Here is a 1,153,433-nt window from a genome sequence, read left to right as displayed (position 1 = left end):
CAGTAATTAGTTGTTGACACAGATGACTTTAAACAAACTATATGATTGGCTCAGGCTTAGGCGTCATGGTACGTTCTTCTGTGAGTGAGTGATAGAACTTGACATACCGCTGTGGCATCAAGAGACAGGGAAGCAGAAAGGAAGCCGGTAGATTCTCCTGAGAGGCCGAACTCAAAGTTTCGACCGCTGGTCTGCTTGGCAGAAAGAAAGAAACATGATCCTGCTTGTGAGGGGTCGCAGCCAGAGGGCTCAGATGTGCAGAGGTGTGTGCTCCCACAACCTGCCCTAGAGACATTTTTCTGCAAGGAGAGGAGAAAGACTTAAGAGGGTGAGATAATGTGTAATGTGTGATGAGGTTAATTACCATCAATGGAAGTGAATTTTTACTTTAGCCAATTCTGTTCTATTTCATAGTCTTCTTTTAGTTTTTTAACATCACTCACCTGTAAAGTTAATACAGTGGTGTTGTGCATCAGTGGGCCAGCAGTTGTCGTGGCTGGTGCTGCTGTTGCGTTGGTTTGAGCGTAGATGCCCACAAACATCCAGGACAACATCATAAAAAGGACAGTGAGGACCAGTCTGTTGTCCATGCCTGGAGTAGAAAGGGAAGATCATTCCGTTAAATACAGAAATATAATGAGACACCTCAGCTGCTGTTCGAAGTTTTCTTCGTCTGAAAATGAAGAATTTGTGTGCAATTTCAAATAGGGATGAAAACTAGGGATGTGCAGAGAGCCCAGTATTTGTATTTGTATCTATATTTGTTGAGGCAGGAAAATTATTTATATTTATATTTGTATTTGTATTTGTATAAAAATGGAAATAGGTGTAAAAATTCAGTTTTTGTTTTGAATTCAGTTTCACTTTTATTTTTTTGATAATGCAGTAAGTTACAATAAGTGTTCATGAATAAACTATCTTAGAGTGGAGGTCACACCGGGTCTCGACTGGAGGGACCCAGATCATAGACGACTGTGCTGACTACTGAGCTAAAACTTTACTCATCACCTCATTGCATTACGATACAATTAGTATTAACAGAAGCCCACTCAGACCAAAATGTTACCATGGTGATGGATCAGGCACAAAACTCAAATAAAGTAATTTTTCTCCGAAACGGCAAGACATAAAATTACAGTGTTTATGTTGAATAGAGAAAACACTTTAGGCTTTCAAAATATCCAGCTCCCATTGGTTGTTGATATTGTTGAGAGAAAGCATTCGTTACAGTATGTGAAAAGGAGTTCTGTGAATCTGCACTTGATTGCTCTTCCTTTACGGCCAGATGTGTGTCACTGACCTGAAATTGAATTTTTTGAGAACTGAATGTGGAAGTATATAGAGAGTTGAATTTTCAGTGATGATCAAATACAGTTTCGGAGCAACTGAATTCAATTTCATAATATTACATTCAGTTTCACGTTTATTGGAATTCAATTCCAAACTAATAAATTCAATTTCAAATTGTGTGATTCGACTTTAGTTTTTTAATGCATTTAGTTGAGCACTTAAAATTCAAATATAAATGATTCAAATTCACTTTCTGGTGACACATTTCTGCCTGCATGAAACACTTAATAATCAATTGCTTAAAATATACTTAATTAATATTTTAAAAAATTTAAAAAAAAGAACAAGTATTTACAAAAAAATTCCATTGATTACATGTACACCATATTTCATTCTTCCAGAAGTCATTAAAGAATAGAGAATAATGTAATGCGTATTGTTCTAGCATACCTGTAGGTCTTATTATCTTCAGTTTGATGGGTGAAACTGGATAATGAAGCAAAAAGATGTGCAGGTCTGTAAATGAAGATCTCTCTGTAGTTTTATTCTCAGGTGTGGCTTACAGGTGAACCGGCACCTCTGATGTCTTTAACAAGATTCCAGGTAAAGATGTGACACCTGTTCACTCTGTGTCGCTATTTAAAACGATGGTGGGAGGGAAGAAACATCATGGATGATGTTTCCAGAGGGCGTGGTGGGGTGATGAATAAGGGAATAGGGGCTTAAGGGCGTGTGTGATGGAAACCACACATGAAGCCAAGTCACTGCACAGCTAATATTTTTCGTTTGTGATGGTGTTAATTTTCTCAATTCTTTTATTTCTTTGAGCCCTCACGAAGCTCTTAACCTACATCGTTAACCTGATGAAGACACAAAAACAAACACTATATTTACTGTGTATAGTGTCTTCCTGGATAGTTCTTTTATCTGATACAGCAGTCACACAGTAACTTCATGTAAAACAGCTCCTTAGTTGATATAATGATTTGAAAAGGTTTACATATACTGTATGTGAGTGGACAGATGGGGGTGGTCCGGTCTCTTTCTTTTTCTACGTCAATTCTAAGACCTATTCTATTTAAAATCAAAGTGACAGGGGTGAAGTTAGAGCATTGTTCAGTATATGCTATTACTAGTTATGTGTGTATTAAGAGTGAAAAGTGGGGCTCAAATTTAATTACAGGTGAGAATGTGAGAAATCAAAAAAGAATGCAGAAAATAATCACAATTATCTACTACTGTGCCTCTGAAAGTCATTAAATAGTGTGGATCATAATGTGAATGTAATGTCTAGAGCTGCAAATAGTTATTTTCATTGTTGATTAATCTGCTGAGTGTTTTCTTGATTAATCGTTTGGTTTATGAAATGTGAGAAACTTGTGAAAAATTACTGTGACGTCATCTAATGTCTTGTTTTGTTCAACCAACAGTCCAAAAGCCAAAGATATTCAGACTACTATCATGTATCACAAAGAAAAGCATGAAATCATCACATCTGAAAAACTGAAATCAGCTAATATTTGGCATTTTTGCTTAAAAAACGACAAAAGATTAATTGATCATCAGGGTAATTCCTTTTCTGGTAATATCTTTAATTTTTTTTTTTTTTATATTTACTCCTCAGTAATTTTCTGACATTGGTGTTGTCATTGTAATGGACATTAGTGTTTATAATAACTACCCAGCTTTTCTTTCATTCCCAACAAACCACTGTTACGTGGAGATTTACACCAATCACTCTGTGTGTTAGCAGTTGTAATACTTAACATTGATACATACACATCTATTCTTTTGAATAGATGTGTCTGAAAATATAAACTTTGCACTATATAAGTGTAAACTAAAATAACAGTGTCCGCAATCAATTTTTATGGCTTAATGGTCATGAATATGTAAACTCAAATGAATAGAATAATTTTATGGACAAAGACACACACAGAGAATAAACAATGACTTAGCATGGCATGAAAGTATCAGTTATGGCTTTGCCCTCTTGAACCTGTTTGGTTGGCATGATAGTGTTGGATGTCTTTTGATGTGAAACTGGTCTTGTGATTTAGTTGATACTCCCTTGGTGAATCATAGCCTTTTAAGAGGATAAACATGCAGACATCAGATACTAACAATAGATTATATCAGTACAGCTAAAACTAAAAGCTAAAGCTAAAAATGAAGACGTCATTGGAAAAGTATGAGTTGCTTCTCTAGAACAGTATCTAAAATAAACTTCTCTTTGTACAATTCTACTGGACCATTTATTTAGTTGACGTCATTCTGTTGAATTAATTACTTTTTGCTGGTTTCCCAGCATGGGAGAAGATAAAATCATAATAATAATACTTCTATCTCTGGCTCATCTGTAAGGCTCATTTTTTGTTTGTTTGTTTGTTTTTTTCAGTTTTCACCTCAATATATCCAGATTTTTGTGTGTGCGTGTGTGTGTGGACATAGTCATGTTCTAAACTTAGTAATTAGTAAAATTAGTATTTTTTTGATATTTTAACTATTTTTGCTATAGGGGTCCGTCGTGATACCACAGTTTAATAATTATGCATTATAAAGAAAAATCCTGCTTTCAAAACCTTACTTAAGTGAAAGTAAGTTGTATCAACAAAATCTTTAAAAAAAAAAAGTACTTACGATGCAGCAGAATGGCTCCTTTTAAGACTTATATTATTATCATTATTATTAGTATTATTGTTATTATTACCAATATGTAAGCAGCTTTTTAATACTATAGCTGATAGAGGTATTATATATTTCTTTGTTGTTGTTTTTTTTGACTAACAAAATGGACTGGATAGCCATATGTTTACACTGTGCTTACTTTCACAACTCTACACTGTAATGAATTTCTCTGTAAAATTACAGTAAACTACTAGCAGCTGTAGTTGCCAGCAATATTATGTTTTTTCATAGTGTTACCTTACTGTAAATGTTACAGTAAATAAATGAAAAGTTTTACTTCTTATTCATATTAATAAAAACACTATAAATTGCAGACATATACTGTAAATAACAATGTGTCTTCAATCTTAATGGTCCAGTAACGAGATCAGCTCAGTTTTAGATTTAAAAATGCATAAACCTTAACATCTAGCATAATAGAGGATGAGTCAGCTTATGGAACTGAACATTTATTCAAAGGGTTTCAAATATGTCAAGCATATTCAAGTATGTTTGAAAAAATAATTCTCAAGGTTCATGCCCTTTCAAACAGGGTCAATGTAAATCTGTTAATTATAATATCCTGAACTGCCAGCGAAACTTAATCATGAGTCTAAACAGCAACTGCTTTGCAAACTATTGTTTAAAAAAATATAAAAGCACAAATAAACAGATTGAAGGATAAACAATTTGTAATGCCTTCAAATGTCCTACGTTATAAATGGCAGAAGGCTGGCATTCACGCTTCCAGGCTCACAGCTCATTGAGCGAGAAAGAAACAAGAATGAAAATTGAGCACAGAATGAGAGAAAGAGAAATGAAACAATTTAATGGCAGAAAGAAACATTTTAAACAAGGACACCTAATTTCCCTTTATGAAGTGACGTCAAGTTCTTCAGAAGAGTGGTGATAAGGATTCACTGTGAGCTTGTTTGTCTTCTTTACTTTCCCCGACTGGCCTCTGTTCTCCTCTCAGGGTTAATCACAATTAAAACAACATGTAACAAATCACCTGTTATGTCCCAGGTTTTGGTACAGCTTGGCAACAAACTACAGTATATTTGCAGCAACCTAGCGACAGCTTAGAAACACACTTGGGTTGAGCTAGGATTACCAATATAACCACTCTGTCTTTTGGGGCGTAGAAGCAAACATGTCTTTATCAACTTGGCTAAATATAAACTTTGTGCTCTAGATAGTAGGCTATTATTACTTATGAATGCAAGTGGGATAAACAAAGTGTAGGTATATACCAGGCCAGACTAACGTTGGTATTCACTAATGTGTGGTTCAAGAGATAGCAGCCATCTTAATATAATCTTTAAACTACACTTGCAAGCAACAATGAGAATAATGTTTAAATAACAATAATTCAAACTTCCAACTGAAGACCACTACCTGAAAAAATGCTCTTTTGTGCCTGCCCGGTGCATGCTCGGATTATGCCAATTGGTAACACTTGCCCAATACAGCCCACGTTTTACGGTATAACTATCACTTATCATGTAATATCCTGGAACTTACAGTGTAACTTCCTCGTATGAATCCGTACATATAAAATACTTACCGGTATTTATTACTGGTATTTTAATGTAGGTACAGTGGAAGAAAACAAGACAATGAGAAGTGAGGGAGTAACAATAGGGGATTTAAAGTGTAACTTCTCAACATTTACTGTGTAACTTCCCGGTACTTATGGTGTAACTTCCTCATATGAAGCAGTACATACGTATATGGTTGAGGTGCATTAAAATAAAATGTTTTTGCCCTTTGCTCATGGCAGTTATGACAATAATTTTTTATACGTGTGTGTTTGGCAGGTGGGCAAGCTTCATCCACACTGCAGTGATTTATTATGTTTATGTTTACTGCTTCATTGTATGAATTTGAATAAGAACAAGTTGAGAAATGGGTCTATACTTTTCAAAATTAGCTCCTAGCAGCCATGTTGGTCCAGCACTGCAGCAGCTCATAACGGGCAAACTTACCTCTTTCAAGTGCACAGCTATGGAAGGCTTGTATTGTCATCATCATCATATGTGCCCAAATACACATATGTTAGTCAGCATAGCACAAATAGTGTTTTTTTATTAATATTTGTTTCATACAAATATTTTAAAAATAATTTGTTTTGCTGAGCTACTGACACGCACAAAGTGCTCCCAAGGGACTCTCTATAAACTGTTCCCCTTCTCCTTTCCACAAAGTTGGGTTGTAAAAAATAGGAAATAAATTAAAAGTGCAAAGCAATAATGGCCTTTGAAGTTCTTCCCTACATATTACATGCTGTGCTGTCTCTGTGTTATGGGTGTATAAGTAGGTAGAGGTCTGTCTGCAATGAGGCAATGAGTAAAGTTTTAGCTCAGTAGTCAGGGCAGTTGTCTATGATCTGGGAGACTCCAGTTTGAGACCCAGTGTGGTAAGGTAGTTTATTCATGAGGATTAAGCCTCTTTCCACTTTTGTTTGAATACAAATATGAATAATTTCGCAGCCTCAACAAACACAGATACAAATACAAATACTGGGCCCTCTGCACAGCCCTAGTATATGTCACAGCAATTGTGCTCACATTCTTTCACTCTGTGTTGCAGAGTGACAATCAGAAGATTGGCATCTTCAATCACTAAGATAATTCAGATGTGGCGCATTCACAGGTGCTGTCCACGTGGCAAATAGATCCAACTGCTTGCAGGTGCTTTAAAAGGCATAAAATGTTTTTGTTTAAAAACATGTTAGATGTCCAGGAATGGGTTGCTATGGAAATGAAAAGAAAAGAAAGAAAAAGCACAAAACAAGAACCAAATTAAACCAAATCATGTTAGCTGTATAATGTATATTCTATAAGAAAAAACTAGCACACAGAGTGTTACCACTGCTTGCGAAATTTTAATTCATATTTTGGACTTTTTGGAAATCTGTTTTGATACTGAGTGAATTATCCTTGTGAAATAAGATACATTGAAATGAATGCAAAATGTTTGTTTGCAAGAGCAGAAAACTCTGTACTCCATAAAGCATGTTGTGTTGTGTGAAATTCCCATGAAAACTCTCCACCATACAGTAGGACTAAATGGTTGTAAAACCAAACCCTTCCTGGTCTTCATCGTGTTGGTCAAGGCAGCAGGTCTGTAGTCATCAGAGATACTAAAACATCCCTTTATTTTCCAGGTGGGTGTTGCTCTTTGAAGACTTACAGAGATGTTGACTATGTCAAGCAGAATATCGCACAGTTATTGTGCACCTCAGGGCTAACTCTGTCAAGGCTTGCTGCCTCATACATGTGAAATTCCTAACCCTAACACTAACCCCAACCCTAACCCTAAGCTTTTTTGCCAACTCAGCAACACAGATGGAAAGGTTCTGTGGCTGTTGACAACTTGTGATTAATTCTCTCGCCTGCCAGCTTAATTTACCTCCAGAACAGCCCAGTCCCCATTATAAATGATGACACCTGTCATTTAATTACATGTGGGTCTGTCCATGACCATTTTGTGTGTGTGTGTGTGTGTGTGTGTGTGTGTGTGTGTGTGTGTATCAGGTTTGGAACTGATTCAGTAACAATAATTATAACATGAGTGTAAGGGGGAAAATCTTTATTCCATTCTTTTTCCATTCACATTTTGCCATGCCATACACGGGTAGGGCATGATGTATTGTAACATGTTTAACTGATATTAGTGTGCTGCCAACTTTGTGTGAAAATGCTTTTTGGTTTGATTGAAAACAGGTACATTAATGTTATGTGGTCCATTGTTGAATTCCTTGGTGAGGGAAAAGAAATCAAAATTTCACACTGAAAGATTTTAAAGACAAACTAACAAGTGGTGTGATCTGCTAGTGCAGTGAGATAATTTGACACATTTTTAAAAAAAAAAAATCCATTTTAGCATTATTCCTTCATTGAAAAACAAACATCTGCCTTCTTCCAGCTTCTTTCAAAACACTGACACTTATTAGAAAATGTCTTTAAACAAGTTGATTTGTACTGGAAATGGTGAAATACTAATACTGCATTGGAAGCTTTTTAAGAATCAAGGGCTAAATAATAGGCAAACATTACATGATAGAATGTAGATTTTTTAAAATTTTGTGGTGTTTTTGTAGTTGTCCTCTCTGCTGCCTTTCACTGCTACTGGAACATTAAACATCATGCTGTGTACTAAGGATGTGCCAACAAAAAATGGCTAAGGAGTTATGAATAAACCTCTTCATCTCTTTCTCATCATTTTACTCATGTAAAATAATGTTTATTCATAGAACACTTTTTTACAAAGATACAAAAAGCTGTGCTACACATAAAACAACAGTATGAAAACTACAACAACACAAACAAATGGGGTAAATTAGGTAAAAAGTTATTAAAATGTTTTTAAGAAGAATAATCTTTGTTTACTTCAACATAAGTGAGTCAAATGGAACTTGGCACCATAAACACGCTGGAGCAGATTCTTTCTGTTCTGTTGCACAATAAGAATCAACAAAAACCCCCTCATCAGGTTTAGATAAGACAGATTTCCTCATAGCTACATGTTCCTTTTACTGTAAACCCTTTCTGCAGGCTCTATTAGATTTGTAGCTGTAAAAAACAAACAAAAAAAACAACATTGTATGCAGCTTCTGGAGAGTCATTACTGAAATGAGTATTTGCACATAGCCACTGTAGTAAGGCTACTAAATGCGGTGTTTTGTAACTGAACTAATGATGAGATGAGGTGCGGGTTTGGAGATGGGTGGACAACTCAGGAGAGGGGAGTGAACAAACAGGTAGCCGATTGGCTAGGGAAACTACAGGGAGCAGGACAGGGCTGATGAGGCTAACACAGGGCAGGTGTGGGGGAAACAGAGCAGGGCAGGGGTAGCGAGTCCAAATGCAGGGCAGGTATGGAGAGAAAAATAGGCCAGGGAGGAGTGTAGGAACATAGAGCAAACTGAAAACAAAAACCCAGAAAACACTAACTCTCAATACAACCCACACCAGCCCGTCCAAGAACAATCAAAAACACAGACCCAAGTAAATAACACCCTAAGCTAAACGACAAAAGTCCTCCAAACTCACCACCCAAATCATAACAAGTAAAACCATATGACCAGAGGCCTGTACTTTGTATCTGTTATCAACTAGCTCAGTCAACCCGGGGTTTCCTATCCAGCTATGAGCACGTTCATGTGAAAGAGGCAGGGTTTTTCATTACGAGCCACATCATCAGAACCATGAATGAAGTACCTCATGATATGAGATGATACTGTGACATCAAGTACCTACAGAAAACGTCTGTTTTACGAACAGCAAAAGGTCATATTCAACGAAGTGAAATGTAAACAAGTCTGTAATCATACAGAATAAGACGATGTAGAAACACTAGCAATAATTTCCACATATTAAAAGTAGGCTACAGCTTAAAATACATGTAGGAATTATTATATATGACTTAAGTACTGAGAGAATTTTTTGCTTTTTAGTTGGATGATGAAAAAACCATTCTGAATATGTCACATAAAGTAATGTCAGACTGTTTCTGCTACCGAAGCAAAGAGTGGAAAAGTAGTTAATGACTGATGAGGTCTATCTGACTAAAATGTTGCATTTATAATCATGGGAGCCAAATAACAATGTTGATTATTTCTTTTAATAAAAGACAAGCTTTCAGTTTTTTTCCAACTATCATCACACAGTTGTCTCATGTTATTCTGAGCTGCAGTGATGGAATCAGAGTGTAAAATCATCCACACTGTCAGTTGACTAAACTTTGCACATTTAAAATGCAACTAAAATCATCATTATGTTTTTAGTGTTGTACACGATCTCTCTGTTTTTAGAAGTTTTCTACTGACCTATTAAATATATATTGCCCTTTTTTACTTGTCACTTTATTATAACTCAGGACTTTTGTCCATGTTGGGATCTTGTAGGAATGATGACTCCAGTGATCTGATTGGTCAGTGGTCAGGGTGTTGACAGATTGTGATCGGATCCTCTGAAGTTAACCTGCTCCGGAGCAGGTTAGCTGTTCAGCATAAGTTACCATGGTGATGTACCCCAGCAACCACCGTTGTAGGACTGAAAACCCAGAGTTAAACCTGAAGTTACCTCGTTAACACCAAATCCTGCTTCGTAGTACAGGCCTCAGAAGGACTTAACAGAAGTGCAACACAGGAAACCCCAAAGAACACAAAAACACAAAGAGTCCAAAAAACACACAAAGTCCAGGCAGGATGTGACAAACACCTTGTTTAGGACATGATAATACTTAAAAGAAGAGATTCATACACCATACTTTGTGCCTTATTTTCTCTTTTACTCTTACTTCTACATACATATTCTTAAGATTATATACACAGCCTATGTACATACTCCTACTGTGGAGCAACTGGAATTATGTAAATCCACCTAAAGAGTTAAACTCAACCTTTTGATCTCAACTCTTGTTGGGATTTCGAAACTTCAAGTGAGCTAGCTTGCACGTATTTCAGTGGAACTGCTTTACAAGTTCTTTTTATATACTTCCTCATTCAGAAGAAGCATGTAAACATAAACTGCTCAAACAAGTGTTGTGGTTGTTTTTCCATGATCCTTTAAATGGCATGTGGTATGGCCTACTTGCTGTGCAGTTTGTACATTGTATTATGCAGCACTGAAATTTACTTTACAGCTTCTGTTAACTTCTGAAATGCTGGCTGAGCCAGATGCAGTTAACTCAGGAATTCATGAAAAACGGCTTTTAGGAGCCTTACAAACAAACAGACAAAACTTCCACAACTGAGACAAGTCATTTGATACAAAAAAAGACAGACAAGTAAGCAGGAAACCACTTTTATTGAAAGAAACTAATGACACAAAAACATTGACAATAAATCAACTGTTGGTTTAGTACATATAATTAAAATTACTACTATAAATTGATATTAAAAATATTTTACTACATGTAAAATAATAACAGTAATGGCAATACTACAGTAACTGCTACTAACCACCAAAACTACTAATAGAAACTTTGAAGGTTTGCTTGGGTTTTGTGATTTTATGACAGTAAAGTTCTGGTTTGGATCCCTATCAACTGTTCCTTCATTCTTCAAGCTCGACAAGTTTCTTAAGATCAGAGTTCAACAGCTCCTCATCCTCTTCCTCTGCCCTCCTACATGTTTGTGTTCTGGTTGAGGTGCTTTTGTAAGATGCTCTCAGTGTACTTCTCAAAATCCCACTCCTCAAATGTGTCCCTCAGGAGGTTGACGGTCCCTTCCTGTCAGGTAGTGAGGAGATTGGGAATGTGGAGGGGAAACATCAGCTAATAAAAGGGATCACCAATAAATAATTTTAATCATAAAATATCTTCAATATCTAGCATACCATCTACTGTTCTCCCCCATGCCAATAGACCATCTTCATCCTGGAAATAAACAATTTTAGACTCATTTGAATAATTCTATATGCGCAAATTAAATTGTAAACATGCATCATGTAACATAATATTATATCACATAAGATAAGCATACATCTAGAGGGTCCAGGACTGTTCCTTCACTGGGAACTGGTACTTTGCCCATCTGTAGGGTTTGAACTTTCACTGCCTCCTAGAACAGAGAGGTACTGCACACTGAACACAATCTTTGGACAAACTTTCTTCAGAGCTGTTAGAAAGTTACAAATTAATGAAAGAGCAATCGTACAGTCTGAAAATCCTGTTTTGTTGACATTTGTGGTTCAACCGTTTAACCTTGCTGTATCCCGTCTTCCGAACACAAGAATGCTTTTCATTGAGGTTTAATGGATCAATGCTTTTCTGTGGTGAAACATTAATGAGGAGTTAATGCAGCAATATAAAAACATCACTTTGCATTGGCCAAAAATGATGCCTTTCAGATCCTGACCGATATATCAGCTGATATTAGCTCATAGCAGATATATCATTATCATGTATATGTCAGCCAATAAATGACAGGAAATTGAAATTGAGAAATGCCATAGATATGATATGAAACAGTGTCACTCTATAGTTTATTCACCAGACAGTAGTGATGAGTTTATTGAACTGTAATATGTCATGACTCCACAGTCATGTCAAGTTATGGGCATAGAGACAATGTGTTTATATCAGGAAGTGAAAAGCCTTGAGCAACAAGAGGCATACTGAATCCATAACCTCAAACCCACAAGTTATCAAAGCCTGACTGAACCTCATTCCTTTATAATTGCAAATATTTAGCGGTTATTGTGGTATATTCATACCTGTCTAATTGCTATTAGATGGAACATATTGTAAAGTATTGTATTTCTTGCAATTAACCAGTCTTTTTATATTTCTATGAATATTAGAGTGATTGTGGGTTTTTTAAACCACCTTTTAGAAGCCTCAGAAGGCAAGTGTGCCAAAGACATTTGTATTTTTGTAGTGTATTAAAAGGCTTTTTATTTTTAAAAGGCTTTTTATTCTTAACCATCCATTTGATTGGACCAATTATGCAGTGTAATGATATATGTTTACTGGTACCTTTGTTCCAAACCCAAACATCATACTGGGAAGAATCCTCCTTATTCTAAAAAGTCTAGAGAAGAAATAAAAAGATATAACTCTTTACAGCCCTCCATGGTAAAAGAGAGGATTAACTGCATGAATAATAATACAAAAAAGGACAGTTAGACTTCACCTTGACAGAGTGTTAAATTACATGTTATGTTAACAAATTTGAATGTGACCACTGGTTTTCATACCATAGTGCTCTTCTTCAGTTCCTCCTATAGCTGGCTTTTCACCTTACTGCTTTTGTCAACATCAGTGTAACAAATAGACTGTTTAGAGGTTGTGGGGTTAATACACTTACTACAGTATGACAAATGAGGTGATCACACATGGTAGCTTCAAAAATACCTTGTATAAACCATTACACAAGATCACAATTGTGCGTTTATAGCCACACACTGTGCAGTGTTGAATGTAAGAATCTGTGACGAAACACTGAGATAGCTAACAGACAGATGGATCTAGTTTGTGAAGAGTATTGGGAAATAAGAAGTCATGTGTTGTATGATGTGTCGTGTCATGTCAAGTGGCACATGTGTCACCATTGGTATGTTTTCTTAATGACTCTAAGATCAACACAATGACAGGGAGGATTCGCCTTTCTCTATAACTATTTGGCTGTCTGGGTCATGTCACACACTGATGAACAAATATTAGGAAAAATGGTTCCTTGTGGTACATTCACCTGACAAGTGCATCACACTTGATGGACACTTTGCATTTTTCTGTCTATTTTCAGTATTGACTCCACTCTGTGCAACAGTAAAATAATAACACAATGGATAAGATGTCAGTAACTGTTAAAAGCAGTGTTTAAAAATGTACCAGTGATACTTTTTATTAAAAGGGATTTCAGATGCATCTCTCTCTCTCTCAACCCTAGATGGCATCACATGAATTGGATGAAAAGGGATAATCGTTTTCGTAGCAAATTCTTCAAGCCACATTAATATAAATAGATGTGATTTCAGTCCTACATGTCTCTCTATAGTGCTGTCATCCAAGTTTTCAGTGCTGAAGGAGTGCTTACTGTGAATAGGCTGGGTGACCTAATGAGAAGAAAGAGATGGATGAGAGAAAAAGCAAGAGCAGTAGGGTCTAAAAATGTAAAAAGAGTAATGAGGTATTGACATTTAGAGAGCAAATTACACTGATGACAGAATCAAGTTTTGTTGCTGGCATCTTAAAGCCATGTTAAACTGGGAAATTAGTTCATTAGTTATGAACACTAGCAATTAATTCAGCAAATCAAAAATATTCTTCAACAAGATTTACAATTATTGTAAGAACGTTGTTTTTGTGTTGCCTTTACAATCATCAAAAGATTAAGAACAACAACAACAACAAAAAAAACATAACTGTAACCTGTACTTTGAGTGAAGAAACTGTATTAGGAACCACAGAGTCTGTCTGACACTCCCCTTCTGGCATCTACATCACAGCAAAATTATATTATCAAGATAAAATAGTGCAGTTTTTGGCATATTAGGTTAAACATAGACTACTACACTGAGTTAACCATCATGAACTTGTAACACTGGAAATTCAACTCCTGAAGTTAATGCAGGTAGGAAGTTATCTACTGCACATTACCTGTGAGAAAGACTTAAATGGGTTTACTTTCTGTATCATCCCAGGGTTCTAAAGTAAATAAATACATGTCACATGAATAGAAATAAAAATGCAATGATGTATTCATTCCATTCTTTTATCTATGATGCGTCAGAAACTGTTCAAAAACAAAAATGAAAAGAATTTCATCACAGTCGAGGATTTGAATTTTTCTCTACTTTGGCGCCATCTAGTGGTAATAGTGAATGAGTGTGGTAAAACCAACGTAGGCAACTTTTTCAACACAGTGGAGGATCACTCCAGTATGACAGTTTTTGGTGTCATCAGGCTTATATTTCTTTTCTGTTTGCTGTCTCAAAATAATCTTATATTTCACAGAACCTTGGCAATATAGAAATATAAGATAATAATTCACAGTAACCAATTCAGTCCTGCTTTGTTTAGGAAATAAGCAGATCCAAACATGACTTAACCTTTTCACTCCCTTCTTCCTTGAAAAAACAGGAGGCTTTCCTCTTTTAGCAATAGTCAATTCAAAACAAGCTAATCTGAGGGCAAAGGGTGACCCTACTCTACATGAGTATTTATTTTGTCCACCACCTACACGATCAGTTAAAAAAGGCTGTTAGGGGTCTTTTGATAACACATTTAATTGCTCAAACTGACCTGTTTTTCTGACAAGTTGTTGTTGAATGCTAATCTTCCATCATTAGAGAAAAAGTCACTGCGTAGAGGCTGGGTATCCTGGAAAGACAAGATGCAGTTTCAGTACTGTTTTAGAGTTCTGAAAATTCAGATTGAATTTATGGATGATTTGCCTTTAGATTAGACTAGACATTACGTTAGGTCAACATGTTAAGCTTCCTCTCTGCATTCTTTGCACTTTCTCCCTTCAGTTCTTATAAAAGTCTTATTACACAGTCTCCATTACTTCCTTTGACTGATTTCAGCTTGTAAAAACAGTCTGTCCCTGGCTTTCCACACTCTGCGCTATATTTCCCAGCCTGGGAATGTCTAAGCTGCATATTCCACCCCACCCCACCCCGCCTTTTTTTCAATAAAAGCCTATAAAACTGTCCTTAAGAAAGAACATGACAAAATGTTTTGTTCTTATCAAGTTTGTCCTTTCAACAAACATCCAATTTCCAGTATATGTTTTACTGCACCATCTCTTCAAGCCATATCCAGTAGATTTCCAGTACAGTGGAGAAGTTTATAGCATGGTGAGAGCGGCTTACTTCTTATAAACACAAAGTCACATTTTAGGTTTGAGTTGCTATGACTCACATTTTTTATGGCTCCTACTGCTTTATTGCCCATGTTAGTGTCAAAGTGGTTGCTATAGCACTGCTCTTTGTGTTTAGACGGCTATGATGGAGTGAAGGAATGGAGTATAATAATTTAACAGCGCTTCCTGTTTCAGCCTCCAGCTGAAATGTATGAAAATGTTCGATATTTTTTCTTGATTGAATAAGTGAAGCAATGAGTCAATTATTTTATTTACTTTTATTTCTTTATTTTTGAATAACATTTTATTTATTTTTTTTAAGTAATGGCAATAAAACACGGTGGATATACAAATCTAAATTAAAAATAAGATTAATAAATACACATAAAGAAATTAAGCCAATTATCAAAAGAGTTGCCAATTACTTCTATGTTGTTCGACTAATCAGTTGATCACCTAATAATTTCAGCTCTAATGTTTCCGTGCAATGTTTCTGTTTGTCATGACCCGTGGCTTCAGTGAGAGTTGTTAGCAAAGCATCCATGCATGTCTGTCTTGGAATGGCAGCAATGCACATTAGCAGATATACAGACACACAACATTGGACCTGTGTTTTTTGCGGACATAGGAATCTCCAGAATTCAAATCCTCAAGCATTAGACTGTATGGAAAAGGAACAGTAAGTAAGTAAAATTTATTTATATAGTGCTTTTCACAGACATTAGTCACAAATTGCTGTACATGAGCATAATGCCAGAAATACACAATCTGTAATAAAAATACACAGTAAAAAATATTGAAGAAAGAAAAAATAAAAATAAAAATACACAATAAAAACATATAAACATAAATTTCTGACTTCTTAGAGGTTACCCAAATGCCTTTCTAAACAGGTATATTTTCAGCTGCTTTTTAAATGAATAAACAGAATCAGCAGACCTTAAGAATGCAGGCAGAGCACTCCATAGCTTAGGTGCCACGGCCTCAAAAGCTTGATCACCACAGGTCTTAAAGTGAGTGCGTGGAACAGAGAGAGCGTTTTGCATGTTAGACCTGAGAGAGCAAGCCGATGTATATGGGTGTAATAGTTCAGCTACTTAGGCAGCCAATGAAGAGTTTTAAGTATAGGAGTAATGTGAGATTGTCTATTTCACCTGGTGAGTAGTCTTGCGGCAGTATTTTGGATTGTCTACAGACGATTGAGGCCCTGATATGCCCACCCAATCTCGTAACCTCTTTATCAGGATATGATGGTCAACTGTGTCAAACGCAGAACTGAGGTCGAGTAGTACCAGTACAGAACAATCATCCGCATCAGAGGACATTAAAATGTCATTAGAGACCCTCAGAAGAGTAGTATCAATAGAGTGCTGTTTTCAAAACCCAAACTGAAACTTATCATAAATATGGAGCGACAAGCCTTTCGCAAGAGAAGCGTCTAGGTAGAGGAACTGGAGGTGACAGAGAGCTGCTGGACCCAGGAGAAGTCAGAGGGGATGGAGAAGGAGAAGGCAAAGGAGGAAAGTCATGAAGGTCCAGGATGTCATACTTATTCTCCAGCTGGATGTTGTATTGGGGGGCACCTGGGAGGAGTGCCCCCCTCTCTTGCTGCAGGCACCGACTAGTGACCAGGGCTATTGGTGGGATGGAGTGGAGCCAACCAAAGCTTTAGGTCTAGCCCCAAGCCGTGTCCAAGAGTCATCTGAGACAGTGACTGGAGGAGCAACAGCAGTAGCAGGAGAGTGTGCAATGGCAGGCTCTGAAGGAGTGGCAGGATAAGGGGCAGTAGCAACAGGTTCTCAGGCACAGGCTGTGTTGGTTGAACAGGCACATGCACTCTCAGTTTATTCCAGTAACTTGAACGTCCTTTTTAACTTTGAAAAAATCCCATGGTCTTGACAATAACTGAATTTCCCACTGTGGTTATTTTAAATACCAAACACTTGGGATGGAAAACTAACTGGAAGAGTGAGTGCAGTTCAGCTTTGTCTTGTTTAAACCTTGACAAACATTTATCAATTTCACAGGTTTTCCACTGAAGACGTATAGGCTACAGGAAGTTTTATTGGATTCACTAGCAACAGCTACGAACTAACAGGTTGGTTGACAGCCATTGTGTTGTTTTTTTTTTTTTGTTGCAATAGCTGTAGGGTCCCACACCAAGAGTGATGGATATGGATATGCTGTGTGTGATATAAGGATATGCTTGACACAAAAATTGGCAGGTGGTTAGATCCATCATTTCTTGTGGTTGGTCTGTCACTGTTACAATGATGCATCAAGTGCATGAAAATTACATATTATTGCTGTATTGAATGTGTCTGTACCACTATAACTTTGGATTTTTTGAACATGTATTGAAATTGAACGATTTAAATCAGAGGGGTAATGAGATGATTAATTGGAGAAGGAAGAAGAAAAAGCCAAGCCCTGAATTTTTCTCTAATGTTTGATTTTTGGTAAAATATTAGATCATTTGAACATTTATTGAAATGAAACCACGTGAGAAGTTTAGAGGGAAAAATCACTATTTGGTGGAACGTTTAAACACTTTTCCTTCTCAGACATCCAGTAAGTACTATCACAGGTGTGGAGCATTATTACATTTGAGAACAATGTTTTTGTTGACGCAGAGTCTGCACATATTTCAACCTCATCAACCAGCTCTTCCAGGCCATTGTGGCAGTGTGGCAAAGGCATGATCTTTCGCTGCTAGTGTGTTTCTTTGCTCAAAATAAATGATAGTGGCATTAGCTGAATGCACAAAATGAAATAAATAAATGAAATAAACTTAAATCTGTAACTTGACTTGGTTTTCTTTTCGAGTTTGTGCATTTTCTGCAAGCCGGTGTCTGTATTCAGCCAAAGATCATTTGCAAAGAAAGTGACTCCATTCTGTAACACCACGGTACAATCACAAGTGGACTGAGTGTTTTTATAGTTTCAACAACACCAACAGAGTGATAAATTTAGTCTTGCTGACTGTGTCACGTCAGTTTCAGGAGTCACATTCTCCAAGTTAAAGTTTCATTTATATCATATCAACAAAAATGATCATTTTTAAACCAAAACCTCCAGTATTTGGATCAAGTATCTTGCAAAAAATAATAATACGTGTGCCAAATTTAGTGAGCTTCACATATTATTTCATGTGCTGGATACATATTCAATCAACATTGCATATCTTCTGCTGCTGTGTTTATATTTATTGTTACTATTTTATTGTGCATACTGAGCATCTTTGGCACAATTTTTTCTTTTAGGATAAATTTAGGTCTACCTTATCTAATTTTTACGTTGTAGATTATGGGCATTGGGCGGCATTAACGTAAATATATGTATGAAATCAGCCCTTGTATTGGCAAATACCCGATATTAAAGGACTTGGATCAGGGCCAGGGCCAAAAAACGTAATCAGGACATCCCCAGTCTCCAAGTTTATTTATATTATATTTTCTCAATTTTTTCTACAGTTTGTCTATTAGGGATGTGCTGGTGTCAAATTTTCAAGCTAGGATTATCATAGGTTAAAAAAAATCTCAATAAATGGTATTATCACGATAATCACATTTCTTGAAGTCCTTCTATTGGTGGTAAAATATAGATAAATGACTTCATGATTGCAGTGGTCTATATGTACCAAATGTTATTTGTTGGACTGCATAATAAATAACATCAAATACAGTTTAAACTCTGTAAACAAAAGTAGGTTGTTCAAAGACAATGAAGTGGAAATAACTTTAAATGCAGGTCAGTTTCTGTGTCTCTATGCACCAATTCATATTTTGGAAATTCATGGATTTTTCCTGATGAATTTCTGGAGTGCAAGAACTTTGTGTTGTCTGCTCAGTGTTAACAGCTAAATTAATTAAAAAAAACCCAGATAAATTAGTAAATGCACACAGGACAAAATAACAGTGATACCTGACCTTATAGGCCACTTGTAGCTAAATGAAGTGATAAATAAATTATGAATAATGAAAATGAATATTAACTGTTGATGAAGGCAGGAGTGTTGCTCTGTGTTCCTGTGTCCACTGAAAATGACAAAAAACACAATAATAATGGTAATGGTTGGTGGTGCTGATTCTGGCTGATGCTTCACTGCAGTATAAAGTAGAGGTAGTATAGCAACATATCTCTAATGTCTATAGATAATACTTCAATATGTGTCACTGCCTGCTTTATAATAAATTCATTGATTTCTGACAATTCATTAGGAGAACCAATCTGAAAATATTTATTCCAAAAAAAATTAAGTAAAAGTACAAATGTTACATAATGTAATGTGCAAAATCAGTTTCACCAGTATTTGGTATCATATAGCATTCTTCATGAACAACTGCTTATTTGCATGTGTTCTCGCACATGCATAGATCCACACACACGCACACACACACACACATGAAAATATCAGCCCATGCTGGCTTCATTTTAAGGACATTGTTGATGATTCAACAACATGTTCATACTTTCTCATTCATTCATTCAATATTCACACCACACAGAATAATATAAAATATAATGTTAAAATTACACGTCTGCCATTTGCTGGCATCATTATGAGTGACAGGAAAAGAAAAATCATTTGTTTGCTTGCCTTGTGTGCATAACAAGAAACATAAAACATACATATAAATCTGCTGTGACACGCACAGAACAAAAATAATTATGGTCCTTCATAAGGGCACATCTGCCTATTCTGAGAATAGACAAAAGAATATAACGATTTAAAAATAGTTATTCATTCAGCTTTGTGACAAAAAAAGCCTACTGTTTGACAACTTTATGCTTCTGCAATTTACCATAGGATCTTTTTCTGGCATCACAATTCAATAATTTGACGGCTCCAGGCCTTACCACAGATTAACTGAGTCATGAGATATTTGCCTGACTGTAATAATGTAGGCTTAGAATGTAACCAGATCCTAACCCTCCCTGAAAAATGTATAAATCCTGACATCTACCAGTGAAAGCCAGGTACTGCTTCACTTCATTTGGTTTTGAGGTTTGGTTACTTGTAATGGTTCTGATTGTAATAGTGCTTCTCATTTGTGCGTCATTCTAGCAATTTAATTATATATATTCTACATTGATTTGCATCAGCGGCATCTGCCTGCAATTATGTAGCTCATAAGACATAAATCCAGCAGTCTTATGGTTACCAAACGAAGATTGGGGGATTACACATAACATTCAATTAAAAACTCTTCAAAAATATTTAACTTCTTTGTTTCAGAGCTTGTAGCAGATGTGACAACAGTCCAAAGGCTGCAGAAGAGTGACCTCCCTCCACCACTCCCTCTTCTTTCACCTGCGGTGAGCTGACGCAAATAAGCACGATCCTAAGAATCTTGGATATACTGTGTAGACTTAACCTGCTGGGAGATGTTTTAAGTTTATATTCAGTTGCATGTGTTTATGGATAGTGAAGTTTTCTTGTCTCGATTCATGTTTTCTTGTCTCGATTTGGCGTCAGTTTCCTCATAGCATGGCCAGACCCAGCACACCCACAGTGACCAGGAGAGCTATAGTGAAGGATGGGAGAACAGGCAATTTTTTAAACATTGAACTATTAAGAAAAAAGATTTGTTAGTCATTCTACAAACAAACGTTATCTCCTAAGGAAGATATTATAGTCTCAGATATCTCACGAAAAACAACCCTATCTCTTATGCTTACCATGTGTCAGGGATTGCTGTAGTGTAACGGCGTGGCTAGTGGTTGGGGCGGCGGTACTGGGGGAAGTGGTGGCGGTGGTAACTTCATTGGTGACGGTGGCATTAGGATTTGCCAGGTTTACAACAGGAGTCCGTATTGCCGCGGTGGGGGATCCCAGTTCACCAGAAGCTGGAGGTGCAAGCAAAAGACAAAAAACATCACTGATATGCTTTTAGAACATGAAAAAATATTATCAGTCTCTTCGACTCCCGGAATTGCTGATGATGATGTGTGTGAATTTGTGTATTTGAAATGTTATCTTACTGGCATTGAAAGGTCCAGTGGAGACTGAGATTGAGAAACCTTGTGCTCTAGTTACTTGGTCAGGTACAGTGGCAGCAAATGTACACTGGATTCTGTTTCCATTGACACGGCCCTTCACAGAGTTCACGTTCAGCTGCAGAGAAAAGACAGTTGAATGGGTTTTCAATGGTTTATTAATGTAAGCAATATTTATATACCATGCAGATGATGATGGATTAGGGTTTGCATGAGCAGCATCAGGTTCATAACCAAATTCAGTCAGCTGCAACTATCACTGTGCATGTACATTTTTTTAAACAAATTTATCATAGTACTATATTAGATTTTTTCTTATGCAGGAAAACCAACAATAGAGTAAAAGTTCTGCCAGACTGCCATGAAAGTGGGCTCCAACAGACTAATATATATATGCTCACCCAGCTCTATCACCACCACTACACTGAGCCATGTGGGGCCATGTACTCACCTCTGTCAGAGTCAGCTGGCCATTGTTGAGGACAGCGCCAAAGAATTGTACATTGCCATTGTTGTTTGCACAGACGTAGGTGGTGTCATTACCTCCCTGTGGTGTAAAACCAGAGAAAGTAATTAGAAGTTGTTGACACAGATGACTTCAAAAAAACTACATGTTTGGCACAGGCTTAGGCTTCATGGTACTTTCATCTGTGAGTGAGTGATAGAACTTGACGTACCGCTGTGGCATCAAGAGACAGGGAGGCAGAGAGGTAGCCAGTAGATTCTCCTGAGAGGCCAAACTCAAAGTTTCGACCACTCGTCTGCCTGGCAGAAAGAAAGAAACATGATCCTGCTTGTGAGGGGTCGCAGTCAGAGGGCTCATCTGCACACAGCTGTGTGCTCCCACAATCTGCCCTGGAGACAGGTGTCTGCAAGGGGAGGAGAAAGACTTAAGAGGGTGGGATAATGTGTGATGTGTGATGAGGTTAAACACAATCAGTGGAAGTGAATTTTTACTTTAGCCAATTCTGTTCTATTTCATAGTCTTCTTTGAGTTTTGTAAAACCACTCACCTCCAAAGTTTCAACTGTGGTGTTGGGCATCAGTGGGCCAGCAGTTGTAGTGGCTGGTGCTGCTGTTGTTTGGGCTCCTGTGGTTGCTGCTGCTGTTGTTTGGGTTCCTGCGGTTGCTGCTGTTGCTGTGTTGGCTCCTGTGGTTGCAGTGGCTGGTGCTGCTGTTGTGTGGGCTCCTGTGGTTGCAGTGGCTGGTGCTGCTGTTGTGTGGGCTCCTGTGGTTGCTGCTGCTGTTGTGTGGGCTCCTGTGGTTGCTGCTGCTGTTGTTTGGGCTCCTGTGGTTGCTGCTGCTGTTGTTTGGGCTCCTGTGGTTCCTGCTGCTGTTGTGTGGGTTCCTGCGGTTGCTGCTGTTGTTGTGTGGGCTCCTGTGGTTGCAGTGGCTGGTACTGCTGTTGTGTGGGCTCCTGTGGTTGCAGTGGCTGGTGCTGCTGTTGTGTGGGCTCCTGTGGTTGCAGTGGCTGGTACTGCTGTTGTGTGGGCTCCTGTGGTTGCAGTGGCTGGTGCTGCTGTTGTGTGGGCTCCTGTGGTTGCAGTGGCTGGTGCTGCTGTTGTGTGGGCTCCTGTGGTTGCAGTGGCTGGTGCTGCTGTTGCGGTGGCTTGAGCGTAGATGCCCACAAACATCCAGGACAGTGTCATAAAAAGGACAGTGAGGACCAGTCTGTTGTCCATGCCTAGAGTAGGAAGGGGAAGATCATTCCATTAAATACAGTAATATAATGAGACACCTCAGCTGCAGTTAGTTGTCAGGTGAGAAAATATTTAAAGAAAATGAGAAAATGTTACCCAAAGGGAGGAGAACATATATATTACTAAAGAAAAGCTGTATTTAATGTTAGCACCTTTTTAATTAAATTTGCTCTGAGGAGTTACATGGTGCATTGGAAAACCAAAACCTTTTTTGACATTATGAACCACATATATATTATCAATGTGAATAATTACTGTATTAAAATAAAAATGTCAATGAACATTTTAATCAATAATAATCAAGTTATTCTCTCTTTTTAAAGAGCACAGGTCTAGTTTGTAATTTAGCTTACTATGCTTTTCAAAAATGTTTGTAACTGTAAAGAAAATAAAATGATAATTTGTATGAAATTATTTTTGTCATCATATATTTAACTTAATATTACTTAAATGTACCTAATATTACTGAAACTATGGGCAGAAATATGTGTTAATAGAAACTGAATTTGAAACATTTATATTTGAATTTGTATTGTTTAACTTAAATAATTGCATTGAACTGAATTCAATTTCATAATATTACATTCAGTTTCAAGTTTATTGGATTTCAATTCCAAACTAATAAATTCAATTTCAATTGTGTGATTTGAATTCAGTTTTTCAATGCAAGTATTCAAGTAGAGCAATTCAAATTCAAATATAAATGATTCAAATTCAGTTTCTGGTGACACATTTCTGCCTACATGAAACACTTAATAATTAATTGCTTAATTAAAAACAAGAACAAGTATTTACAAAACAGTTAATAATTAACTTAAATGTAATTTAAAAAGAAACTAATATTCCATTGATTACATGTACACCATATGTCATTCTTCCAGAAGTCATCAAAGAATAGAGAATAATGTAATGCGTATTGTTCTAGCGTACCTGTAGGTCTTCAATTTGATGGGTGAAACTGGATAATGAAGCAAAAAGATGTGCAGGTCTGTAAATGAAGATCTCTCTGTAGTTTTATTCTCAGGTGTGTCTTACAGGTGAACCGGCACCTCTGATGTCTTTAACAAGCTTCCAGGTAAAGATGTGACACCTGTTCACTCTGTGTCGCTATTTAAACTATGGTAGGAGGGAAGAGACATCATGGATGATGTTTCCAGAGGGCGGGGCAGGGTGATGAATAGGGGAAGTGGGGCTTAAGGGCGTGTGTGATGGAAACCACACACAATTTTGCCAAGTCACTGCACATACAACATGCTTTGTCCGTGATGGTGTTAAGTTTCTCAATTCTTTACTTCCTTGAGGCCTCACAAAGCTCTTAACCTACACCGTTAACCTGATGAAGGCACGGAAACAAACACCATGTCTACTGTGAATAGTGTCTTCCTGGATGGTTTTCTTATCTGATACAGCAGTCACACAGTAACTTCATGTAAAACAGCTCCTTAGTTGATATAATGATTTGAAAAGGTTTACATATACTGTATGTGAGTGGACAGATGGGGGTGGTCCAGTCTCTTTCTTTTTCTACGTCAATTCTAAGACCTATTCTACTTAAAAATCAAAGTGACAGAGATGAAGTTAGAGCATTGTTCAGTATATGCTATTGCTAGTTATGTGTGTGTTAAGTGTGAAGAGTGGGGCTCAAATTTCCCAGATGTTTCATCTTCTAGAGAGCCACCTTTGGGCTTTTGACTGCAGAGCTCATTAAGGTGTGTAATTTGAATGGCTTTGTTGCTACCGCCCGCCATTTGCATCCATTAAATGAGCTCTCCACACAAACCCCCACCAGAGCAAATTTATTTTTGCAGTGAGAGATAGCATACGGTTTGTGTGCATGTTTGTGGCACAGATTGGTAATGACACCAGTCATGAGACCGTTGACACAATGTCAAGAACAGGTTTGGCAGTGGCAGGGCAAACTGTCCTGCACGCGTCAATATCACCATTGTGTTGTGTGGTTTCCCATGAATGCTAACCCTCCCTGTCTATTGAGCAGGCAAGTCTGAACAACTTAACTGTCAGTCTATAAAAATGGACAGGTGTAATTATTCAATGACGTCTGAGCCAACCCCTCCACCCCACTCCAAAAAAAGGTCGTAAAAAATGTGCGTAAGTTTAATTACAGGTGAAAATGTGAGAAATAAAAGAAGAATGCAAAAAATGATCACAATTATCTACTACTGTGCCTCTGAAAGTCATTAAATAGTGTGGATCATAATGTGAATGTAATGTCTAGAGCTGCAAATAATTATTTTCATTATTGATTAATGTGATTATTTTCTTGATTAATCGTTTGGTTTATAAAATGTCAGAAACTAGTGAAAAATGACTGTGACATCATCTAATGTCTTGTTTTGTTCGACCAACGGTCCAAAAGCCAAAGATATTCATTGTATCACAAAGAAAACCATGAAATCATCACATCTAAGAAGAAACTGAAACCAGCTAATATTTGGCATTTTTTTAGATTTTATCCTCAGTAATTTTCTGACATTGGTGTTTTCATTGTAATGGACATTAGTATTTATGATGACTAACCAGCTTTTCTTCGATTCCCAACAAACTGCTGTTACCTGAAGATTTAAACCAATCACTCTGTGTGTTAGTAGTTGTAAAACTCCTAGTAGCTGTAACTGTACATTGATACACACATACCTATTATTTTTTATTTAAGTACGTAGTCCTAACCTTGGTAATGGTAGACTATAGCAAACTGTGAAAACTTGATTGAAAATGATTCCTAAACTCTACAGTGCAATGAGGTACAAAAACTGCCGAGACAGAAGTTGGAGAAAATGCATAGTTGCGAGTAGACCTTGAAAACCGTCCTGGGATCAGGAGTTATGTTCAACTTAACATGCTGTACAGCAGGTTATTTTAAGGCATCAACTGTCATAGTAACAGACACAGACTTCCTTTAAAACTGTTTCCTGGAACAGTGTTTTTTTACGTCCTGTGAGGAATCCTTACATTTCTGAAAAACTCCTTCGGGGAAAAGATAACACAATACATGACTGAAAATATAAACTTTGCAATATATAAGTGTAAACTAAAATAACAGTGTTTATAATCAAATTTTACAGCTTAATGGTCGCAAATATGTAAGCTTAAATGGATAGAATAATGATATGGACAAAGACATACACAGAGAATAAACAATAGCTTAGATTGACTGGCATCTCAGTCACAGCTTTGCCCTCTTGAACCTGTTTGGTTGGCATGACAGTGGTGGATGTCTTTTCATCTGAAACTGTGATTAAGTGAATACTCCTTTGGTGAATCATGGCTTATTAAGTATATGAACGTACGTAGGTCAAATTTCTATCAGATACTAACAATAGCCACATCAGTACCGCCTTATGGCATACAGTGCATCATAAAAGTGTTGTAATGCAACAAGCTAAAAATGAAGAAGTCATTGGAAAAGTATGAGTTGCTTCTCTAGATCAGTATTGAAAATAAACTCCTTTTTGTACAATTCTACTGGACCATTTATTTAGTTGACGTCAATCTATTGAATGAATTACTTTTTGCTGGTTTTCCACCGTGGGCGGAGATAAAAATAATAATAATAATAATTCTATTTATGGCTCATCTGCAAGGCTCATTATTGGGTTTTTTTCAGTTTTCACCTTAATATACCCAAATTTTTATAAGGAGCAGGTAGATTTAACACACCAAAATGTTTTTGTGGTTCATGCTGCAAGAGTTAAATTATTGTTACCAACAATGACAAAGCGATGCTTGTTGTCTGAAGCTTTCAGTTTTACCTTTGAAAGCATCATATTTGAGGCAGTGGTGGAAAAAGTGGTGGAAAAGTAAAATTAATATTTTTTTGATATAGCTATTTTTGCTATTGGCGTCCACCATGATACCGCAGTTTAATAATTATTCATTATGAAGAAAAATCCTGCTTTCAAAACCTTACTTCAGTGAAAGTAGGTTGTATCAGCAAAATCTAAAGTATCAGTAAGTATCAAAAGTAAATGTACTTACTATGCAGCAGAATGGCTCCTTTTAAGACTTATATTATTATCATTATTATTAGAGTATTATTACTGATGAATTGACATGTAAGCAGCTTTTTAATGCTGTAGCTGATTGAGGTATTTTATATTTCTTTACGTCACTGACTGACAAAATGGACTGCATAGTCATATGTTTACACTGTGCTTACTTTCACAACTCTGTGCAAATATTATACATCAAATATTTACCTAGTGTTCTTTTTCCAATTGTGTAAATACCCCAGCAATACTGCAGGTGAACATTGAATGAGGCACGTCACCCTCATGTTGTATACACAATAAAGAGAGTAAAAGAGAAAGCAAAATTTATAAGTTGAGACCGGTCAGTTCTGTGCTTCTTTTAACTTTGGCTGTCGGGAATAACTTTCTTGTGAGTATGTCAAAATGTATCATGCTTTTCCGTATACGTCACAGCAATTGTGCTCACATTCTTTCTCTCTGTGTTGCAGAGCGACATCAGAAGATTGGCATCTTCAGTCACTAAAGACAAATTCAGATGTGGTGCATTTGCAGGTGCTGTTCATTTGGCAAACAGATCCCACTGATTGCAGGCGCTTTGAAGGCATAACATGTTTTTGTGATGGATGAGATATAATTTGACTCGGACATTTGGAGCAGTTAGCCAACTGTTTAAAAACATGTTAGATATCCAGCAATGGGTTGCCATGGAACTAAAAAAGAAAAGAAAGAAAAAGTACAAAACAAGAACCAAAATAAAATCATTTTAGTTGTATAATGTATATTCTATAAGAAAAAACTAGCACACAGAGTGTTACTACTGCTTGCAAAGTTTTAATTCATATATAATAATTATATGTTGTGTTGTGTGAAATTCCCATGAAAACTCTCCACCATACAGTAAGACTAAATGGGTTTAAAACCAAATCCTTCCTGGTCTTCATCGTGTTGGTCAAGGCAGCAGGTCTATAGTCATCAGAGATACTAAAACATCCCTTTATTTTCCAAGTGGGTGGTGCTCTCTGAGGACTTACGGAGATGTTGACTTTGTCAAGCAGAATATCACACAGCTATCATGCACCTCAGGACTAACTGTCAAGGCCTGCTGCCTTATACACATGCAATCCCTAACCCTAACACTAACCCTAAGCTCTTTTGCCAACTCAGCAACACAGATGGAAAAGTTCTGTGGCCGTTGACAACTAGTGATTAATTCTCTCGCCTGCCAGCCGATCCCCATTATAAATGGTGACACATGTCATTTAATTACATGTGTGTGTGTGTGTGTGTATCAGGGTTGGAACTGATTCAAGATAACAATCAGTAATTATGTCATCTAGGTTAGGGTGAATGTCCTGATTCCACTCTTTTGCCATTCACATTTTGCCATGCCATACACGGGTTGGGCATGATGTATTGTAACAGGTTTAACTGATACTAGTGTGCTGCCAACTTGAAAATGCTTTTTGGTTTGATTGAAAACGGTCACATTAATGTTATGTGGTCCATTGTTGAATTACTAAGTGAGAAAAAGAAATCAAAACTTTACATTGAAAGATTGATCAGATATATGTTTGGAGATAAAAATACAAACTAACAAGTGGTGAGATCTGCTAGTGCAGTGAGATAATTTGACCCAGCCTTCTCTTAGCTTCTTCCAGCTTCTTTCAAGACACTGACACTTATTTCTAGAAAAATTGTATTGGAAACAGGGTGAAATACTAATACTGCACTGGCAGCTTTTTAAGAATTAAGGGCTAAATAATAGACAAACATTACATGATAAAATGTAGATTCTTTAAAATTTTGTGGTGTTTTTGTAGTTGCCCTCTCTGCTACTCTGCTTTTGCTGCTGCTAGAACATTAAACACCATGCTGTGTACTCAGGATGTGCCAACAAAAAATGGCTAAGGAGTTATGAATAAACCTGTTTGTCACTTTCTGATCATTTTACTCATGTAACTTGTGTGCTTGATTGTTTTAGTTGTGCAAATTTATATTCGCTTTGTCCTATGGGCCAACCTTGCATGCATCCAACCATCGCAAATGGTCATGATCTGCACCAGAACACTTTTAAATGGGATACTTCCTGAACATGCAGAAAGGTGACATCTGAGGTCAATGTTTTATTTGCTCAAGGCTGGTCTCAGCCACAAAAATCCAGCTCTGCTCGTTTATCTGCATCACTGCCACATTGCGTTGAGTTTCCCCAAAGGTTTTACAGTAAACGTCTCACATAAGACCTCAGGCATCTCTTACTGTCTACCTCCTTCTCTTATCTGACCTGGTCTCTCTCTTTCCTTCCTACTTCTGGTAAAGTACCTGTCTGACACGTGGCACCACAAAGAAAAAAAATCCCAAAAAAGAAACAAGGTCAACCAGAGCCAATGAGTCTGTGTTTGTGTTGAGAGTATAGTACTAAACATCAGTTCATATATGTATGAAGGGAACAAAAAATGATTTTCTAATTTTTGTCTAAAGCCCATGTCATACCGTTGTTGACTTTTGTGAAGACTAAATATTTCACCACATCCGTGCTGTCAAAGATGAGAGTGATGTTTACTTATGCGAAGCAAGGCTAATAAAAGTTTTTCACAAGGCAAGCAAAGTCTTTGCTGGTAGTTTCAGTTAACATAACTGAATGGAAATGCATTTACTGAACTGAACTGAAAGGAAAAGGGATTTTTGAAATGAATCAAAGCGTAAAACTTAAAGAATAGGGTCTTTCATTTAAAGTCTTGAATGTATAAAGAGTTATGAAAATTACAATCATCAGTCAGTTGTAGTTATTGGTCATGGAAATTCCATTTATTGCTCAAAAGTCAGGTGATCCTTACCAATGGGTATTTTTATATTTCTCCTTCATTGGTTAAAAAATGGTTCTTTACACCACATAATGAGTCGACTCCCTCGTCATTATGAGATTGTGACCCACCAAAATAGAAAATGAGTGAACTTCAAAATAAAAGTTAAAATAATTAGTCCTGAACAAATAGTTTGGCCTCAGGGTTTGTGTCACCATCATGACACACTTAAAGCTTTTTTGCTGTGTAGTGTTTTGTTTCTTGTTGATATTCCACTCTCTGCTTTTGTTTAGCTTTTACTACTGCTCCCGTTGCAATTTTGCTAATACTATAATGACTATGGCTGCTACTACTGTACAACTATTACCAATGGTACCGCTACATATGCTGTTTGTAGGAATGTTGCCTCTAAAAAGTACTTCTGCTACTAATGCTCATGACAAATAACACTGTACCACCATAATCAATAATACACTAGTATTTATTACATGAAATCCCGGAATCCCAAATAGATGACATGCAATTTAGCTCTCACTACTGCTCATATTAATGTTTATTTAACACTTTTTACAAAGTAACAAAAGCTACACATAAAACAACAATATGAAACCCACAATAATAAATTGGATAAATTAAGTAAAAATGTATTAAAATCAACAAAAGTAACAGTAAAAAGAATTAAAATCCATTAAAAAACTAAATTGAGGTGAATCGGGATATGTTTTCTTTCTTAAGTGTGTTTTTAAGAAGACTTATCTTTGTTTACTTAAACATAGGTGAGTTAAATGGAGGTATTGGTCAGGAGTTTAGGTGCATAGTGGCAGCAACATAAACAACCTGGAGCAGATTCTTTCTGTGTTGCATGATAGGAATCAACAAAAAACCCTTTCACCTGGTTTGGATAAGAAAGGTTCAAGTTTCCTCATAGCTACATGCTCCGTTTACTGTAAACCCTTTAGGCATGCTCTTCCTCATGGGGATTGTTTTTTTTTTTTAAACGGAACAATTGGAGGTTCAAGCCAGGGTTATTATAGTTTTGTATTTTTCTTTAGTTTTTATTTTTCTTTTGTTTTTAGTTCAGTTTAGTTTCAGTTAGTTTCCAGAGTGAGTTTGCTGGTGTCAGTTTAGTTTTTATTGTTTAAAAATGTTTAGTTTTTATTAGTTTCAGCATTATTTTTTTTATTTTTTTTTTTATTATTATTATATGGGGGGTATTTGTCAGGGGCGAGATTTAAGAAGTTCAGAATAGGTATTACAATATGAACACAACACTTTGTAAAGGCCATTGACTCACAGTCATGTAAACATCCCAGTCTCAATAAACATATGCACCAATGCTTCCTCATGCTTGCCAAATTGACAATTTTTAATTTTATTTCGGTTAAAATGTTTTTTCACACCTAGTTTTAGTTTTGTAGTTTAGTTTCAGTTAACTATAATAACCTTGGTCCAAGCATGACATTGGGCCCCACACATTACATCCACATTTTACTTACTGTTAAGTGGACCGTACACTTTAAATCAGAATCAGAAACCAATTATAACCAAGTTATAGATTAAGTCTGTTAATCTGCCAGTAAATATTTAATGGACTAATAGATTATGTTTATCTAATTAGTTTTTAATTAGTAATAAACACTTAAAGGTGCTTTTGTAATGTTAAACCTGCATTTTTAAACCAGTATGAATAAGTCTCACCACTATGTTTTCGGTGGCCAGAGTTCCAACTTCAGCAGGATGTTGCTTTCTCTCTGCTAGATGTGTAAGTAAGCAACTACTTTCAAACACTTGGCTCTATTCATATTGTAGCTGTAAAAAAGAAAAGAAAACAAACAAATAAACAAAAAAAAACCCCCACTGTATGCAGCTTCAGGAGAGTCATTACTGAAATGTGTTTATTTGTACGTAGCTACTGTAGTAAAGCTACTAAATGCAGATTTCCTAATAATTTGTGGTTGAGCTGACTTTCTACTTTCTTTATGTAAGAATAAATGCCTATGCTCATCTTTCTATTGAAAAATATACTTATTTCATGTACACAATACGTAGAGTTAACACCTTATATAGGACATGATAATACTTAAGAGAGGACATTCATACATCATACTTTCTGCTTTATTTTCAGGAAAATATATATTTACTCTTACTACTATGTACATATTCTTAAGATTATGTACACAGCCTATGTACATACTCCTACGGTAGAGCAACTGGAATTATGTAAGTCCACTTAAAGAGTTAAACTCAACCTTTTGATCCCTGTAGCGGTTAGTACATATTGTAAACACAGTTAAACGAGGTTAATACCTAACGAACTGTAGAGTTATCGCTGAACAATTTCTTCACTCTAAATGTATTTATTAGTCACAGTCCTACATGCTAAACTCACATTGTTTTAAGTATCTTGATGAGGCAACAACAGCTTCACAAAATTCTTGATCTAATCTTTAAAAGATATGATAATCTCAGTGACAAGGACATATCGACCAAAATATGACCAAATTCAGTATTTTTTATAAGGTACACCAGAAATAGGTTGTGTATATGATGGTTTAGAGGTCAAACTAGAGCCGCTATTGTCCTTGAGGGGTGAAATGTGTTGTAATAAATAGCCGTAAACATATCAACAATCTAACAATTACAGATGCATAATAACAGACAAATGAGAACATGAGTTGGTTATTAAAAAGGAATTAAATTTATTGTCCACTGAAAATTATCTTTGGGTTTCACCATGCAGCTCCGCAAAAAAAAAAAAAAAAAAAAAACAACAGTAGAAAATAAACAAAATAGAAGAATAAATAAAACAAAATGGATGAAGGGCTAAGTTTTTGTGAGATTCAGAGTAGACAGAGAGAGAAGTAAATTTAGCATCCTAATTGTATTTGCAAGAAACACAAACAAAACAAACTGAAAGATGTCTGAGCAAACAAGTTCTTTCTTGAGAACTTGGATAGCTGGATTGTAATCAAAGCACATTTTGAGACTGTGTTGTATGTGACTAATCCGCATTAAAGACTTAAATGGCTGACAAGAATTAAAGGGATTTACAGAAAAAAAACACTTAAGTAATGTTTTTTCTGTAACATTGGTTTACACAGTCTTGAGTTTAGTCTGTATATCTTTTGTGTATTGTATTTGATGTAGTACTGGTCAGTGTCATTTTTTTGTACAGTTCGGTGTTTTAGAGGTCTTTATTTATGGTCCACAGCAGAATGGACTTCCCCACCTAACTCAAGCTCTCTTAGAAGATGAGACAAATTCAACCTTGGCCTGTACAGGCAACAAGGTATGATAGCAAACACTACACAAATTTGCTAGACACTCTGTTTCCCTCAAACTTAATTTATTCTGTTGACACTTATTCCTGTTATTCCTGTTCAGAAAGAAGTGTCCTCAGTGGGATGAGGTCAGAGGCTGTCCTTGCATACACTGGGTAGAAAGTATGCGATAACAATGAAATCCATCGGCACCCTAACAAGTCCAACCCATCTCAACTCTTGTTGGGAATTCAAAAATTCATGTGGAACCACCTTATAATTTCTTTTTAGATACTTCCTCATTCAGAAGAAGCATGTAAACATAAACTGCTCAAACAAGTGTTGTGGTTGTTTTTCCATTACCTTTTTAAAAGGAATTTGAGCCATGGCCTTTGTGCTGTGCTTGTCCATTGTATTATGCAGCACTGTAATTTACTTTACAACTTCTGAAATGCTGGCTGAGACAGATGCAATTAACTCAGGAATTCATAAAAATGGCTTTTGGAACCTGACAAACAGACAGACAAACCTTCCACAACTGAGACAAGTCATTTGATACAAAAGAGACAGACAAATCAGCAGGAAACCACTTTTATTGAAAGAAACTAATGACACAAAAACATTGACAATAAATCAACTTTTGGTTTAGTACATCTAATTAAAATTACTACTTTAAATAAATATTAAAAATATTTTACTACAATGTGTAAAAGAGTTTTACACAACATGACCCTATACAGTAATGACAATACTACAGTAACTGCTACTAACCACCAAAACTACTAAAAGCAACTTTGAAGGTTTGCTTGGGTTTTATGATTTTATGATTAAGACAGTTTTGGTTTGGCAAAGGTTTTGGATTGGATCCCTATCCACTGTTCCTTCATTCTTCAAGCTCAACAAGTTTCTTAAGATCAGACTTCAACAGCTCCTCATCCTCTTCCTCTACCTCCACCTCTACCCCATCCATAGTTTTCTGCAGCTGTTCCTTGATGCGGTTCAGCTCCAGCAGCCCATCCTGCAGGTCCTTACAAACTTCTCGGATCTTAGCTGCAAACTCTGTCTTTGCACCCTTTTTCAGCTCCATGGAATCCTTTGCCAAGAAAAAGACATCGAGAGCCAGGAAGAGACCTGACATAACTCCAGTGGTGACACTCATCACCTGGGCAGCTTTGGCAGCGCTACCTGCAACACTGAGGACCTGAACGGTGTTAATCAGGCTCTCTGTGTTGATCACTAAAGCTTTGCCGGCACGGCCGCCCTCCTTCATTACATGTTTGACGTTCTGGTTGAGGTGCTTCTTTGAGATGCTCTCAGCGTACTTCTCAAAATCCCACTCCTCAAGTGTCTCCATCCCTTCCTGTCAGGTAGTGAGGAGATTGGGAATGTGGAGGGGAGAGGTAAACATTAGCATTAATCAACCATAGTTTTACACCACTGGAATTCAAAATGATGCTCTTGATTTTGGTTGGCATGAAAACCTGAATATCTATCATTGGCACGGGACTGGAAAACTGAGACACAAATATAAAGTTTAGGTGTAAATGTAAAAATAAAATTAAGCAATTGCCAATTATGATTACTTTTTTGATTCCTGAAATCTCAAATAGCATTTTCATAGTAAACAATTTAGACACCATATTCCATTCTTTCATCGTGTTTAAAAAAGGGGGGTTATAACCCCTGCACATATTTCAAATCTGAGGCAAGTACATTTTTTTCATACTCAGGAGGTAAAAAGAACATGGTCATGAAGTTTTAGCATGACTGTAAAAAATCATGGACGCAGCCATTGGTTTATGGACTCTCGTTTTGAAGCCTCAAGTTTGGCATTTTGAATGTTGCCATCTTGGATTTTTGGAGCCAGAGGTGACCATATTTGGAAGAGAGGGTGGAGCTGACCCTAACCCTAGTGGCTATCTGCTAGTTTGCTTAGCACGGTGCATTTACAATCCATGGTTAACTGTGATAATGCTAATTCTCGCTAGCAAAAAACAGGCTTAAAACCATTAAAACAAAATATACTTACCAGAAAAACTGAACATCTGACTAAGAGGGTCTATTGTCAAATTTAAATTAATTGGGACCATAATTTACAAAATGATCATGCTATATTGAGGAAGACTTGAAACTAGCGATTGAGGCCATAAACTCCTTGGGAAAATGTTTACTGAGGTAATAAATCAAGTGAGAAGTAGGGTCATTTTCTCATAGACTTCCATACAATCTGACTTCTTTTTGGAGCCAGTGCAGTCGCCCCTAACGGCCATTAGAGAGAATGCAGGTTTAAGGCACTTCCAACCTGGCTTCAGTTTTCAGACCCGGAAAAACCCGCTTGGGTTTTAGCAGTATGTTTGCAAGCTTTGTATGCAGCTGAAATACACAGCCTGAAAACCCTTCTTTTAGTTCCTTACCTGCAGAAAGTCCAGGCACTCCTTGATGTCCTTCATCTCCTCTTGGTAGTCTTGGATCATCACCTCCACCTTCTTACGGTCTGTCTTGGAATGCATTGTGTCCGTGATGTTGGCTGAGGCAGACGTCACTCCGCCTGCTGTAGCTACACCTATGCCAACTGCTGTGACGATGAGCGATGTACCTGCAGTGAAGGGTGCCAGGATGAGGCCGGTGATGGTGGTGACAGACCCCGCAACACTGGCCAACCCACCGCCGACACTGGCCGTGACTGTCTTCTTATGGAAATTGTCGGCTGAATCGGCCAAAGCGAGGAGCTCCAGGATGCGCTGCTGGAGCGAGGCGCCACGCTGGTTGAAAAGGCGAACAAAGAGACGAGCTGCCATAAAAACACGATCAGCTGCTTCTTCCACCACTCTGAGACAAGAAAACAAGATGTTATGGGAGAAACATTTGACTATAATGCAACTTATAATAGCCAAAGTCCGGTAAGATTAGATATCATCTAGGATTTCAGGAAACACAATATTGTGATAGAGCTTAAAAATGCTGTTTTTAAAAAAGGCATTGTATTTTGCTTCCCGTGCCAAAATTGGCCAGCGCTACTCTAAAGCCCTGAGAATAAGTTCTACAAGCAATTTGGTAACTTCAGTAAAAGCTGACTTACTCTTCAGCCTCATCGTTCTGGTTGGCCTCATTCCACTCATCCCAGCCTGATAGAGAGTAAGGAAATTGTTACAGCTACAGTATAATGTAGGTTTCATCTGCAATAAATGGGATCACCAATAAATTATTTCAATCATAAAATATCTTCAATATCTAGCATACCATCTACTGTTCTCCACCATGCCAATAGACCGTCTTCATCCTAGAAATAAACAATTTTAGACTCATTTGAATAATTCTATATGTGCAAATTAAATTGCAAACACGCATCATGTAATGTAATATTATAACACATAAGATAAGCGTACATCTAGAGGGTCCAGGACTGTTCCTTCACTGGGAACTGGTACTTCAGCCATCTGTAGGGTTTGAACTTCCACTGCCTCCTAGAACAGAGAGGTACTGCACACTGTACACAATCTTTGGACAAACTTTCTGTTTCTGTTGGAAAGTTACAGATTAATGAAAGAGCAATCGTACAGTCTGAAAATCCTGTTTTGTTGACATTTGTGGTTGAACCGTTTAACCTTGCTGTATCCCGTTTTCCGAACACAAGAATGCTTTTCATTGAGGTTTAATGGATCAATGCTTTTCTGTGGTGAACATTAATGAGTAGTTAATACAGCAATATAAAAACATCACTGTGTGTTTGCATTGGCCAAAAATGATGCCTTTCAGATCCTGACCGATATATCAGCTGATATTAGCTCATAGCAGTTATATCATTATCACGTATATGTCAGCCAATAAATGTCAGGAAACTGAAATAGAGAAATGCCAAAGATATGACTTGAAATGGTGTCACTCTATAGTTTATTCAGCAGACAGTAGTAATGAGTTTATTGAGCTGTAATATGTCACAACTCCACAGACAAAGTTATGGGCATAGAGGCGACATGTTTATATCAGGAAGTACAAAGCCTTGAGCAGCAAGAGGCATACTGATCTACAACCTCAAACCCACAAGTTATCAAAGACTGACTAAACCCCATTCTTTTATAATTGCAAATATTTAGTGGTAATTGTGGTATATTTATACGTGTCTAATTGCTGTTAGATGGAACATATCGTGAAGTATTGTATTTCTTGCAATTTACCAGATGTGGTCAGTCTTTTTATGTTTTTATGAATATTAGATTGATTGTGGGTTTTTTAAAACCACCTTTTAGAAGCCTCGGAAGGCAAGATTGCTAAATACATTTATATTTTTGTTGTGTATTAGGCTCAAATTTAAAAGGTTTTTTAGTCTTAACCATCCACTTGACTGCCTGGGATTTAATTTTGTATGCCACACCCTGCCTATGGATGTAGATGTTCTACCCCCCATTGTAAAAGTTACTTTTTGCTTTTAAAAGAGTCATTGAGTGTAGAGGACACCAGAAGCACTCCTATTACCACTAATAGTTTCTATATTATAAATTTAAATATATTATAAATATACTGTAAATATTACAGATATATTCATTATCGTCTCAGCCAAAAAGGTTAGCCAGTTTCAGTTAAGATTTATGTTTTATGTAAAAGTAATGTAAAGTAAAAGTATGCCTACACAGACTACATACACCTTTTCTATCATTTAATTGAATATTTATCAGGTAAACAGTGAGACTACAATAGTCTTTTATATTTAACAAAATATTTTCTTTACCCTTTAATAATTAACAATGGCATCCGAAGCAGGCTCCATTTTCATTTTCTGTGGCATGTTAAATAGGCTCTAAGAAAGCTCATGGGTCCCACGTGATAGAGAGATGAACTTGCCAAGAGGAAACGAAAAGACAGTGGAAAGGAATAGAATGAACCTGAGCAACATCAGGCTGCTATGGTGGAGTTAAGATAGGACAACATAGTTAGAGAGTAATCAAACAAGAGAACTCTTACCTGTACTCGACATTACTTGGGCAAATAAGGGTGATCCCCCAACCACTCATCCTTTTAAATAATGTCCTGCCTTATTTATTTAAACAGGAACATGTTGAGCTGGGATGATGACACTATGCAAACTGATTTGCACGCAAGTGTATTTGTGCTGGAAAACACTAAGTGTAATTTGCACTGTGCGGAAACCCTTCCCCCCAGCTTGGCTGTAGCTACTTTCAAATCCAACTTAAAAAACAATAACAAACTTTATTTCTGTGCTTTTGGTGATTTTCTGTACTCCACTTGTACTTCCTTCATTAAATTTGGGTCTTTTTATCATTGCACTATACTACTACTTTCTTATACCTATTTTCTAAAATTTGTGTTTCATTCTATTTAAAATAGTTCCAAAAATTTTGTATGTGTGTGTGTTTTTTTTGAAAAGTACAATAGACATAAACTTGTGTTGCCTACTAACCTGAGTGTCAGATGAAGCTGCAGCAGATTCCTGTGTTGTTAGAACATAAATAATTAAAAAATTGTAAATGTAAAATAATAATAATGACAATAATTCTAAAATACATAACAATTTGGTTGAGAGAATACCAGGAGTGTGCAAAGCTGTCATCAAGGCAAACAGTGTCTACTTTGAGGAATCCAGAATATTAAATATATTTTGGTTTGTTTAGCCTTTTTTGTTTACTACATTATTCCATACATGCTATTTCATAGTTTGGATTTCTTCATTATTGTTCTACATCGTAGAAAATAGTAAAAAAGAAAATAAAAGCCCTTGAATGAGTGTGCCCAAACTTTTGACTGGTATTGTAGAAAACTGTAATTTGTATTTTTAGGCACAAAAAGTAATACTATTGTGCAAGGTAATGGACCAATTATGCAGTGTAATGATGTATATTTACTGGTACCTTTGTTCCAGACCCAAACATCATACTGGGAAGAATCCTCCTTATTCTAAAAGTCTAGAGAAGTAATAAAGAGATGTAACATCTTTAAGGCCCTCCACAGTAAAAGAGCACTAATTGCATGAGTAATAATACAAAAAAGGACAATTAGACTTCACCTTGGCAGAGTGTTAAATTACATGTTATGTTAACAATTTGAATGTGACCAAAGCCACAGTTTTTCATACCATAGTGCTCTTCTTGGGTTCCTCCTTCTGCTGGCTTTGCACCTCACTGCTGGTGCCAACATCAGTGTACCAAACAGACTGTGGAGAGTTTGTGGTGTTAGTGTTCTTACTACAGTATGATATATGAGGTGAACACACCTGGTGGCTTCAAAAATACCTTGTATAAACCATTACATAAGATCAAAATAGTTTGTTTATAGCTGCAAACTGTGCAGTGTTGAATGTAAGAATCCGTGACAAAACACTGAGATAAGCAAACAGGCAGATGGATGTAGTTTGTGAAGAGTATTGGGAAATAAGAAGTCATGTGTTGTGTGATGTGTTGCGTCATGCCAAGTGGCCAATGCGTCACCATTGGTATGTTTTCCTAATGATTCAAGATCACCACAATGGCCTATTTATTAACATTATGTTTGGTTAATATCACACCCCAACAGACCAGGGAGGATACGCCTTTCTCTATAATTATTTGGCAGTCTGGGCCATGTCACACACTGGTAACAAATATGAAAAATGGTTCCTTGTGGTATGTTCACATGACAAGTGCTTCACGCTTGACAGACACTTTGAATTTTTCTGTCTAGAAAGCATATTTTCAGTGTTAACTCCACTCTGTGCAGCAGTAAAATAAAAAAAAACACAATGGATAAGGTGTCAGTAACTGTTAAAAGCAGTGTTTAAAAATGTACCAGTTATACTTTTTATTAAAAGGATTTCAGATGCATCTCTCTCTCTCTCTCTCTCCCTAGATGGCATCAACTAAATTGGATGAAAAGCAATAAACATTTTAGTAGCAAATCTTTCAAGCCACATTAATATCAACACAGATGTGATTTGTGTCTTACATGTCTCTCTATAGTGCTGTCATCCAGGCTTTCAGTGCTGACGGAGTGCTTACTGTGAATAGGCTGGGTGTCCTAATGAGAAGGAAGAGATGGGTTGGAGAAAAAGGAAGAATAGTTATGAGCAGTAGCGTTAAAAAATGTAAAAAGAGAAATGAAGTATTGACATTTAGAGAGTAAATTATACTGATGACAGAAACAAGTTTTGTTGCTGGCATCTTAATAGTCAAAATAAAATGGGGAATTAGTTGATTGGTTATGAACACTTGCAATTAATTCAGCAAATCAAAATGGATTTAATAATCAACATGATTTACAATTACTTTAAGAACGGCGTGCTTTTGAGACACCTCTACAATCATTAAAAGATTAAAAACAACAAACAAAAAAATGTAACCTTAACCTGTACCTTGAATGAGGAAACTGTATTAGGAACCGCAGAGTCTGTCTGAAATTCCTCTTCTGGCATCTACATCACAGCAAAATGATATTATTAAGATAAAATATTATACTTTTTTTCCATATTGGGTTAAACATAGACTACCACATTGAGTAAGCCATCATGAACTTATAAAACTAAACACTGGAAACTCAACTCCGGAAGTTAATGTAGGTAAGAAGTTATCCACTGCACATTACCTGTGAGTAAGACTTAAATGGGTTTACTTTCTGCATCATCCCCTTGAACACCCCAGGGTTCTAAAATTAAAAAAAAACAAAAAAAAAAACATGTCCCATAAATAGAAATTAAAAAGGCAATGATGTCGTCATCCCATTCTGTTATTTATGACACATCAGAAGCTGTTAAAAAAAAAAAACAGTATATGAAAAGAATTTAATCTTTGTGGAGGATTTGAATTTTTCTCTACTTTGGTGCCATCTAGTGGTAATAGTGAATGAGTGTGGTAAAACCCTAACCTTGGCAATGTAGAAATATAAGATAATAATTCACAATAACCGATTTGAGTCCTGCTTTGTTTGGTAAATAAGTAGATCCAAACATGACTCAACCTTTGCGTGAAGCAAATGTTCACTCCCCTTCATCCTTGAAAATATAGGAGACTTTCCTTTTTTAGTAATAGTCAATTTAAAACAAGCTAATCTGAAGGCAAAGGGTGATCCTACTCTACATGAGTATTTATTTTGTCCACCACCTACAGGTTCAGTTAAAAAGACTTAATGGGGTCCTAACGTGTTTAACTGTTCAAACTGACCTGTTTCTCTGGCAAGTTGTTATTGTCTGCTAAGCTTCCATCGCTGGAGGAAAGGTCACTGCGTAGTGGCTGGGCATCCTGGAAAGACAAGATTCAAGGCAGGAAAAACTAACTGATATGGAAAATGCTTGGAATGTTTTTAAATTGATAACTTAGATATTGCAACTCCTTTCACAGTGGTGGAACAATTTTGAAATCAATGAGGGGACAAATTAAAATTACCATACAGGATTTGACAAAACTCAAAATGTTTGATCAGTAATAAAAGGATGGAATCTCTTGTAATGTTAATAACACAGAAACATAACAACAGAAAAGTAAGATAACAAACAAGGTTTATTAGATGATATTTTTCTCTTACAGATATAAATTTATTAGTATCATTATCATCGAGATTACCACTGGTACCTTTGACTGCGAGGATTTGAATGGGTTGACTTTTTGCATCACCCCTGCGATCCCCCCTGGGTTCTAAATGACAAATATATTCATTGGACAACTGAAGTCTAAGCATAACAACTTTAAGGAATCACAATTCCATATGGATAAGGCTGTGATTTAGCGAATCAGTACAACAGGATATATACCTGTTTTCCTTGAAGTTCTTTCACAGTCTCTTGGAGATCTGCAGAATCATTTTGAGGATTGTTCTTGGGTACCTGTAGCCAAGAGTTGACACAGAACGTAATTCTTTGCACAATTCTGCGATTTTCAATTGCTTGATATCAAGCTACCTTCCTGACTCTTCTCATTTTTACCTCTATGAAACCCTGTCGTTAAAAATGATATCCTAGGGAGACAGTTTTAGAGATATGAAAATTCAGATTGAATTTATAGATGACTTGCCTTTAGATTCATGATTTCAAGGAAGAACACCAACAAGTGTAGAAGTGACACATCACCTCATCTAGACATCACCTTTAGTCAACATGCTAAGCTCTTCTTAATCACTTGATCTCATTTAATTTATGTCCACTAGTCCCAGTCAAAAGCAGGTCAGCTCTGAAGTTGCATCTGTTGTTTCTGATACTTTGCCTCATGAAAAGAGGCAAAGTATCAGTATCTTGCTTACAAGAATTGTAGAGACAGTACCTGTGCGGAAGTCTTGAACGGGTTGACTTTCTGCATCACCCCTTTCAACATACCAGGGTTCTGTAACACAACCACACAAATGGGTAATCCTGTGCTCCATGAACTAAGTTTTTCAACTGTAGCAATCAGTGGTGTAACAGAACGTAGTTGATTCATGATCCATGCGGATCACCCCCCACAGTTCGGTACGCATATGAACTGCGGATTAACTGCATAATTCAATGTCTCATTGGAGACAAAGTAAACAAACTGCTTTAAGTACAAGTCATGGACAGACAGCATGTCGCTAACAGGGAGTTTGAAGAGCAACGACCAAACCAGCATCTAACAGGTCTGAAGTGACATCTGCAGGTATGTTAACATGCTGTTTAATGTGCTGCAGCTGAGCAGCTTATTAGCTATCTAGCTGCTAACTGACATTAGGAGTGCACTTTTCCCTGATGAATGTTTGTTTGGTGGCTCATTCAACAAACTAAGCTGCAGGACAAGACACGTGTTCATATTTGTAAGTTATCAACAAGTTTTGATGAAGTTTCATTCTCTACCATGTTTAAAGCAGGAAGGTATCATGCTTCATATTGCGCTTTAATTTAACAATTGAGTATTGAATATTTTATATATTTTAAAATTTTATTTAAACATAGGACATCTTCAATGTTTTTTTCGTTTAAGACCATGGGCAAAAGTTCCTTGCTTTGAGTGTTTTACAGAACAATAGAAGGCAAAGTTATATTTGTCTTCCTTTTTTTTTTTTTTTGCTTATCTGAAAAATGATCCGATCCATGACTCCGAACCATGATACGATCCAAACCGTGACTTTTGTGATCTATTGCACCCCCAAAAGCAACGCTATGAAAACTTTGCATTTTTAAAAAAAACCTCAAGCGTTATTCCAATTACAGTAATGAATCTTAGAAATGTTAGTATTAGTATAGTATAACTACAAAACTCAGCTTGCATTTTAAAATGAAAAGACTACAGTAATAAACAACAGGTAGATTTCTGCTGAAGAAACATTCTTATATACACTTTTAAAACATAAAATGTCCTATAGGGGAATTTAACATCACACTGGACAGTTGCAGTTGAATGCATACCCTCCCCTATTGACAATAATCAATTGCAATATAAAGTGGCTGCTAAGGTAGTGAGTTGACAGTTAATGCAAAAGACCATGAAAACCATTAAACTGTTAAGAGCAGCAATTCCTTCTTTCAGCTGACAGTCTGGAAACCTGATCAGGTTTACTTTACTAAGAGGTTATGGGAGAAAATCTGGTTTCTGATCAGGTTACAACAGGATACAAAAATATTCATCTTTAACCCACCTGATTTGCGTCTGAAACCCTACCCTGTTCCAGTGACTCTGAAGACGGAGCTTTAGAGACCTGCGTGAGAAAAACCAGCTGAGTGGATGCCGTATTGTCTGAAATGGATCATTTTATAATAACCATTGTAATATGCAGACAATGCTGTGGTTACCTGGGAGGTAGACTTGAATGGGTTGACCTTCTGCATGACCCCTTTCAGCATACCAGGGTTCTGAAATACAGATTTCATAAATCATTGCAATTAACTTTTAATACCAAACTCCACTCCTCAGAACATACAGTGATGCTTTACATTGTAGTCATGTAATAAATTACTGATTATAGGCACTTAATTACTGAACATAACAGGAAAAACATCCATACTGTGGCTCTGCTTTTTATTGTCAAAACAGGAATAGAATCTCTCCATTTAAAGTACTGTTAAGTTTGTACACTGCACATTTTGAGATTATTTTTCATGGCTTACTCTGGAGATGAAGCCAAAGATAATTAGCTTCCTGCCTTGTTTGGACAATGACATTGCTGTTTCACTGTTTCAAGTGTGTTTTTGTAAAAAATGTATCCTAATTACTTTTTTAACTTTATGAAATGTACCAGTAACATTTTATACATTTAAAAATACTAATTGGTTTGTCATTGTCTCATTTTTAGTAGAATAAATGCAGAAAAAGAAGAGAAAATCCCACAGGATGTTGTTCAAACAATGAGTGGCTAAATTAAAAAAAAAACAACCAAGTACAATATTTATGCTTTGATATATTTGAGTTGGTATAATTTATATTTGAGTTCTTCTCACCTGTGTGGAGTCTGTAGATGTGCCCTGTTCTAGTGACTCTGAAGAGGAAGTTTTGCTGACTGCAGGGGGGGCCTGAATATAGAACAAAAGTTCAACCATATTTTACATGACATACTCAAAATTATGAAAATTACTGTGTCATGGGTTTTTTTTGTTGTTGTTGTTTTTTTACCAGTGAGATAGACTTGAATGGGTTGATCTTCTGCATAGCTCCCATCACACCCGTCCTCTGATGTTTGTGCAAACAGACACAGTGATTTTGACAAAATATAAATCAACCTTATAAATCAGGACACCTTCTAATAGTTTTGCTCTGATAAACAGTATAAAGTAATCATGTCCTCCATGTCTGACAGACTTAGAGCTGCAACGATTAGTTGATTATTGATTAGTTGCCAGCTATCAAATTATTCGCCAACTATTTTCATAATCAATCATTTTGAGTCTTTTTCTTTTTTAAAAAAAAAAAAAAAAGTCAAAATTCTCTGATTCCTGAATGTGAATATTTCCTGGTTTCTTTAGTCTTCTATGAGAGTAAACTGAATATCTTTGATTTGCTGACTGTTGGTCGAGAGAAGAGAAGACATTGAAGGGTGTCATCTTGGGCTTTGGTAAACAGTAATAGAAAATTTGCACCATTTTCTGACATTTTATGGACTAAACAACTAATCGATTAATTGAGAAAATCAATCTACAGATTAATCAAAAATGAAAATAATTGCTAGTTGCAGCCTTAGACACAATGTAAACATTGTTGCTTTCCTACAAGAAATATTCTAGTGGGCAGACCACCTTGTGTATATGGCTGACATGCGAGTGTGAACATTCACCTGCGAGGCTGCAGTCGTTCCTGCATCCTCTCTGCTCAGGCTGTGTGTGATGGGGTTGTCCAGATCCTGGAGTTGAATCAAAAGTATCAATTGATAGCATAAACACATGTAAACAAACAACCACCCCCACCAACAACAACCCCCTCCCCTCCCCCACAAACACTCCATACCTCCTTGCTGGGTCTAGGTGGGACCACTGGAGTTGTGGCTGTTGAGTCTTTATCTCTTCTGAACATGTTCATGCTGAAACACAAAGTGTTTTCTATATAATAACGGGTGATGAGGCAAGAAAACGTGGCTAAAAATTCATACAAACTGACAGCTTTAAAAACAATTGTGCTGGAAAAACAGCATGGCCTATGTGGCTGTCATCACTGGCTGCCCTCTCTATGAATAGACCCACACACCAAATTCCACTCAAATATTTGACAATTTAAGGTACACTGTCTAACTGGCACACTTAGAAAAGTCTTTAAATGTGAGTTGACTGCTTTAATGAAAATTTTGATTTTACTGAAAAAATCGGTTTGAATCACATCCACCATATGGCGTATTTTTCAATTATATTTCCATTTTATTTTAGGTCATATGCTTCTTAGGTCAGTTGTTATATAATCAGAGCGCTTATAAGGAAAGTTGTACAAGTGATGCTTTGGTAAACAAGATTCAGCCGAATTGAAAATGTGTCCAGCTGAGAGGAAACATGTCTATGAGTGGCTTCTATACCGAGTTAACAGAAAAGGAAACAGACATTTGAACTGACGGAACTTTTAACACGATTCAGTTGGTGTCGTCTTCCTACAACTAGCACATACCGACACACTGCATTGTATGTTAGATCCACCACTAGAGAGGAATGTTTGACAACACAAAACAGCAGCTGCTAAACAATGAACCGAACAGGGTGCCTACCTCAGTGTTGAATCAAACAAACAAAAAGCCAGAAAAAACGTTGAGTTGCAAAGCAACAACAGAGGTTTAAACGAGTTTTAAATCTTCTAATACAGTGCAGCTACTTCCCCTTCATAGCGAAGAGAAGTCAAACTGGTTTGGCAAGGCGGATGTCAGGAGAGTTGGATTACAGAGTATAATGTGACTCTTGCCTGCTCTGATTTCAGAGAAAGTTTTTATTTAAAAGGCAAACAATGCAGTCGGAGTATCGATGGGTCGCTGCTCTACACTCTCTGCTTCCAAATGACATTAATGTGAGTAAGGGGCGTCACATGTCTTCATGAAAGGTCACCTGTGCTGGGCGTGGCCTCTTTCCTCTTGGACCTTTTTTTTCCATGGATCTTTTTGAATGGCAGAGGTGGAAAGTAAATAAGTAGGCCTACATTTACTCAAGTACTGTACTTAAGTATAATTTTGAGGTACTTTACTTGAATATTATCATTTTATGCTATTGTATACTACCACTCGACTATATTTCAGAGGGAAATATTGTACTTTCTACTCCACTACATTTATTTGACAGCTTAAGTTACTTTTCAGATGAAGATTTGACACAATGGATAATATAACAAGCTTTTAAAATACAACACATTGTTGAAGATGAAACCAGTAGTTTCCAACCTTTTTAGCTTTTGACGTCTTACAAAAAGTAGTGTGTAGTAGGAGTCACATTTAAGGTGTCTATGAGTTGTTAACAGCTCCACCAAATAGGGATTTTTCCCTCTAAACTTCTCACATGGTTTCATTTCCATAAATGTTCAAATGATCCAATATTTCACCAAAAGTAAAATATTAGAGAAAACACTGATTTGTGTACAGAACTTTATTAATACTGAAGCATCAGTGTGTAAGCAGCCTGTTACTGTTGTAGCTGCTGGAGGTGGAGCTAGTTTGAACTACTTTATGTACAGTTAGCTAGTTTAGTCCAATGGTTCCCAGCCTAGGGGTCGGGCCCCTCTAAAGGGTCACCAGATAAATCTGAGGGGTCGTGAGATGATTAATGGAAGAGGAAAGAAGAAAAATCAATCGCATGATGTCAAATATGAACAACAACTTTTACTTTAATACTTTAACTACATTATGCTGCTAATACTTATGTACTTTTACTTAAGTAGGATTTTTCATGCAGGACTTTAACTTGTAATGGGAGTATTTTTACATTGTTGTACTGGTACTTTTACTTATGTAAAGGATCTGAATACTTCTTACAGCACTGAGGAACAGTATACATGAAACCAATTTCTTGCATTTAAACTCTGTCTTTTTTCTCCTAATTTCTATCTTATATTTTTTCTGTCTATTTATTCTTTCATTATTGATATTTTATACACTTTCATTCTTTAACACAATGAAATTCACTAAGTATTGTGCTTTCACCTCCTGTCAAACTCTATATTTAAAATGATGTATTGATCAAGTTTGATAGTTATGTCTAACAAATGGTGCAAGTCAAAAGCGCCTTCATAAAACCTTATGCATATCTCAGAATAGCCTAATAGGTAAACACAATACCGAGGCATGTCTGCTGACTTAAAGCTTCACTCAAAAACAAACATGTGCAGGCAGGAAGTTTGGGCTCAAACAGAAAACACAGCAAACAGGACACATTTGCAAACAGTCTTTATTCACAGATTCAGTGTTCCATTAAAATATTTGAATATACTAAAATATAATATTTGATATTTTAAAACATTTCCATTGAGATTAAATTAATGAAGGTGGAAGACCATGATTGAGAGTACCAATAACAGTACCTACACATATGCACAAACATATTTACTTAGAGGAAACATGCTATGAGCAAAAGTGTCTCCAGTTTTTGTAAAGAAAACAGAATGGTTAACAATATGAAGGAATTAACAAAAGCTCAAATGTAACCAAATATCTGTGCACAGAATGCTTCTATAAACCATCTAGACACAGATGACAATACATGTTTTGTGCAATAATTTTACATTGTCAATGTAATGTGTTTATGTTATCAACATTACCAGCAACGAAAACCTGCAGATGGAAATTGTTGAAAATTTTGCAACTTGTGCATCAGTAAACAACAAACTACAGGTTTAACGATGACCATCAAGCTGATTCAACACACCACTGACACAGTCTCAATAAAAAAAATGAAGAAAATTTTAACATTACTGCAACAGTACTGCAGGGCTTTAATATTGTACGATATTTCTTTTATTTTAGTTATTTTGTCCATCTCTTGGCCATAGAAACAACAAAAAAATATTTATTTAGATGTGTATTAGATTGATGTTTTGAAGCAATGCCATAAAGTAATATATTAAAAATAAGTTACTCTATAATAATAAAAGATAAACATATTTTTGAAAACTGCATATCCTTATAAGATGATGTGAGCAGAAACTTACTATTTACAAATGTAGCCCAGTATAGTAATTAGAGTACAGTTAGTACAGTTAAACTAATGACAACTATAAACATACAAAATCCATAAGGTGGCACTTTTTGCCTGCACAGTTTGCCCTTTTTTGAGTCTCATGGTAGATTCTCAACTAACCTGTTTGATTATAGTGATATCCAATATATAGATTGGACAACATAATAGAAATGGGTAAAATTAAATACAATACCCCTCAAAGAAATACTACAATCCACCTGTGTCAATAAAACTACATTTTTCTGATACACCTTTTATGCACAGAACAATACAAACAGTGCAAAAAATGAATGTTCTTGTTATTCTGAACAGTGCATGTGTGGACAGTGAACACCTTACAATATAATACAACAACAGCCTGCAGCCTTAAAAGTTACCAGAGTTGAATTAACATCTCTCTTTGACAATCAACAACAAAATTACCATTATAACTCTTTACAAAGGTTGTTTTTACTTGCAAGAATATTGCAATGGGAGGGAATACACTGCCAGGTGCATAAATCTCTTATAAAGTCCAGATTCTGCAGTGTTCAACTAACTCATGTGGATAAAAACTCTGCCTCATAAACCCTTTTAATATCATTGAAACTTCTCGATTGGTTCATGAATTTCTTTAAACCAACAGTTCCCCATTTCAGCCAGGAGAGGGGGGTGGTGATCTTTGAGAAATAATGATATGATCCAAGTGGTTTCATGCAGAATGCTGCTCACATGTTTCCAGTAGCATCCTGTAGCTCCTCTCTGATGGAGTTGAGCTCCACTATCCCGTCATTAAGAATATTAGCCACCTCCTTTATCTGACCCACCACCTCTTTCTTGCAGCCTTTCTTCAGCTCCCGGGAGTCCTTGAGGAAGTACTTGTCCATGCCTTTGAAAAGTCCTTGGACTGAGGCCACACCTGTGTCTGTTATCTCGGTCGCTCGCATCACAGGTGAGTCAACTAAGCTGATCATCTGGACGGCCCTGCGGACCTCCCAGTCCTCTGAGTAGTGCTGTGTGCCGGACCTGAGGAAAGGATGCCCGCGGAGTTTGTACAAGCCTTGGTTGACAAAGTGGAGGATCTTCCCAATGTCCAGCAGGTGATCCTCATACTCCTGCAGTACCGTCTCCACCTGAGAGAGGGAAAGATCATGGTCTTGGGTCAAACATCAGAGAAGCTAATTGTGAGTTGCAGCATGACATGGAACAAGACTTTTACTTAGTAGTAGCAGTATTAAAATAATGTCACACTACTTTCATCGTTGAAAGAAAATCTTGCCAGCTGTATAACAACTGTATATGAACAGAACTTTTTAAAACACTGCATATTGTAAAAATGCAGCTTACCTTCTTCCGGTCATGCATGTTGTTAACATTATCCGAGATTGCCGCAGAGGCTGAAGTGATTCCACCAGCTGTTGCTACACCCACACCAACGGCTGTAACTACAAGAGAGGCACCAAAGGTGAAAGGTGCCAGAGCTAGACCAGCGATGGCTGTCACACCACCGACAGCTGTGGTGGTGCCGCCGGTAATACCAGCGATCTTGGCCTTGTGGTGGAAGTTGCTGATGTCATCTGCGATGGCATGGAGTGTGATGACAGAATGCCAGAGGACCTCTGCACGCTCTGTGAAGACCTTGTTGAAGACACGCAGTCCGCGATTAACCTTGTCAGCCAAGATGGTGAAGGACCTGGGATTTATTTGGGGACCAGAGGCAATGTTATGCTTTGTAATTACAGAGCAAGAAAGCAGAATATTAAAATATGATCTTCACATAGAAAGCCAAACTGTGAAATGAAAGCAATACTATATAGACCAGCTGACTTTACACTGGGACAGAATTGTTAAAAGGGAACTGGTGTCTGCAGAGTAAAAAAAGACATTTCTGCACAAGCATTTTAGACCTGTTTTGCGAAGCAACTATTATCATGGCAGGATTATTTTTCAATGGAGATGGACCAGTTATTTGCATGTAGCCTTGCTTTCCCTTAATAATCATGTGCTGATATTCCATAATTCTGTTGAATTTTGAGCAAAGCAGTGGCAGTGGAAATGCCTTGTTAAAAATTTCTGTCATACAAATAATGAACTCCCTCGACACTGCTGATGTCTTCATCAAAAATATGCAGTCTGTGTCTAAACATTTTCATTTGATTCATCCCAGTTGGGTTTTTTCAACTACACATACACATACGTGTGATAATACACCATATGTTGCATACTTAACATAACTTCCGATTTCCACTTCAATTATTAGTCCCATTCAGAGGGTCTATAACTGGTGGTTGAGCAACAGCAGACACAGTTTACCCAGTTTATTTTGAACGAATGCTGGTATCAGATTGGTCAGATCAGCACACTTTTACTGCAAACATATAACAGACATACTTGGACTCATCCTCTTTTATGACTTTTTCCTCATCGTCTGATGGCACCTCATCCCATTCTGAAATACAGTCAAGCAACAGATGTTGATGTGTTTAAAGAAGAATTTTTTCTATGATTAGTTTTATGAAGGAGTTATTCAAAATCAGTCTGATTATGACTCACTTTCCACAGTGTACCACCACTCCATCAAACTGTCAGTGTCCTGTGACAAAACAAAAACATTAATGATGATGGTTCACACTTGAACGCCGCATTATTCAAACAGGCAGGCTTAATTATTTGCTTGCATACACAGTGAATGCACTGTAGTGAAATGGAATATTTGTGTATAGTCAGTTTTAGAAGAAACTGACCCCGTCCTCGTCCCCATCCTCCAGACCCGCCATTGCACGCTCGTCCATCTGAGCAGCCAGCCACTCCGCCTGAATAGAGCGTGAGGGTGGAGAGGTGGGGTGGATGTTACAAAAATAAGCCAGAGAATACGTCAATAGGTCTTCAGTACATACCTTACTATATTTCACACAGATTAGTCAACAAAACTGAGGCCTTTGTATATATATTAAGCTTTTACTACACACTAGCTGGTGTGTCGGCGGGTATGTACACTATGTTGCTGAACCAGTCCACTCACATGTCAAGGCAATGTGTCCCATCACGGAACAGAGACAAGAAGATAACTGAGCTGAGAGTGGAAAACAACAACATTTCATAATAGTACAAAGTACACCTTGTATAAATAATGCCTGAATGCCAGAAGTTCTTTTGTACCCATGAATTGTTTAGATAATATAATTCCTATTTAATATCGACATCAAGCCTGAACAGTAAGGTTCTGTCAGACTAATATAATCATGCATAGTAAATAAGCTTATCAACTTATCAGTGTACACTAGTAAAATAACAAAGTTGTTCCTGTGTCTAGTATTTATCTCAAAAACTGTAACATATATACAGACATGTGTTGGACAGACAGGGAGAAAATTAATACAGAACAGATTTTTGTAAAGCACAATATTATGCATGCCTTAAATCTTACTAAAGAAGTTATTTTCCATGGAGCAATACTCAGGTCTGACTCACTGGAAAATTCTAGGTCAAAACAAAATGTTTATCATAGAGTGAAGGAACCAAAGCTATGGGCCAGATAAATGTTGGATCTGGGTCATTTATTAGGACATTTACATAAACCGGTTTGAGCCAAAGATCCAGAAGTTCACCCAAGTAACAACATTTTAAGGCATCATTGTCAAATGAAAGCATTTTTAATGCATGTTTTGCTGATCATTTCAATATATTGCAGTGTTTTCTACTTATAAAGATATGAACTAACCTTAGCAGCCTCTGACAGGTAGTCGCTACATGTAGCTCCTGGTGGATCCTCACATTCGAGCTGCATAGCTTTGCTCTAGCAAAAAAAAAAAAGACAATTAAAAGTGAGCATGTCTGTCTTTTGCTTTTAAAGATCTGACAATAATGAGATCACGAGAACACTCATAAATAAGTTTGACGGCACTGACTCACCTTAACTTTGTGCTTTTTGAGACCTATGAGTTTTGATAGCTTCTTCTGTTAAAGAAGGAAAAATGTTTGATAATCATACTTTAAATAACTCCAGAAAAAAGTTGTAAAAGTGAACATCGGAGTGACAAGAATACCGGTTTGCAGATTTCCAGTTCATCTTGTTCAGTGTCATACATCTCTCTGGGACTCATGAAATCTTTTCCTGTTTGAGCAAATTCATCCTCAGCAAACCCATCCTGCCAAAACATATGACAGAAATGAAACCAAAACCACAGAAATAAAAATGAACAGAATTATATGATGATGGCCCGTGCTTATGTTGCACACTAAGCTAACATTAAATGTACACTGGCTGCATGTTGTGGCGTGCAGTGGCTGAATCCGATCAGCTCATGGCTCAAGGTTCTGTCAGAATAATATAATCATGCATGGTAAATAAGCTCATCAACTTATCAGTGTACACTAGTAAAATAACAAGGTTTTGTCTAGAAAACTAACATATATAAAGACATGTGTTGAACAGGCAGGCAGAAAATTAATACAGAGCAGACTTTCGTAAAGCACAATATTATGTGTGCCTTAAATCTGACCAAAGAAGTGATTTTCCATGGAGCCATACTCAGGTCTGTCTCACTGGAAAATTCTAGGTCAAAACAAAATGTTTATCATAGGGTGAAAGAACTAAAGCTATGGGCCAGATAAATGTTGGATCTGGGTCATTTATTAGGACATTCACATAAACCGGTTTGAGCCAAACATGCAGAAATTAACCCAAGTAACAACATTTTAATTAGAATCACTGTCAAAAGAAAGCATGTTTAATGTTTAAGTTTTTACTGATCATTTCAATATCTTGCAGTGTTTTCTACTTGCAAAGATATGAACTAACCTTAGCGGCCTCTGACAGGTAGTCGCTACACGTAGCTCCTGGTGGATCCTCACATTCGAGCTGCATAGCTTTGCTCTAGCAAAAAAAAAAGACAATTAAAAGTGAGCATGTCTGTCTCTTGCTTTTAAAGATCTGACAATAATAAGATCACAAACACTCATAAATGAGTTAGATGGCACTGACTCACCTTAACTTTGTACTTTTTGAGGCCTTTGAGTCTCGATAGCCTCTTCTGTTAAAGAAGGAAAATGTTTGATAATCATACTTTAAATAACTCCAAAAAGAAAGTTGTAAAAGTGAACATCGGAGTGACAAGAATACCGGTTTGCAGATTTCCAGTTCATCTTGTTCAGTGTCATACATCTCTCTGGGACTCATGAAATCTTTTCCTGTTTGAGCAAATTCATCCTCAGCAAACCCATCCTGCCAAAACATATGACAGAAATGAAGCCAAAACCACAGAAATAAAAATGAACAGAATTATATGATGATGGCCCATGCTTACGTTGCACACTAAGCTAACATTTAACGTACATTGGCTGCATGTTGTGGTGTAGAGTGCCTGAATCCGATCAGCTCACTCTGTCCAGTGGCCTCATGGGTTGTCTTAGATTTGCGCGGTAAGGGAATAGGCCCTTTATGTTTGGATTTTTTCTGATCGAAACAATATATTGTTACTGTTACCATAACAATGTACCAGTTATACAACTATTATGAAAATTCATATTTTTAGAAAATTACCGGTTTGCAGTCCTCCATCCCATATAGTTCTTCATCATCCAGCTCCTCTGCTGAGAAGCTACTCTTCTTCGGATTGTTGTCATCCAGCATGTCCTCCTTTTTCAAAAATCATTCAGACAAATTTGTGTAAAATTCAAATCAAATGAAAGCATCTCTTTCAACAAAACACAAAAACAACCATTTACCTTAGAGCTACGACGGCCCATGTGCAGCAGTTTCACGATTGAATGTTTCTTCTATTGATGAAGGGAAAAAAAAGTCCATTAAATGAAAGCAGGTGACAAAATGTTCAAAGAAAAACTGAGAATAAACAGAAAAGAAAGTTACAGGTTTGCAGTCTTCCATTCCATAAGTATCTTCATCGCCATTTAATCCAGGAGACATGTGGTATGTTTTCTGTAAGTACTCATCATCCAAGAAAGCAGCCTAAGCAATATATAGATCAACATTTATTTGTTGTTGGCGAGTCAGACATTGTTAACCAAAAGTCTACCAGTACAGTAAAAACCCTGCTTTAGTATATCCACTGTGTCAAAACATCAAACCACCTTTTCTGGCAAGAAAAATACAAAATGCATGAAAACTAACATGGTTTACGGTAGAACATTTTTGGAATGTCAAGCAAAATGATCATTTACCATGCAATGATATGAACATTCACACATAACTAATAAACAAAACAAGACAGCACCTTGCTAGTTGACTGAAGAGTGTGGCCTTTTATCTCCTCTACATCCTCAAACACATCATCCTAAGAGTCAAATAAGTATTATAATTTAGATGTAGGAAAACAAGTTCTTTCAGAATGACACAGTAACTGCAGAACAGATGGAGTCAATTCATTGTTTTGAAATTTCTTTGAAATCAAAAAAACTGACATAATTGGTGCTAATACGCAAATAAAAGCTATTCTAAAACTGCAACGCTAACTGGAAAAACAATATAAAACCTTGCCAAAAACTGATCCATGTTTGCTAATGAAGGAATTAATCAGTCCTCATCCTATTGTGGAGTTTGTTGATGTTTAAATGATGAGTTAACTGAACTGGAGGTATTTCTTACCTGCGACTTCTTACGAGGTATGTAGCCATGTGTGCCAAAAACTTCCTCTTGCGATTTCTCCTAAGGGGAGGAAAAAAAAAACACTGCAAATTGCTACACTGCCTGGAGTTCCTCATAGCACAAAAATAATGTACACCCCACACTGTACATCCTGTTTTACTACTGATTTAAAAAGCCATACGTTTGAGCCTTTGCGAGGTGTATATCCATGTGTCCCCTTCAGTTCCTCGTCATTCTGGAGAGAAAAAGGTTTTACAGTGATACACATACAGCATATATAAAGCTATGAAATGTGAAGAAGAAACAGTACGGTAGAGGTGCGATACCTTTTCTACACTGATGACAAATCCTCTGTGTGGTACAAATTTGATTTTCATCTTCTTTTTTGTCTTCTAGAGAGATGAAAGATTGTGTAAGTATTCAATATCAGCAGATCCATACTACATCTACATTCAGGCTGAATGGAAATAAATTTAGCCATGCTGTGAACTATCGTGCATATGGCCATTCAACATTACTCTTCAAGGATAAAAAGTATAGAAATCCATGGCTGCCAACCTCTTCGTGCTGTGCTTCTCCTCCTTCCTCCTCTTCCTCACCAGTGCTGTTTTCCAGTACAGTCCCCTGTTGAAAATGACACACTGCATCAGAAACTGCAAAAAGGCAAACATTTCTCTTTAAATTAAGAGAGTTCCCCTGTAGTGAAACTTTGAGTTTCACTATGAATGAAAAGTGCAGTATCAATTAAACATATCATTTATTATCATCTTTAGTCACAGTTAGTAGACCGCAGGTACTTTACCTCTGACCATCGTCGTATAATGGAGTTTTTTTTGCCAAGAGTTTTCGTATTGATGTCATCATCCTATTGTGGCATTACAGAGAAAAAGTAATGACAGGTATAGTATGTATAAAACTAAAATTTGAAGGAAAACATCAACCATAAAATGACACGCTCACATTTGAGATAACTTACCTTTGATTCTTGAGGTAAGTGTCTGTTCATGCACTTCCCCTCTGGGACGGAGGAGGGAATGGATGCTCTTCTAAGCAGCTGGTTGACTTTGGCTTTCAGAGGTTTCTTCTGTTGACAAAAGAGGACATGAATTAACCACTGCTGCTTTATTAATATTCCTTATAAATACTGAGACAAAATGGTTAAAAAGAAAAACATACTTTGTAGTCCATCCCATATTCATCTCCATCATCATTCTCTTCTGGTGACATGTGTATTTCAGAAAAATACTCCTGAAAAACAGCAGCACTCACCTTTAAACTGTAAACATGCTAATACGTACACATTGGTGTGTTCAGATACAATGAAACAGTAATTCTTGTCTTGATTTATTTGAGCAAATTTCACAGCTGCTTAATTAGCTTTACAATGTGGCAAGCAATTGTTACCTTTGATGATTTACGTTGAGTTGGTAATGTTCTACTCCTCCCCTCCTTTGTGTCATCAGGAAATTTATCCTACAAAGTGACAATCATTATCATTACAATGCCAAACATGCAAACATAATCAAAGCAGTGAAGGTGTGATTTTACGTTACTTCATTTACCTTTGAGCCTCTTCTGGGCAGTATGGAGTGGACTCTGAATTTTCTGTCTTTTTTCTGTAATAAATATTTATACTGGAGGTGAGGCTACATGCAAGAAAAAAATGTTTATCAGTGAATGATTGAAGAAAAATTATTTAGACTGATTGTACCTTGCTGTGACTTCCAGAGCCATCCTGATCTTCTCCACTTCCTCCATCAGAGTCCACCTTCACCTAGGAGAAAGTTCTTGCTTTTTTAGCTGCTTTGTTTTCCGAACAAACAATGCTAACAAAAGAAATTAACCATCCCTTACCTTCAATGATTCTCGCCGTAGTCTAAATTTTCCAGACTTTAAAAAACAAAAAAAAAATATCACTGAAATATCTTCCACAATAATTCTTGATGGAAAGCATTGCTGTGGTATTCCAACATATTAGGGAGAAAGTAAAGAAAGGATGCTAGATTAAATTTTGAAAATGTTTTCTTACTGGTTGGAAGTCAGAGTTTAACTCAGGGCTGTCCTCAGGCCAGTCTTCCACACACCTTTCCTGTTTTGGGATTTTAGTAAAGCAAACATTAATATAGACAGTTCTTTTCCAGAAAGTTTATCTATCTGTATACAGAATATCAATTTATAGCCTTTGGTTTGAGGGTCTACACAACCCTCAAACCAAAGTTAACATTTTAGCAACATTTTAGCAACAGTTTGCAACATAAGTTGTTCCTTCCATTCAACATGTTCATAATATTGGGAGTAATGAACATTGTAGGGCCCATCTTTCAAAGATGTTTCTTTATCTTTTTAACACAGTGCCTTTGCTCCCTGACTCATCATTGTCCCATTAATACTTTTTGTGTTCACAGTCAAAATCACACCTGTCCAGTAAGCAGGATGTCCTCAAAGACAACATAGCTCTCAGGGTTCATCGGTTTATATTCCTGTAAAAGAGATGCATAAAATTATGTTTAATCCCCAGTGCATCTGAACAGCTACACAAACTATCCACACATGACCTCTATTATTTTACCTCATTAGATAGTTAGAGCCTAGAACATTTTGTTGTACAAGCAAATGATGTCAGCTGATTAGGTTAAACATGCATACTTGAGTTTTTGGCTTCCGGCGAATAACTGGTTTTGGAAGCGGTCTGAAGGCTGTTTTAGGAGACATATTTGGTACAGTTGGTTCAGGTTCAACCTAAAGTCCAAACAGAATAAGATAATGAATAGGAGATTCAGTTGCAGACAAATTAGTGGGTTATACAAGCAGGTAATAAATATTATGCTAAAATGAGTTTTTAAGCATACAGGTTTTGCTGGTTTGGGTGGCTTTTCTGGTCTGGGTGGCTTCTCTGTCCCGGGTGGCTTTTCTGTCCTGGGCGGTCTAGTTCGAGGGAGTGGCTTTGGCGGACGTTTGAAAGTCTGCATCTGAAAGTTTGATATTGAAAGATGGTATAAAAATGCTTGTCTTACATTATGATTCAGAATATGTCTTAAGCATTTTTTAATGAGATGAGTTCTACAGTACAGTAGGACCCTCAACAATGTACACTTTAATGTACAAATAATAACTTAAAATCATGACTTTTTGACTGTATGTATGTATCAAATGACACTCTGTACATACATGGGTCATTTCAGCTGGAGATTGGCTGGGTGACACTGACAGATTCCTGGCCTGACTGAAGGGAGTTGGTTGAAGAATATCATGTTTGGTTCCCTGAGGAGTCATCAGCACAATCTCATGTGGCATGTTGGAAGACTTCGTTTGGATGGCTGATAGAGGCTCTGATGGTGTTGCCTTGAACAGATCCGGTGACGATAGTTTGTCCAAGTTAATTTCTGACGGACTGCTGAGTGAAGGTGTAGAGTACGTAGCCTTAGAAGCTGTATTGCTGGGGGTTATCTTGGATAGATCACTGTTGTTAACAGTGTTTGAGGGAAGAGGTTGGAAGATGTCTGGAGTCCCATTGAAATCATCTTGGAAAGGGTCATATTGTTTAGAAGGAGTTGTACCAAACGGGTCATCCAGACTGGAGACGTCTTGGAATAAATCCCTTGTAATCGGACTTGGGAATGGGTCAAATGTATTTGTGGATGACGGTGAAAATACATCCCGATCATTCATAGAAGAACTCTTTGGCCTTACTAGATCACTTTCAGTTGGAACAACTTGACACAAAGCTGTTTCCTTGGTCGTGGCAGAATAAAACGGGTTCACTGCCGTACACTGTGGGGATTGGAACAGATCATCTTCCTTGTTTGAAGGAGATTTGAATGGGTCCACAAAAATACTGGGAGATTTATCAAAGAGGTTCACCTCCTTAGCATGTGCAGCATGGTGTGAACTCTCTCCTTTCACAGCATGGAAAAGATTCTCCACTTCACCTTTAAACAGATCGGAGTCTTTTGACTGCACGTTTTTTGAGAGGTTCTGTGTCTTAGGAGGATTTGTCTCAGGTGAGTTCAGAGTTACATCATGGTAATGACCATTGGCAGATGCATTTTGGGCTGACATTGATGTCTGGAAGAGGTCTTGCATAGGGTTATGGTTGAGGGTCTGGAATAGGTCCTTTTCAGGTTCTGAACATTTGGCTCCATTTTCCATGGTCTTGCTGTCTTGCTGAAAATCTAGAGGCGAACTCTGAAATTCAGGCGGAGGGACAATGATGGTATCAAGGCTTACTTCTCCTGAGGTTTTCCTCCCTACATCGTCTGTGCCATTACTTTTGCTTCCAGATTCCTGATGGCAGAACACATGGTGATTAAGGATATTTTCAAGAAAAATGGTAATATTTAAGGTAATGCTGTGATCTGGTTTTACAAACTAAATGAAATTGTTGTACGTACTAAATAATCTGTATAAAAAGGGTTAGATCTGGCCAAACCCCTGCTGACTCCATTCTGATAAAAAAATAAAAGGAAATGAGACAGAGGAGTTAGATTTCATTTAGACTATTGACAGATTCCTCAACCTGAGTCAAGCAGTTATATAAAAAAATCATACCTTAGGGCTTAAATGGAGCAGTTCAAGCACTCCATTCCGAAAGAATTAGACAGTGACGCAGCAGAAATGTTACATATTGGATGATTCTGGAGTGGCAGTGCATGCATTTACAGTAAAAACTACATACAGGACTGTAAGTGACATGTGAAATGAACATTTTGGCTCAAGGGACAGAAATGGTGAACAGAAATGGTAATATACTTTACCTTCCAAATTAATTCATGTAATGATTTTTCATAATATGTGTGACACTATGAGATTGCATGTTTATCACTGTTTTATTTTGATTGATTTGTCTCCAAAAGTGTACACTTCATACCTTTTAAATGTTGCCACAAAGAACAGACTTATTTATAGAGCAGCCACACAAACAGGTCTACACACCACTAAGATCTGAGATAACAGTTAATCTTTTGTACTTCAAAGATCAAAAAAAACAAGAGAAAGGGTGTGGATTTTACCTGGGGTGCAGCAGGAAGGAGATTATTATCATCCATCTTCAACCCCTTCTTAAGACAAGGAATATTTGTGTTAATGAAAATGTGAACAGCGCCTACAACCAAGGTGCAATGAATGCAAAACCATCACACTCTCCCAAACTACCACTTCAAAAAGCTCAATTTTGAGGAATTTGAGGCATTTAAAATTAATCTGAATTCTACCATATGGAGTTAAATATACTGTATGTAATTTGTGTATGTATTGCTGATGTTATACCTCACCTGTCCAAAGTGTAGCTGACGATTGTCTATCACATCTGTAGCAGCAGCTGAGAGATCACTAAGGAAGTCATCATCCTGTGGACCAACCAAAGCTTAATGACACTAAGACAACAACAAAACATATTTATGGAGTGAAGCGTGGGAAGTCACGCCTCATAGTTTTCATGCATTCCAAAACTGCATGATAAGATATGAAAGTCACATGTCATTTGTCAGAAATGCAAAACAAAAATTTGACAACACTACAAGATACTGCAAGCATTTTTACACTTGCTGTTCCAACAAACAAGAATTTGTTGTTTTCTGTTACGTCTGTGTTTAAACAATAAAAAGAAAACATAAGTGATTCAATATCTAGCAGTATGCAGATGATGTAATGCTTTTCATCACATTTCTCCAACTCATGTTTATATACAGAGCTGAAAGTTGCTGTCATCACTTCTCTCTGACCTGTTTGTTTTGAGACTCATTTGCAGATGATCCACTGGAGTCAGAGGTTGATGAAACAAGAGTCTAAGAGGGAGAATGACAAAGTATTCATTATATTATCATAAAGAAAATAATTTATGTTCCTTTTTTCACTTTTAAATCAAAACGCAAACCCCTCACTGTACTTAGACTGAGTGAGTGTAAGAGTGTGTGTTTGAGATATAAAAACAGATTGAATGTCTGTGAGAGTTTGTAATTGTGGAACTGTGTGTTTGTGTAGAGCCATACACTCACGTTGTATTGATTATGGAAAGGGCTTTTGGAAACTCTCTTTAGCATATTTTGAAGTGTCACAATACTCTGTAAAGAAAAGACAGAAAATCGTCAGTTGTCCACTTTTTCTTGTTCACAATGAAGTAGGGCTGGGCGATATGGACAAAATCAAATATCATGATATTTTTGACCAACAATATTTGCAACAATATTGTAAGGATAACTATTGGTGCTTTCCCAAAATATTTACACAATGAGTTTTTTGAAAAATAATCATCAGTGATATGGATATAATGACTAAGTGGGTAAAGGTAAATAATAGAACAGCTGGAACAGTCTGGTAAGTTCAGAAAACTACATCACTTTACTGTAATGCAGCCTTTAAAAACAGGAAAAGACAACACTTATGCCATATAACAATATTACAAAATCAAAAATCATATCCAAAATCATATGGAACATGATATCAATATAATACTATATTGCCCAGCCTGACAATGAAGCCACTCTGAGCTTAACTGACTTTATTGTTCTTACTTGAACAAAAGTAATATTTTTTGGGTTGCAATAAAACTGTGTTGACTATTTTATTGCTTGTTAAATTTTGGTCACTGACTACATAGTATAGCTGTGAAGACGTCAAAAAAACAAATAAAACTACTGTTTTTGGTCTACAAAATAAGTGCAAAATTGAAGCTGATCTTATTAATGTTGACAAATGAAAGTTGTGCTCAGTTTGTGAGTTATAGTAGACATAAATACGTTTAGACAACTAGTATACTTAAATACTAAATGGTATAGTAAATCACCATTAAACTGTGGATTATTTTTGAGATACTGGTTGCTTACTGTTTCCATTTTTTATGATTTACAATATTACTCCAAAGGGAACAGTTGTACTTTTTAATTATACAACATTTATCTGAGGGCAGTGGTTAATGGTTTCTTTGCAGGTTAAAGACTCCTATTAAACAATACTGGTAAACTACTCAACATTTCACAAAGTCATTAGGCATCTACACAAAAGGTGACAGTTCCTCAGAATTAGTAAAACATTTTAATAGCTTCTGTTAAATAAATTGTCAAAATTCATGACTTCAATTATAAATGTGTCTGCAGTTGAGTAAGCAAGCGCAGAAAAGCCACATGATGGGAGTGAAAACCACACTGTGTCAACAGAGAATGTCCTGATCCTCTGTTCTCGTGCAAAAACAGCCATCAGTCACAGACATGACAGTGCAAAATACATTCAGAACAGCTGACATCATAACACTTTGGATTTGGCTACCCAGTCTTCCTTCCTTTAGAAAATACATGCCAGCCATAGATGCCAACAAAATGTTTACTAACAGTACATACAAGGACTGTTCCACATGCCCTGAAATGATTGGACTGTTCACTTGTTTGAGGATAAAATGTTAAATGTGAAACACATGGAAGAAGAGGGTAATGTAGAAACTGATTGCTTGCTGTCTTGAGAATCTCACACACACCCACACAAAATCACCACAAAAACTACCAATTCCAATTGAAATTTACTCACAGGACGTCTTTCTGTTGCTGCACTCTCTCCGTGATGGTCTGCCTCCTCCCCATTCTCCTAATAAACATTTATATTAGCAAAAGAAAGTAAGAAAATAACCACAGAGACATATTTCAAACTTGTAAAACAATTTTAAAATGCCCCTTCCTTTACCTAAATACAAAATTCACTTGCATCAATCACAAACTGTTCATTCGAGACAACAATTTCATGACTTACCGTGGTTGTATCGCCCCTCATGACCAGTGAAACTGGTTTAATGATCTATTTAATTACTGCGTCACAACAGAGCAAGATGTTTTCCCACGTTTAAGATTTATTCGGTGGCTGATGTCGTTTCCTCTGCATTAAAACGCCTCAGTGTGTCCCTATGATTGACATGGTTCACATCGGTAATTATCTCCCAGCCTGACGCACCTGGCTGAGTCAAGTCCGTCGTGATGAATACCTAAACATCCTGAATTCAAAATCTTCAAAATAAAAGCTTTCTTCGAGTATGCTCAGTCTCATTCTGGCCATTTGTGTCTTGAGTGACGCATTGCTGTTTGAAATGGACATATTTAGTCAACCAATTAACTTTGATTTTACGTTATATATAAACCTGAGGATTTACTTATCACTCCAAGCAATTACAATTTATTTGCATTTTGTGATTTTTTTTTTTATGCTCAAAGCTAATTACAGAGTGTAATAAAAATAACTGGTTTAATAAAACTAAAAACTTAAATTAACTATACATTAAATTATCCTTTTTTACAAATAAAAAACTAAGAGGCGACATTTCTCGCTGTTATTTTGAAGACGAAATCACCTTACTTCCGACTTCAATCTGACTGTGTTGTCATCACACAGGTACCTTTCCCTTGACTGTCCTTATCTCAATGCAAACCGACCGGTTGTCCTCGCCCAGCTCGACCGGGCGGTGTGGTCCCGATGTGTTGACGTACTGAAGCTCTGTGTTGACAGAATGAGGAAACTTTGCATGGTGGTTTTATTACTGACAACCCCCTTCTTTCTAAAATAATTAAGTATTACACTTAAGGCCCAAGTTAGATCAACATGTTATTCCTTAACGATTATCAGTACTGGAGTATTACATCAGTTGCAGAACAAACTATAATATCTTAAAAAACAAACAAACAAACTATATTTTCAGAAAAGTATGTCTCTATTTAACAGAAACCTTTCTTATACATCTAATAGGGCAAATGTTTTCTCTTTGTCTAGAATTATATTTTCTTAATAGGCCTTTACTGAAAGTAATCATCTTAGATTCATATATTATCACCTGGCTCACGTTGCAGAGAAAAAACAGTTATCTAGTGCGTTGATTTTTTTCAGTCTTCAGACGTGCAGGCGTAGAAATTTCTCCCTCAACAATAACATTTTTTTTATCATGATTAATCATCTGAGCCTTTATTTTACATTACATTAATTTGCACTCACTTTTGTCTCCTGAAAAATCAAAAATGTAAGGGCATTTTAAGATTTTCTTGCGGTCTCTTGCTTTAAGCTGTTATAATAAAATTATGATTGCTACAGTCCAGCAATGCAAACAAAACTTAACTTAAGGAGATAAGTTGTTTATTTAAAGTATGGAAAGTAAGAAAGATTTGATTCTAAAATCACCATAGAAGGGGCTGGAGGGTGTGGGCATTTTGAAATACAGCAGTGATGTAAGTTGTAAGGTTTTAGGCAAATGTTGAGTACTGAGTGAATAATCATACTGTAAGCATAACACATACTCATGTCAACTGTAGATGAACAGTAGCTGTGAGAGACATTGATATTTTTCAAAAGAAATTTAACTGATGATTGTTTGCTGAGAAATGAAAGGTAGCCCAAATTAGCCACACTAAATATAATAAATAAAATTGTTAAGCATAATATTTACTTCAGTGAGGAGCTGTAACAGGCAAATTGTGTTTTTCACAGTTGTTGTCTTTAGAATATAAACAGTGTTGTAACATAATCTTCCCAACAGATGGCAGAAGCTCTTTAAACACTGTAAATATTGGTGTCTTTCACAGGGTATGTGTTGCAGTTGAAATTGAAAGTTCATTCTTGACACTGGAAACAGCTGAAAAACAACATCAGCACAAGGTCCATAAAGTAGCTGTTCTAGAGTTTTTATCTTTATCATATCACTCAATGTTCCTCAGGAGAGATGGGGTTTTCTTAAATAATTCTGAATTATTTAAGTTATTTCCAGTTGCTTTGGCATGTGTGAAGTATAATGGTACAGTAAAGCATATGCCCCGTTAAAGACAGTCATCAATCATTATAACACAGTGCAGTATTCAATTTTTCCACTGTTATGTTTACAAATGTATTGCTATTCTGTAAAAAATGTGCAGTTCAAAGAATTTTATACACTTATTAATGTACTACTAACATACTAACGGAATGACGTAAACATCTTTAATTAAAATCATACAAAGGAATTTTGAACCGAATGGTGACACAAACTATGCTGTAGTCTGTGTAACAACAAGGCTTGACCAAAATTCATTTAAAATCCCTTATGTATAAATATCAAATATGTGATTACAAAATTTTTTCACATAGTACTGGATTTCCTCACTAGAATACCAATTTAAGACAGGTCACCATCCCTTGAGCACACTTTGATACCTGTGCTACCAATGGTTTTTCTTTCACTCATATTCACATTACTTGGATGTCAAGAGAGTGAAAGAGAAACCATGTTGGAACCATAAAAAAATGTACGGGGAATTCTTTCTGATGGCACAAACCGCCAAATATGTCTGGTGTGACTTTTGCCAAACAACCTTTCACATGACACTCTCTATTTAAGGCTGTCATGTGCATCAGTTGCCTCCCTCACATACTGTAATCTGCTTTAACCCTCAGTGAATCATAACTGGAGGGACCATTGAGTAAAATCTGATTAGAAGCCAGATCTTAAAAAGGTCACTGGGTGTGCTGAACTTTTATCTGTACAAAGCACAGATCTCATCAGGAACACAAAGGTTTCGCTAGAGAAATGAAAGAGAAGATATTTTCTTTTTCTTTTTAAGCAATAAAACATTATCTTTTTCTCTTAGAGACAGTATATTATTCTTAGTTACTGAACAGACCAATGCAGCAGATGACAATATAATGCTCAAGATTAAAGCAGCAATTGTTCAGTTGTTCACTTCTCTAGCTAAACCATTCACAACTGTGGTCAAAAAAAAGTTTATTTGTGGTCATCATGTTACAAACTGTGTTACATAAAAGCGCCTTTTTAGATATATTCAACAAAAGCCTCAGTTGTACTTGTTTTTCAGATTACTAAAGACTACTAAAGTTCATCAGAATGCTTTTTTATAAATTGATTACGTTCTAATCAATCCTTGTAACAAAACAGGTATTTACTGTAATATACAATTCAGATTTATGTGTGAACAAAACTATTTTTTGTGGCAAAATACCACTAAATGTAAGTAAGAATATATGTTTCTTTTTTTCTTTGTACTTTTGTTTTTTGTAATTTGGGGAAACCACCCCTTTATTATAGTGATACGTAGCCACTCCATATAACTGTATTATTGAACTGCAGTTATTTAACAACTATGTACATATAATGTATCATTTTAGAAAAAAAACAAAAACACAATCCTTATTTGTTTCTGACACAATTCCCAGAGGCCAAGAATTGTTAAGCAGACTCAAAACTTTACCCATCCATGACAGTGTGTTAACTACTGTTCTTCTCAACAAGCTGCAAGGACTGGTTACAAACGTCAAGTGGAGCCAAAAAGATGCTGCTGACTTGTTTGATGATTGTTACTTGTGTTACTTTTATTATTGTTACTTACTTTATCAATTTTAGTTCTACAGGAATAAAGCATCCCCTTAGATTTAAAAAATACAGAGCAATGTTTGAGCAATCTGTGTGTCAAACTACTGTATGTTGTAGCTTGTATAAAGCAAAGCATGACCCATTTTTAAATCATTTGAAACATTTATTTTATGTAAATACTAAATGTATGCTGATATGTTGTCATAAAATACCAGCACATAATGCCACAACAGTTCATATGAATGAGAGAGAGAGAGAGAGAGAGGGAGGAAGAGGGAGAAAAACACAAGGAGGGAGGGGAGCGCGTAACAACCATATTTTAGGCTTCACAGATAACCATCAGAGCACACCTTGATACCTGCGCTACCAGGAAGTCATTTGATTTTCATCATGATTTCAGAGAGTGAAAGCAAAACGTGTATGGGGAATTCTTTAGCGAGAAATGGCATGACTTTGGCCAAACAGCCTGTCACATGTGTAAGTTTCATACATGTAGTAGTTGCTGTGGATTTGCTCTTGAGTTTAATATAATGTTATTTTATTCTATATTTGATTTCATCTGCACGTACAGTAAGTAACTTTGTTTACAATAAACTGAACACAAAATCGAAAAGGGTGGCAGGAAATTCCCTCAGGGTGGTGCCTTGGCAAGGTTGGCGAAAAAGAAACAAAAACAAAAGAGTTAAAAGAAAGAATCCAAAACTGCAGCTGTGACAGATCCTCTCATGTGTCCTGAAGACGCACATCACATCTGAACTTTTTCATATTCACAAGAGGTGAGTATGAAGCTACCATCACAATAATTAAATGAATTAATGACAAAAACTTTTAAGCTACAAAATGCCATGAATAGTTATAATATTTGTGTTCTGATGCATATTTATGAATATTTGATTGTTGGAGTAGAAATAATGTGCAGTGTAGAGAATAAAAGACACATTGTAATCACAATATTACTGTATTGCAGCTATAGAAATGATGTATCTATATAAGATTTTTTATTTTTTTTTATTTCTGTTTTGACCAGACATTTCTACATAATGGATGAAACTGACACTGATTCCAGAGTCAAAGAATTGGTTAACAGATTCACGACTTTACTCATTGCTCCCAGTTTGTTGACTCCCAACAATAATGAAGTACTTCTCCTCAACAAGCTGCAAGGACTGGTTACAAATATCAAATGGAGCCCAACAGATGTTGCTGACTTGTTTGATGCTCTTCTTAAGCGATTTGAGTCAACAACAACAAATGACAGATCACATCTCCACACATGGATGATGAAAATGTTGCAATGTATAGAGATTAATTATATTACTCCCAGTTGGAAATATTGCTTAGAAAAGACGGTTATTGAGCTGATCCGTGACAAGAGTCTAGCAGATGATGACCTAAAAGAAAATTTAGCCAGTGACACAGAGAAGCAACTGGATGAAATTCTTGAGGAAATCCGCCAACAAAAGTTAAACCAAATTGATGAGAAACTTTTAGATGATGTGAGAGACATTGTATCATCAGTTGATAAAGATCTCACTTCACACAACAATGGATCACAGCAGAGTGGTTTGAAAAAGGACTTGCTGACGCTCTGTCAGGCAGTGGAGAAAACTGCTAAAATCAGACCACGTTTGACACAGATGGTGAGCTTGTGTCTTATGGCTCTTTCCAAAACAGGGTGGTTAATTCAGGTTGGCACTGGAGAGGGGAAGTCATGCATTGTGGCAATGTTTGCAGCTTTTCGAGCTCTGAGAAAAGAAGAAGTAGACATCGTGACCAGCTCATCAGTTCTTGCAGAGCGAGATTCGGAAGAATGGAAAGAATTTTACAACATTTTGGAAATCAAGGTCAGCTGCAACACCAACAAACAAGTCACAGACTTGAAAGAGTGCTATGAGTGTCAGGTTGTTTATGGTACTGCGGAACAGTTTGCTGGAGACTGGCTTCGGCACCATTTTCATAGGATGGACATATTTGGGCAAAGGAAATTCCAGTGTGCAATTGTGGATGAAGTGGATTCCTTGATGCTGGATAAGGGTCTTCATGTGGTTTATATAAGTAGTGATATGCCTGCTCTGCAACATCTCAATCCACTCTTGGCATTCATATGGGCCACTGTCAATCAGTACAGTAAGATTGGCACAGGGACAACTGTGGGGCGAAAATACCCTTTCCTTCAAGTTGTGCTTGAAAACTTTACCCTGGTCAAAGATGTTGATGAGTTTGCCATCCTTCAAATAGCTGAGGACACAGGTATATTTGCAAAAGGTTCAGTGGAGGACCTTAGAAAGAACCTCAGCCTTTACATTCCAGTAACTGCAAGTGTTACTGCAAACCAGTTGGCAGGGTTCTTTGAGAAAGTAGAGAGGGTATTACCATCTTGCAAGTTTGCGCTGCACTGCATAAATGAGCATGGGGAAATAGAGGAACTGAACAAAAGACCACAAAAAGAAACGGCTGAAATACAAAGAGTGTCACTGCTTTTAATCAACGGAGGCTTTTGTCAGTACATGTATTCTGACCAAGACAGTGTGCTGAGAGCAGCAGAAGCAGAAATAAAACGTACTCTACATTTTACACCATGTGAACTGAGCCATGATAAAAGTAGCTGCTACATCCCAGGCTTTCTCTCAGATCTGGTCAAATCTAAACTAAAGGTTTGGATTGAAAATGCATTCCATGCACAAACCATGACAATGGGCCATGAATATATCATTGAGAAACATGGAGTAGTGCCCGTGGACTACAGCTGCACAGGTGTTGTTGAAAACTACATGAAATGGACAGATGGACTCCAGCAGTTTCTTGAAATGAAACATGAGTCCAAGCTGAGCGACATGACGGCTATCACAAACTATATGTCCAATGTGGGTTTGCTTCAGAAGTATGGAGATCAAATCTATGGAATCTCTGGGACTCTTGGCCAACAAGCAGAGACGGAGACATTGCAGAAAATTTATGAAGGTATCAATACCTGTCAGATACCTTCATTCAAACGCAGGAAGCTGTTTGAGGTTGAAGGAGTGATCGTAAATGATGAAAGGGAATGGATTAAGAAAATCTGCGATGTTGTCACTGCACAAATCAAAGGTACTCTGGATGATGACAAAAGAGCTGTGTTGATCATCTGTGAGACCATCAATCGAGCAAAGATTCTTGACGATGCTCTAAAAGATGAAGTCCCAGACAAAAAGCTTTACATAAACAACAACATAGACAATACTGCAATCTTTAACAAGGAGCTTAAAGCGGGAGAGGTCATTATAGCAACAAACCTTGCAGGTCGTGGAACAGACCTTCGGGTTTCTGATGACGTAAAGAAAGCCGGAGGTTTGTTTGTTGTGCAGACCTTCCTGCCCAAGAATGCTCGTGTGGAGGCGCAGGCATTTGGCCGTACTGCTAGACAAGGATCTCCTGGGTCTGCGCAGCTCATTGTCTGTTCCAGCCATCTGTCAGGACCACTCCAACTGCTGGCTTTGACAAGTGAGCTCCTATCTTTATTGAAAAATATGACAAGTGTCACACCACTTCATCAAAATCTTTTTGCAATGCAATTTAGGTTGTATCAGAAAGGCCACAAAGATGAAGAATCTAAAGATATGTGTTTGACACTATCACATATCTTAACTGAAAACTCCAATTCGGGAATAAAGATAGCTAAAAAGGTCAGAGATGACTTAGTGGCTAAAGGACTAGCTAGCTATTTGGAGTGTGACATCCCAAAGATAAAGAAGAAGGAAGAGCTCTTCAGTCAGTATCTGGACACACTTGATGGTTTGTACAAAAGCAGTAAAAACAAACCAGCAGAGTCAGATTTGTCAGCACTAAATGAATTCTGGGGTATGTGGCTACTCACGAACATCAACGTGAACGACTCTATCATGGACTTAAAAAGCAGACTGGATGTAGACCTGAACAGTGCCTTGGAAAAACTGAAACAGAGAGAATCACCCTCATCAAACCTGCACCACTACACTGCCTTTGGCAATAAACTGCGTGAAAAGGGACAGCTTGCAGAGAGCATCAAGATGTACACTAAAGCCATACAGGAGGACCACTGTTGGGCAGCAATTGCATATTACAACCGGGCTTTTGCATCTTTAGCCCTGCACGACAGGTATCAGGATCGAAACTGCATTGATCAAGCTCTGGAAGATTTGCAAAATGCACTGAAGTCTGTTGAGCTCTACTGTGAACAAACTGAGGTTGCTTATAGATACTCCACGCAACAAATCACGGACACTCACAATGATTCAATTACCAGATTTGACAAACATATCATAGCCAGATACAAAGTGCTGCTCTTTTTCAAGGGAAACATTAATGAGGCCATTAAGAAGGTCGACAGGGCCAGGGACTTAGGTGGGAATGTAAAAGTGGAGGAGAGTCTAGTCTACTTCCTGGTTCCACTAGTGCATTTCCTCCCACTGGCAGTCCCTTCAACTGAATCAGTGACACTGATCCGTAACAAAGACCCTCTAAAGGTGCTCCAGCTCATCAGTCAGCCCTCCTTTGATATACTAAATGAACTTAAGTGTCTTGAATCTCTGGGGCTGACTCATGTTTATACCTTAGACACACTGTTCTCTCTGGGTGGCTTTTTCTCAAAGATACATAGGACCATAAGTCGAGCTTTTGATTAGATGGCAGGTCTTCAGCACTTGCATAACAATCCGCAGCATATGAAGTTATAAGGCAAGTGAAACAGAAAAGTCTTATAGTGCTGTAAGGAAATCTTGTAAGCCACAAACCTTAAGGAACTAAGAAAAAAGTACTTGTTTCAGTTTGATGGACGTGGGTTTTTAAGTTCATCTTTTAGGCTTTTAAGTTGTTTCATCACTGCAAGTTTTGAGGAAACCATGTGATCCTAAATGAAAAAAAAAAAACAACTCTAGAGCCTGCACAAGAAAAAGTTTCAGTTGTTAATGCATTTTGATATAACATTATTCAGTGCGGGTTCATTGTTACAGCATATGCTTTTTATTAATTGTATTTTGTAGTTATACTTTTTACATTTTCACAACACAACGTATATGTTACGCAATTTTAAAGGTTTTCTGCAGCATATCAAAGTTTGTTGTCATATTTTGGTTATGATTTGTTTTATTGACTGTTTTATTTAGATGTTTTATTTTATCTTTTCAAATGACAATGATAAAGTAATGTGATACTGATACTACACTAATGTGTTTTATATGTTGCATATAATGAGGCCATAAAGAAGGTCGACAGGGCCAGGGACTTAGGTGGGAATGTAAAAGTGGAGGAGAGTCTAGTCTACTTCCTGGTTCTACTAGTGCATTTCCTCCCACTGGCAGTCCCTTTGACTGAATCAGTGACACTGATCCGTAACAGAGACCCTCTAAAGGTGCTCCAGCTCATCAGTCAGCCCTCCTTTGATATACTAAATGAACTTAAGTGTCTTGAATCTCTGGGGCTGACTCATGTTTATACCTTAGACACACTGTTCTCTCTGGGTGGCTTTTTCTCAAAGATACATAGGACCATAAGTCGAGCTTTTGATTAGATGGCAGGTCTTCAGCACTTGCATAACAATCCGCAGCATATGAAGTTATAAGGCAAGTGAAACAGAAAAGTCTTATAGTGCTGTAAGGAAATCTTGTAAGCCACAAACCTTAAGGAACCAAGAAAAAAGTACTTGTTTCAGTTTGATGGATGTGGGTTTTTAAGTTCATCTTTTAGGCTTTTAAGTTGTTTCATCACTGCCAGTTTTGAAACCATGTGATCCTAAATGGAAAAAAAAACCCCAATAACACTAAAGCCTGCACAAGAAAAAGTTTCAGTTGTTAATGCATTTTGATATAACATTATTCAGTGCGGGTTCATTGTTACAGCATATGCTTTTTATTAATTGTATTTTGTAGTTTTTACATTTTCACAACACAACGTATATGTTATGCAATTTTAAAGGTTTTCTGCAGCATATCAAAGTTTGTTGTCATATTTTGGTTATGATTTGTTTTATTGACTGTTTTATTTAGATATTTTATCTTTTCAAATGACAATGATAAAGTAATGTGATACTGATACTACACTAATGTGTTTTATATGTTGCAGTTTGGAGAATACACATGAAAATAATGTCTAAAGGTGTTTGTTCAGTGAGGGCTTGTACTTTTCTTTTTTTTTTGAGAACTATAAAATCACATATATTTTATCACATTTATAACACATGTTGAACCTGGACAATAAAAATAAAGTTATCACAGTAGAGTTACCTATTATTGTCTTTTTAAAAAAATGTTATTATACTATGAATCATGAAATCCTCAAATTGCAAGAAACAACTCTCTCATGACTTGACCACTGTATCTCAGATGTATTAACACCACTTGATGTGGCTGCATCTTCACATCAAGCAGTTTTAACTGATGGAGGAAATGCTCACAGGAACACAACAGTATATAGACAATCTAGCATAACAGCTGAACAAGAACTAAATATAATCACTTCATTACTGCCACTGTGTGGTATAATATAGTAGTGAAGTTTGCCTGCATTTGACTGCAGTGACACTTTGTAGACTTGATACAGTCATGTGTTTAGCAAAGTATCATACATTTTTGTAAGATGTATTTAACAAATACAGAATATATAAACAACTTCTTACAAAAAGTTGGATAAAGAGTTGGGTCGTTTAGTCAATGTTAAACAAAAACCTAACACAGTAGGGGCAAAAGTTTTTAAACTAAAGTTTTTGACAGTTGGTTTTTGTCGTTGGTATTATTATTATAAGTGTTGAAGTCATGAAAAAAATATATTAGGCCAGTTTGTGCTGTGCTGTAGCCTGTACAACAAGCTAACCCTATCAAAGTCCTGTCCTGCTTGGCAAGTGAACCCACCCTGTTTCACAAAATGCACCAACAGCTCCTGATACAAACTTTTCAGCAGTTAAAAGTCATTTTACTTCGATGGAGCATGGTGCTTTCCATTTAGTAAATGAATGCAACAAACCCAAAATCTAAGATGGCACTTAATTTCTTACTTGTTCTCCTGCTGGGGTGCGCTGCTAAGCAGCACTGTGCTCAGTGCCATATAGTTATGATCAGTACAAACATGGCTTTTGTTACCCCTACTTGACAAGTTTTTGTGTGAGTCCCTTGTTTATATAAATACTGTGTGGGAATGTGAATGTACAGTACATTTTGTCACTTTTATCTAATATGACTTGCAAGCGAGGCAAGACAATCATTCATTAGAGGACAGTGACTCAAAAGTTCTGTGGTATACTTTTTCTTATACAGCAAATAAGAATGCCATGCAAACTATCCAGTTAGCCAAATATTTTTGGCTAACTGGATGACACTGACTTTAGTATATAGAAAATGTTGTAGCCTAACATTATTTGTCCAACAGATGGCAGAAATTACAGTTAAGACAATGGTTGGGCAGCTTACTGGTTACGGTACATCATCGAAACTGTTTTCACCAATATAATCAAAGACTCAAACTCAATAAAATATATTCTGAATTCTCAGAGTTGCCATATGTGAAGTACAGTATAATGATACTGCCATATAATGATACTGTAAACCTTGCAAACTTGCATAAACACAATAGGCATTTAACTAAAAGCATTTTAACCTCGTAGAATGTTCAAATAATTTCATACATAATATTTTATCAATTTTAATTCTACAGGAATAAAGCAAACCCCTTAAATTTAAATAATACAGAGGAATGTTTGTTATGTGTGTGTCAAACTACTGTATGCTGCAGCTTGTGTAAAACAAAGTGCGACCAATCTTTAAATCATTTATTTTATGTAAATATCAAATGCTGATCTGTTGTCATAACATGCTTGCACATAATTCCACAACAGTTCATATGAATACCGTTGTAACAACCACAACAAAGGAAATATTTGGCACAACCGTGTGACCTGTAACATATAAAGAGGACGCCATACCCAAGGGTTAGTCGTAAAGGAGAATATTTTTATTTGAAAAAAAAGTTAGCCATGAATTAAGCAAAACTATGAGAGTCTGGAGGCCTGGCCAAACAAAACAAAAAGATGTGGTAAGTCTGGACCAACCACACAATGTGCCATTGGACCCAGAGCTTCCCTCCCTACACTGTCAAGAACCGTGCATAAACTAAACTAACAAACAAAAACTGCGAAAACTGGTCTGACAGGCTTCCATCCTCAAAAGGAAAACAAAGCCTCCAGCCTCTCTTAAATATAGGGCAGGGCCAATCACTAATCATCCAATGAGGAGCACCTGAGAGAGAGAGACAGACAGAGAGAGAGAGAGAGAGAGAGAGAGAGAGAGAGAGAGAGGGGGCATGTAACAACTATATTTAAGGCTGCACAGATAACCATCAGAGCACACCTGACACCTGCGCTACCAAGAAGTCATGTGATTTTCAAGAGAGTGAAAGTAAACTGTTTATGGGGAATTCTTTAGCAAGAAATGGCATGACTTTTGCCACACAGCCTGTCACATGCGTCAGTTTCACCCTACAAAGGCAAAGAGAAATAAGTACAGGGTGGTTGAACAGGAAGGTTTCAGGCAGGCCCAGAAAACTCTTATAGATAGGTTGCTATGGTTTAATATTATGCCTTTAAGTCTGATTATCTATCACTAAATGTTATTATATACTTAACTAATAGTTTGTTGCTTTGGAGAATGCAAGAGCAAAATGCTTCTGCAGACAAAACGTGTTCTTCCATCTTTCTTATCATTTTGAACTAAGTGGTTTAAGAACATAAACATAATTCTGTTTCTATAGTTCATTATAGTTATGCATCTCCTTTTGAATATATGTATCTGTGTGTCCATCATATATTAACATTTCTTTTGAAGATTAATCTTAAATTTAGTAAATTTAAGCATGTGATTTTAAGTTAATAACACCAAATTGCATACATTCCACTGGTTAATCTTAAATTTAGTAAATTTAAGCATGTGATTTTAAGTTAATAACACCAAATTGCATACATTCCACTGGTTATTGTGAAAAGCTAAGTATTGCTGTTACAGATAAATACAAAATGATACTTTAGATGAATAATTTACTTTGGCTTTGTCACACCTTAGGATTGATACTCCTAATATACAGTGTTTTACATTAAGGCCAGTAATAAACTGCTATGTAAAAATTGGTTAACCTGAGTCAGGGAATTGAAGAAGAAATGTTGTTTTTTGGGGGGAACAATTGCAGTGGACCTGCTCTTGAGCTTAATATTTGATTTTTATTTGATTTTATATTTGACATTATCTGCACGTACAGTAAGTGAGTTTGTTTATAATAAATTCAAAACAAAATCGAAAGGGTAGCAGGAAATTCCCTTGGGGCGGTGCCTTGGCAAGTTCGGCGAAAAAGAAACAAAACAAAGAAATTTAAATATAGAATTTCAGTGCTGCTGCTGCCACAGATCATCTCATGTGTCCTGAAGACACACATCACTTCTGAACTTTTTCATCTTTTTAAGAGGTGAGTATGAGGCTACCACCACAATACATTGAATGAATTAATAACAAAAACTTTTAAGGTACAAAATGCCATGAATAGTTATAATACTTGTGTTATGATGCATATTTATGAATATTTGATTGTTTGAGTGACAATGCTGTGAAATGTAGAGAATAAAAACATTGTAATCACAATATTACTGAATTGCAGCTATAGAAATGATTTATCTATATAAGAGTCTTTATTTTTTTCCATTACTGTTTTGACCAGAAATTTCCACATAATGGATGCATCTGATACGGATTCCAGACACAAAGAATTGGTTAACAGATTCAGAACTTTACTCATTGCTCCCAGTTTGTTGACCTCCAACAATAATGGAGTACTTCTCCTCAACAAGCTGCAAGGACTGGTTACAAATATCAAATGGAGCCCAACAGATGTTGCAGACTTGTTCGATGCTCTTCTTAAGCGATTTGAGTCAACAACAACAAATGACAGATCACATGTCCACTCATGGATAATGACAATGTTGCACTGTATAGAGATTAACTATATTACTCCCAGTTGGAAATGTCAATTAGGAAAGACAGTTATCGAGCTGGTCCGAGACAAGACTCTAACAGATGATAACCTTCAAAAATATTTAGCCAAAGACACAGAGAAGCAACTGGATGAAATTCTTGAGGAAATCCGCCAACAAAAGTTAAACCAAATAGATGAGAAACTTTTAGATGATGTGAGAGACATTGTATCATCAGTTGATAAAGATCTTACTTCACACAATGATGGATCACAGCAGAGTGGCTTAAAAAAAGACTTGCTGACGCTCTGTCAGGCAGTGGAGAAAACAGTTAAGATCAGACCACGTCTGACGCAGATGGTGAGCTGGTGTCTTATGGCTCTTTCCAAAACAGGGCAGTTAATTCAGGTTGGCACTGGAGAGGGGAAGTCATGCATTGTGGCAATGTTTGCAGCTTTTCGAGCTATGAGAGGAGAAAAAGTAGACATCATGACCAGCTCATCAGTTCTTGCAGAGCGAGATTTGAATGATTGGTTAAAGTTTTATGAAGCTTTGAAAATCAGTGTCTGCTGCAACACCAACAAACAATCCGAAAATTTAAAAAAGTGCTATGAGTGTCAGGTTATTTATGGTACTGCTGAAAAGTTTGCTGGAGACTGGCTAGGCCAGCGCTTTGAAAGAATGGATATATTTGGGAAAAGAACATTTGAATGTGCAATTGTGGATGAAGTGGATTCCTTGATGCTGGATAAGGGTCTTCATGTGGTTTACATAAGTAGCGATATGCCTGCTTTGCAACACCTCAATCCACTCTTGGCATTAATATGGGACACTGCTAATCAGTTCAGTAAGATTGGCACATGGATAACTGTGGGGCAAAAATACCCTTTCCATCAAGTTGTGCTTGAAAACATAAACATGGGCAAAGATATGGATGAGTTCACCATCCTACAAATGGCTGAGGACACAGAAATACTCGCAAAAGGGTCAGTCCAGGACCTAAGAAAGAACCCAAACCTTTTAACTGAAAAAACTGCAAATATTGCTGCAAACCAGTTGGCAGAGTTCTTTAAGACAGTGGAGAGGAAATTCCCATCTTGCTGTTTTGCTCTACACTGCATAAACAATGAAGGGGCAATAAAGGAACTGAACAAAACACCACAACTAGACACAGATCAAAGAGTGCCATTGCTTTTAATCAATGGAGGATTCTGTCAGTACATGTATTCTGATAAAGAGAGTATGCTGAGGGCTGTAGAAGCAGAAATAAAACGTGATCTACATTTTACACCATGTGAACTCAGCAAAGATAAAAATACCTGCTGTGTTCCTGGCTTCCTCTCAGATCTAATTAATTCCAAACTAAAGGTTTGGATTGAAAATGCATTCAAGGCACAATCAATGACAATGGGCCATGAATATATCATTGAAAAACATGGAATAGTACCTGTGGACTACAGCTCCACAGGTGTTGTTGAAAACTTTATGACATTGTCAGATGGACTACAACAGTTCCTTGAAATGAAACATAAGTTCAAACTGAGTGACATGACAGCTATCACAAACTATATGTCCAGTGTCGGTTTGTTTCTAAAGTATGGAGATCAGATCTATGGAATGTCTGGGACTCTTGGTCAACAAGCAGAGACTGAGACCTTGCAGAAAATCTATGAAGGTATCAAGACCTGTCAGATACCTTCATTCAAACGTAGGAAGCTGTTTGAGGTTGAAGGAGTGATCATAGATGATGAGAAAGACTGGATTAAGAAAATATGCAATGTTGTTACTGCAGAAATCAAGCCCTCTTGCTATAGGGCCGGAAGAGCTGTGTTGGTTATCTGTGAGACCATCAACCGTGCAAAGGCTCTCCATCGTGCTCTGGGAGATCAAGTTACAAACAAGATGCTTTACATAAGCAACAACATGGACAATTCCGAGATCTTTAAGGAGCTTAAGGCTGGAGACGTCATTGTAGCAACAAATCTCGCAGGTCGCGGAACAGACCTTCAGGTTTCTGAACATGTAAAGACAGCTGGAGGATTGTTTGTTTTGCAGACCTTCCTGCCCGAGAATGTTCGTGTGGAGGCGCAGGCATTTGGCCGCACTGCTAGACAAGGATCTCCTGGGTCTGCTCAGCTCATTGTCTGCTCCAGCCATCTGTCAAAACCACTCCAACTGCAGGCTCTAGCAAGAAGTTGGAGTTTTTTATTGGAGAACATGACTAATGTCATGCCAGTTTATCATGATCGTTTTGTGATGCAGTTTCGGTTGTATCAAACCAGCCACAGATATAAAGAATCTGTATCTTTACCTTTGACATTGTTGCACATTTTGAAAACCTCTGATTCAAGAATAACAATAGCTAAAAAGGCCAGAGATGACATTGCAGCTGAAAGGCTAGCTAGCTTTTCACAGTGTGACATCCCAAACATAAAGAAGAAGGAAGAGCTCTTCAGTCAGTATCTGAAAATAAGAGATAATTTGTACAAAAGCAACAAACCAGCAGATGCAGATTTGTCTGCACTGAATGAATTCTGGGGTGTGTGGCTACTCACTAACTTTGATGACAAATGCTCTATCATGGACTTAAAAAGAAAACTACTTGTAGATCTGAACACTGCCATGCAAAAACTCAGACAGAGAGAATCACCCTCATCAAACTTGCACCACTACACTGCATTTGGCAATGAGCTGCGTGAAAATGGACGTCTTGCAGAAAGCATCAAGATGTACTCTAAAGCCATACAGCAGGACCACTGTTGGGCAGCAATTGCATATTACAACCGGGCTTTTGCATCTTTAGCCCAGCAAGACAGGCGTCAGGATCGAAACTGCATTGCTCAAGCTCTGGAGGATTTGCAAAATGCACTGAAGTCTGTTGAGTTCTTCCGTAAACAAACTGAAGTCACTCATACATACTCTACACAGCAAATCAAAAACTCCAACAGTGATTCAACTACCAGATTTGACAGTCACATCACTGTCAGACACAAAGTCCTGGAGTTTTTCAAGGGGAAAATAAATGAGGCCATTAAGAAGCTGGAGAGGGCCAGAGACACCAGTTGGGATGTAAAGGTGAACAAGAAAGCAATCGTGTTCCTGATTCCACCCAGTCAGTCTTTGTCCTTGGCAATGCTAATATTCAAATCACGAGCTGTAATCTGCTCCGGAGACCCTCTGAAAATCTACCAGCTCATCAGTTGTCCCTCCTTTGACACTCCCATTGAACTTAAGCGTCTTGAATCTTTGGGAATGACTCATGTCTACACCTTGGACACATCCTTCTCTATGCTCAGCGTTTTCTCAAGGATATTTAGATAGTAAGATAGTTCAATATTTCATTAAATAATGAATGTTGGGTTCAGTATTTAATGATATGTCATTTAAATGATTTAGGGTTTGCATTCTAGTAAACAATCTGCAGCAATATGCAGTCAAACAGCAAGTAATGTGAAACAAATGTTGCTGGTGTTTGGAAACCTGTACATCACAAACTTTCAGGAACAAAGAGAACTACCCAAGTTGATGACTGTGGGATTTTAAGTTGATCTTCTTAGTTTTGGTTTTATCAATGCATGTTTTGAGGAAATATCTCATTTAAAATATTTAAAATACATGTGATCCTAGCTGAAAAAGATTAAAGTGAAAAAAGAAAAGTTTCAGTTGTTGATGCATTTTGATATTATATTAATCAGTTCGGGTTCATTGTCCATTGTTACACTACTTATAATGTTTGTTTTTTTAATTATTGTCAATTTTAATAAACAGACGATAACCAAATAAGGTGTGATACAGATAGTACACCAATATTGTGTTTTATATGTTGCTGTTTGGAGCATATTTCTACAGTAAGATGCTGTGAAATGTTTATTATTTAAAAAATAAGATGAAAAAGTGATTTTGTTTTTAGTCTATGAAAGTGTATATCTTTTTGAAACATATAAAATGATGAAGGCAGTTGATTCTGTTAAATAAACATAAGAAGTTATAATCATCCCAGAGTGACCTGATGCTATTGTCCATTTACTTTAAACACATATTACTACAGTATATTATTACATGTATGATAATAATCATCAAATTCCAAGGAACATCAAATCTCATTACCAGTAAATTAAGAATTTTACACAGTCTTTGAGAGGTAATGACATATATGTAGTCCTTACTCTATAGAACTGAAGCAGATTTAATTGATGGGGAAGTGTTCAGGGACTCAACAGCAGACAGGGCAGGGATAGAATCTACTCACTTCCCTTCCACACGCCATCGTGTGGTATAATATGATACTGGCATTGGCCTGCATTGGAGATCTGAGTTGTAGGCTGGTCACATACATTTGTTTAGCACAGTATTATAATGCTTAGATATTGGAATGCAGTATTTGTCACAATACTTATTTCAGGCAAATAAAGTTATGGCTATCTGGTTTAGGTAAATATAAGGGCACTAGTAAATGGGTAAAGAGTTACAGGATTTGGTCAAAGTTAACCAAAAACTTTAAAGTGCAACTGAAATCATATTTAGTCAGCCCTCTTTGCAGTCAAAAATGATGTCAACATGTTTTTAAATGTAGTGTTAATAGTATTATTTGTATTATTATTGGAATGAAGAAAAAGAGGTCTTTGGAAACTATCAGGAAGTCTTTTTTTGTCTCGCCGGCTGGGGGTGTGTGTAGGAGGTTTGATTGACATTCATTGGCAGGTTACTGGTATTACACTGTACAGAACAGAGACAAAATAATCAAACTGCTATAGCTACAAGTCATGGACAGACAGTGTGTCACTAACAGGTATTTTAAAGGGCAATGACTACACAAGCAGCACCTAATAGGTCCACAGTGACATTTTCAGTAATGTCTGTTTAATGTGCTGCAGCTGAGCAGCTAGCTTAGCAAACTAGCCTGCTAACTGACATTAGCCATGCCCTTTTTTTCACAGTGAATGTCTGTTTGGTGGCTTGTTCAGCAAGTTAAGGTGCAGGACAAGATGTGTTTTCACGTTTGTACGTTAGATAATAAGGGAACTTTAGCGGGAAAGGTAATGTGGGTTGTGTAGCAGGATGCTATCAGGTTCTATGTGACCATTTGCTCTACCTATGAAAGAATGCCACATCATTGCTTTATGTAAGATTTGATTTGCTATAGTAAACAAATAAGGCAATTTAACTTCAGTTGGACTTGAAGAAATGTCTTAAAACACTGGTTAAGGTCTGGTGGAGGGCTCTATTTGCATTGAACTCATTTGATCAAACTTTGTGAGTGCAGGCTTAACTTGAGGATGCTACAGCCTGTTATGGGCCACAGGGAGATATGTTTTTTTTCAGTTAAAAGATTGATACATTTGTATAAGGAGTTAAGCCAAAATCAAACTGTGTGGATTAGTAATTGTATTTAGCCTTTTTTCATTTTCTTTGGTTGTTGGAATTAGTTCAACTGTCGTACTGTAGCCAAGGGAAAGTACAAGCTGGTATTGTAAAGGTCCTGTTCTGCTTATCTTCACCTAAGTCAACCCACCTGTTTCAAGAAATCTGTCCTTACAGTGTGCAATGTGGAGCACAGGTGCTTTTCATTTAGTGAGTAAAAACAATTCATGTAACATTCAATGTAGTGCATAATGTGCTCAGTGATGCCACTATTTTCCAGAGGCTATATTGCAGCAGTCTATGATCAGTACAGAAAAGTTCTATTGATCCCCCCTAATTGACAAGGTTCTTCATTCCTTTTTTATACTGTGTGGGGATATGGATGCATTTATTAGCCACAAATTGAGCATATCAAAACAAATAATGCAAAGGAAAAATATACAAAACATACAAAAGCATCAAGATAGTCTGCAATGTTCTTTTCACATCAGCCCCTCTGGAAAATGCAAGACAGTAGACAAGATGTTCTTCTTAAGCTTTTATTAATATTTAAGTTTGCTTCTTTTAGGATGTTCATTGTGTTACACAGAGAAATTAGCCACACAAGTAAATTTGATTGTATTTTCTTTACCTTTAATCTTTTTTTATTGTTAATTATATTATTCTCCCTTATCAGCACTAATGCTAAAAAAGTTATACATGAACTATCACACGATTAACTAACTTGTGAGCACATCGGGACGGTAAACTAACACTTCACATAGTTAAAACAAAAAAATAAAATAAAATTCCAAAACAGAGAGGGGAAAGAAAATATGATCAAAGTAAAAATTAAGAGACAAACAAAAGACAAAAGCATTGGACAAGCATTTACAATCGCACTGCCCTGCTCAACTCTTCACAAAGAAGTACCGCTCCTTTTCCTTATTTGGCAATTATTTTTTTCCAGGCTCCAGACTTTACCCCTAATTTGGTAAAGGTTCCCATGTCTGATAGTTTGAGTTTTAATTTCAGTCTGGGAGGAGCCAAACATTTACATTCTACACTTCAGCCCTCAGGACAGTGACACAGTGCCTAAAATATGGTGGCATCCCAGTTTAACGTCACATTATTCAGTTATGCCTCATAGCACAAAGCATCTAAACATCAGGATTTGCATTTGTTGCATCAGTGCAACAATCAATGCTTCAATGGCTGGTTGTGCATTGCACTATGTAATGGGCCAGGGGAAGTGACTTAAAACAGATCACTGTCATTATTACCACCGTCATCGTCTCTTAAGTACCAGTCTTTTCAAACCTCAAGCCTAAGGCCTTCCACTGACTTTCCTATTACTGTCATCAATATCTTCGTTCCATCTTAACTTTATCAAACAGGTTCGGGAAAGGAGGACTAGAAAGAAACAAGCAACTTCCAACTGACTGAGAAAAAATGATACTGCTTATTAAAGAAAAAAAATTGATGCAACGCTGCATCAACACGTTTAAAAATGCACATGCACTCCAAGGATATCGGACTGGGGTCCATAAACAGGTCATTTAAATGTGCTGTCAGTTCAATGGCTGCATATAATAGGGCAGTGGTAAGCTTTGTGTTGACTTGCTGTTGTTATTAAGTATTCAAATGGAGCAGATTTAGCTCACACCATTTCTGATGGCGGAATTGTGACAAAAAATACCCCTTGTATTTTGGGGCTTTTATTGTAGTTTTGGCAGTAAAAATGCTTGTTGGCTGGAATTCCAATATCAATTGGTTCAAGGTGCAGATATTGGCTAGTTTTTCACTCTCAGAACAAAAAAAGGTTAAATCTTTTGCTTCCTATGACTTGAGAACCTTTTTTTCTCTGAGTGTGGAGGCAGTGAAAGGGCTGGTTCATTGTCATTGATAAGTCACAGGGGGTTTTGTTGGTCTCAAAACTGATGACTGACCCTGGCCTTTCCCGGTCTTTGCTGCGTTAATTGTGCTTACAGAAAATAAATGCTTCCATAAACCTCACATTTACTTCCTTGGACACACACACACACACACACACACACACACACACACACACTGCAACAATCACATGCATACACAGTTCTCTTGACCCCTTTGCTTGTATAAAGCCTTGTTGCTGGAGAGGAGCACTTTACCTCACATCGCACATAAACTCAAGTATGCTTGCTGGGTTTGTTAGGAGGTATCCATGCACAGGCAAGGCTTAGAGATTACAACCCAGATGATAAACACAGTGATCCCTTTTGGCCACGCCTAACACTGAAATGCAATATCCATACTAGCATGCTACTTGGTGATGCAACGCCCCCGGTGAGTAGTACAAAAGTGTGGATACTGGGACACGCAGTGTGAAACTGCCAGCAATATTGGAAGCACTATTTAGTGTGCGACTAGTGTTATCTATAGGGTGCTAGCTTGCTAAAGGGCGCAAACACCCTCAGTCTCAACTATGCTTACCTGCCAAAGTCACGTACGCTTAACACTCCAAGCAAACAAAACTGAACACATACACACACGCACACACACCTTAATCCACACAACTCATTAGTAGAATATAAAAGAAAAATATTGTCCAGTCAATATTCACATGGGCTGATACCAGGCATGCAACTTCCAAACAGTCCAGAAAAAGAAAAACAACAACAACAACAACAAAAAAACCTTCCTGCCCAACTCCTCAAATCAAATGGGAAAACAAAACAGTCACTTAGAGACGGGGCAAATGGAAGACATAAACAACCTGGCAACATCAAGGAGGAAGTAGTCACTATAATGGCTCTCATTGGATTTTACCATGTGACAATCAACCAATCAGTAGCTTCAGCCCCTTGCTGAGGCAGGTTACAAATATGAAAATAAAATTGATTAAAAGAAATAAAAATAACACTAAAAACTAGCTTAAAAAGTAGTAGACACACATTGTTATAAGTATCTCTGCTATAGTATGTTTTTTTTATCTATGTTTTAAACTCATTGTGTAATAAAGAGAAAAGTGTTACTGTTTTCTATTACATTATCATCATCATCATCATCATCATCATCATCATCATCAATTGTCAACAACATAGTCATCAGCATCAACAACAATACCGTTTTCAGAATTATTACTATTGGTTATCGTAAGGTGTGCAGTCTCTATAGACCACACCCCTTATCTAAATTAAAGGGCTCTATTGGCTGACAGACGCTCCAATAGAGGGAAAGAGAGAGAGGACCGGTTGCCATTCTTTCCCCACCTCCCCCCCTTTTTTTTTATTAATCTCTTCTTGCCCTCTAAAGCTTATGCTTCCTTCATTTGCTTTAACAGCCATAGTCACTTAATGTCCAGATAGAAGGGGGATGTGAGGAGATGATTTGGACTTAGATGTGGTGCAAAATATGAGAGATAGGCCTTTATTTTCTCCCTGCCTCCCTCTTTTCATCTGTCTCTATTTCTATTCTGTTCTTGTGGGGAATGATGGGAGTTTTTTAGTGACAAATAAGTAACCCATTCGTCTTGTTCCTGTGTTATTGTCATGCTTCATCCCTTCCCTTTGCCTTTGCCCTCTTCTCTTTCTCACTCTCGCTCACTCCCTTTCTCTCTCTCTCTTTTTCTTCAGCAAGACACTTCCATAGTTTGGGAAGGGCTGGGCGGCATCTGGCCGCCCTGTGAGCCCTGGGACAGGGTGCGGGAGCGAGAGCGCGACCCATCCATGGAGTAAGAGGAGGAGAGAGAGGTGGTGCGGGAACGGGACAGGCGGGTCATGCAAGACGAAGCCACTGTGGAGAGAAAGATAGAAAGAAATGGAAGGAAAGATAAGATTCACACATTAGAAAGCGATGGAAACAGTATGCAGCATTTAAAGGATAAGGCTGGCGTTATTCCATATTGTCCACAAATCCCATGAAAAGATCAAAACTACAGTAAAAATCCATTTCTCAGCACTTTCAGACTTCCCTTCCTTGTCTGTGGCACTCAGCCCCAAGCCTATTGATTACTACTCAGATGTAAACCTTTAAAAAATAAGTCACAGCAGTGTGTGGCTCGTTGACCTGTTTTTAATAGACTTTGGGCAGTGGAGGTCTTTGGCACAGAAGAATAAGCTATTCAAAACTGTTAGATGGATCAATTTGTTGGTTTGGATGTTTTTATGGGATTTGTTGACAAGGAGAAATGTATAGAATGTCTTATCCTTTAAGGTTTGTGACCCATAAAATGCATGTTTTGAGTAATGCTGCACACAAAGGACAAGAATACTGTACATGATTAACAAAAGATGAACAATCCTAAAGGTGGACCATGGGAATTATTGCCTTGTGTAGCACTGCATTTGTAATCAGTAATTGTTACATTATTATTCAGTGAAGTGAACTTACTGTAGCCCATGCCCTGGATAAAATACTTGAAAGCCTCAGTCAGTTTGGCAGGCTGCAAATACAAAGAAATTACATAGTGTTACAGATTCTGTCAGACTATGATTTGTTATTACCTGAACTAGGTAATGGTGGATTTTTGGTGACCCCATGTCGTCCCCAAAAGTAATTGTTTTAATTTTGAGAACTTCAACACCCAGAATATCATGCTACATCATTTCAGATGGTTGGTGCTTGATTGGATCAGCCAGAGGGATGATTTGCAAAACTCTTGTAAGACCTAACCTAACCCTAACCGCACTCGCAAGAGTTCATGCCTCCATCTGATCCAACCTAGCATTTACTGTTTCAGAATGGTTTATTTTCTTTTTTGTGTTTTTTGGAGGGAACGGAGCACTGTAAATAACACTTTATGCTTTAATGCGTCAATTCATGTGCATGAAGAAGATTGCCTGTGTTACTGTCAGCAAAGGAAGCGAATAAGTGAGGCTGGTGTGTTGGTGCAGCCACACCTTATTATGGTTGATTAACCAGGTATGTTTAAATGTAACAATCTAGCTTGTTGCAGCTTTAAGCTCAGTGTTTTGTGTAGCAGAAAGAGGCTATCGGGTACCTGAGTCAGCTGGGGGAGACCACCGGCATCGGCCATCTGGGGAGGAGGGACAGAAGAAGTGAGTAAATCAAAATCAATAGAAAGAACCTAGAATGAAAAAAAGAAACACACTACACCGACTATAAACAGAAAGAAAAGAGGGTTACTTTTAAGAATGAGGTTGTTGTCGGGTCCAGTTTGCTGTTGCACTCCACCTGGTGGTCACAGAGGGAAAAAGAGTAAACCTCTGCCCAAACAATATGACACAAGATACTTTGTTACACTCAGATGTGTCAAATTTTGTCAAACTTACGGCAGCATCCTCGTATGGAGCTTGATCACCCACCACCAACATTACTGGACATCTGAGGTAGACAGAAGTAGAGAGAGTAGAGATGAGAGGTTTATGTAAAATAATAATTAAAAAAATAGACGATAACATAATTTTATCAGTGAGGATTAAATTAAGAGGGTATTACTTGAAGGTGCTGTTGCGGTCGATGTTCAAGTCTCTGCGACTGGAGGGGAAAAAAGGAGATCATGTTGGTTTAATCTGGTGCATATTTGTATTAATATAACAGTGTGTGCACATATATGTGTATGTGTGTGTGTGTGTGTGTTTACCTGTTGTAAGTCTTCCAGAGGAGCTCTATGTTGACCAGATTAGAGGCTTTGGAGATGCGCTCTCTGTGAGACTGCACTAGATCTGTGTTTGATGACAGCTCATCCTACAAGATAATAGAGAAACACATAAACACAGCCTTTCTAAAAAAAACAAAACAAACTACAACCCAAAACTTACAAAAATTTGCAAAATAAGTGACAAAGAATAAATGTGTTGCAACTAATGTAAGACATTTTGTGTTTTAATGCAATTATTTATCACATTTTGTACACTTTATTGACAAGTTGTTCTTGTACCTGACTGAAAAGATGGCATAGGATCTGCTCTGTGAGGGAGGATGTCACTGAGCTGAGCTAGAGAGAGAGAGAGAGAGAGAGAGAGAGAGAGAGAGATCAATAGGATTGTTCATCATTTAATAAGTTAAATAAGATAAACAATGACACAATTGATACTAATCTGTGACACCAGTCACGTAATTTCATATTCACGTATAAAATTTACTTGATGGAGAACTATCATTAGCACTAACCAGATTAAAATACCACATTTCTGTGTATGAGACAATGCAGTCCTGATGTGTTGTAAGAGAAAGAGAAGGTCATTACCTTCTGAGCGGCCCAGTCTATCCATCCTCGGGCGTTAGTGTCGATGTTGACCAGAACCAGACCCTCCACCGAATCTGGGTTTGCAAGCTGAAGAGGGAAAGAAAGCAACAGATAATGAGATGAGAAGAGAAATTACAGGTGCAGGGTAAAGTCTCTGCATGTTTTGAAGGCAGACAGCACAAGCCTCAAACAACAGACCAGCTCTTTCTTCAACCCCCCAGGAATGCTGGCCAATAATATATAAGTGAGAGTCCCAAAGTCGTCACTGACAGACCATCTAAACAACCTCCTGCATACAGAACCCCTGCAAACAGGACCCCTGCCGTTCACAGTGAGATCAAGGAGAACAGAGGACTGTAAAACCCATGGACTTACAAATGTAGTTTTAGATTTCTTCAAAGTACAATTAACATGGTATGTTCCTATGTGTGTGTATATCACAATATGTGTTGTTATGTACTTTGGTTAGACTTTTATTCCACTGCCTTTAAGCCAAGAAAGGTACCACTAACTTAGTTCCATCATCATTCACTTTCAGAATGCTAAAGCTACTATCAAAAATGCAAAATTAAGAATCATGCAGTTGCTAAATTGTAAATACTTTGGTTAATGGAGTAACTATATGCAGGAGTTGAACCTGCCTGTTGATGATGATGTATGATGAATAAAATCTAATAGAAAAATTACAATTTTGTAAATGAAGCACATAACACTTAAATAAGCAGTAAGTGCTCCCAACATACTTGCATTTTTAACTGATCAGTTAAATTAAATTATTAGAGCAGTATTATTATCATAGGATTTTGATTTGTCGCATGATTTTGCGCCGTTCTCATTAGCAATATTATATGATATATGATTGTTTACGTCAATTATGGGCCACTGTCACTCAAGGGGACAGGAAAGGGGAGGAGGGGCCTTTTGTGGACCACTAGAGATGTTGATTAAGGTCATGGATTATTTAATGCCCCTAAAATGTCACAAGTATGGGTATACATGGCTATGTTTCATGTCTGTTTGATAAACACAACTATACGTAGTATTGACAACTACTGTCATGATGCTACCCCAAAAAAGAAGACACTCACTGTGAACTTGGAGAGGATGTACGCGCCTGCTCCCACACCCACTCCAATCACAGTACGGAAGCTGCCAGAGAAAATCTCTATGTTAATATCACACATAGAGTATAAAGATACATGCACAAACATACACTCAAAATAACACTTAACACTTATATTAAGGAACATGTAGTTTTAGTTGTACAAGCATTTCTTTGAAGTAGAAATCTCAGTGGTTGAGTTCGACCTCAGTGGACCTCAGACCTCTATATTTGATGGCCAAAGTTCTGTTCATTTTTTACCAGAATGTTTCCTGACTGGCAGCATGGAAGTATCTTATTGAATCAATCCAAACAATAAGAAACTGAGCTGTAATTTTGGTTCAGTGAAGAAAATATGATCTTACTTTATATAAATAAATAAATTCTGAGTCAATTTAGCAAGTGGTATAACTGATGTTACTCTACATTTGTATGCAATATGACTTAGGCAACAACAAGATAAGACATTCTTGCATATGTACAGAGATTTGATGACTTTCTGTGTGCATGTGGCAAATGAAATTCTGCTTGCATTTACATCCAAATGTGGTTAACTCACTTGAAAAACTGCAGGACGGCAGGGATCATCTCTGCGATGGTGTCCATGGAGGGATACTGGTAACTACGACAGGAAACACAAATGATCTTAATCTAATGAACTATTGTAATATGAAAAAACAGACATGCATATTAACATCCAATTGACTGCCACAAGATTTTCTCTTGGGTACCCTATGTTTTCTGACCCTAAGATCTCACCAAACTACTTGTAATGATTGGAAAATTCTCATGATACATGATAATAATGTTTTGCTGATTATCCATCTTAAGCACATACAGTGGCTGACATTTTTACCCACAAGGATTTCAAATGAGATCAAAGAGAGAATAAGCTTCAATTTCCAGAATCACCATCAGGCGATAAGGGTCACAGTCATGATGCTGTGACATGCAACAAAATCCTCCTGAGTCACTAAAATAATCACGCAAGGAAGAGAAGTGATGGAGATGTGCAGGGTGAAGAAATAAGAGGCGCAGAGTAAAAAGAAAAAGCAGGATTTTCTTAAAACCTCTGACAAGAGCGTATTAGAGAGGCGGGAGATGTGAGAGATGGAAATGTTAAGTATTTTTGGCAGAGATTAGGTTTAAGCCTAGTACAGAAGATTGTTTCCATTTCTGAGAAGTTTATTTAAAAAGAAGAAAGGTTATTGCAGGATGATAGGGGGATATGAGCATGCTAACACACACATATACAGAGAACGTCGTACCCTGTGGGGTAGGCAGCAGCACCCTCCTCCTGCCCAGGAGCATCAACATGAATCAAGGTGAAATTCTTGACAATCTCCTGCATCTCCTCAAACTTAAACAAAGTGGAGAAGCAGCTCTTACCTGCCAAAGAGACAAGAGAACGTGGAAAGTGAGCAGAAGTCATTGAACAAGTTGAAGATTGTGTGACAAGGCTGAGAGAGAGCTACTCACTGTCCAGACCCACATCGTGGAAGGTGAGGATAGCAGGCCTGCGGGTGGTTCGTGTGCCGTGGAGGGTCACATGCAGAACGCCATGAGGGGTCTCAATACTCTGCTCCTGGAGAGGGCAACAGAAATACTTTATCCAACAACTTTTGAGCCTAATATTTACATTTTGGGATGAATGTTGTTAAATCTTTGTGCCTGTATCAAGTGAAACATATGTAGGGGTGCCGTCTTTCCTGCAGATTTGTGTTTTTTTTAAATTCTAATCCCTTTTCAATTAATGTCAATACCATTAACACTTTCAAACACAACTTTTGTGGTTTCATACCAGGGCCTTCAAGATAGAAATGCACTAATGTTAAAGTGAATCTATCTTTTGATAAGTGCTCACATCCTAAAAGCTTGAAAGGCATCTATAACAGTTTGTAGTTTGCTCCTTGACAGGGAACAGAGGCTGAGGTCAACATGAATTCACAATGGTTACAATGGATTCAAGCATTTACCTATTTTCACATTGAAAAAATAAAGTAAAATAAAATTACTACCTCTCCTGCAGCATAGTGCACTCCACTCTCCATTTATATGATCAGCATGTTCCAAACACTAAAATATTGCTGAATTCACTGCTACAATATTTAACCTTACCCATGACTCTGTTGAAATAATATGCATATATGTATTTTTTGCACTTCTCCTTAACTGTTGGTAACTACACTCAATAAAAACTTTCGGGTAATACTTTATATTAAAGGTCCCTTAATTTTATATTAATTTCCTGAGGTAATTTGCAGGTATTTAACAATTAATTTTCAGACAATTTACAGAAAAGGTGGTGAAATGTGGTACTATTTATGAGAAAAATGGAGGGAAAAGTTAAGTTGGTTAAGTTGTAGTTTCATATGTATTTCCTAAAAGTGGCTGCTGTGTAACTGTTTCATTCTTAGGACATTTCTTTGAAAGGGTTATGTAATTTGGTAACAAAGTATTTTCTGTCAGTTAATGGATTGTTAAGGGTGTCACTTATCAAGAATGATTGCAAATGAACAACTAGGAACCCAAATATAATGAGTGTGCAACAACTCTTTTTCCGTTTTTTCTTATTATAATTTCTACCAAATTGCACTACGTTTCCTGTAAAATGTCCTGGGAAATTCACCGTTAAATACCTGCAAATTTCATCAAAAAATTTGTTATAAAATTAAAGGACTTATAAAATACCAATTACCAAATTTTCTAGCCCTGATATGTGTATAACTTTTAAATTCTCATCATAAGAAAATTACAAACCATGAATATTTCTGTCCAAAATGTAAAATATACAAAAAGATATAGTTTAAGATATACCATCTAGTCATAATACGTAGTGTGTACAGTATATAGTAGATTTAAGACATTTGAAGATAGAAAGGCTTGGATAAGAATCAGAGCTTCTTCTTCTCAAAAGAAATTGAACATCCATCTGAATAGTCTTACCTGTCCTTGGTCCAGGAGTATCCTGGCTGCCAGTTCAGCATCCTATGAGAAATGAGAGAAAAAGTCTTATTAGAACAAATGAATAAGAGTCGAGATATCACTCTTAGTCTTTTAGATTTTTTTTCATCAGGAGAGGTGAGAGATGACAACAGATGACAACTCTTGGTTCGGATTGTGGGTGCACGTGGTTTTAGAGAATATATTCATTTCTAAAAACGCCAAATCACATCTATATCCATGAAAAATACAGATGTAAAGGTGTACAGGGCTTTATAAATTATCATAGACCTGATCATTTTCATAAAATGTCTTAATTGTGTGATTTGGGCCATTGTGTGTCATTTTGTCAAATGTTCTCAAAGAATCTGACATGAAAGGTGAACATAAAATTGACTTTTCCTTCTTTTCTTTTTTTTTAGAGAGGGTAAATGAAATTAAAAGGCATATATGAGAGAAAATTCCCAGGTTTTTTTCTTTCATAGCCCTTTCTGTTAAGTTGGCCTTGCTTCCTAATGAACACCCACACAGGCAGGATAGGTGGTATTAAACTCCTGATAAAGCAGCTGGGAGCCTCTGTAGAGGACCAGGTGCTGATGGGATGTTGGGGATCATATGGAGGAAGTCTTCCGTGGTTTTAATGGGGTTGTTCATTTGCAACCTTGGATCCATTTACCCCTCTAATAAATGAGTTGCCACCGAGGAGAAAATGGAGTCTTGGAGGCTTTGTGGTTGAAGAGACAGCCATGGCTTGATTATGAAGGTCATTTCTTCAGTCCAGAGAAATCATATTAAAATCCAATTGTCGAGTTGAGCATGTGTTCAGTGGTGCAGGACAGATGTTAAATGCATGTAAATGTATGCAGGAGGGTGCAGTGAACGATGGAGGTTTGCATATAACCTGAAACTGCCAAATTTTCATTATTAACCACTCAGAATCACCATTCACTGTGGATCACGTTGTAATCAGCATTTCTCAATGTCAAATGTAAAACCTCAGAACACCAAATTTTGGTGATTTTCATGGCTCATTAACATTAAGTTTGGCCACACACCAAATCTCTAGTTCTGTTCTAGTTGTTTTATATTCTTCAGTTACTGCATCATTTTCACATTTAGGCAGTGCAGTTATTATAAATATCATGTGGAATTTAGTTATTGTAATATAAAAAAATATCTTAAATGTATTTTCTTGATCTTTAAAGCTGTGTTACAGTCAAAAGAATAGTTCCAACTTTTTGAGAAATACACTTATTTGCATTCTTGCAGAGTTAGATGAGTAGATCGATACCACTCTAATGTTTGTAGCTTAAATGGAGCTAGAACCAGGAGGTGATTAGCGTAGCTTAGCACAAAGACCGGAAGCAGGGGGAAGCAGCCAGCATGGTTCTGTCTGAAGTTCAGAAATACCCATATCAGCACTTCTAAAACTCACTAATTAACCCAGTGTTCAATCTTATTTGTTTAATCTGTACAGAACAATTGTTGGACTTTTGGGACTTTTCAGGAAACCTTTTGAAAACCATTACATTAAGTTTAAAAATGGTCCAGCTTCAAATATGAAAGATTTTCACTACACCTGTACCTGTCCACTTCTAGATGTCAATTAAATACATAAAAACCTTGTACTTCTATGTAAAACTGTAACTGTGTTGTTTTTGTTTTAGTGCTGTAGTTTCCTCATATGCCACCGGGTGTCAGCAGTGAGCAACAAATTGCTCTGCAGCACTGCAACATCAGCTCAGCAAAGCAGATGAGCTGCCTCAGAGCTTTGACGTCAACCCTGGCAGATCTCAGCCAGCGCTGCAGCTGTGAACAAACACACACACACAGTTGTGCACACATGCGCTTGAAACACATGTTGTCACATGTAGGCTTTGCTCAGACTCAAAAGCACACACACATACATTCATGGGCATATGCACAGCAAGAACACAAACGCTAATACACTCACTCTCTCTACAACTGTCTCACATACACACACAAGCAACCCAACACTTGTTTTCCTGTCTCTAGGGACACATACACACACACACACACACATACACACACATTCTTTCAGATTTCAGATCAAGCGCAATACACTGACAACCATACATTTAATGTACTTGTGTGCTCATGTATTTTTCTCCATGCTTAGATACATGTGTGTGCATATTTGTGTGTGTGTGTGTTTTATCTTCTCTGACCTTGGTGGAATCAGCCTGACCCGTGAGTAAAGGCTTGTCCTCTGTGATGGCGATCTCCTGCATTTCCGTTGTCATGGTTTCACGTCCTGTGCAGGTAAAAGAGACCCAAGTATGAAAATCAGTTGCCTGTTGTAGCTTCTTCAGTTTGTTCTGATCTCTCTATTATAACAATGAATACATCTTAGTTTTACTGTCATCTTCAGACAAACACTTGACACTGCAATGTGGGCATAGATGTGCTGAATACACACACACACACACACACACCAAGTGATTAAATACTGTGTGAAGCAGTTTTCCTCTGGGACTTTGTTTGGGCTGTGGGACCTTCTGAAAGTTAATTAGTTATTAGCGCCAGGAGAGATGAGCAGGAAAGGATTATGGGATGGAGAAAGGAAGAGCTTCAGAAGAAAGTATTTCTGTATGTTTGTACTCAAATTAATGTAAATAATGAACAGAAATATAACACTAGTGCGTCAGAGAAGAAAAAAGACAGGTGTGATGATAAACTATGAAGAAAGATGAAAGTGGCTAAAAAAATTTGAGACACAGATGGAGACATGACAAGATGGAGACTGTGACAAATGACAACCACCTGAGGGGTCTGTGACAAACAAGTACCCAATAAGAATGAGGTGATAGGAAAAAAGTCCATCACACAATAGACTTTGTACTAGGCAGTTTGCAGGGGTGAAGGCTTCTGAAAATGAGCAGCATGCTCGGCTAACCTTCCTCAGATAAAAGCAACATCATACAACCACAGTGTGTGTTATTATGAATGCGACAGAGCAGCTGGGAGTTTAAAAAAAAAAAACATCACAAAGGTGGTAGTTCAGAGAGGGACAGGTGAGTTAATTATCGCTTTCCCATATTGATTTCTCCACAGGTCTGAGAATTCAAACCTTTAACCTTCAAACTAGTTTCCAGTGAAAATATGCCAGTCTTTACATCTGGCACATAGCCGTGAGTGGGCCCAATCAGAAGGCTTCCGGCTTCCTTTTTTGCTGGATCATCCAGTGAATAGCAGTACTGTTTCAAATGTGACAATGTGACCAATAAAAGTAAAACAATTCTTGTTTCTTGTTTCCTGTTTACCATATGATGATGTTGATAGGTCAGAATTTTTGGGTGGCAGTGCATTTTGCAGATGCCAGATTGCGAGCGGCCCCTCCTCCTTCACTCGGTGTACAGCCCACGCCGCGCATTGCACAGAGGAACAGAAGCCTACTGTCCGCTAGCTAGCTGCTTTTAATGTAGATTAAGATAATAAAACATGGTGAAACAAGGCAGTTTCCCTAAGTTTGTCTCAAAAAGATGTCGTGAGGAGCAGGAGGAAGAGAATTCATTCTCGACCCAGACACCTCCTCTTGCGCCAGTTTCTCCTCAACAAGTGCCAAGTAGTAACGACACGTATGTGGCTGCTAATTCAGCAGCGACAAGCTGTACTGTTGAAAGACTCTATTCAACTGTCAGTCAGATAAAAACTTGCATCAGGGCATCAATGATGACATACAGACTGAACTCTTTGTCCCTGCTCTCCTTTGAAAGAGAACTGACTGAATCGTTAACAATGAAATAATTTCAGTGTTCAACACCAAGCCCTGTCGTCTCCTGCTGTAATCTTCAAAAGTAAGCTAATTTACAACTTCAGACTGTTGTAGCCTATTTCAATATTATTATTTATTTGTTATAGTTTTTGTTGGGTGTACAGACATTGGAATTTATGCTGATGTTGTTACATCTGCCATCTGTGGGTGTGTGTTTGTGCGTGTTGCATATTTGTGGTTTATGGTATGTAGCCGCCGTGTCAGGCTATGTTAAGGTGTCATTTTTAGTGTTATGAGCATGTTGGCACTGGTGTATCTCTATCCATATGCTGCACTGTTGCGTATGTCAGCTGTGTGTATGTGAATATGTGGCCATCATGCCAGGCTATGCGATGCTGTTAATGTTCGTCTTGGTGGCTGTGCATTCAGGCAAGTATAGTTGTAATGGCCTCTTTTGGTTAACATACAGTGTGTGTTTCAGAACCTTTTAAGTGTGATTAGTCTGGGACGGGCCCACCTGATTTTCTCTGTGCCCAATCACACTGTGATTCCTGCCTACGCTACTGCTTTACATGTTAAAAAGCTCCTCCACCCCTGTTCCAAAATATCTTGTAGATTACTTTATTATTTATTTGTGTGTACCCTGCAGGTCAGTATTTGAAGTCAGACAGACATTTTTTCACATGGGTGAGTGGAGCAGGTGGACCCAAACGCAAGAGATGGCAGGCAGGCTGGATACGATGCAGAATTTTTAATGAAACAATACCAAAAGTCACTGGAGACACTGAGTAGAAACACAGAACAAACACAGACAACTCAACAAAGCCTGAACTGAAAACTGGACAATAAATACACAGGGTCTGATTACGAACTGAACACAGGTGAGTGAAATAAGACACAGGTGAAACACATGAGGCAATAAATAAAGGCAGGAAAACACAGGTAAATTAAGTAAAGATAACAAAACACAAGGAGAAAACATTTCAAAATAAAACAGGAACTAGAGCAGTCAGACAAGGAACAGGTGACTAGGCACAAGAGCAGGCTAGGAGTGATTGGCTAAGGGAAACACAGGGAGCAGGGCAGGGCTGACGAGACTGATACAGGGCAGGTGTGGGGAAGACACAGAGCAGGGCGGGACTAAAGAGGGTAACGCAGGGCAGGCGAGAGGAGGAGCACATGAACACAGGAGGAGAAAACACAGGGAAATCAAAAAACCAAAAACACAATAAGCACAGTCAGACCAATAAAGGCAACCCAAATGCCAGAAAGTCCCTCAAAGTTCAACACAAAACAAAAAAAGTCTGAGGGCATCTGATAGATAATAACAACCAAAGAATTCAAAAAAACAAAAACACAAAGAGTCCTAAAACCAACCAGAAGTCCATTCAGGATGTGACAAATGTCACAAATAAATGGATGGAAATTTAGTCCAAGTAGAAAATGTAAGATAAAAATCATTGTTAAGTTTAAGTAGTTGTGTCGTTTAAGCAACTAACAATCATTTTCATTATTGATTAATCTGTTAATTATTTTCGAGATTAATGGATTAGTTGTTTGGTCTATAAAATAGTCAGAAAATGTTGAAAAGCATCAACCACCGTTTCCAAAAGCACAAGATCCATCCTCAAATGCCTTACTTTGTCCTGACCAACAGTCCACAACCTGAAGACCTTCAGTGTACTATTGCAGAAGAATAAAGACACCAGAAAATATTCACATTTACGGAGCTGGAACAAGCAGAGATTGTCATTTTTTCTTAAAAAATGTCTCAAAATGATAAATCGATTGCATGCTAATATGGAGTCACTGTCAGATCTGATCTGAAGATAAGACATACTGTGGTATTTCCCTCATGAGGTATTCAAAACGCTCAAATAAAACACTCAAGCCATTTGCTACAGTTTGGAGAAGCTTTATTTACTCATTATATTGTGATGATTTGATTTTTAAATTACAACTCGACTTGAATTAAAACAGCAAACCAATGGAAGCTGGAGGATACAATTATCCTTAATGCCAGCATGAGGTACACAGGACAGACTATGAATGAGTTGGAGAATCCATTATTGAGCCTGTTGATGCTGTATTTGAAAAGAGCTTTAGATTTTTTTCCCTCCAAATCCACCCACAAGTCAATGTAGAATTGTGGTTTGCAACAGGTTTCAGCAACAAATCTCTGGACAAATGCACATCTACATACAGAAACATCAGTTTTGCATTGTTATTAATCTCATTTATTCTCTATCCTACTGTTTTTCAGGCTGCCTGCTGCTACTTTTCATTGTCCTTTTGCCCTGTTTTGTAAAACTTGCATTTACCTTTGTATAATTTCTTTGTAATTATATCATGTATTTCTTGCCTGCTTATTGTACAACCCCCCTGATGTGCTCAGCTATTAAACGCCACTGAGAATCACAGTTGCCATACAGCAATATTTTTACTTTTTGGTTTTCTTAAGGCTGAAAGAGAATATCAAGCACATATGTTATTGTGTCCACCTGACAGTGTTATTCCTCATCTGACATTTCAACCTGAAATATGGGATCTTTTGACATCACTTGTTGTGTGTGTGTGTGTGTGTGTGTGCACAGTTCATGCTCTCATAAACCAATGACTGTATCAGGCATTACATCACAGGGGGAACAAGGCGATGTGGTGTGTGTGTGTGTGTGTGTGTGTGTGTGCGTGTGTCTGTTTCTGTGTGTCAACGTGCATGTGTGCACTCATCAGAAAATGGACTGCTGCCCCAGGGGGCCTGTGTCTCTCTGGGTCTCAAACGGAAATGATTAGTCACCAAAGCAACCCCCACCAACACATACACACACACACACACACACTATATTCATTCCATCCATCTCTCTGCTGCCCTCCCCCTACACACATCTCTTTATTAGTCTTGCACATATTGTATGTTCCAGTGTAGCTTTCCCTCATTTATCTCCATCATCTATTTTTTTTATCTCTTTCAGAAAAAAATAACACCTGAATGCCATGCTGCTGATCCTGGATGATGGACTTCAACACAGAGCTGGTGTGTAACAATTCTGAGTGAGTAGTTGTGGCTAAAAACAAAAAAAGTTAATCATCTAATGGCAGAAATCCTACAGCGAGATTACAGCCAAAATTTAATCAACTGCTCTTTGGGCCAACAGATATCTGTCCACCAAATTCCATCCAAATCCATTTTAGCCGCAACTATTATTTTTATAATCAGTTAATCTGTTGAATGGTTCAGACAGGCATGAAGTTGTCTTATACTTACATGCTTCATATAACCGCCAGTCATCCTTTCTCTGACACTAGATGATCCATATAAATATATGATGATCATTCTGCCTTCATGAAGCAATGCTGAGCAGACTACTTTCAAAAATTTACCTCCCTCCACCTCACTAGTTTCACCCTGTTAGTATTCAGTTGAATGCAAATACTTGTAATACTCATGTTCATCGAATGTTGTGTATCTCGGGCTCTGCTTGGGGATTTGTGAGCTCATTGAGAGTCGATGTTGCGATGTCTTGCTCAGTTTTCTTCCAGAGAATCACATGAGCTGAGCCAAAATGATTAGAACTTTAACACAAATGTACTGACATTGACTGAATTATTGTTTTTTCCTTTATAAAATGTCAGAAAATAGAGGAAAATGCCAACAAACAATCCAAAACCCTGAAAGAGATAAAGGCAGCAAATTTTCACATTTGAAAAAGCTGACACCAGGCAATGTTTGGCATTTTTGCTTGACTTTTATGATTAATCAAGGCGAATTTGTCAGTCGAATCCTTGTTTCAACTGACATCTCTGAATGAAATCTCTGAAATGCTTCAGAATCTTTTACAAAGCTACAGTAATACTGAAAATCCCGACTACAAATGGCCTTTGGTGGACTTTGGTGACTCCACTGCAGTTAATATGCCCCTCAACATCTAACACATTTACACATGCACCAATGCAAATACACTTGCACTGCCTACTCACACATGCGCGCACACACACACAGTCATGTATTTACTCTTCACTTGGGTTTACTAAATCCTTGGTGACTGAAATGAATGACGGGAGAAATAGAGAGTTTGTGGGTCAAATGTGAATAAAATGAAATCAATCTGTATTCAAGTGGCTGACATTTTCTCAGCGGAAAAAGCTTTTGTAATGTCACAAATATTTAAACAGGATTCGTAGTGCAGTTGAGTTACAAAAACAAAAGATAGATTAAGATTACCATTTTGAAAATTTGGGATTATCTCGGTGGAGTAAAGTTTGGAGATACTGAGCATGAAATGCATTGCTAACCAATGAAAATGCTTTGAAATATTTAACACCAGAAAACACCACACAAGCCTAAAGTAACTCTGAAAGATCATCTCCACAGTTTGTGATTACTTTTGATCTAGTTTCTAAGTCATTTATCCCATCATTCTAATATTTCTTTCTGTAATGTATGTGAATATACTGTAACTGCAATCAAATAAACAGCATATTTACAGTACGCTGTCACCTAACAATGTGTTTTGACTGCCCATCTTGACACCAAATGCTGGTAGTCAAGTTTAGGAGCACAATATCACATCTAGAGCTAGAAAAACTTCAGTATCTTGCTCAATGACTCTTGCTCAATGGGCCTCAGGCCCAGGGAGCTGCTTGTTGACATGTAGCCTTAAACCTGACCACTCTGGATGACAGTTAATCAAGCTCCCCCTCACTACTGCAACCTCACCTGGCACTCCAGAAGGCCTAATGGGGCTCCAGAGTCCTCCCAATCCCCCAGTCAGCCCACAACCTTAATCTTAGGTGACTCCATAATCAAAAATGTCAGGGTGAATGTGCTATTTTCCTTGCTCCACTGTCCGTCACACTGCTGACAAAGCTCCTGAGGTTTTATCCAGTTTGCCAAGTGTTGATAAAATATTTAACCTCATTCAATTTGTTAAAGGGGCCACACATTCTAAGGTCACATTTTAGACTTGGCACTCTCACCTGGTTTCTCTCTCAAATGTCTTAATTTGGTTGATATTCTGGTAACTGACTATAAAGCTGTTCCACTACAGCTTTCTATTCCTTGTCTCCACATTACAACACATTCTTGCACTCTCAACGCTGGTTCTGCAGCTAAATTGTGTGATGCTTTTAATTCATCCTCTTTTAATTCCACTATATTTCTTCTCAATCCAGATGCTCTGTTAAATTCATTTAACAATCAGTGCCTATCCATCTACAACCAAATTGCACTGTTTAAAATTAGGAAACAAAAATCAAATAACCTCCTCTGGCTGAACGATCATACTCAAGCCCTTTTAAAACAACAATGGAAGATAAACAAGTCCAAAATAGCATGTAACACCCTTAAAAACCAAATGTTATTTCATCAGAAAGCAGTTAAGGATGCAAAATCAGTCTATTTCTCTGAATTAACATCCATAAATAACCACAATCCTAAAGTTCTCTTTAGGGTAACTGCTTCAGTTATTGGTGGTCCCTCTACTTCCTTTTCTGTACCTCACAGAGCTGTCTGAAAAATTTCTTGCTCATTTTGTTAATAAGGTGGAGAGTATCAGTATCCCAAATCCAACCTGACCCTTGCATTCTTTCTATTTTCCATCTTAATTCTGCCTCTTTTTACCAGTTTCAACCCCTAAGATTTTCATTGTTAGAGAGTACAGTCTCCCATAGGAACTCCTCCTCCTGCATCTCAGACATCATCCCCACTAAACTGCTCAAGAAGGTACTTTTCCACTGTTGGCCCTATTATTATGCATATTTTTTAACAACTCTCTGGCTTCAGGTTCTTTCCAAACAGTTTTAAGCATGCTATTGTTCACCCACTGCTAAAGAAACCTAATTTGGACCACGTGTCCTTAAGTAACTACAGACCAATCTCCAAATTGTCTTTTTATCTAAGGTTCTGGAGAAAGTAATCTCATCTCAACTGATAGCTTTTATGAATAATAATAGTTTTTAACTGTTTCCAGTCTGGTTTTAGATCACTTTATAGTACTGAGACAGCTGTTAAGGTTACCAATGACCTATTGCTGACTGCTGACAGACGTGACTGTTCGATTTGAGTTCTTTTAGATTTAATTGCCGCTTTTGCCAGAGTTGATCACAATATCCCCTTACATCACTTGGAAACTTGGGTAGGCCTTAAAGGTTTGGCTCCTAGCTTATTAAGCTCATACCTCTCCAACAGAACTTTTTCTGTTGCTCTGGGTAATTACTCCTCAATTGCTCAGTTGAGTTGTGGTGTACCTCAAGGCTTCGTTCTCGGCCCCCTTCTGTTCTCTATATACATGCCACCTCTCAGCCAGGTTATTCAGAATCACTGTTTTTTTCTATTTTTATGCTGACGACACCAAGTTATATTTGCCATTAAAACCCACAGATCCTAGCAGCCTAGCAAATCTTGCAACTTTCCTCTTATTAGATCTTGGAGGTCCCAAAATTTTCTTAAATTTAATGATGATAAGTCTGAGGTCATTCTGTTCATTCCCCCAAATTTCATTTCAATGCTCTTTTGGTGCTAATCTTGGTGGTCTGTCGAATATTAAGCAGGCTGCTAGGAATCTAGTGGTGATATTTGATGCTAACCTCTGTTTTGACGATCAAGTCAAAAGTGTTGTGAAGTCATCAAGATAACCTCTAAAATTAGGTTGAATTAGGTTAAATCAGTTGCTGATTTACAAAAAGTTATATATGCTTTTATCTATTCTCGGCTTGATTTTTGCAACAATCTTTTCTTGGGTATCAGCCAGGGCTCCCTCCATTGCCTCCAATTGGTACAAAACACTGCTTATTACTAGGACAAAGAGTATTGTCTTTATTTTCTCTGTGCTCATGTCCTTTGGCTTTATTCTCATTTTACTGCCCTTCCCTGTTTTTTTCCTTTTTGTAAAGCACTTTATAACACTATAAAGAAAAGTACTACATAAATAAAGTTTATTATTATTATTTATTTATTGATAGAGTAGATTGGTGAGCCACAGCTCCTCCCCCCACTATTTTAATAGGTCTGGTGTGTCCTGACATGACAGCGGAGTAAATTAATTTATGTGCTTCTTTCTCTATATTAATACATTTCTGGTTTTACTTCATTTGGATGTTGTGAAAGGAAGGTTCTGCTGCAACAGGAAGTGAGAAATGCAGACAAAAAAAGGTTTACTGAAAAACAGACTATATGTCCAGACTATTTGTCCATATTATATAATACATAATACAATGCATAATACAAACCCCTAATAGAATAAAGCTGTAAGTTATGATTACTTTCAGTATCAATTATTTTGTCTTTTTTTCAATTAACCAATACATTTTTTAGTCTAAAAAAGTTGGAACCAGAAAATATTTGGCATTTTTGCTGAATAAATGACTTAAACCTGCATTAATTGATTTTGTTCGCCAATGGGAGCAGCCTAATAAGCTGTAAATATAACATTGATATATTATCACCTTATGAGGAATGTGCTAGCAAACAGTTCACACCTCCAGCCAACAAGGAACAGCATTAAAATTCACTTGGAGGCATGTTTCTGTCCACATGATGAATGTAAGTCCAGTATTAACTCTCCTTTTAGCACAGTTTTGCTATGAACAACTCCTTAGGGAAATATATAGCTCTTTAGTGGCTAATGCCCCACTGGGATCACCAGCTAGTTGCTCATTTGTCTTTCTCATCGGTTCTAGTCGAATAGCGCATGGTCTGTTTATAGCTTTTTCACAGCTGCCTGCCGTGACTGCAAAGGAGTGATGAAAGTAATGAGACTGAACCAAAAACAGTAAAGTTGCCGGCTGTAAAACCAAAACAATGAGCTGAAAGACACAAAAATGCTAAAGGAAACTTCTACAAATATTTCACACCACTTAAATTATTGCATTTTATGAAGATGTAGAATTTGGTATGTATGGTGGGAGCACTTTACAATAATTTATTTACTTTTGTATTCACAACCTCAACTGAATATTGAGTGGTCAATGATATGAGCGTGCTATAATATCTTCTACCAAAGCCTGCAGACAAACAAGGTAGAAGAAACAGCAGTCACATGACAACATTGTGCATTAAGCAGCATTGATACGGGTCTCACGTAACTCAAACATTATATTTAATCTGCTCTCTTTCCACACACTCTCGTATCCGCGGTTTCCCGATGCTATAACACCATCTTTCTTCATCTCTGCCTTTGCCTCTCTCTGAGTTAGTGTGTTCTAGAGCGTGTAATAACTGCTAAACTGCACAGGAGGCACCGTCTGTCACCATGGAAAGAGAAACAGCGAGATGGAGAGAGAAAAAGACAGATTTGCATAAAGAGTAAGCCGGGGGGTCGGGTACTGAAAAAAATGAGGAAGAGAACATGTTGCTAGCTGAGAAAAAGAGAATAAAATGAAAAAGCACGCCTTGCTTCTCATTTGCCTCTACTCTGCTTCCACATTTCAGCTGTCAGACAACAGTTGTTCAGGTCATCTGTTGCACTGAACAGATTCCATGTCTCAGATATCAGGCTATGTCGGATAATTGTTCCAGTTAAATTAATCCAAGCTTGTTTTATGCACATTCATAAACATGCAAAGCAATGGCATTTCATCCGTCCACTGTTAGCAGGCTGTCTAATTCCAACATATCACAACCTGTTTTCGTCAATCCTCCCTGTCATTCCTCCCCCTTTCTCTCCTCCTCCTCCTCCTCCTCCTCCTCCTCCTCCTCCTCCTCCTCCCTCTTGCTCTGTCACACTGGCTCCATCTCTTCGTCCTTTGATGCAAAGCAATGTCACCGCGCAGTTGCTCTGGATTCAGGCTGCCAGCAGCCACACTGAACTCTCAAGAGGCTGACTTGAGCTACGTTAAGACTGTGACCCGCAGGTCTGGTGGTGTTTCATGGAAAAGCCAGAGAAGGATTGGCTGCTGCTGCTGCTGCTGCTGGATGATGATGCTCAGATGTGACTGAAGCAGATGTTTTCATACTGATAAACATAGAGCGTGAGGTTGTGATTATATGGTGAAGGTGAAGTGCAAGTGAATGTGAGCACTGCAGCCTACACCAACAGAATCATTAAGTCAAACATAATTCTTAATAAAGGGTTCATTCATTGTAACTAATGGCTTTTTGATGGTTATTAATAATTCATTAAAATGTATCAAGTCCTTATGTATTGTGCCTTACTGCCTTGAAAAAAGTGATGATGAGTGATGAGTTTCCCAATCTTGGGGGGGGGGGTCACTTGGAAATGAAACAATAAAGAAGCTTTTGGTGTGGATTTTAATTTCCTACAATGTTTTTAAAAAATTATGACGATAAATACCATGAGACACAAGAAATGTGTCATCTGACAGAAATCTTGCTATGCTGTTTATACAAAGAAAGCTATCTCTTTAATATATTACCAAACTTAGTGCTAGCAAAAAATGAATGAACAAATCTTTTTTACTGAGCTTTTTTTGAGTTCAGATTGTCCTGGGTCTGCACTGATGTGTACTGCTTCCAGGTAACAGCCACAGCCTTTTGCTCAGAGTCCAACACTGACAAAAGCTCTGGCCTTCTTCCACCGACTTGCCTTTGATATATTACCAGAGTACTTGCCAGTGATCAAAACAAACTCTCTCGAGTACTGTGTGGCAATGTTTGCTTGCTTTAAGCAGTGTAGGCAGTGACTGACTGACACATCTTGCCCTCGAGGCTCTCCGTAGTTGTATGTGATGCTGTAATCGTTCTGTAATGCAAACCCCTTGACACTTGACTCGATTGTGGTGATACAAGATACAAGATCCTATGCATACAAGCATTTGGCACTTCTTGTGCATGCCAAACTGCTATCCATAGCATGCTTAACACCACTGTCTATTGGAATGTTGTGGTCAGTGTTGGCAATATTTGAATTACATTACATAATTTTTGCATCAATATGATAGTACCTTGATTTTACAAGGTGTTTAATTTACTGGATGAGCCAAAAGTTATAATTGCCATCTAGTGATTTTATCTATGAACTGTTTCTCAGTTGGATTTCTGGAAAACAACAATATATCAATCTTGCAACATGAAATTTTATCACAATAGAAAGTTGTATCTATATTGCCAAACCCTGCAGCCACTGAAAACTCTGCTTTCTGTCAGCAGATTTGATCATTTTCCTTCCCTACTGCTTTTGATATCCAAGTACCAAATTACACGATATCAATCTGCAGAGAATCAAGGCCGAGAACTTGCTGAAGATATTGAACAAATAAACTGCAGCAATAACTGAGGTTGTTGTTTGTTAAAAGACGCATTTAGATGACATTGACCATCCGCATGAGTTCCAACAAGGTCAGTACAGCAACCAAACCTACAGAATTTCAGTTCAGTACACATTTATAAACAGCTCAGCCAACAGCAATGTATTTCTATAAAGAAAGAGACTGCCCAGCCAAGAGGATAGAGTATCTTCAATTCGTGTGGTTTGTGCCAGCAGACTTGCTTGCCAGGATAATTGGAGATACAATATCAAAGCTTGTATTCCTGCCATCAGAAAAATCCTTTTGTTAGAATTTATTCTTGTAAGAAAAACATCTTTCATAGACTAGAAAATTACAAGAAACTTAGCCAGAAGTAAAAGGGCTTTAACCTCAAATCGCACCTGTATTTGTCTTTAATCAACCACTAGATTGTTTTTCACAGAGCTGATGTCAAACAAGAAAACTTCCTCTCGCTTTGTGTCCAACTGACCTCTCCCTCTTTATTCTAATCTCTTTCTCACAGCTCTGCACTCCTCCCCGTCTCTCTCCATCCATCTTTTGTCACGCTGCTGACTTTTCATTCGCGTCTCTCTCTCGATTTCTCCCAGTCATCGCTCCTCGTTCTGTGTCTCACTGCGGGTCTTTGTCTAATTTCTGCCATCCTCTTTCTGTCTCTCCTTCCTTCATTTTCTCCACATAACAGCAAGTGAAAAGGAAAGGGCAAACAGTTCTGCTGGCAGACTCCGGTCTTTTATTTGGTCTCTCTTTCTGCTGCCTCCAGTATTTGCAGCCGTGAACGAATAGGCGCACCCAGACACACAGATAAACACACCCAGACACATAAATAGTATGCAAAAGTAGGGCACTGAGCATTGAGGTCACCTATATTGAGAATGTAGGCTGAAGGCTGAAATGCTGAAAGGTTAAACCGGTGGCATTCGGGGCACATGCGTTTGTTTATGTCGAGGTACGTTGAGGCACAACTTGAGAGGGTGGTGAGAAGCAATACGACCTATGAGATGAAATACGGAGGGGGTGGAGGACTTCATATTTCATTCCTACATGGTTTTTAAATCCCTTTAAAGCCCATGGGATCATTTTAAAAAGACAGTTGTTCGGAGGCTCAGTGGGCTACTGTGTACAGTAACTGTCACAGGTTAAAACTTGACCCAATATACTTTCATTGGTATTATATCTTGATAACATGTTTATACAGTATACTGGTGTCACAATTATTGATGCCATGCAAACTGTAATTAAAAGCAGACCAAAAAGGGCTTTAGTTGTACAAATTTGATTATACCAGCCAGCCCCATTGTTAGCTGTTCACAAAAACAACTTTTTATACCCTTTTTTTCCACATTCAAACATGCATTAATTGATATTTTGGCCACTTGGGGGCAGTGCAACAAGCTGCAAACACAACCATGACATACTGTCATATAATCACCTTATAAAGATACCATGGTGAAGGTGTTGGCAGGCAGTTGCCTATTTACTCATCTAGCAGATGTAGAGTAATATTAGCATTCACTTGGAGTCATGTCTCTGATCATCTGATGAATATAAGTCTAATGTTCGCTCTCTTATGCAGAGTCTAATGTTCACTCTCTTATGCAGAAATGTCTAACAAAGAAAGGAAAGAGGAAAACAAATTCAGCAGGGAGGGTCGGGTAGTTTTTGCAATTCCAAAACAAAGTCTCTAGAGATTTCTGGTTCTCACTTGGCAACAGCAAAATGTGCAAGCATGCATTTGCCTCTGACACACATATTTATCACCCTGCGGACACACAAACACACACATACAAGCACACAGTGAGAAGGACCAGGTGTTGAGGACATAAACACTCTCAGGACCTTATCTGTTCTCCATCCTGAAGCAAATCATGTTAGTCTGCAGTACTTTGCTGCTGTCACACCTGGGTACCGCTACGTCAGTTTCATATGAAACACAGTGATGTGCAGCTCTACATACAGATTATCCACTGGGGCTGGATTTCTTTTTTACAATTCAGTACTGCATCATATGGACGGTATACACATAAAAATGAACAGATGTAGCAGAAAGTGCAGAGATCCAACTTTTCACTGCATGCTTTCTACAATACAGCTGAGTTCAGGCCTTATAAGATTTGGAGGTTGCAAAGAGTGTCCTTTGACAGGCTGAAATCCACAATTATAGTATTTTGTTTCTAGTGTTTTGCCTTCAATACCAGTACTTGTCTTTACAGTATATCTCCTTTTTTTTCACAGCAAAGACGAGAGCACATTAATTAAAACATTAATTTGTAGCCACTTTTGTTGCAAACTATGGAAAACTCTGCAATGACTCTGTGTTGCTGTCTCTTTGTGTGCAGAAATAACATCTCAAACAAAGCCATGCAAGGATCTTGAGGTGCTGTGGAAAACAGGAATGTGCTATTTGGGATTTTAAGTTCCTGATTTAGTACCTGAGTTCAATTCCCAGAGCTCCTTCATTTACGGGACAACTTGGTCAAAAATTCCCGTTACTAAAAAAAGCTCCTGACACCCATTTCTTACGTTTATGTGAAAAGACATTCAGCTAAGTTGTTGGATGCTGTAGATGGTTAACTAGAGTGAAATTTACTTGTACAGCCCTTCTGCAAAGTCAGAAAAAGCTTCACGAGGTGCGCGTAATGAAAGAGTTAAGCGAAAATGATGCCCCCAAACATTAGTCCCTCGAGAAAAACAAAACAAAACTCATGACAACCTCATTAATCAAAAGCCTTATCCAGGAGTGCCAGACTGGTAAACAAAGATTAATCAGTGATATAAAAAAAAAAAAAGAGCTTGAGCCACACCACTGCTCTGTCTATCCCAATTATGTTCTTTTTTCCTCTTCTTTGGTTAAGAAGAGCAGCACTTTAACATTAAAAAGTGTAAAATATGTCTAAAATTTGAACGGAACAATAGTAATTTCCGTAATTAATAAGTACAACTAACTGTAATCTACTCTGCTTACATGCACTAGACTTTTTGTCTGCATGTTAATATGATTAGTTATCCCACAATTTGTTTATATTCTGTTATTGCCTCTATTGTTGCATGTTGTTATTAGATTTCATACTTAAGTTTCTTATAAAATTCCTTGTAAGGCAGCTTTAACCCAATTTCCACATGGAGACCATTAAGGATCATCAGATCATATTATGCATAGCAAAATAGGTCAATAAATGCTTCAGTATGTTGCAGTATGTGAATACAAGCTTTAAAAGGAAGAAGTATTTTAGGTGTATTATCTTGCTTCAGTGTTTGGAAGCAAATTAGGTTTGTGGTTCATGTCAACAAGAAACAGAACTAACTTAACCTCTCAGACACACTGCAGCTCACAACTTCTATTCTAAACACATCCACAGTCCTGCAGCCAGTCTGAAAATCAGGGTTTTTCTTTTTTTTAGGTTGGGGTCTGTTGCTAGGTCTGCTGGACTAAACAGAGTCAGAGAGCGGAAAATGAGAGAGCAAAATGAGCGACAAATGTCTGGAGAGAAAGAGTGCAAAACAGCAGCCACCATGGAGACCCAGAGAGGAGCCAAAGCTCCCCTCGTCTCCTCTCTGAGCCAAGCCTTTGCTCACCCCACCCCCTTCTCCTCAAATCTCCCGTGCCGCTTCCCACGCCGTTAGACGGGCGTACGTAGATCACCTCGGCTCTCCAAAAAGATACACACACACACATACACACGAATAAAAGAGCAGCTTAGTAAAGCCTGCTTTCTCTCTCTGTCTCTCAGCGTATCACTTTGGCCTCTTGTCTCCTCAGATCCTCTGTCGTCCATCACTCAGCGGCTTAGCCTGCTCTTCTTTTCATTTTCAACACGGCTGTTATTTCCTCTATCATGACCTCACCTCCACTCAGACGTCCACTCTCTCTGTCTGTCTTGAAAGGTGAGACTCTGGAAGAGGTTATTCGCCAGAGGAGCAGGTGATCCATTGCATCCTCAGAAAGAAAACTGTTATTTTAGTCGTTTAATCGATTGACAGAAAATGAATCCCCAGCAGTTGTTTTTTATTTTTATTTTTATAATTTATTGATTGTCTAAGTCATTTATTAAGAAAAAAAACTTTTTCAGTTTCCAGCTTTTTGAATGTAAAGATTTGAGAATTTTCTCCTTTTAGTCCTTGTAACTTGAGTATATTTGAGTTTTTGGACTACTGGTCTAACAAAAACAAGCAATTTGAAGACTTCACCTTGACTCTCCCGACTTGTGATGGGAGTTTTTAAAAAATGTTTTTTTGATGTTTTAAAGACAAAGTCATAAAATAATCAAAGCTTGTGAAATGAGTAATTTTCTGTAATTTTATTCATCAATTTACTTTATTTCTTACTTGACTTAGTGGTAAAAACAAGTCTAATGTACAGAACAAATGGCTTGGACAATAATAAATGTTTTCTCTCTCCTTCAGCAGCGTTTACCCCTCAACATCTAATGGTAGGCGACAGATAGGCTTTTAGTTTGTTCGCTCAATAGCTGTAAAAATGTGTCAAAGTGAAGCACTAATTACCCTGACTAATTATGTGAATGTACAAAAGACAGTGGCTCATTTTGCTTTGTTCAGGTCAGACCGGTGAGCGTTTATTCAGCCACGCTTAAAAAAAAAAAAAAAAAAAAAGAACCTGAGAGACTCAGACAGTTGAATCGATTGTTTCGATTGAGGTCATGGCCGAACAGACGAGCACATGATCACAAACACACCCATGCAATCGTACACACACACACATACACTAATTGACCTTCAAGCTAGGGTAAATTGATATGTTGGAGCCATTTGCTTAGAGCTGATAGAGATAAATGTCCCAGTGATGGCGCGCTGGTTGCTGCTGCAGCCAAACATAGAACGGCAACTCCCATGACACGCCGGTTCGATAATACACAGCGACCATGACGTAGACATATTTGAGTGTATTAAGCTACATTGTGCAAACCTTATCTGTAGTTTTTTAAAACTTTATTTACTCAAGAAAGGTTTCCTCAGCACATATACTCTTATCTAGTCATTGCAGCTCGGGGTTTAGTGCCTTGCTCAACAGCTTCTTCAAGGATACGTATTTGTCTTCTATGTAGAGGTGAAACTAATAATTCAATCTAATTCTATAAAATATCAAACAATTGTGAAAATTGCCCATCACAAATAGCTTATTTTGTCCAACCAGTAGTCCAGATCCCCAAAAGCTAAGACATTTACATTACGCTACATGGTCAAAAGTATGTGGACACACAAATATTACACCTATATGTGATTGTTGGACATCTCATTTCAAAACCATGAACATTAAAAGGATCGGTTCACAATATTACAAGTGTGTCTTAAAACAACAGTCAGGTACCCATATGAACACTGAAAAAAGGTTTTTCTTGCTGTAATAATTCTTCCTGTTCATACTGACTATTAGAAGATCCTTTCATAAAACACTTACAATGTAAATGATGGGTGGCAAAATCCACAGCGCTCTTTCCATGCAAAAATGTATTTATGTGAAGATAATATGAAGCTTCAGCAATCTGAATTGGCCAAGTTAAGTGGATATCTTCCAAACTTATTTTCTTTTCAGTATGAAATTCCCTCTTTACTCTGACAGTGTTTCCCTGTTGAGCTGTAAGGGAAGGATTGCAACAGACAGAGAGAATTTGGCACTAAAAAGTACAGTAACATTGAAAGATATCAACTTGATTTGCCTGATTTTGACAGCTGAAGCTTCATATTAGTTTCGGATAAACTTTTACATACATTTGTGCAAGGAAGGAGGCTTGTGGCTTTTGCGCAATTTTTCCACACCAAACTGGGAAAAACCAATGCTCCATGGGCCTCACTTTGCACACTGAGGCATTGTTATGACAAAACAGGAAATGGCCTTTCCCAAAACTGCTGCCACAAAGTTAGAAACACATATGATGTAGTATCAAGATTTCTCTTAACTGGAACTAAAACCCAAACCATGAAAAACAACCCCTGACAAACAGTGCACAAAACTATATGGACAAGTGTATTTAGTGTGTAAGGTTGGGAAAAGCAGCAAATCTTCATATTCAAAAAGCTAAAACCAGTGAAATTTGGCACATCTGCTTGATATATGACTTTAAACACTAATCAATAGCTGGTATTGTTGGCACTACTCATATGGTTAATCGTGAAGTTCACATTGCCTTGTTCTTCTTCTTCTTCGTGACATTTGGCCTATAATATTCTAAAAATTACTGTTATCTGAGTATTATCTGCCATTTATGAGTCCTACTGCATTAAATGAGGCACCGCACCATTCAGGTGTCCATTCTGAAATGTAATGCACGCCCTTTGTTTACACCGTCTCTATAATCAAACTGATAAGAGCTGATGGCTATGGGAGAAAATGTCCCGCTGCTTCATAAAAACATTATGAGAACAATTACTCCATTATTGCAGTAGCTGTTGCTGAAACCTCACTAAATGATGTCAAATATTTGATGTTAGGGACTCAGCTAATGAGGGGATTAGGATATCAGTGGCTAAATATCCAGATGAATTAAATATGTATGAGTGAATAACAGATTGGAGGTCCAGACTCAAAGGCTAAATGGACACTAAATATCTCCTCCTCACTTGTCTGATTGTTACAGAGCTTAAGGCAGATAAAAAAGAAGCAACATGGGGTGAATGATTATAAGCTATTATAGCCGGCTCCAATTACATTGATTACTGTATTCTCTAAACAATCCCTGGCGACTATTCGAACTTTCAAACTGGAAAATCTACAAGCATAAGTTGGTAAATGTCTCTGCACCCTCAAGTTATTAAAATGTTAATTCTTGAAGTTGTGTGTGATGTAGAAAAGATGATGATTTCTCTCATGTTTTCTTCTTTTGCTTTCTATATTAGTTTTTGTATATCTATTAATGACAACAGAAAAAATACCATTAATCTACCACTACTTGTTTAGTTTTTAAGCAGTCAGTGTCTGGTGAAACTGGTGCTCGCTGTTTCAAAATGTAAACAGACAAAAGGCCAAACACTCTCACAAATCCTATAATTACTTTTGTTACTCAGCAGGAAATAAAGCCGACTGAGTCACTTTCCTGTTTGAAATCTCTTCTTACCATATACTTTTGTAAAAGAGCTTGACATGATTTTACTTGAGTTGTCTTTTACTTAACTAAATGTTTTTCCATTTTTTGTATTATTAAAGTCCACCTTGATGTATTTTCTTTACATATAGGTTTTTTCATGTTGGTCTTATGTTTGTTGTGTTATGTTGTGATTTGGTTTTAGGAAAATGCTCTACGTATAAATATAATATTACAAGGGATGCATGATATGACTGATGATCTATAGCATGATAACTTTTTTATATTGATCTCAATAATGATAAATGTAATGTTAAGTATTTTAAGTACATGTCTTGCTCACTTTTTATATGTTTGTTCAGTTAATTGTTAATTAAAATATGACCAATCGATATGCTATTGTGTGTAGCTTTGTATTTTGTATTATGTGTCCTGTGTGTTTGTTTGTTGCTTTGTACTGTAGATGAAAATTAGCTATAAGCTAACTCTGGTACAGTACATCAAATGGTAACATTTATGTTTAACACTGTACACGGTCCCAATAAATACTAAATACTAAATAAATAATAATAATGATTAAAGATTCTGGACTTCTGGACTTTGGGCTGAACATCTGTTTAGACTGATTAACAAGTCACTGATGGATTGGTTATCATGTTGTTGTTGCTCTTCACAGATAAATTATCTGCAATTCAGATACTTTTTGAAAACTAAAAATTTAGGCCGTTGAGAAATTTATAGTCTTGGCAATTTCATAAGTTTTGCTTTCAATTTGATTTAGTTTAAAGACTAAATGGTTTAGGGCTGCAATGAATGTATATTTTCATTATTGTTTAATCTGCCGCTTATTTTCTTGATTAATCGATTAATCGTTTAGTCTAAGAGTTGTCAGAAAACAATGAGGTGGCTAGTGGGTGATAGAAAAAACGATTTCCAGATTATCAATACTAAACTTTCAGGTAGCCATCCCTGTTGTTACATATGTATCCATTACTGGCCTAGAACCAGTGGATTTCTCCAGTAGACGTGGCACCAGTGCTTGTTGCTAGGCGATTGGTGGAACATAATTTCAGGGAATCTATACACTGTAAACACACTGCACATGGATACTGAACGTAACAGCAGAAGACAAATGTTTTCTCTGCTAACAGGTTTTAAATAGTTTTCTTAATGTTTTGGCATTTTGCCTTTATTCAACAGTTGAGAGTGCAGAGAGAGACAGGAAATATGGGTAGAGAAAGAAGTGTGACATGCAACACAGGCTGTGATCGAACTGTGGATGTTGCAATTTTGTGGTATGCGTCTTAACCACCAGAGCGCCCCTGCTAACATATTTCTGCTGTTAATTTTCTGCCCCGCTCAGCTCTTCCTCTGCCTGTGGATCTATTGACAAACATTTCTGATTATGTAACTGTGTGCTGTGGAATCCTCACTTGGTAAACCACACACACACCACACATACACACACTGTATATTACGAACCGTCGCCGCTGACAGCACCAGACTGGATGCACATTCCGACGCGTTTAAGTCGCATCCATTCAAAAGCACAGTGACATAGTATAAATTATCCACCACACAGTACATCATTTTGGAAAAAAAAAAGAGATGCATCTACGCACTTTACTCCACACATCAAACCTGAGAAATATGAATGGAGTTTGGACAGAGAATTTGTCTATAAATAGGGTGTTGTGAAGGGCTGTTTGGACTCGTGGGAACAGACAGGGCATTGTGCTGCTCGGCCTATCTGTATCTGGCCTCTAGCCATCAGGCAAAAGACTGAGCAGTCCCCCCGCAAACACACACACACACACACTTCCACACACACACACATTGGCCTAGATGCTAGCATATGAAGACTGCTATAATCTCATACACCTACACAGTATAAAATCCATATGCACTGACCCAGATGCTGGAACTGTTATGCTCACAAACACCTACACAGAGTATATATATAAAAAAAAAATCCATATTTTTACACACAGTAGACTAATATTCACTAGACACTACCTTTGGCCAAGATTCTGATGGTAAAAAATCTGATGAAAAACACAAATACAACCAAAAATGTTACTCACATGATCAGAAATTATTCAGACTAGACTGATCTCAAACACCTACGCAGTGAGCGCTGTTACACTGTCTAAGTTTTCAGCTAATCTGCTCTTCTTCACTGTACAGAAAGTACAAATACTGAGCTCATTTTACAAAAACCCATTCTAGTGTGCGCTAATGTCAACCAGCAACAGCAGGAGTCATATCAAAGTAAGTGATCTTCAGTTACACAGGCAGTGTCTAAACACAGACATGCTTTTAAACCCCCCAGTGTGTTTAATTTTGAAAAATAATGAATTTCACAATTCCTAGGAATCAATCTGATCTAGAGAAAATGAGCTGTAAACAAAACAATCGCTGTCCATGGTGCTGTATCATGTAGTAAGCAGTCCTATTTTAAAGCCTCTGCACTTGACTTTACTTCAAAGTCTTTATACGCTGTTCAGAAAAACTGATTAAAATCACCTTTCCACAGCCAAAGATAGAGTCTGAGTCTGAGTGGGAAAAACATTTCAGCTGTGTTCAGTGTACCTTGGTTTCCATCCAAACAATCAGTTTTTAGTAGCCCGTAAGCACGAATTCCAAATGTTTGTTTTGCATTTCGGAAGGTTTTACATGTCATGTTTGCCAGGTTTTAACACACTGAGCTTAATCTACTGTCAACAGAGAAGAATCAATGTTTCTCTTGCTGCCAACAAGCAGAGGTGCAATGTTAGTTACAGAAGCTGCACTCAGATGGGCCATACAGGATGCAACTGGAGCGTGTACATAAAGGGCAGGAAAATATTGTTAGATATTACCCGACAATACATTTTTATTTATCCAAAATAAGCTGTTTTCATGACAGATTGCAATATATACTGCTTTTTAAACCAATTTTTTTGTTTGCTAATTATTTGTTATGAAAAATGTCTCTTTATCTACTACATCTGAAAACTTTACTGGCTAATTTAATTACTAGATTTAAAACTGGAGTGCGGGATTTTTGTCTCCCCCTTCTGGCAGTGAAAGTAATTACAAAAACACTGTCAACACATGCTTACATCATAGGCTCTGCTGTAGCCTACTCCATTGCTACTGTTGCGGTTGTAAGCATCACAACCCCCACAAACTGACTCGTTTCACTATCAGAATTTGATCCATTCAGTCTGATAACGTCTGGAAAGTCTAGAAGAGCCACACAATTAAATGATTTTATCTCCATTCAAGTTAACAGACAGCTAACAGGAAGTTAGCTGGCTAGCCCAGAGGAAGTCTCTGGTATGCATGCTCTGCCAATAGAGAATGTGTGGTATGTATTCATCCAGCCAGTGTGGGAATGTCAAACCCAACACCAGATTAAAAAATCTGTATACTGTGAAATACAAAGAGATTTATCTGGCGGTGATAAGCTTAATCAGCATTGTGTGAACTTGTTTGGCAAGAGCTTGAATGTAATGGATGTTCATTTATAGGTAAAAGTTCCGCACCGCAGGTTTAATTTAGTAATTTAATTTTAAGTTTTACTTCATATGTCAGATTTCTACAAGCAAATAATAACATTTGTAAAATAAAGCTTAAGTGTTGAAGCTCATTCTTGACCTTAAAAATAGTAGTTTGCCAAAAAAAATCTTAACTCAAAGTCCACTTACTAGCTGTTTCCAGAGTTTTCCAATACACCTCTTGGTCTTCATCAGCAGATGAAGGTGGCTCAGATGAATACTGAACAATCAAACTCCATCCACTGATGGCAATATGGTTAAAAACTCAGAAAAAAAACTCTGATTAAGATTGTAAGATGTGATTGAAAGCTTGAGAAAAAGTGTTGATGAAGACCATGAGATGTGGTTGAAAGCTCAAAAAAACCCAAAAAGAACATTGATCGAGGCCATGAAATGCAGTTAAAGCGGAAAAGTAAGTGGACCTTGAGTATATGCAGCAGGCACAACCTTTTCTTCTGACATGCCTTGAATAGCATTTTAATGCTGTAAAACTTAAAGCACCATTTATTGATCATATGGATGCAGCAAAAAAAGCAGTCAAAGTCTAATATTCACGCTCCTTTTAGCTTTGTTTTTGTCTCTATTCAAATCCTGAGGGGAACATCTGGCTCTTTAGCTGCTAAATGCTCCAATATGTTCACAAGTTAGATGCTAACTTTGCCTGTCTGCTGTTTGATGCTGGGCAGGTAGCCTGCTGCTGCTGCTGCTGCTGCTGCTGCTGCTGCTGCTAGAAAAAGGGTGGATGAGAGTGCAGTTGCAAGTCATAAAACCAAAGCAATGAGCTAAAAGAAGCTAAAATGTAGAGCTGAAGAGAACTGTAGAGTCAGGTAATAATTCTCTGTGGCACTGACATCAAATATAAAGGCTTAAATCCACGGTTAATACAAAAATATTGATTAGTGCAGCTTTAATAATGTACTTTTCCTCTTCATTTGTTCCAAGATTATCTACGTCCATGTTTGTTCCACTGGCAAACAAATAAACTGGCCATCAGACATCTAACTAATACAACCTCTGCTATAAATGAACAACGATCTTCAAACCAAGCAGCAAACAAAACTATAACTCTGAAGAGGCAATTACACCCACAGACAGCATAAACATGAGCTCCATTGAACCATCAACACAGAAACGCAATCATCACCAAAATGCAGTCCACTCACTACAATAATACTTAACGTTTAATCAGTGGCTTGGCGTCGCAGCTACACTGAGAACACTGACAGGACTGTATACTCCCAACAGCTGGAGCACACTTAGAGAGGAGATCATTTCAACGTCGTCAACACCTCATCATGAGGATAAAGACTATTTCCGTGCAGCATTTGCTTCTCTGATATTCTGGGAACTGAATTCACCTCTGAAGCAATACGTGTCCAATTATAGCTGTTTACTGGCCTCGTTTGCTTCATATCCACACATCCGTCTACCTTTCAGCGCTGTTTACTGTCTCTTCTATTTCATAGCAGCTATCAACCCTCGCTTTCACACACTCGAAGTTCATAAAACATTCAGAATATCTGACCAGAGTATCATTTTAAGTCAGGCAATTAACTTAATTATAAGAATTATACATATTTTTCTAATGATGAAGTGTTTTATGGTCAAAACCAGAAGTTTTGACTTATAATTAGAAAAAAATATGCTTTACTTTTATATCAAGAGGTGTTAGTTTTGGCATGAAGTCTCCAGATGTGAATCCAAACCATTGAAGGTCAGAAATAAAGTATCAATTTAATAACACCTCATTACTACACAACCATGACCGCTCTTAACAGGTCAAGCATATCGTTTTTCCCTGCAGTCAACACTGATGGATTAGCAAACACTGCGGGAGTAAATGTTAATATTGGTAGAGTCAACAGGCAAGGTGACAGTCTGAATACGCTTGAGTAAGTTCTCCCTCCACACACCAATAGCTGTAGAAGTGCATTTGTACTGTGGCAAATGGAGCAAACAGGAAAATAGGAAATGTGGAAATAGTGAAAGGAAAATGGTGAAAAATGCCCATATAAAAAGTACTCAGAGCCCTAGGTGATGTCTTCAAATGTGTTTTTCTCTGCAAATAACAATCCAGAACCCAAAGATGTTCAGTTTACGATTATATAAAACAGAGAAAAGCAGCGAATCTGAAAGCTGAAGATGAAAATGTTGCTCGCCCCAAGAAGGTTTTAAGTCAAGAATGAGTGTCACTTTTGTTCTTTTTAAAGAATAGACAAAAGATGTTTTGTTGGCTCTGCCGGGAATGCAAAAAGTCAAACTGTCACTGACAATCTAAATGAACAGAGGCAATGTCTGATGATGGTGCAACTGGTCTGTAATGAGGTCAGGTTGGTCAATAGCCACCATAGCAACAAATTCAGTGGTGCAGAGACAATGAAACATGGCTGCCTTGAACATGGTCACTGTCCACTGCTTCTACAGTTCTACAACTTTATTTTGTCAAAATAAGTCAAACGCAGAATACAAATACAAAACCTTTGTTCTCACGTTATCACTTACAGATGTTTCCTCTCAAAGGTTCAATGTCAGTGAGCTCAGAAGTGTCTCACAGCAAGTTTCAACAGTGGACTGAACCAAACTGCTCCCATCCGCCTAAATTTAATGATGTCAACATGTTGATCTCCTTGGATTATTAGTCTGGCCAGAGCACATGCACTCGGGGATGTAGCATCAGACTAAAGGGTAACTGTTCCAGACGAAGAGTGTATTTTTGGCCCTGACAGATGTGTATGACACGACTCCAGAAAAACTCCACAAATCACTGCTACAGTATGTGACACGTCAACAGCCTAGCTCATTCAAAGTAGCACTGTACTCGCTGCAACCAGAAGATAAACAGATGCCTTTAGGGGTCACGAATGTGATGTATAGTACAAAAAGTAATGCCAGTAATTGTTTGGATTTTCTGCTGAGCCTTAAAATCTTATATTCTTAAGACAAAAGGAAGAAATCTGGCAATAAATTGCCATTTTAGATGCAAAACTTGGTAAAACAAGTCCTACTTACTCCTCCTACTGGCAGCGATTTAGTTTTGCCTCAAACTAACAAATAGTTACAATTAATCTATGACTTATTTGTTGATTATTTAATAAATTAGGTCATAAATATCAATAAACGAAGACAAATGTCCATCAGAGTCCAAGGTGATGTCTTCAAAATACCTTAGTTGGACTATCAGTTCACAAGGATTGATATAAAAATTTGGGTATAAAAATGGCAAATACTTGATATTTTTACTTCTATATAAAAAAAAATACATTTTTGTTCAATGCATAAGCTATTAATTGAATAACAGTTTCAAAACAACAGCGGGTTGTCAGGATTTAACTCATTACTATTCTTTCATTTATGTAAAAAAGACATCTATATTAGGCTTTACTGGGGACACAAGATGTTACACAAGATTAGCTCCGCAGCTCAGCATCTGTGTAACCTAATCAAATTAAAATAGAAAATGCACATCAGAACAATTTGTACTCGTGACCTCTATAAATACCCCATGATTTTTAATTTCTTAATGCTGGAACAGATTAGAGGGACAAAAAGCCTTTGAAGTCGATGAACATGTCGTCCCACCAACATGATCAGCTCGCAAACACACAGTCAGCCAGAGGAGGCAGTGTGAAGATTTACATGTTTGGCCACTTCAGGGATGTAGCTGAGCATTAACCAGTAGAGATTAAATGTAGCAAAACCATGATGTCAAAATATCCACTTTGAGTAACTGAGCTGTATGTTCACAGTTGTACTCATGAGCACATGTTTCAAAATGTACTCTGTTCAGTGTTAAAATTACTCATTTAATATCCCTTAAACTGCTGAGTAGTTTAGACTAGCTCATATTTTATGAGTGTATTGTACATTTTGCATGAAATAGAATAACTAATACAGGCTTTATATGTATTTAGTGGAGTAAAATGTACAATATTTTTTCTCTGAAATGTGCTGATGTAAAAATACAAACTTAGAAAATGCAGGAAATACTCAAGTAATACCTCAAAAAGTACAATACTTGAGTAAATGAACTTTGTTGCTGCCCATCCTTAGAGTTAATCCGCCTGAGCTAAATGCTGATTATTCCATTTTCACTGGTGGTTTGAATTCATACTTTGCTTGCCTTTAACTTCTACCATACCAGGTTACTCATCACTCATGCAGTATTTTTTTTTTAAAAGGATAAAGAATTTTGTAGCAAAGGCCTTAAAGGAAAATTGAGGTGTTTCTAAATGTTGCTTTGTTGGAGTTGTGTTGCCAAGATCTCTACAATGGAGCTGGCAAGTGCAAATTTAGCATGACCCATAGTTAGAGTGGCCACATTATTAGGGTTATGGGTTAGGGTTAGGGTTAGGGGTAAGGGTTATGGGTAAGGGTAAGACCCAGGTTGAAAAATACCAGAATTTCCCTTTATGTCAAGTCCCACTTACGTGTTTAAAAGTCAGTTTTCCCAAATGACAAAAAAACATTATTTTTGTACTTAAAAAAATAAAAAATGTATCTGTGAGAGTTTTGGTTTTATCTGTTGAGGTTTGTCTCTGACATTTCTACCTCCATACCCAAAACAATGGAAGTGAATGGAATTTTACTTGTGGTGCCCAGAGCTGTGAAAAGTGACATTGTGAAACTGACAAGAAAAAATACAGCTTACATATACCGTCTGCTTCCTCTGAGGAAATAGTGTCAGAGATAACTGTCACACAGTGGGGCATAATCTACAGATATCTAGAGTAACCATGACAGTTTCTGGAAATGCACGCTGCTGTTGAGTTTTTAAAACATTCATTTCCATTGGTTAGAGCAGCACAGATAAAATTCCATTCTCCTCCATTGTTTTGGTGGTGGAGGCACACATCTCAGAGACATATATCTCAAAACCACATCAGATAAAACCAAAACTATCTGCATGACTAAACTGAGGTTTAAGTGAACTAACCCTTTAGAACCACAAAACAAGCCACAATGCTTTACCACCAGGATTCAAGTTTGTCAATCTGTTTAGCTATATCATTCTGGTATAACTGCTACTGATGTAAAGTGCAAAAATATGGACAGTAACACCACACCCACCAGCGATTCCAACCAAGGAAAACAAACAATACATTCAGTGTGTGTGGCTCCATTTCTAAATATCCACGGTCAATAATTTCTGACCGGGCTCTGTGGAGAGGCTGTGTGCGCGTGCATGATCGAGCTACATCTCAATGCACAATCCTGGTGCGCGTGCGTGTGCGCGCGCGTTATCAGCAGGGGCTCCACTTCACTCAGAGAGCGGTGAGGCCGCGAGTCTCCAAATGCGGTATGACTCACAGAATCTGCGCCCGAGCTTGCTTGCAGCATAGTGAAAACCTGTCTGTAGAGCTGTGTGTGTGTGTGTGTGTGTGTGTGTGTGTGTGTGTGTGTGTGTGTGTGTGCGCGCGCGCGCGCGCGTGTGTGTATCTTCTTGGTCTGGCACGACACACCGAAGCAAAACACACATAAACGCACCATATAAGCTATAAGATATTCCATGAGGCAGACTCTTACGAAACGCATTTTTGCGGGGCATTGCTGCGTGTTTTTTTTTTTACATTTTTATCCGAGGCAGCAAAGGACCAGTGATCGCACACACAAGGGACACACCTCCATTTGACATTGACACACATTGTATACCCTCCTCTGGCGCGCAGAGGAGCCACAACACCCTCCCGGACCCCCCTCCCCCGTGAGCAGCCCCAAACCCCAAACTAACTCCCCCTCCTGATAGAAAACAGACAAAAACAACCTTTCTATCACGAAAATAAAAAGTTTTAACCGTAAAATTGCCACAGCAGCTCTGTGGGGGTAACAGTTTTAAACACCACAAAGGGAGAGCAATGATGCGCCTGTTGGCTGAAAGACATGCAAGGAGGGAGGAGGGGTGTGTGTGTGTGTACATGTGTAGGCGGTAAGGTTCATATATGTTTCAAGTTCATACGACACGGTAACGTCAATACTGGCCTATATTCTGCCTGCATGCCACTGAGCTGTCATGCCTGGGTCGGATTTTATAGAGGGAGGAGGGGGGAGAGGAACAAAGACCCGCTGGCGATGCCACATGTGCGCGTCAATAAACACGCACTCTATCACACACACACACACACACACACATACACTCTTATCAGGCACATGCACAAAATAAATCAAATTGTATTTTTTCTATTTGTGCTTCCAGTTGGATATTTAAATATTAATTGCTTGCAGAGTTGGATGGGTTTTTTTGTTGTTGTTGTTGATAGGCGGACCGTGCAGCGCGTTTCTGGATCCAATCAAGGAGGAAAACACGGGAGGGCACTGATTACTTTGACATCGGTTTGCATTGTGCAGTATTAAACAGGAGGGTTCACCTTGCATTCCTGGATTTTCTCCCCCCCTCCCAGACAAACACGTTTTCTTCTCTTTTTATTGCCTTGTTGCATGAATGTTGGATGAACAATGACAAATCTACACAGACGACTCCCTGACAGCTAATACATTATTTAAAAGATAAATTAACCCAAAGCTCAATCATGCAATTAGAAAAAAAAAACAACATAAACTCACCTTTTTATCAGGAGATAGAACACACAAAAAATCTTCACACAAAAGCAGGGACTTCTAGAAATATATGGCAACTCTTGTTCTCCACTTATCTTCTTGCTCTCTTTCCAACCTGTCCCTCCAATCTTCCCGCTAATCTTCTGTTATTTCACTTTTCCTCCACCCCCTTTATTTTTCGGCTGTGCCCTCTTCCTCACAGTTCCCCAGTGTTGTTTTTTCTTCTCCTAACTCCAGCAGGAGGAAAAATTCTGCACAGAAAAAAAAAATGGAGCGGTCAATCAAAAGGCAAGACAGGGCGATGGAGTTTATAGGGGAGCTAAAGGAAACTTATCAAGCAATAAATCAACAATGAATTCGGGAAAGCGTTGCATTTTAATCAAGATGAATGAGATAGTATGTTAAATTTAGGAGATGACAGCTCCGGTTTGGACCAGACTAAATGCTGGTGCAAAATCGAGACAAAGTAGTGTGCTGTTGTCCTGGCTCCCCCTCCGTCAGGTTTCACAGTGGTACAGTCCACCCTTGTTGAGCTTGTGGAACTGAGCCGAACGCGCCACCACTCCCGCCTGGGCCCGAGCCAACAGGTACATAAACACACCTGGAGCTAAAAATGGCAGGTCAGGAAGAGGAAAAGGGTGGAGAACGTTTTGGACTGACATAATCCAACAATGAAACTTCCATCCTGCAGAGATCTGGTGGTCCAAGCCAGGGCCTCAAGGCATCTGAGGGGGGTAGGGGGGGTTCAGGTCCTATTATCCCCTGAAGGAATGATAGTTTCATTTCACTGCCACGAAGTTTTGGAACTGCAAAATGCTTAATCTCTGTCAGACATACAGCACATGTGGGGAATCAGGTGGAAAACAATGACTATAAAATACCAGCATCAATGGTATAAAAGCAGTTAATTTTTTTGACACATAGGCCCACTGTAACAACTGGAGTGAAAAGAGTATTTAACTCTCATCCTACCAACATATTTAACATACATGGACTACCGACTACTGTAAGACACAACCATCATAGCAAAATGTTAACTTGTTTCTTCTCAAAACATTGATAGTTATGTAATTAATGTCACCTGAAAAAACAGATTATTATTATTTCAGAAAAGTTACATTTGCGTATTGTGTAAAATGAAAATATATCATTTTCTTTCATTTAATTTGTGTACTTGTCATAGGTTGAATGTAAAATTTTACATACAAAACATATAATCAGTTAATCAAATACAATACATTGTTTAAGATTAAATGACCAAAAAAGCAACTATAATTAATTCCACCTCATCCAATTACAACAATTTAAGCACTATTTACATATTAATGCATCAATAATAATGATCCAATAATATAATTTCATAACTGATTGACCACTCTGCATAATGAGTACTTTTTACATACATTTTGTTTTTTTATTATGTTGTATTGTGACTGAATACGTCTGACTGTTGTTAGTAACAGTGTAAACTGCAGATTCAAATAGGCATTTATAGATATGAAATATAGAGTGAATTCAGCAAAGTGTTACTTCATCTTGGCCAAAATGGGACACCTTTCCAATTTATTTTCATATATATAAAAATAAATAGTCAACCGTGCTGTTACTGACTAATATTTTGATCAGTTTTTGGGTGAAATTGACTGATTAATACATCTGGAGACATCTCTACAGTTTAAACCAGTAAATGAATTATTGTCTTTGTGGTCACCATATGAGCTGTATTGTTATCAGTAAATCAGTTTGTGGATATACATTGCTGTCCAATTCACCATCCCACTTTGGCAAAAGTTAAAAGATTTTTGAGCTTTAATGCATTAGTTGTTACTTGCGTGTCCGAGATGCTTACTAAAATGTCACTAACAGGTATGAAAAAAACGATTTATGTGATGCAATGTTTATATACAGTAAGTTTCAGATAATTTAATACTGTATAATGAGACATAAACACATTTTAGAGTGTCTTCTCTTCTACACATGCAGTAGAAGTTACATCTCAAGGAAATACTCTCCAGTCCTCCCAGGCTTGGATGATACCATATTCTTCTATTTAAACCATGAAGAAGTGAACTCGTATAATCCCGCATGGAATACATAATGAGCTCTTTCACACAGAAGCGGGGGGGGGGGGGGGGGAACAAGACACATGTAATCTCAGCTAAAACTGTACTGTACTGTATTCCAAACCCAGAGCAGAGCTGCTGAGAACAAGAACATCACTCATCAGCTCTGTGATTACGTAAGTCAGGTCATAGTTTCCCCAAGTGATTCTCATTTGTATTGCTTTAGGGTGACCAGACGGTTTCCTGTATGCACTAACCAGCTTACAATGGAGGAAGACAGGAAATGACAAAAATATTCCTCTAAGGATTTATAATGAATCTGAGGTGATTATAGTGACCTCATTTGAATTTTTTTTTTCCATCTCCAAACAGAAAAGGATTCATTTCAGTGGCTACATGATATTTTTATCCTACTGCACATTAATGAGTCCCTGTCGAAATGCAACAAAAAATAACGACTTTCCAAATTTTCTAGCCAACAAGCTATTTTTTGTGGGAAAGTATCCAGTTTTTACAGTGGTTGGATGTCTGATTTTGGAATGAAACTCACTCAATGTGCTTTCTGCATCATACTTGGCGGTTTAAAATCTCTCTGCTGCACTCAATTTACAACCTTACATAAAGATCCTCCAGCTCATGCTCCTGTCTTGCTGTGGTAATCCAGGTATTTGTTCCGCTCGAGCACACTGACATGCATCTAAACAAGTCGCTTGCATACATTACAAATCAACATGTACAGTACAAATACCCTTCACTGAATGAAAACACACATGCTCAAACTTTTTGCATGCATTTGAGGACAAAGAATGAGGTCAGTGGTTGAATAAAAATAACTCTTTTCGTTCAGCTGCCTGCAGATAAAGTGATTTCTTAAAGTATTTCTTTCATTAAAAGCAGACGTGGAATGCACAGTGAATTTCCCACACACATGAATTGCAACAACTGCTGCAACAACAGCAAATATCTGTGTGGTCATCGCTTATCTTGACCCACCAGCTGTGCAGCCTGGCTGGATTAATGGGATTTCAGGTGACGTAACGCACCCTCTGGCGGCCATACCGGAGGTCCGACATAAGCTGTTAACATTTGATTGCTGTTGTAGACGGGACGTGACTCAACATCCTCAACAGTTTTGATTTTGGTGATGATTTTGACTGAGAGCCAATCATTTCACTGAGCAGAAATCAAGGTTTTTCCCCCCAGTTTTTTAAAAATATTTTAAACATATAACCATGTAAATAAATACAAAAACACAATTGTGCAAACAATTCTTAACACAACAGTTTAAAAAAACATTTATTCATCAATAGCTTCTTTTCTAGCTCATGGTGCAATCACAGCAATAAGCATGGTTTTTGATGTTAATACATGTTATTTGCCAAGTAGGGATATAGGTAAGTATGCCAAGTATAGGAATCTCCTAGATATTTTTATGAACTTAAAGTCGCCCACCTCTCCACTCAAAAATGTTTTTTGTTTCAGATGTTTACACTTCACTGTGCAGAATTATGTATATGTGCAGATTTTGACATTAGAGGCTGTTTTCATATTAATCTGCTGATGAGGGGAAGTTTAAGATGTGCACTTACAAGATTGCTTTTGTGACATCAGAACTAGTTTGGAAGACAAGACTGGAAGAAAAAGGACAAAATCAAATACAGTACTGTTTGCTTAAAGAACAACTTCACACTGCTGTCTCCGCTAACCATCGCTGTTTCAACTCCTCACCTTGCTGCAGTGATGTGAAGCGTACTTCAGGGTGTGTCAGTACACTGTGACATCACTGCTGGGTGTGGTTACAAGGGAAACAGACTGAAACTTCCAGAGAAGGCAGGGGATACTCCTTATCAGCCAACTTTTTGAGAAATATACTTAGTAAGATGGGAAGACTGATACCACTCACACATCCGTATGCTAATTATGAAGCTACCTCCAGCAGCTTAAAACCGTAGTGCATCAATTCATTGAGTATTAACCTCTAAAATAGTGCACAAGTTTAGAACTTTATACCTTATGCTATCATAATATATGATGTTACATTTTGAAGTAGTTTTACTTTATCAGAATATTGACTTTTACTCAAAGGCATAGTTCAACTTTTTGGGGAAATATGCCTATTCACTTTCTTGGCAAGAGTTAAATGAGGAGATTGATACCACTCTCCTGTCTGTAGGTTAAATATGAAGCAATACAGCCAGCAGCCAGTTAGTTCACTCAGGAGGAAACTGCTAGCGAGGCTCAAAATCTGCCTGCCAGAACACCTCTGAAGTTCACTAATTAACACATTACATCTCAGTTGTTTAATTTGTACAAAAAACATGGTGTATAAATGACAATTTGCACTTTTACGGCTGACACTAACTCTTTGGAGTTTCCGCTGGTTGCTTGACAAATGTTCCAAGCCAATAAATAGTCCGACACATAACCCCCGTCAATGGTTGGTGGGATTGAACTCTCCTCAAGAACTTGAGTAAATATATTTCCTGAATTATTGAATTTACATGGGATACAGGGAATGTGTTGCTAGTTCCTCTCAGCTGAATAAACACAACGTTGCAGTCAGACTGTTTTTTTTCACCCCTGCTTAGTATCTTCATGTGTATCTACGGCTCCATCAACAGTCAGGTCCAGCCACAATTCTCAAAGCCAAAAAAGGACCGCCCTATCATCACCAGGCAGCTGAAATTCACTTTAACAAGATATGTGAGAGTTTACCTCCATGTGTCCTGACCTCTATGTGACCTGAAACAACCTGAAACTTTAAATCAGACTCTGGCCAAGGCTACTGTGTAAGGAATTACTCTGACACAGCAGGAAACAGTGATGGAGCACCTGTAGTCCACCAAACAATGCCTCTGCCTGTGAGGTCAGGGCAGGTTGGAGAGTTGATGAAATATCTGTTCACTAAAATAAAATTGGAGATGTGTATATGTGTGTGTGTATGTGTGGATTTTTGGCATGTCTCGAGTCAGTGGAACAAACAGACAAACACCTTCAAATGTAAACATGTCATTTAGTCAAGCAGAGGACTTTGTTTTGTACCGTTGCCAATAAAAAGGTTAGCAAGAGGAATAAGTTAAGCCCACATACTGACATACTGAAAAATGTTTGACACACAATGAATCACATGACATACTGAGAACAATCAATCTGGAAATGCTTTGTTTGTTTTCTGATAAAATATTGGCAGCTGAGCTACAAAGACAAGCCAACAGCTACATTTGGAGCAGGATGTAACACTACAGAGCTCTTATTCAAACAGAATTCAGCAGTTAAAATTATACAGTGGCACCTAGTACTCACCCAACCTTATAATTTTGTATTTTGAGCAGGTTTTGCTTTTCGAAAATGGTTTATATCTCATTTGAACTGTCGTGCGTGATGCTGCTTCTGCCCACACTTCCATTATAATCAATTTCACCCACTGTGTCAATCAAATAAGCCACCAGTCTGTGTGGCGTAATTCACTATAGTGCTATTAAAATGATGAAATTTGAGCTTAATCATACTAGAACCCCAGGGAGCCATGGAGGTTCAGGTAGCTGGTCATGTAATCAACCACAGGGCGGGGAAAAGTATCCGTCATATTTTATGTATCAGCACAAATCCAGCAGTTGCTGTATTGAATGAATTCCAAGTTTAAACACTTTCAGCACCTCATTTACTGCTCAGCCAGACTCATGATATTCTCATTTCTCTATTTCCAGGGTCGTAGCCAAGATTTTAGAAACACTCAGGTCCAGAGCAACCTTAAGACATTTTAAATTAGCCACTAAAAAATACATTTAATTTATCAATACAGTTGTTCAATCCTGGATTAACCTATTTTTTGGCTGCTTGGGTGCATCGGAAACAAGTTAATATGGTGAACATGTTAGCAAAGAGTTGCAAATGTAAACATACAGCAGATACAGAGCAATACTATCATGTGTTTGGAGTTGTGTTTCTGGCCACCTGATGAATGTAAATACAATATTCACTCTCCTTTTTGCTCTGTTTTTGGTCTCCACCTACTCTTTTGCCTCTAAATGCTCCACTGTGTTCACCAGCTAGTTTATCAGAGTTTTTTTTTTTTTTTTGATGAATATAGCTGCCTGATGCTGCTGGAAATGGCATTGATTATAGCAGCAAGACTAAACGAAAACAGTAAAGTTGAGAGCCAAAAAGCATAATGAGCTGAAAGATGTTAAAATGTACTGTAAAACTGAGGGAAATTATAGAGTCGAGTGATAATTCTCAGTGTATTCGTCACTACAAACAAATCCTCTTACATACACATACAGTCATTTGAGCCATTCCTAAGAAAAAAAATATTGTATAAGCATCAAAATTGTATAAATATCAAAATCGGGTTTGAAATGCTGAAAATCAATTATTTCTGTATTCTGTATTTTTTTTTTAATCTCCCTATATAATGATCTAAATTCAGTTTCAAAGCCTACTCCACATTGCCACATTGCTACAAAAGTCAAATTTAAAGATACAAGGGGAAAAAATCATCTTTAAAATGTGTAATTTGCAGGATAATGTCCACCTCAAGTTGTTAAAACCTCATAATTCCCAAAAACAATACTGAGGAATGCGCTGCTCAATATCCTCAGTACGTCCTTGTCTGTGTCTCTTTGTTGGATCCTGATTGTGCTTCCAAGCTTTCATCCCGGAGGAATAATCCAAAGATCTGAAGCAGTCATTTCCAAATATGTACATGTATTATCTTAAGCTCCTTATTTGTAAAGAACCCACCAAGAGTTTATTCTTAATTAAATTTTGTGCTTTCATCATGAAAAATATATGCGGTAATTCCTTTTGATTAACGGACATCTCATTTCACACTATCACTGCTAATTCAAAATCGGTGAACTCTGTGTTCCTGTTCCACACCACGATCAGCAGAACCCTAGGCCTGAGAGTGACAATCACCTTCATCATCATCATGATCATCAGCTCCTGATCCTCTTGTCCATCGTTGCAGATGCCGTGTGCTCTTTTCAGGTTAATGATTACAAATTCAAAGATGAAAGACTTCACATCAATTCCATATTTCTTTCAGAGCAAGATGAAGAACAATCAGGCACCAGACATAGAGGCCTTTGATCCTCTGGTTTCGGTCCAATCAAATGTCCGTATTGTTGTAAATCTTTGTCTCCTCCATCCTGGCTGTTGTGGGGATGTTGAAGCAGACCTATGTGGGCCTGCAGTTTTAAACTTTCATCTACACCTCCTTTATCTCCTCCACTTCAGCTCCACTTCAGCATTTTAGTTGCTTTTGTCCTCCTTCTGCTCTGGTTTTGTAAAAAAAAAAAAAAAAAAAAGCTCTTTGTGAATAAAGTTTCTTTGATCTGCCTGCCTGCCCATCTCTTCCTCTTCTCCCGATGACTTCAAGTCAGACTGGATAACATGCTGCAGCTCTGGTTTGTCACTGGTGGCCCTGATCGGCTAAACCAGGCTCCTTTTAATCACTGCGGTTGACCTCATGACCCTTGCCCTTTTTACACACACGCCATCACGCTCACACACAGTCACACTCCATTCTTTTTTACCCTCCACAGCCAACCTCCTGCTGGCTGCAGTCCACCAGGGTTAATGCTGGTGGAAGGAGATGAAAATAAGAGTGGAAAATACCTCCATACTAATGATCTAAAGCCAGTCTGGCTTTCTTTCTGTTTTCCAAAGAATGATTTAACTAAATACATATAACAGCTTACAAATGGGCATTCCATATAACGTGCGCCACAGAAAATACTGAAGTACTTTAGACATCAAGGTATTAATTTTTTCCAGTAAATATCTTCTGTGAGCATACCAAGTGGCAGCAACCCTGGCTTGAGACGGAAGCCAATGTGGAAGTGCCTTAAAGTGCAAAACCACCAACGGCAGCTAGATGCTCCAGTTGACTCCCATTCAAAAAGCATCAACTTATCTCTAGAAATACTAAATCAATCATTTTTTTTCAACAAGTCATTATGGTCTCAATTGCTAAATTCAGCCCCCCTAGTAAGTGTGTTTGTGGACACTTTGTAAATTATTGCTCCTTTAATAAGATTTTAAAACTTATACTCTATGTAGCTTTGATATCTGCCGTGTGGCCGTTGATTGACAGCTGTGATGGACAGTTGTCTCACCTGCTGATCTCCCCGGCTCTGGAACTTGCACTGAGTTGGACTGTTGTTGTAATATTTCACCAAGTTTAATGTTACATGATTACAATACCTGCCCTGTTAGCATACTTTAGCTAAAGCAGCTAACTTCAGCCCAAGTGCGCACCGCTTGGTGTTCCCAGTTAGCTAGCATTCGCTTCATTCCGCAGTACCAGGGCATGTTTCCACAGCGTGGAAGCCAACATCCTGCACTCCTTATTTGGAAGGTACTAATACTACTTTTTGTGATATCGGACAATATTTGCAACATTTAGCTAAAATGTCCTCTTTGAGGTAATAACTTATTAAAAGTTTTTCAAGCAGCTTAATATCTTCGGAATTAATTACAAAACATGTACATATTTAGAAAGACTCATTAACTAATTATTTTCTTAATCTACAGTCCTTATTGTACACTGGATTCTGTTTACAGTATGACGTCTTTTGCTTTTTCATCTCACAGCCATCCAGTCCCGAAATACTCTTTAGTTGCACATCAGTGTCAATCCACAATCCTCTAATACAGACACATTACACCACAATGACATTTGCTTTGTCAGGCTGTTCAGCTGACACTCTTATTCAGAGCGATTAAGAGTGTCCACATTTACAGACCCACATTTAAGCGAGGCCGCACCCATACTCACACCATACTGTGATTACATTGGTGAGATTATGCTCTTAGCGAGAGTGAGTGTAATTGCAGCAACATATTGTCGGATTCTGGCGAAAACCTCCTATTTGTACGCTTCAGCTTGAAATGAACGTTCAGAAACGCTTTGGTGCATGAAAGCTGTTCAAAACATATAGTAGAGAAAGTTAATGCATTAAGAGAAATGTGAAAAAAAAATAGAGCAAGAATTTCTCTGTTTTTAATGAACCAGTCGGCCTTTTATGTTCTGCTTCAAAGCCTATTACAATGGTAGGTATTATATTAGAGAACCATGCACTCACCTTGTAATGAGACTGGAAATAGACACAGAGGCAGCCAATGAGATGGAAGACAATCGGTGTGTTCCTCAGGGACACTTTGACTTGGCACATATTCCCCTGATGGACACGTTGTTCTGATTGATCTTGTAACCCAACAGCATTAAAATCAGGACACTGGGTATACCAACTTCAAACTTCTGTCACTGTGTTATTACTCCAGAATGTTAAACAAGCCATCTGGTCTCCATTTGTTGCTCAAATATCCGGTGGAAGTCTCTCCTCTCGATTTTATCTGATACAAAAGAAATTCAACAAAAAAATATAAATGCAGTAATTGTGTGTCTTAAAGGCATACTATGCAGGATTTTCCTAAAAAAAACAATGTATAGACTCAATCATCACTTATGACCCACTAGAAGTGTGTGGCAGTGTATTTATCTGCTGAGACCCTTCTCTCTGCCTGTATTTTTTTATTTTCTTATTATTTCGCGGTGTTCGGGACATATCTGGGCGTTAACCTTTGGGCAGTGGGTGTGTAGCCCCCAGCCAATAACAGCGCACAGCGACTCTATAAAAATGTAGCGATCAGGTTACATAGTTGTTTCCATCTCTCTCCTCTGCTCTCTGTCTGTGTGTCCGAGGGCAGGGCTGAGCTCCAAACACACACGCAGAGCAGAGAGGCCACAACGGACAGGATGAAGCGTGCACTTCGGCTTCATTCAAATGAAATCTGGCAATGCGGCACGTTCCTGCAGGGTTGCGCAGAGGTGTGGGTGTGTTTATTTGTGTTTTAGAACATAACCGCCATGAAACAATCCGAAAATAACGTTTTATTTATCTGATTCACTGCTTTGCTCTTGCTAGTTCGACCACCGCTGCTCTCTCTCTCTTTCTCTCTCTCGCTCTGGTGTCGTTGAGCCGGTGAGGAGGGGCCAATTTCGAATGCTGTGCTTACAAACAACAACCCGCAAATCCTGCATAGCATGTCTTTAAAAAAGCACAAGTGGATTCCTAGTGTTGCTAGAGATGCTACAAATGCTTTAACTGCATCCTTATGTAACAGTTTGCGGTGAATTACTCATGTGACCTTAATATTATGAGCTGTGTTTTTCCGTGTTTTTGATTTGCATGGCTATTTTTCACATCATAAAAATACGCACACACATTATATGTCCAGACTTTTTATACAGTATGTATAATGTTTCAGTTGATGTTTTACAGTACAGTAACTGAACCCTTACTTTTTGAGCTAAATGCAGTGTGTCAATTTTATTTCATTATCATTAATTGCAAAACATAGGAGATGAGATGTCTGCCTTAACAAATGGGAATTTCATATTCAACCTTTTTTCAACTTGCTGCAAACTTTACATGTTCAGATGTCTTTATTTCATCGCGTGAAATAAATGCCTATGGGGGTAATACATTTGAATCTTAACACACTTTGTCTGGTCTTAACACTTTGTTCAAATCTCTGGCACTATTAGATACCCACATCATTACCTCTCTGCTCTCCTCGGTGTTGGCCATGTGTTATATCTTATGTCATTTTCTTGTAGAGTGAATAAGAGTCCCCATTTTCAGAGAGCATTAAGCCATTAAGCAAAACGTTCTTGAGCAAGACTAAAGTACTGCAGGAACATGTTCTTTGAGACTGGAAACAAGGATTGTTGGAAATGTGGTTGTAATTTTGAGAAGCACTGTTGCCAGATAGAAATTATCAATCAATCAATCAAGGCCTCATTTATTTACAGTACAATTGACAATGACTCTTTGATTAGTGCAACTTCAAGTATCATGTTTGGTCATTATTCTGATTAATTTGCAGTCTGAGCATATGTGGTAAATATGTGAACTTTCTCTACAAAAAAAAAAAAAAAAACAACAACTCTGGAGTTATAATTAAGTTCACATTAAATGTCACTGTCTCATTATTTCCTCTTTCATCATCTGAGAATACTGAAGACTGTTTTCCTGCTAATTTGACCCCAATTGGAGTCATGTTATTATCTTTTCCTGTGTGTGAATCAGGCTGATGGCTGTTCAAACAGAAATATTCATTTTTTTTAATTTTTGCATTCTATTTTCTTTCATCTTTTTGCTCCTTGAACTGTACCAAACCTCATAAATGATTAAAAAAAATGTGAACAGAAATATAAATCTTGTGTCACATTAACCTTTTACTCTGCTAAGTTTTCTCATTTTCCACATTTACTCATGTTACAAACCCCTCACCTCAGCCTCGGGGTCTGCGCACATCTGCCTGCCACTGCTCAGACTCACACACACACACACACACACACATACACTCCTATACACAAACCCAGACTTGAATGCGCCGCAATCAAGTCATGATGAAGGACGAGTGGATTTGTTTTGTGAGGGAAATTACACAAACTACACATATAATCAAGTTTGAACGTCTTTATTGCACATGTTTGAATACAGTTACTCCACATGTAATCACGTTTCATTTCCACTATGTTTGATCATTCTGAATCTTACCGTGTAACCCAATTGAGAGAACCTTAACCGGATCACATACTTCAGTACTATCAGTGTAACAGAAGGGTTCATGGAGCGTGTACGACCAAAGATATTTTGGTCTTTAGAAGTGTGAGCAGATCATTTTCCAACTGTTAACTGTTTAGAAGGGCTAAGGCCAGGTGCGTCAGAGGGTAGCAAGATTTCCACAGTACCTTAGATGGGAACAACACCAGATAAGGATGTTTACTGGCAGAGGCAGCCTTGACAAGAGGGAAGAGCTCCAAAGTATAAATGGTGTGAACAGTTTGTCATCTGTGTGCATTCTAAAAACTAATTTTTGTGCTGTGTACTGTGCTCTGATCGTTTCTCTGAGATATTTGTCTTGTTCCTCTTTGTCAGAGCGGAATTGCAAAATTTGCCACAACAGCTTGATGCTACCAATCAAAAGAAAATCAGAAATAGCTCCGCTTTAATGTGCGGCGCAGACATGCTCTTTAGCGCCGTCTGAGAGAGTAAGAGGCTTTGGTGAGAGTTTGTGAGGGGAAGCGGAGGGAGGGGGAGGGAGGGAAGAGGGGAAGAAGAAGAAGAGAGGGGAAAACGAATAAAAGTTACTGCGTCTCTACAGTGATTACAACGCTGTTATTGTCAGTGTAACTGTTTATAGCAGTGGGAATGTATGCAAGTATTTGTGACTGGGTGTGTGCATGTGTGTGTGATTTGAGACAGCTGCAGAAAAAGGAGGGGAGCGGAGGGGGAGTTGTAGTTTGTTTTTCGTGTGGTGGTGGGAAAAGGGGGTGTGTCCCTGCATGCTATTGGCCCGGTGGACCGTTTCCACTGTAAGTGACATCACAACTTCGTGCCTGACCTACTTAAAGTGGCCATGACGTCACAGCTGCCTCTATCATTATGTCTCTTTTTTCTCCATCCCCTTCCTCGCTCTCTTATACAATTTCTTCCTGTCTCTTTCTGTCTTCTCTCCCCTTTCTCCAATCCCCATTTTTTTCCTCTCTTTTTTTTTAAATTTATCTGCTCCCTTTTTCCTCCTCTTTTCCTATTATACAGATGCAAACACACAGGAATAGAGTCAAATGGGAGAAAGAGGCAGAGAGAGAGGAAAGAGAGCCAAGAGGCAGAGCCATCTACCATTGCCAATAACCCAATTTCTACAGATTAAAGCTATATTGATGAATATTAATGTGTTGGAAAGCAGCACTGGCCCTGATGACATGACAAAACGAGAAGGCAGGCTTCCACCATATGGACAGAAAGGGTCTGTGGGACCAAAATAACAGAGATTTAGTGCTGACCTCTGTGGTTTTTTTTTTGTTTGTTTGTTTTTTGTTTTCCACATATATTATGTGTGTATTTACAACTAAGCAAAAATATGAAACACATTGCTGGTAGTAAAATGACCAAATAAAGTCTAATTAAGAAACTATATATGTTGGTCAGTATATATGTATTGTTTGTTCGGTTTAGACAACAAATCCATGATATATTTTAATAGCTATACATATATGCAGAGCTCATGTACTGAATGTGTAAAATAGGATGTTTGAACCTTTCTTCATGCCATAAAAACTTGAAGAAACTTGAAGAAATGTGGTTGATGGGTTGTAGACGTTTTAAATGTGAAGGAACTAAATATGAAGCAGGAAATGTTATTTCATCAAGTTTTATTGAAAGCAAGATCTTTTTTCAAGATACACATAGAATAAATAGAAACAATTAAAAGGCTCATACAAACATCAGATAACAAGCTTTAATTATCTAGCTTGAGAGCTGTTTGCTGTTTCTGCCATTTATAATGAGCATAGTGCCTGAATCCAGTCCTGGATGCAAGTTATACTTCAAATGAGAGAAGAGATCTGAGGTAATTTGACAGCTTTAACAGTAGAGCTTTATAGATGATGATGTAACCGAGACGTCTAAAGACTCCTTTTTTTTAAAACCAAATTCAGCCCGGCTTTAACGTCAAAGTCTAGATAAAGAAAGTCTTTTGACCTGCTCTATCTATCTAATCTATTACGACTATTGCTGTTGCTAATTAGTATTATATAAATCTACAGAAACATAATTTCTAGAATGGAATTCGGACTGTGAATGCAGAGTAAATTTACAAAAGAAATACACTATTACACACTGCATGCATGTAGTAAATATTGTCCAGTGCAAAACATCTTATTGACATCAGTAAATCAGGCTTGGAAAGTAACTAAGCACATTTACTCAAGTGTTAAGTACAATTCTGAGGTATTTTCACAGTATTTTATGCTTTAACTTCACTACATTTTGTAAGGAAATGTTGTACATTGTGCTCCACTACTGCATTTGACAACTATAGCAAATAATTACTATGCAGATTAAGACTGTGCATGCAAAACACCTAAAAAAGTATGATGTTGTCATAGATAAAACCGTTATAAAAAGTAGTTAGAATTATCCTTATCTATCCTACATAATTACTTATTATTATTACCCTACATTATTATCCTACATTAAAATGATGCTTACATGTAGTAATCAGTAATAATAACATTAAAACATATATACAATCATATACAGCTTTGAAAAGGAGCAGCTCTGTTACTTTGGTTATGGTTGACTAAACTTTACCTTAAGTACATTTTTGAATGCAGTATATAGTATTTTTACATTGTGGTATTTCTACCTGTAAGTCAGTAAAAGATGTGCATCGTGCAACCGCTGATATCACTATAGTGGTATCTTCTGCATAGTGTTCTCAGCTACCACCAGCAGCAGCATCAGTGTGGTGTATAAATGTATTACGACAGAAAACAGATGTATTGGCAGATTTTTGTGTTCGTGAACACAAGCAGATTATCTGCGAGAAACAGGGATGCTGAGGGCTGATAACAGCCGTGGGGTTGGCTCTAATCTCACACTACAGTTGGATCAGTCAACAATCGCTGTGGAGAGAGAGGGATGGAAGGAGGGAAAAGTCAACGATAGTGTTTAATGGGTAAAGAAAGACTTGAGAGGGAAAGAGCAAAATGGAAAGAGGTGTAGAAAATGCTATGAGACATGGATAGAGAGAAAAGGAGGAAGAGGAGAGAGCAGAAAAAGATGTGAGGTGAGGGGAGAAGATGTTTCAAATTTGCAAAAAATATGCTGAAGGACAACTGAAATGAACTAAGTGAAAGGAATGAAGGTGGAGACAGAAAGCGGGAAGGAAAGAGATGAAGAGATGGAGGGAGGGAGGGAGGGCGAGAGCATGAAAACCACACAAACAGATTAAAAAAGATAAAGGAAAAGAGAGAGAGGGACACAGTGAGAGAGAGAGAGAGAGAGAAAGATAATCCAACTTTCCCTCCCTTTGCTGAACATGGCCAAAGGGAGAAAAGGAGGCAGGACGCAAAACTGCCTAAAGCAACAATTCCTCCTCTCGTCCTCCTCCTCTTCTTCTCCTCTTTCCCCTTTGTGTTCGGTGGAAACCCTCTTTCTCTCTCATTTATATTCACACCAGCTATGGGGCTAGTCACAGGGCAACCACTGCACAATAATGTTCAAGACACACACACACACACATACACAAACACTGGTACAGTTGGGCTTTTCTTTGTAAGGCTAAGTGCAGCCACAACAAGCTGAATCAAAACAGAGGAACTTTTTTTTTTTTTCATTACAAGCATATTTGTGTTAAATGCTTTGAAAGTGATTGGTAATTTTTTGTGTATTTAGCCTCCACAAACAGTATTTGTTGATTATTTGGTTAGATAAAACAAATCATTTAAAGGCATCACCTGTGATTTTAATTTTTATACATTTATTTTTTATTTTATCACATTTTATAGACTGATGATTGACTAAATGAGATTTATCATTAATAAAATTGACTGACCGCATCACTGTGGCCCAAATAAACTTCCATAGACGAACACTGTCATAAAGCTAGCTCAAGTGCTAGCTTCAGATGCTCAATTTCAAGTTTGCAACAACAACACAAAGCCAAATGTCCCATTTAGTCTTCTGGTGTATCGACACAGCTGACTGGGCCGACACTTGGCCACAATTTGTCCAACTTGGCTGGTTATCTAGGTTGCGATAAAACAAACTAGCAATGGGAAGAACAACACTTTAGCAGAGAAGTTAGCAAGCCAACTGGCCAGTAAGCTGCCAGGAAGCAGCCTACGGTTTGCAAATTTTGTTTATCTAATAGAAACCTTCCATAAAGATACAAAATCAATCTTTGTGGAAGAAACAGACTAGAAACAAATGATAAATACAGCCAGAGGCATCATGCAGTTTTTTTTTGAGAGGGCACAGTTTCACAATGCATACGTTAATGTTCACACCAAACCAAGTTGTTAACAGTAATCATCCGCTTCAGCTTCTATTTGTTTTCATCCTATCAGTAACTTTCTACAAATATCACTGAATTATACTTTAACCATTAACACTTTAATTATTAATATTTATTGTTCAATATTGCATTTAATATCAGTATTGAACAAGAAAATGTTAGTGAAAAGATTTTAAACTCAGGGGTAACGTTAGCTGGTTAGCTAGTGTTTTCAAAGTGTTTTCGGCGTGAGTTGAGATTGGTTATTTATACCTCACACTGCGGTTAACAACGATTCTACTCGACTTCCACAGTCATAGCCGAGCAAATATATGAGCTTCAGCTGGAAGTAACCAAGTAGCCTAAACAGAGAGGGGGGTCTAAATACATATAAAAATATACAGAAATTGACTTTTGTTTCTAAATTATATTATTAGGGCTAATTAAAACCACTCTTAAAACGCCATCCAATCACTTTTGCATATCAACATCTCTGGACCATCCATTGTTTGTAACAGTCGCACATTTAAACATGCACTTTATAACAATACTGTACTGTATCAGTGTTTTCAACACATACATTTTATATTATTGTATAGTGTGATACTGTAGTAACCTACATTAGATATGCAGCACATAGCATGTGTGACACTAGCCTATATACTTCCATATATTTGTATGTGTACAATATTTATTATTCATACTTCTATTATGTGCTGTTGATGCACCATGGCTTCCTGTTTTGCTTTTTACATTAATAGAGCTCTGACAAGTGACTGTACCTGCTGCACACTATTTCTACACATACTGTACATATATATTTGCCCAAATCCTTAATCCTTTAATGTTATTTCTCTTAAGCTCTTCCTCTGTTTTCTTGCCTCTTGGCCTGACTCTTATGTTGCTGTAACATGTCAATTCTCCCTCACTGGTGGTGGTGGGTAAAGCCATGTGAATGGACCAGAAGTAAAGTAAGTGCCACATATAGGTGAAAAACAAACAAGTCACTGCATCCATGTTGGTGTTTTTACTGGTAAAAATGAAAAACGCTCCATGCAAACTGCCCAGGGATCAATATGAATCGATATCCAGTGTAGACTTGAGAGAGAGACAAAGATACAGAGAGAAGCAGGTCACTATGTGGGTGTGTTTTTCTTTGTTTGAAATACTGCAAATACACGCATCTCCAAATCTTAATAGGACAGATAGTTCATCAGTAATTACTAAAGTTGGTGAACAGGGATATGGAGGTGTAAATTGACATATAACAGGTATAAATTTCCTTCCTGCTATTGTTGCTTCTTTTACACACATGCAGGCATCCACATACACACACACACACACACACGCAGAACAGTTGGCTGTTTTGTTTGAAATCAAAATGAAATACATCCTCAGGCAGCAAACATTTCTCTCTTGATGTTTATCATATTTCATTCTGTGTTTCCCTAACTCTATCTCTCACACAAACATGAACTCACTCGTAGAAAATCTCACACACACACACACATAAGCCCATCCACTTTTATGGCTCTCTTTCATCGTGTTTTCGTTTCATGCTCTGTCTCTCTCTCTCTCTCTTTCTCTCTCTCTCTCTCACACACACACAGACACACATACACACACATTCACACAAAGACCTCCCAGTGACACTGATAAATCACCCTGGAGGCTTACAGCTCCATCCCTCCATCTCTCCATCCTCACCTCTCCCCCCCCTCCCTCCTCTCGACCTCTCTGTAGCCCTGTAAGACTCGTCGCTTTCATCTCTCACCTCCTCTTCTCTTTCACACCCTCCTCATCCCTCACTTTCTCTTCCTCTGTCTCTGTCTCAGCCCGTGACCTCTCTGTGGCTTAGATTATTGTGTCGCTTTAATCTTCCCTCCCTTCTTCACATCAGTCTTCACCTATCTGCAATTCTGCACCATTTGGTACAGCGTTCCTGTTAAATTATAATTATTATTATTTCAATGTTTTGATGGTTAAAGACCAACTTTAACTTTTAGAGATATTTTCCTACTGGACTGGTGATGAGAACACTGATGTCAAAGTCATCCATGTGTTTCTGGTGGACTGTTCCCTTCATTATAACGTGAGTCTGAACCTCAAACGTTAAGCAGATTTCATGAACTGATGTTACACTAAAGGGATTTGTGAACAGAGCACAAACTGAATGTAGATCGTGGATATGGATAACGTCAAGTTATGTTATTTTCCTCCACCACAGCAGCATTATGTGAAGTATTAGGACGGCAAAGCAGCATTATATTGCAAAAGAAGTTGGAGATTTTCAACTGGTTATCACATGCAAAAGTTCCCAGTAAATATTGATTTGGACATCTTTGGACTTGATGTATAGTTATCTAGGTTTGGGATAAAATGAGATGAAAAGTGAGGGTTTTGTAGAGGTTTAGCCGTTATTTCAACAGCACTTCGATGATTATATTTGACATGTTTGACATTGAAATATAGTCTATTTAACCTAGATCACTCAAAGCTAAAAGCTTTTTTTACCATCTAAACATTATTTCACTTTTAAATCATCAAATCAATACTTACAATTAAGTTTAGGCATGACAGACAGACAGGGTTAGCAACTAGCTAGCGAACATAGTGGAGCATTTAGCCGCTAAAAAGCTAAATACTGTTGGCGACCAAAACAGAGCTAATAGGAGAGTGAAAATCGGACTTATATTCATTGGCTGGCCAGAAACACGAGTCCAAATGAATAATAATGTTGCTCTGTATCTGCTGGATGTGTAAATAGGAAGGTGTTTGCTAAAAAGTTCACCATAACAACTTTTCAAGGTGATAATGTGCCAATGTTACATAGTCACAGCTTTTTTTGGATGTGTTTTGCCAAATTAAGACTCCCAACAGAAAATGTCTTTACAGATTAGACACTGAACCCGAGATGTTAGCGTTATCAGTAAATGTGCAAATCACAACAGATTTACTTTCCACTGAGTTACTTTAATGCCAAAACTACACCTTGTTTATTTCCATATCATCCTTGTTGTTTTTGTTTTATATTGTATGATTCATACAGTATTTTGAGCAATTACAAACCTTTCTCGTGGTGGACATTTTGACTTGTCATAGCAGGGGTAGGTGTAACTAACAACACCTTTGCTATCCTATAACTATTAGCAGAGTCATCAGTAATGTTATTAGTTACACAAGTGTGACTAATAACATGATTTAATGGCTACATTTGCTTGTGCCGGCATGCACACATGAGAGCTCAGCTGGCAAACCTAAAAGGAAAGCAGCCCTTATTAATGTGTTATTAAATGTGCTCTTCCTGTTTCTAATATTTTACCCCTTTATGTATATAAATAGGGTAGACCAAATATTAGGAACACCTTTCATTATAATGAAGTCAAGTAAAACACCACCACCACTACGACCTCAATAGTAAACATAAAGTAGAATTATCACTTTTCTGACCATGTCAGCAAAAACTTACCTAATAAAGTGGCCAGCGAGCATATATATGTGTGTCTACATGTGTGAGAAAGCCTAGAAAGAGAGGGAAAGTATGCTCATCGTGAAGCTCCCCTGAGTGGCTGCACCATCGATTAGTCTGGACTCGGTAAATGTTCCCCATGTAGCTGTGATCACACCACTGCAATACATTAACCTCCTACTGCACTGTTCTCACTTTCATTTCATTAATGTTTATTTAGCCACAGTCATACACACATTTGCATTATATGGTATAACATATAAGATATGAATGAATGCTCTGTTAGTTAAGAATTCATTTTCTATATGTTTCTCTATAGTTCAATTCAATGATCTTCTGACTACAAGCTTTTTCTATCTTAACTAGCGTTCCATGAAGTCATGTGGATTCACACTTTCATTTTAAAACAAAATTGATCTGGAGAAGGGACATCATCACGCCTGTGCATGTAATGTATTGCGCAAATATGTGAGCAAAGGGTTTTGCATAAAAACGTACTTTAGTGATAAGTGCACAGCATGAAAACAAGCGACCCATTGTCCCAGCTGCTGCAGAGAGTTTTACAGCTTCCTTGAAAATGCTGTCATTCATTACAAAGAAAAAAGAAGCAGCTGTGTTTCAGGCTTGTTGTGGAATTCGACTCGATGATATAATCCGGCCGTTTGATCATGAAAATGTCAGCCTCTTCATATAGTTTCTTGAAAGCATGGATAATGCCGCGCATCCAATATGATAAAGACAAATGTAAATAAAGCTCTGACAGCTTCAAAATGCAGACATACCGTATTTTTCTGTTTTGTAAGGCGACAAATGATAAAATATTCTCTCTCCAAGGAAACAAAGAAGAGCCGCCAGTGCTTAGGCGACGTTTTAACAAAAGGTACTGCTCTGCAATCACTCACATTAACTGTTAACACCATTTCCACATTCTTCACCGCCACCCCCCAGCGCAAAATCTTTTCCGCTCGTCCTGTCATCTCTCCATCTGTCAGCTACTCTTCCATCTGTCTCCACTCTTCTGTGGTCTGTTCATCCATCCATCCTCTCTCCATCCACCCTTTTTCAACATACCCCCTCTGTCTGTCTGTCTGTCGCTCCCTCGTTAATCACAGTTCACCGTGGAACACTGCTGCTTATTGATTAGTTATCCCTCTTTTCCTCTTCGCATTCCTCTTCATTCCTGCTGGCTGTCTGTTCTCGCATTCATTACTCAGCTCCGAGGCCTCGGCAGACTCCCGGCAGGATAATGTATATTAATAAGGAAGCTGATGTTTGTTTGGTCATTAGTAATGAAATTGTGGACAAACAAGCTTGTTCGCTACAAGATTTATTTCCATTCTGCCTTCTAATGTCTGCTCTGTAGACTGAATCGAAAGGTTTACAAAGTTTACAATTGAGAAAAGAGTTTTAGTTCACCCAAATAATTTAAAAAATCCACATTTTCTCACTTCTAGTGGTATCTGGCCATGCAGATAGTTTTGGTTTTACTAGACAAATATCTCAAATCATAGGCAGATAAAGGCAAAACTATACATGCATGGCTGGATCTAAAGGTATGTGAGAAAATACCGACCCTTGTAAGATTTTTCCACGAGGTAATAAAACGCTTCAAGTTCGCTCCAGCCTCAACCTGTCCGCTCCGCACTTAAAACATCCACCCACGCAACATATATTTTAATCACACTCTCACTCTCTTGCACAACCCATAATTTCTCTTTCACCTTTTATAAACCTCCACCTTCACCACGTCACACACACACAGAGAGCCTCACAATGATCCTGAACATGTGGATGGTACCAAAAGCTCAAACAGGGTCCAACTTGGAAAACATGTTTATTCACTTTCACCAGTGCAGCTGAATGACAAACATAACATCAACAGAAACAGACGAACACCGCATTACACAAGTCAAGGTCAGTTAAGGTCGCCACACCTCGGCGACGAACAAAACTATTTTCAAAACGGTGAGTTCTTTGTTTGAGCGTTTGTGCAGTTCGACATGAGGTTTTGTACACGCGTGTTGTTGTCTGACAAGCATAAGGTGAAGGTTTTCTGTGAACAACAGAAATGAGTCCCTGTGGGCTTTTGTGTGGGCCAGTTGTGAGGATACGCTGCCACCTGCTGTAAAGAGGCAGCTGTGCAGCAGCTAGATCATATTTTTTTTTTTAAATATTCATCTTTAAATTCCTTCACATCTGGGTTGTGATACCATGTCTGGTATTCTCCCGCAAGACTGACTCTAAATTCAAACTGTTGCACCTGAGCATCCTTTTTATTCCAGTTTTGTTTTGATGTCAGTAACAGGTGATAATCTGTTAATTTAGTAGTAAAAAGTAATTTGTTCATTTTTTTGGCATCAAGTCAACACATTCATCTAAAGAACCAATAAGGGCTTAGCTTACTTTCTTTCAGTTTTTTTAGACATGAGTGGCTCACAGCCCTTAGTTCAAATATACAATATGTAACATTTGTCAACTCAACGTGTATTTTGTCTGAATGTAACACATCAGTTTGCATTTATCCGATACCAGAAAATATCTATAAAATGCTCAAATAAAAAACATCTGAAAAAAAAAAAAGTAGATAAAGTCAAATGAGCAACATAAAAGACAACTGGAGAAAGAAAATTGACATATTTATGCTTTTGAGAATGTGTGTGTGAGATCTATCTACAATACATTTTATAGAAACGTCCAGTCAGTTCAGCAGATATGAGCACATGACCACTGTGTACACGTCTGGAGTGGAGATACAATCACACACATCGTTTTGTGCATGTGTATGTGTGTGTCTGTCTGCCTGCGTAGTGTTTAGGACTCGTCTCCGTTGGCACTATCACCGTCGTCCTCCCCTTCCTCCTGCTCGCCGTCCTCCTCCTCATCCTCGTCTCTCCCTCTGCTTTTCATCTGCGAGGAAGGAAAAGTGGACGGATATCGCTTTATTTATCACATATTAGTTAAAAACCTTTTTACAACGAAGACGAAACACTACTGTCAAACCCACACCATAACAGAGATGCTTCTCACTTGCTCAAAAGTCACTCTGTAGTTCCCGCTCCTCACCTCGTCTTCGTCCTCCAGGAGATCTCCCTCCTCCTCGGAGTCGTTCAGCTCCTGGCTCTCCCTCTCTCTGTCCCGTTTCAGGCTGTCGTCCTTCTTGCTGGAGGTGGATGAGTGGAGGGGGGACACCTCACCTGGCTCCGGTTTGGAGCTCTTCATCTCTGAGTAGATGGTGAAAAAGAGAAAGAGAGATGGGTGAGTTCAGAAGTAGAAAGGGCCGGGGACTGCAAGATGGACACTCGCCACCATCTTCCATTACCCCAACTTATAGAGGAGGTAAAGGAGGAGAAAGTTTGTTTTCATCCTGAACAGATGTTTGGGAATTTGGCAGAAGAGAAAACTTCTGATGAAGTTGCTGTAAGCTGAAATATACACACCTCTGAGCTACCTAAACTGTTGCTACTGCTAGTTAGCTTAAAAAACATGGAGGTTTTATATGACTGGATGAAATTCATATATTTGAATTTTGCATATGCCTCTCTCATGAGTCATGCTAGTGCTGCATGAGTCACAGAGAACATTTTGTCATTTAGAGGACGAGAATATGGTGAGATTTTCAAAAATAGGATCCTTCTGTAGTGATAGATTTGGTTTCCTTTGGTAGCAATCACACATAAGATTGTACTTTTTTACTAGGGTCATATTATAGGCTTTACAGCTGTCAAATGTCATGTAACAGGCCATTTCACTCAATCACTCTGCATTCATAAGGCAAGGAAACTCCCTAAAGTAACCGTGAAGCTGATTAGCAATGATTTTGGCAGATTTTAACTCATTTCTGCACTGAATGAAACATCAGAGTCTTTAATTCAACACCAGATTTAACAACAATCATTTCATTTGGGCTCACCTGACTTCTTCCCGTGGTCCTTCTCCATGCGCTCTAGGCTCTCCAGCAGGTAGTCAACCTTGTGTTTGATCTGAGTGAGCTCTCTCTTGATGGTCTGCAGATCATCTACCTTCACTGTGAGAAGAGGAATAGAAGACTCTGAGAGAGTATTCAGTAGGTGTGATCGGTATTCGAACGTGACCCTTTGGGACCTACTCGCACGGGAAGTCCTCTGGCTGCTCTTGGAGGAGGAGGAGAAGCTGGTTTTGGTTCGTCGGCTCCCTCCTCCGCTCAGACTGACCCTCGGACGCTTTGAGGGGATGACAGCGCGGGACAGGGGTGGAGGGGGAGGAGGCACCCGGGACTGGTAAGAGTACATCCTGAGAGTACCAAAGTGATAAAAAGTGCCAAGAGAAATGTGAGTAGTACTCTTGTAGTGTCACATAATATTAACTTTTACAATGATATTCAGGCAGCATTTTTTTCACTTTTTGCATTTTTATTGTTTGTTTTAACATAAATGCTAATTCACAGAGCTCTCACTAACACTGAGATAATAAAACATTAATAGTAGCTTGTTTGTCTTTTCTTACCACTAAAAAAAAGCCTTTTGCAGATGTAAAAATGGTGAAAATGTATAAATGAACCATAAAAATCACATGATCACTGAGGGCTTCGACAACAAGAGAAAAATGAAGAGAATAGACAGCTTACCTATCATAGTAATCTCTTTGAAAGTCGTAGTCCAAATCAAAAGAGGAACTGCTGAGAGAGCGGGAGATGGTGGAGAAAGATTAACTATAGCAAAACACACTTGTCTACATGACGTATCACTGTTTGACTGTGTTTCAAAACCTGTCTGGATGCTGAATTATTGAAATAGAAAAATACTCGTCGTGAGCTTGAGCAGCGTTGCACACACCTGTACATGTCTCCTGCAGAACGCTTCACTGTCTTTGATCTGTGAGGCTTCGGCTCACCCGCTAGGTTGATGTCTGAGGGTGGAAAAAAAAACACAGAGTAGAGGAAGGATGGATTTTAGAGTTGTCAGGAGTGGGAGGACGGGTCATGAAATTGCGCTATGAACAGAATGTGTTAAATTTCAGTTCACACATTTTATCACTCCTTCCCCTCCACCTGATTGTATGTTATCGTGGAAGGCTAACACAGGTTTTACCCCGACCATGGTGGCATTTGTCAGTAATTAACATATTTATTTTAATCTGCTTGCAGCACCACACAGGCCAGAAAATGTACATCTTTACTAAAAGGAATAGTTTAAGAGAAAAGGGAGGTTATGTGTAGGACTGACAGAAAGAGTCCAATACTGACAATCAGTACTTGACTCCCTAACTCTTCAGTTCCATCACCCACCCTCCCTCCACCTCACCTAACACCTGTCCCACGATCATGCGTCCGTCCTCGCCGGACACGGCCGCCCGGGCGTTCCTCTCATTGGAGAACTGGACGAAGGCGTAGCCCTTGTGGACGGAGCAGCCGACGATCTTGCCGTACTTGGAGAAGATGGCCTCCACGTCGGCCTTGGTGACCAGCAGGGTGTTGAGGTTGCCGATGAAGACGCGGGAGTTGAGGGAGCGCGGGTCGGTCTTGTTGGTCACGTTGCTGGCCATCAGGCTGGAGGTGGTGGACGACGACGACGACCAACTGGACGGGGAGGGAGAGAGGTGGGCGCGGAGGGGAGAGTACGGGAGGGGAGAAGAAAAGAAGACGAAGAGATGAGGACTTCTCGTGTGCTTTGAAACTTTCTCTGATTTGCAGACTATTTCTGCAACATGGTCAACCTGATAACCTTGTTCAATTGCCAAAGTTGTGGTTCAACTGATGCTCATATGAATGTGAGTGTTCATAGTGTATAGTAGTATGGGTTTTCAACATCATTACATTGAACTTTTAGCAACATTTAGCAAAAAAAAAGTGGGTGCAAGTGCTAATGATTAATCTCTACATTCATTTTTTGATTAATTGTCTAGTGTATATATTGTATGTCAGTGAATGCCGATCATAATTTTGAAGAGCCAAAGTCCTCAGATTGCTTGTTTTGTCAGACCAACAGTCCCAAAACCAAAACCCAAATATAATCAATTTACAATCATATAAAACAGAAAAAAAGCAAAAAATCCTCATATTTTAGAAGTTGGAACCAGCAAATGTTTGGCATTTTTTACTTAAATAAGTAATCAATGTATCAGTTCGTTAACTAATCATTTCAGCACTAATAACAGGTCAAATCAAAGTGTGAAAACACACCTCACACACTCATTTACTTACATTAAAACAGGACAACCACATGCACTCATCCTTATAAAAAAAAATGCTGTTGTAGTGATTGATATGCACAACTCAAGGTGTGACTTTCTACCTTTTTAACTTCTACAGTGAATGGGGATTCAGTCAAGAGGGGTAGTTCTGCATATTCTACACACACGCACACACTCACTCACTCACTTACTAAATGTGTGTTTGCACTTTCATCCACTATGCAAAGGGAGACAGGGGCATCTAAAAAAGTAGGTATCAGAGAGCAGAATAGACAGATAGTGTGATCGTGGTCATGAAGCAGCCAGCACTCACTCCATTGTGTCTGTACTCTGGTCGGTGGAGGCCTGCCTGTCTGTCTGAGTCTGTTGGAGAGAAGAGGGTCGTCGAGGAACTACGAGAGATGGAGTCAGTGACTTTGGGGAGACTTCTACTACACCTCCATAAAGTTTTTTTTTTTTTCTTAGATTTAGTGGAAAGAAATCCAAGAAATGCTTAAAAATAGGGGGGGAGGTTCTGGTCAGGAGGTGGTAGAGTAGGTAAAATGTTTTAAAAAATGGAGACGTTCATTTAAGGAAGAAAAAAAAAAAAAACCTGTGGGATAAATGTGTGTTATGACAAAACAAAATATTGCATTTAAGTGAGAAAACTGCTTTTAATAGACCTCATACTGTCCTAATCATTCACTTATAAGCAATTGCAAAAACTTCAGTGTCACCACAGAAGGGGAAGACAATGCGAAACACCTTGCAATATCCCCGCAGTTAACACCACTAGGGCTGCAACTAGTGATTATTTTCATTATTTTCATATTGATTATTCTGTTGGTTATTTTCTCAATTAATTAATTAGTTGTTTAATTTACAAAATGTCAGAAAATAGTGAAAAATTAGTTTCCCAAAGTCCCAGATGCAACCTAAAAGGTCTTGTTTTGTCCTGACCAACAGTCAACAACCCAAACATATACAGTTTCCTATCATAGAGGACTAAAGAAACCAGGAAATATTCACATTTAAGCGGATGGAACCAGAGTATTTAGCATTTTTTCTTGAAAAAATGAGTCAAACCAATTATTAAAAATAGTTGCCGATTAATTTTCTGTCATTTGACTAATCATTGCAGCTCTAAAGACTGCTTTGCCGAAGCTCATAATGTTTAGTTTTTAATGAAACTGTGTGTTTTGCCAGAACTGTTGTTTTTGGGGTAAATATTGGTTGGTTTACCTAACATGATAGACATGTATCAGTATCTTTCAATAGTTCATGAGTCTCCTGGTGTGCAACGGTTTGCTTTTGATGTTGACCCCATTAAGTGTCTTTCAATCAGTGCTGATGAGGGTGTATTGCATGGAGACAAAAAAAATGGGGACACACATATTGGAATCTGCATTTTTTTGTCTTTATGACTGTGACACGAATATTTTTGATCAATCAATACAGATCTTGTTCAGGATCTTGTTCCTTTTAGTACAGTTTTGTGTTTCTCAAATTGTAATGAGGACTTTCCAGACTTCTCTCCTTGCTGTTCTACATAAATTTAGGGCATCTGCGACTAATGCGCTGACCTTTCAGGCGTCAGTTGTTATAAGTCCCAAACACACAAGCTGGTCACATTAGCGTGTCACACAATTAGCAGAGTAAAGTATGTCAGCTTTACTATACTGTAAGTACAAAGAGTCCAGATTGTCATTAGTTGCGGACACTGCACAGTTATGTAACATTGCGGGTGGGTGGGTGGGTGGGGGTTGGTACTACTATACACTAGCATGTGAATAACAGCCATCACAAGAATACACCCTCACCAACACTGACCGGAAGACACTTATTGGATATTTGTTTTAATAAAACTACAAATTATGACATAGAAAACGTTTTACAGCCTCAGTAATGAAACAATTACTCCAGGATCATATTATAAGGTGTTTCTTTTATTTTGTCCGCTCCCCTGTAGATGAATACAGGCTTTACTTTCTTACTTTGCAAATTTTGTGGGGATTTTCTCTCAGCATCATAACACATAAACCCCATTATGAGCCAACAATGGGCCTTTTCATTGACCTTTCCTGTGCCCGTCTTGTTTTTTCGCTAATTACCTCTCAATTCTGGGAGCCATTCATCTTATAATCAAACCCTTCCGCCAATGCAAAGCCGTATTTCACCTGCCAAAACACAACGCTGCTGCCAGCTAGGCTAAACTGTAACCCAGCAGCAGTGCAAGCCTCTCCCTCTCTGGCCAGTAGCTACCAGCAGGGGATTACATGGTTTGCAGCAGGCTGTCTGGCCAAAGCTTAAAGCTCTGCTCTCCACTACATGATTTGGCCGGGATGTTTCTATTGCCTGGCAAGCTGACAGGCTGTCTACAATAACGGGTGTGTTCAGGAGGGGGACTATCACACGAGCGCTTAGCAAATGTTTCTAATTCTTTGTGGCATGTTGAGGGTTCAAGTAGGAATATCCAGGGTTTATACACAAGCCCTCTGTGTGATTGTCATGACAGGAACTGAACACAACTAATCAGGCTCTGCTGTTGAAGGACAGTAACAGAAAAAAGAGAAAGTCTTTATTTGAAGAGATGGGTAAATATTTGCAAACAGGGTGGACAAAATAACAGGAACATCTTACAATATAATTGTGTTGTAGACAGTGAAGCCCATACGTTTTCTGTTAGAGGTGTTGATTCAACATGATGATCATTATCCCTTTTTTTCTTTGACTTATAAACACTGGTGCTGTTTTGCCAGTTTAATTCTCCAATGTTTGGTACATTCTATCAAATTTCGGAGACTTTACTCCATGCCACATAATATGATTTGGCGTAATAGGATTTGGTGTTTGTGTTAAGTACAGTATCTGTAAATCACAATTAAAAAAAGGAACTAAAGAATAAAGTTCAGTGTCCGGTTAGAAGTTGCACGGAACGCATCAGTTTGAATCAGCATTTAATAATCTCAACAAAAACCTGAGCTTCACAAAGATGACATATATCACAGGACTATTAAATTCGGTCATATTATATTGCAAAGTCCTCCTGGTATTTTGCACACTCCTTGTATATCAAAAATGTAACACGGTCACTTTAAGGGTTGTTATTACCACAGCCAGCCTTATCTACAGTGTCCACTTATAGTAGCTCATACCTGGCGTTAACATTTCCTATCTGGGCCTTATTGTTATGACAGCCAGCTGTTACTGGTACACCTTCGGTCCCGTTTCGGCTTGTGGGTTCATCCAATTTTTTTTTTTTTTTTTTTTAATTCAGTGGTGTGAGAGAGTGTTGGTTTAATGTTTGTGCTTCAACTGTGACACTGCAACTGCATTTCTTAGGAATCATGCTTGAAGACAGACGAGCCAAAATGACATGAAAAGCAGCTTTGCAGCAGGTACGGATGTGCCACCTATATGCAGGCGTGTGTAATTTTTGTGGGGGGGGGGGGGGGGTTATAGCAGAAATGGTCAAGGGGAGTTAACCTGATAAGTTTACTCATGACTGTGTGATGTTAGTAATAAAAATACTTTATAAATCTGATAGATTTGATAACAGTATACCAAAAAAAATCCTATTGCTTTTCATCATTTCATATTAGGGATTGCTGAATCAGTTAGTAATGAATGAGTGTTTAGTGTTGGCATGCATAGGCACAAACTAATCATAGGGGGTAATAATGGTGACATCAGTGTTACTGTTAAGAGCAACGCCTCTAAAAACAAGGTAACTTTGTGTTTGTGTGGGTAACAAATCAGATTTGACTCCATCAAATGACATGCACACTCACAAAAAGAAAAAAAACAAAACAAAACAAAAAACATTACAAAGCAAAGGCAGCAAAAATCGGAACTTTTTTTTGCCTTTGTCAGTGTCAGTCCTTAATCCCAGGACTGACTGCAATTAGCTACTGGCCTCTCATAATCAACACTGGACATGATGCGTTTGATTATCATAAATTGGGATATTGTGGGAAGATCATTTAAGAGGCCATTAGAATCAACCAGTTTAAGAATCAAGTATTTAATTTTTCTATCACAGCACAATAAAAAAACAACAAAAAACAAACAAAAAAAAACACTACATGCTACTTGTTCTAGGAAATCCAAAAAGGGAGGGGGGGAGAGGGGAAATAAGCTAAATCACATGGGGGTGAAGACAAAACTGGAATATTAAAAAAAAAAAAAAAAAAAAAAAAAAAAGATGCAAAAGTTGAGGTGAAAAATAAACCAAAAAAAAAAAAAAAGGTTAAGACCAACTTACGATTTGCTGCCGTTCAAAAAAGTGGCTTCAAAAACTAAACAGGGGAAACAAAAAAGTAATATTAGAGAAGAAGCCCTTTGAAAAATGAACTAGAACTGTTATTACAACAAACAAAGAGGGGTGTAGGGGTGTGGTGGTGGTGGGGGGACTGGGAGGGCAAAGCAAAAAAAAACAACAACAAGTCAAATTCTGTTGGCTCGACTTCCTCAGTGACTTCAGTCTTTATTTAATTTAAAACTAGTTTCTACCAGTCTTCCCCAGTTATGTCATTATGGACTGAATGGGAACTTTTTTTTTTTTACTTTATCGACAGAATTGATTGTTTACAAAGAACTATTGATTCATAATGAAACAAAAAAGAAATGTAAGGCTTCAAGCGTTTCCTAACATTGCACTACAGTAATAAAAGCTTCTTATATATGTTAGCCTAATATTTTAGGGTTGAGCCATTCTATTAATATTTTAATACAATCTAACTATATTAAGAATTCAAGAGTTTACATAAAAAGTTTTTTGAAAGTCTTGGCTGACAGGCTTCTAGAAGATTTAAACTTCCATAGATGTGTCTGGTAAAACAGCAGCAGCGATAAATTTGGGTGTAAAAGAGCACCAACACATTTATCCTAATTATTTAATGAACGATTGATTTGTGTTCATCATACTTACTCTTAATCATAACTATTCTGGCACTGCTTTGATTTCACTTTAATGCTACACTTTCTCCAAACAGTGATGTATAAAATGTCAATTTTATGTCAAAAATAAACCCAGTAAAGGTGGCGGTAAGCACATGTACGTGGCACTGACACCCAGGACTGACACTAAGGAGAATTGCTATAAGGGTAACAACTTCAAAATAGTATAATTAGGAGTAACTCTGATAAACAGCAATTAATAATCCATTAAATAATTATGGCAAATGCACAGGTGCTCAGGTACAACCACGTTTGACTTGACTTGACTTTGACTGGTTATACAACCAAGAAGTAATAGAACAAAGTGTCTTTCTTTAGAAACTAAATTCATGTCTAATAGTAGTATAATAATATATGTATATATATGTAATAGTATTTCTGAGCATCACTAGTCTGAGGGAATTTATGGCCCCTGTTTTTTCCATCCTGCCTGCTCTCCATGCAGAGGCCAAAGGGTCGGCTGCAGAACAGCACCCCTGGAGCCTGGAGGGTTTCCTGCTCAAGGACAATTCCAGAGGACACACTTGGGGCCAAAGGGGGTGGGGTACAGTCGGGGGGGGGGGGGCAAAACCTGGAACTTGTGGTTTCTGGGGCCATCTTCAACTGCAAGTCTACCCTGCCTTTCTACTATAAACATTTATGGCTGTTTTTTTCTCACAGATATATAAATAAGCAACTGATTGGTCATGAAGCTACAAGAAAAATTAAAAATAAAAAAAACAAGAGCAGAGCAATAAGAGGTCTAACTCTGGTCATACAGCTCACTACAGGCCCCCGCTGTACGCTTCCTTCCTGGGTCAAAGCAGCTCCACAGCTCAGAGTAAACTGAGACCGAATGAATGAGGTTCTCAATCTGCAAACGGATTTAAATATATATATATATATTTTTTTATCAGAATTACCAAATGCACAAATTATGTAGTACCACTGCCACAGAAATCCCTTGACTGCATGATACATCAAGACAACTGTTGAGAAACTGTTCCTTAAAAAACACCCCCCACTTCTCATTTAGGGGAAAAAAAAAACAAATTGCCTGAAAAATTACATCATTCCTGAGAGATCTGCTGCGGAAAATATACTGTCTCGAAACTGCCAAAAGAAAATAGGGGGGAAAAACACGTCTTATGAGTCAATATCAACGACTGCAAATCAAGTTACAGGTGGGTGTGAAACAAAGGACGAGGATAAAAAACCTTTTAAAAACATATTTCCAGAAAAAGGGCGACCCGTTTTGAACACTGTCCAGAAAAGACTGGACCAATCTTCCATATTTCTTTTTCCTCGAAAATATGACCACAATCAGATAAGCAACGAGATAACACAGCAGCCCTGAAAAAAATAGAGGTTTTAAAATGTCTTATTCGAAAAACAAAAGCAAAAATCTTGTTGTGGAAGCTACTTAAAACTAGTTTCTGCGCAGCTCATATTGCCATCACAAAATGTACGCCACTAAAGCCAACACAGTCTCAGGAATACCAGCCAGGAAAAATGCATTAAAAATAAAAACAAAAAAGTCCCAAAGACGGCTCAGAGTCAGGGAAAAAATAAAAAAAAAATAGGGGAAAAAATCTCTTGGTTAAAAATACTCACCACGAGCTTAACACTAAAAATGAGTAAAATTCAACGCTGTTTTTACTTGAGTAGGTAAATATCCGCTTACGGCTCTGCAGGATGATTGTATCACCTTGAAACCAGTGGACACGAAATGGCGTCGACTCGTACACACAACGCAAGGGTCACGCCCACTGCCCCATCCCAGTTTCTGATTGGCTGTTTCACACCTCCCTGTGTGGATATACCCTTCACAGATTGGAGGATACTTTTGCCAGTCCGGCTCGTGAGTGACGACACCGGAATACTGAACTGAATTTATTTGAGTTAAGACTTACTAATACGTTAACGCAAACATTGGCAACACATTGAGCGCGAGACTCACACGTTGAAGCTATAATTCTGTGGATATAAGATGACACAGACGCTGTAGTTGGCAGCTGTTTGAAAGCGAGACGTCAACGCGCTGCGCATGCGTTGTAACGTAGTGGAGTGACGTCACAGACCGCCCCTCTCTGCTACATCTCTATCAGCATTCTAGAATACAGGCTACAATAGAACACAGTGAAACATTGTAACCGAATGTAGTTCAGAATAGAACGTAATGTGACGTAATGTGATACAATGTAACAATAATACAAACGAGGAAGAGGATGACAGTTTTCAGGTTTTCACATCAGATTTTGGCGGAATGCTTATGTCCTTGTTTATTTATATATTTATTTTTATATCTTGAGACATTATATTTTATTTTAGGTTATTATTGTGATCATGTGATTCATTAGAGCACACAGACAAATGCATATCATTTTCATTTATTTTATCAAAACAATTTTTAATTCATCTTCACTTTTAAACTCAGACATGATTAAAAAAACTGAATGGCATGTGAAATTTACACCTGTCTATTTCCATCCTGCTAACAACATCATGCTGCAAAAAGCTGACCGTAACAACAAATGTCATAAATAACAACATAACAATCACAGACAATTTTGTTTGAATACACCAGTGACTGAACAAACTTTTGACAAAACATATCGGCAGGGCTCACCACTTCATTTTCCTCATGAATGGACCTGAGAGGTAAACAAATTTAGGTTTAGTTTAACATGTTTTAAAGATTGGAAAATCAAGAGAAGCAGATTGGGTTTGTGCAAAAGCATATGTGTATCACCTTGGATCTCTGATGTCCTCCGGCGGTTTCGAGGCATAGTGACGTCCGTTCTTGAGGAGGACTCAGGTGTTCTTAACACCTCCTCCAATCTGTCGTTTTCATCACTTTCCTGGTGAATCAACAGATAGCAGCTAAATTAACAAAATCTGAGTGATAAGTAAATGCTTGTTTTCATAATTTCATCCAGAATTGGGCTTCATTTACCTGTATTGGAGTTTGCTGATGTTTCCTTCTTGCTGCAGGAGTGTTGGGGCCTGGGCTTTCAGTTCCAGTCTTCTGTTTTTCCCGCTCTCTCTGCAAGAGGATAGCCTGCCGTATGGCCCTGTACTCCAGTGAAAAGTTACTTATGGTTTTACAGAAGTCCTCAGCTTTGGTTTCTCTCACCATAGCTCGGGAGTAGCCTAGGAATAGGAGGAAAGAGTGGAATCTAAAGAGAAAAAAATGATGAGGAAAACATAAGTCAACAATTTTTAACTGTTAATTAGAGCAACAGTAAGAAAGACAAAGGGCTGAACCTTACCAGACAATTTTATAATGGATGCTTTTGAAGCCTTTTTAAAATTACTTATTGTAACAGATTTAATCAATATTCACAATACTTCTATTGCTATCTCTTGCATTTCCTTTTCTATGCTCACACTACACATTCTGCAAATGTGAATGTATTTTTTATGTTACCAACTTTCAAAAAGCTTGCTTTTGCAGTTCTGTTGCTGTTTGTATGGAAGATTTAAAATGCCCGCATGAAAAAAAACAAACAAATAAAACAAAGAAATAAAAGTGAAATACGGTGCACTTTGTTATATGTATTTTCCTTTGATGTATGCATTTACTGTGTCAAAATTCAATGAAAAACATGTTGAAAGGACATTTTTTTTAGCTTTAATAATTAATAACTGGATGAATAATTTTCCATTGTGACATTTATTTTCCATATCACAAATCAAAACAACGCAGAAAGCAAAGTGAAGAGGTTTTTAGTGTTGTCCATCAGAGGGCAGTATATGCATATAATATTAAATACAAAGCACTGTTATTCCTTTCCATAATGAGGTGCAAGGGAACCTTTTCCTTTTTTGAGATGGAGACATATTGACCATGCCAAAATGTGACTGACTGGATCTTCTTTTGCAGAATTCTTACATAACAATGTGTGTTGTATTTCACTTTATATCTTTGACTAATTTTTAACATAGTGTTCAACATTTTTACATAGCTTGCAGCATAAACAGAAGTTTGTTTGAAATACCTGGCAGCTCAAGAGACATAAAAACAATGAAACCTAAAATAAAAGCAAGGGCAGCCTGGTGCAGGACAACATGATTAAAACTAATTTGGAAACACTACTGCTCCATAAATGTTTACACAAACATAGATGTTTAGCATACCTGTTGATAACCCGACGATGAACAGCTCTCAGGACCTTCAGCCTCTCCTCGTACTCTTTCAGGATTTTTGGCAGCCTACGACGAAGCGAACCATCCGGGGCCAAAGCTTCATCTTCTCCTCCCCCAACTCCTCCTCTCCTCTTCTCCCCTTTTCCCCCTTTCCTCTTATCATCAGCCTTGTCCAAAATCTTCAGCTGATCCCATGATGCTTTGCACATGGCCTCTAACTGGGCAAGGTTTGACTGGACTAAGGAGTAGTCACACTATAAAGATGAAAAAAAAGTGCATTTAGACAAACATATAGAATTAATGTTATATAATTAATTGGATCTCTAAGAGTAGAGTGGATACAAGTGGATTCACAGTGGTTTGATACTTATATCTATATTATTCTTGAACAAAGATTAATTCTGACTAAATTAAAATGCTGTTTTCAAATAGGATTGTATTTGGTCCAAGTTTTGACATTGTCTGGGCTCAAAATGAGTTGGAATCCGTGGTGACCTTTATTTCACCTTCTTTTTGTTATCCATATCCCAATAATCCTGCCTCAGACTGTGATGCAGAATATCAAATACACTCAGGAGACAAATACACACACACACACACACACACATTAGACACAACTACACACCTTGCCAGCTTTAGTAACAGCAGTGATGTCAGAGTAGAGGTCAGAGGATTGTGGGTAGAGCTGCAGCAGTAGCACACAGACGTGATGCAGTAGTGGCTGCCGAGAGTGTGTATCCCTCACCTGGGACAGCTTCCCCAGGTAACTCAACTCAAAACCACGGGCCTGGGCATATTTACAGTTGTTATGAGTATGTGGGGAAAAGACAAAAGCCTCACTATCATTCAAAAGTTCATTAAAAGATCAATAGCTTAAAGACGCCCAGCACACTCACCTTACATCCATTAAGAAAGTTACCAATTGCTAACACTGTAGCCAAAATACATCTAAAGGTCTGGCTGGCTGCTAGCTGCTCCATGGCTAACTTCAAATGGAAAAGAGGTTCAGCAATTTCCTGTTAAGAGGAGGGACACAGTTAGAGAACAGGGTGATGATTCATACAGACTAAGTGAGCCATCAAATCAGTGTGTTATTTTTAGGTGGCAACATCTTTGGTGATAAAAAAAAAGTCATTGCAATGATGTTTTTGCACCGTCAATGAAATGATGAAGGCAACACTGTGAATTGGATTTCGATGATGTGGTGTCTGTAGGTGGTACTATGGTGGTCATACTAATGCTAACGCTAGCTAGACCACCACCATTTTTTTGCTGGTTTTATTCCAATTGCAAATATACAGTTTACCCATAAAGAGTGTAGACTGAATCACTTTTGCATCACTTTAGCTTTATGAATGGATTTATATATATATATACTTAAGTGCAAAAACTACTTTCCATCTCATTCCATCGCATTTTCACCTCCACTCTCACTCACCCTTTCTAAGGAGTCATAGTCCAGAGCGAAGGCCCACAGCTGAAGCCTGGTGCTCAGATGAGGGATTTCCCCCAAAGTAAGGAGGCAGAGCTCGGCCGAGGCCAGAGGGGACTGGGGGTTCTGGGCCTTGGCCTCCTTAATCAGACAAAGTTCCTCCTCTGTTGGGGTTAGTGCTTGAAGCCGCTGTTTTAGAGGGAATGTGGAAAGACAATGCAGGATTATTCATGACTCATAAATGGGATGTTTTGCTGTTTCTCTCCTACATTGCATCATGCTCAGGTTTCCTTTTTGCATTAATAAAGAAATGGTAAAGATATCAAATTGCCTATCTGACAAAAGCAAACTTTGGAGGTTAATCAAATGATGAGGCTTAAAAATTCTGGAGGATGTGACCTTTACTGTACCTGAACGTCCTCTCTGTCCAGCACACTGCTGTCCATGCTGTATATAGCACGGGGGAGGAGGCGGGGAGGCGGCAGGCTGCTCAGGGCAATGGTTATGATGTTACTCCGCTTCATCCCCAACACTGAGACTGACGGCTGCTTCTGTGTTGAGAAGACGAATACCACCTTCATATTTGTCCTTTCAATATGAAGCTACAGTCAGGAAGTGGTTAGCTTAGCGAAGCATAAACACTGGAAACAGCAACAAACAGCTAGCCGATCTTTGTCGAAAAGTAACAACGTCTGCATACCAGCACTTCTAAAGCTCACTATTTAACGCGTTACAGGACAGCTCTTTGTCAAACTTTGCTGTTGGAGGATTTGATCTTCCATGCTCAAAACCCTCCTGATGTGAAGGCATCATTGGGCAACTATCAGGACATCTTAAACAGCCATTTTTTTTAATGATTATATAAACACATTGGGGAAACCTGATTTCCCAAAAGGGTTACATGTGAGAGCAAGAAAATGGAGGAAATAATGGCAACAGATGTATTACATTACTGACCTAATGAGGTAAAACTCAATAAACCTCAAATCCCAGCACTGTAGTTACACAATACTACCATATGAAGCACCTGCTTGGCTCACAGGTGCTTCATCAATCTGCGTTTTCTCAGAGAAAAAAACTGATTCTGCTAAATTTAGAAAAGAGACATCATTCTGTCTTATATTTCTTACCCGCTGTCCACAAACCACATTAAAGCAGCTGCTATTGCCCTTAGATTCAAACAGGTACTCCAGTCGGTTTGTATCCAAATTGACTGGCTCGAGCCTGGCCCAAATAGTCTGAGTCCCAAAGCGGGTCATCCTGGGAAGGGGAGCCAAACTGTGCAGTTCCCTCCAGTGGAGCTTCAAGGTGCGACATTTATTGATTGTACCTTTCGGGGAGTCCATGAACAAGGGTGGGGCAACAGGAGGAAGAGGAGGGGGAAGAGGAGGGGGTGCTGGAGGCACTTGGACACCCTTTGATGTTTCAGTGGTTGAATTGATCCCCTCATCTTCTGTGCTGTCTGCTCCCAGGTCTTCCTCATCCCAGAGGTCTGAGAAATCCAAGGTGTTGAGGCAGAGACGTGCAGCAGGTTTTAGGAATGAACTCCAGGATTGATCTAAATCCCAGGTCAGGGGGCTATCCCTGGTTTGGTCCGACTCCTTCATTGGACTTTCACAGCTGTCCTTGACTGAAATTCAGTAGCATTCACTTGACAAATAAGGTCACAATTTTTCCTTATCTTAAAAAAAAGATGACTCCTAAAAGCAAACTCCGTCTTCGTATCTGAAAATCCTCTCTGGATCGGTTTGGATGAACTGCATATTTGGTTTAGTGTCTGTTATGTTTGACACAGCAGCTAAACTTCATTCCTTCCTTGTCTCTTCTTCTCACTGTGCAGTTGGCAACCAACTCACCGACGCTCACAGGCATCTGAATGTCTGTGGATGCTCTGCCTCACTTTCTGGCCACAGAAGTGCATAACTCGCACTACCAAATCACAATCTTTGCACCACCTCTGGGTGTTCTCGCAGCACTGTAACCTGCAATTGCCTTGGGTGCAGTGTTTGTCCTTCAAATCAAAGTGGCGAGCTGAGTTTGATGCTTTGATCCAGGAGCTGACTGTTGTCTTGCGTGCGTGCCAGAAACCTGTTACCTCAGTCAAGAAGAAAGAATTTTATGAGTTTTGATAGGCTATGTTTAGTCCTGTGTCCAATTCTGGTGAGAAAATCCAAAGAACGCTTCTCTGCAGCCGTTCCAGATTATCCAAATGACGTGCTTCTGCAGCTATCCCTTGACTTCCATCTCTCTCTCCCCCCTCTCTTTCTCTCTCTCTCTCTCTCTCTCTCTTTCTGTAAATGATAGAGAGTGAGAGCAAAAGAGAGAGAGAGAGAGGTGCACTGGTCCGTTGGTGCATCAGTCTTGGTTTATTTGAGTTGCACCCTTTCCCTTAATTTCCTTATCAAGCCTGCATCTCCTGTTTGTATTGCTTCTTGTATATACACAAAACTCTATCTGCCTCTCAAGATCTGTTATTTCCCTCCTCTTCCACCCCCCCTTCTCCCCTGTGAGTACATAAATGAGCACAAATGACCAAACTTTGTCCTGCATCACTTTCATATTACATGCAACACAGTGGACAACATATCAGCATAAGTACAGTATTGGTTTCATTGTAAGTATGTGAAACATTACCCTAAAAAACTAATTAATCTGCAGAGAGAATGATTATGGACAGTCGTGCATAAGAAGCAGTGCTGACATCATCTTTAAACGGATGAAATATTCTTTAATAAAACATTACAGAGTGCAGAGCAACAGTTGCAAAAACATTACAGCCTAACTGGGTGAAACTAATGGGAATCAAACAACGTTGTAAGGAAATATCTTTCAATCCTGAAAGGTCTATAAACTCTGCAGCAATGCTCCAAAGCATACAGTATACGGTTTTGTTCATAGGGGTCATTTGCATGGTCGACATGCAGCCTTAATGAGGATCCCTCCCTCGGCCATTAGGTCTCCCCTAATTACACTTTATCTTGTTCAGTGGCCCTGCTGTCTGGAGGCGGCAGTGGGGCTCATGGGACATTTAGGCCAAAATGAGCTCTATTTGGAAAGCTCCTCTCAACATTTATTTATCGACAGGTTTCCAAGCATGCGGCAAAGGAGGATTTAGATGGTGAATTTCCTTTTTCAGCATTATTATTTGGATATTTTATAATCCATCAACCAGTGCCAACCAGTGTTTATTGAAATACATGCAAATGAAGATTAATCCAAATTTTACCAAGATGTTTGGAGCTAAATACCAGGCATATTCTTCATTAACCTGGCTTTGCAGTAGTGATGATATGGCGCATTTACTAAAACAGACAGATTTCCCTGTGGGAACAGACGTTTCCGGGTGATTTCCTTTGATGAAACTGCCCTGGGACTTCCGAGTTTTTATGTCTATGTGTGTGTATGTGTGTGTGTGTGTGTTTTTTTTTGGCTGTATATTTTAATGTTTGTGTCTTTTTTTTATCTCTTTCTCCCTCTGTCCCACCACCACATGTACTGAAAGTAGTCCAACTCATTCTGGGCACAAGATAAATATCAGTGCAAAAATGGTGTGTACAGTAATTACTCCCAGTTTGCTTTGAAATTATTAACGGTTACAGGTCGTTAAGGTCGGAAGCCAGGGTTTGGATTTTCCCTATAAAGATAATTTTGGAACTGGGAAACTGATACATCAATCCAATTACATAAAGTGGAGAGTTTTCAGTTTGGCCACAGGCAGTTTTGTGAGATTTGTGTATGGGCCTAATAATGAGAGGACTTTTTGTTGTGCATTTTATGTGCTAGTATGGATGATCATTCGATTTTAACTCAATGCAATAGTTGTGCCTTTCCACCACCAAGTCCAATTTATTGCAGAAGATAAGATGAGTTGTGCTTTAAGCTTTTCATGAGTCTCTATAAATATTTCATGGCAAGATCTTGAATTCATTTGAAACCACTCAACACACACCTTTGAATGTGCACCATTTGTCTCTAAGCAACTAAACATCTCATTTTCCCGAAAGACAATTACATACTGGTGTACCACACTGCTATGCGCCGACCATTTATTGCAACAATGCAGTGGCAGTTGTGACCGGCAATGGTATGAACGTAGGCTGCCTCCTTTGGACCCAATGATTGGGGGTTTCAAAAAACCACTTTCCACATGATCCAGAGGTGAGAACCAAGCCAGAGATGGTAAGTAATGTCATGCAAGGCTTGATTACCAATAGTAATTGAGTATTTGTGAGTATGTGCCACTAAAGCATAATAACAATTAACATGATAAAGTCCTTAAGGAAGGTTCTTCTTTATTGCCAGATCTTGAGGCTTGTTCTGAAGAGAGTCCAAGTGTCAAAGTCTACTTTTAAAGGGCCGGTGTGTACGATTTAGTGGCATCTAGCATTGAGGTTGCAGATTGCAACCAACTGAATACCCCTCCCGTCCCCCTCTCCTTCCAAGCATATAAGAGAACCTAAGGTGGCTGCGAAACTTGCATAAAAACACCAAAGGCCTTCTCTAGAGCCCTTGTTTGGTTTGTCTGTTCTGGGCTACTGTAGAAACATCAACAACATGGTGGCCTCCTTGGAAGGGGACCTGCTCCCTATTTAGATATAAAAGGCTCATTCCAAGGTAATCATGGGATTATACACTAATTAAAACATACTTATATTATATTTCATTTCTGCCAAATCTGTTCTGCTAGATGCCACTAAATCTCACACACTGGTCCTTTAAAACCTTGAGTATTTCAGGTTTGCATATTTCAAATAGTTTGCATTTTCCTAAATTTGTGTTTAATCCAAATAACACACAGCAAATCTGGAGCCAGATACTGTTCCAGATTTACAGCCATGACAATATGACTCTCTTGCTGTTCATATTTGTTGCTTAGAATGTGTGACGTCTAGTTGATAAGCAACCTGCATTTTAGTTAGCTCCATTATCTTTCATAAATATATATGGATAGAAATATACATTGAATAGAATTGAACGTAGAATTGTTTACTTTGTTTATTTTTATTCATAATACATATGTCTTATACTTTTATTCACTTGACAAATAAATATGTTTTTCACAATGATATTTTGAATTACATTTAGATTAATACACATTTTCTCTATAACTGCTGAGTGTCTGTTTGATCTCGATGTTCAATAAAATAGTGAACCTTAACTTCCACTTTCTCCAATACTGCTTTTATTTTGATAGCTCTAAACGGAAGTCCCTCCTGGCGCTTTCCGCGCTCCCGCGATGTTTTGGGAACGCTCGGTCGGTGTCCCGGCGAGCGGCGGCGCGCACCTCCCGGACTGTAGCTGCCTGTCATCGCTCGAGCTGACATCACACACAGGATTTGCTACAATGTCAAACATCCACAAGCAGCAGCGCGAGCTCATGGCTTCCCCGCGCCACAATGAGAAGCATCGCCGCGTGCTCCTGCTCATTCTCTAAATACCAAACTCCAGTTACCTTTTATGGGCTTTAATACATGTTCGACAGGATGCGTTTAAGGTAAGATGCGTTACTCTGTTCTTTTTTTATGATCTCTTTGACTTATTTTTGTTTTTACGTAGATGTCTAATTGAAAATCATTCTGTGTGTTTGAATCATCAGTAAACATGAAATTCTAATGTTGACAGCATCTTTTCCCTTCTCATCTTTATGTGAAAAGTTGTCCGGCTCTCACATTGATTGTCGTAGGTTATTACGTAACGGGAGTGCGGACAGACACTGCCGAGCAGATGTGCCGCGATGACAAATCTCTGATATTAATACGACCCCACTTCTTGCGTTAATACAGCATCATTTGTAACACCAAGTTATTTCTTCACTGTAAGGAAAAAGAAGAAGAAGAAAACTTGAAATTATTAGTTCATAATCCTCCACATTTTAGGGGGGGACAAGCGTTTATATGGGAACTGTAGAATTAATGCGTCTATGACGTCAGTTTAAAAAAAGAGACTTTACTGTGAGTCCGTAGGTCGTTTCAGTGACTTTCCATATATTTTGACAATAAAATCTACTGTATGTTCTGACACTTTACTTGTGGTGACACTAAGTATTTATAGCCTTTATTAATTTATCTTTGCAAACCAGTGATGGTATTGACTGACTATCGATCACGGTTAGAGTTGCAACCCGATTCGATCGACGGAAAATGAATCGTCAACTATTTCGATAATCGCTGAATCGTTTTGAGTCATTTCTGTAAAGAAATTCTCAGATTACAGCTTCTCAAATCTGAATATTTCCTTGTTTCGTTAGTCGGCTATGACAGTAAACTGAATATCTTTGGGTTGCGGACTGTTGGTCAGGACAAATGAAGACATTTGAGGACGTCACCTTGGGCTCTGGGAAACAGTATAATCAACATTTCTCACCATCATCTGACATTTCATAGACCCTACAACTAATTGATTAATTGAGAAAAGAGTCCACCAATTAATCAATAATGAAAATAATTGTTAGTTGCAGTTGCTGTAATTAGGAGTATGTATTTAGTTACCACGCAAGGCAGCTGGATCATGTGAGAATCCATCTTGTCAGACTTCAAGTTTCGCGCTTGTGGCCGAACCAACAGAGGTTCGGCCCAATCAGGGTCTTATGAGGAACTACTGTCAGCTACAGGCTCGGTTTAGGTGCGATAACAGCGAGAAATTAGCCCGTGATAGACAGATGGTTCATCCAATCGCTAGCCAAGTATGTTTTTTTGAAAGCGCCTGCCCTTTTCCAAACAGTTTCCAAGGACGACTTCTCAGATGGTTCTGTGTAACAAACCATCTGGCACGTCAGGTTATGTATTTAGAAAGGGCTAGGCAATATGATCTGAAATCACAATTAGTATCATTATATTAACAATAATATTTGCAACCATTTTCTAATAAGGCACCTTCTATAAAGGGGATTTATTAATGGTTAATGTCACGCTGGAGAAGAACACCAGCTAAAGAGATTTTACTCAATATTAATATATAACAATCAATAAAGCACTACTAAATGATTTATTATACATTAATTAAGCCACAACTAATAAACACTGTACTGAATATTTATCTGATACAGACATATGTAGTGCAAAATTACATCTACAACGATGAGACTGAGGTTCCACAAAACATCTCTAAAGCGTTAAACAAATCCTTACATGACTCATTTTTTTCATTTTTAATTACAGCTTTCTCAGGGTCATTAATTTGGACGACATAATATCATCATCATTTTCAGAGAGCTCCAGTCTGACTCACAATGTAAAACAATAAACAAGCCCCCTCAACCGTCAGTGTCAGGTCATGACAACATTTGTGTGTTGTTTATGTGGCCAGCAGGTCTATGTGAGCGTGTGAGCCAGGTCAGAGGTCATGCTGCGGAGGGAATCTGACTCCCACGGCCTCTTTTCCTCCGGAGAGACATCTGACAATGACTGTGAGGTGAGGTCGTTTTATATTTATAACTGTGACTCGCATACCTCAGGAATGTGACATAAAAATTGACTTTAATTACATTTTGTTACATCTGGTGAGCAGGTAATAGAGGTCTTTTAATTATTAACTCGGATTTTATTCACTCCTTTGACTGAATCATGGATTTTTCAGCCTCCGTAACTCAAATGTCTGGCCGGTACCAGTCAACCATCCTCCCCTGTTGAGCAGCTAAAAACCCTGAGTGGGTGGGGAAAAAGGTTAAAAGCCAGAAATCTCATCACTGAGCCACCGACAGTGACGCATGATATTAAAACTTTCGTTGATGATATTTGACAATCGATCATCTCCGTGTTCATTCCACATTATACTCTTTCATTACATCTGTTATTATACTGTTTTGGTGATTTCTGATGGACATGCAGATGTCTCAAAATGCTGTTTTTTGTTCTTTAGGGAAGTTTCAATCTCACTTATTTGACCTTTAACTGTAATAAATGCCCACAAAAACCTACTTTGTGTGTTAGAATAGTCAATCATCAATTATTTTGCTAATCGATTAAGCCGTTTTCCAAGCAGAGATGCCAAACATTTGATGGTTCCAGCTTCTTATACGTAAAGATTTGTTGTTTTCCCTTTTCATGTATGACTGTTAATAGAGTTGGTTTGTCAGACAAATATAACACGTTGTCATTGCCTCCGAAATATTGAGTGAATGCCATTTTTTCCACTATTTTTTTAAAAATTTCATTGACTAAATGATTAGACAACTAATTGGGAAAATAAGCGTTAGTTGTAGACCTTGTTAGAAGAGACATGGATGGATAAGACAGCGGGCAGGTCGGCTAAGAGGTGCAATGTCAAAATGATTTGAGATGAGAGAGGTGTGCATAAAACTTAATAAAGGAGGGAGGATTGAGTGGGTTAAAAGTAGGATCAGAGTATTTAACGTAGGCTGGGGAGGGAAACAGGTGAGACGAACAGATAAGGACGGGTTAAGCGGGTATAACTTTAGCTATTAACTCCGTGATATAAACGTGTGCGTCACTCTTTGTCCTTTACTTACCTTGTTAATTTGGTGCCGGCTGAAGATAAAAGGACCGAGCGGCTTCGAAAAAGTCAATAGATCACATCTTTTCATCCTCTCTTCCTCTGTTTTTCTATCTCTCAGATGGAGGCGAGTTGTGGAGAGGTAGATGTCGTGTGTCTGTGCGAGGCCGGTCCCTGTACACTTTATTCAGAAGCACACACGCCTACGCCGGTGAGTACTCAGGCTTACCACTTAAGTGTCTGTGGCCATCGCTCAACCCGCTCAGATCAGAGTGTTTCTTCATCTGTAATAGCGCTTTAAATACATGCCTTTAACTTCTTGCTGATCCCTCCATCTCTCCATCACCCACCTTTGTTCTTTACTGTATATTTTACTGTACAATCCACAGAACTGTGAAGTTGTCACTTTGTATTCTTTTAATGTTGTGAAGTAAATCAGTCTCTGCTTTCTTCGACTTCTTCTCCTCACTTTCTGCTCTCAGGACACACTACTGTGTGAACACTGTGGAAAAAACAGAGTAATGATAACCAGGTACTCTGAGGGATACGGCACAGAGGTAATGTCCGAGGGCATATATGTGTTTCTTTATGTCTTGACAAGCTGCTTAGTTCTGACAGTTACAGAGTGTTGTATCTGGAGGTGAAACTATTTATTTTAGGAAACTATTTATTCACTGAATTCACAGAAAATGTGCTATATCGTCATATGTATCGTTATTAGGAAATGAGATTTTGGTCATATCACACAGCCCTGTGTGAGACATGCATGACTAATGCCAGTGTTCATTATATGTAGAGTAGATTTCTGCTTCGAAAGGTTAGCCTCAAAACTTTATTATGGGGTTAAAGAGCCAATTTGGAATCAAAATGTACTTTTTAAAAATGTTATAAAAGTAAGAAATTTTAAAGGGAGTATTGTACAGTGTTTTGAGTCCTTGGGAAATAGAAATCACCTTACAATTTTTGGACTGCGTATGGGTTTGGCACACTGATTGCTTAAGGAAACAATTTTTGAAACTTTTCGACACTATAGCTGCTGATAGATTTAGTGTAAATAAATAAATAAATTTAGAATAATGTGCAGCCGAAAACCTAACGAGCCTTGAATGTTTCCCCTCATAACTGTGTTCTCGTCAAGGGCGAAAAGCCTCCGAAAAGCCTCAGAAAAGCCTCTGAAAGAGCGATTTAAACATGGGAGACTAATGAAATTCTTTTATGACCTGGTCACAAACAAACCTCAGAGAATGATAATGATCCTATGAGACATTGGATTGGGAGTAGATTTTCTGAAATCCCCATTATGCACCAGTGTATTTACTTCCCACTATTTGATTTAAAGGAATAGTTCCAAAATGTAAAAACGACAAGTTGTGATTTTACAGGGGGTTATGTGTTACTATTTCATGCCCGGGTGTAGTGACTGGAGTCTCTGCTGGTTGCCTGGCAACCTCACTGTGATGTCAAGACCTATTTAGTGTACAGGCATGAGAGTGGTATTGATCTTCTCATCAAACTCTCTGCCAAAAAGCGAATAAGCGTAGTTCCCAAAATGTTGAGCTATTTCTATAAGTCACGAAATTGTGAGTGTAAAATATATGCTCAGTATAGAACCCCTAAATGTTCCCAGTGTGGAACGAAAAATGCAGCGTTCATGGTATATACTCCTTTTTGTTAAAAATTCCACAATGCAATGCCTTGCCTTTGTAGGGTTTGAAGTATACAGTATTATTGCCAATAAATGATACTGAGTTTTAGTAAATTATACTTACTTTGAGGACACAAACACACTCCAAGGCACTCTCTTTTAAAGCAATTAAAATGCCTTTATTGTCATGGCATGGTCATATTGGACTTTTAAAACAACAGCAGCAAGCCTTCATCAGGGAGTCAAACAGATCTCATGAAACATCTGGCCCTCATCTAATAGTATTCCACCAAAAGGAATCTTCAACTTGGACTTGTGTAGACATATACAAACTCCAACAGATGGCGTCGTTTTGACCCACAGTATTCATCAAAGCTGAATCAAAGAGCAAAATAGTGAAAGAAGTTCACTATGTTGCTCTTTAATTGAGCTTTGATGAATACTGTGGGTCAAAACGACGCCATCTGCTGGAGTTTCTATATGTCTACACCCTCTCTAGGCCACAGCGCCATGTCCAAGTAGAATTGGTGGAATACAACTAGATAAGGGTCAGTTTCATGAGATCTGTTTGACTCCCTGACAAAGGCTTGATGCAATATGTCGGAATATTGTTTTAAAAGTCTAATATGGCCATGCCATGACAATAAAAGCATTTCAATTGCTTTAAAAGGAAGTGCCTTGGAGTTTTCTTGTATTTTTGTGTCTACATGTGTCTCTATCCAAAGAGCACCTCGAACAAACTCATTTTGGAGTCCGGGAAGTGCTCCTACCCAAACAGTTCTTACACTGAAGAATAAAAACATGTTTTTCTTTTAAAGTCTTCTCTTCATTTAAGCCAAACTTCTAAAATATTAAATCTCGTCTAAACACAGGCAGTCGCTGAGCTTTGTCTAAATAAAATACTGTATAAATTAGCAAAAAATATGATTCAAATGAGTGAATTTCTTACTTAAGAATAAGTAAACAAGAGTATGAATCTGACCAGACAATCAATCAATGCCAGCTTCCGATACTTTTAATACTCAGTGTTACATATTTTTGGTTGGTACCCAGAAAGTATTAAGGTTCAATGCCAAGCCCCATCTATCACTGACGCAAACTGATGATGATTCATAAATCTCAGTTGAATGTTTATCAATAATAAAAAAAAGTTGAGTTAAAATGATCATAGAAAACAACAAACTAAAAACATATGACACACAGCATTAATCACACATTAAAAGCACTTCTGAAAAGGTGAGTTTTGATTTGAACATGTACAGATCAGTTCAGTCTCGGATGTGTTTGGCGAGAGAGTTCCAGAGGGAGGGGGTAGCTATGGAGAAGGCTCTGTCGCCAGGTCCGGTGCTTGGTCCTGAGTGGTGGAGACAGGAAGTTGGCATCAAAGGAGCGGAGAGTGCGGGAGGGAGTGTGTGGTGGTGGAGCAGGTTTGGTGAGGTAGGAGGGGGGCCTGGTTATGGAAGGCTTTGTGATTGAGGAGAAGGACTTTGAATTGGATCTGTTGTTGGACAGGGAGCCAGTGGAGGTTCTGGAGGAAAGGGTTGATGTGGTCGCAGGAGTGGATGGGAAGGCGAGCAGCACAGTTCTAGACATACCGGAGTTTATTTACGACTTTGGATGATGTGCCATAAAGAATACTTTGCAGTAGTCAATGTGATGAAAGCATGGATCAATGTTTCGGCAGCAGAGAAGGAGAGTGATGGTCAGAGACGAGCTATGTTTTTTTAGGTGGAAGAAGGCATTTCTGGTGATTTGTTTGATGTAGTGTTCAAAGGGGAGGTTGCTGTCAAAAATGACTCAGGGTTGCGGATGTGTGGTGAGGGAGATGGAGTGGACTTAACGATGGTGGGGCAGAAGTAGTGAGTGGTTTTGATGAGGGATTTGGGGCCGATGATTATCATGTCTGATTTATCACAGTTGAGTTTGAGGAAGTTGGCTCACATCCATGATTTAATTTCTGTCAGGCGGTTGGTCAGGGTGGAGTGAGTTGCAGTGGCGATGGATTTAGTGAAGATGTAGAGCTGGACCTCATTGGCGTAGCAGTGGAAGTGGAAACCATGACGACGGATGAGATTATTATTATTTATTATTATGTAGAGAACTGTGTTTTCGGACACGACCCATGGATCTAAACAGTACTTATTATTAATTAATGGTAGTCTGTAAATACAGTACAGAGCTTAATGAATTCAGGCAATAGGAAGCAACCAGCACATTAATAGTCACTGAGCTCATTAGTCATGTGTAGAGGTGTCAGCTGATTCATGCCGAATAACAATGGTGATAATAAAAAGTGACGCATGAGCTAACTCACACAGACAAATGCCATCACCAAGTGTTGATGGTGGCAGTAGGTAGATGATTCACCGGGGCTGGTTAGCGTTTCACTCGAGAACTTCAAAATTGTGATGATAAAAGGCATTCAGATATTCCTGTGTACTGACATTTTTTTACTGTTTTTATACATATATGTTTTTATATTTGATCATATATGTAATTTATTTGCTTCACATGTTTTATACGTCTGCAGGAGGACTGTGTATTGTCTGACCCTCAGGGGGAGAGTGATGCAGATGCTGATATAGAGGATACAGACTGCAGGTGCTCACACTCACACACACGTGCTTCTTTACATACAATATCTCTCCGCTTGTAGGTTTTCCTGACCTTTCCTGCTTTTTAACTCGTTGCCTCAGACTCCAGGAGCCCGGTTCTCTCCAGCGAATCAGCTCACGGAGACGTAAGCGTCCGCGTGTGGCGCGGCAAGACACCACCGAGAGCGAAGACGATGGTGGGAGGAGTCACAGATCCCATCGCTGGAACCTCAGGCTAAGTCCTGACAGAGCACACAGCAGGACTATATTGGAGGTAGATAATGCAGCAAAGCAAAGACTAATTATTCGTTCTGTACATCTGCCCACCAAGGTACCGTTTCACAGTTATAGCTGCACTAGACTAGATTGTTATGTAAACACACAGATGTAGTGCAGCATAAAACAGGGCTGCAAAAGAAAATCTGTTCTTTGCTTATTGAGATACACGTGTTCAATTTTGCCGAACGAAATTCTCATGTTTCATATGGATGAAAGAGAGAACTGTCTTAACACTAATTAACAAGAGCAGGAGAGGTCGTTGTGTTTGGGTCTCATTATGTCTTTCCTCTTTATGTCTTTCAGGAGAGCATATCGCAGGTCAGGCCACTGGTCATCTGCCGGCCGAACGTGGAGAGGCAGAGGAATCCAGTCGAACTGTCTCGAGGCTCCAAATGTCTGATGTCTCTGTGGCCGTCGTCTCTCTCTCTCCCTCTGATCCTCCTCCTCTTGCTCCCTCTCTCGCTCTCCCTCGTCATTGTTATCATGTCCTTCCTCCTACCGTGGGCCAGCGCTTGACCCATCGTTTCTGTTTTTAAGTGAAGAGTTTCATTCCAAAAATTAGACAAAGTTCCACCCGCTCTTATAACGTAGAGGATTGCACAAATGGAAACAAATTATGGTGCTTTATAAAGGACAGTAGACTCACTTAAAGATGTTCTAATAGATTTGACCTTCCATATTTTAGAGATTCTGGGCCTCATGCAAGAACATTTTTGTATACTTAATCTTGCTTATCCTTAATCTTGCTTACTTTTTTCTTTTTTGCTCATAGAAGTGTTCCAAGTGGTTTGTGAGATTTCATCATCGTTATAAACGCTCTGAAAATTGCCATATTAGGCAAACCTTTTCTGCTCTTTTTATGTGCAAGTTTCATTTACAAAAATGTTACCAAAGAGTAAAAAGGAGGGGGAATTTCACACCGTGGAGCTTCATGACAAATTCAGTAGTTTCAGCAGTGATATTAGAGGATGTGGAACAATAAGAGAACACAATACAGCTGTCAACTGTAAAAAAAAAAAAAAAAAAAAAAGAAAAGTGTTCCATGACTTAGATTTGAGGCAGTCAAGGGGGATGTGAGAGTCACAAAAATTTTAGATATTTAAACTCCAAATTCAGAACTTCAGTTCTTAACTAATTCACTTAAGAATGAATCTGTTCATACGAGTGGTTCTTGGATGAGGCCCGTTGGAGTCTGAGATTTTTTTTTTCCTCCTAGAATATACTGAATCACATTTTGGAAGGATTTTAAAGATCTTAATCTTTGGCGACAGTTTGCCTTTTGGCTCCATGAACATTAGAAAAACACAGGTTTAAATATTAAAGTCTTGCATAGAGCATCTGTTAAAGCCACTCTGTATACGTTCATCCATTCATCAACTATACTGTATCTCACTCTCTCTCCGTGTCACTCTCTCGCCTCCTTGTTTGTAAAAATAGACCTCTCGTCTCGCTCCTTATACTAACGAGCCACAGGGGCGATGTGTGGGGAAAAGGTTTCAGGGCTGTGCAGGTAAACTCAAACAGGAAAATAACAGGCTCAAGGAAAATATTGAAACGACGATGCCGCTGAACTATGCAATTCCTCTGTTCCTACCGTGGCATCTTAACCGCTGTTAAGGAACGTCTCGTATGTCCTTTTCGTCTCGTCCACCTTCTTGGCCCCTTCCCTTTTCTCTCTGAGGAATATACTTTATGAATGCAGGGACTTAAGGTTCTAAAATAGAGCATGACCCAGTTTGAAAAGCAATAGCAGGAGAGATCGGATATAGCTCCCATCGTGTATGATGTACAGTACATCTGTTGGTTTAATGACTGGATTACATGTATTATTTTAGACTGATTTAAAAACAGGTGGATCCTGTAACTGTTTGGTCCTCTTCCTGGCTGCACTTAGCGTGTGTTTCTAGTAAAATAAGCTGACCTCAAATAAAATGAGCTTTATTGTAACTTAATTATGTTAAAGCAATTTAAACACTATTTCAGTCTTAAAGATGACACGTGTTATTATCATGTTTAAGAATTTTTATGTCTATGTTTGTGAGGTATTATTTAACAAAAGTGAGCTTGACAATCAGTCATGCTACTTATTCCGAGCTGAAATAACTGGAAAAAGCCATTTTGCCGTGGCTTCTCTGTACTGTATGTTTAATGTTATGTTGTTTTTGTATGCTTTTAAAGTTATGATTTCTTTTTTTTGTTTCTTTGTTTTCACACCACATTGAAATTGCTTGCATCCTTTTAGAGAAATGTTGATTCTAAATTAAGATCAGGGTGTACTTTATTAGATATTTTAATTCATGTTTAGGACCTTTTTCCTCTTCCAGCCTGTTTTGCCACCTTGAATTTTATTTGTGTGTATGTTCACCTCTGTGTTTCATGGGGCCATAGCAGTTCAATAAAACTAGATTGTATTTTGACTAAAAGTTTCCTTTATGCTATGTGATGGATGGTTTGTATGTGTGGTATAAAGGACATTTAAAATGAAATGACGATGCATCTTCTACCTCATTAACTATGAGAAGGAGAAGAAGGCCTTATGAACGCAGTCCCAGCAGTGCTTGCTGCTCTTGAGGAAAGGGCCTGAGGGGGAGGGTCCCATAACGAGGTTATAGCACTCTTCACTCCCCCTCTCGCTGCGTGCGTCGTCATGGTAACAATCAGGACTGCAGCAGAAACAGACTTTTCATAAGTAGATTGTGAGCTGCCTAGAGCGAAACGCTCTTGTAGGTGATAATGTGAGTACAGCAACATCTGCACATCTGCTGTGTTAAGTCGGGACCATGACCATGACGGTAAATAAACATGTTTAATTTGTTAATTAAAAGCTGTTCTGCTCCAGATCAACTTATGTTTTGTAATGTAGCTGTTATGGAAAAGTGTCATTTGTGCTCTTTGTCTCAAACGATATAAGCACCTATAACCAGAATGTCCCTAATATGCATATGTGCTCCAAGAAGTAAATTTAAAGGCTAAATTTATGGTGTAAAACCAGCTTGCAGGCAGGTGGACCTTTACAAACACAAACATTGTTACTACTCAGTCTGAAGAGAAATGCACCTCATCAGAATGATTCAAAACGTTGAATTCTTACATTGTGTGCTCAAGTTTTCTTCTGATTTAAATGCCTCCATCTTGTCTGTTTGCGTAGGTTTGAATAATAACCTGACTCACTTGTCTGCTTGTTTAAACCTCACCGTGTGTTCGTATGTGTGTGTGTGTGTGTGTGTGTGTGTGTGATGCCTAACACGTGAGTGGCTGTGAAAACAGCAGTCATTGTCCTCAGGTAGGAGTGTGTTTTAGAGTGATGCTGTTGCCCACCAGTTTCCTGTCCAGCACACCCACTCACAGTGCTTCATCTTCAAAGCTTTTCAATAGAAACTCACTGTGTGTTGACAAAATGAAGGTGTTGTTCCAGTGATCTTATTGGGCATTTGTGGGGTAAAATTGCAACAAAGCTTTAAGAGATCAGATATTCAACCAGAGGACTTGGGTTTGTACTTGATGGAAAAGAAAGTGGCTGCCCTGAAGTGTCAGACACTCTCTACCAACTGGCTCTACAGATGCTTGACCTCTGACCTCTGATGTGAACCATCCAACCTGCCCTCTTCCTTAATAAAATATAATTGGAGGAGAGCCACAGACAAATATCGTGTGTTCAAGCTCTATTTCAAAGGCATCTTACTTTTTCTCCAATTATTTCGGTCCAGATTGACCGAAAGTTTCTTCTATCAACCAAGCAAATCCAGTATATGTCTCTTGGTAACATCATCCAAAACATTTGACTCTTGTGTCTACTGTAGTGATTCTCTTTTCAAGTTTCTGTGATTTAACCTGATAAGAAAACCGTAAAGATTTCTCTGTCGTTACCAGAGCTGTTTTCAAAAGCAAACATCAGCTGACATTTGTAACAACGTGGTAATACAAGAAGCATATTTGTGAGGGTCACTGTTAGCTGCTGGTGAACGTGACCTTGCTATTTTTCAAATGAAGGTGACCCAGCTGTTTGCTTTCTCTGACAACACAAAGGGCAACAGGTGTAAATGTGTTCTTTCATTCCCCCTTGGCCTCCTTCTTACCCTCATGTCTCTCGATCCTTGACCCAGATTCCACAGTGTTTGGTTGTGGAGGACCAATGGGACCCCCCTTGTGACCCTCTAGGCATTTAATACTAAATGCCTAGAGGGTCACAAGGATACTAATCTCCAAGTCGTATGGCCCAGAATAAAAAATGCCTGCCAAGGCCCCAAGAATCTTGGTTCAGTCTCAGACAGGCAGAGGTCCAGCTGCCTGCAGGTCTAGATCACTGCCTTGTTTATTACTTGCTTGAGTCAAATCTTTACAGTATGAATTTAAGAACTGTTGAACAAGGAATTGGAGAAAATAGAATAAACTGCATGGTCTGTAAAATATGTTATCATAAATGATACAAGAGAAAATGCAAAATTAGGTAGCAAATTGAGGAAACAAAGGAAAAAAACTGAACAATGTATTAAGTTAAAAATGCATTTAGTGCATCAACTCATCACAAACCTGTTATGTTGTAGGTTGATACCCCAAATAGTCTTGAATTTCAATGACGTAGTGATATAGTAATCTGAGTATAGCCACTTGTTTGGTTATATGAGGATTCATGGGTACTCATGCCCTTCTCAAACATTCACGTGCAGGAGGAGAGAGAGAGGCAGGAGAGGATCAAACAGACAACACAGCTGGTGTCTGCAGACAGGATAAGAGGTGGAGCTGCTTGCAACAATAACAACAACATCCCAACAGTGGATTACTGCTGGACCTACATGCTTTTCTCTCTGCATCTTTTCTCATAAACTGTACAAAAAGTAAGTGACCAACCAATCTTTTGGCATCCTTGACGTGCTAATGTTTGGGGGGATTAAAGGGATTAGTAGAGATTGTAAGTATACTGGGCAGTATGGCACTAGCTAATCTACACCCCCAGAAGTGGGATGAATGGAAGACAGAAATGGAGGAGAAAGGGGGGATGAGATGGAGGGATGAGGATGAAGATTCTAATTTGACAGGATTTGAGGATGAAATGGAAAAAGGTGCAAATGAATTTTGCAACTTTGAAGGAATTAAGGATGAAGAGAGAGTTGTTGAGAAACTGCTAGATCCTGATGAAAAGTCATGGAGGAATGAAAACAGCACCCCGGGAGCCTGGACTTGTAAGGAAAGAAAAGACTCAATAACTCATGAAGAAGAGTTTCAAGAGCATGAAGACACACTTCAAGAGCAAGAGGAAGAGTCTACAGATGATGAGGAAGCAGGACTTTCAGTGGATGAAGACATAGATAGTGATGGTGAAAATGTGGTACAGATTTACTGCCAAGATGATTACCCCACACATATATTCCACATCTTGACAGAGTTCAGGGAATCCTCCCTTCTCACTGACCTTACTTTGAGCACAGAGGATGGGAAGACCTTCCATGTACACTCCCCTGTCCTAGCTGCTGTCAGCTCCCTCATCAAGGAAAATCTGAGTGGAAGCGATGTAGAAAATGATCAAGCTGATGAAATCAAAGACAATGACAAAAGTGTTGGAGTGCAGAGGTGGTCAGTGTCTTTGGGTCCAGAGGTGGATCACATTGGATTAGAGGCGGTTGTGGAGTTTGCATACACTGGACTCATATCACGTTTGAACAGGGATACTGTGGACCAGATAAAGGCTGCTGCTAAAACACTGGGTGCTCCAAGGGTGTTGGATCTCTGTGCCAAGGAAGAGGAGAAGTCAACAAAAACTGGAGGACAGAAGAAAGAAGAAGGGATTTCTGCTGCTGAACAAATGATGATCAGTCTTCAGTCCATCAGACAGCTATGGATGGACAGAGTGGGCTGTGATGTCATTCTAAAAGCTCGCGGGGCATCATTTCATGGTGAGTAGGCCACCAAAGAGTTAGAAAACTGCATTACTGTGTGTTCAGACAGAACACAAAGCAAATTTTGGAGGCAGCACAATTGCATGCAAGTTAATATGAAGACCTGATTAGATGCCAATCCACCCAGGGTGGCTCAAATTGACCTGAAGACCATTTAAGTTGAATACGTTTTAACTTGAGCGACAATTTTGACAATTTTTCGTCACAAATTGTTTTGCATTGCAATTTGAAGCTCAGAGTTGCCCAGAGCCAGGACCTTCCAAATAAGGAGTGTGGGGTGTTGACTTTCATGGTCTAGAAACATGCCCTACTGCCTTTGAATGAAGCTAATGCTAGTTTACTGGGAATACCAAGCAGTGCACACTTGGGCTAACATTAGCTGACTAACACAGCAGGAATTGTTATCAAGTAACATTAAACTTAGTGAAATATTGCAATTGCAATATATTACATTACAAGATACTGACTCAGTGTGAGTCCAGTAGCCGGGGAGAGCAGCAAGTGAGCCAACTGTCACAGCTATCACAGCTGTCAATCAGTAGCCACACGGCAGACATTAAAGCTACTATACATCTTCAAATCTAATTAACAGAGAGATCATTTCCACAATAAACACTTGCACACTTATTAGAGGGCAGAATTTAGCAATTGAGACCAAGTTGTTGAAAAAATGTATCAATAATATTTCATGAGAGAAGTTGACACTTTTTGAATGGGAGGCTGCTGGAGTCAAGGAATGTTTGGAGCCAGCCTCTAGTGGCATTGCATTTTAAGGTACTTCCACATTGGCTTCAACTTCAAGCCATGGTTTCCACTCGATCAGTGGTCATAGCCACACAGCAAAAATTTGCTTTGCTCTCTGTCTGAACACACCTTTAGACAAGACATTTATGTGAAAATATGTTAATAGCCTACTTTGAATCACCTATACCCACTTAAGAGGCCTTAAATATCCTTCTTCTCCCAACTGAAATAGTGTTGTCAGGTGTGATACACGTGATACATGTCTTTGCCCTCAAGAAGTTACTAAATTAAATTTAGGACTGAGATCCAAATCGTCTCCTTGATGAGTGAGCTAACTAAACAATTTTTCATTTCTTTTTTTTTGACACGTACAGTATGTGTTTTGTGTTTTGACAAGACAATAATCAGTGTAGATAAAATTATTATTTTTTAAAAAAATACTCAGTGTAACTGACGTTCAGGTCATTACTGATTGTCACGTTCAGGTAAAGGGGATAAAATGTAGGATGTTTTTGAAACTTCTTTTATTAAAAAACTGAATTACTGTTGAGTTCCTGATATGTTAGGTGGGATTACAGTGGATTTACATTGTACTTATAACCATTTTACCTTCAGTCCACAGAGTCATCCTGGCTGCAAGTAGTGACTACTTCCGTGGCATGTTCACCTTGGGGATGAGGGAGTCCCTTCAGCCTTGTGTCACCCTCCCCTTCCTTTTAGCTTCAGAGCTGGAAGTTCTGATTGGCAGCTCCTACAGCGGTGCTGTCCCCCTCAGCTGGAGTTGTGTCTTTGAAATCACTGGCACCTCCCTTCAACTCCAGTACCAACCTGCCCTCTCCTTGTGCCTGAGCTTCCTGCAGCAAGAAATAAATCCCCACTCCTGCCTGGATGTGGCAGCTTTTGCTGAGGCCTATGACATGGTGCCGCTTCTCGAAGTCGCTGATGATTTCGTCTTGCGGCAATTCCAAAAGGTGGCTAGCACCTCAAAGTTCAAGGACCTGCCAGCTAAACACCTCCTTAAGTACCTGAACAGCTGCTCACTGTGTGTTCCATCTGAGCTTGTTGTATTCAAAGCAGTGGTTGCCTGGATCCAAGCCAAGCCAAAGAGAAGGGTGAAACTCGCCAACGAACTAATGAAAACCATCCATTTTCCCCTGATGACTTTTAAGGAATTCAAAGAGGTTCAGTCTCTGAACATGTGGTCTGATCACAGCCTAGCAGAACTCTATGAAGCAGTTTTTGAAGATTTCTGCTCCAATGAGACGGCACCGCAGAGTCAGTGCCGCATATATCTGCCGAAAGACAGTCTGGTCTTGATTGGAGGTGACCAGATCTGCGAGGACCTGGGTGACCGCAGCATCAGCAGGGAACTCTGGTTTGGGAATTCCCTGGTGAACCATACAGGGATTAAAAAGGCCATGGAGTGGAGAAGGTTGGGAGAGATGCCAGAGCCAGCAAGGTTTAGACATGAGGTGGCTGTACTCAATGGACAACTGTACATGTTTGGAGGCAAGAGATATTATGGCATCAATGACACCCTGGATTCTGTTTATAGGTGAGAAAGGGTAATTTTGGATCCCATCAAAAAATGTGCATTTTTGACCATTTACAGCTTTTAATACTTGTTTTACTGTCTCTGACCTTATATGTGTCTCCTTTAACCACAACTAGGTATGACCCTCTTCAAAACAGCTGGGAGAAACTGGCTGATATGCAAGAAAAGAGATGTGCTTTCTCTGTTGTTGTGCTGGATGGAAACATATATGCCATTGGCGGACATTGTGACCCTGACTATATAGAGAGTGTGGAACAGTACAGCCCCACTGCAAACTCTTGGGGGTACGTTGGAAGGAATATTTGTTTTTGAAAGTGTGCTATATTTTTTTATGTATTTGGAGTCTTGCCAACAATTTTCAAGGAACCATCTACCACCTGGTAGCAGGTACCTAATAGATGTGGCCAATTAGTATCTGTCTGCTATGTAGACAGTGATGGCTTGCTGACCAAACGTAATGTTTTGCTCGCTACAATCTTTTATTGTACCACAACAATCTGGTACATTTTCAAAATTATTTCCAAAAGCAATTCAGTAATTTCAGATATTCAAATCCGATGATTCCAAAAGAGAAGGGACTTTAAATACAGCCATCAGAGGATGCTTTATGCTAACTGTACAAGACAGAGAATCATGGCCTAGCACAAAAATGTTCTATGCTGAATTTGGGTGATATCACAAAATAACAACAGTCATGGTTGTCTCTGTGTAAGTAAAGGCTTTAATGAAAATTAACTGGATGTTGTTGAGAGGCTGAAGTTTGTCAGATGTAGGCCCTTTTCATGGAGGACATTTTGACATGTCACAGTAGAACAAATCACACATGTAAAAGCATTTGGGAAAATAACTTAGATTTCAAAGTTTTAACCTTTCAAAGTAAATGCTCAAATATCTTCTCTGTTTCAGCTTTACCTGTCCTTTGGATCTGCCTCTGAGTGGGCATGTTGCAAAGGTTTTACAAGGGCAGATCTTCGTCTCAGGAGGGCTGAACAGTGATTACCAGTGTCTGGCATCCATGTTTCTGTATCACCCAGAGACAGGAAGCACCTATCTGGCAAACATGACTCAACCACGTGCTCACCACTGCATGGAGACCCTGGGTGACCGTCTCTATGTGGCAGGCGGAATCACCACAGACGCTAACATGACTATCGTAGACCACCTAGCTTGTGAGGTGTACAATCCAATGGCTGACTCCTGGACTGCCATCATATCTCTGCCAGTGCCACATGTCGGAGCAGGAAGTGCTGTTTTGGAGGGGAAGTTTTATGTGCTTGGCGGGTACAGCCAAGAGGACTTTAGTGAAACTAAGATAGTCCATCGTTATGATCCTGCCATACATAGATGGGAGAACATGGGCAAGATGCCTGGGCCAAACAATGACATACGAGCATCTTTGCTGTGTTTGCCATTACATATGCGATTGTAAGAAGTGGAGGAAATGTCAAATGTCAAGGTTTAATGATGCTGAATTTCAGGTTAGTTATTGCATGGTAGTAACAGTTGTATTTTGTTAAAGCTATGAAGTATGTTTTAATTGAAATATGCTCTAAAGCATATCTTAATATTGAGAGGCTCATTGAACAGCCTGGCAGCAGTACAGTGATATTTCCTTCTTAAGCTTTTAAGCGAGCCTCACCCTTCTAACCAATCAGAGAAGGCCAAAGTCAGGGGTGGGAGCTCATGGCTGTCAATCAATACATGAACCGACTTATTGCCTACTACTCCTCTCATACAGGGGCTCCAAGCTAGCATTAGCTGAGAGTACAGGTAAAGGGCTTTGAGGACCACAACGGAGCAAAGAGAAGGAGGGGAGAAAGGAGCAGAGTAGTTTGCTTTTCAGTTTCATGCTAGCGCTAGCTTGGTTTCCAGAGCTTGCATATTGTAGCTTTAAAAAAAAAGAAGCAAACATTCTTTCATTGTATAGGATGTAAGGATGTTTATGACTCTTAGAATCATACAATACTATGATTCTTGATCATGATGAATTTATGTAGTTAAATCTACTATCTACTTAAATTTTTAGCATGCTTACTGTAATATATAGGCTACAGTATGTTATCCGGTGCATTTTTGGTGCTATGTGTTCAGATTAAATGCACTGTATTCAAAGTGTTCATGGTTTGGATGGGGATGGTACAATAATTAGTTAATAACAACTGAAAATTAATACAAATATTTTTTACTCCTATTACTGCTTTAACCAAGAGGGATCAGCTCCTACATCAGACTTTCAGAGAGTGCAGAGAGCAGTGTTTAGTCACCAAAGAAAGGAAAAGAGACAATACAAAAAGTTTTTTGTTTTTCATTTATTGTTCTGAAGATGTTCACAAACTATCCTTTCATTAAAAGTTACTTGAAAAATAGGTGTTGGTTTTTGAGGTTTTTTTCAATCAAAGTTAATTTTTTAATATTGATAGTTCATGTTCATGTTTATAGCACAATATCATACAAAAGCAATTTAAAGAGCTTTACAAAGTGATAGAACAGTAGGTAGACATGTTTATCTTATTTGAGCCAAGATAATTATAATGTTGAATTTTCATATCAGCACATGACTAACGACAGTGCCACGATCTCAAGGAACTGGTTTTACAAACACTACTATTTTTGCATGAATGTCTCTCCTCAGGATATAACCATAATGTAAATGTGTGATGTCTGATCATCTACACAGTGAAGAGGACAAAACCACTGAAGGTTGTGTGTCCACTCAGGTTATCAAACACTCTACTGTCGTCCCACAGTTCCATGTGCACCTTATCGCCAGCAACCAGTTGCAGAACAATAGCATTACTGCTACTGTCTGAGGCGTCAGCTGAACGGTGATCATAGATTGAAACCTGATGGACGCCATTCTTTATTAAAATGGCCCCCATGTTATGACTGTTGTAGCCATAGGTGCTGAAGCTGAAGTAGTAGAGACCGTTCACTGGTGCTGTGAAGATCCCTGCAACAATGCAAAAACAAGCAGATTCAAGAAGTTTTACTCAAATTACAAATAGGTTTGAGTTTTATTGTTCACATTTTTCTAAGAGGCAGGGCCAAACCTTAGCGTGTGCAGTCAAATAATTATGTTTTTTCAGAACCAGAGTTAGCTAACAGGAGACTCATAATATTACCAATTCATTTATGATTGAGAATAGTCTATAGCTGTAATGTCTTTCCTTTATTTATTGTAAATATAATGTTACTCAGGATAAGGTGGCCCACACAACTGAATTTTGACTCAGTCAATGACACTACTGTATGTCCATTGTGCAACTTAAAGCATCATTAATAAAGTTCAATATTCACTCTCCTTTTAGCTCTATTTTGTTTTTTTTTTACTAACTCTTGAGGCAAATATTTCTCTTTAGCTGTTAGATGCTTAACTATGTTCCTCATCTAGTTGCTACCTTTGTCTAACTGCCATGTGGTGCTGTACAGGTAGGGTACAGTCAGTTTATCAGAGCCTTTTGCTGAAAAAGCTGCCTGCATTTACTGGAAACAAGGTTTATGAGAGTAGCTTTTTGGGCCAGAACACCAAAACAGTGATCCAAAATAGACGAAACACAGAACCAAAAAGAACAAAACGATGATAATTCTTTATGGGTTCGTCAGTAAAGCTGACAACTTTCACATAACAGTTAGTCGTATAATCCATTGTTAATATAAAAATATTGTCTAGTGCAGTTTTGAACTCCAGTCAGCACCACAAAAAGCACAAGAATACAGTAGAAACCTGAGATAGCATTGGCAAATTCTTGTTTGATCTTTTACAGCCTTAGGACATTTAGTGCAATTTATTGGCTTATCTACAAGCACATCTGAGGTGCACACAGGCAAACACACACACACAGTCTACAGTACCTATATATTGATTGTAACCATTGCCAGTATTTGAGAAGACCCTTTTGAAAACCAGGATCTTGTCTGCACTGCGTCCTCTGTAAACATAACCAGAGTTTGACAAAGAGGCGGAGAACGCAATCTTCGGAGCAGCTGTGGAGAGGCAGTTACATGGAGAAATTATAACCATTAAAACCCTCACAGACAAGAACACACACAGGTGGTTAATTTTAAAGTTCTTCAACTGTATTATCATCATATGCAATATAATCATATGCACATAAATCATCTCTTTTGGTTGAGGGATCTCTCCCACATTTAGAGTAATTTGTCTACTAAAATTTCAAAGATTTATGCCAGCATGATCACAGAAAATTTTAATAAAATAATGATTATCATTTGCTGTTATTGTTGGGTGCATAATATTGAACACAGAAACACAGAAAGTTTTACACTTTAAAATTGTTTTCATGAGTTGGATGAGAAAATGCCCTGAATAAAATGTATTCATATGGAATTGCCATGACTATTGTTGTTCTAAGCTTTCAGTGCAAAACTCAATCAACGAAAAGCTGAAGTTATTAAATTTCTGGAAGAAACAAGGAGCAAATTCAGGCATGTTGATGAAAAGTAGAAAATACAAAACACTACAGTGGACCACCAGGAGGCTGACACTCTTGAGAGCGAGACTCCAAGTAGGTGTAAAAATTATTAAATACTTCTTACCCCTAATTTTTTAAAATACTTTATTGCAATGTTTTCTTTATCATCTTCCAGACATTTGTTTTCTTCAGTCCATTGCACATTTTTTATACTCTTTATACAAGTTACATTAATAAATAACAGAAAATGACTGAGAAACACAAACCTAAGTAAACCAAAAAATGAGAAGAGAAAAAAAAACTTTTTAGCACGTCAAAGGTGTTGTCTTGAGTCTCAACATCTTGTCTGATCTTACCTTCCAGAGCATCAACCTTTTGTTGCAGTGTCGTCAGGATGCTATCAAGGTGTTAAGTGTTTTTGTAATTTGAGCACTAAGTTTGTGTGTCTTGGGGTGGTTCTGGATCACATGTCCGTTCATCTGGGAGTTTGGAAGATGCAAGCCTGAATAAAGCAAGAAGGAAAAGCATGTTCATGGCCATTTTCAGAGGTAAGATAGCTTCTCTACTCAACAGCTATCTGGCAAATTAGTGTTCCTGTGGTGGCTCTCGTGAGGCAGCCCCTTTTATCTTCGACAGGACAGCCCAAATCTTATAATGAGATGCATGAAGAACTTTCTCACATGAATGTCATTTAGGGAATGTCCCTCGCCACTCACAAACAACCAGGAGACAACTGAGCCAGAAAGTCTCTTCAATTTTCTGTCTTGTGTAATCTACTCTTATCCTTTGTCTACCTATCCCATGTAGAAAAAAAGCTGCAACTCGTCTTTGTTTTTTGTCCACACACTAAATAGTCACCACAATGTCCTAGTAAATATCTTGACCAATTTTGGTTGTTTGAACCATAAACAACATGCGTGGGTCTATTATATTGTTGGTTGTTTTCAAATTGCGTTATTTTAAAGCAACAACACAATGGGATAAGTCCTTTTTCACAAAAACCATTCCAATTTGGTCATGTCTCAGGTCAAACATTTCAGTTGACAGATAACAAAAAAGTCACATGGATTCAGGGATTGAGTGACTTCATTTGGATGCATCTCAAAACTTTTGTGGTGGAGACAGATGTCCTCGACAATCAGTTATGCTAGTAACTGTGCAACATGTGTGCAACTGTGCAAAGATAGCATTTATGTCAATAAGAGACGGTTCCTGGGGGACTTTGGAAGGAGGAGTGGAAAATGCCAGGTACAATTGATTGTACCTGGCAGTTTGAGACACAATTTTTTTTTTTAGATGAATCATGTCTGGATTATTACCAAAGTGTCAAGGTCAAGCGAGGTGGAGTTTAGAAAATAAGCTCTGCATTAGGAGGGGTTATGAGAGGTATATAATTTAATGTTTTATGATTTTGCATTAGGTTCTTTATCCCGGGATCAAGGCCACGGTTTGCTTTGTATTTCTCTTTAGGCAGAGTAAACCTATTCACATTGAAGTCTACCAGCTTCCAGTGTATTTATTTGAGTCTTTTTTTTTTTTTTTTACCACATCACTTTACATAAAGTACATTTAAACTGTTGACTCTAGAGTATGATTGATGTTCCTTCATGTCCTCTGTCTGTCTGTGTTATCTCCTGTTAATGTAACCTCAGCTGGTACCTCAAGCACTTACTGTCAAAAGAACCTCTTTGTTGATGTCAAATCCAGTTTTGCTATCAAGAGTTTCTGTAGCCATGTGCTCTAAACTGAGGTATATTGTCTTGATGGCAGATCGAAAATTTGTAAAAAAAAAAAAAAAAAAAAGACATATTATATTTCGTGTTGAAGTTAGGAATGAGGAACATGAGGTGCAGAAGAACAGTGGGTATGCTTTACGTTGGAATGAGGATGTAGACAAGAAAAATGCTGATCAGTGTGATAACTGATGACACAGCTATGCTGACAGACAGGCCACATTAACCCAGTGATGTAGTGTATGCAAGTCAAACCAGTCTAAAAAGGTTGTACAATGTCAGCTACTTTGGGCTGAAATAGTTTAATTTTCATGAATTTGTGTTCATTAAAATTACATTTCTTATTGTAGGGCAGTAACTTATCAGTTCTATTGTAATTTTGAAGAAACACGTTGTAAATTAGCCCTATATCCTTTACTTTTTGCTTTTTCATATTAGGGCTTTGATTTTGTTTTCATCGGTTCCCTTTGAAACAACTACACACATTAACAACTTCAATGTATTATACTGTGGAATACAAGCACCAGGAGGTTAATTTTTTCCTTTGTTTTTGGATCAGTGTTTTTCAAAGTCCAATAGAGCCAATACACTAAATGAAGAGCAATTCAACAAATGAATATGGGAACTTCTGTAATAAATGGTTGATGGTAACTTCTCTTTAAAAAAGTTAAACCTGTTGAGTGGGGAGGTTGTTCCAGTTCAGGTGTGATGACCCAAAGCAGTTGTGAGATCAAGTTCAAGTTCAGTCTTGATGTCTCAGGTAAAATATACTTGTTAAAATCAAATTCAGCAACTCCAAAAAAATCAAGATCAACACTGTCAAACACATTTGGTAAAGAAAAAAGAAATCTAAAACAAGCCTGTATCAAGATTACGTATATATGAGAGCATCATGTATACATACACACCTTCTATACTGTACAGGTCGCCACATACACACATACACATTTCTGTTTTTAAGCAACACTGCCCTCTGCTGCTCTACAGATATATAGTACAAAGTATGATGCAATGTGCATTTTTCATCTCTCTGTCAGCCACTCTTGCTTCATTTAGGGATATGCAGAGAGCCCAGTATTTGTATTTGTGTTTATATTTGTTGAGACGGCAAAATTAATTATATTTGTATTAGTATTTTAGTAAAAGTGGAAATCGCTGTAAAAATACAGTTTTTGTTTTTATTACACTTTTATTTTTAGGATATTAATGTGTTAAAATAAGTCAAAAAAGTAACAGAGCGAATCTGATGAAGCAACATGCGAAACGTGCAGTTCACTCCTTTTGTTTTTTAATGTAATCCCTTAATAAATAGTGTCTATCCTAGTATCCAGGTGTGCACTGGAAACCTTTTTTGACTTACTGTAATTTGCCCTGAATCAGCTGGCACCTAGGAGAGAGGCACTGCTGTGCGGGGTATCTTCATCTTTTTGTTAAAATAAGCGTTTATGAATAAACTATCTTATGAAGGAGGTCCCCACACTGGGTCTTGAACTTGAGTCTCCCAGATCATAGTCATAGTCATAGCGCTGACTACTGAACTAAAACCAACTTCTCTGCAAACGTGCAGCCAGATGTCTACTTATTTATACACCCCTAACTTAGAGACAGCACAGTGTGTAATGTGAAGAACTTCAAAGGCAATTCTTGCTTTGCATTTTTCATTTATTGCCTATTTTTTACAACCTAACTTTGTGGAAAGGAGAAAGGGAACAACAGGGTATGGAGAGTCCCTTGAGAGCACTTCACTTGTGTCAGTAGCTCAGCTTAATCTCGGGGGAACATCCCCAACTCTGGGAGTGATGTCCAGATAAGGAAATGTGCATCATGTAGCAGGTAGATGTGACCCCCCTAGTTGAAACCTGCTGATAGACGTAACAGCGGAGCAGAGGAGGAGAAAGACAGAGATAGTGATGTAACCGACCTGTGTGCTGGTATTTAACATGTTTTTTTTTTCTTCCCAAAAACAAATGATTTTTAAAATATTTGTACGAAATAAATGTTCATAAAAAACCCACTATTTGTGCTTTGCTGAATAACATATTTGTATTTGTTATTTATTATTTGCCCACCTCTAGCTTCATTATTTGGTTCTTGCAACTCAAAGCTAAGCCATTAAATCAAACAAAAAATAATAATAAACCTGAAGGCTTAAAAGAATGCAGACTTATCCAAACTGAACTGTATGATCATTTGCAAAGTCTGAATTACTTTGTGGGAAATCCCAAACAGTCTAACATAAAAGTACTTCACCATAGTGCATGTGATGTCTCTTGATACATTCCTTTTTATATTTCGAATATGAAACCAGCTGTACCACTTCACTTCAGGCAAGCCCAAGCTAAACTGACAGTAAACATTCTTAAACAACAACAAAAAAAAGGCCCTTAAAACAAATTGAGATTGTGAACTGAAGTCTTTGAAGGGTCATCACTGTGCATCATCATTCCTTTAAAATGACTGTTTGATTAATAGAGCATGATTGATTATGAATCATGTGCCCTCCGGATACGTTTCACTCATTGTGCCTAATGACTGTGACGTGTGCAGGTATGTTTACCTGTAGGTTAAGTTGCAAGGTCACTTTTGAGTCATAGAGCATCACAAAATATCTGAAACCGTAAATCATATAAGGTAATGGCACATAAGGACTCTCTTAAGTGAAGAGAGCAGGTATATAAGCATCCACAATCTGCAAGGAAAATATCCAAGAGAACACAAAACTACGATTGAAGAAATGGAGATCAGGTCTTTGCTTCTGTTGACCCTTTTGGGATTGTTGTTTGTGGAGCCAGGTTTTGGACAGATAGGTAACATGGACATTAGTGACTGGCTGAGAACTCAAATGGAGTTAATAAAGAACATAGACAACAAACTGAAAGATGTCAGAATGATATTGAAGCACTGGAGGCTAGGCTCAAAGCGACTGTAGAGATGACACAGAAAGTTAAAGTGAACAGACTGAAGAAAGAGAATGAAGGTACAAGAATGAAATTAACACGTATTTCTGCCCAAAATTGTAAGTAATGCACTTTTTCTTTGTCATTAATTAACTACGTACATTATGTACTTTTACAGACCTGCAAACGAGACCGAATGCCAAAGAGGAGGAGATTGACAAGCTGAAACAGAGTGGCGGTAATGGCAAGTTGATCAAAGTTAGTGTAGGTTGCTATGTGCACATATCTTTTGGTACTTTTGTACAGGTGAGACTCAGGTGAGTTTGTAGAGTTGATTGTGTCCCCTTTTAGTTTTTAGAGTTGAGAACTAAATTTTGGTTCAAATTACTAAAGAGTTTGATTCACAGAGTTTCATGTGGACAACGTTTAGGTCTAAATAAATTTGAGTGTCTACAATGTACAGCTGTTATACAGTGTATTTTTGGTGCTATGTATTCAGATTGAAGGTACTGTATTCAAAGTGTTCATGGTTTAAATTGGAATGGTACAATAATTATTTCAATAACAACTTAAGATTAATAAAATATTTTTACACCCTTTACTGCTGTACTGAAGAAATCACCATTTCCTATTTGTTTGGCTCCTTCACTACCTTCACTCCCAATTCTTTCCATTCCACCCTGCATTCTGATCAATTGATCCCAATTGATCAGAATGCACCTGGGTCCCTGCCTCCACTTGTTTACCTGCTTAATTTGCAACTTAAGTTGCTGCATTTTCTCTGTTCATGATTACTGGTAAGTCAAACTTCATTTTACTCTTGAATGTTTATTATATTCCTGCTATGTCTGTATCTTTTACTAGTATGTAAGTTACCTAAAAGAGTTTAAATACTTATCCTTATCTTTAAAGTGTGAATACCTCAAGAGTGATCTGAATTTGATTTATTGTGTTCATGTGCATTGTTAATTGTGTTTTAACCTCCTGTTTTTTTTGTTTGTATTTCCCCATATCCCCATATTCAACTTTTCACCAGCCCATGTGTGTCTGTTTTTTACCATGTGATAAAAGCGTCTGCTAAATGAAATAGTAAGATTGTGTAAGATTGTATAAATAAATCACCATTCACTGAACTCTGAATATTGGACATTCATTCTTCTGACTTTCTGACTATAATGATAGTCACCATCCTGTCCTGACATCCTGAAGTCACTAGTGAAACCAGAAATCCTATCTTATAACTGCCTTAACCAATTATGAAAACAAGAGGGAGCTGTTCCTACATCACACCTTCAGATGGTGCAGAGAGCAGTGTTTAGTCACCAAACATAGGAAGGGAGACAATGTAAAAAGTTTTTTATTTTGCATTTATTGTTCTGAAGATGTTCACAAACTCTACTTTCATTAAAAGTTCATTGAAATAGGTGTTGGGTTTTTGTATTTTTTTTTTTTTTTTTAAGTTTTTTTAAAAGTTTTTTTTAATAGTTCATGTTTATAACACAATATCATACAAAAGCAATTCAGCGCTTTACAAAGTGATAGAACAGTAGGTAGACATGTTTATCTTATTTGAGCCAAGATGATTAGAATTTTCATATCAGCATATGCCTAACGACAGTGATCTCAAGGAACTAGTTTTACAAGCATTATTATTGTTGCATGAGTGTCTCTCCTCACGATATAACCATAATATAAATGTGTGATATCTGATCATCTACACAGTGAAGAGGAGAAAACCACTGAAGGTTGTGTGCGCATTATGGTTATCAAACACTCTACCGTCGTCCCACAGTTCCATGTAAACCTCATCGCCAGCAACCAGTTTCAGAACAACAGCATTACTGCTACTATCTGAACCATCATCTGAATGGTTATCATAGGTTGAAATCTGACGGGCACCATTCTTCATTAAAATGGCCCCCATGACATGAGTGTTGTAGCCATAGGTGCTGAAGCTGAAGTAGTAGAGACCATTCACTGGTGCTGTGAAGATTCCTGCAACAGAGCAAAAACAAGCAGATGCAAGAAGTTTTATTCAAATTACAAGTAGGTTTGAGTTTTGTTCACATTTTTTTGAGAGGCAGGGCCAAACCTTAGTGTGTGGATCTGTGTGCTCTATTTTGTTTTTTTTACTAACGCTTGAGGCAAATATCTGTCTCTTTAGCGGTTAGATGCTTAACCATATTCCTCAGGTAGTTGCTAACTTTGTCTGCCTGCCATTTGGTGCTGTACAGGTAGGGTGCAGTCAGTTTATCAGAGTCTTTTGCTAAAAAAAAAACAAAAAAAAAAAACTGCCTGCTTCTTCTGGAAACAAGGTTTATGAGAGTAGCTTTTCAGGCCAGGAAACCAAAACAATGATCCAAAGTAGACGAAAACACAGAACAGAGAAGAACAAAACAGTCGGGTAATAATTCTCTATGGGTTTGTCAGTAAAACCGACAACTTATATATAACACTTAGTCATTTTATCCATTGTTAATATGAAAATATTGATTAGTGCAGCTTAAACTTCAGTCAGCACCACAAAAAGCACAAGAACACAGTAGAGACTTGAGTCAAACAGCATTAGCAAATTCCTGTTTGATCTTGTTTGAAATACCAGAACCAGATGTGTTAGTTTTACAGCCTTAGGACATTTAGTGCAACTTATTGACTTATCGACAAATACATCTGAGGTGCACACAGGAAAACACACACACACAAACACACACACACACATTAGTGTTTCATAACTTGAGATGACGTAACATTGACTTACCAAGTCTGATTTACGTTAAGGGGACTTGCTTTTTGTCCCCATAAGGGAGGCGGGTCCCCACAACATGACAGTGTAAACAGATTTATGTTCCTATGAGGAATACTTGGTCCACACACACAGTCTACAGTACCTGTATCTTGACTGTAACCACTGCCAGTGTTTGAGAAGACCCTTTTGAAAACCAGGGTCTTGTCTGCACTCGGTCCTCTGTAAATCTCGCCAGAATTTACCAAAGAGGCGGAGAATGCAATCTTAGGAGTATCTGTGGAGAGGCAGTTACATGGAGAAATTATAAACATAAAAACAATCACAGACAAGAACACACACAGGTGTTTTTTTTTTTTTTTTTTTTTTACAAATCTTCAAAGTTTTATCAACATAAACAATATAATCATATACATATACAGTGTATACATCATGATCACAGAAAATTTTACTAATTACTTGAAATCTAAATAATTAAAATAATACAGTACTGAAGTACAATATTGAACAGTGGTAACACAAACTTTCATATTTGATCATCTTACCATTACCAACATTTTGTTTCAGCTTGTCAATCTCCTCCTCTGTGGCATTCAGTCTCATTTGCATGTCTGTAAAGTACATTTTTAAGTCAATTAATGACAAAGAATAAACGCATTCCTTGTAATTTCAGCAGAAATATCTGTGATAATTATATTCTCATACCTTCATTCTCTTTCCTCAGTCTGTCCACTTCAGCTTTCTGTGTCATCAGCTCCTCTACAGTCGCATTGAGCCTGGCCTCCAGTGCTTCAACATCAATCTGACATTCTTCTACATGTTTCAGTTTGCCGTCCACAAACAAGAATCCCAAAAGGGTCAGCAGAAGCAGAGACCTGAACTCCATTTCTTCAATTGTGATTTTGTGTTATCTTATTTTTCCTTGCAGACTGTGGAGGCTTATATACCTGCTCTCTTCATTGAGGAGGCTGCTTAGGTGTCCGTGAGTAAGCGGTGTTGAGGTGCTAGTTCAAGTCGTGTCCTGGCAGGCCTACTGGGAGGATTTTGTGAGTGTGAGCCAGTAAAATATCTAAAGCTGTGTAGGGCTAGGTATCGGTACTCATACCGAAATAACCCAGTACCAAGTAGTGTCAGAACTTCTCCAGTCAAGGGACTTAGTGTATTTCCACACACTGTATATGTTTTCAAGCAGCTTCAAATGAGAAGGGCTTCATTTCATTGGAAAATATCAGATTTTAAAGATTATTGCCTGTGCATACAAAGTTATAGCAGGATTGATTTTCTGGGAGTCAGTCAGTCATTTTTAAAAAAAATGATGATGCACAGTGATGACACTTCAGAGACTTTTTCAATGTCAGATTATCTGCCTGTCTCTTTTTCATTGTAAGTGAAGTATAACACAGTTATTAAAAATATTTGTTTTAAGGACCTTTTTGTCTTTATTTAAGAATGTTTACTGTCAGTTCAGCTTGGGTTTGCCTGAAGTAAAATGATGCAGCTGGTTTCATATTCCCAGATGTCAATTAAGAATCAATCAATAAACAAAATATAAAAAGGAAAGTATCAAGAGACATCACATGCATGATGGTGAAGTACTTTGATGTTAGACTGTTTAGGATTTCCCACAAAGCAATTCAAATCTTGCAAATGATCATACAGTTCAGTCTGGACAAGTCTATGTTCCTTGAAGCCTTCAGGTTTATTAACTTTTTTTGTTTAATGGCTTAGCTTTGAGTTGCAAGAAGCAAATAATGAAGCAAGAGTGGCCGAGAGAGAGATGAAAAATGCAAATTGCATCATACTTTGTGCTATATATGTAGAGCAACAGGGAGCAGTGTTGCGTAAAAACAGAAATGTGTGCATGTGTTAATGTGGCGACCTGTACAGTATAAAAGGTGGACTTTGAAAAACACTGATCCAAAAACAAAGGAAAAAATTAACCTCCTGGTGCTTGTATTCCACAGTATAATGCATTGAAGTTGTTAATGTGTGTAGTTGTTTCAATCAAAATCAAAGCCCTAATATGAAAAAGCAAAAAGTAAAGGATATAGGGCTAATTTACATCAAGTGTTTCTTCAAAATTACAATAGAACTGATAAGTTACTGCCCTACAATAAGAAATGTAATTTTAATGAACACAAATTCATGAAAATTAAACTATTTCAGCCCAAAGTAGCTGACATTGTACAACCTTTTTAGACTGGTTTGACTTGCATACACTACATCACTGGGTTAATGTGGCCTGTCTGTCAGCATACCTGTGTCATCAGTTATCACTTTGATCAGCATTTTTCTTGTCTACATCCTCGTTCCAACGTAAAGCATGTTTTTCTCCGCCTCATGTTCCTTGTTCCTAACTTTGAAACGAAACATGCATCATACATATTTTCCTTGTTCATAATAACAGCAGTGACTATTTCAGTGGAACTTTTCAAAATTTATTAGTGATACTAATACTGTAAGTACTATATTATCAGATGCTTTTGGCCCTGGTGTGAACATTGTTATCACTGTGCGCTGGTGATCACTATATTCAGCATGTTTCTTTGTCATGTCTACGGAATTAAAATGGGCAGAAAGTGCATCTCATACACATTATGTATATTACATGGCATGAAATATATATGAATGAATGGTTTGGCTCTGGATTGGTTTAGATCATCTCATATCATATAATTCTTTGAAATTAAAAACTTCCAGAAATTTTGTGCTGGATTTGACAACAACACAGAGGTTCTTTTGACAGTAAGGGCTTGAGGTACCAGCTGAGGTTACATTGACAAAGGAGACAGACAGAAGACATAACAGAACATCAATAGTAGACTGAAGTCAACAGTTTAAATGTACTTTATGTAAAGTACTTTTGAGACGCATCCCACTGGTCACTCAATCCTTGAATCCATATGATTTATATGTGATGTCAGCTGAAATGCTTGACCTGATGGTAGACATGACTGAATTTGTAGGGTTTTTGCGAAAAAGGACTTATCCCATTGTGTTATTGCTTTAAAATAACACAATTTGAATACAACCAACAACATAATAGACCTACACATGCATATATTTAACACATGGATGGTTCACACAACCAAAATACACCAAGAAATGTACTAGGATATTAAAGTGAGTGTGTCGTGCATGGACAAAAAAAAAAAAACAAGGAAATGAGTTGCAGTTAAAATTTTGATTCAGCTTAATTTCTACACGGGAGAGGCAGAGGGAGGGTAAGAGTAGACTACACAAGACAGAAAATTAAAGAGATTTCCTGGCTCTGTTGTTTCCTTGTTGTTTGCTCTGAGTGGCGAGGGACATCCCCTAAATGACATTTGTGTGAGAACGTTCTTCCTCCACCCTCATTGTCAGATTTGGGCTGTCCTGTCAAAGATAAAAGGAGCTGCCTCATGAGAGCCATCAACTTATTGCTAATTTTGCAGACAGCTGTTATGTACAGAAGAGAAGAGGAGAACATATCTTATCACTGAAAATGGCCACAAAGATGCTTTTCCTTTTTGCTTTATTTGGACTGGCATTTTCCAAGCTCCCACATAAACGGCATTGTGAGGGTGAAACAAAAAAAGATTCACCAACTCTTTGTTCAAATTATGAAAACATTGAATACCTTGATAAAACACTCAAAGATAACCAAAAGGAGCTGCAAGAAAGGATTGCTGCTGTTGAAGGTAAGACCAGAGAAAATCTTGAGACTCTTTCCAGTGTACAAGAGGAGCTTAAAAGGATTAAGTTACAAACTAAGATGGAAATCAACCACACAAAGACACAGCTGCAAGAAAACAACGATGACATTTCTAGCCTGAAGAAAGAGATTCAAGAACTGCGCAAATCTAGGGAAAGAGAAGGAGTAAACATCAATGAGATTGAAGAGAGACTCAATGTAACTGAGAGAAAGTTGAGGGAAAATAAAGCCAAGCTTGAAAATCTGGAGACAGAGACCAAGGGTGCGTTCAGTGACACACAAAAACTCCTGAATCTATATAAAAATAGACTGTCCCATCTTAACACAACAACCCAGGAGCTTGAAGGCAAAGTTGAAGCCCGACTGGATGCCACAAAGACAGACCTTGATACTGAACTGAAGAAAATACAAGACAACAGTAAAGGTAACTTTTAAAACATTTAATATTTATGTTAACTTCTACCAAATTATATGTGCATAGAGCAACCTTTATTAAAAATAATTTTCATGAATTAGATGAGAAAATGTCTTGAATAAAATGTATTCCTATGAAATTACTATGACTTTATTGTTGTTCTAAGCTTTCAGTGCAAAACTCAAACAACAAAAAGCTACAGTCAGTAAATTTATGGAAGAAACTGGGAGCAAATTCAGGCATGTTGACGAACAGCTGAAAATACAAAACACTACAGTCAACCAGCAGAAGGCTGACACTGACACTCTCAAGAGCAAAACTGCAGGTAGGTGTAAAGATTATTAAATATCCCTTGACTCTACATTTTTTAAAATAAAGAGACCAATCTATTAGTCTGATTAGGGCTCTATGTTGTTGTTTATCATAACTGTTGAATGGTTTGGGGAAAAATGTGAAATTACCTTTTTAAAATAATGATCTGTTTCTGTTAATAGGAATAACAAACATTGAGAGAAAAGTTAAGGAACAAAATAGACTAAAACTGAAGGTGGATAGTCTTAAAGCAGAAGATAAGGGCAGAAAAAATATTTCAAGACTCTACATGTAATTGGCGATAAAGGTAAAATATTTAAAGATGAAATAGCTCTCAACTAAACAATGTTTACTTTCCATTCTTTAGTCAATGCTAAGGTGGCGTTTTCTGCAACTATAATCGAATCTCGTGATGTGTTCACTGGACCCAAAACTGCCAGCACCAGCAGTATTCTGATCTTCAACAGAGTCTTCACAAACATTGGCAACGCTTACAACAGTAAAACAGGTATGTTCAATATATTTAACCTCCAAAAAACTGACCAATGACAGCCTGATATGAAAAGAAATAGTGACCTCTGTTGTTGTACAGAGTAAACAAATGTGATATAACATATTAAAAAATGTGCTGATAGGTGAATTTTGTTACCTTCCCAAAGAGCCAGGCTAGAGCTGTTTTCAGTCTTTATGCTAAACTAAGCTAAGCTAACCAACTGCTGGCTTCAGCTTAATATTTAGCCCACAGACTAAGAAGACCAGTAAAGTACGGGAAAAAAATTCTTTCAAGCAAGGATGGAAATCCGGTTATAATTTGAGTCATGTGAAATGACTTTCTCTTTTTCAGGTTGCTTCACTGCTCCACTGAAAGGGGTTTACCACTTTTCCTTCATGACTTTTGGCTACAACAGCTACACCTCAGGAGCCATCTTGGTGAAAAACGGGAAATACCAAGTGAGCACCTGGGAATTCACAGGACCGGATGCCAGTGACACCACCAGCAACACAGTAATTCTTGAATTAAATGCCAATGACACTGTCAACATCATCCTTTGGGAAGGTGGGAAAATACATACAAGTGTCTTCAGTGGGTTCCTTGTCTTCCCAACATCATAGATTTTTGAGGTTAGGAATGTGGACAAGATGCTTTTTGTCTTGTTTTTTTCTTCCTTTCAGCAATTTCTCTTATGAGTGCAATTATCCTGAGATTGATTTCTTTATTTATTATGTTGATTTATTAAGATACATTGTTGAAATCCAAAAAATAAGAATGTATTGTTATGTATATGATTAAACATGGGTTAAATCATGGGTCCACTTGAAAAAACATAGTTAATTTAAGGATCATATGCCTTTCCCTGACAGAGAGGATAGTACTGTACTTTGTGTTTACTTCCTGCATGCAAATGATGAGGTGTACAGGCCTGGACTTTATCTAAAATCTAAACATTATTTAGTGCCTTAATCCTGGATTGTACCATACTTGTTGCATTTCACGAGTATAATCCAGAATTCTGAATCCATACTACTACCATAGTAGGTTTAGTGGTATCCCTTAAGAAAAAAAGGGTGTGTTTGTTATGTCATTTAGGTGAAGTTCATGTTCGTGTTTCATTGCTAATTGTGTGATGATTTAAGGGCTTTAAACTATGGTGGTATGATAACTGTTTTAGGAATTGAACCTTTTCATGGCCCATTTTATCTGTAGAGCTTGAAATATGTACTATGGAAAGTTATGTTCTTTGGTTTTTTGTTGTTTTATTTTTTTGACAAATGTTTAACAACTACAGGTTGGTACTTGCATGAGACAAATAAACAAACAAACTAACACTATTACTTCTTAAAATATTTTAAAAATTGAGGAGTATATATACATTATCTGTAAACCATTATCAAAACCATCACAAAAACTTAATTAACTTTATGTTAAAATTCTACAATTCAGTCTTTATGTTTCAATTTTATGTTACAAATGTGTAAAATGTAGCATTATTATCTCCTTTGTTATTGATTCTGAGTTTTTGAATTCTTTCACATACAATATGATCATCTGTTTCTACAATAAAACACCACACAAAATGGAACTGACTGATTTTGTTTAGATGATCATAGTCATGGCTGAATTAACCTTCTATGGGGTCCCAGGGCAAAAATGTGTTGTTGGGCCCCCAGTGACCTCCACCATACATGATAGCAGTCTGGAGCTGAAATGATTTATTGATTAATTGATTAATGGATTAAATTCAAAAATGAAATGCCAAAAATTCACTGGTGCCAGCTTCTCAAATGTAAATATTTTCTAGTTTTCACACTTTTTAATGATGGTAAATTCAACATCTTTGGGATTTTGACTGTTTTTCAGAACAAAACAAGTAATTTTGATTTTTTAACTTCGGGCTTCAGAGAATAATTATTGGCATTCTTCACTATTTTCTGATCTTTTTATACTGAACAAACATACTGCTAAATGAATTTTTGCAACCATACAGTACTACTATGACTGAATAATACCACCTTGCCCCAGGTTTTTTGTGTGCAGTTTGATGAAGTACAACTTTACAATATAAACTAAAACAATTCAGGTCTTAATACTAATTTTTACACAAGCCCCCTCTTTTAGACCAGGGCCACTAGATGGAGGACCTTTCATAGTTGATATTACTATATTATGGTACTTCAGTGGTGCAAATTTCTAAGAAATTTGATTTGAATTAATCAAATTATGTAAACCCGACTGATACGGAATAAACCTAGGCTTTTGGGGCCCCTGGACAGTTGCCTGCTTTGCCTGGTTGGTAATCTGGCCTTGATCATAGTGTATATTTCTACTTCTTCAAAAAGGATCTGGCATTTACAAAAGTCATCCTGGACTTTAATTCTGATAATTTATATTTTGACATGAAAAAGTAGAACTAATAGTATAATTCATTGATGTTTGCTGGTAGATCACACCAAAAAGTCTGTCAATTTCTAACAATTAATATAATTTTCGCCACATTTTGATATTTAACACCTTTGATTGTCATAACCTGTTTTTGTGTCTAATTGGATTTCACCTTGAAGTTGTCCAGCCTGTTACTGTCTTAAGTGCTGGGGCAATCGCATCAGACAGGCCCGAATGTCAGTAACAGCTCCAGGCAGTTTACCCATGTTCTCCCATCGCTGTGTGCTGGGATTGAACCGGTGGACCAGTCCAGACTCACTATAGTCATCCTGGCAGTATCCTCCCAGTATATAGATCTTCTCCTCCAGAACAGCTGATGCTGCACCCACATGGGGCACAGGCAGTGATGCAAAAGCCGTCCAGGAATCAGCCACAGGGTCATACACCTCACAGGCTTGTTGGTCGGTGTAAAACTTCCGCAGGTTACATACACCACCAGCAACATAAAGATGACCTTGCAGGGCTTCCATGCAATGCTGGGCCCGGTCATGGGTCATGTCTGCCAAGTAAGTGGTTCCGGTCTCTGGGTGGTACAGGAACATGGAAACCAGACACACATACTTACAGTTGAAACCTCCAGAGATGAAGATTCCTCCATTTGTGACATTGACAGCATAGCCACTCAGAGCCTGGTCCAGGGGCTGGACATAGCTGAAAGGAGCAAAACAAGAGGCATCAGACAAGAATATAGTGAAGTGGTGAAAAAAACCAATCTCCAGAAGTTTCCAGTCACATTGACAGGATGGAGAGTTGAAAGCAAAATATTTTAACATACACTATTAAACCTAGAGACAAAAATGGTGAGTGGTAAAAGCGGTATCAGCTGCCGGTCATAAAGTGCAGTTTACATAAAAATAGTGGTTGTAAAAATAAAACATGAATCAGCTGCACCTTGACTAATTGAACTCAGTCATTATGTGCCATTGTGGAGAAAACGGCATCCATCAACTACTTAACTTCAGCAAAATATTATTGTGTTGATCTGTACACCCATTATGACAATATGATAGCTAGGTGAGTAAGAGGTACCAACTGTAAGAAAGGCTAGTGGCTAATGAGAAATCTTGGTCACATGTGTCCATCTAATATACTTTAAACAGGCTACTCAGATAATACCATGTGTAAGTATTTTTACATATCACAACTTAGTGGGTGAAACTGTGCCAAAGCCAAAACATGCCAGTACTGGAGGTGCAGAAATGCAGGTTTACTTCTGCTTTGAAAAGTTGATGGTGTGTCAAGTAGTCTGTTTCAAGCATTAGTCTTACCTCCAGGAGTCAGTGTCAGTGTTGTACATCTCCACACTGTCTACATTAGTGTTGATCTCCTTATCTCCACCAATGGCATAAAGGCGCTCTTCGTATACCACTACTGAGAAGTTACTTCTAAACTCCTGCAAGTCAGCCAGCCTCTTCCAACTGTCCTGCACAGGGTCATAACTAGCATGTGTGCAATAAATGTAAAGATGGGAAAAGTTAGACCACAGTTGTGTGACAATCTGGGTTACTGAAAGTGAGAAGAGAATATTTGTGCACCAACTATGTCTCTTTTTACCTGTAGGTGGATTTCATTATGTCATTCTTGGTATAGAAGTAACATCCTCCAACCACATACAGTCTTCCCCCCATTGCTGCAACTCCATGCCTGAACTTTGGCTTTTCTGGCATCTCACCCAGCCTCTTCCACTCTATTTTCTTCACCAACCCTGTTCCACTGCGTAGAGAGTTTGCAAACCACAGCTCCCTGCTTGGTATGCGATGACCCTCATCTGGGTTAAGCTGGTCTCCCCCGACCAGAACCAGAGCATCTTTAGGTTGCCTGACTCGGCACTGGTCCTGGGTTTCTGGAAGGCTGAAACCAAATTCCTTGAGTGCAGAGCCATATAGTTCCACCTCCTGGTTTCCAAAGCACTCCATGCGCAGGTTAATGGCCCTGACCTCCCTGAACTCTCGAAAGGTCATGAGGGGGAAGCGAACTGCCTTCATGAGTAAGCCAGCCTGACCCAATCTATCCTCAGGATCAGCCTCCACCCAGGAGATTACAGCTCGAAATACCGCCAACTCTGAGGGCACACATAGACCATCACAGCGTAGGAATTCTAGAAGCTTCTCTGCTTGTAGGTCATGAAACTTTGCAGTGGCTGACACCTCCCAGAAGTTCCTCAGTACAAAGTCATAGGCTTCCTCAAGGAGCTCTGTCATCCCATAAGCCTCAGCGAAAGACATCACATCCAGGCAGGACCTTGCTTCCATTTCCTGTCGCATGAAGTCAAGGCAAAGCGAGATGGGAGGCTGGAACTGAAGCTGGAGGGCTGTGCAGGTGATCTCAAAAACACAATCCCAGTTGAGTGGAAGGGTCCCACTGTAGGAGAACCTAATCAGAATGTCCAACTCAGAAGCTAACAGGAAGGGAAGGGCAACATAGGTTTGATGGGATTCCCTCATTCCGCAGGTGAACATGCCACGAAAGAAGTCACTGCTAGCTGCCAGGATAACTCTGTGAACTGGAAGACACAAATAAAGTTTTCAAACTTTGACCACTATCAAATTATCAACAAGATACAGCAAAATTACATTTGTAAGAATGATATAAAGTGTGCCAACCATGAAATAAGGCTCCATCTACATCCAGAATTACATCACAGCCCACTCTGTCTGCCCACAGCTGTTCAATGGACTGAAGAGTAATCTTCAACTGTTCTACAGCAGAGATCTTTCGCTCTTCCTTCTTGGGACTTTCACCTTCCTTCATCATTTCCTCTTTGATGCAGAGACCGAGCACTCTAGGAACCCCCAGTGCTTGAGCTGCTGCCTTAATCTGGGCCACGGTGTGTTTGTTTAAAGATAATACAACCCCAGTGTAGGCAAACTCCAAAACTGCCTGTAACCCAACATGATCAACCTCTGGACCCAGAGACACGGACCACTTATGGATTTCTTTATTCTTATCATTGTCTGATTGCACTCCACCTTCTTCCCTCAGTCGCTCCCCTATGAAAGTGCTGACAGCAGCCAGTATAGGAGAGTGCACACCAAAGCTGTTCCCATTCTCAGTGGTCACTGTCAGGTCTGTGAGAAGTGATGAATCCCAGAAATCCTTAAGGGCCATGAAAACGTCTTTAGGATAGGTTTTGCTGCAGTATGTGTGGATGTTATCACCAAGTCCTTCATCCCTGAAAGCCTCCTTGCTCATATGCTCCCCAATTCCCTCCTGACTAGAACCACTGCCATACCTCACCTGGACCTCTGACCCCTCTTTCTCACCCCTTCCACTCATCAACCCCATCCTGGAGTCATTGTAGGCCACGATGCTTCTCAGCTCACGGTTGTCCTGCTCTATCCCTTCTTTTCCACCTTCTTCAATCGCTCTTTTCCTCCTCTCCTTCTCTCTCCTCCATCGCTCCTCCCATTCCATTGGCAGGTAACGCCTGGTAAACTCCATAGCAATATCTTTTTTTGTTTTACTCCGTCTGTCTATCAGTGGTTATTACAATTACATCTTGCAAAACTGAAAACGAATCAAGTACTGTTTCTCATAATTACTTTTTCTGCCTTCTCAAATCTTTCTCTTAAGATCAAATCGTCTCTCTTTCTCAGACTCAGCTTGTTTATATCCAGTGCCAGGAAATGGCACTGGATATAAACAAGCAGCTATTCATGGCTACTGGGTCAGACAGATTACGTTTCAGCAGAATCTCAACATGCACGTCATTGTAACCTTCACCAAGGCAGGACATAGAGATTAGCTTCAACTATATTTGCCCCATCATGTACTATAATAGACCTTTTGGCTTAGATGACAATTTTCAATTAAAGACATAAAAGTACAAAGACTGGTAAAACAATATGGGTTTTACTTTGTGCTCTAGATTCTGTCAGTGACTATTAGGGGTGTAACAGTACACTGTTAAGAGTAGAACAGGCAGACCCAGATGCAGAGCAAGACTGAAGAATAAATTCTTGATTTAGGCTTGAGTGCCAGCAGTGCTAAACCAAACCAAGCAGAGAAAAACTGAACAATGCAGAGCAAACTGGACAAAGGATCCAACAAACTGAACTGAAACCCAGGACTGAAATACAAAGTGAACTAATGAAACAACAAGGAACAGGTGGCAAGACACAAGGGCAGGCTGAGAGCTAAGGCAGGCTGGGGAAGACACGGGGAGCAGGGCAAGGCTAACGAGACTGAATGCAGGGCAGGTGTGAAGGGAAAAGCAAACTGTGGAGGAGTACATGAACACAGGATTAAAAACACGTGGCAGAAAACTAAAAACCCCAAAACATTTTAATGATTGAGCAACTTTAATGATATCATGTCAGAAGTCTTAAAAGATGCAACTCAAAACAGCCATCTCCCACCCACTTTAGTCAAAACAAAAAGGGAAAAGTCTGAGGGGCTCTGGAGGGCCAGTGGAGAATGGCAGCTAGGGACACAGTCAGACTGAAAACAGAACCATAACATGCACAAAATTTACAGTTCGGTATGTGCTTAGGTTTTGGGGTCATGGTTCAGTATTTTTTTGGTACAGCAGGAAAAATAAGAAATATAGAAAATAATATTTTGCTCATTTAAAAAAATGTAGTTGTGTTTAAAAGTCAGTTCTCCCAAATGACAAAACTCCCCATTATTGTTGTACTTAAAAAAATACATAAAAGTATCTGTGAGAGTTTTGGTTTTATCTGTTGAGGTTTTGAGATATATGTCTTGGACATTTCTACCTATATACCTCAAAACAATGGAGGTGAATGGAATTTTATTTGTGCTGCCCAGAGCTGTGAAAAGTGACATTGTGAAACTGACCAAAAAATTACAGTTAGCATATACTGTCTACTTCCTCTGAGGAAACAGTGTCAGAGATAACTGTCACACAGTGGGGCATTATCTGCAGCTATCTAGAGTAACGTGACAGATTCTGGAAATACACGCTGCTGTTGAGTTTTTAAAACTTAGATTTCCATTGGTTAGAGCAGCACAGATTAAATTCCATTCTCCTCCATTGTTTTAGGGGTGGAGGCACACATCTCAGATATCTCAAAACCACATCAGATAAAAACCATAAAACTATCTGCATGACTGGACTGAGATTTGGAGCAAACTAACCCTTTAAACCACAAAACAAGCCACAATGCTTTACCACCAGGATTCAAGTTTGTCGATATGTTATATTATTCTGATATAACTGCTACTGACATATGAACAGTAACACCACACCCACCAGCAATTCCAACCAAGAAAGACAAACAATACATTCAGTGTGTGTGGCTGCATTTCTATATATTCACGGTCTATAATTTCTGACTGGGCTCATGGAGAGGCTGTGTGCGTGTGCATGATCAAGCTACATCTCAATGCACAATCCTGGAATAATATCTACTTAAGAAGATCCCGTCGGCACGCAGGTGTGTGTGTCCTTGGTCTTGCACAACACACTGACGCAAAACACTTCCCCTCGTGCACCATAGACTATAAGATATTCCATAAGGGAGACTCTTACGAAATGCATTTTTGTGGGGAATTGCTGCATGTTTTTAAATTTTTATCCAAGGACCAGTGAAGGCACACCTCCATTTGACATCGACACACACTGTAACCATATATGATAATAATTAACCTGGACTTGCTTATAAATGTGTTTCTTTGCACAAAGCCCACAAATCCAAATACCTTAAAACTGGAGAATGACAAAAATATCAGTGATCATACTTGTGTGCTTACTTGCTGGTCTATCTGAATGCCAGGCTGAAAGCAACGAGAGTGAGACACTCACTAAGAAGACAGTAGAAGGCCTGGCAGAGAATAATGACAACCAGAATTTCAAGCAAAGGCAAGAAACATTAGCTATTTCGACATCAAACACAACAACTACCCAGGTAGGCTGTGAACCACCAATCTATATGTTGTGGAAGGAGCTTGGGGCTTTGGGAGAGCGGCTGGATGCCACTGTGAGAGCCTTGGAGGAAACAAACAGAAAGCTGGAGACCAGTGAGAAGGAGCTGGCTGCATTTACCAGCACTGCGACTGAACTGAGTACAATGGTTCGAGGTAATAAAATATAGTTTTCTAAACAATGGTTTTACAAAGCAAAATTATTTTTAATACCAGAGCAGCTCTGGCTCCAAGAAAGGATAGTGCACTACAGCCTGAGCAGCAAAGATACAGTTTACAATGGGTTTTGTTTAATTTTTGAGTCCTGTATTGCTGAATAGTATAATTTAGTAAAAAAAAAAAAAAAGTATAAAAAAGTATAATTTAGATAATGAAACTCTGATGTGCAGTTGTGTTACATTTTGAAACTGAAAAGTTAATAATACTGATATGTATAATTATATCTCCCAGGACAGCCTCGGGTGGCATTTTCTGTTGCCCTGCCAGTAGATGGTACCCTGGGTCCTGTGACTACTCTTTACTCTTTGGTGTACCACCATGTTGTGTCAAACATTGGGAATGCCTACAGCCCAATCACAGGTCAGTATTTAGTCTGCTGAATCAATCCCATGTTACCATCTTTTACTTTGTCTCCTTCCCACAAACAAACCACCTATAAAAGTGTCTTCTGGTCTCATGAGCCAAAGAACAATGATGATGCTATGAAAGTATTTCTCTCTGTTCCCTCCTTCTTCTTCTGTTGCAATTTCAACAGTCCTCTTTGAAATATACAGTATATGTTTTTTAAAATTGTTTACTCTCTAAAACACTGCCAAATAACTCGGTATAAAGATAATTTGAAATTATATACATTTTTAAATAATTATACTACATTGTTGTTGTTTGATGCAGGTTATTTCACTGCACCAGTGCCAGGAGTCTATTATTTCAGCTTCACTTCTTACTGGTGGGGAGGGGATGGATCTTCTGGTGGCAGTTTGTACCATAACGGATATCAAGTGGTGTCATGGTATAATTGTGAACAACCACACAACACCTCTGGATCTAACAGCGCCGTACTGCATCTACAAGTTGGGGACAAAGTGAATGTTCGTCTTTGGGAAGGTCTGAAGATCAGTGATAATGTAAATAACTACTCATCATTCAGTGGATTTTTGCTTTTTCCCATTTGGAGTGTATGAAAATATTATGATTCCAAATAGATCAAACTTTTAATAATGATTGAAAGATTATAAAATGTGATGTGACCTTCTGCAACTGTAAACACTTTATGTTCTGTCTTAGTTAAAATTGGGAATGCAGCTCTTTTTTCAGAGATTTATATTGGAGCACATTTGGAGCAATAATAAGACTTATATGTTTGTATAATTTAATTGATTTAACAGTTACCGTTTAAAAACTTTAAAAATTTGAATATGTATTGTTTCTTTTATGAATGGTAGATAGGACATGTTGAAATAAGTGTCTATTATGTACTTCTCATAACCAAATGAATGAAGTTTAGACTTTATCATTGTCCAATTTGAATAATCCAGCATAGTTAGATTATGCACCATGAGTGCTGATATTGCATTTATTAGTCATATGATTGAAACCACTTTCTGACCCCTAAATCATAATGTACCACATAAATCACAATCTCATTTGCATTGTTAAGAAAGGTTTGCTGCTACTAAAATTGTCATTGAAGGTTTATCAATTCTGTTCATAATGTGACGATGATTGTTGTATAATGTGTTTTTTTCTAATCATATACAATCTGATAACTTAATACCACTGTTACTAAAACACAGACACTTTGGATTTTTCTGTCACACAATCATCATTGTTGACTCAAAGAAATGATTTACTCACTTTTATTTATTTCTTATTGTTTAACAACGATCATCAGTTAACATTGTTACATACAAATACGCAATACAACAGCTGGGTGTGTAAACTTAACATATTAAAATTTCAAAATAATGTAACTGGAGGAATAATGCCAAAAAAACTCTAAAAAATACATACTATATATTAAAATCTGTGAGAAACAAAATACTGAAACTATATGATCTATATAATCACCCTGCTAAATACATTGATCTCTAACTGTAATTAAAAATATACTGTTATCTCTGACAGGAAAACTTGCTGTCCGTTAAACATCAAAATGATTTTTAAGGGAAAAAAATGGTTAAAGGTAAAAGATTTTCAATTGATCAATAACATAAATTTAATTCAAGAATAGTAACATTAAAGAACAATCTTTGCAAATTGTTACTGCATAAAGCTTAATAAGACTTACATTGCACTAACATAATATTTTAATGTATTGCAGCTTTGCAAATTATCAGATAAATATATATATATATATATATATTTTTATACTGTAGCAAGACATTTGTAGGTCAGAAAATAAAATGGATTTCCAAAAAAGCATAAATTCAAGGTATGTTTCAGTGGTAACAGTCCTTCAATACTGGTTGTTCAATACAGGTGGTTAATGTTATAATTAACTACATGCTATGTTCAAAATCTGATCACTCTACAGTGCTGTGGTCGTTCAGCAGAGATGACATCTTGTTTATTTGTCCCCACATCTGGCTGTTTTTGTTATACTATAAAGTGCTTTTGTGTTTCTGGGAAATCAACACCGCTCAAAATCAAATCAGGAAAAAATAAATTACAGCATTAACCAAAAGTAGGGATTTAAGGCACATTCTAAGCTGATTACTATTTTGAAACGGGTCATTGTGACACCACCATACAGTACTGAACCATAACTTTTCACAGTTTTTACTTAGCTGAAGGTGATAAGGTATTCTGGGTAGGCCTGGTCATCGTGGAAGATCACAAATATGGAGGGCTGCTGCTGATTGTCCACCAAACTGTCGTAGCAGTCAGTGGGGTCAGACCCACGGGGAGGGGGGGCTCTCATAGAGGATTTACCAACTGTATAACGGCCGGTCAGGACACGAGCAACATACAACCGCTTCAGACCTGCTGCATCTGCTGGGGAATATCCTCTGGCCGAATAGTCTGCATTGACTGCGAAGTAAACTCCCTTTCCAAACACAGCAGCTGTGACAGAATTACATAAGAAAACAACCATATCAACTTAAAGGAACTGTTTGGCAGTTTGGGAAATACAATTATTCATGCTCTTGCTGAGAGTTAGTTGAGAAGATTGATGCCAGTCTAATGTTTAGTTAGCTTAGCTTAACTTGGGCCGGTTTGGATCAAATGAGATATAACATTTCATCGTTTCTAAGTGAGCTTTAGAGGTGCTGACAGAGCCATGCTGGCTATTTCTCCCCTTTTTTTCCTTTACATTAAGCTAACAAGCTGCTCACTGTAGCTTCATATTTATCATACAGACATGTGAGTGGTATTAAATTTCTCATCTAACTTTCAGCAAGAAAGTAATCAGATTTATATCACAAAATATCAAACTATTCCTCAAACATACACATTGTACAAAACTGCAAATAGCTACTAGTTACTTTTGGGTTTTTTTGGATTTTTTTACTTTAAAGTAACTGGTGTAATCGTTTGCACAATGGTGAGCCAAAATGGCAACAGGGTGAGTGGTATACCCAGAAATCAAAGTGTTTGATGCCAGTGAACTGCATTCAGCATTTGGGCAGCGTTGATATTGAAATAATTAGATGACTGATTGGGATCAATGGTCACTGCAAACAAACTCTAATTACTGTCTCAGCATCAACAGCTTCTGCACTTTAGGATTTACCGTGAGCATGTATAATCTTGTCTTTGGAAAATATTTCTTTCCATGAAAAGACAAGCAAATCTGTATCCCTTCTATGTGATAATAAAGGTTTTTCTATCACTGCTGTGAAAAAAAGATAAAACAGTAAGGAAGCCAATGAAAAAAGTCTTAACAAAATAATGACCTAATTGAGTTTACAGTACTTTACAGCAAATTTTAAAGACCCTGAAAACCTCTTTTCTCAATCAGTTTACTACTGTGAATGATGGGGTTCTACACAGATACGATTTTTTGAAAAGTTTTGGTGATTTCACATCATAAAGTTATGTATTTGTGTTTTTGTCTGTGTTCTTCTCACAGGTTTGAAGTAGGTGGGACTGCACCATGATGAATGTATCTGATAAAACCACACTCACAGAGTCCTGATTAAGCAGATTAGAAGGGTTTTTGACTGAACCAAATAATACCTAACAATGTTTTATTCCCAACTTTAATTTTTTATTTAGTCATGACTTTATACTGTTATGTAAAATACTTAGGCTTTGAAACCAACATTTCAGTAAATATGACATGTGACACCATTCCTTACCATGTGCTCCTGCAAAGCTCCTGTCAAATCTGTCCCTTTCAATTAAGTTGCATGACTCTGCTGATGATCCATGGTAGAGAGACTTCTCCCCGAGATGAGCTGCACCGTTCTTGGTGTGTATACGCTGCCTACACACAGCATAGGCATGCCATAGGTAGAGGTTTTGCACTCGCTCAATCTGAGATCAGAAAACAATCAATCAATTACATGTTACCGTACTGCAGGTTTGTAATGCTTAAAAAGTGTGTTTTTATGTTGGCATTACTCACTTTACGGATGTTGTATTGAGTTGTTTTACAGAAACCCTTGACTATGTTCTGGTACTCTGTTGAGTTAGGTTGCAGCTCGACCTTTTTAAAGACTTCTCTATGCATAGGTTCCCAGTGTTGTGGCAACTCGAAGTCTAAAATAGAAATCACAGAAATGAATGTTATGGTTTTAATATAATACTTACCTAAACGAAGTAGTTAAGCATTTTTGACAAATTCAAAAATGTGGATGGTTTTATACTCAAGGAGGAAGTACAGCATGAGTTGCTAAATCTGAAGTAAAAAGTGGAAACTACAAAATGTGTCATACTTGATTCAGTCTCACTCCTTTTCACTTTGAAAGTGATGCCTGTTATCCAATCTGTGGCTTCTTGTGCTGTCAGGTTTACTTTCACCATCATGCCACCTGGTGCCTTCACATCTACAGACACTTGTTTCTTCATACGAGCCTTCTCCAACTCAGCGTTGTCATGCAGGCTCAGCTCCTGCCAGACTCCATGTAGATCCCGCATTGACCACTGGACATTAAGAGCCAACATTGCTTCATCTTTATCTTGGAGGTCTTCGTAAAGGGCTTTTTGGACTGCTCTGTTTACCAGGTCAGTGACGCTCAGAACATCCTCTTTTAGGCCTCTCAGCACATAGACATCTTCTCCTGAGGCTGACCAGTCTCTAGCTTCAGCTCTAGCTCTGTTGCCATTCACACTGTCATAATGTTGACGTCTCCTGTGTTCCAGGCTTATTCCTAGTTGTTTAACTTTTGCATGTACTGCCTCCAGCTCCATGGCATCAAGCTTGGAAAAATGATGCACATCCACCTCTCTTTCTATCAGCTGCTGCTGCAGGATCCTCTCCAAATCTATCTTGATGGTCCTGATGATGTCTGAACCACAACCAATCACCCTTATGTCAGCTGGCTGGGGCTTTGAGGAGATGAAGGTTTTGCCTTCTGGTGCTGAAGATGTGGAGGTTCTTGAATACTTTTCTTGCCACTTCTTGAGCTTTTGTTTTGCTTTTTCTACAAAAAAGAGCAAAAAGAAAACCAACAACAAATGAGGATGTGACACCTCATCATTTCAATTATTCAAGTCCAGATTACCAAGCAAATTCACCTTCTTTCATGTGCCAATCTTACTATTTTGATTTGATTTCTTTGTCTTCTTTTGTGTATAAAAGGTTCTAACTAATGGCTTTATTGGTTGTTATTAAACATTAATCAGTTAATAAGAACAACTTTTATGTTTCTGTGTTGAGGAAAATCAGTCTGGAAATTTTTCTTTTTACCCAGCTCTTTATATCATAGTCAGACCAATCCAATGGACAATTGTATTGTGTAAAACTGTCTGTAGTTCACATGTTTGTAAGTGTTGTAGTCATGGACAACAGCAAAAGCATAAACAGCATCCTCCTTTCATGGTGCAAAGGAAAACTGCATGATTTGACGAGAAATGTTGGGATATTTGATTACATTCACTTGTCAAAACAAGACTAGTTCAAAACCTAGTATATGGCTGGACTGTGTATGGTTAATGTGTGAAATTGTGGCCAATTTGTTACAGGGATAGTCAGTGGTAGCGTCTATAGCCTCTTTCACACATAGTTCCAGGTAAATTACTGGGATAACCTTTCAGGCAGCAGTAGTGATTTTCACCATTCACACATGCACATACATTCAGGAACATTTCTATCTTGCACCTTTTCACACATGCCATGGCAATGCCGGAATAGATGGGGCAAGGGATAGTCCAGAAGATGTCAGTAATGCAACACTTATGGTTGCCACCCGCCATAAAACTCAACAGGAGAGTGAAACTCACATAACTCAGATCAAACTTTCAAACTAGGCAGTCATGATCAAATATGAATCAAGATTATGTTACTGCATTGCCTTTTTCAGAAACATATTGCAGTGTACTGTTTTGCCATAATATGAGAAAGCTTGAGGCAGTCGCAATGTTGAAAACGGATGAGCCAAAACCAAGCACCGCGCAACTTGCAGTACGCCACCCACACATGAAGTCTTGTAATTGGTTAACTCTAGGGATGGCAATGTCAGCCAGTCGGTCAATCTACCATTTGGGTCCAAACTGAAATATTTCAACAACCATTGGATGGATTGCGATGAAATGTTGTATAAAAATGCATGGTTTCTTGAGGAGGAAACCTACAGAGACTTTGGTGATCATCTGACCTATAAATACATACCTCTCAGGCTGAGGTGACAAGGGGCGGTTTGTCCAAATCGGTTCTCCAGCTCTGATCTGCAAAAACATATTACAAGTCAGGTAATTTAAACCAAGCAGTCTGACCGGTTAATGAATGCAACCTGTGCTAAAACTATATTTTTCACTTCTACTGTTTGTTGCTGGATAAACAAGATTCATTTCTGACCTAAAAGCCTGGAAGACTTGTTGTTGCAGGATGACAATGCGAATGAGTGAGAGGGAAGTTGGTTTCAAGTCTGTAATAGCCGAGGCCATGCCATCCAACATGGCTTTACAAGCTTGAATAGAGTCCATACCAGCCACACCTGATGGGATAGAAAGACAATAGTTGGGAAATCACATGGACCAATGCCACCCATGATGACCTTTACATTGTTGCAGTGACTTATCATAACCTTTCCACTTTATTTTAGAAGTATACTATGGCCTATTGCAGTCTGTTGGTCTGTAGTAGAAAGCCACTATTTTTTCTTCTGTAAATATCGGCTTGTAAATGATAAATCAGAAATCAACCATTACAATACTAAAATATAACAAAAAACTGTACACTGATAAACACTTGACAAATTATGTTAGAAATAATATCAGCATAACCTGGTTTATCATTTTAGAGTATATAAAATACTATATTTGGAAAAGGAAAAACATTGGCTACTTCTACCATGTAGTCCAAAAGACAATCCACCAATTCTTGATTTATTATGTGTTGTTATGTGTTGTTATATTTGTTTACACATAAGGTTTTAATCAAAGCCACTAACCAGATACAATCCTGTTTTTTAAACTATATTTAAAGGTTAAGACACAAACACATTCGATGTTGACAGAATACACTAGTACACATGACCTTGCAAACAACCGCTCAAAACACACACATGCACACAATACAAACCAGTATTGATGGCTGGGAAGGCTGCTGAGCGGTAGCCTTTGCTCTCACACTGCTTCAGTATCTTTTTGCAGTTCTTGCGAATCGTCTGAGGTTCACACTTAAAACTAGCGTGAATAATTTCCCTACAGCCAAGCAACCCAGATCCTGTGGTGCACATGTAGTCTGCTGGAGTCCCCACTGACAAAAAAAAAAAAAAAAAAAAAACATCTCAGAGGATTAAAAAATCATCATGTTGGATTTCTTTTCTGTATAAGATTTTGGGTGGGTTAGATTAAGTTGAAGAAGAGAACTGACTGAGGAAGAAGTGACTGAGGTTAAAGTAACAACCTTGAATATCTCTGTTCCATTCTCTTTGGCAGTACCTATGGCAATAAGCTGTAATTGCAGGTGTGTTTTTGGACCTCACTTTCCAGAGATCCAAACAGTGTTGCCTGTGTGCCGTCAGTACGGCGGCTTACACACAAGTGAGTTGAAGAGCAAGTGAGTCGCATTAGCTCTGCATACCATCTCTGGCAGACCAACCACATCACTAACTGTGCACCATTTGCAATTTTTCCCAGTTCATAATAATCATTATACTGCAAATACAAGGGCTTTCATCAGTGGGCCATAGACTCAATCACCATTGTGTTACCTCATTTAAATGAAAATCTTCAAGATTATTACTTTAAGTTTCCATCCAAATGTAGCAAAATTTTAACCGAATTTCTGGAGAACTTGCAGAAGAAGACGCAAATTAATAAGTGTTTTCATCCAAAACCGTTGTGTGAACAGTAAGACTTGAGAACACTGAGACAACCAGTAGGTAGCACTAATTCTCCAGTCAGATTCCATTAAAAATTGCAGAAGAATGTATAATGCAGATGACATGATTAAAGGAGCACTTTCAAATCTCAAACTATGGAAAACTATGATGAAAACGTGATTGACATATTGCATTTATGTTTATTTCATGTATTAAAATGTTGGATGTTACAGTCTCTTCATTGGTTGACACAGATTTAATAGTTTTCATCTGCCGTAAATCTGCGTAATGTATGTCATGTATCTTTGCCATATTTCAACTTTTTTTTCAAATTTCTGGTGTTTCCACTCAGGTTTTTATATACGTGAACTGAACATGGGCTTAAAACAGGTGGATGGAAACACTTTGAGAGAGTCAACATGCTGAGGTTTGTATTCATATAGCCAAGATAGTATTGTTCACATCCCCAAAAAGGTATTTTCACAGCATTTGTCCATCCATTATTAAGGCTTACCTTGTGCTAACTCTGCTTGGACAGTGGACCCCGCTGCAGTCAGAATGGCTTTGGAGACACCTGTGGAGTTTGTGAATACACAGTTAAGATCCAACCTAGGATAATACTGTGAGGTGCTGTGCTTCTGTGTTTTGTATATTTCAATAAAGACATTTAGATTGTACCAGATTGGTTGTTAGAGAAGTCCGTTGTGTTGACAATGACATCAGTGCTTGCATTCACAATGTCACCACGGACCAATTGCAGCTTAACTCCACCCAGCATGGCTGTGACCTCATCATTAGTCACAGAGACATGGCGGTAAAAGGAAGCTAAAGTCATAGTAATAAAAAAGAAAGTATGATTATGGTTTAATGTTTTGGTATTAAATCTGCATAAATATTGTTTGATAGTAACACTGAAGCAAGGGACAGGAATAAGGATAAGGAAGGCAGTTTATCATCTAGAAAGTTGAGAGCCAGGTATAATCTCAGGATTTGTGGGGGCCAAAACAGAGTTTTCTGCTGGATGTTTAAGTAGCTACTGTATTAGCTGGCAGTAACTTTTATACATTAATAGCTGTGTGAATCTCTGTGATGTTCTTCTGCCCCCTTGTGGTTTTAAAATTAAGTAATTTAACAAAAAGGCTTGCTCAACCTAAAATTGAAAAGAAACTAATTATACCAACCTTGATCTGGGTTAGCATCATTTGTGAACCCTCTGAGATGCAAAGTTTCCTGAGCAGACTGGAAGGCCTGTAAAGGCACAGCAAGAGGTTTCATTCCAGTTCCATATACAAAACAAAACAAAAAATGGTACCTGGATGTTGTTTTGCAAGTGATTATGCTGGTTAACAGCAACATTAATTAATTGTTTAATTAACTTTTTTGCAGGCAATTATTTTGATGTAAGAATTTAAAAATGTTGATAATCTGATTGTGGGCTAAATTATTCACATTTAAGTGGATTTTAAGACAAATAAAATAAATATCTATAGTTCTTTGTAGGTATAACTTTAGTGTTTCTTTAATAGATAACAAAGAGCATAACCTACAAATTCTGAGCCTGGAGACAATCATTAAGATGTGGTAAATTTTATTGTACTCCTTCTTTTGTTAAAAGAACTGCTAATGCATTTCCTTTACCTTGCTAGATTCTTTGTCATTTGGGTGAATGACGATACGGACGACGAAAGATGTTCTGCTAGCTCGGCTCTGTTCAAACACACGAACCTCCTCCAGGAGAACCCTGGATGCCATACTGTGAGGAAAACGCAGGACAGCACCAGTCCCAAGTACAGGGAAGGCAACTGAACAAAAACCTTTGTTTTCACAGGAAGCCAGGATTTTGTTGATTCCCTGTCTCAGAACCTGGAAGATTTAAGGTTATCAAGGTCACTGCATCCCTTAGATTTTAAAAGGGTAGGGAAAACAAAACACAGATGACAAACCTGGTTGCACAAAACCTACAAAAACATATTCACTGAACAGACTATTTCACCTGGACTGCGGTTCCATGCTGGTTATTATCCCAAGCAACGAGGTTCAGGAAGATCACTGCTTTAGATCGAAGTGCAGGTAAGCCCTCCACTAGGACTGTTTCACCAGGCAGTGTTGCTCCTCCTGCTTCCATATGAAACTTTGCAGTGAGCTGAGGTCCCACCACGTTGGACAAAGCATTTCCAACACGGGTAGAGAGAGGATCATGGCTAGCCATGGGAGATACAAGGACATCCACCTAGGAGAATAAAATAATCTAATTTTAACACATAAATGGTCCTGACAATTAACTTATATGTATGCAAATGGTCACCAGTACCCAGCAGCTATGGCAAATTAGCAACATCCTGAAACATCCTGATACAAGTAGAAATAAATATATCAATGCAGCTTCAACATCTTAGAAAAGTTTCTCACCTGTTGGGTCTCAATGGTTCCCTGAACGATCTGTACATTGACACCACCTCCAGGAGCTCCAGCAATGGCTCCTCTTGTTGTGTCTTGGGGAACAGCATCCATCAGGAAACCGAAATCTCTTGATGTACTGTTTCCTGTGCTTATTGCTTGGAGAAGCCTGTCACATGCTTCTTGCATGGCTCTCACCACCTCTACTCTGTTATCAATCAGGATGATTCTGCTCAGACTTCGCCCTCCCTGACTACCAAACTTCTCAACAGCTGTTACAATAGCCTCTGAGCACACTCTGACAGGGACACCAAATACACCTGAGCTGATACAGGGCATGGCTATGGACTTGAGCTCCATCATTTCTGCTAAATTCAGAGCAGACTCGACTGTTTTTTCCAGTAACACCCTTTCTTTCCCACCTGATTTTCCACCAACAGGCCCAACAGCATGCAGCAGTTTCTTGCAGTTTAGGTTCCCCCCTGTGGTCACTACCACATCACCTGTAGAAACTTTTCCAGTCTGTTTTACTATAGCACTGCTCTCCTTCTGCACCTGAGGGCCACCTGCTTTACTCAGTGCAGCAGCAACACCTCCACAATGGTCCAGATCCTCATTGGCAGCGTTCACCAGGGCATCAGCATCCTGTTTGGTAATATCACCCTGACACACCAGCACCTGGAGCCCATCACGAAGGCAGTAGCTGGCAAATGTTGTTCCCCCTTTACTAAATCCAGATGCCAAATTCTGTCTAGTAGAGTTAGGTTGTTCTTGAAGCTTTATTACACACTTCTGAGAATGACCAACGCTTAAAAGGTTCTCTTTTCCGGAGGGACTTTCAAAATACCTCACTGCCCCTGGCAGGCCAATGGCAACTCTGTCCTCAACAAGGGAGTCCAGAAACGGACCCAGCCTGTTCCTGACCTCAGTCACTTTTCTGGATGGTCCTTCCAATATCACCATGGGCCTAGAGGAAGATGTTAAAGGGTGGAAGGTAACCCCTGAATAGTTAAAACCGTGCAGCTGCAGCAATTCTGGTAAGAATTGTGCTGAATCTGGGAAAGGGAGTATAACTTTGCCTTCAACGCTTGACTGGTCCAAAATGAACTGTATGACAGCTTCACTCAGCTCTTCAACCTCTTTGGTGTGGCCCAGTAAGCACACTGTGTTGCCTGCACCAAACACAACCCGAGCCCTACATTGTCCTCGGTTCATCTCATTTACCTTGGACTCAAGTGTTTCACGAAGCTCAGATGGCACAGCAGAGCAGTTAGGAACATCAATATTTACTTCTTTGAACTTGCCTTGCAGTGCCTTTTCTGTGTCATCCAGATTATCAGTGAAGAGGGAGAAAAGGTGTAGCTCTGTGTCTCGTAACTCTATTTCCAACTTGTCACCAACCCCTAAAAAGTCACCTAGAGGCCCTGGACCTCCATATGCCTTTCTCAGGAAGGTCAAAAGATGTGGGCTCATATTGGAAACAGATCTATCTAAAACTATATTCTCCTTCTCACTGATCCAATCTCCAGCCTTAAGAATCTCCTCCACAGAACCTTCTAGGATTAACTGTCCTGCATCTCCCTGTGTCACCTTGACTCCTGGGAAATCTCGTGGCAAACTATGCTCAATCTCTTTCCAGAGGAGGCTGAGCTTGGCCTTGCCTAGTTGACGAATGCTGGTTTGCCTCTCACATAAACGTGACCTTCGACCTTTAACGTATAAGTCCTCTACATCCATCAATCTGGCATTGACCTGAGATCTTTCCCCAACCACAACAGCCACCCCAACCTCGCTGTACAACTTCACCTCATTTGTCGTCTGATGAGAGCTGCGGGACCGAAGCAAAGCTTTGACTTTGTGAGGGTCCATCTCATAGTGGCAGAGGTACTGTTCTTTAACACTTTCAAACAGTTTGTCCACCTCAGCTTCCCACTTTTTGACTCCATCTCTAGGCTGATCTAAATTCCTGACTAAAACCCTCCCCTCTTCTGGGTAAAGCTGAGCAGAGCAGGCCACAGAGGCAAGTTTTCTCTCAAGTTCTTTCCCAGCCTTGGGACTTTCCTTTAGGTAACAAAGGAGGTATGTATCAAGTTGTAGTTCATATTCTTCACCACTTGATGGTAGGCTTGAATCAAGAATGGATTGCAGACTCTGCCATTGGAAAGATGGAATATACTGTATATCAATTTTTATGACTGATGATTGAGACTTCTACATTGTAACTATAACTACCATTGTATGGCTTGTATTGCGACCTATGAGACTAAACTATCAACATTCATTAACCTTAACTTTGTTTCATTTAAGTTATCTTTACATTTTTTTATTGATATTAGCATTGATTTTAACCTGAATTGGAGATTAATTACATAAATTTTGTTTTATAACTGATAGAAATAATTGGACACTCACATTTGTCTTTCTTTTTACATTTACTGAGAGATGAAACACTATTTTAGAATATTTTCCACACTGACCTGGGATGAGGCTGTCACGTCCAGTTTTGGGCTTAATGAGTAGTCTGGAGTGGAGGTAGTGATGGGAGAGGAGATGTCTGGGTTGTCTCGTACAGTCAGCACCAGAGGACCACCCGCAAACTCCAACACATGTTGAGATCTCTGCAGGACTCTCTGCTGAGCTATGATAAAAAAAGGGATATTATTACAATATAAAAGATTAACATGTAGCAATATACATTAAGAATAATCCAAAAAAACAAAACCAAAAAGCAAAAAAACAGAAAACAATTCTATTTTTTAGAATTTCCCCCAAAAACCAGAGATTATAAAATCATCTGACATCAGTCATGTGACTGTGATCATGACCTACTTTTCTATTACTTTAGAGCTTATATTTGAATAATGTTATTTAGGATTTTCAGACCTATTTACTTCATTTTGAGAGATCGTATATCAGAGAAATCAAAACACATATCAATACGCCAGTCTAAAAAATCTATTGCAAAAAAGGTGGGTAGGCTACTCAAAGGAGAAAGTGAAAATAGACCGATATGTGTCTGCATTTAGACAGTGACAGCTGATAAATATAAATAAGCTGAACATATGCAGTTAGAAAGTTTGGATGTGGGTCTGCAAGCTGTTAAATTAGTCTGTGACATAAAAAAATATTAACAATCGAGTGCAACGTCAACCTGTTTCCTGTGTAGAAATACTTTCACTTTCACCAGCACAAGACGTATTACGACATAATTCAAGAAATCGACGAAAAAGACAACTTAATAGATAAATATTTAAAATCGTATGCCTTACCCTCTCGATCTTTAAAAGCGACGCTGTAAACTTTATCATTTATATGTTTTACTGAGCTGCAGTCGCCACCTCCTGATTTGCGGTGAATGTGGAAATAGTTTTCTATTCTCTTCTTTTGCCCTTCATCCAGACGGGGACCCTCGAAGAAAACATGATACTTGTAAGGATCATCCATCGTGTAAACACTTGACAGATTTAATAATCAAATAGAGGTCTGAGTATGTAACACGGAGGCGCTGCTGGCAGTTGCTGATGGCAGCTAATGTGCCAACACTATGGCCAACACCGACTCGGATGCGCCCTCTATCAAATTTTGGACGTCCATTGGTGACGCAAACAAACGTAACTTACAGTAACTAAAAGAAGAAGAAGAAGAAGAAGAAGAAGAAGATCAACAACAACAACAACAACAAACAAAACATGACTTCCTACTTCCTTGAGTATTTCCATTTCTGCTACTTTCTAGGCTACCTACTTCACTACGTTGCAGAGGTAAATATTGTACCCACCACATTTACCTGACAGCTATTAGGCTACTTTGTATATAAAGCTTTTACATAAAAACATACAGTATGATAAGCTTATAAAACATAATACATTGTTAAAGATTACACAACTTGTTTCCAACGTTTTTGGTTAAAAAAACAGCATCTTGTATCTTGTTGGGGCCCTTGTCACATTTCAAGTTTGGTTAGCTGTTCTAAACTTCAAAGATTTAAATAATTGCTTGGGGCCAATAGAGGTGTAATTTTCCAATACGCTATTTCACAGAAACGGTAGCAATTAGTAGAAAGTCCAAAAAGGTGAACAGACATAACAGAACTTTGTCATTCTTATTTCTTATGCTAGTTAATCATCTCACTACCTGGAGCCATTGAATTAAAATATACATATAGACATAAAAAATAGCTCCACTTCAACTAGTTACAACAGTAAAAACAAATAAAAATAAACAACCCAATAATGTCATATATAAATGTAATAATATATTGTATCAGTAACAGTCAGGGCCATTTTTCTGTAGAACATGCTTTTACTTTTGATAATTTAAGTACATTTTGTTAATAATTTTACTAATGAAGAACTTTTACTCATAATGGAGTGTTTTTATTTGGTACTGGTGCTTTTACTTAAATAAAGGATCTGTGTAGGTCTTATCTTATCTTAATTGACTGTCATTTAAGAATGACATCCATGGAAAATTTTAAAAAACATAATTTACAAAACATAAATGGATTTCATAACATGTTCAGACATGTTTTTTTTTTTTTGATCATTAATGTTACTCTTTGCTAAATCCTGTTGTGATGGTTTTCTTTAACAAGTGTTTCTTGCCTGGCAACTGCTCCCAGTACATAACCCCTAGTAAAAGAGCAAATTGTTGTTTTTGCACTTCAGTTTTGACGACATATAACATGTTAATTTGTGAGCTTTAGATGTGCTGGAAATTGATTAAAATACAGAAGTGGAAGTATCTCACCCAACCAATTAATCTTACGTTCTTGATAAAAAAATAAAAAAAAGTCACATAAATGCGGCTTGAGAATGATTTTTGAAACACAGGCAGTCATGTAGTTTTAAATCATTTTCATCCAAAGAGATACATCCATATATAGTGTGATTGAAACCAAACAAATCCAACAAAATAGGCTCAAAACTATTCTCACCATCATAGCAGATAAATCTATGTATTCATGTACAAGGCATATCCCATTTGCAGTACATATACCACATCACACGCATACAGCTCTCATTATTACTAACACCTGACCATTTTGCCTCAGCTGCATCATACTCCACCCCTGGCAGAGACCACTGCCATTTGATGTTTTCTGTTCCTGGCATTTTGTACAGTCCAATCCAGTCCAATATTGTTGACATGTTAAGTAGGAAGAACCTAAAACCAGAGAAAATACTGCATTGTTGGAGTTAAAGAATAGCAAGCATTTCATAAATAAAACAAAATCCCAGGTCACACCCACTACTTAGGCCATGCTTTTAATTTAATGGGACTGAGCTCATTTGGTTATTTTATTTGATAAGCAGAGTGAGCAGTCCAACTGTGAGTTGTAGCTATGAGATCACACACAATCTTAGAAAGAAAATCAAAAAAGATTTGACAACATCCTTTGGCACAATGCATGTATTGGTAGTAAAATTGTCTTAAAATGCAATCATCTTTACTTAAAAGATGTATCACAACTTAGATGGGTGAACCTGTGCCAAAGTCAAAATATGCCAGTACTAGAGGTGCAGAGATTTGGGTTTACTTCTGCTTTGAAAAGTTGATGGTATGTCAGGTAGTCTGTTTCAAGCATTAATGTTACCTCTGGGAGTCAGTGTCAGTGTTGTACATCTCCTACATTAGTCTACATTAGTGTTGACCAATGAAATAAAGGTGCTCCTCATATACCACCACTGAGAAGTTACTTCTAAACTCCTGCAAGTCAGCCAGCCTCTTCCAACTGTCCTGCACAGGGTCATAACTAGCATGTGAGCAATAAATGTAAAGATGTGATAAATTTAAAGGTTAGACCACAGTTGTGCATCTATGTGACAATCTGGGTTAATGAAAGTGAGAAGAGAATATTTGTGGACTGATTCTGTCTCTTTTTACCTGTAGGTGAATTTCATCATGTCATCCTTAGTATATAAGTAATGAAGGTTACAAAGTTGTAACCCTAGTTCTATAAACACAGGCAGAGCCCTCTACTGGACTCTATGGGTAATAACTCTCTCCAATCACATGCATGTATTAGCCCACTGAAATTTGCATGTATGTAGCCGGCCAATCAGGACGTGCCTACAGAATACATGTGTCCCATACAGTGTATAAGTGAGCATCCTGTGCCTCTCTGGAACTGAAGTTGGAGGTCCATGCAGGTGATCTCAAAAACACAATCCCAGCTGAATGGATCTCCCACTGCTCCCACTCCTACTGTGGGAGCAGCTAATCAGAGTGTCTAACTCAGAAGCTAACAGGAAGGGAAGGTGAACACAGTTTTGATGGGATTTGTGGTGGAAAATCTTCAGATGAGCCAATAAATCTTCAGGTCTCCCACAAAATTTTTAAAACTCAAAAAAACTCAGATATATTTAGACTAAAAAAAAACACACTTTAAATTGGCAGAGATCAATGTAAATAGGTTTACTGTGCATCAAGTGTAATACAGAGCAAACTCCAAGATAGAAAAACCTACCTAAAACAGCATAAACATCATCTTATGTACCCTTCATAACTCCTGTTGTGGAGCCTATTTTCAAGATTTTCACCCTCTTTAATTCATATTAATAACTGTCTACCATTGTTGAATGAACCCGTACTAAATAATACCTAGCAATGTTTTATTCCCAACTTTATACTGTTATATAAAAATACTTAAGCTTTGAAACCAACTTTTCGGGGGCTTACAGTAAATATAACATGACACCATACCTTACCATGTGTTCCTGCAAAGCTCCTGTCAAATCTGTCCCTTTCAATGCACTTGCATGACTCTGCTGATGATCCATGGTAGAGAAACTTCTCCCCAAGGTGAGCCGCACCGTTCTTGGTGTGTATACGCTGCCTACACACAGTATAGGCATGCCACAGGTAGATGTTTCGCACACACTAAATCTGAGATCAGAAAACAATCAATCAATTACAACAGAATAAGAAAATGTAGAAACACTAGATATAATTTCTAAATATTAAAAGTAGGCTAAGGCTTAAAATGTAGGAATTATTGTGTATGACTTATATATAGAGTGTGTATTTTTGTTATTTAGTTGGATGATGAAGAAACCATTCTGAATATGTCAAAAAAAGAAACTTAAAAGTAATGTCAGACTGTTTCTGCTCCCGAAGCAAAGAGGGGAAAAGTGAGTGATGAGGTCTATCTGAATGAAATGTTGCATTAATAATCATGGGTTATCATATTACAATTAATAGTTTATGGATTATTTAAAAAAAAAAAAAAAACAATATCTCATTTTTATTTCCAGTTGTCATCACCCAGTTGTCTCATGTTATTGTGAGATTCAGTGATGGAATCAGAGTGTAAAATCATCCACACTGTTAGCTGTCACTCCGAGGATAAAATAAACTTAAACAATAAAATGCAGCTAAAATCATTGTTATGCATGTCATAAAATGATCTCTCCATTTGTTAGAAGCTCTGTTTTAAAACCAACCAAGTGGAAATAGAAAAACCTGGAACAATAAAATGTTTCCACTGACCTATAAAAATATATACTGCTCTTTTTACTTGTCACTTTATTGTAACTTTTGTCCATGTCGGGATCACTCCTTTTTTCAAGTGATTTGATTGGTCAGTGGTCGTGGTGTTGACAGGTTGTGATCCGATCCTCTGAAATGAACCTGTTCTGGAGCAGGTTAGCTATTCAGCATAAGTTACCATGGTGATGTACCCCAGTAAGAAGTGAACCACCGTCGTAAGACTGAAAACGCAGGGTTAAACCTGAGATTAGCTCACTAACCCCAAATTCTGCTTTGTAGTACAGGCCTCTGGACTCACCAGGCAGGCGTTGCTCCTCCTGTTTCCATATGAAACTTTGTAGTCAGCTGAGGTCAAACTACGTTGGACAAAGCATTTCCAACAGTGCCCAGCAGCTTTGGCAATTTAGCATCTGAAACATCCCAATTCAAGTAGAAATACCTCTCACCTGCTGGGTCTCCATGGTTACTTGAATGATCTGTACATGGACACTACCTCCAGGAGCTTCAGCAGTGGCTCCATTTCCTGTGTCTTGGGCAGCAGCATCCATCGGGAACCCAAAATATCCTGGTGTATTGTTTCCTGTACTTATTGCTTGGAGAGGCTTGTCACATGCTTCTTGCATGGCTCTCACCACCTCTCCTCTGTTATCAGTCAGGATGATTCTGCTCAGACTTCACCCTCCCTGACTACCAAACTTCTCAACAGCTGTTACAATAGCCTCTGAGCACACTCTGACAGGACACACCTGAGCTGATACAGGGCATGGCTATAGACTTGAACTCCATCATTTCTGCTAAATTCAGAGCTCTATCTAGAGCACCAGGCTGAGCTAAATTCCTGACTAAAACCCTCCTCTTTTCTGGGTAAAACTGAGCAGAGCAGGCCACAGAGGCAAGTTTTCCCTCAAGTTCCTTCCCAGCCTTGATACTTTGCTTTAGGTAACAAAGGAGGTAAGTATTAAGTTGTAGTTCATATTCTTTACCACTTGATGGCAGGCTTGAAGCTAGAATGGACCACTGACTCTGCTGTTGGAAAGATACAGTATACATCAGTTTTGATGACTGAGGGTTGAGACTTCTACATTGTAACTGTTCATGTAACTGTAACTACCATTGTAAGGCTACTGCTGATTTGCGGTGAATGTAGAAATAGTTTTATATTCTCCTCCTTTTCCCATCATCCAGACAGGGACCCTTGAAGACAATATGAGTAAGTGTAACCGACAGGTTGAGTTTTCCCCACCATTTGGGGTCGCTACATAGCTGTAGTATCCCAGTCCCTTCCTGTCCCACACACCTGAAACAAGTTTCCCCAATCAGTGGCACATAAACACAGGGAGTAGCACTGTTATCCATTGTCTTCCTCTTGCTGCTGCTGCTCTGTTTGGTGCCATACTCTCACGCTTTGTGTCCCCCACGGCCTGATGGTATTGATTGGAGTTATACAGCCAAGGTAACCTTATTTTATCATTTGGTGTATCAGTAAATGTAAAAAAAAAAAAAAAAAAAGAAGATTGGACTAACCTGTGCTTTTTTTTGTCTCTGCAGCTGTGACTGCTACTGCTGCTTTGTTATACCTGACACTTACTTGATTTTTAATTTCTTTTATTGAGTTTTAAGTGCTAGGTTTTATTCAGTGATCTTAGTGTATTTATGTTTTTTTTTTTTTTTTTTAGGATATTCCTAATTTGTTTTACATTTTGTGGTGGTTGTGAAGTTTACTTGGTGTAACTTATTTATTGTTTTTTTTAACTAGCTGATTCATACAGAGGTGGTGCTAACATTTAAAAGGTGGCTTTGTGCTTTTATTTATTTATACCTCCTGTGTGCTTATATATTTTGTGATTTGTTTGTAGTGTTAACGCCAACCTAAACTGTAACACCTTTGTACGTTTCCCTTTTTAGTCAATTCCTCCATCTCCCTATTTTATGTTTTTTTTTTTTTTTTTTTTTTTTTTATTTATCTCTTTTAGTATGTTTTTTTTTTTTTGTTTGTTTTTTTAAATTATTTTAGGATCACTGAAGCACAGACACTTACCAATGTTCTTCAGTTTGATTTTTTTTTTTTTTTTTTTACATCCTCTATTTTTACTGCCATTTACTATATGCTGCATCATTGAAGAATATTTAAAAACAACTCTTTTTAATACCTTAAAAGCCACGTCTCTGTTAATTCTTTTTGTGAAACTTACCTGTGTGATCGAAGTAGGAATTCATTTGATGTATTCCCTGGGTGGAATTCCCAGGATGGCGTTGTCAGATTTTTAACATAGTCTAACTTGAGTTTTTAGACTAACCCTCATCAGGTTTCATAAGGATCATCCATTGTGTAAACGCTTGACAGATTTAATAAACAAATACGAGTCTGAACATGTTAGAGTGAAGCGCTGCTGGCACCTGCTGATGGTGGTTGCTGATGTTGTGCCTTGGTGCGCCCTCTATCAATTTAATAAATAGCCCAAGGTGTGATCAACAAAAACAAACCTAACTTACAGTAACTAAAAGGACGACAACAACAAAAACATGATTTCCTACTTCCTTGAGCATTCCCATAGCCTACTTGTACTTCACTACATTGCAGAGAGAAATATTGTACTTTTACCCACCACATTTATCTGACAGCTGTTAGGCTACTTTGCATATAAAACTTTTACATTAAAAAAACATGCTGTATGATAAGCTTATAAAACACAATACATTGTTACAGATTAAACAAGTTGTTGCTAAACTTTACGTCTTAAAAAACAGCACCTTGTTGGGGCCTTAGTCACATTTCAAGTGTAGTTAGCTGTTCTAAACTTCAAAGATTCAAATAATTATTTGAGGCCAATAGAGGTGTATTTTTCCAATATTTCACAGAAACAGTAACAATTAGTAGAAAGTCCAAACAGATTAACAGACATAGCAGAACTTTGTTCTTATTTCAACTTCAGATTTGGGATTGTTTTTTTTTGTTTTGCAGTCATTAATGTTACTCTTTGCTAAGTTCTATTGTGATGGTTTTCTTTAACAAGTGCTTTCACACTGTACATTATGGTCTGCATTTTCATTCTAAAATCAGGCATCACTGGTTGAACATAAAAAAAACTCCATAGTTTATTGTTTATTTATTTATAGCATCAAAAGATCAATTATCTGTTTACATAAAACTCAAAGAAATATGATTTTATTTCGTCACCATCACCAGATCTTAACCAAAGCTTTAAAAATTAAGATAAAATATTCCAGAGTGAGTATATGAGATATTTACTACAGCACACCAGTATGGACTGGTATATTTATTTCTATTTCCTCTTGTATACATACTGCCACCCTGATGGGATGGAAAATATAGCCTCAAAAGATGAATAAAAAGCCCACACTTTAAAAGAAAAATGTAACAAACTCCTCATGGATAAAGAATGTAGCGATATGTCATCCAGCATGACAAAGAGAGTTCAGATGTTCCTAAATCAGGACAAAGAGACAGAAAAATATATATTCATATTAATAATAATTGTCCAGGCAGCTACTGAAATGTGAACATTCTTAGTAGTCATTCAGTGCAACATCTAATTTTTTGTTTTACATTTCATTTCACAACTTACTAAAGAGCACAGATGAAGTTTAGTAATCCTGCAGTACTTATAATTGACTTTAGTGTTGTACTTCCTCTAAAACTGAATGAAGCAATGGAACAGTAATAATATAAAATTGTTCAAGAAAAATACACAACCAAACAAAGTGAGTAAATGAAAATCAAAGGTTTTAAAACTTGGAACAGATGAAATTATACTTCTCATTATCATGCTGAATGATCCACTGATGTTGTCCTCCTCTGTCCATGGCTCCAGACATGTCACACTCATCCTTCTGTCCAGGTGAGGCCCAGTTCTTATAAGAGACAACCTCATCACTGACCCAGAACCAGAAATCCAGAGTGCAGGTATAGCGCAGTCCCAGCCAGACGAAGGGACTGTCAGCGATCTTGGCTTTCTCTTCGACCCAACTCTGCTGGTGACGGTTAGTGATGGAGACCAGGTCACGGTGGTTCTCTCTGCAGTAATACAAGGCCTCCTCCCAGGTCTTGTTTTGTTTGATCAGGATCACTTTATCTGTCATGGAAGAAACTGAGACAAACACAGGATCTGGACTTGAGGACTCTGGGCTCCAATAAGGATTTTCAAAAGCTAATATTAAAGAAGTAGGTTGTAGTCACTGATATTATGTTTGGTGTCAAAGTTAAATATCTTTAAATTTGACCATTTTAATCCTAAAAAAAATACAGTATGTGAATTATTTTAGAGCTAGCAACATCTCTGATAAACACAAGGTCTCTGATGTAAACAAGACTAAACAAAATGAAAGCTGCACAATTTAAGAAACCAATCACTGTAAAAAAACAAAAGCAAAACAGATTTAGTTCATGTACATGTAGCTGTGAGGTAAGAATGCATAGACTACAGAATCTAGATGTAAAATAAATTAATAAATCAATAAATCCAGCTTCATCTTCAGACTGTTTCCAGTGCTGTTCCCATGGAGCAAACTATGAAAACCCACCGTCATAGCAGAAGAAGGATTTGGTTTTATTACAGTCTTCAGTCTTCCATCTGCCTGTTTCATCCAACATGGTCATTGCGCATTTCTCTTTGCCTGGTATCAAAATGTCAGAATAGCTGTTATTCCAGTTTCTGAAATAGGAAGTATTCCCATCTGACCACCTCCAGTTATCTCTGAACAGGCTGATCCAATACATATTAGGATTGTCATTAATCTTTTCTATTAGCTTTTTGTTTTCTAACTGGTTGAGTCTGCAGACCAGGTCCGTTTGAAGTTCTCTACAGTGGCTCTGAGCCTCTGGCCATGTCTTCTTTTCATCAATCAAATGGAATTTGTCGTATGAATTCTTTTCTGTGGAGTAAACAGAAAAACTTGCATTATCTAATATTCTGTCTTCTTTATGAAATACACATTTATTTAGTGATGTAAGGCAAAATAATGGATTCAATTTACTTCATTAGTTCAGTTCAGATATTTTCTAGAAGTGTGTGAGAGATACAAAATGGTGGATTACTTAAAGGAATAGTTAAACATTTTGAGAGGCACATTGCTTTATTGCTGATATTATTCTCATGTTTGTTCGGTGAATGTAAAACTATTGTCAGCAGCTGGTTAGCTTAGCTTAGTAAAAGATTAGAAACAGTAACAATCTGCCTACTAGCACATCTAAAGCTCACTAATTGACATTTTATTTCTTGTTTGTTTAATCCATACAAAATCTGCAGTGTAAGAATGACATTGAGGTTTTTTTGTGGGGATGTTATGGGCCAGACTATTTCTTGAGAATTGACTTTGCGGAGTCTCTGCTGGTTGCCTGGCAACTGCTCCCAGTCAATAAACAGTCCAGCACATATCCCCTAATAAAAGAATAAATTATTGTTTTTACACTTCGGTTTTGTACAAATTTAACAAATAAGACATAACATGTTAATTATTGAGCTTTAGAGGTGCTGGTAGGTGGATTTTGTTACCTTTGGACAGAGCCAGCTAAACTGCGCTAACTGGCTTCTTTGTATTTGTTGTGCAAACATGAGAGTGGTTCTTTTGATCTCATTATTCTTTCAATCACAAGTGAAATTGATTAAAATACAGTTAAATAAGCAGGTGGCAGTATCTCACCAAACTTACCAATTAATCTTACATTCTTGAGAACAAAAAGTCATGTGGCTTTGGGATGATTTTTGAAACACACAAGCTTTAGTCATGTAGTTTTAAATCATTTACATCCAAAAAGATACATCCATATATAGTGCAAAACTATTCTCACCATCATAGCAGATAAATTCATGTTTCTCAGTACAAGGGGTATCCACCCAGTATAACTGAATATTGTATTCAGTTATCAGCACACAGTTCTCATTATTTCTAACACTTGGTTGTCCATGACAGTAATTTGCCACCTGACTGGTGTTTCCTGGGTTGTACAGCCCAATCCAGGCTTCGTCTTGATTCTCTGCAAAGTTACGGAGTCTTCTCACGTCTGTCATGTCATACAGTGTGGCCAGGTCTGTATATTTCTCTCTGCAGTATGTCTGGGCGTCATCCCAGGTCTTTTCCTCTTCAATAAAGTGGTACTCATATTGTTGACATGTTAAGAAGGAACCTAAAACCAGAGAAAAAATCTTTTTTGCAGTGTCTCCTCATATGAGTGAGATTCCTTTGTTTGTGTGCATTTGTTTGTGTGTGTGTGTGTGTGTTTAGGGATGTGCGGAGGGCCCAGTATTTGTAGTTGTATCTGTTTTTGTTGAGGCAGCAAAATTATTTGTATTTGTATTCGAATGAAAGTGGAAAGAGTTTTTGTTTTTATTACGCTTTTCATCATAAAAAATTAAAGTGTTAAAATAAGTGTTCACGAATAAACTACCTTACTAAGGAGGTCCCCACACCAGGTCTCGAACTGGAGTCTCCCAGATCATAGACGACCTATTTATACACCCATAACACAGAGACAGCACAGCATGTAACGTGTAGGGAAGAACTTAAAAGGGCAATTATTGCTTTGCACTTTTCATTTATTGCTTATTTTTTTACAACATCCCCAACTCCAGGAGTGATGCCCAAATTAGGAAATGTGCATCATGTAGCAGTTGGATGTGACTCCCCTCACTGAGACCTGCTGATAGACGTAATAGCGGAGCAGGGGAGAGAGACTGAGATAGCGATGTAAGTGACCTGCCTCTGGTATTGTTTTTTTTTTCTTCCTGAAAACAAATTTTAAAAATATTTGTATGGAACTAATATTGATTAAAAAAAAAACACTATTTGTGCCTGTGTGTGTGTGTGTATGCATGTGTGTGTGTGTGTGTTTTTCTTTGTGTGGGTGAGGGTGGTAAATTTCAATAACAGTGTCTGTTTTGTCTGTTTTACATTTACATTTTACAATGATCTACTTACCCATCAGAATGAGCAGAAACAGACTCCACTGCATCTTTGCCCTGTTAGATGAAACTGATATTTTAACACAGTGAGTTTAACAGCTTGTCTCCATTTGCATAAATACACACTGTAAACTCAGGTTAAATAAACTGTAGTTCTCCCCTCACACATGGCTTGTGCAGAAGTCTAATAAGAAAGAGGAATACAGTGGAAAATGTGCAAATCATAATCAAATCAGATACAACAGTGGTTCGCTTTCAGAAACCCCATCAAAGTGTAAGATTTGATGTATAACTATAAATATAATATAAATGATGTTAGTGATGAATAGGATGATGGTAGTGGTAATGGTGAGGATGCTGCAGCTGTTGTTCTGTGGGTTAAGATACTATCATATTTAGGTGGCACAGTGCTTCAACATCTTTAAATGGAAACTGTAAATGTTAAAGCAGGAGACAAATTATTTTTTACAAGCTTTGTCCTATTACTACAACCGCACTCATTCATGGACTACAGCAGAGGTGCACAAAGGCACACACACAAACACACACACACACACACACACACACACACACACACACTCACACTCCAAAAGTCTGAGAAATATTTTAAGACTGCTTTAAAAGAAGATATAGTTGTAGCAGATCTCAGGCATCAGGTTTGTTCCAAAGAACAGCATCATAGTGACTAAATGCACCTTCACCTGATTTAATTCTAGATACATTTAAAAGACACATGCTTGATGATCTGAGGAACCAAGAAGTTAAATTTATAAACCTTTTAAATTTAACTTTGCAATTCCCTTTTAAAATTTGATTACTTATTTAAGAAAATTTGATTATGCATTACTTACTTTACTTTGTATATATTATATTAGTATACATACTTTGAGTTACATAAGACATTTTCTAAAATGAAAATTCAATTACTACATTGAGTTATATTATATTTAATTCAAAATACCCCTCTGGCACCATGTCAACCAAAACTTAACATTATGCAGTAAGCTTCACATATTTACTGAAGGGAGATTGTACTTGATTGCAATATAGTAACAGGTGTTTTTGTTTTTGAGTCTACATGAGGTAAAATATTGAACACCACATGATTTAAACAGAAAAAAAAAATGTTCAAATCACTTGAGAAGACAAAATTCAGAATAACTCAAAGAAGACTTAGATTTGACATGATACAGAGTCTTAACTTACATTTTCTGATTCCTGCTCTCCTCAGATCCACTCTGCTCTGATGTCTCTCCCTTTCTGAACTGACATAGACTATTATGCATACAATAGTATTAGTCCTCTTAGTATTCTCTGGTTGCCACATTGACGTCTGCTTTTGAATATGGAAATGTGGAGACATAAGATCTTTATTACTTCCAGGAATTGTCCATTGTTAACAACAGTAAGTCCTTGTCCTTGTTGACAGACATATTCTAATGTAATGGAAAACAAAGATATCACACGCAGATAAAATGTATATTACACAAAATAGTACCTGAGCAAACTGCTTAAAACATGAATTATTTACAGTGACCCTCTCTTGCAGACATTTCATTCATAAATTGAACTGTTTATTGTGTTGGTCTCACTTGCAGCGTTGACTGTTAACAAGCAGAAAGAAAAGGTATCACTTATTAGTTACTGGCTACTAAAGAGGAGAGTTACCTACAGCACTGTGCCTCTGCAATCTGTAAAGACCCAGTCTCAACCAGCACAGGTTTGTTTTTATTTTGACATTTCTCTCGCACTGCAACTGTCTTGGTTTCTTTAGCGTGATAATTTCAACATAAGATATAAGAGATGTATTCTTTTTCTGTGGCAGTAAACACAACACATGAGCCCAACAATAACTGTGCTAACAGCAGGGCTATGGCTTTATACTAATACTCCCCCACAGACATACATGCACCGGAGAGCCTCTCATAATAGACCCGCTAGCCCAGCGGTGGTCAGTCAGTGTCCCATGAAACCCCTGAGTCACACACTACATAGCCAGGAGCCCACGCCCCCTACAGTGTCCTCCAGTCCTCTATTGCATTTTTTGAATATGCTGGGATGGAGGGAGCTAGCAGAATTTGAGTGTAAGTTACCATGGATGTATTAAGAGAACTGGATACAGCACTACCACTAAGCCTAGCTGCCAGTTTTGCTTAGTGGCCATTTGTGGCCCAAAAAGCATTTTCCCCATAGACCGTCATTATAAAAGAGACCTCTATAAAACTGTTGATAGGACACCTCGAACTGTAAATAAGGTCAATTATGACTCTATCATGAAATTTTGATCCATTAAGGTTTTATATTTGTAAAACTTTCCTAGAGCCCAGAAAAGCGTTTTTAAAATCTGTGACGTCATCAATGTAAAGTTTATGGGCCAAGTCGGAAGTCAAGGGTGGGACCAGCAAGAGAAACACTACTGTGCATATTCAGTGGGATGCACAACGTGGAGGTAAACTTGGAAGGTAGAAACTTTTTTAGCTCATGTGCCAGGCAAGCAAATCTCACTCGATTAAATAGGCGCCATCTTTGAGTCCGGTATCCAGTTCTTATAATAAATTCATGGTAGTTACCCTTTAAGGCTGTTACCTCACAAATTAGTTAGCTTAACTACCTAACTTAACTAATATTAAAAGTTAAAAAAAAAAAGTTTCAAGCTCTCTGTAATGTAAACATTAATTATAAACTAGGCGGGTCACCAAGCACTATATGGTACGAGCTTAGCTTGTTAGCTTGGCTAACATTAATGCTAGCTAAAATTAGCCATCCTGATAAGCTAGCGTTTACACATATTACATGAGTAACATTAGTCCAAGTTATTAAAAGGAAGTGTATTTCTCTAGTACTGCTTACAAACGTAGCCACTACACAAGGTATGTGTGTCTTAGTCCTTGTTTCTTGGATAACCAAAGGAATGCTGTTCATCAACTCTTGGCGCTCTTGTTCTGAGGAAAGACCAAGCTCCCTACTGTTGTGAATGGTATCCCAGCTATTTAACCATTTCACTCCAAACACCAATTTCTCAAACATTCCACAGTAAAACAATAAAGTGTTTCATATCTTTTACTGAGCTCTACAGGAGGCCATCAACTAACAGGCCAATTATCAAAGAAGCTGTGCAAAAAGCAACAAATCCTTACACTATAAAGGCTGGGATAAGTGAATGTTTGACATTCTTGCTTGAAAAACGACTTCAGCAATTGATCAATTATCAGCATTGTTCAGCATCTATACTGTAATGTAATGTTTATTTATTTGTAATTTAATTCATTAGTCATAGTTGTTTGCCTGTATCTCTGCGCATGTCTGTGTTCTCCATTCAAGTGAAGTAGGAACCACCGGAAGTCAGCTGGTTCAGCCAGCAGAAGTCTCGGACGAGCTGTAGAAAGACTCTACTGAGAATGCTCTGTGGGTCCAAAATGCAGAAGTGTGAGGAAGCCAGAGGAAAAATGGTGGAGACATGGCAGAATTACGGCAGCATGAGCCATACAGTGTGGCGGGGAGCCAGCTACTGGTGGCCAGCAACTAGGCAAATGGTTTCTAAAAGTTTAAAAAAAGTATCTTTTGGTGGCCACTTAGCAGCTGCTTTCACCTTACAATTATCACAACAGTACCCCAATGATCCATGTACATTTTGCCTGCTTTCAGGGGGTAAATGTTGTCTAGTAGAAAATCACCTAGTCTGGCACATTTCTTGGGCGCAAAACTTTCTGCCCCAGATCCAGTTATTTTCAGTGTGTGGTGTCAACCAATCAGGGGCCACCAGGAAAAACCAAATATATCACACACATACTGCCGTCTGGCAGACAAAAGTACGCCCTTTGGCACACAGACAAATTTGGCAGGCGGCGCTTTTCATTAGTCACTGCACATTTCTGTAGTTATGTATGACCACACACCCCTGGTTGTGACTCCAAGAAGAGGGTTAAGGTTAGCGCTCAGAGTCACTTAACACTTGACACAGACAATGTTGCTGCAACTGTTGACCGTGTGGGCAAGTGGGCAAATCAGCAGGCCAAACTACAGTAACAAACATCCTGTTGCTTTCAGGAAGTGAGAGAGAGTGGATCATGAAAAACAATGAAAATGAATTTGCAATATATTCCAGTTCAATGTTGTTGTTGTTGTGTACTACTACTTTAGGTTTTTGTGTGTTGATTCAGTTATGGCAACTGTGTCTCTGAGAAATTGTGTTAATATAAATGCAACAGCAAATATACAGATGCAGCTTATGTGTGTGACGATACAGACAGACAGACATACATGTATATGTAAATTAATACATAAATACTGTAAAATAATCAATTCAGCTGGATCTTCAGACTGTTTCCAGCCGGAGCAAAATATGGAAATGTTATATTATCTTTGTGGATCTTATAACCCACCGTCATAACAGAAGAAGCGTTTATCGTCATCACAGTTATAATTCTTCCATCTGCCTTTTTCATCCAACATGACACATTCCCCTTTGATTATTAAAGTCTTGATCCCAGTGTCTGAAAGAGAAACTGCTTCCATCTGACCACCTCCAGGTGTCTCTGAACAAACTGAACAATGATTTTGACCAATTTTTGTTGATGATTCGTATTATTATTATAATATTCAAACCCCAGACAGAGTTTACACAGTCAATGGGCACCATGAATAAAAAATATGAATACTTCAAGGGAATGAAAACAATAACATGATTTTAAGGTATTCACTGATAATATTCCACTGGTTATGAATCTGCTCCCTGCAAGTTGGAACAGTAAGAAAATGTTGGGTCAAAGGTCATATTAGCCCAGTATCTGTTTACTTTGTTACCATAAATTCTGTAATTCCTATACACACCTATATAACATTACACATAAACATTTGCATGGTCACATAACAGTGAACAAAGACATTCACATTCAGACATTTTATAATCTCTTTCTAATATCCCTCTTTATCTTCCTGTGTCTGTGTTTGTGTACAATTTGCATCCCTGTGGACATCAGGCATGGGTTATCTTCAGCCTCTAATACTGATAGAGAGATCTGTACACGTTTTAGCTTTATTATCTTTAGAAAAGACCAAGACAACACTAGAGGAGAACAGGATCAACACCAGTCACATGTTAGAGTGTAGCTGTGTTATATGAAGACCAGAGGAGGCGGGTCCATAGAGGCAGAGGAGGTTGCCCCTCTATTTTTTGGGAAGCAAGAGGGAGATCAAAATATAAAACAGAGTATTTGGTTGAAATAAACCACCACCACCACTTCACACAGACTGGTGTGAAGTGGTGGTGGGGGGCAGTGGGTGAGGAGTGGGAGTCAGAGGGGGACGTGCTCCTGCTGTCCTCCTTAGGGTGGGATCACTTACATCAATTTAGTGTACTTCATTTATTTTCATGCTAATCTATGATTGGCCAAGACACGTAAAATGACGTTCCAAGGGAGGACGTCCTCACTAACCAATCGACAACCAGAATGCAATATTGACATGGCGTTGGTTCAATGACAGTTTCCAGATTTTATCTCCAATTCTCTACCACCGTAACGTACGTGAGTGTGACAAACTGGTAAGAGAAGAAGAGCGGTAAAATATAGAGAAACTGATAGCGTAGCAAATTGTTTTATTGTCATATAAAATTGTCCCCCACCCCTCCGATTTCATCAGGTGGGGGACAATGATATAGTATGATGCAGTTTGTTGTAAGACTACATGTTGGTTTTTCTCAAAAAAATCTCCAATCTTTTGCGTCACCAGCCCCCACTGATGAAGACACTGGTGGAGTTGGAGACTTCCAAATAAATTAAAGTCCCCCTTCACTCAAAAATGTGTTTTTCTTCCTGTTCCTACAGTTGGATGTTTGAGCTTTACTGTGCATAATGACGTATGTGCAGAGTTTGTCACTAGGAGGCTGTTTTCACATTCATCTGCTTAAAAGTGGAAAGTTTCTCTGTGCTGACTTTAAGGGGTGGGCCTATGAGCAGGATTTTGTGACATCACAACTACTTTGGAAGACAACTATGGTCCAGTATTCAACTTGCAGTGCACAAACACTGAGAATGGACTTTACAGTGAGGTAGGAGATATATTGTATACAGCAGTTAAACTATTGAAAAACATTTAATTTGCATATTCATAGATTCAGGAAATTTTAATGAGGGAGAAGGAGGAGATGCCATTTTAAGGATTTTAACATTGTAATTATACTTTTTTCTGACAAACATTATTGTTCCAAGCAGAGTATTTTTGTATCCCTTATACATATTATGATTATTTGAAGCAAATACACTGGAAATGTGGGACAAAATGAATTCCAGATTGAGAGTCAGATCTGGATCTCCAAGTCTTAACAACCTACTGAGATGTACGGAGTCATGTGGTCCTAACCTTTTTGAACCATGTGAAAAAATATATGTTGACATACTCTAATAATTTCGCTGGTTTAAAAAAAACAGTTCAGTTTGTTTCAAAAACAGGCTTTTTTAGACAGGTGCAAATATTAAGTTTTATCTGGCCACATAGACACTTCCACAGTTTTAGGTACACAAACTAAAGACTGGAAACAGTAACAAAATCTGCCTACTAGCACATCTAAAGCTCACTAATTAATATTTTATATCTTGTTTGTTTATCCCATACAAAAACACTGAGAAGTGATACTTCTCTCAGAGTGACACTGAGGGTTTTTTGTGGGGATGTTATGGGCCAGACTATTTCTTGAGCATTAACTTCCTGGAGTCTCTGCTGGTTGCCTGGCAACTGCTCCCAGTAAAGAAACAGTCCAGCACATAACCCCTCATAAAAGAACAAATTATTGGTTTTACACTTCAGTTTTGTACGGATTAAACAAATGAGATGTAACATTTTAATTGTTACCTTTGAACAGAGCCAGAATAGCTGTTTCTCAATGGTTCCAGTCTTGCTAAGCTAAGCTGAGCTAACTGGCTGCTTTGTATTTATTGTACAAACATGAGAGTGGTTCTTTTGATCTCATTATTCTTTCAATCACAAGTGAAATTGATTAAAATACAGTTAAAGAAGCAAGTGGAAGTATCTCACCAAACTTACCAATCAATCTCATGTTCTTGACAAAACAAAAGTCACATACATGTGGCTTTGGAATGATTTTTGAGACACACAAGCTCAGGTAGTTATGTAGTTTTAAATCATTTTCATCCAAAGAGATACATCCATATATAGGGCAACTGTTAGAAAACCAAAATGTACATAAGAGGCCCATAACTATTCTCACCATCATAGCAGATAAGTCCATGTTTCTCAGTACAAGGGATAACCACCAAGTATAAGTGACTATTATGTTTAATTATCAGCACATAGCTCTCATAATTTCCAACAAATGATTGCCTCACTTGCATTGTACTTCAGCCCTGGCAGAGACTGGTGCCAGTTTCTTGTGCCCGGTGGGTTGTGCAGCCCAATCCAGGCTTCCTGTGGATTCTCTGTAGAGTTACGGAGTCTCCTCACGTCTGTCATGTTATACACTGTGGCCAGGTCTGTATAGTTCTCTCTGCATTACATCTGGGCGTCATTCCAGGTCTTTTCCTCTCTAATAAAGTGGTACTCATATAATATAATATACATAGACAAATGAAGAAGGAACCTAAAACCAGAGAAGATACTGCATTGTTGGAGTTGAAGAATTTCAAGCATATCATAAATAAAGCAAAATCCAAAGTCACACCCACTACTTACACCATCCTTTTAATTTAATGAGACTGAGCTCACTAACTTGGTTATTTCAAGTGATAAGCAGAGTGAGCAGACCAACTGTTTTATGAATCAAACTAGTGAGTTGTATCTACAGTATGAAATCACACACAGTCTTAGAAAGGAGCATTATTTGTACTACATCAACACGTTGCATGCATTGGTTGTAAAATTGTCATAAAAATGCATCTTTACTTTAAAAACCTCTTTTTGCATTGTCTCTTCATGTGAGTGGGAGTCCTCAAACTAGAGTCTCCCAGATCATAGACGACCTATTTATACATCCATAACACAGATACAGCACAGCGTGTAACATGTAAGGAAGAACTTCAAAGCCCATTATTGCTTTCTACTTTTTATTTTTTGTTTACTTTTTACAACCTAACTTTGTGAAAAGGAGAAGGGGAACAACAGGTTATGGAAAGTCCCTTTGGAGCAGGGCACCTATGTCAGTAACTCAACTTTATCTCTAGGCAACACCCCCAACTCCGGGAGTGATGTCCAATTTAGGAAATGTGCCTCATGCAGCAGGTGGATGTGACTCCCCTCGTTGAGACCTGCTGATAGACGTAACCGCGGAGCAGAGGAGAGAGACTGAGATAACGATGTAACCGACCTGCGTGGTGATATTTGACATGTTTTTTCTTTTATTTGTATGCAAGAACTATTTGAAAAAAAAAAACACTATTTGTGCTTTGCAGAATAATGTATTTTTATTCGGGCAAACAAATACAAGTCTTAACATGTTAGAGTGAAGCGCTGCTGGCAGCTGCTGATGGTTGTTGCTGATGTTGTGCCTTGGTGCGCCCTGTCATATTTAATAAATAGCCCAAGGTGTCACCAACAAAAACAAACCTAACTTACAGTAACTAAAAGGACAACAACAACAAAAACATGACTTCCTACTTTCTTGAGCATTCCCATAGTCTACTTGTACTTCACTACACTGCAGAGGGAAATATTGTACTTTTACCCACCACATTTATGTGGTGGGTAAACACTGATGCATAAACACTGATCTATAATAATATATTGTATCAGTAACAGCCAGGGCCATTATTCTGTTGAGCAAACTTTTACTTTTGATAATTTAAGTACATTTTGTTCATACCTTTACTAATGAAGAACTTTTACTGCTAATGGAGTGTTTTTATTTGGTCCTGGTGCTTTTACTTAAATAGGATCTGTGTAGGTCTTCCACCACTTCTCTTAATCGACTGTCATTTAAGAATGACACCCAGAAAGATTTAAAAACAACAATTATATGTAAATCAGTTTCAGAACATGTCCAGACATGTTTGGGATTGTTGTTGTTGTTTTTGCTTTGTTTTGCAGTCATTAATGTTACTCTTTGCTAAGTTCTATTGTGATGGTATTCTTTAACAAGTGCTTTCACACTGTACATTATGGTCTGCATTTTCATTCTAAAATCAGGCATCACTGGTTGAACATAAAAAAGAAAAATACACTATGTAGTTTAACAGTTTATTGAGCATCAAATAAATCAATGATCTGTTTACATAAAACTCAAAGAAATATGATTTTACATTTCGTCACCATCACCAGATCTTAACCAAAACTTTAAAAATTAAGATAAAATATTCCAGAGTGAGTATATGAGATATTTACTACAGCACACCAGTATGGATTGGTATATTTATTTCTATTTCCTCTTGTATACATACTACCACCCTGATGGGATGGAAAATATAGCCTCAAAAGATGAACAAAAAGCCCACACTTTAAAAGAAAAATGTAACAAAATCCTCATGGATAAACAAAGTAGTGATATGTCATCCAGCATGACAAAGAGAGCTCAGATGTCCCTGAATCAGGACAAAGAGACAGAAAAATATATATTCATATTAATAATAATTGTCCAGGCAGCTACTGAAATGTGAACATTCTTAGTAGTCATTCAGTGCAACATCTAATTTTTTGTTTTACATTTCATTTCACAACTTACTAAAGAGCACAGATGAAGTTTAGTAATCCTGCAGTACTTGTAATTGCCTTTAGTGTCGTACTTTCTCTAAAACTGAATGAAGCAATGGAACAGTAATAATATAAAATTGTTCAAGAAAAATACACAACCAAACAAAGTGAGTAAATGAAAATCAAAGGTTTTAAAACTTGGAACAGATGAAATTATACTTCTCATTATCATGCTGACTGATCCACTGATGTTGTCCTCCTCTGTCCATGGCTCCAGACATGTCACACTCATCCTTCTGTCCAGGTGAGGCCCAGTTCTTATAGGAGACGACCTCATCACTGACCCAGAACCAGAAATCCAGAGTGCAGGTGTAGCGTAGTCCCAGCCAGATGTAGGGACTGTCAGCCTTCTTGGCTCTCTCTTTGACCCATCTCTGCTGGTGACGGTTAGTGATGGAGACCAGGTCACGGTATTTCTCTCTGCAGTAATACAAGGCCTCCTCCCAGGTCTTGTTTTTGTTGATCAGGATCACTTTATCTGTCATGGAATAAAATTGAGACAAACACAGGATCATACTAGTAGCTTTGTTTGGTTCATTGTTGAGGACTCTGGACTCCAATAAGGATTTTCAAAAGCTAATATTAAAAAAGTAGGTTGTAGTCACGGATATTATGTTTGGTGTCAAAGTTAAATATCTTTAAATTTGACCTTTTTCATCCAAAAAAAAAAAAATGTATGAAAAGTATGAAAATTATTTTAGAGCTTGTGGCATCTCTGATAAACACAAGGTCTCTGATGTAAACAAGACTTAACAAACTGAAAGCTGCACAATTTAAGAAACTAATCACTGTAAAAAAAACAAAAAAACAGTTAGTTAGTTCATGTACATGTAGCTGTGAGGTAAGAATACATAGGCTACAGAATCTAGATGTAAAATGAATGAATAAATCAATAAATCCAGCTTGACCTTCAGACTGTTTCCAGTGCTGTTCCCATGGAGCAAACTATGAAAACCCACCGTCATAGCAGAAGAAGGATTTTTTTTCACGACAGTCATCAGTCTTCCATCTGCCTGTTTCATCCAACGTGGTCATTGCACATTTCCGTATGGTTTGCTGATTACCAATGTGATCCCAGTGTCTGAAAGAGGACAGACTCCCATCTGACCACCTCCAATTATCTCTGAACAAGCCGACCCAATATCTGAAATAAGTGTTTTTTATCTCTTCCTTTAGCTTTTCGTCTTCTAACTGGTTGAGCCCGCTGACCAGGTCCGTGTGATGTTCTCTGCAGTAGCTCTGAGCCTTTTGCCACGTCTTCTTTTCTTTAATCAAATTGAATTTTTTGTGTGGCTTCTTTTCTGTGGAGCAAACAGAAAAACTTGCATCATCTAAAATTCTTTCAATAGTCTTTTTTATGAAATACACATTTATTTAGTAATGTAAAGCAAAATAATGGATTCAATTTACTTCATTAGTTCAGTTCAGAGATTTTCTAGAAATTAGTGAAAAGTGTGTGAGAGGTACAAAATGATGGATTACTTAAAGGAATAGTTAAACATTTTGGGAAACACGTTTCTTTGCTTTATTGCTGATATCACTCTCATGTTTGTTTGGTGAATGTAAATCTACTGTCAGCAGCTAGTTAGCTTAGCTTAGTAAAAGACTGGAAACAGTAACTAAATCTGCCTACTAGCACATCTAAAGCTCACTAATTAACATTTTATATCTTGTTTGTTTAATCCAAATGAGATATAACGTTTTAATTAGTGAGCTTTAGATGTGCTGGTAGGTGGATTTTGTTACCTTTGGACAGAGCCAGAATAGCTGTTTCTCACTGTTTCCAGTCTTGCTAAGCTAAGTAAAGCTGAGCTAACTGGCTGCTTTGTATTTATTGTACAAACATTAGAGTGGTTATTTTGATCTCATTATTCTTTCAATCACAAGTGAAATTGGTTAGAACACGGTTCTACACAGCAAGAGAGGGTCACTTAAAATAATTTAAGCAGTTTGCTCAGGTTATATTTTGTGTTATGTACATTTTATGTTTGTGTGTTTTCCATTACATTAGAATACCTTTGTCCAAAGTTTATGAAGCAAGTGGCAGTATCTCAGCAAACTTATTAATTAATCTTACATTCTTGACCAAAAAAGTCACATACATGTGGCTTTGGAATGATTTTTGAGACACACAAGCTCAGGTAGATGTAGTTTTAAATCATTTTCTTCCAAAAAGATACATCTATATATAGTGCAACTGTTAGAAAACCAAAATGTACAAAATAGGCTCAAAATTATTCTCACCATCATAGCAGATAAATCCCATGAGTCTCTGAGTACAAAGTAAATCATATTCGCAGTTTAAATACCACGTCATATACCCACAGCTCTCATAATTTCTAACACTTGGTTCTCCAAGACACCATTTTGCCTCAGTTGCATTGTACTCCACCCCTGGCAGAGACCAGTGCCACATGGCATCTCCTGTGTCCTGTGGGTTGCGCAGCCCAATCCAGGCTTCCTCTTGATTCTCTGTAGAATAACAGAGTCTCCTCACATCCGTCATGTTATACACTGTGGCCAGATCTGTATAGTTCTCTCTGCAGTACTTCTGGGCGGCATACCAGGTCTTTTTCTCTTCAATAAAGTGGTACTCATATTGTTGACATGTTAAGGAGGAACCTAAAAACAGAGAAAATATTGTTGGAGCTGAAAAATAGCAAGCATTTTATAAATAAAACAAAATCCCACCCACTACTTACACCATCCTTTTAATTTAATGAGACTGAGCTCACCTACTTGGTTATTTTATGTGATAAACAGAGTGAGCAGACCAACTGTTTTATGAATCAAGCTAGTGAGTTGTAGCTACAGTATGAAATCACACAGTCTTAGAGAGGAGCATTATTTGGACTACATCAACATGTTGCATGCATTGGTTGTAAAATTGTCATTAACATCCATCCTTACTTAGAAATCTCTTTTTGCATTGTCTCTTCATGTGAGTGGGACTTCTTTGTGTGTGTGTGTGTGTGTGTGTGTGTGTGTGTGTGTGTGTGTGTGTTTTCTTTGTGTGGGCGAGGGTGGGAAGGGTCAGTAACAGTGTCTGTTTTGTCTGTTTTACATTTATATTTTACAATGATCCACTTACCCATCAGAATGAGCAGAAACAGACTCCACTGCATCTTTGCCCTGTTAGATGAAACTGATATTTTAACACAGTGAGTTTAACAGCTTGTCTCCATTTGCATAAATACACACTGTAAGCTCAGGCTAAATAAACTGTAGTTCTCCCCTCACGCATGGCTTGTGCAGAAGTCTAATAAGAAAGAGGAATACAGTGGAAAATGTGCAAATCATAATCAAACCAGATACAACAGTTGTTCACATTCAGAAACCCCATCAAAGCCCATCAAAGTGTAAGATTTGATGTACAAATATAGATATAATATAAAGGATGTTAGTAATGAATAGTATGACGGTAGTGGTAATGGTGAGAATACTCCAGCTGTTGTTCTGTGGGTTAAGTTACTGTAATGTTCAGGTGGCACATTGCTTAAACATCTTTAAATGGAAACTGTAAATGTTAAAGTAGGAGACAAATGAATTGTGAGACAGAATATGATCAGCAGGCACTTTGGTAAATGGAATGATGAAAAGTCAAGTCAAATCAATTGTATTCATAAAGCACATTTCACACACAGGTAAGCTCAATATGCTTTACAGTAAAAGACAGAAAACAATAAACAGATGAGATAGAAAACACATATATAATAAAATACTCCATATAAATAAAATAACCTTTCAGCCATCCATACAATGAACACACATATAATGATCAATTTTGGGGGACATTACATAAACGTACATTAATTTCCTGGATACTTACCTTAACCTTAACCACTGACCCACCCCTGAACTTTTTTTCCATTTGGGGACACGGCTTTTGTCCCCAGTTGGACAAGCTGTCCCAATTTACTAGTCCTAAGTCTTAAATTCGTCCCCAAAAGTAGCCTATGACAGACCACACACACACACACACACACACACACACACACACACACACACACACACACACACTAACTAATTAACTACCAAAATCTTGAGGAAAAAAGCAATGTTTTGAGACTTTTTTAAAAGAAGAGACAGTTGTAGCAGATCTCGGGTCATTAGGCATCATGTTTGTTCCAGAGATCAGCATCATAGTGACTAAATGCACCTTCACATGATTTAATTCTAGATACATTTAAGAGACACATGCTTGATGATCTGAGTAACCAAAAAGTTAAATTTATAAACCTTTTGAATTTAAATTTTACAATTCCCTTTTAAAATTCAGTTCCCAACTTAAAGATAAAATAAGAAAATAACATTATTATAATTGGCACATTTAATGATCTATGTTAGTTTTTATTATTTTATTATTTATTAGTTTCGTAAGACATCGTTTAAAATAAAAATCCATTTAGTAAATTGAGTTATATTACATTTAATTCAAAATACCCCTCTGGCACCATGTCAACCATAACTTAACATTATGCAGTAAGCTTCACATATTTACTGAAGGGAGATTGTACTTGACTGCGACATAGTAACAGGTGTTTTGGTCTTAGAGTCTACCTAAGGTAAAATACTGAACACCACATGATTTTAAAAAAAAGTTGTTCAAATCATGTGAAAAGACAAAATTCAGAATAACTCAAAGAAGACTTAGATTTGACATGATACAGAGTCTTAACTTACTTTTTCTGATTCCTGCTCTCCTCAGATTCACTCTGCTCTGATGTCTCTCCCTTCTGTGCTGGCGGAGACTGTTGTACAACAGTATTAATCCTGTACATATTCTCTGCGTACTATGTTGATGTCTGCTTTTGAATATTAAAATGTGGAGGCATCAGATCTTTATCACTACCAGGAATGTGTCCACTGTTAAAAGCAGGAAGTCCTTGTCCTTTAGGACTGACGTATTCTAATGTAATGGAAAACAAAGATATCACAAGCAGATAAAATGTACATGACACAAAATACTACCTGAGCAAACTGTTTAAAATATGAATTATTTTCAGTGACCCTCTCTTGCAGACATTTCATTTAGATTTTCATTTGGGTTGAGATCTGGTGACTGTGAAGGCCATAGCATATGATTCACATCATTTTCATACTCATCAAACCATTCAGTGACCCCTCGTGCCCTGTGAATTGGGGCCTTGTCATCCTGGAAGAAACCACTCCCATCAGGATAGAAATGTTTCATCATAGGATAAAGGTGATCACTCAGAACAACTTTGTATTGATTTGCAGTGACCCTTCCCTCTAAGGGGATAAGTGGACCCAAACCATGCCAGCAAAAAAGTTTAAAAAAGTAACTCGGGGTGGCCACTTAGCAACTGCTTTCACTTTACAATTATCACAACAGTCCCCCAATGATCCATGTACATTTTGCCAGTTTCAAGGGGTAAATGTTATCTAGTAGAAAATTCAGATCCAGTTATTTCACTGTGTGGTGTCAACTAATCAGGGGCCACCAGGAAAAAACAAATATATCAAACACATACCACCATGGGGCAGACAAAAGTATGCCCTTTGGCACACAGACAAAGATTGTAGGCAGCGCTTTTTCATTAGTCATTGCACGTTTCTGTAGTTATGTATGATCCATTAAGGGTGCGCCTCAGCACCCTTAATGGTTGTGACTCCGAAAAGAGGGTTAGGGTGAGGGCTAAGAGTCACTTAACACTTGACACAGACACTGTTGCTGTAACTTTTGACCATGTGGGCAAGCGGGCTAAATCAGCAGTTCAAACTACAGTAACAAACGTCCTGTTGCTTTCAGGAAGTTAGAGAGAGTGGACCGTGAAAAACAATGCAAATGAATTCCCAACAAATACCAGTGAAAAATGTTGTTGTTGTGTACTACTAATTTAGGTGTTTGTGTGTTGATTCAGTTATGGCAACCGTGTCTCTGAGAAATTGTGTTAATATATTACTAAATTGCAACAGCAAATATGCAGATGCAGCTTATGTGTGTGAGAATACAGACAGACATAAATACACATAGATGTAAATTAATACATAAATACTGTAAAATAATAAATTCAGCTGGATCTGCAGACTGTTTCAAGCTGGAGTAAACTATGGAAATGTTATATTATTTTTGTGGATCTTCAAAAAACTCACCGCCATAACAGAAGAAGGGTTTATCGTCATCACAGTCATAATTCTTCCATCTGCCTTTTTCATCTGGCTCATTGTTAAACTCCTGATCTCAGTGTCTGAAAGAGAAACTGCTTCCATCTGACCACCTCCAGGTGTCTCTGAACAGTCTGAACAGTGATTTTGACTCATTACTATTGATTATTCCCATTATTATTATAATATTCAAACCCCAGACAGAGCTTACACAGTCAATGGGCACCATAAATGAAAATATGTATACTTCATGGGAATGAAAACAATTACATGATTTTAAGGTATTCACTGATCATATTCCACAGGTTATGAATCTGCTCCCTGGAAGTCGGAACAGTAAGAAAATGTTGGGTCAAAGGTCATATTAACCCAGTATCTGTTTACTTTGTTACAATAAATTCTGTAATTCCTATACACACCTATATAACATTACACATAAACATTTGCATGGTCACATAACAGTGAACAAAGACATTCACATTTTAAAATCTCTCTCTAATATCCCTCTTTATCCTGTGTCTGTGTTTGTGTACAGTTTGCATCCCTGTGGACATCAGGAGTGTGTTATCTTTAACTTCTAATACTGATAGAGAGATCTGTACACGTTTTACCTTTATTACCTTTGGAAAAGACCAAGACAACACTAGAGGAGAACAGGATCGACACCAATCACATTTTAGAGTCTAGCTGTGTTATATGAAGACACTGGTGGTGTTGGAGACTTCCAAATAACTTAAAGTCGCTGTTCACTCAAAAATGTGTTTTTCTTCCTGTTCCTACAGTTGGATGTTTGAGCTTCATTGTGCATAATGATGTATGTGCAGAGTTTGTCACTAGGAGGCTGTTTTCACATTCATCTGCTTAAAAGTGGAAAATTTCTCTGTGCTGACTTTAAGGGGTGGGCCTATGAGCAGGATTTTGTGACATCACAACTACTTTGGTGGTCCAGTATTCAACTTGCAGTGCACAAACACTGAGAATGGACTTTACAGTGAGGTAGGAGACATCTTATATAGGAGTGCATCTTATACAGCAGTGTAACTATTGAAATGCTGTATAATGAAACCAGATACAACAGTGCTTCTCATTCAGAAACCCCAGCAAAGCCCATCAAAGTGTATGATTTGATTTACATATATAGATATAATATAAAGGATGTTAGTAATGAATAGGATGATGGTAGTGGTAATGGTGAGGATGTTCCAGCTGTTGTTCTGTGGGTTAAGTTACTGTAATGTTTAAGTGGCACATTGTTTAAGCATCTTTAAATGGAAACTGTAAATGTTAAAGCAGGAGACGAAGATGGAATATGATAGGCAGACTGTGAGGAAGCCTGATCATAGTGGCTAGGAAGGTGGTAGGAGGCAGACTCAAACTCTTGTTGAATGAGTAAAAACTGATTTATTCAGTCCAGTGTACCAAAAAAAAAAACCCCAAAAACAAAAAGTGTCTCAAAAAATGAAATGAACACAAGCAAAATCAAAGTTAACTAGCTTAACTCAGGATAAAGCAAACTAAGGCACTAAGGCACTGTCATCCTCCAATTTCTGCTCCCCCTAAACCTACATCTCTCCCCTTAAATAGGCCCTCCAATCTACCAGACAGAACCAAATATATTGCAGGGATGTCCTTTCCCTTATGCCACCTGGCATATAACAATGTTACTTGTATCAGTCAACATTGTTTGCACAAAACACATCCACAGCATTAAACCTCAACTTGAGCCAAAACAAGTACAAATCATACCGATACTAAACCAATTATTTAACTAAGTAACATAAATCCCCCATACTTGGTCTAACCCAATAACATCACTGATGATGTCACCCAGTGTGTAAATACAGGAAATAGTTGAGTGCCTCCTCCTTTTGTTTGTAGAGCACATGGTGGGTATGGTAAGTAACAAAGAAAATGATTAACTTATGGAATGCAGAACTTAACCAATAAACAATAACTAAACTTAACAATACTTGTCTGTGTTTTACTTTAACCAAAAATGTTGCTGGTATGTGAAGTGTTTCCAAACATAATGCAAATCACAAACATACCCGGGATAGTGTGTGTCTGCAAGTTGCAGAGTAATGCTGGGCCTATGGCTAAACAAACAATTAACAAGCATGGTTAAATAAATAAGCTATATGGCATTGATGGTAAAAACAGGGACAAATCACCCACTTTGTCACACAGACACTTTGGTAAATGGAATGATGAAAATTCAAGTCAAATCAATTGTATTTCTAAAGCACATTTGATACACAGGTGAGCTCAATATGCTTTACAGTAAAAGACAGAAAACAATAAACATATGAGATAGAAAACACATATATGAAATACTCCAAATAAATAAAATAACCTTTCAGCTACCCATACAATGAACACACATAAAATGGCCATCTGGGGGACATTACATAGACTAACCCTAACCCAGGATACTTGTAAGGATCATCCATTGTGTAAACCCTTGACAGATTTAATAAACAAATACAAGTCTGAACATGTTAGAGTGAAGCGCTGCTGGCAGCTGCTGATGGTTGTTGCTGATGTTGTGCCAATACCAGCCTGGGTGCGCCCTCTATCAAATTTAATAAATACCCCAAGGTGTCACCAACAAAAACAAACCTAACTTACAGTAACTAAAAGGACAACAACAACAACAACAACAACAACATGACTTCCTGCTTCCTTGAGCATTCCCATAGCCTACTTGTACTTCACTACACTGCAGAGGGAAATATTGTACTTTTAACCACCACATTTATGTGACAGCTGTTAGGCTACTTTGCATATAAAACTTTCACATAAAAAAACATGCTGTATGATAAGCTTATAAAACACAATACATTGTTACAGATTAAACAGGTTGTTTCTAACCTTTATGGCTTAAAAAACAGCATCTTGTTGGGGCCCTTGACACATTTCAGGTGTAGTTAGCTGTTCTAAACTTCAGAAATTTAAATAATTGTTTGAGGCCAATAGAGGTGTAATTTTCCAATATTTCACAGAAACAGTAACAATTAGTAGAAAGTCCAAACAGTTGAACAGACATAGCAGAACTTTGTCATTCTTATTTCTTATGCTAGTTATTCATCTCACTACCTGGAGCCATTGAACTAAAACATACACATTGACATAAAAAATAGTTCAACTAGTTACAACAATAAAATGCTGCATAAACACTGGTGCATCAGTAAAAACAATCTATAATAATATATTGTATCAGTAACAGCCAGAGCCATTATTCTGTTGAACAAACTTTTACTTTTGATAATTTAAGTACATTTTGTTCATACCTTTACTAATGAAGAACTTTTACTGCTAATGGAGTGTTTTTATTTGGTACTTGTGCTTTTACTTAAATAAAGGATCTGAGTAGGTCTTCCACCACTTCTCTTAATCGACTGTCATTTAAGAATGACACCCAGAAAGATTTAAAAACAACTGAATTATATGTAAATCAGTTTCAGATTTGGGATTGTTTTTTTTTGTTTGCAGTCATTAATGTTACTCTTTGCTAAGTTCTATTGTGATGGTTTTCTTTAACAAGTGCTTTCACACTGTACATTATGGTCTGCATTTTCATTCTAAAATCAGGCATCACTGGTTGAACATAAAAAAGAAAAAACACTACGTAGTTTAACAGTTTATTGAGCATCAAATAAATCAAGTATCTGTTTACATAAAACTCAAAGAAATATGATTTTACATTTTGTCACCGTCACCAGATCTTAACCAAAACTTTAAAAATGAAGATAAAATATTCCAGAGTGAGTATATGAGAGATTTACTACAGCACACCAGTATTGATTGGTATTTTTATTTCTATTTCGTCTTGTATACATACTACCACCCCGATGGGATGGAAAATATAGCCTCAAAAAATGAATAAAAAGCCCACACTTTAAAAGAAAAATGTAACAAAATTCTCATGGATAAACAAAGTAGTGATATGTCATCCAGCATGACAAAGAGAGTTCAGATGTTCCTGAATCAGGACAAGGAGACAGAAAAATATATATTCATATTAATAATAATTGTCCAGGCAGCTACTGAAATGTGAACATTCTTAGTAGTCTTTCAGTGCTACATCTAATTTGTAATTTTACATTTCATTTCACAATTTACTAAAGAGTACAGATGAAATTAAACTTCTCATTATCATGCCGACTGAACCACTTATGTTCTCCTCTCTTTATGGCTCCAGACATGTCACACTCATTGATCTGTCCATCTGAGTCCCAGTTCTCATGGGAGACGACCTCATCACTGACCCAGAACCAGAAAACCAGAGTGCAGGTGTAGCGTAGTCCCAGCCAGATGTAGAGACTATCAGCCTTCTTGGCTCTCTCTTCGACCCATCTCTGCTGGTGAAGGTTAGTGATGGAGATCAGGTCACGGTATTTCTCTCTGCAGTAATACAAGGCCTCCTCCCAGGTCTTGTTTTCTCTGATCAGGATCACTTCATCTGTCATGGAAGAAATTGAGACAAACACAGGATCATACTAGTAGCTTTGTTTGGTTCATTGTTGAGGACTCTGGGCTCCAATAAGGATTTTCAAAAGCTAATTTTAAAAAAGTAGGTTGTAGTCACTGATATTATGTTTGGTGTCAAAGTTAAATATCTTTAAATTTGACTATTTTAATCCTAAAAAAAATGATTGTATGTGAATTATTTTAGAGCTAGCAGCATCTCTGATAAACACAAGGTCTCTGATGTAAATGTTGGGACTACATGTGGACCACAGTTTACCACATGTTTCAAGACTCCAAGAGACCTGAGCCCAGGGGGTTCGCACCCAAAGTGTGAAGCTCCATCCATGGATCCAGGTTATCAAAACTAGAGATTCCCCTCTTATCTTTCTCTTTTCTCCCCGAGCTGCAGCAGGAGCAGCTCCTTGCTCTCTTTCTCCTTCAGCTGCAGGAGCAGCTGCTTGCTCTTTCACACCTCCAGCAGCTGCTGGAGCAGCTCTCTGCTCTCTTGTGGGGCCTGCTCACAGCAGACACACACAGTCTTCTTTACGGCAGAAGACACAAGAGCCTCAGACTCAGAAACTAAGTTACCTTGTGCCAGCAGCTAACACACAAGTCTGCTGGCCAGTTTAACAAGTACAGGAGCCGCGAAATGGAGTTAGCTTGCCGCTAACTCTACACAAAGGAGTGACCTGGGCCCTCTGCACGACTGGAGTGCTGTCTCCCCAGCAACGCCTGCATCTTTCAGCTTCAGAGCCAAAGCCTTCTCAGCCTGACTCACCCACAGATTCACTGGCTACAAAGCAGAACGCCACAAAGCATCTCTTCCTTCATGGACTGGTAACAACTGGGCATAGCCTACCAACACAGCGAAGCATAGTACGGCTAAGCAAGAATGTTTAACTCAAACAATGTACTGTACGTGCATTGATTTGGTTAAGGTTATACATTGAACTGTTGTTGTGATGTCCTTGTTGCTTATAGTCAGGTTACCACATAGCCACACCGCTAGGTTAATGTTAGCATGCTTAACACATGTTACATCCAGTAACTAGGCCTTGCATGCAACTAACCTCATTTTAACTTGGCACCTTTAGCATACACCAATTGGCCTTGAATAGAGAACCACACAGTTAAGAGGTTAAAACTTAGTTTGGCAAACTTTGGTTCAGGCAGCACATGTGGTTCAAGACACCACATGGTCTATCTCTGTAGTTCCCTTTATCAGCCAAATTGTCAGCATGCCATGTACTCAGCATAGATGTATAAAGAGAACTGGATACAGGGAGAGTGCCAGGCTTTGAAGCCAATTTGACATAGCGGCCAAACCGTGTAATTACAACGTCACGTGATGCACACTGGCCCAAAAAGACTTTTCCCCATAGATTTACATTGTGAAAGAGACGTCTGTAAATCAGCGGATAAATTTTTCTGAGCGTCACAACCCCCGTGAAATGACTTGTCTCACAATCAGAATTAAATCCATTCGGTCCGATTACATTTCAAAAGCTTTGAAGAGCCGAATGATTGAATTGTTTTATCCCCATTCAAGTTAGCCGGAGGGCTAAACCGGAAGTAGCCGACTCAGCCAGCGAAAGTCACTAGTGCGCATGCTCTATGGGCCGCACAATGCGGAAGATCCGGGTACTTTTATACCGGGAAGTCGATTTTTTTTGGCTTCATGCGCCACTGAGCAACTTTCATAAGAATGAACGGGGCCCCGCCTCCGACGCTGTATCCAGTTCTCTTTATACATCCATGGTGCTCAGTCACCAGGTGACTGCAGCCATCTTGCTATTGTCTCCCCTACACACACACACACACACACACACACACACACACACACACACACATACACACTCACACTTGTATATAGGTATACTTAGCTAGATTAGTATTGTGTGTTGCTTTTACCCTTTGTTAAATAAATGCTTTTGGATATACCTGTTGTCTGTTTTAATGTTGCACAAGAATGAGTTTTGCTCTGTAAAGAACTCCAAATCCTTCAACCATAACTAACTACTGATATGGTGATTTTGTTTATAGTTATTAAATTAATTATTTATCAAAGTCCCAAATTCATAGATCAGTACACTTTGAGACTGAATCTTTTTCCCTGAGTCCAGGGTGGTGCCCCATTATTATTAATTCTGATTAATAATTTTATTGATTTTAATAATTAACAATTATCTTTGATAATCATTAATTATTGCTGATAGTCAAACTTGTAGCCACGACCCAACATAAACAAGACTTAATAAAATGAAAGCTGTACAATTTAAGAAACCAATCATTGTAAAAAAAACAAAAAACAAAAACAAAACAGATTTAGTTTATGTACATGTAGCTGTCAGGTAAGAATACATAGGCTACAGAATCTAGATGTAAAATGAATGAATAAGTCAATAAATCCAGATTGATCTTCAGACTGTTTTTAGTGCTTTTCCCATGGAGCAAACTATGAAAACCCACCGTCATAGCAGAAAAAGGATTTTTCTTCATCACAGTTGTCAGTCTTCCATCTGCATGTTTCATCCATCATGGTCACTGCACATTTCTTTTCGACTGGCTTAGGTCTCAAAATGTCAGAATAGCTGAAGGAGAAAGGACTCCTATCTGACCACATCCAGGCATCTCTGACCCAATACCAACTGGAAGGATATTTTTGTATCTCTCTTATTAGCTCTTTGTCTTGTAGCTGGTTGAGTTTACTGACCAGGTCTGTGTGATGTTCTCTGCAGTAGCTCTGAGCCTCTTGCCACGTCTTCTTTTCTTCAAACAAAAGGAATTTTTTGGATGGATTCTTTCCTATGAAGTAAACAGAAAAACTTGCATCATCTAATATTAGATGATCAATTTTTATGAAATAGACATTTATTTGGTGATGTAAAGCAAAAGAATGGATTGAATTTACTTAGTTCAGTTCAGACATCTTGAAGAAGTGTGTGAGAGATACAAAATGGTGGATTACATAAGAGAATAGTTAAAAATTTTGAGAAACATGTTTCTTTGCTTTATGTCTGATATCACTCTCATATTTGTTCGGTGAATGTAAAGCTACTGTCAGCACCTGGTTAGCTTAGTTTAGCAAAAGACTGGAAACAGTAACAAAATCTGCATACTAGCACATCTAACCCTCACCAATTAACATGTTATATCTTGTTTGTTTAATTCATACAAGAGCCGCAGTGTTAGAGTGACACTGAGGGTTTTTTGCGGGTACGTTATGGGTCAGACTATTTCTTGAGCATTGACTTCCTGGAGTCCCTGCTGGTTACCTGGCAACTGCTCTCAGTCAAGAAACAGTCCAGCACATAACCCCTCATAAAAGAACAAATATTGTTTTTACACGTCAGTTTTGTACGAATTAAACAAAAGAGATATAACATGTTAATTATTGGGCTTTAGAGGTGCTGGTAGGTGGATTTTGTTACCTTTGAACAGAGCCAGAATAGCTGTTTCTCAATGGTTCCAGTCTTGCTAAGCTAAGCTGAGCTAACTGGCTGCTTTGTATTTATTGTACAAACATGAGAGTGGTTCTTTTGATCTCATTATTCTTTCAATCACAAGTGAAATTGATTAGAATACAGTTAAAGAAGCAAGTGGAAGTATCTCACCAAACTTACTAATTAATCTTACATTGTTGTCAAAACAAAAGTCACATAGATGTGGCTTTAGAATGATTTTTGAAACACACAAGCTCAGGTAGTCATTTAGTTTTAAATCATTTTCATCCAAAGAGATAAATCCATATATAGTGCAACTGTTAGAAAACCAAAATGTACAAAATAGGATCACAACTATTCTCACCATCATAGCAGATAAATCCATGTGTCTTAGTACAAGTGGTTAATTTCCAGTGTAAGTGACGATAAGGTTTATCTATCAGCAAACATTTCTCATCATTTTGTTGTCCATAACTCCCTATTGGACCAGGTTCATTGTACTCCATCCATGGAAAAGACGGGTACCACTCTATGTTTCCTGTGCCCAGTGGGTTGTACAGTCCAATCCAGGCTTCCTGTTGATTCTCTTTAGACTTACAGAGTCTCCTCATGTCTGTCAAGTTATACACTGTGGCCAGGTCTGTATAGTTCTCTCTGCAGTACTTCCGGGCATCATCCCAGGTCTTTTGCTCTTCAATAAAGTGGTACTCATATTGTTGACATGTTAAGAAGGAACCTAAAAACAGAGAAAATACTGCATTGTTGGAGCTGAAGAAGTTCAAGCACTTCATAAATAAAACAAAATCCCAGCTCACACCCACTACTTACACCATCCTTTTAATTTAATGAGACTGAGCTCACCTACTTGGTTATTTTATGTGATAAGCAGAGTGAGCAGTCCAACTATTTTATGAATCAAGCTAGTGAGTTGTATCTACAGTATGAAATCACACATAGTCTTAGAAAGGAACATTATTTGGATTACATCAACACGTTGTATGCATTGGTTGTAAAATTGTTATAAAAATGCATCTTTACTTTGAAAACCTCTTTTTGCAGTGTCTCTTCATGTTAGTGGGTCTCCTTTGTGTGTGTGTGCATGTGTGTATGTGTGTGTTTTCTTTGTGTGTGTGAGGATGAGAAGGGTCAGTAACAATGTCTGTTTTGTCTGTTTTACATTTACATTTTACAATGATCCACTTACCCATCAGAATGAGCAGAAACAGACTCCACTGCATCTTTGCCCTGTTAGATGAAACTGATATTTTAGCACAGTGAGTTTAACAGCTTGTCTCCATTTGCATAAATACACACTGTATGCTCAGGCTAAATAAACTGTAGTTCTCCCCTCACGCATGGCTTGTGCAGAAGTCTAATAAGAAAGAGGAATACAGTGGAAAATGTGCAAATCATAATCAAACCAGATACAACAGTGGTTCACATTCAGAAACCCCATCAAAACCCATCAAAGTGTAAGATTTGATGTACAAATATAGATATAATATAAAGGATGTTAGTGATGAATAGGATGATGGTAGTGGTAATGGTGAGAATACTCCAGCTGTAAATGTTAAAGCAGGAGACAAATGAATTGTGAGACAGAATATGATCAGCAGGCACTTTGGTAAATGGAATGATGAAAAGTCAAGTCAAATCAATTGTATTTATAAAGCACATTTCACACACAGGTAAGCTCAATATACTTTACAGTAAAAGACAGAAAACAATAAACAGATGAGATAGAAAACACATATATAATAAAATACTCCATATAAATAAAATAACCTTTCAGCCATCCATACAATGAACACACATATAAAGTACAGCTTTTTACAAGCTTTGTCCTATTCCTACAACAGCACTCACTCATGGACGACAGCATACGTGCACAAAGACACACACACACACACACACACACACACACACACACACACACACAAAAAGCAATGTGTCGAGACTGCTTTCAAAAGAAGATACAGTTGTAGCAGATATCAGGTCATTAGGCATCAGGTTTGTTTCAGAGAACAGCATCATAGTGACTTAATGCACCTTCACCTGATTTAACTGTCGGTACATTTAAGAGACACATGCTTGATGATCTGAGGAACGAAAAAGTTAAATGTATAAACCTTTTAAATTTAAATTTTACAATTCCCTTTTAAAATTCGATTACCTATTTAAGAAAATATATTTATTATAATTGGCACATTTAGTGATCTATGTTAGTTCTTATTACTTTGAGTTTCATAAGACATGTTTGAAAGTGAAAATTCAGTTAATACATTAAATTATATTACATTTAATTCAAAATACCCCTCTGGCACCGTGTCAACCAAAACTTAACATTACGCAGTAAGCTTCACATATTTACTGAAGGGAGATTGTACTTGATTGCAATATAGTAACAGGTGTTTTTGTCTTTGAGTCTACCTGAGGTAAAATACTGAACACTACATAATTTAAAAAAAGTTGTTCAAATCACTTGAAAAGACAAAATTCAGAATACCTAAAAGAAGACTTAGATTTGACATGATACAGAGTCTTAACTTACTTTTTCTGATTCCTGCTCTCCTCAGATTCACTCTGCTCTGATGTCTCTCCCTTCTGTGCTGGTGGAGACTGTTGTACGATAATGTTAATCCTGTACATATTCTCTGGTTGCTACATTGATGTCTGCTTTTGAATATGGAAATGTCACATCTTAATTACTTCCAGGAATTGTCCATTGTTAACAAGAGTAAGTCCTTGTCCTTGTGGACAGAGCAGATAAAATGTACATTACACAAAACACTACCTGAACAAACTGTTTAAAACATGAATTATTTTCAGTGACCCTCTCTTGCAGACATTTCACTCACAAATTGAACTATTTATTGTGTTGGTCTCACTTGAGGTTGTTGACTGTTAACAAGCAGAAAGAAAAGGTATCACTGTTCTTTAGTTACTGGCTACTAAAGAGGAGAGTTACCTACAGCACTGTGCCCCTGTAATCTGTAAAGATCCAGTTTCAACCAACACAGGTTTTTTTTAATTTAGAATTTTCTCTTGCACTGCAACCGTCTCAGTTTCTTTAGTGTGAGAATTTCAACATAAGATACAATTATGCTCAAAGGAGTCAGTTAACCTGGATGTCAATGTTAAATATCAGTTAAAGGGTGACTACATGCCAAATCATTTTATTTATTTTATGCTGTAAGCATAATCACATGTTATGTTGGCATATGATGTTAACACAGGAGATTTCTCCAACAATACAGATACTGTGTGTAAAAACTGCCTTTTCTGCTCAATATCTGGGAATATCTTTTTTCAAAAATGGTGTTCTTCAGCCTTGGCATTGATTCTACAGTCTCTGAACTCTTCTGGAGGGATGAATACCATTTTTTTTAAAAAAGATATTCTCTCATTTGGTGTTTTGATGATGGTGGTGGAGAGCGCTGTCTAACACAAAATCTCCCATATGTGTTCAGTTGGGTTGAGATCTGGTGACTGTGAAGGCCATAGCATATGATTTACATAATTTTCATACTCATCAAACCATTCAGTGACCTCTCGTGCCCTGTGAATTGGGGCCTTGTCATCCTGAAAGAGACCACTCCCATCAGGATAGAAATGTTTCATCATAGGATAAAGGTGATCACTCAGAACAACTTTGTATTGATTTGCAGTGACCCTTCCCTCTAAGGGGACAAGTGGACCCAAACTATGCCAGCAAAATGCTTCCCACAGCATAACAGAGCCACCAGATCCCCTCACTGTAGGGGTCGAGCATTCAGGCCTGTACCAGTTTTTCGCCTGTATATATTAATATACTATATACCACAGAGATTGGAGAGATAAGTACGTATTTAACGTTATATAGGATGCAAAATATAACATCAAATGAAAGGAAAAATATAGCATCAACCTCAGGGAATAACAGAGGCTCATTCAGATGTTGCTGAATCAAAACAAGACAAAACGAGACAGAACACTAAGTTTTCCAGGTGACCTTTTCCTGACCCTACAATCTGCAGTTAGCAAATCTCATAGTAATTTTGTTTGTCTCCTCCTCATATTCTGATTCATACATTTCCCTGAATACCATTGACTATGCCAGAGAACACACATACAGTGCTGCAAGCTTTTCTCATTCGAGAAAAACACACCACTAAACAGCAAGCTGGGTAGGTGAATATAAAGTCTGTCACCAGTGAAGAGTGGGTTTTACAACTGGGATTACAACAACTTGATGAAATTAAACTTCTCATTATCATATTTTTGAACCACTGATGCCGTCCTCTCTCCATGGCTCCAGACATGTCACACCTCTCCCTCTGAGGCCCAGTTCTCATAGCACACTAACTTTTCACTGACCCAGAACCAGAAATCCAGAGTGCAGGTGTAGTGCAATCCCTCCAAAAAGGCTAATACTGATGTCAAAAAATCCAGGTTGAAATGACTGCTGCTATACAAATTAGGTTAACGTACAGTAGTCGACTGTTGCTGACTCGCTTTATGCGAATGTCAAAGTTAAGAAACAAGAGTCCAGTGAAGTTCTGCTGTTGAAGTAGTAGGCAAAAGACAATTGGGATACACTAGTCTGGCTTCAATTAGCAGCTGATAGCATGAAGTTGTTTACAGCAGCTCCGTTATTTAGCTATTTAGTTCAGTTTTATGCTTTGGTATCTTTAGAAATTTTCCAATTTACTATGTGCCCCCCCTCGGACATATTTGACTGAGTTGTGACCAGTGGTGCGGCATGACTTTTCCACTAGGTGGTGCTACCACCTGCATTAACACTGATGCATTAGTAAAAACAATCTATAATAATATATTGTATCAGTCACCGCCAGAGCCATTATTTTGAACAAACTTTTACTTTTGATAATTTAAGTACATTTTGTTCATACCTTTACTAATGAAGAACTTTTACTGCTAATGGAGTGTTTTTATTTGGTACTGGTGCTTTTACTTAAATAAAGGATCTGTGTAGGTCTTCCACCACTTCTCTTAATCGACTGTCATTTAAGAATGACACCCAGAAAGATTTGAAAACAACTGAATTATGTGTAAATCAGTTTCAGATTTGGGATTGTTTTTTTTTTGTTTTGCAGTCATTATTGTTACTCTTTGCTAAGTTCTATTGTGATGGTTTTCTTTAACAAGTGCTTTCACACTGTACATTATGGTCTGCATTTTCATTCTAAAATCAGGCATCACTGGTTGAACATAAAAAAGAAAAAAACACTATGTAGTTTAACAGTTTATTGAGCATCAAATAAATCAAGTATCTGTTTACATAAAACTCAAAGAAATATGATTTTACATTTTGTCACCGTCACCAGATCTTAACCAAAACTTTAAAAATTAAGATAAAATATTCCAGAGTGAGTATATGAGATATTTACTACAGCACACCAGTATGGATTGGTATATTTATTTCTATTTCCTCTTGTATACATACTACCATTCTGATGGGATGGAAAATATAGCCTCAAAAGATGAATAAAAAGCCCACACTTTAAAAGAAAAATGTAACCAAATCCTAATGGATAAACAATGTAGTTATATGTCATCCAGCATGACAAAGAGAGTTCAGATGTTCCTGAATCAGGGCAAGGAGACAGAAAAATATATATTCATATTAATAATTGTCCAGGCAGCTACTGAAATGTGAACATTCTTAGTAGTCATGCAGTGCAACATCTAATTTGTAATTTTACATTTCATTTCACTATTTACTAAAGAGCACAGATGAAATTATACTTCTCATTATCATGCCGACTGAACCACTTATGTCCTTCTCTCTTCATGGCTCCAGACATGTCACACTCGTCCTTCTGTCCATCTGAGTCCCAGTTCTTATAGGAGACGACCTCATCACTGACCCAGAACCAGAAATCCAGAGTGCAGGTGTAGCGTAGTCCCAGCCAGACGAAGGGACTGTCAGCGATCTTGGCTCTCTCTTCGACCCATCTCTGCTGGTGAAGGTTAGTGATGGAGACCAGGTCACGGTATTTCTCTCTGCAGTAATACAAGGCCTCCTCCCAGGTCTTATTTTCTCTGATCAGGATCACTTCATCTGTCATGGAAGAAATTGAGACAAACACAGGATCATACTAGTAGTTTTGTTTGGTTCATTGTTGAGGACTCTGGGCTCCAATAAGGATTTTCAAAAGCTAATTTTAAAAAAGTAGGTTGTAGTCACTGATATTATGTTTGGTTTCAAAGTTAAATATCTTTAATTTTGACTATTTTAATCCTAAAAAAAATGATTGTATGTGAATTATTTTAGAGCTAGCAGCATCTCTGATAAACACAAGGTCACTGATGTAAATGTTGGGACTCCATGTGGACCACAGTTTACCACATGTTTCAAGACTCCAAGAAACCTGAGCCCTGGGGGTTCGCACCCAAAGTGTGAAGCTCCATCCATAGATCCAGGTTATCAGAACTAGAGATTCCCCTCTTATCTTTCTCTTTTCTCCCCGAGCTGCAGCAGGAGCAGCTCCTTGCTCTCTTTCTCCTTCAGCTGCAGGAGCAGCTGCTTGCTCTTTCACACCTCCAGCAGCTGCTGGAGCAGCTCTCTGCTCTCTTGTGTGGCCTGCTCACAGCAGACACACACAGTCTTCTTTACAGCAGAAGACACAAGAGCCTCAGACTCAGAAACTAAGTTTCCTTGTGCCAGCAGCTAACACACAAGTCTGCTGGCCAGTTTAACAAGTACAGGGGCTGCGAAATGGAGTTAGCTTGCCGCTAACTCTACACAAAGGAGTGACCTGGGCCCTCTGCACGACTGGAGTGCTGTCTGCCCAGCAACGCCTGCATCTTTCAGCTTCAGAGCCAAAGCCTTCTCAGCCTGACTCACCCACAGATTCACTGGCTACAAAGCAGAACGCCACAAAGCATCTCTTCCTTCATGGACTGGTAACAACTGGGAATAGCCTAGCAACACAGCGAAGCATAGTACGGCTAAGCAAGAATGTTTAACTCAAAAAATGTGCTGTACGTGCATTGATTTGCTTAAGGTTATACATTGAACTGTTGTTGTGATGTCCTTGTTGCTTATAGTCAGGTTACCGCATAGCCACACCGCTAGGTTAATGTTAGCATGCTTAACACATGTTACATCCAGTAACTAGGCCTTGCATGCAACTAACCTCATTTTAACTTGGCACCTTTAGCATACACCAATTGGCCTTGAATAGAGAACCACACAGTTAAGAGGTTAAAACTTAGTTTGGCAAACTTTGGTTCAGGCAGCACATGTGGTTCAAGACACCACATGGTCTATCTCTGTAGTTCCCTTTATCAGCCAAATTGTCAGCCTGCCATGTACTCAGCATAGATGTATAAAGAGAACTGGATACAGGAAGAGTGCCAGGCTTTGAAGCCAATTTGACATAGCGGCCAAACCGTGTAATTACAACGTCACGTGATGCACACTGGCCGAAAAAGACTTTTTCCCATAGATTTACATTGTGAAAGAGACGTCTGTAAATCAGCAAATACATTTTTCTGAGCGTCACAACCCCCGTGAAATGAGTTGTCTCACCATCAGAATTAAATCCGTTCGGTCCGATCACATTTCAAAAGCTTTGAAGAGCCGAATGATTTAATTGTTTTATCCCCATTCAAGTTAGCCGGAGGGCTAAACCAGAAGTAGCCAGCGAAAGTCACTAGTGCGCATGCTCTATGGGCCGCACAATGCGGAAGATCCGGGTACTTTTATACCGGGAAGTCGATTTTTTTTTGGCTTCATGCGCCACTGAGCAACTTTCATAAGAATGAACGGGGCCACGCCTCCGACGCTGTATCCAGTTCTCTTTATACATCCATGGTGCTCAGTCACCAGGTGACTGCAGCCATCTTGCTATTGTCTTCCCTACACACACACACACACACACACACAAATACACACATACACACTCACACTTGTATATAGGTACACTTAGCTAGATTAGTATTGTGTGTTGCTTTTACCCTTTGTTAAATAAATGCTTTTGGATATACCTGTTGTCTGTTTTAATGTTGCACAAGAATGAGTTTTGCTCTGTAAAGAACTCCAAATCCTTCAACCATAACTTACTACTGATATGGTGATTTTGTTTACAGTTATTAAATTAATTATTTATCAACGTCCCAAATTCATAGATCAGTACACTTTGAGACTGAATTGGCTATCTTTTATTATTTTATTATTATTATTAATTCTGATTAATAATTTTATTGATTTTAATAATTAACAATTATCTTTGATAATAATTATTGCTGATAGCCAAACTTGTAGCCACGACCCAACATAAACAAGACTTAATAAAATGAAAGCTGTGCAATTTAAGAAACCAATCATTGTAAAAAAAATTAAAAAAAAAGAACAAAAACAAAACAGATTTAGTTTATGTACATGTTGCTGTGAGGTAAGAATACATAGGCTACAGAATCTAGATGTAAAATGAATTAATAAATCAATGAATCCAGATTGATCTTCAGACTGTTTCCAGTGCTGTTCCCAAGGAGCAAACTATGAAAACTCACCGTCATAGCAGAAAAAGGATTTTTTTTCACCACAGTCATCAGTCTTCCATCTGCCTGTTTCATCCAACGTGGTCATTGCACATTTCTTTTTGTCTGGGTTAGGTCTCAAAATGTCAGCCCAGCTGTGATCCCAGTGTCTGAAGGAGAAAGGACTCTGATCTGACCACATCCACGTATCTCCGACCCAATACCTACGGAAAGGATCTTTTTGTATCTCTCTTATTAGCTCTTTTAACTGGTTGAGTCCACTGACAAGGTCCGTGTGATTTTTCTCTGCAGTAGCTCTGAGCCTTTTGCCACGTCTTCTTTTCTTCAATCAAATGGAATTTTTTGTTTGTCTTCTTTCCTGTGGAGTAAACAGAAAAACTTGCATCATCTAATATTCTGTCTTTTTTATGAAATGCACATTTATTCAGTAATGTAAAGCAAAGTAATGGATTCAATTTACTTGATTAGTGCAGTTCAGAGATTTTCTAGAAGTGTGTGAGGTACAGAATGATAAATTACTTAAAGGAACAGATAAACATTTTGAGACACATGTTTCTTTGCTTTATGTCTGATATCACTCTCATGTTTGTTTGGTGAATGTAAAGCTACTGTCAGCAGCTAGTTAGCTTAGTTTAGCAAAAGACTGGAAACAGTAACAAAATCTGCCTACTAGCACACCTAAACCTCGCCAAATAACATTTTATATCTTGTTTGTTTAATCCAAATGAGATATAACGTTTTAATTAGTGAGCTTTAGATGTGCTGGTAGGTGGATTTTATTACCTTTGGACAGAGCCAGAATAGCTGTTTCTCACTGTTTCCAGTCTTGCTAAGCTAAGCTGAGATAGCTGGCTGCTTTGTATATATTGTACAAACATGAAAGTGGTTCTTTCAATCACAAATAAAATTGATTAGAATACAGTTAAAAAAGTGGAAGTATCTCACCAAACTTACCAATTAATCTTACGTTCTTGACAAAAAAAAAAAAAAAGTCACATACATGTGGCTTTGGAATGATTTTTGAAACACACAAAGTCAGGTAGTTATGTAGTTTTAAATCATTTTCACCCAAAATTGTTAGAAAACCAAAATGTACAAAATAGGCTCAAAACTATTCTCACCATCATAGCAGATAAATCCATGTTTCTCAGTACAAGGGGTAGGACTCCAGTATAACTGAATAAACTTGACAAGTATCAGAAAACATTTCTCAACCCTTAGTTGTCCACGAAGCAATTTTGTCTTAGTTGCATCATAATCCAGCCGTGGCAGAGACCGGTGCCTCTTGGTGTTTTCTGTGCCCGGCAGGTTGTACAGTCCAATCCAGGCTTCCTGTTGATCCTTTCTAGAGTTAAGGAGTCTCCTCACATCTGTCATGTCATACACTGTGGCCAGATCTGTATATTTCTCTTTGCAGTACTTCTGGGCGTCATCCCAGGTCTTTTGCTTTTCAATAAAGTGGTACTCATATAGTTGACAAGTTAAAAAGGAACCTAAAACCAGAGAAAATACTGCATTGTTGGAGCTGAAGAATAGCAAGCATTTCATAAATAAAACAAAATCCCAGCTCACACCCACTACTTACACCATCCTTTTAATTTAATGGGATTGAGCTCATTTACTTGTGTGTGTATGTGTATGTGTGTGTGTGTGTGTGTGTGTGTGTGTGTGTGTGTGTGTGTGTTTTCTTTGTGTGGGTGAGGGTGGGAAGGGTCAGTAACAGTGTCTGTTTTGTCTGTTTTACATTTACATTTTACAATGATCCACTTACCCATCAGAATGAGCAGAAACAGACTCCACTGCATCTTTGCCCTGTTAGATGAAACTGATATTTTAACACAGTGAGTTTAACAGCTTGTCTCCATTTGCATAAATACACACTGTAAGCTCAGGCTAAATAAACTGTAGTGCTCCGCTCACGCATGGCTTGTGCAGAAGTCTAATAAGAAAGAGGAATACAGTGGAAAATGTGCAAATCATAAACAAACCAGATACAACAGTGCTTCGCATTCAGAAACCCCATCAAAGTGTAAGATTTGATGTACAAATATAGATATAATATAAAAGATGTTAGTAATGAATAGGATGACGGTAGTGGTAATGGTGAGGATGCTGCAGCTGTTGTTCTGTGGGTTAAGCTATGTAATGTTTAGGTGGCACATTGCTTCAACATCTTTAAATAGAAACTGTAAATGTTAAAGCAGGAGATGAATGAATTGTGAGACAGAATATGATCGGCAGGCACTTTGGTAAATGGAATGATGAAAAGTCAAGTCAAATCAATTGTATTTATAAAGCACATTTCACACACAGGTAAGCTCAACATGCTTTACAGTAAAAGACAGAAAACAATAAACAGATGAGATAGAAAACACATATATAAGAAAATACTCCATATAAATAAAATAACCTTTCAGCCACCCATACAATGAACACACATAAAATGATCAATATTGGGGGACATTACATAAACGTACATTCCCCCCCACACACACACACACTAACTAATTAACTACCAAAATCTTGAGAAAAAGAGCAGTGTTGCTTGATGATCTGAGGAACCAAAAAGTTAAATTTATAAACATTTTGAAATTAAATTTTACAATTCCCTTTTAAAATTCAGTTCCCACCTTAAAGATAAAATAAGAAAATTGAATTATTATAATTGGCACATTTAATGATCTATATCATTTTTTATTACTTTGAGTTTCATAAGACATCATTTAAAATAAAAATTCAATTAATACATTGAGTTATATTACAATTAATTCAAAATACCCCTCTGGCACCATGTCAACCAAAACTTAACATTATGCAGTAAGCTTCACATATTTACTGAAGGGAGATTGTACTTGACTGCGACATAGTAACAGGTGTTTTGGTCTTTGAGTCTACTTGAGGTAAAATACTGAACACCACATGATTTAAAAAAAAAAGTTGTTCAAATCACGTGAAAAGACAAAATTCAGAATAACTCAAAGAAGACTTAGATTTGTCATGATACAGAGTCTTAACTTACTTTTTCTGATTCCTGCTCTCCTCAGATCCACTCTGCTCTGATGTCTCTCCCTTCTGTGCTGGTGGAGACTGTTGTACAACAGTATTAATCCTGTACATATTCTCTGGTTGCTACATTGATGTTTTTTGCTTTTGAATATGAAAATGTGGAGGCGTCTGATCTTTGTCACTGCCGGGAATGTGTCCAATGTTAAAAAGAGTAAGTCCTTGTCCTTGTGGACAGAGGTATTCTAATGTAATGGAAAACAAAGATATCACAAGCAGATAAAATGTACATTACACAAAATACTACCTGAACTACCTGTTTCAACATGAATTATTTTCAGTGACCCTCTCTTGCAGACATTTCATTTAGATTTTACAAATTGAACTGTTTATTGTGTTGATCTAAACTGAAATGTTGACTGTTAAGCAGAAAGAAAAGGTGTCACTGTTTTTAGATACAATTATGCTCAAAGGAGTCAGTTCATCTGGATGTCAATGTTATATGCCAGTTAAAAGGTGACTACACACTAAATCTTTTTTTATGCTGTACATATAATCACATAGGCTTATGTTGGCATATGATGTTAACACAGGAGATACTGTGTGTAAAAACTTCCTTCCTATGTTCAGACATATTTGGGGTTGTTGTTGTTTTTGTTTTGTTTTGTTTTGCAGTCATTAATGTTACTCTTTGCTAAGTTCTATTGTGATGGTATTCTTTAACAAGTGCTTTCACACTGTACATTATGGTCTGCATTTTCATTCTAAAATCAGGCATCACTGGTTGAACATAAAAAAAGAAAAAAACACTACGTAGTTTAACAGTTTATTGAGCATCAAATAAATCAATTATCTGTTTACATAAAACTCAAAGAAATATGATTTTACATTTCGTCACCATCACCAGATCTTAACCAAAACTTTAAAAATGAAGATAAAATATTCCAGAGTGAGTATATGAGATATTTTCTATAGCACACCAGTATGGACTGGTATATTTATTTCTATTTCCTCTTGTATACATACTACCACCCTGATGGGATGGAAAATATAGCCTCAAAAGATGAACAAAAAGCCCACACTTTAAAAGAAAAATGTAACAAAATCATCATGGATAAACAATGTAGTGATATGTCATCCAGCATGACAAAGAGAGTTCAGATGTTCCTGAATCAGGACAAAGAGACAGAAAAATATATATTCATATTAATAATAATTGTCCAGGCAGCTGCTGAAATGTGAACATTCTTAGTAGTCATGCAGTGCAACATCTAATTTGTAATTTTACATTTCATTTCACTATTTACTAAAGAGCACAGATGAAGTTTAGTAATCCTGCAGTACTTGTAATTGACTTTAGTGTTGTACTTTCTCTAAAACTGAATGAAGCAATGGAACAGTAATAATATAAAATTGTTCAAGAAAAATACACAACCAAAGAAAGTGAGTAAATGAAAATCAAAGGTTTTAAAACTTGGAACAGATGAAATTATACTTCTTATTATCATGCTGACTGAACCACTTATGTTTTCCTCCTCTGTCCATGGCTCCAGACATGTCACACTCATCCTTCTGTCCAGGTGAGGCCCAGTTCTTATAGGAGACGACCTCGTCACTGACCCAGAACCAGAAATCCAGAGTGCAAGTGTAGCGTAGTCCCAGCCAGATGTAGGGACTGTCAGCCTTCTTGGCTCTCTCTTTGACCCATCTCTGCTGGTGAAGGTTAGTGATGGAGACCAGGTCACGGTGGTTCTCTCTGCAGTAATACAAGGCCTCCTCCCAGGTCTTGTTTTCTCTGATCAGGATCACTTTATCTGTCATGGAAGAAATTGAGACAAACACAGGATCATACTAGTAGCTTTGTTTGGTTCATTGTTGAGGACTCTGGGCTCCAATAAGGATTTTCAAAAGCTAATATTAAAAAAGTAGGTTGTAGTCACTGATATTATGTTTGATGTCAAAGTTAAATATCTTTAAATTTGACCTTTTTCATCCAAAAAAAAAAAAAATGTATGAAAAGTATGAAAATTATTTTAGAGCTTGTGGCATCTCTGATAAACACAAGGTCTCTGATGTAAACAAGACTTGACAAACTGAAAGCTGCACAATTTAAGAAACTAATCACTGTAAAAAAAACAAAAGAACAGACTTAGTTCATGTACATGTAGCTGTGAGGTAAGAATACATAGGCTACAGAATCTAGATGTAAAATGAATTAATAAATCAATTAATCCAGCTTGACCTTCAGACTGTTTCCAGTGCTGTTCCCATGGAGCAAACTATGAAAACCCACCGTCATAGCAGAAGAAGGATTTTTTTTCACAACAGTCATCAGTCTTCCATCTGCCTGTTTTATCCAACATGGTCATTGCACATTTCCGTATGGTTTGCTGATTACCAATGTGATCCCAGTGTCTGAAAGAGGACAGACTCCCATCTGACCACCTCCAATTATCTCTGAACAGGCCGATCCAATATTTTCTGGAATTAGTGTTTTTTATCTCTTCCTTTAGCTCTTCGTCTTCTAACTGGTTGAGTCCACTGACCAGGTCCGTGTGATGTTCTCTGCAGTAGCTCTGAGCCTCTGGCCACGTCTTCTTTTCTTTAATCAAATTGAATTTTTTGTGTGGCTTCTTTTCTGTGGAGCAAACAGAAAAACTTGCATCATCTAAAATTCTTTCAATAGTCTTTTTTATGAAATACACATTTATTTAGTAATGTAAAGCAAAATAATGGATTCAATTTACTTCATTAGTTCAGTTCAGAGATTTTCTAGAAATTAGTGAAAAGTGTGTGAGAGGTACAAAATGATGGATTACTTAAAGGAATAGTTAAACATTTTGGGAAACACGTTTCTTTGCTTTATTGCTGATATCACTCTCATGTTTGTTTGGTGAATGTAAAGCTACTGTCAGCAGCTAGTTAGCTTAGCTTAGTAAAAGACTGGAAACAGTAACTAAATCTGCCTACTAGCACATCTAAAGCTCACTAATTAACATTTTATATCTTGTTTGTTTAATCCATGCTTTTTTGTGGGGACGTTATGGGCCAGGCTACTTCTTGAGCACATAACCCTTCATGAAAGAACAAATGATTGTTTTTACACTTCAGTTTTGTACAAATTAAACAAGTGAGACATAACATGTTAATTATTGAGCTTTAGATGTGCTGGTAGGTGGATTTTGTTACCTTTGGACAGAGCCAGAATAGCTGTTTCTCACTGTTTCCAGTCTTGCTAAGCTAAGTAAAGCTGAGCTAACTGGCTGCTTTGTATTTATTGTACAAACATTAGAGTGGTTATTTTGATCCCATTATTCTTTCAATCACAAGTGAAATTGATTAGAACACGGTTCTACACAGCAAGAGAGGGTCACTTAAAATAATTTAAGCAGTTTGCTCAGGTAATATTTTGTGTTATGTACATTTTATGTTTGTGATATCTTTGTTTTCCATTACATTAGAATACCTTTGTCCAAAGTTTATGAAGCAAGTGGCAGTATCTCAGCAAACTTACTAATTAATCTTACATTCTCGACCAAAAAAGTCACATACATGTGGCTTTGGAATGATTTTTTAGACACACAAGCTCAGGTAGATGTAGTTTTAAATCATTTTCATCCAAACAGACACATCCATATATAGCGCAACTGTTAGAAAACCAAAATGTACAAAATAGGCTCAAAAGTATTCTCACCATCATAGCAGATAAATTTCATTTTTATCCAAGTACGAGAGCAAACCTTCCATTTGAGGTCGCAATTCGACGTCATATACCCACAGCTCTCATAATTTATAAAACGTGACTCTTCATGACACCATTTTGCCTCAGTTGCATTGTACTCCACCCCTGGCAGAGACCAGTGCCACATGGCAGTTCCTGTGCCTGACATGTTGTGCAGCCCAATCCAGGCTTCCTCTTGATCCTTTGTAGAGTTAAGGAGTCTCCTCACATCTACCATGTTATACACTGTGGCCAGGTCTGTATACTTCTCTCTGCAGTACTTCCGGGCATCATACCAGGTCTTTTTCTCTTCAATAAAGTGGTACTCATATAGTTGACATGTTAAGAAGGAACCTAAAACCAGAGAAAATACTGCATTGTTGGAGCTGAATAATTTCAAGCATTTCATAAATAAAACAAAATCCCAGCTCACACCCACTACTTACACCATCCTTTTAATTTAATGGGACTGAGCTCATTTACTTGTGTGTGTGTGTGTGTGTGTGTGTGTGTGTGTGTGTGTGTGTGTGTGTGTGTGTGTGTGTGTGTGTGTGTTTTCTTTGTGTGGGTGAGGGTGGGAAGGGTCAGTAACAGTGTCTGTTTTGTCTGTTTTACATTTACATTTTACAATGATCCACTTACCCATCAGAATGAGCAGAAACAGACTCCACTGCATCTTTGCCCTGTTAGATGAAACTGATATTTTAGCACAGTGAGTTTAACAGCTTGTCTCCATTTGCATAAATACACACTGTAAGCTCAGGCTAAATAAACTGTAGTGCTCCGCTCACGCATGGCTTGTGCAGAAGTCTAATAAGAAAGAGGAATACAGTGGAAAATGTGCAAATCATAATCAAACCAGATACAACAGTGCTTCGCATTCAGAAACCCCATCAAAACCCATCAAAGTGTAAGATTTGATGTACAAATATAGATATAATATAAAGGATGTTAGTAATGAATAAGATGATGGTAGTGGTAATGGTGAGGATGCTGCAGCTGTTGTTCTGTGGGTTAAGTTACTGTAATGTTCAGGTGGCACATTGCTTCAACATCTTTAAATGGAAACTGTAAATGTTAAAGCAGGAGACGAATGAATTGTGAGACAGAATATGATCGGCAGGCAATTTGGTAAATGGAATGATGAAAAGTCAAGTCAAATCAATTGTATTCATAAAGCACATTTCACACACAGGTAAGCTCAACATGCTTTACAGTAAAAGACAGAAAACAATAAACAGATGAGATAGAAAACACATATATAATAAAATACTCCATATAAATAAAATAACCTTTCAGCCATCCATACAATGAACACACATAAAATGATCAATATTGGGGGACATTACATAAAAGTACATTCATTTCCTGGATACTTACCTTAACCTTAACCACTGACCCATCACTGAACTTTGTCCCAATTTACTAGTCCTAAGTCTGAAATTTGTCCCCAAAAGTAGCCTATGACAGAACCCCCCCCCCTCCCACACACACACACACACACTAACTAATTAACTACCAAAATCTTGAGAAAAAGAGCAGTGTTGCTTGATGATCTGACGAACCAAAAAGTTAAATTTATTAACATTTTGAATTTAAATTTTACAATTCCCTTTTAAAATTCAGTTGCCACCTTAAAGATAAAATAAGAAAATTGAATTATTATAATTGGCACATTTAATGATCTATATCATTTTTTATTACTTTGAGTTTCATAAGACATCATTTAAAATAAAAATTCAATTAATACATTGAGTTATATTACAATTAATTCAAAATACCCCTCTGGCACCATGTCAGCCAAAACTTAACATTATGCAGTAAGCTTCACATATTCACTGAAGGGAGATTGTACTTGATTGCAATATAGTAACAGGTGTTTTTGTCTTTGAGTCTACTTGAGGTAAAATACTGAACACCACATGATTTAAAAAAAAAAGTTGTTCAAATCACGTGAAAAGACAAAATTCAGAATAACTCAAAGAAGACTTAGATTTGACATGATACAGAGTCTTAACTTACTTTTTCTGATTCCTGCTCTCCTCAGATTCACTCTGCTCTGGTGTCTCTCCCTTCTGTGCTGGTGGAGACTGTTGTACAACAGTATTAATCCTGTACATATTCTCTGGTTGCTACATTGTTGTTTTTTGCTTTTGAATATGAAAATGTGGAGGCGTCTGATCTTTATCACTGCCGGGAATGTGTCCAATGTTAAAAAGAGTAAGTCCTTGTCCTTGTGGACAGAGGTATTCTAATGTAATGGAAAACAAAGATATCACAAGCAGATAAAATGTACATTACACAAAATACTACCTGAACTACCTGTTTCAACATGAATTATTTTCAGTGACCCTCTCTTGCAGACATTTCATTTAGATTTTACAAATTGAACTGTTTATTGTGTTGATCTAAACTGAAATGTTGACTGTTAAGCAGAAAGAAAAGGTGTCACTGTTTTTAGATACAATTATGCTCAAAGGAGTCAGTTCACCTGGATGTCAATGTTATATGCCAGTTAAAAGGTGACTACACACTAAATCTTTTTTTATGCTGTACATATAATCACATAGGCTTATGTTGGCATATGATGTTAACACAGGAGATACTGTGTGTAAAAACTTCCTTCCTATGTTCAGACATATTTGGGGTTGTTGTTTTTTTTTTGTTTTGTTTTGCAGTCATTAATGTTACTCTTTGCTAAGTTCTATTGTGATGGTTTTCTTTAACAAGTGTTTTCACACTGTACATTATGGTCTGCATTTTCATTCTAAAATCAGGCATTACTGGTTGAACATAAAAAAAGAAAAAAACACTACGTAGTTTAACAGTTTATTGAGCATCAAATAAATCAATGATCTGTTTACATAAAACTCAAAGAAATATGATTTTACATTTCAGATCTTAACCAAAACTTTAAAAATTAAGATAAAATATTCCAGAGTGAGTATATGAGAGATTTTCTATAGCACACCAGTATGGACTGGTACATTTATTTCTATTTCCTCTTGTATACATACTACCACCCTGATGGGATGGAAAATATAGCCTCAAAAGATGAATAAAAAGCCCACACTTTAAAAGAAAAATGTAATAAAATCCTCATGGATAAACAAAGTAGTTATATGTCATCCAGCATGACAAAGAGAGCTCAGATGTTCCTGAATCAGGACAAGGAGACAGAAAAATATATATTCATATTAATAATAATTGTCCAGGCAGCTGCTGAAATGTGAACATTCTCAGTAGTCATGCAGTGCAACATCTAATTTGTTGTTTTACATTTCATTTCACAACTTACTATAGAGCACAGATGAAGTTTAGTAACCCTGCAGTACTTGTAATTGACTTTAGTGTTGTACTTTCTCTAAAACTGAATGAAGCAATGGAACAGTAATAATATAAAATTGTTCAAGAAAAATACACAACCAAAGAAAGTGAGTAAATGAAAATCAAAGGTTTTAAAACTTGGAACAGATGAAATTATACTTCTTATTATCATGCTGACTGATCCACTGATGTTGTCCTTCTCTCTTTATGGCTCCAGACATGTCACACTCATCCTTCTGTCCATCTGAGGCCCAGTTCTCATGGGAGACGACCTCTTCACTGACCCAGAACCAGAAATCCAGAGTGCAGGTGTAGCGTAGTCCCAGCCAGACGAAAGGACTGTCAGCCTTCTTGGCTCTCTCTTCGACCCATCTCTGCTGGTGACGGTTAGTGATGGAGACCAGGTCACGATGGTTCTCTCTGCAGTAATACAAGGCCTCCTCCCAGGTCTTATTTTGTTTGATCAGGATCACTTTATCTGTCATAGAAGACATTTTGACAAACACAGGATCATACTAGTAGCTTTGTTTTTAGCTTTACAAGCTTTGTCCTATTCCTACAACAGCACTCACTCATGGACTACAGCAGACATGCACAAAGACAAACACACACACACACACACAAACACACACACACACACACACACACACACACACACACACACACACACACACACTCACAAAAGTCTGAGAAAAAAAGCAATATTTTAAGACTGATTTTAAAAGAAGATACAGTTGTAGCAGATCTCAGGCATCAGGTTTGTTCCAGAGAACAGCACCATAGTGACTAAATGCAACTTCACCTGATTTAATTCTAGATACATTTAAAAGACACATGCTTGATGATCTGAGGAACCAAGAAGTTAAATTTATAAACCTTTTAAATTTAAATTTTGCAATTCCCTTTTAAAATTTCATTACCTGTTTAAGAAAATGTATTTTTTATAATTGGCACATTTAGTGATGTATGTTAGTTTTTATTACTTTGAGTTTCATAAGACATTTTTTAAAGTGAAAATTCAATTAAAACATTGAGTTATATTACATTTAATTCAAAATACCCCTCTGGCACCGTGTCAACCAAATCTTAACATTACGCAATAAGCTTCACATATTTACTGAATTTTTGTCTTTGAGTCTACCTGAGGCAAAAATACTGAACATCACATAATTTAAAAGAAAAAAAAAAGTTGTTCAAATCACTTGAAAACACAAAATTCAGAATAACTCAAAGAAGACTTAGATTTGACATGATACAGAGTCTTAACTTACATTTTCTGATTCCTGCTCTCAGATTCACTCTGCTCTGATGTCTCTCCCCTCTGTGCTGACATAGACTATTATGTATACAATAGTATTAGTCCTGTTAATATTCTCTGGTTGCTACATTAACATCAGCTTTTGAATATTAAAATGTGGAGGTGTCAGATCTTTATCACTGCCAGGAATGTGTCCATTGTTAACAACAGTAAGTCCTTGTCCTTGTGGACAGAAGTATTCTAATGTAATGGAAAACAAAGATATCACAAGCAGATAAAATGTACATTACACAAAATACTACCTGAACAAACTGCTTAAAACATGAATTATTTTCAGTGACCCTCTCTTTCAGACATTTCATTCACAAATTGAACTGTTTATTGTGTTGGTCTCACTTGAGGTTGTTGACTGTTAACAAGCAGAAAGAAAAGGTATCACTGTTCTTTAGTTATTGGCTACTAAAGAGGAGAGTTACCTACAGCGCTGTGCCTCTGCAATCTGTAAAGACCCAGTCTCAACCAATTTTAACATAATGTTACTCATTTATAAAGCTCTCAATGGATCGCGGCTACATCAGACTCCCTGATACCTTATGCTTCCTCACGAGCCCTTAGATCTTCCTCTGCAGGACTGCTTGAGATCCACAAGGCTATCCAAAAGAAAATTGGAGATGCAGCTTTTTTCAATTATGCTCCCAAACTCTGGAATGCCTTACCTAAAGACGTTAGAGAAGCAGTCCCTGTTGAAAGCTTTAAATGACACTTAAAAACATATCTTTTTAACCTAGCCTTTCTATAGTATGACTTTTACACCTATCATATACTTAAACATTTTAATCCATTTTAAGGCATTTGTATTCTTATTCATGAATGATTATGTCTTTTACTTTTTAGCTGTGTCTCCTTTGTTTTAAAGTAATGCACTATCTCTCATTTTTCTTGTTTGCCTCCTTTTATTCTTCCTGTTAATGTTCTCGAGTATTTATTTATTTTTGTTTGTTTGTTTGTTTGTTTGTTTTTTTAATATCTTTTTAATGTGAAGCACTTTGAGCTGCATTTTGTATAAAAGGTGCTATACAAAAAAGTTTATTATTATTATTATTATTATTATAAGATACAATTATGCTCAAAGGAGTCAGTTAGCCTGGACCTCAATGTTAAATGTCGGTTAAAGGGTGACTACATGCCAAATAATTTTTTATGCTGTACACATAATCACATAGACTTATGTTGACATATGATGTTAACACAGGAGATTCTTCCAACAGTACAGATATTGTGTGTAAAAACTTCCTTTCTGCTCAAAATCAGCTTATTTGTTCAGTAGTCATGTTGAATATAAATGGCCTCAGTTTGTGCCTCTCACACTGGTAGTTTTGACAAGCCTGATAAGAGACGATGGAGAGACGATGTAGTACGTAAATGGGAGATTTATTCTTTTTCTGTGGTAATAAACACAACACATGAACCCGCCAATAACTATGCTAACAGAAGGGCTACAGCTTTATACTAATACTCCCCCACCGACATACATGCATCCGAGAGCCTCTGACAGTCATTGTCCTCCAGTCCTCAGTCCTCACATTAGTCATAATTGTTATTGTATCACTGTGCATGTGTGTGTATGTATCATTGCTGTTGTTTACCAATACACTATTGTTCTTTTAGTGTTTACTCACTCCAACTTGCACAGTACATGGAGTCCTGTGACCTCTGACCACCGTCAACATGAGCAGAAGTCTAATTATCCAAAATAACTGAAAACACATATGAAGGTGTGCAGGCCTATTGTGGCCTCTAACCCTTGAAGGCCACATTTTTACATAAGTTGTCCAAAACTTGGACCTTTTACTGTGTTTAACATAGACATCCAATGTCATAACTGATATTTTTCTTTGAAGGGTTCTTTTACACATTATGGTAGGTATTAATTAAGGGGACAACATCACTGTTTAACAGTTTATTCAGGAATCAATTATCCATTTACATAAAACTCCAAGTGTAATCATGACAAAAATATGGTTTTACATTTAACCATCATCAGATCTTAACTAAAAAGTTGAATATTTTTAAGTGTAAGAAACAAAATAGTATAGACTGATTTTTTTTCTTATCCTTTCAAAAAACATACAATAGGATACAAAAACTTTGAAAGATTATTAAATGATCCACACTTAAAGAGAAAAAATATATCAACTACAACAACAGCTATAAATGACTATGTGGCATCCAGTGATGATGAAAAAAGTTGTTTCGATGTTCCTGAATCCAGACAAGGAGGACAGAAAAATAGTTTACTGAGTTACTTTAATTAAGTCACTTTCTCTCAATAACTAACATCAGAAATATAAAATCTGTCACCAGTGAGCTAAGGTGGGTTTAAAAATTTACCATCTAGCACATATGAAGTTATATTTCTCATTATCACGCACACTGAACCAATTATGTTGTCCTTCTCTCTTCATGGCTCCAGACATGTCACACTCATTGATCAGTCCATCTGAGGCCCAGTTCTTATAGGAGACGACCTCATCACTGACCCAGAACCAGAAATCCAGAGTGCAGGTGTAGCGCAGTCCAAGCCAGATGTAGGGACTATCAGCCTTCTTGGCTTTCTTTTGGATCCATCTCTGCTCGTCAAGGTTAGTGATGGAGACCAGGTCACGGTGGTTCTCTCTGCAGTAATACAAGGCCTCCTCCCAGGTCTTGCTTTCGTTGATCAGGATCACTTTATCTGTCATGGAAGAAATTGAGACAAACACAGGATCATACTTGTAGCTTTGTTTGGTTCATTGTGAGGACTCTGGACTCTAATAAAGATTTTCAAAAGCTAATATTAAAAAAGTAGGTTGTAGTCACTGAATTTATGTTTGGTATTAAAGTTAAATATCTTTGAATTTAATAAAATGATGTGTATAAGTACATAAATTATTTTAGAGCTAGCAGCATCTCTGATAAACACAAGGTCTCTGATGTAAATAAGACTTAGGAGTGGACTGTGAAAAGTACAATGCAAATGGATATGCAATATGTACGAGTTACCTCACTAAATAGGCTAAATATTATTGTTGTGTACTACTAGTTTAGGAGTCTGTGTGTTGACTCAGACAATACAGACAGAATGTGGATGAAACTACTCTACTAACTATGGAAATGTTACGTTACGTTTGTGGATCTTTAAAAAGAACTCACCGTCATAACAGAAGAAGGGTTTAGCGTCATAACAGTTATTATTCTTCCATCTGCCTTTTTCATCCAACATGGCACATTCCCCTTCACCTGACTGACTGTTAAACCCCTGATTCCAGTGTCTGAAAGAGAAACTGCTTCCATCAGACCACCTCCAGGTGTCTCTGAACAGTCCGATCATTACCAAGCTCTCTTCAGACTTTATCTTATTGATTAGCTCATCGTCTTCTAACTGATTAAGTCCACTGACCAGGTCTGTGTGATGTTCTCTGCAGTAGCTCTGAGCATCTAGCCACTTCATCTTTTTTTCAGTCAAATTGAACTTTTCGTTGGATTTTTCTGTGGATTAGACAGACAACCTTGTATCACTTTATATTTGTTTGTGTTACACTTAATGTTCACTTAACACACAATGAATCACTTTATGTGTTTTTGTGTTAATACATATCTTTACAGCTCATTCAGTTTCATAAATTCCTATTTTTAGCAATGCAACCCTCTAACTTTTCCTGCCAGCCTCACCATGAGGTTGAGTTTGAGGTATACTGTAGTGGAAAATTACTTGATCACTCAATAAATACAAAGAGAGCATTGTCAGGTTTTGAGAGAATGTAATCAAATAATACAATCAGAAGTACAATGCAACATATTTCTGTGAGATAGAGAGAGCATATCACCTAGAATTACATTTTCTCTCTCTGGTGAGTCGGCACTCAGCCAGTTCTCAAGTACACCTGTGCAGAATCAAAAATAACTAACCTTAAAGGTTAGTTAACAACCCTCTCATAGAAACAAGGGTCAAGAGTTCAACTAGTCTAAGAGTAAGATTTCTTCCCAACCATGTATGCCAGGATGACAGCACACAGGTGTGGACCAAAGCAGCAAGGGTTAACAAAGCAACGTTGCTATCACATTGAATTAATGAATAAACAACACTGTTCTCTAAAGTCAGTTATCTCATTTTACACAGCAAGGAGCTAAGTTTAAAATAGACACAGCATTTACGTATGTAAAACAGATGCTGAATGACTAATACTGACCACTTAGTTTGAGAACAATATTTGTAAAATATATAATATATACAAGAAATGCATCAAATGATAACCACTATTTAAATCTCTCTCATCACTGACAACTATTGGATGGGTTGCTATGACATCTGGTACAGACATTCTTGTTACCTCGGGAGGAATTGTATTAACTATAATGATGGCATTTCATCGAGTACCATCATCAAGTCAACATTTTAATTTGTTTAATATTTTGGTTTATGAACAAATTCCTACAAAACTAATGACAGTGGTATAATATGGTGGATCACACAATCACAAAAATTCCCACCACACATACCAGTTTATGTTACTGACTAAAAGCACATAGTTGTTTTTTTGTTTTTTTTTACTAAATACCTTGTAAGGAGATGAGGTATTTGACATCCAAAAATGACTTTAGACAGGGATAAATGCAGAAAGTACATAATGGGTTTATTATATTCTCACCATTGTAGCAGAGGAGAGAACCAGCTTGTTCACAAGATATATCTCCCCATAAACGATTTTTGTTTATAAACCCACAGTTCTCAAGAGATATCGCATCATTCGGTTCTCCCTTGCTCCAGTTTGTCTCACTTTCATTGAACTCCACCCCTGGCAGAGACCAGTGCCACATTCTGTTGTCTTCAGTGTTTGCTAGGCTGTACAGCCCAATCCAGGCTTTCTTTTGATTCCCTGCAAGTTTATGGAGTCTCATCATGTCTGTCATGTTAGACACGGTGGCCAGGTCTGTGTATCTCTGTTTGCAATAGTTCTGAGCTTCTAACCAGGTCTTTTTCTCATCAATAAAGCGGTACTCATACAGATGACATGTGAAGAAGGAACACTGACCTAAAAACAGAGAAAATACTGCAGTGTTGGAGCTGATAGCATAGCAAACATCTCTTTATTAAATCAATGTCACACCTACTATCTACCTCCATCATGCCCCTGAATCTAAATGGGGATGTTAGTGTCCATGCATGTACATTCAATAAGAATAAAACTGTTGTTTGTTTAATGAATGTGATGAAAAGAGCTTATATATTATCATCAACACCCAGATAACAATTATACAATTTGTGAGCTTTAATCTTCTCCATATTCTCCATTCATCTTTCGACATAATGATCCACTTACCCATCAGAATGAGTAGAAACAGACTCCGCTGCATCTTTGCTCTGTTAGATGAAACTGATATTTTAGCGTGCAGTGAACCAAACACAGTAATTTGAGCGGCTTGTCTCAATTAAAGGGGACACACTTAAACATCTACTGTATTCCCAGTTAAAAAGGATTAAGGAAGGGTAAATAAGGATAGTAGCAAATATGCTAATTATAATAAAACAGAACTAACAGTGATTAAAATTCAGAAATGCCAATGCCAATGAGAATGTCTTATATAGTAAATAAAGGTATTAAAATGCACTGGACACTAACAAAAACACAAGTTCTCCAATTTTCCTCTCCTGCATGTGCAGGTGAAAGATTAAATGAATGGAACACATGTTACTGTATGTAAATTGTGATCACAGCCACATTTGGTTTCATAAGTGATAAAAAAAAGATTAGATTGTATCACTAGAAGAAATCTTTAACCACAAGAAATAAAATAAAAACAATGGATAACATAAAAAAAGAACAGAGGTTCTGTTGTGCCTTAAAACAGTGATTTTGAAAAGTGAAGGGGACATATTTATACAATTATACTGTAATGTAATCAATCCTGAAAATTAACCAGAGATTATTCATAACAACCTTTGGACACCATGTCAACAAAATAAGCAAAGGTCATATTTATTCTTGGAGTTGTGTGTGTGTGTGTGTGATTACCTTATAATGCCAAGCGTTCCTATTACTGTGTGTACTTAGTAAAATGGTGAACATGTAAAGATTTAAAATATCAAATTTTCCAAAATATCTAATTTAAATTAGAAAGAATTAAAAATCTAAATTAGCGATCTAAATTTTATATACTGTTGGATAGAAGTAAAATACACACAAACATGAAATCTCAAAAGATGTAACTTACATCTGGTGATTTCTTTTCTCCTCGCTTCACTCAGATGTCTCTGCTTGATCTGCTGTTGTAGACTGCTCTCAATAACATATTGCACTCTCTACTAAGACTGTGATCTCTTGTAGTCACCTGAATGTCAGCATTTAAATATTAAAATGCAAAAGTTTTTGTTATCACAAATGGGCCTGCTGATGATGAGGAAAAAGTCCATATGTGAGAGGGGTCATTTACTGTAACGCAAAACAAACAGACATGACAGATTTTTGACTGTCCAAAAAGCAGAAGATGTAATTACAAAAGGCTATATCCACTCACAGTATGAGGAGAATAAACTGAATTATTCAATAATTTAGCTACATTTTAAACACACATATGTTTGTATCCTCAAAAATTGAATTTGTGAAGCTTATTGTAAAATACTTTTTACACCCTGAGTTAGTATTACAACGTCAGCAATGATTTTGCCCCATTTATATTGAATATTCTCATTATTATTATAATATTCAAACCCCAGACAGAGTTTACACTGTCTATGTTTGTGTACAATTTGCATCCCTGTGGACATCAGGTAAAACCTGTTCTCCACAAGACTTGTACTTAAACCATTTTGAGCCCTTGTACCCTCTCACACTCAAGCACTTACCAGGTGACATCAATTAAGTCTGTGAGGGTTCAGGGCTTAGGGTTTAGGGGGGACATTGGGATTGGGCCATTATCTCCCCTCCCCTAGAGTATATAGTCTTAGTGTTCCCTTCCCTCTGTTCCAGTTCGTCTTGTTCCCCTGTGACAAAGTTCCTTTAAGGAAGTAGTAACCTTAAAAGTTCCTTAAAAAGTTCCTTAAAGCAACCTTCGTCGTCATGGCAACAGTAAACATCATGTTACCTTTTTTTTTAATGTCCTGACTTGTAGTTGGAAATGGGAAGAAAACAGCAGTCTCCTGCTTGCCATCTGGCTAACTATAGCAATCCACCCAACCCGCTTCCTCCTAATAAGGAAGTCACCTTATGCAGGCATCTGAACATAATAACTACGGGCGCTATATGGTGACTGTCACTCAAATATAAGTACAGGCCGTTTTTGGTGACTGAATTTATGACCGATAGGATAGTTTTTCTTGGGAGGTTATAATGTCTTATTTATTTCATTTCAAACACTTTGAGCCTCTGTACAGGAGTTGTCAGGACAGTTGATAGTTCATGTATAGACTTAACAATGTAATTAAATGAACAAGAACAATAAAAATTGCAAAGGAAGCATGTGTTTTGCTGTTTATTTAGCAGATTTTGTGACTTTAAAAATACAAATGTAAGCCTTGTGGATAGAGGGCATTCACTAATCTATAAACATTAATAAAAGCATTCTAAATTGCAATAATTTTCAGAATGTTTTAGGAAGTATTTCTCAGGTAGAAAAAACTGTAATAACAGCAAGTTATATATAGTTCTAGTTAGTAAGAATTCATAACATCCCTCTGACACAACAAATACTCACAAAGGTAATATTTACTGGTGTTTGTGTTATTATGTCCTAAAAGATTTTTTAAAATCCCACAAAAATGTTGCAAAACTGCCGAAAGTAAAAATAAATTACATTTTATATTCAAATGACACAGTCTTAACTTATATTGCCTGAGTTTGTCTTTCTTCAGGTTCACTCTGCTCTGATGTCTCTCTTGAATGTGCCGACCAAGATTGCTCACAATAACCCATTACATACTTTCAAGTAGTTCCACTGAAGCAAGAATTTGAATATTAAAATATCAAGGTTTCAGATCTTTATCACTGCCTGGAAAGTTTTCATTGCTGACAAGAATAAGTCTATGTGTTTTAGGAGAGAGGCAGTTTAATATACAGTCATGGACAGCAAACATATCACAGTATTAAGCATTTAAGATGAACATTACACAAAATGGGGCCAAATAATTAGCATGTTAATCAAGCTTGAAATATGATTATTGATTTTAAAATGTGAAACTGAACTGTTCAATGTTTTTGTCTCACTTGACTGTTGACTGCCCGACAAGCATGCTGAATGACATCATATGGATTTAGTGGAAACAACATATACTCATAGGCAACGTGAACAATTACATTATATTACAATGACATATTCATGCAAATATCAAACACTGTACTGTAAAGTACTGTAAGAGCAGAACTCAGAATGAAACATGTTCACTCAAACCCAATGATGACATCACACTCACGTACCACACAGGTTGTAGGTAGCTACCACGGCTTAAAGCTAAAGTCAGTGCTTTAAGTACTTTAAGGTGCAATGCCACCAACGGCCACTAGATGCTGTCTCCAAAAATCCCTGGTTCCAATTGACTTCCAAGCATCAACTTCTCTCTATACATACTAAGTCAATCTTTTTTTTTTTTTTTCAACAAGTCATTATGGCCTCAATCTTTAAATTCAGGCCCTCTAATAAGTGTGCTGGTGGTCATTTTGGAAATTATTGCTTTGTTTACAAGATTTGAAGACTTAGTAGGATTTGGTGTGAGTCCCAGCTCCAGGACTCGCACTGAGTCCGGCTTTTGGAGCTTCTGTTTAAAAAATAAACAGTGATTTTTATGTTCTACTGTCTTTGTAGTGAAGGAGTTACACTAGCAAGACCTTTACAGGATGCTGTCCCGCAATATATTGGTAAGATTAATGTTACTTGATTACGAGATCTTCCATATTAGCACATGCTTCACAAGCTTCAGTCCGTGGTAGCGAATTGTGTTTCCAGAGCATGAAAGGCAACACACCACACTCCTTATGTGGAAGGTCATGGCTCCAAAGGTAAAAGAAGCTACTGACCATAAGCTTCAACTCTGGGCTTCAAACCAGCTCCAATGCAAACCAATGGGTGACGTCACACCTCGCTACGTCCATCTTTATATACAGTTTATGATCTGAGGAAGTGAGTCAAAGTGCAGTATAGGCTAACATTACATATCTAAAACAAAAATGGCACCAGTGTGATGTCAATACTAGGTTTGAGGGACTATGTTTAATTTCATCAGATTTATATATACATACATACACACTCACACCAGCTCTCAGCCAAATTGAACACCCACAGCAGGGAATATCTTTTGGAAAATATGTGTTCATCCCTCCGGTTGACTTCCAGAGACTTGGAGAACATATGCCAAGGACCACTGCAGTTGCACCCACTTACTGGCTGTTGCAAGGCTCGTACCTCTGAGTGACCCAGTCTGCAAGACCACCATGCATCTCTGACTACCTTACCATTTGACTTAAACTCAAAAGCTTTGCGTGTGGGTGCTTCACTTTCCATTGCAGGGTGCAGCAGTGTCCTCGACCTTTCTTCTTTCCCTCTCGCGTAGACTGTCGGTGAGCATTATGAGCTGATCTACAAGTACTCTTATTCTGCATACTTGATAAAGGCCTGATCTTCCTTCATTTTTTTTTTTACTTAATTCACTTATTGAGTCTGTGTGTTTTCTCATTTTGTCCCAGGGTAGTGCATTAACTTGCTGTCTCAGAATATCCAAGTGAGGATTCACTGGCAGTAGAAAGTGAGGACATTCTGCTGGTTCCCTCGTATGAGCACCGCAGGGCAGTGGAGGCCACACGTCAGCGTATCCAACCAGGCCATGTACAGAGCACTGGGGCAGTCGCTGCGTGGCACAGGAAGGCTCCTGGAAAAACCAACACATTTACATGAACAAACCAAAATAGCAAAACAATGCTGCTCTTACTTGATCTACGACAAAAATATTACAGTCAAATTAGTTCGTGCTAACATCTTGTACACTTCCCATTTGTGTGACAGCCACAAACAACATCAGATCTAATCTCTCCCGTCTCTCACAGGCGGTGTGATTTGCATATAATTTTGCACCCATGTGGACATTAGCCATTGTATTTTTATCTTGTGATACTGATAGAGATCCCTATTTACTGTACATGTTGGACCTATATTATATCTATGAAAGTGAAAAAGATCAAGACCACTCACAAGTTACATTTTAACTGTGTTTAATACAGAGACTGGTGTTGACGGGGTTAAAAAGCAGCCCCACTGTAAAACAATATTCACACTGACATGTCAGAAATATCGCCTAAGTTAAATAATCCTTTTCTCTTGTGATTTACATACTCTGAATTATTTAAATTATCATTATAATATATGGTAAATCCCTTAGTTGCAATTGTTCTACGGCATACAGTATATGATATTTTAGACAATAGTGTGGTTCCAACTTTGTGGGAACAGAAAAAAAAAGAAAGAAAGAAAAGAACAGACCAAATTTTGAGACAGAAGGTGAATGGGAGAACATGATGGTGTAACTCATCAAAATATCAAAACTATCAAAAGATACTGAACACCCTAGAAAAATCCAACCTTCTGCAATATCTCATGTGTATTAAATATGCTTAATTTGCAGTAATTCTGATGAAGTTTCCTGTAGCCTTTTCATTTACCTGTCATGTTATAAACTGAACCGATTATGTAAACGGTACTCACACAAGCACGAGAGCAGCGTTTTGTGAATTCCTCCGGATGATTTCATTCAGCCTCACTTTTCTCTCAGCCTGTGAAGGGAAGACATAAAAGTAAGAAAACTGACTTTAAAAAAATCACAATTTGTTGGCATAAAGGACAGGAACATACATACAACCTTATACATAGAGACATTTAGTGGACATGCAAAGTTTACATGCACACACCTTAAGTTTGAAGGCTTCAAACTCTTTGTCAGTTATTTTCCACGGGGTGCTTTGTCTCAGTTCCTGAACTGAGACACCTTCCTGTTGTTCATCATATAGTCGGAAGGGGGCGACACTGTCCACAAATCTGCTTAGGCTGAGAGGCAGCAAAAACACAAAGGGCATAGAAGTGAGTGTGTTGAGGAAGAGAGACATAAACAGAGATGAAATCTACAGAAATTACAAAAACTACAGGAGTATAGTCTTTGTAGTTTATAAAAGTAAACATTTATGAAGTAATTCTTTAATTTAAATATTTTAAAAATGGGAATTTCACTAAGTTGGCCACTTTTGATGGACCAGTTTCCATAAAATTCCAATGGCTGTCTGTGGAAGGTTAACCCAGTGTGTTTATTTTTGATACATTTTTGTGAATATAGCATCTATTATAATTCTGACAGTAGAATTGTTTGTGTAGAAAAGTTTGAGGGGGTGGATTTGTGTTTGTTCAGAATTAAAGCACTTAAAATTTGGGTTTGTGCAAGGCAGTGAAAATGACTTCCTGTAATCATACTGATCTATTAATCTAGATTGTATCCTTCCTAAATCTTTAAGCATTATTCTTCAATATTCAGTGTGACTTTGAAAGTGAATGCCAAGATTTTCTGGACTTACTTTTTGGGATGTGGACGCTTCTCGCTGTCCGTCATGACTATAACGTCATTAAAATCCAGACGGAACCTCTTCAGCAGAGCTATCATCCTAAAACAAACAACAATCAACGTCTCAGTACATCAGTTTCCATACTTATATACTTAGAGAAGATTAGAGTGCACTGACAATGTATCCTGTTATATACTGCAACATAAAAGTGTGTTTTCCACTTAATACTCCAGAATACATCTAACAGATTACTATATGCATGAGGGAATAAGATAAAACTATATGGTTAGAAAAGACAAAATTGTTTAAATGTAGTTCAATATATGTACATAATATGTGTAGATCTAATTCAACTCCAAATTAAATTATAATAATAATAGAGTAAAACTTGATTTATATAGCATTTTTATACACTTTTTTATTTTTGAAGATAGAAGAAGACACTTTAAACACTTTAAACAAGTAAAAATATGAAAATATATTTTAAAAGAAGAGGGAGGTCAAATTATAAATGAATAATGATAATAATCATGCAAAAAGTACATAGCCCCTGACAGGACATGGGCAAAACTTTTTCTTTTCAAGTATCTGATATGCACAAGGATAGGAACTTCTGGTGATCACCAGAAACTTAAAAGTCAGGTACAGCACGTGCGATAGATTTGTTCCATTTGGAAAATGCTAATGTTGACAATACAATACCAACACTTATTCCAGAGGGTAAAACAGTAGAAACGTACTCATTGCGGCCTTCCTCCATGTTGTGTTCGTCACCTACGATGAAGACCCTGACCTTACTGTGGTGCCAACGTTTCCTCCTGGTGAGCAGGTAAGGCACCAGCAGTGTCAGACCTCAGAAGAGAAGAACAGAAACACCGCAGCTAAGAAAGAGGAGCCAACTCAAGTTTTTGTATCTCAGGAGGGGATGGGTGGAGACTTTCCTTTCTTCAAAATAAAAGAGGACATAACTGACAGTAGACGGTGAAAAAACTCTCCCCAGGAGGAGTTGAGGGAATGATAACACCACCTAAATAAATCCCCCTTGTGTCACTTGGCCATTATTGTAATAAATTACATCAATTAAAACAATACCACAATATCTTTTTAAAAACTCATCATAAAACTAGTGTATCGTACTGATTTTGTCAGATCAGACCTGTCGTTGTGCTCACCTCCATCATCAGCTATCCAGTAGACATCAATGGTCTTTTTTCCCTGGTCGTTCTGAAACACTGTCTTGATTTGATCACTGCTGCCACTGATATTGTCAACTGTAATAGAAAAAAATTTGATAAGCAACTTGTTTGAGGAAGTGAGCGAGTGGGAAATAAATATGTTTATTAAGGAAGGAAGCAATAATGTACTCTTAGGTGTTCTGGTATAAGAAAATAATGGACATCAGACACGTCATTGGCTCTTGTAACATTTCAAAACACACAGCCAAGTTTTACAGTATAAAGTTTTACAGTTAAACATGTGTCCTGTCATCACATTATGCTTTAAATGTTCATCATGGATCTGGTTTATGGGTGTATGTCAAAAACATGCTAATTAAATGTGTATGTGTGTATGCTCACCTGATTCCCTCTCAGGTGACTGCTGATCGCCATTTTCCACAGAATCATCAGGCTCAAAGCCATGGTTCACTGGAGGACACACATTACATTCCTTACCAAGCATATTTTACTATTGTTATCATTCATATGCTATTGAATAGTTATTTTTATAATGTATATCGTTATTTTCCCCCTTTTTTTGTTTAATGGCATACAAGTATGCCATGTTGTAGGAAAGCACACATGGAAAATTCTAAATTATGAAGTAGGGATTTCTAACCTCCAAACTCAAACTGCTCAGAGATATCCAGCCCATCCATCATCCTCAAGATGCACAAACAGTGGTTGGAGTCAAAAGTATCACTAGAGAGAAGAACAGCAAGAGAATAAGATGAGTTATAAGTTGAGAGGTAAGTTTTAAAGAGAAGGTTCTAGAGAAATGCTTGCTATAGTTACTCTTAACTTACAAGTGCTTTTTTGTATGTCTCTCTCTTGGTCTTAATATTACTTTTTCAACTGGGGAAGCATTATGTAACTTTATGTCACAGCGCTGAGAGTTCAACCCAGTATCATGCCAAAGCGTGCAATACACAGACTTTTCACGCCTAGGCGAGGCAAAACATAACACTGACACGGTATCCTCTAGTAAATCAGTGGGTCTATTACAGGCCTTGGCATGATACTGGGCTGTAGAGTTATGTTATGCAAATATAATTTCAATCTGTGATATGGAAATAGCTCACAGTCACAATTTTACTAAATTTACTCACCCTATTGAAGCAATCTTTCAAGAAAACTTTTCTGCTTTGAGGCTATACTATCCCTTTAAAATACACCACTAACACTGTACTATGACGAAACTTACTATATGGTGTTGATATAATCTTCAATGCTGTCAGGAGAACAATCCCTCCAGTTTGCCTTGAAGCCCAGGACCAGCGTGTTGGGCTTCAGTTTGCCAAGACCAGACGCCTTGAAAAAGATATATATATTTTTTAGCTTTGTGTGATTAAAGTTATAGGTATTTTCTATTTACTTCTCAAATAAAGGTTGTTTTACCTGCAACAAATGTCGAGCTCCAACTCTGAGGCTGTCTGCCGTGAAAGGAGTATAAAACGAGCGCACCTTCCTCTTGTTCATCCACTTCACTAACCCATCGGTAGCATCCTGCGGCCGAGTGTGGCTGTCCTGCTCCTGAAGGAGGCAGAAATTCAAAAATATATAGTTTCTTTAACACAAGGAAAAGTTAAAAATTTAAATCGTCAATCTCTTAATGGAGCAAAACTGAATGTTAAAACTGACTGACCGTGATGATGTCTCCACAGATCATGAGACTTATATGCTTGGTGAAGGATCCAACAAAGTCCACCAGGGCTGGTCGCTGATTTGGAGGCCCAGTCAGGACGAGACACTGGGGTCTGGTAAGAAGACAAGACAGATGACACATCAGAGAACACATTCTTAAAAATCCTCTCAAAACTCACACATAACACACTCGCACAAAGATTGACTGACAGGTACAGTCATTTGAGGTCTATTACTGCAATATATAATGGAGATATTTGGTCTCTCACCTAAAGTTCTTGACATGATCCTCCACACCAGACAGAGAGACAGAGTATGACAAAGCCATGTTGTATGTACCGGCCTGGACTGATGATCCCCAGTTTACCTCTGTGGATTTCACACACACACACACACACACACACACACACACACACACACACACACACACACACACAAGTGAAACAAGATACAAGAAGAAAAAAAAAATCATGAAATTCTGACTTATTCCAGTCTCTTGTCTAGCCTAATCCGAACACAACTGATTTGCAAGAGGAAAAATCATTTTTGGACTTACTCGGCTTGTTGTAGATGACATATCCAAACAAGAAGAAGATGATACAGAAGGTGATGAGAGCAGCCCACCACTTAAACAGGAACATCAGCACTACCGAGATCACCGCTCCGAACAAAGCTGTCCATTTACTGTAGTAGTGAAATGACGGCCTCCAACCTGAAGGGGGCAGCAGTTAAGAGCAGTTATCTTTAATAACAAACTAGAAGAGTGTACTCAGACTGCAGATCTCCACCAGATGTATACAGTCAAGATGGCGGCAAAGATAACAATAATGAGGATTTATTCATCTTGTATCACGCCTAACTTTAGTGGATCATAACATATTCGGTATGGAATTAATTTGCAGATGCTCCGGTTCAAGATGAGACCAAACTTGTCTATGGATGTCAGTTTTTTAGCCACAACAAAGACCAAAATGTGGGCTTCAAAAGACTAGATAAGCCTCGTTTTTAGCCTAGTTATCTGCCAGAAATGCTTTTTGCTATGTCGTGAGGCATATCGTAAAATGGCGAGGACTGCTAAAAAGGTGAATGTCTAAGCTTTACGATAGGCTCATAAGGAATCTTATTGATATTTATTAGAATTCACAACACGGCCTGCTCTAAGAGGAGTCAGGAGTCAGCAATCAATGGCAGTATAAAACAGAGCATTCAAAGGCGTTATAAAATAGTTTTTTTCAAAAATTGTGAATCACTGCAACCAAGAGAGGTCCTTGAACATTGAGTCATAAATGTGCACAAAAATATTAGGCTGATGGGTTCAATAGTAGCCTATGTGAGAGTAGCTGCAAACAGACACACATGGACACAAATCCCCTCCAGGCTTACGCCGAGCAGAGATAATTAAATATTTTGCCGTTTTGTTTGGGGGACTTGTGTGTTACGTAGTGTGTGAGCTGGTAACTCACCAGGTGAATTGGTGATGGAAGCGTGAAAGCAGCTGAAGTTGATGAGGCTGTAGGAACATAGGAAGAAGTTGGAGATCAAGACAGCGATGGTGTTCACGTCAGCTGTAATGATACAGGAGACAGAAATCAAACACATCACACATCCAGAGCTGAAAAAAGATAATCACAAACTTGTGAAAACATGTTAATCATCATCATAAAAAGAATGAAAAACAATGCCTTATTGCAAAGATATTCTCTCATAAAAACAAATATATATCCATAAGTGCATTAATTATTTCTAATAGTAAAATAGGGTTATATCACACCCACCAATCATAATGAAGGCCACAGCAATGATGTAGCAGAGTAGATAGGCCCGGAGTGGCTCATCGTTTTTTCCATAACCCTTTGCAAAGAATCCAATGTATGGGTATATGTTGTCTCTGCACAGACACTGGCAGATAAGGTGGAAAATATAATCTTAAGAACACATATACTTTATTACATTTAAACACACTTCAGTCCATTAAATGCTTCATATTGTCCTCTTTCTTTACTTTGTTGAGGTGTTCAGTTATGTGCCTAAAGACTGACATTTGCGAGTTTTTCCTTTATAGAATTGTACATTTTTGTTAATAAAAGTGCAGTTTCGATAGATGTATCAGGCATCTTAACATCGGAGTGTGGCTGGGGTTTCTCACCTGAAAGACTTTAGGGGCAGAGACGAGGAAGCCGAGAGCAGATGACAAGCTGGCCGCAAAGACACCAGCAGTGATAAGATAGGTGAAACCTGAAATTTGGCCCATTACCTAGTTGGAAAAGCCATCATTAGAAATGTTATAATTCATATAACAGTTATGAATACAGGTTTATGAACTCAGGGGGAAAAACTGGCTCATTTGTACCAACCCAGTGTAAGGATTTTTTGAGTAAAAGATGCTAGTTTGAATAGTACCTCAAAGTTGTTGGCCAGACCATATTTACATGTCTGTGTCTGGATGCACTCTGTGAAGTTCCAACCCAGGCCACATCCCAGACCCACACAGCCCTCAGTGATGTTCCCAGTCAGAATGTCAGTTATGTTACCAGAGGCATCACGCACTACACACGCCCCTGGAAGAGAATAAAGGTGCAAATATTATAGTCATGATGTAACATGATATTTCAGACTGTTTCAGAAGTTCAGCAAAGAGACAACACCTTTTTGACTGATTTCCTAACCTCGTGCTATACCTCTGTATGCAAATCAGTCTACAGATGCATGAAACTTTCTTCAATCAATTACAGTATCAACAGGATTTTTTCACAGGAAGTAAACATTATCAACAGTTAATGTGGTGTGAGAAAGTCTGATTTCCAAAACTTTTTTACAAACTCTGACAACCAAGATGAGATGGCTGCCCCACAGAAAACATTTTAAATTAATGAGTAATGTGTATTTAAAATATTAATTTGTTTGTTTGTTTGTTTTGTTTTGTTTTGTTTTTTAGATTTTTTGTTTTAACCTCTTTTTTTGTAGTTGGCCCTCTTATCTCGAATGATTCTTTCTTCATGCCAACAACAAAAAAAGTGCTAAGACCAAGATTTGAGGTCTAACAAGACTAAGATCGGAGGTTAATGTGCAATGGGTAGAATTTAGTGGCATCTAACAGAACAGACTTGGCAGAAAGTATGTTTTAATTAGTGTATAATCACTTGAAAATAAGAATCATGTTTTCATTACTTTAGAATGAGCCCTTTATGTCTACATAGGAAGTGGGTCCTCTTACATTGAGGCCACCATGTTGCACCACCATGTTTGCACAGTAGCCCAGAATGGACAAACCATACACTGGCTCTAGAGAGGGCCTTTTGCATTTTTCGTGGCTAATGTAGGTTCTCCTAAATGCTTGGAAGGGGAAGTTGAGGTGAAGGAGATTCCGTTGCAATCTACAACCTCAGCACTAGATGCCACTAAATCCTACACACTGGTCCTTTAAAGGATCATGTGTAAAGTTATGAAATGTTGATGTCACAAAGTCTGCCTCATTTCTTCTTTTTCTACCTATTTCAAGCCTGCCAACCCTCTAACACTCATGCAATATGCTGATGACACTGCTCTTTATGTGAATGATAAATCCTTAGGCCCTATACTTACTATCTCTCCTCTCAAACTACATAGAACATCATATACTCCCAACGAGTTCAAATAAATAAACCAATAACCAAATCAGAAGCAAATTAATTAAAAAAGCATGTTTAACAAGTAGCTTACCAACAGTTACAGCAAGAACTAGATAACTGATTGTAGTCCAGAAAATGGCCATGAGGGTGCCTTTGGGGATGGCAGTAGCAGGGTCCTGAAAAGGAATTAACATACATCAAGTCAGCATTCATTTAGTTCTCAGCTGTGAAAGAACTTTCTCTCTGCCTTCTTTCTTGTCGTACTTTTAGGTCTCCAGAGATGTTGGCTCCAGACAGGATGCCGATGGCAGAGGGGAAGAAAATGGCAAACATATGGAAAAAGTCGGCCTCTGCTCCTCTCCAGTCTGGTTTCAGGTTTGCTATGAAGATCTCACCTGATGATGGGCAAAGAAAAAAACACTTGGTCCTCTGATAAATTTAAAATATACTAATGATAATACAACCCGTAGAAAGGGACTGAAAAGATTTGAAAGAATGTTTTTTATTTTGTCAATAATTTTGAATTCAGAAAATTAATTTGCTGTGGACAATGAATCAATTAGTTTAGTTAGAGATACATTTTAGGTTCCCTTATAGAAAACCTTTTTTCTTGTTACTTATTGCATGTACATTTGCAGTAATAGCCTTTTTCACATATTACCAAAAATACTCTGATTTTTTACTCTGATTCTGAGTAGATAAGTTTTAACATATTTTGTTTTCGTGCAATAAAACACTTTGGTTTTCTTTAAATCAAATATGCTTCTATTTATAAAAACTGAGACAACAAAAACAGGATTAACCTGTTAACCTGTCCCCTCCATAAGACACTTTAGCCGTGATGGCATTATTTTCAGGGTCACTTATGCTCATTCTGATTTTTTGGTTGTACAATATAAAGATTTACCTTTCAAATGAAACCAGGGTTATGACTGTGATCAAATGGGTTGAAGAACACTAATCTTGTTATTTTGGGTACATTGTTTTTGGGCACAAAAATAGGAGATGCCTGGTAAGTGGTTAAATGCATTAGATGGTAATCTGATAAACGACCAGATTATCAGCACATTTTCATTTTAATATTCCAAATAAATGTTGATGAACTATTTTTTAATTACACACAGACTACTGTATCAAAGGCAGTTTTTTGTCCTAAGAAGCATAAACTCACTGTGGTATCCAAAGATGCCCTGGGCCTGTTTCTCTAGACTGGGAGGGATCACTGTGCCCACCAAGTAGTTGGAAAATGAGACCATGAGAACTACAAAGAACAAAATCTGGGCCTGAGAGACAGAGACAAATGGGGAAAGGAGAAAAAAAGGAAAAACAAATTATGAAGAGTAAAAGTTAATAAGAGATAAAGAAATGTTTGGGCCAACTCCAGCAAAGGAAATGAAATGTGTCAGGATGTGCTAACCTTGGACTCCCACTCCATCCCGGCCAATGAAATGAACAGAAGTATAGTCACCGTGATCACACCCACAATACGGATATCGTTGACTGCATCGACCATGACGACATCAAACTCCTACATACATCAACCATATAGGAAACCAAACATAGTGCTCAGCTGCATGACATACTGGTGAGGCTAAAAAAATCCTTTGGTTTCAAAATGACTCCTAAAATCTATAATTAGAGAAAGCCAGGAGTCATTCAAATGTAGTTTGAATGTTTTTAAAGTTCACAGTTATATTAATATATGCCTTTACAATGCTGATTTACTTTTTTCAGGTTGTCAAATTCTTCTACACAGTTTATAAAGAAAGAAATCTGCTTTGTTCTGCCCAATTCTACGCAAGTTGAAAATAAATTTCATGATCTGAAATGATAAATCTTCAGAAAACAAAAGCTCAGTGAAGAGATTAAATAATTAAGTGAAAACATGTGTGTTATCAGGGATTCTAGCCTTGTCAAGTATCTATATCCTCAATAATAACGTAAAACAAATGTATTTATTTTAAGAGTGTTAAAGCTTAATAATTACCTGAAGTAGATTACGGACCACCTCTGCAAAGCCAAGAGTGTTGAGGGCACAGGCCAGAGCATTGGCAAAGGAGAACACCATCCCAATTGGCCCACCAATCTCAGGGCCCAGTGAGCGGGAGATCATAAAATAGGCCCCACCTGAAGATTATTAGACACAGAAACAAGGTTGTTATCATATAATGTATGCCACAAAACCACTGATTTCCTTACATTTCCATACCTAGTAAAAGTAATACATTATTGTAGCCATCCATGACTGACCTGAGATCACCCTCCCATTGGTAGCGATGGCAGAGATGGAGAGGGCAGTTACTGAGGTCACCGTCACAGACATCAGGATAATTAGACAGGTCAGCACTGAGAGGAGACAATAAGTTCTTCATTATTTATGTATTTGGCTGTGTTTGACTGTGTGGATTCACATATCTGGTACATTTAGATTGGTTGGTGCTCTGTTGCTTCCCATATAAGGCACTGGCACAGATTTATCTAAAATCTAGAATATAAAGCCATTCTTTGGCTACAGCTGCATTATCCATTTATGTAAATGTATGCATCAAAAATATCTAAATAGCTATGCCTTCCATTCTTAGGACTCATTCTTACAACTCATTCTTGGGTTGTCTTTAAGGTGCCATTTAGATTATTTCTAGGATGCTGTCTTTTATATGATTTTTTATCAATTTTCATATGGTTGTCACAGAGAAACACAGAGAGAACAAGGACAATGGCAGTATAATGCAGGTTAAATGCATTATGCACTCCACAAAGGAAGTATTTTTTTCAACCCCAAAGGTATCGAAAAAGTTACCTTCAGTATCGAAAGGTACACATTTTTTTGGCATTGGTTTCAACCCAATATCTTTTTTAAAGAATGGTCTTTTTCTTTTTCCTTTCCTCAGTACCTAAAGATAAAGCTCAAAATTTTCTATGTGCACACACTATTCTCATGCAACTTAATGTGTAATGAAAATCTTTAACATTCTTAGATAAGAGTGCGAGAGTAGAGCAAGGGAGCTTTAACTCTCAGAGACCAGCGGGGGCGTATGTGCCCTTGGTGAACATTACTGTCTTTCAGAGGCTGGCGCAGGCTCAGTTTTAAAGCTAGAAGATACTTGTATCATATGACCTAAGGCTTCCATTGGTACCAACCATGTCATGCTCACTTGTTGAGAAAGGAGCTGAATAACACTCCAAAATTAGGCTTAATTTTGGCTAGGGAAAAACTGGCATGGCCATTATCAAAGGGGTCCCTTGACCTCTTACCTCAAGATATCTGAATGAAAATGGGTTCTATGGTTACCCACAAGTCTCCCCTTTACATTTATGCCCCCTTTAAGCTAATTCCATTGTAGTGAGACCATTTATGAAACTTGACCTCACTCTATAAAATGACCTATTGTGACCTAGGGCTTTCAGAGGATGTTTGGCTTTCCTAGGTATATTGACAGTAAGGGGGTTTCTGAGCAATTTCCAGAACAGAACTGCTCGCTATCCAATTGCTGAAAATGCAATTCTTACAGAAATCTCCAAATGTCAAAAGTTTTTGATACCAAATCATAACATGAATTTTTCTATGGTGTTCCTCAATGTCGGGTGTCTTAATTTGGAGGGATTTTTGACAATTTTTTTTTTTTTATCAATAACTTAGTGGTCAAAAATGATAAAATCTTTCACCAAATCTGTGTAACACATGGTAACCCAAAAATTGCTGCAACAATTTATGAGACATAATTTAGCATGGGAATGGTCATCATATACTTCCAGTCCTTATACAATCTAAACTTTCAAAATTTCAAACCAAAACACAATGTTCATTACAGATGTATGACTAGAAAAACTCTACACACAGTGCTGAGCTGAATCTCAAATTAATTTTTAGGTTCCCAGTTTTGAGATGATGTATTTTATGTGACATACATTGTTGATCTTCTATCTCCCCCTAAAGATCCCCTGCCCCTCCTAAAAACACAGTGGATTTCTAAGGGTTAAAGCAACAAAACAGGGATGAAAGGAACCGAATGAGGGATGAATAAAGTGATAACTCACAGATGCCTGCCTGAGAGACGATCCAGGAGAAGCGGAGAAACAGGATGACTCCCCAAATATTCAGCATGCATCGAACCTGTGACAAAAAAATCAATAAAAAAAGGTCACTAAGTGATTTTTGTTGTGATGTTTGAAAGATTGTTTTATATGTATATCAGAAAATAAGCAGTGTATGCTGTTGTCTTTGTTTTTCATTCAAATACAACTTCACTTACCATGACTCCAGTCACCCAGCCAAATCTCACAGGACCTTTCTCATTGGGTGGAGCTTGTGATTCTTCATCTCCACTGTCTGTGACTGGTAGAGTGCTAACACCTGAGTCTGTTGTGCTGTTTGTTACCTCCATACCTGCCTCCACCTCCTGAGGAAAATAACACATTTTATACAAAAAAGGGAAACATAGACATTAACTTTTATAATTTTAAACTGCAATGTAAAAATGTACAAATGTCTGATTAATTTAATAGTAAAAACTGTGGAAATTCAGCAGATGTGTTTGTCAGTTTCATTTCATAATAACAGTTTCATAGGGTACAAAATTAATGAACATCAATTAAAAATATTGTTAGCAAACAGAAGACAGAGTTTAAGTTTACAATCATTCCTCATTTTGTTTGGATAAAGTTACAAGTCAGATTTAGGTATATGTATATACATCATACACATATAATAATACTTCAATATAATAATAATAATAATAATAATAATAATAATAATAATAATAATAATAATAATAATATTTAATCCAATTTAGTCCCTACCCCAAATATTGACTACACATATAGTGACTGATCACCATGGGATTTTTTTACGAATCACTTTTAACAACTAATGACCTTTTACCCTTTATATTAACAGCTATTTTAAGAAACTTACAATTTCAAAGTACCCACTTTTTACAGTGATCTATACCAACTGCTCATTTGCAGCACAAAAGTGTAACATTTGTTACAGATAATTAATAATGTACTCCATAATTATTCAGGGTTAAATAGGCTAGGGTCTACTAAGTTTGGTGATGTAAGGTGCTTTGAAATTGTTGGTGCTAGATTGGATCAGCCAGAGGGATGATTTGCAAACTCTCACAAGATTAACCTTAACCTAACCCTAACCGTACTCACGAGAGTTCGTCCCTCCACCTGATCCATCCTAGCATTTACCCCTTTGAAATGTGGTTCCCAAGCATGAGAAACCTACCTCAAAGGCCCTACGGAGAGTCCCCAGAGAAGGTCGGCTCTTGGCCTGCTTGCGCGGCAGTGTACTGGCATAGTGCTCCAGCTGTGGCACCAGGTCTAATGTGCTGTAGAAGGAAGATCTCCGCAGCCCTGTCTGCGAGTCCCGGCACTCTGATGCACTGTTAGACAGGAGGTCCAAGCAAAAAGGGTTATTTTAAATAAACAGAAAAAATAAGCTCAAATAACACTGAAAAATCTACCATTGTGATGTGATAGATAAAACCTTTTCTCTCGAACTACTGTGCCATCAAATTCAACATGGCATCTGTAAGGGTTAAAGGTGCAATATGTAAGAATCAGAAATTCCTTCTCATCAATGACAACACTGTTAAGTGAGCTGCGGTCAGCATCCTGTTGCTCATGCTCGCATATGTGCTCACATTCCGTCAGTGCGGGCGAGTAGTAGAATGGCCAGGGAAAACCACAATATCACAATATATTTCACATGCTTTGCAGTAATGTTAACTTACCTGTCCAATAGGAAGAAAGCAAGCTCAGGATCGGACGTTAGCAGACTCTGTTTCTAAGCTAACGTTAGCAAGTGTTGTACGCTTTTGGCACTGTAGAGGAATGGGAGACAGGCAAGGCATCTGAGTGTGCATAAACGTCACATCCTTTGGGTCTTCCCGGCGAAACAGTCCCGAGTCCTTCATATAGAAATCAGTCCACAGGCTGTTATAGGCAACCGAGAGTTGGGGAAGGTCTCATTTTATTATTTCTTCACATTCTGTTGGTAATTTTAGATAATTTTTTAATGTTTTAAACTAAAATTCTTACATAATTCGTACATATTGCACCTTTAAGGGGGGCTGTAAAATGTCTATTATGAGGTATTTTTACATTTTAATTGAATCCATGATACATAAAAAACTATGACTGATTCCAAAAGATTAAGTAAAGGATAGATCTGCTTTTTAAATTGGCAAAGTAGGCCATATTTGGAAGAAAAAGTTTTTAGAAAGTGAAAATAGATGCAAACCTTGAATCCATGTCTGAGACAACAATGATTGGAGGAATCTGGAGGCTACCATCTTGTTGTTGGTTGTTGCCGACATGAGGGAGAGCACCGTGGACCGACCCGGCACGTTTAGATGTGAGTTGCCCCATCGGCAAGTTTTACTGATTCCTGTGTAACAGTGTGGAAAAATTAGGGCTATTTTTCTTCCTCAGACAAGGCTAGACACAAGGTTGATGAGAGCAGTGAGACTGAACCAACCATGTGAGTTGGAAAACCAAAACAATTAGCTAATAGAGGCTGAAACGCTCCAGCTGCTGAGTCGGGTGATAATTCTCTGTGGGTTTGTCACTACTAGCAACCCTTTTCACATTACAAATAGTATTTTGATTCATTGTTGATTTAAAAATAAAAGATCAGTGCAGCTTTAAATACACTGTAAATGTCCTCCACTGTAACTATGTGAATCCATACAGCTGGTAAACGTTTGATTTTACTGATAGTGACTGATGCTGTTAAAAAGAACTCTCATTTGACATACTGATTCAACACTGATGACAATCATTCAAGTCTCCTTTTTATAAAAAATAATGAGTTTTTGTACAATGTACATACTTAAAATTGTGTTTTCTGTTCACATATATTTCCCATATGTAATACCTATAAAGTATAAATTGTTTGGGTTTACTATGTGCGAATATCTTGTAAATGTATGTTTTTTCCAGTTAGACCAAGATATGCCAATGTTACTCTATTTTGTGCTCTGTTTTTAGTAGAATATACAGTATTATACATACTGTGATACTGTAAAAAAAAATAAAAAAATAAAAAAACCTCTTACTAACTCATGATAAAAGTCAGCATTTGGCTTCTATGAACATAAGATTCAGTATCACTGATCAGTCTTACTGTTGTTAGTTTTAACAGTGATAAACACTATTGAAACTCACAGCAAAAACCTAACAGTAATCCAATCATTATACACATTTTAATAAACCTTCTAATTATTCTGACATATAAAAACATTTAATTTTTTATAATATTTAGTTATTTTAAAGCAGAGAGAAGTCTTAAGTACTTACACAGTTGCTTTCCAGATGAATAATTACCAACAGATGAAAAATGTCCCTTCTTTCATTTCACAGTGCAACTCTTGTCGAAATTTATACCTTTGATGAGGTAGGTGACATCCCCTCCCATCTTTCTCATCTCCGTCCCTCCCCCTTCCTCCCCCTCCCTCCCCCACACACACACACGCACATACACACATCATCTTCTTATCTACACTGAAAAAAATTAAACATTAATTTGTCATTTTAGTTAATAATGTTGAAATAAAGCAGATCATTCAACTGATGACCAGCAAAATGTCTTTTGGTCTCAAAACAAACCTTGAAACATATGCTTTGAATTGAAACTAACTAAAACCATCTAAACATGATTATCATTTTCATTTTCACATATTGTGTTACAAATATGAAGTCATAAACAATAACTATATATTCTCCAACTTATACCCAGATAACCTTTTTTAAATTTTCTGTTCATATGATTTCTGGTAGCCGATCTCTGAGAAAAAAAAAAATCACACAACACAGGGTGTGTTGTCTTTCGGATTTTTGACAGCAGTAACAGCAGAGTTTGGAGTAAACAGAAGAACAAGCGGGTGATTGGTGGTAGCCTCAATAACTGATTTTAGAAAGGAAAAGTTACACCTACTGCAAATATACTGCAAACTCAAAATACTACACATACCGCCCTTGATTTTAATGTGGTTTTCTGGGAAGAAGGCAGCAAAAATTCCACATAAATATCGTTCAGCACAAAAATATTACCAAGACAAAATATTAACAACAAAATAATTCCCTCTTTAGCTCTTCAACTCATGCAGTAAATTACATGTGAAGATGAACATTTCTGAAATGTTTTTGGATCATTATTCATTATTTATGCAAGGATATTTCTTCAATGTATTAGATATTTTCAGTTGCTTATTCTGGCACTCCAGAGATCCTTGTAAATTATTATTGTGCCTATTTTTCCAAGGGAAATGTTTTTAATAGATTTTTTCATTTAAAAAGAACTTGTACATTTGTTATTCATTTTTAACAGAACAGTAATTCTTGATGACTGTGTATATTTTCAGATGTTCTGAGATGATGCAACAGCTGAACTGAAAACTTTCTGCTGGCTGACTCAACCTACGTTTAGAAATGCTGACTGTACATGACCTAATAGTGTTTACTACGTCAGTAATTCACAAGAAGGAACTACAGATCCTCCTCTGCTTTCATAAGATACACACTAAAAATAGGATAAGGGTCAATCATTCTACTTACTCTGTTCTATTTTTTACCATTGCCAACTCTTCAGCATGGACTTTAGTCATTCTAAAAGACTACTTTTTTAGCCAAATGTCTTTCCAAAGACATGGAACAATGTCAATCAATGTCTATTCAAAAACTAGCTAATAATTGTCTTATTTTAAACATGATGTGATGACCAAACAATACCCAACAGATAGTGAGGGCACAATAAGTAGAATTTGGCTTCTTACATCCGCATTTACACACTCATTCACACAGACACACACACAGCTTTTACACTTTTAAATATATGACAGAAACTATTGTACAGTATGTTACACATAGCCAAGTATGATTTATTTGTACTGTTTAGAAACAACAGTAGTAACAGAGGGGTGTCTAGAAAGCTTGTGTTATTGTTGATGTTTACAGTCACACACTACAAAAAATATGAATTTTAATGAAGCATGTAATCCATTTTTATACCTTTAAATTATAAAAACAAAACTGTCCATAAACAAGAAAAGTATCTGCCAGTCTGGTGGGTGAAATTCCCTTGTCCTTAACTTGCTGTACTTTTTTGAAAACAGAACATCTTAAATTCAAGCCGACCACTCCTTTAATAACAAAATATAATCTCTTTAATTTAAAATTTGCATTGAAAAAATTGAACAGTCACACATTTTCCCTCGTGGTTTAAGAAACAGACTTCTTAGTCTGTAAACTGCCTGATTTCTTAAAGGTTTTAACTTCTTGCAGTGTATTCTTCATAGTGCCAGCACCCAGCTATAATTAAACCTGCTCCATTGCCTCCTGCACCCCACATGCTCACAATGCCATTGTGCCCTGGTCAAAGTCACTTGTTACACCCACACTGATAGAGGAAACGACAAGGTAGGTTTCTAAGCAGCGTCTTGTTCTAAAATGAGATATTAACCATTTGTAATAAAGTGAAGACTCTTCTTACAATAGTTAATTGAAAAGACTGTGTTCTGCTGCTGTATCCCATGTCTCCCAGAGATACTGGGTGTTTCAGAGATTCTTATTTTGAAAAACGGTTGTAACTTTCCATATATTAACCTCTGTGGAGTATAGGGATATGCACACAAACAGGATTGCTCAAGAGAGCGATGTTTGGGTATTGACACAGTCAACTCTCTCAGCATTGCTAAAGAGAGTGAGTGACTAACATGCTTGTGAGAGAGAATGACTAGGATGCTTGTAACCTCCTGTGAACTTGGGAGCGTCGCTCATACTGACATTGTTTATCGTTCATTTTGTGGGCGAGGTTACGTTTAGAAAGCACAAAAGACACCACAGGGGTCATAAGGGAAATCAATGTGTGTCTGAAAGTACATTAGTGCAATGACTACAGTATGTGACATTTCCAGGAAAGCAGCATTCATACTGTTCCTCCCTACTGTCCCTGTGCTTTCCTTGTTTACTCATCTCTCCCATTTTGCTCTTCTGTTCTTGACAGGAAATGTCTGGACGTCTGCATCGTGACAAGCAAGTGGGTCAGGTCAGAAGCGTGTCTGTCCACAAAAGGACACTCCAGACTCAGAGAAAGACTGGAGACAAACAGCAAGAAAGAGAAGGAGTATCAGGAATTAGGAGAGAAAGAAGGGTAGACAGAAGGGATGGAGGTGAAGAAGGAAGGGTGGGAAACAGAAAAGATTCAGGTCCTGGTGGAAAAGGAAGACCAGGGACTCTCCTCCTAAACCAAAAATGTGACACAGACACAAAACTGAGGCATCATCCCCCCTTCCCCAAGGAAGACCCAGATCTCCTGCCTTGCATGCTCCCCTCACACTCCAAGTGTCTCTTCACTTGCCTACAGAGCCTTCGGGAGGAAGGACTGCTCCTAGACTGCACCTTTCCTCTCCAAAACAACTCCTTCGAAGCTCACAGACTTGTGCTAGCATCTGCCAGTCAAACGCCAGACGCGTTTTTTGGTTTAAAACAAAAACCTGTGCTTGAAGTGGAGGAAATAGCCCGTTGTTTGACCCCAGTTGGGTTAAGGGCTGTTCTGGACTTTTCATACTGTGGAGATGTGGCCGTGGACTTGGGTAAAGACGGGATAATGGAGGAGGTGTTGAATGCTTGCAAATGCCTTGAGATGGAGCGGCTCATGTCAAAATGTACTTCAAAGGTTGCGACCTCTGCAGCTGAGGAAATAGAGAAAAGCCTGACTGTCATCAGGGACTTATGGGAAAGAGGAGTAGGGTGTGATGTCACTATACAAGCAGAGAATGGAGAGAAATACCCGGGTAAGAGGCAACAGTGTGTGATGTCACATCCTGGGTCATTTTGGGAGGCAATGAGAACAATATTTGTTGGGCCTGTGTTTTGTTTTTATGTTTCCTATGGGCATTATTTCTGTTTTCTCCATATTCATTTTATAACCTGAGGCAATTGAATATTCAGATTTTTTTTTTTAAACAAAGACAGTATTGATTTTTCCAAAATAGTTAAATACCTCAAAAGATCATCAGCAAATAAATTAAGTTTACCTATACTGACACCTTTTGAATTTTGCCCAACTCTGATTTCTAGAGCAAAAAGGAGTGGGAGAAGTGGGAAACCCTGTCTAGATCCCCTCTCCAATGTAACCTTTTGATAAATTATCGGTATAAATGTTTATAAAGCTGTGGGATATTTACATAATCATTTTACATCTATAATATTTCTTTAAGTCAATAATCTCACAGCATTTCTTGCACAATTTAGTATGGCAGACTTGTTGGATGGAGCTGGAGTTGAGAGGAACTACAGTAGGTGGAAAAAAATGTCAGTTTAAAGGAAAATGTCTCCTTCAGATGCTCTTATCACCAATCCATGTTGCTAAATGCTCTCCATGTTGAGTTATTTTGACAAGCTAGTATCAAATTTTTGTTTGGTGCACCATTATCACGTAAACCTCTCACGTACTTCCACCTAATTTAGAGATTTTGTACATTTCCCTGTAACCCTTTCCCAGAATAGGTTGTAAACTTGTTGCTATCAGCTGTTAGCTATGCAGGTAGGAGGAGAAAGTTACAGTGATTACAACAAGCGAGTGAGTTTTTTCGTACTTATGAATAGTGAGTCACCCTTTTACGCAAATGTATACAATGGATGTTTCAAGTTAGGCTGCAAACCTGTGTACTATTATTCCTCCATGACACATGCTAACTCATGGTATGCTGTTGCAAGTGCAGAAAACATCCGGTTATACACTAGAATTATGTCAGAAATAGATCAGAGAAAAGTGTCATCGCATCTGCCGATTGAGATATGCTGATGATTAAGTTGTAAATGCATGTTTCAGAGGGCTGTCATTGGGTGTTGTCATAGTCTGTGGTTTGGTCCAGCCCTGAAGAAAGACTTAGTAGACATTTCAGATCATCAGTCATTTATTGAGGAGTTTTGGTGAGGAAGCCTTGTATCTGCTTGCTGGTGGCTCTACTTTTCCCTAATTTTCTACACTTTTATTCTCTCTCTCTACTTGTATATCCCTCTTTTATTCTCCCTCCACTTCTTTTAGCACACCGTGTGGTGCTAGCCGCAGGTGGGGACTATTTCCGGGCACTGCTCTGTGGAGGGTTACGGGAATCCAGTGAGGACGTTGTGTGCCTGCGAGGCGTGTCATCCTGGGTTATTGAATCCATACTCGGCTTCATCTACACAGGTCAGCTCAGACTTGGCTGGAGGCAGATTTGGGAGCTTACAGATGCACTGCTGCAGTTCCAGCTACAGGATGCACTCTCTCTGTGCATCGACTTCCTGCGGGACAGAATGGATGAAAGCACCTGTCTGGACGTGCTGGTGCTGGCTGAGACCTATGGGCTGGTACAGCTGCGGCAGGCTGCAGAGGAGTACATCCTAGCCCACTTCCAATGCATCTCTGCTGGAGAGAAGTTCAAGGATGTCCCCTATCCCCTTCTGGACAGGCTGCTTGAGAAGGACTCGCTGTGTGTAGACAGTGAGGTAAATACTGTTTTTTCTTTTATTTTACTAATGATGGTCAAAAAACAGCAGCATAACCATAAAGTCTAAATGTTTTAAGAAAAAAAGAAAACATGTTAAACTAACCCCCCAGGCCACAAGAATGTGCTCTTATAGGCCTACAATTTATGCAAGATTACCACTATCTATAGTTTTGCAGATAAGAGAAAAACAACCAACCAACCAACTTTCAATGGGAATCTGAATCACATAGTGAGTATGTACTTAGAAATGTTGTTTCTTTTTGTAGTCTTGTATGACCTGTATGAAGGTATCATGAATAAAATTATGACCAGTCCAGCTTCTGAAATGGGATTAGCCTGCCTCCTTTTTTCATTTCATATCATTGCAAACTGAATATTTATTGAATTTCTGAGTGTTTTTCAGACAAAATAAGCAATTTGAAGGGATCACTTTGGACTTTACTCATTTGTAGTGGGCATTTGTCATTTTTTGACATGTTACAGACATTTTGCACTTTTTACTAACCACTTTAATTAGGGCCTTGAAAATTGTCATAAATTTGTAGATTTGACAAAAAAAGACTTATAAATCAACAAGATTGTCAATTGCTGAACAAGTTTTACCAGTACCATGGCTTATCCTGCCAATTTTGAAACCTTGAATGTCAACAAAGAAGACAAAAATTCTGATGTGTGAACCTTGTAAATTGAAATGAATTTCTCTTCTTCTTTATTTCCCCTTCATTCTTAGATCGTGGTGTTCAATGCAGTAGTGAGCTGGGTGGAGGACAACCCCAAAGAAAGATTCCCATTTCTGCCAGGCCTGCTCTTCCTAGTTCGTCTCCCCCTCCTCAGCAACTCGGAGCTCCAGAAGGCCCTGAGCTGTAGCCTTCTTCGCAGAAGCCCTGGGGCCAAAGAAACACTAGAGGCTATTCGAAGCCTCCTAAACGGCGATTACAGAGGGCCTGATTGCCGACCTCGCACCCCAAACTACGTACTCATTATAATAACCTTACAGTTTAACATTGTTTTTATTGTATTATTGTATTTCTAGGTTGATAAAAACACATCAAAATACAGTTTAATTAGAAATAGAAATATAGTAGAGTAAATACAACCCATCCCTGCTTCTGTCCTGTTTGAGGTTCTGGTTCTGGTCGGTGGCGACACAGTCGATGATGAATTCATGAGGAGGGTTCCCAACCAGACATTGTGGTATGTTCACCAGCTCCACCATGGACCCGGTCTAATTAGAAGCATAGAGTGGAAGCCATTGGCCAAGCTCCCTGAACCAGCTCGATTCAGACACTCTGTCTGCCTCCTCAAGGACAAACTATACATCCTGGGAGGACGCATGTACTATGGATCACTGGACATCCTCAAGTGTGCTTTGAGGTAGGGTTGGGAGCACTTCATAGAGGCCAGAAATTCAGCTACTGGTGTTTGATATTTTGTGCAAATGTTCAATACCGTTAAATTTGAGCAAAAAAACCCTAAAAAGACACTGTACACTACCAATTCAGCACCAAACAACAAACAAACACAGTTAGCGACTAGCTGGTGAACATGGAGCATTTAGCAGCTAAATGGCCATATATTTCCCTCAGGAGTTGGTAGAGAGCAAAAACAGAGCTGAAAGAGTGAACATTGGACTTACAGAAGAAACACAACTCTAAATGAATATTGATATTGCTTCATAACTGCTGGATATGTATATAAACAACAGTTTGCTGTCAACTTGTTTCTGCTGCCCCCTAATGGCCAAAAAAATCAGTTTTTGCAGGCAATGCAGGTTTAATTTTATGGGTAAAAATATGGATGGCAAAGTTCCAATTTATCATTTAAACCTGTGCTTTTCCTATTGTGACATGTCTCACATGAAAAGGCCTATGCAGCCTTTCAGATTGTCTCGATATGACACATCCCAATGTTGCTCTCCTGGTGATCCCTTGGTGTTTTGCATCAGTAGCTAAATATGCCCCCATGTGTGATATCAGTACTGATCCCACAGTCTCTTCATGCCCCATATCCAAAAATAGCCTTCCAGCTCTGTTTTTGTTTTGAAAGGACAGTTCACAGTTTAAATACTTGACATTTGGGGGCACTGTTGGACTCTATAACAAATACAGAGATTAATCAAACATCACTATCATGCCACTGCCACCCTATCCACAGTTGCACTAAAACAGTCTGGAAGAGGTGCAATGAAAGTTGACATTTTTAACATGCTATTTTTCCTCATAAACTTATATTCTTCAGTATCAGTTCTTTTACCTATTAAGTAATTTGTTCTGAATTTATAAATATATAACTGGTCTAGTAGCTGCCTTGTTTAGCCAACAGCAAAGCCACTTCTCAACATGCTGAACATGTGATATAGTTTTAGCTATTTCCTTATAAAATATTTCTCTAAGAAATCCAACATAAACTAATCAAAAACAAATAAAGGTCATTCTTTTAAAAAAAATTTAAGCATCTACTCTATCCCACTCTCTAGGTTTGACCTGACCGAATGTAAATGGGAACGACTGCCTGACATGCTGTGTCAAAGGGACTACTTTTCTGCTGTGTGTCTAGAAGGGAAGGTCTTTGCCCTGGGTGGTAACCGTGACGACAGCCAATACCTGGATGCCGTGGAGTACTACACTCCCGAGGAAAATGCCTGGAGGTATAGTGTTACTTTCACTACAAAATGTTAAGAAGCAAGTTACTTGATTTTAACCTGAGGCTAGTTTCCAAACATAAAATAACTGGAGCTGAATTACATGGAAGCATGATGACAGACTGTGTGCAAGAATTTTCCATTTGACATAACATTTGAAAAACATATTTTCAAAACCATGAAAAAAGTTCTATCTCACTTTACAGCCACTTGAGGAGAATTTTGAGGGTAACATGTAGGTCATAGAAAGTTTCGAGGGTCATAAAACTAAACAGTAAGGTGTAATTTATCACTTTGTTCTGATAGGCACCCTCACCCAGCTGGTAACTTTGTGTCCTCTCCCCTGCAGGCGGGCTCACTCTCTGGACACAGCTATCTGCGGCCATGCTGCAGCCGTACTGGATGGGCAGATCTATATTTCAGGGGGCCTCGACCTTCATCAGCGCTGCCTCCCCACTATGTGGCACTACCACCCTTCCCGTGGCTGTTCTCCCAGAGCACCCATGACTGCAGGAGCGGGACGGGCAGGTCATGTCATGTTAGCCTTGGGGAGGGGGTTGGTCGTAGCCGGAGGGCTGCAGCCTCTCTGGATCGGTTTTGGAGACCAACTCCTCTGTGAGCTGTACAACCCCCAACACGACTCCTGGTCCTCCATCCCCGCCCTGCCTCGGCCTCATCTGTCACCAGGGGCTACTGTACTTGATGGCCGGTTGTATGTTGTAGGAGGGTCTTCAGCAGACACAGCAAGGGATACCAAGTGGGTGCATCGCTATGACCCCAAGGAGAAGTGCTGGGAAAAACTTGGGGCTATGCCACACCCATATACAGATCTAGCAGCTTGTACCCTGCCACTTCTTCACCTGACTGATTAAAAATTAAAGTCTTTAACTGAAGGAAAGCCAAGGAACTTTGCCAATATTTGAAGGCAGTATTTTAAATTTTTGTGGAAGGCGCAATAGTACTATAGTGCAAAAAGGTCCCACGCTGATCATATTTGGCACATCAGAGATACTGAACACACTGAAGGTACCTAAGCGACAGTTTAAGTCCAAATAGCAGTGGAGTCTGAGTCAAGATCTGGCCCAAACGGACTCAAGGCCAAGACAAAAACACAAAACAGTACCCATTTCCACTTGTTCATACTGTTGTCTTTCTGTGATATAACTTCAATCACTCAGATGCAGTCTTTTGTGTTTAGGAATGTGAGTTTAATCAGTTACTGTGTATGCTGAGCAGAAATCAATAGTTTTAACTCTGAGGGGGAAAGGTTCGTTTTATTGAGGTGTTTATGTTAAATTGTCTGAACGTTGCATGATTACTTTTTTAACACATTTTTGCATGAAACTGCACATCTAAAACGAGGATGCTTGGCTGTTAAATGGCAAAAAATGGAAAATAAGCAGTACTTGTACTTGTAAGTGACAATGCAGAACAAGTGCATGTGATATTAAAGAAAATAATTTTGCAGCTCTCCGGGTGACAGTGGACGTGCCTCTCTAGTGTGTGTGGGAAACAATGGGTAGAAAAGGAGAAAAAACATGGGTACTACAGCCCAAATGGCCGTTTATAGCAGAAAAAACTACTCCAGAGTTGGAAATGATCTGAAACATCATCATTATAGCTTTGGCCAAATGACATGTACAGTAAAGGATCCTTCACTTTAAAATAATCAGGTTTTCTAGAGAGAATAGATTCAAAGAATTCAGAATATTTTGTCCCCCTTCATTGCTTATCTGTAATAAATCCAAAACAATTCCAATGATAACTCACTTTTGGGTGCCCTGGTGGCCTAGTGGTTAATACGTCATCCATGGAGCTTTGTGAAATGTTCTTTCTCACGTCTCTCTTCCAAAATTTGCTATTATTTTTCTAATGTCAGCTACTAAAAATACTCTCACTCTCTACCAGACACCGCAGAAAGGGAAACTCCGCAGACTATACAAATTAAGGTCAATTTACTCATCATGGGAAGGACTGCTACTTACTATGTGAAGACAATTGTATAATGTCTTCTGTGGGTCTTGTTAAGTCTGAAAAATTGATTTTAATTATTGAAATATCTAATAATAATCCCCTGCTGCTTTGGTTGGTCTCATTCAGTCAGTCTGTCAGTCAAAATGTCAGGATTTATCATGTTTTATGTGAGCAGCCCGCTTTCAGAAAAGGACGGCAAGAAGTTCTGCACACAAGTCAGCAGGTCCTCCAGTACGCCCACCAGACTGATGTGGACCATTGGCTGTACTGATTAAATTAAAATTAGCTTTTATTTTAATTTATCATATTAATAATGTGTTGTGATTGAGTTTATTCTGTCTTGTACACAGAGTTTTGTCTGTCATTTATTCTGGACTACATGTTCAAAGTCAACTAACAGTTTGTGCAAAACCTCAAAAAATTTCAATGAAATAACTTCTCATTATTTGACTCAACTTCTTCAATCCAAGGTGATGTTAAATGAGGTCACAAAACCACAATGATGCATGTCTTGCATTGCACAACAGTTTTGTCCTATATAGATGCCGTTCAATGTTCCACTCTCACAAACAGCTTCCTGTGATAGAAATCTAATACAGCTAGAGTGGATATGTGTGCTGCACAGATGGCTGGCAAGATAATATGATAAGATAGAATAAGACTTTGTTGATCCATCAGAGGGGAAATTTGTGTGTTACAGCAATGCAGGAGACAAGGAAATAGATAAGAATAATAAAATGAACAACAGTCTTGAATGTTGATCCTTTTCTTTTCATTAAAGGCTTTTTTCCGCTGACTGCTCATCATCTCTTTATCTTTTTGCATTTCCCTTTCTATTAGAAATAGATTTCTTTGAAAGGACAATGCTCTACAGTGAGTGATCCACAAGGTAGCTTTTTGACCCAGGGGCTTACACATTTTAAAAGTGTATTTAATGACTGAGTGCTCTATTTCTGGGACTGAAGGAAATGCTCCACTTCTGCAAGCTCTACATATTAAGTTTCATTATGTTTTGTTTTCTTCTTTCATGTGAGTCAAACTGGTATTGAACCTGATGGTGACCTAACTGTTGTGCTTTATCTCCTGAGACACATTGGGTTATTAAATCAGCAATGAGGGAGAGGCAGAGAAAGAGAGAAAAAGCAAACAAAGCAGAAATTGAAATCGGCAGACACCACTGTCAGTCAGTGACTATTCAAACACATATTTTATGAAAAAATCTTCTCCATTTATTTATTCTTTTAGAAGAATTTCCTGTCCAGTTGCTCTTTCCTTCATGTGAAGACTTTGTCTTTTCATTCTCCTTCATGCCATAATTTGACATGTTATTACAAACAGAATATAATTCAGTATTAATTCAAAAGGTGGGTCAAATGGCAAAATAGTGGCTAAGAAACAGATGGGCGCTTATTGGAGCCAAAGATGTTGGAGGCAAAAAAAAAAAAAACAACATCACATCGGGGGATTTAATCATCTACTAAGGTTTAATGAGGATAACTTTATAAAATGTTGTTTCCCATTTCTGATTTTTCAGTTTATGCATAGTATATGTACAGTTCAAGTATATTTTGAAGAGGATTGTGGGTGGACTTTGCTAATGTTATGCATATAACTTTCTATTTTTTTTGTTCTTGGGTGGTAGAATGCAGGAACATATATTTTTGTTGTTTGTTTGTGCTGTAAAGATGGTTTTATTGCGTGGAATAATGCTCTAAAAATGTGCTTCTAAGATGTAGAGGAATCTGTAAATAAGTTCAGATTGAAACATTTAAACATTTAACGTATAATGTGTACATTTAGATAGCAAGTAATAAGCTGTGTGTTACAGTTTGGAATACAACAGGGGTCAGCAACCTTTTGGATGTCCTGTGCCACTTTTACAATGTTTAAAAAAAAAATCACAAACCTGAGTGGCAGTTAATTTTCATCAGCATTTATCTATTTATTTATTTATTTACTGCTGCTGCTTGTCTCCCTGGCTAGACTCTGCATGCCAAAAGATCTACACACACACACTTTATTATTTGTTCAAATGTATGAAAATTACTAGGGCACATACACTGATTTAGTGCGACCTTTATCCCTGTCTTTCTTTGCTGAGCTGCGTGATCTGTGGTGTTTATTTGGAGACTTTCTGTTTGACACATCACACCTCTGAATGGTCTGTTGTTGTTCAGCTGCATGTGTGACTCAAAATTGGCTTCATATGCGAGAATAACTGTTCGCACATATATGTGGTTCCAAATGCTGAGATCAATGCAAACGCCACCTTCTTTAGACAGTCAAATTTCTTTGGCAAGCTTTCCCAACAGGCCAGAATTGAGGCCCCTTGATCGATGTCGGCAGTTGCCAGTGTTTTGCACAGCTGTGTGAATTTAGATGCCCACAGCAAGGATGCATTGAGTTCTATCTGCTACATTTCAAACGCCTCAATCCCTGTCTACTGAAAGAAGGACATGATGTTCTTCTTCAAGTGCTCTCGGTTTATCAAAAAAGAAAAGAATGGGCTGTTTTGCTGGAAGTCCTGGAAATCTGGCACAGGACTCTGACTCCAGCTCGCACATGTACATGCTGACGTCATCCCAGTTGATGGGTTGATGCCCTTACAGCTCGTTCAAGTGCTTGGGGTAACGAAAGGTTTCACTGTGAATGTCCTGTGATTAGACTTCAGTCTTCACCACAAATGCCATCCATGCGTCAAACACAGCCAGCACTTTGCACTTCGCAGCTATACATTGAACTTGTGATATCCGTTAAGAACATGAGTTTCACAAGCCATTTCTCATCATCGAGCTCAGGGTTGTCTCGCCCCTTCACAATAAGAAAGGCTTTGATTGCATCAAAGCACTCTACAAACCGTTCAAACCTTATTGCCACACATCCACCTAACACTGCAATGGAGTGGCAAATACTGTCCATCTCCTCCAGCAGAGATCTGAACTGACGGTGTGTCAAAGAGGAGCAAACAAACAGTATAGTTAACTATTTTCACCACTTTAGCCATCATGCTATTAAGATCAGTCTTTGAAATTGTTGCACACAAATTTTCCTGGTGAATAATGCAATGAAACCTCATCACAGGATGATTTTCAATCAGAGGCACATATCCCTTCTGCTTCCCTGCCATGGTGGGGGCTCCACCGGTGGTAACAGCAAATATTTTCTAGATATCAACTCCTCTCTCTTCAAAATGCTCATGTTTTCACCACATCTTTCCCTTAAGTGGTACCATGCTTTAAACAACAAGTTCCTCACGTGTCTCTCCTTTGTCGCAATCCACTGCTAAACGTCAAGATCTACACTGAATTCTGATGCATCTTGCAATGCAAGAGTTTGCTGGTGCCTTACATTTTCAGCCATGTCGGTAATGTGCCTCTCTACAGTTCTCGCAGAAACTGGTGTTTCTTTGATCCTGTTGATGATTGTGTCTTTGTTTGGTAACCCATCCAATATGATCTCCGAACTGCTGAGGAAAGCCTCCTGTATATATGTTCCATCAGAGAATGGCTTCCTGTGTTTAGCAATGCACTGCATGACTTTACAGTTGCCCTCTGTAGCTTGGTTTTTGCGGTCACATAGAGTTGTAAACACATTGCTTTGCTTACCATACTGGGCCACTGCCCTCTTAATTGATTCAGCTTATCAGCCTTATCTTTGAGGTTTTTCTCCTTTGTTTCAAAATTACATTTTCACAGCAGAGAGTGCACACAGCTCGGCCCTTTAGTGAAATAAATCTGAATTTATTTGTCCAAGATGGTTGAAAGAGGCGAGTATTAGGCAACCTATTTTGTTTTTTTGTTTTTTTTGCTTCAGCCATCGTCAGTTGTTCTTGAAATGAAGCAAAAAAGAAAGCGAGCTAGCTGTTTTCACTACTATTTCAGTATTATTTTAAATCAGATTGTTCATGTGTGTTCACCATTTGACTATATTTTCTATTGAGAAATGTTTGGTTTTTTTTTAAATGTTTTTTATAAAAAAAAAACAACTGTGTATTTAAAAAATATTTTTATTGAACTGTTCTGCGTGCCTGTGTTTGTGGCCTCATGTGCCACCGTGGGCATGCGTGCCATAGGTTGCGAACCCCTGGATTTCAAATAAGTTTTCATTCAGTGTTTTCCCCACCTCCCATGGACTTGTGAGTACATTGGGTTTCAAAAGAAAAGTGGAGTCAAAACTAAGATACTTTGCAGATTAATAGGCCTAGGAATTGGAACATGGTTAAAACTGCCACTATAGTCTGTAGCAGCTACATTAGAGTGGGGATAGCGTGTGTTAAACCTGTTAAGATGATTAAAGGTTTTTAACATTCTTGTGTGGCTCTCACAGCATCAGGCCTCTTGGCTGCTATAGGTTGGGAGTTTACACTTATTGATGAAGAAATGTCAGTTGCATCTCATCATCATCCTGTACACTTGTGTCACCAGGTTACGATCATGATTTCTTTATGTCAACGTCCTTCCAATCAACATCTTTATGCGTAACTCATGTTTCCTGTGACATTGTTCCCCTCCACTTGTTGTTCTCTCAGAATATTTGAGGCCTAAACAGAGAATTAACCACATGAAATGTTGCAACTTGGCCGTGTTAGTCAGGTGTGAAGAAATAGAGGACAGAGTGATGCACAGAGCAGTGAAAGGAAGGACACCTCGGTGAAATGTTGATTATGAAATGTTCTGTGCTGCTGAACATTGCATAAATAACATAATTTAAACATAAGTTAATTTTGCAGGCCAGTACTTTGTGTACTTGTGTAAATGACTGAAAAGAGTTTTATTAAGTTAACAAACATATATATATATGTGTGTGTGTGTGTGTGTGTGTGTGTGTGTGTGTATGTATGTATATACATGTATGTATGTATGTATGTATGTATGTATGTATGTATGTATGTATGTATGTATTGCATAAGTAGTATATATATAAGCTAGGTATTATAACAAATTCCACACATCTAAAATAGATGTGATCATTTATATAGATAAAATGATAATGTATATAAAGTTTTTAAGCTAATAACAAAAAAAGGCCATGACTAGGGATCATATAAAATATACAAACAAATGATAACGATTTTGTTCCATATCTGGGCCAACAATGATTTGGTGAGAAAGTCAACATAAGGAAGAGTAATTTTCCTTTGTAATATACACGCTTAAAGTTATAATCCTTATTTACATGAGATAAAACCTTGTTTTTTCAGTAATAGGCATTCAGTGCCACTTGGCATGTACTTTGAATTAACCACATGAAATCTTGCAACTTGGCCGTGTTAGTCAGATGTTATGAAATAGCGGACACACTGATCCACTAAGCAGTAAAAGGAAGGACGTCTTGGTGAAATGTTGATTGCGAAATGTTGTGCTGCTGAGAATTGCATAAGTTGCCTGATTTATATATCCTTGAAATGAATCATTCATTTTTGCAAGCTAGTGCTTTGTGTACTTGTATGGAAAAAACTTAAAAGAAACTTTAAAAGAGTTTTATTAAGTTAACAAACATTGTTTTTTGTTTTTGAGTACAAATTACCACATACATTATATGCATATTTATGAGTTCCTGAACATAAGACTTTACAGCAGTTACATAAAATTTAAATAAAAGTTGTAAGCTACGTATTAAAACCATAATAAATTCCACACATCTGAAATACATATGATAATTTACATAGATAAAATGATAATGTATATAAAGTTTCAGGCTAATAACAATCATATAATATACACAAACAAATGATAATGATTTTGTCCATTTCTGGACTAACAATGCTTTGGTGAGGAAGTAAACATATTTCCCTTTGTAACATACACACTTAAAGTTATAATCCCTATTTTCATGAGATAAAACCCTGTTTTTTCAGCAATAACATTGCATCTTATTTGCCATGGACACTTGGCATGTACTTGGACAGCATGTCATTTCTGACATGCTGTGACAGCTGATCATTCAAATATTGCAGGGAATAAGGGAACAACAAGGAGCAGCCACAGTGATCTGTCAGATGAAGCGTTGCAGGTGACAGGCCACCCACATGCAACTTTGTTTGGCTGCGCTGTAAACAGATATGCCAGCTTCTCCTCTGTTGTATTTCTGACAAAGTAGCTGATCAAGGAGTGTTTGCTGCAGTAATGACTTACCACAACTGATATCTTAAGGATTATAACTTTAAATAGATACATGCAGAAAGTACATATAGTTCAAAGAAGTTTGGCAAACAACCAAGAGACTGTTTTTCTTGTTGTAACCAAGTGATATTTCCTTAAATTGATTCTTCAACTAGCAATGATATTGAGATTTTATTGACAGTTTGCTGATTTTTCAGTTTAATGTCTAATGTGATAAAGCTCATGGAAGTGAAAGCTCAAAATTACAAGATTATGAGTGAACTCACACAGTTTAAATAATTTATTGTAAAATGTAGTCCAAGTAAAATGGTTTGAGTTGGAACTATTCTACCTGCTCAACACTTGCCAGAGTATTGAATTCCGAATCTCTCGCTGCCATGCTGCTGCTGCTCTCCTTGTTCTTGCCTTTAAAAGCCTTCCCCAATTTGACCGACATTGTCTGCAGAACAGAGCTCTCATCTGGTGAAGAGCCTGTGCGGCCGCTGCGGGTAGTTGACGTGCTCCTGCTCTCCGAGTTGGTGGCCTCGAACAGTTTGCCCATGAAACTGAGGCCAGCCTGACGAATGTGGGAGCTGCCGGCGAACACATAGAGGATGGGGTTGACGGCGCTGCTGAAGTAGGCGAAGGCTGTGACATTGGGACGGGCTGTAGCAGCAGCTTTGAGCACTGATTTACTGCCCAACAGACCAATCACCTGGAGGAGGGAAGTTAGGGGAGGGGAGGAAACAGGGATAAAGGAGTAAGTTATCAAATAAAAGCCAGTTCTAAGATAATAGCTGAGGATATATCCAGTAGCAACAATAAAAGGTCTCTAAAATGCTCTATAATGGCTATAAAGTTCATAATGTACATTTCTGCAGCACTAATTCCATCAGTACATGCATGCATTTAGTATTTTACTAAAATGTCAATAGAAACACTGTCCAAAATTGCCACATTCTCTTTTTTTGTGTTTTTTTATGTGTTTTTTATTTGTGGGTTTAAAGATGCTATATGTCTCTCAGAATGGTGAATTTGGTGTTTTAATGTCCTGTTATGAGAGCATTTTACCCCCCAAAACTTTGATGAAACACAACATGCCTGTCTGTCTGAATACTTTCACATTTTTGGTCTCTTATGGACTTGGTAATAGTTTGTGGCTCATGAAGGTCAAATTCAAAAATTCAAAATCACCTCTATGATGTTGATGATGTGATAGGGCAGCCAGAATACGGCAAAGGCACTGATGATCAGCAGGATCAAGCGGCTGCCTTGACTTCTGCGGTGGAACTTGGCGTTTCTCAGGCGACAGATGACGGAGGAGTAACAGGAGATGATGAGGGACAAGGGCGCCAGGCAGCCCATGACGGTCTCAAACACGTACTGGAATACCTTGTGACCCACGCTGCCCCAGTGGTACGGGACGCAAAATCTCAGGGTGACATTGTTTGGAAATGGCTTCTTAAGATTGCTGTAGGAGAAAAAGAGGGGAAAAAGTAGACAAATATAAAGTGAATGTGATGATGAGACATGTGTTGAGTCAAGACTGTAAAAAAGTGTAATTCATGTTTTGATTAATTTATTAGCTCTAACCTACAGCAGATATACCAGTGTTTTTCTGATCATACACTAATTTACAGTCACTGTCAAAGTTTTGCCATCAATTCATGCCACAGCTTTATATGTATGGAAGTTAATTAGTGACAAAACTATTAAGCAACCACAAAACAGATTTAGTGGGTGAAACAGTGTGTGTACCAGAATAGATCAGATTTCTGCTCTTAAAATGGATTTGTAAGAGCAGAAAAGGTTTTGGGAGCACATAAAGACATAAAAAAGTGTTAATTGAGCCCTCAAGATGAACTGTGTCTCTCGATTTAAGTGAGGAAGTGAGCTTTCTTTGCTTTCTTGTCTCCAAAGCGGCTCACTCTGAGAGCAGAGCACACTGGGTTTGACCTGGAAGTCAAGTGTTATCTTGTTAGACCACATCTGCATCATGCTCTTTCAGTATGCTTCATCAGCTTTTATTTTAATCATCTAAAAAGGTAAGACACAACAGTCAAGTATGGGCATGATCTGCTGCAGCCAGTTATCCAAAATTGTTGGCACAGTAAATAACTTTTTACAGTTTCAAGAGCTTTAACTTTAAAAAAAAACTTTGCTAGAGAAAGCTGGAGAACAAGCTGGAGAATATAATAAGGCCAGATATGACCAAAACTGAATTTAAATGTACAAATCTGTATGCATGGTCCCAAATTTTGATTTACAGATTCACAGTTTGGATTTGGTTTTGCTGTTAATAAACTTCCGTATCTGTGTTTTCAAACTTTATTACAAACTTTTGTTCGTGAAAATAATTAAGAAATAAAATACATAGCTCCATATTTCTCTGTACAATTCTTTATATCGTTACATGTTAACACAGTAGAAATCCAGATACGTTGGTAACATTCAACTATTAAAACGCATCACTGTATTGTAGGTATTTGTTTTTTTTTCTCTATTCTGTTAAGTAGAAAGATAACCAAATATTTATGATTTATTTTCTGCACAGCTCAGAGTGGTCAGTGCTATGTGTAAACAATGAAAATTACTTCCCAAGGGTGTAATGCAAAGATATCATCTGTATCTGTTTATGTCACAAAAATAGCTGCATTCATAGCTGTATCCAGATTTAAACAAAGTGGATGCCTCTCCCATAAATCTACAAGTTTAGAGGCCTGAATTAATCAAATAATAAAACACGATGTGTATTAGAAACCCACCTTCAAAAGAAGAAAAAAGTCTAAACGTAATCTAAATAAAAGATGTGTAACTGTTAAAGGTCTGGGTGGAAATCATTAGTAAAAGCAGGATGGGAAGTTAGTGGAAAAATACAAAGCAGAAATACACGAGGTCATGGCACCTTCAAAACAGTCCCTAACTTCAACTCTCAGTTTGTAGTTCTCTGTCAAGTCAAGAAAGGGGCTGGAAGAGCAGTCCATCTTTATCCTGCCCTGCCTAACTAATCTAATGAAAACTGATAAAAAGTTATAGCACATTCTTGCAGAATTATGTCTGAATATCAGCTTAAAATCATTATTTGTTTTTAGTCTGTTAGTTGTGCATTTTAGCACATCTGCAAAAGGAGAAGTCATGCTGCTTTGGCTGACAGAAGCTCCCGTTCACACTGAACAGACAACAACCACCTGGATTACTTTGTCACCGAAGAAAAAGTTTGAATCTGACTATTATGAGCCAAGATCTTAAGTTCATAAGGAGTGCTTTTTATGTGATTTGAACAGATTTTTGTACATCTATCAATGGTTTTCAGATATCCACCGAGGATAGACGACTGACACAACTGTAAAGAGTGAATTCCGCTGATCCTAGCAAGGTGTGTATGATGTCTGCGTGTGTCTATAGTGTTGTCTTTGTGGTAAATTGTGTCATTCGGATGACAGGTCAGGACATATCTGAATTATGTATTTGTATTAGTTTACACCCCTATTACTTCAACACACAAATTTGCAGGTTTCTTTTGTGAAAGGGTTTGTAGAAAAATCCATGTTCTTAATCTCCATAGTGACAGATGTTAAAAAATGAAGTTTAGAAATGTATTAGATTCAAAAGATACAAAAGAAATTTTAGACTCACCTGCGGTAGAAGGGCATCGGCAGTGCCAGGATGAACGAAATCACCCAGACTCCCAGCAGGAGGAACAACAGGGAACGCTTGGTTCTCATTCTCTGAGACACAAAAGGCCTTGTGACAGCCATCCAGCGGTCCATGCTCATAAGGCAGATGAGGTAGATGGACACGTACATGTTCACATTTGACAGGTAATGCACCAGCTTGCATGCCGCTGAGCCAAACTCCCAGCCCCGGCCGCCGGCCAGGTACCGCAAGAAAAGAGGAGCACTGAGCAGCACAAAAGCATCCGCCATGGCCAGATTCAGCACCAATAAACAAGTCACTGATCTCTTCCTCACTCTGCAAAACACAGACCAAACCACAAACAGGTTCCCAGGGAAGCCCAGCACAAACGCCAGGGTCAGGATTGCGATGCCGACCTGAGCTGAGACGCTGATGGGCAGAGAGAATGAGGCAGTGGAGGAGGTGGTGGTGATATTGGAAGCCATCATGAAAGCCACTGAAGAATCTGAGCCCGGCTTCAGCAACTGTGCAACTGACACAACTTGTCACAGGAGATGCAGGCAGGAAACAGGTTTAGGCAGTTGTGAGTCGTCAATGTGCGTCAATGCTGCAAAACATTACAAAATATGTGTTTTTTTCTAATAGATTTGTGGATGTGGTATCACTTCATTTCTCACCCTGTGATAAGCACATGTATCTTTTATTGCGTAACATTTCCGTGCAGCAAGCAAATGGAAAATGTCAGTAAGTATTATACTGAAAAGCACCAGTCGCAGAACATTATTAAAAAAATGTATACAGTATAGAGTATTTTCATATGATTGATATGATTAAGTTTCATCGTCTGCATTTTGTGTTTATTTGTTTTATGTCTTTTTTTATGAATCTAAAAAGGAGGGGAACGCGGCTGTTTTGTTTGTTTGTTTTTTGACATATTAAAGATTGTTTATCTCAGATGTGAATTAAACATTTTTTAAATAAAATTTTAAATAAAATAAAAGCAGCTTTCCCCTCTTTTCTTAGAGTCTCACTATATTAGTGTTTTCTTTCAGTTTCCTACAAAATCCACCAATGTAAAGATCATATGAATGAGCACAATATATTGTTAAATCAATCTGTCCATTAATATAACTCTTCTCTTTTATTTCACATAACTAAGAAGCAGAAAAGACAGAGAATCAGTGTAAAACTTTTTTCAAACCTTTAGCAAACTTTTGATCTTCTAGTCTTCTACAAAACTAAATATAATTTATAATTCATCATGAAATGTTCCAGAGGTGTACTTTATTATCATTATAATTTTACTTTTCATTTTTCCCAATTAATTTTTCTTAAAATTCAAAACTTGCTGAGAGTTAGTTAGTCTAGTTTGAAATCAAACTTGCATACTGACCTTCAACTGCTGATTTTTGATGCTGACTTTTTATAGACTCCAAAGGCAAATCCACTCCAAAAGTGTGTCTAATTCTCTTAGATGATTTACTGTTAACTCCCCACCTTCCCTCTTTGCTTTGAGGACTGCATGTGAAGAGTGAAACGTGTAATAGAGAAAATATATTGAGTAAGATGGGTCATGTGAGGGGAAACCCAGTGACCACAGGAACCCAGCTTAAGCACACTACCAGCGTCTGTCAAACTGTCCACTTTCTAATTACGCAATTGTATTCTACTATTGCAAAATGGTGGATAGGTAATACTTGTACGCATGAAAGCGTAATAGAAGAATGCTGACACAACATCTGCTGCCCTTTGTGGCAGATCATTTGCTCTGAAGTCATCCAGAAAACAGATATTATGAATATGTAAAATAAGCTAGTGGTGTTTTATAATGTTTAATATTTTGACAATGCTACAGCTTACTGTCTTCTTTGGTCACGGAAATTTAGTGAATCATTACTGAAGACAAAAGAGACAATATCACTGAAAGCCCTAAAGTGTTGTGAAAGCAGTGGCAGCATCCTGTTCAATGAAGAACAGGAATGAACAGCACAAGACTCTGTCATGAAGGTGAATAAGTGAGGGGGTGAATATTCCAGTAAACTCTCATGATCTTGTTGATACTTGAGTATTAAATCACATCTGTATTGTCCACATTGTCTGCTCTCTTGCACTAGACTTTTTTTGGTGGGTTTACGGCATATTCCTCTTTCCACATAACCATCTACAACCTACTTATGAAGGACAGGATGTATTGTATTACATAACAAACCTGTGATGTGTCACCTCTTTCGGAAAATATTGATTACTTCATGTTGTATTTTTCTTTCTTCCTTTCTTTCTCTTTTTTACGTATTCAGTGTGATATATCAAAACTTTTCCGTTTAGGGTTTTCACTTTAAAACTGTATTGATCAACATTTTTATATTAACAGTGGATGAAATGACTACATGACATGTGCAATGTGAAAGGGGTTGCTTGTAGCAAACTTAGTACATCCTTAGCAACAACCGTAGTAACAAAGGTTTACGGAACAGAAGACCATTTGCGGTCATGCACGAATTATCAGACACCGTCACAAGGAGGAAGTATAGATAAAATTGCAAATGAACCATTTAGAGCAGGTTGGAGCCCTGGCCTTTGACTTTCAAGGAACATTTTGTAAATAAATCATATGTTCAACTTTGACCATGTTTAACATACATATCCAACATCATAACAGTATAAAAACAACAGAAAATCACAAAAAGCATGATATGTTCCCTTAAACAATATTCTTTGTTTCAGTTCATCTAGACCGTTCTAGGCTTTACATCTTTACAAGTAAAACATTGCAAGATCAAAATGACACAGGAAAGTGTTGCAAGACAAATTCATATTAACATTACAGTAAACATGTACAGTAAACATAAGGCTCCACCTCTCTTTGAGGGATGGATTTTGAATGAAAAAGAGTTTTTGGGGTGGTGAGGGATGAGGGGGCTTTCAAGCGTTTTTAATAACGGTCCAGTGATTCCTCATGAAAAGTTCAGAGCAGAGCAGGGCTCATATATACAGTTTTAATGAACTTTTGCTCCATTTTTCAGTTATTGAGTAGATGGAGGAGAGATTTAAAGGCCCGTGTCCTTTCTGCCTCAGAGAAACAACACCAGCATCAAGCCTGCTGCCTCCCATGTCCTCTACTTACCATTCTTCACTGGTTTGACATTAGAGCTCGAGTTGGTAACAGAGTCCTGATCTTTGTCTTTCAGCATGACGGCATCTGCGTCTTTGTCTTTGTCACGACTGTTCTGGCTGTTCTGTCGACTCTTCCGGGTGACTGACTCCAGCCCTGTGCCCTCAAACAAGCGGGCCATGAACGCCAGCCCTTCTCGCCGGATGTAGGACTTTCCTGCGAAGAAGTAGAGCACCGGGTTGGCACAGCTGCTCATGAACGCCACGGCTGAGGTGACAGCACGGCTCCTGCGCCATATATTATCCAGTCTGGTGGATGGAAAAGTTAGCAGAGAATTTTATTAGCTAAAGGTATCAAAAAAATTGGTTTCTTATTCAATTTTATAGTCTATAACATTGAGGTTATTTTAATGTGGACATAATTTAAATGGGTAGTTAAACAGAGTTCTGAGAGTTAGATGAGAAGATAGATCCTCTCATGTCTGTGTAAGTGTGAAGCTAGAGCTCTCTGTGAAGTTAAAAAATATTATCACCCCTAAAGCTCTCTAATTAACACACTGGAAGGTACTGTAACTCTTTTCGGTTACAGTTACAGTTCATCCATCTGCCAAGGACTTCTGAAACAACTGGAAAGTCACTGCGCCCAGTTGTTGTACGCCAAGAAATAGCTATAGCACGTAACTCCAGGTAAAACTGCAAATTGTCGCTTTTACATTACTGCTTGTGTACAGTTTAGCAAACATTATGCACGTTAATTTGTGAGCATTAGAGGTGCTGATAGCTGTATTTTTAACTAGGTGGTTAGCAGTGTTCCCCTGCTTCCAATATGCTAAGCTAAGCTAATCGCCTCCTGGCTCTTGCTCCATACTTAACTCACACCCAAAAGTGGTATCGATAATCTCATCTAGTTGTTGGAGAGAAAACAAATACATAATCACTTACATCTTTTTTGCTGTACCGTCTCGACACAAAGCCGCTGTAACCTGAGAACAATACAAAATTGTTTAATTCATAACAGTGCAAAATATCTTTAAACTTTAAACCTGCATGCACGGTGAAAACCTTTAAAGTCTGTGTATTTTAAATATTCTAAAACACAGGATGTGTGACGTACTTGCACCATGTTGATGACATGGTAGGGTAACCAAAAGATGCAGAAGGTCACCACAATGGCCAGGATTAGCTTCTCACTTCGGATGCGACGGCGGAACTTGGTCTGCCGGATCTTCCTCAAGATGCAGATGTAACTAAATACAATGATCGCGTAGGGAATTAAAAACCCCAACACGAGCTCCAACGTGTACTGGAGGACCACCTATGCAGGAGAGATAAGATGAGAATGTTTAGCAGGAAAATCAAATCTATTTTTGATAATCTACACTATGTAAAGTTCCACGATGGCTGCCCCAAAAAGGCAGTGTAAGGTAAGTGTTTGAAAACACATCATGTCTGGTGCACTTAAGGTTTCATGAAGGACACTAATAAACTTTTATTCAAACAAAAAGGCTGTCCTCAAAAAAGACAGAGAAGAGGGAGAATTATTTTGTGCAATTCTATTACTAGAAAGACAGAATGATATGGATCAGCAGATGGCAGGAAGATATGGTTCATCTATTTAACAGCAAAGTTCAGTTTTATTTATATCACAACAAAGTCTCTGTCAAAACTAAAGATAACCACACCGTGCAAAATCTTAAACCAAAACAAGCTTGAGGCCAGGGTTTGCTTGCAATGAACTACAGTAGTTCATACAATGTGTTGTCTGGACAAATCTGAAGGCAAAGATGTTCAAAACAGTCGCACTCAAAGGTGGGGTGAAAAGCCTGTTATCATAGAGTGTGGTGAGATGCGATAATCATTTCAGTAATAAGGATAAGACCTCACACTGTCAACTCAGACAGGTATCATGCTAAAGCATGTAATACACCCACCAATCCACTAGAGGATCCCATGTCAGCGTTTTGCTTCACTTAGGCCTGAAAAGTACACGCGTGTACAATTTCCAAAGATCGGGTCAAGTGGCTCAGTTCAGATGACGTCTATATAAGGTGACAAATTTCCATATTTGGAGGTGGTGAGTTGGGTGTACTTTGTGGACTTTGCTGCAAGAGACTTCGCTTCCTGCTTCCAACTGCCAGTGTCATGTTTCCAACCATGAGTCAGGACATTTTTTCAAAAACTGTAACTACAGTTGTCGTGGTATTTACTGTTGCCATGAAGACAAAGGTTTCCTAACTTCAAGGAAGTAGTACCCTCAACCCACACCATGTTTCAAGTGATCATTTTAACCCAAACCATGATCTTCCCCTAACCCTAACCAAATGGTTTTTGTGCCTAAACCTAACCAGACCTTAACCACAGCATTATCACACCATAAAACATAATTATATTTTAGCAGTGATTTGTAACGGTTTTGGAAAGCACAGACAAATTATGTTGTCCTGCCGATTAATGTGCCATATTAGAAATATTTGTGTCCTTGTGCACAAATCTATAGATAAATTTTGGGACTATTTCACGATCTGCCGTCGCTCGCTGCTGGTACTGCACCTTCTTACATAGGTGTACTTTTCACACCTAGGCGAGGCAAAACGTGACACTGACACAGTATCCTCTAGTGGATCGGTGGGTGCATTACATGCTTTGGCGTGATAGTGGGTTGGTCAGCTGGTTGTATGCAAGAACAGTGACAAGTCTAATTAAGTGTGAAGATTGAAAAGACATGAGAGAGAGAAGTTCAAATCTTGCACACTTTCTTATCTCTGCACAACTGTCCAGCTGCTGCGTGAAGTGGGTGCGAATCTAAGATTGCTGGTTTCAGAGTTTTGTAACAGAGTTACAAAAAGTCAGTATGTTTTTACCGCAAGTCTTAAACACATTGTGCAATGTCAACCAAATTTAGATGATATAATGTATATAGTATCTATACATATGAGCCTGCAACATTTTATATTGATTCACCCATGGATGGTGTTACAGTAACATAGTAAATGCAATGGTAATGAGTCTGACATTTGCACAAATTTTGCATAATTCATCCTTCTACAAATTCCTAGGTTCCTAGATAAGAATAACTAAGAGTATTCACAAAAAAATCAACATTGATTGATGTCTTTTTGACTGCAGATCTAGATGCTTCTACACATTTTTCTAATTTATTTAAATGACAAAGTTAGAAGATTGTGCAGCCTTGGTGGAGAGTGCTTTGTAGGTACAATATATTCAGGTCCTTGTTCACTCACCTGGTTGTTTGAATCATGGTATGAATCACACACCCAGCGACCCTCATTCAGCTTTTCTTCTCTAAAGACAATTGCAGGAACAGAGGCGACCATTACCAGCACCCACACCACCGCCAGCATCCGCAGGACAGTCCTCTGGCCCGTGATGGCACTGACGCGTTGCGGCCACAGCACTGCCACCAACCTGTAGAGGCTCATCAGCATGATGAGCTGGATGGAGGCGTACATGTTGACCAGACAGAGGTAAAAGAGGATCTTACACATCACATTCCCAAACACCCACTTCTTCATAACCAGGTAGATGATGAAGAATGGGGTCAAAGCCATCAGAGATCCGTCTGCGATAGCTAGGTTGAGGATGAGAAGGGTGGTGATGGACTGCTTTCGGGCACGTGCCAGGATGCTCCAGATAATGAAGAGATTTCCAGGGAAGCCCAAGAGAAAGACGATGCTTAGGATGAGGGCACCCATAGCGGTGGCGATTTGATTATCCACAATGGTTTCATTTACTCCACCACGGGGTGTGGAGTTGTTCATGAGAGGAAAACTGTTACTCGGGGCCATTTTAGTTACCTGCCAAAGAGAGAATATCGTTGAATGATTTTTACCTTTTAAGGGATATGACACATACTGTCTCCTGACATCAAACTACTATACTGCAAAGTGACTGACAACTTTTAGAGACTTTTCTGACTAATAATGAGGCCTCACCTCTGTATTCTACTCCATGTTTAATCTGGCAGAGGCCTCAGCTTTGACAATACAAGTATGTATTTCTTTAGGAAAGCGTGGGAGTGTGGCGCAAGTGTAACAGGTTTTAACGGAGACGCTTAATTCCTGAAAAACGAGACCAGACACGAGTGAGGAGCAATAGTCACTGTCTTGGAGTCAGTATTTGAGCTATGATTCAGATTTTTTTTTTTATTCTTCAGGCCTTACAGACATGTTTGTTTGTTGCACCATCCAAAGAGAAGCAAATTAAAATGTTTTATATGAGGCAAAGAAACACAAGATGAGGGAAACAAATATACATAATATATATATACCTGGTATATATATTATATAACAAAAATGATAAACAAGAAATATTCACAATATTATGCACCTTAAGTGGACACTCATATGTGCACTTTTGGTCTGGGGCTGTTTTTTGTTAGAGCCCCTTGTTTCCAATTAAGGGAAATCTTAATATTACAGCATACAATTATATTTTAGACATTAGTGCGCCTCCAACTTTGTGAGAAGAGTTTGGACCTTCCCAGAGGAGTGGAGGCTGTTATAAGCAGCGGATTAATGCCCCTGGTTTTGCAATGAGATATTCAACAATTGAAAGGTGTAATGCTCTGGTGTCCAAATACTTTTGACAATATAGAATATTGTTTCAGTGCAGTAATATGTTTGGGTGCATTTAAGATAATCAGAAAGTTGATTCTATCTGTGTGCAGCATAATGTGCAGCTTTACTCTGACTATATCTGACTGCTTCCTAAAGTTTTAAAGGTCCTAATGGGTTCATATTTTTCAAGCATATTAGAAATGTATTCTGGCCTGAGGCTAAATATTTATAAATTAGCAGCAGCACTTATACTAAAACTAGCAAGAAGTCAGTGTAACTCTTTAAAGGATAAGTGTGATATTCCATATTTTTCTTATTGTCAGCAAATCCCATGAAAAGACCAAAACCAAGAATGAATCGATCCTACTAACAAGTATCGCTGTAGAGCTCCACTGTTGTCCAAAAACTATTAAAAACACACCAACACTTTCATCACACTGCATTTCATTTTGAGTCGATCCCACATACACCGTTATGCTGCTGTCATTACAATCATTACCACATCAAATGTGTATCAATCATCAACTGAAACTAGACATCAACAAATGCACTTTTTACTCCTGTTTGAGTAACATTTGTTAAAAGCCACAGTGCCGAGGTGTGTGAGGATTATTATTTAGTTGGCATGTTTTAAATAAATGAAAGTATATATTTGAGACGTATTTTAAAAGATGTATCTCCTTAATAGAAACACGTGGGCTAAAACTGCGTGCCACAGTCAGTTACAAAGCTATTTCATGTTACTGGAAACACACCGTATTTCAAAAAGTCACATGGCATGTCATCACTTGTTCAATATATCGTGACAGTACAAGAGAGTACAAGAGTACGCCCTTGAGACTGCTGACACTCAAACTATGCAGTGTCAGTACTCTCCTGCATGTAATCAAACATTCACACCCACATCTGCTAAACAAATTTCTTTGATATTTTTCCGCTGTAATTATGGCTTATTATAGGCTAAATCAGTGTGTAATTGGCTGTAAAAGCAAGTACACACCATGTGATATTACAGGTAGAAACAAAGCAGAAATAGAGTGATTGCGTCCTGAGAACCTGCCATTTATTTTTAGTGCAGCTCCCATAGAATACATTTAGTACATGCATTTTTTTTGCATGATTTTGTACCTTAATGAGGAAGCTCTAAGCATTTCATTAATGTCATATTTAAGGGGTTGGACTCTGGAGACTGCTTCCCGTTTGTAACAAGTTTTTTTCTTCTTTTGAAATTAGGAAATGGCTTTAGATATTTCCTCAAAATTAGGTGTCATTCATTTAGTTATGGTAACTGTGCAGGGCATTTTCTGATAAACAGGAAATAAGGGTGGAAAGATAAGTGTAATACACAAATCTAATTAAAGCAATCAGATGATAATAACTGCAGACTCTCACAAAGTCAAACCTTCTGCCCAAGACAAGTGGTATTTTGGTATACTTTGGTATTTTTGAATTAAAGATTTTAACATAGAAACATAGACATTGCCAAAAAATAAGTGAAGTGAAGTGACTTTGATATGTGCAAATTTTTATGTTGATGACGATGTGTCTTTAATTTTCTTTATTCATTGTTCTGACCCTGGAGTGCCTATGATGAAATGTTGTTATAGAAAAACATTTTCCAGATTTCAGGAGAAGACAAAGAAATGTGACCACATGGCCAGTGTTTACAGAAAGCCGGTCAAACCACATTGACAGTGGCATCAAAGCAGCAGCAGCAGCAGCAGCAGCAGCAGCGGGTGAAACTCTGTCATCTTGTGCAATGAGACATTATTCCAACTAAAGCCAGATATAATTGGCATCATTGTTATATTTTTCTTTTCTCTTTCCATTTCTCTTGTGGGTGGCAATGTTTGTTTTCATAAAACCCCTTGCTTTTGCTTTTTATTACCATTTGTACAAACCGAGTTCTTTGTAAAACAAGTGACCACATCACAGACTATAAAACCTGACTGACTCAAAAGGTGTGTTTGCATGTACTGTGTGACTCAGTACCAGCTTAAACATACCTGTTCCACCTACAAAAAGAAAAAAAAAACAAACATGCGGTACACACTGCACCGCACAACACAGAGAACATGAGCGTAACTACACAGATTTAGTCATACACACTGGCATGTTGTAGCCTGGGAGCAAGACGAAACTGCGAGCTCATGTTTTATTTGCTCTGGCAGATAGGCATTTGCGAATTGGTGTGGCGATGCCAGGCTAGGCATGTTGTTCATGTTTGAACAAATCACAGTTGTCAAGTGAACCTGACAGCAGAGGTAGAGGCTTAGACTGAAAATGAAATTACTAAATAATGTCACAAGACCATATGAAAACTCTTTATATATTCTCAAAAGTATACAGCAAGTGATGGCAAAAAAAGACATAATGGAAATCTTAAAAAGGGAAACTAAAGTTCCTAGTTTCTCATCTAACAGTAGCAGCGAAACTATGGTTGACTGCAGTCATTTGTTTGCAGCTGTAAAAACAGTGTGGCTACCGACACAGACTTGTGAATGAGAGATAGGAAAATGAGACTCACCAGGTCATCGGACTGTATATCCCAACAGAAGAAAGAAGACACCAAGAGCTGGAAAAGACGTCTGAAGATGGTGTGAATGTTATGTTTTCTTCCTTTACTTTTCAATCTCTCTTAACTCCACGTTCTCCCCCCACCCACACTCACTCTCTCCTTTCTCTCTCTGTCTCTCTCTCCATTGATTTGTCATGCTTGCTGTAACATGTAGTGTAGTGAGAGGGGAAGGTGTGTCCCCATTACCTGGCCTGCCTTCGCCCTGGCAGTCTGTCAACATCCTCACATGTCGAGCGAGAAATTCCATCTGTTTCGTGTCAACTTAAAGGGCTAGTTTACCCAAAGTATACAAAGATTTTTTTCCACTGAACCCTGATGGTTTTGTATGTGTGTGCCAAACAAAATACGCAGATATCTCAAAACCCAAGCGCATAAAAATCCAACTACACCAAAAATATGTTGACACATGGACATGAGCCCTCTGCTATAAAAGCCTCCATTCCTCTGCAAAGGCTTTCCATCAGATTTTGGAGCCTGGCTGCAAGGATTTGCTCACATTCAGTCACAGCACCATTAGTTATCACCAACTGATTTTAAGCGATAAACAGTGGCTCGCAGCCAGCGTTGCATCCTAAAGGTGTTGGATGGGGTTGAGGCCGGTCAATTTTTTTCCAAGCCAAACTGGGAAAACCATTTCTTTATGGACCCCCACTTTGTGCACCGGGGCATTGTCATGTTGTGGAAAGAAGAATTCAAATCATTTACTTAAACCTGCAGTCTCCCCCTCCTGGCAGTGAGAGTAAATAGTAGTTACCGGGATGTAATTCCGGTTTTACGAGTACACATGTGAGCCGGTCTCGTCGCTACTGTTGCAGCTGTAAAACGGTGGAGTAATTGTTTTGAGCGTCACAACCCCCCGTGAAATGACTCATCTCACTATCAGAATTTGATCCATTCAGTCTGATAAAATTTGGGAAGTCTAGAAGAGACGCATGATTAAATTATTTTATCCCTCGAGTTAGCGGAGGGCTAAACCAGAGGTTAGCCGCCTCGACCAAGCACATCTATCTGCGAACTCGCAGTATCTACATGATACACCCACTTGGTTATGTTCAGGCATGGGCGGTGAGATGGTTGGGGTGGTGGTGGGGGTTTATGTACTAAAGTGAGTGTGTGGGGTTAGGATTAGTGGGTGTGTCCTGTAGGTCTACCCTCCCTATGGGAGCCCTTCACCTCTGGGCAAACCAGTCATTGCCGGTTGACGTAAAATGCAAAATTTCAGATTTGTTTTATTTCATTATTGTTTGCTGTCATATTTTTGGCGTTTCCTTTCAGCAGCAGCGCAGGAAAATCCATCCATCCATACTGGGTAAGAGGTGGGGTACAACTTAGAAACTGCAGAAAGGCTGCAGCTGGCAAGTGTATTCAAACCCAGGTCAGGATCATGTTGCTATGAGGTGACAGTGCACTGCATGGAAATAAACCACATAAAACCTTGCAATTAAGTTTATTAAGTACAACTTGTCACTGTATTACAATTTGTGACAATCAGACAAGACATTTTACAGTGTAAACATATGGTCATCCCATCTTTAACCACTGAGATGCATCACTTCTGCCAACCAGTAAGCATTCATTTAACTTTGGTTGAAAAGTAAAAAAAAAAAAAAAAAAAAAAAAAACAAAGAAAAGAAAAGAAAAAAACAATTCAATTATTGTTTATGGGCAGGTAGAAAATAACAAATGAATAACTGATAAGGTTACTCATTTTGGAAAGAAGCTGACAATAGCCAATGATTTGTGCTAGGCTTTCAGCATTTTCCATGTAAAATTTCCACATAACCAAACCCCTTTAAGGATTGGGCGCTTGCAATAACTTGTTGCCAAGTTGCTCTGCCTTTTCTTGCCCGGGGATGAAAAACTTCTGGATGGGCCTTTAGATCGTATCAAGATCAACCAACAAAAACAAAAGCGAAGCCTTTTCACTAGAGACTAGATATAGTTCATTCAGGTTAAGGCAGGCATTATCAAGGATTTTATGCTCCGTCACCTTCCCTCCTTAATATCATCTGACCTGCAAAAACACACGTACAAATTTTTCCAAACTGTATTAGTGTATGACATAACCCTGGAAGGGAAATGGATGAAAATATTATAGATGAGAAAAGAAGAAAATTTTTATGTTTATGCACAAAAGTGTTTTATTGCCCTCCTGTCCGTATTCCTCTAGTGTTCTAACGTTGCAGAACATTTATTAAAATTTACTTTTTGTTTTTTGGGCCAAAAACCCCACTTCAAATTCCTTTTACACACACACTTTTACTACCATAACTTTACCAGCTGTGCAAACACTCCAATATCAAACCATTTATAATCCAGCCCGAGCCCAGGATAGACAGGCTGAGTGAAAGAAGTGTGAACCTTGTGGATTAGCACCATCGGGTCAGAGACGTGATAAAAACACAGAGTGCCTGCTTTATAATCCAGGTACACTCCGATCTTGTAGGAGCAAGAGCCTGACACTGTTGTTTCTACGTTATTGTGACGGAACGAGTAACCGTCTGCTTTGCACTCTAAGCTCCAGGACTTGTCGTTGCTTCCGAACCGTGAGTCATCCGATGTTCGGCTGATGTCTTTGTACGACACTGCCGCAGACAGACGGCGACCATTCCACTCCACCTCCCAATAACATCGCTCTGACAAACCCTCTTGGCACAGCACTTGTGGAAACTTAGTAAACCTGTCCGGGTTATCAGCATATGGGCTGGGTGAAGGCTTCATCATGTGGTTGTCGTCTACCAGGTAGAGATAGGGGTAGTTTGAGGTCACATCCATTGTGAGGGGACAGCAATCTGGTAGAAAAACAGAGTGTGTTTTAGCATTAAATCTGCTGGCATTGTTGATTATAACTGCATGAAAATAAAGAGGTTCAACTGAATGTTCTTACATTGTAAAAACTCCTCTCTGGTTTTTGGTGCTGGTGGCATGGAGAAGTCAACATAACCGGCTGTAAAAGACAAAACAGTAGTTAACTAAACACCTCTAAACACGAGAGAAGCCATTATATGACTCTAACTTTTAAAAAGGAGGTACCTGTGGCAGAGATCTTTGGCCATGTGTCCTTCAGTACGACCTCCAGTTTATCACTCAGCTCAGACACGCAGTCAGTCACATCTCTGAAGGAGCACGCAGGACTGGCTCCAACTGGAACGTCTGGAGGGTCACCGAAATTGGAGAGAGACTGGAAAATCTGGAGAGATATATGTCAAGAGGCAATGTCAAAGACAAAGACAAAATACTGGCAAGATATAAGCAGCTAGAGATAGTTTGACTCAGAAAAGTGGGTGTTGTGCACCTTATTCAGAGTAATTATTGCTCAAAATTCATAAAAACCTAAAAAGTTCTATTTTGTTGCTGAGTTTAAGCTTGGTTTGAGAGGTGGGAACAAAATGAGGTCCAAAAACTAAGACTTTAAAGCAACTACAATAGATGTTTTTAATAAGAAGAATTGATCAAATGACAGCTGCAACTTGATAGAAATCAAAAACAGAGCTACATTCACCAGGTAGACAGAAACACAACTCCAAATGAATGATAATGTTGCTCTATAACTGCTGGATGTGTGAATATGCTGTTTGCTAACTAGTTCAACATATTTGCATAAAAGCCTATGATGTGTCAGTGTTCTGTTCACAACTTGTTTCTGCTGCCTCCAAGTGGCCAAATATCAGTTAATGCAGGTTTAAGACAGATGATATTATACTTAAATCCTAGAAAATACAGCATACAAATACTTAAACTTATTATTGGCTAAGATATAGTTTTAGCAGTCACAAACTATCAACTAAGAGCAGTTTTGCATTGTTGTTGAATTGTCTCTTTTGGCCAGTAGATGGAACTGTTTCCATTCCTTTCTTCTCAATGGGTTTTCTTATTTTTAGGCTTCTACAATTAAAGACTGGGAGTAATTTGGCTGAACAGCTTATTCATTCATGCCTTAAAAACAATTCTTTACAGAAGCTTTCCCCCTTCAGCAGATGAACATGCAAACAGCCTTCTGGTGTCAAACTCTGCACAGTGAAGCTCAAACATCCAATGCTGAACAGTGTCCGGTACCTGAATCAAATATATGTGGTCGTCGGTGTGCAGCAGCTGTTCCAGGAAAACGTCTCTTCTCCTCAGCTTGGCGGTCTCCTCCTCCTGCTGCAGCTGCAGCTTTTTAACCTGAGCGACCGCAGTCTTCTTCTGGGCTGTGATCAGCCGCTTCACCTCGCCGTGTCTCCTCTGCAGGGAGTCGATCAGCTTGTCGAAGAGCTTGTCACAGTCTGCCACTGCAGCCTGGGCGCAACTCTGTTGGCACACGTGTTTTTTTTTTTTTTTTCCATTTTCAAAAGTTGCATTAGCTGAACATTAGCTGAACAAAACAATAAAATCTCACCAGTTGTGGTGGCACTGATCTGAAGATGGCCCTGACCTTTGACTTCCCTATGAGAGGCCAGATGCATCACATTCTTCACTGCACCTTACGATTAATGCTTGCCAGTAAAACATTAATTAGACATAGTCAAAGGTTACCAGGAAATGATTTTCAGTCAACATGCCACTAAGCAGGTTTCTTATACAGTTATGCAGAATTGTTAAAAAAAAGTGTGGAAAGTTGAACTATGTCTGACATGCTGCCTAAGTCCTCTAGTCTTGAATTAACTCCTGTAAGTTAAATACAAAAATTTAAGGCTTAAATTTTCACACCTTGAGATTCTCCTCGGCTTGGCTGAGATGGTTCAGCTCCTCCTCTCCCTGCTGGACTCTTTTCTGAACTTTCTTTTGAATTGAAACCAGCCGTTTCTGAAAGAAAATATGATCTTTTTCCGTGAGACTGGAAGAGTTCATGCTAAATTAAAATCAATTACAACTACACGTGTTTTATGGCCATCGTTTTGTTAAGAACTTTGGAGAGAATGAGGTGAATATGAGTAGATTTTCAAAAAAAAACAAACAGGCTTCAGTCAAATGTTTGTTAGTCGCCAGAAATGTTGTTTGTACCTCCGTCTCAGCCTTCTGTACCGAAACAGGCACTGTTTTATGGTCCTTATGGTGATTCAGAGCGCACAGAGAGCAAACAAGCCGCTCGTCTGTCTGACAGTAGAACTCCATCAGCTTGTTGTGCTCCTTACACATCTTCGTACAAAGCGGGACCATAGCAGAGACCAGCTGGTGCTTCTTCAACACAGGAACACTCAAATGAGGCTCCAGGTGAGCCGGACAGTACGATGCAAAGCACGTCAGGCAAGACATAGCGGCTTTCTTGGGTTCAGTCCCACAGCAGAAATCACAGGTGACATCTGTCGGGCCGGCACGGGTCAGAGCAGCAGAAGGAGAAGTCCGCTGGTTGTGTGTCATCTTCCACTTCCTCAAAACCTGATGATAAAAAGTTTATTTTTTCAGTCATGGGAAAAATATAAGTGAAAATATGCAGACACGCCCTACTTCACAATGTCAATGTTATGAATGTCAGTGTAAAGACGTATCAGTTGTTTGCTGATGCCTTACTGTAACTTTTACTTTATAAATATGTGTAGATATTTTCTAAGATAAGCCCATGGTAAGCAGTTCTTTTGAGTAACGAGGCAGTGGCTCACAGAACGAGGCAGGTGGTTTGTGAAATATGCACTTTCTGCTCTAGTGAGATCGAATCCAGCTCAGCACGACATTGTTAAGATTATGTTTTCTTAAACTTTCTTTTTCGTAGGTGGCTGTGATGAAGTTCCCACTTATACAATCATATTCGCTGCAGTACATGAAAATATTGCCAGTAATATGCAGCGGTGGACGAAGCACTTAGATCCTTCACTTAAGTAAAAAGTAGAAATACTGTTGTCTAAAAATACTGTTACTTAAATAAAAGTACAAAAGTATTATCAGAAAAATGTACTTAAAGTATCAAAAGTAAAAAGTACTCGTTATGTAGAGTGTTATATCATAATAGTATATTGTATTGTTTGTTTCTATCAATAACAAATACATGTGAGAGCATTTTAATGTTTAGCTTATCAATTTGGAGCCAATTTGAGATACCTTTGGTAGATTTATAGCAATTAGCCTTTATGTACCACTTTTCACACAAAGCCCATAACATTTTTTTTTTAAAAGAATATAAAAGAGCGATAATTTAAACAACAATTAGAATATTAAAACATCTTATTTTATGTAGCCTAAAATCTCCATTTGAAAAGTAGCTAAAGCTGTAAACTAAACGAGTAGAAAGTACAATATTTCCCTCTGAGATGTAGTGGACTGGAAGAATTACGTCAAATGAAAATACACAAGTACAAGTACCTCAAAGGTGTACTTAAGTACAGTAATTGAGTAAATGTACTTAGTTACGATCCACCACTGGTAATACGTTTGTGAATGTTTGCGACGAATCTGCTGACACCAGTAAACTTGAAAACCAGTTGGGACATAACACCCATTAACACAAACGACAAATACATACACAACAAAACATTATGTGTACATGTCAAGTGTCAGTGGAGCATTAGGATTTGTGGACTGGAGACGCAAAAAACAGGACTATTAATGTAGTACTCGTGTATATTAAGTATGGGATACCCGTAACTTATTCCCCTCTCACCTCAGCCAGTGTGTTGTTCCTCCCCAGATCAGGCCTGGGACTGAAGGTCCTCCTGCAATAAGGGCAGCTGTACTTTCCCTTCACGTCCTCCAAGTCCCAGAAACGTGTAATACAGCCTTTGCAGAAGTTGTGCCCACAGTAAATGGTGACTGGCTCTGTTAGAAAGTCTAGACATATAAAACAGCAGAAGTCATCCGGGTCCAGGTCAACTTCACGATGCTCCTCTCGCTGTTGTTTCTCATAAGCCATTTCACAGCAGGCTGAGGAGACAAATAAAAACGATTTCACGGAGAGAAAAGAGCACCTCTGAGTTTCTGAAAAACGGAACCAAAAACTGTGGATAAATATGGATGACCCGTCTCCAAGTCACCGCTATGCAGACGTGAAACCAAATCTCCTTCCGAGAGCTGCCATGTTGCTTATTTGGAGCCTGAGAGTCTGCGTAAAGGATTGAGAGTGGCTGTCACAGCTGTCAATCATGACATGGGCTTCACTTTTGGGAAGTTGCCATGTCTTCCGTATTTATATACAGATGGATCCAACCATGCATGTATACATCCATGAATCCAACCAGTAGAGGTGGGGCTTAATGGGGCAGCTTTTGTGCTCAGAGTAAGTAAGTGTGTTAAAGGGGCATTCTGCCAATTTTACACATCAGTTCACTAGTAATGGTGAACACCAGTAATGGTGAACTGATGTGGGCTGGGCCTACAAATAAATATCCTCTTTGGCTCTGAAGGAATCTTTCAAAGTCTAATAATGTAATCAAGGTTATCTTGAATTAGACCAGAGGCTTCAGGTATTCATTTTTATTCAAAGCATTCTTGCTTTAGGGAGCTCCCTGTTGACCAGACCTTGCAGATCCAGCGTGAGAATAAAAAAAATAAAAATAAAAAAAATCCCATAATAGCTGAAAACAGAATAAAGTGCATCATGTGGAATCGATTGACTTTAAATCAGATTCTTCTTCTTCTCTTGTCAGCTAGTAGGCTAACAGCTTAACATCACTGCACTTCACATTTAAATGTTTGTTTCCATTTAGCCTCAAAAAATAAAAGTCACTGGTAATGGTATTCCTGGTTTACTGGGATGGGGTTCAAGTCCCTGCAGTGTTTTTGCTTAATGTTGTGGCAACTACATGAGGTCCAGTATTATCTTCCTTCAATTCATTGTATCCAACAACTGACGCTAACTTTCATAACACTGGTTTCTACTTCATGCATTACATCATCTATAAGAATTACTGAAAAGGAAAACATTTAAGTCATATAATAGCACAAATTGGATGCAATAATAATGATTATAGCGTCTATAAACATATTAAAATTATATATCTTTGTTTTATTTTCAGTCAACAGTTTTACTGTTTCTTCAATCTACAGTGTTTTATAAGGAATACAAACATAGTACATATTTACTAGGAGCTTTTACTGTTCTCCATTAATTACTACATAATTAATTAAGACCCTACACTGTTCTGTAGTTATTTTGTCTGCAGTAAAACTACCATACAACCCCTGAAGCGCCTCTCCATCTTTAAATTGAACCACCAACCTTCTCCTCCGTACCAGATACACAAGAGCAGAGCAGAACCCCACTTCGGCTGCACCCCTACTAAATGCTGAATGGGGGACCACAGAGTGTCATTCAATCCAAGACAGCAACTCAAGTACGAGTAGGCGTTACTTTAATGTCTAACATTAACAACACAAAACACGATGGCAACATCACTGCTGACTATAGTTAATGCAGATCAATTTGATGCTAGAAACTCGGATTAACTTAGCTAACATTGAACGCACCTCACTGGCTGCTTATTACAGAAGGGAAGAAAACATATTTCTTAAGTGCATCATATCGTCATTAGCTTGTGGGGGATAAAGATGTATATATTTTACACAACTTTTTATCGAACTTTAACAACTCTGAGAAACGTTTTACATGACAGTATCCATACGCTTTGCTTGGGATGTGCAACGACAATAATAGTCTCCACTGAACATTAGTTCCTGGCTACTGAGTTCCATCACTTATAGTCACTTTACCTCACGGTAAACTATTTACACTAACATATATAAATATAAATTCTCTGTCAGCTACACTCAGAAACAACTACTGTGGCCACAAAAGCTGAGATTGTAACTTTTTTTTTCTCTTTTTATAAATGAATAGTTCCTCACAGCGATGGCAGACAGCTATTCAAAAAGCAACTATCAAATGGCAAACATAAAATGTAAACTGAGATACAAGTTATACGGGAATTATAAATTAATCCATTAATTAAGATGAGTAAGGTGGAAAAAAACAAAACAAAACAAATCCAGGCTTGTTAGCGCCTGGAGGTCACCAGGCAGGCCATGGCCTGTCACCAATATTACTGCTCTGAATCACCTCTCATCTCACAAAAGACATATTCACACAAGAATAATAAAGACTAGAGCGAGATTGTTGGAATTAAAAACAGCCCAGAGCGTGGTCGAGCCCATTGTAGGAAATCAAGAAAATAAACTGCAAAGATGTGTTGATTAGTGATGTATTTAGAGGAGCCCAAGGCATATATGCACGTGTTGTATTTGCAGATTTTAGTTCTGCTTTGTAATACACTCCAACCACACCAGCTTGTCCAGAACTTAAATGACATGCAAGTAAATCCCTTTATAATGAAATGGTTTTATTCTTTCTTAAACAGGTCCCAGTAGGTAAAGGTCAATGGCTCCCTCCCTAAGGTTGTATAGGGGTACTACAAGGTCAGACTGCTGGAAAGCATCATTAGAAATGGTTCGGCATCATGGTACGGCACCCTTACAGTCCAGTTAAAATCTAGACTTGACAGCATGGTGATGACAGCAATGAAAATGATAGGTAAGAAAGCGCTACCTGACGAGCACCCTCTATGAGGGAACTGTTGTCAGACATGCACAAAGATTTTCAGACATTTTTTTATTCCAAATATAAATGATTACCTTCAGGTAGACTTTACAGAGCCAGCAAAAGCAAAAACAACCACTTAAGCTTTCTTTCCTCCCAGTATCGATAGCACCACTTAACAAAAACTTAAGGTTTTTATGATTTCATTCCTCATTTTTACAATGTTTGTGTATTTATATCTTTTATCCCACAAGACATGTGCAATATTTTACATATATTTTCTATTTTGTTTCTGTTCAAGTTGAATTTAAGCACTATTGCCCAAGCCAAATTTCCCTTCAGAGACAATAAATGAGAGATCAAGCTGTTTCTGGCTAATTTACCACAAGACAGCAATGCTTTTTTTTTTTTTTTAAATCACAGATCACTAACACAATGTACATGTATATTATCATGTATATTATTGCATATTATCAAGTTTATGGTTTTATTTTAGTTGTTTTTGTCATTTTGTCATATGAACTGTGTCTCTCTCTTCTTTTCCTTTAGTTTTCTGGATTCCGACGCTACAGCAGCACCTCAAACTCTATTCAGTTCAATGCATAACAGCAGAGTAGCAGAGTAGAATGAATCAGTCAATCATATGCATATATATACATCATACAGGAGGGAGAAATACTATACTGCAAACTAAAAACTCAACAGAGACATTTGTGCACAATCCTGTATTCCCTCTTTAACAATTCAATGTTCAATTCAAAGGGGCTTTATTGGCTTTATTAGCACGGGAGACATGTGTTTACATTTCCAACACAAGTGTGAAATATGAACTAAAAGAACTGGGATTTTTCTCTTTCTGTTGGTTTTGTTTTTGTTCAGAAAATGCGTAGGAATCCAGAGAACTCAAAAAAGAGAGACACACAATTAATATGGAAAAAAATGACAAAAACAACTAAAAATAAATCCACGAACCTTGATTATATGTACATGTGTGTTGCGTGATGGGGCTTAATGGAGCATCTTGTCTTGTGTGTGGTTCAGTGTCAGTTGACATCACCTCTTTGCTCAGAGTAAATGTGTTAAAGGGGCACTCTGCCAATTTTACACATCAGTTCACTAGTTATTGTTTGTCCTACCCAGCCCACAAAAAATGTATTAAATACCCTCTTTGGCTCTGAAGGGATCTTTCAAAGTCTAGTAATGTAATCAAGGTTATCTTGAATTAGGCCAGAGGCTTCAAATCTTCATTTTTATTCAAAGCATTCTGTTGACCTGAGCTTGCAGATCCAGTGTGAGAATAAAAACAATCCTATAAATGCAATCAAGATATATAATATGACAAAATGGACAAATGAAAAGACTTGAGAGCAATTAATCCTTTTATTGTTGAAAAACTGATTTGTAATAAATATACAAGAAAGAGATAATTGGGAAAAAAGTAAACTTGTCATCTTTCAACACCCTGTAATCATGGAGAACACACATTAAAATTACCACTTTCAAATATATAGTGACAATCACCTGAATCTTCCAGGCATACTGAGGTTATCACATCACAACCTAAAAGATATCTATATAAGTAATGATTGTGCCCATCCTCCACTGATGGACAGTGATTACTCTGATACTTGGTGCTTAGCATTTGCAGCTTAAAGTGACACAGTTTGTCTTAAAGTACCACACATTTATTGTTTTTATACATTATATTTTATACATATTATATATTACATAATTTACAAGTGATATACAAGTAATAAAAGAGATCAGATTCTTGAGAATCAACATTTCCCTCTACCATTTTTAGAGCCAATTTTTTCTTGTTTAGATTCTGCTGTGGTTTTCTGCCCCAAAACATTCTACCTATAAGTTAAAGCTGCACTAATCAAAATTTTTGTCTTAATAATTGTTAAAATGACTGAGAATCATCAACCAACTGTGCATTTCCCCTCAGCTCTACAGAGTTTCTTTAACCTTTGTTTGGTTTTATGGCAAAACTCTCTTCAACCTTTTATCCAACCTCAGCTGGAAGCAACAAAAAGCTCTGATGAAAACACTGTACAACTACCTGACGAGCACCAAACTATAGACAGACAGAGTTAGGGACTAGTTGGTGAACATATAGATGTTGGTGGAGACCTAATAGACATAAAAGGAGAGTTAATGCTGGATAAACATTTGTCAGGTGACCAGAAAACAACAAACACAACCAAATGAATGTTGCTCAGTGTATGCTGTAAATATGTAAATAGGTAGTGCTGACTTTAAGTAGTGATTATATGTGAATCCAGTTTTCGGTTTGTTCAGATTCCCCCATCAGCTAAATCAGCTACTTCAACGTTAAAGTAGATTTTCCTTTGTCCATAACAGCCTTAGCTGCCCTCTCTGCTGCCTCCCTTGCTGTTTCTGCTCCCTCAGCTGCTTCACATCCAATAATACCACCCATTACTCCTCCTGTTGTAGCCAAGGCTGCTGTAGAAACACCTACCACAGCTGCAGTAGCCACTCTTGTTACTTGTCCTCCCACTGGAACTTTTTTCAGAACATTCATGAAAGCTGACTGCTGTACAGCTGTGATAACTAATCCGACCATTGCTGCCACACCAAAAAAAGCTCCTAGTAAAGCTCCCGTTGCAGTACCTGCCAGTTTGACCAAAAACCTATTACACACTCTGGTTTTAGCCTGCTTTCTGATCTCTTCCACTGACATGTTTCCTGATGACTGTGTAATGTGCACTACTTCTTTCCGTATTTCTTTCTCTACTGCTTGAAACATCTCATTGGTGTAGTAGCCTCCATTGTTTTCCATCACCATCTTGTCTACTGTGTTGAGTAGCTTCTCCACATGGAGCTGATTGCTCCTGTAGTTATTTTGCTGTTCGTTGTTCCAGTATTTATTATCAAAGACATGGCACCGACCACCACACTGATTCACCAGATGACTCAGATCCCTATTCTGACTGACAAACTCCTCGATTGTCATCCCTTTAGGGAGCTGTTCACCGTGAGTGAAGACAATTACAGCATATTTTAGAGCACCTTCAGTGAAACAGTCACGTATTTTCTTGATGACATCTTTCTCCTGCTCTGTGAATTTATCCACTTTGAGCAAAATAAGAAAAGCATGAGGCCCAGGAGCACACTCAGTGATACACCTCATTATCTCAGGCTTTACCTCTTCCTCCTTCCTTTCTACATCAAAGAACCCGGGAGTGTCAATCAAAGTGATGCTTCTTCCGTTGACAGATTTTGTTTCCGCTTCACATTTTTGTGTTCCAGAGTTGGGAGAGTCATTTGTTTCAAACAATTGCTCTCCAAGTATGGTGTTACCTAGGTGGCTTTTCCCTGATCCAGTTTTTCCCAGCAGGACGATCCTCTTAGTTGACACTAGAAGAAAATATGACTCTGGTAACTGCATTTGTCTATAATATGGTGAATTAGTCAGTACAGCAGTCATACATTTATTAACACTGACAGAAGAAATCAGCTAAATTGTTCCACTACAACAATCTTCTTTTATTAACACAAACAACAAATGCTTTTTTGATTACTCTTCACTGTGTTATCAAACCAAATGCAAAATTTGCAGGAATTAGTGGAAATAAGTAACAAATTAACTTAAAACACTTGTCCACCTCTCTCTTGCTTAATTATCAGAAGTAGGACATGAAAAATGGATGTCATAGGACTGACTTCCAATTCTTTGCTGTCATATTATATCTATACCTACCTTGGAGGTTCAAAGTTTCCTGGATGCACTTGAAGGCCTGCAGACACAAACAAAGTACAGGCTTCAATACCAAATTCCAGTGTATGGTAATAATACTAGAAATTGATTAATAATGTGAACAACAATATTTCTTTCAGGCCAGCAAACATTTTGTGTGAATAAATGTGGCAACTGTAAAGTACTCTTATTTTGGAGTACTGGCATCCTTAGACACTAAATGAACAGCGAAGACATTTGGACCTCTGAATGGTCAGTATGAATAACAGTAATGATTACAAAAAGAAAAACATGTCAGTGTTCATTTGGGCACCTGACTATTGTTTGAGGACAGACTTGAAATATTTTGAATCTTATCATTTAAGCTTGAGCGATTCAAACCTACTTTACATACCTACTGCACTTTGACTTTGAGTTCAATAATATCATTTGGAATAGTCAGTATCTCTGATACAGTGATTTGCATTACCATGCTAGACTCTTGGTCATCGGGGTGGATGACAACACGGACCAGGAACGGTGTTTTGCTGGCTCTGGTCTGTTTAAATGTATCAACTTCCTCCTGTAGAACCCGGGCGACCACACTCTCAGGAAAACGCAGGGCAATCCCAGATCCAAGTACAGGGAAAGCAACAGAATCAAATCTTCTGTTTTCACAGGAAGTCAGGGTTTCTTGGATAGCCATTCTCAGAACCTGGAAAATGTCAGAAATAGAAAACTTTAGGCTCTAGAAAACCTATACCCCCCTTAGTTTACAAGGGAGAAGGGAGCATGATTTACAATTGACTAATTTGATGTAGATATGACAGTAGTCTAAGACACAAAACACACAGTAAAGACACACCTGAATGCACACACACTCCCATACATTTATGTATCTATTTAACAAACTATTTCACCTCGACTGCTGTCCCATCTGGGTCGTCACCCCAAGGAACCAGGTTGAGGAAGATCACTGCTTGAGATGGAAGTTTAGGCAAACCCTCCACCATGACTGTGTCACCAGGCATCATTTCTTCTCCAGCTTCCTCTGTAAACCTTGCAGCCAGCTGACCTCCAACCAATGAATACAAAGTGTTTCCAACACGGGTAGAGAGAGGATTATGGCCGGCCATAGGAGATACCAGGGCATCCACCTAGGAAGAGAGCAGGAGATTGGTAGACCATTGATATTGATAGAGATTGGTAGAGATTGATATTGGTAGACCAAAACCAGAATGCAAAACCATTTATCATGCCATTCCTGTCATATGGAAAAAAACATGTGCAAGTATTCCAAACGTTACTAATTCTACAATGTTGAGAACTGTTCATAGACCCTAACATAATCATGGTCACAATATGAGAATCTCTGGTCCCAATTGTTTTGACCAATTTTCTTAACATCTCAGCTGAGTTTCTCACCTGCTGGGTCTCAATGGTTCCCTGAACGATCTCTACATGGACACTCTCTCCAGCACCTCCAGCAGTGGCTCCACTTCCTGTGGCTTTGGCAGCAGCATCCATCTCGAACTCGCAATCTCTTGGTGTATTGTTTCCTGTATGTATTGCTTGGAGAAGCCTGTCACATGCGTCTTGCATGGCTCTCACCACCTCTTCCCTGTTATCTATCAGGATGATTCTGCTCAGACTTCGCCCTCCCTGATTACCAAACTCTTTAACAGCTGTTATAATAGCCTCTGAGCACACCTTCACAGGAACATTGAATATCCCTGAACTGATACAGGGCATGGCTATAGACTTAAAATCCATATTTTCTGCTAAATTCAGTGCAGATTGGACAGTTTTTTCCAATAAGACCCTTTCTTTGCCACCTGATTTTCCACCAACAGGCCCAACAGCATGCAGCAGTTTCTTGCAGTTTAGGTTCCCCCCTGTGGTCACTACCACATCACCTGTAGGGATTTTTCCAGTCTGCTTTACTATGGCACTGCTCTCCTTCTGCACCTCGGGGCCACCTGCTTTACTCAGTGCAGCAGCAACACCTCGACAGTGGTCCAGATCCTCATTGGCAGCATTCACCAGGGCATCAGCATCCTGTTTGGTAATGTCACCCTGACACACCAGCACCTGGAGCCCATCACGAAGGCAGTAGCTGGCAACTACTGTGCTTCCTTCACTCAAACTCAAAGATGCCAAATTCTGTGTAGCTCTGCAATAAGAGTCCCCAAGCTCAGAATAACCAAGAAATTCTTTCCCTGTGGGACTTTCCCTCTCACTTACACATGACCTGTCCTCTATATCACTCAACCTGGCATCCACCTGAGATTGTTCCCCAACCACAACAGCCATCCCACCCTCGCTGTACACCTTCACCTCATCTGTGGTCTGATAAGAGCTGCAGGACCGAAGCAAAGCTTTCACTTTGTGAGGGTCTAACTCAAAATGGCAGGTGTAGCGTTCTTGTAAACCTTTAAAGAGTTTGTCCACTTCAGCTTCCCACTTTTTGACTCCATCTCTATCAACAGCACCAGGCTGAGCTAAATTCCTGACTAAAACCCTCTCTTCTTCTGGGTAAAGCTGAGCAGAGCAGGCCACAGAGGCGAGTTCTTCCTCTAGTTCTTTCCCAGCCTTGGGACTTTCATTTAAGTAACGGAGGAGATAACCATCAAAACGTAGTTCATATTCTTCGCCACTCGATGGAAGAGTTGAGGCAAGGATGGGCTGATGGCTCTGTGTTTCAGAAAGATTTCCACATAATCATGAGAACAGTTTACTCTCATTTGCCTGGATTCCAAATCTGATCATAAATTCTCACATAAAGGATTTATGATGCTGTATACAGCCTGATTGGTGCAATATAATAACATGAAATGAGGAAGTGTAAATGTATTTTTTTTAACCTTTATTGAATGACGGAAATGTTGTGCTAACCTGTGCTAGAACTGTGAAGGTCTGGCTCGGAGTCGAGGTGGAACTGGGAGAGGAGGAGAGAGATTCCAGGCTGCCTTGGACAGTGAACACCAGTGGACCGTCTCCAAGGTCCACCAAATGCTGATACTTCTGCAGAACTGCCTGCTGATCTGAGACAGAAAAAGCAGATGACATTCTTGGTAAGATTCTTTTTAATTTTTCTTATATTTGTCATATCCACTGTCTTTCCTTATTCTCTCACTTCTCTCCTCATTTGCCTCCTTCTATTTTTGCCAGAGAACCAAAATGAATATATCAAACACCCTTTCTCTCACAGTGTGCACCATTGTATTTCAGCATGAATCATAATTACCCTGCTTTGTTGTGTCTCACGTAGAGCGTACAGCTGAATTTGCATCTTTATGTGACATCAGTAGATTCAAATCAAGTGTTGCAGGAAATGAAAACAGCCCTAACCCTAATCTTCTGCAGTGGATAGTTATGCTTTACTGATATCTATAGAGTAAACTTATACTTTAAAAGGACGGGTTAAAAGGACAAGTTTGTCTTAAAACAATAGTGTTTTGCTCGCTGTAATCATTCCTCCTGTTCACGCCCTCCCACAGTGCTTAAAATGTAAGTGATGCGGGACAAAATCCACAAACCTCATTTTGAGCAAAAGTGTATTGAAAAGTTCATCCAAGGATAATATGAGGCTTCAGCAGCCTGAATTAGTCTGACTTATTGGTAAAAAAAAAAAGCCTTCTTTGTGTCAACTACAATGGGAGGATTGTAACAAAAAGAGGGAATTTGGCACTAAAAAGACTATGTTAACTTGAAAGATATTTAGTTGATTGAATTAATTTGGATGGCTGTAGCCTCATATTAGCTTTAAATAAACTTTTAAACAAATTTTCGTGTGAAAGGAGGGCTGTGGACTTTGTCCCCTTTCACTTACATTGAAAGTGCATTATGAAGGGATCTTCTAATAGAACAAGAGGAATGATTACAACAAGAAAAACGTGTCGATGTTCATTTGGGCTCTTGACTGTTGTTTTAGGACAGCCTTGAAAAAATGTGAATCTACCCTTTAAGTAAACTGGAAAATTGTGGCAGCACTGTTTGGATCGAGGTAACTTTCACTTTCTCGGGAACTGACACTTAAGGGCGTCTCCCAAAAAAATACTACTGAATGCGTGTGATCGTGGACGTTAACGGTTTTAATAGAAAATACACTTTGACAGTCAAAACCTTTTTGTTATTTAGGCCGTTAATTGCTATCACTTGGAACAAAATTACAATAAGTGTAGGCTTGTTATTTAGTCGAGTCTGTTACTTTTTGTTATATTGTATTTAATGGGACCATGTACAGTATGAAACATAAATGTTTATATTTGATGTAATGCACCAGATTTAGCTTCAAGCTCATTATCATCTGCAGTCCCTTACAATCAAAACAAATAAGCAGCACAATAACAAACAGTACAAAGCAAAAAAACACACAGAACACATCATACAAAATACAAAGCTACACATAATAGCACATTACCTACACAAACGTTACACGAGAGACCGCAAAATAAAATAACGTAAGACATGAATTGACTATTTTGCTTCATGTGTCATAACGTTACCCTTCTGATATTTGAAAGCGATGCTGTAGACTTTATCGTTCACTCTTCTCAGTGGTCCGCAGTCGCCTCCGCCTGATAGGCAGTGAATACGAAAATACTTCTCTATCTTCTTCGTCTGCCCTGCAGTTAAAGAAGATAACAGGCTGTGGCACTCGAAGAAAACGGGATATTGGTTCAAATCATCCATAATCCTCTTGTGAATAGATGAATAAAGCTAAACATCCACTTCGGGAAGCGCAGTAGGCCGGCAGTCCTCTGCAGGAACAGCTGCGTGCTGAGTGACGACAGAGTAGGAAAGTCCAAACAAATATTAACATGGGGGGAGTTTATACATCCGGGTGGTGCCACCCCGTCTCCAAACAATTATGTATTTGATTACTGATAACAGTATTTGATTACTGATAACAGTCGTGGAGAAAAGGATTTACATGTCCAGCAAGGTGGAAAAATGTGGCAGATAATCATACACACACACACACACACACACACACACACACACACACACACACACACACACACACACATTGACATCGACGACGTTGACAGTATGAATAGCTACAAGTAATAAAAAACAACACAGAATTTAAGACAAATAATAATAATAATAATAATAATAGGCTACATTAAAAGCAAGGGGAGTGGTAACTGTTCCCTTTGCCAAAAGCTTGGCTTCCACATCTAGTGAAGGTGACAACATAAAGAAATGACCATAACAGACAGCCAGCCTTATCAAGACAGCTGCATATCACACATATTTCCCCCACAGTGTTGCCTTAATACATAAGTCTATTTTCAATTTAACTTCCAAACTCATTTTAGGCCCTCATTCTAAGTCCATCTCCATCAGTGATTATTTACTTTTCCCAAGGTAACAAACACTGTTTATTCCACATTGTTACTCTCTATCACCCACCTGGATCTTATTCACAATTTTTAGAAGTAATTTGGAGAATTTATCTCAGATTTGTCACTTTTCCTGATTATATTCTAATTCTCGGTGACTCTGAATAAGCCTTATGTCTAGGTAAAACCTTTCTGGAACTTCTTGATATCATCCTACTTAGTGACATTACTTATGTTTGACCCAGAGGTCTAATTCTTATGAACAAACACCTATAACACCTAAGGCGGTCTGGGGTCTCCACAACCCCGAACTGGACAGTTGTACAAGCAGGACAACATAATAAACATGAACAAAGAAAAGCTTCCAAGTGCTGGGAGTGGTGATACTGTCTTATAAAATAAAATAAAAATACAAATATAAATAAAAAAGCAAAATAATAAAATAAAAATATCCCAGTAAAATCTCCTTTTAACAGAGAGCAGTAGTTCTTTAACACTGTTCCTGTCAAACCATCAGGCCTTGATGCCTTATTTGCTTCAGAAGTCCTAAAGCAAATGGGACAAACTGGAAACTTACTGCTTGTAGTATCACATTCAGTGCTATGATCTGTTATGCTAAACTTGCTATAAAAACACTGAGCTCATTGAGAACAAATGAGTTATTAATAGCATAACATTCTTCCTTCATACATGTGTCACATTGCCAGTGTGATATTCCTCTAACTATTGGAGATTGTATCTAATAAACTGGTCAGTACCTCCGTCTATCTCAGCAGGGAGGGTGAGTAACCTGATACAGGAAGAGCAAAGTTCACTCTCTTGTGTTGGCAAGCATCCAACCTGCCAAGGTTTCAGACACTGTTCAATGTTTTCACCATGCAGCCTCGGTGCAACAGGTGCAGGCATGCTGGGCCATAGTTGACAGTCATCATTGACCTTTTTATGAGGGCAAAGACAGTAAACAGTGTGCGACAGGAAAAACATCCAAACATTTAAAAAAACATGTCATTCTGCCCTTTTACTGTTAATTGTTTTCAAAGTGGTAACTCAAAGTGCTAGTTTAAAGCTGCAGAAATGCATTTTCTTCTAGTTATATATATATATATTTTTTAATAATTTCTCATCAAAATAGTTGCCAGTATTTATCGACTGTGTTTCTTGGTAGAGTTGAAAAGCTACAACACAGATAATATGAAAAAATGACAAAAACAACTCAAATAAAACCACAAACCTTGATCATATGTACACATGTGTGTTGTGTTAGTGATCTGTGATAAAAGGCAACGCTGTCTTGAGGTTGTAATTTAGCCGGACACAGCTTGTTTTTTCATTGAGAAAAATCTGCTACAGCAAACTCAGTGTTAATTTTAATACATCAATGATAAACATTCGATACTCGTCTGATATGACTTAAAACATCCATTTAGTTTGGTCATTAGACAAACGCCGGTAGAGAGCCTGAGGTCCAAGATGAAGCTGCGGTTTCCTGCATCTGGCTGACACTCCTATACCTTAACCTCAAACGTAAAGAAGTAGAAGTATCTCAATTGCCAATGTTCCACAGATGGTGTTGTAAGTGACAAAGAAATAAATGTCATTTTTTTGTGCAACGCCAGCAAACATCAGCAAGTATATGCTGATATACCACGTATATGGGTGTAGGAATGTAAGAAGCAAGAGATGTATTGATATAAAAAGAAAAGCCAAAGGCGGCCTCAGGGGGGTTTTTTGGTCGTCACCGGAGGTTCTTTTGCCAGCTTGCATTTTTTATAACTTTTATAACTTCTTAAAGTCCTAGAGAGGGTTTTTTCTCATTCTTAACTTTTATACTCAAGTTTTTGTATTTTACTTTTTATATTTGTTATTACTCATTTTTGTAAAAACCAAATAAAACTGGTTTGTAGTTTTATATGCTCCAACCAAAGTTCTTGACTTGTTCTTATCTCTGAGGTCTTCTAATAGCTCCTTCCAGGTAAGCTAAGACGCCCCTCTGGGATATGGCTGACATGAGATTTAAATTTATTTGTTGAAAATTTATAATGAACTTTGCATGTTTATGCAGTGTTTATTAATTAACACTATCAGTTGACATCACTTCTTTTCTCAGAGTAAATGTGTTAAAGGGGCACTCTGCCAATTTTACACATCAGTTCACTAGTCATTATTTGTCCTACCTGTCCCACAAAAAATGTATTAAATAGCCTCTTTGGCTCTGAAGGAATCTTTTAAATTCTAGTAATGTAATCAATGTTTGCATTAGACCAGAGGCCTCAAATCTTCATTTTCATTCAAAGCATTATTGCTTTAGGGAGCCCCCTGTTGCCCAAAGCATGCAGATCCAGCATGAGAATAAATAAATCCCATAAAAGCAGTAAAGATATAATATGACAAAATGGACAAATGAAAAGACTTCTGAGCAATTAATCTTAATTAATATTTATTAATTAATTTTATTGATGAAAAAATTATTTGTAACAAATATATGAGATAATTGGCAAAAAGTAAACTTGTCATCTTTCAACACCCTGCAATCATGGAGAATACACATTCTGATGATCACTTTCAGATATATAGTGACAATCACTTGAATCTTCCAGGCATACTGAGGTTATCACATCACAACCTAAAAGATATCTATATAAATAATGATTGTGCCCATCCTCCACTGATGGACAGTGATTACTCTGATACTTTGTGCTTAGCATTTGCAGCTTAAAGTGACACAGTTCCTCTTACAGTACCACATATTTATTGTTTTTATACATTATATTTTATACATATTATATATAACATAATTGACAAGTGATATACAAGTAAGTAATAAAAGAGATTCTTGAGAATAAACATTTCCCTCTACCATTTTTAGAGTCACTGCATTTCTTGTTTAGATTCTACTGTGGTTTTCTGCCCAAAAACATTCTTCCCATATGTTAAAGCTGCACTAATCAACATTTTTGTTTTAATAATTGTTAAAATGACTGAGAATCATCAACCAACTGTGCATTTCCCCTCAGCTCTACAGAGTTTTGGTTTTACGGCAAAACTCTCTTCAACCTTTTATCTAGTCTCAGCTTGCAGCAACAAAAAGCTCTGATGAAAACACTGTACAGCCACCTGACAAACACCAAACTATAGACAGACAAAGTTAGGGACTAGCTGGTGAACATATAGATGTTGGTGGAGACCTAATAGACATAAAAGGAGAGTTAATGCTGGATAAGCATTTGTCAGGTGGACAGAAAACAACAGAAACGCAACTAAATGAATGTTGCTCAGTGTATGCTGTAAATGTGTAAATAGGTAGTGCTGACTTTTAGTAGTGATTGTATGTGAATCCAGTTTTCAGTTTGTTCAGCTTCCCCCATGTAAAAATAACATAAAATCAGCTAATAGAGTTTAAGATAGATTTTCCTTTGTCCATGACAGCCTTAGCCGCCCTCTCTGCTGCCTCCATAACTGTTTCTGCTCCCTCAGCTGCTTCACTTCCTGTAACACCACCTATTATTCCTCCTGTTGTAGCCAAGGCTGCTGTAGACACACCTACCACAGCTGCAGCAGCTACTCCTGCTACTTCTCCTCCTATAACTGCTGCTCCTGTTAATGCTGGAATTTGTTTCACAGCATTTATGATTACTGTAGGCTTCTGTATGGCTTTGATAACTAATTTGACCATTGCTGCCACACCAAAAACAGCTCCTAGCAAAGTTCCTGTTGCAGTACCTGTCAGTTGGACCAAAAATCTATTACACACTCTGGTTTTAGCCTGCTTTCTGATCTCTTCCACTGACATGTTTCCTGATGACTGTGCAATATGCACTACCTCTTTCCGTATTTCTTTCTCTACTGCTTGAAACACCTCATTGGTGTAGTAGCCTCCATCGTTTTCCATCACCATCTTGTCCACTGTGTTGAGTAGCTTCTCCACATGGAACTGATTGCTCCTGTAGTTATTTGGTTGTTTATTGTTCCAGTATTTATTATCAAAGACGTGGCACCGACCACCACACTGATTCACCAGATGACTCAGATCCTTATTCTGACTGACAAACTCCTCGATTGTCATCCCTTTAGGGAGCTGTTCACCGTGAGTGAAGACAATTACAGCATATTTTAGAGCATCGTCAGTGAAAAACTCACGTATTTTCTTGATGACATCTTTCTCCTGCTCTGTGAATTTATCCACTTTGAGCAAAATAAGAAAAGCATGAGGCCCAGGAGCACACTCAGTGATACACCTCATTATCTCAGGCTTTACCTCATCCTCCTTCCTTACTACATCAAAGAACCCAGGAGTGTCAATCAAAGTGATGCTTCTTCCGTTGACAGATTTTGTTTTTGCTTCACATTTTTGTGTTCCAGAGTTGGGAGAGTCGTTTGTATCGAACAATTGCTCTCCAAATATGGTGTTGGCTAGGTTGCTTTTCCCTGATCCAGTTTTTCCCAGCAGGACGATCCTCTTAGTCGACACTAGAAGAAAATATGACTCTGTTAAGTGCATTTTTATCTTGCTTCTTTTCTCTCTTTAGCTGTTAGCTTTCAGATATGAATTTCTTTTGCTTTTTTGACTAACAGTAGACAGTACAGTTGGGTAGAATTTGGCTCAGATAAAGAAGAACTCCTAAACCATAACATGAACATGCTCATATCAGGAAAATAAATATAATAATGGGGAAATGCCAATGGCTAAATTGGTTGGAAAACAGACTCAAATATTTTTAAAAATTTGTATAACATATTTGTCTATAATATGGTGAATTAGTCGGTGCAGCAGTTTCTACATTTTCTAACACTGACAGAAGAAATCAGCTAAATTGTTCCACTACAACAATCTTCTTTTATTAACACAAACAACAAATACTTTTTTGATTACTCTTCACTGTGTTATCAAACCAAATGCAAAATTTGCAGGAATTAGTGAAAATATGCGACAAATTAACTTTAAACACTTGTCCACTTTTCTCTTGCTCAATTATCAGAAGTAAGATGTGAAAAATGGACGCCATAGGACTGAATTCCAATTCTTTGCTGTCATATGATATCTATACCCACCTTGGTCTGGTTGGTGGAAATCTTTTGAGAGTGTCAAAGTTTCCTCGATGCACTGGAAGGCCTGCAGACACAAAGGAAGTACAGGCTTCAATACCAAATTCCAGTGTATGTTAATAATACTTGGTTACTACTGGTTAATAATGTGATCAACATTTTTTTCAGGCTAGCAATAATTTTGTGTGAATAAATGTGGCATTTGTAAAATAAGATCATACACACTAAATGAATAGCACCAGTTATCATTAGTGACATTTGGATCTCTGAAAATTTTACTCGGAAAAGTCAGCTGACTGAAGCCTTTGCTGCATTGGTGTTGCACTAAATTTGGAAAAAAACAGATTATCTGCTACTTACATAAAGGATTTTAAGTCTCACTTAAAACAATAGTCGGGCATCTAAATGATCAATGACATGTTTTTCTTAATCATTCCTCCTGGTCATACAGGACATTAAGCGATCCCTTAATAATGCACTTAAAATATACAGTACCAGTCAAATGTTTGGGCACACCATCCTATTCACTTGAATGAGAAAGTGTGTCCTAACTTTTGACTGGTACTATAAGTGATGAGGGACAAAAGCCACGATTCTATTTTTGAGCAGAATTGGATTTAAAAGTTGATCTGAAGATAATATGAGTCATAAGACTTTTTAATAAAAATGTCCTCTTTGTGTCTTGACACACTGTTTTCCTGTTCACTTGCAGTGGAAGGATCGTAACAGAAAGACACTTTGAGAAACTTTGAAAGATGTTGACTTGATTTGACTAATTTGGATTTCATATTTGCTTCAAATCAACTTTTAAATACATTTTTGGAGGGTAGGAGGACTGCGGGTTTGGTCCTCCATCCCTTACATTGAAAGTGTACTATGAAGGGATCTCTTAATGGTCAATATGAACAGGAGAAATGATTACAACAAGAAAAACCTGTCAATGTTCATTTGGGCACCTGACTACTGCACTTTGACTTTGAGTTCAATAATATCATTTGGAATAGTCAGTGTTTCTGATATAGTGCATTTGCGTTACCATGCTAGACTCATCAGGGTGGATGACAATGCGGACCAGGAACGGTGTTTTGCTGGCTCTGGTCTGTTTAAATGTATCAACTTCCTCCTGTAGAACCCGGGCAACCACGCTCTCAGGAAAACGCAGGGCAATCCCAGCTCCAAGTACAGGGAAAGCAACAGAATCAAATCTTCTGTTTTCACAAGAAGTCAGGGTTTCTTTGATGGCCATTCTCATAACCTGGAAAATGTCAGAAATAGGAAACTTTAGGCTCTAGAAAACCTATAGCCCCCTTAGTTTACAAGGGAGAAGCTTGCCTAATTTGATGTATATATGACAGTATTTTAAGACACAAAACACACAGAAAAGACCTGAATGCACACACACTCCCATACACGTACGTATCTATTTAACACACTATTTCACCTCGACTGCTGTCCCATCTGGGTCATCACCCCAAGGAACCAGGTTGAGGAAGATTACTGCTTTAGATGGAAGTGCAGGCAAACCCTCCACCATGACTGTGTCACCAGGCATCGTTTCTTCTCCAGCTTCCTCTGTAAACCTTGCAGCCAGCTGACCTCCAACCATCGCAGACAAAGTGTTTCCAACACGGGTAGAGAGAGGATCGTGGCCGTACATAGGAGATACCAGGGCATCCACCTAGGAAGAGAGCAGAAGATGTGGTGGGGTTTGAACACTCCACAGTTTGTTTGCTTTTGATTTATGTAAATTGTCTAGGTTTCCCTACTCTCACATTATTCCTGATGGTGTCTGCTTACTGTTAATCAATTGACAGCCACAGGAGGAAATACATGTTTCCCCCTTTAAAAACATGTAGACTTAATCTTCACATCCTTTTCTTTCATTTTTAAAAGGCATGCAATGTTCAGGTTTTTGGTATTTTTGTGTAATATTGGAGGACCAAATCCAGGATGCAAAACCATTTATCATGCAATTCCTATCATATGGAAAAACACATGTACAAGTATTGCAAACTTCAGTAATTCTACAGTGTTGAGAACTGTTCTTAGACTCTAACAAAATCATGGTCACAGTATGAGAATCTCTAGTCTTAACAGGTTTGACCAATTTTCTTATCATCTCAGCTGAGTTTCTCACCTGCTGGGTCTCGATGGTTCCCTGAACGATCTCTACATGGACAGTCTCTCCAGAACCTCCACCAGTGGCTCCACTTCCTGTGTTCTGGGCAGCAGCATCCGTCCAGAACCCGAAATCTCTTGGTGTATTGTTTCCTGTATTTATCACTTGGAGAAGCCTGTCACATGCTTCTCTCAGCTCTTCAACCTCTTTGGTGTGGCCCAGTAAGCACACTGTGCTGCCTGAACCAAATATGGCCCGAACCCTACATTGTCCTTGGTTCATCTCATTTTCCTTGGATTTAAGGTCTAACTGAAGCTCATATTGCACTGCAGAGCAGTTAGGAACATCAATATTTACTTCCTTGAACTCGCCTTGCAGTGCCTTTTCTGTGTCATCCAGATTATCAGTGAAGAGAGAGAAGAGTCGTATCTCTGTGTCTCGTAACTCTATTTCTAGGTTGTCACCAACGCCTAAAAAATTGCCTAGAGCCCCTGGACCTCTATATGCCTTTCTCAGGAAGGTTAAAAGATGTGGGCTCATGTCAGAAACAGATCTCTCTAACACCAAATTCTCCTTATCAGAGATCCAATGTCTAGCCGTAAGAATCTCCTCCACAGAACCTTCCAGGACTAACTGTCCTGCATCTCCCTGTGTCACCTTGACCCCTGGAAGATCTTGTCGCAAAAAGTGCTCGATGTCTTTCCAGAGGAGGCGAAGCTTGGCCTCACCCAGTCGACAAATATGGGTTTTCTTCTCTCTTACACATGACCTGTCCTCTATATCTCTCAACCTGGCATCCACCTGAGATTGTTCCCCAACCACAATAGCCATCCCACCCTCACTGTACACCTTCACCTCATCTGTGGTCTGATGAGAGCTGCGGGACTGAAGCAAAGCTTTCACTTTGCGAGGGTTTATCTCACAATGGCAGTGGTAGCGTTCCTGTAAACCTTTAAAGAGTTTGTCCACCTCACCTTCCCACTTTTTGACTCCATCTCTATCAACAGCACCAGGCTGAGCTAAATTCCTGACTAAAACCCTCTCTTCTTCTGGGTAAAGCCGAGCAGAGCAGGCCACAGAGGCAAGTTCTTCCTCTAGTTCTTTCCCAGCCTTGGGACTTTCCTTTAAGTAATGAAGGAGATAACCATCAAAACGTAGTTCATATTCTTCACCACTTGATGGAGGAGATGAAGCAAGAATGGGCTGCTGGCTCTGTGTTTCAGAAAGATGTTCACATAATAATGAGAAATGTTTGCTCTCTTTCACCTCCAAAATGCATAAAAAGTGTTGAATTTTAAATGAAAAGCCTGTATTCCAAATCTGATCATAAATTCTCACATACAGGAGTTATGATGCTGTATACAGCCTAATTGGTGCAATATAACAACATGAAATGAGGAAATATAAATGTTTTATAACCTTTAATTGAATGACAGAAATGTTGTGCTAACCTGCGCTGGAGCTGTGAAGTTCTGGCTTGGAGTCGAGGTGGAACTGGGAGAGGAGGAGAGAGGTTCCAGACTGCCTCGGACAGTGAACACCAGTGGACCGTCTCCAAGGTCCACTGAATGCTGATACTTCTGCAGAACTGCCTGCTGATCTGAGACAGAAAAAAGCAGATGAGATTATTAATAAGATTCTTTGTCTGTCTTTTTTTCTTAAGCTTGTTGTTCCCACTGTTGTCATGTATTGGGTTATATAGGTAACATGTCTAGTAAATGGGAAGTGTTGGGAAATGACCAAAGGAGAAAGCCAAGAGGCATGAAGTTGCACAACCCGCTTGGACAATAAAAGCAAGTAAAAGCAGAAGTTCCATATCATGATTCAGTTCAGGAGGTGCTATCAAATTAAGTATTAAGATAGGCACACAACAACTGTCTTTCCTCACTTCTCTCCTAATTCGCCTCCTTCTATTTTTTGCCAGGGCATCAAAATGAATATATCAAACACCCTTTCTCTCAAAGAGTGCACCATAATACAGAACTTCAGCATGAGTCATAATTACCCTGCTTTGTTGTGTCTCATATAGTCACATGTAAACAGGTTTTTAGCCACTAGTTGATTTTACGTCTTCAAGTGACATCAGTAGATTCTAACCCTTATCTGATATCTGTAGTGTACGCTTAAACTTTAAAGGACAGGTTCACAATTTTTCAAGTCTGTCTAACAACAATAGTGTTTTGCTCGCTGTAATCATTCCTCCTGTTAAATGTAAGAGATGGGGGGAAAAATCCACAGGCCTCGTTTTGAGCAAAAATGTATTTAAAAATTTATCTAAGGATAATATGAGGCTTCAACAGTCTGAGTTAGTCTGACTTATTAGTAAAGGAGTCCCTTTTCACTTACATTGAAAATGCGTTATGAAGGGATTGTGGTCAGTATGAACAGGAGGAATGATTACAGCAAGAAAAACAATCAATCAATGTTGATTTGGAACCTCACTATTGTTTTTGGACAGAAGTGAAAAACTGTGAACCTATCCTTTAAGTAAACCGGAAAAATCTGGCTGCACTGGAGCAAAGTAAGTTTCACTTTCTCGGGAACTGAGACTTGAGACTGAAACTTGAAAAAATACTGTTGCGTGTCATAAGTGATGAATAGGCCTGTTATTTAGTCAAGTCAGCAACTTTTTCAAACATTACGCAAGAGACAAAGAAATAAAATAAAGTAAAAATATGAATTGACAATTGTGCGTCATGTGTCCTACCTTTCTGATATTTGAAAGCTATGCTGTAAACTTTTTCATTCACTCTTATCAGTGGTCCGCAGTCGCCTCCGCGAGATTTGCGGTGAATACGGAAATACTTCTCTATCTTCTTTTGCTGCTCTTTCAGCAGGCTGTGGCACTCGAAGAAAACGGGATATTCGGTCAAATCATCCATCGTCCTCTTGTGAAAAGATGAATAAGGCTAAAAATCTGCGGTATCCAGTCTGAGGAGCGCAGCAACCCTGCCGTCCTCTGCAGGAACAGCTACGCACCGAGTGACGACACAGCAGGAAGTCCCAACAAATAACATGGGGGAGTTTCTATATCTGGGAGGCGCCTACCACGTCTCCAAACCATACAGTATATGCTCCAAACAATAATGTATTTCATGGGGGAAAACAGGATTTTCTTGTCCAACAACGTAGAAAAACGTGGCAGTTCATCACACACACCACACGATAACACTGAGAGTATGAATAGACTCTGCAAGTAATAAAAAACAACACAGAATTTAAGACAAATCACCGTGACCCTTGTGTTTTACTACTACTACGAATAGTAATAATAATGATAATAATGATAATAATAATAATAATAATAATAATAATAATAATAATAATAATAGGCTACATTAAAAGGAAGGGGGGTGGTGACCTTTCCCAGTAACTGTGCTTCCACATCTGATGAAGCTGACAAAATACAGAAATGACAATAAAGCATTGTTATTACATCAGTTAAAGAAATATTTAATGAGCTCTATGTTATATGCACTCATTCACAGACAAAGGAATGGGAGGTAGCATTATACAATCCAAAACTGTCGATAATACATGATGTCTCATTCCAATTAATATTTATCTGATGTTAGCTCTACAGACCTTCCTGTTATAATCCTGAATGCTGCAACAAGTTCCAGATTCGGTTTTACAAATATAAGCCTTAAATATAAGCCTTACTGATGAATGATCTTATTCTTGAGCATAAAGCTACACCTGACTCATGATTTTCGGGCTAATAAACAAGGTGGAGGTGTCGCCTTAATAGGTATGTAAGTCTATTTTCAATTCAATTTGAGGCCCTTATTCTAAGTCTCCATCAGGGATTAATTACTTTTCCCAAGGTAACAAATGCCATTCATTCCACAAAGTTACACTCTTTCAACCACCTGGATCTTATTCACAATTTTTATTAGAATTTGGAGAAAACTCATGTTTGTTACTTGTTATTTATTCTTATGATATTCTAATTCTCGGTGAGCCTGAAAACGCCTTGTGTCTAGGTAAAGCCTTTCTGGAACTTCTTGATATTATCCTACATAGTGACATTACTTACATTTGACTCAGAGGTCTAATTCTCATGAATAAACATCTATACACACCTAAGAAGGTCTGGGGTCTCCAGTTGTTCTTGCAGGTAGATACAGGTGGTAGCATACATTTCTTGACAACTAATCAACATTAACAAAGAAATAAAGCTTCCAAGTGCTGGGAGCAGTGATACCATCTTATAAAATAAAAATACCCCAGTAAAATCTCCTTTTAACAGAGAGCAGTAGTTCTTTAACACGGTTCCTGTCAAACCATCAGGCCTTGATGCCTTATTTGCTTCAGAAGTCCTAAAGCAAATGGGACAAACTGGAAACTTGCTGCTTGTAGTATGACATTCAGAGCTATGATATGTTATGCTAAACTTGCTATAAAAACACTGAGCTCATTGACAACAAATGGGTTATTCACAGCATAATAGTCCTCCTTCATATCTGTGTCACATTGTCAGTATGACATTTCTCTAATTTTAGCTACTGAAGATTGTATCTAATTAACTGGCAACTATCTCCATCTATCTCAGCAGGGAGGGTGAGTTATCTGATTCAGCAAGAGCAAAGTTCACTCTCCTGTGTTAGCAAGCATCCAACCTGCCGAGGTTTCAGACACTGTTCAGTGTCTTCATCATGCAGCCTCAGTGCAACAGGATAAATCTCTATCAGCTGCAGACATGCTGGGCTGTAGTTGACTGTGACGCTTGACCTCTGTATGGAAAGGGCGAAGACAATGGATGTGTCCGAAACCACTTAACAATGTGTTTCTACCAAGAGCTTCCTTTATTGCTGTCTGAGACTTTGTTTTCCTCTAGATAAAATTCCCTACAATGTGAGTAGTGAATTATTGAACAATTTTGGATAGAGACGCCCAGATTAGCATCACCTTAAGATATATTGTACATGTAATTACTTTCCTTTCCCTAAAACCTGATAAAAAAAAAAAATCCAAGATCCAAGATATCTTAATTTCTCATAAAACAGTTGTAGTTTGAAAAAAAGTAACATAGTGGACCCTAAATACACCAAAACAAACGTAACTGTGGCATGGCTTTCCATTTCTCAGCAGCCATTTTATGCAAATAAGTATTTCAAAATGTTGTCAATCCAAATGGAACGAGTGAAAGCAAACAATTCAACAAACATGTCACATTAAGTGGGATAAATCTGCCATAATATAATCGTATCGGGCCATAACACAAAGCAGCAGTAAATGTATTTTAAAGATTTTCAAAAGTCAAGCCTTTAACATAGACCGATGTGGTGTCTAATAAAAAATATCTAAGCTTGGAAAGCTCAAGCGACAGGAAAAACATCCCAACAATTGCACAAAGCATGTCATTCTTCCCTTTTACTGTTAACTGTTTTGCAATTAGGAAACTGGTTTGAAAGTGATTACTCAAAGTGTGGGTTTAAAGCTGCAGAAATGCATTTTCTTCTAGTTATATTCATTTTTAAATAGTTGCCAGTATTTCTTAATTTTGTTTCTTTGTTAGAGTTGAAAAGCTACAGAGCAAAAATTCTATTAGTGGGCAAGGAAGGCCTTACAGTTGTGATGAGGCAGGCTTCAACATTCATTTCACAATATTTAATTCTTGTAAAATCATATCCTCTCAGTTTTTTTGTTTTGTTTTGTTTTTAGTGCATTGTGTAAAGCACTGTGAATTGCTTTTGTGTATGAAATGTGCTATACAGTACAAACAAACTTGTCTTACCTATCATATGACATCATTTATATTTGAGGCCCAATTGCAGCATGATCATTAATGGCACACAGAGAAAAACACCTCAATATAATGTTATCACCATAATTTTATCAGTTCCGCATAACATGCACTGCTTGAATAAGATCCACCGCCCTTTAGCCCGACGCCAGGATAGAGAGGCTGAGTGAACGTGGTGTGGACTTTGTGCAGCAGAAACATGGTGTCGGAGATGCTATAAAAAGACAGAGTACCTACGTTATAATCCAGGTATACTCCGATCCTTGAGGACTGGGGTCCTGACACTGTCATGCTTCTTGTGCTGTGCTGGAAGGAGTAGCCATGTGGGGAGCATTCTAAACTCCAGGACTTGTCATTCTTCCCAGAGACAGCACAGCGTGTAACGTGTAGGGAAGAACTTCAAAGGCAATTCTTGCTTTGCATTTTTCATTTATTGCCTATTTGTTTACAACCTAACTACTACAACCTAACCTAACTAAGAGAGTCCCTTGAGAGCACTTTGCTTGTGTCAGTAGCTCAGCTTTATCTCTGGGGAACATCCCCAACTCCGGGAGTGATGTGGCTGTTACTCCCCTCACTGAGACCTGTTGATAGACGTAACAGCGGAGCAGAGGAGAGAGACTGAGCTACAGAAGTAACTGACCAGCGCGCTGGTATTTATGTTTTATTTTTTCTTCCCGAACACAAATAAATTTTAAAATATTTGTACAATATATATATATTTGTAAAATAAATGTTTGTAAAAAACTCACTATTTGTGCTTTGCTGAATAATAGATTTGTATTTGGGCACACCACTAATAGATACAAAATGGATACCCATTAATCTAGACGAAAGTTATTATGGATCTAATAGTATTTATGTAAATTTGTGACAGAAAGTGGTTTAACGGAAAACTGTGGAAAAAGGCCTCTGAAATGGGTCAGTGAAAATAGTCAAGGAAGGAAGGAAACGCATTTCAAGCTTGGTCCTCTCCCTCAGTAATGCTGCCCAAGGTAGAGAGCCAAGTTTGAAATGTGCCCAAGAATTTATCAAACTTGTCAGTCATATCAGGGTTTGGTAAGTTCAGAACCTCTTGTGTCCTGACTTGGTTCATCTGGTAGTCTTGCAGAACCTCTTTCAGCTTGTTCACATTTTCATTGTAGCCTACCAGTTGTACTCTGGTCATCATAGCTCCACTGGGACCTGGGATTAAGCTGACATCCACTCTTAGCTCTCGAAGGTTTGCCTGGTTTTTGGCTTTGATCAGGATTTCCTTCACTTTGTCTAGATCTTGAGGTAGAGCTGCGGTGCCCTGCAGCTGCACAGTGACATCACTCAGGTCTCTCAGCACTGCTGCCTCAGCCTCATGCAGGGCATCAGAGGACAAACTCGACAGTACCAGGTCTGACCCAACCTCTACGGCAACAGGGTTTCTGAGGCTTTGCTGGAGGCAAGTCTGGTACTTAGAGATGACACCGCTGGATGTCATGAAGGTCATTAAAGCTGTAGACAGCTTAACTCTCTTTCTTTTTACCTTTTTGATCAGTTCTTCAAGTTTTGTCACTCCTAACTGCACCTCATTGTCAGGGCCCTCCAAGATTCACATTACCTTGGAGGATTTTAACTTCTGGGCAATGTGCACACATTTCTCGACTAAACTCCTCTCCTACCAGTCTGAACTACTTCTCCACAACTGGGAGTTTCTTACGAGTCGGCAGTCTCTTCTCCAGATTTGCTATTCTCTCCTTCACAGCCTGAGCCTCTCCCACAACCACAGTGTAACCACCCTCTGTGTACACTTTGATAACATCAGTCACAAAGTTTAGGTCCTGCAGTAGGATTTTCACTTGTTTTGGCTCAACCACATGATAGCAGAGGTAGCTCTCAGTAAAACCAATGAAGACCTTATCCACCTGTAGTTCCCATCTCTCTGCAGCACTGCCACAAGCTCCTCCAGGCCCCTTCTCAATATCCCCCCTAACCACTGCCTCCTCTTCATCAAAGTTTACCTCCACCTTGCAGCCAATAGCAGAGAGCTGCTTCTCTAAGAGTTTGAATGCTTTGGGGTTGTCTCTCAGGTAATACAGGAGGAAAACATCCGTCTTGAAAATCTTCTCAAGGCCTTTTGTGTTCTCTTTTTTGAACGTCTAAAGGAGAAAAACAACAATAAACAAATTATTTTATAGTAATGTAAGTCTAATCAGATTACTGCATTTTATTTTCTATAAATCATAAAAAAGATGTCATAAAAACTTTGAAAAAGACTCCTGGGAAATCCCTCCACACTGGTTTGACTAGATCATTTTGTTATGATGTTCGTTTTTTTACCATAATTATGCAAGCGTTGGCCTAGGTTACTTAAGGTCAATAGTACCCTGTTAGCTCACCTGTGAGGGACTGGTAGATGGCTGATCAGTGGGTTTAGGGGTCTGAGGCAAATTGGTTTGGCTCACAGTCAGTTGTAGCTCCCCAGAAGGAAGGGAGATAGTGTGAAACTTCCTCTGCAAAACCCTTTCCTGGTCTGTAAAACACAACAAAGTCCAGTCCCAACAAAAGCCTACATTTAAGCTCCAACTACAAAGTAAATTCTACATATAACTCCGTCTAACCCACTGTCATAACTTACTTTCTTTTTCCTTAAAGCACATTTTACAAGTGTTGTCTCCAGCCTTGTCAGTCATTCCACAATCACCGCCCCCAGAATAACGTCTTTTCTGAAAGTGTCTCCTGATCTTCTGCTTCTCTCTGTCTGTCAGCTCTTTAGCTTCAAAGAATAATGAATGTTGGTATTCATCCATTTTACCTGAACTTATGGAAAAAAGCTTTTAATAAGTATGACACTTCTCTGTATGCCACCCTGCCTCCTGAGTGAACAGTGTGCTCTGAGGGGCTTTATTTTCTTTCGCTTTCCCTTGTAAATGATACTGGATCAGCTCCACATGACTACTTGCAAATGGACACATCCAAAAAACAAAAATAGATCATGTGTTATTAAGATGCAATGATGATGATAACATTGATGATGATTATATGATGCTGACTGTAGGATAATCATCCACCTATAATCATGATGACATCAATTAGGTTTTGGACATTTCTTCCATTCATGTGTTGTGATTTCCCACCATGGAAAAATAAAAAAAAACAAATCTAAACTGAGGAAATACTTTGACACAGTAAATTGTTTAAAATTAACATCATGCAGCATTACCACTTTGAACCACTAAATGTCCTACTCAGACTAAAAACTGTACTGATGCAATGTCAAAAATAAAGCAGCTGCTGTCAGCTTGAACACAGTGCTTTATAAAGACTGAGAATTACAATCACAGAAAAACATAGACATAATTAGCTCAGCATGAATTGTGAACAATCTGCATTTAGTTGCAAGGTTATGGTATGATTACAGTTGGCTAAGATTAAGATTAAGAGGTAAAGCTACAGAGAGTGAAGAGGAGAAACCACAGGGCCACATCTGCAGAGGCACTTGGGGTAATTTGAGCTGACCAAAGGATCGCTACTGAGATCCCAAAATCATTCAACTCACTCACACTTGTTGTAGATAGTTTCGGTGGTGATAGTTTTAGTCCAGGATTGCCAACTCTCACGCTTGTGGTGTGTGATACACTTTCACCTTAAGTCTCCCTGCCCAAACAGTTTTCACACCAAAACACTGCAACAGCAACAGAGATAAACAGGCAAATGTATTATGGTCAAAGTCTGATATAGTAATGGTTAAACTAAGTGAATGACTTACCATGCTTAAATTGACAGCTCACATTGCACCAAAAAAAAAAAAAACTGGTTCTAAAATTTTAAGAACCCAGGGTATTAGTATTATCACAGTGCACATGTGTGCTCTCTACAGCTGTTAAAGCTGACTGACAGCTGATCCACCCTTGTATTATATTGAAAAGTGTTCCTAAAATATTATCCACCCTAACATACGGTACATGAGGCAAATTATTAGGCACAGCTTCAATATAACGTACACCAGTACACCACCACCACCCAGTATGACCTCAATAATAAACAAAAAAGTAGAATTATCACCTTTCTGACAATGTAAACAAAAACTGAAAATGTATAAGCTCTGTAAAATAATTTATGGCAGAGCTGTTGTATTGGATTGCATTAAATTGCACAGGTGTTCCTAATAAAGTGCATGGTGAATGTATATAATATAATTCATATCTTTTAAATTATCACAAAGATGATTAATAAAAAAACTCCTCTAAACTCTTTATATGATATTTCATCATAAAATCCAGCATTTGCATTGCAGTTCAAAGGATCATCATCTCTCTTCCCACCGCATGTGACACCATTAATATATTTATCTTAGTAACAATATGTTAATCAGGGAATTTTTCTTTCTTACTTTGCCAAACTAGTTAGATAGTTACCAGCTTTAGTAACTTTCAAGAGCTACAGCTGCTTGCTTTCATTTCTTGTAATCTTTGAAATTCTAATCAAAGCTTTGTCTGGGTTTTGGATAGAGGAATGTATCAGGGGGAGCGTGGCTGCACTTTTTCATTGCCTTTAAGGGTGGTGATGTGACGGTGTGTGGGATGGTACAGTTTGAAAGGAATGCTGTTCAGTGGGTTCATTAATGTAAATAGGCACATTCAGTTGGAGGATATTAACAGGCTGTATAACCAGAATAACAGTTGGGTACTTTTCACCACTGGAGGTGATTTTACTGTACTCAAGCATTAAAAAACAGGTTGCAATCTTTGGAAACCTTAGAAATTGTGATTGTAACTCAGTCTGGTAGTTTGAATCTTAAAAATATGAGAAGCTACTTTGAGGTGTCATCTGTGTATTTATTGTACAAAACAGAGACTGGAAAACACAGCATAAGCACACAGCTGTTTAATGGTTAAATAACTCAACACAAGCCATAACTTGAGTAAAAAACAAATAAACACAAATTGAAAAAAACAAACAGAAAAGCATTTTTCCGCATCTCAAAGTTATGAAAAGTTTAAATGAAGAGTTATACAAACAAATCATAACATTTTTTAATCTTTCAAAAGTACAGAAGTCATCACAATATCATTATAAATGTCTATTACCTTTCTCAGATAGAATTCATTTTGATTAACCAAAGGAGTCATAAAAAAGCTATATAAAGTCCTATCATTAATGATCTGTGTCATTTGGTGCAACAAAAATGAAACTGAAAAAACTTAACAACACACAACATGCAGCTATTAACTTGTTGAATGACAAAATGCAAAAATTCTTCAATAAAGAGTAAACTAATAAAAACAAAAAACCCAACATTAATCACCATCTTAAAGTCATGGAAAGTGCAACATAAATTGTTATAGATCATTTCAGATTATTGAACCCTTTCATCTTTCAAGAAAGCCATAACATGACAGTCTGATGATTGTCAAATCCATAATTAATGTCTTAAACCTGTCCTTAATAGATTTACTTTTTGATTATCAGGAATTTTTAAGGGGGTCCTTTTAAAATTTTCCACCAAGTCAGTATCAACAATTTTTCAAACGTAAACATCATTTGGCAAATTGGTTCCACACAGTCTCCAATGTTTTCTGTGCGGCTTCCCCTCGAGTGCCCGCTCCTTCAGCTGCATTATATCCCATCCAACCGCCCTTTATTGCACCACTCTGAGCGGCCAATACTCTTCCTCCTGCTGTTGATGTAACCACACCAAGCAAAGCTCCTAACAATGCACCTGTTGCAGCACCTGCAAATCTGATCATCATTTCAGAAACATTGATTTTAGCCTTATTTCTAATCTCTTCCTGTGTCATGTTTGCTGATGACTGTCTAATGTGCTCTTCCTCTCTCTGTGTTTCTGTTTTCACTGCTTTTAGCATCTCATTGGTAAAGCAGCTTCCATTGTTTGCTTCAGATATTTTGTCTATTGTCTTGTGTAGCTCTGCCAGCTGGAACTGATTGCTCCTGTAGTTGTGTTCTTTGTTGTCCTTCCAGTATTTATTATCAATGACGTGGCACCGGCCGGCACACTTCTTCACCAGATCACTCAGATCTTCACCTTGATTGACAAACTCTTCAATACTTATTCCCTCGGGGAGCTGGTCACCATGAGTGAAGACAAAATAGATCTAAACTTTCCATAAATCACTGAGCACTCCACACTAGAGAAGCTGTCCACAACCCTTAAAAATAACACAATTCATTTAAAAAGTGTTGGTCTCCTTTTCTGGAATCTGGTCTCCCCTCCTTGTTTGATTATTGTATTGGATTATTGCATATTTCTATTGTATGTTGTCCTGTATAGTCTACTGTCATTGCATGTTTGTTTTTTGCTGTCCTTTTGCTTTGTTTTGTTTTGTGCTTTTTTTGTTTTTTGTACTTTTACATCTATGTTTTCACGTTTTTGTTGTTGTTGTTGTTGTTGTTGTTTTTTTTTAAAAAAATCTGTTATTTATCTATGGTTTATGTCCTGGTCTTTAAATACAATAAAAAGAAAAGAAAGTAAAAGTAAAGACTTTTACTTTAATCTTTTATTGAGATCCACTTTAACTTTGAGCCATTTGATATATATAGGCCCTGGTATTTCCCCAAAATCTTTTGCTTTACAAAAAGAGTGCTCTACTACTAAGTATATAATAATAATAATAATAATAATAATAATAATAATAATAATAATAATAATAATAATAATAATAATTTTTCCTTTTTTTGTTTGTTTCTGTTTAATTTTTTGTGGTTTTTCGTGTGGTTTTTGTTTTTGCTTTGTTTTGTTTTCTTTTGTTTCCCTTTTTTGTTTTACTTGTTATGTTATTATTATATGTGTGAAAAAAATATAAAAAACAATAAATAAATTCAAGCAAAAAACAACAACCCAAAAAACAAACAAACAAAAAAAAAAAACATTCTCCCAGTTGCAACAAACTTTCTATCATAAAGTAATTGATAGAATATAAAAAAGAAAAGAATATATATGATGACATAATTTATGTCTCACACTAAACTATAACTTTATCCACTTTTGGTGGATCATCTCAATACCTCAAAGGAGAAGCATAAATGTGGCTGTAAGGTTAAAAATTATTGAAAAATGGTGAAGCTGAATGTTACAGTACGGCAGGCCAACTGATAATAGCCGATACTTCACTTATTACAGCAGTTGGGTTATTGAAAATCCAATAGTTACATACATCTATACTAGCAAGAATACTAACACTAACAACAAAAACAATAGTAATACTACAACAACAACACGAGGAGGATCTCAGCCATTCTGACTCAAAATGATAACAGTAGCAATGAGAAGAAGGCAACCACCAGCAAAATGACTCTAATACACTGTAGCTGGCTCTTCAAAAAAGCTTTTACCTGATTTATTTTTCTACTACACTTATTCCTCCTACTACTGCTGCAGCTACTCCCAGTGCTGCTACCACTGCTCCTGTTCACTCCGGTCCCAGTGACGAACCCAAACAGACTATCTGATCCGTCACTTACTGCTTCTGCTTTTTTTGATTTTGCTTTTCCTTCTTCTGCTTTTCTTGTTACTTCTCCTTTTGCCTCTGTTGTTGCCTCTCCCTCATGTCCTTCTCTCTCTTCTCTTCTTCTAGCAAGAAGAACAACACCACTAACAACAAAAACAATAGTAATACTCCAAACACTAGGAGGAGGGTCCCAGCCATTCTGACTTGGACACAAAATGATAACAGTAGCAATGAGAAGAAAGCAACCACCAGCAAAAAAGCTTTCACTTGATTTATTTTTACTGCCACCCATTTTCCTCTTACTACTATTGCTACTCTCAGTGCTACTTTTGCTGCTGTTCCTGCTGCACTTGCTGCTCTTACTACTGCTGCTTTTATCCAAGTGAATAACCCATGTTCTTCTAGCAAGAATAACAACATTAACAATAAAAACGATAGTAATACTCCAAACAATAGGAGGAGGGTCCCAGCCATTCTGACTTGGACACAAAATGATAACAGTAGCAATGAGAAGAAGGCAACCACCAGCAAGATGACTGCAATACGTCGTGGCAGGTCGTTTAAAAAAGCTCTTATTTTATTTACTGCATACCATATTCCTCCTCCTACTGCTGCTACTGTTATTGCTCCTACACATTTCACTATTATTCCGCCTGCTCCTGCTGCTACTCCTGCACTTGCTGCTCCACCTGCTCCTGCTGCTCCTCCCACACTTGTTGCTCCACCTGCCCCCGTTGCTCCCGCTGCACCTGTTGCTCCACCTGCTCCTGCTGCTCCTTCTGCTCCTGCTGCTACTCCTGCACTTGTTGCTCCACCTGCTCCTGTTGTTCCCGCTGCACCTGTTGCTCCACCTGCTCCTGTTGCTCCCCCTGCACCTGTTGCTCCCCCTGCACATGCTGCCCCTCCTGCACCTGTTGCCCCTCCTGCACTCGCTGCTCCTCCTGCACCTACAGCTCCTGCTACTGATGCTGTTGCTCCTGCTATTATTGCACTTGCAGCTACTGCTACTAATGCTGCTGCTCCTGCTATTATTGCACCTGCAGCTCCTGCTACTGATGCTGCTGCTCTTTTAAGGATCCCAAACAGACCACCTGATCCACCACTTGCTGCTTGTCCTTTTTTTGCCTTTGTTGGTGCTTCTTTGTTTGCGTCTGTTGTTGCCTCTCCCTCTTGTCTTTCTCCTTCTTTTTTTTCTTCATCTACTTCTGTTGTCGACTTCCCTTCTTCTCCTTCTTCGGGTTCTCCACCTGCTTCTGTCAATGCTTTCCCTCCTCCTCCTCCTTCTGCTTTTTCTTCCTCTGCTTCTCCGTCTTCTGCCTCTGTTGTTGCCTCTTCTTTGTGTCCTGTTTTTTCTTCCTCTGCTTGACATTCTTTTATTGCCGCCCCTTCGTCTCCTTCTTCTTCTCCATCCTTTGCTTCTGTTGCTACATCTTCTTCTGCTTCTGTTGATGCTTCTCCTTCCCCTTCTTCTTCTGCCTCTCCCACTGCCGCTGTTTCTGCTCCTCCTGTTGCTGCCCCAGTTTTGATAACTGGCCCAAAGAACACTTCCACCAATGATTCTGATGCAGGGCCTGTTAATTTGATCCACTCATTCTTAGAGATACCGGTGTTAGTCTTATTGCTGGTCTCTTTCAGCGACATGTCTCCTACTGATGTCCTGTTTCCTTCCACTGCTTGTAGCATCTCACCGGTGTAGCAGCATCCTTTGTTTTCCATCACCATCTTGTCTACTGTGTTGAGTAGCTGCTCCACCTGGAACTGGTTGCTCCTGTAGTCACCCTGTTGGTTGTTGTTCCAGTTTTTATTATCAACGACATGGTATCGGCCGCCACACTTCTTCACCAGATCCTTCAAACCTTCAGTCTGACCAACAAAGTCATCAATCTTCATGCCTTTAGGGAGCTGCTCACCATGAGTGAAGACAACTATAGCATACTTGAAAGCTTCCTCAGAGAAATACTGGCATATTTTCGAGATGACAACCTGCTCCTGCCCTGTGAATTTCTCCACTTTAAGCACAATGAGAAAAGCATGAGGCCCAGGAGCACACTCAGTGATACACCTCACTATCTCAGGCTTCAGCTCCTGCTCTGGTCTATCTGCGTCAAAGAAACTAGGAGTGTCAATTAACGTAATTCTTCTCCCATGAACAGATTTGGACTCTGTTTGGCATTCACTTCTTCCCGAGGTGGGGTTATTCTTCATCTTGTACACATCCTCTCCAAATATGACGTTTGCCAGGCTGCTTTTCCCAACTCCAGTTTCTCCAAGCAGGACAATCCTGTATGTTTTTAGCACTAGAAGAGAATAATGAAAATTCATCTTGACTTGTTCTCCTACCTTGCCACTTTGAGTCTCAGTTTAAACATATACATATAGAAATATGTCTACAGTATATAAACATTAATTGTAATCACAGGGAAGATTTTAACTCCTTGTATAACTCCTCAAAGACATATTTGTTGTCTCCATAAATTGACACTGTGCTGTTGTTACCTCTGATGCTTTTCCCAGCTCCGGCTGTTCCAGCGATGACAATCCTTGTTGTTGGTAGCACTAGAAGAGAAAATGATTGATAACTAACACTGAACAGCCCATTTGCTTTTAGCTTATTCTCTTACACTGTTAGTATTCTAGCCATTAATTTATGTTGTCACATCAAAGACTAAATATTGCAAGCTTGATTACATTAGCACTTCCTTTGCATAAACATCACATAATAATCACTGTAGAGGGAGGCCAGTCCTCATTGCTAACATTAGCTTGCAAGCATAACTGGCAACTCGACAGAATACTTTGCACTGGATATTAGCTTAAAACTGTGGCTACAGCTGTAATATTGTGCATTTGGTTATTTCATGTTGCAGTGTTTTCTAATATTAATTAGGGCTGCAACTAATGATTCTTTTCATTGTCGATTAATCTGTCAATTATTTTCTCAATTAATTGATTAGTTGTTTATCTAAGAAATGTTGATTTAAAAAATGTTCATCACCATTTCCCAAAGTCCAAGATGCAACCTAAAATGTCTTGTTGTGTCCCAGCCAACTGTCCTTAACCAAAAGATGTTCAGTTTACCATCATAAAAGGCTAAAATAAAAAAACTAAATAGTGTTCACATCTAAGAAGCCGGAACCTGAGAATTTTTGTATTTTTCTTAAAAAATGAATTAAACAATTAACCAATTATCAAAGCAGTTGCAGATGAATTTTCTGTCAATTAATCGACTAATTGTTGCATCTCTAATATTAATGGCCTACAGGAAATCAGCTTGTTCCCAAATGGATGCTGAGCATGATCTTATAATATGTTCCATTCTCTTTTGTTCTTCTGAATTAGGACAAAATGGCACAAAAATGCTCCCATTATTGTCTTTGATCACTTCTTACCTGCTGACACTGGTTTGACTCTTGCCGTGGTTCCTCCTCTTCCAGTTACTTTTGCACCTCCTCCTTCAGCTCCTTTTCCGGGTGATATTGGCATTAATGATCCTTTTATAACTCTGTTTATTATGTACACTTGCTTTTTCTGTGCACTGTTTGCTTCCTCTTCTGCTTCTGCCGTTACATCTTCTGCTCCTCTTCTTGCTTCCCTTGTTTCCTGTAAAACTACGACAGCTGGCCCGAAGAAAGCTTTCGCCACTGATTCTGCTGTGGGGCCTGTTAATTTGATCCAAACATTCATAGGGACCCTGTTGTTAGTCTTATTACTGGTTTCTGACTGTTTCTCCACTGCTTGTAGCATCTCATTGGTGTAGCAGCCTCCTTTGTTTACCATGACTATCTTGTCTACTGTGTTGAGTAGCTGCTCCACCTGGAACTGGTTGCTTCTATATTCATCCTTTTGCTTGTCTGTCCAGTATTTATTATCAACAACGTGGCATCGGCCGCTGCACTTCTTCACCAGATCACTCAGGCATTCATTCTGACTGACAAACTCCTCAATTTTCAGCCCTTTGGGAAGCTGGTCACCATGAGTGAAGACAACTGCAGCATATTTGAGAGCTTCTTCAGAGAAATATTGACAAATTTTCCTGACGACAGCTTTCTCATGCTTAGTGTATTTCTCTACTTTAAGTACAATGAGAAAAGCATGAGGCCCAGGAGTGCACTGAGAGAAACATTTCAGTATCTCAGACTTCATGTCCTCCTCAGACCTGCCTGGGTCGAATAAACCAGGAGTGTCAATCAAAGTGATGCTTCTTCCATTGACAGTTTTGGTTTCTCCCAATATGATGTTAGCCAGGCTGCTTTTCCCAGCTCCTGTTTTTCCCAGCAGGAGGATCCTCCTTGTTGTCAGCACTAGAAGAGACAAATGGCAAAGTATAATTAATACTGTACATTTGTGTTTGTGTGGACTTACAGTTGACAGATTGCAACCACATTAGTAATGAGTTTGTTGACAAAGCATGACAGAAAGTTCTGTCAAAAAATTGAGTAAAGATCCTCTTCAGATATATTTTAAGATGTATATAAAATACTCTACTTTGAATAATAATTCGTGTCTGATATGTTTTTTCCATGAAAAAAAGTGAAATTATCTTGTTAAAACCCTTAAAATTACATCTACTCCCTTCTCCCTCATTAAAAAATTCCAGAATCTATGAACATGCAAATACATTTCATTTCAGAAGTTTAACTGAAAAAAAAAAAAAAAAAAAAAAAAACTTTGAGTGGAGGGGGACTTTAATTAAATTTATTGGGCATTGTTATTACAGTTTGCAGATCTTTTGTCTGTTTCTCAATTTTTCTGCCTCTGAGCAACAAATATATTTTTTTTTCATATGTTGTAATAATTAACAATCATTAAAACATTTCCATCAGGAATGCAACCTAAAACAAAAGACATCATGGTACATGTAAATTGTGATTTGTTCTAATATTCTTTCTAAGCTTTCAGTACACCTTTTTATTAAGAAAAAACAGATTTTGCCAGCATATCAGAATCTGTAATTCATTTTTTCCCGACTGTTTGGATTTCTAGACACGATTAGACAATAGGTGACAAAAGACGTGAATACATGCTCAAAGTTGAACTGTGCTCTCAAAACTCCTGATGTCATGAACAAAATCGTGATGTAACAGTGTCTAAAAAGAGTCAGCTGTATGCTGTAACACAAAGCGTTCACACTTATAGTCATTAATTGGTGATAAAAAATGCTGAAAATAAAATTAACAAAAAAATGGTTTACTTTACTGATGTCATATACTGATCATACACCTTGATAAAAAATTGTGTTTGTAAACTTTTCATCACTATACTGAATACAATGGACTTCAGTTTAGCTTCTATAACTAAACATGCATTGTGCTTCCATCTAGTGGTTGCTGAAATATAGTGCAAGACTACATCAATGTTAATGTGTCACTTTCTGTGTAGTCACACACCCTCCCTCTCTCACACCCTGCTTGAGTCTTTATCTCTTCTTCTGCTGTTTTCACATTATTCAGATTGAACATTAACCAATGGTGCTTGCTTGTGTGTTCGGTGAGGCGACAAATCGGCAGAGAGCTCATGCCTGAAGAAAATATGTGATAAGCTTATTTATTGTCAGAGACAGTGCACATTTACTAAAATTTAGTAGAGCTTGACCAATTTAGATATTGGACTATCACAGATATATGCGTATCGGCTTATATGTTGTCCGATATGCACCGATATGAAAACTTTTTTTTACAGAACATAATGCAGAAAAAGATGCTTGAAGTAAATATAGAAATTCTTCAATTTGTGTTTTTTTCAATTTATAGTTATGGGGTGATTTATTTCTATCCATAGCCAACACATTTGCCCAGTAGTTTAACGAGGGTTGAGAAATTAATTAATAAAAAAGAGAAAGTGAAAGAGAGCAGGCATGCAAATACAAGAGATGTGTGTGTATGTGTGTAAGAGAGAGGGAGAGAAAAAACAGAAAGTGAAACATAACTTTATTCCTTATGTATATTGATGGATTTTATATAGTTATACGTTGTTTAATGTAGCTGACAAAACTCTCAGCAACACTTATGTAATGAGCCAGACATGAGCTACTCTGTTCAGATGTTACTGGCCAGAATGTAAAGACAATGGTTGATGAGTCACACATACCAAACATGTGACTCCTCCTTTTAAGTAGGATTTTGCATGCTTTGTTGATATATTTCACAATTGCCAATGATTTGATCACAATAATTAGCCTGTAGTGGTTTCAGATGTTATCATTCAAATGATATTTTGCCAAAATATGAGTTTCCAGAATGTACTGCATGGTTATGTCAGATGAATATAAAGTGAGCAATGTTAAGAAATAACAGTAACAGTATCTTACCGTCCATGTTGTTCAAAGAAAAATCAGTGAAGAGCAACAATAATTTGGATCCACCAGAAAAATGTCCTGTTTCTTTTCTCCTGTGCTCTGACTCAATCTATTCTCATTTTACTTTCACTTGCTATTTGAGTCACCAGAAGTAGGTTTAGCTGCTATGTCAAATTGGCTTCACAGTCCAGTGCTGTACCTGGAGGCTTGGCTCCAAATGCACATGTAAAATATTGCAACAAAGCATGCAACCTATGCAAAAGGAGAGTATGGCAAGCCCTGTTAAATGTAACTGTGGACATCTGAAATTGAAAGCTCAATACACATGGATGGAAACAGTGACGTCATTTGTCCTAGGAAGAATGCTATGTCATTTTGACAAGGAAGAATTGAATTACAGATATCTGCAGTACATATCCAGTCAAGCTAAGGGTTTAAGGATTTTAAGATATCTTAAGTGTATTTTTGACCAGTACAATCAAAGTTGTGGATACAAGTTGCAGATATCTTGAAATACAATTTCTACTAGTAAGAATGTTATTGTGGATATCTTTAATTACCATTCTGATTAGTGAGAATACAGTTTTGACTGGGAGAAATGCAATTATGGACATCTAAATGTAATTACAGATAGGAGTGTGGTTCGATTAAATGTTAAAACAGCTTGCCATAGGAGTCACGTTCGGTATTTGTGATGCATCAACCATTGTCTTCACAATCTGACCAGTAATGAGTCTAATTACACAGAACAGTGGTATTGGAGTTAAAGGCTGCAATACTTATGAAGTTAGCAGTTTTCAGGGTTTGAATTGGCAGAATGAGAGAGTGTGTTTTTTCTCTGGGAATGATGCCTGCATGAAAGATGCACCGTGGACCTGTATAGTACTGCACCCACAGTACATTAGGACATGATCAGAGTAATGTGTTAAACACCTGAAATGCCAGAAAAAATGCAACAATTCTGCATGTTTTGACATAATTTTGCAGGTAAGAGGTGTGCAGCCCTCTGAGGCAAATCTGTGATTTTTGTTTAATGATTTTGAGATACATAAATACAATTTAATGCACACCATTGCAGCTTGGACACTAGAGGGCACCAATATCAAACAGTTCAGTGCCATTTTAGACTGAGGGACTTTCCAAGCCCTTGAGATTTAAAAGCAGGCAAACTTCCACTTCCTGTATATGATATATCTACCCTGCACAGGTCACAGCTTGAACAGCAAACCGAGGTTCCTCACATGTTCCACAGTCTTTACACAACTTTAGTTTGAGCCTGGACACGTCAGTTATAGATGATGAAGTTTGCAATAATTTAATTAGAGCATTGGTGTTGCAATTTTTCACTTTATATTTTTGTTGTTTATGTATATCATCATTTATGACTTTTCATGATTCAGAAGACCATTTCCTCAATACATTAGGCCTTAATTACCCCATAGACAAAAAAAGCCTGTTGGTAATATTCAGCAAAAATAGAGAGTAAATAAGACAACAAGTAGGACTGAATACTGAGCATTTCTACAACATGGGCTGTTAAGACTTAAAAGAGGAATCATAAAGTTAGGGCCACAGCATTTTACAAATTAGAATAAACTGACTGAAATTTCTACTTAAGAAATAAAGTCCTATATAATGCTTGTGTTTCATTAATATACAGTAGTGCCTTGCTTGCATTTTGCATCAAGATAATCCAAACACACATCATCACTTCCACAAATGTTAGTCTCTCAGTCAGTCTCTTTTTTTCTTGTCTCTCTGCAGAATATATGACAAACATCAACAGAGCATGTGAAAAGCAGCCAACACAAGATCTCACATTCAATAAAAAAAGACTCATCTTAACCATCGTTGCACAACAGAGGTCACTTTCAGCTCCTGACTGACTGAGATATCCCATCATGCCACTGGTTGTGTTTCACACTTCCCAGCTGCTGTGGGTGCGTGTATCTGGCGGTGCTCACTGTGCTCAACTTCCTGCTTTACCTCACTGACCTGGCCTACACCACCAGGCTGGTGTTTGTCACTGTCTAGGAAGAAAGGGAATAAAGGAGGGAGACATATTGAGTGATGAAGAACAGAAAAAAGAGGCTAAGAGCTTGAGTGGCTTTGTATTTTTGACATAATAGACATGAATCTTTCTCTTTGGTGTCTAATTATACAGTGTGATGGTGAAATGAGATGTCCTGTTGAAACAAGGAAAGCTCAAATGGCTTGCTTGCAGTATGTATGTGCATGTTTGAGTTTAAAATAAATGCCTAGATATCTGCAATGACAGTATTTAATCTCGAATGTGAGTTGCTATGTCATAAAAGATAAGAAGATGAAATATTTTACATGATGGTGTGGAAAAATCAAAGTTAGCATGTAATGCTGTTAGAATCCAATGAAGTCAAAGACACTGGAACGCAGGAGAAACGTATTTACTGTATCTGAGACACAGAAACTCTTCGGTTACTGATGGGGAAACTTCGTTTGCAGTACATGGACACTTTGATTTCATCACAACCTAAAACATAGATTTCTTCATTGTCCTTCGTATTATCTTTTGCTTATAACGTTTTGGGGAAAAAAACCACTTTGTTCTTTTGTCTTGATAACAAAGTATCAGTATTGAAAGATTTGACAGAATGTAATTTGAGCAAATAAAGTTTTTAGTTAAACCAATAAATATTTTATTTGAAAGCACATGTGATTTGTGATTTCATAATGTAGTTAAAAAGACAATAACAACATGCTATTGTTGCTCCATGTATCACCTTTATGGAAACATACTTGCAGTTATGTAGCAGATTCAGGCAACTGTCATTCTGTACTTTTTTCTTTACTGACATTGTGCACTGTGAGATAAGGTTCTTTTATCCATCAGACCCCCAAACAATAATGTCACATGCAGACATTTAACTACAAGTTTTACTTTCAAACCTTATACCTAAATTATCCTGAGAATGTTCCCTTCAACTACACATAAAAACAACCCATTACTGTTAAAATTTGGATATAATCAACAAAATGTTATTAAGTGGAAGCTTTGCCTGGTTTGACTTTCTGAAAAAAAGAGAAGCCACAGCAACAGCAGCAGTAGCAGCTGGTTAGGATTATGAACAGTTAGGCACATATGCTGTAGCCACTAAGAGAAAGAGAAACTGCTTTTGTTACTTCTTTTGAAATTCTCACTGTGATGTGATGTGCTGGGGTCAGTGGTTCTTCCTGTTATGGAACAGTCCATTAATCTGTAGTGCACGGGGGGAGTGGCACAATGATGAATTACAATGATTTCTAAAAAAAAGAAGTTATTTCTGGCTGTAATGAGTTAGAATAGCAACATAATTTTATATGTTTTATATCTAAACATCATAATAAATCTATAGCTGTTTGGATCCCTTTTAGTTCGGTGCTCCAGACAGTTGCCTACTTGTCTTACCTTAAGTCCGCCCACAATGCACCTGATAAATAAGTGTAAAAGAGAAACATAGTCACACAGGCAGTCTTGTCATTTTAATTGTCACTCTGCAGTTACTCTTTTTGACAAGATGGACGGTGAGTTAATTCTTTTCACTTATGATATTTTGTTTGCTCTGAGCACAACACAGTTGTCTCATAAAGAATTTTAAACTGCAGTCATTTTTGTTTTAATCAAAAGTTTTGACTGTGTAGATGCATCACTATGCATTTAAAAATATATATCTGTGAGCAGTTGTGCTCTTAAACCTCACAGCTGTCCATGATAAATCTGTTTTGATTCTTGAGAAATAACCAGTTTTGATGCACAAGATGTTCTTGCATTTTTATTTTTTTAATCATAAAAGATATTTCATTTTCATACATTATAAAATCAAGAATTCTTAAAATGCAAAAATGCATGTAAAATGTATCAATTATTAAAATGTACTGCATCTTAAAATCTAGTAAACATATAAATACTATTGACAAAATAGGTCTGAATTGGAGACATGTCAGAGTCGAGAGTTTGAGGTGTAAAGATATAAAAACTCTCCTTTTAGAAAATAAACACACTAATGGCTCCTCCTCTGCTTGGTCTTCTGTGATCAATGCAAATTGAATCTTTGGGAGGACAGGAGTGTTTGACCTCTCCGAAATGCAATGACACAGCACACTTTAACAAGTGTTTTTACCATCTGTTGCTCTTATTTACCCACATTATCTGGTCAAACCAAATAAATAGTTATTTCACAAAGTACAACATAAAAGCCAAGACATTATATAAAATTGCTTGTTAACCTCAGCTACTTTTCACATGCGGATAAAAACATTCAAACCAAAATCAAGGACTCTACATGACCTCATTTACCAGTTCTGACTGCAACCTAATTTAGAAAGTGATGTCCCTCTTATATGTGATTTTTACTAATGTGTGCATAAAGTATTATTCCTATAACTGACATATATGTCACAGTGTAATCTGAATAGTGATGTCCAAAAACAATCAAGAGCAATATGTACAATATTATTGATCCTGATTCATTATTCTTTTCTAAACTCAGAAATAAGAATTGTCCTGCTGGGAAAAACTGGAGCTGGGAAAAGCAGTGCAGCCAACACCATATTCGGAAAGGATGTCTTCAAGATATACCATAATGCAAACACTGGAACAAGTCAATGTGCAAAAGAAATCAGATCTGTCAATGGAAGAAATATCACTTTGATTGACACTCCTGGTTTCTTTGACCCAGGCAGGACTGAGGAGGAGCTGAGGAATGAGATAGTGAAGTGTATCATAGAGTTCGCTCCTGGGCCTCATGTTTTTTCTCATGAAAGAGAAAGAGCACATTATAGACAGGATGCCAAGCAAAACTCCCAACAATGATCCTGTCTCACTGCTGACGAATGACAATTTGAAACATTGACCTTTGCCTTGCGTTTCCTGATGACCGTATAATGTGCTCTTTCTCTTTCTGTATCTCAGAAGCCTCAATTGCTGTCCAACACTATCTTGTTTATGGTGTTGAGTAGCTCTGCCACCTGGAACTGGTTGCGTCTGTGTCAGCCATCAGACAGTCGCCCAACTTTCCAGTCATTGAGTCACCTGTCTGTCTTTGTGATGTCAGCTCTGTTCATAAGTCAGTGTGAACATGAGCTGCACCAGACCTAGAGGGCAACAATCTTTTACCTTTGGTCTGGACAAATATCAACCAAAGTTACAGGTGTGAAATCACTCTGATATTAACAGAAAAAAACAATTTAATGTGCAAACATTAGTCAATAATGACAATGAAGAGAATTGCACTTTTAAATGAATTTGCTAGCATAATTGGTAAGCGAAATAATGATGAATGAAGACTTTGCCTTGAATATTCAAAAAGCACTAGCTGAGGTTAACGAGGATATTTATAGATATCACAAAAGTAAACAGATGTGCTTCTACTGCACTGAATTTCAGTGTCCAGCAGCAAAAGAACTACGATGTGTTTGTTTCCCCAAAATAGATTCAAGAAAAAAGCAGTCCTGTGGTGACCAAAAAAGCGCAAGAATCACCTCATGTCTTGATAATTCACTAATAAATCTGCTGATGGGTTTCTGCAAAAACCAAATACAGACGGGCCTTTTGTTGTTGCATCTTTATGCCATTTTTGAGGATAGGAGTAACTTCAACATGAGCAAGAACATTTTTCTCATCTCATCTAACAGCATTAATCATTTTTCATCAATTAATTAAAGATGATCAGTCATGGAACAGAATGACTTTGTAAGCAGCTGTGGGGTTCAAGAACATCACTGTTCATAGTAAAGTAAAAACAAAAACAAAACAAACAAAAAAAAAACTCAAGCATGGTAGCATGTTACAACTGTACACAGTAAAATTTGACAACTTTGTAGTGTTGTGTCCTACAGACATAATAAGTGATTTAAAAGAATTTACTCTCCATATTGTCAAAAAAGGAACTGCAGAGTGACAATTAATCAAAATGACTTTGTCTGTGAGTATGTTTTTATTTCCTCATTTCTGGTGCCTGTTTCACTTCTTTACTTCACTTCAGGGTGATAGAGGGAGTCATAAAACTCTAATGTACCTACGTGACTTCAGACTGTAATAAATTTGGATTTGAGTCTAAGCTGGTCAAAGGCTACCAGGAACCAGAGATCATGTGGGAGAGGTGTTTCAGAGACCTCAGAACAAACAATACTTGACCACAAGGAATAACAGATAAAATGACAGTAATTATTACTTTAAAGTCAAATGTTTCATTGTACAGTTATGAGCATTTCATTTTGAAAAAAAAAACCAAAATGAGTGGTTATATAATAACAATAAGAATTTATTGCATGAACAAAACATTTTCCCTGTGTCATTGACTGATCTGCACTGTTATAAAAGTTTAGGTACAGAAACTACTTGGTTAAGATTAGTAAATGATCATAGTCATGATTAAAAGAAAACATGCTTAAAATAAAGTCCCCTGTGGGTAAAACACTTCAAGGATCCAAATGACATGTTAAATGACCATGCAAGAGACAAATTTACTATATTACATATGTAAAGTAATTGTTCTCTCCCAGTGCCCACAAGGAGGATTATTCTGCTGGGAAAACTAGAGCTGGGTAAAAAAGCCTGGCTAACACTATATTTGGCTAGGATGTCTTCAACACAAAACCATTTTTCCAACTCTGGCTCAAAATGGAGGAGTTTTGCATCAGAATAAATGTCACAGTGATCTGGTGAAGAAGTGTGGTGGTCGATGCCACGTTGTTCATAATAAATACTGAAAGGAAAAAAGAACTGCAGGAGCAACAGGTTCCAGGTGGCACAGCTCCTTAACACAATTGAAAAGAAGACAGAAAAGGGAGGCTGCTATATCAATAAGATGCTAGCAGTGGAAAGATAAATACTAAGAGAGGAAGAGTGAATTAGACAGTCATCATCGGCTGTTGTTGCAACTGTGGGAGTCATAGGAGATCTTCTAGGACATATCATAGTTTAGCTGGAAAAGCACAGACAGCATGAGGCTGTGTGGAACAATGCTGAAGCTGCTTTAACCAAAGTGAAGGATGTTTGGGACCAGATGTCACGAACAAAGCAAAACATAAAAGATAAGTGATGGTGGTAACACAAGAGATTCCAGATGAACAAATGAACTGACATAATCCCATTAATCCATCATTTTAAACTGTGTTGTAAACAATACAAATATTCATTAATGTATTATTCTGTATGACTGTTTCAGGAAATAATAACAAGACTAAGAGTCTACAGCTTTGCTAGCAGCTCTATCAGGCTGTGCTTAGGCACAGTAAGGGTGTGCCCAAATACAAATATATTATTCGGCAAAGCACAAATAGTGTTTTTTTTTGTTTGTTTGTTTTTTTGTTTTTTTTTTACGAATATTTGTTTCATACAACCATTTTAAAAATGATTTGTTTTCAGGAAGAAAAAAAACCCATGTCAAACAATGGCATGCAGGTCGGTTACATCGCTATCTCAGTCTCTCTCCTCTGATCCATTGTTACTTCTATCAGCAGGTCTCAACAAGGGGAGTCACATCCACCTTCTACATGACGCACATTTCCCAATCTGGACATCACTCAGGTGTTCCCCAGAGATAAAACTGAGCTACTGACACAAGCAAAGTGCTCCCAATGGACTCTCCATAACCTTTTGTTCCCCTTCTCCTTTCCACAAACTTAGTTTGTAAAAAATAGGCAATAAATGAAAAGTGCAAAGCAAGAATAGCCTTTGAAGTTCTTCCCTACACATTACACGGTGTGCTGTCTCTGTGTTATGGGTGTATAAATAGGAAGAGTTAAGTTTTAGCTCATTAGTCAGCGCAGTCGTCTATGATCTTGGAGACTTCAATTTGACACCTGGTGAGGGGACCTCCTTCATAAGGTAGTTTATTCAGGAATGCGTATTGTAACATTTTAATTTTCTAAAATTAAAAGCATAATAAAAAAACAAACAACAGGATTTTTAAGCCTCTTCCCACTTTTATTCAAATATAAATACAAATACAAATAATTTTGCTGCCTCAACAAATACAAATACTGGGTTCTCTACAATCCCTAAGGCACAGTGGTACTTTGAGCTAAATGCTAACTATGCTACCATGCTACCATGCTTAAAATGTTAACTGAAGATGTTTAGGAGGTATAATTTTTACAATATCCACCAGCTTCATTTAGTGTATTACTATTGACATTTGCTAATAAGCACTAACACAACACACAGCTGAGGCTGATGGAAACATCATTCATTTTAAAAGGTGTTCACAAATCAAAGTATTTGACAAATACTAAACATGAACACACAGGAAACTTCTCTTTAAATGAACAACATAGTTTATTAACATTAGCAGTATCAACTATAAATCAATAACACTTCAATTAATAAACATCTATCATACAAGTACACTAAAGCAAGCAATCACAGCAAGCACACATTGTAGTGTGTCTGAAATTGAGTGCAGTAGGAACACATCTGTTTTGTCTTATGATATCTATTAATGTGCTTGTTAACCTCAGCCAGCATGTGCTTATTAAACATTCAAAGCAAAGTCTCCTATGACGGCATTCACTTAGATCCTATAGTTGTTTTCATATTGTTTATTTTGGTAAAATTGTTTGTGCCATGTTCAATATGTAGTTCTTTGGCCATGAAAGTTACAAAAGTATTAGTAATTTATGTTTATGTTTTTGTTTTTTGTTTTTTTATTTTTAACTTAGATCCTATAGTTATATTTGAATTGTTTATTTTACTAAATGTCAGTGTAGGCAAAGATATTCAATACATTGTGATAAAATAGAAATATTATTTCAACTAGCACAGGCTTACCTCATGAAACTTTTCATGTTATCACCATTCTAATTGTATTGTGACATTTTCACTACATATGAATCCCTACATAAAATGTTTTTTTGTTCATGTTCAAATGATACAGATAATGCCTATTAAAAAAACAAAATAAGGAACAAGTCACTTTAAGGGTGGAAGCATTAAAAGTGACACTGCACAATGCATGTTCTAAATTTTTGTAAACATTTCAATCAGAATCACTTGATATTTTTCTTATTCATAATCACTACTGTGTTAACAACATCTGGTTTCAACAGATTTTCTCAAAATTCCCTCTCTGCACAAGATATGCAAGTTTAACAACCCCCTGAGAACAAAACTTGCACATTTTCTCTGCAAGAATTACACTTAACTAGGAATTCACTAGAAAGTGGGAAGTAAGCGGCAGCGTTTTATCTGTTAAATCCACACTGACTCCGACATTCGTTCAGCGTCTCTGTCCACAGAAACAGCCGTCTGTCAGCTGCAGCTCCTGGAGAGCTGAGAGGACAGCAGCCAGACAAACTGCCTTCACCAGGCTGACTGACAACAGAAATGCACTGAATGAAATAGTTTGCATGTTGGTTCCACGGGAAGAAATTGACAGTGTTTGTAGTTATTTGTTCATTTATTTTATTTCCCTGCATTTCCCTATTTCCTATTTCCCTACATTTTAAAAATCAAAGGAGTCAAAGGAAATTGGAAGCCAGGGTCAGGATGCAGTGACAAATGGTCCATGTTAAATCCTAGCAACACTATTTTGAATGAGCTGCAAACAGGAAAGAATTCATCTTCTTTTACTAATTCCAGTAAACAGGACATTACAGAAGATAAGACAGGATGTACAGTAATAAATGCATGAATGACAGTTTACAGAGAAACATTTTGAAGTGGAACCTGATGTGATGCTTAGCTAGATAGATAATTATGACACGCTGACTCTGCAGCTGACACATTGTGACTGTGATATCATTATGCAAATTGTACACAGTGTATAGAAAACTATTGGCAACATGTAAATGCAGCTACAAAAGAAATTATTTCCTTACAATTGTTACTGCATTTACTTCCCCTCAAGACTCCACATTTCCCTGCACTGAACGTGATTAAATATTCAGTGTTATGAGTGCATTTTACATTCTTATAGTGAAAAGCACAATGGCTTTTTGTTAGGGGCATCTAGAATATTACATATTACTAATGAAGTACACTAAGTGTCAAATAGGAAGAGATGACAGCTGCACCTTTTCATACCTTTTTAGGGTGGAGTGTTTTATCTCTGGATGAGACAGAACAAGTTAAAAGAAATTTTATTTGTTTCTATTGGCAACATCCCAACATGAATGAACTATATCAGGCTATTTACTGACAATCAATATATAGAGAGTATATCTTCAGCTGTGTCCTTTAACTTTTTATGTGGTTTTATAAAAAAAGAAACAACTCAATAGACAGGTGACCGATCAGCTGTTTTATTGTTTATAATACATTTATAACTGAGCAACAAACATTTAATGTACTTAAAAGCAAATCATCATCATAAAACACCACAAAGTCATGTAGAGTCCATGTCCCAATAACCACTTAAAGATTTCAGATCAAAACTTTGATTACTACTAGATTAACTTCTTATTTATTCTGATTATTATTAAACAGTAACTCACAGTAGTTAGCGTTTCATTTGACAGGAAACACCACAACGTTTGAAGCATAGACACGAGGACTTCCATCGAGTCAGAAGCTTAAATTAACATCTGTTGGATTCTGCTTCAGTGTTTATTCAAATGGGTTCAATGGTACAAATCATAAAGTTTGTTCAAGACAACTTCAAATGTCTTCTATACTGCCTTCACTGGTGTGATTGCTCCCTCATATTACTTGTTCATCAAATAGTGGTATACCTCTGTTAATACCTTCATAAATTTGGACTTCAACACAGTTGCAACTAATCCAGCAATGATCGCCAAACCCACAAAAGCTCTAATCCATGTCCGTGGTTCATTGTTCAAATGCTTCTCAAGGACTCTGCTTTTAGCCTGCTGTCTGATCTCTTCCTGTGTCATGTTTCCTGATGACAGTCTGATGCGCTCTTCCTCTTTCTGTATTTCTCTCTCCACTGTTTGCAGCATTTCATTGGTGTAGTAGCCTTCATTGTTTTCCATCACTATCTCTTCTATGGTGTTGAGTAGCTCTGCCACCTGGAACTGGTTGCTCCTGTATTCATCCTGCTGTTTGATCTTCCAGTATTTATTATCAACAACGTGGCACCGGCCGCCGCACTTCTTCACCAGATCACTCATATGCACACTTTCACTGACAAACTCCTCAATCTTCATCCCTTCTGGGAGCTGGTCACCCTGGGTTAAGACAACTGCAGCATATTTGAAAGCATCTTCAGAGAAATATTCACACATTTTTGTGATGACAGCTTTCTCCTGCTCAGTGAATTTCTCCACTTTAAGCACAATGAGAAAAGCATGAGGCCCAGGAGCGCACTCAGTGATACACCTCACCATCTCAGGCTTCATGTCCTCCTCAGACCTGCCTGGGTCAAAGAAACCAGGAGTGTCGATCAAAGTGATGCTTCTTCCATTGACAGATTTGGTTTCTGCTTCAGAAAAATGCGATTTCAAGTCATTAAAATGGTTTATTTTGAATTTGGCCTCTCCGAATATGGTGTTAGCCAGGCTGCTCTTCCCAGCTCCAGTTTTCCCCAGTAGGACAATCCTCCTTGTGTTCAACCCTAAAAGAGAATTACTTTCTATCAGTAAAGCAGGTAACTTGTCCAAGTGGTTTTCACATTCATTGATTTTCCTACAATAATTATTACACCAGTTACATTTTGGCTGGGTTATAGAAACACTTCAAACACAAGTAGGAGCTCTGCTCTGCTTTAAATGTTTTATAACTCTATAAAGACTCTAACAAGCCAATCAATTGCATTATTATGTTCAACATCAAACGTCAACTGAAATATTTAAAAAGTAAAGCTGATTTTGAGTTATACTATCCTGGAGTAACAGTCAATTTGTAGATGTGTACTGTGAAATTCACAGTTTCCTATTTTTAAAGTGTTTGATAATAAATTCATCATTGTATTTCATATGAAAACATTGGTTGGTCTTCTCTGTCTGAGAGACATGATAAGCATATATACTTATTTATTTACAAGGCCCTTATTGTGAAGCTACAATCTTAGATCACAACTATGCTTGATTGGTCCTCTGGACCACATCATACTCAGTCTAATGATCGAGTTTCACTACAAGTCACTAGAGTTTGTACTGAGATTGGAAGATCTGCATTTTGTTTTTATGCTCCGACCACCTGGAACTCTTTGCAGAAAACCTTAAACTTGTACTTGTTTTAATTGATTTGTTTTATATCTTGTATCTTTTATCATTTACTTCTACTTGTTTTAATTGACACTGTATATGAGGGCCGGCCCTCAATGATTTTTGAGTTTAATGAAGGTAATTATAAAACTGACATTAGGAACCTCTTCACTCTAACAATTCTGGGAATTATCTGATGGATACTGTCACATGTCATAGAAACTTTAAATAAGGATATAGAAAGTTAGTGACGAAAAGAAAAATTAAGAAGAGGGAGAAGAAAAAGAAAAAAATATTGTACAAATAAAGTTGAAAAATATTTAAAAGAAAAATAGCATTGAAATGTAGTTTTCATTGTACTACTCCCTCCCTCTTTAAAATGAAAAACAACAAACCAGCAAGCCAGATCTCGCAAGGAGAATATACAGATATAGATATTTAACAACCCTGGTGTGTTAAAACTTGATTAGATAAAAGTAAAATCCATCAAAACTGTTTGTTTTTTTATCATAGTGAAATATAATAAATAATCATTTTAAGATTTTTTCAAACCCTTTATAATAAGTTCACAGAGCAGGAATGGATGAATGGATCAGCTGGTAATTGTGAATTTCTTTCATTGGAGGAATTTAGTTTTAAATGGAAGTATTTGGCCTAAAGTTTAGTCCTCACTGTAACATAATAGCTGAAATAAATAAACTCAACGCACCTTCCATGCTGTCGAAAACAGAGTTATGATCAGAAAAGTCTTCAGATCTGTGAGATGTCCTCACCGAGAGTCTTTTCTCTTGTTCTCTTGCTCTGACTTGCCTCTGGCACTATTTTTTTAACCTGTCTGACTTGTTTCGTGGCTGAAGGTTAATGAACACATATTATATTATGGCATACATGCGATCCACGCGTGCGGATGTAGAGGAGTCGTGCGTAAAGCTCAAACAGCGAGACATGCATATTATTTTTGCGAGCGCTTTCACAGCACTCGCGCGCAGAATATCTGTGCTCGCGTGAGAAATAATGTTGCCTGCGAGGAGAAAACGATGCGCTGAGCGCGTGACTGTTATCCCCGATTGAACAACTACTATCACTGCTCCCCTGCTGTAAAGCTTTCAGCTGCTCGCTCGCGAGTGGTTGGCGACACAGTCACCATTATATCCCTAAATATAATTGATTGAGCGGGTCTGCCATCCTGGACAGCTAAGTACGGTAACACCACCTGGACAAACCACATAAACCAGTGTGATATATAAATAAAATTGATTTGACTTGAATGTATGTAAACCCTTAAACAGAGCAATGTACTTGACTGTGTTTGTCTGAACTCTGTCTTTTGTTTCTTCCATCAGTGACATTAATTTGATAAAACACTGGGACTTTGTTTTTGTTTACTTTGTTGCTATAGTTGTTTTTATATTATGTATTTTGATAAAACTGTTTGGTTCATGTTAAAGATGTATTTCTTTGGCCCTTTAAGTTATAAAAGTTGTAGTAATTTTGTTTTTGTTTTTTTTTGTTTGTTTGTTTTTTTTAACTTAGATCTTATACTTATTTTTATATTGTTTATTTTAGTAAAATGTCAGTGTAAGCATAGATATTGAATACATTGTGATAAAACAGAAATATTATTTCATAATAATATATATTTCCATAAAATGTTTGTTTCATGTTCAAGTGATACTGATAATGCCTTTATACCTGTTGTAACTGCCTTTGCTCAACCCTTGTGTTTTCTCTCTCCCTGTGTGACCTCTGAGTCTATTGATAGTGACAAGTTTATGGGTGTGTGCTCTCTGTCTCTGTCTGTACCTGTGTGTTAGAGTATGTGTGAGGATTTTTATCTTTGTGAGGACATATCAGAGTTTTAGATCTGTGTGTGTGTGTGTGTGTGACAGTGCACACATAGATAAACTTGCTGCTATCAATAGGTTCATAGGTCACACAAGGAGAGAGAAAACACAATGGTTGAGCAAAGGCAGTTACAACAGGTATAAAGGCAAAATCAGTAATCCATGCACATGTAAAGTTAAAGCCAATTATGGCACATGATGTATATCTTTGTTTGACAGTTTGATTTTCACAAACGAACAACAAAAATGTTGCTGTTGATGAACACACTGACTGAATATTAAAGCTTGAATGAGCTGTTGTTATTTATTTGTTTATTAGTATCAAATAGTAAATTTAAGCTGTGGTCTGTGTCACTGTTGGTGGCTCAACATCAGTTTTAATTTTGTGATTTGGCTCATGGTTTTATGAGGAAAGAGACACCTGAAACAATTCTTAAAAATGAACAATTTTATTGTTGAATTGTTTCATTGTATAGTTATTAGCATTTCATTTTGAAAAAACCAACAACAAAATAAGAGGTTATATAGTAACAATAAGAATTTATTGCATAAACAAAACATTTTCCCTGTTTCATTAACAAAAAGTTGAAGCACAATCAGAATAACAAACAGCTTTAAAACATTTCTGTTACCAAGAGGGTTATTGCTCATGAAAATCTTAAAGATTCTCTCAAGAACTCTTATATACATCTAGTTTCATAGAGCAACATTTTAAAATAAAAAATTAAAGTCATTGCCAGATATTAGAACTTGATAGAATGCTTTTATATATATTTTTATAAGAACAGCTGGCAAAAGAAGATACACTACAGTAGGATATTGTTCACAAGGAGTGACAAGTGAAACAGAAACTAACTTCTACATTTGTTTCCCTGCTTCGTCTTGTTTTGATCCAAGATGGACACATACTGTATGTGACTAAAGACTATTTAGTAGATGTCAGAATTTTAGGAGTAAATATAGTTGCCATACAATAGGAATGGATGAATGAGAGGCAAATTGTAAAGTATTTGAATAAAAGCAATATATAGAACAGTATAGTAACAAGAACAATATAACAGTCAATTTCTTTCACCAGTTTGTCAGAAGTGGCTCTTTTCCCTCACTTTACTGTTGCTTTTTGTTGTTTTGTATGAAATTTTCATATTCGTCCCAAACAGACTTTGCTGTGTTCTGTACTGCCTCCAATACTGAGTCTGCTTTCTCAGCTTCATCATATCCTCTAAAACCTCCCTTTAATGCTCCTGCTGCAGCAGCTGCTGCAGCTACTCCTAATGCAGTCTTCACTGCTCCAGCTCCTCCAGCTGCTTCCACTGCAGTCTTCACTGCTCCAGCTCCTCCAGCTGCTTCCACTGCAGTCTTCACTGCTCCTGCAGTTTCTTCTGTTGACATTGTCTTCAAGGTACTGACAACTATATGAATCATTGCTGGCACACCCAGAAAAGCTCCCAACAATACTCCTGTGGTAATACCAGCAGACTTCTTTAGAAAATTTGAGACATAAATCTTTCCATACTTTATAATCAGACTGTACACTGTTTGCAGCATCTCATTGGTGTAGCAGCCTCCATTGTTTTCCATCACTATGTTGTCTATTGTGTTGAGTAGCTCTGCCACCTGGAACTGGTTGCTCCTGTATTCATTAGGTTGGTTGCTGTTCCAGTACTTATTATCAACAACGTGATACCGGCTGCCGCACTTCCTCACCAGATCCCTCAGATCTTGATTCTGTTGAACAAACTCCACAATTGTCATCCCTTCCTCGAGCTGGTCACCATGAGTGAAGACAACTGCAGCATATTTGAAAGCTTCTTCAGAGAAATATTCACGTATTTTCCTGATGACATCGTTCTCCTGCTTGGTGAATTTACCCACTTGAAGTAAAATGAGAAAAGCATGAGGCCCAGGAGCACACTCAGTGATACACCTCACTATCTCAGTCTTCAGGTTCCCTTCAGACATGTGTGTATCAAACAAACCAGGAGTGTCGATCAACGTGATGCTTCTTCTATTAACAGATCTGGTTTCTGCTTGACATTTTTTTGTTTCAGAGTTGGAAATATGGCCAACTGTGAACAACTTCTCTCCAAATATTGTGTTAGCTAGGCTACTTTTCCCAGATCCACTTTTTCCAAGCAGGACAATCCTCCTTGTCTCTGTCACAAGAAGAGAATAATGTATCATAATCAGTCATGTACATTTGTCTCTTGCTGCCTCCTCACAGTGTTATTTGGGTTCTGGGATTGATTTGTTTTGAGATTTGATTCTGTATGTTTTTCAGGACATAATCATACCTGTGTATGACCCGCTCAGGTGTAGTCAAGCGTTATATTTCTTTCCCGTACTTGTTAGGTGTTAGGTAATAAACAGTACTGTGCTCTAGGTTTAATACACAGTACAGACTATAACTCACTATATATTAAATAAAAAACAGACATTAACGTTACTCCCTAAGGTAGAGTAAACTACGCCATCTAAGGTAACATATTCCTTCAGCATTTAATTTAAAACAGCATGGACTATGTGTGTTTACATTCTGGACACAGAAGTAACTTGTACAACCTTCTTGCCGAAGTCCGCCTAGCACGGTGGCTAATTAGCGATTAGCATAACTCGCGATTAGCATGCTAATACACATGAATTTGGTTGTTAAGACTTTGCCATAAGGCAAGCAACACATTACAATAAGACAAACAATGTTGCACATCATAAATATGACTGCTCACCTAACAGGGGAATATGACAGAAGCAGGTGATTTGAAGCTAGTGAATGCAAAGAGTGAACAACTGGCTCTTGCAAGCTAACTGACACATCCATGCTACAGCCCAGTACTACTTCACGGCCGTCGGTTTGTATACCAACCACGAACACGCTGGTAGGCAATCAATGAAGTATATAGGCGGAACATAGATGTATAAAGAGAACTGGATACAGCGTTGGAGGCGTGGCCTCGTTTGTTCTTATAGAAGTTGAGTTCTCTTTATACATCCATGGCTCAGTGGCGCATGAAGCCAAAAAAAATCGACTTCCCGGTATGAAAGTACCCGGATCTTCCGCATTGTGCGGCCCTTTGAGCATGCGCACTAGTGACTTTCGCTGGCCGAGTCGGCTACTTCCAGTTTAGCCCTCCGGCTAACTTGAATGGAGATAAAACAATTCAATCATGCGGCTCTTCTAGGCTTTTGAAATGTGATCGGACCAAACAGATTTAATTCTGAAAGTGAGACAAGTCATTTCGCGGGGATTGTGACGCTCAGAAAAATGTATCCGCTGATTTACAGACGTCTCTTTCACAATGTAAGTCTATGGGAAAAAAGTCTTTTTGGGCCAGTGTACATCACGTGACGTTGTAATTACACGGTTTGGCCGCCATGTCAAATTGGCTTCAAAGCCTGGCACTCTTCCTGTATCCAGTTCTCTTTATACCTCCATGAGGCGGAAGCGATATTTCTTTACTAGGATGGCGAAGTCATGACCCACCCTACTCTGCCTCTGATTGGCTTACCGTGATATTCTTACCCTAATCCTAACCAATCTCACTTCTCATGCCTAAACCTAACCAACCCAACCAACGAAGGCGACGAGTACTAACCAATCAGAGGTAGAGTAGGGCAGGTCATGAAATTAGCGAAAGAGGACAGACGGGCTCAGATGGCTGTACCTGTGGCAGTTAGCCAGCGAGAACCAGTTGCGCAATCTCTACATACACTAACCTCAAATCACCTGCTTCTTTCATATTCTTCTGTTAGGTGAGCAGTCATATTTATGATGTGCAACATTGTTTTTCTTATCATAATATGTTGCCTGCCTTATGGCAAAGTCTTAACAACCAAATTCATGTGTATTAGTATGCTAATCGCGAGTTATGCTAATCGCTAATTAGCCACCATGCTAGGCGGACTTCAGCAAGAAGGTTGTACAAGTTACTTCTGTGTCCAGAATGTAAACTCACATGGTCCATGCTGTTTTAAATTAAATGCTGAAGGAATATGTTACCTTAGATGGTGTAGTTTACTCTACCTTAGGGAGTAACATTAATGTCTGTTTTTTATTTAATATATAGTGAGTTATAGTCTGTACTGTGTATTAAACCTAGAGCACAGTACTGTTTATTACCTAACACCTAACAAGTACGGGAAAGAAATATAACGCTTGACTACACCTGAACGGGTCATACACAGGTATGATTATGTCCTGAAAAACATACAGAATCAAATCTAAAAACAAAATCAATCTCTGTGTGTCCCAGGCCTTGAAACCATGGATCATGTGGATGGCTCTGACAAGCATCATTGCCGAGGTACAGTATGTGCACTGTATGTGAAAATGTTATACCTGTATTTGTGGTGCCATCGTGCTTGTTTTTTAAACTGTTATTCACTACTACAAATTATGTAATATCAGAATAACTTGAAACTATCATTTTTAATTGTGGGTGTGTGGATGGGGTTAATGTAATGAATGCTGTTATGTAAGAATTGTGTGCATGTGTGTTTTAGACTTCACTATACTGTAATACACTTCAATAATTGTGATTACAGGTGGATATAGCTTCAGGAGGGGAAAACTTTGGTGTGTCCATCCGCACTGAAGGGACAACCCTAAAAGATTTCACATTGCAGTTTAAAGGATTTGTGGATTCCTGCTCTGAGCTGAAGAACAAAATAAAAAAGACTGTAAAGAAATGATGAACTCCTCCCACTAAAGTGGCGATGTAGAACATAAGAACAAAGTACCTGAAAATGGTTTTTGTTGTTGTTGTTGTTGGTCTGTTACATTTACAATTTAAACATAGTTTCCTGTTTTGTTCTTGTTTTTTTGTTGTTGTTTTTTAACTAAAATTAATCATTTTATAACTACATTTTGATAGATTAGTTAAGATAGGTAGATTAGTTAAGTTATTTTGTTGTTTAAGTTTTATAGATAATTTTATATATAGTTTTTGTTAAGTTTTATATAGTACAATTTATATAGAATATTTATATTGTATAATAGTTTATATAGTTAAGAAGTTATAAATGAATCATATTCTATTTAATCATGTTCAATAATGTTTTCTCATTGTCTGTTCAAAATGTTGGTCCGGTGTGTTGTTAATGACACGTTGCATGTTGTTAGATTGTGACATGAAAGGAAACACAACCAAACAGCTAAGTTACTAACATAATACAGCCCGCTCCCTGTTGTTACCATGTACTTATAGGGTAACTAGTCTGTACCTACAGAGTAAGACTGGGAGAATAGCACATATGTTGTGATTTATGTGTAATGAAAGAATAAAATCATTTTTCACAACTTCCTGCGTACCTTACTGTGTAATTAAAGATATACTATGTATATTATTACATTACTGTATTGTTATTTTTTCATCCTCGGATGACAATACAAGCCTTTCATAGCTGTGCACTGGAGAGAGGTAAGTTTGCCTGTTATGAGCTGCTGCAGTGCTGGACCAACATGGCTGCTAGGAGCCAATTTTCAAAAGTATAGACCCATTTCTCGACTTGTTCTATTCAAATTCAGACAATGAAGTAGAAGACATCAGCATAATAAATCTCTGGAGTGTGGGTGAAGCTTGCCTGTCAAACACACATGGATAAAAAAATGATTGTCATAAGTGCCACGAGCAAAAACATTTGATTTTAGTACACATATACATATGTAACATACTGATTCATACGAGGAAGTTACACCGTAAGTTCCGGGAAGGTACATGGTAAATGTTGTGAAGTTACACTTTAAAACACCAATTGTTACTCCCTTGTTTCTCATTGTTTTGTTTTCTTCCGCTGTATATACATTTAAGTACCAGTAAGAACCGGAAAGTATTTTATATGTACGTATTCATACGAGGAAGTTACACTGTAAGTTCCGGGAAATTATATGGTAAGTGATGGGAAGTTACACCGTAAAACGCGGGCTGTATTATAAAGTGTTACCAAAATATCTTTTATGATTAAAAAATAAAAAATGCAAGAACATCTCGTGCATCAAATTTCTCAACAATCATAACAGATCTATTGTGGAATTTTGTAAACAGTTGTGAGGTTTAAGAGCACTACTGTTCACAGATACATTTTTTTTAAATGCATAGTGATGCATCTCAGGTGGTACAACTGTATACACAGTCAAAACTTTTGATTAACTTTTGTGCTCAGAGCAAACAAAATATTATAAGTGAAAAGAATTAACTCACCGGCCATGTTGTCAAAAAGAGTAACTGCAGGGTGACAATTGAGATTGCGAGGCTGCCTGTGTGACTATGTTTCTCTTTTACACTTATGTATCAGGCGCATTGTGGGGCGGACTTAAGGTAAGGCAAGTAGGAAACTGTCTTGAGCCCCAAATGAAAAGGGATTCTAAAATCTATAAATTTATTATGATGTTTAGATACGAACCCTATCAAATTATGTTGCTATTCTAACTCATTACAGCCAGAAATAACTTTTTTTGTTTGTTTTTTTAAGAAATCATTTTAATTGTGCTACTCCCCCGTGCACTACAGATTAATGGACTGTTCCATAACCGGAAGAACCACTGTGACTGCAGCACATCACAGTAAGCATTCCAAAAGACGCAATAGAAGCAGTCTCTCTTTCTGTCCGTGGTTACAGCACACGTGCCTAAATGATCGTAATACTAACCAGCTGCTGCTGCTGTTGCTGTTTTTTCTTATTTTCAGAAAGTCAAACCAGGCAAAGCTCCCACTTAATAACATTTTGATTGTATCAAAATGTTAACAGTAATAGGTTGTTTTATGTGTAATTGAAGGGAACATTCTTGGGATAATTTAGGTATAAGGTTTGAAAGTAAAACTTGTTATTATTGTATGGGGGTCTGATGTATAAGAGAACCTTATCTCACAGTGCACAATGTCAGTAAAGAAAAAAAAGTACAGAATGACAGTTGCCTGAATCTGCTACATAACTGCTGTTATGTTTCCATAAAGGTGATAGATAGAGCAACAATAGCATGTTGTTATTGTTTTTTAACTGCATTATGAAATCACAAATCACATGTACTTTCAAATTAAATATTTATTGGTTTAACTAAAAACTGTATTTGCTCAAATTACATTCTGTTACAACTTTGTTATCAAGACAAAAGAATGTATTTTAAGTATTTTTTTCCAAAACGTTATAAACAAAAGATTTTAAAAAAGGACATTGAAGAAATCTATGTTTTAGGTTGTGATGAAATCAAAGTGTCCATGTACTGCAAACGAAGCTTCCCCATCAGTAACTGAAGAGTTTCTGTATGTCTCAGATACAGTAAATACGTTTCTCCTGCGTTCCAGTGTCTTTGACTTCATTGGATTCTAACAGCATTACATGCTAACTTTGATTTTTCCACACCATCATGTAAAATATTTCATCTTCTGATCTTTTATGACATAACAACTCACATTAGAGGTTAAATACTGTCATTGCAGATATCTAGGCATTTATTTTAAACTCAAACATGCACATACATACTGCAAGTGAGCCATTTGAGCTTTCCTTGTTTCAACAGGACATCTCATTTCACCATCACACTGTATAATTAGACACCAAAAAGACAGATTCATGTCTATTTTGTCAAAAATACAAAGCCACTCAAGCTCTTAGTCTCTTTTTTTCTGTTCTTCATCACTCAATATGTCTCCCTCCTTCATTCCCTTTCTTCCTAGACAGTGACAAACAGTAGCCTGGCGGTGTAGGCCAGGTCAGCGAGGTAAAGCAGGAAGTTGATCACCGCCACTGATCAGTTTTGGACTGAGATGAGATTATGGTAGCGTATGGAATCAAATAATGGTCATAAATATTTTGAGCTTGAAGACAATGAAGACAACAACTCCCATGATCCCACACTACTTTAACCATCATCAAACTCTGTTTTTTGTTATTGTTTTGATTGAGAGACCCCTATCAGCTGAAATTACATATTGTGTGTTTAGATTAATTAATTATTAAAATAACACTAATTAAATGCATCTGTTTTTCCTATTTGTGAGTCACTCAGCTGATGGGATGAATGTAAATGATTAAATTAAAAATATAAGACACTTGAAAACATATGAAGAATTTGCTGATTTATTGTTAAATTGTACATTTATATGCAAACAAACAAACTGAAAATTAAATGAGAATTATGGAGGGATCACATCCAAACACCCATTGTCACTTCATAATCATTTCAGATAAAAATGTATCAGGGAAAATAAAAATACCTTTTAATTCATGATGAATTTATGATTCATGGTTATCATTTACAACAACTCTCAGTTGATCACATTATTAACTAGAAACTGCAATTTCTGTAGAAATTGCGTGTGATTGCTGAAAGCGAATTTAGATTGCATAACTGGAAGCTGAACACCACTGAAAAATCTAGCAAGATTAAAATCCCCATGTTTGTAAGACAGACATGCTATGCACTGAGCTAAAATGTCACACAGCAATGCCAGGCCAGATTCTGCTATTTAGTCTGTCAATTCATCCTTCAACTCTACTGAGCTCTGCCCTAAGCGAGGCTCGAACTCACAACTTTTGGATCAAAAAAAGGAGTTGAGAAGTGAAAGGAGCTTAAACCACTAGACTACTCAAACTGGAAAAGATGTATTTAACAATAATAGCAATCCATACTTTAGATAATAATGTTAAAGTGAGCTAGAGAGGAATTGACTTATGGTACTTGATAGAGATGGAAAGCAACTTTGTACATGACAGCAATATTATGAGGAGCACTGCAGAGAGCGGGTATTGAACACAAAACCTTGTCATCTAAGGGGTAGCTGATCATGAAAACAGTGTTCTAAACCACTGAGCCAACAGACATTCCCAGTAATGAAAGGAAAAAAATCTCCATTTTGATGATGAAAATGTATTTGTCTCAAACTAGAGCTTGAAGCCCAGAGATTTGTACATCATTAGTGAAAGCAAGACTTGTTTAACATGAGAATGAATGACATGTGTAAAAAGTGTTTGAAGGAAGAGAGAATCTGTAAGTTTAAGAAACCGGAGTGAGAGGAGACACACATCCTGCAGACTGTATTGCAGTCAATGAGAACATGACAGGGACTCTCTATCAATTAAGGTTCAGATCTCAAAAACTATAAGTCCTATGTGAAATGTATTTACATTTTGAGACTGAGGAGGCTTGTGGCAACATACTGAGGCAAGATATGTGCTTGAGGAGTTAAAATTGTGGGAGTGACAGCAGTTTAGAAAAACATTTCCGGTCTAAAATTATCTGTGCTCTCCACTGTGCTTGATCACATGACACACTGGTGAGACCTGAAAAAGTCTTCAAAACCCCTTACTTTGGGCTTAAATTGCTGAAAAACTACAAAAGATATCACTAAACAATCTGATAACTTTGAAAGTTCAAAGTTTTGTGAACTTTTTACAGTTTGAATGGCATCTGTATGATAAGGGACTTCCGAGCAGTTGAGTGTCAAAGTGACCAAGGTTCCAACTCAGTTGAAGGGTTCGTCCCATAGACTGCCATTATAAATTTTAATGTTTTAAAAAATTATATAAAATCGCTGAAACAGTTGAATGGTTTTTATAGCACAAAGTATGCAAACGCGGCAAAAAACGTAAGACGGAATAAGAATAAAGACTGAGAAGAACAATAATTGCTTCCAGCAATCACACAATTATCTTTTACGATTACTGTAGATAAAAGCGGCATATTAGAAAATGCTCCTATGAGCTCCTGTTCTCTGGCTGTGGTTTGGCTGTATTGCCTTTTTCCTGCCGGTCTGGCTTGTTTGTCAAGCAATGGGAGAAATGAGTATCCCATAATTCACTTCTTTTATGAGTGCCTGATGCTTAGCTGTATCCTTTAACCTTTTATGTGGCTCTATAAAAAAAAGAAACAACTGACTCGACAGGTGACCAATCAGCTGTTCTATTGTTGCATAATAAATTTATAACTGAGCAACAAACAATTAATGTACAAAAAACAAAAAAAGCAAATCGTCATCATAAAACGCCGCAAAGTCATGTAGAGTCCATGTCTCAACAACCACTTTAGATTTCAGATCAAAACTTGCGCCTTATTTCCTTACAGTAAACAGGACATTACAGAAGATAAGACAGGATGTACAGTAATGAATGCATGAATGACAGTTTCCAGAGAAACAGCTTGAAATGACCCCTGATGTGATGCTTAACTAAATAAATAATTATGACACACTGACTGCAGCTGACAGACTGTGACTGGGATGTCATTTTATAAATTGTGACCAGTATATAGAAAACTATATTAAAAAATATACATATTGCCAATTATAATTCTTTGCTACACCCACATTTCCAAAACCAAACCTGATGATCACATTATCCTGTGTCTACTGTGATGTAAACAAGAGGCTGTAGTGCTCAGCAATACGGTTGAAAATCAACATCACACATGAAAATAATGTATCATCACACTGATGTTAAATGCATGTAAAAAAAAAAAAAACTTTACAACTGATTGTAAATTTCTATTTCAAATTGCCCCCAAATCATTCATTTGTACACTGAATTTTGTAAAATGATAATGACAACATATCAAAACAGGTAAAATAAATAAGTAAAAGTATCAAAAAGGAAATAAATGAATACAAAGGGAATAAAACATAAAAACTACTTCAGGTAAAGTAAAATAAGCAGAAAGTATAGAAAGTAAAGATTTAACATTTGTAAAAGTGAGTATTTAAAAGACTAAGAGGAAAATATTTGCAGATTTCATGGTTGGTTGGCGACATAGAGTGTTAACAGCTCAGCAATATAACCTGTTAGAGCTTTAAAAGTAATAAATACATTTTAAAAATCAATTTATTTATTTATTTAATTTTGTTACTAATGCCAGTTAACAGGGCATAACAGAAGATAAGATAGGATGTACAGTAATGAATGCATGAAAGAAACAGGTTGAAGTGGAATCTGATGTGATGCTTAGCTAGATAGATAATTATGACACACTGACTCTCCAGCTGACTGATTGTGACTCAGATATTATTATGCAAATTCTGCACAGTCTTTTGCACTCCGATACAGTAGGCCCAGTATTTTCCTAAAACAGTCTGGCATTGCAGTTTAAGACTATTCAAACAGAAGTAAATAATGCATTTAATGGGGACTTTTTTCAGCCGTGGATTAATACACAATTGGTGCTCTTGTAAGTATTTACAGCAGCAGGACAGTGTATGTGTGATTGACTCAAAATATACTACAGTGCCTTTGTTCATAGTAATAAGGAAATATGTCACCCAGTGCAACAATGTGGCACATTAATGTGTTTTTAGTAATTTTTGGACAACAGTGGAGCTCCATGGCACAGAGGAATAAACTGCACCAGGCCACTAACTGACAATTAATGTATATAGAGAGTGTATATTCACCTTTATCATTGAACCTTTTATGTGGTTTTATTAAAAAAACAACAACAACTGAATAGACAGGTGACCAATCAGCTGTTTTATTGTTGCATAATACAGTTATAACTGAGCAAAAAACACTTAATGTACAAAAAATAAACAAAAAACAGAAATAAAAGCAAATCACCATCATAAAACACCACAGAGTCATGTAGAGTCCAACAACCACTTTCAGATTTTAGATCAAAACATGCTTACAGTAAACAAGACATTACAGATGATAAAACAGGATGTACTGTGATGAATGCATGAATGACAGTTTCCAAAGAAACAGGTTGAAGTGGGACCTGATGTGATACTAATTAGATAATTATGACACACTGACTCTGCAGCTGACAGACTGTGACTGGGATATTTATGCAAATTGTGTCCAGTGTAAAGAAAACTACTTGCAACAAGTAAATGCAGCTAAAATAAAAATTATTTGGGTTTCTTACAATTGTTACAGCATTTATTGCCCCTCAAAGCTCCATATTTCTCTGCACTGAATGTGATTAAATACTCAGTGTTATGAGTACATTTTACATTCATATACTGAAAAACACAATGGCTTTTTTGTTAGGGGCATCTAGAATATGACTAATGGAGTACTTTTTATCTATCTGCTCTTTTAAAAAAATAAACAAATGGATACACAGGTGACCAATAAGCTTTTTAATTTTTGCATAATAAATTTATAACTGAGCAACAAACAGGCATAAAAGCAAATCATCATAAAACACCACAAAGTCATGTAGAGTCCAACAACCACTTTCAGATTTTAGATCAAAACATGCCCTGTTTGCTTACAGTAAACAAGACATTACAGAAGATAAGACAGGATGTACTGTGATGAATGCATGAATGACAATTTCCAGAGAAATAGGTTGAAGTGGAACCTGATGTGATGCTTAGTTAAATAGATTAAAACATTGATTACTGCCAGATTAACTTCTTATTTACTCTGTGTGGATTCTGCTTCAATGTTCATTCAAATGTGTTCCAAGGATTGTATGTTCTATTGTATTAATCAGAACGTTTGTTCAAAACATCATCAAATGTCTTCTGTATTGCCTCCACTGGTGTAATTGCAACCTCAACTACCTTTTCTATTGCACTGACTGGTGGAGACACGCTTGCTGTCTCAGCTATTTGTTCTTCTACCATTGTTGGTAGTGGTGTTGCTATTACTTATTCATCAAATAGTGGTATACCTCTGTTAATACATTCACAAATTTTGACTTGATCAACACAGCTGAGACAATTGCAAATAATCCAGCAATGACCGCCAAACGCACAAAACCTCTAATCCATGTCCGTGGTGCATTGTTCAAATGCTTTTCAAGGACTCTGCTTTTTAAACTCTTCAGATCCACAAAACATCCTCATTGAGAATCTTTTCTCTTGCTCCGACTTGCATTATTTTTGTCTGACTTGTTTCCTGGCTGCAGACTGATGAACACACTGCACTTGTTTTCATGCAAGTACTTTACAATGTTTTGTAGTTTCTTATATTTTTTTCCATATGTATTAATATTTACAGATTTCTGTTCAGGAACACAACACATAGGAAATAATTTCACCTTGTATGTTATTTTAAATGTTAATGCCACACAAAATGATACACAGTGAAGGGATCATTCTGAAATTTAAAGAAAAAAAATGGAAAATTGTACTTCTTATATAATATATACAGTACTCATGTTTTAACTTAGATATGTATGATGGAAACTGCTGACTTGTGCTACCACTGTAGAAGACTGCACAAGTAAAACTGTGGTTTTTACATTTAGTAGAAGATGCTTTGTGTAAACACTTCCGCTCACAGGATGAGATTGAGATGACCAGTGGTCTGACTGTTCCTCATTTCCTGTTTCCTGTTTTGCTTTACTGAGTGAAAGGTGATGGTGTACGTGACTTCATATCAACTGAAACTGAAAGAGTCCACAGTTTATAATGTAACAACATCAGACCCAAACTATGTTCCATCATGTACCTAAATATGACACAAGGTTTGACTCTGTGTGAGAAACAACATGAGACAATCACGTCTTTATACTTACAATGTATTTGCAGTATTTTCATTTAAGATATGTAAAATACATATTACAAAAAACAATGCAAATTCTCAATGTCAGGGTGATTGTAGTAACGATATAAATGATAATAATATGAAACACATTTTTCTCTTGTCACACAATAGATATTGTCATATCGCACAGCCCTATATTATAAGAAATATAGAAATAGAAATATATATAAAACTGTACATACAGTCAAAACTTTTGATTAAAACAAAAATGACTGCAGTTTAAAATTCTTTATGAGACAACTGTGTTGTGCTCAGAGCAAACACAATATCATAAGTGAAAATAATTAACTCACCGTCCATGTTGTCAAAAAGAGCAACTGCAGAGTGACAATTGAAATGACAAGACTGCCTATGTGACTATGTGTCTCTTTTACACTTATTTATCAGGTGCATTGTGGGGCAGACTTAAGGTAAAACAATTAGGCAAATGTCTGGAGCCCTGAACTAAAAGGGATCCAAACTGCTATAGATTTAGTATGATGTTTAGATATGAAACATATATTAATTATGTTGCTATGCTAACTCATTATACCCAGAAATAACTTTTCTTTAAGAAATCATTGTAAATGTGCCACTCCCTCCATGCACTACAGATTAACGGACTGTTCCATAACCGGAAGAACCACTGACCCCAGCACATCACATCACACTGAGGATTTCAGAAGAAGTAACAAAAGCAGTTTCTCTTTCTCTTAGTGGCTACAACATACGTGCCTAAATGTTCGTAATACTAACCATCTACTGCTGCTACTGTTGTGGCTTCTCTTGTTTTCAGAAAGTCAAACCAGGCAAAGCTTCCACTTAATGACATTTTGATTGTATCCAAATGTTAACAGTAATAGGTTGTTTTTATGTGTAGTTGAAGGGAACATTCTCAGGATAATTTAGGTATGAGGTTTGAAAGTAAAACGTGTAGTTAAATGTCTGCATGTGACATTATTGTTTGGGGGTCTGATGGATAAGAGAACCTTATTTCACAGTGCACAATGTCAGAAAAGAAAAAGTACAGAATGACTGTTGCCTGAATCTGCTACATAACTGCTGTTATGTTTCCATAACGGTGATACATGGAGCAACAATAGCATGTTGTTATTGTCTCTTTAACTACATTATGAAATCACAAATCACATGTGCTTTCAAATAAAATATTTATTGGTTTAACTAAAAACTTTATTTGCTCAAATTACATTCTGTCAAATCTTTCAATATTGATACTTTGTTATCAAGACAAAAGAACAAAGTATTTTTCCAAAACCTTATAAACAAAAGATAAAAAAAGGACATTGAAGAAATCTATGTTTTAGGTTGTGATGAAATCAAAGTGTCCATGTACTGCAAACGAAGCTTCCCCATCAGTAACCAAAGAGTTTCTGTGTGTCTCAGATACAGTAAATACGTTTCTCCTGCGTTCCAGTGTCTTTGACTTCATTGGATTCTAACAGCATTACATGCCAACTTTGATTTTCCCACACCCTCATGTAAAATATTTCATCTTCTGATCTTTTATGACATAACAACTCACATTCGAGGTTAAATACTGTCATTGCAGATATCTAGGCATTTATTTTAAACTCAAACATGCACATACATAACGCAAGCGAGCCATTTGAGCTTTCCTTGTTTCAACAGGACATCTCATTTCACCATCACACTGTATAATTAGACACCAAAGAGAAAGATTCATGTCTATTTTGTCAAAAATACAAAGCCACTCAAGCTCTTGGCCTCTTTTTTTCTGTTCTTCATCACTCAATATGTCTCCCGCCTTCATTCCCTTTCTTCCTAGACAGTGACAAACAGTAGCCTGGTGGTGTAGGCCAGATCAGTGAGGTAAAGCAGGAAGTTGATCACCGCCACTGATCAGTTTTGGACTGTGATGAGATTATGGTAGTGTATGGAATCAAATAATGGTCATAAATATTTTGAGCTTGAAGACAATGAAGACAACAACTCTCATGATCCCACGCTACTTCAACCATCATCAAACTCTGTTTTTTGTTATTGTTTTGATTGAGAGACCCCTATCAGCTGAAATTACATATTGTGTGTTTAGATTAATTAATTATTAAAATAACACTAATTAAATGCATCTGTTTTTCCTATTTGTGAGTCACTCAGCTGATGGGATGAATGTAAATGATTAAATTAAAAATATAAGACACTTGAAAACATATGAAGAATTTGCTGATTTATTGTTAAATTGTACATTTATATGCAAACAAACAAACTGAAAATTAAATGAGAATTATGGAGGGATCACATCCAAACACCCATTGTCACTTCATAATCATTTCAGATAAAAATGTATCAGGAAAAATAAAAATACCTTTTAATTCATGATGAATTTATGATTCATGGTTATCATTTACAACAACTCTCAGTTGATCACATTATTAACTAGAAACTGCAATTTCTGTAGAAATTTCGTGTGATTGCTGAAAGCGAATTTAGATTGCATAACTGGAAGCTGAACACCACTGAAAAATCTAGCAAGATTAAAATCCCCATGTTTGTAAGACAGACATGCTATGCACTGAGCTAAAATGTCACACAGCAATGCCAGGCCAGATTCTGCTATTTAGTCTGTCAATTCATCCTTCAACTCTACTGAGCTCTGCCCTAAGCGAGGCTCGAACTCACAACTTTTGGATCAAAAAAAGGAGTTGAGAAGTGACAGGAGCTTAAACCACTAGACTACTCAAACTGGAAAAGATGTATTTAACAATAATAGCAATCCATACTTTAGATAATAATGTTAAAGTGAGCTAGAGAGGAATTGACTTATGGTACTTGATAGAGATGGAAAGCAACTTTGTACATGACAGCAATATTATGAGGAGCACTGCAGAGAGCGGGTATTGAACACAAAACCTTGTCATCTAAGGGGTAGCTGATCATGAAAACAGTGTTCTAAACCACTGAGCCAACAGACATTCCCAGTAATGAAAGGAAAAAAATCTCCATTTTGATGATGAAAATGTATTTGTCTCAAACTAGAGCTTGAAGCCCAGAGATTTGTACATCATTAGTGAAAGCAAGACTTGTTTAACATGAGAATGAATGACATGTGTAAAAAGTGTTTGAAGGAAGAGAGAATCTGTAAGTTTAAGAAACCGGAGTGAGAGGAGACACACATCCTGCAGACTGTATTGCAGTCAATGAGAACATGACAGGGACTCTCTATCAATTAAGGTTCAGATCTCAAAAACTATAAGTCCTATGTGAAATGTATTTACATTTTGAGACTGAGGAGGCTTGTGGCAACATACTGAGGCAAGATATGTGCTTGAGGAGTTAAAATTGTGGGAGTGACAGCAGTTTAGAAAAACATTTCCGGTCTAAAATTATCTGTGCTCTCCACTGTGCTTGATCACATGACACACTGGTGAGACCTGAAAAAGTCTTCAAAACCCCTTACTTTGGGCTTAAATTGCTGAAAAACTACAAAAGATATCACTAAACAATCTGATAACTTTGAAAGTTCAAAGTTTTGTGAACTTTTTACAGTTTGAATGGCATCTGTATGATAAGGGACTTCCGAGCAGTTGAGTGTCAAAGTGACCAAGGTTCCAACTCAGTTGAAGGGTTCGTCCCATAGACTGCCATTATAAATTTTAATGTTTTAAAAAATTATATAAAATCGCTGAAACAGTTGAATGGTTTTTATAGCACAAAGTATGCAAACGCGGCAAAAAACGTAAGACGGAATAAGAATAAAGACTGAGAAGAACAATAATTGCTTCCAGCAATCACACAATTATCTTTTACGATTACTGTAGATAAAAGCGGCATATTAGAAAATGCTCCTATGAGCTCCTGTTCTCTGGCTGTGGTTTGGCTGTATTGCCTTTTTCCTGCCGGTCTGGCTTGTTTGTCAAGCAATGGGAGAAATGAGTATCCCATAATTCACTTCTTTTATGAGTGCCTGATGCTTAGCTGTATCCTTTAACCTTTTATGTGGCTCTATAAAAAAAAGAAACAACTGACTCGACAGGTGACCAATCAGCTGTTCTATTGTTGCATAATAAATTTATAACTGAGCAACAAACAATTAATGTACAAAAAACAAAAAAAGCAAATCGTCATCATAAAACGCCGCAAAGTCATGTAGAGTCCATGTCTCAACAACCACTTTAGATTTCAGATCAAAACTTGCGCCTTATTTCCTTACAGTAAACAGGACATTACAGAAGATAAGACAGGATGTACAGTAATGAATGCATGAATGACAGTTTCCAGAGAAACAGCTTGAAATGACCCCTGATGTGATGCTTAACTAAATAAATAATTATGACACACTGACTGCAGCTGACAGACTGTGACTGGGATGTCATTTTATAAATTGTGACCAGTATATAGAAAACTATATTAAAAAATATACATATTGCCAATTATAATTCTTTGCTACACCCACATTTCCAAAACCAAACCTGATGATCACATTATCCTGTGTCTACTGTGATGTAAACAAGAGGCTGTAGTGCTCAGCAATACGGTTGAAAATCAACATCACACATGAAAATAATGTATCATCACACTGATGTTAAATGCATGTAAAAAAAAAAACTTTACAACTGATTGTAAATTTCTATTTCAAATTGCCCCCAAATCATTCATTTGTACACTGAATTTTGTAAAATGATAATGAAAACATATCAAAACAGGTAAAATAAATAAGTAAAAGTATCAAAAAGGAAATAAATGAACACAAAGGGAATAAAACATAAAGACTACTTCAGGTAAAGTAAAATAAGCAGAAAGTATAGAAAGTAAAGATTTAACATTTGTAAAAGTGAGTATTTAAAAGACTAACAGGAAAATATTTGCAGATTTCATTGTTGGTTGGCAACATAGAGTGTTAACAGCTCAGCAATATAACCTGTTAGAGCTTTAAAAGTAATGAAGACATTTTAAAAATCAATTTATTTATTTAATTTTGTTACTAATGCCAGTTAACAGGGCATTACAGAAGATAAGATAGGATGTACAGTAATGAATGCATGAAAGAAACAGGTTGAAGTGGAACCTGATGTGATACGTAGATATTATTATGCAAATTCTGCACAGTGTATAAAAAAAGTATAGTTGGCAACAAGTAAATGCAGCTACAATAGAAATTATTTGGGTTTCTTACAATTGTTACGGCATTTACTGCCCCTCAAAGCTTAAAAATGATCTACAAGCTCACTGACTGAGACAAAAATGTGGGCAGGTGTGGAAGAGAAAACCCGAATAAATATTTCATCATTCATTCTCAGTGATATACCGTTTAGTGATTACCTCTGTCTGAATATTTGTGTGCATGAAGATAGCACTCTCAAAGATAACAAAGGAATGATCAGAGAGAGCGACATCAGTCACCACACAAAAATGTTCAGACCCCTGGAGGTGATTAAGTCCAGAGTGTGCCCTTTGTTGTGTGTGGGCTCTGTTACATGCTGAGTCAGTCCATAGTTATCAAGAACAACTCAGTTCTTAAGCCCCTCTGTCCTAGGGGTTGTCAACATGGATGTTAAAATCACCAACAATAACTACACAGTCAAAGTCAATACAGATGACAGACAGCAGTTCAGTGCAGTCATTGAAAAAGTTTGCACAGTGTTTATGTGGCCTGCAGATATTTAGGAACATAGCTGAGAAGAGGAATTCAACTGAAGAGCCACATATTCAAAAGAAGCAAAATTTCCATTAGACATCTGCCTGCATTGAAGGGAATCATTAAACAAAATGGCAAATCCACCTCCTCTCTTATGCACTCTAGCTTAACTCATAAAACTGAAGTTGGGAGGGTCGACTCAATAAGAACAGCTGCACTGTTATCTTGGTCTAACCAAGGTTAATTTAAAAACATAAAATCAAGATTGTGCTTGACAATAAAATCATTGATTAAAAATTTCCTGCCAAAGACCTGATGTTTAATAAAGCTAGATTTAGTGTGTTACAAGCATTATCTGCCCATTTTTTTGGGACAGGCTGTGGCTGATGAGGAATGGATGAAAAATTTGATAAATTTGCAGAACTGTTTGGATGCTTCCTGCGTCTTAGCAGACTCATTCTTTTTCTATTACCTACCTTTGCTATTCTTGGGAACCTCAGCAACTCATTAAAGCTCTGCATGTGTGAACATTAAAATGAACATTAACATTGCAAGACTTTCTAATCTGATGTGAGGCGATTTGGAACAATTCTCTTCTTGTGATTTGTGACTTGTGGTTGAGGAGCAGCTTTAAAGGATAAAGCTGGTGAATCGTCAACACCATATAAACATCCTATAAACAAACCAAAATCAACAGTCCGTCTCTCAACATGTTCCAACTGCTCTAACCTGTGTTTTGCACTCTGATACAGTAGGCCCAGTATTTTCCTAAAACAGTCTGGCATTGCAGTTTAAGATTATTCAAACAAGAGTAAATAATGCATTTGATGGGGACTATTTTCAGCCGTGGATTAATACGCAATTGGTACTCTTGTAAGTATTTACAGCAGCAGGACAATGTATGTGTGACTGACTCAAAATATATTACAGTGCCTTTGTTCATTGTAATAAGGAAATATGTCACCCAGGGCAACAATGTGGCACATTAATGTGTTTTTAGTAATTTTTGGACAACAGTGGAGCTCCATGGCACAGAGGAATAAACTGCACCAGGCCATTTACTGACAATTAATGTATACAGAGAGTATATATTCACCTTTATCATTTAACCTTTTATGTGGTTTTATTAAAAAACAACAACTGAATAGACAGTGACCAATCAGCTGTTTTATTGTTGCATAATACATTTATAACTGAGCAAAAAACACTCAATGTACAAAAAACAATCAAACAAAAACAAAACAGAGATAAAAGCAAATCACCATCATAAAACACCACAAAGTCATGTAGAGTCCATGTCTCAACACCCACTTTAGATTTCTGATCAAAACTTGTGCTCTGTTTGCTTACAGCAAACAGGACATTACAGAAGAAAAAACAGGATGTACTGTGATGAATGCATGAATTTCCAAAGAAACAGGTTGAAGTGAAACCTGATGTGATGCTTAACTAAATAAATAATTATGACACACTGACTCTGCAGCTGACAGACTGTGACTGGGATGTCATTTTATAAATTGTGACCAGTATATAGAAAACTATATTAAAAAATATACATATTGCCAATTATAATTCTTTGCTACACCCACATTTCCAAAACCAAACCTGATGATCACATTATCCTGTGTCTACTGTGATGTAAACAAGAGGCTAGAGTGCTCAGCAACATGGTTGAAAATCAACATCACACATGAAAATAATGTATCATCACATTGATGTTAAATGCATGTAAAAACAAAAACTTTACAACTGATTGTAAATTTCTATTTCAAATTGCCTCCAAATCATTCATTTGTACACTGAATTTTGTAAAAAGATAATGACAACATATCAAAACAGGTAAAATAAATAAGTAAAAGTATCAAAAAGGAAATAAATGAACACAAAGGGAATAAAACATAAAGACTACTTCAGGTAAAGTAAAATAAGCAGAAAGTATAGAAAGTAAAGATTTAACATTTGTAAAAGTGAGTATTTAAAAGACACTGGGAGACACTGCATATTTTTTCCAGTGTAAAGAAAACTAAAATATACATTATTTGTGTTTCTTACAATCATTTAGACATTTCCTTTTTTATTGTTGCATAATAAATTTATAACTGAGCAGCAAACAGAAATAAAAGCAAATCATCATCATAAAACACCACAAAGTCATGTAGAGTCCATGTCTCAACCACTTTCAGATTTTAGATCAAAACATGCCGTGTTTGTTTACAGTAAACAAGACATTACAGAAGATAAGACAGGATGTACAGTAATGAATGCATAAATGACAATTTCCAGAGAAACAGGTTGAGGAGGAACCTGATGTGATGCTTAGTTAAATAGATTAAAACATTGATTACTGCTAGACTTCTTATTTACTCTGTATGGATTCTGCTTCAATGTTCATTCAAATTTGTTCCAAGGATTGTATGTTCTATTGTATTAATCAGAAAGTTTGTTCAAAACATCATCAAATGTCTTCTGTATTGCCTCCACTGGTGTAATTGCTACCTCAATTACCTTTTCTATTGCACTGACTGGTGGAGACACGCTTGCGGTCTCGACTACTTGTTCTTCTACCACTGTTGCTAGTGGTGTTGCTATTACTTGTTTATCAAATAGTGGTATACCTCTGTTAATTCCTTCAAGAATTTTGACTTGATCAACACAGCTGAGACAGTTGCAAATAATCCAGCAATGATCGCCAAACGCACAAAACCTCTAATCCATGTCTGTGGTGCTTTGTTCAAACGCTTCTCAGGGACTCTGCTTTTAGCCTGCTGTCTGATCTCTTCCTGTGTCATGTTTCCTGATGACAGTCTGATGCACTCTTCCTCTTTCTGTATTTCTCTCTCCACTGTTTGCAGCATTTCATTGGTGTAGTAGCCTCCATTGTTTTCCATCACTATCTCTTCTATGGTGTTGAGTAGCTCTGCCACCTGGAACTGGTTGCTCCTGTATTCATCCTGCTGTTTGATCTTCCAGTATTTATTATCAACAACGTGGCACCGGCCGCCGCACTTCTTCACCAGATCACTCATATGCTCACTTTCATTGACAAACTCTTCAATCTTCATCCCTTCTGGGAGCTGGTCACCCTGGGTTAAGACAACTGCAGCATATTTGAAAGCATCAACAGAGAAATATTCACACATTTTTGTGATGACAGCTTTCTCCTGCTTGGTGAATTTCTCCACTTTAAGCACAATGAGAAAAGCATGAGGCCCAGGAGCGCACTCAGTGATACACCTCACCATCTCAGGCTTCATGTCCTCCTCAGACCTGCCTGGGTCAAAGAAACCAGGAGTGTCGATCAAAGTGATGCTTCTTCCATTGACAAATTTGGTTTCTGCTTCACAAAAATGTGTTTTCAAGTCATTAAAATGGTTTATTTTGAATGTGGCCTCTCCAAATATGGTGTTAGCGAGGCTGCTCTTCCCAGCTCCAGTTTTCCCCAGTAGGACAATCCTCCTTGTGTTCAACCCTGAAAGAGAATTACTTTCTATCAGTAAAGCAGGTAACTTGTCCAAGTGGTTTTCACATTCATTGATTTTCCTACAATAATTATTACACCAGTTCAGAAACATTTCAAACACAAGTAGGAGCTCTGCTCTGCTTTAAATGTTTTATAACTCTAACAAGCCAATCAACTGCATAATTAAGTTCAACATCAAACATCAACTCAAATATTTAAAAAGTAAAGCTAATGTTGAGTTATACTATCCTGGAGTAACAGTCAATTTGTAGATGTCTACTGTGAAATTCACAGTTTCCTATTTTTAATGTGTTTGATAATAAATTCATTACTTTATTTCGTATGAAAAAATTAGTTGGTCTTCTCTGTCTGAGAGATGTGATAAGCATATATACTTATTTATCTACAAGGCCCTTATTGTGAAGCTACAATCTTAGATCACAACTATGCTTGATTGGTTCTCAGGAACATATCATACTCAGAATAAGGATATAGAAAGTTAGTGAAGAAAAGGAAAATTAAGAAGAAGAAAAAGAAAAAAATATTGTACAAATAAAGTTGAAAAACATTTTTAAAAAAAAATAAATAGCTTTGAAATGTGGTTTATATTGGATTACCCCTCCCTCCTTAAAATGAAAACTAACAAACTAACAAGCAAAGTCCCACAAGGACAATACATGATATTTAACAACCCCGCTGTGTTAAAACTTGATTAGATAAAATGGAAATCCATCAGAGCTGTTTTTTATCGATAGTGAAATATAATAAATAATCATTTTAATATTTTTTCAAAAACCTTTACAATCAGTTCACAGAGCAGGAATGGATGGATGGATCAATTGGGAATTGGGAATTTCTTTCATTTGAGAAATTTAGTTTTAAATGGAAGTATTTGGCCTAAAGTTTAGTCCTCATTGTTAACATAATAGCTGAAATAAATAAACTCAACTTACCTTCCATGTTGTCAAAAATAGAGTTCAATTCAGAAAATTCTTCAAATCCACGAGACGTCCTCACTGACAGTCTTTTCTCTTGTTCTCTTGCTCTGACTTGCCTCTGGCACTATTTTTTTTTCTACCTATCTGACTTGTTTCCTGGCTGCAGGTTATGAACACATATTGTATTATGGCATAAATGAGATCCACGCGTGCGGATGTAGAGGAGTCGTTCGTAAAACTCAGACACCCAGGCACGCATTATTTTTGCGCTTTAACAGCAGTCGCGCGCAGAATATCTCTGCAATGCTCAGAAATATTGTAGCCTGTGAGGAGAAAACCATGCGCTAAGCTCGCGCAGACTCCGAAGCAGCGCGTGACTATTATCCCCGAGTGCACAACTACTATCACTGCTCTCCGGCACGTAACACTTTCACCTGCTCGCTCGAGAGAGGTTGGCGGATCCAGTTACCATTATATCCCTAAATATAACTGGTTCACTGATCTGCCATCCTGGACAGCTAGGTACGGTAACACCACCTGGACAAACCACATAAACCAGTTCTATATGAAAAGTTCCCTTTGATAACTTCGGCTGTGATTTGGCGCTATATAAATAAAATTGATTTGACTTGAATGTATGCAAAACCTTAAACAAAGCAATGTACTTGAATGTGTTTGTCTGAGCTCTGTCTTTTGTTTCTTCCATTAGTGACATTAACTTGATAAAACACTGGGACTTTTTTCTGTTTTTACTTAATCCCTATAGTTGTTTTGTTATTGTTTGTTTTAGTAAATTTCTTTGGTTCAAGATGTGATTCTTTGGCCCTAAAAGTTATAAACATAGTAGTAATTTGTTTTTTTGATTTTTTTTAAACTTAGATCCTGCAGTTATTTTTATATTGTTTATTTTGGTAAAATGTCAGTGCTTTCCTCAACCATTGTGTTTTCTCTCTCCCTGTGTGACCTATGAACCTATTGATAGCAGCAAGTTTATGGGTGTGTGTTCTCTGTCTCTGTCTGTACCTGTGTGTTAGAGTGTGTGTGAGGATTTTTATCTTTGTGTGGACCAATTACAGTTTTAGATCTGTGTGTGAGATATGAGGGATATGAAGTATACCTTTGTTTGACAGTTTGATTTTCACAAACAAACAACAAAAATGTTGCTGTTGATGAATAAACTGACTGAATATTAAAGCTTGAATGAGCTGTTGTTATTTATTTGTTTATTAGTATCAAATAGTAAATTTAAGCTGTGGTCTGTATCACTGTTGGTGGCTCAACATCAGTTTTAATTCTGTGATTTGGCTCATGGTGGACACCTGAAACAATTTTTAATAATGATCAATTTTATTGTTGAATTGTTTCATTGTACAGCTATTAGAATTTCATTTAGAAAAAACCAACAACAAAATAAGAGGTTATATAATAACAATAAGAATTTATTGCACAAACAAAACATTTTCCCTGTATCATTAACAAAAAGTTGAAACACAATCAGAATAACAAACAGCTTTAAAACATTTCAGTTACCAAGAGGGTTATTGCTCATGAAAATCTTAAAATGTTTTCTCTCAAGAACTCTTATATACATCTAGTTTCAAAGAGCAACATTTTGAAATAATAAATCAAAGTCATTGACAGATATTAGAACTTGATAGAATGCTTTTAAAAATCAAACGTTTGCTGTGTTTTTACAAGAATAGCTGGCAAAAGAAGATACACTACAGTAAGATATTGTTCACAAGGAGTGTCAAGTGAAACAGAAACTAACTTCTGCATATGTTTCCCTGCTTTGCCTTGTTTTTGATCCAAGATGGACACATACTGTATGTGACTGAAGACTATTTAGTAGATGTTAGAATTTTAGGAGCAAATATAGTTCACAGTGATACACCTCACTATCTCAGTCTTCAGGTTCTCTTCGGACATGTCTGTGTCAAACAAACCAGGAGTGTCGATCAACGTGATGCTTCTTCCATTGACAGTTCTGGTTTCTGCTCGACATTCTTTTGTTTCAGAGTTGAGAGTATGGCTGATTTTGAAGACATCATTCTCTCTAAATATTGTGTTACCTAGGCTGCTTTTCCCAGATCCAGTTTTTCCAAGCAGGACAATCCTCCTTGTCTTTGTCACTAGAAGAGAATAATGTATCATAATCAGTCATGTACATTTGTCTCTTGCTGCCTCCTCACAGTGTTATTTGGGTTCTGGGAGAGTTTTGTCTATTGTAATACCTGCCAACACTCCCGATTTTCGCGGCAGTCTCCCTGTTTTTAACCCTTTCTCCCGCTGTGCTCCCATTTGGGAATTACTTCTGTTAATCTCTAGATTTCATGTTTTTTTTTTTTCCTTTTCATTATCACAACCTGTTTCTGGCACTGTACAGCGTGTGTGTGCATCTGCTCTCTGTGCAGGTGATCTTTCATCATGTTTTCTGTCTGCTGCTGATGTGATTCACTGCCTGCAGGTACCGCTGGTAGAGAGAGGAGATGCTGTCTTTTCTCAGCCAGTAGCTAAATTTACAAGATTTTTTTTCAAATGTTAAGATACGTGGCAAACTCAGATAAACAGTTAGGCAACATACAGACAGCTTTCGTTGTGATGTTCTATGGTTGTGTAAAACTCACTGGTGGTGGATGAGACACAGCGGGCAAAGCAGCTGATGTTTATGCTTGTTGAACACGTGGTTCGATGAAGTCTTTATAGGCTTTTTACTCGCGAAGGTTTTGTTGCACTTACAGTAACAAACGTATCGTCAACTCAAATAAAACGAGCAGGACAATCCTCCTTGTCTTTTTCACTTGAAGAGAATAATGTCTTATAATAAGTCATGTACATTTGTCTCTTGCGGCCTCCTCAGAGTGTTATTTGGGTTCTGGGAGAGTTTTGTCTATTGTCATACCTGCCAACACTCCAGATTTTCGCAGCTGTCTCCCTGTTTTTAACCCTTTTTCCCGCTGTGCTCCGGCTTGGGTATTACTCCTGTTCATCTCTTGATTTCATAATTTTTTCCTTCTCATTATCACAACCTGTTGCTGGAACTGTACAGCCTGTGTGTGCTGCTGTCTCTGCTCTCTGTGCAGGTAATCTTTCATCATGTTCTCTGTCTGCTGCTGATGTGATTCACTGCCTGCAGGTACCGCTGGTAGAGAGAGGAGGTACTGTTTTAGCTAAGTTTACAAGATTTCGTCAAATATTAAAATAGGCTACATACAGACAGCTTTCGTTGTGATGTTCTATGGCTGCAAAAAATTTACGATTACGTAAAATTTGGATGAGACACTGCGGGCAAAGCAGTTGAAAATATTGCTTTTCTACATGTTTATGCTTGTTGAACAGGTGGTTTGATTAAGTCTTTATTGGCTTTTTATTTGCCAAGGTTTTGTTGTACTTACAATAATGAACGTATCGTCACCTCAAGTAAAACGTTATCTTCACTAACCTCCCGACTTTTTTGAAACCTAAATGTTGTCAGGTATGCATTGTAGTACTGAACAAAATGTGAAATCATATTTGTGTTTGGTTTGCTGATGGCATGAGTAAGCAAATCAGAAGTATATAAGAATAGAAAGTAATTTATCAAATTATGTTTCATGGCTTTGTTATTCACTTTACATGTTTGACAGTTTATATTTTACATATACAATTACTTAGTGTTTTCAGTCATTCAATATATTTTAAGTCAATAATATTTGGATAAATTTCATGTAGTATTAGTAATTTTATTTGATGTCTTTAACATTTTATGACAGCCATCTGGAGATTATTTTTTCCTTGTGGCAGATTAATATGATGCTCAGAGGAACACAGATCTACACAGAATAACTGAAATAACTCAACTTCCATGATGTTAAAAAAGAGTGAAAATGTCTTGAGGTTGAATCTGGTCTGTTTCTTTGCTTTGATTCTAGTGAGGTTCTGTATCAACACACTGTGATGAACAACCAGCAACAAGTTACTATGCTGAAAAAAAATTCTCATGAATCTTTATTCCAGGTTCAGTGAGGGCTGAACCTCTTTTAGAGGTGTGAACTGGAGACATGTTTCAACTACTTTTGAAAGTAAACTCTGAACGCTGCTTTTCAGTCAACAAAGGTCATTTTGTGCTCAGAGATTCAATAATACAATTATGGACAGTGGTTCCCCTTAAAAATTTACACACAAATATAAAAGCAAGCGTGTCATTATTTTTTGGCTTTCCCTCTCTGTACATGTTTAGTATCACATGTTTAGACAGGCTGATGAACTGCACTTGTCTTCATGCAAGTACATTACACAGGCAATACTATACTACAAAATAAGCACCAATAATGACAATATTGTACCACAAATAGCTGCATAACACAAAATATGTCATAATATAGACAAAATGTTTTGTTATTTCTCATATTTATTTCCAAATGTACAAATATTTATAGATTTCTATTCAGGAGCACAATATATAGGAAATAATTTAACCTTGAAATGTGTTATTTCAGAAGGTTAATCCCACACAAAATGATGCACAGTGAAGGGATCATTCTGAAAATTAAAGAAAAAAAAGGGAAAATTTTACTTCTTATATAATATATACAGTACTCATGTTTTAACTTAGATATGTATGATGGAAACTGCTGACTTGTGCTACCACTGTAGAAGACTGCACAAGTAAAACTGTGGTTTTTACATTTAGTAGAAGAGGCTTTGTGTAAACACTTCCGCTCACAGGATGAGACTCTGACATGAGATAAACAAAGGTGTAACCATTTCTTATTTATGTTTCCTGTTTCCTGTTTTGCTTTACTGAGTGAAAGGTGATGGTGTACGTGACTTCATACCATAAACTGAAAGAGTCCACAGTTTATAATGCAACAACATCAGACCCAAACTATGTTCCTTCATGTATCTAAATATGACACAAGGTTTGACTCTGTGTGAGAAACAACATGAAACAATCACGTCTTTATACTTACAATGTATTTGCAGTATTTTCATTTAAGATATGTAAAATACATATTACAAAAAAACAATGCAAATTCTCAATGTCAGGGTGATTGTAGCCGAGTCAAATAATGGTCATAAATATTTTGAGTTTGAAGACAATGAAGACAACAACTCCCATGATCCCACACTACTTCAACCATCATCAAACTCTGTCTTTTGTTATTGTTTTGATTGAGAGACCCCTATCAGCTGAAATTATATATTGTGTATTTAGATTAATTAATTATTAAAATAACACTGATTAAATGCATCTGTTTTTCTTATTTGTGAGTCACTCAGCTGATGGGATGAATGTAAATGATTAAATTAAAGATATAAGACACTTGAAAACATATGAAGAATTCGCTGATTTATTGTTAGATTATACATTCATATGAAAGTAAACAAATTGAAAATTAAATTATAATTATGGAGGGATCACATCCAAACACCCATTGTCACTTCATAATCATTTCAGATAAAATGTATCAGGAAAAATAAAAATACCTTTTAATTCACGATGAATTTATGATTCATGATTATCATTTACAACAACTCTCAGTTGATCACATTATTAATTAGCTCCCAGCAAGAATACCTCAGAAACAAGCATTTACCCTACATTTGCCATATTGTTCATTCTCAACAAAAAAATTATGTGTTCTTTTGAGAAAGAAATGTATTTATGTATTAGACCTTTTATTACTCCTGATGTTTGTCAGCTGCAGATGTAACAGATGTTGCTTCTGCTGTGATTCCTGCTGCTGTTCATATTGCTACTCCTACAAATAATGATATGTTTGGTCCTGTTTCATTCATTAATTTCATTGCCCCACCAAAGAAAGCTCCTAACAGTGCTCCTGTTACCTGCAGCTTTAAACATCTTTCCAAAGATGCTGGTTTCATCATTATGTGTGATCTTTGGTTGTATTTCTCTGTTCACGGCTTGTAGTATCTCAGTGGTATAGCAGCCTCCTTTGTTTGCCTCAATTTTCTTGTCTAGATTCGTGTCTGTGAACTTTTCATCACTATGTTGAATAAAATGAACTTCAACTTGGCTTTTGGCTGAAGGCTCTTCTATAACTAATCATGCTCTGTGCTGCCATCTAGTGGTTGCTGAAATATAGTGCAAGACTAAATCACGGTTAAGGTTTTAGGTTTTGTTCAGTCACGCACCCTCCTTGAGTCTTTATCTCTTTTTCTGCTGTTTTCACATTATTCAGGTTGAACATTAACCAGAGGTGCTTTACTTGTGTGTTGGATCAGAGCCAGTGCACATTTATCAGTATTAATTAAAATTGAGCCTAAATGTGTCAGACAAAGCCCAGATTTGAAAACATTTTAGTTAAAATGGCTCTACCTGCAAAAATAAACACTTAAGAACACTGAATTAATAAGTAGACTGTTTGTCTCTGGGGTGATTTATTTCTACCCATAGCCAACACATTTGCCCATTTTCTACCTAAAGTAGTTTGACAAGGGTTGAGAAATTAATTTATAAAAAGGAGAAAGTGAAAGAGAGCAGGCATGCACACAAAGAGATGTGAGAGTGAAACGTAACTTTATTCCTTTTATTTACATTATGTAACGAATTGTTTAATTTAGCTGACAAAACTCTCTGTAACACGTATGTAATGAGCCAGACATGAGCTACTCTGCTCAGATGTTACTGAACAGATTGTGAAGACAATGGTTGATGAGTCACAAATACCAAACATGTGATTCCTCCTTTTGTGTAGGAGGTTGCATGTTATGTTGCTATATTTTACATATTTGCCAGTGGTGATTTGATTACAATAATTAGCCCGTAGCTTGTTTCAAATGTTATCATTCAAATGATAGTTTTGCCAAAATATGAGCTTTCAGAATGTACTGCATAGTTATGTCAGATTAATATAAAGTGATCAGTGTGAACAAATAGCAGTAACTGAAACAATCAACCTTAACTTACCATCCATGTTGTTTCTTTTCTCCTGTGCTCTGACTCTTGTTTTTATTCTTATTTACTTTCACTCACTATAATCCTTCTTATACTAAACCTTGATGATTGATTATTTAGCCTCCACTGATATGAAATAAGTTTTAAGTATCACAAAGCACCATGTATTAATTGATTCTTTTACCACATAAAAACTTAATTCGCTCAATAACAATGATACATGTTGATCAAAAAAAGAACTACAATTATTTTCGAAGAAGCATCAGAAGGCTTGTCAGACAAAATTATATACAATAGTTTACAGTAAATACATGAAGTGATATTTTCTGTTTAGTCTTTGCAACATGAAATAAACAGTGACCAAATATTTTAAGGTCGGACAGAAATACAACCAACAGCTTGAACTGGTTTGATTAAATCTCACAGTATCTATGAATGCTGTCAAAAATGTTTTATCTTTCTGCTTTGGGATTATAGTTTACAACACATCAAACTGAAACTCTGTGTTTAGCTAGTATTACTGAAACAGTGACTAAAGTTTGAAGCTCAGACAACAAGTACAACCTACAGCTTGAACATGAGTTTGGTTGAACATAGTGTATGAATAAATATAATAAGCTCAATATAATAAGCTGGTCAAAGATTTGTTAGAAACAAGATTTTCATTGAATCTACTGGGAGATATGACATTTTAATGATTATTTTATCCTCCTTTTTGATGGGTCACAGCTCAGTATTGGTTTTGACTCTGATTCAACTCAACTGGCTGTGAAAGTCTGTCCAAAACATAATTTGCTTCATCTGAATAAAATTGGACTTCATTCTCCACAGCTGCTGCTGCCCTCTCTGCTGCTTCCTGTAGTGTGCCTGCTCCCTCAGCTGAAGAATAACCTGAGAAACCCGCCAACTATTCCAACCATCCCTGGAACACCAAGAAAAGCTCCTAACCATACACCTGCTACAGCACTTGCCAGTCCAATCAAAAGCTTCTCAAGGACTCTTCTTTTAGCCTGCTGTCTGATCTCTTCCTGTGTCATGTTTCCTGATGACAGTCTGATGCGCTCTTCCTCTTTCTGTATCTCTCTCTCCACTGTTTGCAGCATTTCATTGGTGTAGTAGCCTTCATTGTTTTCCATCACTATCTTGTCTATGGTGTTGAGTAGCTTTGCCACCTGGAGCTGGTTGCTCCTGTATTCATTAGGTCGATTGTTGTTCCAGTGCTTATTATCAACAACATGGCACTGGCCGCCGCACTTCTTCACAAGATTCCTCAAATGATTATTCTGACTTACACACTCTTCAATTTTCATCCCTTCCTTGAGCTGGTCACCATGAGTGAAAACAACTGTAGCATATTTTAAAGCTTCTTTGGAGAAATATTCATATATTTTCCTGATGACGTCATTCTCCTGCTCGCTGAATCTCTCCACTTTAAGCACAATGAGAAAAGCATGAGGCCCAGGAGCACACTCAGTGATACACCTCATCATCTCATTCTTCAGCTTCTTCTTAGACATGTCTATGTCAAAGAAACCAGGAGTGTCGATCAACGTGATGCTTCTTCCATTGACAGATCTGGTTCCTGCTTGACATTTTTTTGTTTCAGAGTTGAAAGTATGGTTGATTGTGAACACCTTCTCTCCAAATATTGTGTTAGCTAGGTTACTTTTCCCAGTTCCAGTTTTTCCGAGCAGGACAATCCTCCTTGTCTTTTTCACTAGAAGAGAATAATGTCTTATTATAAGTCATGTACATTTGTCTCTTGCGGCCTCCTCAGAGTGTTATTTGGGTTCTGGGAGAGTTTTGTCTATTGTCATACCTGCCAACACTCCAGATTTTCGCAGCTGTCTCCCTGTTTTTAACCCTTTTTCCCGCTGTGCTCCGGCTTGGGTATTACTCCTGTTAATCTCTTGATTTCATAATTTTTTCCTTCTCATTATCACAACCTGTTGCTGGAACTGTACAGCCTGTGTGTGCTGCTGTCTCTGCTCTCTGTGCAGGTAATCTTTCATCATGTTCTCTGTCTGCTGCTGATGTGATTCACTGCCTGCAGGTACCGCTGGTAGAGAGAGGAGGTACTGTTTTAGCTAAGTTTACAAGATTTCGTCAAATATTAAAATAGGCTACATACAGACAGCTTTCGTTGTGATGTTCTATGGCTGCAAAAAATTTACGATTACATAAAATTTGGATGAGACACTGCAGGCAAAGCAGTTGAAAATATTACTTTTCTACATGTTTATGCTTGTTGAACAGGTGGTTTGATTAAGTCTTTATTGGCTTTTTATTTGCCAAGGTTTTGTTGTACTTACAATAATGAACGTATTGTCACCTCAAGTAAAACGTTATCTTCACTAACCTCCCGACTTTTTTGAAACCTAAATGTTGTCAGGTATGCATTGTAGTACTGAACAAAATGTGAAATCATATTTGTGTTTGGTTTGCTGATGGCATGAGTAAGCAAATCAGAAGTATATAAGAATAGAAAGTAATTTATCAAATTATGTTTCATGGCTTTGTTATTCACTTTACATGTTTGACAGTTTATATTTTACATATACAAATACTTAGTGTTTTCAGTCATTCAATACATTTTAAGTCAATAATGTTTGGATAAATTTCATGTAGTATTAGTAATTTTATTTGATGTCTTTAACATTTTATGACAGCCATCTGAAGATTATTTTTTCCTTGTGGCAGATTAATATGATGCTCAGAGGAACACAGATCTACACAGAATAACTGAAATAAGTTGTTAACTCACCATCCATGATGTTAAAAAAGAAATTGGAGTGAAAATGTCTTGAAGTTGAGTCTGGTCTGTTTCTTTGCTTTGATTCTAGTGAGGTTCTGTGTCAACACACTACGATGAACAACCAGCAACAAGTTACTATGCTGAGAAAAGTTCTCATGGATTTATATTCCAGTTTCAGTGAGGGCTGCACCTCTTTTAGAGGTGTGGACTTGAGTCATGTTTCAACTACTTTTGAAAGTAAACACTGAATGCTGCTTTTCAATTATAGATAGTGGTTCCCTTTCAAAATTTACATACATACATAAAAGCAAGCTTGATATTATTTTTGGCTTTCCCTCTCTGTAGCACATGTTTTGACCTTAAAACAAAGATTTATGGTATTTGTCAGAATTTATGACACTGTATCTCTGACTGTTTTATTGTCCTCACTGATATTTTTCAGTATTTTTGCTGCTTCATTTTTCACATAATACTGATAAACACTAGTCTGCCAGAGAGGGCTGGTAAAGCATTTGTACTTGTAAATCAGGAATTTGATCAGATTTGACGACTGCTATTCAGTCTGAACTGTTTTAAGTCAGTCTCTTTCTCGTCTTGACGTTCTGATAAAATCAAACACGTTTAATATTATCAGTAGTCTTTAATCTTGGCTCATGCAAATAGTGAAGTTCAATGACGTGAACATTGTGCTCTCTCCAGCAGCAAACAGGGTAGTTACTGTAACAGCCAAAATAACTACTTAAATACCATCAAGAAAAAAAAAACTTAAATACTGTCACACACAAACACATTATAGATGGTTAATTAACAATGTTATGAGTTGGTGTTTAATTCGGCTTGTATCTGATCCACCAACCAGCACGTATTTTAGTGAGAAATCTTAATTTTTGTAACGGTTCTCCTCTCATTCCCAGGGTCTTCTCCCACTAAAATGGCGCAGCTATCCAATGGAGGTTGGTGGGGCGTTTAGGTGAAAAAATCCAAAATGTAAAATTTGTACAGAAATACAGTTTATCTTTATGGATTATATTGATACCGAATTGACAAGAATACTGTCGACATATGACACCTTTTATCTTGTGTTTCTAGATTTATGTGTTTTTGCAGACATGTAAGGAATTGTTAATATGTCTTAAACTTAGTTTAGCGTAATATTTCCTCGGAGAGCTCAGGGAGCTTCAAACTGCTAATATGTATATTTTAACGTTTTGTCAACCACTACAGAAACACCAGGTAACTGCTAAAGTATGATAAGGTTGTCTGACATTAACTGCTGTTAGTTATTGGTTTGATTAATGGTTTAAAGCCTAACAATGTGTGTTTGTATTGATTACTGTGGCTGATTGTGCTCAGTTTCTAACAGCAGTATGCAGTAAATGGTCGCCCTTTGTGTGCTTGTGTTTAAACTACTTTTTTAACATCATGTGCTTGACGGTGTTATTAATGACTCCTGATGAAAGCTCAACATTCTCGTGTCCAGATAGTTAATGGTTGAAGGTGGTTTCTGTGGGCAGCTGTTTTGTAGCTGTTTTAAAGTTGTAAAAATACAAGTACACGACAACACCTTTTGAAATGTGATTGTCTTAGCTGATATGATCTAAGAAACATTAACCCAAATACATTTTTGTTTGTAACAAAAAGTTGTTAAATGAAAATTAGGTAGCATCTGTTGTTTATCTTCACAGTTGATGTTTTTTTTCAGTTATAATTGAATTAATTAATTGATTTACATTTTATTTTTGGTTTTTCAGAACAAACCACTGCATACACTAGGGCAGCTGTGACCAAAAGCAGCTTCTGTTTCTTCACTATTGTTCAACAGTTTTTCTTCTTGTAAATTTCCACCAGGAGCAGGATGGGAAACAATCTCAAAATGAATCTAGTTGTAGTCTTGCAGTGACCCTGCAAAATACCCAATCTTTGCAAAATCTTAGTCTGTGACTAAAAACTCAGTGACTTATGACAAATTGTCTTTAGATGTGAGAGGGTGTTAAATTTTAAAAGTCTTTTCAAAGTCTTCTAATGTATGGTAGGCATAAGGCAAAACAGATCATGAATGCAACTTTTAGGCTTCAAGGTTGTTGAAGGAGGTGCCGTTTAGCTATAAGGTTAAAATGGTGATGCCAAGGTCAAGGTAAGAATATGAGGATATCTGTCTCTTCCCAGAACACCTGAGGGATGAGTTTGCTCACTGAAAGAATGAAGCAATAATGTTACCAATTAAGCAAATATTGTGTCTTCTCTGAAAAAAAATAAGATCACAATCCTTTTTACCGAGAAACTTCACTACAATCACCCTGACATTGAGAATTTTCAATGTTTTTTGCAATATGTATTTTACATATCATAAATGAAAATACTGCAAATACATTGTAAGTATAAAGAAATGATTGTTTCATGTTGTTTCTCACACAAAGTCAAACCTTGTGTCACATGATGGAACATAGTTTGTGTCTGATGTTGTTACATTATAAACTGTGGACTCTTTCAGTTTATGGTATGAAGTCACGTACACCATTACTCTGCACCCAGTAAAGAAGTGAAACAGGAAACATAAATGAGGAATGGTTACACCATTGTTCATCAATATTTTTCAACTTAATTTGTACAATATTTTTTCTTTTTCTTAATTCCTCTAACTTTCTATGTCTTATAGTTTCTATGACATTTGACAGTATCCATCAGATAATTCCCAGAATTATTAATTAGTTAAGAAGTTCCTAATGTCAGTTTACTCAGGTCCCTTACAGATGAATTTATTATGAAACACATTAAAAATAGGAAACTGTGAATTTCACAGTACACATCTACAAATTGACTGATACTCCAGAGTATTATGACTCAAAATTAACTTAACTTTTTAAATATTTGAGTTGATGTTTGATGTTTAATATAATAATGTTATTGATTGGCTTGTTGGAGTCTTTAGAGAGTTCTTAAGCATTTAAAGCAGAGCAAAGCTCTCCTGCTTGTGTTTCTGTAATTTCAACAAAATGTAACAGTTGTAATAATTATTGTAGTAAAATCAATGAATGGGAAAACCACTTGGACAAGTTACCTGCTTTACTGATAGAAAGTAATTATGTTTTAGGGTTGAACACAAGGAGGATTGTCCTACTGGGGAAAACTGGAACTGGGAAGAGCAGCCTCGTTAACACCATATTTGGAGAGGCCAAGTTCAAAATAAACCATTTTAATGACTTGAAAACACATTTTTCTGAAGCAGAAACCAAATCTGTCAATGGAAGAAGCATCACTTTGATCGACACTCCTGGTTTCTTTGACCCAGGCAGGTCTGAGGAGGACATGAAGCCTGAGATGGTGAGGTGTATCACTGAGTGCGCTCCTGAGCCTCATGCTTTTCTCATTGGGCTTAAAACAGAAAAATTCACCAAGCAGGAGAAAGCTGTCATCACAAAAATGTGTGAATATTTCTTTGTTGATGCTTTAAAATATGCTGTAGTTGTCTTCACTCATGGTGACCAGCTCCCTGAAGGGATGACAATTGAGGAGTTTGTCCAATAGAATCAAGGTCTGAGTGATCTGGTGAGGAAGTGCGGTGGCCGGTGCCACGTTGTTGATAATAAGCACTGGAACAACAACCGACCTAAAGAATACAGGAGCAACCAGCTCCAGGTGGAAAAGCTACTCAACACCATAGACAAGATAGTGATGGAAAACAATGGAGGCTACTACACCAATAAGATGCTGCAAACAGTGGAGAGAGAAATACAGAAAGAGGAAGAGCGCATCAGACTGTCATTAGGAAACATGACACAGGAAGAGATCAGACAGCAGGCTAAAAGCAGAGTCCTTGGGAAGCATTTGAACAAAGCACCACGGACATAGATTAGAAGTTTTGTGCGTTTGGCGATCATAGCTAGATTACTAGCAATTGTGTTGAAGTCAAAATTTATGAAGGTTTGATGAACAAGTAATAGCAACACCAATAGCAATAGTGGTAGAAGAACAAATAGCTGAGACAACAAGTGTATCTCTGCCAGTCAGTCCAATAGAAAAGATAGTTGAAGAAGCAATCACACCAGTGAAGGTAATACAGAAGACATTTGATGCTGTCTTGAACAAATTTTATGATTTGTATGAAAGAACAAACAAACCTTTGAACCCATTTGAATGAACATTGAAGCAGAATCCAATAGATGTTAATTTAAGCTTCTGACTTGATGAAAGTCCTCGTATCTATGCTTCAAACATTGTACTAGAAGTTAATCTAGTAGTAATCAAAGTTTTGATCTGAAATCTAAAGTGGTTGTTGGGACATGGACTCTACATGACTTTCTGGTGTTTTATGATGATTTGCTTTTTTTCTGTTTTGTTGCTCAGTTATAAATCTATTATGCAACAATAAAACGGCTGATTGGTCACCTGTCTATTCGGTTGTTTCTTTTTTATACAACCACATAAAAGGTTAAGGATACAGCTGAATATACACTCTCTTTTTACACTGATTGTCAGTAAATGGCCTGATATAGTTTATTCATGTTGTGATGTTGACTCTGTTAAAAAATGATTTATTTCAATTTTAATACAAGAATGTTTCTCTTCCAGTAAGTTCCATATAGGTTTATATTTTACATTACTACAATGTTTCATGCAGGAAAGCTCCTCTCATGTTTATCCTCTGAAATGTAAATGTACAGGATGTAGTCAGGTTTTTCCAGCCTCAATTTTCATTTTCATTCATTTTGTTTACCTCCTCGTTCCATTTCTTCAGATATGATACTCTGACTCACATTGTGGCAAAGTAGGCTTACAAGGTAAAGCAAAGAATTGATTGTAAAGAAAATTTCACTTCTTATAAAGTATACAGTACTTATGCTTTAACTTAGATAAGTATGATGGAAACTGCTGACTTGTGCAATCACTGTAGAAGACTGCACAAGTAACATTTCTACATTTAGTAGAAGATGCTTTGTGTAAACATTTTCACTCACAGGCTGAGACTCTGACATGAGATGACTGGTGGTGTGACCGTTCCTCATTTATGGTGCCTGTTTCACTTCTTTACTGGGTGCAGAGTAATGGTGTACGTGACTTCACACCATAAACTGAAAGAGTCCACAGTTTAATGTAACCACATCAGACCCAAACTATGTTCCATCATGTATCTAAATATGACACAAGGTTTGTGTGAGAAACAACATGAAACAATCATGTCTTTATACTTACGATGTATTTGCAGTATTTTCATTTAAGATATGTAAAATACATATTACAAAAAACAGTACAAATTCTCAATGTCAGGGTGATTGTAGTAACGATATAAATGATAATAATATGAAACGATAGACATTTTTCTCTCGTCACACAATATATATTGTCATATCGCACAGCCCTATATTATAAGTGAAAATAATTAACTCACCGTCCATATTGTCAAAAAGTTTCTCTTTCTCTTAGTGGCTACAACATACGTGCCTAACTGTTCGTAATACTAACCAGCTACTGCTGCTATTGTTGTGGCTTCTCTTTTTTTCAGAAAGTCAAACCAGGCAAAGCTCCCACTTAATGACATTTTGATTGTATCCAAATGTTAACAGTAATAGGTTGTTTTTATGTGTAGTTGAGGGGAACTTTCTCAGGATAATTTAGGTATAAGGTTTGAAAGTAAAACTTGTAGTTAAATGTCTGCATGTGACATTATTATATGGGGGTCTGATGGATAAGAGAACCTTATCTCACAGTGCACAATGTCAGTAAAGAAAAAGTACAGAATGACAGTTGCCTGACTCTGCTACATAACTGCTGTTATGTTTCCATAACGGTGATACATGGAGCAACAATAGCATGTTGTTATTGTCTTTTTAACTACATTATGAAATCACAAATCACATGTGCTTTCAAATAAATTATTAATATTTATATATAAATAATAATAAATAATAATATTTATTGGTTTAACTAAAAACTTTATTTGCTCAAATTGCATTCTGTCAAATCTTTCAATACTGATACTTTGTTATCAAGACAAAAGAACAAAGTATTGTTTACCTTATAAACAAAATATAATAAGAAGGACAATGAAGAAATCTATGTTTTAAGTTGTGATGGAATCAAAGTGTCCATGTACTGCAAACGAAGCTTCCCCATCAGTAACCGAAGAGTTTCTGTGTGTCTCAGATACAGTAAATACGTTTCTCCTGCGTTCCAGTGTCTTTGACTTCATTGGATTCTAACAGCATTACATGCTAACTTTGATTTTTCCACACCATCATGTAAAATATTTCATCTTCTTATCTTTTATGACATTACAACTCACATTGGAGGTTAAATACTGTCATTGCAGATATCTAGGCATTTATTTTAAACTCAAACATGCACATACATACTGCAAGCGAGCCATTTGAGCTTTCCTTGTTTCAACAGGACATCTCATTTCACCATCACACTGTATAATTAGACACCAAAGAGAAAGATTCATGTCTATTTTGTCAAAAATACAAAGCCACTCAAGCTCTTAGCCTCTTTTTTTCTGTTCTTCATCACTCAATATGTCTCCCTCCTTCATTCCCTTTCTTCCCAGACACGACAAACACCAGCCTGGCGGTGTAGGCCAGGTCAGCGAGGTAAAGGAGGAAGTTGATCACCGCCGCTGATCAGTTTTGGACTGTAATGAGATGATGGTAGCGTATGGAGTCAAATAATGGTCATAAATATTTTGAGTTTGAAGACAATGAAGACAACAACTCCCATGATCCCACACTACTTTAACCATCATCAAACACTGTCTTTTGTTATTGTTTTGATTGAGAGACCCTTAGCGGCTGAAATTACATATTGTGTGTTTAGATTAATTAATTATTAAAATAACACTAATTAAATGCATCTGATGGGATGAATGTAAATTATCAAAATAAAAAATAACACACTTGAAAACATATGAAGAATTTGCTGATTTATTGTTAAATTGTATATTTATAAGCAAGCAAACAAATTGAAAATTAAATTATAATTATGGAGGGATCACATCTAAACAACCATTGTCACTTCATAATCATTTCAGATAAAATGTATCAGGAAAAGTAAAAAATACCTTTTAATTCACGATGGATTTATGATTCATGATTATCATTTACAACAACTCTCAGTTGATCACGATTAATTACATATAAGCTCTGAGCAAGAATAGCTCAGAAACAAGCATTTACCCTACAGCTGCCATATTGTTCATTCTTTAAAAATTATGTGTTCTTATGAGAAAAAAATGTATTTGTGTATTAAACCTTTTTCTTACTCCTGATATTCATCAGCTGTCGGCGCTGCAGATGTAACAGATGTTGTTGCTTCTACTGTTCCTCCCTCTGCTGCATCTGCTCCTGCTGTGATTCCTGCTGCTGTTCCTATTGCTACTCCTACAAATAATGATATGTTTAGTCCTTCTTCATTCATTAATTTCATTGCCCCACCAAAGAAAGCGCATAACATTGCTCCTGTTACCTACAGCTTTAAACAACTTTCCAAACAGCCTTCCAAAGATGCTGGTTTTAGCGTTATGTGTGATCTCTGGTTGTATTTCTCTCTTCACTGCTTGTAGCATCTCAGTTGTATAGCAGCCTCCTTTGTTTGCCTCAATTATCTTGTCTAGATTTGTGCCTGTGAACTTTTCATCACTATGTCGAATAAAATGAACTGCAATTTGGCTTTTGGCTGAAGGCTCTTCTATAACTAATCATGCTCTGTGCTGCCATCTAGTGGTTGCTGAAATATAGTACAAGACTACTTCAAAGTTAAGGTTTCAGGTTTTGTTTAGTCATGCACCTTCCTTGAGTCTCTTTTTCTGCTGTTTTCTCATTATTCAGGTTGAACATTAACCAGAGGTGCTTTACTTGTGTGTTGGATCAGAGCCAGTGCACATTTATCAGTATTAATTATAATTTAGCCTAAATGTGTCAGACAAAGCCCAGATTTGAAAACATTTTAGTTAAAATGGCTATACCTGCAAAAATAAACACTTAAGAACACTAAATTAATAAGTAGAGATTTTATGTCTAGGGTGATTTATTTCTACCCATAGCCAACACATTTGCCCATTTTCTACCTAAAGTAGTTTAACAAGGGATGAGCAATTAATTTATAAAAAGAGAAAGTGAAAGAGAGCAGGCATGCACACAAAGAGATGTGAGAGCAAAACGTAACTTTATTCCTTTTATTTATATTATGTAACAAATTGTTTAATGTAGCTGACAAAACTCTCTCTAACACTTATGTAAAGAGCCAGACATGAGCTACTCTGCTCAGATGTTACTGAGCAGATTGTGAAGACAAAGGTTGATGAGTCACAAATACCAAACATGTGATTCCTCCTTTTGTGTAGGAGGTTGCATGCTATGTTGCTATATTTTACATATTTGCCAGTGGTGATTTGATCACAATAGTTAGCCCGTAGCTTGTTTCAAATGTTATCATTCAAATGATAGTTTTGCCAAAATATGAGTTTCCAGAATGTACTGCATAGTTATGCCAGATTAATACACAGTGAGCAGTGTGAACAAATAACAGAATCAACCTTAACTTACCGTCCATGTTGTTTCTTTTCTCCCTTGCTCTGACTCTTGTTTTTATTCTCATTTACTTTCACTTGCTATAATCCCTCCAACAGTAAAACTTGATGATTGATTATTTAGCTTCCACTGGTATGAAATAAGCTTTAGGTATCCCAAAGCGTCATGCATTCATTGATTCACTTACCACATAAAAACTTGATTTGCTCCATAACATTTTTCTAAATTTTCACTTTATTGATTGTTCATACTTGCATTAATGATACATGTTAATCCACAAAGAACTACAATTATTTCTGAAGAAGCATCAGAGGACAAAAATATATAGTTTACAGTAAATACATGAATTGATATTTTCTGTTTAGTCTTGAAATAAACAGTGAAAAAATATTTTAAAGTTGGACAGAAATACAACCAACATTGTCTTTCTGCTTTGGGATTATAGTTTACACACATCACACTGAAACTCTGTGTTAAACTAGTATTACAGAAATAGTGACTAAAGTTTGAAGCTCAGACAACAAGTACAACCTACAGCTTGAACATGAGTTCAGTTGAACATACTGTATGAATAAACATAATAAGCTGGTTAAAGATTCTTTAGAACAAGATTTTCTTTCAGAGAAAGAGATATTATAGATATGACTTCTTAATGATATATTCTCTTCCCTTTTTTGATGAGTCACAGCTCATTATTGGTTTTGTCTCAAATTCTTCAATCCAAAAAGCATTTTTTAATTACAAATGAATGATGGATTATAAAATGATACACAGACCCTGCGTTTCATCTTCCTGTGTCATGTTTCCTAATGACAGTCTGATGCGCTCTTCCTCTTGTATTTCTCTCTCCACTGTTTGCAGCATCTCATTGGTGTAGTAGCCTCCATTGTTTTCCATCACTATCTTGTCTATGGTGTTGAGTAGCTTTTCCACCTGGAGCTGGTTGCTCCTGTATTCATTAGGTCGGTTGTTGTTCCAGTGCTTATTATCAACAACGTGGCACCGGCCACCGCACTTCCTCACCAGATCACTCAGACCTTGATTCTGTTGGACAAACTCCTCAATTGTCATCCCTTCAGGGAGCTGGTCACCATGAGTGAAGACAACTACAGCATATTTGAAAGCTTCATCAGAGAAATATTCACATATTTTCTTGAAGACATCCTTCTCCTGCATGCTGAATTTCTCCACTTTAAGTACAATGAGAAAAGCATGAGGCCCAGGAGTGCACTCAGTGATACACCTCATTGTCTCAGTCTTCAGCTCCTCAGTCATGTCTGTGTCAAAGAAACCAGGAGTGTTGATCAACGTGATGCATCTTCCATTGACAGATCTGGTTTCTGCTCGACATTCTCTTGTTTCAGAGTTGAAAGTATGGCCAAATATTATGTTAGCTAGGCTGCTTTTCGCAGTCCCAGTTCTTCCAATCAAGACAATCCTCCTTGTCTTTGTCACTAGAAGAGAATAATGTCTTATACTCAGTCATGTACATTTGTGTCTTGCTGCCTCCTCACAGTGCTATTTGGGTTCTGGGAGAGTTTTGTCCATTGTGATACTGAACAAGAGTTGAATTCATTTTTAACTAAGACAAAAAGTTTTAGTTTGCTGATGGCATAAATAAGCAAATCAATAGAAGTATGTAAGAACAGAAAGTAATTTATCTAATTATGTTTCTTTGTTATTCACTTTGTATGTTTGACATATATATGTTATATTTTAAATATAGAACTACTACGTGTTTTTAGTCATATACATTTTAAGTCAATAATGTTTGGGTACATCTAAGGTACTATTAGTTATTTTATTTTTTATTTTTTTAACATTTGATTATTTATATAAGTTGTTAATAAGTTGTTAACTCACCTCCCATGATGTTAAAGAGGAAACTGGAGTGAAAATGTCTTGAAATTGAATCTGGTCTATTTCTTTGCTTTGATTCTAGTGACGTACTGTGTCAACACACTACGATGAAAAACCAGCAAAAAGTTACTGTGCTGAAAAGAAATTCTCATGAATCTTTATTCCAGCTCCACCTCTTTTAGAGGTGTGGACTGGAGTCATGTTTTAACTACTTTTGAAAGTAAACTCTGACCACTGCTTTTCAGTTATGGATAGTGGTTCCCTTTTAAAATTTACATACAAATATGAAAGCAAGCGTGTCATTATTTTTGGCTTTCCCTCTCTGTAGCACATGTTTAGACCTTAACATATATGGATTTATGGTATTTGTCATCATTTATGACACTGTAGCTCTGACTGTTTTATTGTCCTCATTAACCCACACCATGTTTCTCTAACCTTAACATAATTATCATTTTATCCCAAACCATGATCTTTCCTTAAACCAACTCGATTTTGTGCCTAAACCTAACCAGACCTGAACCAAGGCATTGCCACATTATAAGACATCATTATTTTGTAACAGTGATTTGTAACAGTTTTGAAAAGCAAAGACAAATGATGTTGTCCTGCTGATTACTGCCAATAGGGGCGTCAGATTAAAAAATGCTCCAGTTTGTCGTTCTGGACTGCACAGTCAAACTACCTATTTGGTTGTTTAATTTGGCGTACTTTTTGCCCTGAACACAAACTGCAGCTGATGATGATGGGAATGTCATTGTTTTGCAATAATTTGTTCATAAAACAAAGTATTGAACAAATTTATATTTTGGCCTGATGATGGCGCTAGATGAAAAGTTAAAGGAGACTGGGGACAATGAGTGTCTCTATAAATTTTCATGAGAATCCTTCCAATAATTATTGGGATATTTTAGACTGGACCAAAGTGGTGAACTGACAAGCCATCTGTAGAGTCATGTCACTAGCATGGCTGAAAATGACTTTAACAACTGTTATAAATGTTAAAGATTCATTTTCTGTTAATTGATTAATTGACTAATTGTTTAAGCTCTAGTTTTGATTTCTGGTGCCAAATAAAACATCACGTTGTTTAAAATATGACTTAGTTACAGTAAGAATATTTTGGTTTCAAGGTCAATGTTTCAAGGTTGTTGTTTTTTTTTTTGTTTTTTTTTGGTCATTACACATAATAGCATAGCAGTCAACTGCACAGTGAAATTCAACACCAAGATGAGACAACACCAACAACTACTAGTCATAAAAATAGTAAATCTAAAGTAAACAATGATAACAATAGGTAAATAATAAAAAATAAACGTATAAAATATAAATGGCAAAACAGACTATTCCTGAGTATGTAGGGTACCCTGCAGATTCTATTGCACTTACTGATATATTATTTCACTTGATTTGCTTGTTGAGTCTCATATTGGAATGACAATTTAAACTATCAATAAATTAAACTAATATATATTGTCTCATAGCAGTAAGTGACTTTCAGATGAATACAGAACAAATAATTATCATTGACTGAGAGCTTGAATCAAATATCTCCCCAGTTTCTAAAGCACTGTGTCAGGTAATGTATTTTATGGATAATTTAAGCACCAGCAGGCCCGGATTGGACATCGGGCACTGGGACAATTCCCAGTGGCCTGCCTAATTTGTCTGCTGCCTGGGGTTACAGGCCAGTGTCAAAACACAAAATTGTTAAGGTAAACCATAGCTGGGTCGTCCCATGGTGCAAAAGCTTTTCACCTGCTCCCCCAGCCTGTCTGTTCTCATCAGAAATGTTCCTCTTCTGAACTTCATAGGTGCATCGCAGATGAACATTCTGCAAGTGCTCAATCTACCAAGAAAAAAACATGAATATACAGTAGTAAGCTGCCAAAATTGCCTTGAATGTAATGGAAATATCTTGAAATAAATTATATTCACATCACGTTGAGGACAGATGTTATGCATTCATACTATATATAGATGCAAAATGGATCCCCATCAATCTAGATGAAAGCCATTATGGATCTAAGTGGCTGAATTGTCCTGAAGTATATGTATATGAAAATAGTATTTATGTAAATATGTGACAGAAATGGTTTAACAGAAAACAGGAAAAGGGCCTCTGAAATGGGTGAAAATAGTCAAGGAAGGAAGGAAACACATTTCGAGCTTGGCCCTCTCCCTCACTGATGTTGACTGAGGTAGAGAGCCAAGTTTGAAATGTGCTGCAATCCAGAGTAGTCTGCTTCATCAGGCCCAATATTTTATCAAACTTGTCAGTCATATCAGGGTTGGGTAAGTTAAGAACCTCTTGTGTCCCAACCTGGTTCATCTGGTAGTCTTGCAGAACCTCTTCCAGCTTGTTAACATTCTCACTGTAGCCCACCAGTTGTACTTTTGTCATCGCAACTCCACTGGGAGCTGGGATTAAGCTGACATCCACTCTGAGCTCTCAAAGGTTTGCCTGGTGTTTGGCTTTGATCAGGATTTCCTTCAGTTGGTCTAGATCTGGAGGTAGAGCTGCGGTGCCCTGCAGCTGCACAGTGACATCACTCAGGTCTCTCAGCACTGCTGCCTCAGCCTCATGCAGGGCATCAGAGGACAAACTCGACAGTACCAGGTCTGACCTAACCTCTAAGGCAACAGGGTTTCTGAGGCTGTGCTGGAAACAAGTCTGGTACTTGGAGATGACACCGCTGGATGTCATGAAGGTCATTAAAGCTGTAGACAGCTTAACTCTCTTTTCTTTTATCTCTTTGATCATATCTTCAAGTTTTGTCACTCCTAACTGCACCTCCTTGTCAGGGCCCTCCAAGATGATCAAATTCACATTACCTCGGAGGATTTTAACTTCTGGGCAATGTGCACACATTTCTCGACTAAACTCCTTTCCTACCAGTCTGAACTGCTCCTCCACAACTGGGAGTTCCTTACAGGTCGGCAGTCTCTTCTCCAGATTTGCTATTCTCTCCTTCACAGCCTGAACGTCTCCCACAACCACAGCATATCCATCCTCTGTGTAGACTTTGATATCATCAGTCACAAAGTTTAGGTCCTGCAGTAAGATTTTCACTTGTTTGGCTCAACCACATGATAGCAGAGGTAGCTCTCAGTAAAACCAATGAAGACCTTATCCACCTGTAGTTCCCATCTCTCTGCAGCACTGCCAAGAGCTCCTCCAGGACCCTTCTCAATATCCCCCCTAACCACTGCCTCCTCTTCATCAAAGTTTAACTCCACCTTGCATCCAATAGCAGAGAGCTGCTTCTCTAAGACTTTGAATGCTTTGGGGTTGTCTCTGAGGTAATACAGGAGGAAAACATCTGTCTTGAAAATCTTCTCAAGGCCTTTTGTGTTCTCTTTTTTGAATGTCTAAGGAAGAAAAGCAAAAATAACTAATAGTTATGTAAGTCTCATCAGATTACTGCATTAGATTTGCTATAAATTATAAAAAAAGATGTCATAAAAAAAACTTTGAAAAAGAAATCCCCCCAAACTGGTTTGACTAGATCATTTGGCTATGACATTTGTTTTTACCATAATTATGCAAGCGTTCACCTAGGTTACCTAAGGACAATAGTACCCTGTTAGCTCACCTGTGAGGGACTAGTAGAAGGCCGATCAGTGTGTTTAGGGGTCTCACGCGAATTGGTTTGACTCACAGTCAGATGTAATTCCCCGGAAGGAAGGGAGATAGTGTGGAACTCCCTCGGCAAAACCCTTTCCTGGTCTGTAAAACACAACAAAGTCCAGTCCCAACAAAAGCCTACATTTAAGCTCAAACTGCAAAGTAAATTCTACACATAACTGAGTCTAACCCAGTGTCATAACTTACCATCTTTTTCCTTAAAGCAGATTTTATAGGTGTTGTCTCCAGCCTTTTCAATCATTCCACAATCACCACCCCCAGAATCTCGTCTTTTCTGAAAGTGTCTCCTGATCTTCTGCTTCTCTCTGTCTGTCAGCTCTTTAGCTTCAAAGAATAATGGATGTTGGTATTCATCCATTTTACCTTATGGAAAAACTTTATTAGTATGATATTTCTCTGAATACCACCCTGCCAGTGAACAGCCCTGAACAGTGTGCCACGTGAATTCAACTTCCTCATGACAGCTTTCAAATGGACACACCCAAAAAACATAAATAGTTCACGTTTAGCTTGAGGTGGGGCATTTCCATGGTTGGCCTTGTTTTGCAGGAATTATTGTCACTGTTATTATGATGTAATGATGGTGATAACATTGATGATGATGTCTTTATATGATGCTGATTGTAGGATAATCAGTCCACCAGTAATCATGATCAAACCAGTGAGGTTTTGGACATTTCATCCATTTAATGTATTGTGATTTCCCACCATTGAAAAAACAAAATCTAAACCAAAAAGATACCTTCGCACAGTAAATTCTGGTGTAAAATTGACATCCTTCAGCATTACCACTTTGAACCACTAGATGTCCTACTGAGACTAAAATCTGTACTGATGCAATGTCAAAAATAAAGCAGCTGCTGTCAGCCTGGACAAAGCGCTTTACAGACACTGAGAATTACAATCAAATAAAAACATAGACATAATTAGCTCAGCATGAATTGTGAACAATCTGCATTTAGTTGCAAGGTTATGGAATGATTACAGATGGTTAAATTTGGGATTAAGATTAAGAGGTTAAAGAGAGTTAAAGTGCAAGAGAGAGAGTGAAGAGGAGAAACCACAGGGTCACTTTTGCAATCCAGAGACACTTGAACTTATCTGGACTGACCAAAGGATCGCTACAAAATCACTGATCCCAATATCATTCAACTCACTCATATTCATTGTAGGCCTAGCAAACATAGTTGTGTAACTTTAGGTTTACAACTTTGTGTTTAACAGGTATATCTTTAGCACACCTTTATAATGATGATGGTGATAGTTTTAGTCCAGAGTTGCCAACTCTCACGCTTCTGGCATTCACTTTCAGTCTCATGCTGTCATTGTGCCTAAACAATTCTCAAGCCAAAACACTGCGACAGCAACAGAGTTGAACAAGTGAATGTATTATGGTCAAAGTATGGTATAGTAATGGTGCCACACTTTGATTGTTGGCTCACATTGCAGCTCAAAACCGGTTCTAAAATTTTAAGAACAGAGGTAGTTTTTAGGGTCATTTTTTAATAATAATAATAATAATAATAATAATAATAATAATAATAATAATAATAGTAACTTTATTTGTATAGTACCTTTCATTCAAATGCAGCTCAAAGTGATTTACAACAAAAGAAATTACATGCAGCAAATACTTCACAACAAAAAAAGACATAAAATGAACATAAAAACATGTGAAGCCAGGGATAAAGTCAACACAGAGCTTCAAATGCCACTTTGTGGGGGTTTTATTCTCCTTATTTTGTTATCCGATTATGGAGAGCAACTTTTAGAAAAATCTTGGCGTCCACCAAAGGTCAGGTTGTTAAATTTACAAAAGAAACAATTAGCCAAAATAAATAAATAAATAAATAAATAAATAAAACATAATTCAGTACTTTTTCAGTGCAGAAAACACGTCACAGAAATTGTGACAAAAACGGCACAAAAAAGTGGCTCAAATACGCCACAAATACAGCATAAATACGGCAGTGGCAACGCGCGTGAGGCTTTCAATGCACCAACATCTGCAATCCGTTGGAACCAGTGGCTATTCTCAGCAAAAAAGTAGCGCGTTATGTTGTACTTCCTATATTTTTCCCAGCGTTCCCTGTCCACTAAGCAGGCATACCGCTGCACTAAACGGTAAACTCACACCCCCTGCTGTCCAACGTGAGCATCCCCAGCTAGAGAGCAACAATGGAGAAGTTCTTCAGCATGGATTTTATTTCCATAAATATTATTATTTTACCACCTGGTTACACATGTAAATGTACATAAGATGGAAAATAAAACCTACTTGATAATATTAATAAACGTAAGATCAAATAAAGTGAAAATAGAATACATTGAATGTATACTATGCATAATTACCAGTGGTGGTAATTTGAGACTTAATAAGCGAAAACTAGTAGTATTTCGCGCCATGTGTACACAATCTGTAAATCGGTGCCTAGGTCTCTGAAGCCATAAGCAAGAGAGCCTCCCGTTTCCTAATTGACACTGACTCACCTCTTTTCCCAGCCTTAATTTTTGTTTTCATTTATTTTGTTTACCTCCTAACTCCATTTCTTCAGATATGATACTCTGACTCATATTGTGGCAAAGTAGACAAAGGCTTACAAGGGAAAGCAGGGAGTTGAGTGTAATGAACATTTTACTTCTTATATAGTATACAGTACTTATGTTTTAACTTAGATATGTGTGATGGAAACTTCTGACACTATACAAGATTGCAGAAGTGTAGGAGCCAAATTGAAATTTTACAGTCACAATTTACAATTACAATTTACATAATTATATTTCTTTATATTTGTTTCTTTATATTACTATATCTTATCTATAATGCACATTCATCTGTACAAGTAGAATTCTTAGTAATGTTAACCATTTACATTTTTATGCATGTATGTTCTTAGTAGTAACAGTAAGGCTGAGCAAACTAGTGAGTAGCACTCAAAATCAACTGAACGGAATAATGTCAGCTAACTACAAAATGTTTTAAGGCTACTTTATTTTCTCAATGGTCAGCCTACATAAAGGATACATTCATTTCTACCATAATGGCCAGTTTACTCCATCATAAGGGCATCTTATAGGGCTTCACTGTGAGGGCACTTCACCATGTTTTTCTGCTATACAGTATTAACCAATCAGACTTTATTTGTATATCACTTTTCATACAAATACAATGTAACACAAAGTGCTTTACACAATAAAAACAATACAGTATCCCCTGTATATCCTGGATTATTTATTATTTATGGTATTTCATTGTCTCACCGGTACCTCAAACAACACACCCTCGCCATTGCAGTCCCTTGTGCTGTAGTGCTGGACTGGCCTCACAGGGCACTATCACATTTTCTTCCACTGAAATGGCAGCCATGAGGGCATTTCAGTTCAGATTGTCACATATAGAGAAGCCCTCTATAGGGCACTTTATCCTGATTTATCCATAACTAAGACAGAAATTACAGATATTTGGTATGTTTTCTCCTTTGTGTGGGCACCTTAGAGGGCATTTTATCAGGTTAGTTCTACTGTGGGGGCACTTTTGTGGCATTGCCCCAGAGGTTGCCCCCTGAGTTCACCAGTGCTAATCCATGGCACATGATGTGTATCTTTGTTTGACAGTTTGCTTTTCAAATATACTAATGAACAACAAAAATGTTGCTGTTGATGAATACACTGACTGATTATTGAAGCATGAACGAGCTGTTGTTATTTATTTGTTTATTAGTATCAAATAGCAAATTTAAGCTGTGGTCTGCGTCACTGTTGGTGGCTCAACATCAGTTTTAAATCTATGATTTGGATCATGGTTTTATGAGGAAAGAGACATTTGAAACAATTCTTAATAATGAACAATTTTGGTGATGGATTGTTTCATTGTATAACTATTAGAATTTCATTTTGAGAAAAAAAACAACAACAAAATAAGAGATTATATAAAAACAATAATAATTTAACACATAACCAAAACATTTTCCCTGTATCATTGGCAAAGAGTTGAAGCACAATCAGAATAACAAACAGCTTTAAAACATTTGTTACCAAGAGATTTATACTCATGAAAATCTTAAAGATTCTCTCAAGAACTCTTATATACATCTAGTTTCAAAGAGCAACATTTTGAAATAATAAATCAAAGTCATTACCAGATATTAAAACCCCTTGATAGAATGTTTTTAAAAGTCAAATGTTTGCTGTGTTTTTATAAGAATAGCTGGCAAAAGAAGATACACTACAGTAGGATATTTTTCACAAGGAGTGTCAAGTGAAACAGAAACTAACTTCTGCATTTGTTTCCCTGCTTCGCCTTGTTTTTGATCCAAGATGGACACATACTGTATGTGACTAAAGCCTATTTAGTAGATGTTAGAATTTTAGGAGCAAATATAGTTCCCATACAATGGGAATGGATTAATGAGAGGCAAATTGTAAAGCGTTTGAATAAAAGCACTATATAGAACAGTATAGTAACAAGAACACTGTAACAGTTAATTTATTTCACTTGTCTGACAGAAGTGACTCTTTCTCCTCACTTTGCTGTTGCTTTTTGATGTTTCGTATTTTTTTAATTGTTTGTAGACCTTTATCACAAACAGCCTTTGCTGTGTTCTCTGCTGCCTTTACTGAGTCTGCTTGATCAGCTTCACAATATCCTATACAACCTTCTCTTTCAGAAGTGATTCTTTCTTCCCACTTTTGTTGATTTGAAAATTTTTAAATCTTTCTAGACTTTCGTCCCACGTGGTATTTGCTGCATTCTTTACTGCCTCCCCTACTGAGTTTGCTTGATCAGCTTCAAGATATCCTACACAACCTCCTACTACTGCTCCTGCTGCAGCAGCAACTCCTACAGCTATACCTAATCCAGTTGTTACTGCTGCTCCTCCTGCTGCTCTCACTGCAGCCTCCACTGCTACTGCTGTTGTTTTTGTCGACAAGGCTGTGACAACTACAATAATCATTGCTGACACACCAAGCAAAGCCCCCAACAATACTCCTGTTGCAGTACCTGCCACTCTGATCAAAAACTTCTGAGATACAGTGACTTTAGCCTGCTCTCTGATATCTTGCTCTGATATTGTCACTGACAACAGTCTAATTCTCTCCTCCTCCTGCTGTATTTCTTTCTTCACTGTCTGCAGCATCTCATTGGTGTAGTAGCCTCCATTGTTTTCCATCACTATATTGTCTATGGTGTTGAGTAGCTCTGCCACCTGGACCTGGTTTCTCCTGTACTCATCCTGCTGGTTGTCCTTCCAGTGTTTATTATCAATGACGTGGTACCGGCCACCGCACTTCTTCACCAGATCACTCAGATCTTTATTCTTTTGGACAAAATCTTCAATTTTCATTCCTTCGGGGAGCTGGTCACCATGAGTGAAGACAACTGCAGCATGTTTGAAAGCCTCCTCAGAAAAAGTATTTCGTATTTCGTCAATAACCTGCTTCTCATGGTCTGTGAATTTCTAAACTTTAAGTAAAATAAGAAAAACATGAGGCCCAGGAGCACACTCTATGATACACTTCACTATCTCATCCTTCAGCTCCTCCTTAGACTTGTCTGGGTCAAAGAAACCAGGAGTGTCGATCAAAGTGATGCTTCTTCCATTGACAGCTCTGGTTTCTTTTGCACATTGACTTGTTCCAACGTTTGGAGAATCATCTATCTTGAAGACATCCTCTCTGAATATGGTGTTGGATGTACTGCTTTTCCCAGTTCCAGTTTTTCCCAGCAGGACAATTCTTATTTCTGAGTCTAGAAAAGAACAATGAATCAGGATCAGTAATATTGTACATATTGCTCTTACTTGTTTTTGTGCATCTCTGCACTCAGATTGCACTGTGACCCATATGTTAGTTATAGGAATAATATTGTATGCACACATTAGTGAAAATCACAATTAAGAGGGACAACACTTTCTAAATTAGGTTGCAGTCATAACTGGTAAATGAGGTCATGTAGAATCCTTGATTTTGATTTGAATGTTTTTTATCCACATGTGAAAAGTAGCTGAGGTTAACGAGCACACTAGCACTGTATTTTTTAGAAATTTTCATATAATTTCTTGGCTTTTATACTGTACCTTGTGAAATAACCATTTATTTGGTTTGACCAGATAATGTGGGTAAATAAGGGCAACAGATGGGAAAAACACTTGTAGTGTCCTCATTGAGATACATTTGCATTAAAAAGACAAATACATCTGATTGACAAGAGCCGTGACACTGTTTACATAAAAGTTGGTAAACTCTTCAAGTAAAGGCGTGGACTGCCCGTCCACCTCAAGGTGTAATTATCAGTCTTTACAGCTTGAGCACCTGGTGTGGAAGTTACATTAGAAGAGCAAGCAGAGGAGGAGACATTAGTATGCTTCTTTTCCAAAAGGAGAGTTTTTATATCTTACACCTCGACATGTCTCAAATTTAGACATATTTTGTTGACAATATTTATATTTTTTCCTGATTATAAGATATAGTAAATTTTAATAATTGATACATTTTACAAGATAGATTTTGAGAATTATTGATTGTATAATGTATAATTGTGAAATATCTTTTATGATTAAAAAATGAAAAATGCAAGAACAGCTCGTGCATCAAAACTGGTCATTTCTCAACAATCAAAACAGATTTATTATGGACAGCTGTGAGGTTTAAGAGCACAACTGCTCACAGATATATATTTTTTAAATGCATAGTGATGCATCTCAGGTGTTAAAACTGTATACACAGTCAAAACTTTTAATTAAAACAAAAACGACTGCAGTTTAAAATTCTTCATGAGACAACTGTGTTGCGCTCAGAACAAAAAAAAAAATCATAAGTGAAAAGAATTAACTCACCGTCCATGTTGTCAAAAAGAGTAACTGCAGAGTGACAATGAAAATGACAAGACTTCCTGTGTGAGTATGTTTCTCTTTTACACTTATTTATCAGGTGCATTGTGGAGCAGACTTAAGGTAAGACAAGTAGGCAACTGTCTGGAGCACCGAACTAAAAGGGATCCAAACCACTACAGATTTATTATGATGTTTAGATATGAAACATATAAAATTATGTTGCTATTCTAACATTATAGCCAGAAATAACTTTTTTAATTTTTTTTTTTTTAAGAAATCATTGTAAATGTGCCACTCCCCTGTGCACTACAGACTAATGGACTGTTCCATAACCGCAAGAACCACTGTGACTGCAGCACATCACATCACAGTGAGAATTGTTGTACTATTGTCCTGCTATTGCTGTGGCTTCTCTTATTTTCAGAAAGTCAAACCAGGCAAAGCTCCCACTTAATAACATTTTGATTGTATCCAAATTTTAACAGTAATAGGTTGTTTTTATGTGTAGTTGAAGTGAACATTCTTGGGATAATTTAGGTATAAGGTTTGAAAGTAAAACTGTTATTATTGTATGGGGGTCTGATGAATGTTTTTTATCCACATGTGAAAAGTAGCTGAGGTTAACAAGCACACCAGCACTGTATTTTTGGAAATTTTTATATAATTTCTTGGTTTTATGCTGTACCTTTTGAAATTACCATTTATTTGGTTTGACCAGATAATGTGGGTAAATAAGGGCAACAGATGGTAAAAACACTTGTTAAAAGTGCTCCATGTCATTGCATTTCAGAGAGGTAAACACCCAGTGTCCTCCCTGAGATACATTTGCATTGATCACATTAGAAAACCAAGCAGAGGATGAGACATTAGTATGTTTCTTGACATATTTTGTCAATAATATTTACATTTTTACCTTATTTTAAGATGCAGTACATTTTAATAATCAATACATTTTACAAGATACATTATATAATTATTGATTGTATAATGTATGATTGTGAAATATCTTTTATGATTACAACATGAAAAATGATTCAAAAAGGGGAGGGACATCTCATGCATCAGAGCACTACAGTTCACAGATATATTTTTTAAATGCATAGTGATGCATCTCAGGTGTTAAAACTGTATACACAGTCAAAACTTTTGAGTAAAACAAAAACGACTGCAGTTTAAAATTCTTCATGAGACAACTGTGTTGTGCTCAGAGCAAACAAAATATCACAAGTGAAAAGAATTAACTCACCGTCCATCTTGTCAAAAAGAGTAACTGCAGAGTGACAATTAAAATGACGAGACTGCCTGTGTGACTATGTGTCTCTTTTACACTTATTTATCAGGTGCATTGTGGGGCAGACTTAAGGTAAGACAAGTAGGCAACTGTCTGGAGCCCTGAACTAAAAGGGGTCCAGACAGCTATAGATTTATTATGATGTTTAGATATGAAACATATAAAATCATGTTGCTATTTTAACTTATTATATCCAGAAATAACTGGATCATTGTAATTCATCATTGTGCCACTCCCCCCCCCCCCGTGCACTACAGATTAATGGACTGTCACATCACAGTGAGGATTTCAAAAGAAGTAACAAAAGCAGTTTCTCTTTCTCTTAGTGGCTACAACATACATGCCTAACTGTTCGTAACACTAACTCCACTTAATAACATTTTGACTGTATCCAAATTTTAACAGTAATGGGTTGTTTTTATGTGTAGTTGAAGGGAACATTCTCAGGATAATTTTGGTATAAGGTTTGAAAGTAAAACTTGTAGTTAAATGTCTGCATGTGACATTACTGTATGGGGGTCTTATGGATAAGAGAACCTTATCTCACAGTGCACAATGTCAGTAAAGAAAAAAGTACAGAATGACAGTTGCCTGAGTCTGCTACATAACTGCAAGTATGTTTCCATAAAGGTGATACATGGAGCAACAATAGCATGTTGTTATTGTCTTTTTAACTACATTATGAAATCACAAATCACATGTGCTTTCAAATAAAATATTTATTGGTTTAACTAAAAACTTTATTTGCTCAAATTACATTCTGTCAAATCTTTCAATACTGATACTTTGTTATCAAGACAAAAGAACAAAGTGTTTTTCCAAAACGTTATAAACAAAAGATAATAAGAAGGACAATGAAGAAATCTATGTTTTAGGTTGTGATGAAATCAAAGTGTCCATGTACTGCAAACGAAGCTTCCCCATCAGTAACCAAAGAGTTTCTGTGTCTCAGATACAGTAAATACGTTTCTCCTGCGTTCCAGTGTCTTTGACTTCATTGGATTCTAACAGCATTACATGCCAACTTTGATTTTTCCACACCATCATGTAAAAAATTTCATCTTCTTATCTTTTATGATATAGCAACTCACATTCGAGATTAAATACTGTCATTGCAGATATCTAGGCATTTATTTTAAACTCAAACATGCATGTACATACTGCAAGCGAGCCATTTGAGCTTTCCTTGTTTCAACAGGACATCTCATTTCACCATCACACTGTATAATTAGACACCAAAGAGAAAGATTCATGTCTATTTTGTCAAAAATACAAAGCCACTCAAGCTCTTAGCCTCTTTTTTTCTGTTCTTCATCACTCAATATGTCTCCCTCCTTTATTCCCTTTCTTCCTAGACAGTGACAAACACCAGCCTGGCGGTGTAGGCCAGGTCAGCGAGGTAAAGCAGGAAGTTGACCGCAGTGAGCACCGCCACTGCGATCAGTCTTGGATTTTGGCTTTGACGCTGGTACTGCTTGTCAAACTGGAACACCGGCCAGATGATGGTAGCGGTCAGGTACATGATAACTGCCAGGAGCCCGTACGCTGACAGGAACTTGGAGAACGGGATGGGGAGACAGCCGGTGCACTCGCCCACACACAGCACCACCACAGCCATGGAGAGGATGAAGCAGATGCAGTACACCGCCATGCACCACTTGAGCGCTGCATGCTGCTCATAGGTATTAGGGTTGCTGACCAGGATGAAGATAATACAGGCCAAAAAGGTCTGGCACACCTTTAACAGGCCTGGAGCTGTAGCCATGTAGCCCGCCACCTCTCCTGGCCTCGCTTTAGTCAGGCTCACTTCCCCCATGTAGGCTACCGCGGCTAGGCAGGAGAAGACGGTGGAGACGATGCGATAGTCGCGAACCTCGCCGTAGAGCTGCTGGTCCTTGATGTAAAAGACAGGGAAGATGATAGAGGCAGAGAGGCACAGGAGAGCAGCATAGCAGGCAATAGTGATGGGGAAGTTGGACCAGGACACTGGAGTGCGGGCCTGGAGGCCGAACTGCTCCACCAGCAGGACCAGTAGGGTGCAGGCGAAGCTGAACGCCCAGCAGAAGATGCACCAGTCAGCCATGCCTCCGTGGGGAAGTGAGGCTCCATGTGCTGCAACACTGAACGCCACGCAGGTGAACAGCAGGGCGGCTAAACGCACCCACAGCAGTTGGGAAGTGTGAAACACAATCAGTGGCATGATGGGCTATCGAAGTCAGTCAGGAGCTGAAATTGACCTCTGTAGTGCAACGATGGTTAAGATGAGTCTTTTTTTTTTACTGAATGTGAGATCTTGTGTTGGCGGCTTTTCACATGCTCTGTTGATGTTTGTCATATATTCTGCAGAGACACAATAAAAAAAAGAGACTGATCAGAAGAAAATGAACTAACATTTGTGGAAGTGATGATGTGTGTTTGGACTATCTTGATGCAAAATGCAAGCAAGGCACTACTGTATATTAATGAAACACAAACATTATATGGGGCTTTATTTCTTGAGTAGCAATTTCAGTCAGTTTATTCTAATTTGTAAAATGCTGTAGCCCTAACTTTATGATTCCTCTTTTAAGTCTTAACAGCCCATGTTGTAGAAATGCTCAGTATTCAGTCCTACTTGTTGTCTTATTTACTCTCTATTTTTGCTGAATATTACCAACAGGCTTTTTTTGTCTATGGGGTAATTAAGGCCTAATGTATTGAGGAAATGGTCTTCTGAATCATGAAAAGTCATAAATGATGATCTACATAAACAACAAAAATATAAAGTGAAAAATTGCAACACCAATGCTCTAATTAAATTATTGCGAACTTCATCATCTATAACTGACGTGTCCAGGCTCAAACTAAAGTTGTGTAAAGACTGTGGAACATGTGAGGAACCTCGGTTTGCTGTTCAAGCTGTGACCTGTGCAGGGTAGATATATCATATACAGGAAGTGGAAGTTTGCCTGCTTTTAAATCTCAAGGGCTTGGAAAGTCCCTCAGTCTAAAATGGCACTAAATTGTTTGATATTGGTGCCCTCTAGTGTCCAAACTGCAATGGTGTGCATTAAATTGTATTTAAGTAGTTCAAAATAATCAAACAAAAATAACACATTTGTGAGGCTCAACACTGCCAAATCTGGTCAAAACATGCAGAATTGTTGCATTTTTTTCTTGCATTTCTGGTGTTTAACACATTACTCTGATCATATCCTAATGTACTGTGGGTGCAGATGCTACAGGAAGGCCATGACTGCTACTATACAGGTCCACGGTGCATCTTTCATGCAAGCATCATTCCTAGAGAAAAAACACACTTCCTCATTCTGCCAATGCAAACCCTGCTAACTTAATAAATCTTCCAGCCATTAACTCCAATACCACACTTCCTGTTCTGTGTACTGAGACACACACCCAGGAAGCAGCTCAGATGAGCTAATAGCATGTCTGCAGGAACTGACACACAAAATCAAATTAGCACCCAATCTCCGTCAGACACAAAGAGAATGACACCTGGAGTTTGCTCTTTTTCAGCTAAGATTTCAGTGTATGATACAAAAACCTCTTGTTTAACACAAGATTTGATCCATTACCTTAAAGTTTCCGCTGAAATCTGTTAGGTTAAACCCAGTTTCATTACTGAAAGAGATGCCAGTTAATGTCTGAGCAAGAAAAAAAACAAAGCTGCTGGTAGAGAGGTGTGGTTCTGTGGTCTGTGGCCTTTTACCCTTGCTGCTGACAGGAAACCAAATTTTAGTTTCTTTGGGTTTGCTATTATGCATACCATGCATGCCTAAGAGATGATGCTTAATATTAACAAACCTGTGAGATACTGTATATCACTATTGTAGCTTAAATGTGACAATTTCTCACTTATAAAGGCGTTAAATGATGCTCCAGATGGTGAAAACTTATTAAAACATCTGTACACATCATTCTAAAAGAAAAAATTCTAGGCTGAGAGAAGACGTGGCAGTATCATAATGATATCACACAAGATACAATCTCTTTTTACATGTCATATTCTGTAAAACAGACACATGGTGAGCCTCGACTGAAATAAGAAGTATGTGATAAGCGGTTTTCCATTGCAAATAGCGGACATACCGCACCCAGCGCTGTGCTATTGTAATCGTGCCAAAAATAGACCGTGATAAACGCTAGTAGCTGTTAAACTTCTGTATTAACTATCTAAGAAGAAAAAAAAAGTCAGCCTCGAGATGGACCTTACCGATTTCTAGGCTCTTTCATGTTTTTTGGAAGCTTAAAGTTGCTGAAACACCGTGCGTAGTTCTTGGCGGCGCATCCCCTCTCTCCTCAACTCCAACCTCACAGCAGAGAGATCCCACGCCCAGAAGTTGCCATATTTGGTAAAGTGTTGAAACCATCTGCGAACCAAAGTAAGGTCATCGCAATATCTCACATTGCGTCACTTAAGAAAACATGAGTCAACGTCAAATTCCGATCACTCTGGGATATTGATCGTGAACCAGGAATAATCTTTTAGCTAAAGACATGGTGAAAAGCAAGAGTTAGTCGACTTTGTGAAGTTTTTTCTAAGGTCTGCTTTTAAATGAACGTGCAAAACATGCAATATGACAATTAATAGTAGTTGAATTAAACATTTAGCCTATATAAGTGATGCCTTGTTGCACCCAACTAGTTAATAGTGAGAATAATTGCTCATTATTACATCTCTATGACTGATTATCAACACAAAATATGAATATTTGGTGTGATTCAAGGCATAGGACTATTTCACCCCAAATAGGCTAATAAAAAGGGAACTATAGTGACTAGAAAAACGTTGTTTTGTGGTTACAGAGTTCTGCTCTGTCACTGTTTCAACAATGTTGAGTTCAGGGATGTTTGAACAGCTGGAAATGTCTCAGCCATTGTCAGAAAATGAAAAGTTACATTACAAGCCGCTTGTTGAAGGGATTTTTTAAAAAGAAGACAGCACCAAACGATCAGGGAAAGCACATAAATAATATATTTTGACAGTTGTCAATGAGGCAAAACATTAAAAAAAAATGTTTAGAGGCGTATTTCTTATGTTTGGTCTGAATATTTTCTGCCATTTGGTAGCATGTAAAGACTGATTGAAAGAGGGTATTTCCTTTTTTCTCTCATGGACTACTTTTTACTACTACTCGTGTTGTTACATGTTGTTTATAGTATGTAGCTTCAAGATAAATGCTCATTCTTTTTTTTTTTTTTACATGGATCCTAATCTGTAGTATCGAGAGATTGCGGTCAGAGAAACTGCCTGCAGTACCGCAGTCCATCCAGATGAGGGCGCTGCTGTGTCCGTGATCTTTGAGGACATGATGGTGGATCAGCAGCCAGTCAAGACAGCAGGATAACAACACAGCAGAGATCACAATTTTTATATCTGGGACTAAAAATGACAGTTTATAAATGCAACAAAGATTGCTATTAACCGTTGAGTCTTCTGGCAGACTAAAAGAGAGAGAAATATCCTGATTGTACCACTTGTTTTGGAGAGAAGACCTGCTGGAGTCGTATTGCTTTCTAGCTATCTGGCTAACATGCAGCATTAGTGTCTGGATTTGCAGGAAAACTGGACTCCGGGATTTAACTGAACTGTCCACTTCTATAATCCTCCATTCGCATGCAGACGTAGCCCTGCTGGCTTTTCACCTTGCATGTATAGCTAGTTGGCTTAGCTAGCTCCAAAGGACCGAGCCGTTGGCGCAGCTGAAAGCCGAATACACAGCGCGTTCGGTCGGCCTCAGCACCAACGCGATGCCGCGGGTCGAGATCGACCCTCCCGCAGAGCTAGTGAAAGCTAGCTGGACGTAGCAGGCCGCTTCAGATGGTCGTTATCATTCCATAGTCAACTGATTAGATAGTATATTTTGAAAAGCACCTTTATATTTCATCCTGCACGACGTTTTTATTTTTATTTTTATAAGCCCAACGGCAGAATTAGCCTGCTAGTTAGCTAGCTAGTTCGTTAGCGAGTAATGGAAATCCAGCTGTAGCGTCTGTTGTTTACAGTGTGTTAGCATGTAAAAATCTGCCAGTTACAGTTAGCTTGGGAGTGTGCTGGAGTGGTGTGGTGATTGACTTTTCACGTATCAAACTAGAGGTACGTTATTTTTTGTGTATGGGTTGATTTTGCTTTAGCAATATACACGAAAACAGTTATCAAACGTTATCAAACCACCTTGGGCATTCACGTCAGATCTAAACCTTATCTATGCAAGCATATGACTGAGAAACGAGCGACACTAAGGTAGTGCTTAGCTTGTGTGGGATTATTTAGCTTGGCACAAGTCACACATGTAAACAACTACATCTAAGGTTTAGCATTGTAATTTTCTTACAAGGTGTTACAGAATATCACCCAAGATAGTGTTTGCTGTTATGCGTGTTACTTTGAAGTTATCTCTAATTAAACTAGCTTTACACAAACACTACAACCGACACATGGGGAGTTGTTGACCTGCTGGAGCACAGCGAGACACATCAGCCATTCATTCATTCATGATTGATGATCTTTGAGGAAGCAGGCTGCCCTTTATCCAGTTTCCACTACAGCTGAACCACTGCATCAGTTTTTGTTTTGTTTTTTTTTCTAACCACTCCACCTGCACATACACTAATGTTACTTTTGTGATAGCCTGAGCAGCACTTTCTCTTAATACCCTACTGACGCCCTAACTGGAATCGCTGGATGGGGTGGATGGGAACATGAGGAGCATCCTCTCCGATCTGATCCAGCTTCCAAGTAGCTGATGCACATTAGCTTGAAGGTCTGATCAAAGCACAACAGAGAGCCCCATTGTGTGGACTTAAAACCGAAGAGGAAAGAGAAGACGACGACGATGATGATGAGGATAAAAGAGGCCCAGTGACAGAGTTTGAACCCTCACCAGGAAGCAGAGGAGAGTCACAAGGCTGCAGACATGAGTCTCCGCCAACCCACCTCTACTCTGGACAGGTAGGAACCTCACATCTGCTTGCACCCAGACAGACTGTATGTCTCAGTGCCTTGCTTAAAAATGTAGCTCCCACATCAGTCTTTATTTGACTGAGGTCCAGTCCAGCCACAGGAAAAACGAGTCATACAGGCTGTGTACTGTCTGGGAGCTGATAAGACTTCCCTCTGGCACAAGAAGAAAGAATAATACTGTATGCATGACAAAAGTAGCAGTCTGGGAATTCTCACTCAAAAAACCAACACTAAGCAAAAGATTTCACAGCAATGTTTAGATTATCATTTGTGAGTTTCAGTGTCCAATTTCCATTGGTCGCTTGAGTGTCGTGTTGTGATTTTACACCTGCTTTGCCTCTGCCGAAACACTCGATGTACTGTAATTCATCCCGTGTGTTACCATCAGTCATCACCACATTGAGCTGGTAGCCCTACATTGTGCTTATAGTGATCATCTGTCTGATGTCTCTTTGTCTTGATTATGTGTCTTTCCTGTTTCTCCTGCTGTCAATTTTTTTTTTTTCTTCTGTGTGTATGTGTGTGTGTGTTCGTTCTCGTGCACATGCCCACTGCTTCCTGTGTCTGTGTGTGTCATGTGACAGCAGGGCAGCCAATAAGAAAAACGCCCACCTGTTCAGGTAGGACAGCTGTCTGACTAGGGCTTGGGTCAGGGTTCTTTTTGGGGGTGGGGGATTGATCACACCTACAGATTGTACAGCTGCAGCAGTAAATCTCTCAGTGGCTGCTCTTGTTATTTCAGGGCGTCTTGTAGGCGGAGCTGGCAACAGGCACTCAGCACTGAAAAATTGTGTATACAAAGAAAATGCATTTTCTACACTCAAAATGTGTCATAGCTCATCCAGGGATGCGCCGATCCAACTGTTTAGTTCACTCTGTCACCAGTTAGTCTTCACCGACCTAACTCAAGAGTATCTACTGATCCGGTAGCAAAGCTCTCTTTTCCCAAATTTGAAATTCATGTCTCACCGTGTAGAACTCAGGGATTGCTTTTGTGGCACTAAAATACATGCAGTGATTGAATCAATGTCCTTTTAATTCATATCAGAATACTGCACGTTAAGAAACAATTCAACGTGGAACGGTCACATCATGGCCGATCCACTTAAAAAAGTCAACACTGGACGTGATTCTGATTTGGTGGATTGGATCGATGCATTCCTAAAGATTTAGTTTATATGAAATTCTGACTACCTGGGCGAGCGAAGGCGTGGAGTTTCAACGATCAGTCGCTAAAGTGATTAGTCGATGGACAGAAAATTAATCGGCGACTGTTTTTATAAAGAAAAAATGCTAAAATTCTCTGGTTCCAGCTTTTTTTTTAATGTAAATATTTTCTGATTTCTTAAGTCCTCATGACAGTAAACTGAATATCTTTGGGTTGTGGACTGTCGGTCGGGACAAAACAAGACATCTTAGGTGGCATCGTGGGCTTTAAGAAATGGTCATTTTTCATCATTTTTTAGACTAAACGACTAATCGATTAATTGAGAAAATGATTACAGATTAATCAGTAATGAAGGTCATTGTTAGTCGCAGCCCTACTTGGGTGTATTCTGGTGAACACACTTAAACAGATCTGTCCATTCAGATAGTTTTTGGTTTGATATATTGAGATTTGAAACTTGACTGGCCACCAAGGAGAGCAAACAGAGATCTCCGAGATTGTCACTTAAAATTGTCAGTTTCGTCTGACGCTAAAAGTATCAAATACGAGGTGAAAAAGTGCTAGAACCAGCAAAAGTTTGGCATTTTAACTCGAGTGAGATTACTATCTTATCTGTTGTCGATTGGTTTTCCATTAGTGTCCATTTATTGACTTATCATTTGGCTTTTATTGACTGTACAGGTACCATAGCTAGATATCTCCAGATCTTTATAACTCACAATAAATCTAACTAGATGGAGTCAGACTGAAATGAGTTACTTTAAACCAACCGGTCTTTGGACCTCTGGAAGAATACCAAATCACTTCAATGTTTACAGTGTGTCCTAGCGTCATACACTCTTAGCTAAATATATTCTTGGACGTCAAGGCTGCTCTCAGTGTTTACAATCTGTAAGAGTATAAAGGGCGCGGGAATGACTTGAACTTTTTCCTCTCGGTCAGTTTCTCTGTGCTCTTTTGCTTCAGGATCGGTGTTCATCTGAATTTTCCTCTCTCTCTCTCTCTCTTTTCTCTTACCCTTCCCCCCCCCCCTCCTCCTCCCCCTTTTATCTGCTTTCTCCCCTCTTTATCTGTCATGCATCGCTCGCTTTCAGCCCTTTCGCTGCTTGGTGAGTTTTCCTGTCGACTGCTTTCTCGTCGCTACTGTTCATATTCTCGCTCTTTCTACCCCCACGTCGGACCATGTTCCTCCCTTGAATCTTCTCCTCCTGACCTCCCTCTTTTTTTTCTCCAATTGCAAGCTTCCCTTCTTTCTTCCGTGGTTTGTTCCATCACTTTTTTCTTTTTTTTAAAAAATGTATCTCTCCTTCAGTTATCCTGCCTTTCTACATTATTTCTCCCAGTCCAACCAGCCATCCCAGAGCATTTTTTTTTTTTAAATTTAAATGCTCTGTTTTAGTAACGTTTCATGTTAAGCCACTCTGTCTCTAATCCCTCGAACTCAGGCTCAGCAGTCTCACCATCGGGGACTCGGAGCGCAAATCCTCCGCCACGCAACAGAGGGAGCCAACAACTGAACTCCCTGCTGAGAGTACGGGTAAATTCGACTTTCCCCCTGCACCAGGTTTATCTGTTTGTTTCCAGATCGGTTGAGGATTTCACTACATTTAACACCCTTTACATCCTTCTTGTCCTCCTCCTCTCCCAGGTCCCGGTCTTGTCCAGAGATGCGTGGTCGTGCAGAAGGACCAGCTGGGTTTCGGCTTCACAGTGTGCGGTGAGAGAGTGAAGCTAGTGCAGAATGTCCGACCAGGTGAGACACACGTGCAAGCAGCTTACTTTATAATCACGCTTCTTCGTTCTGCGCGAGTCTCACTTGTATGCCTGTCGCTCATCCTTCGCAGGTGGTGCAGCAGTCAAGGCCGGGGTCCAAGAAGGGGATCGAATCATAAAGGTTTTTTACCGCTTTGTAATATCAAAACTGAATCCGAGAGTCACTGGCATCTTCCTGCTTTCGGTGTCGCTTATTTTCCTCTCTGTTCGTCTTCCTTACTCTCAGGTGAACGGCTCGCTGGTGTCCTCCATGTCCCATCAGGAGGTTGTGAAGCTCATCAAATGTGAGTCCAGAAAACTTGTTGAAATAAGAGCGAAACTTTGTACTTTTTTAATATCATTTCTATAAAAATATCTTTTATTTGATACAATCTCTTTTCATCAATCTCACAGCTGGAACTTATGCAGCTCTGACACTACAAGGGCCACCCCCTTCAGCAGCCTCCTTACCACTAGAGCCCCTCCCCACTGACCTCACACCCAATCAAAGGATGTCACTAGGCGGGGAGGCTCCACCCCCTCCACCTCCACCCTTGCCTTCTGGACTGAGCAGCACCCCTTCCCAAAGAATCACCGGACCCAAACCACTACAGGCGAGTGTCAAGGATCGATATTATCTCGAATACTGATGACGAGCTTCAAAACTGACAATATGTCGTTTTAGACAAAGAGAACAACCCCAATTTTTGTTGTAAATGTGTTTTTTTTTAGGACCCAGAAGTACAGAAACATGCCACTCAGATACTCAGGAAAATGCTGGAGCAGGAAGAGACTGAACTGCAGGTACACGCTCGCACACGAACAAATATGCTGTCCCAGTATTTTAGTAAGTGCTTGGACTGAAACCTTACTCGCTTTAGGGTGCGGTTCTGATCTGTAGATGCCAAGAAAATAGAGAAGCCATCATGAATCACATTACTATATTTTTGGAAAGTCTGCCTGTAACTGCTTTAGTAGCATCATGTCACCTGTGTAAGCGGTTAGGACGAAGTTTTTTAAGACTGACTGATTCGCAGGACTTACTGGAGGAGCGGCTGAGGAACCCGTCGTCGTCTCTGGAGGAACGGATCGAAAGTGCCAAGAGGAGAGCTCACCAAGTCAGGGTTAAGATTCAGCAAGATCTGGTATGTTTTTCCTCATTCACACTCACCAAAATCCTGAATATTAAATTAAAAAAATGAGTTTTACTGGCATATTTTCCGCTCAGAAGTTTGGAAATGTTGTGGATAGGACATTTTAGGGCATTTTGGTAGCTGTTACTGTATCCACACTCTGTATGTGATCACTCTTAACGACACAGAAATTGTTTCGTCTCATCTGATGTCATGCAGCTCCTGCAGCCGATACTGATTTGTAAGCAAATTAACCTTCACAGCCGGTGCAGGAAAATAACAAAACGCTTTCAATTATTTTCGCTTCTCCAGGAGGGAACGCGGTCAGAATCTGTCACCAGTTACGTCATAGCAGGAGAAGGTTTGTATCCTCTTATCTTTTTACCCGTTCAACTCCGACTGTCAGTACTACATTCTTATAAAACACTACCTTTCATTTACTCCTGGTGTTGTTCAGTTGTTTACACTTAAGCATAAAATTAACAGAAATTTCAGTATCACTCAGTGCCTATAGACCAGTATCATGATAATAGTCATATCTGTGCCAGAAATAACTGGCCTAAGACGTCCAAAAGCGTCCTCTTCTTCGTCGGTTACATCCTTTTTTTTGATAGATGGCACTGCTCCTGGATTCTTTGAAGGCCCACATATGATTTAATTTGGGTCCTGTTGTCAGGGATACGCTACCCAAGGTTATGTATTACTTCCCGTTAAGGCCATGTGCAGTAAAAACATGAACATCTGTAATAGCGTTAAGTTATTTATATAGGAAACATCCACCAAACAGGCTGATTTATGTTCTTACTCGCTGCTAAAATCGCTTGTGTGCTCCGGCAGGTCGATTATCAGTGGACTCGAGCGAAGGAGACTTGGAGGTAGGCCGCAAATCTTGTCATTTCATAAACTGGTGAGATTGTGCGTTTGTGTATGCGATGGCCCCACTCATCCCGTCCCACTCGTCCTCCCTCCCTTCCTCCCTTCCTCCTCCTCCTGCTCCTCCTGCTCCTCCTTCCCCAGGCGTTTGAGAGTCCCCACTCCTCCCCCTCATCCTCCTTCAGGACCCCCCTACACCGACGGCAGAACTCCGACACACACACCCTCTCTGATTCGGTGAGATGGACGCACGCACATGCATTTACTTCAGAACAGACGTTCTTATCGATAAGAAGCTCACACACAGTTGCTTAAAAATGTTTTTTTTTTTACAATACCATCTAAAGTGACTTTCAGGATTTTGCAATTTCCTCTTGCAAAAACAGTTTACTGAAGTGAAACTGAGGACTTATTACATCCGTTCACACTGGTTTAAATAAGTATCTGTGTATTATTAACTCGAGATAGAGGAAGAGAGACAGCCAGACAGAAAGAATGCAAGGAAGAGTAACCTTTACATAATCTATCTTCTGTATTTTTATTTACTTGTATGCATTTTCATATTTTTTAACTTTAAATGTTCACATTTGCCACCGAGTCGGTAACCGCAGATACAGCCGTGCAGACAGGGGCCGTCACGCTGTGCACCGAACCACTCGGACCCCCGCATGACGAAGATTATTCTCCTTCCGAGAATATCCTCCTCTTCATCTGTTTCTCTCCTTTTTTTTTTTTTTTGCCATGCACCACAGTGATTCTCATAGAAAGTCTATGAGACCAGCAGGGAGACTGAGAACAGAATGATTGATCACCACACCCTTCAGTTCATATCTCACATCACTTATGCACAGAGCGCTGCACGTACACTATAAGAATAAAAAATAGCAGGTTGTGTGTGTGTGTGAATATGTGTGTGTGTGTGCTTTCCCTTACTTGAACTCTGTGTGTGTGTGTGTGCATCTGTTTTTAAAGGGCGGCAAGGCCCAGATCATCGGCCCCGAGGAGGAGGACGAAGAAGATGATTGCTATGCTTTTAACGAGGTGAGAAGGATTCATTCGGTGTGTCAAACGGATCCACGCTGATGTGATCTGAAGTCGATTCTTTCATCTTTACTGTTATTCCTGTTTTCTCTCAGATGGACGGTCCGTTCCAGGACATCGAGCTGCTGAAGTCACGACCGGCACACATGACAGTATTCATGAGATATGTCTTCACCCAGCTTCTGGACCCCAACCCTCTGGTCAGTCGGCGTTATTATTTTATACTTGATTAGAACAAGACATTACTGTCACTGAGAAGAAATGTCAAAACAAAGGAAACAGATGGAGGTCGTTTTATATTCTCTTATTTCCATCTGCTCTGTCTCTCAGTCAGTCTTTGTATTATCTGAAGCCTGTCACTATCAGGTCATGACTTTAATATGATATTCAAATAACTTTATATATATACTGTGGATTAGGTTTTTTGTGTAATTTAGTAGAAAACAGTTTGTTTAAAGGAGGAGAAATTGGGAGTAGTCTCTTCAAATTTACAGTAATATACATGGAATTTTCCTGATAAACTAATAAAATTGACTACATATTCTATACTCTTATCTGAGTTTTCATAAATGCATAAATAAAAATGACATTTTCTGTCTTCATCTGCAATTTAATGTCATTATTTCTTGAGTCTACAGTAAAAATTACACGATCCGCAAAATTAGACACTCGATCAGATCTCTCATCTATATCTGTGTTTTATTGTGGTATCCTATTATGCTATTGTCTGACATGTGTGTATAATAATACAATATACTTACTAATTGTCCTGCATTCTTTGTTTTTTTATGTGTTCGTGTTGTGTGCACAATAGTTGTTTTACCTGTCGGTGGAGGCGTACCTGGGCTCCAGTCCGAAAGACGCCCGCTCACTAGCACCTCAAATCTGCTCCCACTTCCTGGACCCAGACGCTGTATGTGCCAGCAAGCCTTAATGATTCTATACTTAACGTGTACACAACTCTATCAGTTTGAGCCCAGTTTTGGCTACTGCTGTGTATCGGTGTTGATGCTGGATTCATAAAATAAATAAAAACACAATTACAGTCAGCAAAACAGAGCTCAACTCAGTTAAAAGTGATATGGTTCAGTTCAGATATGGCAAAGAACCACTATTATAGCATAAAATATACTTACTAATAACAGAAAATGTTTATAAGCTCTGCTTCTGATCTTATTACTTTAACAAATTGCAGTTGGAAACATAAAAATATCATTTTTAATTTTATTTCTTACAGCCTTTGAAAATCAAAGCACGAGAGGAGTATCTCACAGATATCGGTAAGATTAGTTGAGTTGTGGAATTATTTCATTTGTGTTGCATGATTATGTTTGTGTGTTTATGACGTATATCAAAGACACCTTGAAGCTTGAATTGTTCAAGGTTGAACTACGTGGCTTTACTATTTGTGTTACTGTATGTCTCGGCTCGAGAGGAGTTGCATCCACTGACTTTCTGTCCATCTTCCCTTCAGAAAGTCGACTACACGCACAGGAGGACATCAGAGGTCCTCTGTCTGAGCTGCAGCAGGAGGTGCTGCCAGACATCCAGGACCAAATACAGGACTACAGGTACACGAATTAAGATTTGTTTGTTCTGGGTGTTATTCACTTTAAAATGGTTTTATCTACAGGTTTTCCCATCTAAGAGAAGATACCTAGTTATGTCAGTCAGGAGCTCACATCAATAAGCTTGTGTTTGTGTGTCTTAACAGGAACAAGCAGATGATGGGCCTCGGCTCTCTGTTCGGAGAAGGAGACCTTCTGCAGCTGGACGGAGACCCGGCGAAAGAAAGACAGGTGGTGGACAGACAGGTCACCGCCCTCTGGGAGATACTGTGAGTCTGTAACTTACTCGTATATGCTGCTGTTGCGTAATATTTATCCTGTTTGTCAGCGTCTTCAGGTTAATTTGCATGGACAAGTTGTCACTCTAGAGAAGATCATATTGTTTTGCTTGTCGGGAAGGTTATTAACATGTAGGGCTGCAACTAAGTTGAAAGAAAAACAGCAAATCATCACATTTGAGAAGCTGAAACCAAAAAAACATTTGGCGTTTTTGCTTGAATTATGACTGAAATGATTAATCGATTATCAAAATAGTTGCTGATTAATTTAATTTCAATCAAATAATCGTTTCAGCCTCATTAACATGAGACCACAGGTAGCTTCATGCATACATCTATTACTGCAGCAGTCTGTTAATCATTCGGGGCCCAAATCTACCCGTTAACTAATTACACAGGAGTTTTCATTCATAACACAGTGAATGTTAACATCACAACACACACACGTACACACACACACACACACACTCTCTCAGGCAGGTGAACAAGGTTTGCCTAGCAACAGGGTCAGATGTTTGGTGACCAATAAAAAAAAGTTATTACGAAGCAGCAGAAGCGGCTCACAAATCTTATCATAACAAAGGTCATTAAACCCGTGAAACCACATGACATTTACTCCACTGACTTTATACACCTGTCTCCGTCACATGACTGCTCCACTGCCGTCTGTTCCTTACGCTGGCACCCGCATGAACCGGATTTAACTTTGAGGAATTAAACTGGATATCTCTTTGAAAGTGTGTTATGTGTTGCGGAGGGAGTTAACAGCCTTTTTATGTTTTTCTCTCTGTTCCAGATCAAAGCATGAAGAAGACAGGAGGTAAAAAAAAATGTCTCGTCTGTTGCAGTGAAATTTAACAGCAACACCTGCCTGAGGGATTTACTCTTAACTCTTTCTTACACCTTTTCTTTGTTTCTGTTCTGTTCTCCTCACCCCCTCCCCTACCATGTTTGTTCCGTCTCTCTCTCTCTTTGTCTCCACTCCTCTCCCTCAGTTCTCCTCTGGCGTCGGCTGTGCTCCTGTACCTCCGTCATTCTGGCATCAAGCTAAGAGACTCCAAGGTCTTCCCCGGTCTGAGCACAGAGAAGGAAAAGTGGCTCGCTTTCTTAAAGACCAAAAAGGTAAGGTGTGAGAGTAGCGGCCTCTTTCTGCTGAGAAACAAAATGCAAGCTGGTAAAAGGAAAATATGTCACAATCGTTTAAACAATGTTGAAATTCCACTTCTACAAATGAAGGTTTCATAATTATGCAGTGGAAGTTTAAACCACTTTCAAACAGGAAACAAAAGTCTAATAATAAATAAATAAATAAATAGAGGAAAACAAAGTTGTTTTTCTTTACATGATGTGAATTACTGGTTTCTTTCTCCACAGCTGAGTGGTATGAAGAAAGAAAAAGATGGAGAGGACAAAAAGAGAAATCCAATCCTGAAATACATCGGCAAACCCCGGACCACATCCCAGTCCAGTAAATACAAACACACACACACACACACTCATATGCTCACATGTACAATCAAACATGCTAATGTGAGCGTATCTGTCAAAAGTCATTATCAGCTGACAGTATTGGAACACTGACACAATAACACATACATGTTAATGTTCTCAGCCGCTGTGTTTGTCTCATAATATTGATTTCTTGTTGTTCTTTTGTTTACAGGTTTATTTATTGATTTCTGACATCTTCATTGTGTATTGTTGTTCTGATTTCATTGTTTCTGTTTGGTTCGTTTTTTGGTTTCGTAGCATTCCATGTCCCGTTGTCACCCACCGAAGGTATTTCTGTCTTTTGTTTTTCCTCTTAAGTTCGATTTTGCTCTCCTGTAAACATTCCCAGCTCTGTTATTATTCACGCAACACACGTAGTTTCTGTTCAATTTTGCTTTTCATCTTAAACTCTCTTCTTTAAACTTTGTGCCGTTTTAACTTACCGTACAATGATGTGTGTGTGTGTGTGTGTGTGTGTGTGTGCAGTCCGTCCTGGCAGCGTGAGGAACATCATTCAGCAGTTTGAGAACAACACAGAGACGGGAGGAGAGGAGGGAGGCGACCCTGCCGACCCCCAGCGGCTGTCCTCCAGCAGCCTGGGAGAAGACAGCATGGACAGGTAGGTCTTTCTGACATGACCAGATGTTTTTCACAGTTCATCATCACATACTGTATATATTCTGTACTGATGTGTCTTAGCTCTTCATTGAAGGCTTTTGATTCTTACTGATTTAGTAAAAATATTCTCTGTTCTCTCTCCTCCAGCCCTACGTTCTCAGTGCGTCTGGCACGCAGCGAGTCGCTGAAGGCTCAGGGCGAAGGTCGTCGGCGGGGCGTCACCTCGGGAACGGAGTCTGTCCCCCGCTCGCGTAGTGATGTGGACATGGAGGACAGCGGGGAGGAGAGGGAGGGCCCGGGCCTCAGGCCGCTGCATCACAGCGCCTCGTCATCAGCGTCCAGCAGCTCCGCACGGTAAAGATTCACCAAGACAATCGGAAGCTTCTCTTAATTTCTCAGAGATTATACTTGGATTCAGATGTTTTGGCATCCTCCGGGAAGGGATGATATGTCATCAATTAAATAAACCTCAAGGAATCTAAACTAGATAACTCATAAACACCCCCGGAAGTTCACTTCATGCCGTCTCTCTCTCCACTCTCTCTCTCTCAAACTCAGGTCTCTAGAGAACCCTACACCCCCATTCACCCCTCGGTCTAGACGCAGGTGAGTTTTCACGACGTCCCCAAAAGTTCACAAGAAAGAAACGCCAGCTTTCAGCATCTTTCAGTTATAGGTTTCACCGTAAGGTTAGGTGAACACAAAGTATTTTTTTGTTTTTGTTTTATAGCGACTGTGTTAGTGGAGAAAAATAACTAAATTAAAATGGCCGTTTTGTATTTAGATGCAAAATAGATCATCATGAATTCAGGTTTGTTTCTCTCTCTCCGTTTGTCTCTCCATCTGTCCTCCTTCTCCGCGTGTACGTCGCTCCATCTCCTCTGTGTTTTTTGGTGACTGTGCAGGAGCGTGGACTCACCGCTGGCCCTGCTGCCGGACGCCGGGGCGCTGGAGGAGGACGTGTGCGACGGTCACAACTGGCAAGAGACGGCGCCTCCTCAGCTCCTCGCCACGCTCAGCCCGAAGGAGGTGGAAAGACAGGCCGTCATATACGGTACGAGTTTCAATTCGGAACACACGGATAACCACGAACAGTTTAATATGATCAGAATTTTAAGATTTTCAGATTAAATGATCCTGACCGTCTGCATTTGCCGTCTCCTACTTTCTCTTCAGAGCTGTTCACCACCGAGGCGTCACACCTGCGCACCTTGCGAGTCCTGGATCAGGTTTTCTTCCAGAAGATGAGGTCTGTGCTGAACTCTGAGGAGCTGGCCTGCATCTTCCCAAACCTGCCCCAAGTCTATGAACTCCACGGTCAGTCTGTGCACGTATATATGTTGTGGATATGTATGTGACACATGTATGTGGAATTCTGTGCAGTATAGAAATGAAAAGAAAACACTCTTGCACTGTAATTATAGGTATAATTAAGTATTTCATATTTTAAAAATAATTTTTTTGGCTTAAGAAGAATTTGACCTTTAATAGTGTTCAACTGTTTTAGAATATTTTTTAATTAAGTAATGAAACATTCAGAAAATTTGAGGAACCTCTGCATGACTGTGTCCTTTCTTGTACCGTCACTGCCTACTTCTTCTTCTTCTTCTTCTTCTGCTAGTATTTCTGTTTGCACAATAAAGGGAGCTGTACTGTGAGTCAACATGTATTCGGGGCTGTATGTTACTACGTAAATAATAATAAGCAAAGCAAATACCAGGCAAAGGTTATTACTGTGAAGTGTAGTTTCAGGCTGTAGCTTCACTGTGTCAATATGTGTTCTGGGGTTAATTTTCAGTCATGGATGCTTATGATGTCACATGACTTATCACACCAGACTAGTTTGTCTTGTACTGTATCATGTTGTTTTCATGTGTTTTTGGAAGATTTATTTATTATCCTATTGGTAGAATGACATTTTATTTAATCTGAACCTTCCTTTAAGAGGGACAAATTAGCATTTTCCAACTTAGCAGTTAAAATTTAGTCCCCAACCGTCGCCTCTGTATCGTTTCTTTGCAGCGAGTCTGTGCGAGGCGATGAAGAAACGAAGAGAATCTCCCATCGTGCAAAACATCGGGGACGTTATGCTGGCAAGGGTGAGTTTAATAACCGCTGCTGTAGATTCATCATCCATCACTGTATCTGTGCTGTAATGTGAAACCTTATTTGTATATGTAGGATGTTAACAGTAGTGGTTTTTTTGTGTGTGTGTGTTTGTAGTTCGAGGGCGCTGCTGGAGAGGAGTTTCAGGAACAGGCGTCCCAACTGTGTAGCCAGCAGTCTCAAGCTCTGGAGCTCATCAAGAACAAACAACGTAAAGACCCTCGCTTCGCACACATCATACAGGTACAGACGCACACACTTCCCGCTCGGACTTCAATGCAACAAACGCTCGTGTGCTCCTGACGCTCATGCAACGAAAACATCCCTCGAAAACAAGATTATCTTCTTGATTTTACCTGTAATTTCTATAGTCGTGCTTAGGATTGTAGATTTTCCACATTTACCAAGATGATTATTAGCATTATTAATATTAGTTGTATGAGTAGTTGTGCTTTGAGCTATGAGGGAGCAGGATTTCAAACACCTTTTTTGTTTCCTTTCACTGTAGAAAGTGCAGAACAACGTAGAGAGCATGTGTTTCTAGATCTTTTCCATCGTAGTTAGTCGGTTATGTTCTTTACATGTCGATTTGTTGACTCTTTTTCAGGAGTGTGAGGCGAGTCCTCACTGTCGGAGGCTGCAGCTCAAAGACCTGCTGGTGTCAGAGATGCAGAGACTCACGAAGTACCCTCTGCTGCTGGACAACATCCTCAAACACACAGACGGTGAGCGAGTCAGGAGATCTGTCGTATCAACGGAGGAAAATGTGTCATAAAAGTATATATATATATATATAGTTTGTTTTTTTTAAGACGGATATCTTTTGTGTTTCTCCTATAGCCGGTTCCGCGGACCTCCCGGCACTCCAGCGCGCCCAGGCGTGTTGCCGAGGGATACTGCAGGCTGTCAACGAGGTCGTCAGGGAAACGGAACACCGGCAACGCCTCAGCCAATACCAACGCAGGCTGGATGCTGCTCCTCAGTTCAAGGTAGTCAAACAGTTCATGCTTGTTTTTGTGTGGTTTTTTTTCTCTATTCCTTTTTCGTATTGTTCATGTTGTAATAGAAGCTTTCTTTTACTCTTCTTTCTCAGAATCTGGACTTGAGCACTAAGAAAATGATCCATGAAGGTCCTCTCACCTGGAAAGTCAGCAAAGACAAGCAATTAGGTCAGTATCCCTGCAGTGACACGGCACAGTATCATCAGTTTCGTTTCATAACTCTTATTCACATGTCCTCTGATCCCTTCATCAGAGATCCAAGCGCTGCTGCTGTCAGACTGCCTGGTCCTGCTGCAGAGGGCCCCAGACGACCGGCTGCAGCTGCGATATCCATCCCGCTGGCTGGGTGGAGGCGGAGGAGGCAGCGGAGACAGCAAGACCTCTTTCAGCCCTCTGGTGAAGCTGGACTCGCTGTTAGTGCGCTCAGTAGCTACAGGTGAGGCTGCAGTCACACCTACAGAACAGCCTTTGTATCAAGGCGTTACAACTGTCCTGTGTTTTTGTGTTCCCGATAATAAAATGTCTCCTCTCCAGACAACAAAGCCCTCTACGTCATCAGCACCACGGAGAGGCAGATCTACGAACTGGCGGCTGGGACGTCATCGGAGAAAAACACGTAAGCTTCTCTATATTTAGCCTCAGTAAGTATCAGGAACCTTGATTTTGCTGTGCTGTACATTTGCAGGATGTGTTGATTTCTGTTTTACAGCTGGAAAGACTTACTTGAAAAGACCATCGCATCATCTGGTGGTTCATCACCGCTGATCAATCACGGATCCATGCCAATATCGTGAGTAAATGTGATATCTATGAATACTAAATAAAGGAATGTGTTGGCTGGAGAGTGTGTTCTCATTTGTTTCTCTCCTGTGTATAAATGTGTTTTCCCAACAGTTCCCCCAGTCTAGGCAGCGCATCCCCAGTCTCAACCAGCAGTCACGTCTACACAGGTAAGAAGCGCTTTATACTGGAGAGCTACAAATATGAAAACTGTCTCTAAATGTATATGAAACTTTGTTTTATGGCTTAAAACAAAGACTAACTTTACCTCCCAACTGTTTGAAATCTCCCAGACAACTCTATGACAGAGCAGTCCGATTCCATGGAAACTCATTCCTCCAACGACGACATCGCGCTCTCAGCCGACACACCTACGGACCAATCAGGAGCTTTCATCTGCGGCGAACGACAAGCAGTTGGTGTTGCAGAGGCGGCTTTACAGGACGGTGAGGAGAAACCAGAAATGACATCATCATCGCTGCAAAAAAAAAAAGCTTTCATCTTTGTATTTAATAGTAAAAACATGAGCTGAATATATTTAGATTTTCAGTTTATAATCGTGTGGTTTAATTCTTGTATTTTGCTTCTTCTCCTGTAAATGATCCAGTAATTAATCTTTCGAAATCCCAAATCTAATTAATTTTATACCATCACAGTTGAAACACTAAGGCAGCTCATATTACGAGATCTGGAAGAGGACGCCTGGAGTCACGACTCAGACGACACACCCACCAACGAGATGGCCAATGAAAGGAGCTCGTTCGCGGAACGTCAGCGGCCGGAGTCTCTGGAGACCGTCCTCAACTTCAGCGCCAACGAATGGGAGGCCGAGCCCGAAGAGGCTCCGCCCTCAGACGCGGAGCAGCCCGGCGTTCAGGTCGTAAGGAAAGGTAACGGGGAAAAATAATCGATCCATCACCTTTTTATTCTTGATTGGCTTCAGGATCGGCTGCTCACTCTCAGTTCATTCAATTCTCAGATAGTTTTATAAATTAAAAGCATAATTTCTTATAAATAAAATAGTTGATTGAACTGAAAGTGAGCTGTGTGTCCCTTTTTTTTTTTTAAATCTAGTTTTCTACCTTCCTCTGCATGTTTTCTCTGCACTCGGTGATTCAATATTTTGTTTCTTACACACTTCTTCTTCTTCCCTTTTTTTTTTTTTTGTCTGCTTGCTCTTCACAACACAATTACACACTTACTCCAATATCTCACTTTCTTCCGTAACTCCTTTTCCTCTCTTATTTCATTCACGTACAAACACACACTTCCCCCCCCCCCCCCTTCATCACACATCTATCCTCTGCATAGCTGTGGTTGCGGGTTCTTCTTCTTCTTCTTCTGTCCCCGATGGCATCACTGGTGATGTCAGCCTCCTCTCCAACCAATCATCCAAGCCAAGCGAGGCCGCTACGCAGGGTAATGATGACCACGTCGGTCGAGCGCTGTGGTTTTTATGCTTGTTTTTGTGTGTTTATATTGTTAAGAAATTAATATTCAGCAAGATAATAAACACAGAATTTAATCTCAACTTGAATAGAATTGAAAAGAAGATCAGAGTTGTTTATTTTACTCCTGAGATTACTCACTAACACGCTTTGTGTTCGCTCTAGGGAACACTTTCTACTTGGTAATGCCTACAGAACAAGGAGAGAGCGGCACCGACGACCTCAACGACCCTCCCACCCCTACAGCCAGCCACTTCCCTCAGCCTCTGGAGGGAGCAATAGCACCACAGACGCAGTCAGAGGAGGCAACGCCGGCCTGCGGTTCAGAGCCCAACCAATCAGAGGCTATGCAAACGGAACAGGAAGAGGAAACGGGACAGTCGCATGCCGGGCAGCAGAGTCACGTGATCAAAAACGTGGATGAGATTTTTCTCACCATCGAGGGGTTGATGAGCAAGTTGCGTCAGCTGAAGGTGAGTTTGTGTTTAAGTGGCAACAAGAGGGAGGCCATGTTGATCTTTTTGTCTGAATGCAGGGCTGATGAGCTGTTTGTCTCCGTCAACTCTCCTCCCATTTAAACATAGAAAGCATAAATTGTGCTGTTGATGGCTTCTGGGAAATTTTAGGTTCCCCCCTCGTATACATCTAGCAGCACGTCATCGTCACCTGCTGCAAGGAGGTTGACACGCTGTGTCCAAGAGATGAAACTCATTTCAGCTCTTAACAGTACACTACCTTAGTGTGGTTGAGAGTTTCATCTTATTAAATATGGACCAAAAGAAAAGAAAAGTTATTTCTTTTTAGTTTCGCTTTTATGCTCACCCTTCCCTCTCCGTCTATCACGCAGTCTCCCCTTCTCTATATTCTCTCATGCATGGGAACTATGGGCTCATGGGCTAACTAGTTAGCAAGGCTTATTTGTGTGTTGGGATGATAAATAGAGAGAAAGTTTGTATTTTGTCCTCCTTGACTAGGAAATTTGAGATGTGCTACCTTTTCATATTTTTGGAACGTGCTCACTGGATCTTGGGTTTAGCGCTCCACTGAGAACCTCATTGTTTAAATGCAACGTCCTTCTCCAATTCAATTTTTTTTTTCATCTTATGTGATATGAGATTACTCTATAATGTGAAATTTCCTGCTTAGTTTTTAAAATAATTTACACAACAGACTGTGTCCTTTGCTTTCTTTTGTTTCTATGTTTTAGCATCTATTTGTCAGGAGGTTTTGTCTATTTTCTTAAAGGGTCAGTAAGGCGGCTCCGCCCAAAACAGCAGGCAACAAGCTGAGCCACTGGGGCTTTTATTTATACATTTTATAATAGTGTGTCCATGCTGCACTTAAAATGGTGTTTAAAGGCAGAATGAGTAGGATTTCCCCCCCCCCCCAAAAAAAACAATGAATAGACTCATACAAAAATAATCCCTCTCAGTCATCACCGATGACACACTCATCTGCAGACTCTGCCTGTATTTTTCTTATGCGCAGGGTGTGAGAGCGGGACTCTATAACTGTAGTGACATAGTGCTGCACTGCAGTGTAGAGCTTCTGGTGTCGTTGAGCCGAGGAGGAGGAGGAGGGGCCAACTTTGAATGTTGTGTTTACAAACAGCTGCCAACAAATCCTGCTCATCCTGCCTTTAATATTCACTCGCTTTAACACAAACACACATTTTTCACTCGTCACCAGTTGGTGTAATTATGTTGTACTCGTATAATTTGGGCTTTTCTGCATTTTCATCCCTTTTACAGGAAATAGAGAATGCCCATCATAAACTATTAAAAACCCTCAAAGAGCCTTCTGTCAATCAGGAGTCAGAAGACCAACAGTGTCGCTCGGCAACCGTCTCCAGGACACCGTCTCTGGATCGCGGCTCAGGAGACGGTGAGCGAGAAGGATCAAAGTTACAAATACATTGATTTTTTTTTTTTTTTTTAGCCACATCAGTGAACAATATAGTCATTTTAACTTTGTTTTCTTGAACCCATCCAGGCAAAGAGGGAAGTCCAGCAGAACCCAAGATTCTGTCGACTGGATTCTGAGGTCACAGCAGAGCGGATTCAGTCACACGCTTGAATCGTTGGCATACGGACGCACCCCATACGTACCCACTGTCAGACTCAGGCACCTCAGCCCCGCCTCCCCTCGCCCACCCTCCTCCTCCCCGTACCCTGCATGCACCGGCCAGTGGAGCAGAACCCAGGAAGGACCGTAGCCATGTTTTGTTTTCCGTTGCCCTGGGATACCAGGAAGCTGTGGTCAGACTAACCTGGATTTCTTGTGGTCAGCACAACCTCTGACTTGAACCAGAGGCTCGAGGGAACCCAGGAGAAAGTGAGGACAAAAGTATGAAGAAACAAAAAAAAAAGGCAAAAGACAAGTTGACTGGTGAAGAGAAGAGGAAAAAGTTGGAACTGAAAGTTGGAGGAAAAAAAAAAAAATGACCAAGTTGGATATTTGTGAAGGAAAATGAGTTTATACGTCTTGCTTTTAAGCGCTGGTTGAAGGAAACGGAGCAGAAAAGTGTTGAAATGTTAATTTAAGGAAAAAAAAAAAAAAAATCAGAGGGACCCATCACCCCAGCACTTTACCCACAATGCATCCCTCTGTCATGTACGTCCTCTACAGTGGACTGATCAGGGACTGGAGACGCCACTACTGGCTTTTATTTAGGGGCCGACGCTTGAGCCAAGATGGCCTCCGGGGGTCCCCCTCCCCCTCCCCCGCCCCCCACCTCCCCACCCCCACCACCACCACTCTCCACTGGTTGCTTTACACTGAGTTCACCTGCCATCACGGCCGAAAGACTGTGTCTATATAATTCAGGTTATTTGCACTGGGTAAGGAAACCATTATCACACACACATACGAGCGTCATTTAACCGCTTTCCATTCATCTCAGACGTTTTATCTCCACACGGCGGGAGAAACACTTCGAGTTAACGTTGTTGGGAACAGTTTCAGCCACACTGACATATCCTGAAGTCTTCTTTTTATGTAATAAGATGGCTGTTTGGAAGCATCAGTGCAACATATTTGATCATTATATGGGTCATAAACTGTTCATGTTTTACGTTCTGGAAACACTACTGCGCTGTCGACTACTGAAATGCTGTCGGGGTTTTTTTTTTTAATTTTTCAGCGCTGCTTCAGAGGCAAACAGGGATCTCAGCGATTTTTTTTTTTTTTTTTTTTTCAAATAACAAAGCTCAGCGGATTCGCACAGCCGTTCTGATCATGTCGCGTCGTTTCGGTTCGAAAGTTCGGGAGATTTAGGACGTTTTTTTCCAGGCGACGCCGACCGTGAGGAAAACACAGATTCAGACGTAGAAACTTGAATATTCAGTGCAAACCTGTTTTGTCACTCTGCCAAAAAAAAAAAAAAAGAAAGAAAACGCCGCTTACATTGCCTGTCAACACTTTTTAAAGATTTGACTGTGCATCCTTTACCCCTCTACAATGCATTATGTGTGTGTGTGTGTGTGTAAATACCACGGTGAATACTGTGAACCAGCAACTTTCCCCCCCCCCCCCCATCTACTGGTCATACTATAGATTGTGTTTACACCCTTTTAGCCCACATCCAAAGCCAATAAGGTACTTTCTTTACCAAGTAGCTCTCTAATGAGAAACCCCCCCCTCCCATCTCCTCCCCCTCTTCTGCACAGAACAACTCTTATTTATTGGGAGAACAGAAAAGCTCTGTAAATTTTTTTGATTTTACAAACTCAAGTATATGCACATGATCCAAGTTTTAAAAAAAAAACAAAACTGCTATATGCAACTGTTGGATGAAGCGAAAATACAGTGACGTTACAGATGATACACTTATTCGCTTTCTTCCCTAAGAGTTAGACGAGAAGATTCCAGCTTCATATTTTATATGAGAGCGCTTTCAATCTTCTCGTCTAACTCTGCGCCAAACAGCGAATAAGCATATTTCCCAGAATGTCAAACAGTTTCTGTAACGATTGTCATACGTGGGAGTAATTTAACGTCCTCGATGTTCAGAAAAGTTTTTGCACGCCTCGGTCGAGACGCGTAACCAGACCAACACTAAAGTCAAGTGCTTTCCCCCCCTCTAAAGTCCATCTGTTTGGATTTAATTTGATTCACACTAGACATGAAATATGTGTTTAAACTGTTACGAGGAGAGACTTTCTTATCAAGGAGTTCTTTTGTGTACCGGTTTAAATGTTTTTCCTCTTTCTTTCTCTCAAGCCGAGGCAAAAACCACACTGGACTGAATTTTTATTTGTTTCAAATACTAAAAAGAGGAGCGCTTTAGCGAGACACCCGACCTCTTTACCAGCTTCCAAACCGAACCAAACAAGTAGCCAATCACATTTTAAAAACACTATCATCAGCTGACTCTCTACTATTATTAAAACAGTGTTTCACTACCTGGTGGAAGGTTTTCACTATTTAGCCAACACGCCCCTGAAGGAGGAGTCGATAAAGCGCGTGACTTGTTGTCACGTATGTACAGGTTTAAGGAAAAGAAAATTAAAAAAAAAAAATGCAAATAAAAGTGAAAGCTACTGAGCTTGTTTTCACACTGACCATGTATGAACGTGCAGAGGTATTTGTGCTAAAATGTAAAAATGTTCTACCAAAGTGAAATATCTCCTCAGAGGTGTTGAAGGGAACACTGCTTGTTGATTTTTTTTTTTTTGTTTGTTTGTTTGTTTTTCTTGACATTTTGGCTGCTGATTATCAGGCATCTCAGACCAGGAGATGAAAGATTTCTTCATAAAAAGTAAAAAAAAAATATTCCTTAGATTTAAATCTTTCCGTATTAAGACACACGTTCATCACATGCAATTTCAAAATATGTTTTTTTGTCCGTAACGTCGGATCATCACTTGGTCTGAGCTGTCTGAATCCAAATCACGATCTCTTCCTCTCCTCTACTAAAAAAAAAAAAAAAAAAAAAAAAAAAAAAATCTCTTTCCACGCGTCTCCTCTTCTGTCCTCCCACCTCTGACTGCAGCATTTTTCATCTCCAATTTCTACCTCTACACTACAGTTTCTTTGTACTCTTCAATTATTTCTTTTTTTTTTTTTTTTTCATACATTTATCTTGTACATTGACATCAGCGTTACGGCCCCAACAGGCTGTAAAGAAGCTAAAACTGATTCCTTTTTTTTAAAAAAAAAATTTAAAAAAAAAAGAAAAGTTGCACAAACTAAACTCCCTGCACAGTGCAAACTACTGTATGCATACACACGTCTTTAACTATCATCTCATTGTCTTTTTTTTTTGTCTTTTTTTTTTTTTTTTTAAATCTTGTTCACTCATGTAATATAGAGATCAGACCCACATGTTTTATATATGTTAATTTTTTTTTTTCTGTAAAGCCTTAGTCCTCGTATTTGATTTTATTTTTGTAGATATGATTAAAAAAAAAAAAGGATGTATAAATTATTTTCTTCTCCCTTGTTTTTAAAATGGTGAGATTGTTAGCTGCACAGAAGGAAAAAGAACTTGTGTCAGATTCATGTGTTTGTGAGATTAAAAAGAAACTGGATAAAGAAATCTGGAGTCGTGACATCATATTCACTCATAATTGCATGAATTGTCACCATTTAATGTTTAATATTTTGAAATATGTGGTTTTTCTTTAGTCATATGAGCTAAACTTGATTGAAGAATATATGCTTCAGTGTTTTTTGGGATAAAGAGAACAGAGAATGAGGAGTGTTTGTGTAGAAGAAAAGGCCTCTGCTAGTTAATATAGCTGCTATTTGTGGGGTTTTCACTGCTGGCTGAGGGAAAAGAGATAATAGTAGTTCAAATAAATTGTTATACTGAATGAACAGCAAGCACGTGACCGGAAATTAAGCGTTCGTAGCTTGAAAATAAAAGAAAGTTTGTCAAATTTTCGAAAGTGACTAAGATTTTCAAGATAATGGTTAACCAGTATTAGAGATAAAAGGCTGATCTTCAGTATTTTGTTTTAAATATCCTTCCATTCCCATGCAGATGTTATCTGACTTTTAAAGAAATATATAACAAATACATACAAACACAGTTTTTCAAGAGGTATCACTTAAATATATAATTTAATATCAACAAAATGCAGCATGGAGAACAAAATCCCTTTAAATGCTTATGTCAAACCGTAAAAATACAACTTTCACATGGATTAGATATTGAGATAAGAGAATATTGCAAACGTTTTAGGGGCACTGGCAGTCATTTTGAAGGCTTTGTGGAAAGATTGTACTTGGGATAAAAGCTGCACTATGTATTAAAAGTGTATATTTTTAAATAATATAACTAACTTTCCTAAAATAACATTTTTTTAGATAACATTAATTGCGTAACTAATAATGTTTTGAGAATAAATAAGTAAACATTTTGCTATGATGGTCGTTTTTTACAGTATTTTCTTACAGTATTTTATTCTCATTTGGTAGTTTTTGCCTGTTAAACATGGGGGGAGTTAATATTCAAGGGCTTTTATATTTGAGTGTCAGTCCTTTTAGTACATAATGGCAGTAAAAGACAACTGAAACCATTTTACAAGATCATTCATTTACATCAATAAATGTGTGAACCATTGTGACGCCCTAAATTCTGGACTTTATTTTGAAAATCCTTACCGGAAGTTGCAGATGTAGCTCCTCCGTCCAGCCTGACGGTGGAGCGGGAGCTGCGGGAGTCACCGGTGCTGCATGACCGCACTGAGCCGCTCAGCTCAGCGGGACTCCGCTGCTCAGCAGATGGATGAGGAGCGTGTCGCTGCTCCGGAGCTTCGTGATTTCCAGCCGGAAAAAAAAAAAAAATAACAGACAAAAACAAACTGTGAACACAAAGAAGGATCAAGTTACTCTCCGCTTGTGGATGAGCGCAGAAACTACAGCCAGATGAGAGTCGAGAGACCGTGAATTTGGAGCCTTTTGGAGGCACTTTTGTTGGATACGCTCTGAATTGCTGCTGCTGCTGCGCGGCTCTTTGTGCTGCTGGAGAATTTGCGGTGCAGCTTTTTTTCCCCCAAATTGGGAAGAAAGGTAAGATGTTCCTGCGGGCATGTTGGGTAAAATCTTTTGTCTGTCATTTAAATGACAATGCCGTCTGGTTACTGCAAAATCTACACCATTACTTTTGCTGCTATCTTTAAAAAATAAATAATTTCTTCATTCGTGCGCGACCACCCTCTCTGTAAGGACTGATGAGTTGGCAGATAACTGAATTGACCGCAGATTCACTAATAATGAGTCTCACCACCAGTGTGAAATGCAGCCGGTTCCTTTCATCACCTGAAGCTCGTTAACCGGGTTAAATTAATTATGTTTTTCTTGCAATTTACCCATTTTGCGCTTTTACGCACGGCGTGCCAAATGGAACACTTTTGATTTCTAACCATGGTGACGTACATATAAGTAGAGTTTGCTGTGTGGTCACCGGTCTGCTGCTCACAGCGGCATCACATCATGCTGGGTGTGTTCTGCTTTGTCTCAAACACTGACTCGTTTTGTTCCCACCGGTGCGAAATCAAAGTGTTTTGCGCGCAGCTTCTTCCCTCAACACTTCACTGGTTTCCAGTGAGCTTGAACTCATGCTGTGTGTGTGTGTATGTGTGTGTATGAGTAATTTTAAGGCCTCGAAGCCTAGCCTCGGGTTGCTTACAGGAGTCAGTGTTGAGGCAGCAGCCACGCCTCGCTGGCCCACTGCCACCCTGAGGCCTGGAGGCCCCCGGGAGCCACACAGGCAGCCCGCAGCATCCACCTGAGGCTGCACGGCGAGAAACACCCGTCTGAACAAGCTGTTTCAACCACAGCTGGGACTAAAAATCTGCTGCTGTCATGAAAGCAAGAGGGAGAACATTTCACTTGTTAAAGTAAATCCAACTTTTATTTTTAGTTTTCGTGATGTGTTTTTAAAGATGATTAATCTTTTGCATCAGCAGAGATTCACTCTTTAAGGTTTAAAGACTGGCATCTCAGCTGCAATCCACAGAAAATTGATTGCCAACTATTTTGATAATCAATTAATCATTTTGAGTCATTTTTTAAAAGAAAAAATGCTAAAATTCTCTGGTTCCTGCTTCTTAAATGTGAATATTTTCTGGTTTTACAGCAAACTGAATATCTTTGTGTTGTGGACTGTTGTTTGGGACAATATAAGACATTATGGTTGCATCTTGGGCCTTGAGAAGCATTTTGCACCCATTTCTCACATTCTATAGACCAAACAACTGACCAGCAGATTAATCGATAATGAAAATAATCGTTATTTGCAGCCATACTGGCATCTTTAGGATTAATAATTTGTAAACTGTGTAATTTTTTTAGCATGATAACTGTTTACAATGGTCGTCCTGTGTCCACACTGCACGTGGAAAGTCTCACATAACAGATGATGCCAAACACGAAACTCCCTTGTAAATCAATCAGCGGGGGATTGATTACAGTGGGAGAGGCTCGTCAGTGTGATCGATGGCATTGATAGTCTCAGACAGGGAGAGCTGGTTGTGTTTATGTTCACGGTTGAGTAGTGCCGTGTTAAATCAAGAACAAACACGCATTGTGTGTTCTCACGTTACTCACTTTGGTGCAGCAGTGAAGGTTAAAGCTCTATCTTTACTGTCATGCTCTTGTGTGTTGCGTGTGTGTGTGTGTGTGTGTGTGTGGACCAGGATATGGCAGTAAAAAGCTTGTTAACTCTGCATGAACTACAGCAAAGACCCAAAGATAATTTTTCATGCCGTCCAGAGACTCTGTGTCTCCAGGATTTTCCATTTTTAACCATAAAGTGAGACGAGCGCTCCGCCCTGGTTCCACTTATCCTTCCTTTTTTTTTTTTTTTTTTTTGTAATATGTAGAGATTTGTTTTTACCTCTAACTGCTCACAGACACAAAGGATCATTTAACTTTTATAAGGAAAATTGCGCAAGCATGGGTGGGTTATATTTAGAAGCCCATGTGAGATGTTGGATTGTGTTGATTTAATTTGTGAACATCATGCCTCCCCACTGAAATGTCATCTTTATCTAACACGTTCAGTGTTTTCCAGTTTACAGACCCAGCTTTTATTTAACACATGTCACAACTCATCTAAACTCTTTTTACTCTCAGGCTGTGCTGACATTAAACTGTTAAACTAACTAAACACATGCAGGGAGATGTTTTCATGCTCCTAACAGCCTCGATATGAGGTTCAGGCCTCATGGTTTTTTAAAAAAACACATAAGTGGCATCCTTTTGTATTCTATTTCAGGAGCACTGAAGGGGATTATTTTAGTTTTATTTACTCTTTTGTAAAAGAAATATATATCTGCATGTCAGATGAGTCAACATGAGGTCTCAACACAAGGGTTGAGAAATGATTAGCCAATGAATTGATTAGTCGGTAACTATTTTCATCATCAATTAATCATTTGAGTCATTTTTAAGGCAAAATCGATAAATATGTTCTGAGCATGTTCCTTTTCTCCTTTTTATTTTAAATCAAATATCTTTTGGTTTTAGACTGTTGTTCATACAAAATGAGATATTTGAAGACTTTAGACTCTTTCCAACATTTCATAATGAAAATTACGACTGTAAACGATTATTTTCTTGAATTGATTTGTTGTTTGGTCTATAAAATGTCCGAAAATAGTGAAAAATGTCAATCACCATTCCACAAAGTTTAAGATGCATCCTAAAATGTCTCGTTTTGTCCAAACCGACAGTCCACAACCCAAAGATATTCAGTTTACCATCACAGAAGACTAAACAAACCACTAAATATTCATACTTGCGACGCCTGAACCAGAGACTTTTAGCATTTTGTCTTGAAAAAAATGACTGAAAACGATTAATCGATTGTCAAAATAGACGGCGATGAAATTTCTGTCTGTCAACTAATCGTTGCAGCTCTAGTTGCAGGCCTATCGTGAAGTGTTGTAGATCCTCAAAACTGAGATGCATTTTCAAGGCCTTACGAGCGCAGCCGTATGTGCCTGCTTACAAATGTCCCAGCTGAGACGTCTATGTGTCACATGGAAGCCATTACTGAAACCTGAAGTATCCAATGTGGAAGTTGGACACAGGAGGTCATTGCACAAATAGAGAGCACGAGGAGATTTGTTATTAGATTAAGAGTCTGCTTGTTCTACAGCCAGTTGGGAAAGTACCTACAGTCTGGTTAAAAACTCAAACAAGAGAGAAATATCCTTAAAATCAAGTCCGAATCGTTGCCTGGTAAGTGTCTTGTCTGTGTTTCTGTCTTTTGAGGTGTGTCTTTGTGTGAGAAGGGGGAAGAGAGAGGGATGGGTGAAGAGTTGATGTTCTGGTTGCCATAGCAACTACTCCCCCCCCAGCCCCCCTTCTGTCTTTTCTCACCCGTAGCCTCCCATTCATCCCCATTGTAGTAGCTAAGCTCTGTTGCCCTTGGAGACCACAGGGGACAGTTGGGGAATGTGGCGTCTGGGCGAGTATGTATCACACATCGACTCAAATCAACACCACCCTTCCCCAAAAAAATTTTAAGTATTCAAGCTAAAAGCAAGCTCACATAAAGTCTTGAGCACGTTTCGTTTTTGCTGCTGACTCGCACAGTAACAGTAAAAAAAAAAAAGGAATATTTAAGGCTCTGATGTTTGACCTCTACTCCTGCGTGTCGTGCACACGGGAGGCTTGTAGCTGAGAATAGAAGGTGGTGTAATTGCCCTTTATTGGCTGAGAACGCGCTCAGGGCTAAATCACTTGAGTTTCCTCCATAAAAACTCCCTCAAAGCGGAAGAATGGGCCCAGCTTTGTCCTGTGCAACTGAAAGCACACACACAGACACACACACACACACACACATCTCACAGTGCCAACATTTTAACAGTCCTCTCTCTCTTCTTACTTGGTGTTTCCCTCTGAGACGTTTTTACTCGTCTGATTTGACAAATTATCTTCCTGCCTCCCTCCTGTTCTCTCTTCATCTCTCTTCTCTTCACTTGTCTTTGCCTCTTCCAAGCTCACCATTTCTATAATTCATCTTTCTCCTTAACACCCCCCCCACCCCCTGTTCTCCCCTCTTTTCCCAAAGGCCTCCAAGATAGATTCCCTCAGGAGTAAAGTGGACTTGCTGCGCCTCCCTCTGACCCTCTCCTCCAAATCCATCAGCCACCGCAAGAGTCAGCTGGGTGTGGTCTGGGAGAAGGGCGGCGGCGGCGGCGGCTCAGGGGCAGGAGGGGCCCAGAAACCCCGCCCACCGCTGGCCTCCGACATGGACAACGAGTCGATGTACTCGGGGTACTCCTACAAGTCGTCCCACTCGCGCAGCTCCCGCAAACACAGGTATAGGACCGTAGGTTTGGCTAATTTATCAGCAAGTAGAGCGACAATTAGTGATTGTTTTCATTAGCTTTCATTTGCCACTATATTCACCAGAACCCAAGTTTACGTCTTAATAACATTCAATTTCAAATATTGCAAATATTCAAATTTCAGAAGTCGGAAGAAGTTAAATAGTTCCACTATTAAATGGAGTTTGTTTGCAATATTATATGCATTTTTAAATATGGAAAAAAGAAAAGAAATATGTAGGAATGAATAAACTAGAGTGTAAACAATTAATCTGCAACTATTTTGATAATTGATTCATTGCTTCAGTTTGATCTTTTTTTGTTATATGTGATAGTAGCCTCAAGATTTTGCGTTTTGGACTGTTTATGAGACAAAACAAAACATATAAAAATAAATTATGATGGCCATATTTCAACATTTTGTCACATATTACAGAACAAAAACGACTAACTGATTAATTGAGAGGATAATCTACATTTTCGATTAATCAGTAATGAAAATATTTGTTAGTAGCAGCACAAGAATAAACGACACTATGAATAAAGGCGTAAATAAATGTTACCAGATATGCTCCCCCCTGTGGCAGTATTGAAAAAGACAATATAGTTACATGAAATATTTACATATAGTGGCTTTAAAAGTTAAAACAGAAAAAAGTCCCCTCTGGTACCATTTAAGTATCATAAACTTCTCCCCTCTCATGGTTTTTTGCAGTTTCTCAGATAAGAGTTTGATCACAATAGCTTTCAAATAATCACATGAATGACGAGTAGATTATAATGTATATATCCTGCTGATGTAATTATTATTGTCTATCCAAGACTTACGCTTTCTCTAATGTCTCTGCAGGGAGAGGAGAGACAGACATCGCTCAAAGAGTCATGACAGCAGCATCCGCGGAGACAAATCTGTGACCATTCAGGCGCCTGGAGAGTCGCTGCTGGACACGGAGTCCACCAGAGGAGACGACAGGGTCAGAGTTTAAGAATCTCTTCAAGCGTTTCTCTACAGATGTCTTCTCTGTGGAGCTACTATCACCAACTCTCTTCTCTCTTCTTTTTTCAGGATGACAACTGGGGCGAGACCACCACGGTGGTCACTGGCACCTCCGTTGACAGCATCTCCAATGAGGACCTGACGCGGATCTCCAAGGACTTGGAGGACTCCTCGCCACTTGAGTGCCGTCGTTACCTCGCCCCAGTGTTGGGTGCCATCCTGGGGCTCTTCGCCCTGGTCACCCCTCTGGCCTTCTTGGCCCTCCCACAGCTGCTTTGGCGGGACACGCTGGACGCTTGCGGCACGCCATGTGAGGGTCTTTACATTTCTCTGGCCTTCAAGCTCTTGATCCTCCTCATCTCCACTTGGGCGCTGTTCCTTCGCCCTCCCAGAGCCACTCTGCCGCGCTTCTTTGTCTTCCGCTGTCTGCTGCTGGCGCTGGTTTTCCTCTTTGTGGCGTCTTATTGGCTCTTCTACGGGGTGCGGGTGCTGGAGCCCAGGGAGACGGACTATAGGGGGATTGTGGGATATGCGGCATCTCTGGTGGATGCACTGCTGTTCATTCAGTACCTGGCGCTGGTGCTGCTGGAGGTCAGGCACCTGCAGCCTTCCTTCTGTCTGAAGGTTGTGAGGACCACAGATGGAGCCAGCCGCTTCTACAGTGTGGGACATCTCAGGTTAGTGTGTTTTTTTTAATATTAATTTTTCTATCTGAGATATCCACTGTTACGTCAAGATATCGCCAAAGGCATTTATCAGATTTCAGTCAAACTTGGCAGAGTCTGGCCTCAGATGAAGAGGAGCTAATTTGTTTTTTGTGCAGATAGCGCTACAATATGGTCAAAAATGCCTTTTGCCCATTTATAGGCAGCACAACAGTCACATAAATGGACTGTATATGGACATAATTCAGTGGCCATGAGCCAGACTCACTTGAATTTTTGCACACTTTGTCCATTTGTACAAAGTGACAATATTCCAAGACAGGATTTCAGCATCTTCTAACATTAAAACAACAAATACAGACAATAGTGCAGCATGAGGTTGTTCTCTTTTGAGTGCTGTCAAGTCTGAGAGATATGATGCCTTCATTTGTTCAAACTGAGCACAAGATACCTGATGAAATTCACTCTGAACTTAAAAAATATGCAGGAAATATAATGGGACATTTTTTTTTCACAAGCAGATCATTCCCTGCATGCTAAAGCTAATATCTGGTTACCAGGTATAATTTTACATAACACTACTGAAGGTTGGGCCTAATTTGCACACAGTACAGCAGTCTTTTTCTCATGCATGCAGCCCGCTGAAAGTGGCTGTTTTCCTCTCCTGGTGGTTCCCCACTTCCTTCATGTGCATGTTACGAGAGGCTTTAAGCTACAAGGCTGTCAAGGGTGATATACTGATAACAGCTCTGCGTTTTGAAATATGCTAGTCTAATGGAGGAATTTACTTTTTCTTGCAGTATTCAACGGGCAGCAGTGTGGGTTCTGGACCAGTACTACACTGACTTTCCAGTTTATAACCCTGCCCTGCTCAACCTGCCCAAGTCCATCCTCTCCAAGAAGATGTCTGCCTTCAAGGTCTACAACCTGGGGGAAGGTAAAATGATCTTGGCTACAGTCTTATGTTTGATCTTATTACATTATCATAGTATGCTGCCAACTGTAAAAATAATACAATGAAATTATGATATAATTACATCTAGAATATGAATTATATTTTGGTTTAACACTTTTTTTGTTTACTAGATGATTCCAAATGTGTTATTTTATAGTTTTGATGTCTTCAGTATAGTTTCAAAATGTAGAGAAACCTAAAAACCTACCATTAAATACCTGTAAATTGCCCTATTACTGTAAATTAATATGAAATGAAGGGACCTGTTAAATTAATATGAAATTACCGAAACAATTTGTAAAAGAGCACAATCTAGATGCATAACAGCCATAACTACACACACACACACACACACACACACACACACACATATACATATATATATATATATATATATATATATATATATATATATATATATATATAATATAAATCTCTTTTCCAAGAGAGATCTGGCCAAAAGAGCAGCATAAACATTGTTACAACAATAAACACAAACAATGCTGCTGCTCTGTTGCTCTGTCTGCAAATGGCTCGATTGGTCCTCTTTAATTTCAGCGTTTCTTTCCACAGAAAACAACACCAATAACTCCACAGGGCAATCCAGAGCCATGATTGCAGCTGCTGCTCGCAAAAGAGACAATTCCCACAACGAGTACTACTACGAGGAGGCAGAGGTGGAGCGGAGGGTCCGCAAACGCAAAGCCAGGTGAGGAGAAACCTGCACAAATACATGCATGCAAACAAAAACATATGGCTTGAAGTACAAGGATATGACGGAGCTTCATACCCTTGTTTCTCCTCACAGACTGGTTGTGGCAGTAGAAGAAGCCTTCACTCACATCAAGCGTCAGCAAGAGGATGAGGCAGTTGCATCCTCTCCCAAACACCCCCGTGAGCTGATGGACCCCAGGGAGGCTGCCCAAGCCATCTTTGCCCCCATGGCACGGGCCATGCAGAAGTACCTTCGCGCCACCAGGCAACAGTCCTATCACACCATGGAGAGCATCATCAACCACCTGCAGTTCTGCATCACGCACAACATGACCCCCAAGGTAAGGAGGGTAATTTCAAGTAATTCATGCTAATAATACATATTTCTATGTATATTTCATTTCCAAGTTTATTTGTTTGTATTTTATGTATTTGTATTTTATGTATTATATATAGTGTAGTTTTATTTTTGTTGTTTTATTGGTTTTTCTTATATATAAACATTTTATTGTTATCCTGAAGAAAAACGGAAACAAAAACATTCTTTGTGGCAATATACACAAGTTCATAGATGACCTTTTATGAAAACATAAATATTAAGATGAGTAAAAAAAAAACAATATACCCATGAGTACATCATACAAACAAAATAAAAAACAGCAAAAAAGAAATGACACACAAAAAAATCTCAATTAAAACTCAACCAAACACAATGTACAATATCACTTACAATCAAAATAATATAAATAGTAAAAAATACATACATACATAGTTCTAAAACTTGAGGTATATAAATGTATATTGAAAAGCTCCTTGCAAGTCAAAAGCCACGGCGTCAACCTGCTCTAAATGCTTTGTTTGCAACATTTTTTTCTACTTTGCCGATGAGCTGACATCAGCTCATAAATGCCCATAAACAGCTGCCCATAAACAGCTGTTTGTTCCGTAACCTTGGTTGCTAAGGTTGTTGCTAAGGTTTTTCCATTTGTTGTTTGCGATTTCCACTCACATATTTCAGATCAGATTTCGGATTGAACATGTACGGATGTATTTGAGAAGTTGACATTTCGAATAAAGAAGAGAAAAAGTAGTGAAGTCCTACTAATATGTGTTTATTTCATGGTTTGTTGACATTGCTTCTGGAGCTGGAGGAAGTCTCCCAAGGGGCAGCTTTGGAGAGCTGGCCAATCAGAACAAAGTGGCTAATCAGGAGGGGGACTTTAAAGAGACAGGAGCTAATACAGCCTGTTTCAGACAGAGGCTTAACTGGGGGGCTGCTTAAGGGTCAATATAAGTTAAATAAGGATTTTTTTTTAACTATAAATCATGCAGATATTCTAGTAGAGCCCCAGATTAAAAACATAGACCTGTAAATGTGCATAATATGTCCCCTTTAATTATTTTTTGTAATTCTTATCATTATTTGCACTTTGTTTCATTAATTACTTTAATGGAAAGTGGCATGTCGTCTGCATATTAAGCAGCTTTCTATTATCTGAAGCATATTTTGAGCTTCCCCTCTCCTGTGAGGATCCAGGTGATGAATGCTGTACTTTCATTGCAGAAAATATAACCATTCAAACCCAGAAACCCAGTGAAGATCAGTTTTATATATATATATATATATATATATATATATATATATATATATATATATATAGGTAATTGTTAATTGTAAAAAACATACCATAACTTTAGAGCTGCAAATGAATCAGTTCAGCTCTTGTTTAATTTTAAACCCTGCCCCTTCATGTCAGTAAGGATCTGGTTAAGAGTATTTGCTTAATGAAACCATTAAACTTGTTTATATATATATTGTGTGTGTGTGTGTGTGTGTGTGTGTGTCAGGCTTTCCTTGAGCGTTACCTCAGCCCAGGTCCTACCCTCCAGTACCTGGACAACAGCAGGGGGCGCCAGTGGACGCTAGTGAGTGAGGAGGCAGTGACGGCCTCTCTACGTCAAGGCCAGGTCTTCTCCCTGAGAAGGCTCGACTTTTCCCTGGTTGTCACGGTGACGCCCCTCCCCTTCCTGCGTCTGGGTGAAGAGTTTGTTGACCCCAAAAGCCACAAGTTCGTCATGAAGCTCCAGTCAGAGACATCTGTGTAGGAGGTGGAGATGAATAATGGACAAAAGAAAGGAGGAGAATGGTGACTTAAAGATACTAATTTTAGTGCTTTCAGGGTCTCTTTTTATACATTTTAGTCTTTTAGTTATTTTTCATATTTGTTGGTAAGCATGATACCCAAATATGCAGAGAGGACATGGCTAAAATGTCATGAAACTGTAATTTAATAGTCCACTTACAGAAAAGAAAAGACAAGGCAACAGATACACTGTCTGACCTTGTTCCGCTTTTGTTTCTGGTGAAGTATAAAATTAGACTGACTGACTTCTGATAATGCACCGCAGACACTGCTTCCACTACCCACTGAAGAATTAGGACTGTTTTATATAGTATTTCACCACAAATTGAATGAAATACATTCTGTTGATTAAAAATTTGATCCTTTGGTTAAAAAAGGAATGACTAATTGAGTCTATGAATTGGATTTTAGCCACATTTTGTAATGGTGCAAAATTTATTCAAGAGAATATACCCAGGTAGGACTGGACTGTCTGTGGTCAAGTCTATATTCAAGACTTCTGAGTGAGCAGGAACACTATACAGTTGACTTTTTTTATGCACAATCAGACTTGGTTCAATCTTTGTCAGAGCTGATCTTACTTCTCTTTCATCTTTTTACTTGAACTTCTTGTTTGGCATTTTACAGGTTATAAACAGACTGGAATCCAAAACAAAACAATCACCTAAAAAGTCCCCTGACGTTTTTTCAGTTGTTGGATGTTGACTGGATTCACTGACTGAATCAAAGGGAGGTGGAACTACTTTCGAACCGCTTCCTCTTTTTTGGATTCCCCCTGAATAGTTTACATGTATACTCTCCACTGACAGTATTTAATTATGAAACACTGGATGGACTTGACACACTGAGCAGTTCATAAACATATTGTATTATTTCCTGTTTAGGTTTTGAGGAATCACCTCTCATTTCTGGAATTTTCATTTTATGGCTTACACTTCTGCACTGAACAGAAATACAACTTTCTAAGCACAATGTCGGCTCAACAGAGGGCCAGTTTATGTCCAGTAACACTGGTAGCAGATGTTTTCAAGCTCTGCATATGAGATTGATAAGCCAAGTACAGCCAATGTGCTTCTTTTTGGCAGCTTGATGTTACTTTCTGACTTTGATATTTTGCGGAGTGCGTGTGTGAATTTGTGTGTGTGTGTGGTTGAACATGGCTGGACAAAGAGGGTAACGCCCCAGGGCCCAAGACCACCAAGGGCCCCAAAAGCCCTGAGTTTACTTGATGTACAGTACCAGTAAAAAGTTAGGACACACCTTCCCATTCTCTTGAATGAAAAAATGTGTCCAAACATTTGACTGGTACAGTAGGTAATTTGTTAATTCCAAATTTTCTTTTAGGAACTTTCACTGTCTACATACAATATAAACTAAGACAGATCCTTATCTAACCATGTGGCCTTGTCTCATAACAGTGCCCTGTGTCAAACTAATTGTAAGACCTTAAAGCTACTACTGGACCTTAAAACTAGTGCCCCACTGATTTATCATCAGTATCAGTCTAACACTGTCGGACTCATGATGTGAATAAAAAAAGTATTAACATGAATCCCGCAGAACCAGAGATGTCATCTTTTTTTTTTTTTTTTTTATTCCACACATTCCTCTTCTTTGTCAAAAGCTGGTGCCAACATTACCCACAATGCAACTCAACCATCAACTGTTGGGTCTGAGATTCTGGTGCATTATGCTAGTAACTGCTAACATAGCATCAAGTTGCTATAGCGTCAAGCAGAAATGAGGAGCAAGGCTACAGAAGTCTAGTAACCTCACTTCTTTCTAACTCAACACCCCTGGATTTTAATCATTTTCAAACTTTTAGTCTTCAGCCCCAACTGACCTGAAATATGCCCATTAGAGTTCCCCAATGCACAAGGCACAAGTGAACATATTCAAAGTGTTTCTTTTGTGACAATGAATTGATTATCAAAATTGTTGCAGTTTGATTTTATGTTGATTAATAGACTAATAATTCCAGCTCTAGTGGACTAGTTGGTTTCTGGTTGTCTGTGGGAAATAATGAACCTGCCGTATTGACAGTCAACAGGGGCACAACAACACATTTTCAACCCCAAACAGTTTAATCCGGCCATGGGTTGAGTTTTTTGTGTGTACATTTGTGTGTCTTTTTGCTACTCAAAGATGTCCTTTTCTACACTAAAGAGAGAGATTGTTGTGTCACTCACAGTTTACATGTACATTTTAATGCAGTTTTGGAAGGTAAGGTTGTGCTTTTCCTGTTTATTGATCGATTTGTTCTGCCGTCACTTTGTTGTATTGATTCTAAGCTCCCTAACAAACACATTCTATTTACTGTTACACTGTGTTTAGAACTGAGTTGATGTGAAAGGTTTTTAATAAATAATGTCATCCTTTTGAGTGCCAAGTTGTCTTTGAGTTTTCTTTAGTGAAGACAGGAAATGACGTTTAAGTGTGTGGGAGTGACTGAAGTGTTAACATGAACGGTAAACGTTTCCATTTTATTACAACACCATGAATCTACAGTAATTATCCACCAAACTAAAGAAAATACCCTGAAATAATACAAAGTAGGGATACTACAAAACAGAAAATGAACTATTTAGTCTAACTTTACTCTGAGTGATGGGGAATTTTTTAAAAAAAGCTGATAAACGAGATAACCAACTTTTATTTAGAATAAAAGTGAAGAAAAATATCCAGAGAGTAACAAAACATATATATATTTAATAAAATGTGAGTGAAGAGCTTATCACACAATGACTACTTTGAGCCCACGCACGCACATGATTTGTGTTAATAAGGAAGTTCACAACAGCACACTCTCTCTCTGTGTGTCGTTTCTCAGTAACAATGAGACAACAAATCCTCCACATTCTACTCATTCAAGGTAAGTCCTGCTTTCATTTGCTGAAAATATCAAGTGGCAGCTGATGTGCCAAACTTTCAAAAACTTTGTGATATTTAAAGTGACATTTCAGAACAGAAAAGAGCATAAAGAGCAAAGATAAGAAGTCAGGAAGTTAGGACTTTGACATCTTCCTGAGGCAAAAAAAAAAAACAATGACTGGGGGGCTCTTAAACCTAAAGAGAACTGACAGATAGTTTTTGTCACTCATACGTTAAAATGTCTCTCATGTTTTCTTAGAGTTTAATGTTAAAAAGAAAGGAAGCATTTAGGGAAGTGTTGCTTTTCTTCTGCTTCTTCTGCCGCTTTACTATGAAACCTGTGAGACTCGATATGATTCTGAATCTTTTTATCATTGTTTTTACAGTGGTACTAGTTGATCCCCTCGAGGGAGCCACTGGCTACCTTGGAGAGAATGTTACCTTGCCCTCAAATGGCAGCTCATCATGGCGTCTCTCCAAAATCAAGTGGTCAATATTCCTAAACAGCACTTGGATTGCCACGTATCAGGATGGGAAGGAAAACACTAATCGCTTGCCTCGGTATAAAGGGAGACTCAGTCTCAACGTCTCCACAGGTGCGTATCAAGGTTTTATTTCCTCATAATGTGCCATAGGAAGCCACTTCTCTCTTGATAGTGTCCTTTCAATGCTTTTTATTCTTAAGGTGATTTGACAATCCATAATTTGACCGAAGATGATGCCATGGAATACACTGTAGACCTCATCAACACTGAGAAAAAGAGCATAGTAAACAAGATCAAGCTCGAGGTGACACGTAAGTATGACTACTGAAGATAGTGTCACACATTGTATTTTCACAGAAAGTCAGCTTTACTTAAAGGATAGGTTGAGGTTTTTTCCAAGTCTATCTTAATACAATACTGATATGCCATTATGTATGTGGAAGGAAGGTGTTGATCAACACTTTTTTCTGTTGAAAATAAGTCATTTATGTTGAGCGATACTTACCAAAAGTGTTGAGCGACCTACCATAAATTGAAAATGTTACACGATTCTTTAATTTCTGTCGAGCAACAATGATCAAAAGTGTAGAGCGGCCTACCATAAATTAGCCTTAAGAAACAGGGGCCAAAATCGACTGCCCTCGTTCTGCGCAAAAAAGCATTTCAAACTTCGTCTGAAACTAATATGAAGCTTGAGGAATCTTGGTAGTCAAATTAAGTTGGTATTTTTCAAAGTTACCTCCTATTTAGTACAAAGTACCCTCTTTTTGTTTCCCCGGAAGGAAGTTCCTTGGCGAGTTCCAGCAGAGCGATATAATCTGGTCATTGCATGTAGGTTTATTGCTGGAACCGTCTTATTGCTCACGTGTTACCAACTGAGTGAAACAGAAATTTAGTATTACCATGAAGTTATGTCGGATTTTAAATTTGAAGAAGAATTTCAATCAATCAATCAATTTTTATTTATATAGCGCCATATCACAACAAAAGTCATCTCAAGGCACTTTTCACATAGAGCAGGTCAAGACCGTACTCTTTAATTTACAGAGACCCAACAATTCCCCCATGAGCAAGCACTTGGCGACAGTGGTGAGGAAAAACTCCCCTTTAACGGGTAGAAACCTCAAGCAGAACCCGGCTCTTGGTGGGCGGCCATCTGCTTTGACCGGTTGGGTTGAGAGAGAGAAAAAGAGAGGGAAAGGGGGAGGGGGGACAGAAGAACAACAATCATTTACCATGTATGGCGAAGCATACGTGTATGAACCAAAATTTACAGAATTTTGTACAGACATTTATTCTTCCCAGGAGGTCCACATTAGTGGTTTTGGGTGAAATCTCTCAACAGCTATTAGATGTATTGCTATGAAATTTGGTTCAGACATTCATGTCCTCCCTCAAGATGAATTGTAATAAATTTGGTGATCTACTGATTTTCTTTTCTTTCATCAAATTTTCAATTTGTCCAATACTTTATGTTTATGACCAAATACCTGCAAAACTAATTCCGTTCAGCTTCAGATGTACTTTGTGCTGAAGTGCTAATTAGCAATTTTTAATTTTAGTACGCTAACATGCTACACTAAGAGGGTGAAACTAGTAAACATTATACCTGCATGCTGATGTCAGCATTTAGGTCAAAGCATTGCTGTGCCTAATTACAGCCTCACAGCTACTAGCATTACTGTAGACTGTTATTCTAGTTTTCTGTTCTTTCCTCACCAAGTTTAGCAAGTTGCAAATATTTTGCTTCTGAGTGGTTGGTGTCTAGAGTCAGGGAGTGCTCAGCAGTTAGGTTTTGAAATTTTGGTGAAAATATATCCATGTTTAACTCATAATCCCAAATTATTTCCCTCCAGAACACCTCCAGAAACCAACCATAAAGACACTCTTCAATTCATCTGCAGAGGAAGGCTGTTGGATCGGCTTGCATTGTATATCTGCTAGTGAAGATGTTGTCTTCTCCTGGCATGTTAACTCTTCCAACGTGACTATCTTCAATATGAGTCATCCTCAAGTCAAACCTGGACTTCATTCAGCATTTTTCTACAAGAAACAGATCCCTGTCCAAATCACCTGCATCTCCAGCAGGAATAAGGAGAACGCCTCAAGGGTTGTCACTCCAGAGTGTAATGGTAAGGTCACAATGGATTTAAATGAGACAACATGATACCATGCAATATGATACAATATGATGAGGCATACTAAATTATTGCCTAAAAGATGTAGATTTAATGTAATGATGAAGCCACAAAACCCAGGTTTGAATAACATGTAGCAAAAAGGTAGCAGTGTATGGTTTGGTTGAATTGACAGCAGAGGAGAGACTTGACTGTGCCCTTGGCTAGATGTTGTATACAATACAACATAAAAGGAAGAAAAACTGCAATGGGACTTTACTTAAAATACAAAATTGTGACATATTTCCTCAGCAAAATATTCTCTTTATAGATGTAAAAGGGGCCGATTCCATGCATGATTCACATGGTACAAAGTGATACTAAACATCACAAAACAACACAATACAACATGACATGATTCAATGCAGTACAGTACAGTACTATATGGCCTCAAAAAAAGAGCAGGTTATGAAGGTACGCTTGCATTATTGTGTCAGTCAATATCATCACGTCATTTAATGGTGCACTTTCCCCCAAATTTTAAAAAAAAAATAAACTAGCGCAAAACAGTTAATAAATTAGAGCTTTCAGGGTCTCTGGAGTTCAGGGGCCCACTACTGCCTGATACAATATGATGCACCATAACATATTATATAAAACAATATGCTGCAGTATGAGAGAATAGACTACAGGTAATAGTACAGTATTATGAAGTACCATAACATACCATACAATATATACAGTACAAACATGTTGGGACACACCATAATTAGAAAGAGATTTGTGTTTCTCCATATCCTTCAGCTATGTCTGTTTTAGAGGGGAAAGCTGTGCTAGTGTAGTTCTGAGAAACTAACTTTTTGTTGTTCTCTCTTCTATATATTTGCAGATGGAAAACCACAAACTCAACACCAGGTTCAATGCAGGTCGAGATGTGGTCTTTGTGTTTTCTTGGGAATTTTCTTGGGAGTTGTAGCAGTTGTAATAATATACGTTTGCAAAGGTGAGAGGAAAACATAATTCTTTTTAGGAAAATTCTCTCGTTTGCCTTCCCTTTTCCAAAGGAATCTCAGCTGAGCTAACGCAAAGAAACTTCAGCATAAAGAGGGTCTCCACCTTCATATTAAGTATAACAGGGCACCAGAACAGAGCTGTAAATGTAAATGTTTTACATTTTATTTTGTTTTATTAGTCTATTTGTCTGTGTGTTGTCATGGATGGTTGTTGTTCTTGTTTTATCACTATAAGCACTGATTTTAAAATGTAACGTGTACAATACATCAGACACTGCTTCTGCAACTGTCAATATTCTCTAGTAAACAAACAAACAAACAGCCCTGAGAATGTGAATTTTGTGCCATGTTGCATCTTAAATTCCAAAATGTCCACCCAACTAATCTGGAGGCAGGCCAGGATATTTTGGTCATAATAAGTTATGGAGCCTTGGAGGGGTCATGGAAAAAAGAAAAAAAACACTTAATCAGTGCTCTCGATTTTCCCGTTCTGCACACCATATTCTGTCGAAAGTTCCCAAAACAAATATCGTATTTGGTCGGTCATCATTCTGGTCTGCTGCAGCCATAGACTGGAACATCAGCTTTTAAGGACTCTATTATGTATATTACATGCTGCTGTTTCCCGAGCCACTAATATTCCATAACCTCTGTCTATCTGCTATTTACTGTTGTCCCATGCATATTCTTGCTCTCTTGCTGCTGTTTTGCTTTGCATGTTTGTCGTACTGTTACTCTTGTTCTATTGTTGTATTGCCTCATGTCGTTGTCTGCTAACTACCTGCCCGATGCATGTGTGCTAGACTGCATATAATTAATGTAATGCTTGTTGTCACATGTAATGCTTGTTGTGATTGTATGCAAGTAGTGAGTGTGTTGGAAATGTTTGAATGTGTACTGCTGTTTTTTTTTTTTTTTAACTTTTCACTTCTTTTTAGTCCCTACCCTCAAGAGGCTGCCATTGTAAATAAGAATTTCTTCTTAATGATTTGCCTGGTTAAATAAAGATTAAATAGAAATAAATAAAAATAAAATGTAATAATTTGTACTCCCAGTTTTATAATTTGTGCTCTTGTTTAAGGGGTCTCAGATAATATAGTGTTGTGCTTACAAGCCAAAACCCAAAGTATATCCACGATCAAAATAAAATTGAGAGCACGAATTATCAAATCAAGAACACAAATTAGTTATTTTTTTCTCCCTGGCCCCTCCCAGGCTCTGTAATAAGTTGTAGGATTATAGGAAATAACATTTTGGGGGTGCCATACCAAAATTTGAGTGGGGACTCTTTAACAAATTTTGGCATTATAATAAATAACAAATATTGTAGTAGTTATATTAATTTTTGAGATCTGGGAGCAAGATTTTTTTTAAAAAAAAATAGAAGCTATAATGTATAACAAATTTTGGAACTTCACAATACTAAAGTTTGGGAACCGCAAGAAAGAAAAAAATGTTCCACTTGAATACTTTATATTCAGGTATAGATGTAATGTATACTCAATTTGACGTGAGGCATTTCTCTGACTGCTGATGTCATGAGAACAAAGGGTCATGGGCCGAGAAAATTCTAAACTCTGGGTTGTGGTTTCTCTTGATTTCCATGCAACACTTTCTTTTTTCAGTCATAGTTACTGTCATAACCCCTCCTGTTTTCACACTCAGCTCTAACCCACAAAGTAACCCACTAAGATACTAAACATCACAAACTTTAAGACTTTCTGATTCACTCTTAGAAGATTTTGATTTCTTGCTTTTTAACTCATATTAGCTCATAAGTTTGAGTTTACAGTGTTCACAACATATTGTAAAAAAAAATATGTCTAAATATGTAAAATATATACATGCTTGTGCCATAGTTGTAATACTTGAACAGTGAATACTACTGCATGTTGACGCTGCATTGTTTCTTGTAATTACAGATAAGATCAAAACTGTATGGGATTACCTCTGCGGTATGTAATAGCCATTTTGAGACTGAAATGGTCACTGTAACAATTTATTCTAACAAGTCCTCCAATACGACCAAATTCGTTGTTTGTCTATGCACACCAGAATGACATATAGGAGTGTTTTCTAATCTGGCGCCACAATAGGCAGTAATCGGCAGAACAACATCATTTACTGTGCTTTTCAAAACTGTTACAAATCACTCTTAAAAAATATGGCCTCCATCCACTCTACCTCCTTTGAATGAGGAAAATTGTCGACATAGACGTCATCTGAATTGTGTCATTGCTCCGGGTCATAATTACTATGGCCACTAAATGGCATCTGTCACTCAAACGTAACTATACGTCGTATGTGGGTGACTAACATTACAACCTCTTGTGTTGTTTTTCTTGGGGGGACAGTCTCACTTATTTGGATTCTTCTATAATTTTCAGGAAGACTGTGTTCACCAAATAATTCATCATAATCTAAAGGTACGCATCTGTCTTTCTTTGTTCTGCTTTATAAACACTGTTTTTTGTAGATTTGTAGCAATGAGTGATTACACAATGCCATTATTTATTTTTGTTTTCTCTCACAGCTAGCTTGAGAATTATAAAAGACACAAGTTTGAAGATGCTAGATGGCTGTGCTACAAAAACATCAAGCAGTATTAGGAGTATAGTGTATTGTATTAGTAAAATCACAAAATTAGTTTTAGTAAAAACTGCATGTTGTATATTTTTGGAAGTGAAAGCAGGGTGAATGAAAGAAACAAATGTATTTTGATATCATCTGCAGAGAGTGGACACAATATAATGAACACCTGTACAATGTAATGCAGCCCACTAAACTCCATAAACCCCTGCTTCAAAAATCTGGTGAATCATCACTCACCAAAAGATTACAAATGATAGTACAGGTGTTCATGATATTGACTACACCTCATTTATAGTTTTGAAGGGTGTTTTTGTATTTGTAGTTATATTTGTATTTTCCTGTCTTTTTAATTTTATCACCTTCTAATGTTTAGTGGGATGTCTTGTCTGTGTTACTGTTTTCTACCTTATTGTAAAAAAGGTAAAACATTTGGGAAATTTGTGTATTTGCTTTTTGGGAGAGTTAGATGAGAAGGGCGATAACAAAATGTCGAACTATTCATTTCATTGGAAAGTGCCAAGGTTCTTAGTTTTTTTATTTCCCCACTGTTCATATCCCTCCACGGGCTCCCATTTGCTGCCTGCATCAAATTCAAAACCCCGACACTTGCTTACAAAACAGCAACTAAAACAGCTCCTGCCTACCTGTACTCCCTCATTCAGGTCTATGCCCCCTCCCGCTCACTACACTCTAACAATGAAAGGCGCCTGGTACCACCACCACAACAGGGCCCTAAGTCACTAGCTAGACTCTTCTCTTCTGTTGTTCCCCAGTGGTGGAATGAATTACCAAACTCTGTTTGATTCACAGATTCCCAGAGTCCCTCTCAATCAAGACTGAAGACCCAGCTCTTTCACAAAAAAAGGAAAAGAGAAAAATCTGCTTCTATGCATTCTATGCACTCTATGCATTGCCTCTGTGCACTACCTGTTGGCACCTGCATCCTGTCAGACTTGAACTTAGCTTTATGACACTTACTCATGTTGTTGTCTTCTGACTAGATCCCTGCTTGTGTTCTATTAGCTCTCAGATGTACCTCGCTTTGGATAAAAGCATCTGCCAAATGAAATTGTAAATTGTAAATTTTATTTTTGTAAAACTGTTCCTTTTAAGTGTACCTTAAAAACAGGCAAAAAGAAAAAAAAAAAACACGCACACAAAAAAACCCAAAACACTGATTTATTTTAATGTGAAAATATGTCTACTGTGGTTTCAATTTAGACTTTCCTATTTTCATTACGCTATTATGGGCTTAAGCTTAAGCTGAGAAAGCCCTTTGACACAAATGTGTTTTGTTTTTACAGTTTGATTGATTTTATTATTGATTTATTTTTTCTGAAGAAGAGATATTCTGTTGTTTCAGTTAGTATTGTTGTGTCTTATTGGGAGTATGGATGAGAGATGCTATATTGTCAGATGTCACTGAGATATTGTAAATATATTTATGTTTAGCCCAGGGAGAGTATAGCTACTGTTTTTTGCATCATACTGAGTTGGTACTAAGTAGTTCCTCATTACTTTGTGATTATCTAACCATTACTTCCCTGTTTTGTAAGTCCTACCATCCCAGGGGAGAGATGGGCAGAGTAAAGGCAGACTTAGGTGCCCCTGAATAACAATTAAAAAAATGTGTTACATTTTTGTCAGAAATAACTGTGAAAAGATGAAATGAGCAACAAGTAATTGAATTGGCATGAATTTCTGAGTGGCATGTTAGCAGACCAATAGCAAGCATAAAAAGAGCCATGACCTGCGGCAGTGATCAACTACTGTAACCTGTCCAGGCGAATGAGTATCTGGCCTAAAGTGGAATTAATGGAATGGAGCCATTGTTAATGTTATTATTCACACCTGTGCTTTTCCTGCTTTTAAAAGCCAAAATGTCTGCTGTGAAAAGGTCTATTAGAGACCGCTGTTGTTTTTGTAATCAGGTTAGGCATTTACAACACAATTTATTATACAAATGAAGTACTATGAATACTGTGTGTGTGGTATAGGATTGATCAAGCTTCAACCAAGACAATCACATGGTTTTAATGTAACAAATTTGATTATGAAGCAGGTAATTCTTTAATTGTCACATCACAATTAAGCTCTGATTTGATTTGACTCACTGCCTTTCATGTAACAGCCATTTCATAAGGTGACTCATGCTATCTCTACAATAAAACTCAGCCATTCAGTCATTGTATTTATTGTAGTGCTCAATAATTGTAGCAGTAATGTTAGTAATAAATGTGTGTGTAACTAAAAGTGAACTTGAAGCTGTTTTCTTCTTGCATCTCAATCACTTAACCTTAAAAGACCTATACCTTCTAAAAACAATAATTAAGAGTATTGAGGAGACTTGCTCTGATAAAATAATAACTGTCAATTTGAATAATAATAAGAATCATAATTTGGAGGGATTTATTCCCTATTATTGTAGGATTTGGATGAATAATTCCATATGTGAGTTACACATGTGCTATAATTCTTCATAATTTCCCCCCGGAAATCATTACGCAATTTGAGTTCCTCCACAGTATGTGATGCATTTCAGTAAAGAATCAGTCAAGAGTCTTTAATAAAATGATGACATTACAAAACTGTTACACCATTAAATTATGAAAGTAAATTCAATACAGCCACTTTTGCACAGACACGGCATCCACAAAATATTTACATTGTAAAATATAATGAGTACAGTACTTGCATTAGAAGACATACAAAACCAACATAACATTTAAAAAATATAATATAAATATAATATTTACAGAATTTTCTACACTGTTAATGAAATTGCAACTCTCAAAACATCATTTTTCTAATATGATAATAGGAAAAGGTGCAATAATTTTTATACTCAAAATACACAATACTCAAAATTGACAAAGGTATTTATAGAAAGCATGATGTTTCGCAATGCGTCATTTCCAAATGTTGCTCCGAGCAAATTATCTTGGTCAACTTTTTTTTTTTAGTATAGGAAATTTAAACATTTTGTGTTATACGTTGTGATCCCCTAGGGAACTTCTTGGTATGGTGACATTGAGGGATTCCTTGAGCGATTAAACTGGATCTTGTCATACACAGTCTGGGGCTAGATGTGTGACAACAAAAGGAGGGGAAAAAGAAAAAAGCACCAATGTCACAATCAGATGTAAGACTCATTCTTATTAAGAATTAAAATGAGGAAGTAACGTCACAAGCATAATTTCATCATATGGGATCATCATCTCAATGTTAGATGAAATGGTCTGTGAGCGGTGTTTACTAAATCAAATTATCTACCCAGTCTTTTATCATAATGTGCATAATTGTATGTTCAAAATGACTGTTTTTTTCATTTCAACAGTGTATGAATTACTTTTTTCATGAGGTACATATTTCATTTTGCACCAAATCTCTTCAAATTTGATGTTCACAGTATTTTTTTTTTTGCCCCTACATAAAAGCAATGATATAATCATAAAAATGTGCACTATCATGTCATATGTATAAGGGTGTCACAAGTTCACCTTCTTAGTGACTATTTTTCATGCTGTTCACCTGCCTGATCACTAACTCTCCTGTCATTGCAGATCCTGCCACCCCGATCTGCCCTGCAATCACCTCCTTCCCCTCACCTGAGTTTCCCCGCCCATCTCCTCACCTGGATCCCATTATGCTCATCAGTCACTCTTCATATACTGGCCCAGATTCTCATACCCCTTTCCAGATTGTCTAGTGTTTAGGCCTAGCTTTCCAGCATTACCTTGCCTATCTGTGGGCTCTCCTGTTACCTGTTTCCTGGATTTGAAGATTTTGCCTAGTCCCTTGGATTTGTCTGCCTGTCTGCCTGGTTTTGACCTCTGCTTGTTTTTTTGGACTGATTAAAGATTATTGGACATTGCTCCTGTTTCTGAGTTCATGCTTTTGGGTTTCTAGGTTCTGAGTCATTACAAAGGGAGGGAAAGGTGTATTGTAGCAATATTATAAACTCAAACTGCAAGAACCTCAAAGACTTCAACTGAAAGTTTTGCTCTTACTGCAGGTGTGACTGTGTTGGCTCTGTTATCAATGATTTCATACACGGAGCAAGGCTTCATGGTAGTTAAAGTCCCCTGGAAATTTAAATGTGCATTTATACAAGGACAAATATCACAGAAAAAATATCATGGAAATATCACAAGCATAATTTCGTCATTCAGGATCTCTTAATATAAGATGAAAGGGTCTATGGGCAGTGTTTACTAAATCAATTATCTACCAATCTTTATCATAATGTGCATAATTGTATGTTCAAAATGACTAAATGTTTTTTTTTTTTTTTTCATTTCATCAGTGTTTTTTCATGAAGTTTACATTTCATTTTGCACCAAATCTCTTCAAATGAAAAGTTTTGCTCTTACCGCAGGTGTGACTGCGTTGACTCTATCAACGGTTTCATACACAGAGCAAGACTTCATGGTAGTTGAGGTCCCCTGGAAATTTAAATGTGCATTTATACAAAGACAAATATCATAGAGAAATAACAAAGTGGGTGAAACATGCATATACTGTGTATTTATGCATTTCATCAAAGCTGAGGCAGATGGTTTGTGCAAAGTAACGTGTGCACAATAAAGCATACTTACATCTTGAGGTGCAATATCACAGATATCAGCATACACTGTGAGCTCATTTGAGTCACTGCCTGGTGGTAGAATTTAAAGCACAAATAAGGCAAAAAACTGGCTCTGAAGTTAAGCGTCAATCTTCAATTATTATTACACATACACACAGAGATATATATATCTGTAAGAAAAATTACCAACATATGAAGGCCCACATTCAGGAGTTTCTTACCTGATCGTCTTTTTTTGCGGTGACAAACACCCACAGCTATACCAGCCACAGTGACAGTCATCAAACTTCCTGCAGCCACACTCAGGATAAGTATTAAGTCTGTCCATGCAACTGAAGGTAAAAGCGAAAAACAAAGTCATTGGTAAAATGCTGTTTTCACTAGTCTCATAGGCCGTTATCGCCTTTATCATCACTTTGATGTTCTGCTCATCCTGTGTAGCAAGCTGTTTTTAGCATTCATCAGATTCACATGACAGATAACTGAACAGGGAGTTGAGCGATAATAACTCACATTCAAGATCTCCTCTTTAGTTAATAGACTACTATAACTCTGCAAGCATTAGTAATTTGACTGGTAATATCTGAGTTTTAGATTTCAAGAAAGACAATTCAAATAAATTTAATTGCAAGGTATTTAAAATGTCTGTATTTGAAATTATGACTAGTCAGAACTACATTGTACAATCATCTGAATTTTTAAAAAATGAAACTATCTGTCATTTGAAGCTTCATATGACTTAATAGTGAAAATAATATTATACTGGTTGTATTATTCAGAATGTGATTACTTTGAGATAATGTTACTTTGATTGTAATGGCAGAAATCTTGGATTATCATGCTGACTGGTCCGATTGCAATGTGATTAATCAAAATGCATTTGTAGATATCTTAGATATAATTACAGATAGTCACATGAAACAATTTATATTTATAATTATATTATATATAATAAATTGTATATATATTATATATACATTTACATGTCATAAAAACATATTAAAAATACCCTCAGGAATTAAACACTAATGAAGTATATTAATTTCTGTGCATATACCTAGTTTTTTTCCATCGGTGGAAGTATTGTTGCTACACTTCACTGTTTCGGATGCAGATTTCTCACTGACAGAATTGAAAATCGTGCAGGTGAATTTGATGTTTCCAACCTCTGGCTGGATATTGTACTGCAGCCTGGAGCCGCTACTGGTTTGGTTCATCACGGTCCAGTTGTAGGAGACCTTTCTGTCAGAGGTTGTACTGCACTCCAGCACAACTGTACAGGATTCATTCAAAGCATGCCAGGTGGAATTTACAGTCAGGATAGGCTGGTTCATTATGGGCTCTAATTAGGCAGTAGAGAGAGAGAAAATAAGATAATGAGAATAAGATATTAAGCATTCTGCAAATCCATTATAGATGTACATATAAAACACCAACAAATGCATGTATAGCAGTATTTGATCAGGAGTTGCTCAAAGAAGTATTTTGAGCCTTAGATCAAAGATGCTAAAGATGCTAAAGACATCAGAATGTTATCTGGCCACAAAAGGAAATGATAAATCAGCACAATATATTTATTTTGTCTTAGGAAAGAAGCAAAGGCAATTCCTCACTATATACAAGTCTGGTGATAACAGCAGAAAAGCTGTCATACCATCCCAGAGTTATGTTAGAACAAATAACATTTTAGTAACATTTTAATTTATAATACAGTACTGTGATACTAAGGCTAACCAAACAATGTGACTTCCACTTCCATTTCTTCTACGTGGATCATCAACTGGTGAAGATGCTGACTTTTTGTCTGGTACTTGCAGCTTTAGCCTCAATATTTTAGCATGATATCCAGTATGTAACCATCATATTGCATATTTAACACTGTTTTACAGAAGCATCTTACCATGAACTTGCAGAGTGATGGAGACTGTGGGCCTTTGCTTGTCATTCACCTCTGAGATTAAACTGAAAACACCAGAATCTTGAAGAGTCAGTCTTCTCACTGTTAAACTGAAATCTGTAGGGTTTAGGTCTACTCTGCCCATGAACTGAGGGTGAGTTACATCTGCATCCTTGTCTGCAACTTTTATATTGTTATAGTTCCAAAATGTTGAGTTGACCCCTTTACTTGGTAAGCATGACGGAAGCTCTACAGTGTCTCCAACTTTTTTATGGATGGTACGATCACAACTGGAGGCCTCCACATCTGAAACACATGAGCAAACAACAAAGTGAGTATAATCTTTCTGAAAGGTCATTGAACATTTGTTTCTTAACCTTGTGGCAGATATTCTTAAATGTTCATAGAGTAAGAGCAAAAAATTATTTAATTACCTAAAACCAAAGCCACTATGCCTAGTATACAAAGTGTAACACTACATGTTGATGTAACACAACATAAAGCAGTGGTAGAAAAGCAAAACAGAGCACGGCATTATATTCATGACATACATGACATGACATAGTATAAAAATATTACAAAAAATGACAACATTACATGAATGACCTGTCCTGTCCTGTCTGGTACAGACAGTTACTATTGTTTTCCTTTAACAATGATATTAGCCTTTCCTTAAAGAGACCCTCCAGACATGTTGTTAGACACATAAAGAATACTCATCTTGGAATAATAATGTGTCTTTTCTATAAAAAACAGTCCAATTACTTCATTAATTCCTTAAAATGACATCTCTCCTATTTGCCTCACTGATGAATATGCAAATATATTTCATTTCAGAAGTTGAGCTGCGGGGCATAAGATGTCTCCTACTTCACTGAAAAGTCCATTCTTCGTGTTTGTGCACTGGGGGTTTCAAGTTTCCGCATCACACCTATGAAAGCTGTATAATGGACCACAATTGAGTCCAAACTAGTTGTGATGTCACAAATCATGCAAGTAGGTACATGCCTTAAACTCTCAATCTCAATTTTCGATGAGCAAAGAGAAACTTTCCACTATAAGCAGATGAATGTAAAAACAGATTTCTGGTGTCAAACTCTGCATATACATCATTCTGCACAGTGAAACTCAGACATCCTAGTGAAGTAACAATAAGCAAAACACATTTGTGTGTGTGTGTGTGTGTGTGTGTGTGTGTGTGTGTGTGGAGGGGAGGGGGGGGGGCTTTTACAAATAATGTTAGTTACTTTAACTTAACCATATTAAGTTTACCTAACCATATATCAACTATTAGGGTGGAAAATCAAGAGATGAGTCGTTTTTGAAATGATCAGATTGCTGGGACTTCAATCAACTGACAATTAACCTATTTTGTCATTTTGAAAAAGAACTTACTGAACTTACACAAAAACAAAAAAACTAACACTAAGATTTAATTTTCAAGTGAACATATAATTGTAAAGTAAAATATAAATGTCTCAGTGTTGGTGATGGATTGTCATGTAAACTAAGTGAACCTCCAGAGTCAGAACCCCACAACAATAGTCTTCATGACAGACAGAGCTGACACCAGTGCATCATTTCAAAAGAAAAAGCAACTACAGATTCTAACCAAAGACAAACGTAACACCAAAGCTATCTTTGTTCAATTGTGTGCATCACTTTTGGTCAGTGCGGCTGCTGCTGGTGGGGGGCGAGTCAGGAAATGTGCAGTTTGCTTAAATAGCAGGTGCCAGACCTGACAGGTCCGCTGATGACTTGTATCTATCAATTGTAAATAATAGACAAGTTTTTATCAGCACTGAGATATACTTCTGCAAATGTTCTTAAAAGATCCACACCCCCTTGTTTCTATCTAAGCAACTACTGTGTATTCTCTACAAATCAACAGTAATTTATCTGAATTTAATATATGGGTATGCTATAAGGTATAACAATATAGAGCAAGTGATTTTAACTCCAACAAGCAATACTCTTTTTAAAAAGTCAAAGAGGAAGTGAAGGAAAGAGAGAGGATGACCTATCCCAGAGTTGCATCAAGATTTCGAAGTTTTTTGCCAGGCAGATGCAGGAGAAAATTTGCTGACACAGTGTACCAGAAAACACACAAGTATATCCGCTAATAAAGAACCACAAGATACAATAGTTTGCCTATTCATTAAATTATAAACACTCAAATAAGTGGGGAGCTCATATTTTCAACAAATGCTGTGCATCATTAGTATATTTTTGTTAAGAGGGAAGAAAAAAGTATGTTTTTTAACAGTTGAATATATGGTTCCTGGAATGTCCCAGTTCTCAAATCTGCATATTACTACAATAGTATTGAAACCGTAGCTGCATTTTCCATTGGTGCTATTTAGATGTAGTCTTCTTGCAGTTGCACAAACCCAAGACACAAAGACTGTAGGCATCTTCCAAGTAAGACACGTCATTTCCCCAGATGACATGCAGTAAATACTGCAATCTTGAACTACATGCTCTATTCTGAGCTCATGACAGAGTGCGTCAGGCAGACAAATACCTCTAATAACAGTAAAACTGCATAAACTCACTGAGCAGAGGTGTACGTACCATAGAGGCAGGCCCAAAGCAGCAGAAAAGCACTGTGTGTAAAGATGTAGCTCAGGCAACAGAGGCGACCACCAAACATCTCGGTGGGGAGAGACAACGTCTGTTTCCTCTTCTGGTCTATCAAACTCTGCTGTGACAAGAGACAAGCAGGAAAAAAAATACAGAGGGGGTGGAGAACGGGGGAGGTTTCTGTCAACGGAGAAGCAGAAGAAGCGGTCTGGCTTGCTCTGACATACTGTTAGATTAAACGGATGAACGAGACGTATGCCTTAAAAGCAAGAGTGGAATAAAACATAAGTGGTCTGATATTTTGCTAAATCACAGCCAGCTATTATGTATTAGATTGTAGCATATTACCGTCACATTGTTTGTTACAATCAGGTGACAAAAAGTAAATGTTCAAGATTACCTGACCTGACCACATTTTTAATCATATATTCACCTATACCTGAATCAACTTTGGCTAAGAACCAATCTATCTATAGATCACTGCAAGCAAGCTTTACTGAGCTAGATGTGAATTTTTGAGGTTGTGGTGTGCATTTGATAGCCTCTGAGAAAGAGGAACTTAGCCACCTCTTATCATGATGCTGAAGCAATTGTGTTACGCATGACCAAGATTAATGTTCTCAAAAATATATATTGAATCATATTGATTTGGCAGACGCATTTGCCCAAAGGGACTTACAATGAGTGCATTCAACCTCTGTGGTAAAAAGAGCTATATGTTGCCAGAAACTGTAAGTGCATCTCTCCCAAATCAACAACTAGGAGTTTGTTCAATGCCATGTACGTTGTTCAGGTTTATTTTTGAGACATGAGTGTGCAGTCTGAATAGTCTTTTTTTCACGTGCAACAGAAGAAGGGCAATACTTCTGCTGTCCTAACCCTAACCCTAGTAAGGAAGGGGTGAATCCTCCTCCTTGAACATATGAATTGAGATACCAGGGGTTCTCCGCAGGGGTCAATAATCACATGCATCTTAAGCAGAACTTACTTATATGACCTTTATAGATGTGTGAACGCGAAGGCAGTGAACTACCTACCATCAAGATAAAGACCATCCTTGTGGCTAATTGCAGTCAAATGGTGATGCTTCCCTAAAAGAGGTTGTGTGTCCACACTGACCTATCTGCTGTCTGTTCTGACTGATACCTAAATGACCAATAGGAAGTGAATATGACAAGCGAGGGCATGTGTGTGAGAAGCCTACCATGATCTGTGTCTCATCGCTACATGTCTCATTAGATGTGTATAAAAGCTGAGCCTTTAGGATATCATATGCCTTTGCTAAAATCTGATTTATATGGGTGGATTTTGTACCCACCAGAAGCGATATCATTTTACTGATATCAAAAATGGTTTGTTTGTGGGGGTTAACTATTTCTTTAAAAGTAAAAAGAAAAAAGTTAGCTTCAATCTGATAAGCCAGACTGCAAGACGCCAAAGCTGACTTTTTTTTTGTTTTTTTTTTGCATGAGCAAGCTCCTAAAACATCCCATAATCTTAGTACTCAGGAGGAGAGGTAGCATAAATAAAAGATAGGTTGTCTTATTCAAAGGCTGAAATCCATGAATTGGCTGGGATAATGTGAGTGAGGAAAGATAATGATGATATCATGAGGGGAGTCTTTAACAGGAACTATAACCTGTCACTACTGTGTCTCAGAGGTGGGGGGTTGTGGTTTAACTTGTATGAGTCTATGAAAGATGAAAGAGTGAGATAGAGAGATTACCGGTAGCCCAAGTCTAAGCAACGTTGGTAAACTTGCACTGTGCAGTTCTCTGTTTCTGCAGAGGTGGTCTGTGCACTGCCTGCAACCCAATGTGGTTTCCGATGAACTTTAAAGTGATGGCCAGTTCACAGTTAAACCCTGACGTGAAACCCACCTGGTGAAACTGAAACAGTAATGATGTTGAGCCCTTAAAGAGCCAACAACTAAACAGAACATGAGCCTCACACAAACACACACTTGTTACTTCTCCATAATTTCATGCCATTTTTAAGATGCAATTTAAATAATATTATGTAATATTTTCAAGATGCTATGACACTGAAATGCCACCCACTTAACACACCCAACAAAGTCTTATTAATAGACAGCTGTTTATGGGTGTGTGCAACAAACATAATATGTCCCATGTAATATAAATAATTAAAACACTTTTTAAAAAAATATTGCACTGCAGTAACTGCATTTCTTTATAATCCTGTATTGTATAATAACAATAAAGCTTGACATTGAACATTTAACTCTAATTCCGATCAGCCTGCACTTGACCTGCTAGATGACTTGCTAAACATCAGTTTGATGGGTGGGGTTGGCACTCGTCAGGGAGATTCAGCTCGCCTGGACTGACTGGCTTCTGTATGAGCTGGTGGCTACTGGCTTCCATCCTGCTTAGTTTTGCTGTGTTGAGTTTAATTTGAGCACAGTTGCTGAAAATACTCAGCGAGATCTCATAATTTGACAGTTGGGAGATATGAAGTCATTTCCTCCTTTTCTGTGGCAGATATCGTCACAGAGAACAATAAATGTGTCCACTTCTTTTCTAGGAATTTTACGTACACTGGGTACTCTCATTCTCCTCTCAGTGACATGATGTCTAACATCTACAACCTTTTCCGGTAAGATTTATTTTAAAGTTGTTATTTTTGGCATTTAGCAGGAATAACTGACCAGCTGGACTTAAAGGAAAACCCTCAGTGAAACCCTGAAGCCTAATGTTACCAGGCTTGCTGACATGAAAGGAGAAGTGGTGCAATGACAGTAAAAATGACACTGGCCTGTGAGTCATTAAAAAAAAACAGAACCAACATAGAACTGACATATTTAATGACACACCCTGCCCCTTCACATCCTTTAAAAAAGCTCAAACAAGATGAGTTCATAAGTGTATATATTTATTGATCTTTCTATCAAGTGAGAAATGTTGGTTGACATAAAAATGAATCTTGACGTAATTATGATACTCATAGACATTTACTTTACCATTAAATACAGGATAACATACATAGTTGTGTTATTTAGTAATTCAACAGGTCTATTTTAAATGGTTGAAATTAATCCACAAAACACTCTTATCCAGTTAAACATATTAAAAATGCATTACACACGGTGAATATGCTAGTAACTGAAATCAAATTCACAGGGCTCCACCAAGTGGCTGATATGGTGAACATACAGGCATGACAAAATTATATCACTGTAAAAAAACAATACCAATAGCTTAAACTGTACTGTAAAAGATGAAACTTTAAGAGAAAGAAAATTCAGAAGAGTTAGTCAATCAACAGAAAACTAAACCTCTAACTATTCCGACTGCAAAGTCATTTAAATGCTGCAAAAATTGCCTAAATTTAAATATTGTTTTTCGTGCTGTCATCCATGCTTCTCTTTTTTTGTTGATAATAGACTTCTCTTTATGGACGTTAATCCACATCGATCAAAATTTTTACTGTACTATTTCCAGCGTCTTCAGAGCCTCTCCATGATTCATAGACAGAACCATCACCTGCATGTCAGAGATAAAGCAAGGTTATATTAATAAATATTTGTGGACTAAACTATTTGTGACAATTCTTTGTCTTTCAGGAATTTTTGAAAATTTTCTTTCAAAGGTGTGAAAGAGTTAAAACTGGTTGTGAAAGCAAACAGGATTAGATGGAAGACTGACCATGGAGAAGAGAAGAATATACTTGCTGTTGAGTTTCCTCCTGGTTGACTGTTTCAGACTGGGTGAGCCTGAAACATAAAGTTAAAATGTGTAGTAAAAAGTTAAATTGAATGAAGAAAAGACAGTTCATTGCTGCTGCTAAGTTGAAGATGAGAGAAGAGAGTCTCGTACCAACCTGTTACCACATAGATCTGTGAAAAAGACAAATGTTGTTACATGTTTTTTTGTTGCAAATTAAATCACTGCTCAATTTCATGACTTCAGAGATATTCAGTGATTATGAATAATAATAAATAGTGTTATGCATCTAAAATCACCAAGAAAAGGTCTCACCCTTTGACTTTGTGTAGCAACGCAGCAAGAAGAACATTAGAAGAGTCAATGAAATTCCAATAACTAGCCCAATGATAAACCAGACAGGACACCAAGAGTTGGACACTGCAATAATAAATAATAAGTATGTCAGTAAACTTTATTTATATAAGACTTTACTAAACTAGTGAAAAAAGCACCTTCCAGCAGGTCTAAAAATGTCTTATCTACTTATGTTGTAAACATGTGACCTGTAGTCAAACAGAGATTGTCACTTACTATCTGTTAAAAGAGTACCACCATGTTTTACAAAGAAAATGTCATTATGCTCTTTTTAAAGTTGGACAACAATGTCCTTATATATTGTTATTGAAAGCTAATTACCATACACACTCGAGGTTTGTCAATTCAGCATATTCAATTTCATTTCACATTCTCATGTTTGATTCCATAATGCCAGATGTTCATGATTATCAAAACATGTTAATGATATTACATAAATTACATTCACATTATATACATATTGCCCTAAAGGATGCAAGTAAAAAGTAAAGCAGTTGTCATTTTTTTCCTCTCTGCACACAACTGATTCTTGTGGGTCGCTGCAATCACTAATAATGTGACTAGTAATATCTTCGATTTCAACAAAGACAACTGAACTATATTTTATTGCAAGGAATTTAAAATATCTTAATTTGAAAGTATGACTAGTCAGAACTACATTGTACAAATATCTGGAATTAACATATTATATTTTACTCAAAATTAAACTGTGGATATCTTTCAACTGAATCTTCATTATTATATAGTTTGCACTATTTAGAATGTAATTACTTTGAGATGATGTTTTTGTGACTGTAATTTCAGAAATCTTTAATTGTCATGCTGACTGGTCCAATTGCAATGTGACTTGTCAAAATGCATTTTACGGATATCTTAGATATAATTACAGATAGTCAGGTGAAATAATTGATCTGTCAAATTGGCTCACCATGCCTCCTGCGCCTCTTTATCCTCTTTATCATTTAATCAGTTTGAAAGAATTATTGAAAACATTGTCAGGAATTCAAGACTAATTCCTGTGCACATACTTAGTTTTTGTTCATCTGGGGAAGTATTGCTGCCACACTTCACTGTTTCGGATGCAGATTTCTCACTGACAGAATCGAAAATCGTGCAGGTGAATTTGATGTTTCCATCCTCTGGCTGGATACTGTACTGCAGCCTGGAGCCGCTCCTGGTTTGGTTCTTCACGGTCCAGTTGTAGGAGACATTTCTGTCAGAGGTTGCACTGCACTCCAGCACAACTGTACAGGATTCATTCAAAGCATGCCAGGTGGAATTTACAGACAGGATAGGCTGCTTCATTATGGGCTCTAATTAGGCAGTAGAGAAAGAGAAATAAGATAATGAGAATAAGATATTAAGCATTCTGCAAATCCATTATACATGTACATATAAAACACCAACAAATGCATGTATAGCAGTATTTGATCAGGAGTTGCTCAAAGAAGTAATTGAGCCTTAGGTCAAAGATGCTAAAGATGCTAAAGGCATCAGAATGTTATCTGGCCACAAAAGGAAATGATAAATCAGCACAATATATTTATTTTGTCTTAGGAAAGAAGCAAAGGCAATTCCTCACTATATACAAGTCTGGTGATAACACAGCAGAAAAGCTGTCATACCATCCCAGAGTTATGTTAGAACAAATAACATTTTAGTAACATTTTAATTTATAATACAGTATTGTGATACTAAGGCTAACGAGCTTTACTCTGAACAAACAATGTGACTTCCACTTCCATTTCTTCTACATGGAACATCAACTGGTGAGGATGCTGACTTTTTGTCTGGTACTTGCAGCTTTAGCCTCAATATTTTAGCATGATATCCAGTATGTAACCATCATATTGCATATTGCATATTTAAGACCGTTTTACAGGCTTCTAGTTTTAAAACAAATCATAAAAACATTAAAAAAGTCAGCTGAAGACAACGCTTTCAACCCACTCACAGAGCTACATGAAATCTGCTAGCGACAGTCATCATTTCAGACGACAAAATACAGTCAGCAGCTAGAAATGAGATGCCTGCTTTTGTTTACTTCCTTCCTTCTTTGTCTATTTTGTACACACATAGTCTGTTGCATGTCTGTCCGTCCTCAGAGAGCGGTCCCTCCTCTATTGCTCTTTCTGAGGTTTCTTCCATTTTTTTTCCCTTTTAAAGGGTTTTTAGGGAGTTTTTCCTTATTTGAATTGAGGGTCTGAGGCTGAAGGATGTTGTATTGCTGTACAGATTGTAAAGCCTCCTGAGGCAGATTTCTTATTTATGATATTGGGCTATACAAAAACATTGACCTGACCTGACTTCCTTGTGAAATCAATGGCCTGATGATTCAAAAATGATTGTACATTATGCGTCATAGATCTGTGGTGGAACTGTCACATTATAAACCACATATGTGCAGCATGAGAATAGAAAACTTGACAGGCATAACTCAGATAGCGATTTTAAACCCTTTCAAAATATTATCAAAAGAGTAAATTTTCTTTTTTTTTTCTTTTTGGATTCATGCATGATGGTAGTAAAAAAGCTGTGCATAACAATGACAATATAGTGCCATTTCATATTCATAATAGGTAACAGATCACAGAGCTCTGCTTCTAAAATGTGATGATACATTTTTAGAGGTTCAACCCTTAGTCGCAGGGTGTACTTCTATTAAATCAACAAATATGATTTTAATATCTGACACAACATTTAATGCTAAGGGGCTTTTGTGTCACTTGCAGAATGACATTCATGAATGAATAATCAATAACCTGTTGTAAATTAAAACTTATTACGTTACTTGGTTAACAGAAACAGAAGCATCTTACTATGAACTTGCAGAGTGATGGAGACTGTGGGCCTTTGCTTGTCATTCACCTCTGAGATTAAACTGAAAACACCAGAATCTTGAAGAGTCAGTCTTCTCACTGTTAAACTGAAATCTGTAGGGTTTAGGTCTATTCTGCCCTTGAACTGAGGATGAGTTACATCTACATCCTTGTCTGCAACTTTTGTATTGTTATATTTCCAAGATGCTGAGTTGACCCCTTCAGTTGGTAAGCATGACGGAAGCTCTACAGTGTCTCCAACTTTTTTATGGATGGTACGATCACAACTGGAGGCCTCCACATCTGAAACATAAAAACAACATGGCACAACTGTTTACAGAGAATAAAATTGGGCTTCAATTTAATATATCATTGTTGAGGCATGACAGGAAGTAACAACAAAAACTACAAAAATGGCTGATAATTAAGGTATAGAATAATTATTCAATTTATTTATTTATTTTTGCTAAGTCTTATTGTTTCTTATTGATGGGAATATACTGACAAATAATTTATTTTGTGTTTAAATATGAGGATTTATGAGGAAAAAAAAAACATTTGCCAAGATTTTATTTTTAAACTTACAACTAAAATATATATTTGGAGATAAATGGCAATGAGGCAATGAATTAGAACATTTGAAAACACACACTTAAAAATAAAAAAGTAGCTTTCCTGCAATAGCAAACACACAAGATACAAAGACTGCAAGTGTCTTCCCCATGCAAACATCCAGGAAATATTACAAGCTTGACGCTACATAATTAACTTGTGCAATTCTAAGATCATGTCAGAGTGCACTGGGTAAATAAATACCTCTCATAAAATGGCATAAACCTACAGAGCAGAGGTGTACGTACCATGGAGGGAAACCCCAAGCAGCAGCAAAGCACTGTATGCCAAGAAGCAGCTAAAGCGTCGAAGGCAACCACCGGCCATCTCTGTAAGGAGAAGAATAACTTCTGTTTCCTCTTCTGGTCTTGTAAACTCTGCTGTGACGTGTTTAATTTTACATGCGGTCTGACCTGGTCTGAGATAATAACATTGAGCAAACTGAGTTGAATTATTAGAGATAATTAGATGTTTTGCAAATTACAGCCAAGTGACAAAAAAATACATGTTCAAGCTAAATCAAACTATACACTGAATTCATTTTAGCTAACACATTATATCTATATGCTACTGCAAGGAAATATCAGGTCAAGATGTTTGAAGAGTAGAGGTTAGGGTCTGCATTTGTTAACTTCAGCAAGAAAAAGTTTACTACATCATGTTAGATGTCATGTCAGATATTACAACATGATGCAGTAAATACATTCTTGCAATCAGTTAATTCCAAGTTAGTTAGTGTGTTGCTTCCGTTTGCTCATGCCTCTGCAAAAGAGGTCTGTGCTCTGTGTGCAACTCATTTAAGTGTTCACAGTTACATGCATGACCTGAAACCCACAAGGTGACCACATGCAAAAATTGCAAAGGAAAAATATCTCTACATAAGCTATTGTAACAGAAGCTACTGTTACGATCACAGACTCGTGGCACTTTTTCATAAAATCATGCCAGATTTTTACGTCTGTAGTATATAATGTAGAAGTCCTCCTTATCTTTTTTGCTCACAGATACCATTTTGCAGATTTTTATATTTCAGCCAAATTCTTCTAGTGGTTCAGTAAATAAACCCGTTGACATGGTGTATTCACATTGATGACTGTAGGTTTGACATGCAGGAAATACAGTAACGTGATGATTGACTAAATGTCCATTTCTTTCCACAGAACTTTTCATACAGTGTGCACTTTCATCTACACTCTGTAGTGTAGATGAGAGTGCACACTATTGCACATTGGTGTAGTGCATACTATATTCCCATTTTGGGGAAACTTATTTATATTATATTTATATTTATTTTATACTTTTAATATCATTGTGCATCATTACACAGTTTGCTGATAATTCTTTAGAAAGGAGATGAGATTCAGTGAGAATGATGCTGGTAAGATCATAGATAACATGTTAAATTATACACCTGACCCTGAATATTCTTTAGGAAAAACTCTGAAACAGAAACCAGACCAGACCAAACCAGAGTTCAAACATGTTTATCTGTATTCCACAATTATATTACATTATATATTGGGCTGTAATGTATATAGGTTAAACTTTACAATGTAATTATGATAAGCATGGGTATTTACTTAATTTAATACTTTAATGTACTGACAAACAACCAAATCCACCTGTTTCATCAGCATAAGTTACAAAGTTGGGCAGTATTTACAAAAAAATTCAACCCTTCCATTTATAGACTATAGATTTTCACATTTTTACTGACTTACTGAACTTCAACGACAAAACAGACAGCATTGGTAAGCTATCAGCTGGACCAACATCTCACTTGTCCTTTTGGCATGTAGTATCGCAAATCATAAAACAATCTCCTTGTCATTTGTCTTTGTGGTGCTGGGCAGCGGAGACTCTGTGGAGCTGACAGAACAGGCTCTGGAACGGCCTGGCATGTTGGTAACACAGCCCAAAGAAATACTGGGTTTCTTTTCACAAAGCCAGGGAGTCTGCTTACCAGTTCCTCTTTACACATAAATACGTGTGACTTTGACAGCGTTGTCATCACATTCACACCAGAGCTAATGTGTCAGTAAGCAGAAAAGAAGAGGTGTCTGATACTGTGCAGGATGTGCAATCATATATTTTTTAAGTGGTAGAAAGTAAAACAAATGAAAATATTTTTGGAGGTAGCAGAAATTGAGTCAAGTGCAATGCATATGAATATAATATAGTAATTACACAATGTTTTTTAACTGATTGTCTTTGAATACAACTATGACTGGTGGTGACATGAGGAAGTGGACAGTCAATATTTATTTCTCAATCTGAAACATCATACAACAGAAAGTCAGAGGTGTGAGCTTGTGAAAATCTGACATTAAAGTTCTCACACTTTTGCATCTTGAACTCTCCCTATCACCTCAGTCTGCTATCTGCTGTCAACCAGGTGTGAAACATGTCATCTGGTTCCCAACATACATTTAGCTTTAACTTAAGACTTTATATCCTCATTTTCATCGGTCGGTCAAGAGTCTCTCCTGCAGGACTCCTGCTCTGTAGGCATTGAGTGGAGTCTTTGATGGCAGGTTTGATTGACAGGTCGGGCACACAGCACACATCAAATAGCAAATCATCACAATGAACAATGAATGTGGCAGCAATGAATAATGAAGGCCCACATCAAATAATGAAATTGTGACATCTAGTGGTGAAAGCTACACATAGACCTTCAAATAAAAAGATGGAGTTGTATTTAATTTGTGTGGAGGTTCATTTTTGCATATTTAATGTCTATTCTATCTCTGTATTCATTATTTAATGGGAGACTCTTCATTGTTTGACCTTTATTTATAACAGTTGGCATTAATTGCAATGTGCATTTGTTATTTGATGTTTAGCTTTTCATTATTAGATATGGATCAGTAGTGCACCACTCTCCTCTCTACTTCCTCAACTCTCTCTGGCGTCTGCCCTCTGATCAGCTAATATTAGGAAAGACATGTGGACTCACACCTTTGGTAGTGTGCAATTAGATGACAACACTAGTTCACTCAATTATATAAATATATAAAGTATATATTATGTAAATATAAAAAGCAATTAAAAACAACACTGACTGTTAACTGCTGAAAAAAGGTTTATTGATGTCTTAAAAATAAAGCACATACACCACCGCTAAATTCATTTGTAAATAGACAAGAAAACCTTCCAGTATAATAACAGCAAAAGTTACATGTAATAGTTGATAGCAGTTCATTACATATGCAAAAGTAATTGTTGATGTTCATCCTGGAGCTTTTTCATCTAACACTGAAAAATATGCTGACTTTAAAGCTGCAGTACCACCTGGCTAATGTCATTTAAACATTTCAAACTGATACATCTTGCCGCTTTTTGAAAAAGCCTGCAATCAAAGTTTTTAAAATCAAGTGAAAAAATAACTGTAAAAATAATGATAATAATGATACAGTGCATTAATACTAAATGGGAATAAACCTCAGTAGTCTTGTACTTTCTGCTAAAAAGGAGAGTATTAAATCCACATGATGTAATTATTTTATATCATCTGCTATTACATTAACTGTACAAAACATGGAGCATGGCTGATATTTGGATAGCAGAGTTGCACACAATAGTCATATAAAATGCTGTTAACCATATTTATTTGGCCTCGTCCATACAGCTGTCTTTACAGACCTGAAAGACAACCACAAAAAACAGACATATAGGGTTATTCAAGATGTAAAATATGCTTTCAACATGCTATTATGACATATAGTCAGTAGAATTAATCATTACAGTCTGCACATAACATGGCAGAATTATTACCAAGAGATGTTCCTGGTTTAACTTCAGAATAAACAGCTTCATCAGTTGCTGCAGGAGTTGATTTTCCTATAAATGGAGAGAAGATTAGTCTGAAACATTTGCCAGTAATGTCATCATTTACAATGATAATATACTGAAGGGTTGTCAGGGTTAATGTCTCCACTGATAATAAAAGAATAACAGTATTGTAATGCTCACAGTGCTCAAAGCAGTTAAACAGCAGAGTATTATGGCTTTAACAGGATTTAGTAAACATACTTATACTGAATATACATACTGATGTATAAATACTGTTCTTCAGTACTGCAAACACACATAATGTAAAATAAACATACATTCCAACACAATATATTCAATGAAAAAATAATAATTACAAACACCCACAATTTTGCAAACACTGAGCACATTACATACATTACACTGTGTCTAAGACCAACATGATGGTTGGTGTAGACTTTACTTACCTTTGTGTTTCTTGGCTTTGCCTTTATTGTGACAGTTAACCTGGGCATACGCTAGATTATCATCTAAAACAGAAACCAGATGTCAGGATTTGTTTGTTCAGCAGACATATACAGCTGGATGGATGAATGGATGGATTGACAGGTAGAATGAAAATAAAAGAAATTTGGGATCCTTGTCTTCTTTTTTAGAAACAGAATTTAAAATGTATAAAAGGAAAATCAAAATCCATACAAATCAGTTGTTGTAACTGAAACTTCAGTTTATGTGTATTTTGTTTGTTTTTTGAGAAATGTCTCATCATTTTAAAGTCTAAAGGCTCCTTTATGTGAGCAGGATTTGACAATATCTGCCTCAAGCAGCTCCCAGTGGCAGTAGTACCAGAGGTGACTTAGATTATTTGAACTGCATGCTGACCCATAATTACATACAGTGTAATTAACAAATAATTATATATGACACATTTTCAACAAAACATATATGCGGGACTGTACCTGCAGCAGATCCTATCTTCACATCAGCGTAAACAGAGCTCTCCACTGTTTTATGACGCTTCCCTGTTAAGATGATCAAAGAAATGCATGAAAATAATAAATGTATCTTTTCTTTTTGTTTAGTCTGCTGGCAGACAAAAACACCTCTGAACTATTTATTGCATGTCATTTGAGTACTCACCCCTCTTAGCAATGTTTTTAAGCTCAATCAAAGAATATGTAATATCCTGCGATTCTCCTGCATCTGAAATATAATTGTTTTTCAGTCACAGGGTTTTATATCAATTAATTGTCATCAGTCCCCTTAAATTATGTAATTGAGTATTTCTGACTGCTCTGTGTAAATCAAAAGGTATATACTGTACCATTTCCAGGGTCCTCAGAGCCTCTGACTGATTCATAGAGACAGGCATCACCTGCAGAGCAGTTAATATCAAGTCAAGGTACATTACAGTATGTATTGTTATGACAGGACAGAAGGACAATAATATTTCAGGACTCTGTCTAGTAGTTTAGGTTCAGTTCAAGTCCAAACAATGTGAAACCATCTTATACTCTGATCTTTTGTGCATGTGGTTAAACAGCTGACACGTCTTTGAGACTTTTGATTAATGTTCTTTAAAAATCAGCTGATTAGAAACTGAGTGTAAAAATGTTCAGGTTAGAGTTAATGGTAAGTCCAACAAATGAATCAGGATTAGTTTGAAGACTGACCATGGAGAGAAGAGGAGTTTTCATTACGTTGAGTTTCATTCTGATTGGTGCTCTCAGGCTGGATCGGCCTAAAACATTTAGCAAATACATTAAATTTAATAAGAAACATTGAAGGTACTGCTGTTATGTTCAAAATGAGAGAAGATGGTTTTGTACCAACCTGATAAAGTGTGAATCTGTGAAAAAGATACATGTGTTGTTACATCTGGTTGTTTTGTAAATTGTTCTGACATTTCACGTTATGACATCAGCATATGTCTAAGTATTTGAATAATTAAAATATATAAAACTCTTAACATCAGAAGGAAAAAGTCTCACCTTTGGATCGTCTGTAGCGATACAACAGGAGCAGGAGAATAATAATTATAATTCCACAAACCAGCCCAATAATTAATGGTATAGGAGATGAAGAGCTGTCAGGCCTGGACACTGCTGTAATAGATAATAAATAATAACTATTAATATGATCAATTAAGTTCTATAACACTTTTCTTAAACTCAAGTGTTTTAATAAAAATAAGTGAAGTCACATCAAGTCTTAGTAAAGACAAAAAATCTAGGATACAAAAAAAGGCGACTTCTGCAGCACAAACACATAAATACAAACACATTAATATACAAATCTAGAAGTATGAAAACACAAACACATATACACACACTAAACACACAATAAACACTATGTATAAACATGTATGTGTTGCTATACAGTGTGATATGAGTCATGACCACTGATGCAACTTTATTCAGCTGAAAAGAAAACAATCTTTGACTCATCATTCATTTACATCTGTATTTTGATATATACTAAATTATGAATTTTATGTTTAATTATTGAATATCTTTATGTAAAGTATAAAACAAGATCTCTTACACAATCCAATATGTGAAATCAGCTGAAACTAAACCTGTAAGTTTCTAATTCTGTAAAGTATTTGACCACATTTCTTTCTAGGACAGTAACACAGTTTACAAGAAAGAAAATGCATGAATTGTGTTAATCCTACTCACCCTTAACTGACATCCAACTCTGTACTGATTCTTTTCCTGAGTATTTACACTTGTAGAAGCCTTCGTCTGACTTTGACACTGCAGAGATATTCAGCTCCCCTCTGGTATCATTTTGGATAAGTTTTTCATTTTGATAGAAAAACACATTGGAAAGTAATTTTTCTGTCTTCAGTTTGCAGCCAAGAGTAACAGAATCTCCCTCAGTCACAGGATGCACAGGGCTCACCAGGATAATATCTGCATCTGTAAAACAGTCAAAGAATATGAAGTTTCAGTCAGAGACCAGCTGCTGACCTTTAGAACAAGGTGACATAAAACCATGAGAATAGATCACACATATGCCTTTATTTTTCTCCAACTAATTTATCTCACAGAATCAGTGTAGCTGAGCAAAGACCTAACATTTCAGCTTTATTACATACATGTCTTGTAACTGTAAATATACTAGCTATGGCTAGTTAGCTCTAGAGCTAACAGGTACATATGAGAGAAACGGTGGATGGCTATTCACACAACAACAACTCTGACTAAATCAGCATGTTAATTTTATCATCAAGAATAAAGAAAGGTCTTGCTGCACACCAAAAAAACTGTGGACCAAACATCTTGGATCTGTAAAATATTAATTTCCAATTGTTTAAATAAAAATGAAGAAGCTTTAATTTGGTTCACAGATGAGTTTTGGTGTGAAGGAAGCCCTTTCATAATTTATTTATTCTTTTGCATTACCTGTGTTTGACAAGAACACGACTAAATTATAATGTTGTGCGGAGGACGTCTGATTTTCTAATTGATTGGATTATGTTTCTTTATGATAATATTAAGAAAATATAGTTTGATGAGCTTTTAATTTTGTTAAAGAAACAATAATATAACATAATTTTTCTATCAAAAGGTTAGGAATATAACTTGTTAGTCTACACAGGAAGTGTAGTTAGTGACACCATGTTGAAAATAATTGAAATACAAGATGAAAATAAAATAAAATGTAATGTAAACATACTCTGTATAGTGATGTTGACTGCATTGCTGAACTCTCCTGATTCAGACTCACACCAGTACACTGCATCACTCTGCTGATAACTGTAGATGTTGCATGTGGATCCAGTCATTGACCTCCAGTTAGGACAGTATGACCAGTAGTGGTCCTCAGGAAACCTCCTCACTTTCCACTCAGTAGAGTTTCCTTCACAGCTCACTGAGACAGAGTCAGAGGTGAAGTGCTGCACTCTGTCAGGACTCACTTTGAGAGTCACTGCTGAACGAACATCTGAAAAACAACATGTAATGAGGAGCAAACCAAGTACAGAGATATTAAAATTAAAGAGATCACAATGCAAATAATCCTCTTTTTTGTATTTTTAATACATTTTGTTGTTGAGAGTAAAAACATCTGAATAACATAAACTGTGCAAAAGGTTCAGTGTTTTGGTGAAACTGTGAGTGTTAAGAACATACAGAGCATATGGACTGACAGTGGAGACGTGAAGTGAGCTGCAGAGTGGTTTGAGCTGTTTTATAGATGTTTTGATTATTTTTTCTATCTTGAAAACTTGCTACCAAGATAACTACAGCAACTGTTCACTGTGAAGCTGTAAACAACCTACATTTACCTGCCACCTTTCAAACATACAGAGGATGTGTTTTTCATACTAAATGATGTTTCATTGTCTCTATATAAAGTACTAGTCAAAAGTTTGGACACACCTTCCCTTGAATGAGAAAGTGTGTCTAAACTTTTGACTGGTACTGTATAGTCAGTGTTTTTCTCTCATCTGTCTGAGTTTTCTCAGGTTTCCAGCTGTTTCTGTACTTTGTCCATTTACCTGCTTTGTTGCCTGTTGACTTTCTGGTTTTTCATTACTAGATTTTGACTGTTTTGTATGTCTATATGTTGCCTGACCACTAGATAAAGTCTCATTTAACCACACCTGTCCAGCCTGCTGTGTCAGTAAAAGTAATGAGTATTGGCTGTAAGATGAGCTCAGGTATCCAAAGTTAAAGTATTCATTGCAAAGAGGAGAAGAGTTTGATTTCAATAACAAGTAAAATCATAATCTCTCAGTTTTTTGGTGCTGTAATGTTTTCAGATCAATTGAAGATGTAAAGAAGGAAATCCAGCCCAGTCCAGTATGTAGAATAATTCAATATCAACATTGTGTTTGGTGAGTGTGTTGAAAAACTGAAATCTTGACTTGATGGAGAAAGGTCATAGGTTCACCACAATCAATACCCAGATAATCACATCACAACTGCTTCTTGACAGAAGGAGATAAAAATAAACAAACTCACCTCCAGACCAAACAAACGCAGGTTTGCTGTAATCAGTGTAAAACACTGGGTCTCCTCTTCCAGCTCTACACATATATCTTGCTGTGTGTGTCGACCCATGAATGATGTAGGAATCCTGTTCAGTCCCATTGGTGCTACCAGGTAGCAGCTCATAGCTGTAGGAGTTGTCTGATAGTTTGGGAACAGTCTTATACCAGTAGAACCTCAATCCTGCAGATGGATGTTCAACCTCACAGCTCAGAGTTACTGAGTCTCCAGGACTCAGCCATGATGGAGACACAGTGAGGACAGGTGCATCTGTTGGAAAGTGATTTTCTCAGAATGAAAACATGTTATGATGTAGACTTTAGTCTCTAGACATATAAATAAATCTTATCTAATACAGTTATCATTTTATCTATTAGTACCAGGGAAATCATTCTTGATATTTCCCTTAGAAAAAACTTGATCATCAATCAAATGATTTAGCTAATACCATCATATGGAAGATACAAACAGAGCATGTGACATATGACTCTCTTTGGCCGATGACAGGAGTTACTGCAGAACTAACTAACAAGGTACAGTCAATGTTTAATTAGTGCACTGTTTTTGTTTGCTTCTATTTTTTGTTGGGTTTTTTTGATTAACATCAGAATAGTTGTGGTGATCATGTGGTGGCATGTTTCTCAAAAAAAAGTTGAGAGCTAGTTGGTGACACTGGTGCAAAGTATGGAGCTTTTTTCCTATCTTTATTCAAGAGCGTGGTTAATTTGAGAGCATGATTTATTGATTTCACTTTCAAATTTTGTAATATTGTCCCTAAAACCCTGCCCTTGCACTCAAATAGCCTCTGCTTGCGCTTAGATTTGCTCTGTTTCTGCTCAAACTGTGTGCTTGCACTCAAATATAATGTTCCTTGTACAGTTTTCCCGCGCTGCAGCTTCAGGTCTTCTCCTCGCACTCAGGCTGCTTCTGTGCGCTCATTGAACTGCTTTCAGATTTCGTCTCTGCTCTTAATAATCCTGTCAAAATCCCCCAACCAATAAGCCAGGTGTAGTGTTGATCAATGAAATGATCCCTGCTTTCTTGCGGGGATGTTCGCTTTACTTCTTAGAGCGTCCCGTACGGGCGGATACTCCTTAACTGGGTTCATCTACTCCCGCCCTCCAGGGCTTCATTAAATGTACGTCCCTTGCTTTCTTTACGACTTTTGGATAAAAGGACGGTTAATTTATACACCAGCACCCGTACGTTTTACTATAGTAGCTGCATACAGTATTATAGTAGCCGCATGGCACAGCGCCCACATGTTTGAAAAAATGTCACCTTCATCATAACGTTACTATGGTTAAACCTGTATAAGAATGGCGAGATGGTCGCTTGAACTTCATTTTTTATACGTAAAATTGAAGTGTTACGCGTTACAAGGACCTACTGTTGTAGTTTTACTTCTTTTTGGAACCCACAGTTGTAGTTTTCTCAGGCTGGTTAGCAGCTCCTCCATCCGGACCGCTGCTAGTGTAAAGCCACTGACACACTGTTAGCTTAGCCTGTTAGCACCTGCTGCCACCAATAGCTATTCAGACCAAATCAGGCGGTGCTGCGTTCAGCCGCAGGGTCAAGCGGAGGTGTGTGGAGTTGTTGGTGTGTTTATTTGTGCTCAACAATGTCACTGCTGTGAAACAATCAGAAAATAACTTTTCTTTGATCTGGTTCTTTCTCGCAACCGGCGCTCCCTCTCTTCATTCACTCCCTGGCTCGCTCCACTACAACCGCTCTCTCTCTCTCTCTCTCTCTCTCTCTCTCTCTCTCTCTCTCTCTCTCTCTCTCTCTCTTTCTCTCTCTCAGTGCCAGTGCTGTGGGTTTATTTGCTGAGAGTAAAAAACAAAACAACAACTAGACCAATTGGGATGGGATTTGCCCCAGAACTTTTTCACTCTATTGTTACAAAACAGACTTGAAACATTTACATCTCATTTTCAGTAGCTCAGTTTCAGTAATTCTGTTCTCAAACTAAAAAGCGACCACTTGTTACTGAGCTGCTCATAGGAGGCTGCATCATTGTTGGAGGTAGAAAATATTTCTGTTATCTTACTTAGATAGACTGAAATGAAAAACAAGCCATTTTGGATATGAATGACAGATGGTTTGACTTACATGATACTGTCAATGTGATGGCATCACTCCACTCTGTTGAGGAATACAAGTTCTTTCTACCTTTACAACTGTAGGATCCACTGTGGGAAACAGAAGCACTGCTAATCTTGAATTCATTATCTTTCAGAGATATGTCCATGTTGTTTTTTCTCCATTCATATGTCCATCGAGTGTCTGCACCTCCCTGCACCTCACATATGACAGTGATTGTCTCACCACTGTATATCAGAGGCCAGTTGGGTTGCAGAGTCACAACAGCCTTGTTAGAAACTGTTTAAACCAAAATACACAGTTAGACACAACTAGAAATATAAAATGAAGAGAGTAAAATGAAGAAATATGAAATACAAGGCAACATCAAAAGCATAAAAAAGATATAAATCAAATAGTGTGAAAAGAGCTTTGCAATCACATGTTTGTCAGATAAACAGGTCTTACTGAGGACAACAGTCCTCCAGAACACCTGAACCTAAACTTTTACAGGATGCATTTATCTCACAGTGCAGAGAGACTTGACTGTTCAACATCAGTCATTTTGGGGAACAGTGTGAATATCTTTTGTTCACAGCCATATTTCTTATAAACATTCACCTGAAGAAAAGATTTGTATCAGGGGGAAAAAGTTGCTCAAGTAATAAACTGAGGATCACAGTACTGTCAGCTAATTTAATGATGTGTCTGTTCTCATGCTGAGAAAGGACTCACCACTCGGGGGAGCCACTGGAGTAAAGAATCTTACCTGCCATCACTGACTCTGATCATTTTAAAATATAATCAATAAAATAATCTAAAAGCCACCTCACCAATTTAAAATCTAGACTGAAACAAGCTAAAACCATTTCAGCTGAAACATTGTGTTAAATGATTTTTGAATCACTGTAATGAACATGTCATCAAGAATGTATTTATATTTCTAAAGAGCACAAAGGAAACGCCTGTCTCAAATATAATTCAATGTTCAAATGAATTTAGACTCTGTTTTCACATGTTTATGTTGATAATCAAACTCCAACTTGTCTTTCTAAATGCTGCATATGTGTTTTCTTCACATGCTTTTGTGTTTTCTACAACATTTTCATGTGAATCTTAAGTTGCAGTGCATTTAACTCTCTCGGCCTCCCGTACCCTTTTGACAAAATCTGCTTGAAATTTAAAACTTTAGTTCACAGAAGTCAAACAATATGACCTCAGTTCATCTTTTTTGTTTAGTGACAGGTTAGGTAAAAACAGAAAAGAGATTCACTTGCTCAGCACTCAGCACATTGTGTGTAATAAATCTCATTGTCAAACTCACCAATTTTGTTGATCATGATTGAATCACTGTACTCTGTGTAGTAAACTGGGTTTCCTCTCCCTCCTCTGCACCAGTAGAGTCCTCCCCGTGAGACACTGATTTGTCCAGTTGATTGGAAAACAGCATCTTGTGTGTTCAGGGGTTCAGAGGTTTTCTTGCCTTTGTACCAGTAGTATTTCCAACCAGATGATGATGGGTCCACAGAGCAGGTCAGGGTCACACTGCCCCCTACTGGAATGTCTCTGTTTTGAGCACTCAGTTTGGCCTTTGGTCTATATGCTGTTCAGTTTAGAACAAAGACATTAAAAAGGTAATTAATGTCCTTGTGATTTAGTTTAAATGAAGATATATACAAAGATATTCATTTAATTAATTCATCAGTTAATAATTAATCAATTAAATATATTTCAAATGCTACAGGACACTGAATGATGACTTGTCTTTCAAAAAAAAGCAAAATTCTTTACTGATCAATCCTGAGAGGTTGACTAATTATTGAGGAAAGAAATGTTTTCTATTGAATTATTCAGACACTGATAGGTGGAAACTCAAAAACATGATATTCTCACAGTTGATGAAACACAGTCCAACTTACATGACACTGTCAACCTGATGGGATCACTTCTGTCTGTTGAATACAAATCTATTTTCTGTTTATCCTTACACTGTAGTTTCCACACTGTAAAAAGTAGCTCTGAAACTCCAGTATTCACTGTTTTGGAGGTTCTTCTTTGGTCGTTTTCCATTCATACTCCCACTCAGTGTCTCCACTATCTTTGATCTCACATCTTAGAGTGATTGACTCACCACTGAATATCTGAGGCCAGTTGGTTTGCTGTGTTACAACAGTCTTGTTAGAAACTGTACCCACCAAATATACACAGTTTGGATAAAAACAGAAATATATACTGGTATGACTGGTATGTCCTTTCTGCTGTCACTGTGGCCTTGAGATTACTTGATGTTCACATTAGAACAAATAAACAAAACAAGTAAATGGTTGGAATGGGATTTGCTCGAGGAAAATGTTCTTACTTCATTATATTGTTAAGAATACAGAAGAGTACAAGTACTAGAGTGAAATCATTCTTGAAATAGCTCAAAAGCCTGAATGGCTGCCTCCAGGCCAACATGTAACACTATTAAACTAACAGATCAATCTTAGAAATAAAATAAATAATCAGAAATAAAATAAATCAAATTAAATAAATATACTGACTTATTAGGTAGATGAGTAAGTGATATCAGATGGCATTGATGAACACAACAACAGATGAAAACAATATAAAACATAACATGTTCATTATGGATGAAAGATGTGCAACTTACATAATACTGTCAATGTGATGACATCACTCCACTCTGTCGAGGAATATGAGTCCTTCCTTCCTCTACACTTGAATTTTCCACTGTAGTAATTGTTGCTGTTGATCCTGTGTTCACTGAGTGTTGGAGATGTGTTTAAGTTGGCTGGTGTCCATTCATACGTCCACTCAGTGTCTCCACCTCCCTCGATCTCACATCTGACAGTGACTGTCTCACCCCTGTATATCAGAGGCCAGTTGGGTTGCAGGATCACAGTGGCCTTATTTGGAACTGTTCACATAAAAAATATCTAATTAGGATACTAATGGAAATGTAAAATGAAGAAAAACATTTACAACAAGTTGATTGTTGTAGCACAGTTTAACAAACAATGCAAACACAACTCAACAGCCATAATAACAAAAGCAGTTGAAAAACAGAAGCATGAAAACATATCAAGCAACGTGTTTGCAAAAGAAGATTTAAAGAAATAAAATCATCAGGAAGAAAAGTGACAAGTAAACATTAGTGGCAGCAGTTTAAATTGAGACATAAAACTTTTGTGATCAGATGATTCATAAAAGAGCAACACGGACATTGTATAATCACACACACACACACACACACACACACACACACACGCAGGTGGCTCAGTTTCAGTAATTCTGTTCCCAAACTAAAAAGCAACCACTTGTTACTAAGCTGCTCATAGGAGGCTGCATCATTGTTGGAGGTAGAAAATATTTTCTGTTATCTTACTTAGATAGACTGAAATGAAAAATTGTGTGAATAGATTTTATTTGCATTCCAGGACAGTTTGTTCACAGCCATATTTCTTATAAACATTCACCTGAAGAAAAGATTTGTATCAGGGGGGAAAGTTGGTCAAGTAATAAACTGAGGATCACAGTACTGTCAGCTAATTTAATGATGTGTCTGTTATCATGCTGAGAAAGGACTCACCACTCGGGGGAGCCACTGGAGTAAAGAATCTTACCTGCCATCACTGACTCTGATCATTTTAAAATATACTCAATACAATAATCTAAAAGCCACCTCACCAATTTAAAATCTAGATTGAAACAAGCTAAAACCATTTCAGCTGAAACATTGTGTTAAATGATATTCAACATCAAGGAAAAGTCCATAAATAATACTGCATTAAGCAGTCATGTGTTTTCAAAACATTTATAAGTAAAACTGAGCAGCATTAGTGAAGAACCCTCAACTCCTTTATTGTGTCTGTAAACAAACTGAAGTGTCAAACAAATGTTGTATTATTACCATGATAAAGGATTTCAGACATTTTCAAACTTCCTTCACAGAGCTAAGAGGTACTGGACTAAATCATCCATTCATTGTGGTTCTTGTTACCACATATGGTTCTCTTCCACACTTCAGACACTGTTTAAGAATTTAATTTAAAGAATATAAGTTGTTTTATTTCAGAACAAATGACTTAACTCACCTGTTTCCTCAATGGTGACTTCATCACTTTCAGGTGTGGTGACATCTGGTTCTGTTCTCCATCCTCTGCAGGTGTAAATGCCTCCATGTGAGATACTGATACTGTCTGATTCATCAGCTTCTGCTGTCTGAGGACGAGTTACTTGGGAATTTTTAGAGGTACGTCTGTACCAGTAATATTTCCAGCCAGTAGAGTCCTCCACATTGCAGGTCAGAGTCACACTTTCTTGTACTGGTATGTTGTTCCTGTCTGCTCTCAGTGTAATGTTGCGTCTACGTGCTGTTAAGTTTAGAAAAACAATAAAACAAAGAAATTACTGTAATGAACATGTCATCAAGAATGTATTTACATTTTTACAGAACACAAAGGAAACATCTGTCTCAAATTATGTATAACTCAATGTTCAAATGAATTTAGACTCTCTGTTTGAAAATGTTTATGTTCATAAACTCCTTGTTTTAAAAAACAAACACAATTCTTTACTGATCAGTCCTGAGATGTTGCCTAATTATTGAGGAAATAAATATTTTCTATTGAATTATTCAGACACGGATAGGTGGAAACTCAAAAACATGATATTCTCACAGTTGATGAAACACAGTCCAACTTACACGACACTGTCAACCTGATGGGATCACTTCTTTCTGTTGAATACAAATCTATTTTCTGTTTATCCTTACACCTGTAGTTTCCACACTATTAAAAAGTAGCTCTGAAACTCCAGTATTCACTGTTTTAGAGGTTTTTCTTTGGTTGTTTTCCATTCATACTCCCACTCAGTGTCTCCTCTATCTTTGATTTCACATCTTAGAGTGATTGACTCACCACTGAATATCTGAGGCCAGTTGGTTTGCTGTGTTACAACAGTCTTGTTAGAAACTGTACCCACCAAATATACACAGTTTGGATAAGAACAGAAATATATACTGGTATGACTGGTATGTCCTTTCTGCTGTCACTGTGGCCTTGAGATTACTTGCTGTTCACATTAGAACAAATAAACAAAACAAGTAAATGGTTGGAATGGGATTTGCTCGAGGAAAATGTTTTTCCTTCATTATATTGTTAAGAATACAGAAGAGTACAAGTACTAGAGTGAAATCATTCTTGAAATAGCTCAAAAGCCTGAATGGCTGCCTCCAGGCCAACATGTAACACTATTAAACTAACAGATCAATCTTAAAAATAAAATAAATAATCAGAAATAAAATTAATTAAATTAAATAAATATACTGACTTATTAGGTAGCTGAGTAAATGATATCAGATGGCATTGATGAACACAACAACAGATGAAAACAATATAAAACATAACATGTTCATTATGGATGAAAGATGTGCAACTTACATAATACTGTCAATGTGATGACATCACTCCACTCTGTCGAGGAATATGAGTCCTTCCATCCTCTACACTTGAATTCTCCACTGTAGTAATTGTTGCTGTTGATCCTGTGTTCACTGCGTGTTGGAGATGTGTTTAAGTTGGCTGGTGTCCATTCATACGTCCACTTAGTGTCTCCACCTCCCTGGATCTCACATCTGACAGTGACTGTCTCACCCCAGAATATCAGACGCCAGTTGGGTTGCAGGATCACAGTGGCCTTATTTGGAACTGTTCACATAAAAATATCTAATTAGTATACTGATAGACAACATTTTACAACAAGTTGATTGTTGTAGCACAGTTTAACAAACAATGCAAACACAAGTCAACAGCCATAATAACAAAAGCAGTTGAAAAAAATAGAAGTATGAAAACATATCGAGCAACATGTTTAAAGCAATAAAATCATCAGGAAGAAAAGTGACAAGTCAACATTAGTGGCAGCAGTTTAAATGGAGACATAAAACCTTTGTGATCAGATGATTAATAAAAGAGCAACACGGACATTGTATAATCACACACACATAAACACACACACACACATACAAACACACGCAGGTGGCTCAGTTTCAGTAATTCTGTTCCCAAACTAAAAAGCAACCACTTGTTACTAAGCTGCTCATAGGAGGCTGCATCATTGTTGGAGGGAGAAAATATTTTCTTTTATCTTACTTAGATAGACTGAAATGAAAAATTGTGTGAATAGATTTTATTTGCATTCCAGGACAGTTTGTTCACAGCCATATTTCTTATAAACATTCACCTGAAGAAAAGATTTGTATCAGGGGGGAAAAAGTTGCTCAAGTAATAAACTGAGGATCACAGTACTGTCAGCAAATTTAATGACTTGTCTGTTCTCATGCTGAGAAAGGACTCACCACTCGGGGGAGCCACTGGAGTAAAGAATCTTACCTGCCATCACTGACTCTGATCATTTTAAAATATAATCAATAAAATAATCTAAAAGCCACCTCACCAATTTAAAATCTAGACTGAAACAAGCTAAAACCATTTCAGCTGAAACATTGAGTTAAATGATTTTTGAATCACTGTAACGAACATGTCATCAAGAATGTATTTATATTTTTAAAGCACACAAAGGAAACATCTGTCTCAAATTATGTATAATTCAATGTTCAAACTCCAACTTGTCTTTCTAAATGTTGCATATGTGTTTTCTGCACATGCTTTTGTGTTTTCTACAACATTTACATGTGAATCTTAAGTTGCAGTGCATTTAACTCTCTCGGCCTCCCGTACCCTTTTGACAAAATCCGCTTGAAATTTAAAACTTTAGTTCACAGAAGTCAAACAATATGACGTCAGTTCTTCTCTTTTGTTTCATGACAGGTTAGGTGAAGGCAGAAAAGAGATTCACTTGCACAGCACTCAGCACATTGTGTGTAATAAATCTCATTGTCAAACTCACCAATTTTGTTGATCATGATTGAATCACTGTACTCTGTGTAGTCAACTGGGTTTCCTCTCCCTCCTCTGCACCAGTAGAGTCCTCCCTGTGAGACACTGATCTGTCCAGTTGATTGGAAAACAACATCTTGTGTGTTCAGGGGTTCAGAGGTTTTCTCATCTTTGTACAAGTAATATTTCCAACCAGATGATGATGGGTCCACAGAGCAGGTCAGGGTCACACTGCCCTCTACTGGAATGTCTCTGTTGTCAGCACTCAGTTTGGCCTTTGGTCTATTTGCTGTTAGTTTAGAACAAAGACATTACACTTTTTCTCCTTTGCATTAACATAAAAAAATGGAGCTATGCACACACTTTGAAAACTTGAGGCTCATGTATCATCTATAAACTCTAAGCACAATCCCATTGCTTTCATTCAAACAGAAATGCTAAATCACATTTTTGTCCTCTACATTACAGATCAGTGACACACTGTGCTTCCTCTTATGGTCTTCCTGTCTGCTCTCAGTGTGACCTTGTGTCTGTCTAAGTTTAGAAAAACAATAAAACGAATAAGTGACTGTCATGGACAAGCCATCAAAAATGTATTTATATCTTTATATAACACAAAGGAAACACCTGTTTAAAATCATGTGTGACTCAAATGAATTTAGACTCTCTGTTTGCACATTTATGTTCATAATCAAACTCCAACTTGTCTTTCTAAATGCTGCATATGTGTTTTCTTCAGATACTTGTGTGTCTCAAGAGTCATCACAACATCTGGTCTCCCTACATAAACACGCATTTTGAGGAAAATGCTGTTTTAAATCTTTGGGCACTAATCAAGTCATTACAGAATTTGTATAGATACATGGAGTAAAATGATACATACATGATAAAATATGAACACAATAATGGGATGTGATTAAAGGCCCAAAAGCACTAAAAGCGATAAAACGTGACTGCAGTGAAATAATCAGAATATAACGTTTTATTTCTCTCATTCAGACGCTTTTTTCTCACTACCGCTCTCTCTCTCTCTCTCTCTCTCTCTCTCTCTCTCTCTCTCTCTCTCTCTCTCTCTCTCTCTCTCTCTCTCTCTCTCTCTCTCTCTCTGAGTTTGGGCGTCAAGACAGTTTTGGCACAACTGTTTTGCATCTTTAAACAACCTGAAGAGGGTTGTAATGATTTATTTTCGCCATCATCAGAAGAGTAAGAGCTACTAACTTATACTCAGTTTTCCATTAACGTTCTCATTTTTTGCTATTGATACCAAAATGACTCTTTTTACACTACTGATAACATATTTAAATAATTTATGTTGTATTATTCCACAACAAATCAGTAAACTCACCAATTTTCTGAATGGTGACTGTATCGCTGTAATCGGTGAAGATCTCTGGGTCTCCTCCTCTTCCTCTTCTTCCTGCTCTGCAGTAATAGGTGCCTCCTTGTGAGACCTTGTTCACTGGTTTAACATTTGTGATGGGTTGATATGCAGAAGAGCCTGAAATTTGTCCAAACCACTCGTATCTCCAATCAGCAGAGGCGTCAACAGAGCAGGTCAGTGTCACACTGCCGTGTTCTGGTATGATGGTTTTGTCTGCTGTCAGTGTCGGTTTGGGTTTATTCACTGTTCAGTTCAGAGCAAAAAACAAAACAAGTAACAAGTGAGATGGAATTTCCCTTAGAAAAACTTTGAACATCAATTAAGTCATTTAGCAAATACCATCATATGGAAGTTGCAAACAGAGCATGTGACATATGACTCTCAGTCGATCACTGATTTGGTAAACAGAACTAACTAACTAACTAACTAACTAACTAACTAACTAACTAACTAACTAGGTACTGTTGATGTTTTATTATTGCACAGTGTTTTGTTTGCTTGTTTTCTTGGGGGGGGCAACATACAGCACACTGCATGTTGACTCTGAAGTTTTTCTGTTCTGACACTAAAGAGGAAGGAAGGGGGTCATATTTTCTGTTTCCTTATCTAACTAGATTGAAACAAAATGACATTCTGAATATGATATGAACATATTTGACTTACATGATGTCAATGTGATGGCTTCACTCCACTCTGTCGAAAAAAAATCCCTTCTACCCATACACATGAAGTCTACAGTATGGGATATAGAAGCACTGCTGATTCTGAATTCTTTATCTTTACGAGATTCGTCCACATTGTTTATTCTCCATTCATATTCCCATCGAGTGTCTGCACCTCCCTGGATCTCACATCTGACAGTGATTGTCTCACCACTGTATATCAGAGGCCAGTTGGGTTGCAGAGTCACAACAGCCTTGTTGGAAACTGTTCAAACCAAAAATATACAGTTAGACACAACTAGAAATATAAAATTAAGAGACAAAAATAAAGAAATACAAGGCAACATCAAAAGCATAAAAAACATACAAATCAAGTAGTATGAAAAGAGTTTTGCAATCACATGTTTGTCAGATAAACAGGTCTTACTGAGGACAACAGTCCTCCAGAACACCTGAACCTAAACTTTTACAGGATGCATTTATCTCACAGTGCAGAGAGACTTGACTGTTCAACATCAGTCATTTTGGGGAACAGTTTAATAATCCCATGTAGTTGCATCTTTGCTGTCTAGGTTACCAAGCAGGCAGATTACTGGAATTAAAAAAAATTTAAATTCAATTTTCTATGAACAAGAATGAGAAGCTTTTATTCAGCATTAAGATTTCAAGTTTATATGATAAAAACAGATGTTTTTGAGATTTGGTATGAATATCTTTTGTTCACAGCCATATTTCTTATAAACATTCACCTGAAGAGAAGATTTGTATCAGGGGGGAAAAAGTTGGTCAAGTAATAAACTGAGGATCACAGTACTGTCAGCTAATTTAATGATGTGTCTGTTCTCATGCTGAGAAAGGACTCACCACTCGGGGGAGCCACTGGAGTAAAGAATCTTACCTGCCATCACTGACTCTGATCATTTTAAAATATACTCACACTGTTCATAATCAAACTCCAACTTGTCATTCTAAATGCTGCATATGTGTTTTCTGCACATGCTTGTGTGTTTTCTACAACATTTACATGTGAATCTTAAGTTGCAGTGCATTTAACTCTCTCGGCCTCCCATAGACTCTCTGTTTGCACATTTATGTTCATAATCAAACTCCAACTTGTCTTTCTAAATGCTGCATATGTGTTTTCTTCAGATACTTGTGTGTCTCAAGAGTCATCACAACATCTGGTCTCCCTACATAAACACACATTTTGAGGAAAATGCTGTTTTACACTTTTGTGCACTAATCAAGTCATTTCAGAATTTGTATTGATACATGGAGTAAAATGATACATACATGATAAAATATGAACACAAAAATGGGATGTGATTAAAGGCCCAAAAGCACTAAAAGCAATAAAACGTGACTGCAGTGAAATAATCAGAATAAAACGTTTTATTTCTCTCATTCAGAGGCTACCGCTACCGCGCTCTCTCTCTCTCTCTCTCTCTCTCTCTCTCTCTCTCTCTCTCTCTCTCTCTCTCTCTCTCTCTGGTCGCTTGGTCCTCATTTGACGCTCCAAAACCGAAACAGGTCTGAGTTGAGGCATCAAGACAGTTTGACGCGCCTAATAACGCTTTTGGTGCGTGTTTGGCCATTAAAACCAATAAGTGTACTTCAAGACGCATCACACGCTTTCAGTGCGTTTGGGCCTTAAGAGTAATACAGTGGATGACAAATAAGTGATAAATATTTCAGTATAATATATAAATAAATATAATTGGTCACCTTCAGAGTGTCCGTAGAAGAGTGTATTCAGCACTAAAATAAAGATTGAAACTTCATCAGACATAATCAAACTGACAGAAAGTCAAAATCACACACAAAAAAACAAAAAACAAAAAAACAAAAGCAAATAGAGTTTCAGCAGCGGTATTGTTTGATAAATTAAAACAGATAAGAGAAATTTTTTTTTTAATTAAATATGTAAAATAAAAGAGGAAAATCATGAAATTCAAAACCCACATACATAACAATATCTTAAACAATTCACAATTACATTATGCAAAAACAATCATCCGGCAGTAAATTTAACACAGTCCTTCAATCTAAACTGAGCCAAGTCACCAACCAACATCTGGCCTATAAAACAACCCTGTAGTTAAAAACCATAAGCGTGCTCTGTTCAAGCTCTCAGAGAAACTGGTTCAACCAGTGATACTCTGTAATTCTGACTATTCAGCAACATGTTCTTTAATCTGTGACATGCAAACAGAGAAAGTCAGTAATGTACTTACAGAATAATCCCAGCACACAGATCAAAGTGTACCTCATCCTCACATCCAGCACTGACACTCTGTCACTCAGCTGCTCTGAGTCTGACAAATGTTTCTACTTTGCTTTAATAATAATGCAACAGAAAGAGAAAGAGAGAAGTTACATTTCATATAAATGTGAGATCTGAGTTTAGCCTGCCTGTGTTTCCTTCCCTTTTACACAAAGCTCAGACAACGTCAGTTAGTTTGACCGCAGCAAACTTTGACACGTTTACACTTCCTGGCCACTGTTGCTGCCTGCACTACTTACCTTTGTCGTGGTTGGCTTGACCGTTATTATGGTGGTTAATCTGAATCTACATCACAAATTCAAACAGGAGCCAAATGTCAGAACTTGTTTCTGAACAGCCATGTTACAAACCTCTGGTATTAGGTTATAAAGGCTGCTTTTCTGTTTACTGTCATTTATCTGTTCTCATTCCTGTGTTTATACATTTAGTTTCCTGTGTTTTTCAGAAATTAAATGCATAAAGGGAGAACAAATGTAGCCCTGTGAAAAATATGCATGTATAAATAGTTGTCTGTGATAGAGAAATAGATCAATAGAATTTGTTAAAAGAGTATGGTTAAAATTCATATTTCTCATTGTGTTGAAAAAGGTCAAGTTCATGACTAAAAATGTTAAGGATGTTAAAAATGCATCTATGTCTTTTATTTTATTTCTTTTGATAAAAAGCTGCTTATTTAATAGAGTGGTATCTTTCTAGAGAGGTGAATATGGTCAAATAGGTTTGTGTGTGTTACTTGGCTGACGTGTGTGTGTACGCAGACACGGGGAGTGAGAGAGAAGGAGGAGAGAGACTGGAGGAGCGGAGAAGAAAGCAGTTTTTCTGATGGATATCCGAAGTTGTGCAGGAAAAAGTAAAGATGTACCTGAGTCTTAGATTGTCAGCTCGATAATCTGTAAGAGGACATGTTTTTGGGAGTAACAGATAACTTCTACCCGAAGTCTGCTGCGCTGTAGCCAACTTGAAAGAGGCTGCTCGTTAATGAAGTGAGCGGTGAGATAGCACTGTGAACGGACTGTAGGCTGCTGCTAGCTAACCCAGCTCGACAAAGTAGCTTCGTCTGGATTTATTCCAATCTGGAAACGAGAGACAACAACCAGCATAGCATAGGTTAGCATAGGTAATAATTGGTGTGTGTGATCACTAAAATAATTCAGCAGAAAAGTAAAAGCAAATACTTTTAAGGTGAAAAGGTAAAAAGGGAAAACTACTGTGTGACTTGTGAAACAAAAGCAGTGAACACTCCTGGTATTTAATTTAATATTATTTTTCATTTAATTTTGCCTTAGAATTAAAGGAAGAAATTATTACTTTTAATTTTAAATGGTTTCTGAGTGTGTTTATTATTTCAGAGGTTAAAAGCTATATAGCCTTTATACTCTATACCAACTTATATTAGATTGTGGTATTTTATTGTGTTAAAGGGCTAGCATACTCAATTGTTTGTTATACTATGGTCTCAAAATAAGTTATATTCAAGAGGTAGGCTATAGGATTTTCAAAGTGAGCCAAGCTAAAAACATTAAATTAAGATAATATAACAAAGGAAATTAGGATAAAGAACTCAGGGCTCCATCAACATAATATAGAGGGTAGACGGGCTACACAAATCAAAAATGAAATATATTAAAAATAAATCGTTGCACGTTTTGCACCATTGTGTTACACAGTTTACTTGACAACTAGAGCTTGAGTAGAAAAAACAAGCCACTGCTTATCAGCATGACGAAAACAAACCAACAGTTTCTCTCTTCACATAAATATGTGTTGCATTGATAGCAACACGTACTTGAGGTGTGGTTGTCACATTCACACCAGAGCTGATGTGTCAATACACGGAAAAGAAGAGGTGTCTGATACTGTGCAGGATGTGCAATCATGTTTTTTAGACAGTAGAAAACTAAAACAAGTGAAAATATTTTGGGAGGTAGTAGAAATTGAGTCAAGTGCAATGCATATGAATATAATATAGCAATTACAAAATGTTTTTTTAACTGACTGTCTTTGAATACAACTAAGACTGGTGGTGACATGAGGAAGTGGACAGTCAATATTTATTTCTCAATCTGAAACATCATACAACAGAAAGTCAGAGGTGTGAGCTTGTGAAAATCTGACATTAAAGTTCTCATTGTGTTTTACATCTTATACTCTCCCTATCACCTCAGTCTGCCATCTGCTGTCAACCAGGTGTAAAACATGTCATCTGGCTGACAGTGTAAACTTCAATCAGGAGAGACAAGTGAATGCAGCAAAAATAATTGTTTATTATACAGATGATATTGAAGATTAAGTGTTGACCAGAGTTTTTGGTGCTTAGACTCTACAGGGAGCAGCAGCAAGATAAATCCCTCCATGGAGTCCAGACACTGGTGACGGTGGCTGATGACTTCTGCTGAGGCTGATAAGGCTGATGAGGTTGATGAGGAGATGCACTGATGAATCTGCAAAGACAAAACGACAGCATAAAAGCATTAAGGTTGAGAAGGAGAAAACATATTTTAAAAGACAGCCGCATCATGATAGGCTGACAAATAAAAGTGTGTCACCGTGCTATTGGTCAGATGTGATCAGCTGATGTGAACAGCTGATGACACCAACGCCTTATGGATGGGAATGACAGATGGTTTGGGAGATAATACTAATGACCTGAGCATGCAAAAGATAGTCTTCCTGACTGAACTTTCACTAAGCTTCATTTGGCTTTAACTAAAGACTTTATTTCCTCATTTTCATCGGTCAGTCAAGAGTCTCCCCTGCAGGACTCCTGCTCTGTAGGCATTGAGTGGAGCCTTTGATGGCAGGTTTGATGACAGGTCGAGCACACAGCACACATCAAATAACAAATCATCACATCGAACAATGAATGTGGCAGCAATAAATAATGAAGGCCCACATCAAATGATGAAATAGTGACATCTAGTGGTGAAAACTAGAAATAGATCTTCAAAAAAATGGAGTTGTATTAAATTTGTGTGGAGGATCATTTTTTCATATTTAATGACTATTCTCCCTCTGTATTCATTATTTAATGGGAGACTCTTCATTGTGTGACCTTTCTATTAATAACAGTTGACATTAATTACAACTTGCATTTCTTGTTTGATGTTTAGCTTTTCATTATTAGATATGGATCAGTAGTGCACCACTCTCCTCTCTACTTCCTCAACTCTCTCTGGCGTCTGCTCTCTGATCAGCTCATATTAGGAAACACATGTGGACTCACACCTTTGGTAGTGTGCAATTAGATGGCAACACTTCTTAAAATCAGGAGGCCCCAGTCAAAAGCTAAATGTTTTTCCAAAGTTTTTTTTACTTTTTTCCCCCTGTATGTTCCTATAGCTTCAAAATAGTAACCTCTAGTTCACTCAATTATATAAATATATAAAGTATATATTATATAAATATAAAAAGCATTTAAAAACATCACTGACCGTTTACTGCTGAAACAATGTTTATTGATGACTAAAAAAAATAAGCACATACATCACAGGTAAATTCATTTGTAAATAGACAGGAAAACCTTCATGTATAATAATAGCAGAAGTTACATATTCCTGTAGAGCCCCAGATTAAAAATACAGACCTGGAAATGTGCTTCAAAGCTAAAACCTGTAATGTTTTTAATAAATACACACAGTTGTTCACTACAAATTAAAATTAGCATGTATAGTTGGAGAAGCTCTTATTACAAAATGTTGACTGTCATCAGTTCACATTTATCCTTTAAAAAATTCCAACTAAGAGATATTATATTTGCATTTCTGTGACCTGTTACTAGTCAATCAGACTTTACTGTGATGAATATAGTTTAATATGATGAGGTTAGATTTAACAATACAATACAGTAGATATTACTTAGCTATAGATTGAGGGAGACAACATGTGAGGTTACAGAATTCAGCTTTCAGTCACTTATTGTAGTATTTTAAAGGACCATTTTACTAATTTTCCTACAGTGTCCTACTCCCTCTCTCTGCTGTCTGATGTTCACCCCATAATGTAAAACAGTGATCTTTGATCAGCTTTGTTTACAGTTGTTCACATTTTGAGATGTTTTTTTTTTCAATCAAAGAAATATACCTGATGGTTCATCACCCAACAGAAACAAGGGGCATAAATCAATCTGCATAAGAACATAAGAATCTCCAAACTTCCCGGTTCAAAGTTTTTGTTCCTCTCTCAGCTACTGGATGACCAAATTAAGAAGGAAGATTATAAAACAGAAAAAAAAAATATAGTAATATAGTACAAAAAATAGGCAAAAATAAATTATCTATGAATTCATTCATTAAAGGACAGGAAAACTTACACAACATGTGTAACAGGATGTTGTTTGATAGCAGATCATCACATATAATCATCAAAGCTGTTTCATCAAAAACTGAAGAAGAGGCTGACTGACTAAAGCTGCACTACTGTACTAACTGTACAAAACACTGAGCACCTTTGATATTTAGATAGCAGATGTACACAATTGCACACAAAACTGCAAATAAACTACACAATGATGTAGTTCTTCATGTTGTCATCCATTCCTTTGGTTTTGTTGATACAGATCTCTCTACAGACCTGGAAGAAAACCAAAAGAGAAGATTAGTCTGAAACATTTTCCAGTAATGTCATAATTTACAATGATAATGTACTGAAGGGTTGTCAGGGTTAATGTCTCCACTGATAATAAAAGAATAACAGTATTGTAATGCTCACAGTGCTCAAAGCAGTCACACAGCAGAGTATTATGGCTTTTACAGAATTTAGTAAACATACTGATACTGATTATACATACTGATGTATAAATACTGCACTGCAAACACACATAATGTAAAATAAACACACATTCCAACATAAAACATTCAAAAAAATAATAATTATAAACACCTACAATTTTGCAAATACAGAACACATCACATACATTACACAGTGTCCAAGACCAACATGTTGGACAGTAACAGTTGCAGGTGAGTGTAGACCTTAATTAATTTGTCTTTCTTCTGTGTTATTGTAGCAATAGTGTTTGCAGTGTGTGCATAATCAGATTTGAAAACCTGTAAAAGAATCTCTAAATTCATACTGAAATGTGTGAATATGTACAGCAATCTGCAACTATGTATTCAGATTTGTAAGTGTATCGACACTTGTGAATATGCAGACAAATCTGTATATGTGAATCTGTAAATATGTATTCAAAAAAACTCAGAGTAAATGGCCTTTTATTAATGACTGAAAGTTTTGCTCCAAGAGATGGAAACAGAAAGTCATCAGATACAACTCAGGTACATCTGTAATTAGTTGTCTCTTTACATGTGACTTTTGCTACATTCCTGACTAAAATTTGCAAATGTGAGGGTTTTCTTCATACTTGGCCGAGGCTTGCAGGCTCACACTGGGAGGAACCGAAAAAACAAGGCAAGATGCAATGGAGCCGTAAAAGTCACTGTACTGTTCCCAACTACCATAACAACAAGCAACTTTCCACAAATTTCCATCTAGTGAGTGACCAGTAGCTCTTTGGCATCGTTAATGGTGCAAACTGACAACCTGTAATGTTTTAGCCTCGCTAGAATCTGCTAGCACAATATTGTTGCAGTGTTTCCCCTGAGACAACTTCAACGGTAAATAAACTGCAATGTTATGTATAAAATATTCTGTTTGTTGGTAACATCATTCCAATGCATTTTATTCTGTATTACATTGCTGGGGCTTTGCTAGAATCTACCCTGCTGCTGTAAACAAATGTAGTTCATATGATGTAACATTAGAGTCTGCAGGAAACAAACATGTTATTTTCAACAAACTATACTTGTCTTGTTAGTGACAGCAGCCTTTAATGTTTAACTATATTTTCAGTGAGTAACCTGCACCAGACTAATCCTCACTGACTTCATGCTGTGACAGTCACAGTCAGCGAACACATGAGGTGATTGATATTAGGAAAAATGTTAATGCTAGTTAGAGGTTTTGCAGCAGTGATGACCATCAATCTGTTGACAAGAAACCTGCAGAATGTTTGTCTGCAAGTTAATATTGCAAATAATTCAATATTGGTTGGCACACTGTGTTACAGACAAAAATTTTGACACATTTGCAGATCTCAGGCATGACAGGAGTCTAGCAAAAGTCACAAACCAATAGAGAGGTGTACCTGAGGTGTAACTTCCCAACTCTTGGAGCAAAATACTTAAAATACATTTTTCTCACAGATTCTACACATTCACAACTCTGTGTATGCTAGGGCTGGGTGACATGGACAAAAAAATCATTATTTTTTTCAATCTTGGGGTCGTTTCATGATTTTACTTGATTTTTGTTTAAGACAGTTGAGCAAGAACAATAAGAAACCTGCAACACCTGCAAGGCTGTTATAATCATTACGCATAAAATACATGTGATCCCACACAGCTATTGACTGTGAGCACCAGATGCTTCAACTAAGTAGATCATAGGCATCTAGTTTAATAATCAGTTTCAGCACAGATAGAGCAGAAAAATCAGCTCACTAGCTGCTGCTGTTTGTGTTTCTTTACAAGACATCAGCCTGATATTTGCAGACTGCTGCTAGCTAGCGTTAGCTACCTGGAGAGTAAACTGTACAGTGTAGAATCTGGATACTGTTCCTTCAACTTCAGGTGTTTCAACTCTCATAACCAGAGACCTCATCAACTAACACAAACCAAGAGCACAGATCAGTGTGCAGAGTCATTTTCAGTCTGTTCTTCTCGTAGATGTGACTGTTAAATTCACTACTATCAATTTGAGATATCATCCAGCCCTAGTGTATACATTCACAAATCTTGATACTCTTGCAAATCTGAATACACATTTCAGTTTCCTGTACACATTCACAAATATCAGCAATTAGAAATTCTTTTACACATTCTGAGAGAAGAGAGTTTTATTCCAACCTGATAAAGCGTGAATCTGTGAAAATGATATTTGTTGTTACATGGTTTTGTTTTGTAAATTGTTTTCTCTTAAATTATGTAATATTGCATTTCAGACTGCTCCATGTTAAGGTGTATACTGTACCATTTTCAGTGTCTTCAGAGCCTTTGATTGATTCATAGACAGAAGCATCACCTGTGAGCAAAAAGTGAAAATCAAGCCGAGATCAAGTGAACCATTTAAATTGCATGATACCAATCAAATATCACCTTTTTAAAAAAAATCCTCAGGTTTTTTTTGTTTATTTATTCGATTTTAAAATAGTGTGGATAAGTGCAAATACAGGCAATCTTAAATGTTTTAGAGCCTTTACTGTCTTTGTAGACTGTAATAGAAATGTTGAGGTTACAGTTAAGAAAAAATGACAAAATGAATCAGGATTAGTTTGAAGACTGACCATGGAGAAGAGAGGAGTATACGTTATGTTGAGTTTCATTCAGGTTGACCATGTGATTTGCAGCAGAGTCCTGATTGGTGCTGTCAGACTGGATTGGCCTAAAACATTTAGTAAATACAATGAATTTAATAAGACACATTGAAGGTACTGCTGTTATGTTCAAAATGAGAGAAGAGAGTTTTGTACCAACCTGATAAAGCGTGAATCTGTGAAAAGAATATTTGATGTTACATTGTTTTGTAAATTGTTTTCCCTTAAATTATGTAATATTGCATTTCAGACTGCTCCATGTTAAGGTGTATACTGTACCATTTTCAGTGTCTTCAGAACCTCTGATTGATTCATAGACAGAAGCATCACCTGTGAGCAAAAAATGAAAATCAAGCCGACGTCAAATTAATCATTTCATTTGCATGATACTTATCAAATATCATCTTTTTAACAAAAGTCTTCACATTTTAAAAAAAAAATGTGATTTTAACAGTGTGGATAAATGCAACAACAGGAAACTGTAAAGGTTTTAGAAGCTTTCATATATTTGTAGACTGTAATATTTAATACGTTACAACCAAGACTATAAAGCCTTAAAGCCATAATGGCAATAATATTTCTGGACTTTAGACATAAGTCTTGTAGTTTTGGTTAAATTACAACAATATAAAACAATGTTCTAGTCTGATCTTTTGTGCATGTGGTAGAACAACAGGTTATGTGACAAATCTTTGAGACTGTTCTACAAACTGACCCACTGCTTTATTTACTGACATCAACAACAACTTCCTGTCTATTGGATTGTGGCTTTTGGTTAATATTCATTAAAAATCAGATGGCCAGAGTCTAGAAAAAGAATAATAGAAATGTTATTGTTAGAGTTAACAAAAAATGACAAAATTAATCAGGATTAGTTTGAAGACTGACCATGGAGAAGAGAGGAGTATACGTTATGTTGAGTTTCATTCAGGTTAACCATGTGATTCACGGCGGGGTCCTGATTGGTGCTGTCAGACTGGATCGGCCTAAAACATTTAGCAAATACAATGAATTTAATAAGACACATTGAAGGTACTGCTGTTATGTTCAAAATGAGAGAAGAGAGTTTTGTACCAACCTGATAAAGTGTGAATCTGTGAAAAAGATATTTATTGTTATGTGGTTTTAATTTATAAATATTTTTTCTGCTATTTCACATTATGACATCAGAATAAATCTTTGTATTTGAATAATTAAAACATAAAACATTTAACATCACAGTGAAAAAGTCTCACCCTTGGATCGTCTGTAGCGATACAACAGGAGCAGGAGAATAATAAAAATAATTCCACAAACCAGCCCAACAATTAATGGTATAAGAGATGAAGAGCTGTCAGGCCTGGACACTGCTGTAATAGATAATTAATAATATATATTAATTTATCTCACAAAGTCAGTGTAGCTGAGCAAAGACCCAACATTTCAGCTTTATTACAGACGTGTCTTAACTGTAAATATACTAGCTATGGCTAGTTAGCTCTAGAGCTAACAGGTACACATGAAAGAAATGGTGGATGGCCATTGACACAAAAACACCTCTGACTGAATCAGCATGTTAATTTTATCATCAAGAATAAAGAAAGGTTTTGCTGCAGACCAAAAACAGCTGTAAAATATTAATATCCAGTTGTTTAAATAAATATGAAGAAGCTTTAATTTGCTTCACAGATGAGTTTTCGGTTTGAAGGAAGCCCTTTCATAATTTATTTATTCTTTTGCATCACGTGTTTGACAAAGAACACGACTAAATTATAATGTTGTGCAGAGGACGTCTGATTTTCTAATTGATTGGATGATGTTTCTTTATGATAATATTAAGGAAATATAGTTTAATGAGCTTTTAATTTTATTAAAGAAACAATAATACAATATAAGTTTTCTATCAAAAGTTTAGACATATGACTTGTTTGTCTACACAGGAAGTGTAGTTAGTGACACCATGTTGAAAATAATTTAAATACAAGATGAAAATGAAATAAAATGTAATGTAAACATACTCTGTATAGTGATGTTGACTGCATTGCTGAACTCTCCTGATCCAGACTCACACCAGTACACTGCATCACTCTGCTGTGAACTCTTGATGTTGCATGTGGATCCAGTCATTGACCTCCAGTTAGGACAGTATGACCAGTAGTGGTCCTCAGGAAACCTCCTCACTCTCCACTCAGTAGAGTTTCCTTCACAGCTCAGTGAGACAGAGTCAGAGGTGAAGTGCTGCACACTGTCAGGACTCACTTTGAGAGTCACTGCTGAATTAACATCTGAAAAACATGTAATGAGGAGCAAAAGTACAGAGATATTAAAATTTAAAAAGATCACAATGCAAATAATCCTCTTTCTTGTATTTTTAATACATTTTGTTGTTGAGAGTAAAAACATCTGAATAACATAAACTGTGCAAAAGGTTCAGCGTTTTGGTGAAACTGTGAGTGTTAAGAACATACAGAGCATATGGACTGACAGTGGAGACGTGAAGTGAGCTGCAGAGTGTTTTGAGCTGTTTTATGGATGTTTTGATTATTTTTTCTATCTTGAAAACTTGCTACCAAGATAACTACAGCAACTGTTCACTGTGAAGCTGTAAACAACCTACGTTTACCTGCCACCTTTCAAACATACAGAGGATGTGTTTTTCATACTAAATGATTCATTGTCTCTATATAAAGTACTAGTCAAAAGTTTGGACACACCTTCCCTTGAATGAGAAGTGTGTCTAAACTTTTGACTGGTACTGTACAGTCAGTGTTTTTCTCTCATCTGTCTGAGTTTTCTCAGGTTTCCAGCTGTTTCTGTACTTTGTCCATTTACCTGCTTTGTTGCCTGATGACTTTTCTGGTTTTTCATTACCAGATTTTGACTGTTTTGTATGTCTATATGTTGCCTGACCGCTAGATAAAGTCTCGTTTAAACACACCTGTCCAGCCTGCTGAGTCAGTAAAAGTAATGAGTATTGGCTGTAAGATGAGCTGAGGTATCCATAGTAAAAGTATTCATTGCAAAGAGGAGCAGAGTTTGGTTTCAATAGCAAGTAAAATCATAATATCTCAGTTTTTTGGTGCTGTAATTCTTTCAGATCAATTGAAGATGTAAAGAAGGAAATCCAGCCCAGTCCAGTATGTAGAATAATTCAATATCAACATTGTGTTTGGTGAGTGTGTTGAAAAACTGAAATCTTGACTTGATGGAGAAAGGTCATAGGTTCACCACAATCAATACCCAGATAATCACATCACAACTGCTTCTTGACAGAAGGAGATAAAAATAAACAAACTCACCTCCAGACCAAACAAACTCAGGTTTGCTGTAATGAGTGTAAAACACTGGGTCTCCTCTTCCAGCTCTACACATATATCTTGCTGTGTGTGTCGACCCATGAATGATGTAGGAATCCTGTTCAGTCCCATTGGTGCTACCAGGTAGCAGCTCATAGCTGTAGGAGTTGTCTGATAGTTTGGGAACAGTCTTATACCAGTAGAACCTCCATCCTGCAGATGGATGTTCAACCTTACAGCTCAGAGTTACTGAGTCTCCAGGACTCAGCCATGATGGAGACACAGTGAGGACAGGTGCATCTGTTGGAAAGTGATTTTCTCAGAGTGAAAACATGTTATGATGTAGACTTTAGTCTCTAGACATATAAATAAATCTTATCTAATACAGTTATCATTTTATCTATTAGTACCAGGGAAATCATTCTTGATATTTCCCTTAGAAAAAACTTGATCATCAATCAAATGATTTAGCTAATACCATCATATGGAAGATACAAACAGAGCATGTGACATATGACTCTCCTTGGCCGATGACAGGAGTTACTGCAGAACTAACTAACAAGGTACAGTCAATGTTTAATTAGTGCACTGTTTTTGTTTGCTTCTATTTTTTGTTGGGTTTTTTTGATTAACATCAGAATAGTTGTGGTGATCATGTGGTGGCATGTTTCTCAAAAAAAAGTTGAGAGCTAGTTGGTGACACTGGTGCAAAGTATGGAGCGTTTTTCCTGTCTTTATTGAAGAGCGTGGTTAATTTGAGAGCATGATTTATTGATTTCACTTTCAAATTTTGTAATATTGTCCCTAAAACCCTGCCCTTGCACTCAAATAGCCTCTGCTTGCGCTTAGATTTGCTCTGTTTCTGCTCAAACTGTGTGCTTGCACTCAAATATAATGTTCCTTGCAGTTTTCCCGCGCTGCAGCTTCAGTTCTTCTCCTCGCACTCAGGCTGCTTCTGTGCGCTCATTGAACTGCTTTCAGATTTCGTCTCTGCTCTTAATAATCCTGTCAAAATCCCCCAACCAATAAGCCAGGTGTAGTGTTGATCAATGAAATGATCCCTGCTTTCTTGCGGGGATGTTCGCTTTACTTCTTAGAGCGTCCCGTACGGGCGGATACTCCTTAACTGGGTTCATCTACTCCCGCCCTCCAGGGCTTCATTAAATGTACCTCCCTTGCTTTCTTTACGACTTTTGGATAAAAGGACGGTTAATTTATACACCAGCACCCGTACGTTTTACTATAGTAGCTGCATACAGTATTATAGTAGCCGCATGGCACAGCGCCCACATGTTTGAAAAAATGTCACCTTCATCATAACGTTGCTATGGTTAAACCTGTGTAAGAATGGCGAGATGGTCGCTTGAACTTCATTTTTTATACGTAAAATTGAAGTGTTACGCGTTACAAGGACCTACAGTTGTAGTTTTACTTCTTTTTGGAACCCACAGTTGTAGTTTTCTCAGGCTGGTTAGCAGCTCCTCCATCCGGACCACTGCTAGTGTAAAGCTACTGACACACTGTGAGCTTAGCCTGTTAGCACCTGCTGCCACCAATAGCTATTCACACCAAATCAGGCGGTGCTGCGTTCAGCCGCAGGGTCAAGCGGAGGTGTGTGGAGTTGTTGGCGTGTTTATTTGTGCTCAACAATGTCACTGCTGTGAAACAATCAGAAAATAACTTTTCTTTGATCTGGTTCTTTCTCGCAACCGGCGCTCTCTCTCCTTATTCACTCTCTGGCTCGCTCCACTACAACCGCTCTCTTTGTAAAAAACAAAACAACAACTAGACCAATTGGGATGGGATTTGCCCCAGAACTTTTTCACTCTATTGTTACACAACAGACTTGAAACATTGATATCATTTTCAGCAGCTCAGTTTCAGTAATTCTGCTCTCAAACTAAAAAGCAACCACTTGTTACTGAGCTGCTCATAGGAGGCTGCACACTGTAAAATGTAATTAGTTGGCGTTACTCAAAAAAAATATGCAAACTCATTGCCTTAAACTAACTGAGTTAAGTAAACTTAATTAAGTTAAGTATATGTAACTTACTAAATATAAGTGTGCAGTACTTGTGAGAACTTGTTTATAATAAGTTTACTAAACTAAACTAAACATGATTATTTTGAGTTCACAGCTCTTGAATTAACTTGCTGGTTATGACTGCATTGGACTTAAAAAAAGTAATTTATTGTAACTTTATTGTATTGAAATTAACTCGTCAATTCTGAGTCTTCAGTACTTAAAATAACTTTGTTATCATCTCTTAATTTGAAAGAAAAAAATACTGCGAAAAAGAATGTCATCTGCATTCAATTTATTTAAAACGTGTACAGAATTAACAGTATGCAGATTTTGTGCTCACAATTTTTGATGGATTATGTGCTGGTCACAGTATCCAAATATCCAACATATCACATTTCTTTTAACACGTTAATACCTGAATTCACAAGGCACTATTGTAAAAAAAATTTAAATGAAATGAAAATGTTTTCACGTCACTCTTGAACATTTCAAAATGCTAAAAGCAAACCTCTCTTCCTGTCATAAAAACATTAACAGTATGCAGACTTACTGTGAATCTTAACACGCACAATTTATGCTGGATTACAGGTATTTGCTGGCTAGATCATCCAACATATCACATTTCTTTTTAATCAACATTTTAACATCAGAATTCACAAGAAGGCATTATTGTAAAAGCACTCAACAGGTCTGAGTATCAATTGAACAATGAAATGATGATTATATTTTCACTTGACTCTTAAACAGTTCAAAATGCTGTTTATAAAAGCATCAAACGCCTCTTCTCTGTCATAAGAACATTAACGGTATGCCACATTATCCAACATATATTTCTTTTTACACAACATTTTAACACCTGAATTCACAAGAGGGCACTATATATACCACCAGCATAAAAGCACTGAACAGATTTGAAAATCAACTCAACAAATAAACTGCATCTAGGCAGCTCTTAAAATGTTCAAAATACTGTTTAGTTAAGGCATCTCTTCTCATGTCTCTGTCATAAGCAGTTCTTGAGTGCTACCTCACATCTGACTCCTCATTCGTCAAACAACATGTTTTTAACTGTTAACAGTTTTGGGGGGAGGGCTTTGTTTCCCAAACCAAGCATTACACTTTGAATGAATTTGAATGTGTTTCCAACACATTTTGGGTAATCGAGGTTCAAGGCATATGTGAGGCCAAATATGAGGCAAAATGCCTGTGGCAAGTCCCGAATTTTGTCCATCACAATACCTCCCTCAAGGACGATGGCTGTGGACACGGGCTGCTCAGGATCGTCTTCACTTAGGATGGTCAATACACCGACTGTGACATTGTCTATGGCCTCATCTTTCGTTGTCTCCTGCAAAGAAACAAACAATCAGCAAAACAATGTGTAGTCAGGAAGTATTTGGATAGTTAGACACTATGATCATTATAAACTATACACTAAGATCTGCGATGGAGAGACAAAAAATGAACAATAGAATAACAATCAATAGCTACAATAACACCCTCTAAATTTGAAATGAAGTGAAAGATAAGACAGTAAAGGAAGGCCTACATTAATGAATACAGGCAGAAATGTGAGGGACATATATCTTTGATGTCGGTATTACAAGTGAATATACTGCATTTTGTGCAAGTACTTACAAAACATGTCTTATAGAACTTGTTTGGGTCATCACCAAAGACGATGGGAAGGCCTTTGAGGACCACGGAGCGTCTTGCAGTTACATCCGATGACTTATAAGACAGAGACAGAAAACATCAATTAGAATAAAAAAAGTCAGACAAAGAATGAAAATGTTGGTCTGTAAGTGTATGTAGATGAGAGTAAGAACTTAAAACTTAAATTATTAAATTAATTTCTTACCAAGTTGGCCATTAACTCTTGAATCTTCAGTCCAGCAGCTCCCTTTTTTGACTGCAGGAGTTCAATGATCCGTGGAGTGTGCTTGTCAAGAGACTCAAAGAAACTGCTTTCAAGATGTTTGGTGGCAATTCTGCTAAACTCTGCAAAGACCTAAGAAAAAAAAAGTAGGGCAATGGGGTAGTGGGGGGGCAGTGAGAATACCAGTTAAGTATGGTAAAATCACACACCATACTATTTCATATAAAACTGAATGACATCAATAAATTCTCACTGTAAGAGCAAGAGTTCTTTACTTGAAAAGAACATGTTAACGCATAAACATTTACAAAGACTTATATCTTTGTGAATCTGCAGTGAATGTATTCTTTCTCAAGTTCAATTTTTATTTTGTTTATCTTATCAAACCTGCTTTCAAATATGCAGTCAAGAGTAAAAACTCCCAGTGACCATTCATGACAAAAATAACTTACCTCTCCCTCTGTAAACAGGGCTGGCCACCGTTCCACTATGTCCTGTACAGCAGGCTCCTTTTTCACGATCTCTTGCCGGCGTAGTGAGAATGTCTGGTCCATCAAGTTTGCCATGAGCAAGCCATTGTGTTGTTTTTTCTTCATTTCTTCCACGAGAACGAGTCTGGCACTTTCAAGGCCTTCTTCATTCTGTCTGTCGGGTAAATTGGGGAGATAGTTTGCTTCCCCCCTCTTCGGCCGTTTGATGTTTTTTCTTGATGATTCACCTTCTGGGTTGTTTTTGCTTCTTTTGCCCCCATTAACTATGACATCCTCACATCCAGCCCTTCTGAGCTTCGTACGATAATTTCCCATTTTAAATTTAAGGCTGTTTTTCCAGCCATAGTATCCTGGCTGAGGACCAGGCTCAGTAAGGCTTGGATGCTTGCTGATAAGAGATTGGGACACACTGGTGTAATCATCATCATCAGGGTACGCTTTAAAACTGTACATGGCCTCTGCTAGTTTTTCCAGAATATCATGCTTCATATCACGTGACAGCAACATACGTGTTCCATCTTTCATAAAGGCAAGATCAGCTTGTCTCAACCTGTATTCAACATCCACCGAAAAATTTGGAATATCAAAAAACTCCGGCCATTGTCTTCTCAATGGAGTTTCAGTGAGAGGCAGTATATCCGTATCTATTGAGCTGCAGTCAGCATCTGATGACGTGCCAGGCGATGTCACAGCTGATAACTCTAGAGTCATCAAGGGAATGATTTTTAGTGTCGCTTTTTCAGGCAAATCAGTGATGTGTGTCAAATTACAGAGAGCATTATCAAAGTCTTTGTCTTCATACTGCAATATAAAATCATACTGCAGGGAGAGTTTCTCCTTCATATGTGCTTTTAACTCCTCAATAGAATTTGGCCTCTCATTTAAAACCAGTTTCCTGATATCGTCTTTATTGATGACCACTCTCATCAGAAGTTGCTGTTTTTCCATCATGACTTCTCAACCTGAAAAGGAAGAATATTTGTATTGGATTTCAAGACTTCAGTATTTACATACTCAGCACAGTATGTATCGTTTCAGGGTTATGAACTGTCTGCCTCTAATCCTGTAAAGGGATAGAGGAAAAACATCGTTCAGTTCAGACAACTGTGTGACAGAGAGGGTGGACAAGTGACTGAGCTCATATGCTCTTAGATGCTCATCATACCATGAGGCCAGAAGTTTGCAGACAAATACAATGTCACTATTGATCACTACAATCTTTGATATTTGTCTGAAATCTGGTAGCCCAGAGCAAGATCCCACTGAAATGACCATGTCAGCACTGTACTTAATGCCATCAATGAAGACAGAGGGTGCTACCAAGACTGTCTGGCTCTGCTGGCCATTTCTGTGATAGAAAAAGTTCTGCACATTTTCAGGAAATGAAGCAACCATCACAGACTGGACTTTGTCGATTTCAACAGATGGCTTGAAGAATGAGTTAGTATCTAAATGGAATGCTATCATTTTCTGGTGTCGGACAGATAATGTAAGTGAAATGTTCTTGAAATTGCGAGTGTGACGCAGAACATCTTTGAAAAACTTGTGTTTCCCTTCAAAGCGCATTGTCCATACGTCAGACAATGGACCAAATTTTTTTATCAGTTGAGGATAGTGCTCAATGTAGTGGTGTTTTGGGCGCAATTTCTCGTTTGGGAACACTTTCTGAAATAAATCTCTATGCTCTGCAATCTTGCAGTCAAAAAAGTACAGAGACTCCTCTGTAAAGCTTGCAGACACTGAGATTTCCACTACATCTTTTAGGTTCATCAAAACTTCCCAAGTTTCATCCCCCTCAGGGATGTGATGACCAATCATAAGTGGCAGAAGTCTGAGAAGTGCCCAATTTTCATGTGCATTTCCTCCAATTGTTGCCATGGTAGAAAAGTTTTTTCTGACAAGCTGAGGTTGGTTGGTTTTGTCTGAAAATGCATATGGAAATTGCTTAATGGCCTGATTAAGGGTTTCAAGAGAGAAGTATCCATTTGATATCAGTACCTTCAAGCATAAGGCTAATTCACCTGGAACAATGCCTTCAAGAAGATCATGCATTAGGTCAGGTGGATAACCATCAACAACATGAAAGTGTTCTAAGCCATCAGTTAGAGGGCAGCTTCTTTTAACACCAAACTGTGGAGCCAAAGAAGGATCCTGTTGTACGTTCTTGACCTGTTGGTCATGATTTTCCTCTGTTCTTGGTTGAAATGAGCCTGTTCGCACTTCCTTGTGTTGTATTTCCTCTCGTTTTGCCATACAGAATCGACATATTTGGCTAACGGTGAAGCTTTCGAAAAACCCTCCAAGAGAATGAGCAGCTAAATTATCTGCAGCAACAAATAATACAGTGCCTTTTACACTGGCCCCTAGCTGTTCAACATACACACCACGTTGCTCAAGAGAAGCCAGGTCTTGAATGAGAGGGCGCAGAGTTTCCCAATAACCATGGTCTTTGATATCACTGGCCTTGCAGAGCAGGGCAAGCTGAATGCAATGGAGACCGGAACGATACTTTGAGTGCAGATTACCAAGTGCCCAGTAGATTGCACATAACTTGTGTTTGTTTCTGGAAGTTCCCAAAGGGTTTGCCACCTCAAAATCATCTATGTACAAGAAAAGAACAATCGTAAATATTTGCTCTTTCAAGAGAGAGTTACTTTTAAAGCAGGAACCATCCCTAAAAGAATTGTATTTCTGTGTCAGATTTGTCTCAGGTGACATGGCCTTTTCCAAAATGTCTTTATTTGCTAGCAACGTCTGCAACATTTGTAATATCGGGACATACATAACTGTCTGCTTGTCATTTTTCAGCACAAATTCAATTGGCATTACCACAGAGAAGTTGTTTAAAATGTATGCTTTTCGTTTGCTTGCAGTTGACAACGACCCTCCAGGAGAAGTGAATCTCAGGAATGCATTACTCTTAGTAACTTCTCTCACTATTTCACCCACTAAAGAGTCATTAGGCTGATCGAGTATTCTTTGAAGTGAGGTATGTAACAACGGCTGTGACAGTAAATTAATCTGATTGATCTGTTCTATAACTTCTTGCAGGGAAGTCTCCGAAATGTTAAGAACTGAGGACATTTTCAGAAATAGAGCAGCCAAATTATGTTCCAACTGACTCTCCAGTCCTTCTGCATCTTCGCTCTCCACGACTTCAAAGTCAGAATCATCAGCTACAGAGACATTATCCTCGGCTTGAATATTTAAACTGGGGGGAGGTTCTTCAGGTAACTTCCCTGAAAGAATTTCAGTTTTGAATGGCATTGTACTATGTACTGGATGCTCTTTGGATTTATGTGCATTAAATGTGGAATAATTGCTGCTCTGGAAGTTACATCCTTGATATGGACAACTAACCTTTTGTTTCAGTCTCAAATGCCCACGTAAATGGGTGAAAAAGTTTGAATCAGTGCCAGGCTCAACAAAGTCACACAGTGGACAGTGGAATGCTGTTTCACTCCTTTTGCCTGGATCTTTTTGAGTGTGCCAGGTAGATAAATGCACCTTAAGTGCATTAAAAGACTTAAACGTGCATATGCATTCCTTATGTGGGCAAGGAAGTTGTGCAATCCGTGTATGGGACCCATGTTTTAAGCGGTAATGTTTAAGTAAATGGCCTCTCTTTTCTGCACAAAATGTGCAGCACTTACATGTCCACTGCATTTGAAGGTTTAATCTGGTTTTGAAGGGTCCTGATTGATAAATCTGAAATGAAAGAAAATAAGAAAATGATTAGAATATGTAGTTGTAGCCTGAGAGATAAACACACACACACAGACAATGAGAATCCTCACCTTGGAGGATACTCTAGATGTGTCCACTTCAGCGGAATGAAGGCCAGGCAGGGGTTTGGTCTGCTTGATAAATCTGAAATGATAGAAAATAAGAAAATGATTAGAACATGTAGTTGTAATGATATATTAATTACTGCACAAGGAGAATCATGAGAAAATACCGTCTACTGCTGAGATTGTGCACTGTGTGGACTCCTCATTAGTTTGAGCCTGTGTTAGACATAGTTAAAAAGAATAAAACAATTCAACTGTTAATACTTAATATTCAAGCATTCACAGTATTTTAGCCATCTCCTATATGACCAGGCTTTACAATGCTGTTGGTCAAATACAAGTGAAAACTATGACAAACACATAAGTCACAAAGACAGTTCTAAGGCTGACAGATATGTAGCTTATGAGTCTAACAGTGATCCTATTATCCTTAAAACATTACTGTTTGTCAGTCTTGATGTTAACTAGGTACTAATGGATTTAATTTCAGTTTCAATCTAAACACACACACACACACCTGGATTATTATTTTTTTGAAAGGTTATGTATTACGCGCCATACGAATTAATCACAAACTACATCAACCTCATGTAGGTGTTCCTGTCAGCTGCCAAAGTCACATATGAATAACTAAATCTACATTTTTTTGTGAATATGCTGGAAACTGTCTTAGCCGAGAGGGCTCTCTCCCTGCCTGTGTGTAACGTTACAAAGTCGGATAGACAGAGTTGAGACCGTGATGCTTGCGGACCTGGGCGCAAGCGCCTCGGTCCTGACCGCATCACTGTCGTGCTCAAATGGCGCTAAAGAACACCCACTCGAGTAATATTGCTTAAGTGAACATGACCCACCAGGCATGCACCCTCATGGTTTCACCTAAAAAAAAGCCTACGTTAGCGACAACAACAAAAGCACCTAATTTCACTGACGTTTTGGGATTTTACAACTTTATTCTACGTTTGACAGTCGTGTTTTGCGAGTAACGTGTCCTTGCATCTCCAAGCTAACTTAACTTCTAAGAAAATAACCCCCCTTCCCCCCACCCCCAGCCCTAGACTTGTACTGTGTCTCAAATCACATACTTCTGTACTTACACTTAACATTTTGAGAAAGTAAGTGCGTTCACACTGAGAAGTATGTAAAAATACACTGTGAGTACCCAGATGTTTCACTCAAAACAGTCAAAAAGTTGAGTGTGGAACTATGGACACTTCTCACCCTTAATGGCCGCCATCTTGCCGCCATCAAACTGAAAATCACCACATCACACAAATGTAAGTTATAAATGTGTTTTGAGCACTAAGCACCACTATACTGTTGTTGGATATAAGCCATCAATATATTTTTTGGGTTGATTTAGAGGTCTGTAATTATTTGGTAGCACAAACTATAAATGCTAACGCTAGCGATTGCTAACGCTAGCTAATGCTAACCCCAAATGACGGATAAGACTACACAGAGACACACGTCCTAACATCGTACATGATAGATAATGTTATCCATCGCTCTATCGATTGTTTTCTGGTCGGTTTCATCGAAAACAAATGCATTGGCCGGGAGAACTGTTAGCGAAACAGCAGAAAATCGAACACACTTGCATAGTTCCCCTTTTAGTCAAGCATGGACTCACCATATCAATGTTCCAAGCAGCAGCAGAACGATAAATCCCAAAATTGAAATAATGGCCGTTGCAGCCGTGTCCAAGTCCAACGACATAGGCATACCGCGCCAAGAGGCAGGTGGTTGATGATCTGTGCAGTGCGCATGTGCAGCCGTTGAACCGTTAGGGGGGGGGGGGGGGGCTGTAGCACTTTGTGGCACTGCCAGCCCTGGTCGTTCAATAAAGTTGTACCAATAATGTTATGTAAAAGCAAGAAAAGAAATTAAGTAAAAAAAAATAAAAAAAAAAATAGAGGAGCATTTTCCTGTGTAAGTGTAAGGAGGTAGAAATAGGAAGTAACTTAACAAGAAAAAATACTTTAAGTGCCAACACTTCTAATATGTAGGGTGTTTAAGTATAAGAGTAAATGCACATAGTTACATGTAACTAAGTACATTAACTCATGAAAAGGCCTAAGTTGCCAGGACTTGTTTTTTCTAAATCAATACAACTTGAGCATACTGAGTTTGGAAGGTTTTTCAACTACAAAGTACAGGTAACTTATTCAAAATGAGTGTTAGCAACATGTTAATAAAAACTGAGTTTAGTACACTCAATACCTTTTATTAAAGCCAATGTTTAGATTTACAGTGCATCATTGTTGGAGGGAGAAAATATTTTCTGTTATCTTACTTAGATAGACTGAAATGAAAAACAAGCCATTTTGGATATGAATGATAGATGGTTTGACTTACATGATACTGTCAATGTGATGGCATCACTCCACTCTGTTGATGAATACAAGTTCTTTCTACCCTTACAACTGTAGGCTCCACTGTGGGAAACAGAAGCACTGCTAATCTTGAATTCATTATCTTTCAGAGATATGTCCATGTTGTTTTTTCTCCATTCATATGTCCATCGAGTGTCTGCACCTCCCTGCACCTCACATATGACAGTGATTGTCTCACCACTGTATATCAGAGGCCAGTTGGGTTGCAGAGTCACAACAGCCTTGTTGGAAACTGTTCAAACCAAAAATACACAGTTAGACACAACTAGAAATATAAAATGAAGAGAGAAATATAAAAGATACAAGGCAACATCAAAAACATAAAAAACAGATATAAATCAAGTAGTATGAAAAGAGCTTTGCAATCACATGTTTGTCAGATAAACAGGTCTTACTGAGGACAACAGTCCTCCAGAACACCTGAACCTAAACTTTTACAGGATGCATTTATCTCACAGTGCAGAGAGACTTGACTGTTCAACATCAGTCATTTTGGGGAACAGTTTAATAATCCCATGTAGTGGAGTCTTTGCTGTCTAGGTTACCAAGCAGGCAGATTACTGGAATTAAAAAAATATATTAAATTCAATTTTCTATGAACAAGAATGAGAAGCTTTTATTCAGAATTAAGATTTCAAGTTTATGTGATAAAAACAGATGTTGTTGAGATTTGGTGTGAATATCTTTTGTTCACAGCCATATTTCTTATAAACATTCACCTGAAGAAAAGATTTGTATCAGGGGGAAAAAGTTGGTCAAGTAATAAACTGAGGATCACAGTACTGTCAGCTAATTTAATCATATGTCTGTTCTCATGCTGAGAAAGGACTCACCACTCGGGGGAGCCACTGGAGTAAAGAATCTTACCTGCCATCACTGACTCTGATCATTTTAAAATATACTCAATAAAATAATCTAAAAGCCACCTCACCAATTTAAAATCTAGACTGAAACAAGCTAAAACCATTTCAGCTGAAACATTGAGTTAAATGATTTTTGAATCACTATAATGAACATGTCATCAAGAATGTATTTATATTTCTAAAGAGCACAAAGGAAACGCCTGTCTCAAATATAATTCAATGTTCAAATGAATTTAGACTCTGTTTTCACATGTTTATGTTGATAATCAAACTCCAACTTGTCTTTCTAAATGCTGCATATGTATTTTCTTCACATGCTTTTGTGTTTTCTACAACATTTTCATGTGAATCTTAAGTTGCAGTTCATTTAACTCTCTTGGCCTCCCGTACCCTTTTGACAAAATCTGCTTGAAATTTAAAACTTTAGTTCACAGAAGTCAAACAATATGACCTCAGTTCATCTTTTTTGTTTAGTGACAGGTTAGGTAAAAACAGAAAAGAGATTCACTTGCTCAGCACTCAGCACATTGTGTGTAATAAATCTCATTGTCAAACTCACCAATTTTGTTGATACTGATTGAATCACTGTACTCTGTGTAGTAAACTGGGTCTCCTCTTCCTCCTCTGCACCAGTAGAGTCCTCCCTGTGAGACACTGATTTGTCCATTTGATTGGAAAACAGCATCTTGTGTGTTCAGGAGTCCAGATGTTTTCTTGCCTTTGTACCAGTAATATTTCCAACCAGATGATGATGGGTCCACAGAGCAGGTCAGGGTCACACTGCCCCCTACTGGAATGTCTCTGTTGTGAGCACTCAGTTTGGCCTTTGGTCTATACGCTGTTCAGTTTAGAACAAAGACATTAAAAAGGTAATTAATGTCCTTGTGATTTAGTTTAAATGAAGATATATACAAAGATATTCATTTAATTAATTAATCAGTTAATAATTAATAAATTAAATATATTTCAAATGCTACAGGACACTGAATGATGACTTGTCTTTCAAAAAAAAGCAAAATTCTTTACTGATCAATCCTGAGAAGTTGACTAATTATTGAAGAAAGAAATGTTTTCTGTTGAATTATTCAGACACTGATAGGTGGAAACTCAAAAACATGATATTCTCAAGATTAATGAAACACAGTCCAACTTACATGACACTGTCAACCTGATGGGATCACTTCTTTCTGTTGAGGACTAAAGGTCTATTTTATGTTCACCCATACATTGTAGTTTCCACACTGTAAAAAGTAGCACTGAAACTCCAGTATTCACTGTGTTTTTCAAGGTTTTTCTTTGGTTGTTTTCCATTCATACTCCCACTCAGTGTCTCCACTATCTTTGATCTCACATCTTAGAGTGATTGACTCACCACTGAATATCTGAGGCCAGTTGGTTTGCTGTGTTACAACAGTCTTGTTAGAGATTGTATCCACCAAATATACACAGTTTGGATAAAAACAGAAATATATACTGGTATGACTGGTATGTCCTTTCTGCTGTCAGTGTGGCCTTGAGATTACATTAGAACAAATAAACAAAACACGTAAATGGTTGGAATGAGATTTGCCTGAAGAAAATGTTCAGCACAAGAACTACAGGGAAATCATTCTTGAAATAGCTCAAAAGCCTGAATGGCTGCCTCCAGGCCAACATGTAACACTATTAAACTAACAGATCAATCTTAGAAATAAAATAAATAATCAGAAATAAAATAAATTAAATTAAGTAAATATACTGAGTTATTAGTTATTAATGATATGAGATGGCATTGCTGAACAAAACAACAGATGAAAACAATATAAAACATAACATGTTCATTATGGATGAAAGATGTCCAACTTACGTAATACTGTCAATGTGATGACATCACTCCACTCTGTTAAGGAATATGAGTCCTTCCTTCCTCTACACTTGTATTCTCCACTGTAGTAATTGCTGCTGTTGATCCTGTGTTCACTGAGTGTTGGAGATGTGATTAAGTTGGCTGGTGTCCATTCATACGTCCACTTAGTGTCTCCACCTCCCTGGATCTCACATCTGACAGCGACTGTCTCACCCCTGTATATCAGAGGCCAGTTGGGTTGCAGGATCACAGTGGCCTTATTTGGAACTGTTCACATAGAAAAATACGTGATTATTAGGACACCAATAGAAATGTAAAATAAAAAAGACAAGTCAAAGTCAGTTTTTAGAACAAAATTTCAGGGTAATCGTCTTTATTGTCCCCTAACGACAATTTGATTTTTGTAAGACAGTTTGACAAACAATGCAAACACAACTAAACAGCCATAATAACAAAAGCAGTTAAAAAAAAACAGAAGTATGAAAACATATCAAGCAACATGTTTGCAAAAGAAGACTTAATAAAGCAATAAAAGAGCAACATGGCCATTTTTTACCATTATACAGATCAAGTGCCTACACACACACACACACACACACACACACACACAGACACACACACACAAAATCAACCAAACAGTAAAATAATGCTTAAAAGCAATAGAAAAACAGTCTTTCAAACAAAATATACAAATTAGGATTAAGGGCAAAGTCTTTGGGGCAGCCAGTGGAGAGAAACTCTTATCTGACAACACTGACTCTCAACTTTTGAGATCTATTTCATAAAAAAAATCTAAAAGCCACTGCAGCCATTTAAACAACAGGACAGCAACTTCTTGGCAGAAATGGGGCTGAATGGTGTTTAAAGACCAAGACAAATCCACAAACAATTTAATAGGAGAAATGTGTTCTAACCAGAAATAGATGTTATGGATAAAACTGAGTGGTGTCATGGAAACATCTTCTACTCTTGTTTTGCATCTTTACACAACCTGAAGAGGGTTGTAACGATTTATTTTCGCCATCATCAGAGGAGTAAGAGCTACTAACTTATACTCAGTTTTTCATTAACGTTCTCATTTTTTGCTATTGATACCAAAATAACTTTTTTACACTACTGATAACATATTTAAATAATTTATGTTGTATTATTCCACAACAAATCACTAAACTCACCAGTTTTCCAAATAGTGACTGCATTGCTGTCCTCTGTGAAGATCTCTGGGTCTCCTCCTCTTCCTCCTCTTCTTCCTGCTCTGCAGTAGTAGATGCCTCCTTGATCAACACTTATAACTCTGTCATAAATATATCCGAAGGGCTGATCTGCATAAGATCCTGAGGTTCGTCTAAACCACTCATATCTCCAATCAGCAGAGTCGTCCACAGAGCAGGTCAGTGTCACACTGCCGTGTTCTGGTATGATGGGTTCCTCTGCTGTCAGTGTCGTCTTGGCTTTATTTGCTGTTTAGTTCAGAGCAAAAAACAAAATGAGTAACAAGTGGGATGGCATTTCCCTTAGAGAATGTTGAACATCAATGAAGTCATTTAGTTAATACTATTATATGGAAGATGCAAACAGAGAATGTGACATATGACTCTCAGTCGATCACTGATTTGGTAAACAGAACTAACTAACTAACTAACTAACTAACTAACTAACTAACTAACTAGGTACTGTTGATGTTTTATTATTGCACAGTGTTTTGTTTGCTTGTTTTCTTGGGGGGGCAACATACAGCACACTGCATGTTGACTCCTCTGAAGTTATTCTGTTCTGACACTTAAGAGGAAGGAAGGAAGGGGGTAGCCTAATATTTTCTGTTACCTTATCTAACTAGATTGAAACAAAATTACATTCTGAATATGATATGAACATATTTGACTTACATGACGTCAATGTGATGGCTTCACTCCACTCTGTCGAAAAAAAATCCTTTCTACCCATACACATGAAGTCTACAGTATGTGATATAGAAGCACTGCTGATTCTGAATTCTTTATTTTTCCGAGATACGTCCACACTATTTTCTCTCCATTCATATTCCCATCGAGTGTCTCCACCTCCCCGGATCTCACATCTGACAGTGATTGTCTCACCACTGTATATCAGAGGCCAGTTGGGTTGCAGAGTCACAACAGCCCACATATTAGAAACTGTTCAAACAGAAAATTAAAGTAGTATGAAAAGAGCTTTGCAATCACATGTTTGTCAGATAAACAGGTCTTACTGAGGACAACAGTCCTCCAGAACACCTGAACCTAAACTTTTACAGGATGCATTTATCTCACAGTGCAGAGAGACTTGACTGTTCAACATCAGTCATTTTGGGGAACAGTTTAATAATCCCATGTAGTTGCATCTTTGCTGTCTAGGTTACCAAGCAGGCAGATTACTGAAATTAAAAAAATATATTAAATTCAATTTTCTATGAACAAGAATGAGAAACTTTTATTCAGCATTAAGATTTCAAGTTTATATGATAAAAACAGATGTTGTTGAGATTTGGTGTGAATATCTTTTGTTCACAGCCATATTTCTTATAAACATTCACCTGAAGAAAAGATTTGTACCAGGGGGAAAAGTTGGTCAAGTATTAAACTGAGGATCACAGTACTGTCAGCTAATTTAATGATGTGTCTGTTCTCATGCTGAGAAAGGACTCACCACTCGGGGGAGCCACTGGAGTAAAGAATCTTACCTGCCATCACTGACTCTGATCATTTTAAAATATAATCAATAAAATAATCTAAAAGCCACCTCATCAATTTAAAATCTAGATTGAAACAAGCTAAAACCATTTCAACTGAAACATTGTGTTAAATGATATTCAATGTCAAGGAAAAGTCCACAAATAATACTGCATTACACTCACTTTTTCATTAACATTCTCCTTTTTTGCTATCAATACCAAAATAACTTTTTTACACTACTGATAACATATTTAAATAATTTATGTTGTATAATTTCACAACAAATCACTAAACTCACCAGTTTTCCAAATAGTGACTCCATCGCTGTCCTCTGTGTAGATCTCTGGGTCTCCTCCTCTTCCTCCTCTTCTTCCTGCTCTGCAGTAGTAGATGCCTCCTTGATCAACACTTATAACTCTATCATAAATATATCTGATGCGCTGATCTGCATAAGATCCTGAGGTTCGTCTGAACCACTCATATCTCCAATCAGCAGAGGCGTCCACAGAGCAGGTCAGTGTCACACTGCCGTGTTCTGGTATGATGGTTTTCTCTGCTGTCAGTGTCGTCTTGGCTTTATTTGCTGTTTAGTTCAGAGCAAAAAACAAAATGAGTAACAAGTGGGATGGCATTTCCCTTAGAGAACGTTGAACATCAATTAAGTCATTTAGTTAATACCATTATATGGAAGATGCAAACAGAGAATGTGACATATGACTTCTGGGTCAATGATTGATTTGGGAAACAATAGTTGCTGCAGAACTAACTAATGAGGTACAGTTGATGTTTAATTAATGCACTGTTTTTTGTTTGCTTCTATTTTTGTTTTGTTTTTGTTTTTTTTATTAACAGCAGAATAGTTGTTGTGATCATGGGGTGACATGTTTCCCAAAAAAGGTTTAGAGCTAGTTGGTGATACGGGTGCAAAGCCTCTGTTGGTAAGTTCAACACATGATTCACTGTCATTTATGATTCACTGTTGGAAGACAACTGATATTTTATGTTCTTCTCTGCACATTTTCATGTGAATCATTATAATTCAAAACTACACTGTATGTTGTCTCCTCTTAAGTTATTCTGTTCTCACACTAAAGAAACAGAATTTGAGACGCTAGCTGCTCATATGACGTTATGTTATTACAGGAAGGTGAAAATATTTACTGTTACCTTATCTAGCTAGATTGAAACATAAAAAACATGTCATTCTGAATATGATATACATATTTGACTTACATGATGTCAATGTGATGGCTTCACTCCACTCTGTCGAAAAAAAATCCTTTCTACCCATACACATGAAGTCTACAGTATGTGATGTAGAAGCACTGCTGATTCTGAATTCTTTATTTTTCTGAGATACGTCCACACTATTTTCTCTCCATTCATATTCCCATCGAGTGTCTGCACCTCCCCGGATCTCACATCTAACAGTGATTGTCTCACCACTGTATATCAGAGGCCAGTTGGGTTGCAGAGTCACAACAGCCCACCTATTAGAAACTGTTCAAACAGAAAATTAAAGTAGTATGAAAAGAGCTTTGCAATCACATGTTTGTCAGATAAACAGGTCTTACTGAGGACAACAGTCCTCCAGAACACCTGAACCTAAACTTTTACAGGATGCATTTATCTCACAGTGCAGAGAGACTTGACTGTTCAACATCAGTCATTTTGGGGAACAGTTTAATAATCCCATGTAGTTGCATCTTTGCTGTCTAGGTTACCAAGCAGGCAGATTACTGAAATTAAAAAAATATATTAAATTCAATTTTCTATGAACAAGAATGAGAAACTTTTATTCAGCATTAAGATTTCAAGTTTATATGATAAAAACAGATGTTGTTGAGATTTGGTGTGAATATCTTTTGTTCACAGCCATATTTCTTATAAACATTCACCTGAAGAAAAGATTTGTATCAGGGGGAAAAGTTGGTCAAGTAATAAACTGAGGATCACAGTACTGTCAGCTAATTTAATGATGTGTCTGTTCTCATGCTGAGAAAGGACTCACCACTCGGGGGAGCCACTGGAGTAAAGAATCTTACCTGCCATCACTGACTCTGATCATTTTAAAATATAATCAATAAAATAATCTAAAAGCCACCTCACCAATTTAAAATCTAGATTGAAACAAGCTAAAACCATTTCAGCTGAAACATTGTGTTAAATGATATTCAATGTCAAGGAAAAGTCCACAAATAATACTGCATTACACTCACTTTTTCATTAACATTCTCCTTTTTTGCTATCAATACCAAAATGACTCTTTTTACACTACTGATAATAGATTTAAATAATACATGTTGTATTATTTCACAACAAATCACTAAACTCACCAGTTTTCCAAATAGTGACTGCATTGCTGTACTCTGTGAAGATCTCTGGGTCTCCTCCTCTTCTTTCTCTTCTTCCTGCTCTGCAGTAGTAGATGCCTCCTTGATCAACACTTATAACTCTGTCATAAGTATATCCGAAGGGCTGATCTGCATAAGATCCTGAGGTTCGTCTGAACCACTCATATCTCCAATCAGCAGAGGCGTCCACAGAGCAGGTCAGTGTCACACTGCCGTGTTCTGGTATGATGGTTTTCTCTGCTGTCAGTGTGGACTTGGCTTTATTTGCTGTTTAGTTCAGAGCAAAAAACAAAATGAGTAACAAGTGGGATGGCATTTCCCTCAGAGAACGCTGAACATCAATTAAGTCATTTAGTTAATACCATTATATGGAAGATGCAAACAGAGAATGTGACATATGACTTCTGGGTCAATGATTGATTTGGGAAACAATAGTTGCTGCAGAACTAACTAATGAGGTACAGTTGATGTTTAATTAATGCACTGTTTTTTGTTTGCTTCTATTTTTGTTTTGTTTTTGTTTTTTTTATTAACAGCAGAATAGTTGTTGTGATCATGGGATGACATGTTTCCCAAAAAAGGTTTAAAGCTAGTTGGTGATACGGGTGCAAAGCCTCTGTTGGTAAGTTCAACACATGATTCACTGTCATTTATGATTCACTGTTGGAAGACAACTGATATTTTATGTTCTTCTCTGCACATTTTCATGTGAATCATTATAATTCAAAACTACACTGTATGTTGTCTCCTCTTAAGTTATTCTGTTCTCACGCTAAAGAAACTGAATTTGAGACGCTAGCTGCTCATATGACGTTATGTTATTACAGGAAGGTGAAAATATTTACTGTTACCTTATCTAGCTAGATTGAAAAATTAAAAAACATGTCATTCTGAATATGATGTGGACATATTTGACTTACATGATGTCAATGTGATGGCTTCACTCCACTCTGTCGAAAAAAAATCCTTTCTACCCATACACATGAAGTCTACAGTATGTGATATAGAAGCACTGCTGATTCTGAATTCTTTATCTTTCTGAGATACGTCCACACTATTTTCTCTCCATTCATATTCCCATCGAGTGTCTGCACCTCCCCGGATCTCACATCTAACAGTGATTGTCTCACCACTGTATATCAGAGGCCAGTTGGGTTGCAGAGTCACAACAGCCCACATATTAGAAACTGTTCAAACAGAAAATTAAAGTAGTATGAAAAGACCTTTGCAGTCACATGTTTATCAGATAAACAGGTCTTACTGAGGACAACAGTCCTCCAGAACACCTGAAACTAAACTTTTACAGGATGCATTTATCTCACAGTGCAGAGACTTGACTGTTCAACATCAGTCATTTTGGGGAACAGTTTAATAATCCCATGTAGTTGCATCTTTGCTGTCTAGGTTACCAAGCAGGCAGATTACTGAAATTAAAAAAATATATTAAATTCAATTTTCTATGAACAAGAATGAGAAACTTTTATTCAGCATTAACATTTCAAGTTTATATGATAAAAACAGATGTTGTTGAGATTTGGTGTGAATATCTTTCGTTCACAGCCATATTTCTTATAAACATTCACCTGAAGAAAAGATTTGTATCAGGGGGGAAAAGTTGGTCAAGTATTAAACTGAGGATCACAGTACTGTCAGCAAATGTAATGATGTGTCTGTTCTCATGCTGAGAAAGGACTCACCACTCGGGGGAGCCACTGGAGTAAAGAATCTTACCTGCCATCACTGACTCTGATCATTTTAAAATATAATCAATAAAATAATCTAAAAGCCACCTCACCAATTTAAAATCTAGATTGAAACAAGCTAAAACCATTTCAGCTGAAACATTGTGTTAAATGATTTTTGAATCACTATAATGAACATGTCATCAAGAATGTATTTATATTTTTAAAGAGCACAAAGGAAACATCTGTCTCAAATTATGTATAATTCAATGTTCAAACTCCAACTTGTCTTTCTAAATGCTGCATATGTGTTTTCTGCACATGCTTTTGTGTTTTCTACAACATTTACACGTGAATCTTAAGTTGCAGTGCATTTAACTCTCTCGGCCTCCCGTACCCTTTTGACAAAATCTGCTTGAAATTTAAAACTTTAGTTCACAGAAGTCAAACAATATGACCTCAGTTCATCTCTTTTGTATCATGACAGGTTAGGTTAAGGCAGAAAAGAGATTCACTTGCTCAGCACTCAGCACATTGTGTGTAATAAATCTCATTGTCAAACTCACCAATTTTGTTGATTCTGATTGAATCACTGTACTCTGTGTAGTCAACTGGGTTTCCTCTTCCTCCTCTGCACCAGTAGAGTCCTCCCTGTGAGACACTGATTTGTCCAGTTGATTGGAAAACAGCATCTTGTGTGTTCAGGGGTTCAGAGGTTTTCTCATCTTTGTACCAGTAATATTTCCAACCAGATGATGGTGGGTCCACAGAGCAGGTCAGGGTCACACTGCCCCCTACTGGAATGTCTCTGTTGTCAACACTCAGTTTGGCCTTCAGTCTATATGCTGTTAGTTTAGAACAAAGACATTACACTTTTTCTCCTTTGCATTAACATAAAAAATGGAGCTATGCACACACTTTGAAAACTTGACGCTCATGTATCATCTATAAACTCTAATCACAATCCCATTGCTTTCATTCAAACAGAAATTCTAAATCACATTTTTGTCCTCTACATTGCAGATCAGTGTCACACTGTGCCGTCCTCTCATGGTCTTCCTGTCTGTTCTCAGTGTGACCTTGTGTCTGTCTAAGTTTAGAAAAACAATAAAACAAATAAGTGACTGTCATGGACAAGCCATCAAAAATGTATTTATATCTTTATATAACACAAAGGAAACACCTGTTTAAAATCATGTATGACTCAAATGAATTTAGACTCTCTGTTTGCACATTTATGTTCATAATCAAATTCCAACTTGTCTTTCTAAATGCTGCATATGTGTTTTCTTCAGATACTTGTGTGTCTCAAGAGTCATCACAACATCTGGTCTCCCTACATAAACACGCATTTTGAGGAAAATGCTGTTTTAAATCTTTGGGCACAAATCAAGTCATTTCAGAATTTGTATTGATACATGGAGTAAAATGATACATACATGATAAAATATGAACACAAAAATGGGATGTGATTAAAGGCCCAAAAGCACTAAAAGCGATAAAACGTGACTGCAGTGAAATAATCAGAATAAAACGTTTTATTTCTCTCATTCAGAAGCTTATTTCTCACTACTGCTCTCTCTGTCTCTCTCTCTCTCTCTCTCTCTCTCTCTCTCTCTCTCTCTCTGGTCGCTTGGTCCTCATTTGACGCTCCAAAATCGAAACAGGTCTGAGTTGAGGCGTCAAGACAGTTTGACGCGCCTAATAACACTTTTGGTGCGTGTTTGGCCATTAAAACCAATAAGTGTACTTCAAAACGCGTCAGACGCTTTCAGTGCGTTTGGGCCTTCAGAGTAATACAGTAGATGACAAATAAGTGATAAATATTTCAGTATAATATATAAATAAAAATAATTGCTCACCTTCAGAGTGTCCGTAGAAGAGTGTATTCAGCACTAAAATAAAGATTGAAACTTCATCAGACATAATCAAACTGACAGAAAGTCAAAATCACACACAAAAAACAAAAAACAAAAAACAAAAGCAAATAGAGTTTCAGCAGTGGTAACTATTGTTTGATAAATTAAAACAGATAAGAGAAAAACTCTTTAAAATGAAATATGTAAAATTAAATAGGAAAATCATGAAATTCAAAACCCATATACATAACAATATCTTAAACAATTCACAATTACATTATGCAAAAACAATCATCCAGCAGTAAATTTAATACAGTCCTCCAATCTAAACTGAGCCAAGTCACCAACCAACATCTGGCCTATAAAACAACCCTGTAGTTAAAAACCATAAGCGTGCTCTGTTCAAGCTCTCAGAGAAACTGGTTCAACCAGTGATACTCTGTAATTCTGACTATTCAGGAACATGTTCTTTAATCTGTGACATGCAAACAGAGAAAGTCAGTAATGTACTTACAGAATAATCCCAGCACACAGATCAAAGTGTACCTCATCCTCACATCCAGCACTGACACTCTGTCACTCAGCTGCTCTGAGTCTGACAAATGTTTCTACTTTGCTTTAATAATAATGCAACAGAAAGAGAAAGAGAGAAGTTGCATTTCATATAAATATGAGATATGAGTTTAGCCTGCCTGTGTTTCCTTCCCTTTTTACAGAAAGCTCAGACAACGTCAGTTAGTTTGACCGCAGCAAACTTTGACACGTTTACACTTCCTGGCCACTGTTGCTGCCTGCACTACTTACCTTTGTCGTGGTTGGCTTGACCGTTATTATGGTGGTTAATCTGAGTCTACATCACACATTCAAACAGAAGCCAAATGTCAGAACTCGTTTCTGAACAGCCATGTTACAAACCTCTGGTATTAGGTTATAAAGGCTGCTTTTCTGTTTACTGTCATTTATCTGTTCTCATTCCTGTGTTTATGCATTTAGTTTCCTGTGTTTTTCAGAAATTAAATGCATAAAGGGAGAACAAATGTAGCCCTGTTAAAAATATGCATGTATAAATAGTTGTCTGTGATAGAGAAATAGATCAATAGAATTTGTTAAAAGAGTATGGTTAAAATTCATATTTCTCATTGTGTTGAAAAAGGTCAAGTTCATGAGTAAACATGTTAAGGATGTTAAAAATGCATATGTCTTTTATTTTATTTCTTTTGATAAAAAGCTGCTTATTTAATAGAGTGGTATCTTTCTAGAGAGGTGAATATGGTCAAATAGGTTTGTGTGTGTTACTTGGCTGACGTGTGTGTGTACGCAGACACGGGGAGTGAGAGAGAAGGAGGAGAGAGACTGGAGGAGCGGAGAAGAAAGCAGTTTTTCTGATGGATATCCGAAGTTGTGCAGGAAAAAGTAAAGATGTACCTGAGTCTTAGATTGTCAGCTCGATAATCTGTAAGAGGACATGTTTTGGAAGTAACAGATAACTTCTACCCGAAGTCTGCTGCGCTGTAGCCAACTTGAAAGAGGCTGCTCGTTAATGAAGTGAGCGGTGAGATAGCACTGTGAACGGACTGTAGGCTGCTGCTAGCTAACCCAGCTCGACAAAGTAGCTTCGTCTGGATTTATTCCAATCTGGAAACGAGAGACAACAACCAGCATAGCATAGGTTAGCATAGGTAATAATTGGTGTGTGTGATCACTAAAATAATTCAGCGGAAAAGTAAAAGCAAATACTTTTAAGGTGAAAAGGTAAAAAGAGAAAACTACTGTGTGACTTGTGAAACAAAAGCAGTGAACACTCCTGGTATTTAATTTAATATTATTTTCATTTAATTTTGCCTTAGAATTAAAGGAAAAAATGATTACTTTTAATTTTAAATGGTTTCTGAGTGTGTTTATTATTTCAGAGGTTAAAAGCTATATAGCCTTTATACTCTATACCAACTTATATTAGATTGTGGTATTTGATTGTGTTAAAGGGCTAGCATACTCAATTGTTTGTTACACTATGGTCTCAAAACAGGTTATATTCAAGAGGTAGGCTATAGGATTTTCAAAGTGACCCAAGCTAAAAACATTAAATTAATCAGAGATAATATAACAAAGGAAATTAGGATAAAGAACTCAGGGCTCCATCTACATAATATAGAGGGTAGACGGGCTACACAAATCAGAAATGAAATATATTAAAAATAAATTGTTGCACGTTTTGCACCATTGTGTTACACAGTTTACTTGACAACTAGAGCTTGAGTAGAAAAAAAAAGCCACTGCTTATCAGCATGACGAAAACAAACCAACAGTTTCTCTCTACACATAAATATGTGTTGCATTGATAGCAACACGTACTTGAGGTGTGGTTGTCACATTCACACCAGAGCTGATGTGTCAATACACGGAAAAGAAGAGGTGTCTGATACTGTGCAGGATGTGCAATCATATTTTTTAGACAGTAGAAACTAAAACAAGTGAAAATATTTTGGGAGGTAGTAGAAATTGAGTCAAGTGCAATGCATATGAATATAATATAGCAATTACAAAATGTTTTTTTAACTGACTGTATTTGAATACAACTATGACTGGTGGTGACATGAGGAAGTGGACAGTCAATATTTATTTCTCAATCTGAAACATCATACAACAGAAAGTCAGAGGTGTGAGCTTGTGAAAATCTGACATTAAAGTTCTCACTGTGTTTTACATCTTGAACTCTCCCTATCACCTCAGTCTGCCATCTGCTGTCAACCAGGTGTAAAACATGTCATCTGGCTGACAGCGTAAATTTCAATCAGGAGAGACAAGTGAATGCAGCAAAAATAATTGTTTATTATACAGATGATATTGAAGATTAAGTGTTGACCAGAGTTTTTGGTGCTTAGACTCTACAGGGAGCAGCAGCAAGATAAATCCCTCCATGGAGTCCAGACACTGGTGATGGTGGCTGATGACTTCTGCTGAGGCTGATAAGGCTGATAAGGCTGATGAGGAGATGCACTGATGAATCTGCGAAGACTTGGCGGTGATGGGGAGGTGATCGGGCGCACAAAACAACAGCATAAAAGCATTAAGGTTGAGAAGGAGAAAACATATTTTAAAAGACAGCCGCATCATGATAGGCTGACAAATAAAGGTGTGTCACCGTGCTATTGGTCAGATGTGATCAGCTGATGTGAACAGCTGATGACACCAACGCCTTAGGGATGGGAATGACAGATGATTTGGGAAATAATACTAATGACCTGAGCATGCAAAAGATAGTCTTCCTGACTGAACTTTCACTAAGCTTCATTTGGCTTTAACTAAAGACTTTATTTCCTCATTTTCATCGGTCGGTCGAGAGTCTCCCCTGCAGGACTCCTGCACTGTAGGCATTGAGAGGAGCCTTTGATGGCAGGTTTGATGACAGGTCGGGCACACAGCACACATCAAATAGCAAATCATCACATTGAACAATGAATGTGGCAGCAATAAATAATGAAGGCCCACATCAAATAATGAAATAGTGACATCTACTGGTGAAAACTAGAAATAGACCTTCAAAAAAATGGAGTTGTATTAAATTTGTGTGGAGGTTCATTTTTTCATATTTAATGACTATTCTCCCTCTGTATTCATTATTTAATTGGAGACTCTTCATTGTTTGACCTTTCTATTAATAACAGTTGACATTAATTACAACTTGCATTTCTTGTTTGATGTTTAGTTTTTCATTATTAGATATGGATCAGTAGTGCACCACTCTCCTCTCTACTTCCTCAACTCTCTCTGGCATCTGCTCTCTGATCAGCTCATATTAGGAAAGACATGTGGACTCACACCTTTGGTAGTGTGCAATTAGATGGCAACACTTCTTAAAATCAGGAGGCCCCAGGCAAAAGCTAAATGTTTTTCCAAAGTTTTTATACTTTTCCCCCCCTGTATGTTCCTATAGCTTCAAAATAGTAACCTCTAGTTCACTCAATTACATAAATATATAAAGTATATATTATATAAATATAAAAAGCATTTAAAAACATCACTGACTGTTTACTGCTGAAACAATGTTTATTGATGACTAAAAAAAATAAGCACATACATCACAGGTAAATTCATTTGTAAATAGACAGGAAAACTTTCATGTATAATAATAGCAAAAGTCACGTTTTCCTGTAGAGCCCCAGATTAAAAATACAGACCTGGAAATGTGCTTCAAAGCTAAAACCTGTAATGTTTTTAATAAATACACACAGTTGTTCACTACAAATTAAAATTAGCACGTATAGTTGGAGAAGCTCTTATTACAAAATGTTGGCTGTCATCAGTTCACATTTATCCTTTAAAAAATTCCAACTAAGAGATATTATATTTGCATTTCTGTGACCTGTTACTAGTCAATCAGACTTTACTATGCTGAATATAGTTTAATATGATGAGGTTAGATATAACAATACAATACAGTAGATATTACTTAGCTATAGATTGAGGGAGACAACATGTGAGGTTACAGAATTCAGCTTTTAGTCACTTATTGTAGTGTTTTAAAGGGCCATTTTACTAAATTTCCTACAGTGTCCTACTCCCTCTCTCTGCTGTCTGATGTTCACCCCATAATGTAAAACAGGGATCAGCTTTGTTTACAGTTGTTCACATTTTGAGATGTTTTTTTATATCAAAGAAATATACCTGATGGTTCATCACCCAACAGAATCAAGGGGCATAAATCAATCTGCATAAGAACATAAGAACGTCCCGGTTCAAAGTTTTTGTTCCCCTCTCAGCTACTGTATGACCAAATTAAGAAGGAAGATTATAAAACAGACATTAACATACATACACTTAAAAAAAATATATTAAAAACAATACTGACAGCTTACTGTTCAATAAAAAAAAATATATTGATGCATGAAATGGTTAACCAAGCTTTTACAAAAAATACTAAATTCATCCAGTTGAAAATAAAATATCTATCAATCCATTCTTTAAAGGACAGGGAAACTTGTACAACACGTTTAACAGGATGTTGTTTGATAGCAGATCATCACATATAATCATTAAAGCTGTTTCATCAAAAACTGAAGAAGAGGCTGACTGACTAAAGCTGCACTACTGTACTAACTGTACAAAATACTGAGCACATTTGATATTTAGATAGTAGATGTACACAATTGCACACAAAACTGCAAATAAACTACACAATGATGTAGTTCTTCATGTTGTCATCCATTCCTTTGGTTTTGTTGATACAGATCTCTCTACAGACCTGGAAGGAAACCAAAAGAGAAGATTAGTCTGAAACATTTGCCAGTAATGTCATAATTTACAATGATAATGTACTGAAGGCTTGTCAGGGTTAATGTCTCCACTGATAATAAAAGAATAACAGTATTGTAATGCTCAGAGTGCTCAAAGCAGTCACACAGCAGAGTATTATGGCTTTTACAGAATTTAGTAAACATACTGATACTGAATATACATACTGATGTATAAATACTGTTCTTCAGCACTGCAAACACACATAATGTAAAATAAAGATACATTCCAACAAAAGATATTCAAAAAAATAATAATTATAAACACCTACAATTTTGCAAATACAGAACACATTACATACATTACACTGTGTCCAAGACCAACATGTTGGACAGTAACAGTTGCAGGTGAGTGTAGACCTTAATTAATTTGTCTTTCTTCTGTATTATTGTAGCAATAGTGTTTGCAAATGTGTGTGGAGAGTGTGTGCATAATCAGATTTGTAAACCTGTAAAAGAATCTCTAAATTCATACTGAAATGTGTGAATATGTACAGCAATCTGCAACTATGTATTCAGATTTGTAAGTGTATTGACACTTGTGAATATGCAGACAAATCTGTATATGTGAATCTGTAAATATGTATTCAAAAAACTCAGAATAAATGGCCTTTTATTAATGACTGAAAGTTTTGCTCCAAGAGATGGAAACAGAAAGTCATCAGATACAACTCAGGTACATCTGTAATTAGTTGTCTTTTTACATGTAACTTTTGATACATTCCTGACTAAAATTTGCAAATGTGAGGGTTTTCTTCATACTTGGCCGAGGCTCGCAGGCTCACGCTGGGAGGAACTGAAAAAACAAGGCAGGATGCAGGGGAGCCGTTAAAGTCACTGTACTGTTCCCAACTACCATAACAACAAACAACTTTCCACAAATTTCCATCTAGTGAGTGACCAGTAGCTCTTTAGCATCGTTAATGGTGCAAACTGACAACGTGTAATGTTTTAGCCTCGCTAGAAACTGCTAGGACAATATTGTTGCAGTGTTTCCCCTGAGACAACTTCAACGGTAAATAAACTGCAATGTTATAAATAAAATATTCTGTTTGTTGGTAACATCATTGCAATGGATTTTATTCTGTATTTTATTGCTGGGGCTTTGCTAGAATCTACCCTGCTGCTGTAAACAAATGTAGTTCATATGATGTAACATTAGAGTCTGCAGGAAACAAACATGTTATTTTCAACAAACTATACTTGTCTTGTTAGTGACAGCAGCCTTTAATGTTTAACTATATTTTCAGTGAGTAACCTGCACCAGACTAATCCTCACTGACTGCATGCTGTGACAGTCACAGTCAGCGAACACATGAGGTAATTGATATTAGGAAAAATGTTAATGCTAGTTAGTGGTTTTGCAGCAGTGATGACCATCAATCTGTTGACAAGAAACCTGCAGAATGTTTGTCTGCAAGTTAATATTGCAAATAATTCAATATTGGTTGGCACACTGTGTTACAGACAAAAATCGTGACACATTTGCAGATCTCAGGCATGACAGGAGTCTAGCAAAAGTCACATGTATAAAGAAAACCAATGGAGAGGTGTACCTGAGGTGTAACTTCCCAACTCTTGGAGCAAAATACTTAAAATACATTTTTCTCACAGATTTTACACATTCACAACTCTGTGTATGCTAGGGCTGGACGATATGGCCAAAAAAATTGTTATTTTTTTTCAATCTTGGGGTCGTTTCATGATTTTACTTGATTTTTGTTTGCCTTCATAATGCAGACTTAAAACATCATATTTATTTAAGACAGTTGAGCAAGAACAATAAGAAACCTGCAACACCTGCAAGGCTGTTATAATCATTACACATAAAATACATGTGATCCCACACAGCTATTGACTGTGAGCACCAGATGCTTCAACTAAGTAGATCATAGGCATCTAGTTTAATAATCAGTTTCAGCACAGATAGAGCAGAAAAATCAGCTCACTAGTTGCTGCTGTTTGTGTTTCTTTACAAGACATCAGCCTGATATCTGCAGACTGCTGCTAGCTAGCATTAGCTACCTGGAGAGTAAACTGTACAGTGTAGAATCTGGATACTGTTCCTTCAACTTCAGGTGTTTCAACTCTCATAACCAGAGATGAGACCTCATCAACTAACACAAACCAAGAGCACAGATCAGTGTGCAGAGTCATTTTCAGTCTGTTCTTCTCGTAGATGTGACTGTTAAATTCACTGCGAGATAGCCAGAGACAGCTGTGGCAGGTGTGCATGTAGTGTAATTAATAATGTCACAGTTTACGAGACTGTTGTGACTCAAAACAGCTAATGTAGCTGCCATCTACTTTTTGACTAAAAATAACCTTTTCGTGCATTTTGTAATGACTCAATTTTACGATTTAGACATTTTACACATTGACCAAAAACAAGAATTTAAATGAATAAAATCAATTTGAGATATCGTCCAGCCCTAGTGTATACATTCACAAATCTTGATACTCTTGCAAATCTGAATACACATTTTCAGTTTCCTGTACACATTCACAAATATCAGCATTTAGAAATTCTTTTACACATTCTGAGAGAAGAGAGTTTTATTCCAACCTGATAAAGCCTGAATCTGTGAAAAGGATATTTGTTGTTACATGGTTTTGTTTTGTAAATTGTTTTCTCTTAAATTATGTAATATTGCATTTCAGACTGCTCCATGTTAAGGTGTATACTGTACCATTTTCAGTGTCTTTAGAGCCTCTGATTGATTCATAGACAGAAGCATCACCTGTGAGCAAAAAGTGAAAATCAAGCTGAGATCAAAGGAACCATTTAAATTGCATGATACCAAATAAGATCAAATATCACCTTTTAACAAAAATCCTCAGGTTTTTTTTGTTTATTTATTCGATTTTAAAATAGTGTGGATAAATGCAAATACATCAATCTTAAATGTTTTAGAGCCTTTACTGTCTTTGTAGACTGTAATAGAAATGTTGAGGTTTGTTACAGTTAACAAAAAATTAATCAGGATTAGTTTGAAGACTGACCATGGAGAAGAGAGGAGTATACGTTATGTTGAGTTTCATTCAGGTTGACCATGTGATTTGCAGCAGAGTCCTGATTGGTGCTGTCAGACTGGATTGGCCTAAAACATTTAGCAAATACAATGAATTTAATAAGACACATTGAAGGTACTGCTGTTATGTTCAAAATGAGAGAAGAGAGTTTTGTACCAACCTGATAAAGTGTGAATCTGTGAAAAGGATATTTGATGTTACATTGTTTTGTAAATTGTTTTCCCTTAAATTATGTAATATTGCATTTCAGACTGCTCCATGTTAAGGTGTATACTGTACCTTTTTCAGTGTCTTCAGAACCTCTGATTGATTCATAGACAGAAGCATCACCTGTGAGCAGAAAATGAAAATCAAGCCGACGTCAAATTAATCATTTCATTTGCATGATACTTATCAAATATCATCTTTTTAACAAAAGTCTTCACATTTTTAAAAAAAAATATGATTTTAACAGTGTGGATAAATGCAACAACAGGAAATTGTAAAGGTTTTAGAAGCTTTCATATATTTGTAGACTGTAATATTTAATACGTTACAACCAAGACTATAAAGACTTAAAGCCATAATGGCAATAATATTTCTGGACTCTGGACATAAGTCTTGTAGTTTTGGTTAAATTACAACAATATAAAACCATGTTCTAGTCTGATCTTTTGTGCATGTGGTAGAACAACAGGTTATGTGACAAATCTCTGAGAATGTTCTACAAACTGACCCACTGCTTTATTTACTGAGATCAACAACAACTTCCTGTCTAATGGATTGTGGCTTTTGGTTAATATTCATTAAAAATCAGATGGCTAGACTCTAGAAAAAGAGTAATAGAAATGTTATTGATTACAAAAAATGACAAAATTAATCAGGATTAGTTTGAAGACTGACCATGGAGAAGAGAGGAGTATACGTTATGTTGAGTTTCATTAAGGTTGACCATGTGATTTATGGCGGGGTCCTGATTGGTGCTGTCAGACTGGATCGGCCTAAAACATTAAGCAAATACAATGAATTTAATAAGACACATTGAAGGTACTGCTGTTATCTTCAAAATGAGAGAAGAGAGTTTTGTACCAACCTGATAATGTGTGAATCTGTGAAAAAGATATTTATTGTTATGTGGTTTTATTTTATAAATATTTTTTCTGCTATTCCACATTATGACATCAGAATACATCTTTGTATTTGAATAATTAAAAACATAAAACATTTAACATCAGAGTGAAAAAGTCTCACCTTTGGATCGTCTGTAGCAACACAACAGGAGCAGGAGAATAATAAGAATAATTCCACAAACCAGCCCAACAATTAATGGTATAAGAGATGAAGAGCTGTCAGGCCTGGACACTGCTGTAATAGATAATAAACAATATTTAACATTCATTTACATTTGTATTTTTATAGATATCAGATTTTTTATTTTTTGTTTAATAATTGAACGGCCCTCATGTAAAGTTTAAAACAAGTTAATTCAATATGTGCAATCAGCTGAAACTAAACCTGTACATTTCTAATTCTGTAAAGTATTTGACCACATTTCTTTCTAAGACAGCAACACAGTTTACAAGAAAGAAAATGCATGAATTGTTTTAATCCTACTCACCCTTAACTGACATCCAACTCTGTACTGATTCGTTTCCTGAGTATTTACATATGTAGAAGCCTTCGTCTGACTTTGACACTGCAGAGATATTCAGCTCCCCTCTGGTATCATTTTGGATAAGTTTGTCATTTTGATAGAAAAACACGTTGGAAAGTAATTCTCCTCTCTTCAGTTTGCAGCCAAGAGTAACAGAATCTCCCTCAGTCACAGGATGCACAGGGCTCACCAGGATAATATCTGCATCTGTAAAACAGTCAAAGAATATGAAGTTTCAGTCAGAGACCAGCTGCTGACCTTTAGAACAAGGTGACATAAAACCATGAGAATAAATATACTAGCTATGGCTAGTTAGCTCTAGAGCTAACAGGTACACATGAAAGAAACAGTGGATGGCTATTGACACAAAAACACCTCTGACTGAATCAGCATGTTAATTTTATCATCAAGAATAAAGAAAGGTCTTGCTGCACACCAAAAATATTAATTTCTAGTTGTTTAAATAAATATGAAGAAGCTTTAATTTTGTCCACAGATGAGTTGTTGGTTTGAAGGAAGCCCTTTCATAATTTATTTATTCTTTTGCATTACCTGTGTTTGACAAGAACACGACTAAATTATAATGTTGTGCAGAGGACGTCTGATTTTCTAATTGATTGGATGATGTTTCTTTATGATAATTTTGAGGAAATATAGTTTAATGAGCTTTTAATTTTGTTAAAGGAACAATAATATAACAACAATTTTTCTATCAAAAGGTTAGGCATAGAACTTGTTTGTCTACACAGGAAGTGTAGTCAGTGACACCATGTTGAAAATAATTTAAATACAAGGTGAAAATAAAATAAAATGTAATATAAACATACTCTGTATAGTGATGTTGACTGCATTGCTGAACTCTCCTGATCCAGACTCACACCAGTACACTGCATCACTCTGCTGATAACTGCTGATTTTGCATGTGGATCCAGTCATTGACCTCCAGTTAGAACAGTATGACCAGTAGTGGTCCTCAGGAAACCTCCTCACTCTCCACTCAGTAAAGTTTCCTTCACAGCTCAGTGAGACAGAGTCAGAGGTGAAGTGCTGCACTCTGTCAGGACTCACTTTGAGAGTCACTGCTGAATAAACATCTGGAAAACAACATGTAATGAGGAGCAAACCAAGTACAGAGATATTAAAACTAAAACAGATCACAATGCAAATAATCCTCTTTTTTGTATTTTTAATACATTTTGTTGTTGAGAGTAAAAACATCTGAATAACATAAACTGTGCAAAAGGTGCAGTGTTTTGGTGAAACTGTGAGTGTTAAGAACATACAGAGCATATGGACTGACAGTGGAGACGTGAAGTGTGCTGCAGAGTGGTTTGAGCTGTTTTATGGATGTTTTGATTATTTTTTCTATCTTGAAAACTTGCTACCAAGATAACTACAGCAACTGTTCACTGTGAAGCTGTAAACAACCTACGTTTACCTGCCACCTTTCAAACATACAGAGGATGTGTTTTTCATACTAAATGATGCTTCATTGTCTCTATATAAAGTACTAGTCAAAAGTTTGGACACACCTTCCCTTGAACGAGAAAGTGTGTCTAAACTTTTGACTGGTGCTGTATAGTCAGTGTTTTTCTCTCATCTGTCTGAGTTTTCTCAGGTTTCCAGCTGTTTCTGTACTTTGTCCATTTACCTGCTTTGTTGCCTGATGACTTTTCTGGTTTTTCATTGATAGATTTTGACTGTTTTGTATGTCTATATGTTGCCTGATCACTAGATAAAGTCTTGTTTAAACACACCTGTCCAGCCTGCTGTGTCAGTAAAAGTAATGAGTATTGGCTGTAAGATGAGCTCAGGTATCCAAAGTAAAAGTATTCATTGCAAAGAGGAGAAGAGTTTGATTTCAATGACAAGTAAAATCATAATCTCTCAGTTTTTTGGTGCTGTAATGCTTTCAGATCAATTGAAGATGTAAAGAAGGAAATCCAGCCCAGTCCAGTATGTAGAATAATTCAATATCAACATTGTGTTTGGTGAGTGTGTTGAAAAACTGAAATCTTGACTTGATGGAGAAAGGTCATAGGTTCACCACAATCAATACCCAGATAATGACATCACAACTGCTTCTTGACAGAAGGAGACAAAAACAAACAAGCAAACTCACCTCCAGACCAAACAAACGCAGGTTTGCTGTAATGAGTGTAAAACACTGGGTCTCCTCTTCCAGCTCTACACATATATCTTGCTGTGTGTGTCGACCCATGAATGATGTAGGAATCCTGTTCAGTCCCATTGGTGCTACCAGGTAGCAGCTCATAGCTGTAGGAGTAGTATGATAGTTTGGGAACAGTCTTATACCAGTAGAACCTCCATCCTGCAGATGGATATTCAACCTTACAGCTCAGAGTTACTGAGTCTCCAGGACTCAGCCATGATGGAGACACAGTGAGGACAGACTCTGGTGCATCTGTTGGAAAGTGATTTTCTCAGAATGAAAACATGTTATGATGTAGATTTTAGTCTCTAGACATATAAATAAATTTTATCTAATAAAGTTATCATTTTATCTCTTATAGAATTACATTTTATCACAATATATTTTATATCCAAAGAGGCAACATAAACTTAATGATATACTATCTAAATAAACTCCAACAAAAATGTATTTTATTGTATATTTAATATTTTCATTGTAAATTAAATATGATCAGACTTACTGTCAGATACTGTCAATTTGATGTAATCACTCCACTCTGTTGAAATATGTTGTGCATTTTTCATTCTGCCTTTACACCTGTAGTCTCCACTGTCGTATGAGTAAGCATAGCTAATCTTGTATTCATTTTGATTTGGAGATGTGTAACGGGGTGTTTTCCATTCATACTCCCACTCTGTGTCTCCATCGTGGATCTCACATGTCAACATCATCGCCTCTCCTCTGTATATCTCAGTCCAGTTGGGTCGCAGAGTCACAACAGCCTTATTTTGGACTGTTAATGGTTAAGAATTACCAATGAGGATACAAGAATGACAAAAGTTCAAATCAATAACAGTCATAACATTTTTAGCTTAAATCTTAATCACTAATCATGAATACACAATGGAGATTTTTCTGAACTGTGTATAACAAATCTCACTGTCAAACTCACCAATTGTGTTGATCGTGATTGAATCACTGTACTCTGTGTAGTAAACTGGGTTTCCTCTTCCTCCTCTGCACCAGTAGAGTCCTCCCTGTGAGACACTGATTTGTCCAGTTGATTGGAAAACAGCATCTTGTGTGTTCAGGGGTTCAGAGGTTTTCTCATCTTTGTACCAGTGATATTTCCAACCAGATGATGATGGGTCCACAGAGCAGGTCAGGGTCACACTGCCCCCTACTGGAATGTCTCTATTGTCAGCACTCAGTTTGGCCTTTGGTTTATATGCTGTTAGTTTAGAACAAAGACATTAAAAGGTAATTATTGTCCCTCTATAGTCCACTTTCAAGGAAGATATATACAAAGATATTAATTTAATCACTGTGATCTTTAATCAGTTAATAAAATAAATCTTATCTATTCTTAATATATTTTATATCTAAATAGGTGATGTAATGTTAGATATATTATCTAAATATATACTAACAAACATTTATTTTATTAAAATGTTAAGTTTTCAGTTTTGAACAAAGACATAATGTAATTATTGTCCCTGTGATTTAGTCCAATTTAAATAACTTAGTTGAGAACATAATGAATTTAACATAATCTTGATGGGAGTCCCAAGAACACAGAAAATATTGATTTAATCACTTTGATCTGCACCATGAGTCATTGTTTTATATTCTCTTTAATCTGTTAACAATGAATCAATTAAGTATATTTCAAATGCTACAGGACACTGAATGATGGCTTGTCTTCAAAAACAAACACAATTATTTACTGATCAATCCTGAGAGGTTGACTAATTCTTGAGTAAAGAAACATTTTCTGTTGAATTATTCAGACACAGATAGGTGGAAACTCAAAAACATGATATTCTCACAATTGATGAAACACAGCCCAACTTACATGACACTGTCAACCTGATGAGATCACTTCTTTCTGTTGAGGACTAAAGGTCTATTTTATGTTCACCCATACAGCAGTACTTATCTACTGTAAAAAGTAGCTCTGAGACTCCAGTATTTATTATGTTTTGGAGGTTCTTCTTTGGTTGTTTTCCATTCATACTCCCACTCAGTGTCTCCACTATCCTCTATCTCACATCTTAGAGTGATTGACTCACCACTGAACATCTGAGGCCAGTTGGTTTGCTGTGTTACAACAGTCTTATTAGAAACTGTACCCAATAAATATACAGTTTGGATAAAAACAGAAATATATACTGGTATGACTGTCCTTTCTGCTGTTGCTGTGGCCTTGAGATTACTTGCTGCTCACATTAGAACAAAAAACAAAACAGGTAAATGGTTGGAATGAGATTTGCCCAAAGAAAATGTTTTTACTTCAGCACAAGAACTACAGGGAAATCATTCTTGATATTTCCCTTAGAAAAAACTTGATCATCGATCAAATCATTTAGCTAATACCATCATATGGAAGATACAAACAGAGCATGTGACATATGACTCTCCTTGGCCGATGACAGGAGTTACTGCAGAACTAACTAACGAGGTACAGTTGATGTTTAATTAGTGCACTATTTTTGTTTGCTTCTATTTTTTTTTTTTTATTAACACCAGAATAGTTGTGGTGATCATGTGGTGGCATGTTTCTCAAAAAAAAAGTTGAGAGCTAGTTGGTGACACTGGTGCAAAGTATGGAGCTTTTTTCCTATCTTTATTCAAGAGCGTGGTATATCAATTTGAGAGCATGATTTATTGATTTCACTTTCAAATTTTGTAATATTGTCCCTAAAACCCTGCCCTCGCACTCAAATAGCCTCTGCTTGCGCTTAGATTTGTTCTGTTTCTGCTCAAACTGTGTGCTTGCACTCAAATATAATGTTCCTTGCACAGTTTTCCCGCGCTGCAGCTTCAGCTCTTCTCCTCGCACTCAGGCTGCTTCTGTGCGCTCATTGAACTGCACTCAGATTTCGTCTCTGCTCTTAACAACCCTGTCAAAATCCCCCAACCAATAAGCCAGGTGTAGTGTTGATCAATGAAATGATCTCTGCCTTCTTGGGGGCATGTTCGTTTTACTTCTTAGAGTGTCCCGTACAGGCGGGTACTCCTTAACTGGGTTCATCCACTCCCGCCCTCCAGAGCTTTATTAAATGTACTTCTCTTGCTTTCTTTACTTTACTAAAGGACGGTTAATTTATACACCAGCACCCGTACGTTTTACTATAGTTGCTGCATACAGTATTATAGTAGCCACATGGCACAGCGCCCACATGTTTGAAAAAATGTCACCTTCATCATAACGTTGCTATGGTTAAACCTGTGTAAGAATGGCGAGATGGTCGCTTGAACTTCATTTTTTATATGTAAAATTGAAGTGTTACGCGTTACAAGGACCTACTGTTGTAGTTTTACTTCTTCTTGGAACCCACAGTTGTAGTTTTCTCAGGCTGGTTAGCAGCTCCTCCATCCGGACCGCTGCTAGTGTAAAGCCACTGACACACTGTTAGCTTAGCCTGTTAGCACCTGCTGCCACCAATAACTATTCAGACCAAATCAGGCGGTGCTGCGTTCAGCCGCAGTGTCAAGCGGAGGTGTGTGGAGTTGTTGGCGTGTTTATTTGTGCTCAACAATGTCACTGCTGTGAAACAATCAGAAAATGACTTTTTCACCGGCTTTCTCGCTACCGGCGCTCCCTCTCTTCATTCACTCTCTGGCTCACTCGACCACAGCCTCTCTCTCTCTCTCTCTCTCTCTCTCTCTCTCTCTCTCTCTCTCTCTATCTCAATCTCTCTCTCTCCTGGTGCTTTCAGCTGCTCTCTCTCTTTTTCTCTCGTCTTTTTTCTAATGAGTCGGGAAGCCGACAGCAAAGTCAAATGAATAGTGGTCAGTGCTGTGGGTTTATTTGCTGAGAGATAAAAACAAAACAACTAGACCAATTGGGATGGGATTTGCCCCAGAACTTTTTCACTCTATTGTTACACAACAGACTTGAAACATTTACATCATTTTCAGCAGCTCAGTTTCAGTAATTCTGTTCTCAAACTAAAAAGCAACCACTTGTTACTGAGCTGCTCATAGGAGGCTGCATCATTGTTGGAGGGAGAAAATATTTCTGTTATCTTACTTAGATAGACTGAAATGAAAAACAAGCCATTTTGAATATGAATGACAGATGGTTTGACTTACATGATACTGTCAATGTGATGGCATCACTCCACTCTGTTGATGAATACAAGTTCTTTCTACCTTTACAACTGTAGGCTCCACTGTTGGACTCAGAAGCACTGCTAATCTTGTATTCATTGTGTTTTGAAGGTGTGCCCATGTTGTTTGGTCTCCATTCATATTCCCATCGAGTGTCTGTACCTCCCTGGATCTCACATCTGACAGTGATTGTCTCACCACTGTATATCAGAGGCCAGTTGGGTTGCAGAGTCACAACAGCCTTGTTGGAAACTGTTTAAACCAAAAATACACAGTTAGACACAACTAGAAATATAAGATTAGGAGAGAAAAATTAAGAAATACAAGGCAACATCAAAAGCATAAAAAACATAAAAATCAAGCAGTATGAAAAGAGCTTTGCAATCACATGTTTGTCAGATAAACAGGTCTTACTGAGGACAACAGTCCTCCAGAACACCTGAACCTAAACTTTTACAGGATGCATTTATCTCACAGTGCAGAGAGACTTGACTGTTCAACATCAGTCATTTTGGGGAACAGTTTAATAATCCCATGTAGTTGCATCTTTGCTGTCTAGGTTACCAAGCAGGCAGATTACTGGACATTTTTAAAAAATATGTATTAAATGCAATTTTCCATGAACAAGAATGAGAAGCTTTTATTCAGCATTAACATTTCAAGTTTATATGATAAAAACAGATGTTGTTGAGATTTGGTGTGAATATCTTTTGTTCACAGCCATATTTCTTATAAACATTCACCTGAAGAAAAGATTTGTATCAGAGGGGAAAAGTTGGTCAAGTAATAAACTGAGGATCACAGTACTGTCAGCAAATTTAATGATGTGTCTGTTCTCATGCTGAGAAAGGACTCACCACTCGGGGGAGCCACTGGAGTAAAGAATCTTACCTGCCATCACTGACTCTGATCATTTTGAAATATAATCAACAAAAATAATCTAAAAGCCACCTCACCAATTTAAAATCTAGATTGAAACAAGCTAAAACCATTTCAGCTGAAACATTGAGTTAAATGATTTTTGAATCACTGTAACGAACATGTCATCAAGAATGTATTTATATTTCTAAAGAGCACAAAGGAAACGCCTGTCTGAAATATAATTCAATGTTCAAATGAATTTAGACTCTGTTTTCTGCTTGAAATTTAAAATTTTAGTTCACAGAAGTCAAACAATATGACGTCAGTTCTTCTCTTTTGTTTCATGACAGGTTAGGTGAAGGCAGAAAAGAGATTCACTTGCGCAGCACTCAGCACATTGTGTGTAATAAATCTCATTGTCAAACTCACCAATTTTGTTGATCGTGATTGAATCACTGTACTTTGTGTAGTAAACTGGGTCTCCTCTCCCTCCTCTGCACCAGTAGAGTCCTCCCTGTGAGACACTGATCTGTCCAGCTGATTGGAAAACAGCATCTTGTGTGTTCAGGGGTTCAGAGGTTTTCTTGCCTTTGTACCAGTAGTATTTCCAACCAGATGATGATGGGTCCACAGAGCAGGTCAGGGTCACACTGCCCCCTACTGGAATGTCCCTGTTGTCAGCACTCAGTTTGGCCTTTGGTCTATCTGCTGTTAGTTTAGAACAAAGACATTACACTTTTTCTCCTTTGCATTAACATAAAAAAATGGAGCTATGCACACACTTTGAAAACTTGAGGCTCATGTATCATCGATAAACTCTAAACACAATCCCATTGCTTTCATTCAAACAGAAATTCTAAATCACATTTTTGTCCTCTACATTGCAGATCAGTGTCACACTGTGCCGTCCTCTTATGGTCTTCCTGTCTGCTCTCAGTGTGACCTTGTGTCTGTCTAAGTTTAGAAAAACAATTAAACGAATAAGTGACTGTCATGGACAAGCCATCAAAAATGTATTTATATCTTTATATAACACAAAGGAAACACCTGTTTATGACTCAAATGAATTTAGACTCTCTGTTTGCACATTTATGTTCATAATCAAACTCCAACTTGTCTTTCTAAATGCTGCATATGTGTTTTCTTCAGATACTTGTGTGTCTCAAGGGTCATCACAACATCTGGTCTCCCTACATAAACACGCATTTTGAGGAAAATGCTGTTTTAAATCTTTGGGCACTAATCAAGTCATTTCAGAATTTGTATTGATACATGGAGTAAAATGATACATACATGATAAAATATGAACACAAAAATGGGATGTGATTAAAGGCCCAAAAGCACTGAAAGCGATAAAACGTGACTGCAGTGAAATAATCAGAATAAAACGATTTATTTCTCTCATTCAGGGGCTTTTTTCTCACTACCGCTCACTCTCTCTGTCTCCGCCTCCCCCTCCTTCTCTCTCTCTCTCTCTCTCTCTCTCTCTCTCTCTCTCTCTCTCTCTCTCTCTCTCTCTCTCTCTCTCTGTCTCTGGTCGCTTGGTCCTCGTTTGACGCTCCAAAATCGAAACAGGTCTGAGTTGAGACGTCAGGACAGTTTGACGCGCCTAATAACGCTTTTGGTGCGTGTTTGGCCATTAAAAATAAATAAGTGTACTTCAAGACGCATCACACGCTTTCAGTGCGTTTGGGCCTTAAGAGTAATACAGTGGATAACAAATAAGAAATAAATATTTATATATAATATACAAACAAAAATCATTGGTCACCTTCAGAGTGTCCGTAGAAGAGTGTATTCAGCACTAAAATAAAGATTGAAACTTCATCAGACATAATCAAACTGACAGAAACTCAAAATCACACAAATACAAAACAAAAAAACAAAAGCAAATAGAGTTTCAGCTGTGGTAACTATTGTGTGATAAATTAAAACAGTTAAGAGGAGAAAAACTCTTTAAAATGAAACATGAAATCATGAAATTCAAAACCCACATACATAACAATACCTTAAACAATTCACATTTACATTATGCAAAAACAATCATCCGGCAGTAAATTGAACACAGTCCTTCAATCTAAACTGAGCCAAGTCACCAACCAACATCTGGCCTATAAAACAACCCTGTAGTTAAAAACCATAAGCGTGCTCTGTTCAAGCTCTCAGAGAAACTGGTTCAACCAGTGATACTCTGTAATTCTGACTAGTCAGGAACATGTTCTTTAATCTGTGACATGCAAACAGAGAAAGTCAGTAATGTACTTACAGAATAATCCCAGCACACAGATCAAAGTGTACCTCATCCTCACATCCAGCACTGACACTCTGTCACTCAGCTGCTCTGAGTCTGACAAATGTTTCTACTTTGCTTTAATAATAATGCAGCAGAAAGACAAAGAGAGAAGTTACATTTCGGGTAAATGAAAGATTAGATCAGACTTTCTTCAACTTCTTTAAAATTTAGCCTGCCTGTGTTTCCTTCCCTTGTATGCAAACCACAAACAACTTCAATTGGTTTGATAAACGTTGGCACATTTACACTTCCTGGTCACTGCGGAAATACATCAGCTTGTGTCTTGTGCAAAGGTTTGTGCCTGAAAAATGTTATGAATAAAAAATGTATAAACAATAAGTATTTACTGCACATCCATAAACCATAAAATCATTCAGTTTAGTCATATCACATCATAAACATACTTAACATTTTATTGTGTTTATTTGTGTATGTTATGCAGTATATGCTCACTGCTCTTGCATCAACAGAGTCTGCATTGTGATGAGGTAGGTGTTGCGTGTGTATATAAATAAACACGTATAATTCTACTGTGTATTCTTGGACACTATGTCCTGTATATGTGTGTGTGTGTTTAATAGTCTCCATAGTGATTTTGATATAAACTGTGGTCAGAACTTTTTATTTACTCTAATTTACTCTTTTTATTTGGTGGTAGATTTGTGTCTATCTGGTCGTTTTATGAGGAAGTCCTGAATTACAAATGTGTTGTCTTCTTATCACTCCAAAGAGCAACAGCAGTTGTGATGATATTATAGCTTAGAAAACAAGAAAGCAAATGAAAAAACTCATCTTAACCCATCAATGAGTAAAAGGTTGAACATCCATTTTTCAATTACAGCAAACAAATTCTGTATTCTATCAGCCTCATTATTCAGAAACAGTATAATTAAATAATTTCTATTGTTTGACATTTACAGTATGAATAAACCAACTAAGTTCAAAGTCAATCCACATTTGAACTCAACACATCCATCTATGGTCTGAATTTCTGCTTCTCCCCCAAAAATCTTGAGTTGTTGAAATAAACCTCCGACAGCAGACTGTTGCTGTCTACCTACTGACCTTTGTCATGGTTGGCTTGATCGTTATTATAGTGGTTAATCTGAGTTTATATCACATATTCAAACAGAAGCCAAATGTCAGGACTCATTTCTAAAAACAGCCATGTTACAAACCTCTGGTATTAGGTTATAAAGGCTGCTTCTGTTTAATGTCATTTACCTGTTCTCATTTTTCATTTACTGGATTTTAGAACTTTAGACTTTTTGGAAATTGGTGTACATTTTGCACCATTGTATTATACAATTTACTTAGCAACTACAGTCTGAGTAGAAACAAGACAAGCCTCTGCTTATCAGCATGACAAATACAAACCAACTTACCAGTTCTTCTTTACACAGAAATATGTGTTGCAGAAGAGATGTCTCATGCTGTGCAGGATGTGAGTTCACAAATGTTTTGTTTTTTTAAGTGGTAGAAACTAAATGAAGTACAATTTTTTGGAGGTAGTAGAAATTGAGTCAAGTGCAATGCATATGAATATAATATAGCAATTGAAGAATGTTTTTTTTAACTGACTGTCTTTGAATACAACTATGACTGGTGGTGACATGAGGAAGTGGACAGTCAATATTCATTCCTCAGTCTTAAACATCATACAACAGAAAGTCAGAGGGGTGAGCTTGTGAAAATCTGACATTAAAGTTCTCACTGTGTTTTGCATCTTGAACACTTCCTATCACCTCAGTCTGCTATCTGCTGTCAACCAGGTGTGAAACATGTCATCTAGCTGACAGCATACATTTGGCTTTAACTAAAGACTTTATTTCCTCATTTTCATTGGTTGGTTGAGAGTCTCCGCTGCAGGACTCCTGCTCTGTAGGCATTGAGTGGAGCCTTTAATGGCAGGTTTGATTGACAGGCCGGGCACACAGCACACATCAAATAACAAATCATCACATTGAACAATGAATGTGGCAGCAATAAATAATGAAGGCCCACATTAAATAATGAAATAGTAACATTTAGTGGTGAAAGCTACACATAGACCTTCAAATAAAGAGATAAAAATATTGACCATTCCATCTCTGTACTAATTATTTGATGGGTTACTGTTAATTGTTTGACCTTTCTATTCATAACAGTTGGCATTCATTGCAACATGCATTTGTTATTTGATGTTTAGCTTTTCATTATTAGATATGGATCAGTAGTGCACCACTCTCCTCTCTACTTCCTCAACTCTCTCTGCCCTCTGATCAGCTCATATTAGGAAAGACATGTGGACTCACACCTTTGGTAGTGTGTAATTGGATGGCAACACTAATCCACTTAATTATATAAATATATAAAGTATACATTATGTAAAAATAAAAAGCATTTAGAAACACCACTGACTGTTTACTGCAGAAAAAATGTTTATTGATGTCTAACAAAAATAAAGTACATAAAGCACAGATGAATTCATTTGTAAATAGACAGGAAAACTTTCCAGTATAATAACAGCAAAAGTTACATGTAATAGTTGATAGCAGTTCATTATATATACAAAAGTAATTGTTGACGTCCATCCTGGAGCTTTTTCATCTAACACTAAAAAATATGCTGACTTTAAAACTGCAGTACCACCTGGGTAATGTCATTTAAACATTTCAAACTGATACCTCCTGCTGCTTTTTAAAACAACCTGCAATGAAAGTTTTTAAAATAAAGTGACAAAATGACTGTAAAAATAAAAATAATAATACTACAGTGCATAAATACTAAATGGGAATAAACCTCAGTAGTCTTGTACTTTCTGCTAAAAAAGAGAGTATTAAATCCACATGATGTAATTATTTTATATCATCTGCTATTAAATTAACTGTACAAAACATTGATCATGGCTGATATTTGGAAAGCAGAGTTGCACACAATGGTTATATAAAATGCTGTTAACCATATTTATTTGGCCTTGTCCATACAGCTGTCTTTACAGACCTGAAAGACAACCACAAAAAACAGACACATAGGGTTATTCAAGATGTAAAATATGCTTTCAACATGCTATTATGACATATAGTCAGAAGAATTAATCATTACAGTCGGCATATAACATGGCAGAATTATTACCAAGAGCTGTTCCTGGTTTAACTTCAGAATAAACAGCTTCATCAGTTGCTGCAGGAGTTGATTTTCCTATAAATGGAGAGAAGATTAGTCTGAAACATTTGCCAGTAATGTGATAATTTACAATGATAATGTACTGAAGGGTTGTCAGGGTTAATGTCTCCACTGATAATAAAAGAATAACAGTATTGTAATGCTCACAGTGCTCAAAGCAGTTAAACAGCAGAGTATTATGGCTTTTACAGAATTTAGTAAACATACTTGTACTGAATATACATACTGATGTATAAATACTGTTCTTCAGCACTGCAAACACACATAATGTAAAATAAACATACATTCAAACACAAGATATTCAATGAAAAAATAATAATTATAAACACCTACAATTTTACAAACACTGAGCACATTACATACATTACACTGTGTCCAAGACCAACATGATGGTTGGTGTAGACTTTACTTACCTTTGTGTTTCTTGGCTTTGCCTTTATTGTGATAGTTAACCTGGGCATACGTTAGATTATCATCTAAAACAGAAACCAGATGTCAGGATTTGTTTGTTCAGCAGACATATACAGCTGGATGGATGAATGGATGGATTGACAGGTAGAATGAAAATAAAAGAAATTTGGGATCCTCGTTTTCTTTTTTAGTCGCAGAATTTAAAATGTATAAAAGGAAAATCAAAATCCACACAAATCAGTTGCTGTAACTGAAACTTCAGTTTATGTATTTTGTTTGTTTTTGGAGAAATGTCTCATCATTTTAAAGTCTAAAGGCTCCTTTATGTGAGCAGGATTTGACAATATCTGCCTCAAGCAGCTCCCAGTGGCAATAGTACCAGAGGTGACTTAGATTATTTCTATTATTTGAACTGCATGCTGACCCATAATTACATACAGTGTAATTAACAAATAATTATATATGACACATTTTCAATAAAAACATATAGGTGGGACTGAACCTGCAGCAGATCCTATCTTCACATCAGCGTAAACAGAGCTCTCCACTGTTTCATGACGCTTCCCTGTTAAGATGATCAAGAAATGCATGAAAATAATAAATGTATCTTTTCTTTTTGTTTAGTCTGCTGGCAGACAAAAACATCTCTGAACTATTTATTGCATTTCAGTTATTTGAGTACTCACCCCTCTTAGCAATGTTTTTAAGCTCGATCGAAGAATATGTAATATCCTGGGATTCTCCTGCATCTGAAATATACTTATTTTTTAGTTACAGGATTTCATATCAATTAATTGTAATCAGTCCCCTTAAATAACGTAATTGAGTATTTCTGACTGTTCTGTGTAAATCAAAAGGTATATACTGTACCATTATCAGTGTCCTCAGAGCCTCTGATTGATTCATAGAGACAGGCATCGACTACAGAGTAGTTAATATCAAGTCAAGGTCAAATTCATCTTTATTTTTTATTTGTAGTGTAGATAAGTGCACAAAACAAGGAATTTTAAATATTTTAGTTTTTGAAACTGTAATATTTAAAAAGTCACAACCAGGACTGAAAGATATTTTGATACCATGAAGCAGTGATGGTGTTATTATAATATGTATTGTTGTGATAGGACAGTAGAACAATAATATTTCAGGACTCTGTCTAGTAGTTTAGGTTCAGTTCAACTCCAAACAATGTGAAACAATGTTATACTCTGATCTTTTGTGCATGTGGTTAAACAACTGACACGTCTTTGAGACTTTTGATTAATGTTCTTTGGAAATCAACTGATTAGAAACTGAGTGTAAAAATGTTCAGGTTAGAGTTAATGGTAAGTCCAACAAATGAATCAGGATTAGTTTGAAGACTGACCATAGAGAGAAGAGGAGTTTTCATTCTGATTGGTGCTCTCAGACTGGATCGGCCTAAAACATTTAGCAAATAAACTAAATTTAATAAGAAACATGGAAGGTACTGTTGTTATGTTCAAAATGAGAGAAGATGGTTTTGTACCAACCTGATAAAGTGTGAATCTGTGAAAAAGATACATGTGTTGTTAAGATACATCTGGTTGTTCTTTAAATTGTTCTGACATTTCACGTTATGACATCAGAATATGTCTAAGTATTTGAATAATTAAAATATATAAAACTCTTAACATCAGAAGGAAAAAGTCTCACCTTTGGATCGTCTGTAGCGATACAACAGGAGCAGGAGAATAATAATTATAATTCCACAAACCAGCCCAACAATTAATGGTATAGGAGATGAAGAGCTGTCAGGCCTGGACACTGCTGTAATAGATAAGAAAAAGAACGATTAATAAAATTGATTAAGTTCTATAACACTTTTCTTACACTGAAGTGCTTTCATAAAAATAAGTGAAGTCACATCAAGTCTTAGTAAAGACAAAAAATCTAGGATACAAAAAAAGTCGACTTCTGCAGCACAAACACATAAATACAAACACATTAATATACAAATCTAGACGTATGAAGACACAAACACATATACACACACTAAACACACAATAAACAGTATGTATAAACATGTATGTGTTGCTATACAGTGTGATATGAGTCATGACCACTGATGCAACTTTATTCAGCTGAAAAGAAAAATACCTTTGACTGATCATTCATTTACATTTGTATTTTGATATATGCTAAATTTTGTAATTTTATGTTTCATTATTGAATTACCTTAGGTTCAGTATAAAACAAGTTCTCTTACACAATCCAATATGTGAAATCAGCTGAAACTAAACCTTTAAATTTCTAATTCTGTAAAGTATTTGACCACATTTCTTTCTAAGACAACAACACAGTTTAGAAGAAAGAAAATGCATGAATTGTTTTAATCCTACTCACCCTTAACTGACATCCAACTCTGTACTGAATCTTTTCCTGAGTATTTACACTTGTAGAAGCCTTCGTCTGACTTTGACACTGCAGAGATATTCAGCTCCCCTCTGGTATCATTTTGGATAAGTTTGTCATTTTGATAGAAAAACACATTGGAAAGTAATTCTCCTGTCTTCAGTTTGCAGCCAAGAGTAACAGAATCTCCCTCAGTCACAGGATGCACAGGGCTCACCAGGATAATATCTGCATCTGTAAAACAGTCAAAGAATATGAAGTTTCAGTCAGAGACCAGCTGCTGACCTTTAGAACAAGGTGACATAAAACCATGAGAATAGATCACACATATGCCTTTTTTTTATTCAACTAATTTATCTCACAGAATCAGTGTAGCTGAGCAAAGATCCAACATTTCAGCTTTATTACATACATGTTTTGTAACTGTAAATATATTAGCTATGGCTAGTTAGCTCTAGAGCTAACAGGTACATATGAAGGAAACGATGGATGGCTATTGACACAAAATCACCTCTGACTAAATCAGCATGTTAATTTTATAGAATAAAGAAAGGTCTTGCTGCACACCAAAAAAACTGTGGACCAAACATCTTGGATCTGTAAAATATTAATTTCCAGTTGTTTAAATAAATATGAAGAAGCTTTAATTTTGTCCACAGATGAGTTTTCGGTTTGAAGGAAGCCCTTTCATAATTTATTTATTCTTTTGCATCACGTGTTTGACAAGAACACGACTAAATTATAATGTTGTGCAGAGGACGTCTGATTTTCTAATTGATTGGATGATGTTTCTTTATGATAATTTTAAGGAAATATAGTTTAGTGAGCTTTTAATTTTGTTAAAGAAACAATAATATAACAACAATGTTTCTATCAAAAGGTTAGGAATATAACTTGATTGTCTACACAGGAAGTGTAGTTAGTGACACCATGTTGAAAATAATTGAAATACAAGATGAAAATAAAATAAAATGTAATGTAAACATACTCTGTATAGTGATGTTGACTGCATTGCTGAACTCTCCTGATCCAGACTCACACCAGTACACTGCATCACTCTGCTGATAACTGTTGATGTTGCATGTGGATCCAGTCATTGACCACCAGTTAGAACAGTATGACCAGTAGTGGTCCTCAGGAAACCTCCTCACTCTCCACTCAGTAGAGTTTCCTTCACAGCTCAGTGAGACAGAGTCAGAGGTGAAGTGCTGGACTCTGTCAGGACTCACTTTGAGAGTCACTGCTGAATGAACATCTGAAAAACAACATGTAATGAGGAGCAAACCAAGTGCAGAGATATTACATTTAGAAAATATCACAACACAAATAATCCTCTTTTTTGTATTTTAATACTTTTTATTGTTGAGAATAAAACATCTGAATAACATAAACTGTGCAAAAGGTTCAGTGTTTTGGTGAACTGTGAGTGTTAAGAACCTACAGAGCATATGGACTGACAGTGGAGACGTGAAGTGTGCTGCAGAGTGGTTTGAGCTGTTTTATGGATGTTTTGATTATTTTTCTATCTTGAAAACTTGCTACCAAGATAACTACAGCAACTGTTCACTGTGAAGCTGTAAACAACCTACGTTTACCTGCCACCTTTCAAACACACAGAGGATGTGTTTTTCATTCTAAATGATGCTTCATTGTCTCTATATAAAGTACTAGTCAAAAGTTTGGACACACGTTCCCTTGAATGAGAAAGTGTGTCTAAACTTTTGACTGGTGCTGTATAGTCAGTGTTTTTCTCTCATCTGTCTGAGTTTTCTCAGGTTTCCAGCTGTTTCTGTACTTTGTCCATTTACCTACTTCGTTGCCTGCTGACTTTTCTGGTTTTTCATTACTAGATTTTGTCTGTTTTGTATGTCTATATGTTGCCTGACCACTAGATAAAGTCTCATTTAACCACACCTGTCCAGCCTGCTGTGTCAGTAAAAGTGTTGAGTATTCACTGTAAGATGAGCTCAGGTATCCAAAGTAAAAGTATTCATTGCAAAGAGGAGAAGAGTTTGGTTTCAATGACAAATAAAATCCTAATATCTCAGTTTTTTGGTGCTGTAATGTTTTCAGATCAATTGAAGATGTAAAGAAGGAAATCCAGCCCAGTCCAGTATGTAGAATAATTCAATATCAACATTGTGTTTGGTGAGTGTGTTGAAAAACTGAAATCTTGACTTGATGGAGAAAGGTCATAGGTTCAACACAATCAATACCCAGATAATGACATCACAACTGCTTCTTAACAGAAGGAGACAAAAACAAACAAGAAAGCTCACCTCCAGACCAAACAAACTCAGGTTCGCTGTAATCAGTGTAAAACACTGGGTCTCCTCTTCCAGCTCTACACATATATCTTGCTGTGTGTGTCGACCCATGAATGATGTAGGAATCCTGTTCAGTCCCATTGGTGCTACCAGGTAGCAGCTCATAGCTGTAGGAGTTGTCTGATAGTTTGGGAACAGTCTTATACCAGTAGAACCTCCATCCTGCAGATGGATGTTCAACCTCACAGCTCAGAGTTACTGAGTCTCCAGGACTCAGCCATGATGGAGACACAGTGAGGACAGACTCTGGTGCATCTGTTGGAAAGTGATTTTCTCAGAATGAAAACATGTTATGATGTAGACTTTAGTCACTAGACATATAAATAAATCTTATCTAATACAGTTATCATTTTATCTATTATAGAATTACATTTTATCGTAATATATATTTTATATCTAATTATGTAATATAGACTTAATAATATACTATCTAAATATATGTTAACAAAAATGTATTTTATTGTATGTTCAATATTTTCATTGTAAATTAAATATGATCAGACTTACTGTCAGATACTGTCAATTTGATGTAATCACTCCACTCTGTTGAAGTATGTTGTGCATTTTTCATTTTGCCTTTACACCTGTAGTTTCCACTGTGGTATGAGGACGCCTTGCTAATCATGTATTCATTTTGATTTGGAGGTATGTATATGCGGGTTGTTTCCCATTCATACTCCCACTCTGTGTGTCCGTCGTGGATCTCACATCTCAGCATCATCGCCTCTCCTCTATATATCTCAGTCCAGTTAGGTCGCAGAGTCACAACAGCTATGGCTGTAATGGTTAAGAATTACCAATGAGGATACAAGAATGAAAAAAGTTAAAATCAGTAACAGTCATAATATTTTTTAGCCTAAATCTTAATCAATAATCATGAATACACAATAGAGGTTTTTCTGAACTGTGTATAACAAATCTCATTGTCAAATTCACCAATTTTGTTGATCCTGATTGAATCACTGTTCTCTGTGTAGTAAACTGGGTTTCCTCTTTCTCCTCTGCACCAGTAGAATCCTCCCTGTGAGACACTGATTTGTCCAGTTGACTGGAAAACAGCATCTTGTGTGTTCAGGGGTTCAGAGGTTTTGTACAAGTAATATTTCCAACCAGATGACGATGGGTCCACAGAGCAGGTCAGGTTCACACTGCCCCCTACTGGAATGTTTCTGTTGTCAGCACTCAGTTTGGCCTTTGGTTTATATGCTGTTAAGTTTAGAACAAAGACATTAAAAGGTAATTATTGTCCCTCTATAGTCCACTTTCAAGGAAGATATATACAAAGATATTCATTTAATCACTGTGATCTTTAATCAGTTAATAAAATAAATCTTATCTATTCTTAATATATTTTATATCTAAATAGGTGATGTAATGTTAGATATATTATCTAAATATATGCTAACAAACATTTATTTTATTAAAATATCAATATTTTCAGTGTAAATTAAATATGTCTTTAAAAAAATATTTGGCCTTTGGTCTATTTGTTCAGTTTAGAACAATGACATTAAAAAGGTGATTAATGTCCTTGTGATTTAGTTTAAATTAGGATATATACAAATATATTCATTTAATAACTGTGATCTTTAATCAGTTTATAATTAATCAATTAAGTATATTTCAAATGCTACAGGACACTGAATGATGACTTGTCTTCAAAAAACAAACACGATTATTTACTGATCAGTCCTGAGAAGTTGACTAATTATTGAGAAAATAAATATTTTCTATTGAATTATTCAGACACAGATAGGTGGAAACTCAAAAACATGATATTCTCACAGTTGATGAAATACAGTCCAACTTACATGACACTGTCAACCTGATGGGATCACTTCTTTCTGTTGAATACAAATCTATTTTCTGTTTATCCTTACACCTGTAGTTTCCACACTATTAAAAAGTAGCTCTGAAACTCCAGTATTCACTGTTTTCGAGGTTCTTCTTTGGTTGTTTTCCATTCATACTCCCACTCAGTGTCTCCACTATCTTTGATCTCACATCTTAGAGTGATTGACTCACCACTGAATATCTGAGGCCAGTTGGTTTGCTGTGTTACAACAGTCTTGTTAGAAACTGTACCCGTCAAATATACACAGTTTGGATAAAAAGAAATATAGAAATATATACTGGTATGACTGTCCTTTCTGCTGTCACTGTGGCCTTTAGATTACTTGCTGTTCGGATTAGAACAAATAAACAAAACAAGTGAATGGTTGGAATGGGATTTGCCAAAATAAAATGTTTTTCCTTCATTATATTGTTAAGAATACAGAAGAGTACAAGTACTAGAGTGAAATCATTCTTGAAATAGCTCAAAAGCCTGAATGGCTGCCTCCAGGCCAACATGTAACACTATTAAACTAACAGATCAATCTTAAAAATAAAATAAATTATCAGAAATAAAATAAATTCAATTAAGTAAATATACTGAGTTATTAGTTATTAGTGATATGAGATGGCATTGATGAATAAAACAACAGATGAAAACAATATAAAACATAACATGTTCATTATGGATGAAAGATGTCCAACTTACATAATACTGTCAATTTGATGACATCACTCCACTCTGTCGAGGAATATGAGTCCTTCCATCCTCTACACTTGAATTTTGTACTGTAGTAATTGTTGCTGCTGATCCTGTGTTCACTGAGTGTTGGAGATGTGTTTAAGTTGGCTGGTGTCCATTCATATGTCCACTCAGTGTCTCCACCTCCCTGGATCTCACATCTGACAGTGACTGTCTCACCCCTGTATATCAGAGGCCAGTTGGGTTGCAGGATCACAGTGGCCTTATTTAAAACTGTTCACATAAAAAATATCTGATTAGGATACTAATGGAAATATAAAATGAAGAAAAACATTTTACAACAAGTTGATTGTTGTAGCACAGTTTAACAAACAATGCAAACACAACTCAACAGCCATAATAACAAAAGCAGTTGAAAAAAATAGAAGTATGAAAACATATCAAGCAACATGTTTAAAGCAATAAAATCATCAGGATGAAAAGTGACGAGTTAACATTAGTGACAGCAATTTAAAGAGACATAAAACCTTTGTGATCAGATGATTCATAAAAGAGCAACACAGACATTGTATAATCACACACATACACACACACACACACACACACACACAGACGCAGGTGGCTCAGTTTCAGTAATTCTGTTCCCAAACTAAAAAGCAACCACTTGTTACTAAGCTGCTCATAGGAGGCTGCATCATTGTTGGAGGGAGAAAATATTTTCTGTTATCTTACTTAGATAGACTGAAATGAAAAATTGTGTGAATAGATTTTATTTGCATTCCAGGACAGTTTGTTCACAGCCATATTTCTTATAAACATTCACCTGAAGAAAAGATTTGTATCAGGGGGAAAAAGTTGCTCAAGTAATAAACTGAGGATCACAGTACTGTCAGCTAATTTAATGATGTGTCTGTTCTCATGCTGAGAAAGGACTCACCACTCGGGGGAGCCACTGGAGTAAAGAATCTTACCTGCCATCACTGACTCTGATCATTTTAAAATATAATCAATAAAAAAATCTAAAAGCCGCCTCACCAATTTAAAATCTAGACTGAAACAAACGAAAACCATTTCAACTGAAACATTGAGTTAAATGACATTCAACGTCAAGGAAAAGTCCACAAATAATACTGCATTAAGCAGTCATGTGTTTTCCAAATATTTATAAGTAAAACTGAGCAGCATTGGTGAAGAACCCTCAACTCCTTTATTGTGTATTTATACAAACTGTAGTGTCAAACAAATGTTGTATTATTACCATGATAAAGGATTTCATCTCATTGTCAAACTCACCAATTTTGTTGATCGTGATTGAATCACTGTACTTTGTGTAGTAAACTGGGTCTCCTCTCCCTCCTCTGCACCAGTAGAGTCCTCCCTGTGAGACAGTCATTTGTCCAGTTGATTGGAAAACAGCATCTTGTGTGTTCAGGGGTTCAGAGGTTTTGTACAAGTAATATTTCCAACCAGATGATGATGGGTCCACAGAGCAGGTCAGGGTCACACTGCCCCCTACTGGAATGTCTGTGTTGTCAGCACTCAGTTTGGCCTTTGGTTTATATGCTGTTCAGTTTAGAACAAAGACATAATGTAATTATTGTCCCTGTGATTTAGTCCAATTTGAACAACTTGGTTGAGAACATAATGAATTTCACGTCATCTTGATGGGAGTCCTAAGCACACAGAAAATATTGATTTAATCACTTTGATCTGCACCATGAGTCATTGTTTTATATTCTCTTTAATCTGTTAACAATGAATCAATTAAGTATATTTCAAATGCTACAGGACACTGAATGATGGCTTGTCTTCAAAAACAAACAATTATTTACTGATCAACCCTGAGAAGTTGACTAATTCTTGAGTAAAGAAATGTTTTCAATTGAATTATTCAGACACAGATAGGTGGAAACTCAAAAACATGATATTCTCACGATTGATGAAACACAGTCCAGCTTACATGACACTGTCAACCTGATGGGATCACTTCTGTCTGTTGAGGACTAAAGGTCTATTTTATGTTCACCCATACAGCAGTACTTTTCTACTGTAAAAAGTAGCCCTGAAAAAACAGTATTCACTGTGTTTTGGAGGTTCTTATTTTGTTGTTATCCATTCATACTCCCACTCAGTGTCTCCACTATCTTTGATCTCACATCACAAAAGTGACAAGTAAACATTAGTGGCAGCAATTTAAATTGAGACATAAAACCTTAGTGATCATATGATTTGCCAAAATGGATTCAACTAAAGATTCATAAAAGAACAACATGGACATTGTATAATCACACACACACACACACACCTAAAACCAAACAGACAATAAAACAACAATTAAAAACAATATAAACACAATCATTCATACAAAATATACAAATGAGGATTAAGGACAAAGTCAGTGGAGGGAAACTCTTATGTGACAACACTGACTCTCATCCTTTGAGATTTATTTTATAAAAAATCTGAAAGCCACTGCAGCCATCTAAAATCTGGACTGAAAGAGGACAGCAGCTTCTCTGCAGAAATGGGGCTGAATGGTGTTAAAAGACCGAGACAAATCCACAAATATTGTAACAGGAGAAATGTGTTCTAACCAGAAATAGATGTTATGGATAAAACTGAGTGGTGTCATGGAAACATCTTCTACTCTTGTTTTGCACCTTTAAACAACCTGAAGAGGGTTGTAATGATTTGTTTTCACCATCATCATATTAAGAACTACTGACCCACTTTATTCTCACTTTTAGTTAAAACCATTATATGGAAGATGCAAACAGAGAATGTGACTCTTCTGGGTCAATTATTGATTTGGGAAACAATAGTTGCTGCAGAACTAACTAATGAGGTACAGTTGATGTTTAATTAATGCACTGTTTTTTTTTTTTTGTTTGCTTCTATTTTTGTTTTTTTGTTTTTTTTTATTAACAGCAGAATAGTTGTTGTGATCATAGGGTGACATGTTTCCCAAGAAAAGGTTTAGAGCTAGTTGGTGATGCGGGTGCAAAGCCTCTGTTGGTTAAGTTCAACACATGATTCACTGTCATTTATGATTCACTGTTGGAAGACAACTGATATTTTATGTTCTTCTCTGCACATTTTCATGTGAATCATTATAATTCAAAAGTACACTGTATGTTGTCTCCTCTTAAGTTATTCTGTTCTCACACTAAAGAAACAGAATTTGAGACGCTAGCTGCTCAAATGACGTTATGTTATTACAGGAAGGTGAAAATATTTATTGTTACCTTATCTAGCTAGATTGAAACATAAAAAAACATGTAATTCTGAATATGATGTGGACATATTTGACTTACATGATGTCAATGTGATGGCTTCACTCCACTCTGTCAAAAAAAAATCCCTTCTACCCATACACATGAAGTCTACAGTATGGGATATAGAAGCACTGCTGATTCTGAATTCTTTGTCTTTACGAGATACGTCCACACTATTTTCTCTCCATTCATATTCCCATCGAGTGTCTGCACCTCCCTGGATCTCACATCTGACAGTGATTGTCTCACCACTGTATATCAGAGTGAGAGGAGCACATTTCCTTTAATGTTTGTGCTTTCACTTTTGTATGTGTTTTGCAGTTTGTAGCATCTCTGGATTTGCAGCACGTTTTTCTTAATGTTTGTGTTTTCACTCTTCTGTTTGCTTTGTCACTGTACATGTGAGCTCTTTTGACACACAGCTGCCAAAGAAACAATTAGCAGCCAAGTGTCCAATTACTTTTGAAATTTTGGTTTCTTGTTATATTGACAAACTGAGCAAATATTTTTATCATGGTGGCAGAATTACACTGCCATAATATTAAGATATAACATAAGCAAAACTGTTTTAGCCTATTGATTTTTGTGACTGGGAAAAGGAGACATGATTTACAATAAAATAATAATTTTCTGGGAGTCCATCTCACAGTTGTTTGAGGTTATGGTAAATAATTGCGCAACTGAATTTCAGAAAAAGTTTAGTACCTCAAATGATGTCTGTAGGTCTGTGTGTCATTTACATTTTTTGTCATTTAATTATAGTTTGAAACAGCCAAATTAAAAAAAATAATAAACTGAGGCTTTTGTTAGGTGCTGACAGAAGTCAGACAATTACACAGATCATTATGATGTAACATTCCTCTGAAACACATACGTTGGGCAAAACTTAAGATAACTTCATCATACATCCAGTTTAGCTGCAGTTCAGCTGAAACTCTGCTCGTTTTGACAGAACATCAGATTCAGTTTAGCAGCTGCATTTTAAATTCCTGCAAGTTCAGGTTTAACTGGACCCTGTCTAAACTGCAGCTAAGCTGGTCAGATGCTACGTGACAGAGCAAAAACCCCAAAGTTTACAAGTTCAGTTTCTTAAAAGCTTTTAAATCTCTGTTCAAGGAAGGTTTGTTGTAGAATGTTCTAGTATTTATTTTCCAACAAGTCCTCCAGGAAGGACAGTCTCTTATCTTGATCTACTATCTCTGCATTTTTGTATATTGTCCATCAATGTCTTTTCATTGAGTCGTCATCACCTTTGTTCCAGGTTTCATCTCCTACTAATCAGTAAGTTTCTTCATATCAGTTTGAATTTGCTACATGATGCTAAATGTTCATATACTGTATGTCACTGTTGGGCCTCCTGGTATTTATTAGCTGTTGTTTCACATCATTACCTCCTGATGAGGGTTTTAAAGTAGAACTGAATGCCTCTGTCCTTTTTTGGAATAACTCTACCCTTAAAAACGGAGTAATTTGGTTACATAATAAAACAGTATAACAACTATACAAAGGAGGTGTTGACAAAGTCTCAGGGGAGCAAATATGACAAAAGTGACTTTCACTCTTTGAGGTCTATTCAATACAAAATCAACTAGAGGATCCAACACATGTTCTGTTTTCTCCATCATCACTTAAAGTAAGAACTACTGCTCTATATTCATTCATTCATGTTTGTCTTTTTTCTTATTGATGCCACAGTTGTTCTCCCTCACACTTCAGGGACTGTTTACAGATCTTAAAGAATGTATGTTGTTTTATTCAAAAACAAATGACTTAACTCACCAGTTTGCTGAATAGTGACTTTGTTGCTGTCCTCTGTGGAGAAGACTGGATATCCTCTTCCTCCTCTGCAGTAGTAGATGCCTCCTTGATTAACACTTATTACTCTGTTTGTTTCATATCTGATGGGCTGAGCTATAGAAGAGTCTGAGGTTTGTCTGAACCAGTCGTATTTCCAGTCAGCAGAACCCTTCACAGAGCAGGTCAGTGTCACTCTGCCCCCTACTGGTATGATGGTTTTGTCTGCTGTCAGTGTGGGCTTGGGTTTATTTGCTGAGAGTAAAAAACAAAACAACAACTATAACAATTGGAATGAGATTTGCCCTAGAAAACATGTTTTACTCCATTATATTGTTACACAGCAGACTTGATACACATGAACATAACAGTCTTCTAATATTGTTATAAAAATTTAAAAAAAAAACAAACAACTTAATCACTATTTGAACATTAAGTCACAGACAACTACCATCATATGGAAGTTAAGAACAGAGCATGTGATAACTGCTTTGGGAAACACAGGTGTTACCACATAACTAAGAAGGTTCACTGTGATTTATTGTTCACTTATAGGAAGACAACTGCATAATTATCTGGTCTTCTCTGCACCTTTCCCTGTGAATAATTACATTTCAAAAGCAGGTGGCTCAGTTTCAGTAATTCTGTTCCCAAACTAAAAAGCAACCACTTGTTACTGAGCTGCTCATAGGAGGCTGCATCATTGTTGGAGGAAGAAAATATTTTCTGTTATTTTACTTAGATAGACTGAAATGAAAAACAAGCCATTTTGAATATGAATGACAGATGGTTTGACTTACATGATACTGTCAATGTGATGGCATCACTCCACTCTGTTGAGGAATACAAGTTCTTTCTACCTTTACAACTGTAGGTTCCACTGTTGGACTCAGAAGCACTGCTAATCTTGTATTCGTTATCTTTCAGAGATATGCCCGAGTTGTTTTTTCTCCATTCATACTCCCATCGAGTGTCTGCACCTCCCTGGATCTCACATCTAACAGTGATTGTCTCACCACTGTATATCAGAGGCCAGTTGGGTTGCAGAGTCACAACAGCCTTGTTGGAAACTGTTTAAACCAAAAATACACAGTTAGACAGAGCTAGAAATATAAGATTAAGAGAGAAAAAAAGAAAAATACAAGGCAACATCAAAAGCATTAAAAACAGATATAAATCAAGTCGTATGAAAAGAGCTTTGCAATCACATGTTTGTCAGATAAACAGGTCTTACTGAGGGCAACAGTCCTCCAGAACACCTGAACCTAAACTTTTACAGGATGCATTTATCTCACAGTGCAGAGAGACTTGACTGTTCAACATCAGTCATTTTGGGGAACAGTTTAATAATCCCATGTAGTTGCATCTTGTTGTCTAGGTTACCAAGCAGGAAGATTACTGGAATTAAAAAAATATTAAATTCAATTTTCTATGAACAAGAATGAGAAGCTTTTATTTAGCAGATAAGCAAGTAAGATTTCAAATTTATATGATAAAAACAAATGTTGTTGAGATTTGGTGTGAATAGATTTTATTTGCGTTCCAGGACAGTTTGTTCACAGCCATATTTCTTATAAACATTCACCTGAAGAAAAGATTTGTATCAGGGGGAAAAAGTTGCTCAAGTAATAAACTGAGGATCACAGTACTGTCAGCTAATTTAATGATGTGTCTGTTCTCATGCAGAGAAAGGACTCACCACTCGGGGGAGCCACTGGAGTGAAGAATCTTACCTGCCATCACTGACTGATCATTTTAAAATATACTCAATAAAATAATCTAAAAGCCACCTCACCAATTTAAAATCTAGACTGAAACAAGGCAAAAACCATTTCAGCTGAAACATTGAGTTAAATGATATTCAACATCAAGGAAAAGTCCATAAATAATACTGCATTAAGCAGTCATGTGTTTTCCAAATATTTATAAGTAAAACTGAGCAGCATTAGTGAAGAACCCTCAACTCCTTTATTGTGTCTGTAAACAAACTGAAGTGTCAAACAAATGTTGTATTATTACCATGATAAAGGATTTCAGCCATTTTCAAACTTCCTTCAGAGAGCTAAGAGGTACTGGACTAAATCATCCATTCATTATTGTTCTTGTTACCACATATGCTTCTCTTCCACACTTCAGACACTGTTTAAGAATTTAATTTAAAGAATATAAGTTGTTTTATTTCAGAACAAATGACTTAACTCACCTGTTTCCTCAATGGTGACATTATCACTTTCAGGTGTGAAGACATCTGGTTCTGTTCTCCGTCCTCTGCAGGTGTAAATGCCTCCCTGTGAGATACTGATACTGTCTGATTCATCACCTTCTGCTGTCTGATGAGGAGTTTTTTCAGAATCTGCTGAGGTACGTCTGAACCACTCATATTTCCAGCCAGTAGAGTCCTCCACATTGCAGGTCAGAGTCACACTTCCCTGTACTGGTATGATGTTCCTGTCTGCTCTCAGTGTAATGTTGCGTCTACGTGCTGTTAAGTTTAGAAAAACAATAAAACAAAGAAATTACTGTAATGAACATGTCATCAAGAATGTATTTACATTTTTACAGAACACAAAGGAAACATCTGTCTCAAATTATGTATAACTCAATGTTCAAGTGAATTTAGACTCTCTGTTTGAAAATGTTTATGTTCATAAACTCCAACTTGTCTTTCTAAATGCTGCATATGTGTTTTCTTCACATGCTTGTGTGTTTTCTGCTACATTTACATGTGAATCTTAAGTTGCAGTACATTAAGCTCTCTCAGCCTCCCGTACCCTTGTGACAAAATCTGCATGAAACTGAAGACTTTAGTTCACAGAAGTCAAACAATATGACGTCAGTTTCTCTCTTTTGTTTAGTGACTGGTTAGGTGAAGGCAGAAAAAAGATTCACTTGTTGTTCTGTTCTCCAGAAGAAGAAGTATGAAAACATTTAAGACAAAAAAAAAAATCTTTGCTGAATGAATAAAGTGAAATGCAGTTAAGAGCTGAGAAAAGCTAAGTGGACCTTCTGAGATAAGATTATTTTGTGAACCTTTTTTTTTTCATCACAGTATGAAAGCTACTTACCTTCAACTTTCAGTTCTTTCTCTTCGGATTCTGGCCCCTCATCAAACTTACACTTATAAAAACCTCTGTCTGACACTGATACTGAATAAATGGTCATTTCTACAGCAGTGTGTGATATTCTACGTGGTTGATAGTTTGTGTATGTTTCAAGAGGTGATCCATTTCTGTAGAAGGTGGCTTTCTTCTCATATCCAGGAGTACGATGTCTACAGCGCAGAGTCACTGAGTCTCCTTCAAACAATGTAAATTCAGGACTTTCCAGGATCACATCATCATCTGTGCAACAGAGGTGTAGTCTTGTTTCATTAATCATCTCAACTACTGTAAATTATTATATATTTCATATAAACAAAGCTGTGACAAAATTAGTTATTTAGTAGCAATATGACATCACTATTAAATATAATGGTTTTAAAGTGTGTTGTGAGAATTCAGCATTAAATTGGATTAAGAGGAAGTTGTACTCACACTTACTGTAATAATTAATGATATGCCCACTAAATGATTTTATGTCCCAATTTCTTAAAAGCAGCTCCACACTCACCTGTTTGCTATATTAGTTTCACAATTATAAGATATTATAATTATAAGAGGAATATTGCTCATACAGGCTGGTCCTGCACTTGGTTTTCACAATCAATGATCACAATTATAAGATGATGTAAAAAGACACTGTGGCAGCCAGCACACATGTCACTACCCAAAGTAAGTGAGATCATTTGAACTGCATGTCGACCCGTAATCACCTCCAGTGTAATAATGAATGAAGTTGTAATGACTGTTGTAATTGACTGCACCTGCAGATGATCCTTTCTCCACATCAGACTCACCAGTGTCCTCTGCTGAGTCATCACCCTGCCCTGTTAATGATGAACGTTAAGATTAAAAGATGAACGCATGAAGAGAAAACTCATCTGTATGAAGTTAACAAACTCTTTAGTAAATATACAATTTGTCTCAAGGGTCAGAACAACATCTGGTCTCACAATATAAACATACAAATCTGCCCAGAAATGATAAAGACCAAAATATATATAGTTTTGAGGAATAAGCAATTCTGCACTAATCTACTTTAGATACAAAAAGGGTGACTAAGAGTAATACAGCAAGTATTAAAAAATAAGAGATAAATATTTATATAAAATATATAAATGGTCACCTTCAGAGTGTCCGGAGAAGTGTGTATTCAGCACTAAAATAAAGATTGAAACCTCATCAAACTTAATCAAACTTAAAAAAGGTCAAAGCATAATAAAGGCATTTTAAACTATATATAGTCTATATACAAATTTAATGATGTGTCTGTTCTCATGCAGAGAAAGGACTCACCACTCGGGGGAGCCACTGGAGTAAAGAATCTTACCTGCCATCACTGACTCTGATCATTTTAAAATATACTCAATAAAATAATCTAAAAGCCACCTCACCAATTTAAAATCTAGATTGAAACAAGTTAAAACCATTTCAACTGAAACATTGAGTTAAATGATATTCAACATCAAGGAAAAGTCCATAAATAATACTGCATTAAGCAGTCATGTGTTTTCCAAATATTTATAAGTAAAACTGAGCAGCATTAGTGAAGAACCCTCAACTCCTTTATTGTGTCTGTAAACAAACTGAAGTGTCAAACAAATGTTGTATTATTACCATGATAAAGGATTTCAGCCATTTTCAAACTTCCTTCAGAGAGCTAAGAGGTACTGGACTAAATCATCCATTCATTATGGTTCTTGTTACCACATATGTTTCTCTTCCACACTTCAGACACTGTTTAAGAATTTAATTTAAAGAATATAAGTTGTTTTATTTCAGAACAAATGACTTAACTCACCTGTTTCCTCAATGGTGACATTATCACTTTCAGGTGTGAAGACATCTGGTTCTGTTCTCCGTCCTCTGCAGGTGTAAATGCCTCCCTGTGAGATACTGATACTGTCTGATTCATCACCTTCTGCTGTCTGATGAGGAGTTTTTTCAGAATCTGCTGAGGTACGTCTGAACCAGTCATATTTCCAGCCAGTAGAGTCCTTCACATTGCAGGTCAGAGTCACACTTCCCTGTACTGGTATGATGTTCCTGTCTGCTCTCAGTGTAATGTTGCATCTACGTGCTGTTAAGTTTAGAAAAACAATAAAACAAAGAAATTACTGTAATGAACATGTCATCAAGAATGTATTTACATTTTTACAGAACACAAAGGAAACATCTGTCTCAAATTATGTATAACTCAATGTTCAAATGAATTTAGACTCTCTGTTTGAAAATGTTTATGTTCATAAACTCCAACTTGTCTTTCTAAATGCTGCATATGTGTTTTCTTCACATGCTTGTGTGTTTTCTGCTACATTTACATGTGAATCTTAAGTTGCAGTACATTAAGCTCTCTCAGCCTCCCGTACCCTTGTGACAAAATCTGCATGAAATTGAAGACTTTAGTTCACAGAAGTCAAACAATATGACATCAGTTTCTCTCTTTTGTTTAGTGACTGGTTAGGTGAAGGCAGAAAAAAGATTCACTTGTTGTTCAGCACTCCAGAAGAAGAAGTATGAAAACATTTAAGACAAAAAAAAAATCTTTGCCGAATGAATAAAGTGAAATGCAGTTAAAGGCTGAGAAAAGCTAAGTGGACATTTTGAGTTAAGATTATTTTGTGAACATTTTTTTTTCATCACAGTATGAAAGCTACTTACCTTCAACTTTCAGTTCTTTCTCTTCGGATTCTGTCCCCTCATCAAACTTACACTTATAAAAACCTCTGTCTGACACTGATACTGAATAAATGGTCATTTCTACACTGGTGTTTGATATTCTACGTGGTTGATGGTTTGTGTATGTTTCAAGAGATGATCCATTTCTGTAGAAGGTGGCTTTCTTCTCATATCCAGGAGTACGATGTCTACAGCGCAGAGTCACTGAGTCTCCTTCAAACAATGTGAATGCAGGACTTTCCAGGGTCACATCATCATCTGTGCAACAGAGGTGTAGTCTTGTTTCATTAATCATTTCAATTATGGTAAATTATTATATATTTCATATAAACAAAGATGTGACAAAATTAGTTATTTAGTAGCAATATGATATCACTATTAAATATAATGGTTTTAAAGTGTGTCGTTAGAATTCAGCATTAAATTGTATTAAGAGGAAGTTGTAGTCACACTTACTGTAATAATTAATGAAATGCCCACTAAATGATTTTATGTCCCAATTTCTTAAAAGCAGCTCCACACTCACCTGTTTGCTACATTAGTTTCACAATTATAAGATATTATAATTAATTATAATTATAATAATATTAATTATATTAAGAGGAATATTGTTCATACAGGCTGGTCCTGCACTTGGTTTTCACAATCAATGATCACAATTATAAGATGATGTAAAAAGACACTGTGGCAGCCAGCACACATGTCACTACCCAAAGTAAGTGAGATCATTTGAACTGTATGTCGACCTATAATCACCTCCAGTGTAATAATGAATGAAATTGTAATGACTGTTGTAATTGACTGCACCTGCAGATGATCCTTTCTCCACATCAGACTCACCAGTGTCCTCTGGTGGGTCATCACCCTGCCCTGTTAATGATGAACGTTAAGATTATCAGATGAACGTATGAAGAGAAAACTCATCTGTATGAAGTTAACAAACTCTTTAGTAAATATACAATTTGTCTCAAGGGTCAGAACAACATCTGGTCTCATTATATAAACATACAAATCTGCCCAGAAATGATTAAGACCAAAATATATATAGTTTTGAGGAATAAGCAATTCTGCACTAATCTACTTTAGATACAAAAAGGGTGATTAAGATTAATACAGCAAGTATTAAAAAATAAGAGATAAATATTTATATATAATATATAAATAAAAAATAATTGGTCACCTGAAGAGTGTCTGTAGAAGAGCGTATTCAGCACTAAAATAAAGATTGAAACTTCATCAAACTTAATCAAACTGAAAAAAGTCAAAATCATAATAAAGGCATTTAAAACTATATATAGTCTATATACAGTAAGTTGGTAAGCAGGAAGGCAACAGATAAAAGGAAACACAACTCTTTAAAATGAAACATGTAAAATAAAATAAGAAAATCATGAAATTCAAAACCCACATACATAACAATACCTTAAACAATTTACATGCATTGTGCCACACAGTGTTTATGCAAAAATAATTGCTTCAAAAAACAGTCCCTCAATCTAAACTGAGCCAAGTCACCAACCAACATCTGGCCTATAAAACAACCCCGCAGTTAAAAACCAAAAGCGTGCTCTGTTCAAGCTCTCAGAGAAACTGGTTCAACCAGTGATACTCTGTAATTCTGACTATTCAGGAACATGTTCTTTAATCTGTGACATGCAAACAGAGAAAGTCAGTAATGTACTTACAGAATAATCCCAGCACACAGATCAAAGTGTACCTCATCCTCACATCCAGCACTGACACTCTGTCACTCAGCTGCTCTGAGTCTGACAAATGTTTCTACTTTACTTTAATAATAATGCAGCAGAAAGAGAAAGAGAGAAGTTACATTTCAGGTAAATGAAAGATGAGATGAGACTTTCTCCAACGTCTTTAGAATTTAGCCTGCCTGTGTTTCCTTCCCTTGTATGCAAACCACAAACAACTTTAATTAGTTTGATAAACGTTGACACTTCAGTTGACCGCAGCAAACGTTGACACATGTACACTTCCTGGCCACTGCAGAAATACATCAGCTTGTCTCTTGTGCAAAATGTTTGTGTCTGGAATATGTAATTTAAAAAAGGCATTAACGATAAGTAATTATTGCACATCCATGGACCATAACCACATTGACTTTAGTCATATCACATCATAAACATGCTTAACATTTTATTGTGTGTTTATTTGTGCATGTTATGCAGTATATGCCCACTGCTCTTGCATCAACAGTGTCTGCATTGTGATGATGTAGGTGTTGTGTGTATATATATAAATACACATGTGTAACTCTACTGTGTAGGCGTAAACAGTACATCCCGTATATGTGTGTGTGTTTAATAGTCTGCATATTGAATTTGATATAAACTGAGGTCAAAACTTTAATTTTGTAAAACAGCCATGTTACAAACCTCTGGCATTAAGTTGTAATGGTTGCTTAAGTTTTCCGTCATTTATCTGTAAAAGGAATGCACAATATTGGATTTTTGCCGATATCCGATATGCCAATATTTCCAACTCATTGTGGCCGATTGCTGATGCCAATACCTATATATGCACACATTTTTTTTCCCAGCTGGTTGAGGAGACCATTATGCATGCAAACTCAGATTGTACTATGTATGATCAAGAAAGACAATATATGAAGGTAGAACTTAGGAAGACTGGAGTTCAGGAGCTCAGTGTTAAAACTTTAATAAACCAGCCAAGTGGGTGGAGCGGTAGAGTTTTCTTTGAGTTTATTAGACAGACAGGATTAATATGTAGGATTTAATCTCTTTTCCACACTGCAGAGCAAAAGGTGGCAGTAATGCACCTAATACGCTGGTTGCCAACTGCTGTTATAAATCAAAAAGATCCGGCCCCCCCAAACAGAGTGGTACATCCTGTCAGCCGAGGTGTTTCCTACCTGTGCAGCAGAACATACCGAGCCCCGGTTGTTATTCAGGTTAAAGTGGGAAGAAGCAGCTGGTCTGACGGTCAGCTGAGTGAAGTGGAGCTTGCAGAGGAAACACTTGGACAGTCAGGGAGAGCTTTAGAGCTTTAGAGCTTTTATCAGCCGATATGGATGACGTGCCGATAATATCGTGCATCCCTAACCTGTACTCATTTTTCATTTCCTAGACTTTGGGTGGACTATGGGATGCAAACTTGAAGTGTACTTAGCAACTAAAGTCTGAGTAGAAACAAAACAAGCCTCTGCATATCAGCATGACAAAAATAAACCAGCTCACCAGTTCCTCTTTACACATCATGTGTTGCTTTGATAGTAAAACATACTTGATGCTTTGGATTAAACTGTTGTCGTCACATTTACACCAATAAGCAGAAAAGAAGAGATGTCTGATACTGTGGAGGATGTGCAATCAGATTTTTTTAGGTGGCAGAAATTAAAACTATTGTAAATATTTTCAGGGGAAGCAGAAATTGAGTCAAGTGCAATGCATATGAATATAATATAGCAATTACAAAATGTTTTTTTAACTGACTGTCTTTGAATACAACTATAACTGGTGGTGACATGAGGAAGTGGACCGTCAATATGTATTTCTTAATCTGAAACATCATACAACAGAGAGTCAGAGGTGTGAGCTTGTGAAAATCTGACATTAAAGTTCTCATTGTGTTTTACATCTTGAACACTTCCTATCACCTCAGTCTGCTATCTGCTGTCAACCAGGTGTGAAATACGTCATCTGGCTGACAAGATACATTCGGCTTTAACTTGTAAAAGCTCCATTATAAGTGGCCTAGACAAACTCCACTCAGACCTACCTCTAACAAAATGATCTAAAATGATTTAAATATAATTGGTTATAAATTAATACATGGAAACATGTCTTATACTGTTTGTGCTGAACTTGCACAGTCTGTGCTGAACTTTCATGCAAGGTGCAAACCATCACCTTGGAAATAGACAAACTGGTAGAGAACCTGAGGCCCACGAAAAAGCTGTGGTTTCCTGCACCACCCGTATATGCTTAACCTCAGCGGTTAAGGGGTTGAAAATGTAGAAGTATCTTACATTCTAGAGTTCTATGCATTGTGTTGTGATTGACAAACAAAGAAGTATCATTGTATCGTGCAATGCAAGTAAATGTTAGCCAATAGCTTGTTGATGTTTTGGTGAATGACCATATATGGATACTGAAATGTAAGAAGCCAGAGATGTATTGATATAAAGGTGAAGGCCAGGACGGCTTTGAGAGAGCTGGTCCTTTTGACAGTCCTTTTGCCTTTTTGTCTTGTTTTCCTCTAAGGCCTTTTGAACTCCTTTAAATTCTAGAGAGGATTTTTTTCCTAGAGAGGACAGGCCGGATATACAGCACACATCACATAACAAATAATCACATCGAATAATGTGGCAGCAATAAATAATGAAGGCCAACATCAAATAATGAAATTGCGACATCTAATGGTGAAAGCTGGACATAGACCTTCAAATAAAAAGATGTTTTTATGACTACAGTATTCTACCTCTGTATTCATTACTTAACGAGAGACTCTTCATTGTTTGATCTTTCTATTCATAATAGTTGGCTTTTCATTAATTGCAATTCGTAATTGTTAATTGATGTTCAGATTTTCATTATATATTGATATTTATTATTTGATGTTTGGCTCTTTAATAATATGATAGCAAGCATTTATAAGTGAGAAAGTGTGTGTGAAAGTGAAGAGGACAATTTATTATTGATTTTTGTTAGATTTACTTTAAAAAAAGAATAAGAATACTGATAATTCCCAGATTTTTTTTTTACAGAAAATATAAACATATAAACATTGAGCTCCAACAAAAGTTTATCTTCTTAAACAGAACTCAATAATGTTTAGACACATTTTAAAGAAAACAGATACCAAAATACCAAAAAAAAATTTTTTTTAAAGTATAAAACAAATGCATATAGTGATGCATGCGCCAGTGTAAATACTGCATAAATGTCCATATCTCCATTCTGGTTTTCATAGAATACTTTATAACATTCTTCTTTCAGCTGTTGTGTTCATGTCTTTACATAGTGCACTTTATGACAATTTTCTACACTCTTTGCAATATTTGCAATAATGTAGTATACTTTTATGACCTGTTGCTCGGTCAAGTCAGGATCGCTGTTTTTTGCATAATACTGTGCTGTGCAATACTGTAACTTATATGTAACTTAAATACTTGTGATTTAAAATTTTAACTTAATTTAACTTTTTTCGTGAAGGGTGGACTAGCAAAGTAAGAATTTCATTGTATGGTGTAACTGCCTGCGTTTACTGTGCACATGATAATAAACTTCTTGAATCTTGAATCTTTGGCTTCTCCACATCTTGTTTGTCCTGTTGATGGTGTTGTGACTTCAGACTTTTTGGTTTTTGCAATACACTGTACACAGTGTTTCAATCTGTCTGGTGTGCTCTGCCTCATCCAGAGTGACAGTCTGTGAAGCCGTTGCCTCTTGTATCTTCTTGTATCCTTTCGTATTCTCACCGTTGTCACTCTTGCCCAGAGAGGCCGTCACAGTTGGTGCCTGTAAAAGCCTGTGAACAGTATCTACTTCGTGACTTTGCCTGGACCCCAATTCCTACCCTAGGCTGATGGTTTGGTTGTTGGTCTTGCTGGCACATGTGGCTCATCTTCATTTTCATAGGTGACATCAGCTTGACTTGAAGAGGTAGAGACCCTGGGCCTTGGTAGAGACTCTTGTGGCTGCATCTCCACTGGCTGGATTTGCATCAACTCTGCGTTAGATGTCTGTGTCTGTAAATAATCCAGCAAAATATGTTTTAGTCTTTTAACAACCTTTATCATACTCTGACAAGACACCTCCTAGCATTAAAGTAAAACTCAATTTCACATCCTTGTCTCTTGAAAGATCTCTAGAAACACATCACCCTGTCATCAAATAATCATCATCAAATCCTTCCATATTTACATCCCAAAAGTTCCATCAAAAAGATCAATTTAAATATTTTTTGGTAAATGCAGCTTACCTGATGGTGATTATTTTCTGTTGAACAACACTTCTTAGCCATGAAGATAATAAATGTACAGAGGATTATAAACACTGCAATAACTATCACCCTTACAAGGAGTGGTTGTGATGCTTCTTTGTGTTCAGGATTAGATTTACTGAAGCTTGAAAAGACAGAAAAACATTTTTAGCAGAAAGGTTTCCAACCAAAAATAAACCATCAATTTTATTGATGGCTTACAACTGATTTATTAAATTGACAAGGTTATGTTAAAGTTACAAAGTGAAAAATAAAAGAACCATATTTTCTGGAATTAAACTTAGATGAATCTCTGTACAGTCAATTAATGAGCAACAAATCAACAAAACAGGCTACTAAGAACAACCATGTCATACTTACACGTTGCCTCTACGCTTTCAGAAACATTGTTCGTGCTGACATGGTTGTTGCCACTGCAGACAATAGTTCTGTATTCAATGGAGATGGATATGTTGACCCTGCTGAGTGATCTCTGAGATGTTCTGCAACCGTCCTCATCACAGACAGACCACAACCAGTCTTCCTGGATGGAGCAGTTGACTGTGATGGTGCAGAGTCTAGCAGACAGGTTGGAGTGCAGCACTGACATCCTGATCACAGGTCTGGGAACAGCATCTGCAACACCCAGCCAGCAGATAAATAAACTGGTCATTAGATGATTTAATGGCACCCTCCATTGGCTGCCAGTAAGAAAAAACACCACAATATATTGAGTATACTTAGCATGTCTTACATTTAATATGTGAGATACAAGAAAATTAATAACAAGTTGCAATGAGAAAAAAACAATTTTTGCATTTTCATGATGTCAAGATAATGAGATTATTTTATGCTTATTGTCATGAAATGTGTGAGAATCTACCAAATTCAGAAATGTATGAATGCATAAAGCAGATCCAGTAAGTACTGCGTAGAACTTACCTTGAACAATGACTTTGTGAGACTCAGTGATAAAAGTATAGTCAGAGTCATAGAATGAGACTTGATAGGTGCCACTGTTTGTCTCATTCAGATCACGCACACACAAGGTTAGGCTCTTAGGTTCATAATCCACTTTTTCTGTGTAGTTGGGGTTGATGAAGTCAGGAGAAGCAATCACTTTTCCAGCAAATATCCACTGACCACATCGATATGGAGGTGGTTTTTTAACATGAAGACATATTGAGCTGTTTTTCAGGCGGTAATGAATCATTGATGGGTCCGCTGCCATAGTACCTGATAGGAAACATCACAGTACAAAATAAGTTCTAGCACTTTACAAAAGTTAGCTTACAATATCCTGATATACTGTAAGTGTGATAGGCCTGAATGCAAAATTAAATTTAGCTTTTAATCATTTGTACGGCAGGGTGTCTGGTGTTTGACCTGTGACCCCTGAGAGGTTAGACCATGGTATCAACCTGTTCATGTTCATGTTACTGGACTGCGTTGGGCCCCTTACTGCTCTGCTTCAGCGGCTGGGATTATAGAGGAGTAGAAGGGTACTCAGTAACTTTACAGCAACAGCAAACTCAACAATAGTGGAGCAAATATACTCAAATGACAAAAATGACTCTCAGTCTTTGAGGTCTGTTCAATAAAAAATCTAAAAATCCCACCAATTTAAAATCTGTATATTGATTTTTAAAACAAATACTGTAATAAGCAGACAGCCTTTAGATGTTATAAATAAAACTGAGCATCAAGAAGCATTTTCACTCTTGTCTTAATTAAGCTTAATGATATGATGTCACTTCTAAATATAATAGTTTTAAAGCGTGCCATGAGGATTCAAAATTAAGATGGATTAAGAGCAAGTTGTAGTCACACTTACTGTAAAAATAAATGACATGCCCACTAAACAAGTAACAAACACAGCAATATAATACAGTGGGTGATAAATAAGAGATAAACATGTATGTATAATACATAAACAAAAATATCTGGTCACCTTCAAAGTGTCCGTAGAAGAGTGTATCCGGCACTAAAATAAAGATTGAAACTTCATCAGACATAATGACATTGAAGAAAGTCAAAATCACACACACAAAAAACAAACAAAACAAAACAAACAAACAAAAAACAGATGGAGTTGCAGCATTGGTAACTATTGTTTAATAGATTAACACATTTCTGTGACAATATACTGTAAGTTAGTAAATAGGGAGGAAACAGATAAAAGGAAAAAAAACTCTTGAAATGAAATATGTTAAATAAAATAAGAAAATCATGAAATTCAAAACTCATATACATAATACCCTAAACAATTTACAAGCCTTGTGCAGTATAGTATTTATGCAAAAAACAATCATCTGGCAGTAAATTTAATATAGTCCTCCAATCTAAACTGAGCCAAGTCACCAAACAACATCTGGCCTATAAAACAACCCTGTAGTTAAAAACCATAAGCGTGCTCTGTTCAAGCTCTCAGAGAAACTGGTTCAACCAGTGATACTCTGTAATTCTGACTATTCAGGAACATGTTCTTTAATCTGTGACATGCAAACAGAGAAAGTCAGTAATGTACTTACAGAATAATCCCAGCACACAGATCAAAGTGTACCTCATCCTCACATCCAGCACTGACACTCTGTCACTCAGCTGCTCTGAGTCTGACAAATGTTTCTACTTTACTTTAATAATAATGCAACAGAAAGAGAAAGAGAGAAGTTACATTTCGGGTAAATGAAAGATGAGATGAGACTTTCTCCAACTTCTTTAGAATTCACCCTGCCTGTGTTTCCTTCCCTTGTATGCAAACCACAGAGAACTTCAACTGGTTTGATAAACGTTGACACGTGTACACTTCCTGGCCACTGCAGAAATACATCAGCTTGTGTCTTGTGCAAAGGTTTGTGCCTAGAAAATGTTACAAATAAAAAAGGTATAAACAATAAGTATTTACCGCACATGCATGAACCAAAAAATCATTGACTTTAGTCATATCACGTCATGAACATGCTTAACATTTTATTGTGTTTATTTGTGCATGTTATGCAGTATATGCCCACTGCTCTTGCATCAACAGTGTCTGCATTGTGATGAGGTAGGTGTTGTGTGTGTAAATACATAAATACACATGTATAATTCTACTGTGTAGGCGTAAACAGTACATCCTGTATGTAAATGCAAAGTAAAGTTTTAATGAATTTAGCACTTTTTATTGCTTTATTATAGAGGGGATGTCAAAAAGTCTGGGCTGGGGACAAGCCCAAAGCAGTGAAATTCTTGCACATTTGAATTTTCAACACACTGAAAAAGTATTAAAATGTCATCATTGAGACACAGTTATTTTTTTAATTGCTACTACAACCTAACCTTAACAAATACAATAATTGTTTTTTCTAAAAAAACATTTTTTTCTTGAAAATCTACCCTGGGGACAGAAAAACTCCCTTAATTGAAGAATCACCCATATGTGTGTGTGTGTTTAATAGCCTGAATATTGAATTTGATATAAACTTTGGTCAGAACTTTGGTGGTAGATTTGTGTCTGTCTGGTCATTTTATGAAGAAGTCCTGAATTACAAATGTGTTGCCTTCTTATCACTCCAAAGAGCAACAGCAGTTGTAATGATATTATAGCTAAAAAACAAGAAAGCAAATGAAAAAACTCATCTTAACACATCAATGAGTAAAATGTTGAATATCCATTTTTCAGTTACAGCAAACAAATTCTGTATTCTATCAGTCTCATTATTCAGAAACAGTATAATTACATCATTTCTATTATTTGACATTTACAGTATGAATAAACCAACTAAGTTCAAAGTCAATCAACATTTGAACTCAACACATCCATCTATGGTCTGAATTTCTGCTTCTCCCCCCAAAATCTTGAGTTGTTGAAATAAACCTCCAACAGCAGACTGTTGCTGTCTACCTACTGACCTTTGTCATGGTTGGCTTGACCGTTATTATGGTGGTTAATCTGAGTCTACATCACATATTCAAACAGAAACACTGACAGAATTGAAAATCGTGCAGGTGAAATTGATGTTTCCATCCTCTGGCTGGATACTGTACTGCAGCCGGGAGCCGCTACTGGTTTGGTTCATCATGGTCCAGTTGTAGGAGACCTTTCTGTCAGAGGCTGCACTGCACTCCAGCACAACTGTACAGGATTCATTCAAAGCATGCCAGGTGGAATTTACAGTCAGGATAGGCTGCTTCATTATGATCTCTAATTAGGCAGTAGAGAGAGAGAAAATAAGATAATGAGAATAATATTAAGAATTTTGCAAATCCATTAAACATGTACATATAAAACACCAGCAAATGCATGTATAGCGGAATTTGTTCGACAGAACATTAGTGACCCCCATTAAATGCAGTTTACCTGGAAAACCTAAGTTTTTGACCTCTATGTGCTCCCAAAGCTCCCAAAAATCACAAATCTGAATAAACAAAATGATCAGGAGTTGCTCAAAGAAGTATTTTGAGCCTTAGATCAAAGATGCTAAAGATGCTAAAGACATCAGAATGTTATCTGGCCACAAAAGGAAATGATCAATCAGCACAATATATTTATTTTGTCTTAGGAAAGAAGCAAAGGCAATTCCTCACTATATACAAGTCTGGTGATAACACAGCAGAAAAGCTGTCATACCATCCCAGAGTTATGTTACAACAAATAACATTTTAGTAACATTTTAATTTATAATACAGTATTGTGATACTAAGGCTAACGAGCTTTACTTTGAGCAAACAATGTGACTTCCACTTCCATTTCTTCTACATGGATCATCAACTGGTGAGGATGCTGACTTTTTGTCTGGTACTTGCAGCTTTAGCCTCAATATTTTAGCATGATATCCAGTATGTAACCATCATATTGCATATTGCATATTTAAGACTATTTTACAGGCTTCTAGTTTTGAAACAAATCATAAAAACATTAAAAAGTCAGCTGAAGACAACGCATTCAACCCACTCACAGAGCTACATGAAATCTGCTAGTGACAGTCATCACTTCAGATGACAAAATACAGTCAGCAGCTAGAAATGAGATGCCTGCTTTTGTTTACTTCCTTCCTTCTTTGTCTATTTTGTACACGCATAGTCTGTTGCATGTCTGTCCGTCCTCCTCTATTGCTCTTTCTGAGGTTTCTTCCATTTTTTTCCCTTTTAAAGGGTTTTTAAGGAGTTTTTCCTTATTCGAATTGAGGGTCTAAGGCTAAAGGATGTTGTATTGCTGTACAGATTGTAAAGCCTCCTGAGGCAGATTTCTTATTTATGATATTGGGCTATACAAAAACATAGACCTGACCTGACTTCACTACCGCTCTCTCTCTCTCTGTTTCTCCTCCTCCTCCTCCTTCTCTCTCTCTCTCTCTGAGTTTGAGCGTCAAGACAGTTTGACACGCCTAATAACGCTTTTGGTGCGTGTTTGGCCATTAAAACCAATAAGTGTACTTCAAGACGCATCACACGCTTTCAGTGCGTTTGGGCCTTAAGAGTAATACAGTGGATGACAAATAAGTGATAAATATTTCAGTATAATATATAAATAAAAAGTATTGGTCACCTTCAGAGTGTCCGTAGAAGAGTGTATTCAGCGCTAAAATAAAGATTGAAACTTCATCAGACATAATCAAACTGACAGAAAGTCAAAATCACACACAAAAAAACAAAAAAACAAAAAACAAAAAACAAAAGCAAATAGAGTTTCAGCAGCGGTATTGTTTGATAAACTAAAACAGTTAAGAGAAAATTTCTTTAAAATGAAATATGTAAAATAAAATAGGTAAATCATGAAATTCAAAACCCACATACATAACAATATCTTAAACAATTTATATTTACATTGTGCAAAAATAATCATCCAGCAGTAAATTGAACACAGTCCTTCAATCTAAACTGAGCCAAGTCACCAACCAACATCTGGCCTATAAAACAACCCTGTAGTTAAAAACCATAAGCGTGCTCTGTTCAAGCTCTCAGAGAAACTGGTTCAACCAGTGATACTCTGTAATTCTGACTATTCAGGAACATGTTCTTTAATCTGTGACATGCAAACAGAGAAAGTCAGTAATGTACTTACAGAATAATCCCAGCACACAGATCAAAGTGTACCTCATCCTCACATCCAGCACTGACACTCTGTCACTCAGCTGCTCTGAGTCTGACAAATGTTTCTACTTTGCTTTAATAATAATGCAACAGAAAGAGAAAGAGAGAAGTTGCATTTCATATAAATATGAGATCTGAGTTTAGCCTGCCTGTGTTTCCTTCCCTTTTACACAAAGCTCAGACAACGTCAGTTAGTTTGACCGCAGTAAACTTTGACACGTTTACACTTCCTGGCCACTGTTGCTGCCTGCACTACTTACCTTTGTCGTGGTTGGCTTGACCGTTATTATGGTGGTTAATCTGAGTCTACATCACATATTAAAACAGAAGCCAAATGTCAGAACTCGTTTCTGAACAGCCATGTTACAAACCTCTGGTATTAGGTTATAAAGGCTGCTTTTCTGTTTACTGTCATTTATCTGTTCTCATTCCTGTGTTTATGCATTTAGTTTCCTGTGTTTTTCAGAAATTAAATGCATAAAGGGAGAACAAATGTAGCCTGGTTAAAAATATGCATGTATAAATAGTTGTCTGTGATAGAGAAATAGATCAATAGAATTTGTTAAAAGAGTATGGTTAAAATTCATATTTCTCATTGTGTTGAAAAAGGTCAAGTTCATGAGTAAACATGTTAAGGATGTTAAAAATGCATGCATGTCTTTTATTTTATTTCTTTTGATAAGAAGCTGCTTATTTAATAGAGTGGTATCTTTCTAGAGAGGTGAATATGGTCAAATAGGTTTGTGTGTGTTACTTGGCTGACGTGTGTGTGTACGCAGACACGGGGAGTGAGAGAGAAGGAGAAGAGAGACTGGAGGAGCGGAGAAGAAAGCAGTTTTTCTGATGGATATCCGAAGTTGTGCAGGAAAAAGTAAAGATGTACCTGAGTCTTAGATTGTCAGCTCGATAATCTGTAAGAGGACATGTTTTTGGGAGTAACAGATAACTTCTACCCGAAGTCTGCTGCGCTGTAGCCAACTTGAAAGAGGCTGCTCGTTAATGAAGTGAGCGGTGAGATAGCACTGTGAACGGACTGTAGGCTGCTGCTAGCTAACCCAGCTCGACAAAGTAGCTTCGTCTGGATTTATTCCAATCTGGAAACGAGAGACAACAACCAGCATAGCATAGGTTAGCATAGGTAATAATTGGTGTGTGTGTGATCACTAAAATAATTCAGCGGAAAAGTAAAAGCAAATACTTTTAAGGTGAAAAGGTAAAAAGGGAAAATTTACTGTGTGACTTGTGAAACAAAAGCAGTGAAGACTCCTGGTATTTAATTTAATATTATTTTTCATTTAATTTTGCCTTAGAATTAAAGGAGGAAATTATTACTTTTAATTTTAAATGGTTTCTGAGTGTGTTTATTATTTCAGAGGTTAAAAGCTATATAGCCTTTATACTCTATACCAATTTATATTAGATTGTGGTATTTTATTGTGTTAAAGGGCTAGCATACTCAATTGTTTGTTACACTATGGTCTCAAAATAAGTTATATTCAAGAGGTAGGCTATAGGACCCAAGCTAAAAACATTAAATTAAGATAATATAACAAAGGAAATTAGGATAAAGAACTCAGGGCTCCATCTACATAATATAGAGGGTAGACGGGCTACACAAATCAAAAATTAAATATATTAAAAATAAATTGTTGCACGTTTTGTACCATTGTGTTACACAGTTTACTTAACAACTAGAGCTTGAGTAGAAAAAACAAGTCACTGTTTATCAGCATGACGAAAACAAACCAACAGTTTCTCTCTACACATAAATATGTGTTGCATTGATAGCAACACGTACTTGAGGTGTGGTTGTCACATTCACACCAGAGCTGATGTGTCAATACACGGAAAAGAAGAGGTGTCTGATACTGTGCAGGATGTGCAATCATATTTTTTAGACAGTAGAAACTAAAACAAGTGAAAATATTTTGGGAGGTAGTAGAAATTGAGTCAAGTGCAATGCATATGAATATAATATAGCAATTACAAAATGTTTTTTTAACTGACTGTATTTGAATACAACTATAACTGGTGGTGACATGAGGAAGTGGACAGTCAATATTTATTTCTCAATCTGAAACATCATATAACAGAAAGTCAGAGGTGTGAGCTTGTGAAAATCTGACATTAAAGTTCTCACTGTGTTTTACATCTTGAACTCTCCCTATCACCTCAGTCTGCCATCTGCTGTCAACCAGGTGTAAAACATGTCATCTGGCTGACAGCGTAAATTTCAATCAGGAGAGACAAGTGAATGCAGCAAAAATAATTGTTTATTATACAGATGATATTGAAGATTAAGTATTGACCAGAGTTTTTGGTGCTTAGACTCTACAGGGAGCAGCAGCAAGATAAATCCCTCCATGGAGTCCAGACACTGGTGATGGTGGCTGATGACTTCTGCTGAGGCTGATAAGGCTGATGAGGTTGATGAGGAGATGCACTGATGAATCTGCGAAGACTGGGCGGTGATGGGGATGTGGTGGGGCGTGCAAAACGACAGCATAAAAGCATTGAGGTAGAGAAGGAGAAAACATATTTTAAAAGACAGCCGCATCATGATAGGCTGACAAATAAAGGTGTGTCACCGTGCTATTGGTCAGATGTGATCAGGTGATGTGAACAACTGATGTCTTAATTGACACCTATGCCTTAGGGATAAGAATGACAGATGGTTTGGAAAATAATACTAATGACCTGAGCATGCAAAAGATAGTCTTCCTGACTGAACTTTCACTAAGCTTCATTTGGCTTTAACTAAAGACTTTATTTCCTCATTTTCATCGGTCGGTCAAGAGTCTCCCCTGCAGGACTCCTGCTCTGTAGGCACTGAGTGGAGCCTTTGATGGCAGGTTTGATGACAGGTCGAGCACACAGCACACATCAAATAACAAATCATCACATCGAACAATGAATGTGGCAGCAATAAATAATGAAGGCCCACATCAAATAATGAAATAGTGACATCTAGTGGTGAAAACTAGAAATAGACCTTCAAAAAAAATTGAGTTGTATTAAATTTGTGTGGAGGTTCATTTTTTTCATATTTAATGACTATTCTCCCTCTGTATTCATTATTTAATGGGAGACTCTTCATTGTTTGACCTTTCTATTAATAACAGTTGACATTAATTTCAACTTGCATTTCTTGTTTGATGTTTAGCTTTTCATTATTAGATATGGATCAGTAGTGCACCACTCTCCTCTCTACTTCCTCAACTCTCTCTGGCGTCTGCCCTCTGATCAGCTCATATTAGGAAAGACATGTGGACTCACACCTTTGGTAGTGTGCAATTAGATGGCAACAATTCTTGAAATCAGGAGGCCCCAGGCAAAAGCTAAATGTTTTTCCAAAGTTTGTATACTTTTTTCCCCCCTGTATGTTCCTATAGCTTCAAAATAGTAACCTCTAGTTCACTCAATTACATAAGTATATAAAGTATATATTATATAAATATAAAAAGCAATTAAAAACATCACTGACTGTTTACTGCTGAAAAAATGTTTATTGATGACTAAAGAAAATAAGCACATACATCACAGGTAAATTCATTTGTAAATAGACAGGAAAACCTTCATGTATAATAATAGCAAAAGTTACATATTCCTGTAGAGCCCCAGATTAAAAATACAGACCTGGAAATGTGCTTCAAAGCTAAAACCTGTAATGTTTTTAATGAATACACACAGTTGTTCACTACAAATTAAAATTAGCACATATAGTTGGAGAAGCTCTTATTACAAAATGTTGGCTGTCATCAGTTCACATTTATCCTAAAAAATTCCAACTAAGAGATATTATATTTGCATTTCTGTGACCTCTTACTAGTCAATCAGACTTTACTATGCTGAACATAGTTTAATATGATGAGGTTAGATATAACAATACAATACAGTAGATATTACTTAGCTATAGATTGAGAGAGACAACATGTGAGGTTACAGAATTCAGCTTTCAGTCACTTATTGTAGTGTTTTAAAGGGCCATTTTACTAAATTTCCTACAGTGTCCTACTCCCTCTCTCTGCTGTCTGATGTTCACCCCATAATGTAAAACAGGGATCAGCTTTGTTTACAGTTGTTCACATTTTGAGATGTTTTTTTATATCAAAGAAATATACCTGATGGTTCATCACCCAACAGAATCAAGGGGCATAAATCAATCTGCATAAGAACATAAGAATCTCCAAACTTCCCGGTTCAAAGTTTTTGTTCCCCTCTCAGCTACTATATGACCAAATTAAGAAGGAAGATTATAAAACAGACATTAACATACATACACTTAAAAAATATATATTAAAAACAATACTGACCGCTTACTGTTCAATAAAAAAATATATATTGATGCATGAAATGGTTAATCAAGCTTTTACAAAAAATACTAAATTCATCCAGTTGAAAATAAAATATCTATCAATCCATTCTTTAAAGGACAGGGAAACTTGTACAACATGTTTAACAGGATGTTGTTTGATAGCAGATCATCACATATAATCATCAAAGCTGTTTCATCAAAAACTGAAGAAGAGGCTGACTGACTAAAGCTGCACTAATGTACTAACTGTACAAAATACTGAGCACATTTGATATTTAGATATCAGAGGTATACAATTGCACACAAAACTACAAATAAACTACACAATGATGTAGTTCTTCATGTTGTCATCCATTCCTTTGGTTTTGTTGATACAGATCTCTCTACATACCTGGAAGAAAACCAAAAAAAAAAGAGGTACAGTGTTACATATAGAGGACATTTTGCTCCCATTTATTTATTTATTTATTGTATAATTCTACTGTGTAGGCGTAAACAGTACATCCTGTATATGTGGTTGTGTGTTAAATAGCCTCTATAGTGAATTTGATATAAACTTTGGTCAGAACTTTGGTGGTAGATTTGTGTCTATCTGGTCATTTTATGAAGAAGTCCTGAATTACAAATGTGTTGCCTTCTTATCACTCCAAAGAGCAACAGCAGTTGTGATGATATTATAGCTTAGAAAACAAGAAAGCAAATGAAAAAACTCATCTTAACCCATCAATGAGTAAAAGGTTGAACATCCATTTTTCAATTACAGCAAACAAATTCTGTATTCTATCAGCCTCATTATTCAGAAACAGTATAATTAAATAATTTCTATTGTTTGACATTTACAGTATGAATAAACCAACTAAGTTCAAAGTCAATCAACATTTGAACTCAACACATCCATCTATGGTCTGAATTTCTGCTTCTCCCCAAAAAAATCTTGAGTTGTTGAAATAAACCTCCGACAGCAGACTGTTGTTGTCTACCTACTGACCTTTGTCATGGTTGGCTTGATCGTTATTATGGTGGTTAATCTGAGTCTACATCACATGTTCAAACAGAAGCCAAATGTCAGGACTCATTTCTAAAAACAGCCATGTTACAAACCTCTGGTATTAGGTTATAAAGGCTGCTTCTGTTTACTGTCATTTACCTGTTCTCATTTTTCATTTACTGGATTTTAGAACTTTAGACTTTTTGGAAATTGTTGCACATTTTGCACCATTGTATTATACAATTTACTTATCAACTACAGTCTGAGTAGAAACAAGACAAGCCTCTGCTTATCAGCATGACAAATACAAACCAACTTACCAGTTCCTCTTTACACAGAAATATGTGTTGCAGAAGAGATGTCTCATGCTGTGCAGAATGTGAGTTCACAAATGTTTTGTTTTTTTAAGTGGTAGAAACTAAATGAAGTACACATTTTTGGGAGGTAGTAGAAATTGAGTCAAGTGCAATGCATATGAATATAATATAGTAATTACAGAATGTTTTTTAACTGAGTGTCTTTGAATACAACTGTGACTGGTGGTGACATGAGGAAGTGGACAGTCAATATTTATTTCTCAATCTGAAACTTCATACAACAGAAAGTCAGAGGGGTGAGCTTGTGAAAATCTGACATTAAAGTTCTCACTGTGTTTTACATCTTGAACACTCCCTATCACCTCAGTCTGCTATCTGCTGTCAACCAGGTGTGAAACATGTCATCTGGCTGACAGGAAACATTTGGCTTTAACTAAAGACTCATTTCCTCATTTTCATCAGTCGGTCGAGAGTCTCCGCTGCAGGACTCCTGCTCTGTAGGCATTGAGTGGAGTCTTTGATGGCAGGTTTGACTGACAGGTCGGGCACACAGCACACATCAAATAACAAATCATCACATTGAACAACGAGTGTGGCAGCAATAAATAATGAAGGCCCACATCAAATAATGAAATTGTGACATCTACTGGTGAAAGCTACACATAGACCTTCAAATAAGAGATAAAAATATTGACCATTCCACCTCTGTACTAATTATTTGATGGGTTACTGTTAATTGTTTGACCTTTCTATTCATAAGAGTCGACATTAATTGCAATGTGCATTTGTTATTTGATGTTTAGCTTTTCATTATTAGATATGGGTCAGTAGTGAACCACTCTCCTCTCTACTTCCTCAACTCTCTCTGGCATCTGCCCTCTTATCAGCTCACATTAGGAAGGACATGTGGACTCACACCTTTGGTAGTATGCAATTAGGTGACAACACTAGTTCACTCAATTATATAAATGTATAAAGTATATATTATGTAAATATAAAAAGCATTTAGAAACACCACTGACTGTTTACTGCAGAAAAAAAGTTTATTGATGTCTAACAAAAATAAAGCACATACAGCACCAGTAAATTCATTTGTAAATAGACAAGAAAACTTTCCAGTATAATAACAGCAAAAGTTACATGTAATAGTTTATAGCAGTTCATTACATATACAAAAGTAATTGTTGACGTCCATCCTGGAGCTTTTTCATCTAACACTGAAAAATATATTGACTTTAAAGCTGCAGTACCACCTGGGTAATGTCGTTTAAACATTTCAAACTGATACCTCCTGCTGCTTTTTGAATCAGCCTGCAATCAAAGTTTTTAAAATAACTGTAAAAATAATGATAATAATGATACAGTGTTTAAATACTAAATGGGAATAAACCTCAGTAGTCTTGTACTTTCAAGCTAAAAGGGAGAGTATTAAATCCACATATGTAATTATTTTATATCATCTGCTATTAAATTATCTGTACAAAACATTGAGCATCGCTGATATTTGGATAGCAGAGTTGCACACAATGGTTATATAAAATGCTGTTAACCATATTTATTTGGCCTTGTCCATACAGCTGTCTTCACTGACCTGAAAAACACAAAAAACAGACATATAGGGTTATTCAAGATGTAAAATATGCTTTCAACATGCTATCATGACATATAAACCATTTAATTATCAGAAGAATTAATCACTACGGTCTGCACATAACATGGCAGAATTATTACCAAGAGCTGTTCCTGGTTTAACTTCAGAATAAACACCTTCATCAGTTGCTGCAGGAGTTGATTTTCCTATAAATGGAGAGAAGATTAGTTAAAAACATTTGCCAGTAATGTCATCATTTACAATGATAATGCACTGAAGGGTTGTCAGGGTTAATGTCTCCACTGATAATAAAAGAATAACAGTATTGTAATGCTCACAGTGCTCAAAGCAGTTAAACAGCAGAGTATTATGGCTTTAACAGGATTTAGTAAACATACTGATACTGAATATACATACTGATGTATAAATACTGTTCTTCAGTACTGCAAACACACATAATGTAAAATAAACATACATTCCAACACAATATATTCAATGAAAAAATAATAATTACAAACACCCACAATTTTGCAAACACTGAGCACATTACATACATTACACTGTGTCCAAAACCAACATGATGGTTGGTGTAGACTTTACATACCTTTGTGTTTCTTGGCTTTGCCTTTATTGTGATAGTTAACCTGGGCATACGTTAGATTATCATCTAAAACAGAAACCAGATGTCAGGATTTGTTTGTTCAGCAGACATATACAGCTGGATGGATGAATGGATGGATTGACAGGTAGAATGAAAATAAAAGAAATTTGGGATCCTTGTTTTCTTTTTTAGTAGCAGAATTTAAAATGTATAAAAGGAAAATCAAAATCCACACAAATCAGTTGTTGTAACTGAAACTTCAGTTTATGTGTATTTTGTTTGTTTTTTGAGAAATTTCTCATCATTTTAAAGTCTAAAGGCTCCTTTATGTGAGCAGGATTTGACAATATCTGCCTCAAGCAGCTCCCAGTGGCAGTAGTACCAGAGGTGGCTTAGATTTTTTGAACTGCATGCTGACCCATAATTACATACAGTGTAATTAACAAATAATTATATATGACAAATTTTCAACAAATACATACAGGAGGGACATCCTATCTTCACATCAGCGTAAACAGAGCTCTCCACTGTTTCATGACGCTTCCCTGTTAAGATGATCAAAGAAATGCATGAAAATAATTAATGTATCTTTTCTTTTTGTTTAGTCTGCTGGCAGACAAAAACATCTCTGAACTATTTATTGCATTTCAGTCGTTTGTGTACTCACCCGTCTTAGCAATGTTTTTAAGCTCTATTGAAGAATATATAATATCCTGGGATTCTCCTGCATCTGAAATATACTTATTTTTTAGTTACAGGATTTCATATTAATTAATTGTAATCAGTCCCCTTAAATAACGTAATTGAGCATTTCTGACTGTTCTGTGTAAATCAAAAGGTATATACTGTACCATTATCAGTGTCCTCAGAGCCTCTGACTGATTCATAGAGACGGGCATCACCTACAGAGCAGTTAATATCAAGCCAAAGTCAAATTCATCTTTATTTTTTATTTGTGGTGTAGATAAGTGCACAAAACAAGGAATTTTAAATGTTTTAGTCTTTGAAACTGTAATATTTAAAAAGTCACAACCAGGACTGAAAGATATTTTCATACCATAGTGTTATTATAGTATGTATTGTTGTGATAGGACAGTAGAACAATAATATTTCAGGACTCCAATAATGTGAAACCATGTTATACTCTGATCTTTTGTGCATGTGGTGAAACAGCTGACACGTCTTTGAGACTTTTGATTAATGTTCTTTGAAAATCAGCTGATTAGAAACTGAGTGTAAAAATGTTCAGGTTAGAGTTAATGGTAAGTCCAACAAATGAATCAGGATTAGTTTGGAGACTGACCATAGAGAGAAGAGGAGTTTTCATTACGTTGAGTTTCATTCTGATTGGTGCTCTCATACTGGATCGGCCTAAAACATTTAGCATATACATTAAATTTAATAAGAAACATGGAAGGTACTGCTGTTATGTTCAAAATGAGAGAAGATGGTTTTGTACCAACCTGATAAAGTTTGAATCTGTGAAAAAGATACATGTGTTGTTACATCTGGTTGTTTTGAAAATTGTTCTGATATTTCACATTATGACATCAAAATACGTATTTGAATAATTAAAACATAAAACTCTTAACATCAGAAGGAAAAAGTCTCACCTTTGGATTGTCTGTAGCAATACAACAGGAGCAGGAGAATAATAATTATAATTCCACAAACCAGCCCAACAATTAATGGTATAAGAGATGAAGAGCTTTCAGGCCTGGACACTGCTGTAATAGATCATAAATAATAACTATTAGTATAATTAATTAAGTTCTATAACACTTTTCTTTAAATGAAATGCTTGAATAAAAATAAGCATATATTAAACACACAATAAACTGTACGTATAAACATGTATGTGTTGCTATACAGTGTGATATGAGTCATGACCACGGATGCAACTTTATTCAGCTGAAAAGAAAACAATCTTTGACTCATCATTCATTTACATCTGTATTTTGATATATACTAAATTGAATGAATTTTATGTTTAATTATTGAATGCCATTATGTACAGTATAAAACAAGATCTCTTACACAATCCAATATGTGAAATCAGCTGAAACTAAACCTGTAAATTTCTAATTCTGTAAAGTATTTGACCACATTTCTTTCTAAGACAGCAACACAGTTTACAAGAAAGAAAATGCATGAATTGTTTTAATCCTACTCACCCTTAACTGACATCCAACTCTGTACTGATTCTTTTCCTGAGTATTTACACTTGTAGAAGCCTTCGTCTGACTTTGACACTGCAGAGATATTCAGCTCCCCTCTGGTATCATTTTGGATAAGTTTGTCATTTTGATAGAAAAACACGTTGGAAAGTAATTCTCCTCTCTTCAGTTTGCAGCCAAGAGTAACAGAATCTCCCTCAGTCACAGGATGCACAGGGCTCACCAGGATAATATCTGCATCTGTAAAACAGTCAAAGAATATGAAGTTTCAGTCAGAGACCAGCTGCTGACCTTTAGAACAAGGTGACATAAAACCATGAGAATAGACCACACATATGCCTTTATTTTTCTCCAACTAATTTATCTCACAGAATCAGTGTAGCTGAGCAAAGACCCAACATTTCAGCTTTATTACATACATGCCTTGTAACTGTAAATATACTAGCTATGGCTAGTTAGCTCTAGCGCTAACAGGTACACATGAAAGAAACAGTGGATGGCTATTGACACAAAAACACCTCTGACTAAATCAGCATGTTAATTTTATCATCAAGAATAAAGAAAGATCTTGCTGTACACCAAAAAAACTGTGGACCAAACATCTTGGATTTGTAAAATATTAATTTCCAGTTGTTTAAATAAATATGAAGAAGCATTAATTTTGTCCACAGATGAGTTTTTGGTTTGAAGGAAGCCCTTTCAGAATTTATTTATTCTTTTGTATTACCCGTGTTTGACAAGAACATGACTAAATTATAATGTTGTGCAGAGAACGTCTGATTTTCTAATTGATTGGATGATGTTTCTTTATGATAATCGTAAGGAAATATAGTTTAATGAGCTTTTAATTTTGTTAAAGAAACAGTAATATAATGTTTCTATCAAAAGGTTAGGCATAGAACTTGTTTGTCTACACAGGAAGTGTAGTTAGTGACATGTTGAAAATAATTTAAATACAAGATGAAAATAAAATAAAATGTAATGTAAACATACTCTGTATAGTGATGTTGACTGCATTGCTGAACTCTCCTGATCCAGACTCACACCAGTACACTGCATCACTCTGCTGTGAACTGTCGATGTTGCATGTGGATCCAGTCATTGACCTCCAGTTAAAACAGTTGTGGTCCTCAGGAAACCTCCTCACTCTCCACTTAGTAAAGTTTCCTTCACAGCTCAGTGAGACAGAGTCATAGATGAAGTGCTGCACTCTGTCAGGACTCACTTTGAGAGTCACTGCTGAATGAACATCTGGAAAACAACATGTAATGAGGAGCAAACCAAGTACAGAGATATTAAATTTAAAAAAGATCATAATGCAAAAAATCCTCTTTTTTGTATTTTTAATACATTTTGTTGTTGAGAGTAAAAACATCTGAATAACATAAACTGTGCAAAAGGTTCAGTGTTTTGGTGAAACTGAGTGTTAAGAACATACAGAGCATATGGACTGACAGTGGAGACGTGAAGTGTGCTGCAGAGTGGTTTGAGCTGTTTTATGGATGTTTTGATTATTTTTTCTATCTTGAAAACTTGCTACCAAGATAACTACAGCAACTGTTCACTGTGAAGCTGTAAACAACCTACATTTACCTGCCACCTTTCAAACATACAGAGGATGTGTTTTTCATACTAAATGATGTTTCATTGTCTCTATATAAAGTACTAGTCAAAAGTTTGGACACACCTTCCCTTGAATGAGAAAGTGTGTCCAAACTTTTGACTGGTACTGTATAGTCAGTGTTTTTCTCTCATCTGTCTGAGTTTTCTCAGGTTTCCAGCTGTTTCTGTACTATGTCCATTTACCTGCTTTGTTGCCTGCTGACTTTTCTGGTTTTTCATTACTAGATTTTGACTGTTTTGTATGTCTATATGTTGCCTGACCACTAGATAAACTCTCATTTAACCACACCTGTCCAGCCTGCTGTGTCAGTAAAAGTAATGAGTATTCACTGTAAGATGAGCTCAGGCATCCAAAGTAAAAGCATTCATTGCAAAGAGGAGCAGAGTTTGATTTCGATGACAAGTAAAATCATAATATCTCAGTTTTTTGATGCTGTAATGCTTTCAGATCAATTGAAGATTTAAAGAAGGAAATCCAGCCCAGTCCAGTATGTAGAATAATTCAATATCAACATTGTGTTTGGTGAGTGTGTTGAAAAACTGAAATCTTGACTTGATGGAGAAAGGTCATAGGTTCACCACAATCAATACCCAGATAATGACATCACAACTGCTTCTTGACAGAAGGAGACAAAAACAAACAAGCAAACTCACCTCCAGACCAAACAAACGCAGGTTTGCTGTAATGAGTGTAAAACACTGGGTCTCCTCTTCCAGCTCTACACATATATCCTGCTGTGTGTGTCGACCCATGAATGATGTAGGAATCCTGTTCAGTCCCATTGGTGCTACCAGGTATCAGCTCATAGCTGTAGGAGTTGTCTGATAGTTTGGGAACAGTCTTATACCAGTAGAACCTCCATCCTGCAGATGGATGTTCAACCTCACAGCTCAGAGTTACTGAGTCTCCAGGACTCAGCCATGATGGAGACACAGTGAGGACAGACTCTGGTGCATCTGTTGGAAAGGGATTTTCTCAGAATGAAACATGTTATGATGTAGACTTTAGTCTCTATAAATATAAACAAATCTTATCTAATACAGTTCAAAGTTCAAATCAATAACAGTCATAATGTTTTTTTAGCCTAAATTTTAATCAATAATCATAAAAACACAATACAGTTTTTTTCTAAACCGTGTCTAACAAATCTCATTGTCAAACTCACCAATTGTGTTGATCCTGATTGAATCACTGTACTCTGTGTAGTAAACTGGGTTTCCTCTCCCTCCTCTGCACCAGTAGAGTCCTCCCTGTGAGACACTGATTTGTCCAGTTGATTGGAAAACAGCATCTTGTGTGTTCAGGGGTTCAGAGGTTTTGTACAAGTAATATTTCCAACCAGATGATGATGGGTCCACAGAGCAGGTCAGGGTCACACTGCCCCCTACTGGAATGTCTCTGTTGTCAGCACTTAGTTTGGCCTTTGGTCTATTTGCTGTTCAGTTTAGAACAAAGACATTAAAAGGTAATTATTGTCCCTGTGATTTAGTCCAATATGAATAACTTAGTTGAGAACATAATGAATTTCACATAATCTTTATGGGAGTCCCAAGCACACAGAAAATATTGATTTAATCACTTTGATCTGCACCATGAGTCATTGTTTATATTCTCTTTAATCTGTTAACAATGAATCAATTAAGTATATTCCAAATGCTACAGGACACTGAATGACGGCTTGTCTTCAAAAACAAACACAATTCTTTACTGATCAGTCCTGAGAAGTTGACTAATTATTGAGTAAAGAAATGTTTTCAATTGAATTATTCAGACACAGATAGGTGGAAACTCAAAAACATGATATTCTCACGATTGATGAAACACAGTCCAACTCACATGACACTGTCAACCTGATGGGATCACTTCTTTCTGTTGAGGACTAAATATCTATTTTATGTTCACCCATACAACAGTACTTTTCTACTGTAAAAAGTAGCACTGAAACTCCAGTATTCACTGTGTTTTGGAGGTTTTTCTTTGGTTGTTATCCATTCATACTCCCACTCAGTGTGTCCACTATCTTTGATCTCACATCTTAGAGTGATTGACTCACCACTGAATATCTGAGGCCAGTTGGTTTGCTGTGTTACAACAGTCTTGTTAGAAACTGTACCCACCAAATATACACATGTAGTATTGGTTGATTTGTGTTATCAGACAAACCCACTGCGCCTGAAGGACCTCGTCAGGTGTATTAATGCTGTCTCTGTTCCCCTTTTATTTAGCTTTAGGTACCCGGGCCGTACTGTGTGGGGGCTCTAGCCATATGGGTTGTTGTGCACCTGCATACAGATAAGTATTACACGGCACCTAGGGGTGTTAGTTTGCTGTGTGTGTGTGTGTGTGTGTGTGTGTGTGTGTGTGTGTGTGTGTGTGTGTGTGTGTCTGCAGTGGTGGCAGTGCTGTGCAAATTCATGGTGATATAGTCATGGGAAAAAGCGGTTATCCTGTACCAGTCAGCCTGGCTTGTTAATCATATGTTTTTTTTGTTTTTCTTTAGAGTGAGGAGCACTTTGAATATGTTTATGTTTTTATTATACGCACAGACACAGCATGATCGTGAGTGTGTGTTAGGTATTTTAAACTCTTAAATACCTACTTGGCAGATATTAACTTTATTATATTGATAAATTGGTCTCTGGTTGTATTACAACATTACTGTCGTTTTTTAAATTGATCTTTTTAAATAAATTTTGATAAAATTGTACTTGAAGCCATGTCTCTGTTTAATTTCTTTACATTTATCTGTGTGTTGACCTGTATAGAGTAGGTGGTCTTGGGGGGAGCCCAGGTTAAGGTGGGATTAGCCTTACCCTCCAGTTGGGCAGGTCACACACAGTTTGAATAAAAACAGAAATATATACTGGTATGACTGTCCTTTCTGCTGTCACTGTGGCCTTGAGATTACTTGATGTTCACATTAGAACAAATAAACAAAACAAGTAAATGGTTGGAATGGGATTTGCCTGAAAATGTTCTTCATTATATTGTTAAGAATACAGGAGAGTACAAGTACTAGAGTGAAATCATTCTTGAAATAGCTCAAAAGCCAGAATGGTTGCCTCCAGGCCAACATGTAACACTATTAAACTAACAGATCAATCATTTAAAAAGTGATGCCATTTTCTACTCTGTTAATTTGTTTTGTTCTGATGATCTGACTGAATATGCAGCATGTGTTGCTAATGCTGTTAAAATTTTTCTCGGGTCCTTTTGGGTCCAATCAAAAGCCTCTAGCAATGATTTCATAAATAAAATTAATCAAAATAAATATAGTTATTAGGTATCTGAGCAAGTGATATCGGATGGCATTGATGAAAAAAACAGACAAAATAAATAAGAAACATAACGTTCATTATGGATGAAAGATGAACTTACGTTTTACTGTCAATGTGATGACATCACTCCACTCTGTCGAGGAATATGAGTCCTTCCTTCCTCTACATTTGTATTCTCCATTGTAGTAATTGTTGCTGCTGATCCTGTGTTCACTGAGTGTTGGAGATGTGTTTAAGTTGGCTGGTGTCCATTCATATGTCCACTTAGTGTCTCCACCTCCCTGGATCTCACATCTGACAGTGACTGTCTCACCCCTGTATATTAGAGGCCAGTTGGGTTGCAGGATCACAGTGGCCTTATTTGGAACTGTTCACATAGAAAAATACCTAATTATTAGAAATGTAATACCAATAGAAATGTAAAATACGCACAAAACCAACCAAACAGTAAAATAACAATTAAAAGCAATAGAAAAACACACACAAAATATACAAATTAGGATTATTAGGATTTCTTTGGGGCAGCCAGTGGAGAGAAAATCTTATCTGACAACACTGACTCTCAACTTTTGAGATCTATTTCATAAAAAAATCTAAAAGCCACTGCAGCCATTTAAACAACAGGACAGCAGCTTCTTGGCAGAAATGGGGCTGAATGGTGTTTAAAGACCAAAACAAATCCACAAACATTTTAAGAGGAGAAATGTGTTCTAACCAGAAATAGATGTTATGGATAAAACTGAGTGGTGTCATGGAAACATCTTCTACTCTTGTTTTGCATCTTTACACAACCTGAAGAGGGTTGTAACGATTTATTTTCGCCATCATCAGAGGAGTAAGAGCTACTAACTTATACTCAGTTTTTCATTAACGTTCTCATTTTTTGCTATTGATACCAAAATAACTTTTTTACACTACTGATAACATATTTAAATAATTTATGTTGTATTTTTCCACAACAAATCACTAAACTCACCAGTTTTCCAAATAGTGACTGCATTGCTGTACTCGGTGAAGATCTCTGGGTATCCTCCTCTTCCTCTTCTTCCTGCTCTGCAGTAATAGATGCCTCCTTGTGAGACCTTGTTAACTGGTTTAACATTTGTGATGGGTTGATATGCAGAAGAGCCTGAAGTTTGTCCAAACCACCCATATCTCCAATCAGCAGAGTCGTCCACAGAGCAGGTCAGTGTCACACTGCCGTGTACTGGTATGATGGTTTTGTCTGCTCTCAGTGTCGGTTTGGGTTTATTCACTGTTCAGTTCAGAGCAAAAAACAAAACAAGTAACAAGTGAGATGGAATTTCCCTTAGAAAAACTTTGAACATCAATTAAGTCATTTAGCAAGTACCATCATATGGAAGTTGCAAACAGAGCATGTGACATATGACTCTCAGTCGATAACTGATTTGGTAAACAGAACTAACTAACTAACTAACTAACTAACTAGGTACTGTTGATGTTTTATTATTGCACAGTGTTTTGTTTGCTTGTTTTCTTGGGGTGGGGGGCACACTGCATGTTGACTCCTCTGAAGTTTTTCTGTTCTGACACTAAAGAGGAAGGAAGGGGGTCATATTTTCTGTTACCTTATCTAACTAGATTGAAACAAAATGACATTCTGAATATGATATGAACATATTTGACTTACATGATGTCAATGTGATGACATCACTCCACTCTGTTGAGGAATACAAGTTCTTTCTACCTTTACAACTGTAGGCTCCACTGTAGGAAACAGAAGCACTAATCTTGTATTCATTATCTTTCAGAGATGTGTCCATATTGTTTATTCTCCATTCATATTCCCATCGAGTGTGTCCACCTCCCTGGATCTCACATCTGACAGTGATTGTCTCACCACTGTATATCAGAGGCCAGTTGGGTTGCAGAGTCACAACAGCCTTGTTGGAAACTGTTCAAACAGAAAATTAAAGTCGTATGAAAAGACCTTTGCAGTCACATGTTTGTCAGATAAACAGGTCTTACTGAGGACAACAGTCCTCCAGAACACCTGAACCTAAACTTTTACGGGATGCATTTATCTCACAGTGCAGAGAGACTTGACTGTTCAACATCAGTCATTTTGGGGAACAGTCTGTAGTTGAGTTTTTGCTGTCTAGGTTACCAAGCAGGCAGATTACTGGAAATGTTTAGAAGATTCATTAAATTAAATTGTCAATGAACAAGAATCAGAACCTTCTTATTCAGCATTAAGAATTCAAGTTCTTACAGTATTTCTTTTATTTTTTAGGAGCACATTTCCTTTAATGTTTGTGCTTTCACTTTTGTATGTGTTTTGCAGTTTGTAGCATCTCTGGATTTGCAGCGCGTTTTTCTTAATGTTTGTGTTTTCACTCTTCTGTTTGCTTTGTCACTGTACATGTGAACTCTTTTGACACACAGCTGCCAAAGAAACAATTAGCAGCCAAGTGTCCAATTGCTTTTGAACTTTTGGTTTCTTGTTATATTGAGAAACTGAGCAAATATTTTTATCATGGTGGCAGCATTACACTGCCATAATATTAAGATATAATATAAGCAAAACTATTTTAGCCTATTGATTTTTGCAACTGGGAAAAGGAGACAGGATTTACAATAAAATTATATTTTTCTGGGAGTCCATCTCACAGTTATTTGAGGTCATGGTAAATATTTGCTCAACTGAATTTCATAAAAGTTTAGTGCCTCAAATCATGTCAATAGGTCTGTGTGTCATTTACATTTTTGTCATTTAATTATAGTTTGAAACAGCCGAATTTTAAAAAAATTAAATTGAGGCTTTTTTTTAGCTGCTGACAGAAGTCAGACAGTTACACAGATCATTATGATGTTACATTCCTCTGAAACACATACGTTGGGCAAAACTTAAGATAACTTCATCATACATCCAGTTTAGCTGCAGTTCAGCTAAAGCTCTGCTCGTTTTGACAGAACATCAGGTTCAGTTTAGCAGCTGCATTTTCAACTCCTGCAAGTTCATGTTTAACTGGATCCTGTCTAAACTGCAGCTAAGCTGGTCAGATGCTACGTGACAGAACAAAAAGCCGCAAAGTTTTCAACTTCAGTTTCTTAAAAGCTTTTAAATCACTGTTCAAGGAAGGTTTGTTGTAGAATGTTCTAGTATTTATTTTCCAACAAGTCCTCCAGGAAGGAAAGTCTCTTATTTTGATCTACTATTTCTGCATTTTTGTATATTGTCCATCAATGTCTTTTCATTGAGTCGTCATCACCTTTGTTCCAGGTTTCATCTCCCAATAATCAGTAATTTTCATAATATCAGTTTGAATTTGAATTTGTTACATGATGCTAAATGTTCATATACTGTATATCACTGTTGGCCATCCTGGTATTTATTAGCTGTTGTTTCACATCATTACCTCCTGATGAGGGTTTTAAAGTAGAACTGAATGCCTCTGTCGTTTTTTGGAATAACTCTACCCTTAAAAACGGGGTATTTTGGTTACATAATAAAACAGTATAACAATTATACAAAGGAGGTGTTGACAAAGTCTCAGGGGAGCAAATATGACAAAAGTGACTTTCACTCTTTGAGGTCTATTCAATAAAAAATCAACTAGAGGATCCAACACATGTTCTGTTTTCTCCATCATCACTTAAAATAAGAACTACTGCTCTATATTCATTCATTCATGTTTGTCTTTTTTCTTATTGATGCCACAGTTGTTCTCCCTCACACTTCAGGGACTGTTTACAGATCTTAAAGAATACATGTTGTTTTATTCAAAAACAAATGACTTAACTCACCAGTTTGCTGAATAGTGACTTTGTTGCTGTTCTCTGTGGAGAAGACTGGATATCCTCTTCCTCCTCTGCAGTAGTAGATGCCTCCTTCATAAACTCTTATAACTCTGTCCGGGTTAACATTTCTCATGGGCTGAGCTATAGAAGAGTCTGACGTTTGTCTGAACCAGTCGTATTTCCAGCCAGCAGAACCCTCCATAGAGCAGGTCAGTGTCACTCTGCCCCGTACTGGTATGATGGTATTGTCTTCTTTCAGTGTGGGCTTGGGTTTATTCGCTGAGAGTAAAAAACAAAACAACAACTATAACAATTGGAATGAGATTTGCCCTAGAAAACATGTTTTACTCCATTATATTGTTACACAGCAGACTTGATACACTTGAACATAACAGTCTTCTAATATTGTTACAAAAAAAAATTAAAAAAAAAAGAAACTTGATCACTATTTGAACATTCACTAAGTCACAGAGAACTACCATCATATGAAAGTTAAGAACAGAGCATGTGATAACTGCTCTGGGAAACACAGGTGTTACCACATAACTAAGAAGGTTCACTGTGATTTATTGTTCACTTATAGGAAGACAACTGCATAGTTATCTGGTCTTCTCTGCACATTTCCCTGTGAATAATTACATTTCAAAAGCAGGTGGTTCAGTTTCAGTAATTCTGTTCCCAAACTAAAAAGCAACCACTTGTTACTGAGCTGCTCATAGGAGGCTGCATCATTGTTGGAGGAAGAAAATATTTTCTGTTATCTTACTTAGATAGACTGAAATGAAAAACAAGCCATTTTGAATATGAATGACAGATGGTTTGACTTACATGATACTGTCAATGTGATGGCATCACTCCACTCTGTTGAGGAATACAAGTTCTTTCTACCTTTACAACTGTAGGCTCCACTGTAGGAAACAGAAGCACTAATCTTGTATTCATTATCTTTCAGAGATGTGTCCATATTGTTTATTCTCCATTCATATTCCCATCGAGTGTGTCCACCTCCCTGGATCTCACATCTGACAGTGATTGTCTCACCACTGTATATCAGAGGCCAGTTGGGTTGCAGAGTCACAACAGCCTTGTTGGAAACTGTTCAAACAGAAAATTAAAGTCGTATGAAAAGACCTTTGCAGTCACATGTTTGTCAGATAAACAGGTCTTACTGAGGACAACAGTCCTCCAGAACACCTGAACCTAAACTTTTACGGGATGCATTTATCTCACAGTGCAGAGAGACTTGACTGTTCAACATCAGTCATTTTGGGGAACAGTCTGTAGTTGAGTTTTTGCTGTCTAGGTTACCAAGCAGGCAGATTACTGGAAATGTTTAGAAGATTCATTAAATTAAATTGTCAATGAACAAGAATCAGAACCTTCTTATTCAGCATTAAGAATTCAAGTTCTTACAGTATTTCTTTTATTTTTTAGGAGCACATTTCCTTTAATGTTTGTGCTTTCACTTTTGTATGTGTTTTGCAGTTTGTAGCATCTCTGGATTTGCAGCATGTTTTTCTTAATGTTTGTGTTTTCACTCTTCTGTTTGCTTTGTCACTGTACATGTGAACTCTTTTGACACACAGCTGCCAAAGAAACAATTAGCAGCCAAGTGTCCAATTGCTTTTGAACTTTTGGTTTCTTGTTATATTGAGAAACTGAGCAAATATTTTTATCATGGTGGCAGCATTACACTGCCATAATATTAAGATATAATATAAGCAAAACTATTTTAGCCTATTGATTTTTGCAACTGGGAAAAGGAGACAGGATTTACAATAAAATTATATTTTTCTGGGAGTCCATCTCACAGTTATTTGAGGTCATGGTAAATATTTGCTCAACTGAATTTCATAAAAGTTTAGTGCCTCAAATCATGTCAATAGGTCTGTGTGTCATTTACATTTTTGTCATTTAATTATAGTTTGAAACAGCCGAATTTTAAAAAAATTAAATTGAGGCTTTTTTTTAGCTGCTGACAGAAGTCAGACAGTTACACAGATCATTATGATGTTACATTCCTCTGAAACACATACGTTGGGCAAAACTTAAGATAACTTCATCATACATCCAGTTTAGCTGCAGTTCAGCTAAAGCTCTGCTCGTTTTGACAGAACATCAGGTTCAGTTTAGCAGCTGCATTTTCAACTCCTGCAAGTTCATGTTTAACTGGATCCTGTCTAAACTGCAGCTAAGCTGGTCAGATGCTACGTGACAGAACAAAAAGCCGCAAAGTTTTCAACTTCAGTTTCTTAAAAGCTTTTAAATCACTGTTCAAGGAAGGTTTGTTGTAGAATGTTCTAGTATTTATTTTCCAACAAGTCCTCCAGGAAGGAAAGTCTCTTATTTTGATCTACTATTTCTGCATTTTTGTATATTGTCCATCAATGTCTTTTCATTGAGTCGTCATCACCTTTGTTCCAGGTTTCATCTCCCAATAATCAGTAATTTTCATAATATCAGTTTGAATTTGAATTTGTTACATGATGCTAAATGTTCATATACTGTATATCACTGTTGGCCATCCTGGTATTTATTAGCTGTTGTTTCACATCATTACCTCCTGATGAGGGTTTTAAAGTAGAACTGAATGCCTCTGTCGTTTTTTGGAATAACTCTACCCTTAAAAACGGGGTATTTTGGTTACATAATAAAACAGTATAACAATTATACAAAGGAGGTGTTGACAAAGTCTCAGGGGAGCAAATATGACAAAAGTGACTTTCACTCTTTGAGGTCTATTCAATAAAAAATCAACTAGAGGATCCAACACATGTTCTGTTTTCTCCATCATCACTTAAAATAAGAACTACTGCTCTATATTCATTCATTCATGTTTGTCTTTTTTCTTATTGATGCCACAGTTGTTCTCCCTCACACTTCAGGGACTGTTTACAGATCTTAAAGAATACATGTTGTTTTATTCAAAAACAAATGACTTAACTCACCAGTTTGCTGAATAGTGACTTTGTTGCTGTTCTCTGTGGAGAAGACTGGATATCCTCTTCCTCCTCTGCAGTAGTAGATGCCTCCTTCATAAACTCTTATAACTCTGTCCGGGTTAACATTTCTCATGGGCTGAGCTATAGAAGAGTCTGACGTTTGTCTGAACCAGTCGTATTTCCAGCCAGCAGAACCCTCCATAGAGCAGGTCAGTGTCACTCTGCCCCGTACTGGTATGATGGTATTGTCTTCTTTCAGTGTGGGCTTGGGTTTATTCGCTGAGAGTAAAAAACAAAACAACAACTATAACAATTGGAATGAGATTTGCCCTAGAAAACATGTTTTACTCCATTATATTGTTACACAGCAGACTTGATACACTTGAACATAACAGTCTTCTAATATTGTTACAAAAAAAAATTAAAAAAAAAAGAAACTTGATCACTATTTGAACATTCACTAAGTCACAGAGAACTACCATCATATGAAAGTTAAGAACAGAGCATGTGATAACTGCTCTGGGAAACACAGGTGTTACCACATAACTAAGAAGGTTCACTGTGATTTATTGTTCACTTATAGGAAGACAACTGCATAGTTATCTGGTCTTCTCTGCACATTTCCCTGTGAATAATTACATTTCAAAAGCAGGTGGTTCAGTTTCAGTAATTCTGTTCCCAAACTAAAAAGCAACCACTTGTTACTGAGCTGCTCATAGGAGGCTGCATCATTGTTGGAGGAAGAAAATATTTTCTGTTATCTTACTTAGATAGACTGAAATGAAAAACAAGCCATTTTGAATATGAATGACAGATGGTTTGACTTACATGATACTGTCAATGTGATGGCATCACTCCACTCTGTTGAGGAATACAAGTTCTTTCTACCTTTACAACTGTAGGCTCCACTGTAGGAAACAGAAGCACTAATCTTGTATTCATTATCTTTCAGAGATGTGTCCATATTGTTTATTCTCCATTCATATTCCCATCGAGTGTGTCCACCTCCCTGGATCTCACATCTGACAGTGATTGTCTCACCACTGTATATCAGAGGCCAGTTGGGTTGCAGAGTCACAACAGCCTTGTTGGAAACTGTTCAAACAGAAAATTAAAGTCGTATGAAAAGACCTTTGCAGTCACATGTTTGTCAGATAAACAGGTCTTACTGAGGACAACAGTCCTCCAGAACACCTGAACCTAAACTTTTACGGGATGCATTTATCTCACAGTGCAGAGAGACTTGACTGTTCAACATCAGTCATTTTGGGGAACAGTCTGTAGTTGAGTTTTTGCTGTCTAGGTTACCAAGCAGGCAGATTACTGGAAATGTTTAGAAGATTCATTAAATTAAATTGTCAATGAACAAGAATCAGAACCTTCTTATTCAGCATTAAGAATTCAAGTTCTTACAGTATTTCTTTTATTTTTTAGGAGCACATTTCCTTTAATGTTTGTGCTTTCACTTTTGTATGTGTTTTGCAGTTTGTAGCATCTCTGGATTTGCAGCATGTTTTTCTTAATGTTTGTGTTTTCACTCTTCTGTTTGCTTTGTCACTGTACATGTGAACTCTTTTGACACACAGCTGCCAAAGAAACAATTAGCAGCCAAGTGTCCAATTGCTTTTGAACTTTTGGTTTCTTGTTATATTGAGAAACTGAGCAAATATTTTTATCATGGTGGCAGCATTACACTGCCATAATATTAAGATATAATATAAGCAAAACTATTTTAGCCTATTGATTTTTGCAACTGGGAAAAGGAGACAGGATTTACAATAAAATTATATTTTTCTGGGAGTCCATCTCACAGTTATTTGAGGTCATGGTAAATATTTGCTCAACTGAATTTCATAAAAGTTTAGTGCCTCAAATCATGTCAATAGGTCTGTGTGTCATTTACATTTTTGTCATTTAATTATAGTTTGAAACAGCCGAATTTTAAAAAAATTAAATTGAGGCTTTTTTTTAGCTGCTGACAGAAGTCAGACAGTTACACAGATCATTATGATGTTACATTCCTCTGAAACACATACGTTGGGCAAAACTTAAGATAACTTCATCATACATCCAGTTTAGCTGCAGTTCAGCTAAAGCTCTGCTCGTTTTGACAGAACATCAGGTTCAGTTTAGCAGCTGCATTTTCAACTCCTGCAAGTTCATGTTTAACTGGATCCTGTCTAAACTGCAGCTAAGCTGGTCAGATGCTACGTGACAGAACAAAAAGCCGCAAAGTTTTCAACTTCAGTTTCTTAAAAGCTTTTAAATCACTGTTCAAGGAAGGTTTGTTGTAGAATGTTCTAGTATTTATTTTCCAACAAGTCCTCCAGGAAGGAAAGTCTCTTATTTTGATCTACTATTTCTGCATTTTTGTATATTGTCCATCAATGTCTTTTCATTGAGTCGTCATCACCTTTGTTCCAGGTTTCATCTCCCAATAATCAGTAATTTTCATAATATCAGTTTGAATTTGAATTTGTTACATGATGCTAAATGTTCATATACTGTATATCACTGTTGGCCATCCTGGTATTTATTAGCTGTTGTTTCACATCATTACCTCCTGATGAGGGTTTTAAAGTAGAACTGAATGCCTCTGTCGTTTTTTGGAATAACTCTACCCTTAAAAACGGGGTATTTTGGTTACATAATAAAACAGTATAACAATTATACAAAGGAGGTGTTGACAAAGTCTCAGGGGAGCAAATATGACAAAAGTGACTTTCACTCTTTGAGGTCTATTCAATAAAAAATCAACTAGAGGATCCAACACATGTTCTGTTTTCTCCATCATCACTTAAAATAAGAACTACTGCTCTATATTCATTCATTCATGTTTGTCTTTTTTCTTATTGATGCCACAGTTGTTCTCCCTCACACTTCAGGGACTGTTTACAGATCTTAAAGAATACATGTTGTTTTATTCAAAAACAAATGACTTAACTCACCAGTTTGCTGAATAGTGACTTTGTTGCTGTTCTCTGTGGAGAAGACTGGATATCCTCTTCCTCCTCTGCAGTAGTAGATGCCTCCTTCATAAACTCTTATAACTCTGTCCGGGTTAACATTTCTCATGGGCTGAGCTATAGAAGAGTCTGACGTTTGTCTGAACCAGTCGTATTTCCAGCCAGCAGAACCCTCCATAGAGCAGGTCAGTGTCACTCTGCCCCGTACTGGTATGATGGTATTGTCTTCTTTCAGTGTGGGCTTGGGTTTATTCGCTGAGAGTAAAAAACAAAACAACAACTATAACAATTGGAATGAGATTTGCCCTAGAAAACATGTTTTACTCCATTATATTGTTACACAGCAGACTTGATACACTTGAACATAACAGTCTTCTAATATTGTTACAAAAAAAAATTAAAAAAAAAAGAAACTTGATCACTATTTGAACATTCACTAAGTCACAGAGAACTACCATCATATGAAAGTTAAGAACAGAGCATGTGATAACTGCTCTGGGAAACACAGGTGTTACCACATAACTAAGAAGGTTCACTGTGATTTATTGTTCACTTATAGGAAGACAACTGCATAGTTATCTGGTCTTCTCTGCACATTTCCCTGTGAATAATTACATTTCAAAAGCAGGTGGTTCAGTTTCAGTAATTCTGTTCCCAAACTAAAAAGCAACCACTTGTTACTGAGCTGCTCATAGGAGGCTGCATCATTGTTGGAGGAAGAAAATATTTTCTGTTATCTTACTTAGATAGACTGAAATGAAAAACAAGCCATTTTGAATATGAATGACAGATGGTTTGACTTACATGATACTGTCAATGTGATGGCATCACTCCACTCTGTTGAGGAATACAAGTTCTTTCTACCCTTACAACTGTAGGCTCCACTGTTGGAAACAGAAGCACTGCTAATCTTGTATTCCTTATCTTTCAGATGTGTGTCCAAGTTGTTTATTCTCCATTCATATTCCCATAGAGGGTCTGCACCTTCCAGGATCTCACATCTGACAGTGATTGTCTCACCACTGTATATCACAGGCCAGTTGGGTTGCAGAGTCACAACAGCCTTGTTGGAAACTGTTTAAAACAAAAATACACAGTTAGACACAACTAGAAATATAAAATTGAGAGAGAAATATAAAAGATACAAGGCAACATCAAAAACATAAAAAACAGATATAAATCAAGTCGTATGAAAAGAGCTTTGCAATCACATGTTTGTCAGATAAACAGGTCTTACTGAGGACAACAGTCCTCCAGAACACCTGAACCTAAACTTTCACAGGATGCATTTATCTCACAGTGCAGAGAGACTTGACTGTTCAACATCAGTCATTTTGGGGAACAGTTTAATAATCCCATGTAGTTGCATCTTTGCTGTCTATGTTACCAAGCAGGCAGATTACTGGAATTAAAAAAATATTAAATTCAATTTTCTATGAACAATAATTAGAACCTTTTATTCAGCATTAACATTTCAAGTTTATATGATAAAAACAGATGTTGTTGAGATTTGGTGTGAATAGATTTTATTTGCATTCCAGGACAGTTTGTTCACAGCCATATTTCTTATAAACATTCACCTGAAGAAAAGATTTGTATCAGGGGGAAAAAGTTGCTCAAGTAATAAACTGAGGATCACAGTACTGTCAGCAAATTTAATGATGTGTCTGTTCTCATGCTGAGAAAGGACTCACCACTCAGGGGAGCCACTGGAGTAAAGAATCTTACCTGCCATCACTGACTCTGATCATTTTAAAATATAATCAATAAAATAATCTAAAAGCCACCTCACCAATTTGCAATCTAGACTGCAACAAGCTAAAACCATTTCAGCTGAAACATTGTGTTAAATGATGTTCAATGTCAAGGAAAAGTCCACAAATAATACTGCATTAAGCAGTCATGTGTTTTCCAAACATTTATAAGTAAAACTGAGCAGCATTAGTGAAGAACCCTCAACTCCTTTATTGTGTCTGTATACAAACTGAAGTGTCAAACAAATGTTGTATTATTACCATGATAAAGGATTTCATCTCATTGTCAAACTCACCAATTTTGTTGATCATGATTGAATCACTGTACTCTGTGTAGTAAACTGGGTTTCCTCTCCCTCCTCTGCACCTGTAGAGTCCCCCATGTGAGACAGTCATTTGTCCAGTTGACTGGAAAAGAACATCTTGTGTGGTCAGGGGTTCAAAGTAGTATTTCCAACCAGATGATGATGGGTCCACAGAGCAGGTCAGTGTCACTCTGCCCCCTACTGGTATGATGGTTTTGTCTTCTGTCAGTGTGGACTTGGGTTTATTTGCTGAGAGTAAAAAACAAAACAACAACTATAACAACTGGAATGAGATTTGCCCTAGAAAACATGTTTTACTCCATTATATTGTTACACAGCAGACTTGATCCATTGAACATAATAGCCTTCTAATATTGTTAAAAAGAAAAAAAAACTTAATCACACTCTTTGAACTTTCACTAAGTCACAGACAACTGCCATCATATGGAAGTTAAGAACAGAGCATGTGATAACTGCTTTGGGAAACACAGGTGTTACCACATAACTAAGAAGGTTCACTGTGATTAATTGTTCACTTATAGGAAGACAACTGCATAGTTATCTGGTCTTCTCTGCACATTTCCCTGTGAATAATTACATTTCAAAAGCAGGTGGCTCAGTTTCAGTAATTCTGTTCCCAAACTAAAAAGCAACCACTTGTTACTGAGCTGCTCATAGGAGGCTGCATCATTGTTGGAGGAAGAAAATATTTTCTGTTATCTTACTTAGATAGACTGAAATGAAAAACAAGCCATTTTGAATATGAATGACAGATGGTTTGACTTACATGATACTGTCAATGTGATGGCATCACTCCACTCTGTTGATGAATACAAGTTCTTTCTACCTTTACAACTGTAGGCTCCACTGTTGGAAACAGAAACACTGCTAATCTTGTATTCATTATCTTTCAGAGATGTGTCCATATTGTTTGGTCTCCATTCATATTCCCATCGAGTGTGTCCACCTCTCTTGATCTCACATCTGACAGTGATTGTCTCACCACTGTATATCACAGGCCAGTTGGGTTGCAGAGTCACAACAGCCTTGTTGGAAACTGTTTAAAACAAAAATACACAGTTAGACACAACTAGAAATATAAAATTGAGAGAGAAATATAAAAGATACAAGGCAACATCAAAAACATAAAAAACAGATATAAATCAAGTCGTATGAAAAGAGCTTTGCAATCACATGTTTGTCAGATAAACAGGTCTTACTGAGGACAACAGTCCTCCAGAACACCTGAACCTAAACTTTTACAGGATGCATTTATCTCACAGTGCAGAGAGACTTGACTGTTCAACATCAGTCATTTTGGGGAACAGTTTAATAATCCCATGTAGTTGCATCTTTGCTGTCTAGGTTACCAAGCAGACAGATTACTGGAATTAAAAAAATATTAAATTCAATTTTCTATGAACAATAATTAGAACCTTTTATTCAGCATTAACATTTCAAGTTTATATGATAAAAACAGATGTTGTTGAGATTTGGTGTGAATAGATTTTATTTGCATTCCAGGACAGTTTGTTCACAGCCATATTTCTTATAAACATTCACCTGAAGAAAAGATTTGTATCTGGGGGGGAAAAGTTGCTCAAGTAATAAACTGAGGATCACAGTACTGTCAGCAAATTTAATGATGTGTCAGTTCTCATGCAGAGAAAGGACTCACCACTCGGGGGAGCCACTGGAGTAAAGAATCTTACCTGCCATCACTGACTCTGATCATTTTAAAATATACTCAATAAAATAATCTAAAAGCCACCTCACCTATTTAAAATCTAGACTGAAACAAGCTAAAACCATTTCAGCTGAAACATTGAGTTAAATGATATTCAACATCAAGGAAAAGTCCATAAATAATACTGCATTAAGCAGTCATGTGTTTTCCAAATATTTATAAGTAAAACTGAGCAGCATTAGTGAAGAACCCTCAACTCCTTTATTGTGTCTGTAAACAAACTGAAGTGTCAAACAAATGTTGTATTATTACCATGATAAAGGATTTCAGCCATTTTCAAACTTCCTTCAGAGAGCTAAGAGGTACTAGACTAAATCATCCATTCATTATGGTTCTTGTTACCACATATGGTTCTCTTCCACACTTCAGACACTGTTTAAGAATTTAATTTAAAGAATATAAGTTGTTTTATTTCAGAACAAATGACTTAACTCACCTGTTTCCTCAATGGTGACATTATCACTTTCAGGTGTGAAGACATCTGGTTCTGTTCTCCGTCCTCTGCAGGTGTAAATGCCTCCATGTGAGATACTGATACTGTCTGATTCATCAGCTTCTGCTGTCTGAAGATGAGTTGCTTGAGAATTTTTAGAGGTACGTCTGAACCAGTCATATTTCCAGCCAGTAGAGTCCTCCACATTGCAGGTCAGAGTCACACTTCCCTGTACTGGTATGATGTTCCTGTCTGCTCTCAGTGTAATGTTGCGTCTACGTGCTGTTAAGTTTAGAAAAACAATAAAACAAAGAAATTACTGTAATGAACATGTCATCAAGAATGTATTTACATTTTTACAGAACACAAAGGAAACATCTGTCTCAAATTATGTATAACTCAATGTTCAAATGAATTTAGACTCTCTGTTTGAAAATGTTTATGTTCATAAACTCCAACTTGTCTTTCTAAATGCTGCATATGTGTTTTCTTCACATGCTTGTGTGTTTTCTGCTACATTTACATGTGAATCTTAAGTTGCAGTGCATTAAGCTCTCTCAGCCTCCCGTACCCTTGTGACAAAATCTGCATGAAACTGAAGACTTTAGTTCACAGAAGTCAAACAATATGACGTCAGTTTCTCTCTTTTGTTTAGTGACTGGTTAGGTGAAGGCAGAAAAAAGATTCACTTGTTGTTCAGTTCTCCAGAAGAAGAAGTATGAAAACATTTAAGACAAAAAAAAAATCTTTGCCTAATGAATATAGTGAAATGCAGTTAAAGGCTGAGAAAAGCTAAGTGGACCTTCTGAGATAAGATTATTTTGTGAACCTTTTTTTTTTCATCACAGTATGAAAGCTACTTACCTTCAACTTTCAGTTCTTTCTCTTCGGATTCTGGCCCCTCATCAAACTTACACTTATAAAAACCTCTGTCTGACACTGATACTGGATAAATGGTCATTTCTACAGTGGTGTCTGATATTCTATGTGGTTGATGGTCTGTGTATGTTTCAAGAGGTGATCCATTTCTGTAGAAGGTGGCTTGCTTCTCATATCCAGGAGTACGATGTCTACAGCGCAGAGTCACTGAGTCTCCTTCAAACAATGTGAATTCAGGACTTTCCAGGATCACATCATCATCTGTGCAACAGAGGTGTAGTCTTGTTTCATTAATCATCTCAACTACTGTAAATTATTATATATTTCATATAAACAAAGCTGTGACAAAATTAGTTATTTAGTAGCAATATGACATCACTATTAAATATAATGGTTTTAAAGTGTGTTGTGAGAATTCAGCATTAAATTGGATTAAGAGGAAGTTGTACTCACACTTACTGTAATAATTAATGATATGCCCACTAAATGATTTTATGTCCCAATATCTTAAAAGCAGCTCCACACTCACCTGTTTGCTATATTAGTTTCACAATTATAAGATATTATAATTATAAGAGGAATATTGCTCATACAGGCTGGTCCTGCACTTGGTTTTCACAATCAATGATCACAATTATAAGATGATGTAAAAAGACACTGTGGCAGCCAGCACACATGTCACTACCCAAAGTAAGTGAGATCATTTGAACTGCATGTTGACCTGTAATCACCTCCAGTGTAATAATGAATGAAGTTGTAATGACTGTTGTAATTGACTGCACCTGCAGATGATCCTTTCTCCACATCAGACTCACCAGTGTCCTCTGCTGAGTCATCACCCTGCCCTGTTAATGATGAACGTTAAGATTAAAAGATGAACGCATGAAGAGAAAACTCATCTGTATGAAGTTAACAAACTCTTTAGTAAATATACAATTTGTCTCAAGGGTCAGAACAACATCTGGTCTCACAATATAAACATACAAATCTGCCCAGAAATGATAAAGACCAAAATATATATAGTTTTGAGGAATAAGCAATTCTGCACTAATCTACTTTAGATACAAAAAGGGTGATTAAGAGTAATACAGCAAGTATTAAAAAATAAGAGATAAATATTTATATAAAATATATAAATGGTCACCTTCAGAGTGTCCGGAGAAGTGTGTATTCAGCACTAAAATAAAGATTGAAACCTCATCAAACTTAATCAAACTTAAAAAAGGTCAAAGCATAATAAAGGCATTTTAAACTATATATAGTCTATATACAAATTTAATGATGTGTCTGTTCTCATGCAGAGAAAGGACTCACCACTCGGGGGAGCCACTGGAGTAAAGAATCTTACCTGCCATCACTGACTCTGATCATTTTAAAATATACTCAATAAAATAATCTAAAAGCCACCTCACCAATTTAAAATCTAGATTGAAACAAGGCAAAAACCATTTCAGCTGAAACATTGAGTTAAATGATATTCAACATCAAGGAAAAGTCCATAAATAATACTGCATTAAGCAGTCATGTGTTTTCCAAATATTTATAAGTAAAACTGAGCAGCATTAGTGAAGAACCCTCAACTCCTTTATTGTGTCTGTAAACAAACTGAAGTGTCAAACAAATGTTGTATTATTACCATGATAAAGGATTTCAGCCATTTTCAAACTTCCTTCAGAGAGCTAAGAGATACTGGACTAAATCATCCATTCATTATGGTTCTTGTTACCACATATGCTTCTCTTCCACACTTCAGACACTGTTTAAGAATTTAATTTAAAGAATATAAGTTGTTTTATTTCAGAACAAATGACTTAACTCACCTGTTTCCTCAATGGTGACATTATCACTTTCAGGTGTGAAGACATCTGGTTCTGTTCTCCGTCCTCTGCAGGTGTAAATGCCTCCATGTGAGATACTGATACTGTCTGATTCATCAGCTTCTGCTGTCTGAAGATGAGTTGCTTGAGAATTTTTAGAGGTACGTCTGAACCAGTCATATTTCCAGCCAGTAGAGTCCTCCACATTGCAGGTCAGAGTCACACTTCCCTGTACTGGTATGATGTTCCTGTCTGCTCTCAGTGTAATGTTGCGTCTACGTGCTGTTAAGTTTAGAAAAACAATAAAACAAAGAAATTACTGTAATGAACATGTCATCAAGAATGTATTTACATTTTTACAGAACACAAAGGAAACATCTGTCTCAAATTATGTATAACTCAATGTTCAAATGAATTTAGACTCTCTGTTTGAGAATGTTTGTGTTCATAAACTCCAACTTGTCTTTCTAAATGCTGCATATGTGTTTTCTTCACATGCTTGTGTGTTTTCTGCTACATTTACATGTGAATCTTAAGTTGCAGTGCATTAAGCTCTCTCAGCCTCCCGTACCCTTGTGACAAAATCTGCATGAAACTGAAGACTTTAGTTCACAGAAGTCAAACAATATGACGTCAGTTTCTCTCTTTTGTTTAGTGACTGGTTAGGTGAAGGCAGAAAAAAGATTCACTTGTTGTTCAGCACTCCAGAAGAAGAAGTATGAAAACATTTAAGACAAAAACAAAAATCTTTGCTGAATGAATAAAGTGTAATGCAGTTAAGAGCTGAGAAAAGCTAAGTGGACCTTCTGAGATAAGATTATTTTGTGAACATTTTTTTTTCATCACAGTATGAAAGCTACTTACCTTCAACTTTCAGTTCTTTCTCTTCGGATTCTGTCCCCTCATCAAACTTACACTGATAAAAACCTCTGTCTGACACTGATACTGGATAAATGGTCATTTCTACACTGGTGTTTGATATTCTATGTGGTTGATGGTCTGTGTACGTTTCAAGAGATGATCCATTTTTGTAGAAGGTGGCTTTCTTCTCATATGTAGGAGTACGATTTCTACAGCGCAGAGTCACTGAGTCTCCTTCAAACAATGTGAATGCAGGACTTTCCAGGATCACATCATCATCTGTGCAACAGAGGTGTAGTCTTGTTTCATTAATCATCTCAACTACTGTAAATTATTATATATTTCATATAAACAAAGCTGTGACATTATAAGTGATTTAGTAGCAATATGATATCACTATTAAATATAATGATTTTAAAGTGTGTTGTGAGAATTCAGCATTAAATTGGATTAAGAGGAAGTTGTACTCACACTTACTGTAATAATTAATGATATGCCCACTAAATGATTTTATGTCCCAATTTCTTAAAAGCAGCTCCACACTCACCTGTTTGCTACATTAGTTTCACAATTATAAGATATTATAATTATAAGAGGAATATTGCTCATACAGGCTGGTCCTGCACTTGGTTTTCACAATCAATTATTACAATTATAAGATGATGTAAAAAGACACTGTGGCAGCCAGCACACATGTCACTACCCAAAGTAAGTGAGATCATTTGAACTGCACGTCAACCCGTAATCACCTCCAGTGTAATAATGAATGAAGTTGTAATGACTGTTGTAATTGACTGCACCTGCAGATGATCCTTTCTCCACATCAGACTCACCAGTGTCGTTTGCTGAGTCATCACCCTGCCCTGTTAATGATGAACATTAAGATTATCAGATGAATGCATGAAGAGAAAACTCATCTGTATGAAGTTAACAAACTCTTTAGTAAATATACAATTTGTCTCAAGGGTCAGAACAACATCTGGTCTCATTATATAAACATACAAATCTGCCCAGAAATGATAAAGACCAAAATATATATAGTTTTGACGAATAAGCAATTCTGCACTAATCTACTTTAGATACAAAAAGGGTGACTAAGAGTAATACAGCAAGTATTAAAAAATAAGAGATAAATATTTATATAAAATATATAAATAAAAAATAATTGGTCACCTGAAGAGTGTATTCAGCATTAAAATAAAGATTGAAACCTCATCAAACTTAAAAAAGGTCAAAGCATAACAAAGGCATTTTAAACTATATATAGTCTATACACAGTAAGTTAGTAAGCAGGAAGGAAACAGATAAACGGAGAAAAACTCTTTAAAATGAAATGAAATTCAAAACCCACATACATAACAATACCTTAGACAATTTACATTTACATCATGCATTTCAGAATTTGTATTGATACATGGAGTAAAATGATACATATATATATATATACGTGACTGAAGTGAAATAATCAGAATAAAACGTTTTATCTCTCTCATTCAGAGGCTTTTTCTCACTACCGCTCTCTCTCTCTGTCTCCTCTTCCTCCTTCTCTCTCTCTCTCTCTCTCTCTCTGGTCGCTTGGTCCTCATTTGACGCTCCAAAATCGAAACAGGTCGGATTTGGGGCGTCAAGACAATAAGTGCAATAAGTGTACTTCTAAACGCGTCAAACGCTTTCAGTGCGTTTGGGCCTTAAGAGAAATACAGTGGATAATAAATAAGAAATAAATATTTATATATAATATACAAACAAAAATCATTAGTCACCTTCAGAGTGTCCGTAGAAGAGTGTATTCAGCGCTAAAATAAAGATTGAAACTTCATCAGACAGAATCAAACTGACAGAAAGTCAAAATCACAAACAAAAAAACAAAAAACAAAAACACAAATAGAGTTTCAGCAGTGGTAACTATTGTTTGATAAATTAAAACAGATAAGAGGAGAAAAACTCTTTAAAATGAAATATGTAAAATAAAATAGGAAAATCATGAAATTCAAAACCCACATGCATAACAATACCTTAAACAATTCACATTTACATTATGCAAAAATAATCATCCGTCAGTAAATTTAATACAGTCCTTCAATCTAAACTGAGCCAAGTCACCAACCAACATCTGGCCTATAAAACAACCCTGTAGTTAAAAACCATAAGCGTGCTCTGTTCAAGCTCTCAGAGAAACTGGTTCAACCAGTGATACTCTGTAATTCTGACTATTCAGGAACATGTTCTTTAATCTGTGACATGCAAACAGAGAAAGTCAGTAATGTACTTACAGAATAATCCCAGCACACAGATCAAAGTGTACCTCATCCTCACATCCAGCACTGACACTCTGTCACTCAGCTGCTCTGAGTCTGACAAATGTTTCGACTTTGCTTTAATAATAATGCAGCAGAAAGACAAAGAGAGAAGTTACATTTCGGGTAAATGAAAGATGAGATGAGACTTTCTTCAACTTCTTTAAAATTTAGCCTGCCTGTGTTTCCTTCCCTTGTATGCAAACCACAGAAAACTTCAACTGGTTTGATAAACTTTGACACATTGCACTTCCTGGTCACTGCAGAAATACATTAGCTTGTGTCTTGTGCAAAGGTTTGTGCCTGGAAAATGTTATAAATAAAAAATGTATAAACAATAAGTATTTACTGCACATCCATTATCCATAAAATCATTGACTTTAGTCATATCACATCATAAACATGCTTAACATTTTATTGTGTTTATTTGTGTATGTTATGCAGTATATGCCCACTGCTCTTGCATCAACAGTGTCTGCATTGTGATGAGGTAGGTGTTGCGTGTGTATATAAATAAACACGTATAATTCTACTGTGTATTCTTGGACACTACATCCTGTATATGTGTGTGTGTGTGTTTAATAGTCTCCATAGTGAATTTGATATAAACTGTGGTCAGAACTTTTTATTTACTCTAATTTACTCTTTTTATTTGGAGGTAGATTTGTGTCTATCTGGTCGTTTTATGAGGAAGTCCTGAATTACAAATGTGTTGCCTTCTTATCACTCCAAAGAGCAACAGCAGTTGTGATGATATTATAGCTTAGAAAACAAGAAAGCAAATGAAAAAACTCATCTTAACCCATCAATGAGTAAAATGTTGAACATCCATTTTTCAATTACAGAAAACAAATTCTGTATTCTATCAGCCTCATTATTCAGAAACAGTATAATTAAATCATTTCTATTGTTTGACATTTACAGTATGAATAAACCAACTGAGTTCAAAGTCAATCAACATTTGAACTCAACACATCCATCTATGGTCTGAATTTCTGCTTCTCCCCCAAAATCTTGAGTTGTTGAAATAAACCTCCAACAGCAGACTGTTGTTGTCTACCTACTGACCTTTGTCATGGTTGGCTTGATCGTTATTATGGTGGTTAATCTGAGTCTACATCACATATTCAAACAGAAGCCAAATGTCAGGACTCATTTCTAAAAACAGCCATGTTACAAACCTCTGGTATTAGGTTATAAAGGCTGCTTCTGTTTACTGTCATTTACCTGTTCTCATTTTTCATTTACTGGATTTTAGAACTTTAGACTTTTTGGAAATTGGTGCACATTTTGCACCATTGTATTATACAATTTACTTATCAACTACAGTCTGAGTAGAAACAAGACAAGCCTCTGCTTATCAGCATGACAAATACAAACCAACTTACCAGTTCCTCTTTACACAGAAATATGTGTTGCAGAAGAGATGTCTCATGCTGTGCAGGATGTGAGTTCACAAATGTTTTGTTTTTTTAAGTGGTAGAAACTAAATGAAGTACAATTTTTTGGAGGTAGTAGAAATTGAGTCAAGTGCAATGCATATGAATATAATATAGTAATTACAGAATGTTTTTTTTAACTGACTGTCTTTGAATACAACTATGACTGGTGGTGACATGAGGAAGTGGACAGACAATATTTATTTCTCAATCTGAAACATCATACAACAGAAAGTCAGAGGTGTGAGCTTGTGAAAATCTGACATTAAAGTTCTCACTGTGTTTTACATCTTGAACTCTCCCTATCACCTCAGTTTGCCATCTGCTGTCAACCAGGTGTAAAACATGTCATCTGGCTGACAGCGTAAATTTCAATCAGGAGAGACAAGTGAATGCAGCAAAAATAATTGTTTATTATACAGATGATATTGAAGATTAAGTGTTGACCAGAGTTTTTGGTGCTTAGACTCTACAGGGAGCAGCAGCAAGATAAATCCCTCCATGGAGTCCAGACACTGGTGATGGTGGCTGATGACTTCTGCTGAGGCTGATAAGGCTGATGAGGTTGATGAGGAGATGCACTGATGAATCTGCGAAGACTGGGCGGTGATGGGGAGGTGGTCGGGTGCACAAAACAACAGCATAAAAGCATTAAGGTAGAGAAGGAGAAAACATATTTTAAAAGACAGCCGCATCATGATAGGCTGACAAATAAAGGTGTGTCACCGTGCTATTGGTCAGATGTGATCAGGTGATGTGAACAGCTGATGTCTTAATTGACAGCTATGCCTTAGGGATAGGAATGACAGATGATTTGGGAAATAATACTAATGACCTGAGCATGCAAAAGATAGTCTTCCTGACTGAACTTTCACTAAGCTTCATTTGGCTTTAACTAAAGACTTTATTTCCTCATTTTCAATATCATTTAATATTCATCAATATTCATTTCTCAGTCTTAAACATCATACAACAGAAAGTCAGAGGGGTGAGCTTGTGAAAATCTGACATTAAAGTTCTCACTGTGTTTTACATCTTGAACTTTCCCTATCACCTCAGTCTGCTATCTGCTGTCAACCAGGTGTGAAACATGTCATCTAGCTGACAACATACATTTGGCTTTAACTAAAGACTTTATTTCCTCATTTTCATCAGTCGGTCGAGAGTCTCCCCTGCAGGACTCCTGCTCTGTAGGCATTGAGTGGAGCCTTTAATGGCAGGTTTGATTGACAGGCCGGGCACACAGCACACATCAAATAACAAATCATGACATTGAACAATGAATGTGGCAGCAATAAATAATGAAGGCCCACATTAAATAATGAAATAGTAACATTTAGTGGTGAAAGCTACACATAGACCTTCAAATAAAGAATAAAAATATTGACCATTCCATCTCTGTACTAATTATTTGATGGGTTACTGTTAATTGTCTGACCTTTCTATTCATAACAGTTGGCATTCATTGCAACATGCATTTGTTATTTGATGTTTAGCTTTTCATTATTAGATATGGATCAGTAGTGCACCACTCTCCTCTCTACTTCCTCAACTCTCTCTGCCCTCTGATCAGCTCATATTAGGAAAGACATGTGGACTCACACCTTTGGTAGTGTGTAATTAGATGGCAACACTAGTTCACTCAATTATATAAATATATAAAGTATATTTTATGTAAATATAAAAAGCATTTAGAAACACCACTGACTGTTTACTGCAGAAAAAAAGTTTATTGATGCCTAACAAAAATAAAGTACATAAAGCACTGGTAAATTCATTTGTAAATAGACAGGAAAACTTTCCAGTATAATAACAGCAAAAGTTACATGTAATAGTTGATAGCAGTTCATTACATATACAAAAGTAATTGTTGACGTCCATCCTGGAGCTTTTTCATCTAACACTGAAAAATATGCTGACTTTAAAGCTGCAGTACCACCTGGGTAATGTGGTTTAAACATTTCAAACTGATACCTCCTGCTGCTTTTTGAAACAGCCTGCAATCAAAGTTTTTAAAATAAAGTGACAAAATGACTGTAAAAATAAAAATAATAATACTACAGTGTATAAATACTAAATGGGAATAAACCTCAGTAGTCTTGTACTTTCTGCTAAAAAAGAGAGTATTAAATCCACATGATGTAATTATTTTATATCATCTGCTATTAAATTAACTGTACAAAACATTGAGCATCGCTGATATTTGGATAGCAGAGTTGCACACAATAGTCATATAAAATGCTGTTAACCATATTTATTTGGCCTTGTCCATACAGCTGTCTTTACTGACCTGAAAAACAACCATGAAAAATAAACATATAAGGTTATTCAGGATGTAAAATATGCTTGCGACATGCTATTATGACATATAATCCATTTAATGATCAGTAGTATTAATCATTACAGTTTGTACATAACATGGCAGAATTATTACCAAGAGCTGTTCCTGGTTTAACTTCAGAATAAACAGCTTCATCAGTTGCTGCAGGAGTTGATTTTCCTATAAATGGAGAGAGGATTAGTTAAAAATATTTGCCAGTAATGTCATAATTTACAATAATAATGTACTGAAGGGTTGTCAGGGTTAATGTCTCCACTGATAATAAAAGAATAACAGTATTGTAATGCTCACTGTGCTCAAAGTAGTCACACAGCAGAGTATTATGGCTTTTACAGAACTTAGTAAACATATTGATATTGAATATACATACTGATGTATAAATACTGTTCTTCATCACTGCAAACACACATAATGTAAAATAAACATACATTCCAAAACAAGATATTCAATGAAAAATAATAATTATAAACACCTACAATTTTACAAACACTGAACACATCACATACATTTTTCCACATCACAATGTGTGTGGAAAGTTGTGAAACTGTGTCTTAATCCATGTGTGTGTAATCAGATTAGTAAAAGTGTAAAAGAATCTCTAAATTCATACTGAAATTTGTGAATATGTACGGGAACTGCAACTGTGTATTCAGATTTGCAAGTGTATCAAGATTTGTGAATGTTTAAAACAAGGCAGGATGCAATGGAGCCATAAAAGTCACTGTACTGTTCCCAACTACCATAACAACAAACAACTTTCCACAAATTTCCATCTAGTGAGTGACCAGTAGCTCTTTAGCATCATTAATGGTGCAAACTGACAACCTGTAATGTTTTAGCCTCGCTAGAAACTGCTAGCACAATATTGTTGCAGTGTAAATAAACTGCAATGTTATGTATAAAATATTCTGTTTTTGGGTAGCATCATTGCAATGCATTTTATTCTGTATTTTATTGCTGGGGCTTTGCTAGAATCTACCCTGCTGCTGTAAACAAATGTAGTTCATATGATGTAACATTAGAGTCTGCAGGAAACAAACATGTTATTTTCAACAAACTATACTTGTCTTGTTAGTGACAGCAGCCTTAATGTTTGAATATATTTTCAGTGAGTAACCTGCACCAGACTAATCCTCACTGACTGCATGCTGTGACAGTCACAGTCAGCAAACACATGAGGTGATTGATATTAGGAAAAATGTTAATGCTAGTTAGAGGTTTTGCAGCAGTGATGACTATCAATCTGTTGACAAGAAACCTGCAGAATGTTTGTCTGCAAGTTAATATTGCAAATAATTCAATATTGGTTGGCACACTGTGTTACAGACAAAAATTGTGACACATTTGCAGATTTCAGGCATGACAGGAGTCTAGCAAAAGTCACATGTATAAAGAAAACCAATGGAGAAGTGTACCTGAGGTGTAACTTCCCAACTCTTGGAGCAAAACACTTAAAATACATTTTTCTCACAGATTTTACACATTCACAACTCTGTGTATGCTAGGGCTGGGCGATATGGACAAAAAAATCGTTATTTTTTTCAATCTCTGGGTCGTTTCATTATTTTACTTGATTTTTGTTTGCCTTCATAATGCAGACTTAAAACATCATATTTATTTAAGACAGTTGAGCAAGAACAATAAGAAACCTGCAACACCTGCAAGGCTGTTATAATCATTACACATAAAATACATTCACAAATCTTGATACTCTTGCAAATCTGAATACACATTTTCAGTTTACTGTACACATTCACAAATATCAGCATTTAGAAATTCTTTTACACATTCTGAGAGAAGAGAGTTTTATTCCTGATAAAGCCTGTATCTGTGAAAATGATATTTGTTGTTACATGGTTTTGTTTTGTAAATTGTTTTCTCTTAAATTATGTAATATTGCATTTCAGATTGCTCCATGTTAAGGTGTATACTGTACCATTTTCAGTGTCTTTAGAGCCTTTGATTGATTCATAGACAGAAGCATCACCTGTGAGCAAAAAGTGAAAATCAAGCTGAGATCAAATGAACCATTTAAATTGCATGATACCAATCAAATATCACCTTTTTAACAAAAATCCTCAGGTTTTTTTTCTTTATTTTTTCGATTTTAAAATATTGTGGATAAATGCAAATACAGGGAATCTTAAATGTTTTAGAACCTTTACTGTCTTTGTAGACTGTAATAGAAATGTTGAGGTTACAGTTAAGAAAAAATGACAAAATTAATCAGGATTAGTTTGAAGACTGACCATGGAGAAGAGAGGAGTATACATTATGTTGAGTTTCATTCAGGTTGACCATATGATTTGCAGCAGAGTCCTGATTGGTGCTGTCAAACTGGATCGGCCTAAAACATTTAGCAAATACAATGAATTTAATAAGACACATTGAAGGTACTGCTGTTATGTTCAAAATGAGAGAAGAGAGTTTTGTACCAACCTGATAAAGTGTGAATCTGTGAAAAGGATATTTGTTGTTACATTGTTTTGTAAATTGTTTTCCCTTAAATTATGTAATATTGCATTTCAGACTGCTCCATGTTAAGGTGTATACTGTACCATTTTCAGTGTCTTCAGAACCTCTGATTGATTCATAGACAGAAGCATCACCTGTGAGCAGAAAATGAAAATCAAGCCGAGGTCAAATTAATCATTTCAATTGCATGATACCAATCAAATATCACCTTTTTAACAAAAATCCTCAGGTTTTTTTTTAAAAAAATGTGATTTTAACAGTGTGGATAAATGCAACAACAGGAAACTGTAAAGGTTTTAGAAGCTTTCATGTCTTTGTAGACTGTAATATTTAATACGTTACAACCAAGACTATAAAGCCTTAAAGCCATAATGGCAATAATATTTCTGGACTCTGGACATAAGTCTTGTAGTTTTGGTTCAATTACAACAATATAAAACAATGTTCTAGTCTGATCTTTAGTGCATGTGGTAGAACAACAGGTTATGTGACAAATCTTTGAGACTGTTCTACAAACTGACCCACTGCTTTATTTACTGAGATCAACAACAACTTCATGTCTAATGGATTGTGGCTTTTGGTTAATATTCATTAAAAATCAGATGGCTAGAGTCTAGAAAAAGAGTAATAGAAATGTTAGAGTTAGAGTTAACAAAAAATGATGATATTAATCAGGATTAGTTTGAAGACTGACCATGGAGAAGAGAGGAGTATATGTTATGTTGAGTTTCATTCAGGTTGACCATGTGATTCACGGCTGGGTCCTGATTGGTGCTGTCAGACTGGATCGACCTAAAACATTAAGCAAATACAATGAATTTAATAAGACACATTGAAGGTACTGCTGTTATGTTCAAAATGAGAGAAGAGAGTTTTGTACCAACCTGATAAAGCGTGAATCTGTGAAAAAGATATTTATTGTTATGTGGTTTTATTTTATAGATTATTTTTCTGCTATTCCACATTATGACATCAGAATACATCTTTGTATTTGAATAATTAAAACATAAAACATTTAACATCAGAAGGAAAAAGTCTCACCTTTGGATCGTCTGTAGCGATACAACAGGAGCAGGAGAATAATAAGAATAATTCCACAAACCAGCCCAACAATTATTGGTATAAGAGATGAAGAGCTTTCAGGCTTGGACACTGCTGTAATAGATAATAAATAATAACTATTAATACAATTAATTAAGTTCTATAGTACGATTCTTAAAATGAAGTGCTTTAATAAAATAAGAGAAGTCACATCAAGTCTTAGTAAAGACAAAAAATCTAGGATACAAAAAAAGTTGACTTCTGCAGCACAAACACATAAATACAAACACATTAATATACAAATCTAGAGGTATGAAAACACAAACACATATACACACACTAAACACACAATAAACATGTATGTGTTGCTATACAGTGTGATATGAGTCATGACCACTGATGCAACTTTATTCAGCTGAAAAGAAAAATACCTTTGACTGATCATTCATTTACATTTGTATTTTGATATATGCTAAATTTTGTAATTTTATGCCCTTATGTAAAGTATAAAACAAGATCTCTTACACAATCCAATATGTGAAATCAGCTGAAACTAAACCTGTAAACTTCTAATTTCGTAAAGTATTTGACCAAATTTCTTTCTAAGACAGCAACACAGTTCACAAAAAAGAAAATGCATGAATTGTTTTAATCCTACTCACCCTTAACTGACATCCAACTCTGTCGTGATTCTTTTCCTGAGTATTTACACTTGTAGAAGCCTTCGTCTGACTTTGACACTGCAGAGATATTCAGTTCCCCTCTGGTATCATTTTGGATAAGTTTGTCATTTTGATAGAAAAACACATTGGAAAGTAATTCTCCTCTCTTCAGTTTGCAGCCAAGAGTAACAGAATCTCCCTCAGTCACAGGATGCACAGGGCTCACCAGGATAATATCTGCATCTGTAAAACAGTCAAAGAATATGAAGTTTCAGTCAGAGACCAGCTGCTGACCTTTAGAACAAGGTGACATAAAACCATGAGAATAGATCACACATATGCCTTTATTTTTCTCCAACTAATTTATCTCACAGAATCAGTGTAGCTGAGCAAAGACCCAACATTTCAGCTTTATTACATACATGTCTTGTAACTGTAAATATACTAGTTATGGCTAGTTAGCTCTAGAGCTAACAGGTACAAATGAAAGAAACGGTGGATGGCTATTGACACAAAAACACTTCTGACTAAATCAGCATGTTAATTTAATCATCAAGAATAAAGAAAGGTCTTGCTGCACACCAAAATAATTGTGGACCAAACATCTTGGATCTGTAAAATATTAATTTCCAGTTGTTTAAATAAATATGAAGAAGCTTTAATTTGGTTCACAGATGAGTTTTGGTTGGAAAGAAGCCCTTTCATAATTTATTTATTCATTTGCATTAACAATAATATAACATTTTCTATCAAAGGGTTCGGCATATAACTTGTTTATCTACACAGGAAGTGTAGTTAGTGACACCATGTTGAAATACGAGATGAAAATGAAGCTCAGAGTTACTGAGTCTCCAGGACTCAGCCATGATGGAAACACAGTGAGGACAGACTCTGGTGCATCTGTTGGAAAGTGATTTTCTCAGAATGAAAACATGTTATGATGTAGACTTTAGTCTCTAGACATATAAATAAATCTTATCTAATACAGTTATCATTTTATCTATTATAGAATTACATTTAATCTAAATATATTTTATATATTAGATATAATTACATTTAATCTAAATATATTTTATATATTAGATATAATTACAGATAGTCACATGAAACAATTAATATGTATATTGTTGGGACATGTCTTAAAAGTATATTAATTCAAGAATCATTCAGGAATTAAACACTAATGAAGTATATTAATTTCTGTGCACATACCTAGTTTTTCAGTGGAAGTATTGTTGCTACACTTCACTGTTTCAGATGCAGATTTCTCACTGACAGAATTGAAAATTGTGCAGGTGAAATTGATGTTGCCATCAATTGGCTGGATATTGTACTGCAGCCTGGAGCCGCCACTGGTTTGGTTCATCATGGTCCAGTTGTAGGAGACCTTTCTGTCAGAGGTTGCACTGCACTCCAGCACAACTGTACAGGATTCATTCGAAGCATGCCAGGTGGAATTTACAGTCAGGATAGGCTGCTTCATTATGGGCTCTAATTAGGCAGTAGAGAGAGAGAAAATAAGATAATGAGAATAAGATATTAAGAATTTTGCAAATCCATTATACATGTACATATAAAACACCAACAAATGCATGTATAGCAGAATTTGTTCGACAGAACAGAGAATTCACATTAGTGACCCCCATTAAATGCAGTTTACCTGGAAAACCTAAGTTTTTGACCTCTATGTGCTCCCAAAGCTCCCAAAAATCACAAATCTGAATAAAAAAAATGATCAGGAGTTGCTCAAAGAAGTATTTTGAGCCTTAGATCAAAGATGCTAAAGATGCTAAAGACATCAGAATGTTATCTGGCCACAAAAGGAAATGATCAGCACAATATATATTTTTTTTTCTTAGGAAAGAAGCAAAGGCAATTCCTCACTATATACAAGTCTGGTGATAACACAGCAGAAAAGCTGTCATACCATCCCAGAGTTATGTTAGAACAAATAACATTTTAGTAACATTTTAATTTATAGTACAGTATTGTGATACGAGAGCTAACGAGCTTTACACTGAACAAACAATGTGACTTCCACTTCCATTTCTTCTACACGGATCATCAACTGGTGAAGATGCTGACTTTTTGTCTGGTACTTGCAGCTTTAGCCTCAATATTTTAGCATGATATCCGGTATGTAGCAATCATATTGCATATTGCATATTTAACACTGTTTTACAGGCTTCTAGTTTTAAAAACAAATCATAAAAACATTAAAAAGTCAACTGAAGACAACGCTTTCAACCCACTCACAGAGCTACATGAAATCTGCTAGCGACAGTCATCACTTCAGACGACAAAATACAGTCAGCAGCTAGAAATGAGATGCCTGCTTTTGTTTACTTCCTTCCTTCTTTGTCTATTCTGTACACGCATAGTCTGTTGCATGTCTGTCCGTCCTCCTCTATTGCTCTTCCTGAGGTTTCTTCCATTTTTTTTCCCTTTTAAAGGGTTTTTAGGGAGTTTTTCCTTATTTGAATTGAGGGTCTAAGGCTAAAGGATGTTGTATTGCTGTACAGATTGTAAAGCCTCCTGAGGCAGATTTCTTATTTATGATATTGGGCTATACAAAAACATTGACCTGACCTGACTTCCTTGTGAAATCAATGGCCCAATGATTCAAAAATGATTACATATTTTGAGTCATAGATCTGTAGTGGAACTGTCACATTATAAACCACATATGTGCAGCATGAGAACAGAAAACTTGACAGGCATAACTCAGATAGTGACTTTAAACCCTTTCAAAATATTATCAAAACAGTAAATTTTCTTTTTTTTTTCTTTTTGGATTCACGCATGATGGTAGTAAAAAGTTTTGTATAACAAATGGCAATATAGTGCCATTTCATATTCATAATAGGTAATAGATCACAGAGCTCTGCTTCTAAAATGTGATGATACATTTTTAGAGGTTCAACCCTGTGTCGCAGGGTGTACTTCTATTAAATCAACAAATATGATTTTAATATCTGACACAACCCACATTTAATGCTAAGGGGCTTTTGTATCACTTGCAGAATGATATTCATGAATGAATAATCAATAACCTGTTGTAAATTAAAACTAATGACATCACTTGGTTAACAGAAACAGAAGCATCTTACTATGAACTTGCAGAGTGATGGAGACTGTGTCCCTTTGCTTGTCATTCACCTCTGAGATTAAACTGAAAACACCAGAATCTTGAAGAGTCAGTCTTCTCACTGTTAAACTGAAATCTGTAGGGTTTAGGTCTATTCTGCTCTTGAACTGAGGATGAGTTACATCTGCATCCTTGTCTGCAACTTTTGTATTGTTATATTTCCAAAATGCTGAGGTGACCCCTTCAGTTGGTAAGCATGACGGAAGCTCTACAGTGTCTCCAACTTTTTTATGGATGGTACGATCACAACTGGAAGCCTCCACATCTGAAACATAAAAACAACATGGCACAGCTGTTTACAGAGAATAAAATTGGGCTTCAATTTAATATATCATTGTTGAGGCATGACAGGAAGTAACAACAAAAACTACAAAAATGACTGATAATTAAGGTATAGAATAATTATTCAATTTATTTATTTATTTTTGCTAAGTCTTATTGTTTTTTATTGATGGGAATATACTGACAAATAATTTATTTTGTGTTTAAATATGAGGATTTGTGAGGAAAAAAAAAACATTTGCCAAGATTTTATTTTTAAACTTACAACTAAAATATATATTTGGAGATAAATGGCAATGAGGCAATGAATTAGAACAACATTTGAAAACACACACTTAAAAATAAAAAAAGTAGCTTTCCTGCAATAGCAAACACACAAGATACAAAGACTGCAAGTGTCTTCCCCATGCAAACATCCAGGAAATATTACAAGCTTGACCTTACATAATTAACTTGTGCAATTCTAAGATCATGTCAGAGTGCACTGGGTAAATAAATACCTCTCATAAAATGGCATAAACTTACAGAGCAGAGGTGTACGTACCATGGAGGGAAACCCCAAGCAGCAGCAAAGCACTGTATGCCAAGAAGCAGCTAAAGTGTCGAAGGCAACCACCGGCCATCTCTGTAAGGAGAAGAATATCTTCTGTTTCCTCTTCTGGTCTTGTAAACTCTGCCGTGACGTGTTTAATTTTACATGCGGTCTGACCTGGTCTGAGATAAAAACATTGAGCAAATTGAGTTGAATTATTAGAGATAATTAGATGTTTTGCAAAATTACGGCCAAGTGACAAAAAAATACATGTTCAAGCTAAATCAAACTATACACTGAATTCATTTTAGCTAACACATTATATCTATATGCTACTGCAAGGAAATATCTGGTCAAGATGTGTGGAGAGTAGAGGTTAGGGTCTGCATTTGTTAACCCCAGCAAAAAAAAGTTTACCACATCATGTTAGATGTCATGTCAAATATTACAACATGATGTGGTAAATACGTTCTTGCAATCAGTTAATTCCAAGTTAGTTAGTGTGTTGCTTCCGTTTGCACATGCCTCTGCAGAAGAGGTCTGTGCTCTGTGTGCAACTCATTTAAGTGTTCACAGTTACATGAATGACCTGAAACCCACAAGGTGACCACATGCAAAAATGGCACTGGCCCTTCAAAGGAAAAATATCTCTACATAAGCTATTGTAACAGAAGCTACTGTTGTGATCACAGACTCGTGGCACTTTTTCATAAAATCATGCCAGATTTCTATGTCTGTAGTATATAATGTAGAAGTCTTCCTTATCTTTTTTGCTCACAGCCCCCATTTTGCAGATTTTTATATTTCAGCCAAATTCTTCTAGTGGTTCAGTAAATAAACGCGTTGACATGGTGTATTCACATTGATGTCTCTAGGTTTGACATGCAGGAAATACAGTAACGTGATGATTGAGTAAATGTCCATTTCTTTCCTCAGAACTTTTCATACAGTGTGCACTTTCATCTACACTCTGTAGTGTAGATGAGAGTGCACACTATTGCACATTAGTGTAGTGCACACTATATTCCCATTTTGGGGAAACTTATTTATATTATATTTATATTTATTTTATACTTTTAATATCATTGTGCATCATTACACAGTTTGCTGATAATTCTTTAGAAAGGAGATGAGATTCAGTGAGAATGATGCTGGTAAGATCATAGATAACATGTTAAATTATACACCTGACCCTGAATATACTTTAGGAAAAACTCTGAAACAGAAACCAGACCAGACCAAACCAGAGTTCAAACATGTTTATCTGTATTCCACAATTATATTACATTATATATTGGGCTGTAATGTATATAAGTTAAACTTTACAAAGTAATTATGATAAGCATGGGTATTTACTTAATTTAATACTTTAATGTACTGACAAACAACCAAATCCACCTGTGTCATCAGCATAAGTTACAATGTTGGGCAGTATTTACAAAAAAAATCAACCCTTCCATTTATAGACTATAGATTATAACATTTTTACTGACTTACTGAACTTCAACGACAAAACAGACAGCATTGGTAAGCACTCAGCTGGACCAACATCTCACTTGTCCTCTTGGCATGTAGTATCGCAAATCATAAAACAATCACCTTGTCATTTGTCTTCGTGGCGCTGGGCAGCAGAGACTCTGTGGAGCTGACAGAACAGGCTCTGGAACGGCCTGGCATGTTGGTAACACAGCCCAAAGAAATACTGGGTTTCTTTTCACGAAGCCAGAGAGTCTGCTTACCAGTTCCTCTTTACACATAAATACGTGTGACTTTGACAGCGTTGTCATCACATTCACACCAGAGCTAATGTGTCAGTAAGCAGAAAAGAAGAGGTGTCTGATACTGTGCAAGATGTGCAATCATGGTAGAAAGTAAAACAAATGAAAATATTTTTGGAGGTAGCAGAAATTGAGTCAAGTGCAATGCATATGAATATAATATAGTAATTACACAATGTTTTTTAACTGATTGTCTTTGAATACAACTATGACTGGTGGTGACATGAGGAAGTTGACAGTCAATATTTATTTCTCAATCTGAAACATCATACAACAGAAAGTCAGAGGGGTGAGCCTGTGAAAATCTGACATTAAAGTTCTCACTGTGTTTTACATCTTGAACTCTCCCTATCACCTCAGTCTGCCATCTGCTGTCAACCAGGTGTGAAACATGTCATCTGGTTCCCAACATACATTTAGCTTTAACTAAAGACTTTATTTCCTCATTTTCATCGGTCGGTCAAGAGTCTCCCCTGCAGGACTCCTGCTCTGTAGGCATTGAGTGGAGCCTTTGATGGCAGGTTTGATTGACAGGTTGGGCACACAGCACACATCAAATAACAAATCATCACAATGAACAATGAATGTGGCAGCAATGAATAATGAAGGCCAACATCAAATAATGAAATTGTGACATCTAGTGGTGGAAGGTAGACATAGACCTTCAAATAAAAAGATGGAGTTGTATTTAATTTGTGTGGAGGTTCATTTTTGCATATTTAATGTCTATTCTATCTCTGTATTCATTATTTAATGGGAGACTCTTCATTGTTTGACCTTTATTTATAACATTTGGCATTAATTGCAATGTGCATTTGTTATTTGATGTTCAGCTTTTCATTATTAGATATGGATCAGTAGTGCACCACTCTCCTCTCTACTTCCTCAACTCTCTCTGGCGTCTGCCCTCTGATCAGCTAATATTAGGAAAGACATGTGGACTCACACCTTTGGTAGTGTGCAATTAGATGACAACACTAGTTCACTCAATTATATAAATATATAAAGTATATATTATGTAAATATAAAAAGCAATTAAAAACAACACTGACTGTTAACTGCTGAAAAAAGGTTTATTGATGTCTTAAAAAATAAAGCACATACACCACTGCTAAATTCATTTGTAAATAGACAGGAAAACTTTCCAGTATAATAACAGCAAAAGTTACATGTAGTAGTTGATAGCAGTTCATGACATATACAAAAGTAATTGATGATGTCCATCCTGGAGCTTTTTCATCTAACACTGAAAAATATGTTGACTTTAAAGCTGCAGTGCCACCTGGGTAATGTCGTTTAAACATTTCAAACAGATACATCTTGCTGCTTTTTGAAACAGCCTGCAATCAAAGTTTTTAAAATAAAGTGAAAAAATAACTGTAAAAATAATGATAATAATGATACAGTGCATAAATACTAAATGGGAATAAATCTCAGTAGTCTTGTGCTTTCTTCTAAAAAGAGAGTATTAAATCCACATGATGTAATTATTTTATATCATCTGCTATTACATTAACTGTACAAAACACTGAGCATGGCTGATATTTGGATAGCAGAGTTGCACACAATGGTTATATAAAATGCTGTTAACCATATTTATTTGGCCTTGTCCATACAGCTGTCTTTACTGACCTGAAAGACAACCACAAAAAACAGACATATAGGGTTATTCAAGATGTAAAATATGCTTTCAACATGCTATTATGACATATAGTCAGTAGAATTAATCATTATAGTCTGCACATAACATGGCAGAATTATTACCAAGAGATGTTCCTGGTTTAACTTCAGAATAAACAGCTTCATCAGTTGCTGCAGGAGTTGATTTTCCTATAAATGGAGAGAAGATTAGTCTGAAACATTTGCCAGTAATGTCATAATTTACAGTGATAATGCACTGAAGGGTTGTCAGTGTTAATGTCTCCACTGATAATAAAAGAATAACAGTATTGTAATGCTCACAGTGCTCAAAGCAGTTAAACAGCAGAGTATTATGGCTTTAACAGGATTTAGTAAACATACTGATACTGAATATACATACTGATGTATAAATACTGTTCTTCATCACTGCAAACACACGTAATGTAAAATAAACATACATTCCAACACAAGATGTTCAATGAAAAAATAATAATTACAAATACCTACAATTTTACAAACACTGAGCACATTACATACATTACACTGTGTTCAAGACCAACATGATGGTTGGTGTAGATTTTACTTACCTTTGTGTTTCTTGGCTTTGCCTTTATTGTGACGGTTAACCTGGGCATACATTAGATTATCATCTAAACAGCAACAGAAACCAGATGTCAGGATTTGTTTGTTCAGCAGACATATACAGCTGGATGGATGAATGGATGGATTGACAGGTAGAATGAAAATAAAAGAAATTTGGGATACTTGTCTTCTTTTTTAGTAACAGAATTTAAAATGTATAAAAGGAAAATCAAAATCCACACAAATCAGTTGCTGTAACTGAAACTTCAATTTATGTATTTTGTTTGTTTTTGGAGAAATGTCTCATCATTTTAGAGTCTAAAGGCTCCTTTATGTGAACAGGATTTGACAATATCTGCCTCAAGCAGCTCCCAGTGGCAGTAGTACCAGAGGTGACTTAGATTATTTGAACTGCATGCTGACCCATAATTACATACAGTGTAATTAACAAATAATTATATATTTGACACATTTTCAACAAAAACATATAGGTGGGACTGTACCTGCAGCAGATCCTATCTTCACATCAGCGTAAACAGTGCTCTCCACTGTTTCATGACGCTTCCCTGTTAAGATGATCAAAGAAATGCATAAAAATAATAAATGTATCTTTTCTTTTTGTTTAGTCTGCTGGCAGATAAAAACATCTCTGAACTATTTATTGCATTTCAGTCATTTGTGTACTCACCTGCCTTAGCAATGTTTTTAAGCTCGATCGAAGAATATGTAATATCCTGGGATTCTCCTGCATCTGAAATATACTTATTTTTTAGTTACAGGATTTTATATCAATTAATTGTAATCAGTCCCCTTAAATAACATAATTGAGTATTTCTGACTGCTCTGTGTAAATCAAAAGGTATATACTGTACCATTATCAGTGTCCTCAGAGCCTCTGACTGATTCATAGAGACAGGCATCGACTACAGAGCAGTTTATATCAAGCCAAGGTCAAATTCATCTTTATTTTTTATTTGTGGTGTAGATAAGTGTACAAAACAAGGAATTTTAAATATTTTAGTCTTTGAAACTGTAATATTTAAAAAGTCACAACCAGGACTGAAAGATATTTTCATACCATGAAGCAGTGATGATGTTATTATAGTATGTATTGTTATGACAGGACAGTAGAACAATAATATTTCAGGACTCTGTCTAGTAGTTTAGGTTCAGTTCAAGTGCAAACAATGTGAAACCATGTTATACTCTGATCTTTTGTGCATGTGGTTAAACAGCTGACACGTCTTTGAGACTTTTGATTAATGTTCTTTGAAAATCAGCTGATTAGAAACTGAGTGTAAATATGTTCAGGTTAGAGTTAATGGTAAGTCCAACAAATGAATCAGTTTTAGTTTGAAGACTGACCATGGAGAGAAGAGGAGTTTTCATTCTGATTGGTGCTCTCAGGCTGGATCGGCCTAAAACGTTTAGCAAATACATTAAATTTAATAAGAAACATTGAAGGTACTGCTGTTATGTTCAAAATGAGAGAAGATGGTTTTGTACCAACCTGATAAAGTGTGAATCTGTGAAAAAGATACATGTGTTGTTACATCTGGTTGTTCTGTAAATTGTTCTGACATTTCACGTTATGACATCAGCATATGTCTAAGTATTTGAATAATTAAAATACATAAAACTCTTAACATCAGAAGGAAAAAGTCTCACCTTTGTATCGTCTGTAGCAATACAACAGGAGCAGGAGAATAATAAGTATAATTCCACAAACCAGCCCAACAATTAATGGTACAAGAGATGAAGAGCTGTCAGGCCTGGACACTGCTGTAATAGATAAGAATTAATAACTATTAATACAATTAATTAAGTTCTATAGTACGATTCTTAAAATGAAGTGCTTGAATAAAAATAAGTGAAGTCACATCAAGTCTTAGTAAAGACAAAAAATCTAGGATACAAAAAAAGTCGACTTCTACAGCACAAACACATAAATACAAACACATTATATACAAATCTAGAGGTATGAAAACACAAACACATATACACACACTAAACACACAATAAACAGTATGTATAAACATGTATGTGTTGCTATACAGTGTGATATGAGTCATGACCACTGATGCAACTTTATTCAGTTGAAAAGAAAACAAACTTTGACTCATCATTCATTTACATTTGTATTTTCATATATACTAAATTTTGTAATTTTATGTTTCATTATTGAATTACCTTAGGTTCAGTATAAAACAAGATCTCTTACACAATCTAATATGTGAAATCAGCTGAAACTAAACCTGTAAATTTCTAATTCTGTAAAGTATTTGACCACATTTCTTTCTAAGACAGCAACACAGTTTACAAAAAAGAAAATGCATGAATTGTTTTAATCCTACTCACCGTTAACTGACATCCAACTCTGTACTGATTCGTTTCCTGAGTATTCACACTTGTAGAAGCCTTCGTCTGACTTTGACACTGCAGAGATATTCAGCTCCCCTCTGGTATCATTTTGGACAAGTTTGTCATTTTGATAGAAAAACACATTGGAAAGTAATTCTCCTCTCTTCAGTTTGCAGCCAAGAGTAACAGAATCTCCCTCAGTCACAGGATGCACAGGGCTCACCAGGATAATATCTGCATCTGTAAAACAGTCAAAGAATATGAAGTTTCAGTCAGAGACCAGCTGCTGACCTTTAGAACAAGGTGACATAAAACCATGAGAATAGATCACACATATGCCTTTATTTTTCTCCAACTAATTTATCTCACAGAATCAGTGTAGCTGAGCAAAGATCCAACATTTTAGCTTTTATTACATACATGCCTTGTAACTGTAAATATACTAGCTATGGCTAGTTAGCTCTAGAGCTAACAGGTACATATGAGAGAAATGGTGGATGGCTATTGACACAACAACACCTCTGACTAAATCAGCATGTTAATTTTATCATCAAGAATAAAGAAAGGTCTTGCTGCACACCAAAGAAACTGTGAACCAAACATCTTGGATCTGTAAAATATTAATTTCCAATTGTTTAAATAAATATGAAGAAGCTTTAATTTTGTCCACAGATGAGTTTTTGGTGTGAAAAGCCCTTTCATAATTTATTTATTCTTTTGCATTACCTGTGTTTGACAAGAACATGACTAAATTATAATGTTGTGCAGAGGATGTCTGATTTTCTAATTGATTGGATGATATTTCTTTATTATAATCTCAAGGAATAATAACTTAATGAGCTTTTATTTTTTGTTAAAAAAACAATAATATAACATAATTTTTGCTATCAAAAGGTTAGGAATATAACTTGATTGTCTACAAGTGTAGTGTAGTTAGTGACACTATGTTGAAAATAATTTAAATACAAGATGAAAATGAAATAAAATGTAATGTAAACATACTCTGTATAGTGATGTTGACTGCATTGCTGAACTCTCCTGATCCAGACTCACACCAGTACACTGCATCACTCTGCTGTGAACTCTTGATGTTACATGTGGATCCAGTCATTGACCTCCAGTTAGAACAGTATGACCAGTCGTGGTCCTCAGGAAACCTCCTCACTCTCCACTCAGTAAAGTTTCCTTCACAGCTCAGTGAGACAGAGTCAGAAGTGAAGTGCTGGACTCTGTCAGGACTCACTTTGAGAGTCACTGCTAAACGAACATCTGAAAAACAACATGTAATGAGGAGCAAACCAAGTACAGAGATATTAAATTTAAAAAAGATCACAATACAAATAATCCTCTTTTTTGTACTTTTAATACTATTTATTGTTGAGAAGAAAAACATCTCAATAACATAAACTGTGCAAAAGGTTCAGTGTTTTGGTGAAACTGTGAGTGTTAAGAGCATACAGAGCATATGGACTGACAGTGGAGACGTGAAGTGTGCTGCAGAGTGGTTTGAGCTGTTTTATGGATGTTTTGATTATTTTTTCTATCTTGAAAACTTGCTACCAAGATAACTACAGCAACTGTTCACTGTGAAGCTGTAAACAACCTATGTTTACCTGCCACCTTTCAAACATACAGAGGATGTGTTTTTCATACTAAATGATGTTTCATTGTCTCTATATAAAGTACTAGTCAAAAGTTTGGACACACCTTCCCTTGAATGAGAAAGTGTGTCTAAACTTTTGACTGGTACTGTATAGTCAGTGTTTTTCTCTCATCTGTCTGAGTTTTCTCAGGTTTCCAGCTGTTTCTGTACTTTGTCCATTTACCTGCTTTGTTGCCTGATGACTTTTCTGGTTTTTCATTACCAGATTTTGACTGTTTTGTATGTCTATATGTTGCCTGATCACTAGATAAAGTCTCATTTAACCACACCTGTCCAGCCTGCTGTGTCAGTAAAAGTAATGAGTATTGGCTGTAAGATGAGCTCAGGCATCCAAAGTAAAAGTATTCATTGCAAAGAGGAGCCGAGTTTGATTTCGATGACAAGTAAAATCATAATATCTCAGTTATTTGGTGCTGTAATGCTTTCAGATCAATTGAAGATGTAAAGAAGGAAATCCAGCCCAGTCCAGTATGTAGAACAATTCAATATCAACATTGTGTTTAATGAGTGTGTTGAAAAACTGAATTCTTGACTTGATGGAGAAAGGTCATAGGTTCAACACAATCAATACCCAGATAATGACATCACAACTGCTTCTTGACAGAAGGAGACAAAAACAAACAAACAAACTCACCTCCAGACCAAACAAACTCAGGTTTGCTGTAATCAGTGTAAAACACTGGGTCTCCTCTTCCAGTTCTACACATATATCCTGCTGTGTGTGTCGACCCATGAATGATGTAGGAATCCTGTTCAGTCCCATTGGTGCTACCAGGTAGCAGCTCATAGCTGTAGGAGTTGTCTGATAGTTTGGGAACAGTCTTATACCAGTAGAACCTCCATCCTGCAGATGGATGTTCAACCTTACAGCTCAGAGTTACTGAGTCTCCAGGACTCAGCCATGATGGAGACACAGTGAGGACAGGTGCATCTGTTGGAAAGTGATTTTCTCAGAATGAAAACATGTCATGATGTAGACTTTAGTCTCTAGACATATAAATAAATCTTATCTAATACAGTTATCATGTTTTCTATTGAATTATTCAGACACAGATAGGTGGAAACTCAAAAACATGATATTCTCACGATTAATGAAACACAGTCCAACTTACATGACACTGTCAACCTGATGAGATCACTTCTGTCTGTTGAATACAAACCTATTCTCTGTTCACCCTTACACTGTAGTTTCCACACTGTAAAAAGTAGCTCTGAACCTCCAGTATTCACTGTGTTTTTCAAGGTTTTTCTTTGGTTGTTTTCCATTCATACTCCCAGTCAGTGTCTCCACTATCTTTGATCTCACATCTTAGAGTGATTGACTCACCACTGAATATCTGAGGCCAGTTGGTTTGCTTTGTTACAACAGTCTTGTTAGAGACTGTACCCACCAAATATACACAGTTTGGATAAAAACAGAAATATATACTGGTATGACTGGTATGTCCTTTCTGCTGTCAGTGTGGCCTTGAGATTACATTAGAACAAATAAACAAAACAAGTAAATGGTTGGAATGAGATTTGCCTGAAGAAAATGTTCAGCACAAGAACTACAGGGAAATCATTCTTGAAATAGCTCAAAAGCCTGAATGGCTGCCTCCAGGCCAACATGTAACACTATTAAACTAACAGATCAATCTTAGAAATAAAATAAATAATAAGAAATAAAATAAATTAAATTAAGTAAATATCCTGAGTTATTAGTCATTAATGATATGAGATGGCATTGCTGAACAAAACAACAGATGAAAACAATATAAAACATAACATGTTCATTATGGATGAAAGATGTCCAACTTACGTAATACTGTCAATGTGATGACATCACTCCACTCTGTCGAGGAATATGAGTCCTTCCTTCCTCTACACTTGAATTCTCCACTGTAGTAATTGTTGCTGTTGATCCTGTGTTCACTGAGTGTTGGAGATGTGATTAAGTTGTCTGGTGTCCATTCATACGTCCACTCAGTGTCTCCACCTCCCTGGATCTCACATCTGACAGCAACTGTCTCACCCCTGTATATCAGAGGCCAGTTGGGTTGCAGGATCACAGTGGCCTTATTTGGAACTGTTCACATAGAAAAATACGTGATTATTAGGATACCAATAGAAATGTAAAATAAAAAAGTCAAGTCAAAGTCAGTTTTTAGAACAAAATTTCAGGGTAATCGTCTTTATTGTCCCCTAACGACAATTTGACTTTTGTAGGGCGGTTTAACAAACAATGCAAACACAACTAAACAGCCATAATAACAAAAGCAGTTAAAAAAAAACAGAAGTATGAAAACATATCAAGCAACATGTTTGCAAAAGAAGACTTAATAAAGCAATAAAAGAGCAACATGGCCATTTTTTACCATTATACAGATCAAGTGCCTACACACACACACACACACACACACACACACACACACACACACACACACACACAGACACACACACACAAAATCAACCAAACAGTAAAATAATGCTTAAAAGCAATAGAAAAACAGTCTTTCAAACAAAATATACAAATTAGGATTAAGGACAAATTCTTTGGGGCAGCCAGTGGAGAGAAACTCTTATCTGACAACACTGACTCTCAACTTTTGAGATCTATTTCATAAAAAAAATCTAAAAGCCACTGCAGCCATTTAAACAACAGGACAGCAACTTCTTGGCAGAAATGGGGCTGAATGGTGTTTAAAGACCAAGACAAATCCACAAACAATTTAATAGGAGAAATGTGTTCTAACCAGAAATAGATGTTATGGATAAAACTGAGTGGTGTCATGGAAACATCTTCTACTCTTGTTTTGCATCTTTACACAACCTGAAGAGGGTTGTAACGATTTATTTTCGCCATCATCAGAGGAGTAAGAGCTACTAACTTATATTCAGTTTGTCATTAACGTTCTCATTTTTTGCCATTGATACCAAAATAACTTTTTTACACTACTGATAACATATTTAAATAATTTATGTTGTATTATTCCACAACAAATCACTAAACTCACCAGTTTTCCAAATAGTGACTGCATTGCTGTACTCGGTGAAGATCTCTGGGTCTCCTCCTCTTCTTCCTGTTCTTCCTGCTCCGCAGTAGTAGATGCCTCCTTGATCAACACTTATAACTCTGTCATAAGTATATCTGATGCGCTGATCTGCATAAGATCCTGAGGTTCGTCTAAACCACTCATATTTCCAATCAGCAGAGGCGTCCACAGAGCAGGTCAGTGTCACACTGCCGTGTTCTGGTATGATGGTTTTCTCTGCTGTCAGTGTCGGCTTGGCTTTATTTGCTGTTTAGTTCAGAGCAAAAAACAAAATGAGTAACAAGTGGGATGGCATTTCCCTCAGAGAACGCTGAACATCAATTAAGTCATTTAGTTAATACCATTATATGGAAGATGCAAACAGAGAATGTGACTCTTCTGGGTCAATGACTGATTTGGGAAACAATAGTTGCTGCTGAACTAACTAATGAGGTAGAGTTGATGTTTAATTAATGCACTGTTTTTTGTTTGTTTCTTTTTTTGTTGTTTTTTTTATTAACAGCAGAATAGTTGTTGTGATCATAGGGTGACATGTTTCCCAAAAAAGGTTTAGAGCTAGTTGGTGATGCGGGTGCAAAGCCTCTGTTGGTTAAGTTCAACACATGATTCACTGTCATTTATGATTCACTGTTGGAAGACAACTGATATTTTATGTTCTTCTCTGCACAATTTCATGTGAATCATTATAATTCAAAACTACACTGTATGTTGTCTCCTCTTAAGTTATTCTGTTCTCACACTAAAGAAACAGAATTTGAGACGCTAGCTGCTCATATGACGTTATGTTATTACAGGAAGGTGAAAATATTTACTGTTACCTTATCTAGCTAGATTGAAACATAAAAAACATGTCATTCTGAATATGATATACATATTTGACTTACATGACGTCAATGTGATGGCTTCACTCCACTCTGTCGAAAAAAAATCCCTTCTACCCATACACATGAAGTCTACAGTATGTGATGTAGAATCACTGCTGATTCTGAATTCTTTATCTTTCCGAGATACGTCCACACTATTTTCTCTCCATTCATATTCCCATTGAGTGTCTGCACCTCCCTGGATCTCACATCTAACAGTGATTGTCTCACCACTGTATATCAGAGGCCAGTTGGGTTGCAGAGTCACAACAGCCTTGTTGGAAACTGTTCAAACAGAAAATTAAAGTAGTATGAAAAGACCTTTGCAATCACATGTTTGTCAGATAAACAGGTCTTACTGAGGACAACAGTCCTCCAGAACACCTGAAACTAAACTTTTACAGGATGCATTTATCTCACAGTGCAGAGAGACTTGACTGTTCAACATCAGTCATTTTGGGGAACACTTTAATAATCCCATGTAGTTGCATCTTTGCTGTCTAGGTTACCAAGCAGGCAGATTACTGAAATTAAAAAAATATATTAAATTCATTTTTCTATGAACAAGAATGAGAAGCTTTTATTCAGCATTAACATTTCAAGTTTATATGATAAAAACAGATGTTGTTGAGATTTGGTGTGAATATCTTTTGTTCACAGCCATATTTCTTATAAACATTCACCTGAAGAAAAGATTTGTATCAGGGGGAAAAGTTGGTCAAGTAATAAACTGAGGATCACAGTACTGTCAGCAAATTTAATGATGTGTCTGTTCTCATGCTGAGAAAGGACTCACCACTCGGGGGAGCCACTGGAGTAAAGAATCTTACCTGCCATTACTGACTCTGATCATTTTAAAATATAATCAATAAAATAATCTAAAAGTCACCTCATTAATTTAAAATCTAGATTGAAACAAGGCAAAAACCTTTTCATCTGAAACATTGGGTTAAATGATATTCAATGTCAAGGAAAAGTCAACAAATAATACTGCATTACACTCACTTTTTCATTAACATTCTCCTTTTTTGCTATCAATACCAAAATGACTCTTTTTACACTACTGATAGAATATTTAAATAATACATGTTGTATTATTCCACAACAAAGTACTTAACTCACCAGATTCCCAAATAGTGACTCCATCGCTGTACTCTGTGAAGATCTCTGGGTCCCCTCCTCTTCCTGTTCTTCCTGCTCCGCAGTAATAGATGCCTCCTTGATCAACACTTATAACTCTGTCATAAGTATCTCTGAAGGGCTGATCTGCATAAGATCCTGAGGTTCGTCTAAACCACTCATATCTCCAATCAGCAGAGGCGTCCACAGAGCAGGTCAGTGTCACACTGCCGTGTTCTGGTATGATGGTTTTCTCTGCTGTCAGTGTCGGCTTGGCTTTATTTGCTGTTTAGTTCAGAGCAAAAAACAAAATGAGTAACAAGTGGGATGGCATTTCCCTCAGAGAACGCTGAACATCAATTAAGTCATTTAGTTAATACCATTATATGGAAGATGCAAACAGAGAATGTGACTCTTCTGGGTCAATGACTGATTTGGGAAACAATAGTTGCTACTGAACTAACTAATGAGGTAGAGTTGATGTTTAATTAATGCACTGTTTTTTGTTTGTTTCTTTTTTTGTTGTTTTTTTTATTAACAGCAGAATAGTTGTTGTGATCATAGGGTGACATGTTTCCCAAAAAAGGTTTAGAGCTAGTTGGTGATGCGGGTGCAAAGCCTCTGTTGGTTAAGTTCAACACATGATTCACTGTCATTTATGATTCACTGTTGGAAGACAACTGATATTTTATGTTCTTCTCTGCACAATTTCATGTGAATCATTATAATTCAAAACTACACTGTATGTTGTCTCCTCTTAAGTTATTCTGTTCTCACACTAAAGAAACAGAATTTGAGACGCTAGCTGCTCATATGACGTTATGTTATTACAGGAAGGTGAAAATATTTACTGTTACCTTATCTAGCTAGATTGAAACATAAAAAACATGTCATTCTGAATATGATATACATATTTGACTTACATGACGTCAATGTGATGGCTTCACTCCACTCTGTCGAAAAAAAATCCCTTCTACCCATACACATGAAGTCTACAGTATGTGATGTAGAATCACTGCTGATTCTGAATTCTTTATCTTTCCGAGATACGTCCACACTATTTTCTCTCCATTCATATTCCCATTGAGTGTCTGCACCTCCCTGGATCTCACATCTAACAGTGATTGTCTCACCACTGTATATCAGAGGCCAGTTGGGTTGCAGAGTCACAACAGCCTTGTTGGAAACTGTTCAAACAGAAAATTAAAGTAGTATGAAAAGACCTTTGCAATCACATGTTTGTCAGATAAACAGGTCTTACTGAGGACAACAGTCCTCCAGAACACCTGAAACTAAACTTTTACAGGATGCATTTATCTCACAGTGCAGAGAGACTTGACTGTTCAACATCAGTCATTTTGGGGAACACTTTAATAATCCCATGTAGTTGCATCTTTGCTGTCTAGGTTACCAAGCAGGCAGATTACTGAAATTAAAAAAATATATTAAATTCATTTTTCTATGAACAAGAATGAGAAGCTTTTATTCAGCATTAACATTTCAAGTTTATATGATAAAAACAGATGTTGTTGAGATTTGGTGTGAATATCTTTTGTTCACAGCCATATTTCTTATAAACATTCACCTGAAGAAAAGATTTGTATCAGGGGGAAAAGTTGGTCAAGTAATAAACTGAGGATCACAGTACTGTCAGCAAATTTAATGATGTGTCTGTTCTCATGCTGAGAAAGGACTCACCACTCGGGGGAGCCACTGGAGTAAAGAATCTTACCTGCCATTACTGACTCTGATCATTTTAAAATATAATCAATAAAATAATCTAAAAGTCACCTCATTAATTTAAAATCTAGATTGAAACAAGGCAAAAACCTTTTCATCTGAAACATTGGGTTAAATGATATTCAATGTCAAGGAAAAGTCAACAAATAATACTGCATTACACTCACTTTTTCATTAACATTCTCCTTTTTTGCTATCAATACCAAAATGACTCTTTTTACACTACTGATAATAGATTTAAATAATACATGTTGTATTATTCCACAACAAAGTACTTAACTCACCAGATTCCCAAATAGTGACTCCATCGCTGTACTCTGTGAAGATCTCTGGGTCCCCTCCTCTTCCTGTTCTTCCTGCTCCGCAGTAATAGATGCCTCCTTGATCAACACTTATAACTCTGTCATAAGTATCTCTGAAGGGCTGATCTGCATAAGATCCTGAGGTTCGTCTAAACCACTCATATTTCCAATCAGCAGAGGCGTCCACAGAGCAGGTCAGTGTCACACTGCCGTGTTCTGGTATGATGGTTTTCTCTGCTGTCAGTGTCGGCTTGGCTTTATTTGCTGTTTAGTTCAGAGCAAAAAACAAAATGAGTAACAAGTGGGATGGCATTTCCCTCAGAGAACGCTGAACATCAATTAAGTCATTTAGTTAATACCATTATATGGAAGATGCAAACAGAGAATGTGACTCTTCTGGGTCAATGACTGATTTGGGAAACAATAGTTGCTGCTGAACTAACTAATGAGGTAGAGTTGATGTTTAATTAATGCACTCTTTTTTGTTTGTTTCTTTTTTTGTTGTTTTTTTTATTAACAGCAGAATAGTTGTTGTGATCATAGGGTGACATGTTTCCCAAAAAAGGTTTAGAGCTAGTTGGTGATGCGGGTGCAAAGCCTCTGTTGGTTAAGTTCAACACATGATTCACTGTCATTTATGATTCACTGTTGGAAGACAACTGATATTTTATGTTCTTCTCTGCACAATTTCATGTGAATCATTATAATTCAAAACTACACTGTATGTTGTCTCCTCTTAAGTTATTCTGTTCTCACACTAAAGAAACAGAATTTGAGACGCTAGCTGCTCATATGACGTTATGTTATTACAGGAAGGTGAAAATATTTACTGTTACCTTATCTAGCTAGATTGAAACATAAAAAACATGTCATTCTGAATATGATATACATATTTGACTTACATGACGTCAATGTGATGGCTTCACTCCACTCTGTCGAAAAAAAATCCCTTCTACCCATACACATGAAGTCTACAGTATGTGATGTAGAATCACTGCTGATTCTGAATTCTTTATCTTTCCGAGATACGTCCACACTATTTTCTCTCCATTCATATTCCCATTGAGTGTCTGCACCTCCCTGGATCTCACATCTAACAGTGATTGTCTCACCACTGTATACCAGAGGCCAGTTGGGTTGCAGAGTCACAACAGCCTTGTTGGAAACTGTTCAAACAGAAAATTAAAGTAGTATGAAAAGACCTTTGCAATCACATGTTTGTCAGATAAACAGGTCTTACTGAGGACAACAGTCTTCCAGAACACCTGAAACTAAACTTTTACAGGATGCATTTATCTCACAGTGCAGAGAGACTTGACTGTTCAACATCAGTCATTTTGGGGAACACTTTAATAATCCCATATAGTTGCATCTTTGCTGTCTAGGTTACCAAGCAGGCAGATTACTGAAATTAAAAAAATATATTAAATTCATTTTTCTATGAACAAGAATGAGAAGCTTTTATTCAGCATTAACATTTCAAGTTTATATGATAAAAACAGATGTTGTTGAGATTTGGTGTGAATATCTTTTGTTCACAGCCATATTTCTTATAAACATTCACCTGAAGAAAAGATTTGTATCAGGGGGAAAAGTTGGTCAAGTAATAAACTGAGGATCACAGTACTGTCAGCAAATTTAATGATGTGTCTGTTCTCATGCTGAGAAAGGACTCACCACTCGGGGGAGCCACTGGAGTAAAGAATCTTACCTGCCATCACTGACTCTGATCATTTTAAAATATAATCAATAAAATAATCTAAAAGTCACCTCATTAATTTAAAATCTAGATTGAAACAAGGCAAAAACCTTTTCATCTGAAACATTGGGTTAAATGATATTCAATGTCAAGGAAAAGTCAACAAATAATACTGCATTACACTCACTTTTTCATTAACATTCTCCTTTTTTGCTATCAATACCAAAATGACTCTTTTTACACTACTGATAGAATATTTAAATAATACATGTTGTATTATTCCACAACAAAGTACTTAACTCACCAGATTCCCAAATAGTGACTCCATCGCTGTACTCTGTGAAGATCTCTGGGTCCCCTCCTCTTCCTGTTCTTCCTGCTCCGCAGTAATAGATGCCTCCTTGATCAACACTTATAACTCTGTCATAAGTATCTCTGAAGGGCTGATCTGCATAAGATCCTGAGGTTCGTCTAAACCACTCATATCTCCAATCAGCAGAGGCGTCCACAGAGCAGGTCAGTGTCACACTGCCGTGTTCTGGTATGATGGTTTCGTCTGCTGTCAGTGTCGGCTTGGCTTTATTTGCTGTTTAGTTCAGAGCAAAAAATAAAATGAGTAACAAGTGAGATGGAATTTCCCTTAGAGAACGTTGAACATCAATTAATTCGTTTAGTTAATACCATTATATGGAAGATGCAAACAGAGAATGTGACATATGACTTCTGGGTCAATGATTGATTTGGGAAACAATAGTTGCTGCTGAACTAACTAATGAGGTAGAGTTGATGTTTAATTAATGCACTCTTTTTTGTTTGTTTCTTTTTTTGTTGTTTTTTTTATTAACAGCAGAATAGTTGTTGTGATCATAGGGTGACATGTTTCCCAAAAAAGGTTTAGAGCTAGTTGGTGATGCGGGTGCAAAGCCTCTGTTGGTTAAGTTCAACACATGATTCACTGTCATTTATGATTCACTGTTGGAAGACAACTGATATTTTATGTTCTTCTCTGCACAATTTCATGTGAATCATTATAATTCAAAACTACACTGTATGTTGTCTCCTCTTAAGTTATTCTGTTCTCACACTAAAGAAACAGAATTTGAGACGCTAGCTGCTCATATGACGTTATGTTATTACAGGAAGGTGAAAATATTTACTGTTACCTTATCTAGCTAGATTGAAACATAAAAAACATGTCATTCTGAATATGATATACATATTTGACTTACATGACGTCAATGTGATGGCTTCACTCCACTCTGTCGAAAAAAAATCCCTTCTACCCATACACATGAAGTCTACAGTATGTGATGTAGAATCACTGCTGATTCTGAATTCTTTATCTTTCCGAGATACGTCCACACTATTTTCTCTCCATTCATATTCCCATTGAGTGTCTGCACCTCCCTGGATCTCACATCTAACAGTGATTGTCTCACCACTGTATATCAGAGGCCAGTTGGGTTGCAGAGTCACAACAGCCTTGTTGGAAACTGTTCAAACAGAAAATTAAAGTAGTATGAAAAGACCTTTGCAATCACATGTTTGTCAGATAAACAGGTCTTACTGAGGACAACAGTCCTCCAGAACACCTGAAACTAAACTTTTACAGGATGCATTTATCTCACAGTGCAGAGAGACTTGACTGTTCAACATCAGTCATTTTGGGGAACACTTTAATAATCCCATGTAGTTGCATCTTTGCTGTCTAGGTTACCAAGCAGGCAGATTACTGAAATTAAAAAAATATATTAAATTCATTTTTCTATGAACAAGAATGAGAAGCTTTTATTCAGCATTAACATTTCAAGTTTATATGATAAAAACAGATGTTGTTGAGATTTGGTGTGAATATCTTTTGTTCACAGCCATATTTCTTATAAACATTCACCTGAAGAAAAGATTTGTATCAGGGGGAAAAGTTGGTCAAGTAATAAACTGAGGATCACAGTACTGTCAGCAAATTTAATGATGTGTCTGTTCTCATGCTGAGAAAGGACTCACCACTCGGGGGAGCCACTGGAGTAAAGAATCTTACCTGCCATTACTGACTCTGATCATTTTAAAATATAATCAATAAAATAATCTAAAAGTCACCTCATTAATTTAAAATCTAGATTGAAACAAGGCAAAAACCTTTTCATCTGAAACATTGGGTTAAATGATATTCAATGTCAAGGAAAAGTCAACAAATAATACTGCATTACACTCACTTTTTCATTAACATTCTCCTTTTTTGCTATCAATACCAAAATGACTCTTTTTACACTACTGATAGAATATTTAAATAATACATGTTGTATTATTCCACAACAAAGTACTTAACTCACCAGATTCCCAAATAGTGACTCCATCGCTGTACTCTGTGAAGATCTCTGGGTCCCCTCCTCTTCCTGTTCTTCCTGCTCCGCAGTAATAGATGCCTCCTTGATCAACACTTATAACTCTGTCATAAGTATCTCTGAAGGGCTGATCTGCATAAGATCCTGAGGTTCGTCTAAACCACTCATATCTCCAATCAGCAGAGTCGTCCACAGAGCAGGTCAGTGTCACACTGCCGTGTTCTGGTATGATGGTTTCGTCTGCTGTCAGTGTCGGCTTGGCTTTATTTGCTGTTTAGTTCAGAGCAAAAAATAAAATGAGTAACGAGTGAGATGGAATTTCCCTTAGAGAACGTTGAACATCAATTAAGTCGTTTAGTTAATACCATTATATGGAAGATGCAAACAGAGAATGTGACATATGACTTCTGGGTCAATGATTGATTTGGGAAACAATAGTTGCTGCAGAACTAACTAATGAGGTACAGTTAACGTTTATTAATGCACTGTTTTTTGTTTGCTTCTTTTTTTTGTTTTTGTTTTTTTATTAACAGCAGAATAGTTGTTGTGATCATAGGGTGACATGTTTCCCAAAAAAAGGTTTAGAGCTAGTTGGTGATGCGGGTGCAAAGCCTCTGTTGGTAAGTTCAACACATGATTCACTGTCATTTATGATTCACTGTTGGAAGACAACTAATATTTTATGTTCTTCTACATTTTCATTTGAATCATTATAATTCAAAAGTACACTGTATGCTGTCTCGTCTTAAGTTATTCTGTTCTCACACTAAAGAAACACTGAGACGCTAGCTGCTCATATGACGCTATGTTAGTACAGGAAGGTGAAAAATTTACTGTTACCTCATCTAGCTTGATTGAAACATAAAAAAACATGTCATTCTGAATATGATATGAACATATTTGACCTACATGATGTCAATGTGATGGCTTCACTCCACTCTGTCGAAAAAAAATCCCCTCTACCCATACACATGAAGTCTACAGTATGTGATATAGAAGCACTGCTGATTCTGAATTCTTTATCTTTCCGAGATACGTCCACACTATTTTCTCTCCATTCATATTCCCATTGAGTGTCTGCACCTCCCTGGATCTCACATCTGACAGTAATTGTCTCACCACTGTATATCAGAGACCGGTTGGGTTGCAGAGTCACAACAGCCTTGTTGGAAACTGTTCAAACCAAAAATACACAGTTAGACACAACTAGAAATATAAAATAAAGAGAGAGAAAAAAGAAAAATACAAGGCAACATCAAAACCATTAAAAAACAGATTTAAATCCAACAGTGTGAAAAGAGCTTTGCAATCATGTTTATCAGATAAACAGGTCTTACTGAGGACAACAGTCCTCCAGAACACCTGAACCTAAACTTTTACAGGATGCATTTATCTCACAGTGCAGAGAGACTTGACTGTTCAACATCAGTCATTTTGGGGAACAGTTTGATAATCTCATGTAGTTGCATCTTGTTGTCTAGGTTACCAAGCAGGCAGATTACTGGTCTTGGGTCTATATGCTGTTAGTTTAGAACAAAGACATTACACTTTTTCTCCTTTGCATAAACATAAAAAATGGAGCTATGCACACAGTTTTGAGAACTTGAAGCTCATGTATCACCTATAAACTCTGAGCACAATCCCATTGCTTTCATTCAAACAGAAATTCTAAATCACACTTTGCTCTCTACATTGCAGGTCAGTGTCACACTGTGCCGTCCTCTTATGGTCTTCCTGTCTGCTCTCGCTGCAACCCAGTTGCCAGAAGAAAACGTTGGCATTAAACGTTTCTGCAAACCACAGAAACGTTGAATATATACGTTTCAAAACGTGAATCACGTATCATATCAAAATTTCTACGAACGTAGCATATTAACATTTCTACCCGTTGAATAATGATGTTGTATGGTGTGACAACGCTGTGGTTAAGGTCTGGTTAGGTTTAGGAACAAAGACCACTCGGTTAGGGTTAGGGAAAGATCATGGTTTGGGTTCAAATAAAAATGAAAATAAAATAAAACGGCCGATGTCTCACTAAAAAAGCGTTTTTTCTCGCCAGAAAACAACTGACAAATGTCCGCTTTTGTCGGTTGAAACAGGAAACAGACATTGATTTCGGTTTCGAGGTGGTCTCGAACCGTGTTCTCTGCTGATTTCCAGCGTACTAACCATCCACCTGCCCCTCTTCCTCCTATATAGGAAAGATCAACTCATATAGATCACATGTGAACTACGTCACTTTAGAAATGTTGACATAATACGTTTTGTTGACATTTTCATATGATACGTTTTTCACATGTTGAAACGTAGATATTCAATGTTTCTGTGGTTTGCAGAAACGTACAGTGCCAACGTTTTATTCAGGCTGCTCAGTGTGACCTTGTGTCTATCTAAGTTTAGAAAAAAAATAAAACGAATAAGTGACTGTCATGGACAAGCCATCAAAAATGTTATATCTTTATATAACACAAAGGAAACACCCATTTAAAATTATGTATGACTCAAATGAATTTAGACTCTCTGTTTGCACATTTATGTTCATAATCAAACTCCAACTTTTCTTTCTAAATGCTGCATATGTGTTTTCTTCAGATACTTGTGTGTCTCAAGGGTCATCACAACATCTGGTCTCCCTACATAAACACGCATCTTGAGGAAAATGCTGTTTTACACTTTTGGGCACTAATCAAGTCATTTCAGAATTTGTATTGATACATGGAGAACAATGATAAATACATGGTAAAATATGAACACAATAATGGGATGTGATTAAAGGCCCAAAAGCACTGAAAGTGATAATTGTAAAACGTGACTGCAGTGAAATAATCAGAATATAACGATTTATTTCTCTCATTCAGAAGCGCTCTCTCTCTCTCTCTCTCTCTCTCTCTCTCTCTCTCTCTCTCTCTCTCTCTCTCTCTCTCTCTCTCTCTCTCTCTCTATCTCTCTGAGTTTAGGCGTCAAGACAGTTTGACACACGTAATAACGCTTTTGGTGCGTGTTTGGCCACTAAAACCAATAAGTGTACTTCAAAACGCGTCAAACGCTTTCAGTGCGTTTGGGCCTTAAGAGTAATACAGTGGATAACAAATAAGAAATAAATATTTATATATAATATACAAACAAAAACAATTGGTCACCTTCAGAGTGTCCGTAGAAGAGTGTATTCATCACTAAAATAAAGATTGAAACTTCATCAGACATAATCAAACTGACAGAAAGTCAAAATCACACACACATAAAACAAAAAAACAAAAACAATTAGAGTTTCAGCAGTGGTAACTATTGTTTGATAAATTAAAACAGTTAAGATGAGTAAAATTCTTTAAAATGAAATATGTATATATATATATATATATATATATATATATATATATATATATATATATATATATATATATATATAATAGGAAAAACATGAAATTCAAAACCCACATACATAACAATATCTTAAACAATTCACATTTACATCATGCAAAAACAATCATCCAGCAGTAAATTGAACACAGTCCTTCAATCTAAACTGAGCCAAGTCACCAAACAACATCTGGCCTATAAAACCACCCTGTAGTTAAAACCATAAGCGTGCTCTGTTCAAGCTCTCAGAGAAACTGGTTCAACCAGTGATACTCTGTAATTCTGACTATTCAGGAACATGTTCTTTAATCTGTGACATGCAAACAGAGAAAGTCAGTAATGTACTTACAGAATAATCCCAGCACACAGATCAAAGTGTACCTCATCCTCACATCCAGCACTGACACTCTGTCACTCAGCTGCTCTGAGTCTGACAAATGTTTCTACTTTACTTTAATAATAATGCAGCAGAAAGAGAAAGAGAGAAGTTGCATTTCGGGTAAATGAAAGATGAGATCAGACTTTCTTCAACTTCTTTAAAATTTAGCCTCCCTGTGTTTCCTTCCCTTGTATGCAAACCACAGAAAACTTCAATTGGTTTGATAAACGTTGACACATGTACACTTCCTGGTCACTGCAGAAATACATTAGCTTGTGTCTTGTGCAAAGGTTTGTGCCTGGAAAATGTTATAAATAAAAAATGTATAAACAAGTATTTACTGCACATCCATAAACAATAAAATCATTCAGTTTAGTCATATCACATCATAAACATGCTTAACATTTTATTGTGTTTATTTGTGTATGTTATGCAGTATATGCTCACTGCTCTTGCATCAACAGTGTCTGCATTGTGATGAGGTAGGTGTAGCGTGTGTATATAAATAAACACGTATAATTCTACTGTGTATTCTTGGACACTACATCCTGTATATGTGTGTGTGTGTGTGTTTAATAGTCTCCATAGTGAATTTGATATAAACTTTGGTCAGAACTTTGGTGGTAGATTTGTGTCTATCTGGTCGTTTTATGAGGAAGTCCTGAATTATAAATGTGTTGCCTTCTTATCACTCCAAAGAGCAACAGCAGTTGTGATGATATTATAGCTTAGAAAACAAGAGAGCAAATGAAAAAACTCATCTTAACCCATCAATGAGTAAAATGTTGAACATCCATTTTTCAATTACAGCAAACAAATTCTGTATTCTATCAGCCTCATTATTCAGAAACAGTATAATTAAATCATTTCTATTGTTTGACATTTACAGTATGAATAAACCAACTGAGTTCAAAGTCAATCAACATTTGAACTCAACACATCCATCTATGGTCTGAATTTCTGCTTCTCCCCCAAAAATCTTGAGTTGTAGAAATAAACCTCCGACAGCAGACTGTTGCTGTCTACCTACTGACCTTTGTCATGGTTGGCTTGATCGTTATTATGGTGGTTAATCTGAGTCTACATCACATATTCAAACAGAAGCCAAATGTCAGGATTCATTTCTAAAAACAGTCATGTTACAAACCTCTGGTATTAGGTTATAAAGGCTGCTTCTGTTTACTGTCATTTACCTGTTCTCATTTTTCATTTACTGGATTTTAGAACTTTAGACTTTTTGGAAATTGGTGCACATTTTGCACCACTGTATTACACAATTTACTTATCAACTACAGTCTGAGTAGAAACAAGACAAGTCTCTGCTTATCAGCATGACAAATATAAACCAACTTACCATTTCCTCTTTACACAGAAATATGTGTTGCAGAAGAGATGTCTCATGCTGTGCAGGATGTGAGTTCACAAATGTTTTGTTTTTTTTAAGTGGTAGAAACTAAATGAAGTACAAATTTTTGGGAGGTAGTAGAAATTGAGTCAAGTGCAATGCATATGAATATAATATAGTAATTACAAAATGTTTTTTTAACTGACTGTCTTTGAATACAACTATGACTGGTGGTGACATGAGGAAGTGGACAGACAATATTTATTTCTCAATCTGAAACATCATACAACAGAAAGTCAGAGGTGTGAGCTTGTGAAAATCTGACATTAAAGTTCTCACTGTGTTTTACATCTTGAACTCTCCCTATCACCTCAGTTTGCCATCTGCTGTCAACCAGGTGTAAAACATGTCATCTGGCTGACAGCGTAAATTTCAATCAGGAGAGACAAGTGAATGCAGCAAAAATAATTGTTTATTATACAGATGATATTGAAGATTAAGTGTTGACCAGAGTTTTTGGTGCTTAGACTCTACAGGGAGCAGCAGCAAGATAAATCCCTCCATGGAGTCCAGACACTGGTGATGGTGGCTGATGACTTCTGCTGAGGCTGATAAGGCTGATGAGGTTGATGAGGAGATGCACTGATGAATCTGCGAAGACTGGGCGGTGATGGGGAGGTGGTCGGGTGCACAAAACAACAGCATAAAAGCATTAAGGTAGAGAAGGAGAAAACATATTTTAAAAGACAGCCGCATCATGATAGGCTGACAAATAAAGGTGTGTCACCGTGCTATTGGTCAGATGTGATCAGGTGATGTGAACAGCTGATGTCTTAATTGACAGCTATGCCTTAGGGATAGGAATGACAGATGATTTGGGAAATAATACTAATGACCTGAGCATGCAAAAGATAGTCTTCCTGACTGAACTTTCACTAAGCTTCATTTGGCTTTAACTAAAGACTTTATTTCCTCATTTTCATCGGTCAGTCAAGAGTCTCCCCTGCAGGACTCCTGCTCTGTAGGCATTGAGTGGAGCCTTTGATGGTTTGATGACAGGTCGAGCACACAGCACACATCAAATAACAAATCACCACATTGAACAATGAATGTGGCAGCAATAAATAATGAAGGCCCACATCAAATAATGAAATTGTGACATCTAGTGGTGAAAACTAGAAATAGACCTTCAAAAAAAAAATGGAGTTGTATTAAATTTGTGTGGAGGTTCATTTTTACATATTTAATGACTATTCTCCCTCTGTATTCATTATTTAATGGGAGACTCTTCATTGTTTTACCTTTCTATTAATAACAGTTGACATTAATTTCAACTTGCATTTCTTGTTTGATGTTTAGTTTTTCATTATTAGATATGGATCAGTAGTGCACCACTCTCCTCTCTACTTCCTCTGATCTCGCTCTCTGATCAGCTCATATTAGGAAAGACATGTGGACTCACACCTTTGGTAGTGTGCAATTAGATGGCAACAATTCTTGAAATCAGGAGGCCCCAGGCAAAAGCTAAATGTTTTTCCAAAGTTTTTATACTTTTTTCCCCCTGTATGTTCCTATAGCTTCAAAATAGTAACCTCTAGTTCACACAATTATATAAATATATAAAGTATATATTATATAAATATAAAAAGCAATTAAAAACATCACTGACTGTTTACTGCTGAAAAAATGTTTACTGATGACTAAAAAAAATAAGCACATACATCACAGGTAAATTCATTTGTAAATAGACAGGAAAACCTTCATGTATAATAATAGCAGAAGTTACATATTCCTGTAGAGCCCCAGATTAAAAATACAGACCTGGAAATGTGCTTGATGAGTCCCTTTAAAGCTAAAACCTGTAATGTTTTTAATGAATACACACAGTTGTTCACTACAAATTAAAATTAGCACATATAGTTGGAGAAGCTCTTATTACAAAATGTTGGCTGTCATCAGTTCACATTTATCCTTTAAAAAATTCCAACTAAGAGATATTATATTTGCATTTCTGTGACCTGTTACTAGTCAATCAGACTTTACTATGCTGAATATAGTTTAATATGATGAGGTTAGATATAACAATACAATACAGTAGATATTACTTAGCTATAGATTGAGGGAGACAACATGTGAGGTTACAGAATTCAGCTTTCAGTCACTTATTGTAGTATTTTAAAGGGCTATTTTACTAATTTTCCTACAGTGTCCTACTCCCTCTCTCTGCTGTCTGATGTTCACCCCATAATTTAAAACAGGGATCTTTGATCAGCTTTGTTTACAGTTGTTCACATTTTGAGATGTTTTTTTTATCAAAGAAATATACTTGATGGTTCAACATCCAACAGAAACAAGGGGCATAAATCAATCTGCATAAGAACATAAGAATCTCCAAACTTCCCGGTTCAAAGTTTTTGTTCCTCTCTCAGCTACTGGATGACCAAATTAAGAAGGAAGATTATAAAACAGACATTAACATACATACACTTGAAAAAAATAGGTAAAAATAAAATATCTATGAATTCATTCATTAAAGGACAGGAAAACTTGTACAACATGTGTAACAGGATGTTGTTTGATAGCAGATCATCACATATAATCATCAAAGCTGTTTCATCAAAAACTGAAGAAGAGGCTGACTGACTAAAGCTGCACTACTGTACTAACTGTACAAAATACTGAGCACATTTGATATTTAGATATCAGAGGTACACAATTGCACACAAAACTACAAATAAACTACACAATGATGTAGTTCTTCATGTTGTCATCCATTCCTTTGGTTTTGTTGATACAGATCTCTCTACAGACCTGGAAGGAAACCAAAAGAGAAGATTAGTCTGAAACATTTTCCAGTAATGTCATAATTTACAATGATAATGTACTGAAGGGTTGTCAGGGTTAATGTCTCCACTGATAATAAAAGAATAACAGTATTGTAATACCCACAGTGCTCAAAGCAGTTAAACAGCAGAGTATTATGGCTTTAAGACCTTAATTAATTTGTCTTTCTTCTGTATTATTGTAGCAATAGTGTTTGCAAATGTGTGTGGAGAGTGTGTGCATAATCAGATTTGTAAACCTGTAAAAGAATCTCTAAATTCATACTGAAATGTGTGAATATGTACAGCAATCTGCAACTATGTATTCAGATTTGTAAGTGTATCGACACTTGTGAATATGCAGACAAATCTGTATATGTGAATCTGTAAATATGTATTCAAAAAACTCAGAGTAAATGGCCTTTTATTAATGACTGAAAGTTTTGCTCCAAGAGCTGGAAACAGAAAGTCATCAGTTACAACTCAGGTACATCTGTGATTAGTTGTCTTTTTACATGTAACTTTTAATACATTCCTGACTAAAATTTGCAAATGTGAGGGTTTTCTTCATACTTGGCCGAGGCTTGCAGGCTCACACTGGGAGGAACTGAAAAAACAAGACAGGATGCAATGGAGCCGTAAAAGTCACTGTACTGTTCCCAACTACCATAACAACAAGCAACTTTCCACAAATTTCCATCTAGTGAGTGACCAGTAGCTCTTTAGCATCGTTAATGGTGCAAACTGACAACCTGTAATGTTTTAGCCTCGCTAGAAACTGCTAGCACAATATTGTTGCAGTGTTTCACCTGAGACAATTTCAACGGTAAATAAACTGCAATGTTATGTATAAAATATTCTGTTTGTTGGTAACATCATTGCAATGCATTTTATTCTGTATTTTATTGCTGGGGCTTTGCTAGAATCTACCCTGCTGCTGTAAACAAATGTAGTTCATATGATGTAACATTAGAGTCTGCAGGAAATAAACATGTTATTTTCAACAACCTATACTTGTCTTGTTAGTGACAGCAGCCTTTAATGTTTAACTATATTTTCAGTAAGTAACCTGCACCAGACTAATCCTCAGTGACTGCATGCTGTGACAGTCACAGTCAGCGAACACATGAGGTGATTGATATTAGGAAAAATGTTAATGCTAGTTAGTGGTTTTGCAGCAGTGATGACCATCAATCTGTTGACAAGAAACCTGCAGAATGTTTGTCTGCAAGTTAATATTGCAAATAATTCAATATTGGTTGGCACACTGTGTTACAGACAAAAATTGTGACACATTTGCAGATCTCAGGCATGACAGGAGTCTAGCAAAAGTCACATGTATAAAGAAAACCAATGGAGAGGTGTACCTGAGGTGTAACTTCCCAACTCTTGGAGCAAAATACTTAAAATACATTTTTCTCACAGATTTTACACATTCACAACTCTGTGTATGCTAGGGCTGGGCGATATGGACAAAAAAATCGTTATTTTTTTCAATCTTGGGGTCGTTTCATGATTTTACTTGATTTTTGTTTGCCTTCATAATGCAGACTTAAAACATCATATTTATTTAAGACAGTTGAGCAAGAACAATAAGAAACCTGCAACACCTGCAAGGCTGTTATAATCATTATGCATAAAATACATGTGATCCCACACAGCTGTTGACTGTGAGCACCAGATGCTTCAACTAAGTAGATCATAGGCATCTAGTTTAATAATCAGTTTCAGCACAGATAGAGCAGAAAAATCAGATCACTAGTTGCTGCTCTTTGTCTTTCTTCACAAGACATCAGCCTGATATCTGCAGACTGCTGCTAGCTAGCGTTAGCTACCTGGAGAGTAAACTGTACAGTGTAGAATCTGGATACTGTTCCTTCAACTTCAGGTGTTTCAACTCTCATAATCAGAGATGAGACCTCATCAACTAACACAAACCAAGAGCACAAATCAGTGTGCAGAGTCATTTTCAGTCTGTTCTTCTCGTAGATGTGACTGTTAAATTCACTATGAGATAGCCAGAGACAGCTGTGGCAGGTGTGCATGTAGTGTAATTAATAATGTCACAGTTTACGAGACTGTTGTGACTCAAAACAGCTAATGTAGCTGCCATCTACTTTTTGACTAAAAATAACCTTTTCGTGCATTTTGTAATAACTCAATTTTACAATTTAGACATTTTACACATTGACCAAAAACAAGAATTTAAATGAATAAAATCAATTTGCGATATCGTCCAGCCCTAGTGTATACATTCACAAATCTTGATACTCTTGCAAATCTGAATGCACATTTTCAGTTTCCTGTACACATTCACAAATATCAGCATTTAGAAATTATTTTACACATTCTGAGAGAAGAGAGTTTTATTCCAACCTGATAAAGCCTGAATCTGTGAAAATGATGTTTGTTGTTACATGGTTTTGTTTTGTAAATTGTTTTCTCTTAAATTATGTAATATTGCATTTCAGACTGCTCCATGTTAAGGTGTATACTGTACCATTTTCAGTGTCTTTAGAGCCTCTGATTGATTCATAGACAGAAGCATCACCTGTGAGCAAAAAGTGAAAATCAAGCTGAGATCAAGTGAACTATTTAAATTGCATGATACCAAATAAGATCAAATATCACCTTTTTAACAAAAATCCTCAGTTTTTTTAAATTTATTTATTCGATTTTAAAATATTGTGGATAAATGCAAGTACAGGGAATCTTAAATGTTTTAGAGCCTTTACTGTCTTTATAGACTGTAATAGAAATGTTGAGGTTACAGTTAAGAAAAAATGACAAAATTAATCAGGATTAGTTTGAAGACTGACCATGGAGAAGAGAGGAGTATACGTTATGTTGAGTTTCATTCAGGTTGACCATGTGATTTGCAGCAGAGTCCTGATTGGTGCTGTCAGACTGGATCGGCCTAAAACATTTAGCAAATACAATGAATTTAATAAGACACATTGAAGGTACTGCTGTTATGTTCAAAATGAGAGAAGAGAGTTTTGTACCAACCTGATAAAGTGTGAATCTGTGAAAAGGATATTTGATGTTACATTGTTTTGTAAATTGTTTTCCCTTAAATTATGTAATATTGCATTTCAGACTGCTCCATGTTAAGGTGTATACTGTACCATTTTCAGTGTCTTCAGAACCTCTGATTGATTCATAGACAGAAGCATCACCTGTGAGCAGAAAATGAAAATCAAGCCGAGATCAAATGAATCATTTTAATTACATGATACCAATCAAATATCACCTTTTTAACAAAAATCCTCAGGTTTTTTTTTTTTTTTAAATGTGATTTTAACAGTGTGGATAAATGCAACAACAGGAAACTGTAAAGGTTTTAGAAGCTTTCATTTCTTTGTAGACTGTAATATTTAATATGTTACAACCAAGACTATAAAGCCTTAAAGCCATAATGGCAATAATATTTCTGGACTCTGGACATAAGTCTTGTAGTTTTGGTTAAATTACAACAATATAAAACCATGTTCTGGTCTGATCTTTTGTGCATGTGGTAGAACAACAGGTTATGTGACAAATCTTTGAGACTGTTCTACAAACTGACCCACTATTTTATTTACTGAGATCAACAACAACTTCCTGTCTAATGGATTGTGGCTTTTGGTTAATATTCATTAAAAATCAGATGGCTAGAGTCTAGAAAAAGAGTAATAGAAATGTTATTGTTAGAGTTAACAAAAAATGACAAAATTAATCAGGATTAGTTTGAAGACTGACCATGGAGAAGAGAGGAGTATACGTTATGTTGAGTTTCATTAAGGTTGACCATGTCATTTATGGTGGGGTCCTGATTGGTGCTGTCAGACTGGATCGGCCTAAAACATTTAGCAAATACAATGAATTTAATAAGACACATTGAAGGTACTGCTGTTATGTTCAAAATGAGAGAAGAGAGTTTTGTACCAACCTGATAAAGTGTGAATCTGAGAAAAAGATATTTATTGTTATGTGGTTTTATTTTATAAATATTTTTTCTGCTATTTCACATTATGACATCAGAATACATCTTTGTATTTGAATAATTAAAAACATAAAACATTTAACATCACAGTGAAAAAGTCTCACCTTTGGATCGTCTGTAGCGATACAACAGGAGCAGGAGAATGATAAAAATAATTCCACAAACCAGCCCAACAATTAATGGTATAAGAGATGAAGAGCTGTCAGGCCTGGACACTGCTGTAATAGATAATAAGCAATATTCATCATTCATTTACATTTGTATTTTTATAGATTTCAGATTTTGTAATGTTATGTTTAATTATTGAATGGCCCTTATGTAAAGTAGAAAACATGTTAATTCAATATGTGAAATCAGCTGAAAATAAACCTGTAAATTTCTAATTCTGTAAAGTATTTGACCACATTTCTTTCTAAGACAGCAACACAGTTTACAAGAAAGAAAATGCATGAATTGTTTTAATCCTACTCACCCTTAACTGACAACCAACTCTGTACTGATTCTTTTCCTGAGTATTTACACTTGTAGAAGCCTTCGTCTGACTTTGACACTGCAGAGATATTCAGCTCCCCTCTGGTATCATTTTGGATAAGTTTGTCATTTTGATAGAAAAACACATTGGAAAGTAATTCTCCTCTCTTCAGTTTGCAGCCAAGAGTAACAGAATCTCCCTCAGTCACAGGATGCACAGGGCTCACCAGGATAATATCTGCATCTGTAAAACAGTCAAAGAATATGAAGTTTCAGTCAAAGACCAGCTGCTGACCTTTAGAACAAGGTGACATAAAACCATGAGAATAGATCACACATATGCCTTTATTTTTCTCCAACTAATTTATCTCACAGAATCAGTGTAGCTGAGCAAAGACCCAACATTTCAGCTTTATTACATACAAGTCTTGTAACTGTAAATATACTAGCTATGGCTAGTTAGCTCTAGAGCTAACAGGTACACATGAAAGAAACGATGGATGGCTATTGACACAAAATCACCTCTGACTAAATCTGCATAATCATCAAGAATAAAGAAAGGTCTTGCTGCACACCAAAGAAACTGTGGACCAAACATCTTGGATTCATAAAATATTAATTTCCAGTTAATTAAATACATATGAAGAAGCTTTAATTTTGTCCACAGATGAGTTTTGGTTTGAAGGAAGCCCTTTCAAAACATGTTGAAAATAATGTAAAAAGATGAAAATAAAATAAAATGTAATGTAAACATACTCTGTATAGTGATGTTGACTGCATTGCTGAACTCTCCTGATCCAGACTCACACCAGTACACTGCATCACTCTGCTGATAACTGTAGATGTTGCATATGGATCCAGTCATTGACCTCCAGTTAGAACAGTTGTGGTCCTCAGGAAACCTCATCACTCTCCACTCAGTAGAGTTTCCTTCACAGCTCAGTGAGACAGAGTCAGAGGTGAAGTGCTGCACTCTGTCAGGACTCACTTTGAGAGTCACTGCTGAATGAACATCTGAAAAACATGTAATGAGGAGCAAATCAAGTACAGAGATATTAAAATTAAAAAAGATCACAATGCAAATAAGCCTCCTTTTTGTACATTTGATACTGTTAATTATTGAGAATAAAAATATATCAATGACATAAACTGTGCAAAAGGTGCAGCGTTTTGGTGAAACTGTGAGTGTTAAGAACATACAGAGCATATGGACTGACAGTGGAGATGTGAAGTGTGCTGCAGAGTGGTTTGAGCTGTTTTATGGATATTTTGATTATTTTTCTATCTTGAAAACTTGCTACCAAGATAACTACAGCAATTGTTCACTGTGAAGCTGTAAACAACCTACGTTTACCTGCCACCTTTCAAACATACAGAGGATGTGTTTTTCATACTAAATGATGCTTCATTGTCTCTATATAAAGTACTAGTCAAAAGTTTGGACACACCTTCCCTTCAATGAGAAAGTGTATCTAAACTTTTGACTGGTGCTGTATAGTCAGTGTTTTTCTCTCATCTGTCTGAGTTTTCTCAGGTTTCCAGCTGTTTCTGTACTTTGTCCATTTACCTACTTCGTTGCCTGATGACTTTTCTGGTTTTTCATTACTAGATTTTGACTGTTTTGTATGTCTATATGTTGCCTGATCACTAGATAAAGTCTCATTTAACCACACCTGTCCAGCCTGCTGTGTCAGTAAAAGTAATGAGTATTGGCTGTAAGATGACCTCAGGTATCCAAAGTAAAAGTATTCATTGCAAAGAGGAGCAGAGTTTGGTTTCAATAGCAAGTAAAATCATAATATCTCAGTTTTTTGGTGCTGTAATGCTTTCAGATCAATTGAAGATGTAAAGAAGGAAATCCAGCCCAGTCAAGTATGTAGAATAATTCAATATCAACATTGTGTTTGGTGAGTGTGTTGAAAAACTGAAATCTTGACTTGATGGAGAAAGGTCATAGGTTCACCACAATTAATACCCAGATAATGACATCACAACTGCTTCTTGACAGAAGGAGACAAAAACAAACAAGCAAACTCACCTCCAGACCAAACAAACTCAGGTTTGCTGTAATCAGTGTAAAACACTGGGTCTCCTCTTCCACCTCTACACATATATCTTGCTGTGTGTGTCGACCCATGAGTGATGTAGGAATCCTGTTCAGTCCCATTGGTGCTACCAGGTAGCAGCTCATAGCTGTAGGAGTTGTCTGATAGTTTGGGAACAGTCTTATACCAGTAAAACCTCCATCCTGCAGATGGATGTTCAACCTTACAGCTCAGAGTTACTGAGTCTCCAGGACTCAGCCATGATGGAGACACAGTGAGGACAGACTCTGGTGCATCTGTTGGAAAGTGATTTTCTCAGAATGAAAACATGTTATGATGTAGACTTTAGTCTCTAGACATATAAATAAATCTTATCTAATACAGTTATCATTTTATCTATTATTGAATTACATTTTATCACAATATATCTTATATCTAAATATGTAATATAGACTTAATGATATACTATCTAAATATATGCTAACAAACATGTATTTTATTGTAATGTTAATATTTTCATTGTAAATTAAATATGATCAGACTTACTGTCAGATACTGTCAATTTGATGTTATCACTCCACTCTGTTGAAGTACGTTGTGCATTTTTCATTTTGCCTTTACACCTGTAGTTTCCACTGTGGTATGAGGAAGCCTTGCTAATCTTGTATTCATTTTGATTTAGAGATGTGTTGCAGGGTGTTTTCCATTCATACTCCCACTCTGTGTCTCCGTCGTGGATCTCACATGTCAACATCATTGCCTCTCCTCTGTATATCTCAGTCCAGTTGGGTTGCAGAGTCACAACAGCCTTATTTGAGGCTGTTAATGGTTAAGAATTACCAATGAGGATACAAGAATGACAAAAGTTAAAATCAATAACATTCATAATGTTTTTTGCTTAAATCTTAATCACTAATCATAGAATTTTTTTCTACATTGTGTGCTACAATCTCATTGTCAAACTCACCAATTGTGTTGATCCTGATTGAATTACTGTACTCTGTGTAGTAAACTGGGTTTCCTCTCCCTCCTCTGCACCAGTAGAGTCCTCTCTGTGAGACACTGATTTGTCCAGTTGATTGGAAAACAGCATCTTGTGTGTTCAGGGGTTCAGAGGTTTTCTTGCCTTTGTACAAGTCGTATTTCCAAGCAGATGATGATGGGTCCACAGAGCAGGTCAGGGTCACACTGCCCCCTACTGGAATGTCTCTGTTGTCAGCACTCAGTTTGGCCTTTGGTCTATTTGCTGTTCAGTTTAGAACAAAGACATTAAAAGGTAATTATTGTCCCTGTGATTTAGTCCAATTTAAATAACTTGGTGAAAATGAGAACATAATGAATTTAACGTAATCTTGATAGGAGTCCCAAGCACACAGAAAATATTGATATAATCACTTTGATCTGCACCATGAGTCATTGTTTTATATTTTCTTTAATCTGTTAATAAATGCTACAAGACACTGAATGATGGCTTGTCTTCAAAAACAAACACAATTATTTACTGATCAATCCTGAGAAGTTGACTAATTCTTGAGGAAAGAAATATTTTCTATTGAATTATTCAGACACAGATAGGTGGAAACTCAAAAACATGATATTCTCACAATTGATGAAACACAGTCCAACTTACATGACACTGTCAACCTGATGGGATCACTTCTTTCTGTTGAGGACTAAAGGTCTATTTTATGTTCACCCATACAGCAGTACTTATCTACTGTAAAAAAGTAGCTCTGAAACTCCAGTATTCACTGTTTTGGAGGTTTTTCTTTGGTTGTTTTCCATTCATACTCCCACTCAGTGTCTCCACTATCCTCTATCTCACATCTTAGAGTGATTGACTCACCACTGAATATCTGAGGCCAGTTGGTTTGCTGTGTTACAACAGTCTTGCTAGAAACTGTACCCACCAAATATACACAGTTTGGGTAAAAACAGAAATATATACTGCTATGACTGTCCTTTCTGCTGTTACTGTGGCCTTGAGATTACTTACTGTTCACATTAGAACAAAGAACAAAACAGGTAAATGGTTGGAATGAGATTTGCCCGAAGAAAATGTTTTTACTTCAGCACAAGAACTACAGGGAAATCATTCTTGATATTTCCCTTAAAAAAAACTTGACCATCGATCAAATCATTTAGCTAATACCATCATATGGAAGATACAAACAGAGCATGTGACATATGACTCTCCTTGGCCGACGACAGGAGTTACTGCAGAACTAACTAACGAGGTACAGTTGATGTTTAATTAGTGCACTGTTTTTGTTTGCTTCTATTTTTTGTTGTTTCGATTAATACTAGAATAGTTGTGGTGATCATGTGGTGGCATGTTTCTCAATTGGGATGGGAACTTTTTCACTCTATTGTTACACAACAGACTTGAAACATTTACATCTCATTTTCAGCAGCTCAGTTTCAGTAATTCTGTTCTCAAAATAAAAAGCAACCACTTGTTACTGAGCTGCTCATAGGAGGCTGCATCATTGTTGGAGGGAGAAAATATTTCTGTTATCTCACTTAGATAGACTGAAATGAAAAACAAGCCATTTTGGATATGAATGACAGATGGTTTGACTTACGTGATACTGTCAATGTGGTGGCATCACTCCACTCTGTTGATGAATACAAGTTTTTTCTACCCTTACAACTGTAGGCTCCACTGTTGGACTCAGAAGCACTGCTAATCTTGTATTCATTATCTTTCAGAGATATGTCCATGTTGTTTTTTCTCCATTCATATTCCCATCGAGTGTCTGCACCTCCCTGGATCTCACATCTGACAGTGATTGTCTCACCACTGTATATCAGAGGCCAGTTGGGTTGCAGAGTCACAACAGCCTTGTTGGAAACTGTTCAAACCAAAAATACACAGTTAGACACAACTAGAAATATAAAATTAAGAGAGGAAAAAGAAAAATACAAGGCAACATCAAAAGCATAAAATCAGATATAAATCAAGTAGTATGAAAAGACCTTTGCAATCACATGTTTGTCAGATAAACAGGTCTTACTGAGGACAACAGTCCTCCAGAACACCTGAACCTAAACTTTTACAAGAAAAAATTATCTCACAGTGCAGAGAGACTTGACTGTTCAACATCAGTCATTTTGGGGAACAGTTTAATAATCCCATGTAGTTGCATCTTTGCTGTCTAGGTTACCAAGCAGGTAGATGACTGGAAATTTTTAAAAGATTCATTAAATTAAATTTTCGATTAACAAGAATCAGAACCTTCTTATTCAGCAATAAGAATTAAGTTCTTTCAGCATTTCTTTTATTTTTTTAGGAGCACATTTCCTTTAATGTTTGTGCTTTCACTTTTGTATGTGTTTTGCAGTCTGTAGCATCTCTGGATTTGCAGCATGTTTTTCTTAATGTTTGTGTTTTCACTCTTCTGTTTGCTTTGTCACTGTACATGTGAACTCTTTTGACACACAGCTGCCAAAGAAACAATTAGTAGCCAAGTCTCCAATTACTTTTGATCTTTTGCTTTCTTGTTATATTGAGAAACTGAGAAAATATTTTTATTATGGTGGCAGCATTACACTGCCATAATATTAAGATATAATATAAGCAAAACTATTTTAGCCTATGGATTTTTGCAACTGGGAAAAGGAGACATGATTTACAATAAAATTATATTTTTCTGGGAGTCCATCTCACAGCTGTTTGAGGTTATGATAAATATTTGCTCATCTGAATTTCATAAAAGTTTAGTGTCTCAAATGATGCCTGTAGGTCTGTGTGTCATTTACATTTTTTGTCATTTAATTATAGTTTGAAACAGCCAAATTTAAAAAAAAATTAAATTGAGGCTTTTTTTAGCTGCTGACAAAAGTCAGACAATTTCACAGATCATTATGATGTTACATTCCTCTGAAACACATACGTTGGGCAAAACTTAAGATAACTTCATCATACATCTGGTTTAGCTGCAGTTCAGCTGAAGCTCTGCTCGTTTTGACAGAACATCAGGTTCAGTTTAGCAGCTGCATTTTAAACTCCTGCAAGTTCAGGTTTAATTGGACCCTGTCTAAACTGCAGCTAAGCTAGTCAGATGCTATGTGACCGAGCAAAAACCCCAAAGTTTTCAAGTTCAGTTTCTTAGAAGCTTTTAAATATCAGTTTGAATTTGCTACATGATGCTAAATGTTCATATACTGTATATCACTGTTGGGCTTCCTGGTATTTATTAGCTGTTGTTTCACATCATAACCTCCTGATGAGGGTTTTAAAGTAGAACTGAATGCCTCTGTCCTTTTTTGGAATAACTCTACCCTTAAAAACATAATAATTTGGTTACATAATAAAACAGTATAACAACTATACAAATGGGGTGTTGACAAAGTCTCAGAGGAGCAAATATGACAAAAGTGACTTTCACTCTTTGAGGTCTATTCAATACAAAATCAACTAGAGGATCCAACACATGTTCTGTTTTCATCATCACTTAAAGTAAGAACTACTGCTCTATATTCATTCATTCATGTTTGTCTTTTTTCTTATTGATGCCACATTTGTTCTCCCTCACACTTCAGGGACTGTTTACAGATCTTAAAGAATGCATGTTGTTTTATTCAAAAACAAATGACTTAACTCACCAGTTTGCTGAATAGTGACTTTGTTGCTGTCCTCTGTGGAGAAGACTGGGTCTCCTCTTCCTCCTCTGCAGTAGTAGATGCCTCCTTGATTAACACTTATAACTCCGTTTGGGTTAACATTTCTCATGGGCTGAGCTATAGAAGAGTCTGAGGTTTGTCTGAACCAGTCGTATTTCCAGCGAGCAGAACCCTCCACAGAGCAGGTCAGTGTCACTCTGCCCCCTACTGGTATGATGGTGTTGTCTTCTTTCAGTTTGGGCTTGGGTTTATTTGCTGAGAGTAAAAAAAAAACAACAATTATAACAATTGGAATGAGATTTGCCCTAGAAAACATGTTTTACTCCATTATATTGTTACACAACAGACTTGAAACACTGACATCTCAGTTTCAGTAATTCTGTTCCCAAAACTAAAAAACAACCACATGTTACTGAGCTGCTCATAGGAGGCTGCATCATTGTTGGAGAGAGAAAATATTTTCTGTTATCTTACTTAGATAGACTGAAATAAAAAACAAGCCATTTTGAATATGAATGACAGATGGTTTGACTTACATGATACTGTCAATGTGATGGCATCACTCCACTCTGTTGATGAATACAAGTTCTTTCTACCTTTACAACTGTAGGTTCCACTGTTGGAAACAGAAGCACTGCTAATCTTGTATTCATTATCTTTCAGAGGTGTGTCCATGTTGTTTGGTCTCCATTCATATTCCCATCGAGTGGCTCCACCTCTACGGATCTCACATCTGACAGTGATTGTCTCACCACTGTATATCAGAGGCCAGTTGGGTTGCAGAGTCACAACAGCCTTGTTGGAAACTGTTTAAAACAAAAATACACAGTCAGACACAACTAGAAATATAAGATTGAGAGAGAAATATAAAAGATACAAGGCAATATCAAAAGCATAAAAAACATAAAAATCAAGTAGTATGGAAAGACCTTTGCAGTCACATGTTTGTCAGATAAACAGGTCTTACTGAGGACAACAGTCCTCCAGAACACCTGAAACTAAACTTTTACAAGAAAAAATTATCTCACAGTGCAGAGAGACTTGACTGTTCAACATCAGTCATTTTGGGGAACAGTTTAATAATCCCATGTAGTTGCATCTTTGCTGTCTAGGTTACCAAGCAGGCAGATTACTGGACATTTTAAAAAAATATGTATTAAATGCAATTTTTTATGAACAATAATGAGAAGCTTTTATTCAGCATTAAGAATTCAAGTTAATACAATAAAAACAAATGTTGTTGAGATTTGGTGTGAATAGATTTTATTTGCATTCCAGGACAGTTTGTTCACAGCCATATTTCTTATAAACATTCACCTGAAGAGAAGATTTGTATCAGGGGGAAAAAGTTGGTCAAGTAATAAACTGAGGATCACAGTACTGTCAGCTAATTTAATGATGTGTCTGTTCTCATGCTGAGAAAGGACTCACCACTCGGGGGAGCCACTGGAGTAAAGAATCTTACCTGCCATCACTGACTCTGATCATTTTAAAATATAATCAATAAAATAATCTAAAAGCCACTTCACCAATTTAAAATCTAGATTGAAACAAGCTAAAACCATTTCAGCTGAAACATTGTGTTAAATGATATTCAATGTCAAGGAAAAGTCCATAAATAATACTGCATTAAGCAGTCATGTGTTTTCAAAACATTTTAAGTAAAACTGAGCAGCATTAGTGAAGAACCCTCAACTCCTTTATTGTGTCTGTATACAAACTGAAGTGTCAAACAAATGTTGTATTATTACCATGATAAAGGATTTCAGACATTTTCAAACTTCCTTCAGAGAGCTAAGAGGTACTGGACTAAATCATCCATTCATTATGGTTCTTGTTACCACATATGCTTCTCTTCCACACTTCAGTCATTGTTTAAGAATTTAATTTAAAGAATATTGTTTTATTTCAGAACAAATGACTTAACTCACCTGTTTCCTCAATGGTGACTTCATCACTTGTAGCTGTGAAGACATCTGGTTCCCTTTTCCATCCTCTGCAGGTGTAAATGCCTCCATGTGAGATACTGATACTGTCTGATTCATCAGCTTCTGCTATCTGATGAGGAGTTTTTTCAGAATCTGCTGAGGTACGTCTGAACCAGTCATATTTCCAGCCAGTAGAGTCCTCCACATTGCAGGTCAGAGTCACACTTCCCTGTACTGGTATGTTGTTCCTGTCTGCTCTCAGTGTAATCTTGCGTCTACGTGCTGTTAAGTTTAGAAAAACAATAAAACAAAGAAATTACTGTAATGAACATGTCATCAAGAATGTATTTACATTTTTACAGAACACAAAGGAAACATCTGTCTCAAATTATGTATAACTCAATGTTCAAATGAATTTAGACTCTCTGTTTGAAAATGTTTATGTTCATAATCAAACTCCAACTTGTCTTTCTAAATGCTGCATATGTGTTTTCTTCACATGCTTGTGTGTTTTCTGCTACATTTACATGTGAATCTTAAGTTGCAGTGCATTAAGCTCTCTCAGCCTCCCGTACCCTTGTGACAAAATCTGCATGAAATTGAAGACTTTAGTTCACAGAAGTCAAACAATATGACGTCAGTTTCTCTCTTTTGTTTGGTGACTGGTTAGGTGAAGGCAGAAAAAAGATTCACTTGTTGTTCAGCACTCCAGAAGAAGAAGTATGAAAACATTTAAGACAAAAAAAAAAAAATCTTTGCTGAATGAATAAAGTGTAATGCAGTTAAAGGCTGAGAAAAGCTAAGTGGACCTTCTGAGATAAGATTATTTTGTGAAGATCTTTTTCATCACAGTATGAAAGCTACTTACCTTTAACTTGTAGTTCTTTCTCTTTGGATTCTGTCCCCTCATCAAACTTACACTTATAAGAACCGCTGTCTGACACTGATACTGAATAAATGGTCATTTTTACAGCGGCGTGTGATATTCTATGTGGTTGATAGTTTGTGTATGTTTCAAGAGGTGATCCATTTCTGTAGAAGGTGGCTTTCTTCTCATATCCAGGAGTACGATGTCTACAGCGTAGAGTCACTAAGTCTCCTTCAAACAATGTGAATGCAGGACTTTCCAGGATCACATCATCATCTGTGCAACAGAGGTGTAGTCTTGTTTCATTAATCATCTCAGTTACTGTAAATTATTATATATTTCATATAAACAAAGCTGTGACAAAATTAGTTATTTAGCAGCAATATGATATCACTATTAAATATAATGGTTTTAAAGTGTGTTGTGAGAATTCAGCATTAAATTGGATTAAGAGGAAGTTGTAGTCACACTTACTGTAATAATTAATGAAATGCCCACTAAATGATTTTATGTCCCAATTTCTTAAAAGCAGCTCCACACTCACCTGTTTGCTACATTAGTTTCACAATTATAAGATATTATAATTATAAGAGGAATATTGCTCATACAGGCTGGTCCTGCACTTGGTTTTCACAATCAATTATCACAATTATAAGATGATGTAAAAAGACACTGTGGCAGCCAGCACACATGTCACTACCCAAAGTAAGTGAGATCATTTGAACTGCATGTCGACCTGTAATCACCTCCAGTGTAATAATGAATGAAGTTGTAATGACTGTTGTAATTGACTGCACCTGCAGATGATCCTTTCTCCTCATTAGACTCACCAGTGTCCTCTGCTGGGTCATCACCCTGCCCTGTTAACGATGAACGTTAAGATTATCAGATGAACGCATGAAGAGAAAACTCATCTGTATGAAGTTAACAAAGTCTTTAGTAAATATACAATTTGTCTCAAGGGTCAGAACAACATCTGGTCTCATTATATAAACATACAAATCTGCCCAGAAATGATAAAGACCAAAATATATATAGTTTTGATGAATAAGCAATTCTGCACTAATCAAGTCATTTCTGAATTTGTATTGATACATGGAGTAAAATGATGCATACATGATAAAATATAAACACAAAAAGGATGATTAAGATTAATACAGAAGGTGATAAATAAGAGATAAATATTTATATAAAATATATAAATAAAAAATAATTGGTCACCTTCAGAGTGTCCGTAGAAGAGTGTATTCATCACTAAAATAAAGATTGAAACTTCATCAGACATATTCAAACTGAAAAAAGGTCAAAGCATAATAAAGATATTTAAAACTATATATAGTCTATATACAAGCAGGAGGGAAACAACTATTTAAAATGAAATATATAAAATGAAATAGGAAAGTCATGAAATTCAAAACCCACATACATAACAATACCTTAAACAATTTACGTTTACATCATGCAAAAACAATCATCCGGCAGTAAATTTAACACAGTCCTTCAATCTAAACTGAGCCAAGTCACCAACCAACATCTGGCCTATAAAACAAATCTGTAGTTAAAAACCATAAGCGTGCTCTGTTCAAGCTCTCAGAGAAACTGGTTCAACCAGTGATACTCTGTAATTCTGACTATTCAGGAAGATGTTCTTTAATCTGTGACATGCAAATAGAGAAAGTCAGTAATGTACTTACAGAATAATCCCAGCACACAGATCAAAGTGTACCTCATCCTCACATCCAGCACTGACACTCTGTCACTCAGCTGCTCTGAGTCTGACAAATGTTTCTACTTTACTTTAATAATAATGCAGCAGAAAGACAAAGAGAGAAGTTACATTTCAGGTAAATGAAAGATGAGATCAGACTTTCTCCAACGTCTTTAGAATTTAGCCTGCCTGTGTTTCCTTCCCTTGTATGCAAACCACAGAAAACTTTAATTAGTTTGATAAACGTTGACACTTCAGTTGACCGCAGCAAACGTTGACACATGCACACTTCCTGGCCACTGCAGAAATAAATTAGCTTGTCTCTTGTGCAAAATGTTTGTGTCTGGAATATGTAATTTAAAAAAGGCATTAACGATAAGTAATTATTGCACATCGATGGACCATAACGTCATTGACTTTAGTCATATCACGTCATGAACATGCTTAACATTTTATTGTGTTTATTTGTGCATGTTATGCAGTATATGCCCACTGCTCTTGCATCAACAGTGCCTGCATTGTAATGATGTAGGTGTTGTTTGTATATATATAAATACACATGTGTAACTCTACTGTGTAGGCGTAAACAGTACATCCCGTATATGTGTGTGTGTTTAATAGTCTGCATATTGAATTTGATATAAACTGTGGTCAAAACTTTAATTTTGTAAAACAGCCATGTTACAAACCTCTGGCATTAAGTTGTAATGGTTGCTTAAGTTTTCCGTCATTTATCTGTAAAAGGAATGCACAATATTGGATTTTTGCCGATATCCGATATGCCAATATTTCCAACTCATTGTGGCCGATTGCTGATAAATGTTTCTACTTTGCTGTAATAATAATGCAGCAGAAAGAGAAAGAGTGAAGTTGCATTTCATATAAATATGAGATATGAGTTTAGCCTGCCTGTGTTTCCTTCCCTTTTACACAAAGCTCAGACAACGTCAGTTAGTTTGACCGCAGAAAACTTTGACACGTTTACACTTCCTGGCCACTGTTGCTGCCTGCACTACTTACCTTTGTCGTGGTTGGCTTGACCGTTATTATGGTGGTTAATCTGAATCTACATCACACATTCAAACAGAAGCCAAATGTCAGAACTCGTTTCTGAACAGCCATGTTACAAACCTCTGGTATTAGGTTATAAAGGCTGCTTTTCTGTTTACTGTCATTTATCTGTTCTCATTCCTGTGTTTATGCATTTAGTTTCCTGTGTTTTTCAGAAATTAAATGCATAAAGGGAGAACAAATGTAGCCCAGTTAAAAATATGCATGTATAAATAGTTGTTTGTGATAGAGAAATAGATCAATAGAATTTGTTAAAAGAGTATGGTTAAAATTCATATTTCTCATTGTGTTGAAAAAGGTCAAGTTCATGACTAAACATGTTAAGGATGTTAAAAATACATCTATGTTTTTTATTTTATTTCTTTTGATAAAAAGCTGCTTATTTAATAGAGTGGTATCTTTCTAGAGAGGTGAATATGGTCAAATAGGTTTGTGTGTGTTACTTGGCTGACGTGTGTGTGTACGCAGACACGGGGAGTGAGAGAGAAGGAGGAGAGAGACTGGAGGAGCGGAGAAGAAAGCAGTTTTTCTGATGGATATCCGAAGTTGTGCCGGAAAAAGTAAAGATGTACCTGAGTCTTAGATTGTCAGCTCGATAATCTGTAAGAGGACATGTTTTGGGAGTAACAGATAACTTCTACCCGAAGTCTGCTGCGCTGTAGCCAACTTGAAAGAGGCTGCTCGTTAATGAAGTGAGCGGTGAGATAGCACTGTGAACGGACTGTAGGCTGCTGCTAGCTAACCCAGCTCGACAAAGTAGCTTCGTCTGGATTTATTCCAATCTGGAAACGAGAGACAACAACCAGATAGCGCTCTGAGCCACCCGGGGATGCTCAGAGTTCCTCTGGCAACGCTGGATAACCACCAAACTCCGTGAATATGCCCGAGTGCTGCCATCCTGCTCATGGACAGAGACCTGTGGACTGTAAGCTTTCTCTGGAGGATCCCATAACTCTGAAAAAGGTACCGATCTGCTTTATTTGTTTCATGCTCTAAAAATTGAGTGAAGCGACCACTAAGTTTTTGGTCCCTACGATCACAAGCACCACATCAGGCCTGCAACGCTTTTATTTTATTTTGTTATATCCTTTTGCCGGCTTAGCATAGGTAATAATTGGTGTGTGTGATCACTAAAATAATTCAGTGGAAAAGTAAAAGCAAATACTTTTAAGGTGAAAAGGTAAAAAGGGAAAATTTACTGTGTGACTTGTGAAACAAAAGCAGTGAAGACTCCTGGTATTTAATTTAAAATTATTTTCATTTAATTTTGCCTTAGAATTAAATTACTTTTAATTTTAAATGGTTTCTGAGTGTGTTTATTATTTCAGAGGTTAAAAGCTATATAGCCTTTATACTCTATACCAACTTATATTAGATTGTGGTATTTTATTGTGTTAAAGGGCTAGCATACTCAATTGTTTGTTACACTATGGTCTCAAAATAAGTTATATTCAAGAGGTAGGCTATAGGATTTTCAAAGTGACCCAAGCTAAAAACATTAAATTAATCAGAGATAATATAACAAAGGAAATTAGGATAAAGAACTCAGGGCTCCATCTACATAATATAGAGGGTAGACGGGCTACACAAATCAAAAATGAAATATATTAAAAATAAATCGTTGCACGTTTTGCACCATTGTGTTACACAGTTTACTTGACAACTAGAGCTTGAGTAGAAAAAACAAGCCACTGCTTATCAGCATGACGAAAACAAACCAACAGTTTCTCTCTTCACATAAATATGTGTTGCATTGATAGCAACACATACTTGAGGTGTGGTTGTCACATTCACACCAGAGCTGATGTGTTAATACACTGTGCAGGATGTGCAATCATGTTTTTTAGACAGTAGAAACTAAAACAAGTGAAAATATTTTGGGAGGTAGTAGAAATTGAGTCAAGTGCGATGCATATGAATATAATATAGCAATTACAAAATGTTTTTTTAACTGACTGTCTTTGAATACAACTAAGACTGGTGATGATATGAGGAAGTGGACAGTCAATATTTATTTCTCAATCTGAAACATCATATAACAGAAAGTCAGAGGTGTGAGCTTGTGAAAATCTGACATTAAAGTTCTCACTGTGTTTTACATCTTGAACTCTCCCTATCACCTCAGTCTGCCATCTGCTGTCAACCAAGTGTAAAACATGTCATCTGGCTGACAGCGTAAATTTCAATCAGGAGAGACAAGTGAATGCAGCAAAAATAATTGTTTCTTATACAGATGATATTGAAGATTAAGTGTTGACCAGAGTTTTTGGTGCTTAGACTCTACAGGGAGCAGCAGCAAGATAAATCCCTCCATGGAGTCCAGACACTGGTGATGGTGGCCGATGACTTCTGCTGAGGCTGATAAGGCTGATGAGGTTGATGAGGAGATGCACTGATGAATCTGCGAAGACTGGGCGGTGATGGGGAGGTGGTGGGGCGCACAAAACAACAGCATAAAAGCATTAAGGTAGAGAAGGAGAAAACATATTTTAAAAGACAGCCGCATCATGATAGGCTGACAAATAAAGGTGTGTCACCGTGCTATTGGTCAGATGTGATCAGGTGATGTGAACAGCTGATGTCTTAATTGACAGCTATGCCTTAGGGATAGGAATGACAGATGATTTGGGAAATAATACTAATGACCTGAGCATGCAAAAGATAGTCTTCCTGACTGAACTTTCACTAAGCTTCATTTGGCTTTAACTAAAGACTTTATTTCCTCATTTTCATCGGTCGGTCAAGAGTCTCCTGCAGGACTCCTGCTCTGTAGGCATTGAGTGGAGCCTTTGATGGCAGGTTTGATGACAGGTCGAGCACACAGCACACATCAAATAACAAATCATCACATCGAACAATGAATGTGGCAGCAATAAATAATGAAGGCACACATCAAATAATGAAATAGTGACATCTAGTGGTGAAAACTAGAAATAGACCTTCAAAAAAATGGAGTTGTAGTAAATTTGTGTGGAGGTTCATTTTTTCATATTTAATGACTATTCTCCCTCTGTATTCATTATTTAATGGGAGACTCTTCATTGTTTGACCTTTCTATTCATAACAATTGACATTAATTTCAACTTGCATTTCTTGTTTGATGTTTAGCTTTTCATTATTAGATATGGATCAGTAGTGCACCACTCTCCTCTCTACTTCCTCAACTCTCTCTGGCGTCTGCTCTCTGATCAGCTCATATTAGGAAACACATGTGGACTCACACCTTTGGTAGTGTGCAATTATATGGCAACACTTCTTAAAATCAGGAGGCCCCAGTCAAAAGCTAAATGTTTTTCCAAAGTTTTTTTACTTTTTCCCCCCTGTATGTTCCTATAGCTTCAAAATAGTAACCTCTAGTTCACTCAATTATATAAATATATAAGGTATATATTATATAAATATAAAAAGCATTTAAAAACATCACTGACTGTTTACTGCTGAAACAATGTTTATTGATGACTAAAAAAAATAAGCACATACACCACAGGTAAATTCATTTGTAAATAGACAGGAAAACCTTCATGTATAATAATAGCAGAAGTTACATATTCCTGTAAAGCCCCAGATTAAAAATACAGACCTGGAAATGTGCTTCAAAGCTAAAACCTGTAATGTTTTTAATGAATACACACAGTTGTTCACTACAAATTAAAATTAGCACGTATAGTTGGAGAAGCTCTTATTACAAAATGTTGGCTGTCATCAGTTCACATTTATCCTTTAAAAAATTCCAACTAAGAGATATTATATTTGCATTTCTGTGACCTGTTACTAGTCAATCAGACTTTACTGTTCTGAATATAGTTTAATATGATGAGGTTAGATATAACAATACAATACAGTAGATATTACTTAGCTATAGATTGAGGGAGACAACATGTGAGGTTACAGAATTCAGCTTTCAGTCACTTATTGTAGTATTTTAAAGGACCATTTTACTAATTTTCCTACAGTGTCCTACTCCCTCTCTCTGCTGTCTGATGTTCACCCCATAATGTAAAACAGAGATCTTTGATCAGCTTTGTTTACAGTTGTTCACATTTTGAGATGTTTTCTTCAACATGTTTAACAGGATGTTGTCTGATAGCAGATCATCACATATAGTCATTAAAGCTGTTTCATCAAAAACTGAAGAAGAGGCTGACTGACTAAAGCTGCACTACTGTACTAACTGTACAAAATACTGAGCACATTTGATATTTAGATAGCAGATGTACACAATTGCACACAAAACTGCAAATAAACTACACAATGATGTAGTTCTTCATGTTGTCATCCATTCCTTTGGTTTTGTTGATACAGATCTCTCTACAGACCTGGAAGAAAACCAAAAGAGAAGATTAGTCTGAAACATTTTCCAGTAATGTCATAATTTACAATGATAATGTACTGAAGGGTTGTCAGGGTTAATGTCTCCACTGATAATAAAAGAATAACAGTATTGTAATGCCCACAGTGCTCAAAGCAGTCACACAGCAGAGTATTATGGCTTTTACAGAATTTAGTAAACATACTGATACTGATTATACATACTGATGTATAAATACTGTTCTTCAGCACTGCAAACACACATAATGTAAAATAAACATACATTCCAACAAAAGATATTCAAAAAATTAATAATTATAAACACCTACAATTTTGCAAATACAGAACACATGACATACATTACACTGTGTCCAAGACCAACATGTTGGACAGTAACAGTTGCAGGTGAGTGTAGACCTTAATTAATTTGTCTTTCTTCTGTATTATTGTAGCAATAGTGTTTGCAAATGTGTGTGGAGAGTGTGTGCATAATCAGATTTGTAAACCTGTAAAAGAATCTCTAAATTCATACTGAAATGTGTGAATATGTACAGCAATCTGCAACTATGTATTCAGATTTGTAAGTGTATCGACACTTGTGAATATGCAGACAAATCTGTATATGTGAATCTGTAAAAATGTATTCAAAAAAACTCAGAGTAAATGGCCTTTTATTAATGACTGAAAGTTTTGCTCCAAGACCTGGAAACAGAAAGTCATCAGATACAACTCAGGTACATCTGTAATTAGTTGTCTCTTTACATGTAACTTTTAATACATTCCTGACTAAAATTTGCAAATGTGAGGGTTTTCTTCATACTTGGCCGAGGCTCGCAGGCTCACACTGGGAGGAACTGAAAAAACAAGGCAGGATGCAATGGAGCCGTAAAAGTCACTGTACTGTTCCCAACTACCATAACAACAAGCAACTTTCCACAAATTTCCATCTAGTGAGTGATCAGTAGCTCTTTAGCATCGTTAATGGTGCAAACTGACAACCTGTAATGTTTTAGCCTCGCTAGAAACTGCTAGCACAATATTGTTGCAGTGTTTCCCCTGAGACAACTTCAACGGTAAATAAACTGCAATGTTATGTATAAAATATTCTGGTTGTTGGTAACATCATTGCAATGCATTTTATTCTGTATTACACTGCTGGGGCTTTGCTAGAATCTACCCTGCTGCTGTAAACAAATGTAGTTCATATGATGTAACATTAGAGTCTGCAGGAAACAAACATGTTATTTTCAACAAACTATACTTGTCTTGTTAGTGACAGCAGCCTTTAATGTTTAACTATATTTTCAGTGAGTAACCTGCACCAGACTAATCCTCACTGACTGCATGCTGTGACAGTCACAGTCAGCGAACACATGTGGTGATTGATATTAGGAAAAATGTTAATGCTAGTTAGAGGTTTTGCAGCAGTGATGACCATCAATCTGTTGACAAGAAACCTGCAGAATGTTTGTCTGCAAGTTAATATTGCAAATAATTCAATATTGGTTGGCACACTGTGTTACAGACAAAAATTGTGACACATTTGCAGATCTCAGGCATGACAGGAGTCTAGCAAAAGTCACATGTATAAAGAAAACCAATGGAGAGGTGTACCTGAGTTGTAACTTCCCAACTCTTGGAGCAAAATACTTAAAATACATTTTTCTCACAGATTTTACACATTCACAACTCTGTTTATGCTAGGGCTGGGCGATATGGACAAAAAAATCGTTATTTTTTTCAATCTCTGGGTCGTGTCATTATTTTACTTGATTTTTGTTTGCCTTCATAATGCAAACTTAAAACATGTATTTATTTAAGACAGTTGAGCAAGAACAATAAGAAACCTGCAACACCTGCAAGGGTGTTATAATCATTACGCATAAAATACATGTGATCCCACACAGCTATTGACTGTGAGCACCAGATGTTTCAACTGAGTAGATCATAGGCATGTAGTTTAATAATCAGTTTCAGCACAGATAGAGCAGAAAAATCAGACCACTAGTTGCTGCTGTTTGTGTTTCTTTACAAGACATCAGCCTGATATCTGCAGACTGCTGCTAGCTAGCGTTAGCTACCTGGAGAGTAAACTGTACAGTGTAGAATCTGGATACTGTTCCCTTAACTTCAGGTGTTTCAACTCTCATAACCAGAGTTGAGACTTCATCAACTAACACAAACCAAGAGCACAGATCAGTGTGCAGAGTCATTTTCAGTCTGTTCTTCTCGTAGATGTGACTGTTAAATTCACTACGAGATAGCCAGAGACAGCTGTGGCAGGTGTGCATGTAATCTAATTAATAATGTCACAGTTTACGAGACTGTTGTGACTCAAAACAGCTAATGTAGCTGCCATCTACTTTTTGACTAAAAATAACCTTTTCATGCATTTTGTAATGACTCAATTTTACGATTTAGACATTTTACACATTGACCAAAAACAAGAATTTAAATGAATAAAATCAATTTGAGATATCGTCCAGCCCTAGTGTATACATTCACAAATCTTGATACTCTTGCAAATCTGAATACACATTTTCAGTTTCCTGTACACATTCACAAATATCAGCATTTAGAAATTCTTTTACACATTCTGAGAGAAGAGAGTTTCCAACCTGATAAAGCCTGAATCTGTGAAAATGATGTTTGTTGTTACATGGTTTTGTTTTGTAAATTGTTTTCTCTTAAATTATGTAATATTGCATTTCAGACTGCTCCATGTTAAGGTGTATACTGTACCATTTTCAGTGTCTTTAGAGCCTTTGATTGATTCATAGACAGAAGCATCACCTGTGAGCAAAAAGTGAAAATCAAGCTGAGATCAAATGAACCATTTAAATTGCATGATACCAATCAAATATCACCTTTTTAACAAAAATCCTCAGGTTTTTTTTATTTATTTATTCGATTTTAAAATATTGTGGATAAATGCAAGTACAGGGAATCTTAAATGTTTTAGAGCCTTTACTGTCTTTGTAGACTGTAATAGAAATGTTGAGGTTACAGTTAAGAAAAAATGACAAAATGAATCAGGATTAGTTTGAAGACTGACCATGGAGAAGAGAGGAGTATACGTTATGTTGAGTTTCATTCAGGTTGACCATGTGATTTGCAGCAGAGTCCTGATTGGTGCTGTCAGACTGGATCGGCCTAAGACATTATGTAAATACAATGAATTTAATAAGACACATTGAAGGTACTGCTGTTATGTTCAAAATGAGAGAAGAGAGTTTTGTACCAACCTGATAAAGCGTGAATCTGTGAAATGGATATTTGATGTTACATTGTTTTGTAAATTGTTTTCCCTTAAATTATGTAATATTGCATTTCAGACTGCTCCATGTTAAGGTGTATACTGTACCATTTTCAGTGTCTTCAGAACCTCTGATTGATTCATAGACAGAAGCATCACCTGTGAGCAGAAAATGAAAATCAAGCCGAGATCAAATGAATCATTTCATTTGCATGATACTAATAAAATATCACCTTTTTAACGAAAGTCTTCAGGTTTTTAAGAAAAATATGATTTTAAAAGTGTGGATAAATGCAACAACAGGAAACTGTAAAGGTTTTAGAAGCTTTCATTTCTTTGTAGACTGTAATATTTAATAAGTCATGACCAAGACTATAAAGCCTTAAAGCCATAATGGCAATAATGTTTCTGGACTCTGGACATAAGTCTTGTAGTTTTGGTTCAATCACAACAATATAAAACAATGTTCTAGTCTGATCTTTTGTGCATGTGGTAGAACAACAGGTTCTGTGACAAATCTTTGAGACTGTTCTACAAACTGACCCACTGCTTTATTTACTGAGATCAACAACAACTTCCTGTCTAATGGATTGTGGCTTTTGGTTAATATTCATTAAAAATCAGATGGCCAGAGTCTAGAAAAAGAGTAATAGAAATGTTATTGTTAGAGTTAACAAAAAAATGACAAAATTAATCAGGATTAGTTTGAAGACTGACCATGGAGAAGAGAGGAGTATACGTTATGTTGAGTTTCATTCAGGTTGACCATGTGATTCACGGCGGGGTCCTGATTGGTGCTGTCAGACTGGATCGGCCTAAAACATTAAGCAAATACAATGAATTTAATAAGACACATTGAAGGTACTGCTGTTATGTTCAAAATGAGAGAAGAGAGTTTTGTACCAACCTGATAAAGCGTGAATCTGTGAAAAGGATATTTGTTGTTACATTGTTTTGTAAATTGTTTTCCCTTAAATTATATAATATTGCATTTCAGACTGCTCCATGTTAAGGTGTATACTGTACCATTTTCAGTGTCTTCAGAACCTCTGATTGATTCATAGACAGAAGCATCACCTGTGAGCAGAAAATGAAAATCAAGCCGAGGTCAAATTAATCATTTCAATTGCATGATACTAATTAAATATCACCTTTTTAACAAAAATCCTCAGTTTTTAAAAAAAAAAAAATGATTTTAACAGTGTGGATAAATGCAACAACAGGAAACTGTAAAGGTTTTAGAAGCTTTCATTTCTTTGTAGACTGTAATATTTAATACATTACAACCAAGATTATAAAGCCTTAAAGCCATAATGGCAATAATATTTCTGGACTCTGGACATAAGTCTTGTAGTTTTGGTTAAATTACAACAATATAAAACCATGTTCTAGTCTGATCTTTTGTGCATGTGGTAGAACAACAGGTTATGTGACAAATCTTTGAGACTGTTCTACAAACTGACCCACTACTTTATTTACTGAGATCAACAACAACTTCCTGTCTGATGGATTGTGGTTTTTGGTTAATATTCATTAAAAATCAGATGGCTAGAGTCTAGAAAAAGAGTAATAGAAATGTTATTGTTAGAGTTAACAAAAAATGACAAAATTAATCAGGATTAGTTTGAAGACTGACCATGGAGAAGAGAGGAGTATAGGTCATGTTGAGTTTCATTCAGGTTGACCATGTGATTTGCAGCAGAGTCCTGATTGGTGCTGTCAGACTGGGTCGACCTAAAACATTAAGTAAATACAATGAATTTAATAAGACACATTGAAGGTACTGCTGTTATGTTCAAAATGAGAGAAGAGAGTTTTGTACCAACCTGATAAAGTGTGAATCTGTGAAAAAGATATTTATTGTTATGTGGTTTTATTTTATAGATTATTTTTCTGCTATTCCACATTATGACATCAGAATACATCTTTGTATTTGAATAATTAAAACATAAAACATTTAACATCAGAAGGAAAAAGTCTCACCTTTGGATCGTCTGTAGCGATACAACAGGAGCAGGAGAATAATAAGAATAATTCCACAAACCAGCCCAACAATTAATGGTATAAGAGATGAAGAGCTTTCAGGCCTGGGCACTGCTGTAATAGATAATAAATAATAACTATTAATACAATTAATTAAGTTCTATAACACTTTTCGTAAACTGAAGTGCTTTTAATACTTTAAAATGAAGTGCTTTAATAAAATAAGAGAAGTCACATCAAGTCTTAGTAAAGACCAAATCTAGGATACAAAAAAAGTTGACTTCTGCAGCACAAACACATAAATACAAACACATTAATATACAAATCTAGAGGTATGAAAACACAAACACATATACACACACTAAACACACAATAAACATGTATGTGTTGCTATACAGTGTGATATGAGTCATGACCACTGATGCAACTTCATTCAGCTGAAAAGAAAAATACCTTTGACTGATCATTCATTTACATTTGTATTTTGATATATGCTAAATTTTGTAATTTTATGCCCTTATGTAAAGTATAAAACAAGATCTCTTACACAATCCAATATGTGAAATCAGCTGAAACTAAACCTGTAAATTTCTAATTCTGTAAAGTATTTGACCACATTTCTTTCTAAGACAGCAACACAGTTCACAAAAAAGAAAATGCATGAATTGTTTTAATCCTACTCACCCTTAACTGACATCCAACTCTGTACTGATTCTTTTCCTGAGTATTTACACTTGTAGAAGCCTTCGTCTGACTTTGACACTGCAGAGATTTTCAGTTCCCCTCTGGTATCATTTTGGATAAGTTTGTCATTTTGATAGAAAAACACGTTGGAAAGTAATTCTCCTCTCTTCAGTTTGCAGCCAAGAGTAACAGAATCTCCCTCAGTCACAGGATGCACAGGGCTCACCAGGATAATATCTGCATCTGTAAAACAGTCAAAGAATATGAAGTTTCAGTCAGAGACCAGCTGCTGACCTTTAGAACAAGGTGACATAAAACCATGAGAATAGATCACACTTATGCCTTTATTTTTCTCCAACTAATTTATCTCACAGAATCTGTGTAGCTGTACAAAGATCCAACATTTCAGCTTTATTACATACATGTATTGTAACTGTAAATATATTAGCTATGGCTAGTTAGCTCTAGAGCTAACAGGTACATATGAGAGAAATGGTGGATGGTTATTGACACAAAAACACCTTTGACTAAATCAGCATGTTAATTTTATCATCAAGAATAAAGAAAGGTCTTGCTGCACACCAAAAAAGCTGTGGACCAAATATCTTGGATCTGTAAAATATTAATTTCCAGTCCACGTCCACAGATGAGTTTTGGTTTGAAGGAAGCCCTTTCATAATTTATTTATTCTTTTGCATTACCTGTGTTTGACAAGAACACGACTAAATTATAATGTTGTGCAGAGGACGTCTGATTTTCTAATTGATTGGATGATGTTTCTTTATGAGAATTTTAAGGAAATATAGTTTAATGAGCTTTTAATTTTTTTAAAGAAACAATAATATAACATAATTTTTCTATCAAAAGTTTAGGCATAGCACTTGTTTGTCTACACAGGAAGTGTAGTTAGTGACACTATGTTGAAAATAATATAAAAAGATGAAAATAAAATAAAATGTAATGTAAACATACTCTGTATAGTTATGTTGACTGCATTGCTGAACTCTCCTGATCCAGACTCACACCAGAACACTGCATCACTCTGCTCTGAACTCTTGATGTTGCATGTGGATCCAGTCATTGACCTCCAGTTAGAACAGTAGTGGTTCTCAGGAAACCTCCTCACTCTCCACTCAGTAGAGTTTCCTTCACAGCTCAGTGAGACAGAGTCAGAGATGAAGTGCTGCACTCTGTCAGGACTCACTTTGGGAGTCACTGCTGAATGAACATCTGAAAAACAACATGTAATAAGGAGCAAACCAAGTACAGAGATATTAAAATTAGAAGAGATCACAATGCAAATAATCCTCTTTTTTGTACTTTTAATACTATTTATTGTTGAGAGTAAAAACATCTGAATAACATAAACTGTGCAAAAGGTTCAGTGTTTTGGTGAAACTGTGAGTGTTAAGAACATACAGAGCATATGGACTGACAGTGGAGACGTGAAGTGTGCTGCAGAGTGTTTTGAGCTGTTTTATGGATATTTTGATTATTTTTTCTATCTTGAAAACTTGCTACCAAGATAACTACAGCAACTGTTCACTGTGAAGCTGTAAACAACCTACGTTTACCTGCCACCTTTCAAACATACAGAGGATGTGTTTTTCATACTAAATGATGCTTCATTGTCTCTGTATAAAGTACTAGTCAAAAGTTTGGACACACCTTCCCTTGAATGAGAAAGTGTGTCCAAACTTTTGACTGGTACTGTACAGTCAGTGTTTTTCTCTCATCTCTCTGAGTTTTCTCAGGTTTCCAGCTTTTTCTGTACTTAGTCCATTTAACTGCTTTTTTGCCTGTTGACTTTTCTGGTTTTTCATTACTAGATTTTGACTGTTTTGTATGTCTATATGTTGCCTGACCACTAGATAAAGTCTAATTTAAACACACCTGTCCAGCCTGCTGTGTCAGTAAAAGTAATGAGTATTCACTGTAAGATGAGCTCAGGTATCCAAAGTAAAAGTATTCATTGCAAAGAGGAGCAGAGTTTGATTTGGATGACAAGTAAAATCATAATATCTCAGTTTTTCGGTGCTGTAATGCTTTCAGATCAATTGAAGATGTAAAGAAGGAAATCCAGCCCAGTCCAGTATGTAGAATAATTCAATATCAACATTGTGTTTGGTGAGTGTGTTGAAAAACTGAAATCGTGACTTGATGGAGAAAGGTCATAGGTTCAACACAATCAATACCCAGATAATGACATCACAACTGCTTCTTGACAGAAGGAGACAAAAACAAACAAGCAAACTCACCTCCAGACCAAACAAACGCAGGTTTGCTGTAATCAGTGTAAAACACTGGGTCTCCTCTTCCAGCTCTACACATATATCTTGCTGTGTGTGTCGACTCATGAATGATGTAGGAATCCTGTTCAGTCCCATTGGTGCTACCAGGTAGCAGCTTATAGCTGTAGGAGTTGTTTGATGGTTTGGGAACAGTCTTATACCAGTAGAACCTCCATCCGGCAGATGGATGTTCAACCTTACAGCTCAGAGTTACTGAGTCTCCAGGACTCAGCCATGATGGAGACACAGTGAGGACAGACTCTGGTGCATCTGTTGGAAAGTGATTTTCTCAGAATGAAAACATGTTATGATGTAGACTTTAGTCTCTAGACATATAAATAAATCTTATCTAATACAGTTATCATTTTTCTTGAGGATCAGACATGTTTTCTATTGAATTATTCAGATACAGATAGGTGGAAACTCAAAAACATGATATTCTCACGATTAATGAAACACAGTCCAACTTACATGACACTGTCAACCTGATGAGATCACTTCTGTCTGTTGAATACAAATCTATTTTCTGTTCACCCTTACACCGTAGTTTCCACACTGTAAAAAGTAGCACTGAAACTCCAGTATTCACTGTGTTTTTCGAGGTTTTTCTTTGGTTGTTATCCATTCATACTCCCACTCAGTGTCTCCACCATCCTCTATCTCACATCTTAGAGTGATTGACTCACCACTGAATATCTGAGGCCAGTTGGTTTGCTGTGTTACAACAGTCTTGTTAGAGATTGTACCCACCAAATATACACAGTTTGGATAAAAACAGAAATATATACTGGTATGTCCTTTCTGCTGTTACTGTGGCCTTGAGATTACTTGCTGTTCACATTAGAACAAATAAACAAAACAAGTAAATGGTTGGAATGAGATTTGCCTGAAGAAAATGTTCAGCACAAGAACTACAGGGAAATCATTCTTGAAATAGCTCAAAAGCCTGAATGGCTGCCTCCAGGCCAACATATAACACTATTAAACTAACAGATCAATCTTAGAAATAAAATAAATAATCAGAAATAAAATAAATTAAATTAACTAAATATACTGAGTTATTAGTTATTAGTGATATGAAATGGCACTGATGAACAAAACAACAGATGAAAACAATATAAAACATAACATGTTCATTATGGATGAAAGATGTCCAACTTACATAATACTGTCAATGTGATGACATCACTCCACTCTGTCGAGGAATATGAGTCCTTCCATCCTCTACACTTGTATTCTCCACTGTAGTAATTGTTGCTGTTGATCCTGTGTTCACTGAGTGTTGGAGATGTGTTTAAGTTGTCTGGTGTCCATTCATACGTCCACTTAGTGTCTCCACCTCCCTGGATCTCACATCTGACAGTGACTGTCTCACCCCAGAATATCAGTTTGGGTTGCAGGATCACAGTGGCCTTATTTGGAACTGTTCACATAGGAAAATACCTAATTATTAGGATACCAATAGAAATGTAAAATAAAAAAGTCAAGTCAAAGTCAGTTTTTAGAGCAAAATTTGAGGGTAATCATCTTTATTGTCCCCTAACGACAATTTGATTTTTGTAAGACGGTTTAACAAACAATGCAAACACAACTAAACAGCCATAATAACAAAAACAGTTTAAAAAAAAACAGAAGTATGAAAACATATCAAGCAACATGTTTGCAAAAGAAGACTTAATAAAACAATAAAAGAGCAACATGGACATTTTTACCATTATACAGATCAAGTGCCTACACACACACACACACACACACACACACACACACACACACACACAAAACCAACCAAACAGTAAAATAACGATTAAAAGCAATAGAAAAACAGTCTTTCACACAAAATATACAAATTAGGATTGAGGACAAAGTCTTTGGGGCAGCCAGTGGAGAGAAACTCTTATCTGACAACACTGACTCTCAACTTTTGAGATCTATTTCATAAAAAAATCTAAAAGCCACTGCAGCCATTTAAACAACAGGACAGCAGCTTCTCTGCAAAAATGGGGCTGAATGGTGTTTAAAGACCAAAACAAATCCACAAACATTTTAATAGGAGAAATGTGTTCTAACCAGAAATAGATGTTATGGATAAAACTGAGTGGTGTCATGGAAACATCTTCTACTCTTGATTTGCATCTTTACACAACCTGTAGAGGGTTGTAACAATTTATTTTCGCCATCATCAGAGGAGTAAGAGCTACTAACTTATACTCAGTTTGTCATTAACGTTCTCATTTTTTGCTATTGATACCAAAATGACTCTTTTTACACTACTGATACCATATTTAAATAATTTATGTTGTATCATTCCACAACAAATCACTAAACACACCAGTTTTCCAAATAGTGACTGCATTGCTGTACTCGGTGAAGATCTCTGGCTCTCCTCCTCTTCCTCTTCTTCCTGCTCTGCAGTAATAGATGCCTCCTTGTGGGACCTTGTTAACTGGTTTAACATTTGTGATGGGTTGATATGCAGAAGAGACTGAAGTTTGTCTAAACCACTCATATCTCCAATCAGCAGAGTCGTCCACAGAGCAGGTCAGTGTCACACTGCCGTGTGCTGGTATGATGGTTTCGTCTGCTGTCAGTGTCGGTTTGGGTTTATTTGCTGTTCAGTTCAGAGCAAAAAACAAAACAAGTAACAAGTGAGATGGAATTTCCCTTAGAAAAACTTTGAACATCAATTAAGTCATTTAGCAAATACCATCATATGGAAGTTGCAAACAGAGAATGTGACATATGACTCTCAGTCGATCACTGATTTGGTAAACAGACCTAACTAACTAACTAACTAACTAACTAACTAACTAACTAACTAACTGTTTTGTTTGCTTGTTTTCTTGGGGTGGGGGGCACACTGCATGTTGACTCCTCTGAAGTTTTTCTGTTCTGATACTAAAGAGGAAGGAAGGGGGTCATATTTTCTGTTTCCTTATCTAACTAGATTGAAACAAAATGACATTCTGAATTTGATATGAACATATTTGACTTACATGATATCAATGTGATGGCTTCACTCCACTCTGTCAAAAAAAAATCCCCTCTACCCATACACATGAAGTCTACAGTATGGGATATAGAAGCACTGCTGATTCTGAATTCTTTATCTTTCCGAGATACGTCCACACTATTTTCTCTCCATTCATATTCCCATCGAGTGTGTCCACCTCCCTGGATCTCACATCTGACAGTGATTGTCTCACCACTGTATATCACAGGCCAGTTGGGTTGCAGAGTCACAACAGCCTTGTTGGAAACTGTTCAAACAGAAAAGTAAAGTAGTATGAAAAGAGCTTTGCAATCACACATGTTTGTCAGATAAACAGGTCTTACTGAGGACAACAGTCCTCCAGAACACCTGAACCTAAACTTTTACAGGATGCATTTATCTCACAGTGCAGAGAGACTTGACTGTTCAACATCAGTCATTTTGGGAAACAGTTTAATAATCCCATGTAGTGGAGTCTTTGCTGTCTAGGTTACCAAGCAGGCAGATTACTGGAATTAAAAAATATATTAAATTCAATTTTCTATGAACAAGAATGAGAAGCTTTTATTCAGCATTAAGATTTCAAGTTTATATGATAAAAACAAATGTTGTTGAGATTTGGTGTGAATAGCTTTTATTTGCATTCCAGACAGTTTGTTCACAGCCATATTTCTTATAAACATTCACCTGAAGAAAAGATTTGTATCAGGGGGAAAAAGTTGGTCAAGTAATAAACTGAGGATCACAGTACTGTCACAGTAATTTAACGATGTGTCTGTTCTCATGCTGAGAAAGGACTCACCACTCGGGGGAGCCACTGGAGTAAAGAATCTTACCTGCCATCACTGACTCTGATCATTTTAAAATATACTCAATAAAATAATCTAAAAGCCGCCTCACCAATTTAAAATCTAGATTGAAACAAGTTAAAACCATTTCAGCTGAAACATTGTGTTAAATGATATTCAACATCAAGGAAAAGTCCATAAATAATACTGCATTAAGCAGTCATGTGTTTTCAAAACATTTTAAGTAAAACTGAGCAGCATTAGTGAAGAACCCTCAACTCCTTTATTGTGTCTGTATACAAACTGAAGTGTCAAACAAATGTTGTATTATTACCATGATAAAGGATTTCAGACATTTTCAAACTTCCTTCAGAGAGCTAAGAGGTACTGGACTAAATCATCCATTCATTATGGTTCTTGTTACCACATATGCTTCTCTTCCACACTTCAGACACTGTTTAAGAATTTAATTTAAAGAATATAAGTTGTTTTATTTCAGAACAAATGACTTAACTCACCTGTTTCCTTAATGGTGACTTCATCACTTTCAGGTGTGGTGACATCTGGTTCTGTTCTCCATCCTCTGCAGGTGTAAATGCCTCCCTGTGAGATACTGATACTGTCTGATTCATCACCTTCTGCTGTCTGAGGACGAGTTACTTGGGAATTTTTAGAGGTACGTCTGAACCACTCATATTTCCAGCCAGTAGAGTCCTCCACATTGCAGGTCAGAGTCACACTTCCCTGTACTGGTATGTTGTTCCTGTCTACTCTCAGTGTAATCTTCTGTGCTGTTAAGTTTAGAAAAACAATAAAACAAAGAAATTACTGTAATGAACATGTCATCAAGAATGTATTTATATTTTTACAGAACACAAAGGAAACATCTGTCTCAAATTATGTTTAATTCAATGTTGAAATGAATTTAGACTCTCTGTTTGCACATTTAAGTTCATAATCAAACTCCAACTTGTCTTTCTAAATGCTGCATATGTGTTTTCTGCAGATAAATGTGTGTCTCAAGAGTCATCACAACATCTGGTCTCGCTACATAAACACGCATTTTGAGGAAAATGCTGTTTTTGGGAACAAATCAAGTCATTACAGAATTTGTATTGATACATGGAGTAAAATGATAAATACATGATAAAATATGAACACAAAAATGAGATGTGATTAAAGGCCCAAAAAGCACTAAAAGCGATAAAACGTGACTGCAGTGAAATAATCAGAATATAACGTTTTATTTCTCTCATTCAGGGGCTTTTTTCTCACTACCGCTCTCTCTCACTCTCTCTGTCTCCGCCTCCCCTCCTTCTCTCTCTCTCTCTCTCTCTCTCTCTCTCTCTCTCTCTCTCTCTCTCTCTCTCTCTCTCTCTCTCTGTCTCCGCCTCCCCCTCCTCCTCTCTCTCTCTCTCTCTCTCTGGTCGCTTGGTCCTCATTTGACGCTCCAAAACCGAAACAAGGTCTGAGTTGAGGCGTCAAGACAGTTTGACGCGCCTAATAACGCTTTTGGTGCGTGTTTGGCCATTAAAACCAATAAGTGTACTTCAAAACGCGTCAGACGCTTTCAGTGCGTTTGGGCATTAAGAGTAATACAGTGGATGACAAATAAGTGATAAATATTTCAGTATAAAATATAAATAAAAATAATTGGTCACCTTCAGAGTGTCCGTAGAAGAGTGTATTCAGCACTAAAATAAAGATTGAAACTTCATCAGATATAATCAAACTGACAGAAAGTCAAAATCACACAAACACAAAACAAAAAGAACAAAAACAAAAGCAAATAGAGTTTCAGCAGCGGTAACTATTGTTTGATAAATTAAAACAGATAAGAGGAGAAAAACTCTTTAAAATGAAACATGTAAAATAAAATTTTAGGTAAATCATGAAATTCAACACTCACATACATAACAATATCTTAAACAATTCACAATTACATCATGCAAAAACAATCATCCAGCAGTAAATTGAACACAGTCCTTCAATCTAAACTGAGCCAAGTCACCAACCAACATCTGGCCTATAAAACAACCCTGTAGTTAAAAACCATAAGCGTGCTCTGTTCAAGCTCTCAGAGAAACTGGTTCAACCAGTGATACTCTGTAATTCTGACTATTCAGGAACATGTTCTTTAATCTGTGACATGCAAACAGAGAAAGTCAGTAATGTACTTACAGAATAATCCCAGCACACAGATCAAAGTGTACCTCATCCTCACATCCAGCACTGACACTCTGTCACTCAGCTGCTCTGAGTCTGACGAATGTTTCTACTTTGCTTTAATAATAATGCAACAGAAAGAGAAAGAGAGAAGTTACATTTCATATAAATATGAGATATGAGTTTAGCCTGCCTGTGTTTCCTTCCCTTTTACACAAAGCTCAGACAACGTCAGTTAGTTTGACCGCAGCAAACTTTGACACATTTACACTTCCTGGCCACTGTTGCTGCCTGCACTACTTACCTTTGTCATGGTTGGCTTGACCGTTATTATGGTGGTTAATCTGAGTCTACATCACACATTCAAACAGAAGCCAAATGTCAGAACTTGTTTCTGAACAGCCATGTTACAAACCTCTGGTATTAGGTTATAAAGGCTGCTTTTCTGTTTACTGTCATTTATCTGTTCTCATTCCTGTGTTTATGCATTTAGTTTCCTGTGTTTTTCAGAAATTAAATGCATAAAGGGAGAACAAATGCAGCCCGGTTAAAAATATGCATGTATAAATAGTTGTCTGCGATAGAGAAATAGATCAATAGAATTTGTTAAAAGAGTATGGTTAAAATTCATATTTCTCATTGTGTTGAAAAAGGTCAAGTTCATGACTAAACATGTTAAGGATGTTAAAAATGCATGCATGTCTTTTATTTTATTTCTTTTGATAAAAAGCTGCTTATTTAATAGAGTGGTATCTTTCTAGAGAGGTGAATATGGTCAAATAGGTTTGTGTGTGTTACTTGGCTGACGTGTGTGTGTACGCAGACACGGGGAGTGAGAGAGAAGGAGGAGAGAGACTGGAGGAGCGGAGAAGAAAGCAGTTTTTCTGATGGATATCCGAAGTTGAGCAGGAAAAAGTATAGATGTACCTGAGTCTTAGATTGTCAGCTCGATAATCTGTAAGAGGACATGTTTTGGAAGTAACAGATAACTTCTACCCGAAGTCTGCTGCGCTGTAGCCAACTTGAAAGAGGCTGCTCGTTAATGAAGTGAGCGGTGAGATAGCACTGTGAACGGACTGTAGGCTGCTGCTAGCTAACCCAGCTCGACAAAGTAGCTTCGTCTGGATTTATTCCAATCTGGAAACGAGAGACAACAACCAGCATAGCATAGGTTAGCATAGGTAATAATTGGTGTGTGTGATCACTAAAATAATTCAGCGGAAAAGTAAAAGCAAATACTTTTAAGGGGAAAAGGTAAAAAGGGAAAATTTACTGTGTGACTTGTGAAACAAAAGCAGTGGACACTCCTGGTATTTAATTTAATATTATTTTCATTTAATTTTGCCTTAGAATTAAAGGAAGAAATTATTACTTTTAATTTTAAATGGTTTCTGAGTGTGTTTATTATTTCAGAGGTTAAAAGCTATATAGCCTTTATACTCTATACCAACTTATATTAGATTGTGGTATTTTATTGTGTTAAAGGGCTAGCATACTCAATTGTTTGTTACACTATGGTCTCAAAATAATTTATACTCAAGAGGTAGGCTATAGGATTTTCAAAGTGACCCAAGCTAAAAACATTAAATTAATCAGAGATAATATAACAAAGGAAATCAGGATAAAGAACTCAGGGCTCCATCTACATAATATAGAGGGTAGACGGGCTACACAAATCAAAAATTAAATATATTAAAAATAAATTGTTGCACGTTTTGTACCATTGTGTTATACAGTTTACTTAACAACTAGAGCTTGAGTAGAAAAAACAAGCCACTGCTTATCAGCATGACGAAAACAAACCAACAGTTTCTCTCTTCACATAAATATGTGTTGCTTTGATAGCAACATGTACTTGAGGTGTGGTTGTCACATTCACACCAGAGCTGATGTGTCAATACACGGAAAAGAAGAGGTGTCTGATACTGTGCAGGATGTGCAATCATGTTTTTTAGACAGTAGAAACTAAAACAAGTGAAAATATTTTGGGAGGTAGTAGAAATTGAGTCAAGTGCAATGCATATGAATATAATATAGCAATTACAAAATGTTTTTTTAACTGACTGTCTTTGAATACAACTGTGACTGGTGGTGACATGAGGAAGTGGACAGTCGATATTTATTTCTCAATCTGAAACATCATACAACAGAAAGTCAGAGGTGTGAGCTTGTGAAAATCTGACATTAAAGTTCTCACTGTGTTTTACATCTTGAACTCTCCCTATCACCTCAGTCTGCCATCTGCTGTCAACCAGGTGTAAAACATGTCATCTGGCTGACAACATACATTTCAATCAGGAGAGACAAGTGAATGCAGCAAAAATAATTGTTTATTATACAGATGATATTGAAGATTAAGTGTTGACCAGAGTTTTTGGTGCTTAGACTCTACAGGGAGCAGCAGCAAGATAAATCCCTCCATGGAGTCCAGACACTGGTGATGGTGGCTGATGACTTCTGCTGAGGCTGATAAGGCCGATGAGGTTGATGGGGAGATGCACTGATGAATCTGCGAAGACAAAACAACAGCATAAAAGCATTAAGGTAGAGAAGGAGAAAACATATTTTAAAAGACAGCCGCATCATGATAGGCTGACAAATAAAGGTGTGTCACCGTGCTATTGGTTAGATGTGATCAGGTGATGTGAACAGCTGATGTCTTAATTGACACCTATGCCTTAGGGATGGGAATGACAGATGATTTGGGAAATAATACTAATGACCTGAGCATGCAAAAGATAGTCTTCCGGACTGAACTTTCACTAAGCTTCATTTGGCTTCAACTAAAGACTTTATTTCCTCATTTTCATCGGTCAGTCAAGAGTCTCCCCTGCAGGACTCCTGCTCTGTAGGCATTGAGTGGAGCCTTTGATGGTTTGATGACAGGTCGGGCACACAGCACACATCAAATAACAAATCATCACATCGAACAATGAATGTGGCAGCAATAAATAATGAAGGCCCACATCAAATAATGAAATTGTGACATCTAGTGGTGAAAACTAGAAATAGACCTTCAAAAAAAAATGGAGTTGTATTAAATTTGTGTGGAGGTTCATTTTTACATATTTAATGACTATTCTCCCTCTGTATTCATTATTTAATGGGAGACTCTTCATTGTTTGACCTTTCTATTAATAACAGTTGACATTAATTTCAACTTGCATTTCTTGTTTGATGTTTAGCTTTTCATTATTAGATATGGATCAGTAGTGCACCACTCTCCTCTCTACTTCCTCAACTCTCTCTGGCGTCTGCTCTCTGATCAGCTCATATTAGGAAACACATGTGGACTCACACCTTTGGTAGTGTGCAATTAGATGGCAACACTTCTTAAAATCAGGAGGCCCCAGTCAAAAGCTAAATGTTTTTCCAAAGTTTTTTTACTTTTCCCCCCCTGTATGTTCCTATAGCTTCAAAATAGTAACCTCTAGTTCACTCAATTATATAAATATATAAAGTATATATTATATAAATATAAAAAGCATTTAAAAACATCACTGACTGTTTACTGCTGAAAAAATGTTTATTGATGACTAAAAAAATAAGCACATACATCACAGGTAAATTCATTTGTAAATAGACAGGAAAACTTTCATGTATAATAATAGCAAAAGTTACATATTCCTATAGAGCCCCAGATTAAAAATACAGACCTGGAAATGTGCTTCAAAGCTAAAACCTGTAATGTTTTTAATGAATACACACAGTTGTTCACTACAAATTAAAATTAGCACGTATACTTGGAGAAGCTCTTATTACAAAATGTTGGCTGTCATCAGTTCACATTTATCCTTTAAAAAATTCCAACTAAGAGATATTATATTTGCATTTCTGTGACCTGTTACTAGTCAATCAGACTTTACTATGCTGAATATAGTTTAATATGATGAGGTTAGATATAACAATACAATACAGTAGATATTACTTAGCTATAGATTGAGGGAGACAACATGTGAGGTTACAGAATTCAACTTTCAGTCACTTATTGTAGTATTTTAAAGGGCTATTTTACTAATTTTCCTACAGTGTCCTACTCCCTCTCTCTGCTGTCTAATGTTCACCCCATAATGTAAAACAGGGATCTTTGATCAGCTTTGTTTACAGTTGTTCACATTTTGAGATGTTTTCTTCAACATGTTTAACAGGATGTTGTTTAATAGCAGATCATCACATATAGTCATTAAAGCTGTTTCATCAAAAACTGAAGAAGAGGCTGACTGACTAAAGCTGCACTACTGTACTAACTGTACAAAATACTGAGCACATTTGATATTTAGATAGCAGATGTACACAATTGCACGCAAAACTGCAAATAAACTACACAATGATGTAGTTCTTCATGTTGTCATCCATTCCTTTGGTTTTGTTGATACAGATCTCTCTACAGACCTGGAAGAAAACCAAAAGAGAAGATTAGTCTGAAACATTTTCCAGTAATGTCATAATTTACAATGATAATGTACTGAAGGGTTGTCAGGGTTAATGTCTCCACTGATAATAAAAGAATAACAGTATTGTAATGCTCAGAGTGCTCAAAGCAGTCACACAGCAGAGTATTATGGCTTTTACAGAATTTAGTAAACATACTGATACTGAATATACATACTGATGTATAAATACTGTTCTTCAGCACTGCAAACACACATAATGTAAAATAAACATCATTCCAACAAAAGATATTCAAAAAAATAATAATTATAAACACCTACAATTTTGCAAATACAGAACACATTACATACATTACACTGTGTCCAAGACCAACATGTTGGACAGTAACAGTCGCAGGTGAGTGTAGACCTTAATTAATTTGTCTTTCTTCTGTATTATTGTAGCAATAGTGTTTGCAAATGGGTGTGGAGAGTGTGTGCATAATCAGATTTGTAAACCTGTAAAAGAATCTCTAAATTCATACTGAAATGTGTGAATATGTACAGCAATCTGCAACTATGTATTCAGATTTGTAAGTGTATCGACACTTGTGAATATGCAGAAAAATCTGAATATGTGAATCTGTAAATATGTAATCAAAAAACTCAGAGTAAATGGCCTTTTATTAATGACTGAAAGTTTTGCTCCAAGAGCTGGAAACAGAGAGTCATCAGATACAACTCAGGTACATCTGTAATTAGTTGTCTTTTTACATGTGACTTTTGATACATTCCTGACTAAAATTTGCAAATGTGAGGGTTTTCTTCATACTTGGCCGAGGCTCGCAGGCTCACACTGGGAGGAACTGAAAAAACAAGGCAGGATGCAGGGGAGCCGTTAAAGTCACTGTACTGTTCCCAACTACCATAACAACAAGCAACTTTCCACAAATTTCCATCTAGTGAGTGACCAGTAGCTCTTTAGCATCGTTAATGGTGCAAACTGACAACCTGTAATGTTTTAGCCTCGCTAGAAACTGCTAGCACAATATTGTTGCAGTGTTTCCCCTGAGACAAATTCAACGGTAAATAAACTGCAATGTTATGTATAAAATATTCTGTTTGTGGGTAACATCATTGCAATGCATTTTATTCTGTATTTTATTGCTGGGGCTTTACTAGAATCTACCCTGCTGCTGTAAACAAATGTAGTTCATATGATGTAACATTAGAGTCTACAGGAAACAAACATGTTATTTTCAACAAACTATACTTGTCTTGTTAGTGACAGCAGCCTTTAATGTTTAACTATATTTTCAGTGAGTAACCTGCACCAGACTAATCCTCACTGACTGCATGCTGTGACAGTCACAGTCAGCGAACACATGAGGTGATTGATATTAGGAAAAATGTTAATGCTAGTTAGAGGTTTTGCAGCAGTGATGACCATCAATCTGTTGACAAGAAACCTGCAGAATGTTTGTCTGCAAGTTAATATTGCAAATAATTCAATATTGGTTGGCACACTGTGTTACAGACAAAAATTGTGACACATTTGCAGATCTCAGGCATGACAGGAGTCTAGCAAAAGTCACATGTATAAAGAAAACCAATGGAGAGGTGTACCTGAGTTGTAACTTCCCAACTCTTGGAGCAAAATACTTAAAATACATTTTTCTCACAGATTTTACACATTCACAACTCTGTGTATGCTAGGGCTGGGCGATATGGACAAAAAAATCGTTATTTTTTTCAATCTCGGGGTTGTTTCATTATTTTACTTGATTTTTGTTTGCCTTTATAATGCAGACTTAAAACATCATATTTATTTAAGACAGTTGAGCAAGAACAATAAGAAACCTGCAACACCTGCAAGGCTGTTATAATCATTACGCATAAAATACATGTGATCCCACACAGCTATTGACTGTGAGCACCAGATGCTTCAACTAAGTAGATCATAGGCATCTAGTTTAATAATCAGTTTCAGCACAGATAGAGCAGAAAAATCAGCGCACTAGTTGCTGCTGTTGTGTTTCTTTACAAGACATCAGCCTGATATTTGCAGACTGCTGCTAGCTAGCGTTAGCTACCTGGAGAGTAAACTGTACAGTGTAGAATCTGGATACTGTTCCTTCAACTTCAGGTGTTTCAACTCTCATAACCAGAGATGAGACCTCATCAACTAACACAAACCAAGAGCACAGATCAGTGTGCAGAGTCATTTTCACTCTGTTCTTCTCATAGATGTGACTGTTAAATTCACTGCGAGATAGCCAGACACAGCTGTGGCAGGTGTGCATGTAGTGTAATTAATAATGTCACAGTTTACGAGACTGTTGTGACTCAAAACAGCTAATGTAGCTGCCATCTACTTTTTGACTAAAAATAACCTTTTCGTGAATTTTGTAATAACTAAATTTTACGATTTAGACATTTTACACATTGACCAAAAACAAGAATTTATATGAATAAAATCAATTTGAGATATTGTCCAGATATTGAATGTGTATACATTCTGTAATCTTGATACTCTTGCAAATCTGAATACACATTTTCAGTTTCCTGTACACATTCACAAATATCAGCATTTAGAAATTCTTTTACACATTCTGAGAGAAGAGAGTTTTATTCCAACCTAATAAAGCCTGAATCTGTGAAAATGATATTTGTTGTTACATGGTTTTGTTTGTAAATTGTTTTCTCTTAAATTATGTAATATTGCATTTCAGACTGCTCCGTGTTAAGGTGTATACTGTACCATTTTCAGTGTCTTCAGAGCCTTTGATTGATTCATAGACAGAAGCATCACCTGTGAGCAAAAAGTGAAAATCAAGCTGAGGTCAAGTGAACCATTTAAATTGCATGATACCAATCAAATATCACCTTTTTAACAAAAATCCTCAGGTTTTTTTGTTTATTTATTTGATTTTAAAATATTGTGGATAAGTGCAAATACAGGGAATCTTAAATGTTTTAGAGCCTTTACTGTCTTTATAGACTGTAATAGAAATGTTGAGGTTACAGTTAAGAAAAAATGACAAAAACAATCAGAATTAGTTTGAAGACTGACCATGGAGAAGAGAGGAGTATACGTTATGTTGAGTTTCATTCAGGTTGACCATGTGATTTGCAGCAGAGTCCTGATTGGTGCTGTCAGACTGGATCGGCCTAAAACATTTAGCAAATACAATGAATTTAATAAGACACATTGAAGGTACTGCTGTTATGTTCAAAATGAGAGAAGAGAGTTTTGTACCAACCTGATAAAGTGTGAATCTGTGAAAAAGATATTTGATGTTACATTGTTTTGTAAATTGTATTCCCTTAAATTATGTAATATTGCATTTCACACTGCTCCATGTTAAGGTGTATACTGTACCATTTTCAGTGTCTTTAGAGCCTCTGATTGATTCATAGACAGAAGCATCACCTGTGAGCAAAAAATGAAAATCAAGCCGAGATCAAATGAATCATTTTAATTGCAAGATACTAATCAAATATCACCTTTTTTAACAAAAATCCTCAGGTTTTTTTTAAAAATGTGATTTTAACAGTGTGGATAAGTGTAACAACAAGAAAATGTAAAGGTTTTAGAAGCTTTCATTTCTTTGTAGACTGTAATATTTAAAATGTTACAACCAAGACTATAAAGCCTTAAAGCCATAATGGCAATAATATTTCTGGACTCTGGACATAAGTCTTGTAGTTTTGGTTCAATTACAATAATATAAAACAATGTTCTAGTCTGATCTTTTGTGCATGTGGTAGAACAACAGGTTATGTGACAAATCTTTGAGACTGTTCTACAAACTGACCCACTACTTTATTTACTGAGATCAACAACAACTTCCTGTCTAATGGATTGTGGCTTTTGGTTAATATTCATTAAAAATCAGATGGCCAGAGTCTAGAAAAAGAGTAATAGAAATGTTATTGTTAGAGTTAACAAAAAATGACAAAATTAATCAGGATTAGTTTGAAGACTGACCATGGAGAAGAGAGGAGTATACGTTATGTTGAGTTTCATTTAGGTTGACCATGTGATTTGCAGCAGAGTCCTGATTGGTGCTGTCAGACTGGATCGGCCTAAAACATTAAGCAAATACAATGAATTTAATAAGACACATTGAAGGTACTGCTGTTATGTTCAAAATGAGAGAGGAGAGTTTTGTACCAACCTGATAAAGTGTGAATCTGAGAAAAAGATATTTATTGTTATGTGGTTTTATTTTATAAATATTTTTTCTGCAATTTCACATTATGACATCAGAATACATCTTTGTATTTGAATAATTAAAAACATAAAACATTTAACATCAGAGTGAAAAAGTCTCACCTTTGGATCGTCTGTAGCGACACAACAGGAGCAGGAGAATAATAAAAATAATTCCACAAACCAGCCCAACAATTAATGGTATAAGAGATGAAGAGCTGTCAGGCCTGGACACTGCTGTAATAGATAATAAACAATATTCATCATTCATTTACATTTGTATTTTTATTGATATCAGATTTTGTAATGTTATGTTTAATTATTGAATGGCCCTTATGTAAAGTAGAAAACATGTTAATTCAATATGTGCAATCAGCTGAAACTAAACCTGTAAACTTCTAATTCTGTAAAGTATTTGACCACATTTCTTTCTAAGACAGCAACACAGTTTAGAAGAAAGAAAATGTTAAACAGTTAAACACTATAGATCACACATATGACTTTATTTTTCTGCAACTAATTTATCTCACAGAATCAGTGTAGCTGAGCAAAGACCCAACATTTCAGCTTTATTACATACATGTCTTGTAACTGTAAATATACTAGCTATGGCTAGTTAGCTCTAGAGCTAACAGGTACACATGAAAGAAACGATGGATGGCTATTGACACAAAAACACCTCTGACTGAATCAGCAAGTTAATTTTATCATCAAGAATAAAGAAAGGTCTTGCTGCACACCAAAAAAACTGTGGACCAAACATCTTGGATCTGTAAAATATTAATTTCCAGTTATTTAAATAAATACGAAGAAGCTTTAATTTTGTCCACAGATGAGTTTTGGTTTGAAGGAAGCCCTTTCATAATTTATTTATTCTTTTGTATTACATGTGTTTGACAAGAACACGACTAAATTATAATGTTGTGCAGAGGACGTCTGATTTTCTAATTGATTGGATGATATTTCTTGATTATAATCTTAAGGAAATATAGTTTAATGAGATTTTAATTTTGTTAAAGAAACAATAATATAACATAATTTTTCTATAAAAAGTTTAGGCATATAACTTGTTTGTCTACACAGGAAGTGTAGTTAGTGACACCATGTTGAAAATAATTTAAATACAAGGTGAAAATAAAATAAAATGTAATGTAAACATACTCTGTATAGTGATGTTGACTGTATTGCTGAACTCTCCTGATCCAGACTCACACCAGTACACTGCATCACTCCGCTGTGAACTCTTGATGTTGCATGTGGATCCAGTCATTGACCTCCAGTTAGAACAGTATGACCAGTTGTGGTCCTCAGGAAACCTCATCACCCTCCACTCAGTAAAGTTTCCTTCACAGCTCAGTGAGACAGAGTCAGAGGTGAAATGCTGCACTCTGTCAGGACTCACTTTGAGAGTCACTGCTGAACGAACATCTGAAAAACATGTAATGAGGAGCAAATCAAGTACAGAGATATTAAAATTTAAACAGATCACAATGCAAATAATCCTCTTTTTTGTATTTTTAATACTATTTATTGTTGAGAAGAAAAACATCTGAATAACATAAACTGTGCAAAAGGTTCAGTGTTTTGGTGAACTGTGAGTGTTAAGAACATACAGAGTATATGGACTGACAGTGGAGATGTGAAGTGTGCTGCAGAGTGGTTTGAGCTGTTTTATGGATGTTTTGATTATTTTTTCTATCTTGAAAACTTGCTACCAAGATAACTACAGCAACTGTTCACTGTGAAGCTGTAAACAACCTACGTTTACCTGCCACCTTTCAAACATACAGAGGATGTGTTTTTCATACTAAATGATGTTTCATTGTCTCTATATAAAGTACTAGTCAAAAGTTTGGACACACCTTCCCTTGAATGAGAAAGTGTGTCTAAACCTTTGACTGGTACTGTATAGTCATTGTTTTTCTCTCATCTGTCTGAGTTTTCTCAGGTTTCCAGCTGTTTCTGTACTTTGTCCATTTACCTGCTTTGTTGCCTGATGACTTTTCTGGTTTTTCATTACCAGATTTTGACTGTTTTGTATGTCTATATGTTGCCTGACCATTAGATAAAGTCTCATTTAACCACACCTGTCCAGCCTGCTGTGTCAGTAAAAGTAATGAGTATTGGCTGTAAGATGAGCTCAGGTATCCAAAGTAAAAGTATTCATTGCAAAGAGGAGAAGAGTTTGGTTTCAATGACAAATAAAATCATAATATCTCAGTTTTTCGGTGCTGTAATGTTTTCAGATCAATTGAAGATGTAAAGAAGGAAATCCAGCCCAGTCCAGTACGTAGAATAATTCAATATCAACATTGTGTTTAATGAGTGTGTTGAAAAACTGAAATCTTGACTTGATGGAGAAAGGTCATAGGTTCACCACAATTAATACCCAGATAATCACATCACAACTGCTTCTTGACAGAAGGAGACAAAAACAAACAAGCAAACTCACCTCCAGACCAAACAAACTCAGGTTTGCTGTAATCAGTGTAAAACACTGGGTCTCCTCTTCCAGCTCTACACATATATCTTGCTGTGTGTGTCGACCCATGAACGATGTAGGAATCCTGTTCAGTCCCATTGGTGCTACCAGGTAGCAGCTCATAGCTGTAGGAGTTGTCTGATAGTTTGGGAACAGTCTCATACCAGTAGAACCTCAATCCTGCAGATGGATGTTCAACCTTACAGCTCAGAGTTACTGAGTCTCCAGGACTCAGCCATGATGGAGACACAGTGAGGACAGACTCTGGTGCATCTGTTGGAAAGTGATTTTCTCAGAATGAAAACATGTTATGATGTAGACTTTAGTCTCTAGACATATAAATAAATCTTATCTAATACAGTTATCATTTTATCTATTAGTACCAGGGAAATCATTCTTGATATTTCCCTTAGAAAAAACTTGAACATCGATCAAATCATTTAGCTAATACCATCATATGGAAGATATAAACAGAGCATGTGACATATGACTCTCCTTGGCCGATGACAGGAGTTACTGCAGAACTAACTAACGAGGTACAGTTGATGTTTAATTAGTGCACTGTTTTTGTCTACTTCTATTTGTTGTTGGGTTTTTTTTATTAACACTAGAATAGTTGTGGTGATCATGTGGTGGCATGTTTCTCAAAATAAAGTTGAGAGCTAGTTGGTGACACTGGTGCAAAGTATGGAGCTTTTTTCTTATCTTTATTCAAGAGCGTGGTATATCAATTTGAGAGCATGATTTATTGATTTCACTTTCAAATTTTGTAATATAGTCCCTAAAACCCTGCCCTCGCACTCAAATAGCCTCTGCTTGCGCTTAGATTTGCTCTGTTTCTGCTCAAACTGTGTGCTTGCACTCAAATATAATGTTCCTTGCACAGTTTTCCCGCGCTGCAGCTTCAGTTCTTCTCCTCGCACTGAGGCTGCTTCTGTGTGCTCATTGAACTGCTTTCAGATTTCGTCCCTGCTCTTAATAATCCTGTCAAAATCCCCCAACCAATAAGCCAGGTGTAGTGTTGATCAATGTAATGATCCCTGCCTTCTTGCGGGCATGTTCGCTTTACTTCTTAGAGTATCCCGTACGGGCGGATACTCCTTAACTGGGTTCATCCACTCCCGCCCTCCAGGGCTTCATTAAATGTACTTCCCTTGCTTTTTTTACGACTTTTGGATAAAAGGACGGTTAATTTATACACCAGCACCCGTACGTGTTATTATAGTAGCTGCATACAGTATTATAGTAGCCGCATGGCACAGCGCCCACATGTTTGAAAAAATGTCACCTTCATCATAACGTTACTATGGTTAAGCCTGTGTAAGAATGGTGAGATGGTCGCTTGAACTTCATTTTTTATACGTAAAATTGAAGTGTTACGCGTTATAAGGACCTACAGTTGTAGTTTTACTTCTTTTTGGAACCCACAGTTGTAGTTTTCTCAGGCTGGTTAGCAGCTCCTCCATCCGGACCGCTGCTAGTGTAAAGCCACTGACACACTGTTAGCTTAGCCTGTTAGCACCTGCTGCCACCAATATTTATTCAGACCAAATCAGGCGGTGCTGCGTTCAGCCGCAGGGTCAAGCGGAGATGTGTGGAGTTGTTGGTGTGTTTATTTGTGCTCAACGATGTCACTGCTGTGAAACAATCAGAAAATGACTTTTTCACCGGCTTTTTTTTCACTGGCGCTCCCTCTCTTCATTCACTCTCTGGCTCACTCGACCACAGCCTCTCTCTCTCTCTCTCTCTCTCTCTCTCTCTCTCTCTCTCTCTCTCTCTCTATCTCAATCTCTCTCTCTATCCTGGTGCTTTCAGCTGCTCTCTCTCTTTTTCTCTCTTCTTTTTTCTAATGAGTCGGGAAGCCGACAGCAAAGTCAAATGAATAGTGGTCAGTGCCGTGGGTTTATTTGCTGAGAGTAAAAAACATAACAACAACTATACCAATTGGGATGAGATTTGCCCCAGAACTTTTTCACTCTATTGTTACACAACAGACTTGAAACATTTATATCATTTTCAGCAGCTCAGTTTCAGTAATTCTGTTCCCAAACTACAAAGCGACCACTTGTTACTGAGCTGCTCATAGGAGGCTGCATCATTGTTGGAGGGAGAAAATATTTTCTGTTATCTTACTTAGATAGACTGAAATGAAAAACAAGCCATTTTGAATATGAATGACAGATGGTTTGACTTACATGATACTGTCAGTGTGATGGCATCACTCCACTCTGTTGAGGAATACAAGTTCTTTCTACCCTTACAACTGTAGGCTCCACTGTAGGAAACAGAGGCACTGCTAATCTTGTATTCATTATCTTTCAGAGATATGTCCATGTTGTTTTTTCTCCATTCATATTCCCATCGAGTGTCTGCACCTCCCTGGATCTCACATCTGACAGTGATTGTCTCACCACTGTATATCAGAGGCCAGTTGGGTTGCAGAGTCACAACAGCCTTGTTGGAAACTGTTCAAACCAAAAATACACAGTTAGACACAACTAGAAATATAAAATTAGGAGAGAAAAATGAAGAAAAAAATTAAATTGAGGCTTTTTTTAGCTGCTGACAGAAGTCAGACAATTACACAGATCATTATGATGTTACATTCCTCTGAAACACATACGTTGGGCAAAAGTTAAGGTAACTTCATCATACATCCAGTTTAGCTGCAGTTCAGCTGAAGCTCTGCTCGTTTTGACAGAACATCAGGTTCAGTTTAGCAGCTGCGTTTTAAACTCCTGCAAGTTCAGGTTTAACTGGATCCTGTCTAAACTGAGCCTAAGCTAGTCAGATGCTACATGACAGAGCAAAAAGCCGCAAAGTTTTCAACTTCAGTTTCTTAGAAGCTTTTAAATCACTGTTCAAGGAAGGTTTGTTGTAGAATGTCCAAGTATTTATTTTCCAACAAGTCCTCCAGGAAGGCCAGTCTCTTATTTTGATCTGTTATTTCTGCATTTTTGTATCTTGTCCATCAATGTCTTTTCATTGAGTCGTCGTCACCTTTGTTCCAGGTTTCATCTCCTACTAATCAGTAAGTTTCTTTATATCAGTTTGAATTTGTTACATGATGCTAAATGTTCATATACTGTATATCACTGTTGGGCCTCCTGGTATTTATTAGCTGTTGTTTCACATCATTACCTCCTGATGAGGGTTTTAAAGTAGAACTGAATGCCTCTGTCCTTTTTTGGAGTAACTCTACCCTTAAAACTGACTATTATTGTTACACAATAAAACAGTATAACAAGTATACAAAGGAGGTGTTGACAAAGTCTCAGGGGAGCAAATATGACAAAAGTGACTTTCACTCTTTGAGGTCTGTTGAATACAAAATCAACTAGAGGATCCAACACATGTTCTGTTTTCATCATCACTTAAAGTAAGAACTACTGCTCTATATTCATTCATTCATGTTTGTCTTTTTTCTTATTGATGCCACAGTTGTTCTCCCTCACACTTCAGGGACTGTTTACAGATCTTAAAGAATACATGTTGTTTTATTCAAAAGCAAATGACTTAACTCACCAGTTTGCTGAATAGTGACTTTGTTGCTGTCCACTGTGGAGAAGACTGGGTCTCCTCTTCCTCCTCTGCAGTAGTAGATGCCTCCTTGATTAACACTTATAACACTGTGTGGGTTAACATTTCTTATGAGCTGACCTCTAGAAGAGTCTGAGGTTTGTCTGAACCAGTCGTATTTCCAGTCAGCAGAACCCTCCACAGAGCAGGTCAGTGTCACTCTGCCCCCTACTGGTATGATGGTTTTGTCTGCTGTCAATGTGGGCTTGGGTTTATTTGCTGAGAGTAAAAAACAAAACAACTATAACAATTGGAATGAGATTTGCCCTAGAAAACATGTTTTACTCCATTATATTGTTACACAGCAGACTTGATACACTTGAACATAACTGTCTTCTAAAATTGTTATAAAAAAAATTTTTTAAAAAAGAAACTTAATCACTATTCGAACATTCACTAAGTCACAGACAACTACCATCATATGGAAGTTAAGAACAGAGCATGTGATAACTGCTTTGGGAAACACAGGTGTTACCACATAACTAAGAAGGTTCACTGTGATTTATTGTTCACTTATAGGAAGACAACTGCATAGTTATCTGGTCTTCTCTGCACATTTCCCTGTGAATAATTACATTTCAAAAGCAGGTGGCTCAGTTTCAGTAATTCTGCTCCCAAAACTAAAAAACAACCACATGTTACTGAGCTGCTCATAGGAGGCTGCATCATTGTTGGAGGGAGAAAATATTTTCTGTTATCTTACTTAGATAGACTGAAATGAAAAACAAGCCATTTTGAATATGAATGACAGATGGTTTGACTTACATGATACTGTCAATGTGATGGCATCACTCCACTCTGTTGATGAATACAAGTTCTTTCTACCTTTACAACTGTAGGTTCCACTGTTGGACTCAGAAGCACTGCTAATCTTGTATTCATTATCTTTCAGAGATGTGTCCATGTTGTTTTTTCTCCATTCATATTCCCATCGAGTGTCTGCACCTTCCTGGATCTCACATCTGACAGTGATTGTCTCATCACTGTATATCAGAGGCCAGTTGGGTTGCAGAGTCACAACAGCCTTGATGGAAACTGTTCAAACCAAAAATACACAGTTAGACACAACTAGAAATATAAAATTAGGAGAGAAAAATGAAGAAATATGAAATACAAGGCAACATCAAAAGCATAAAAAACATAAAAATCAAGTAGTATGGAAAGAGCTTTGCAATCACATGTTTGTCAGATAAACAGGTCTTACTGAGGACAACAGTCCTCCAGAACACCTGAACCTAAACTTTTACAGGATGCATTTATCTCACAGTGCAGAGAGACTTGACTGTTCAACATCAGTCATTTTGGGGAACAGTTTAATAATCCCATGTAGTTGCATCTTTGCTGTCTTGGTTACCAAGCAGGCAGATTACTGGAATTAAAAAAATATGTATTAAATTCAATTTTCCATGAACAAGAATGAGAAACTTTTATTCAGCATTAAGATTTAAAGTTTATCTGATAAAAACAGATGTTGTTGAGATTTGGTGTGAATATCTTTTGTTCACAGCCATATTTCTTATAAACATTCACCTGAAGAAAAGATTTGTATCAGGGGGAAAAGTTGGTCAAGTAATAAACTGAGGATCACAGTACTGTCAGCAAATTTAATGATGTGTCTGTTCTCATGCTGAGAAAGGACTCACCACTCGGGGGAGCCACTGGAGTAAAGAATCTTACCTGCCATCACTGACTCTGATCATTTTAAAATATACTCAATAAAATAATCTAAAAGCCACCTCACCAATTTAAAATCTAGATTGAAACAAGCTAAAACCATTTCAACTGAAACATTGTGTTAAATGATTTTTGAATCACTGTAACGAACATGTCATCAAGAATGTATTTATATTTCTAAAGAGCACAAAGGAAACGCCTGTCTCAAATATAATTCAATGTTCAAATGAATTTAGACTCTGTTTTCACATGTTTATGTTGATAATCAAACTCCAACTTGTCTTTCTAAATGCTGCATATGTGTTTTCTGCACATGCTTTTGTGTTTTCTACACATTTACATGTGAATCTTAACTTGCAGTGAAATTTAAAACTTTAGTTCACAGAAGTCAAACAATAAGACGTCAGTTCTTCTCTTTTGTTTAGTGACAGGTTAGGTAAAAACAGAAAAGAGATTCACTTGCTCAGCACTCAGCACATTGTGTGTAATAAATCTCATTGTCAAACTCACCAATTGTTTTGATCCTGATTGAATCACTGTACTCTGTGTAGTAAACTGGGTCTCCTCTTCCTCCTCTGCACCAGTAGAGTCCTCCCTGTGAGACACTGATTTGTCCAGTTGATTGGAAAACAGCATCTTGTGTGTTCAGGGGTTCAGAGGTTTTCTTGCCTTTGTACAAGTCGTATATCCAACCAGATGATGATGGGACCACAGAGCAGGTCAGGGTCACACTGCCCCCTACTGGAATGTCTGTGTTGTCAGCACTCAGTTTGGCCTTTGGTCTATATGCTGTTCAGTTTAGAACAAAGACATTAAAAAGGTAATTAATGTCCTTGTGATTTAGTTTAAATGAAGATATATACAAAGATATTCATTTAATTAATTAATCAGTTAATAATTAATCAATTAAATATATTTCAAATGCTACAGGACACTGAATGATGACTTGTCTTTCAAAAAAAAAGCAAAATTCTTTACTGATCAATCCTGAGAGGTTGACTAATTATTGAGGAAAGAAATGTTTTCTATTGAATTATTCAGACACAGATAGGTGGAAACTCAAAAACATGATATTCTCACGATTAATGAAACACAGTCCAACTTACATGACACTGTCAACCTGATGGGATCACTTCTGTCTGTTGAGGACTAAAGGTCTATTTTCTGTTCACCCATACAACAGTACTTCTCTACTGTAAAAAGTAGCACTGAAACTCCAGTATTTATTATGTTTTAGAGGTTTTTCTTTGGTTGTTTTCCATTCATACTCCCACTCAGTGTCTCCACTATCTTTGATCTCCCATCTTAGAGTGATTGACTCACCACTGAATATCTGAGGCCAGTTGGTTTGCTGTGTTACAACAGTCTTGTTAGAAACTGTACCCACCAAATATACACAGTTTGGATAAAAACAGAAATATATACTGGTATGACTGGTATGTCCTTTCTGCTGTCATTGTGGCCTTGAGATTACTTGCTGTTCACATTAGAACAAATAAACAAAACAAGTAAATGGTTGGAATGAGATTTGCTCGAGGAAAATGTTCTTACTTCATTATATTGTTAAGAATACAGAAGAGTACAAGTACTAGAGTGAAATCATTCTTGAAATAGCTCAAAAGCCTGAATGGCTGCCTCCAGGCCAACATGTAACACTATTAAACTAACAGATCAATCTTAGAAATGAAATAAATAATAAGAAATAAAATAAATTAAATTAACTAGATATACTGAGTTATTAGTTATTAGTGATATGAGATGGCATTGATGAACAAAACAACAGATGAAAACAATATAAAACATAACATGTTCATTATGGATGAAAGATGTCCAACTTACGTTTTACTGTCAATGTGATGACATCACTCCACCCTGTTAAGGAATATGAGTCCTTCCTTCCTCTACACTTGAATTCTCCACTGTAGTAATTGTTGCTGTTGATCCTGTGTTCACTGAGTGTTGGAGATGTGATTAAGTTGGCTGGTGTCCATTCATACGTCCACTCAGTGTCTCCACCTCCCTGGATCTCACATCTGACAGTGACTGTCTCACCCCTGTATATCAGTTTGGGTTGCAGGATCACAGTGGCCTTATTTGGAACTGTTCACATAAAAAATATCTTATTAGGATACCAATGGAAATGTAAAATGAAGAAAAACATTTACAACAAGTTGATTGTTGTAGCACAGTTTAACAAACAATGCAAACACAAGTCAACAGCCATAATAACAAAAGCAGTTGAAAAAAATAGAAGTATGAAAACATATCAAGCAACATGTTTGCAAAAGAAGAATGAACGCCATAAAATCATCAGGAAGAAAAGTGACAAGTAAACATTAGTGGCAGCAATTTAAAGAGACATAAAACCTTTGTGATCAGATGATTCATAAAAGAGCAACACGGACATTGTATAATCACACACACAAATACACACACACACACACACACACACACACACACTCACACACACACACACACACACACACACACGCAGGTGGCTCAGTTTCAGTAATTCTGTTCCCAAACTATAAAGTAACCTCTTGTTACTGAGCTGCTCATAGGAGGCTGCATCATTGTTGGAGGGAGAAAATATTTTCTGTTATCTTACTTAGATAGACTGAAATGAAAAATTGTGTGAATAGATTTTATTTGCATTCCAGGACAGTTTGTTCACAGCCATATTTCTTATAAACATTCACCTGAAGAAAAGATTTGTATCAGGGAGGAAAAAGTTGGTCAAGTAATAAACTGAGGATCACAGTACTGTCAGCAAATTTAATGATGTGTCTGTTCTCATGCTGAGAAAGGACTCACCACTCGGGGGAGCCACTGGAGTAAAGAATCTTACCTACCATCACTGACTCTGATCATTTTAAAATATACTCAATAAAATAATCTAAAAGCCACCTCACCAATTTAAAATCTAGACTGAAACAAGCTAAAACCATTTCATCTGAAACATTGAGTTAAATGATATTCAACATCAAGGAAAAGTCCACAAATAATACTGCATTAAGCAGTCATGTGTTTTCCAAATATTTATAAGTAAAACTGAGCAGCATTAGTGAAGAACCCTCAACTCCTTTATTGTGTCTGTAAACAAACTGAAGTGTCAAACAAATGTTGTATTATTACCATGATAAAGGATTTCAGACATTTTCAAACTTCCTTCAGAGAGCTAAGAGGTACTGGACTAAATCATCCATTCATTATGGTTCTTGTAACCACATATGCTTCTCTTCCACACTTCAGACACTGTTTAAGAATTTAATTTAAAGAATATAAGTTGTTTTATTTCAGAACAAATGACTTAACTCACCTGTTTCCTCAATGGTGACTTCATCACTTTCAGGTGTGTTGACATCTGGTTCTGTTCTCCATCCTCTGCAGGTGTAAATGCCTCCCTGTGAGATACTGATACTGTCTGATTCATCAGCTTCTGCTGTCTGATGATGAGTTTTTTCAGAATCTGCTGAAGTACGTCTGTACCAGTCATATTTCCAGCCAGTAGAGTCCTCCATATCGCAGGTCAGAGTCACACTTCCCTGTACTGGTATGTTGTTCCTGTCTGCTCTCAGTGTAATCTTGCGTCTACGTGCTGTTAAGTTTAGAAAAACAATAAAACAAAGAAATTACTGTAATGAACATGTCATCAAGAATGTATTTACATTTTTACAGAACACAAAGGAAACATCTGTCTCAAATTATGTTTAATTCAATGTTCAAATGAATTTAGACTCTGTGTTTGCAAGTTTATGTTCATAATCAAACTCCAACTTTCTAAAGTCTTTCTAAATGCTGCATATGTGTTTTCTTCAGATACTTGTGTGTCTCAAGAGTCATCACAACATCTGGTCTCCCTACATAAACACGCATTTTGAGGAAAATGCTGTTTTACACTTTTGGGCACAAATCAAGTCATTACAGAATTTGTATTGATACATGGAGTAAAATGATAAATACATGATAAAATATGAACACAAAAATGAGATGTGATTAAAGGCCCAAAAGCACTAAAAGCGATAATTGTAAAACGTGACTGCAGTGAAATAATCAGAATATAATGTTTTATTTCTCTCATTCGGGCTTTTTTCTCACTACCGCTCGCTCTCTCTGTCTCCTCCTCCTCCTCCTCCTCTTCCTCCTTCTCCTCTCTCTCTCTCTCTCTCTGGTCGCTTGGTCCTCATTTGACGCTCCAAAATCGAAACAGATCTGAGTTGAGGCATCAAGACAGTTTGACGCGCCTAATAACACTTTTGGTGCGTGTTTGGCCATTAAAACCAATAAGTGTACTTCAAAACGCATCACACGCTTTCAGTGCGTTTGGGCATTAAGAGTAATACAGTGGATGACAAATAAGTGATAAATATTTCAGTATAATATATAAATAAAAATAATTGGTCACCTTCAGAGTGTCCGTAGAAGAGTGTATTCAGCACTAAAATAAAGATTGAAACTTCATCAGACATAATCAAACTGACAGAAAGTCAAAATCACACAAACATAAAACAAACAAACAAAAAACAAAAGCAAATAGAGTTTCAGCAGTGGTAACTATTGTTTGATAAATTAAAACAGATAAGAGAAGAAAAACTCTTTAAAATGAAACATGTAAAATAAAATAGGTAAATCATGAAATTCAAAACCCACATACATAACAATATCTTAAACAATTCACATTTACATTATGCAAAAACAATCATCCAGCAGTAAATTGAACACAGTCCTTCAATCTAAACTGAGCCAAGTCACCAACCAACATCTGGCCTATAAAACAACCCTGTAGTTAAAAACCATAAGCGTGCTCTGTTCAAGCTCTCAGAGAAACTGGTTCAACCAGTGATACTCTGTAATTCTGACTATTCAGGAACATGTTCTTTAATCTGTGACATGCAAACAGAGAAAGTCAGTAATGTACTTACAGAATAATCCCAGCACACAGATCAAAGTGTACCTCATCCTCACATCCAGCACTGACACTCTGTCACTCAGCTGCTCTGAGTCTGACAAATGTTTCTACTTTGTTTTAATAATAATGCAACAGAAAGAGAAAGAGAGAAGTTACATTTCATATAAATATGAGATCTGAGTTTAGCCTGCCTGTGTTTCCTTCCCTTTTACACAAAGCTCAGACAATGTCAGTTAGTTTGACCGCAGTAAACTTTGACACGTTTACACTTCCTGGCCACTGTTGCTGCCTGCACTACTTACCTTTGTCGTGGTTGGCTTGACCGTTATTATGGTGGTTAATCTGAGTCTACATCACACATTCAAACAGAAGCCAAATGTCAATGTCTGAACAGCCATGTTACAAACCTCTGGTATTAGGTTATAAAGGCTGCTTTTCTGTTTACTGTCATTTATCTGTTCTCATTCCTGTGTTTATGCATTTAGTTTCCTGTGTTTTTCAGAAATTAAATGCATAAAGGGAGAACAAATGTAGCCCAGTTAAAAATATGCATGTATAAATAGTTGTCTGTGATAGAGAAATAGATCAATAGAATTTGTTAAAAGAGTATGGTTAAAATTCATATTTCTCATTGTGTTGAAAAAGGTCAAGTTCATGACTAAACATGTTAAGGATGTTAAAAATGCATGCATGTCTTTTATTTTATTTCTTTTGATAAAAAGCTGCTTATTTAATAGAGTGGTATCTTTCTAGAGAGGTGAATATGGTCAAATAGGTTTGTGTGTGTTACTTGGCTGACGTGTGTGTGTACGCAGACACGGGGAGTGAGAGAGAAGGAGGAGAGAGACTGGAGGAGCGGAGAAGAAAGCAGTTTTTCTGATGGATATCCGAAGTTGTGCAGGAAAAAGTAAAGATGTACCTGAGTCTTAGATTGTCAGCTCGATAATCTGTAAGAGGACATGTTTTGGGAGTAACAGATAACTTCTACCCGAAGTCTGCTGCGCTGTAGCCAACTTGAAAGAGGCTGCTCGTTAATGAAGTGAGCGGTGAGATAGCACTGTGAATGGACTGTAGGCTGCTGCTAGCTAACCCAGCTCGACAAAGTAGCTTCGTCTGGATTTATTCCAATCTGGAAACGAGAGACAACAACCAGCATAGCATAGGTTAGCATAGGTAATAATTGGTGTGTGTGATCACTAAAATAATTCAGTGGAAAAGTAAAAGCAAATACTTTCAAGGTGAAAAGGTAAAAAGGGAAAACTACTGTGTGACTTGTGAAACAAAAGCAGTGAAGACTCCTGGTATTTAATTTAATATTATTTTCATTTAATTTTGCCTTAGAATTAAAGGAAGAAATTATTACTTTTAATTTTAAATGGTTTCTGAGTGTGTTTATTATTTCAGAGGTTAAAAGCTATATAGCCTTTATACTCTATACCAACTTATATTCGATTGTGGTATTTTATTGTGTTAAAGGGCTAGCATACTCAATTGTTTGTTACATATGGTCTCAAAATAAGTTATATTCAAGAGGTAGGCTATAGGATTTTCAAAGTGACCCAAGCTAAAAACATTAAATTAATCAGAGATAATATAACGAAGGAAATTAGGATAAAGAACTCAGGGCTCCATCTACGACGGGCTACACAAATCAAAAATGAAATATATTAAAAATAAATCGTTGCACGTTTTGTACCATTGTGTTACACAGTTTACTTGACAACTAGAGCTTGAGTAGAAAAAACAAGCCACTGCTTATCAGCATGACAAAAACAAACCAACATGAGGTTTTAGGTGTGGTTGTCACATTCACACCAGAGCTGATGTGTCAATACACAGAAAAGAAGAGGTGTCTGATACTGTGCAGGATGTGCAATCATATTTTTTAGACAGTAGAAAACTAAAACAAGTGAAAATATTTTGGGAGGTAGTAGAAATTGAGTCAAGTGCAATGCATATGAATATAATATAGCAATTACAAAATGTTTTTTTAACTGATTGTATTTGAATACAACTAAGACTGGTGGTGACATGAGGAAGTGGACAGTCAATATTTATTTCTCAATCTGAAACATCATACAACAGAAAGCCAGAAGTGTGATTTCCATCACAAATTTCCAGAAGCCAGATTTGTTGTGTCTTGAAATCATCCTGAAATCAGGATGTTGACTGTCATCAGTTCACATTTATCCTTTAAAAAATTCCAACTAAGAGATATTATATTTGCATTTCTGTGACCTGTTACTAGTCAATCAGACTTTACTGTTCTGAATATAGTTTAATATGATGAGGTTAGATATAACAATACAATACAGTAGATATTTCTTAGCTATAGATTGAGGGAGACAACAGGTGAGGATACAGAATTCAGCTTTCAGTCACTTATTGTAGTATTTTAAAGGGCTATTTTACTAATTTTCCTACAGTGTCCTACTCCCTCTCTCTGCTGTCTGATGTTCACCCCATAATGTAAAACAGGGATCTTTGATCAGCTTTGTTTACAGTTGTTCACATTTTGAAATGTTTTTTTTTCAATCAAAGAAATATACCTGATGGTTCATCACCCAACAGAAACAAGGGGCATAAATCAATCTGCATAAGAACATAAGAATCTCCAAACTTCCCAGTTCAAAGTTTTTGTTCCCCTCTCAGCTACTGGATGACCAAATTAAGAAGGAAGATTATAAAACAGACATTAACATACATACACTTAAAACAAATAGGTAAAAATAAATTATCTATGAATTCATTCATTAAAGGACAGGAAAATTTGTACAACATGTGTAACAGGATGTTGTTTGATAGCAGATCATCACATATAGTCATTAAAGCTGTTTCATCAAAAACTGAAGAAGAGGCTGACTGACTAAAGCTGCACTACTGTACTAACTGTACAAAATACTGAGCATATTTGATATTTAGATAGCAGATGTACACAATTGCACACAAAACTGCAAATAAACTACACAATGATGTAGTTCTTCATGTTGTCATCCATTCCTTTGGTTTTGTCGATACAGATCTCTCTACAGACCTGGAAGAAAACCAAAAGAAAAAGAGGTACAGTGTTATATAGAGGACATTTTACTCCCATTTATAACCCATTTACGTATCTGCGGAATTAATCATTTATTAGATGAAAAAAACAATATGCACATTATTTTATCACTGTATTATTACCAAGAGCTGTTCCTGGTTCAACTTCAGAATAAACCGCTTCATCAGAAGCTGCAGGAGTTGATTTTCCTATAAATGGAGAGAAGATTAGTCTGAAACATTTGCCAGTAATGTCATAATTTACAATGATAATGTACTGAAGGCTTGTCAGTGTTAATGTCTCCACTGATAATAAAAGAATAACAGTATTGTAATGCTCACAGTGCTCAAAGCAGTTAAACAGCAGAGTATTATGGCTTTAACAGGATTTAGTAAACATACTGATACTGAATATACATACTGATGTATAAATACTGTTCTTCAGCACTGCAAACACACATAATGTAAAATAAACATACATTCCAACATAAAACATTCAAAAAAATGATAATTATAAACACCTACAATTTTGCAAATACAGAACACATCACATACATTACACTGTGTCCAAGACCAACATGTTGGACAGTAACAGTTGCAGGTGAGTGTAGAACTTAATTAATTTGTCTTTCTTCTGTATTATTGTAGCAATAGTGTTTGCAGTGTGTGCATAATCAGATTTGTAAACCTGTAAAAGAATCTCTAAATTCATACTGAAATGTGTGAATATGTACAGCAATCTGCAAGTATGTATTCAGATTTGTAAGTGTATCGACACTTGTGAATATGCAGACAAATCTGTATATGTGAATCTGTAAATATGTATTCAAAAAACTCAGAGTAAATGGCCTTTTATTAATGACTGAAAGTTTTGCTCCAAGAGATGGAAACAGAAAGTCATCAGTTACAACTCAGGTACATCTGTAATTAGTTGTCTCTTTACATGTGACTTTTGCTACATTCCTGACTAAAATTTGCAAATGTGAGGGTTTTCTTCATACTTGGCCGAGGCTCGCAGGCTCACACTGGGAGGAACTGAAAAAACAAGGCAGGATGCAATGGAGCCGTAAAAGTCACTGTACTGTTCCCAACTACCATAACAACAAACAACTTTCCACAAATTTCCATCTAGTGAGTGACCAGTAGCTCTTTAGCATCGTTAATGGTGCAAACTGACAACCTGTAATGTTTTAGCCTCGCTAGAAACTGCTAGCACAATATTGTTGCAGTGTTTCCCCTGAGACAACTTCAACGGTAAATAAACTGCAATGTTATGTATAAAATATTCTGCTTGTGGGTAACATCATTGCAATGCATTTTATACTGTATTTTATTGCTGGGGCTTTGCCAGAATCTACCCTGCTGCTGTAAACAAATGTAGTTCATATGATGTAACATTAGAGTCTGCAGGAAACAAACATGTTATTTTCAACAAACTATACTTGTCTTGTTAGTGACAGCAGCCTTTAATGTTTAACTATATTTTCAGTGAGTAACCTGCACCAGACTAATCCTCACTGACTGCATGCTGTGACAGTCACAGTCAGCGAACACATGAGGTGATTGATATTAGGAAAAATGTTAATGCTAGTTAGAGGTTTTGCAGCAGTGATGACCATCAATCTGTTGACAAGAAACCTGCAGAATGTTTGTCTGCAAGTTAATATTGCAAATAATTAAATATTGGTTGGCACACTGTGTTACAGACAAAACTTTTGACACATTTGCAGATCTCAGGCATGACAGGAGTCTAGCAAAAGTCACATGTATAAAGAAAACCAATGGAGAGGTGTACCTGAGGTATAACTTCCCAACTCTTGGAGCAAAACACTTAAAATACATTTTTCTCACAGATTTTACACATTCACAACTCTGTGTATGCTAGGGCTGGGCGATATGGACAAAAAAATCGTTATTTTTTTCAATCTCTGGGTCGTGTCATTATTTTACTTGATTTTTGTTTGCCTTCATAATGCAAACTTAAAACATTTATTTATTTAAGACAGTTGAGCAAGAACAATAAGAAACCTGCAACACCTGCAAGGCTGTTATAATCATTATGCATAAAATACATGTGATCCCACACAGCTATTGACTGTGAGCACCAGATGCTTCAACTGAGTAGATCATAGGCATCTAGTTTAATAATCAGTTTGAGCACAGATAGAGCAGAAAAATCAGATCACTTGTTGCTGCTGTTTGTGTTTCTTTACAAGACATCATCCTGATATCTGCAGACTGCTGCTAGCTAGCATTAGCTACCTGGAGAGTAAACTGTACAGTGTAGAATCTGGATACTGTTCCTTCAACTTCAGGTGTTTCAACTCTCATGACCAGAGATGAGACCTCATCAACTAACACAAACCAAGAGCACAGATCAGTGTGCAGAGTCATTTTCAGTCTGTTCTTCTCGTAGATGTGACTGTTAAATTCACTGCGAGATAGCCAGAGACAGCTGTGGCAGGTGTGCATGTAGTGTAATTAATAATGTCACAGTTTACGAGACTGTTGTGACTCAAAACAGCTAATGTAGCTGCCATCTACTTTTTGACTAAAAATAACCTTTTCATGCATTTTGTAATAACTCAATTTTACGATTAAGACATTTTACACATTGACCAAAAACAAGAATTTAAATGAATAAAATCAATTTGAGATATCGTCCAGCCCTAGTGTATACATTCACAAATCTTGATACTCTTGCAAATCTGAATACACATTTTTAGTTTCCTGTACACATTCACAAATATCAGCATTTAGAAATTCTTTTACACATTCTGAGAGAAGAGAGTTTTATTCCAACCTGATAAAGCCTGAATCTGTGAAAAGGATATTTGTTGTTACATGGTTTTGTTTTGTAAATTGTTTTCTCTTAAATTATGTAATATTGCATTTCAGACTGCTCCATGTTAAGGTGTATACTGTACCATTTTCAGTGTCTTTAGAGCCTTTGATTGATTCATAGACAGAAGCATCACCTGTGAGCAAAAAGTGAAAATCAAGCTGAGATCAAGTGAACCATTTAAATTGCATGATACCAAATAAGATCAAATATCACCCTTTTAACAAAAATCCTCAGGTTTTTTTTATTTATTTATTCGATTTTAAAATATTGTGGATAAATGCAAGTACAGGGAATCTTAAATGTTTTAGAGCCTTTACTGTCTTTATAGACTGTAATAGAAATGTTGAGGTTACAGTTAACAAAAAATGACAAAATTAATCAGGATTAGTTTGAAAACTGACCATGGAGAAGAGAGGAGTATACGTTATGTTGAGTTTCATTCAGGTTGACCATGTGATTTGCAGCAGAGTCCTGATTGGTGCTGTCAGACTGGATCGGCCTAAAACATTTAGTAAATACAATGAATTTAATAAGACCCATTGAAAGTACTGCTGTTATCTTCAAAATGAGAGAAGAGAGTTTTGTACCAACCTGATAAAGCGTGAATCTGTGAAAAGGATATTTGATGTTACATTGTTTTGTAAATTGTTTTCCCTTAAATTATGTAATATTGCATTTCAGACTGCTCCATGTTAAGGTGTATACTGTACCATTTTCAGTGTCTTCAGAACCTCTGATTGATTCATAGACAGAAGCATCACCTGTGAGCAGAAAATGAAAATCAAGCCAAGGTCAAATTAATAATTTTAATTGCATGATACTAATAAAATATCACCTTTTTAACAAAAATCCTCAGGTTTTTTTTTTTTTTTTAAATGTGATTTTAACAGTGTGGATAAATGCAACAACAGGAAACTGTAAAGGTTTTAGAAGCTTTCATTTCTTTGTAGACTGTAATATTTAATACGTTACAACCAAGACTATAAAGCCTTAAAGCCATAATGGCAATAATATGTCTGGACTCTGGATATAAGTCTTGTAGTTTTGGTTCAATTACAACAATATAAAACAATGTTCTAGTCTGATCTTTTGTGCATGTGGTAGAACAACAGGTTATGTGACAAATCTTTGAGACTGTTCTACAAACTGACCCACTGCTTTATTTACTGAGATCAACAACAACTTCCTGTCTAATGGATTGTGGCTTTTGGTTAATATTCATTAAAAATCAGATGGCCAGAGTCTAGAAAAAGAGTAATAGAAATGTTATTGTTAGAGTTAACAAAAAAATGACAAAATTAATCAGGATTAGTTTGAAGACTGACCATGGAGAAGAGAGGAGTATAGGTCATGTTGAGTTTCATTCAGGTTGACCATGTGATTCACGGCGGGGTCCTGGTTGGTGCTGTCAGACTGGATTGGCCTAAAACATTTAGCAAATACAATGAATTTAATAAGACACATTGAAGGTACTGCTGTTATGTTCAAAATGAGAGAAGAGAGTTTTGTACCAACCTGATAAAGTGTGAATCTGTGAAAAGGATATTTATTGTTATGTGGTTTTATTTTCTAAATATTTTTTCTGCTATTTCACATTATGACATCAGAATACATCTTTGTATTTGAATAATTAAAAACATAAAACATTTAACATCAGAGGGAAAAAGTCTCACCTTTGGATCGTCTGTAGCGATACAACAGGAGCAGGAGAATAATAAAAGTAATTCCACAAACCAGCCCAACAATTAATGGTATAAGAGATGAAGAGCTGTCAGGCCTGGACACTGCTGTAATAGATAAGAAACAATATTCATCATTCATTTACATTTGTATTTTTATAGATTTCAGATTTTGTAATGTTATGTTTAATTATTGAATGGCCCTTATGTAAAGTAGAAAACAAGTTAATTCAATATGTGAAATCAGCTGAAAATAAACCTGTAAATTTCTAATTCTGTAAAGTATTTGACCACATTTCTTTCTAAGACAGCAACACAGTTTACAAGAAAGAAAATGCATGAATTGTTTTAATCCTACTCACCCTTAACTGACATCCAACTCTGTACTGATTCTTTTCCTGAGTATTTACACTTGTAGAAGCCTTCGTCTGACTTTGACACTGCAGAGATATTCAGCTCCCCTCTGGTATCATTTTGGATAAGTTTGTCATTTTGATAGAAAAACACATTGGAAAGTAATTCTCCTCTCTTCAGTTTGCAGCCAAGAGTAGCAGAATCTCCCTCAGTCACAGGATGCACAGGGCTCACCAGGATAATATCTGCATCTGTACAGTCAAAGAATATGAAGTTTCAGTCAGAGACCAGCTGCTGACCTTTAGAACAAGGTGACATAAAACCATGAGAATAGATCACACATATGCCTTCATTTTTCTCCAACTAATTTATCTCACAGAATCAGTGTAGCTGAGCAAAGATCCAACATTTCAGCTTTATTACATACATGTCTTGTATCTGTAAATATATTAGCTATGGCTAGTTAGCTCTAGAGCTAACAGGTACACATGAAAGAAATGATGGATGGCTATTGACACAAAAACACCTCTGACTGAATCAGCATGTTAATTTTATCATCAAGAATAAAGAAAGGTCTTGCTGCACACCAAAGAAACTGTGGACCAAACATCTTGGATCTGTAAAATATTAATTTCCAGTTGTTTAAATAAATATGAAGAAGCTTTCATTTTGTCCACAGATGAGTTTTGGTGTGAAGCAAGTTCTTTCATAATTTATTTATTCTTTTGCATTACCTGTGTTTGACAAGAACACCACTAATTTATGAGTTGTGGAGAGGACGCTTAATTTTCTAATTAATTGGATGATATTTCTTTATTATAATCTCAAGGAATAATAACTTAATGAGCTTTTAGTTTTTTGTTAAAGAAACAATAATATAACATAATTTTTGCTATCAAAAGGTTAGGAATATAACTTGTTTGTCTACACAGGAAGTGTAGTTAGTGACACCATGTTGAAAATAATTTAAATACAAGATGAAAATAAAATCAAATGTAATGTAAACATACTCTGTATAGTGATGTTGACTGCATTGCTGAACTCTCCTGATCCAGACTCACACCAGTACACTGCATCACTCTGCTCTGAACTCTTGATGTTGCATGTGGATCCAGTCATTGACCACCAGTTAGAACACAGTGACCAGTAGATGTCCTCAGGAAACCTCCTCACTCTCCACTCAGTAGAGTTTCCTTCACAGCTCAGTGAGACAGAGTCAGAGGTGAAGTGCTGCACTCTGTCAGGACTCACTTTGAGAGTCACTGCTGAATGAACATCTGAAAAACATGTAATGAGGAGCAAACCAAGTACAGAGATATTAAATTTAAAAAAGATCACAATGCAAATAATCCTCTTTTTTGTATTTTTAATACTATTTATTATTGAGAAGAAAAACATCTCAATAACATAAACTGTGCAAAAGGTTCAGTGTTTTGGTGAAACTGTGAGTGTTAAGAACATACAGAGCATATGGACTGACAGTAGAGACATGAAGTGAGCTGCAGAGTGTTTTGAGCTGTTTTATAGATGTTTTGATTATTTTTTTCTATCTTGAAAACTTGCTACCAAGATAACTACAGCAACTGTTCACTGTGAAGCTGTAAACAACCTGCATTTACCTGCCACCTTTCAAACATACAGAGGATGTGTTTTTCATTTTAAATGATGTTTCATTGTCTCTATATAAAGTACTAGTCAAAGGTTTTGACACACCTTCCCTTGAATGAGAAAGTGTGTCCAAACTTTTGACTGGTACTGTATAGTCAGTGTTTTTCTCTCATCTGTCTGAGTTTTCTCAGGTTTCCAGCTGTTTCTGTACTTTGTCCATTTACCTGCTTTGTTGACTGATGACTTTTCTGGTTTTTCATTACTAGATTTTGACTGTTTTGTATGTCTATATGTTGCCTGACCACTAGATAAAGTCTCATTTAACCACACCTGTCCAGCCTGCTGTGTCAGTAAAAGTAATGAGTATTGGCTGTAAGATGAGCTCAGGTAACCAAAGTAAAAGTATTCATAGCAAAGAGGAGCAGAGTTTGATTTCGATGACAAGTAAAATCATAATATCTCAGTTTTTTGGTGCTGTAATGCTTTCAGATCAATTGAAGATTTAAAGAAGGAAATCCAGCCCAGTCAAGTATGTAGAATAATTCAATATCAACATTGTGTTTGGTGAGTGTGTTGAAAAACTGAAATCTTGACTTGATGGAGAAAGGTCATAGGTTCACCACAATCAATACCCAGATAATGACATCACAACTGCTTCTTGACAGAAGGAAATAAAAATAAACAAACAAACTCACCTCCAGACCAAACAAACGCAGGTTTGCTGTAATCATTGTAAAACACTGGGTCTCCTCTTCCAGCTCTACACATATATCTTGCTGTGTGTGTCGACCCATGAACGATGTAGGAATCCTGTTCAGTCCCATTGGTGCTACCAGGTAGCAGCTCATAGCTGTAGGACTTGTCTAATAGTTTGGGAACAGTCTTATACCAGTAGAACCTCCATCCTGCAGATGGATATTCAACCTTACAGCTCAGAGTTACTGAGTCTCCAGGACTCAGCCATGATGGAGACACAGTGAGGACAGACTCTGGTGCATCTGTTGGAAAGTGATTTTCTCAGAATGAAAACATGTTATTATGTAGACTTTAGTCTCTAGACATATAAATAAATTTTATCTAATAAAGTTATCATTTTATCTCTTATAGAATTACATTTTTTCACAATATATTTTATATCCAAAGAGGCAACATAAACTTAATGATATACTATCTAAATAAACTCCAACAAAAATGTATTTTATTGTATATTTAATATTTTCATTGTAAATTAAATATGATCAGACTTACTGTCAGATACTGTCAATTTGATGTAATCACTCCACTCTGTTGAAATATGTTGTGCATTTTTCATTCTGCCTTTACACCTGTAGTTTCCACTATCGTATGAGTAAGCCTTGCTATTCTTGTATTCATTTTGATTTAGAGATGTGTAACGGGGAGTTTCCCATTCATACTCCCACTCTGTGTCTCCATCGTGGATCTCACATCTCAGCATCATTGCCTCTCCTCTGTATATCTCAGTCCAGTTGGGTCGCAGAGTCACAACAGCCTTATTTTGGACTGTTAATGGTTAAGAATTACCAGTGAGGATACAAGAATGACAAAAGTTCAAATCAATAACAGTCATAACATTTTTAGCTTAAATCTTAATCACTAATCATGAATACACAATGGAGATTTTTCTGAACTGTGTATAACAAATCTCACTGTCAAACTCACCAATTGTGTTGATCGTGATTGAATCACTGTACTCTGTGTAGTAAACTGGGTTTCCTCTTCCTCCTCTGCACCAGTAGAGTCCTCCCTGTGAGACACTGATTTGTCCAGTTGATTGGAAAACAGCATCTTGTGTGTTCAGGGGTTCAGAGGTTTTCTCATCTTTGTACCAGTGATATTTCCAACCAGATGATGGTGGGTCCACAGAGCAGGTCAAGGTCACACTGCCCCCTACTGGAATGTCTCTGTTGTCAGCACTCAGTTTGGCCTTTGGTTTATATGCTGTTAGTTTAGAACAAAGACATTAAAAGGTAATTATTGTCCCTCTATAGTCCACTTTCAAGGAAGACATATACAAAGATATTAATTTAATCACTGTGATCTTTAATCAGTTAATAAAATAAATCTTATCTATTCTTAATATATTTTATATCTAAATAGGTGATGTAATGTTAGATATATTATCTAAATATATACTAACAAACATTTATTTTATTAAAATGTTAAGTTTTCAGTTTTGAACAAAGACATAATGTAATTATTGTCCCTGTGATTTAGTCCAATTTAAATAACTTAGTTGAGAACATAATGAATTTCACGTAATCTTGATGGGAGTCCCAAGAACACAGAAAATATTGATTTAATCACTTTGATCTGTACCATGAGTCATTGTTTTATATTCTCTTTAATCTGTTAACAATGAATCAATTAAGTATATTTCAAATGCTACAGGACACTGAATGATGGCTTGTCTTCAAAAACAAACACAATTATTTACTGATCAATCCTGAGAGGTTGACTAATTCTTGAGTAAAGAAACATTTTCTGTTGAATTATTCAGACACAGATAGGTGGAAACTCAAAAACATGATATTCTCACAATTGATGAAACACAGTTCAACTTACATGACACTGTCAACCTGATGAGATCACTTCTTTCTGTTGAGGACTAAAGGTCTATTTTATGTTCACCCATACAGCAGTACTTATCTACTGTAAAAAGTAGCTCTGAGACTCCAGTATTTATTATGTTTTGGAGGTTCTTCTTTGGTTGTTTTCCATTCATACTCCCACTCAGTGTCTCCACTATCCTCTATCTCACATCTTAGAGTGATTGACTCACCACTGAATATCTGAGGCCAGTTGGTTTGCTGTGTTACAACAGTCTTATTAGAAACTGTACCCAATAAATATACAGTTTGGATAAAAACAGAAATATATACTGGTATGACTGTCCTTTCTGCTGTTGCTGTGGCCTTGAGATTACTTGCTGCTCACATTAGAACAAAAAACAAAACAGGTAAATGGTTGGAATGAGATTTGCCCAAAGAAAATGTTTTTACTTCAGCACAAGAACTACAGGGAAATCATTCTTGATATTTCCCTTAGAAAAAACTTGATCATCGATCAAATCATTTAGCTAATACCATCATATGGAAGATACAAACAGAGCATGTGACATATGACTCTCCTTGGCCGATGACAGGAGTTACTGCAGAACTAACTAACGAGGTACAGTTGATGTTTAATTAGTGCACTATTTTTGTTTGCTTCTATTTTTTGTTGTTTTTTTTTATTAACACCAGAATAGTTGTGGTGATCATGTGGTGGCATGTTTCTCAAAAAAAAAGTTGAGAGCTAGTTGGTGACACTGGTGCAAAGTATGGAGCTTTTTTCCTGTCTTTATTCAAGAGCGTGGTATATCAATTTGAGAGCATGATTTATTGATTTCACTTTCAAATTTTGTAATATTGTCCCTAAAACCCTGCCCTCGCTCTCAAATAGCCTCTGCTTGCGCTTAGATTTGTTCTGTTTCTGCTCAAACTGTGTGCTTGCACTCAAATATAATGTTCCTTGCAGTTTTCCCGCGCTGCAGCTTCAGTTCTTCTCCTCGCACTCAGGCTGCTTCTGTGCGCTCATTGAACTGCACTCAGATTTCGTCTCTGCTCTTAACAACCCTGTCAAAATCCCCCAACCAATAAGCCAGGTGTAGTGTTGATCAATGAAATGATCTCTGCCTTCTTGGGGGCATGTTCGTTTTACTTCTTAGAGTGTCCCGTACAGGCGGGTACTCCTTAACTGGGTTCATCCACTCCCGCCCTCCAGAGCTTTATTAAATGTACTTCCCTTGCTTTCTTTACGACTTTTGGATAAAAGGACGGTTAATTTATACACCAGCACCCGTACGTTTTACTATAGTAGCTGCATACAGTATTATAGTAGCCACATGGCACAGCGCCCACATGTTTGAAAAAATGTCACCTTCATCATAACGTTGCTATGGTTAAACCTGTGTAAGAATGGCGAGATGGTCGCTTGAACTTCATTTTTTATATGTAAAATTGAAGTGTTACGCGTTACAAGGACCTACAGTTGTAGTTTTACTTCTTTTTGGAACCCACAGTTGTAGTTTTCTCAGGCTGGTTAGCAGCTCCTCCATCCGGACCGCTGCTAGTGTAAAGCCACTGACACACTGTTAGCTTAGCCTGTTAGCACCTGCTGCCACCAATAGCCTATTCAGACCAAATCAGGCGGTGCTGCGTTCAGCCGCAGAGTCAAGCGGAGGTGTGTGGAGTTGTTGGCGTGTTTATTTGTGCTCAACAATGTCACTGCTGTGAAACAATCAGAAAATAACTTTTTTATGATCTGATTCACCAGCTTTCTCGCAACCGGCGCTCCCTCTCTTCATTCGCTCTCTGGCTCGCTCGACCACAGACTCTCTCTCTCTCTCTCTCTCTCTCTTTTTCTCTCGTCTTTTTTCTAATGAGTTGGGAAGCCGACAGCAAAGTCAAATGAATTGTGGTCAGTGCTGTGGGTTTATTTGCTGAGAGATAAAAACAAAACAACAACTAGACCAATTGGGATGGGATTTGCCCCAGAACTTTTTCACTCTATTGTTACACAACAGACTTGAAACATTTACATCATTTTCAGCAGCTCAGTTTCAGTAATTCTGTTCTCAAACTAAAAAGCAACCACTTGTTACTGAGCTGCTCATAGGAGGCTGCATCATTGTTGGAGGGAGAAAATATTTCTGTTATCTTACTTAGATAGACTGAAATGAAAAACAAGCCATTTTGGATATGAATGACAGATGGTTTGACTTACATGATACTGTCAATGTGATGGCATCACTCCACTCTGTTGATGAATACAAGTTCTTTCTACCTTTACAACTGTAGGCTCCACTGTTGGACTCAGAGGCACTGCTAATCTTGTATTCATTGTGTTTTGAAGGTGTGTCCATGTTGTTTTTTCTCCATTCATATTCCCATCGAGTGTCTGTACCTCCCTGGATCTCACATCTGACAGTGATTGTCTCACCACTGTATATCAGAGGCCAGTTGGGTTGCAGAGTCACAACAGCCTTGTTGGAAACTGTTTAAACCAAAAATACACAGTTAGACACAACTAGAAATATAAGATTAGGAGAGAAAAATGAAGAAATACAAGGCAACATCAAAAGCATAAAAAACATAAAAATCAAGCAGTATGAAAAGACCTTTGCAATCACATGTTTGTCAGATAAACAGGTCTTACTGAGGACAACAGTCCTCCAGAACACCTGAACCTAAACTTTTACAGGATGCATTTATCTCACAGTGCAGAGAGACTTGACTGTTCAACATCAGTCATTTTGGGGAACAGTTTAATAATCCCATGTAGTTGCATCTTTGCTGTCTAGGTTACCAAGCAGGCAGATTACTGGACATTTTTAAAAAATATGTATTAAATGCAATTTTCCATGAACAAGAATGAGAAGCTTTTATTCAGCATTAAGATTTCAAGTTTATATGATAAAAACAGATGTTGTTGAGATTTGGTGTGAATATCTTTTGTTCACAGCCATATTTCTTATAAACATTCACCTGAAGAAAAGATTTGTATCAGGGGGAAAAGTTGGTCAAGTAATAAACTGAGGATCACAGTACTGTCAGCAAATTTAATGATATGTCTGTTTTCATGCTGAGAAAGGACTCACCACTCGGGGGAGCCACTGGAGTAAAGAATCTTACCTGCCATCACTGACTCTGATCATTTTAAAATATACTCAATAAAATAATCTAAAAGCCACCTCACCAATTTAAAATCTAGACTGAAACAAGCTAAAACCATTTCAGCTGAAACATTGAGTTAAATGATTATTGAATCAGTGTAACGAACATGTCATCAAGAATGTATTTATATTTCTAAAGAGCACAAAGGAAACGCCTGTCTGAAATATAATTCAATGTTCAAATGAATTTAGACTCTGTTTTCACATGTTTATGTTGATAATCAAACTTCAACTTGTCTTTCTAAATGCTGCATATGTGTTTTCTCACATATTTTTGTGTTTTCTACAACATTTACATGTGAATCTGAAGTTGCAGTGCATTTAACTCTCTCGGCCTCCCGTACCCTTTTGACAAAATCTGCTTGAAATTTAAAATTTTAGTTCACAGAAGTCAAACAATATGACGTCAGTTCTTCTCTTTTGTTTCATGACAGGTTAGGTGAAGGCAGAAAAGAGATTCACTTGCGCAGCACTCAGCACATTGTGTGTAATAAATCTCAATGTCAAACTCACCATATTTGTTGATCCTGATTGAATCACTGTACTTTGTGTAGTAAACTGGGTTTCCTCTTTCTCCTCTGCACCAGTAGAGTCCACCCTGTGAGACACTGATTTGTCCAGTGGATTGGGAAACAGCATCATGTGTGTTCAGGGGTTCAGAGGTTTTCTCATCTTTGTACCAGTTATATTTCCAATCAGATGATGATGGGTCCACAGAGCAGGTCAGGGTCACACTGCCCCCTACTGGAATGTTTCTGTTGTCAGCACTCAGTTTGGCCTTTGGTTTATTTGCTGTACAGTTTAGAACAAAGACATTAAACGTTAATTATTGTCCCTGTGATTTAATCCAATTTAAATAAATTGGTGAAAATGAGAACATAATGAATTTAACTTAATCTTGATGGGAGTCCCAAGCACACAGAAAATATTGATTTAATCACTTTGATCTGCACCATGAGTCATTGTTTTATATTTTCTTTAATCTGTTAACAATTAATCAATTACGTATATTTCAAATGCTACAAGACACTGAATGATGGCTTGTCTTCAAAAACAAACACAATTATTTACTGATCAATCCTGAGAAGTTGACTAATTCTTGAGTAAAGAAATATTTTCTATTGAATTATTCAGACACAGATAGGTGGAAACTCAAAAACATGATATTCTAACAATTGATGAAACACAGTCCAACTTACATGACACTGTCAACCTGATGGGATCACTTCTTTCTGTTGAGGACTAAAGGTCTATTTTCTGCTCACCCATACAGCAGTAATTATCTACTGTAAAAAGTAGCTCTGAAACTCCAGTATTCACTGTTTTGGAGGTTTTTCTTTGGTTGTTTTCCATTCATACTCCCACTCAGTGTCTCCACTATCCTCTATCTCACATCTTAGAGTGATTGACTCACCACTGAATATCTGAGGCCAGTTGGTTTGCTGTGTTACAACAGTCTTGTTGCAAACTGTACCCACCAAATATACACAGTTTGGATAAAAACAGAAATATATACTGGTATGACTGTCCTTTCTGCTGTTACTGTGGCCTTGAAATTACTTGCTGTTTACATTAGAACAAAAAACAAAACAAGTAAATGGTTGGAATGAGATTTGCCCGAAGAAAATGTTTTTACTTCAGCACAAGAACTACAGGGAAATCATTCTTGAAATTTCCCTTAGAAAAGACTTAAACGTCGATCAAGTCATTTAGCTAATACCATCATATGGAAGATATAAACAGAGCATGTGACATATGACTCTCCTTGGCCGATGACAGGAGTTACTGCAGAACTAACTAACGAGGTACAGTTGATGTTTAATTAGTGCACTGTTTTTGTTTGCTTCTATTTTTTGTTGTTTTTTTTATTAACACTAGAATAGTTGTGGTGATCATGTGGTGGCATGTTTCTCAAAAAAAAAGTTGAGAGCTAGTTGGTGACACTGGTGCAAAGTATGGAGCTTTTTTTCTATCTTTATTCAAGAGCGTGGTATATCAATTTGAGAGCATGATTTATTGATTTCACTTTCAAATTTTGTAATATTGCTCCTCAAAACCCTGCCCTCGCACTCAAATAGCCTCTGCTTGTGCTTAGATTTGCTCTGTTTCTGCTCAAACTGTTTGCTTGCACATATAATGTTCCTTGCAGAGTTTTCCCGCGCTGCAGCTTCAGCTCTTCTCCTCGCACTCAGGCTGCTTCTGTGCGCTTGTTGAACTACTCTCAGATTTCGTCCCTGCTCTTAATAACCCTGTCAAAATCCCCCAACCAATAAGCCAGGTGTAGTGTTGATCAATGAAATGATCCCTGCCTTCTTGCGGGCATGTTCGCTTTACTTCTTAGAGCGTCCCGTACAGGCGGATACTCCATAACTGGGTTCATCCACTCCCGCCCTCCAGGGCTTTATTAAATATACTTCTCTTGCTTTCTTTACGACTTTTGGATTAATTTATACACCAGCACCCGTACGTTTTACTATAGTAGCTGCATACAGTATTATAGTAGCCACATGGCACAGCGCCTACATGTTTGAAAAAATGTCACCTCCATCATAACGTTACTATGGTTAAACCTGTGTAAGAATGGCGAGATGGTCGCTTGAACTTCATTTTTTATATGTAAAATTGAAGTGTTACGCGTTACAAGGACCTACAGTCGTAGTTTTACTTCTTTTTGGAACCCACAGTTGTAGTTTTCTCAGGCTGGTTAGCAGCTCCTCCATCCGGACCGCTGCTAGTGTAAAGCTACTGACATACTGTTAGCTTAGCCTGTTAGCACCTGCTGCCACCAATAGCATATTCAGACCAAATCAGGCGGTGCTGCGTTCAGCCGCAGGGTCAAGCGGAGGTGTGTGGAGTTGTTGGCGTGTTTATTTGTGCTCAACAATGTCACTGCTGTGAAACAATCAGAAAATAACTTTTTTTGATCTGATTCACCAGCTTTCTCGCAACCGGCGCTCCCTCTCTTCATTCACTCTCTGTCTCGCTCAACCACAGCCTCTCTCTCTCTCTCTCTCTCTCTCTCTCTCTCTCTCTCTCTCTTAATCTCTCTCTCTCCTGGTGCCTCCAGCTGCTCTCTCTCTTTTTCTCTCTTCTTTTTTTCAAATGAGTCGGGAGGCAGACAGCAAAGTCAAATGAATTGTGGTCAGTGCTGTGGGTTTATTTGCTGAGAGTAAAAAACAAAACAACTAGACCAATTGGGATGGGATTTGCCCCAGAACTTTTTCACTCTATTGTTACACAACAGACCTGAAACATATCATTTTCAGCAGCTCAGTTTCAGTAATTCTGTTCTCAAACTAAAAAGCAACCACTTGTTACTGAGCTGCTCATAGGAGGCTGCATCATTGTTGGAGGGAGAAAATATTTTCTGTTATCTTACTTAGACAGACTGAAATTAAAAACAATCCATTTTGAATATGAATGACAGATGGTTTGACTTACATGATACTGTCAATGTGATGGCATCACTCCACTCTGTTGAGGAATACAAGTACGTTCTACCCTTACAACTGTACTCTCCACTGTGGGACCGAGTAACACTGCGAATCCTGTATTCATTGTGTTTTGGAAGTGTGTTTATGGTGTTTGTTCTCCATTCATATTCCCATCGAGTGTCTGCACCTCCCTGGATCTCACATCTGACAGTGATTGTCTCACCACTGTATATCAGAGGCCAGTTGGGTTGCAGAGTCACAACAGCCTTGTTGGAAACTGTTCAAACCAAAAATACACAGTTAGACACAACTAGAAATATAAAATTAAGAGAGAAAAATAAAGAAATATAAAACACAAGGCAACATCAAAAACATAAAAAACATAAAAATCAAGTAGTATGGAAAGACCTTTGCAATCACATGTTTGTCAGATAAACAGGTCTTACTGAGGACAACAGTCCTCCAGAACACCTGAACCTAAACTTTTACAGGATGCATTTATCTCACAGTGCAGAGAGACTTGACTGTTCAACATCAGTCATTTTGGGAAACAGTTTAATAATCCCATGTAGTGGAGTCTTTGCTGTCTAGGTTACCAAGCAGGCAGATTACTGGACATTTTTTAAAAAAATATGTATTAAATTCAATTTTCCATGAACAAGAATGAGAAGCTTTTATTCAGCATTAATATTTAAAGTTTATATGATAAAAACAGATGTTGTTGAGATTTGGTGTGAATATCTTTTGTTCACAGCCATATTTCTTATAAACATTCACCTCAAGAAAGGATTTGTACCAGGGGGGAAAAGTTGGTCAAGTAATAAACTGAGGATCACAGTACTGTCAGCAAATTTAATGACGTGTCTGTTCTCATGCTGAGAAAGGACTCACCACTCGGGGGAGCCACTGGAGTAAAGAATCTTACCTGCCATCACTGACTCTGATCATTTTAAAATATACTCAATAAAATAATCTAAAAGCCACCTCACCTATTTACAATCTAGACTGAAACAAGCTAAAACCATTTCAGCTGAAACACTGGGTTAAATGATTTTTGAATCACTGTAATGAACATGTCATCAAGAATGTATTTATATTTTTAAAGAGCACAAAGGAAACACCTGTCTCAAATATAATTCAATGTTCAAATGAATTTAGACTCTCTATTTGCACATTTATGTTCATAATCAAACTCCAACTTGTCTTTCTAAATGCTGCATATGTGTTTTCTGCACATGCTTTTGTATTTTCTACATTTACATGTGAATCCTAAGTTGCAGTGCATTTAACTCTCTCGGCCTCCCGTACCCTTTTGACAAAATCTGCTTGAAATTTAAAACTTCAGTTCACAGAAGTCAAACAATATGACCTCAGTTCATCTCTTTTGTTTCATGACAGGTTAGGTGAAGGCAGAAAAGAGATTCACTTGCTCAGCACTCAGCACATTGTGTGTAATAAATCTCATTGTCAAACTCACCAATTGTGTTGATCGTGATTGAATCACTGTACTCTGTGTAGTAAACTGGGTCTCCTCTTCCTCCTCTGCACCAGTAGAGTCCTCCCTGTGAGACACTGATCTGTCCAGTTGACTGGAAAACAGCATCTTGTGTGTTCAGGGGTTCAGAGGTTTTCTTGCCTTTGTACCAGTAATATTTCCAACCAGATGATGACGAGTCCACAGAGCAGGTCAGGGTCACACTGCCCCCTACTGGAATGTCTCTGTTGTCAGCACTCAGTTTGGCCTTCAGTCTATTTGCTGTTAGTTTAGAACAAAGACATTACACTTTTTCTCCTTTGCATTAACATAAAAAAATGGAGCTATGCACACACTTTGAAAACTTGACGCTCATGTATCATCGATAAACTCTAAGCACAATCCCATTGCTTTCATTCAAACAGAAATTCTAAATCACATTTTTGTCCTCTACATTGCAGATCAGTGACACACTGTGCCGTCCTCTTATGGTCTTCCTGTCTGTTCTCAGTGTGACCTTGTGTCTGTCTAAGTTTAGAAAAACAATAAAACGAATAAGTGACTGTCGTGGACAAGCCATCAAAAATGTATTTGTATCTTTATATAACACAAAGGAAACACCTGTTTATGACTCAAATGAATTTAGACTCTTTGTTTGCACATTTATGTTCATAATCAAACTCCAACTTGTCTTTCTAAATGTTGCATATGTGTTTTCTTCAGATACTTGTGTGTCTCAAGGGTCATCACAACATCTGGTCTCCCTACATAAACACGCATTTTGAGGAAAATGCTGTTTTAAATCTTTGGGCACAAATCAAGTCATTTCAGAATTTGTATTGATACATGGAGTAAAATGATACATACATGATAAAATATGAACACAAAAATGGGATGTGATTAAAGGCCCAAAAGCACTAAAAGCGATAAAACGTGACTGCAGTGAAATAATCAGAATAAAACGTTTTATTTCTCTCATTCAGAAGCTTTTTTCTCACTACCGCTCTCTCTCTCTCTGTCTCTCTCTCTCTCTCTCTCTCTCTCTCTCTCTCTCTGGTCGCTTGATCCTCATTTGACGCTCCAAAATCGAAAGAGGTCTGAGTTTGACGAGCCTAATAACACTTTTGGTGCGTGTTTGGCCATTAAAAATAAATAAGTGTACTTCAAGACGCATCACACGCTTTCAGTGCGTTTGGGCCTTAAGAGTAATACAGTGGATAACAAATAAGAAATAAATATTTATATATAATATACAAACAAAAATTATTGGTCACCTTCAGAGTGTCCGTAGAAGAGTGTATTCAGCACTAAAATAAAGATTGAAACTTCATCAGACATAATCAAACTGACAGAAAGTCAAAATCACAGACAAAACAAAAAACAAAAAAAACAAAAACAAATAGAGTTTCAGCAGTGGTAACTATTGTTTGATAAATTAAAACAGATAAGAGGAGAAAAACTCTTTAAAATGAAACATGTAAAATAAAATAGGAAAAAATCATGAAATTCAAAACCCACATACATAACAATACCTGAAACAATTCACATTTACATTATGCAAAAATAATCATCCAGCAGTAAATTGAACACAGTCCTTCAATCTAAACTGAGCCAAGTCACCAACCAACATCTGGCCTATAAAACAACCCTGTAGTTAAAAACCATAAGCGTGCTCTGTTCAAGCTCTCAGAGAAACTGGTTCAACCAGTGATACTCTGTAATTCTGACTATTCAGGAACATGTTCTTTAATCTGTGACATGCAAACAGAGAAAGTCAGTAATGTACTTACAGAATAATCCCAGCACACAGATCAAAGTGTACCTCATCCTCACATCCAGCACTGACACTCTGTCACTCAGCTGCTCTGAGTCTGACAAATGTTTCTACTTTGCTTTAATAATAATGCAGCAGAAAGACAAAGAGAGAAGTTACATTTCAGGTAAATGAAAGATGAGATCAGACTTTCTTCAACTTCTTTAGAATTTAGCCTGCCTGTGTTTCCTTCCCTTGTATGCAAACCACAAACAACTTCAATTGGTTTAATAAACTTTGACACATTTACACTTCCTGGTCACTGCAGAAATACATTAGCTTGTGTCTTGTGCAAAGGTTTGTGCCTGAAAAATGTTATGAATAAAAAAATGTATAAACAATAAGTATTTACTGCACATCCATAAACCATAAAATCATTGACTTTAATCATATCACATCATAATCATGCTTAACATTTTATTGTGTTTATTTGTGTATGTTATGCAGTAACTGCAGCAACTGCTCTTGCATCAACAGTGTCTGCATTGTGATGAGGTAGGTGTTGCGTGTGTATATAAATAAACACGTATAATTCTACTGTGTATTCTTGGACATGTCCTGTGTATGTGTGTGTGTGTGTTTAATAGTCTCCATAGTGAATTTGATATAAACTGTGGTCAGAACTTTTTATTTACTCTAATTTACTCTTTTTATTTGGTGGTAGATTTGTGTCTATCTGGTCGTTTTATGAAGAAGTCCTGAATTACAAATGTGTTGTCTTCTTATCACTCCAAAGAGCAACAGCAGTTGTGATGATATTATAGCTTAGAAAACAAGAAAGCAAATGAAAAAAGTCATCTTAACCCATCAATGAGTAAAATGTTGAACATCCATTTTTCAATTACAGCAAACAAATTCTGTATTCTATCAGCCTCATTATTCAGAAATAATTTCTATTATTTGACATTTACAGTATGAATAAACCAACTAAGTACAAAGTCAATCAACATTTGAACTCAACACATCCATCTATGGTCTGAATTTCTGCTTCTTCCCCAAAAATCTTGAGTTGTTGAAATAAACCTCCAACAGCAGACTGTTGCTGTCTACCTACTGACCTTTGTCATGGTTGGCTTGATCGTTATTATGGTGGTTAATCTGAGTCTACATCACATATTCAAACAGAATCCAAATGTCAGGACTCATTTCTAAAAACAGCCATGTTACAAACCTCTGGTATTAGGTTATAAAGGCTGCTTATGTTTCATTGTTGTTCTCATTTCTGTGTTTATGCATTTAGTTTGTTGTTTCTCAGAAATTAAATGCATAAAGGGAAAACAAATCAAAAATAAAATAAAAATAAACTGTTGCACATTTTGCACCATTGTGTTACACAGTTTACTTAACAACTAGAGCTTGAGTAGAAAAAACAAGCCACTGCTTATCAGCATGACGAAAACAGACCAACAGTTTCTCTCTACACATAAATATGTGTTGCTTTGATAGCAACACGTACTTGAGGTGTGGTTGTCACATTCACACCAGAGCTGATGTGTCAATACACGGAAAAGAAGAGGTGTCTGATACTGTGCAGGATGTGCAATCACATTTTTAAATGGTAAAATATTTTGAGAGGTAGTGGAAATTGAGTCAAGTGCAATGCATATGAATATAATATAGTAATTATAGATTTTTTTAACTGAGTGTCTTTGAATACAACTGTGACTGGTGGTGACATGAGGAAGTGGACAGTCAATATTTATTTCTCAATCTGAAACATCATACAACAGAAAGTCAGAGGGGTGAGCTTGTGAAAATCTGACATTAAAGTTCTCACTGTGTTTTACATCTTGAACTCTCCCTATCACCTCAGTCTGCTATCTGCTGTCAACCAGGTGTGAAACATGTCATCTAGCTGACAGCATATATTTGGCTTTAACTAAAGACTTCATTTCCTCATTTTCATCGGTAGGTCGAGAGTCTCCCCTGCAGGACTCCTGCTCTGTAGGCATTGAGTGGAGCCTTTGATGGCAGGTTTGATCGACAGGCCGGGCACACAGCACACATCAAATAACAAATCATCACATTGAACAATGAATGTGGCAGCAATAAATAATGAAGGCACACATCAAATAATGAAATAGTGACATTTAGTGGTGAAAGCTACACATAGACCTTCAAATAAAGAGATAAAAATATTGACCATTCCACCTCTGTACTAATTATTTGATGGGTTACTGTTAATTGTTTGACCTTTCTATTCGTAACAGTTGGCATTCATTGCAACATGCATTTGTTATTTGATGTTTAGCTTTTCATTATTAGATATGCATCAGTAGTGCACCACTCTCCTCTCTACTTCCTCAACTCTCTCTGGCGTCTGCCCTCTGATCAGCTCACATTAGGAAAGACATGTGGACTCACACCTTTGGTAGTGTGCAATTAGATGGCAACATTGGTTCACTCAGTTATACATAAAATATATATTACATAAGTGTAAAAAACAATTAAAAACACCACTGACTGTTTATTGCTGAAAAAAAGTTTATTGATGCCTAAAAACAAAGCACACACAGCAGCGATAAATTCATTTGTAAATAGACAGGAAAACCTTCATGTATAATAATAGCAGAAGTGACATTTTCCTGTAGAGCCCCAGATTAAAAATACAGACCTGGAAATATGCTTGATGAGTCCATTTAAAGCTAAAACCTGTAATGTTTTTAATGAATACACACAGTTGTTCACTACAAATTAAAATTAGCACGTATACTTGGAGAAGCTCTTATTACAAAATGTTGGCTGTCATCAGTTCACATTTATCCTTTAAAAAATTCCAACTAAGAGATATTATATTTGCATTTCTGTGACCTGTTACTAGTCAATCAGACTTTACTATGCTGAATATAGTTTAATATGATGAGGTTAGATATAACAATACAATACAGTAGATATTACTTAGCTATAGATTGAGGGAGACAACATGTGAGGTTACAGAATTCAGCTTTCAGTCACTTATTGTAGTATTTTAAAGGGCTATTTTACTAATTTTCCTACAGTGTCCTACTCCCTCTCTCTGCTGTCTGATGTTCACCCCATAATTTAAAACAGGGATCTTTGATCAGCTTTGTTTACAGTTGTTCACATTTTGAGATGGTTTTTTTATCAAAGAAATATACCTGATGGTTCATCACCCAACAGAAACAAGGGGCATAAATCAATCTGCATAAGAACATAAGAATCTCCAAACTTCCCGGTTCAAAGTTTTTGTTCCTCTCTCAGCTACTGGATGACCAAATTAAGAAGGAAGATTATAAAACAGACATTAACATACATACACTTGAAAAAAATAGGTAAAAATAAAATATCTATGAATTCATTCATTAAAGGACAGGAAAATTTGTACAACATGTGTCACAGGATGTTGTTTGATAGCAGATCATCACATATAATCATCAAAGCTGTTTCATCAAAAACTGAAGAAGAGGCTGACTGACTAAAGCTGCACTCCTGTACTAACTGTACAAAATACTGAGCACATTTGATATTTAGATAGCAGATGTACACAATTGCACACAAAACTACAAATAAACTACACAATGATGTAGTTCTTCATGTTGTCATCCATTCCTTTGGTTTTGTTGATACAGATCTCTCTACAGACCTGGAAGAAAACCAAAAGAGAAGATTAGTCTGAAACATTTTCCAGTAATGTCATAATTTACAATGATAATGTACTGAATGGTTGTCAGGGTTAATGTCTCCACTGATAATAAAAGAATAACAGTATTGTAATGCTCAGAGTGCTCAAAGCAGTCACACAGCAGAGTATTATGGCTTTTACAGAATTTAGTAAACATACTGATACTGAATATACATACTGATGTATAAATACTGTTCTTCAGCACTGCAAACACACATAATGTAAAATAAACATACATTCCAACAAAAGATATTCAAAAAAATAATAATTATAAACACCTACAATTTTGCAAATACAGAACACATTACATACATTACACTGTGTCCAAGACCAACATGTTGGACAGTAACAGTCGCAGGTGAGTGTAGACCTTAATTAATTTGTCTTTCTTCTGTATTATTGTAGCAATAGTGTTTGCAAATGGGTGTGGAGAGTATGTGCATAATCAGATTTGTAAACCTGTAAAAGAATCTCTAAATTCATACTGAAATGTGTGAATATGTACAGCAATCTGCAACTATGTATTCAGATTTGTAAGTGTATCGACACTTGTGAATATGCAGAAAAATCTGAATATGTGAATCTGTAAATATGTATTCAAAAAACTCAGAGTAAATGGCCTTTTATTAATGACTGAAAGTTTTGCTCCAAGAGCTGGAAACAGAGACTCATCAGATACAACTCAGGTACATCTGTAATTAGTTGTCTTTTTACATGTAACTTTTGATACATTCCTGACTAAAATTTGCAAATGTGATGGTTTTCTTCATACTTGGCCGAGGCTCGCAGGCTCACACTGGGAGGAACTGAAAAAACAAGGCAGGATGCAGGGGAGCCGTTAAAGTCACTGTACTGTTCCCAACTACCATAACAACAAGCAACTTTCCACAAATTTCCATCTAGTGAGTGACCAGTAGCTCTTTAGCATCGTTAATGGTGCAAACTGACAACCTGTAATGTTTTAGCCTTGCTAGAAACTGCTAGCACAATATTGTTGCCGTGTTTCCCCTAAGACAACTTCAACGGTAAATAAACTGCAATGTTATGTATAAAATATTCTGTTTGTTGGTAACATCATTGCAATGCATTTTATTCTGTATTTTATTGCTGGGGCTTTGCTAGAATCTACCCTGCTGCTGTAAACAAATGTAGTTCATATGACGTAACATTAGAATCTGCAGGAAACAAACATGTTATTTTCAACAAACTATACTTGTCTTGTTAGTGACAGTAGCCTTTAATGTTTAATTATATTTTCAGTGAGTAACCTGCACCAGACTAATCCTCACTGACTGCATGCTGTGACAGTCACAGTCAGCGAACACATGAGGTGATTGATATTAGGAAAAATGTTAATGCTAGTTAGAGGTTTTGCAGCAGTGATGACCATCAATCTGTTGACAAGAAACCTGCAGAATGTTTGTCTGCAAGTTAATATTGCAAATAATTAAATATTGGTTGGCACACTGTGTTACAGACAAAAATTGTGACACATTTGCAGATCTCAGGCATGACAGGAGTCTAGCAAAAGTCACATGTATAAAGAAAACCAATGGAGAGGTGTACCTGAGGTGTAACTTCCCAACTCTTGGAGCAAAATACTTAAAATACATTTTTCTCACAGATTTTACACATTCACAACTCTGTTTATGCTAGGGCTGGGAGATATGGACAAAAAAATCGTTATTTTTTTCAATCTTGGGGTCGTTTCATGATTTTACTTGATTTTTGTTTGCCTTCATAATGCAGACTTAAAACATCATATTTATTTAAGACAGTTGAGCAAGAATAATAAGAAACCTGCAACACCTGCAAGGCTGTTATAATCATTATGCATAAAATACATGTGATCCCACACAGCTGTTGACTGTGAGCACCAGATGCTTCAACTAAGTAGATCATAGGCATCTAGTTTAATAATCAGTTTCAGCACAGATAGAGCAGAAAAATCAGATCACTAGTTGCTGCTGTTTGTGTTTCTTCACAAGACATCAGCCTGATATCTGCAGACTGCTGCTAGCTAGCATTAGCTACCTGGAGAGTAAACTGTACAGTGTAGAATCTGGATACTGTTCCTTCAACTTCAGGTGTTTCAACTCTCATAACCAGAGATGAGACCTCATCAACTAACACAAACCAAGAGCACAGATCAGTGTGCAGAGTCATTTTCAGTCTGTTCTTCTCATAGATGTGACTGTTAAATTCACTATGAGATAGCCAGAGACAGCTGTGGCAGGTGTGCATGTAGTGTAATTAATAATGTCACAGTTTACGAGACTGTTGTGACTCAAAACAGCTAATGTAGCTGCCATCTACTTTTTGACTAAAAATAACCTTTTCGTGCATTTTGTAATAACTCAATTTTACGATTTAGACATTTTACACATTGACCAAAAACAAGAATTTAAATGAATAAAATCAATTTGAGATATTGTCCAGCCCTAGTGTATACATTCACAAATCTTGATACTCTTGCAAATCTGAATACACATTTTCAGTTTCCTGTACACATTCACAAATATCAGCAATTAGAAATTCTTTTACACATTCTGAGAGAAGAGAGTTTTATTCCAACCTGATAAAGCCTGAATCTGTGAAAATGATATTTGTTGTTACATGGTTTTGTCTTGTAAATTGTTTTCTCTTAAATTATGTAATATTGCATTTCAGACTGCTCCATGTTAAGGTGTATACTGTACCATTTTCAGTGTCTTTAGAGCCTCTGATTGATTCATAGACAGAAGCATCACCTGTGAGCAAAAAGTGAAAATCAAGCTGAGATCAAGTGAACCATTTAAATTGCATGATACCAATCAAATATCACCTTTTTAACAAAAATCCTCAGGTTTTTTTTTGTTTATTTATTTGATTTTAAAATATTGTGGATAAATGCAAATACAGGGAATCTTAAATGTTTTAGAGCCTTTACTGTCTTTGTACACTGTAATAGAAATGTTGAGGTTACAGTTAAGAAAAATGACAAAAATAATCAGGATTAGTTTGAAGACTGACCATGGAGAAGAGAGGAGTATACGTTATGTTGAGTTTCATTCAGGTTGACCATGTGATTTGCAGCAGAGTCCTGATTGGTGCTGTCAGACTGGATCGGCCTAAATCATTTAACAAATACAATGAATTTAATAAGACACATTGAAGGTACTGCTGTTATGTTCAAAATGAGAGAAGAGAGTTTTGTACCAACCTGATAAAACGTGAATCTGTGAAAAGGATATTTGATGTTACATTGTTTTGTAAATTGTTTTCCCTTAAATTATGTAATACTGCATTTCAGACTGCTCCATGTTAGCGTGTATACTGTACCATTTTCAGTGTCTTCAGAACCTCTGATTGATTCATAGACAGAAGCATCACCTGTGAGCAGAAAATGAAAATCAAGCCGAGGTCAAATTAATAATTTCATTTGCATGATACTAATAAAATATCACCTTTTTAACAAAAGTCTTCAGGTTTTTTAAAAAAATATATGATTTTAAAAGTGTGGATAAATGCAACAACAGGAAACTGTAAAGGTTTTAGAAGCTTTCATTTCTTTGTAGACTGCAATATTTAATAAGTCATGACCAAGACTATAAAGCCTTAAAGTCATAATGGCAATAATATTTCTGGACTCTGGACATAAGTCTTGTAGTTTTGGTTCAATTACAACAATATAAAACAATGTTCTAGTCTGATCTTTTGTGCATGTGGTAGAACAACAGGTTATGTGACAAATCTTTGAGACTGTTCTACAAACTGACCCACTGCTTTATTTACTGACATCAACAACAACTTCCTGTCTATTGGATTGTGGCTTTTGCTTAATATTCATTAAAAATCAGATGGCCAGAGTCTAGAAAAAGAGTAATAGAAATGTTATTGTTAGAGTTAACAAAAAATGACAAAATTAATCAGGATTAGTTTGAAGACTGACCATGGAGAAGAGAGGAGTATATGTTATGTTGAGTTTCATTCAGGTTGACCATGTGATTCACGGCGGGGTCCTGATTGGTGCTGTCAGACTGGATCGGCCTAAAACATTTAGCAAATACAATGAATTTAATAAGACACATTGAAGGTACTGCTGTTATGTTCAAAATGAGAGAAGAGAGTTTTGTACCAACCTGATAAAGCATGAATCTGTGAAAAAGATATTTATTGTTATGTGGTTTTATTTTATAAATATTTTTTCTGCTATTTCACATTATGACATCAGAATACATCTTTGTATTTGAATAATTAAAAACATAAAACATTTAACATCAGAGTGAAAAAGTCTCACCTTTGGATCGTCTGTAGCAATACAACAGGAGCAGGAGAATAATAAGAATAATTCCACAAACCAGCCCAACAATTAATGGTATAAGAGATGAAGAGCTGTCAGGCCTGGACACTGCTGTAATAGATAATTAATAATGTATATTAATTTGTCTCACAGAATCAGTGTAGCTGAGCAAAGACCCAACATTTCAGCTTTATTACAGACGTGTCTTAACTGTAAATATATTAGCTATGGCTAGTTAGCTCTAGAGCTAAAAGGTACACATGAAAGAAACGGTGGATGGCTCAAAAACACCTCTGACTGAATCAGCATGTTAATTTTATCATCAAGAATAAAGAAAGGTCTTGCTGCAGACCAAAAAAAGCTGTAAAATATTAATATCCAGTTGTTTAAATAAATATGAAGAAGCTTTAATTTGCTTCACAGATGAGTTTTCGGTTTGAAGGAAGCCCTTTCATAATTTATTTATTCTTTTGCATCACGTGTTTGACAAGAACACGACTAAATTATAATGTTGTACAGAGGACGTCTGATTTTCTAATTGATTGGATGATGTTTTTTTATGATGATCTTAAGGAAATATAGTTTAATGAGCTTTTAATTTTATTAAAGAAACAATAATACAATATAAGTTTTCTATCAAAAGTTTAGGCATATAACTTGTTTGTCTACACAGGAAGTGTAGTTAGTGACACCATGTTGAAAATAATTTAAATACAAGATGAAAATAAAATAAAATGTAATGTAAACATACTCTGTATAGTGATGTTGACTGCATTGCTGAACTCTCCCGATCCAGACTCACACCAGTACACTGCATCACTCTGCTGTGAACTGTTGATGTTGCATGTGGATCCAGTCGTTGACCTCCAGTTAGAACAGTATGACCAGTCGAGGTCCTCAGGAAACCTCCTCACCCTCCACTCAGTAGAGTTTCCTTCACAGCTCAGTGAGACAGAGTCAGAGATGAAGTGCTGCACTCTGTCAGGACTCACTTTGAGAGTCACTGCTGAATGAACATCTGAAAAACAACATGTAATGAGGAGCAAACCAAGTACAGAGATATTAAAATTAAAAAGATCACAATGCAAATAATCCTCTTTTTTGTATTTTTAATACATTTTGTTGTTGAGAATAAAACATCTGAATAACATAAACTGTGCAAAAGGTTCAGTGTTTTGGTGAAACTGTGAGTGTTAAGAACATACAGAGCATATGGACTGACAGTGGAGACGTGAAGTGTGCTGCAGAGTGGTTTGAGCTGTTTTATGGATGTTTTGATTATTTTTTCTATCTTGAAAACTTGCTACCAAGATAACTACAGCAACTGTTCACCGTGAAGCTGTAAACAACCTACGTTTACCTGCCACCTTTCAAACATACAGAGGATGTGTTTTTCATTCTAAATGATGCTTCATTGTCTCTATATAAAGTACTAGTCAAAAGTTTGGACACACCTTCCCTTGAATGAGAGAGTGTGTCTAAGCTTTTGACTGGTACTGTATAGTCAGTGTTTTTCTCTCATCTGTCTGAGTTTTCTCAGGTTTCCAGCTGTTTCTGTACTTTGTCCATTTACCTGCTTTGTTGCCTGCTGACTTTTCTGGTTTTTCATTACTAGATTTTGACTGTTTTGTATGTCTATATGTTGCCTGATCACTAGATAAAGTCTCATTTAACCACACCTGTCCAGCCTGCTGTGTCAGTAAAAGTAATGAGTATTGGCTGCAAGATGAGCTCAGGTATCCAAAGTAAAAGTATTTTGATGACAAGTAAAATCATAATATCTCAGTTTTTTGGTGCTGTAATGTTTTCAGATCAATTGAAGATGTAAAGAAGGAAATCCAGCCCAGTCCAGTATGTAGAATAATTCAATATCAACATTGTGTTTGGTGAGTGTGTTGAAAAACTGAAATCTTGACTTGATGGAGAAAGGTCATAGGTTCACCACAATCAATACCCAGATAATGACATCACAACTGCTTCTTGACAGAAGGAGACAAAAACAAACAAGCAAACTCACCTCCAGACCAAACAAACGCAGGTTTGCTGTAATCAGTGTAAAACACTGGGTCTCCTCTTCCAGCTCTACACATATATCTTGCTGTGTGTGTTGACCCATGAATGATGTAGGAATCCTGTTCAGTCCCATTGGTGCTACCAGGTAGCAGCTCATAGCTGTAGGAGTTGTCTGATAGTTTGGGAACAGTCTTATACCAGTAAAACCTCAATCCTGCAGATGGATGTTCAACCTTACAGCTCAGAGTTACTGAGTCTCCAGGACTCAGCCATGATGGAGACACAGTGAGGACAGGTGCATCTGTTGGAAAGTGATCAGAATGAAAACATGTTATGATGTAGACTTTAGTCTCTAGACATATAAATAAATCTTATCTAATACAGTTATCATGTTTTCTATTGAATTATTCAGACACAGATAGGTGGAAACTCAAAAACATGATATTCTCACGATTAATGAAACACAGTCCAACTTACATGACACTGTCAACCTGATGAGATCACTTCTGTCTGTTGAATACAAATCTATTTTCTGTTTATCCTTACACTGTAGTTTCCACACTGTAAAAAGTAGCACTGAAACTCCAGTATTCACTGTGTTTTTCACGGTTTTTCTTTGGTTGTTTTCCATTCATACTCCCACTCAGTGTCTCCTTTATCTTTGATCTCACATCTTAGAGTGATTGACTCACCACTGAATATCTGAGGCCAGTTGGTTTGCTGTGTTACAACCGTCTTGTTAGAGATTGTACCCACCAAATATACACAGTTTGGATAAAAACAGAAATATATACTGGTATGACTGGTATGTCCTTTCTGCTGTCAGTGCGGCCTTGAGATTACATTAGAACAAATAAATAAAACAAGTAAATGGTTGGAATGAGATTTGCCTGAAGAAAATGTTCAGCACAAGAACTACAGGGAAATCATTCTTGAAATAGCACAGAAGCCTGAATGGCTGCCTCCAGGCCAACATGTAACACTATTAAACTAACAGATCAATCTTAGAAATAAAATAAATAATCAGAAATAAAATAAATTAAATTAACTAAATATACTGAGTTATTAGTTATTAGTGATATGAAATGGCATTGATGAACAAAATAACAGATGAAAACAATATAAAACATAACATGTTCATTATGGATGAAAGATGTCCAACTTACGTAATACTGTCAATGTGATGACATCACTCCACTCTGTCGAGGAATATGAGTCCTTCCATCCTCTACACTTGAATTCTCCACTGTAGTAATTGTTGCTGTTGATCCTGTGTTCACTGAGTGTTGGAGATGTGTTTAAGTTGGCTGGTGTCCATTCATACGTCCACTCAGTGTCTCCACCTCCCTGGATCTCACATCTGACAGTGACTGTCTCACCCCTGTATATCAGAGGCCAGTTGGGTTGCAGGATCACAGTGGCCTTATTTGGAACTGTTCACATAGAAAAATATGTGATTATTAGGACACCAATAGAAATGTAAAATAAAAAAGTCAAGTCAAAGTCAGTTTTAGAACAAAATTTCAGGGTAATCGTCTTTATTGTCCCCTAACGACAATTTGATTTTTGTAAGACGGTTTGACAAACAATACAAACACAACTAAACAGCCATAATAACAAAAGCAGTTAAAAAAAAACAGAAGTATGAAAACATATCAAGCAACGTGTTTGCAAAAGAAGACTTAATAAAGCAATAAAAGAGCAACATGGCCATTTTTTTTTACCTTTATACAGATCAGATGCCTACACACACACACACACACAAAACAAAACAAACAGTAAAATAACGATTAAAAGCAATAGAAAAACAGTCTTTCAAACAAAATATACAAATTAGGATTAAGGGCAAAGTCTTTGGGGCAGCCAGTGGAGAGAAAGTCTTATCTGACAACACTGACTCTCAACTTTTGAGATCTATTTCATAAAAAAATCTAAAAGCCACTGCAGCCATTTAAACAACAGGACAGCAGCTTCTTGGCAGAAATGGGGCTGAATGGTGTTTAAAGACCAAGACAAATCCACAAACATTTTAATAGGAGAAATGTGTTCTAACCAGAAATAGATGTTATGGACAAAACTGAGTGGTGTCATGGAAACATTTTCTACTCTTGTTTTGCATCTTTACACAACCTGAAGAGGGTTGTAACGATTTATTTTCGCCATCATCAGAGGAGTAAGAGCTACTAACTTATACTCAGTTTTTCATTAATGTTCTCATTTTTTGCTATTGATACCAAAATGACTCTTTTTACACTACTGATAACATATTTAAATAATTTATGTTGTATTATTCCACAACAAATCACTAAACTCACCAGTTTTCCAAATAGTGACTTTATTGCTGTACTTGGTGAAGATCTCTGGGTCTCCTCCTCTTCCTCTTCTTCCTGCTCTGCAGTAGTAGTTGCCTCCTTGTGTGACCTTGTTAACATTTGTGATGGGTTGATATGCAGAAGAGCCTGAAGTTTGTCCAAACCACTCGTATCTCCAATCAGCAGAGGCGTCCACAGAGCAGGTCAGTGTCACACTGCCATGTTCTGGTATGATGGTTTCGTCTGCTGTCAGTGTCGGTTTGGGTTTATTCACTGTTCAGTTCAGAGCAAAAAACAAAATGAGTAACAAGTGAGATGGAATTTCCCTTAGAAAAACTTTGAACATCAATTAAGTCATTTACCATCATATGGAAGTTGCAAACAGAGCATGTGACATATGACTCTCAGTCGATCACTGATTTGGTAAACAGACCTAACTAACGAACTAACGAACGAACTAACTAACTAACTAACTAACTAACTAACTAACTAACTAACTAACTACTGTTGATGTTTTATTATTGCACAGTGTTTTGTTTGCTTGTTTTCTTGGGGTGGGGGGCACACTGCATGTTGACTCCTCTGAAGTTTTTCTGTTCTGATACTAAAGAGGAAGGAAGGGGGTAATATTTTCTGTTTCCTTATCTAACTAGATTGAAACAAAATCACATTCTGAATTTGATATGAACATATTTGACTTACATGATGTCAATGTGATGGCTTGACTCCACTCTGTCAAAAGAAATTCCCTTCTACCCATACACATGAAGTCTACAGTATGGGATATAGAAGCACTGCTGATTCTGAATTCTTTGTCTTTACGAGATACGTCCACACTATTTTTTCTCCATTCATATTCCCATTGAGTGTGTCCATCTCCACGGATCTCACATCTGACAGTGATTGTCTCACCACTGTATATCAGACGCCAGTTGGGTTGCAGAGTCACAACAGCCCACCTTTTAGAAACTGTTCAAACAGAAAAGTAAAGTAGTATGAAAAGAGCTTTGCAATCACACGTTTGTCAGATAAACAGGTCTTACTGAGGACAACAGTCCTCCAGAACACCTGAACCTAAACTTTTACAGGATGCATTTATCTCACAGTGCAGAGACTTGACTGTTCAACATCAGTCATTTTGGGGAACAGTTTAATAATCCCATGTAGTTGCATCTTTGCTGTCTAGGTTACCAAGCAGGCAGATTACTGGACATTTTTAAAAGATTCATTAAATTAAATTTTCTATGAACAAGAATCAGAACCTTCTTATTCAGCATAATTAAGAATTCAAGTTCTTACAGCATTTCTTTTATTTTTTAGGAGCACATTTCCTTTAATGTTTGTGCTTTCACTTTTGTATGTGTGTTGCTGTTTGTAGCATCTCTGGATTTGCAGCACGTTTTTCTTAATGTTTGTGTTTTCACTCTTCTTTTTGCTTTGTCACTGTACATGTGAGCTCTTTTGACACACAGCTGCCAAAGAAACAATTAGCAGCCAAGTGTCCAATTACTTTTTAACTTTTGGTTTCTTGTTATATTGAGAAACTGAGCAAATATTTTTATCATGGTGGCAGCATTACACTGCCATAATATTAAGATATATTATAAGCAAAACTATTTTAGCGTATTGATTTTTGTGACTGGGAAAAGGAGACATGATTTACAATAAAATAATAATTTTGTGGGAGTCCATCTCACAGTTGTTTGAGGTTATGGTAAATATTTGCTCAACTGAATTTCATAAAAGTTTAGTGTCTCAAATGATGCCTGTGGGTCTGTGTGTCATTTACATTTTTTGTCATTTAATTATAGTTTGAAACAGCCAAATTTAAAAAAAAATTAAATTGAGGCTTTTTTTAGTTGCTGACAGAAGTCAGACAATTACACAGATCATTATGATGTTACATTCCTCTGAAACACATACGTTGGGCAAAAGTTAAGATAACTTCATCATACATCCAGTTTAGCTGCAGTTCAGCTGAAGCTCTGCTCGTTTTGACAGAACATCAGGTTCAGTTTAGCAGCTGCATTTTAAACTCCTGCAAGTTCATGTTTAACTGGATCCTGGGTTTTAAAGTAGAACTGAATGCCTCTGTCCTTTTTTGGAATAACTCTACCCTTAAAAACTGGTTATTATGGTCACATAATAAAACAGTATAACAATTATACAAAGGCGGTGTTGACAAAGTCTCAGGGGAGCAAATATGACAAAAGTGACTTTCACTCTTTGAGGTCTATTCAATAAAAAATCAACTAGAGGATCCAACACATGTTCTGTTTTCTCCATCATCACTTAAAGTAAGAACTACTGCTCTATATTCATTCATTCATGTTTGTCTTTTTTCTTACTGATACCACAGTTGTTCTCCCTCACACTTCAGGGACTGTTCGCAGATCTTAAAGAATACATGTTGTTTTATTCAAAAACAAATGATTTAACTCACCAGTTTGCTGAATAGTGACTTTGTTGCTGTCCTCTGTGGAGAAGACTGGATATCCTCTTCCTCCTCTGCAGTAGTAGATGCCTCCTTCATAAACTCTTATAACTCTGTTTGTTTCATATGTGATGGGCTGAGCTGCAGAAGAGTCTGAGGTTTGTCTGAACCAGTCGTATTTCCAGCGAGCAGAACCCTTCACAGAGCAGGTCAGTGTCACTCTGCCCCCTACTGGTATGATGGTTTCGTCTGCTGTCAGTGTGGGCTTGGGTTTATTTGCTGAGAGTAAAAAACAAAACAACAACTATAACAATTGGAATGAGATTTGCCCTAGAAAACATGTTTTACTCCATTATATTGTTACACAGCAGACTTGAAACACTGACATCTCAGTTTCAGTAATTCTGTTCCCAAACTAAAAAGCGACCACTTGTTACTGAGCTGCTCATAGGAGGCTGCATCATTGTTGGAGGGAGAAAATATTTTCTGTTATCTTTCTTACATAGACTGAAATGAAAAACAAGCCATTTTGAATATGAATGACAGATGGTTTGACTTACATGATACTGTCAATGTGACGGCACCACTCCACTCTGTTGATGAATACAAGTTCTTTCTACCCTTACATCTGTAGGCTCCACTGTTGGACTCAGAAGCACTGCTAATCTTGTATTCATTATCTTTCAGAGGTGTGTCCATGTTGTTTGGTCTCCATTCATATTCCCATAGAGGGTCTGCACCTCCCTGGATCTCACATCTGACAGTGATTGTCTCACCAATGTATATCAGAGGCCAGTTGGGTTGCAGAGTCACAACAGCCTTGTTGGAAACTGTTTAAAACAAAAATACACAGTTAGACACAACTAGAAATATAAAATTGAGAGAGAAATATAAAAGATACAAGGCAACATCAAAAACATAAAAAACAGATACAAATCAAGTCATATGAAAAGAGCTTTGCAATCACATGTTTGTCAGATAAACAGGTCTTACTGAGGACAACAGTCCTCCAGAACACCTGAACCTAAACTTTTACAGGATGCATTTATCTCACAGTGCAGAGAGACTTGACTGTTCAACATCAGTCATTTTGGGGAACAGTTTAATAATCCCATGTAGTTGCATCTAGGTTACCAAGCAGACAGATTACTGGACATTTTAAAAAAAATATGTATTAAATGCAATTTTTTATGAACAAGAATGAGAACCTTTTATTCAGTATTAAGAATTCAAGTTAATACAATAAAAACAGATGTTGTTGAGATTTGGTGTGAATAGATTTTATTTGCATTACAGGACAGTTTGTTCACAGCCATATTTCTTATAAACATTCACCTGAAGAGAAGATTTGTATCAGGGGGAAAAGTTGTTCAAGTAATAAACTGAGGATCACAGTACTGTCAGCAAATTTAATGATGTGTCTGTTCTCATGCTGAGAAAGGACTCACCACTCGGGGGAGCCACTGGAGTAAAGAATCTTACCTGCCATCACTGACTCTGATCATTTTAAAATATAATCAATAAAATAATCTAAAAGCCACCTCACCAATTTAAAATCTAGATTGAAACAAGCTAAAACCATTTCAGCTGAAACATTGTGTTAAATGATATTCAATGTCAAGGAAAAGTCCACAAATAATACTGCATTAAGCAGTCATGTGTTTTCCAAATATTTATAAGTAAAACTGAGCAGCATTAGTGAAGAACCCTCAACTCCTTTATTGTGTCTGTAAACAAACTGAAGTGTCAAACAAATATTGTATTATTACCATGATAAAGGATTTCAGACATTTTCAAACTTCCTTCAGAGAGCTAAGAGGTACTGGACTAAATCATCCATTCATTATGGTTCTTGTTACCACATATGCTTCTCTTCCACACTTCAGACACTGTTTAAGAATTTAATCTAAAGAATATAAGTTGTTTTATTTCAGAACAAATGACTTAACTCACCTGTTTCCTCAATGGTGACTTCATCACTTTCAGGTGTGAAGACATCTGGTTCTGTTCTCCGTCCTCTGCAGGTGTAAATGCCTCCATGTGAGATACTGATACTGTCTGATTCATCAGCTTCTGCTGTCTGAGGACGAGTTACTTGAGAATATTTAGAGGTACGTCTGAACCAGTCATATTTCCAGCCAGTAGAGTCCTCCACATTGCAGGTCAGAGTCACACTTCCCTGTACTGGTATGATGTTCCTGTCAGCTGTCAGTGTGATCTTGCGTCTACGTGCTGTTAAGTTTAGAAAAACAATAAAACAAAGAAATTACTATAATGAACATGTCATCAAGAATGTATTTACATTTTTACAGAACACAAAGGAAACATCTGTCTCAAATGATGTATAACTCAATGTTCAAATGAATTTAGACTCTCTGTTTGAAAATGTTTATGTTCATAAACTCCTTGTTTTAAAAAACAAACACAATTCTTTACTGATCAGTCCTGAGAGGTTGACTAATTATTGAGGAAATAAATATTTTCTATTGAATTATTCAGACACGGATAGGTGGAAACTCAAAAACATGATATTCTCACAGTTGATGAAACACAGTCCAACTCACATGACACTGTCAACCTGATGGGATCACTTCTTTCTGTTGAATACAAGTCTATTTTCTGTTTATCCTTACACCTGTAGTTTCCACACTATTAAAAAGTAGCACTGAAACTCCAGTATTCACTGTTTTAGAGGTTTTTCTTTGGTTGTTTTCCATTCATACTCCCACTCAGTGTCTCCACTATCTTTGATCTCACATCTTAGAGTGATTGACTCACCACTGAATATCTGAGGCCAGTTGGTTTGCTGTGTTACAACAGTCTTGTTAGAAACTGTACCCACCAAATATACACAGTTCGGATAAAAACAGAAATATCTTCTGGTATGACTGGTATGTCCTTTCTGCTGTCACTGTGGCCTTGAGATTACTTGCTGTTCACATTAGAACAAATAAACAAAACAAGTAAATGGTTGGAATGAGATTTGCCCAAATAAAATGTTTTTCCTTCATTATATTGTTAAGAATACAGAAGAGTACAAGTACTAGAGTGAAATCATTCTTGAAATAGCTCAAAAGCCTAAATGGCTGCCTCCAGGCCAACATGTAACACTATTAAACTAACAGATCAATCTTAGAAATAAAATAAATAATCAGAAATAAAATAAATTAAATTAACTAAATATACTGAGTTATTAGTTATTAGTGATATGAAATGGCATTGATGAACAAAACAACAGAAAACAATATAAAACATAACATGTTCATTATGGATGAAAGATGTCCAACTTACGTAATACTGTCAATGTGATGACATCACTCCACTCTGTCGGGGAATATGAGTCCTTCCTTCCTCTACACTTGAATTCTCCACTGTAGTAATTCTTGCTGTTGATCCTGTGTTCACTAAGTGTTGGAGATGTGTTTAAGTTGGCTGGTGTCCATTCATACGTCCACTCAGTGTCTCCACCTCCCTGGATCTCACATCTGACAGTGACTGTCTCACCCCTGTATATCAGAGGCCAGTTGGGTTGCAGGATCACAGTGGCCTTATTTGGAACTGTTCACATAAAAATATCTAATTAGTATACGATAGACAACATTTTACAACAAGTTGATTGTTGTAGCACAGTTTAACAAACAAATCAAACACAACTCAACAGCCATAATAACAAAAGCAGTTGAAAAAAATAGAAGTATGAAAACATATCAAGCAACATGTTTGCAAAAGAAGATTTAACACCATAAAATCATCAGGAAGAAAAGTGACAAGTAAACATTAGTGGCAGCAATTTAAAGAGACATAAAACCTTTGTGATCAGATGATTTGCCAAAATGGAAAGATTCATAAAAGAGCAACACGGACATTGTATAATCACACATACAAATACACACACACACACACACACACACACACACACACACACACACACACACACACACCCAGATGGCTCAGTTTCAGTAATTCTGTTCCCAAACTAAAAAGCAACCACTTGTTACTAAGCTGCTCATAGGAGGCTGCATCATTGTTGGAGGTAGAAAATATTTTCTGTTATCTTACTTAGATAGACTGAAATGAAAAATTGTGTGAATAGATTTTATTTGCATTCCAGGACAGTTTGTTCACAGCCATATTTCTTATAAACATTCACCTGAAGAAAAGATTTGTATCAGGGGGAAAAAGTTGGTCAAGTAATAAACTGAGGATCACAGTACTGTCAGCAAATTTAATGATGTGTCTGTTCTCATGCTGAGAAAGGACTCACCACTCGGGGAAGCCACTGGAGTAAAGAATCTTACCTGCCATCACTGACTCTGATCATTTTAAAATATAATCAATAAAATAATCTAAAAGCCACCTCACCAATTTAAAATCTAGACTAAAACAAGCTAAAACCATTTCAGCTGAAACATTGTGTCAAATGATTTTTGAATCACTGTAACGAACATGTCATCAAGAATGTATTTATATTTTTAAAGCACACAAAGGAAACATCTGTCTCAAATTATGTATTACTCAATGTTAAAACTCCAACTTGTCTTTCTAAATGCTGCATATGTGTTTTCTGCACATGCGTGTGTGTTTTCTACAACATTTACATGTGAATCTTAAGTTGCAGTGCATTTAACTCTCTCGGCCTCCCGTACCCTTTTGACAAAATCTGCTTGAAATTTAAAACTTTAGTTCACAGAAGTCAAACAATATGACCTCAGTTCTCTTTTTTGTTTCATGACAGGTTAGGTGAAGGCAGAAAAGAGATTCAATTGCTCAGCACTCAGCACATTGTGTGTAATAAATCTCATTGTCAAACTCACCAATTTTGTTGATCGTGATTGAATCACTGTACTCTGTGTAGTCAACTGAGTCTTCTCTTTCTCCTCTGCACCAGTAGAGTCCTCCCTGTGAGACACTGATCTGTCCAGTTGATTGGAAAACAGCATCTTGTGTGTTCAGGAGTTCAGAGGTTTTCTTGCCTTTGTACCAGTAGTATTCCCAACCAGATGATGATGGGTCCACAGAGCAGGTCAGGGTCACACTGCCCCCTACTGGAATGTCTCTGTTGTCAGCACTCAGCTTGGCCTTCAGTCTATATGCTGTTAGTTTAGAACAAAGACATTACACTTTTTCTCCTTTGCATTAACATAAAAAATGGAGCTAGCTATGCACACACTTTGAAAACTTGAGGCTCATGTATCATCTATAAACTCTAAGCACAATCCCATTGCTTTCATTCAAACAGAAATTCTAAATCACATTTTTGTCCTCTACATTGCAGATCAGTGTCACACTGTGCCGTCCTCTTATGGTCTTCCTGTCTGCTCTCAGTGTGACCTTGTGTCTGTCTAAGTTTAGAAAAACAATAAAACCAATAAGTGACTGTCATGGACAAGCCATCAAAAATGTATTTATATCTTTATATAACACAAAGGAAACACCTGTTTATGACTCAAATGAATTTAGACTCTCTGTTTGCACATTTATGTTCATAATCAAACTCCAACTTGTCTTTCTAAATGCTGCATATGTGTTTTCTTCAGATACTTGTGTGTCTCAAGAGTCATCACAACATCTGGTCTCCCTACATAAACACGCATTTTGAGGAAAATGCTGTTTTAAATCTTTGGGCACTAATCAAGTCATTTCAGAATTTGTATTGATACATGGAGTACAATGATACATACATGATAAAATATGAACACAAAAATGGGATGTGATTAAAGGCCCAAAAGCACTGAAAGCGATAAAACGTGACTGCAGTGAAATAATCAGAATAAAACGATTTATTTCTCTCATTCAGGGGCTTTTTTCTCATTACCATTCTCTCTCTCTGTCTCCTCCTCCCCCTCCTCTCTCTCTCTCTCTCTCTCTCTCTCTCTCTCTCTCTCTCTCTCTCTCTCTCTCTCTCTCACTCTCTCTCTCTCTGTCTCTGGTCGCTTGGTCCTCATTTGACGCTCCAAAATCGAAAGAGGTCTGAGTTGAGACGTCAGGACAGTTTGACGCGCCTAATAACACTTTTGGTGCGTGTTTGGCCATTAAAAATAAATAAGTGTACTTCAAGACGCATCACATGCTTTCAGTGCGTTTGGGCCTTAAGAGTAATACAGTGGATGACAAATAAGTGATAAATATTTATATATAATATACAAACAAAAATTATTGGTCACCTTCAGAGTGTCCGTAGAAGAGTGTATTCAGCACTAAAATAAAGATTGAAACTTCATCAGACATAATCAAACTGACAGAAAGTCAAAATCACACACAAAACAAAAAACAAAAAAACAAAAAAACAAAAAAACAAAATCAATTAGAGTTTCAGCAGCGGTAACTATTGTTTGATAAATTAAAACAGATAAGAGGAGAAAAACTCTTTAAAATGAAACATGTAAAATAAAATAGGAAAATCATGAAATTCAACACCCACATACATAACAATACCTTAAACAATTCACATTTACATTATGCAAAAACAATCATCCAGCAGTAAATTGAACACAGTCCTTCAATCTAAACTGAGCCAAGTCACCAACCAACATCTGGCCTATAAAACAACCCTGTAGTTAAAAACCATAAGCGTGCTCTGTTCAAGCTCTCAGAGAAACTGGTTCAACCAGTGATACTCTGTAATTCTGACTATTCAGGAACATGTTCTTTAATCTGTGACATGCAAACAGAGAAAGTCAGTAATGTACTTACAGAATAATCCCAGCACACAGATCAAAGTGTACCTCATCCTCACATCCAGCACTGACACTCTGTCACTCAGCTGCTCTGAGTCTGACAAATGTTTCTACTTTACTTTAATAATAATGCAGCAGAAAGACAAAGAGAGAAGTTACATTTCGGGTAAATGAAAGATTAGATGAGACTTTCTCCAACTTCTTTAGAATTTAGCCTGCCTGTGTTTCCTTCCCTTGTATGCAAACCACAAACAACTTCAATTGGTTTAATAAACTTTGACACATTTACACTTCCTGGTCACTGCAGAAATACATCAGCTTGTGTCTTGTGCAAAGGTTTGTGCCTGAAAAATGTTAGGAATAAAAAAATGTATAAACAATAAGTATTTACTGCACATCCATGAACCAAAAAATCATTGACTTTAATCATATCACATCATAAACATGCTTAACATTTTATTGTGTTGGGCCGTGGCTACAAGTTTGGCTATCAGCAATAATTAATGATTATCAAAGATAATTGTTAATTATTAAAATCAATAAAATTATTAATAAGAATTAATAATAACGGGGCACCACCCTGGACTCAGGGAAAAAGATAGCCAATTCAGTCTCAAAGTGTACTAATCTATGAATTTGGGACTTTGATTAATAATTAATTTAATAACTATAAACAAAATCACCATATCAATAGCTAGTAAAGGTTGAAGGATTTGGAGTTCTTTACAGAGCAGAGGTTGGCAAAACTCATTCTTGTGCAACATTAAAACAGACAACAGGTATATCCAAAAGCATTTATTTAACAAAAGGGTAAAAGCAACACACAATACTAATCTAGCTAAGTGTACCTATATACAAGTGTGAGTGTGTGTGTGAGTGTGTGTGTGTGTGTGTGTGTGTGTGTGTGTGTGTGTGTGTGTGTGTGTGTGTGTGTGTGTGTGTAGGGAAGACAATAGCAAGATGGCTGCAGTCACCTGGTGACTGAGCACATGGCATGCCGACACTTTGGCTGATAAAGGAAACTACAGAGATAAAAGGCCAGACCATGTGGTGTCTTGAACCACATGTGCTGCCTGAACCAAAGTTTGCCAAACTAGGTTTTAACCTCTTAACTGTGTGGTTCTCTATTCAAGGCCAAATGGTGTATGCTAAAGGTGCCAGGTTAAGATGAGGTTAGTTGCATGCAAGGCCTAGTTACTGGATGTAACATGTGTTAAGCATGCTAACATTAACCTAGCGGTGTGGCTATGCAGTAACTTGACTATAGGCAACAAGGACATCACAACAACAGTTCAATGTATAACCTTAACCAAATCAATACACGTACAGTACATTGTTTGAGTTAAACATTCTTGCTTAGCCGTACTATGCTTCACTGTGTTGCTAGGCTATGCCCAGTTGTTACCAGTCCATGAAGGAAGAGATGCTTTGTGGCGTTCTGCTTTGTAGCCGGTGAATCCGTGGGTGAGTCAGGCTGAGGAGGCTTTGGCTCTGAAGCTGAAGATGCAGGCGTTGCTGGGCAGACAGCACTCCAGTCGTGCAGAGGGCCCAGGTCACTCCTTGGTGTAGAGTTAGCAGCAAGCTAACTCAATTTCGCGGCTCCTGTACTTGTTAAACTGGCCAGCAGACTTGTGTGTTAACTGCTGGCACAAGGAAACTTAGTTTCTGAGTCTTAGGCAGGCTCTCGCGTCTTCTGCCGTAAAGAAGAAAGTGTGTGTCTGCTGTAAGCAGGCCACACCAGAGAGCAAGGAGCTGCTCCTGCTGCAGCTCATGGAGAAAAGAGAGGCAGCTGCTCCTGCAGCTGAAGGAGAAAAGAGAGAGATAAGAGGGGAATCTCTAGTTTTGATAACCTGGATCCATGGGTGGAGCTTCACACTTTGGGTGCGAACCCCCAGGGCTCAGGTTTCTTGGAGTCTTGAAACATGTGGTAAACTGTGGTCCACATGTAGTCCCAACATCCCCCCTTTGGTCCTAGGATTGCACCTGATGTGTGATCCTGGGAGCACAAACATACATGTACTGTATGGTCCACAGTTGAGTTCAAGAGTTCATTTGTCAGTTCATTCAAGTTTGTAACATCTGGGCAGTGGTTAACACTATCTATCTTGGCTAAGCAAGAACAGTCAGAATTACAAAACAAAAGCATGATAGACAACAACAAAGGCATAGTCCTAAATAACATAACCTGGGTTTCTCATTACTCTTTGGGTTAGTGAGAACAGGAATGTTAGTGGTGTAACTTTGTTAAGGTGAGATGCAGAGAGAGTGGCACCTAAAATGATAAAGCCATTTCTGGAGTGTCCAAGAGTGTTTGTTGTTTCACTCATTGGATCTGATGACAATACTGACTACTCAATGTAGTACTCAGTCTGATCTTGGCAGACTTTACAATTTTGTCCTTCAGGCAAGTGTAGCTGCAGAGGGATGTCATCATATTTCCAAAAATCCCAAAGTCCTAATGGCTGTATCATTGTTTGTTTGGCACTATGTCCTAAACTTGTGATGGATGAAGACGTGTATAACTACTTCTGAAAATACATAATGGAGTGTCCTAAGCTAGTGTTTTGCAAAGTGATCCTATTGACAAAATACTACCAAGGAGTTGATCCAATTGTACTTGCAAAGTAGGACAGTGGTGTCTGAGCTGAATCAGAATTTAGGCTTTCCTCAACTAATAGCAGGCTGTCTGGCTATTACTGAGTTTAGAATAACTGAGGTTGCTACTGTTGCTAACGAACCCAAGTTTACCTATGTAACTGCAGGAAAGGTAAGGCACTGTCAGTACAGGGGTGGACTGTGTTGCTGTCTAGAATTGTGAGAAGCGAACTCTAGAGCTCTTGTGCCTTAAGTTTCTAACTTGTGGCTCAGGGCTGTAACGCTCCATGTAGCCAGAGGGAGAGAGACATTCAGAGGCACTGTCACTGTCTGATAGATGGTGACCATGTACTGAACTGTGGTCAGAGATGCTGTGGTCATCATCTGATCTGTCCATTGTCTGGTCACACTTCTGGGCCAGAATCTCTGCGTATGGCCTTCTAAAGCTTCTACTGTGTGAATGCCTATCTCGACGCAGTTGGTGGACATGGCGCTTACGCTCAGTGTCCCTATGCTGCCTTTTGTCACCCCCCTTTGGACTGTTCTGAGGGTGATCTTTTGAGGCAGCAGACCTGTATGACGCTTCAGTGTTTGAGCTGGCAGGCTCAATTGTTTTCCCTCCTGCTTTGGACGTGACAGCAGTTTCCCAAGCCACCTGTGTCATCTTTCTTATCTCACGCAGTGAGGGGTTACCTTGGTGCGTCATAAGTACAACGTGAGTGCGTACGCGTGGATGAAGGTTCCGCAAGAATAAGGACTTGAAGGTGGGGTTTTCTTCTAAGCCTGGTGCATTCTTGCCCTGGAAGTACGCATGCCTCAAACGTTGGTAATAATCCCTGGGATGCTCACGACGGGAATGTTTAACTTGGAGGGCTGCAACCATTGATGTGGTCTCGTCAGCAGTAAAAGAGAATTCTTCTACTAGTGCTTGACGGAGCTCTTGGTAGTCATTTCTGACTCTGGAAGGTTGTGATTGTATAAACTTGTGTACAGCTTTAGAGCTGGTTTTCCACACAAGTTTAACTTTCTCACTTTGGGTTGCATGGGGCAGGTCAACTAGATTGTATTCTAGTTCTCTAAAGTAATCTTCAATGTGGTGATTACAGCTGTCTGGGTCAAAATGATCAATGTCCTTAGCTATGAGCTCAAGCACTTTAAGGCGGGGACACTGTGAAATCATTTCTGGTGAAGACAAGACTAAACTAGCACTATCATGGACATGTGCATCACGTGCTACAATTCTCTCTCGTTGAAGGGCAGGGGCTGAACAACTGTTATCACTTTCCTGATAGTGCTGAGGAGAGGCTGAACAGTTCTGGGATGATCTAGTCCCCCCTTCGGAAGGATGAGCACGGATGAATGTGTCATGTATCGGTGGCTGAGAAAAACACTGGGCAGAATATCTTCTAGAGGATAAACTACATGTCTCTTCAGTGTCTGTTTCAGAGAGATGGGAACTCAGGTAGCTGTTAGCTCTGTCTCTCAGTGGAGGTTGAGAAGCTGACTTCATTCCCAAGAACTTAGGGTCAGTTGGAATTGTTCCAATCTTCTGAGTGGAGAGGGAGTTAACCTTTCATTATGGGAGGAGTGTGAATCGGAATAACCGGAATCACATTGGCTGAATGACTGTAGTGGGGCAGGACATTCTGACCTAAGCCTTAACAATTCCTCCTTGTGTGAGCAGAGATTTAACTCTGCTGAGTATAGGTCTTCTAAATAGCGCATGGCTTTCTTATTGGCTGTCTGAACCTCATGGAGGAGGCAAGCATTTTGCGCTCTAAGGAAATCTACCTCCTTTTCTAGGGCTGCTCTGCTCTGACAGGCAAGGCTGGTTTGCCTGTGGAAGTTCAGAAGCAAGCATAACAATGGATCTTTGGATGAGGTCTGTGCATCATTCCTGTCCTTGAGTAGTGAGTCTATCTCTTTCCTGCACTCACTGAAATTCAACCTGCTGATGAATTCTGGGTAGCCAGGTTCTAGGCTCTGTGCTAGGGAAGAAATAAACTGTTCTACACAGGGGTTCTCCATTGTTGTATCCGGAACGGAGGATTAGATTAACAGTTGACTAGTACAACAAAACAATGTGGTTGGCTATGGTGTTGCGTGGCAGACACTTTGTAGTGTAGTTTGGGCAGTACACTAGCCTAACCAAACAATTTTGTGGCTTACACTATGGGGAGTAGCTTCCTGTGGAGGAGGGGTAGCTATGACACCGTCTAGTGGCTCTAGTGGGCACAACAGATTTCAACATGCACTAACTGAGATGCAGCGCACTAACAGCTAGAGGATTGTTTCTTAAAGTTGACTCAGGCTGGAATGCATGGCAGTAACAGCTAGAGGATAACTTCTAAGTTTCACAGGGCTGGTAGCACACTGTGGCTCTATCTCACGGGCTCTATTTCTTACTCAGGCTGGAATGCATGGCAGTAACAGCCAGGTACAAGCTCTCTATGTGTCACAGGGCCGGTGGCACACTGTGGTTTAATTAACAAGGGGAGCACTTGAATTAACAACTAATTCTGCCAGCTTGACTGGATGGCATTGAATGTGTACTATTCGAATGCTGAACCAAAATTCTTACACTTCCTACAGAGTAGGTTCGACCTGAGTGGCTAGCAGCAACAGCAATCTCTTAGTTTAACACTACGAGGGCTTAAGGTGGTAGTTATCAACAACTCAAGATTTGGGTTACCAATTGCTTTTGCTAAAATTGATTTGAAAAAAAAAATCAATTCTCCCAACACTTCACTTGTTTGTAAGTACAGCTAGATATCTTCTCCTGTGGCAGACTGGTCGTGTTAAATATAAAGACTTTTGGATAGTCTAAAGGTTTTAGATTCCAGAATTTTGGTACTGGCCAAAATTATGCTGAAATTAATATTGCACAATTATGAATAATTGCCAACAATACTCTGCCTCACACGGGGCACCATTTTGTTGGGCCGTGGCTACAAGTTTGGCTATCAGCAATAATTAATGATTATCAAAGATAATTGTTAATTATTAAAATCAATAAAATTATTAATAAGAATTAATAATAACGGGGCACCACCCTGGACTCAGGGAAAAAGATAGCCAATTCAGTCTCAAAGTGTACTAATCTATGAATTTGGGACTTTGATTAATAATTAATTTAATAACTATAAACAAAATCACCATATCAATAGCTAGTAAAGGTTGAAGGATTTGGAGTTCTTTACAGAGCAGAGGTTGGCAAAACTCATTCTTGTGCAACATTAAAACAGACAACAGGTATATCCAAAAGCATTTATTTAACAAAAGGGTAAAAGCAACACACAATACTAATCTAGCTAAGTGTACCTATATACAAGTGTGAGTGTGTGTGTGAGTGTGTGTGTGTGTGTGTGTGTGTGTGTGTGTGTGTGTGTGTGTGTGTGTGTGTGTGTGTGTAGGGAAGACAATAGCAAGATGGCTGCAGTCACCTGGTGACTGAGCACATGGCATGCCGACACTTTGGCTGATAAAGGAAACTACAGAGATAAAAGGCCAGACCATGTGGTGTCTTGAACCACATGTGCTGCCTGAACCAAAGTTTGCCAAACTAGGTTTTAACCTCTTAACTGTGTGGTTCTCTATTCAAGGCCAAATGGTGTATGCTAAAGGTGCCAGGTTAAGATGAGGTTAGTTGCATGCAAGGCCTAGTTACTGGATGTAACATGTGTTAAGCATGCTAACATTAACCTAGCGGTGTGGCTATGCAGTAACTTGACTATAGGCAACAAGGACATCACAACAACAGTTCAATGTATAACCTTAACCAAATCAATACACGTACAGTACATTGTTTGAGTTAAACATTCTTGCTTAGCCGTACTATGCTTCACTGTGTTGCTAGGCTATGCCCAGTTGTTACCAGTCCATGAAGGAAGAGATGCTTTGTGGCGTTCTGCTTTGTAGCCGGTGAATCCGTGGGTGAGTCAGGCTGAGGAGGCTTTGGCTCTGAAGCTGAAGATGCAGGCGTTGCTGGGCAGACAGCACTCCAGTCGTGCAGAGGGCCCAGGTCACTCCTCGGTGTAGAGTTAGCAGCAAGCTAACTCAATTTCGCGGCTCCTGTACTTGTTAAACTGGCCAGCAGACTTGTGTGTTAACTGCTGGCACAAGGAAACTTAGTTTCTGAGTCTTAGGCAGGCTCTCGCGTCTTCTGCCGTAAAGAAGAAAGTGTGTGTCTGCTGTAAGCAGGCCACACCAGAGAGCAAGGAGCTGCTCCTGCTGCAGCTCATGGAGAAAAGAGAGGCAGCTGCTCCTGCAGCTGAAGGAGAAAAGAGAGAGATAAGAGGGGAATCTCTAGTTTTGATAACCTGGATCCATGGGTGGAGCTTCACACTTTGGGTGCGAACCCCCAGGGCTCAGGTTTCTTGGAGTCTTGAAACATGTGGTAAACTGTGGTCCACATGTAGTCCCAACAATTGTGTTTATTTGTGTATGTTATGCAGTATATGCCCACTGCTCTTGCATCAACAGTGTCTGCATTGTGATGAGGTAGGTGTTGCGTGTGTATATAAATAAACACGTATAATTCTACTGTGTATTCTTGAAAAAACTCATCTTAACCCATCAATGAGTAAAATGTTAAACATCCATTTTTCAATTACATCAAACAAATTCTGTATTCTATCAGCCTCATTATTCAGAAACAGTATAATTAAATCATTTATATTATTTGACATTTACAGTATGAATAAACCAACTAAGTTCTGAATTTCTGCTTCTTCCCCAAAAATCTTGAGTTGTTGAAATAAACCTCCAACAGCAGACTGTTGCTGTCTACCTACTGACCTTTGTCATGGTTGGCTTGACCGTTATTATGGTGGTTAATCTGAGTCTACATCACATATTCAAACAGAAGCCAAATGTCAGGACTCATTTCTAAAAACAGCCATGTTACAAACCTCTGGTATTAGGTTATAAAGGCTGCTTCTGTTTACTGTCATTTATCTGTTCTCATTTTTCATTTACTGGATTTTAGAACTTTAGACTTTTTGGAAATTGTTGCACATTTTGCACCATTGTATTATACAATTTACTTATCAACTACAGTCTGAGTAGAAACAAGACAAGCCTCTGCTTATCAGCATGACAAATATAAACCAACTTACCAGTTCCTCTTTACACAGAAATATGTGTTGCAGAAGAGATGTCTCATGCTGTGCAGGATGTGAGTTCACAAATGTTTTGTTTTTTTAAGTGGTAGAAACTAAATGAAGTACAAATTTTTGGGAGGTAGTAGAAATTGAGTCAAGTGCAATGCATATGAATATAATACAGTAATAACAGAATGTTTTTTTTAACTGAGTGTCTTTGAATACAACTATGACTGGTGGTGACATGAGGAAGTGGACAGACAATATTTATTTCTCAGTCTTAAACATCATACAACAGAAAGTCAGAGGTGTGAGCTTGTGAAAATCTGACATTAAAGTTCTCACTGTGTTTTGCATCTTGAACTCTCCCTATCACCTCAGTCTGCTATCTGCTGTCAACCAGGTGTGAAACATGTCATCTGGCTGACAGCATGCATTTGGCTTTAACTAAAGACTTTATTTCCTCATTTTCATCGGTTGGTCGAGAGTCTCCCCTGCAGGACTCCTGCTCTGTAGGCATTGAGTGGAGCCTTTGATGGCAGGTTTGATTGACAGGCCGGGCACACAGCACACATCAAATAACAAATCATCACATTGAATAATGAATGTGGCAGCAATAAATAATGAAGGCACACATCAAATAATGACATTGTGACATTTAGTGGTGAAAGCTACACATAGACCTTCAAATAAAAAGATAAATATATTGACCATTCCACCTCTGTACTAATTATTTGATGGGTTACTGTTCATTGTTTGACCTTTCTATTCATAACAGTCGACATTAATTGCAATGTGCATTTGTTATTTGATGTTCAGCTTTTCATTATTAGATATGGATCAGTAGTGCACCACTCTCCTCTCTACTGCCTCAACTCTCTCTGGCGTCTGATCAGCTCATATTAGGAAAGACATGTAGACTCACACCTTTGGTAGTGTGCAATTAGATGACAACACTAGTTCACTCAATTATGTAAATATATAAAGTATATATTATGCAAATATAAAAAGCATTTAGAAACACCACTGACTGTTTACTGCAGAAAAAAAGTTTATTGATGCCTAACAAAAATAAAGCACATACACCACCGATAAATTCATTTGTAAATAGACAGGAAAACTTTCCAGTATAATAACAGCAAAAGTTACATGTAATAGTTGATAGCAGTTCATTACGTATATAAAAGTAATTGTTGACGTCCATCCTGGAGCTTTTTCATTTAACACTGAAAAATATGTTGACTTTAAAGCTGCAGCACCACCTGGGTAATGTTGTTTAAACATTTCAAACTGATACCTCCTGCTGCTTTTTTTAAACAGCCTGCAATCAAAGTTTTTAAAATTAAGTGACAAAATAACTGTAAAAATAAAAATAATAATACTACAGTGCATAAATACTAAATGGGAATAAACCTCAGTAGTCTTGTACTTTCTGCTAAAAAAGAGAGTATTGAATCCACATGATGTAATTATTTTATATCATCTGCTATTAAATTAACTGTACAAAACATTGAGCATCGCTGATATTTGGATAGCAGAGTTGCACACAATAGTTATATAAAATGTTGTTAACCATATTTATTTGGCCTTGTCCATACAGCTGTCTTTACTGACCTGAAAAACAACCACGAAAAACAAACATATAAGGTTATTCAGGATGTAAAATATGCTTTCGACATGCTATTATGACATATAATCCATTTAATGATCAGTAGTATTAATCATTACAGTTTGTACATAACATGACAGAATTATTACCAAGAGATGTTCCTGGTTTAACTTCAGAATAAACAGCTTCATCAGTTGCTGCAGGAGATGATTTACCTATAAATGGAGAGAGGATTAGTTAAAAACATTTGCCAGTAATGTCATCATTTACAATGATAATGTACTGAAGGGTTGTCAGGGTTAATGTCTCCACTGATAATAAAAGAATAACAGTATTGTAATGCTCACAGTGCTCAAAGTAGTCACACAGCAGAGTATTATGGCTTTTACAGAATTTAGTAAACATACTGATACTGAATATACATACTGATGTATAAATACTGTTCTTCATCACTGCAAACACACGTAATGTAAAATAAACATACATTCCAACACAATATATTCAATGAAAAAATAATAATTACAAACACCTACAATTTTACAAGCTCTGAGCACATTACATACATTACACTGTGTCTAAGACCAACATGATGGTTGGTGTAGACTTTACTTACCTTTGTGTTTCTTGGCTTTGCCTTTATTGTGATAGTTAACCTGGGCATATGTTAGATTACCATCTAAAACAGAAACCAGATGTCAGGATTTGTTTGTTCAGCAGACATATAAAGCTGGATTGATGAATGGATGGATTGACAGGTAGAATTAAAATAAAAGAAATTTGGGATCCTTGTCTTCTTTTTTAGAAGCAGAATTTAAAATGTATAAAAGGAAAATCAAAATCCACACAAATCAGTTGTTGTAACTGAAACTTCAGTTTATTTGTATTGTTTGTTTTTTGAGAAATGTCTTGTCCTTGAGAGTTTAGTCTGGTTCAGAATCTGTTGATGTTATAATTCAGTAAAACTCTCTGGTATGTTATATTGTGCCACACAAATAAGCACGACTTCATGTGCAACCGCAATTTCAGAAAAGCATTAACTTGACCAAAAAAAATCATAATACATATCAAAATCTGAAATAATCATCTCAGTGACTTCAGTTAACTATAGTTTTATGTCAAATCTATGAAGTCGGAATTTATAAGAAACAAATTATACACAAGGGCATAAAATAACTAGCTAATGTATATGAAACAGCCCATTTTACCATTTTAGAGTCTACAAGCTCCTTTATGTGAGCAGGGGTTGACAATATCTGCCTCAAGCAGCTCCCAGTGGCAGTAGTACCAGAGGTGACTTAGATTATTTGAACTGCATGCTGACCCATAATTACATACAGTGTAATTAACAAATAATTATATATGACAAATTTTCAACAAAAACATACAGGAGGGACTGTACCTGCAGCAGATCCTATCTTCACATCAGCGTAAACAGAGCTCTCCACTGTTTCATGACGCTTCCCTGTTAAGATGATCAAAGAAATGCATGAAAATGATAAATGTATCTTTTCTTTTTGTTTAGTCTGCTGGCAGACAAAAACATCTCTGAACTATTTATTGCATTTCAGTCGTTTGTGTACTCACCCGCCTTAGCAATGTTTTTAAGCTCTATTGAAGAATATATAATATCCTGGGATTCTCCTGCATCTGAAATATACTTATTTTTTAGTTACAGGATTTCATATCAATTAATTGTAATCAGTCCCCTTAAATAACGTAATTGAGCATTTCTGACTGTTCTGTGTAAATTAAAAGGTATATACTGTAGCATGATCAGTGTCCTCAGAGCCTCTGACTGATTCATAGAGACAGGCATCACCTACAGAGCAGTTAATATCAAGCCAAGGTCAAATTCATCTTTATTTTTTATTTGTGGTGTAGTTAAGTGTACAAAACAAGGAATTTTAAATATTTTAGTCTTTGAAACTGTAATATTTAAGTCACAACCAGGACTGAAAGATATTTTCATACCATAGTGTTATTATAGTATGTATTGTTATGATAGGACAGAAGGACAATAATATTTCAGGACTCTGTCTAGTAGTTTAGGTTCAGTTCAAGTGCAAACAATGTGAAACCATGTTATACTCTGATCTTTTGTGCATGTGGTTAAACAGCTGACACGTCTTTGAGACTTTTGATTAATGTTCTTTGAAAATCAGCTGATTAGAAACTGAGTGTAAAATTGTTCAGGTTAGAGTTAATGGTAAGTCCAACAAATGAATCAGGATTAGTTTGAAGACTGACCATGGAGAGAAGAGGAGTTTTCATTCTGATTGGTGCTCTCAGACTGGATCGGCCTAAAACGTTTAGCAAATACATTAAATTTAATAAGAAACATTGAAGGTACTGCTGTTATGTTCAAAATGAGGGAAGATGGTTTTGTACCAACCTGATAAAGTGTGAATCTGTGAAAAAGATACATGTGTTGTTAAGATACATACGGTTGTTCTGTAAATTGTTCTGACATTTCACGTTATGACATCAGCATATGTCTAAGTATTTGAATAATTAAAATACATAAAACTCTTAACATCAGAAGGAAAAAGTCTCACCTTTGGATCGTCTGTAGCAATACAACAGGAGCAGGAGAATAATAAGAATAATTCCACAAACCAGCCCAACAATTAATGGTATAGGAGATGAAGAGCTGTCAGGCCTGAACACTGCTGTAATAGATAAGAAATAATAACTATTAATACAATTAATTAAGTTATATAGTACGATTCTTAAAATGAAGTGCTTTAATAAAAATAAGTGAAGTCACATCAAGTCTTAGTAAAGACAAAAAATCTAGGATACAAAAAAAGTCGACTTCTACAGCACAAACACATAAATACAAACGCATTAATATACAAATCTAGAAGTATGACAACACAAACACATACACACACTAAACACAGACTAAACAGTATGTATAAACATGTATGTGTTGCTATACAGTGTGATATGAGTCATGACCACTGATGCAACTTTATTCAGCTCAAAAGAAAACAATCTTTGTCTTATCACTCATTTACATTTGTACTTTTATAATCAATAATTTGTAATTTTATGCCCTTATCTACAGTATAAAACAAGTTCTCTTACACAATCCAATATGTGAAATCAGCTGAAACTAAACCTGTAAATTTCTAATTCTGTAAAGTATTTGACCACATTTCTTTCTAAGACGGCAACACAGTTTAGAAGAAAGAAAATGCATGAATTGTTTTAATCCTACTCACCCTTAACTGACATCCAACTCTGTACTGATTCTTTTCCTGAGTATTTACACTTGTAGAAGCCTTCGTCTGACTTTGACACTGCAGAGATATTCAGCTCCCCTCTGATATCATTTTGGATAAGTTTGTCATTTTGATAGAAAACCACGTTGGAAAGTAATTCTCCTCTCTTCAGTTTGCAGCCAAGAGTAACAGAATCTCCCTCAGTCACAGGATGCACAGGGCTCACCAGGATAATATCTGCATCTGTAAAACAGTCAAAGAATATGAAGTTTCAGTCAGAGACCAGCTGCTGACCTTTAGAACAAGGTGACATAAAACCATGAGAATAGATCACACATATGCCTTTATTTTTCTCCAACTAATTTATCTCACAGAATCAGTGTAGCTGAGCAAAGACCCAACATTTCAGCTTTATTACATACATGTCTTGTAACTGTAAATATACTAGCTATGGCTAGTTAGCTCTAGAGCTAACAGGTACACATGAAGGAAACGATGGATGGCTATTGACACAAAATCACCTCTGACTAAATCAGCATGTTAATTTTATCATCAGGAATAAAGAAAGGTCTTGATGCACACCAAAAATATTAATTTCCAGTTGTTTAAATAAATATCAAGAAGCTTTAATTTTGTCCACAGATGAGTTTTGGTTTGATGGAAGCCCTTTCATAATTTATTTATTCTTTTGCATTACCTGTGTTTGACAAGAACACCACTAAATTATAATGTTGTGCAGAGGACGTCTGATTTTCTAATTGATTGGATGATGTTTCTTTATGATAATATTAAGCAAATATAGTTTAATGAGCTTTTAATTTTGTTAAAGAAACAATAATATAACAACAATTTTTCTATCAAAAGGTTAGGCATATAACTTGATTGTCTACACAGGAAGTGTAGTTAGTGACACCATGTTGAAAATAATTGAAATACAAGATGAAAATGAAATAAAATGTGATGTAAACATACTCTGTATAGTGATGTTGACTGCATTGCTGAACTCTCCTGATCCAGACTCACACCAGTACACTGCATCACTCTGCTGTGAACTCTTGATGTTGCATGTGGATCCAGTCATTGACCTCCAGTTAGAACAGTATGACCAGTAGTGGTCCTCAGGAAACCTCCTCACTCTCCACTCAGTGAAGTTTCCTTCACAGCTCAGTGAGACAGAGTCAGAGGTGAAGTGCTGCACTCTGTCAGGACTCACTTTGAGAGTCACTGCTGAATGAACATCTGAAAAACAACATGTAATGAGGAGCAAACCAAGTACAGAGATATTAAAATTAAAAAGATCACAATGCAAATAATCCTCTTTTTTGTATTTTTTATACTATTTATTATTGAGAGTAAAAACATCTGAATAACATAAACTGTACAAAAGGTTCAGTGTTTTGGTGAAACTGTGAGTGTTAAGAACATACAGAGCATATGGACTGACAGTGGAGATGTGAAGTGTGCTGCAGAGTGTTTTGAGCTGTTTTATGGATGTTTTGATTATTTTTTCTATCTTGAAAACTTGCTACCAAGATAACTACAGCAACTGTTCACTGTGAAGCTGTAAACAACCTACATCTACCTGCCACCTTTCAAACATACAGAGGATGTGTTTTTCATACTAAATGATGTTTCATTGTCTCTATATAAAGTACTAGTCAAAAGTTTGGACACACCTTCCCTTGAATGAGAAAGTGTGTCTAAACTTTTGACTGGTACTGTATAGTCAGTGTTTTTCTCTCATCTGTCTGACTTTTCTCAGGTTTCCAGCTGTTTCTGTACTTTGTCCATTTACCTGCTTTGTTGCCTGCTAACTTTTCTGGTTTTTCATTACTAGATTTTGACTGTTTTGTATGTCTATATGTTGCCGGACCACTAGATAAAGTCTCATTTAAACACACCTGTCCAGCCTGCTGTGTCAGTAAAAGTAATGAGTATTCACTGTAAGATGAGCTCAGGCATCCAAAGTAAAAGTATTCATTGCAAAGAGGAGCAGAGTTTGGTTTCAATGACAAATAAAATCCTAATATCTCAGTTTTTTGATGCTGTAATGTTTTCAGATCAATTGAAGATGTAAACAAAGGAAATCCAGCCCAGTCCAGTATGTAGAATAATTCAATATCAACATTGTTGAAAAACTGAAATCTTGACTTGATGGAGAAAGGTCATAGGATCACCACAATCAATACCCAGACAATGACATCACAACTGCTTCTTGACAGAAGGAGACAAAAACAAACAAGCAAACTCACCTCCAGACCAAACAAACGCAGGTTTGCTGTAATCAGTGTAAAACACTGGGTCTCCTCTTCCAGCTCTACACATATATCTTGCTGTGTGTGTTGACCCATGAATGATGTAGGAATCCTGTTCAGTCCCATTGGTGCTACCAGGTAGCAGCTCATCACTGTAGGAGTTGTCTGATGGTTTGGGAACAGTCTTATACCAGTAGAACCTCCATCCTGCAGATGGATGTTCAACTTCACAGCTCAGAGTTATTGAGTCTCCAGGACTCAGCCATGGTGGAGACACAGTCAGGACAGACTCTGGTGCATCTGTTGGAAAGTGATTTTCTCAGAATGAAAACATGTTATGATGTAGACTTTAGTCTCTAGACATATAAATAAATCTTATCTAATACAGTTATCATTTTATCTATTATAGAATTACATTTTATCACAATATATATAGAGGCAACATAAACTTAATGATATACTATCTAAATATATTCCAACAAAAATGTATTTTATTGTATATTTAATATTTTCATTGTAAATTAAATATGATCAGACTTACTGTCAGATACTGTCAATTTGATGTAATCACTCCACTCTGTTGAAGTACGTTGTGCATTTTTCATTCTGCCTTTACACCTGTAGTTTCCACTGTGGTATGAGGAAGCATAGCTAATCATGTATTCATTTTGATTTGGAGGTATGTATATGCGGGGTGTTTCCCATTCATACTCCCACTCTGTGTCTCCGTCGTGGATCTCACATCTCAGCATCATCGCCTCTCCTCTGTTTTTCTCAGTCCAGTTGGGTCGCAGAGTCACAACAGCATTATTTGAGACTGTTCATGGTTAAGAATTACCCATGAGGATACAAGAATGACAAACGCTTAAATCAATCACAGTCATTATGTTTTTTAGCCTAAATCTTAATCAATAATCATGAAAATACAATAGAGGTTTTTCTACATTGCGTGTTACAAATCTCATTGTCAAACTCACCAATTGTGTTGATCGTGATTGAATCACTGTACTCTGTGTAGTAAACTGGGTTTCCTCTTTCTCCTCTGCACCAGTAGAGTCCTCCCTGTGAGACACTGAATTGTCCAGTTGACTGGAAAACAGCATCTTGTGTGTTCAGGGGTTCAGAGATTTTGTACAAGTGGTATTTCCAACCAGATGATGATGGGTCCACAGAGCAGGTCAGGGTCACACTGCCCCCTACTGGAATGTCTCTGTTGTCAGCACTCAGTTTGGCCTTTGGTTTATATGCTGTTCAGTTTAGAACAAAGACATTAAAAGGTAATTATTGTCCCTGTGATTTAGTCCAATTTAAATAACTTTGTGAAAATGAGAACATAATGAATTTAACGTAATCTTGATGGGAGTCCCAAGCACACAGAAAATATTGATTTAATCACTTTGATCTGCACCATGAGTCATTGTTTTATATTTTCTTTAATCTGTTAACAATGAATCAATTAAGTATATTTCAAATGCTACAGGACACTGAATGATGGCTTGTCTTCAAAAACAAACACAGTTATTTACTGATCAATCCTGAGAGGTTGACTAATTCTTGAGTAAAGAAATGTTTTCTATTGAATTATTCAGACACAGATAGGTGAAAACTCAAAAACATGATATTCTCACAATTGATGAAACACAGTCCAACTTACATGACACTGTCAACCTGATGGGATCACTTCTTTCTGTTGAGGACTAAGGGTCTATTTTATGTTCATCCTTACAGCAGTACTTTTCTACTGTAAAAAGTAGCACTGAAACTCCAGTATTCACTGTTTTAGAGGTTCTTCTTTGGTTGTTTTCCATTCATACTCCCACTCAGTGTCTCCACTATCCTCTATCTCACATCTTAGAGTGATTGACTCACCACTGAATATCTGAGGCCAGTTGGTTTGCTGTGTTACAACAGTCTTGTTAGAAACTGTACCCACCAAATATACACAGTTTGGATAAAAACAGAAATATATACTGCTATGACTGTCCTTTCTGCTGTTACTGTGGCCTTGAGATTACTTGCTGTTCACATTAGAACAAAAAACAAAACAAGTAAATGGTTGGAATGAGATTTGCCCGAAGAAAATGTTTTTACTTCAGCACAAGAACTACAGGGAAATCATTCTTGATATTTTCCTTAGAAAAGACTTGATCATCAATCAAATCATTTAGCTAATACCATCATATGGAAGATACAAACAGAGCATGTGACATATGACTCGACTTGGCCGATGACAGGAGTTACTGCAGAACTAACTAACAAGGTACAGTTGATGTTTAATTAGCGCAGTGTTTTTGTTTGCTTCTATTTTTGTTTTTGTTTTTTTGACTAACACTAGAATAGTTGTGGTGATCATGTGGTGGCATGTTTCTCAAAGTTGAGAGCTAGTTGGTGACACTGGTGCAAAGTATGGAGCATTTTTCCTATCTTTATTCAAGAGCGTGGTATATCAATTTGAGAGCATGATTTATTGATTTCACTTTCAAATTTTGTAATATTGTCCCTCAAAACCCTGCCCTCGCACTCAAATAGCCTCTGCTTGCGCTTAGATTTGCTCTGTTTCTGCTCAAACTGTGTGCTTGCACTCAAATATAATGTTCCTTGCACAGTTTTCCCGCGCTGCAGCTTCAGCTCTTCTCCTCGCACTCAGGCTGCTTCTGTGCGCTCATTGAACTGCTTTCAGATTTCGTCCCTGCTCTTAATAATCCTGTCAAAATGCCCAAACCAATAAGCCAGGTGTAGTGTTGATCAGTGAAATGATCCCTGCCTTCTCGCGGGCATGTTCGCTTTACTTCTTAGAGCGTCCCGTACGGGCGGATACTCCTTAACTGGGTTCATCCACTCCCGCCCTCCAGGGCTTTATTAAATGTACTTCCCTTGCTTTCTTTACAACTGTTGGTTAAAAGGATGGTTAATTTATACACCAGCACCCGTACATTTTACTATAGTAGCTGCATACAGTATTATAGTAGCCGCATGGCACAGCGCCCACATGTTTGAAAAAATGTCACCTTCATCATAACGTTGCTATGGTTAAACCTGTGTAAGAATGGCGAGATGGTCGCTTGAACTTCATTTTTTATATGTAAAATTGAAGTGATACACGTTACAAGAACAGTTGTAGTTTTACTTCTTTTTGGAACCCACAGTTGTAGTTTTCTCAGGCTGGTTAGCAGCTCCTCCATCCGGACCGCTGCTAGTGTAAAGCCACTGACACACTGTTAGCTTAGCCTGTTAGCACCTGCTGCCACCAATAGCCTATTCAGACCAAATCAGGCGGTGCTGCGTTCAGCCGCAGGGTCAAGCGGAGGTGTGTGGAGTTGTTGGCGTGTTTATTTGTGCTCAACAATGTCACTGCTGTGAAACAATCAGAAAATAACTTTTTTTTATCTGATTCACCGGCTTTCTCGCAACCGGCGCTCCCTCTCTTCATTCACTCTCTGGCTTGACCACAGCCTCTCTCTCTCTCTCTCTCTCCCTCTCTCTCTCTCTCTCTCTTTCAATCTCTCTCTCTCTCCTGGTGCTTTCAGCTGCTCTCTCTCTTTTTCTCTCTTCTTTTTTCTAATGAGACGGGAAGCCTACAGCAATGTCAAATGAATTGTGGTCAGTGCTGTGGCTACACAACAGACTTGAAACATTTATATCATTTTCAGCAGCTCAGTTTCAGTAATTCTGTTCTCAAACTAAAACGCAACCACTTGTTACTGAGCTGCTCATAGGAGGCTGCATCATTGTTGGAGGGAGAAATATTTCTGTTATCTTACTTAGGTAGACTGAAATGAAAAACAAGCCATTTTGGATATGAATGACAGATGGTTTGACTTACATGATACTGTCAATGTGATGGCATCACTCCACTCTGTTGATGAATACAAGTTCTTTCTACCCTTACAACTGTAGGCTCCACTGTTGGACTCAGAAGCACTGCTAATCTTGTATTCATTGTGTTTTGGAAGTGTGTTTAAGGTGTTTGTTCTCCATTCATATTCCCATCGAGTGTCTGTACCTCCCTGGATCTCACATCTGACAGTGATTGTCTCATCACTGTATATCAGAGGCCAGTTGGGTTGCAGAGTCACAACAGCCTTGTTGGAAACTGTTCAAACCAAAAATACACAGTTAGACACAACTAGAAATATAAAATTGAGAGCGAAATATAAAAGATACAAGGCAACATCAAAAACATAAAAAAACAGATACAAATCAAGTCGTATGAAAAGACCTTTGCAGTCACATGTTTGTCAGATAAACAGGTCTTACTGAGGACAACAGTCCTCCAGAACACCTGAACCTAAAATTTTACAGGATGCATTTATCTCACAGTGCAGAGAGACTTGACTGTTCAACATCAGTCATTTTGGGGAACAGTTTAATAATCCCATGTAGTTGCATCTTTGCTGTCTAGGTTACCAAGCAGGAAGATTACTGGAAATTTTTAAAAAAACATATATTAAATTCAATTTTCTATGAACAAGAATGAGAACCTTTTATTCAGCATTAAGTTTATATGATAAAAACAAATGTTGTTGAGATTTGGTGTGAATAGATTTTATTTGCATTACAGGACAGTTTGTTCACAGCCATATTTCTTATAAACATTCACCTGAAGAAAAGATTTTTATCTGGGGGGGAAAAGTTGGTCAAGTAATAAACTGAGGATCACAGTACTGTCAGCAAATTTAATGACGTGTCTGTTCTCATGCAGAGAAAGGACTCACCACTCGGGGGAGCCACTGGAGTAAAGAATCCTACCTGCCATCACTGACTCTGATCATTTTAAAATATAATCAATAAAATAATCTAAAAGCCACCTCACCAATTTAAAATCTAGACTGAAACAAGCTAAAACCATTTCAGCTGAAACATTGAGTTAAATGATATTCAATGTCAAGGAAAAGTCCACAAATAATACTGCATTAAGCAGTCATGTGTTTTCAAAACATTTATAAGTAAAACTGAGCAGCATTAGTGAAGAACCCTCAACTCCTTTATTGTGTCTGTAAACAAACTGAAGTGTCAAACAAATATTGTATTATTACCATGATAAAGGATTTCAGACATTTTCAAACTTCCTTCAGAGAGCTAAGAGGTACTGGACTAAATCATCCATTCATTATGGTTCTTGTTACCACATATGCTTCTCTTCCACACTTCAGACACTGTTTAAGAATTTAATTTAAAGAATATAAGTTGTTTTATTTCAGAACAAACGACTTAACTCACCTGTTTCCTCAATGTTGACTTCATCACTTTCAGGTGTGGTGACATCTGGTTCTGTTCTCCGTCCTCTGCAGTTGTAAATGCCTCCCTGTGAGATACTGATACTGCCTGATTCATCAGCCTCTGCTGTCTGAGGAGGAGTTTTTTCAGAATCTGCTGAGGTACGTCTGTACCAGTCATATTTCCAGCCAGTAGAGTCCTCCACATTGCAGGTCAGAGTCACACTTCCCTGTACTGTTATGTTGTTCCTGTCTGCTGTCAGTGTAATCTTGCGTCTACGTGCTGTTAAGTTTAGAAAAACAATAAAACAAAGAAATTACTGTAATGAACATGTCATCAAGAATGTATTTACATTTTTACAGAACACAAAGGAAACATCTGTCTCAAATTATGTATAACTCAATGTTCAAATGAATTTAGACTCTCTGTTTGAAAATGTTTATGTTCATAATCAAACTCCAACTTGTCTTTCTAAATGCTGCATATGTGTTTTCTTCACATGCTTGTGTGTTTTCTGCTACATTTACATGTGAATCTTAAGTTGCAGTGCATTAAGCTCTCTCAGCCTCCCGTACCCTTGTGACAAAATCTGCATGAAACTGAAGACTTTAGTTCACAGAAGTCAAACAATATGACGTCAGTTTCTTTCTTTTGTTTAGTGACTGGTTACGTGAAGGCAGAAAAAAGATTCACTTGTTGTTCAGCACTCCAGAAGAAGAAATATGAAAACATTTAAACAAAAAAAAATCGTTGCTGAATGAATAAAGTGAAATGCAGTTAAGAGCTGAGAAAAGCTAAGTGGACATTTTGAGTTAAGATTATTTTGTGAACATTTTTTTCATCACAGTATGAAAGCTACTTACCTTCAACTTGTAGTTCTTTCTCTCTGGATTCTGTCCCCTCATCAAACTTACACTTATAAAAACCTCTGTCTGACACTGATACTGAATAAATGGTCATTTTTACAGCGCCGTGTGTTATTCTATGTGGTTGATGGTTTGTGTATGTTTCAAGAGATGATCCATTTCTGTAGAAGGTGGCTTTCTTCTTATATCCAGGAGTACGATGTCTACAGCGCAGAGTCACTGAGTCTCCTTCAAACAATGTGAATGCAGGACTTTCCAGGATCACATCATCATCTGTGCAACAGAGGTGTAGTCTTGTTTCATTAATCATTTCAATTACAGTAAATTATTATATATTTCATATAAATAAAGCTGTGACAAAATTAGTTATTTAGCAGCAATATGATATCACTATTAAATATAATGGTTTTAAAGTGTGTTGTGAGAATTCAGCATTAAATTGGATTAAGAGGAAGTTGTAGTCACACTTACTGTAATAATTAATGATATGCCCACTAAATGATTTTATGTCCCAATTTCTTAAAAGCAGCTCCACACTCACCTGTTTGCTACATTAGTTCCACAATTATAAGATATTATAAGTATAAGAGGAATATTGCTCATACAGGCTGGTCCTGCACTTGGTTTTCACAATCAATGATCACAATTATAAGATGATGTAAAAAGACACTGTGGCAGCCAGCACACATGTCACTACCCAAAGTAAGTGAGATCATTTGAACTGCATGTCGACCCGTAATCACCTCCAGTGTAATAATGAATGAAGTTGTAATGACTGTTGTAATTGACTGCACCTGCAGATGATCCTTTCTCCACATCAGACTCACCAGTGTCCTCTGCTGAGTCATCACCCTGCCCTGTTAATGATGAGCGTTAAGATTATCAGATGAACGCATGAAGAGAAAACTCATCTGTATGAAGTTAACAAACTCTTTAGTAAATATACAATTTGTCTCAAGGGTCAGAACAACATCTGGTCTCACTATATAAACATACAAATCTGCCCAGAAATGATAAAGACCAAAATATATATAGTTTTGATGAATAAGCAATTCTGCATTAATCAAGGCATTTCAGAATTTGTATTGATACATGGAGTAAAATGATACATACATGATAAAATATAAACACAAAAAGGATGATTAAGATTAATACAGAAGGTGATAAATAAGAGATAAATATTTATATAAAATATATAAATAAAAAAACAATTGGTCACCTTCAGAGTGTCCGTAGAAGAGTGTATTCATCACTAAAATAAAGATTGAAACTTCATCAAATTTAATCAAACTGAAAAAAGTCAATATTATAATAAAGGCATTTAAAACTATATATAGTCTATATACAGTAAGTTGGTAAGCAGGAAGGCAACAGATAAAAGGAAACAACTCTTTAAAATGAAACATGTAAAATAAAATAAGAAAATCATGAAATTCAAAACCCACATACCTTAAACAATTTACATGCATTGTGCCACACAGTATTTATGCAAAAGTAATTGCTTCAAAAAACAGTCCATCAATCTAAACTGAGCCAAGTCACCAACCAACATCTGGCCTATAAAACAACCCTGCAGTTAAAAACCATAAGCGTGCTCTGTTCAAGCTCTCAGAGAAACTGGTTCAACCAGTGATACTCTGTAATTCTGACTATTCAGCAACATGTTCTTTAATCTGTGACATGCAAAGAGAGAAAGTCAGTAATGTACTTACAGAATAATCCCAGCACACAGATCAAAGTGTACCTCATCCTCACATCCAGCACTGACACTCTGTCACTCAGCTGCTCTGAGTCTGAGACTTTGCTTTGAGTTTTTAAGTTTTGCCTGCCTCTGCTTCCTTCCCTTTTACACAAAGCTCAGACAACTTCAGTTGACCGCAGCAAATGTTGACACATGTACACTTCCTGGCCACTGCAGAAATAAATTAGCTGATACTGTGGAGGATGTGCAATCAGATTTTTTAGGTGGCAGAAATTAAAACTATTGTAAACATTTTCAGGGGAAGCAGAAATTGAGTCAAGTGCAATGCATATGAATATAATATAGCAATTACAGAATGTTTTTTTAACTGACTGTCTTTGAATACAACTAAGACTGGTGGTGACATGAGGAAGTGGACAGTCAATATGTATTTCTTAATCTGAAACATCATACAACAGAAAGTCAGAGGTGTGAGCTTGTGAAAATCTGACATTAAAGTTCTCACTGTATTTTACATCTTGAACACTACCTATCACCTCAATCTGCTATCTGCTGTCAACCAGGTGTGAAACATGTCAACTGACTGACAAGATACATTCGGCTTTAACTTGTAAAAGCTCCACTAAAAGTGGCCTAGACAAACTCCACTCAGACCTACCTCTAACAAAATGATCTAAAATGATTTAAATATAATTGGTTATAAATTAATACATGGAAACATGTCTTATACTGTTTGTGCTGAACTTGCACAGTCTGTGCTGAACTTTCATGCAAGGTGCAAACCATCATCTTGGAAATAGACAAACTGGTAGAGAACCTGAGGCCCACGAAAAAGCTGTGGTTTCCTGCACCACCCGTATATGCTTAAGCTCAGCGGTTAAGGGGTTGAAAATGTAGAAGTATCTTACATTCTAGAGTTCTATGCATTGTGTTGTGATTGACAAACAAAGAAGTATCATTGTATCGTGCAATGCAAGTAAATGTTAGCCAATAGCTTGTTGATGTTTTGGCGAATGACCATATATGGATACTGAAATGTAAGAAGCCAGAGATGTATTGATATAGAGGTGAAGGCCAGGACGGCTTCGAGAGAGCTGGTCCTTTTGACAGTCCTTTTGCCTTTTTGTCTTGTTTTCCTCTAAGGCCTTTTTGACTCCTTCAAATTCTAGAGAGGGTTTTTTTCCTAGAGAGGACAGGCCGGATATACAGCACACATCACATAACAAATCATCACATCAAATAATGTGGCAGCAATAAATAATGAAGGCCAACATCAAATAATGAAATTGTGACATTTAATGGTGAAAGCTAGACACAGACCTTCAAATAAAAAGATGTTTTTATGACTACAGTATTCTACCTCTGTATTCATTATTTAACGAGAGACTCTTCATTGTTTGATCTTTCTATTCATAATAGTTGGCTTTTCATTAATTGCAATTCGTAATTGTTAATTGATTTTCAGATTTTCATTATATATTGATATTTATTATTTGATGTTTGGCTCTTTAATAATATGATAGCAAGCATTTATAAGTGAGAAAGTGTGTGTGAAAGTGAAGAGGACAATTTATTATTGATTTTTGTTAGATTTACTTTAAAAAAAGAATAAGAATACTGATAATTCCCAGATTTTTTTTTTACAGAAAATATAAACATATAAACATTGAGCTCCAACAAAAGTTTATCTTCTTAAACAGAACTCAATAATGTTTAGACACATTTTAAAGAAAACAGATACCAAAATACCAAAAAAAAATTTTTTTAAAAGTATAAAACAAATGCATATAGTGATGCATGCGCCAATGTAAATACTGCATAAATGTCCATATCTCCATTCTGGTTTTCATAGAATACTTTATAACATTCTTCTTTCAGCTGTTGTGTTCATGTCTTTACATAGTGCACTTTATGACAATTTTCTACACTCTTTGCAATATTTGCAATAATGTAGTATACTTTTATGACCTGTTGCTCGGTCAAGTCAGGATCGCTGTTTTTTGCGTAATACTGTGCTGTGCAATACTGTAACTTATATGTAACTTAAATACTTGTGATTTAAAATTTTAACTTAATTTAACTTTTTTCGTGAAGGGTGGACTAGCAAAGTAAGAATTTCATTGTATGGTGTAACTGCCTGCGTTTACTGTGCACATGATAATAAACTCCTTGAATCTTGAATCTTTGGCTTCTCCACACCTTGTTTGTCCTGTTGATGGTGTTGTGACTTCAGACTTTTTGGTTTTTGCAATACACTGTACACTGTGTCAATCTGTCTGGTGTGCTCTGCCTCATCCAGAGTGACAGACTGTGAAGCCGTTGCCTCTTGTATCTTCTTGTATCCTTTCGTATTCTCACCGTTGTCACTCTTGCCCAGAGAGGCCGTCACAGTTGGTGCCTGTAAAAGGCTGTAAACAGTATCTACTTCCTGACTTTGCCTGGACCCCAATTCCTACCCTAGGCTGATGATTTGGTTGCTGGTCTTGCTGGCACATGTGGCTCATCTTCATTTTCATAAGTGACATCAGCTTGACTTGAAGAGGTAGAGACCCTGGGCCTTGGTAGAGACTCTTGTGGCTGCATCTCCACTGGCTGGCTTTGCATCAACTGTGCATTAGATGTCTGTGTGTGGAAATAATCCAGCAAAATATGTTTTAGTCTTTTAACAACCTTTATCATACTCTGACAAGACATCTCCTAGCATTAAAGTAAAACTCAATTTCACATCCTTGTCTCTTGAAAGATCTCTAGAAACACATCACCCTGTAACCAAATAATCGTCATCAAATCCTTCCATATTTACATCCCCAAAGTTCCATCAAAAAGATCAATTTAAATATTTTTTGGTAAATGCAGCTTACCTGATGGTTATTATTTTCTGTTGAACAGCACTTCTTAGCCATGAAGATAATAAATGTACAGAGGATTATAAACACTGCAATAACTATCACCCTTACAAGGAGTGGTTGTGATGCTTCTTTGTGTTCAGGATTAGATTTACTGAAGCCTGAAAAGACAGAAAAACATTTTTAGCAGAAAGGTTTCCAACCAAAAAGAAACCATCAATTTTATTGATGGCTTACAACTGATTTATTAAATTGACAAGGTTATGTTAAAGTTACAATGTGAAAAATAAAAGAACCATATTTTCTGGAATTAAACTTAGATGAATCTCTGTATAGTCAATTAATGAGCGACAAATGAGCAAAACAGACTACCAAGAACAACCATGTCATACTTACACGTTGCCTCTACGCTTTCAGAAACATTGTTCGTGCTGACATGGTTGTTGCCACTGCAGACAACAGTTCTGTTGTCAATGGAGATGGATATGTTGACCCTGCTGAGTGATCTCTGAGATGTTCTGCAACCGTCCTCATCACAGACAGACCACAACCAGTCTTCCTGGATGGAGCAGTTGACTGTGATTGTGCAGAGTCTAGCAGACAGGTTGGAGTGCAGCACTGACATCCTGATCACAGGTCTGGGAACAGCGTCTGCAACACCCAGCCAAGCAGATAAATAAACTGGTCATTAGATGATTTAATGGCACCCTCCATTGGCTGCCAGTAAGAAAAAACACCACAATATATTGAGTATACTTAGCATGTCTTACATTTAATATGTGAGATACAAGAAAATTAATAACAAGTTGCAATGAGAAAAAAACAATTTTTGCATTTTCATGGTGTCAAGATAATGAGATTATTTTATGCTTATTGTCATGAAATGTGTGAGAATCTACCAAATTCAGAAATGTATGAATGCATAAAGCAGATCCAGTAAGTACTGCGTAGAACTTACCTTGAACAATGACTTTGTGAGACTCAGTGATTAAAGTATAGTCAGAGTCATCGAATGAGACTTGATAGGTGCCACTGTTTGTCTCATTCAGATCACGCACGCACAAGGTTAGGTTCTTAGGTTCATAATCCACTTTTTCTCTGTAGTTGGGGTTGATGAAGTTACCAGAAATAATAGTTTTTCCAGCAAATGTCCATCGATTATTTTGATATGGAGGTGGTTTTTTAACATGAAGACATATTGAGCTGTTTTTCAGGCGGTAATGAATCATTGATGGGTCCGCTGCTATAGTACCTGATAGGAAACATCACAGTACAAGACAATTTCTTAAAATAAGTTCTAGCACTTAACAAAAGTTAGCTTACAATATCCTGATATACTGTAAGTGTGATAGGCCTGAATGCAAAATTAAATTTAGCTTTTAATCATTTGTACGGCAGGGTGTCTGGTGTTTGACCTGTGACCCCTGAGAGGTTAGACCATGGTATCAACCTGTTCATGTTCATGTTACTGGACTGCGTTGGGCCCCTTACTGCTCTGCTTTAGTGGCTGGGATTATAAAGTAGTAGAAGGGTACTGAGTAACTTTATTATGTTTATACAATAAAACAGCAAACTCAACAATAGTGGAGCAAATATACTCAAATGACAAAACTGACTCTCAGTCTTTGAGGTCTGTTCAATAAAAAATCTAAAAATCCCACCAATTTAAAATCTGTATATTGATTTTTAAAACAAATACTGTAATAAGCAGACAGCCTTTAGATGTTATAAATAAAACTGAGCATCAAGAAGCATTTTCATTCTTGTCTTAATTAAGCTTAATGATGTGATGTCACTTCTAAATATAATAGTTTTAAAGCGTGCCATGAGGATTCAAGATTAAGATGGATTAAGAGCAAGTTGTAGTCACACTTACTGTAATAATAAATGATATGCTCACTAAACAAGTAACAAAGCAATATAATACAGTGGGTGATAAATAAGAGAAAAACATTTATGTATAATACATAAACAAAAATATCTGGTCACCTTCAAAGTGTCCGTAGAAGAGTGTATCCGGCACTAAAATAAAGATTGAAACTTCATCAGACATAATGACATTGAAGAAAGTCAAAATCACACACACAAAAAACAAACAAAACAAAACAAACAAACAAAAAACAGATGGAGTTGCAGCATTGGTAACTATTGTTTAATAGATTAACACATTTCTGTGACAATATACTGTAAGTTAGTAAATAGGGAGGAAACAGATAAAAGGAAAAAAACTCTTGAAATGAAATATGTTAAATAAAATAAGAAAATCATGAAATTCAAAACTCATATACATAATACCCTAAACAATTTACAAGCCTTGTGCAGTATAGTATTTGTGCAAAAAACAATCATCCAGCAGTAAATTTAATATAGTCCTCCAATCTAAACTGAGCCAAGTCACCAAACAACATCTGGCCTATAAAACAACCCTGTAGTTAAAAACCATAAGCGTGCTCTGTTCAAGCTCTCAGAGAAACTGGTTCAACCAGTGATACTCTGTAATTCTGACTATTCAGGAACATGTTCTTTAATCTGTGACATGCAAACAGAGAAAGTCAGTAATGTACTTACAGAATAATCCCAGCACACAGATCAAAGTGTACCTCATCCTCACATCCAGCACTGACACTCTGTCACTCAGCTGCTCTGAGTCAGACAAATGTTTCGACTTTGCTTTAATAATAATGCAGCAGGAAGATAAAGATTACATTTCGGGTAAATGAAAGATGAGATGAGACTTTCTCCAACTTCTTTAGAATTCACCCTGCCTGTGTTTCCTTCCCTTGTATGCAAACCACAGAGAACTTCAACTGGTTTGATAAACGTTGACACATGTACACTTCCTGGCCACTGCAGAAATACATCAGCTTGTGTCTTGTGCAAAGGTTTGTGCCTAGAAAATGTTACAAATAAAAAGGTATAAACAATAAGTATTTACTGCACATGCATGAACCAAAAAATCATTGACTTTAGTCATATCACGTCATGAACATGCTTAACATTTTATTGTGTTTATTTGTGCATGTTATGCAGTATATGCCTCTGCTCTTGCATCAACAGTGTCTGCATTGTGATGAGGTAGGTGTTGTGTGTGTAAATACATAAATACACATGTATAATTCTACTGTGTAGGCGTAAACAGTACATCCTGTATGTAAATGCAAAGTAAAGTTTTAATGAATTTAGCACTTTGTATTGCTTTATTATAGAGGGGATGTCAAAAAGTCTGGGCTGGGGACAAGCCCAAAGCAGTGAAATTCTTGCACATTTGAATTTTCAACACACTGAAAAAGTATTAAAATGTCATCATTGAGACACAGTTATTTTTTTAATTGCTACTACAACCTAACTTTAACAAATACAATAATTGTTTTTTCTAAAAAAACATTTTTTTCTTGAAAATCTACCCTGGGGACAGAAAAACTCCCTTAATTGAAGAATCACCCATATGTGTGTGTGTGTTTAATAGCCTGCATATTGAATTTGATATAAACTTTGGTCAGAACTTTGGTGATAGATTTGTGTCTGTCTGGTCATTTTATGAAGAAGTCCTGAATTACAAATGTGTTGCCTTCTTATCACTCCAAAGAGCAACAGCAGTTGTAATGATATTATAGCTAAAAAACAAGAAAGCAAATGAAAAAACTCATCTTAACCCATCAATGAGTAAAATGTTGAATATCCATTTTTCAGTTACAGCAAACAAATTCTGTATTCTATCAGTCTCATTATTCAGAAACAGTATAATTACATCATTTCTATTATTTGACATTTACAGTATGAATAAACCAACTAAGTTCAAAGTCAATCAACATTTGAACTCAACACATCCATCTATGGTCTGAATTTCTGCTTCTCCCCCCAAAATCTTGAGTTGTTGAAATAAACCTCCAACAGCAGACTGTTGCTGTCTACCTACTGACCTTTGTCATGGTTGGCTTGACCGTTATTATGGTGGTTAATCTGAGTCTACATCACATATTCAAACAGAAACACTGACAGAATTGAAAATCGTGCAGGTGAAATTGATGTTTCCATCCTCTGGCTGGATATTGTACTGCAGCCGGGAGCCGCTACTGGTTTGGTTCATCACGGTCCAGTTGTAGGAGACCTTTCTGTCAGAGGTTGCACTGCACTCCAGCACAACTGTACAGGATTCATTCAAAGCATGCCAGGTGGAATTTACAGTCAGGATAGGCTGCTTCATTATGATCTCTAATTAGGCAGTAGAGAGAGAGAAAATAAGATAATGAGAATAATATTAAGAATTTTGCAAATCCATTATACATGTACATATAAAACACCAGCAAATGCATGTATAGCGGAATTTGTTCGACAGAACATTAGTGACCCCCATTAAATGCAGTTTACTTGGAAAACCTAAGTTTTTGACCTCTATGTGCTCCCAAAGCTCCCAAAAATCACAAATCTGAATAAATAAAATGATCAGGAGTTGCTCAAAGAAGTATTTTGAGCCTTAGATCAAAGATGCTAAAGATGCTAAAGACATCAGAATGTTATCTGGCCACAAAAGGAAATGATAAATCAGCACAATATATTTATTTTGTCTTAGGAAAGAAGCAAAGGCAATTCCTCACTATATACAAGTCTGGTGATAACACAGCAGAAAAGCTGTCATACCATCCCAGAGTTATGTTAGAACAAATAACATTTTAGTAACATTTTAATTTATAATACAGTATTGTGATACTAAGGCTAACGAGCTTTACTTTGAGCAAACAATGTGACTTCCACTTCCATTTCTTCTACATGGATCATCAACTGGTGAAGATGCTGACTTTTTGTCTGGTACTTGCAGCTTTAGCCTCAATATTTTAGCATGACATCCAGTATGTAACCATCATATTGCATATTGCATATTTAACACTGTTTTACAGGCTTCTAGTTTTAAAACAAATCATAAAAACATTAAAAAGTCAGCTGAAGACAACGCTTTCAACCCACTCACAGAGCTACATGAAATCTGCTAGTGACAGTCATCACTTCAGACGACAAAATACAGTCAGCAGCTAGAAATGAGATGCCTGCTTTTGTTTACTTCCTTCCTTCTTTGTCTATTTTGTACATACATAGTCTGTTGCATGTCTGTCCGTCCTCCTCTATTGCTCTTTCTGAGGTTTCTTCCATTTTTTTCCCTTTTAAAGGGTTTTAGGGAGTTTTTCCTTATTCGAATTGAGGGTCTAAGGCTAAAGGATGTTGTATTGCTGTACAGATTGTAAAGCCACCTGAGGCAGATTTCTTATTTATGATATTGGGCTATACAAAAACATAGACCTGACCTGACTTCACTACCGCTCTCTCTCTCTCTGTGTCTCCTCCTCCTCCTCCTTCTCTCTCTCTCTCTCTCTGAGTTTGAGCATCAAGACAGTTTGACGCGCCTAATAACGCTTTTGGTGCGTGTTTGGCCATTAAAACCAATAAGTGTACTTCAAGACGCATCACACGCTTTCAGTGCGTTTGGGCCTTAAGAGTAATACAGTGGATAACAAATAAGTGATAAATATTTCAGTATAATATATAAATAAAAATAATTGGTCACCTTCAGAGTGTCCGTAGAAGAGTGTATTCAGCGCTAAAATAAAGATTGAAACTTCATCAGACATAATCAAACTGACAGAAAGTCCAAATCACAGACAAAAAACAAAAAACAAAAGCAAATAGAGTTTCAGCAGTGGTAACTATTGTGTGATAAATTAAAACAGATAAGAGAAAATTTCTTTAAAATGAAATATGTAAAATAAAATAGGTAAATCATGAAATTCAAAACCCACATACATAACAATATCTTAAACAATTTATATTTACATTGTGCAAAAATAATCATCCAGCAGTAAATTGAACACAGTCCTTCAATCTAAACTGAGCCAAGTCACCAACCAACATCTGGCCTATAAAACAACCCTGTAGTTAAAAACCATAAGCGTGCTCTGTTCAAGCTCTCAGAGAAACTGGTTCAACCAGTGATACTCTGTAATTCTGACTATTCAGGAACATGTTCTTTAATCTGTGACATGCAAACAGAGAAAGTCAGTAATGTACTTACAGAATAATCCCAGCACACAGATCAAAGTGTACCTCATCCTCACATCCAGCACTGACACTCTGTCACTCAGCTGCTCTGAGTCTGACAAATGTTTCTACTTTGCTTTAATAATAATGCAGCAGAAAGAGAAAGAGAGAAGTTACATTTCATATAAATATGAGATATGAGTTTAGCCTGCCTGTGTTTCCTTCCTTTTTACACAAAGCTCAGACAACGTCAGTTAGTTTGACCGCAGCAAACTTTGACACGTTTACACTTCCTGGCCACTGCTGCTGCCTGCACTACTTACCTTTGTTGTGGTTGGCTTGACCGTTATTATGGTGGTTAATCTGAGTCTACATCACACATTCAAACAGAAGCCAAATGTCAGAACTCGTTTCTGAACAGCCATGTTACAAACCTCTGGTATTAGGTTATAAAGGCTGCTTTTCTGTTTACTGTTATTTATCTGTTCTCATTCCTGTGTTTATGCATTTAGTTTCCTGTGTTTTTCAGAAATTAAATGCATAAAGGGAGAACAAATGTAGCCTGGTTAAAAATATGCATGTATAAATAGTTGTCTGTGATAGAGAAATAGATCAATAGAATTTGTTAAAAGAGTATGGTTAAAATTCATATTTCTCATTGTGTTGAAAAAGGTCAAGTTCATGACTAAACATGTTAAGGATGTTAAAAATACATCTATGTCTTTTATTTTATTTCTTTTGATAAAAAGCTGCTTATTTAATAGAGTGGTATCTTTCTAGAGAGGTGAATATGGTCAAATAGGTTTGTGTGTGTTACTTGGCTGACGTGTGTGTGTACGCAGACACGGGGAGTGAGAGAGAAGGAGGAGAGAGACTGGAGGAGCGGAGAAGAAAGCAGTTTTTCTGATGGATATCCGAAATTGTGCAGGAAAAAGTAAAGATGTACCTGAGTCTTAGATTGTCAGCTCGATAATCTGTAAGAGGACATGTTTTGGAAGTAACAGATAACTTCGGCCCGAAGTCTGCTGCGCTGTAGCCAACTTGAAAGAGGCTGCTCGTTAATGAAGTGAGCGGTGAGATAGCACTGTGAACGGACTGTAGGCTGCTGCTAGCTAACCCAGCTCGACAAAGTAGCTTCGTCTGGATTTATTCCAATCTGGAAACGAGAGACAACAACCAGATAGCGCTCTGAGCCACCCGGGGATGCTCAGAGTTCCTCTGGCAACGCTGGATAACCACCAAACTCCGTGAATATGCCCGAGTGCTGCCATCCTGCTCATGGACAGAGACCTGTGGACTGTAAGCTTTCTCTGGAGGATCCCATAACTCTGAAAAAGGTACCGATCTGCTTTATTTGTTTCATGCTCTAAAAATTGAGTGAAGCGACCACTAAGTTTTTGGTCCCTACGATCACAAGCACCACATCAGGCCTGCAACGCTTTTATTTTATTTTGTTATATCCTTTTGCCGGCTTAGCATAGGTAATAATTGGTGTGTGTGATCACTAAAATAATTCAGTGGAAAAGTAAAAGCAAATACTTTTAAGGTGAAAAGGTAAAAAGGGAAAATTTACTGTGTGACTTGTGAAACAAAAGCAGTGAAGACTCCTGGTATTTAATTTAATATTATTTTCATTTAATTTTGCCTTAGAATTAAATTACTTTTAATTTTAAATGGTTTCTGAGTGTGTTTATTATTTCAGAGGTTAAAAGCTATATAGCCTTTATACTCTATACCAACTTATATTAGATTGTGGTATTTTATTGTGTTAAAGGGCTAGCATACTCAATTGTTTGTTACACTATGGTCTCAAAATAAGTTATATTCAAGAGGTAGGCTATAGGATTTTCAAAGTGACCCAAGCTAAAAACATTAAATTAATCAGAGATAATATAACAAAGGAAATTAGGATAAAGAACTCAGGGCTCCATCTACATAATATAGAGGGTAGACGGGCTACACAAATCAAAAATGAAATATATTAAAAATAAATCGTTGCACGTTTTGCACCATTGTGTTACACAGTTTACTTGACAACTAGAGCTTGAGTAGAAAAAACAAGCCACTGCTTATCAGCATGACGAAAACAAACCAACAGTTTCTCTCTTCACATAAATATGTGTTGCATTGATAGCAACACGTACTTGAGGTGTGGTTGTCACATTCACACCAGAGCTGATGTGTCAATACACGGAAAAGAAGAGGTGTCTGATACTGTGCAGGATGTGCAATCATGTTTTTTAGACAGTAGAAACTAAAACAAGTGAAAATATTTTGGGAGGTAGTAGAAATTGAGTCAAGTGCAATGCATATGAATATAATATAGCAATTACAAAATGTTTTTTTAACTGACTGTCTTTGAATACAACTAAGACTGGTGGTGACATGAGGAAGTGGACAGTCAATATTTATTTCTCAATCTGAAACATCATACAACAGAAAGTCAGAGGTGTGAGCTTGTGAAAATCTGACATTAAAGTTCTCACTGTGTTTTACATCTTGAACTCTCCCTATCACCTCAGTCTGCCATCTGCTGTCAACCAAGTGTAAAACATGTCATCTGGCTGACAGCGTAAATTTCAATCAGGAGAGACAAGTGAATGCAGCAAAAATAATTGTTTCTTATACAGATGATATTGAAGATTAAGTGTTGACCAGAGTTTTTGGTGCTTAGACTCTACAGGGAGCAGCAGCAAGATAAATCCCTCCATGGAGTCCAGACACTGGAGATGGTGGCCGATGACTTCTGCTGAGGCTGATAAGGCCGATGAGGTTGATGAGGAGATGCACTGATGAATCTGCGAAGACTGGGCGGTGATGGGGAGGTGGTGGGGCGCACAAAACAACAGCATAAAAGCATTAAGGTAGAGAAGGAGAAAACATATTTTAAAAGACAGCCGCATCATGATAGGCTGACAAATAAAGGTGTGTCACCGTGCTATTGGTCAGATGTGATCAGGTGATGTGAACAGCTGATGTCTTAATTGACAGCTATGCCTTAGGGATAGGAATGACAGATGATTTGGGAAATAATACTAATGACCTGAGCATGCAAAAGATAGTCTTCCTGACTGAACTTTCACTGAGCTTCATTTGGCTTTAACTAAAGACTTTATTTCCTCATTTTCATCGGTCAGTCAAGAGTCTCCCCTGCAGGACTCCTGCTCTGTAGGCATTGAGTGGAGCCTTTGATGGTTTGATGACAGGTCGAGCACACAGCACACATCAAATAACAAATCATCACATCGAACAATGAATGTGGCAGCAATAAATAATGAAGGCACACATCAAATAATGAAATAGTGACATCTAGTGGTGAAAACTAGAAATAGACCTTCAAAAAAATGGAGTTGTAGTAAATTTGTGTGGAGGTTCATTTTTTCATATTTAATGACTATTCTCCCTCTGTATTCATTATTTAATGGGAGACTCTTCATTGTTTGACCTTTCTATTAATAACAGTTGACATTAATTTCAACTTGCATTTCTTGTTTGATGTTTAGCTTTTCATTATTAGATATGGATCAGTAGTGCACCACTCTCCTCTCTACTTCCTCAACTCTCTCTGGCGTCTGCTCTCTGATCAGCTCATATTAGGAAAGACATGTGGACTCACACCTTTGGTAGTGTGCAATTAGATGGCAACACTTCTTAAAATCAGGAGGCCCCAGTCAAAAGCTAAATGTTTTTCCAAAGTTTTTTTACTTTTTCCCCCTGTATGTTCCTATAGCTTCAAAATAGTAACCTCTAGTTCACTCAATTATATAAATATATAAAGTATATATTATATAAATATTAAAAGCAATTAAAAACATCACTGACTGTTTACTGCTGAAAAAATGTTTACTGATGACTAAAAAAAATAAGCACATACATCACAGGTAAATTCATTTGTAAATAGACAGGAAAACCTTCATGTATAATAATAGCAAAAGTTACATATTCCTGTAGAGCCCCAGATTAAAAATACAGACCTGGAAATGTGCTTCAAAGCTAAAACCTGTAATGTTTTTAATAAATACACACAGTTGTTCACTACAAATTAAAATTAGCACATATAGTTGGAGAAGCTCTTATTACAAAATGTTGGCTGTCATCAGTTCACATTTATCCTTTAAAAAATTCCAACTAAGAGATATTATATTTGCATTTCTGTGACCTGTTACTAGTCAATCAGACTTTACTATGCTGAATATAGTTTAATATGATGAGGTTAGATATAACAATACAATACAGTAGATATTACTTAGCTATAGATTGAGGGAGACAACATGTGAGGTTACTGAATTCAGCTTTCAGTCACTTATTGTAGTATTTTAAAGGGCCATTTTACTAATTTTCCTACAGTGTCCTACTCCCTCTCTCTGCTGTCTGATGTTCACCCCATAATGTAAAACAGGGATCTTTGATCAGCTTTGTTTACAGTTGTTCACATTTTGAGATTTTTTTTTTTTCAATCAAAGAAATATACCTGATGGTTCATCACCCAACAGAAACAAGGGGCATAAATCAATCTGCATAAGAACATAAGAATCTCCAAACTTCCCGGTTCAAAGTTTTTGTTCCTCTCTCAGCTACTGTATGACCAAATTAAGAAGGAAGATTATAAAACAGACATTAACATACATACACTTGAAAAATATATATTGAAAACAATACTGACAGCTTACTGTTCAATAAAAAACGTAAATCGATGCATGAAATGGTCAACCAAGCTTTTAAAAATACAAAAAATACTAAATTCATGCAGTTGAAAATAAAATATCTATCAATCCATTCATTAAAGGACAGCGAAACTTGTACAACATGTGTAACAGGATGTTGTCTGATAGCAGATCATCACATATAATCATCAAAGCTGTTTCATCAAAAACTGAAGAGGCTGACTGACTAAAGCTGCACTACTGTACTAACTGTACAAAATACTGAGCACATTTGATATTTAGATATCAGAGGTACACAATTGCACACAAAACTGCAAATAAACTACACAATGATGTAGTTCTTCATGTTGTCATCCATTCCTTTGGTTTTGTTGATACAGATCTCTCTACAGACCTAGAAGAAAACCAAAAGAAAAAGAGGTACAGTGTTATATAGAGGACATTTTACTCCCATTTATAACCCATTTACGTATCTGCAGAATTAATCATTTATTAGGTAAAAAAAAACAATATGGACATCATTTTATCACTGTATTATTACCAAGAGCTGTTCCTGGTTCAACTTCAGAATAAACAGCTTCATCAGTTGCTGCAGGAGTTGATTTTCCTATAAATAGAGAGAAGATTAGTCTGAAACATTTGCCAGTAATGTCATAATTTACAATGATAATGTACTGGAGGGTTGTCAGGGTTAATGTCTCCACTGATAATAAAAGAATAACAGTATTGTAATGCCCGCAGTGCTCAAAGCAGTCACACAGCAGAGTATTATGGCTTTTACAGAATTTAGTAAACATCCTGATACTGATTATACATACTGATGTATAAATACTGTTCTTCAGCACTGCATACACACATAATGTAAAATAAACATACATTCCAACATAAAACATTCAAAAAAATAATAATTATAAACACCTACAATTTTGCAAATACAGAACACATTACATACATTACACTGTGTCCAAGACCAACATGTTGGACAGTAACAGTTGCAGGTGAGTGTAGACCTTAATTAATTTGTCTTTCTTCTGTATTATTGTAGCAATAGTGTTTGCAAATGTGTGTGGAGAGTGTGTGCAGTGTTTGCTCCAAGAGCTGGAAACAGAAAGTCATCAGATACAACTCAGGTACATCTGTGATTAGTTGTCTCTTTACATGTAACTTTTAATACATTCCTGACTAAAATTTGCGGGTGTGTGAGGGTTTTCTTCATACTTGGCCGAGGCTCGCAGGCTCACACTGGGAGGAACCGAAAAAACAAGGCAGGATGCAATGGAGCCGTAAAAGTCACTGTACTGTTCCCAACTACCATAACAACAAACAACTTTCCACAAATGTCCATCTAGTGAGTGACCAGTAGCTCTTTAGCATCGTTAATGGTGCAAACTGACACCCTGTAATGTTTTAGCCTCACTAGAAACTGCTAGCACAATATTGTTGCAGTGTTTCCCCTGAGACAACTTCAACGGTAAATAAACTACAATGTTATGTATAAAATATTCTGTTTGTTGGTAACATCATTGCAATGCATTTTATTCTGTATTACATTGCTGGGGCTTTGCTAGAATCTACCCTGCTGCTGTAAACAAATGTAGTTCATATGATGTAACATTAGAGTCTGCAGGAAACAAACATGTTATTTTCAACAAACTATACTTGTCTTGTTAGTGACAGCAGCCTTTAATGTTTAACTATATTTTCAGTGAGTAACCTGCACCAGACTAATCCTCACTGACTGCATGCTGTGACAGTCACAGTCAGCGGACACATGAGGTGATTGATATTAGGGAAAATGTTAATGCTAGTTAGTGGTTTTGCAGCAGTGATGACCATCAATCTGTTGACAAGAAACCTGCAGAATGTTTGTCTGCAAGTTAATATTGCAAATAATTCAATATTGGTTGGCACACTGTGTTACAGACAAAAATTGCGACACATTTGCAGATCTCAGGCATGACAGGAGTCTAGCAAAAGTCACATGTATAAAGAAAACCAATGGAGAAGTGTACCTGAGGTGTAACTTCCCAACTCTTGGGGCAAAATACTTAAAATACATTTTTCTCACAGATTTTACACATTCACAACTCTGTGTATGCTAGGGCTGGGCGATATGAACAAAAAAATCGTTATTTTTTTCAATCTCTGGGTTGTTTCATTATTTTACTTGATTTTTGTTTGCCTTCATAATGCAGACTTAAAACATTTATTTATTTAAGACAGTTGAGCAAGAATAATAAGAAACCTGCAACACCTGCAAGGCTGTTATAATCATTACGCATAAAATACATGTGATCCCACACAGCTATTGACTGTGAGCACCAGATGCTTCAACTAAGTAGATCATAGGCATCTAGTTTAATAATCAGTTTCAGCACAGATAGAGCAGAAAAATCAGCTCACTAGTTGCTGCTGTTTGTGTTTCTTTACAAGACATCAGCCTGATATCTGCAGACTGCTGCTAGCTAGCGTTAGCTACCTGGAGAGTAAACTGTACAGTGTAGAATCTGGATACTGTTCCTTCAACTTCAGGTGCTTCAACTCTCATAACCAGAGATGAGACCTCATCAACTAACACAAACCAAGAGCACAAATCAGTGTGCAGAGTCATTTTCAGTCTGTTCTTCTCGTAGATGTGACTGTTAAATTCACTATGAGATAGCCAGAGACAGCTGTGGCAGGTGTGCATGTAGTGTAATTAATAATGTCACAGTTTACGAGACTGTTGTGACTCAAAACAGCTAATGTAGCTGCCATCTACTTTTTGACTAAAAATAACCTTTTCGTGCATTTTGTAATAACTCATTTTACAATTTAGACATTTTACACATTGACCAAAAACAAGAATTTAAATGAATAAAATCAATTTGAGATATCGTCCAGCCCTAGTGTATACATTCACAAATCTTGATACTCTTGCAAATCTGAATACACATTTTCAGTTTCCTGTACACATTCACAAATATCAGCATTTAGAAATTCTTTTACACATTCTGAGAGAAGAGAGTTTTATTCCAACCTGATAAAGCCTGAATCTGTGAAAATGATATTTGTTGTTACATGGTTTTGTTTTGTAAATTGTTTTCTCTTAAATTATGTAATATTGCATTTCAGACTGCTCCATGTTAAGGTGTATACTGTACCATTTTCAGTGTCTTTAGAGCCTTTGATTGATTCATAGACAGAAGCATCACCTGTGAGCAAAAAGTGAAAATCAAGCTGAGATCAAGTGAAACATTTAAATTGCATGATACCAATCAAATATCACCTTTTTAACAAAAATCCTCAGGTTTTTTTTTATTTATTTATTCGATTTTAAAATATTGTGGATAAATGCAAATACAGGGAATCTTAAATGTTTTAGAGCCTTTACTGTCTTTGTAGACTGTAATAGAAATGTTGAGGTTACAGTTATGAAAAAATGACAAAATTAATCAGGATTAGTTTGAAGACTGACCATGGAGAAGAGAGGAGTATACGTTATGTTGAGTTTCATTCAGGTTGACCATATGATTTGCAGCAGAGTCCTGATTGGTGCTGTCAGACTGGATCGGCCTAAAACATTTAGCAATATATTAGAAATTTAATAAGACACATTGAAGGTAATGCTGTTATGTTCAAAATGAGAGAAGAGAGTTTTGTACCAACCTGATAAAGCCTGAATCTGTGAAAAGGATATTTGATGTTACATTGTTTTGTAAATTGTTTTCCCTTAAATTATGTAATATTGCATTTCAGACTGTTCCATGTTAAGGTGTATACTGTACCATTTTCAGTGTCTTCAGAACCTCTGATTGATTCATAGACAGAAGCATCACCTGTGAGCAGAAAATGAAAATCAAGCCGAGATCAAATGAATCATTTTAATTGCATGATACTAATAAAATATCACCTTTTTAACGAAAGTCTTCAGGTTTTTTAAAAAAAATATGATTTTAAAAGTGTGGATAAATGCAACAACAGGAAACTGTAAAGGTTTTAGAAGCTTTCATTTCTTTGTAGACTGTAATATTTAATACGTTACAACCAAGACTATAAAGCCTTAAAGCCATAATGGCAATAATATTTCTGGACTCTGGACATAAGTCTTGTAGTTTTGGTTCAATTACAACAATATAAAACAATGTTCTAGTCTGATCTTTTGTGCATGTGGTAGAACAACAGGTTATGTGACAAATCTTTGAGACTGTTCTGCTTTATTTACTGAGATCAACAACAACTTCCTGTCTAATGGATTGTGGCTTTTGGTTAATATTCATTAAAAATCAGATGGCTAGAGTCTAGGAAAAGAGTAATAGAAATGTTAGAGTTAGAGTTAACAAAAAATGATGATATTAATCAGGATTAGTTTGAAGACTGACCATGGAGAAGAGAGGAGTATACGTTATGTTGAGTTTCATTCAGGTTGACCATGTGATTCACGGTGGGGTCCTGATTGGTGCTGTCAGACTGGATCGGCCTAAAACATTTAGCAAATACAATGAATTTAATAAGACACATTGAAGGTACTGCTGTTATGTTCAAAATGAGAGAAGAGAGTTTTGTACCAACCTGATAAAGTGTGAATCTGTGAAAAAGATATTTATTGTTATGTGGTTTTATTTTATAAATATTTTTTCTGCTATTTCACATTATGACATCAGAATACATCTTTGTATTTGAATAATTAAAAACATAAAACATTTAACATCAGAGGGAAAAAGTCTCACCTTTGGATTGTCTGTAGCGATACAACAGGAGCAGGAGAATAATAAGAATAATTCCACAAACCAGCCCAACAATTAATGGTATAAGAGATGAAGAGCTGTCAGGCCTGGACACTTCTGTAATAGATAATAAACAATATTCATCATTCATTTACATTTGTATTTTTATAGATATCAGATTTTGTAATGTTATGTTTAATTATTGAATGGCCCTTATGTAAAGTAGAAAACATGTTAATTCAATATGTGCAATCAGCTGAAACTAAACCTGTAAATTTCTAATTCTGTGAAGTATTTGACCACATTTCTTTCTAAGACAGCAACACAGTTTACAAGAAAGAAAATGTTAAACAGTTAAACACTATAGATCACACATATGACTATTTTTCTGCAACTAATTTATCTCACAGAGTCAGTGTAGCTGAGCAAAGACCCAACATTTCAGCTTTATTACATACATGTCTTGCAACTAGAAATATACCATCTATGGCTAGTTAGCTCTAAAGCGAACAGGTACATATGAAAGAAACGGTGGATGGTTATTGACACAAGGACACCTCTGACTAAATCTGCATGTTAATTTTATCATCCAGAACAAAGAAAGGTCTTGCTGCACACCAAAAAAGCTGTGGACCAAACATCTTAGATCTGTAAAATATTAATTTCCAGATGCCGGCGTGACTGGGGAGTCGAGTCTTCACACTTGCTGTCAGCCAACTCAGGTATCTGAGCTCAGCAAGAGACACCATCCAGCGCGTCAGCTTACGAAACCGCAAGCAATACACCGATATGGGGAACCACTGCCGCGGTGATTGGAAGGCTGTGCCCAGCACGGAATCCAATATGTGTGTTAGCTCATGAACCACAAGCAGTACGCTGGAGCAGGGAACGGGAAGCAAGGGAACAGCAATCCAGGGAGGCTGCCCTTAGACAGACGCCCAGCTACAACTTATGTAGATAAGCATCTTCACGTTGCGACTCGCACACTGTTCTTTTCTTCTCACATACTTTGCTTTCAAAAACACAGACTGTCACACACTGCACCTTGACTCAAGCGGGGATCAAATAATGAGAGATTACACGCCATAACAGGTGCTTTATAGGTAAACCTGTGGGGTGTGACCGGGCAAGCCGGGGTGACCCAACATTTCAGCTTTATTACATACATGTCTTGTAACTGTAAATATATTACCTATGGCTAGTTAGCTCTAGAGCTAACGGGTACATATGAGAGAAACGGTGGATGGCTATTGACACAAAAACACCTCTGACTGAATCAGCATGTTAATTTTATCATCAAGAATAAAGAAAGGTCTTGCTGCACACCAAAAAAAACTGTGGACCAAACATCTTGGATCTGTAAAATATTAATTTCCAGTTATTTAAATAAATATGAAGAAGTTTTAATTTTGTCCACAGATGAGTTTTGGTTTGAAGGAAGCCCTTTCATAATTTATTTATTCTTTAGTATTACCTGTGTTTGACAAGAACAGGACTAAATTATAATGCTGTGCAGAGAACGTCTGATTTTCTAATTGATTGGATGATATTTCTTGATTATAATATTAAGGAAATATAGTTTAATGAGCTTTTATTTTTGTTAAAGAAACAATAATATAACATAATTTTGCTATCAAAAGTTTAGGCATATAACTTGTTTGTCTACACAGGAAGTGTAGTTAGTGACACCATGTTGAAAATAATTTAAATACAAGATGAAAATGAAATAAAATGTAATGTAAACATACTCTGTATAGTGATGTTGACTGCATTGCTGAACTCTCCTGATCCAGACTCACACCAGTACACTGCATCACTCTGCTGTGAACTGTTGATGTTGCATGTGGATCCAGTCATTGACCTCCAGTTAGAACAGTATGACCAGTCGAGGTCCTCAGGAAATCTCCTCACTCTCCACTCAGTAGAGTTTCCTTCACAGCTCAGTGAGACAGAGTCATAGATGAAGTGCTGCACTCTGTCAGGACTCACTTTGAGAGTCACTGCTGAATGAACATCTGAAAAACAACATGTAATGAGGAGCAAACCAAGTACAGAGATATTAAAATTAAAAAAGATCACAATGCAAATAATCCTCTTTTTTGTATTTTTAATACTATTTGTTGTTGAGAGTAAAAACATCTGAATAACATAAACTGTGCAAAAGGTTCAGTGTTTTGGTGAAACTGTGAGTGTTAAGAACATACAGAGCATATGGACTGACAGTGGAGACGTGAAGTGTGCTGCAGAGTGGTTTGAGCTGTTTTATGGATGTTTTGATTATTTTTTCTATCTTGAAAACTTGCTACCAAGATAACTACAGCAACTGTTCACTGTGAAGCTGTAAACAACCTATGTTTACCTGCCACCTTTCAAACATACAGAGGATGTGTTTTTCATACTAAATGATGCTTCATTGTCTCTATATAAAGTACTAGTCAAAAGTTTGGACACACCTTCCCTTGAATGAGAAAGTGTGTCTAAACTTTTGACTGGTACTGTATAGTCAGTGTTTTTCTCTCATCTGTCTGAGTTTTCTCAGGTTTCCAGCTGTTTCTGTACTTTGTCCATTTACCTTCTTTGTTGGCTGCTGACTTTTCTGGTTTTTCATTACTAGATTTTGACTGTTTTGTATGTCTATATGTAGCCTGACCACTAGATAAAGTCTCATTTAACCACACCTGTCCACCCTGCTGTGTCAGTAAAAGTAATGAGTATTCACTGTAAGATGAGCTCAGGTAACCAAAGTAAAAGTATTTTGATGACAAGTAAAATCATAATATCTCAGTTTTTTGGTGCTGTAATATTTTCAGATCAATTGAAGATTTAAAGAAGGAAATCCAGCCCAGTCCAGTATGTAGAATAATTCAATATCAACATTGTGTTTGGTGAGTGTGTTGAAAAACTGAAATCTTGACTTGGTGGAGAAAGGTCATAGGTTCACCACAATCAATACCCAGATAATGACATTACAACTGCTTCTTGACAGAAGGAGACAAAAACAAACAAGCAAACTCACCTCCAGACCAAACAAACTCAGGTTCGCTGTAATGAGTGTAAAACACTGGGTCTCCTCTTCCAGCTCTACACATATATCTTGCTGTGTGTGTCGACCCATGAACGATGTAGGAATCCTGTTCAGTCCCATTGGTGCTACCAGGTAGCAGCTCATCACTGTAGGAGTTGTCTGATAGTTTGGGAACAGTCTTATACCAGTAGAACCTCCATCCTGCAGATGGATGTTCAACCTTACAGCTCAGAGTTACTGAGTCTCCAGGACTCAGCCATGATGGAGACACAGTGAGGACAGACTCTGGTGCATCTGTTGGAAAGTGATTTTCTCAGAATGAAAAAAAATAATGATGCAGATACACATACAGTAAACTATCTTCAAATAAATGAAAAAAAATGAAATAATATAAATAAATATAAATAAATAAATAAATAAAACACAAAAAATGAGTAATTTACGTTTTCAGTGTGAAAGAAATATGATCTGACTTACATAATACTGTCAGTTTGAAGGCATCACTCCACTCTGTTGAAGATTGTTCACTTTTCATTCTTCCCAAACACTTGTAGTCTCCACTGTGTACTGATGAAGCATAACTGATCCTGTATTCATTTTGTGTTTGAGGTTTTATTGATCTGGGTGTTTTCCATTCATACTCCCACTTAGTGTCTCCTTCATCCTTGATGTCACATCTGAGAGTGATCGCCTCTCCACTGTATATCTTTGGCCAGTTGGGTTGCAGAGTCACAACTGCTCTGCTTGAGACTGTTTGTGTTCAAGAATCACCAACAAGGATACAAAAATGACAAAAGGTTAAATCATCATCAAACAAAATGATTGTTTTCCTTGATGTCTATAAGTATTCATAAACACACATTAGATGTTTCTACATTTTGTATTCCAACAAAACATTGTCAAACTCACCATATTTGTTGATAGTGATTGAATCACTATACTCTGTGTAGTAAACTGGGTCTCCTCTTCCTCCTCTGCACCAGTAGAGTCCTCTCTGTGAGACACTGATTTGTCCAGTTGATTGGGAAACAGCATCTTGTGTGTTCAGGGGTTCAGAGGTTTTCTCATCTCTGTACCAGTAATATTTCCAACCAAATGATGATGGGTCCACAGAGCAGGTCAGGGTCATACTGCCCCCTACTGGAATGTTTCTGTTGTCAGCACTCAGTTTGGCCTTTGGTCTATTTGCTGTTAAGTTTAGAACAAAGACATTAAAAGATAATTATTGTCCCTTTATAGTCCACTTTCAAGGAAGATATATACAAAGATATTAATTTAATCACTGTGATCTTTAATCAGTTAATAAAATAAATCTTATCTAATCTTAATATATTTTATATCTAAATAGGTGATATAATGTTAGATATATTATCTAAATATATGCTAACAAAAATTTATTTTATTAAAATGTTAAGTTTTCAGTTTAGAACAAAGACATAATGTAATTATTGTCCCTGTGATTTAGTCCAATTTAAATAACTTGGTTGAGAACATAATGAATTTCACGTAATCTTGATGGGAGTCCCAAGCACACAGAAAATATTGATTTAATCACTTTGATCTGCACCATGAGTCATTGTTTTATATTCTCTTTAATCTGTTAACAATGAATCAATTAAGTATATTTCAAATGCTACAAGACACTGAATGATGGCTTGTCTTCAAAAACAAACACAATTATTTACTGATCAATCCTGAGAAGTTGACTAATTCTTGAGTAAAGAAATATTTTCTATTGAATTATTCAGACACTGATAGGTGGAAACTCAAAAACAGATGAAACACAGTCCAACTTACATGACACTATCAACCTGATGAGATCACTTCTTTCTGTTGAATACAAGTCTATTTTCTGTTTATCCTTACACCTGTAGTTTCCACACTGTAAAAAGTAGCTCTAAAACTCCAGTATTCACTGTTTTAGAGGTTTTTCTTTGGTTGTTTTCCATTCATACTCCCACTCAGTGTCTCCACTATCTTTGATCTCACATCTTAGAGTGATTGACTCACCACTGAATATCTGAGGCCAGTTGGTTTGCTGTGTTACAAGATTTCGTCCCTGCTCTTAATAACCCTGTCAAAATCCCCCAACCAATAAGCCAGGTGTAGTGTTGATCAATGAAATGATCCCTGCCTTCTTGCGGGCATGTTCGCTTTACTTCTTAGAGTGTCCCGTACAGGCGGGTACTCCTTAACTGGGTTCATCCACTCCCGCCCTCCAGGGCTTTATTAAATATACTTCTCTTGCTTTCTTTACGACTTTTGGATTAATTTATACACCAGCACCCGTACGTTTTACTATAGTAGCTGCATACAGTATTATAGTAGCCGCATGGCACAGCGCCCACATGTTTGAAAAAATGTCACCTTCATCATAACGTTACTATGGTTAAACCTGTGTAAGAATGGCGAGATGGTCGCTTGAACTTCATTTTTTGTAAAATTGAAGTGATACGCGTTACAAGGACCTACAGTTGTAGTTTTACTTCTTTTTGGAACCCACAGTTGTAGTTTTCTCAGGCTGGTTAGCAGCTCCTCCATCCGGACCGCTGCTAGTGTAAAGCCACTAACACACTGTTAGCTTAGCCTGTTAGCACCTGCTGCCACCAATAACTATTCAGACCAAATCAGGCGGTGCTGCGTTCAGCCGCAGGGTCAAGCGGAGGTGTGTGGAGTTGTTGGTGTGTTTATTTGTGCTCAACAATGTCACTGCTGTGAAACAATCAGAAAATAACTTTTTTTTGATCTGATTCACCAGCTTTCTCACAACCGGCGCTCCCTCTCTTCATTCACGCTCTTGCTCGCTCAACCACAGCCTCTCTCTCTCTCTCTCTCTCTCTCTCTCTCTCTCTCTCTCTCTCTCTCTCTCTCTCTCTCTCTCCTGGTGCTTTCAGCTGCTCTCTCTCTTTTTCTCTCGTCTTTTTTCTAATGAGTCGGGAAACCGACAGCAAAGTCAAATGAATTGTGGTCAGTGCTGTGGGTTTATTTGCTGAGAGTAAAAAACAAAACAACAACTAGACCAATTGGGATGGGATTTGCCCCAGAACTTTTTCACTCTATTGTTACACAACAGACCTGAAACATTTACATCATTTTCAGCAGCTCAGTTTCAGTAATTCTGTTCTCAAACTAAAAAGCGACCACTTGTTACTGAGCTGCTCATAGGAGGCTGCATCATTGTTGGAGGAAGAAAATATTTCTGTTATCTTACTTAGATAGACTGAAATGAAAAACAAGCCATTTTGAATATGAATGAAAGATGGTTTGACTTACATGATACTGTCAATGTGATGGCATCACTCCACTCTGTTGAGGAATACAAGTTCTTTCTACCTTTACAACTGTAGGCTCCACTGTGGGAAACAGAAGCACTGCTAATCTTGTATTCATTGTGTTTTGGAGGTGTGTCCATGTTGTTTATTCTCCATTCATATTCCCATCGAGTGTCTGTACCTCCCTGGATCTCACATCTGACAGTGATTGTCTCACCACTGTATATCACAGGCCAGTTGGGTTGCAGAGTCACAACAGCCTTGTTGGAAACTGTTCAAACAGAAAAGTAAAGTAGTATGAAAAGAGCTTTGCAATCACATGTTTGTCAGATAAACAGGTCTTACTGAGGACAACAGTCCTCCAGAACACCTGAACCTAAACTTTTACAGGATGCATTTATCTCACAGTGCAGAGAGACTTGACTGTTCAACATCAGTCATTTTGGGGAACAGTTTAATAATCCCATGTAGTTGCATCTTTGCTGTCTAGGTTACCAAGCAGGCAGATTACTGGAAATGTTTAGAAGATTCATTAAATTAAATTTTTGATGAACAAGAATCAGAACCTTCTTATTCAGCATTAAGAATTCAAGTTCTTTCAGCATTTCTTTTATTTTTTAGGAGCACATTTCTTTTAATGTTTGTGCTTCCACTTTTGTATGTGTTTTGCAGTTTGTAGCATCTCTGGATTTGCAGTACGTTTTTCTTAATGTTTGTGTTTTCACTCTTCTGTTTGCTTTGTCACTGTACATGTGAACTCTTTTGACACACAGCTGCCAAAGAAACAATTAGTAGCCAAGTGTCCAATTACTTTTGATCTTTTGGTTTCTTGTTATATTTAGAAACTGAGCAAATATTTTTATCATGGTGGCAGCATTACACTGCCATAATATTAAGATATAATATAAGCAAAACTATTTTAGCGTATTGATTTTTGCGACTGGGAAAAGGAGACATGATTTACAATAAAATAATATTTTTCTGGGAGTCCATCTCACAGTTGTTTGAGGTTATGGTAAATATTTGCTCATCTGAATTTCATAAAAGTTTAGTGCCTCAAATCATGTCAATAGGTCTGTATGTCATTTACATTTTTTGTCATTTAACTACAGCTTATTGAAACAAATACATTTTTTAAAAAAAAATTACACTGAGGCTTTTTTTAGCTGCTGACAGAAGTCAGACAATTACACAGATCATTATGATGTTACATTCCTCTGAAACACATACGTTGGGCAAAACTTAAGATAACTTCATCATATATCTGGTTTAGCTGCAGTTCAGCTGAAGCTCTGCTCGTTTTGACAGAACATCAGGTTCAGTTTAGCAGCTGCATGTTCAACTCCTGCAAGTTCAGGTTTAACTGGATCCTGTCTAAACTGCAGCTAAGCTGGTCAGATGCTACGTGACAGAGCAAAAAGCCCAAAGTTTTCAAGTTCAGTTTCTTAGAAGCTTTTAAATATCAGTTTGAATTTGTTACATGATGCTAAATGTTCATATACTGTGTGTCACTGTTGGGCCTCCTGGTATTTATTAGCTGTTGTTTCACATCATTACCTCCTGATGAGGGTTTTAAAGTAGAACTGAATGCCTCTGTCCTTTTTTGGAATAACTCTACCCTTCAAAACTGACTATTATTGTTACACAACAAAACAGTATAACAACTATACAAAGGAGGTGTTGACAAAGTCTCAGGGGAGCAAATATGACAAAAGTGACTTTCACTCTTTGAGGTCTATTCAATAAAAAATCAACTAGAGGATCCAACACATGTTCTGTTTTCTCCATCATCACTTAAAATAAGAACTACTGCTCTATATTCATTCATTCATGTTTGTCTTTTTTCTTATTGATACCACAGTTGTTCTCCCTCACACTTCAGGGACTGTTTACAGATATTAAAGAATACATGTTGTTTTATTCAAAAACAAATGACTTAACTCACCAGTTTTGTGAATAGTGACTTCGTTGCTGTCCTCTGTGGAGAAGACTGGATATCCTCTTCCTCCTCTGCAGTAGTAGATGCCTCCTTGATTAACACTTATTACTCCGTTTGTTTCATATCTGATGGGCTGAGCTATAGAAGAGTCTGAGGTTTGTCTGAACCAGTCGTATTTCCAGCCAGCAGAACCCTCCACAGAGCAGGTCAGTGTCACTCTGCCCCGTACTGGTATGATGGTTTTGTCTTCTTTCAGTGTGGACTTGGGTTTATTTGCTGAGAGTAAAAAACAAAACAACAACTATAACAATTGGAATGAGATTTGCCCTAGAAAACATGTTTTACTCCATTAGATTGTTACACAGCAGACTTGATACACTTGAACATAACTGTCTTCTAATATTGTTATAAAAAAAATTTTTTAAAAAGAAACTTAATCACTATTCGAACATTCACTAAGTCACAGACAACTGCCATCATATGGAAGTTAAGAACAGAGCATGTGATAACTGCTTTGGGAAACACAGGTATTACCACATAACTAAGAAGGTTCACTGTGATTTATTGTTCACTTATAGGAAGACAACTGCATAGTTATCTGGTCTTCTCTGCACATTTCCCTGTGAATAATTACATTTCAAAAGCAGGTGGTTCAGTTTCAGTAATTCTGTTCCCAAAACTAAAAAGCAACCACTTGTTACTGAGCTGCTCATAGGAGGCTGCATCATTTTTGGAGGAAGAAAATATTTTCTGTTATCTTACTTAGATAGACTGAAATGAAAAACAAGCCATTTTGAATATGAATGACAGATGGTTTGACTTACATGATACTGTCAATGTGATGGCATCACTCCACTCTGTTGAGGAATACAAGTTCTTTCTACCCTTACAACTGTAGGCTCCACTGTTGGAAACAGAAGCACTGCTAATCTTGTATTCATTATCTTTCAGAGATGTGTCCATGTTGTTTTTTCTCCATTCATATTCCCATCGAGTGTCTGCACCTCCCTGGATCTCACATCTGACAGTGATTGTCTCACCACTGTATATCTGAGGCCAGTTGGGTTGCAGAGTCACAACAGCCTTGTTGGAAACTGTTCAAACCAAAAATACACAGTTTGACACAACTAGAAATATAGAAATATATAGTCCTCCAGAACACCTGAACCTAAACTTTTACAGGATGCATTTATCTCACAGTGCAGAGAGACTTGACTGTTCAACATCAGTCATTTTGGGGAACAGTTTAATAATCCCATGAGGTGCATCTTGTTGTCTAGGTTACCAAGCAGACAGGTTACTGGAATTAAAAAAAATATTAAATTCAATTTTCTATGAACAATAATGAGAAGCTTTTATTCAGCATTAAGTTTATATGATAAAAACAAATGTTGAGATTTGGTGTGAATACAATTTATTTTCATTCCAGGACAGTTTGTTCACAGCCATATTTCTTATAAACATTCACCTGAAGAAAAGATTTGTATCAGGGGGAAAAAGTTGGTCAAGTAATAAACTGAGGATCACAGTACTGTCAGCAAATTTAATGATGTGTCTGTTCTCATGCTGAGAAAGGACTCACCACTCGGGGGAGCCACTGGAGTAAAGAATCTTACCTGCCATCACTGACTCTGATCATTTTAAAATATACTCAATAAAATAATCTAAAAGCCACTTCACCAATTTAAAATCTAGACTGAAACAAGCTAAAACCATTTCAGCTGAAACATTGTGTTAAATGATATTCAACATCAAGGGAAAGTCCACAAATAATACTGCATTAAGCAGTCATGTGTTTTCAAAACATTTATAAGTAAAACTGAGCAGAATTAGTGAAGAACCCTCAACTCCTTTATTGTGTCTGTAAACAAACTGAAGTGTCAAACAAATGTTGTATTATTACCATGATAAAGGATTTCAGACATTTTGAAACTTCCTTCAGAGAGCTAAGAGGTACTGGACTAAATCATCCATTCATTATGGTTCTTGTTACCACATATGCTTCTCTTCCACACTTCAGACACTGTTTAAGAATTTAATTTAAAGAATATAAGTTGTTTTATTTCAGAACAAATGACTTAACTCACCTGTTTCCTCAATGGTGATTTTATCACTTTCAGGTGTGATGACATTTTGTTCCCTTTTCCATCCTCTGCAGGTGTAAATGCCTCCCTGTGAGATACTGATACTGTCTGATTCATCAGCTTCTGTTGTCTGAAGATGAGTTACTTGAGAATTTTTAGAGGTACGTCTGAACCAGTCATATTTCCAGCCAGTAGAGTCCTCTATATTGCAGGTCAGTTTCACATTTCCCTGTACTGGTATGATGTTCCTGTCTGCTCTCAGTGTAATGTTGCGTCTACCTGCTGTTAAGTTTAGAAAAACAATAAAACAAAGAAATTACTGTAATGAATATGTCATCAAGAATGTATTTACATTTTTACAGAACACAAAGGAAACACCTGTCTCAAATTATGTTTAATTCAATGTTCAAATGAATTTAGACTCTGTGTTTGCAAGTTTATGTTCATAATGAAACTCCAACTTGTCTTTCTAAATGCTGCATATGTGTTTTCTTCACATGCTTGTGTGTCTCAAGGGTCATCACAACATCTGGTCACTTTTGGGCACTAATCAAGTCATTTCAGAATTTGTATTGATACATGGAGTACAATGATACATACATGATAAAATATGAACACAAAAATGGGATGTGATTAAAGGCCCAAAAGCACTAAAAGCGATAAAACGTGACTCTCTCTCTCTCTCTCTCTCTCTCTCTCTCTCTGGTCCCTTGGTCCTCATTTGACGCTCCAAAATCGAAACAGGTCTGAGTTGAGAGTTGAGAGTTGAATAAGACTTTTGGCGCGTGTTTGGCCATTAAAAATAAATAAGTGTACTTCAAGACGCATCACACGCTTCCAGTGCGTTTGGGCCTTAAGAGTAATACAGTGGATGACAAATAAGTGATAAATATTTCAGTATAATATATAAATAAAAATAATTGGTCACCTTCAGAGTGTCCGTAGAAGAGTGTATTCAGCACTAAAATAAAGATTGAAACTTCATCAGACATAATCAAACTGACAGAAAGTCAAAATCACACACAAAAAACAAAAAAACAAAAACAAATAGAGTTTCAGCAGTGGTAACTATTGTTTGATAAATTAAAACAGAAAAGAGAAAATTTATTTAAAATGAAACATGTAAAATAAAATAGGTAAATCATGAAATTCAACACTCATATACATAACAATATCTTAAACAATTTACATTTACATTATGCAAAAACAATCATCCGGCAGTAAATTGAACACAGTCCTTCAATCTAAACTGAGCCAAGTCACCAACCAACATCTGGCCTATAAAACAACCCTGTAGTTAAAAACCATAAGCGTGCTCTGTTCAAGCTCTCAGAGAAACTGGTTCAACCAGTGATACTCTGTAATTCTGACTATTCAGGAACATGTTCTTTAATCTGTGACATGCAAACAGAGAAAGTCAGTAATGTACTTACAGAATAATCCCAGCACACAGATCAAAGTGTACCTCATCCTCACATCCAGCACTGACACACTGTCACTCAGCTGCTCTGAGTCTGACAAATGTTTCTACTTTGCTTTAATAATAATGCAACAGAAAGAGAAAGAGAGAAGTTACATTTCATATAAATATGAGATCTGAGTTTAGCCTGCCTGTGTTTCCTTCCCTTTTACACAAAGCTCAGACAACGTCAGTTAGTTTGACCGCAGCAAACTTTGACACGTTTACACTTCCTGGCCACTGTTGCTGCCTGCACTACTTACCTTTGTCGTGGTTGGCTTGACCGTTATTATGGTGGTTAATCTGAATCTACATCACAAATTCAAACAGGAGCCAAATGTCAGAACTTGTTTCTGAACAGCCATGTTACAAACCTCTGGTATTAGGTTATAAAGGCTGCTTTTCTGTTTACTGTCATTTATCTGTTCTCATTCCTGTGTTTATACATTTAGTTTCCTGTGTTTTTCAGAAATTAAATGCATAAAGGGAGAACAAATGTAGCCCTGTGAAAAATATGCATGTATAAATAGTTGTCTGTGATAGAGAAATAGATCAATAGAATTTGTTAAGAGTATGGTTAAAATTCATATTTCTCATTGTGTTGAAAAAGGTCAAGTTCATGACTAAAAATGTTAAGGATGTTAAAAATGCATCTATGTCTTTTATTTTATTTCTTTTGATAAAAAGCTGCTTATTTAATAGAGTGGTATCTTTCTAGAGAGGTGAATATGGTCAAATAGGTTTGTGTGTGTTACTTGGCTGACGTGTGTGTGTACGCAGACACGGGGAGTGAGAGAGAAGGAGGAGAGAGACTGGAGGAGCGGAGAAGAAAGCAGTTTTTCTGATGGATATCCGAAGTTGTGCCGGAAAAAGTAAAGATGTACCTGAGTCTTAGATTGTCAGCTCGATAATCTGTAAGAGGACATTTTTTGGGAGTAACAGATAACTTCTACCCGAAGTCTGCTGCGCTGTAGCCAACTTGAAAGAGGCTGCTCGTTAATGAAGTGAGCGGTGAGATAGCACTGTGAACGGACTGTAGGCTGCTGCTAGCTAACCCAGCTCGACAAAGTAGCTTCGTCTGGATTTATTCCAATCTGGAAACGAGAGACAGCAACCAGCATAGCATAGGTTAGCATAGGTAATAATTGGTGTGTGTGATCACTAAAACAATTCAGCGGAGAAGTAAAAACAAATACTTTTAAGGTGAAAAGGTAAAAAGGGAAAGCTACTGTGTGACTTGTGAAACAAAAGCAGTGAAGACTCCTGGTATTTAATTTAATATTATTTTCATTTAATTTTGCCTTAGAATTAAAGGAAGAAATTATTACTTTTAATTTTAAATGGTTTCTGAGTGTGTTTATTATTTCAGAGGTTAAAAGCTATATAGCCTTTATACTCTATACCAACTTATATTAGATTGTGGTATTTTATTGTGTTAAAGGGCTAACATACTCAATTGTTTGTTACACTATGGTCTCAAAATAAGTTATATTCAAGAGGTAGGCTATAGGATTTTCAAAGTGACCCAAGCTAAAAACATTAAATTAATCAGAGATAATATAACAAAGGAAATTAGGATAAAGAACTCAGGGCTCCATCTACATAATATAGAGGGTAGACGGGCTACACAAATCAAAAATTAAATATATTAAAAATAAATTGTTGCACGTTTTGTACCATTGTGTTACACAGTTTACTTGACAACTAGAGCTTGAGTAGAAAAAACAAGCCACTGCTTATCAGCATGACGAAAACAAACCAACAGTTTCTCTCTTCACATAAATATGTGTTGCTTTGATAGCAACATGTATTTGAGGTGTGGTTGTCACATTCACACCAGAGCTGATGTGTCAATACACGGAAAAGAAGAGGTGTCTGATACTGTGCAGGATGTGCAATCATATTTTTTAGACAGTAGAAACTAAAGCAAGTGAAAATATTTTGGGAGGTAGTAGAAATTGAGTCAAGTGCAATGCATATGAATATAATATAGCAATTACAAAATGTTTTTTTTAACTGACTGTCTTTGAATACAACTATGACTGGTGGTGACATGAGGAAGTGGACAGTCAATATTTATTTCTCAATCTGAAACATCATACAACAGAAAGTCAGAGGTGTGAGCTTGTGAAAATCTGACATTAAAGTTCTCACTGTGTTTTACATCTTGAACTCTCCCTATCACCTCAGTCTGCCATCTGCTGTCAACCAGGTGTAAAACATGTCATCTGGCTGACAGCGTAAATTTCAATCAGGAGAATGAATTTTGCAGTGAATGCAGCAAAAATAATTGTTTATTATACAGATGACATTGAAGATTAAGTGTTGACCAGAGTTTTTGGTGCTTAGACTCTACAGGGAGCAGCAGCAAGATAAATCCCTCCATGGAGTCCAGACACTGGTGATGGTGGCTGATGACTTCTGCTGAGGCTGATAAGGCTGATGAGGTTGATGAGGAGATGCACTGATGAATCTGCAAAGACTGGGTGGTGATGGGGAGGTGGTGGGGCGCACAAAACAACAGCATAAAAGCATTAAGGTTGAGAAGGAGAAAACATATTTTAAAAGACAGCCACATTATGATAGGCTGACAAATAAAGGTGTGTCACCGTGCTATTGGTCAGATGTGATCAGCTGATGTGAACAGCTGATTACACCAACGCCTTAGGGATGGGAATGACAGATGGTTTGGGAAATAATACTAATGACCTGAGCATGCAAAAGATAGTCTTCCGGACTGAACTTTCACTAAGCTTCATTTGGCTTTAACTAAAGACTTTATTTCCTCATTTTCATCGGTCAGTCAAGAGTCTCCCCTGCAGGACTCCTGCACTGTAGGCATTGAGTGGAGCCTTTGATGGCAGGTTTGATTGACAGGTCGGGCACACAGCACACATCACATAACAAATCATCACATCGAACAATGAATGTGGCAGCAATAAATAATGAAGGCCCACATCAAATAATGAAATAGTGACATCTAGTGGTGAAAACTAGAAATAGACCTTCAAAAAAAATGGAGTTGTATTAAATTTGTGTGGAGGTTCATTTTTTCATATTTAATGACTGTTCTCCCTCTGTATTCATTATTTAATGGGAGACTCTTCATTGTTTGACCTTTCTATTAATAACAGTTGACATTAATTTCAACTTGCATTTCTTGTTTGATGTTTAGTTTTTCATTATTAGATATGGATCAGTAGTGCACCACTCTCCTCTCTACTTCCTCAACTCTCTCTGGCGTCTGCTCTCTGATCAGCTCATATTAGGAAACACATGTGGACTCACACCTTTGGTAGTGTGCAATTAGATGGCAACACTTCTTGAAATCAGGAGGCCCCAGTCAAAAGCTAAATGTTTTTCCAAAGTTTTTATACTTTTTTCCCCCCTGTTTGTTCCTATAGCTTCAAAATAGTAACCTCTAGTTCACTCAATTATATAAATATATAAAGTATATATTATATAAATATAAAAAGCATTTAAAACATCACTGACTGTTTACTGCTGAAACAATGTTTATTGATGACTAAAAAAAATAAGCACATACATCACAGGTAAATTCATTTGTAAATAGACAGGAAAACTTTCATGTATAATAATAGCAAAAGTTACATATTCCTGTAGATTAAAAATACAGACCTGGAAATGTGCTTCAACGCTAAAACCTGTAATGTTTTTAATGAATACACACAGTTGTTCACTACAAATTAAAATTAGCACGTATAGTTGGAGAAGCTCTTATTACAAAATCTTGACTGTCATCAGTTCACATTTATCCTAAAAAATTCCAACTAAGAGATATTATATTTGCATTTCTGTGACCTGTTACTAGTCAATCAGACTTTACTGTGCTGAATATAGTTTAATATGATGAGGTTAGATATAACAATACAGTACAGTAGATATTACTTAGCTATAGATTGAGGGAGACAACATGTGAGGTTACAGAATTCAGCTTTCAGTCACTTATTGTAGTATTTTAAAGGGCCATTTTACTAATTTTCCTACAGTGTCCTACTCCCTCTCTCTGCTGTCTGATGTTCACCCCATAATGTAAAACAGGGATCTTTGATCAGCTTTTTTTTACAGTTGTTCACATTTTGAGATGTTTTTTTTTTCAATCAAAGAAATATACCTGATGGTTCATCACCCAACAGAAACAAGGGGCATAAATCAATCTGCATAAGAACATAAGAATCTCCAAACTTCCCGGTTCAAAGTTTTTGTTCCTCTCTCAGCTACTGGATGACCAAATTAGGAAGGAAGATTATCAAACAGACATTAACATACATACACTTAAAACAAATAGGTAAAAATAAATTATCTATGAATTCATTCATTAAAGGACAGGAAAATTTGTACAACATGTTTAACAGGATGTTGTTTGATAGCAGATCATCACATAGTCATTAAAGCTGTTTCATCAAAAACTGAAGAAGAGGCTGACTGACTAAAGCTGCACTACTGTACTAACTGTACAAAATACTGAGCACATTTGATATTTAGATAGCAGATGTACACAATTGCACACAAAACTGCAAATAAACTACACAATGATGTAGTTCTTCATGTTGTCATCCATTCCTTTGGTTTTGTTGATACAGATCTCTCTACAGACCTGGAAGAAAACCAAAAGAGAAGATTAGTCTGAAACATTTTCCAGTAATGTCATAATTTACAATGATAATGTACTGAAGGGTTGTCAGGGTTAATGTCTCCACTGATAATAAAAGAATAACAGTATTGTAATGCTCAGAGTGCTCAAAGCAGTCACACAGCAGAGTATTATGGCTTTTACAGAATTTAGTAAACATACTGATACTGAATATACATACTGATGTATAAATACTGTTCTTCAGCACTGCAAACACACATAATGTAAAATAAACACACATTCCAACAAAAGATATTCAAAAAAATAATAATTATAAACACCTACAATTTTGCAAATACAGAACACATCACATACATTACACTGTGTCCAAGACCAACATGTTGGACAGTAACAGTCGCAGGTGAGTGTAGACCTTAATTAATTTGTCTTTCTTCTGTATTATTGTAGTAATAGTGTTTGCAAATGTGTGTGGAGAGTGTGTGCATAATCAGATTTGTAAACCTGTAAAAGAATCTCTAAATTCATACTGAAATGTGTGAATATGTACAGCAATCTGCAATTATGTATTCAGATTTGTAAGTGTATCGACACTTGTGAATATGCAGACAAATCTGTATATGTGAATCTGTAAATATGTATTCAAAAAACTCAGAGTAAATGGCCTTTTATTAATGACTGAAAGTTTTGCTCCAAGAGCTGGAAACAGAAAGTCATCAGATACAACTCAGGTCCATCTGTAATTAGTTGTCTTTTTACATGTAACTTTTGATACATTCCTGACTAAAATTTGCAAATGTGAGGGTTTTCTTCATACTTGGCCGAGGCTTGCAGGCTCACACTGGGAGGAACTGAAAAAACAAGGCAGGATGCAATGGAGCCGTAAAAGTCACTGTACTGTTCCCAACTACCATAACAACAAACAATTTTCCACAAATTTCCATCTAGTGAGTGACCAGTAGCTCTTTAGCATCGTTAATGGTGCAAACTGACAACCTGTAATGTTTTAGCCTCGCTAGAATCTGCTAGCACAATATTCTTGCAGTGTTTCCCCTGAGACAATTTCAATGGTAAATAAACTGCAATGTCATGTATAAAATATTCTGTTTGTGGGTAACATCATTGCAATGCATTTTATTCTGTATTTTATTGCTGGGGCTTTGCTAGAATCTACCCTGCTGCTGTAAACAAATGTAGTTCATATGATGTAACATTAGAGTCTGCAGGAAACAAACATGTTATTTTCAACAAACTATACTTGTCTTGTTAGTGACAGCAGCCTTTAATGTTTAACTATATTTTCAGTGAGTAACCTGCACCAGACTAATCCTCACTGACTGCATGCTGTGACAGTCACAGTCAGCGAACACATGAGGTGATTGATATTAGGAAAAATGTTAATGCTAGTTAGAGGTTTTGCAGCAGTGATGACCATCAATCTGTTGACAAGAAACCTGCAGAATGTTTGTCTGCAAGTTAATATTGCAAATAATTCAATATTGGTTGGCACACTGTGTTACAGACAAAAATTGTGACACATTTGCAGATCTCAGGCATGACAGGAGTCTAGCAAAAGTCACATGTGTAAAGAAAACCAATGGAGAGGTGTACCTGAGTTGTAACTTCCCAACTCTTGGGGCAAAATACTTAAAATACATTTTTCTCACAGATTTTACACATTCACAACTCTGTGTATGCTAGGGCTGGGTGATATGGACAAAAAAATCGTTATTTTTTTCAATCTCTGGGTCGTTTCATTATTTTACTTGATTTTTGTTTGCCTTCATAATGCAAACTTAAAACATTTATTTATTTAAGACAGTTGAGCAAGAACAATAAGAAACCTGCAACACCTGCAAGGCTGTTATAATCATTACACATAAAATGCATGTGATCCCACACAGCTATTGACTGTGAGCACCAGATGCTTCAACTGAGTAGATCATAGGCATCTAGTTTAATAATCAGTTTCAGCACAGATAGAGCAGAAAAATCAGACCACTAGTTGCTGCTGTTTGTGTTTCTTTACAAGACATCAGCCTGATATTTGCAGACTGCTGCTAGCTAGCGTTAGCTACCTGGAGAGTAAACTGTACAGTGTAGAATCTGGATACTGTTCCCTCAACTTCAGGTGCTTCAACTCTCATAACCAGAGATGAGACCTCATCAACTAACACAAACCAAGAGCACAGATCAGTGTGCAGAGTCATTTTCAGTCTGTTCTTCTCGTAGATGTGACTGTTAAATTCACTGCGAGATAGCCAGAGGCAGCTGTGGCAGGTGTGCATGTAATCTAATTAATAATGTCACAGTTTACGAGACTGTTGTGACTCAAAACAGCTAATGTAGCTGCCATCTACTTTTTGACTAAAAATAACCTTTTTGTGAATTTTGTAATGACTCAATTTTACGATTTAGACATTTTACACATTGACCAAAAACAAGAATTTAAATGAATAAAATCAATTTGAGATATCGTCCAGCCCTAGTGTATAAATTCACAAATCTTGATACTCTTGCAAATCTGAATACACATTTTCAGTTTCCTGTACACATTCACAAATATCAGCAATTAGAAATTATTTTACACATTCTGAGAGAAGAGAGTTTCCAACCTGATAAAGCCTGAATCTGTGAAAATGATGTTTGTTGTTACATGGTTTTGTTTTGTAAATTGTTTTCTCTTAAATTATTTTATATTGCATTTCAGACTGCTCCATGTTAAGGTGTATACTGTACCATTTTCAGTGTCTTCAGAGCCTTTGATTGATTCATAGACAGAAGCATCACCTGTGAGCAAAAAATGAAAATCAAGCTGAGATCAAATGAACCATTTAAATTGCATGACACCAAATAAGATCAAATATCACCTTTTTAACAAAAATCCTTAGGTTCTTTTTTATTATTTATTCGATTTTAAAATAATGTGGATAAGTGCAAATACAGGCAATCTTAAATGTTTTAGAGCCTTTACTGTCTTTGTAGACTGTAAATGAAATGTTGAGGTTTGTTACAGTTAACAAAAAATGACAAAATTAATCAGGATTAGTTTGAAGACTGACCATGGAGAAGAGAGGAGTATACGTTATGTTGAGTTTCATTCAGGTTGACCATGTGATTTGCAGCAGAGTCCTGATTGGTGCTGTCAGACTGGATTGGCCTAAATCATTTAGCAAATACAATGAATTTAATAAGACACACTGAAGGTACTGCTGTTATGTTCAAAATGAGAGAAGAGAGTTTTGTACCAACCTGATAAAGTGTGAATCTGTGAAAAGGATATTTGATGTTACATTGTTTTGTAAATTGTTTTCCCTTAAATTATGTAATATTGCATTTCAGACTGCTCCATGTTAAGGTGTATACTGTACCATTTTCAGTGTCTTCAGAACCTCTGATTGATTCATAGACAGAAGCATCACCTGTGAGCAAAAAATGAAAATCAAGCCGACGTCAAATTAATCATTTCATTTGCATGATACTTATCAAATATCATCTTTTTAACAAAAGTCTTCACATTTTTAAAAAAAAATGTGATTTTAACAGTGTGGATAAATGCAACAACAGGAAACTGTAAAGGTTTTAGAAGCTTTCATATATTTGTAGACTGTAATATTTAATACGTTACAACCAAGACTATAAAGCCTTAAAGCCATAATGGCAATAATATTTCTGGACTCTGGACATAAGTCTTGTAGTTTTGGTTCAATTACAACAATATAAAACAATGTTCTAGTCTGATCTTTTGTGCATGTGGTAGAACAACAGGTTATGTGACAAATCTTTGAGACTGTTCTACAAACTGACCCACTGCTTTATTTACTGAGATCAACAACAACTTCCTGTCTAATGGATTGTGGCTTTTGGTTAATATTCATTAAAAATCAGATGGCTAGAATCTAGAAAAAGAGTAATAGAAATGTTAGAGTTAGAGTTAACAAAAAATGACAAAATGAATCAGGATTAGTTTGAAGACTGACCATGGAGAAGAGAGGAGTATACGTGATGTTGAGTTTCATTCAGGTTGACCATGTGATTCACGGCGGGGTCCTGATTGGTGCTGTCAGACTGGATCGGCCTAAAACATTAAGCAAATACAATGAATTTAATAAGAAACATTGAAGGTACTGCTGTTATGTTCAAAATGAGAGAAGAGAGTTTTGTACCAACCTGATAAAGTGTGAATCTGTGAAAAAGATATTTATTGTTATGTGGTTTTATTTTATAAATATTTTTTCTGCTATTTCACATTATGACATCAGAGTACATCTTTGTATTTGAATAATTAAAACATAAAACATTTAACATCAGAGTGAAAAAGTCTCACCTTTGGATCGTCTGTAGCAACACAACAGGAGCAGGAGAATAATAAAAATAATTCCACAAACCAGCCCAACAATTAGTGGTATAAGAGATGAAGAGCTGTCAGGCCTGGACACTGCTGTAATAGATAATAAACAATATTCATCATTCACTTTCATTTGTATTTTTATAGACATCAGATTTTGTAACGTTATGTTTAATTATTGAATGGCCCTTATGTAAAGTAGAAAACATGTTAATTCAATATGTGAAATCAGCTGAAACTAAACCTGTAAATTTCTAATTCTGTAAAGTATTTGACCACATTTCTTTCTAAGACAGCAACACAGTTTAGAAGAAAGAAAATGCATGAATTGTTTTAATCCTACTCACCCTTAACTGACAACCAACTCTGTACTGATTCTTTTCCTGAGTATTTACACTTGTAGAAGCCTTCGTCTGACTTTGACACTGCAGAGATATTCAGCTCCCCTCTGGTATCATTTTGGATAAGTTTGTCATTTTGATAGAAAAACACATTGGAAAGTAATTCTCCTCTCTTCAGTTTGCAGCCAAGAGTAGCAGAATCTCCCTCAGTCACAGGATGCACAGGGCTCACCAGGATAATATCTGCATCTGTAAAACAGTCAAAGAATATGAAGTTTCAGTCGGAGACCAGCTGCTGACCTTTAGAACAAGGTGACATAAAACTATGAGAATAGATCACACATATGCCTTTATTTTTCTCCAACTAATTTATCTCGCAGAGTCAGTGTAGCTGAGCAAAGACCCAACATTTCAGCTGTATTACATACATGTCTTGTAACTGTAAATATACTAGCTATGACTAGTTAGCTCTAGAGCTAACAGGTACATATGAAAGAAATGATGGATGGCTATTGACACAAAATCACCTCTGACTAAATCTGCATAATCATCAAGAATAAAGAAAGGTCTTGCTGCACACCAAAAAAGCTGTGGACCAAACATCTTGGATTCGTAAAATATCAATTTCCAGTTAATTAAATAAATATGAAGAAGCTTTAATTTTGTCCACAGATGAGTTTTTGGTGTGAAGGAAGCCCTTTCATAATTTATTTATTCTTTTGCATTACCTTTGTTTGACAAGAACATGACTAAATTATAATGTTGTGCAGAGGACGTCTGATTTTCTAATTGATTGGATTATGTTTCTTTATGATAATATTAAGGAAATATAGTTTAATGAGCTTTTAATTTTGTTAAAGAAACAATAATATAACATAATTTTTCTATCAAAAGTTTAGGCATATAATTTGTTTGTCTACACAGGAAGTGTAGTTAGTGACACCATGTTGAACATAATTTAAATACAAGGTGAAAATAAAATAAAATGTAATGTAAACATACTCTGTATAGTGATGTTGACTGCATTGCTGAACTCTCCTGATCCAGACTCACACCAGTACACTGCATCACTCTGCTGTGAACTGTTGATGTTGCATGTGGATCCAGTCATTGACCTCCAGTAAGAACAGTTGTGGTTCTCAGGAAACCTCCTCACCCTCCACTCAGTAAAGGTTCCTTCACAGCTCAGTGAGACAGAGTCATAGGTGAAGTGCTGCACTCTGTCAGGACTCACTTTGAGAGTCACTGCTGAATAAACATCTGAAAAACAACATGTAATGAGGAGCAAACCAAGTACAGAGATATTAAAACTAAAACAGATCACAATGCAAATAAGCCTCCTTTTTGTACATTTAATACTGTTAATTATTGAGAATAAAAACATCTCAATGACATAAACTGTGCAAAAGGTTCAGCGTTTTGGTGAAACTGTGAGTGTTAAGAACATACTATACAGAGCATATGGACTGACAGTGGAGATGTGAAGTGTGCTGCAGAGTGGTTTGAGCTGTTTTATGGATGTTTTGATTATTTTTTCTATCTTGAAAACTTGCTACCAAGATAACTACAGCAACTGTTCACTGTGAAGCTGTAAACAACCTACGTTTACCTGCCACCTTTCAAACATACAGAGGATGTGTTTTTCATACTAAATGATGTTTCATTGTCTCTATATAAAGTACTAGTCAAAAGTTTGGACACACCTTCCCTTGAATGAGAAAGTGTGTCTAAACTTTTGACTGGTGCTGTATAGTCAGTGTTTTCCTCTCATCTGTCTGAGTTTTCTCAGGTTTCCAGCTGTTTCTGTACTTTGTCCATTTACCTGCTTTGTTGACTGCTGCTGCTGTTTTGTATGTCTATATTTTGCCTGACCACTAGATAAAGTCTCATTTAACCACACCTGTCCAGCCTGCTGTGTAAGTAAAAGTAATGAGTATTCACTGTAAGATGAGCTCAGGTATCCAAAGTAAAAGTATTCATTGCAAAGAGGAGCAGAGTTTGATTTCAATGACAAGTAAAATCATAATATCTCAGTTTTTCGGTGCTGTAATATTTTCAGATCAATTGAAGATGTAAAGAAGGAAATCCAGCCCAGTCCAGTATGTAGAATAATTCAATATCAACATTGTGTTTGGTGAGTGTGTTGAAAAACTGAAATCTTGACTTGATGGAGAAAGGTCATAGGTTGACCACAATCAATACCCAGATAATGACATCACAACTGCTTCTTGACAGAAGGAGACAAAAACAAACAAGCAAACTCACCTCCAGACCAAACAAACGCAGGTTTACTGTATTGAGTGTAAAACACTGGGTCTCCTCTTCCAGCTCTACACATATATCTTGCTGTGTGTGTCGACCCATGAATGATGTAGGAATCCTGTTCAGTCCCATTGGTGCTACCAGGTAGCAGCTCATAGCTGTAGGAGTTGCCTGATAGTTTGGGAACAGTCTCATACCAGTAGAACCTCCATCCTGCAGATGGATGTTCAACCTCACAGCTCAGAGTTACTGAGTCTCCAGGACTCAGCCATGATGGAAACACAGTGAGGACAGACTCTGGTGCATCTGTTGGAAAGTGATTTTCTCAGAATGAAAAAAATAATGATGCAGATACACATACAGTAAACTATCTCCAAATAAATGAAAAAAAAAAAGAAATAATATAAATAAATATAAATAAATAAATAAAACACAAAAAATGAGTAATTTACATTTTCAGTGTGAAAGAAATATGATCTGACTTACATAATACTGTCAGTTTGAAGGCATCACTCCATTCTGTTGAAGATTGTTCACTTTTCATTCTGCCCAAACACCTGTAGTCTCCACTGTCTGATATATAAGCAGAACTAATCCTGTATTCATTTTGTGTTTGACGTTTTGTTGATCTGGGTGTTTCCCATTCATACTCCCACTTAGTGTCTCCTCCATCCTTGATGTCACATCTGAGAGTGATCGCCTCTCCTCTGTATATCTTTGGCCAGTTGGGTTGCAGAGTCACAACCGCTCTGTTTGAGCCTATTTGTGTTCAAGAATCACCAACAAGGATACAAAAATGACAAAAGGTTAAATCATGATCAGACAAAATGATTGTTTTCCTTGATCTCAGTAAGTATTCATAAACACACATTAGATGTTTCTACATTTTGTATTCCAACAAAACATTGTCAAACTCACCATATTTGTTGATAGTGATTGAATCACTGTACTCTGTGTAGTAAACTGGGTCTCCTCTTCCTCCTCTGCACCAGTAGAGTCCTCCCTGTGAGACACTGATTTGTCCAGTTGATTGGAAAACAGCATCTTGTGTGTTCAGGGGTTCAGAGGTTTTCTCATCTTTGTACCAGTCGTATTTCCAACCAGATGATGATGGGTCCACAGAGCAGGTCAGGGTCACACTGCCCCCTACTGGAATGTCTCTGTTGTCAGCACTCAGTTTGGCCTTTGGTTTATATGCTGTTCAGTTTAGAACAAAGACATTAAAAAGGTAATTAATGTCCTTGTGATTTAGTTTAAATGAAAATATATACAAAGATATTCATTTAATAACTGTGATCTTTAATCAATTTATAATTAATCAATTAAATATATTTCAAATGCTACAGGACACTGAATGATGACTTGTCTTTCAAAAAACAAGCAAAATTCTTTACTGATCAATCCTGAGAAGTTGACTAATTATTGAGGAAAGAAATATTTTCTATTGAATTATTCAGACACTGATAGGTGGAAACTCAAAAACATGATATTCTCACAATTGATGAAACACAGTCCAACTTACATGACACTGTCAACCTGATGAGATCACTTTTTTCTGTTGAATACAAGTCTATTTTCTGTTCACCCATACAGCAGTACTTTTCTACTGTAAAAAGTAGCTCTGAAACTCCAGTATTCACTGTTTTAGAGGTTTTTCTTTGGTTGTTTTCCATTCATACTCCCACTCAGTGTCTCCACTATCTTTGATCTCACATCTTAGAGTGATTGACTCACCACTGAATATCTGAGGCCAGTTGGTTTGCTGTGTTACAACAGTCTTGTTAGAAACTGTACCCACCAAATATACACAGTTTGGATAAAAACAGAAATATATACTGGTATGACTGTCCTTTCTGCTGTCACTGTGGCCTTGAGATTACTTGATGTTCACATTAGAACAAATAAACAAAACAAGTAAATGGTTGGAATGAGATTTGCTCGAGGAAAATGTTCTTACTTCATTATATTGTTAAGAATACAGAAGAGTACAAGTACTAGAGTGAAATCATTCTTGAAATAGCTCAAAAGCCTGAATGGCTGCCTCCAGGCCAACATGTAACGCTATTAAACTAACAGATCAATCTTAGAAATAAAATAAATAATCAGAAATAAAATAAATTAAATTAAGTAAATATACTGAGTTATTAGTTATTAGTGATATGAGATGGCATTGATGAACACAACAACAGATGAAAACAATATAAAACATAACATGTTCATTATGGATGAAGGATGTCCAACTTACGTAATACTGTCAATGTGATGACATCACTCCACTCTGTCGAGGAATATGAGTCCTTCCTTCCTCTACACTTGAATTCTCCACTGTAGTAATTGTTGCTGTTGATCCTGTGTTCACTGAGTGTTGGAGATGTGATTAAGTTGTCTGGTGTCCATTCATACGTCCACTCAGTGTCTCCACCTCCCTGAATCTCACATCTGACAGTGACTGTCTCACCCCTGTATATCAGAGGCCAGTTGGGTTGCAGGATCACAGTGGCCTTATTTGGAACTGTTCACATAAAAATATCTGATTAGGATACCAATGGAAATATAAAATGAAGAAAAACATTTTACAACAAGTTGATTGTTGTAGCACAGTTTAACAAACAATGCAAACACAACTCAACAGCCATAATAACAAAAGCAGTTGAAAAAAATAGAAGTATGAAAACATATCAAGCAACATGTTTAAAGCAATAAAATCATCAGGAAGAAAAGTGACAAGTAAACATTAGTGGCAGCAGTTTAAATGGAGACATAAAACCTTTCTGATCAGATGATTAATAAAGGAGCAACACGGACATTGTATAATCACACACATATACACACACACACACACACACACATACACACACACACACACACACATGCAGGTGTCTCAGTTTCAGTAATTCTGTTCTCAAACTAAAAAGCAACCACTTGTTACTAAGCTGCTCATAGGAGGCTGCATCATTGTTGGAGGAAGAAAATAGTTTCTGTTATCTTACTTAGATAGACTGAAATGAAAAATTGTGTGAATAGATTTTATTTGCATTCAAGTTTGTTCACAGCCATATTTCTTATAAACATTCACCTGAAGAAAAGATTTGTATCAGGGGGAAAAAGTTGGTCAAGTAATAAACTGAGGATCACAGTACTGTCAGCAAATTTAATGATGTGTCTGTTCTCATGCTGAGAAAGGACTCACCACTCGGGGGAGCCACTGGAGTAAAGAATCTTACCTGCCATCACTGACTCTGATCATTTTAAAATATACTCAATAAAATAATCTAAAAGCCACCTCACCAATTTAAAATCTAGACTGAAACAAGTTAAAACCATTTCAGCTGAAACATTGAGTTAAATGATATTCAATGTCAAGGAAAAGTCCACAAATAATACTGCATTAAGCAGTCATGTGTTTTCCAAACATTTATAAGTAAAACTGAGCAGCATTAGTGAAGAACCCTCAACTCCTTTATTGTGTCTGTAAATAAACTGAAGTGTCAAACAAATGTTGTATTATTACCATGATAAAGGATTTCAGACATTTACAAACTTCCTTCAGAGAGCTAAGAGGTACTGGACTAAATCATCCATTCATTATGGTTCTTGTTACCACATATGTTTCTCTTCCACACTTCAGACACTGTTTAAGAATTAAATTTAAAGAATATAAGTTGTTTTATTTCAGAACAAATGACTTAACTCACCTGTTTCCTTAATGGTGACTTCATTACTTCCAGGTGTGAAGACATCTGGTTCTGTTCTCCGTCCTCTGCAGGTGTAAATGCCTCCCTGTGAGATACTGATACTGTCTGATTCATCAGCTTCTGCTGTCTGATGAGGAGTTTTTTCAGAATCTGCTGAGGTACGTCTGTACCAGTCATATTTCCAGCCAGTAGAGTCCTCCACATTGCAGGTCAGAGTCACACTTCCCTGTATGTTGTTCCTGTCTGCTCTCAGTGTAATCTTGCGTCTACGTGCTGTTAAGTTTAAAAAAACAATAAAACAAAGAAATTACTGTAATGAACATGTCATCAAGAATGTATTTACATTTTTACAGAACACAAAGGAAACATCTGTCTCAAATTATGTATAACTCAATGTTCAAATGAATTTAGACTCTCTGTTTGAAAATGTTTATGTTCATAAACTCCAACTTGTCTTTCTAAATGCTGCATATGTGTTTTCTTCACATACTTGTGTGTTTTCTGCTACATTTACATGTGAATCTTAAGTTGCAGTACATTAAACTCTCTCAGCCTCCCGTACCCTTGTGACAAAATCTGCATGAAACTGAAGACTTTAGTTCACAGAAGTCAAACAATATGACGTCAGTTTCTCTCTTTTGTTTAGTGACTGGTTAGGTGAAGGCAGATAAAAGAATCACTTGTTGTTCAGCACTCCAGAAGAAGAAGTATGAAAACATTTAAGACAAAAAAAAAAATCGTTGCTGAATGAATAAAGTGAAATGCAGTTAAAGGCTGAGAAAAGTTAAGTGGACCTTCTGAGTTAAGATTATTTTGTGAACATTTTTTTTTTCATCACAGTATGAAAGCTACTTACCTTCAACGTGTAGTTCTTTCTCTTTGGATTCTGTCCTCTCATCAAACTTACACTTATAAAAACCTCTGTCTGACACTGATACTGGATAAATGGTCATTTCTACAGCGGTGTCTGATATTCTACGTGGTTGATAGTTTGTGTATGTTTCAAGAGATGATCCATTTCTGTAGAAGGTGGCTTTCTTCTCATATCCAGGAGTACGATGTCTACAGCGCAGAGTCACTGAGTCTCCTTCAAACAATGTGAATGCAGGACTTTCCAGGATCACATCATCATCTGTGCAACAGAGGTGTAGTCTTGTGTCATTAATCATCTCAGTTACTGTAAATTATTATATATTTCATATAAACAAAGCTGTGACAACATTAGTTATTTAGCAGCAATATGACATCACTATTAAATATAATGGTTTTAAAGTGTGTTGTGAGAATTCAGCATTAAATTGGATTAAGAGGAAGTTGTAGTCACACTTACCATAATAATTAATGATATGCCCACTAAATGATTTTATGTCCCAATTTCTTTAAAGCAGCTCCACACTCACCTGTTTGCTACATTAGTTTCACAATTATAAGATATTATAATTATAAGAGGAATATTGCTCATACAGGCTGGTCCTGCACTTGGTTTTCACAATCAATGATCACAATTATAAGATGATGTAAAAAGACACTGTGGCAGCCAGCACACATGTCACCACCCAAAGTAAGTGAGATCATTTGAACTGCATGTCGACCCGTAATCACCTCCAGTGTAATAATGAATGAAGTTGTAATGACTGTTGTAATTGACTGCACCTGTAGATGATCCTTTCTCCACATCAGACTCACCAGTGTCCTCTGCTGAGTCATCACCCTGCCCTGTTAATGATGAGCGTTAAGATTATCAGATGAATGCATGAAGAGAAAACACATCTGTATGAAGTTAACAAACTCTTTAGTAAATATACAATTTGTCTCAAGGGTCAGAACAACATCTGGTCTCACTATATAAACATACAAATCTGCCCAGAAATGATAAAGACCAAAATATATATAGTTTTGAGGAATAAGCAATTCTGCACTAATCTACTTTAGATACAAAAAGGGTGATTAAGATTAATACAGCAAGTATTAAAAAATAAGAGATAAATATTTATATAAAATATATAAATAAAAAATAATTGGTCACCTGAAGAGTGTATTCAGCATTAAAATAAAGATTGAAACTTCATCAAACTTAATCAAACTTAATCAAACTTAAAAAAGGTCAAAGCATAATAAAGGCATTTTAAACTATATATAGTCTATATACAGTAAGTTAGCAAGCAGGAAGGAAACAACTATTTAAAATGAAATATTTAAAATGAAATAGGAAAGTCATGAAATTCAAGTACAAGTAAATGGACAAGTTACATTTACATCATGCATTTCAGAATTTGTATTGATACATGGAGTAAAATGATACATATATATATATACGTGACTGCAGTGAAATAATCAGAATAAAACGTTTTATCTCTCTCATTCAGAGGCTTTTTCTCACTACCGCTCTCTCTCTGTCTCCTCTTCCTCCTTCTCTCTCTCTTCTCTCTCTCTCTCTCTCTCTCTCTCTCTCTCTCTCTCTCTATTTTTTGTTTGTATTTATATATAATATACAAACAAAAATCATTAGTCACCTTCAGAGTGTCCGTAGAAGAGTGTATTCAGCACTAAAATAAAGATTGAAACTTCATCAGACATAATCAAACTGACAGAAAGTCAAGATCACACACAAAAAAACAAAAAACAAAAACACAAATAGAGTTTCAGCAGTGGTAACTATTGTTTGATAAATTAAAACAGATAAGAGGAGAAAAACTCTTTAAAATGAAACATGTAAAATAAAATAGGTAAATCATGAAATGCAGAACTCATATACATAACAATACCTGAAACAATTCACATTTACATTCGTCCAGCAGTAAATTGAACACAGTCCTTCAATCTAAACTGAGCCAAGTCACCAACCAACATCTGGCCTATAAAACAACCCTGTAGTTAAAAACCATAAGCGTGCTCTGTTCAAGCTCTCAGAGAAACTGGTTCAACCAGTGATACTCTGTAATTCTGACTATTCAGGAACATGTTCTTTAATCTGTGACATGCAAACAGAGAAAGTCAGTAATGTACTTACAGAATAATCCCAGCACACAGATCAAAGTGTACCTCATCCTCACATCCAGCACTGACACTCTGTCACTCAGCTGCTCTGAGTCTGACAAATGTTTATACTTTGCTTTAATAATAATGCAGCAGAAAGACATAGAGAGAAGTTACATTTCGGGTAAATAAAAGATGAGATCAGACTTTCTTCAACTTCTTTAAAATTTAGCCTGCCTGTGTTTCCTTCCCTTGTATGCAAACCACAGACAACTTCAATTGGTTTGATAAACGTTGACACGTTTACACTTCCTGGTCACTGCAGAAATACATCAGCTTGTGTCTTGTGCAAAGGTTTGTGCCTGAAAAATGTTATGAATAAAAAATGTATAAACAATAAGTATTTACTGCACATCCATAAACCATAAAATCATTGACTTTAATCATATCACATCATAAACATGCTTAACATTTTATTGTGTTTATTTGTGTATGTTATGCAGTATATGCCCACTGCTCTTGCATCAACAGTGCCTGCATTGTGATGAGGTAGGTGTTGCGTGTGTATATAAATAAACATGTATAATTCTACTGTGTATTCTTGGACACTACGTCCTGTATATGTGCATGTGTGTGTTTAATAGTCCCCATAGTGAATTAGATATAAACTGTGGTCAGAACTTGTTATTTACTCTAATTTACTCTTTTTATTTGGTGATAGATTTGTGTCTATCTGGTCGTTTTATGAGGAAGTCCTGAATTACAAATGTGTTGCCTTCTTATCACTCCAAAGAGCAACAGCAGTTGTGATGATATTATAGCTTAGAAAACAAGAAAGCAAATGAAAAAACTCATCTTAACCCATCAATGAGTAAAATGTTGAACATCCATTTTTCAATTACAACAAACAAATTCTGTATTCTATCAGCCTCATTATTCAGAAACAGTATAATTAAATAATTTCTATTATTTGACATTTACAGTATGAATAAACCAACTAAGTTCAAAGTCAATCAACATTTGAACTCAACACATCCATCTATGGTCTGAATTTCTGCTTCTCCCCCCAAAATCTTGAGTTGTTGAAATAAACCTCCAACAGCAGACTGTTGCTGTCTACCTACTGACCTTTGTCATGGTTGGCTTGATCGTGATTATGGTGGTTAATCTGAGTCTACATCACACATTCAAACAGAATCCAAATGTCAGGACTCATTTCTAAAAACAGCCATGTTACAAACCTCTGGTATTAGGTTATAAAGGCTGCTTCTGTTTACTGTCATTTATCTGTTCTCATTTCTGTGTTTATGCATTTAGTTTGCTGTTTTTCAGAAATTAAATGCATAAAGGGGAAAACAAATCAAAAATAAAATATATTAAAAATAAATTGTTGCACGTTTTGCACCATTGTGTTACACAGTTTACTTAACAACTAGAGCTTGAGTAGAAAAAACAAGCCACTGCTTATCAGCATGACGTAAACAAACCAACTTACCAGTTCCTCTCTACACATAAATATGTGTTGCTGTAATAGCAACACATATTTGATGTGTGGTTGTCACATTCACACCAGAGCTAATGTGTTAATACACGGAAAAGAAGAGGTGTCTGATACTGTGCAGGATGTGCAATCATATTTTTAGATGGTAAAATACTTTGGGAGGTAGCAGAAATTGAGTCAAGTGCAATGCATATGAATATAATATATTAATTACAAAATGTTTTTTTTAACTGACTGTCTTTGAATACAACTATGACTGGTGGTGACATGAGGAAGTGGACAGTCAATATTTATTTCTCAATCTGAAACATCATACAACAGAAAGTCAGAGGGGTGAGCTTGTGAAAATCTGACATTAAAGTTCTCACTGTGTTTTGCATCTTGAACTCTCCCTATCACCTCAGTCTGCTATCTGCTGTCAACCAGGTGTGAAACATGTCATCTGGCTGACAGGAAACATTTGGCTTTAACTAAAGACTTTATTTCCTCATTTTCATCGGTAGGTCAAGAGTCTCCCCTGCAGGACTCCTGCTCTGCAGGCATTGAGTGGAGTCTTTGATGGCAGGTTTGATTGACAGGCCGGGCACACAGCACACATCACATAACAAATCATCACATCGAACAATGAATGTGGCAGCAATAAATAATGAAGGCACACATCAAATAATGAAATAGTGACATTTAGTGGTGAAAGCTACACATAGACCTTCAAATAAAGAATAAAAATATTGACCATTCCACCTCTGTACTAATTATTTGATGGGTTACTGTTAATTGTTTGACCTTTCTATTCATAACAGTTGGCATTAATTGCAATGTGCATTTGTTATTTGATGTTTAGCTTTTCATTATTAGATATAGATCAGTAGTGCACCACTCTCCTCTCTACTTCCTCAACTCTCTCTGGCGTCTGATCAGCTCATATTAGTGTAAGGTTTAAAAGTGAAGTTAATTTATACATTCAAGTTAATTCACAAAATATGTATTTACAATGTTTACACAGTTAATTATTTATATATCGATGCTGTATTATTTATATATTTACAAGTTCAAATATTTGCATCAGCATCCTGCTAAGTTTGAAACAGTATTGAATCTGCTTCTGTGGTTTTACCTCATTACAGTTGGATCTGCCTCAGTCTAGCTTATGATTGGTTGGTTTAGTCACATGTGCCTAAAAGACGAGGAAGTGTTGTTGTTATGTCTCTGATGCCGGGAGCTAGAGTAAAGGGCTGCTTAAAAAGTCACTTGTCTCCATCCTGCTATTTTCTCTCATGAAGAGTGTCAAATTACCACCTACCGAACCCTCACGTTACATTTGGTGGCAGCGTGGTGCTATTTTGGTGGTTTGACGCATTTGGTGAGTTTTATTCCCCTAAACGGCGGATATCGTCACTTTTTGCTAGCGGGATTTTTTTTTTTTTTTTTTGCCACTGTTTGAGAGCAGCGGATGGACTGTAAACGGAAGTTTTGGAGATATTAAGGACTTTACCTGTTTCTTTTCTACATTTTCATGCTTTTTGTGATTTTTGAGCCGGACATTTTTCTCCTACAATGTCGGCTGATGAAGGTGAATCTGTGCATGAGCCGCAGCCTGCTCCCGCGCAACATCAGAGGTTAGGGGACGATGTCACGAGGTCCAGCGCTGCACATGTAGCCCCACATACTGTCTCCAGCGCCTTAAAAATTGACCTTCCACCAGTTTTTAAAGGAGATGGGACAGAATCTTTCACAAGTTGGGCTCGACGTTTTGAAGTTTCAGTGCAGGCTATGACTCAACCAGATGCAGATTTATCTACACTGATGGCCTCCATCCTCCCAACTCGCCTGGCAGATGCTGCATTTCTGTACTGGGACAGCTTGCCCCCTTTAACCCAGAAGAACTATGGTTTAGTCAAAGACAAACTCAGGGATGTTTTTGGGCCAAAATACTCCCTGCCCTTCTTCCAAACAAATGTGAATGCTCGCCCGCGTAAACCAGGTGAGAGTTTGGATGTGTACAGTGCAGACATCACTCGTCTTGTGCTTGAAGCCTTTCCCAGCTATGACCACAATGCAATAGAAGGCGAAAAATTCCGCCGCTTTGTAGCTGGCTTGGACCCAGCCTTACAGTCAAAGATTCATGAGATGGGTGCAGACAACCTTGATGATGCCCTGCTTATTGCCAGCCGCTGTGAGAGAGCACGTGCAGCGCTGCAACTGACCACTGCAGGATCCCCATACACTCTGCCTTCAGAACAAGTAGCTATGGTACGTCCTAACCCTGTTAATGACAAACTCCTGCTAACTCTTACTGTGACTAACTTGAAACATGAAGTACAGCATTTACAAGAGAAACACAGTTATCTTGCTCAGCGTTTGGACTCCAGACCTGACAGATCCCCCTCCTGTGATACTCATTATAGTGCACGCAGCTCCTCTCCCTCACCTTATCATACCAGACAGCACCCCAGAGACTATTACTCGCCTGAGCAGTATTACAGGCATGATTCAGAGTCCCACTATGAACGTTGTCCTCCACCCCCTGTGCATCAGAGACGCAGTGAGCGTTACAACAATGACGAACGTGACCGGTATCACTCTCCGTCACGCCCATCCTATCAGTACTCCAGGTATGGTCGTCATGACAATGACACTAACAGATACAGACGCAGTCCTAGTCCAGCTCCACAGAGAAACAGAGATGGAAGTCCACACACTAGGAGCAGTGTTCGATTCCAGTCACCTGAAAGACCTGCACACTCCAGCTCCAACCGACAGGGAAACTTCCATTAGCTGCTGTTGAGGGGCAAACAGCAGCTACTGCATCACAGCTCCAGGATGATTCCCCACAGTCAATGCTGGACGGCAGTGACTCACAAACTGATAACTCTGTCTCTTCCAACATCTTTGCTATTGTTGAGGGCATTGAAGTGTGTGCTTTAATTGACTCAGGCTCATTTGTCTCCATTGTGAGCGAAGATTTTCGAAACTCTCATCCAGCTTTAAAGAAACGCCCTCTGACAGCCTCCTCTCTGCCAGCTCGTGCAGTCAATGGACAACGCCTGGACATCCTGGGCAAGTTAACCATTGGAATCAGACTTGGAAAACAGGTGTGGCAGCAGGAATTTGAGGTTCTCAGGGGTGCTTTCCAGCCAGTCATATTGGGCTGGGATTTTCTAGAAAAACACCATGCCCTCCTTGATCTCAAACAAAAAGTACTGCAACTATGGGACATGAAAATTCCCCTATTGCCCAAAGGACATGAAGTGGCCGCTTGCTGTAATGTGTCTGTGCTAGCACCCACTAAGATACCAGCTATGAGTGAAACCCTTATCACAGCTTGTGTGTCAGCAGCTACACCCGCCTCACCTATGCCAACTGATTATTGTGGCGTTCTCATGCCCAACCCATCCTGTGCCATCATGGTGGCACACTCTCTCAGTGAAGTTCAAAATGGCACAACTGTGGTTCGACTCCTCAACCCTTCCAGAGATGACATTGAGCTGCATCCTGGACAACATCTTGGTGAGTTTCATTCTGCCTCATCTGTTGACATCGTACCAGTTGGAGAGACATGTTGTGCAACATCTCCGGTACACGATGAAGCTCCTCCAACTGTACAGATTGATGAACAAAACCTGTCAACCTCTCAAGTTCAGTCACTGAAATTATTGCTTCACAAGTACTCAGCAGTATTCAGTACACACTCAGAGGACAGAGGTCGAACAGGCATAATCAGGCATCACATTCGCACTAACGAGGCCACACCAATTAAACAGCGAGCCTACAGAGTAACACCAGAACAGAGAGCAGAAATACAGACTCAAGTTCAAAACTTGTTAAAAGCAGATGTCATTGAAGAAAGCTACAGTCCTTGGGCTGCGCCAGTTGTTTTGGTGTGCAAGAAGAACGGCACATGATGTTTCTGCCTGGACTATAGGAAACTCAATGCAGTGACAATCAAAGATTCACACCCTCTTCCCAGGGTCGATGACGCACTGGATGCACTATCAGGCTCTGCCTGGTTCTCCACGATGGATCTTCAGCATGGATACTGGCAAGTTGAGCTGGAAGAGAAAGACCGTGAAAAAACAGCGTTCACGACAGGCAGTGGACTCTATCACTTTAAAGTTATGCCGATGGGACTCACAAATGCTCCAGTCACATGCCAACGTTTAATGGAGATGGTACTTCGAGGTCTCCCCTGGAAAACCTGCCTTGTCTATTTGGACCATGTCCTCATTTACAGCCGCTCCTTCAGTGAACATCTCGAGCACCTAGAAGAAATACTCTCCAGATTCCAGTCAAGTGGCCTCAAGTTAAATCCATCAAAATGCAGTCTTGTCAGAGACCAGGTGACCTTTTTGGGCCATGTTGTATCCAAAAACGGCATTCAGCCAGACCCACGAAATGTGAAAAGTGTTCAGGACTGGCCTGTTCCACACTCTGAAGTCACTGAAGTCAGAGCATTCTTGGGACTTTGTTCATACTACCGCAAGTTCATCAAGAACTTTTCACATCACAGTGTTTCACTACATGCACTCACTGAGAAGAATGCACTCTTCCAATGGACTTCTCAGTGTCAGGATGCATTCACTTACCTGAAACATGCTCTTTCAAGCCCACCAGTGGTTGCATTTCCTGATTTCACGTTACCATTCTCCCTCTACACAGATGCTTCAGGCTCTGCTATTGGTGCTGTGCTTGCTCAGAGACAGGGACATCAAGAGAAAGTAATTGCATATGCCAGCCATGTTCTAACCAAAGCAGAAAGGAAATGGTCAACCTATGATAGACAACTCTGGGCTATTGTCTGGTCATTTTCGCCACTATCTCTACAAACAGCCCTTTATTATTGTCACAGACCACAAACCTCTCTTGGGTCTCAGAAAAATACCCATTGACAATGACAGAACTTGTGTTCGCGCACGTTGGGCTCTTGAGCTTGATCCTTTTGAGTGGACTGTAATTCACAAGGATGGCCACAGCCACCTCAATGCAGATGCACTGTCACGTCGCCCTGCTGACACCAGATACACAGAGCAGAGCACCTCCTGCACCGCTCCTCCCAGTCCACATCCTGATGAGAGACACTCAAGCCCTGTAAGTACATCTTGTCCTATCAGTTCTGTATGTCACCACAGCTCTTGCAGTACTGATCCAAAACCTGTTCCTTGTAATGAGACTTTGCCACAGCCTTCTGGTCCAGACTTACAGTGTGCTACACAAGCTGTCTCCTCCACATTTGTGCTGCAACTCCCTGAAGAAGATCTTAGAAAGGAACAGCAACAAGATTTCATACTGTCAGAGGTCATTATATGGACAGTCAAAGGTCAGAAACCACCATACTGGTGCATGAAAAAACGCACACCCGCTGAAAGAACACTTTGGCAAGAGTACCACAGACTTACCTTTCATAATGGCTTGCTCTGTCGTGAAGTTTTCAACGCATCCACTAAGTCAGTGTTGCACCAAGTTGTTGTCCCTCAAGCCTTAAAAGACACTGTTTTACAGCTGCTGCATGGAAATCCAGTAACTGGTCATCTGTCTGCAGATAAAGTCCTGAAACGTGCTCAGCAACTGTGCTACTGGCCGTTCATGTCACGTGACATAAAGATGTGGTGCAAGCAATGTACGCCATGTGATGCAAGACGGAGTCCTACACCTCACCACAGGGCTCCGATGAAGACAATTGTTGCTACGGAGCCATTCCAAAAGGTCGCAGCTGACATACTTGAGCTTCCCATCACAAGTCGTGGCAACAGGTATGTGCTTGTTGTTCAAGATTATTTCTCAAAGTATGTCAACCTCTATGCCATTCCGGACCAGCGCTCCACAACAGTTGCAAAATGCCTGTTTGAAAGCTTCATATGTGAACATGGTATTCCGGAAATGCTGCACACAGATCAAGGACGTCAATTTGAGTCTGACTTGGTGAAACACCTGTGTCAACTGCTGGGCGTCCAGAAAACGCGCACCAGCCCATATCATCCTCAATGTGATGGCATGATTGAGAGATTCAATAGAACACTCATTGATCAGTTAGCCAAGTTGCTTCTTCAGCAGCCTGGTGAATGGGAAGACTGTCTCAACCAAGTCGCTTTGGCTTACAACACCAGCCCTCACTCTACAACAGGTTTCACTCCATTCTTCCTCACACACGGTCATGAGGCCAGGATGCCTGCAAACCTGCTGTTGCCTAACAACACACCATCTCCATCTACTCCAGGTTCTCCTGCTGACTATGTTGCACAGTTGACCCGGAAACTTCGGTCAGCTTTCAGTGTGGCTTCATGGAACAGAGACTGTGCCTATAACCACCAGAAACAACAGTATGACAGAAGTGTCAAACACACTCCCTATGTCTCTGGAGACCTTGTGTGGTTAAGTGACCCCACTACATCAAAACAGAAACTCGCTCCTCACTGGAAAGGCCCCTTTGAAATATTGGAGTGCCTCGGATCTGATGTGGATTCTCCTGGAGTGACATACAGGATTCACTATCTCCTGGACCAGTCTGACAAGTCTCAGATCGTCCATTACAATCGTCTCAGACCTTACAATGCTCCTGTGCCGGATCATGGACAAAAGACACCTGATTGTGACTCACCATTGCAGCCTCAACTCCCCTGCTTGACTGCATTGTCAGGTGCTTTGCCCTTTAAACCTTCAAGGTCTGCAGCACCAAAGAGCTACAATGTACCTGGCTGCAGCAGTGCCCCTTCAGTGGCCCCCCGGATCTCCCAGCCCCAGCCCCATTTTCAGCCCCAGCCCCATTCTCAGCCCCATTCTCCCCCATCCCCTGCCCCTTGGACTCAGTGTTTCACTGCTCCCCCTTCTACCACTCTGGGTCGCTCTGATTCTTCACTGCGCCCCAGCAGGCGTCAGGTTAAACCTCCCAGATACCTTATGGACTATGTTTTGAAGTGAGACTGTTGCTTTGTTTTGCCCAGTAGCAGTTACTTGTTTTGTTTCCTTATATGAAACGGGGACGTTTCTTTTGTGAGAGGGGGAGGAAATGTAAGGTTTAAAAGTGAAGTTAATTTATACATTCAAGTTAATTCACAAAATATGTATTTACAATGTTTACACAGTTAATTATTTATATATCGATGCTGTATTATTTATATATTTACAAGTTCAAATATTTGCATCAGCATCCTGCTAAGGTTGAAACAGTATTGAATCTGCTTCTGTGGTTTTACCTCATTACAGTTGGATCTGCCTCAGTCTAGCCTATGATTGGTTGGTTTAGTCACATGTGCCTAAAAGACGAGGAAGTGTTGTTGTTATCTCTCTGATGCCGGGAGCTAGAGTAAAGGGCTGCTTAAAAAGTCACCTGTCTCCATCCTGCTATTTTCTCTCATGAAGAGTGTCAAATTACCACCTACCGAACCCTCACGTTACAATAGCAAAAAGTTTTGTATAACAAATGGCAATATAGTGCCATTTCATATTCATAAACGGTAACAGATCACAGAGCTCTGCTTCTAAAATGTGATGATACATTTTTAGAGGTTCAACCCTGTGTCGCAGGGTGTACTTCTATTAAATCAACAAATATGATTTTAATATCTGACACAACCCACATTTAATGCTAAGGGGCTTTTGTATCACTTGCAGAATGACATTCATGAATTCATTTATTATTCATGAATGAATAATCAATAACCTTGTTGTAAATTAAAACTAATTACATCACTTGGTTAACAGAAACAGAAGCATCTTACAATGAACTTGCAGAGTGATGGAGACTGTGGGCCTTTGCTTGTCATTCACCTCTGAGATTAAACTGAAAACACCAGAATCTTGAAGAGTCAGTCTTCTCACTGTTAAACTGAAATCTGTAGGGTTTAGGTCTATTCTGCCCTTGAACTGAGGATGAGTTACATCTGCATCCTTGTCTGCAACTTTTGTATTGTTATAGTTCCAAGATGCTGAGTTGACCCCTTCAGTTGGTAAGCATGACGGAAGCTCTACAGTGTCTCCAACTTTTTTATGGATGGTACGATCACAACTGGAAGCCTCCACATCTGAAACATAAAAACAACATGGCACAGCTGTTTACAGAGAATAAAATTGGGCTTCAATTTAATATATCATTGTTGAGGCATGACAGGAAGTAACAACAAAAACTACAAAAATGGCTAATAATTAAGGTATAGAATAATTATTCAATTTATTTATTTATTTTTGCTAAGTCTTATTGTTTTTTATTGATGGGAATATACTGACAAATAATTTATTTTGTGTTTAAATATGAGGATTTGTGAGGAAAAAAAAAACATTTGCCAAGATTTTATTTTTAAACTTACAACTAAAATATATATTTGGAGATAAATGGCAATGAGGCAATGAATTAGAACAACATTTGAAAACACACACTTAAAAATAAAAAAAGTAGCTTTCCTGCAATAGCAAACACACAAGATACAAAGACTGCAAGTGTCTTCCCCATGCAAACATCCAGGAAATATTACAAGCTTGACCTTACATAATTAACTTGTGCAATTCTAAGATCATGTCAGAGTGCACTGGGTAAATAAATACCTCTCATAAAATGGCATAAACTTACAGAGCAGAGGTGTACGTACCATGGAGGGAAACCCCAAGCAGCAGCAAAGCACTGTATGCCAAGAAGCAGCTAAAGTGTCGAAGGCAACCACCGGCCATGTCTGTAAGGAGAAGAATAACTTCTGTTTCCTCTTCTGGTCTTGTAAACTCTGCTGTGACGTGTTTAATTTTACATGCGGTCTGACCTGGTCTGAGATAAAAACATTGAGCAAACTGAGTTGAATTATTAGAGATAATTAGATGTTTTGAAAAATTACGGCCAAGTGACAAAAAAATACATGTTCAAGCTAAATCAAACTATACACTGAATTCATTTTAGCTAACACATTATATCTATATGCTACTGCAAGGAAATATCAGGTCAAGATGTTTGAAGAGTAGAGGTTAGGGTCTGCATTTGTTAACCCCAGCAAGAAAAAGTTTACCACATCATGTTAGATGTCATGTCAGATATTACAACATGATGTGGTAAATACGTTCTTGCAATCAGTTAATTCCAAGTTAGTTAGTGTGTTGCTTCCGTTTGCACATGCCTCTGCAGAAGAGGTCTGTGCTCTGTGTGCAACTCATTTAAGTGTTCACAGTTACATGCATGACCTGAAACCCACAAGGTGACCACATGCAAAAATGGCACTGGCCCTTCAAAGGAAAAATATCTCTACATAAGCTATTGTAACAGAAGCTACTGTTACGATCACAGACTCGTGGCACTTTTTCATAAAATCATGCCAGATTTTTATGTCTGTAGTATATAATGTAGAAGTCCTCCTTATCTTTTTTGCTCACAGATACCATTTTGCAGATTTTTATATTTCAGCAAAATTCTTCTAGTGGTTCAGTAAATAAACCCGTTCACATGGTGTATTCACATTGATATCTGTAGGTTTGACATGCAGGAAATACAGTAATGTGATGATTGACTAAATGTCCATTTCTTTCCTCAGAACTGTGCAATAGTGTGCACTTTCATCTATACTCTGTAGTGTAGATGAGAGTGCACACTATTGCACATTGGTGTAGTGCACACTATATTCCCATTTTGGAGAAACTTATTTATATTACATTTATATTTATTTTATACTTTTAATATCATTGTGCATCATTACACAGTTTGCTGATAATTCTTTAGAAAGGAGATGAGATTCAGTGAGAATGATGCTGGTAAGATCATAGATAACATGTTAAATTATACACCTGACCCTGAATATTCTTTAGGAAAAACTCTGAAACAGAAACCAGACCAGACCAAACCAGAGTTCAAACATGTTTATCTGTATTTCACAATTATATTACATTATATATTGGGCTGTAATGTATATAGGTTAAACTTTACAATGTAATTATGATAAGCATGGGTATTTACTTAATTTAATACTTTAATGTACTGATATACAACCAAATCCACCTGTGTCATCAGCATAAGTTACAAAGTTGGGCAGTATTTACAAAAAAATTCAACCCTTCCATTCATAGACTATAGATTTTCATATTTTTACTGACTTACTGAACTTCAACGACAAAACAGACAGCATTGGTAAGCACTCAGCTGGACCAACTTCTCACTTGTCCTTTTGGCATGTAGTATCGCAAATCATAAAACAATCACCTTGTCATTTGTCTTTGTGGCGCTGGGCAGCGGAGACTCTGTGGAGCTGACAGAACAGGCTCTGGAACGGCCTGGCATGTTGGTAACACAGCCCAAAGAAATACTGGGTTTCTTTTCACGAAGCCAGGGAGTCTGCTTACCAGTTCCTCTTTACACATAAATATGTGTGACTTTGATAGCAACACATACCTGATGCATTGAATTAAACAGCGTTGTCATCACATTCACACCAGAGCTAATGTGTCGGTAAGTGGAAAAGAAGAGGTGTCTGATACTGTGCAGGATGTGCAATCATATATTTTTTAAGTGGTAGAAAGTAAGACAAATGAAGATATTTTTGGAGTCAAGTGCAATGCATATGAATATAATATAGTAATTACACAATGTTTTTTGACTGACTGTCTTTGAATACAACTATGACTGGTGGTGACATGAGGAAGTGGACAGTCAATATTTATTTCTCAATCTGAAACATCATACAACAGAAAGTCAGAGGGGTGAGCTTGTGAAAATCTGACATTAAAGTTCTCACTGTGTTTTACATCTTGAACTCTCCCTATCACCTCAGTCTGCTATCTGCTGTCAACCAGGTGTGAAACATGTCATCTGGCTGACAGGAAACATTTGGCTTTAACTAAAGACTTTATTTCCTCATTTTCATCAGTTGGTCAAGAGTCTCCCCTGCAGGACTCCTGCTCTGTAGGCATTGAGTGGAGCTTTTGTTGGCAGGTTTGATTGACAGGCCGGGCACACAGCACACATCAAATAATAAATCATCACAATGAACAATGAATGTGGCAGCAATAAATAATGAAGGCCTACATCAAATAATGAAATAGTGACATCTAGTGGTGAAAGCTACACATAGACCTTCAAATAAAAAGATGGAGTTGTATTTAATTTGTGTGGAGGTTCATTTTTGCATATTTAATGTCTGTTCTATCTCTGTATTCATCATTTAATGGGAGACTCTTCATTGTTTGACCTTTATTTATAACAATTGGCATTAATGGCAATGTGCATTTGTTATTTGATGTTTAGCTTTTCATTATTAGATATGGATCAGTAGTGCACCACTCTCCTCTCTACTTCCTCAACTCTCTCTGGTGTCTGATCAGCTCATATTAGGAAAGACATGTGGACTCACACCTTTAGTAATGTGCAATTAGATGACAACACTAGTTCACTCAATTATATAAATATATAAAGTATATATTATGTAAATATAAAAAGCAATTAAAAACAACACTGACTGTTAACTGCTGAAAAAAGGTTTATTGGTGCCTAACAAAAATAAAGCACATTCAGTACCGGTAAATTCATTTGTTAATAGACAGGAAAACTTTCCAGTATAATAACAGCAAAAGTTACATGTAATAGTTGATAGCAGTTCATTACATAAATAAAAGTAATTGTTGACGTCCATCCTGGAGCTTTTTCATCTAACACTGAAAAATATGCTGACTTTAAAGCTGCAGTACCACCTGGGTAATGTCATTTAAACATTTCAAACGGATACATCTTGCTGCTTTTTGAAACAGCCTGCAATCAAAGTTTTTAAAATCAAGTGACAAAATAACTGTAAGAATAACAATAATAATAATACAGTGCATAAATACTAAATGGGAATAAACCTCAGTAGTCTTGTGCTTGAGTATTAAAATCCATATGATCTAATTGTTTTATATCATCTGCTATTACATTAACTGTACAAAACATTGATCATCGCTGATATTTGGATAGCAGAGTTGCAAACAATGGTTATATAAAATGCTGTTAACCATATTTATTTGGCCTTGTCCATACAGCTGTCTTCACAGACCTGAAAGTCAACCACAAAAAACAGACATATAGGGTTATTCAAGATGTAAAATATGCTTTCAACATGCTATTATGACATATAATCCATTTAATGATCAGTAGAATTAATCATTACAGTTTGCACATAACATGGCAGAATTATTACCAAGAGATTTTCCTGGTTTAACTTCAGAATAAACAGCTTCATCAGTTGCTGCAGGAGATGATTTTCCTATAAATGGAGAGAGGATTAATTAAAAACATTTGCCAGTAATGTCATCATTTACAATGATAATGCACTGAAGGGTTGTCAGGGTTAATGTCTCCACTGATAATAAAAGAATAACAGTATTGCAATGCCCACAGTGCTCAAAGCAGTCACACAGCAGAGTATTATGGCTTTAACAGGATTTAGTAAACATACTGATACTGAATATACATACTGATGTATAAATACTGTTCTTCATCACTGCAAACACACATAATGTAAAATAAACATACATTCCAACACAAGATATTCAATGAAAAAATAATAATTATAAACACCTACAATTTTACAAACACTGAGCACATTACATACATTACACTGTGTTCAAGACCAACATGATCGTTGGTGTAGACTTTACTTACCTTTGTGTTTCTTGGCTTTGCCTTTATTGTGATAGTTATCCTGGGCATACGTTAGATTATCATCTAAAACAGAAACCAGATGTCAGGATTTGTTTGTTCAGCAGACATATACAGCTGGATGGATGAATGGATGGATTGACAGGTAGAATGAAAATAAAAGAAATTTGGGATCCTCGTTTTCTTTTTTAGTAGCAGAATTTAAAATGTATAAAAGGAAAATCAAAATCCACACAAATCAGTTGTTGTAACTGAAACTTCAGTTTATGTATTTTGTTTGTTTTTGGAGAAATGTCTCATCATTTTAAAGTCTAAAGGCTCCTTTATGTGAGCAGGATTTGACAATATCTGCCTCAAGCAGCTCCCAGTGGCAGTAATACCAGAGGTGACTTAGATTATTTGAACTGCATGCTGACCCATAATTACATACAGTGTAATTAACAAATAATTATATGACACATTTTCTATAAAAACATATATGCGGGACTGAACCTGCAGCAGATCCTATCTTCACATCAGCATAAACAGAGCTCTCCACTGTTTCATGACGCTTCCCTGTTAAGATGATCAAAGAAATGCATGAAAATAATAAATGTATCTTTTCTTTTTGTTTAGTCTGCTGGCAGACAAAAACATCTCTGAACTATTTATTGCATTTCAGTCATTTGAGTACTCACCCCTATTAGCAATGTTTTTAAGCTCGATCGAAGAATATGTAATATCCTGCGATTCTCCTGCATCAGAAATATAATTGTTTTTTAGTTACAGGATTTTATATCAATTAATTGTAATCAGTCCCCTTCAATAACGTAATTGTGTATTTCTGACTGCTCTGTGTAAATCAAAAGGTATATACTGTAGCATGATCAGTGTCCTCAGAGCCTCTGACTGATTCATAGAGACAGGCATCACCTGCAGAGCAGTTAATATCAAGCCAAGGTCAAATTCATCTTTATTTTTTATTTGTGGTGTAGATAAGTGTACAAAACAAGGAATTTTAAATATTTTAGTCTTTGAAACTGTAATATTTAAAAAGTCACAACCAGGACTTAAAGATATTTTCATACCATGAAGTAGTGATGGTGTTATTATAATATGTATTGTTATGATAGGACAGTAGAACAATAATATTTCAGGACTCTGTCTAGTAGTTTAGGTTCAGTTCAAGTGCAAACAATGTGAAACCATGTTATACTCTGATCTTTTGTGCAGCTGACACGTCTTTGAGACTTTTGATTAATGTTCTTTGAAAATCAGCTGATCAGAAACTGTAAAGTGTAAAAATGTTCAGGTTAGAGTTAATGGTAAGTCCAACAAATGAATCAGGATTAGTTTGAAGACTGACCATGGAGAGAAGAGGAGCTTTCATTACGTTGAGTTTCATTCTGATTGGTGCTCTCAGACTGGATCGGCCTAAAACGTTTAGCAAATACATTAAATTTAATAAGAAACATTGAAGGTACTGTTGTTATGTTCAAAATGAGAGAAGATGGTTTTGTACCAACCTGATAAAGTGTGAATCTGTGAAAAAGATACATGTGTTGTTAAGATACATACGGTTGTTCTGTAAATTGTTCTGACATTTCACGTTATGACATCAGCATATGTCTAAGTATTTGAATAATTAAAATACATAAAACTCTTAACATCAGAAGGAAAAAGTCTCACCTTTGAATCGTCTGTAGCAATACAACAGGAGCAGGAGAATAATAATTATAATTCCACAAACCAACCCAACAATTAATGGTATAAGAGATGAAGAGCTTTCAGGCCTGGACACTGCTATAATAGATAATAAATAATAATTATTAATGAAATTAATTAAGTTCTATAGTACGATTCTTAAAATTACATCAAGTTCTAGTAGAGACAAAAAATCTAGGATACAAAAAAAGTCGACTTCTGCAGCACAAACACATAAATACAAACACATTAATATACAAATCTAGAAGTATGAAAACACAAACACATATACACACACTAAACACACAATAAACAGTATGTATAAACATGTATGTGTTGCTATACAGTGTGATATGAGTCATGACCACTGATGCAACTTTATTCAGCTGAAAAGAAAAATACCTTTGACTGATCATTCATTTACATTAGTATTTTGATATATACTAAATTATGAATTTTATGTTTAATTATTGAATGCCCTTATCTACAGTATAAAACAAGTTTTCTTACACATTTCTTTCATTATTCAGAAACAGTATAATCAAATAATTTATATTATTTGACATTTACAGTATGAATAAACCAACTAAGTTCAAAGTCAATCAACATTTGAACTCAACACATCCATCTATGGTCTGAATTTCTGCTTCTCCCCCAAAAATCTGGAGTTGTTGAAATAAACCTCCAACAGCAGACTGTTGCTGTCTACCTACTGACCTTTGTCATGGTTGGCTTGATCGTTATTATGGTGGTTAATCTGAGTCTACATCACATATTCAAACAGAAGCCAAATGTCAAGACTCATTTCTAAAAACAGCCATGTTACAAACCTCTGGTTTTAGGTTATAAAGGCTGCTTCTGTTTACTGTCATTTACCTGTTCTCATTTTTCATTTACTGGATTTTAGAACTTTAGACTTTTTGGAAATTGGTGCACATTTTGCACCATTGTATTATACAATTTACTTATCAACTACAGTCTGAGTAGAAACAAGACAAGCCTCTGCTTATCAGCATGACAAATACAAACCAACTTACCAGTTCCTCTTTACACAGAAATATGTGTTGCAGAAGAGATGTCTCATGCTGTGCAGGATGTGAGTTCACAAATGTTTTGTTTTTTTTAAGTGGTAGAAACTAAATGAAGTACAAATTTTTTGGAGGTAGTAGAAATTGAGTCAAGTGCAATGCATATGAATATAATATAGTAATTACAGAATGTTTTTTAACTGATTGTCTTTGAATACAACTATGACTGGTGGTGACATGAGGAAGTGAAAAGTCAATATTTATTTCTCAGTCTTAAACATCATACAACAGAAAGTCAGAGGTGTGAGCTTGTGAAAATCTGACATTAAAGTTCTCACTGTGTTTTGCATCTTGAACTCTCCCTATCACCTCAGTCTGCTATCTGCTGTCAACCAGGTGTGAAACATGTCATCTGACTGACAGCATACATTTAGCTTTAACTAAAGACTTTATTTCCTCATTTTCATCGGTCGGTCAAGAGTCTCCCCTGCAGGACTCCTGCTCTGTAGGCATTGAGTGGAGTCTTTGATGGCAGGTTTGATTGACAGGCCGGGCACACAGCACACATCAAATAACAAATCATCAAATTGAACAATGAATGTGGCAGCAATAAATAATGAAGGCACACATCAAATAATGAAATTGTGACATTTAGTGGTGAAAGCTACAAATAGACCTTCAAATAAAGAGATAAAAATATTGACCATTCCACCTCTGTACTAATTATTTGATGGGTTACTGTTAATTGTTTGACTTTTCTATTCATAACAGTCGACATTAATTGCAATGTGCATTTGTTATTTGATGTTTAGCTTTTCATTATTAGATATAGATCAGTAGTGCACCACTCTCCTCTCTACTTCCTCAACTCTCTCTGGCGTCTGATCAGCTCATATTAAGAAAGACATGTGGACTCACACCTTTGGTAGTGTGCAATTGGATGAGAACACTACTTCACTCAATTATATAAATATATAAAGTATATATTATGTAAATACAAAAAGCATTTAGAAACACCACTGACTGTTTACTGCTGAAAAAAGGTTTATTGATGCCTAACAAAAATAAAGCACATACACCACCGCTAAATTCATTTGTAAATAGACAGTAAAACTTTCCAGTATAATAACAGCAAAAGTTACATGTAATACTTGATAGCAGTTCATTACATATACAAAAGTAATTGTTGACGTCCATCCTGGAGCTTTTTCATCTAACACTGAAAAATATGCTGACTTTAAAGCTGCACTACCACCTGGGTAATGTTGTTTAAACACTTCAAACTGATACCTCCTGCTGCTTTTTAAAACAGCCTGCAATCAAAGTTTTTAAAATAAAGTGACAAAATAACTGTAAAAATAAAAATAATAATACTACAGTGCATCAATACTAAATGGGAATAAACCTCAGTAGTCTTGTACTTTCTGCTAAAAAAGAGAGTATTAAATCCACATGATGTAATTATCTTATATCATCTGCTATTAAATTAACTGTACAAAACATTGATCATGGCTGATATTTGGATAGCAGAGTTGCACACAATGGTTATATAAAATGCTGTTAACCATATTTATTTGGCCTTGTCCATACAGCTGTCTTTACTGACCTGAAAAACAACCACAAAAAACAGACATATAGGGTTATTCAAGATGTAAAATATGCTTTCAACATGCTATTATGACATATAAACCATTTAATGATCAGTAGTATTAATCATTACAGTTTGTACATAACATGGCAGAATTATTACCAAGAGATGTTCCTGGTTTAACTTCAGAATAAACAGCTTCATCAGTTGCTGCAGGAGTTGATTTTCCTATAAATGGAGAGAAGATTAGTTAAAAATATTTGCCAGTAATGTCATAATTTACAATGATAATGTACTGAAGGGTTGTCAGGGTTAATGTCTCCACTGATAATAAAAGAATAACAGTATTGTAATGCTCACAGTGCTCAAAGCAGTCACACAGCAGAGTATTATGGCTTTAACAGGATTTAGTAAACATACTGATACTGAATATACATACTGATATATAAATACTGTTCTTCAGCACTGCAAACACACATAATGTAAAATAAACATACATTCCAACACAAGATATTCAATGAAAAAATAATAATAAACACCTACAATTTTGCAAACACTGAGCACATTACATACATTACACTGTGTTCAAGACCAACATGATGGTAGTTGTAGACTTTACTTACCTTTGTGTTTCTTGGCTTTGCCTTTATTGTGACAGTTAACCTGGGTATACATTAGATTATCATCTAAAACAGAAACCAGATGTCAGGATTTGTTTGTTCAGCAGACATATACAGCTGGATGGATGAATGGATGGATTGACAGGTAGAATGAAAATAAAAGAAATTTGGGATACTTGTCTTCTTTTTTAGTAGCAGAATTTAAAATGTATAAAAGGAAAATCAAAATCCACACAAATCAGTTGCTGTAACTGAAACTTCAGTTTATGTATTTTGTTTGTTTTTGGAGAAATTTCTCATCATTTTAAAGTCTAAAGGCTCCTTTATGTGAGCAGGATTTGACAATATCTTCCTCAAGCAGCTCCCAGTGGCAGTAATATCAGAGGTGACTTAGATTATTTGAATTGCATGCTGACCCATAATTACATACAGTGTAATTAACAAATAATTATATATGACACATTTTCAATAAAAACATATAGGTGGGACTGTACCTGCAGCAGATCCTATCTTCACATCAGCGTAAACAGAGCTCTCCACTGTTTCATGACGCTTCCCTGTTAAGATGATCACAGAAATGCATGAAAATAATAAATGTATCTTTTCTTTTTGTTTAGTCTGCTGGCAGACAAAAACATCTCTGAACTATTTATTGCATTTCAGTCGTTTGTGTACTCACCCCTCTTAGCAATGTTTTTAAGCTCGATTGAAGAATATGTAATATCCTGGGATTCTCCTGCATCTGAAATATACTTATTTTTTAGTTACAGGATTTTATATCAATTAATTGTAATCAGTCCCCTTAAATAACGTAATTGAGTATTTCAGACTGCTCTGTGTAAATCAAAAGGTATATACTGTACCATTATCAGTGTCCTCAGAGCCTCTGACTGATTCATAGAGACAGGCATCGACTACAGAGCAGTTTATATCAAGCCAAGGTCAAATTCATCTTTATTTTTTATTTGTGGTGTAGATAAGTGCACAAAACAAGGAATTTTAAATATTTTAGTCTTTGAAACTGTAATATTTAAAAAGTCACAACCAGGACTGAAAGATATTTTGATACCATGAAGCAGTGATGGTGTTATTATAATATGTATTGTTATGATAGGACAGTAGGACAATAATATTTCAGGACTCTGTCTAGTAGTTTAGGTTCAGTTCAAGTCCAAACAATGTGAAACAATGTTATACTCTGATCTTTTGTGCATGTGGTTAAACAGCTGACACGTCTTTGAGACTGTTGATTAATGTTCTTTGAAAATCAGCTGATTAGAAACTGAGTGTAAAAATGTTCAGGTTAGAGTTAATGGTAAGTCCAACAAATGAATCAGGATTAGTTTGAAGACTGACCATGGAGAGAAGAGGAGTTTTCATTCTGATTGGTGCTCTCAGACTGGATCGGCCTAAAACATTTAGCAAATAAACTAAATTTAATAAGAAACATTGAAGGTACTGCTGTTATGTTCAAAATGAGAGAAGATGGTTTTGTACCAACCTGATAAAGTGTGAATCTGTGAAAAAGATACATGTGTTGTTAAGATACATACGGTTGTTCTGTAAATTGTTCTGACATTTCATGTTATGACATCAGCATATGTCTAAGTATTTGAATAATTAAAATATATAAAACTCTTAACATCAGAAGGAAAAAGTCTCACCTTTGGATCGTCTGTAGCGATACAACAGGAGCAGGAGAATAATAAGTATAATTCCACAAACCAGCCCAACAATTAATGGTATAAGAGATGAAGAGCTGTCAGGCCTGGACACTGCTGTAATAGATAATAAATAATAACTATTAATAAAATTAATTAAGTTCTATAGTACAATTCTTAAAATGAAGTGCTTGAATAAAAATAAGTGAAGTCACATCAAGTCTTAGTAAAGACAAAAAATCTAGGATACAAAAAAAGTCGACTTCTGCAGCACAAACACATAAATACAAACACATTAATATACAAATCTAGAAGTATGAAAACACAAACACATATACACACATTAAACACACAATAAACATGTATGCGTTGCTACACAATGTGATATGAGTCATGACCACTGATGCAACTTTATTCAGCTGAAAAGAAAAATACCTTTGACTGATCATTCATTTACATATGTACTTTTATAATCAATAATTTTTGTAATTTTATGTCCTTATCTACAGTATAAAACAAGTTCGCTGAAACTAAACCTGTAAATTTCTAATTCTGTAAAGTATTTGACCACATTTCTTTCTAAGACAGCAACACAGTTTAGAAGAAAGAAAATGCATGAATTGTTTTAATCCTACTCACCCTTAACTGACATCCAACTCTGTACTGATTCTTTTCCTGAGTATTTACACGTGTAGAAGCCTTCGTCTGACTTTGACACTGCAGAGATATTCAGCTCCCCTCTGATATCATTTTGGATAAGTTTGTCATTTTGATAGAAAACCACGTTGGAAAGTAATTCTCCTCTCCTCAGTTTGCAGCCAAGAGTAACTGAATCTCCCTCAGTCACAGGATGCACAGGACTCACCAGGATAATACCTGCATCTGTAAAACAGTCAAAGAATATGAAGTTTCAGTCAGAGACCAGCTGTTGACCTTTAGAACAAGGTGACATAAAACCATGAGAATAGATCACACATATGCCTTTATTTTTCTCCAACTAATTTATCTCACAGAATCAGTGTAGCTGAGCAAAGACCCAACATTTCAGCTTTTATTACATACATGTCTTGTAACTGTAAATATACTAGCTATGGCTAGTTAGCTCTAGAGCTAACAGGTACATATGAAAGAAATGATGGATGGCTATTGACACAAAAACACCTCTGACTGAATCAGCATGTTAATTTTATCATCAAGAATAAAGAAAGGTCTTGCTGCACACCAAAAATATTTATTTCCAGTTGTTTAAATAAATATCAAGAAGCTTTAATTTTGTCCACAGATGAGTTTTTGGTGTGAAGGAAGCCCTTTCATAATTTATTTATTCTTTTGCATTACCTGTGTTTGACAAGAACACGACTAAATTATAATGTTGTGCAGAGGACGTCTGATTTTCTAATTGATTGGATGATGTTTCTTTATGATAATTTTAAGGAAATATAGTTTAATGAGCTTTTAATTTTGTTAAAGAAACAATAATATAACAACAATTTTTCTATCAAAAGGTTAGGCATATAACTTGTTTGTCTACACAGGAAGTGTAGTTAGTGACACCATGTTGAAAATAATTGAAATACAAGATGAAAATGAATAAAAATGTGATGTAAACATACTCTGTATAGTGATGTTGACTGCATTGCTGAACTCTCCTGATCCAGACTCACACCAGTACACTGCATCTCTCTGCTGTGAACTCTTGATGTTGCATGTGGATCCAGTCATTGACCTCAAGTTAGGACAGTATGACCAGTAGTGGTCCTCAGAAAACCTCATCACTCTCCACTCAGTAGAGTTTCCTTCACAGCTCAGTGAGACAGAGTCATAGATGAAGTGCTGCACTCTGTCAGGACTCACTTTGAGAGTCACTGCTGAATGAACATCTGAAAAACATGTAATGAGGAGCAAACCAAGTACAGAGATATTAAAATTAAAAAGATCACAATGCAAATAATCCTCTTTTTTGTATTTTTTATACTATTTATTATTGAGAATAAAAACAACTGAATAACATAAACTGTGCAAAAGGTTCAGTGTTTCGGTGAAACTGTGAGTGTTAAGAACATACAGAGCATATGGACTGACAGTGGAGACGTGAAGTGTGCTGCAGAGTGGTTTGAGCTGTTTTATAGATGTTTTGATTATTTTTTCTATCTTGAAAACTTGCTACCAAGATAACTACAGCAACTGTTCACCATGAAGCTGTAAACAACCTACGTTTACCTGCCACCTTTCAAACATACAGAGGATGTGTTTTTCATACTAAATGATGTTTCATTGTCTCTATATAAAGTACTAGTCAAAAGTTTGGACACACCTTCCCTTGAATGAGAAAGTGTGTCTAAACTTTTGACTGGTGCTGTATAGTCAGTGTTTTTCTCTCATCTGTCTGAGTTTTCTCAGGTTTCCAGCTGTTTCTGTACTTTGTCCATTTACCTGCTTTGTTGCCTGCTGACTTTTCTGGTTTTTCATTACTAGATTTTGACTGTTTTGTATGTCTATATGTTGCCTGACCACTAGATAAAGTCTCATTTAAACACACCTGTCCAGCCTGCTGTGTCAGTAAAAGTAATGAGTATTGGCTATAAGATGAGCTCAGGTATCCAAAGTAAAAGTATTCATTGCAAAGAGGAGCAGAGTTTGGTTTCAATGACAAGTAAAATCATAATATCTCAGTTTTTCGGTGCTGTAATGTTTTCAGATCAATTGGAGATTTAAAGAAGGAAATCCAGCCCAGTCCAGTATGTAGAATAATTCAATATCAACATTGTGTTTGGTGAGTGTGTTGAAAAACTGAAATCTTGACATGATGGAGAAAGGTCATAGGTTCACCACAATCAATACCCAGATAATGACATCACAACTGCTTCTTGACAGAAGGAGACAAAAACAAACAAGCAAACTCACCTCCAGACCAAACAAACACAGGTTGGCTTGTTTGAATGTAAAACACTGGGTCTCCTCTTCCAGCTCTACACATATATCCTGCTGTGTGTGTCGACCCATGAACTATGTAGGAATCCTGTTCAGTCCCATTGGTGCTACCAGGTAGCAGCTCATAGATGTAGGAGTTGTCTGATAGTTTGGGAACAGTCTTATACCAGTAGAACCTCCATCCTGCAGATGGATGTTCAACCTCACAGCTCAGAGTTACTGAGTCTCCAGGACTCAGCCATGATGGAGACACAGTGAGGACAGGTGCATCTGTTGGAAAGTGATTTTCTCAGAATGAAAAAAAATAATCATGCAGATACACATACAGTAAACTATCTTCAAATAAATGAAAAAAAAAATGAAATAATATAAATAAATATAAATAAATAAATAAATAAAACACAAAAAATGAGTAATTTACATTTTCAGTGTGAAAGAAATATGATCTGACTTACATAATACTGTCAGTTTGACGGCATCACTCCACTCTGTTGAAGATTGTTCACTTTTCATTCTGCCCAAACACTTGTAGTCTCCACTGTGTACTGATGTATAAGCAGAACTAATCCTGTATTCATTTTGTGTTTGAGGTTTTATTGAGCTGGGTGTTTTCCATTCATACTCCCACTTAGTGTCTCCTCCATCCTTGATGTCACATCTGAGAGTGATCGCCTCTCCACTGTATATCTTTGGCCAGTTGGGTTGCAGAGTCACAACCGCTCTGTTTGAGACTGTTTGTGTTCAAGAATCACCAACAAGGATACAAAAATGACAAAAGGTTAAATCATCATCAAACAAAATGATTGTTTTCCTTGATCTCAATAAGTATTCATAAACACACATTAGATGTTTCTACATTTTGTATTCCAACAAAACATTGTCAAACTCACCATATTTGTTGATAGTGATTGAATCACTGTACTCTGTGTAGTAAACTGGGTCTCCTCTTCCTCCTCTGCACCAGTAGAGTCCTCCCTGTGAGACAGTCATTTGTCCAGTTGTTTGGAAAACAGCATCTTGTGTGTTCAGGGGTTCAGAGGTTTTCTCATCTTTGTACCAGTCGTATTTCCAACCAGATGATGATGGGTCCACAGAGCAGGTCAGGGTCACACTGCCCCCTACTGGAATGTCTCTGTTGTCAGCACTCAGTTTGGCCTTTGGTTTATATGCTGTTCAGTTTAGAACAAAGACATTAAAAAGGTAATTAATGTCCTTGTGATTTAGTTTAAATGAAGATATATACAAAGATATTCATTTAATCACTGTGATCTTTAATCAGTTAATAATTAATCAATTAAATATATTTCAAATGCTACAAGACACTGAATGATGACTTGTCTTTCAAAAAACAAGCAAAATTCTTTACTGATCAATCCTGAGAAGTTGATTAATTCTTGAGTAAAGAAATGTTTTCTATTGAATTATTCAGACACAGATAGGTGGAAACTCAAAAACATGATATTCTCACATTTGATTAAACACAGTCCAACTTACATGACACTGTCAACCTGATGGGATCACTTCTTTCTGTTGAATACAAGTCTATTTTCTGTTCACCCATACAGCAGTACTTTTCTACTGTAAAAAGTAGCACTGAAACTCCAGTATTCACTGTTTTAGAGGTTTTTCTTTGGTTGTTTTCCATTCATACTCCCACTCAGTGTCTCCACTATCTTTGATCTCACATCTTAGAGTGATTGACTCACCACTGAATATCTGAGGCCAGTTGGTTTGCTGTGTTACAACAGTCTTGTTAGAAACTGTACCCACCAAATATACACAGTTTGGATAAAAACAGAAATATATACTGGTATGACTGTCCTTTCTGCTGTTACTGTGGCCTTGAGATTACTTGATGTTCACATTAGAACAAATAAACAAAACAAGTAAATGGTTGGAATGGGATTTGCCCAAATAAAATGTTTTTCCTTCATTATATTGTTAAGAATACAGAAGAGTACAAGTACTAGAGTGAAATCATTCTTGAAATAGCTCAAAAGCCTGAATGGCTGCCTCCAGGCCAACATGTAACACTATTAAACTAACAGATCAATCTTAAAAATAAAATAAATAATCAGAAATAAAATTAATTAAATTAAATAAATATACTGACTTATTAGGTAGCTGAGTAAATGATATCAGATGGCATTGATGAACACAACAACAGATGAAAACAATGTAAAACATAACATGTTCATTATGGATGAAAGATGTCCAACTTACGTTTTACTGTCAATTTGATGACATCACTCCACTCTGTCAAGGAATATGAGTCCTTCCTTCCTCTACACTTGAATTCTCCACTGTAGTAATTGTTGCTGTTGATCCTGTGTTCACTGAGTGTTGGAGATGTGATTAAGTTGGCTGGTGTCCATTCATACGTCCACTTAGTGTCTCCACCTCCCTGGATCTCACATCTGACAGTGACTGTCTCACCCCTGTATATCAGAGGCCAGTTGGGTTGCAGGATCACAGTGGCCTTATTTGGAACTGTTCACATAAAAATATCTGATTAGGATACTAATGGAAATGTAAAATGAAGAAAAACATTTTACAACAAGTTGATTGTTGTAGCACAGTTTAACAAACAATGCAAACACAACTCAACAGCCATAATAACATTAGTGGCAGCAATTTAAAGAGACATAAAACCTTTGTGCTCAGATGATTAATAAAGGAGCAACACGGACATTGTATAATCACACACACATACATACACACACATACACACACACACACACACACGCGCGCAGGTGGCTCAGTTTCAGTAATTCTGTTCTCAAACTAAAAAGCAACCACTTGTTACTGAGCTGCTCATAGGAGGCTGCATCATTGTTGGAGGAAGAAAATATTTTCTGTTATCTTACTTAGATAGACTGAAATGAAAAATTGTGTGAATAGATTTTATTTGCATTCCAGTTTGTTCACAGCCATATTTCTTATAAACATTCACCTGAAGAAAAGATTTGTATCAGGGAGGAAAAAAGTTGGTCAAGTAATAAACTGAGGATCACAGTACTGTCAGCAAATTTAATGATGTGTCTGTTCTCATGCTGAGAAAGGACTCACCACTCGGGGGAGCCACTGGAGTAAAGAATCTTACCTGCCATCACTGACTCTGATCATTTTAAAATATACTCAATAAAATAATCTAAAAGCCACCTCACCAATTTAAAATCTAGACTGAAACAAGCAAAAACCATTTCAGCTGAAACATTGAGTTAAATGATATTCAACATCAAGGAAAAGTCCATAAATAATACTGCATTAAGCAGTCATGTGTTTTCAAAACATTTATAAGCAAAACTGAGCAGCATTAGTGAAGAACCCTCAACTCCTTTATTGTGTCTGTAAACAAACTGAAGTGTCAAACAAATGTTGTATTATTACCATGATAAAGGATTTCAGACATTTTCAAACTTCCTTCAGAGAGCTAAGAGGTACTGGACTAAATCATCCATTCATTATGGTTCTTGTTACCACATATGCTTCTCTTCCACACTTCAGACACTGTTTAGGAATTTAATTTAAAGAATATAAGTTGTTTTATTTCAGAACAAATGACTTAACTCACCTGTTTCCTCAATGGTGACTTCATCACTTCCAGGTGTGGAGACATCTGGTTCTGTTCTCCGTCCTCTGCAGGTGTAAATGCCTCCATGTGAGATACTGATACTGTCTGATTCATCAGTTTCTGCTGTCTGAGGACGAGTTACTTGAGAATTTTTAGAGGTACGTCTGTACCAGTAATATTTCCAGCCAGTAGAGTCCTCCACATTGCAGGTCAGAGTCACACTTTCTTGTACTGGTATGATGTTCCTGTCTGCTCTCAGTGTAATGTTGCGTCTACGTGCTGTTAAGTTTAGAAAAACAATAAAACAAAGAAATTACTGTAATGAACATGTCATCAAGAATGTATTTACATTTTTACAGAACACAAAGGAAACATCTGTCTCAAATTATGTATAACTCAATGTTCAAATGAATTTAGACTCTCTGTTTGAAAATGTTTATGTTCATAAACTCCAACTTGTCTTTCTAAATGCTGCATATGTGTTTTCTTCACATGCTTGTGTGTTTTCTGCTACATTTACATGTGAATCTTAAGTTGCAGTACATTAAACTCTCTCAGCCTCCCGTACCCTTGTGACAAAATCTGCATGAAACTGAAGACTTTAGTTCACAGAAGTCAAACAATATGACGTCAGTTTCTCTCTTTTGTTTAGTGACTGGTTAGGTGAAGGCAGAAAAAAGATTCACTTGTTGTTCAGCACTCCAGAAGAAGAAGTATGAAAACATTTAAGACAAAAAAAAAAAATCTTTGCTGAATGAATAAGATGAAATGCAGTTAAGAGCTGAGAAAAGCTAAGTGGACATTTTGAGTTAAGATTATTTTGTGAACATTTTTTTCATCACAGTATGAAAGCTACTTACCTTCAACTTTCAGTTCTTTCTCTTTGGATTCTGTCCCCTCATCAAACTTACACTTATAAAAACCTCTGTCTGACACTGATACTGGATAAATGGTCATTTCTACAGTGGTGTCTGATATTCTACGTGGTTGATAGTTTGTGTATGTTTCAAGAGATGATCCATTTCTATAGAAGGTGGCTTCCTCCTCATATCCAAGAGTACGATGTCTACAGCGCAGAGTCACTGAGTCTCCTTCAAACAATGTGAATTCAGGACTTTCCAGGATCACATCATCATCTGTGCAACAGAGGTGTAGTCTTGTTTCATTAATCATCTCAACTACTGTAAATTATTATATATTTCATATAAACAAAGATGTGACAAAATTAGTTATTTAGCAGCAATATGATATCACTGTTAAATATAATGGTTTTAAAGTGTGTTGTGAGAATTCAGCATTAAATTGGATTAAGAGGAAGTTGTAGTCACACTTACTGTAATAATTAATGAAATGCCCACTAAATGATTTTATGTCCTAATTTCTTAAAAGCAGCTCCACACTCACCTGTTTGCTACATTAGTTTCACAATTATAAGATATTATAATTATAAGAGGAATATTGCTCATACAGGCTGGTCCTGCACTTGGTTTTCACAATCAATGATCACAATTATAAGATGATGTAAAAAGACACTGTGGCAGCCAGCACACATGTCACTACCCAAAGTAAGTGAGATCATTTGAACTGCATGTCGACCTGTAATCACCTCCAGTGTAATAATGAATGAAGTTGTAATGACTGTTGTAATTGACTGCACCTGCAGATAATCCTTTCTCCACATCAGACTCACCAGTGTCCCCTGCTGGGTCATCACCCTGCCCTGTTAATGATGAGCGTTAAGATTATCAGATGAACACATGAAGAGAAAACTCATCTGTATGAAGTTAACAAACTCTTTAGTAAATATACAATTTGTCTCAAGGGTCAGAACAACATCTGGTCTCATTATATAAACATACAAATCTGCCCAGAAATGATAAAGACCAAAATATATATAGTTTTGAGGAATAAGCAATTCTGCACTAATCTACTTTAGATACAAAAAGGGTGACTAAGAGTAATACAGCAAGTATTAAAAAATAAGAGATAAATATTTATATAAAATATATAAATAAAAAATAATTGGTCACCTGAAGAGTGTATTCAGCACTAAAATAAAGATTGAAACCTCATCAAACTTAATCAAACTTAAAAAAGGTCAAAGCATAATAAAGGCATTTTAAACTATATATAGTCTATATACAGTAAGTTAGTAAGCAGGAAGGAAACAGATAAACGGAGAAAAACTCTTTAAAATGCAATGAAATTCAAAACCCACATACATAACAATACCTTAGACAATTTACATTTACATCATGCATTTCAGAAGTTGTATTGATACATGGAGTAAAATTATAGATATATATATATACGTGACCGCAGTGAAATAATCAGAATATAACGTTTTATCTCTCTCATTCAGAGGCTTTTTTTCTCACTACCGCTCTCTCTATCTCTCTCTCTCTCTCTCTCTCTCTCTCTCTCTGGTCGCTTTGTCCTCATTTGACGCTCCAAAATCGAAAGAGGTCTGAGTTGAGACGTCAGGACAGTTTGACGCGCCTAATAACACTTTTGGTGCGTGTTTGGCCATTAAAACCAATAAGTGTACTTCAAGACGCATCACACGCTTTCAGTGCGTTTGGGCCTTAAGAGTAATACAGTGGATAACAAATAAGAAATAAATATTTGTATATAATATACAAACAAAAATCATTAGTCACCTTCAGAGTGTCCGTAGAAGAGTGTATTCAGCACTAAAATAAAAATTGAAACTTCATCAGACATAATCAAACTGACAAAAAGTCAAAGTCACACACAAAAAAACAAAAAACAAAAAAACAAATAGAGTTTCAGCAGTGGTAACTATTGTGTGATAAATTAAAACAGATAAGAGGAGAAAAACTCTTTAAAATGAAACAGGTAAATCATGAAATTCAACACTCATATACATAACAATATCTTAAACAATTCACATTTACATTATGCAAAAATAATCATCCAGCCGTAAATTGAACACAGTCCTTCAATCTAAACTGGGCCAAGTCACCAACCAACATCTGGCCTATAAAACAACCCTGCAGTTAAAAACCATAAGCGTGCTCTGTTCAAGCTCTCAGAGAAACTGGTTCAACCAGTGATACTCTGTAATTCTGACTATTCAGGAACATGTTCTTTAATCTGTGACATGCAAACAGAAAAAGTCAGTAATGTACTTACAGAATAATCCCAGCACACAGATCAAAGTGTACCTCATCCTCACATCCAGCTCTGACACTCTGTCACTCAGCTACTCTGAGTCTGACAAATGTTTCTACCTTGCTTTAATAATAATGCAGCAGAAAGTCAAAGAGAGAAGTTACATTTCGGGTAAATGAAAGATGAGATCAGACTTTCTTCAACTTCTTTAAAATTTAGCCTGCCTGTGTTTCCTTCCCTTGTATGCAAACCACAGACAACTTCAACTGGTTTGATAAACATTGACACATTTACACTTCCTGATCACTGCAGAAATACATCCGCTTGTGTCTTGTGCAAAGGTTTGTGCCTGGAAAATGTTATAAATAAAAAATGTATAAACAATAAGTATTTACTGCACATCCATTATCCATAAAATCATTGACTTTAATCATATCACATCATAAACATGCTTAACATTTTATTGTGTTTATTTGTGTATGTTATGCAGTATATGCCCACTGCTCTTGCATCAACAGTGTCTGCATTGTGATGAGGTAGGTGTTGCATGTGTATATAAATAAAAACGTATAATTCTACTGTGTATTCTTGGACACTACATCCTGTATATGTGTGTGTGTGTGTTTAATAGCCTGCATATTGAATTTGATATAAACTTTGGTCAGAACTTTGGTGGTAGATTTGTGTCTATCTGGTCGTTTTATGAGGAAGTCCTGAATTACAAATGTGTTGCCTTCTTATCACTCCAAAGAGCAACAGCAGTTGTGATGATATTATAGCTAAAAACAAGAAAGCAGATGAAAAAACTCATCTTAACCCATCAATGAGTAAAATGTTGAATATCCATTTTTCAATTACAGCAAACAAATTCTGTATTCTATCAGCCTCATTATTCAGAAACAGTATAATTAAATCATTTATATTATTTGACATTTACAGTATGAATAAACCAACTAAGTTCAAAGTCAATCCACATTTGAACTCAACACATCCATCTATGGTCTGAATTTCTGCTTCTTCCCCAAAAATCTTGAGTTGTTGAAATAAACCTCCGACAGCAGACTGTTGCTGTCTACCTACTGACCTTTGTCATGGTTGGCTTGATCGTTATTATGGTGGTTAATCTGAGTCTACATCACATATTCAAACAGAAGCCAAATGTCAGGACTCATTTCTAAAAACAGCCATGTTACAAACCTCTGGTATTAGGTTATAAAGGCTGCTTCTGTTTACTGTCATTTAACTGTTCTCATTTTTCATTTACTGGATTTAGACTTTTTGGAAATTGGTGCACATTTTGCACCATTGTATTATACAATTTACTTATCAACTACAGTCTGAGTAGAAACAAGAAAAGCCTCTGCTTATCAGCATGACAAATACAAACCAACTTACCAGTTCCTCTTTACACAGAAATATGTGTTGCAGAAGAGATGTCTCATGCTGTGCAGGATGTGAGTTCACAAATGTTTTGTTTTTTTAAGTGGTAGAAACTAAATGATGTACAAATTTTTGGGAGGTAGTAGAAATTGAGTCAACTGCAATGCATATGAATATAATATAGTAATTGAAGAATGTTTTTTTTAACTGAGTGTCTTTGAATACAACTATGACTGGTGGTGACATGAGGAAGTGGACAGTCAATATTTATTTCTCAGTCTTAAACATCATACAACAGAAAGTCAGAGGGGTGAGCTTGTGAAAATCTGACATTAAAGTTCTCACTGTGTTTTACATCTTGAACACTTCCTATCACCTCAGTCTGCTATCTGCTGTCAATCAGGTGTGAAACATGTCATCTGGCTGACAGGAAACATTTGGCTTTAACTAAAGACTTTATTTCCTCATTTTCATCGGTCGGTTGAGAGTCTCCCCTGCAGGACTCCTGCTCTGTAGGCATTGAGTGGAGTCTTTGATGGCAGGTTTGATTGACAGGCCGGGCACACAGCACACATCAAATAACAAATCATCACATTGAACAATGAATGTGGCAGCAATAAATAATGAAGGCCAACATCAAATAATGAAATAGTAACATTTAGTGGTGAAAGCTACACATAGACCTTCAAATAAAGAGATAAAAATATTGACCATTCCACCTCTGTACTAATTATTTGATGGTTAACTGTTAATTGTCTGACCTTTCGATTCATAACAGTTGGCATTAATTGCAATGTACATTTGTTATTTGATGTTCAGCTTTTCATTATTAGATATGGATCAGTAGTGCACCACTCTCCTCTCTACTTCCTCAACTCTCTCTGGCGTCTGCCCTCTGATCAGCTAATATTAGGAAAGACATGTGGACTCACACCTTTGGTAGTGTGTAATTAGATGACAACACTAGTTCATTCAATTATATAAATATATAAAGTATATATTATGTAAATATAAAAAGCATTTAGAAACACCACTGACTGTTTACTGCAGAAAAAAAGTTTATTGATGCCTAACAAAAATAAAGCACATACAGCACCAGTAAATTCATTTGTAAATAGACAGGAAAACTTTCCAGTATAATAACAGCAAAAGTTACATTTAATAGTTGATAGCAGTTCATTACATATTACGTATACGTAATTCTTAACGTCCATCCTGGAGCTTTTTCATCTAACACTGAAAAATATGCTGACTTTAAAGCTGCAGTACCACCTGGGTAATGTCATTTAAACATTTCAAACTGATACCTCCTGCTGCTTTTTAAAACAGCCTGCAATCAAAGTTTTTAAAATTAAGTGACAAAATAACTGTAAAAATGAAAATAATAATACTACAGTACATAAATACTAAATGGGAATAAACCTCAGTAGTCTTGTACTTTCTGCTAAAAAAGAGAGTATTAAATCCACATGATGTAAGTATTTTATATCATCTGCTATTAAATTAACTGTACAAAACATTGAGCATCGCTGATATTTGGATAGCAGAGTTGCACACAATGGTCATATAAAATGCTGTTAACCATATTTACTTGGCCTTGTCCATACAGCTGTCTTTACAGACCTGAAAAACAACCACAAAAAACAGAAATATAGGGTTATTCAAGATGTAAAATATGCTTTCCACATGCTATTATGACATATAATCCATTTAATGATCAGTAGAATTAATCATTACAGTCTGCATATAACATGGCAGAATTATTACCAAGAGCTGTTCCTGGTTTAACTTCAGAATAAACAGCAGTTGCTGCAGGAGTTGATTTTCCTATAAATGGAGAGAAGATTAGTTTAAAGCATTTGCCAGTAATGTCATAATTTACAATGATAATGTACTGAAGGGTTGTCAGGGTTAATGTCTCCACTGATAATAAAAGAATAACAGTATTGTAATGCTCACAGTGCTCAAAGTAGTCACACGGCAGAGTATTATGGCTTTAACAGGATTTAGTAAACATACTGATACTGAATATACATACTGATATATAAATACTGTTCTTCAGTACTGCAAACACACATAATGTAAAATAAACATACATTCCAACACAAGATATTCAAAAAATAATAATTACAAACACCTACAATTTTACAAGCTCTGAGCATATTACATACATTACACTGTGTTCAAGACCAACATGATGGTTGGTGTAAACTTTACTTACCTTTGTGTTTCTTGGCTTTGCCTTTATTGTGATAGTTAACCTGGGTATACGTTAGATTATCATCTAAAACAGAAACAAGATCTCAGGATTTGTTTGTTCAGCAGACATATACAGCTGGATGGATGAATGGATGGATTGACAGGTAGAATGAAAATAAAAGAAATTTGGGATACTTGTCTTCTTTTTTAGAAACAGAATTTAAAATGTATAAAAGGAAAATCAAAATCCAGACAAATCAGTTGTTGTCATTGAAACTTCAGTTTATGTGTATTGTTTGTTTTTTGAGAAATGTCTTGTCCTTGAGAGTTTAGTCTGGTTCAGAATCTGTTGATGTTATAATTCAGTAAAACTCTCTGGTATGTTATATTGTGCCACACAAATAAGCACGACTTCATGTGCAACCGCAATTTTAGAGAAGCATTAAATTGACCAAAAAAATTCATAATACATATCAAAATCTGAAATAATCATCTCAGTGACTTCAGTTAACTATAGTTTTATGTCAAATCTATGAAGTTGGAATATATAAGAAACAAGTTATACACAAGGGCATAAAATAACTAGCTAATGTATATGAAACAGCCCATTTTACCATTTTAGAGTCTACAAGCTCCTTTATGTGAGCAGGGGTTGACGATATCTGCCTCAAGCAGCTCCCAGTGGCAGTAATACCAGAGGTGACTTAGATTATTTATATTATTTGAACTGCATGCTGACCCATAATTACATACAGTGTAATTAACAAATAATTATATATGACACATTTTCAATAAAACAGATATGCGAGACTGTACCTGCAGCAGATCCTATCTTCACATCAGCATAAACAGAGCTCTCCACTGTTTCATGTCGCTTCCCTGTTCAGATGATCAAAGATTGATTGATTGATTGATTGATTGATTGATTGATTGATTGATTGATTGATTGATTGAATTGTTTATTTAAGTGTCCTGCACCTCTCTGGTGCCCAGCCCATATGGGCTTACAAGACACTAGACAATAATAACCAGGATGGCCACTGACAGATCATGATGTACAGTTCCACAAATTCAGAAAGAGCATTTAGGAACATTTAGTTTACATGGAAGAAATGTCTCGTTATGATGGATACAATGTTGTCTGTCTTAGCTGCCAAGCATCTTCTGTAAATCTCGTGAGAATAAAAATCTCTATATTAAAAAGCCAACTCAACATATCAGCATCAGACAACCAAAACAAATCAGGGTTTTTCAATTGGATCTTTTCAAACAAACAATTCCTCAAATCATTGTATAAAGGACAATAAAATACAAAATTAAATTCATCCTCGACAACATCAAGATCACAAAAAACACATAAACTTTGCTCTTCAGAAATACTTTTATATCTGCCTACCTCAATTGCCGGTGGTTAAGTACCAATTATTAACTGAGCACACAGGGACCTTTGCCTTCTCTGTAAATTTAACTTTATATATGGTTCTGTATCATAATCGTCTTTGATTTGAATGTAGTTTTAAGTTTTGGCTTCTCACAAATGTCCTCCTGCCATTGCTCCTTATAGATCTTTAATAATTTTTGTTTGACTGTATTTATATTACACTTCAAGTTATTCCTGAAAATAAAATTCAAGTCAGAAAGTGAAAATATTGCAGCAACCTTTCTAGACCAAAGATAATTGTGTGCTCGATCCCAGTTAAAAATCTTTTTGGTCAGTTGTTCCTCTGGCAACTGAATAAGGCGGCTCCACAACCATTTAAACTCTCTGATTTTTAAGACATGACTCCCATCCCATGTCCCCTTCAACAGCTCACTTATCTGTCAATTAATGCACCCAAGAAACACATCATGGCTCGATTCTGGATGGCATCTTTAAAACCCCACACCCCTGCAGCATAGAATGAAATTGAACTGACCACTGAGTCATAAAGTTTAGTGAAAGTTGAAAAACTAAGATAAGGACACAAGTTCATTTTATTCATTACAGATCCTAGCGCTCTTCCTGCTGATTCTGCCAGTACTTTAATTCCCTCTGTAAAGCACATATTTTTATTAAAAACCAAACCAAGATATGTATAAGAACTAGTGTACTTTAGAGGCACTGTGGATTTTGTCACTATTGATAATCAGTCTCCATTTACTACACCATAAACTCAAAATATGAAACATTTTTTTGTAAATTGATCTGTCTCTGCAACCAACACAATATCATCAGCATATAATAAAATACTGAAATTCATATTATCAATCACTATACCTAGATTGGACTGTTTAATTTTTCAGCTAAATCATTTACATCAAAGAAATGCATAAAAAATCTTTTCTCTTTGTTTAGGCTGCTGGCAGACGAAAACACCTCTGAACTATTTATTTCAGTCATTTGAGTACTCACCCGTCTTAGCAACGTTTTTAAGTTCGATCGAAGAATATGTAATATCCTGGGATTCTCCTGCATCTGAAATATACTTATTTTTTAGTCAAAGGATTTTATATCAATTAATTGTAATTTGAGACTTTTGATTAATGTTCTTTGAAAATCAGCTGATTAGAAACTGAGTGCAAAAATGTTCAGGTTAGAGTTAATGGTAAGTCCAACAAATGAATCAGGATTAGTTTGAAGACTGACCGTGGAGAGAAGAGGAGTTTTCATTCTGATTGGTGCTCTCAGACTGGATCGGCCTAAAACATTTAGCAAACACATTAAATTTAATAAGAAACATGGAAGGTACTGCTGTTATGTTCAAAATGAGAGAAGATGGTTTTGTACCAACCTGATAAAGTGTGAATCTGTGAAAAAGATACATGTGTTGTTACATCTGGTTGTTTTGCAAATTTTTCCGATTATTCATCAGAATACTATGTATTTGAAAAACGAAAACATAAAACTCGTAACATGAGAAGGACAAAGTCTCACCTTTGGATCGTCTGTAGCGATACAACAGGAGCAGGAGAATAATAAGTATAATTCCACAAACCAGCCCAACAATTAATGGTATAAGAGATGAAGAGCTTTCAGGTCTGGACACTGCTGTAATAGATAATAAATAATAACTATTAATACGATATATTAAGTTCTATAACACTTTTCTTAAACTGAAGTGTTTTAATAAAAATAAGTGAAGTCACATCAAGTCTTAGTAAAGACAAAAAATCAAGGATACAAAAAAAGTCGACTTCTGCAGCACAAACACATAAATACAAACACATTAATATACAAATCTAGAAGTATGAAAACACAAACACATATACACACACTAAACACACAATAAACAGTATGTATAAACATGTATGTGTTGCTATACAGTGTGATATGAGTCATGACCACTGATGCAACTTTATTCAGCTGAAAAGAAAACAATCTTTGACTCATCATTCATTTACATTTGTATTATTATATTCAATACATTATGAATTTTATGTTTAATTATTGAATGCCCTTATGTACAGTATAAAACAAGATCTCTTACACAATCCAATATGTGAAATCAGCTGAAACTAAACCTGTACATTTCTAATTCTGTAAAGTATTTGACCACATTTCTTCCTAAGACAGCAACACAGTTTAGAAGAAAGAAAATGCATGAATTGTTTTAATCCTACTCACCCTTAACTGACATCCAACCCTGCTGTGATTCTTTTCCTGAGTATTTACACTTGTAGAAGCCTTCGTCTGACTTTGACACTGCAGAGATATTCAGCTCCCCTCTGGTATCATTTTGGATAAGTTTGTCATTTTGATAGAAAACCACGTTGGAAAGTAATTCTCCTCTCTTCAGTTTGCAGCCAAGAGTAACAGAATCTCCCTCAGTCACAGGATGCACAGGGCTCACCAGGATAATATCTGCATCTGTAAAACAGTCAAAGAATATGAAGTTTCAGTCAGAGACCAGCTGCTGACCTTTAGAACAAGGTGACATAAAACCATGAGAATAGATCACACATATGCCTTTATTTTTCTCCAACTAATTTATCTCACAGAATTAGTGTAGCAGAGCAAAGATCCAACATTTCAGCTTTTATTACATACATGTCTTGTAACTGTAAATATACTAGCTATGGCTAGTTAGCTCTAGAGCTAACAGGTACATATGAAAGAAACGGTGGATGGCTATTGACACAAAATCACCTCTGACTGAATCAGCATGTTAATTTTATCATCAAGAATAAAGAAAGGTCTTGCTGCACACCAAAAAAACTGTGGACCAAACATCTTGGATCTGAAAAATATTAATTTCCAGTTAATTAAATAAATATGAAGAAGCTTTAATTTTCTCCACAGATGAGTTTTGGTGTGAAGGAAGCCCTTTCATAATTTATTTATTCTTTTGCATTACCTGTGTTTGACAAGAGCACGACTAAATTATAATGTTGTGCAGAGGACGTCTAATTTTCTAATTGATTGGATGATATTTCTTGATTATAATCTTAAGAAAATAAAGTTTAATGAGATTTTAATTTTGTTAAAGAAACAATAATATAATATAATTTTTCTATCAAAAGGTTCGGCATATAACTTGATTGTCTACACAGGAAGTGTAGTTAGTGACACCATGTTGAAAATAATTTAAATACAAGGTGAAAATAAAATAAAATGTAATGTAAACATACTCTGTATAGTGATGTTGACTGCATTGCTGAACTCTCCTGATCCAGACTCACACCAGTACACTGCATCACTCTGCTGATAACTGTTGATGTTGCATGTGGATCCAGTCATTGACCTCCAGTTAGAACAGTATGACCAGTAGTGGTCCTCAGGAAACCTCCTCACTCTCCACTCAGTAGAGTTTCCTTCACAGCTCAGTGAGACAGAGTCAGAGGTGAAGTGCTGCACTCTGTCAGGACTCACTTTGAGAGTCACTGCTGAATGAACATCTGAAAAACATGTAATGAGGAGCAAACCAAGTACAGAGATATTAAAATTAAAAAGATCACAACGCAAATAATCCTCTTTTTTGTATTTTTAATACTATTTATTGTTGAGAATAAAAACATCTGAATAACATAAACTGTGCAAAAGGTTCAGTGTTTTGGTGAAACTGTGAGTGTTAAGAACATACAGAGCATATGGACTGACAGTGGAGACGTGAAGTGTGCTGCAGAGTGGTTTGAGCTGTTTTATGGATGTTTTGATTATTTTTTCTATCTTGAAAACTTGCTACCAAGATAACTACAGCAACTGTTCACGGTGAAGCTGTAAACAACCTACGTTTACCTGCCACCTTTCAAACATACAGAGGATGTGTTTTTCATTCTGAATGATGCTTCATTGTCTCTATATAAAGTACTAGTCAAAAGTTTGGACACACCTTCCCTTGAATGAGAGAGTGTGTCTAAACTTTTGACTGGTGCTGTATAGTCATTGTTTTTCTCTCATCGGTCTGAGTTTTCTCAGGTTTCCAGCTGTTTCTGTACTTTGTCCATTTACCTGCTTTGTTGCCTGATGACTTTTCTGGTTTTTCATTACTAGATTTTGACTGTTTTGTATGTCTATATGTTGCCTGACCACTAGATAAAGTCTCATTTAACCACACCTGTCCAGCCTGCTGTGACAGTAAAAGTAATTAGTATTGGTTGTAAGATGAGCTCAGGCATCCAAAGTAAAAGTATTCATTGCAAAGAGGAGAAGAGTTTGATTTCAATGACAAATAAAATCATAATATCTCAGTTTTTTGATGCTGTAATGTTTTCAGATCAATTGAAGATGTAAAGAAGGAAATCCAGCCCAGTCCAGTATGTAGAATAATTCAATATCAACATTGTGTTTGGTGAGTGTGTTGAAAAACTGAAATCTTGACTTGATGGAGAAAGGTCATAGGTTCACCACAATCAATACCCAGATAATGACATCACAACTGCTTCTTGACAGAAGGAGACAAAAACAAACAAACAAACTCACCTCCAGACCAAACAAACTCAGGTTTGCTGTATTGAGTGTAAAACACTGGGTCTCCTCTTCCAGCTCTACACATATATCTTGCTGTGTGTGTCGACCCATGAATGATGTAGGAATCCTGTTCAGTCCCATTGGTGCTACCAGGTAGCAGCTCATAGCTGTAGGAGTTGTCTGATAGTTTGGGAATAGTCTTATACCAGTAAAACCTCCATCCTGCAGATGGATGTTCAACCTTACAGCTCAGAGTTACTGAGTCTCCAGGACTCAGCCATGATGGAGACACAGTGAGGACAGACTCTGGTGCATCTGTTGGAAAGTGATTTTCTCAGAATGAAAACATGTTATGATGTAAACTTTAGTCTCTAGACATATAAATAAATCTTATCTAATACAGTTAACATTTTATCTATTATAGAATTACATTTTATCTAAATATATATTTATATCTAAATATGTGAAATAATGTTAAAGATACACTATCTAAATATATGTCAACAAAATGTATTTTATGTTAATATTTTCTGTTGTAAATTAAATATGATCAGACTTACTGTCAGATACTGTCAATTTGATGTAATCACTCCACTCTGTTGAAGTACGTTGTGCATTTTTCATTCTGCCTTTACACCTGTAGTTTCCACTGTCGTATGAGGAAGCCTTGCTAATCATGTATTCATTTTGATTTGGAGATGTGTAACGGGGTGTTTCCCATTCATACTCCCACTCTGTGTCTCCATCGTGGATCTCACATCTCAGCATCATCGCCTCTCCTCTGTATATCTCAGTCCAGTTGGGTTGCAGAGTCACAACAACCTTATTTGAGACTGTTCATGGTTAAGAATTACCAATGAGGATACAAGAATGACAAAAGTTCAAATCAATAACAGTCATTATGTATTTTTGCCTAAATCTTAATCAATAATCATAAAAACACAATACAGTTTTTTTCTAAACCGTGGGTAACAAATCTCATCGTCAAACTCACCATATTTGTTGATCCTGATTACATCACTGTCCTCTGTGTAGTAAACTGGGTTTCCTCTCCCTCCTCTGCACCAGTAGAGTCCTCCCTGTGAGACACTGATTTGTCCAGTTGATTGGAAAACAGCATCCTGTGTGTTCAGGGGTTCAGAGGTTTTGTACAAGTAATATTTCCAACCAGATGATGATGGGTCCACAGAGCAGGTCAGGGTCACACTGCCCCCTACTGGAATGTTTCTGTTTTCAGCACTCAGTTTGGCCTTTGGTTTATATGCTGTTCAGTTTAGAATAAAGACATCAAAAGGTAATTATTGTCCCTGTGATTTAGTCCAATTTGAATAACTTAGTTGAGAACATAATGAATTTCACGTAATCTTGATGGGAGTCCCAAGCACACAGAAAATATTGATTTAATCACTTTGATCTGCACCATGAGTCATTGTTTTATATTCTCTTTAATCTGTTAACAATGAATCAATTAAGTATATTTCAAATGCTACAGGACACTGACTGATGGCTTGTCTTCAAAAACAAACACAATTATTTACTGAACAGTCCTGAGAAGTTGACTAATTCTTGAGTAAAGAAATGTTTTCTATTGAATTATTCAGACACAGATAGGTGGAAACTCAAAAACATGATATTCTCACGATTGATGAAACACAGTTCAACTCACATGACACTGTCAATCTGATGGGATCACTTCTTTCTGTTGAGGACTAAAGGTCTATTTTATGTTCACCCATACAGCAGTACTTCTCTACTGTAAAAAGTAGCACTGAAACTCCAGTATTCACTGTGTTTTGGAGGTTCTTCTTTGGTTGTTTTCCATTCATACTCCCACTCAGTGTCTCCACTATCTTTGATTTCACATCTTAGAGTGATTGACTCACCACTGAATATCTGAGGCCAGTTGGTTTGCTGTGTTACAACAGTCTTGTTAGAAACTGTACCCACCAAATATACACAATTTGGATAAAAACAGAAATATATACTGGTATGACTGTCCTTTCTGCTGTCACTGTGGCCTTGAGATTACTTGCTGTTCACATTAGAACAAAAAACAAAACAAGTAAATGGTTGGAATGAGATTTGCCTGAAGAAAATGTTTTTTACTACAACACAAGAACTACAGGGAAATCAATCTTGAAATAGCTCAAAAGTAAATATACTGAGTTATTAGTTATTAGTGATATGAGATGGCATTGATGAACAAAACAACAGATGAAAACAATATAAAACATAACATGTTCATTATGGATGAAAGATGTCCAACTTACATAATACTGTCAATGCGATGACATCACTCCACTCTGTCGAGGAATATGAGTCCTTCCATCCTCTACACTTGTATTTTGTACTGTAGTAATTGTTGCTGTTGATCCTGTGTTCACTGAGTGTTGGAGATGTGTTTAAGTTGGCTGGTGTCCATTCATACGTCCACTTAGTGTCTCCACCTCCCTGGATCTCACATCTGACAGTGACTGTCTCACCCCAGAATATCAGAGGCCAGTTGGGTTGCAGGATCACAGTGGCCTTATTTAGAACTGTTCACATAGAAAAATACGTGATTATTAGGACACCAATAGAAATGTAAAATAAAAAAGTCAAGTCAAAGTCAGTTTTTAGAACAAAATTTGAGGGTAATCGTCTTTATTGTAACCTAACGACAATTTGATTTTTTTGACAATCAATGCAAACACAACTAAACAGCCATAATAACAAAAGCAGTTAAAAAAAAAACAGAAGTATGAAAACATATCAAGCAACATGTTTGCAAAAGAAGACTTAATAAAGCAATAAAAGAGCAACATGGACATTTTTTATCATTATACAGATCAAGTGCCTACACACACACACAAACACACACACACACATACACACAAAACCAACCAAACAGTAAAATAATGATTAAAAGCAATAGAAAAACAGTCTTTCACACAAAATATACAAATTAGGATTAAGGGCAAAGTCTTTGGGGCAGCCAGTGGAGAGAAACTCTTATCTGACAACACTGACTCTCAACTTTTGAGATCTATTTCATAAAAAAATCTAAAAGCCACTGCAGCCATTTAAACAACAGGACAGCAGCTTCTTGGCAGAAATGGGGCTGAATGGTGTTTAAAGACCAAAACAAATCCACAAACATTTTAATAGGAGAAATGTGTTCTAACCAGAAATAGATGTTATGGATAAAACTGAGTGGTGTCATGGAAACATCTTCTACTCTTGTTTTGCATCTTTAAACAACCTGAAGAGGGTTGTAACGATCATCAGAGGAGTAAGAGCTACTAACTTATACTCAGTTTTTCATTAACGTTCTCATTTTTTGCTATTGATACCAAAATGACTCTTTTTATACTACTGATAACATATTTAAATAATTTATGTTGTAGTATTCCACAACAAATCACTAAACTCACCAGTTTTCCAAATAGTGACTGCATTACTGTACTCTGGGTCTCCTCCTCTTCCTCTTCTTCCTGCTCTGCAGTAATAGATGCCTCCTTGTGAGACCTTGTGAACTGGTTTAACATTTGAGATGGGTTGATATGCAGAAGAGCCTGAAGTTTGTCCAAACCACTCGTATCTCCAATCAGCAGAGGCGTCCACAGAGCAGGTCAGTGTCACACTGCCGTGTACTGGTATGATGGTTTTGTCTGCTGTCAGTGTCGGTTTGGGTTTATTTGCTGTTCAGTTCAGAGCAAAAAACAAAACAAGTAACAAGTGAGATAGAATTTCCCTTAGAAAAACTTTGAATATCAATTAAGTCATTTAGCACATACCATCATATGGAAGTTGCAAACAGAGCATGTGACATATGACTCTCAGTCGATCACTGATTTGGTAAACAGAACTAACTAACTAACTAACTAACTAACTAACTAACTAACTAGGTACTGTTGATGTTTTATTATTGCACAGTGTTTTGTTTGCTTGTTTTCTTGGGGGGGCAACATACAGCACACTGCATGTTGACTCCTCTGAAGTTTTTCTGTTCTCACACTAAAGAGGAAGGAAGGGGGTCATATTTTCTGTTACCTTATATAACTAATTACAAAAAAATTACATTTTGAATATGATATGAACATATTTGACTTACGTGATAGTGTCAGTGTGATGGCTTCACTCCACTCTGTTGAGGAATAAAAATCTCTTCTACCTTTACAACTGTAGACTATAGTGTAGACACCATATACATAAGCACTGCTGATTCTGAATTCGTTGTCTTTATGAGATACGGCCACATTATTTTCTCTCCATTCATATTCCCATCGAGTGTCTGCACCTCCCTGGATCTCACATCTGACAGTGATTGTCTCACCACTGTATATCACAGGCCAGTTGGGTTGCAGAGTCACAAAAGCCTTGTTGGAAACTGTTCAAACAGAAAAGTAAAGTAGTATGAAAAGAGCTTTGCAATCACATGTTTGTCAGATAAACAGGTCTTACTGAGGACAACAGTCCTCCAGAACACCTGAACCTAAACTTTTACAGGATGCATTTATCTCACAGTGCAGAGAGACTTGACTGTTCAACATCAGTCATTTTGGGAAACAGTTTAATAATCCCATGTAGTGGCATCTTTGTTGTCTAGGTTACCAAGCAGGCAGATTACTGGAAATTTTTAGAGGATTCATTAAATTAGATTTTCTATGAACAAGAATCAGAACCTTCTTATTCAGCATTAAGAATTCAAGTTCTTACAGCATTTCTTTTATTTTTTAGGAGCACATTTCCTTTAATGTTTGTGCTTTCACTTTTGTATGTGTTTTGCAGTTTGTAGCATCTCTGGATTTGCAGCACGTTTTTCTTCATGTTTGTGTTTTCACTCTTCTGTTTGCTTTGTCACTGTACATGTGAGCTCTTTTGACACACAGCTGCCAAAGAAACAATTAGTAGCCAAGTGTCCAATTACTTTTGAACTTTTGGTTTCTTGTTATATTGAAAAACTGAGCAAATATTTTTATCATGGTGGCAGCATTACACTGCCATAATATTAAGATATAATATAAGCAAAACTATTTTAGCCTATTGATTTTTGCAACTGGGAAAAGGAGACAGGATTTACAATAAAATAATATTTTTCTGGGAGTCCATCTCACAGTTGTTTGAGGTTATGGTAAATATTTGCGCAACTGAATTTCATAAAAAGTTTAGTACCTCAAATGATGTCTGTAGGTCTGTGTGTCATTTACATTTTTTGTCATTTAATTATAGTTTGAAGCCAAATTTAAAAAATAAATAAATAAAACTGAGGCTTTTTTTAGCTGCTGACAGAAGTCAGACAGTTATACAGATCATTATGATGTTACATTCCTCTGAAACACATACGTTGGACAAAACTTAAGGTAACTTCATCATACATCTGGTTTAGCTGCAGTTCAGCTGAAGCTCTGCTCGTTTTGACAGAACATCAGGTTCAGTTTAGCAGCTGCATTTTAAATTCCTGCAAGTTCAGGTTTAACTGGACCCTGTCTAAACATCAGCTAAGCTGGTCAGATGCTACATGACAGAGCAAAAAGCTGCAAAGTTTTCAAGTTCAGTTTCTTAGAAGCTTTTAAATCACTGTTCAAGGGAGGTTTTGTTGTAGAATGTCCAAGTATTTATTTTCCAACAAGTCCTCCAGGAAGGACAGTCTCTTATTTTGATCTGTTATTTCTGCATTTTTGTATATTGTCCATCAATGTCTTTTCATTGAGTCGTCATCACCTTTGTTCCAGGTTTCATCTCCTACTACTCAGCAAGTTTCATTATATCAGTTTGAATTTGTTACATGATGCTAAATGTTCATATACATGTTCAAAGATTCAAAGATCTAAGACAAGTCTGCAAATACTGTAATAGGACAAATGTGTTAAATATAACCAGTCATAGATGTTATAGATCTTATGGATAAAACTGAGTGGTGTTATAGAAGCATCTTCTCTTGTTTTGCATCTTAACACAACCTGAAGAGGGTTGTTACATTTTGACCTACACTCAGTTTTTCTTTAACATTGTCCTTTTTTGCTATTGATCTGAAAATGACTCTTTTTACACTACTGATAACAGATTTAAATAATTTATGTTGATTTATTCCACAACAAATTACTAAACTCACCAGTTTTCTGAATGGTGACTGTATTGCTGTACCCTGTGAAGATCTCTGGGTCTCCTCCTCTTCCTCTTCTTCCTGCTCTGCAGTAATAGATGCCTCCTTGATTAGCTCTTAAAACTCTGTTTGGTTCAGCATATCTGATGGGCTGAGCTGCAGAAGAGCCTGAGTTTTGTCTAAACCAGTAGTATTTCCAATCAGCAGAGTCGTCCACAGAGCAGGTCAGTGTCACACTTCCCCGTACCGGTATGATGGTTTTGTCTGCTGTCAGTGTCAGTTTGGGTTTATTCACTGTTCAGTTCAGAGAAAAAACAAAACAAGCAACAAGTGAGATGGAATTTCCCTTAGAAAACTTTGAACATCAATTCAGTAATTTAGCTAATATCATCATATGGAAGTTGCAAACAGAGCATGTGACATATGACTCTCAGTCGATCACTGATTTGGTAAACAAAACTAACTAACTAACTAACTAACTAACTAACTAGGTACTGTTGATGTTTTATTATTGCACAGTGTTTTGTTTGCTTGTTTTCTTGGGGTGGGGGGCACACTGCATGTAGACTCCTCTGAAGTTTTTCTGTTCTGATACTAAAGAGGAAGGAAGGGGGTCATATTTTCTGTTTCCTTATCTAACTACATTGAAACAAAATGACATTCTGAATTTGATATGAACATATTTGACTTACATGATGTCAATGTGATGGCTTCACTCCACTCTGTCAAAAAAAAATCCCCTCTACCCATACACATGAAGTCTACAGTATGGGAAATAGAAGCACTGCTGATTCTGAATTCTTTGTCTTTACGAGGTACGTCCACACTATTTTCTCTCCATTCATATTTCCATCTAGTGTCTGCACCTCCACGGATCTCACATCTGACAGTGATTGTCTCACCACTGTATATCACAGGCCAGTTGGGTTGCAGAGTCACAACAGCCTTGTTGGAAACTGTTCAAACAGAAAAGTAAAGTAGTATGAAAATGTCAATAGGTCTGTGTGTCATTTACATTTTTTGTCATTTATTTATAGTCTATTGAAACAGCCGAATTTAAAAAAAATTAAATTGAGGCTTTTTTTAGCTGCTGACAGAAGTCAGACAGTTACACAGATCATTATGATGTTACATTCCTCTGAAACACATACATTGGGCAAAACTCAAGATAACTTCATCATACATCTGGTTTAGCTGCAGTTCAGCTGAAGCTCTGCTCGTTTTGACAGAACATCAGGTTCAGTTTAGCAGCTGCATTTTAAACTCCTGCAAGTTCAGGTTTAACTGTCTAAACTGCAGCTAAGCTGGTCAGATGCTATGTGACAGAACAAAAAGCCGCAAAGTTTTCAACTTCAGTTTCTTAAAAGCTTTTAAATCACTGTTCAAGGAAGGTTTTGTTGTAGAATGTTCTAGTATTTATTTTCCAACAAGTCCTCCAGGAAGGACAGTCTCTTATTTTGATCTACTATTTCTGCATTTTTGTATATTGTCCATCAATGTCTTTTCATTGAGTCGTCGTCACCTTTGTTCCAGGTTTCATCTCCTACTACTCAGTAAGTTTCTTTATATCAGTTTGAATTTGTTACATGATGCTAAATGTTCATATACTGTATATCACTGTTGGGCCTCCTGGTATTTATTAGCTGTTGTTTCACATCATTACCTCCTGATGAGGGTTTTAAAGTAGAACTGAATGCCTCTGTCCTTTTTTGGAATAACTCTACCCTTAAAAACTGACTATTATTGTTACATAATAAAACAGTATAACAACTATACAAAGGAGGTGTTGACAAAGTCTCAGGGGAGCAAATATGACAAAAGTGACTTTCACTCTTTGAGGTCTATTCAATACAAAATCAACTAGAGGATCCAACACATGTTCTGTTTTCATCATCACTTAAAGTAAGAACTACTGCTCTATATTCATTCATTCATGTTTTTGTTTCTTATTGATGCCACAGTTGTTCTCCCTCACACTTCAGGGACTGTTTACAGATCTTAAAGAATACATGTTGTTTTATTCAAAAACAAATGACTTAACTCACCAGTTTGCTGAATAGTGACTTTGTTGCTGTCCTCTGTGGAGAAGACTGGATATCCTCTTCCTCCTCTACAGTAGTAGATGCCTCCTTGATCAACAATTATAACTCTGTCTGGGTTAACATTTCTAATTGGCTGAGCTATAGAAGAGTCTGAGGTTTGTCTGAACCAGTCGTATTTCCAGTCAGCAGAACCCTCCACAGAGCAGGTCAGTGTCACTCTGCCCCGTACTGGTATGGTGGTTTTGTCTGCTGTCAGTGTGGGCTTGGGTTTATTTTCTGTGACCAAAAACAAACAAACAAATAAACAAACAAAACAACTATGACAACTGGAATGACATTTGCCCTAGAAAAAGTGTGCTACTCCATTATAAGTTAAGTTAAGTTAAGTTAAGTTAAGTTATAAACAAATTAAGAAAACTACCATCATATGGAAGTGATAGCATTTGATAACTGCTTTGACTGATAAACTGATATAAATCAAGTAGTATGAAAAGACCTTTGCAGTCACATGTTTGTCAGATAAACAAAGATAAATAAAAGGTCTTACTGAGGACAACAGTCCTCCAGAACACCTGAACCTAAACTTTTACAGGATGCATTTATCTCACAGTGCAGAGAGACTTGACTGTTCAACATCAGTCATTTTGGGGAACAGTTTAATAATCCCATGTAGTTGAGTCTTTGCTGTCTAGGTTATCAAACAGGCAGATTACTGAAATTAAAAAAATATATTAAATTCAATTTTCTATAAACAAGAATGAGAAACTTTTATTCAGCATTAACATTTCAAGTTTATATGATAAAAACAGATGTTGTTGAGATTTGGTGTGAATATCTTTTGTTCACGGCCATATTTCTTATAAACATTCACCTGAAGAAAAGATTTGTATCAGGGGGAAAAAGTTGGTCAAGTAATAAACTGAGGATCACAGTACTGTCAGCTAATTTAATGATGTGTCTGTTCTCATGCTGAGAAAGGACTCACCACTCGGGGGAGCCACTGGAGTAAAGAATCTTACCTGCCATCACTGACTCTGATCATTTTAAAATATAATCAATAAAATAATCTAAAAGCCACCTCACCAATTTAAAATCTAGACTGAAACAAGCTAAAACCATTTCAGCTGAAACATTGGGTTAAACTTCCTTCAGAGAGCTAAGAGGTACTGGACTAAATCATCCATTCATTCCGACTTCAGACACTGTTTAAGAATTTAATTTAAAGAATATAAGTTGTTTTATTTCAGAACAAATGACTTAACTGTTCACACTGTTCATAATCAAACTCCAACTTGTCTTTCTAAATGCTGCATATGTGTTTTCTGCACATGCTTGTGTGTTTTCTACAACATTTACATGTGAATCTTAAGTTGCAGTGCATTTAACTCTCTCGGCCTCCCGTACCCTTTTGACAAAATCTGCTTGAAATTTAAAACTTTAGTACACAGAAGTCAAACAATATGACCTCAGTTCATCTTTTTTGTTTCATGACAGGTTAGGTGAAGGCAGAAAAGAGATTCACTTGCTCAGCACTCAGCACATTGTGTGTTACAAATCTCATTGTCAAACTCACCAATTGTGTTGATCGTGATTGAATCACTGTTCTCTGTGTAGTCAACTGGGTCTCCTCCTTCTCCTCTGCACCAGTAGAGTCCTCCCTGTGAGACACTGATCTGTCCAGTTGACTGGAAAACAACATCTTGTGTGTTCAGGGGTTCAGAGGTTTCATCTTTGTACAAGTGATATTTCCAACCAGATGATGGTGGGTCCACAGAGCAGGTCAGGGTCACACTGCCCCCTACTGGAATGTCTGTGTTGTCAGCACTCAGTTTGGCCTTTGGTCTATTTGCTGTTAGTTTAGAACAAAGACATTACACTTTTTCTCCTTTGCATTAACATAAAAAAATGGAGCTATGCACACACTTTGAAATTTGACACTCATGTATCGCTCTCTCTCTCTCTCTGTCTCTCTCTGTCTCTCTCTCTCTCTCTCGCTCTGAGTTGAGGTGTCAAGACAGTTTGACGCGCCTAATAACACTTTTGGTGCGTGTTTGGCCATTAAAACCAATAAGTGTACTTCAAAACGCATCACACGCTTTCAGTGTGTTTGGGCCTTAAGAGTAATACAGTGGATAACAAATAAGAAATAAATATTTGTATATAATATACAAACAAAAATATTTAGTCACCTTCAGAGTGTCCGTAGAAGAGTGTATTCAGCGCTAAAATAAAGATTGAAACTTCATCAAACTTAATCAAACTGACAGAAAGTCAAAATCACACAAACATAAAACAAAAAAACAAAAACAAATAGAGTTTCAGCTGTGGTAACTATTGTTTGATAAATTAAAACAAATAAGAGGAGAAAAACAACATATAACATAAAATAGGAAAATCATGAAATTATATATACATATATACATAACAATATCTTAAACAATTTATATTTACATTGTGCAAAAACAATCGTCCAGCAGTAAATTTAATACAGTCCTTCAATCTAAACTGAGCCAAGTCACCAACCAACATCTGGCCTATAAAACAACCCTGTAGTTAAAAACCATAAGCGTGCTCTGTTCAAGCTCTCAGAGAAACTGGTTCAACCAGTGATACTCTGTAATTCTGACTATTCAGGAACATGTTCTTTAATCTGTGACATGCAAATAGAGAAAGTCAGTAATGTACTTACAGAATAATCCCAGCACACAGATCAAAGTGTACCTCATCCTCACATCCAGCACTGACACTCTGTCACTCAGCTGCTCTGAGTCTGACAAATGTTTCTACTTTACTTTAATAATAATGCAACAGAAAGAGAAAGAGAGAAGTTACATTTCATATAAATATGAGATCTGAGTTTTTCTCCCAACTTCTTCTTCTGAGTTTAGCCCGCTTGTGCTTCCTTCCCTTTTACGCAAAGCTCAGACTACTTCAATTGGTTTGACTGCAGCAAATACTGACACATTTACACTTCCTGGCCACTGCAGAGATATATTAGCTTGTGTCTTGTGTAAAATGCTTGTGCCTGGAAAATGTTATAAAAAGGCATTAACGATAAGTAATTATTGCACATCCATGGACCATAACCACATTGACTTAAGTCATATCACATTATAAACATAGCTTAACATTTTATTGTGTGTTTATTTGTGCATGTTATGCAGTATATGCCCACTGCTCTTGCATCAACAGTGTCTGCATTGTGATGAGGTAGATGTTGTGTGTATATATATAAATACACATGTATAATTCTACTGTGTAGGCATGAAAAGTACATCCTGTATATGTGTGTATGTTTAATAGTCTGCATATTGAATTTTATATAAACTGTGGTCAAAACTTTAATTTTGTAAAACAGCCATGTTACAAACCTCTAGTAATAAATTATAATGATTGTTTATTTTTTCTGTCATTTACTTGTACTCATTATTCATTTCCTAGACTTTGGATGGACTATGGGATGCAAACTTGGAGTTTACTTAGCAACTAAAGCCTGAGTAGAAACAAGCCAAGCCTTTGCTTATCAGCATGACAAGAACAAACCAACTTACCACTTTACACATAATGTGTTGCTTTGATAGCAACACATACTTGATGCTTTAGATTGATGTCGTCATCACATTCACACCGGAGCTAATGTGTCAATAAACGGAAAAGATGAGGTGCCTGATACTGTGCAGGATGTGCAATCATATTTTTTAGGTGGTCATACTAAAACAAGTGAAAATATTTTGGGTGGTAGAAGGAATTGAGTCAAGTGTAATGCATATGAATATAATATAGTAATTACAGAATGTTTTATAACTGACTGTCTTTGAATACAACTATGACCGGTGGTGACATGAGGAAGTGGACATTCAATATTTATTTCTTAATCTGAAACATCATACAACAGAAAGTGTGTTTTACATCTTGAACTCTCCCTATCACCTCAGTCTGCTATCTGCTGTCAACCAGGTGTGAAACATGTCATCTGGCTGACAGCGTACATTTGGCTTTAACTAAAGACTTTATTTCCTCATTTTCATCAGCCGGTCAAGAGTCTCCCCTGCAGGACTCCTGCTCTGTAGGCATTGAGTGGAGCCTTTGATGGCAGGTTTGATTGACAGGCCGGGCACACAGCACACATCAAATAACAAATCATCACATCAAACAATGAATGTGGCAGCAACAAATAATGAAGGCCAACGTCAAATAATGAAATTGTGACATCTAGTGGTGAAAGCTACACATAGACCTTCAAATTAAAAAAAAAAAAAGAGTTTTATTCTTATCTAATGACCACAGTATTCTACCTCTGTATTCATTATGTAATGGGAGACTCTTCATCGTTTGATGTTTCTATCCGCAACGGTTGGCTTATCATTATTTGCAATTTGTTGTTGTTAACTGATGTTCAGATTTTCATTATTAGTTATGGATATTTATTTGATGGTTGGATTTTATAAGAACACAGCACATAAATTCTTATGATAATAGAAATATTTGACGATCATTCTTGGTTATAATATCATATTATAAGTATTTATGTGTGAATGTGAGAAAGTGTGTGTGAACGTGAAAAGGACAATTTATTAGTGATTATTTATAGATTTATTTTTTTTAAATGAACGAATAAAGATACTAATAATTCCAAGATGTTTTTTTACAAAAAATATAAACATTGAACCCCAACCAAAGTTTATCTTCTTAAACAGAACTCAATAATGTTAAGACACACTTTAAAGAAAAAAAATACCACAATAAAAAAAAAAATCTATAAAACAAATGCATAATCTATAAAGATCCATCCTCCAAAGTAATAATGTAAAATTGCATAAATGTCCATATCATCATTCTGGTTTTCATAGAATGCTTTCTAACATTCCTCTTTCAGCTTTCATGTTCATGTCTTTGGCTTCTCCACATCTTGTTTGTCCTGTTGATGGTGCTGTGCCTTCAGACTTTTTGGCTTTTGCAATACACTGTACACTGTGTCAATCTGTCTGGTGTGCTCTGCCCCATCCAGAGTGACAGTCTGTGAAGCCGTTGCCTCTCGTATCTTCTTGCATGCTTTCGTATTTTTACCGTTGTCACTCTTGCCCAGAGAGGCTGTCACAGCTGGTGCCTGTAAAAGGCTGTAAACAGTATCTACTTCCTGACTTTGCTTGGACCCCAATTCCTCCCCTGGGCTGATAGTTGGGTTGCTGGTCTGGCTGGCACATGTGGTCTCTACATTTTCATAAGTGACATCACCTTGACTTGAAGAGGTAGAGACCCTGGTCCTTGGTAGAGACTCTTGTGGCTGCATCTCCACTGGCTGGCTTTGCATCAACTGTGCGTTAGATATGTGTGTCTGGAAATAATCCAGCAAAATATGTTTTAGTCTTTTAAACAACATTTCTCATACTTTGACAAGACTATTTTTTAGTAAATGCAGCTTACCTGATGGTGATTATTTTCTGTTGAACAACACTTCTTAGCCATGAAGACAGTAAATGAGAGAATTACAACCACTATAATAATTATTAATATTATAACTGGTACTGTTGGTTGTGATTCTTGTTTTTGTTCAGGATTAGATTTATTGAAGCCTGAAAAGACAGAAAAACACATTTTTTAGCAAAAAATACAAAGGGTTTTCTGATCAAAAGGAAACAGAAAAATGTAATCATGGCGAACAACTGATTTATTAAATTAACAAGGTTATGTTAAACTTACAAAGTGAAAAATAAAAGGATTTTTCCATATTTTTTGGAATTAAACTTAGATGAATCTCTGTACAGTCAATTAATGAGCGACAAATGAGCAAAACAGGCTACTAAGAACAACCATGTCATACTTACACGTTGCCTCTACGCTTTCAGAAACATTGTTCGTGCTGACATAGTTGTTGCCACTGCAGACAACAGTTCTGTAATCAGTGGAGATGGATATGTTGACCCTGCTGAGTGATCTCTGAGATGTTCCGCAACCGTCCTCATTACAGACAGACCACAACCAGTCTTCCCAGATGGAGCAGTTGACTGTGATAGTGCAGAGTCTAGCAGACAGGTTAGAGTGCAGCACTGACATCCTGATCACAGGTCTGGGAACAGCGTCTGCAACACCCAGCCAAGCAGATAAATAAACTGGTCATTAGATGATTTAATGGCACCCTCTATTGGCTGCCAGTAAGAAAAAACACCACAACATATTGAGTATACTTAGCATGTCTTACATTTAATATGTGAGATACAACAAAATTAATAACAACATTATATATGTGCAACATCCACACTAGCAATCCAAACTATTGACCAGTTTTGAAGTTGCAATGGGAAAGAAACAATTTTTGCATTTTCACTGTGTCAAGATAGTGATTATTTTATGCTTATTGTCATGAAATGTGTGAGAATCTACTAAATTCAGAAATGTATGAATAGATAAAGCAGATCCAGTAAGTACTGCGTAGAACTTACCTTGAACAATGACTCTGTGAGACTCAGTGATAGCATTAAACTTAGAGTCAACGAATGAGACTTGATAGATTCCACTGTTTGTCTCATTCAGATCACGCACACACAAGGTTAGGTTCTTAGGTTCATAATCCACTTTTTCTGCATAGTCGGGGTTGATGGAGTTACCAGAAATAATAGCTTTTTCAGCAAATTTCCACTGAACACTTTGATATGGAGGTGGTTTTTTAACATGAAGACATATTGAGCTGTTTTTCAGACGGTAATGAATCACTGATGGGTCCTCTGCCATAGTACCTGATAGGAAACATCACAGTACAAGACAATTTCTTAAAATAAGTTATGGTTAAGTTAAGCTTACATACAAAAGATATCCTGATATACTGTAAGTGTGATAGGCCTGGATGCAAAATTAAATTTACCTTTTAATTATTTGTAGTAGCATTCATGTAAAATAAATAAGAAAACATCAGTAAAACAGGAGTAAATGTCAGCACAAAATGTAGACCTTATGAAACATATACAAATCTTTTGGTAATGCTACATGATACCAAGGAGCACAAAGGCTTAGTTTGTATTTTTAATCACTTAAGTGCCACGTATAGGTGATACAAACTATACTACCCTATAATTAATAAATTTCCTACATTCATTTAAAAAGAAAACTGTGCCACATATACAGAGTAAAACTATGCATTTACGGTAACATTGTATCACAGACTGTTGGCTTTAGGAAATCTCATATAAATAGATACAAAAAACAAAATAACTGGTCTTCACACTGTACTGACAACCGACAACAGAACTTTTATAAATCTTACCAGCAATGATAAAACTGCAAAGAAGAAGAAACATTTTTCAATCCACACGAAATTCTCTCTCACGTCAAAGACTGAAATTAAAAACAGGAAATTTACATGGGTTATAGTGCAGCAAAGCATGAAGCAGCAAATGCACCTGTCTGATGTGAGGATGCAGGAAGCAGGAAGCCGTGTCTTTCTGATCATACATTTATAGTCTAGAAAAGAGAGACAGCCTATTCGTCACACAACAAATCTATTTTTACACTTTGGGAAAGTATTTGTGTAAATTAGCATATAACCCATATTTGCAGTGGTGGAACATAACTACAAGTACATTTACTCAGTCTGTACTTAAGTGCAATTTTGAGGTACTTGTACTTTACTTGAGTATTTCCATTTTATCCTACTTGATACTTCTACTCCACTACATTTATTTGACAGCGTTAGTTACTTTTCAGATGACGATTAGACACAATGGATTATATAACAAGCATTTAAAATACAACACATTGTTATAAAGATGAAAGCAGTGGTTGCCAACCTTTGTCAAGACAGTCTGTAGCGTTCACTTCCGCTCTTTCAGCTCCACTGTCAGGGCAGGAAATGCACAAAGACAAAAGAAAAAATTGGTTAGACGCTTCTGGTGGAAGCAGTTTTGTCACTGATTTATATTTAATTAATGTGTCAACACTGTAATGTGAAAACTATTAATTTCTTAAATGTAGCATATATATATTGATTTTGCCTATTCTGTCTATGTAGCATGTTACGTGGGTATCTATGCTGGTTTAGCAACATATATCAGTTCAATAATTCTACTGGTAACAGTATCTTACCATTACACACTATTGATTTATTCTGTCAAAATAGGACATAAATGTCATCCATATAGCCTAGTGTCATCAATTCATAGAAAAACATAAAGTTTGTTGATTGAACAATTGGAGCTTAAGCCTCTCTGCCTGTTTTTCTCAAAAAAACACACACACATTTCTCATTATACACTATTCTGTTGTGAGCTATCACGGTAGATGGTTCCACCAACTCCTACATATACTATACTTGGCTGCTACTTTACTCACTATCAGAAGACAAAAATACACTGACTTAGCTCTATGTTTTTCATGGTATAATCAAAGTGAATTATTAAGTGCCTCATTAAGAAACAAAACAAAGCAAAAAACACACAAACTGACAAAATGATCAAAATTGCCCTTTATTCAACAAACACAGCATTTAACAACAATAGGAGTGCGCTATTACTTGTATTCAAAGTCATTACTTGTTGTCCATTCAGCATTCACAGTACACCAAATACCCTTGGCTATGTGTAATTTCTTCACAAAACTTCCACATGTCTTCATTGTGTACTTCAATGTGTGTAGAGAAAAGATTGTCTTCCTGTTATATAATTGCTGCACCAACAGCCAGCTCAAAAATTGTTAATTTTTACCAATTCAAGTCATTCAAGAGTGTTCATTTATTAATCTTGAATTATCTAGGCACTGTCTATTTTTAAATTAAAGACGACACAAGGTGTGACTTTAAATCATAAAGGACTGTCATTGCTACAAGGACGGCACATTTTTTTCAGTGACTGCACAACAAGAGTTAACTTTAACCACCCTAATTTTAGTAAAGTATACAATTTTTAGCATATTTTTAGGTTTAAGGACCCTGTTTTAATAAGCTGAAAACTAAACTTAGAGTGACAATGGTACTGGCCTTCAAGATTGTTCTAAATACTGATATAGGAAGAATATGTTAAGTAAATATTGCCAAAGTATACCTAATTTTAAAGACAGAGTGGTGGAACAAATAGGGAAATTAAAACATTGGTGTAAGAGTAGTCTCACAGGAAAAACACAAATACCACTCAAGCAAAACCGCATTAAAAAAAAATCTGACCTCAGTGATGTCATCCAACTTCCGCTTCTTCAGTCTGAAGACTGGTGGCACTTCAACCTTGCAGGAGGGCTTTTGATGGCTCTATCCAATGGGCAAACATTTTTCCATGGCTCAAATTAAAAGGGTTAAACAAAGAAAAAATAAATGTACTACAGGTATAACAGAGACAGTGCTGTGAAACCATTTCCAAGTCAACCAAAAGGTCAAAAGTTTTCCATTACCATAACACACCACCATTTTTGCAAAGCTGGCATGTCCATCCGAAAAAGGAAAAAAATAATTATTTATTAGCACTGTATGTCAGATTAAATGTCATTAAGGGATTTTGAGTTAACTTTGAATAAGCAGGGTAATTTACAATAGTGAAATCATAGAGGGCATCCAGTGTGGTGTAAAGGGCATACTATATATAAAACATTAATGATTTAATGTTGACAGTTGACAGTTGTTTAATTATGGTTTTGAATAGAAATCTGTTAGATATAAATTATAATTATTATAAATTATTTACTGTATACTATAACTTCTATTTCCAAACCAGTTGTCTCTTTCCATGGTCCAGGATTTATTGAACGGGAAAGGTTTCTAAAATTGAAAGCTGCATTAAGAGCCAAATAGTTAGCTATCAAAATGATAAATATGGTCCTCTTTCATGCACAACATGTTATGGTTCTGTTCAAAGTCTGAATCTGTGTCCCTAGCAGCCATTCTCCACCGGTCCTCCAGAGGCCCTCAGACTTTTACCCACAGCCAGACCTCCCAGATCATCAGTCAACCATCTTCGCCAAGCCAAATCTCCCATCTCTTGCTCTGTTCACCAGCAGTCTGCCATTCCTGTACCCTGCCCCAACCTGTAGCCAAATCTTCTGGTGCTGGCTGCCCTCCCTGGCCTCTGCCTTCGTGACGACCTCCAGAGTGACCCAGGCCTCGTCACCGACCTCCAGAGCAGCCCAGCCTTCATCACCAACCTCCAGAGCAGCCCAACCTTTGTCGCCAACCTCCTGAGTGGCCCCACACATTAGGTCACCCTCCTGGGCAACTTCGCTCATCTGTCCTGCCCCCTGGTTGCCCTCCATGGCAATACCAGCCTTCAGTCCTACATTCTGCTTGCCCTCCAGATCTGTTATGTCCTTCAGCCCAGCCCTTGTTCTGCCCTCAGGACACTTGCCCTTGAATCCTGCCCCTGTACCCACCCTGCTCGGTGTTCCTGATCAGCTTGGTGGGATGTCTGGAATCCATCCCTTGAGGAATGGGTACTGTTATGGTTCTGTTCACAATCTTATTCTGTGTCCCTAGCTGCCATTCTCCACCGGTCCTCCAGAGGCCCTCAGACTTTTCTCCCTTTTTGTTTGGACTGGACTGAGGGGGAGAAAGCTGAACTTGCACAGCATATACTCACACACCCTCTTAATCAACTTGTTACCCAATCATCATGTTCCCTCCTTATTCTGGTCCCTGCTCACCCCAGCTGGGCCTCGTTTTGTGATTAGTCCCCTGTGTATATATACCTGTCTACGCTCTTAGTTGTTTGTCAGATCATTGCCTATGTTTCCGGTGTTCCAGCTTGTCTATGTTCCTTGTTTCATGCCGGCCTGTTACCTGAGCCATCTCTTATATGACTGCTGAATTCAATGTAAAGATCTTGAATCAGTAATTCTGCCTCGGTCTCAGCATTTGGGTTCACCTGCTCTGCTACCTGCGACACAACACACGCCATACAAGCAGTTCAGTCAGGAACAAACATTTCCATGTAATCACACACATACCATTTCAGTCAGTTTTTTATGGTGGTCATCATATTAAACTGTCAAATTGTAAAATAGAATTGATATCCAATACTTAATGCACAAAACTGCAGTTATACTTTAAGGCTTGGTTCATTATTGTTTGAGGTTTTTATGTCATTCTGCAGCTTCGTATTAGTGTTCCACATGTATTCAAATCTGAAAATTCAAATTTTGGTCGAAGTAAGAATATTTTAGCGTCAAAATGCCATTTTCCCAAGTCCATAACCAACCTGAGCATCATAGTCAACATCTTAAGACAAAGGCAGACCTATGCTCTTGTTAAACTCAAAAACATTTAATAAATCCAAACACAGTTAGCTTACACTATCCACAGAAAAAAGCCAATGTTGGCGTGACTATCCTTAAAACAACAAATGTGTACAAATGTGTAAAATTCAGTAATTTGCTTGATTTAGATTTACACATATTGATAATGGTAGCTATTTTGACAGCAAAAATATGCAAGACCGATGCATTCAGACTTTTTTCATTGTTTTGGATAGTTCAAATCAGTCACCTAACATTGTCACAAGACACAGTGTAGCAAAAACAACTGAAGAATGCCTACGTTACGTTCTTTAGGAGATGTAAAAAAAAAATATCTGTTTTTTTATTTCCTGCCCTGACAGTGGAGCTGACTTGAGAGCAGAGCCTGCACCGGAAGCAACTCCACAGAGGAGCCCTGCTTTTGCCGTCTTACAAAAAGCAGTGAGTATTTGGGGTCACATTTCAGATATAAGGATTTTCCCTCTAAACTTCCCCCATGGTTTCATTTCAATAAATGTTCAAATGATCCAATATTTCACCATAAATCTTATCTCAGATTTATCTGGTGACCCTTAGGAGGGGCCCGACCCCTAGGTTGGGAACCACTGGACTAAACTATCTAACTGTATATAAAGTAGTTCAAACTAGATCCACCTCCAGCAGCTGCAACAGTAACATGCTGCTCTAACACTGATGCTTCAGTATTAATAATCTGATGATGTCATATATAATAATATGTCAGTCAGAGGGACCAAACCACTACTTTTACTGCAAAACTTTAACTACATTTTGCTGCTAATACTTATTTTACTTAAGTAGAATTTTTCATGCATGACTTTTACTTGTAACAGATATTGGTACTTTTACTTAAGTAAAGGATCTGAGTACTTCTTCCATCACTGCAGATTTGCATGGGGTAGAGTAGGGAAAAACCATGTGTTTTAGGTTGGATATTGAACGTCATATACAAACAAGCAAAGTGAAACAATAAAATGTAGCCTATGCGTGCTGTTAATTTCCCCTCTGTGGCTGCTACAGGAAATACAGCATGCTACCACAATAAATCATATTGTCAGTGTAGTGCATTTGTGTGCATTATAAATGCAACATATTTTAAACTGCAGACTTCATCCTTTATTGTTTTTAAACTTTATCTATGCATATAATGTACAATGATGGCTATTTCTACTTTATAACTAAATCTCTCATTGGGGTGCTGCAGTGTAATTATGGTTTTGAATACAAAAAAAAAATGACCCTGCTGAAGATGTTATCAGTGGCAATTACCAATCAAAACTACAGCCAAACCACCATGGCAACCCTGTAAAATGGGATGGAAATTTTCTCACTACACTACTATAACGCTACAAACCATAAATACCAGCACCATTGGTGGTTGTAACCAAATTACCATGCAACAGTACTATGAAACAACTCATCATTATACTAATAATAACTTCCTTTGCTGTACATAAACAGATACTCCAAGTCAACTAGTAAATTAATACAGAGACCGAAGTCCAACTGAAATTAAATTGCGTGTTATTTTTCTGCTGTGGTATACAGATCTGGTTTGCAAATTATGTGTGTAATGTGCTTTTTTGGAGAAAAAATCAGTAACCAAAAGGGGAAAATGTATATTTCATTTTCATGACTGCACCCCCTGTCTATGCTGAATGCCACTGGTTCTCCGTGTAAGTAGATTGAGAACTTGTTTTCATATCACTTCATAAAGCAATAACTGTTCCTGTTTTGTTATTGACAGTGACACTGACCATCAGCCAGACAGCAACCTGTGACAGACACAAGGACAGCCACAGAATTTCAACTGACATACACATTAACTTTCTAGCTAATGTCTCCTGCTAATCTACAAGCATGGGCACATCTCATGTTTGCTAAATGAGCTATCAAACAAATACCCACCAAATAAAAGGGTACCACTAACTGCACTGTTTGCAGGCTAAATATTTAATGGCTAGTCAGCTGTAGTGCACAGAACTCCTGAATACACCCTCTGACTGAACAGTTGTCATACATACTAGGGGTGTGCCATAACACAAACACGTTATTCGGCAAAACACAAATATTGGGTTTTTTATGAACATCTGTTTAATGAAAATATTAGCAGATTGGCATTTGTTTTTGGAAAGAAAAAAAAATTCCAGCGCACGGGTCGGTTACATCACTATTTCAGTCTGACTCCTCTGCTTCCCTGTTAGGTGTATCAGCAGGTCTCAACTAGGGGAGACGCATCAACCTGCTGCATGACTCACATTTCCTTATTTGGACATCACTCCCGGAGTTGGGGGTGTTCGCCACAGATAAAAGTGAGCTACTGACAAAAGCAAAGTGCTTACAAGGGACTCTCCATAACCTCTTGTTCCACTTCTCCTTTCCACAAAGTAAAGTTGTAAAATATAGGCGATAAATGAAAATGCAAAGCAAGAATCGCCTTTGAAGTTCTTCTCCATTCTCCATTCATTACACACTGAACACTTTCCATTTTATGGGTGTATAAATAAGTAGAGGTCTGTCTGCATATTGGTGATGCATTCGGTTTAGCTCAGTAGTCAGCGCAGTCGTCCGCTTCATTTAATACTTTAATATACTAAAATTAAAAGCATAATAAAAATAAAAACTGGATTTTTATTACTATTTTACTACTTTTATTTGAATACAAATACAAATATAAATAATTTCGCTGCCTCAACAAATATAGACACAAATATAAATACTGGGCTCTCTGCACATCCCTAATACATAGAGTATAGATCCGAAGTCATGACGTCAAGGCCAGGCTTGTCTCTATTACTCAGTGCAATCTCTTTGTCTTTCTTTGTCTGTCTGAAAAAATGAAGGTGTTTCTGAGGTTTACTTTCTATATTCTAAAACAACTTGTAGACTAGAGACAGTCTAATAATCTCATTGAGGTGAGCTTAGAAGTTGATCTTTTACCTTTGGAGGAACCCCTGGTCTTCCTCTGCTTTTCTGTTGTGATGGATGTTGTAATTTAGTTTTGTTAAATTCCTTTTTTAAAACAAGAAAAAAGATTTTCCAAAAAGGCTTTTTAATTATTGTGGCTGTATATCACGATACATCAGGTTTCCCGACGCATGTGCAGCAGGGGGGCAGAAATACTTGGCCACAATTAATAGCATGGACTTTTTCAGTATTTAGAAATACATTAACTTAATTGCTCAAAACCCTTAAAATCACTATTTAGAGGTGAATTTGTATGCAACACTCGGGAACTTTTTTCACTATGCCACCATAAACAGACATTTGTCAGTTCTGGCTAGCTAACATATGAAGAATATTCCAGTAAGAAACAGCAGCTAGTAGCAGTGGTAACACTAACACGAAGTAAGCTTAACAGTCAGTCATTGTTATTAGCATTTATTTATTGTTTTTAGAGTAGGTTTTTAACTCAACTAACTGTTTACTTTTTCCTTCTAATACTTCAGTTGTACTTCATCCCCTGTTCCTACTGAGCTGCAGCATTCTCCTGTTCCTGCTAAATTGCAGTAGTCCCCTGTTCCTGAGCTGCAGCGGTCACCAGGTCCTGTGCTGCAGTGGCCCCGCCTACGTTGCAGGTCATCAAAACAATCCCGCCTATGTCACTGGCCTCCAGAGTGGCTCAACACATCTGATCTTCCTCCTGCCTGTCTTCCAGAGTGGCTCCTCTGGACTGGTCATCTTTCTGCCTCCCGGTTGCCCTCCCAAGCAACACTACCTATCTTTCGTGCCTCCTGGTCACCCTATGCCTCTTCTGCTTCCTGGATCCTGCCTCCTGGCCCCCTCCACCCGCTCTGCTTGGTTTACCCACTCCTTTTCTTCCTCCACTTACAAATACTCAGCCCTGCCATTTCCACTCTGCCAGATGATAGCCTCTGCACCATTCCATCTGCTCTGTCTGCAGTCCCTGTCTCCAGCCCCTCATCTCATCTTATCAGCCCTGCTTCCCTGCCCTGGATCCCCACTTCCAGCCCAAGCCTCATCAGCACCAGGTTCCCAGCTTCCAGCCCAATCCTCAGCTCCTGGTTCTCAGCTTCCAGCCCAAGCCCCAGCCCCAGTTTTCCAGCTACATGCCCAAGCTTTCCCAGGTCTGCATTCCCTTTCCCCGGCCTTTAAAATAAATACCTTGTTTCCCTATCTCCTCGCCATTCAGTGTCTGCACTTGGGTTCACCCACCTCGTCCGTGGTAACACCGACCCAGTTTGAGACTGCAGGGCGCACGGTTACTAGAGGCACCAGTTGTAAGGGAAAATTGCAGCCCATATGCTGTACCTCTGGTCCTGGTCCAGAAAGGAAAGATGCCTACCCACTTCCTAGAATAGAAGAATCATTGGATGCACTTACTGGAGCTAAGTGGTTCACCACCCTGGACCTAGCAAGTGGACACTATCAGGTCCCAGTTGCTGAAACTGATGAATATAAGACAGACTTTTACACACCTTTTGGCCTATTTGAATTGAATTGAATGGCCTTTGGCCTCTGTAATGCCCCAAGCACATTTCGAATGCTAATGGAGATAATATATGGAGACCAGAGCTTTCAGCTTGTCCAAACAGATTCCTTGTAGGCAGGATGTTTGTTATCCTCTCTTAAGGCTGGTCACATGTGTACAAAGCATGGTATAAACTTGAATCTGATAACAGGAATCATTTTGGTAAACAGAGGGGGGATTTTCAAACAGTTGTACTAAATGCTGAAGATACTGGACATTTCAGTGTTGGTATATCTGAAATGAACGCAACTAAAAGCTTGTATAATTTAAGGTACTGTTTTTTATTAAATCAAATAAAGGTTTAAATTTTACAGGTAACTGAATTCCTAATTGTGTCACTGTATTTATAATACAGAAATATTTCACTCTTAAAACCATCTAAACGTAAATGTGTGGTTTGGATTACCCTCTTTGAAAATTTCAAAAGTCAATTTCAAATTGTGTTTTAAAAACTATATAAACTGTATACACTATGTAATTGATCAAATTCAATAAAGCTCAATTCAGATCAAAAGATCAAATTCAAGTCAAGTCAAAAAATCTGTTTAAATTTGCCTGGTCGAATTCAGATCCTAATTGATTCTTGATGCAAAATTCAGATCTGAACATCCAGGATACCAAGGATAAGCAGTCAAGCCTGAATCGAATTGATCAGACTGCTGGCCCAGGTTATGTTTTGTAAGTCATGTTTGCTTCCATTTTCAGCCTTTTTTTAACATTCATACTGTATAGTCAAACAGGAATTATTTTGTTTCACGCACAGATATATAGACATTTTGTAAATAATAGTTTTATTAAAAGAGGCACTTAAAAAGTACAATAGCAGTTAGAACAATGAGCTTGCAGTATTATGAGTGATCCATATACAGTATAGGCTATACAGAATAAACAAGCACAACCTCTTGCCAGATTGAAACTGATATATTTTCAGATACTGAGAATATTTCCTTGGGGGTTTCTGAAGTTTCATTCAAAGAAGAAGTTTCATCTTAATAGTATCACTAAAGTCTCATAATCTAGAGCACAACATTAAAATAGGTTATGGAATTGATAAAAATGAACTCAAGTCCTTGATTGCCTTAAACCAAGACTTGATGATATAGGTTTTTTTTTAAAACATTGGCAATGAACTTTAGGAAATTAGTACAAAATTAATATATGCTCATTTTAATAGCATGCTTTGTTGGCATTCAAACAAAAACAGTGTTAAGTATAGGAAAATTTTTAGCAATCTTTCTTTTTATTTCTTTTGCTATTGTTCATCTTTCTTTATTTAAATATTTAGATGACCCATTAAACAAAACTGGATTTTTCGTCACCATTAACCCAGGCATTTCATTATTTCCGTTGAACAAGTACCATAACGTGGTTTAATTTTGATGCCTGTTTCCATGTGAAAAGAAAAAAATGGAAAAAAAATGAGTTCTTTGTCCTAATATACATACTTATCTAATACAAAAAGGCAGTTGATCAAACACATATTGGCAGAATCCACAGGCACGTTCATGACTGTATGAAAAAAATGACAGCGACAAAGCAACAACATTGTGCATTAACAATAATTAACGTGGCATTTGAAAATGCAGGGTATTAAATGTCAGGACAAAGAAATCAAGAATGAAGGAAAAGATATTTTATACATTCTGTACAGAGGAACACGCACATTGAATACACATACTGTACATGACATTTAATACAGTTCACAAAAAGGTTCATACAAACCATATTATTATACTCATAAAAATCATATACACTAAAATTACTCATTTGCAAGCATACACACACTCACACACGTCAAACATAACCACAAGATTTAATCATTTGTTACAGTGCATTAAGTATCAGAGTTAGTTCAGTTATTCCCTTTTTCTGAAATGCCACTTTTGCTTCATGTTAAAGTGCTTTTAGTAATATTACTAAAAATATTTACCCCAATAAACAAGACATTCATATCAAAGAGCACCGTATTTTCAGGTGCAACAAGCTGTTAGAAACTATTGGGTACATAAAATATGATACATTCCTTTGAAATTCTTTGTTAAAAAAATAACATGTTTCCAGTATTTTTCGGCACCTCTGCAGGTATTTTATTAATTATTTTTTAAAAAGGGAAAAAAAACAGTACTGCGATTCAGTGATTAACATCCACATCAGTCCTTCAACTTCACTGCAAAAATCGACTTCTTATCAAGTCAATTTGTCTGTAATTCAGCTCCTAAAGTTTGATTTTCTGGAATCCAGTTTGATTTTCCTGACTCTAGTGTGTCTTGATTCTAGTCTTAGTCTCTCTTGCTTCAGGATAATACACACATTTATAAAAATTTCCTGGAACAAGTTGATTTCTATTGGAAACACACTGAGATATTCCATATTTATACCCTTATATTGAGAAAATAATGTCTAAGAACTCAAGTATATACAGGGATTAGTCTTGAGAAGATGGAGATTTTTGCAGTGTTTAAGCATCTGCCAGTTACAGTAGATCAAGTCCTCTCCAAAAAGAAAAATAAATATAAGTTAAGAAAATGTCTCTATAGATAACTCGATGTACTTTACATTTGTACATGTCGGGTTTGTAATGTGCTGCCTTCAAAAACACAGACATTATCAGTATATTCTCTACAAACTTGTGGTTACAGTAGCAGATTGGCAACTGATTCTGTGTATAGTTGGTGGGTTCGGTGATAGGGCACCCAGGTGTTTTTATATGTGTAGGTGGAGTGTTGTGTGTGTATGTGTGGGGGTTGTGAGAATGTAGTTTCACATCAACTTTTCCGCAACCTCTTCCTGTCTCCTCTCTTTCTTCACACATTACTTATACGCACACTCAGTGGGCTGCTATCTCTGATACGCCCCCTCTCTCGCCCCCTCTCTTCCCCTCTGTAGCTCTCCTCCAGTCGCATCTTCTCCGGGTCTGTCCCTTCTTCTTTGCTACCGTGGTAACGGGACGCCTGCGATGGCGGGCTTGGCGGTAGGGCTTGCTTGAATAGGGGCTGGGTCTTGGTTTTGGCAACTTTGTCAAAGAAGGCAAAATCAGCCACGTATTTTCCTGAGGGGGACAGGGAGACGACGGGGGGGAACTCGTAGCCCCAGAGGATCTCATCTGGAAGGTACGATGTTCGGACCTGGCAGGTAGCAGAGGTCGGCTCCACAGTGGCGCTCATGATCACCAGCAGCTCAAAGTCAGACAGCTCTGGGTCTGTCCAGTCACCACCTGGAGAACGGAAGAGACATGAGGTTAAACAAAAACATGCCAGTAGTTTTTCATGTTTTAGCCCATTAACTTAAGAAAAAGAAAACCTGCTTGAGAATGATAATCCATCATATCAGCCAAAAACATAAGTAATCACTTCATGAAAAAGGACTACAAAGCTAGAGTATGTATCTTTTTTTCTTATATTAATGGTAGAAATATGCTTCGACATTAATGTGGAGAGGTGTGACCCAAGGTCATCGAACAGCTCTGGCAGCAGTGCAGAGATTCCCTCCTCAAGCTTTTGGCAAGCCTTGCCCTTCTAACCAATCAGAGAAGGGCAAAGTCAGAGGTGTGAACTCATGGCTGTCAATCAATACATTTATGCACTTCTGGCCTCCTACTCCTCATGTATACAGGCTCCAAGATAGCATGAGTTGTTGGAGGATGATGCATTGGATTACTCACAGGTTCCCGTTACCTGCATTATTTGAATTGAAGAACACCGTTAATTGCGGTACCCGGGGAGAAACAGTGACTGACTCATCTTACAAAGTTGTTATGGCAAATGCTAGCAAACCGAGAATCTGACATGTTCCAAAAGCACAGATATCTTGACAAGAAAGGCAAGGCAACACCTTTACCACAAATTAAGAAATTCAGAGTCTCACCATCAGAGCATCACCAACTGCTATGTGAAGTACTCTGTTCAGGGCCCTAAAGCCCTACAAAGAGTAGTGTAAGATCACATCTTCACTCTGCATGAGGATTTATACACGAGGGACCAGATGCATAAATGATGCATACACACAAAAACCATGCATGCACCATTTCCCACACATACACTGGTGTTTATAAACACAGAATGTGCGGTGACAATGTGCGCACCTGACACATTCTTCAGACCAGGCGTACACATGTTTTTCTAAAGAGATCTGAGGGTGATGTGTTGAGGCGGAGGTGAAATATAAGATGAAAGACAGAATCTTGCAGCACTGATTGTTTGATTTTTTTTGTGTTTACACAGCGATTACACAACCATTTACACACATAATGTTGATTTTTGTGAGATTAATTTTATCATTCTTTTAATTTAGCCTACATGGGAGTAAAAATTTTAATTTGCTGTTAAAGTTCTTTTTATTTTATCCTTAGTTGTGACACATCTTGTAAAGTCGGTTTAGCTACAAACATATCATTGATTACATTTGAGATGGTTTACAGGTCAATGTAATGAATTAATGTTATGGACACTATAAAGAGCTGTACAGCTGTGCGTAATAACAGCTCCTCTGACTGTTGGAGAACCTCGCCGGTGCAACACAAAAGTTTAAACTGCATTTCTTCTTTCCCATTTGTTTCATTGACAGGTATAAAGACTGGTGGAGCAGATTTCCATTGATATGGAAACAGCTGGTTCAGCACATGTCTTCATCCAATTACAGCTCATTGTGGGAGTGGAAATGAGGACTGAATGACTGACTGAGATTCATAAAGCAGAACCATGCATACGCACAGCTTTATAAATCTGATGAAAGGAATGAGTATGTATGTTTCTGGCTTTGTGCGTACACACAGTTTTAGTCATGAATCTACACAGTTTTCTGCATGTGGCCCCAAAGGCTGCAGAACCAGAGCCAGAAAGATTATGAAGGGTCCTCACCATCGCTGCAACAGACTATTTCATCAAACGTCTCTGCAGCCACAAGTCTAGCACATTGCCCCCTGTGAATCCTTTGCGTTGCCATGACCATTTGAATATTGGCATATGTACAGTTTAATATAATGCCCACCCAATATATACACATTTTTATTACCTGTACATATGCATATATTCAGTATATATTTCTTGTCTTTACATTTTTCTTTTATTTCTTTTTTCTAATTCTATTTTTTTACTCTTATTCTAATTATTAATGTTCATTGATCACAGTATGCCACCTTACATTTCACTACATAATTGCTTGTGTATGTATCAAATAAACCTCTGAATCTCGGGGCAACATTAGCATTAATTTGGAGTCGTGTTTCTGGCCACTTGACGAATATAAGTAAGATATTCAGATATTCAGGCTTCTTGGTTGGTCTCTACCAACTCCTGAAAAAAAACTATATGGCCCTTCAGATGAGCAGGTAGTGTACAGAGGAGAGCAGAGTTGGGTAGTAATTCTCTTGGGGTTTGTCACTACAAGTGACACATTCCCCACGTAGTCATTTGATCCGCTTTAAGTATGAAAATATTATTCAGTGTTGCAACTGTTTTCGCCACCTGTGTGAGTCATAGTCACTTAAGTGGCAGTGGCTTTGGTAGTTTTCTCATGTTGTTTTCCATGAGGTGTTTGAATCACTGTGTTTTATCTACCCATTGTATGTCGGTGGTCAATTTAAAGTTAAAGAAATTCAGATTGATTTATTCAGTAAATGGCAGTCATGTGTGGCTAAGCACAGACACACAAACACACACTCATTGAGAACAAGCACATACACATCCTGAAATTTCCAAAACACAAAAACTCCCCACTTACTGTTTTATTTCAAAAACACTTGACCGGATCTCAACAACGCACACACACACACACATACACACACAAACACACTAACAGCACTCATTTCTGAAAATTGTACACACCCACACAATACACACACACACAAGTTTTTCATTCAGAGATGTTTATAGATCAAAAAAACACATAGACTATAGTCATCCTTCCTCAACACACAACCCACATTACACAAAAGACACGCTTGAAGACATATGCACTCAAACAAGCACACACCTGCATCAACAGGCCTCACTCAGAATGCAGACTCGGTCATCTGTCTAAACAGTCCTTACCCTAACCCAGACCCAGTACCGCTCCCACCAGGGAAAAAAACACCAGGTTTCGCAACTGCTTGTACGCACTGCGACAAACTTGGTTGAGGGATTTCTTTATGTTGGCCTATTGTGGGCGGTGCGAAGGGTTCCGTCTTCTTTTATGCAGGGATTTTTTGTATTTACGCAGGGATCTTTTAGGGACATTTTTATCTGTTATTTATCTCCCAGCCAGTCCTATCATTTCAGACCTTTATGTCATTGAGAGCCTGTATTCATACATTTATAGAGGACATAAAATTCTCTCACTTTCTTGCATCCGACCTCTCCCTTCCGGTTGTTCTGAGAATTTTGACTGACCAGCTTGGAGAGCCTTTTTTCACTGTATTCCCATTCCCTATAATCTGGTTCCCACACTCACCTGTACACCTCCTAATACCCTCATCAGCTCCCCTAGTTTTTTCACTGCCTGCATTTTTTGGACTTTTGCTTGCCAGTCTATGCCCCTTTGGACTTGTTTGATAGTTGACACTTCAGCATCCACACCTTATTTGTCTCAATAGTTTCAAAAATTCAATAGAAAATTATTCTATTTACGTCAAATCAGTTTTATTTATATAGCCCAAAATCATAGATCACACATTTAAAGGGGCTTTAAAGGGGATTTAAGGGCTTTATAGCATTATGAAAAATTCTCCCAACAAGATAAACTCCTTTGAAGTGAAGTGTAGAAAAGAATAAAAACTGCCCCTTTCGTCAATGAAATTGAGGATATAAGGCATTTATCTTGGTTATTGCAGATATCGGCTTGACTTAAGCTTTGTGTCCACTTGTTTGAACATTGTGTCCTGTCCAGTCATGACTTAAAAAGTGGATATATTACATGCTGTTGAACATATTTTTGTAAAAATAAACATTTTTGAAGAGAAAAGGTCAGATACTTCTGTCTTTTTTGGTCATTAAGGCATTATTTTATTTTAAAAGATGTCATTTCTAATATAGGCAAAGAAAAGGTGACAAGTATGAGAGAAATCTGTCTTTTGCGTGTGTGTGCTTTTTTTTGTCTCCATAAATAGAACAGAGTGGATAAAATGACAAAAATGAATCATATTAGTGAGACAAGTCTGAGTAACAAAGGTTTTGAGTTCTATCATTGCTCACCTCACCTCTCCAGGAAATAAAAAGGTCTTTGAATGAGTCATCAGAGGTGTTTCTCACAGCGTTTGATTTTCACAGTCAGGCTTGTTTGTGTCTGTGTCTGTGTGGTGCAGTATGTTCAACATCATGGTTGTAGCTCAGTGATTTAGACTGAAATGATGCCACTCACAGTGTTCTGGTCTTCTGATTCACTTCTTCACAGTCACATTATGCCAAGAAGATTCACACACTGCTGCACTAAAAGCCAGAATTCAATGTTCCTGACCGCGCTGATGTTCCTTTACACATGCTACATGGCGTGAACATAAGAGAAGCTTTGCAGGGAGCCCTAAACCTCTGTGCAGGGAACCGATAAGTACAGAATAATGTATTGTCATCGATTTATGACCAAGAAGTAAAGCATTCGTTAAAGGCATCCATCCATCTACTCATTATCTATACCTGCTTATCCTGTGCAGGATTGTATTGTTGCAGGTTTGCAACATGCTTTTACCCAAGAATAAAATGGCACCCTGATGAGGCCTTTGTGGTTTGTAATACCACTTATTGGATTTATGACAGGGATCTACCTTGCAGTAATTACTGAAGAACTATGGAAAGTATTATGTGAGCTGTAACACAATCTCTTAAATATAACTAATTTAACTTGAAATTCAAGATTAATAAGAGAGTTTTCTAAGGAATGCAAAGAGCATAATGGCAAGTAAAACCAGTAATACACACAGAGATGAAAGTTACATGTAGGCAAATAGTAATTTGAGAAGATCAGGAAAAGAAAAGAAAGGAAGAAATCAGAAAACTGAGAGGGTCAAATCCATCCAAGAAGAGAAAAAAAAGAGGCAGCCTACAGAAGATGAGAGTAAATCAAGCAGCGATCAGAGTCCGTCAGTACTGATGTGGCTTCCAGTGCTGAGAGGTCCGTGCCACTGTAAGTGGATCTGTGCAGGCTACGTGTCAGCACCCCGGACTGTACAGCATTTGTGCTCTAATGAGGGGTGTCACTGGCGATCTCTCTCACACACATTCCAGCCAGAGAAACTCTCTCCTCCAGTGCCAAACCAGCCCTACTCTAGACTGTTTAGAGGCAGCTGAGCACGCAGCACATGACCATACATACCAATACACCTACTGGATGTACATACAGACTCATGCGTATGAAGACTTTCACTTCTAGATAAGAAATCTACTATTTTATAAAAAAAAATACTACAACTGGGGGAAAAAAGGAAAGGCAGTTGTTTAAATGTTATATTCTTTGAAGGAACAGATGAATGCACTGTAGCTTCGTACTGAAATTTACAGTGTAGTACAAAGTCAAGAGGTTGTGATATGCAGCCGTTTCTAAACAAACTACCGTGAACATGTCGAAATGAACATGTCAACCAGTGCAACGGTGCAACGGTATGGCTCATTGTTGTGATTTTAATAGTTTTTGATCAACAACAGAGGTCTTTGGCACAGAGGAATACAATATGTCAGGCTCTGGATACACACACAATACTTGTAATAGAATCAATTTATTATTGGTTTGACTCTGCACACAAGATTTATTTAAAATAAGAAATATATAGAAAATCACCAGCCATATGCTTTAAAGAGCATTGTTTCTTATTTGCCTGTGAAACTTGACATTAGAGCCGTGATCTACCTTTTGCAGCCCAGGCTCTGAGGGGGCTGTTGTCATCAATGATGTGGTAGAAGGTGAGTGGGATGATGAGGAAGGGGCTGTCGCTGGACGTGTCCACCTGGAAAGGTACGTTCCGCTGGTCCAGCCGCACCGTCTCGCCCTCCTTTGTCAAGGACGTCTGAAGCAACTTCCCCGTCACCTGGGAGCCAAGATGGAGTCAGTAAATGTAGCCAAGAGGTTGGAGAAGGCATCCTGTAACCAAAAGGCCCCAGGTTTAATACCTGCAACGGCCAACGTCTTCATCAATAGCGATGTGCTTCTAAGCTGTTCCTTCAGTGTGTTTGTTGTTAACTGTATTTCACACCAGCGACACTATTACAATGAAGAAACCACTCAAAAGACATGAAAGGTCTATATTAACAGGACGTGACTCATAAAAGAAACATCTTTTGCAACCTTGTGCAAACATACTGTCATCACAGTCAGTTACAAGAAGGAAGGCTATAGTGTAGATTGAATGCTTACGTGTACGGTTCATGACATTTCAGTGGAACCTTTATTGAGTTTATGTTTCTCATAAAAGCTTTTCTGTCCCCTTTCGTCACTGTATGGCCTTCCAGGTAAGACAGTATGTCAGTGTCAGTGGATTAATATCCATCTTAGATGACTGCATCTAACCAAACTGTGCAGAACAGATGGAAATAATAGAGCTCTTCAAAGATACACAAACAAACTACAATATTTTGAATTGTAGTTAATATTGCAGATGGGGGACAAGTACAGACATTTGAGCTCCAAATGGAATTAAAGTTGAATAGCACATAAAAAAGAAATAAATCACACCTCCAATCCTGTAGAAACCAATCATGTCCAAAAGCAGTTTTAGTCCCTTTACCTGACATCCTAACAGCAGGCTTTTGCGCATGTTGGCCACTCGGATCATGAGGCAGGGCCGCCCTTCGTGATTTGACACAACAGCATGTTGACTAAATTTTACCGTCTCGCCTCTCTTTTTTGGACGAGCAACCTGCAAAAGTAGAAAAGAACAAGGTTAAAAGAAAAAAGGTTTAAAAAAAAAAAAAGGTAAAAATGCATGCAGTATACAACATTTCCTGGTACGACATATTGTAAACTCATCAAGTGCTTTTGATCTCCTCTTTCTCACTTATCTATTCTAAGATAAGTGTTCAGAATAGAAGAGCGGAGCGATGGGAGAAAGTACCGGTGCATATAGATAAAAGAAAGGTTTTTAGATGATGTGAGGAGAAAGCTGTTGAGATAAACACGCTTTTGATAGATAAGATGGGAGGGCGGTGAGAATCTGTAATCATAACTGATAACCAGGAGGTGAGTCGAAGCTATTGATACCTGTATGCGTGGATGAAGTGAGAAGGATAATTTTTTATGTGAAAGAAACATGTTCAGTGCACTGGCCCAACATTGTAGTCTATGTAAATTATTGCAATATAAAGCTACATATTAAAAAATACTATACCTACATAAAATAAACCATAATCAAATGACAAAATATGTTTAGTTTTTTATTAATGGTAAAGGAGATTCTTCCTTTGACATTTCTTATTGATGCTTTCATCAGTTTTATAGTTCATACTGAGTTCATACAGTAGTTTATACATCAAATGTATAAGACACATTGTTCATTGGTTAGACAATAATTTCTACCTTTGCAAGGAAGGTGCCGGTGATGAAGATCTCCATCACCATGGTGATGACCAGCTGAAAGATGAGTAGGACAATTGCGACAGGACACTCTTCAGTTATGCACCGGAAACCATAGCCTATTGTGGTCTGGGACTCCAGAGAGAAGAGGAAGGCTCCTGTCAGGGTCTTCACCTCCATTACACATGGCGTGTGGTTGGAGGGGGGGTCAAACTCTGGAGGAAGAAGAGAAGATCAGGGTTTGGTGTAAACAAATTATGCAAGAACATTTTGTTCCCTCTCTCAGTGTTCTGCCAGGGCTTTCTCATGCTCTTACTACAATGCAAAACTGTATTCCAATGTGTCTTTCTTTATCGTTTATACAAAAAAGTACTTGTGTGCTTCCATGTCTCTATTGCGAAAACGTGAGTTTTTGTGTTAATCACAGGCCATTGTTGCTTGAGGGGAAGAGAGGGGTGAGGACAAGCTGTGCATATGCTCTACTGGTTGCTATTAGAGGTTAATACAGTTAATAAGTGACACCTTTCATAGACTTTTTAACTATTTTCCACTGTCTGTGCAATACAGATCTCTATCATCCTCCACCCATCCCTCCTTCCTACCCAGTAAGTCTCCATGCACCATTGCCACCAGGTACCAAAGCACTCCAAATAGGAACCAGGTCCCAGCAAAGGTGGCAGAGAACAGGAACAACTTGTAACGCCATTGCATGTCCAGAAAAGTCGTCCAGAGGTCACGGAGGTACAGCGCCCCTCGCCCGCTTACGTGCTCAATGCGTACATTGCTTCGTCCATCTTTGGAGAGGACACGGCGCCTCCTCCGGAGAGCGCTGACCCCTCCTGCTCCTGTTCCTCCACCTGCACCAGTACTTCCAGTCCCCGCTGTGGAACCCAGCAGGGGTTTGGTGATGTCAGTCTGTGTCTGGGAGTGGCAGACTTTCTGAGGAGAGGAGCCTTCTGAGGAGGGGGGAGTGGCCGAGGTCATAGCTGACTCTACAGGAGGCTGGAGACAGAAAGAGGAGTCATCAGGAGGTAAGGGGAGCAAGAAGGAAAAGACAAAGACAGGCAATATCTGAGGGAAAAAAGGGCATTGGCAGTAAGATGATGTGAACAGCAGGTGAGACCAGCAGAAAAGGTGCAAGATGTGTGAAAAAGAAGAAAAGTAAGAACATTTGATGACCACATGAATGAGAAAAATGACAGAGCAGAACATTTAGGATTAGAGGGAGATGACGAGGGCCAGAGAAGAAGAAGAAGAAGGGGATTAGAAACGTGACACACCAAGCACATTTTCTAACTGGACAGTGTTGTGGCTGTCCACGGTGGTCCATTTAAGCCCCCTTCTCTTTTCACTGGAGGCAGCTGGCCTTGCCAAAATAAAAGCCCCCTTTCAGCATGAAGGCACAGCTGCTCTTTCACATTAAAAGTGTGATGGTGCTGGCTCATTCACGTGTCGGTTACACAACACAGCTACTGAATCAAGATGAGGAAACACTAGTGTTTCTTATTCCAAACGAAAGAAAACAAGAAAAGAAGTCTTTAAACTTAAATCAAAGGTTCTGGGATCCCCTTCTGGTGTTAGATCACCCTAGTCCAATTTGCTAAAAGCTGTTTTTGCCTGTTTTTATTTGAATAAAGACCTACATTTAGCATTTTTTTAAGCACAAGTGAAAAGCAGACATGTAGTCCAATCATAAAGAGTAGCTTGTTTTAACTAAAGGGATAGTATATTTTAGTATAGTATAGTTTTAGCTTTGTTATTGTTTCAATAATAGAGGTAGTAAATAGCAGTTGAAAGCAATAATTAGCATTTCTGTGCATTTTTTTGTCAGATCTGGCTTCCAGGAAGTTATTAACCTCAGAGAACTATACCAAAAGAATTACTTACACTATATAGCTAAACTTAGTGTACTGAGGTGTTCACTGCATTTTGTGTACTTATGGTTTGTGGCTGTTTTCTATGGTTTGTTCCCTCAGTTCCAGTTAAGGTAACTCTTAATGCTACAGCATCAAATGATATTTTAGACAACAGTGTGCTTCCAACTTTGTGGCAACAGTTTCCTGTTTGCCTGTTGACAGCCAACACCTTTGTGATGAATTGGAACGCCAACTGAGAGCCGTGCCTTATCGCCCAACATCGGTGCCCAACCTCACTAATGATCTTGTAGCCGAATGGGAACAAATCCCTGCAGCCGGGTTCCAAAATCTTTTGGAGGCACTTACTGAAGAGCAATTTTAGCAGCTTGTTGATGCCCATGGGTGTAATGTTCGGGTGTTCATATACTCGGGAATGGGTCCCAATAGCTGGTTCCATTTTGGCGAAATACCCAGATTTTTTAAGTTATGACACCAGTGAATTTCTTATCAAACATTTTATCTCTCCTCACTCATTTTCATTAGCGAAAAGCAATGGAAAACATATAGGTAGCAGGCCTCTCATTTTTAGCTGATCGACACTGTTGCTGGTTACACTGACGATCATCACTGGAGGCAGATTAGATCAGATGTTGCTAATTAATGTTAATTCAATAATGAGTCTCTGCTTAATGTGCTCTCTGCAGCTTATGTCTGTGTTCAGACAAAGACTGTTTGTGATTCAGAAGACTCTCTGTTACACCACTTTGTGTGTCTTTGTAGTTTCATAGAACGGTGACTCTTCTCTGATGATGATATAGCTGATCAGCTCATATCAATGTAAGAATCTCCCAATTAATTTTTTTACCTGATCAACTTTGTTTTTTCTGTTTTCTCAATGATGGCGCACCTTACAAACTGAAGTAACTAACTAACTTACAACTAAACATAAGGAACTAGAGCACACTGATTCATTTGCAGCCTTTAATTGTGCAAACCGAAAATATACGAATTACGAAACTGTAACACCTACCACGCCTTCACATAAAGTCTCAAGGCCCGGCTTCTGAAAAGTCAGACGTGAACTTTTCTAATCTACATAGTACATTGCTCATTTTATTATAGCTATGGTATGCACGGAATATCTCCTATTTTATTTTATTATCCTATTTGTTTGGTATATATTACCATTTTACTAATCCATGATTGCATCTTGTAACATTTTATCAAGATTAACAAGTGTTTTGTTGCTTTGTGTTCGCTTGCAAGACTATATGTGCCTAATTGGTGTTTGTTGTCTCTGTATTAATGTGCTGATGTTTTGCGGTTTCCTGTTGCTCTGCATGGCTTCTGTTCTGTCTTGAGGATTATTGTTTTGTTGCTGTTGCCGTTGCTGTGTTTATTGTGTCTTGTTGTCTTTGTTCTGTAAATTTTATCACTTTATAGGTTTGGTATTATAGGTTGAAAATTAGCCAGCTGGCTAACGCTGGCATATTTTACAGAAGCGTTGATTAATGTGTGTTGTCCTTATAAATAAATAAATTAAATTAAATAGTTCTGAATCAGGGCCTTCAGTATTTGGAGTAAGTAGCTACTGAACCACAGTAGGATATAGCTGTCAGATACATATAATTAACATTTTATATTATGCTGCTCATCTCATTTTCAGGTTGTGAACATTAATTAGGCTGCTATTAAAAACTGTAGTATTTCTAGATTCTCAGCCACCAAGAAGGGTTAAACATGAGTTTTGGTTATTTTAGCCTTTAGTAACTTGCAAATATTGGAAGATGAACCCACTAAGATTCAATACGGCATTCAAACGGATTCAAATTCGGTTTGATATTGAATTTAAATTTGTTAAAATACCATCAAACCCCATTCTTGATGTTAAATATGTCCGACTTATCATTCCCATGCAACTAAACTTTCATCATTCAAGCTAAGTGCTTGTCATTGTCAAGTGTTAAGTGAGTGCCTTTGTCAAAGAAAGGATGTGTCATGCGATGGATCGGTCTCATTGTCTATGGATCTTATTGTGTCACCAGTATATTGACTGAATGAGAAGTCCCCGCTCCAGCCCCGGGTGCCATGGACACTTATTGAGGCTCTATGGGTCGTCCCGTGTGCACGCCGAACACTTTTACCCTCATCTGGGCTGTAGTTTCTCTTCCTCCACATCCTTCTTTTTCTTTTCTTCTCTCTTGCTCTCACTCACTATTAACTAAATGGCCCTTTTGTCTCAAACTGCCTCTGCTTTCCGGAGCAAATATAACAAAACCAAAAACAAAACAACACAAACAAAAGCCTAAGAATTGAGGCGATCTGATACGCTCTGTCCTTTCCTGTCCTTTCTGACCCCTTCTCTCTCCTCTCTCCATGCCGGAGCTCACACTGAGTGAATGAATAGAGATCTGTGTTGATGTCTGTGCTCTGAATACTAAGATGTAGAGGGGGAGAGAGGAGAGGGAGGCGGGGTCAAGAGGAGGTGCATGTGATTGGCCGTGTCCATCTCCAGCTGAACTCTGAACCTTACAGAGCTCCTGCCTACACATACAGTAAACACACACCCGTGTATTGAACATATAGACCTTTCTAAACAGTGAGAGCGTAATACAATACCGTTTATTGTGCGAAGGAAAGTTTTGCAAAACCAGGCCCTTACACACAACACACAGCAGACAGCATTTGCTCATACATTATATTAATTTCATCATTAACTATTTAAAGGCTAAGGCTGGCATTATTCTATATTTTCCTTTTTGTCAATATTTTCCATGAAAACATCACATCCAACAATATGTTAATCCATCTCTCATACTTTCCAATTTCCCTACCCTGTCTATTGCACTCCTTAGCCCATTTCTTCCTGCTCTTTAAAGCTGTAACGATTGATTTTTTGGCCACTTGGGGGCAGCACAGCAGGTCTATTTTCCTCTGTTTTATGTGCAATTGTACACATCCTGTTTATACTACCACGACTTGAGGCTAAAGCGAATGCAGAAGTAGCTTAAAGTGCAATGCCATCGACAGCCACTAGATACTGTCTGCCAATTAAGCTGCAACTATGAGCTTCAAACCAGCTCCAATGCAAACCAATGAGCGACATCACACCTTGCTATAAATATATATACATGTCGCTTTATATACAGTCTGTGGTATAGACACAGACAGAGTACTGAAACTGCTGCTGCTGCTCTACTAACATGCTGCTTTCACTACGCAGCCTGCTATTGCTCATCGTTCACTCTCCTTTTATCTCTGTTTTAGTCTCCACAAACTCCTGAGGGAAATATCTTGGACTGTAGCTGCTAAATGCTTCATTATTTTCACCAGCTAGTGGAAAACTTTGACTGTCTGTCCTTTGGTGATGGGCAGGTAGCGTACAGTGGATTTTATTGAGCTTTTTCACTGAAAAGACCTGCCTGCTGCATCTGGAAGCGTAGTTGATGAAAGCAGTGAAACTACAGTAAAACCATTTGTTGTTCCCTTTAAGTGTGCTAAATGTATAAAACTGTGTTACTAGAGCCAAAACAAGTGTATTGCTCTCACTGGTTTCCCTCTCTTGAAATATGACTTTTTCCACTCATTGGACGACCACACTCAAGGTTAGGATCTCTTCCTCTCCGTCCGGCTCTCCATCCCTCTCCTTCCCTCTGTCCTGTGTGCACAAGAATCCTTTGTTTTCGAGGAGATGAAAGGGACAAAAGCCACCATTGAAAAATACGACTGGGTGAGCGAGTGAGTGAAAGAGAGAGCACGTTAGACGGGGAGAGGAGAGCGGGACGGAGCGTCGAAGTGTGTGCAAGTGCTGTGTGTGTGTGTGTGTGTGTTTGTGACTGTGTTTGATCATGTATGAGTATGTGGTGCTTGACATTGTGAGGGGGCAGAGACCCGGGGGGGGGGGGGGAAGAAGAGAGAGAATAATTGGTTTTGAGGGGAGGATTGAGAGAGAATTGAGCATCGGGTGACAAAAGGAGTGAAAGAGGAAGAGGGAGAGGAATGGATGATGAAGGAGAGAGAAAAGAGGAAGGGGTATGTGGAGTGAAGGAGGAAGAAACAGATCGGTGACAAAAGACAGTCATTAGTATTCCAGAGTAGAGAGTAATCCCTTCCACACAGTGCCCCTGTCCAGTGTCCACATCCATAAAGAACCCCCAAGAAGCCAGTACACCTCACTGAAAAGACTCAATACAACACAACTTGAATGGCTGTGACCACTGTCCACACCATGGCAGCCTCTGCACCGGACTGAAAGGACTGTCTAAACATCAACACAAGCCATGCCAAGAAGGCATCTGCGCAGCCAACACAAGATGTTAAAAGCACGGACTTACTGCAGCCAAACTAAGCACCGCACACTGCCATACAAATGAGCTGCTGTTGTGTCATTGTCTCTTCAGACGGTGAATGATTTCAGACAATCTCATTAAGAGAGAGCCTCTTCTTTGGCAGTGTTTTGTGTATAGATACACTGTCAGGTGTAGGTAAGGCTACAGAGAAAACAGCCTTGTTTTTGTCTTTACTGACATATATTCTTAAGATTTCTCCTACAGGTTTTGAAAAGGTTTCACAAGCCCAGCTGGTACAATTCGATCAGCCTACAGAGGAATATATGTTCTGTAATGTAAGCTTAAAGGACAGGTTCACATTTTTTTAAGTCTGTCCTAAAACTACAGTCAGGTGTCCAAATGAACATGGACACATGTTTTTCTTGCTGTAATCATTCCTCCTGTTCATACTGGTCATTAAGAGATCACTTCATAATTCACTTTCAATGTAAGTGATGGAGGCAAAATCCATAGTCCTCCTTCCTTGCAAAAACGTCTTTCAGTTCGCGACGGTTACTAACTGTTATTCAGTTTTTGTCGGCGTGCGATGCCAGAGTGGAAAGTTACAGCGGCTAGCTGAGGTTAGCATGCCCACTGGTGTTTCGGTTTAACCAGTGACCGTGTTATGTGGTGACAGAACATTTAGGTGTCCTCTTAAAAGTCTTAAATTATCTTATGTTGAACACAGTATATATTCATCTGGTCTTTATGTATAAATTAAATTGTGTTGCCAACAACAAGCCATAACATTTCCTCACTTATTTCCATGAAATTAATCTTTTTAAATGTCCTTGCTTGAGATGAAACGCTGAATCTCGTTGCGGTATCCACACTGATGGTCTCAAGTTAAACAGAGGGGTCAAACCCAGTGGCTGGTCAAACAGGGTGAATAGTGGCTGTCTGACCACACAGTTTACACAATATTTAGCCACAAACTCTACTTTTAGTGCGTACACAATGACAAAGCAGGTTAATTGGCAGAATATGGGCTACTTTCCAATTGAAGGCTACGTTTTGTTTTCCACATTATAAGAAACTTTACCAGGTGAAGGCTTCTTGCTGAGCACAGTTTAACTTGCGTAAAATGGTTGGCGTAGATAATAAACAAATTGATTGATTAACTAAAGTAAAATCGATAAATCTGATAGGAGCCAGCTGTCATCACTATGAGCAACCACAACGCGTTCTGCTGAAAGATGGAAGTTAACGCAGTCAGTGGTTAACACCTTAACCAGTGACCGTGTTATGTGGTGACTTTCAGGGGAGTGTGTCATGGTTGTCATGGTGACGGCAGCTGTTGAAAACACGAACAGAGCATATAGGTGTCCTCCTAAAAGTCATAAATCTGGATGTGGGCCCACCAAAAAATAAAAACAAATCACACCTGACTATTTTTTTAAGAAAGACTTGAAAAATTGTGAATTCATCCTTTAAACCTGGAACTCATCAATCATAACTAGAAATACAAGAGTGATAAACATAAACACACCAAAAACAAACCTACAAATAAACATTTAGTCACTATATCTTCCCATAGACATCATGGTTCAGTGGTAATTCTTCCTCTATATTTTCTCATCATGTCTTCTTCTGGGGAACTAATGTACATATACTTTTGATCATTTCAACTCAGGACTTATGAGGACCCTATGAAGGCCCCTCTAAGTCCCCTGGTGGCCTTAAAACCTAAAAACTAGAGGATCTTCCTAGAAAAAAAAATCACTTGACAACAGCAAATACAGCAAATGTTAACACTACTAAACTGGGTATATGTTGAATCACTAAAGAATTAAATAACCAAATACAGATAATAATGTTCCAACTTTATTGCAAACCAGCAGAAATATCCAGGAAACACTTTTACACCAATTATAAATGCTTTACAGTATAAGATTTAATAAGTTGTAGCTAGTTGTGGCTTTTTCATGGTTTCAAATGGTTTCTGCAACATTTATAAATTGGTAATGTGGCATCAATACGAAACCTCAAAATGAGAACAAGTCTTGGGTTGCCAGTTGTTTAAACAAATTTCTCAAGTATAACTTCTTCCTCTGTACAGTCTAATATTTGAAAGAAAAATGTCATCAAGGCAGCAAACATAATTATGCATGCAGTGCATTCAGTGTAAGTGCATCAGGGCTGATCTACATAGTAATAACATAATCTGGATTTTAGCAACAGGGAGTAAATGTGACCAGTAGCTGTAGTGGTCTGGCATACTGTGCGTCTCAGTGTGCCTGTGCCCAGAATTGAATACTTCCCTAACACTTCCCTCGCCTCCACTTCCTTGGCCCAGAATTAGTAGCAGAGTTACGACCTTAATTTAACAATGGAGAGCAGCTGCTGGCCACAAGGCAATAATTTAGGGTTGACTTTTACCATCTACTTCCAAGTCAGTAGTATCCAATAACCTGTCTCTCTGCTGTAAATCTGACTGTTTTGTTTTTTTTACTGTTGTGGTGCTGATTCCTCAATGAGAAGATGGGATTTGTTTCGACTGCATGTTGCCTGTTTCTTTCCTCTGCGTTTCGTGCAACTCTTCATTATCTTTTCCATTACAATGAAGACAGTCGTTTCAATTGCTGAGCTATTTGTCATGCAGCTGCAGCAGAAGTTGGTTGCACTACTATGATAATCTGATAGGAAAACCGTATTTAGCAAATCAGGGTATTCATGCAGGACAGGTGCAGGATGCGGGGACTTCTGTTAGCTGATCTTTTCATCTACCGCTGAGTGATCTTGGACCACAAAACGCAGTTGCTATGTTTTGTTTTTGTTTGTTTGTTTGTTTGTTTTTTTGTTTTCTGTTACTGGAACCATTGTCATGCAATGATGTAGACCTACTTAATTCTTGGTAGCAGTCATACTGTACGCAGTACTCGTATCCCCCCACGCTATAAACACAACAACATAGATGAAACCAGACCTAACACCTCTTGGAATATGAGAGTTAACCTCAAGCCAGTTGTAGGATATACAGTGTGTTTCCTCGATGCACACTTACAAGAGATCTAGTAAATATCTCAGTAATTACACAAAAACTAGTGCATCGTGGGGGTGTTATATATAGGAACATCATGGTACAGTATCATATGAAAATAACAAAACAGGAAATAAAAGAGAAGATAAAATCAGAACAGATAAGGTTAGGCTTTATTGCTGACTACAACAGATAAGTAATTGTCAGTTGCAGCATGTACAGCACTGAGCTAAACTAATGACCATAACACAGCTGTATGGTGAGTAAGTGAGTTAGTTTGTAAGTGAATAAGAAGCACTATTATATTTTAATTGCATCAAAAACTGTGCAGTTTAACTAAACATGAAAAATGACTGTTTTTTGTAATACTTGTAATAGAAGAAACACAAAACACAAAGATGAAACACAGTTTGTTTTTTTTTAAATGTGTGTCTTTCTTACCTCCCTGTTGACTTAACAGACGTTCACTTTGCAGTCACAGCTCGAAAACTTGCAGATTTAATTAATTTCACTGTCCAGCAGACACGTGAAAAAGACAGTTCAACTTTTCACTTCACGGTTTTGAACGACGCGCACTTGTTGACAGCTCCGTCACGCGCATGTTTTTACATCACCTCTCTCTTTGACATCACATTGTTTGTGTGTTTTTTCTTCTGGAGTCCTCCTCCTGTATGTCGTTGGCATCCTCTAATTTAAAAAAAAAAAAAAAAAGAAAGAAAAAAGAAAAGAAAAGAAAAACTCTAAATAAAAGCATGCAATTCGTCAGATGAGAGGAATGGATGATGAGGAGGAGGAGGCAGCAGTCTGTGAATGCCTCCCAGCACACTGGTAGCCTACTGGTGGTGCCGGTTCCAGCTCACAGTTACTGGGTCATTATGTAATCAGATGAGCACAGTTTGCATTTCTTCTTGCATCTGAGGCAGAGAGGGAGCCCTGTGTGTCCGGACAGAGAGAAGTTAAAGAAGCAGTGTCCACTCCTCCAGGACCCCCCCCCCCCCCCCCCCCTCCTGCACGCCTCTCTATATAAACCCAAAAGTATTCAGACGGCCGCTGTTTTCACGACATTTTTAATTCATTAATTCAACTCTCCTCCCAGCTTCTCCTCCTACCCTCCCTCTCCGTGTCTCTCCCTGACTGTACGCGATAAATGGGCCTCTTTGTTGCGAGGGCCTCCTCCACTGTTTCAGCCTTTGTCAACTTTCTCATGTAAATGTTTGATGGTTATAAGATACAAGCCTGGAAGTTGTTTCACTGAAACGGAGGTATTTACAAATCAAAGAAAGAGAGGGGTGGTAGGGGGGGGAGAAAAAACTGAGCTCTTTTCTCGTGCTGTTTGGCTCCTTCAGCTTTGCGTTGGCCAGTACGCAGTGAATGGATAATGTCGGCGCATCTGTGTGAGGCTGTGCCATGTCCGCCTGCAAGCAGGGGAACTTGATGCTGTGAAGGCGAGTACACTTGGTCCTGCTGTGAATGGTACAGCACAGGATGACCAGTAACAAGTAACAACCATTATACTGAGAAACTTGCCCTGGGATGGTGGGATGAATTTTGTTGTTGACATGAAGGTAGGAAAATCTAATTATGCGAATTGTATCAATAAGTATCATTTGAAAATGGACAGAAGGCTATGTGCTGCACTCTGAATCTAATAATACTGGGATGAAGCAACAGCACACAAACCAATATAACAAACTCCCTATAGAGTTAGAGTCTGTGTCTCTATAGGAGCAGTCTAATAGTTTTTTAGTCCAAAGAAAGTGAAAAGGGCATCTTGTCAGCCCACCATTCAAAGCTCTCCTTTTAACTTTGTTTTGACGGGAGTTAAATTTACCGTATGTTCAGATGAGTGTCCCCAGGTCGGGCGCAGACACATGAATCTGCAGCAGGGACGTACCGCACAATAAACCCAGCGCTGCGCAATATTTAGCCCAACTGGTTTCACACGCACATCAATCTGCGGGGGCCCCTCCAACCTGCCAGCGTGTGTTGTTCCTCCTTAACGCCCTCTCCCGTCCTGCAGAGTAAAAGGGGGGCCCTTCTTATCCGGAGCAATGGGGCCCCTCATCCATAGGAGCCCAGATTATATGGGTGTGTTTACCTTTTTTGGGTGAGGATTTGGCCCCTTTTAGGTCAGGGTCATCCTCGGTTTCCCGGCTGGGGAGCTTCACCTGAGGTCATGAAGCCGCTGATGAATGACCCAAAAAAACAAATACATTAAAGATTATTTAGGGAAGCAGAGAGATGCTGAAGCGACCAACCATCAAAAACATGTGGTTGTCTCTCTGGCTGGCATACTTTACTTATATACAAGCTGTACTCATTTTGTCTGTATACTGACAAAACAAAAATACTCCGCAACCAGCAGTACAAATTTATCCTGTTGCCTCTTTTTTGTTTGGCATCTATCTAGCCGAATATTGCCCTGTATCATATTTAACCCACTTCGTGTATGAAAGAATGTGACCTCACTAAGCCGACAGACACAAAGACATTGCTTCTCTGTTTTCTGACCGGCGAGAGTTTTAGGAAAACTATGTCGTGGAGGTCAGCAGTCACTGAGAGGGAGTAGAGAGAGGGTGAGAGAAGAAAAACCAAAAAGAGAAGTAGGGGAAAGAGAAAATTAGATATACTGTAAGATAAAGAATAGGAGGTCACAGAAAGAGGAAGGAAGAAAACTGACGTTATAGACTAAGAAGGAGAAGAGAGAGAGTTTGAGTGATAGAAAGAGGCAATGTATGAGGAAATCAAGAAGAAGGATAAATTTAAAAAAAAAAAAAAAGCACATGATGGTGTAATGTGGACTGGTCGGAAGTCCCCCCTTCTCTTTTCAACACCACCTTCCCCTTCTTCCACTCTTCTTTTGTTGATCCTTCTTCTCGGCACAGGATACAGTTTGTGTTTCCATCACACGCTGCACATGTTGCCCTCCCTCTTTGTGTTCATTCTGCCACTTTCACTACCCTCTGCACCCCTACTCACACGCGCACACGCGCACAAACACGCACACACACATTTCTGCTGCAGGTCTCTATTTGAGTAAGTTCCCCAAATGGTTGGTTTTCTAGCTCTGTGTCAGAAGAAAGTCTTTGCAGATCAAACAAGATATATCTGAAGAAGATTTGTGGGTGACAATATGCACAGACACAAATACAAACACCCCCAAACCACAATACACACACAGACACACACACACACACATACACACATAGACACATACACAGAAAACGGAAACAGAAAAAAATAAGACAAACAAGAAGACAATTTGCTAACTTTTATTAACGATAACTATTACAAAACTCCGCGGTGCGTTAATTTAAAAACATACGGATTAAAAGATGATGCATTTCATATATACACATGCATTTACACAAAGATATGTGCAGGCACTTGGGCAACAACTGCGGGATGTTGGCCATGCACGCTGGCAGAGAAGAAGCTGCTGCAGATGAAGCAGGACCGACGCCAGCACTTTGGCCACCATAGAAGAAGAGGAGGTTGCCAGCTAGGCTCCCTTAGATCGCCAACTGGCTGCCTTTAAAGCTCTCTATAAAGAAGCCTCCAAGACGCTTCTGGGAGAAAAAAAAATCACATAAAAGAGCCAAGAGGCGATAAAAATGAATGAATAAGACACTGTTTATGCTTTGTGTTGATGGGATACACTATGATATGTTATGTTTTTCATTGAAAACCAAAAACAGAATAATTGACACAGTCATGGCAGAAGTGACAGTCAAAGGACTAAACTATGAACGTGTTCAGCACTGATCTCTTACTCCATCTGGTGGTTATTTGTCAAACACACTCATCACAAGTAGAAACCAAAATAATGTCAAAGAAAAAAGAAAATGTGGTATGTTGTACTTCTTCAGCGTACGATCGTGTATCTGTGCACATTTACACATTTATTTATCTACTTGGTGCATACTTATTGAACACATTTTGCTGTGAATCAAGAAAAAAAATCAGGAATATACAGTGTATGAAAGCCAAAAAGCTAAATAATGTGCACACCCAGAAAATCCAGTATGCATCATAGTCAAAAATCTACCAATTAGTCTTTAACACACTGTGAGTCTCTGCTTGTTACTAATTGAAAGGCAAACTTAAAATGAACAGAAAACCTTGTCTGAATCTCAGTTATCATATTATTAAGTGAACTATAACAAGATGAGAGACTCCAATATTAAATATTTACTGTCCAAACAAAGACAAAAACAATTGGGACCAATTAATGAGATTTTGAAGAATTTTCAGCCACATATTGTTTGATTAACATTTTGTCTCAAGGACAGATCTCATACATTTATTTATCAAGCACAAAAATCTCCTGATTTCTTTAACAGACTGTTAGTCTCAATCAATTCTGCTTTAAATCAAGTGTGAGCTTGGTGTAGTCAGCAGTAGCAGCCTCAAGAGGTCATTGCTGCTCTTTCACAGAGCAACATGTAGGTGAGCTTCACTCTAGTCAGTGATGTACAGTAAGTGATGTGAAAACAGTGGAAGGTATTTATTTTGGTTTCAAAGATGTATCAAACCATGTTTTCTTATTTTTAGATTACTCATTGTTGTCTTGTGAGTAATAGTAGTGACTCTCAGCAGTCAAGGAAATAATGATTCAAGGAAAGCAGCAATAAAATGTAAAATGATTTTTAACTTTCAAAAAATGAAAAAAATCATAAGCCTGAATCACTGACAACTGCCTCTCAGCTTCATGATGTTTTGATGGTGTTTTAGAGCTGAACTTTGGTTTCTGAGGTAGGCAGAAAATATTTAATTTGGTAACGTAACTTACTGTAAGTTCCAAACTGTATCATGTACATTTTGAAAAAAGTGACGTCAACGATCCTAAAAGCAAACTATGCTTTTGTTTTTCAGCTCATAAAGCAGCCGGTACATCCTCAGACACAGACTGGATAGTTATTGAATTACGGATATGTTCAACTATTTTCTGTATGAATAAAAGAAACCTGTGAATCATATGACTGGAAACCTAATTTCCACTCATGTGACATACACGTGGGTGACAAATTAAAGGAAAAACCTTCATAAATGGGTCAAAACAATGAGTACAGATGTTTCCATTCAGGGCACGAAGGCACACTGAATGGTTTAATGAAAATTATGTTAATCATGCAGTGTGTGTTGATTTTCAAGGTTACCAGATCTTAGCTCAACTGAACATGAGATTTTGGACCGACGTGTCATTATCAAAACACCAAATCAGGGGATTTTTTGTTTGTTTTTTTTGTCAGAATTGTGTTCATCTCTCCAGTAGAGTCTCAGAAATTTGTAGAATCAATGCAAAGGAGAACTGGAGCTGTTCTGGTAACTTGTTGTGGCAATAACTTACCCTTGCTAGCTGCATGGCTCCAGGGTTAGCATTGTCAGTGTGTAGGTCCACCACTTTCATCCAGACTGAAATATCTCAACAAATATGAAATGGATTGCTTTAAAAATTGATACTGACATTGACTTTAGTGATCCCCCCAACTTTTCCTCTAAAGCCATCAGCTGGTTGATATTTGGATGTATGGAGCTAGAAATTGGATTGGTTGACATTCATGTCCCCCACAAGAATAATTGTTGCATTCAACTGTAATATCTTTGATGATCACGTGACTTTTCTTTCTTTCTTTTTTTTGTTTTATGACTAAATAGTTTGTGTTTAGTGCTAATTAGCAAGTGTTAACATGCTAGCCATGCTGCTAGCATGGCTATAGACTGTTTTTTGGGGTTTTTTGTAATTTGTCATCTCTATGTTTCTCTCCCCTCAAGAAAAGTGGAAATGACAGGTCACCACCAAAACCTGGAGGAAAAAAATCATTATTTACAGATCGTAATCTAAGGCCGTCTACAAGGACACACTTGACTGTGATAACTCACAAAATGTTCACTGTAGAAATCACATTTTTATGTTAAAAAGGACAATTTCACAAAGCCTCGGTATTTTCAGATTAATATTGACCTTCAAGTATTTCCCCCAAACAAATAACATTATCATACAAAGAGTCACATTGCACAAAGCATACAAAGATAATGATATTACATTTGAGCAAGTAGTTCAACATAATAATACATAATACAAAATAATATGCAGATGGGCTCTCATTCTTTCTCGAACCAAATAACAGCAATAACACAATATACCAAAAAACGCAATGTAATGCAAGACAAGATGTACCATTTGGGTGTTTTAATGGAATATCAAATCATGATTTTCAGGTAGCACTTTTCTCAAACAGCAGCCAAAGCTTTCAAACTGAGTGTTTCATTCCAGAGAACAAATTGTTTGATAGAGTATAACTTTATAAACCAGTGCTGCCAAAGGGCCTGCAGGAGGGAACACTTATCTTAAACTAAAAAGAACACACATAGACATACATGCAAATGCATATGTGATTTCTCCTTCTCTGTTCGTTTTAACTAATGAGCAGCAGCATGGTGATCTGCAAATAGCTCATCTAATTTCTGCTTTCACGAGGTCGAGTCAAGTTCCCACAATGATGACAACCTGATTTGATCTCTATGTGTCAGCACATGATCACCGCAAACCTTTGCAAAGTCATTTCGATGTTTAAGTTTATGTCATGTATTCTTGAGCTGATAATATCTTTGTTTACTTCTACCACTATGATTTCCTTTTCTTTCTTTGCTCAGATCGTTGTTGGCTTCACTGCCTATCAGTTATGTAACTGTGAGAAAATGTGCTTTCACTGCTGCACAGTCCAGCTGTGAGAGGACGCCACATGCAGCTGTTGTCCCTGTGTGACTGTTTGTTAAAGATAAACCAGTAAGGGTTTCATTTGAGACCATAAAACAGGTTAAAAAGTTCAGTGTTTTGAAACCTGTGGCATAATCAAAAGCTGTCTGGTCCATGTTAAGCAAACAATTTGGCCTTTCACTGTTTCTCTTTTAGTCTATTAGATTTCATCAAGATGTATTAGTGACTCATGCAATCAAAAAGCTTCTAAACCACATTAATCGCTGGTTTGTTTATATTTTAAATGGTTGGCAAAATGAAGTGCATGCAGTTGAACATTTTGAGAAGTAGTTGCAGATGCTTGTAGTGATAAGCAATCATCATATTCTTACGGTGCCATTTTGTCCATGTAATAGAGTAGAAGACACAAATTTCACAGAAAATTGCTTTTCATACTTTTTAGATGATTCTGGGTTGGGTTGCTGAACTTGCATCTCTTTTTGTTGAAACCATAACGGACAATGAATTAAAACCCTCATCCCTGAAGTATTTTGGTTTAATTTCTGTCTGTTTGTTAACTTAAATGAACTGAAACCAGTGTCAAGCTCAGTGCATGATCAACGACGCAGAAAAATGACCAGAGCTGTAAGAGTGGAGCAACTCCTTTTCATGTCAATCAAGGCATTCAGGGTGTTCTGGCCTGTTGGCAGCCAGTACATGTGTACTTATACATCTATCTGCTGGCACCAGAGGCTACATATACAGACAGTAGGAGGTTTTCACTTCTTTGTCTTGTTCATTACTCAAAATGGAAACTTCAAAATACATTGGGACATGTTCGAGCCCGATTCCAACCTGAATTATGAGAATGCACAACACAAACAAGCCACAGAACAACCTTAGCAACAAAGACTTAGGAAGGAATGGCCATTTGTGCATGCACAAACAATCTGATGTCATCATGGGGAGGAAGTAGCTGTCATTTTGCAAAAGAAGTGTTGAAAGCAGGCTGAAGCCCTGGCTTTTAACTTGCAAGGAGCATTTTTGAACACACCTCTAGTTTTGGAACTTTAACCATCTTTAACACAGACATTTAACATTATAACAGTATAAAAATAACAGAAAATCAAAAAAAGCATGTTATGTCCCCTTTAAGACCTGGTTTTAGGGTAAAGTTTAGATCTACTCATGATCAGAATTAGTTTGTATAACATGTTGTCCGATCACACTCGAAGACAGAGTGAAAAGTCAGCCAACAAAGAGAGGGGGGAGATGTGATATCGTTTACACACGGGGATAATGACGCACATTTTCAGTCAGTCTCTCCTGGAGGGCATTCATAGTGTTTCACTCAGTTGCTCACATGAAATGAAAGAAATAGTTGGGTCAAGAATGGAAACAGAGAGCTAGAGAGTAACACAGCCCCCTCTCATCCAACACTGGAAAGGTATGGGGGGAAGGGTCTATTCAACTGTCCTACAAGCATTTCTGACGGAGTATACTGGCCCCTTTAGGGTTAGGGTTGGGCATTTAGTTGTGGTGGTTTAGGTTAGAGTAATGGGCTAGGGTCCTCACAAGTATAGAGGTACAAGCATGTGTGTGTGGGTGTGTGTGTGTGTGTGTACATACATTCAAGGTAAAGCTGACATCTTGATGACCAGGTCACACTTTCTGGTTCTCCCCTATGTGGCATCCCAGCTCTACCTCCTACTTTAACCTACATTGCTCCATCTATCACGAGCCTTGGCACAGAAAGCTGAAAAGACAAACAGGTCATGTGGGTCATCTGTTGCATAACTGCACAAATGACCTCACACGCCCACAGTACACGTCAGTCATTTTGGCACTCTGTTTTGTGCATGTTCTAGAAATGAAAATACAAAATGAGGATCATGTTTTCAAAATATACTCACCGGCCACTTCATTAGGAACACCTGTGCAATCTAATGCAATCCAATACAACAGCTCTGCTATAAATTCTACATTTATGACGCTTATACATTTTCAGTTTTTGTTGACATTGTTAGAAAGGTGATAATTCTAATTCTTCTAATTCTTGTTTATTATTATTGAGGTCACAGTGGGTGGACTGGAGTGCATTAACTTGAAAGGTGTTTCTTATATTTTGCCCCCCTCGTGTATGTTATATAACAAAATATTAGGAACACCATTCAATATAATGCACCCAAGTACACATAAAGTAGAATAATCACCTTTATGACAATGTCAACAAAAACTGAAAATGTACAAACTTCGTAAATGTAGAATTTATTGCAGAGCTGTTGTATTGAATTGCATTAGATTGTGCAGATGTTCCTAATGAAGTGGGCGGTGGGATTGTTTATGGAGCCTTTGAATCACCTTTCATCCCACTGTTGAGCCCTAGATTTTCCACTGAATCATTCTGGATCTCAGTAATGTGGAGGTATTTAGTTTGACATTTTAATATAACGGAATTAAACTGGTATCACTGGGAGTCTAAGCTGGACAGTAATGCCTGTAATAGTAGCTACAGTAACTAACTTCCCTGTTGAATGTAATCAGTTGTGGTTGTTCTGAAATCATGATTTGCTGAATGAAGTTATTCATCTTCCAGGTAAAGTTTCCCACCTTAACCACCACCACCATCGTGTGAATAAGGTCAGTGTGTAGCGCTTCGAGAGTCATTTAAAATGTGACCACATGATTCTGTTTTCACATGTAGACACAATGTTCCACTGATGAAAACCGCAAACTGTCACAGCTCTGGCATACATGCATGTAGAATGTGTCTCTGTTACATCCTGAGCTCTTTCACATATAGTCTACATGTATCGCAACCATAAAAGTGCAAAAGGTATATTTAGTGCCGCAAAAGTACAAAATTACTCTTGAGGGAGGTGGCAGGGATCCAAACTAGCGACTCAAACATTTATGTAAAATTAACATGTGTAGCTACCTGGAAAGAATGTATATATATATATAAATGAGTATACACAGCAAGATGCTTTACATTGGACATAACCCATTAGTCCTTAAAAAAATTCAACACAGAGTTCAAATCCTATCAAAGACACGTCCTTCCTTATATAATCCCAGTCTCTCCAATGTGTAATGTGTTTGCCATTTTTCTCAACCACAAATCTTATGCAGGCACAGGATCCATTTTCCTCACAAGATTTACTTTTTTGCAATTACCATTCCAAACAAAACAGCCACTTTTCATACTTATTGACTTCTTTCTCCAAGGATGGCTATAAGAGGATCGGGTTCCCAACGCCTCCCAAAAGCCTTGGAGAAACAATGAAAGATGTCTTTTCAATATGCGCACAGTCGATTACAAAGAGCTGATGCATCAGGAAAAAGAGCTATGTAACTTTTCCCTGGAATAATAACAGTCTGTGTAATGTTAAACTGTATAAGACTACAGTGTGTCTTACACAGACCGATTAAACTTTTACTGATTACAGAATACTGTGGACCAACTTTGAGTCAGAGCACATTAAACCCCCACCTGGCACTCATAGCAGGGAAAAACAAACACTGTTTGACCCATGTCCAATGTGGTATGTGGTGACATACAGTACGTGTGTGTATCTTGTATGCATTCGTGAGCACACTCCACTTAATCTTGAACTTAATACAGTTTTTTAAGCATCACCTGACCCTTCATGCCAATGTCACTGCCAATGAAAAGCCAACCATTGATTTTTATCCAGCCTTTGGTCACATGCTTGTTTTCCCAGTGTTATCTTTATTGAGATAAGCAATCTGCAGGTTATGTAAAAGACAACCCCCTCACTTCCAGATATATCCATGTCAGAAAAGAAGAAAAATCATCTAATGGGGACGCTTTGAATCTTGTGTTCTGTTTCTCAACCAAAGGGCAAATATCTGCCATAGATCTGTTTCTGATGCGTTGCTTTTTGTTTGTTTGGTTTGTTTGTTTGATTGATTGTTAGTTTGTTGGGTTTTTTTGTTTGTTTTGTTTTGTTTAAACCAGTGAAGTGATGGCATTTTAGCATTTTTTGAGCTTTTTTTCATTTTTTGAAAAGTACCTCAGTCCAATGGTAGATTGTTTTACTGACTTTTTAAAGAAGACTTTACAGGTCCCATAAAATCCATTGAATTTTTAAATTAAACAAACAAAAAAAACATTTTTTTGGGCATATGTGGCATATTAAGATGCAACACCAGAGGTATCAACAAGTAACAAAAAATTTTAAGTAAATTTTTTAGCTGTAGAAAGTATGCCCATCATAAATCCCTGGACAGCAGTTATGTGTCTGCTGTTTATATAACAGTGGGAGTGTTAGAGGAATGTGTCTTGCTGACATGGACTGTCACACACTGATGGTATTTGGCGCTCATGATAAATGTACAAGCACTTGTCGTGACCTAGTACAGAGTCACAGTCAGTGCTTCACTTTTATGTAACATATGTTTTATTGTACGGATGACACCAGAGGACACTAAACATTTGCTGCTTTTCCAAGTAATTCTACCTTTATGTATTGCAATATTTGTGTTTTATTGGTTAGGTAGTCACGCTGTCAAGGCCGCAAAGCAAAGTCTGACATTTATGTTATAACCTATGTAAGTACCATTTCTGGCACATACTATATATAGACACACATTTATTATTATTTGTAAAATATTTTCACCTGTATCATGTATTTTTATCACCTCCTAAAAAATTTCATAACTAATTGCATTGCATGAAATCGTATTTACATTTTATTTTGTATCATTTTTGTTTAGATTTCAAGACTCAACAGTGGTGAATCTTAACAGAAAAAAACTGTGTGAAATTTAGTTTCTTTCCTCTTAAAAGAAGTTTTAAAAAATCATACATTAGTATGGAAACATCAGCGGTTAATCAATTTGTCGATGGAGATAAATATGTCAATATCAAGTTTGATAATTAATCTATTAAGTTGTTTAAGTAAAATCCAAAAAGGTGAGATTTTGCTTGGTTTTGTGTGTATCTGTGTTAGTTTCATATTCATTTTTTTTTTATTCATTTGCTTGTTTTCATAGTTAACATAAGGGGTTTTAACACAAACAAGATTGTATCAATTGAAATAAAAGTGAAACACATTAGTTGCATATCATACATATACATACACATATATGGCTGTGCAGAATTGACTTTCAAGATTAAGTAGTTTAATTTTTTTAAACGATGCATGAAGTGTTTAGATTAAATAATCAGATACAATATATGTGTATGTTTTGTAGAGAACATACTGCACTTTAAAGATTTTTTTTCACTCACCAAAACAATGAGCTAAAAGACACTAAAACACTCTGTTAAAGCTGAGGGTGGTGGCAGAGTTGGGTGATAATTCTTTGTGGATTCACTATAAGTGACCCCTTTCACATCACACATGTTCATTTTATCCATTGCTAATATAAAAATATTGATAAGTGCAGCTTTAATAATGTGTATAATGTCAAGAATGTCGGTTGGATATATGCCACATATTTTAAAGTCAGCAAATCTTCAAATGAATGAGATAGTGCTGTTAATGTTTGACGCCCGAAGTGAATCCTATGATGAGGCAATCTGAGAATATGACAAATGTTTGTATTTGTACTTTAAAGTCTCCTGGCATGTCTCTGGTTAAAGCAAAGCAGCAGCCTTTTAGTGTCCTTGAATGACCCCATGGAATAGAGGTTATTTTACATATGATCGCTTATCAAGACTGTGAGATAAAGAATGTTCTAATAGTCATTTGAGTGTCTTGTGAGGCCAAGATGACCATTTTAAATCTACTTTACTTATAAACATTACTTATGTGCAACGCCAACATTTCTGAAAATTTTAAACTATCAGGTAATTTTACAAGCCTCCATCCATCCATCCATTTTCCACTGCTAATCCGGGACTGGGTCATGATGGCATAAGACTGAGTAAGGAAACCCAGACATCCTTCACCCTGACAATGCCCTCCAGCTCCTCCTGGGGGATCCCAAGGCATTGGGACTCCACAACTGAGGTCCTGCACATGGCCCACTTGGATTCCATGTCCCCAATATCCCCCAGGATGCAGGAGAAATTCCTCCAGAGGTGGGAGTTGAAGACCTTACGGACAGGGGCTTCCACCAGAGATTCCCAGTCCAACCTCACTACTTGTTTAGGTCTCCCAGGTCTGTCCAGCAAAGACAATGGCCCAAGGTGTTCTCATACAGGGTTCACTTATGAACAACCTTATGCTTGAACATGGTGTTCATTATGGCCAATCCATAGCTAGCACAGAAGTCCAATAATAATGCACAACTCGGGTTCAGATCAGGCAGATCGTTCCTCCCAGTCATCCCCCTCCAGGTTTCATGAGCCTACGTGAGCATTGAAGTCCCCCAGCAGAACTATGGACTTGCCGGCATGCACTCCCTCCAGGGCCCCACCCAGAGACTCCAAGAAGGCTGGATACTCCAAACTGCTGTTTGGTGCATACACACAAACAACAGTCAGCGTCTTCCTTCCAGCAACGTGTAGCTGCAAGGAGTTGACCCTCTTGTTCTGTGGGGGGGATTCCAACACTGTCGCGCTCAGCCAAGGACTTGTGAGTACCCACACACCTGTCCAGCACCTTTTACCCTGGGCAACTCCGGAAAAGAGGAGTTTGGTTCCAAAAGCCAGTACTATGCGCAGAGGTAGGCCCAACTACATCTAGTCGGTACTGCTCCACCTCCCACACTAGCTCCAGCTCCTTCTCCACATTCCTAGAACCAGTTTACGATGCCTGGGATCAACATGCCCAGGTCTCTGCCCCTGCCTCCACCCGATTCTAGTCTTTATCCCTGTAGGTGGTGGGCCCACAGGGCAGTGAATCCATGCTTTCTTCAGGCTGTGCCCGACGGCCCCATGGGTCAAGGCCCAACCACCAGACACTCACTGGCCAGCTCCCCTCTCAGGCCTGGCTCCAGGAGGATGCCACAATCTCCCTCTTTCGGGCGAGGTTCTCACACGCCTGAAATGCTGCTTCAATTTTTTTTTAATTTTGCAAGCATTTCAAGACAAAATGCAATTCATGAGCTGCCCATATTCAATTCTGTTACAGTTCTTCATGCCATCATTGACCTCATGGATAGATTATGAATAGCTTCACCAGCTCATGTAACTGCTGACATGTCACACCATAAATCCACATCTAAGTGCAGATGAGGCCAAACAGCTCTCTAAGGTCACGATCTAACAATCATTTAACTTCCTGTGATTCTTGTGTCTCGCTAATAAAGGAGAAATGCCATGGTGGGATCCAAAACTTGTCTTTTGTCGCTACTTTAAAATGAGGTTATGCTTTGTTAGTGCTACCAAGCCCATATTTGCTGTATTCTTATTTTCGGACACATTTCACAACTTTTTTCAACCCACTTGATGCTGCTATCAGAAAACAGTTTTACTCCTTTTCATGTTTTACTTTAAACTGATGGATTTCATGCTGTTTTATGGCGATTAAGTTGAATACAAGTGGATGTTTTGGAAGTACAACAGCAGTTGCCAGCTGCATGGGGTTAACTGCAGCAGAGAATAAAATAAGAACCATACATTTAAGTATTCACCTTACTTTTTCTCCTAGTGACAATTACCAATCATGGCTGCACAAACAGCTCAGTCGATGTACTTAAAGCAGCAGACGGTTGTTTCTACTCAAGCAAGTTCATACTTTTACACCATTTGCAGCTTTAATTGCACTGCAGCCACAATCTCTCACCGCTGCCCCAGGGTCCACTAACTTTTTTAGCATCATTACACCAGCTGTTGATTACTGTTTCAGATTCTCAGCACAGTTTTCTTTTCCAGCTTGAAAAAAAGGAGTTGAACATTGTGTACGATATTGACTGAAGAACCAGACGAGGATTGTAGAACTCTCAAGACAATTAGACCAATTACTCATTTTTTCTAGAATAATCCTGATAGTCACATATGCAGCTTAAATTCAGTCCATAACGCTAAATGTTATTTGTTCGAGAAAACCATAATGAAGACTGCCAAATATCATGGTTAACAATTGTATAGAAATGTTTTCTGTGATTTGCAAAGCATTTTTAAAAGTTAAGGTAAAAGCTTGTCCACAGTTTGGTTCATTTTTAGATTTATATTGATTATTATGGCATGACAAGCAACACATTACTGTATATCACTGAGATTTTAACCCCTCATTATTCTGGTAGTTTTTAGCACTCTGTGACTCTCTCTCTCTCATACTTTATATTGGTGTTTTTACTGTTTTTATTATTATTATTAAGGATGCAGGTTATAGAAAAAGACTTATTTTACACATCAGCATGTCAGAAAGGTGCTCAATATCTTGCAAAAGATTAGATTCCATGCACAGTACTCTTGCATTAAAACATTTGTTTATTTTTTATCAAACTAACATTTTGGTGCCTGAAGACCTTTTTTCCGAGTATAAGTTCTTTGTCAAAGTCACAAGGATTAGAATAAAGATATGTGTAGGAACACAGTTCCATTTACAGAGCTTCGCTACCTTGTTGTGCTGCATATCTCAACCTTGACTTTGTACTGAGGTTCTTTGAGAAATTTATAATTTAGGTCAAGAGGTTGTGATATATAGCACAACAATTTACTTTGTTTTTATTCAGACCATCAGTGACACCAGAGACCATCTGTGCTGAGGAGGTGCTTAAGTACACACTAAAAATCACTAGCTTAAATTTTTACCCAGTTTGGGTCTATATAGCACCAACACAATATGGGGTTAATGTTACCCAGAAATCCACTCAAGATAAGGAGTTGTTTTAGTTTTAGTTTCAGTTTCAATCTACTCTACTCTTTTTAAACTTATATGTCATTGATTGTTAATAACTTGTGTATCTTTTGAATGTCATGTGCACAACATTTTGTACAAGATACAATAAATTTGTGACAGTTTTTAGCTAAAGCTTGTTGTGTTTAACATTGAGTCAAAATAACTAATTGCTACTGGGTAAAGTTAACCCAATGTTGTATTGGTGCTATATTGACCCAAACTGGTCTTATGTGATTTTAAGTAAGAGCTCATACCCTGAAGAGGGTTTGCAGGAAACAGAGTATTCATTTGATGTACTAATTCATGTCTTCAACCGTGTATAGAAATCTTCTTTTTTGCAAAACAACCATTGCACCATATGTACTGAAAATGTACCCCCCCCCCCCCCCCCCCCCCCCCCAAGAAAACCTGATTTGGTCATGATTTTGAAAATGGGGCATCTAGCTTCAATGGGTCAACAGTTTATCCACAATTTGTACATAAGGTCAATACAGAGTTATGTAGGTTTGTTATGGTGACTGGACATGTTTGCTTGTAGGACACTGGGAGAACAACACTGTATCACTCTAGAAAAGTGTCAAGGCCAGAGAAAAGGATGAGTTCGGTCTCTTCAGTGACATCCAGAATCTCAAAAATATTTGCACAACCTCAGATGTGCACAGTGCTTTATGTGGACTTTTCATCAGTACTTAAAAAGCAAGCATGAAGATAACCAAACTAAAAGTAAAGATAAGGAAACCTGCAAAAGAGTGAAAGAGGAACATGGAGTTTGGGAATAGTTTTGTGGTCTGTCTTGCCATATTTAAACTACTGTACCATGTCAGGGTGAACTCGAAATCTGCTCCTCTGAAGGTCGGATAACTAAAACACTGTAGTTTCTAATGCTCTGTTATCTGACAATAGAGTACAATAGACTTCATTATCTTCTTTTTAAGACCACACATTTCAAGCAATAAGCACAAAGTGCATAAACTGCACAAAGGAGTAAAATTATAAATGAGAAATCTGAATCAACAAATAAAATACAAACTATGGCCAAAAGTATAGTATGGCCCTTTTGGTCCAATTAAGGGAAATCTAAAAATGATACAGCATGATTGTGATTGTACCTTATTTACCAAAACACTCAGCTACACATGAATTCAAAGAAAACAAACACCCATACAAACTCAAGATAATCAGAACTACAATAAATACAAATAATCGGTTGTGCTGATTTCAGACAACGTCATGCACAAAGCCAGGTCCATTAAGAGTTTGAGTTTGACACTGCAAGGCTGTTTACACATTAATCTGCTGAATGGGAGAAAGCTACTCTGAGCTCACATTAAATCTGAGTTTAAGGTGTGTACCTACGAGCATGATTTGTGACATCACAACTAGTTTGGAAGCCAGCGGTAGTTCAGTATGCAACAAGTGTGATGTGGAAACATGAAGCCGCCAGTGCACATACACTGAGAACGGACTGAAGCAGGAGACGTCTTGTGTCCAAAAGTTAAACTTTTGAAATGAACGATATTTACATATTCATAGATTCTGGATTTTTCAATGAGGGAGAATCATTTTTAATCATTTTTTTTAATTTAATTTGAACTTTTTTGTGGAAAAATCATATTAGTCACAAATTACTGTTCAAAGCAGAGAATATTTTTACATATCTTTAAAACACGTCTGGAGGAGATCTGCAAGGAAGCAATCTAAAAGAAATAATGTAAAGACACACAAAAAAGACACACAAAAAATGGAGTGAGGTGGGGAAAATGTTTACATTTATGAAACCGGTTAAAGCTGAACTAGAGTTCAACTATTAAGGCAGTTAAGGCATAAAGGCTTAAAATACCATCTTCATCAGGTGTTGAAGATCTGGATTTGACCAGAAGGTATAACTGTGTGTTTAAAAAGTGAGTGATGGGGCATGCACAATGACAACTGAAGTTCTCCTCCTTGAGGTATCCTGAATGTGACTTCTGCAGCTAACAAGATAAAATAATTCATTGAAACAAACTATTTTACTTTTGCACGGTAGGAGAACTAATCCAGGGCTCTTCCTTGAACACCATCCCACCTGTTTTAACCTATCAGGTAGAGTGACATGATCGGTGGTGTTAAAGGCCGCATGAAGGTCAAGCAGAACCAATACCCAACAGTAATTAAAAGTGCAGCTTTAGTGCGATGCAGCTTCTAAATACTGAACTGAACAATAAGTTTCTCCTTAAAAATGCAGGGAAATTTCAAGAGAAGTCTAAACAAGGGCTGGACATTTCAGGAGATACACATGTGAGACGATGTCATATCCATCTTAAAAGCTGTCTCATGAAGTTGCAGTAGCTTCCAAAGGGGTAAAAGTGTTTGTTTGTTTGTTTGTTTTTTTATCCCAGAAGCCCCCGTGATTTCAGGTCAGGAGCTCACCGTGTGAGAAACCTCAGTTTGCGTTTTCTCTGGCAGCTTTGCAAAAGACATCAAATATGGCAGATGATGTGTGTGGAATGCATATCAGGATGCGTGACATTATAAACCCATATGTCTGTGCAAGGTCTGCTGACATTGTATCCCATGCCTGTCCAACAGCATGAGATCTGGCATGAGAAGGCTTTTTTTTTTTAAAAGCTGACAGCATTTGAGATGACAGACTTTTGGATGAGCACAAATTTCCTCCAGATAAACATCAGCAAAACTGAAGCTCTCCTTATTTGCACTCCACACCAGATTCAGTCATCCTCCAGACCTCATCTCACCTCTGATGGCCGGGACATCCCGCTTTCCTCTTCAGTCACTAATCTGGGTGTTAGGTTTGGCCCTCAGCTGACTTTTGAGGATCATATAAGACATCCTTGCAAACCCTTTTTCTACTATCTCAAAAACATCTCTAAACTGCGCCTCTCTCTAACCCTGTCAGATGCAGAGAAACTTGTCCATGCCTTTATCTCCTCAAGACTGGACTACTGCAATGAGCTCTTTACAGGGATCCCTGGCAGGAGCATCCTGAAGCTCCAGTATATTCAGAACAGCGCTGCCAGGATCCTGACACGAGTGCGAAAACATGACTATATAACAACAATTATGTTTTTATTGCACTGGCTCCTTGTCTCCTTCAGGATTGACTACAAAGTCCTGCTACTCACATACAAATCCATCAACAGACAGCTCTCCAAACCATCTGAGGGTAGCACAGACCCTAGTCTCTTTTTAAAAAGGCCTTTCTACTCAGGAAGGCTTTTTCATGTTTTTTTTTATATTATGTGTTCTATGTCATTAATACTGTAGCACTTTGAGTTTCACTCTGAATGAAATGAAACCAGGATTAATCCTGGCGGCTTTTTGCAGGTGGGGCTGAGGGGCTGCATAAAGACCCAGTGTAAGATAAATAAGTTTGAGTTTTTTGAACTGTGAATCATGCAAAACTACTCTAGAGAAGTCCCAGAATAAAAATATAGAGCTGGAAATTAGCATAATACGTCACCTTAATGTTTTTCCATGTGTTGTTTGTGTTGTCCACTCTCATATTTCAGATCAGATTCCGGCTCTAACATATACGGATATATTTGAGAAGTTGACATTTTGAGTAAATAACAAGAAAAAGTAGTGAAATCCTACTAGTATAGTTTGCCACATATCCTCCTGAGCAACCAGATGTCAGCCATGATGCAGCTTTCAGAAGGCAACCAATCAGAACAACGTTGGTAGAAACAGGGTTCTCCACACATCTTCCAACAAAAAGCAGCTGAATCAGGTGCTTCTCAGTTTGAGGGCAGCAGGCTTCAAAAAACAGAAGGGACTGGAGCACACTGATTAATTTGCAGCATTTAATAGTGCAAACAGATTAATGTTTCAACACTACTGTGTCTTCATCAGTGTCAGGGTGGAACAACGTTGGCTCAGCAGGAAGTGGGCCTTAAGGAGACAGGAGTTAAAAGTGCCTGTTTCTGACAGAAGCTGAACCGACGGGTGGTGTAAAGGTCAGTATAAGATAAATAAAGAATTTTTTGAACTGTAAAACATGCAAAAATATTCTAGTACAGCCCCAGATTAAAAATATAGACCTGGAAATGTGCATGATATATCCCCTTTAATATTTTAATTAAATATGGTCTCAAGGTGGTGAATAAAAACTTTAAATCATTCAAAAGACAAACAGACAGCCTGCTGACTGCAGCCATGTGACTGCACTTTTTTTAGGAGAATCTTCAGGAACATTTTTATTGACATTTCATTTGGCTGTAAAAACTGAGGAACAGGTACACAGGTTACTGTGTACCATCATGCTGAAGTCAGATTCACCACCTTATTGGCTGAGCCAAAGGGGTGTTTGATATAGCCGAGGGGAGGGGCGAACAGGTCAACAGGTCAAAGACTTCCACTGTGTTATCAGACAGAGTTAACAACTGTCCTTAAAACGAACAAGAGATATGAAGAAGCCAGAACCCAAACAGAGAGGTGGTTTACTCGGAAGGAAGTCATAATACACAACTAGGCTGATGGCTGTCACTCTTACGTGTCAATGCCAAACAACAACTCAAGGTCCAACAACGTCAGGCTGTATGTTGTGGTCCATGTTTTGGCGGCGTTAGACTTTGACAAGCCTTTGGTGGTCTTGGGCCCATATTTACCTGCATAATACTACTTAAGTAAACCACAGCAAATGTCAATATTGGCTAATTTTAACTTGCACAATAATTACAGTTTGGCTTCCACTAGATGTGCTTTACTCTAACTCATTAAGGAATATACATTTTTACAAATAAATGCTCAAAAAGCTCAAAAAGTAGGTGGGGTGTTACGTAATCTTTGTCAGTGACGAGTACAATTTGTAACAAACAACTTTTGCGCAAGTCCTTGCCGCTGTGCTCTCATTCTTTGGCCTATAACTGACAAACATCAAAGAGATACTTTGCATTATTGTCTTACAGATAAAGGATTATATCAGCAGTGATATCAATGCACAGGTATTAAAGTAAGCAATCTGATGTTTTCATGGCGCTCACACGGGTGGCAATGGAAGCCCAAATCACCATGAAGGATTAGACTCCGAAGATAATGTACAAGGTTTTTGAAGGATTGAGCATTTCCAATACACTTTAAGTGTACTTGAAAACTCCTACAACTCCTATTATAAGAGAGACTTTAAAGTGTACTACCAATGTTCTTCAATATACACTACCATGCACTTATAATGTACATGAAGTATACTACTAATAGAGTACAAGTACATTTAGGTTAGGTTTGTCCTTGTGTTTATTTTCTTTATTCATTACACTTTACTTTACTTCCGTCTGCTCTGTCTCCAGTCCCCTTGTTTCGTTAGCCCTGCTTCCCTGCCCTGGATTCCCGCTCTTTCTAGCTTCCAGCCCAAGCCTCAGCCCCAGGTTCAAATCTTCCAGCCCAAGCCTCAGCCCCAGGTTCAAATCTTCCAGCCCAAGTTTCCCCAGGCCTGCATTTCCGTTTAGCCCCACCTTTTAAAATAAATATATTGTTCCTACTATATCCCTGTCTCCTCACCTTTGAGCGTCTGCAGTTGGGTTCACCTGTTGTGCCCTGTGTTACAGGTGTACTTGAAACACATTGAAATGTCGTAATTTACGTTGCAAGTATATTTGTAACATGCTTCACATTTTAGCAGAGTAAATTTAAGTACATGTTAGCACAGTTTACACTCTCACTTATACATTTTAGGAATATTAAGTTACACTTATGGTGTAATGGTCAGTGTGCTTGTACTCTATTAGTAGTAAATTTCATGTAAATTATAAGTACAATGTAGTGTATGTTTAAGCACACTGGTAGTACACTTTAAAGTCTCTGTTATAATACACTAGTAGACTAATTTAGATGTATTTGTTATCTATTAATGTTAGATTGTATGTACACTCAAAGTACAATTTACATTATAAATGTGTTTCAGTGTTACTGTAAAGTGAAGAGCACCATCAGTGAACATAAAATAATTAGTACATTTGCAGTATATTAAGTATATTTAAAGTCAAGTCTGCTTAATACAATTAAAGTAGAGATTCTGTACAACTTTAATGCTATTTAAGTATAATAAAAACAAATTTAGTTGTTGCATTTTGGCACACTATTTAATAGTCTGGACACAAGTACACTTTAGTGTGCGGTAGCGTACCAACATTTAGTATACTTTAGTGTATTATTTTTTCACTAGGGCAAGTAGTGAAAAAGGCGGAAAGGTGGTCCTCTGCTTGCTCCAGAATTAGAGCCGGATTATTCAGAACTTAGTTTGCGATCAGCTTCTGTGTTTTTGCAGTCTTACCTTATTCCTTCCTTTAGTTGGTGTGTACGCCCTCAGCCGTGTGAATGTGAAACACTTGGATGCTGTGTATTTAGGAGGTTTTGCAGGTGACCTTATCAGTTAGGTCTGGACCCTCCTGGTGTCCCTGATACTCTTGTGTTAGCTTGTGTGAAGGAACAGAAGACAAAACAAACACCAGACCAGGCCTTCGTGGTACCAAGAGACTCTTTCTTATCTTCAGTGTTATGTATTTGCAGTTTGTAGGGATAGTAGTGCCCTGGTTCCAGTCGTTCTCACTTTCAATGACAAAGAATCCTTCTGGATTCCTCTTAACTGCTTTCTCTTCTTCAACTGAAGCAGTCTGTCTCTTGTGTTTCTTTTTCAGAGCAGTGTATCGTCTTGTGAGCTTGCGATGAAGGTCAGGTAGTTGTTGCATTTTTGTGCTAAACAGACTGTATCTTTGTAAGATACTGACTCGTGTTAGCTAACTTTGGAATGTATTTTTGCAGCACAGAACAAGGGCTGTAGAGTTGTTCCCCTCATGTACTACAGTGTATTTGCGTTCCAGGGGAATACCTTCAAGGACAGTGCGGAGAGTAGGAATTGTTACAGTGACCAAGACCCATTTCCACGTACATGTGGCAATGTCAGTATTGTATTAAGACAGACTTGAAAAAACCAAAGAGGTCCAACTGCAGACCTCACATCTGGGGACACTGGGTCTGTGAGCCAATAGGAAAAGAATAAGCCCCCAGTCATGAGGTGCGTACATTAGCAAAAAAGGCTACTTCTTTCTCAGTTAGTTTAACACCTTTTTTGCTCAGGTTACTGTATCTTCTGTGTAAAAATATGCTATATGTGAAATAAAAACCCAAGGAAACCATACAAAAGTTCAGGTATTACTGGGCAGGTATAAATGTATTTTCAGTCTTTTAATGAAGACAAAACATTAGCAAGGTGTGGAAAAAATGGAGTAAGATCTCTTTTTTGCCAACATTAAACATTAGTCGGCTAATATGCTGTAAAAAAAAAAAAATTACTTGTTGTATATTGTAAATTTGTGTTTGTCAATGAAGTAACAGCACCGTTACGTTTTTATCCTGAGTAAGAAGGAGTTAAAAAGTACTGGAAAATAATGGGGGGTTTTTTTTCACTTTCTATATTTTATTTGTTGGTTTTGAAGGCAGTATGAGTTTAGTCATGCATGAGTCACTAAAATCAAACAGTCACTAACAACACAAGAGGCTTATGTTTCCTTCCAAAAGACATATTAATCTGTTTCTCATGGCAATGTAGGGCCAAGATAAATGTTAGCTTCTCCAATGGGCTAACTTCACCTTAACTTCATGTAATAAATATCAACCAGGTGGTATTTTTTCAGTAATTTCCCATAGTTTTTCTTCCCAGTGGCTTGCAGACTTGCAAGCTCCAGATATGAGGTTTGCAGTTGAACCCTCTTAGAATAAATGCCAGGAAGTACACAAGGGCGCTGTTATCAATGTGAATGCATGTTGTACATCATTGATTTACATAAACTGTTCAACTTAACCTGATCAGCCTTTCTAAACACGTTGATATCTCTGTACCTAGATGGGAAAAAAGAATTCCCTGCAGTTTCACACTTGGCTTGTTTCCTTAAATGTGTGTCCATTCCTGCTCACCATATCGTTCCGTTTCACATTTATTGTGGCTCATTGATTACAGGACGTTCAGCCCAGGTGACATTCCTTGTGATTGTGTACGTGTGTGTGTGTGTGTGTGTACAGTGGGAACATATCCCATGAGTACAATGTGCCATAAAAGAGCTAATCAAAGAAATTCCGCGTTTATTTATGACTCACTGAGGTGTTATCTGTCTCATTTATAACACACACACACATACACACAAAACAGGGTTTGTCATGTACTGTATCACTATGTCAATAAAGTCTGACTACCAACAATAGTAAAAGCACACATCATGATGCAATCTCTTTTGAAGTAATGTACAACGGGGGTGGACAAAATATCATAAACACTTAATAAATCACCAAAGGGAAACGTATACATGTTCATCACATGCTTGTCAGTCCTTGCCACAGAGTCAATGATGCTCTTTGTCACTGTATGTTTTTCTGTATTAAACAAAGATTTTGATGCAGTACGTGTGCAGCTTTGCCTCTTTGCAGCTTTGTTATTCATCTCATGTTGCTTTTAAAACTCACATATCACAGTATCGGATGCCAGACCTCCAACGTGATACCAACCTTTGTGGCTCTATTTACTATTTTAAACAAGGTACTTCATATTGAAACCCCCCCATCATAAAAGTTTTACATCACTTGTTAAATCCAAACATATATACACTCACCGAGCAATTTATTAGGAACACCTGTGCAATCTAATGCAATCCAATACAACAGCTCTGCCATAAATTCTACTTTTATGAAGCTTATACATTTTCAGTTTTTGCTGTCAGAAAGGTGATAATTCTACTTTGTGTTTATTTTTGAGGTCATAATGGGCGGTGGTGATGTACTGGAGTGCGTTATATTGGAAAGTGTTCCTAATATATTGTCCCCCTCGTGTATGTTTTAATGGTATAAATGTAGAATTTGTGGCAGAGCTGTTGTGTTGGATTGCATTAGATTGCACAGTTGTTCCTAATAAAGTGCTCAGTGAGTGTTTATACAGTACTATATATACAGTACCACTCAAAAGATTGGACATACTCTCTCATTCAAGGGAATATAATAATAATACATGATTCAGCATTAATATATACCTTGTCTATAGCTCATGCTTTGGCTGATGTGGTGAAATATCCCCATCACCAACATTCACAAACTGATGTTGAGGTGAACCAGTTTAGACACGTGAAGCTCAAAACAACCTGATTCATGCTGAAAATGTACAACTGGAATATCGATCAGTAAGGTGTCCATCGATCATTCACAGATGTTTGGGTGAATGAGTATTGAATGCTGTCATTCCCCGTTGACTATGATGTGGACATCCAGTACTGCAGAACGGTGAACGCTTCCTCCGCAGCTGTGGAGAGGGCGGGGGATGAATGGGGTGGAGGCTGTCGATCGGAACACACATATATTTCCTCTTCCAAGTTGTATACTATGATGAAGGTGTGTCCGCACAGCCAATGGGACAGCAGCATCCACATGCGTCATTTTGAGCAGATGAGGGACTTGGGGGCGGAGGGGCTCTGGACCTATAATAAATCCGGCGAGTGCGCCTTTCCTCCAGACTCAAGTGAGAAGATCAGAAGATTTTAACGGGACTCAACCAGACGAACGAATAGAAGAAAAACTATACATTAAACTAAAAGAAGACTTTTAAATTTTTTCTCATCTATAATATTCAATATTTTTCAAACAGCTGGGCTCTGATTCATCGTTTCACCGCTTTGGAACTTGTGCGTTTAAAAAAGTGTGCAGTCACACATTTGCTACTTTTTTCTTACCTCACCAGACTCTTCTTTTTTTTAATCTTCAGCGATGTTTCCAGAGGCAAACAATGGGTGAGTAGACTACACTTTTGGACAGACTGTACTTTCAGCTTTCCTCTCCCCGTGCAGCTGAACACATGGCTCCTTCACGGGCAAGTCAGGACCGCGAGCAAAAAATAAACCGGCGAGAAAAAAAAATGCGCACATGCGCTCTGGGCAGCAAATGAAAAACCATTCATTTATTTCTGAGGGAGTTTTTGTCTTTTGGCATATTTTTACTTGTTTGCATTTTTTAATGATATGAATATTCCTTATTGGGGCTGTTTTATGGCTTCAGATGTCTTCTTAGTGTCACTATTTATAGCACTGCCTTTAAGGACCAAACACCAAACAAATTGTCAAATTATGGTAATTACAGGACACAGGAGAGTGTGATATTTCAGCTCAGCAGACATGAAGATATTACCATTGAAGTGCAATAGAGGCGTGATATACTGCTGTGACTCTGCAGGAATGTGTGTGTGAGTGTGTGTCTTCAAAAGTCACATCCTTATTAGTAGCAGTTCTCGGATTAGGCCTGCTGCCCAGAAAGAAAAAGAAAACTCTTATCCTGTAATCTGATAATAATGATCATATCACCGCTACTTAAGGAATTAGGAGGGACAGAGAGGTGAATAAGGACACTGGGAAAAAGAAGTATCTCCTGCAGTAAAGTCACAGAGGATACGAAAAAAAAATGTTAACATCACTACAAGATACATAACTGCTGATCTCCCTCTGCTTCACAAGACTTGATAAAAGTTGTTTTTGCATCATTTTAAGATAACCTGACATGAGATAATGCCCTAACCTTTGCATTGATTCCTGCTGGATTGACTTACTTTGGTCACCCTAACCTCCGACCTTCTTCTCGTGTCATTCAGCTACAGCTACGAGGACTGCAAGGCCACCGCTGATTGGCTGCTGGCCCAGACAGACGTCCGGCCCTCAGTTGGCATCGTGTGCGGCTCGGGTCTCGGAGGGCTGGCTGACATGTTAAAGGACCAGGTTGCCTTCAACTACAAGGACATCCCCAACTTCCCCCAGAGCACCGGTGAGTTTACCCACGACACACCTCTCAGCTGCTGACTGGTTGTAATGTACTGCTGATATTTACTGAATGGGTTGTATTGTTTCTTGCAGTGCACGGACACGCAGGACGGCTGGTGTTCGGCACCTTAAAGGGGAGGCCATGTGTGTGTATGCAGGGGCGCTTCCACCTGTATGAGGGCTACCCAATCCAGAAGGTTTGTGTCCTAGTTCTCTGAGTGTATTTAAACACTGGGTTTGACGTCATTAAGGCGCAAACTGCTGTGAAATCTGTGGCCTCTAGAAAATGCTTCATGTCCGGTCACGCTGCTGAAAGATCCTTTAAACCAAAGTGCCCTCTGAATGGTTATATAATGTATATATTTATATACTGTGTGTGTGTGTGTGTATTTCCAGATTACACTGCCCATGCGCATATTCAAGCTGCTCGGTGTGGAGACGGTGATGCTGACCAACGCAGCCGGAGGCCTCAATCAGGACTTCAAAGTGGGAGACATCATGATCATCAAAGACCACCTCAACATGCCCGGCTTTGCTGGCAACAATCCACTGTCTGGACCCAACGATGAGAGGTAGGTCATGTCTCGTGTGTGTACGGTGTTGCATGTTTAAAGATGAATTTTGTGCACGCTGGACATACAAATAGTCTCAAAAAGAACAACATATTTTCTTGTGGTTGGATTTTTTAAGTTGAATGTCTCAGTTAAACCTGTTTGCACACATTCAGCAACACTAGCCTCAGGTCTCCTCTGCTCTTTGCCCTCACTAAACCTTCCACTTCCTCCTCTCACAGGTTCGGTGTGCGTTTCCCCTGCATGTCCGACGCGTACGACAGAGAGCTGCAGCAGCTGGCCATGGATGTGGGACAAGAGCTTGGCTATGGTGACTTCCTGAAGGAGGGCGTCTACTGCGTGCTGGGCGGACCTTCGTTCGAAACCATCGCTGAGTGTCGTATGCTGCACAAACTGGGCGCTGACGCTGTCGGTGTGTATATTTTTAGACTTATCCAGCAATGAAACATGAAGAAATAACATTTAAAGCTGCACAAGTCAAGACATTTATGTAAAAATACACTCTATTTGCCTATATTTAGTTTTCATGTCAGATATAGGCACCTACACCCATAAAATCAAAGCTATAGAGCCGAATACAAGCTTCTAAACTGAAGATAGTAAAGCTGGACTCACCAACATTAGATGCGCATTCTCTCTGTTGATGTAAACATCAGAGGCCAGCCAGCGTGAAATCACATTACATGATTTCTGAGCAGTCAAAATAAACACATTATATTTAACTCTTTTGTATCTATCCTGGTAACTTTTTATGTTTATCCCAGCGTTTTATTTTAAATACCCTCTTTTCCTTTCCAGGCATGAGCACAGTCCACGAGGTGATCATCGCACGTCACTGCGGCATGCGCGTCTTCGCCCTTTCGCTGATCACCAACCAGGCGGTGATGGACTACGACAGCGAAGAGAAGGCCAACCACGAGGAGGTCCTCCAGACGGGCAAGCAGAGAGCGGAGCAACTGGAGCGGCTGGTTTCCACCATGGTGACCAAGATCGAGCACAACAACAACTACGCCTAAAGAGACGCCATGCTCCAACGGCGGCAACCATGCTAGTCAGATGCTAGCCTTGTAGTGTGACCTTATGGTTCACATTTAATGCTATTCTGCCAAAGAAAATCCCACTTAGTTTATTACTTAGGTGAGCAGTTGGGCTGTTTTTAGTCTTAGGTCAATAGATGATAGCAACGCAGTCATCTAAAGAATCTCACTAAATTTGGATCGAACACAAATGCAGAATGCACACAAACCTTTGTTTTCATGTCACTGTGCCTTACATTCCTCTTCTGAGTGGCTCCCAGTGTTGTTTTTTTTTTTTTTTTGTATCATTTTAAATGAGGCGTATTTGTTCTAACTTAATATTTGATCAGCTTGTATAAATGTCTGCAATTTAACTTAACAATGAGCCAAAATTTGCTGTAAAGATCTTAATATTATGATGTTGAAATATGTACATTAGTGGATTTAAGGTATTTTACTGTGCTTGTTTTTTTTTTAATATGAATGTTATTACTAAAGGTACTATTTATTACTATATTAAGTTTGTTTGTGTTGTTCTTTGGGGTGTGGGTGGGCATTTTTTTTTCCATTGTCTGACAGTATAACACATTTTCATTCATTTAATGATTCACAACCATCAATATAATCACTTTCCCCAGACTTGACCTACAGATTCAACACAAATATAAGTTGACCATTAATTTAGAGACTTGTGAAAACATCACTTGCTTTTATTTTCAAGGGTGTAGTGGAGTTTTACAGAGAAGTTACACAGTAAACCAATGTGTTGCATGACTGACGGGTTCAAAGGGATCCAGAATGTTATATGTTGTAAACATTAGGTGATGTTATATAAGCATTACCTGGCAAAAACGTAATACAAGAACGCTGGCATCGAGTATCATACAAAAGGAAACTGTTTGGCAGTCACAAAAAGCATAATTTCAAAATGTGAATCTCCCATTTACAAAAAAAAAAACACCTAAAATGACAGTTATTGGCAGAAGAAACAGTTTTGGTATTTGAAACACTTTCAGGTCAACTCTGCTACATTAAAATAAAATTTTCATTTACACCCTCCATACTCAAATCAAATGATGCCCCTCAAGTCTTTTTTTTTCACCCCAAAAGTAACATGTTATTATGGAATACAACTCTTAAAATAAAATACTTGCTCCCCTTGTTGAACAGAAATCAGGCAGGCAGACATACATATCACATTTCACAACGCATGCATACAAGGTTTCCATCTATTCTGTCTTGCATAATTGTTTACCTTCACCTAAAATATTGACATGTTCTTGTTCCCTTTTGAAAGGCGAGATTAAACAAGGCTGACACATCCTTTTTTTATCCAATATAACATCCAGTTCCAGCCACGATATAAAAGTTTTTGGGGTTTTTTTTTTCTCCATATTTTAAACAGTCTGTAAAAAGTGCCATGCATAATGATAAACACACATGTCTTAAAGCTGGCCAGGATTAGATTTAAAGAAATATAATAGAGCACATTCTCTATGATACAGCGCAGCACCACTGCGGTAAGTCCTTGATGCTGAGGTGAAAGCAAAGTTTGGCACCAGATATAAACAGAAAGTGCCAGTCCAGCAACGTCGCTACGAAGGCCGAGTAGAGATACATATTGGCGACATTCATATGCACTGAATGTTGTAGAGTCAAAAAGAGTAGGCTGAGCAGCAGGTTTCAATATCCATCACATCTGATGTTGAGATTGTGATAATACATCCCATTTTAAAATAGAAAAAAAAACTTAAAGACACAATTGATCTGCAGATTGTCAAATTCTCCGAAGAAACTCTTGGTCTACTTGCCACATGAGATTTTTCACATATCAATTAATTGATTTAATTGAAAACCTGTCAAAAAAGTACTATTTTCCCTCCACCAATGAATGAACACATGCAGAGGGATCCCTTAAAATCAAGTGCTTATCATGAATGATAGCCAATGTGTAATGACTGATTGATCATTTCCAATAAAACACCATTAAAATCTGATTTAAAATTGATTAAAAGGTGGTCAAGACCTGCCAGACTGACAGTGTGAACTGTAAAAAGTACATCTCTAAAGCACTAGTTAGCTACCTGGCAAACTTGAGAAACAAAGGTGGTCCTCTGGTCAAGACAAATAATTCCATCTTGACTATAACATTCACAAGTTTAGCTTACCTTTAGCTTAGCTGCCTACCTTAGTGGATATGGAGAACCAAACTTGATGTTTTTGGAAAAAGAGAAATTAGTTTTTTTCATGATAAAGGTTAAATTATATAGCCAAACCTACAATTGAATTTTTAGGCCGATAAATATATCAATATTTAAACGTTTTAAACATCAGATGAGAAAAGAAGATATGCTGAGCAGGACATTTTAAAGTAAAAAATATAATTGTCTGTAATGGCTGGTTTCAAAATTACCGTAAACATATTATTATTGAATTGTAGTTTCTTGTAATTAATCATGTACACCAATATATTGTCCTGCACAGACTTAAACCAGCTTGAGGAAAAATCAATTATGCTGAGAAAATAAACTTTGTTGATGGACAGATAAATTATGCTCAAGGAAAATATCTTGTAAGGTGATAATAAAAAAATAAATAATGAGGAATATATATACATTTTCCTCCTCAATTTCTATTTGCATTTATGTAATTTAGTGTTTATTAATTTTTTCTTCAGTTTATTTGACCACTTCATTTAATAATTTACTTTCTAATAAGTCAGGTTTGATCCTCCATAGCCTGGTAGCTAAAGGCTAGTATGGCTAACATTTCTTTAAACATGAACAACAGCTAGGCTAAGAAGGTTTTTTTTTTCAACCAAGCCAGCTACTGTGGGGCTTTTTTTGTCTCCATAGACTGAAATTTAACCAATGAGATTATTTCTGCCCCAAGAGTAGTTCTGCGCTAACATTTTCAGTGCTAACCTTGAATTTGACTACCTGGCTACAAGGAGTGAGCTTCCTTAGTTTGGCAAAAACAGGTGACAAATACAGGATTGGCACATTTTTCTTACACAGGCACTGTAAAGAGGAATTTACAGTTGTTGTTTTTTTTAGCATCAGAGGGCCTCAGCAGTGAGCAGCATGGAGAAGAGGAAGAACTTGAAGGTGAAAAGGCACTTCTGAAACAACACATACAGGGCCTGGAGTGCAACAGTTACTGAGGAGTCCCCTCACCTCTAGGCAAACATGGTCAGGGTAATCCACTGTAGAACAGAGAGAGCAGGTTGTTACAGATGTGGCGAGTAAATATGCCACACAACATAAGAAAACACCAGCTGTTTCAGTACAAATTTAGAAGAAATCTGCGTGAATTGCAAAGACATTGTTTTACTATATGGGAGCATTTCTGTTATGTGGCCATACCTGAAAGAAGGTAAGGGATATGACACCATCTGCATCTGTGTCCATGGTCTTGAAGGTTTCTACAGAAACAACGAGAATCACTCACTTTACAAGCCAAATGCAAGAATTCTGTTTTTATATGTAGCACTTTGAGCATTAATCCTATGTAATTTAATGATGTTGAATAACCAATGGTTCTTGTTTGACTGATAAAAATTAGACACTTTTGAGGCAAACTTCAATGATGATGTGACTGAAATGGTTTGAGAAGCAGGTGAACTGTTTTTCTGGTGAACTGTGCAGCAATGGGACTCACTGAACATGGTCTCCAATCTGACCAGACAGGTGACAAAGTTGTCAAAGTCGACAGCCATGTCTGCCTCTGTGTAGCGCAGGATGATCAGTTGGAAGAGGTGGTTTGTCAGCTTGAATCCTGGAAGACAGTAAGAGATGGAAAAAAAACATCAAAAAAATGTCAAAAAGAGGCTTCTTTTTATTTGGAAACTGGAATCCAGGAGTCGAGCCACTTTCTAAATGTTTGGTAAAATGTGTGATTCTTACATTTTTTTCACTTTTATTGAAATGAAAAGCAAGCTAAAAGGATTTTGAACTTGTGAGTACATCACCTGCTGAATCGAGAGCCATCCTCATCTCATAGGAGCTCATGGTGCCCGACTTGTCCAGGTCAAATTCCCTGAATATAGTCTAACATGTTAACACAAACAGATGGAGAATGAATAAAAACAGACAGCAGGAGGACAGAACAAAAAGACCAAAAACCAGTACACTGGCCAAATGTCAAAACAAGTAACAAGCTGTCTCATGAATTCTCATGAAGCTGAATCAATACTATTTAGCCTGATAACCCTGCTTGACCGATCAGGGTTTGATCTCACCAGGTATCGTTTAATCTTTTCCCAGAGTACATGGAATTCTGCCAATCCCAGCTTTCCACTGCCGTCCGTCTGAGCCAAGAGGTTAAGGGAACAACAAGTCTGCCAGCACAATAAACCTAATTTCTATTATCACAAAAGGTCGATATCAGAAGAATCTTAAGACAAGAGAAAAAGGGCCTCGACAGCAAAATCTAACCAACTGGTTCCAGATGACATCCAGCACCATCGGAGCTAAAGATAACAAATTATGTTCAAGGATACGTCCATGAGGTTTATCATACTGCGACAAGCCTCTTTTGTGAAGCCGTCTGTCTTCAGGTCTTTGTCTGTTTGCATAAGAAAGAGAGAGTGGAACATTAAAAAATGAATTAGAAGCTATTTTACATAATGGATGCAAAGCATGGCCAGATTATCCTACTATGGGGCCCCAGGGCAAAAAGTTGTTGTTGACCCCCACTAGGTAGTACAAGGTAGTACTCTAGAGCTGAAATTAAATTAGTTTATTGATAAATAAGTTGACTTTTGATAATTGATTCATCTTTTTCTATGATAGTAAACTCAAGATCTTTGGGTTTTTGACTTTTGGTCAAATAAGACAAGTACTTTGAATATGTTAAATTGGGCTTCAGGGAATAATTATTGACATTTTCTGACATTATATACACTGGAAAATCAATTATTAAAGAAAATAATTGTTGTTTGCAGCCTTAGAGTAATCTATGTTTGACTCATATGATACTTTGGTGGAATAATACCACCTTGCCACAAGTTTTCAGTGTACAATTTGATAAAAACACAACTTTACAACAAATGAGCTCAATATGAACCCAAACAATTAAGGTCAAATCTGCAATTAATCAAATTTGTAGACCCAAATGATATGGAGTAAACCTGGGGGTTTTTGGGGTCCCTTGGCAGTCGCCCATCGGCCCAGTTGGTAATCCAGTCTTGATGCAAAGTATATTAGAATAGTAATTGAAATGCTACACTTTTATGAGAAGAAATAAACTTCCACTGCTGTTACTAACGTTTGCTGATGATCCTGTTCAGTATAGTTTGCAGCTCTGTGACACTGATCTCCATGTCCTGTTGGCGAAAACAAGAAGGATTAATACGTTTTAAACTTTATATACAGTATATTTGACAAAGTATCCCTTGAACCATTCCACCAAGCTACAGCTACTCTCACTTACTGGCCCAGCCAGCTGTCTGAAGAGATTCTTGAAGCCTGAGTCAATCTGGCTCTCATCTAGTTGAGTCTGAAACACACCCACACACAAATGTATTAAGTACACGTTCTTTTCACACATCACTTAATCATCATGTGATGATTGTTTCATCCTCTTACCTCTGGTGGAAGCGCCGCTATAACATCATCATCAAGCTCCCTGACACAGAAAGAAGATGCTTTCTTTAGAATATTCTGTCAATTTCTTCAACATTTTCTTCCAGGCTTTTTAAAACATTGTACAACATTATGTTTTTTTATATTTTTTCTACAAGCTCTTCATTGCTCCTTTTTTTTTTTTTTGATATATAGCATGATGTACATATTTCAACGGGTATAATGGCTAATTAACATAGCAAGCTATTCAAAAAAAAGTTAAATGTAATAGGTTTTGACAAATTTTAAGAAGACAAAACAAGCATTAACAAAATCTTAATTGTGCCAAGAATTTGGACTTTGAACAGAAAATAGTTCTACTCACTCGGAGTCGGCGGGCTTCTCCGAGAAAACCCTGAGTACAAAGTCAGCCTCAACGTGGGGTTCGAAGGTGGAGGGCACAATGACGTATTCCCCGGCCGGAAGCCGCAACCGTGAGCTGACCTCCCTCAGGTTGATGAAGAGCTCTGAGCGGGCGCTGGAGGCGTGGGTCAGAAAAAACTCTCGCTTTAGGTGGACCCCTGACTTGCCTACAGCCTGAGAGGGGAGCCAGAAGAGTTAGTCTGCATTCAGGAAACCCTTAATAGTATTTTGTCGGGAGCAGCTCTATCTCTTATCCTCTCAAAACCTAAACTAAAATGTTGTAAATTAGGTGTTGTTGAAAACTGTTATGTTCAAATGTCATTATCACTGGACAGAATTTGAAAACAACAGTTTATTAATGAGTTTTTAGAAGAAAAGGAACAGCAGAAAAGCTCTTACCTCATTTGGAACCTGGAAAGGAAAGAGAGAGACGAAGTTACTGACGTTATAAAGAACGGACAGATTCCAGATAATAGATATTTGTCAGCTGTGAATCCTGAAACATTATTATAAAAACTGCAAACTTATCAATGTAATTTAATACGTTGCTTTCAAGATCCATTTTTGCTAGCTGTGTTTGCTGAACTGCTGCTAACCTCATAGACGGCAAAGCCGATCGTCTCCATGTCTTTGCCCTCCTGGCGTTTCTTCCTGCGGTCTTTCTGCATGAGGGCAACCAGGAAACTGCAATCTGCTTGGCCAGGAGTGTCTGGGTTCTTCAGCAAAATCTTGAACTGGGGGTTCAGCCAAAAGGTTGCTGGAGACAGGAGGCCAAAAGGACAGATTGTTCTTTTTCTTTTTGGCTTTAATTTCAAGTATGTTAATTTTTGTTTTATAAGCCACACTAGAGAGCAAACGAGGAAACTGACTCCACAAGTCTCCGGTCATGATGGGTCATTTTCAAAATTCATTTTAAAACAGACCATTGTTTTAGTACTTATTGCTTAAATAGGAGTCACTGGTTCACATTCCTTCATTAAAATTCATCCAAATCCTCTCTCCCTCCTTCAACACCTCTTTGTTCTTGAACATTTTTTGTACCAAAAATTCCCTGAACCAAAAGGGTTATTCAGTGATTCCTGGAACAGTGTTTAGAGAATCATGGGATCTTAAAATTTGCTTTTTAACTCACGCTAATGAAATTCTCTAATGCATCAAAGCTTTAAAAGAATCAATCTCCAAAATGTGCAATAAAATTACTCTCTCATCTCATTCATAACCCCCTCCATACTCTTCTGCACAGTTTCTCCCTCTTTCTTCCCTTCAGCCTCTCATACTGCACCTGGGAAGTTCCTGCAGCCTCCAGCAGTGCTGCCCCTCCTCCATTCACCCTGGTAGAGCGAGGAGCTCCATTTCTTAAGCTGGCTGTTCTGCAGAGTGTCGGCCGTCAGGTTGCAGATCTCCAGACGACTGAACTCACGCAAGAAGTCGCTGAACGACATCCTGAGAGAGGGAGACAGGTAAACTATTAGGACAGTGTGGAGATGCCACAGACACGCTGGCTTACATTTTCCAACACAGAGACCAAGTGTGAAACCTTCAACACACATGAAAAATGATGCTGACATTTCTAATACATACTGTTTGCTGCAGAGAATAAACACGTATCAAACAGACATTACAAAGGGAAACAGAGCCATACAAATACAACACATGCATGGACAATATGAAAAGTTCAACTGTTAGTTGTGTTGAGTTCATTCAGTTGGATGTTGTATGCTATAATTAGCTCACTTGGCTGACATTTTCCAACTTTACTTTCATTTTTATCATCAAACAAACCAGCAAAAGAAATGTATTTTTCCATAATTCATTAAAATTGGACCAACACAGTAAATCTGAATTACAAAGGGCAGAAAACTCTTTGTAGGCTGACACTTTCAAACATGCATTCCATGGCCAGAGCTTAATCAAACTGGTGTGACCAAAGACAAAAATACCTCGTCACACCAGTAATGACACTCAAGCAGACTCACCAGAATTCACCGTCCTCGCTGCGGTTTTGTAGCCGACTTCTGATAGACCGGTCCACATTTTCCCACTCTCTGGAGCTGAGCATTTCACAAACAAAAGAGATGATTGTACAAAAGAAATGACTACTGGACATAGGAGGTCTTGTGGTGATAGACATTAGCCTTGAGGCTAAATTTGGATGATCTTGATCTTGAAATTGTTTCTTTTATATCAGACATTTTCCGTGTGTTTTCCTTTTCTTCTACTTATTTTTTAATAACTTCGCCAACAACCATATTTCTTGCTTAACAAGACAAGTTTACAGTCATGCTAGCAGCCCTTTGAGGCTTAGACACAGCTGTACTTTGAGCTAAATGCTAACATGCTCACAATAACATTTGCTAAAACGCTAAAAGGTCTACCATATTCACCATCCATTTAGCATGTAAGCATGCTGACATTTGCTAATTAGCCTAGCACAAAACACAAAGTAAAGCTGAAGCTGATGGGAACAGTGTTAGTTTTTAAGGTATTCAGTCATAAACATAGATATTGGCCTTATATTGAAATTTTGAGATGATGATGATGGTGTTTCGTTTTTAAGTATTAGTTATTAGTTCATCATCTGGACACCACAGATATCTGTAAAAAAAAAAATCATGGCAATCCCTTTTATAACTGAAGAAACATTAATTTCACTTAAAACCACAAATATCCTCTCATGGTGGCACTGCAAGGAAAGTCATCACCAGTTGGATTCATCCTCCGAAGAAGATGCAAAATTTCTTGGCAATCCATTGAATAGCTAATGAGATATTTCAGTCTGGATCAAAGTAGTGGACCTACCAACAAACCAAAAGACAAACACTGCCACAGAGTCACGCTGCTAACCTGACGCACCAGATGGTTTGTTACACAGAACCAACAGGAGCCCATTTTTTGCCTCAGTCCACTCAATCTGTTAATACGTGCAAGCCATGGTCTGCTCCTCTGCAAGCCTCTGCATTCAAATTCCCTATTCTAACACCAAACAAGCAAATATTTCACCCACTGTTAATGACCTGCGTAAAATAATAAACAGTCTGAACTCTCACAAAGGTTTTGATCGCTTCCCAAACAACCTGACCAGTGAAAAAAACTATCCAAAATCCTGCTATTTTTGGTTGCATAAGGTGTCAGCCTTCAGAAAGCCACAAGGTAGATGACTAGTGGAAACACATTTTGTTGAAAAGACAAATTAGTTTTTCCCCTGATGGTTCCTTAAAAAAATTCTCAAGACATGGAGACCATTTCTAGTGTTTTTATTTTCTTGTCAGGCTGTAAATTGACATATAAAAGTTTCCTTGTTACTCAACACAGGATAACAAGAATCTGCAGAATAACTGAAGTTATATAGATGGTTGGTTTTGCGTTGAATCTTTTTCTTAGTCTCTTCACAGTCTCAAATTCTTTGCTCACAGTCAACATGAGCAGTTACATGCCCATTTAAACATGTAAAGTGTTGAAAATGCTCAGTTGGACTGTAAAAAAATGTCTGGTATTTTTTACTTTCATAACTAAAGCAACATGAAATGATGTAACCCCACAAATTACTCCACTCTGTCTGAGTCTGCTCATTGATGAAAATAGCTGAGGGGCATAGTCAACCCCCTTTCCCTTCAGTTTTCACTTTTTTTTCTTTCTTTCTTTCTTTCTTTCTTTCTGCGACTCTCTGAAATGGGGATGGCCTTGGGGAACTAATGTCATGAGTACTAAATATAAAGGATAAAGACATGGGGGGAAAAAACACCCAAATGATCATTTTGATGCACAAAAATTACTCAGATTCCAAGAGAACAGAATTTAAATCACAGTGAAAACAGCATAAAATCCTTCACATTATCTTCTTATCTTATTCACTAATAAGAAACTGGGAAATGTGTTTTTTCCCTGTCATGAGCTGCCATTTAACTCCAAAATTGTAACATAGTAAGTGTAAAGTAAAATCTTACTTGTCGCTCCAGGCTCCGGTCCACTCTATCTCCCCCCAGGGGTTTCTGACACGAACCAGCTTGGTCATATTACCTCTGTACACCACCTGAGGGCAAAGAAACACCACCTGACGTTCACATTTTGCCACTGCTTTACTGATTTAAGCACATGGTGTGTTTCACAAACACACAGTCACGTGTATCTACAGTAAGTTATATTTATAGTACAGTATTATAAAAGGGAGAAATCAGTTCCAACATTTGAAGAAAGAGGATGCTAGTTATAAAACGAGAAAATACAGATTACGACTTCTTCTTCTTCTTCATTTATCATGTAACAAAGAAATTAGGGATGCACTCTTACTGAAGAAAATGTTCAGAACAATGGTTACTGCTATTGCTCAGTGCGTACAGTGTAGCACAAATTGCAACGTTTAGATACATTTTTGAATAAAAACGCACTATTTGTCGTGTATTTTGGATCCAACCTCTACTAAAACTGACCTAAAAAAGTGAACCTTTACTGTATAAGTAAACTTTTATTCACTGTGTTGTGCTATAGTACTAGTTACAACTAGTAGTGCAACTTCAAGATTGACAGGTCAACATACTGCAGTCTAAACAATCATAGTTTAAGAATTGTATTGTCAGCTTTTGTCAGTATGTATTCAGTTTGGTTGACTTTGGTCCAGTCACAAAGTCACACTTTTGGGGTTAAACCAGACTTTTCAGTCTCATAAAGCTTAATATATTCATGCATATGTACTGCTTTTAGTATTTGGCTACTCTATAGATCTCAGTTGTTCTTTATATTTTAGTGCTATGCTTGGTTTTCGTGACTTTTATCTTTCTGAATCATTACTTTTTACCGCAGGCTGCTCAGGATCTGCTGATGTTGCATCATATGATTGGCTTTTTGTTACAAACTCTGCCTCTTTCACAAGCTCATAGTTGGGTTGGTAAACCGAGTTGCTCAGGATCGCCAATGTTTAAAGTGCAGTGAATCCAAATACTTGAAAGATAGCCTGAGTGAGTGGAAACTGCTTTGTGAGAAAGCCGCCAGGAACACATAACTGAGCAACAATGCATTCCCATTCCAATCTCCAAACACACTGAACACTGTATCTTCTGTAATGTGATATCAGTCTTTATTATAAGTTATTATAAACACGAAGTTATGGATATTTAAGGACTAAAACAGGCAAGTATTTGCTAAGAAAATATGTATTTTAAATGTGTTTTTCGTCCTTTCTGTACAATTCTTATTTCTGAAATAAGAATTTTATTTCTCACAGATGATACCTTCTGTTAAGATCAGATACCTTCATTATTCACTATTTCTGCTAGTACAGGGTTTTCCGTCTTTCATTGTGCATTTGGTCTTTGTTTTTGCAGTTGCTTAAGTCAAATAATTTGTGCCACACTGGCCCACAACCCTGCTTCATTAGCACTCACCTCTTCCACACCGGTCACAGAGTAGGCATGTCCCTTCACCAGCTTCTTGAAGGTGACGGCCTCCATGTCTGCTCTGCCACTGATCTGAGGATGAGAGAAACACGTGCAGAGTAAAACAGAGGTCACTGCAGTTTACAGCATGATTCACAAAAATCACGATGATGGTTACAAAGATGAGAGAAAGTACAAACACACTGCCGCTACACATGTGACAGCATCATTGATATCTGCAGGCGGCGGTCACAGTCACCGTCATAACACGGCTCATTCATTAACACTATCGAACTTTACAGAGTGAGAAATCCATTCGAGAGATGACAGTCACTGGTTGTTTCAGCGAACTCAAACACAGACGTGGCGGCGGTCACACTACACCGTGTATGTGTGTAACCCGATTGAGATGAAATGCAACATGATGTCAGCTGCAAACGTAACGACATTAAAGAGAGCTGACAGATATACACAATGTTGTCAAACTGAATTCCACACTTAATTGCATACCAAATGGGAACCTTGACTTATATGCATACCATCATTTCTCTTCAATATCCTTATGTTTAAGCTCTTTACACTTGATTTTCGGTCATGTCTAAAACAATAGCTCTATGCTTTATCTCTGGTGTTTGTCGTCTTTTAAGTTTTCAGGGCAAATGAGACGGATTGGCAGTTCCTCCTAACTAAACTCAGCAGCATGAGTAAACATACTGAGCGCAGAAAGTGTTCTTCAACAAGAGGTCAATCCCTCCTGTCTGCAAACATGTCTCACTGAATTGACCTTGACATTGACACTGATCGTCTGCCAGCTCCAACCTTCCTACCGCAGGTTCTCCAGTCTTCGCTGCCCTCTCCTGGTGTCCTTTTGTTCCCATATTTTTTCTACTCAAATTGCACTATTAACACTTTCCTCAAACCAGCCTCACCTGTCTCGAGCCCCAATTGTGAGACAGTTCAGCTCTACAAGAAAAAAGACTTCCTGAAGACAACGATTCTCCTTTTTAAAAGATAGTTAGTGGTTCACCAAGTGTACTCTCTGTATATGACACTATAGTGAATGATCCTACTGTGATATATGTGTGTCTGATTTCCTTGATTACCACTGCTACACTCTTCCCACTGTTGGATTCCCATGGTCTACAAAAATGTCTCCAGGGCTGCTGATCTGTACAGCTGACCCTGACCTCTGACCTCCAGGTCAAGCAAAAGCAAAATGTGTCAGACAATAAGCAACATGACCATCATAGCATTGCAAACTATATTCATTATTAAATCATTTGATAAGTAATTTAATTTTGGATTTTATGATTCACAGAGATGTCTTAAAGTAGCTTATAAAGTCACACAAACAGAATATTTGATTTATTATAATATGAAACAGAAAAAGCAAGAAAATTATCTATATTTGAGGAGCTGGAACCAGCAAATTTCTAACACTATCGTGTATTATTATTAGGGTTAAAATTTGTGTGAGTGGGAGATGAAATAAGTGAGTTGAAAGTAGTTGTTGCTGTGAGGAGTACTGAGACTGACTTCAGCTATTTTTAAAGTAAAAATCAGCTGAAGGTAATGAAAACTGAGATGATGGATTGTTTTTCATTATTTTAACATCACACAATGTCACACTTTTTTCAACCTATGATAATCAGACGATTCTTATCACTTCAAAATAGCTGTTTTTCTACCTATCACTGCCAAAGAAGTTTGGAGAAAAAAGCGTATTTGCTTTCCCGTTGAGAGTTGATGAGAAGATCAATAGCTCTCTCATGTTCTACTGTAAATAACAAGCTAGCCCCAGCAGCCAGTTAGCATAGCTTAGCATGCGGATACAGAGAAGTATCAATCTCCTCTCAATCTGTGATAAATTTCAGTTCCCATTTGCTCGGGTCAAAGGAATATCAGTATGATCGCTGCAGTACTGACATCTATGGAGCAGCCCAGCAGTGATCCTCTGTCTATGGCCCTGTGGATGATGCTGTAGAGGTCAGACGGGGCTTTCCTCAACTCGTACATCTCCGTCACGCCGCCTGTAAAGTCCTCAAAGCCCTCTGACGTGCTGCCGCCTGACAGAGCCTCATAACATCCATTCAACCTGGGAACACAACAAGAGTTAAGTGAGAGTTTTATTTAGATGTCACATAAATAAGAAGGTCCTACATGTATTATTACAAAAACACACCGTAGGTTTATGTTAATGTTAGGTCAGTTTGTATAGCTATAACCTAAACAGTCAAAAGAACTGACTGCTCAGAGCAAAGAGTACAGTGTGTTCCCTATAAGATGAAGCTCAGCACTTTCTGCCATATATGGACGTGTTCCTTCACACTAACAATGTGAGAGTAACACAGTAAATCTCAAAGTTACATTACACTCTTTTAAAACCACCCCCGCTCCGTCCAATCCCCTGTCTCCTCTCCGCTTGCCATCCAGGAAGCCCACTTTGCACGCACTTCTCTGAACAATGCTGTGCTTCACTTTAACAGCTCAACCAATTCACAAGTGAGTCCACAGCTGTCCACGGGAGCAGCTGCAGTCTGTGGTTGCTTAACAGTTCAACGAGGGCTTCCGAGTGTTTCTCAATCACACAGAATTTCTACACCCAGTTTGGAGATTTGAATACGGACAAAATCCAAAAGAAAGAAAGTCGTCATTACGCCTGAACCTCTGATCATCTGACTGAGAGTTGAGACTCATACTGGAATTTGAGCAGAGCCATTTTTTATGTTGTGTTTATATCATGGTGGATTTACTGTAAGTATGATCTGCTGCTACATGGAAAAAGAAGATCTCAGAATGTATGACTAAAACTGAAAGTGCGTCAACATAATCCAGTTCTAAATAATCCAAATCCAAACAAAAAACTGCTGTAACTTTTATATAAATATAATAAATAAAACTATTTTAGTTTTGGATGTTCTAAAACGTCATACAAATGAATTCTTCTAGGTTAAGATACACAGCAACAACAACAACATCCTCCGACTTCTTCTGCTTTTTATGATATAACGTAAATACCACAAATACTTTTACTCCAGAGTGGAATAAGGTTTCAACTGCAGCCCTGCCGGTCTTACTTGGCATAGGCCTTTTCTATCAGCGCGCTCCAGAACTCGGTTCCCTCTGCTGAGTGGACGAACAGCAGCTTCCCGTCCTTCACCGGCAGCCGGTCGTCGATCACCACCTCCACCCATTCGCCAAACTGCCAGAACTGCAAGACAGACAGCAGAGAACATTAAGATACATAAATAAAGATACACAATATATGAAGAAGAATATATTACACAATATATTATAATATTATAGAGTTTTATGGTTTATTTCCATTTATTTATGGTGAAAATGTTGCATTTTAAATAGGATATATGAGCATATATGAGGAGAAAAAGTTGGATTTCATGTTATAAAAAAGGAAGTCAGACTTCTCTTACTAAACATGGGTTTCAATCACAAATCAATCAGCCCTATCTTATTTCTGGTGCTGTCTAATTTTATCATGTAGCCGACTTGATCTTGTTGTTCCTTCGCTTCGCTCAAATTTCCATTCGTTTGAAATATACCACACAGAAAAAGGACAAAGAGGAAAAACAATCCGCAGCCTATCACAAAAATGACATAGACGTCTGACATTGAAAGAGACATTGGAAAAATAAATCCCAGACTCCAAAGTAAACATTAAACTCTACTTGAAGTCTCTCTCCAGCATCCACACCAATTATTTCTTTAATAAATATTTCTTAACCAGTCCCGCATGGACTCATTAACCTACAGTCTGTGAGGCAATCAATTCTCTCATGCAGATGACATATAACCAGTACATCCAGTCAGCTGTATGACAAATGAGAAAGAGAAAAACCTCAGACAGATTCTTAGAAATGTCTTTAAATTTCAAAGACTTCCTCTGAAGCCTGAAACAAACGGCGGTGGTCACAAGGGCGGGGCAAAGTTCCCGGAAATGTCTTTACAAGATTATCTGAATTGATAAGAGTTTTTCCTACATCAGGCCATAAGAAATGAGGCTGTCTTGCCAGCAGGGAGCAGAAGAGACTGACACAACATGTGTAAAGCTGCATGAAAGGGAGGTGGTTGGTGGGGGAGCAACATGACTTAGGGCCAGAGTCCATGCACAGCAAGAGCCAGTTCAAGAAGGCTAATAGGCTACAAGTAAATGCGTATGAGTCTTTGTGGTTGACTCCTCCTGACTCTTAGCAACACAACCAAAAAACATGCTTCTTATTTGGAAAAAAAAACATGCAGATTAGTTGTCTTCAGAGCTCTAACTGAGTGCTACTGAGAGTCAGTTGTTTTTATTTAGCTAGTAACCAAATTGGGAAAAGCACCATGAAACAGGTAAGAAATGGGCTACTACTTATTTTTGCATTGGGAGAGGTGAGATCACACGTGAACCAAAATATTAATGTTTTTTGAGATATTCACCGATCTCCCAGTGTGCTCAACGTTCTGGCATCCAAGTGTAAATTAAATTCAGTAAATGTGACATATTGTAGTTTAAGACGGACAGTATCCTAGTCAGTGTGAGGCATAAGTCCTGTTTTTTAAGCTTTTTTGTCAAAGAGAGCTTGTCCAAATGTAGACAACACAGCAAACTGAGATGAACTTATGCAAAAACCCTGAAGCAGTAATACAGTAATGAGCCAGTAATACAATAAACCTCACATAAAAGAGGAACTGACATCCCAGTAATGCATGGTTATGAAAGAAATATTTCTGCATCAGAGTAATTTGATTCGTAGAAGAGAGAAAGAGGGAGGAGGGAATATGCAGGATTGTGATTTGGCAAATAAAAAACCGCAGCTGGAGTGTGTGTGCATGCATCCACTTGCATCAGCGAGCGACTGGCCTGTGTATTTATGTGAACTAACAGAATGCATGTAATGTGAATACAGTAGGACGGTGAATGGATGGATGGGTGAACTCTGCACACCCTGTAGAGCTGACTCCACCTCTGGGACTGACAACAAGACACACACACACATACACATATATATATATATATATACCCACACACACTTGCCCCCCGGCGAACACGAGGACACATGACTTGCAGAGCCTTTATCTCACAGCAGTGTGTGAGCAACACCCTGCATCACTGAGGGAAATGAGCTCTTACCACATCTGTCATGACTTGCAATTAGCCAGCCTTCCAGCTTAAGAAAAAAACCTCTCTCAGTACGGCTCAACAAACTTTTAAGACTCTCCGTGTGAAATATGAGCGGTGATAAAAACATCATAAAGGATTCTGCCCCACTTTCATTTGTTTCCGGCTGAGATTGCCTACTTTATAATTCATTCTTTCTCCTTTTGTGCGCCTGCCTCAGCTTCTGTTTCCCCACTTCTTAAACCAATTAAGTTTCTCACTGCCAGTGCTCATGATTACATTTTTGGGATGACTCATCCAGGTCTTGGTAATTTTATCCAGAGGCTTAAAGGATCCAAACTGACTAAAAAGAGGAATCCCTGGAAGACTTGACAGCACACAAGAGCGAACAAGCAGAGAAGAAACATGCTCAGAGAGAAAAGAAAGTACAAGTAATGGAAACACACACGCATAAAAACATGTATTGGCTGAAATTCAGACTCCATGAAGTGAGGCTTGTACTAAAACAATAACACATACAGGCAACAGAACGACGAATATAGGCCAACTCATTCTAAATGAGGAACGGTCGTATGTATTTATGAGACATTTAGCTTTCATGCATATACATTAAACACATGCATGCATTTATAAGCCTTCAGAGCAAATGAAAGTATTATTTCCACTCATTCTAGCAGAGAGAGAGAGACGGAGTGTATGTGTGTGTATATGTGTGTGTATGTGTGTGTGTGTGTGTGCGTGTGTACATGGAGGACAGCTGAATTCGATAATGTAAAAATGAACACAGTGTTTCTGGAAATAATCACTGAAAAACAGGCCAAATACTCTGCCTTCCCTTGGATGACTTTTCTGTAACTGAGTCACTAGCCCCAGCAGATATGTGAAAGTGGGAAATTGTGTGTGTGTGTGTGTCTGTGTGCATGTGTGTGTGTGCGTGTGTGTGTTTGTGTGATGGTGTTTATTGATATCTGATTCATAGCAGCCTGGAAGTGAAGGATCAAAGGACGCTTCAGAAAAGAAACAGAAATTTTTAGGGTTGACGGATGGATTCTGTGTCCGATAGCGTGTGTTTGTGTGTGTGTGTGTGTGTGTGTGTGTGTGTGTTAGTGTGTGGCCTGTAAATGCAACTGCTGGCAGCTGACAGCAGCCAGTTCGATTTGTCAGTCGGACCGTTTCTAGTATAACAGCTTCCATCACTGAGCAAATAGGCTAGCATATGTGATTCAGGGTTGTCATTATGTGCATGTATGTACGTGTTCTACATTACAGGTCGGTTCCTTTGCATGTGTTATGTGGCTTTGATGTGTGACTGCCTGTTTCGCTTCCTCCTGTCCTCCCTCTGCTTCTCTCTCTCCCCTCCTTTTTTCTCACATTGCTTCTCTGACTCTCTTTCTCTCCGCTATGTAAACACTTGGCTAGCTAGCGGTCTGGTTGGCACAGCGCTGACTCCATCAGACAGGGCAGTTGACTCAGCTCAAAAGGCTCTGTGACAAAGCAGGCTGAGATGGTGGGGAGTTACTGACAAAACATTTCACTTTGCTTGTATCTAATTCATACGTTGTAAAAGCGTAAAAGCTTGCTCTCATTGTTTTTTTTTTTGCAGCTCTTTTCTTGGATTCTGAGCACTTGAGCAACACTCTTTCTGCAACACCAGAGATTTGCTTGTTAAGAGATCAGAGGAGTGCACACACAAACAGACAAGGACACACTTAAACACAGATAACGAGGCCTGGGAATTCACAGGACACACACACACACTCCTCCATAGCCCTTACAGCAGTCTTATATGCTCTTCTCTTAAGTTTAAATTGTTTCAGACATCAAATTTCTTTAGTAGCACCTCTACTGTATATTTTGCACATTCACTCTATTATAAGAAATTAGTTACAGAATATCTGCGACTCTGACATTATTCTTGTTTGCTTATATAGTGCAGCTCAGTATTGAACCTTGTTAAAGTTGCTTCTGAAAAAAGCTGAAGTAAGTAAATTCCTAAACTGCATCATAAGACAAAAAGTCTATAACCATACTTGTGGTGTTGTAAGGCTGAGATGCACACCAGACAGACAAAAGTGTTGGATGAATGAAAAATCTGTGTTTCTTAGTGTGGTGAGGAATGTTAGCGCAGTATCAGTTATCTCTTGTTAGCATATCGTTTCTTATTTACACATTTAGCAGTAACGGAGCAACATAAGCATTCATCTGGAGTCGTGTTTGTGTCCAGTCAAATATTCGCTCAGCTTTTAGGTGTTTTTGTCTCTACCAACTCCTGTGGGAAATATCTGGCTCTTTAGCTACTAAATGCTCGATTACATTCACCAGCTAGCTGCTATCTTTGTTTGCCTGCCTTTTGGTGTTGGTACAGGTAGCGTACAGGTGTTTCTGTTTAACCACTGACCGTGTTAACTGGCAACTTTCGGCAGTGTGGATACTGCAACAACGTTTCATCTCAAGCAAGACATTTAAAAAGATTTATTTCAGAAAAATAAGTGAGGAAATGTGAATGTTTCTTGTTGGCGACACAATTAAATTTACATCATGTAATAATAAAAAAGTGCCAGATGAATATAATGTTACTGTGTTGAACATACAATAATTTAAGACTTTTAGGAGGACACCTACATGTTCTGTTCTTGTTTTCAACAGCTGCTGTCACCACGACAACTACAACACATGTCCCTGAAAGTCACCAGTTAATCCAGTCACTGGTTAAATGGAAATGGAAACACCAACCAACATGTTAACCTCAGTTTTAACTCCAGCATCACCCACTGAGAAAAACTCTGAATAACAGTAATTCGTTCAGAGGGTTAAACAAGCTTCTTGGAAACAGAAAGAGATGACAGAAAGATAAAAAAAAAAAAAGAGTGAAACTAAAAGTGTAAATGTGACAACTGTCACATCACTTTGTTCTAAATCCAGACACCACAAAAGAGGAAGGAGTTTTTGTTTTTTTTCTCAATATGAATTTTATTCTATTTTTTTCCTGAGCCTCGTGGGCCCTCTCACGTTGTTGGGCCCAGGGATTGAGCCCCAGTAAGCCCATTCATTAAAACGGCATTGATGCTGATTTGTCCTGGGAGGGCCAGATTCACGGATGGGCAGGCCTGGCTCTCCAGGGCCCACTGGGCTTATCGCCACCCAGTTACCACAGTTACAGTAAAATCAAGCGCACTCGCAGAGCAGCCGCCCCACACTAAACTGATACATGAATCTCATGTTTTAATGCTGTTGTTCATCGTTTGCGATGTCAAAATGTCAGAGAAATAAAAAGCTTGCCTCCTAGTTATAGTTCAGTCCAGTAAAATCCAAACACACCATGGAGCGTCTCTCCTGCTGGCTGCTAACAGCGCTGTCAGCAGCCAGGGAGTCGATCACACTGGACGGTAGAGGAGGAAATGCAGAGACGCTGGTATGTGTCTGTTTAAACAAGAGTTCAGCCGACTCCACTGCATTTAACACCGGAGCTGAGAATCATCTCCCGCTGATTCATTTTGAGAGAGCAATGACCAATGGTGAAAATTCACTCACCCACTGGTCTGTGGCCAGTCCAGCCAACAATATAAGTTTACGGGAGCTGTGATTCAAGAGAGTTTGTACTTTTTCTATTGTATTCTAATAGGTTTTTTTTTTGAGTGTCTAGTATATTTTCCCACTGAGGTTTTGTGGAATAGAAAAAATGCCTGAGGAAGACCTGTGTTGGGTCTAAACTTTGCTAATAAAAGTTTAAGGAAGCTCTGATTCCAGCGTGCAGAGACCTTTATATCATATTCGTTTTGGCTGTATTCAAATTGAACTTTCCCTACATCACATTGGACTGAATGTGTGCATTGTTCACCTGGTGAACTGGCTGCTGCACAGAGGGGTTTTTTAATGACGACAACACCTGTGACCACTGCTCCAGTGAGTGTGTGTGTGTGTGTGTGTGTGTGTGTGCGTGTGTGGGTGGGTGGTATTTGTGTACAAAGCAAAGTTCAGTGGATAAGGCCCAGCCGTCTGCCAGAGGCTCACACCTCAGAGATAGAGTAAATAGAACAAATATTTTGTGTTTGTGTCACAAAAGAGCAGGACTGGTCTTTCAGGGAGCACTTCAGTAGATACATAGATAGACATAGATGGTAGATATAGTAGATACAGTAGACATAGATCGGTAGGTAGGTAGATGGACAGACGAATAGAAAGACAGTAAGTATACACATATGATAAGGGCACATATAGACAGTACCTCAAAGATTATCAAAGTATGACTCTGCAATACAACAAATGTGTTGGACAATGTAATAAATTAAAAGAGTTATTGTACAGACTGGTGGCAGTATGCAGGAATGACCTCCTGCAGCATTCTTTGTCAACATGACTGACAGATTACATCTGTTTCCTTGAGGACTGGGTGTTGGCTCACTTAAGCGCTTAAATCATTTTGAAGGTGCGTCAAACCCTCCAAGGTAAAGCTTAGAGACCGACTGTCTAGATGTGCATCTGAGAGGTCGGTTATCTTGGATGACTCAGTGGGCGTTGGCCAACAGAGCAGTTTTTAAAGTGCTGTTTTAAATCCTCATTTTTGCTGGGAAACTCTGCACAGAGAAAGAATATTGACTTCACTGACTCACCGGCAAATGCATGAAGTACCGTCGAGCAAGTACCTACAATTAATGATTGTTTCCATCATCAAATAATCTATCAACCATTTCATTGTGCGGTCTATACAAAGTCTGAAAATAGAAACTGTTTAAAAACAAACAGAAGAGTTTAGTTAGTTTATAATAATAGTGATATAGAAAAGCTGCAAATCCTCAAAGTGGAGAAATTAAAGCCAGCCTTTTTATTTGATAAATTAAAATGACTAATTTATTATCAAAATTGTCATTGTTTTTTATGCCCATCAATTCATTGAAACTGATCAATCATTTCACCACTGTTTCACATACTGTACCTTTTGCTTCTCTGAAGCTGCTTAACGACTAACAATTGAAAAACTGTATGTAGTGGGAGGCTTCCCACTTTGAATGCTTGAAGCAGTACATATATGAATCAGAGAGCTATCTACTGCATCCTCCTTAAAATAGTTTGTTTTGTCTGAACTAACAGAATACCAGTGAAAGTAATCAACTTCTGAAACTGACGACCGATAACCCAGTAAGGGGATCTTCCTATGAGTCAGTTTCAAAACAGAGACGACATCATGCATCAAACCACGAATTAATCTTTCAAAACAGCACCATTTCTGCTTAAAAGAAAACACTTAAGCTTTATTTTAGCGGCGCCAAACAAGGGACTGGGTTTTCTTCCGATGGATAAGAACTACACAGAAAAAATCCAACAAATGAACTTTTCCACAATGACTTCAACCAATGAAAACAACCTAATCTCACCTTTTACACAACCACTGTGGTTCCTGACAGGATATGATACAACAGGAAAGGTTGGTGCAGAAACACACCAGAGCTATTAATGCCAGTTTATTGGCTATGGCTCAATACAAATGTCCACTTTGCACGCATCGTAGTTCATAGAAATACGGATGTGGTGACATAAAGGAAGGAAATAACAATAATAATTTAGTTTATTTATTTTTTAAGGACATTGGCTGTGAGGTTTGATACTGCACACACAGAATATGCATAGGCTGAATAATTTGGACTGTTATAATCTGTAAAGCTACAACATGAAAGTCCTAAACTGAGGGTTTAATGTGAATACAGTATTAGCAGCTCATGTAAGGGGATATTCTACTACGCATACCAACCATGTCCATCTCTGTGTTTGTTGTATTTCTATGCTTATACACATGTAAATGTAGGAAGTGAAGCTGTTTTCACCTGGAAATGAAAGATGCCAGCATATCCATGGGAGAAGCTCTGTCCATGAGGAACAACTCTGTGGAGGAGGTTGTCGTTTAAGGTCAGCGAGGCGATGGCTGCCAGTAGCCAGCAGTCTCCTGTGGACGCACACACATAAACATTAAGTCATATTACCCTGGATCATAAGTCTCTACAATAACAAGCCCTGAACGCCCAAAATCTCACCAATGATAGATGTGACTGTACAATAAAAAAGATTGGTGGGTTGTTTATTTAAAACAGGTTGTATTATAGCAGATTAAACTTGAATGTACTTGGAGGCTCAGTAGGAAGGAAACTCATAAAACTGGAATTCACCTGGTAACAGCTCAGTAAAGGCAAGAGTCAAGGACTATGTTTGTAAAGCTTTGCTTTCATGGAAATGGGAGAGGCACCAGTTTCACCCGACTTAAGAGAGGGACTGAAACTACCGCAGCTCCACAACAATTCACTTCTATTGTTGGCAGGAATCCCACTATGGCTTTGGGCCACAAGAGCCATTTCTGTTATTATACACTGCAAAGGTTTCTTGGTGACTCATCGTTTTACTGTGTTTCTTTTCTTTACAGTGCTGCCACACTTTCAGGATGTGATTTGTTATAATCTGACAAAAGGCAAAAAACAATGATCTCAGTTGTGTTATCTGATTTACTAAGGTTCAGTTCCAAAAGTGCAGCAACAGTCAGTCTTTGATGGCAGCAGCTTAACGTTTTGATTGATCTATTGTCATATTGGTATCAGAAGCTTTTACGTGTTAATGCCAAAGGTCAAGACTATTCCTAAAACTCTGTGTTTCATTATTAATGCTGGTAAATGATCCACTTGTGGACCAACAGTAATTCTGCCAAGAGAGAGACTTCCAGTTGGATTTTTGAGCTTCACTGTGCAGAATGATGTGCAAAGTTTGACACACATAGTTAGAAATGCTGTTTTCACGTCAACCTGCTCAAAGTGGAAACTTTCTCTGTCTTCACCTTGAAACTAAATGTTGTCTTTAAACATGTCTGAAGGGGATCTTTAAATTTCTTTCTCATTTTCATCACTTAAACAAGTCTTTCTTTTGCAAGGTGGAATGAGTACAAGTTGTTTCATTTTATGGTGACAAATTTATTTTCCCATCGGTCGTATAATCTAACGGCTTCTGATAGCAGCTCGTAGGTCGTTTTGCAGATAACCTTCACAGTACTGATAGAGACTACTCAGCCATGGTGAATTTAGGCTGTAAAACTAACTGATGCATTGTGTTTTCTAGCTCAACATTTTTTGGGGGTATTGTTTTGCGATTCAGCTTCTCCACTGGGATCGAGGAGGTGGTGGGGGGGACGGGTAAAGTATTTCATTTGGAGATGAGGAGAAGTTGTTTCCTGTGTTGCTACTGTGCTGCTACTGTGCTGCCAGAGCTACTCAAACAGAAGGGGTGGCCTTGTTTACAGATGTGAGGCAGAGAAACAAAGCATAAATAATACATGGAGCTCTGTGTCGAGCAGGAAACATCTCTGGCAATAAACTGGTACTGCTGACTGATTGACTGTTAACTCTCCTTCAGGCTGCTTTTCAAAGTAAAATAACCCAAGACAGATTTCAAATGATTAATTGAACTGTTTATTTTAATGCATTATGATTTTTTTGTTGTTGTTGTTGTTGTTTAGTTACACCTTTAGGTTGCCTGATCAGAACTAAATTACTAGCAAATTCTTCATCTGCATGTTAGCAAACATACAGAGGTGTAATTTAAAAACTTTACTGTGTCTGTCTCTCAACAGGAAGGTGAGTCAATCAATCAGCTTGTTTAACGTGTCCGGCCACACAAAACGCTGTTGAAATTTTTGTGCAAAGTATAATTCCTGCTTAAGACTCATAGGAAAATAAACCGTACTGATAACAGTTAATGCTTCATATCAGCAACAGCTACATCAGTTAGTTTCCCAGCCTAAGTTAAGGGTTCAGTGTCTTGCTCAAGGGCATGTTGTCTGTGGTTGTTAGAGGAGGGCAAAGCTTTACTTATTCATGTCCTACATCCAGACTTGTACAGCTAGACTTTGGATTGCAACTGGCAAACTTCCAGTCAATCACTTGTTTGGTGGGACTCACCCAGAGCTCCCTGACAGATGTCAGTGCGAGTAGCTCCATCCACGATGAACTCGGGGCGTTTGCAGAGTTCCTGTCAAGCACACACAAACACATACACACAAACAAAACAGACAAATTAGAGCTTTGCTTGCTTGGAAAATACATTTTATGCATGTTTATGCTGTCAGTCTTTCTCACACAGACTGTACTGACAACTGTAAGGACCTTGTTTATATAAATTACATCAATTATAGAGGTTTTCACATGTCAAAATGTTTTTGAAAGCATCTTGAATGCTAATTAGAATACACAAGGCAAAATAATGCAGTTAAACTGGAAAAATTCAGATGTGTAATATTGATTTAACTTATATTATGAATGACTGAAGTGAAACCATGTAAGTTTTGCAGAACAGGAGCCATAACTTCCACATCTTGCAATTACAGGGTAATGGTAAGCGCTTAAACATAGTATAACATTAGCGCATGTAAAAATGAGGCAAAAAGTCAGCATACCAACTCAATAATGTCATCGATATTTATCTTAGGTTTGGTAACATTTGCTAACATTAGCCAACATAAGCTACTAGTCATACCAGACCAAATAGGCAAAGTGTTATGTGCAGCCAGTAGTGATTAGTCTGGGACATTACAGTGTTTGGTACAAAGACTGGAGGCAGCTAGCCAAGTCTCCATTATGTTTACTCTTCTGCAAACTCGTCTCATTTAGCTTGTATCTAACATGTGAGGTTAAACATGTAAAAGCATGACACTGTGGCTTTAGAAGCATTCAAATCATAACCATCAAAGTAACGGTTCCTTGGGTTTTGTTTCCGTTTAAGGCTAGCACAAATAGCAACCCCCCATCTAATACGTGACTTCTGAGATGTTCGAGGTTGCTCAAAATGTAGCTCTTAAAACCACCATGTCTTGTTTTCAGATGTTTTTGTTATTGGTTTTTTACTTGAACTTAAAGTTGTTGTTTTTTTTTACTTCTGACTGAGCTTCTTCTAGTCTGTGCGCTAATGTAAGCTAGGCACACACATCCCAAAGCTATCTCCCCTTAGCAGTATTATTATTCAACTTTGAATAAAACAGTAAACAAGTGTATTTTCCCAAATGTGAAGCCGCTCCTTTAAAAAAATAATGCACGGCTAAAATTAACACCAGACTATTTGAGGACATGCAAAGGTCATGTAATAAACATTTCAGGAAAACAATGTTGCATTCTAGTGTTTCTTCTCCGCGTCTTGTTCCTCAGTATTCCCTGCTTCACAACCCATCCCCAATTCAGCATGTTGAGTGTCGAGCGTGCGAAAGCCAACATGAAGCTATAAAAAGAAATTCTCCATTTCTCCTTGTGCCCCATAAACACACACACACACACACACACACGCACACGCAGACCATAAGACACATGGTTGAGTTCACAGAAACCATCACACACACACACACACACACACATTGGCTTAAATTCACACAATTTAAAGCTCATACAAAGCACATATTTTTTTGGGGGGGGGGGTGTGAACACCATGAACCCTCTTATGCAGCGTAAATATTACAGATCCTGTGGTGCAGGAGAGGCACATGCATTATGAAAGATGAAACTTTTTGGAGAAGTGAGACCACGGAAAGCATTAGGGCAGACAGAAACATACAGGATATACACGTTACACGGAGGTCTACACACTGTTCAAGCGCACGGTTGCTCTCGCACGCGCAAATGGAAGCTGCGAAAGGAGCGAAGAGGCTGCAGTCACACTAATGATCACGACTAGAGAGCTTTTCAGATCACGACTGACAGCAGCGACCTGTCACGGTATGAGCGAATCAAACTGTAATGAGACTGTGCTGTCTTCAGGGCTCCCGTGATAACGCCCCCCTGAAGACAGTCCCACTTCGTTCTCTGGTGTCATATTCAGCTACAGGGAGCACCCGGGTGTATTTATAATGTAGGGAGCAGTGATGAGAGAGAAAGAGAGAAAAAGACTGGACATTTAGGGAGATACGAGTAATAAAAGGTCTTAAAGGAACAGTTCAACCGAGAAGGGATGTTCAGTCATTATCTGCTTGCTTCTACAGTCATGTTAGCACACGCATGTTTGTCTTGAACTTAAAGGACCGTACCTGCATTTTGCATGCTTTTTTGTGTTTTTCAAAGCACATATAAGGCCTACTTTCATTCCTGCTGACATTTTTCAAAAGACAATCATAGATTTTCAGATTGAAAATGGGCTCTTTATGTCTCTGAGGCAAGCATTTATGTTCATCTTTCAGTGTGAAAAGTTTGTGAAAAGAAACTTTGTATTTCCTTGCAAGGTATTGCAGTTGAAATGGTGCGTTGCTTTGTTTCCATTTTCAGTTGCAGGCTGAATGCTGAGATTTGAGAGCTGACTGACAAACAGCATTGCAATTACACTCCGTGGAAATCAAAGAAAAAGACGAACAAAGGAGAACAAGAACATGGGTGAAGAATGAACTTCGTAGCTTTTTTTCTTTGAAAAGGTTGCAGTTTGGCAGCAGACTGTCAATCGTTAAATGCGCTTTACACCAGCACTTCAGTGCGCTGCACTAGTAAGACTTTTAATGAAGCAGAGGAAGCTGCATTACCAACAAAGGTAATTTAACTTTCACTGAATAAATGATGTCAAATAAGTGTCAAGTGTCTGCAAGTTGCATTTTATAATATAACACCATGAAATCAAACAATAGATGCCTTGAAGGTGAGATAAATACATTTTGACATTTGAAAACCTATGATGTTCTTTGTAAAATGTTAACTATGCCTGATGTATACATGTGATTTGTAATAAACTGGATTAAAAAAATGCAAAAACATAAGTATTATTTAACACTTAAACACTTTTTTGTAGCCAAAGAGTGTAAAATATGGTGCAAAAGTCAAATATTTACCAGAATACCTTACATATTTTCCTCACTGAGAATCAGTCATACTTTGACAGAGGACTCTACTGGATTCTGCAGGGTTTGTTTACGTGCCCTTTTTTGGAGGTATAAAATGCACAGCCCTCTCAAAAGTCAGCTGGTGTCAAAACTTGAGGAGAAAGCTGGGATGAAACTACAGGAACTAATACTGCATGTGTGATGGTCTTGCAACCTTAAATGAAGACCTTAAATAACCTTAAATAAAAAGACTCTAAATTATCAAAAGTTATAATCAATAAACACAGCAGAGTTCTCCGACCTCCCCTCCGTTTCTCACCGTGGGCCTCATCCAGCGGACTCCGTGGGTCTTGGAGGATCTCGGGCCAAGCTCCTTGAATCCAAGAGAGGAAGCCGCACACGGGAACAGGTGATCCTCAAACAGCCTCCCGCTCTGGAGAGACTGGGCTCTCAGAGACTCATAATCCTGACCAAGAAACTTCACCGCTTTGTGGTTCTGTCCCAGACCTTCATCCCGATCCCACTGGCTCCTCAGCCGGGCGGCCATGCCTGTGGCGTAAATGTGCGGCTCCATTCTGAGCTCGTGGGGTTAACAGTCACAGTTGGGTTTTTCTAAGATAAAAGGACGTATCAGTGATTGATAAGGCGACTGTGATTTCTCGCGGCTACAGTTTTAATGTAAATTACTGCGGCAGCACTGACGTAAATCTGATATAAGGTGGTAAAGGCTTCGTGGCTCTATCATAAATCAGTATGAAACATCAGCAGCCATTAAGAAGCTATAAAATATTGATAAAAGCAGGCTGCTGCTTGGTTGTGGTGCTTGTGGTTCAGATGTAGCTGGATGCTTCGGATGCAATAACAATCACAAGTGCAGGGTCTCAAGATGCAGACGTTTTAAAGGCTCACAGCGAAGGTAGATCTTATCCCAATCACAGTTATTTTTTCTGTCCAAACATCTGACGCCAACAGGAGAACAGGCTGCTGGTCCCTTCTTGTCCCACCAGTTGCTAAAACCTAAAAAAAAGAAGCCACAAATGAGATCGTGAACACAGAAAGTATGTCAAAGATGCAAGTCCATACATAGCTCTCTGCGCTGTGTATGTGGCACAGACAAAAGAAGCAGTCCTACACACCCTATATGCACATATTCAGGGTTAAAAGGCAAATGAACCCTTTCCAGTCATCCATATCCACACACGCTGGCTATGCATAGCACAGGGATTAGTCACAATAGGCATATCAGCGCTACTTTAACAATGTGGTGCAGAATGTGTACACAGTGTCAATCAAAACTTATTAAAGTCAATGTTTAATCAGACAAGTTCGCTAATAAAAGTTCTGTGGATGGCAGCTATGTGTGTGCGTGCGGTACAGTAATTGTGCACAGGGCTGACAGAGGATGCAGTTTTGTGTGAATCTTGATGCACAATGAAGGCGGCACGAGGCCAAGAACAAGCAAAAGCTCTCTCTGACTCTTTAATTAAGCAGAGCTGGAGGGGGGTGGGGGGTGAACTGTTAGTGCCACCAAAGCTCTCAACAGAACTGGAGCTTCAGAAACAGTTTGTCTCAGTTCACGTGTCTCTCTCTCTCTTCCTGTCTAACACTCACGCAAACAAACATACACATAAGCCAGGATTATTTTAACTTCACTTTTTTTTTTATTTGTTATGGCTCTTTTTTTTAACTACCTCAACTCTCTTGCTATCCAAACTGAACACTCTTCCTGTTTCAAGACTCAGCTGTCAGTCGGCGCAGACTCTGGGGGGGGGGGTGGGTTTGGCTCTCATTGCTTTAGTGAGTGCAGTAGAGTCTTGCTACAGTTTCCACTGCTGTGTGTGAACCACACCCATGAAGTACAGCCCAGTTCACTGACTGAAAACTGTTCCTGCTAACAGCACATGTAACTACAACATCTGGTTCTCAGGCTTCTTTTTTTGCTGACTGTGAAGAAGAATTGTTTTGTTATGAGGAACTGTATGGAGACATTGCTTTTACTACACTTTCTCTGACTATTGCTAGAAGATGTGGGCAGTAGAACTTCCACTAGCAAGAAGACTACAATGATTACTACTGTACCATCACTGCTAGTGCTATGACTCATACTAGCATCAACTGCTACAAATATTATCACTAAATTGACTCTAGACTTAATAATAGACTTTTTGCCACCTCTAATGGTTTTAATACCTCTTCCGGTTGTGACCCTATTGCAAGGTATCAAAAACTATGAAGTGAAAGCTGGCATTGAATGTCCACTCAGATTTGTAATCCTCTTTACTTGATCAGACTCTTTCTGATTGAAAGCATAATTTTGCAGATTCTAGACAACTTCATTTGAAGTTCTTGTACGCTGCTTGTGTTTAACATTTGAGAACATTGGCTTCTTGTTTTAAATGTAAAAACCATGTTTATAAAAAGCTTGTTCATATTCTTCAAAGTAAGGTATAAAAAAAAGTATCAGTATTGAAATTCAGACAGTGTGTCAACACTAATTTAAAAAATTCAAATTATCCCTAGCCTAATTACTACGAATACTACTGCCTCTATGAATGCTGTTACTTTCACACCTACAACTACCGCCAACACCAGTGAGTGTTTACTTTTACTTTGTGTACATGCAAATGCACAGCCTGCATGGGCTTCTAACACCAACTGTTGAAGTGCTAAAACTGCGTCTGTCAGAAAAGACCATAACGTCTTAACCATTATACTTCAAACAAAGAACTCTGTCTCTTCTCCCAAGAAATCTACCACAAACTTATGTCTTCTATAATGATTTAGTCAGAAGATGTTTGCAGAGGTGAAGGACATTTTACTAAAAATTATAGTCCTTAACTCATCGTCTCAATCACACAACAGACAAAGCATTTCCTCTTCATGGAGAACATCTTTTATTGGACTAATGATAGTGGACCTGAACGTAACTTTGCACATAGAGATCTTTAATTTTGCTTGCGTGCTGCCTCACATTAAGTAATGCAGCATACTTGTTTTTAGGTGTTCACAATTTAGCTTTGTACCATAAATATACACAATTTGCAATGACTGTCACGAATATTGTCAACTATAAGCTGTTTTGAACAAAGGCTTAGTATTAGGGAGGGTTAGGGTTAGGGTTTAGGGTTAGGGTTTAGGGTTAGGGTCCATGTAAAATGGACTAATACTGCAAGTATGATTACCACTACTTCTACTAGTCCTGCTTCTGCCACTACTGCAGCTACAGCTACTACATCTACTGTTATTACAACAGTAATACACATATTACATTGAAAAGCTACTATGCTAGAATGGGTCTATTTAAATGAATTCAGTCTAATTGCTACCAGACATGGCATAAGAGTTACATGGCAGAGTTTGGGCATTTTTATTAAATCAGCAGCCAGTGTAGATGTCCTGAATTTATTGTAACCAACAATAAAGTGAAACAACTCCCTGCATGTTCCACCACAGCATCCAGACCATTCTGTGGTTTTATTTTAAGTCTTTAATGCCTCTGCATGCGTGTTATCGGGGCGCTCTCTGACCAATGTGAGTTCAATTTGCCTATAATGAATATTTTATATCCCTTCATATGTGAAACACACTTAACACACCCCTCCCTTATACACACACACACACACACACTCACACACAGATATCCTCCACCTCACCGCAGGTAGTGACATCTATGAGAAATGACAAGCTGTAGACTACATGCCCAGACACACAAAGGGAGGCTTTTCACTGGCTGTCTACCAACAGGGATGAGTTACTGTATGATTAAGCAAAATATATAAAAAGATAATTCAAACAGATGAGGAAATGAACCTACTGAACCTTCTCTATAGAAATATATGTGTGTGACCAACCCACAACATATAGTGAGTAATATGTTATCTCACAGTCATGCATTGAAATAACTCTAAAGGCATCATATTTCCTCCATAACACACCATGTAATGAATTGCAGCCATACTGTAAATAACCACCATGATCACAGTCATCTGTTTCCACGTTTACTAAAGAAGGAATTAGGTTACATACACATTATGTCATTATTAGCTGTTATTATGCAATTTGAAAAAAAAGATATGCAGCTATAAAAAGATAAATATACTGTACATAATGACAGATAAGGGGCACACAGTGGGTCACATGAGTTTAGCTGCACACACGCAAAGATTTTGAAACCAATGTCAATACAGTATGTGTCACTGCTGCTTTTTCTACGCCTGAGGTTTCCACATTAGACAGTGAGGGAATACTTAAATACATGCTGATTGTAGCTATGCATTGCCTGTGGGTGTGTGTGAGGTCTAGTGTGTGTGCTGTGAGTAAACCTTCTAAACGCCTCCGGTGTATTTCTGCATGCTAGACTCAATCTCCAAACACTGTGAAATTAAATATCCAAAGTATCTTTGCTTTGAAGCCATGGTGAAAATAGACCTGCATAGAAACTAGACACGCCCAGTGACCACTGGGCAAGATAAAAAGCTGAATCTAGGAGTGATTTTATTAATCAAAATGGTATCATGCAACAGCCTTAAAACACTCACGAACACTTAAAAACATGCTGAACAAGTAGATTTCACTAATTTTGCTTCAAGAGGTTTAGATTTACTGAACATCAGTCCACTTTTATGTATTTTAAAGCATATCCTTATGAGTAAAACTTTGAGATGGACATATGGCTCCCTCAGATAAGCATTGTTGAGGTAGGTGTGGCCCCTGAGCAGAGATACAATGTCTTGTCAACTTGTCAACTTCTTAAGTTGACTAACACGAACAGCTGGGCGACCCCCTTTCCGTTTCACCTCACTCTCATCAAATACAGTACCCGTGTACACTAAGCAAAGGAAAACGCAAGCGACAACAACGGATTTTGCGCAACTGACCGCGTAACATCTACAGATTTGCACGGGTTTTTTTTTTTTTATGATGTCGTGAAAACTGTGAGATAATTAGCGAGGACGTTGTTTTAAATGATCGGTTACGGTTTTCACATAGCAAAGGGTCAGAAACTTTATGCTCTCCTCATTAAAAAAAAAAAAAAAGAAGACAAAAAAGTTCAGACAAGGATGTTGGAAGCATTTTGACATATGCTTTCAATCTTCCTGCTGCGCGGCACACAGCCTACAGTGGAGTAGAGGCGTCAAGTAAAACCAGTGTTGATGAATTCATATTTACCTTGCCCGGGTGTTTCCTTTAAAATGTTGCTATTTTGACATTCAGTTTGCCTCCATGTTTAATATAGATCCGTCCCCTCCCCTGCTCTCCACCAGCGTTTTTAGTATTTAGAAACGCCCTGCTGCGTGATCTATTGGATCTAGTGTGCCCCCTTCACTGTGCGTCTGCGCAGTGCCAATAGTCATACAAATGCTGAGAGGGAGGGCTTCAAACACTGTGGGCTTCCTTTTGTTTAGAGCATATGCTATTTCATAAAGCATCCTAATCTTGTTAGGTTATGGTCATATTTAATGCAGGAAGTGCTGGCACTGGTAGATATACTGTACGCAGGTCGACCTAAGCTGTCTTACTAAAACAGTGCTGCGCATTGCAATGGAAGTTATTATGTTAATATCAGCCTAGTTCACTTTTCTCAATGGTGGAAGTAACTTAGTCCATTTCCTCAAGTATTGTTGTTATATATAGTTTTGAGGTTTAAGTATTTCCATAATACACTTCTTTATACACTACATTTCTAAGGACAATATTGTACTCCACTACATTTATCTAGTGGACAGCAGTTACTATGTTACAAATGATTAGTACTACTACTTTACACTTATATATAAAGTTTTATACTCACAAAAGTTTTAGAACACCTCAATTTTTCAATTTTTTTATTGAAATTTATATACATTTAATAGCCTATGTCAATGTACTTTGAAATTAAAGCATAGAACCAATAAACAATTGGAGATTTTTTTTAAAAAGTTGAATCTTTTTGTTTGGCAAGATCATTTCTATGTTTTAATATCTAATATAATAACATTATTTTTAAAGTGGAAATACAATATTCAATATAATAATAGACCATCACACTTCCTCCTCCATCATTTTACACAGACAGGGAAGTAATCAACTAAAGTTGCTGAGCAGCATGTAAAAGAGTTAAAATTGGCTCCATATGGACCCGATGCAACATTGAAATGCTGCTTACACATGAATGCATCAGTAATAATAATTGTAAGTAAATAAATAATAATATATAACACTAACCATGGTGTGCATAATAAGTACTTTTGATACTTTAAATAGACTTTTACTTTTTATAATGCAATACTTTTAAACTGTAATAGAGTACTTTTTCTTAATTAAAGGATCTGAATACTTCTTCCACCACTAACTTTACCTAAATTGTCCTGAAACAGTAGCTGAAGGACATTCTAAAGTTTTGTTGTGGGTTTTCTGTGCAGTGTCGATTTTAAAATTTCATTTTCGTAAGAAAGATTCATGCCTTACCAAACTTTAATGCTTTAAAGTAAGTATAAATAAGAATGTATTATTATACCAAACCATAGAGGATGTTTCTAGGGATTTAAAGTAGGATTCAACATGTCAACACTGCTATCTACAGGCTAAAATTAGTAAATGCGATGTTCCTAGTGTCGGACTTCGTTTCCCAGCAGGGAGTGCGGCATAGCGCTTCCCGTCATGCTTTGCAGGGTTCTAGCGTGTCCTCCGCGGTCTTCCGTTGTTCCATTGAGAGAAGCTCAACATGGCATCCGACGGACCGCCGGGCACCGAATCCCACCCGTCTGATTTAGGGAGTGCTATTGCGGCTTTGAATACATGGAGCAACCCGGAGCTCCAAGGCAAGCTGGCCGAGCTGGGAGCGCCCGCGATGGGTAAGAAAAAGACCTGGAAACACTCAGAGCACCCTGGAAGAAGGACTGTTTATAGCTAACCGGAGCTAGCTCCCTGCTAATGCTAGTTAGCAAGACCCAACACTGACGTTATAATGAGCTAAAGTTGGGCCTACGGTGTGTTTACACTCTTTAAAATACGTATTCGGTCTCTTTTTATGCAAACAGCGCATTAAAAAAACCAATATCACCCAGTAAAATCCGCGCTTTACAGCATTTACCTGGTCCTCCAGGTAAGCAGCCCATTGATTTATCTAGCAGGCTAACTTCAACGCAGGGTCATGTAACGTTAGCTACAAACACTTGTCAGAGTTACCATTAACTTCGTTGTTGGTGTAACTAAGGAGCTTACATTCACAGAAACCTCAGTGTAACGGTATATATTTACTAAGAGTAATAGAAAACATTACTACTACTAAAGGAGTTCACGTTGCTTCTCTAAATCGCGTTTTCTTCCGTCTTTAGGTCCCAGAGAGGAGCTGATTGACAGGCTGAAAGGCTACATGATGCAGGTAACTTACACAGCCGCAATACATTTTGGTTTTAACCATGCAGCAGCTTTTTTTCATGTATTGATCATGTATGATTGAGTGTGTATGTCTATTAGTGTTGATATGCAGCAAGGAAAAGCACATACACTGTACTGTTTGAGCAAAAGTCACCTGTATATCAATGTTATATGCGGCTGCAGCCTGGTTCAGCTGTTGTAAACCTGTTGAAAACCTTGCAGCTGCATAACAGTAGTAATAGATGGATTGTTCTGCTGCTCATGGAGTTAAAGAAACAACACTGAAGCCTTTAGTCATCTGTGTTTCCTTCTGTAGACCGGGATCCTTCTCAGCAAACCCAATGATGACAAACCAATGGGCTCACAGGTAATGTTTGTGTTTTGACTGTGAATTATCTTTTCAGACAGTCTTTATCTTTTCTATATGTCTGCACACACAGTTTGACAACGTTTAGACGTTTTGTTAAGGTTTACCCTGAATAGAAGACAGTTGTGTCAGTTTATTCAGCAAAACCCAAATGTTGTATAATGTATGTAGTCATTGCAGCTCTAATGCATTTTCATCTTTCAAGTGTTAACCAAATGCAAATATTATCATTTTTAGATACTATGATAATGCTTTTATCTATGCTCTGTTTTTGATTTTTGGCACCTTGTGTCAACATTTTGGCTATATTTATCCATACTGCATCTCAGATTAAATTTGTAAACATGGCACTGTTATACAAGTAGTAACAAAAGGTGTTAATTAGTGTTGCCTGGTTATAAACAAATAATTCTTCAGCAGTTGTTACTCACAATTTTCACTCAGCCTTAATATTGTATCTATCACTGCATTATAAAACCTTTTGTTGGAATGCATCACTGTAAAGTAAATAATAGTGCAACATGGCAAATGCATTAAATTCAAGTAGAATTAAGCCTCACAGCCTCAGTTTCAGCCGACTGGGCTCACAGACGGTGTTCCTTCCTCCACAGATGCCGGGTATCCCTCCCATGCCCCCGATGCCCATGCCACCCATGCCTCCCGGTATGGGCATGCTCCAGGCTATGAGCATGATGCCTGGAGGGCCTCCTCCACCAGGCATGCACATGGGCATGGAACCTCCAGGTCTGCCCCCTCCAGGCCTGTCACAGGATGACCAGCTGAAGATGGCTCAGCAGAGAGCAGCCATAGTGCTGCAGCAGGAGGAGAGAGCCAAACAGCAGGTGAGGGTGGTGAGTCTGGGTGGAGCGCGAGTTTTACAGACCACATATCTCATACACCCCTCTTTCTACTCATGTTTCCTGTCAGTATGTACTTTCACCTATCTAATAAAGGCAAAAGATGCCACCTCATCCAAAAAATATTGATCCATAACAACGAGTGCAGTCAGTCTGCGAACTGGTAAGATTTAGGGAAAGAGATAAGAGATCTGCTTTGGTTAGTAGAATCCAAATGACACTAAAAACAACAGCTGTCACATATTTACACGACAGCACACTTCTATATGAAGTCGCTACAGAGTAGTAGTAACTTCCTGCTCTTTGAAAAAGATACACAACAACACTCAGATATGGTGTTAGTTTTAGAGTATGGCTGTTGCTCGGTCATTACTTGTTTGTTTGTATCTTAGGGTGAGTCCCGTGTCATGGATGAACAGGATCTTTTGGAGCAGCAGAAAAGGGTGAGATGATGAAGATAATCTGCCTGTTAGATAAAGTCAACAGAATTATACTATAAAGAGCTTTAATTCAAAATAATTAAAGTCCGTGTAAAGCAAGAATGAATATGTGTTGTCAGTTTGTCACGCCACAGAAAAATGTGTAATTAACCACCCAGCCAAATTTGAATGATTAGTATTCTCTGCTCTGACACACTGGGGGCGTGTCTGCTGAACAGACCAACTGAACAGCCTCTGAGTTCACAACGCTCATACCAAACTCCCGTATAAAAATACACAGTTTAAAATAGGGCTTGTTTCTAGGTGTAAGGCAAGCAGCATTGATGGTATTTTTTAAAATAAAGTAACGTTAGGAGCCACTGTTTAATTCTGCACATATTTTGTAGGTGTACATATTTTTGTAAAAATAAAACTTAACCGACTAGTTAACAAGCGATCAATCATCAATCGTTGCTATTGAGTTCCATGCATTTATGGTTACTCAATTCTCTGCTGAAAAGCGGCTTCATTGTGGCCGTCACTCTTGGAGAAACTGCCTCTCACACTGTGTTTTTCGGTGAAGTGCTGCCGGGCAAATCCTCTCCCTTCTGGCTGGGGACCTCCCAGCCGCACAGCCGGTGCCGAAGCCGGGCAGCTGGCAGCAGTTGGTTTTAAAATAACTCCTTGAGCGCTAACGTTGACCAAAAATGGCCCCATTCACCTGTAACAGCGGATTATCCAAAGTGAATCCCAGTTGTCTCCAAGGAAAGTGTGTAAAACTAGTAACTATGAGTACATGTGGCTCTAGTGTTTATATAGTGGGGAAGGAGGGATCATGTTAGTCAGTCCTCTACGTCATGGATCCACCATTTCAGTCCCACCCAAAAATCCTGAAAAAAAAATGGTGAAAAACAGTTTAACACTCCAACTCCATAATTCAGTACTACGTAGTTCACAGTCTTCCCAAATATTTTCAGCTATTATTTTCTAACATGTATAACGTGTTTGGAAAGAAATCTCTGATTTTTCCTTTACACGGACTTTAAAACATTTTTTTTAAACAGTTTTTTTTCCCCAAATCGAACTTCTTGCAGTTTAAGAATGATCCCTTTAAAACATTTAGGACATCCTTTTCTTTTTCCACCTGCATTCTTTTCTCTTTCTGTTTATTTCCTCAACCCACGTTTCTACTACTTTTCTTCAACCGTTTATTTCATCCCGTCTCCCTCCTTGTGTAATCAGGCTGCAGTGCTGCTGGAACAGGAGCGTCAGCAGGAGATGGCAAAGATGGGCCCGGGGTCCAGAGCCATGCCCCCTGTCAGCGCAGTGAGAGGTATGTTGGAGACGTAGATTCCTGCTGCACATTACCTCAGCCATAATATGTTATTTTCATGTCACGGTTTCATTTGTTCAGGGCACAAAATGAAAAGAAAACACTTTATTTCCAGAAGTGGTTTCATCTGTATACAAAGAGAAGCCTTTAGGTTTCCAGTGAGGTTGTGGTGGTGACTTGTGTTTATTTGCAGACATCCAAAATTAGTAATATCGTCTATGAATTGTCTATATTTAGGTTTGGATCCTCGCGGGCCGCTGCCTCCCGGTGTCCCCATGTTGCCCAGCCAGAAACAGAGAGTCCCACCTCCTCCAGGAGAGGATAACAGAGAGGCGAGCAGAGTTTTTCTCTTTGTGTGCCTTTTATATGGTTGAAGTTGTTGTTATAATGCTACTTGTGTTTAGCAGTGGTCCTTCCAATAGTTTCAGATGAGGTTAATGCTTTTTTAAAAAACATATTTTCTAAGACTAAGAATTTAAAAGTGTATTTTTGCAGCCTAATGCAAAGTGGAGTGAACACAGAATAACTACTGATGATTAGTTTTAGACATAACTTTTCCCTTTTGAAAAATAACAAAATTAAGTATTCAAACTGTTTTTTTTTTTTAGCACCTGCAGGGTTTTTTTCTTCTCTTGATTGCTCTTGAGATTGATTGGGCATCATAAAATTAAAATTAAACTTTTGTCAACTGGAATGTGATTGCTCTTTCTCAGGTTTTTAGATGTTTTGTTGATAAACAGCTGGAGACTATTACATGCTCCTAATCTCAAGTTTTTTTTGTTTCTGTTCCAGGCCTGGCAGAGCGAGGAGGTCAGCGTCACAGGCCCCAAGATCCCTCAAGCGCTAGAGAAGATCCTCCAGCTGAAGGAGATCAGACAGGAGCAGCTCACTGACCCCACAGGTCAGTACAGCCGTCAGCCGCATTTTTCCTGTTTGACAAAGGAAGAAATGAGCTTAAGACAAAAGAACACCTGCGCTGCAGTTCCGTTATGCTGATTACTCCATGTTTTACTCGAGTTTTTGTCTGTTGGGATCTGATTCATCTGTTTACTTTTAGAAGAGGAGGAGGAAGAGGACGATGAGGGAGCAGAGATGGACATGACCAACTCCTCTGCAGCAGTCATGTCTGAGACTGAAGACGACGACAGCCAGATGTCTAAGAAAGATGTAAGTTTTCTCTAAAACCACCTTCTGTGTATTTGAGTCACATCTCATTCATGAATTAAGGCAGGACATGAAAATGGACTTTTTCTGATAAAGTTACTTATGAGCCAAATCTCTCAGAAAAACCGCAGACGCAGGAACCGCAAGAAGAGGAGCAAGAAGAAGCGAGCCCAGGAGAAGAAGGAGCACGTGGAGCAGCAGAAGGAGGAGAGTGATAAGGAGAAGGACAAGGACAAGGACAAGGACAAGGAGAAGGAGAAGGAGAAGGAGAAGGAAAAAGAGCCAGAGGTGGAGATTGAGTACGTCACAGAGGAGCCAGAGATCTACGATCCCAACTACATCTTCTTCAAGAGGATCTTTGAGGCGTTCAAGGTGACTACAGAGGACTGTTGCTTTGTCATATATAAATATTTTTGTTATTGTTTTTTGTCGCTTACAGGTTTTGGGTTTTGTTCTAATAAATCTGTTTCCTTCTCTTTCTTAGCTGACAGACGATCTGAAGAAAGAAAAGGAGAAGGAGCCAGAAAAGGCAGAGAAGCAGGAGACGGCTGTGCTGCGGAAGAAGGGATTCGAGGAGGAGAAGAAAGACAGCGACGAAAGCGATGAGGTTTGAAAATCTTTCCATCTGTTACAAAAGCAGAACAGAAAAATCAAAATCCTGTTTGTTTACATGTTTGGTATTTAAAAACCTGTTTTTTTTTCCTATACAGGAAGTCAGACTAGATGTACCGAAACTATCAAAGAAGAAGCTGAGGAGGATGAACAGGTTGACGGTGGCTGAACTCAAACAGGTAAATAGAGACTAACATTCATCCTCACTACTCAAGACGATAACCTTTCATCTAACCTCTCTTCCTGCCTCTTCGCTCCAGCTGGTGGCCCGTCCAGATGTGGTGGAGATGCACGACGTGACGGCTCAGGAGCCTAAGCTGCTGGTCCACCTGAAGGCCACCAGGAACACGGTGCCGGTTCCTCGCCACTGGTGCTTCAAAAGGAAGTATCTTCAGGGCAAGAGAGGTATAGAGAAACCTCCGTTTGAGCTTCCAGAGTTCATCAAGAGGACTGGTATCCAGGAGATGAGGGAGGCCCTGCAGGAGAAGGTGGAGTCTCTTCAAATTTGCAATGTTTTTTTTAAATGAAGAAGTTGTAAAAATTCATGCACAGCGATTTAACACTGACACGGCTTCTTTCCCCATTTCCAGGAGGACGCCAAAACCATGAAAACCAAAATGAGGGAGAAGGTTCGTCCCAAGATGGGAAAGATCGACATCGACTACCAGAAGCTCCACGACGCCTTCTTCAAATGGCAGATCAAACCCAAGCTCACCATCCACGGAGACCTTTACTACGAGGTGTTAGATTCTTCTTTTTAATGAAATCCCTTCTTCATATTTATGTCGAAAGAAGTTCTTTCTTTCTATAAACGATTACTCACAGTACCGCAATCTGCTTTTTGAAAAAGATCCACTAAATGTGTGTTTTTCTGTGGCTGCAGGGTAAAGAGTTTGAGACTCGTCTGAAGGAGAAGAAGCCGGGCGACCTGTCTGACGAGCTGCGTATCGCTCTGGGCATGCCGGTCGGACCTGTGAGTTCCACTAACGCATCATGAGTAAAACATAAAACTGTTTTAAGTCAGCAAAGCATTGAAATTAAGCACATTTTCTCCCCAATTTGCAAAAAATGACCTTTTTTAGTGCTTATCTAGTATTATTCTGTTCTGTGGGAAAAGATGCGTTCATGTCTGTTGCCTGTTTTATTGTTATTGTGTTGTTATCCCTGCTGTTATGTTGCTCACCCTGTTGTTAAATGCATCAGTGTACATGCTGTGAAAATGAATGAGACTGAACTATTCAAACATAACAAACACAGTAACAAGAAGAGCAACAGCACAGGCAGCCACAGTTAGACACGGACAAATGTTACATATTTTTAGCACAAATGAACACTGCGACGGCTTTTATTGAGGAGACGATGCCAGTTTATGAGCTTATATCGTCCATTTCTCTTGTCCTCCAGAACGCCCACAAGGTGCCTCCTCCCTGGTTGATAGCCATGCAGAGGTACGGTCCCCCTCCCTCCTACCCCAACCTCAAGATCCCCGGACTCAACTCGCCCATCCCAGAGGTACGAGCGCAAATGTCACATCCTGCAAATTATACCCCTTTATGTCACCCTATTTTATTTTTTTTAATGTTCCAGTTTTATGTGTTTAAGTGTCCACTCCATTTCAAAATCTTACTGGATGAATATGACACTGTGTTTATATTGATTTCAGTTTTCTTCATCTTGTTCTTCTCCTCTCAGAACTGTACTTTCGGTTATCACGCCGGAGGCTGGGGGAAGCCGCCGGTAGATGAAATGGGCAAACCTCTGTACGGTGACGTGTTTGGGACCAACGCTGCAGACTTCCAGGTGACAAAACTACACAGCCTCTCTCTCACACACACACACACTCATAAACACACACACAACACGACACTCCAGGGTTCTTACAGGTTGTCGTGTAAGCATGCAAAGCGCTTCATAATGATCAGCTGTGTCTCCTCTTTTAAGCTACGACTGACGTAATCTTGCAAAAATCAAATTTACTATCATGAAAATTGAAAATGGTGCAATAAATACAAGTGCATTTTTTACACTTGTGCATAAAATCATGAGTTTAAAATGTCATCCTTGTGGTGGAAAATGTCTTAAATCATCTTATCTACATATAAAACAAGAAGGATTTAAATCCTTAAATTCAAAGCAGTACATTTTAACTACATGATGATCCTTTACAGCCTATTTGTTACACGATTGACTGATAGCAAATGTGTTTTGTGTATCCAGGCCAAAGCGGAGGAGGAGGAGGTGGACCACACACCGTGGGGAGAGCTGGAGCCGTCCGACGAGGAGTCTTCAGAGGAAGAGGAGGAGGAGGAGAGCGACGAGGAGAAACCGGACGAAACCGGATTCTTCACGCCAGCAGACAGGTACTTGAGATAAAAAATGTATGTTTTTAAAAACAGTTTGAAGAGTCTCATACCAGTATAAGAGGTTCTCCATGTGGAGACGGAGCACTTGAACTCAACACGACAGTCAGGTTGAAGAGAGAGCAATCAACGGGGTGTTTTGTTTTTGGGTAAAGAATAATCCGGTAATAAATTCTATCCTGCATGGATAAGCCCGTAGAGGAATTCCTTAGAGGAAATCTAAACTATAAAACGAATAGCAACCATGCTGCTAAAAGTATTAGCCTCTGTGTTCCAGTCTTATAAGTGAGATGTAAAGCTGAATGCTAATTTTTCATCACACTCTCATAAATGCAGAGACACACACTGATGACTTTGGGAATAAAACCACCTGCTCTGATCTGTATTAAACCTGGATGAATTGGTTTAGTCGATGAGTCGTTTAACTATATGTCCATCTGCGTCATTCGATAGCTCTTTATGTGTGTATTCATGGATAAATGAGATTGTTTTTTTGCCCGCAGGCTTCACATCATCATCGTCACAGCTCCATAACATGATGTGCTTAATATTCATACACACTCATTGTTAAATTCATAACGTGCTGTATCTCATTTTCTCCTCGTGTCTCAGCGGGCTGATCACCCCCGGAGGCTTCTCATCAGTACCCGCCGGCATGGAGACCCCAGAGCTGATTGAGCTGAGGAAGAAGAAGATCGAGGAGGCCATGGACGGGTCAGTGTCGCAGCATTAATTTTCCATTTATTCCTGCTGTTCTGGTGCACCACATTCTGAAGACACATTATTTTGTTAATGGATTTATTCAAAGAGATTAGAGTAGAGTAAATAACAGGCAACATTTACATAAACATTTATTTATACAAACAGTACTGAATTGAATCTGATGAATAAATGCAGAATTTAAAGTCCCCCTCCCATAAAAAATGAGTTCAGTTGAAAATGACTAATAGTTTGACCATGTTTTTGTCTTAATAGGAATGAGACGCCGCAGCTGTTCACTGTTCTCCCAGAGAGACGAACTGGCCCCGTAGGAGCAGCCATGATGGCCTCAACGCACATCTACGACATCTCAGGGGTAAGACCGCCATGCCTGAGCCAAATTATTGACAGAGATATCCAAGTTTTAATATTTACAAGGGCCTCTACCTGTACCTGTTACTTACAACTCTTCTGTCTTTCCTCCTCTTGTTCCACCTCCCTGCTGTCTCCAGGCTATGGCAGGTCGCAAGGCAGGTGGAGGACAGGAGTCCCAGGGCGTGGAGGTGGCCCTGGCCCCGGAGGAGCTGGAGCTGGACCCCATGGCCATGACCCAAAAGTACGAGGAGCACGTCAGAGAGCAGCAGGCCCAGGTGGAGAAGGAGGACTTCAGCGACATGGTGGCTGAGCACGCTGCCAAACAGAAGGTACAGACGCACCGAATCAACGCCGTATTTGTTTATTTTATAGGACTTCTTCAGTAAATATCAGTTTTATCACTCTAGATTGTTTGTCTAAAAAAAAATACACTCAGAATTTACACTTTTGTTTCTGAAGTTGGAGAATTTTCTTGATATCCAAAGAAAAGGTCAGAACACAAGTGGACTCTGGGAAGTGTAGTTTGAAAATGTAGGGAAAAAAACAACCCTACAAGTGTTTATTTCTAAACTAAAGGAAAGTAACAGGCTGGTTTACAGTCATTTCAGTTTTCCCCTCATGATATTTGAATATTAATTTCCTTTTCCTTCCCCCCCCCCTCTCTCTCTGCTTCCTCGTCACCAAACAGCAAAAGAAGAGGAAGGCTCAGCCGCAGGACACACGAGGTGGCGCTAAGAAATACAAAGAATTCAAGTTCTAGAGCAGCGAGACGAAACGAGCCACAACAGGAAATGAAAGAGGAAGAACTACTCAAATTTTAACTCGAGAGGATGCAACACCAATCATCTGTTAGGCCAGAAGCAGCAAACACACATTTTGTCTTTTTCTAAACCTATAAATAGCCGATGCTTTCATCTCATGTCATCAGCGTGACATGACAACGGTGACACGTACGATGACATGTTTAAGCCCTACGTTTTAATGTCTTGGTTATTTTTTTCACTGTAACCATGTTTATTTCTGTTTTGTTTTTTTTGTAAATAAATGAAGTGATGACAAAACTCTTCCGTCCTCTGCTTTACTTTTCTTTTGATTCTGTTTCACTTTGTGGGGAAGTTGAGTGTTCACTTGTGTTACAGATAATCACATGCTGGTTGTAAAATGCAAAGCATTTGCCAAGTTTGAGTCAGCTGATCCAGTCACATGCAGACTGACTATAGACTGAAAGGAGGACAAAAAAAAAAAAGCTCACTGCATGCATTTACTGGCACCACTGAGGTCATTGAAGTATAACATTTTGGTAAATTGTGGGATTTAATGACTTTAATGTATTCTTACACACAAAAACACATTTTATTAATTAATTCAAATAAAAGATTTATACCTGGCAGTGTAGATGAGGCTTTGAAGTAACACTTGTAGGGAGATCAGACTTGCAAATATAATAGAAATTGTCTTCTTTTTTTAATTTGTTTTTCATTTTTATTCATTCATTCACCTGTTTTTTTTAATTGCCCAGAACATTTTGCAGGGATTTGTCTGCAGCTAGATCACAATTTCTCAAATGAGGCTCTAAAATCCTGGCCTTTAGTGAAAAGTCTCCACTAACTCACTTTCGTCCCTCATGTTGAATGTATATTGTTATGATCTGGCTCAAGTCGCCACAACAGAAGGGAGACACACCATCATGAACATTAACAAAAGATACTTATTTAAACAACCAAACTGAAGGATCTAATTTAATGATTAACGTATGAGTATCAAGATATGGGGAATTATTGGAAATATATTTTAATAAACTGAGGAGACGAGCAGTTTTTCTGAGGTCATCGTCAGGCTGGTTACCGTGGTAACGCTCCCCTCCCTGTTTGTATCAGGATGCCAGAGGAGTACATGCATGAGAGACTTTTAGGGGTTAACGCCTCAGGCTTTTAAGGAATAAGTCAGTAATTCTCACCAACATGCCGTCTCCTCTGCTGTCGGTTGAAACAACAAGCTGCAGTCCACCTTTCTACAGCTAGAGGCCAGTAGAGGACTCTGATGTCACCTGAAGGAAGCACAGTGACCTAAATACCTGCAAAAACCCCATGCTGACTTGGTCACTAACACACACACACACCCATGCTGGGAGCGACAGCCTGTTCAGATCAGAGGGCTTGTACAGTCTTAAAAACAAAACAACAACACGTACTGCTTATAATGTAGAGCACGCAGCGTGTATCCTCGTCATTTTTATTAATAGGAGAGAACATGAAGACTTAAAGTTACACCGTTGTGAGGAGGAATAGTTTATTCATGCAATCAACATTCAAAAACTCCTCATTGAGGAAGTCATTTCTCAACAGGAACATATAGTGAAAAGCTCAGTACACCAGTGATATAAATTACTGTATTAGAGCTGAAACAATTAGTTGAACTGATAGTAAATTCATCTGCAAATTATTTTGTCAATCCTTGGTTCTACAGTAGCTTTGATGCTTTTCTTTGTCATGTATAGTTGTGAACTGAGTATCTTTGGGTTTCGGACTGTTGGTTGGACAAAACAAGCAATTTGAATACATAGTCGTGGGCTTTGGGAAGTTATAATGTGCATTTTTCATTATTTTCTGACATTTTATAGACCAAATACTTCATTGATAAGTTGAGAAAATAATTAGCAGATTAATCAGTAATGAAAAATATTTGTTATTTGCTGCCCTAGTATATATTTGTATGATTCAGTTGGGTAAATCAGAGGCATAATGTCAGATAATCTGAAATTATTCTATTGCAATATGCAAATACTTTGCAAATGTGTGTCAGTAGCTGTAGTGGATCTCTGTGTATAGGAGTTGTGTTGCATAAGAGATGGTATAAACTTAATTGACTTTGACATTGGATTTGGAGATTGTGCAGTGTCACTTGATGACCTGGCAGATTTGGGCCACTGTGTAAAAAGTAACCCGGGATTATCTCGTGACCACGTGTTAATCTGCTTGATTCTAATCTCTTTATCAATGGCAGGAGCTGGTGAGAGAAGCGCGTTAAAAAGAGCAGGGGATGGGGAGGGGGGGGGTCGCACTGCCTTTAAGTCATTCGGCTGATTATCCAGACCAGAGACAGGCAGCCCAGCGGAGAGTCTGCGTGGTCTTAATTCCAGTTTCATCAGTGAGCCAATTTGATTTTACTGAGCGGAAGAGCTGAGCGTTGATATCATCTATTGTTTAGTCTGCTTGGAATGAAAAGCAAACTCTCCTCTTGGGTCTTTTGTGGCGCTTTGTTATCCTTGACTAGGATGAGAATTAGCGAGCAAGACGGTGTTTCTCTGTCTTCAGAAGGACATGTCATGTTTAAACCAGTAATTTACAGGTTGATGGGACAGTCTGACCACCCGATACCAGTATGTAGAGCCTTACTGTGATTAAACTGACACTCATGTGCCCCACAAGCTAGTTTATCAAATGGCCTTTTACATAAACATAATTATATTTACAGTAAATGTCCCTTAAGATGCTCCTCCTAAGCTTTTGTAAATGTAAACACTGAACATCTTTTAGTTGCACATAACACCAAAAGTACTCCTTACTAAAGATCAAAATAGTACTTGAAACAATAATTATCATTTGATCAGTATCACGTGCACAAATGTAAATATATCTCTTTTACCATTAATTATAGACAACGCTGCTCTTGTAAGCTCCTACTACTTTTAAGATCGGACGTCTTGCATGCAACTTGCAATGTTTTGCTCCGAAAATCAAGCTATTTTGTGCAAGAATCAGAACATAGGGAATAGTGTAGCTGGTTGATTTATTATAAACAAATATGCATGACAAAAGTTAAAGAGAGCTGTTGCCTTCTGGTGCATCATTTCCAGTTGTTACTGACATGAACGGCACGCTCCTCAACTCCTCAACTTTCATCTCTGCAACAATCTCAACAATTGTGAAACTTCCAACACCCCCTGAATGTAGCATACTAAAGAATACAATATGCTAAAAGAAGCCCTCAGTTATGAGCACATCTTGCACACGTTTGAATACCATCCACAGACATCTCCAGCACATCGTGTTGTTGTAAACCCCGATCGCAGCCAGGATAATCTGCCTATAGAGAAACGTCAGGCTGATGATGGGGGCCAGCTGTGCCTGTGACGTCGGCGGAGCGATTGGGTCACATTCTGATTCATATTCAGAGATTGTAATCATGACAGTGCCTTTGTCACCTGAGGGTGTAAACACCGCACCTGCTTCATGCAACGTTGACTGGCTGGCAAACCCTTAGGAGAGAGAGCCGCAGCTTGGTGTTTGTTTCAGCAGAGAGAGAGAAAAAGGGCCTCCAGTCGGTGATTATAAGTAAACAAAAGCGGACAAATACATGTCAGAAAAGTATTTCTGTGTGTTTTTTTAATAGATCTCATTTGCACACAAATTAAAGCTTGAAACAGGGTCACCTAGGACAACGCATACTACATTTTTAGATTTTTCAGTAATAAAAATCTTTCCTGAGCATTAAAAGTTTTCCCACTTATTATTTTTCGTCATATATGACAGTTCAGGTAAAGACTCAGCAAGTTCAAACTATGACATGAAAGCGAGCTGAATTCACTGTAACCGGTTTTGCACCTTTGTACGGTCACAACGGCCATAAAGAAAGTGTTTGTGTGTGAGAAAGAGAGCTTGTATGTGTGTATGACTAATGAGAATAATTTCAGCAACACCTGAGACTCTATTCAATGTGCAACATGAGCCTGAAATTAAACAATTCAAACACCGATCCCCAGTAAACCAACAGAATCTGGATTTTTTCTTTCCTGTATGAGAGACCTTGCTTTAATACTCCTGTATTACAAATTCAATACTCTCTCACACAAAGGTGGCGTGAGGGGAAACCAGTGAATAATGGGTAAATATTGGCTCCATGCTCGGTTTATCTGTGGCTTAAATCAATGCCATAAGGAGGGAAAATGTGTTATTTCACTGTGTGCTATTCATCTATTTGATTTTTCTGACCACACCTGGTATGCTGTCTTGAAAACAACTCTTAACCTTCACCTCGGCTATTGTGCTCGTAAGTACCTCATCCCACATTGGTTTGTGATTAAAGGATACCGCTCACAGTTTTGTCGAGTCTGTCCTAAAACAACAGTCAGGTGCCCAAATGAACACTGACACATGTTTTTGTTCCAATCTTTCCTTGTGCTCATACCGGCCATGAGAAGATCCCTTTATAATGCATATTAAATGTAAGTGATGGGGGACAAAATCCACAAGCTTCCTTCTGTGCAAAAAATGTATTTAAAAGTTTATTTGAAGCTAATATGTGACATCAGCTGTCCAAATTAGTCAAATAAAATCAATTTATTTCAAAGTTACTGTCTTTTTAGTGCCAACAAAGACAGTCTTACTGTCTTTTTGTTATTATCCTTGTTATTAACACTGTCTGTCAAGACACAACTACTTCCTCCTCGTGATGACATCAGATTGTTCACGCATGCCCACAAACGGCTGTCCATTCCATAGCCTTTGTTGCTAAGGTCGTTCCACAGGTCGGTCACGTTGTCCACTCGCATATTTCAGATCCGGTTTCAGCTTGAACATGTACAGATGTATTTGAGAAGTTTCCATTTTGAGTAAAGAACGAGAAATCTTACTACTCCTGAGCCAATCAGAACAGAGTGGGCCTTAAAGAGACAGGAGCTAAAACGGCCTGTTTCAGAAAGAGGCTGGCCTGACGGGCTGCGTAAAGTGCCAGCATAAGAGAAATAGGGAGTTTTTTGAGCTGGAAACCATTCAAAGATATTCCAGTAGTGCCCAGAATATAAATATAGACCTGGAAATGTGCATGACATGCCCCCTTTAATCATTTTATCACATGGCAAACTTGTACTGTATTATTCCAGAAAAATACAGAAAGTTACACACTACACAGTGAGATGAGGGAGCATGGGAAGAAAGGGGGCCCAGGAGCTCAGTTTTTTGCCCTTTGGCCCCTCTAGCAGGTTAATCCGGCCATGACTACAGCATACTATACAATTATATTACTCCATAGTACTATACTATAATGTAAAACAAATTAATTAAATAATAATAACTTTCTTTTTTAATTTTCATCATCAAGGTGACAGTGGTAAAGACTGTCCTCCAATCATACACGTATATTTATTACTATTTCTGTTCTATTTAAACTCTTTTTAATGCATAACTTTTTAATGAACAGTTTATATGATTACATGTGGCAAATTAACTTGATTGGTTGGTTGATTGATTTCTAAAAAAAATTTTTAAAAAATAAAATAAAAACAATTCTAGAATATCACAAAAACACAGAAACCATAGCAATATACCGTCTGTGTTGTAGTGTGTCTATTAAAATTAATAATAAGAGATTTCACATGTTTAAAACAATACAGAACATAACCTCCGCGTGCTATTGGCCAGCCCCTGTGTGTCGCGCTCGTGCTCAGGAGTCGCCTGACGTCCTCTAGAGGCGTAGCTGGCTGGTTTCTGCTCATTGTGCGACTTCGCCGAGAGAAATTTCCGCTTCCTGCACCGATAAACACCAACACACACACAAACCGAGCCGACACGAAGTTGAGACGCAGGGACGTAGAGAGTGAGGGAGAGAGAGACAGAGAGAGAGAGAGACGCGGGGATTAGCTGCCTGGCTTTCGGGTACAAACCCTCCCGACGACTGCAATGTTTTCACTATCAGGCGGCGATTAAGCAGAAAGAAAAAACGGATCAACTTTCCGCTTGCATTGTAAGCTAGACGGGAGCGTTTTTTACGCATTTGCACCACACCAGGATCCTGAAAAAACATAAGGCAACGAGGAGGAGGAGGACCGACACCACCAAAACCACCACTACCACCAAAAAACAGGACAAAACACACATACACCAACGGAGAAGCGAGGCTACTACGGGTATTCCTGCTCCCATTAGCTCCGTGTGAAAGCCCATTTCAGCCTCCAGGATGTCGGAGCGAGGAGGGCTCCCGCGGACTGGGGGCGTCCCTTCGCCGCACATGCAGCCCTCCAAGCCGGTCAGCATCACCTCCAACCGGCCGGTCCACATGAACCTGTACGCTACCTGGGAGGTGGACCGCTCCTCACCCAGCTGTGTGCCGAGGTACGTGAGGGGAGCACGGAGGGAGGCGAAAAGCCGAGCATGACTTATCATTTTTGGGGTGGTTGTAAAAAAAAATGGGGAATGACCTAGTCCGTGTGTTTACACTGAGGGGGATTTCAAATAGACAAACACCTAAGGGTGCCCAGTTGGAAAGATTAACACTTCATATATTGGATTACTGCTGTTAATGCAGTGTTGATACGTGTTAAGGATAATTGTTCTTCCCTTTCTCATATGTGGCACATTTACCTGTGATCTACCTCTAATTGGACCCCTTGTTATGAGTTGACCACCACCAGTTCAAATAACCATTACCCCAGTAGCTTTAACAACCATAATGACACAGATAGAACAAACACACATGCCCCCTGGTTGTCTTTTATCCTAATAAAACTGTTTGTGTCGGGGCAGCTGCAGCCTTTTTCCCAGGTGATAGCCTCAGTTGTTGCCCACAGGATCGATGCAGACACAAAGACTCATGAAGCCACGGGTGGCAGACCGTCACTAGAAGGGTATTTTGTATCCATATATGGTACAGCTGTAACATCATGTGCTGTGATATACTGGTTTGTGGAGAAAGAGGAATGCAGGATAGATGTTTTAAGTGACTCTATAGGCAGAAATGTTATCACATTTTTTTCCCTTAACGTGTTGATAATTGCAGGCTATGATGCAATGAAAGTTGTTGTGTACATTCGTGTGGCCATTGCAGCAAGGTCACAGCAGGTGAGACGCCTTATCCTCCAAACAAATATATGCAAGTAGGCATGTTTTTTTGTTTTTTTTTTTTTCTGACTCAACCGCCAGTCTGTGAAGGGATCCAGCTCTCCAGCAGTAGAGCTTGAATGTGGCATGCACGTCATGCCGCTGACAGAAGCAGATGCACTTGCTTGTTCGACCTACGACAGCGGCATCTGCATGAAAATACCTGATGTGACGTTTTTATGTCTTTCTATATTCATATACATATATATATATGTATACACGCTGCACCTGAAGTCTCACCTCTTGTATTTATGATGTAATAATAACCGTGATCATGAGTTAGAGTCAAGGTCAAAGGTTAACAGGAGCCGTGACTGAAGTGCCGCTCATGTGATTCACAGCCCCGGCTAAGCATATACAGTGTGAGAGTTTTTTTTACAGTAAATCAAACTGTATACAGGAATGTCAAGAAGGAAAAGAAAATCTGAAGTAGTTTTCTTTGCAGCATTGATTTATTTTTTATCTTCTTCCGCTGATAAAAACATTTCCTCACGGCACGCAGCGTTGTAAGAAGTCTCAGACTTATCTAAGTTTCATGGAAACAAGAAAATAGTGAGATAATACCGTTGGAGATTATATGTTAGCTCACACTGGTTCAACCTAGCTTGTAGATCTGCAGCTAGGCGATTACATGAAGTGTAAAGTTTACCTTTTTAAATTGTATTTTGTCTTCTGGTCAGCACAGTACTGACTGAACTACATCCTTCCAGATGAGCCCAGATGTTTATGTTACTGACAGCAATTAGTGGGAATAAAGCATGCTGGTTAAATGCAGCACACAAAGCTCAAATGCTGACATCTTAATGCTACTTTCTCAAATTCTTCAGGGCTTTACTGGGTTAGAAGCAAAGCCTCAAGAGTGTGTTTTGCTTCTTAGCATTTTGGCAACGTGTGTGTCTTGGGATGTGTGTGTGTGCCATGCATCTGTGAACACACGATATAGTCTTGGATCTGTATTTTGGAACGTCTCACATGAATTATACATCCATTGTTAGCCTACATTTGAAATATATTTTCTCTTAACCTTTCTTTGAGGTACAGATTATTACCGTCTTTGTGTTTTGCGCGCTAATATCCGCAGCCGACTTTTGAATATTTTGGCGTCGTGCTCGGAAATGTGACTGTGGTGTTTTTTTTTTTTTTTCAGCGGCCGTCACGGTCCGTCAAATATCTTCGATTTCACTGCAGTTGCAGTAATGGAGAGAGAGAGACTCGCAGAGCCAGAAAAAAAAAAAAAAAAAAAGAAGGAGAAGGGGGGGCTGAGGATGTAGAGAAACAGAGGATGAGACTGGGAGACGGGAGGAGAAGCGGTGGCTCTGTCATCTACATTTAAATATGATTTCTCGCAGACACAGGCAGCAGGAAAGTCTTAAGGAATGGTGCTGCCACATAATCTGTGGTACGGTCTCCCAGAGGAACCTGCATCTACCATGGACTGAAGATGTCGGGGGTGGGGGAAACTTCTCTTAACAGTATGTTTTGCAGTCAGCTGCGTATTTGCCTCTTGTTGACTTTCTTGTTGCTTAATCTTTCTTGCTGCAAGAAGGACTGCAAACTTCCCCCCCCCCCCTCTCTCTCTCTCTCTAGCTGAGGTGTTGTTGCTCTAACCTCTTCCTGTCTACCCAAAATGCCACTTTGTATGTTGTTTACGCAGCACTGTGAGTTGGTTTCACCCTAGAAGACACAAACATGTACTCAGCTGCCCACTCTAAAAATCCTCATCTGTAAAAAAAAAACACACTGTTGCTTTGTTGCCTTTTTTTTTTTGTAGCATTCAGTGAAGATCAACAGGAAATATTTGAGTTTAAGAGATGATATCACTTGTTTAGACAGTCGTGAGTCAAATTCTTCAAGTACACCGTATTTGTCCACAAGTATGCACAACCAGGATACCCCCGAAGTATTTGTTTTTGAAAGACACAGAAGCACAGTCATCTGAAATCCACCCCACCCTTCCTCCTATCCATCAACACAGCGCGAGTGCCTCTGAGGTCATCGCCGTGTTCAGCCTTCCTGACCTTCTATTCTATTCTTTACTGGAGAATAATAAATCATTTCACTGGCTCCAGACCAGCTCTTTCAGTGCAGAGTAGCGGGTGATTCCTCTCTTCTCCCAGTTGTCTCTTCTTGGTTCTGCAGTGTCATCAACACACACACACACAGAACGGGTGCTTGGCACTATCCTCTCCGCTGCTCGGTTCATTAGTTCCTGTGCCTCACCTCGGGGGGCGAAGCGTTCATTTTCAGCAGCCAAATAATCCCACTGACGAGCACAGTCGCCGCTCTTCCGTGCTTGATGATTCACCTTACGCACATAGAGGCCTGTAGTGTCTAAAGATGAGCTGTTCTCAGGTGTGTTAACGTGTCGCTGTCAGGTGGAATGTCGACGCCGCCTGCCAGCGTTCACACCAGAAATGGTTTGGATTCCAGCGTCCGGCCAAGTTTAGGCCTCCTTGCGCAGCTAGTCGGCATCAGGTATTCCAGGAATGGGCCCCTGTCGCGGAGCTCCTTTTTGGTTTGCATTATTAAAGAAGGCCTTCTCGCCGAGCTGAGAGGAAAGTCCCGTGACTTCGGAGAGCTGGAGATGAATGCAGGTGCTTTCCTCTCTTGCTTCTCCGCTGCACCTGTTGTCGAGCCATTAGCGAGTTGGGGCTTTTCCCAGAAGAACAACAGGTCTGTAGGTAGGAATTTGGAAACTGGATAAAACTAAAAAGCTTCATGTGTGATAGGCTCCAGTTTGAGGATGCATCTAATGTAGTGGTTCCCAACCTCTTTGGCTAGTGACCCCTTAAAATGAATCTTTTATTTTCATTTTATTTTATAATACTCGCCTTATTAATTAACATGCCAAAAGCAAAATCTGGAAAATAAACCCAATTTTATGGAGCATAAATGTGTGTTTTCTCTCTTCCTGCCCTGTTAATTATCTCATGACCTCGACACCTTTGGGGATTCTGGACATTTAGGTTGGGAACCACCGGACTAATGGATGTGTTTTTAAGAATGGGGATCCCTTTTTAAGGAGAAAACAACTTTACTTAAATCAATAGTTTGATATTTTGGGAAATACACGTATTAACATTCTTTCCAAGAGTTAGACAAGAAGATTGATAGCACTCTCATGTCTGTGTGTTAAGTGTGGAGCTTAGCTTAGCATAAAAAGTGTAAGTGTAAGCTACTCCCTGTAAAACTACAAATTTTGAACTTTGACTTTTGACAGAGCCAGCCTAGCAATTTCCCCCCCCCCCCGGTTCAACACTTTATGCTAAGATAAGCTAATTTCCTGCTGGCTTCAGCTTCATATTTACCCTACTGATATGAGAGTGGTTGTGATTTTTATCATCTCACTATCTGCAATAAACCACATAAGATTTTTTCCTAAGGTATTTACTTTTAACAATTTAGATTTCATAAGCTGTTGCCCATACCACCTCACTGCAACTTCATATGTTTGATCTTATAAATCAGTTAACCCAGGGGGTTATAGGATCACTTCAGAGGCCAAAACAAGAGGTTTTAAAGACATAAATACAGATATTTTCTCTAATTTTAGCACTTTTTATTGTTACTGAAACACTGAATCTCCTTTTTGTAACCAAAGAAACAACCCTGAAAAGTGAAACCTTTTACTTCCTTTCTTTGGTTGAACAGCTCACCACTCCGTCTCTGGGGAGGTTGTAGGTTGTGGTTCCTTTGTTTTAAATGTTCAGTTACCAAAAAATGTTATGAACCACAATCAAAGACACATTTCGATTCGCCAAAACAAGAACATTTATAGTAATCTTCATTTTTAGTCCTGTCTGTTACACAAAGTAGAAGAAGAATGTGTGTTATGTCAGTTTGAGTTGTTTTGAAATGTTGGTCATCAAGGAATTTACGGCCAGTTCTACTCTCGAGCTCTTTTTACAATCCCGAAAAGAGCATCAAGTAAAGGGTAAAAACCTACCACATTGGCCGCGAAACTTGCGAACGAAACCAGAAAGAGCCAGTGTTTGGTTTGTCCCTATGTAGATATAAAGGGCTCACTCACTCTAAGGTAACGAAAACACAATGGTTCTTATTTTCAGGTGATTATAAACTAATGAAAACATACTTATGAATATTATATTACATTTCTGTCAAGTCCGTTCTGCTAGATGCCACTACATCCTACTGATTCTGGACCTTTTTTAAAAGTTAAAAAGAAACAGCAGGGTCATTGCATTAAAAATAAATGCTTTTATCTGCTGGCCTGGTAATGAATACTGTTGGCATGAAGAAGCGCAGCGCAGAACCTGCAGGATGCTCTGAATTATACATCGTGCGTTTGTTCGACTGGTTTACTATAATTGCCGTGCGACACAATAGAGGGACGACACTCGCCGTTCCTTGAGTGTCAGCGTTACGTTATCCACCCTGCCCCCTGAACCCGGCTGCTGGAAAGAAACGGAGAGAGCGCCAACAGGCTATTGCATACACACACACACACACACACACACATATAGATGGGGTAGTAGTGTTCATTAAGAAGCTTTGGCTTTGCCACTTGCCTTGGCACTGCTCACTCTTCCGCACAGCTGAGTGGCCGAGAGGTCTGAAGTTTCCGCTGCAACTCGGTTCGCCTATCGGAGATGATGGGAGATAGAGTGCCCCTCCTCCTCCTCCTCCTCCTCCTCCTCCTCCTCCTCCTCCTCCTCACCCTGACTTTCCATGACTGTTTACTATTTCTGATAATAACCGTCCAATCTCAAGCCTCAAGGAGAGATTATTAAATACACGACCTTGATTGACTTTAACGATCTGTTTATCCGGTAGCTTTGCAAAGACTCGGGAATGTATTTTTATCAGCGTTACTCTTAGTATTATTATTATTATTTAGCTGCAAAAACCAACCAGTTCAGTAAAATATTTTCATGTTTTTCCCAACAGCTTGAAGGTTGGCAGGCTTGTTAAAAAACCTGCAGTGAAACCTCTCACCCAGCTTTAAAAAAGCCTCTAACCCACTAAAAGAATTTCACTGGTATGCCCTTCAGTGCTGTAATGCCCAGTAGTGTTATAAATGCTCTGTTCAGAGACCTTCCTAAGAATAAAACTCACAGGGTAACAGTGTCAGTTTGGAGGCAACTTAAAAAGGAAAATATCAGTATTGATATCGGACTTTACATAACCAATATTGGCTGAACTGCTGATTGAAATACACACAGTCTGGTTGCTTTGGCTCCTGCACAAACAAGGTCTAAAATGGCTTGACTAAAAGACGACCCTGATTGTACGGGCACACAACAAAGGTAGCTTTTCTCTATATTTTTATTCATATTTTAATTTGCCTGCTACACAGAGACACCCCACCCCCCTCCTCCCCCACCTTCTCTGTTAATTAACCACAGTTTGAGATATGAATAATCAATCTCAGCTCACGGCATAAAACAGTATGACTCCAATGAATTTGTCAATGACTTGAAGCTTCAGAATTTACATTTTTAAAGTGACTTAAGCATCATTGGTTTTAACTATAACCTACAAGTAATTAACATTAGTGTTAGCTTGTTGGCCTTTGCTATTATTAGTAGATAAATCATTGATTTTGTCAAAACAAATGTGCAGCGCTGAAATGCGTCCTGCAAAACAAGGGATGGACATGAGTCAAGAGCTAACTGGTGTCAGTAAAAATGGCAGCTACATGTTTGTGAGCTTTATTTACTTAACTTTAAATAATCAACGGTGCTGTTAAACTTAACATTTTCTTGTTCAGTATTGCAATTAAATACAATATAGTGTTAAAAAGTGTCATTCAATTATACGTCTAGATAGTTACAGATAGGGGCGGTTTGATCATAAACATAGATGCCAAAACTGATAATTACTGGTTAAACACTTGATAAAGTGTGAACATTAATATATGCATAGTGAAATTGTGGCCCCTCAAAAAAATTGACTACACGTTGCCCTTGATCTTCATTGTAAATCCCAAATTTACGTTCTGTCTGATTATTTCTGGCTTTTTGTATTTTTTTTCCCCAACTCCTCATTATGATCTTCAGCAAAAGCAGTAATTGTTGGGAACTTGACAGATATGATCGATTCTAACAGACTCACCATAAACAGACTTGTTAGCCTAGTAACATGAAGGCTACAAACAACCCATAATACAACACTCTCTGTAGGAGCTGGTGTTACAATGACTGTTCAGAAAGAATATCTGATGTGACTAGAACATTCTCTAGTGCTCGAATATAATGTGATCCCCAGTTTTCCAAACACAAATTCCAGAAATTATTGATAAATATTGTCTCATTTGTATTCAAGAAGCTAAGTAGGAGCCTCCCAGTGATGAGTGGCTATTTGACAAAGAGAGAGGAGGGGGAAAAAACAGATCCCCCTGTTACTAAGGTAGAGGCTGGTGGTGATTTGTTTCACACAGTGTTTCACAGAGGAACAGAAAAAGGTGAATATAGGTAGTAAAGCCGAGTTGTCCCTGAGCTGCTGCTGCAGTGTAGAGGTTTCGGTCAATTGGGCCGTAACAGCGCAGTGGTCTGAGGAGGCCTTTGTTGCCGTACTGTAATGTTGATGTGTGTTTTTCAGCGCTACGCTGCATATGTCTCCTGGCAGTGATCTCCCCTGCTGTGGAATCATAGACTCCCATCTGGCAGCTAGTGCGCACACACACACACACACACACACACACACGTAAACAGGCAATCACACAGATTTACATTTCGAAGGTGTAGTGACACCTATTCATGGACAATGTCACCGACATATGCTTTGCTTTCATCTGATGTGTTATAAACAAGGACACAGTGGCATCCAGTTACATAAAAGGACGAGCCGTGCGGGGAAACACAAGTCACGCTGACAATAGATACATAATCACACACACACACAAACACACACTCACGCTGTGTTTATGACAAAGCGTTTTCTACGTAATTGCATTTTCAGCCTGTTGGAACACGAGCAAAGGTGAAAATATGAGGAAGAAAAATAAAGTGCGGTGGCGAGGGGTAAATTTTTCATTTGATGCATACCTCAGTTTGTTTATATATTCTGTTTGTCTCCAAAGTACCTCGGGAGGAAGTCTGTCTGGAACGTCTCACCCGCTTACAGCATAATCACACTGTTTAAATTTGGAAATGGCAGTAGTTAATTGAACACACACACACACACACACACACACACACACACACACACACACACACACAAAGACCTTTGCTACCTTTGTATGTGTGTCACTGTGCTGCTACTGTATATCCATGTCCATGCAAATAATGCGTGCACATGTTTGTAATCCTCTCCAGCTCAGGTTACACACTGTTTCCCCCCCCGGGTGATAACACAAGCTTGTAATGCACTTAACACAGATTGACCTTGACACGGTGCCTTTGTTTAAGGATAACTCACAATAATTTGTTTGACATCTATTCGATTCTGTTTGAAGTTTCGTGGCTCACTATTACTTTGTGGAATCATTTCTACTTCGTCGTCTTTGGGACAGTTTGTAGTTGTAACAAGGATTCTGATAATCGAATAATAGTTTTTTAAAGAAAAATACCAAACATTTGCTAGTTGTAGTATCTAAAATGTGATCAGTAAATGCATATCTTTGGATTTTTTGCTGTTCAAACAAACAAGACTGTTAATGACATCACTTTGGTGACATATTTTTAACAGTTTTCTGACATTTTATTGACAAAATGATTAATCGAGAAACCAATCGCCAATTTAATCGATGATGAAAGGAATTGTTAGTTGCAGCGCTAAATTTTCAGATTGTAAGATATATATATATATATAAGGAAATTTTTGTGATGCTTGGCCGAATACCTGATAATGGTTGAGTAGATCAAAACTTTAAATACATGTATAATAGCAGTAAGTGAGACAGAGTGCCCAAGTTTTTTAGTTTTTGTCGGCAGTGTTGAAGATTTATGGGTTAAAATAGCAGCACTTCTTGAAACATTTCCTAAAATATTAAATCAAAGCAACAAATGAAGATTAAATGCAGCTTTCTGAAAGTTGTAGTCCACAGTTAAAGGAATAGTTGGACATTTTGCGATCTTGCCGAGAATAAAATAAGAAGATTGATTCCACTCTCGTGTCTGTCCGTTAAATAAGAAGCTAAAGCCAGCAGCCAGTTAGCTTAGCTTAGCTTAGCTTAAAGCCTGTTAGCAGGAGGATACAGCTAGCTTACCAGCACCTCTAAAACTCATGAATGAACATGTTGTAGCTTGACTGATAAATATACAAAAATGTAAGTTTAAAAATGACAATAACATGCTGGTAGCTGTATTTCTTTACTTTTGAACACAGCCAGACAAGACTTTATGATAAGCTAAGCTAACCAAATCCAGGCTTTATCTTCTCATTTGACTCTCAGAGTCATGTTTTGTAATTTTAATCTTAACTAAAGCTGTTAACTGAACTAAACTGAACATCCTTAGTATTTTTCTTTTCTCTTTGCTCAGCAGCTGCTCCTCATTTCGACCCTCCTTGCTGTCACTTTGATAATCTGAGCCCGTTATGACGGTTGAACCGAGGCCGAGTCCATTCTGATTCGGCGATAACCAGGAAGCGAATGTGATCGCCCAGTCAGATAGCGGTTTCCTGTTCCGCGGTATCCAATCCATGGATGCGCGGGGCGGCGGGCAGCAGCGAGCTCCGATGGCATCTTATCCTCGTCTCGAGCTAAACTGGATTAGGCGGTTGCTCTGCTCATTAATCTATAATCGCTTTAATGAAGGGTCAATTGTAGTGTGTGTGTGCGTGTGTGTGTGTGTGCGCGTTTGTGTTGTGTTGTGTTGTGTGTGACAGCACAAAGAGGATTCCTGCTGTATGCGCCGATAGTGAGATCTAATCAGGGAACCTTTTTTTTTTTATTTTCATCATCATGTCACATACACATATTTAATGAAACAGAGACACAGAGTAAGGCCTGTAAGCGAGGACCTTGACATTTTCCACTTTCTCTCAAAACAAGCGCTATCTTATCTGGTCTCACACAAACACTCACACATACTGCAGGTCACATGCTCAGTCTTGCAGGTCTAGACAGAGGGAAAGACCAGCCAGCAGCTCCGTGCTCTGGATAACAAAAGTGCAAACTAGCAAAAAAACACGATTAGCAAACTCGCCAATGATGATAACTCGCGCTCAGCGTGTGTTTTTTTTACGATGCAGCCGACACACACGCTGCAAAAACGTACGGGCCTAAACCAGAGCTAAGTGTTAATATCTCTGTGTGTGTGTGTAAAGGTTGATTATGCCCTCCTTAGGAAGTAACAGGCCTCAGTGTGTCCTTGCCTGTGGCTGTGGGAAGTAGAGCAAGACGGAAAGAGAGAGAGAGAGAGAGAGAGAGAGAGAGAGAGGTTGGCACAGAATGGAGGAGAGGGACAGAGAGAGAAAGATAAGGGAAGGCATGTAGAAAAAAAGTGAGTTAAAGAGCAAGAGGTCACTTGTTTTTCTTGTTTTTCTTTTTTTTTTTAAAACACATTTAGACGCCTCGGTTGTACGTGTATACGTGTGCCTGCGTGTGTGTGTGTGTGTGTGTGCTTGTACTATTTGCACTGTGGGGAGAAAAACGTGTGTAAAGACAGGAAGCGGAGCAAATTTTTGCGTTGTGTCATTCATTCAAATTTGACCACGGAGCTGACTAACGTAGCAACGTACAAATCTACCATGAGATGTGTGTGTGTGTGTGTGTGTGCGCGTGTGTGTTTATGAAGCAGATTCAGAAAGCCCCGGGATAAACATGCATTTTTCACTCGAGTAGAAACACTCTGAACTCACACGGACAGGTCTTAGCCTCATTTTGCACCTCCCTTGGCGAATTAGTATGTATTCAGGCCCACTTGTGTCTTCCCATTGTTTTTTTATATTTAATCGTGCCGCCTCTAAAATGCTCTTCATGTTCTGTCTGAACACACCAGGGTGTAAGGGTTTGGGGTTAGACATGTAGTGCCTCTTCATTCATTACAATGAAACATCGGTGGATCCGCCTTCCTCCGGCGAAAAAAACAACCCCCACAGGGTTGTCCAGAAAAAAAAAAAAACTGGCTCAACTTTTGCTGTAACGCAATGTGACATCGTTTGGCAATCAAATACCTTCAAGCGCACATTCCTAGTAGATTACTTTATAACCTGAACAGAGTCTACTTTTTACTTCTTTTCAATGGGGGTTTGTCGAGGATAAACCGATTGCCGCCTTGATAACTTTACAGACTTTTAAAATCATGTCTCATACCAGTAGTTTTATAAACCCACTAAGCCGCCATCAAGCTCATGGATTTATTACTCAGACCTTCTTGCAACATAGTTCATCTCGGGCCACTTTCGTTTTTTTTTTTTTTTTTTTTTAACTGGTGGTGTTTTTGATCTAAACACACTGTAAGGGCTGAATTTAGGTGTGTGGTGGTTATTGTGGTGTACATGTAAGTCAATTCAGTGTCAAGTGACAAAAACAGGTTTGTGTGTGTGTGTGTTTGTGTTTGCGCTGCCGTATCAAACTTCCCTTTTTTTTCTACATATCCTTGAGGTATATATCATTAAAGTGACAGACAGAGGCAGGGCTAAGTGGTAGATTAAAAAAAAAAAGAAGTGGCGAGGGTTGTCCAATGCAGTCTTTCGTCATATCTCAGAGTCTGACATTCATTTCCACTCATTGTGTCCTATGTATTCAGGCTACCATCCAGCTATTAAAGCAAAGAATTATATATATATATATATATATATGTATATGTTGCTCCTTGTCTCACCGTCTCACCTCGTCTCAAATGGAGATGGAGCGTGATTGTGTTCTCTCGCTGTCGTCACATTAAGTGCTTTTTTTTCTCTCTCGGTGTTGCATTCAATTCACAACAAGCACTTGAACCTGCATCTGGCCTCAACTCAGATCTGGTATCGCATGCCGGTTTCATATGTGTCGGTGTGTTGTTTGCAGCACTTCGAGCAACGTCCCCGTGTCTTTGCACCTTAATTCAAAGGATGATAATGTGTGTGTAGAATGCGTTAGTATGTTTGTTTTTGTGTGTGTGTGTGTGTGTGTGTGTGTGTGTGTGTGCTTGCAGCTTCTCATGGTGTGATTTTCACAGCAGCTGTTTTCTTGCTTCTTGCAGTAAATGGTGCTTGTGTATGTTTACTGTTTTCACTTGGATCGCTGCCTTTAAGTATCATCTTCAGTGCATTATTTTCCGCCCTTGAATCCGGCCTGACTCACCTGCACATTACATCAGATAATGGTTGAGTGTGTGTGTGTGTGTTTGTTTACGCTGTGTTTTTTTATATATTGAAGGCAGCCTTTAGCATTGTCATTTTTATGTTTGGCAGCACTGTGTCCAGACTGACCTTGCATTTAAATGGTGCTCGTATGCATGTGTCTTCCCTGTATTTGTGCCGTGCAACACAACGGTATGCTTCACAGAATGCAAATCATCGTCTTGCCTCACCTAGCGGCTTACATCAAATAGAGCTTTACTTGGTGCACATGTGTGTGTGTGTGTGTGTGTCCCGGCAGGGTGTTCTTGCTTCGGGCTAAGTGTCAGCTCATGTCAGCAGGGTGACTGTTGCTCTCTACACAGGCTAGAGGTGGAAAGAAATGGGAAATGAGGAAAGAGGGCGTCTGGCGGAGGGGGTGGGGGGGCTCTAGCCGAGACAATTATGAAGCGAAGGGCAAAGTTAGCCCGGTAGAGCCCAGAAACGTCGCTCAGATTTTGTCAGCCGTTACAAAAGATCCAGTGTCGCTCTTGTAAATGGCTGCTATACTCGAATCAATCGAGCCAATTATAACTTTTTGTGGGGGGACTTTTCAGGACTGATCTGTTTTGATTGTGCCAGTCAGACAGATAAGGACATTGGAAACATCAATAGTTTTAATCTAGGGTTGCAGCTAACAATTGTTTTCATTACTGGTTAATCCGCAGATGCTCAAATGCTTGTTTTATCACATCAACAGTCCAAAACCCAAATAAGTTTTATTATCAACAAAAGCAGCAAATCATTACAATCTCTAGTTTAATAATTACTTGTGATGTCTTAAACTTCTTATAACCGTAGAATAAATACAAAGTAAACATGCAAAGACAGCTGTGCGCACACATGTTTACATTTACTAGCTGTATTAGCTAAGATATTAGCTACTATTAAGATCCTGCCTCAGGCCCAAACCATCTATTTCTCCTTGCGAGATAACAACAAATATTTAGTTAAATGCCTGAGCCCCTAGAACACATTTTAAACAGCTAGAGATAGCCACTTAAAGCAGGCATAGTTTCCAAAAGATCCTCCTGGTTGTCTCAATTATCTGTCTTGAGGTAATTAAACGCAGCCTTCCTTTTTGTTTCTTTTGAAACTGTCCATATACGGTCGTATAGGGTCTCTGAGGTTCCTTTGGCAGTGGAACAAAAGCAGGAGGGAACTTTTATTTGCATTTTTAACATTTTTTTGCTCTGCCTCATCTGCTCTCTAACAGGACACCTTGTCAAGCCTTATTGATAATTTATCCAGCAAATTGCCTTCAAGTAAATAACCTTGAAGGCCGTCCTCTGTAAACAGGCCCTAACAATGCTAAAGATACACTGGCTAATGCAAGTGGAAATCACATCAGAGCATCCAAACACGTCACTCAGCGGTGATCTGGGCAAAATCAAAGGTGATGTCACACTGAATAATGGAGCGACAACAAAACGGCCATTAGCTCTGAATGTCAGGCCAAGGTAAAGCAGGGGGGGGGGAAAAAAAAACCTCGTTCACAAATGGTGAAACAAGACAGACGGAGGGTGACGAGGAGAGGTCGACGAGAACGAGGAGAGGAGGGCCCCGTCGTGAAGAGTCGAGGAGGAGGGAGCCGACGGTGAGATGAGAGCGAGGAGGAGGAGGAGGAGGAGGAGGAGGGAGGGAGGGGGGGTGAAGGAAAAAAAAGGATTAGGCTGTGAAAGAGAGACTAAGAGCTCGAGTGGATGAAGGTGAGAAGAAGGGGGAGGAGAGGCTGATGGGAAAAGGGTAAAAAAAAATAAATAACGGAGGCTTTATCGGGAAAGGACGACATCAAAGTCAGGGTGATTTGGTGAATTGGAAAGGAGCAGCTGGGGCAAAAAAAAAAAAAGGAGGCGATATGGCAGAGAGACGTGAGCTGATGAAGGAATTAGACTCTCTGCCACATGATCCCTCCTCCCTCCTCACCTTCACTTTATACTCCTCATCTCTTCTTCTCTCCTTCCTGTTTTCTTCTCCTCTCCAGAGCTGCAGCTACATTTTCAGCTCTCTTTGTCTCGGGTACTGCCCTGGTCTTGTTTATAACTCGTCCCCCCTGCTGGCCTTCCTCTTCTTCTTCTTCTTCTTCTTCTTCTTCCCAGTGCCACCATTACATCTCTGCCCTACAGTCACAACAGCTGTGATGGATCTACCGCTGAGTGCAGTTTCACCTCTACTGCCATTGTTTCTAGAGCAGCCAACACCCAAAGTGCCGTTACGGCTCTCTGCTGTGTGATATTGCAACAAGCTTCATAAACGCATATGGAAATCTTTACAAATGTGAAGCACCGCTGTGGCTCTAAGCCTCCTTGCTATTTAATCTGTGTCCTCTACTGTACCCAGGCATGAAAAGACAGGTAATGAAAGAGCTACTGTTAGCGCGATTTGATCTGATTATTGAAATATGAAGCTTATATCGGCTTTATATTAAACACAGCAGCCGGCGGGGTCTCGAAACCTGCAGCGTTTCACTTTATTCGAACGTGTCTGTCTGTTCTTCTTGTGTGGTTTTAAAGTGTGATGGTAGATTTCTGTCACAGGCTGCCGCCAAAGATTAAATTCTATGAAAAAAAAAACCTTGAAACGTACTATTTTTTTTTTTTTGCTTTATTGAAAGGACGATATGACTGGTTAATATTCTGTATGTAGGAGTTGTTGAATGTTAGTGAAAGAAGATAAACACCTCGCAGCACACTCGCGGTTCTCAATAAACTGTGCAACAATATGAACAGTCTGAGCCAGCTATTGTTTCCGAAAATAACTATATCATCATCTAGATTGTTGTTCTGTCTTAAAAAAAAAAAATTGTATTCAAGACACGATATAATCACGGATGTATTCCAACAAACTGTGCTGGAAATATTTTTAGACTAATTTCCAAGTTATTATGATATTATTGTTCTTTTGCATTGTTAAACGCTTCCTTTTTAAAGACAGAGAGAGAACCTGTTGTACAGAAATCACTGTTACACTTTTTTTGGACAGTCCCCGAGCAAGAAGGATGTGTGTAACACTCAAAGATCGAGGTCAGATCGAGGTCAGATCAAAACTCTGGTGTTTTTCTATCAAGGTAACTCACCAGTCGCTGTATATGCCGATCAAATACAGTATATCCCTCTGGATTCTTGAGATACTTTATTTCTAAATCAGTGAATTTATGAACTTAAACTGTAAATATATGTGTATGATGACATAGTTGAGCATGATATGGATCTTGTTTGGTGACATTAACACAGCGGGTTTGTAGTTTCAGTACCAAAAGTCCCTGAAAGGCCACAGTGGCCACTATGAAACTACTGTTGCCTTCATGAAAGTCTTCATTATTTGTTCTAGCTCATGACCTCTGAAGGGGGAAAAAACACAAGAGTACCGTGCATTTAGGTGTTTTTCTTTTTTAATACAGGAACGTTGTTTGGAAGTTCCTGCTTTTGCGAGATTTAATCTTTCGCCTCACTTTCGCGCTTTACAACCACCGTGACGAGGACAAAAATACATTAGAAGTGGAAGTTTTGTTTCCGGTTTTGTGTGAGTCATGACGCCGAACTGTGTCCTTAATGCTCTGTGTTGTAATTACTGGCACGTAGAGCTGAAACAAATAGTCGATTCATTGATTGACAGAAAGATAATCTGCCGTTTTCGAGCAAAAACGCCAAACATTTCACTGATTTCTGCTTCTGATTCGTGAGGATTTGCTGCTTTAATAGTGAATAACGGTAATTTGAAGACGTCACTTTGGTTTATGAAACGCCAGCAAATTAAATCAAGAAAATAAGATTGTTAACTGATGATGAAAGTAATTCCTAGTTGCAGCCCTACTCGCGTGCACCTGAAGCATCATAAACATTTAGAGTAAAATGAAGATTTTCCACCAGTGAGCATTGTTGGGTTGCTGTGCTCTTTCTCTCACAAACACAAACACACACACACACACACACACAAAAGAAAAAAAACACACACACACAACACCTCTCGAAGGCACCATAAGGCCCACGTCTTCCTGCTTTATAATGCTCTGTCTGTTTCACAGATTGAATTCAGGCCATAGGCTGCTATTTGTCACTATCGCTGAGAAAGGAAAAAAAAAAAAAAAAAAAAACACGTTCTGCTTTCCGCGAGCCATTTGTTCAAAGGGGTTGCATAACAGACTGATAAATGTATTACTGTGCGGTTACGTTGAGTGCTGTGTAGCAGAGATTGGATGTGATCAGCAAGCCTTGTATTCTGCATTTTTTCTTATTTATTTATTTATTTATTTATTTATTTTTTCCCCCACTACCCCCTCCAGTCCAGATGTAGAGCAGAGCTACATGTTGGTGTACAGATGGCAACAACTAGCCCCCGGGGGAAACACACACACACACACACACACACACATATATATATATATTCATATATTTATTCAGCTCATGAGTGACTTGTTCTTTTCCTCACGTTCCTCGCCGACACGCCGCCGCTACGCTCGTGCATCGTGACTCACCTTACTCTCTTTTTTTTGTTTAATCTCACCATCTTTCTCTTTCATCACATCCGATTCCTTCATGTTTGAGGTTTTCCCTTTTTCTTTTCCCAGCGCTTTTATTTCTCTCTCTTGTCGTTTCACGTCAAGCGCAGAAAGGCTGAACTACTGACTTGTCCAAAACTGTATTGGTCACTGTTGTTTACTCCTCTCCTCTCCTCTCCAGTCCCTCCCCCGCCCCTCTCCCCTCTGCCCGTCTTTCTAAATTTTGCATCTCTCCATGGATTTTGATTAATCGCTAACGCATCACAACTCACACACACACACTACACGGTTAACTGTCATGCCTTCCCAACGAGGCAGCAGCAGCAGCAGCAGCAGCCACCCACGTACCAATACGCATACTAGATAGCTTAGTATAACAACATCAAAAAAAAAAAAAAAATGAAGTGCCCACCCACCTACACGCAGTCACATGCTCAAATAGCTCTCCTGCTGTGGGCAAAAGCACATAGCAAAGAGCCATGCCAGGAATCGGTCATGATGAGCACTGTGATGAGCAATAGGTCCGCACACACACACAAACATATACACACACACATATACACACACAGTACATATACAGTTTATTTCTTTGCTGTTATGGAGGAATCACTTCTGCTCTCCCTCCAGTTATAATATGAGTCACAGCGCAGGAAAACACACACTGATAGACGCTGACGGCCTCTATAGCTATATGGGAAAACCACATACTGCACGCTCAGTGGTGCATGTGCATACTGTCCACATTCACACACACACACACACAACCATGTTACATATCACCTGTAACCTACTTATGCCAATGTACACTCACCCACTCTTGTTTTTCTGACTGTTTCTCCTACTCACACTTTGATTTGCACATACGTTAACGCACTCTTTCCCCTCTAAACACTCACGTGCCGGCAGACCGATGTGCTTATTCATCAATGCAAACATATATTTACGGGAGATTGTCGTATCAGAAGTAGACGTGGTGCATGCAGGGTGGAGTGGGTGAGCAGCAGCAGTATGTGTGTGTGTGTGTGTGTGTGTGTGTGTGTGTGTGTGTGGGCGTGGATGTTTGTTTATCTGTCTAGTTTAGCAGAAGTCTTTGCGGTTTTGTGAGATGATTGTCCTGATATTTCGGCAGCCTCGGGCATCTTCACACGTTTGATGTCAGAGGCTTAGCTGTGTCGTTTTAGAAGAAAGGTCACAGAGATTTCACCCCTGTGTTTCTTATATAGACTTAAATATGATCATAAATGATGTAATTTATGTTTTTTTTGTAACATGGTTATGATGCTTTTAAGCGGAGGCGGTAAGCTCTCGACTTGAATCACTCGACGGATCTCGACTCTCGATCGGTTCATCAACGTTGCACACATAAGTCCAGTATCAGCAATTTTTTTTGAAACTTGCCAAATACTTTATGATGAGAGAAAACTTTCAAAATTCAAATCTGCTCCACCGGATCAGTATCTGTGCTGATCTGATGAGCAGATATCCTGAGTTGAGATAGAGAGAAGTGTATCCCTAGAGGTGGTGCATCTGCTCTTCTTCCCTCAGGGTTAATAATAGATTTAATAAAAAAGCTTTTAATTTCATCTGGTCTTACCGATTCCTCTGCATTCCTTATTTCAGGTGAGGCCCTGACTTGTGGACAGTGTAGACAAACGTGTGACATCTTCCCCCTTAGATACTGTGTAGTTTCTTTTCTTTGTCTTCTTTTATGGTAGTGATTCAGTTCTTCTGTTTGAAGATTTGTTTCGTCTTATTGGATCGTTGAGACAGACGGGACACATGGGAAGAGAACAGGGGAATAATGACACGCAACAAAGGTCCTGAACAGGGAACACGTCTATTACATGATATGCCTGTTTGAACACAGACTCACAGAGACGCCCCACTTCTTCTTTTGATGTCTGCTGTCGCTGCATTAAAAATGCATCAGTGTTTCAGAATGTTTTATTTTTCAGGAAGGACCTACCTGATACCAAGGTTCATAAAAGTTAATGTAAAAGGGTTTTATTTACCCGGTTACAGCCAAAGAGGACGTTTATATAGTGTTTATGGCTCTAGTTTCTTAATTTCATGGACAGAACACATTTATAAATGTATTAAAAGACAGACAGAGGCTGAGAGGCTGTTAGCGGTGGGACCAGGCGAGCATCATAAAGCAGAGTAGATGTGAAGGAGAGAGTCAGACCACATAGAGGGCATAGAGGGAATTAAACAAAATCAATTCAAATCCTGTGTTGGAGAGAGATGGAGGAAGGCAGCAGATCAAACTGAGAGGAACATTTTTTTTTTTTTTTCAAAAGTAAGGACCAGCATACCAATTAGAAAAATCTTGCAGAGGCGTGTTGGTGAGAGGAAGGGAAGGAGGAGCAGGATGATGGGACGGAGGGAAACAGAGACGTTATCAGATGAGACAGATGGAGAACCGTGGATCGCCAAAGGAGAAAATGGCAAAAAAGACTTGAATGGAGAGAGAGGGGAGTGGGCAGGAGATGAGAGGCAGAAGGAGAAGATGGTCATGTTTTTTTTTGTTGGCGAACAGTGGCGGACAGCTTGTGTTACTGGGAGAGATAAGAAATAGGGGAGGGGGGGGGGTGGGGGAGGTGGGGGGGGGGATTGATGAGCAAGGAGACAATGAGCCTGCAGCCTGCAATCAAATAAACACTCACATTAGCACATTTACGGTCTTTTAACGCGTCGTGTCGGTGTGACGGTGACCCCGTTGTAAGAGCCCGCCGTCCTCTGATGCAGGTGACTCGCTTCCAAAATTGATAATAGATCTATTAAGACATTTACCAAAACACACACACACACACACGTTATGTCAAGTTGGGGCTAGCAGCATTATTAATAGATTCACTTTGCAAAGACTCACACACACACACACAGCATGGAAAAGGGAAATGTCACGGAGGAGGAACAGAGACCGGCAGCATCGACAGTCGGCTTCATTTCACGTCTAATCTTTCCGAACAGAATATTCTGGTGAAACCGAACGTCTCACGCGCCACACTCGTGCCTCGCCGTACATTTAATTATAACCCCTAACTTATAAAGCACTCCTCCTAGATTGCTGTGAATGCCCCCCCCCCCCCCCCCCCCTCCGCATACTGAAACCAAAACAACAAAAGCAGACGGAAAGATTAGGAAAGCAGGAGGCCGACTCCGAAAAACCATTAGCTGATGAAGGGTAGTTTAATGTCACGTCAGTCTTTGTCGCTGTTATGTATCGAAACTCGCCTCCTGTGTGTGTGTGTGTGTGTGTCAAGGTGAGTTTCGGGTCCGTCGTCGTCGCGCTTTCCGTAATTCCTCTCGCAGACGTGAAAAGACGAGGGCGAGAGAACAGAGGAGCGGGAAGTCAAAAGCACGTTCACATTTATTTTTAGGCAGCAGATAATTGTTTGTCTGACTCGAGCTGCTTTTGCAATCCTCACATCCCTTCAGAAGCCTAACAGGCGTGTTCACAGGGGAATGAACAATCAGCAGTCTGAATAATTTGACATGGATACGTCTATATTAAGCTGCTAAAAGTAATTTTTTATTGCAATTATCTTCCTTGTTTCCCTGTTTGCATTTAAATGTCTGTGAGGCAACATTTATAGAAACTGGTAGATTTTAATTTGTCCAAACTGAACTGATGTGAAAGAATAAGAGTTTTACCCATTTTCCTACTAATAATCACTACTGTCATGTGATCCTCTCTTTGCAGGTTGTAGTTGTCCATGGAGAACCTCCCATGTTTGCTAGCTTACAGTCTTCTTCACTGCCTTTGCAGGTGCATTTCTACTTTTGGCATCACCGTCATCAACTGTTGATCAGTGGAATAGCATGAAACCAGGCGGGGGGGGGGGCAGGGAATGGGAATTGCATCGCCGGTGATCCATGCACAAGAAAATTGAAGGGGACAAACCCACAGGGCACCTTTTAACTTAACTGACAGCTGACTGAATAGCTGTTACAATATAGAGTAAACAGACACTTCAAATGAACTGACAGTTATTTAGACACACAGAAAGACATCTAGCTAAACACACCATAAAGACAGATCCTGATAAATCTGTGCATTTATACCACTGAATAGCATGTACTGGTGCAAACTAAATGTAAAGTATCTGTATCATTATCAGCTGAAATGACTGTAGGGATTATTATATATCAGGTATCGGTAGACATTTCAGTATCAGGCGTCTGTAATATCAAGATGAGCTGACTGGAGGACAGACAGACAGACTCTGGTTCTCTAAACTGGCTGGAGGGATGCAGCCTCGATCAATATACACTTTATTAAAAGCGACTGGATTAGTGTCCTGTTGCCCTCCTCCCCTGCTGCTCTTCCTCCCTTTTCTTATTCTCTCCCCCCCTTCTCTATCTCTCCCTCCTTTCTATCTCTCGCTAATAGTAAAGCATTCATGCATATCGATCAGCCGGACTACAATTAGCTCGCTCCGCGCGTGTGTGTGTGTTTGCTCGGTTCCCTCCCCGCGTTCAGTCATGAGCAGACCGCGCTATCGGTTTCTGAATGTGTGTCTAAGCGGGATTGGATGCTGCGCACGGTTTGGACAAACAGCGATAAGATTTGAATCAGGACAGGTCTGTACCGACTTTAACCGGGGACAGATTCTACGCTGGTGGGCTGCTGCCGCTGCTGCTGCTGCTGCTGTGTCGACTCAAAACTCACATCATCCAGAGATTTACCCACAACTCTTGATTCGATGGTACTGAGTAAGGTTGTACCAGAATGCTAAAATGTTCACAGCTTGCATAACCAAGCACACACGCATTTGTGCAAACGTATTAAGCAATACCCTCGGACGTTCACTGTTTCCCAAATCCTTCTGTAAGCTGGAAGCTTCTCCCAGGACACCAAAGAATATCAGTATTAGTGCCTTCCATGTGGCTTTTATCAGGAGACAGAGATGTCGGGTAGGGAAACACACTTTTTTCCCCACATGTGGAGGATTAAAAACAGATTTTAATTTCCCCAAACATTGAACGAACGCTCGCTGAATCTAAAGTGCTGCCACACAGGTGCAGCTTTTGGCAGCCAAACTGCTCACCGCATGAAATCACGACATCTCCCGCTCAATGAGTCAGACGATTTTTATTTTTACTCACTCATTTAAAAGAGGTGCCGAACAACAATCAAGCTCTCAGCCCTCTGTAGATGGAAAACCCGAGCCTCGGTCCTAAACGCTCAAACTCATCTCAACATGTCAACCCAGATTTTAACCTTAAACTGCTCACGATGAGTCAGCTGATGAGAAATCTTCCCTGTAACATTCGGTGGGTGACGATGACAAGGTTGGATGATGACGAGGGCTGGATGTACTCCAGGTTTTATGTTAAGCTGGCACTTGATGTATCTTGAATTTTAAATGATCTTGTGTAGAGGGGTTTTTAGCATAGTTGCTTGTGTTCAAGCCCCTTAAAAGAAACAAGAATTGGCAAAAAATGATGCTATTTTTCATGTCTTTATGATAAAATTTTGTCCTCCTATATATATATATATATAAAAAAAAACCCCACAAAAAGCATTTCAGCACACGTTCTCTCTTCATGCATCAGCACAACCACAGCCTGTCTTGTTTTTTCCTCTCTAATAGTGTTTGCCAGACTGCTCTGCTATATTGCCTATTCATTCCCATGTTAGTGGAGCATTAGTCCGCTGCACCACTGTGGGCGAGGAAGCCTCAGCCTCACTGGAGTCTGACTGCTGATGTGACCGGCATGCTAATCATCTGTAAGAGGCTAGAGGGGCATCGCCTATATATATATATATATATATGTGTATACACACACACAAACACACACACACACACACCTACACATACATACTGTTCTCTCTCTCTATTTTGCCGTAACTCCATCTCTAGACTTAACACAATTTCTCCGCTCAATGATTGATGTCTCGGCCTCATCCGTCCCCCCTCTCTCGCGCTTCGCAACGCCCCGCCTCCTCCGGCAGCTCATTGGCTGTCACGGCGCTGTCAAGAGGTCCACGGATGAGAAGCAGAGCCGGGGCCGCAGAGCTTTATGACTCATTCTTGCTCTACAGGCAGGGCGACGTTAAGGCGAACCTCAGGTCCTCAGCTCTCGGTCGATCTCGCGTACGCAGACCTTCATCTTGTCAAGCTCTGGTAAATGTTTTGAAAATTGGGATAATGAGACCTTGTAAATCCTGTTAAGCCAACGAGTCCCAGGCAAGGTCTCGGTGATGGTTATAAATGTTGTTGCCTGTGAAATGATCTCCCAAGCCTCTGCGTCGTAACACTTAATGCTGCATATTATTCAGAAATGGTTTCCACTCAGTGCTGGTCCTGGAGTCACATCTTTTGACAACTGGGAGATATCATAACTCCCCAGTTCTCCTACTTGTAGCTACAGCTCAGCAGTAAATTACATCTCTTATTATGTATGTATGTCTGTACAATATGTAAGGCTCAGTATTGAACTTCAAAACCTCTTTGGTACACGCAGAAATCAAAGTTGGCTTTGAATGTTTGAGCACATTTTCAGTGTTGTTTACATGTTCTTTGATTATATATATATTGATTTTAATAGTATTTAGCTAATTTTAAGTTTTTGTAAGTTCTTGTACACTCAATGGGGGGTATTGAAAGATGTGTAGTTTTGTTATTGGTACTTTTAAAGGATACACAACCCTAATTATGTAACCTGAACGCTGCATAAGCCTGCTAACTTCCTCTAAAACGATGCTATAAAGGGATATGCTTGCAGCGCTAGTATCAATCTCTTTCAGCTGACATTAGCACTCATAAAGTCAAATTCAGTCCTCTTACAGTGACACCATTTTAAATAAGCTAATTCCTGGTGAGACTTCACTGGTTTGTTGGGTTTTTTTGCCTTCATCCACAACAGAATAAACTTCGTCTGTTTGACCTTTTTGTAGAAAGGACCGGATCTCCAATTCATCCTCTAGCTGTTAATGACTGTAGACTTTAATGAGTCTGAGGCGTCTAATGACTAAAAAGTGAAATGACATGATAAATTAGAGAGTAAAATAAAAACCTGTTCTCGCCTCATGACACAAAGTGGCCTCGTATTTCATCTCATTGTGTCTCCCCGGTTATTTGACATGAAATGTTGCCGACCGGAATCACTTACAGATGAAGACGTTTACTTTGTGTCACCGCATTCGAAGGCTCATATAAAAACCCTTTTCTACACGGTCAACACATTGCAAATATAAAATATTAACCACGTAATCTGTTCAACTAGAGCCTGTTCTTGTATGTTGCCCTTAATAACTATAAGCTCATGCTGGGCTATCATTCACTCTCTGATGTAATAATGCACATGGAGAGCTTGAGATGCTGTTTTCAGATTAATTATGCAGTTTGCATTTTGATATAAAGACAAGAGGGGAGAAGATGATTCAGCGCCGCTTCGCCAAACTGTTGACATCTTTACAGGCTGTCTCCACTCAGTCGAGAGCTATTTTAAGACCGTTGTTAGCGAGGAAGCAAATGCTTGTTATTTTTGCTGCCTGTGAGGGTCCATGTTACTAGATATTGTTGACTCTTTCTCTCTCTGTCTTTACAGAGTATTTGCCTAATGTTTGCTCTAGATTTCATGCACAAGGTAATTTGCCTGAGCATATTTGTGTTTTGTCCCTCTCCGTATGTATATGTGTGAATGTGTGTGTGTGTGTGTGTGTGTGTGTGTGGAGACCACCAGTAAGCTTATTGAGGCCCTCTGGATCAAAAATCCACCATGTGAGGCTTTAAGCCATTTCACCTCTTCACTCTAAATTACACACACACACACACACACACACACACACACAGGCGCACACACACACACACTCAGACTTATAAGGATCAAAGTCTAAAGTTTACGGTCATCAGTATTGGATTGGCTGGTTTCAAGGGTTTGAATGCTGTGAAAACTTTCTGTGTGTGTGTTTGCCTGTGGGTTTTCATATTAGCAATTAGAGCAGCAATGATTAGTCAATCGATCGATTAGTCAGTGACAGGAAATTAAAAGACTATTGACTATTTTGATAATTGAATAATGGTTTTAGTCATTATTTTTTAGGAAAAATGCCAAGTATCAGCTGGTTTCAGCTTCCTAAATATGAGGATTTGGAACTTGTACATGATAGTGAACTGAATATGTTTGGATTTTGGACTGTTGATCAGACAAAACAAGACATCTGAAGACATCTGTTTGGGCATTTTTCACTGTTTTCTGACATTTTAGAGACAAATGATTATGAGATTTTGGTCATATCACCCAGCACTAGATGCAATAGAGTGAAAACGTGATGGAAATGTTCTTTACATAAATAATGATGGACAGTAGTTCATGGCTGGACAATAAAACTAATGTATTGAATCACCAACATCAATCTTTTTACCAATCTACATTTATACATATAACTCTGGGAGTCTGACAATAAGAAATTGTCAAACTTCATGCAACTGACGTGGAACAAAGGTCTGCAGTCGGACTCCAACCGTGGACGTTGCAGCTACATGGCCTAACCGGTAGGCTACTGGAGCGCGCCAAATGGCCACAACAACCAATGAAAAGCTCTACAAACCAATCAGCCCATAATCCAGTCAGAAAACCCTGAATTTAGAACTGGTTATATAGTAATTGTTAAGAAAAACAAACTGTAAATGAGCAAACTTGAGGAAAGAAATCATGTCTTTGTAGGTAAATGTGGTATAATTATATAGTATTAACTGTTAAATGTTGCTTTCTCTTCCCTCTGCATCATTGTCCTCTGAACAATGATGAAGGTTAGATTGCCAACACCGCGTGAGCCGTAGCTCCGCTGTGCACCTACTGACCCATTTTCTTTATGAAGAGAGAGAGAGTAGTGCCACGCAGCTAACACTCATCTTGTTTCAGCAGGTGTAGCCGACAAAGTCTGATCTAGAAAGTCCTTTTTTTTTTTTTTTTTTGAACATCGTCCTTGATGGTGCCTTTATGTGTTTGTGGAGAGTGTTGGAAAAAATAGACCTGAATTCAATTTGACCTGGATAATTCAGACGGGCTACAGGAGCAATAGATGTGGTGTCGGTGTCATCAGGCTAATCGCTGCTTTAGTCTCATTGAACAATAAAAGTAAATTCTATAATTAAACTTTCTGAAATATCATCAGCAACAACATGTTTGTCCTGCTGCTGGAGCCGGACAATTATTCAGTGTCATCCTATACTGTCTTACAGTGGAGAAGCATCACAACAGTATGGTTACATGTTTGATTAGTTTTGACTGATGTAGGTTGTTGCTTTTAACCACCGTTTGATGTAATTTTGCATACATTTGTGATATATATTGATATTGATTTCAGCCATATTGCCCAGTCCTTCCACCTGCTACAAACGTCTTGAATAAAAATACTAACAAAGCTTCAATCTTTACTTAAGATTTCAGTGATCAGTACTTTGAAGATTTAGCTGATTCATGTATTTTCTTTCATCAGGGATGACTCACTTTACCTTGATTTTAGATGCTCTTCATTTACATTTTTCAAAAATTGGCCTGTGTTTCTGTGCGTCCGAAATGAGGAGCGTTTTGCCCCGGCTTTGTGTCAGGAACAGACTAATCCATGTAATGGAATGATAATGAGTTCGGAGAAGAGGAGCAGGGGAAGCTAATAAAGACGGAGGGTAAGACTCTCATTCTTTCTGTCAGCAACCAAACCCCGCACTGCCATTGATCACAATTAGCTAGGCGAGGAGATGGGGAGAGAGGCCTCACGTTACTTAAGAGAGGAGAGACGGGGCGGACCGGGCGCTACAGGGAAGGAGAAGGGTTGAGTTACCATTATGTAAGCAAGGGAGGAGAGCGTTGTCCTTAAGTGAGGAAGGAGACTTCTTAAGGAAATGTTGTCCAGAAGAGGAGAAGCAGGATCAGGGGAATAATTAAAAAGCAAAGGAGAAGAGGGAGAAGACAAGGACGTGTATGAAGAGGGGAGGAGCAAAGAGTAAATATAAGAAGACAGGTAGGAGAAGAGCGAGGATGAAGGAGTAAAAAGGAGGAAGAGGAGGAAAGAATGAGAACAAGATGACAGTGAAGATTGAAGGGGGTCAAAAGCTGATTACAGATGTTGTGAAGGTCGATGGAAAGACTGTTTTCCCTCTATACTGTGTACTTATCATGTTGTTTTGCTTGTATGACACGGCAAGGTCACACCTCCCATGACGAGCTGTTGTCAAGGGAACCATAGTCACCTTCCTCTTAAAGCCACAGACATTCACACCCACCTACACACACACACACACACACACACACACACACACACACACACACACACGCTTACATATTCAGACCTAGCCTCACACTTAATCCCCCTCAGTCACTTTACAGCACATTTTGACATTTTAATGCTTAAATTCTTCATCCATATTCATTGCCATCAAGGGGAAATCATGGCGGTTGTGGTATTGTCGGTGAGCCAGACTCCATTTGAGACTTTCTTCAGATGAATCTAGCGATGAAACAAGTAATGAATTAATCAGGTAGTCGCTCCGCAGGAAATCAAATGTGGAAACGTCTCATCACCAAAATAGACTGTGTGCATCTCTGAGGTCTAACGCATTTCCGTCCTCATGCAACATTTGCGAAGCCAGTCTGAAAAAGACTGAAGCTTGCATTGTTTACGTCCACGACTACTAGCTTTCAGTCTATTTCCTTCCTGCCACACGTTTCTTTATGGTGCTAACAGTGGTCAAAAATGCCACAAGGCGCCTTTTTAAACAGTTGATTTTCAAACATTTTGATTTGCATAATCCCTGAAGTAAGTCATACAGCAAAAATGATGGTTTAACTTCTAAAAAATGCAGATTTGACACTTTTCTATATTTTCTATGAGCTATCAAAAACACAGTACAAGTTGTGCTGATGATGGTCCTGACTGAAACTTTTTCTTTCACATTTTGGACATACAATAAAATGGCCTTGCCCCCAAGTTTTTGTCAAAGTAAAGCACCATTTTTTTCCTGTGTGTGTGTGTGTTACTACATTCAGCATCTTTGACGGACGTGCTGTCTTTGTTTCCTCAGAGACTGGCCTTTCCAGAATGTCAGAGGTCAGTCTTCCCACAGACATTATCGAGCCGTTCTCTACCTCCATCAGCTCTCCCTCCTTTCATCCACCCATGCCTTCTTCTTCTCTAAACAAATAAACATACACATAGCAATGACTGCTGGGAAAACACGAGGCGATATCGGCTAAAGGAGCATTAAACATTTATTTAGCAGTGGTGAGTCAGACCTTGCGCACATACACTGTGAGGTCTTCTCCCGCTTGTCCTATAGAGCCGTGGAGACTTTCTATGACAAATTGATGTACTCAGTAAACCCACCGAGGACACACACACACAATCTCTTTCCCACACACCAACACACACTCTGCACACAGAGGTCTTTCTCAACATGAGGTCTTGTCCATTCTTGCCTTTCATTACGTAATATCCAACAACTTTAGCATGGTTTCACAACAGCGAGGACAAGATCACAATGTGAAGTTCCCACATGTGAACTTGACAACCAATCCAGTAATTGGTAAAAATATTGTTTTAAAAAGTGAAAAACGCCCCTAAATGTTCCCAGAGCCCTACGTGGCATTTTCTGATTACTTGTTTTGATCAACTAACAGTCAAAAACCCAATAATTTTCAATAAAAAGGATACGAAACCAAGAAAAAACTTAAAATTATAACCATCTAATGTTTGGTATTTTTGCGTGACATTATTCTGAGCACTTTTAATTTGAATATCTCCACTTAGCAAATTTCATCTACTTATGAACACCACAAGACAAAAATGAGCTGTCCACCCCAAGAATACAGTAATTGTCCGAGCAACACTAGATTAACCTATTAATTGTTTACATTTTATTGAATGTTACAGTTCCCAAAGCCTAAACCAGTGAATATTTGGCATTTGTGCTTAAAGGTGCAATACATAAGAATTAGAAATTCCTTCCGGTGGCCATTTAGTGAACTGCATCCTGTTGCTGCCATGTGTGCTCACACTCTGTCAGCGCAAGCTAGCAGCAGAGCTAACATTAGCTAGCTAAAGCCACAATATCACAGTATATCTCACATGTTTTGCAGTAATGTTAGCTTACCTGACTCTGTGTTGTGGTGGGTGCCAGTTGTTTGTTGATGTTAGCGGACGCAATTTCTAAGCTAACTTTAGCTAATGTTAAACCCTGTTGGCGTTGGAGAGAGGCAAACTACTCTGGAGCACACATAAACATCACATCCTCTGGATTTTCACAGAAAAACCAGTCCTTCACATAGAAATCAGACCACTGTCATACCGAGAAAGTCTCATTTTTATTAAGTTATGTTACAACCCGTTCAGTTATTGGCAATAGAAAGCGATTAATACATGCTAATCGCTTCACAAGTCTTACATATAGTACCTTTTTAATAAAAGACACAAATGATGAATTGATTATCCAAATTGTTGCACATTTTCTGCCAATCAACCAGTCAGTTTTGCGGCAATATCTGGGGGTGAAAAGATGTCGATAAGTAATAGGACACTTAAGGATAATGCATCACATTCTCATCATCACACATAGGTTTGTAAAGGGACTTTCTGAAGCCTGGTTTGTTGCCATGGAACAGATTTTAAAAAAAATCCCAAATTTAGCCGAGGGGTTGGGATGAGATGCCTGTCAATCAAGCAAACGGGCCCAGCCAAGTGCTGTACACTTCTCTTCATTGGAAGTCTGAAAAATTGCCAAAACACACATTAGTAGAAGTGAAACTACTGTGTTGTAAGGAAAAATGTGTTGACATTTCACAAGAGAAGCTGGGGGTTTTCATAGTAGGAGGTTTTTTTTTCATATTTTGGAGCTGGCAGCCGTTAAAAAAACTGCAACTTCCACATCGGGCTTTACTTGTGGTTGTTGCGGCTTGGTCCAGGCATTGTCTGTAGTACATTGGAAACAGCAGAGACAAAGAGCATCTGTTTGTTGTATTGATCATGTGATGTCAAGTACACTGTAACTCGAAAGCTGGTCCTTTGACCTCACATTCTCAAGACTATGTGTCGTTGGGGAAGCGCATTACTCGACAAGGATGCACAGGTATCGACTTTGAGATGTGAAAAAGAGCAAGCCTCGCTCAAACGGCATCCGCTAATAGCCTTTACAGTTTGTTAAATTCTCTGTTGGCGCCAGACGGGTGGGGCTGTCAGGAAGTTTAGACATTCAGAAAAGCTCTTCAAAGCCAGTTTAGTAAGCTTTTGAGTAATTACTACTTTACACCTTACTCAACATGAGCTCTTAAAGTGAGTGTCCCACCCAGCTAGAGTTCCCTGCCTGTTGAAACAGCTACTTTACATAAAGCTGTAAGTTTGTACTCCAGGGGTTAGACACATGAAACCGTGTGTGGATTCATGACTAAAACTAAAACGCACAAGGACAGAAATGAGACAAAAAAAAGCTGCACCTACACACGGTTCTGTCTTCATCCTCACAAATAGATGGAGAGACTCCCTTTTCAAGCAAAAGAGCAAAAGAAGAAGTGCAATTTCACCAATTCTGTTGCATTGATTGGGTTATGGTGCAGTTGTCATCACACATTACACAATTCCTCACACGTCCCTTTAAAACCGTCATCAACAGTGATATCTCAAACATCAGAATGGTAATCAGTGACAACCAGCACTCTCAATCAAAACAGACTTTACAAAGTCCTTCGCATAAAGGATAAAGACGAAAATAATGCCTCCAATGGAAATAAAAACTATTTTTAGGTTCCATTTCACGCCTTATTTTTTTCTTCCCCGCCTCGTCATGTCGCCCTAGGTGAGAGTTTGCGTGGTCTGAAGTATGCTGGAGGTGTGCAAAATTTTTGCCACTCGTTATGTTTTTATAAATGTGTGGGAACAGCATATGAATGGCACATGCCCCAGGTCTTAATGATGCATAGTTTACCACCTACATCTAACTATAACCGTATCTTGTGTTTAAACTCAAAGCTCAGCTCCCTACTAAACTTTATTTATAGAACACCTCAAATACAATGCAGTTAAACCAAACGATATTACTGTGAGGAGAAGAAGAAGAAGAAACAGACGAAAGAAAAGAACAAGCTAAAAGAACATGCGGCATAGCAGCATACTGTATGAAAGGTCTTCTCTCTTATTATATGCTGCTTTTTCACTACATCTGATTCCAATAGACCCGCTGAAATTATGGCTGTCAGCCTTTCAGACTTGTTGACGTTCAGTAGATGAATCGAGGAGCAGTCTTTTTTTGTGAAAAAAAGAACCCGAATATCAGATTTGGGTCCAAAGAGAATTAAGTCCTATTGGGAATTAATCAAAATCCTGGCTCAGCTAGACCTCCTACAAGACAAATTGGTTTGTTGTTTTCACCATTATGCATTGCAGCCTATAATTATATCCCAGCCGTTGCAACGAGGAAGCAGGTTTGTAATTATTTGTGCAAGAAAGACGAAGCGGTGCTGCCATTTTCCCATTCTTTCTTCAGCACAATCGAATGCGTTGGCGTCGTATCTAACAGACGCTGCTCTGCTCCTTGCCATCATACACTGATGTATTTCTCTATAAATCCTCCTCTGCTCTTGTCTGTCCTTTTGTTCAGATTGATAATAATGCGCAGAGACTGTCGAGGTGTAGTGACAGGCTGTCGAGGAGAAGGGGCAAAGGAGTGAGAACTGGCCCAGAGAGGAAGCGTTTGTGGCAGGCGGACTGTTTTGACCTTTACCATGTGATTTCCCTCGTCAGCTGTGGTGACAAGTGCTGTGATTGTGTAGCAGACATGGCTTGCGCTGTGTTTTTTAAGCATTTGGCTGATTGTCTCATCCAGGAGGGAGTTATAGTAGTTAAGTAAAGAGTACAGGGGTCACTGCCGAGGTGCCCCTGGTAAATTTTCCTGTGAGAGAATGTAGAAAAACGAATGAAAACAACAGCTAAAGAGCGTAGTCATCTATTACTTCCACCCTACCTCTCTGTGGTTTCTACTTATTACTCATGAAAGGTTTTTCTGTGTGTAGGTGATAATGCTCTTGTTTTTAACTACTTTCCTTTGTAAAGACGTTGGTTGATCTTTAATCTGATGTTGTTAAAGAATAAAACTGGCTTTTGATGACATGTTTTAAATGGGGACTTGAAACGCACATGTTTTGGCACTGTCAGTGGTTCATGAACGCTGTGACGGATGTATTCAATGACTCTGAACTTCTGTTGTCAGTGTATGGTGGGCGGTCAGTAGAGCACACGTTGTAGGCAGTGAAATTGAAAACAGACGGAGCAACTTCAGCCTTTAGTCCGTCGGTCTGGCGAACCACTAGTTTGCCCGACTCAAAGAATGTAATCTTGCTCCAAAAAAATGTTCATTTAAAACCCTGAAGTCAAGGCTGTCTCTCTTCAGTGCCAGTAGCCAGCACAGCATTAAGTTACTGTTTTCCATTTCAGTGGCAGTTTATGAAAATGGACTGTTTTGTCCTTGGCTTTAACCCAATAAAACTCATTTGTACATCCAGGAACAATGAAATAGTGGCCTCCTTTTTGGTCTTTTTCTGTCCTGTGGTTTCCCAGTCTCCATCTTTCAACTGTCTCTACTGTTGTATCTGTGGAACTGAGCCAGTCCAACCAACCCCATGATGTCACAGGGTTATAGTACTGGTGGTGCCCTTGCCATGAAAGATATAATGCGTTTTTTCTTTTCTTTAATATTTTTTATATTTGTCATGTTTGTTATATAATTATTCATTGGAGTGGAAATCCTTTTAGTAAATTATGTTAACTTCACTGACTGCTTGATGTCCGCTTTAATGGCAGGTTTGTGTTTCAGCCAAGTACTGAAGTAGCGATTGCTGAAATCCCACTGGTACTTGCATCCATTTACTGAAGAACAATGAAGTACTGCTTGGCTTTTTACTGTAAGTTTATCTCAAGGGAAATTTTGAATTTGTTCATCCGCTACATCATGAGTAATGATCCAGTGAGCAGTTGATTAAGAGAGTAGTTTGGTGCCACAGTATACCTAATTACCGCGGTTTAACTTCGCTGAAGTCTTGACTCTGAATATATGTGGGGGAGTGAACAGCGAGCAGAGTCAGCGTTACGTCTTATTTCAGTCTTGATTCATTCAATGGTCGAGGAGTTTTAGGAGCCTCTGAAAGCTGTAATCCACAGCTATGATGTCCAATGATGAAGGCCCCTGTGGTGTCATAAACATTTACTGTCTCTTCAGCTTTGTGATTGATCACACTCTTGGAGGGAAATGCTACGGAGCAGGTACAGCCTAATGATGTACATCTGATGTGTGCCAACTGCCAAAATTGACAACGTACAAACTATCAGACCTTTAGATTCTTCATTGAAAGACAGTTTACAATGTAAGGACCTCTATAATCCAAATAGACACATTTTAAGTGTAGTCTAGTCTAGTGTGGCTAGGATTTAGCTTCATATCTCCAAAAGCACTTTTAAGTTTTCTTCCAGAAGTGGGAGTTTGATTCATGACTGTCAATATGATAAGCGGTGCAATCCAATACAACATTAGAAACGATACCCTCTAAAAATGACCACATGGTGAAACAACACCTTTCTGACAGAGTTTCCACAAAGAATTAATTAAATATGCTTAAAAATACTTACTAATACTTTATTTTTGTGTGTTATTTTGTGGTGTTATAAATGTGTCAATAGGACTGGGTATCAAACCTTAATAGTTTTTTTAATATAGACAAACTTTGGTCGATACCAAAAAACTGTCAATGTACTGAAAGTTGGCTTCAAATGTCTTCTCACATTCGTAATTGTGTTCATTTATTCTTAGACTATTTTATTTTAACACATAAAATGTTAAAACTTTGGCATTTTGTTAAATAAAAAGGGTTTTATTGAGTGTTCAGTGGACAGCTTGAAGTGCTAGCTTGATGTGCTAGCTTGACGTGCTAGCTTGACAGAGGGGCTGGATGTGCAGGGTTGGCGGTCAGCTGCCACTAAAAGAGGAGAAATGTGACTCCAGAAAACTCCAAAGTTGTCTTATTTGCATGTTATGTCTTCTTATGTCTTGTTTGATTGTATCATTTTCCTTTCTTTCAAAAAAAAGGACGATTTTGAAATGTGTTAGTAAAAAAGCTGCAACTCCCACTTTATCTCTGACTCTACTAGCACTTCATTCATCTCTTTTTCTTTGCCTGTATGCCTATTTGTTTTATAGTCTGACTCTCCCTTCCTCTTCTCCTCCACCCATTTCCTCCCCCCCTGCCTCCCTAATGGCTTACCTCAGGTGCTTCAACCCCATCCCAAATCGACCCCTGGCACCGGGCCTCCTCTGCCTCCTCTCCACCTTGATTCATTCCACTCAGATCCAGCAGATGTAAGCAGAAGCTGCACTTAGCTGCCCTTTCTATCAGAGGGAGAGAAAAAATTGATTTACTTTTATTCATAGGTTTAGCCTCTCCTGGCCACTTTGATCTCGCGCAGAAAGCCTCGGGATTGACGAGAAAGGGCCCGTCTGTGTTTGTCGCCGAGTTTTTTCGGCGGTTGCATCAACAGTCGAGCCACTTGACAGCCGGACCGTTTCAGTGGGATGTTGGGATGCGAGCCGCTGAAAGTAAGATGAAAGGCCATAAGTGGGATGGATTTGGAGGAAGGCCCGGGTGAGATGAGAGGGAGTTGAGGGTGGAGAGAGGTGTCTGGATCAACGCTGCAATGTTTCTGACCACTCTGTCTTCCTGTAATCTTATAGCTGTCATTAAAGGTTACATCGGAGTGTGTGTCTTCTCTGTAGATGTCATCATTTATAAACCCCAGTAACTCCTGTCTTGCAAATTAATCTTCGTAGGGCTTTAGGGATTAGTTTCATTATTAATTAATGTGTTGATTAGTTTCTTATCAATGTCTTTCAGTCAGGAAACTCACATGGAATAGATTATTATGTATTGGCATTTAAGCTCTGAGCTCATCAACCCCCGCATGGATGCATCACACTCAGCACAGTGAGAGTGTGTATTCAGAGCCAAAAAGGCAGAAAGTTATTGGTGCAGGTACACAGTGATATTGCAAAGGGTGCATTGAATGTACATTTTTCAGCCAGAGCTTGCGTGCAACTTTTGCTTCATTCATTATTTAGTCTATGATGAATAAAAAATAGTGAAAAATCTCACTCACAGTTTTCTGGAGCCTAAAGTGACGGTCCAAAAAAACCCAAAATATATTCAGTTTACAATGATATAAAACAGAAAAGACAATCACATCCTCACATTCAAGATTCAATTAGTAGATTGAAATCAGAGTAATCAGCAACTATTTTGATAATGGAGTAATCTTTTCAGTTGTTTTTCAAGCAAAAACAACAAAAATGTTTAAGGTTCCAGCTTCTCAAATGTGATCATCTGCAGTTTCTTTGTTGTCTGACAGTAAATTGAATAACTTAAGGGTTTAGACTGTCAAAACTGACAATCACCATGGGCCATTTTTCCTTCATTTTTTAGTATTAATTGATAATATAGATCATTGTTAGTTGCAGCCCTAGTTGGCATTTTTGCTTGATAAATGGCCCTGAATGATTAATCAAAATTTGTGCAATTAACTTTTGACTAATCAATTAATTAAGGGATTGTTTCAGAACTAAATCTACGCTGCATCTGGAACTTTCCACCGTTTCCGAGTGTCTGAATTGTACCTTAAAAATTTACTATTGTGTCCTCAAAAATTGCCATAATGGAAAGAGAAACACCAGATTTTCCTCTCCTCTCCTCTCCTCTCCTCATTAAAACTGAGACTGCCCTGGAACAAGCGACTTTTTTTTCTTTTTATATTTGCGATGTCAGAAAGTTCCTCTCTTTCATCACACCGTGTCAGCCTCTGTCATCCCCAGATCTCCATTCTCTCTGTCGATGTCTCCCTCGATTTTCATGTCTCTCTCTCCCTGCTCCCTCCCTCTCTCCTCTTTCTTCTTTGTCTGGATGCTCGCTCGTTTCCTCCTCTCTGTATTCATCGCCGCCTCCGCATCTCCTTTTTATTTGTCATTTTCCTCCATCCATACTCCTTGTTTCTCTCCCTCTCTTTTCTCATCCTTTGTCAGCCCGTCTGTCTTTTTGCATTTTTCTGCGTATCATTCCTTGTCATAATATTCTACCTCATATGTCTGTATTGTTCCTTTGTTTTCTCTGCTTGATTCCACCCAGCCAACCCCGCCAGGTCTATTTTAGTGGTTTTACTTTTTGTCTCTAAAGCCCTGGAGATGAATTATTGAACAGACTGACCCCTGGCTGCACAGCTGCTGTTTGGGTGTGGCGTGTGTGTGTCCTTCCTCTGATTCCATTTCACTATCTTAAGTGTTTCTCGTCTTGTATGTCTCTCTCTCTCTGTGTGTTTTTGAACAATTGAAGCGTATCTTTCTAACGTATGTACCTTGTGTTTGTAGTGAGAGCGTGTGTGTGCATTTCGTGCTGTTTTTGTGTGTTCAAAGGAAGGCGGAGATGAAAGTTTTACTTACACAGACGTTGTATGTTTCTTGGACGTTTCTCAGATGGAAGACATACAATCATTGTGTGTGTGTGTGTGTTTTTGTGCGCTGACGTAAATGTTGGCTTCTGTCGGGAAAAAGGACACTTACAAAAATAGCAAACCATTTACAAGCCCATCACGGGCGTCTTTTTTTAACAGCCTGTCCTCAGAGGAAACACAGAACTGCAATAAATGCCTCTTATTTTTTTTTTGCTTCGTTTGACGGTTTTCTTGAGAGACAGAAAGTAAAGATGGGAGCAGGAAGGGTGAAGACGCATTACCAACGTCACAAGCTGGTTTTGCGCCTATACTATCATGCATACGTTTGGTCCAGCTTATGCATCTGATCTACCAGGATGCACTTCTACTTCAATAAAAAAGTATTGACTTTAAATAAATGTTGTAGAGATATACTGGTCCAATCCACTGGATGGAGACTGGTGCCGATACTGACCTTATTAAGCGTATTGGGTGTCGCCCAGATATGACCGTTCCACATTAAATCCCTTTTTTTTCCCGTCAAGGTCCCTTTTAAAATTGAGTGTTCCCACCCTCACTTACATAGATTCAATTACGGCAGCCTCATGACTCAGTGTTTAGTGCCACAGCAATCGCTGGTACACAACATTGCCTTATTTACCACTATATGGCAGGTACTGGATCGGTACTCGGCAGGTAGTTTGTGTTGCTAGTTTAAAGAAAAAGCTGGATCAGGCATCTCTAATATCTTGTTTTTGTGTTTTTTACTCTTAAGAATTTTACCACGTAAATACAAATATCAGTTTGCCAAGGTTTTCTTTTTTGGAAGGTTTGATCTCATGATCAGTTTAGTGAGTAGACTTTCTATTTTATAAAAGTGTATTTTTTATAATTTTAATGGAGGTTAGTGTGTATTTCTCAGACACTTGGTCCACCTCTGCTATAAGACACTGCAGGAAAAGGAGCCAACTGCTGTTTAATATCACGAATTTCAATAAATTTCAAACCGGAAAGCTTTCATCTACAGGACGGCTTCTCAGACCTTTAACCCTTCAGTTACACTGTCCTGAAGCTGAGCTGATGTAGTGTTTAATTGGATAATATAAAGCAAAAAATGTAAAGGTCTATTTTGGTAGCATCAGTCAATAACACTGTATCAGAAGTGTTTGTTTCTCTAGTCTTTGAATGGAAAGCAGTAGCTATTTCACTGTGAGGCTTTCACTACCCTTTGAGAGCTTTTCATCCATTTTGCACTTTCCAGGCAGAACTAATGTTCATCAGAGGGAATTGCATAAGTAGGGAGATAAGCAGCACAAAAATCTGAGCGTAAAGAAACTCAGCCACAGTCGATTTCTCTTGGCTGGCAAGCTTGTTAGCCGTCCACTCTGAACCTGGCAGCTCGGCTCTGTAGGGGGAATGAATGGACCTTTGATGACTTGTTGATCATGTTATTAGTAGCTCGCTCACGCTGTCGGACGGTGCACCACGATGCCTCCGGATATGTGTCTTCTAATCTCGGTCTCGCTCTGTGTGTTTACCACAGGCTGTTCAACCTGACTCTGAAGAAGCTGATCATGCTGAAGGAGCTGGATAAAGACCTCACCTCCGTGGTCATCGCCGTCAAACTGCAGGTACGAGACGTCTCTGTAAAGATGACGGAAGATAAAATGTTCAGGATGGTAATTGAACACTAACTGCTGGTTCACTTTAATTCACAAAAAACATACTTCTGTTCTACTTCAACATTAAATATACACATCTAAAACCTAACAGTACCCTAATTTTAGTGATAATCATCATTATCGCCATAGCAACAGTGTTCAAATATTAAAATCTTGAATTTAAAGACAACAAAAAAAATGTCTACAGGGGAAAAAGTGTTTGTAACTTCTAATTAAACCTTTCTGATAAACAAAAAATCTATTTGTGACACGGTCAACTGTGTTTTTTCAAACTCAGCGTTCAATAAGCAATTATTTATTTAGCTCTAATCAGCATTATTGTTTATTTTAAGACTTGTGCCAAACTAGTAGACTAGAAGGTGTTTAAATGTTGCTGAATAAACCACAAAAAGGAGCTTTTTTTTTTTTTTTTTTCCATTGTCTGTTTTTGTGGTTGTGTTCATTGTTCTACCAAGTCAGGTTATTGGATCTGGACGCACTTCCTCCTCTCTGTTTACAACGAAAACGAACTTTTCCTCATACTCAAGAGGGAACAGAGAAGCTTCCAGTTCTCTTTCTTAATGCTTGTTGCTGTTAAAAGTTAAATATTGTTACAGTTGGACAGCCTGCTGACGGCGTACTGTAACTTCAAAGTATAAACTTCAAGAGTAGGTGGACGGATTTGGTCTAATATCAGACCTGAAAACATAACTAGAATCAGTTTGTACTCGATCCACGTTTATTCTGTTGTGCTTCATTTACATTCATTGTGTACTTTGCTTTGTCTCTATTTGTTTTGGGTCACTAAACACATTTCTGACACTTTCTCCCTTAAGTCACTTCCACTTTCACAACAATACACTTTCAGATTCCAGTTTCTGCTTCGTGTCTCATCACTCTCCGTCTTTTTTTTTTATCTAAATAAACAAATAAATTCTTTGTCGTTTCTGGCACATAACAATACACTTGAAGCTGTTTTAATTATTCTTCCATGCTGCTGCTGCCACCTGCTCAACCTTCCCTCGCTGCTCCCTCCTACAGTAGAAGTCAATTTGCTCTCCTTCGCCTCCCTCTTCCTCTGCCTCCTTTTGCTCCCACATTCCTCTCCCCTGCATGCGGCTGATGAGAGCTCACTGTTTCAACTCCGCTGGAGTTAGCCGGGGCCACGCTCATAGTGATCTCCTCCTTACAGTCTTCTTTCTTTTCTCTGCTCTCACGACGTTCTCTCTTTTGTCTTCCTCTCCTTCTGTCGCCTCCTCAGGGCTCCAAGAGGATCCTGCGCTCCAACGAGATCCTGCTGTCATCGGCGGGGCTGACAGAGACCGACCTGCAGCTCACTTTCTCCCTGCAGGTAAAGACGGGTTCAGAGAGGTTAGATGCCTCTCAGGCAAATACAAACAAAAACCTTTGTTGTCGTAGTCTTTTTGTTTAAACAAAAGCAGGAATTACGCAACAAAATAAGCTTAAAGCATCTTTTTTTATGAACCTTCCAGCACCCTCCATCCCTGAAAAACTCCTAGTAGTCCTACATTTTTTAAGAGACTGAGCTGCTCTAGCTTCAAAGGAAAATCCACCCTCAAAATCTTTTGAACCTAAAAGTAAAAACGAGATAACTGTAAAGCTGTTAAGACGCATATGTGATGCACGGCTGTAACTGGATATGGAATTATTCTCTGAGGAGAATAATTGCCTTTTTTAAGCTGCCAATAATATCAGCTGATGATAGTTTGTTGTGGATATACTAATATCAGCGTATGTGTTGGCCAATAAACAAAAAATTACAGCACAGAAATACCAAAGAGACTGTAAAGTGTCCCAACTCAGTACATATCTTGGTCATAAAATTCTTAAATGACCAAATTTAAGGTGCTCTTATGTAATTCTTCTATGTAAAAAAACAAAACAAAACCCTAACATTAGCCAATATATCTTACTCTCACATATCTGCATCAGTCAGGCTCTACATGAAATACCTTGTAGGCTTGATTCCTACCAAAAAAAAGCTACTTTACCTCTTAATAAACAGGCAAATATAGTGCAAAACAGCCCTCAGCGTTTGCATGAGGATGGAGATAAAGTCGATCATTCGTAGGCTTACTTATCTCCTGCAACCTTGTGGTGCTACAGATGACAAAGCTGATTTACATTTTTGTAAATGTTAATGCAAATTACCCAAAAATTAATTTTGGGCCACAGTAATGACACAAAAACCTTGTGGAAGGACAGTTTCTAATTAGTTATAATAAAAGCACTCAAAATATGTCATAGTATGTTCCCAGTGTCATGCAAGTTTTAGCTTCACCTTCTGATGGTGGATTTATTTTTTTCCAACGTTACGAATGTCTTTGTTGCACAGATGCATAGATGTCACATGTCGTGAGCTCCACATGTACATCATCACTGCACCCTCGTACAGAATATGTAACATTCACTATCTGTGCATTCAGGCAGAGCATGGTTAATGTAATTCCCAGTTGGGTTTCTTCTGCTCTACATCATCTTTTTCCAATTTCCATGTTTCTAAATGCTGCTAAAAGGTCAGGGAGTTTCTCTCCCAGGATCTTAGCGAGTGCAGTGAGCCCGACATTATACATTAAACATTAAACTTTCTACAGCGGCGGCGCTGCAGAGAGGAAGCCTATTAAATACCGAGCGGCGGCGGCGGCGGCGGCGGAGTGATTTCATGGCTTTGAACATTGTTACAGGAGTCGCTTTTGTTCCATTTATAGTGCTGCTGGTGAGATCCTTAATGATGGGGTTATGTCATAGTTCGGATGTGACTGAGTGGTTTGTCACTTCAGGACACCAGAGACAGGTCAGCGGGTGCGGATGCCTTACGCAACGAGCCAGTTAGATCAGCCTAATTATCATGACCAGGGAAACAAATATCATCAGTTTGCATCTGAGCCCGTCTAGCAAGTCAATCACCCTCCTGTCAGCTGATTTTGTGTATCTATGCATGTTTGCTTATATATATATATATATATATATGTATGTGTCTGCAGTACCCACACTTCCTGAAGAGGGACGCCAACAAGCTTCAGATCATGCTGCAGCGACGGAAGAGATACAAGAACCGCACCATCCTGGGCTACAAGACCCTGGCCCTGGGACTCATCAACATGGCGGAGGTATCATACCTTGATTCAACCCTCAAGCATCAGATCATTTAAGTTCAGCATCGAAGTTTTAAAAAGAAAAATCCACTAACTGAAACTCTCATCAGTGTGTCATCAGTCTTTGATGTTCAGTGCCTACGGGAGTGTTTTTGCTGATGGTAGCTCATTTCTTGATCTACTTTCTAGATTTCGAGTTTTCAGCATCATCTCAGCAAATTTATCAGCAAATCAGGCCGGCTCGGGTGTCGTCATATGATCTTAGTGTGGATCTTGCGGTCGTTGATGTGTGTTTCTCTGTGCTCTGTTTGAAGAGAGACAGGGAAAACGAGTTCCACACTCGGGTCACGTGATGGCATCTGAACAAAGCTCCAGTTAGTGATGCAAAGTGCAAAGAATCTCTCCTTCAAAGCTCCTCATTTTCTTCCTCTACTTCAATTGCTACTTTTTTATTGCTTAGTTATTTCCTACATTTCCCAGCATGCCTTTGAGCAACCCTATAGATAGATAGGATAGATATATTTTCCTAACACTGTCGATAAGATGTCGGCCTGCTTCAAACAGTATGGAGTGCAATTGTTCGGTGGGTAAGCAGACCCTTACAACCTCTGCTTCGTGGGTGTGCTGAACATGGAGTGGAGGCAAGTTTATGGATGTCCATCTGTCCAAGTGTTCATCTCAATTTTTGCAACTTTGACCATGTTTAAAGGGGACATATCATGCCTTTTTGTAATATTCTGTTGTTTTTATACTGTCATGATGTTGGATGTCTATGTTAAACATGGTCAAAGCTCCAAAACTTGAGGTGAACGTATGTACAAATGCTCCCTGAAAGTCAAAATCCAGCTACTATCCATCCTGCTACTATCTTTCCTACTACGTTTGTTTACAAAGCCTGCAGATGTGAGCTAAAATAGCCTGTTTCAGACAGAGGCTGAACTGAGGGGCTGCATTAAGGGCCAGTTTAAGATAAATAAAGAGTTCTCTGGACTGTAAATCATATAAAGATATCCCAGTAGGGCCCCAGAATATAAATATATATCTAGAAATGTGTATGATACATCCTATTTAACATGTACTGTGCACTAAAAGGCACTAAAAGTATAGTGAGAATGCATACAAAAATATTTTTTTGCTATTTTATATATTTGACCAATTAACTTCATACAAAGTTCAGTAAACAGAAGAAACCTAAATGAAATCACCTGCATACTGTTTTTCAAGGTAGGTCGGTTGTTCCTGCATCTTGGAGAAGATGCCACTCTTCTTCTGTGGATTTAAAGTTGCTTCTGTCTCTTCATGTGATCCCAGACTGACTCCATGTTGTTGAGATCAGGATTCTGTGGAGGTCATCATCTTTTGCAGGACTCCTTGTTCTTCTTGTCGCTGTGAAAATAGTTCTTTATGGCTCTGGCTGTATGTTTGGGGTCATGCCAAAGAATACATTTGGGACCAATCAGATGCCTCCCTGATGGTATTGCAGAATCTAAACATCTTAAGTGCCTAAAACTTTTACACAGTACTGTATGTTGGACGCCATAACACTCATAAATCACAAAAAACACAACCCCCCCCACCTCCATTTGTCTGTAAATAAATAGATTTTATGTTAGAATATGAGGAACACAGTGTTTAGTGAATGGACTCATTAACGGTCGATTATAAAGGAAGGAGATGAATAAAGAAAGTTTCACACGTTACTTTGAGCTCCTCTGCAGATCCGTAATATTTTTAGCACAGAAGCATCTCCGCAGCAGCAGATGGTGGTTAAGCTGCACGTTTAAGGCCAAGTCAGCTGTGAGTTGTCGAGTCAGCAGAGTCACGTTCTATTCAGCCAGACAAATGTCCCCGCTGATCCGAGCTGTTGACCCAACAAACTACCGGTCAAAGCCTCATTTCCCTAAACATCCAGCCTCACTGCCTCCTGCTTCAATCCAATCTCAGTTTAACTGTGTTTCACAAACGTGTTTTCCTAATTTAATATGAATCAGAATAATGGAAGCGATCCTCTCTCGTGTGTGTATAATGACGCTTCCTTTCATGCAGATCTATTCTTCCGTGTTTTTTTCGTGCGATCACTCTTAAACTTATTTAGCGTTAACCTTTACTTCACCTTCATGTAAACCCAATTCAAGCGAGTGCACTTTATCGAATCAAACTCAGATTTTGATCTTTTGGCCCGGCGTTCTCTCCTCGGCCACCATAAACGTCGCCATAAATCAAACATTCAATTAAATTTTGGCCCCAAAAAAGCTCCTTGCGTTCTCTGTCTCTCTTAATATGAAGCCTTTTATAAAAGGGTTGTGATTTATGACGTGTGTCTGGACTCGTGTATGTGTGTGCATGTGACTTCTACCTTACGAGTGGTGGCTTTCATAAGCCGTGTCTGTCAGTGAAGTCAGAATTACTACAGTATAAAACACCTTGAACAAACTGGTGCACTACTTTATGGAGAGAAAAGGACATAAATACAGACTTAATCAAGAGGAAGGTTTGATGCACAGGATGTTTACATTCTCAACAGATTGACGAGCCTCTTATCAAGAGCAAGTTAAACCACATAAAACAGCAGAATAAGCTTATAGAGTGTATGAATAAAGAAATATTTCCTGTGAACCCTTCAGCTGAACTGCCAGTCTTGATAGAGAGACTTCTTTATGTAAAGCAATGTCTTCATAGATGCCTGCTGGCAGAGTAAAAATAAAGTCAAATTTTATTCATGAATCTCTTCGAACAGACAGGTTCGCTGCAAAGTGCTTCACAGGGGGGGCCAAAGGACACAAATGCAGACTCATACGCATGACAGGTTTAAACTCATTTCCTTCACAGTCGCCATGAAAGTCCGTGCAGAACAAATTCTGCAGGTATTCCTGCCCGAAGGCTCCCCCCCCGCCCGCCCGTGTGTGTGTGTCCGAAAAATACCACGCTAGAACGGACACAGTCGGGCTCTCGGTTCGTACGTTTCCATCCAAAGTCACAAAGAAATGTTGTTTTGATTGAGTCGTGCTTCTGTAATATGACAGATGCGCCGGTTTCCGCTGACCCAGCGAGATGAACTGTTGAACCAGAATTTTAAAGTCCCCCCTTCAACTGAAAAATATGTTTTGCTTGTTGTTGCTTCAGTCGGATGTTTGAGCTTCACTGTGCAGAGTTTGACGCTAGAAGGCTGTTTTCACGTTCATCTGCTGCGCTCATCAACAGTCTTGAGTTTAAGGCGCGTACCTACGAGGAGGATTTGTGACATCACGACTAATCTGGAGCCAATCGTGGTCCAGTATTCAACTCACACAAGTGTGATGTGGAAACTTGAAGCCTCCAGTGCACAAACACTGAGAACAGACTTTACAGTGAAGAAGAAGACATGAAATGGTGATATATTCTGGATTTTTCAATGAGGAAGAAGAAGTAGATGTCATTTTAAGGATTTAAGGATGAGATTATATCACCCGCCTTGTTCTGGCCTTTCTTCACTGGTCAGTTTGAACAATGATTTTATGGATTATGAATAAAGCACTTCATTGATTGGCTTCTAGCTACAGTATATTGCTGCAGTAGCCTCAGATCCTCAGTATCTGTCGCAAGCGATGATCAAAAGGTGGTGATATAAACGCATGAACGACCTTCTCAAGATCATCTCCGGGAAAAAGGAAAGACCTGATTTATGACGTCATCGGCGGAGGAGGGCAGCTGTTAAAATATCCGATGTTATTACCGGTTGTTATTTTTTTAACGCACCATGAAATCACCGCTAAAGATACATTATTTTACAAGAAATAAAAAGTGAGTGAGATTACATAAAAAAAATAACGGGATCTAAAAGGTTTTTGTCATTTATTGTGTGCTCATGCTTTTATGATTTTGAGAAATCATTTAATCTCTTGAGTTTTCCATTTAGCCAGGATTTTTGCTCTGCTTCACATATCTTTTTTTTAATTTTTTTTTTTATGCTTCGTCATTGCATCCCAGAGCGCATTAACAACGGCAAGTGAAAATAATCAAGCTTAAAACGCTGCAATTATCCTTGAGATAAAAGTATGTTTCAAGAGGGAAAAAAAAAATCCAGTGCACGCCGTTCAACATAATGCACCGCGTGAGTCAAGGCAACGGTTTTTAACTGCATTTTTACAAAGCGATGGCAGAGTTTCAGAAGATAAACCTTGCAGTAAATCCATCGGTGAGTTTAGACAACAGAAAAGAAGCCAAATTATACCGGTGTTACTCATTAACCATGCATATTGCGTGTTCGTGATGTTTGCCTTGTCAAATTTGCATAATTGTTCTTCTGACTGGAAAAAAAACGGTTAAAATTAGCCGCCGCAGTGAAGCTTTGGAAAGGCTACTGGCAGCGTTTGAAGCGTCTGAAGCAGGCAGGATGTATGTCTCTCTCCTTTTAAAGTGTGGCTAAGACTGTCTCTGTAATAAGCTGCACAGACTTCATTACCTCACTGAGTGTGACCAGACTGCTGAGAGAGGTTGGATGTCACTCAGATACACACACACACACACACACACACACACACACACACACACACACACACACACACAGGAGACATGATGCTGCTGTTTGCTGCAGAGGCAGAGAGAAATGCAGTTTGCTGTCTCACACGTGTCTTTTTTTGTGACAGTCTTTGGTTTTATTAATCCCCGACTGTTATTTTTGTTTATCTTATCTTATCTATACTATTTTTTTCTTCTCCTCAGCCCATTATCATCCTCTTCTAGACATCTGCTTCACGTCTGCCCTCGTTTCTTCGCTCGCCGCTGTCTGTCTGTGTTTCTCTCTCCGTCTGCTGGACCTTCGTTTCGGTCTCTCTCCTCTTCCTCTAATGCCGGTTAAATCATGTGATGTCCAGTGTTTGTCCCTGCTGTGTGTGTATAAGAGGACCACGATTTGGGGGGGGAAAAAAATGTGTATTTGCATAATGAAACAGCTGCTTTTGGGAGCTTGTAACCATTTTATTCAAACCATACAGGGGAGCAAAAGTGTCACTCTCATTAAAAGACAGTCAATGACACAGAATGCGTCTGTTTTCTCAATAAATATTCAGTTTAGAGATAATATCCTCATGCGATGTGAGATTAGATACCATCTAGGATTTCCTTTCTATCATGACACATCTCAAATATCATCTCCCTGGTCTTAAAAGAGGCATATTGGTTTGATGATGTGGTTTTCTTTCTTAATAAAGGCACATATTTGATCATCATATCCATTGTTATATCACTAAACAATGAAAATGTCTTCTGAAGGAAACGTTTGAATGAAGATACATCCAACATCCATAAACTTGAGATTCTTGACATCATTCTTGACGTCACTTGTGTCTTTTTGTGAATATGTCTGGAAAACCTTTTTTTTTTGTTCTCCTTCCAGGTGATGCAGCATCCCAGCGAGGGGGCCCAGGTCCTGGGGCTCCACAGCCAGCTGAAGGACGCCTCCGTGCCCGTCGCCGAGGTCAGAGTCTACTCCCTGTCCAGCCAGCCGATCGACCACGAGGGACCCAAAGCCAAGATGTCTGGTGAGGACAGGTTTTTCATCTCACCTTTGTCCTCCTCTCTCTGTCGTTCTGTCCTCATTATTTAATTCTCTTCCTCGTCCGTCTCCAGATCGTTCCCCGGACATCGACAACTACTCCGAAGAGGAAGAAGAGAGCTACTCATCAGAACAGGAGGGCAGCGATGACCCCATTCATGGACAGGTGTGTTTGGATAATAGTTGATTCATCTCTTTGTTACTCAAGCCCTCTTATATCAATTTGCCCTCATTAGCCCTATAATGCATGGCTTATAGCTCTATGCTAGCATCTGTTGAGAGTGCTGCAGTTCTCAACAATAGTCTTTTGCTTAAATATTACAGTAACTTTTTGAAATGTCATAAATAAATGTTTATGTTTTAGGTTGTTTTTAGGTTGTGTGTGGTTCTGAAGCTGTAAAAGCATCACAGATCTTAAATTATTGACATTTAAAGCTTTACAAAGCGTGATAATTGCTAAAATCAGGTTATTTACATTGTATTTACATCCATAATTTCCATTAATTTGTTACAATGTATGTGTCTACTCTGAGTTAGTAGTGCAACACATCTACTTTACACTATTTACATTTAGAGCCAAGAAAAAAAGCAACTGTAGAAAGTATGTTTTGCACAAAGTGAACAGGTTGTTGGTCTTTGCCCCATTTTTATGTTCATTCGCTTCTGTTACAGCACTTGAACAGGGGACACGTACACAAACAGACTGCTGTGAGCATCAGCTTGTGTTTTTTTTTTTTTTGTTTTTTTCTCACTGTGTCACCTTCTCTCTCGGCTTATGAGAGAGAGGGTGTGACGTCTCTCCCGGGGTGTGAGGGGAATTGGCGCCCATCGGTGCGAGAGATTGGAGGAGAGAGTGAAAGGAGCAAACAGACATCATACAGAGATAAGAAGGGAGCAACAAGGCTTTGGGGGCCGGATTGAAAAAGACTGAAAGGAGGGATGGAGGGAAGCTGAGCATCAGGAGGGAGGGGGAGAAGGATGGAGAAAACAAAAAGCTCATGTCTGCTAGTGAGGTAGTAGGTTTAAAACTGTTTTTAAAAGTCTCATGCAGAGTTATACTCGAGGAAGTAGCTACAAACAAGTACCTGGAGCCAAGTGATAGGGCGGGATTTCCTTTTTATTCAAAGGATAGTTTGTGAAAGCTTGTTTGTGCTTTTCGGAGGGATTTGTGATTGGAGGAAGGAATATTTTCCATGTGTTTACTTTTGTTATTATCGGTGCAAGATACTGTCACAAAGAGGGATGTACATGTTCCGGTTAATCCGTCCTGGCCTGGCTTAGCGGACCCTTATCCACATTTCCAGTGCAGGTGCTGCAGAGATTGGTGACAGCTTGGCTCTGAGTTGAATATCAAACAGTGGATTATATGGAGATATTACACTTATACCTGCCAGGCATAACTGACTGAATCAACTGACAAAAGTATAGAGGTAATATAGAATATGGTCCATGTATACCTGAAACAACGATGATGTCATTAGACTTGAAATATGAAGGCTGACCTTAATTAAGCAGCATTTTACTACCATTAAAGATTACATCTTTAGATTTGCTACCATTAAATCACATCTCACACCACTATATACCCTAAATTACAAAAATAAATGTATAGCAACATCATTAGACCAAACTAGCATATAACATTGGTTTGGTTGCATTATTTATATTATAAATATAAAATATTTCCTTCTCAATCAACTGAATAAAGAGTACAAATTCATAAGCTCACATATTTACTCCATGTATGCACATATGACCAAGATAAAGCCTTTTGTTCCCCTGAAACATCCTCTAGTTTCCATTATTGGATCGATTGCTTTTGATTGGATGGTGCCACCATTGTTTCCTAGCGACGGATTTACACATTACTAAGATCTTTATCAGCTAAGACATTCCTGATTGTTTTCATGGTGCAACCCAGTTTATTAAACCACAAATATTTGTTGCTTTTAATGCGTCTAACACACTCACTTTATTCTGATAGGAAATTTTTGTATTGTGTGTCTAGTTCTGTTTCTTAAGTCGGTTTAGTGCTGCTGCATAACTGTGTGTGTGTTTTAAATGTGACCTTTTTTTCTCTCTCTCTCTCTCTCTCTGTCTCTCTCTTCCTCTGTCTGCCACTTTGTCTCGCTCTTTTTCTAAAAGTATCTATATGACGAAGAGGAGGAGGTGAGGAAGAAGAAGCCGAGGCGTAAGCTCCCCTCCAATGCTGCCATCACCAGGGTAAGAAAAACACCTCCTTCGCCTCATCCATCCATCCATCCATCCATCCATCCATCCAGCCTCTCTCGTCCCTCTCTCTCTCTGTCGCTCCGGATTTGTATACATACCTGCTTGTTTTCTCTGTAAAGCAATTTTTGCAGCGGACCTGCTTTGTGGAAAAAAAACCCTTTCAAATAAATTTGAATCGACTCGGCAGCCCACCCCCACCCCTACTCCCTCGTCCTCCTCTGCCTCTTGCCTCACCTCAATCAACCTTCCTCCTCCTCCTCCTCTCACTCTCTCTCTCACTCTCACTCTCCCGCTCCCTCCCTCACTTGTTTTGAGCTTTTCTATAAATCCATTTTTCTCCCTCTCATTCTCAATACTTGTAATTCAGGCCAATTTTCCTGGGAGGAAAATATTGAGACAACTCACCACAAGCACCCGCAATAACACTCGCTGCTTCCTGGGATGGATTGACACACACACACACACACACATACACATAGAAATACACGCACACACATGCAGACACTCATATTCAGCAAGGATAGAGATTAACACACAAAATTGTCAGCGACCCTGGAAATTACAGTGATTTCTGCAATGTGGCATAAGGAAAGTGGTGTATTTGTGTGTGTGTGTGCAGCAGCTGGAGTTTGTATCAGCAGGTTATTAATGGAGCGTTCCTGTGGAGGTCTCAGTCAGACTGTCATTGATGTTCCCCAACAGTACCGCCTGTGGACAACACACACACACACACACACACACACACGCACAATAACCATCATTTCTATCCCTACAACCTCGGCTCTACAGCTCTCCACAACTACTCAAATCACGAAATGTTTTTGATGAAAGACACTTTGTTTTTTTTGGGTTTTTTTTAACAGATTATGACTAAAAATAACTTTACATGCAGAGTGTTTCCCCATCTGTCGAAAACATTGTTTGGGTGGGGACTTACCAAAGTAGTTTACAACCAAACAACAACCTCTTATGACTCGGAAACCCCAGAGAGCTTCTGGTAATACGTGATGAAGAGCAGAGCTGCTGTTAATGATTATTTAATGAACGTTAATTTCTCGGTTAACTGATTAACCATTTGACCTCAAATTAACCATTTGACCTTGTGTTTGTTGAGACAAACAGTTCACAACCCAAAGATGTTCAGTTTACTATGATAGAAGACTAAAGAAACCAGAAAATATGCATTTCTAAGAAGCTGGAACCAGATAATTTTAGCATTTTTCTTTTAAAAAATGACTCAAACTGATTCATTTATTATCAAAATAGTAAATTATTTAACTAATTGATGAACCGACTAATCATTGTTGCAGCTCCAGTGACGAGAAAAGTTGGGAGGAACTGCAAATGAGCTGCAGATTTTACAGTAAAAAACACAGTAAATCTACATATTTGCACTTCAGATTATATTTTTAAAATCAAAATGTAATTATTGATTTTTTTTTTTAATTCTCATTGTCCCCGGTTTTTATTTATCAAGATAACCATTGATTTAAAAAAAAAAAGAATAGTTTCAATCACATTATTGAACTCGCTATCAGAGAGTTTTATTGGGTATCGCAGTTTTCAACAGACAGCTGGTCCAACTGCTAAACGTCTTCATGCCAAAGACATCGTGTTAATGAGATGTGCAACATGCCGGAGTCACATTCAGGGTTTGTTTTCATGTCTGTAAAGTTTATAAAATATTAACATAGAATATGGTAATTAGCAACTTTGACAAAGTTTTGTAATTGCACAGAAGCTAACAGTCATATTTCGAGTCTTTTTCAGTAAATCATTAAAAAGTCACCGCTCAGTCACTTTTTAATCATTTCAGGCTTTGTACTGCTTCCTCTTCAAACAACTCGGCTTGTTAAATTAATAAACAATCCTTTGTACTTATTCGTTCGAACATCTGTGCCGGGAGGCGTTGACTTGATAACCTCAATGACACACTCGCTTTCACGTTTTTCCAGTTTAATAACACAGTCGCACCTCAGCCTGCGCAGAAATATCTGCGTGGGCAACACTTTTTCCCTTTTATGTGACAAACAGAAATACGTCCTGTATCCATTAACTGCTGTTGTTTTGAGCCGTCAAGCGTGAAATGTGAGCTCAGAAATTACTCCCATGTCTTGCTCCTGTCATCACTTTCTGCGCCATACTTCCCTTCACACACACACACACACACACACACACACACACACACTTAAATATGAGTATCCATCTCCTGAGTGTCATGTTTTCTTCTTTCCATTTTCTTTCTCCGCAGCAACCAAACATCAAGCAGAAGTTTGTCGCCTTGCTGAAAAGGTTTAAAGTCACTGATGAGGTAGGAGTTGTTTTTTCTCTCCACCTGGCTTTATCCCCCCCCCCTCCTCCTGACATCGCTTACATCACCTTTAGCGTCCTCACTTTCACTTCATGTGCGAGGTTCAAAGTGTATATTTGCTCCAGAGGTGTTGCCGAAGTCGACACGTATTTCGGTGAAGCTCTGAAGACAGATAGCGGTGTGTGTGTGTGTGTATGTGTGTGTGTGGGAAGAGATGTGGCAGAACAACTGAGATTCAGCGAATGGCTAAAAAAACAAAAAAAAAAAAACCCACTGTAGATTAAAATAGAACAGAAATGTGTGTGTTTTAATGTGGAGTGATTCCATCAACCAAGATGTGCGTTTTAGTTCTCACATTGCTCACACTTCTAGATCTGAGTCTCATTTGTGTGTAGGTATGTGTGTGTGTGTGTGTGTTTCTCCTTTTTGAATGTGATTTTGTGTTTAACACTTGACGTTTGTGTGGGTGCTTCTCTTCTCTGTGAAGTTTACACGAGCGTTTGCCTCCATGATTCATCATTTTAACAACCAAAATGAGATTACTTCTACCAAAGCTACCATTTGTACCCCTGTTATCATTATTTCTGTCACTGGTACTACTAATACCATCTCCTGACAACCAATTCTGCTTGGATTAAAGCTTCTATTATGATTACTGTTGTTACAATGTTATTTTCCTCATTTTAGGCTTCATTTCTATGTTATAATATTAAGTAAACTGCTGAGATCTGTGAACACAGTGACAACCCCCCAGGTTAGCTAAATGTATTTGAAAGAGATACAAAGTAGAACAGTAAAATTATCGGCGTCGTAAACATCCGTCACAGTTTACAGACGGCCTCCAGGGTCAACTTTGATCTACCGTATTTACTGTAGTTGCGTGCGAGCGATCTTTACCGACATTTCGGGTGCACACACTTTTTGTTTTTAGGTTTTGAGCAGTCGTGTTCCCAGATTTCAGCAATTACTACTATGAGTTAACTGATAGAATTGATGGCCAAAACTACAAAACTAAGAGATAAGTTGTAACGAAACAAAACATCTGTAATACTGTCACATGACGCCCAGCCTGTTAGCGTTTAAAAGAAAGTCAAATTTAACAAAAACTAATATGATCATGTGACACTTCACCTTAAAATTCACCACATCTTCAGTGCTTTGAATGGAGACATACATTTCCACAAATGTACACTTTATAAATACATATATGTCAATACTCTTATGTTACATTTATTGGTATTACTTAGTGTTGCACCAATCCAATATGCTGAATTGTTATCAGTGCTTATCTTATCAAACAGACTAATGTAGCCAATCCACATTTAATAAATTAAATTTGTTCATGAGTCACTGTTGTTGGACAATGCAGCTTTACACAAACCCAACAGGACTGACAGCATATGAATGTAAAGTGTCGTTATAGTCACATTATCTCAGGACTCTACCAGTTTAAATTGAACAACGGTGCTGGATCTGTTCTTGGTCTCCCAAGTTGAGGAGTCAACATCAAGAGAGCATAAAGCAGAAGTGGTGCGTCCTTTGTGTTATTACTAGCACTTGTCTCTATTTATATACATGAGGAATTCCATTTTAAACACATTTATCCAAGCGCAGCATCCCAGTTAAACATGTACTCTGATTATGTGAAGCTTGGCTTAGCTCTCCGACTCGCTCTGATATTAAACAGGTCAGCGAGACATGTAAACATCTCACTTCTTTCACTTTTACTTTCCGCCGTCTGTGAAATCTCAGACTTGCCCGAGCCCTTGCGGGTACTTTTTGATGTCAACAGGAAAAATTGGCAGCGAGCTGCGTTTAGCATCGCTGTTGGGATCTCCCCTCTACTGGGTTCACGCTGTTCGGTTAAAGGAGAAAAGTGGATTTCTGACACTTTTTTTTTCATCATGTTTATGTGTGAACAACCAGCGTCTGCATTACTCTGTGTGTGTGAGTCTGTTGGTCACTTCTGTGTCTCTTCCAGGTGGGTTTTGGACTGGAGCACGTGTCCAGAGAGCAGATCCAGGAAGTGGAAGAAGACCTGGATGAGCTCTACGACAGTCTGGAGATGTACAATCCCAGCGACAGCGGGCCGGAGATGGAGGAGACCGACAGCATCCTCAGCACACCCAAACCTAAGCTAAGGTAACAAGCATAGATGTAATATCACTGTACACACACACACACACACACACTTACCATACACCACACACACACTCCAGTGCAGGTGGATGTGCTGCTTCTCTTACACATACGTGCTACAGTGAGAAAGGCACATTTTCTGCATTGATAAGTCAGAGCCCCCTCTGTTGGTGAAAACTGTGCATTGCAGTCACACATTAAAAGCTTTACATGAGCCAGAATCAGGTCAAATTACTTTGAATTTATCAAAACTGGAATGTGAATCAAAACTTTAAAGGCTGTAAACACAGAATAATGATTCCTTTTACCAGCTTTTAAAAAAAATAACATAAAATTCACACACTGTCCTTATTTACAAGTGATAGTCTGTTTGCCTCAAACTCAAAGGTCCCGTAAATTTATATCATCACTTTTTTACAGTCATGTATTTCCCGTTGAAACGGGTCAGTTAGGGGTCGAGCTAATGTGTAAACCAAGATGTTGTTAGTTATGGAGAGAGTGAGGCAGGTTGATAGGATGGGCCAAAAAGGCATTTGAGTGTCTTTTTCATGGGATCTTTAAAGCTTATTTTTAAATAAAAGCCCCAAAACAGTAGTGAAATCAGTCATTTTCATTTCCCTTTTATGCACTCTTGTAAAAGTGTACAGTAGCTTTTATAAAGGACTGTAAGGTTGTATTTTTAAACTAGTGAAGTGAAAGTTATAGTATTCAAATAAATGTGATTGTGTGACTCTTGAGTTAATGATGAGATGCTCTGTCCAGTTTTTCTTATTCATTTTTTTAATCACTATTACAGTATATTATGTCTAAGTAAGTCCTGGAAGCCACTAATAAAAAATACAGTCACAACACTATTTGAATAATGTTTTCTTATGTTTGTGTGCTCAGGCCGTTCTTTGAGGGGATGTCCCAGTCCAGCTCCCAGACGGAGATCGGCAGTCTGAACAGCAAGGGCAGTTTGGGCCGAGACACTTTCAGCCCTGTGAGTAACTCAGACGCACAAGGAAGCAGCAGCAGCAGCTGCAGCTGCAGTGCCAGCAGAAATTTCACTCATGTGACTCTCAAAAAAAAAACAAAAAACCTGTTTTTTTATTTTCCCCTCTGCCTCACTGGGAGCTGACAGTAAAATGTTTATTGTCCCCAGAGGGCGTCTTGACTTTACAACCAGACTTCATTAAAGACTGTGTACAAAAGACATGTAGTACAGGTGCAGTACACACCTGCTATGACTGCATAAAAGTCTGCAGCTGGTGAGGAGTGTTAGTTTTAAGCTGAATGAAGGATTTCCTGCAAATGAATCATTGCTCAATTTAATTTATTTTTGTTATGAATGGCATTGCTATAGTCAAAAACCTCTGTCAGCATTATTCATCACAGTTTCCTGAAAGGCTTTACGTTGTGTCATAACTCGTTATATAGAGCAGGCAGGTCAGGACACCCCAAGGTAAATCTGAAAGGTCATGAGACATCAGTGTAGAAAAGCAGATACAAGTAATTACTTTAAATGACATTTCTTTAAATTACATTTTTGCTTGTGAATTAGTAGATAATAATACCTCTCCAGGCCACTAAGTAGTATTCAAATATGGGAAAGAATAATCACTTTTTGGCTGAACTGATCACAACCTGGAGACATATGTAATCTGCGATGAAGGGTCGCTAGTAGATAGAGCCTTATTTTAATGGATAAGAAGCCCAAAAGGTTGGGATCCTGTCTCTTAAGAGAACAAAACCTTAAAACTAAACCAAACTTTAAGCTTTTTTGCCTCAGATTCAGTTTGATTGAGGAGATTCATAAGACTCTCCTCAGCTGTATTAGTAAGAAATTGCATCTTTATTGTTTTTATTGAACATATTTTCTCCTTAGATACTATAATTTTGTTGTTTTTTTGTGTGTACTTTCTACATTCTATTCAAATAAAAACATTTTATGCGTCATGGTTGCGGTTTCCACACCTCATACCTATTAGGCATTCTTTGGTCACTATCCAGTGTTGTCGTAATAGGTCCGCAATAAAATGTATTCATAAAACACCAACCTTATAGTAAGCGCCTCTCACTGGCACACGTAGTGAGATAATAAAGTCATAAAACTGTACTAAGTGGCGGCGCAAACTTGAAAACAAGTGACTCCACATTGATGTGGTAAATATTCTGAATCTGAAGCCTTATAAATCATCCCAGCAGGGAGGCAGTTGGTAACTATAAAATCTGACAGTTGATATCTGCTCAATAAAAAAAAAAAATGTGCCTGATCTCACCGAACTGAATGGCTTTCACCGTCGGCTGCAGTTCCTCCTTTCAAAGTAATACTGAAATGAGTCTTCAGTGTTGTGACTGCTGTCTGCACGTTTCCTAAAACCTGTTTGTAGTGGAAAAGGCTGCTTTCATTTTTTTAAGAAATTGTTTTAATCCAGTTTATTAGTGTGATGTAAAATGAAACGCCTCGAGTACAGGAGAGAAATAATATCTCTTGTACATCACTGCTGTTATTTAAGATTAGTTATGATGTTTTGTTGCCTACAGCTGAGCACTGCGGCTGCATAATGACTTCTGTTCCTTTTTATTTACTGAATAATGAGTCTCATTAAGCGTGTCGACTGACTGCTGCTCCCTCGTCTTCCCAGCAGGGGGAGCAGCCTCCTCTGGAGAAGATGAAACCCTCACGCAGCCGCAACCTGGAGGAGGCCCTGTCTGAAACGGACACACTGGTACGACTCTGCTAATGAGTGTGTGTGTGTGTGAAGGAGAGAGAATTAATGGTGTGTTAATATCAGTCTGAGAGGGTATCACTGCCATCTGCTGTAAAGAGAGACAGATTGAGAGAGACGGAGAGACCAGAAGAAACAAAAAGTGATGAGTTGTTAGGAAAGATGGCTTTAGGATTGTCTGTATCTCTTTTCTTTGACATTGACAGTCTGTCTTTGTGACTCTGTGTGTGTGTGTGTGTGTGTGTGTGTGTGTGTAGGAGCTAACAGATCAGGAGCTGTTTGCTGAGGTGGGCCCCTGCATTACGGTGTCAGTGGCAGAGAAACCCCGTACACCCCTGAAGAGCGGCAGAAGCGAAAGCCAGACCATGCCGTCACCGAGGTACCAACCTACACAAAACAGAACAGATATTTTAATTTAGTCATTCATTCATTCATGCATGTTTTTTTATTTATTCAGGCGTAAATCTTGGGGACCAAGCACTTACTGTCGTCGTCTTTCAGCTCTGCCACCCGCTGAAAATTTTTTTATCGACAGGTGATGTACAGGTGTACTTCAGGACCCTGTGACATCACTGTTGAGTGTGGTTATAGGTGTGCAGTGGTGGAAGAAGTATTGAGATTGTTATGTAAAAGTAGCAATACCACAGCATAAAAATGCTCCAAGTAAAAGTCCTGCATTAAAAATATTACTTAAGTAAACATATTTTACATATTAGTTGCAAAATTTACTTTAAGTATTAAAAGTACTCAGTGTTATATTTATTATATACGGTACCATTCACTTGAATGAGAAGTGTGTCCAAACGTTTGAATGGTACTGTATACAGATATGCAGTGTCTGTAAAATGTATTCACACTCTTTGATTTTGTTGTGTTTTGTTGTCTTAAAAATTAAACATTGATCTGAAACATAAAGTGAAATAAATGTAGTGGAGTAAAAAGTACAATATTTTCCTCTGAAGTGTAGTGGAGTGGAATAAAATGTAAATACTGAAGTAAACTAAAAGTACCTCATAACTTTACTAAATTTCAGTACTTGAGTAAATGTACACACATTGTACTTACATTCCATCACTGCACGTGCAACAGAGCACACTTCTGACCTCAGCCAACCGCACACATCAGTGATCACTTGGTCTGGTATGACCAGTAGTTTATAGTGGCTAATGTTAGCAACCTTTAGATAGACATAAGACACGTAGCATAAATACTTCACTTTATTTATGCTACGGGTGTTGTTTGTAGTGATGCACCTACAGGTAATTATTATTGGGCCCTGCAGTTCCTCTCAGCACTTGGGAGCGTTTGAGCGTCTTTCAGCTCATTGTTTTGATTTTAAGCAGCAACAGGCAGCTATTTTTAGTGACAAAGCACTGATACGCCTGCTGTACACTATCGGACCAGCACCAACAGACAAAGTTAGCGACTAGCTTGTGAATATAGTAGAACATTTAGCAGCTAAGGAGCCACATATTTCCCTCAGAAGTTGGTGGGGACCAAAACAGAGCTAAAATGAGAGTGACTGCCAGAAGTAAGACTCTGAAAGAATGCTAATGTTGCTCCGTATCTGCTGGGTGTTGTAAATAGGTTTGCCTGTAGTTCACCATAATAACTTTGGTGTATCACTATGACTGTGATACACCAAATGTTATACTGACATATTATCACTATGGTGATACTATGTCAGTGTTGTGGTGACAGCTTCTACTTCCCCTGAGTAGCCAGAAAAATAGATTCATGCAGGTTTAGAGCAATTGACTTAAACCTGCAGTGTAGAACTTTTACATATAAATGAACGTCTGTTACATTTAAGCCCTTGCCAAACGAGTTGACACAATGCTGATCTAAGTCTATCACTGCCAGATAAACTCTGTATTTCACAGCATACGCAGTTTTTAAATCTCATGGCGGGCGCAACATTCCTGTACTGGCTGTTTGGCTGTTTATCGTGTGGCTCTTCTACACTTTACAAATATTATAGGGGATAGGGAATGGATCAAATTCTGATGGTGAAACAAGTCATTTCGTGAGGTGGTTGTGTGACGCTTAAAACAATTTATCCACCGTTTTACAGCCGCAACAGTAGGTTACGGCCAGCATGTACTGGTCATCGGGTATAATGAGACAATCACGGTGGGCAGGTGGGCAGTTAAAATATATGTTTTTGGGCTAGTGGACCATCAAAACATTTTACCAGCCCTCTCTGTGTGCCTGTCATTCAGGGTGCTGCATGCCTGTCAGGCCGGCCGATTCAAACCAAATCAGGTGGTGCAGCACACCACCACAGGGTTGAGTGGGGGGGTGTGAGCGTGTTTGTGCTTTAACCACTGTGAAACAATTAGAAAATAGTGTTTCATTGTTCTGATTCAATGGCTTTCTTGCTACCAGAGCTCCCTCTATTCTTTCACCCTCTAGTTCACTCGACCACAGTTGCTCTCTTTCTCTCTCTCTCTCTCTCTCATCTTTTTTAAAATGAGTCGGAAAGCCAACAGCAAAGTCTCACTTCACTGTTAACGTTCTCAAATGAAGAGAAACGTCTTCCCCTCGTCCCGGTAACGTCTTTGTACTCAGGCAATCACAGCCGAGCACCCTCCCTTTACTCTCACTGCCAAAAGGGGACAAAAGCACTCCAGCTTTAAGAAAATCTTGGAAAATAAAGAGAAATTCAATGTGTAGCTGTCGTGTAGTTGCCACGTTTGGCCACAGGGGCCGCTGCTCAGCGAAAAACACACTGTCTCCCTTTAAAAACTGAAAATTTTGGAGATCAATGATTTAATCTGAATCCGTTTTAACTACACTGTCCTATTTTCCCTCAGACTGGATGGAACTCACACCCCAAGACTGAAACGCAGCAGCACTCCCATGAAGGAGAGACAGCTGTCCAAACCTCTGAGCGAACGGACCAACAGCTCAGACTCAGAGAGATCCCCGGAGCTGGGACACAGCACGCCGGTACGAGACAGAAACACGCCAACTCTCAGTCAGAGTTGGCATTTTAATGAAAAGACTTCTCTCTCTCTCCAGGATCTTACAGTTATCATAAACTACTGCATCCTTTTAACCTAGTATACAGAAATAAATCAGCATGTTGCAGTTTTCCTCAGAGGGATTTAAAAAACAAGCCGCCTTTGTTCTCTGTCCTCTTCTACCCGCTCCGCTCTTGTTTTTTTTCCCCAAAGTAGAGAACATACATGCTTCCTGATAATCTATGACTCGCCTGGAGCTCAGAAATGAATTATGTATGTCCCAATGAGTCATCTGAAGAGAAAATGTGTCGCTGTCGGAGGGATTATGTACTCAGCATGTGTGTTTGTGTGTGTGTGTGTAGGTCCTGAGGAAGGCGGTGTACGACCAGCTGAACCAGATCTTGTTGTCGGACTCTGCGCTCCCGGAGAGCCTGATATTGGTCAATGGCACCGACTGGCAGGGGCAGGTGAGGCCGTGCGGTGTAAAGCGAGCGACATTTTGTCAGGTTTTTGTCATCGTACGTCTTAACTGATTCGATTGTGTTGTTGCAGTATGTCGCGGAGCAGCTCCAGGTACAGAGACACCCGGTGGTCTGCACGTGTTCGGCGGCTGAAATCCAGGCGGTGCTGTCCGCTGTGCTCACCCGCATCCAGAAATTGTGAGTATTTTTTTTGAAAAGCTAATATTCACACGCATTCAGAGTTATTGCATCCTTTGGTTTGCAGCATGACTCATCTTCTTTTTTTCTGTTTTCTATCCCTCTGTTTGACCCCTCTCTCTTCTTCTCCTCCGTCCTCCGCATCTTTCTTTCTTCCTCCTCTTTGCCCTTATGCCTCCATATCGCTAACTTCTGCTTCTGCCAGAGCAACACTTCCCTCCTTACACTGTTCCGTCTCTCTCCATCCTCCACATTCCCACCATCCTCATCTGTATTTTGTGCTAATTAGCAATTGCTAGCATGCTAACACACTAAACTTAGATGGTGAACTAGGTAAACATTATACCTAAATGACAGACACAACAGAGGAAATGTAGATGTCTTTGTGAGCATGTAAGCATTTAGCACAGAGCACAGCTGTGTCCGTGTACAGTCTGACAGAGCCGCTAACATGGCTGTTAACTCTTGTTATTGTCTCCTCTCAACTGCTTACTGTACTTGTCCTCTAGGTGTTTTCAAAGGTTTCGATGGATGAGATAAAGCTCCGAACTGGCTGATCCATTGGTTGCTCATCCGCACACCATTGACACCTCTCTCTCTCTCTCTCTCCCTTTCTCTCCGTCCCTGTAGCTGTAACTGTAACTCGTCCATGCCCAGAGCGGTGAAGGTGGCGGCGGTGGGCAGCCAGAGTTACCTGGGAGCCATCCTGCAGTTCTTCGTCACTCAGCTCGCTAACAAGACGTCCGACTGGCTCAACCACATGCGCTTCCTGGTGGTGCCTCTGGGTAAGAGAGTCAGCTGGTGTTTCCATGGTGATTAAGAAGCTCCTGCAGGCTCAGCAAGGCTTTATTATTTTGGGGGAACCACCTGGGGAGTGACTCTGTCTGTTCATTTATTCAGACGTCTATTACACAAAGTCACTTCTATGAGGGATACTTTCTTGTTTTTGTGCTAATCCAATTCCATCCACTCCATCCTCCCCTTAACATTTTTCTGTCCTCTCCATCAGGCTCCCATCCAGTTGCCAAGCATCTCGGTGCCCTTGACAACCGCTACAGCTCCTCCTTCCTGGACGGAGCATGGAGAGACGTGTTCAGCCGCTCTGAGCCGCCGCAGACAGGTAAGACAGATAAATACAGGCAACCTCTGTTCAGAAGTGATTTTAATCAGTACCGGAGAGTGAATTTTCTTCTTCTTTGTCGTCTCCAGACCAGTTGGATGTGGCGGGAAGAATCTCCCAATACATCAGCGGCTCCACAATCACACACCAGCTCCCCATCGCTGAGGCCATGCTCACCTGCAAACACAGGACGTGAGTACAGACGCTAACCTACACGAGCCAGACCATCTCATGAAACGGCTTTTACTCTCTGGATTGTTGCAATTAACTGCAATTCTTTTGCTCTCTTTCCAGGCGAGATGAAGACTCCTACCAGAAGTTTATTCCTTTTATTGGGGTAAGAGTTTACTCACTTTTGCATGGTGATTGCAGTGCGGTTCCCCAAAAAATTGGTGGTTGTAAAACAAAGTGATCATTCAGATATTTTGCTGACATCACTGCTTGTTTTCCAGGTAGTGAAGGTCGGTCTGATCGAGTCCGGTCCCTCTCCGACAGGTGAGTGTTTGAACTTATTTCACAAACTGAGCACAAAAGTGAATTTGATGTGATGTAGCTGTCGATAATGTGATAACATTGTTTCTGTTTCATGGTTGTCAAGGAGATACAGAGGAGGGCGTGGCGGTGAATTTGGCCGTCCCCTCCACGTCTCCCCCCTCCCACGGCTCCCCCACAGGGATCAAAGAGGCGGCCACGCCACCTTCCTCCCCCTCCATGGGCAGCGTTCTCACAGTGCAAGGGTAAAGACTTTTACTTAAATTACTATCCTCAAACCCTAAAAGCACCAACACCACAATGTAAATACACTCCATCAACCCTCAAAACTTTACCCAAGAGGTTTTAGTGGTGAAATGGTTTAAATATAAAAATTAGATTTTAAATAATCTATTTCTGGATGTAAATTTAATAATTTGTTCATGTATAAGCAGTGCTTTAATGTTGGTGGTGGACCAGATGGTATAACTGCTTCACGTACTGTTAATATTACTGTTACTGTTATAATCTACAGTTTATGCATCATATTGTATGTTTTATGTGTAAAATTGTGTCTTTACAAAATAATCAAATATGTCCATTTATTTATAGAGCATATTTAAAAACAATAAAGGTGCTTTACAATAAAATAAAGCTGTCAGATGAAAGTAGTGCAGTGAGAAGTACATGTAGTTTTATGGGAGAACCTTTCCTGATTTTATTATGTTTTTCTAAACAGTCTTATTTCTTGTTAATTTTCTTTTAACTTACATTAATGGAATTTATTTGATCTATTTTATCATAAAATCTAATGATTTTTATAATCTGTCTTCCTTTTCTGAAGCACTTTAAGTGGGATATGGAAAGTGCTCTGTAAATTAAGATTATTATCATTGATGATGATGTTTTTTTATTATATTATTATTAATGTACATAAACTTCCTGCATCTGCTCTTTTCACTGAATCTCTACTTGATCTTCCTCGTCTTTCCTTTTTATGTTCAGTATTTTCTTTTTTAAAAACATCACATCAATATTCTGTTGTGGCAATATAATATATTAACTGTCAACATACAACACCAAGATGTATTGATACTATAAATACTGAGATGTAACAGGTTGTAATGCTTTTTAACCACCTGTTTTTGTTCTATAAGCAAACAGTAGCACATTTTGCTTCTGGGACCTCATTTGTCAACCAGTTTAGCTTTAACTGGGATCCAGTTCCAAGAAGTGAAAGACTCTTTGATATTTCAGCCATGTTTTCATCCCTTTAATTTTCTGCAGTCACTCTGAAGAGCCAGACAGACTGCAGCTGCGTCTGATCTAATCTGTCTAATTTCAGCCTCTGCAGAATACATTCAGTGCACATGTTGCACATAATGTACAAAAAACTGTGCGCGCGCATCTTTTGCTGCAGTATTGAACTGAAATGACTTGTGGCAGGTCACGTGTCGTGTGATGTTCGTGTGATGTTCGTGTGATGTTCGTGTGCTGCGGAGACAGAAAAAGAGTGTGAATATGAAACAGGGTGTTACCTGCTATATATAATGGTTCAAAAGGGAGGGTCTGTTTCCTCTCTATGACCTAAGACTGCAGAAAACTGTTTCTCAAGCCAGCTGTGGTTTCTGCAGCTCAGTGCAGCAGCTGCTTTCTCTCGTTGCGGGGGAACGTTTCGAACATGTGATCATAAACGCTTCATGTCCGCAGGAGCCCCAGCATGTCTCACGGCGTGGACGCCATCGGCCTGCAGGTGGATTACTGGCTGGCCTCGCTGGCTGAGAAGCGGCGGGAGGGCGAGCGACGCGACACGGGCTGCAAGAACACGCTGAAGAGCGCCTTCCGCTCGCTGCAGGTCAGCAGGCTACCAGGCGGGGGCAGCAACGACCCACAGGCCCAGGTCAGCACCATGGCCATGACTGTGGTCACCAAGGAGAAGAACAAGAAAGGTGAGAGGAATGATGGGAGATGTTTTAAGGGATTATTCAGGACTTTATGTACAGAATGAATAATATTACAGATAGGGATTCTTAAAACTTATATGTGAGTAAGATGTAAATACACTATTAACACATTTTAATGCCCATAAAACAAAAATAGGGTGTTTAGGGTGACAACAGACAATAAGTGGGAAGATTGCTGTACCCCAGCTGACAGCTTTCATGTTCTACATTCTTATATAATAAACAGATAATAATAAAATGTAAATGCAGGTGTTAAAGATTTTATGTAGCTGAGGTCAGAAGAGAAACAGCCATCAAAATAGATGACATGACTGTCCAGAATATATTCCAGCACTATTACATTTGTTAATCAATATGAGTCATTTATGCCCTATTTTTTTTTAATGGATTTAATGTTTTAGTTTATTATTTTAATAAAGTCCAGTGCCAATAATGGCCTACAGTCAATTTCATATTTAATATCTCCAGTTAATGCTGTGACCCGAACCTCCTTTTACACACACCCACGCACAGATCATGGTCACTTTTGAGGACATTACGTAGACTAACCCTAACCCCTTAACCCCTAACCTTAACCCACTAACCCACTAACCCTAACCATCAAGCCATCCCCAGTTAACTAGCCTTAAGTCTGACGTGTGTCCCAAAAAGTAGTCTATGACGCACGCAGTCCTTTTGACCTTTGTTTCTCTTTTCAGTTCCCACCATCTTCCTGGGAAAGAAGCCAAAGGAGAAGGATGTAGACTCTAAGAGCCAGGTCATTGAAGGCATCAGCCGACTCATCTGCTCTGCCAAGCAGCAGCAGACCATCCTGAAAGGTACAATTTCCTCCGTGTGTGTGTTTGATACACCACCGCTCTTCAGTTAAATCGATCCTCGCTGAGTTTTATTATCTTATTAAGTCGACTGAGGTTTGGTTTCTCCTCTCTGTTTCCCTCTAGTGTCCATAGACGGCGTCGAGTGGAACGAAGTGAAGTTCTTCCAGCTGGCCGCCCAGTGGCCCACTCACGTCAAATACCTACCTGTCGGACTTTTCGGCTACAGCAAGCCCCCCTCTTAGGGTCGACCGCCCGCCGACTCCTCCGACCCCCGACTCGACCTTTGACTCTCCTCGATCCTGTCACCCCCCCCTTTGCGCACAGAACCCCGCCTCGAGAAGACGAGTCGAGTGGCTGGACTACTTTCTTTCCTTAATTTCATTTCCGCTATAGTCGTCTTAGTTCTCTTTAGGGAGGGAGAGGAGGAGTGTGGTGTTGGGTTTTCAGCGCTGTTACTAGTCACTTTAACGCCCCTTTTGGTGTGTGTTTGTGAGTGTGTGTGTGTGTGTGTGTGGCGAGTGTGCATGCACACGTGAATGTACAGTATGTGTGTATGTGTGTGTGTGTTTACAAGGGGCTTACAGCACAAGTTTATTAGCTAACTGCCATTTACGTTTCCGTTTTATGGAATGCAACAGCATGCAACGACTCATCGATTTCAAGCCCTGATGTCTGACCCTCAACTTTTCACCCCCCTTCTTCGAAGTCCCCCGCTCACCTCGAGACCCGATCCACACGTGCATGCTCCGAACTAACAGATATACGCCACTCACGTGCCGGAAACAGTAACACAGAATAGAAAGTAATGCCAACAGGGCTTCGGTGTTTTTACACGAGCCAGTGAAAACACAAAACACAGTCAGATAAATAAAAGGCTGGTAATGTAATGAATTTTTCCTCCACATGTCCTACATCAGTAAAACCAATCAGCCCTTCAAAGCAGACCCATTTGTTTCTTTTTTTTTTTATTTCAAGGGCTTCCATTTAACAATTTTAAACATTTTTTCTGTACCAAAATAAGTCATTTGGATGTCTAATGCCAAACTTTCTTTCAAAAACAACAAAAAAAAGAATATATAAAGGGGAAGTGTCTGTTTTTTTAAAAAAAAAAATAATTGTGCTCTAGTGAAAAGCCTTCCCTTTAATGCTGTTTTGTGATGCATAGTGTACGTTTTTTTGTGAGGAGTTTCCACGATTTCTTTATCTTCTTATTTGCTATGCACTTATGAATACACGTGGACCATCTGGGTGTTTGCAGCTGGTAAAAAAAAAAAAACGATTAGCGATCTCGACAGCAGAGCCAACAGATAGATCCCAAACTCGGCAGCGTTGACGGGAATAGGATGGGATGCGTTAAGCCCTGCTTCTCCATGAGTATCTACACCGCTAGAACGGGAGTTAAACACCCGCAATAAAGCACAATGTTGGTCTCCAGCTGTCCCCCCTCAATATCATTTAAGCATTCCCATTTCTCTTGGGGCTCCTTAATAAGATTTATTTTATCAAGAGAGAAAAAAAAAAGGTAGATTTCAGTTATTTTGGTACAGGTCTGCTATATGCTTTATCTAGGATGTCGTGAGGTGATTAGTGAGTGTACAGTAACCGGTAACAAGTGTGCGTGTATGTGGTGAAATAAATGTAATGTGGTCAGAAACCTAAAAGAAAAAAATAAATCACTAAATAGGAGTTTTTCTACCATGTGACAGAGGGCATGCAAATTGGTGTGTATGTGTGTGTGTGTGTGTGTGTGTGTGTGTGTGTGTGTGTGTGTGTGTGTGTTGGCACTGTGTGTTGATGATGTGGACATTATCAATATCATCGATGATCAGATTAGGGCTGCAAAAGCCGCAGTGGTCGTCTTGTTTACTTTGTAGCCTGGCACAAGGCGAATGCAGATGTTTTTTTGTTGTTGTTTTTTCCACCACTAAACACCTTGAAAACAAACAAAATCACAAAATTAATTCAGTTTTATCGAAAGAATTTGATTGAAATTAAACTTTTGGTGTAAAATTAAGAATGTACTGTCAATAGCGGTTTATAATAATTGTTCTAAAAGCTGTTTTTAAAAAAAAAAAAAAAGAAAAGCTCACCAGGCGTGTGTAGCTCTACCTTGTGTCGCCTACATCGTAACTCTCTTCCATCTCCAGTGAAGTATTAGCAAAATAGTTTTTAGAAGAAAATAGTGTTAATGCCAATGTCTTGATTTAAATGCTAGATTATTTTTGTTTGAGAAATAGATTAGAAAGTTTTTTTTTTTTTGTTTTTTTTTCCTGTGTCGATATTACAGTGTTACAGTTGTGATGTCAGCAGCACGTCTCGAAACACGAGGTTTCACCCCCCTGAAGGCTCGCTTGTTTGTTCGCTCTCTGTTTGGTTAACAGCTCGTCCGTCGCCGCTGAACAAACGCTCAGTTGGGTGTTGATTCATTTTAAGTAACTTCCAAATGTTTTGAATGTATTGAATTTAGTTTAGAGCTGTCTCGCATCTTTGTGAACGGCTGATTTTTAAGGCACGAGTGGAAACATTCTCCGAGAGGAAACGTGTCTGTAATTTAATCAGTCGGTGTTATTTGGCCTAAAAACAAGACAGTTCGCTTCAAATTTTTAGAAATGACTCCCCTGCAGTCATTTTCTCTGCATGGACAGTTGACGGACAGCGAGCTTGGTTACTTTTCTTCAACTTTTCTGCGTAAACAACAGAAAACAAACAGCCGAGCTGGTGGACCTCTTGATCGCAGCCCCCTTTTTTGAAAACCTGCAGTTCTTTTCACTTGTGTTGCTGACAACCAGTTAAGGGCTTGACAGACTGACTGACCGATAGCCTCCATGCAGAGGCTGGCTTTCGTTATTCCTGGATGTCAATGAGCGTTAATGTACTGTAGTTTGACTTAGAGGTCACATAATCCGACCTGAGGACAGGAAGTTTCATTCCAAAATTAAATACATTTGAAACTTGCACTTGCACTAAGAAAGTACAACATTTACTGTTATGAAAGCTAACTAAAGCTTAAGACTTTTCTAAGAAAATAGTACATTTTGGTACCACTAAAATAACCCATACTTAAAAAGGGTTTATAATTTGCCACTTACTACTTTATTAATGTTAATAAATCATTTAAAAACTGATTAATGTTCAGGATTGAGCTGCTACAAGTCACGAATGGAAAGTTTGTGTTGCCAAGTTGTGAGTTCAAATTTCAGTGAGGGCTCCTTTTGTTTAGCTTCCCCAGCTTGTTTTTAAAGGCGCACGAATCAGTATTTTTAAATATAAACAGTGGGTCAAATGACTATGTATAATGTGAAAGAGGTAGCTGGTAGTGATGAACTTGCAGAGATGTATCACACAACTCTGCAGTTCTCTTCAGCTCTGCTGAGCGTTTTAGCGTCTTTCAGCTCATTGTTTTGGTTTTAGGGCAAGTTTAGGTTAAAGTAGCTAAATCCTGCTCAAAAAGTTGCTAGATGTTGTCAGATGATGCCGCGCACTAATCTGCATATATGTGACGCCATAACATAACTACATATTACTAAGATTTAAAAAAAATTAAATAAAGACAATGAAGTCAAACAGACATTAGCTATTACTGCTATTGTCTCCTCAGTATGCATCTAAATCTATCTCTAATGATATTAGAGGATCCATTGGAATAAACTTCCTCTTGTAAATTGTGTGTTTTGGGAAAAAAAAAATCAAGTCTGCCCCAAAAAGTCGCTAAATTGGCATCATCAACCTCATTTTCAGCCACATGTGTCAGCTGTTCTCAACGGAAAGCTCTTTAAAATCCACTGCACACTACCTGCCCAACACCAAACAGCAGATAGATTAAGTTAGCAGCTAGCTAAGGTGAAGATGGTGGAGCATTTAGTGGTTTAAGAGCCAGATATTTGCCACAGGAGTTGGAGACCAAAACAGAGCTAAAAGGAGAGTGAATATTGGACTTTAATTCATCAGGCGGACAGAAACACGAATCTAAATGACTGCTAATGTTGCTCCATGTCTGTTGAATGTGTAAATTAGCAAGTGGTTGCTAACATGTTCGCCATGTTAGCTTAAAAGTCAATGTTGTGTTCACAGCTTGCTTCGCCTCCCAAGTGGGCAAAAAAATCTGTAAAAAATTCAAGTTATGTAATTATTATTCAGCTTTTTTGTTTCTCTGTGGCCCTGTAGCAAATTCTCCAAGACCCAGTACCAGTCCATAGCCGAGGGGTTGGGAACTACTGCGGTACATGAGCCTAAAATCTGGAATCACAACCTGGCAACCCAAAACTATTTATTTTAGGTACTTGTTACTGATCTGTTAAGTATCTTAACCATTAATAAAGTTATTAGTGACAACTTATAGATTTTTTTTATGTATGCTTTATAAAAGGTTACTGTGTTTTTAAATTTGACTAATGGATTTCAACAAGAAAAATCTTGCCAAAATGTACAGGAATGAAACTCTTGTAAAGTTTAACCATGGTGGGGGTCAATGATCTTGTGTGTGCTGTTAGACAAGAACCTTTACTAACTCCAAATGCTCTTTGCCTTGTAGTGTTGTTAGTCTAATTATTGCAAAGATGTGAATCTAAAGTTCTCCTAAATTGTATAAAAGTTTATTGATGCCTCTTTCACTTGCAGCCTCCATAAGGAGGTCAAAGGTTGAGTTTCCTGCTCACGGATTGAACTGCAATTGGAGATATTCCACTGATAGAGAGGCATTAGAAACAAAATCATGCCAAAACAAAAAAAATGTGAAGAAATTGTGATTGTATCGGAAAAAAAAAAAGAGTGATAAAAGCTGTAAATGTGTAGTTGTGGGGTTTTATTTTGGGTGCTGATAACTAAAAATACATTAACAACAAAGTGATCCTTGTTCTAAAGTCATCATTTCAATGTTTGGAGGAACTGAATGCTTTTCCATCACAGCCACGTTTTGCTGTTTTTCTCGTCTTTGCCACCTAAAAAAAACATTTCCCCCCTCTCATTCTTACACTTTACATGTTTTCCTAGAGTCTCTTTGAAAACGCTGGTTGTTCTACATGTAAAGTCTTGAACTTGCTCCTGTGTGTTTTACCTGTACCTCTGTACCTATGTCGACCTGTGTTTGTGTCGGTGTACCGATGGTTCCTCTGTCCTTGACTAGTCGTGGTTAGAGATTAGGAGCTGTTTGGTCCATCAATAATCTCTGTCAGTGATCAGCAGTGTCTTTTCTCTCCACCGTCCTCAGAAAAATGTTCCTTTTCTGATGAGAGAGTCTTCTTCACCAGGCTTCCACAAGCTTAGCTTTCTGAAAATTATCTGAAAAGATATTGTCCCTCACCCCCTCCACCCCCCCAACAGCTTGTAAATTTGCCATCTGTCCTCATGGGAACGGGATTTGCCTATAAAAGCAGTAGATTTCTGCCTGACAAGGCTCTGCACGCAGCAGAGCGTCCTAAGCTTGTGGACTTGTGGAGAGTATTTTGCACATGCCATCGTTTCTTCTGCAGCAGTCTTCAGCTTTTTTGCCTTTTGCCTATAACAATAATTATAATAACAAACTATAATGCTTGTACATATCAGATAGTACTTGTTATATTGTATTCTAGTTATTTTTTGTTGTTCTTTTTTTTTTTTTTTTTCTTAATTTGACATGTTTTGTAGTACTGCTTTTTCATGATTACGTTTGTCAATCAAACAGATGTGGGATGAAAAGTGGAAGTGTTCATTGTTTCATTTGTTTTTTAAAATAAAAATATTCCTGATTTGTATACCTGTGTCTCTTTGCTTTTGCACATTTTTGCACTTTTAAAACCTTCACACTAACAAAAATGGTGGTAAGATTGCAAACAATATAGTTTTTTTTTTTTTTTAAAATACAGTTGTAAATAAAGTCTTACAAGGTTGCAAAGACAAATAAAACAAGTAAATGCAGGTTGAATAACCCTTGCAGAAAAACATATAGGCTTCAAAATCTGTGATAGAAATTCTGAATTAAAAGATATTCCCCATAAAGCTTTGATTTCCATTAATGAATCATGCAGGAGAAAAAAAAACCAACCTTGCAAATATAAATAAATGTGCCACTAACAAAGGGATAGCCTATAGAAAATAACATGGTTTCAACTGAATCATTTTCAGTTCTGTGGGTAATAGTGCATAGCCAGAGGGGAAAATAGAGAGTGACAGTGTAAATAAACAGTGCAGATGATCTTTGTGAAAGAGGTCAGTGGCTCATAAGGGGCCTCTTCCTGCACTGCTGCCCTCTCTGCTCCTCTAACAGCCTCTTTAGATGAGGGCTGCTGCTGACATCAGAATACAAAGATCACCAGAGAAGCAAGATACTTCACCTCCACCTGTTGCTGTTTTTCTAGACTGGAAGTCAGTAAAGACCTTCATCTTGTTTTATTGCCAGATTTACCAGCTATCAATCTCTAGATAAAGGTTTGAGTAAGATCCTAGAGCTAGTGTAAATATTACTTTGAAGTCACCATGTTTCTAAACATGCAATAACATGCTCCTGTTCGAAAAAATGAAGACCTATCTGTTTATTGGGCAAGCTTGAGGCCAAATCAAGAGTGTAATAGAGGGCGTCGTGTTGTACAGATTGAGTTCCAGTCAATGAACAACCACAAAACAATACATTCAAGTTTTATTCTACTTGGTATCCTTGATACAATACTTCAGTGATCTTCAAGGTTAATCCCATTAGTATCCCAGTAGTTTTTACCATTTGTACTCTGTAATAGGTTCATGGTTGCTGTATTTATGGAGTTGCTGCATGCAAATCTTTGTTTGCATGCAGCAACAATGTAATGTCTATGAGAGTGGCAGACAGCCATTTAACTTAAATATAGAAAAAAAACAGGAACTTGTTAGAGTAGAGAAAGAGTTAGAAAGAGTAATTAAACCCAATCTATAAGAGAAAACCTAAGATAAGGTATCCACCTTACTTAATGTTTTCTAGGTGCCGAACCTCAACCCTACGCATGCGCGACATGATTTCCCGCCCCGCTTGAAAATTGACCAGCGTGACTCATCTTGAGATTTCAGTAAATCTTTGGCTGTGGACTCTGGCAATTTGGCACATCCAGTTTATTTCTGTCAGCTGTGACACTTGAGGTTACATCCACTATAGCATCACCTCTTCACTGAATTAAAGTTTCTGCGGGGATGGCCGGTCAGTAACAGCCAAACACTGTGGACAAATCCAGCTTTTCTTGCTGTCCCTCGTCGTCAAGTGACAGTCTGGGTAAGTTGAGGGTGAAAGAGAAAGCGGCAGTTAACGCTAGCTAACAAGTTAATTCACTGCACAGACTAAAACTTTAACTGTAATCGCATTAAACTTAACTCAGTGGTGTGTCAACTAATTCTGTTTTGTCGTGCCGTGTTGTGGTCAACACCACAGGTAACGGTTGGTGATTTTTTTTTCTTCCTAGGATGGCGAAGTCAGTCAGTCGCCCTACTCTGCCTCTGATTGGTTTACCCTGATATTCTCACCCTAACAGTAACCAATCTCATTCCTCATTCCTAAATCTAACCAGCGAAGGCAACGAGTACTAGCCAATCAGAGGCAGAGAAGGGCGGTTCATGCCTTCGCCATCCTAGGAAAAAAATAGCTAACGGTTTCTAGGATACAGAATTCAACTTCCTCCAAACAAGAGCTAACGTTAATTTAGCTATAACGGCTATTTACTAACGTATGACAACGTTGCTCTACTAAAGCACCTTTTGGAAATAAGATACTTTTATTTTAATTTAATAGTATATTTTTCTCTTCACTGACAACCTGCATTGTCGTGCTTTTGATAGCTTAGCATCCTAATCATCGCGCTACTTTGGTGTCCCTCTCCGGAAGTAGTTTGTTCAGTATCAGGTAACTTGACGCAGGTCTGTCTGGAGCATCACAACATTGTCCTGCTGCTTTGTTCGGGGGACAGAAAGCATCGCACTTGTCTTCGATGAAGGTAAAACCCAGATTAATAACCTTAATATCACAATGAAGCCGCATGTATATAGTTTAAGGAGACATTGATTAATCACGTATGATGGTAATATGTCGGCATATTTTTTTAGCAAGCTGTCAAATTGACGTTACATCCACGGCGAGGTTCGTTAAATGTGTCATACGCGTTCGCTAATGTTTTTACTTATTAAGCATAATTTTTTGAGCTGTATCTATTATGTTCTTATCTGCGCACACTGTAAATACTGTACAGTAGCTTAACATAATATGCATCGGTGTATATTGTGTAATATCTTGGTGGTCGGGCCTGCACTGTTTACAAACAGTTCAACGCTACGTGTCGAAACCTGGCCAAGAAAACCTATAAATTTCTTAGATTAGCAGCTATGTAATTGGATTATTACAATCATCTGCTAAGGCTTTGTCCTTTTTTGATCACTGCTCTCTACTGTCGGTCACCTTGATTGATCTGCTGCCAAGCCAAACGTTGCCTCCCCTCCCCGGCCTCAGGCCTCAACCATCCGCCGGTAGATTATTGTTTATATGTGAGCTAAAATAGTCCCAATTAAAGATAAATGCGTACGTGATAAGGTGCATTTAAGGAGGATATCATTGCAGGTTTCACCGCTTTCCCCTTTCTGCGTTTGGAAACGGTGGATTTGAAGGGAAGTGGTGGATATTGGTGCATTGCAGTCAGTGCATGAGGCGGATGGGAGGGGGAGAGGAGGAGGAGGAGGATGGGTGAGAGAGAGAGAGAAAGAGAGATGAGAGGAGGGAGGGAGGGAGTGGGAAAGGAGAACAGGTGCACCTCAACCATCAAAGCAGGAAAAGAGAGAAAGTCACGATGTTGCACAATCGGCTTCTGTGTCCTCCTGCTGCCACTGCAACGGCTTCATTTACAGCTGGTCAATATTTAGACCTTCAGGCTGAGGATAAAATGACAATTTACTGAGTCAGATCTCTCCTCTCACACTGTTACATGTATATTGATACCCTGATGTGGAACTTTCTAGATGTTGACTGGCTTTTAGGTCATCTAAATATAATAAGATACAGCTTGAATGTTGTCTTCTCCTAAAGACTGAATATTATATGTTTTATACATATACATATATATATATATATTATATGTGAGAGAACTGTCTGGATTTACCTGAGAGATTAAGGTGAGAGAAGTAAACAGTGAACACTTCAAGACCCATTTGGTCATCATTACTCATGATCATGTCATGATGACTAATGGTTTTATTTTAGATGCCACCTACTCCTTAGAACGAGTGTCCCCCTGAGAGCATCAGTAGTCTTGATCAAAATATTATCATGTGCTGGAATGATTAGTTGATTGGTGGTGAATAAAGGTGACAGAAATCAATCAACCAATATTTTTCTCTTTTTTTTTTCATATATTTTTGCCTGTTTCAGCTTCTCAGTTGTGAGGATTTGCTGCTTTTGTTAGATTTTTGTCACTGTTTGTTCATCAAACATTTGGGTTTTGAACTATTTGACGGACAAAACGAGCAACTTTTCAGTATGGCTGCAACTAACGATTATTTTCATCATCAATTAATCAGTTAATTATTTTTTCAATTAGACATTTTGGTCTATTAAATCTCTGAAAATGGTTAAAAAATGTTGATTAAAGTCCACAAAATGCTTGTTTTGTTCTGACCAACAGTCCACAAATCAAAACAGTGAATTTAGACTTTTATTTTTCTAAAAGAAATCACTCAAAATGATTAATTGATTATCAAAATAGTTGGCGATTAATTTTGTTATTGATTAATCAACTAAACGTTGCAGCTCTAATTTGAAGACGTGACTTTGGGCTCTGGAGCATTTTATAAACCGATTAATTGATAATGAAAATAATAATCAGGCTAGTTGTTGCTCCAATTAGATGATAAATATTCAGGTACTGAGACAAAAACATTGTGATACAGAAGTTTAGGATTAAGATATGTACTGATTTCAGGACATTTTATAGTTATAAGATATTTTTGTGCCAAACTAACGTCCTCACTCGTGTTTTTCACACTTCACTACTGCACTTTCTTGTTATTTTAACAGCCGACTCGTACGCAGATGCATCTGTGACGAGCTCAAATCAGCAGATAATATTCTCCACGCAGATGAGTCAGTCCAGCTCTACTTTTGATGCTCCTGTGATATTTGCTTTAGTCACTCTGCTCCCCCCCCCCCCCCCCCCCCCCACCTCTCTCTCTCTCTGTTCTCGTAGTGGCGGATCTGTCGAGCGATGGCGTCTCATTTTAATTGGCTTTACTGGTCACTGGCAGCTGCTGCGTCACTTTCGAGCTCGGATGAATCCTCTTGTAATCTAAAAAGGGGTTTAAACTATACATATACTGGAGTTCTCACACACACACACACACACTCACACACAGTCCTTATCGCTTTCAATCTCATCTAACCCCGACCCGAGGGGAACGTTATGCAACGGTGAAATGGGAAACTATTATTCGGCCTTTGACCTATTTGAAATTTTAGAGAAAAAAACGGACAAAAACGGAGATCTGAGTGAAATCTGTTACGCAACGACAACAACGTATATTCTGTAATGATATTTAAATACGTCATCATGCAGTAAACGTGTCTCGGGAACATTAACTTCATCCTGTTGCCAGTTTTGTGCTCCTCATTTAGCTTTTCCTAGTTGTTTATGGCACAGACTATATGACTGGTGTTTATTATGTGTGCTCAGGTGGATAATGAAACTGTCTCTACAGCACATTTAACAAGGAAATATTGGATATGAATGCTGCCCAGGAGAGTTTTATATTAAAACAACAAGTATTAACTTCTCGGCTTTGACAGGGTTCATTTTTATGAACATATTTGATCTATGTTTTCTTCTTTGCTCTCCTTTTTGACCTTCTTCTCCTCGAGTATCTCTTTATATCCTCCCTCCTCATTTTAATTGTTTCCTGTTTCCATTCTCTTTTTCTCTCCTCCTCCACTCATGTGACCTCTCTTCTCTTCTTCTCGTATCTCATCTGCTTTGCTCTTTGTCTCGCCCACCTCGAGTTGACCTCAGTGGCCAGCAGATAAAGGATGTGGTCGCACTGAGCAGCTCGTGTGTAAATCGCGTGAATCTCGAGAGGGATAGCACACGGAAAAGATGATGTCAGCATAAACACCTCCTACAATATTCTCATGATGAAGAGAATGTGGTGAGTAGGGGGAGAAAAAAAATCCTCCCTCTCCTCTTATTTTTTTCTCTTTTTTTTTTCTCCCCTCTGATCCCGCAGTGTGAATGAAGCCAGGCAATGTCCACCATGGTGTATCCACGTGAAGAAGCTCTGGAGCGACTGAGTCAGGATGAGATCGTCCTCAACACTAAGGCCGTCATGCAGGGCCTGGAGACGCTGCGTGGCGAGCACGCCCAGCTCCTCAACTCCCTGCTGGACTGCACCCAGCCACCAGCCGCCCAGGAGAAGTCCGGGCTGCTCCGCAAGAGTCTGGAGGCCATCGAGCTCGGCCTGGGAGAGGCTCAGGTTAGAGTCTTAAATGAGCTAACAACATAGGCAAATGATATCTTTAAACATTTAGCTAATAAATGTTTTAATTTCCCCTAGGTGATCATCGCCCTGTCGAGCCACCTGAGCGCCGTGGAGTCGGAGAAGCAGAAGCTGCGCGCTCAGGTGCGCCGGCTCTGCCAGGAGAACCAGTGGCTGCGGGACGAGCTGGCAGGAACGCAGCACAAGCTGCAACGCAGCGAGCAGAGCGTGGCCCAGCTGGAGGAGGAGAAGAAACACCTGGAGTTCATGAACCAGATCAAGAAGTTCGACGACGACGTCTCGCCCTCCGAGGAGAAGAACCAGAGCGCCGGAGGCGGCGGCGGCGGGAGCGGAGGAGGGGATACTTCAAAGGACAGTCTGGATGACTTGTTCCCCAACGACGATGACCAGGGACCAGGTATGACATCAGCAGCGGTGATTAGACCTAAAGCAGGACTCAGCTGGGCTTTGAGAGATGCTAACAAGATGCTAAATACACACACACACACACACACACACACACAGCAGATATTTACATGACGGGTCATTTTATTCACAAATGAAAGCTGCTCTGATTTGCATGATGGTCATATTGGGACTCAATAATAAAGCAACACAATAAGCAGCTGTTCTCTACACATGATTTAGCTCCCAGTTTACAAGTCTAGATGTCTGATGTTGGAGGAGAGTAACAGTGTGGTGGTGGACCACAGGAAGAAGAGATGATTGGTTCTCTGGGCAGGCGTGCTCATTTTGCACGGTTGACCTTTCCCTCAGTAATAATGACCAACCGTGATCCAAGTCAAATGTTGCATTACAGTGTTTTGTAGAAGCAGAAGTCATAAATACACAGAAAAACAAGAAAGGCCGTGCACATATTTTGATTTTTTACTTCCTGTATGAACAAAAACTCACATTTATATGTAAAGATACTGTATTATTTCCCAAAAAATATAAGGAGCAGTGTTGCCTCATAGTCACACCTTGAATCTTTTTTTTTTGACTATTATTACATGAAAGTAATAACAACACAGCAGAGCACTCTGCCTCCCCCTCACTTTATTATTCTCATACAGGCAGGAGACTGTAAGATGCTTTCAAATTAATGAATTCATGAATTAATGCAGTTAACAGTTTAAAATAGAAACGCTGCAGACCATTTCTCTTATCTGCTGGTTATGTTTGTTGTTGTATTTCAGTGGAATAAAGACATCAGTGAATGGTTTGGCACACAGTGAACTGGATAATAATAAAGCCTCTTTTTCTATTCGTTCAACTGTGAATCACTTTTGAATTAAGAATCGAATCGGCACCCAAATATCATGATAGTATCGATTCGGCAGATAAGCAGATTTGTCACAACCTTTATTTTTCATCTTTTTGTTCCATCTCGGTATAAAATTTAAATCCCTGTGGACACTTTTGTCTGTCAGACCTTTTTTTTTTATTTAAGTGCACAACACACAAACCGTGTACGCTGCACCACGCACCTTCTCCAGCCTTCGCCACCTTTATCTCAAAAAAAACCTCCAAGGAAAACCCTGCACAGGAGCAGAATAAATCCCGCTTTTATTTAACTTAAGGAATGTCAAACATAATCACTCGGCACAATCACGGCTTTCAGTAGCAGAAACGTTCAGGCGTCAGCTGCCCCGAAGCCTGAGCTGTACGAGCAATTTAAACACCGAGGCACACGTTCACTATTCTACGTTCTGACACAAGTAGCTCCTTGTTTAAGCAGCAAAGCTACACAGTTTATCCCTCATATGTGGTATAGATGAGATAGATTTCAAAAACCCTATTTGAAGCTGTGGTTTGCTTAATTCGCTGTCTAAACAGAAGCACGGGCTTGTAAATGGATTTAAACTATAAGGTTGCTTATCCAGGGCATTACAGCGTAGAGCTTGTTCAGCTTTCATTGCCATTAAGCAGACAGTAAGTGCTGCAGTACTAACCTTTTCAATTATTAACGACTGAATACTCTTAAATGCTCCTCTGGAGTTTTGTCTCTTACATGTTGAGACGTAACATGTAGCATTAAACGCTGCGTATATGTGATAGTCATATATTTATTGAATGGTTTGTTAGCATTATCATCACTTTGTATAACTGTTAATGATACATTTAGCTTTATTTTCGTCATGTTTTGCTTTGTAAGTTGCTTGTAGCGGGAGGGAGAGCGAAGGAAAGAGCAGAATAGCCCTTTAAAAGCTCAGCAGGTGAAGAGATAAATCAGAGACACCTGTTAGTGCTGGGGGGGGGTAGAACAAACAGAACGACAGAATGGAAAAGAGGAGTAAGGAGATTTTAAAAGACTTCATCCAGTTTCTAGACATCGATACTCAAAAATGAATATAATACAGAAATAGAGGCAGTTGTTAAAAGAAGCAGCTGGATTTCTTCAGGCGACCGTGTGCTGCTGGATGAATGCTGATCCCTGAGGCGGGTTTGTCTGAGAAATGTTTTCCTCTTTTTGTTCTGCTTGGATCTGGCATCAACCTATTTTAATAAATAATCATTTAAATGTCATTTTTAAGCAAAAAAAACTAAATATTAGTAAATGTCAGCTCACCAAATGTGAGGATTTCCTGCTGAATGTGACAGTAAACTTACTATTTTTGGGTTTCTGATTGATTTCTTCCTTCTGAATTTTTTCTGAAATTTGAATATTAATGAGAAGTAGCTGATCTCAAAGCTGCTCGACTCCCGGGTGCTTTAATGTCTGCTTCATGTGTTTCATGAAAACAAACGTCTCGGTATATCAGCATAACCTCATATGATTTATTAAATCCTGGTGAATATGGCTGCGCGTTATAGAACATAGTGAACTCATTCGTGCCTTTTCTCACAGCCCAGCGCAGCGGAGAGGTGGCGGCCCAGCAGGGAGGCTACGAGATCCCGGCCCGCCTCAGGACGCTCCACAACCTGGTGATCCAATACGCCTCCCAGGGAAGGTACGAGGTAGCAGTACCCCTGTGCAAACAAGCCCTGGAGGACCTGGAGAAGACGTCAGGACACGACCATCCCGACGTAGCCACCATGCTCAACATCCTGGCCTTGGTGTACAGGTGGGGGAAAGGAGAGGATGTCGTTTCACCACTAGCTTCTAATTAAAGGAAACGATAGCGTTCTCTAACCAAGCGCTGTTGTGTTTTTATCCGTCAGGGACCAGAACAAGTACAAAGAAGCGGCTCACCTTCTGAATGACGCCCTGGCCATCAGAGAGAAGACGCTGGGGAAGGACCACCCAGCTGTGGCTGCAACCCTCAACAACCTGGCTGTTCTATACGGCAAGAGGGGCAAGTTCAAGGAGGCCGAACCTCTCTGTAAGAGAGCTCTGGAAATCAGAGAGAAGGTATAAACACACTGCTATGAATGTAAAATGTAGAACATGTTGATAGTTTTTTTTTGTGTGGTTTATGAGGTTCGTCGTCTCTCTGTCGTCTCCAGGTGTTGGGGATGTTTCACCCAGATGTAGCCAAGCAGCTCAACAACCTGGCCCTGCTGTGTCAGAACCAGGGCAAGTACGACGAGGTGGAGTACTACTACAGACGAGCCCTGGTGATCTACGAAACCAAACTGGGAGCCGACGACCCCAACGTCGCCAAGACCAAAAATAATCTGGTAGGAACAACAGTTTAATCGGCACATTTTCGTTTATACGAATAGAGCAGTTTAACCCACTGTTGCTTCTCCTCAGGCCACATGCTACCTGAAGCAGGGGAAGTTCAAAGATGCCGAGGCTCTGTACAAAGAGATCCTGACCAGGGCACACGAGAAGGAGTTCGGATCTGTCAACAGTAAGTAGAGACGATGGTGGAACAGAGGAGCTTTATTACAGGCTTGTGTATTCAGGTCAGGAAGAAAAATAAAAAAAAGGATTAAAATTTTCATTCCATTTACCGTCAAGAATAATTTAAGATACAAACATTCATACTTGTTAAATACACAGCAAAAAAAAAAAAGAATTACAGTCTGACAAATGAAATGATTTGCTGTGTTTTCGGGATTCAGCTTTTTGATTGGGTCACACCCTGATCCCCGCCGTCGCGCTGCGTCCTCTCAGCAGGTCGGAGGATTATTCTGTTTTACAGAAAGCGTGCGAGGCGGCTTAATGTTAATGTTTCCTCTCCTGTCGCTGCTAAGCCTACCAAAACCCTTACACAGCTCACATGCCCGACACGAGAGAGGAACCTTGGCAGGAATTTGGCACGAGTTTGTTTAGTAGAGGCAGCACACACGTGTTTACATGTACGGAGAAGCTTCACTTTGAAATCTTGGTCAAACCAGAAGCTCGTCATTATTCTGGCCACTTCATTCATCTATTTTTTCTTCTAATTCGTTGGCATCCTGCTGCTTTACGGTGTTTTCATCCACACTTTATATACAGTAGATATTTAATGTCTAAATAGATTTAAAAATGATTTTCCTTTCGTTTTTTTTCATTTTGCAGACGACAACAAACCAATCTGGATGCACGCAGAGGAGCGAGAGGAGAGCAAGGTCAGTCATCAAGGTTGACCTTTTCCTTTTGATGCCGCCAGCAGACAGACGGCTTATTATGGAAATGGATCGGACAGCGAAATAAAGTGACGGAGAACAGCAGACTATACAAATGACAACAGGGACATTTTTAATAGGTTATGTAATTGGGTAATGTTTCATCCTTGGCTCATGCTCTCTGCCTCTTCTCATCAATCTCTCTCTCTGTTTCTTCTGTTCCTCTGTATCTCTCTCTCTCTCTCTCTCCGTCGCTGTCTCTCTCAGGATAAACGCAAGGACTCTGGCCCGTATGTAGAGTATGGGAGCTGGTATAAGGCCTGCAAGGTGGACAGGTGAGTCGGACGTTTGAATTCACAGTAAACATGTAGGGTTTCAGTGGTAAGTTTGACCATTTATATGCCAAAATATAACCTACATCTGCCAGTGGGAGGACTATTAGAGGAGAATTATTGCTCTCTTACAACATTAAAATCACCATTTCCTTCTTTTTGTCCCAGGAATTAAAAAAAGTTCTCCATTTAGACCATGTGACAGTAAAAACTCTTATCTTAGATACTTTGTAGAAACCTTGTCTTGTTACTGAAAACATCCTGTGACACACATTCATCAAGCAATAAAAAAAAACATTTGTTTTTGCAGTCCCACAGTGAACACAACCCTCAAAAGCCTGGGAGCTTTGTACCGTCGCCAGGGCAAACTGGAGGCAGCAGAGACGCTGGAGGAGTGCGCCAGCAAGTCACGCAAACAGGTGCTACACAAACACTCCGACCAGCGGACGGACCGGTTGAATTACTGCTGTTCTTTTCAACGGCTCAGTCAGTAAAGCAACCTGATTAGTTCAGCTGTGATTTATCAGCCTGTAAATTACACCAAACCGATTAGTCACAAAGCTAAAAAGAAAACTTTTAAGATGCTGCGTGAGCTATTGTGAAAAGGCTGTAACGGTTTTTTTTGTCCCCCCCTCGGTCCTTTAAATCACTCCTCTCCAATCTTTGTTTTTCTTTCTCTTTTTGTGTGTCCTTTCTGTCTCTCTCTGTCGTCTTTCACAGGGTATCGATGCCATAAACCAGAGTAAGGTGGTGGAGCTGCTGAAGGACGGCAGCGCCGGAGGGAGCGACAGACGACACTGCAGGGAAGGAATGAACGGATCGGGGGGGCAGCGGGGAGAGGGCGAGGGCGACGACTCCGCTGAGTGGAACGGGGTCAGTTCACGGTTGTCGGTTAATTTCAATGTAAAGGACGTGTTAATAAGTTCACTTGAATCACGTAGAGCACGATATGAGGACAACACAACCTTGCACACAAGGTTATATAAATATATAAACAGTGTAGTTATTTGATATAAATATAGCAAATGCCCCCCGTAGCTGCAGTTCAACCAAAAGCATGTGAACAAAGTCTCTGTAGTCTGACGAGCCCGAACAGGAAATCTCTCTTTTTAATATTTAATGTCTCCATTAAACAACCGTTCTGTTTTTTACGCTCCGTTTCTCCTCAGGATGGTAACGGGTCTCTGCATCGCAGCAGCTCTTTTGGGAAACTCCGCGACGCCCTGAGAAGGAGCAGCGAGATGCTGGTGAAGAAGCTGCAGGGTAGTGGACCGCAAGAGCCACGCAACCCAGGGTGAGATAACTCTCTGTGTGTGTGTGCGTGTGTGTGTGTGTGTGTGAGAGAGAGAGAGCTTGCATGCATATATATATATTCTTACAGTCAAATACAACTGATTATATTTTGATTTTCTGTTTCATTCATTGATTTTATCATTTAGTCTATAAAATCACAAGTTCCTTTTTGTTTGACTGACAGTCCAAGATGCAAAGATGTAAAATTTACAGTGTTTTTAAAAAAGAAAAGAAAAGAAAAGCAGCAAATTCTCACATATGAGAAGCTGAAACCAGCGAATCTTCTGCATTTTTTGCTTGATAAATAACAATTTATAAGTAAGATTCATTTCCTGTTTTTACTAATTTAACAAATTGTTCCAGCAGTAGTCGTGTGTGATGTACTTGATGTGATGCGCTTACTCATTGCATGATTGTGTGTTTTTTTTTCTGCTGTTCAGAATGAAGAGAGCGAGCTCCCTCAACTTCCTCAATAAGAGCGCTGAGGAGACCACACAGGTACAGATCACACCACGCCGCAGCACAGCACATGACTCATATACTGTAGAAGTATGTGATATGGATGCAGTTTAGTTAAATAATATCTCAGTATAGTTTTTTTGAAAACTCTTAAATTACTGAATAAGAATGTGTTTTCATAAAAGTCAGAAAAATATCAGTTTCTTCTCTTCTTCTCAGGGTTTATATAATTTTTCTCTTTTTTAAGGACGCCAACAACGGATTGTCAGACTGCAGGGGACTAAGCGCCAGCAACGTGGACCTATCGAGACGCAGCTCCCTGATTGGCTAGACAGAAACAGGAGGCGGGACTGGTGCGGAGTACAGAAGGATGGCCCGGCGAGGAGAGGCTGTTCGCAGCTCGGTTTGATCAAACTACACACTTAAAGCTCAAAGCGAGATCAAACACTTGCACCTGCAGCATATTTTTTAAAGAACACTGAGGAGGAGGAGGAAGGGAAAAAAAAAAAAAAAAAAAAAAGCATTACCACACTTAAACGTCATCCTGTAAGACACACACAGTCTCGCTGCTGCTTCGCTGTACAAACCGCTGCCATCGAACAGAAAAGAGAATATTTAGATACACATTTATCAGCATGTTGCTTATTAGAAAGTTGAATGTCTGCACCCAAAACGCTTTTTTCGGCTCATAGGCACCGTAGCAAAGCATCGTATCCACGTCGTGACGAGTCCCCTCGAGCTCCACTCGCGCGCAGACAAACTAAATATACTCCGGTTTAAGTTCAGAGAGCAGATTAAATGTTGCACTCTGTATATTTTCACCAGTAGCATGAAGTATTTGCCGATGCTGACCACCCATCGTACGCATATCAGAGACGGGGGGAGGAGAGGGGAGGTGGGAGGAGAGGGAGGGGGGGGATCCGTTTAGATTTTAACATAGAAAGCAGACAAATTAAAAAGATCAAACATCTTTTGGGGATTTTCAGAAAAAAAACGATAGCACTAACCATTTAAACCTCACTTTTTGCCTTGTTTTTTATGTATATACGGTTTTAAATTATTCGATATGTCATTCTTTGTATATAGTGCACTTTTTTTCTTTTTTTTTTTTTTTTTTTTTTGTGTTTACACAATGTTGGTTAAAGAGAGGGGAAAAATATTTCTTATCCGAAGGGGAGGAGACTGGAAAACTAAGGAGTTTGTGAAGAGAAGGAAAGAAACATCAGATGATCATGCTGGTAAATTTAGTACCTCAATCACTGCTGACATTCAGATTAAGCTACCAGACCATCAAGGCTTCAGTCTAAACTGTAAAAAAATGCACTTTGAGTGTGACGGTACTGTATATCTGGCACCTTTCTTGGTATCTACTGAGCAAAATAAGACTGAAGCTTTCACTGGATTATCATCGGTCAGGCTGGGATTTTATTTTTTTGTTTTTTGAATGAACTTTCTTACGTTATTCAGTCAGTTTTGGTGCGAAACTAGAATGAGAAAAAGGCCAGAAAGTTCATTTGAAAGTAAATAATCTTAATCACTAATAGATAGAACCTACACGGTACTACAGGAGGTTAAATCAAACACTATAATCATCCTACTTCTGCTGCTAAAAACAAAAAAAAGTCTTATTTCTTCAGGATTTTAATAAACATCCATTAGTCTGACTGATGCTGAAAGAACACGCTGTGAAAGAGATATTTAAAAATCAATTTCTATTTACAATCATTACATCAGGATATTGAAAGTATAATCAACCCTCATTTAAAAAAAATGTGGTGAACGATCTAAATTCTGATTTTGTTATTTGTTTACGTTCATTTACGGGATTCTTCTTGTGAATTTGTTTACTTTTCCCTCATTTGCTGAATATGTATCGTTGTTTACAAAACAATCCTTTTTTTTTTTCTTTTTTTTTAATGCTGACATGGACGGATTTCATCAGTCGTAATCACTCACAGAAATCTGACTGATGAGCGTCTGTCTTCAGTGAATCGTGGAGCGTTTCCTTGTTTTTTGATTGTGCTTTTAATCTGAAAACGGGATTATTTTGAATGTTTTAAAATTCATGTTGATTGTCGGGAGGTCTGGTGGCATTTACACTGGATTTTTTGTGTTGTGATTTTTTTTTTTCTCTTTGTGTGTTTGTGTATAAGTTTGCAAGCTAGAAGCGAAACTCCACCAAAACGAGACCGATCCTAAGAGAACTGTCCACAGAATGTACACGTTGTCACATCACATCCTCAACTGTGATCAGATTGTCAAGAAAATGCCTTTTTTTTCTGTCTGTGTAACTTTTTCTTCACATTTCCCTCTAAATTTAAAAAAAAGGTGAATTCTGGACAAATTGAGTGTGATTTCAAAATAAGGAAGATGCAGGTTCTTGTCAAAGATGGTACATGAACACCGTCACTATGAGTCTAAATAAACTGAAGTCGCCCTTCTTGAAATTACCTTTTTAAAGTCACACAGATGATCTAAAAAGTGCTTATTATTATCAGCTTCTGAATGTGCGAGGTCATGAAGGAAGAGACAGATGAAGGAGAGATGGAGCGGAGTAAGTGCATCAAAGCAGGAAGCGGTCGGTGTTTTTAAGAAGAAAGAATGAAAGCGCTTCGGGAGGAAAAGTGCTTTAAATGTCGTTCGCAGCAAATAATGTACAGAATAACCCGTGTACGATCTTTATATGTATGTTCACTGTATCTCACTTGTTCACACAAACACAAAAAACGCACAGGAATGACGGGAAATTCCTTCACTGGCACACACACACACAGTATCAACACCATGTAGTTGTGTATAAAGTTAGTGGAAAAAAAAAAACAACAGCTCTAGAAAACCAGAACTCCTTTTTCCTGACTGTGGGTTCCTCTACACACAATATTACCAATACTAATCAATACTTTACTGTAGTAATCAGTCACTTATTCAATCCTGGGTGAGAAGTTCCTACTTGTGGAAGATATCTCATGCATCTCAGACTTTGTGTGAATAATCTTGAGCTCTATAAATATCAGACCATTAACGCGCTACAGTATTTTGCTTCAAATAGTTGAGAGAAAAATAAAAAACTGTGGTTTTAAGTATTTATCCCGAAGGAGAATTTTGATCCAAAGCTTCAAAGATTAATGAGATATTTGTCTTTTTTTTTGATGTGCAAATATTTATGGAGCTCAAAGCATCTAATGTTGTGGGCAAGAGGGTCTTGTGTATATGTACGGGGGACTCTGCTGGATCTTATTGTGAAGGGGCCAACCTAATGTGTATTTTATCAAAAGGTTCAATAAATACAAATTCCACTTTTCAAACTTGATTGTGTGTCTCGTACATTTTCATTAATATAATCGCTTTCCGGGAAATACATTACGAGCGTCTTCTGAGATGGTTTTTGACCATTTCATGGCGTGTGTGTGTGTGTGTGTGTGTGTGAAATTTTCACAGTGGGGGCTGAGGGTGTTAACCGTAAGCTGCCTTATTACAGCTTTCACAGAGGCGAGCCTCTCTATGTGACTTCCTGTCTTGTCGACAGACGAGCCCCACATAAAGGAAACCAGGACCAACGGAGTTTATGTGAAGACTCGACAGCGCGATGACTGACTGATCAGCTGTCGCATCGGCGCAACGATCCTACAACTGAGGTTAAAGATCGGAGTTTGAATGAACCGGCGTTAGAAAGTAAGATTACTAACATTTAGTAACATCAGATGTTCATGTCAGCTTTGTTTTGGTTGTAAAAAATTCAGGAAACCTGCTCAGATGTGACTCAGCGTAAGCTTTCTGTACTGTATTTAAATTTGTCTTACATGAAGATATTAATGAGGGTTTTACACCAAACTTTATACAGAAATGTTACAGTAGTTGGTAGATAAATGTGTTGAATTTGAATCATAGCAGATAATCTTCATTTTTGAGGAACTGATCCTCCTGAAAGGTATTAAAGAGGCGTCAAAGATCTGAGAAGTTTTACAGAAGTCTATCATGTGCTTTGATATGATTCTGACATCAGAAACCGTTTTTTGGAACAAGACGTCACCTTGTTCCCCAAACTGAAGCTCGTCCGCTGTTTTGTATCTTTCTAGAAAAAACTCGTCCCTCCCCTAGTCTTCCCACAGAATCTTTCTCCATGTCCGCAGTGACTCCTTCCAGTCCTACCAGTCTCAAGGCGCCGGTGCTGGTCCAGTTTCAGCTCGGCCTGTTCAGGGAGGTGGTCCAAGTCCCTGCTGGCAACCTCAGCTATCGCCATGCCAAGAGGCTGGCTTCAGAGATCATAGAGCGCAAGGTAATGAAAAAAAACCTCACACAGGTGGGAGATTTTGTTATTTTTTTGTGTTTAGGTGAGATTTTCAGGGCTTCAAAATGCTGAAAAAAGAGGTTTTTTCTAGCAAACAGTGAAGAATATCTGCTCTAGTATTTCTACAGTCCCACTTGGAAAATACTCCTGTGATATTTCGAGCTCTCAGGCCTCCAAACTGTCAGGAAGTGGACGTTTGAAAGGTCACCTTATGCGTTAAGAAGGGTTATGTAGGTTACACTTCAGGCTTTTGAGAAGCCCAAAGTGTTTCTGCATTGTTGACTGATGCAGAGTGTGAAGGCTCTTGTTGTGGTTTTAGCTGTAGATTAGCAACATATCTGATTGAACCAGTTTTTATACTATTAAACCAGCTCTGGTTTAGATTTGACTTTAAAAATCTGCAGCCGTAACATAAAATAAAAGTAGCTTTAAAACTGCAGCTGAGGTTAAATAAAGATCTTTGTGAATTGCAGGTGTTGTTCTGTCTCAGTGTCAGCTGGTCTGGTCTTCATACTGCCTTGAGTACAGGGACTGTGTGGTCGAGAAGAGCGCAGCAAACTTTCCAACCACAACCCCCCCCCTCCTCCCCTCCCTGCCCCCCGCCCTGTCACACACACACACACACACAAACAAACACACACGCACAGAGTCTGCCTCGCTTTCACCGGCCTTCCTTTCAACTTTGATCTTTACTTGAGTTTCCAGGCAGCAGGTCAGCACGGTCTCCTCTGCGTGTGTGTGTGTGTGTGTGTGTGCGTGCGCTATGCTAGCATTTTGTGCATTCACTGTACACAACCCTGACAGCACCAGCGTCCCCCCCTGCAAATATGTCACATACTGTATATATATATATGTGTCACTGCTGGGTGAAACCCTGCACCTCCAACTCTGATATCAAACTGTTTTTTTTTTTTTAACTTTTTCAGGTTGCAGAACAGCAAATTAGTTTGCAAACTGAAAACAAACTAGTTGCATTTTATCCACATTGTATAATATTATGTATAAAATGACATAAAGCTCATACAGTATGTGTGTAATAGTCTCTTCTATCATTAAGGGTCCCAGAATCCTTCCGCTCATATTTAAACATGAAAATCAGCTGAATTTGAGTGTTTTTTACGCTGCTTTTCCTTTAAAATGCATTTTACGATCTTTTAAGTGTTGGACACAAATGCTACTGTTTGAAATGTTTTGAAATGATCTCAAAAATATATTAATGTAACTTAGTGGAGGTTTAGACGCAGTAGTTTGCTGGACTGATTTATATTCATCATGATATTTTATGTCCTGGAAAGTAGTTAAATTATAAGAATTCATTCTCTGTATGACTTTAAGTCTCTTTAGAATTTAGTGATAATAAAAATCACTCGTAACTTTACACATGAAGAACAACACACGTTATGTATTGTCAGCACTGTTAAATAGTTCAACCCCAACTTATCTGCATCACGTCTCTGGTATCTTATCTTCAGAATCTTTTCTTAGCCTCGCTGCGTTATTTTTAAGTGTTGGGTTTTTTTTTTTTTTTAATTTTACCACCTTGCAACGTGAATACAGAAAAAGCTAATGATGATAGATTACTTCACCATTTTTCATATTGCATCATCTTTGATATCTTGTGTATCTGGATCATGTTTTGTGACGACGGTCTGTTGTTACAGAATTGAGTTGATCTTTTATTTTTGTCTCCGAAGACTCTCGATTGAACATTTCCGTCCGTGTAAACGGTGAACTTTTCTCCAGATTTCGCACCGACTGTTTCTCTACTTTTCATGTTTTGATGCTTCGAACTCGACTCTTGTTTCCATTTTTATGCAAATAACGAAGCATCATACTCATAATACCAGCATTTATCGTCACCGTTTGTTTGTTTGTTTGGATGGAAAAGTGTGACGTTTGGAAAAAGTGATGAAAAACATGAGTCAGTAATGTTTTAATTTTTTTCTGTAGAACTACTTAAAATATTCAGATAATGCGTGTCGGCTTCACACCAGCAAAAACAACATTAATGCCGCACGTCAAAATGTTTTAAATTGAACTTGAGTCAACCTGAGACTGTCTGTGTGTGTGTGTGTGTGTGTGTGTGTGTGTGTGTGTGTTTGTGTGTGTTTTTTTTAGGCTCCAGAGTGCAGCTTGGTGGGCGTCGGAGAGAAGTTCCTGCTCTTCAGACATCAGCCCACATTAGAGCAGCTGCTGCACCGCCTGACAGACAGTGACGAGCTGCAGAACGGGGACCTCATTGAGGTCATCATCGCAGGTCAGAGGCCGACAGGTTACACTTTGATCACCAGAGTGGGAGAATGAGGGGGAAAAAACGAACTGTCAGGTTTATTTTCTGTGGTCTTGATTCATAAAACGCTGCTTATTTCCAACCCACAGATGTTTTGTAAGATAAGATAGTCGCACAGTTACCAGATCTGGACTCAATAACAGCTCAAATTATATCTTGTTGTGCTACGCTTCTTACAAATCAAAGGTTTTTCCGCTACAACACCTCCTGAATACATAAATATCCTTTCTCGGTATTTCTGTGCTTTGCGCCCTTGATCTTTCAGCGCACCTCGTTACTGTCGAGTTATCTGCGGGTTACAGAGTCAGTATGTCTTCATGCTTTTGCAAGCTTCACAAAGCCACTAAATCTCACCGTGAAGCTTACGCGGCAGGTGAAACCTCCTTACTTAAGCTTCCGGCTGCGCGCTCGTCCGTGAAACGCAAATCTGCCGCAAACAAAATCCACGGCAACACACACACACACACACACACAACGCTTTGTTTTAAATTAAAGAGCTTGAGCTCGACTCGCAGGTAATTTGAATTGATGATGGCAGCCGCACATGTGAGAGTCGGAGTGGTTGGCTTCAGGATTAGCAAGTAAAACACGCAAGACAGATGAGATTTGGTTAACCGAACGTGTAAACGCTGATGTTTTATTGGTAAATCTACCAAATCTGTGTGTATAATGCAGTGGTGATTCCAGCTACAACAATAAGATTTCTCTCAGCTGTGTCGTCAGGCTGTCATGTAACGTGTCTCTCGTCATTATAATCTGATTCAGGATCGGCCACGGTGACTGAGATGAGGATCCGTCCGCACTCTCTGGTGGTGCACTCGTACCGGAGTCCCACTTTCTGTCACCACTGTGGAGAGATGCTGTGGGGTCTCGTTCGCCAGGGATTAAAATGTGACGGTAAGGCTCAACGTTGTGTATGGGTGACACATCTCATACGTTGACACCTGAGTGCTATCAAGGTTTTTTTAGTGTTGAAGATAAACACATTCAGGAAAAACTGAACTGTTTCTCCACCTCTCGCTCTCTTCAGGTTGTGGATTAGACTTCCATAAACGTTGTGCTTTCCTGTTGCCCAACGACTGCAGTCGAGCGCGGCGACAGGTCAGCACCAGCCTCTCCTTGTTCCCTCCACGACGACCCCGCACACACTCCCTGTCCAATCAGGCGGGAGGCAGTCTGGAAGAGGTGAGCAAATGAAAAAAAAAGGGTGACAGTGTTGAATAAAAAGGGCTCAGCTCTGAATCACTTACTCACTACCTGAACCTCCGTCCTCGCCCCTCCAGATCAGCATGACCAAGCCCTCGTCCAGGCCTCCGTCCTGGGCAGAACCTCCGGTCTGGCTGGGAGTCGGAAACGGTGACTGGAGCAGGGCTCAGGTCCCGCACACCTTTCACATCCACAGCTACACCAAACCCACCGTCTGTCAGTACTGCCACCGGCTGCTCAAAGGTCTCTTCAGGCAGGGGCTGCAGTGCTCAGGTGAGAGGGTCGGAGGAAATCTGGTCAACGCCTACGTCACTTTGAGTTCCACCGATTAAAACAGAAATTTATGAGAGTTTGTTTATGCATTTTTGCTAAAAATGTCCAACAGATGAGAAGTAACAAGAAGCTACAGCACAGATACTGATTATGTTCTGTTTTTATGTTTTAAAAAACAAATATTAGACAATATTTCATCAGATTTTCAAACCTGCATTAACAGATTGTTTTGCCGCTCGGGGTCTGTGCAAAAATCTGTAAACACTACAGCTGTTTGTTGCAGGACAGATAACATGCGGTGAGAAACGGTGAGAGCAGTGAAAGTTAATTAGTAAAACCAAAACTATGAGCTGAAAGACACTAAAACCCATCAGAGAGTTTAAAGGACCCGCAGAGGCGGCTGATACATCTTCTATAAATGTATCACTACAAGCGACTCCTTTCACATGCAAACAGTCTTTTCATTCACAGTTAATATAAAAGATACTGATCAGTGCAGCTTTAAATGATCAATCACGCTTCACCGTTTAGAATAAAATATTAAACTTTAATGCTTTACAACAGGATTCATTGAAAAAATCAGCTGCATGAGGAAATAATATTATTAATTTGACCAAAAAAAAAGAAGATCCACTTCATCACTTTTTCTGGATCTTTCCATCACATCTCATGGTTTTCCTCAGCAGATAGTTTGCTCAGTTGTCATGGAGATGAAACGTGCTGAAGAGTTAAAATTTCTTGGGGTTTTTTGGGGGTTTTTTTGTCAAACTTCTGAGGACGAACTTTGACTCAAACATTAAGACATTTAAAGGATGAGCATTTGCATTTATTTGAAATGTAATAAATTTAAACATGTTTTTGTGGTCGTTTTTAGATATTCAGCCCCAGCAGCACATGAGCTTTAATAAACCATGTATGAAGCGTTTGTTGATCATTTTCCTCAAAGCCTGAACGTGCGTCAGAAATCTGAAAAAGACGGATTTGAATCAACAAAACTGAACTTTAAAATCAGTGAAATTACGGCAGATTATCATGTTTTGTCACCTTTTCGTCTCCTCTCCTCTCTGTCAGACTGCAGGTTTAACTGCCATCGGCGCTGCGAGCCGCTGGTCTCCAGAGACTGTCCAGGAGAGCGGAGAGCGGGCGTCAACGGGGAAGGTGAGCGTTGGTCCCCGGAGGTTCAGGTTCCATTTTGTTATTCCGGTCCTGTGACTCCTGCTGCACGGTAGACGACGGCTCTTTGAAAAGGCCCATGCCTTGATGTCGTCACCGCAGCGATGAGTCAAAACTGATTCACCCTCCTTCTCGAGAACATTTTGATAGATTCGGGTCTTGGTCTGATCTAAATGATGCAGCGATGATGATTAATGACACGATGCTTCAGGAAATGTCTGAAGAGGTTTAAGATGATTTTACCAGAAAAACTTGTTTTGTCCCAGAATCATTATTTATAGCTTATATATTATATTATAAATGTTTTTTAATATCTGCTGGGTTCAGTAATAAACATTTTATATAATAACATCAGGAAAAACAATCAATGTCAGCTATGAAATCTGATATTTTTATTTCTCGCTGTTCATTGAAGGCATCTTTGGTGTCACGTGAGCGATTAAGGCAACAATTTTTTAACATTTTTTGTGCTTAAACAATTAGCTGATTAATTAATTGACAGAAATTTAATCAATTTTCAGTGTTTAAGTCGTCTATCAAGCAAAAATGCAAAACATTTGCTCGTTCCAGCTTCTCAAACACGAGGATTTGCTGCTTTTTTCTGTTTTATATTAAAAGTAAATCGAACATCTTAATGTTTTTGACTATTAGTAGACTTGACATAAGAATTTAAAAAAGTATGTTTGGGAAATCATTAGTCACAGTCCCTAATAAGTGTGTATATGATCTCACATTCCCAGACACAGCGGCGGGTCACAGCTGCCAGCTAGACGCAGAGGAGGATGAGTCAGAGCTCAGCAACATGACAACACTAAAAGTCGATGATGATGAGATGTCCACCGACGGCGAATCGATGGCTGAGGCCATGGAAGTCGAGCAACCACGAGAGCCAATGAGGTGAGAGGATTTTTTATATAATTTATTCTGGTGGTGTCACCCCATGTAACAGGTGACTGAAGCTTCCTGGCACAGATGATCTTGTGATGTCATGTCACTAATACACACACTCATCCTTCCTGTCATTCATCATTGTCACTGTATTTACTGTAAGCGGGTGTCACCCACAACTCAGTGAGCTTCGGGCGCATGCTGCCACCTAGAGGCGTTAACAGGAAGTTCAGCCGCTACGTCACAGCAAAGAAAAGTGACTTTAATTCTGTTTTCATCTCTTTTTTTTTTTTTCTCTTTTCTCTTCCATCAGTCCGTGTTTCAGCAGCAACATCCCTCTGATGAGGCTCGTCCAGTCGGTGCATCACACTAAGAGGAGAGCCGGTGGAGTCCTGAGAGAGGGGTGGCTGCTGCATCACACCAACACTGACACACTGGTGAGACACACACACACACACACACACACACACACGCTGATTGCTCTTGTTTTTTTACCTTATATTTAGGCAGTCAACGTTTCCTGTTTAAACCAGAGCTCAGTGGATTATTTTAAAACCAAAAAGCATGAAGAGTTAGTTTTTAGTAGCTTTAAAGCCAAAAAAGTGTATCTTCATGTACAGTATTATGTTCTTTAGTTTTTGTAGTTTTAACAGTGAGAAATGAAAATTAGCTCTCAACTAACTCATGAAATAAGCTAAAGTAAAACACACATCTTTAAAAATCTTTATTAACTCCACTTTTGCTGTTTCTGACCGTATGGACTCATGTAGATATATAAAATACGTGCTCATTGAAAATATGCATTGCACACACACTTACAGTACAGTGAGAACCTCTGAATTATTTCTGATGTTTCTTTTCCCAGAGGAAACGTCATTACTGGATCTTGGACTGGAAGAGCATCACTCTGTACCAGAATGACAGCAGCACCAAGTTTTACAAGGTACGATCTCCTCTGTCGAGCACTTCAGTAGCGGACTGATGTGCTGATGTTTCGCTGGTTTTACACAGATTATTCTACCACCTGTAATCAGCTAACACAGTATGGATTTGAGATTTTGTATAACTTCAGCTACAAACAGGCTTTTCATACATGCCTTTCATGATATATTCTTTTAAAAGCCACCGTACTATTGTTCTTTTTTTCAAGGAACATACATAGAGAAAACACAATCTCAATATGCCAATTTCACAAAAATATGCAATAAGTATGAAGTCAGTGGATTTTTCTGTATTTGAGTTTATGGTTGATGGATGATAAAATCAATAAAAGGGAAAAAAGTGAGTGTAAAGTAGTAGAAGTTTTAATAATTTACTACAGAAGTGGATGTGATGTCAGTTGTCATTTTCACTGTATTTTCATCTATGAAAAGGAATAAACCCTCCTCCTCCTCTTCTCTTCCTCCTCTTCTTCTTCTCTAGGAGATGCCTCTGTCTGAGGTGCTGCAGGTCCGAGGCCCCGCCCAGCTCTCCGTGCCCTTGTTGCCAGGCAACAGCGCCCACTCCTTCGAGGTGGTGACGGCCTCGCTGGTGTACTGCGTGGTGGCCGGCGAGAACGGGCCGGCCTGGGAGAGCGCCATCCGTCAGGCTCTGATGCCCGTTCAGAGCGGCAGAGGATGCAGCAAAGACAACAAAGGTGAGACGACGCCTCTGGATATTCATGTTATTAGAAATTAATAAGAAAATGTTGCTTTTTTTAGAGTTTATATAACAAAGTGTTATGTGTAAACTTAATGAGGGCGATGGAACATGACAACTTTAATGTTTTTTTAAATATAATGAGTGAAAAATGTCTTCAGGGTGATACTGAAACTTCTAATGAGTCAAACAGCATCCAAACAAGGATGACTCAGAGAATATTTTACAGTCTGAAATATTTAAGACAACAAGTGTTTATTAAATGATTGTTTTCTTCCACAAAATTATGAATGAATCTGTTTTTTTCTGATTACAGATGAAGTTTCTCGCAGAGACAGCGTGGTAAGAATCAACTCTACACTTCTGGATTTAAAACCAACACAGTCAACTTATGCAGATGATTTTCATACTTCTGTGTGTGTGTGTGTGTGTGTGTGTGTGTGTGTGTGTTTCAGGACATCAGCTCAGTGTATCAGATCTTCACAGATGAGGTTCTGGGTTCAGGACAGTTTGGAGTGGTGTACAGAGGTGAGCCGATTTAAACCACTTTAATGAATTATTACAACATCAGGGGTCAGACGTTCAGCTTTTTTTTTTTTAATCTTCTTGGGAGGTTTTCAGCACACAGCAGCAGATGTAGACATTTCCAGAAAGCAGAGGCAGGAAGTACATGAAACCATATGGTTTAATACTCACTAACTGACTTTAACTGTCTTCAGGAACAGGAAGCTGCATGTTGTAAAATAGATTTTTAAAGAACGAGGCTGGCATTATTGTTAACAAATCCCATGAAAAGGCCAAAACAAACAATGTGTTAGTCCGTCTCTCTAGTTCATGAATACATAATTTAAAAATAAAACTAATCTATGCCCTTCAACAGCAGGGCACTGCAGTACATCACTCAAACAGGAGTAAACAGTGTATTTGTTTGGGACTATTTTTAGCTGTGGATTAATACACATTTGGTGCTTTAGTGAGTTTTTACAGCAGCAGGATGGTGTTTTTCTGTTGGATTGACTCAAAATAAACTACAGTGCTCATGTTTCATCATAATAAAGGACAGTTTCTCCCACTACAACACTGTGATTGTTATCATTAATGTGTTTTTAATAGATTGGTTTGAGCAGATTATTTGTGGTTGTTCAGGTACTCACAGGAAGTCTGGTCGACTGGTTGCCATCAAAGTCATTGACAAGACGCGCTTCCCCACCAAACAAGAGAGACAGCTGAGGAATGAAGTAGCCATCTTGCAGGTACTGATATTTAAATATATTTTATTATATAGACAGTATTTATTATTGTATTATATTCTGTAACATCTAATATGTGAACGTGTGCTGGTCAGAGTCTGTCCCACCTCGGCGTGGTCCTGTTGGAGGGGATGTTTGAGACCGCCGTGTACGTCTTCGTCGTCATGGAGAAGCTCCACGGAGACATGCTGGAGATGATTCTGTCCAGCGAGAGAGGACGACTCCCTGAACGCAACACTCGCTTCCTGGTCACGCAGGTATATAAGATCAAATCCTGATCAGTCAGTCAGTGTTCACACGGTATTTAAATGATGGAAATTTCATGTCGGGACCCACAAGAGGAGTCACGAGATAAATAGGAAGGGTCATGAGATGATTAATGAGGTAAGAGAGAAGAAGAAGAAACACAAATTTCCAAAAAACATTTTTTTTCTGGAGAAATACTAGAGACACTTTTCATGACTCATTAAGCTGCTTTGACCATTAACTGTGAATCTGTAGTCAAATTTTCTTCCTGTTTGTACCACTTTTAACTCTTTTTTTGGTTTCCATTTTTAAGCTTTTGTAAATTTCAACCAAATCCTGTCAAAAACTAATTTAAAATGTACACTAGTAGATAACAAGTCTTTAGGGACCATCTCTCTGGTATCCATGAAAATAGGAATGTTTTTGAGTGGCTTCTTGCATAAATAAAGCTTATAAAAATATGTACTTTAATGAGTCTTTCTCATGTTTTTGCCATGTTTTTGTGTGTCTGATGCAGATCCTCGAGGCTCTGCGGTATCTGCATTTAAAACATATCGCTCATTGTGACCTGAAACCTGAGAATGTGTTGCTGGCGTCTGCGGACCCTTTCCCTCAGGTTTGTGATGAATTAATTTACAGCATCAGGCGACGTCGTCTTAACAGCTCATTAAATCCGCTCTGTGTTTTTGCGTTTGACAGGTGAAACTGTGCGACTTCGGCTTCGCCCGCATCATCGGCGAGAAGTCGTTCCGTCGCTCGGTCGTGGGCACGCCCGCCTACCTGGCGCCCGAGGTCATCAGCTCCAACGGCTACAACCGCTCGCTGGACATGTGGTCCGTGGGGGTCATCATGTACGTCAGCCTGAGCGGCACCTTCCCCTTCAACGAGGACGAGGACATCAGGCAGCAGATCACAAACGCTGCCTTCATGTACCCGAAACATCTCTGGGCCTCCATCTCACTGGAGGGTAAGCTTTTTTTTTTAGTTCTCTGTTGGTGCATTCAAGGACACTCTGATATATGAGACGTTATCGTCAATTAATTGAATAGAAACTTATTTAATACAAGAAATAAGGTCTGGGTTTGACTTTCTGACTCAGATGTGAGAGTGTCCTTGAATGCATCATCAAGGACAGTTCACAATGTTATCTGCTTGCAGCTTTATCACCATGTAACAGAAATGCAACTTTAAATCAAATAATGGCAACTAAATGTTCACTGCGATGGATTTCTTACTCAAATCTTTTGGTATGTTCGGCTGCTGAAGATCCTTCAAATTTACATTTTTTAACTCATTAACATCTTTAATTTGTTTTAAATGTCCTTTAATTTTCATGTTAAGTAGCTTTAAGGTTCTTATCCTGCTTCTTGACAGTATCAGTCTTCTCTTGTTGGCCACTAGGGGACTCCAGCGGACCACTTTTTAAACCCCAATCTCTCTGTGTCTCTTTCTCTCCAGCGGTGAGTCTCATCAATAACCTTCTGCAGGTGTCGGTGAGACGGAGGTACAGCGTTGGCAAAGCGCTGGGACACCCCTGGCTGCAGGTCAGATACAGTACATCACCCTCTTGAGTGCATGTTTATATTCAACCAGGAAGTTTACAAAGTCACTCATTCCTTCCTCCTCCTGCAGGACTTCCAGGTGTGGTGCGACCTCCGAGAGTTCGAGCACAAGATGGGCTGCAGGTATCTGACGCACCAAAGCGACGAGGAACGCTGGAGGCGCTACGCCCTGGAGAAAGGCCTGGACTTCCCCTTCTACCCCGACAACAAGCCTGACATGTGACCTCAGTATGGAGGTTAGAGGTCGGACAGTTTATAGTCTGTACAGATTAGATGAAACCACATCCCACGCTCAAAAACCCCTTAGTTAGCTAATTAATTATCAGCAGTGAACCAAGTTATGTATATTTATCTTTGTATTTTTTATATTGAATGTGACGTCATCAATAACTTGTATAGTACAGGAAAAAAAGGTAATAAAAGACAACACAAACCGCCGTGTAGTAATATAATTTTCCTTTTTTATTCCAAGTAGTGGTTTTTAAAGTTGAACTGTGTGAAAGTGAGCTTTTGTGGCATCGGTGATGATGGACAAAATGAGGATGAGGGGGAGGAGGAGGAGAATGGAGCACAGGTGAAATTAAAACATCATCATCATCATCATCATGCACAGGGAGGAGTCGACTCACGCTGTTAATCATGGCTGACCTGTCTTTGTTTTGTTTTTTTTAAAAATGGGACCAAAACCCTATTTGCTTTCCTCACTGACATAGGCCTGCTATGGTCCCACGTACAGTATCGATTCTTCTTATTTTCTCCGCAACTTTCCTGATGCCCTGTCGTCTCTCACTGCTCGACACCTCTCTCTGTCTGCGTCCCTCCTCCGTCACGTGTTGACATTCATACAAACAGTTATTCAGTGATGTATAAAAAAAGGAGTCTGGACGGAGAGGAGAGAGGTGTGTGGGATCGTTCTCTCTGGCCGTAACAGTTCTCTTTCTGTCTTCGTTCCTGAGTCCCCATCCAGCCAAGACCCTCTTGTCTTCTGTTTTGTATTTACCCACAGTGCTTTGCTCTTGTGTCTGTCCGCTGGGGGTTTTATCTTCATCTTAATATTCAAAGTTAAAGTGCTCTCATTCACCCTCCGTTTGATCCTGAGCTTCTCAAGCCTTTTAAATCTCCACGTTGTCAGCTAACAGGTTTCACAGTGATGTGGTATTTATTTATTTATTTATTTATTTTTTACAGAGTGAGATTTTTTAGTGTTAGACTGGCTTTATAACATCGTAGCACCTGACTTCTCTGCTGAGTGAAATGTCACCTTTTATGTTTTTTTGCGTGATTAAGGAAGAGTCGGGAGACTCACAAAGACAGCGTTTTCTAAACTTCAACATAGCATGCATCTGCACAAATACACAACCAACCAAGCCAACTGACCAACCAGCTTTTCTTTTATCACATTTTCTTCTTTAATCACCCTTCTACAAAAAAAATATGACATCTGAGAGAGAGAGAGAGAGAGAGAGAAAGAGAGAGAGAGAGAGAGCGGGGGAGAGCAGGAGGCTTTGCTCAAAATTCATTCCTAATTTTTCTTTCTCCCTCATTACTTCCTTCTGTTAACCTCTCCTAAAAAAGGCAGGTATGTTATTATGTATGCTGCTTACATAAGTTCAGTGCAATACCCGGCACATTCCTGTTTCTGTTTTTTTTTTTTTTCTTAAAGGCGCTCTTATATAGAAATGAGGGAAGAGCTGGCCGGTCCAAACACAGCCTCCTCTAAGGTCTGAGCAAAATCTTCCGCTCTCTCCTCCTCTCCCGGAGCGTGAGAGGAGGGAAGGAGGAGGGTCAGGAAGAAGGGGAAGAAAAAGTTTAAGAATTGAAAGAGGAAAAAATGATAAGAACCAAGCGTAGAAGGACAGTGGAAGGGTTGAACTCGCTCTCTCCACATAGGAGAAATAGGAAGGGGGGGGTGAGGGGTAGGAGGGGGGAGGTTGGGGAGAAAGGGATTGCGAGGAGGAGATGAAGAGAAGGGGGGGGGCTGTGTTTATAAGTCGCTCTCTCCGTAGAGGGCGCTGGAGAAGGAGATGTAGTCCAGGGCGCCGGTGGGGCAGTCGGGTCCGACGTACCTGGTCATGCGGCTGATGCAGTACTCGGCCTGCTCGGGCGGCAGCTCCCTGCGCAGCTCATCCACTGTGATGTAATTCTGGAGAGAGAGAGAGAGAGAGAGAAGACAAGAGGCGGCGTGTGATTTAGAGAAAAGTTTTTAAAAGATGTCTCATGGCGCAAATCCGAAGGCGCATCTGTGAGGATTTGATAAGAACGCAGATGAAGACCAGTGACTAATTTTTTTTAAAGCGGACTCTCTTGTACTGGCATTTCCACACGCTCCAAATTTCACGGCCTACATACTTTAAATATTAGCGGCTCAACGTTAAGTTACCAGTGTTTCACTCTTAAGCCAAAACAACAGTTGCTAAAACACTTTATTATGGCTCCAGATTTAAAAAGGGAAGCTTGGCTCTCGTTCTTTTTGGCCGTCATTGTTATTGGTTATAATACGTGACTCATCTAGTTAAATGCTGAGATCTGGGAACAGTGACAGTCAGGATGTTTATATGCACTGTAGTAACCTTGTCACTGTAAATCTGCGTCTACATGCAGAAGGGCAGTAATCACATTCCTCTCCTAACCCCCCACCCCCCCCATCCCCCCTCCGATCTCCGACCTCATTTTGGAAACATTACTCGTAACTAATCGTGATAGAAGACGCTGCTCAGTGCTTCCTGGATTTGACAAATAGCCAAACATTCAGCAGTGGAAACAGACTTATTTATACTTCACTTTGGATGGAATTAGTTAAAAATATGACAAACGGCAGTACATTTAATCTCTGCTTTCTCTGTCTGAAGTCTCTCTCCTGCAAATGTTTACGTGTAAAACCAGATTATAAACTTGTTACCTGCATACGTGGCCAATAAATCAGAAATGTAGCTGCTTTCTCTAATGTTGTAGTGATGTCACAGTGTTACCAGATCTTGGCAAATTACTCAAAACTAAGACACAAGTTGTAATAAATCTGATTTTTTATTCCAACAATGCTCAATCTGAAATCTCACACTGTAATTTAGTAAAACTGGTAACTACTGTTTACATCAGTTGTAAATATTGTTGGATGTAATGTTGCGGTTAGATGTTAGCTGTAGTTTTTAAATCTGCTCACCTTGTCTGAAGCCAGAATCTTGAAGGAAGCCATGACCTGTTCTGCGGTGTCGGTCTCAGCGGTCTCGCGAGTCATGAAGTCGATGAAGGCCTGGAAGGTCACCACGCTTGTGTTGTTGGGGTCCACCAGGGTCATGATGCGAGCAAACTCTACCTCACCCTGTCACGGAGAAACGGATATTAGTTCATTACTGGATGAAGTAAAGTAGTTAATAGAGTGATGAACTTGGTCTTTAAATAAAATTTCTGTGTTGAATCCAGGTAAAGCCATACACACTGGGAGAAAACTAAGATTTTCTTGAATGAAATGAACATGATAAAAAGGTACAATTTTGTCCGTTCAGGGTAAATTTACTCTTTGAACTCACCAGATCGTAACCCATGGAGATGAGGCAGGCACGGAAGTCGTCTGGGTCCATCATGCCGTTTCTCTTCTGCAAAGGAAAAATACAACAGTCAAACAAACTGTTGACAAAATATAAAAAGATCCTTGTACAGTTTCTTGGATGACAGTAATGCTCATGTTTCTGTTTATTGTTGGTGCTAAAATAATGAATATTCTGGTGGACTTGGAGTTATTGAAGCTAAAATAAGAAGGAAACGTGAATGCATGTATGTCAAATATTGATTTTTGTCTTGTTTTTTCTTGTACAAGCCTGCGTCTGCTCATCATTTTAACATTTTCTTTTTAGTTTAGTTATTTTTATCACTTGTTCAAAGATCATTTAAACTAAATCAGTCACATTTACAACATGAGTATGTCTATATCGTCCACATCAAGATCAACAACTTCACTTTGAAGTGTCGGTAAAAGTCTCACCCTGTCGAAGTGGTTGAAGGAGGCCCTGAACTCGTTGAGCTGTTCCTGGCTGATGCCCTTGGCGTCGCGGGTCAGGATCTGGTTCTCCACCTCGTTGATGGTTCTGGCGATGGTGGTGAGCAGCTGCTCCCAGCCCACACGGATGTGCTGCACAGACAAGAGGATCATATGGAGGTTAATACCCAACGCCGAGGAAACGAGAGGTGGAGAAATAAAGAGAGAGAGAGGTTTTACTGTACCTCCATGGTGTAGTTGGTGTGCTTGTTGTCGAAGATGAGGGACTCCTGGCTGAGCTGGTGGTCTCCCTCCAGCTTGTCGATGTTGGATTTGTAGTTGATGATGTTCTGCTCGTACTGCTTCAGGTGGTTCATCTGTTCCTCCAGGGAGCCGGCGATGTCCACGGACACATGGCTGATCTCCTGTAGGCGTACAGAGACACAAAACAGGAACGTCATAACAATTCAAGACATTTACGATAGATTGTTTGACAATTATAAACTCTTCATCTACTGTTTTATAGTCTTGGTGTATTCTATTGCTTTGTCTCCCACAGCGTACATGAGGTAAATCTGCAGTTTCCTTTCCTTCATAGTGTTACAGTCACACTGTACCTCCATCTTTGTTTGAATCCAGGGTCCGATGATGTTGGCCTGGGCAGCAAACTGGCGCCTCAGTCTCTCGTTGGCCTGCTGTCTGGCCACCTCCTCCTGGAGCATTTGGTCTCTGAGGGGCACCAGGTGCTTCACCTGCACACACATGAATCAAACAGTCACAAGAGCTTCATCAGTGCAGTGAGAGGAACTAAAACTGAGAAACTGGATTCGTTTCTGTGGTTTTATATTTAGATGTCCTTGACAAATGTAACCAAAGTCCCATAACATGAGTTTTTATTACATTTTGATCAACAAAGTGCCACCTGCCTTCCTGCTGCGTCTCTACAGAGTCATTCAAACCCATTTATAACTTATAACACTTATTATTGTATCAACTGAAACAATATTTTAGCCTTAACTTACATTTTTTCTTTCAGTGAATTTAGTCATTTAACATAAAAGTCATAAAAATGTAGTTCTCTTTGTGAATTATGTGTAGTTGTTCCAGTTCAGCATCTAACCAACTAGTTCTTTGATGATTCCCACAGAAACTAATCTATTTTTTAGGGCAGATGGTCAGATGTGTGTCACACTGCGGCTGCACTGACAGATTTGTCCTCTGCAGTTACTTTGATTTCTCCTGAGAGCTTGCCAACGGTGTTCAGTGTCGCTCTAACCTAAATGTGCTGCACTATTTCTGACCCGTCGCTATGTATGTACTCTACTTATTATTAGCCGACTGACCAAATGCAGCGTACAGAGCGTGGGTTAGGTTGACATTTCCTGTTTACATAACGTCAGCTAACACAAACCAGAAATAAAAGCGGATTTCTGATACTGTTCGATTAAACTCACAGTGTCCCACTTATTGCTGATGTCCTGGGGGGTGAGGTTGGTGTAAGGGTTGATTCCGGACAGCTTGATGCCGTAGGTCTGGGCGATCTTCAGGATCTCGTTGTGGATGCCCATGGTGGCCATGCGCTCCTTGTCGGCCTCGGGCAGAGTGGCCTTGAACTGGTCGTGAGCTGTGATCAGACTCTGTGCGGGAGAACGGAGGAGGTGGAGACGAGGAGGACAGAGGAGACATTTATATTTGTGTTATTTCTTCCTTTCACATGGAGTGAAATCTCTACTAAATCAGTGCAACAGTATAGATTGTAAAAATGGCTTCTATAGTTATAGCTCATGATTACAACTGTCTTCCAGCTAACTCTCAAATGTCAGTCAGACTTTCAAAGTTTACTGTCACTGCAAACATTTACGTTCAAACAGATCAGTGTTTCTGTGGATTTTATGATGTATAAATGTGAACTTCACTCATTATAACAAGTGATTGGAGCTCTGGGTGCAAAAAACATCAGTCAATGTGACAAAAGAATTAGTGAGCACATCTGAAACTGGAGAAAAATGACTACAATCGCTTGTGTTTTAAAGTGAACTCTGATTATTATATGTTTTGGAATGTATTTTAATGTTCTTTGGGTCAATAATCACCAATCAGACACTTATGATAAATAAAAATGTAATGAACTATCTGGCCCTGGCCTGATAATGAATACGATCAATTACCTGGATCTCCTCAATGCTGTGGACAATGAACATGTCCTGCAGGTCCTCCATGGCTCCGTCCATCCAGTTGTTGAAGGGCGCTGCCCTCTTGGCGAACTCCAGGTACAGCTGGTCAATGGTTTCCCACAGTTTCTCCACACGCTGCAGACACACACACACACACACACACACAGAGTCACTCGTTACAAAATGAAGATGTGGATAGAAGCGCTGAAACTTATTGAAGATAGTATATAATAAAACTATTGCAAAACGTGTTATTTATACTCTGGTTTCTGGTCTCTAGGCATGTTACTTGGTACTTTATTTTCATCTTTTTTGATAAACAACAACAAAACACAACATAAAGATGAATAAACATCAGTGTTAAAAGCAGACAATCTGTATCTCGCTGATGGTTTTGCCTCAATATTCAGACTGAGTTGTTTTGGATGTACCTCCAGTGCATCCCTCCTCTTCTGGGTGAGGGTACCCAGGTTGTCCCACTGGTCACAGATGCCCTGGCAGCGGGCGTTGACTGTGGCAGCATCATGGTAGTCCAGCTCACTGCAGGAGACAACGGAGGGAAACTGTCATAAAAATACACTGGATGGAAATCTGATGATAGTTCAAAATTAGCTGAAATGATACGTATCGTTTGAAATTAATCCATCAGATGAATATTTAGGGTAAATTTAATATGTAATTAATTATACTTACTTGCAAACATACACTCCTGCCACTTTTTAAAAGCCCTTTGACAAACTATGCCCCAAATTTATCCTCACATTTCCCCAAATATCTGTAATTATACTACTTTAAAATAATTGCCACCTGCTTCTGCAATTTAAGGGTAATTTGAGGATAAAATATCCGCTTTTGAAGTAATGAATGATAAATTATAGGTGGCACACATACATGAATAGCTCACATTATACTATACATAGCATCAAAAGGATCAACTTGAAACTATCTATGGACAAAAAAAAAACCGTGAGGAGTGTTGAGGAATAAGGAGAGATCAAAGGTTTCTTCTCTTTCATCTTTACATCCCTCTCGTTGATATGCTTTTCACTCATCTTTTGTTCTCTGTATTCACATTCATATCTTACCCATTACTACTATAAGGACTCCCGTAATACTTCAGAAATTTTCTCCTCTCCTTCCTACGATTTCCATATCAGTCCTCCTGCCTTCATCTAACAATCTCTCCTCCCATCCCTTCTCCTCCTCACTATTTTCCCTCTTTCTCCTCATGTCTTTAACATTAGAAAGCTCCCAACACTCACTGTGCGCACCTCTATGGCAAGTTTCCAACAATATAATACTAAAAAAAAAACCTAAAAACATTGAACTCAAGCCAAGAAATGAACAAACGTGTCTCTGTGTCTTACTTCAGCTCCTGAGCGATGGCGGCGATCTGCTCCACTCTGTCCTGGTGAGCGGCGAGGTCGCTCTCGAAGGCCTCGTGCTTCCTCATCAGGGCTCTGATCTCCATCAGAGAGGCTGACTCATAGTCCTTCTGGGCCAGCAGGTCCTCCTTGCCTGAAACACAAACAGTGTTTGATGTGGAGTGGGAAACATTTCGATGGCTGACCTTCCTGTAGAAAGTCAAGACTACAAGCTTTTAAATATATTCGGTCCGTCCTCTGATCTTTTTGTCCTTCCTCCGCTGCAATAAACCTTTTTCTCCGAGTCACTGTAGCGTTTTATTATCCCCATAAATTACTACGGATAGTTTTAGCACTCAATATAATTTTTATCATGTGATTAATCATGACTTTATATGAATTAATGATTATTCTATGGCGTTTCTACTGTAGAGTGAAGAGAAACAGAAAAATGAAGGAAATAAAGAAGTAAAAATCTACACAATGATTTAGAGTTTCTAAACTATTTGACTTGTGTTTTTCTGGCTTATTGAGAGGAAACATGGACACAAAGAACCTGAAATCCTGGAAATTATTTCTCTCTTCTGTCTCCTTTTTTCCCCCTTCGTCCCTACCTCCAGTCCAGGACTCGTGCATGGCACACTTCTGCTTGAACTTCTCGGCCAGGTGGTCGAGTCTCTCCAGGCGGCGGATCTCAGTCAGCAGCCACTCCTCGTAGCCCTTCTCCACCTGCTCCAGACCCTTCCAGGCGTTGGCGATATCCTGGAGGAGAGAGAGAGAGAGAGATCGGTAGCTGTTTGAGGGATTAATCGTTTGGAGTTTGAGTCACTCTGAGTACAAATAAATTCAAGAAGTTTGAGAACATTTTCATATCTGTGTTTAAGGAATTAGAATTATTAGCAAATGAAATGCAGCTTGTGTTTACATCCCAGCTGACTTGAAAGGGGGATTATTTAATCCTGATGTCTGCAACCCCTTCTGTGATCTTCCAAGTTTTTCTTTGTGTCAGCAGCTTGTGTGTTTTTTCTATTGTATTTTTTTTTTTACAGCGCTGTTGTCGTGTGAAGACTTTGTATCATCTTCATGTCAGAAACTAAGAAAAACAGATTTATTTTTGCTGGATCACAAAGCAGAGGGCTTTGAAAGGCTTTTTTTTGAGCTTTAGGTGATGGAAAAAACACTTGATGTGAAAGCTTGAAAATCCACAGTGATGCTGTGCAGGAAAAATATAATACTAGGCTAAAAAATCTGCGCTTGCTCACCGACACCATCTTGCCCTCAGAGGGCATGAAGGCAGGCCTGTTGCTGAGCCTCAGCTTGGTCTGCAGGGTGTTGAAGTTGATCTCGAGCTGGCATTTCTCCTGGACGCGGGGAGGCTTGTGGACGCGGCGGTAATCGCGGAAATCTTCCAGCTTCTGCTGCATGGAGCGCATGGTCTGCTCTGCCACGCGGTTCTCCAGCCAGGGGATGGTGCGGCGGATCCATTCCAGCAGCTACAGGAGCCGAGAAAAAGGAAAAGGAAAGGTTAATCCAAAAAGGTTTGCTTTATTTGTATTCTATTACTTATGATAAAGTTTATATTCTGTATGTAGGTGAATGTTTTATTTAAAGTAACTGAGGGTTTTTCTTTACACTATCTGGGTTTATTCATGTCATCTATATGAACACAAGGCCTGAGTGTGACTGACTGGCTACATTTTCTCTACAAAAACAATTTTTTAAGATTACACGAGGCCATATTTGGGTTTTTGTTTTGTTTTTTTAACTTTTTCTAGCGCAGAGGGCTGTTGACCGTCTCTTAATTTCTCTCAACTCCACCGGTTTCTCTAGAAGTGCTAAAACAATCATCTAGCTCATTGATGGTGCAAGCAAAAGAAACTGATTTGACTGAAGAGGAAATTGTTTTAGTTATTTACAAGAAAAAAAAAAACCAGCACAAAATTTGTTGTTTACAGCTTCAAAAATACAAAAAATTTTCTTGCATTTTTCCTGATTTCACACCGTTATAAATGGAAAACTTTGGCTGTAGTTTGAGATAAATTTTAAGTTTGAAGACATTATTATTGTGGCTCTGGTAACTTGTCATTATTTGAACATTTTAGAGATTAAACATTCAATTAAATAAAACAGTATTTAGCAGAAAAGCGAATAATAAGCATTCGTTGTTGCCCTCTTTTCCAGTGTTATGATGATGATTTTCACATTATGGTCATTTGAACAGTAGATTTCTGATCATTAGTCTTCATACGTTCATTTTAACTTTCTGTAACTGTGATATTGATCTTCCTGCAGTGACTTCAGGGTCGTGTCACGTGAAGTCAAGTTTACAGAAAAAGCTGAGAGTTCAGATTTGAAGTCATCCGATGGAGCTTTAACGTTTTTTCTGCGGAGGCGGATGTGCAGGACGAACCGAGTGGGAGTATTTTGGTTGCAGCGGTTTTCTCACCTCGCTGGCCAGCTTCTCGTACTCCTCCATCAGTTTCTCATTCTCCTGGTTGACGGCCAGAACCTTGCAGATACGGTTGGCAGCTGTCTCGGCCTGAGAGAGAGACAAACAATTAATATACATTTATAATAACAGCCAAGATTCATAATTCATTAGATTTACTGTTGTGTCATGTTGACACTCAAACATTGATTAGAAATTGATATCAACATAAACAAAGGTCCAATATACTATAAATTATTACTATAATAAAGAAATAAAACAGTATCTGACCTGCTCAGCGCCGGCGAAGGCGTGATAGAAGCAGGACACGTAGGTCATGATGGCCTTCTCATCAGGTTTGGGTGTGTTCACAATATCTGAGAGTAAAAAAAAAACCACATGGTTAAAAAAGCTCCAAGTTTAAATGTCTATATGTAACATTATATTCTGTAAAGCAGCTTTGATTCTCAAAATGATTATTTATAACATAAACTTCTTGAATTTAGAACGAGATGTTTCCGATTTGAAAATGAATGGATTCACTTACGATGTCGGCGTAAAGTAAAGAGCATTATGATTTACTGTTGTAGAGGTCGGGCCCGTCAGTACTTCAAGAGAGGCTTTTAAAGTGATTTAAAATGCATTAATTTTTTTAATGCAGATGGCTGAATTTCAAATAAGAAGGACCTCTTGTCCTTGTACCATCTGCCATCATGTGTTGTGCTGCAGAGGAAGTTATCAGTGTGTTTTCTACACTAATTTAACAAGAGATGAGTTCCTGCAGAGAGGACAGTTTAGTTTCACAGCCTCACCTTCAGCGTCAAGCATCTTTGGGATGTCCAGGTACTTCTCCGCTACCTCGAAGGCAGTGTTGAGGTTACCGATGGGGTCATCCTACAGGCAGACACAGTGAATGTAAGACAGGCACACTGAGGACTATCATAATTACAGCAAATAATCCACACTGATACAAGTAGGAAGGAAGCAGGAATGGGATTCACACTTTGTATTGAAAGCTCCAAATAAATGTAATAAAGCAAGTTTGATCTCAGAGAAGTGTACAGATCCCATTTCTGTTTCCTTTCACTCTTTTTTTTGGCTCCAACACCTGTAGGATAAAAGTTGTGTCCTCTTTCAGCTCAGTTCTGGATGAAACATTAAATATTTTTGTAATATATTTGTACTGTAAATAGTCAAATTACTATAATTCAGCATAATTAATAAGTGCAGGTATTGACAACTGCTTTTAAAAACACATATTGGTCCACAAATATTGTTTCAGAGCTACAAAAGATGTGATTTTGTAACACTAGACTGAATATTTTGCAAAGACACTTCACAGTAGAGGGGCTATGAAAATACTCTGTACCATGAATGTCATTTGAAATGTAGAGAAACTGAACTGAAATATAAGATACAAAGAGTTAATAATTCACAAAGCGTGATGGTGACGCTGAGTTTCAGTCGACATGAAGGTAGGAAATAAAAGCAGAGGAAGGAAGAGAAGGAAGGAAGGATAAGGGCACCTTTCTCAGTTTGGAGTAGTCAATGAGGTCAGGTCTGTGTCTGTGGATGAGGGCACACAGAGCCAGGCCATCCTTCCAACTGAGCCATGAGGAGGAGGAGGACAAGGAGAAGGAGGAGGAGGAGGAGGAGACAATGGAGGATTAAGAGGAGGAAAAGTAAATGGGTGGAAAAAGGAGGGTAGGAAAAGAAAGAAGAGTGAGAGGTTGTTCAAACGGTGGAAAAAGCACCAACAGATTGAGAAAAGGTAAAAAAAAAAATATTGATACACGGTTGCAGTTCCTTGTTAAAGCCACAGTTCGGCATCATAGACCCACCTGATGTGGAAGTTCTGCACATTGACGTTCCTGTAGGGGGCAGTCTTCCTCTGGCACCAAAGCAGCAGACCCTCCTTAGCAGAGGTCTCTGGAAAAAGAGTAAGGAGAAGAGGGGGGAGGGAGGGAGGGAGATGGTGAGCGATAAAAATGCATTTTATTCAAACATTCTTTAATAAGGACGGGAAGGAGGCGTCTTCTTTGAATAATGGCGAGAGAAAGGAGAAGCAGGATGAAAGAGGGATGGGGAACGGGTTAAAGGAGGGGGAAAAAAGGGAGTTGAATGGTTGGAAGAGGATATATCATGTTAAGAAGTCTTAAAAGAGATGAGGTCAAGAATTGGCTTGAAAAAGGGAGGATAATTTAGGCTGTAGCTGAAATATTTGTCTGCTTACAGTAAACAACCTTCATTTTTAAGAGTCATGCTAGTGCGCCCGGAGGGGGGGGGGGGGGGGGGGGTTTAAAGATATAGTTTTCTGCACTAGTGGAGGGAAGAGGCGTACGCGTTATAAGAAGGAGGTTGACGGCAAAGTCAAGGTGATAGCAGAAGATATTGGAGGAGCAGGAGCAATAAAAGCAGAATTAAAGAGGATGACTGAAGGTGAGGGTCATAGAGGCGTGAGGAAGGACGGGGAGAACGAGGTCCGAGACTTTTATAAACAAGGATTTATTGTGAGTTAACCGGCCTGACAACGTGAAGGTTGGAGACGACGGAAACAAGGTGCAAAGAAAGTTCAGGGAAAATTTGTTAGACGGATCAAAGAATATGATTTACTGCGACAAATCACACGGCGTAGCGGACAAACATGAGTAAAGTCTGGAAAGTTTATCCGCTGCGCTGATCACACATGTGACTGATGTCTGAAGCTCCGCATGTAAATAAGCAACATGCGTGTAATTTGAATGTGTTTTTCGAGCGCTCGGTGTTCTGTGATGTTTGTGCTGTTGATCCCTAGAGTGTGAAATTTGACTAATTTTTACATCACTTGAAGACAGAAGAACTATTCAGTGTGTGTTTGTTTGTAAAGTGGAAAAAACATCAAGTGGAAAAAAAACTGATTTTGTTCCAGTGGATTAGTAAGTGTGACTGTGATTGACGCAACAAAGACAAACTCAAAACTGGATCTGAAAGTGTTCATATGACAGACACAGTGATTATAGTCAGTCAGTTTAAACGCTGTTGGTAATAATTACAGTACTAGTACTACTAGAGTTAGTTGAGACATATCTGTCAGTTAAATATGAGAGACAGCTAGCTTAGCTTAGCATAAAGACTGGAAACAAGGTGAAACAGCTAGTCTGGCTCTGCCTGAAGGTAACAAAGCCTCTGAAGCTCACAAATTATATCTAATTTATTTAATGTGTACAAAAACACAAGTATAAAAATGACAAGTTGTGGTTTTATGTGGGTTGTTTGAGGTACGTATGTCTTTCACAAACTCACACAACAATGTTTTAACGGTGAAATAATCGACTTATTATGTAAGTCTATATAAACACACATGAACACATATACATACATACATATTGTTTTTCTCTTCTCTGTTGTTTATTGCTTTAAGATTTTGTTTTTGTCTTGTTTATACAGTTTTATGTTCATTCAGTGTGAAGGGTGTATGTTACGCATCCTTTGTGAGGGTTAAATAAACTATTAAACTATGTTAAAAGTACAAAAACCTGACAGCTAACAGCTTTGCTAAAAACACAAAAGGTCAAAGCGTCACAACACACACCTTCAACAGAGATGTCCTGGATGGCGAAGCGCAGGATGATGGTCCAGATCATACCAAGGGTCATCTTCACGTTACCGTCAACAATTTCTGGAAGATCAACACACACACAAACGTTAGCAATCATAGCAATGGACAAAAATATAAAAGACAAAAAACTGGCCTCTCAGTCATGACTTTCTACAAGTTCAAAAGCTCTGTGTGTTTGCTGATTGAGACACATTTTAATTGTGCAACGTTTGAAGCCGCTGCTGTTGAAACAAATTGAATTTCACGCGCCCCGGAGGCTCAAAGGGAATCTCGGCTGCAATTAAGACTGAGGAAAATTGAAGTCACACAAAAATTCACTAACTAGCTTTTGAAGAGCTGTGATGTGAATGTTGCACAAGCGAAGCTCTCAGCGTGTTCGCATGAACTCTCAGTCTGAAACCGTCTTTACCCCGCTGAGAATTTAGTTCGTTTATCCTCGGAGAATCAAACAGGTTTAGAAAGCTTCCCGGGCAAAATCTGAGCAGGAAAATGGGGGTTTTTTTATGTTGATGTGGAACATTTTCACTGTTCAAAATTCACCCCGATCAATCGTTATTGTTGTTTTTCTCTTCAGTTCTTCAGTTAAGTGCCCAATTACATCTTTAGTGTATCCAATTTGCTGCTATTTTCCTGCAGTTCCAGTTGATTTTATTCAATAACATAGTGATAATCTACTATTATTTTATCAAAGATACATTTTCCCCATCACCCTAATCCTAACCCTAACAAAATTTTACATATCTAACACAAAACATCTAACACAAACAACAAAATTTTAGGTTTCTTTTACACACCAACTTGATTCAAGATAGTTTTAAACAAATACAGTCACTAAACTCAAATTAGCGACTGTTAAAATGCTGCTAATTCCTCGTGTTTGTTCCCGGTTGTCGTCTGACCTGCGGTTTACTTTCCTGTCACTACACGCTCATCTGAATTCTCCTGACAACTTCGGACCATCTGGTGCTCAAAATAATACAAGAAATGCAAAATACCGTGTGACCTTGGTATATTAATTAAAGAGGAGGAAGTAATGTGAGGAAGGACTCTCACCCTCAGCACCAATAGACACCAGCTTGACCCCCTTGCTGCAGATGAAGTCCAAGGCTTTATTCACGTTGGCGATCTTGTGGAAACGCATCTTGCCTTTGTCGGGTTTGGGCAGCCTCTCGCCTACAAGACAGAGAAAAATATTTATGTTTTTTTCATCAAAGTTTGTCCTTCATTATGTTATATTTTATAAGCTTTGGCTGCCAGAAAAAAAACAGCTTTTCATAAAACAACTACAGTTCTCTTGATCCATCTTCTTAAACGTCAACTTTTTCTGGTTTCTTTAGTCTTCAATGATAGTAAACTGAATGAAACAGTGACATTTTTCACCATTTTATAGACCAAACAACTAAATTATAAAGTTCCAGCAATGAAAATAATCGTTAGTTGCAGCCATAAAAACAAACTAATTTACGTTGTGTGGCTATCTTTCCTATGGGCGACATAATATCAGTTTGTGTCGCCCGGTTTAATTTAAAAACTCAATTAAACTTTGGGCTTTTTATCACCTACGTGTTGACCAGTGCTGTCCCTTTATCTGAAATGATGCTAGTGAGGAAAATTTTATTATAGCTGAAAGGAATTATTGCTAAATGACGGCAGATGAAAACAGGATGTGGGTAAATAAAACAGACTGTCTCATCGTGTCTTCTGCATTTAAGAGATCTTATTATGTATCAAAATGTGTTTCCTCACTACAAAAGAAACAATGACTCAGTAAGCAAACAATAAATGTGTGTGTGTTGATGAGATCCACCTGATATGACCTCCAGCAGCAGCATAAGTTTGAGGCCATTTCTGAAATCCTCTTCAATGTTCTCAATCTGTGTCCCGGCCTTCCTCAAGTGGGAGTTACACCAAGCTGTGAAGGTCTGAGAGAGAGAAAGAGAGAGAGAAAGAGAGAGAGAAAGAGAGAGAGACGGTCACCCATCTGACACATACATTCACCGACACTGACAGCATCAAACCAGAGCTTCACCTGCTGCACGCAGGACTTGAAAAACATCCAGTAACAAACACACTACGTATATATATACACACTCAGCTTGTTTCCCCTCTGAGAGCAGGGTCAAAACTGCTTAGCAAGGCCTGAACTGTCCGCTTTCATTTGCAGCTTTGTCGTGACTACGGCTGCCGACAGTGAGAGCGCACACACACACACACACACACATACAGTGACATTTATGTCAGTTTGACGGCCGCTGTTGACTCAACAGTCCTCAACAAGTTTAAAACAGGCGTCTAGTTCAGGTCGTTAGTTAGTTTGTTGACCTTTTGGTAATTCATTCGTTGCCCGTGGCAATCGTCAGACAAATACAAACACAAACATGTATTTACTTAAAGGAATAGTTCAACATTTAGAGAGAAACTTATTCACTTTCTTGCTGAGATGTAAATATGAAGATACGGTAAGCAGCTTCTTAGCTTAGCTTAGCTTAGCTTAGCTTAGCATAAAGACTGGAAACAAAGGGAAACGGCTAGCCCAGCTCCTTCTAAAGGCACTAATTAACACATTATATCTTGTTTGTTTAATATGCACAAATTTTTTTTTTTAAAAGTGGCACGTTGTGGTTTAATGGGGGATTATCTGCTGTACTATAACACAGCTGTGTGCAGTGACTTCCTGGAGTCTTGTCATCATTTTAATCGTTTTAATAGCTGATTAATCATTTAAGCCGTTTATCAAGATCAACATTTTCTATTTCTAACTTCTCACAGATGAGATTTGGTGCTTTTCTCTCTGAGTATCTTTAGGGCTTCAGACTATTGATTGGACAGAAGATGCAATTTAAAAAAGGCGTCACCTGGGGCTCTGGGAAGCTGTGTGTTTGACATTTCTCACTCTTTTGTGACATTTTAAAGACTAAATTATTAATTTATTAATCCCAAAAATAAAAATAAAGTAAATAAAAAATAAACAGACTTGTTGAAAATAGTCATAGGTTGCAGCCCTAGTGTGTTAAAAAAAAAAAAAAAAAAAAAATCAATAAGTGCCTGGAGTCCATCACGTACGAGCCCATTAGTGTTATAACTCTGGATCAGGAAGTCACCTGCTATAAAGTCCTATATTCTGCCCCGATTCAGGGTTTTGTCAAACATTTTGTTAGTAGGTGCTGCGTTTTTTCAAAAGCTAGAGATCTCATTTTAGAAACACAACTGTTCATTAGGCGATGGCGCTGTGCATAATGGCTAAAATGCAGACGGTGATGTAAATGGCTCTCTGCCACTGAGTGCTTGCTTTTGGCCTGCCTGGAAAATTGCCTAATGGCGTCAGTCATGCGCGTCGGGGACAATTCAATTGGTTCCATCAGGCCGTTCAATCAATCACTGAGGGGTATTTTGAGAGGCTTTCACGATGTTTAGCTTCAAATGTGAATATGTGTTTGTTTGAATTCGAGTGTGTGTGTGTGTGTGTGTGTGTGTTAAGGCTGCTGCTGTAGAGCCAAAACTTTGCCAGGGTTTTGAGGATGTGGGGGTGTAGAAGCAGAATAAGTACATGAGTTGAATAACTAACTAGAGATGATAGTGTGGGTGGAGTGAGGAGAGAGACTGAGCAGACACACACAGATAGATAGTATGAATTAGCAATGAAACAGGGTTTGCGCTCAGTAGGTGAGAGCATAAATTTTCCATTACATCATCTGGAAATCAAAAAGTACCTCCGTGTACAGTATGTGTGTTTATGTCTATGTGTGTGTGTGCGTGTGTGTCATCTGCGCTCGAGTGTGACTGCGGATCTACATGGATGGACGGAGAAGCAAAGAGACGGAAAGAGAGGAGACGGAGACGAGAAAAAGAAATGAGAACTTCGAGAAAGAGAGAAACCACACCAGGGATTGAGTGACAGAAGAGAGGAAGTAGAGAATATGGAGAGAGAGAGAGATACTGCACTTGACTTTACAGCTAAAATAATTATTCAGAAAATTAATTTTGATAATGGAACGATCATTTAAGACATCTTTCAAGCAAAACTAATGAATTTTACCTGGTTTCAGTTCCTCAATTATGAGGATTTCCTGCTTTTCTTTGTTTTAAGTGACGCTAAAGTGAAAATCTTTTGGACTTGTTGGTTTGACAAGACAAGAAATGACTTTAGAAAACTGTGACGGTCATTTTTCAACACATTTTATAGACCAAAAAGTGAATCAGTGAATTGAGAAAATAACAATAATGAAAATAGTGATTAGCCCTACTTGATTTAGAGATAAAGACTAAGTCCTCCTGCTTTCATGAGTTGGAAAAAAGAGCAGAAAAACCATAAGGAAATAAAACTTGTTGTCTTTCGTATTGCATGTTTTCTAATTTGCACATTTGAAAATCTAACTTTTAACAGTTTTTGTTTGGTTGAGGTAAAAAAAAAAAAAAAAAAAAAATTAAAAAGCTTTTATAAAGAGAAGATGAAGACAAAATGCTGCACAGAGAGAACAAATTAATCTGTTCAACACCATTAATATCATATTTGGTGGGAAGCAGCACAGAGATGCTGTGATGTACTCACAGCTAAGTTAGTCAGAGGAGCTACAGGCGCTCTTTTAATGATGTAATCTTGACTCATCCTCTTCATTATAACATTTGTAGAGAAGCTGTCAGAGGTGGAAATTAACTAAGTACATTTACATTTACTCAAGTGCTGCGCTTCTGTGCAATTTTGAGTTAATTGAATATTTATGTTTTATGCCACTTTATACTCCGCTACGTTTCAAAAGGAAATATTACGCTCTTAAACCCAGAAAATCTGCTCTAATAGCTATAGATACTAGTTAGATGTAGAGTTGAAAAGTTTAAACACAAAACATATAATGAGCTTATAAAATGCATTGAGTTTGTGGATGTTTTTGAATGCTTTTTATGTAATGAGGAAGTATTTTTATACTGTAGTGTTGCTACTTTTACTTTAGGATCTGACTAGAAATGTGCTGACTTGAAGTTTCTTTTGCAGACCTTTCCGAAATTTGCTTACAATTTGCACAACATATGGACACAAAAATAACTTGTCACATCTGTACTTCACTTCAAACTGAAATTAGAAAGAAGAATAGAGAGACTTGTAGAAAGAGAGAGAGGCAGAGAAGTGGAGAAGTGAGAGGGGTGACAGGAATGGTCAGGCCCTGGTGTAATTTGATGTAAGGGTCTGGAGAGGGAGAAGAGGCCGCCTGTCCAACCAGCCGGGGTCCCAGCAGGTGCTGCTCTCCTTTGCCATGCATGACCAAATTTAGACAGGCTCCTAATCCAGCACACACGGGCCAGCAGGCCAAGCCGGAGAGGAGACGAAAAGGTGTGTGTGTGGAGGAGGGAGGAGGGAAGAGGAGGTAGAGTGGGGGTTGAAGGAGTAGGGAGGGGTGGGGGCTAAATTAGGTAGAAGAAGAGGAGGAGGAGAAAAGACTAAAAAGTGGAGGGGAGGGTGGAGGAAGGCGAGGAGGAGGAGGAGGCGGGAGAGGCTAAATCGGGTTGCTATGGGACACCACCGGACAGCTGAGAAGGCAGGATTCCTGAGGTGAACTGTAAGAGTCCAAGACGGAGAGAGAGAGAGAGAGAGAGAGAGAGAGAGAGCAAGAAGAGACGGGGAGGAAGGAATGGATTGAGGAATATGACAAGATATAAAATAATAAACTTGAGAAAGTGTGGGAAAGATGAGAGGACTGCGGCAACATCAAAGGAGGGCTGTTAGAAACTCAACTGGCGGTAATTGAAATCAAGGATTCACTTAACCTAATAAAGCCGGAGATACAAACATAATCCAAAATTCATTAAATCCAAAGAGCTTAACGGGGCACCCTAGGATTAAAAAAAAACTATTAACTGCCATACCTGTGATAGCTAAAGCTATAATTTCTATTCCACTGCATCTGTAATGCTCTATTATCTCATCCCCCGGGTTTGTTTTAATGCCTGTGGTGGTCTACAGAGTCCCCCAGCATGAAGTCATCCCCTCCCTCCTCCTCTCTGTCTATCCACACCTGTCGGTCTGGCCTGGCTCAGCTCGGCTGGGGCTTTTTTACAGGTCCTCCTTGTAAAATGAGGTCACGGCAGCCCAGCTGAATGCCTGTCATAACTTAACCCCCCCCCCCCGCCTCACAAGGGGAATCAGGGCTGCTGACCCTCAATACAGCTGACACGCACATACACACAGGTTCCTACTCACACACACACACACACACGTTGCTCTTCCCATTCGAACAGGCTCTTAATAATGTCAGCTAGCTCAACTGTACATTAAAGCGCTGATGCAACCAGTGCTGCCGCTGCCGGCCTCGGAGGGGAAGCCAGGAGTAAGATCCATTTTCTGAAACGACCTGTTCAATATCTGAACTCCATATTTGATTTCAGCAAAGCCCCGGTGTAGTTAGGTTGCAGTAGAAACTAATATCTTAAGGTGGGAGGATAGAAATGTTATACAACAATGATATATTTTTCTGGGACTTTTAAAATCCTTTGTCACAACTGGAAGGGTTTACATGACAGATCCAGATGTGTACATGTCAGGATGGTGGAGAAAATCCTGCCTTAAGTCATGTCCTTTGGCCTTGGTGGTTTTCAATATATGGTTCAATTCTAGCTCTTTATTAAATCATAATTTTGTAATTTTGGGAGACTGCCTCGAGAAATGATAGATGAAAAAGATACGGCTCGATAACTGCCTTGAAATTAATTACTAAGAAAGACGGCAAAACACTAAGACCACAATTTTCAAAATCAGTCGAGATCTAACTCGGTAAATTGAATGTAATGAGCAAATAAATAAGGGGGTGGCTCCCGCAAAAAATTGATTTTTTGATGGATGAGACGACTGAATTATGTTCATTCAAAGCAAAATATTACGTATCCAAAAATAAAGCTTCAGTCTGTTCTATTTTATTCAGTTATCTTTGTAGATACTGTTAACATCTCGTCCTATGTGGATGTTAAAAACATTCCTGAACTAGAAACTGGGACAAAAACTTGCATGGAAAGGTGAATTATTTGATGTTTTGGACAATAACTAGTCTTCAAAATAGTTTTTGATGAGACTTTTATGAATAAGATATTGTAATAATTGACCAGCGCAGTTGAGTAAATGTTACATTTTAAATAAATGAGATCCTTGCTTCCTGAATCTGGCTGAACGGCTGCTGCTGTCTCTGCTCAGGAGCCGTGAACTGGGACTATGTTGCGTTTACCTGCAACTCTCACCTCAGTGTTTGTGGGCACAAAATGTCCTCCTGCTGCTGGCGATCGTTCCTGTCTCGCCGTTATGTTACAGATATGTGCCTCCCGCCCTCTGTGGTGCCAGTCCAACACATCACACACACACACACACAGTGATATTACACACTTCAGCTGTAGTTGACCTGACGGTTAGCCCAGAGTGAGTGTTACTCCGGCTACGTCAAGGTGCTCTTTACACTCGAAGGGCTCCGGTTCTCTGTCTCGGGCTATTCTGTGACACAGAAATAAAACATCCGACCTTAACACTTCTGCTAATGAGACAGATAATTACGTAAACCTGCAGGCCGCTCTTAATTTACACCTAACCTCTTTTGAGTGTTGCCTCACTGGTGTCCAGTCTTTTGTGCAGATTTAATTATAAAAGTCTACAGTAGCTGATTTCACTAATTAGCGCCTTCAATCAGAGACGGCTGATCTAATTACGGAAATATGCCGGTGGAGTGTTTGTCTGGAATGAAAACTTACTGGAAACACTGTCTGCACTTATCAATCTACACATTATCCATTATCTCTGTGTAGCTTTATGCACTAAATTTGGTGGCTGTTTGTTGTTGTCAAAAAGCTACTACGGACTGGAAAAATGAATGTGATGCAGGAAGCAATGAGAAAACAATAAGCAAAGCTTTAAAAAAAAAAAAAAAAAAGGCTAATTCTGGAGCACACGGGACAGAAATTAATCTTAAAAAAAATCTATTTTAATTCATTTTATGAGGCAGAAGCATCTTAGAGAATCATGTTGTGTGCCCGTGATGGATTAAGACAGCATACTTTTATTGCAGCTTTGACCATTAAGCCCATAACCTCATTCTTTCAAGTCCAGTTAGTTTAAATAAAAGTCCTGATGTAGTACTTAAGATGCACGGAAAGGTATCACGCTCTCCTCATTCCTCTATTTGTTTGAGCGGCTCGCTTTGTTCTCCTAATTTTATGAAGTTTAACAATCTGAATGCGTGTCGTGTTAATACATAAACGCAGTATATGTGCCTTGTCTTAATATAACAGGTATTTATGTTGCACTGCTGGTGTAAAAATAGTCCGCCTGCGAGGTTGACATGGTTGACTCATTCACACCTGTCCACTACGGCTACCTTTGTCACACACCTGTTCAGCAGTCATGTCATGTCCTGGTCTCTCTCTCTCTCTCTCACACTCACACACACACACACACACACGCCGCCTAAACAAATCATAGCCCGCTCACGTGCAGTGCACACAATAATAGCTGCACATAAAAACACAGTGTTTATAAGGTCACTATATTTGCAATGCACATGGATACGAATACATACAGTTCTTTCAAAGATAGATATAGAATTTTATTAATGATAAACATCTTTGGATTCAATCACTCAATTATCAAATCTCCATCAGAGATCTAGATGTGTAGCTGGAATCAGACAAAAAAAACACCAGTTATAGCTTTAAAACTGCAGCTTTGAGCCAAAAACTCGAAAGCCAAAAATATAACAACAGTGGCGTGATTTTGGACTGCCGCCGCTTCACTGCACCTGTCTGACGGTAATAAGTGTTTGCACGAAGGAGAGGATGTGCACCTTTAACCCACAATGAAAAAACCTGCGGCTCCCATCGTCAACAAACCACAGGCCAGCAGTTATTAAAAACACTGACACAAAGGGGGTTGAAGCTCCCGTGTGCTGTTATTCCTCCTATTTCAGTCGCAATGCTTTCAAGCATTAAGGTCAATTTAATTTAAAAACATACCAGAGGAAATATATTTTTATAAATGATTAACTGCATGACACTGAAAGAAGTCAAGATAGGTTTTACTTGACTCTTATTTGAACTGTTACACTGCAGACTTCTGTGAACCGTTTCATACATTTAATTTTATTTTGTCTTATTTAGTAGAGTTTGAATTGATTTGATGAGACTCTGTAAATCTATATGTAAAATCAGTGAAATACAGATAAAAAGTATGATGATTATTACGAGTAAACTGTAAATAAATGAATGACTCAGACCACCTGTTCTTGCTATATTGAAAGACATGTTTCAAGTATGCTTTCCCCCCCTCTTTTCAAGATGCACAATTTGCAAATCTTCACACTCTTTTAGTATCATTTACATGGTTGGCTGACGAGCAACTTCCCATCATCACTGGCCGCTGAGAAAGTCCCAGCAGGACGCCGCTGACTGGCGGCGTAAGAAATGTAACAAGCTCTGTTCATCTGTCAGCAGATAACAGAGTAAAAGGGAAAGAGTATAATTTGTCCATCTGTCAGAGCTGATGGAGTGAAACTGCTCCACTGCTGAGCTTTTCTCTTGAAATGTGTATTTCACATCAGTAAAAACTCAATCATATCGAACTCAAACACATAAAAAAAAAAATAGAAAAAAAAATCAGACGTCGATCCATCTGAGGCTTCCCCAAAAAGAAGGCGTCAGCGCTATTAAAACACAGATGTCAATAACTTCACATAAGAAAACACTTTCAACTACTGTTTCTGAGATCTGCAGACAGAAAAACTGACAGCGCTTATATAAGTCCTCAAACGTAACGATTCTGACAGATTCGAAGAGCCGCCCTTGAGCCATATCGGCTCTGAGGGGACGAACAACACCCCCATCCACACTTCTCATCTCAAAGCATGTCTCAATAAAACAACCTTCACTTCTGAAAACAGGAGAGTTTGCCGTGTGTGTGTGTTTTTGGACGATTAACTCAACTTGGCCTCAGGATCCACAAAGAAGGAAGTGAGATTTATACCGTCTGACCTACAATGACGACTTTGGTATTCATCTTAATGGGTGATATCTATGATAAGCATAAAACATAGTGCGAGAATTAGAACAAAATAAAAAAAGACACAACTGGGTATTATTTAACATCTGTTGGTGCTAGTGTCAGTGCTAATGCTTACTTGTATACCTTACTTTCAGAAATATAAACATGGTTTTCTATAAAACTGATAATTAAAAAAGAATCTTAAATGTTAAAATGTTGTCTAAACACATAAAATTGGCTATTTTAGAATTTAAAATCAGGTACAATCTGATCAAAAAACACATAAACAAGATAACTTGACAAGACGTTCAATACTAGGCTTCGGTTTTTTTATACTCTGTGGTACCAAAAAGAGGTTTGACACCCAACCTTACACAACACACAGCTAATATATAGAGTGGCAGCAACATTATCTGTTTCGCTCACAGATCAAAGGGTTTGTTTTTCTAACTGAATTTATCCCTGACATCACTTTCTTGCATCAGGAATCAATTGGCGTGAATTCCTCCGCCGAGTTTCGACAGCCGATAAAGTAACAGGACCACGGCGGAGGGAGAGGAGAGAGGAGTTACAACACACGACAGGTGTAGCCGACATTTAGGAGCCACCCCCGCCACACGCTCTCTCCACGAACTCCTTCTCTTCTTCCCCTTCCTCCCCTTGTGGGCTTTAAATATCCCTCTCCCTCAAAAAAAGAGACCCGAGGCCCTGAACTTGGGTGCCACAGGGACGATGACATGAGAACCCAAGAGTTGAACCCCAACACTCGACCCCCAACACACACACACACACCTCTAATAGATCAACCTGAACTCTTCTGCCCCACCGACATTACCTCTAATACCCCCAACGACGCTGACGCAGCTATTAAACATAGAGCGAGGAACCTCTGTGAGTAACTTCCTCCAATACTATACAAATAGATTTGGTGACGTCGCCTCTGTTGCCGCAGATAATAACATTTATTATTATGGATCAGTGGTCTTAAAACCCCAAATCACTACAGTGAGACCTGCCCCTAAATTAATACTCACATCTGTAAAAACTTAAAGATTGTTGACATTGTGGTGAAGTTAAAGTTAGGGGTCAACTTAAATTATGTTTCTTTCTGACTTGTCTCTCATCTTTGCATATTGATTTTAAATAATGGATAGTTTAATGTCTTTGGTCTTCTAAAAACAATTCAAACATTGAAAACATAACTTTTTGGTTGGGATACTTGCAACTTCGTGATAAATATATATATACTAGAAGGTTTGACAAGTGGTCATATTCCTTTGCTTTAAAAGGTCACCAGACAAAAAGGTTAGGAACTACTGACTGAGGTCATTTGCTGAAAATAAAAACTGAAACACAGATTTGTTTCAAAGGTTTTCACAAAGACGGCTTGTAGTGTTTCAGAATTACACCTAAAAGTGTGACCGAAATGTGAGAAATTTAATACCTAGTGAAGAAATTATTCTTAAAAAGTGCTACATTTGCTCACAAAATGTAATATCATGGCACAGACCTGCTTCATACAAGTTCTGACATGAGTAATCTGATTTAAAGGAAGATGAAACTGAGTTTGATGAAAAGAGGAAATGAAATGAGCGGTTAAACTTCTCCTTTCTAAAAAAAGAATAACGGCGAGGCCAATGCCCTTTCATTTACTACATACAGTATATATAACACAATCAAGCCTGGGTCACTGAAAGGAATCTTGTATCAAGTCAAAAGCTCACAGAATATTTTGTAAACCACGGTTTCAAGTTACATTTTCAGCTGGTTGAACTGTAAGTGAATCAGTCCCCGACATCAATTTATCAGCCTTCCCTTTCCACCTCTCCTCTATGAAGGATTAACGGGCTAATATCCCAGAGACCCTGCTGACAACAGGGCCACCGCCGGCCTCCCAATGCGAGGCCCGAGTCCAAACCCGCGGATTTATGTCTGTGTTCAGAGGATAAAAGGCCTAGGACACCTCTTCTAGTCAAAGTGTGTGTGTATGTGTGTATCAAACCCTCTGCCAGATGCCAGTGAGATGTACTGTGGGCGCAAGGGGATTTTAGCTGGTGAGGGAACAGGTGGAGCAGGTGATGAAAGACTACAGTCCTCCGCCCACAAACACTGTGAGAACAATGCTAATGAATTAAAGATTCGAGGGAGGATTTTGTACAAACGGAACTTAATATTAGGCTGCTTCCTGAAATGTATATGCCATTAACAACAACATCTGCAGCATTTTAATATGAGAAAGCAGAACACGAGTTACACAAACACACAAAGGAGTTTCACTGCGCTCTAAGTAATAATAATGATAATAATAATGAATAAAACGACTTTCACCGCATTGGAAACACAGGCACTGCTTGACAATCCTGCACTGCATCATCTACAAGCAAGGTAGCTGATTTATTTTCTGTCCGCGGACGGTTTGCTGTGAGGGAATTGATGGCTAACCTGGTTCAGTCAATCACCTGTTTTGACACAGCCATCTGTCTGCGTTGTCATATTAATTGCTTCGGCTCAGTGCGGGGGGAAACATTGTGTCCTGCTCTTCTCCATTATGCTGCCTTACATTGTGTTCCACTGCCTCACGCTTCCAGGTTTTGCTGTGCCGCCGGAATAATGACGCCTCGCCAGAAATACCCGCCAAAACATAACAATGTGTTCACAATGTGTGCAGGTGTTAACTTTTCAGACGTGCCAGAGAGGCAACGTGGTCTTTGAATTTTTTGGAATTATCAATAATAAAAAGGGAGAATTAACAGGAAGGACAGGGCAGTGAAGGCTTCGGATAATGAATGGCATCTCGCTTCCTTTATTTGATGCAATTTCAGTTCGCCAAGGCTGTTGTGGAGCCTAATTTGGGGACATGGTGAAAAATTGTTTGGTAGTGTTGTTGGACTAGAGAGAAGGCGGTTGTACATGGTGCATCATAATCATCAAAGTATTGGACAAATTAAAATTTTGACCTGATGATGGAGCTAAATGAAAAGTCAGAGACCACTGAAGTTATTACAGCTAATGCTGAGGAGGGGTAGAAGGGGGCAAGATTGTCTGAACCTAATTTCATGACGATCCATCCAATAGTTCTTTATATAGAGACGTCACACACAAAACCATAAATGTCAACCTCATGGTGGCACAAGAGGATAACTCAAGAGATCATTAATTAGGGTGCATCATCTGGGCACCATGAATTTCCAGACAAAATTTCATGACAATGCATCCAATAGTTGTTGAGGTGAAGTATTTCACTCAGCACCAAAGTGGTGGACCAACCAACCAACAGACCGAGATTGTCGTCCCTAGAGCCACAGCGCTAGGCTAAAAGCTAGCGGTGCTAATATTTAGCTTAGCTATCACATGGCTAAAACCATGTAACCTTCCAGGAGGAAAAAGCAATGGTGATTTTGATGATTTTTTTTGGCATGTTGCTATGTATATTTAATAACTTTTTATTCCACTTTAGATTTTCTGTGCACTTTCACTTGTCAGAGAGGTTGAATCTAATAACCCTGATTTTCTGCTTGCATTACATACACACACACACTCACACATAGCATCCTTATCTTTCTTTGTTCACCGCTTTCACCCTCCTTCTCGTTACACAACTCAACAGATTAACTGACTGGCTGAGTGATCGATGGTGAAGAATAAAGGTAATTGTACAGGTTCATGGTTGGTGGCGGCAGCATGCCGAGTCTTTTGTCGTTTAATGAGCTCTGGATTCAGACTGACAACGAGAGAGAGAGAGAAATTGGTGTGAGCGCTTGTGGAGGATTTATGACAGTGCGGCTGGCCTGAGAAGGAGGACAGGTTGGGGAGTAGGAGGAGGAGGAGGAGGAGGAGAAGGAGGAGGAGGAGGAGGGGGGGGTTGTGTCTAATTTCAGTAGGCGAGTTCTTTCTCTGAAATAAGAGGCAAAACTGTCCAGGCAGATCTAGGGTCAGCTAATTCCATCTCAACAGGAACCTTGAACATGACGACTTAGGTGTGAAACTGATCTCGCTGTCTATAGTAACATGCAGCTACATTTCCCCGCATTCATTTAGCAGAAAAAGCAAGTCACTCACTGTCAACCTTGTGATTCTACTTCTGCCTCCATTTACCAGAACCACAAAAAAGATATTCAATGCTCGAGTCAGATGATATTACAACTCTGATTTCATTTTGTTATTTGTAGGTTGCAAAACTGAAGTCCAGTCCAGATTAACTACATGTGACTGCTGCTGTGTGCTTCGTCATTCAGGAAGTCCGCTGCTCGCACACAGCTGTTAACGCCTAAAGCTCGTCTGATGCAGCAGCTAATAAACATCTTTCACTCTACATAAAACAGCTCAGACTATAAAAACGGTGACTGCCATTCCTTGATGGCACAAAATCCAGACAGGACAGTGGCATGATGTAAAATACATAAAGCTAAATCCATAAAGCCAAAGATTACAGCAGTCGGCTAACATTTTGATATTTTAACTAGTGTTAACAAGGCTCTGGCAGCATACTTTATGACTGCAGCTTTTTAAGCCATTATAAAGTACATAATGATATCTTCATGACCTCAGTCCTATTATAAGGGACCCATCATCTCAGCAGACCTCCAACTGATGACTGTAACTTCTGCTACCACCTGCCTATAAATATCCACCGCATGCGGCCGGCATTCAGCTGCAACATTATGAGCTTAGGTGATTTTTTTTCTTTTTTTTTTATAAAGACAGGTTCAGTGTTCAGCTGGTCTCATTACTACAGGAGACTGAATGGTCGACATAAATGTAGCACTTGAGTCTGACACCATTAGAACCTGAGGTGACATTTTGTAGGTGTTCAGCCATGTATCCGCTGTGTGTCATTTGTTAACTGAGGTCACAGATTTGGCAGCTTGTGGCTTTCTGCTTCCTCATAAACACGAGTCTCCGTTTTCAAATGCCGAGCTCTGAGCCTAGAGAAGAATAAAAAGTAACACTGGTTGCAGCTTTCTACTATGTCAACTCGAACATACTCGTGCGCTGATGACACAGAATGCTTTACATTTTTTTTTTCTTTAGTTTTATTTTCAGCTTCGTTTCTTTGTGCGCGCGGGAAACAAAACACCGCTGTCAACCGTGCAATTTTCTCTTGACTAATCCGAGCATTAATGCTATCTACGGACCCGCAGGATTGCTCTGATCGGATCAAGATGGCTGCTCTCGCACCCCATCAATCATCATTTCTACTTTCACCCGCTGGATTCTGACACCGCGCGCTGTATCGTGTGTCTTGCCTTCATCATTACGACACCCTCAGGGCGGTTTTATATCTTCAAACTGTTTCTAAGTCTTCGTCTAGATTCTTACACACACACACAAACTCATCAGAAACACTTTAATGCTAATAAAATACAGCTGATCATGTCACACACACACACATACACACACACACACACACACACTCCTCAGCCCTTCCTACGGCCTCCCAGGGCTCCTGCGCTAAAGCAGTTTATAGAAGCCTCCCTACATGGACACAGCTTCTGGAATAGCAACTGCTATTTGATCTGACTGCGAGCTCTCTCACCTCTCCGCTTACGTTTAACCCTCGTACACATACTCTCGACATGTTTGGCACAACACAGATACAGCTCACTGCGTTAATTAATCCTATTATTTGGACATGGTTTACCTGGAGTAAACTTTTAAAGGCTTGGCAAAGATTTGAGTGCTGTTTTGCTCTTTTTATTTGATTCTTACACGGTGGATAGTGAACCAAATTATAAGGGAACATTTTAACATTCATAATTAAATAATTTCTCACAAGCCGTATATGTTTTTATAGGGCCTATACGTGTGTAGACAGGAACCCCTTCCCTTTTTGTCTTCCTTGTAAAAGTGTCTTTATCAAATGGAAAATCAATTATCTTCCTTTTTCCTCTATCAAACATCACATGACAGACTTTTGTTGTTGGTGACCTTCCACCTCGCTGCCCTGTGCAGCCGCTATAACTTATTTCTGCTTACAAATGTTAAACATATTAATCAGAATTACTTATTTCTTGCATGGTGGTCTGAAACAAAATGATACATTTCCTCTGGTCTAGTGAAGAGAAATATACTGTTCCTGCACTGGGATCACATGACCCCTAACAGAGTGAATCATGGGAGGGAACATAAGGGGCCTCCCCTTTACTCAGATGCATCTTGGGATTGGGTACTGTAGTCCAGACAGCGGGCAGAGTTCAGTAGAGCAGGAGTAATGCGGTGAATTACAAATTAGTTTCTGCAATTTTTTGAGTAACGGAGCAAGTTAAGACTGAGAAACTTCCCTTTCTTTCCTTCTTTCTATCCATTCAATATCATAACTTCAGCCTCTAAAAAAAGAGACCAGAGACCTGGATGAATACGTCTCATCCAGGATGAGTGAGAAGAACGTGTATTCTGAAGTATTATGCAAGAGCAGATCAAATCGTAAAATTCCTTATTGATGGTAACGTGATTTCAGTATTTTCAGTTACACAGTTAAATCGGTTTGACGAAGCTTGACATGTGGCTCAGACACATTTCAAAAACATGTCACACACAGAGTTTAACTGAGGACATTAAGAGGGAGGATAGTAAAGGGCCTACCAAGGCTAATCTGTTTTATTGATATGTACTTCTTCCAATCAACTGCAAAAACAGTGCTACCGATATTATAAATGTGGACATTAATGGGCCTTAAGACAAAAAATCTCTAGCTTGCTTGGAAAGAAATATCTGTTTCGACAACTTTTCCCCAAGACACATATATTTTAAAAAAGTCTTCAGGCTACTGTTACGCATCATTATCATCAAACAGAGAAAGAAGAGAAACTTTATTGTAAATTGCTGCCTCAGTATCACCTGAGGACAGACATCACTTCGGTATTGTGTCTCGGAGCATCAGGTAGGAGGAGGTCAGATCAATGAGTCCGTCTGGCTGCCGCACTACTGGCTGAGTTGTTAAAGTGCAAAATGAGATTAGATGAGAATAGATTCGATTACGCAGCACCCTAAGATCTCCTCTCGCCCACACAGAGGGACATTACATTAGGTTGAGTGGATAAATATCACATTACTGAATATAACTTTATATCACTTGAATCTGACGACGATGACTCTTTTGGCCACTTCATTCATTTTTACACCCTGTGGAACAGAATAAAACACCAGAGAGAGATTTTTTTTTACTGTAGTTTAAGTCTCATTTGTGTTTCCTACCGAGGTTCATTATGAGGCCCTTTAATCTGCTTTAAGACGTGATGTATCAGTCACATTTGTTTTCATGATTATACTGTTTCATTAACTGGGTTATTATAATTTAATATCAGCGGTTAAATTCTCACATCAACTTGGGAACAAACTATATTTTTTGGAAAGTAATTTCTTTTAATCAAACAGTAAAAAAAAAGGTGATATGATTGATGAACATTAAAAGGACTTTTTACTATGTCAATTTGAATCTTATCACAATATTAATTGATCCACAAAGTTAAGTTTAAAACCAATGACGTTATGAGAATTGCCTAATTTCTTCTGTGTATAACAAGCATTCGCCGTTTAGCTAATAGGTAAGCTGAGCCAATAGGGCTGTTGATAACCCCTATGTAATGGGTATTTATAGGTCATTGCTAACATAAGCTTCGCTAGGCTGCCAGTCATTCACTTAGTCAGTTAGCAGCTGAACTCTTAAACTATGTGAAACAGAAGACGACTTTGGTCACTGTGGTAAATTTTTGGTGTATTACGATTTTCTGTGTACTTAAGCTATTTCAACATTAAAAAAAAAAGACTTTAAACTATGATATGTGAATAAAAGTTATTTCATGAAGCGTCAACAGTAGTGTGTAGCAGCATAAATCCACCACGACAACAATAAAACTCCTTTTTTTTTTTGAATTCATAGCCATGTATTTTGGTGCGTGCAGTCCTCTGTAAGTGAGAGTTCATCTTTTAAAAACAGCTATTGATCTTGCTTTGTAACGATCACTGCTGTTTGACTGTTTGTAGATGTGCTTGAGTAAAGACCTCTCTAAAGCTGTCAGCGCAGCATCTGGATGAGGGCAGACATCAATAAGCCTTTCGAGAGCTCACGGAAACATCTACTTCTGTCGTCGCCTCGTCTCTTCAATCAGCCTCCACTAACCGGGGGGGGGGGGGCGAAGCGAAATAAAACAACCCGTTGCTTTTTTATTTCTAGCGGTACAGTTTGCTTTGAGAAAACGCATCACCGAGATGCAGCCAAACCTCATCGCTCTGTCCTTTCATGTCTCATTTTATCTGACACTCTCTTGCTAGATGCAATATCTAACACGCTTTTTTTTCCCCTATTAAATAAAACTCCTGCTCCAAACCAAACCATGAATTATGTAGCAAGAAATCTACCAGAGCTCCTTCCTGATAAATATAAACCAGTGTCAAGATGTACAATTCAGACATGTGCATGGACACACACTATTTCTAATATCCAGTATCAGATTCAGCATCACTGTGTGTTGACAAACACTTTACTACTGCGTCAGGGGGGGGAGGATGAGCGGCTTTTTCCACTGAAATTTTAAGGATAGAAGAGAGAACAGGTGGCGCGAGGATTCCCTTTCATATTCATTACATCGCAAAATGATGCTCCGGCTATATTTATGGGCTGATATCAGCTCCTTAAGCTAGATTTTACATGCCGAGAAGAGCAACGGAGTACGATGACCTACTCCCCTGGGAGGCTGAGGGGTGAAGGCTGACAGAGAGAGAGAGAGAGAGGGGCGGGGGGGGGGGATGCTTGGCTGTGTGTGGTTTTCAAGGCCTATTATATTGTCTTATGGTGAAAGGATTGACAGGCGCACGAGACAAAGAAAAGAGTGAGTTCAAGGTAGAAAGAAAAGACAAGGTGTGCCGTAACAAAGCAGCAGAAAAAGAACGAGGGAACTGACTAGAGAAAAAGACAGAGAGACAGAGAGAAAAAGAGCAATGGAGGGAGGCAAGGAGGGAGGGAAGTTGGAGCCTCGCAAGTTGAAAAGTATTTTTAGGAAGATGTTTATTTGTAGGTCTGTGAAACCAACCCGGGGTGTATATCTACCAGCCTTGCCATCTCTCTCTCTCTCTCTCTCCCTCTCTCTCTCTCTCTCCCTCGCTCTCTCGCTCCGCGCTACCATCTGTTGAGGCGTCTCAGCCTGTCACACTGGGAGGGAGTTAGCAGCGGCGGAGGACATTTTGCATTGACAGAACAATTCTGCAGATTCACCGCAGCTGGTGCCATCTGAACATGCCTTTTTAAAATGCTGCTCTTATGCTCTTCTATGCTGTGACGCTCCACTGTAGTGCAGATTAGGTGACATTAGATTAGATTACATCAGATTAGATTAGATTTAAATTATCCCTGTGGGGAAATTAGCTTGTGGCAGGAGCACAAAATAGGATACAGCAAAGAAAACTTTGAGATAAATTGTTATAGATCCATTAATATATCTGCATACTTTCAGCATTACTTGATATCAGCTTAATATATAATAATATCAGTCTGATTATTTTTACTGCTGACATTTGAGCAACGGTGTGTTATTTCTGAAAGTAGTGTGAAACCTATGATAAATTAGCAACACTGCTAAGAATAACACTATTTTTAAAACTGAAACCTTAACTTCTTGACTTGTACAAAGACTCTACAGAGGAAAAAAACATATCGGCATCACCCAACATGTACCCAACACATTTACACACCCTCACAATCACAGAGAAACATGACATCACACATAAGAACTTAAGTTGTGTTAATTGTAAATAAACTAGTCATTTCTATGGCATTTGAGACTTCTGCATATAAATATTTTTCTCAAAATGTTAAGTACAAATCTTTTGACAACACTTAACAGTTGCTCTGAATACATTTCCAGATTTCAAAGACTCTTCTATGTGACTGGAACAGAAAAAAATTACATCTGTTTCACAGTAATGAAGACTTAACTCCCAAGTGACTCTTTTGTTTAAAAAAACACACAGATGATAGCCAGAAGTGACTGTTTTCTTAAAGTTTTATCTCTCTATTGTATGATTTCCTGTATAATTATTGTTAAAGGGGCATTGGGGAATTAGATAAGTAATCTGTGTTTAGCTTTGTGCTGCAGACTGAATATTTTTTTTGCTCCATGGAAATAGAAAAGCCTTTTAAAAATACGGAAAAAAAAAATCTTCAAAACAGAATTAAGTGTTGTCAAGCCACCTGTTTGGGGTTGGGGTTTGATTTTAGCAAGTTAATCATCAATGAAAAGGTGTAAAATGTAAATATGGATGATTACATTAAGTGTAAACTGGTGTTAGGCTAGTTTTAAACATAACAGACAGTTCAATTGTATTAATTGTTAACGTTAAACAGAAATACATGAAAAGGTAGGCCTATGAGGAGTATAACTTGTGTTTTGAGGCGATATCCAGGCCTTAAATATACCCTCTTGACTAATCTAATTGAGTTTGCAACTGAGAAAACTTGTTCTACCTTCCAGATGAGCTACCTGGCAGCTATTTTCAGTTTGTTCTCCAGGAGTCTCTTGCTAGAGGACATGCTAACCTACTGTTGTCAAACCGAAGACGACAAATATCTTTTTAAACAAGTGAAACAGAGCAGTGCCGGGACAATGTGTGCGTCAGGGGACCATTTAGGAAAATTATAAAGCTGTATTAACCTTTGTGAATGTTGTTCCTGTCCCAGTTTTTGCGGCCGCAGACGTCACCTGATGTCAGTTGACTTATGGCTCCGACAGCTCATTAAACGCACCTGTCACGCTCGTCCTCCACGCGGCAAGGCCAGCTGGTCGCCTAGGCAACGGCTGGCCTCCTCCCCCTGCTATGGCTAACAATAACGGCTAAAAAAAATAGTTTTTACGAGTCATTTTTTTTGTTATATATTTGTATTTACGCACTATTTAATCCAGTATTCATCAGTTAAATTAAAAAATGCTGGTTTCTTTTGGGTTTTGCCTACTGTGTTGTTAATTTATGTCAGTAAAAAGTAAACTCGTTAATTACTAAACTGGCAGTTGGTAAGTTTCTCCCTCCCCTTCACTTCACCTCCGCTTCTGAGTTCAGTGTTGTGCTTTTTTAAAACTTTCTTCAGGTTGTTAAAACTCCAGTGTATTTCATAAGTTATGAATCAAATGTAGGCTGAAGACTGGGGAGGGTGGTTTTATATTTAGACAGTCTTCGCAAGGCAATCGGGGGGTAACTGAAAGACAACACTGAGAAAGTTCCTCGGCCTAAAATATCTGCCCACACAGCTTCCAGCAGGACTGAAGTGCCAGGTGCGAGGACAACTTAGCCCGGTTTCATGTTGGGCTGTTTTAAATATTTTACACAATTAGTGGAACGCACTGGATTAGAAAATCATCTCATTTGGCATGTTAACCTGTTAAAAAAAAGCATTTAAAAAGAAAGTCCCTCACTGATAAAGGGCAAGGGTCAATCTGTGCGTAATTACGCACGGCGCACAAGACCTACCTTCCTCTGCTGCTTCTCCCAGGCTGGGTCAAGCAGCAGGTCCCTGTCCCAGTCATCCTCTTGGGTCATGTACGCCTCTTCATGTTGGATCGTGTAGGAGTTGCTGTATGTGATATGGGTTTCGACAGCTGTCATCGTGCCGCCTCTGTCAGGACTTCTCACGTCCCCCTCAGCTTATAGTAAGAAAAAAGTAATCAGCAATAGAAACGACGACGACGCCGTGAGGGCAAGAACCTCCAAGAGACGAGGGGTCTCACTTTCGGGGGGAAGAGACAGTTAGGGGCTGCAAAGACCAGACTCCACTGGTGCGAGGTGCCTGTGCGGAGGTGGTGCTCCCACTACCAGAAGACCCTGCCGGCCGGTGCTCCTTTCCTGGTCAAAAGTGGCACACGTGACCGCACCCCAATAAGTATGGGAACTGACAGCATGGGTATCAGGTTCTGACCCTAAAAAGGTGTAAAAGGCGGGGTAGTCCGCCGCGGGCAGGGACAGGGGGCTTGTGAGTGGTGTGCAGGGATGTCAATTACGCCCCCCTGGTACCAGAGAGGTTTTTATGGTCTGTGCAATGCACCTGTTGCTGTTAGTGAACCTCAATGGCAAACCTATGCCTCTGTAGTTCCAGTCTATCTCTCCCAGAAATCAGGATCAAAGAATTGAATCTGTTCAAAACATGAGGTCTGCAGTTATTTCAGAGATTTTGGAGACATGCAGTACTCCAGGCAAAGTATGCCTGACAGAAACCAACTTATTTCAC

The 1,153,433-nt window shown here is 37.8% G+C and overlaps 61 protein-coding genes, 16 long non-coding RNA genes and 2 pseudogenes across 139 annotated transcripts in view; 19 read left to right on the top strand and 60 right to left on the bottom strand.

The window, feature by feature from the left end:
* LOC137174957 (mucin-22-like) overlaps positions 1–1,878 on the bottom strand; it is an 8,873-nt gene extending 6,995 nt beyond the window's left edge. The window contains exons 1-3 of the mRNA XM_067580511.1: positions 1,741–1,878; positions 444–592; positions 108–299 (exon numbers count right to left, since the gene is read on the bottom strand). Coding sequence (XP_067436612.1) covers positions 108–299; positions 444–590 — 339 coding nt within the window. The 5' untranslated portion in view covers positions 591–592; positions 1,741–1,878. The remainder of the gene's footprint in view (positions 1–107; positions 300–443; positions 593–1,740) is intronic.
* A 17,612-nt stretch (positions 1,879–19,490) lies between these two features.
* si:cabz01007794.1 (mucin-22) lies at positions 19,491–24,069 on the bottom strand. The gene is made up of 7 exons (XM_067580320.1): positions 23,905–24,069; positions 22,288–22,958; positions 21,952–22,143; positions 21,726–21,821; positions 21,260–21,392; positions 20,957–21,124; positions 19,491–20,802 (listed from the first exon to the last, which is right to left on the bottom strand). The coding sequence occupies exons 2-7, from the start codon at positions 22,954–22,956 to the stop codon at positions 20,759–20,761; spliced, it is 1,302 nt and encodes a 433-aa protein (XP_067436421.1). The 5' UTR covers positions 22,957–22,958; positions 23,905–24,069; the 3' UTR covers positions 19,491–20,758.
* Positions 24,070–33,174: 9,105 nt separating this feature from the next.
* apold1b (apolipoprotein L domain containing 1b) lies at positions 33,175–46,421 on the bottom strand. 2 transcript variants are annotated; one of them, XM_067579820.1, is made up of 22 exons: positions 46,129–46,421; positions 45,387–45,459; positions 45,217–45,282; positions 44,559–44,615; positions 44,387–44,458; positions 43,742–43,801; positions 43,588–43,647; positions 42,261–42,320; positions 41,756–41,827; positions 41,577–41,639; positions 41,169–41,246; positions 40,594–40,653; positions 40,364–40,423; positions 39,958–40,029; positions 39,113–39,190; positions 38,889–38,942; positions 38,441–38,470; positions 36,411–36,485; positions 36,265–36,304; positions 36,104–36,149; positions 35,439–35,853; positions 33,175–34,384 (listed from the first exon to the last, which is right to left on the bottom strand). In XM_067579820.1, the coding sequence occupies exons 2-22, from the start codon at positions 45,456–45,458 to the stop codon at positions 33,908–33,910; spliced, it is 2,067 nt and encodes a 688-aa protein (XP_067435921.1). In that variant the 5' UTR covers position 45,459; positions 46,129–46,421; the 3' UTR covers positions 33,175–33,907. The 2 variants fall into 2 exon arrangements, with proteins under 2 accessions (XP_067435921.1, XP_067435922.1); XM_067579821.1 differs by having other exon boundaries at positions 36,411–36,488; positions 46,129–46,203.
* A 1,349-nt stretch (positions 46,422–47,770) lies between these two features.
* si:cabz01007807.1 (WASH complex subunit 2) lies at positions 47,771–63,100 on the bottom strand. Of its 7 annotated transcripts, none has more exons than XM_067580082.1 (39): positions 62,895–63,100; positions 62,676–62,732; positions 61,154–61,219; positions 60,881–60,943; positions 60,431–60,505; positions 60,170–60,217; positions 59,552–59,605; positions 58,329–59,444; positions 58,010–58,129; positions 57,807–57,899; positions 57,578–57,640; positions 57,190–57,249; positions 57,015–57,050; positions 56,872–56,934; positions 56,723–56,776; positions 56,565–56,633; positions 56,337–56,408; positions 56,137–56,244; positions 55,963–56,025; positions 55,719–55,784; positions 55,487–55,552; positions 55,342–55,395; positions 55,161–55,220; positions 54,790–54,849; positions 54,426–54,524; positions 54,284–54,334; positions 54,099–54,194; positions 53,892–54,011; positions 53,671–53,780; positions 53,545–53,584; positions 53,358–53,432; positions 52,603–52,704; positions 52,469–52,513; positions 52,278–52,352; positions 51,301–51,369; positions 51,110–51,149; positions 50,948–51,005; positions 49,904–50,249; positions 47,771–49,689 (listed from the first exon to the last, which is right to left on the bottom strand). In XM_067580082.1, exons 1-39 carry the CDS (start codon positions 62,913–62,915, stop codon positions 49,285–49,287), a joined length of 4,338 nt encoding a protein of 1,445 aa, XP_067436183.1. In that variant the 5' UTR covers positions 62,916–63,100; the 3' UTR covers positions 47,771–49,284. The 7 variants fall into 7 exon arrangements, with proteins under 7 accessions (XP_067436183.1, XP_067436185.1, XP_067436186.1 ...); XM_067580084.1 differs by having other exon boundaries at positions 53,545–53,589; positions 53,679–53,780; XM_067580085.1 differs by having other exon boundaries at positions 60,170–60,214.
* Positions 63,101–82,327: 19,227 nt separating this feature from the next.
* ndrg2 (NDRG family member 2) lies at positions 82,328–123,379 on the bottom strand. 3 transcript variants are annotated; one of them, XM_067579124.1, is made up of 16 exons: positions 123,111–123,379; positions 94,206–94,291; positions 92,020–92,061; positions 90,553–90,658; positions 90,342–90,462; positions 89,633–89,695; positions 89,060–89,120; positions 87,972–88,058; positions 87,663–87,719; positions 87,366–87,469; positions 87,221–87,259; positions 87,055–87,106; positions 86,909–86,956; positions 86,763–86,798; positions 86,153–86,204; positions 82,328–85,555 (listed from the first exon to the last, which is right to left on the bottom strand). In XM_067579124.1, the coding sequence occupies exons 2-16, from the start codon at positions 94,278–94,280 to the stop codon at positions 85,392–85,394; spliced, it is 1,107 nt and encodes a 368-aa protein (XP_067435225.1). In that variant the 5' UTR covers positions 94,281–94,291; positions 123,111–123,379; the 3' UTR covers positions 82,328–85,391. The 3 variants fall into 3 exon arrangements, with proteins under 3 accessions (XP_067435225.1, XP_067435226.1, XP_067435227.1); XM_067579125.1 differs by lacking the exon at positions 123,111–123,379 and adding an exon at positions 117,732–117,838; XM_067579126.1 differs by lacking the exon at positions 123,111–123,379 and adding an exon at positions 106,446–106,722.
* Positions 123,380–144,311: 20,932 nt separating this feature from the next.
* On the bottom strand, positions 144,312–155,317 carry hnrnpc (heterogeneous nuclear ribonucleoprotein C). 12 transcript variants are annotated; one of them, XM_067580840.1, is made up of 9 exons: positions 155,196–155,303; positions 152,908–152,941; positions 148,978–149,056; positions 147,776–148,050; positions 147,308–147,380; positions 147,100–147,150; positions 146,407–146,765; positions 145,560–145,717; positions 144,312–145,403 (listed from the first exon to the last, which is right to left on the bottom strand). In XM_067580840.1, exons 3-9 carry the CDS (start codon positions 148,980–148,982, stop codon positions 145,308–145,310), a joined length of 1,017 nt encoding a protein of 338 aa, XP_067436941.1. In that variant the 5' UTR covers positions 148,983–149,056; positions 152,908–152,941; positions 155,196–155,303; the 3' UTR covers positions 144,312–145,307. The 12 variants fall into 12 exon arrangements, with proteins under 12 accessions (XP_067436941.1, XP_067436943.1, XP_067436935.1 ...); XM_067580842.1 differs by having other exon boundaries at positions 148,978–149,027; positions 155,196–155,293; XM_067580834.1 differs by lacking the exons at positions 152,908–152,941; positions 155,196–155,303 and adding an exon at positions 154,505–155,187 and having other exon boundaries at positions 145,524–145,717; positions 146,407–146,520; positions 146,602–146,765.
* A 629-nt stretch (positions 155,318–155,946) lies between these two features.
* si:ch211-63p21.2 (FH1/FH2 domain-containing protein 1) lies at positions 155,947–173,816 on the bottom strand. 3 transcript variants are annotated; one of them, XM_067580831.1, is made up of 9 exons: positions 167,630–167,761; positions 159,573–159,713; positions 159,169–159,351; positions 158,627–158,746; positions 158,356–158,517; positions 157,722–157,984; positions 156,538–156,760; positions 156,334–156,442; positions 155,947–156,235 (listed from the first exon to the last, which is right to left on the bottom strand). In XM_067580831.1, exons 1-9 carry the CDS (start codon positions 167,702–167,704, stop codon positions 156,207–156,209), a joined length of 1,305 nt encoding a protein of 434 aa, XP_067436932.1. In that variant the 5' UTR covers positions 167,705–167,761; the 3' UTR covers positions 155,947–156,206. The 3 variants fall into 3 exon arrangements, with proteins under 3 accessions (XP_067436932.1, XP_067436931.1, XP_067436933.1); XM_067580830.1 differs by lacking the exon at positions 167,630–167,761 and adding an exon at positions 160,293–161,537; XM_067580832.1 differs by lacking the exon at positions 167,630–167,761 and adding an exon at positions 173,726–173,816 and having other exon boundaries at positions 155,948–156,235.
* On the top strand, positions 164,241–174,617 carry si:ch211-63p21.1 (uncharacterized). Of its 3 annotated transcripts, none has more exons than XM_067580848.1 (7): positions 164,243–164,656; positions 166,471–166,572; positions 167,735–167,824; positions 168,096–168,170; positions 171,789–171,859; positions 171,955–172,126; positions 172,435–174,617. In XM_067580848.1, the coding sequence occupies exons 2-7, from the start codon at positions 166,504–166,506 to the stop codon at positions 172,645–172,647; spliced, it is 690 nt and encodes a 229-aa protein (XP_067436949.1). In that variant the 5' UTR covers positions 164,243–164,656; positions 166,471–166,503; the 3' UTR covers positions 172,648–174,617. The 3 variants fall into 3 exon arrangements, with proteins under 3 accessions (XP_067436950.1, XP_067436949.1, XP_067436948.1); XM_067580847.1 differs by having other exon boundaries at positions 164,244–164,656; positions 166,468–166,572; XM_067580849.1 differs by lacking the exon at positions 166,471–166,572 and having other exon boundaries at positions 164,241–164,656.
* A 2,085-nt stretch (positions 174,618–176,702) lies between these two features.
* Positions 176,703–182,690, top strand: LOC137174539 (kelch-like protein 33). The gene is made up of 4 exons (XM_067579895.1): positions 176,703–178,022; positions 179,385–180,324; positions 180,441–180,608; positions 181,231–182,690. The coding sequence occupies exons 1-4, from the start codon at positions 177,059–177,061 to the stop codon at positions 181,751–181,753; spliced, it is 2,595 nt and encodes an 864-aa protein (XP_067435996.1). The 5' UTR covers positions 176,703–177,058; the 3' UTR covers positions 181,754–182,690.
* Positions 182,691–190,728: 8,038 nt separating this feature from the next.
* LOC137174303 (complement C1q-like protein 4) lies at positions 190,729–193,016 on the bottom strand. The gene is made up of 4 exons (XM_067579497.1): positions 192,836–193,016; positions 192,676–192,741; positions 192,276–192,407; positions 190,729–191,382 (listed from the first exon to the last, which is right to left on the bottom strand). Exons 1-4 carry the CDS (start codon positions 193,014–193,016, stop codon positions 191,102–191,104), a joined length of 660 nt encoding a protein of 219 aa, XP_067435598.1. The 3' UTR covers positions 190,729–191,101.
* Positions 193,017–195,609: 2,593 nt separating this feature from the next.
* LOC137174302 (myosin heavy chain, clone 203-like) lies at positions 195,610–198,803 on the top strand. The gene is made up of 4 exons (XM_067579495.1): positions 195,610–196,248; positions 196,406–196,564; positions 196,919–197,059; positions 197,396–198,803. The coding sequence occupies exons 1-4, from the start codon at positions 195,615–195,617 to the stop codon at positions 197,662–197,664; spliced, it is 1,203 nt and encodes a 400-aa protein (XP_067435596.1). The 5' UTR covers positions 195,610–195,614; the 3' UTR covers positions 197,665–198,803.
* Positions 198,305–203,547, bottom strand: si:ch211-63p21.8 (kelch-like protein 33). Its single transcript, XM_067579494.1, has 4 exons — positions 202,096–203,547; positions 201,047–201,995; positions 200,761–200,931; positions 198,305–200,143 (listed from the first exon to the last, which is right to left on the bottom strand). The coding sequence occupies exons 1-4, from the start codon at positions 202,931–202,933 to the stop codon at positions 199,624–199,626; spliced, it is 2,478 nt and encodes an 825-aa protein (XP_067435595.1). The 5' UTR covers positions 202,934–203,547; the 3' UTR covers positions 198,305–199,623.
* A 1,213-nt stretch (positions 203,548–204,760) lies between these two features.
* LOC137174093 (uncharacterized) lies at positions 204,761–207,247 on the top strand. Its single transcript, XR_010925272.1, has 3 exons — positions 204,761–205,534; positions 205,829–205,957; positions 206,270–207,247. It is a non-coding gene; the product is annotated as an uncharacterized lncRNA (long non-coding RNA).
* On the bottom strand, positions 207,221–219,798 carry LOC137174082 (protein mono-ADP-ribosyltransferase PARP14-like). Its single transcript, XM_067579132.1, has 15 exons — positions 219,477–219,798; positions 218,685–218,845; positions 216,220–218,358; positions 215,804–216,040; positions 215,449–215,673; positions 214,992–215,058; positions 214,489–214,635; positions 214,325–214,384; positions 213,066–213,242; positions 212,340–212,478; positions 212,154–212,209; positions 210,259–210,966; positions 209,949–210,082; positions 209,680–209,857; positions 207,221–208,441 (listed from the first exon to the last, which is right to left on the bottom strand). Exons 1-15 carry the CDS (start codon positions 219,649–219,651, stop codon positions 208,161–208,163), a joined length of 4,884 nt encoding a protein of 1,627 aa, XP_067435233.1. The 5' UTR covers positions 219,652–219,798; the 3' UTR covers positions 207,221–208,160.
* A 7,647-nt stretch (positions 219,799–227,445) lies between these two features.
* LOC137175182 (snaclec stejaggregin-B subunit beta-1-like) lies at positions 227,446–228,321 on the bottom strand. The gene is made up of 2 exons (XM_067580888.1): positions 228,241–228,321; positions 227,446–227,792 (listed from the first exon to the last, which is right to left on the bottom strand). Exons 1-2 carry the CDS (start codon positions 228,314–228,316, stop codon positions 227,446–227,448), a joined length of 423 nt encoding a protein of 140 aa, XP_067436989.1. The 5' UTR covers positions 228,317–228,321.
* Positions 228,322–239,757: 11,436 nt separating this feature from the next.
* Positions 239,758–241,423, bottom strand: LOC137174092 (snaclec 7-like). Its single transcript, XM_067579143.1, has 3 exons — positions 241,274–241,423; positions 240,474–240,792; positions 239,758–240,145 (listed from the first exon to the last, which is right to left on the bottom strand). Exons 1-3 carry the CDS (start codon positions 241,347–241,349, stop codon positions 240,136–240,138), a joined length of 405 nt encoding a protein of 134 aa, XP_067435244.1. The 5' UTR covers positions 241,350–241,423; the 3' UTR covers positions 239,758–240,135.
* A 1,970-nt stretch (positions 241,424–243,393) lies between these two features.
* LOC137174094 (uncharacterized) lies at positions 243,394–245,058 on the top strand. The gene is made up of 2 exons (XR_010925273.1): positions 243,394–243,475; positions 245,023–245,058. It is a non-coding gene; the product is annotated as an uncharacterized lncRNA (long non-coding RNA).
* Positions 245,059–250,277: 5,219 nt separating this feature from the next.
* LOC137174088 (macrophage mannose receptor 1-like) lies at positions 250,278–257,113 on the bottom strand. The gene is made up of 5 exons (XM_067579138.1): positions 256,908–257,113; positions 255,561–255,601; positions 254,721–255,092; positions 253,383–253,718; positions 250,278–250,905 (listed from the first exon to the last, which is right to left on the bottom strand). Exons 1-5 carry the CDS (start codon positions 257,003–257,005, stop codon positions 250,565–250,567), a joined length of 1,188 nt encoding a protein of 395 aa, XP_067435239.1. The 5' UTR covers positions 257,006–257,113; the 3' UTR covers positions 250,278–250,564.
* Positions 255,549–256,968, top strand: LOC137174095 (uncharacterized). The gene is made up of 2 exons (XR_010925274.1): positions 255,549–255,630; positions 256,933–256,968. It is a non-coding gene; the product is annotated as an uncharacterized lncRNA (long non-coding RNA).
* Positions 257,114–259,465: 2,352 nt separating the features above from the next.
* LOC137174091 (snaclec 7-like) lies at positions 259,466–263,045 on the bottom strand. The gene is made up of 2 exons (XM_067579142.1): positions 262,877–263,045; positions 259,466–260,420 (listed from the first exon to the last, which is right to left on the bottom strand). The coding sequence occupies exons 1-2, from the start codon at positions 263,043–263,045 to the stop codon at positions 260,080–260,082; spliced, it is 510 nt and encodes a 169-aa protein (XP_067435243.1). The 3' UTR covers positions 259,466–260,079.
* A 4,289-nt stretch (positions 263,046–267,334) lies between these two features.
* Positions 267,335–268,498, bottom strand: LOC137175181 (snaclec 5-like). The gene is made up of 2 exons (XM_067580887.1): positions 268,161–268,498; positions 267,335–267,681 (listed from the first exon to the last, which is right to left on the bottom strand). Exons 1-2 carry the CDS (start codon positions 268,234–268,236, stop codon positions 267,335–267,337), a joined length of 423 nt encoding a protein of 140 aa, XP_067436988.1. The 5' UTR covers positions 268,237–268,498.
* A 14,308-nt stretch (positions 268,499–282,806) lies between these two features.
* On the bottom strand, positions 282,807–298,593 carry slc12a10.1 (solute carrier family 12 member 10, tandem duplicate 1). Its single transcript, XM_067580886.1, has 27 exons — positions 298,466–298,593; positions 297,449–297,605; positions 296,466–296,612; positions 296,251–296,326; positions 294,463–294,558; positions 294,200–294,339; positions 293,630–293,740; positions 293,384–293,495; positions 292,477–292,607; positions 292,304–292,388; positions 291,005–291,162; positions 290,751–290,858; positions 290,380–290,503; positions 290,068–290,169; positions 289,161–289,316; positions 288,874–288,973; positions 288,606–288,717; positions 288,359–288,493; positions 288,165–288,271; positions 287,580–287,662; positions 287,321–287,389; positions 286,916–287,014; positions 286,484–286,595; positions 285,756–285,842; positions 285,102–285,237; positions 284,899–284,966; positions 282,807–284,068 (listed from the first exon to the last, which is right to left on the bottom strand). The coding sequence occupies exons 1-27, from the start codon at positions 298,591–298,593 to the stop codon at positions 283,930–283,932; spliced, it is 3,078 nt and encodes a 1,025-aa protein (XP_067436987.1). The 3' UTR covers positions 282,807–283,929.
* A 2,965-nt stretch (positions 298,594–301,558) lies between these two features.
* Positions 301,559–310,129, top strand: LOC137174085 (kelch-like protein 33). Its single transcript, XM_067579135.1, has 7 exons — positions 301,559–301,641; positions 302,228–303,017; positions 304,274–304,716; positions 305,449–305,691; positions 305,842–306,092; positions 307,195–307,365; positions 307,709–310,129. Exons 2-7 carry the CDS (start codon positions 302,231–302,233, stop codon positions 308,229–308,231), a joined length of 2,418 nt encoding a protein of 805 aa, XP_067435236.1. The 5' UTR covers positions 301,559–301,641; positions 302,228–302,230; the 3' UTR covers positions 308,232–310,129.
* A 4,667-nt stretch (positions 310,130–314,796) lies between these two features.
* Positions 314,797–320,600, bottom strand: ltb4r (leukotriene B4 receptor). The gene is made up of 4 exons (XM_067579139.1): positions 320,464–320,600; positions 319,071–319,677; positions 316,629–316,905; positions 314,797–316,149 (listed from the first exon to the last, which is right to left on the bottom strand). Exons 2-4 carry the CDS (start codon positions 319,556–319,558, stop codon positions 315,778–315,780), a joined length of 1,137 nt encoding a protein of 378 aa, XP_067435240.1. The 5' UTR covers positions 319,559–319,677; positions 320,464–320,600; the 3' UTR covers positions 314,797–315,777.
* A 724-nt stretch (positions 320,601–321,324) lies between these two features.
* On the bottom strand, positions 321,325–329,598 carry LOC137174090 (leukotriene B4 receptor 1-like). The gene is made up of 5 exons (XM_067579141.1): positions 329,286–329,598; positions 325,424–325,996; positions 323,296–323,496; positions 323,124–323,164; positions 321,325–322,490 (listed from the first exon to the last, which is right to left on the bottom strand). The coding sequence occupies exons 2-5, from the start codon at positions 325,985–325,987 to the stop codon at positions 322,187–322,189; spliced, it is 1,110 nt and encodes a 369-aa protein (XP_067435242.1). The 5' UTR covers positions 325,988–325,996; positions 329,286–329,598; the 3' UTR covers positions 321,325–322,186.
* A 1,168-nt stretch (positions 329,599–330,766) lies between these two features.
* On the bottom strand, positions 330,767–336,460 carry LOC137174087 (tripartite motif-containing protein 16-like). 2 transcript variants are annotated; one of them, XM_067579136.1, is made up of 8 exons: positions 336,281–336,460; positions 335,911–336,170; positions 334,320–334,694; positions 334,026–334,121; positions 333,393–333,626; positions 332,370–332,526; positions 332,224–332,283; positions 330,767–332,128 (listed from the first exon to the last, which is right to left on the bottom strand). In XM_067579136.1, the coding sequence occupies exons 2-8, from the start codon at positions 336,157–336,159 to the stop codon at positions 331,599–331,601; spliced, it is 1,701 nt and encodes a 566-aa protein (XP_067435237.1). In that variant the 5' UTR covers positions 336,160–336,170; positions 336,281–336,460; the 3' UTR covers positions 330,767–331,598. The 2 variants fall into 2 exon arrangements, with proteins under 2 accessions (XP_067435237.1, XP_067435238.1); XM_067579137.1 differs by lacking the exon at positions 336,281–336,460 and having other exon boundaries at positions 335,911–336,274.
* Positions 336,461–340,138: 3,678 nt separating this feature from the next.
* LOC137174083 (uncharacterized) lies at positions 340,139–347,273 on the bottom strand. Its single transcript, XM_067579133.1, has 7 exons — positions 346,990–347,273; positions 345,377–345,525; positions 343,907–345,175; positions 343,402–343,638; positions 342,972–343,196; positions 342,506–342,542; positions 340,139–342,162 (listed from the first exon to the last, which is right to left on the bottom strand). Exons 1-7 carry the CDS (start codon positions 347,174–347,176, stop codon positions 341,105–341,107), a joined length of 3,162 nt encoding a protein of 1,053 aa, XP_067435234.1. The 5' UTR covers positions 347,177–347,273; the 3' UTR covers positions 340,139–341,104.
* A 2,979-nt stretch (positions 347,274–350,252) lies between these two features.
* LOC137174084 (uncharacterized) lies at positions 350,253–358,000 on the bottom strand. The gene is made up of 7 exons (XM_067579134.1): positions 357,702–358,000; positions 356,446–356,594; positions 355,013–356,206; positions 354,317–354,553; positions 353,912–354,130; positions 352,882–352,942; positions 350,253–352,299 (listed from the first exon to the last, which is right to left on the bottom strand). The coding sequence occupies exons 1-7, from the start codon at positions 357,874–357,876 to the stop codon at positions 351,215–351,217; spliced, it is 3,120 nt and encodes a 1,039-aa protein (XP_067435235.1). The 5' UTR covers positions 357,877–358,000; the 3' UTR covers positions 350,253–351,214.
* Positions 358,001–359,545: 1,545 nt separating this feature from the next.
* On the top strand, positions 359,546–377,518 carry LOC137174826 (uncharacterized). The gene is made up of 3 exons (XR_010925476.1): positions 359,546–361,396; positions 362,014–362,218; positions 376,242–377,518. It is a non-coding gene; the product is annotated as an uncharacterized lncRNA (long non-coding RNA).
* On the bottom strand, positions 367,142–374,626 carry LOC137174655 (GTPase IMAP family member 8-like). 3 transcript variants are annotated; one of them, XM_067580078.1, is made up of 5 exons: positions 374,490–374,626; positions 371,572–372,483; positions 370,679–370,738; positions 369,094–370,479; positions 367,142–369,057 (listed from the first exon to the last, which is right to left on the bottom strand). In XM_067580078.1, exons 1-5 carry the CDS (start codon positions 374,494–374,496, stop codon positions 368,243–368,245), a joined length of 3,180 nt encoding a protein of 1,059 aa, XP_067436179.1. In that variant the 5' UTR covers positions 374,497–374,626; the 3' UTR covers positions 367,142–368,242. The 3 variants fall into 3 exon arrangements, with proteins under 3 accessions (XP_067436179.1, XP_067436180.1, XP_067436178.1); XM_067580079.1 differs by having other exon boundaries at positions 367,142–369,343; positions 369,512–370,479; XM_067580077.1 differs by having other exon boundaries at positions 367,142–370,479.
* Positions 377,519–377,786: 268 nt separating the features above from the next.
* Positions 377,787–379,068, top strand: LOC137174474 (uncharacterized). The gene is made up of 2 exons (XR_010925368.1): positions 377,787–378,017; positions 378,983–379,068. It is a non-coding gene; the product is annotated as an uncharacterized lncRNA (long non-coding RNA).
* A 5,653-nt stretch (positions 379,069–384,721) lies between these two features.
* On the bottom strand, positions 384,722–427,265 carry LOC137173994 (GTPase IMAP family member 7-like). Of its 4 annotated transcripts, XM_067578951.1 has the most exons (3): positions 427,033–427,265; positions 402,220–402,370; positions 384,722–386,008 (listed from the first exon to the last, which is right to left on the bottom strand). In XM_067578951.1, exons 2-3 carry the CDS (start codon positions 402,224–402,226, stop codon positions 385,140–385,142), a joined length of 876 nt encoding a protein of 291 aa, XP_067435052.1. In that variant the 5' UTR covers positions 402,227–402,370; positions 427,033–427,265; the 3' UTR covers positions 384,722–385,139. The 4 variants fall into 4 exon arrangements, with proteins under 4 accessions (XP_067435052.1, XP_067435051.1, XP_067435050.1 ...); XM_067578950.1 differs by lacking the exons at positions 402,220–402,370; positions 427,033–427,265 and adding an exon at positions 394,642–394,719; XM_067578949.1 differs by lacking the exons at positions 402,220–402,370; positions 427,033–427,265 and adding an exon at positions 387,310–387,821.
* On the top strand, positions 391,763–394,590 carry LOC137173999 (uncharacterized). Its single transcript, XR_010925256.1, has 3 exons — positions 391,763–392,194; positions 392,695–392,745; positions 392,987–394,590. It is a non-coding gene; the product is annotated as an uncharacterized lncRNA (long non-coding RNA).
* LOC137173995 (GTPase IMAP family member 7-like) lies at positions 408,679–412,359 on the bottom strand. Its single transcript, XM_067578952.1, has 2 exons — positions 411,936–412,359; positions 408,679–410,991 (listed from the first exon to the last, which is right to left on the bottom strand). The coding sequence occupies exons 1-2, from the start codon at positions 411,940–411,942 to the stop codon at positions 410,111–410,113; spliced, it is 888 nt and encodes a 295-aa protein (XP_067435053.1). The 5' UTR covers positions 411,943–412,359; the 3' UTR covers positions 408,679–410,110.
* On the bottom strand, positions 418,425–422,096 carry LOC137173997 (GTPase IMAP family member 7-like). The gene is made up of 2 exons (XM_067578954.1): positions 421,586–422,096; positions 418,425–420,538 (listed from the first exon to the last, which is right to left on the bottom strand). The coding sequence occupies exons 1-2, from the start codon at positions 421,590–421,592 to the stop codon at positions 419,697–419,699; spliced, it is 849 nt and encodes a 282-aa protein (XP_067435055.1). The 5' UTR covers positions 421,593–422,096; the 3' UTR covers positions 418,425–419,696.
* On the top strand, positions 422,508–425,493 carry LOC137175179 (GTPase IMAP family member 7-like; annotated as a pseudogene).
* Positions 427,266–429,716: 2,451 nt separating the features above from the next.
* On the bottom strand, positions 429,717–432,170 carry LOC137174734 (GTPase IMAP family member 7-like). The gene is made up of 2 exons (XM_067580196.1): positions 431,962–432,170; positions 429,717–431,552 (listed from the first exon to the last, which is right to left on the bottom strand). The coding sequence occupies exons 1-2, from the start codon at positions 431,966–431,968 to the stop codon at positions 430,855–430,857; spliced, it is 705 nt and encodes a 234-aa protein (XP_067436297.1). The 5' UTR covers positions 431,969–432,170; the 3' UTR covers positions 429,717–430,854.
* Positions 432,171–433,521: 1,351 nt separating this feature from the next.
* Positions 433,522–436,056, bottom strand: LOC137174735 (uncharacterized). Of its 2 annotated transcripts, XR_010925449.1 has the most exons (4): positions 435,794–436,056; positions 435,555–435,688; positions 434,282–435,330; positions 433,522–433,807 (listed from the first exon to the last, which is right to left on the bottom strand). XR_010925449.1 is itself a non-coding variant. In XM_067580197.1 (3 exons), exons 1-3 carry the CDS (start codon positions 435,963–435,965, stop codon positions 435,028–435,030), a joined length of 609 nt encoding a protein of 202 aa, XP_067436298.1. In that variant the 5' UTR covers positions 435,966–436,056; the 3' UTR covers positions 434,234–435,027. The 2 variants fall into 2 exon arrangements, 1 of the variants encoding a protein (XP_067436298.1); XM_067580197.1 differs by lacking the exon at positions 433,522–433,807 and having other exon boundaries at positions 434,234–435,330.
* A 3,743-nt stretch (positions 436,057–439,799) lies between these two features.
* LOC137173993 (GTPase IMAP family member 7-like) lies at positions 439,800–444,286 on the bottom strand (annotated as a pseudogene).
* A 146-nt stretch (positions 444,287–444,432) lies between these two features.
* On the bottom strand, positions 444,433–448,102 carry LOC137173996 (myeloid-associated differentiation marker homolog). Its single transcript, XM_067578953.1, has 2 exons — positions 447,945–448,102; positions 444,433–446,071 (listed from the first exon to the last, which is right to left on the bottom strand). Exon 2 carries the CDS (start codon positions 445,929–445,931, stop codon positions 445,083–445,085), a length of 849 nt encoding a protein of 282 aa, XP_067435054.1. The 5' UTR covers positions 445,932–446,071; positions 447,945–448,102; the 3' UTR covers positions 444,433–445,082.
* An 846-nt stretch (positions 448,103–448,948) lies between these two features.
* arhgef11 (Rho guanine nucleotide exchange factor (GEF) 11) lies at positions 448,949–471,491 on the top strand. Of its 7 annotated transcripts, none has more exons than XM_067578939.1 (42): positions 448,949–450,683; positions 451,280–451,315; positions 453,309–453,394; positions 453,512–453,616; positions 453,708–453,757; positions 453,863–453,920; positions 454,030–454,229; positions 454,348–454,419; positions 454,653–454,760; positions 455,061–455,109; positions 455,586–455,623; positions 455,766–455,858; positions 456,594–456,662; positions 456,758–456,862; positions 457,477–457,575; positions 457,900–457,942; positions 458,137–458,233; positions 458,377–458,499; positions 459,305–459,328; positions 459,504–459,630; positions 459,883–459,976; positions 460,258–460,287; positions 460,486–460,618; positions 460,765–460,971; positions 461,176–461,223; positions 461,523–461,671; positions 461,794–461,934; positions 462,640–462,716; positions 462,841–462,966; positions 463,331–463,448; positions 463,564–463,712; positions 463,817–463,892; positions 463,978–464,160; positions 464,259–464,340; positions 464,434–464,514; positions 464,619–464,674; positions 464,798–464,950; positions 465,161–465,394; positions 465,816–465,923; positions 466,118–466,425; positions 467,704–467,836; positions 467,945–471,491. In XM_067578939.1, the coding sequence occupies exons 1-42, from the start codon at positions 450,649–450,651 to the stop codon at positions 467,992–467,994; spliced, it is 4,353 nt and encodes a 1,450-aa protein (XP_067435040.1). In that variant the 5' UTR covers positions 448,949–450,648; the 3' UTR covers positions 467,995–471,491. The 7 variants fall into 7 exon arrangements, with proteins under 7 accessions (XP_067435040.1, XP_067435039.1, XP_067435038.1 ...); XM_067578938.1 differs by having other exon boundaries at positions 448,950–450,683; positions 451,283–451,315; positions 453,309–453,400; XM_067578937.1 differs by having other exon boundaries at positions 448,950–450,683; positions 453,309–453,400.
* On the bottom strand, positions 464,894–473,775 carry LOC137173998 (uncharacterized). Of its 2 annotated transcripts, none has more exons than XR_010925254.1 (3): positions 473,336–473,775; positions 472,562–472,761; positions 464,894–464,982 (listed from the first exon to the last, which is right to left on the bottom strand). It is a non-coding gene; the product is annotated as an uncharacterized lncRNA (long non-coding RNA). The 2 variants fall into 2 exon arrangements; XR_010925255.1 differs by having other exon boundaries at positions 472,562–472,711.
* LOC137173992 (vang-like protein 2) lies at positions 472,752–485,097 on the top strand. Of its 2 annotated transcripts, none has more exons than XM_067578944.1 (8): positions 472,752–472,969; positions 476,982–477,232; positions 478,091–478,214; positions 478,307–478,914; positions 479,703–479,839; positions 480,431–480,566; positions 480,666–480,912; positions 482,420–485,097. In XM_067578944.1, exons 2-8 carry the CDS (start codon positions 477,162–477,164, stop codon positions 482,675–482,677), a joined length of 1,581 nt encoding a protein of 526 aa, XP_067435045.1. In that variant the 5' UTR covers positions 472,752–472,969; positions 476,982–477,161; the 3' UTR covers positions 482,678–485,097. The 2 variants fall into 2 exon arrangements, with proteins under 2 accessions (XP_067435045.1, XP_067435046.1); XM_067578945.1 differs by lacking the exon at positions 472,752–472,969 and adding an exon at positions 473,704–473,799.
* Positions 485,098–485,405: 308 nt separating this feature from the next.
* si:cabz01074946.1 (SLAM family member 9) lies at positions 485,406–495,729 on the top strand. Of its 3 annotated transcripts, XM_067580663.1 has the most exons (8): positions 485,412–485,587; positions 485,973–486,182; positions 486,272–486,382; positions 487,928–488,203; positions 489,078–489,191; positions 491,124–491,156; positions 491,589–491,627; positions 492,604–493,975. In XM_067580663.1, exons 1-7 carry the CDS (start codon positions 485,551–485,553, stop codon positions 491,618–491,620), a joined length of 813 nt encoding a protein of 270 aa, XP_067436764.1. In that variant the 5' UTR covers positions 485,412–485,550; the 3' UTR covers positions 491,621–491,627; positions 492,604–493,975. The 3 variants fall into 3 exon arrangements, with proteins under 3 accessions (XP_067436763.1, XP_067436764.1, XP_067436765.1); XM_067580664.1 differs by lacking the exon at positions 491,124–491,156 and having other exon boundaries at positions 485,413–485,587; XM_067580662.1 differs by lacking the exons at positions 491,124–491,156; positions 491,589–491,627; positions 492,604–493,975 and adding an exon at positions 495,357–495,729 and having other exon boundaries at positions 485,406–485,587.
* LOC137175034 (SLAM family member 5-like) lies at positions 494,330–500,972 on the bottom strand. 3 transcript variants are annotated; one of them, XM_067580658.1, is made up of 8 exons: positions 500,853–500,972; positions 498,282–498,584; positions 497,439–497,723; positions 496,603–496,713; positions 496,392–496,450; positions 496,167–496,238; positions 495,804–495,878; positions 494,330–494,875 (listed from the first exon to the last, which is right to left on the bottom strand). In XM_067580658.1, exons 1-8 carry the CDS (start codon positions 500,929–500,931, stop codon positions 494,798–494,800), a joined length of 1,062 nt encoding a protein of 353 aa, XP_067436759.1. In that variant the 5' UTR covers positions 500,932–500,972; the 3' UTR covers positions 494,330–494,797. The 3 variants fall into 3 exon arrangements, with proteins under 3 accessions (XP_067436759.1, XP_067436760.1, XP_067436761.1); XM_067580659.1 differs by having other exon boundaries at positions 496,603–496,701; XM_067580660.1 differs by lacking the exon at positions 495,804–495,878.
* Positions 500,973–504,172: 3,200 nt separating this feature from the next.
* LOC137174824 (SLAM family member 9-like) lies at positions 504,173–508,749 on the bottom strand. The gene is made up of 7 exons (XM_067580309.1): positions 508,584–508,749; positions 507,724–508,026; positions 505,933–506,217; positions 504,863–504,967; positions 504,705–504,720; positions 504,530–504,597; positions 504,173–504,367 (listed from the first exon to the last, which is right to left on the bottom strand). The coding sequence occupies exons 1-7, from the start codon at positions 508,660–508,662 to the stop codon at positions 504,285–504,287; spliced, it is 939 nt and encodes a 312-aa protein (XP_067436410.1). The 5' UTR covers positions 508,663–508,749; the 3' UTR covers positions 504,173–504,284.
* A 2,752-nt stretch (positions 508,750–511,501) lies between these two features.
* LOC137175030 (sialoadhesin-like) lies at positions 511,502–580,732 on the bottom strand. Its single transcript, XM_067580650.1, has 14 exons — positions 580,457–580,732; positions 575,571–575,843; positions 541,068–541,364; positions 539,787–540,053; positions 514,791–515,033; positions 514,101–514,214; positions 513,943–513,958; positions 513,783–513,850; positions 513,434–513,484; positions 513,250–513,312; positions 513,069–513,131; positions 512,577–512,639; positions 512,113–512,178; positions 511,502–511,980 (listed from the first exon to the last, which is right to left on the bottom strand). The coding sequence occupies exons 2-14, from the start codon at positions 575,779–575,781 to the stop codon at positions 511,973–511,975; spliced, it is 1,530 nt and encodes a 509-aa protein (XP_067436751.1). The 5' UTR covers positions 575,782–575,843; positions 580,457–580,732; the 3' UTR covers positions 511,502–511,972.
* LOC137175042 (uncharacterized) lies at positions 533,767–537,967 on the bottom strand. 2 transcript variants are annotated; one of them, XR_010925547.1, is made up of 4 exons: positions 537,950–537,967; positions 537,760–537,857; positions 537,447–537,497; positions 533,767–534,989 (listed from the first exon to the last, which is right to left on the bottom strand). It is a non-coding gene; the product is annotated as an uncharacterized lncRNA (long non-coding RNA). The 2 variants fall into 2 exon arrangements; XR_010925546.1 differs by having other exon boundaries at positions 537,447–537,857.
* Positions 543,366–551,355, bottom strand: LOC137175032 (uncharacterized). 5 transcript variants are annotated; one of them, XR_010925538.1, is made up of 6 exons: positions 550,882–551,355; positions 549,258–549,330; positions 549,114–549,168; positions 544,952–545,101; positions 544,729–544,821; positions 543,366–544,438 (listed from the first exon to the last, which is right to left on the bottom strand). XR_010925538.1 is itself a non-coding variant. In XM_067580654.1 (6 exons), exons 2-6 carry the CDS (start codon positions 550,107–550,109, stop codon positions 544,133–544,135), a joined length of 684 nt encoding a protein of 227 aa, XP_067436755.1. In that variant the 5' UTR covers positions 550,110–550,127; positions 550,882–551,349; the 3' UTR covers positions 543,366–544,132. The 5 variants fall into 5 exon arrangements, 4 of the variants coding, with proteins under 4 accessions (XP_067436755.1, XP_067436754.1, XP_067436756.1 ...); XM_067580654.1 differs by lacking the exons at positions 549,114–549,168; positions 549,258–549,330 and adding exons at positions 545,422–545,493; positions 550,047–550,127 and having other exon boundaries at positions 550,882–551,349; XM_067580653.1 differs by lacking the exons at positions 549,114–549,168; positions 549,258–549,330 and adding an exon at positions 545,422–545,614 and having other exon boundaries at positions 550,882–551,348.
* LOC137175117 (uncharacterized) lies at positions 556,771–563,005 on the bottom strand. The gene is made up of 6 exons (XM_067580812.1): positions 562,942–563,005; positions 561,646–561,924; positions 559,380–559,664; positions 558,277–558,543; positions 557,342–557,626; positions 556,771–556,778 (listed from the first exon to the last, which is right to left on the bottom strand). The coding sequence occupies exons 1-6, from the start codon at positions 563,003–563,005 to the stop codon at positions 556,771–556,773; spliced, it is 1,188 nt and encodes a 395-aa protein (XP_067436913.1).
* Positions 580,733–584,782: 4,050 nt separating the features above from the next.
* Positions 584,783–722,078, bottom strand: LOC137175028 (Fc receptor-like protein 5). Its single transcript, XM_067580648.1, has 18 exons — positions 721,825–722,078; positions 721,161–721,439; positions 719,994–720,254; positions 697,076–697,354; positions 672,406–672,672; positions 671,239–671,535; positions 626,988–627,245; positions 625,992–626,234; positions 588,258–588,500; positions 587,568–587,681; positions 587,405–587,420; positions 587,260–587,312; positions 586,767–586,817; positions 586,583–586,645; positions 586,399–586,461; positions 585,899–585,961; positions 585,435–585,500; positions 584,783–585,302 (listed from the first exon to the last, which is right to left on the bottom strand). Exons 1-18 carry the CDS (start codon positions 721,886–721,888, stop codon positions 585,295–585,297), a joined length of 2,688 nt encoding a protein of 895 aa, XP_067436749.1. The 5' UTR covers positions 721,889–722,078; the 3' UTR covers positions 584,783–585,294.
* Positions 603,104–604,841, bottom strand: LOC137174696 (uncharacterized). Its single transcript, XR_010925440.1, has 3 exons — positions 604,783–604,841; positions 603,958–604,233; positions 603,104–603,376 (listed from the first exon to the last, which is right to left on the bottom strand). It is a non-coding gene; the product is annotated as an uncharacterized lncRNA (long non-coding RNA).
* On the bottom strand, positions 608,653–613,546 carry LOC137174753 (uncharacterized). Of its 3 annotated transcripts, XM_067580213.1 has the most exons (6): positions 612,465–613,546; positions 611,885–611,917; positions 610,876–611,169; positions 610,315–610,569; positions 609,934–609,963; positions 608,664–609,700 (listed from the first exon to the last, which is right to left on the bottom strand). In XM_067580213.1, exons 1-5 carry the CDS (start codon positions 612,499–612,501, stop codon positions 609,944–609,946), a joined length of 639 nt encoding a protein of 212 aa, XP_067436314.1. In that variant the 5' UTR covers positions 612,502–613,546; the 3' UTR covers positions 608,664–609,700; positions 609,934–609,943. The 3 variants fall into 3 exon arrangements, 1 of the variants encoding a protein (XP_067436314.1); XR_010925456.1 differs by having other exon boundaries at positions 608,653–609,694; positions 609,934–610,569; XR_010925455.1 differs by having other exon boundaries at positions 608,655–609,700; positions 609,934–610,569.
* On the bottom strand, positions 613,547–616,208 carry LOC137174754 (uncharacterized). The gene is made up of 3 exons (XR_010925457.1): positions 615,977–616,208; positions 615,461–615,493; positions 613,547–614,116 (listed from the first exon to the last, which is right to left on the bottom strand). It is a non-coding gene; the product is annotated as an uncharacterized lncRNA (long non-coding RNA).
* Positions 653,803–664,336, bottom strand: LOC137175115 (SLAM family member 9-like). Its single transcript, XM_067580811.1, has 6 exons — positions 664,179–664,336; positions 662,592–662,761; positions 661,728–662,030; positions 659,894–660,108; positions 654,533–654,598; positions 653,803–654,388 (listed from the first exon to the last, which is right to left on the bottom strand). Exons 1-6 carry the CDS (start codon positions 664,334–664,336, stop codon positions 654,353–654,355), a joined length of 948 nt encoding a protein of 315 aa, XP_067436912.1. The 3' UTR covers positions 653,803–654,352.
* LOC137175039 (uncharacterized) lies at positions 665,929–668,363 on the bottom strand. 4 transcript variants are annotated; one of them, XR_010925542.1, is made up of 7 exons: positions 668,249–668,363; positions 668,091–668,106; positions 667,946–667,998; positions 667,269–667,331; positions 667,084–667,146; positions 666,122–666,187; positions 665,929–665,989 (listed from the first exon to the last, which is right to left on the bottom strand). It is a non-coding gene; the product is annotated as an uncharacterized lncRNA (long non-coding RNA). The 4 variants fall into 4 exon arrangements; XR_010925540.1 differs by lacking the exon at positions 668,249–668,363 and having other exon boundaries at positions 668,091–668,238; XR_010925541.1 differs by lacking the exons at positions 665,929–665,989; positions 666,122–666,187; positions 668,249–668,363 and adding an exon at positions 666,625–666,648 and having other exon boundaries at positions 667,269–667,503; positions 668,091–668,238.
* LOC137175114 (high affinity immunoglobulin gamma Fc receptor I-like) lies at positions 668,931–670,371 on the bottom strand. The gene is made up of 2 exons (XM_067580810.1): positions 669,944–670,371; positions 668,931–669,181 (listed from the first exon to the last, which is right to left on the bottom strand). Exons 1-2 carry the CDS (start codon positions 670,332–670,334, stop codon positions 668,931–668,933), a joined length of 642 nt encoding a protein of 213 aa, XP_067436911.1. The 5' UTR covers positions 670,335–670,371.
* LOC137175045 (uncharacterized) lies at positions 688,227–693,439 on the bottom strand. The gene is made up of 3 exons (XR_010925551.1): positions 692,427–693,439; positions 692,108–692,158; positions 688,227–689,596 (listed from the first exon to the last, which is right to left on the bottom strand). It is a non-coding gene; the product is annotated as an uncharacterized lncRNA (long non-coding RNA).
* Positions 693,605–810,483, bottom strand: LOC137175029 (Fc receptor-like protein 5). The gene is made up of 9 exons (XM_067580649.1): positions 810,211–810,483; positions 784,619–784,897; positions 779,086–779,352; positions 741,606–741,884; positions 696,655–696,927; positions 696,102–696,404; positions 694,820–695,077; positions 694,065–694,307; positions 693,605–693,810 (listed from the first exon to the last, which is right to left on the bottom strand). Exons 1-9 carry the CDS (start codon positions 810,305–810,307, stop codon positions 693,677–693,679), a joined length of 2,133 nt encoding a protein of 710 aa, XP_067436750.1. The 5' UTR covers positions 810,308–810,483; the 3' UTR covers positions 693,605–693,676.
* Positions 710,265–713,966, bottom strand: LOC137175041 (uncharacterized). 2 transcript variants are annotated; one of them, XR_010925545.1, is made up of 4 exons: positions 713,863–713,966; positions 713,673–713,770; positions 713,360–713,410; positions 710,265–710,625 (listed from the first exon to the last, which is right to left on the bottom strand). It is a non-coding gene; the product is annotated as an uncharacterized lncRNA (long non-coding RNA). The 2 variants fall into 2 exon arrangements; XR_010925544.1 differs by having other exon boundaries at positions 713,360–713,770.
* LOC137175044 (uncharacterized) lies at positions 728,282–733,229 on the bottom strand. Its single transcript, XR_010925550.1, has 2 exons — positions 732,527–733,229; positions 728,282–729,166 (listed from the first exon to the last, which is right to left on the bottom strand). It is a non-coding gene; the product is annotated as an uncharacterized lncRNA (long non-coding RNA).
* LOC137175040 (uncharacterized) lies at positions 747,807–752,497 on the bottom strand. Its single transcript, XR_010925543.1, has 4 exons — positions 752,477–752,497; positions 751,968–752,384; positions 749,185–749,250; positions 747,807–749,038 (listed from the first exon to the last, which is right to left on the bottom strand). It is a non-coding gene; the product is annotated as an uncharacterized lncRNA (long non-coding RNA).
* LOC137175031 (sialoadhesin-like) lies at positions 753,409–757,339 on the bottom strand. Its single transcript, XM_067580651.1, has 6 exons — positions 757,207–757,339; positions 756,775–757,047; positions 756,222–756,524; positions 754,929–755,195; positions 753,927–754,169; positions 753,409–753,672 (listed from the first exon to the last, which is right to left on the bottom strand). Exons 2-6 carry the CDS (start codon positions 756,983–756,985, stop codon positions 753,539–753,541), a joined length of 1,158 nt encoding a protein of 385 aa, XP_067436752.1. The 5' UTR covers positions 756,986–757,047; positions 757,207–757,339; the 3' UTR covers positions 753,409–753,538.
* Positions 776,480–805,200, bottom strand: LOC137175038 (uncharacterized). Its single transcript, XM_067580665.1, has 4 exons — positions 805,108–805,200; positions 804,672–804,947; positions 777,924–778,220; positions 776,480–776,924 (listed from the first exon to the last, which is right to left on the bottom strand). Exons 2-4 carry the CDS (start codon positions 804,883–804,885, stop codon positions 776,614–776,616), a joined length of 822 nt encoding a protein of 273 aa, XP_067436766.1. The 5' UTR covers positions 804,886–804,947; positions 805,108–805,200; the 3' UTR covers positions 776,480–776,613.
* A 3,057-nt stretch (positions 810,484–813,540) lies between the features above and the next one.
* LOC137175035 (SLAM family member 5-like) lies at positions 813,541–817,426 on the bottom strand. The gene is made up of 6 exons (XM_067580661.1): positions 817,330–817,426; positions 816,751–816,783; positions 815,720–816,013; positions 815,158–815,412; positions 814,777–814,922; positions 813,541–814,537 (listed from the first exon to the last, which is right to left on the bottom strand). The coding sequence occupies exons 1-6, from the start codon at positions 817,364–817,366 to the stop codon at positions 814,373–814,375; spliced, it is 930 nt and encodes a 309-aa protein (XP_067436762.1). The 5' UTR covers positions 817,367–817,426; the 3' UTR covers positions 813,541–814,372.
* A 14,350-nt stretch (positions 817,427–831,776) lies between these two features.
* Positions 831,777–835,932, bottom strand: LOC137175033 (high affinity immunoglobulin gamma Fc receptor I-like). Its single transcript, XM_067580657.1, has 5 exons — positions 835,656–835,932; positions 834,093–834,371; positions 833,661–833,933; positions 833,175–833,477; positions 831,777–832,173 (listed from the first exon to the last, which is right to left on the bottom strand). Exons 2-5 carry the CDS (start codon positions 834,310–834,312, stop codon positions 831,863–831,865), a joined length of 1,107 nt encoding a protein of 368 aa, XP_067436758.1. The 5' UTR covers positions 834,313–834,371; positions 835,656–835,932; the 3' UTR covers positions 831,777–831,862.
* Positions 835,933–850,744: 14,812 nt separating this feature from the next.
* Positions 850,745–856,731, bottom strand: LOC137175113 (Fc receptor-like protein 5). The gene is made up of 8 exons (XM_067580809.1): positions 856,725–856,731; positions 855,746–856,012; positions 854,419–854,697; positions 853,987–854,259; positions 853,504–853,806; positions 852,241–852,498; positions 851,245–851,487; positions 850,745–850,990 (listed from the first exon to the last, which is right to left on the bottom strand). The coding sequence occupies exons 1-8, from the start codon at positions 856,729–856,731 to the stop codon at positions 850,857–850,859; spliced, it is 1,764 nt and encodes a 587-aa protein (XP_067436910.1). The 3' UTR covers positions 850,745–850,856.
* A 648-nt stretch (positions 856,732–857,379) lies between these two features.
* Positions 857,380–859,066, bottom strand: LOC137175043 (uncharacterized). 2 transcript variants are annotated; one of them, XR_010925548.1, is made up of 3 exons: positions 858,849–859,066; positions 858,052–858,327; positions 857,380–857,468 (listed from the first exon to the last, which is right to left on the bottom strand). It is a non-coding gene; the product is annotated as an uncharacterized lncRNA (long non-coding RNA). The 2 variants fall into 2 exon arrangements; XR_010925549.1 differs by having other exon boundaries at positions 858,882–859,066.
* Positions 859,067–878,419: 19,353 nt separating this feature from the next.
* Positions 878,420–909,930, bottom strand: LOC137175178 (Fc receptor-like protein 5; the record flags this gene model as incomplete). The annotated part of the gene is made up of 20 exons (XM_067580885.1): positions 878,420–878,578; positions 878,723–878,788; positions 894,083–894,145; positions 894,877–894,939; positions 896,453–896,515; positions 896,687–896,739; positions 896,832–896,847; positions 896,975–897,088; positions 897,665–897,907; positions 898,669–898,935; positions 899,960–900,262; positions 900,508–900,780; positions 900,942–901,211; positions 902,218–902,484; positions 903,361–903,627; positions 904,041–904,316; positions 906,042–906,326; positions 906,725–906,988; positions 908,078–908,350; positions 909,648–909,930. Coding segments are annotated over 20 exons (3,717 nt in total), but the record flags the coding sequence as incomplete, so codon positions are not given.
* On the bottom strand, positions 879,223–890,190 carry LOC137175112 (Fc receptor-like protein 5). The gene is made up of 15 exons (XM_067580808.1): positions 890,007–890,190; positions 889,037–889,066; positions 888,207–888,482; positions 887,347–887,625; positions 885,996–886,262; positions 884,663–884,941; positions 883,884–884,042; positions 882,455–882,721; positions 881,481–881,723; positions 880,845–880,958; positions 880,682–880,697; positions 880,537–880,589; positions 879,860–880,094; positions 879,675–879,737; positions 879,223–879,246 (listed from the first exon to the last, which is right to left on the bottom strand). The coding sequence occupies exons 1-13, from the start codon at positions 890,068–890,070 to the stop codon at positions 880,024–880,026; spliced, it is 2,118 nt and encodes a 705-aa protein (XP_067436909.1). The 5' UTR covers positions 890,071–890,190; the 3' UTR covers positions 879,223–879,246; positions 879,675–879,737; positions 879,860–880,023.
* A 2,058-nt stretch (positions 909,931–911,988) lies between the features above and the next one.
* Positions 911,989–917,276, bottom strand: LOC137174723 (uncharacterized). 2 transcript variants are annotated; one of them, XM_067580178.1, is made up of 7 exons: positions 917,223–917,276; positions 915,856–915,902; positions 915,333–915,403; positions 914,515–914,808; positions 913,900–914,154; positions 913,499–913,647; positions 911,989–913,409 (listed from the first exon to the last, which is right to left on the bottom strand). In XM_067580178.1, the coding sequence occupies exons 3-7, from the start codon at positions 915,364–915,366 to the stop codon at positions 912,960–912,962; spliced, it is 1,182 nt and encodes a 393-aa protein (XP_067436279.1). In that variant the 5' UTR covers positions 915,367–915,403; positions 915,856–915,902; positions 917,223–917,276; the 3' UTR covers positions 911,989–912,959. The 2 variants fall into 2 exon arrangements, with proteins under 2 accessions (XP_067436279.1, XP_067436278.1); XM_067580177.1 differs by lacking the exons at positions 915,856–915,902; positions 917,223–917,276 and having other exon boundaries at positions 915,333–915,508.
* A 7,317-nt stretch (positions 917,277–924,593) lies between these two features.
* Positions 924,594–944,410, bottom strand: kcnj10a (potassium inwardly rectifying channel subfamily J member 10a). Its single transcript, XM_067580093.1, has 6 exons — positions 943,865–944,410; positions 934,862–935,261; positions 934,263–934,474; positions 933,475–933,606; positions 932,601–932,778; positions 924,594–927,000 (listed from the first exon to the last, which is right to left on the bottom strand). Exons 2-6 carry the CDS (start codon positions 935,241–935,243, stop codon positions 926,591–926,593), a joined length of 1,314 nt encoding a protein of 437 aa, XP_067436194.1. The 5' UTR covers positions 935,244–935,261; positions 943,865–944,410; the 3' UTR covers positions 924,594–926,590.
* A 23,951-nt stretch (positions 944,411–968,361) lies between these two features.
* Positions 968,362–971,528, top strand: pnp5a (purine nucleoside phosphorylase 5a). Its single transcript, XM_067580788.1, has 6 exons — positions 968,362–968,643; positions 969,495–969,664; positions 969,754–969,857; positions 970,057–970,232; positions 970,454–970,644; positions 971,031–971,528. Exons 1-6 carry the CDS (start codon positions 968,621–968,623, stop codon positions 971,246–971,248), a joined length of 882 nt encoding a protein of 293 aa, XP_067436889.1. The 5' UTR covers positions 968,362–968,620; the 3' UTR covers positions 971,249–971,528.
* Positions 971,529–971,928: 400 nt separating this feature from the next.
* capn1 (calpain 1) lies at positions 971,929–1,003,866 on the bottom strand. Its single transcript, XM_067580787.1, has 22 exons — positions 1,003,709–1,003,866; positions 998,859–999,556; positions 995,655–995,724; positions 993,543–993,661; positions 985,682–985,815; positions 984,531–984,699; positions 982,614–982,697; positions 981,180–981,265; positions 979,212–979,286; positions 978,518–978,678; positions 977,832–977,992; positions 977,635–977,646; positions 977,198–977,409; positions 976,837–976,876; positions 976,682–976,747; positions 976,517–976,574; positions 975,750–975,814; positions 975,489–975,557; positions 975,219–975,297; positions 974,909–975,025; positions 974,614–974,672; positions 971,929–974,453 (listed from the first exon to the last, which is right to left on the bottom strand). Exons 2-22 carry the CDS (start codon positions 999,111–999,113, stop codon positions 974,427–974,429), a joined length of 2,118 nt encoding a protein of 705 aa, XP_067436888.1. The 5' UTR covers positions 999,114–999,556; positions 1,003,709–1,003,866; the 3' UTR covers positions 971,929–974,426.
* Positions 1,003,867–1,005,211: 1,345 nt separating this feature from the next.
* Positions 1,005,212–1,015,148, top strand: sf3b2 (splicing factor 3b, subunit 2). Of its 2 annotated transcripts, XM_067579568.1 has the most exons (22): positions 1,005,212–1,005,372; positions 1,005,856–1,005,902; positions 1,006,215–1,006,265; positions 1,006,877–1,007,107; positions 1,007,515–1,007,565; positions 1,008,784–1,008,874; positions 1,009,112–1,009,206; positions 1,009,667–1,009,775; positions 1,009,932–1,010,041; positions 1,010,159–1,010,410; positions 1,010,523–1,010,645; positions 1,010,749–1,010,829; positions 1,010,911–1,011,138; positions 1,011,241–1,011,390; positions 1,011,534–1,011,623; positions 1,012,055–1,012,162; positions 1,012,343–1,012,450; positions 1,012,868–1,013,010; positions 1,013,623–1,013,724; positions 1,013,986–1,014,085; positions 1,014,222–1,014,413; positions 1,014,773–1,015,148. In XM_067579568.1, exons 1-22 carry the CDS (start codon positions 1,005,243–1,005,245, stop codon positions 1,014,842–1,014,844), a joined length of 2,664 nt encoding a protein of 887 aa, XP_067435669.1. In that variant the 5' UTR covers positions 1,005,212–1,005,242; the 3' UTR covers positions 1,014,845–1,015,148. The 2 variants fall into 2 exon arrangements, with proteins under 2 accessions (XP_067435669.1, XP_067435670.1); XM_067579569.1 differs by lacking the exon at positions 1,007,515–1,007,565.
* A 5,420-nt stretch (positions 1,015,149–1,020,568) lies between these two features.
* Positions 1,020,569–1,090,574, top strand: LOC137174023 (phosphofurin acidic cluster sorting protein 1). Of its 2 annotated transcripts, none has more exons than XM_067579006.1 (24): positions 1,020,569–1,021,193; positions 1,058,688–1,058,775; positions 1,060,067–1,060,156; positions 1,061,811–1,061,936; positions 1,067,296–1,067,440; positions 1,067,529–1,067,620; positions 1,069,600–1,069,677; positions 1,071,938–1,071,997; positions 1,073,979–1,074,139; positions 1,075,025–1,075,118; positions 1,076,767–1,076,847; positions 1,077,105–1,077,226; positions 1,079,664–1,079,799; positions 1,080,176–1,080,280; positions 1,080,366–1,080,472; positions 1,081,103–1,081,257; positions 1,081,482–1,081,592; positions 1,081,682–1,081,784; positions 1,081,887–1,081,929; positions 1,082,045–1,082,087; positions 1,082,191–1,082,329; positions 1,083,774–1,084,012; positions 1,084,726–1,084,845; positions 1,084,969–1,090,574. In XM_067579006.1, exons 1-24 carry the CDS (start codon positions 1,021,039–1,021,041, stop codon positions 1,085,085–1,085,087), a joined length of 2,712 nt encoding a protein of 903 aa, XP_067435107.1. In that variant the 5' UTR covers positions 1,020,569–1,021,038; the 3' UTR covers positions 1,085,088–1,090,574. The 2 variants fall into 2 exon arrangements, with proteins under 2 accessions (XP_067435107.1, XP_067435106.1); XM_067579005.1 differs by having other exon boundaries at positions 1,076,764–1,076,847.
* Positions 1,090,575–1,091,821: 1,247 nt separating this feature from the next.
* klc2 (kinesin light chain 2) lies at positions 1,091,822–1,106,484 on the top strand. Of its 3 annotated transcripts, XR_010925347.1 has the most exons (15): positions 1,092,463–1,092,770; positions 1,096,036–1,096,281; positions 1,096,363–1,096,702; positions 1,099,136–1,099,352; positions 1,099,450–1,099,639; positions 1,099,735–1,099,908; positions 1,099,985–1,100,084; positions 1,100,738–1,100,787; positions 1,101,052–1,101,119; positions 1,101,427–1,101,535; positions 1,101,837–1,101,989; positions 1,102,286–1,102,410; positions 1,102,850–1,102,907; positions 1,103,116–1,103,271; positions 1,106,395–1,106,484. XR_010925347.1 is itself a non-coding variant. In XM_067579586.1 (14 exons), exons 2-14 carry the CDS (start codon positions 1,096,054–1,096,056, stop codon positions 1,103,197–1,103,199), a joined length of 1,896 nt encoding a protein of 631 aa, XP_067435687.1. In that variant the 5' UTR covers positions 1,091,822–1,092,055; positions 1,096,036–1,096,053; the 3' UTR covers positions 1,103,200–1,106,178. The 3 variants fall into 3 exon arrangements, 2 of the variants coding, with proteins under 2 accessions (XP_067435687.1, XP_067435686.1); XM_067579586.1 differs by lacking the exons at positions 1,092,463–1,092,770; positions 1,106,395–1,106,484 and adding an exon at positions 1,091,822–1,092,055 and having other exon boundaries at positions 1,103,116–1,106,178; XM_067579585.1 differs by lacking the exon at positions 1,106,395–1,106,484 and having other exon boundaries at positions 1,103,116–1,106,178.
* On the top strand, positions 1,106,412–1,118,357 carry prkd4 (protein kinase D4). 3 transcript variants are annotated; one of them, XM_067579581.1, is made up of 19 exons: positions 1,106,412–1,106,540; positions 1,106,945–1,107,144; positions 1,109,275–1,109,413; positions 1,110,212–1,110,343; positions 1,110,477–1,110,631; positions 1,110,730–1,110,925; positions 1,111,997–1,112,083; positions 1,112,839–1,112,995; positions 1,113,300–1,113,423; positions 1,113,852–1,113,929; positions 1,114,409–1,114,622; positions 1,114,941–1,114,966; positions 1,115,080–1,115,152; positions 1,115,771–1,115,877; positions 1,115,970–1,116,131; positions 1,116,638–1,116,736; positions 1,116,820–1,117,087; positions 1,117,579–1,117,664; positions 1,117,753–1,118,357. In XM_067579581.1, exons 2-19 carry the CDS (start codon positions 1,106,989–1,106,991, stop codon positions 1,117,903–1,117,905), a joined length of 2,412 nt encoding a protein of 803 aa, XP_067435682.1. In that variant the 5' UTR covers positions 1,106,412–1,106,540; positions 1,106,945–1,106,988; the 3' UTR covers positions 1,117,906–1,118,357. The 3 variants fall into 3 exon arrangements, with proteins under 3 accessions (XP_067435682.1, XP_067435684.1, XP_067435683.1); XM_067579583.1 differs by having other exon boundaries at positions 1,106,426–1,106,540; positions 1,106,999–1,107,144; XM_067579582.1 differs by having other exon boundaries at positions 1,106,450–1,106,540; positions 1,106,967–1,107,144.
* actn3b (actinin alpha 3b) lies at positions 1,118,124–1,153,061 on the bottom strand. The gene is made up of 21 exons (XM_067579580.1): positions 1,152,680–1,153,061; positions 1,133,027–1,133,141; positions 1,132,273–1,132,392; positions 1,131,193–1,131,279; positions 1,129,463–1,129,550; positions 1,129,148–1,129,226; positions 1,128,434–1,128,515; positions 1,127,913–1,127,998; positions 1,127,640–1,127,732; positions 1,126,456–1,126,686; positions 1,125,808–1,125,955; positions 1,125,197–1,125,347; positions 1,124,261–1,124,369; positions 1,123,824–1,123,964; positions 1,123,110–1,123,292; positions 1,122,273–1,122,407; positions 1,121,901–1,122,080; positions 1,121,662–1,121,808; positions 1,121,210–1,121,275; positions 1,120,843–1,121,001; positions 1,118,124–1,119,825 (listed from the first exon to the last, which is right to left on the bottom strand). The coding sequence occupies exons 1-21, from the start codon at positions 1,152,812–1,152,814 to the stop codon at positions 1,119,667–1,119,669; spliced, it is 2,694 nt and encodes an 897-aa protein (XP_067435681.1). The 5' UTR covers positions 1,152,815–1,153,061; the 3' UTR covers positions 1,118,124–1,119,666.
* Between the last annotated feature and the right edge of the window lie 372 nt (positions 1,153,062–1,153,433).

This window comes from Thunnus thynnus, chromosome 22 (assembly GCF_963924715.1).
Source record: "Thunnus thynnus chromosome 22, fThuThy2.1, whole genome shotgun sequence".
NCBI lineage: Eukaryota > Metazoa > Chordata > Actinopteri > Scombriformes > Scombridae > Thunnus > Thunnus thynnus.
Note: the sequence above shows the minus strand (reverse complement) of the source record. Positions and strands in the feature narration are given on the sequence as shown.

What these genes read in the sequence shown, in the direction of transcription:
- LOC137173996 (XM_067578953.1), bottom strand. Translation starts at nt 445,931, where the DNA reads ATGCCACTGATTGTGTTTCACACTTCCCAACTGCTGTGGGTGCGTTTA.
- slc12a10.1 (XM_067580886.1), bottom strand. Translation starts at nt 298,593, where the DNA reads ATGGGGCAACTCACATCTAAACGTGCCGGGTCGGTCCACGGTGCTCTC. An exon ending in ACATCTCTGGAGACCTAAAA is followed by an intron (nt 292,389 to 292,476) that starts GTACGACAAGAA and finishes ATTCCTTTTCAG; the next exon opens with GACCCTGCTACTGCCATCCC. An exon ending in GAGCTCGACATTTGTTGCAG is followed by an intron (nt 288,272 to 288,358) that starts GTAAAACAACCT and finishes ATCTTTTTCAAG; the next exon opens with GCGTCTGGTCTTGGCAAACT.
- si:ch211-63p21.2 (XM_067580830.1), bottom strand. Translation starts at nt 160,769, where the DNA reads ATGAAGGAGTCGGACCAAACCAGGGATAGCCCCCTGACCTGGGATTTA. An exon ending in TGGACAGAGAGGACGTTCAG is followed by an intron (nt 159,352 to 159,572) that starts GTACAGTAAAGG and finishes CCTCTAAAACAG; the next exon opens with CGGCTTCAAGCACTAACCCC. An exon ending in CTGTTACTAAAGCTGGCAAG is followed by an intron (nt 157,985 to 158,355) that starts GTGTGTAGTTGT and finishes TCATCTTTATAG; the next exon opens with TGTGACTACTCCTTAGTCCA.
- LOC137175030 (XM_067580650.1), bottom strand. Translation starts at nt 575,781, where the DNA reads ATGATGTTGACATGTGAGATCCACGATGGAGACACAGAGTGGGAGTAT. An exon ending in TGAGTTTGTTTGGTCTGGAG is followed by an intron (nt 540,054 to 541,067) that starts GTGAGTTTGTTT and finishes CATGTTTTTCAG; the next exon opens with ATGTTAATTCAGCAGTGACT. An exon ending in TAAAAACATTGCTAAGAGGG is followed by an intron (nt 513,132 to 513,249) that starts GTGAGTACTCAA and finishes TCATCTTAACAG; the next exon opens with GGAAGCGTCATAAAACAGTG.
- LOC137174088 (XM_067579138.1), bottom strand. Translation starts at nt 257,005, where the DNA reads ATGTACAGGATTAACATTATCGTACAACAGTCTCCACCAGCACAGAAG. An exon ending in GAGAGCAGGAATCAGAAAAA is followed by an intron (nt 255,602 to 256,907) that starts GTAAGTTAAGAC and finishes TTCATCTAACAG; the next exon opens with GGCAAAGATGCAGTGGAGTC. An exon ending in TGGATTTATCTGCTATGATG is followed by an intron (nt 253,719 to 254,720) that starts GTGAGAATAGTT and finishes TTTACTTCATAG; the next exon opens with GAAAGAATCCATCCAAAAAA.
- arhgef11 (XM_067578937.1), top strand. Translation starts at nt 450,649, where the DNA reads ATGAGTCTCCGCCAACCCACCTCTACTCTGGACAG. An exon ending in GACCAAATACAGGACTACAG is followed by an intron (nt 458,234 to 458,376) that starts GTACACGAATTA and finishes GTGTCTTAACAG; the next exon opens with GAACAAGCAGATGATGGGCC. An exon ending in GGGACGTTATGCTGGCAAGG is followed by an intron (nt 462,717 to 462,840) that starts GTGAGTTTAATA and finishes GTGTGTTTGTAG; the next exon opens with TTCGAGGGCGCTGCTGGAGA.
- LOC137175038 (XM_067580665.1), bottom strand. Translation starts at nt 804,885, where the DNA reads ATGATGCTGAGATGTGAGATCCACGACGGAGACACAGAGTGGGAGTAT. An exon ending in CAAATTGACAGTATCTGACA is followed by an intron (nt 778,221 to 804,671) that starts GTAAGTCTGATC and finishes ACTTTCCAACAG; the next exon opens with ATGCACCTGTCCTCACTGTG. An exon ending in TGCGTTTGTTTGGTCTGGAG is followed by an intron (nt 776,925 to 777,923) that starts GTGAGTTTGCTT and finishes GTTGTTTTTCAG; the next exon opens with ATGTTCATTCAGCAGTGACT.
- LOC137174083 (XM_067579133.1), bottom strand. Translation starts at nt 347,176, where the DNA reads ATGGATGATTTGAACCAATATCCCGTTTTCTTCGAGTGCCACAGCCTG. An exon ending in CGCTTTCAAATATCAGAAGG is followed by an intron (nt 345,526 to 346,989) that starts GTAACGTTATGA and finishes TTTCTGTCTCAG; the next exon opens with ATCAGCAGGCAGTTCTGCAG. An exon ending in ATGACCAAGAGTCTAGCATG is followed by an intron (nt 342,543 to 342,971) that starts GTAATGCAAATC and finishes TTGTGTCTGCAG; the next exon opens with GCCTTCAAGTGCATCCAGGA.
- LOC137175181 (XM_067580887.1), bottom strand. Translation starts at nt 268,236, where the DNA reads ATGACCATGTTGGATAAAACAGGCAGATGGAAGACTGATGACTGTTGT. An exon ending in ATCCTTCTTCTGCTATGACG is followed by an intron (nt 267,682 to 268,160) that starts GTGGGTTTTCAT and finishes CTTCCATGACAG; the next exon opens with ATAAAGTGATCCTGATCAGA.
- LOC137174082 (XM_067579132.1), bottom strand. Translation starts at nt 219,651, where the DNA reads ATGGATGATCCTTACAAGTATCATGTTTTCTTCGAGGGTCCCCGTCTG. An exon ending in AGCATGGAACCGCAGTCCAG is followed by an intron (nt 215,674 to 215,803) that starts GTGAAATAGTCT and finishes TAAATCTTCCAG; the next exon opens with GTTCTGAGACAGGGAATCAA. An exon ending in TTGTCACCTCAGCCTGAGAG is followed by an intron (nt 210,967 to 212,153) that starts GTATGTATTTAT and finishes TCTTTTTTGTAG; the next exon opens with AAAAAGCAAAACAAAAGCTC.
- prkd4 (XM_067579581.1), top strand. Translation starts at nt 1,106,989, where the DNA reads ATGTCCGCAGTGACTCCTTCCAGTCCTACCAGTCTCAAGGCGCCGGTG. An exon ending in GCAGCACCAAGTTTTACAAG is followed by an intron (nt 1,113,930 to 1,114,408) that starts GTACGATCTCCT and finishes CTTCTTCTCTAG; the next exon opens with GAGATGCCTCTGTCTGAGGT. An exon ending in CTGCGGACCCTTTCCCTCAG is followed by an intron (nt 1,116,737 to 1,116,819) that starts GTTTGTGATGAA and finishes TGCGTTTGACAG; the next exon opens with GTGAAACTGTGCGACTTCGG.
- LOC137175117 (XM_067580812.1), bottom strand. Translation starts at nt 563,005, where the DNA reads ATGTCTGATGAAGTTTCAATCTTTATTTTAGTGCTGAATACACTCTTC. An exon ending in CTTCTACGGACACTCTGAAG is followed by an intron (nt 561,925 to 562,941) that starts GTGAGCAATTAT and finishes CTAAACTAACAG; the next exon opens with CATATAGACTGAAGGCCAAA. An exon ending in AGTCACTATTTGGAAAACTG is followed by an intron (nt 558,544 to 559,379) that starts GTGAGTTTAGTG and finishes CTGTTTGAACAG; the next exon opens with TTTCTAATAGGTGGGCTGTT.
- LOC137175113 (XM_067580809.1), bottom strand. An exon ending in AATCACTATCAACAAATATG is followed by an intron (nt 854,260 to 854,418) that starts GTGAGTTTGACA and finishes GAACACAAATAG; the next exon opens with GCTCAAACAGAGCGGTTGTG. An exon ending in TGCGTTTGTTTGGTCTGGAG is followed by an intron (nt 852,499 to 853,503) that starts GTGAGTTTGCTT and finishes GTTGTTTTTCAG; the next exon opens with ATGTTTATTCAGCAGTGACT.
- LOC137174753 (XM_067580213.1), bottom strand. Translation starts at nt 612,501, where the DNA reads ATGAGGTACACTTTGATCTGTGTGCTGGGATTATTCT. An exon ending in CTGTGTGCTGGGATTATTCT is followed by an intron (nt 611,918 to 612,464) that starts GTAAGTACATTA and finishes TCTTTATTTTAG; the next exon opens with TGCCGGATACACTCTTCTAC. An exon ending in TGAAAGCGTAGAGGCAACGT is followed by an intron (nt 609,964 to 610,314) that starts GTAAGTATGACA and finishes ATGGCTAAGAAG; the next exon opens with TGTTGTTCAACAGAAAATAA.
- LOC137174735 (XM_067580197.1), bottom strand. Translation starts at nt 435,965, where the DNA reads ATGGATGAATACCAACATCCATTATTCTTTGAAGCTAAAGAGCTGACA. An exon ending in CTGCTTTAAGGAAAAAGATG is followed by an intron (nt 435,689 to 435,793) that starts GTAAGTTATGAC and finishes TGTGTTTTACAG; the next exon opens with ACCAGGAAAGGGTTTTGCCG. An exon ending in CTTCTACTAGTCCCTCACAG is followed by an intron (nt 435,331 to 435,554) that starts GTGAGCTAACAG and finishes TTTCTTCCTTAG; the next exon opens with ACATTCAAAAAAGAGAACAC.
- LOC137175033 (XM_067580657.1), bottom strand. Translation starts at nt 834,312, where the DNA reads ATGACCCTGACCTGCTCTGTGGACCCATCATCATTTGGTTGGAAATAT. An exon ending in CTTCAAACTGACAGTATTAT is followed by an intron (nt 833,478 to 833,660) that starts GTAAGTCAGATC and finishes ACTTTCCAACAG; the next exon opens with ATGCACCAGAGTCTGTCCTC. An exon ending in TGAGTTTGTTTGGTCTGGAG is followed by an intron (nt 832,174 to 833,174) that starts GTGAGTTTGCTT and finishes GTTGTTTTTCAG; the next exon opens with ATGTTCATTCAGCAGTGACT.
- actn3b (XM_067579580.1), bottom strand. Translation starts at nt 1,152,814, where the DNA reads ATGACAGCTGTCGAAACCCATATCACATACAGCAACTCCTACACGATC. An exon ending in AAAGATGCTTGACGCTGAAG is followed by an intron (nt 1,127,999 to 1,128,433) that starts GTGAGGCTGTGA and finishes TTTTACTCTCAG; the next exon opens with ATATTGTGAACACACCCAAA. An exon ending in TCAGCAATAAGTGGGACACT is followed by an intron (nt 1,122,408 to 1,123,109) that starts GTGAGTTTAATC and finishes ATGTGTGTGCAG; the next exon opens with GTGAAGCACCTGGTGCCCCT.
- si:cabz01074946.1 (XM_067580662.1), top strand. Translation starts at nt 485,551, where the DNA reads ATGAGACAACAAATCCTCCACATTCTACTCATTCAAG. An exon ending in GATCAAGCTCGAGGTGACAC is followed by an intron (nt 486,383 to 487,927) that starts GTAAGTATGACT and finishes ATTTCCCTCCAG; the next exon opens with AACACCTCCAGAAACCAACC. An exon ending in AATAATATACGTTTGCAAAG is followed by an intron (nt 489,192 to 495,356) that starts GTGAGAGGAAAA and finishes CTGTCATTGCAG; the next exon opens with ATCCTGCCACCCCGATCTGC.
- LOC137174655 (XM_067580077.1), bottom strand. An exon ending in AGTCAAACCAGTGTCAGCAG is followed by an intron (nt 370,739 to 371,571) that starts GTAAGAAGTGAT and finishes TTTCTCTTCTAG; the next exon opens with TGCTACCAACAACAAGGATT. An exon ending in AGCTGGGAAAAGCATCAGAG is followed by an intron (nt 370,480 to 370,678) that starts GTAACAACAGCA and finishes ATTCTCTTCTAG; the next exon opens with TGCTAAAAACATACAGGATT.
- si:ch211-63p21.8 (XM_067579494.1), bottom strand. Translation starts at nt 202,933, where the DNA reads ATGGAGTTTACCAGGCGTTACCTGCCAATGGAATGGGAGGAGCGATGG. An exon ending in ATAATGAAATCCACCTACAG is followed by an intron (nt 200,932 to 201,046) that starts GTAAAAAGAGAC and finishes CACACATGCTAG; the next exon opens with TTATGACCCTGTGCAGGACA. An exon ending in ACTGACACTGACTCCTGGAG is followed by an intron (nt 200,144 to 200,760) that starts GTAAGACTAATG and finishes TGCTCCTTTCAG; the next exon opens with CTATGTCCAGCCCCTGGACC.
- LOC137175115 (XM_067580811.1), bottom strand. Translation starts at nt 664,336, where the DNA reads ATGTGTAAAGAGGAACTGGTAAGCAGACTCTCTGGCTTCGTGAAAAGA. An exon ending in GCTTGGGGTTTCCCTCCATG is followed by an intron (nt 662,031 to 662,591) that starts GTACGTACACCT and finishes TTTATGTTTCAG; the next exon opens with ATGTGGAGGCTTCCAGTTGT. An exon ending in CATCACTCTGCAAGTTCATA is followed by an intron (nt 660,109 to 661,727) that starts GTAAGATGCTTC and finishes CTGCCTAATTAG; the next exon opens with AGCCCATAATGAAGCAGCCT.
- LOC137174085 (XM_067579135.1), top strand. Translation starts at nt 302,231, where the DNA reads ATGTCTGGACGTCTGCATCGTGACAAGCAAGTGGGTCAGGTCAGAAGC. An exon ending in GAATGGAGAGAAATACCCGG is followed by an intron (nt 303,018 to 304,273) that starts GTAAGAGGCAAC and finishes CACTTCTTTTAG; the next exon opens with CACACCGTGTGGTGCTAGCC. An exon ending in GACCTCGCACCCCAAACTAC is followed by an intron (nt 305,692 to 305,841) that starts GTACTCATTATA and finishes GTCCTGTTTGAG; the next exon opens with GTTCTGGTTCTGGTCGGTGG.
- hnrnpc (XM_067580833.1), bottom strand. Translation starts at nt 154,613, where the DNA reads ATGAGAAGTGGGGGGTGTTTTTTAAGGAACAGTTTCTCAACAGTTGTC. An exon ending in CAAAGAGATTACTATGATAG is followed by an intron (nt 146,766 to 147,099) that starts GTAAGCTGTCTA and finishes TGGTACTCTCAG; the next exon opens with GATGTACTCTTACCAGTCCC. An exon ending in TCCTGGAGGACGAAGACGAG is followed by an intron (nt 145,404 to 145,559) that starts GTGAGGAGCGGG and finishes CCTTCCTCGCAG; the next exon opens with ATGAAAAGCAGAGGGAGAGA.
- LOC137174824 (XM_067580309.1), bottom strand. Translation starts at nt 508,662, where the DNA reads ATGGCCGGTGGTTGCCTTCGACGCTTTAGCTGCTTCTTGGCATACAGT. An exon ending in CATCACTCTGCAAGTTCATA is followed by an intron (nt 506,218 to 507,723) that starts GTAAGATGCTTC and finishes CTGCCTAATTAG; the next exon opens with AGCCCATAATGAAGCAGCCT. An exon ending in CCCAGATGAACAAAAACTAA is followed by an intron (nt 504,968 to 505,932) that starts GTATGTGCACAG and finishes TTATTATTGCAG; the next exon opens with TGTCCAACTCTTGGTGTCCT.
- LOC137174723 (XM_067580178.1), bottom strand. Translation starts at nt 915,366, where the DNA reads ATGTTTCTTCTTCTTTGCAGTTTTATCATTGCTG. An exon ending in TTGCAGTTTTATCATTGCTG is followed by an intron (nt 914,809 to 915,332) that starts GTAAGATTTATA and finishes GTTTCCTATCAG; the next exon opens with GTACTATGGCAGAGGACCCA. An exon ending in TGAAAGCGTAGAGGCAACGT is followed by an intron (nt 913,648 to 913,899) that starts GTAAGTATGACA and finishes CTGTCTTTTCAG; the next exon opens with GCTTCAATAAATCTAATCCT.
- LOC137173992 (XM_067578944.1), top strand. Translation starts at nt 477,162, where the DNA reads ATGGACAACGAGTCGATGTACTCGGGGTACTCCTACAAGTCGTCCCAC. An exon ending in CCACCAGAGGAGACGACAGG is followed by an intron (nt 478,215 to 478,306) that starts GTCAGAGTTTAA and finishes TTCTTTTTTCAG; the next exon opens with GATGACAACTGGGGCGAGAC. An exon ending in GGTCTACAACCTGGGGGAAG is followed by an intron (nt 479,840 to 480,430) that starts GTAAAATGATCT and finishes TTCTTTCCACAG; the next exon opens with AAAACAACACCAATAACTCC.
- LOC137175112 (XM_067580808.1), bottom strand. Translation starts at nt 890,070, where the DNA reads ATGTCTGATGAAGTTTCAATTTTTATTTTAGTGCTGAATACACTCTTC. An exon ending in CATCTATGAGCTGCTACCTG is followed by an intron (nt 882,722 to 883,883) that starts GTAGCACCAATG and finishes CATGTTTTTCAG; the next exon opens with ATGTTCATTCAGCAGTGACT. An exon ending in AGTCAACATCACTATACAGA is followed by an intron (nt 881,724 to 882,454) that starts GTATGTTTACAT and finishes ACTGTTTTACAG; the next exon opens with ATGCAGGTATTATCCTGGTG.
- LOC137175034 (XM_067580658.1), bottom strand. Translation starts at nt 500,931, where the DNA reads ATGTTTGGTGGTCGCCTCTGTTGCCTGAGCTACATCTTTACACACAGT. An exon ending in CCGCAAAAAAAGACGATCAG is followed by an intron (nt 496,451 to 496,602) that starts GTAAGAAACTCC and finishes TTCTACCACCAG; the next exon opens with GCAGTGACTCAAATGAGCTC. An exon ending in GTGATATTGCACCTCAAGAT is followed by an intron (nt 496,239 to 496,391) that starts GTAAGTATGCTT and finishes TTAAATTTCCAG; the next exon opens with GGGACCTCAACTACCATGAA.
- LOC137175035 (XM_067580661.1), bottom strand. Translation starts at nt 817,366, where the DNA reads ATGAGGTACACTTTGATCTGTGTGCTGGGATTATTCT. An exon ending in TGAAAGCGTAGAGGCAACGT is followed by an intron (nt 814,923 to 815,157) that starts GTAAGTATGACA and finishes CTGTCTTTTCAG; the next exon opens with GCTTCAGTAAATCTAATCCT. An exon ending in CAGAAAATAATAACCATCAG is followed by an intron (nt 814,538 to 814,776) that starts GTAAGCTGCATT and finishes TTCCACACACAG; the next exon opens with ACATCTAATGCACAGTTGAT.
- sf3b2 (XM_067579568.1), top strand. Translation starts at nt 1,005,243, where the DNA reads ATGGCATCCGACGGACCGCCGGGCACCGAATCCCACCCGTCTGATTTA. An exon ending in GGATCTTTGAGGCGTTCAAG is followed by an intron (nt 1,010,411 to 1,010,522) that starts GTGACTACAGAG and finishes TCTCTTTCTTAG; the next exon opens with CTGACAGACGATCTGAAGAA. An exon ending in ACATCTACGACATCTCAGGG is followed by an intron (nt 1,014,086 to 1,014,221) that starts GTAAGACCGCCA and finishes TGCTGTCTCCAG; the next exon opens with GCTATGGCAGGTCGCAAGGC.
- LOC137174303 (XM_067579497.1), bottom strand. Translation starts at nt 193,016, where the DNA reads ATGGAGTTCAGGTCTCTGCTTCTGCTGACCCTTTTGGGATTCTTGTTT. An exon ending in ACTGAGGAAAGAGAATGAAG is followed by an intron (nt 192,742 to 192,835) that starts GTATGAGAATAT and finishes TGTACTTTACAG; the next exon opens with ACATGCAAATGAGACTGAAT. An exon ending in GAAACAAAATGTTGGTAATG is followed by an intron (nt 192,408 to 192,675) that starts GTAAGATGATCA and finishes GCCTCTCCACAG; the next exon opens with ATACTCCTAAGATTGCATTC.
- LOC137174084 (XM_067579134.1), bottom strand. Translation starts at nt 357,876, where the DNA reads ATGGATGATTTGACCGAATATCCCGTTTTCTTCGAGTGCCACAGCCTG. An exon ending in AGCTTTCAAATATCAGAAAG is followed by an intron (nt 356,595 to 357,701) that starts GTAGGACACATG and finishes TTTCTGTCTCAG; the next exon opens with ATCAGCAGGCAGTTCTGCAG. An exon ending in ACTTCACAGCTCCAGCGCAG is followed by an intron (nt 356,207 to 356,445) that starts GTTAGCACAACA and finishes TCTGAAACACAG; the next exon opens with AGCCAGCAGCCCATTCTTGC.
- capn1 (XM_067580787.1), bottom strand. Translation starts at nt 999,113, where the DNA reads ATGGAGCCGCACATTTACGCCACAGGCATGGCCGCCCGGCTGAGGAGC. An exon ending in AGCGAGGACGGTGAATTCTG is followed by an intron (nt 978,679 to 979,211) that starts GTGAGTCTGCTT and finishes TCCCTCTCTCAG; the next exon opens with GATGTCGTTCAGCGACTTCT. An exon ending in AAAAGATTAAACGATACCTG is followed by an intron (nt 975,298 to 975,488) that starts GTGAGATCAAAC and finishes TTAACATGTTAG; the next exon opens with ACTATATTCAGGGAATTTGA.
- ndrg2 (XM_067579124.1), bottom strand. Translation starts at nt 94,280, where the DNA reads ATGACAACGGAAATGCAGGAGATCGCCATCACAGAGGACAAGCCTTTA. An exon ending in CTCCATACGAGGATGCTGCC is followed by an intron (nt 86,957 to 87,054) that starts GTAAGTTTGACA and finishes TGTGACCACCAG; the next exon opens with GTGGAGTGCAACAGCAAACT. An exon ending in CAACAACCTCATTCTTAAAA is followed by an intron (nt 86,799 to 86,908) that starts GTAACCCTCTTT and finishes CCTCCTCCCCAG; the next exon opens with ATGGCCGATGCCGGTGGTCT.
- si:cabz01007794.1 (XM_067580320.1), bottom strand. Translation starts at nt 22,956, where the DNA reads ATGGACAACAGACTGGTCCTCACTGTCCTTTTTATGACACTGTCCTGG. An exon ending in TGTCTCTTGATGCCACAGCG is followed by an intron (nt 21,822 to 21,951) that starts GTACGTCAAGTT and finishes TTTACACCACAG; the next exon opens with GGAGGTAATGACACCACCTA. An exon ending in CACTGGACCTTTCAATGCCA is followed by an intron (nt 21,125 to 21,259) that starts GTAAGATAACAT and finishes TTGCACCTCCAG; the next exon opens with CTTCTGGTGAACTGGGATCC.
- LOC137174091 (XM_067579142.1), bottom strand. Translation starts at nt 263,045, where the DNA reads ATGTGGTCAGATCAGAGTCCTTTCTCCTTCAGACACTGGGATCACAGC. An exon ending in ATCCTTTTTCTGCTATGACG is followed by an intron (nt 260,421 to 262,876) that starts GTGAGTTTTCAT and finishes CTTCCATGACAG; the next exon opens with ATGAAGTGATCCTGATCAGA.
- si:cabz01007807.1 (XM_067580082.1), bottom strand. Translation starts at nt 62,915, where the DNA reads ATGAGGGGCGATACAACCACG. An exon ending in CTTTTTATACAGATTATTTA is followed by an intron (nt 59,445 to 59,551) that starts GTACGTACAACA and finishes TTCTGCCATCAG; the next exon opens with GAATCTGGAAGCAAAAGTAA. An exon ending in TGGGCCGTCGTAGCTCTAAG is followed by an intron (nt 54,195 to 54,283) that starts GTAAATGGTTGT and finishes TTTTTGAAAAAG; the next exon opens with GAGGACATGCTGGATGACAA.
- LOC137174302 (XM_067579495.1), top strand. Translation starts at nt 195,615, where the DNA reads ATGGCCACAAAGATGCTTTTCCTTTTTGCTTTATTTGGACTGGCATTT. An exon ending in AATACAAGACAACAGTAAAG is followed by an intron (nt 196,249 to 196,405) that starts GTAACTTTTAAA and finishes TGTTGTTCTAAG; the next exon opens with CTTTCAGTGCAAAACTCAAA. An exon ending in CGCTTACAACAGTAAAACAG is followed by an intron (nt 197,060 to 197,395) that starts GTATGTTCAATA and finishes TCTCTTTTTCAG; the next exon opens with GTTGCTTCACTGCTCCACTG.
- LOC137175182 (XM_067580888.1), bottom strand. Translation starts at nt 228,316, where the DNA reads ATGACCATGTTGGATGAAACAGGCAGATGGAAGACTGAAGACTGTAAT. An exon ending in ATCCTTCTTCTGCTATGACG is followed by an intron (nt 227,793 to 228,240) that starts GTGGGTTTTCAT and finishes CTTCCATGACAG; the next exon opens with ATAAAGTGATCCTGATCAAA.
- LOC137174539 (XM_067579895.1), top strand. Translation starts at nt 177,059, where the DNA reads ATGGCACTAGCTAATCTACACCCCCAGAAGTGGGATGAATGGAAGACA. An exon ending in TCGCGGGGCATCATTTCATG is followed by an intron (nt 178,023 to 179,384) that starts GTGAGTAGGCCA and finishes TTTTACCTTCAG; the next exon opens with TCCACAGAGTCATCCTGGCT. An exon ending in ACCCTGGATTCTGTTTATAG is followed by an intron (nt 180,325 to 180,440) that starts GTGAGAAAGGGT and finishes AACCACAACTAG; the next exon opens with GTATGACCCTCTTCAAAACA.
- pnp5a (XM_067580788.1), top strand. Translation starts at nt 968,621, where the DNA reads ATGTTTCCAGAGGCAAACAATGG. An exon ending in TTTCCAGAGGCAAACAATGG is followed by an intron (nt 968,644 to 969,494) that starts GTGAGTAGACTA and finishes CGTGTCATTCAG; the next exon opens with CTACAGCTACGAGGACTGCA. An exon ending in ACTGGGCGCTGACGCTGTCG is followed by an intron (nt 970,645 to 971,030) that starts GTGTGTATATTT and finishes TTTCCTTTCCAG; the next exon opens with GCATGAGCACAGTCCACGAG.
- kcnj10a (XM_067580093.1), bottom strand. Translation starts at nt 935,243, where the DNA reads ATGACCTCGGCCACTCCCCCCTCCTCAGAAGGCTCCTCTCCTCAGAAA. An exon ending in GGTGCATGGAGACTTACTGG is followed by an intron (nt 934,475 to 934,861) that starts GTAGGAAGGAGG and finishes TTCTTCCTCCAG; the next exon opens with AGTTTGACCCCCCCTCCAAC. An exon ending in GCCTGCTGTTAGGATGTCAG is followed by an intron (nt 932,779 to 933,474) that starts GTAAAGGGACTA and finishes CTTGGCTCCCAG; the next exon opens with GTGACGGGGAAGTTGCTTCA.
- ltb4r (XM_067579139.1), bottom strand. Translation starts at nt 319,558, where the DNA reads ATGATGGCTTCCAATATCACCACCACCTCCTCCACTGCCTCATTCTCT. An exon ending in CCGATGCCCTTCTACCGCAG is followed by an intron (nt 316,906 to 319,070) that starts GTGAGTCTAAAA and finishes TTTCTCCTACAG; the next exon opens with CAATCTTAAGAAGCCATTTC. An exon ending in ACATCATCAACATCATAGAG is followed by an intron (nt 316,150 to 316,628) that starts GTGATTTTGAAT and finishes TCCCTCCTCCAG; the next exon opens with GTGATTGGTCTGTTGGGCAG.
- LOC137175032 (XM_067580652.1), bottom strand. Translation starts at nt 545,985, where the DNA reads ATGAAAGATGGAACACGTATGTTGCTGTCACGTGATATGAAGCATGAT. An exon ending in CCCTGTTTACAGAGGGAGAG is followed by an intron (nt 545,102 to 545,421) that starts GTAAGTTATTTT and finishes TTTTTTTCTTAG; the next exon opens with GTCTTTGCAGAGTTTAGCAG. An exon ending in AAGAGTTAATGGCCAACTTG is followed by an intron (nt 544,822 to 544,951) that starts GTAAGAAATTAA and finishes CTGTCTTATAAG; the next exon opens with TCATCGGATGTAACTGCAAG.
- LOC137175114 (XM_067580810.1), bottom strand. Translation starts at nt 670,334, where the DNA reads ATGTTTTTCTTCTCAACAATAAATAGTATTAAAAGTACAAAAAAGAGG. An exon ending in AGTCAACATCACTATACAGA is followed by an intron (nt 669,182 to 669,943) that starts GTATGTTTACAT and finishes ACTGTTTTACAG; the next exon opens with ATGCAGATATTATCCTGGTG.
- LOC137175029 (XM_067580649.1), bottom strand. Translation starts at nt 810,307, where the DNA reads ATGACCATTTATTCAGTATCAGTGTCAGACAGAGGTTTTTATAAGTGT. An exon ending in GAAAGAACTACAAGTTGAAG is followed by an intron (nt 784,898 to 810,210) that starts GTAAGTAGCTTT and finishes TAAACTTAACAG; the next exon opens with CACGTAGACGCAAGATCACA. An exon ending in TGAGTTTGTTTGGTCTGGAG is followed by an intron (nt 695,078 to 696,101) that starts GTGAGTTTGCTT and finishes CATGTTTTTCAG; the next exon opens with ATGTTCATTCAGCAGTGACT.
- klc2 (XM_067579586.1), top strand. Translation starts at nt 1,096,054, where the DNA reads ATGTCCACCATGGTGTATCCACGTGAAGAAGCTCTGGAGCGACTGAGT. An exon ending in ACTCCGCTGAGTGGAACGGG is followed by an intron (nt 1,101,990 to 1,102,285) that starts GTCAGTTCACGG and finishes GTTTCTCCTCAG; the next exon opens with GATGGTAACGGGTCTCTGCA. An exon ending in CAAGAGCCACGCAACCCAGG is followed by an intron (nt 1,102,411 to 1,102,849) that starts GTGAGATAACTC and finishes TCTGCTGTTCAG; the next exon opens with AATGAAGAGAGCGAGCTCCC.
- LOC137175031 (XM_067580651.1), bottom strand. Translation starts at nt 756,985, where the DNA reads ATGATGCTGAGATGTGAGATCCACGATGGAGACACAGAGTGGGAGTAT. An exon ending in AGTCAACATCACTATACAGA is followed by an intron (nt 754,170 to 754,928) that starts GTATGTTTACAT and finishes TTGACTGTACAG; the next exon opens with ATGCAGATATTATCCTGGTG. An exon ending in GAGTTGGATGTCAGTTAAGG is followed by an intron (nt 753,673 to 753,926) that starts GTGAGTAGGATT and finishes TATCTATTACAG; the next exon opens with CAGTGTCCAGGCCTGACAGC.
- LOC137175028 (XM_067580648.1), bottom strand. Translation starts at nt 721,888, where the DNA reads ATGTGTATGGGTAGAGGGGATTTTTTTTTGACAGAGTGGAGTGAAGCC. An exon ending in TGAGTTTGTTTGGTCTGGAG is followed by an intron (nt 627,246 to 671,238) that starts GTGAGTTTGTTT and finishes GTTGTTTTCCAG; the next exon opens with ATGTTCATTCAGCAGTGACT. An exon ending in GAGTTGGATGTCAGTTAAGG is followed by an intron (nt 588,501 to 625,991) that starts GTGAGTAGGATT and finishes ACTGTTTTACAG; the next exon opens with ATGCAGATATTATCCTGGTG.
- LOC137174092 (XM_067579143.1), bottom strand. Translation starts at nt 241,349, where the DNA reads ATGACCACGTTGGATGAAACAGGCAGATGGAAGACTGATGACTGTCGT. An exon ending in ATCCTTCTTCTGCTATGACG is followed by an intron (nt 240,793 to 241,273) that starts GTGGGTTTTCAT and finishes ATTCCATGACAG; the next exon opens with ATAAAGTGATCCTGATCAAC.
- si:ch211-63p21.1 (XM_067580848.1), top strand. Translation starts at nt 166,504, where the DNA reads ATGCTGCGGAGGGAATCTGACTCCCACGGCCTCTTTTCCTCCGGAGAG. An exon ending in CTGAGGGATACGGCACAGAG is followed by an intron (nt 168,171 to 171,788) that starts GTAATGTCCGAG and finishes ATACGTCTGCAG; the next exon opens with GAGGACTGTGTATTGTCTGA. An exon ending in ATAGAGGATACAGACTGCAG is followed by an intron (nt 171,860 to 171,954) that starts GTGCTCACACTC and finishes TCGTTGCCTCAG; the next exon opens with ACTCCAGGAGCCCGGTTCTC.
- LOC137174090 (XM_067579141.1), bottom strand. Translation starts at nt 325,987, where the DNA reads ATGGCCCCGAGTAACAGTTTTCCTCTCATGAACAACTCCACACCCCGT. An exon ending in ACCATGATTCAAACAACCAG is followed by an intron (nt 323,497 to 325,423) that starts GTGAGTGAACAA and finishes TCTCCTGCATAG; the next exon opens with GTGGTCCTCCAGTACACGTT. An exon ending in GACGGTACAGCAAAAAAGAT is followed by an intron (nt 322,491 to 323,123) that starts GTAAGTGATTAT and finishes TCCATCCACCAG; the next exon opens with ACTGGATAATATATGGCGCA.
- LOC137174023 (XM_067579005.1), top strand. Translation starts at nt 1,021,039, where the DNA reads ATGTCGGAGCGAGGAGGGCTCCCGCGGACTGGGGGCGTCCCTTCGCCG. An exon ending in AGTTTATTCCTTTTATTGGG is followed by an intron (nt 1,081,930 to 1,082,044) that starts GTAAGAGTTTAC and finishes CTTGTTTTCCAG; the next exon opens with GTAGTGAAGGTCGGTCTGAT. An exon ending in AGCGTTCTCACAGTGCAAGG is followed by an intron (nt 1,082,330 to 1,083,773) that starts GTAAAGACTTTT and finishes TCATGTCCGCAG; the next exon opens with GAGCCCCAGCATGTCTCACG.
- LOC137174087 (XM_067579136.1), bottom strand. Translation starts at nt 336,159, where the DNA reads ATGGCTTATGAGAAACAACAGCGAGAGGAGCATCGTGAAGTTGACCTG. An exon ending in AAGCCGAGGAGAATCTCAAG is followed by an intron (nt 333,627 to 334,025) that starts GTGTGAAAATTT and finishes GTGTGCCAACAG; the next exon opens with AGTTGCGCCCAGGCTGCAGT. An exon ending in GCCAAAGATCTCTGCCACAG is followed by an intron (nt 332,284 to 332,369) that starts GTACCTCCTTTT and finishes TGTCTTTTACAG; the next exon opens with CCGGTTATGTTGACTTCTCC.
- apold1b (XM_067579821.1), bottom strand. Translation starts at nt 45,458, where the DNA reads ATGAACATGTTCAGAAGAGATAAAGACTCAACAGCCACAACTCCAGTG. An exon ending in CATCTACAGACTCCACACAG is followed by an intron (nt 43,802 to 44,386) that starts GTGAGAAGAACT and finishes TCTGTATTTCAG; the next exon opens with AACCCTGGTATGCTGAAAGG. An exon ending in ATGGTGGAGAACAGTAGATG is followed by an intron (nt 36,150 to 36,264) that starts GTATGCTAGATA and finishes ACTCTCTATCAG; the next exon opens with GCTGGGATGAGTGGAATGAG.